Source organism: Macaca nemestrina, chromosome 12 (genome assembly GCF_043159975.1).
Source record: "Macaca nemestrina isolate mMacNem1 chromosome 12, mMacNem.hap1, whole genome shotgun sequence".
Taxonomy (NCBI): Eukaryota; Metazoa; Chordata; class Mammalia; order Primates; family Cercopithecidae; genus Macaca; species Macaca nemestrina.
The window spans coordinates 55,282,113-56,303,111 of NC_092136.1; the positions used below are offsets into that span (position 1 = coordinate 55,282,113).

The 1,020,999-nt window shown below is 40.8% G+C and overlaps 8 protein-coding genes, 1 long non-coding RNA gene, 4 other non-coding genes and 3 pseudogenes across 34 annotated transcripts; 8 read left to right on the top strand and 8 right to left on the bottom strand.

Moving 5' to 3' along the window:
• The first annotated feature begins 2,816 nt into the window (after window positions 1-2,816).
• On the top strand, window positions 2,817-29,468 carry LOC105488772 (ring finger protein 141). Of its 3 annotated transcripts, XM_071075106.1 has the most exons (7): window positions 2,817-2,956; window positions 10,047-10,240; window positions 13,438-13,546; window positions 18,789-18,970; window positions 24,234-24,401; window positions 25,053-25,160; window positions 29,148-29,468. In XM_071075106.1, the coding sequence occupies exons 2-7, from the start codon at window positions 10,098-10,100 to the stop codon at window positions 29,296-29,298; spliced, it is 861 nt and encodes a 286-aa protein (XP_070931207.1). In that variant the 5' UTR covers window positions 2,817-2,956; window positions 10,047-10,097; the 3' UTR covers window positions 29,299-29,468. The 3 variants fall into 3 exon arrangements, with proteins under 3 accessions (XP_070931207.1, XP_070931208.1, XP_011751488.1); XM_071075107.1 differs by lacking the exon at window positions 29,148-29,468 and having other exon boundaries at window positions 25,034-25,161; XM_011753186.2 differs by lacking the exon at window positions 24,234-24,401 and having other exon boundaries at window positions 2,818-2,956.
• Window positions 29,469-33,515: 4,047 nt separating this feature from the next.
• Window positions 33,516-91,280, bottom strand: LOC105488771 (adenosine monophosphate deaminase 3). Of its 9 annotated transcripts, none has more exons than XM_011753181.3 (15): window positions 91,262-91,280; window positions 80,407-80,632; window positions 63,676-63,880; window positions 60,217-60,379; window positions 57,436-57,655; window positions 55,108-55,237; window positions 48,964-49,158; window positions 47,475-47,606; window positions 46,595-46,758; window positions 45,385-45,511; window positions 42,090-42,253; window positions 40,750-40,870; window positions 39,442-39,615; window positions 37,672-37,782; window positions 33,516-36,302 (listed from the first exon to the last, which is right to left on the bottom strand). In XM_011753181.3, the coding sequence occupies exons 1-15, from the start codon at window positions 91,272-91,274 to the stop codon at window positions 36,126-36,128; spliced, it is 2,322 nt and encodes a 773-aa protein (XP_011751483.2). In that variant the 5' UTR covers window positions 91,275-91,280; the 3' UTR covers window positions 33,516-36,125. The 9 variants fall into 9 exon arrangements, with proteins under 9 accessions (XP_011751483.2, XP_011751479.2, XP_011751481.2 ...); XM_011753177.3 differs by lacking the exon at window positions 91,262-91,280 and adding an exon at window positions 91,051-91,161; XM_011753179.3 differs by lacking the exon at window positions 91,262-91,280 and adding an exon at window positions 90,458-90,560.
• Window positions 91,281-149,126: 57,846 nt separating this feature from the next.
• Window positions 149,127-149,251, top strand: LOC112427873 (U6atac minor spliceosomal RNA). Its single transcript, XR_003019633.1, has one exon. It is a non-coding gene; the product is annotated as a U6atac minor spliceosomal RNA (small nuclear RNA).
• A 94,942-nt stretch (window positions 149,252-244,193) lies between these two features.
• Window positions 244,194-246,515, bottom strand: LOC105488770 (adrenomedullin). Of its 2 annotated transcripts, none has more exons than XM_011753175.2 (4): window positions 246,359-246,515; window positions 245,803-245,921; window positions 245,502-245,651; window positions 244,194-245,273 (listed from the first exon to the last, which is right to left on the bottom strand). In XM_011753175.2, the coding sequence occupies exons 2-4, from the start codon at window positions 245,898-245,900 to the stop codon at window positions 244,964-244,966; spliced, it is 558 nt and encodes a 185-aa protein (XP_011751477.1). In that variant the 5' UTR covers window positions 245,901-245,921; window positions 246,359-246,515; the 3' UTR covers window positions 244,194-244,963. The 2 variants fall into 2 exon arrangements, with proteins under 2 accessions (XP_011751477.1, XP_011751478.1); XM_011753176.2 differs by having other exon boundaries at window positions 244,194-245,270; window positions 246,359-246,513.
• Window positions 246,516-257,489: 10,974 nt separating this feature from the next.
• Window positions 257,490-805,435, top strand: LOC105488765 (SET binding factor 2). 7 transcript variants are annotated; one of them, XM_071075109.1, is made up of 45 exons: window positions 257,520-257,695; window positions 352,002-352,087; window positions 495,538-495,675; window positions 509,509-509,631; window positions 510,782-510,892; window positions 512,115-512,220; window positions 539,549-539,681; window positions 540,926-541,034; window positions 543,925-544,038; window positions 547,561-547,638; window positions 548,489-548,602; window positions 549,366-549,494; window positions 552,292-552,390; window positions 579,587-579,791; window positions 584,192-584,301; window positions 586,279-586,428; window positions 658,581-658,649; window positions 697,590-697,760; window positions 699,270-699,532; window positions 700,579-700,751; window positions 701,555-701,628; window positions 704,420-704,615; window positions 707,463-707,590; window positions 708,768-708,943; window positions 711,749-711,894; window positions 714,632-714,830; window positions 721,901-722,097; window positions 724,802-724,942; window positions 725,992-726,087; window positions 734,807-734,881; window positions 737,105-737,289; window positions 741,422-741,598; window positions 745,802-745,903; window positions 746,622-746,807; window positions 758,553-758,679; window positions 763,795-763,922; window positions 765,134-765,367; window positions 766,710-766,814; window positions 769,556-769,749; window positions 770,432-770,519; window positions 773,926-774,057; window positions 775,043-783,587; window positions 798,600-798,929; window positions 799,116-799,292; window positions 805,312-805,435. In XM_071075109.1, the coding sequence occupies exons 1-42, from the start codon at window positions 257,641-257,643 to the stop codon at window positions 775,139-775,141; spliced, it is 5,721 nt and encodes a 1,906-aa protein (XP_070931210.1). In that variant the 5' UTR covers window positions 257,520-257,640; the 3' UTR covers window positions 775,142-783,587; window positions 798,600-798,929; window positions 799,116-799,292; window positions 805,312-805,435. The 7 variants fall into 7 exon arrangements, with proteins under 7 accessions (XP_070931211.1, XP_070931213.1, XP_070931210.1 ...); XM_071075108.1 differs by having other exon boundaries at window positions 798,600-798,675; XM_011753167.2 differs by lacking the exon at window positions 257,520-257,695 and adding an exon at window positions 332,963-333,485 and having other exon boundaries at window positions 798,600-798,675.
• Window positions 586,523-591,411, top strand: LOC105488762 (glutamine synthetase pseudogene; annotated as a pseudogene).
• LOC139357639 (heat shock protein beta-1 pseudogene) lies at window positions 685,752-692,491 on the bottom strand (annotated as a pseudogene).
• LOC112427879 (U7 small nuclear RNA) lies at window positions 710,663-710,724 on the top strand. The gene has a single exon (XR_003019637.1). It is a non-coding gene; the product is annotated as a U7 small nuclear RNA (small nuclear RNA).
• LOC105488769 (switching B cell complex subunit SWAP70) lies at window positions 802,817-887,842 on the bottom strand. Of its 2 annotated transcripts, XM_011753172.2 has the most exons (12): window positions 887,640-887,842; window positions 858,176-858,316; window positions 841,335-841,508; window positions 829,378-829,605; window positions 826,234-826,380; window positions 825,017-825,125; window positions 821,806-821,987; window positions 816,237-816,344; window positions 814,221-814,387; window positions 807,731-807,929; window positions 806,591-806,687; window positions 802,817-805,916 (listed from the first exon to the last, which is right to left on the bottom strand). In XM_011753172.2, the coding sequence occupies exons 1-12, from the start codon at window positions 887,736-887,738 to the stop codon at window positions 805,810-805,812; spliced, it is 1,758 nt and encodes a 585-aa protein (XP_011751474.1). In that variant the 5' UTR covers window positions 887,739-887,842; the 3' UTR covers window positions 802,817-805,809. The 2 variants fall into 2 exon arrangements, with proteins under 2 accessions (XP_011751474.1, XP_011751475.1); XM_011753173.3 differs by lacking the exon at window positions 816,237-816,344 and having other exon boundaries at window positions 887,640-887,809.
• A 54-nt stretch (window positions 887,843-887,896) lies between these two features.
• LOC139357509 (uncharacterized) lies at window positions 887,897-899,492 on the top strand. The gene is made up of 2 exons (XR_011610835.1): window positions 887,897-888,095; window positions 899,376-899,492. It is a non-coding gene; the product is annotated as an uncharacterized lncRNA (long non-coding RNA).
• A 16,565-nt stretch (window positions 899,493-916,057) lies between these two features.
• Window positions 916,058-916,417, top strand: LOC112427868 (large ribosomal subunit protein eL39-like). Its single transcript, XM_071073942.1, has one exon. It carries the CDS (start codon window positions 916,091-916,093, stop codon window positions 916,241-916,243), a length of 153 nt encoding a protein of 50 aa, XP_070930043.1. The 5' UTR covers window positions 916,058-916,090; the 3' UTR covers window positions 916,244-916,417.
• A 44,606-nt stretch (window positions 916,418-961,023) lies between these two features.
• Window positions 961,024-980,385, bottom strand: LOC105488761 (WEE1 G2 checkpoint kinase). Of its 4 annotated transcripts, XM_011753161.2 has the most exons (13): window positions 979,540-980,385; window positions 977,918-978,123; window positions 977,718-977,781; window positions 977,354-977,526; window positions 976,752-976,873; window positions 974,235-974,309; window positions 972,390-972,536; window positions 969,387-969,482; window positions 969,213-969,298; window positions 968,118-968,288; window positions 967,881-968,026; window positions 965,927-966,015; window positions 961,024-961,252 (listed from the first exon to the last, which is right to left on the bottom strand). In XM_011753161.2, exons 1-13 carry the CDS (start codon window positions 980,113-980,115, stop codon window positions 961,185-961,187), a joined length of 2,019 nt encoding a protein of 672 aa, XP_011751463.2. In that variant the 5' UTR covers window positions 980,116-980,385; the 3' UTR covers window positions 961,024-961,184. The 4 variants fall into 4 exon arrangements, with proteins under 4 accessions (XP_011751463.2, XP_011751465.2, XP_070931214.1 ...); XM_011753163.2 differs by lacking the exon at window positions 974,235-974,309 and having other exon boundaries at window positions 979,540-980,383; XM_071075113.1 differs by lacking the exon at window positions 961,024-961,252 and having other exon boundaries at window positions 964,703-966,015.
• On the bottom strand, window positions 975,900-976,002 carry LOC112427874 (small nucleolar RNA U13). The gene has a single exon (XR_003019634.1). It is a non-coding gene; the product is annotated as a small nucleolar RNA U13 (small nucleolar RNA).
• A 12,166-nt stretch (window positions 980,386-992,551) lies between the features above and the next one.
• Window positions 992,552-993,181, top strand: LOC105488760 (myosin light polypeptide 6-like). The gene has a single exon (XM_011753159.3). It carries the CDS (start codon window positions 992,555-992,557, stop codon window positions 992,975-992,977), a length of 423 nt encoding a protein of 140 aa, XP_011751461.1. The 5' UTR covers window positions 992,552-992,554; the 3' UTR covers window positions 992,978-993,181.
• A 4,246-nt stretch (window positions 993,182-997,427) lies between these two features.
• Window positions 997,428-998,461, bottom strand: LOC139357331 (histone-lysine N-methyltransferase SETMAR-like; annotated as a pseudogene).
• Window positions 998,462-1,009,794: 11,333 nt separating this feature from the next.
• LOC112427877 (U6 spliceosomal RNA) lies at window positions 1,009,795-1,009,902 on the bottom strand. Its single transcript, XR_003019636.1, has one exon. It is a non-coding gene; the product is annotated as a U6 spliceosomal RNA (small nuclear RNA).
• Window positions 1,009,903-1,020,999: the final 11,097 nt, after the last annotated feature.

Consider the following 1,020,999-nt stretch of genomic DNA (forward strand, 5'->3'; position numbering starts at 1 on the left):
TACCCATGCTGGCACCTGTAGCCGCCCACCCCACCACAGCTGGTGTGCCTGGCTGTGCACAGCGGCCAGACCTCATGCTCACTTGGCTCACACACCCCTCACCACTCTGCCTGGCTCGTCCTTGGCAGGCATGGGATCTGGGCCAGTAGCGTGAGCCGAGTGCAGCCTGCAAGGCCAAATGGGCAGAACAAACCCAGTGGGCCTGAGCAAAACTCAGGCAAAGGAGCCGCTGGCCACAGAGGTTTCTGGCTGGAAAAGCAACACTCCAAGGATATAGGGAACTATATGTGACTATATGAGGAAAGGAGCAAGAGATTAAGAGTTTTTTGGCATATGCTGTTCAATTTTTTCAGGTTTATTTGTTGAAAAGATTATCTTTTCCCCCATTGAATTGCCTCAGCGTATTTGTCGAAAATCAACTGACAACATGTATATAGATACATCTCTGGGTTCTCTATACTGTTCCATTACTCTATCTATTTTCATACCTATACTATACTGTGTTGATTAGCTCTTATTATAATGTCTTGAGATCAGGTAGTGTAAGTTCCAAAACTTTGTTTTTCTTGATGAGATGAAAGTCTTGACTATCCTAGGTCCTTTGCATTTCCACAAAAATTTTAGAATTAGTTTGGTCATTTCCATCAAAAAGAAATCTGCTAGAATTTTTATTGAAATTTCATTAAATCTGTAGATCAATTTAGGCAGAAATGATATCTTAGAAATTCTCAGTCTTCTGATTCATTAACATAATGTATCTCTATTTAGGTCTTCTTTAATTTCTTTTAACAATGTTTTTTATTTTATTTTATTTTAGATTCAGGGGGTACATGTGTAGGTTTGTCACTTGGGTATATTGAATGATGCTGCGGTTTAGGCTTCTAATGATACAGGTCACCCAAGTGGTGAACGTAGTACCCAATAGTAGTTTTTTCAACCATTTTGGAATCCCCAGTGTTTATTGTTCCCATATTTGTGTCTGTGTACCAATGTTTTGCTCCTACTTATAAGTGAGAACATACGGTATTTGGTTTCCCGTTTCTGCATTATTTTGCTTAGGACAATGGCCTCCAGCTGTATTCATGTTGCTGCAAAAGATATGACCTAGTCCTTTTTGTGGTTGTATAGTATTCCATGGTATATATGTACCACATTTTCTTTATCCAATCCACTATTGATAAGCACCTGGGTTGATTCCATTTCTGTGCTATTCTATAATATTTTATAGTTTTCAGTATATATGTCTTTCACATCTTTGGTCAAATTTGTCCCTAAATTTGCTACTTTTTTTTTTTTTTTGCTGATGAGATATTTTAAAATTTTCCATTTCTAGTTGTTCATGGCCAGTATATAGAAATACAACTGATTTTTGTGTATTTGATTTTGTATCTTACAACTTTTGTAAACTCACTTTTTAGTTCTAATAGCTTTTTTTGTAGTATTCCACAATTTTCTTATGCAATTAAATGCAGTGCTACAACTTCCTTTCCAGCTTGGATGCCTTTTATGTATTTGTCTTGTTTTATTTCATTGACCAGAACCTCCAATACAATGTTTAATTGAAGGCAATTTTTATAGAGTGATATTTCTAACTCCCAGGCCCGGATTAGGCTGCACTATGGAATCTTGTTGTATTTGATATTTTTTGGAATTTAGTAAATCATTATTTATACTTCATTTTTAAGCTTTTCCCTTTTCCACTGTTCAAATATTCATCATGTGTTGAAATATTGAACCACCACTATGCTGGCTGTCAGGGAAATAATGGTGCACAAACAGGCATGAACCTAGCCATAACTAAGTCTTACCATACTATGGAGGCAGTTTGAAAGAGGAATTAAAAACACAGGTTCAGAGTTCTGTCTGCTTGGGTTTGAATCTGGCTCTGCTCCTTAATGGTTGTTTGACCTTGGAAAAGTTAATCGACTTTTCTAAGCCTGTGTCTTAGTGAAGGTATTAATAACACCTACTCACAGGATTGCTGTGAGGATTAAACGAATTAACACCTTTAAAGTCCTTAAAATAGAGTTTGACATATAGTAAATGGTCAACGAATATTATTATTAGAGGGAAGAATTAGCTCTTCACAGGGTAAATCTACAAGTGACTGGTGAAGGAGGGGTGTCCAAATATTAAGAAGCATAAGAAGCCATTTAACTACTAAGCATAGAGGCAGCAGTGTCAGCTGTACCTGGATTAAAATCCTTGCTCTGCTGTTTATTGTCTAGGCAACTTTGAGCAAACGACTTAAACAAGAGCAATGTCTGTAAAGTGCCTAGTGCAGTATTTGGCACACAACAGATGCTTAACAGACAGCAATTATTGATTCAGACGTCCCGAAGAGCAGCAATATCACTAATATGTGTTCATCATCATATCTATCATTTATCAAAGCTCAGGATTTTGAACTTTGTAATTACTTTTCATACATTCTCTTATGCTTAACAACTCGGCTAGGTGAACACAATCCATTTCCTGATAAAGAAACAAGATGATCTTTGTGTATCTATGATCAGTGGAGAGGCTGGAGGTCTGGGAAGTGGTAACTTGGAGCCCAAACCAGGGCTCCCAGTGCGGCCTTGGTCGCCAGTGGGGCGCTCGACTTTCCGCCCCGGAGATGGCACCAGGAGAGATGGGAGCCGGCCAGGCCGTTTCCAGGGCCACCTCGTGAAGCCCCTGCTCCAGGAGCCTGACAGGCGAGACTCTCTTTCGCCGCCCCCTCTCCTCTCAGATGGCCATCTGGGCTCGGAAGCCCTCAGGAGCTGCAGAGCGCGGGTCGCTAAGGGCGCTGGAGAGGAAGGTTGGGCGCCGTCTCCAGGCAACGCGCTGGGGGCGGGGCTTTGCGTCACAGAGGTGCGACCGAGTCCCGGGCTGAGTCGCCGCCACCGGCAGGTCTGAGCTGCGGGCCGAGGCGGCGCCGCCGCTGCCGCAGGGTGCGCGATGCCTTGAACCTGGGGTGAGCTCCGCGGCGCTGTCCTTTCGTGTTTCCCTTGCTAGCTGCTCCAGGACCCTGGGGCTGGGAAGAGAAACTCCAGCTGGCCCTCCGCTGCCGAACCAGACTTCCCCGGGGAGATAGGCCCGGCCCCGCCGCCCTCCCCGGGCCTCGGATTGGGGCGTGGGGCAGGCTGGGGAGGCCCTTCTGTGGCGCCCGTCTTCTGCCCGGCGGGTTCCGGTTGCCCGGGGTGGCGGTGGTTGTCCCGCTGCGGGTGGTTCTGAGGGACCCGAAAAGAGTTTTTTCTCCTCTATCCCAGAAAGGTTGTTTGAATATTGCCGCCGGCTCAGTCATTCGGCCACCGGACTTAGCTGTTGGTTAAATGTCCAGGTGTGCTTGAGGAGGGGCTGAGGCGGCGTAGCAAGAGCCAGCGCTAGGGTGGCCCGCAGGCTCGGTCCCCGCCGAGCTGGATACTCCAAATAAGAAACCTTTTGCCTGGGACGATAGCTCAGAAATAGCCACGTCGATCTACTTAGCCAGCCCCACACTTCTGAACTGACTTAGGCTGCTACCCCTCCCAGAGATCTTTCCTCGTCAAACTTGCTGCTACCTTGAGACCCGGCTAAGAAAAGAACGTTTTCTTGCTAATAATAAGGTAGTGATTACACAGCAGGACCATAAGGCTTCTGTGTTCGCTTTTGAAATTATTCCTTCAGTTATTTGTCTCGGGTTACAAAATGTGGATTTACGATTGTTATTGAAATCGTTCCCTATGCCCCTTATTAAAGGTAGTGTACCCTTCTGTATTCTGACACTGCTCAATTTAGCGGTGCCAGATAATTCAGTTCTTGCCTCTGGCATATATGTAAAGCTGCTGGAACACTTCCAGTTGTTTATAATTCTTACATCTTCAGCACGAATTTATTCGTTTTCACTCCCTTCCACCCCGTTCTTCTTGATATAAAATAACCTCTATCCATCCAGAATTTTGTCTGGAGACATGAGCTGCCACCGGCCGACGATCCTAAATTAGTCACCTTTATGTCGAAGTCACCCATCTGAGAAGTGATGCTTTCTGAATTCAGAGCTCAAAAGTAGTATGGATTTTTCTCCTTTTCTTTCACATTGCCTGACTTCAGTTTCTAAAACTTTTTCTCAAGAATACGACTGTATGTTTCAAAAATTAATATTTGTCATTTGGTGTAAATGAACTTCATATTTGATGTGTGTAGCCTGATCCTTCTTGGTTCCCGTCTAAATACAAACACACTTTCCTTCCCCTTCCCTTCCCAAACTGGCAAGGAAGGTCCAGAGAGAATTCTTACAACTCTAGCGTGCTTTTTCCAATATGAAATGCATTTAGTAAACACACTGGTACTGTTAGAAATCCATATTCTTAATCTCCTAGTACAGCACTCTATCCTTTTGTAGTTTCTCCCTCTCTCTCATATATATATATATATATATATATATATATATATCTTTTTCTGATCAAGATCTTTGATCCTGGAACAGGCATACCAGACTCTATAGTGACTCTGGTCTAATTATTTCATTATGTATCTATGTTAACTTGTCTTGAAAAAAAAGTTGATACCTGTTTACAGATCTGCAGTTCGAGTAAACAATGAGTAATAAAGTAAATAGTATCCTTAGGGACCCAGTACTTGGTATTTATTACTGATGTTAAAGTTGACTTGACAATGAAAATCATTGATGTTTATTTCAATTAAATCTTTTTAAATGAGGTTGATACAAAATTTGATGGAGAACTGGTTTCAGAGAGGTTTTTAAAATACTACAGTACAGTACTTGTCATTTAGTCATTTTGGTGCATTTTCAGCCTTTTCCATTTTGCTTTAGTTAATTTATGAATGAATTATGGTTTAAATTTTTAGGAGTTTTTGAGCAGTTTTTTCGTTTTTGCTTGGCCAATTACCCATGATGTAATTTTTATATTTTTATAAAGAATATTTGAACTACCACAATTCATTTGTTAGAAAAATAAGTGATTCTCTGTATGTACCACCCACGAGAGAATGTGGCATTTTTGGAATCCTTGATCTTGTGCATTTCAAAATAACAGTTCTTTATTTAGAAAATCCTTCAAATGCTTTTTGAAAGCATGTTTTTATCTTGCAAAAAATGACTGTGTTATAGGTGGCACAATAATATGAGAGCTGCTAGTTCTTTGAGAAACCTTAACCAGAAATTTGTCTTTTGTCGAATTCTATGCCAGTGGTCTGCAAATTATGTTCCGATGTAATACCACTGTTGCATGATCTAGGGGGAGGTATTTTGTTAATATCAAATAGTGAATGTTTCTCAGTTTACATAAGCATTAATTTAATGATAAATTTTCACGGTTTTACATTTTCTTTCATATGTATTTTTAACTTCCGCTTCTGCCAACCTAGTACTAATAGATGGCTGACCAAATTAACAAAAGTCAAAAGAATGCTAAGTGTATAATAAAAAAACAAAAACTGCCAATGGTATTTACTGCATTTATTCAGTAAACATCTATTGAGTGCTTGTGTATCTGCCAGAAGAGAGACCATGGCTGCTCTCCTCAAGAAGCTCACTAGAGGGAAATGGCCAAGTGACTTAATGAATGTCGTAGTATGATAGAAATATGTGCAGTCACCAAAGAGGGACAGTGAAAAGCTGTGGTGGGTGACTGACTAGAGGATGGCTTCAACAGATTGTCTTTGTGAACATGCACTCTGTGTTGTGGTTTTATATTGTATGTAGATCACAGAGTCATATCTTATTTTCACACCCATATAGTGATAGATGTTAATATTTATCAATATTTTATGGTTTTCAAAATAAACTAAATTTCAGGCCCTCTTTCTTGAACCAGGTTGAGAACCACTTTTGCAGGCTCTCTCAGTCTCTAGATAGTGTTGCATTTTAATCCAAGGAGTTAGTGATGAAGTTTCCCAGATACCAAGTACGGTGACAAGATAACAAGTTAATATGCTGCCTCAAATTATAAACCTTACTCAGAGTTAGGGCAGCAGATGAAAACAATGCTGAAACAAAGAGGATCATTTTCTATTAATAACTCAATACATAAGCAACTAACTCTTCTTTTCAAATATGGTTTTGGTGGGTAATGTAGGGTAGCAAAATACGCCACTTTGGCATGAGGATTATTTTGAGTTAAAGGCACATTGAAAAGCAACAGATGTAAGAAGGGCCCTCTGACCCTCCTTATTCTTCTGGAAGGCTGGAGATAAAACAGCCATGTGAAAGATGTCCTCCCTATGCCAGGAGGAAGACATTATCATTACTAGAGGTGGGCAATCAAAGCTGAGAGAAATCTGTTCGAACAAGCCTTCTTAAAGTAACCCTTATCTTCCTAGTCACTTTTCTGCGATTAACTGCCCCAACCCAAACCCTTATGTCTTGTCATGTTTTCACAGTTTACTTCTCCTTCGTCCAATCTACTATGTAAGCTTTTGGCCTTAATTAGTTTTTTTAGTCCTTATTTTTCTTGAGGGCTCCTATGTATGTATAAAAATTACTAAATAAAATTTGTATGTTTTTCTCCTGCTAATCTATCTTAGGTTAGTTTAATTCTTGGGCCCAGCTGAGACCTTAAGAGAGCAGAGGGAGAGAAATTCTATCTCCCCTATACCACGTTGGTTAAATTATCATAGGTATTTATATTAAATATTGAGACTATATATTTCAAAAGTTCAGTTTTTTCTTTGTTAAGTAATGTAGATATTATTTAAAGTTTCAACCTGGTTGATTAGAATCTTTTTTTTTGTGAGACGGAGTCTTGCTCTGTTGCCCAGGCTGGAGTGCAGTGGCGCAATGTCGGATCACTGCAAGCTCCTCCTCCCGGGTTCACGCCATTCTCCTGCCTCAGCCTCCTAAGTAGCTGGGACTACAGGCACCCGCCACCACGCCCGGCTAATTTTTTGATTAGAATCTTGATTACATTTTCATTGAATTGGTACAGGAATGTTAGAGGAAGGTTAAGTTTCATTTTGGGAATAAAATGTTAGGTTAGAGGTCACCTACTCCACTTCCCACCCAGGTAAAAATCCCTATAACACTTATTAGATGTACTTCTAATCTTTACCTAAACACTTCCATACTTCCCATGAGAGGGGCTCACATGTAGCAGCCATTTCCACTTCTGGATGCTGGGACATGCTTATAATCAACTGAAATCTGCCTTTCTAATTTATACTTACTAATTTATACTTATTGGCCATCCTGTTCTCTGTAAATGAATCTTGTTTTTCCACATGACAGCTCCTCAAATATTTAAACAAACTTATGTTGCTTCATTGTTACCAAACTATGACTGTCTAGAATAAACCTCTTTTTTTTTTTCTAGGCCCATGAATATGTTCTAATTTATTAGTATCCTTTAAAGCCAACTGTTTAGAGCTGAATACAGACTTTTCAGTGTGGCCTGACCATTGCAGAGCATAATGGACTAGTAGGCTGCTTGCTCAACACATCTATTTCTAGCAAGAGTTTAGGATTATTTTAGCATACTTGTTGCCCCTGTTATACTGTTGACTTATTTTGATTAAAAACCCCAGACTTGGCCAGGTGCGGCAGCTCATGCCTGTAATCCCAGTGCTCTGGGAGGCCAAGGCGGGAGGATTGCTTGAGCCCAGGAGTTTGTTACCAGACTGGGCAACATAGAGAGACTCCATTTCTTTAAAAAACACAAAAACAAAAACCCAGACCTTTTATATTTTAACTGTTTTTGAGCACATCTTACATACATGTTTTTGTGCAGTTGACTCTTCAGGATTTAACTTTTAGTCATATTAAATATAATTCATTTAAGCATGTAAGTATCTGTTTTAGTCTTGATCCTATTATTCACTGGATATTATTCATTTATTCCAGTTTTCGTCATCTGCAGATTGGGCAGGCATACAGTCTTCAGGTCATCAACAAAAATGTTAAACAGCCCAACTCTTGGTGCCAGTTTCCCTCTCCCTTTGCCTCTCTGCTTTAGTCATTGTGACCTTTTTAAAAATTACCTCAAAGTCACCATGCTGCTTCCTCTCTCAGGCACTTTTCATAACCTCTGCCTGGAGTGTCCTCCTTTTGCCATGTCCCTAACCTCTTTTTTAATCCCTGACTGACCGTTTTGACCTCAAGTAAAATGTTGTTCGCCCAGGCACTTCTTCCCTGATACAAAACTAGGTCAAGTCCCTCTTTTATGGGCTTTCATAGCACCTGTACTTGTTCACCTAGCACTTCTCATTTTGTAATTACACATTTATTTGTATGGTTACTGTCTCTTCTCCACTGTATTGGATGCTCCAAAGTGTTTCTTTTGTTCACTGTTGTAGCTCCAGAACATAAGCATTAGGCATGTGCTACTTGTTGAGTTTAATTTTTAAAAAGTCCTGTAGCACAGTGGCTCCCTGATACCCGTCTGCAACCCTTGACTCCTGATGGTTTTTCACAAGCTTGGATTCAGTCAAGAAAAATAAGGACAATGTATAGTATACCTGGTAAATACATGGTATACCTCATTGTGAAGTTACTGCCCTTCTTGGGAAAGATTTTTTTTCTAATATTATATCCTACTTTTCAGGTTATAAGTTCTTTTTAAGATTTTGTTAAGTTTCGGGGAATTTTTGTTTATTTTTGGAAACTGTGCTTACTTAGAATTAAAAGAAGTATCCAACACCATGGTGCTTTGAGATTTTACTAGTCTTTGAAATTTAGCAATCACTGATGTTGAGTGCCCTAGAGACCTCTTCTAAGCTAAGATATTTAATTGTTTCTTCTTGGATACAGTTGCTGTAAATCCACTTGGCAATATTTACATATAATTTGACTTCGGGGATTTTTTTTGGGTTTTTTTTGGCCTGGATCTTCCTCAACAGCTTCCTTTCATTTATCTCTATAATGTGATATTTACTATTACCAGGTAGGCTCAGATTCAAAATTGTAATTGTTGTTTTTTTTTTTTAAATTACAATTGTCCTTTTCCTATTTTAGGTAACTAAAGGAATAAACTTCAAATATAGTACATTAAATTTTAATACCTAAAGAAAATTTTACATATTTTTGGGTTAATAACTTCATAAAGTTATATATTTTATATTTTACATTTATAACTATTTTTTGATTAATGATAAAGCAATCTTCCTACAAAAACTTTTTCCATAAGAGTATTACTGTTTCACCTGCTTTATGTGATGTGAGTATTAATTTGGATGAAATAAAATGATAGTCTTTGATGGATAAATAAAATAGAATTTCTTGGGGGGGCATCTGATTTTGGGGGCATGTAAAAAATTGATAATTAGATATATATTTTGGGGGTACCTAAAAGACTTAATGAACAAAAGAGCTATCTTTTTCCAAGCAGAAAATGTGAGGTGGTTAAAATATCTAACATTTTAATTTTCTTAGGTTTTTCAAGCCACAAGTCTGTTTATATATTTTTAAAAATTAAAACTAAGGTACATGTCTATAAATAAAGTAATTCAACAGCAGAATTATTTAGCTGATGTAAGTATATTGTAAGTCAGTATGTCATAGTGGATAAGAATGTAAGTACTAGAATCTGAAAACCAAATTCAAAGTTCACTTTCACCACTTACAACTGTGTAACTTTAGATAGTCACCTAGCTCAGTTTCCCTGTCTATGGGAAATAGGTAGGGGTATAATATTGTCTGTCTCTTAGGATTGTCATAAGAAGTAATTGACACAATATATGGAAAACAGTTTGGAGCCTGACATGTGATAAGCAGTCAGGAAATGTTCTTAGGAAAATTATAGAAGATAGACAAACTTCCTCTTAAATACAATTACTTGAATATGTGTGTGGTGTGTGTGTGCACGTGCACACGTGCTTTAGTGGTTTTTGATGTGATAAAATTATAAGAATTAGAGGTTCATCACCCTCCCAATAATATATAAGTGAATCCTGTTTTCTCATTTGGCTATGTGAATCTGAAAACAGAGTCATTTAAATTCTACCTTAGACTCATGTAGGTCTACTCAACTCTCACTTAAAGGTATTCCTAGTTTTTCTTTATTTTTTTGAAAAATGAGTATGTTGCCATTTTTGTATTATATGTAAAAGTAACTTTTCTGTATATTTGACAGAAACTATGTGAAGCAACACTCTTTCTGGATTTTGAAAGACATCATTTCATCATGGGACAGCAAATTTCGGATCAGACACAGTTGGTTATTAACAAGTTACCAGAAAAAGTAGCAAAACATGTTACATTGGTTCGAGAAAGTGGCTCCTTAACTTATGAAGAATTTCTTGGGAGAGTAGCTGAGCTTAATGATGTGTAAGGCTTGCTCTTTTTGTTTTTCCCTTTGTTGTATGTATGCCCCATATGTCATGGCTGTGTAAGATATAACCAGAGGTATTGATTGGTAAGACTTAATGTTTTCAGTTAGCATTAACAAATATTATTGAGTATTTATTATAAGTTGACTTTCTATGTAGCTTTTTAAAAGTATATAATGGGGACAGAAGAGATGGAAAGAACTTAAAATGGAACCTGGAACACAGCACAGGCATATTGAAGCAATTCTAGGATACAGTAGTACAACCCAGCATCTCAATTTTATACCAATAGACACTTGTTTGAAAGCACTAAAGGGGTGCATAACAATGGAATATGAGAATTAGCCACTTGGGAGAAAGACTCCTAGGATAGTCAAAGGTAACACAGAAGGTTTCTGTACATGAAGCAATTCATTCGTGTGTGTGTGTGTATGTACACACATACATACATATATACTGTTTTTTTTAATGAGTCATTATTTTGTCAGAGGAATACATATGTAGTAATAGCTTATTTTCATCACTGAGAAATAATATATTTCATTTATTAATATTTTCTAATTAGCTAACATCTTTAAATTTCTACTTAACACTGACTAAATTTCTAAAATGAAATATAAAATTCTCTGCCTTCTTAAAGAGCACACCTAATACAACTTAGTCTTTTACTTGTTAATTTATTTATCAATTTTGGTATTGATCTATGTAGGAGCTATAAAAATATATAGGGCTCTTTGTCTCTGAATGCCCCCAGACCACTGTGCTTTTAAAATATGACTTTTTTGCTGTTTGTTTTCTCCCTTGGTGACAATTGGTCAGATGTCATGTCTTTCTTTTAAATCTGCCTCTGGCAACATCCACATCTACCTTTATTTATATATCTCTTCTAACCCCTGGGAGTATAATTAGAACCTATGGAGTCACCTCTTAAATGAGATCTTAAAGGTTCTCTGTTTAGTCTCTTCAACTTAGCTAACATTCACTGAGCACATAGTATATGCAGGCACTCTACTAAGGATTGGACCTTTGAGGGCTAAGTCGATTACCCAGGTATTAATGGCATGTCCACCTCTCTGAATCTCAGTTTTCCTGTTATCCCACATTACCTCTTCTTAAACCCTAAAAAGGCTGAATGAAATTGACTAGCAGGTCAGGACCCCTTAATATATAAACTTACAATACTGTAGTCACTAATAATAGTTTAAGGTAAGATATATGAACCCACTCCCTAGGCATTATAACCATGGTGTTAGGTGATAAGAGACATACCTGGCAATCTGGAACACATTAGATAAGCTTGATATACTGTCTTTATGTGAAGACCTACTGTCTTTATTGGGAAGAATAAAGACTGTCTTAAAAGTTATCTTAGAAGATGGTTTCTTTTAAGAAGACTGGATTTCATTCATTAAAACAAAACTAAACAAAACAAAAACCTGTATATAGATATAGGGTGTGTGTGTGTGTGTGTGTGTGGAAAACAAACTAAACTATTCCCAGTGCTTGTCTCTTGGTTGGGAGATGGTGGGAAAAGAGGGCAGAGAGGGAGATTTTACATTTTACTGTGTGTATTTATGTATTATTTTTTATGATAAAAATATAGTTGGTCTTAAAAACTCTAGCATTTTACTTATTTTTTAAAATTATCCAAAGGGTAGTGTGCGAAGCATTACTTCTGGGACCATATTCTTAAAGAATTTTAAAAATAGGATTCTGAATTTAGTAATATAAGAGTGGAATGCTTTTTTATGTTTATGTTTTCAACTCTTATGAGCAGTAATCAATGACATTTACCATTCCTTTAGAGTCTTGAAATTTATATTCATAAACCCAGTCTATTATATAAAATTTTGCCCTTTTGCCTAAAGATACAGGTATTAGATAAAATGTACCCTATAAAACCATCCACAAACTAAGCTTAACGTGTGATACAGATGTCTTCCTTTTAATTATTTAGCACAGGACATTTCTGACTGGATTTGATTCTTAAAACCAATTCCCGTGAGTCAGAGTTGGCATTTCAGACATGCAATGATCTCCGAGAACTGTAGAATTAAACCTATACAGGACGAAGCTTGGCAGCTAGAAAACAGAGCTGGAAACTGGCACAGCTGAATTATTTTCACCGAAGACTTTGTTTCCTAAGCCTAGTTGCTTAACTTTCAGTGGCCTCATTTTATTTAGCTGTTAGTTGAGTGTGATATCCCCAGTGGTGCTCAGAGAGAGTTGTTAGTAATGATAAAAGGAAACTGCAATACTTAAGCATGTCTTTGAACTAATTTAAATTAATGTTGATAGCATGATATTGAATTATCTTCTCAAAGTGATATATTTTTATGTTAAAATCCTGTAGCTCTCTAAATTAGGGGAGGATGGTAGAGCTACATAAAAAGTGTCTCAAGTCATTTGTTTTACTTGATCCAGCCCCAAATTATCTGAACAAAAATTTTCAAGAGGTTTGTTAATATCATTGTTTAAACAAGGACTGATCCAAGAGCAAGATATTTTTCATGCTTTATATACATCCAAGGCAACAGTCAAAAAATTTTGATAAATGACACTAGCTAACCTTTTTTTTTCTTTTGAGACGGAGTCTCTGTCACCCAGGCTGGAGTGCAATGGCGTGTTCTTGGCTCACTACAACCTCCACCTCCTGGGTTCAAGCAATTCTCCTGCCTCAGCCTCCTGAGTAGCTGGGGTTACAGGTGTGCACCAAGCTACTTTTTGTATTTTTAGTAGAGATGGGGTTTCACCGTGTTGGTCAGGCTGGACTCGAACTCCTGACCTCGTGATCCGTCTGCCTTGGCCTCCCAAAGTGCTGGGATTATAGACTTGAGCCACTGCCCTCACCAACTTTTTATTTAATTCCCTGATTTCTCAGACTTGTTTTTCCTAAATGTCTTTGTTAGAAATTTAAAGACCATTGAGATATAGATGTGACAAAGAGAGATTTATAAATATCATCTCACCAAGCTGTTGACTTTAAAAACCTTAGAAATTAAGTTGCATGTTTATATTCAAAATATTCTCTATCCCTGTTTTAAGAATCCAGTTATTATAATTATTATTATTTGTCTTTTTGTGTTTCTTTGTATTTCCTTCTCTGAAAGTGTTTCTTGAATCTAGTTTCATGGCTGTATTATTTTATTAATATATGATTTTTCATAAAATTAACATGTTCTTGTGTCTTTTCAGAACTGCTAAAGTGGCTTCTGGCCAGGAAAAACATCTTCTCTTTGAGGTACAACCTGGGTCTGATTCCTCTGCTTTTTGGAAAGTGGTTGTACGGGTGGTCTGTACCAAGGTGAGACTGATGGAGACTTCTGCCTCTGAGCTTAAGCTATTTTGGTGGCTAGAACCATATTTAATAGTGTAAGATAATATAATGCATATAAATTTTAATAACTCGGTGGTTTTGTAAAACATAGTTTTGATACTGTTATTGCCTTCTAGCTAGCTGTTTGAATCTTAGAGTTGTCTAATTGCTATACAGCAGGGGTTTTTATAATCAAATTCTTTTTTGCCTCAATATCTGTAACCATTACATCATACTAATCTATTTCTGTTTTTGGATTTTTAGCTGGCTGTGGAGTGCTAAGGTGACATCCTATTTAGCTCTAGGATGATACCTTAAAAATTAATGTTATCTCAAGATCTTTTCTTTTGAGAATACATTCATTCATTAAAAAGAAAAAAGATAAAGGGCTTTTTTGTTTTTTAGTAATTTTTAATTATGGGATAGATTTTTTGCCAGCTGTCATTGAGTATTAGAAAGCCTCAACCACCACTGAGTGGATTCAGATAGAAAGTTCTTAACCTTTTTGGGGCCACAAACTTTTGATTAAACGAAGGCATGAATTTTATTAGGCCACCTCCTGTCCCCATCCTGTCTCTAAAACAAAGAACAAAATCATCCATATGCATATAAACCATAAATTGGGCATTCATGAGTGCTCTGAAGTTCATTCCTGACCAACCCATAAAGACTCCTTGGGTTAGGAGATTTTTCCTTTGAGTCACGGACCCTGGAGGTTACCCAAATAATATGCGTTATTTCCTCAGTAGATTGTCAGTTTTACCCATACTATGTTTCGCTTCCAGTTTATTCAAATAAACATTTGAGCAGGTGTGAGAGGCACTAGGAATATATGATAAATAAGACAGATTTCATGCTCTCAAGCAGACTCATCTCTCTCTTCTGATGAAGATTACCACAGATTTTGTATGAATCTCTATACTTCCAGACTCTTCTCCAAATTCTGATTTATGCTCCTGTGAGATTAACCTTTCTAAAGCACAACTTTCACCGGATTTCACCTTGCTTAAAATTCCTCAGTAATTCCTTCTTGCCCACCAAATAGTCCCAACTCCTACGATATGACTCTAAACTATCTTTTCTGCATTAGTCACAATTACCTTCTTTTGCTCTGCATTCTTATCAGGCTTAACTAACTTAAGACTGGATCATTGTTACTTTTCTTTTCCAGTTCATTGCTTCTGCTTATTGTGTTTTCTCAACTAGGATGTCCATTCCTTCCATTAGGAAGTCACGGAAAATTCCTGTTAAACCAGTTTAAACAAAAACAATACTTATTTTCTCACTTATCGAGAAATCCTAGCTCCATAGACTAACTGCAGGATTGGTTAAATTAAAGACCCAGCAGATGTTGCTTCTGAACTCACTGGTCAGTATTGGGTCATATCCCTTTCATACACCTACACTGACAGAGGGAATATAATTAGCCTGATTGGTTTAGATTAGACTAACCAGGATTGACTCCTGAGTCATTTCAGGGAATGGTGGACACGAAAACAAAATCAGGTTCTGCTGGCAAGGAAAAGAAGGAACAGTATTTGGATAATCAGCCAACAGTGTCTGCCACACCTTTTATTTCTGCATATCTAAACCTGATGTCTCTTTAAAGGCCCACCTCAAATACCGTCTCATCCATTGTCTTCCTGAATAGGAGTTCTCTTGTCTCTTCCAGATTCCAACAGCACATTATTTATACTGTATAATTCTACAATACGAAAAAAGTTTTTTAGGTTCTTAGCTCCCCTTTAGAGAGTAAGCTCCTGAGGGCAGGAACTATGTCTAGATTCATTATTGTATCTCTTATATCTGTAATGCAGTGCTTTGCACATAGTAGGAACTCAGTATATATTAAGTGAACAAAATCTGTTGAAATAATACTCTCTTTTTAAATGACTGGGATAGGTTGAAGCTTGTTTATTGATGCAGTATATTATCTAAATTACACTTACTGTGTGTTTGTATTTCATAAAGTACTCAGCTCACATTGAAGAGGCCAATATAAATTGTAGAAAGCTAAGGGAATACGAATATGTCAAGCTTTTCATCCCTTAGTTTTTTGTTGCTCTTCTTTGACAAACACAGACTTAAGGTTTAATTTTATTAGTAGTCAAATTCCTTTTCACCTCAATATCTTTAACATCTGTATGTGATTAGTTTAAACATCTTCCTTAAAATAAGATTCTAAGTAGAGAAACAAAAGTACTAAAGGCAGAGGCAATTAGATAATTTTTTTGTGTGATTTTTCTTGATTTTAGAGCTACTCTAAAGAAATTTTTTTATTTGCATTCCTTAGGTTCTTTCTGAAAGAATCTGAGAGGTCAGTGTTTATATTAGAAAGAGGTCAAGTCTACCATGAAAAACTGATAGGAGACTGAGAGTTTCACATTTCTTAATGTTAAACAACTTTTAAAAAAATTGTACTTTAACCCTGTGTATTTACATTCAGTCTTTATCTTGACTCTCTGCCATCTGCTATGATGATCCTTAAATAATATTTAATCCCCTATAAAAAATGATCTAATATGTTTAAGTGGAATATTTTATGGAAATAATATTAGAAAAATAAGAGATTAATTAAAAATTAGGTACTAAGGTGACTGTTAAGAACTACATGAATTATATTATTTCATCCTTCTTTTTTCTTAGACCAACTTCTTAGAGTCATTCTGGGCTTTTCTTTGTCTCTCATACCTCACAATCAATCCGTAAGTGAATCCTGTCACATCAAAATGTATTCAGAATCTGGCTAGTTCTCACCATCTATGCTACTACCACCCTATTCCTAGTGACCATCCTCTCTCATCAGGATTATTCCAGTAGCCTCCTAACTGATCTCCCTGCTTCTGTCTGTTCTCAGCACAACAAGCGGTCTATTCCAAGCACAACAACCAGCCTATTCCACATCACAATTTGAAATGTAAATTAGATCATATTACTCCTTGGCTCAAAACCCCCTAGTGACTTCTCATGCACTTAGAATCAAAGCTACAGTTATTACTGAGATCAGCAGAGTCCTATATATTCTGCTCCCACCTCACCGTCTATCTACCACTCCTTCCTCTGTCCCTCTGTCACTCTGTTCCAAACATTCTGGGCTTCTTGTGAGACTCTTTGTGCTCCTTGCCAGGTACACGTCTATTAAACAGCCTTTGCATTTCCTGTTGTCTCAGCCTGGAATGATCTTCCCCCTAGACATCTATATGACTCATTTCTGCACCTTTCAGTTTTTAAATGTCAGCTTCTCTGTAAGGCCTTCCCTATAACCCCTCAGCATTCCTTCTCCCCTGTTTCATCTTCTCCATTACACTTATTTTCATCTAACCTAATCTGTATCTGTATTTTATTTGCCTGTCTCTCCTACCTATCATGTAACTTGCTTGAGGGCAGGGATTTTGTTTTATACACACTGTGGCTAGTGCCTAGAGTAGTGCACATAATACCAATAACATCCACATAATGGTACTCAATAAATACTTGTTTCAGGAATCCTATGATGAGAATAGTTACAGTGTGATACACTTTGCTATTTCTATACTAACCTTATATGGATTATTCCATAATTTCTTCTGTACTCTGCAGTTCCAAAGGACTACCCCAATTTCCTCAGCTCTGAAGATCTATTTTGTAAGCCTCTTAAATTCCTGTTACTTTTTAATTCTGTTTTTTCTGTAACTCATGTACAGTCTCGTATTTCAAAGAACCGTTTATATTTGCATCTCCAGATAGATTTTACCTTCCCAAAATTTAATCAACTTTCTGATTATTAAAGATGGTTCTAAAATTTCTTAATATGGTATATGATGACTCATTCTTTTTTTTTTCTGAGACCCAGTCTTGCTCTGTCACCCAGGCTGTAGTGCAGTGGCGCAATCTCGACTCACTGCAACCTCCACCTCCTGGTTCAAGTGATTCTCCTGCCTCAGCCTCCCAAGTAGCTGGGACTGCAGGCATGTGCCATCATGCCCAGCTAATTTTTTGTACTTTTAGTAGAGATGGGGTTTCACTGTGTTAGCCAGGATGGTCTCGATCACCTGACCCTGTGATCTGCCCACCTTGGCCTCCCAAAATGCTGGGATTACAAGCATGAGCCACCACGCCCGGCCCCATGACTCATTCTTGTGTCTCAGTATTTTTTTCACTGCCTTTTCAAATAGTAAGCAATTAATAAATGTGTTACAACTATTATTTTCATTCAAAATATTCATATGTATAATAATATTTTTCAATATGTAATATACCTCACTTTCTGATATCCCTAGTTCCATCAATGCATTCCAGAATCTAACTTAAGTCACAATTTTATGGCCCTGTATCTTTGTCTGTCTCCTATATTCTTCATTTCTTTCTAAATATTTTCTGATTTTGCTTGTTCCACTTACTCTTATATGTACTTAATAGATTTCATGGCTTACTTCTTCTTCCCCAGTCTTCCATCCTATGTCTTGTGCTGAAAGGAAGTCTTTCACATCTCTAGTCTTTCTCTGATTACAAGTTCTTCATCCAAGAACATTATACCTTCACCTTACTGGCCTCGGTCATTTCATTATGCCTCACTCCATGGCTCCCCAAAGCTTATGAAAGCAGTCCCCTCTACTTGCCCCAAATATCTTCTACATTCGATTGTAAACTGGATGGGGGAGAGGTGCAACCTGTAAAGGTACAACCTTTGGGCCACTGGTTTCACTTCGTATTAAATGAGTTTTTTGATAAAGCTCAAAATGGCCTGGGAAAAGTCCAACCACCTTTTGTTAGGATTTATTTTAAAGTAATTTTCTTGCTTTAGTTTAGAAGTTTTGCTACAAAATAGAACTTAAAGATATTTAAGAAAGTACTTGTTTGAGTTGTAGAATCTCATGCGGTTGTTGGATTCAAATGAATCCTTTGGTTAAGAAATTCTTTAAGAAATTAAAGTGAAAGAATTGTTAATACTGATCTCTAAAATTTGTTTCTTAACTCTGAGAAAGTCACTTTACCCATCAATAGGATAATGCCTAATTAATCTTAAAGGGTTATTTTGAGTATTAGATAAATTTGTATAAGAACTTTGAACCCCACAAATGTAGGGGACATGGTATTATTTATTCAGACTCTTGCTTTCTTATGTAATTTGCAAATCCTGAAAACTCCTATTTCCTAGGATGTTTGACTAAATATTTGTTCCTGCTTTTTGGGAAAAAATGGTCAGAGAAATTATCAACTTTTCTTTTTTTCATGTGCTTTGTATTTTTAGATTAACAAAAGCAGTGGCATTGTGGAGGCATCACGGATCATGAATTTATACCAGTTTATTCAACTTTATAAAGATATCACAAATCAAGCAGCAGGAGTGTTGGCACAGAGCTCCACTTCTGAAGAACCCGATGAAAACTCATCCTCTGTAACATCTTGTCAGGCTAGTCTTTGGATGGGAAGGTATATAATGCATAAGTACTGTATTTCACCTATTTTCTAATATGAAAACAACTAAAATCTTATTAATATTTTTGCTGGTGTTCATTGTAGCATCTTAAATCTTTTTTTTTTTCTCAGTTGGTATTGTATCTGAGATCAGTTTTGGGGTTATTTTGTGCTTCGGATGTTGTTACAGTGCTAAATTAAAGTGGCTCGGTGGGGCCACTTTAATGTTACTGTTTCTGTCACACTGGTCTCTAGGAATCCACTCTATATGCATGCATTTGTTGACAAAGGAGATAGTTAACACCTTCCTTATAATAGGTATTTAGGTTCTTAAACAGTCAAAGCTTTTTAGGGAATTAGGTCCAAGAATTTGGCAAAATTATCCAAGTTTTTCTTAAAAATGTCTAATTGAAGCATTAAAATTTTAAATATTGGCTTCAGGACTTGGCAGTCCATTCAGGAACGAACTGAATGCATATACTGAGTTACCAGAAGGAAATGAAGCCAGCCAGAGTTTTCTCTGATGATGCTTGTTTACCCAGGCCTAATACATTATTGTTCTATCTAAACTTTCTTTTCCTTCTCTGTTATGCTTTTGGCACATGAAAGCTCCTACCTCTTGACATTTGACAATCATGATCATAATTTAAATTTGTAAATGTCTCATTGGAAAAAGATTTACGTGGGTCCAAACATGTTGACCTCCTGTCTTACTGTCATACTGGGTAGATAGCAGAAATCTATGTTCACCGTGTCCTTTACCTTAAAGTTAAGAATGTATGTAACAGTGATTTCTTTTCTTTTTTTTTTTTTTTTTTTTGGTTGAGACAGAGTCTTGCTCTGTCACCCAGGCTGGAGTAGTGCAGTGGTGCGATCTTGGCTCACTGCCAACTCCACCTCCCGGGTTCACGCCATTCTCCTGCCTCAGCCTCCCCAGTAGCTGGGACTACAGGCGCCTGCCACCATGCCCAGCTGATTTTTTGTATTTTTAGTAGAGACGGGGTTTCACCGTGTTAACCAGGATGATTTCAGTCTCCCAACCTCATGATCCTGCCCTCCTGGGCCTCCCAAAGTGCTGAGATTACAGGCATGAGCCACCACGCCCAGCCAGTGATTTCTTTTTTTTTTTTTTACTGCTCTATTTACAGTTGCAATTTCTGGTTCATTCTTAACCAACTGGGTTTCAAGTACTATGTTACAGTTAAACTGTATTTTCCATTTTTTATTTCCTGATAAATAGAATTACTTGGTTTTCTAGGTTTGGTCTATACAAGTGTTACTGATACGCCAAGTGACTTTTAGAACATGGTAGGCAGTGTTTAGGCTTGTCTTTCCTGTATTCTGTAATCTTTCAAAGATGGATCTGATTTTTCTGCTTTTCCTCTCCCTCTTCAGAATGGTGGTGGTGGTTTTGTTTAATTGTTTTAAAAGCTGAGGATGGTGTTTGCCAGTGTATTCAAGCTATATGGTAGCACATGAAAAGGAAGTATTGTTTTTTCTTGTTGCAATCTTCTTAATGAAGAAGGTAAAGGTGTTATCCATTTTCATGTGCCCTCAAAACTGGAAATTCAGTTCCTGGTTAGTTTGTTAGGAGTGCTTCTTGTTTTTGTGTGTTTTTCAGTTTATAATAATACCCTTATACACTAGTTCATAGAAGGAGACTTTCTAAATTGAAGGAGGTCTTAAGGGATATTTATGTAGTTGAACTTTACATCTGATGCATAATTCCTTTGATGGTTTTCATTTATTGATTACTTACAGGGTGTAGAATTGTGATGAGTGTTGTACAAGTATAAACTCATTAAATTCTCACAACCCCATATGGGAGTACAATTATCAGCCCATTTCAGCCGAAGAATTTGAGATTTAGCTAAGTAAGTGTCATGATTAGAAATTGTCCTAGCCAAGACTCACATTCAGACCTGTCTGGCAATACAGCTGTGCTAACCTCTGCATTATTATTACTTTATGGTGCATAAAGATCTTGCTCACAGAGCTTCTCAAACTTTAATACTCAGTGGTTTTGAGGAGGAGCCTGAGAGTCTGTTAAGCTCCCAGGTGGGGCCAATGCTGCTGATCCTCAGATAACACTTTGAATAGCAAGACTCTGCTTACCCACATTTTGCCAAGTCCGACTTGCAAGTACAAGTAACACTTGCAGTTATGTGAGACTCACTGCCTCAAAAAACCAAGCCTTTTCATACTCAGATGGCTGTAATCACTATGAAGTTTTTCCTATTGCTTCATTTTCCTCAGAGTATCCAAAATCTTTCTTAAGGCAGCACAGCACAGACTCTCGCAGCAAATTGCCTGTGTTTAAATCCTGGCTCTACTGTGTGATTATTTTGACAAATCAAACTGTGTCTTCAGTTTCCTCATCTTCTAACAGAGGTTGATAACTATAGTGTATGCTTTATAGGATTTCTGAGAGAATTAAAAGACATGAGATGCTTAGAACAGTGCTTGGCACATAATAATTTGTCTATAAGAGTTAACTGTCATTATTATTGTTACTATATTATATTTATTGTTTTCAATGGCTGTGCCCTCTGGAATTCTTCCAAACAAATCTGTTCTCTCTTCCAGCCTTTCAAATATTTGAAAACAGTCATCAGATTCTCACTGAGCCTTCTGTTCTCAAGGATAAACACCCCCAGTTCCTTTGGCCTTTGTTTATGTGGGTCTCGTCTACATACTGGAGACTTTCCCAGATGATCTTTTCTCTGTCAGTATGTGTGCCTTTCAGAGTATGAGGCATAGAACCAAATACTCCAATCTACAAGTGATCTAACAGGAACAAACAGCACAAGACTCTCCTTCCTTCTGGTCACTGTGCTGCTAAGAAGGTAGCAAAAAATTAAGAGAACTTTGTACTGGTTCCACTGGCTATTTCTGTGTCTCCCATTCTTTTATCTCTCTTCACAATGCTCTTCTTGGTAGTCTGCTGCTTCTCACTTTTAAACTCCAGCCTTCAGAATATTCTGTCACTCTGTATGGATTCAGTTATATCTCTGCTACTGAGAAACTCAGGTACATTAGACCCATATCCATCTAGGTTTCTATTCAGTTTTCCCATTCCAATTCAGTGGCTTCCCTCTTTTCCCTGTTACTAAAGCATAACACTTAATCTATTACCACATAAAAGATTTGTCCTTTATAATGCTTCTTAGACGTAATTATCTCTCAGATGAATTACTGAAATAAGGTCCTAACCAGTTTTCCTGTCTCTAGACTGTCCCTCATACTGCACTCCCAATTAATCTTCCTAAAGTACTATATCAGTGGGAGTTCACTTCCCCTTGATTATACCTGATTGTAGGTTGCTTGTCAGAACACATTCAAACTTAATATTTTGACATTTAAGCATGAGATTATCTCCACTTTCATCAATTTTTTCCCTCAGTTTTCCATACCGAAGCATCATGCCAGCTTCCTGGTTGCATATACACAGACATAAACACACATGATTTTGCTTTTTACCTCTACAACTTTGTTTATGCATCTAGAATGTCCTCTATTAAAATCCTATTATTTTTCTTTCTAATCTTTTCAACAAGTTTGAGATATATTCATCTCTTCCTTCTTTACTTAGCACTTACTATATTAAATATACATTTGACATTTTTTTTATGTTCAAATCAAAATTTTAAGTACTATCTCAGTATCTTATATACAGTGCTAAAAACACAGCAGGGAATGGAAAACATAGTAGTGATAGCTCCTATCCTTAAGAAGTTTATAGTCTAGTGGCTGTACTTTTGAACATTCTGTTTTTATATGATTACAAAAGTAATACATGTCTGATGAAGAAAACCTTAAAAATTACAAAAAAGCACAAAGGTTAAAAGAAATTAAAATCACTTCAAGAAGTATTTATTGAGAATCTAAGACAAACATCCTGTATTCAAAGAGTTTACAGTTTATGGAAAGGCCAGCCAATCGATATGCAGTATTTAAATCCTTTCATTGAGGCAAATGTTGATTTTGAGAGATGATGATGTTTTGAGCTGAGTTACCAAGGTTGGAGCTTACTAAACTCACAAGGGCAGTTTCAGGAAAGGAAAATACCATATGCAAAGGCATATGGCTCATTCAGGGGCTCTCTGAATTGTGACCGGAGCAAAAGGTTTGAAATCTTTTTTCTTCCCAAGAAGATAAAAGAGCTCCTGGAGGACAGAAACTGCTTTTTATGCCCTTTATGTCTCTCATAGCACCTGATACTTAAGACCAAACTATTCTTTCACTTATATGCACATTATCAATGTCAGCATTGTAAGGCCCTGATGGCAGGATCTGTATGTTAGGGAGATTTGTGTTACACATAGTGAATAAATTATATAGTCATGCATCACCTAACAATGTTTTGGTTAATGACAGACTGCATATGTGATGGTGGTCCCATAAGATTATAATGGAGCTAAAAAAATTCCTGTTGCCTACGGACATCATAGCCATCCTAATGTTGTAATGCAATGCATTACTCAAATGTTCGTGGTGATGCTGGTGTAAACAAACCTACTGTGCTGCTCATAGTATAAAAGTATAGCACTTACAATTATGTACAGTAATATTCGATAATTATGTTACTGGTTTATGCATTTATTATACTATACTTTTAAATCATTATTTGAGAGTATACTCCTTCTACTTATTAAAAAAAAGGTAGCTGTAAAACAGCCTCAGGCAGGCCCTTCAGCAGGTATTCCAGAAGAAGGCATTGTTATCAAAAGAGATGACAGCTCCGTGCATGTTACTGCCCTGAAGACCTTCCAGTGGGACAAGAGGTAGAGGTGGAAGACAGTGATGGTGATGATCCTGACCCTGTTTAGGCCTAGGCTAATGTGTGTGTTTATGTTTTAGTTTTTAAGAAAAAAGTTTAGAAAGTAAAAAAGTAAATAAAACTTAAAAATAGAAAAAAGCTTATAAAATATTTCAATACAACTGTACAATGTGTGTTTTAAGGTAAGTGTTATTACAAAAAGAGTCAAAAGTTAAAAAAGTAAAAAGTTTATAAAGTTAAAAAATCTATAGTAAGTTAAGATTAATTTATCATTGAAGAAAGAAATATATTTTTATAAATTTAGTGTAGCCTAAATGTACAGTGTTCATAAACTCTGTACACTACTGTGCAAGTGCTGTATAGTAATGTCCTAGGCCAAGCTTGTTCAACTCACGGCCCACGGGCTGCATGCAGTCCAGGATTGCTTTAATGTGGCCCAACACAAAATCATAAACCTTCTTAAAACATGAGATTTTTTTTTTGCATTTTTTTTTTTAGCTCATCAGATATTGTTAGTGTTAGTGTATGTTATAGGTGGCCCAAGAAAGACAATTCTTCCAATGTGGCCCAGGGAAGCCAAAAGATTGGACACTCCTGTCCTAGGCCTTCACATCCACTACTCACTGACTCACCTAGAGCAACTTCCAGGCCTGCATGCTCCATTTGGTAAGAGCCCTATACAGGTGTACCATTTTTAATCTTGTATACCATATTTACACAGTACCTTCTCTGTGTTCAGATATATTTAGACACACAGGTACCTACCATTGTGTTACAGTTGCCTACAGTGTTCCATACAGTAACATGCTGTATGTTACTGTAGCCTAGGAGCAACAGGCTATGCCATATAGCCTAGGTATGTAGTAGGCTAAAGCATCTAGGTTTGTATAAGTACACTGTGATATTTACACAGCAGTGAAATCACGTAACAATGAGTTTCTCAGACCGTATCCCTGTCTTTCAGTAATGCAATAACTATATCGGTTAAATTTGTTTATATAAGTCCATTATGATTAAAATGGGCTAAGTTATTTCCAGAAAGATTTGACTATTTACACTTTTGCCTGTTTTATCACAAAATGTATCTTTTATCTAGTCTTTCTTTATGAAATGTACCCCTCTTAATACTTTTTCCCTAATATATTTGCTATCCCTAAAAGATAATGTTAACTTTAGTCTGATTTTGCACATGAGTCATACTGTGCTTTATACTGTGGGCATATAGATGTTTAATAATGCTTTTTAAAGCAACAAAAACAAAGTATAAAGCATAATGACAGAGAATATAATTGTTTCAGCTCAGTTTTCACATTGCAGGGTGAAGCAGCTGACCGATGAGGAGGAGTGTTGTATCTGCATGGACGGGCGGGCTGACCTCATCCTGCCTTGTGCTCACAGCTTTTGTCAGAAGTGTATTGATAAATGGTAAGTTACCTACTGCATTCATGGGCTAGGCCAAGGTCAGTGGGATAGTGTACACGAATAAACTTTGAAAAGTGCAAAAATACTGTGGTTAAGTATGAGAGAGATTTTATTCTTTAGTACTTTGAATTTTATGGCATGTCTTCTGCTGGTTAAAACTATTTTTATTTTTACACCTAACATTTATTAAATGTGGGGGTGTACCTTAGTTTTGACACTTTTCTTTTGCTGTATGAAAATTTGTGCCTGACTTAAGTCTAAAACATTTCCCTTTTTCCTCCTTTTTTCTCCTCATTTCTACTTTTATTCTGTATATGTGTTTAGAAGGAATAAATTCTTGAATACTGGACCTGAGGGAACTTTAGAGATCAACTAGTCAAGTTCATTATTTTACAAAATAAGACTTGAGCGTTTAGGAGAATTTATAAAATACATGCAATAAACTACATGTGTTTGATATACAATTTAATATGTTTCAACATATATACACACCCATAAAAATTATGAATTTTTATAAATGGAATCATATGTGCTTTTTTGTCTGGCTTCTTTCATTCCGTCTAATTGTCTTGGTATTTATCCATGTTGTAGCATGTATCAATAGTTCATGCCTTTTTATTGCTGAGTAATGTCTGTTATGTGGATACCATAGCTTGTTTATCCATTCACCTATTGAGGGAAATTAGATTGTTTTCCATTTTTAGCTATTACAAAATCAAGGTACTAGATACATTCATGGACAAGTCATTTTATGGATGTATTTTGGTTTTTATCTTGGGTGAATACCTAGATGTGGAATGGCTAGATCATATGGTAGGTGTGTGTTTAACTTTTTAAAAAGCTGCGAGCTATTTTCCCAAGCAGTCTTGTGCCATTTTACACCCTCACTAGCAGCATATGAGATTACATTGAATAAATATATCAATTTAGGGAGAGTGAATTTCTTACTAATAGTCTTCCCATCCACATACACCGTATATTTCTCCATTTATTTAGGCCTTAATTTCTCTCACCAATTTCTGTAGTTTTCAATGTTGCATATCTTTGACATCTATCCCCAAATATTTCATATTTTTATGCTATTTTAAACGGTATTTAAAATTTCAATTTATGATTGATACTAGTGTATGGAAATACAATAGATGTTTGTATATCAACCTTGTATCCTGCACCTTTATTAAAATCATGTATCAGTTCTGGTAGTATTTTTGCAGATTCCATAGGCTCTTCTTGAATGTCTGAATATCATTTTTCAAAGACTTTTTTTCTGATTCAGAATTCTAGACTTGAGAGTATTTTTTCTTTCAGTATGTTAATAATGTTGCTTCACACTCATCTTGCTTGCATTGTTTTTAATGAGAACTCTGTCATCCTTTTTTCCTCTGTAGGTAATGTGCCATTTTTTCCCTCTGTTTTTAAGGTTATTTTCTTCTCGTTGGTTTTGAGCACTTTGATTATGATGTGCCTTAGAGTAGTTTTTTCATGTTTCTTGTGCTTGGGGTTTATTGAGCTTCTTGGATTTGTAGATTTATAGTGTCATCAAATTTGGAAATTTTTCAGCCATTTTTTTTCAGATATTTTTCTATCTTCTCTCCCATCTCCTGTGATTCCAATTACCATATATTAGCCCCCTTGAAGTAGTCCCACAGCTCACTGATGCTACTTTTTTCCTTTCTTTTTTGAGTCTTTCTCTGGGTTTCATCTTGGATAGTTACTATTGCTGTCTCTTTTCATATTCACCAGTCTTTTTTTTCTTTAGTGTCTAACTTGCCATTAATTCTATCCAGTGTATTTTTTTAACCTCAGATAATTTTCATTTCTAGAAGTTTGATTTGAGTTTTTATTATCTTTCATGTCTCTTCTTAGTATCTTTGAGTTTCCTCTAGTTTTTTAACTATATAGAATATAGCTATAATCACTTTCCATTTTGCCTGCTAATTCTAGTATCTGTGTTAGTTCTGGGTGGTTGTGATTGATTTTTCTCTTTATTAAAGGTTATATTTTTCTGCTGCTTTTTTGTGTGTCTGGTAATTCTCAACTGGATGCCAGACTTTGTGAATTTTACCTTTTCAGGTATTGGATATTTTTGTATTCCTATGAATATTCTTGAGCTTATTTCTGGAATATAGTTAAGTGACTTGGAAACAAGTCACTTAACTTTTGATTCTTTTGGATCTTGCTTTTGTGATTTGTTAGGCAGGACCAGAGCAGTATTTAGTTTAGAACTAATTATGTCCCACTAATAGCAAGACCCTTTAGAGAACTGTACTAATGCCCCAAGAGTTATGAGGCTTTCCAATCTGGCTGGTGAAACAGGCAGTTTCCCAGGCCCAGTGAGCTTTAAGGGACTATCCCCTCAAAGCCCTTTGATTGATTGTTTAGCCTCAGGTAGTGTCCTCACATGCACACACTGCTCAGTACTCTGCTGAGTATTCAGCACTCTGCTGAGTATTCTGGCGGGGACACTTGCGTGGACCTCTGGAATTTTCCCTCTGTGCAGCTTTCCATTACCCTGCCCTGTAAACCCTAGCTGTTTGGCCCCCCAAGATTCTCAGCTCTGTGTGTTCAGCTCAGGAAGTTTGTCGTGTTCCATCAAGGTTCCCCCTTCTTGATCAGGGGCTAGAAACTCTCGAGGCTGTAAGCTGGGGCAAGTATAGGTCTCACCTTCTTTTACCCCCATGTCCCAGGGATCACTGTCCTTTGTTGTCTGATGGCCAGTGCTTTATTTGAAAGATTATATGAAACCATTGTTTTAGTAATTTTAGGTGGGAAGATAAATCTAGCCTCTGTTGGTTGGAAGCAGAAGTTGACTATTTTTAAATTGTGATGTTTTGTGCACAGAAGAGCACACATAAAATTATCTTGTAAAATATCTCTGAGGAACCAGAAATCAACCTAAATAATATATGCCAGCTCTAGCTTTCACATTTAGTTTTTGGAACAGAGTTCGAAATTTTTGTGTAAAAGCCAAAGAGCAGTTGATATAAATAATTACTTTGGTCCCAGATTTCACTGAGAAATGAATAGAAAAACGTTTTTTCCTGCATGATATGTGTCTGGCTCAAATATGGTATTTTTTAAATTACCAAAATAATGTTTGACAAGAAAAAAATCCTTTTTGAAAACATAATCTTAAAGTGATCATATATGAGTTCTTTCCCTGTCAGAAAAATTATTGTGCATGTAAAGTTTGTCTTTTATTTTAACTTTGTATGCTCCATTTTTATATAAGTCTTCCTGTTGCTTATGAGCCATAGGAATTTTTTCAGACCTTTAAGCAAGCAACAGGTACATACAGTGTTGAAAGTCATGTAGATGTTATTTAGAAAAATAATTAATAATATTCTTTCCTCTTGTCATATTCCCCTGCCACTGCCAAGAAGTTATTCCTAGAGTAATGGCTTCCATTTAAATAATCACAAATAAACATTTATACTTCACACTTTGACCAACTCTTCCATTGGTAGGAGGGAATTTCCTCTTAGGACTCAGAAGGAATTTTTATTATAAAGGAAAACTTTACCTGTTTAGGTATGGGAATGTGAATTGCTGCATTGTTGGTAGCAACAAAAGACGGAAAAAAAAAAACCTAAATGTCCTTCTGTGAGAGACTAGTTAAACAAATTATGGCATAGCGATACAGTGTATGTTAAAAAGAATAAACAGCTCTAACAGGTGCTGATACATAATAGTCTATAAGATATATTGACAAGTGGAGCAGTGATGTCTGTGTACGTGCATGCTTGTGTGTACACATAAAGCTTAATCAAGCTTAGTCTATCTCTAGAGGAATATATAAGAAACTGGTAACTGTGGTTGCCCCTGGGAAAGAGAATTGAAGATTGAGATAGGAGGGAGAGATTTATTTTTCACTGTATACTTCTATGCTATTTCCTTTTTTAAAGCCATGTGCATGTATTAGTTTAAATAAAATCCTGTTTTTAAAAAAGAAGAAAAAGCAAACTGTTCTTGTTTTGACTTCTCTAATAGGAGTGATCGACACAGGAATTGCCCTATTTGTCGCCTACAGATGACTGGAGCAAATGAATCTTGGGTGGTATCAGATGCACCTACTGAAGATGATATGGCTAACTATATTCTTAACATGGCTGATGAGGCAGGCCAGCCCCACAGGCCATGACCTTGGAGTGAAAGTCTTCTGTTGCTATTGTGCGCTACAAATATTTGGTCATGGGGGAAGAATGCAGGGTTATGGCACAGACACAGAAAAAATCCATTTTGCCCACTCTTTTATTTTTGCTATTCTGATCATTTGTGCCCCTTTTAAAAATAAACTTCCCATGTCTTCCATTTGTGGTACTAAAATTTGCTACTGTTTTAGAGCATATTTTCCTGTTATTCATCTGTTCAAATTTGTATTATTACAACTAATAGCTCTTGAATTCTTTGCTAAAGGTAACAGCAGCACTTCCAGAGGCTTCTGAAACACTACTGTTTTGCAGGGCAGGAGTATTCTGGAATCTTTTTACTTAGATATAAAATAAACCTCAAACATTAAAAAGTTGTAGCCATCGGAGAGAGGAAATTTTAAGTGACTGAAAATGTAGAATACTTCAAAGTGCATGTTACTACTTAAAACTAGTCTTTCTGCTGGAATCTAAGGAGTATATATGCCCCCTTGTGGTTAATTATTGCTCCTTTAATAATTTTTACTTGAAATGATCCACAATTATTTCATAACTTTAACAGTGTGTTTTGGAACTACTGTGCTTAAAGATTTGTTTGTTTGTTTTTGCCATACTGTATAATTTTGAGTGAGGTCTACAAAGTTGGGTGTGACTTTCCTTTGCAAATGGATTTCTCCTGGGAAATTTTCTTGGCTGTTCTGGAAGTGCTTTCCCACAGCTGGGTAACTGTTCTAAATGGCTTTGATAATGCTCACACATCTTGGAGTTTCAAAAGGAAATTCTTCTGCATCACAAATACTAAATTTTATATTTCTAAATTATTATAAGTCATTTAATATTGGTTTATGGTGCTTTTATTTCCTTAACTTGAAAACATCTTTCTGAGATTTCAGAGTCCTCAAATTTCTTAGATTAAGAGACAAGAGGCCAGTGCAGTGGTTCACACCTGTAATCCCAGCACTTTGGGAGGCCAAGGTGGGCGGATCATTTGAGGTTAGGAGTTTGAGACCAACCTGGCCAACATGGCGAAACCCTGTCTCTACTAAAATAACAAAAATTTAGCTCTACTAAAATACAAAAATCGTGGTGGCAGGCGCCTGTAATCTCAGCTACTCGGGACGCTGAGGCAGGAGAATCACTTGAACCCAGGAGCTGGAGGTTGCAGTGAGCTGAGGTCACACCACTGTACTCCAGCCTGGGAGACAGAACAAGACTCCGTCTCAAAAAAAAAAAGACATGAAAATAGAGTGAGGCTTTTTTACCATATATACATAAAATACTTATGAAAATTAGAAGATAATTTGGCATTCTTACTGTTTCACAGTACTTCCATTGAAATACTCTTTCCATTAAAATATTCTGATAGAATATAGTAATAATGGAATTGTGATCTTCAGTCGCACCTCAACCATTTTTTTTGCTTATGAACTAAAATTTCTAAAATTAACATTTCAGCATGTAATAAAGCAAGGGCCTGTCTCCTTTAAAATTTAACATTCCATATAATTTTTTGACTTATTCATAAGTTGCAAATATTACTATTTTCCTAAACCAGGGTACACAATTTAAGTTGCCACTTATTGATGACAGAATTTCTGGATAATAGGATTTTAATAGGCAAGCAAATAAAATTAATTTCAAGGAAAAACATCTGGCCAGAGGTAGCTTGATTTTGCCCCCCAAAATACTGAAGACTAATCCATTGACATTCATAATGGGACAGCTAAATACCAAATAGCTAACTACTCCCCGTGGAGGTTTATGCAAGCGGAGTACCAGGGGCTCCATCATATCAACCTGGCAATGCACTTGGTGGTTGTGCGACCTTGAGAAAGTCTCTTACTCTTGTTTGTAGGTTCCTACTTTAGAAACTGAGACTTTATTTGTGGTTTTCACACTATTTCAGCAGCAAAAACTTTTTCAAGGAAAATCTTACAGAACCCTTAAACACACGTGCATACACACATACCCTGCACCCCACTATATAAAAGTCAAATTAATATAAATGTCCTTATTTATTGTATAAACTTTATATACTATAAATGTGATTAAGTCAATGAATAAAAACATATTAATGCATTGGTGATATCCAGCATGTTTGAATTTGGTGAGTAACACATATAGTGGGAGTTGTTTTTTTAAAAAAAAATTTAATTAAATTCAAGTCAAATGTGCAGAATCCTGTATCTCCTCCATAGATTCTTAGTATTCCATGGAACGTATTTTGAAAACCTTGGGATAGATGATCCACTGAAACCTTTTCCAGCTCTAAGATTTTAAATTGTCCTTTTAGATTAGACTTGCTGAGTTTAATTCAGTTTGCATAATTTTAAAATGTTTCTGGAAAGTGAACAAAGTTACCTTACAGAGTTTTGGATCTTTCCAAGGATAGCCAATGATTTTATCCCCCAGAATCCTTCACCTTTCAAGGAATTATTTAACATTGAGCCCAGTGACTCAATAGGGCCCAAACCTTTTTATTTTACAATGTGAGCTCCAAGACACTTACTGATCTACTGTGAATATAAAATGTTATTATAGCCTTAGCAAATAAATGAGCACAGCTCTTTGTTCGCTCTATTAAACTGGGTGATAATTATTTAGATGTGAATGTTAGGTCAGTTCTACTGTAATAACTAATCGTAGAAGTTGTAAATTTGTTTAATGGATGAAATGTACACTTTTTGTATTCTGTACAGCTTTCTCTTTTTTAAATATGAAGTACTTAAATGTACTTACCATGATAGGAAATATAATGTGTGCCTTCTAGGATTTGTGAAGTGGTTTCATGAACTCAAGGAATTTGTTTTCCCTATCCTAACTCAATAACAGGGTTTACTCTGATTATGTATAGAACCTTAGTTTGAGAAAATGAATTTTACTATGTACTGAATTTAGAGGTTGAGAATAATAGTATCTGTGTTATTCTTAGTACCCACTGATAAATTGTGCAATAAATAATCTTTCGCAAGTAATTTTAGCTAATTGAAGAGATTCTTTTCTTACGTAATTTCACATTCTAATATACTAAATGTTTATATTCCGTAGAGAACTATTTTATATTGTGTGCTGGGGGCTTGTAATGTTTGTGTGCTGTTTTAAAATTCATTTCAAAATGGACTTGATTTCCTTATATCTAATATATATCTGGGAGAAAAGGCTGCTTGAAAATATCTTTTGATTTGGTGATTTTTAACATTGGGAAGTTGAGTTTATTAAAAGATAGTCTAAAGAATTTCCATTTTAACTTTTATTGTCTGAAGTCAAGTCCAGGAATAAGAAAACTACTTGGAGATTAGGGAAGTCAACAGGTCACTCACATTTATGCTGGGCCACGCAATGACAATATAATATAAACATAAGCAGCTGACAACAGACTCAATCTTATGTCTTTTCACCTCCCATAGTGGTCCTCAACCTTTTTGGCCCCAGGGACTGCATTCATGGAAGACCATTTTTCCACAGACCAGGGGTGGGGTGGGAATAGTTTCGGGATGAAACTGTTCCACCTCAGATCATCAGGCATTAGAGTCTCATAAGGTGCATGCAACCTAGATCCCTTGTATGTGCAGTTCACAACAGAGTTCACGCTCCTTGAGAATCTGATAGCGCTGCTGATCTGGCAGCAGGTGGAGCTCAGGCGGTAATGCTCACTCGCCTGCGGCTCAACTCCTGCTGTGCAGCCTGGTTCCTAACAGGCAGCAGACCAGTACTGTCCACAGGCTAGGGGTTGTGGACCCCTACCCCAACAGACAGTAAAAATAAAATGCTCAACCCTATTGTAGTTTGTTTACCATGTAAAATTGTTTACAAAATATAAGAATGTAATTAGAGAAACATCGTAGAATCTCAGTGCTGAAAAGTGCAAAGACATAAGAATGAGTGGCAGTTGGTAGTTAAATTGACTGTATCATCATACTGTGGAGAAATGCACATTTTACTGTCAAAAGACATAAAAGCCTTTGCAGAGATAGGTTTTGACACTCTTGCAGCTCTGTCATCTTCTACCTTACTAATTGCAAAAATTTCCAAGGAACTATGTTTATCTGGTTAGTATTCCTTTTACTGGAATTAGTTACACTTGTTCTTTATAACGGTCATAGTTTAGGCAGAGAGTATTTGGGTATATCACCTTCAGTCATGTCTCAAACCCAGGAAATGAAGAATATTGTTTCACCAACACTCAGAAGTAAAGAGAAAGCAGGAGAAATGTGCTTTCAGCTCTTTTTTAATCCAAGAGGCCATGAGAAATATCAACCCAGGAACTGTGATTTGTTTCCATGAGGCAAAGAGCAATGATGGCGATCGTTTCAACGGTACAATTTGAAGTAACACATAAAGGGAACTTGAGCCCTTAAGGATAAGGAAGGGAAAACTGCCTCAAAAACTGTTCCTCTCGAAACCTGAGCCAGTATGCTATTAATTACCTTTTATTCCAATTGCAAACACAAAGGAAAGTAGGGATTTGTCCCCCAAAAGGCCAATTAAGTATAACAATGTAATAAAAGCACAAAGTGCTATAGAAAAGATGTCAGAAAAGCTTGCAGGACAGGTAAAATCCAACATGGTGTTAGCTGGACAGACTAAAATAATATCCCGGGAAACGGAAATGAACGTGTGTAGTTTGCTCATGAACTATAACAGGGTAGAAGTTAGAGAAGATAATAAAAGATTTATCTTCCAGGTCTAGTGAGCTTCAGTTTGAAAATTTTGAGTTTTCCTAGTGAATGTCATTCATGTCTGAGTCTTAGTAAAAGATAAATTAGCTATTATTATTGATAGCTTTTCATGGTGCCCAATCTTAAGAGTAAAAAAACCTTAACATATGCTTTAAATATGATTATCTTTAGTTTTAAATTATTAAGCCACAGTCCTATTAGACTTTATTTAACAATTAAAAGATACTTGATACAGATAAAATGACAATGAGAAACTACACAATACTTCCTATGTTAGGGCAAATGTATATAAATAGGGGCTTTTCACAACTAATCCCTAAGATAACAATGGATTTTCACTCAATTTCATAATTAGCTGCAAGATAGCATATATATCTGCCAAATAAAAAGACTGCATTTGTAGTTCCATATGCTGAATTGACCAGGCATTGTAAAGTCACAAGATGAGACAGTCTAAAGTCAGATAAGTTCACAGGCAGAAATCGGGTTCTTCTAAATATAATGATTCAAAAAGACCTCCTGTAGTCTGAATTTGACCACAGAAATACATAGGAAGGTCCTTGAGCAGCCTCTTGAGTACTAAGAGCACATGTCCTTAAAAGGTTGCCAAAAGAAATTCACTTAGTCATTCAAGATGCATTTATTGAGCACCTACTACATACCAGGCACTAGTAACACAGATGAAGAGCACATTGATAAAGCTTAATTCAGATTGGTCTTTAAAATGCTTTCTACCTGGCCCCTGGGACCATTGTATCTTCTGAAGTCATCATAGTAGGTAAGGGAGAAATTTTGCCTTAAAAAAATGCACCCGGTTACAGTGATTTAAAAAAAACACACGCACACACACAACTAACATTTGTGGGGTCTAATGGAATAGTGGGGAAAAGGCAGGATTTGGAATAAGAAAATCCAGTTGTAGGCCTATTACTTAATAGCTGTGTGACCTTCAGTTAAATTTCACTTGTCTGGCCTAACTCTTAACTGGTAAAGTGATAATTGGCCTACAGTTGTAGCATATTAGAGCCGAAAGGAACAGAGGTCATCCAGTCCTGTGCTTTTTGAAGTTCTTCATTCAGACAAAAGTATTATGTAGCAGTCCCAGTGTGAAACTGATGAACCAGAGTCAGTTTGACAGCCCCTGAGCATCACTTACTCCCTTCCGTCCCCCACCCTAAAGTATTCATGAGGGGATTCACAGAACACCCTGAAAGCCACTTGTCTAGTCCAAACCCTCACTTTCTAGGTGAAGAAACCAAGACTCAGAATAGGAGTGGCTGCTTTGGGAGGCCAAGGTGGGCAGATCATGAGGTCAGGAGATCGAGACCATCTTGGCTAACACGGTGAAACCCCATCTCTACTAAAAATACAAAAAATTAGCCAGGCGTGGTGGCAGGTGCCTGTAGTCCCAGCTACTCGGGAGGCTGAGGCAGGAGAATGGCGTGAACCCAGGAGGCGGAGCTTGCAGTGAGCCAAGACCACGCCACTGCACTCCAGCCTGGGCAACAGAGCGAGACTTCAACTCAAAAAAAAAAAAGAATAGGAGTGGCTGTTTTCATGAGTACATTTGGCTTCCAACTAGAAATGGGGGAAGAGGGCTAAATAAAACGGTTTAAGAAATTCACTAAAAACAGAAATTATCAAGAAGGAAGTCTTCCATCTTAACTCCCTCAAAGAAGCCCTTTTATGAAATGGAGCTTTGAAACTGATTGTGTTTAAGGCAGCCAGCCATCCAGAGGCTGAAATGAACAACTACCAATAAGCCTACTTGGGCCAATGGAGAAAAGTATGGCAGAAAACCTCACAGACCTCATGTTACTTGGCATCTGACCATGGAAAATCCTGGCCCCAACAGTTCAGGCACTGGCAGTTTCAAGAGAAATAATTGGAAAATTGGGAGCAAGTATAGACAAGTGCTCAGCTCCCAGATCCCCAAGGAGAAGTCACCATCTTGTTACTCAGAAATACAAGTGAGCATGTTAAATCTTAAAGTGAGCAGTGCCACCAAAATCACCAGTTTAAAATTTCTTCAGAGGCATCCTCTTAACAGAGGAAAGTCCTAGTTTAGAATCTTGACCACTATTAGCCACAGCAGACTTGAAATTGAACCAGAAAGTTAAAATGCATGTCAAATGCTGGACCTATTTGGTCAACGCAGTGATCTCTTCTGATTTCATAGCATCAGACAGGAAGCTGAGCTCATTGCATAAGGTCTCATATCGGAATGCCATCCGGATCTGAGCCACATTTGTCTTTCGAATATCATTTCCTTCAGGTCCTTCTTTATAATAATTTTGTCCCAGAAACTTTTGCTTTTCCTGTGGACCAAGAGAAATACAAATGAAACGATGTACTTTTGATTCACTTTCTATAGCCATGTAGGCAGCTTTGACATCAGTCACAGCAAATCAGACTAGTCCCCCTGAAGCAGATCTTTAGTCAGGACATCTTATCCCCACAGAACTCATAAAATTCCTTCTGGCCTCTGTGTCCTCAAGGATGTCACCCTGACAACCTCAGTCATCCTCAGACAACCCTTCATTCCTGGCTGTGCTTTCCTTGATCAGAGAGGAAAGATAAGGTCTGCAGCAGCTGCTGGGGATGGGAAAGGCAAGGGGAAGGAGGTAAGACTAATTAAGAAGTCCCTCCTGGCTGGACGTGGTGGCTCACACCTGTAATCCCAACACTTTGGGAGGCTGAGGCAGGCAGATCACGAGGTCGGGAGATTAAGACCATCCTGGCTAACATGGTGAAACCCCATCTCTACAAAAAATACAAAAAATCAGCTGAGCATGGTAGCAGGTGCCTGTAGTCCCAGCTACTCGGGAGGCTGAGGCAGGAGAATGGCGTGAACCCGGGAGGCGGAGCTTGCAGTGAGCCGAGATCGCACCACTGCACTCCAGCCTGGGTGACAGAGTGAAACTCCGTCTCAAAAAAAAAAAAGAAGTCCCTCCTGAGAGCTGACAAGGACAGACAATGTTTCTGGGGAGGGCCAATCCAAGGCACCACACTGCACATGAAAAGAATCTTAAGCCTTTAACTCTGCTGCATCATCATCTGACAAGCACAGGCCCTAATGCAACCTCTCCCTAACCAGTGACATCACCCAGGGAGGTGTCGGGGGACCTAAGATACATCAGAACATGGGTCTCAGTGCTAGCTCCACATCAGAATTACTTACGGGGCTTTTTTAAAAATGACGATGTCTAGGTCCCATAGTCTAGATTTTTATTCAGTCTAGATACTGTTCATCTATTCAAGAAATATTGAATGCCTGCTATGTGCCAGGGACTATCTAGGGCTCAGGGATATAATTCTGAACAAGCTTCTGCCCTCACAGAGCTTACACTCTAGAGGGAAAGACAGAAAAACACATAACTAAATATCTGCAGGAATAAATGGTATGGAGAAAAACAGATTAAGGGGATAGAGAATAATAGCAAGTGTGTGACTACTTTAGAACGGGCAATCAGGGAAGGCCTCTCCAAGGAGGCGTAGAGGTCTGAGAAGGGTGAGGAAGCAACTATGAAAACGCAGGAGGCTGCCACGTTTTCTCTCCCTGTGCCTGAGTGTCTCAGAGGCCCTGCCTGCTGTGTTCATCACAGATCCCCAGTGCCTGGAAGGCTCCTGGCACACAGCAGGCAGCCTTCCCAGGAGGGACACAGGCAGCACCGTCACACTCCATACCTGATGCGAGAGGCCACTCTGCAGCACGCTGTTCCTGGCAATCTCACACAGGTCGCAGGTGCTCAGCTTCCACACTTGAGCTGCAATGGCATATTCTTCCATAAGTGCTTCCTAGACCCCCCAACAAAGCATGTGGATTAGACAGGAGGATTTCCATGTCAATCGTTCACACATGTCCGAAGCTAACAACATCAGACACTGCAGGTTTAACTTTTCCTCACCGAATGACACCTGGATCATCAAACATCACACCTTCAACACCTAAGATCTTTTCTTCTGTGAAATCATGGGTTGTCAAAGAGAAATCTGAACTCACGCCTCCACATTTGTTCATTGACCAGCACTGAGAGCTCATGTTGAAGCCCTGTGCCAGTCATCAGGGATGGCAGTCTCTGCTGTCCTGTGACAAGCCTCTAGTCATACCACTTTTAGCACTTGCCCTCTAGCTTTTCTTTCTAACACACTATTTTCTCAAGTTCGCCATAGATAGATAGATAGATAGATAGATAGATAGATAGATAGATAGATAGATAGATAGATACATAGAGTAAAGTACTAAAAGCAGAGATAGAACATCAAAAAAAAAAAAAGAGAGAAGTGATCATAGGATAAGCGGTAAAATGGTGTAATCCCAGAAGGATCTGGGTTTGAGCTGTGGTTTTGCTTCCCTTCTGGGATGTGAAGTGTCTATTCATCACAAACCCTCTGTGACCCCTTCCCCGCCCCACTGCCGCTGTAGCCTACAGCAATGGTTCTCGAAGTACAGGTCAAGGATCCCTGAGGGTCCTAAGACTTTTTGAAAGGTCTTCTCTTTTCCAATTATGTATTTTCATGAGGCAAGATTTCTATTTTTACATATTTTGATTAAAAACAAATTGAATGCAAAAGTGGCTAGGAGAGTCCTGCTGACTTCCATTAAGACATTAAAGAGGCTTAAAAATGCAACACAAAGGCAGGGGAAACTTACTTTTCAGGAAAAAAAAATTGTTATTATGTAACATTTCATTGATTTATTGATGTGGTTTTTAAATGAGATAATAAATATTTTTAAATTTCTTATTCATTTCTAACATGGTAAATATCAGTAGATATAACCCACATAAACAACAGGTATTTGAAAGCTTCAATTCTTAAGAGTATAAAGGGGTCTAGAGACCAAGAGGTTGGAGAACCTCTGTCCTGAAAGACTCTGGTGCTTCTGTTTTTGTTAAGCAATGGCTGGTCTTGTCAACACTATCAAAACATGCTGGGTGCACTTGCGGCTGGTACCCATGCATGACACCACTTTTACCTTCCTCTTTTCTTTTCCCAGAGACCCAAAGTGTAGAAATAATAATAGCATTGACTTAAAAGGTAGCAACTATTTTGAATATATGCAAACACTATATTAAATCCTTTGATTCATTATCTTCATGAATCCTCACAGGGTAGGGATAGAGACAATTTTATCTCCATTTTACAGATGAAGAGAAACTTGATCCAGAGGCCTAATAACTTTACCAAGGTCACAGAGCTCACAAATGTCAAAGAAAGGAAAAATAGAGGAAGGCAAAGATACTAAATTGTGCCTTTGAGGGTTCAAGAACCCCAAAGAAAGGGCTCCTGGAAGGCAAAATTTTCCCCCAACAGTGGCTTCCTTTTCGCCTTCACTGGGCCACCAGCCCCACCCCAAAAGCAGAACTGAGCCAAGGGCTCGGGTCCCTAAAATGGGAAGACAGGCTAGGACTGGTGCCTACTGAGGCACTACTGTCCTCACCCCAAAGTCCTCACCTTTGTGTAGTGGAACTGCATAGGGTCATCGGTGGAAAGAGAAACGTGCAGTCCCTTGTGCAGGAATTCCCTCAGAGGGTTCTTGGAATATTCGAGGAACAAACTGTTATTGCTAAGAGGAGACATAGCAATGGGGATCTGAGCAAGGTAGTAGAGATACTGCAATACCGGACTCTGCAAAAGAACCACCAAAAACTCATGTGACAAGTGCCAGAGAGGGGAGAAGGGAAAAGGGAAGGGAGAAAGGGAGGGAAGAAGCATTCACCAGTGGAAACCAGGGGTCTGAACGGTGTCTGCCCAAGTCCTCAACCCGAGTTCCTGGAAGCAAGGACACTCAGACCCACTCTCCCTCTTCCCCACTGTTCATCTCGTTCCTGCATTGCATGCCAGCCCTCCCTGGTGCCTCTACCTATTTTTGGAAGCGCTCACTCTTGCTCCAAACTGGAGGCAAGGCTCAGGGCAGGAAGGGCAGCCCACTCCAGCCTATACCTTCAGCTCCTTGCCTTTAGGCATGGACCTAGTCTGGAAGATGCCCCACTTTAGTTGTTTTGTTGCTTTGACTGCAAACAGCCAGGCTGAGACTATAAACACTCCAGCTCCCGGGAGATGATCCCTGGAGGGATGGGAAGGGCGGACCTGCCCAGGACAGAGTGGCGTTCTACTGTAGCACCCACCCTACCCAAACACGTGACCCATGGTTACACCTCACCGGCATCAGGGAAAGGGAGCATTTTGATCAAACATCGTGCCAGTGGAAAGTGATCCAAAATATGGAGAAGACTGCATGCACAGAGCTCAAGGGTACACCAGTGAAAAGGTGGATGGACTCTGTGTCCAACTAGTGTGGACTGGTTGAGTCAATTACAGGTAAAGTGGCAGACCCTTCATCCTACAACAGCCTTTGGAAGGAAAAGCATAGACATTATGTTGCAGCATCAAAAAATGCTTGTCATACAACAATAAGGGACAAGGCAGGAACTAAATTCTGTGTTCATTATGATAATAAACACATTAAAAATATGCTGTGGATAAAAGATGGAAATTAGATATACTAAAAAGCTAATAATGGCTATTTCTATTAAAGTAATAGCAATGAGGGCTGGCTTTTTTTCATTTCTCCAGTTTCTGGAAAATCGAAATTGCAATGAGTTTGATTACATTACTTTCATAATTAAAAATAAAACCAAGATAAGGACAGACACCCCAGCCCAGAAGAGGGCCCAGCCTTCTGGCCTCACTGGCCGAGCCTCCCAGAAGCCCAAGGCAGGGCAGTCACTCAGGGCAGGCTCCCGAGAGTGGCCTGTTTACCTTCTTAAGGAGCAGCCCATGGGAAATGTTGTCAGCAGTGAGGAAGGCAGACACCAGGTGGGTGATGGAGCCGGCCTCCCCACAGTGCGGCCGGAACAGGAACGTGCTCAGGCCGCGCTCCCTGTAAGAGAAGGGGCCCCGAATCAGGAAGGCCCCCCCAGTTGGCTCTGCCTGGGGCCTGCAGCCTCAGCTCAGGGTCAGCTCCAGGGGGAATGACCACCTACGGTCAGCTGTGCTGACCCAGTGCACCCTGGAAACTACCTCTCCTAAAATGCAGAGGCCCAGGCCCCAGGACCCCTTAGAAGCAAGAAGCATCACCTCTACCGGCAGAGAGTGGGCCTCGCGGTAGAAAGGGACCCTGCTGTGCCCTCCAGCCACTCTCCTGTCTTCCTCTCCTGGCCTTGTGTCCCGCATTCGCAGAACTCCAGGGCAGGGAAGGCCATGAGAAACCATGGAGTCTGACCTCTGTGTTATGGAAATGAGCAAACCAAGGCCCGGAGAGTGAAGTCTATGTTCCATGCCACTGAACAGGTCAGTGGCAAAGCCAGAACCAGAGCCCCGATCTCCAAAAGCTCAGCCCAGGACTGCCTCCACCCTGCCAGGCCATTTCTTTCAGTCAGGACCCCATTCAAAACCTCCACACCCAGCAACTAGCACCAGTTTAGGCTGAGCTAGAGAGGCCCCAGAGCCCAGCAGGGGAAAGTGGGATGCAAGACTTGTAGGGAAGGGAATGGCTTGGTGTCCTGCTGCCCTGGGTAGCTAACTCCTGGCCAAATGTGCCTCGTCTGTGTGCATATTGGTGGGAGCCTCTGCCTGTAAGACCTCTGCCTGTAAGGGCGTGCATGGATTTAGTCTGTTTTTTTCCCTGTTATTTGTCCAGTGCCCAGGGTAGTGCCTATCGCATGCCAGTGATTTGCTGAACGAAAATATGCACATGTAGATATTGTTGGTGTGGCAGTAAGTGAACATGCATGTGTGTGATAGCATGTCCTATGCTTCTGTTATCTCAGGGATGTACAGGTACACATGGAGTGTGCACTGGTGTGTGTACATATAAACGTGTAGACACGTGTGGACTGTGGCTGCATTGCATACTGTACATGACATATGTCTGTACTGGTATGTGTGTTATGGTGGGCATGTTTGCATGTGTGTGATCATGTGGAGACACGCCTCATATAGCAGGCTGGAAAGTGCTGTGTGTTTTGAGGTATGTGGGCACATGGACACGCGTGTTGGTTCAGGTGCACATGGACACAAGGATCACATGCATGAGTGTGTGCATGTGTGCACATGCTAACACATGAACCCAAGCGTGTGCAAGGGCAGGCCTCACGCACCTGCGGAGGTTGTTGAGCACCATGATGTTGGCATACATGTAGTACAGGTAGTAGCTGTAGGGTGGGTTCTGCTCGCTGGTCCAGACATCCGGGCTCGGGCTCTTGTCAGAAAACATGTGGTCGCTGTGCTTGGACTCATCATCCACGCTGTCGAACCCCGTCACCTGGGCAGGAGGAGAGGTCCTGAGCACCAAGGACTCAGTCTCAGCTCAGCTTCCCGGGGCTCATAACTGCCAGAGGCCTGGGGGTCTGGGCCCCTCAGGTTCACACCTCAGCTGGGGACCCCTTAGCCTAGCTGAGGCCACATTCCTCTCAGGGATGAAAAGTGAGTACAACACCAAGTTCTGCCCCTTCGGAGCATCCATAGGTACTCTGGAGGTGAGACAGGAGAGTGCCAAGCCCCTGTGTGGTGATGGTTGACAGTGGGGGAAACTGCCAAGCCAGGTAAAGGGTGAGCCAGCCATGCCCACCAGCTGCCCCTCTGCTGTGCCGAGGTCAGCCTGCAGGGAGCAGCAGTCACTGCCATCAGCAGCAGCGACAAGCTGTGAGGGGGAAGGGTCCTAGTACACATCACGCATCAGGCCCTGCTCGAAGCACTTCACTCACATCAGTTAATTCATACTCAGAGCAACCGGGGAGGGAGGGCTTGGCTGCCAGCCCCATTTTACAGTTGAGCAAACCAGGGCCAAGGCAACTAAGAAAGTCGCTCAAGAAACCAGGTTCGGCCAGGCACAGTGGCTCACACCTGTAATCCCAGCACTTTGGGAGGCTGAGGCAGGCAGATCACGAGGTCAGGAGTTCAAGGCCAGCCCGCCCAACATGGTGAAACCCAGTCTCTACTAAAAAAAAACACAAAAATTAGCCAGGCATGGTGGCACACATCTGTAATCCCAGCTACTAGGAGGCTGAGGCAGAAGAATTGCTTGAACCCAGGAGGTGGAGGTTGCAGTGAGCCGAGATTGCACCACTGCATTCCAGACTGGGTGACAGAGCAAGACTCCGTCTGAAAAAAAAAAATTGGTTCTGGTCTCTGGGTCTGCACTCCTTGGGGCTGTAGTTGGAGGATACACTAGCGCATGTCCAGGTGAACCCAGGAGAAACCACCCAGCTGCCTCACAGACAGACAAGAGGGTCCTTGCTGGGCTAAGCCGTGGCTCCTGGGAGGCAGCTCTGCTCTCCGATCCCCACTGGGAGCTGCCCTCTGAGATGGGTCTGAGTAGCCTCAGGAAACCCCCACCCTTCCACTGCAGTTCTACCTTAGCTGAGACCCCTGGGGGCCCCTCCCGAGTCACTGGAGCCTTCTGGCTGATCCCAGAGGTCATCCCCAACCACGACCACATTCATGGAGCGTGCGGGCTGTCAGCGCAGAGGGGAGGCTTGCTACCAGGCCACGGCAGTGCTTTGCAAAGGGGCCTCTGAATAGCAGAAGGGAGAAAGAGACTGTCCCTCTTAATCCACAACTGGCCCAAACTGGGGGGCTCCCAGCCCAGGCCCCAGGCCCCAGCCAGGTCTGCCGGCTTCTCCTGTTCCTACCGGGGGCAGCAAGGGCCCAGAGGAGCAAGGCAGCATGAGGGTCTTGGCCAGAATCTTCCGTGTCACAGAGCCCTGTGTGTCAAAGGAAATGACAGGGTCCCTGCTATGACCCTAAGCACGCCCTAGACGGGTTTGGGGGGCCAGGGAGGACCGTGAGCTCTGCTCTATGCTTACTAGCCCCATACTTCACCCAAACTTTCTGGGGCCTGACATGGGGATAACTTTAGCCTTTTTTCTGAGCTCTATCCAGCTGAAGCAGGGCCTCACCACTGCATCTCCCACAGCCTTGGGCGCAAAATACGTTGTCTCCTCCTCCTGCTCCTCCTCCTCCCCACACCTGCTCTTCTTCCACTGCTGGCAGCAACCTTCGAACAGTGCGCCATCCATGCTCCTGCAAAGCCAGGCACCTGGGAGGCATCCTAGACTCCCCCCAGTGCCTCCTTCAGTCTCTGTCCAGGTCCTGCCAGGTCTACACCCACCCCTTCTCACCAAACCCCACACTCTGTGCAGAGTCCCTGCACTGCCACACCTCAGAGACACAAGCTGGTAGCTGCTGTGCACCTCACTGTTCTCACTTGGGAGGCAACATAGAATAGGGGTTCGGGGCACATCGCTGGAGTCAGCCTGCCTGGACACGCATTCCAGCTCTGCCACTTTTAGCTTTATGATCTGTTTTAATTTCCTTGTGTGTCAATTGGAGCTAGCAGCTTCACAGGGCTTTGGTGAGGATTAAATGAGATAATCCAGGGAGAGCACTTAACACCATGTCCAACACACACCAAGCACATAATAATTCTTCTTATTGTTAATAACAAAATGGTGATAGTAATGGGGTAATTGTGAGGCTTAGGTGAGATCACATCGTGGCGTCTGACCAGGCCAGACAGCACACATGAGTGTGAGCTGTTTCCACTAGGTCAAGCTCCCCTCCTGTCCCCAGGCAGGCCCCTGACTCTCACCCTTGCCCCCACCTCCAGCTACCTTCTCTTCTGGGCCATCTCCACACAACAGCCAGAATATGTTTGTCTAAAACATAAATTCGATGATGTCCCTCAGCTTGTCCAATCACTTTCTGGGCACACAGACTCAATCCTTCCCCCTGTGCCCCAGCCCTCGGGCTCCCCCCTGCACCTCTCCCTGTAGAAAGTCATCCATCACCGGGCACTGGCCTGTATCACCATCTGATACCCCCTGGATGCCAGGCATCAGAGGGAGGGACTGGCTCCCTCCCCCTCTCCCTCCCTCCCTGGTTAAGTCTCTCCCAGACTGCTCCTCTCCTTCTCCTACAACTAACTGAATCTGGAAAGGAAATACGTTTTGGGGGTTTGTACTTAATCACACATGGTGTGAGGACCTTTGTTGCTGGTAAAGCAGGTGAATTAAAGTGTTTGCATTTCTAAAAAAAAAAAAAAAAAAAAACCTGAGGCTGCTGCTTGGTGCTATCGGGGGCTAGATCCAGCCTTTCCAGCCCCACCTGGCAGGAACCAAGTTCCCAGTCTTTGTCCACTGTTGCCTTCCTCTCTGGAAAGGCCTGCCCCAAGACCCCCCACCCCCACCCCGCCACCCACGACTCCCAGAGCTGCCCCTGAGGGGAAAGGGACTTTTTAGAAATCCAGCTTCTTGGGGCTGGTGACCCCATGCCTGGATCACAGGTGGCAGGACCTGAGATACCTCGGTGAAGGGCGGGAGCAAACCTGACCCAGCTCACAGCGAATCCATTCCTGCCACTATGAGCCCTGCCTGGGGCACCACCCACACTTACATATTTAAGGAAGAGGTGAAGCTCTCGATGATCTTGGGGGTTGATTGTAGCCTCGAAAAGGGGCAGGAAGATGTTCTCCAGCATCTTCCCAAAGTTTGGCAGCAGCTTCTTCGACCTAAATATGTCGCTGGGGGACAGCAAAGACTCGCTTATCAGGTGGATCCAACAGCCCGCTGCCCTGTCAGAGAGCAGCCCCAGTCACTTCCTCAGGCACCCTGTGTCCCCATCAAACACCCAGAGTCAAGTCAGATGTGGCCTGAACACAGATCCCTCCTCTCTCCTCCTCTCCCAGCAATGTCTGCAATACTCTGCCTTGGTTTGCAAGCTCCACACCTACCCACGCCCATCAGAGCACTTCCTCAAGCCAGAGGCCACTGGGAGTGGGATGTTGGCATTCTGGCTGACCAACAGGCTGAGATATGAGTCCTCAAACTCCCAGTGACCCAAACATTCTGTTACTCAGCTGTTTCCCTAAACCACATACCCCAGTCCATCCTGGAGCCATGGGCTCCACCCTGGCCAGCCACCTGGAGAGGACAGCAGTCATCTGAGTGACATCCAGGGAGAGGGCCAGCAATGTAGACCACTACCAGCTCTCCCCATACTCCGGGTCTCACCAGAAGGACAATCCATCCTCAACCCACAATGAGAAGAAGGTGAGGATGGTTGTTCCCCCAAGGCTTTTGCACTGCTATATTTTTCAAAGATCAAGAGTCCTAGTGTCGGCCGGACGCGGTGGCTCACACCTGTAATCCCAGCATTTTGGGAAGCTGAAGCAGGTGGATCACGAGATCAGGAGTTCAAGACCAGCCTGGCCAAGATGGTGAAACCCCATCTCTACTAAAAATACAAAAATTAGCCAGACGCGGTGGCGGGTGTCTGTAATCCCTGCTACTTGGGAGGCTGAGGCAAAGAATTGCTTGAACCAGGGAGGTGGAGGTTGCAGTGAGCCAAGATCACACCACTACACTCAGAGCCTGGGTGACAGAGTGAGACGCTGTTTCAAAAAAAAAAAAAAAAAAAAGAGTTCTAGTATCATGCAGACATCTTTGCTTATCACTCCTTCCATAGAAAAAATCCCTGGAAAGGACAAGCCTAAGCTGGCACCAGAACAGGCCCTACCTCTCAGGAGTGCAGATTCAGCAGCCCACGAGGGACAGACTGTCACCTCCGTAGGGCACAGGGCAGACAGCGGGGCCACCTGACTTACTAGATCCGGGGCACCTGGATGATCCAGCGCATGTTGGGAGAGTAGACCTTGTGCTGGATGAACCAGCGGGCCAGGTTGGGCCACTCCTCAGGACTGCGGCCGTAGATGGAGAGCCGTGGCTCTGAGTACTGGTACTTGCTCTCCTCCAGCTCCCGGGCAACCTCCTGGCGTAAGAAGAGCTTGGGTCAGCCCCAGTGCATCCCAGCTACATAGGAGACCCTCACTCTCCATCACCAGCAGGGTCCTGTGGCTCCCCCAGCCACCTTGTTCCCACTCTGGAAGCACTGATCTAAATCCCCAGGGCTGCCTGCTCCTGTAAGCTCTTGTTCCACTTTAGCAGAAGCTCCCTCTGGGGAGGAAGGCCTTGGGTCTGCAGAACCAGGCCACAGCAGAAGCGTCTCCACACGGAGCTCATCTGCACCCAGCCGGGTTCATGCTGCAGAGACAGGAAAGCCAGGCCAGGTGCTGTGAGCTCGTCCAAGGTGGATACCCTTCCCTCCTCTTCCCTGCAGTTGGCACATGCCACAGCACTGGGCACCTGGGCACCTCACCCTTGCCTGAGTTGATGGTGGACAGAGGGAGGGGAAGGGGCCAGGGGCACACAGGGCCCCCACCCTCTGAAGGCCACAGCACTGGGCACCTGGGCACCTCACCCTTCCCTGAGCTGATGGTGAACAAAGGGAGGGAAAGGAGCCAGGGGCACACAGGGCCCCCACTCTCTGAAGGCCACAGCACTGGGCACCTGGGCACCTCACCCTTCCCTGAGCTGATGGTGAACAAAGGGAGGGAAAGGAGCCAGGGGCACACAGGGCCCCCACTCTCTGAAGGCAGATGTTGGCAGGCACCTGAGAGGCCTTAGAGAGACTGAGGGTTCACTCACCTTGACCATCCGAGCAAAGTACTCTCCTCCCAGATAGTTTTCAGTTTTCAAATACAGGTCACGCAGCTCACTGGCCCCCACAGGGTTGTATTTGGAGTTGAACTTGTCGAAGCGGTGGAATGTCTGCCGGCCCTGCGGGAGGAGACCACACCAATCGGCGCATCATTCTGCAGCCACCACGCACATTCCCCTCTCTAGACCTTTACGAGACGGCCTTCTGTATGGCCACACCGAAAGACATCTTCTATGTCAATTCTTGCATGAAACCTTAGAAACTCCTGGGAACCAGGACCATGGATCCTTACTCGGTCAGCTTGGGATCCTTTGGCAAGGCCCCCTGTGAAGGAACAGCAGGGGCCCCATCTGCAAGTCACCACAGCTCAGCTTGGGACACGGCTGGCTTAGTGAGCAGAGAGGCTGGACCACTGAATAATAGAGCATTCCCTATCACTGCTCACATTTTGTAAAGCACTTTCTCCATATTATATCATTCAATGTTCTGTTTAACAAAGGTTTTTTTTGTTCTAATAAAGCATGCACAACACAACACTTACCATTTCAACCATTTTTAACTGTACAGTTCCAGTGGCTTTAAGTACATTGACACTGGTGTGCAACCATCACCACTAACCATTTCCAGAACTTTTTTATCATCCCAAAGTCTATACCCACTAAACTAACTCCCCATGCCTTCCTCTCGCCTGCCCCTGGTAACTTCTATTCTCCTTTCTATTTCTATGAATTTGCCTATTCTAGGTACCTTATATCAGTGGAATCATGTGATATTTGTCCTTTTGAGTCTGGCTTCGATTTAGTGTAATCTTTTGAAAAGTTCATTGATGGTTGTTGCATGTATCAGTACTTTACTCCTTCTTATGGCTGAACGATATTCCATGGTATGGATATACCACATTTTGCTTACCCATTCATCTGTTGATGAACACGGGCTGTTTCTATCTGTTGGCTGCTATGAATAATACTGCTATGAATATTGGTATGTGAGTATCTGTTCTTCAAGTTCCTGCTTTCAGTTCTTTTGGGTATATACCTAGAAGTGAATTGCTGAGGCATAGGTAATTCTATACATAACTTTCTTAGGAACTACCATACTGTTTTCCATAGCAGTTACACTATCATTTAGTGTTTCAATATTTTTTTTTAAGTGAATAAGGCACATGGCTGTCACCATTTTATAGGCAAGGAAATAAAAGCTTCTGTGAGTTGCCTAAGGGCACAAAACTCCTAAGTGGCAGGAGTGGGATTAGTGCTTAGACCTGTCGGGCCCCAAGCCACACACCCTCTTTCCCTGTCCTATGGCTGCCCCAGACCTGTTATTCTCTGAGGCCACATGATCTCTTAGTCAGATAGAAGAGAAAGAGTTGCTTCCATAGCGCCTCCCCGCAAGCACAGTCACGGTGGCTTTCCAGGGGGCTGAGTCCCCAGCCAGGGCTGCTGTCTGCTGGCGGCACTGGAGCGGAAGCTCACTCACCGCGTGGACATCCAGCGAGTCCACAGTGAGGTCGTAGGGGTCCATGTGCAGGCTGTCAAACACCTGCCGCAGGGTGATCTTCTGGCCCCGCTTCTCCACCACAGTCCTGTCAGGCTCCGTCTGGTACGTGTGCTTGATGAAGCGCAGCAGATGTTTTTGGTTCATGCAGGCAGCTGCATGGATGTGCGTGTCCACCTGGAACACAGCACCCACCAGGCCCTGAGTCAGGCCACCTCCCCTAGCAACAAGAGTTAAGACATCCAACCCTTAATGTGCACAGAACCCCAGCACCTCATGGGCCATCGGGGCGGCCCCACCAATGCCTGGATCCCACTCCGCATCTCTCCTCAGACTTCGAAACCGGCATCCCTCCCTTTCAGCCTTGCTGCCCATTCCACCTCCTTACAGCACCAGGAAATCTTTTTAAAATGCAGATTGGATCAGGCCATTCCCCAGTCAACAAACGACCAGTGGGCCCATCAGCCTCACAATACAGTCCAAGTGCCTTGGCCTGGGATTCAAGGCTTATTTCAAGCCTTAACTCTCGCCTTGCCACTGCCCCATTCTGTGCTACAGCCGTGACAAACCACTTATGGGCACACAAGACACCGAGGTACAGCACACTGTGTCACTTTGCCCATGTGTTTCTTCAGTCTGGAATGCCCTACTTTCTCTCCACCATCTCATCCACCTAGAAATTTCCCACAACCTCCTCCATTTGGGAGCCAACCTTGTTCCTCCAAACACAACTGAATGTTCTTTCGCTCGCCCAACCTCAAAACCTGGCACAGGCATCCCATTGCTGTGCAGACCCTCCTGATCACTCTCATGTCTGGGTGTCTACTCTTTCACTAGACTGGGAGCTCCTCAAGGACAAAGGCCATGTTTGATGCCTCTAAGTCTTCAGCACCTACCCGAGAGCCTAGTACAAAGTCGAACCAATGGATGAATGAATGAACAAATTAAGAGGTGTGACAGGTTCTCATGGTTTCAGTGATAACTTTGAGGGCCCATCAAATCCCACTCTTCCCATTGATCCCTCTCAGAACCCTCAGAGCATTCCCAAAGCAAACCTCCAAGTGGGAATGAATGAGAACAGACACTAGAGGCCAACCCCCGAAACATACCCTTCCTTGACTAGTCACACCTCACCCAAACTCCAGGGCATCCAAGTCCCAAGAAGAAGCCACTCTACTGGAAGCTGCTCTAGTGACCCTAAGCCAACATATGGACTCAAGCCATGGGGCCCAAGGCCAAAGATCTTAGAGCAAATCCTAAAAAGCAGAAATGAACAGTCAGCTTAGACTTCTCCCCACATTGCTGGGAAAGGCAGTTTTTTGCAGAAGGCACCTTTGCAGAAGGAGCCCAGCAAGATCTCGAAATATGTCCTCTATATCGTGCGAAGTCCTGTGATACCAGACTGACCCCTTGCATCTCTGTCCTCTCCTTTTCAGCCTCCTTAGTCAGCTCATCCTCACTACCAGACCTCTTAATAATGGAATTTCTTGATGCCTGGTCCTGGGCTCTCTTGTCCTCTCACTATAAACTCTCTCCAAAGGTGATCTGTTCCATTTCTGTGTATTTAATTATTTTACTTATACCAATTCCCAAATTTATGTCACCAGCCAAAAGCTCCAGAACTGTACATACTACTGCCTACTTGACACCTCTATCTGGATAACCCAAAGGCAGTTCAAACTTAATATATCCAAAAGCGGACTCTTCATCTCTGACCCCAGCCCAAGCCTGATGATTATCTCCCAGATTCTGGAATCCTAGGAAATGGAGTGTCCTGAATCCAGTTGGTCACGCTGAAAAACTGGGAGTCATCCTTGGCTTTCCTACTACTCCCTTCCCTCAGTGAGTCTCATCAATTCTGCCTTCCAAATGGATGTCAAATCCATACAATATTCTCCAACCCCACTGCCACTACAGGAGTTCAAGCCTGCATGTTCTCAGGCCTGAATTCACAGTGACCTCCTAACTGGTCTTGTTCCTTTTTCTTGTGCTCTGGTTCAATTCATTCTCCATACACAGAAGCTAGAAGGGATTTTTTAAATGTAATTTGTTTCTGTTACTGAACCCTCTTCATTAATCTTAGGATGAGGGTTCTGCTAATATTACCTGGATCCTACCCATCTCCCCATCCCTCATCCCCACTCGCCCTTTTCACTGTGCTTCACTCACAGGACAGCCATAAGCCCTGAGAAATGAAGCCCCAGCTAAGCTGAGGGATGGCCTGAAGTCACTGTGGGCAAACTGGCTCCCCCTCCCTGAGCCCAAGGGACCTACGGGAGCTCCCGGGGAGGATGACAGCAGCCTCACAGGCCAGGCTGCTGACAGCCATTAGACCACACTCTGGAGCTACTGTTGCGGCCGACTGGGCGCTCAGCCTGGGCTGGGGTGAGGAGGCGGCTGACCTCAGGGCAGGGAATGCTGTCCATGGCTGGCTGAGCATCTCCAAGTCATGCCAAACCAGATATTTGATCCACTGGACCTCTGTGAGCATTATGCCAGCCAGCCCATGTCATTAGCCACAGCTCTCACTCATCAGGGTCCTTCCTGCCATTAATCTTGCCATTCTTACCAGAAAGACAGACCACTGGACATTGGGGAAACAAAACAAAGCAGAAAACTAAAACATCCCCAAAATCCAGGCTCCTCAGAGATGAGGCTGGGCTCACGTGGGATGCACAAGAGAAGGTCAGCCTGGCTCAGCTCAGCTGGACACAGCTTGGTGCAACGAACTCAGCATGACTCAGCGGATTCTGGGCTTTCTGATCCTGTTCTCTAGCTTACCAATGACACACCACAGGGGGGTCAACCTATCCTTACCCCCGTGAGTCACAAGATAAATGAGGAAAACAACTGGACAATCCAGGAAGCACCCCATCCAAACTTCAGAATCTCAAGGGTGATTATTTTAGGAACAAAATAATTGAAGGTCATTGGAGGTCAGTGTTTTCAATTCACCAGAGGATCTAAGTGCATTCCCCATGTTCACCTAAGATTCAGATGTAAACAAAGAGCAGAGTTTCCAAACCTGGGACCTAAGCCAACACTGACCATTTCCATACCCATGGCAGGCATTGATAATCGAGGACAGCACTCTTTTCACTAAGCTTTAGGAGTGGCCTCTGGTAACTACCCCTAATTGGTCAGGTTTAGTACAGAAGATAAAACCTATTTGCTATTCTTAATATGACACTTAAACCACAGTAGACCTCACCTATTTCTACCCAATTCCCAAGCAGCAAACACACTCAGCCCTTCTATCTTGCTTCTGCATAGAAAACAAGTGTCTCGGTCACACAGTCCTGCTGGCTGGGCCTCGGGGTATCTCAGCCCTTCACCTGCTGCAATGTGACGGGTCCCTCCACAGACACCACCCACACAGATCCATGGCCACGTCACAGCTCCTGCCTCAGACCACAGCCCTGTTCTGCCCCCGGGACACCAACAGCACTTTAGACAGATGGAGGCCACCATCCAGCCCATTCTGGATTTTAGAAAGCAGCTCTCCTCCCCATAGTAGAGGCTATGAGAGTGCTATCAAGGCCAAGTGTGGTGGCTCATGCCTGTAATCTCAGCACTTTGGGAGGCCAAGGCAGGCAGATCACCTGAGGCTAGGAGTTCGGGACCAGCCTGGGCAATATGGCAAAACCCCATTTCTACTAAAAATACAAAAATTAGCCAGGCGTGGTGCCAGGCACCTATAATCCCAGCTACTTGGGAGGCTGAGGCAGGAGAATCGCTTGAACCCAGGAGGCGGAGGTTGCAGTGAGCCGAGATTGCACCACTGCACTCCAGCGACAAGAGCAAAACTTCATCTCAAAAAAAAACCAAAAAAAGAGAGTGCTATCAAGTAGGCAGCACCCAGGGGCGGGCACAGGCCTGGCTCATAGCAGCCCTGCACCCATGTTTATGGACTGACAATGTGCCTAAGAACAGGCCACTGTGTCATAGGTATCAAGGTCATCTCTGTCCAGAGAAAACATTAACCCCAAGACTGCAGGAGAACCCTGGGGATAGGCTCTGATTTGTTACCCTAGCCCCACGCCAGGACTCGTTCTCATGTTGGGACCAGAGAGCAGTTGGTAGACCCAGGAACACCCACGGGGGCCCCACCTTAGAAGCAAACAGTGTCAGTGCCAGCACAGTCAGTAAGGACACCTTGGCCCCAGGCAGCAGGAAGCAGGTAAGCCCAGGGCATTCACGTATGCGCGGGACAGGACTGCAACGGGCTGGGAGAGGCGTTTCTTTGGACATGGGCCTGGGCACGTGCTAGGCATGTGAAGTTCTTTGGGCAGGGCTGAGAGGCATTCACATAGTGATAGAGACATCCACCTGTCTGAACACCTAAGGCTCACAGAGAAGGAACAAATGGTGCTTGAAGGTAAAAATGCCAGGGTGCCCACGTAAGTGGTGTCTAAAACACCTTTCACTTCTGCCTGGAAATCGCCAAGACACTTCCGCAAGCCTCTCAGGGCACATGAGCTGAAGCCAAACACTTCTTAAACCTCTTGATCCCATCCAAGTGGGAGTCTGTGTTGGACCCCCTGACGTGTAACAGAAGTGGGCTTAGGGCCTCCAGATATGGTCTTCCATCTGCATTGCTGAGTGCTCCCAGTCAGGAGGTCAGGGAGCCTAGAGCTGGGCTTTCCCAGAGGAGCCACATCCTCCCCTGGCCTACCTTCCCTTATCAAAGCTGACCCCAAAAAGAGGAAGTCCCCAGGAGGTCCCAGCTGGGACAGAGCTCCTGTGGAGATGACAACCCCACTGTGACTCCATTCAGCTTTGGCCATCCCTCCTCCAAGCAAAGCCTGATCCCCACTCTTCCCCAAGGAGCTTCTCTCCCAGCTCACCACACACCCCAGCCCACCTCCCTGCCTTCTGTGGGAAACCCGTAGCCCCCGCATGATCCAGGACCTCCCCACATATCTGCAGCCTTACTCTCCCCACAACCCACTGCTCCCTGCTCCCGATGACTGCGCTCCAGCCACACTGCACTGCTTGCAGTTACGTCAACGCACTGTTTTGACTCTCTCATATCATCCCTCCCTCCTGACATTTGCACATCACGTGCCTCTACCTGGAATGCCACCACTTCCATTCCCCTACCACACCCTCTGCCTGGCAAGCTCCTACTCACTCTAAGCCAGCTTAGTTCTGGCCTCTCCCTCAAACCACCTGGCTGACAGGAAGTGACTCTTGCTCACCATCAAACGCCCCTTGCCTAGCACTGACCCTGTGCCTCACTGCACAGCGCTTCAGCAGAAGAGAATAGAAAGGCTGGAGTCACGATCATTTAACCTTCACTCCTACCGCAGCTGCAGCCCCTGCAGGCGAAGACTGCCAGGAGCCCCAGGCAAGGCTGTCATCCCCTCGGTGGGAGAAGAGAGGCAGAGATCTGAGCATATCGGAGACTTTTCTTTAAATCCACATGATCCTGAAGGATGCAAAACCACAAACTCCCAACTCCAGAGAGATTTTTTTTCAGGGAATTTAAATTTTATTTTATTAACTTATTTATTTTACTTTAAGTTCCAGGATACATGTGCAGAACGTGCCAGTTTGTTACATAGGTAAATGTGTGCCATGGTAGTTTGTTGCACCTATCAACCCATCACCTAGGTATTAAGCCCAGCTGGAAGCCATCATCCTCAGCAAACTAACACAGGAACAGAGAAACCAAACACCGCATGTTCTCACTCATAAGGGAGCTGAACAATGAGAACACATGGACACAAGGAGGGGACCAAAGAGATCTTTACAGCTGTGTCTTTCCTTGATGACTCTCATACATCCCCTACCTTAAAAGTAGGCTGTGCTCAACTTTTATGACCAATTAATAGGCTGTGCCCTATTTTCCAAGGAAGAGGGCACATCCCAACAGATATACAATGAGGACAAAGGTTTCCACCTAGAGTGATTCAAGTGCTGTCTGAGACCCAGCCTGACACAAACATAGCTCACCCATCTTCCTTCTGCATGTATGCTTCATACCCCTCTGGCCACAAAGGCGGCCCTTAGCCAGGAGCCCTGACATTCTCACAGGGGACAAACCTCAGACTGGCTCAGGGCATCCCATGGGCTGGGAGGGGGACCGGGAGGGGCAGCTGTGAACACTGGCCCCTAACGCACCTTTCTCACGTTATAGAAGTCCCGGTGGGGGTTACTCTTCAACTCTTTGAACTCAGACATTTCGTTTAACATCTCATGAAGGCTGAACTTGGATTCCAGAAAGTTCAGTCGTCGGTGACAATAGGTTTTCCTGCAAGTTGGAGATGGGGAGAGACCATAGTTGAGCAGAAGTCACATCGAGCTCTCCAGTTTGGAGGCCCCCAGCATCTGCAGGGGCCAACCCTGGCTGGAAGGGTCAGGATGGAGCAGGGTAGAATGAGGAGGTTCCGGCTTTCTGCAGACCCTGCTGAACTGTTGAGTCACACCACAGACTCTATAAAGTCAGTGGAGAGTCAGGAGATGGGGCAATAGCAGGCCAGCTCTGGGACCTCATACAGGTGTTTTGACTTCTAGTTTACGTGTTTAGGGAATTAACCGCAAGCCTCCATTTCCCATAAGTAAATAACACCCAAGGCTGAAGTAAGGGTTAAACTGGTTTACGCCTGGGAAAGGGCCTGGCTCCAAGCACAGTGGACACTCAGTGGAGGTCTCCCTCCTTCATCCCCTCCTTTCCTTCCTCTTTTCTATCCTCAGCCACTTGTCATTCCTTGAAGAAGGAATTTGTTGCCCGGAGGACTGATAACACAGTCAAACTCCAAGGCATGACCTGCCCACCTTGGGTTGCAGAGGAACCAGCCCCCCGACCTAATGGCCATGGCCCAAGGACCTCTCAACTCTGAGGCTTCACGACAAGAGGAGGATGTTTTGCATCATGGGCAGGTTGGGACTGTAGGGATATTTGTTACCAAGACAGAAATCTCTGTAAGGACTGATGCCCCCAGATTCCCACCAACTCAGAGAAGGGGTTTTTATGATTTATCAGCCAGTAAAGGCCACTGGGGATGGGGATGCTCACTGCTGTGGCCAACCACCAGCCCACACCCAGCCCAGGTGCCTAGCCACACACCTGCATCCACAGCCACACAGAACCTTTGACCACAATTCATGCTACCCTGCTTCCTTGTGCCACCAGAACAAACAGCAGCTTCCTTGGCATCTAATCACCTAGACTTCCATAAGAGCATCTGTCAGCGCTGCAACAGCACAGTCATCCATCTGCCCAGACAAGCCCCAGAGTGGACAGAGCACAGGACAGCCTCAGAGTCGGAAGGGAGTTTAAACGCCGCCTCACTCAGTCTCTCTCCCCAGGCAGGATCCTCACAACCTCCCAGATGGGACAGCCACTGCCTGCACACCTGGCTGAGGACAGCCTCTGAGGAACCGCCCCTGCCCTTCCCATGCCTGAGTTCTGCCCTCAGATCAGGGAGGACTAAGAGTCATGCTGCCCATCAACCTTGGGCTCACTATGCCACTTTGGAGACTGGCATCACAGGATTCCCAGAAAACCAGAGAGAAGGTCCTCAGGAGTGACCAGCACCTCCCCTCACCCAGACTCCCACTCCCAGCACAGCCACTCTGAGGCTCACAGGGTCCGGGCATTACTGATCAGCCTAAGTGCCCACCAAGAAGTGAGGGGGCCAAATTCAGAAAGATGGCTGCCCACCAGGTTAGCTGGAGCCAAGCCCACAAGCATCATGGGGCATCATGCCCATGAGCAAAGTTCCCCAGGCTCGCTGCAGGCTCCTCTCCAGAAACCCAGAAAATCCAAGGCCTGAAGCAATGTTTTCATCACTCCTCACCAAATACAGTTATGCTCTGGGCTGGTAACTCTCTACAAGACTGCTGTCCTGCCTGGGGAGAGGAATGACAGCCATTCAGAGGCACCCGGGTGGCCACCAGCAAGCAGAGGCTCCACATTATGCATGCAGAAGGGACAAGGAGGCCGGGCATGGTGGCTTACACCCGTAATCCCAGCACTTTGGGAGGCTGAGTTGGGTATATTACCTGAGCTCTGGAGTTTGAGACCAGCCTAGGCAACATGGCGAAACTCCTGTCTCTACTAAAAATATAAAAATTAGCCATGGTGGCACATGCCTGTAGTCCCAGCTACTCGGGAGGCTGAGGCGAGAGAATCACTTCAACCCGGGAGGCAGAGGCTGCAGTGAGCCAAGATCATACCACTGCACCCCAGCCTGGGCAACAGAGCAAGATGCTGTCTCAAAAAGAAAAGGAGGCGGGGACAGGGAGTACCAAGTCTAAGGCTATGCCAGCCTATGAAGGAAAACTGTTGCAGAAACCCACAAAGCACTGAGGAAAGGAGAAACCGCACTCTTTCTGGGATGCTTTAAGTACAGAGGACCCCAGGGCAGAGGGGTAAGGCCTTTCTTATCTCCTTCCTACAGAACAGCACCTGTGCAAAGAAAGGCAGCTGCAGAGAAGCTGGCTTACGTGGGGCCATCGGTGATGAGAGCCAGGATGTGGCTCATGTCCACTGTGTACGTCTCCAGGTCGGGGTAGGGCAGGCTGTGCGGCTCCTGGCGCTCCAGCATCTTCTTGTTATCATACACAAAGAGAATGCCCCCCTGCATGTGGACCAAGTAATCCAGGTTGGGGGGTGCATCATCCAGACAGTAGGGGTCTTCCTGGGGCAGTGGAGGAGGGTGGAAGTCTGCAAAACAGGATTGAGGGATGGCAAAGTGCCCCCCATGGGCTCAAAAGACACGGAGGCCTGCCTTGGTCTTCGCGCCCAAAATCCAAACCCACACCGGCCCCGCATCTGATGTGCTCTTCCCTGCTTCCTTCCCAGCACTTACCACCATGTCAAACCATGTCACTTCTTTATCTCAGATGTGACATCTTCTCCACTCCAATAGAAACTCCATGCAGGCAGAGACTGATTTGTGCTGTTTACTGCTACGTGTCTAGAACAGTCCCTGGCACGTGGCTAGCACTTCAACAATTTTTTAAAATTTAACTGAAATGGGCTTCATTTTCCTCAGCACTTCAGAGATCCCAGGAATATTAAGAAGGGCAGCAGTGTCTTCTCCCAGGAAGAGAACAGATTGCACCTGGACTGCCCAGTGGAAATAATTGTCCTGGGCCCAGGCCAGCTGAGGGGCTAAAGAAGCTACTCCCTCCCCAAAGGAGCAAAGGATAGGGAACTTGTCTCCCTCAGAGCGGGGAATGCCAATGATAAAGCCATCTGCTCCCCACCACTATGGGTTAAGGTTAGAATTAGCCAACAGGAGGCAGAAAACTCCTCTATGCAATTTCCCTGCTGTGAGACTTTCAGCAAACTCCTTTACCTCTCTGAGCCTATCTCCTCATCTGAAGATAACACCCCTTGCCTTAACAGGCTGCTGTGAGGGTTGCAATAGTATGTATAGAAAATTCTTCATAAAGAGTAATGTACTACGAATAATGAATTATAGGATATTATTCTTATTATTCTCATAATTAGTTTTCCTGACTCTTGATAAACTCTGTCCCTAAGGAATGTATTGATGCTAACTATCAGTAGAGCTGGAGGCTTCAACTCCACGCAGCTCAGTCGGCACCATCCAGGATCAGCTGCTCAGCTGCCGGCATAGACAGGAGCAAACCTCAAGATCTGCATCAAAGGAAGTTGCCAAGGCAGAGTGACCTGCCTGGGCCTCCTCCATCCATGCTTGGAAGGAACAGGCCATCCCTAGAGCACATGTAAGGAGCCACAAAGGGGCTGATGCAGGCAGAGGTGGAGAGGGACGTGCCCCATCAGGTATGGTCACAGGCCAGCTCAGGAGGCCCTAATGCGTGTAGCGGTCTGCGAGATGCAGGCAGTTCAAGCTCCAGGTAAAGCTACAGCCTGCACACTCGGAAGTTGCTCCTCTTCCCCATACTCATGCCCAGAACACGGGGGTCCTCTGTCCACGTAAAGTACACATTTGACGGTTATTTCTGTCTTTGCCAAAACCGAGATGGTAGGATCTACTTCCCTCAGATAGGGAAATGGACCCAAAGGGCTGAAATTTACCTCAGGCCCCAGATGCTCAAAATACAGGACTTGAAATTCAAGGAAGCCAGAGACTGGGGCAACTTGGCACCACCAGCTACCCCCAGAGGCAGCCAGGGTCCCAGGCACTGATGGAGACCACCAGGGCCCTTATGTGTCCCCCCACCACCAACTTTCAGGAGTGGGGTTTCCTATTGTCCTCATTACCGCCCCTGCTGCTGTTAGGTCCTTCACGGCGAGGCTTCATGAGGAAACCACCCAGACCTCTCCGATCTCCCCTTCCCTGAACTCGGCAGCATAAATGCAGCTACCACTTACTGAACACTCACTAGATGCCAGAACTGAACTAAGTACTTGACATGCATTCTCTTGTTTAATCCTCACGACAGCTCTTGGAGACAGATATTATTTGCATTTCCATTTTATAGATTACATTTTACAAAGTGAGGCTTGGAGAAATATCTTTCCCCAAATCCCAAGAAATTGATGGAGGCCAGATACAAATGCAGCTGTGTTTGACACCAGAGCCTACATCATCTTCCCAGGGAACATGCCCTCTGTTCCTACTCCCTCCCCAATCCACCCTACCACCAATTTGGCATTTACTGTGTGATTGTGTTCTTTTAAATATGCCACATGAGGCCGGGCACAGTGGCTCACATCTATAATCCCAGCACTTTGGGAGGCCAGGGCAGGAGGATCACTTGAGTCCAGGAGTTTGAGACCAGCCTGGGCAACATGGTAAGACCCCCATCTCTACAAAACATAATAATATTTTTTTAATTAGGTGGGTGTGGTAGTGTGTGCCTTTGGATACCAGCTACTCGAGAGGCTGAGGTGGTAGGATTGCTTGATCCCAGGAGATTAAGGCTGCAGTGAACAGTGATTGTACCACTGCATGCCAGCCTGAGCAACAGAGCAAGACCCTATCTCAAAAAAAAAAAAAAAAAAAAATCCCACATGAGACTGCCTGTCTCCCTGATGGACTCCCAAGAACAAGGACTGTCTTTTACTTCTCTCTCTTAACTTCAACAGTTCAGCTCTGCACAGGTGAGGCATACAGTACACATACAATCAATCCTTGGGGGAACCATCAAACATCAGTGTGGGAGAAGTCAATGCAAGAACACTGTCCTCTTAAAATACCATCAGGGGAAATAGATCAAGCCAGCAAAAAGCCCTGAGTAGCTCTCCGTCCACCCACACTTGGGACCCAACCTCCAGCCAGAGCTCTGTACCTGGAAGGCCCTCTTCCGGAGGTGCAGTATCTGCCCGCGGATGACCCAGGTACTGGGATGTGATCCGCGGGAAGCGGTGGTAGGCGAGCCTTGCATACTTCTCCCGGATCATTAGGGCCTTGGCCAGGCTCTTGGCTGCCTGCTCGTAGTCCTCCAAAGTGATCTGCAGAAGGGAGGCAGGCAGGAAAGGGTTCACGCAGCAGGCCTGAGACTGCCATCCTTGGAAAGACGTGCTTGTAAGACTGGCCCTTGCCTGGTATCTGGGAACCTGGATTTCAGGAGGGTTCTCACCACTCCCTGACCAGTAAGAGTGGTTCACTGCACCTAAACTGTTTGTGCAAACAATATGGTTCACGTTGGACACCTGCCTTCCTTCTGGGAGCCTGGAACTTGAGATCTGCTATGCAGATGTGTGACCAGCCTCAGTGAAAACCCTGGGCACGGAATCTCTAATGAGCTTCCCTGGTAAACAACACTTCCCACATGTGCTGTCACAATGTGATGCTGAAGGTATCCGGTATGTTCTGATGACTCCGCCGGGAGAGGACCTTGGAAGCTTGCACCTCGTATCTTCCAAGTATCTCTCCCTTTGCTGATTTGCTCTGTATCCTTTACTGTAATAAATGAAAGCTGTAAGTACAGCTATATGCACAGTCCTGTGAGTCCTCCTGGTGAATCATCCAACCTGGGAATGGTCTTGGAGACCCCCAACACAGGAGACACAGGAGGAGTGAGGGTCGTTGGAAGAGAGACAAGTGCTCCAGCCTGCACACCCAGAAGCTGGCTTCACATTCAGCTAATTAAGCCAAAAGTCTGTTTTTGCACCAGGCCCATGAAGGAACAAAGCCTGAGTCCTACCCCTGAAGGCGATGAGCGCCATCATTTTCAGTTGATAAAATTCATGTGTCCTTCATATGTCGAAACAAAACAAAAAGCAAAAGCAAATTCTGCATGCTCAGCCTGCTTCTTTGCCAACCCCACACTTCTGATTAAATCTGTTAATCACCCAACTCATCCAGGCCACAAGACCCATTGTCATGTGTTATGTGCCAGACCTTTCCATAGATTTCATTTTGCTCCTTACTGCAACCCATTTTGCAAATGGGAAAACTAAGGCCCAGGGAGGATAAATCACTTGTGAAGCTACAAAGTCAAATTTCAGACTCTAACCTGATTGAGTCCCAAAGTCTAAGGATGTTCTGCTTTACCAGAGCAGCCTCATATTCAAAGATGAATGAGATAAATTCCCACCTTCCAATGGGCTCATTAATCTTAATCTGTTTGGGAAGGATGAGAATCACAGAAAAATGCTTGGGGAGACAAGTGGCCATACAGACATAATGCGGGGTAAGGGGTGCAGCAGAGGGAAGCACCACATGCTGGCATAGCCCAGAGTGGGGAGGGCTGGGGCCTGAAAGTGTTCCCCTCTGCTTTAATAAAATCATCATTTTCAATTTTGCAATATTTTAAACATACACACAGGCACCAAAGATAATATAATCTACCTTCTAGAGCTGACAATATTAATATTTAGCATAATTCTTTCAAATTCCTCACAAGTTTAAAGAAATAAATCATCACAGATACAGCTAAAACTCTACCCTCCTCCCTACCCCATCCTCAGAGGGAAGAAGTCTGAATATATTTTTCCTATGCATGTTTTTATACTTTTACTAAATACTACTTCTTGCTTTTTGTTACGGTGGTAGATTCTCCTTTCCTGCCTCTAAATGTCCCCATAGGGTATGTTAATTCCTTTTATACCTCCCAGTGGATGGCTTCTGAGAGCAGCAGGAATAGGTGAGCAGACACAGGCATCTTAGACAAAAATACGTCCCAGCCAACAACAAAGCCAAACACTTTCTCTGGGCAACCAATGGACTCAGCATGACAGGGGCTCAGGCCATGGCTAAGGACATCAGAGAGGATGCTCAGGACCCCTGTGGACTAGTGGCCACCAGCCAAACTTACAGGCATCACAGGACCCATGGCTGGCAGCAGACCTACTGCTGCCAGGAGATCTGCAAGATCAGCCTGCCTCTCATGGACACTTAGCTTTCTGAGGACCAATTGCCCAGTTCAGGTGCTCCATGTACTACTCTGTGCCAGCCAGGAGACTAGGAGAAAGAAGCTAGTACATGTTAGTACATGGTACGGGCTGATGTCCTCCCGTTCAGCTGGTGGTCGGCCCACCTCGACTCTTGCTTTCCAATGCTCTGCCCACCTGCCTGAGGCTGGGTGAACACCAAAGACTCATGGTCAAGACGCTAATCTCCAGACAAGGCCTGCATTTTTCTCAATCCAATCTAAACTCCCAACCATGGGAACTTAATTAAAATAAACTATGATACATCCTCACAAAGGAATACTATGTACATATTTTTTAAAAGGACAAAGAAGTTATGTACATATTGATATGGCATTATCTTTAAGATGTATTGTTAAGTGGAAAATGCAAGATGCAGTATAATGTATATTGTAAACTACGATTTTTATAAAAATAAGTAAATAAACTATGTATGCATAAATAATTGTAGGTACATAAACCATATATGTGAGAATACATAAGAAACCAAAACTAATGGTTGCCTCTGAGGAGGAGAATGGGTGAATTGATACCATTTTTGTATCTTTTAAATTTTGTACCATATGCAAGTGTTCTCCATTACATATAACCAAAAAACTTTTGAAAGCTAGGGGAAATTTTATAGGAAGAGCAATAAGCTGCATTGCTGTCTCAGATTCACCATATTTTCTCAGCTACTGTTAAAAAGAGAGACTAATGAAGCCAACTGAGGCGTAAGTAGTGAGCTGGGGCCAGGGCACTGGAGCCAAACTTAACCCTGGCACTAACTCAGTGATATTTCTCTCCAAGAAGTAGGCATGCATAAAAAATGCATCATCCAATCCGGTGAAATTAGCACATTTTCAGTGACTGCATTAACTCACTTAGTGTAAACCAATTTGCTCAATTTCTAAACAAGATTCTCTCTTCCCAGCTGAGGGGATCTAGCCTATATTTATGGGTACTGAACCTACATGTAAGAAGAGATGATTTAGCAACAACTAATTTCACACAAACCATTCAGTACCATGACTTTGAATCTACTAAACATTTGGCAACACTGAAAGGCCCAAGCTGGCACCTTTCTCATCGGGCTACAGGGACCAATTCCAGCTTTCTAGACTTAGAGAACATGTGGAAGTTACAAGCCACAGACACAGTGTGCCAGCCTGCACCCCGGGGCCCTCCTCACAGGGAACAGGCAGCCACTGAGACACCACACCCACACCCCACAACCTCTGCTAGGACCCTCCTTGCCTCCTGTGCCTCCTCTTTACCTTCTCCCAGACACCCACGGACAGGACCAGGCTCCAGAGGTGGGCACAACCCTGTGGCCCATGGGGCCCTTGGCCTCTGCACGCAAGGCACATTCAACACTCCCACCGACGCCTTACCCCGGCACAGTAATCTCCGCTGATGGTGACCCGCTGGAACTCAGGCATGGCATAGGGTGCTGGCGTGGGCTGGGAAGTGGCTCCAGTGACCACAGGGGTTGTGGGAGACATGACCGGACTGGCTGCCGGGGGGCCCTTCCAATCTTGCTGTGTCGGCATTTGCAGAGACAGGGACTGGGACCGAATCATCTTGAAACTTTTCTTTCTAAGAGCCAAGGACAAGGAAAAGTGGGAGACATCAGCAGCTAATTGGGGCGAGTGATAAAGACTCTTTGCTATGTGTGTGGCAGGAGAATTTTGCTATGATTAATCACTGGTGCTGGCCCTACCATTAAGAAGTTTCTAATTATTCATGCCTTCCTCTTACACATGTCTGCATGAGATAGAACACAGCCCTCCAGACACCCCTACCTGTGGTCACCATGCACCACTCAGGGCTGTTTGCACAGCCCACAGAAGATTAAAGCAGGCAAATGCCTCAGGAGACAGACAGACAAATGGCAGACCACACTGCATGGGCTCTAAAACCACAGGGCACTAGAGGGGAGGACAATAGCAAATCATGTGGGCTTTCCCCACAGTGTGGACAGCATGCTAGCTTCAGATAACACAAACTCTCAGTCCCAACATATGAACAGTCTCAGAAAGGACCAGGAATAGGGTCACAGAGAGACAAGCACACTGCATTTCACACAGTTAGACATTTGGGGCACTGGAGCCAGAAGAGACAGGGATGCTCAATGAGTCCGATCTCCTTGTTTTACGAAGAAGGAGTAGAGAGAGTGCTCAGGACCCCCGTGGACTAGCGACCGCCATCCAAGCTTACAGGCATCATAGGCCCCATGGCGGGCAGCAGACCTACTGGGTGCCAAGGAGATCTACAAGATCAGCCTGCTTCTCACAGACACTTTCCCAGAGATAGGAAAGGGCTGGCACAAAGTCACACGGCACAGTGGCTGCTCCATCCAGCCTCCACCCCTGCTGCTCCCTCCTCTAGCCTGCCATGTGCCATCCTGGCTGCCGCTGCTGGAGCAAGCACAGATATGTACCTCTGTTTGGGGAGAGGGATTGATCAGCACCAAATGCAGGTCCCTCTGGACCTGTTGCCTTGGCACCAAAAGATGAGTACACTGGCTCTTGGGCCCAAGGTTGGTTTAAAATGCCACAAGCCCATGCTTATTTGCAAGGCTGATTTGTGATGACTCCACCTTCCTCATTCATGAAATAGACATCACATGATGTCACCGCAAGTCTCTTCTGCAGGAAGAGAATTACCCAGCATTAAGATGAGGCCATCAGTACTCTTCTCCCACCTCGTGTTTCTTTCTGCTTCCAGTGGAACCCGGCCTCCCCACGGTGCCAGCCCACAGTGCCCAATGCCAGAAACCAGTTAACTACCTGCCCTACCTTGTGCCATGGGCCCAGTAGCTTCCTAAGTGCTTATTCTGCCACAACCACAGCCACTAGCAAGGACTCAGTAACAACTGTGACCCACCAGAGCCCTTCTCCTCCCCAGGTACTAGTGTGATACCCACAGGCCTGGAGAAATCGGTTGATCCCCAAATAGGTTTCAGGGCTCACCTGGAAGCAGCTCTCCTCCTCTTGGCCTGTGGCCAGGTCTCCTCACTGACGAGTTTTCAAGAACCACAGTTTTCCTCCTGTGTTTACACACCCAGTGCTTGCCATGGTCCTCTGGTTCCCACCTGCCTACACCGTGTTATCACATCTTTGGGACAAGGCTATTTTAACCTGAAAGACAGAGGTGGCTCCTTTTCAGGAATTTACCTTCCCCTTGCCTCTGGTCTTGCTAAGAGACGCACTGGGCTGCTTCGGGAAACTCAACCTGAGCCCTGGGAGCCCCCAGCCTCAGCTTTCGCTGGTCTGTCCTCCATCAAATGGAGCTCAGTCAAGCATCCCGCCCCAGGGATGCCACCTTGTCAGTCACTCCTCACAGGCGGATTCACCTTGAGGATGAGGTTCTCCCTTTGGCATCTTTTGGATGTTCACACCCAGAGAAAGAGCCATTACTTCGGGCTCCCCAAAACATTCTGACCTCAGCTGAGACGCATGAGATTCTGGTTTCTGTGTCACTCAAATGCCTGCCAGATCACTGTTTTTATTTCCATGCAACCTCACCCCCAAATGCCTTAGCCAAGGCTGCCTGAGGTCTGGCCCTACCAACAAGAAGCAACAGGTGACATCTAAGGTGAGCAACAGCTAAGAAAGGTTAAAACACACACACACAAACACTACAACCCAAATGCTGGGAGGCTGCCTAAGCCAACGGCCTGCCAGGCTTATCCTGGGAATGTTCTTCTGCCCCAGTGAGGAAGTTAGGCCCCACAAACTGGTGCCCAAAGAATTCTCCTTCCTGGGGATATCCATTATGGCGACAACCTTGGTCTTCAGATGAGCTCCAGATTGTCACGTATGAGCATCTGCAGGCCGGGAGCTCAGACTTTGCAGGCACGAGGGATAGGTTTAGCCACAGATGGGCTAACTCCTCAGGGCTCACTCCCCTTGGGCTTGGAAGAACTGGAAGTTAACCACAGCTTGTATCTCAGAAAATTGGAAAAGCTGTGTGGAGCCCAAGGATGACCCTGGATTTGTTTTCTATTGCTGCAGAACAAATTGCCACAAACTTGATGGCTTAAAACAACAGCCATTTATTAGCTCACAGTTCTATAGGTGAGAAGTCTGGGTGGGCTTGGCTGGGCTCTATGCTCAGGGTATCAAAAGGCCAAAATCAAGATGTTAGCCACACTGTGCTCTTGTCTGCAGGTTCTGGGAAAGAATTCACTTCCAAGTTCATTCCAGTTGTTGGCAGAATTCAGGTCTAGTGGCCATAAGGCTGAAGTCCCAGGCTGCTTGCTGGCTTTGACCAGGGGTCACTCTCAACTCCTACTGACCTCATGCCAATCCCTGCACATAGCCCCCTTCATCTCCAAAGCCAAGAGTGGTCATTGTGCTGTTGCTTTGACTCTCTCTGCCCTCCCCTCCTACTCTCAGAAAGCTCTCTATTTTTAAGGGCTTATGGGATTAAATCAGGCCTACCAATAAACCCCCATCTTAAGGTCAGTTGTGCCATGTTCCATAACATCATCACAGGAGTGATGATATTCACTCATCTTATTCACCGCATCTGGAGATTAAGGAGGGACATCTGTGTGGGCCATTTTAGAAATTCTACCTCCCCTAGGCCCAAATCTAGCATCCATTCTATACAACCAAGGCCCAGCCAGTAAAGGCAGAGGGTTGGAGCTGAGTGACTGGGTGTGTGGGTGTAAGTGTCAGAGGGTGTGTGCGTGACATGGTTTGCATCCATGTCTCTGCCCAAATCTCATGTGCAATTGTAATCCCCAGTGTTGGAGGTGGGGCCTGGTGGGAGGTGATTGGATCATGGGGGTGGATCCTTCATGAATGGTTTAGCACCATCTCCTTGGTGCTGTTCTAGTGATAGAGTTTTCATGAGATCTGGGCATTTAAAAGTGTGCAGCACCTTCCCCTACCCACCCTCGCTGCCTCTTCCTCCTGCTCCCACCATGTAAGACAGCTGCTTCTAGTTTGCCTTCACCATGAGTCAAAGTTCCCCGAGGCTTTCTCAGAAGCAGATGCTGCCATGCTTCCTGTACGGCCTGCAGAACTATGAGCCAATTATACCTCATTTCTTTATAAATTACCAGTCTCAGGTATTTGTATAGAAGTGCAAACTAATACAGTGAGTGAGTGTGTCTATGAGTGTGTGTGTGAACAAAACTGATCTGGTGCCCCTGTTAGAAAGTACTTCCTTCTGATGGGCCAAGGTCTGTCTGTCCACTGTCTCACCTGCTGCACCTTGCACTAGCCCCTGGGGCACCAGCATTTGCTGGGCCACAGCTGGCACACCCCCTCCTGCCCCCACCCACACTTGCACCTGGCAGAAGCACACTCCTGCCAAGGAGCCGGCAGAGTGTGGGGCTGTGAGGACACCAGCTCCAGGCCAAGCCTGAGGGCTCAAAGGGCCAGAAGCAGTTTTGTCATCCCTGAAATAGATGGTCCTCCTGACGCACAAGCACATTCTTGCTAACCAGGTCCACAAGACAAAGAGTTGATCAGGTCACTGGGCTGTTGTTACAGCATCTCGCCTCCCAGCACCTGTCTGGTGCTCCACCTGCTCTATGGCCCTTGGTTGCCCCTGACAGTCACTAAGTCCCCTCCCTTACTCTGCTCCACTCCCCAGCCATCCTCCACTCTGGGTAATCAGGCTCCCAGGGTCTTCCCTATATAGCACTGATATGCTAAAGTGAGGAGCCTTTCTGGCCCTCCTTGCTCTCCTAGAGAATATCCAGCATCTTCCCAGGGGCCATCTGAAGCCCACTGCCCTGTGTGGTCTGTCCAGATAACTAACAGGCAGGGAGGGGCACTGAAGCCAACCTTTCACCAGGCTCTCATATGTGCACTATGAGCCGGGGGCCACACCTGGACCCCACTTCATTCAATAAACTACTGTGTGCCAGGCCCTGGGGGTAGAGGAGTAGATAAAATATAACTCCTGCCTCTGGAGGGCTGACTGATGGCCGAGATGAACCCAGACCCTTCCACAGATTATCATACAATGTGGTTGGGGTAATGAGATGGCCTGGATATTTTGGGACCCCAGAGGAGGCACTTAATCCAGACTGGGGTGGGAGCAGTGGAGCAACAGGGTCAGAGGGGGGACATTTCAGAACATGGAGGCTGGTTTGAACTCCTCCCCCACGCACACTCAGCCCATTCTGGCAGCCCCTCCACATGAGAATTGTTACGCTAAAGGTTGGAATCAGGAGTCACAAACCAGCACAGGGTTTTGCGAATACTGGGAATCTGAATGCCATTAGGTGGGACAGGCATCCTCCACTTCCACAGGCTCACACTGCTACTGCTGTCCCTGCATGGGCTCACTTGGAATTGGGACCCCCATCTAAGGAGGGAACTAAGAGGAGGTGGCACCACCTCTGTACTTGAGACCAGAGGTCCCAGCCTATCTGCACGATGGGTACTATAAGAGGGGTCCCTACAGAGAGAGCAGGGGCCCACAGAGACCCCTCACTCTGCATGTGCAGCCAGATGACCAGCATCCTGGCCAGGTGGGTGTAACTTTGATTTTCACACTTTGCAGCCAGTCAGGTGTGGACACCCACAGCCCCACCCTGTCTCTCTCCCTGAGCTCCGCTCTGGAAACCTACCCCGTCCTTCTCCATCCTCCCTTCCCCCCAACCCCTCCTGGCCTACTGTAATCTCCACTCATCTTCTGCCACTCACCTTTGCTTCTCCCTTCCTCAATCCTTCCCAGCTGCCCTTCCTCCCTAAAGACACGGAGATCAAAATGAAGTATAATCTGTACTATCTGTTAACTTAAGTGTTACAATCTCTCTCCCCAACTTTATTTTTATTTTTGCTTTTTTTTTGACACAGGGTCTGGCTCTGTCACCCAAGCTGGAATGGAGTGGTATGATCTCAGCTCACTGCAACCTCCACCTCCTGGGTTCAAGCAATTCTCGTGCCTCAGCCTACCAAAAAGCTGGACCATAGGCGCACATCACCACGCCCAGCTAATTTTTGTATTTTTTGTACAGACGGGGTTTTGCCATGTTGGCCAGGCTGGTCTCAAACTCCTGGCCTCAAGTGATCCACCCACCTTGGCTTCCCAATCTCCCTGTTTTTTTTTTTTTGTTGTTGTTGTTGTTTTTGTTTGTTTCTTTTGTTTTTTTTGTTTTTTGAGACCGAGTCTCCCTCCCTCAGCCAGGCTGGAGTGCAGTGGGGTGATCCTGGCTCACAGAAACCTTTGCCTCTCAGGTTCAAGCGATTCTCCTGCCTCAACCTCCCGAGTTACTGGAATTACAGACATGTGCCACCACACCCAGCTAACTTTTATATTTTTAGTAGAGACAGGGTTTCTCCATGTTGGCCAGGCTGGTCTCCAACTCCTGACCTCAGGTGATCCACCTGCCTCGGCCTCCCAAGGTGCTGGGATTACAGGCGTGAGCCACTGTGCCCAGCCCAATCTCTCCCTAACTTTAAAAGGGGATAAACTGACTATTTCAAATGAAGCTCCTTTGTCAATGACCCTGAATTTTTAAAAAGTTCCCCATTCTTATTTTCACAAGTGTCATAAAATGAAGTGACTTAGCAACGCTTTAGCTGTGCTATGCTCAGTTCATAATGCACATATGTTTCTCAATTTCACTCAAAACATTCTAGGGAAGTGGCTGTCCTAGATAGCCAAATTTTTCAATGATGTTTGTTCCCTCTATATCCTAATTTTTTTCTTTTTTTTTAATTATACTTTAAGTTCTGGGGTAGATGTAAAGAACGTGCAGGTTTGTTACACATGCCATGGTGGTTTGCTGCCTCCCATCAACCCATCACCTACATAGGTATTTTTCCTAATGCTATTCCTCCCCTAGCCCTCCACTCCCAAACAGGCCCCAGTGTGTGATGTTCCCCTCCCTGGGTATATGTGTTCTCATTGTTCAACTCCCACTTATGAGTGAGAACATGCAGTGTTTGGTTTTCTCTTCTTGTGTTAGTTTGCTGAGAATGATGGTTTCCAGCTTCATCCATGTCCCTATAAAGGACATGAACCCATCCTTTTTTATGGCTGCATAGTATTCCATGGTGTGTATGTGCCATATTTTCTTTATCCAGTCTATCATTGATGGACATTTGGGTGGGTTCCAAGTCTTTGCTATTGTGGATAGTGCCACAATAAACACACATGTGCATGTGTCTTTATAGAATGATTTATAATCCTTTGGGTATATACCCAGTAATGGGATTGCTGGGTCAAATGGCATTTCTAGTTCTAGATCCTTGAGGAATCGCCACACTGCCTTCCACAATGGTTGAACTAATTTACACTCCCACCAACAGTGTAAAAGTGTTCCTATTTCTCCACATCCTCTCCAGCATCTGTTGTTTCCTGACTTTTTAATAATTGCCAATCTAACTGGCATGAGATGGTATCTCATTGCGGTTTTGATTTGCATTTATCTAATGACCAGTGATGATGAGCTTTTTTTTCATATGTTTGTTGGCTGCATAAATGTTTTCTTTCAAGAAGTGTCTGTTCATATCCTTTGCCCACTTTTTGATGGGGTTGTTTTTTTCTTGTAAATTTGTTTAAGTTCTTTGTAGATTCTGGACATTAGCCCTTTGTCAGATGGATAGATTGCAAAAATTTTCTCCCATTCTGTGGGTTGCCTATTCACTCTGATGATAATTTATTTTGCTGTGCAGAAGCTTTTTAGTTTAATTAGATCCCATTTCTCAATTTTGGCTTTTGTTGCCATGGCTTTTGATGTTTTATACATGAAGTTCTTTGCCCAAGCCTATGTCCTGAACGTCCTAGGTTTTCTTCTAGGGTTTTTATGGTTTTAGGTCTTATGTTTAAGTCTTTAATCCATCTTGAGTTAATTTTTGTATAAGGTGTAAGGAAGGAGTCCAGTTTCAGTTTTTTGCATATGGCTAGCCAGTTTTCCCAACACCATTTATTAAATAGGGAATCCTTTCCCCATTGCTTGTTTGTGCCAGGTTTGTCAAAGATCAGATGATTGTAGACGTGTGGTGTTATTTCTGAGGCCTCTGTTCTGTTCCATTGGTCTATATATCTGTTTTGATACCAGTACCATGCTTTTTTGGTTACTGTAGCCTTGTAGTATAGTTTGAAGTCAGGTAGCGTGATGCCTCCAGCATTGTTCTTTTTGCTTAGAATTGTCTTGGCTATACAGGCTCTTTTTTGGTTCCATATGAAATTTAAAGTAGTTTTTTTTCGAATTCTGTGAGGAAAGTCAATGGTAGCTTGATGGGGATAGCATTGAACCTATAAATTACTTTGGGCTGTATAGCCATTTTCATGATATTGATTCTTACTATCCATGAGCATGGAATGTTTTTCCATTTGCTTTTGTCCTCTCTTATTTCCTTGAGCAGTGGTTTGTAGTTCTCCTTGAAAAGGTCCTTCACATCCCTTGTAAGTTGGATTCCTGGCTATTTTACTCTCTTAGTAGCAGTTGTGCATGGAAGTTCACTCATGATTTGGTTCTCTGTTTGTCCGTTATTGGTATACAGGAATGCTTGTGATTTTTGCACATCGATTTTGTCTCCTGAGACTTTGCTGAAGTTGCTTATTAGCATAAGGAAATTTGGGGCTGAGATGGTGGGGTTTTCTAAATATACAATCATGTCATCTGCAGAGACAATTTGCTTTCCTCTTTTCCTGTTTTAATATACCTTCTTTCTTTCTCTTGCCTGATTGCCCTAGCCTGAACTTCCAATACTATGTTGAATAGGAGTGGTGAGAGAGGGCATCTTTGTCTTGTGCTGGTTTTCAAGGGGAATGCTTCCAGTTTTTGCCCATTCAGTATGATATTACCTGTGGGTTTGTCATAAATAGCTCTTTTTATTTTGAGATATTTCCATCAATACCTAGTTTATTAAGAGTTTTTAGCATGAAGGGGTGTTGAATTTTATCGAAGGCCTTCTCTGCATCTATTGAGATAATCGTGTGGTTTTTGTCATTGGTTCTATTTATGTGATGGATCACGTTGATTTATTTGCGTATGTTGAACCAGCCTTGCATCTCAGATATGAAGCTGACTTCATCATGGTGGATAAGCTTTTTGATGTGCTGCTGGATTTGGTTTGCCAGTATTTTACTGAGGATTTTTACATCAATGTTCATCAGGGATATTGGCCCGAAATTTTCTTTTTCTGTTATGTCTCTGCCATGTTTTGGTATCAGGATGATGCTGGCCTCATAAAATGAGTTAGGGAGGAGTCCCTCTTCTTCTATTGTTTGGAATAATTTTAGAAGGAATGGTAGCAGCTCTTCTTTGTACCTCTGGTAGAATTCGGCTGTGAATCCTTCTGGTCCTGGACTCTTTTTGGTTGGTAGGCTATTCGTTACTTCCTCAATTTCAGAACTTGTTATTGGTCTATTCGGGGATTCAACGTCTTCCTGGTTTAGACTTGAGAGAGTGCATGTGTCCAGGAATTTATACATTTCTTCTAGATTGTCTAGTGTATTTGCATAGAGGTGTTTATAGTATTCTCTGATGGTAGTCTGTATTTCTGTGGGATCAGCGGTGATACCCCGTTTATTATTTTTGATTGTGTCTATTTCATTCTCCTCTCTTTGTCTCTCTTTATTGGTCTTGCTAGCAGTCTATTTATTTTGTTGATCTTTTCAAAAAAAAAACCCAGCTCCTGGATTCATTGATTTTTTGAAGAGTTTTTCGTGTCTCTATCTCCTTCAGTTCTGCTCTGATCTTAGTTATTCTGCTTGTCTTGTCTTCTGCTAGCTTTTGAATTTGTTTGATCCTGCTTCTCTAGCTCTTTTAATTGTGATGTTAGGGTGTCAATTTTAGATCTTTCCTGCTTTCTCTTGTGGGCATTTAGTGCTATAAATTTCCCTCTACACACTGCTTTAAATGTGTCCCAGAGATTCTGGTATGTTGTGTCTTTGTTCTCACTGGTTTCAAAGAACATCTTTATTTCTGCCTTCATTTCATTATTTACCCAGTAGTCATTCAGGAGCAGAGTGTTCAGTTTCCACGTAGATGTGTGGTTTTGAGGGAGTTTCTTAATCCTGAGTTCTAATTTGATTGCACTGTGGTCTGAGAGACTGTTTATTATGATTTCCATTCTTTTGCGTTTGCTGAGGAGTGTTTTACTTCCAATTATGTGGTTAATTTTAGAGTAAGTGCAATGAGGTGCTGAGAAGAATGTATATTCTGTTGATTTGGGTTGGAGCTCGGTCCAGAGCTGAGTTCAAGTCCTGAATATCCTTGTTAATTTTCTGTCTCGTTGATCTGTCTAATATTGACAATGGGGTGTTAAAGTCTCCCACTATTGTTGTGTGTGAGCCTAAGTCTCTTTGTAGGTCTCTAAGACTTGCTTTATGAATCTGGGTGCTCCTGTATTGGGTGCATATGTATATTTAGGACAGTTAGCTCTTATTGTTGCATTGATCCCTTTACCATTATGTAATGCCCTTCCTGGTCTCTTTTGATCTTCGTTGGTTTAAAGTCTGTTTTATCAGAGGTTAAAATTGTAACTTCTGCCTTTTTTTTCTTTCCATTTGCTTGGTGGATTTTCCTCCATCCCTTGATTTTGAGCCTATGTGTGTCTTTGCACGTGAGATGAGTCTCCTGAATATAGCACACTGATGGGTCTTGACTCTTCATCAAATTTGCCAGTCTGTGTGCTTTAATTGGGGCATTTAGCCCATTTACATTTAAGGCTAATATGGTTATGTGTGAATTTGATCCTGTCATTATGATGCTAGCTGGTTATTTTGCCCATTATGCAAAATGCAGTTTCCTACTTATTGATGCAGTTTCTCATAGTGTTGATAGTCTTTACAATTTGGTATGTTTTTGCAGTGGCTGGTACCAGCTGTTCCTTTCCATGTTTAGGGCTTCCTTCAGGAGCTCTTGTAAGGCAGGCCTGGTGGTGACAAAATCTCTCAGCATTTGCTTGTCTGTAAAGAATTTTATTTCTCCTTCACTTATGAATTTTAGTTTGGCTGGATATGAAATTCTGGGTTGAAAATTCTTTTAAGAACGCTGAATATTGCCCCCCACTCTCTTCTGGCTTGTAGGGTTTCTGCAGAGAGATCCACTGTTAGTCCGATGGGCTTCTCTTTGAGGGTAACCTGACCTTTCTCTGTGGCTGCCCTTAACATTTTTTCCATCATTTCAACCTTGGTGAATCTGATGATTATGTGTCTTGGGGTTGCTCTTCTCAAGGAATATCTTTGTGGTGTTCTCTGTATTTCCTGAATTTGAATGTTTGCTTGTCTTGCTAGGTTGGAGAAGTTTTCCTGGATAATATCCTGAAGAGTGTTTTCCAGCTTGGTTCCATTCTCCCCATCACTTTCAGGTACACCAATCAAACGTAGGTTTGGTCTTTGCACATAGCCCCATATTTCTTGGAGGCTTTGTTCATTCCTTTTCATTCTTTTTCCTCTAATCTTGTCTTCTCATTTTACTTCATTAAGTTGATCTTCAATCTCTGATATCCTTTCTTCCATTTGATCGATTCAGCTATTCATACTTGTGTATGCTTCATGAAGTTCTCATGCTGTGTTTTTCAGCTCCATCAAGTCATTTATGTTCTTCTCTAAACTGGTTTTTCTAGTTAGCAATTCATCTATCCTTTTTTCAAGGTTCTTATCTTCCTTGCATTGGGCTAGAACATGTTTCTTTAGCTCAGAGGAGTTTGTTATTATCCACCTTCTGAAGCCTGCTTCTGTCAATTGGTCAAACTCATTCTCTGTCCAGTTTTGTTCCCTTGCTTGCAAGGAGTTATATCATTTGGAAGAGAAGAGGCATTCTGGTTTTTGGAATTTTCAGCCTTTTTGCACTCGTTTACCTCCCCATCTTCGTGGATTTATCTATCTTTGGTCTCTGATGCTGGTGACCTTCAGATGTGGTCTCTGATTGGACTGCTATTCCTTTCTGTTTGTTAGATTTCCTTCTAACAGTCAGGCCCCTATGCTAGAGTTTGCTGGAGGTCCACTCCAGACCCTGTTTGGCTGGGTATCACTAGCAGAGGCTGCAGAACAGCAAAGACTGCCGCCTGTTCTTTCCTCTGGAAGCTTCATCCCAGAGGAGCACTTGCCTGATGACAGCCAGAGCTCTCCTGTATGAGATGCCTGTCAGCCCCTACTGGGAGGTGTCTCTCAGTCAGGAATACACGGGGGTTAGGGACTCACTTGAGGAGGCAGTCTGACACTTAGCAGAGCTTGAACGCTGTGCTGGGAGGACTACTGGTCTCTTCAGAGCTGTCAGGCAGGAACGTTTAAGTCTGCTGAAGCTGTGCCCACAGCTGCTCTTTCCCCTGGGTGCTCTGTCCCAGGGAGATGGGGGTTTTATCTATAAGTCCCTGATTGGGGCTGCTGCCTTTTTTTCAGAGATGCCCTGCCCAGAGAGAAGAAATCTAGAGAGGCAGTCTGGCCACAGCGGCCTTGCTGAGCTGCTGTGAGCTCCACCCGGTTTGAACTTCCTGGTGGCTTTGTTTACACTGTGAAGGTAGAACCTCCTACTCAAGCCTCAGCAATGGCTGACGCCCCTCCCCACACCAAGCTCGAGTGTCCCAGGTTGATCTCAGACTGCTGCTGTGCTGGCAGTGAGAATTTCAAGCCAGTGGATCTTTTTTTTTTGAGACTTGTTTTGCTCTTGTTACCCAGGCTCAGTGCAATGGTGCAATCTCAGCTCACTGCAACCTCCTTCTCCTGGGTTCAAGCGATTCTCCTGCCTCAGCCTCCTGAGTAACTGGGATTACAGGAACCTGTCACCACACCCAGCTAATTTTTTGTATTTTTAGTAGAGACAGGGTTTCACCATGTTGGCCAGGCTGATCTCAAACTCTTGACATCAGGTGATCCACTCGCCTCGGCCTCCCTAAGTGCTGAGATTACAGGCATGAGCCACCACATCTGGCCACCAGTGGATCTTAGTTTGCTGGGCTCCATGGGGGTGGGACCTGCTGAGCCAGACCACTTGGCTCCCTGGCTTCAGCCCCCTTTCCAGGGGAGTGAATGATTCTATCTCACTCATGTTCCAGGCACCACTGGAGTACAGGAAAAAAAAAAAAAAAAAAAAAAAAACACACACACACACACAACTCCTGCAGCTAGTTCGGTGTTTGCCCAAACAGCTGCCCTGTTTTGTGCTTGAAACCCAGGGCCCTGGTGGTGTAGGCACCAGAGGGAATCTCCTGGTCTGCAGGTTGCAAGGACCGTGGGAAAAGCACAGTATCTGGGCCAGAGTGCACAGTTCCTCAGGCTCAGTCCCTCATGACTTCCCTCGGGTAAGGAAGAAAATTCCTCCATCCCTTGTGCTTCCCGGGTGAGGCAATGCCTCACCTTGCTTTGACTCACCCTCCATGGGCTGCACCCACTGTCCAACTAGTCCCAGTGAGATGAACCTGTACCTCAGTTGGAAATGCAGAAATCATCCAGCTTCTGCATTGATGTCGCTGGGAGCTGCAGACCACAGCTGTTCCTATCTGGCCATCTTGCCAGCCTTAACTATATCCTAATTTTTTTAAAATCAATTTTGGTCTGGCTTCTTCAAAAAATACGTAATTCCTGCATTCTTCCTCAAGGCATGCTGAACATAATTTAAAGTTTTCTCAATGACTCAGGATTATCACTGTATTATCCAGTTATGATCTCATAGGTGTGTTATTCCTAAACTACTGTGCTTCAAATTCTTATGTCTGCTTTTTGTAATTGTTTCCTCTCTCACTGTTGACTGTCAAATAACAACAATAACAAAACAGGAACATTAATGGTGCTCCAAGCACTGTGCTAAGGATTTGTTGTGTATTAGCTCATTTAATTCTCACAAGGTACGTCCTTTTATTATTCCAATTTTGCAGTTTAGGAAACCAGCTCAGGCAGTCAAGAGCTTTGACCAAGGCCATTCGTAGTAAGTGACAGGGCTGCCACTTGAACCCAATAAGTCTGACCCCAAAGCCCAGGCTTATAATCACCACACATCATCTCTGTGACCCTGCCTATAGGCGTCTCTCTCTCTACTTCTAATTTGCTTCTTTAAATCTGTCACAGGATAAGAAACAAGATAGCCAGATTATAGAACTCTGTGTAAAGTAAGAATAAATAGGAGATGGGATGGGAGGTGCCACGAACAGAGAGGGAGCTGGGGAGAGGGTGTCCTCCATGAAAATGTTAACTTTTGAACATTTACATATAAAGGCACCTCTAGTGAGAAGAGAAACTAAAAGACAAAATTGGGTGTGCATGGACCCCAGAAGAGGATGCTGGGGCGTCTGACAGTCCAGGCACCAGGCTTTCTTTCAGGAAAGAAGCTAATGGACAGAGCAGGAGCTTTGGCCAGTTTCCCTCCATTTCATTTAGAAGCAACAACTACTTTCTAGGGAGCAGCACCTAGTGTCATTCCAGGGTCTACAGACCAGGGAACCGAAGACTCCACCCCTGCCTGAAGAGGGGATAGCCTTGTGGTTGAAGTGTGGGGTCTAGATTCAAAAGATGTGGGCTCTAGTTCTTGCTCTGTCATTTACTCACTATGTGTCTTTGTGAAAGTAAATTCAACTTCTCTGAGCCTTCATTTCCTAATCTGCAAAATCAGAATACTAAGAATATCCACTTGATAAGCTTGATATGAGAATTAAGGAATGAATCCAACCTACACAGGCCAGTACTTAGTCCACAGTAAGTATTCAATGGCAGGAGTTGCTATTTCTCCCTGTCTCAGCAGCAGGAACTCAGAGAAATCGCTTACATTTACTCGGGATCCACTGTAACCAGACACCGTCCTAAGCCTTTTACCTGTGGATTCCCTCATTCCTCACAACACCCCATAAAGTGGACAGCTGTTAGCATCTCCACTTTATAGATGAAGACGGGGCCGAGGCCCAGAGAGGTTTCCTAATTTGCCCAAGATCACAGGGCATGCCAGTGAGTGGCAGAACACAGAGGTCCAAGAAATTGCAGCCACTCTGATGTAGTGTCTGTGGTGGCAATGAGGAGGCAGGATGTCTTCCTCTGCCGGATATCCACTGCCCACCAACAACTAAGTTTCACGCTGGATCTAGTCCTCAAGAAGCTTCTAGTCAAATGGGGCAGACAGATACAAACTAAGACAGCATAGCCTAGGCAAGGACAGAACAAAGTTTTTGGAGAGAAGTTTGCAGGGGAATTTCTGGAAACCACAGAGCACCATTCGGACTTAGAGTAAGAAAGCTTTCATTTCGCCCTGAGTCTGGGCATTGAAAAGAACACGGTCTCTTCAGCAGATGTCAGGCCCAGTGTCACTCTATAGTGGAAACTGGTCCTAGAAACTTACTGTTCCTGGAAATAAAAAATGCCAGGATTCCTTTTCCTCTCATTGTTAAGGGTCTGAAATGCTCAATTCGTAACACACAGAAGGCCCTGCAGACCATTCAGCTGATGAAGTCAGCCCTTCTGTTCCACCCATGGAGTGTGACTGAGAGTCTCTACAGTCATACTCTTCTTGACCCTCCAGGGATGAGCACACTGCTGGGGCCGGGGCCACCCCACCCTCTCCAACACAAGGCTGGCACTCAGAGGTTGACCAATGGCACCAATGACTCCTGCCTTTATGGGCTCACCGTCCTTTCAAGGAAGGAAAGCACTGGTCTTATGAGTGGTGAAGCTCTGTTCTTGCCTTTACACCAGTAGTCAGCTTTTTACTTCTTTCCAAACGAGTTAAGGAAATGCTGAGCTTCTACATAACCAAGACAGGAAAAGACTTGCCTTTAAAACTGAGGCAGTATCTACTGTGATCACGGACTAGGTCCGAGAGGGTTCAAAGGTCTACCATGTCAACTATTGATGTTTGCAGGGTGGAAGACCAGGCGGAAACTTAGATAGAGCCCGGGGTGAGATAAACTGTGAAAGGATGAGGGCTTCTCATTACACTTAGACTCCAATCCAAACTTCTTATCAGGGAGCACAAGGCCAGTCTGATCTGGGCCCCACAAGTCCTCCAACCCTGGCCGCAGCACTTCTTCCTTTAACAGACCTCTAACCACACGAGCCTCCTCGAAGAAACTGGGAGGCCTTTGCCCTAGCTGACTCTTCTACCTGGAAGCCCACATAGCTAGCTCCTTTATACCCTGAAGCATCCGCTAAGATGTCACCTCCTTGGAGAGACCTTCCCTGACTTTCCAGTCTAAAAAAGGATTTTCTCTCTCTCTTTCCCCACCTCTCTCTCCCCCAACCCCTTTTCCTCCTTATTCATCCCTTTCATAGCACTTGCACTGCTCCTGGGCCTGTATGCCCTCAGATCCATTCCTTATCCTCTCCTGTGTTTCCCAAGGGTGCCAGCAGGATTCTGGCTAGGTTTGGCCCATGGCAGCCACTGGGAGAACCTCGAACGTGCAGGAAGGGTCAGGCTAGGTATTGCCTGCCTCCATCTCTGCCTTGAGAGGCATCTCTGCAGCTGCCACCTCTTCCCCTTGGCTCCAGTTTCCACTGGAAAGGCCACCACAGTTCTACCTTCCCCAGTGCGATCCCACCTTGCCACCAGCAACACTACTGCTTTCCTTGTCACTCCTGTCCGGGGTAGTAGCTGCTCCTTACTGTGTCTAATCTCTGAGCTGCCTCTCTCTCCCCTGTTTGGTTTCTCAGCTCTTCATCACCTGTGTAACCAATTCCCTGCATTAAAATTCTAATACTTCATTGGTTTCTGATCTTCTGATTGGACCCTGACTGATACAGCACTTATCATAACTTGTAATTTTTAAGTTAATTTGTCCAGTTACTTATTTATTGTCTAGACCCAGGGACTTTATCTATCTTGTTCATTATAACATCTCCAGTCCCAGCACAGCACCCGGCAAATAGTAAGCTGCGTTCATTAGTAATGCAAAATGCTTGTCAAGTGATGAGAAGAAGTACAATTGCTGTCTCCTAAGAAATCCTCACATTTCCAAAAAGGAAAGAGAAATGCCATTTGGAAATGGTGTGTATTTTTACACATCAGCAGCAAAGTGGGTTTTGATCTTTTCAGTGTAACAGAGGCACCGAGACATCCCTCAACAAATAAGAGGTGAGTTAAGTGGTCTTGGTTAAGAAACCAACACAGCTCCAGGGGCATACCAGTCTCCATGAGGTGCCTCATATCAGGACACACACCCACAGCCTGCCTGTGGTCTGCATGACTCTGTGTACACGAAAACCAAGCCTTGGGAACAAACCTTTTTGCGGTCTCCACAGACTTCTGCTCCGCCAGCTCCTTCTGCAGCTCCCTCTCCTTGGCTTCCTTTTGCCCGATGGGGCAGTCCTCTGGGACAGTGAACAGGGACAGTGCATCTTTGCTGTCCTCTTCTCGGAGCACTTTAGCAAACACCTTCTCCGCCAGGAGCCGGACTTGCTCATCCACTTCAGAGATGTTCAACTTGGGAAACTGCCGCGGCATCTCGGCTAGCAAAGAAAGAACAAGCATTAACTTAATGAATAGCGGGATGCCCTGAGTCAACAGCACCGGGGAGGAGAAGGCACTGAAGTTAGGGCCAGGCCTACCTGGTACTTGGGGTCAACTGTCTACTTAGGAATTGCCCAGACCAAACCCAGCATGCCAGTTTCAAAATTAGCTCAATAAGTAACTGGATGTGAAGCATGTAGGGCCACTTACGCGTCAGGAGACAGCAAGTGTTCAAAATTCAAAGAATGAACTGTTCAACTAGGTGGGCTTCCATTTTCCCAAACTCAGGGAACCTGCAGCACCTGGCAGCCCTGCCCTCTGACTTTGTTCCCATGTTTGAGAAGGGACAAGAGAGCGTTCAGCTCTCCCTCCTCCAGACTATGAGGATACTGTTATAGCTGCAACAATAATCAAACCTCACTCCCCAACTTCACAGAGGGGAAGTCCAAAGGCTTTAATAGCTAAGGTCCCACAAGATTACAGCAGAGCCCTGGGAAATCCAAAGCTGCATTCTTCATTACATAAAACAAGGCCTTTTGCTGAAGAGAAAGAATCTGCTATTGCAGTTTCAAACCCTCTGGAACCCCCTAACGAGACACAGCAAATAAAGGTTTTAGGACAGGAACACTCTTTACCCAGCTGAAAACTCACTCTCTCAAAAGAGCTTTCTCTATCTACCTCCTCGCATACTGATTCCTTACTAACAGTCACTGGCCTTAATCACCTGCTTGGTTGGTTGGGTTTCATTCTTGCTTGCTTGCTTTCTTCATTTCCTTATTTCTTTTCTTTTTTGCAATTACTTATATAGCAGTTAATATGTACGCTCTGGCCAGGCACAGTGGCTCACGCCTGTAATCCCAGCATTTTGGGAGACCGAGGCGGGCAGATCACCTGAGGTCAGGAGTTTGAGACCATCCTGGCCAACATGGTGAAACCCTGTCTGTACTAAAAATACAAAAAAAAATTAGCTGGGCGTGGTGGTGGGCACCTGTAATACCAGCTGTTTGGGAGGTTGAGGCAAGAGAATCGCTTGAACCTGGGAGGTGGTGGTTGCAATGAGCCAAGATTGAGCCACTTCACTCCAGCCTGGGTAACAGAGTGGGACTCTGTCTCAAAAAGAAAAAAAAAAAAAGTACACTCTGGGGCCAGGTGTGGTGGCTCACGCCTGTAATCCCAGCACTTTGGGAGGTCAAGGCGAGAGGACTTCTTGAGCCTAGAAGTTTGAGACCAGCCTGGAAAACATGACAAAACCTCATCTCTAAAAAAAATTTTTTAAATTAGCCAAGTATGGTGATGCATGCCTGTAATCCCAGCTGCTAGGGAGGCTGAGGCAGGAGGATCTCTTGAGCCAGGGAGGTTGAGGCTGCAGTGAGTTATGATCGTACTACTGCACTCCAGCCTGGCAGACAGGGTGAGACTTCATCTCAATTTTAAAAATAATATATATATGTGTGTGTATACTCTGCAAAGAACTTCATACTTAATAACTCAGTTAATCTTATTATTCCCACTTGACAGAGGAGAAAATGAAGGCATAGAGAGCTAACACACCCAGGGTCACACTTTTAATAAGTTAGCAGAGGTTTGTGCTGTTCTCAGCCTTTCTTCCTCATCCCTTTCCTCTCCGATCCTCAGCTCAGGGATCTGAACCCAGGCACCTGGTTCCCACCTCTGTGCCCTCACCCACCATGCTGTGCTGCTTCTCTTTGTCCATGTACATGTCCAGGCAGGGGCTCCTCACAGTCCCTAGCATAACACTCGTGGAATGGATTAATACTGCACACTTTTCGACAAGCCACCCTCGCTGGAAGCAGCTCTGGAAGAGGAGTTTCCCATCTACCTATGACCACAGTTTCTTTAAGGTTGATTTAAAGAGAGAAGTGGTTTTGTGGACCAGACAGACAAGGATGAAGGTGAGACAGATCTCCGCTGCCGTCCGGCAGGGAGAAGTGCAACTACAGGGGAGAGGAACATACTAGGCCATCTTGGGGCATTCTCCAGCCTCACAATGTTCTCATCTGTGAGATAAAGGGATTGAGCTAAGTGGTCTCTAAGGCCCTCTCAGCTCTAAGTGGCATAATTCTAGGTACCAGAGAGATTTCCGGTGCCTGAGGAGGGCTTGCTGCTCTGAGTCTGAGTGGCTTGTGGGACTAAGTCATGACACAGACAGGAAGGAGGAAAGCAGGCTAGTAACAGGCAATCAGAGTGAGGTCTGTGGCTCCCTTAACTCTGAGACCCAAGGACCTGCCACTCCCTGATGAGGGGAGTGGGAGGGAGCTGGTGGGGAAGAACCTCTCAGCACACAACTGTCTGGGGAGCAGATACCAAGACAGTGAGGCCTGGCCTCTGCAAAGAGGAAGAGGAACAGAGCTGACTGTGGAGATTTTCATGTCTTGATAGCAGAGAGTGGGGAAGCTGGAGGCCATCAAAGGAGGTGACAGGGGAGAGAAAGTCTGTAACAGCACAAAGAACCAGACCCAGGAGGCTCCATCAGGCTGAAATGAAGCTGGATCCTCACCTCCCCCTCTTATGCCAAGGCCACAAGTCAAGAGCATTGTCCCAAAACCTCACATTGCATCTCAGAAGACGACATCCAACAGGCCCAGGCAAAAGGCCGCAAATGCCATAAAGCACCACACGATTTGACTAAGCAACTCCACTTCTAGAAATTTCTTTTAAAAAAAGAATCCTAGGAATGAAAAGCACAAGGATATTTACCTGCATTCTTTACATAAATAGCTTTAAAATGCCCAAATTAGAGCATACTCACTTGAAAAAGATGTTAAGTAATGAGAATTATAATTATGAGGATGGTGCAATCACATTAAAAAACATAAAAATACAGTAAATGAAAAAATTAATACATAGAACTGTACCCATACTTTATTTATAGTGATAGGAAAATGCATCCCTTTATGGGCAAGACCTGCAAGAGATTCACGCACTCAAAATGACCAGGTGGCAGGGCTGCCTGTGTGCAAGAGGATATTTTATTTTCACGATGAGTGCTATTATAATGCCATTTTTAACAAACACAAAGAGAATAGAAAGAAAATGAGTAGACTTAAGACTCTATGAAATGAGAGAAAAATAGGAAAGCAAATCAAACTTCTTTTTCTGGCAGGTTTTGGCAATTAGGGCTCCCTCCTTAATTGCCAAAGGGAGGGAGGGAGCATCACCATACCTGGCTAATTTTTTTTTTTTTTTTTTAGAGATGAGGTTTTGCCATGTTGTCCAGGCAATTTGGGAGGCCAAGGAGGAAGGATCACCTGAGGCCAGGAGTTTGAGATCAGCCTAACCCACACTATTGAGAGACCAGGCCAAAGAGAGTTTAACCATTGAGACCTATCTCTGCGTTAGCTCCTACCCTGGACAGAAGCCATCCACCACCACCAGCACCTTCCTACCTCCTCCATGACCTCAGACACACACAGGCCTGACTCAGACACCCCCAATCAGGTTCCCTTGGCAATGGGTATTTGGAGGGGGAAGCAAGTCCTTGATGTCTGAGGGCTCTTATGCCAGATCTTGCCATGTTTGTTCACGACGCATTTATCTATTATTTATTTATTTAGAGACAGGGTCTCTGTTACCCAGGCTGGAGTGCAGTGGCATAATCCCAGCTTACTGCAGCCTGGACCTCATGGGCTCAGGTGATTCTCCCGCCTCAGCCTCCTGAGTAGCTGGGACCACAGGCACACACCACCCCGCCCGGCTAATTTTTGTATTTTTAGTAGAGATGGGGTTTTACCATGTTGGCCAGACTGGTCTTGAACTTCTGGTCTCAAGTGATCTGCCCGCCTTGGCCTCCCAAAGGTCTAGGATTATAGGTGGGAGCCATCACATCGGCACACAAAGCATTTCTAGCTTGCTCCAATCAACTTAATATACTTTTCAGGACACAGCTTTCTATAAAAGATCTTCCTTTCTCTTTAGCTTAAATCAACCTTTCCCGAACTGGATGCCATAAGAAATTGATACCTGTTGCTAGTAAAACAGGTCCTGTAGTCAGTTATTGGGAGATGCTGCATTCCACAGCCCCTCAACTCACATTCACAAGGCTCATTAAAAATCAAGGATCAGAGAGTAGTATTACCATACAGAACGCTTTTTGTTTTACGGAACCCTTTTTGTTTTACAGAACCCGTAAAAGTCTTCTGCAGAACTACGACCAGTGTCTTAAATAGTTGGTAGATAATTCATTCCAAGGCCGGGCACAGTGGCTCATGCCTATAATCCAAGCAATTTGGGAGGCCGAAGAGGATCGCTTGAGGCCAGGAGTTCGAGATCAGCCTGGGCAACATGTTGGAACCTCGTCTCTACAAAAAGTAGAAAAGAAAAAAATAGCCAGGTGTGGTGGTACGCACCTGTAGTCTCAGCTATTTGGAAGGCTGAGTTGGGAGGACTGCTCGAGCCCTGGAGGTGGAGGCTGCAGTGAACCATGATGGCACCGCTGTACTCCAGCCTGGGTGACAGAGCAAGACCTTTTCTCAAAAAAGCAAAACAAAGCAAAAAACAACGGCAACAACAACAGAAGAATTAATTCCATATCTTAGCATGGACCAAGTAATCCCCTTGGGGTGCTGCAGGCCTTAGCAGCTGCCCACATATCTGCTGCCTTCTGGATGTCCTTGGCAGACAGGTACCACCTGCCAACCTGTCCCTCCAGAGTATCTCTCCTCTCAGACCCTCCAGACACCTGCCAGGCCAGGCATGACAAGGAAAGCCCACTCTGCAGATGCCAAGCAGAGCTTCAGCTCCAGATGCCTGTTCGCGCCTGGCTTCCAACCATTTGTCAGCTAAAGCCAGCAGGCTTGGGAGGCTCAGCTGTGAATTTACCAGCATCAGTCAGCCAGTGATACAGCTTATCTCACTGTTACATGCAACACGTTCTGATGAACTTGAAGAAGAGTCCCAAAGTTAGAAAGTTCTAAAACACTGCCAGTTTCAACAAACAGTAACTTTTCATGGTGCCACACTCCCCCCAGAAAGGAAACCCAGTGCCACTGAAATTCCCTCCTTATACAAAGGAAGCTGGTTGCTACTCTTGCCAGACTCCCCTCGCAGAAGCCCCGACACAGACCTGAGCCTGGCTCCATGACTGGTCCTGAAGATGCCACTCAAGCGATGCACCCGGGCCAGGTGCTGCCTGCCGCCCAGGAGGCTCAGCTGAGTCAGTGCGTGCGTGCGTGCAGCTGGCTAGGTCCTGTCTGCCGGCTGGAGTGGGAGGTCTCTGTTTTGCATATCTGTGAGCAGCAGTGAGCCAGAGCAGGAAAAGCCTGGGCTGGAAATTCTTTCGTGAAAATGGAATATGAGTGGAAAATTTCCAAGACTCCTGAAGTCCCCAGGTAATGCCAGTTATCTAAGGCAAAATGGCTGTGGTATCCCAAATGTAGTGTTCTGGCCCTCTTCACAGCCCTCATAAGAAGAAACTAAAGCGGCGGCTTCCTCATTACAACAGTAAACTCAGCCGTCCTGCCCAGCTGCAGGAGATAAGCCACAGCCTCCCTCTAACGCCCGGCCTCCTCCTGAAAGCTGAGTAGCAACGAGCGATATAATCACCTTTGCTGCTTCCGTTCTGAACGTGCTTCAGGCCTTGCCAGACAACTGGGTCCATTTTATCAAGGGGATTTGTCTCAGGTACAGCCCGCCTTGCCTCTTCTCAGAAAGCCCCCCCAAAAGCAACCCTCCCGAGGGCACCCCAGAACTGGCAGGGGGAGCTTCATTCCCAGGTGCTAATACAATTTTCTCCATCCCCTCCTCCTCTGGAAGGGAAAGACCATGAACTGCTTCCACCTTTCCCAGGAAAGCACTGCAGGGAGACTCAGGGAGCGGGAACTGCCTCAGCAGAGAGGCAGACAGCAGACAGGGGCAGGCTAGGATGAAAAGCTGACAGCCCCATCCCACTCCTTCCTTTCTTCCCAGAAAGAAGCCCACATCACAGGTGACTGCAAAGCCTGACAAGCTTTACCAGAACCCCCACCCCCATCCACACACACAGAAAAGGAGTACACCCCAACTGACCCACCGGAACCCACCCCAAACCCTCCCCTGCTTACAGCTGCTCACGGCTCCCACATGGGCCTCCAGCTCGGAGTGCTGGCTGGACTCTGCCACTCCTCCTAGAGAAGGTGGAGCCTGCCTCAAGTGACCCACAGGAGTAGTCCTCTAAAACCAAGCAGGGTTAATTAAAATGGCATCACAGGGTGCAAAGCTCTGATCTTCATCTGCCCTTTAGAAGAGTGAGAAGGCTCAGAACAGACACACAGCCTCCCAGTGACTTAGGCAAATCGCGTGGGTCTGGGAAATAACCATGAGCAAAATGGCTATTTCTGTGGTGCTGTTGAAATCCTGGGGAGAAGAGCCCAGGAAGGATGGGTCAGTTGTTTACCAGGAGGCTAGCTGTAACCCTGACTTAGGCCTGAGTCACCTCTGCATGTCCAATCGTGAGGCTGTGTCTTACTGAGCTCACATCATAATTCCTTGGTGCACAGAGCAGTATTACAGGGTTGACACATGATCCTCGGGCTGCTGCTGGGCTTTAGCTACCCAGAGATTATGACCCACCTGTCCTCACAGCTGTTTCATAAACAGTGCAATCAGCAGGCTACAAGCAACCTAGAGGGAAGGTAATGTTTATTCATTAAACAATTAAATGAACTTACAGTATGAGAAAAAAATTCAAGCCCTTAGTACTATTCTGCCAGAAGGAGGAGGGGCAGATGATTTTTTTCTGCTCGTGTTTTGGGGAAGGGGGAGGTAGAGTGGGGACTGCAATGGAAGGATTCCAGCCCAAGGATTTAAGTCCAACACGTTCAGGGAATTTTATTCTGCACCTTTAACCAGATCCCAACTAGCCTTAGTCTAAACAAGCATTTTTCAAAGTGCAGTCTGCAGAACATGAAAGGTCAGAAGACTTCGAAAATACTGCATCCCGTAGTTCCTTATGGGTATTCATGCACAATTTCTACTAGCAGATTCAACACCTGAGAATTTCTGCAGTAAAGAAAGCTGCTTAACGTTGTTTAACCCGACCCACTTATTTGACCATCCTAGAACTGCTATCATAGGAAAGAAACACCTATTAATATCTTGTGGCATGGGCTTTGGGAAACACCCTCCACCATGAGTCTTCATTTTCCGACTTAGAGAAAGCTGCCTTCCTGGAGCCCAGTTTACAGGTATGAGACCCATTGCATCAGGTTCAGACAGAAACCAGCAGCAGCTCCACTAAGATGACACAGGTTGTAACAATGGCCAAGGGTCCTGCTGAAGCCAAAAGGAGGGAAGACTCTCCAGAACATGAGCAGTTTAGAAGAAAAATACAGTTCTGTCCCAGAAGAGCAAGCTCTTCTCAGGACCTCGCAATTCCACCTTGAGCGTAACTTGTTGCTGCTCCTTGCAGCCACGATGTCTCCATGGACTGAAGACCACTGATCCCAAGCTAAAGCCTTATTTCCATTTTGAACAAACATCAAGACAATTTATGATAACCAGACACAGGGCCTGCTTCTCCTGCCCAAGAGACTAGATTGCATCCTCTTTTATCACTTAAGCACCCCTTACAAACGCTAAAAGACAGAAGAGGATGGAATCAAATCGTGTCTCATCAAGAAAGATAATGGCCGGGCATGGTGGCTCATGCATGTAATCCCAGCACTTTGGGAGGCCGAGGCAAGGGGATCAAGAGGTCAGGAGATTGAGACCATCCTGGCCAACATGGGGAAACCCCATCTCTACTAAAAACACAAAAATTAGCCCAGTGTGGCAGTGGGTGCCTATAATCCCAGCTACTTGGGAAGCTGAGGCAGGAGAATCGCTTGAACCCAGGCGGTGGAGGTTGCAGTGAGCTGAGATTGTGCCACTGCACTCCAGCCTGGGTGACAGAGTGAGACGCCATCTCAAACAAATAAACTCCAGCTAGACTCCCTGCATTTGAATCCTGTTCCACCACTTAGTTGCATGACCTTGGGCAAGTTAAATAACTTTTCTGTGGCTCAGTTTTATTCCCTATAAAGTGGGGATAATAAAAAGCCAATCTCCTAGGTTACCATGACAACAAGCATACGTAAAGTGTTTAGACTGGTACCTGGCATAGAGTATGTGTTTTATAAGCATTATCTGCCAGCATCATTGTCATTATCATTATATCAGATACGAGAGAGTATAACTAGGAAAATGAACATGAAGTTTTATCTAGACACTGAATCCTTTTATTCAACCTTATTTATTGAGCACCACCATGTGCCTGGCACTCTCCATTTCTATTACCTGGGTGCAGGAAGAAGGAAAACATATTTAAATGTGAAGCCAGATCAGCAGAAGGAACATCCTTCTCCCCTATGAATGGTACTTCTCAGTGACTATACACAGCCAGGACTCCAGCATGAGCTCATCTTCCCATGCCCCAGTCAGTTCCTTACAAATCAAAAGCCCAAAGCAATTGTCTGTTGTCCTAGATATGCAACCAGCATACAGAAGAACTAAGAGATTATTATATCTGGTGGAAGAATCATGGAGGCCAATGGGCAGCTTTAGGGGAGAAAGGGTATCTCCCTGTTAACCTGAAGGCTACATATTATCTGCCCATGATATTTTCAACACCTCAGGCAGATTTTGAGGTCATTTGAAGAGTGATCCAGTCAGTGTAGAGGCAAAAAACTAAAAAATAAAAAATTTTAAAAAAGCCTTATCTCTCAAAGAGCTTCTCGACCTAGCTGAGAGCTAGGAGAACCTTAGAAGACTGAGGCTGAGCTAAGGATGGGCCTGAGAGGTGAAAGAGTCTCCCAGCCACCACCTATGCAAGAGTCATCATTCCTAGAGAGGGCAGTCCCATACCATCATCTTCAGAGCAAGCCAGGCCCCATGGAGCTGCAGCCAGGCCAGGTCAACTACCCCCAGACCTGCTGTCAACAGTCCCAGAGGTGTGAAGTGACAGAGGCTCTGTCTGCCTGGCTCAACGGCTCCACTAACACTCGGCCTTAATGCTGCACAGCCAAGGAAAGAATTTCTCCTCTGCAGGTTCCAGCTGCAGGCAGCTTTTCCATGACGATGGCCAAATGTTGGTCACCACATCCAGAGGAAAGCCAGCAAGGGCTCAAGACCATGCTAAAATCCCTCCTTGTTCTGCCTGCTTTGGCCCTGCTCCTTTTTTGATGTGTCAACATCAAGCTTTCAGCCACATACAGTTTGAGGAAATGATACTCTAGTTAGCAAGCCTCTCCTATTCCAAGGCCTCTCAAAACTCTCCCCAACGACCTCTGCCAGCCTAGACCAGCCATTAGCAGCTCTGCTGGCAAAGCAGCTACCAGAAGATCAAGGGCAGAAAGCAGACTGCCAGAGCCCAAGGCTGTACACCTCCCTTGCCAGGAGACAGCCAAAGAGGTAAGGATGAAGGTCTCAAATGACCTCATCACCCTATCATCCAGTCTATCCTCCGCCTCCAGGTAGAAGTCCACCTCAGCTGTCCACATCCAGCCAGCCCTCAAGCACCTAGAAACTTGTCCAGGCGCTTAAGGGGCGGCAAGTCCCAGGTCCCTTTATTTCTCTAAATCTTGCGATTCCATTCTAGGCCGCCAGGGAATCGGGATGCTGCCGGCTCACCTGAGGCTGCTGGGGCTCGGGCCACCGCAGAGGCAGGGGCAGGGACAGGGACAGGAATAGGGGACAGGGCAAAGGATGAGACCGGGGTCGGCGCCACCGCCTCTGCGAGCAGGGAAGGCGGAAGCCGCGGTTCAGACCCCAGGGTGCTGCCGATTCCCGCCTGGGCCGCAGGGTCCGCGGGGCTGGCCCAAGGTCAGCCGCGCAGCCGCGCGCGCACTCACCCGGTTCTGAAGACAGGGCCATGCCGCGGGCCGAAGGGGACGGCCGCAGGGCTGGAGCAAAGGGGATGCGCTGGGCACGACGGAGCGGGGCTGCTGGGCACTGACGCCAGCTAGGGCCGGGGCCGGACCAGGCCGCGCCCCGCAGCAGGCGCGGGGGCCGGGCGTTCAGAGGGTGCAGCGCTGCGGATCCCCGGCCGGGCGGGCCCCGCGGGAGCCGGGAGGGCCGCCTCCGCAGGGAGGAAGCCGGCCGGCCGCGTGCAGCCCCCGTCGGTGCCCTACCTGGGCGCGGAGCAGAGCAGAGAGAGCCGAGGGGCTACCTGAAGCGCCCGGGCCGCGCGGCCAACGGGAAATTTGAGAGCAGCAGGGGCGCGGCGGCCGCCAGGGCCCTTGGCCGGAAGCACCCGCCGTCTCCTGGGCTCCGCCGGGCCGCGCCGCAGCCCCGGGCAGATGCCAGCCGGGCTCCCAGACCTCAACTGCGCTGGGCTCCCACACAGCTCCCCATGCCGCCCGGGCTTACCCGACGTCCTCCCCTCCCCACACAACTTTTCCCGGGGCGAGACTCTGGGGGTCTCGGCCCCACACAGGTGACTTACTCCCTGTAGCTGCAGCAACCCGCAAGCATCGGTTTCTTCCAGGCGTTCTTCTGGTCACTTAGACACACACACACACACACACACACACACACACACACACACACACGCTCCCTCTCCAACCCTCCGCGCTCTGCCTTCACCCGCCCCTCAAAGTCTGAATGACCTCCTAGTTGCCAAAGCCACTGGGTGCCGTGCAGCCTCCCTCGCTCACCTCTTCCTGGCATCTGAGCCTGCTGACCACGTTTTCCTTCCTGAAACTCTTGGAGTGCAGTTTCCAGAGTTGGCACCCGCGGCCCCCACCTCCGAATTTTTCACATACCTGGGTACCTACAGCTTCTCTGCCTCCGCGGTCTGGCTTTTCTTTGTGGTCCCACCCCAGGGTCCCACTGTGCCAGCCCCCTCTCCCACTCCGAGGCCCACTCTGGGCATCTCAGCCACTCCCATGGTTTTAACAACCTCCTGCCTGATGATGACTCTTGAACTTCATCTCCAGTCCAGAATGCCCCCGAGCTGCTGAAGATGGTGAATCTAACTGTCTAGGGAACATCTCTAGCGCTTCCTAGCCTCGAGGAAGCTGTCCAGACCCAAACTCCTAATTGCTTCCCAGGAAAACGCCAGAGCCTGCTTCTGTGTTTCCAATCTTAGTCCAATCGGCTTCTGTGTTTCCAGTCGTTACCACCGCGGGGCCACAGTTGGGAGCCATTCTTGACTCGGTCTCCCTTTCCTCTCTCACCAAGTAAGTCACCAAGCTCGGAGAGGAAACTTCATTAGTGAGCCCCCACTGTGTGTCCTCACTGTGTCAACCACTTTCACAGAGTTGTCTCATGTAAGCACCAAGTTTTATTCTTTCTACCCCATAGTCTGATTAGTCTGGTATTCACAATTCATGTATTCATAAACGTTTTGCACATAAGACTGCATTAATGAGTTACATATTATAAAGAACACTAAAAAAATTAAAGGTTGTGGCCGGGCGCGGTGGCTCAAGCCTGTAATCCCAGCACTTTGGGAGGCCGAGACGGGCGGATCACGAGGTCAGGAGATCGAGACCATCCTGGCGAACACGGTGAAACCCCGTCTCTACTAAAAAAATACAAAAAACTAGCCGGGCGAGGTGGCGGGCGCCTGTAGTCCCAGCTACACAGGAGGCTGAGGCAGGAGAATGGCGTAAACCCGGGAGGCGGAGCTTGCAGTGAGCTGAGATCCGGCCACTGCGCTCCAGCCCCGGCGACAGAGTGAGACTCCGTCTCAAAAAAAAAAAAAAAAAAAAAAAAATTAAAGGTTGTGGTAAAGATGAAACAATTTTAAATTACTTCATTTTTATGAATGGTACGATATACCTTTTTCCTTTCACTTTGAAGTTATTAGCAATAATCTGTTTAGTGAGAGTAACATGGTTAAAAATGATTTAAATAAATCTTAGTTTAATACTTTATGAGACCAGAAAGTGTGCTTGTAAGTTCAGTTAATGGTAGTACTTGGTCCTAATGGCTATTCTTTAAATTAAAAATATATATATATTTATTTAAAAATATATATTTAATTAAATATATATAAATATATTTAATAATTAATTATTTAAAAATATATATTTAATTAAAAATATATATATAAATATATATATATATATATATATCTCACAAGGATTAAATAAGATTAAATAGGCCTGAATGGAGAACTGTATCTTTGCACTTATTAAATCAAAATTCTTACTGTTTAAATTTGATCTATCAATTTTGCAAATGTGAAAACTCTTCTTTGTCCATGAAAACAACATTCTCAAGGTGTTTTCCTCAGCTGTTATTGCAAATCGTTTTAACAAATGGGACTTTTAAAACACTTGAAATTCTGCATTTGGAATATTGTAAAATGGATTTAGAAGTATGCTTCTACATTTTGCAGATTGTGACTGTGAGAGTATAGGTGACACTGGGGCATGCTTCATTTTGGCATTAAAATCACATGATAACAGAAACAGTTCCAAATGTCAATTTTCAAAGTGCCTTCCCTGTAACACAATTCTTCTAAAGCACATTTGTTATGTCAGTTCATTGCTGAAATATCACGTTTACCCAAAAGGGCACTGTGTGTATGTGTGTGTATATATGTGTGTGTGTGTGTTTCTTTCTGCTATGTATCACACTTGTGACAATCGCAGGCCAGCACATCGGAGGTCAGCAAATTTGGAGCACTTGTTCTTTGTTAAAGAAACTCATCTTTAAATTCACAACGTTCAAGTTGTTTGCCTTGAGATAATCAGTAAACCTTTGAATCGTAAGAAAGATTTTTAGTCTCATTCCACGTCTCAATACAAGGTGCTATAAAGATTCTGCTATATTTTAATTTTTAATTAACCATATTATTGACATCCTATAGTATTTTGTGCTCTTCTTGCTTCAACTTCTTGTTGTACTTTGTAAATGAATAATGTAATTGCTGAATTTCACATGTAGTCCCCATGGACCAGAACACGAACCACCCCCCAGTTTTGGAGGAGAGATTGGTGGTGCTGCTACTGCTTGGAGTTGGATGAGGGTGACAGCGGCAGTGAGAGATGGAGGGGGTGAGGGATAGAGGAGGTGGTTGTACTGGCAGAAGACTAGTTAGGTGGTATTCATGTTGAACTGAGGCAATGGAAGGGTTACATTAAATCAATAGTCTTCAAAGTAGAATGTGTAGAATGATCCACTGAAATGTAAAAGAAAAATTTAGCCGGGCGCGGTGGCTCAAGCCTGTAATCCCAGCACTTTGGGAGGCCGAGGCGGGTGGATCACGAGGTCAGGAGATCGAGACCATACTGGCTAACACAGTGAAACCCCGTCTCTACTAAAAATACAAAACATTAGCCGGGCGAGGTGGCGGCGCCTGTAGTCCCAGCTACTCGGGAGGCTGAGGCAGGAGAATGGCGGGAACCCGGGAGGCGGAGCTTGCAGTGAGCCGAGATCGCGCCACTGCACTCCAGCCTGGGTGACAGAGCAACACTCCGTCTCAAAAAAAAAAAAAAAAAAAGAAAAATTTAAACTTTTATTTCTACTTATTTTTTAGTCTAAAAATAGAAAAAAACAATTAACATTCACCAATGTTAACTACATGGAACTCTTATTCAACTCATGCGTCAGGTGACCATGCCATGTGTCATATCAGAGGCATAGTCAGGGACGAGAGGAGGTTGTGCAACATGGGGGACAGAGAATGGTACCATGACACCCTTGCCTTCAAAGTCTATTACTAGGCCTTATGAACTATTTGTATCCTGGACAGTAGATAGACAGATTATGTTATCTGGTTTTCACTAAACTCTTCTCACAAAAGAGACAAGTGGTAGAACAAAACATTTACATGTCTTGCTGAGTTTATAGCATTTACATGTCTTGCTGGTCATACAAAACATGAACCACCCCTCACTTTGTATTCCAGAGAGGGCAGCCACTCCCTCAGTGGTTTACTTTTACCCATAAAACCACAGCATGTTTTACTAAGTTGTTTGCTGTTGTGAACATATCTATCTTTCCTTTCGTAGGTCACAAAAATATTTCTTTATGCATGTCATTATCAAAAAGCATAGCAAAGACTCAAGGTGAAACATGTTAGCAACTTGCATCCAACCATATAGCCAACCTCCACAACACACCATGTGTTCTAAAACCTATTCTTCAAACTTAAAGTCTGTGTGTCTTCCAACAGAATACATTTTTATGTATTGCCATCTTCTCTCTGTATTAACTCAGTCACTTTAACCACAGCAAATGCCACAGCTGTTTTTTCCAGTGATATTGACTGATATTTTGTCTTTTACTGTTAAGTAAGAAGCCTCAAAAAGAGATTTCTGAGCATTTTTATGCACTCAGTAATAGTTCACAAAAGCACGCAACTAAGTATTCAGGCGCAGTGAAGTGTGACTACACTCCCAGCTATTTGGGAGGCTGAGGCAGAACCTAGGAGTTCAAGTCCAGCCTGGGCAAATGACATATTTAAAATAATTTTTTTTGAGACAGAGTCTCGCTCTGTCACCCAGGCTGGAGTGCAGTGGCGTGATCTCAGCTCACTGCAATCTCCGCTTCCTGGGTTCAAGTGAGTCTCCTGCCTCAGCCTCCCAAGTAGCTGAGATTACAGGCATGTGCCACTATGCCCGGCTAATTTTTTTTGTATTTTTAGGAGGGACAGAGTTTCACCATGTTGGCCAGGCTGGTCTCCAACTCCTGACCTCACGTGATCTGCCCACCTCCGCCTCCCAAAGTGCTGGGATTATAGGCATAAGCCACCACGCCTGGCCAAAAAATAATTTTTTAAAAGTACACAACTAAGTATTGCATGACTTGGAATATCCCTGAAAAAAAAAATTGTAGAGGTTTGTCTTCTTGCCCTGAGTTTAGAGCATTTACATGTCTTGCTGATCATGATGTCATATTTATATTATTATTAGCTAATACCTCAAGGGCCAATATATGGTGGTGTAAATCCATATTTCAAGTAGTCTTTTTTATAAAGGTGAACTTCTTAATTGTCAGAGCTGACTACTACTGAGCTGACTAATCACAATGGATATCATATTAGTAGTACGAAATTGTCAGCTTTGCCATTTTCTGAGTTTGCTTTTGCTTGCATTATTCATATTATTTTCAGTCTATGGGTTCCTTTGAGGAACGTCTTCAAACCACTTGTCTCTTTTGTGAGAAGAGTTTAGTGAAAACCAGATAATATGTCTATCCACTGCCCAGGACGCAAATAGTTCTTAAGAACTAGCAATACATTTTGAAGGCAGCTGGGCTGGGGAGGGTGCCATGGTCCCCTTCTCCATCCCCCATGTTGTAGAACCTCCTCTCTTCCCTGACTTGCCTCTGATATGATGCATGACATGGACACCCGATGCATGAGTTGAGTGAGGGTAAAATGTATAGTAGTAAACATTGGTGAAGGTTAATTTTTTATTTTTAGACTAAAAAATAAGTAAAAATAAAAGTTTTCGTTTTTCTTTTACATTTTAATGGATCATTTTACACCTCCTGTGAAGACCACTGATTTACTGTAACCCTTCCATTGCCTCAGTTCAACATGAATACCACCTAACTAGTCTGCCAATACGACCACCTCCCCGACCCCTCACCCCCTCCAGCTCTCAATCCCACTGTCACCCTCACCTCACCCCAAGGAGTACCACCAGTCTCTCCTCCAGCTTCACACCAGGGACAGACATTCTGTGCCATCGGCTCCTCTCCTCCAATCGGCTTGATGCTCCACTCATTCAGACCTTTGAACACCTAGGAAAGCACTTGGACCAGAGCTTCAGGTTACCTCCAACAATACTCTGACTTCTAATGTACTGGGGGATGCATTTTTGGAAGCCAATATCCGTTTGGGGTCTCTGTTCGCATGCCCTGACTTATGCTCCCTTCTGAATAATGGTTGCACAATGCACACATATATACAAGATGGGCATGGCAGCCTCCGAAAACCCAGTTTCTCTATCACCTTTACAGTGTTCTCTGCTACAGAGGTCCAAATCTCCCCCCAGGAGGCAACAAGAGAAGGACTCTGCTTCTGAGAGTGCTTAGCAAAGCCTCATCAGATATAGCCAGTTTTCAAACCAAAGTGCCCTGGGGCCTTCTGCTAATTGAGTGGACAGAAATCATGGCATATGGCCTGACCCTAGGATAGAAATAGGTCACCACTATCTTGTTTCCATGTTTGTGTATCTTTCATAGTCTCCAAAATGCCACCAGCAGCCTCAACATTACATTATTCTGGTGAGACTCTGCAGCTGAACATCCATAGGTGAGAGTCACAGCTTCAAACAGAATTTCCCAAGCTCTCTGCCCTCAATCTGCTTCAACTCTTTTGCCTTATCATCTGAAATTCAGACTTCAAATTCTAGCCTGACCATAGCTGTCTAAAATTTTTGGAAGCAGGGAGAGGGAGGTGAGTAGAGTGGAACTCAGGTGAGGCTATGACCTCTGTCTCCCAGAGATGCAGTCTTCCCCATTGCCGCCCACCTGCCCACCACACACACTTTCCCCTTAGGCCATACTCTTTCCCAAGAGTGCTCCCTGACTGTAGTTTCCAGTTTTCCTAGTCTCAAGCTACCTTCCTCCCGGTGCCTTGTTCAGAACTGCTCACCCAACCATTCAATGGGCAATAGGGTCAAAAGCTGAATCTGAAGTGAGGGTCTGTAGACTTCCTGTCCCATGGTGTTTTCTTCCCAGTTGAACGTCAGACTCCAGGGGCTGGCCACCATCAGCCTTCCACAGTACCATCAACACCCAATACATCCACAACTCTGCACATTCTACCACGGACATCTGGAGGAAGGGGTGGCTTAAATTATACCAGAGAAAAGCACGGAGATTTTTCAAGTTCCTGAATTCCTGTTATTTAAAAAGGAGCCTAACTATGACCTCACTGGGGCTACTACATCTCTGGGTCAGGAAAGAGGACTCTACTTAAGAATTTAATTTGGTAGAAGCCTAAACCTCAGCATTACACAATGTGCCGATGTAACACACCTGCACATGTACCCCCTGAATCTAAAATAAACTAAAATAACACAAATTTTTTTAAATGTTTAAACATTTTTTAAAGCATTTAATTTAAGAAATCAAAAAATTGTGATGATTATATGACATTGTGAATGCAATTAATGCTGCTGAATTGAAAATGGTTAAAATGGTAACTTTTATATTTATATATATTTTGACTACAGTAAAAAATTATCAAAAGAACAACAAAAATTAAAAATTGAATTTTTTTTAGAAACTGTTATTTCAGAACTCTACTATTTCTTTGGAACATTAAGTATGAACAGGGCAGGGCATGTGGGTCTCTATCCACCATCCAGTATTCCCAAGCCTTCAGGCAAAGCGGTTTAGCTGTGTTCTAGGGGAACACAGAAGAAAGAGTCATGTTCCACACTCGCAAGGCTCAGAAGAGGAAAGGAGGGCAGCAGCCAGAGAAAGAATATAAACACCAAACAAGGACTGAGGCTCCATAGTCAGAATGAGGACTCCGACACAGAAGCTCCAGCCAGGTCCTCAGAACTCTTGAGAAAAACACAAGCCCCAAACAGCTCAGGGTGAGCAATCGCTTCCATAGCTCACAATTCATTCAAAGGATGAATCTTTAAGAAACAGGAATAAATCAGCTAGAAATCATCGGTATCTATCACCTGTCAACTGCTCCCAAAAGGTAAGCCCCCGTCACTGGCCCATCTGCACATTTCATGTCTCGATCACATTCCAGACAATCCCCACTGAAGCCAGATCACTACCAGTCACCTACGGCAAAGTTCAGATCCCTATCTAAATGAACATGGTGAAAGCTTATGATGCACCAGTAATTTAGTATTCACAAATATATTCACAGGAATTAAGTTCAGCTGATAGTCACAGAGACCCACAATAAACAAGAGAAAAGTTTCTTTCTCATTTCCTTTCCCTAAATAATGCAGAGTTGGACATTACAGGCTGTTCCACAAAATCCCCACACTTCTTCCAGCCATCACTCTACCATCACTCGAGTGTGGCCCTCATGCTTTGTGGTGGGGGGATGGGGAATTAGCTCTTCCTTTGTTATGAAGAGGCGGAGGCTAGAGCTTCAGCCGTTACACCCATGTTTCATGGAGCAGAAAGGAGGAAGTGATGAAGAGTAACAGGCAGAGGGCACAGGCCAGAGGCCTTTTAATTAAGCCACCATATCACACCTCCCACTGGCCTTACTAAGCTGCTCTCTAACATCACTGACCAGTGACATCAGTATTTTTTGTGTCTCACATATAATTTCACCAGGGCATAGTCTTCCTTTCCAAATATAACCGCCATTGGTTTTTGTGGTTAACTTGAGTATACCAGGCCTAGAAGCTTGCATCAAAGAGAGCAGATAAAAATATCAACACAGCACAGTTTAGATATCCTCATAACCTCAGAATCTCCAGCTTGGTCTTGGTGCACCACGATATTTGCATAGTTGTAGCAGCCACTGAAAGGTCCAAAGACCTATGAGTTCAGCAAGCACCTTTTGGCAGTTTCAGGGAGATCAAAGAGAAGTATGCCTCTCCTGCTGTAAAGGTAAGATTTTATCTGATTAAAATTTTCACCCCTCTTCCTCGTGAATTCCTGACATCAGCAGGACTCCCTCCTGGTAACGTGTCAGAAAAAGGTCTTTACCCAGAGTAATGGAGGCAACATAGGCCTGAGGTTACCAGGATTATATTAATATAGTATGTGTCACCTTCTCTAATTTGGGAAGCTAGTCTCAACTTGACATGCTTTAAAAGTCCTTCATGCAGTCATCCATGAAATATCTATTGGGCATCTAGGTGTCAGCCACTGGGTCCTAGAGCAAGAATGGTGAGCAGAGCACCATTCTTGTCTTCATGGAGGTCATCAGCTAATGGGTCACATGGGACATTAATCAAATGACTTCCAACTATGATAGAACTGTGAAGAAAAAATACAAGAACCATACCAGAGCATAACAAGAAAACTCAAACTTCTTCAGGATATCAGGAAGGAGACATTGGGAATGGCATGTGCAAAGGCCCTGGGAGAATTGAGGAGAATAATACCTGAGTCATTTCTTCCCCTACTTTACTTCTATCACATACTTGTGATTGGACATTCTGTTAAGTTTACACATTAAAGTTTGGTTTTCAATGTGTATAAATTCCTTACTTTACCAAAGGGAAATACCAGATGGCCTGGGTAAATAAAACCAGATTCAGTGCTCCAGGGTGGTGCTGTTTTTCTGTTAACTTTTCCAAATCCTGTCACTTTTCCAGCATTTATTAAATATATAAAAAACCTATTTTAAGATTCCTCAGGCCAAAGCCCTTGTGTTTGCTCAACATTTCCAGCTGTGTGTCTCATGCATTCCTTCCACATGAGTATGTTCTGAACGTCAGAGGGGAAGAAAGTCCATCTCCCCACAGCTACTCTGTAAGCACCTTGCTTGCTTCCATCAAAGTTGCAGAGGTGCCCACTCATGCCACTCCCTGTGCAGACACTCTAGTGCCAGGTCCCACTCATTCCACCCTACCCCTTCTTCAGGGAACACTTCAACTTTAATGCCTCTCTTCCAGGGTCTGGCCTTCTGTTCAGCTCCTCTCCATAGAGCAAGAGTGATGATCATGGCCCTGGGCTGAGGTCTGACTGTAGCTTTCCTGTCCCCTAATGCCACCACCCCATTCCTGCCTCAAATCAGATCTCTTTAATCTCTACTCATCCTGATGAGTTAGGCTGCCATGTATTACCAAATTTCTACCAGGGATCTCTGAATTATGTCAATGAAGTCACAATCTGTATCCTTAGTTTTATGTGATATAAGGGGTCCACCATTTAAACTCCAGTCCCTGTCTTTTATCTCCAGAGCTGGTTACTGAGAGCCAGAGTTCCAGAGGGTCTCTCTGGAGCCATCAACAGAATGGCTTCTGCATCAGTAGAGTCCCAGCAGCAGGCAGATGGTGCATTCATATTAGGCTAATTGATTTAACAGGTCATTTAATAGAAGGACTATTTTCAAAGGTGTGGCAAGTGTGTAGGGAAACAATGAGAGTCTGTGCAAGATTCAAGAGCTAATATCAGGGCTGTTACTTTCTGGGCCTAAAGGGCCAAGGTGAGAGAGCAGCTACAGTGATTATGCAGCAAGCTTCCAATGAAGCCAGATTCCAAGTTATTTATTTGTATCGTGTTCCCTGGCTAACTCCTGTGGTCCTGATAGGCCTTTTTAATCACTACCCTATCCTGTATCTTCAGATCCCTTGCAAGATCTCACAAGGCCCCTCTCCAAGTTTTACTCTTCAGCACAGGATCTTCCTGCCTCAGACCTGACCTCAAGGCCTCCTGTGAACCTGATGGCTACAAGTACCTGGCCAAGCCCACCTGTCCCTCTAGCTTTTCTTTCCTCCTCAGTGAGGATCTGTAAACAGTGCTAAGGGTCACAACCTTTGCCCCCTGACCTTCCTTGCCTTTTTTGTAACTGGTGACTTGCACTCAGTCAGGCCGTATGGCTTATGGCCTTAAGGCTCAGCAGTTGTGTCCCAGGGTTTTCACCATGAAGGGGAGAGATCCCTCCCACTATCACCTCCCTGTCCCCTGTGAATCACTATTACTGAGAACACAAAACACGGTGACCCTGTGCTCTCACAGCAATTTCAGTGAACTGCCCTGTTTTTATTCACTTTCTACTACGGCCCCTCCCTCTGAGGCTGGGCCAGAGTGAACAACATTCGCAGGCTAGACTCTTTCCCAAGAGGTTTCCAGATCCTTCTGCAAATAGACTTCTGCCACCACAATTGCTCTGGACCATCCAAATGCACGTGAATCCGACAGCCCTGGTGCTCAGAACACTAGGCTGTCCCACTAAGACCATGCCTCTGGCATAGTCTTGCAAGGGACAGCTCTGTCCAAGCAGTCTCTCCACAGACATATTTAGAAATATTCTTTCTGTCTAGCTGTCAGCAGCTGAAATCATGCAGCCCAATTTGTTACATGTTTTCTGCCCAGGGGGTAGGATTTTGGGGAGTTGCATGTTCTTCTCATATCCTTTAGGACTGAAAATTATATTTTTAAATAGGAAAAAATGTGAATATAAAACAGATGTTTCCCAATATTAGTCAGTAATATGGTAAATGCTTATGATAGAACATTAAGTTAGAAAAGCAGGCCACAAGAACATGATTTCAACTATGTAAAAAATAAAGCAAATGAAATAAAATCAATAAAAACCTGAGCATAGAAGTAAGTAAGTAGCAGTACAATAAAGAAAAATACCACTCTAGATTCTGGGGGAAAACCCTCTCAGCTCAGGAGGGCCTGCCCTGTTTTTCCAACAGTCTTCCCACTGCTCCACTGCTGCCTCACAGACATCTGAGTATGCATCGGTCAGCAGAAAAGAGACCCTGAGTAAGAATCTGATTTGATCCAAGGTAAAGAAAAGCCATAACAGCAAAGCTGGAGAGCTTCGGGTTGCTTTGGAATAGGACAGATGGGAAGAAGCGAGAATATGGAATGTGAGGAAAGAATTTAAATAGAGAAGGAGACCTTAAAACTTGACAATAGGTCAGAGCCAAACCTGAAAGACAGGTAATGAAAAATTCCCTGGGAGAAAGAGGGGAATGTATATTAAATTAAAATTGTTTTGTCTCGTATGCAATGCTGTAATACCCCTCTGTTAACTCCACATCTTCAGGAAAAACACAACAACAATCTCCTAATATTGATGTTTGGGGAATCAATGGGCAGTCTTGGCAAACTGCAATATGGACAGATAAAAGAGCTGATGTAAAACAAGCCCTCTTGGCCTATCCTATCCTAGCAAGCCTCTTAAGAAAGAAACAAAGCAGTTCAACACATCAAAGTTATGTTTCTTGCACATATTACAAGCCAGTGCATGTGAGGTAACTCTCCTGCACAACTGTCCTCCAGACAGTGACTCAGAGATTCATGCAGATTCATTCTGCATTTCCATCATATCCAGAAGTCTTTCACTACTGGATATGAGGGGAAAAGAGAAGTAATGTGGTCAGTAACACTACTAAAGCAGTGTCTAGAAGGAAATATATATCACTAAGTCCATATATTAAAAAATAAGAAAGGTTAAAAACCAATGATCAGGCCGGGCGTGGTGGCTCATGCCTGTAATCCCAGCACTTTGGGAGGCTGAGGCCGGCAGATCATCTGCAGTAGGGAGTCTGAGACCAGCCTGGCCAAAATGTTGAAACCCCATCTCTACCAAAACTACAAAAATTAGCCGGGCATGGTAGTGGGTGCCTGTAATCACAGGTACTCGGGAGGCTAAGGCAGGAGAACTGCTTGAACCCAGGAAGTGGAGGTTGCAGTGAGCCGAGATCGTGCCACTGCACTCCAGCCTGGGCAACAGAGCAAAACTCTATCTCAAAACAAACAAACAAGCAAACAAACAAAAAACAACCAATCATCTAAGTTCTCAACTCAAGAAAAGTTGCCAGGCATGGTGGTTCACACTTGCAATCCCAGCACTTTGGGAAGCCAAAGCTGGAGGATTGCTTAAGCCCAGGAGTTTGAGACAAGTCTGGGCAACACAGTGAGACCCTGTCTCTATGTAAGAAAAATCTTTCTTAAAAATATATTTTAAAATAATAGGAAAAGTGCTAAAAAAAAAAAAAAAAAACAGAAAATTAACCCCCTCAAAAAGTAGAAGAGAGGAATACAGAGCAGGATCAATGAAATAGAAAACAGACATTTAATAGAGAAAATCAACAAAGTCAAAAGTTTATTCTTTGAATAGATTAGTACACTTAATAAACTCCTAGCAAGACCATTCAAGAAAAGAGAGAGCAAGAGAAAGAAAAAAACATAAATACAAAAACCAGACTTGAAAAAGAGAGTATCACTACCAGCCTTACAGACATTAAAAAGATAATGAGAGGATGTTAGAAAACACTTTATGCCAATAGATCTAGGCATTCTATACACCAATATTTATGCCAGTAAATTAGAAAATCTAAGTGAAACATATATTTCTTAAAATACAATTTGCCAAAATTGCCACAAGAAGAAATTTTAAAATACCAATAGCCCTATATCTACCAAAGAAATCAAATCTGAAATTAACACTGTTTCCAAAAAAAAACTATATGCCCAGATGGCTTCACAAAAATTTAGGGGATAATTAATACTGGCATGCAGAGGTGTGTCCAGAAAATAGAAGAAGGGAAACATTCAAACTCATTTTATAAGGCCCACAAAACACTGATACCAAAAGCTCAGAAAGATATTACAAGAAAGGAAAGTTACTGGACAACATCTTATGCTGGGAAATTTAGAGAAGCACATGGTGAGTCAACTTGGTGAGCAACAACAGTCTCCACTGCGGTTCACTCTTCTGGCCATGAAATATCCCTTTGTTCCCTTCTTCCCGAAGGTAGAGCATCTTCCACCACCCCTCACGGAAGACAATCCAAGGTCCAATCTATTATAGCATTGCATTTCTTAGTCCTCTCTATCAGGAAAAGACATGGCTTCTCTTACATCTGTGAACTGAAAAGGCAAGATGTCTGCCTCATATCCATGTGATATGGTTTGGCTGTGTTCCCACCCAAATCTCATCTTGAATTATAGCTCCCGTAATTCCCACGTGTCATGGGAGGGGCTTGGTGAGAGCTAATTGAATCATGGGGTTGGGTCTTTTCTCAGGCTGTTCTCATAATAGTGAATAAGTCTCACAAGATCTGATGGTTTTATAAAGAGGAATTCCCCTGCACAAGCTCTCTTGCCTGCTGACATGTAAGATGTCAGTTTGCTCTTCCTCTGTCTTCCACCATGATTGTAAGGCCTCCCCAGCCACGTGGAACTGTGAGTCCATTAAGCCTCTTTTCTTGTAAATTACCCAGTCTCTGGTATGTCTTTATTAGCAGCATGAGAACAGACTAACACACCATGCCAGCATACAAATATACTATAATAGAACAAGAATAGGATAACAGTAACAGGAACAGGATAACTCCCATTCAGAAAGGGGAAGACTGTGAGACCCACAGTAGTCACTGCCTGTGACAGTGCTGAAATACCAATGGGCAGATGTTATAAAGACTACCTACCCTAGAGCAGGAACTCCCTCCTCCACTATTGTTTGTGATCCTTGGCACCACACTCTAAGGGGCTTCCTCCTGGACCCTAATTCTGCTTGACCACATGTAAAGAGGGAGTTAGGGAGAATACTCCCTTTAGGGGATGTGCAACTTCCTACCAGAGGTTGCTTTAAGGCTTAGCTAACGGACTGGTGCTTTTTATACAGCCTTGTGGTTTCTTTAACAATACTGTTTCCTCAAAAATTTGGTAAGTATCTGATCTATTTGCCAATATCCACATTCAAGGTTGCTTTTGTAAGAGACAGTTTTTTGGTAAGTATCTGATCTATTTGCCAATATCCACATTCAAGGTTGCTTTTTGTAAGATACAGTTGCTTTATCTTTCACCTTCTTGTCTCCCTGCTCACTCTCTCTTTCAATGTGATAGAGTCTAGAAGCTAGCTAGAACAAAGGAATGCACCTTTAATCAGATATTTTCTTTTTTCTTTTTCTTTTTTTTTCTGAGACAGGATCTCGCTCTGTCATCCAGGGTGGAGTGCAGTGGCACGATCATGGCTCACTGCAATTTCAACTTCCCGGGCTCAAACAATCCTCCCACCTACACCTCCCAAGTAGCTGAGACTACAGGTGTGCACCACCTTGCCCAGCTAGTTTTTTAATTTTTTTGTAGAGACGGGGTTTCACTATATTGCCCAGGCTGGTCTTGAACTCCTGGACTCAAACAATCCTCCCATTTCAGCCTCCCAAAGTTCTGGGATTATAGGCATGAGCTGGGATTTTAATCAACTGAGGCATTTTCTTGGGCCTTATTATGCAAAGCCTTTTAAATTTCCATCTCTTACTCTCCGGAAACTAGAAACAGTCAACTTTTTCAATTCTACAGGTCTCAATATTCTGGATTTTCTCTATTTTAGTTAATTTCTACTGGCAAAACAGGCAACTCTTTTTTAATTTTTAAAAATTTACACATAATTCACATACCATGATATTCACTGTTTTTGAAGTGTACAACTCAGTGGTATTTACTATATTCACAAAGTTGTGCAACCATCACCACTATCTAATTTCAGAATATTATCACCAGCCCCAAAAGAAACCTTAGAACCATTAACAGTCACTCTCTATTTACCACTTCTCCTGTCTCCTAGAAACCATTAATCTACTATCTATAGATCTGGATATGGATTTGCACATCCTAGACATTTCAGATAAATGAGATAATATAATACACAGCCTTTTGTGTCCAATTTCTTTCAGTTAATGTTTTCAAGGTTCAGCCATGTTGTAACGAGGATTAGTACTTTATTTCTTTATATGAATGAATCATATTCCATTGTATAGATATACTATTTTTTAATCTGTTCATCTGTGGATGGACATGTGGATTGTTTCCACTTTTGAGCTATTATAAATAATTGTGCCATGAAAAATTATATACAGATTTTTATGGGGATGTGTTGTTTTATTGCTCTTAGATACCTAAGAGTGGAATTGATGGGTCATATAGAAATTCTGTGTTTAACATTTTGAGGAACTTTCAAACTGTTTTCCAAACTGACAACACCATATGACTTCCCACCAGCAGTGTATAAGGGTTCCAATTTCTCCACATCCTCACCAGCACTTGTCATTGTCTCTATTTAATTACAGTCATGTTAGAGAGCAGGAAGTGGTATCTCATTTTAGGTTTAATTTGCATTTCCCTAATGACTAATGATTTTGAGCATCTTTTCATGTGGTTCTTGTCTATTTGTATATCTTATTTGGGAAAAACATCTGCCAAATCCTTTGTGCCTTTAAAAATTAGGTTATTTCTTTTTATTATTGAGTTATATAGTTCTTTTTATATTCTGGATACTAGATGTTTATCAGATATACATGACTTGCAAATATTTTCTCATGTTCTGAGTTGTCTTTTCACTTTCTTTATAGTGTTCTTTGAAACACTGAATGGTGTCCTTTAATTTTGATGAAGTCTACTTTTTCTTTTGTTGCTTGTGCTTTTGGTATCATATGTAAGAAATCATTGCATAATCCAAGGCCAGGTATACCTAAGATTTCTTCTAAGAGTATTATAGTTTTAGCTCTTAAGTTTAAATCTTTGGTAAATTTTGAGTTAATTTTTGTGTACAGTGTGAGTAGTAGTCCAACTTCATTCTTTTGCATGGATATCCAGTTTTCTCAGCTCCATTTGTTGAAGAGACTATTCACTCCCTATTGAATGGTCTTGGCACCTTTCTCGAAAATCAATTGACTATAAATATGTGGGCTAATTTCTGGACTCTCTGTTGATTGATGTATGTATCTATCCTTATGCTAGTCCCACACTATCTTTATTATTACACTTTGTAGTAAGTTTTGAATCTGAAAGTGTGAATGCCCCAACTTTGTTCTTCTTTCACAAGATGATTTTGGCTATTCTGGATCCCTTGCATTGCCACATGAATTTTATTATCAGCTTGTCAATTTCTGCAAAAACCTGGCTGGGATTTTCTAATTTCGTTCTGTTATGGTTAGGGAACATATTTTATATTATTCAAAACTATACATCAGTTTGGGGAATACTGCCATCTTACAATATTGAGTCTTCAAATTTGTGAATATGAGATGTCTTTTCGTTTATTTAGGTCTTCTTTAAATTCCTTTACCAGTGTTTCATCTTTTTTTAGTGTACAAATATTGCAATTCTTTTGTTAAGTTTGTCTCTACATGTATGATTCTTTTTGATGCTACTGTAAATGGAATTATTTTCTTAATTTCATTTTTGGATTGTTCATTATCAGTGTACAGAAATACAACCAATTTCTGTATATTAACCTTATATTCTGCAGCCTTGCTGAACTCATTGTTAGCTCTAAGAGCTTTTTTGTGGATTCCCTTGATATTCTATATTCAATAAGATGTTATCTGCAAGTAAAGATCATTCTACTTCTTCCTTTCAAATATGGATGCCAATTTTTTTCTTGATTAAGTTCCCTAACTAGAACCTCCAGTGCAATGTTGAATAGAAGTAACAAGAGTGGACATCCTTGTTTTGTTCCTATCTTAGGGGTAAAGCTTTTATTCTTTCACCTTTAGGTATGATATTAGCTGTGAGGTTTTCATATATGCTTTTTAGAAGATTGAGAAAGTTTCCTTCTAATTCCTACTTTATTGTGTGTTTTGACCATGAAAAGGTGCTGGTTTTTGTCAAATGCTTTTTCGTCATCTATTGAGATGAAAATGTGGTTTTTGTCCCTTATACTATTAATATGGCATATTACATTTATTTTTTTTATGTTGAATCAATCTTGCATTCCTGCCATAAGTCCTACTTTGTCATGGTATAAAATACTTTTTATATGTTGCCGATTCAGTTTCCTGATATTTTTATGAAGATTTTGCATCTATATTTATAAGGAATATTGGTTTCTGCTTGTGATATTTTGTTCTGCCCTTGGTATCAAAGTAATACTGCCTCATAGAATGACTTGGAAAATGTTCTCTCCTCTTATAATTTTTGGAAGTATTTGTGAAGTATTGGGCTTAACTCTTTAGATACTAGGTATTATAAAATTCCCCAGTGAGGCCATTTGTCATCTACTTTTCTTTGTGGCAAGTATTTTTAATCACTAATTCAATCTCTTTACTTGTTACAAGTCTGTTCCAATTTTCTATTTCTTCTTGAGTCAACTTTATCTAGATTATCTAACTCATTAACACACAAACGTTCATAATATTTCCTTATATTCCTTTCTATTTTTGCAAAGTCGGTAGCAACATCGCCTCTTTCATTCTTGATTTTAGTAATTTGATTCTCTTTCTCTCTCTCTCTCTCTCTCTCTCTCTCTCTCTCCATCAGTCAAAGTAAAGGTCTGTTAATTTTGTTGAACTTTTCAAAGAACCAGCTTTTGGTTTTGTTGATTTTCCCTATTCTTTTTTATTTACATTTGATTTCTTTCTGCTTTAATCTTTATTAGTTTCCTCCTTCTGCTTGTTCTGTGTTCAGTTTTTCTAGTTCCTTAAAGTGGAAGTTTAGATTACTAATTTGAGGTCTTTGTCCTTTTTTTCAATTTGGGTATTTATAGCTATAATATTCTCTAAGCACTGCTTTGGTTGCTTCCCATAAGTTTTGGTATGTTATGTTTTCACTTTTATTCATCTCAAGGTATTTTCTAGTTTTGTTTGTGATTTCTTCTTTGACTCATTGATTATTCAGAAATGTTGTTTAACTTCCATATATTTGTGAATTTACCTCTGTTATTGATTTCTAATTTCATTCTTTGTGGTTAGGAAACATACTTTATATTATTTCAAAACTTTTAGATTTATTGAAACTTGTTTAATGACGTGACATACAGTCTAAACTGGAGAATGCTCCTTGTGCACTTAAGAAGAATGTATATTCTGCTGTTTTTGAGTGAAGGGTTCTATTGCTATTAGGTCTAGTATGTTTATATTGTTATTTAGTCTCTATTCCCGTACTGATTTTCTGTGTAGTTGCTCTATCCATTGTTGAAAGTGGAGTATTGGAGTCTTCAACTATTGTCATATCAATTCTGTCAGTTTTTGCTTCATGTGTTTTGGGTCTCTGTTATTAGGTGCATATATGTTTATAATTTTTATATCTTCTTGACAAATTAATTTATTTATAATTATAAAACTGTTATTTGTCTCTGATAACAATTTTTGCCTTAAAGTCTATTTTGTCTGATATTAGTATAGCCACTCCAGCTTTCTTTTGGTTACTGTTTGCCTGATATATCTTTTTCCATTCTTTTTTTTTTTTTTAATTTATTTATTATTATTATACTTTAAGTTGTAGGGTACATGTGCATAACGTGCAGGTTTGTTACATATGTATACTTGTGCCATGTTGCTGTGCTGCACCCATCAACTCGTCATTTACATCAGGTATAACTCCCAGTGCAATCCCTCCCCCCTCCCCCCTCCCCATGATAGGCCCCGGTGTGTGATGTTCCCCTTCCTGAGTCCGAGTGATCTCATTGTTCAGTTCCCACCTATGAGTGAGAACATGCGGTGTTTGGTTTTCTGTTCTTGTGATAGTTTGCTAAGAATGATGGATTCCAGCTGCATCCAAGTCCCTACAAAGGACTCAAACTCATCCTTTTTGATGGCTGCATAGTATTCCATGGTGTATATGTGCCACATTTTCTTAATCCAATCTGTCACTGATGGACATTTGAGTTGATTCCAAGTCTTTGCTATTGTGAATAGTGCTGCAATAAACATACGTGTGCATGTGTCTTTATAGCAGCATAATTTATAATCCTTTGGGTATATACCCAGTAATGGGATGGCTGGGTCATATGGTACATCTAGTTCTAGATCCTTCAGGAATCGCCATACTGTTTTCCATAATGGTTGAACTAGTTTACAATCCCACCAACAGTGTAAAAGTGTTCCTATTTCTCCACATCCTCTCCAGCACCTGTTGTTTCCTGACTTTTTAATGATTGCCATTCTAACTGGTGTGAGATGGTATCTCATTGTGGTTTTGATTTGCATTCCTCTGATGGCCAGTGATGATGAGCATTTTTTCATGTGTCTGTTGGCTGTATGAATGTCTTCTTTTGAGAAATGTCTGTTCATATCCTTTGCCCACTTTTTGATGGGGTTGTTTGTTTTTTTCTTGTAAATTTGTTTGAGTTCTTTGTAGGTTCTGGATATTAGCCCTTTGTCAGATGAGTAGATTGCAAAAATTTTCTCCCATTCTGTAGGTTGCCTGTTCACTCTGATGGCAGTGTCTTTTGCTGTGCAGAAGCTCTTTAGTTTAATGAGATCCCATTTGTCAATTTTGGCTTTTGCTGCCGTTGCTTTTGGTGTTTTAGACATGAAATCTTTGCCCATGCCTATGTCCTGAATGGTACTACCTAGGTTTTCCTCTAGGATTTTTATGGTATTAGGTCTAACATTTAAGTCTCTAATCCATCTTGAATTAATTTTCGTATAAGGAGTAAGGAAAGGATCCAGTTTCAGCTTTCTACTTATGGCTAGCCAATTTTCCCAGCACCATTTATTAAATAGGGAATCCTTTCCCCATTTCTTGTTTCTCTCAGGTTTGTCAAAGATCAAATGGCTGTAGATGTGTGGTATTATTTCTGAGGACTCTGTTCTGTTCCATTGGTCTATATCTCTGTTTTGGTACCAGTACCATGCTGTTTTGGTTACTGTAGCCTTGTAGTATAGTTTGAAGTCAGGTAGCGTGATGCCTCCAGCTTTGTTCTTTTGACTTAGGATTGTCTTGGAGATGCGGGCTCTTTTTTGGTTCCATATGAACTTTAAAGCAGTTTTTTCCAATTCTGTGAAGAAACTCATTGGTAGCTTGATGGGGATGGCATTGAATCTATAAATTACCTTGGGCAGTATGGCCATTTTCATGATATTGATTCTTCCTATCCATGAGCATGGTATGTTCTTCCATTTGTTTGTGTCCTCTTTGATTTCACTGAGCAGTGGTTTGTAGTTCTCCTTGAAGAGGTCCTTTACATCCCTTGTAAGTTGGATTCCTAGGTATTTTATTCTCTTTGAAGCATTGTGAATGGAAGTTCATTCCTGATTTGGCTCTCTGTTTGTCTGTTACTGGTGTATAAGAATGCTTGTGATTTTTGCACATTAATTTTGTATCCTGAGACTTTGCTGAAGTTGCTTATCAGCTTAAGGAGATTTGGGGCTGAGACAATGGGGTTTTCTAAATATACAATCATGTCATCTGCAAACAGGGACAATTTGACTTCTTCTTTTCCTAACTGAATACCCTTGATTTCTTTCTCTTGCCTGATTGCCCTAGCCAGAACTTCCAACACTATGTTGAATAGGAGTGGTGAGAGAGGGCATCCCTGTCTTGTGCCAGTTTTCAAAGGGAATTTTTCCAGTTTTTGCCCATTCAGTATGATATTGGCTGTGGGTTTGTCATAAATAGCTCTTATTATTTTGAGGTACGTTCCATCAATACCGAATTTATTGAGCGTTTTTAGCATGAAGGGCTGTTGAATTTTGTCAAAAGCCTTTTCTGCATCAATTGAGATAATCATGTGGTTCTTGTCTTTGGTTCTGTTTATATGCTGGATTATGTTTATTGATTTGCGAATGTTGAAGCAGCCTTGCATCCCAGGGATGAAACTCACTTGATCATGGTGGATAAGCTTTTTGATGTGTTGCTGAATCTGGTTTGCCAGTATTTTATTGAGGATTTTTGCATCGATGTTCATCAGGGATATTGGTCTAAAATTCTCTTTTTTTGTTGTGTCTCTGCCAGGCTTTGGTATCAGGATGATGTTGGCCTCATAAAATGAGTTAGGGAGGATTCCCTCTTTTTCTATTGATTGGAATAGTTTCAGAAGGAATGGTACCAGCTCCTCCTTGTACCTCTGGTAGAATTCAGCTGTGAATCCATCTGGTCCTGGACTTTTTTTGGTTGGTAGGCTATTAATTGTTGCCTCAATTTCAGAGCCTGCTATTGGTCTATTCAGGGATGCAACTTCTTCCTGGTTTAGTCTTGGAAGAGTGTACGTGTCCAGGAAATTATCCATTTCTTCTAGATTTTCCAGTTTATTTGCGTAGAGGTGTTTATAGGATTCTCTGATGGTAGTTTGTATTTCTGTGGGGTCGGTGGTGATATCCCCTTTATCATTTTTAATTGCGTCGATTTGATTCTTCTCTCTTTTCTTCTTTATTAGTCTGGCTAGTGGTCTGTCAATTTTGTTGATCTTTTCAAAAAACCAACTCCTGGATTCATTGATTTTTTGGAGGGTTTTTTGTGTCTCTATCTCCTTCAGTTCTGCTCTGATCTTAGTTATTTCTTGCCTTCTGCTAGCTTTCGAATGTGTTTGCTCTTGCTTCTCTAGTTCTTTTAATTGCGATGTTAGAGTGTCAATTTTAGATCTTTCCTGCTTTCTCTTGTGGGCATTTAGTGCTATAAATTTCCCTCTACACACTGCTTTAAATGTGTCCCAGAGATTCTGGTATGTTGTATCTTTGTTCTCATTGGTTTCAAGGAACATCTTTATTTCTACCTTCATTTCGTTATGTACCCAGTAGTCATTCAGGAGCAGGTTGTTCAGTTCCATGTAGTTGAGCGGTTTTGATTGAGTTTCTTAGTCCTGAGTTCTAGTTTGATTGCACTGTGGTCTGAGAGACAGTTTGTTATAATTTCTGTTCTTGTACATTTGCTGAGGAGTGCTTTACTTCCAATTACGTGGTCAATTTTGGAGTAAGTATGATGTGGTGCTGAGAAGAATGTATATTCTGTTGATTTGGGGTGGAGAGTTCTATAGATGTCTATTAGGTCTGCTTGCTGCAGAGATGAGTTCAATTCCTGGATATCCTTGTTAACTTTCTGTCTCGTTGATCTGTCTAATGTTGACAGTGGAGTGTTGAAGTCTCCCATTATTATTGTATTGGAGTCTAAGTCTCTTTGTAAGTCTCTAAGGACTTGCTTTATGAATCTGGGTGCTCCTGTATTGGGTGCATATATATTTAGGATAGTTAGCTCTTCCTGTTGAATTGATCCCTTTACCATTATGTAATGGCCTTCTTTGTCTCTTTTGATCTTTGATGGTTTAAAGTCTGTTTTATCAGAGACTAGTATTGCAACCCCCGCTTTTTTTTGTTCTCCATTTGCTTGGTAAATCTTCCTCCATCCCTTTATTTTGAGCCTATGTATGTCTCTGCATGTGAGATGGGTCTCCTGAATACAGCAGACTGATGGGTCTTGACTCTTTATCCAGTTTGCCAGTCTGTGTCTTTTAATTGGAGCATTTAGTCCATTTACATTTAACGTTAATATTGTTATGTGTGAACTTGATCCTGCCATTATGATATTAACTGGTTATTTTGCTCGTTAGTTGATGCAGTTTCTTCCTAGCCTCGATGGTCTTTACATTTTGGCATGTTTTTGCAATGGCTGGTACCGGTTGTTCCTTTCCATGTTTAGTGCTTCCTTCAGGGTCTCTTGTAAGGCAGGCCTAGTGGTGACAAAATCTCTAAGCATTTGCTTATCTGTAAAGGATTTTATTTCTCCTTCACTTATGAAACTTAGTTTGGCTGGATATGAAATTCTGGGTTTAAAATTCTTTTCTTTAAGAATGTTGAATAGTGGCCCCCACTCTCTTCTGGCTTGTAGAGTTTCTGCCGAGAGATCTGCTGTTAGTCTGATGGGCTTCCCTTTGTGGGTAACCCGACCTTTCTCTCTGGCTGCCCTTAAGATTTTTTCCTTCATTTCAACTTTGGTGAATCTGGCAATTATGTGTCTTGGAGTTGCTCTTCTCGAGGAGTATCTTTGTGGCGTTCTCTGTATTTCCTGGATTTGAATGTTGGCCTGCCCTACTAGGTTGGGGAAGTTCTCCTGGATGATATCCTGAAGAGTGTTTTCCAACTTGGTTCCATTTTCCCCCTCACTTTCAGGCACCCCAATCAGACGTAGATTTGGTCTTTTTACATAATCCCATACTTCTCGCAGGCTTTGTTCATTTCTTTTTCTTCTTTTTTCTTTTGGTTTCTCTTCTCGCTTCATTTCATTCATTTGATCCTCAATCGCAGATACTCTTTCTTCCAGTTGATCGAGTCGGTTACTGAAGCTTGTGCATTTGTCACGTATTTCTCGTGTCATGGTTTTCATCTCTTTCATTTCGTTTAGGACCTTCTCTGCATTAATTACTCTAGCCATCAATTCTTCCACTTTTTTTTCAAGATTTTTAGTTTCTTTGCGCTGGGTACGTAATTCCTCCTTTAGCTCTGAGAAATTTGATGGACTGAAGCCTTCTTCTCTCATCTCGTCAAAGTCATTCTCCATCCAGCTTTGATCTGTTGCTGGCGATGAGCTGCGCTCCTTTGCCGGGGGAGATGCGCTCTTATTTTTTGAATTTCCAGCTTTTCTGTCCTGCTTTTTCCCCATCTTTGTGGTTTTATCTGCCTCTGGTCTTTGATGATGGTGATGTACTGATGGGGTTTTGGTGTAGGTGTCCTTCCTGTTTGATAGTTTTCCTTCTAACAGTCAGGACCCTCAGCTGTAGGTCTGTTGGAGATTGCTTGAGGTCCACTCCAGACCCTGTTTGCTTGGGTATCAGCAGCAGAGGCTGCAGAAGATAGAATATTTCTGAACAGCGAGTGTACCTGTCTGATTCTTGCTTTGGAAGCTTCCTCTCAGGGGTGTACTCCTCCCTGTGAGGTGTGGGGTGTCAGACTGCCCCTAGTGGGGGATGTCTCCCAGTTAGGCTACTCAGGGGTCAGGGACCCACTTGAGCAGGGAGTCTGTCCCTTCTCAGATCTCAACCTCCGTGTTGGGAGATCCACTGCTCTCTTCAAAGCTGTCAGACAGAGTCGTTTCCGTCTGCAGAGGTGTCTGCTGCGTTTGTTTAGTTTACTGTGCCCTGTCCCCAGAGGTGGCGTCTACAGAGACAGGCAGGTTTGCTCCACCCAGTTCGAGCTTCCCAGCAGCTTTGTTTACCTACTTAAGCCTCAGCAATGGCGGGCGCCCCTCCCCCAGCCTCGCTGCTGCCTTGCCGGTAGATCACAGACTGCTGCGCTAGCAATGAGGGAGGCTCCGTGGGTGTGGGACCCTCCCGGCCAGGTGTGGGATATGATCTCCTGGTGTGCCTGTTTGCTTAAAGCGCAGTATTGGGGTGGGAGTTACCGATTTTCCAGGTGTTGTGTGTCTCAGTTCCCCTGGCTAGGAAAAGGGACTCCCTTCCCCCTTGCGCTTCCCAGGTGAGGCAATGCCTCGCCCTGCTTCAGCTCTCGCTGGTCGGGCTGCAGCAGCTGACCAGCACCGATCGTCCGGCACTCCCCAGTGAGATGAACCCAGTACCTCAGTTGAAAATGCAGAAATCACCGGTCTTCTGTGTCGCTCGCGCTGGGAGTTGGAGACTGGAGCTGCTCCTATTCGGCCATCTTGCTCCGCCCCCATCTTTTTCCATTCTTTTACCTTGAACCTATTTCTGTTTTCGAATCAAACATATGTCTCTTATACGTAACATATAGTTGGATCATGTATTATCCATTCTGCAAGTCTATGGCCAGTCCTATTCTGAGGTTTTCTTTTAATACTTGCCAAATGCAGAAATAGTAGCCAACACATCTACTAATGTTCTGTTTTTCAGTCTTTTTTCCTAGAGATGCCATGTAAGTAAACACGAAGCTTGCCTCCCAAGTTAGATTGGTTAATAATATTTTGGCACAACATAACATGCATTGACATATTTCTGGTCTCCAACATCAGTCTTCCTCTCAGCACACCATCAGCTATTATAGCAGTGCCTTATTTCAATGTACCTATATCTGTCTTAGTATGATATTTATATTAGTCATAGTACGATAAACTATACCCTAGTAATAAATTAACTCAAAAATCTTAGTGTCTATTCACAATAGCCAAGATTTGGAAACAACCTAAGTGTCCATCAATAAACAAAGGGATAAAGAAAATGTAATACACATACACAATGGAGTACTATTCAGCCATAAAAAAGATGAGATCCTGTCATTTGCAAAAATGTGGATAGAACTGGAGGTCATTATGTTAAGGGAAATAAGCCAGACACAGTTAGACAAATTTCACATGCTCTCACTTATTTGTGCGAGTTAAAAACTAAAACAATTGAATTCATGGAGATAGAGAGCAGAATGATGGTTACTGAAGGCTGGGAAGGGTAGTTGGTGGGGTGAGGGGGAAGAGAGATTGATCAGTGGGCACAAAAAAATAGAAAGAAATAAGATCTAGTATCTGACAGTAGAACAGGGTGGCTATCATTAATGATAATTTAATTATATAGTTTAAGTTACTAAAACTGTATAATTGAATTGTTTGTAACATAAAGAAAGAATAAATGCTTGAGGTGATGATACTCCATTTACCCTGATGTGACTATTATACATGGTATGCACATATCAAAAGATTCTATATATCCCATAAATATATACACCTACTATACAGTCATGAAAATTAAACATTAAAAAAACATTTTTAAGTTTAAATATTAGCAGTCTAACACAATAAAGGTTTATTTCTCACTCATGTCACCATTCAAGGCAGGTCAGGTAACTCTTGTGTGGCTTTCTCCAAGCAGTAAAGGATGCTCACATCTGGCAATTTAGGCATTTCAGAGCTCTTCATTTCTGGAGCCATAGAAAGGAGTGAAGAGGAGTGGTTGATAATGCGGCGGGGCCAGGGGTCGGGGGTGTTATTTCCAGGATAGAAAATGGCACAAATTTTTCTGCTCACTTCTGATGGGCTACACATAATCACATAACTCCAAATCAACTACAACAGAAATAGGACTTTATAGGAACACATTGGTATTTGGTGATCACTAGTAGTCTCCACCACACCTCTATTCCATAAACAAATCAAAATTTCGCCTTTGAAAGGAGAGAAGACTGTCTAGAGTCAACTATTTTATGAATACAGGCCATGTAGAGTTCTAAGAAGCATCATGATTAAGTGGTATTAACTCTAGAGCCAGTCCATCTGGGTTCAAATCTTGGATCTGCTGTCTATTAATTATGTCACCTTAGGCATACTTAAGCCCTATAAGCTTCAGTTTCTTCATCTGTAAAGTGGGGATTAAATATTACCTACCTCCTAGGTTTATTGTCAACATGAAATGAGACATTCCAGTGCAGTACCTAGCACACATTAAATGTATAACAGATATACCTATTATTAGCTAAAGAGCTAGAAAATAATGGGACATGAAATAAAACCATACAGATAATATTATAATTGTTAATGATATTTCCCTCTGCATGCCTGATTGGAAGTGCTCTTGTCTGGGGGCTCTAAGCAGTGGCAGGAAACAGGAGGCAAGACAGCTGAGGCGCTAATAGACCTACTTATATGAGAAGAACAGGCATCTGATAACGGTATTAGCTCTCAGAAGTGCATTAGTCCAGGCCTGAGAATGCCCCCCTGAGGACTAAGAGAGGAGAGACTTAATTGAAGTTCAATTTAAATCTCAATCACATCCCTCCTCACAGGAGAGTAGAGCTGCCTGCCTGGTGGCGAGAAGCTTGGACTCTACTTGGGCTGCCTCTGATATTTCTAACCACTCTGTAGATCTGTGAATCCCAGTGGGAGAGCCTAGAGGGAAAACAGCAAGTGTGAATCTTGCAGCACCATTCTGGGCAGCAGGACTAGGAGCTCTTGTTGCTGCCACAGCTAAGAGGTGATACTATAAGGGGATCTGTGAGATAACATAATTCATCTGAGCTGTGCACAGTCAATCTGCTGTCTGATTTCAGGGTCTCCACCTGAGAGGTGATAGAGCCTGGTGGTTAAGAACACAGGTTCCAGAGTCAGACTTACTGACTTCAAGTACTAGCTCTTCCCTTGAGTTGACTGTGTGAATCTAAAGAAGTCACTAAGTCCTTCGAGCCTTAGATTATTCATCTGTAAACTGGGATTTGCATTATTGTCTCGGTTGTCTTCTATTTGCCCTTCCATATGTGCTCTCATCCCTCTCTACCCTGACCTGTGTCCCAGGAGGCTGACTTATATGAACCATATCCAGGGACTCCTTTGCTCTCTGGCTTCCAGTTGCACCCATGAAACGGGAGGGTGAGAGGAGAGTGACATCTTGGTGCTTATTCCCCTGGTACCCACACCACTGGGTTGCTTGAGGGTTACTTATGACTCTCTCCCAAAGACTGAAGCTACTTTCAGGCAGCCTTTTGACAGCTCTTTCCATAGGTTCCAGAAGCCACTACCTCCTCTTTCCCCTTCAGGCCTGGGATGGTAACAGCTCCCACACTCACTAGCCCCAAGATACTTCAATATCCTTTGTTGCTTTCCCTAAACTCTTCTTACTTAATCCCCTTATTAAATGCTCTTCAATTACCTACTTTTGAGTGTGCCAAAACCCTGACTGATACAACTATGTGCTTGCAGTTATCACTCTTTGAGTGACCAATCAGCTCACAGGGATTCCATTTCTCTGAGCACAGCTCCTATATAAAGCTGAGAGCGCCTGGTGGCCATGCCTATGCTACAGGGTCCTTCAACCTGGTTGGTCCAGGAATATATACCTGACCCAAGATAGGCCAATCAGATTCTCCCATCCTGAAATGTGGTATTTGTAACAGAGCGATAATAGGGACTAGGAGCCAGTAGTGCTGCACCAGGTTTATTCCCCAATCCACCTTCTAAGGGGACAAGATCAGGAAAGAATGGGTTCTTGTCCTTCCAAGTTTTGATTGTTCAATCCTTCCTCTGACAGGGTATCCATTAGATACTCTATCATCCTTTCAATTCATTTCTTCTTTTCCTAGCTAGATTTGGTTTCTGTTGCTTACAATCTAAAGAACCTCAACAGACTCAGCACCTCATGAAATTTTTATTAGATATGTGTAGGGCAAAGTGTTTAGTTTATGGCAAGCTCTCATTAATGTTTTGCATTTATTATCTTTAGAAGTAGAGCTAATAATTGCCTTACAGGTTTTGTGAAAATTAAGTGAGTCTGTACAGTCTCTACTAAAACCTGATGGGCACCCACAGAACTCAGGTCTGGACAATTAAGTAGAGGTTCTGAACGAATCTCAATTGGTTCTAACGTTCTTCAAGAGTAATAATATTAACAATGCCTCTCAGACTGATACAGCCTTGGAATGGACATGTTATTTGGTCTGCTTGTGTTTCTTCATTTAGAAACTGTTCTGTCCATGCTTCCAAGGGAGACTTGTGGGACTACCACTCAAGTAATAGGGAGGAAGTGGGGCAAATATGATAAGCTGGCCAGACATAAGACCCATCCCCTGGACACAGGGATGCCCAAGACACCCGAGCAAGGAGCAGTTGGAGTCCTCTGAGGAACAGGCTGGGTCTCTAGGAGGAGTCTCTTCTTCTGAGGTCACAAGCTTAAGGATTCTGAAAACCTGGAGTCTTTGAGATTCTTTCAACATGTGGGAAAAGTATGCTAGGGAAGAAATTCATCATAGAGAGAAGCAGGCCCACAAGACAGGAAAAGAGAGAAACAGATTCCTGGCAAAATTTTTGGGTTTCCTGAGCCAGCTACACTTAAAGCTGAAAACTAGAGTTTTCAGTTATGACCACCAATATATTTCCTTTCTTTCTATGTTGATTTAGATGGATACCTGTTATGTGCAATTGAAATAGTCCTATTATATAAGCCTGTCTTCTGAAAAGTTTAGACACTGTCAGAGTTATTTCCTTTGTCTTAACAAAAGCCCTGGGAAATGAACACGTACAGAAAGTTTTCTTCTCATTTTTCTGGCAGAAAAAAAAACTCTTATGTTAAGAAATGTATCCAAATTTGCACAGCAAGTCAATGCACCAAAATGACCAATGAGTCAGGGTCCTATCAGGGCCACATTATTTATGGCTTTCATGAGCCCCCAATACTTTTGTCTTCCTGAAGTCCTTCCTCTATAAAATAATACTTAAAATTATATTTTATGAGGTCATGAGTATAAAGACACATATAATCCAGTTTGGGTTCATTGTTACATATTTTATATTCATTTTTCTATATTTAAAAGAAATTAAAATTAATACTTTTGTATAGGCCTTGGTCCCTAATGTGCCTAATGGATAAGCTTTCAGTCTTCTTTGCAAAAGAAATTAGAAGAGAATATGGGGAAGTGGTGTTTTGGAGGGAATCAGGGGCAAGCCCAACTGCAGTTCCACTGGAGAGACATGAGGCTTGCAGTCCTGGGCCTGGGCAGGTTGCAGCGGCTGAGCTAGAGGTTAAGGATGCACTCCAGGAGAGTTCCATAAAAATATATCATCAGCTCCAACCTGATGTTTGACCAAACCGTGGAAAACCTCATTGGCTCCTTACTAGATCAAAGCATAGCTGGCACTCTTAAAAACTCTTCCCATGAAAAAGTATCAGGAATGAAAACTTAAGATACATTCCTACCACTTCAAGATGTTCTTATACAAGTCAACAGTCTAGCAGCTCAGCTAGTCTCTTTCATCAAGCTGACATACTCGAGGCACCAACACAGCAAAGGGCACAATATGTCTCTCTGTGAGTATTTTTTATACTATATGTGTGACCCATTAGTGAGGCATGAAATCAATTCTGTGAGTCACAATAAACTTTAAAAAAAAAAAAAAAACATGTAGGTGGCTGGCAAGATGGTTGACGGTTGAATAGGAACAGCTCCAGGCTGCAGCTCCCAGCTAGATCAACACAGAAGGCAGGTGATTTCTCCATTTCCAACTGAGGTATCCAGTTCATCTCATTGGGACTGGTTAGACAGTGGGTGCAGCCCACAAAGGGTGAGTTGAAGCAGGGTGGGGTGTCGCCTCACCTGGGAAGCACAAGGGGTCAGGAAACTCCTTCCCTTAGTCAAGAGAAGCCATGAGGGACTATGCCATGAGGAGTGGTACACTCCAACCCAGATACTACACTTTTCCCACAGTCTTCGCAACCCAGGTGAGATTCCTTCAGGTGCCTACACCACCAGGGCCCTGGGATTCAAGCACAAAACTGGGCAGCCATTTGGGAAGACACCGAGCTAGCTGCAGGAGTTTTTTTCATATCCCAGTGGCACCTGGAATGCCAGTGAAACAGAACCGTTCACTCCCCTGGAAAGGGGGCTGAAGCCAGGGGGCCAAGTTGTCTAGCTTAGCAGATCCCACCTCCCTGGAGCCCAGCAAGCTAAGATCCACTGCCTTGAAATTCTCGCTGCCAGCCCAGCAGTCTGAAGTCCACCTGGGATGCTTGAGCTTGGTGTGGGGAGGGGCATCCACCATTACGGAAGCTTGAGTAGGCAGTTTTCCCCTCACCATGTGTACAAAGCCACGGGGAAGTTCAAACTGGATAGAGGCCACCACAGCTCGGCAAAGCTGCTGTAGCCAGATTGTCTCTCTAGATTCCTCCTCTCTGGGCAGGGCATCTCTGAAAGAAAGACAGCAGAACCAGTCAAAGGCTTATAGATAAAACTCCCATCTCCCTGGTACAGAGCATCTGGGGGAAGGGGCAGCTGTGGGCGCAGCTTCAGCAGACTTAAACGTTCCTGCCTGCCAGCTCTGAAGAGAGCAGCGGATCTCCCAGCACAGCACTTGAGCTCTGCTAAGGGACAGACTACCTCCTCACATGGGTCCCTGACCCCTGTGCCTCCTGACTAGGAGACACCTCCTAGCAGGATGGACAGAGACTTCCTACAGGAGAGCTCCAGCTGACATTTGGCAGGTGCCCCTCTGGCACAAAGCTCCCAGAGGAAGAAACAGGCAGCAATCTTTCTTGTGCTGCAGCCTCCATTGGTGATAACCAGGCAAACAGGGTCTGGAGTGGACCTCCAGCAAATTCCAGCAGATTTGCAGCAGAGGGGCCTGACCATTACAAGGAAAAGTAACAAACAGAAAGGAATACCATCAACATAAAAAAAGGACATCCACACCAAAACCCCATCCGAAGGTCACCAACATCAAAGACTAAAGGTAGATAAACCCACAAAGATGAAGAAAAATCAGTGCAAAAAAGCTGAAAATTCCAAAAACTAGAATGCCTCTTCTCCTCCAAAGGATCACAACTCCTCGCCAGCAAGCGAATAAAACTGGATGGAGAATGAGTTCGACCAATTGACAGAAGTAGGCTTCAGAAGGTATGCAATAACAAACTTCTCTGAGCTAAAGGAGCATGTTCTAACCCAATGCAAGGAAGCTAAGAATCTTGAAGAAAGGTTAGACGAATTGCTAACTACAGCAATCAGTTTAGAGAAGAACATAAATGACCTGATGGAGTTGAAAAACACAGCACAAGAACTTCGTGAAGCATATACAAGTAACAATACCAGAATTGATCAAGCAGAAGAAAGGATATCAGTGATTGAAGATCACATGAATGAAATGAAGTCTGAAGATAAGATTAGAGAAAAAAAGAATGAAAAGGAAAGAACAAAGCCTCCAAGAAATATGGGACTATGTGAAAAGACCAAACCTATGTTTGATTGATGTACCTGAAAATGATGGGGAGAATGGAACCAAGCTGGAAAACACTCATCAGGATATTATCCAGGAGAACTTCCCCAACCTAGCAAGACAGGCCAACATTCAAATTCAGGAAATACGGAGAACACCACAAAGATATTCCTCGAGAAGAGCAACCCCAAGACACATAATCGTCAGATTCACCAAGGTTGAAATGAAGGAAAAAATGTTAAGGGCAGCCAGAGAGAAAGGTCAGGTTACCCACAAAGAGAAGCCCATCAGACTAACAGCAGATCTATCTGCAGAAACCCTACAAGCCAGAAGAGAGAGGGGGCAATATTCAACCTTCTTAAAGAAAAGAATTTTCAACCCAGAATTTCATATCCAGCCAAACTAAACTTCATAAACAAAGGAGAAACAAAATCCTTTACAGACATGCAAATGCTGAGAGATTTTGTCACCACCAGGCCTGTCTTACCAGAGCTCCTGAAGGAAGTAATAAATATGGAAAGGAACAACCAGTACCAGCCACTGCAAACATACCAAATTGTAAAGACCATTGACACTATGAAGAAACTGCATCAAGTGATAGGCAAAATAACCAGCTAGCATCATAATGACAGGATCAAATTCACACATAACAATATTAACCTTAAATGTAAACAGGCTAAATGCCCCAATTAAAAGACACAGACTGGCAAATTGGATGAAGAGTCAAGACCCATCAGTGTGCTGTATTCAGGAGACCCATCTCACTTGCAAAGACACACATAGGCTCAAAATAAAGGGATGGAGGAATATTTACCAAGAAAATGGAAAGCAAAAAAAGCAGGGGTTGTAATCCTAGTCTCTGATAAAACAGGCTTTAAACCAAAAAAGATCAAAAGAGATAAAGAAAGGCATTACATAATGTTAAAGGTATCAACGCAACAATAAGAGCTAACTATCCTAAATATATATGCACCCAATACAGGAGCACCCAGATTCATAAAGTTCTTAGAGACCTACAAAGAAACTTAGACTCCCACACAATAATAATGGGAGATTTTAACACCCCACTGTCAGTATTAGACAGATCAACAAGACAGAAAATTAACAAGGATATTCAGGACTTGAACTTAGCTCTGGACCAAGCAGACCTAATAGACATCTGCAGAACTCTCCACCCCAAATCAATAGAATATACATTCTTCTCAGCACCACATCACACTTATTCTAAAATAGACCACATAATCGGAAGTAAAACACTCCTTAGCAAATGCAAAAGAATAGAAATCATAGCAAACAGACTCTCAGACCACAGTGCAATCAAATTAGAACTCAGGATTAAGAAACTCATTCAAAACTGCACAACTATATGGAAACTGAACAACCTGCTCCTGAATGACTACTGGGTAAATAACAAAATTAAGGTAGAAATAAATAAGTTCTTTGAAACCAATGAGAACAGACACACAACATACCAGAATCTCTGGGACACAGCTCAGGCAGTGTTTACAGGGAAATTTATAGCACTTAATGGCCACAGGAGAAAGCAGGAAAGATCTAAAATTGACACCCTAACATCACAATTTAAAAAAATAGTGAAGCAAGAGCAACAAATTCAAAAGGTAGCAGAAGACAAGAAATAACTAAGATCAGAGCAGAAATGAAGGAGATAGAGACACAAAAACCCCTTCAAAAAAATCAGTGTATCTAGGAGCTGTTTTTTTAAAAAATCAACAAAATAGACCACTAGCCAGACTAATGAAGAAGAAGACAGAAGAATCAAATAGACACAATAAAAAATGATAAAGAGGATATCACCATTAATCCCACAGAAATATAAACTACCATCAGAGAATACTATAAACACCTCTACGCAAATACACTACACAATCTAGAAGAAATGGATACATTCCTGGACACATACACCCTCCCAAGACTAGGAAAAAGTCAAATCCCTGAATAGACCAATAACAAGTTCTGAAATTGAGGCAGTAATGAATAGCCTATCAACCAAAAAAAGGCCAGAAACAGACAGATTCACAGCCGAATTCTACCAGAGGTATGAAGAGGAGCTGGTATCATTCCTTCTGAAACTGTTCCAAACAATAGAAGAAGAGGGACTCCTCCCTAACTCCTTTTATGAGGCCAGCATCATCCTGATGCCAAAACATGGCAGAGACACAACAGAAAAAGAAAATTTCAGGCCAATATCCCTGATGAACATTGATGTGAAAATCCTCAATAAAATACTGGCAAACCAAATTCAGCAGCACATCAAAAAGCTTATTCACCACGATCAAGTCAGCTTCATCCCTGGGATGCAAGGCTGGTTCAACATATGCAAATCAATAAATGTAATCCATCACATAAACAGAACCAATGACAAAAACCACATGATTATTTCAATAGATGCAGAAAAGGCCTTTGACAAGATTCAACACCACTTCATGCTAACAACTCTCAATAAACTAGGTATTGATGGAACGTATCTCAACATAATAAGAGCTATTTATGACAAACCTACAGGCAATATCATACTGAATGGGCAAAAGCTGGAAGCATTCCCTTTGAAAACCAGCACAAGACAAGGATGTCGTCTCTCACCACTCCTATTCAACATAGTATTGGAAGTTCTAGTCAGGGCAATCAGGCAAGAGAAAAAAATAAAGGGTATTCAAATAACAAGAGAGGAAGTCAAATTGTCTCTCTTTGCAGATGACATGATTGTATATTTAGAAAACCCCATCATCTCAGCGCAAAATCTCCTTAACTGATAAGGAACTTCAGCGAAGTCTCAGGATACAAAATCAGTGTGCAAAAATCACAAACAAATAGAAAAACATTCCATGCTCATGAATAGGAAGAATCAATACCATGAAAATGGCCATACTGCCCAAAGTAATTTATAAGTTCAATGCTATCCCTATCAAGTTACCATTGACTTTTTTCACAGAATTAGAAAAAACTACTTTAAATTTCATATGGAACCAAAAAAGGGCCCGTATAGCCAAGACAATCCTAACCAAAAAGAACAAAGCTGGAGGCATCACGCTACCTGACTTCAAACTATACTACAAAGCTACAGTAATCAAAACAGCATGGTACTGGTACCAAAACAGACATATAGACCAATGGAACAGAACAGAGGCCTCAGAAATAGTGCCACACATCTACAGGCATCTGCTTTTTGACAAACTTGACAAAAGCAAGCAATGGGGAAAGGATTCCCTATTTAATAAATGGTGTTGAGAAAACTGGCTAGCCATATGCAGAAAACTGAAACTAGGCCCCTTCCTTACACCTTATACAAAAATTAACTCAAGATGGATTAAAGACTTAAATGTAAGACCTAAAACCATAAAAACCCTAGAAGAAAACCTAGGCAATACCATTCAAGACATAGGCATGGGCGAAGACTTCATGTCTAAAACACCAAAAGCAATGGCAACAAAAGTCAAAATTGACAAATGGGATCTAATTAAACTAAAGAGCTTCTGCACAGAAAAAAAAAAAAAAAATCCTATCATCAGAGTGAACAGGCAACCTACAGAATGGGAGAAAATTTTTGCAATCTATCCATTTGACAAAGGGTTAATATCCGGAATCTACAAAGAACTTAAACAAATTTACAAGAAAAAAACAAACAACCCCATCAAAAAGTCAGCAAAGGATATAAACAGACACGTCTCAATAGAAAACATTTATGTGGCCAATAAACATATGAAAAAAATGCTCATCATCACTGGTCATTAGAGAAATGCAAATCAAAACCACAATGAGATACCATCTCTCACCAGTTAGAATGGTGATCATTAAAAAGTCAGGAAACAACAGATGCTGGAGAGGATGTGGAGAAATAGGAATGCTTTTACACTGTTGGTGGGAGTGTAAATTAATTCAACCATTATGGAAGACAGTGTGGCAATTCTTTAAGGATCTAGAACTAGAAATACCATTTGACCCAGCAATCCCATTACTGGGTATATACCCAAAGGATTATAAATCATTCTACTATAAAGACACTTGCACACATATGTTTATTGCTGCACTGTTCACAATAGCAAAGACTTGGAACCTATCCAAATTCCCATCAATAATAGACTGGATAAAGAAAATGTGGTACATATATACCATGGAATACTACGCAACCATAAAAAAGCTTGAGTTTATGTCCTTTGCAGGAACATGGATGAAGCTGGAAACCATCATTCTCAGCAAACTAACACAAGAACTGAAAACCAAACACCACAGGTTCTCACTCATAAGTGGGAGTTGAACAATGAGAACACATGGACACAGGGAGGAGAACATCACACACTGGGGCCTGTTGGGAGGTGGGGGGCTGGGGCAGGGATAGCATTAGGAGAAATATCTAATGTAGACGATGGGTTGGTGGGTGCAGCAAACTACCATGGCACGTGTATACCTATGTAACAAACCTGCATGTTTTGCACATGTATCCCAGAACTTAAAGTATAATTTTAAAAATGTAAAATATCAATGTGCTTTGCATGGATCCTTTGTCTGAATTGTGCATGTTGCAAGGAATACTGAGGTCAATTTCAATATGTGAGAACAGTATTTGATGGAGGGGATATGATGAATAGAATGTATACTGGCTAAGAAGTGGTTTTCAGTCATTTGCTCTTGGATGTCTTGCTTGGTTTTCATATTAGCAAAGTTAATGTTGTGCAGTCAAGTTTTATATTACAATGACTTGAAACTAGAGATATTCAACTGAGATTCAATTGCAAACTTGGAGTGTAGTTTTTGAAAAGATGTCATTTAAACTATATATGTATGTGTGTATGTGTATTTTGTCTTCTTTTTTGAGTTAGTACCAATTATACCATTTTAATCAAACTGGAACAAATTGCTATTAAAATACATAATTTCTTTATTAAAAGAAAGAGGAATCATGAGATGAAATATACAGAAGCATGTTCAAGTTCATCCGTTGTATTTGGAAGTGTGAGTAGTGACAATACAGAGAAAAACACAGACTCTAATCTGCAAACTTAAACTTCATTTGAGCCTCATTTCAAAAAGAAAAACTTCAGTGCAAGACACTATTATGAAGATTACTTAAAGTATGGCTTTATCAAATGTGAAAAACCCATTGAAAACGACAGACCTCAGTGTGTTATTTGTGATAATATTCTTGCAAATGAAATCTTAAAACCTAAATTTAAAAGGCACTTAGAAATTCAGCATGCTAAACTTATTGATAAGTAATATTTTCAAAGAAATAAAAAAGACATAAAATTATCAACACAATTTCTTAGTTGCTCTACTACTGTTAGTGAGAAAGTCTTATCATCATATCTAGTTGCATATCATGTGGCAAAAAGAACATAGCTAACACAGCTGCTGAAAAAATTATTCTTCCAGCATGTTTGGATACGATGCATACGATTTTTGATGAGAAATCAGCTGATAAATTAAAAACTATACCTAATGATAACACAATTATCTCTTTGGGTTTGTACTACTGCAGAGCATTTAGGTTTTTTTTGTTTGTTTGTTTGTTTTGTTTTGTTTTGTTTTTGAGACAGAGTCTGGCTCTGCCGCCCAGGCTGGAGTGCAGTGGCCGGATCTCAGCTCACTGCAAGCTCCGCCTCCCGGGTTCACGCCATTCTCCTGCCTCAGCCTCCCGAGTAGTTGGGACTACAGGCGCCCGCCACTGCGCCCGGCTAGTTTTTTTGTATTTTTTTTTTTTAGCAGAGACGGGGTTTCACCGTGTTAGCCAGGATGGTCTCGATCTCCTGACCTCGTGATCCGCCCGTCTCGGCCTCCCAAAGTGCTGGGATTACAGGCTTGAGCCACCGCGCCCGGCCGAGCATTTAGAAACAATGCTTATTACTCGGTAACAGTCTGGTATAGATTTTGCAATCCAGTGTGATGAAAGCACTGATGATATTGGGAGCTGCACAAGACATTCAGTTTATGTCAGATATGCGTGGAAAGATGATTTTATGAAGGGTCTTTTGTGTTTTTTAAATTTAACCTCACATCCAAGTAGATTAGATATTTTTACAGGATTAGAAAGGCACATAGTTGGTCAATATAAATTAAACTGGAAAAACTGTAAAGGAATTGCAGGTGACAGCACAGCAAACGGAACTGGAAAACATAGCAGAGTAATTTAAAAATTACTAGAAGTGACTAATAGTTGTACTGTGTGGAATCATTGTTTTCTACATCATGAAGATTTAGCATCCAGAGAAATTCCACAGAATCTCATGGAAGTATTGAAAAACGTAGTGAAAGTTGTCAGTTTTATTAAAGGAAACTCACTGAACAACCAGCTTCTTGAAACATTTTGTTCAGAGATTGGAACTAATTGTACCCACTTTCTGTGTCATACCAAAGTTCATTGGTTGTCTCAACGGAAAATACTAAGCAGGGTTTATGAGCTCAGAAATCAGATTTACTTTTTTTCTCATTGAAAAATATCTCATTTGACAAATATTTTTGAAGATGACATTTGGATTAAAAAATTGGCATATTTAACTGATATTTTTGGTATTCTTAATGAACTGAGTTTAAAACCACAGGGAAAAAATGTATTGTGTTCCCCTGTGATGTATTCCAACATGTCAAACATATCCAGGGATTTTGAAAGACATCATTGTTATGGCAAGCAAGACTTAAAAGTAACTGTCCTAGCTACTACATGTTTCCAAGATTTTTGCAACATATTGAAGAGAATATTATTAATGAAAACATTTGAAAGAAATAAAATTAGAGATATTGTTGAATCTCACTTCTCTATCTCAAACTTTTAAACATTTCTTTCCAGAAGAAAAATTTGAAACATTAAGGGAAAACGGTTGGGTAAAAGATCCACTTGTGGCAAGATGTGGTGGCTCACGCCTGTAATCCCAGCACTTTGGGAGGCTGAGGCGGGCAGATCACGAGGTCAGGAGATCAAGACCATCCTGGCCAACAAGGTGAAACCCCGTCTCTACTAAAAATACAAAAATTAGCTGGGCTTATGGTGCACTCCTCTAGTCCCAGCTACTCGGAAAGCTGAGGCAGGCGAATTGCTTGAACCTGGGAGGAGGAGGTTGCAGTGAGCCGATATGGTGCCACTGCACCCCAGCCTGGTGACCGTCTCAAAAAAAAAAAAAAAACCATTCACTTGCTTTTTGAAACCCAGAATCAATAATTGGGCTTAATTAATAACTGGTGCCTGAAGTAGAGAATGAATTATCTCAGCTTAGTCATTCATATACATTGAAGAATGATTATGAGACCTTAAGTTTATCAGCATTTTGGATTAAGGTAAAGGAAGACTTTGCTTTGTTAAGTAGAAAGAGTGTCCTACTATTACTACCATTCACAACTAGTTTGTGTGAACTAGGGTGTTCTATGTTAACTCAATTAAAAGCAACAGAAAGAAATGTGTTGAATGGTGCAGCAGCTGTGTGGGTAGCATTACCTTCCTGTGTCCAGACTGGAAGGAACTTACGAACAGGCAAGCACACCCATCATAATTGAGAAAATCTTATCTAGGTTTTGGCCAGACAGATCTAGGCCAAGGAAGAGCTTTAGAAACAAGGCTGGAAATAGAGTTTTTATTCCAGTTGCCATAGGTGGAATAGAACCAGCAGCATGGATCAAATGTCAGGTGCAAAAGACAAGGTGAAGCCAAACATGGAACAATGCCAGGTCAGGAACGGGCAGGATTAGGAACAAGCCAGAACACAGTGTGTGGAGCTGTCAGCTGAGGTTCAGGTCCAAAGCTATCAAGCAAAGAATATTGAGACCCATGTTAGTGTCATGCTGGCTTTGTGACCCAAAGGCAGTCCCTGGTATCTTAAGGAACCCATGCAGAGCCAAACATACTGGATAAAAGTAAACTTCCTCAAAAACATGACTACTGGGCCTGGAGCAGTGGCTCACGCCTATAATCCCAGCAATTTAGGAGGCTAAGATGGAGGGATTGCTCGAGGCCAGGAGTTTGAGACCAGCCTGAGCAACATAGCGAGATGTCTATAAAATATTAAAAATTACCTGGGTGTGGTGGCACACACCTGTAGTCCTAGCTACTTGGGAGGCTGACACGGGAAGATCACTTGACCCAGGGAGGTCGAAGCTGCAGTGAGCCATGATCACCACACTACTGCATCCGCCCTGAGTGACAGAAAAAGACCCCCTCTCTTTAAAAAAAAAATAGCTATTGAAGATTTTCTCCTTTACTGTGAGCTTTCAGCACCTGCTGATGGAGAGACTGAGAATTCCCTACTATTGATATTAAGACACTTTTTATTTGAGATGGAGTCTCACTCTGTCTTACCCAGGCTGGAGTGCAGTGGCACAACCTCGGCTCACTGCAACCTCTGTATCCTGGGTTCAAGCAATTCTCCTGTCTTAGCTGGGATTACAGGCATGTGGCACCACACATGGCTAATTTTGTATTTTTAGTAGAGATGAGATTTCACCATGTTGACCAGGCTGGTCTCGAACTCTTGACCTCAGGAGTCCTTGGCCTCTCGAAGTGCTGGGATTACAGGCATGAGCCACTGCGCCTGGCCAAGACCCATTTTAAGAAAGCAGATCATTTCAATGCAGACAGTATGGCATGCAGACAGCTTGAGATGCAGAAAAGGACTTAGAAGCAAAACCAGACAATAAATGAAGAGGATGCTGACAGAATCAGGACAGGGATAATCTCCTGGCCACATCTGGCTACAGCTGTCACAGTCCCCTAGAGAAGAGGGACTGGCATCAATAACTGAACAGCACTTCACCCTTTTTGTGATGATTTTGTGTCTATACATTTGCTTAATTCCGCTTGCATAGTTCTCATCTCCTGGTGCCAGTATAGTCATTCTGGACTGACCTCTGTGTTGCCATGGTCTTTACAGAGTTCAGGAGAAAACAAAACTCCTCTCTGGGTATGGTAATAAGAAATGCTTGTTGTTATTTAAAAAAAAAAAAAAAAAAAAAAGATCCCTAGGCCAGGTGGATTCCAACAGGTAGTCACTGTTTAGGTCCTGCTGCCCGAATGGAGCCAACCAGGTAACTGCTGTCCTTGCCCCCTTAGCAAATGTAGGACAAGCCAGAACATTAAAAAACACAGCCTAAACATGCCTCATGGCTATGTGGGTGTGCCACATATTACACAAGGACATAAATTAATTAAGAAGCAAGGAAGGGACTAAGGACTGGGTAAGACATGAAGGAGTCCAAGAAACAGCAAGAACTCCAATCACTGAGAACATGACCTGGGAACCTGCCAGCCAACTGTGCCATCAAGTTAATAAGAACGTGCCAGGCGCGGTGGCTCACGCCTGTAATCCCAGTGCTTTGGGAGGCCGAGGCGGGTCGATTACAAGGTCAAGAGAAAGAGGCCATTCTGGCCAACATGGTGAAACCCCGTCTCTACCAAAACTACAAAAATTGGGTGGGTATGGTGGTGTGCGCCTGTAGTCCCAGCTACTCTGGAGGCTGAGGCAGGAGAATCGCTTGAACCCAGGAGGCAGAGGTTGCAGTGAACTGAGATGGCGCCACTGCACTCCAGCCTGGCAGCAGAAGGAGACCCCGTCTCAAAGGAAAAAAAAAGAGAGAGAGAGAGAGAACATGTCGCTGAGAGATGCCAAGTCTCTGCAAGATGAGTGAGCGTTTTTCTCATGCCGCCTCTTTTCTAAGAAGCTAAAGAAGAGGCGATCACAGCTCCAGGACTGCAGGCACATCAGGAAGGAGGTGGGAGGTCCTGGGGAAGCCGCTGCCACGGCTCGGTCGGCTCATGCTCTTCTCAGGGCAGCAGGAGTTGAGGTTTAGCATGCTGAGGTTTCAAAAGTTTGGCTGACTCCAGTCTTCCTTAGTTCTGTAAAAATTCCACAGGAGTGCTGTGATCCCCCTGGAGCCTCCAGTCACTTCTAAAGGAAATATTTTCAGGTGCCTGACTCCCCTCTTTCCTCTCTTCCAGATGTTAAGTTTTAGCTCTCTTCTTTGTTCATAAATATGTTGCTATTTTTGTTTTTGTTGTTTTTCCCCAAGCCAAAAACTTCAATAACACAAAGGAAAGGAAACTGTGATAAATCGCCATTGCCCACATTCCAGTCCAAACTCTTAGGGAGAGTGTGCTCTTAACATCTGCTCCGAGCTATAAACCACAGATATTAGTTTTAACATGGAGGAAAAATATGCTTCTTTAAAAAGAGCCACAAAGGAACATCCTGTATGTCACAGTCCAGTAGCCTCCTACACAAAGGGGAGCTGGGAGTCAGTGCCGGGTGCAAATGACACGCGTCTTCCCTGTCTGATGGTCTCGGGGCCTCCCAGCCATTGTGAGTCCCACTCCTCACCATTGCACTTGATGGAGCTGGCTGACCACGTGGAAAATTACCCAAAAGCTGTAAAAAAACAATTCACAGAAAGTTACAGAATGTCACGATGAAAACGCTGTGCCGCTTGGGACAAAAGAATGGAAAAAAATCTTTGCAGAGCAACACCTACTGCACCTTCACTGAGCCGTGCCACGCTCCCCACACCCACTGCCCCTGCCCTCACCTTTCCCTTCAATTTGTGCTTGCTGACCCTTTATAAAATTAGAAGACTTTGTGTCATACTGTGGCCTAGAATGAAGCAAGAGTTCAAGAGACACACTGTGGAATGCCTGTTCTACCCACATCCCCCTCTCCAGGGACTGTCTCTGCTCCTAGTCCCTTTAGCTTAACTGGTCATTCATTCATTTAGAGTACAAGTATGTACTGAGCACCTATTGTGTTCCGAGCACTGTGGTAGATAAAGATATGAAAAATGAACAATACAGACAAGGACCCTTTCTCACAGAGTCCATTTTTTAATGGGGAGAGTTAGCTGGTATGCAAGTAAACAAATAAACAAAATAATTTTGGATAATGATACCTACTATGAATTTTTTAAGACAAGCAAAACAAAGTGATGTTCTAGAGCACAGATCCCCAGGGCTATGAACCAGTACCTGTCCATGGCCTGTTAGGAACTGGGCTGCACAGCGGAGGTGAACCGTGGGCCGGCAAGCAAGTGAAGCTTCATCTGTATTTACAGCCTCTCCTCATTGCTCACATTAGCACCAGAGCTCCACCTCCTGTCGGATCAGTGGTGGCATTAGATTCTCATAAGAGTGCGAACCCTATTGTGAACTGCAAATGGAGGAATCTAGGTTGTACGCTCCTTATGAGAATCTAATCCCTGATGATCTGAGGTGGAGCAGTTTCATCCCAAAACCATTCCTGGAAAAATTGTCTTCCACGAAACCAGTCCCTGGTGCCAAAAAGGTTGGGGACCACTGTTCTAGCAAATGATTTGGGAGAAGGGGTTCCTACTTTAGATAAAATAGACTAAGAGAGCCTCTCTGAGAATGTATGAGCTTGCGCCTGAGTGATGAGGCGTTGTGGCTGCAGTGAGAGTCAAGATTGTGGCTGCAGTCTTCCTTCTTGGACAGAAGGAAGAACAAGTATAAAGGTCCTGGGGTAGGAATCGGAAAGGACCAGAAAGGCCAGAGTGGCTTAAGCCTGTAAAAAAAAAAAAAAAAAAAAAAAGGTTTAGGCTGGGCACAATGGCTCACACCCATAATCCCAGCACTTTGGGAGGCCAGGAGTTCAAGACCAGCCTGGGCAACATAGTAAGACCCAACCTCTTTTTTAAAAAAAATTAAAATTAGCCAGGTAAGCTGGTGTACGCCTGTTGTCTTAGTTACTTGGGAAGCTGAGACAGGAGGATCACTTGGGCCTGGGAGTTTGAGGCTACAGTGAAACATGATGAAGCTGCTGCACCCCAGCCTGGGCAATAGTAAGACCTCATCTCTAAAAAGAAAAGAGAATGAATTTGCAGAGTAGCAGAGGCCTTGGTAAGAAGTGTGAAATTTATTTTAAGGGCAACAGGAAATCACTGGAAATTTTTAAACAAAGGAGTGGCATAACCTGATAGACATGTTCAATGGAATCATTTGGGTACTATGCGGAAGGTGGATCCTTGGAGGGCCATAGTGGAAGCCAGGAAACCACTCAGGTGTCAATTGCAATAGCCCAGGCAAGACATGATGGTGGCTTTGACAGGAGCAGTCAGTCAGCAGTGGCAATGGAGAAGTAGACTCACTAATCATATATCATGGAGGCACTGACAGGGCTTGCTGATACAGTAAATGGGAAAGGAGAAGGGAAGAGCTGAGTGAAGCATGATCCTGAGTTTTGGCCTTCAGCCACTCAGTGTATGAGCATGACTTTGATGGAAAATACTAAGAAGGAACTGGTTTGGAGGTGAAAATCAAGAGTTCAAGTTTACCCAGTTAAGTTTAAGATTAGGCATCCAAATGGAGATGTCTGGGAGGAGCAGGTAGTTGAGATTCAGGGAAGCTATCAAGGCCGCAGATAAATATGTGAGAGTCATTGGTATATAGAAGGTGTTTAAAGCCCTAGGACTAGATGAGATCAACTAGGGAAAGTATATAGATAGAGAAAAGAAGAGGACCAAAGAAAGAGTCCATGGGAATTCCCAAAAGAGGGTGAAGCATGCCCAAAGGATGTAGCAGACAAATCAGAAGCATGTGTTATCATGAAGGTCAAAAGAAGCAAGTTTTTCAAGAACGGGGTGGTCAAGTGTGTGGAATGCTGCTGAGAGACTGAGTATTATGAAGACAGACAGCAAAGTGACCATGAGATTTGGCAACATGGAAATGATGGTTTCCTTGACAAGAATAGCTTCAAAGGACTGATGGAGCCGAGAGAATGTACTGAACAGTGACTAGAACTTCTAATGAAACATAGGGGTGTAAACATATGTGGTATGTCCATTCCATCCTGACACCCATTAAAGTAAAAGTAATGAAAGTTTGTTAAAAAGAAAAAGAGCGAGCCCACAAGAGCAAAGAGAATGGCATGAACATGACAGAGGACAAGAGAAGTCAATAATTATTGGAAGAGGTAAAAAACTAGATGATAACCAACTTAGCAAAGCAGAGAGAGCTGAAACCAAGGTGAATGCAAAGAAAAATGTTAGCAAGAAGCAAGCAAGCTCCAACCACCAACCCCACAAAGCCTCATACATTGGAGCCAGGGTGAGAAATGGGGCTGAAAACAGGTGGATAGGGCAGAAGTGTTTATAAGAAAGTGTTCCTACCCCAGTCCTCCTCCCAACCCTGCACGGCCTGGAAACTACCCTGGTAGGCTATAGATGATTTCATCTCCAGATAAATTGATCTAGAGAGACTCAAGGATAAGCAATACCTGGCAAAGAGGAAGTTAAAGAAGCACCTTCCTGAAAGCAGGGAGATTAAGTGAAATCTACATATGGGATGGTAAGACCCTCCCATCTTCCCCAGTTCAGCAGCCAGCCCTGTTGACAGTCCTCTCTGGAGGGGACTGAGGGGCTGTGGGTTACTCCCACTCTAGCTGGTAGCCAAGTTGGCCATGTACAGGCAGAGGAAGCCAATCAAGATGAGAGGAGAGAGAAAGCAGTAAAGAAGAAAGATGCTGCTGTCCCTGGGAGATGTGGACAGCTCAGAGATCTGCTCTGAGGCCAGGAGCAGATAGCTCTTCCAATCTCATGACCTGGTGCATGCTCACAACACCTTTTCCTTGAGCCGCTTGAGTAGCTTCCAACCTCCTAGGCAGATGATCTATAGCAAAGGCTGGAAGCATCCAGAAGAAGGCTGATTTTCCAGACCTTGTCCAAGCTCCACTTGCAGTGCTCTCGGTATTTGTTATGCAGAGGTGGCCAACTGAGCTGCAGACTTCCCTTTCCCCCAGGGACTCCAGAATGTCCAAGAAGAGCCTATCTACAGGTCTGAAGGTTCTAGAAAGTCAAGCAGTGGTCCCACATCATAGAAGGCCAGGCTGTTAGGCAATATCTTGTGTAGCTACCAGATGTTACAGATAGGGAAGGTAAACCCAGAGGCATTAAGCCATTTGTCTAAAGTCACAGAGCTTTATTATCCAAAGAACTGGTTAAAGGTAAATTCCAGTCTCTTGACTTTCAGCCCCTAACTCTTTCCACTACCCCATATTGCCTCCCACTAGACTTGATTAATTTGAAACATGGGCTGTGCCCAAAGACTACTTGGACAGGTGAGATTTGCTTATTTCCATGGCACTACTGATATCAAAATACTAAAGCATGAAGCTCTAGATTCACTATTGTGTAGCAGGTAACATGCTGAATGCAGAGCCCAGCAATGTGGGTTCCGGTCTTACCCTTACCTCCTTGTTCTGTGTTATCACATAGGCAAGTTGCTGACGCACCCCTCCAGACCTTATTTTTCTCATTCATAAAATATAGACATAGTGACAGTGCTAAGGGCAGAGGAAAGAACATGAATTCCAAGGGTCTGAGAGCATCGCCTAAATATGCCTCTAAAACTCGAAATTTCTCTCCAGGCTCCCTATTTCCTTAAATATATATCTATGCAAATTCAGTATTTTTGTTTTATGTATTTTTTTGTGTATTTTGTTTTATGTATATTTAGTATATTTGTTTTAATATAAATATAGGTGGGGGTGCTATTCCCCTCCAATGTTCACATCAAATTGATGCTCCAGGAAGATGACCCATATTTGTCCGAACTTTGCTTGTCCTTCATATAACCTGATGCTAAAAGGCCTCCTTTTAATGTCCTTTGTGAAGAAAAGAATAAACGTGTTAAAGACTCAAGCAGCAGTGTCAGCTCAGGCCAGGGCCACGCTGTTATGGTCCAGTCCACCATTTCTCCAAGGCTTCAAGGGTGCCTCATACTATCCACAAAACAATGGGGCCCAGAGAGATCCCCTTCCTTCCACCTAAAATTGCCCTTTCCCACAGCAGGTATCCTCTGGCACCCACAGCAGACAAAATCTGAGAGTTGAAATCCCCTCTTATAAGAACCCAGGAGAGTTGTGAGTTTGAGTCTCCAGTGCTCCGTGATCAGTCCCCAGGGATGCCAAGGAAGCTCTCACATGCCTGTAAGACATAGCTCTCCCTGTGAGGCATGGGAGGCATCCAGCTTCTCTCCATCCTTCCCGGGAAGGGAAGGCCCCACAGGAAACCCACATCTCACTCCCCCTGCCCTCTGCTTCCTGCTGTCTCTGCCCCTGCCCCATGTCAATGCTCCTACCAAAGTCCCTTTCTGTAACCTGACCTTGTCCCCAAGTCCATCTCCATCCCTCTCTGCCCTGTGGTGTTACAGGACTCCCTCCTTGGTCCCCATTCCACTCCACCCCTCAGATTCCTTGTTAGTAAACATGACAAAATGTTCTGCAGTGTAGCAACAGGCAGGCATTCTCGGTGGCTGAGGGCCCCTGAGGACAGGGCAGGAGGGACTGGCTACAGCTCCCAGTTTCTAGCCAGGCCTGGGCAGATTCCAGTAGTGAGCTGCTGATTCAATTCCAGACAACAAATGTTATCAAGGCCCACTCTGGGCCCAGCCCTGCACTGGGTTCAAGAGGGGCAGCTATGAAGCACACACAGCATGGCACAGCCCCTGGGTTGGGGTGCAGGCTTGAGAACCCATAATTACAATCTGTGGGTTACACAGACAAGATGCCTGCTGAATGGAGAAGGGCAGAGCGGGTGAGGGAAGGGAGCAGAGAAGAAATCAGGGAGGCCAGCCCTCCCATAGCCACAGCACACCAGCAGCAGGACTCTGATGGCCAGCTCCCTAGAGGCCACTGTAACACACAGACCAGCAGTCAGGGCTGCCTGGGCTGGGGCAGGGGAGGATGTGAAAGGAACCAGGGCTGTTATCCAGCTTAGCTAGTCCTGGTTTTTTTTTGTTTTGTTTTGTTTCTTTTTTTTTTTTTTTGTAACTTTTTTTTGTTTGTTTTTTGAGACAGAGTCTCACTCTGTCACCCAGGCTGGAGTACAGTGGAGCAATCTCGGCTCACTGCAACCTCCGCCTCTGCCTCCCAGGTTCAAGCAATTCTCATGCCTTAGCCTCCGGAGTAGCTGGGGTTACAGGTGTGAGCCACCACACCTGACTAATTTTTGTATTTTTAATAGAGGCAGGGTTTCACCATGTTGTCCAGTCTGGTCTAGAACTCCTGACTGTGACTCAGCCTCCCAAAGTGCTGGGATTATAGGCGTGAGCCACTACACCCAGCCAGCTTACTATTCCTGAGCCAAACTGCCATTTTCACAGACATTGGGCCCAGGAGAGCCCAATTCACAGACATTGGGCCCAGGAGAGCCCCACCAAGTGACCAGAGTGGGAGGGCTGGGAGCTGTCCAACAGCACCACTCTGAGGTACCAACTCCTGATTTCAGCAAAAGCCTCCAAGATCAAGACCAAAAAGACAGTGTGTGTTGTAACAAGGAGGAGGAAAAGGGAATCATAGAAGGAAGGATCCAGGGATGCAGAATGAGAGTGAGACGTGGGACTCAGGAGGGAGAAGACAGCAAGCAAAAAGCAGAGTTGGCCATGGGTAGCCGCAAGTGCAGTCAGAGCTAAAGCACACCTGCTGAAGGTGTGCAGGTGTTCAGCATCACGCAAGGCCAGAGAGAGGCCCAATCCCACCCCTTCCCACAGGGCGTGCCTGCCCCGGTACCAGAGGAAGTGACTGCAATGCACCCTTGTTCCACTGTCAAATTAGCTACTGCTAGTGGTACCTCGAGGGGCTCCCACCCTGGACTTTATCCAGGTAGTCACCCCACACACATCTTTTTTTTTAAGCTCTCAAAAACACAGAATTTGACTATTCATAACCATTAGTTGCAGGCATTCCATTGTATGACCCTCTTTTATTATTTCACTTATGTCATGCCTAATGATTTCTGAAAACTTCTTTGAAGGTCAAATTCAAATGACTGAAGGTCAAAAAATACATCTGTATTATGGATGGGAGTTTTAGAACTGAAATATATTAGTGCCTCCAGGGGCTAAGAGAACTTCTGGGTTCCATACAAAACACACAGGAACTGAAAACATCCTAGAAAAGCTAAATGTGATTGCTTCTTTAGCAATGCTGACACTCAGAATTCCAAGAGCCACACCTTTCCCTAAGTCCTCCACCCTCAGGACCCCCCACACTACATACACAACTCTAAACCAGGAGTTGGCAAGCGATGCCCCAACAGCCAAATTAGGCCCACCACCCGCTTTATGTGCATGATGAGCTAAGAATTATCTTTACATTTTTTATGCTGGGCGTAGTGGCTCCCAGCCTAAAAACCCCGTCTCTACTAAAAATACAAAAATTAGCCAGGCGTGGCGGTGTGTGCCTGTAATCCCAACTACTCAGGAGGCTGAGGCAGGAGAATCGCTTGAACTGGGAGGCGGAGGTTGCTTGCCACTGTGCTCCAGCCTGGGCAACAGAGCAAAACTCTGTCTCAAAAAAAAAAAAAAAAATTGTCTTTACATTTTTAATTGTTGAGAAAAAAATCTAAAGAAGAATATTTTGTGACACATGAAAATTACATGAATTCCAATTTCACCATCCATAAATAAAGTTTTCTTGGAACATGACCACATTTATTCATTTACCCATTGTCTTTGGCTGCTTTTCCACTGCAATGGCAGAGTTGAGTAGTTGTGACAGACACTATATGAACCCATGAGCCTCAGACATTTACTATCTAGCCCTTTACAGGAAAGTTTGCCAACACTTGCTCTAGACCAAAGCCCAGAAAGAGAATTTAAGACCCATCTGGCTGACCACTCTCACTTCTCTTCCCCTCCCACTCCAATTCTCCTTGCATTGCCCCCGCCACCGCCCTCCACTCTCCACCATCTCCCGTCCTCCCTCCTTCTTCCTCCCACAATTCCCTGGGACCAAGAAATGGGTGCTTATTTGCTTCCTTTATGTCAGATCCTCCCCCTTTCTACTCTAACCTCACAAGTAAGCCTTAGGGACAGGCACAGGTACCTTCCCTAGGCCAGAGCTTCCCCATGGAAGTGCTTCAGATGGGCCACAGGTGTGCAGCACAATGGTGATGCCTTGGGTCCTCAGGTGAGAGAGCAGCCGGAGTGCACAGGTTGGGTATCTCTAGGGAGAACCTCACCTACAGCTCTTTGGAGGGCAGCCAAGAGTGGGCCCCATCAAACAGCAAGGACAGTGATCTCATCCCAAGCAGCGAGGGAGGCGGCCCCCCGGGACACGTCCTTTGGCAGCTTGCTGCATAGTGTGCCACCCCCACATGGACAGGGCCAGAAACCCACTGGAGGAGTGTGTGTCCCTTGTGTCGAGTGAGCACAGAGCACAGGCCAGGAGGGATGGGGCCGGGGGCAAGGAGAGAAGGAGGGAGCTCCTGGCGGCCACAGTAGCAATGGCAGGCCTGAATCCGTCTTCACGCATGTGTACAGAAACCATATCATTCATGGTCCAAAATAGTACAGTTTCTTTTTTCAAATTGACTTTAATGAAGTATAATTTACATACAATAAAATGCATCTAGTTTAACTATATATTGGTATGAGTTTCTGCAAATGTATACAAGGGTGATCCACCAGTGTCACCACTCCATGATCAAGATACACAATGTTGTCACTACCCCCCAAAAGCCCCATGTTCCCCACTGCGGTCACTCACCCCCACCACTGCCTGAGACGACTACTCATCTGTCTTCCATCACTACAAATTAGTTTTGCCTGTTCTGGAATTTCAAATAAATGGAATCATACAGCATGTACTGTTTTGTGTCTGGCTTCTTTCATTCAGGGCAATGTTTCGAGATTCATCCACACTGTGTATCGACACCAAGCTGGCATACTTCTTGTTTGTTTTTGAGCAAAAGGAAGTGCTCTGAATAGTCATGTCATGTCAGAAGAATGAATCAGAGCCCTTCGGGACAAATCAGGACAACAGTCACTAGATGTATATGGGCTATTCCTGTCTTTCTCGGCAGGTGAGCCTCTTTAGTCACATCCACACTGGCTGCAGGATATCTGATGAAAAGCGCATGTGTATTCTGCAGATTAGGGCTTCACCACTACCCAAGTGCACTTGAATCCAAAAGGTTTGAAGGGTGCTAAATCCAATGCACATCCAAGAAAGTTCAACACCACATTTGTTGTTGAAAAAAAAGAAAATGCCGTTACAGTCTTTATATAGTGTCAACTGGTATATATTTTTTAGTAGGTGCAAAATTGTTTTTAACTTTTTACCACCAATCTGTACAAACAAAATTTCCTGTTAATGATGATTATGGGTACAATGTACACTATTCACGTGATAGTTACAGGAAAAGCCCAGACTTCACCACTTTGCAATATATCCATGTAACAAAATGGCACTTGTACTCACTAAATCTATAAACATTTAAAAATTAGAAACATAAAATTTGAAACAAGAATTTGAAGAAACTCTTAAAAATCTTGATCAGAAATTCCATGTAGCCATTTCAAGCCTAAAACTACATTAAAAAAAGCATATGCCAATTTGAAGCAAGCTCATGTTTAACAATACAATATTGAAATGATTTTATTTAGAATGTTATATAAATTCAATATTTAATATTTTGTTTCGTATATTATTGTAATAATATAACATGAAGAAAATGTGAATCTTTTTCACTAGCTCCCATGTAGGTGTTCCCAAATGCCCTTTAGCTAACCCCAGTGTGCCATACGCATATTCTCACTTTCTAAGTGCGTTGTGAACAGGGAAGCACTAGTCAGCACTGCCCCCACACTACGGGAGAAGCCAGTACCCTGGGCTAAGACACATGTTTTCTTGCTAAAGAGACCTCTCCTGCCCTCTAGTGATAATTTTTGTAGCTGGGTCTCAGAGGGAAAACAGTGATGTATTGAGTAATTAAATATACCTGTTTTATATTTGCAAAACTGCCATCTCTGTCACATGCATTATACCTATCTTGGGTCCTGACAGATAAAAGCTTTCACAAGCATCCTTCTGTTGCTCCATGGGGCCTGAGAGGTCGAGCCTGTGGCTTCTCTTCCATGATTCCGCCACTTCTCTCTGCCCTCATCTTCTCCACTTCTGTGATGTGGCAAAGCCTCCACCATCCCCAGCCAGTGACACCACCCTTGCCATCACCTAGGACCATTGGCCCCTGAACCCCCTTCCCACCCTTACCAGACGCAAGGACTGTAGTGGTGGAGAGGGGAGCATGGGCCTGGGAAGCAAACACCCAATTGTTCATTGTACAACAATTTGTTATCAACGGACAACTCCAGGCATTCAGAGAATTTGGGATTCTCTTGGCACACAGAGGAAAGGGGGGCAGCTCTACCATAAATGCTTCCCATACCCCCTTGTCTCTGTAGAAACCCAGCCTTTTATCCCCAAGCAGCAGCACGTAGCAAGTGGCCACACAAGAGTGAAGGCAAAATCACCATCCGTCAACTAAAGGATGAAGTATCTGTTTGAGTTATCAGTATATAGTTACAGAAGTGAAAGATATATGAATGAAAATTATGTGAAAATTGGAACATATCAAAGTTGAGGATCACCTGTGCAAACAACAAAAAAGTTATTGAGAACAGCTGAATTTCCATCTGAAATGAGAACTATAGAATATTTTGTATTGAGGTAATTTCTGTTCTGTTGAGTAGAAATCCAGCAAACAACAATTTTTTTTTTTTTTTTTTTTTTTTTTTTTTTTTTTTTTTTTTGAGATGGAGTTTCCCTCTCGTTGCCCAGGCTGGAGTGCAATGGTGAGATCTCGGCTCACTGCAACCTCCGCTTCCCAGGTTCAAGCCATTCTCCTGCCTCAGCCTCCCGAGCAGCTGGGATTACAGGTGCCCGCCACCATGCCCAGTTAATTTTTGTATTTTTCGTAGAGACAAAGTTTCACCATGTTGATCAGGCTGGTCTCGAACTCCTGACCTTAGGTAATCCATCCGCCTTGGCCTCCCAAAGTGCTGAGATTACAGGCATGAGCCACTGCGCCTGACCACAAACTACAATTCTATATCTACTTGGCCCTACATATCCAAGAGTTCCATAGCCATGGATTCAACCAAATGTGGATGGGAAATGTTCGAAAAAAAAGTGGCATCCATTCTAAACACATACAGACTTTTATTCTCTTCATTATTTCCAAAAAGTAGAGTATAACAACTATTTACACAGTATCTACATTTTATTAGCTATTATCAGTACGGTTAAGCATCCATTAACAACAGGGATATGGTCTCAGAGATGTGTCATTAGGTGATTTTGTTGTGCAAACATCACAGAGTGTACTTCCATAAACCTAGATTGTATAGCCTACCACATACCTAGGCTATATGGGGCAGCCTGTGGCTCCCAGTCTGCAAACCTCTACAGCATGTTCTCTACTGAATACTGTAGGCAACTGTAACACAATAGTAAGGATTTGTGTATTTAAACATATGTAAACAAAGAAAAGATACAGTAAAAATACAGTATAAAATATTTAAAAATGAACAAATGGAGCTTGCAGGACTGGAAGTTGCTCTGGGTGAGTCAGTGAGTGATCGGTGAGGGAATGTGAAGGCCTAGGACATCACTGCGCACTACTGTAGACTTCACAAATGCTGTACAATTAGGCCACACTAAATTTATTTTAAAAGTTTTATCTTTCTTCAATAATAGATTAATCTTAACTTACTGCAACTTTTTTACTTTGTAAACTTGTTAATTTTTGCAAATTGTGACTCTTTTGTAATAACATTTAGCTTGAAACACATAGTATAACTGTACAAAAATTCTTTATATCTTTATTCTATGAGCTTTCATCTATTTTTGATAAACTTTTTCTTTTTTACTCTCTAAAACTTTAAACTTTTTTGTTAAAAACGAAGACACAAACACACACATTAGCCTAGGCCTGCACAGGGTCAGGATCATCCATATCACTGTTTTCCACCTCCACATCTTGTCCCACTGGAAGGTCTTCAGTAACATGCATGGAGCTGTCATCCTAGGATAGGAGCTGTCATCCTATCCTAACAGTGTCTTCTTCTGGAATACCTTCTGGAGGACCTCCTGAGGCTATTTTACAGTTAACAATTTTTTATAATTAGAAGGAGTAAACTCTAATGATAAAATGTATAGTATAATATAGTAAACACATAAACCAGTAACATAGTCATTTATTATCTTATCAAGTATTATGCACTGCACATAATTGTATGTGCTATACTTTTATGCAACTGGCAGTGCAGTAGGTTTGTTTACACCAGAAACAATGTGAATGGTTGTTTATCATCACAACACATAAATGATGCATTGCACTATGACTTTATGAGGGCTACGATGTCACTAGGCAATAATAATTTTTCAGTTCCATTTTAATCTTATGGGACCCATTGTATATGTAGCCCATCGTTGACTTAATCATCATTGTGTGGCACATGACTGTAATCAAGAGATGATTAAAGTATACAGAGGATGTGCATAGCTTATAGGCAAATACTGTGCCATTTTATACCAGGGACTTGAGCATCCTCAGATTTTGGTATCTGTGGGAGGTCCTGGAACCAATCCCCCATGGAAATCAAGGGACAATTGTAGTATGTTCCAGTGTTCAGTTCCATCTAATCTTCATTCTGCTCTGCTACATTTTCAACCTCTGCAGGCCAAAAGCCCTGAATTCTCTGCCTAGCCCTCTTTTGTCCAGGTAGAGGCCCAGAAGTCCATTTGGGGAAGAGCTGTCAGAAGGGTAAATCATAGACAGGAGTGGCAGCTTGTATGACTATGATGGACATCAGAGGGATACAGGATTTCTCTCCTAGCCTTTATTTCTAAGTAGACCCCTTTCAGAAGCACCCTCTGCCCCAGATGGGTTTGCCAAGTCCTAGTCCTGATGTCTAACTAATCCCTTTCCCTGGACTACGTGAGCCTACTGGGCTATAGAGCTAGGCAGTAACCAGCCAAATCTCTTCTTAGTCACAGATACATGGGGCACAACAAGGCAGGTGCCTCAGTGTCCAGGTGGACAGGCTCTGATCATAGCTCATTTGGAATCAAAGAGCAGCTGTCTTGGGCCCCCAGACTGTTGGTCTCTAGATCAGTGGGGCCCCCATTAGATCCCACACAAGATGGCAGTCATCAACAATTGAGCTCCACCGAGTCCCTGTGGGACTGAGGTCTGACGATCTCTTGAGGACTCTTCCCCGATCACACTGATCTTTCTGAAGACAAATTTTATCATCAGATATGTGTCAGGTAGGACTCTTCTGGTTGCAAGTGAATTTTTAAAAATTCTAATTGGCTTAAGCAAAAAAGAGTATATGAAACTAAAAAGGACCAGGGTCAGCTGGCTTCAGGCAAAGCTTCACACTAGGTTCAAAGAATGGCATCGCCCAGTTTAGCTGTGCCTCTGCTCTGCTGTCTCTGTTGGTTTCAATCTCAGACTTCACATCTATGGAAAAATGGCTACCAGCAATTCCAAGCTTCGTCTTCCCAGATACATGTCCAATGAGAAAAGAACAAGCCTCTTCCCCAGTGCTCAGGATCAATTCCTGGAATTCACTCAGAAAGAGCACTCTTGGGCCACGCATCTGTCCCTGAACTAATCACTACAGTCATAGCGATGGAACAGGACACATTTCCAACACATCCAAGCTGTGCTCTCCTCTAAAGTCTGGCCACCAAGGCAGCAGCAACCTCAAGTCCCAATTTCTCAGTCAAACCAATCTGCCCATGTCCACTTCCAGGTCTCAGCTTCTACAGAACTCTTTGTCCTCCCATCTTTTTTTTCCCCTGGGCTGTCCACCCAGAGGCTACCTCACTGAGCCTGTTGGCCAGCTGGCCCTCCCTGGTTCTTGATATAACCTACTCCTCGGTGCCCTCTCTTCCACCTCCAAGTTTAGGCCTGAACTCAGGAACTGGAAAATCGTCTTTCAAAACCCTAAATCTGTTAGCACCAGGCAGCCAGAGTTCCTAGAGAAAGACAGAGCTTCCCTGTGCTCAGGTGCCCAGAGTGTGCCCCTGCCCGGTTGCCTGGCACAGGAGACCAGCTGTGGTTCCAGATGAGGCGTGTGAAGAACTGGTAAGACAGAGGGCAGAACAAGAGCCATTCAGGAAACAAAACCTCTAATCCAGCTTCCTCCTAGATGGTACAGACTGTGAAGGGCCTTAAATGCTGTGTCAAGGAGCTGAGACTTGATCCAACAGGAGGTGAAGGGTAGTCAAAAGGCTTGCTGGACAGGTGAATGGGTGGATGAACACACAAACAAGTAACCTTAGCTCAGAGATGGAAAGCGACTTGCCCCATATCACATAGGAAGCAAGTGGCAGAAACAGGACCAAACTCCAGGCCTACCTGTGCCCATCCTAGGGCTCTAGTATCAGCCCAGGCTGCCTCCATCTCAACAGGGCAGCCTGGGAAACTTGGAGATTGTCAGGCACTTCTCAGAGGCACCAGACCTGGGCTTCTGAGCTTGGAGCAAAAACAGAGGCCTAGGCATTAGAAATGTGGACATTGGGAAATTTCAGGAAGGCTTGAGCTGGTGCCTAAAGTTGAGGCTGGGGAATTTGAGTAAGACTGAATTCTCTAAGAGTGAGGTAGAAGAGGGGCAGAGGGAGCCTGCCTGAAGCTCTGCTATGCTTTGCTCTGGGAGAGTCTGGCCAGATCCCCAGAGGGCAGCCCATCCCTGACAAAGCCCAGAACTCAGCAGGAGGGGACCACGACTCCTAGGGAAGAGTTGGGTGGAGATGAGGGCTGTTATCTTTGGCTTCCAAAGGCCTTGCCAGTGTTCCTGCTGAGCCTGGCACTTTGCCCCAGGGCACAGAGCTGTAATTTAGAGACAGCAGGGACTGGGATCCAGGGCGGAGGGGAAGAAGCCTTCTGGCCCTTGGTTTAGGGAGGCTGAAACTAGTTTAGGACAGGATACGTCAGGATATCAGAGGTGAAGAAAGATCTAGGATTTTCATGAGAGCAAGAACTTTGCTGTCTGGCTCACCATTGTATCTCCAGAGCCTGGAACAAACCCTGACACATAATAGGTCCTCAATAAATATTTGTCGAATTAATATTTTTCACTCCCTTTTGCTGCCCACAATTTCCTCTCTACTGGATCTCCAGCATATAATAAAAAGTCTGCATGGAGTCAAGCCAGCACATTTACAGTGGTTGGCTGACGACTTTCTGTGCCCAGAGTGGCTGCATATCCCAACTAGAACGGTTTGCCCTTAGCTCCATCAAACATATTTGATGGATACAAAAAGTATGAGGCTGGAAATCAAGAAATTTAGGTCCTAGGTACAGCCCACTGTTTATCAATGACAGATGTGAAAAAACTTTCAGAACATCTTCACAATTAATTCTCCTCTTGTTATGCCCATTTCATAGATGTGAAAACTAAGTTGAGGCTGGCACTAGATCACACAGCCTCGGAGTGGCAGAGCAAGCCTGACATCCCAGGAACTTGCTGTGCAACTATCAGTAGCTTCTTTCCCCTCTCTGTGCCTGTTTTCTCACCTGCATTATTGAGGTTTCCAAAGACAGTCCCAGATCTCCTATGGTAAAGGCAGGAGGCAACTGTCCGAGTACCCCACCACCCCCGCTAAAGGCTGGTCCAGCTTAAATGTACTGCAGAGAGGGGTCCACAGGGCAAGATCAGGCCACAGTGGATGTCTGGGGCTGCTTGGGCCCAGCATGTCTGAGGCCATCTTTCGTTTGGATCTTTCTATTACCTCTTCCTAGAACAGAGTAGAAGACCGGAAAGGACTTTTCAGGAGAAGTGAGAGGTGAGGTTAGAAAGGCAGGAAAGAAAGAAAAGGGAAAACAAAAGTAAAGAAAGATACACTAGTGCCCAACAGGTAAAATAAAAGATAAATCAAAACCACAATGCAAATCAAAACCACAGTGAGTGATCACCTCATACCTGTTAGGCTGACTATTATCAAAAAGACAAGAGATGACAAGGGTTGGCAAGGATGTAGATAAAAGGTAACCCTTGTATACTGTTGGTGAGAATGTAAATTGGTACAACCATTATGGAAAACAGTATGGAGGTTCCTCAAAAAGTTACAACGATCTGGTAATCCTACTATTGGGTATACACCCTAAAGGAAATGAAATCACCACCTTGTAACGATAGCTGCACTCCCATGTTCATTGCAGCATTATTCAAAACCACCAAGATATGAAAATGACCAAAGTGTCCATCAAGAGATAAATGGATAAAGAAATCATGATATATATGTATAAAGATATGTGTATATATATATTTCTTTGTGTATATATAAACATATATATGTGTTACATATATTTATATATAAATGTAAACACACACGAAGAAATATTATTCAGCCTTGAAAAGAAAGTTATCCTGCCATTTGTAACAACGTAGATGAACCTAAAGGACATTATGCTAAGTAAAATAAACCAGACACAGGAAGAAAGAAAAATACTGCATGATTTCACTTATACATGAATCTAAAAAAAAATTGAATACATAAAAACAGAAGAATGATGATTGATGGGAGGGACTGGACAGATGTAGGTCAAAGGGTTGAAAGGTGTAGTTGTATAGGATGAATAAGACTAGAGATTAAATGGACAGCATGAGGACTATAGTTAATAACATTATATTGCATACTGGAAATTTGCTAAGAGAGTGAATTTTAGGCTCTCTCACCAAAAAAAGAAAGAAAGGTAACTATGTGAGATAATGGATATGTCAATTTCCTCGGCCATAGTAACTGCTTCGGCTACTGATAGAAAGAAGCTACTGATAGTTGCACAGCAAGTTCCTGCCTATGTACATTATGCATACAAATGTACATTAAAACATCATGTTGCATGTTTTAAGAAAGGAGGGAAAGTCAGCACTCCTCTTGACAATGACAGAAAAGGCCCTGCAGCCTGACAACATGCATACAGTTAAGGTATCGCCACCTACTTCAAGGCATCAACTACTTCCACTAACCATCCTTTTTAAAAACGCAAAAGGTTTGCTTTGGGGGCGCTTCCTGGTAGCTGAACACCTGGAGGCTCCTGGAAGGTGGTGCATCCAGAGAGGGCATGGAGCCCCTCGCTCTTCACACATCTCTTGCCCTAGGCATCTGTTCCATCCATCTGGCTGTTGTTCATCTGCATTCTTTGTAATATCCTTTATAGTAAATTGGTAAACTTTTTTTAAAATTGTGTCCTTCACTGGCTCCTTTGTAAACCCACTGGCAGGAGTGTCCCACTCAGAACCTAACAGTTCAACCTCCATAGCAAGGCTGCAATCAGCTGTACCATGCTCAGGGGACCCATGGATGAGAGACAAGCCTGTCCCCCAGGAAGTCCAGTCTCTGGTTGGGGGTGGGGGTAGCAAGCACACACAGTCACCAGCAATCCAGCCTGCAAAGTGCTTTGAGGAGGCAAGCCCTGGGGCTGTGAGAGCAGGGAGGAGGAAGTGACTGGTTCTGCTCTCGAGGTCACAGAAGGACAACAGCCTGGGGCATGACGCCAAGCACGTGTATGAAGGAGGATGGAGTGTTCTAGCCCCAGGGAAGAGCATAAACAGAGGCACTGGGCATGGTCACCGTGAGGAAGCAACTGTTCCTATGGAATCCCCCTTAGTGATCACAGCCTCCGTCCTTCCCCTGATTTCCCTGCTTTGGCTTAGCCTACCCTTGACACTCGGCATGCCCTCACCCTCTGACCTCTCCCAGTTCTCCTCCTGCAGGGGAGACTTTCAGTCCCCTGACTTTCAGTCCCTGACTTTCAGTCCCCTCTTCCCTGATCCCAAACCATTTGCCCACGAGGACTTCAGGAGAGTATCTTCCGAGAGAAGCCTGGCCCCACTGCAGAGTCAGGCTGTCCATCTTCCAGGGAGTCTTCCTGCAGACCCTCATTCAACATAGGTGTCTCCCCAATCTCTGGCCAACAAGCTACCCTTCTTTTCTCCCCTCAGACCCCAAAACCTCTTTTGCCAAGCTCAGCATTTGCAGAATAGCCTCCCCCTGTAGCAACAGGCAGTGGTCATTTAGCTGCCACTCCCTCCATTTCTCTTCCTTCCACTCCAAATCCACACTCTCTCATCTCCCATTCTTTCCTCCTGACTCCCCCTCTCCAGCCTTACCCATCTCCTGTCCACGCTCCACCTTACTATCTGATATACAAAGACGACTATCTGATATACAAAGTTGTCCATGTCACCCATGCTTAAAATGTTTTCTAACTCCCTATCATTCGCAGGAGTAAATCTAGACTCCTCAGTTGGCATTTGAAGCCCCCCACACTCTCTCCAGGTGAATTCTGTACCGGTCCCTCACACACCCTAAGATCCAGCTTCTTGGCCTATCCCGACCTGCCCTGCATTTTATCATACCTGTCACATCTTGAAGCAGCTGCAAGGTTGGGAAAGGCTGGATGCTGGTGGTAACTCAAGACTGGAGGGAGAGGGATTAAGCATTGGGCACCTCACCCACAGAATAGCGGTCTTGGCATTTTGGGGGTCACCTACCTTTTTTTAGTGTCTCTTAGAAGCCATAGGTCCCCTTCCTACAAAAATTAATATATAATGTACCTAAACACAAATTTTATACCACATGTCTGGGAAGTTACAGACCTTTCCCTTACAGTCTGATACGGTTTGACTGTGTTCTCCCCATCAAATCTCATCTTGAATTATAGTTCCCATAATCCCCACGTGTCATGAGAGGGACCAGGTGGAGATAATTGAATCATGGGGGCAGTTCCCCCCTACTGTTCTTGTGATAATGAGTGAGTTCTCATGAGATCTGATGGTTTTATAGACAGCTTTTACCCCTTTTGCTCGGCACTTCTCCTTGTTACTGCCATGTGAAGAAGGATGTGTTTGCTTCCCTTTCTGCCATAACTGTAAGTTTCCTGAGGCCTCCCCAGCCCTGCAGAACTATGAGTCAATTAAACCTCTTTTCTTTATAAATTACCCAGTCTCGGGTATGGCCTTATAGTGGCGTGAAAACGGACTATGCAGTCCATCCACGAACCCAGGTTTTGAAAGTCTCGCTCCAGAGAGCAGGCAGGAACTGTGAAAGCTGACCTAGCCATGCCTTGCAGGTCCTTGTGCCACCAACATCCAGCAAGGATCTGAAACTGAGTTGGTGTCCATAAGAACTTGTGGGACTATGCTGAATTCAACAGAAGGCAGGAGCTGCCTCAGAGAGAGAGAAGGCTGGGGCTCAAGATACAAGGAGAGCTGAGAGGCTCAGGTAGAACTTCCCACAGGTATAGCTCATGGGGTTACCATCCCATAGGTGGACTTGCTGATAAAGGAAAGCAGGTGAATTCCAGGCAGCCACTGGGAAAAAGTTGCCCTGTCCAGGTTTCAGCTCAGGTCTGCCTCTTTGAAGCTGGCACCAGATAGGTGACCAGGCCTGACCACATCCCTGCATACCTAAGAGGCATTACAAACCTGATTGCCCACTTTTACCCTCCACCAGCCATTGCTTCTCCCATCTCAGTTAATGAAAGCACCATTCAACAAATTGCTTAGACAAAAACCCAGGAATCTTCCTTCATTCCTCTTTCCTTCATCTGCCACATCCAATTCATCAAAAATGCCTGTCATTTTAACCTCCAAAAATGCACCAAATTTACCTTTTCTTCATCTGCACTGTTGTCACACCGCTCCAAGCCACCATCATCTCTGGCTTGGGTGACGTCTCCAACAAGGCATCCTGCTTCCACTCTTGCCCTGTGTGGTCCATTCTCTACACGGCAGCCAGAGTGACCTTTTATAAAATGTGAGATTATAGCATTCTACCACTACAGACTTTCTAGCAGCTTCCTTGAAATTAAAATCAAGTCCCAGGATCCTAACCATGACCTGCAAGACCCCCATGACCTGGCCGTTCTTTCTCTCTGACCTCACCTCGTGCAACTCTCTCTCTTTCATTGTGCACCTAGCAAACAGCCTTCTTTCTGGTCCCCAAGAAGCCGCAGGCTCAGGGCCTTTGCACTTCCTGACCCCCCTGCTCCCCAGATCTGGGCATGACAGACTCCCACACATCCCTCACTCTCAGTTCAAATGGCACCTCCTCAGAAAGGTGAGACCCCATCACTACCAATCCCATTGCCCTGTCTTATTTTCTTCATAGTATTTATCACGGGCTGAAATATTTTTGTTTATTTCTTCACGTTATTGACTGATTTCCAACTAGAATGTAAGCTCCACGTGAATAGGGACTGATTTCTCTCTTTTTAGTCCTGGAGCTCAGAATAAATGAAGTGACAAAAGGGAAAAACTAGGTAATGACTCAGGGCCCCCAGGGATATGGGTTTGACGTAAGGGTCGGGCCAGAGGAGGGCCAGAACAAGGCAGAATAAGGGGCTTGAGCACCCCCTCCCAGTCCTTCCTGATGGGGCCGCACAGCTCACTAGTGTGACTTGCTGCAGGAGGACTCCACCAGAGGCATGAATGAGACAAGGCACCTTGGCAGCTCCTCCTAATTCTAAGAAACTGCAGCTAGTGGACTGTTCACCAGCATGTGTACTGCTGCCAAGGTGAGTCCCTGGGATAGTTAATTCTCTGCACTAGGCTATGGTGGCCAGTTGTTTGATCAAACACCAGTTTAGACATTGCTGTGAAGGTGTTTTTGGCATGTAATTAACATTTAAATCAGTAGACTTTGAGTAAAGCAGATTACACTCCATACTGTGATGGGCCTTAGCTTATAGGTTGAAGGCCTTAAGAGCAAAGACTGAGAGTTCTTGAAACAGAAGGAATTCAGCCTCAAGACTGCAATATAGAAATTTCCTGAGTTGTCAGCTTGCCGGCTTGCCCTACAAATTTCAGACTAGCCAGCCCCGCAATCATGTGAGCCAGTTCCCTAAAACCCACCTCTCTTTCTCTCTCCTTCCCTCTCTCTTCCTCCCTTCCTCCCTCCCCCTCTCTTCCTCCCATATGTATGTGTGTATCTATATATTCGACAGGATATATACCCAATAGGGTGGATGGGTAGATATCTTACTGGTTCTGTTTCCCTAGAGAGCCCTGACTAATAATACACTCCTTTCCCCTACTTCATCCGCAGAGAGGGAAGTAGCCTCCATCCCCATCTCTTCCTCCCGGATGTATGTGTGTATCTATATACCCGATAGGATACACATCCAATAGGGTAAACGGGTAGATATCTTACTGGTTCTATTTCTCTTGAGAGCCCTGACTAATAATACACTCCTTTCCTCTACTTCATCCGCAGAGAGGAAGTAGCCAGGGAAAATCAAGTAAGAGTGAGGTCACTGTGGAAGTCCCAGAAGTGCCGTGGTTCTCTTCTCAAACATGAAGGGCCCCAGGGTACCAGCCTGTGCATCCCCCTGCGAGCCTGTCCTGCAATCCTTCCAGGAACAGCCTGGCTTGTGGCCTAATGCTCAGGCGGTCCCCTGTACTAATGAGATAATACGATCAGAAAATGAATCTAGTTTTAAAAGAATGTTGATAAATGCGGCAAACATGCACTCAACAGATTACATATCAATGTTAAAGAGTCACCAAAGCCTCTCTTCTCGTCAGATGTAGTCATTCATTCACTCACTCAACAAATATTTATTGAAAGCCTGCATGTGCCAGACATTCTTCTAGGCATCAGGAATGCAGCAGCAAACAAAACAGTGACATTCAGGCAGAGAGAGAAAGATAGTAAAGAGATTGATACAGAATACGTTATGTGGTGATGATAAAGAGCTACAAAGAAAAATGAATCATGGTAAGGGGAGTGGGGGTGTGAGTGAAGAAAGTGTCTAATTGATGTGGGGTGTGTAGAGAAAGCCTCTTTGTTAAGGGAGCCTCTGAACGGAGGCCCAAAAGGAGTGAGGGAGTGAGCCAGGCAGCACTGTGCGAGAAGAGCATCCCAACAGAGGGCCCAGCAGATGTGAAGCCCCGAGGCTTGGCATGCTGGCATCTTCCAGGAACAAGGAGGCCAGTACGACCAGAATAGAGTACACAAAAGAGAGTCCAGGAGAAGGGGTTGGAGGCCAAGTCATAGAGGGTCTTAAGTCCATGAGAAGAACTTTCAATCTTACTGAGGAAGTCAGAAGGCCTTTGGAGTTTTTGTTCAGGGGAGGAGTACTAACTCCATAAAACTCATAAGAGGTAGAGAAAAAAGAAAGGGGCAGGGGTGGTTTTACTTCCAGTACTTCTGTGCCAGTCACTCCTGGGCCACATATGCCCGAGAGAGGCCTCCACGATTGAATTTTCAACAGCTACTGCCTTGCCTCCCATTTATGTTGCCTCATCCAAACAGGACCAGTTTTAACTTCAGGGTGACACACCTGGGGGTGGAAGAAGGGCGGTGGAGGGAGGAGGACCACTGGGGCCACACTAACCCCCATCTCCACAAGTTTGTGCTGCTGCTTTCAATGCTGCTTTGTCTAATCTTTTTCCATCATCATCTTAACAACTGTCGTGCCACTATACCACCTTGAAAACTGTCTTCCAGAAATAATCCCGTGGAGACAGTGGCTCTCTCTTTCCTAGCCCTCTGGAGTATTGATCCTCACCCCAGCCCTCCTCTTTCATGCTCAAGACCACAGCCTGGTGGCTCCAAAAAGGACCTTCTGGGTCAGTGCACAGAGCACTTAGAAGCACCTCTGCCCCTTCCTCACTTACTTCCTGTTAATCCATCAGCATTCTGCAGCTCTGGCCAACGCTATCAGCCTCTACTCAATACGGTGCTTCATTCCACTGTGGGAGGGAAAGTGAGGAAATAAAAATATGACAAAGGAAGAGAGAGCTGAGAGAGAAGGCCAGAGGAGAGGAGAGCCACGATCAGGAAGGAACTGCTAAGACACTTCATCCCTGAAGGAGCTCAGGAATCACTGCATCTGGTGAGCAGGGACAAGGAGCTCATCAGAAAAGACTCTGCTTCCTCAAGTGTGTCCTCTAAAGCCAAGAAGAGTGACAGCAGGAATCTCCATGGTGGGGGGAAGGAGGCGCCTGCGGTCAAGTCGGGGACCTTTTTTTTTTTTTTTTTTTTTTGACATGCAGAAGGGTTCAGCAGGTAAAGGGAAAACTGCACCTATAGAAGTCCTGTCCTTTTCACAAGTACCAGCTCAGATGCCCCAAGAAAACAGCCCACATCTCCAAGTGGGAATGAACATCTCCCTCCCTCTCTATCCCAGAGAGCTCAGCCATAGGGAATCCAGAGCCCTAGGCAGGAAACATTCTTCATGGAAGCCAGAGAAGCGTGTCGTGTTCTCATGCCACACCAAAGTGACATTTTCTCCTCTCTTTCCAATTCTACCCTTCCTGCCTTGAATATTAGACTGACTGAGTGCCCCTCTCCCTCCACATCATGTGATGCTCTGCGTGAGTTTCTCAGGGGTGAAGGGGTGACTCAGCCTGGCTGCCTGAACCTACTTTCCAGCTCTCTGGCCCACGGCACATCCTCAGCACGGTCTCCACACCGCAGAGCAAGATGTGCCCTCTCTGCCTTCACTGCATTCAAATCCAAAAGAATTTTTCCATGATTTGTCACTTTCAGAGAGGGCTTACATAAAGAGTAGTTGTTTCCAGAGCAAAGCAAAGAATAATCAATGGAATTTAAAACAATCCTAGGAAAGGCTAGTCCCAGTGGAGCCAAGAAAGTTCTCCTGCCCCAGTTGAATCACTATTTTTTTTTTTTTTTTTTTTTTGAGACGGAGTCTCGCTCTGTCGCCCAGGCTGGAGTGCAGTGGCCGGATCTCAGCTCACTGCAAGCTCCGCCTCCTGGGTTCACGCCATTCTCCTGCCTCAGCCTCCCGAGTAGCTGGGACTCCAGGTGCCCGCCACCTCGCCCGGCTAGTTTTTTGTATTTTTTTTAGTAGAGACGGGGTTTCACCGTGTTAGCCAGGATGGTCTCGATCTCCTGACCTCTTGATCCGCCCGTCTCAGCCTCCCCAAGTGCTGGGATTACAGGCTTGAGCCACCGCGCCCGGCCTGAATCACTATTATGCACAGTTCTGGCCCTGCAGGAACCCAAGAGCCCTCATATTGGAAGGGTATTCCAGGTCCCCTGCGCCCAACGTATTTACTCAAGGCTGTTTGAAAGACCTTAGCTTTAGTGCAAGGCTCCCAGGGAAACAGATAAGAGGGTGTCCCTCCTACCTTACCTTTTCTCCATATGTTGGCAGTTCAGCTTTCGCTCTAGCCCAAGCCTCTTCTGGGTTCCTGTCTCATTTATTCAAGTGCCTACTTGACCTTTTGCGGATGTCTAATGGAGATCTCAAACTTAACACGCTCAAATCTGAACTCTGGATTTCCTCCCTGAACTCCGAAGCTTCTCTGCTTGTGATCTTCATATCTCAGTTGAAGATGCCACTATTCACTCAGTTTCTCAAGCCAGAAATGTGGCAAAAGTACATGAATCTCCCTTGTCCACCACATCCTACTCTACACCCCAAACATGTCTCCAGTGCCGTCCCATCAGATTAAGACACCGTTATCCCTTGGCTAAAAGACCAGCAGTTCCCTGCTTCCATGTGACCCCCTCTCCAATCTATTTTCCACGTAGCAGCTAGAGCAATTTTTAAAATCAGATCACATCAATTCCTGCTTTAGTCGTTTCCTTTTATAACTTCCTCACTGAGGCCAAAAAGCTGGGCATGAATATGTCTCCTGCCTTCTTTCCTGGTCTCATTTTATGCCACTTTCTCACTTGCTGTACTTCAGCCACATCAAGCTTCTTTCCAGTTCTGGAACATGTTTTCTTCTCCACCTCAGGGCCTTAGCACTTGTTTTCCGTTCTCTGCACATTTTTTCCCCTACAACATCCTTCAGATCTTAGCTTAGTCACTTCCTCAGAAAGCCTACTCCTAATACCCTTCCTAAGTAGGTGCCCCCATAATTTGTTGTCATTTTCTTTTGCAGTCTCATTTATTCTTTATATAACATTTAGCCAATTAGCAGTTGACAATTAACTCTATGTTTACATGTTTATTGCCAGTCTCCCTGCCATTGTCTGCTATCCCCATAAGAATGAGCCTAGACTGAAGGCATGTTAGTGAGTCCAGCTGGAGACAGTCCAGGTCCCGCCCGAGAGAGGCAGGGTTTGAGGCCTGAGGCAGACACAAGGCTCCTTGCAGGAAGAAACCATGCCTGAGTTGTTTACACAGGACTTGGCAGATACATTGATTGGATGACTGGATGGATGGATGGATGGATGGATGGATGGATGGATGGGTGGATGGATGGATGGATGGATGGGGGAATTTCAGCTGTGGGCAAAAGGCAGTAGAAACCATGTCTGAAGAATGGGAGTTGACTGAACAGAACGGACCCTGCACTGGCAGGAATTCTATAGACCCAAGTTCAGAGACAATGCCATTTTAGCACCTGGATGAGAAAGAGACTAGGACAAGTCAGCCTTGCATGTGCTCAGGTAATACCTGCCTGCATCATGAGAGGGAGAATTAAAACCAAAAGAATAAAGAATATCTATAGTCTGACTTTCTCCTTCTTCACTTTGGCCAGAGTTGCCTTGACTCAGGTCAATCACATGGGTTGATGAGCTGATGTGGGATGACCCATAATACTCTGGGAGATGTCTACATGAAGAATTTGACTTTGGAGTCAGTAACCCTTACCGGTACATGAGGAGATCTACTTACTGGGGGAAGGGCTGCTGTCCATAGACTCCTAATGACCTTTGCAACCAACAGAAGGGAGACAAATGGAAAGGAGAGAAGACTCCTGGGCATGACTCAGTGGAACAGGAAGCATAGCCCATGCCAGTGTCATTCTCTACAGAGAAAGTATGTAGGGCCAAGGAGAGGAACAAAGAAAATGGAGAAAGCCTCCTCACTAACTCTGAGCCACGGGTTCCAGCCCAGCTGCAAAATGGGCTGGTAAACTCTTCAGGGGTCATCCCTAGTTAACATCAGTATCAAAGATAGCCAGGCCAGTGGGCAGAGATGATAGAGATGGGAGGTAACATAGAGCCAGGTGAAGGTTCATCACCATGCCCAGGGTTCCCTTCATCAGTGGCTGGAGTAATGGGCCAAAGTTTATAAGCAGGTATAGAACCCCAGGAAGGCTTAGAACCTGAGTGTAGACCCACAGGAAGGGTTCAAGGAAGTATAACCAAGTGAACTAGGACGAAAGGACTAAGGCAGGACCCCAGTCCTGTGGATATACCAACACAGCAAAGCAGGAAGCCCAGCCTGGTGCTACCAGCAGGAAGATGATTCCAAGCCCCATGGAATGGGATTGCGGCTGTTGTCAGGATTGGCTCAGGTTCCCAGATGGGCTCAGGCCTGGAAGTGGGAACATCAGTGACTCCAGCCATGAGGTGCTGGAGAGACAGATGCAGGGATAGCAAGGTGCACATAAAACTGACAGCATCTGGAAAAACATGAGTATCCTTTCCCACACCAAGACGGTGGAATGAGGGAAAGTGTCATTGCTCTGCAGGATTACAGATGACTAAGGAGACACCAAATGTCCTACCCCTTGTAGTCCTTTAGGAGCTGGCTCTCTGGCCTGCCTTGGGGACCCTTCTCTCCAGCTTCAGAGAAAGGCCTTTTCCCCCAACACCATTTTATGCCTCAGTGTGATTCCTTAGTGTGAGGTGGGACTCAGGAGAGAGAGGCTCTTCTTCCCTGCCTTGCCTGGGCCTTCCCTACATTCTGTCTAGGAAGCAACCTCAGGGTAAAGAAGACCATCCTTGGTAAGGGCCCATCCTTCCCCCAGGATCCTGAACCCTGCGAGAGGTCACCCTGTCCGGGATCTATGACACGCTCCTTCTGATAACCTCCCCAAGGGTTGCAGCTAGCCATACCACTGGTGTTTGGCTCCCGGCTCGTTCCAAGGCCCGCCAACAAAATCCTATTTAATCAACACTGCTCGTTCTGCAGCTGCTCCCAAGGGGAAACCACATAGGCACAGTCCATTTCACAACTGTTGGCTCCACATCAGGACCAGTGGAACAGAGTGTAGTGGAAAGAGCACTGGGCTGGGAGTCAGGAGCCCTGGGTCCAGCCTTACTCTCACACTAATGCCTGGCCGCCATTTCCCTGTCCTGTCTCCCTCCCAAGGGTGGAGTTGCATCAAAGGAGAAGCTGTCTGTGACTTATAGTTCACTACTAAGCACTTTCTATAAACAAGAACCCCCAGGCATGGGACCTCAGGGTGGGCTCCTCTTAGCCATACTCATACATGTGACTCTGAACCCCTAGCCATCGCTGCTTTTACCAAAAGTGAGCCTGTCACCCACCAAGGCTAATTAGCACCTTTCCCCCAAGGAACTTGGAGTGGGGGAAGAAAGACAGAGAAAGAGGCTCATGTGGACTCAGGACCTGTGGGGCAATTGCATTTTCTGCCACGCTGTCAGGTGATCAGAAAAACCTGTTCTGCAAGGAGAGAGAAACATGAAACAAATATGCAAGACTTGCAGACAGAGGTGCAAAGAGAGCCAGTGGATTTTAGTTCTGGTTTCCAGGTCTCCCTGAAACCTGCCTGCACCTTTTTTTCAAGCTGGCTTTTAAAAATGAGTCTCTCTCGGATCCCAAGTCTCCAGACAGCTTCAAAGTGGTGAGCCCTGACAAGCTATCAGGGTCCCGCTCAGCAGTCCACCTGTGTAATGCCTGTCTGTTCGGGCATCTCTCCTCGGCTGCACTGTGCTCCGGCAAGCTGGGCTCAGGCGCTGGTCCACACCTGTGCTTCACCCCTGCCCCATGACACAGCCCAGTGTTTCGGCCAAAGTAGGTGCTCACTCAACTGGTGTCAGGTTAAGACAGAAAATCCAAAGACATCATTCCTCTGTGAGGCGTGTTCCTCAGAGCCAGGCCAGGCAGCAACTCCCTCCCTGCACAAGGTTGTCCACAATAAATCCATGACCTGCTCAAGACCTTCCGGTTCTGCAATCCATGGCCCTGCATGAGCCCAGAATTCAACTCCTGATGCAGCCAGCCCACAACTTCCCAAGTTTTATTTTCATTAACCCAACTGGAAAATTGGACCTCACTCAGGATTGTGCTGAAAACCAGATGCTGGAGCTGGGCTCTGGTTTCCTAGATAAACACATTGCAATAATATGCATCTACCCGTGAGATGCTCTGTGTGGCGGCACGTGGCAGCACTCCAGAAGAAAGAAAAACAATGTCAAAGCTTCATTTGAGGCTTCTCACTCCCCTTCCTGGCCAGCGGCTGGGAAAATTGCCACATTTTTTGTTGGCCCCATTGCAGGCCAGCTCTCTCTCTCTGCTGGCTACCCTCACCCTGTCCCTACCTCTGGCCCAGAACTTTACAGCTTCTAGAAAGAACTTCAAGCTTTTCCCAATTGCCCTGTCTAGATCCAGCCCTTTTCCTCTGTGTTCCCACCATGCCCTGTGTCGACCCCATCCTAGCAGCGGAAGACAGTGTTGCGATTGTTGGGGTTGTCTGGCCCCTCTAGAGGGCTCCAGCACAGTCAGTGAACATAGTTCTTAATGTTGTTAAATGAATGAATGAAAATGAGTCATGCCAGTGGCAGTGGGTGGGGGACAAAGTGGGTTGCACATGTGGAGGAGGCATGGGCTTCAGGGATGTCATTGAGGGCTGATTTTCTACAGCCCGAGTATTTTCGCTTACTCATCCAAGGTTCACTGAGCTTTCCCCTTGCAACAGACCCTGTGCTTAGTGTGGGGACAGGTGGGATTCTGACACATCCCTGCCCTCAAGGGGCCTGCCACTTGGGAGAGGAACGGTGGTAGCAGGATAAGGTTTCCTGTTCCCCTTGCCCACTTCATCCCAACACATAACCCCACCATCCTTGTAGAGAAGGCTTGTCTCTAGATAGTCACCATAGAGTGGCAGAAACTCTGTTAGCATAAAAACCCCAAGCGATGGAAGGCAATCAATATTAGAAAGAGAATGACTTGGGTTTTGGGGCATGGGAATTTGAGACAAAGTCTCGCTCTGTCACCCATGCTGGAGTACAGTGGTGCTGTCACAACTCACTGCAACCTCAACCTCTTGGGCTCAAGCCATCCTCCTACCTCAGCCTCCTGAATAGCTAGGAACACAGGCAAATGCCATCACACCCAGATAATTTTTTACATTTTTTTAAGAGACGAGGTCTCCTTATGTTGCCCAGACTAGTCTTGAACTCCTGGGCTCAAGCGATCCTCCCTCCTTGGCCTCCCAAAGTACTGGGATTGAGAAAGACTTGTTTATGATGCTCCTCTGACAATTTTGAAAGACATTAAGACCTGAAGACCTCAGGATATGATGCTATCACTCTATAATGGAGTAGGAATCCTAGGGGAGGCCGAGGAGTGCAAAAAAGAAACAGGGGGTCATAAGGGAGGCAAAGAGAGCAAAGAGAACACCCATTTGCCTATCTAAGGCTGCTTCTATATGAACCAGTGGATGATTTGCTGAGAAAATTAAATGCTTTGCTGTACCCTTTAGTCTTCACAGGTGTACATGAATCCCTGACAATCAGAGGTGTTAGAGCTGTGTACAAGAATAGTTAAAGAATTATAAGATACTTCCAATGGGGCATAATTGGGAATGGTACAAGAGCCTGTGTAGCATAAAGGAAGGGAGGGTTTTTTAGGGAACCCATGCCCTCATTCAGGCATGTACGCTATGTGGCATTTGGCTTCGAATCCTGCTGTCGTCCTTCTCGTTTATTTCCTTGGCCTCTCTGGACCTCAGCTGCTCCAGGTGGATAGTAAAAATCCCATCGTGCAAGGAGGAGAGGCTCATATCAGGAAAGATGAGCACATGGATTCACAGAGCTGCCAGGGGAATCACAATCACAAACCCAGCTGTTGTTGTCAGGGACATCTCTCTGACGAACTCACAGCTCACAGAACTGTGGTTCTGCTCCAGTCCACGTGGTGTTTCTCTCTTCTGAGGCCAGTCAGATCCCAGAGAGGAATTCAGTTGCTGCCCCCTTTCCTGGCCCTTGGCCCTGTCGGGTACTGAAGGGTGGTGTATCCTTAGGGTAATCCAGGGAAGAAGTCACATCTCCTTTGAGGAGAGTAGGGAGGGCAGAGCAAATTTCTTAACAACTTCAAAGCCTGACGTAAAAGCAAACAAATACCAAAAAAGGTTTAGTTTAGACAATAACATGTAATCTACATAAATGCAAATTGGGCCACTTTTCTATGTGGAAGAGGATTAAGTCCTTAAATTTTAAAAACTAAAGAAAAGTCAAGGTTTTAATTTAAATTAAATTTTAAAAACTTAGGAAATTGACACGAGCATTATAATGAAACTGTGAAGACTATTTTTAATTATAATTACAAAAATGTGTTGGGAGGCCGAGGCGGGCGGATCACCTGAGGTCAGGAGTTCGAAACCAGCCTGACCAACATGGAGAAACCCCGTCTCTACTAAAAATACAAAACTAGCCAGGCATGGTGGCAGGTGCCTGTAATGCCAGCTACTCAAGAGGCTGAGACAGGAGAATCACTTGAACCTGTGAGACAGAGGTTGCGATGACCCGAGATTGTGCCATTGCAGTCCAGCCTGGACTACAAGAGCGAAATTCTGTCTCAAAGAAAAAAAAAAAAAGTGAAGACCACTTAATTATAAAGACATTTTTGTGTATTTCAGACTTCTGTGTGACTTCTCTCATAGGAATGGCAGGATATACTTTTTTTTTTTTTTTTTTTTTTTTTGAGACAGAGTCTCGCTCTGTTGCCCAGGCTGGAGTGCAGTGGTGCAATTTCAGCTCACTGCAACTTTGCCTCCCAGGTTCAAGTGATGCTCCTGCTTCAGCCTCCTGAGTAGCTGGGATTACAGGCGTGCGCCACCACGCCCAGCTAATTTTTGTATTTTTAGTAGAGATGGGGTTTCACCATATTGGCCAGGCTGGTCTCAAACTCCTGACCTCAAGTGATCCACCCACCTCGGCCTCCCAAAGTGCTGGGATTACAGGCGTGAGCCACCGCGCCTGGCCAGTTGTGCCTTTTTGATGGATTTACACTTGCTATATATTTTTTATGAATCTTGATATTTTGTTCTATATACATTGCAAATCTTTCCCATGCTGTTTTTTTTTTTTTCTTTTTCTTTTTCCTTATTGCTTCCTATGAATGAAACTCATCATTTGTCTGTCCAGGACTCGTCTACTTTTCTTGAGGAAACAGATTGTGAGACAACCCAAGAGAAGAGGGAGGAGACAAGATAGCGGAGAAAACCAAAGACCGAGGATGAGAGACTCAGAGCTAGGAGCTGAAACTCAGGAAGGAAGGAGCCAAAACAGGGAAGGAGGAACAGCCTCTGAGAGGGAGGAGCTGAGACTCAGAGAAGGAGGAGCCCAGACTCAAAGGGGGAGGGGCTGAGACCCAGAGAGGGAGGAGCCGAGACTCAAAGTGGGAGTAGCTGAGACTCTGACAGGCTGACAGGGACTGGGGAGAGGCCAGACTTGGAAAGATAGACACCAGAGAGAGGGGACAGAGATGCGGAAAAAGTTTCTTTTGTGTTCTTAATGCTTTTATGGTGTCTTAACTTGCAAAAAAGTTTTCGAGTTTATGTAGTCAAATCTACCAGCCCCTTCTTATTAAGACTTCTCAAGTTTAGAATCTCAGAATGGTCTTTCCCACTCCAAGATTGAAAAACTGCTCTCAAATGTTGTGTTCTAAAACATTTTAGTTTTGTTCTTTAGTGTTACTTCCGTAATCCATTTGCAAATGTATTTTCATTTGTATATGTGTGAGATAGGAATTCTAATCTAATTATTTTCCAGATAGATATCTAATAACATCATCTGTTATAATATTCACCCTTATTCCCCTCTTTCTGCCCTGTCATTTCAAATACGGTGTTCATTACTTCTCAGTCTTTTGGCTAAGATCAAGTGTGAAATACCATATTCATCATATACTAAACTTCTACATGTTGGTGAATCTGTTTCTGGAGTCTCTATTCTGTTCCACTGAATTATTTGTCTATACTTGTGCCAATCCCACAATGTTTTAACCACTATAGCTTTATGGTATATTTTGATATCTAATAGGGAAAATTCTTCACTATTGTTCTTTTTCAAAATGTTCTTGGCTAGACTTCTGCATTTTTTCTTCCAGATGAACTTAAGAATTTGTGGTCAAGTTGCATAAAAAGTTCAGAACCCACCAAATACTTTGTTTCTAAATGTTACTCCTTTTCTAGTTACTGATCTATTTCTCCTTCTTCCCATCCCACCTCCTTTAAGCAGTACATATGGTTATCAGCAAGGCACTCCCAAAATTCTAAGAAGTAAAAATTTTAAACCCCCACATTATAAATAAAATTAGAACATGCAGAAAGCAATAATCATAGACTATTCTGGGGTCAGGAGTAGTAAGCACAGAACCTAATTGATTCCATTTAACAAACTTACTTTAAAGAATAAAGAATAGGCCGGGCGCGGTGGCTCAAGCCTGTAATCCCAGCACTTTGGGAGGCCGAGGCGGGTGGATCACGAGGTCAGGAGATCAAGACTATCCTGGCTAACATGGTGAAACCCCGTCTCTACTAAAAATACAAAAAAAAACTAGCCGGGCGTGGTGGCGGGCGCCTGTAGTCCCAGCTACTTGGGAGGCTGAGGCGGGAGAATGGCGTGAACCCGGGAGGCGGAGCTTGCAGTGAGCCGAGATCACGCCACTGCACTCCAGCCTGGGAGACACAGCGAGACTCCATCTCAAAAAAAAAAAAAAAAAAAAAAAAGAATAAAGAATAAAGAGGCTGGGCACAGTGGCTCACACCTGTAATCCCAGCACTTTGGGAGGCTGAGGTAGGAGGATCACTTGAACCCGGTAGTTAAAGACCAGCCTGGGCAACATAGAGACCCATCTCTACAAAAAAATAAAAATAAAAAAATTACCCAGGCGTGGGGGCACACAACTATAGTCCCAGCAACTTGGGAGGCTGAGGTGGGAGGATTGGTTGAGCCCAGGAGGTTGAGACTGCAGTGAGCTATGATCACACCACTGTGCTCCAGTCTGGGTGACAGAGTGAGAACTTGTCTCAAAAAAAAAAAAAAAAAAATATATATATATATATATACACACACACACACACACACACACACACACACACATAAATAAAAAGAATTGACCAATCATAAAGGGTCAAGGATACAAGTATAGAAAAAAAAAAAGCGATGAGCTTTTTTAAGCAAAGTCAATTCATGACTGCCTACAATACAGGGATGGGCAAATATGCGACTTGTGCCCTTCTTATATCCCCTCAGCACTATCCATTTCAGACCCACCAGCACAACTTCTAACCACCACATCTGTTTCTCTTGACCTGAGGACTCTCTGGCCACCAAAGCTCGTTCTTCCCATGTACACAGTAGGAAAGATGTGTTGACAAATTAGCCACCCAATCCGCTCCCTGGTCAGGAGTATCACTCAGTCAACGACTTATGAGAGTTGGTGCATAAAGACCCAGATCTTCGGCTGAGAACAGTGGCTCGTGCCTGTAATCCCAGCACATTGGGAGGCCAAGGTGGGCAGATCATCTGAGGTCAGGAGTTCAAGACCAGCCTGGCCAACATGGTGAAACCCCATCTCTATTAAAAATACAAAAAGTAGTTTGGTGTGGTGGTGCATGCCTGTAATCCCAGCTACTCGGGAGGCTGAGGCAGGAGAATCGCTTGAACCCGGGAGGCAGAGGTTGCAGTGAGCTGAGATCACCCCACTGGACTCCAGCCTGGGCAACAGAGTGAGACTCTGTTTCAAAGAAAAAAAATAAAAAGACTCAGATCTCTGGCCCCTAGGTTGGATTAACATGGGGATGCATATTGTACACTGTCTCCCAGAGTCTCCAGTGAGGCCAAGCTTCAGTTACCCACAGTGGTATCTTGTTTGATAGCATACCTGTATTGGTTTCCTTCCTTTCCCTGTTTCATTTCACTCTGCTACCACTGTTTCCCGGAACCACTTCCCAATTAAACTGTTTACACTCAAATCCTTGTTTCAGGGTCTGCTTCTGGAGGAACTCAAACAAAGAGGGGCAGTCCCCTGACCCAAGGCCTTAACCTACCCAGCTTCAAAGGTAGGCCTTCCCCCATCCCAGGCATGGGGGAACAGTTGATTAGAACCTGTTGCCATCAAACCCCACCATCAAAACTGTCACCCCTAAATCTGATTCCAAGTTCACCAAGCAATCTTCTGATGATGACCTGGTTTCCCAGATGGTTTTCCATTAAAAAAGAGGGGATGGTGACAAGAGGCAGCAAATGCCCAGTCCCCAAGTGGTTTTGCTTCTCATCGCCAACAAATACTTAGCAAGTAGTTTACACAATAAGCACTTGCAAGCTCAGACAACAAAACCCTATTCTGAGTGATATACAGCCACTCTCAGTGTTGACAAACGTGTGTTTCCAAGCCTACCAAGATGAGAACCAGGCTCTGGGCCAAGGAGACTTTCCAACCTAAAAGCTGATTCATAAAGAGCCTAATGGAAGTCAACCAGCCTCTCCTGCCAGCACCTGACCTGGCCACATACCTTCTTACAGGCTCTGGTAGCAGTGTTCCACCTCTGTTAAGGGAAGCAATAACAGATGGCTTCACAATTTTTCAAACCTCTATGCTCCCTCTTTTATGCTTCCTCCTTTTACTAGAGGAAAATCTGTGCACCCTCTAGTACCTTAGTTCCCAGGGCATTCACAATGCCAGGACCTCTGTTTCCTGTTAGACTTCTCTCTTCTACCTGAGTCATTCTAGACTGCTGGTTATGAGCAAGATAAGCATAACTCTGGATTTTCTGGGACAACCCAGATTCCAAATATGCTGAACTTTAGCCTTAAACCATTAAAATATCCATGGAATTCTAAGATTTCTGTGTCCAACTAACCTCTCCCATATTGCATTAATGCTGGGAAATAGCCCAAAACAATTTTTGTAAGACAATGTGTTCTCGATGTTGATTTGGTTCTGAAAATTCTGTTATAAAAGATTCCTGAGCTGTGATACACACCCATCCTTGAGCTGTTTCTAATTCAATTACTCAGGCTCTTATATTTAGCCAAAGGTCCTTTATTTGGACCAACTCATTCCTTTATATACATTGGGTATCTTAAAGAATGAAATCTCTTAAATTGGAGCTTCTTACACCAAAGTGAATTTTTTAAGAAAGAAAGAGCAAGAGAAAGACAAGCCAGTGTTCCCAGAACACCAGTGGCCCAGGGGCCCCACTGAGATGGGGGAGATTCTGGTGGCTGATGGGGAGCTGTCCACTAGGGAGGTGCTGACAATTTCCTGGCGTTTAGATGGGGACCGTCCTCAAGAGTTGTGAAAGAGTCCACTCCATACCCCTACTACCACCACATTCCCCAGAAAAAAAAAAAAAAAAGTAAAATATTGTGAGGGTTTATGTAAACATAGGCCATGCCCCCAAGTTGGAATGGGAAAGACAAGAATTGGCCCCGAGAGTTTTCTGAATCTTCTCCACTTTGCTCAAATCCAGATACAATATCTGCCAGGACTCCTTTACTCTGATTCTAAACATTCTGTGTGATGGATGCTATAGATGCCTCCAGGGAGGTCTTGAAGTCCCTACAGATGCTAATTATGGCAGATCCAATAGGAAAAACAAGACTAGCTGCTGAAGAGTGGGAGGTTGCAGTCCCAATCCCCCTCCCATGCCCTAACATTGCCTTCCTGTGCTGAGAATAAGAAGCTGAAGCCCTACCACCTTTCCTTACTCATAGGACTTGGGGGAAAATACTGAATGCCTTTGAAGAGACAACTGATTGCCTTTGCTGTGTGTGGTAGGCTGGCTGACTCTGAACAAGCCACTCTTCCCCTCTAGGCTTGCTCTCCTCCTATGTAAGATGAGAAATGCCTGGACTCACAACCCTTTTGCTGTCTCACCATCCTCTGGCTGTCTTTCCTCCTCTCCTCAGCTGTATGTTTCCCTGCCAGGGTATCCACAGCCTCCTTGCAAAGAATTTCCACCACTCAAGTTCCCCAGCACTAAGGACCCCCGAGCTCTGGAAGCAAAAGCCTCTGGAACAATCATGGGTATTGGGATATCAGATGAACCTGAAAGCCTTGGTTCTGGAGTATATAGGGTGAGGGAGAGTAGGAAAAGCAAGGAAATCCCCAATTGTTTGGGGGAAATTCAGGAGCACTGCCTCCCTCTGTTTTTTTAAAGATAATACTTTATTTTTATAAACATGATACATGCTTATTATAAAAAAATCAAACAATATTGTAGAACACAAAGAAAATATTTAAAAATCTTCAATATCCCACCACCACCAAATAACCATGGCTGACACAAGTGAGCATTGTTGCAGATGTCACTCTCCTTATGTGTACAGAGAGAAGGATGGATAGGTAACTAAGAAGGAAGAGTGAATGGATGTATGGATAGTTGAATATAAAAAGTGGTTTAGAAAGAGATCATACCGGCCGGGCGCGGTGGCTCAAGCCTGTAATCTCAGCACTTTGGGAGGCCAAGATGGGCGGATCACGAGGTCAGGAGATCGAGACCATCCTGGCTAACACAGTGAAACACCGTCTCTACTAAAAAATACAAAAAACTAGCCAGGCAAGGTGACGGGCGCCTGTAGTCCCAGCTACTCGGGAGGCTGAGGCAGGAGAATGGCGTAAACCCAGGAGGCGGAGCTTGCAGTGAGCTGAGATCCGGCCACTGCACTCCAGCTCGAGCAACAGAGCAAGACTCCGTCCCAAAAAAAAAAAGAGAGATCATACCTTACATGATATTTAATAAAAGGTATAAAATTTAATTTTCCTTGAATTTAAGAGAAGACAAAGATGTTAATAAAGGTAATGGAATTGCTTAACTTGGTGTATTCTCCACAAGAGATATTTTTATTTTTATTTTTTTGAGACAGAGTCTCACTCTGCCACCCAGGCTGGTGTGCTGTGGTGCAATTACAGCTCACTGCAGCCTCGAATTCCCTGGCTCCAACAATCCTCCCACCTCAGCCTCCCAAGTAGTGGGGACCACAGACATGTGCCACCACACCTGGCTAATTTTTGTATTTTTGGTAGAGACTGGGTTTTGCCATGTTGTCCAGGCTGGTCTCAAACTAGTGAGTTCAAGCAATCCACCTGCCTTGGCATCCCAAAGTGCTGGGATTACAGACATGAGCCATTGCACCTGGCCTAAAGGAGATAGTATTTCTCAAGGATGTTGTACCTCTAAGGTTAAGAAAATATGTTATGAAAAATATTCAGAGACTGGAATAAACTTTTTTACATGCTTCAATTTTAGGCAATATCAATTGACTGACTGCTACAAAAGTTAAGGAAATTACCATTCTTACACTTCCCCTTCCTCCCTTCCCCCACTTCCCAAATATTATGAGTAATACTGTTCTTTCTTTCTGTTTTTACCTCTTAATATGAGTCATTGTCAGTGCATGTGATCAAGATGAAATGATGAATGTCATGGAGAAATGTGATAACATGGATGTCTATATTTATAGATATGAAATAATATCAAAAAAATAATAATAATTTTATTTGGCTACATAATTACAATAATGTCAATGATTTATGTGGTCCACTGACCTTATGCACCTAATTACTATGCATCTAATAATTGTGTGTGATTATCTTCAAAGGTCAGATCAGAAAAATAATAATAAAATCAAATGAGCAGACAAACTGGATTATCACTGAGGCTTTTGTAATGCTATGACTTTTGAAATCTATCTTCTTAGAGATCCCCTGGAGGGATCTTTATATGAGCTCTGTGGAAGCTTTTCCTGTCACACAGCAGAGACAGACTTGATAATAATAGCAACAATTGGCCAGGCGCTGTGGCTCAGGCCTGTAATCCCAGCACTTTGGGAGGCCAAGGTCAGGAGTTTGAAACAAGCCTGGCCAACATAGTGAAACCCCATCTCTACTAAAAATACAAAAATTAGCCGGGCTTGGTGGCTTGCACCTGTAGTCCCAGCTACTCAGGAGGCTGAAGCAAGAGAATTGCTTAAACCCGGGAAGCGGAGGTTGCAGTGAGCCAAGATCGCGCCACTGCACTCCAGCCTGGGGGACAAAGTGAGACTTTGTCACCAAAAATAATAATAACAATAATAATAGCAACAATTTCTAACATTGCCACTCACTGTCTGCCAGGCACAGGCTTAACTACTTTACATATATTGGCTTATTTAATCTCCCAACATCTCAATAAAGATGTACTATATTCTTAATTTAAAAATGAGGAAACTAAGGCAGAGTGATTAAGTAACATTTGAGGTCCCACACTAGTGAGTTATAAACCTCAAATAGTCACAGTAAGTAGCAGAGGTGGAATTTGAACACTGTTTCCTTGACCTCAATAACTCACCAAGCCATGTGCCCTTGGGTTAATCACTCATTCTCTCTGGGCCATCCTGTCTTCCATAAGTTAGGTACTAATAAGGACTTCCCTGCCTGTCACCCAGGGCTTCATTGAGGATCAAGTAAGCAGTGCTTGGGAAAGGGCTTTGAAAAGCAGCATTATTATCTTCTTTTCCTCCAGTCCTCACTATGGCATGCGACCAGTGGACTTGGTCAGGGCTCGGGCAGGAATTAGCCTCTGCTGATGAGAAAAACATTACCAATGAGACCACAAAAACAAAACAGTCCTCCTGCCAGAAGACAGTGAGATGGGGTGGGCAGGGAATTCCGATGGCCACGAACACTTAACCAAGTTCGTGTTCAGGGTGAGTTACAGCGAGACACTTCATTTATAAGGTTTGTTGTCAAACGACGATTTCACAGTAGAAGTCATTGCATGGAGAGAATATCAAGAGAGCCATTGGCTATTGTCTCCACTCTTTGGGCCAGCTCTCTTTTCTCAGGTTCTCAACACTTGTTGTCCCCTGAAGCAGACACCCTTTGGCTGGCTGAGCTACCAGCCTGCCTCTCTGGATGCGATACCTGAAAAGTGAGGGCCAGAAAAAATGCCTTTTTAAAACTCAGCCAGTGTAAAGAAGAACACCAGGCCAGGATTAGGAGCCCTGGGGGCTCTGGGAGACAGAAAATCTGATTTCTGGCCCTGACTCAAAACCATGACCTCGGGCAAGTCCCTTTTCTTCTCAGGGGTTTTGTTTTCCCATCTGTAATACAAGGGCTTCCTGGATGCTCTCTCAAGGCCCTTCTACCTCTGCCCTCATGCTGACTATTCCAGGGAGAGGTGCAGTGCGGATATGACTGGCTGTGACTTATCTGGGAGATTTCCAGAAAGAGAGCAATCAAGCAAGAATCCAGAGACCACAGAATAAGACCAACTGCAGTTTCAGAACCCACAGCCAACAATGCAAAGTTTCAAAACCACAGCAGTTGGTTTGTAGGGCAAAAAGGAGAAGATAGTACTGTCTAGAGGAGCATCTGGGGATGTGTTTTTTAACAAATGTTGCTGGGATCTTCTATTGTATGCAAGGCACGGGGAGAAGGGGAGGGAAAGAGAAGCTATGGAAGCTCCCAAGACGAATAAGACATGGTGTCAGCCCTCATAGACTATAAACTAGGGTAAAAGACTGTTGTATACTAAGCTAAGAGGAATGAAAAGGGTATAGGATAGGGCTGTCTGCACTCGCCGTGGGATGCAACAGGAGCCACTTTTAAGTCCTGTGCTAGGTATGGCAGGGTCAAAGGGCAAAGAGAGGGTCCTCTCCAGTCTAGAAGTAGGAAAGCTGGCTAGGCTGAAGGGATACTCTTAAATACTATCCCAGAACCTTGAAAAAGAGGAGAGAGCTCTAAAGGTCTGGGAATCAGTTGTCACTCCAGTTTCATACCTTTAAGTCAAGCCCTGTTTCTCTAAAGGTCTTCCATTTCTCCATGAGCAAATACAAGAGCCACAGCTTCCCTCCCCACTGCCCCACTCCCAGCATCTGAGGCCTCATTCCTTTCAAAAGAAGCCAAGATTTCCAAACTTGTTCCCAGACTTGTCACCTTGTCACTGGCAGGGCTTTTCTCTGAGAGATGGGTCAGGGTCCTGTCTCCCAGCGAGCCTGCAGCTAAGTCTGGTCAAGAGAAGCGAGGCCGGATCTTCCCATTAGATAATCAGAATCATGGTGCTGTTTCTGCCTTGCTGGCTTTCTGTGCGCTGCTTCTGGTCTAACATGTAGCCCAAACAGATAGGCACAAGAGACAGCTCATCTGGGACATACACTCAGTCCAGGAATGATGACTACAATGCCAGCAGGTCCATTCATTCAGACCTCCCTCCTGAACAAAAGCTTCTATGATTCAGGACTTTGTAAAGATGACAAAAGGATCATTTGAATGACTCAAATGTCCCTATGATATTAACCATGTAATACTGTTTGTGAATTATACATACATATAGATACACATGCATGCATGCATAAACATACATATACATACACATCCATGCATATATGTATATATACATGTATATACATTTATATGCGTTATGTATACATGTGTGTATGTATATACATGTACATACACATATATACAGATGTGTGTATATATAGCCTATACATATATACACATACGTGTGTGTGTGTACGTATGCACGTATACACATATACAGTGACTTCGAATAAAGTACAGTCATGGCCTAGGGGCCTGGGGTTAACTGCCAATCCCCCTCACCAGAAGGAAACTGGCTACAGGTAGAGTTTCTGTGATGGCCTTTTATGGTCTACCTCTGCCTGATCTGATTGTACATCTGCTCCCCCATTTCTCCATCTTGATGATCTATGTCCCACACAGACCCGCACTTCCTTGACAGGTCCCATTTACCAACTGATAAATATGGAAAATTATCAGTAATTGATCTGATCTATATCTGTGCAGGCTATAGATCATCACTTCTGCCACAATTAAAAATAAAAATAAAAAAGGAGACCATCTCCTTTTTTATTTTTATTTTTAATTGTGGCAAAAAAACACATGCACAATGGAAAATTTACTATGTTAACCATTCTTAAGTGTACAGTTTAAAGTGTTAAGTATGTTCACATTGTTGTTCTCCATCTCCCCTTTAGCACTTACCTAAAAGCCTTGAAGCAACACAGTCTTCGTTTGTTATGGTTAGATTGCTTCCAGAAATTTGACTCCTCTTTGCTCCTGCACAGATCTGTGTAGAGCGGAAGTTCAGGAAGTTCATACTTGACCTCAAATGCACTCTGCTAATGGCTACTATAAATTATCTTCACATTTTGCTGACTCTGTGGATAAAAGCAGGTCAGCTTCCTGCAGCCAAGAGTCTTGGGCCAGGCAGTGGCATGGGATCCCTTCCAGGGAATCAGTCTCAAAGAGGAGTGGATCTACTTGTGTTCACAACACAAGAACCGGACTCTTTGCATCAGATGGGGATATCAGAGGACTGTGCCTTTCAGGGTGGTAGGCACCCACCTGTGTGGCCCCAGCTTTGACCTTTGGAGGAGGCACTTGGAAGAAGCAAGTTATGTAATGTCAGGTTCCTCATCTGAAAAATGGGAATAATATTCACCTTATAGATTATTTCAAAGCTTGAAAAAGATGATGCTCAAGATGATTTTCAAGTAGTAAATCGTTTAAAACACTCATATGGTAAGTGCTTTTTTCCCCAAGTTTAATTTTTCAAATTCATTTCTATCTTGTAGTATACTATACTTCATAATATGTCCACTCTTTGAACTTCTAGTTACTTAATTGACAAATAAAAGTGTATATATTTGTGTAACATGTACAACATGATGTTTGATAATGAATACACTGTGGAATGACTAAAAATTAACATAACAATTATCTCACATACAAAGAGACTTCAAAAAGTTTATGAAAAATGTGTCTTACGAAAAAACTACGCATGGATTTAAATTTTTTTCTGCACCAACATAAACTCACACTAACTTGTTATAATATGTATGAACAGAATCTAGTTTGAGGCACTAAGGAGGATAAGACATGAGTTTGAAAAGAGCCTCTATCAGAGCAACATGAATTCTGCTAAAATTGAAGAACAAACATCAAACTTATGGTGAAGCTTGGGTGGAAGAATGATAAAATCACTGATGCTTTACGAAAGTTGATAGGGACAATGCCCAAAAGAAATCAGCAGTTTGCAAACAGATGCCTCATTTTAAGAAGGGATGAGACAATGTTGAAGACGAAGCCTGCAGTGACAGACCATCCACATCAATTTGTGAGGAAAAAAATCATCCCAATTGTGCCCTAATTGAAGAGGACTGACAATTACCAGCACAAAAAAATAACCAACACCATAGACATCTCAATTGGTTCTGCTTACACAATTCTGGCAGAAAAATTAAAGTTGAGAAAACTTTCCACTCAGTGGATGCCAAAACTATTGCACCCAGATCAGCTGCAGACAAGAGCAGAGCCTTCCATTGAAAGTTTAAATAAGTAGGATCAAGGCCCCAAAGCATTTCTTTGAAGAATCGTAATGGGAGATGAGGGATGGCTTTACCAGTACGATCCTAAAGACAAAGCACAATCAAAGCAATGGCTACCAAGGGGTGGCAATGGTCTACTCACAGCAAAAGCAGACAGGTCAAAAGCAAAGGTCGCGGCAACAATTTTTTGGGCTGCTCAAGGCATTTTGCTTGTTGACATTCTGAAGGGCCAAAGAATGATAACATCTGCTAAGTATGAAAGTGTTTTGAGAAAGTTAGTCAAAACGAAAAATGTCCGGGAAATCTTCAACATAGAGTCCTTCTCCACCATGACAATGCTCCTACTCATTCTTCTCATCAAACAAGGGCAATTTTGACAGCGTTTTGGTGGGAAATCATTAGGCATCCATCTTACACTCCTGATTTGGCTCCTTCTGACTTCTTTTTTGCTTCCTACTCTTAAAAGGTCTTTAAAATGTACCCATTTTTCTTCAAATAATAATGTAAAAAAGACTGAATTGACATGGCTAAGTTCCCAGGACCCCTTGGTTCTTTAGGAATGGACTAAGTGGTTGCTATCATCAGTTACAACAGGGTCTTGATCTTGATGGAGCTTATAGTGAGAAATCATGTTTATATTTTGTATTTTAATTTTTTAATTCCATTTTTCCATGAACTTTTTGAAGTCTCACACTTATCATTTTTTTCTTGTGAGAACATTTAAAATCTACTCTCGTAGCAATTTTCAAGTATGTAATACATCGTCAACTACAGTCACAAGGTTGATATTGAATTTGTTCTCTGTGTCTAATCTTATATCCTTTGAACAACATCTCCCAATCTCCCTACCCCAATGGTAAGTGCTTAATAAGTAGATTAATAATATTTGTTGTTATTATTGGACCCCAAATTTTCCCAATCCCTGCAAGCCTGCAAGCATGAGTGAAGATGCTTTAACAGTAATAGATCTGATTTCACCAACAAATGCTCCCCTTTAATAACTTAGGCTTTCACTTTTGTGGAGTGTGTCTCACAGAAGTTATTTTTGCCCATGAGCAAATCTCTCTTTGGGGCATCTGCTGTCCCACAGGTTCCTAGTTTCAGATACTGCTCTTTGCATTCAGCACCACCAGAGATGTGTGGAACCTTCTCGGTGTCATGTAGGCTCTCTCCCTGTGTGTCACACTCAGCAAAAGTATCCTAAAGAACTGTGGATGGTGCACCAGTGTTTTGCATTATTTGTAAAATGGCTTGAGTTTTTACTTAGAACTCCCTGTTTAGCACAAGACAGGCCTGAGTGAGTCTTTTGAGTCGGGATCAAGAGAGATTTCTAAGGGATAGACAACAATCTGTATTAGTATTTCTCACCCCTCCTCCCCTGGGTTAGAGTGCTCTCAGCAACCATACACAAAGACATATGGGAAGCCTGACCCTTCAGGTCACCAGCCATGGTGGCCAAATCTGTCCCAGATCAAGGGACACAACCTATCCTAAGCAGAGATCTAGCATTGTTATTCTACTGGGTTTTGACATCCCAAACACAATCTCCCAAACACCTGCCCCCTATTAGTTATTTATTGCTGCATAATAAATGACTCCACACTTCGTAGCTTTTGTTATGAGGTCAGGAACCTGGGAGTGGCTTAGCAGGATGGTTCTAGTTCAGGGCTTCTCCCAGGGTTGCCATCAATGAGTCAGCCACGGCTGCAGGCATCTGAAGCTCAATTGGCAGGCGGCTTTAGTTCTTTGCCACATGAGCCTCTCCACAGCTTATGACATGGCCTCCCCAGAGCAAATTATCCAAGACAGGGTGACTGAGACAGAAACTACAATCATTTATAACCTAATCTGGGAAGTCACATACAATCACTTTGCCATAGTCTACTGATCACACAGACTTACACGGGTACCAGGTGAGAGGGGACTACCCAAAAGTGTGAATATCATGAGGTGGAGATCACTGGGAGCTGCCTTGGTAGCTGCCACCATACGCCCTCTGCCCTCTCCAGCTCCAGCCTCTACAATCTTGCCTGAAAGGAGCCCATCTTTCTTCAAAGTCAAAGAGGGGAGTTTAGAGGCCCTGAGGATAGAACTAAGCAATGGCAAAGTAGCACTGGGACCCAGGGATATGTGTGTAAAAGATAAGAACCAGGAAAAGAAACAGCAGGACATAAGAGGACAGAAGTAAATCAAAGGGCACAGAGCTTTGAAGGAAAAAAAAGAAAAAAAAAAAAGCAATACTGTGGGACAGTAAAAGCTGAAAATAGACAGAAGGCCTCGATCCTCAGGGAGGTATATTGACAGAGGTCAGTGCTTTATAACAGCAGAGGTGCTTTCCCTCTTGTGCTACCTGTCCATGGTTGGGACTTCACTCTGCACCTCACTTGGGAGCCCAGGCTGATAAAGCAGCCATCATTTGAACATCACTGCATGTGGGTGGAAAGAGCGCTCTGGAGGGTCTTGTATTGGCCATGAAATATGCTCTGGCCCAGAAATGATTCACGCCCCTTCCATTCACAACCCTTTGTCTACAGAGGGTCACCAAGGAGCCAAAAAGTGCAATCCTATCATGTTCCTGGAAGAGGGGAAAACTGGAAATATTTGGCAACAGCACTCATGACTCCTCCGGGTCTAAGAGAAGAACAAACTTTTCAGAGAGAAAGGTATAGAAGGGACTACTGGGGACTAGACTAGAGTCTTGCAAATGAGGCTTTTCCAGAGCTGTGCTCTACAAGGTCCTCTGCCTGTGATCCCACCCCCACCTTGGGCTCAGCTCATCCTTTGCTGCCTCACACAGCAGGCCAAAGGAGCAAGCATCTTTTGAGGCCTCTGTCTCAGGCCTGGGTCATTCCCCGACCTTCACCTTACACTGTTTTCCTCCCTCACCCAGCCCATTGATCCAGGGCAGGATGCCCAGACACCAGGTCACATGTTGCAAAGCAAGACCCAAGCCATGGGATCCGTGGGGGCAGCCCTCAACTCACTTCCCAGAGATGCGTATACCTCTAGCCCTAATCTGACCACCTGACCATGGTTCTTGGTAGATAGAGCTGGGCCAAGCTCCCATCAATCTGAGAGGTCCCTGGAGAAGTAAAGCCCTTTCTTGCCTAAACCCATTCTCTCTCTTTTGACCAGAAGCCCAACTCCTAAGAATCTCAAGTTCTCATCCATACTAGCTGGCCCAGCCTACCCAACCAGGCCAAATATCTCATCTCCCTAACAGGCTTTTCAGAGAAAGATCTGGAGGTGGCTATAAGACAACACATGGTAGCAGTCTGGCTTGTCTCTCTGCAGACTCCATGTGACCTCACACTTTTGTTCATAGTCTTACATCCAACAACTGCTTAGGTTAGTGCTGATTTAGTTATTGGCCATTCTTTTTTTGTTTTGTTTTGTTTTGTTTTGTTTTGTTTTGTTTTGTTTTGAGACGGAGTCTCGCTCTGTCGACCAGGCTGGAGTGCAGTGGCCGGATCTCAGCTCACTGCAAGCTCTGCCTCCCGGGTTCACGCCATTCTCCTGCCTCAGCCTCCCGAGTAGCTGGGACTACAGGCGCCCGCCGCCTCGCCCAGCTAGTTTTTTGAACTTTTTAGTAGAGACGGGGTTTCACCGTGTTAGCCAGGATGGTCTCGATCTCCTGACCTCGTGATCCGCCCGTCTCGGCCTCCCAAAGTGCTGGGATTACAGGCTTGAGCCACTGCGCCCGGCCAATTGGCCATTCTTAAGGACTCCATTGGCTCACTCACAGATCAGGAATATCCATGGTTCATCAGCAGGGCCAATGCCACCTGACCCCAACCTCTTACCCCCATCCCCTAAGCCATCCCTAAAAATTATGCAGTGTAAGTGAAATCAGCATGTTTTCCATACAAAACAAGACTTCTAGCTTCCCCTTCCACTGCAATGCCTCCTAACCCCTCCAACATAGAAATGCTGGAGCTGGCAGGGTGTGGTGGCTCACACCTATAATCCCAACATTTTGGGAGGCTGAGGCGGGTGGATCACCTGAGGTCAGGAGTTCAAGACCAGCCTGGCCAACATGGTGAAACCCCCATCTCTACTAAAAATACAAAAATTAGCCAGGCATGGTAGCATGTGTCTGTAATCCCAGCCACTCAGGAGGCTGAAACAGGAGAATCACTTGAACTCAGGAAGCAGAGGTTGCAGTGAGCAGAGATCATGCCACTGCACTCCAGTCTGGGCAACAGAGCAAGACCCGGTCTCAAGAAAATAACATAAAAATAAAAGAAATGCTGGAGCCAATAGCACCTCTCAGGCTCAGGCACTCAGAGATCAACTCTTGGGGTGGGTTTGGGGGGATGTCCACCAAAACTTAGGACATTCATCACACAAACTTTGACATTAAATTCATTCTCAGAGACCAATCTCATCCAGTTCTTGACTGAAAATAGTTACCATGGCTGTGCTGCTACAGGAGGCAGAGAAAAACCTCTGAAGGGGCAGCCAGGAACTCTTCATGGAGTAGGTCATACTTTAACTTGGGCCTTGACAGTTGGGAAGATTCTCAGTCAAGGATGCTGAGGAGGTTAGTCTGAGTGCAGAGAGAACAGCATATACAAAGAGGTGAAAATTTAGCTGACTAATACTGTATGTGTAACCGAGTAGTGGAGATAAGGCTGGAAAGACAGTTCATAAACTGACCCCAACCTCAAGAGAGCCTTGAATATCAGTGAAGAAGTTACCCTGATTCTCAAGAGAGACACAGAACAATCAGGATAAAGAATAATCTTAACTAATGTATTAGTCCATTTTCATACTGCTATGAAGAAGTACCTGAGACTGGGTAATTTATAAAGAAAAAGAGATTTAATGGACTCACAGTTCCACATGGCAGGGAAGGCCTCACAATCACGGCAAAAGGTGAAGGAGGAGCAAAGGCACGTCTTACATGGCGGCAGGCAAGAGAGCGTGTGCAGGGGAACCACTCTTTATAAAACCATCAGATCTCGTGAGACTTATTCACTATCATGAGAACGGCACAGAAAAAACCTGTCCCTGTGATTCAAGTACCTCCCACCAGGTTCCTCCCACAACACATGGGCATTATGGGAACTACAATTCAAGATGAGATTTGGGTGGGGACAGAGCCAAACCATATCGACTAACATCTATAGAATATTTACTAGGTTGAGCATTAGGCCAAGTGCTTTATATGCATTATTATCTCACAACAGCTTAACAAGTATATCTATTATTTTTCTGTTTTAAAGATGATAAAACTTGGCTCAGAGATGCTGAGTTACTTGCCTGAAATCACAGAGCTAGTAAGTGGCATGCCCAGAATTCAAACCCAAATCTGCCTGATTCTAGAACCACTAGGTGATATTAAATAGTGATGAACAGCATACTTACAAAAGTGCCTCTCCATGGCCTTGGTCTTAGATGGCATCAGGGGGATGGCAAGGAAGGTGTCAGCCTAAAGCCAGACAATTCCATGCACAGCTCAAGCGTCCCTATCTGGTGTCATTCACAGTTGACAGCTGAACAGAAAGGCTGGACATATACGTTGTCTCAGTTAGCAGGGAAGGACAGGAAAGAAGCACACTGGGCAAAGGTCCAGACTGAATGTGATCCATTCCCCACTCCAGACTTTGCAGAGCTGTCCTGCCTGGCTGCACCAAGCCTTCTCAGAGTTGTCCTTTGGCAGAAATGTAATTCATGTTCCCCACTGAGGGCAGAGTCCAGGCTTTGGGTCTATTCTGGCACCCCTTTTCTTCAGAGGCAGCCAAAACAACCCATTGCCTCATTGCAGCACCCCCTTCAAACCAGTCACTTTGGAGAACTTCCAAGGGCTTCGAGACATCTATGAACACTGGATCTGTTGAACAGAGTCCCATTCTCAATGCTTCTGCCTGCGGGAAGTCACGACAAGGACAGATGTTGTGGCTAGAGGGCAGCAGAGAGCTAGAGGCAGAAGCCCAAGGAGGAGCTAAAGATCACAGCTGGGAGAGCTCTTGGAGGAAGTAGGGGGATGGGGGGCACATGGAGAACCTCCATCTGCCAAGGAAATCCCCTCCCTTGAGTTCACACAGAGGCCAGTTCAGGTTGAGCCATAGATGCTAGGGGATCACATTGGGAAGCCAGACCAGAGGAGAAACAGAGAGATGCCAGAGACAACACCACCAAGGTCAAGAAGAGAGCTGGGAACAAGCTGGAGGTCACCAGAGGTCCTGGAGCAGGTCTGAACACAGGCCAGCCTTGTTCTCCCCAGGCCAGGAGAGCAGAGAAGAATTTGGGCAAAAAAGCAAAGAAGAAAAGCTGCCCAGTTCATTTTACGAGGTTATCATAACCCTGATAGCAAAACCTGTCAAGAACAGCACATACACACACATAAAGAAAAAACAGACCAGTCTCACTTTTGAATGGGGACAGAAAAACATCTGGAAAAAAATTAGCAAATTGAATTAAATCTCATCAAAAAATCATCCATAATAGTCAAGGAGGGTTTAACAACGTTAAGGATGGTTTGACATTAGGAAATGTATTAAAATTATACAGTTCATCCTTAAGAAAATAAATCACCCAAACCTATATTCTGAAAAGCACTTGATGAAGTTCCACATCCATTTCTGGTGGGTTTTATTTTTAACTTTTAAATTTCTAGGAAGAGCAGAAACATCCCTTAACATAATGAGTGGTGGCAATATCTTACTTAAAATTGAAATACTACAGATTGTTCCATTAAAATCAGTAACCAAAAAAGAATCATCAGTGTTATTATTATTATTTAATATTGTTCTAGCAGTTAAGGTCAATGCAATAAAGGAAGGACTAAAACAAAAACCAGATGTGGCAAGAAGACAAAATTATCATTACTTATCAGTGCTATACCTTGGTTATAAAAGCTGTATTTTAAAATTCCAAGGCAACTTCCGGAAATAAAATAATAGTAAACAAGAACTTAAAAATCACTAATAAAAGTAATGTGAATAAAACAATAGGCAATGTAAGTTGTTTACCACGTAGAATGTTAATGGTCAAAAAGTTTGAAAACAATGTTGATAAGGGTTTGGGTAAACAGGCACCCTCAAACGTTGCTGATGGTATTTTGTATAGGGGGACAAAAACGTTTCTTCTCTATACTCTCATAATGTTTCTGGCCACTAAATATGTATGAGCTTTTCCCATACCAACCAATTCTCCAATTCTCTGTAGGCACCAACTGGGTATCCTACAATTTAACTCAATTCTGACACCAACTTTCCTGAGTTACTGCAGACCCCACAGGTTAAGGGCTCAGTGCCATAGGACTGCCCCCAACTTCAGACACCAAGTAGGTCCCCAGGTTACCAAATTGAGGGTTGTCACAACCCCCTCCCCAGGTTTGATAATTTGCTACGATGACTCAGAACTCATGGAAACACTTACGTTTACCAGTTTATTATATAATAAAGGATCTGATAAGGATACAGACGGACAGCCAGAGGAAGAGGTACATAGGGCAAGGTCCAAAAGCAGGACAGGCATAGGAGCTTCTGTCCCTGTGGAGTTGGGGTGAACCACCCTCCCATCACACGGATGTGTTCACCCACCCAGAAGTTCTCCAAACCCTGTACTTCAGGGACTTTTATGGAGGCTTCATCACGTAGGCATGATTCATTATTAACTCAATCTCCAGCCCCTCTCCCCTTCCCTGAGGATGGGGTGGGGTGGGGCTGAAAGTTCCAAGCTTCTAATCATGGCTTGGTCTTCCTCGAGAACAGCCCCCACCTAAGAGCCCACTAAGAGTCATTTTATTAGAACACAGATGCTCCTGGTACCCTTTTACTTCAGAAATTACAAGGGTTTTAGGAGCTCTGTGTCAGGAACCAGGATCAGAGACCAATAAAAACATATATGTATTTCTTATTGTTTCACAGTATTATATATTGGTACAGCCTCTATGGAGAGCAATTTGGCAATATTTAAAAATTATAAATGCACTTGCTTTTTAGACTAGCAGTTCCTCTTTAGGAATTAATCTGACAGATATTCCTGTATCTATGTTAAAAAGTGTATGTACAAAATTATTTTTTATTTATTGTCATGACATAAGAAAATGGAAATGACCTAAATAACCATCAACAGAAAATTGTTCAATAAATTGTGGTATTCATTCATTGGTATACTATGCGGTTGTAAAAAAGAATGAGGAAGATTTTTATATATTAAAATGGAATGAGCTCTAAGATACAAAGTTAAGTGAAAAAGCAACATACATAAGACCATGCACAGTTTGCTAGCATTTGTATATATACATTTGAAATACAGGAAAAATCATATTTACTAGTTTATGTATAAAATATCTGTGGATGGATATACAAGAAACTAGTAACGTTTATTCAATATGTATACCGTATTCTATAATTTGAGTTTAAAACTAAGTATATATATTACCTGTTATTAAATATATTTAATTTTAAGAAAGAATGGGGGAAAACGTTCACAAAAGTATGGGACATCCTTTGCTTTGCCAGACAGAAAGTATATTTTAAAACTACTATTATTAAACACTATGCAACTATAATACTGGCAGAAGTACTGACACAACATGTAAATTAGTAACTTAAAAGACAAAGGAAAAATGAGAAATTAATGGAGAAATATCAAGTTGTTCCCTCACCAAATGATATTGTAAAAAACACCACTTTGGCAAAAAATTATATTCCTACCTTAGCCCCATACACCCAAATTAATTTCAGATTATTTAAAATCTTAAATGTACAAAATAGAACTATATAAAAACTAGGTGAAATATATGTAAGTAGTTAACTGATCTTTAGATGTTGATGATTTTCTGTTTCAAATGTTAAGTCTGCCTTCCATTCCTGGAATAAACCCCACTAGGTCATGATATATTTTCTTTTTCAAATATTATTGGTTTTAATTTGCCAAAGTATTACCATTGGTTTTAATCTGCTACCTCTATTCATGAGAGATGTTGGTCTTCAGTTTTGTTTGTGGTATCAAGATAATGCTAATCTCCTAAAACAAGTTGGGTGGTGTTTCTCCTCTATTTTTTAAGTGAGTTTGTATAGAATTGGTGTTATTCCATTCTAATGTATAATAGAATTTACCCGTTAAACATAAAGTTGTTCATAATATTCCTTTGTTTTTTAAATATCTATAGAATCTATAATCACGTCCCCTCTTTCATTCTTTCATTCTTAATGCTGGTAATTTCTCTCTTCTCTTCTCTCTCTCTCTCTCTTTCTCTCTGTTAGCCTGGTAAGAGATTTTTTTTTTTTTTTTTTTTTTTTATTTTTTTTTTTTGAGACGGAGTCTCACGCTGTTGCCCAGGCTGGAGTGCAGTGGCGCGATCTCGGCTCACTGCAAGCTCCGCCTCCCGGGTTCCCGCCATTCTCCTGCCTCAGCCTCCTGAGTAGCTGGGACTACAGGCGCCCGCCACCGCGCCCGGCTAATTTTTTGTATTTTTAGTAGAGACGGGGTTTCACTGTGGTCTCGATCTCCTGACCTTGTGATCCGCCCGCCTCGGCCTCCCAAAGTGCTGGGATTACAGGCTTGAGCCACCGCGCCCGGCCTAGATTTATTATTGACTTTTTTTTTTTTTTTCAAAGAACAGCTTTTGGTTTTATTTACTTTCTCTATTATTTTTCTATATTCTATTTCATTGATTTTCACCCATTTCCTTACATTCTTAATTGTTTCTACATCGACTTATTTTGTGTTCAATTGCTCTTTTTCTAGTTTTTGTTTTAAGGTGGAAGATTAGATCATTGATTTTTTTTTTAGACTTTTTTTTCTCTAATACAAACATTTAATGCTCAGATTTATCTGAAAGTACTGCTTCAGCTTCATACCACCAATTCTGTGTGTGGTGGGTGAGGGCGGTTGTTGTTTTGTTTTGTTTTGTTTTAGACAGAGTCTCGCTCTGTCATCCAGGCTGGAGTCCAGTGGCATGATCTTGGCTCACTGCAACCTCCGCCTCCCGGGTTCAAACAATTCTCATGCCTCAGCCTCCCTAGTAGCTGGGATTACAGGCATGGGCCACCACACCCAGCTAATTTTTGTATTTTTAGCAGAGATGTGGTTTACTATGTTGGCTAGTCTGGTCTGGAGCTCCTGGCCTCAAGTGATCCACCCACCTCAGCCTCCCAAAGTGCTGGGATTATAGGCGAGAGCCACCGTGCTTGGCCCATACCACCAATTCTAATTTGTTGTGTTTTCATTTTCATTCACTCCAAAATATAATTTCCCTTCTTTGACCTATGAGTTATTTAGAAGAATGTCATTTAATTTCCAAATATTTGTGAATTTTCCAGTTATGTTTTTGTTGTTGATTTCTAATTTAATTTTATTTTTAAACAGAGAACCTACTCAGCTTAATTTCAGTTCTTTTCATTTTATTGAGACTTGTTTTATGGCCCAGAATGGGTTTTATCTTGTTCAATGTTCCACATGCACTTGAAAAGAATGTGTGTTCTGTCATCACTGGTTGTTAACATTCTACCTACCAATTAGATCAGTGGGTAGATAATGTTCTAGCCTTCTTTATTCTTTTTTTTTTTTTTGGAGACAGAGTCTTGCTCAGTTGCCCAGGCTGGAGTGCAGTGGCGCAATCTCGGCTCACTGCAAGCTCCACCTCCCGGGTTCACGCCATTCTCCTGCCTCAGCCTCCCAAGTAGCTGGGACTACAGGCGCCTACCACCACGCCCGGCTAATGTTTTGTATTTTTAGTAGAGATGGGGTTTCACCGTGTTAGCCAGGATGGTCTCGATCTCCTGACCTCGTGATCCGCCTGCCTCGGCCTCCCAAAGTGCTGGGATTACAGGCGTGAGCCACCGCACCCGGCCTCCTTCTTTATTCTTACTGATTATCTGTCTCTTTTACCAATTACTAAGAATGCAGTGCTCATATCTCCAATCATAAATGTGAATTATTTCCATTTCTCCTTTCATTTTTGTTAGTTTTTATTCATTTTTTTCTTTTTTCTTTAGTTTTGTCTAATTGCAATTCATATATTTTGAAGCTCTGTTATTGGGTATATATATATACTTAAAATCTTCTGATTAATTGATATTTTCATCATTAGAAAATGTCCCTCATTATCCTTGGTAATATTTCTTGTCCTGAAGTCTACTTTGTTTAATATTAATATAGCCACTGCACTTTTTTGATAAGTGTTTGTGATGTCTATCTTTTTCTATCCTTGTTTTTTTATTATTATAAATAAATGAGACAGGGTCTCATTCTGTCACCCAGGCTGGAGTGCAGTGGTGTGATCATTGCTTACTGCAGCCTCAACCTCCTGGGCTCTGGTGATCCTCCCACCTCAGCCTCCTCATTCGCTGGGACTACAGGTGTGTGCCACTATGTCTGGCTAATTTTTGTAGATACAGGGTTTTGCCACGTTGCCCACGCTGGTCTCAAACTCCTGGGCTCAAGTGATCTTCTCACTTCAGCCTCCCAAAGTGCTAGGATTACAGGTGTGAGTCACCATGCCCAGCTACTATCCTTTTAATTTTAAACTGTGTCTCTGTATTTAAAGTGGGTTTCCATAGATAGCACAAAGCTAATCTCTGTTTTTACTGGACTGTCTGGACCATTTATGCTTAATGCAATTATGTATATGGTTAGATTAAGTTTATCATCTTGCTGTTTGTTTTCTACGTGTCCCATTTTTTCTTTTTTTCTCTTTTCCTTTTTTTTTTTTTTTTTTTTTTTACTTTTTTTCCCTTATTTTATTTTACTTTTTTGAGATGGAGTCTCACTCTGTCACCCAGGCTGGAGTGCAGTGGTGTGATCTTCGCTCACTGCAACCTCTGCCTCCAAGATTCAAGTGATTCTCCTGACTCTGCCTCCTGAGTAGCTGGGACTACAGGCACACGCCACCATGACTGGCTAATTTTTTTTTGTATTTTTAGTAAAGATGGGTTTTGCCATATTGGTCAGGCTGGTCTTGAACTCCTGACCTCATGATCTGCCCACCTCAGCCTTCCAAAGTGCTGGGACTACAGGTGTGAGCCACCACATCTGGCCTTTTTTCTTTCTTTCTTTCTTTCTTTCTTTTTTTTTTTTTTTTTTGAGATGGGGTTTCACCATGTTGGCCAGGCTGGTCTCGAACTCCTGACCTCAGGTGATCCACCCGCCTCAGCCTCCCATAGTGCTGGGATTACAGGTGTGAGCCACTGGTGCCCAGCCTCCATTTTTTCTTTTTTGTTGTTGTTCTTTCTTGTTCCTTTTTTTTCTTTTTCCTGACTTCTTTTGAATTATTTGATTGCTTTTTCAGTATTCCATTTTACTTCCTATTTGAGGTTTTTTAGCTGCACTTATTTGGACATGTTTTGTTCTGTTGCTTCTTGTTTTGCATACGCATATTTACCCTACCACAGCCCACATTCAGACAATATTACACCACTTCATGTATAAGATCTTACAACAACATGCTTCTATTTACCCTTCCATCTTTTGTGCTGTTGTGGTCATAATGTTATAAGCATCAGGAAAAGTTGTTATCTTTAAATAGTGAATTATCTTTTAATGAAAGGTTTAAACTAAAAAAATTGCATAAATATATTTATCATTTCCTCCACTCTGCTTTCCTTTATGTAGCTCCAAGTTCCTATGTAGTACCATATTTCTATAGTCTCAAGAATTTCATGGCCAGGTGTGATGGCTCATGCCTGTAATCCCAGAGCTTTGGGGAGTGCCAAGGTGGGAGGATTGTTGAAGGCCAGGAGTTCAGGACCAGACTGGGCAACATAGAGAGACTGTCTCTACAAAATGTTTTTACAAAAATAAGCAAGAGTATATCTGAAAAAAAAAAAAAAAGATTTCCTTTAACATTTTTGTATCCAGGTGATAGTCACAAATTCTCAGCTTCTATCTGTCAAAAAAAAGTCTTTATTTTACCTTCATTTTTAAAGGATATTTTTCCTGGGTAGAGAACTCTAGGTTGGCATATTTTTTTGTTTTAATATGTACTTTGAAGGTGTTGTTAGAAACAAGGGCTTATTTTTGCATTCATTCTTATCTATATGCCCCTATAAGTATCTCTTTTTCTCTGGCTGAGTTTCAGATTTTTCTCTTTGTCATTGGCTTTCAGCAATTTGATTATGTTTTACTTTGGTTTGACTTACTTTGTACTTATCTTGCTTGGGGTTTATTGAACTTCTTAGGTCTGTGGATTTATAGTTTTTGTCAAATATGAGAACTTTTTCTGCCATTATTCCATCTGCCCCTTGCCTTTAGGACTCCAGTTATACATCTGTTATACTTCTTGTTGTTGTCCAGTAAGTTGCAGAGGCTCTGAACATCTTTTTCAGTCTTTTCCCGTGCTCTGCATTTTAGTTGGGATAGTCTATTGCTCTGTTTTCAAGTTCACTGATCTTTTCTGCAGTGTCCAATGCATTATTAGGCCCATCAGTGAATTTTTCATTTTATGTATTCTATTTGTCAGCTCTGGAATTTCCATTTCATTCTTTTTGATATCTATCGTTTCCTTCCTTATTAGGTTCATGTTACTCTTTAAATACTTAAGCATATTTATAATAACGGGGTTTTTTTGTTTTGTTTTGTTTTGTTTTGTTTTTGAGACGGAGTCTTGCTCTGTGCCCCAGGCTGGAGTGCAGAGACGCGATCTCGGCTCACTGCAAGCTCCGCCCCCCCGGGTTCACGCCATTCTCCTGCCTCAGCCTGCCGAGTAGCTGGGACTACAGGCGCCCGCCACCTCGCCCGGCTAATTTTTCTTGTATTTTTAGTAGAGACGGGGTTTCACCGTGTTAGCCAGGATGGTCTCGATCTCCTGACCTCGTGATCCGCCCGTCTCGGCCTCCCAAAGTGCTGGGATTACAGGCTTGAGCCACCGCGCCCGGCCTATAATAACTGTTTTAAAGTTATTTTCTGCTAGTTCCATTAGTTATTTAATATCTACATCTGTTTCTGTTTACTGATTCTTCCCCTGCTTGTGGGTCACACTTTCTTGCTTCTTCTCATAACTAGTAATTTTTTGGATGCTGAGCATTGTAAACATTGTGTTGTTACATGGCTGTAAATTGTTGTCCTCTAATGTAAGTAACTTTATATCCTCAAACAGAAAAGGGACATTAGAGAAAAAAATGGTGAAATACAGAGTCTGTAGTTTAGTTTATAACATTGTACAATGTTAATTTCTTAGTTTGACAAATACACCATAGCCATGTTTACAATAAGGTAAGCTAGGTGCAGGTCATACAAAAATTATCTGAAATATTTTTGCAACTTTTCTGTAAATCTAAAATTATTCCCAAAATAAAAGGTTATTTTGTTCAATTTCTCCTTTTTTCCTTCTATTTATCTTAAGGCATTATTTGTTTTGTCTTCCCCTTCCATTGTCTTCTAATTTAGTCTTCAGTTCTAAAACAGTTTTTTCCCGTGGTTTCAAATCTTTTGTTCTATCATCTCATTTCCAAGTTTTCTGATTCTAATTTACTTTGCTCTCAAATCTTTTGTTTGAAATAGAATGTTGTATTTTGATCTCCTTTTTGAGTATGTCTCTCTGACATACATGCTTTTGTTATCTGTAGGTATAATATTGCTTATTCCTTTTCCTCATAGAATTTTTCTTTCTTTTTTTTTTTTTTTTTTTTTTTTTTTGAGATGGAGTCTTGCTCTATCTCCCAGGCTGGAGTCCAGTGGTGCAGTCTTAGCTCAGTGCAACATCTGCCTCCCAGGTTCAAGCGATTCTCCTGCATCAGCCTTCCAAGTAGCTGGGATTACAGGCACGTACCATTATACCTGGCTAATTTTTGTATTTCTAGTAGAGATAGTGTTTCACCATGTTGGCCAGGTTGGTCGAAAACTCCTGACCTCAGAGAAGCCCACCTCCGCTTCCCACAGTGCTGGGATTACAGATGTGAGCCACCATGCCCGGCCTCTTCATAACATTTTTGACCTTGATACTTTTCTGTGGGTTATGTTGCTATGAGTTTCATTTTTTATTTTTATGTTTTGAGACAGAGTCTCACTGTAGCCCAGGCTGGAGTGGAGTAGCTTGATTTTAGCTCACAGCCTTTACCTCCTAGGCTCAAGTGATCCTCCCACCTCAGCCTCCCAAGTAGCTGGGACTACAGGCACACTCCTTTTGGGATTTTATCATAAGAAAATAATTCAGCAACAACAAAAGGCCAAGCACATAAAGGTATTTATGACAGCATCATCTCAGGCAGCAGAAAAAGGGAAACAGCTCATGTGTCCACCAAGGGACAGGCTGAGTAAATTTTGGTATGGAATATTCTGTAACCATAAAAATGATCACTATGAAGATTATGTACCAAAGGTTTGCTCCTCAAGACTACAGGCACACTCCTCAGCTAAGAGTGTGTGTGTGTGTGTGTGTGTGTGTGTGTGTTTCCTGTAGAGACAGGGTCTCGCTATGTTACCCAGGCTGGTCTCAAACTCCTGGGCTCAAGCAATCTGCCCACATTGGCCTCCCAAAGTGCTGGGATTACAGGAGTGAGTCACTACACCCAGGCTTGAGTTTCATTTTTTTAAGTTTTGTTCAGATAGCCTTCAAAATCTCACAGAGCTCCCTCTTCTGTTGTTTTCATGTAATGTCAAGAAATAGCAGTCTGCATTCTAAAATTAAAACGTTTATTTTTAAAAGTTTTCTTTTGAGATTTCCTAGTTCTTTTCTTCTTCTCCACTTTTTTTTTTTTTTGAGACAAGAGTCTTGCTCTGTCGCCCAGGCTGGAGTGCAGTGGCACGGTCTCAGCTCACTGCAACCTCCGCCTCCCGGGTTCAAGTGATTCTCCTGCCTCAGCCTCCCGAGCAGCTGGGACTACAGGCGTGTGCCACCATGCCTAGCTAATTTTTTTTCTTTTTAGTAGAGATGGGGTTTCACTGTGTTAGCCAGGATGGTCTCCATCTCCTGACCTTGTGATCCGCCTACCTTCGCCTCCCAAAATGCTGGGATTACAGATGTGAGCCACCGCACCCAGCCCTTCTCCACTTTTATCTAAACCTTCTTTCTTTAGTTTCTTCTTTACTTATCTTATTCAATTTTGATTCCCCTCCTAGAAGTTTCCTTAGATGGGGGCCTGTCTTTAAATGGCATACCACAGGCTACTCAGTTTCAAGAGTTCATGTTCAAACAGTTCCCCAGTCTCTTCAGGCCTTACCTTAGCCCTTTGTTCTCCTCCATTATTGAAGTGGACAAACTTCTTTCCAGTTTTAGCTGCTGCTCTCAAATTGACTCTCTGTGCTTTTCATCGTGTCTGATGTTTTCTCATAATTTCTCAGGTCCGTTGGATGTCCTATTGCTTCCCACTGCTTTCTCCCCCTCAGATGCCAATAATATGTCTGTGGTTGTTGGTGACTGCATTTTGTCACCTAGCTTTATTATAAAAGTTGTCCCCAGGTCTTCAGTTTTGTTAGCTAATTGCTCTGTTTTTTAATGTGGTGATTCAAGAAGATTCATAAACCATGCTGCTCTGCTCCTGCCATCTTCCCAGAATCCCAATACTATCTATGATTTTTTAGATTGGAGCAGGGTGGGGAACATTAGATATTTTGAAGTAAGCTGGGTGCTATGGCTTACACCTGTAATCTCAGCATTTGGGGAGGCCAAGGCAGTAGGATTGCTTGAGCCTAGGAGTTCGAGACCAGCCTAGGCAACATAGTGAGATCCCATCTCTACAAAACAATTTTACATTAGCCAGGCATGGTGTTGCATACCTGTAGTCCCAGCTACTTGGGAGGCTGAGGTGAGAGGATCGCTTGAGCCCAGGAGGTGGAGGCTGTAGTGAGCCATGATCATGCAACTGCACTTCAGCATGGGTGATAGAGTGAGACTTTATCAAAAAAAAAAAAAAAAGATATTTTGAAGTAACTTTTGTATTATTTTTGGGATTTAACTACAGTGATAGGAACTTGGAAAAAATTAGTTGCTTGAGACAAAGAAGAAACATGCAACACATTTGCACTAATAACATATATAGCATTTGGTATACTTCTTTTGACCAAATTATTTATTCTGTGTTTTCTGTATTTAGTACCTAATCTTCACAGTGATCATTTTTATGGTTACAGAATATCCATACCAAAAATTAGTCAGCCTGTCCCTTATCGGTGGACACGTGAGCTGTTTCCATTCTTCTGCTGCCTCAGATGATGCTGTCATAAATACCTTTACGCACTTGGCTTTTTGTTGTTGCTGAATTATTTTCTTATGATAAAATCCCAAGAGTAGGATTATTGGGTCAAGAGTAGGAACATCTCTCTGGTTCTGGCAATCTATAATCTGAAAATATTTTTTGAGAATTATTTTTCTTATTATAGGGGAAAGGTTGAAGCTCACTTGGTGGTGGTAAGGATCACATGAGGAAAACAGCCCGTTTCCCTGATCCCGTTAGCCCAGGATCACTGCTAATCTATCTTTTCTCCAGCCATCAGCCTTTTCTATTTATTTTATTCAATTTTCATCATTCATTTAACCAATCTTTATTAGGAGCCTACTATGTATCAGGCACTATGATTTCTCTCTGCCACACTGCAGTGAATCCCAGAAGTGAATCTAATACACAGAATGTAAAGAGACCCAATCCAGATGTGCCCTGGCCTATCCTCTCTGAGGACTATGAAAGGTATTGGAGCTTGTCCTCGCCAGGGTTCCTGCACCCCTTCTAACATATCTGAGATTGTTCATGGAACCCTGGAATCTCTTGCCTGGACAGATCTGGCATTAGCAATCTAGCCCATTCCATAGACAGGCTTGGTACCATGGTAGGGCAGGCCTGAGCAGGAAAGGGAGAGCCTAAGCAACCTCAACTGCACCAGCTGATCCAGTTGCCCTGACATCATCTTGATACTTCTGTCCCCAGAACTGGTAAGCTAGAAGTAACCCCAGGGTCTCCTAGCCACAACCTAGCAGCTGTATTGATTCAGTCCATATACTTGACTTTCAGCCTCAGTTTCCCTCAGTCTGTCTTTTCAGTGCCCCCCTACCACGAAAACTGAGACTTGTCCTGAACCCAGGTCCTCTTGGCTTGGGTTCTGGTTGTGATTCTGAGTCCCTGACTTCCCTGGCCAGCATCCTTTCATGTCGGGGCTGACCTTGCTCCACTGGTTGAGTCTGTGTGTTTGAAGTGAACAAACTCCTTCCAGTTTTAGCTGCTGTTCTCAAGCAGCAGACTAGTTGACTCATGGGACTAGTCCATGACCAGCTGACTTGTGGGACTAGTCCATGGTGCTGAGAACCCTATATAACTTGTGTCTAAGCCTGCTAAGTTATTAATAATAATCACAATGTTCTAAATGTGAGGACCCCAAGGGCTATAGAGTAAATGTGACTTTGTGAAAGTCAAATAGCAAGTTTGTATCATATTAGGCCTAGAGCTCAAGGTTTTCGCAATCTAGTCCCCTCCATAGGCAGACTTAGCCCCATTCTAGGGTAAACTGCTCTCCTCCTAGTTTATGCCTAGAAATTTAGGAAAATATTCCAAAGCAGAAGCCCAATTACAAGGCCTGAGACCCACAGGGTGGAGGAGAGAAGATCCCAGGATTTGAGAATAAAATAAGTTCTACTTTTCAAAAGAGGGGCATGAATCAGGAAAGTCCTGAGCAGCAAGACTGATTTTATGTGGAGCCCTAGACCATCAGGCTGGATCTAGTCATCTTAAGATGCTTCTTACATCTCAAGAATGTACCAGGAACCTAGAGCAGGGCTGGGCTCATAGGTGAGAAGAGACAGGGTAGAAAATTGAGGAAGGATATGGGGGCGAGAAACCTGGCTGGACCTGACACAGAGATGCTCAAGTAGCCCACATGTCAGTTGAGACCTCTCTGCTTCATAAGTCTTAGGTAACAATTGGCTTAAAATACACATCCCCATGGCCTTTGGAAGTCTACAGCTTTCTCCAAAATTTCTGTAAATACCCAGGACACATACATTCTCCTGTCCTAGTCTCTCAGGGATAATGTGCTTTGAGTAGCCTCTGATCTCTGTACTACATCAATCAAAGCACAAATTTAGCTCTTTAACAGAAAAAAATCTTAATATACCATATATGAATTTAAAAGACTTTGCTGAAAATGTTGGGAGGGGTTTCACCGAAAGGGAGTCCTCTCATTCACTGTACCCTGGACAACCTAAAAGTCTCATTCCTCATTGCACATTCTTGCTCTCTGCAGTCCTGGTCAGCCACCCACTTAAGATGGTTTTCTCTATTGGCTTCAACACTATACCCACCCTCAACTCACTGCACCCACCCTTGCACGCTCCTCTGGTTCTTCTGTGTTCCTTCTCTTTCCTCTTTCCTCTGTTCTTTCTTCTCCACCCAATCTCTCCAAAGTCAGACATAAATTCCTTTCCTTATCTCATGCAGAGAGGCTCTAGTGGGGGAAGGAGAAATTATCCCTCTATTGCTTCATTATTAAACTCTTTTTTTCAAACAAAAACACTTCCTTCCCATCAAGAATTCTAGTGCCAGATGTTAATTAAGGTAATTCAAAAAATTACTTAATACACAAGTGTAAACAAAAAGTATGTAGAGTTATTCTGATGGATAGTTCATGCCAGACCAAGCACTATGATAGTCCTATTCAAAATGGACTAATGAGAATGTTTAGAACATCCTATTTGATTTAGGAGTATGCCCTTGACCATAAAACTCAGTTGAATCCCAGAACTGAGCCTGGGAAAACTTGATTTGTCCGTGCCCTTTGAAAATATTTTACAAACTGCTGCTACAGGCAAGACACCCAAAATGGGGTGCTGCTTTTATTAGATAAGACAAAAAGGTACCTACAGTAGCCAGAAAGTTATGAGATTTTTCAGATCTATGTGGACTCTTAAGGTATTTTCAGCTTGCAAACTTTGAGCTGAACTATGATATCAATCCAGTTGCAAAAATTGGCACGGGCAAAAACGCAATGGTCATTTCATATGGTCAAATCAGGTGACAAGCTGAACAATGAAACTTCAAGATATGTGGCTTGTTCCAGTTGCTACCTAATGGTGTAAAACAACAACAGTTTATTATTCTCAAGGATTATATGGGTCAGGAGTTTGGGAAGGACATGACAAGGACACCTTGTATTTGCTCTACAACATTTAGAGCCTCAGCTGGAAAGTCTCAAGGCTGAGGGTTACTGAGTAGCTGGGAGCTGGAATTATCTGAAGGCTCTTTCACTCATGTGTCTTGGTGTTTGAGGTCAGAAAGTCTTCATATGACCTCCTCATCTGGACTTTCTCATAGTGTGCTAGTTAAGTTCTATGGTAAGAAGCCTCTAAAATGGTCCCCAGTGATTTCCACCTGCTGGTATTCACAGCCTTGTGTAATCTCATCCCCTTGATTAACTTGCTTCTAACCCATAGAACATGGCAACATTGAAGGAATATTTCTGCTATCATTAGGTCACAAAATAATCTCTCTCTCTGGCTTTGATGAAGGAAACTGCCACACTGAAGAAGCTCACATGGTAAGGAATTGAGTGTTACCCTGGCCAATAGCTATACAAAACTAATGGTCTTCAGTCCAACAATCCCTAAAGAAGTGAATCCTGCCAAAAACCACAAATAAACCACATAAGTGACTTTGGAAGTAGATTCTTCTCCATTCAGACCTTCAGATGAGACCCCAGCCCTGACCAAAATCTTGATTATAGCCTCGTGAAAGATTCTGAAGCAGAAGACACAGTTAAATTGTGGTTGAATTCCTAACTCAGAAACACTGTGGGATGGATAATAAATGTGTATTATCTTAAACTGCTAGGTTTTGGGGTTATTTGTTACATAGCAATAGATATCTACTACAGGTTCCAAGAGCAAGTATCTCACAAGAACCAGGCAGAAACCATAGCTTTTTATGACCAAGGCTCAGTAATTGCATAGCATCATTTCCCCCAAATTCACAAGCCTGCACAGATTCAAGCAGATGGAATATAGACTCCATGTCTCACAAGGAGGGGTGTACAAGTGCCAACATGTCATCATAGGAAGAACATGTGGGAGGAGAGATGCTGCTGTGGCCATTTTTGGGGAACACAATCTGCCTCATGGCTCTTTGGCCTTGACATGTAGCATGGCATGCTCTGCTCATGTGAAAATTTCAAGAAAGATTTATGTTGTTTTGCTATTTTGAAATTGAGGTTTTGTTTGTGTTCCTCCTGACATGTCTCCTCTGCTTTTAGGAAATTCTCAAGCAATTCATCAGCATGTCACAAGATTCATGGGAGTTTCCCCTCCTGCAACCAAGGAGACCTCAGAGCGATAATTTCCAAGAATGTGAATGACTATCTGAAGAACAAGATCCTCTCCACTTAAGAGTGACTGCTAATAAATTACAACATTGCTCTGGCTACATGTTCTGAAACATTCCTGTATTGCCCCACATTCCATGCCAGTTGAGGGGAAAGAAGACAGTGAACGAGGAGGATGTGGTTGGGGGACCTAATGGACACTCAGGCCGAGCTGACTCCAGTGGTATTTCCAGTGCCCCATAAACTCACAGAACTTCTGAACATGAAGGCATCTCAAAGATTGATCAATTCAATTTATACTGGAAATGATCGTAGCTACATTTAGTGAGATCTGACTATAATAGTATGTCCTTTATAGCTGAATGAAGTAGATATTAGTGTCTAATAGAACTCAAGTATGTCAGACTTCACCAGTTTGTAAACTCATCCTTCTATGTAATGCACCATTATTGTAGCTTGAGCCTCATCCTACTTGACTTAAATCAGGACTGTTTCTCTTTTCTTTTCTTTTTTTTTTTTTTTCTTGAGATGGAGTCTTGCTCTGTCTCCAGGCTGGAGTGCAGTGGCACAATCTCGGCTCACTGCAACCTCTGCCTCCCGGGTTCAAGTGATTCTCCTGCCTCAGCCTCCCAAGTAGCTGGGACTACAGGCACATGCCACCATGCCCGGCTAATTTTTGTATTTTTAGTAGAGACGGGGTTTCACCATGTTGGCCAGGATGGTCTTGATCTCTTAATCTTGTGATCCACCCGCCTCGGGCTCCCAGTGAAATCAGGATTTTATCCAGTTCTGCTGGGGAACACTTACATGGTCCACTCATTTCCTCTGTACTTTTCATCTCTGCCAGCTGCCTGGCCCCACATGGGGGACTCCTATGTCTGAACACCTGCTTCCTTCAGGGTACAACTTTCCTAACCCCACTGTTGTGCCCCAATGTGGGCTGTACAGACTCCTCCACCATTTCCCTGTTGTGATAAAGCAGCCTAGGCTGAAACTTTTAACAAGACGTTACCAAAGGCTTGGAGAGAAAAGAGAATTGCAACAGAGAGAAATTTGAAACTCAGTACCTTTGCCCAGATTCCCCAGTCTCTGGGTTTGACTTCTACATTGCTCTCTACTGCTGCCATGGAGGAAGGGCCAGCCTGCCTCCCCGCAGTGGGAAGATACTTCATTCTACAAATCTTTGAGGTTCAGTTCAAGGAGGCAGTTATCTCCCCCGCACTTCAACCTAAGCCCCATGTCCTTAGTCTTTATTTCCTGCCTTAGGATTGATCATGTTCCAGGAGGTCTGAGAATTAACGTGTCTATTTCGTGGAAAACTCCAACTTCTAAACAATAACAGAACAAACATTCTAACCATGGAACACTGTGTGTGATAATAACAGCCCAGTCAATGCTGAGTCCCATAAAGCCCAATTAAGTTATTTTCCTCATTCTGTCCTCTAGCATGATCATGGTTATACAGTTGCTAGCCATCTTGAGTCTCTCAGCTCTTGAGTTTCTATGATTGTCTAGTTGGAAAATGGCTTATTCGGCCTGGCATGGTGGCTCACACCTTTAATCCCAGCACTTTGGGAGGCCAAAGTGGGCCAATTGCTTGAGCCCAGGGGTTCAAGACCAGCCTGGGCAACAGGGCAAAACCTCATCTCTACAAAAAATACAAAAATTAGCTGGGCATGGTGCTCCTATAGTCCCAGCTACTCAGGAAGCTTAGGTGAGAGGATCGCTTGAGCCCAGGAGACTGAGGCTGCAGTAAGCAGAGATCATGCCATTGCACCCCAGCCAGGGCAACAGAACAAGACTCTGTCTCAAAAAAAAGAAAAAGAAAAATGGCTTATCCGTTAGAAATGTTCAAGAGCAAGCAATAATAAAGCAACAAATGGCAGTGTAAATACACAGGAAATTTTAGGCTGGGCATGGTGGCTTTCATCTATAATCCCAGCACTTTGGGAGGCCAAGGTGGGAGGATCATTTGAGCACAGGAGTTTGAGACCAACATTGTGAGACTCCATCTCTACAAAAAAATAAAAATAAAAAAAATTAGCCAGGTGTGGTGGCACATAACTATACACCTAGCTACTCGGGAGACTGAGATGGGAGGACTGCTTGAGCCCAGGAGGTCAAGGCTGCAGTGAGCCATGATTGTGTCACTGCACTCCAGCCTGGGTGACCGAGCTGGACCCTGTCTAAAAAGAAAAGAAAAGAAAAGAAAAGGAGGGAAGGCAGGGAAGGGAAGGAGAGACAAAGAAAGAGAGAAAGAAAGAAAGAAGGAAAGATAAAATGCTCCAAATAAAACCTTTTGAAGAGATCAATTCTGCCTAATATGTTGACATTTTACACAATTTTGCCAAACATTTTAGTTCTTGGAATCATAGTAGCGGACCTTCCCCATTCCAAGGTAAGACTTTTTTCTCTGTATTTGCGTACAGCTTATAAGAAGCATTTTCTGAGACATTTCCTCTTTTTAGAGACACAAAAATGTGTACGGATTACAGATGACAGTTCTTTTTCAGTCTCTACTTCTCAAGTGATCCAAAAATATTTGGGTCTAATCTCAGCCAAGTTCACCTTGTTATAGCCACCTTATGGACAAAGGAAGCTGAGGTTCTGTGAAATCCAATTTACTGAATTACACAATTAGAAAATGGGGCTGGAAATGGTGGCTCACGCCTTTGGGAGGCCCAGGAGGGAGAATCACTTGAGCCCAGGAGTTAGAGATCAGCCTGGGTAACATAGGGAAACCCCGTCTCTATAAAATATAATAATAATAATTTTTAAAAATAAAACAATAGAAAATGGGAAGGCTGAAATTCAGAACACCAGCTGCCCTGGACGCTCTGGCCCTTGCAACTATACCAGGCCACACTTGATCTAAAAGGAAATGTTACATATCACAAAAACACGCTTTGTGAAGACCAGCCAAGCATACAACAAATCAGTCTCATTCAGTTTGGGATTACAAGCCGGATGAACAATAGAGCAGGCTTCAAAATAAACTTCCGTTTCCAGGATGAGAAGGAAACATAGGGACATAAGCTCTTAGGAGACACCTGCAGTCAGCAGGGACCCGCGCCAGAGAAAGGGTATAAAACAGAGCCTGAAAAGAGGGGACTCCGAGGAGGACACCGTGTTCATTCTTCCATCTCACAAACTTTTGCCAAGTGCGTCCTTCGTGCCCGGCTTTGTGCTTGGCTTTGTGCTATGCAGCAGGCACATGCTGTTGAGTCAGGTAGAGGCGCGTGCCCCCCTCGGGCCTCACAGTCTGATAGAAGGGACAAACAAGTAAACATAGAACTTGCATTCCTCTCATTCAAGTGAAAAGGACATCCTGATTAAACTATCTATGGCAGCTCTGAGAACATTTGTGCCCAATCACAGTAAGGGCCTGAACTGATTGTCATTTCCTTTGTTTAACCAATTCTCTTACACCTGGAGCAGAATCCCTGGGGCCAGCCTGGCTGAGTACCCAACGTGATCCCTCTAGATCTCTGGAGCAGCTTGTCTTCCTCATAATCATTTTACCCTGGGATGTTTCAGCCTTTGAGGTACAATGTGTGACTAAGGCCATGGTCAACAGGCAACGACACAAAGCATCTGTCGTCTGGCAAAGACCAGCTGAGCAAATGCTTAACTCAGAAGGCTGTTACAGTTTTTGTGAAAACAAATTACATCAGCGCCTAACCCAGGAGTCTCCCAACAAGGCTAAAGGGTGTTTTCTTTGGTGAGTGTGTGTGCTCCTACCTCACACAGCATGAAGGAACTGTGCATAGAGTGAAGTGGCACAAAGTCTCCATATCTCAGAGCTTGGTGATGCCATCAAGAAGATTCCTTGCAAAATCGGCTTAGCAGGGAGGCAGACATTCTGAACTTCTTGGCATGCAAAGAACCCTGTGCTGTGGGAAGGGACACACAGGAGGTCAGCCAAGGTCATGGGCTCCCAAGGAAATATTTACTGATTAGCTTCCGTGGGCCAGGTGCTGGGTGGAGATTTAACTTACTTTATCTCATTTAATTATACCCCACGTATGCTCAGCCCCATGGCATTACTCTGGACCTGCCTTAAGGCCAGCACTTCACAAAGATACCTTTAAAGCAATAGTGAATAATGCAGATTCTACCACTAACTCCACGGGGACATAGAAGGGACATTTATATTGCAGACCACAGGGAAATATTAATCTTCAAGAGATCTATTGTACAACACGGTGTCTATAGTTAATAACAATGTCTTGCGTTCTTGAATATTGCTGAGAGGAGATTTCGAGTGTTCCCACCACAAAAAAAAAGTACATGAGGTAATGCATATGTTAATTAGCTCCATTTAGCCACTCCACAACTTATACAAATTTCAAAAATCATGTTGTACACAATAAATACATACAATTTTATTTGTCAATTAAATACATAAATAGATAAATTTGAAAAAAATACTTAATTTAACGCTTCCATTGTCTTCTCCCTTCTTTCCCTTTCTGTTCTCTCTAATTTCCCTGTGACAGTTTCCTCTCTCTCTCTCCCCATTTCTCTCTCTGCCTCCCCATATACACAGCTTCTTCAAAATCCCCTCCACATCTTCCCCGGTCACTTGCCTAACCCCACACACAAAAGCCTAATAATAGCCAAAAGGCAAGAATATCCAGTTACTCTTTAAGCAAAATCCTTGTGAACCTCAGTTTGTCTCATGCATTCATTTAACAAATCATTGTCAAGTGTCCGGCACTGTTTTGGGTACAGGAGATTAGCAGTGAATATGAATATCTGCCCTCATCTAGCTTCCATAATCCTTATAGCAATCCATTCTTATGTATAAAAAAACAGAGGTTTGGACTTAATTTATCCAACCGAATCAGACACTTGGGGCCCAGAGGCAAATTCCAGCCCAGAGAAAGCATCTGGCAGGACCCAATGAGGGCTTCAGGGACCCAGTGAGCACTCTGGAGTCTGGTGGTAAGACTAGGTGCCTAGAGCCTGGAGAACGAGGGGAAGGGACTCAAGTGTCATGTTACAAGGACAGTCCTTGGAAACAAATACATTGGGTTCAAGTTCAAGCTCAGCTATTTACTTGGACTAGTTACTTAATTCTCTCTAAGTCTTAGTTTTCTCATCTATAAAATGGGGACAAAAATTAAACTTACCTTAAAGACTGTTATTACATGTACACACACTGTGTATACACACACAGACACAATCATTAAATTCTCAGAACCCTATGTTGTGCTAAACATCATATATCTTTCTGTGGTCTCACAGAGTAAATGCTGTAAATATTAGTTACCACTTATTTATTTATATTTGTAATTATTATTAGGTAGAAAAATGGGTCTACTTAGTAATAGAGCCCCATAGTTTGTCAGCCCAGCTCCCTTCTTTTTCTGGGAACAGACTTTCTCACAATCACCTCCCCGCCCATCCTCAACCTCCTGATCAACCAACTCTATCCAGGAGGTTTCCATGGAAGCCACATGTTGGTAAAATATGACCTCTCCCCCAGATACTTGAACCAAGTTTGGCATATCAGAGTCCTTTCCCAGAATGCTTGCCACTGGAATAGGAAAGAAATTAGTCTTCAGGTAGCTAAAGCTGTTATTACTAGCAGCCATGTTTTCAGCCACGTGAACTGAGGGCAGAAATCAGTCTGCGATAAGAACAAAGAATGAAATTGGTGTGCAAATAGATAGAAGTGGAGATAGGATATGGGGAGCTGTACCAGCATCTGAGGGCTTGTTCCACTTCATTGAGTTCCAAGAGACAATTCTGTAAGCAAATACCTCATTTTTCCAAACTGGTTTGATTTAGGACATTATGCCTTGCCATTAATGAGTCTTAACTAACTACAGGTCTAATCCAGCAGACTTGGCCTTGATATATGAGTCACACCAGTCTCTAAGAGAACTTCTCTGAAGAGAAATTCAATTCCTCCTTAATAGTCAGGATTAGTTATCCCAAGCCAGTTTAGTAGCCCTCTCCTTTTCCTGTTGATTCACTGGCATGATGAGCCCAATGTGGCCAGGTGGTCATCTTCACTTCCAGGTTAATGATACAATTGCTGTGCTCCCTGGAGGAAATATTCTTCCCCTGAAAAACAAGACTTCTAAACCAGCAGAGCCTAAAGTTGTAGATAGGAAGATAAAATTTCATAGTGGATGACTGAATGTAATAAGAAGAAGAAACTCTCTCATTTCCACTCCTTGATTCCTGAACCCAGAAAAATTGGCTATGGGAAAACAGCAATATATGTTGGTCACTAATTTAGGACATATGCTACATCCTGAAGGACACTGTCCCAGCTCTACAAGGTGTTTTCACCCAGCTGGCACTGTAACTATGCCTTCAAAAGGTCATTCTACCACTTTATCAGGACAGCCGCTTCGAGGTAATGGGGAATTTTGCAAGACTAGTGAATTCCATGAGCATGAGCCCATTGCCACACTTCATTTGCTGTGAGTTCCCTGGTCAAAAGCAATGCTCTGTGAAATACCATGTGAATAACACATTCTGTAAATCCCTGGATGGTGGTTTTGGAAGAAGCATTGTGAGCAGGAAAAACAAATCTTTATCCAGAGTAAGTGTCTATTCATTCCAGTGAGAACAAAGTTCTGTCCCTTCCATGATGAAAGTGATCCTTTATAATCAATTTTTCACAAGGTGGCTAAACTGGTACTCCCAGGGAATGGTGCCAAATAAATGCTGTGTTAATCTCTGCTGTTGGCAGGTTGGACACTCAGCAGTGGTGATTCGAAGTCCATGTTGCTGAGCCCCTAAATAGCCCTATGGACCATTTTATGTGGCTTCCATAGAACAAAAAAGGGGAACCTAGGGAAAGAGGGTAATAAATGTTCACAAAACCGGCAATCTCATCCACCTACTTATTAAGATCTTCTTCTGATAAGATTGCTGTTTGGTGAGCATTCACACAGGATATACTATCTTCCCATTCTGTGCAAATTCATAACATTCTACCTACAAACCTCTTTCTCAGCTCTCCCTGCCACCAGTTTTTAAATCATGATCCTTCTAAGGTTTGACCATCCAGCCAAACCATTAGCCACTATCCTAAGTCAATATAGACTCATACTGTCCACTGGGAAGATTTTCCTTCACCCCATCTTTCAAGGCCATGCTGTGGTGGAACTGCAATGGTACAACCACCTACTTTTGGGTAGTGCCAGCATATTGGACAGAACCATCTTAAAACAAGGCCTGGAATTTTTCCTCTTCAGCCAACTTGTTATAGGGAACTACCAAAAAAGACACAGATGCAGATTGAGAGGGAAGAGAAATTAATTAACATAGATTTCAAATTAATACAGATAATCATAACAGATAACATTTACTTAATATGTGATGTGAGGCCGGGCGCGGTGGCTCAAGCCTGTAATCCCAGCACTTTGGGAGGCCGAGGCGGGCGGATCACAAGGTCAGGAGATCGAGACCACAGTGAAACCCCGTCTCTACTAAAAATACAAAAAATTAGCCGGGCGCGGTGGCGGGCGCCTGTAGTCCCAGCTACTCAGGAGGCTGAGGCAGGAGAATGGCGGGAACCCGGGAGGCGGAGCTTGCAGTGAGCCAAGATCGCGCCACTGCACTCCAGCCTGGGCAACAGCGTGAGACTCCGTCTCAAAAAAAAAAAAAAAAAAAAATGTGATGTGTACCAGACACAGTTCTAGATGCTTTACATGTATTATCTCCTTAATTCTCACAATAATATTCCCATTTTACAGATGAGAAAAGTGAGGCACAGATATTTAGTAACCCGCTCCAAATCACATAGCCATTAGGTGGCAGAGTTGGGATTAGAACCCATACCTTCTCATTCTAAAACCTGTCATGCAATTCTGCCTCCCATGGTAAAACAAATTCACATATGTTTTTGCAAGTTACATTGTAAACTCCCAAAATTAATACTTTGATTGCCATAGGAATCCTAACCCTGGAACTGTGTGTTTTCAACAGAGGGTTATTTTAATATACATTTTTATATATGATAACAAGTGCAATAGGGCTGCTGGAAATGTTATTATGTGCCAATTTCAACTGCTCTTAGATCTCAATGTGATTTTCAACTTAAAATGAAACAATACAGGACAAAAAATATGATGCTTGTTATTCAAAGATAATGTCTCTTCAACAGAACCTACCTTCAAACAACTGAAACTTAACGCAGGAACTCAAAGAAGAGAACTTTATTACAAAAAAAAATTGAGTTTCCATATGTTGAAGCCCAGAAACATCATTTTCAACATCCTCTGTCTCTCACAGTTAAATAATCATAGACAAAAAGTTGTATACAAGGTTTAAAACATCTGAAGTGGAAAATTAAACTGTATCAATGAAATATGATTATTCTGATATTTCAGACTACAAAAGGCAGGCTGGAAGTTATAGTTTGGATGCTAAAACATTGATATTTTCCAGGTATTCTGGTGGCTTATGGAGATAGAAAACTTGAAGTCAGCGCTGTCCTGGTTTTTCTAAGTTATACAGCAATGTCACTTCTCTGGTTTCACTTGAATAGTCCCTGCAAGGATTTTTGTAATAGAAAACTAATGTCATTTGTAGATGCAGAGAGGAGATTTTGAAGAAAGAGGTATAGCATTCTGAGGATGATGATTCTGCTAGGGATGGGAGTAGAGATGGAGCTGGTTGGAAACGGGAGAACCTATATGCTTCAATTTTTTTGAATATAGCTTCAAAACATGTATTAATTACAAATGTATCCAGCTGGAAGTAACAAAAAATAATAACAACCAAAAAAGGTGTTTTAAACCACTGGTTCTTAATCTGGGCTACGTATTGGAATCTGCTGGAGAGTTTTTTAAATTACTGAGGCTAGGGCTGGGTGCAGTGGCTCACACCTGTAATCCCAGCACTTTGGGAGGCAGCAGAATCATTTGAGGCCAGGAGTTCGAGGCTGTAATGAGCTATGGTTGTGCCACTGTCCTCCGGCCTGGGAGACAGAATGAAATCCTGCCTCTAGTTACTGAGGCTTACGTCCTACCACCAAAAATTCCTATTCATTTGGGGGTATATAGGGAGATCTTAAAACTGAGAAATTTAAGACTCCACAGGTGATTTTAATGGGTAGCTAAGTTTGAGGGCCACTTTACTAACTAGTTCAAAAAAGTAAAGGCTTAGCCAGGTGTGGTGACATGCACCTGTGGCCCCAGCTACTCAGGAGGCTGAGCGGGGAGGATCGCTTGAGCCCAGGAAGTTGAGGCTGCAGTGAGCAGTGATTGCACTACTGCACTCCCACCTGGGTGACAGAGGAAGACCCTGAATCAAAAAACAAAACAAAAAGTAAAGGCTTTTTTTTTTTTTTTTTTTGAGACGGAGTCTCGCTCTGTCGCCCAGGCTGGAGTGCAGTGGCCAGATCTCGGCTCACTGCAAGCTCCGCCTCCCGGGTTTACGCCGTTCTCCTGCCTCAGCCTCCCGAGTAGCTGGGACTACAGGCGCCCGTCACCACGCCCGGCTAGTTTTTTGTATTTTTTAGTAGAGATGGGGTTTCACCGGGTTAGCCAGGATGGTCTCGATCTCCTGACCTCATGATCTGCCCCTCTCGGCCTCCCAAAGTGCTGGGATTACAGGCTTGAGCCACCGCGCCCGGCCCAGTAAAGGCTTTTTTTAAACATAACACAAAATCCAGAAGTGGGTGGACCAAAACCAGCATAATTGCTAAAGGTTGTCATCAAGGAATCAGGATCTTTCCATCCTACTGCTCCACCATACTTAGCTCTCAGCTTTCATTGTCTTGGTAACTAAATGGCTGCTGCTACCGCATTGGATCAAAGCTCCAGACAGGGAGAGGGCAGAATGGCAAAAACTCATTTTTACCTTTTTTTTTTTTTAATTTCAACTCTCTGAAGTAACTAATTTTTTTTTGGTTGATACTATTTTCCTAATTTTATTTTTTTAATTTCTATTTTTTATTATACTTTAAGTTCTAGGGTACATGTGCACAACATGCAGGTTTGTTACATATGTATACATGTGCCATGATGATTTGCTGCACCCATCAACCCATCATCTACATTAGGTATTTCTCCTAATGCTATCCCTCCCCTAGCCCCCCACCCTCCGACAGGCCCAGGTATGTTATGTTCCCCACCCTGTGCCCACGTGTTCTCATTGTTCAATTCCCACCTATGAGTGAGAACATGCAGTATTTGGTTTTCTGTCCTTGTGACAGTTTGCTGAGAATAATGGTTTCCAGCTTCATCCATGTCCCTGCAAAGGACATGAACTCATCATTTTTTATGGCTGCATAGTATTCCATGGTGTATATGTGCCACATTTTCTTTATCCAGTCTATTATTGATGGACAATTAGATTGGTTCCAAGTCTTTGCTATTGTGAATAGTGCTGCAATAAACATACATGTGCATGTGTCTTTATAGTAGAATGATTTATAATCATTTGGGTATATACCCAGTAATTGGATGGCTGGGTCAAATGGTATTTCTAGTTCTAGATCCTTGAAGAATCGCCACACTGTATTCCACAATGGTTGAGCTAATTTACCCTCCCATCGACAGTGTAAAAGCATTCCTATTTCTCCACATCCTCTCCAGCATCTGTTGTTTCCTGACTTTTTAATGATCACCATTCTAACTGGCATGAGATGATATCTCATCACGGTTTTGATTTGCATTTCTCTGATGACCAGTAGGCTGAGCATTTTTTTATGTGTCTGTTGGCTGCACAAATGTCTTCTTTTGAGAAGTGTCTGTTCATATTCTATGCACACTTTTCGATGGGGTTGTTTCTTTTTTCTTGTAAATTTGTTTAAGTTCTTTGTAGATTCTGGATATTACCCTTTGTCGGATGGGTAGATTGCAAAATTTTTCTCCCATTCTGTAGGTTGCCTGTTTACTCTGATGGTAGTTTCTTTTGCTGTGCAGAAGCTCTTTAGTTTAATTAGATCCCATTTGTCTATTTTGGCTTCTGTTGCCATTGCTTTTCGTGTTTCAGTCATGAAGTCTTTGCCCATGCCTATGTCCTGAATGGTATTGCCTAGGTTTTCTTTTAGGGCTTTTATGGTTTTAGGTGTTACATTTAAGTATTTAATCCATCTTGAGTTAATTTTTGTGTAAGCTGAAAGGAAGGGATCAAGTTTCAGTTTTCTACATATGGCTAGCCAGTTTTCCCAGCACAATTTATTAAATAGGGAATCCTTTCCCCATTTCTGGCTTTTGTCAGATTTGTCAAACATCAGTTGGTTGTAGATGTGTGGTGTTATTTCTGAGGCCTCTGTTCTGTTCCATTGTTATATATATGTATGTTTTGGTACCAGTACCAAGCTGTTTTGGTTACTGTAGCCTTATGGTACAGTTTGAAGTCAGGTAGCATGATGCCTCCAACTTTGTTCCTTTTGCTTAGGATTCTCTTGGCAATGTGGGCTCTTTTTTGGTTCCATATGAACTTTAAAGTAGTTTTTTCCAATTCTGTGAAGAAAGTCATTGGTAGCTTGATGGGGATGGCATTGAATCTATAAATTACCTTGGGCAGCATGGCCATTTTCACGATACTGATTCTTCCTATCCAAAAGCATGGAATATTCTTCCATTTGTGTGTGTCCTCTTTTATCTCGTTGAGCAGTGGTTTGTAGTTCTCCTTGAAGAAGTTCTTCACATCCCTTGTAAGCTGGACTCCTAGCTATTTTATTCTCTTTGTAGCAATTATGAATGGGAATTCACTCATGATATGGCTCTCTGTTTGTGGTGTATAAGAATGCTTGTGATTTCTGCACAATGATTTTGTATCCTGAGACTTTGCTGAAGTTGCTGATCAGCTTAAGGAGATTTTGGGCTGAGACGATGGGGTTTTCTAAATAAACAATCATGTCATCTGCAAACAGGGACAATTTGACTTCCTCTTTTCCTGACTGAACACCTTTTATTTCTTTCTATTGCCTGATTGCCCTGGCCAGAACTCTAACACTATGTTAAGTAGGAGTGGTGAGAGAGGGCATTGTTGTCTTGTGCTGGTTTTCAGAGAGAATGCTTCCAGTTTTCGCCCATTCAGTGTGATATTGTCTGTGGGTTTGTCATAAATAGCTCTTATTATTTTGAGATACATTCCATCAATGCTTAGTTTATTGAGAGTTTTTAGCATGAAGAGCTGTTGAATTTTGTCAAAAGCCTTTTCTGCATCTATTGAGATAATCATGTGGTTTTTGTCATTGGTTCTGTTTATATGATGGATTACGTTTATTGATTTGCATATGTTGAACCAGCCTTGCATCCCAGGGATGAAGCCAATTTGATTGTGGTGGATAAGCTTTTTGATGTGCTGCTGGATTCGGTTTGCCAGTATTTTATTGAGGATTTTCACATTGATGTTCATCAGGGATATTGGCCTGAAATTTTCTTTTTCTGTTGTGTCTCTGCCATGTTTTGGTATCAGGATGATGCTGGCCTCATAAAATGAGCTAGGGAGGATTCCCTCTTTTTCTGTTGATTGAAGTAGTTTCAGAAGAAATGGTATCAGCTCCTCTTTGTACATCTGGTACAACTCGGCTGTGAATCCTTCTGGTCCTGGACTTTTTCTGGTTGGTAGGCTATTAATTACTGTCTCAGTTTCAGAACCTGTTATTGGTCTATTCAGATATTCAACTTCTTCCTGGTTTAGTTTTGGGAGGGTGTATGTGTCCAGGGATTTATACATTTCTTCTAGATTTTCTAGTTTATTTGCATAGAGGTGTTTATAGCATTCTCTGGTGGTAGTTTGTGTTTCTGTGGGATTGGTGGCGATACCCCCTTTATCATTTTTTATTGCATCTATTTGATTCTTCTCTCTTTTCTTCTTTATTAGTCTTGCTAGCAGTCTATCTGTTTTGTTGATCTTTTCAAAAAACCAGCCCCTGGATTGATTTTTTGAAGGGATTTTGTGTCTCTATCTCCTTCAGTTCTATTCTGATCTGAGTTATTTCTTGCCTTCTGCTAGCTTTTGAATGTGTTTGCTCTTGCTTCTCTAGTTCTTTTAATCGTGATGTTAGGGTGTCAATTTTAGATCTTTCCTGCTTTATCTTGTGGGCATTTAGTGCTATAAGTTTCCCTCTACACACTGCTTTAAATGTGTCCGAGAGATTCTGGTACGTTGTATCTTTGTTCTCATTGGTTTCAAAAAACATCTTTATCTCTGCCTTCATTTCGTTACTTTCCCAGTAGTCATTCAGGAGCAGGTTGTTCAGTTTCCATGTAGTTGTGCGGTTTTGAGTGAGTTTCTTTATCCTGAGTTCTAATTTGATTGCACTGTGGTCTGAAAGACAGTTTGTTGTGATTTCTGTTCTTTTACATTTGGTGAGGAGTGCTTTTCTTCTAACTGTGTAGTCAATTTTAAAATAAGTGCGATGTAGGCCGGGCGCGGTGGCTCAAGCCTGTAATCCCAGCACTTTGGGAGGCCGAGACGGGCGGATCACGAGGTCAGGAGATCGAGACCATCCTGGCTAACACGGTGAAACCCCGTCTCTACTAAAAAATACAAAAAACTAGCCGGGCGCGGTGGCGGGTGCCTGTAGTCCCAGCTACTCGGGAGGCTGAGGCAGGAGAATGGCGTGAACCCGGGAGGCGGAGCTTGCAGTGAGCTGAGATCCGGCCACTGCACTCCAGCCTGGGCGGCAGAGCGAGACTCCGTCTCAAAAAAACAAAAACAAAAACAAAATAAGTGCGACGTAGTGCTGAGTATATTCTGTTGATTTGGGATGGAGAGTTCTGTAGATGTCTGTTAGGTCTGCTTGGTCCAGAGCTGAGTTCAAGTCCTGGATACTCTTGTTAACCTTCTGTCTCGTTGATCTGTCTAGTATTGACAGTGGGATGTTAAAGTGTCCCATTATTATTGTATGGGAGTCTAAGTCTCTTTGTAGGGGCTGCTCCTGTATTGGGTGCATATATATTTAGGATAGTTAACTCTTCTTATTGAATTTTTTACCAGTATGTAATGGCCTTCTTTGTCTCTTTTGATCTTTGTGGGTTTAAAGTCTGTTTTATCAGAGACTAGGATTGCAACCCCTGCTTTTGTTTTGTTTTGTTTGTTTTGTTTTTTGCTTTCCATTTGCTTGGTAGATCTTCCTCCATCTCTTTATTTTGAGCCTATGTGTGTCTCCACATGTGAGATGGGTCTCCTGAATAGAGCGCGCTGATGGGTCATGACTCTTTATCAAATTTCCCTGTCTGTGTCTTTTAATTGGGGCATTTAGCCCATTTACATTTAATTTATATTTAATTTATATTGTTTAAATTACATTTTTTAATTTATATTGTTTAAATTACATTTACATTTAATTTATATTGTTATGTGTGAATGTGATCCTGTCATTATGATGCTAGCTGGTTATTTTGCCCATTAATTGATGCAGTTTCTTTACAGCATTGATGGTCTTCACAATTTGGCATGTTTTTGCAGTGGCTGGTACTGGTTGTTCTTTTCCATGTTTAGTGCTTCTTTCAGGACCTCTTGTAAGGCAGGCCTGGTGGTGACAAAATCTCTCAGCATTTGCTTGTCTATTAAGGGTTTTATTTCTCCTTCACTTATGAAGTTTAGTTTGGCTGGATATGAAATTCTGGGTTGAAAATTCTTTGCTTTAAGAAGGTTCAGTATTGCCCCCTCTCTCTTCTGGCTTGTAGTGTTTCTGCTGTTAGTCTGATGGGTTTCCCTTTGTGGGTAACCCGACCTTTCTCTCTGGCTGCCCTTAACATTTTTTCCTTCATTTCAGCCTTGATGAATCTGATGATTATGTGTCTTGGGGTTGCTCTTCTCAAGGAGTCTCTTTGTGGTGTTCTCTGTATTTCCTGAATTTGAATGTTGGCCTGTCTTGCTAGGTTGGGGAAGTTCTCCTGGATAATGTCTTGAAGAGTGTTTTCTAACTTGGTTCCATTCTCCCCATCACTTTCAGGTACACCAATCAAATGTAGATTTGGTCTTTTCACCTAGTTCCATATTTCTTAGTGGCTTTGTTCATTTCTTTCTACTCTTTTTTCTCTAATCTTGTCTTCTTGCTTTATTTCATTAATTTGATCTTCAATCACTGATATCCTTTCTTCCACTTGATTGAATCAGCTATTAAAGCTTGTGCATGCATCACAAAGTTCTCGTTCTGTGGTTTTCAGCTCCATCAGGTCATTTAAGGTCTTCTCTACACTGTTTTTTCTGGTTAGTCATTCGTCTAACCTTTTTTCAAGGTTTTTATATTCCTTGCGATGGGTTAGAACATGCTTCTTTAGCTCGGAGAGGTTTGTTATTACCAACCTTCTGAAGCCTACTTCTGTCAACTTGTCAAAGTCATTCTCCATCCAGTTTTGTTATGTTGCTGGTGAGGTACTGCGATCCTTTGGAGGAGAAGAGGCACTCTAGTTTTGGGAATTTTCAGCTTTTCTGCTCTTGTTTACTCCCCATCTTTGTGGTTTTATCTACCTTTGGTCTTTGATGTTGGTGACCTACAGATGGGGTTTTGCTGTAGATGTCCTTTTTGTTGATGTTGATGCTACTCCTTTCTGTTTGTTAGTTTTCCTTCTAACAGTCAGGACCCTCAGCTGCAGGTATGTTGGAGTTTGCTGGAGGTCCACTCCAGACCCTGTTTGCCTGAGTATCACCAGTGGAGGCTGCAGAACAGCAAATATTGCTGCCTGATTCTTCCTCTGGAAGCTTCATCCCAGACGAGCACCCACCTGTATGAGGTGTCTGTCAGCCACTACTGGGAGGTCAGGCTACACGGGGGTCAGGGACCCACTTGAGGAAACAGTCTGTCTGTTCTCAGAGCTCAAACGCCATGCTGGGAGAACCACAGCTCTCTTCAGAGCTGTCAGACAGAGACGTTTAAGTCTGCAGAAGTTGTCTGCTGCCTTTTGTTCAGCTATGCCCTGCCCACAGAGGTGGAGTCTATAGAGGCAGTAGGCCTTGTTGAGCTGCAGTGGGCTCCACCCAGTTCAAGCTTGCCGGCTGCTTTGTTTACCTACTCAAGCCTCAGCAATGGTATCCCCACCAGGCTTCAGTCTTGCAGGTCGATCTCAGACTGATGCACTAGCAGCGAGCAAGGCTCTGTGGGCATGGGACCCGCCAAGCGAGGAACAGGAGGGAATCTCCTGATCTGCCAGTTGCTAAGACCATGGGAAAAGTGCAGTATTTGGGCAAAGTGTACCAGTTTTCCAGGTATAGTCTGTCACTGCTTCCCTTGGCTAGGAAAGGGAAATCTCCTGACCCCTTGTGCTTCCTGGGTGAGGCGATGCCCTGCCCTGCTTTGACTCGCCTCCATGGGCTGCACCCACTGTCTAACCAGTCCCAATGAAATTAACCAGTTGCCTCAGTTGGAAATGCAGAAATCACCCGTCTTCTGCATCAGTCTTGCTGGGAGCTGCAGACTGGAGCTGTTCCTATTCAGCCATCTTGGAAGTGACCCCAAGTCTTTGCCTTTTTATTCAGAAATGAAAGCCCACCTCAGGGACATGTGCTTACTTACCACACTATATTACACAGCTGTCTTAGATTGTGATGAAGTCTGGGAATTTGTGTGTGTTGTTTGTAGCCTCTATAATAGAAAAAGTCAACAGAGAAAGCAGTTGGGATGGTTATTGAGTGAGCCAGTCCACAGCATCTGCCAACCATGAATATACTACTTTTGTCAGTTTTTAAATGTAAATATAGGCTGGATGCAGTGGCTCACACCTATAATCTCAGCACTTTTGGAGGCCAAGGCAGGTGGATTGGTTGAGCCCAGGAGTTTGAAACCAGCCTGGGCAACATAGTAAGACCCCTTTTCCACAAAAAAATAAAAGAACTAGCTGGGTGTAGTGGTGCACACCTGTAGTTCTAGCTACACAGGAGGCTAAGGTGGAAGGATCACTTAAGCCTGGGAGGTAGAGGTTGCAGTGAGCTGAGATAGCACCAGCACCACTGCACTCCAGCCTGGGTGACAGACCTTGTCTCAAAAAAAAAAAAAAAAAAAATGTAAATATAGTGACATAAGGACTATAGGGATACTGCCCAAGCATGGTGGCTCATGCCTGTAATCCCATCACTTTGGGAAGCTGAGACAGGAATGCTTGAGCCCAGGAGTTTGAGGCTGCAGTGAGCTATGATTGTACAACTGCACTGAAGCCTGGGCAACAGAGTAAGACCCTGTCTTTAAAAAAGAAAAGGCCCTAGGGAAACAACATACCTGGGAGTAATTTCATCATAACCTGGTCTATCTAACACTCCATTTTCTGCTTATGTCATTCTGCCCAAGCCCCAAATCTCTCTGTTACTTTTTCTGAGGCTATGCTAATTGGTTAACACAGCAGCCTTTTTAAGTCTCAGAGTTTCATTCTAGTAGAAAAGAAGGAGCATTTAGTTTAAGCCTGGAGAGTAGAAAGACCACAAAATCCTCCCCAAAGTCCTGGCCTCCTCTTGCCTGATAGTCTCCAAAATAAATTTAATTTCTCTGCTGACCTGAAGTTCACATTCAACTGTTTACTGCCAAGGGTTTGAATTACTGCAAATATGGCCCTTGGGTTTATCCCAGTTGAATTAATAATCACAGCCCCTGCCACAATCTCTTGTTTGCCAATTACACTTATTCCAACATCCCTCCTAAACTTAAGACTCATGATTTCCAACTTCCTGCTGGACAAAAACACCTCAATACCCCACAGACAAATTAAACTCAGTATGTCAGGGTGATCTCATGATGCTCCCCCTCCAAACTCCTGTATTCCCCATCTCAGTAAATGGCACGACTATTGATCAAGTAATTTGAACTACAAATCTCAGAACTGTGCTCAAATTCTCTCTCTTTTTAATATCATAGATCCAATCAGCAAAATCCTGTCAATTCTACCACATATATATTTTCTAATCTGTTCCTCCTCCTCTAACCCAATTATCTTCTACCTGGACTATTAGCACCTTCAAGAAACGGAAACAGAGGGCTGGATGCCATGGTCACTGTAATCCTAGCACTTTGGGAGGCAAAGGCAGGACAATCTTTTGTTTTGTTTTGTTTCATTTTTGTTTTTGAGACAGGGTCTCACTCCATCATCCAGGCTGGAATGCAGTGAGCCTCCTGGGCTCAGGTGATTCTTCCATCTCAGCCTCCCAAGTGGCTGGAAATAAAGGCCATCAGATCTGGCTAATTAAAAAAAAAAAAAATGTTTATAGACATGGTTTCACCATGTTGCTCAGGCTGGTCTCGAATCCTGAGCTCAAGTGATCCACCTGCCTCAGTCTCCCAAAATGCTGAGATTATAGGCATGAGACACCACACCTGGCCAGGAGAATTACTTGAGGCCAGATGTTGAAGACCAGCCTGGGCAACATAGCAAGACTCCCTGTCTCAAAAAAAAAAAAAAAGGTTTTTTTATATTAGCTGGACATGGTGTGCATCTGTGGTCTCAGCTACCCAGCTACTCAGGAAGCTGAGGCAGGAGGATTGCCTGAACCCAGGAGTTCAAGGTTGCTATGAGCTACAGTCACGCCACTGCACTCCAGCCTGGGAGACAGGGATGAGACTTCATCTCTTAACAAAAAAAAAAGAAAAGAAACAGAAGCTCATGGGCTTGGCATAAAGAACAGGGAAAAGAGTGTCAGCAGATGAAGTCAGAGAGGCAGACTGGGTCCAGATCCTGGAAGGCTGTGTGAGCCACATTAAGGAGTGAGTTATTTTGTTTTGTTTCTTTAATAATGGTGAAGGTAAGACACTGCAGGGCTTGAAAATGAAAGGGTACTGACTTAATAAATTTGAACTAGTTCACCTTCCACATTGGCCCCATATCACTTTTGTAAAACACAGATCAAATGGTCTTTAAAACACATAGTACCCACAACCCCAATCTTGTCATGTGAAAAACATCAGAAAAATTCCAATAAAGGGGCATCCTACAAAATGCCTGGCCAGTACTTCTCAAAACTTTCAAGTTTATCAAAAAAAGAAAAAAAGTCTGAGAAACTGTCACAGCCAAGAGAAGCCAAAGGAGACGCGAAAAATGTAGGGTCCAGATAGGGTTCTGAAACAGAAAAAGAACATTAGGCAAAAACTAAGGAAATAATAAATGACAGACTTTAGTTAATAATAGTATATCAACAAAAGGCCAGACACAGTGGCTTATGCCTATAATTCCAACACTTTGGGAGGCCGAGGCAGGAGAATCACTTAAGCCCAGGAGTTCAAGACCAGCCTGGGCAACATAGTAAGACCCAGTCTCTATAAAAAATTTGAAAATTAACTGGGTTTGGTAGTGCATACCTGTGGTCCCAGCTACTCAGGAGGCTGAGGTGGGAAGATTGCTTGGGCCAGAGAGGTCAAGGCTGCAGTGAACCATGCTCATGCCACTGTGCTCCAGCCTACATGACAGAGTGAGACTCTGTCTTAAAAAACAACAACAACAAAAAGTGTATCAATATAGATTCATTAATTGTAACAAATGGATCATGCTAATGTAAGATATTAATAATAGGGGAAACTAGGAGGCTATGTGGGAACTCTCTATACTATTTGCTTAGTTTTTCTATATTTCCAAAACTACTCTAAAAAATAAAGTATATTAATTTTAAAAAACTCTACAGTAATCCCCTAGTTCCCAAAAGACAAAGGACAAACAGCATTTGCTTAGGACATTTTCCCAAGTGAATTTCTTACTCTCCTCATGCCTCCAAATTACACCTCAGTCACACTAAACATTTTACTTTTCCTTGGACATTCTAGACCCTTTTGTGCCTCTGAGCCTTTGCATATGCTGGTCCCTCTACCTGGAACGCCATACTTTGCCCTTCTCAGCTTAGCTAACATTTCAATTATTCAACTCAGTGCTTCCCCACCTCTCCCAGTTGACTTCCCCTGTGTCATCCTATAGCTCTTAAACATTCACACACTCTCGGCTCACAACAAACTCTAGAAGAGCAAGCTGCCCAGGTCAACCATCTCCCCTTTATTCCCAAGGTTCAAGCATCTAGTCAAACCATCTCCATCTTTTAAATTTTCCAGGCAGAAGCCAGATGAAAGGCCAGTATGGAACCTCCCGCCCCACAATGGCAGGAGATATATAACAAGTTCTCAGGGTGGTTCTGTTTAATCCCTTCTCTCCTGACCTGAGGTGATAGGAAAAGCAGTCAGCCTCATTCCTCGGGGGTTGATGGAAATACAACTCACTGCACAACTTTTCCAGAGAAATCCTCTTTACAAATCCTCTCCTTTTTAATGCATTTGATACCTTTGATATAGGAGGGAAGTTTAATGAATTATGTTGTCAGTTTCAGGTGTCTACTCTGAGTACCTACAGATTGGGCACTTGCTTTCATCTGATATCTAGCATACTGTGCTGGATATGTCTGCATGCTTCAGTGTCCTTTCCTGCTCCTTTCTTTGTGTCTTCCTGTGCTACAGAGGCTGGAAGGTTAAAAACTTCAGATCCCATGCAGCTAGGATACTAGATTCAATTAAGTGCCCTCACATGAGATTTGGAAGGTATAACTGGGATGGAGGCCGTCACCCTGCTGCCATTTTCTCCTGGCGGTTGAGATCATGGGCACCTGAGATGGGCAGTTGACCTCAGCTTTTCACTGACTCAATTGTGAAGAGGCAGCTATGATGGCCATGGCAGAGCCAACAGAAGAGGCATCAGTTTCACAGTCCCCAGACCACAGGCAGTGCATTCTTAAACACATTAGTTCTAGTGGCAGCCCCAACTCCAGCTACTCCAGCTCTTCCAAAGATTTTGAAAGCACCTAACTTCCTATATTAAATCTTTCTCTGCTTAAAATATCTACAGTAGTTTTTATATTTGTGTTAGTTTGCTAGAGATGCCATAACAAAATTCCACAGGCTGGGTGGCTAAAACATCAGAAATTTATTTTCTCATAGTTCTGGAGGCTAGAAGTCCAAGAATAAGGTGTCAGCAGATTTGGTTTTCCTGAGACCTCTCTCCTTGGCTTGCAGATGGTTGCCTTTTGGCTGTCCTCACATGGCCTTTCCCTGTGTGGGTGCATTCTTGTCATCTCTCTGTATGTCCTAATCTCCTCTTCTTATAAGGATCCCAGTCACATTGGATTAGGGCCTATCCTAATGACCTCATTTTAACTAAATTTCCTCTTTAAAGGCCTATCAAGATTTTTGTTTTTGTTTGTTTGTTTGTTTAGAGATAGGATCTCACTCTGTCGCCTCAGCTAGAGTGCAGTAGCATGATCATAGCTCACTGCAGCCTCCAGCTCATGGGCTTGAGTGATCCTCCCACCTCAGCCTCTGTATTAGTCCATTTTGACACTGCTATAAAGAACTGCCTGGGCCAGGTAAGGTGGCTCATGCCTGTAATACCAGCACTTTGGGAGGCCAAGGTAGGCAGATCACGAGGTCAGGAGATCAAGACCATCCTGGCTAACACGCTGAAACCCCATTTATACTAAAAATACAAAAAAAATTAACTGGCCAGGTGCGGTGGCTCATGCCTGTAATCCCAGCACTTTGGGAGGCCAAGGCAGGCGGATCATGAGGTCAGGAGATCAAGACCATCCTGGCTAACATGGTGAAAGCCCGTCTCTACTAAATATACAAAAAAAAAAAAAATTAGCCAGGCGAGGTGGTGGGTGCCTGTAGTCCCAGCAACTCGGGAGGCTGAGGCAGGAGAATGGCATGAACCCAGGAGGCAGAGTTTGCAGTGAGCCAAGATGGCGCCACTGCACTCCAGTTGGGGCAACAGAGCAAGACTCCATCTGAAAAAGAAAAAAAAAAAACAAAAAACAACTGCAACTGCTTGAGACAGGGTAATTTATAAACAAAGGAGGTTTAATTGAATCACAGTTCCACATGGCTGGGGAGGCTTTAGGAAACTTATAATCATGGTGGGAGGAGAAGCAAGCATGTCTTACATGCCAGCAGGCGAGAGAGAGCATGTGTCAGTGCAGGAAAAGCTACCATTTATAAAACTATCAGATCCCATGAGAATTCACTCACTACCATGAGGCCAGCATGGAGGAAACTGTCCCCATAATCCAATCACTTCCCACCAGGTCTCTCCCTAAACACCTGAGGATTACAATTCAAGATGAAATTTGAGTGGGGACACAAAGCCTAACCATATCAGCGTCCCAAGTAGCTGGGGTTTTAGGCATATGCCACCACACCCACTAGGGGCCTTATCACAGTCTAAGATGTTGGGAGTTAAGGTTTCAACATATGAATTTGGGGATTGATGTGGTTTGGCTCTGTATCCCTACCCAAATCTCATCTCAAATTGTAACCCCCACGTGTTGGGGCAGGGACCTGGTAGGAGTGATTGGATCATGGGGGCAGTTTCTCCCATGCTGTTCTTGTGATAGTGAATTCTCATAAGGTCTGGTGGTTTAAAAGTGTTTGTCAATTTCCCCCACCCTCCATCTAATGCCACCATGTAAGATGTGCCTGCTTCCCTTTCCTCTATGACTGTAAGTTTCCTGAGGCCTCCCCAGTCATACAGAACTGTGAGTCAATTAAACCTTCTTTTCTTTATAAATTACCTAGTCTCAGATAGTTCTTTATAGCAGTGTGAAAATGGACTAATACAGGGAGACACAATTCAGTCCATGCCAATAGCTTTTCCTGAAGGCTGACTGATACACATATCTCTACTTTAACATCTTCAACAAATGAATGAATGAATGAACACATGTGGTAGAGCTTCACAGCAAAAGTCCTTTCCCTAGTCACTTTCTTCTCTTCATAGAGGTTGCTGGAGTTCCTTTTCAATCTCCCTTCCCTACGATCATTTTTTTTCTCCTGCAGTTCTTATGGAAGGTAAAAGAGATTAACTATTAGGATATTAATTAACTATTGCTGCTTAGCCATATTACCACAAGTTTAACTGCTTAAAAGAGCCCAAATTTATTATCTCGGTTTCTGTGGTTCAGGAGTACAGGTTTGACTTAGCTGGATTTTCTGCTTAGGGTCTCACAAGGTTGTAATCAAGGTGTCAGCCAAGGCTGTGATCTCATCTGAGGTTGGTCTAGGGAAACATCTGCTCCAAACTCACTCAGAATTCAATTGGCAGAATTCTGTTTCCTGTGGTTGCATTAATAAGACTCAGGGCTTCAGTCTCATGGTGCTTGTCAACCAGTGGCCACCTTCAACTCTTAGAGGCTGCCCACAGTTCTTTGGCATGTGGGGCTCCCAACATAGCCATCTGCTTCCTCCAAGCCGAGACAGCAGTTCAGTAAGACAGCACTAATATTCATATCATGTGCAACATAATCAACAATCACATGTAATTCATCACCTTTACTATATTCTGCTAGGTAGAAAAGGTACAGGCCATATCCACACTCAAGGAGAGGGGATTATACCGAGGTATGAATTCCAGAGGTGAGGTTTCATGAAGGTCACCTTAAGAGTCCTTCTGCTTCTTCATGGTTCCTGTTTTTTGGCCTTTTCCTCTTTCTCCCTCTGTCAGGGTCCCTGTGGTCAGGACCACATGGCCTACCTGATGGCCATGGAAAAAAGAAAGGGGAAGCAGACCCTTACCGAAAGTAAGTGCCTCTTCTATCACACACTGCCCAAGCAGGAGCTGCCTAAAGGCAGAGGGCCCATCAATTTTCCTATCCTAGGTCCAAGAGTGGCAGAAGAACTTTGCTTGTGATGAGAGCCTCAGCTGCCTGAACATCTCTTGGCTGCTGCTCCAAGTTCCAGCGAGCCTCACAGAAGAGAAAATTATAGTTCTTTGTATTTAATCAAGGCCCCAGAGCACATGGCATACTCCCCTGTAGTAGACCCTAACACAGAGAGCCTTGTTCCAACACTATAAATGTGCTTATTTTGTGACCTCTATCAGATTCCAAGTCTCTGGAGGGCCAGGCCCTTACCAGTTTTTCTTTTTAATTCCTCAGTGTTCTGACGCAAGGTCTGACATATGGTGGGTATTTAATATACATTAGGAAGAATGGATTAGGCTGGGCATGATAGCTCATACCTATAATCCCAGCACTTTGGGAGGCCAAGGTGGGAGGATTGCTTGAGCTCAGGAGTTTGAGATCAGACTGAGCAATGTAGTAAGACACTATTTCTACAAAAAGTACAAAAATTAGATGGCTGTAGTGGCACCCACTGGAGTCCCAGCTACTCGAGAGGCTGAGGTGGGAAGATCACTTGAGTCCAGGAGGTCAAGGCTGCAGTGAGTCATGTTAGCACCACTGCACTCCAGCCAGGCAACATAGCAAGACCCTATCTAGAAAAAAAAAAAAAAGGAAGAATAGATTAACTCCATAATTTGAAAATAAATGATTCTTATGTCAGAATCTAATGAATGTAAACAGATAATGTGTTAAACACTTAGAAGAGACTAAGGTTCATGCAATAAAATTCTACTGAACAATAGGAAGGTAGCCAAAATAGATGAAGTCAAAAAATGAAAAAAATAGATTAAATTTTAAAAATGCACATGATTATGTTTTTTGTAAAAAAAAATTATAATTTTGGGTATTGATAATGATGATAGTTGGTATACTGTATATTATCAATCATAGTTGACATTTTATTTTCCTGTAATGTGTGACATTTTCACTTAAAACAATAAAAAGGAATATAAAGAGCACTGAGAGCCCAAGTGGTTCATCAGTGAATCATGCCTCATTTCCTTCTTTTAAATATGTGTTTATTATGCTGATGATTCACAGAATTCAGTTTAATTCCACAAACTTTTATTGAGAGCCTATTACGTGCAAGATACTGGGCCAGGGCCAGGCCGCCAGGGTAGAAATGCTAGAGTCAGTGTAACTTGATTTCATAAAGAAAATACACAATGCATCTCATGATCCAATGATGGATAAGGTGGAGAGGGAAAGTGGTATAAAAGTACCATGAGACCAGGCATGGTGGCTTACATCTGTAATCCCAGCACTTTGGGAGGTCAAGGCAGGTGGTTCACTTGAACCCAGTTGTTCAAGACCAGCCTGGACAATATGGTGAAACCCCATCTCTACTAAAAGTACAAAACTTATCCAGGCATGGTAGAGTGTGTCTGTAGTCCTAGCTACTCAGGAAGCTGAGGTGGGAGGATCACCTGAGCCCTGAAAGTTGAGGCTACAGTAAGCCAAGGTCACGCCACTGCACTCCAACCTCGGCAACAGAGTGAGACTCTGCCTCAAAAAATATATAAATAAAAATAAATATATGTGTGTGTGTGTGTGTGTGTGTGTGTGTGTATGTGTGTATATATACCGTGAGATGGTTTGGCCACTGACCAAATAGCTACACACACACTCACTCCATCCTCACTCCATCACCCAGGCTGGAACAAGGGCAGTGGAGTGATCATGGCTCACTGTAGCCTCAAGCTCCTGGGCTCAAGCAATCCTCCTACCTCAGCCTCCCAAGTAGCTGGGACTACAAGCACATATCACCAGACCCAACTGATTTTATTTTTAATTTTTTGGCAGAGATGGGGGTCTCACTTTGTTTCCCAGGCTGGTCTTAAACTCCTGGCTTCAAGTACTGGGGTTACAGGCATGAACCACTGCACCTGGCCCTAGTCAATATTTTTATACATGTCTTAAATGATGAAGAAGGTAAGCATAAAGTTTAGAGTAATAGCTAATAGACAAAATAAGCAAGATGCAAAATATCTGACCAGCATGACTTTCAAGAAGAATCATTGTAAAGTTCTGTATTTGGTTCAAAGAAAATCAACAACACAAATTCATAGGGATTCCTGACTTGGCAGCGTTCATGTAAAAAACAACTGGGCTTTTAATGGACCATGGATTCATTATGAGGCATTATTGGAATGTGACTGATAAAAACAAGACTAGGGCAATTCTCTACCACAGCCATAAATCTAGTGTCCCGATAAGAGGGTGGCAGCTCAATCCTGTTCTGGTCAGACCACACTGGAGTTCTATTTTCATTTCTAAGCATCCATTTCACAGTTGGAACATGGCACCCTTGACCCACTTTTGTGAAGTAATGTTTTCTCACACTCCTTTTCCATCCTGTGTTCTAGCATACTCTGAAGCGCAGTATGCTAAACTAGGAAAAATGAGCTCTACTCTTGTAATATAGCACAATTGCAAAGCAGTAATGTCATGTGAATCAAGTTCCTTCAGATTTCAGTCATGTCAGCTTTTTGTTAACTTTTTCTTTTATTGCAATCTCCTCTCCCTGGTGACTTGGGCTAAATCTAGGGATAATGAAATGACCGAAATCTGACTTACAGCCACTATGTGTACTCCAAATGATTCCTCCTTTCTATTAGTCATAACATAACCCTTCGTCCTTGAACCAGGCTGCTTTGCCTAGTTTCCTGTTCTTCATGCAAAAACTCCAAGAAACCAGTTTTGCCAACCTCCGATAGGAGTCTAAAGCTACCATTTAGTCTGAAAACTGAGATCTGTGCTATACTTGGATGCAAAGTCATCAGAATTAGCTTACACAAGTTCCCCTTTCTCCCTCTGGCATATACTTCCATTCCTTTGCCATCCCAGCTTTTTTTTTTTTTTTTTTTTTTTTTTTTTTTTTGAGACGGAGTCTCGCTCTGTCGCCCAGGCTGGAGTGTAGTGGCCAGATCTCAGCTCACTGCAAACTCTGCCTCCCGGGTTGACGCCATTCTCCTGCCTCAGCCTCCCGAGTAGCTGGGACTACAGGTGCCCGCCACCTCAGCTTTTTGTTAACCCGGCTAGTTTTTTGTATTTTTTAGTAGAGACGGGGTTTCACCGGGTTAGCCAGGATGGTCTCGATCTCCTGACCTCGTGATCCGCCCGTCTCGGCCTCCCAAAGTGCTGGGATTACAGGCTTGAGCCACCGCGCCCGGCCGCCATCCCAGCTTTAACTTCCCTTTCTTCTTCAGCCCTAATGAGAACTGGGAGTGAGAAAAAATGTAAGGAAGAGAGGAGGAAAAAGAAGAAAGAGAGGAGAGATTAATATCAATCCCAAAGATAGGTAGGACCTTTTGTTATTGCACCAGCAAATCATGGCTCTCTCCTTTCTTCCCTCTTTGTCTCCCAACCCTCTTCAACATGTATACTTGCCAAGGGCTAGGGAAACCCCAGGTTATGAGATCTACTCCCTCTAAAGGGACTGATCTTAAAATTAAAGCCAGTCCAGAGGGTCCACCTTTCCAGCCTAGGCAAAATATTCAAGCCTCAAACTAGGTTAAGGTCTTGCTGGAGTCTACACATGCCCTCTTCTTCCCTATCCAACAAAGGCCTGAGAAACGATGGTCTCCTCCATTAATGCCGTTGGATTGGACAGGCAGGGATCATATATAAATTCTGTGCTAAATACTATGATTTTTTTTTTCTTGTTTCAGCATGAGACAGATACTGTGAATGCTATATCTCATTTAATACCCATAGTAAATGCTGTGCTATAATGTATTAATTAAGATGACTTCCATTAAAAGGAGCAGAAAGCTCAACTCACTATGGGATACTAAGTGAAGGGGATGACTGGTTTACACAATAGAAGTATAACAGGATTGAGGATGGGTCCGTTTAGGAGTTCAACAACTTTGTCAGGGAGTTCTATTTTCCATCACTCCACTCTGCCATCCACAGTGAGAGCTTCCATCTAGGGCTTACCCCTGTTTTAGTCTCAGAGTGGCTTTCTATTGCTACTGAGACTGCATATGTCATGCATTCTTATCTAGCAGGAGAAAGGGAACTTGTTTTTCTGGAAATAAGCCAGTGAACTTATGCAAACTCATCGGCCTGAATTGCTAGTGAGACCACATATGTCTCCCATTCTTATCTAGCAGGAAAAAGGAAACTAGTTTTTCTGGAAATAAGCCAGTAAACTTATGCAAGCTCATTGGCCTGAATTAGGCCAGCACCCATCACTGGGTCCTATAATAGTGGCCTTAAAATGGAATTGCGCTAGGCCCGAGTCTTCAGGAGTGGAATGGTCTATTGGGGGAGATGTGGATACCCTAACAAAAGTCATGGTAGTTACCAAGAGAAGAATAAGTGCTGGGGAGGCAACTCCAAGGCTCTCTTAGCTACATATTATCCCATTTCTCAGAGGAGAAACTGAAGCTTGGAGATGCTGCTCTGTGTAATGATAGAGTCAGGATTCTCACCCTTCCCTACACCAGGATATCTTGAAGAAACAAACAAAAGAAAAGCTGGAATGGTCATCCCTTCGCTTTCAGCCTAAAACATGTAGATAGGAAAGAGACGCAGGGATTTCATGAGACTGGGAAAATCTCAGCCACTGTGCACCCAGGAGCCACTGAATCTACCTATTCCACAAAGCTGCAGTAGCTTTGTACCTTCACATCACCTGGGACTATGCCTAGCTCAGCAATTATTTGTAAACTGAAGAGCAGAGACTACAAATGTATTGCCCATAATGATGAGTTCTAGAGCACTGCTTTCCAAGCCCATTCTGGGTTAAATCAGAGGTGTGGGCTAGCCTGGGAGCCTTGCCACAGTGCATAACATTGCTCCTCCTGGGGAATGTCTTCCAAGTTCCAAAGGACAGATTTGCAAATAGACTTCTGGAGTATAGCCCCATCCACTGCTGGGAACTGCCTTTGTTTGACTTGTTTATTCAGGAGAGCTGCTCTGGACTTTCACCCAGCCGCTGCCTGGCAGGAGGTGACCTGGCCTTAGCCAACAGTGGGTGGGGACAGCAGGAGAGCAGCTTCTGCTCAGTGCTAACTGGACAGGAAGTTATACCATAGGAAGGGGGAAGGGCAGAGTATTCAAAGGCCGTAAGACAGCTGGTCTTTGACAAGGGACCTCATTTAAGGAGCATGAGTCTCCCTGTCTCACTTCTACCTGATGGAAGAGGGAGACAAAGTTAGCTCACATGACTTGAAAGGCTTTTGCAATTTTTGAGGGCCACTGAGTATAAATTTTTCAAAAAGCAGCTGTTGGAGTTTGTTCCTGCTGAGGTCTCTCACAAGGCAGCATCAGGTTTGAGCGTCATGGTCTGCCATGGCCACACTGGCCTTGAGGGGTTTCTGTGGCCTATTTTGAGTGATTTTACTGTTCATGGTCCTGGCAAACATATCCATTTTTCTGACAATATTTATAGTCTGATGTAAGTGTGAACCAGATAATGACCTTTCAAGTCATGGCACAATGTTCTGTTTAAAGTTTTCATTTTTTGCTCAGAACATCTGCAAGATCCTTTGACTCTTCTGCATGGCCTCTTGGAGATTTTCCTAACTTTCTGACCACTTGTGGGGATAGAGGGTTGAATGATGGGCAGAACTTTCACATGTCTTGGGTAATGTAAGCATCTGAGCCTACAGAGAACACTCCTTTTGCTTCTGAAGCTCTTGCAGCCTGTTCTGAGATATGTAATGCTGACCAGCTCATCTTAGGCATTTCTTTCTCTCTGGACATTATAGGATCATCCTCAAAACACGTGTGAGGGCACATACATCATCAGCTTCCCCCAATGAATAGTTACTAGGACTTGGATAACATTTCAAGCTTGACATGGCTAAAACAATACCATATCTGCAGTTAACTTTAGGTGACTCACCAGAAGAGCTATTTTAAACAGAATTTGTAGCGACTAACATTACGTTTGTTCTAGGGAAAACAGACTGAAAGGACAAAAGGCTAATGCAATATTTTTGAAATGCTCTTTTTAAGCTCAATGAAGTCCTGCTGTATTTTCTTGACAGCATCCTAGTTACCAGGCATAACAGGAGGGGCAATAACTGGTAACTAAAATACTCAAGAAACAAGCATGTCTTGACACCATCCAGCAGGAGTATATGTTCATCAGAAGACAGGTTTGTAGAAATAGTGATGGCCATGTTCATGTAGTCACCAGGGATTCTAATATATTCCCCTGCAAAATAATATTGGTCAGGCGAGAGCTTTGGTAGCCTTGCGAAGGGTACGGTTTACCAGTCACCTGGCCTGCCTTAAGGTCATCTTCAGTTCTCCTGGCAATTACTGTACTCTCTTCTCTACCCTGGAGTGCAGACAAAGTTCTGTATTTAGTTCAAAGAAAATCAACAACACAAATTCATAGGGATTCCTGACAGAGCCAGAAGGTCAGAGTTAGAAGCAGACTGGGGCTTCTAGCTCTGACCCTTCTGTCAGGCCTGTAAGCCCAAGCTAAGCCATCATATCCCCAGTAACCTGCACGTATACATCCAGATGGCCTGAAGCAACTGAAGATCCATAGAAGTGAAAATAGCTTAGCTTGATGACATTCCACCATTGTGATTTGTTTCTGCCCCACCCTAACTGATCAACGTTCTTTATAATCTCCCCCACCCTTAAGAGGTTTCTTTGTAATTCTCCCCACCCTTGAGAATGTACTTTGTGAGATCAACCCCCTAACCCCAAAACGTTGCTCTTAACTCCACCACCTATCCCAAAACCTGTAAGAACTCATGATAATCCCATCATCTTTGCTGACTCCTTTCTCGGGCTCAGCCCACCTGCACCCAGGTGAAATAAACAGCCATGTTGCTCACACAAAGCCTGTTTGGTGATCTCTTCACATAGATGCATGAAACACTTTCAGCTGAGACAAGATTTCTAAAGGGAGAAGAATGAACAGATGCGAGGAATGGGGTGCTCTCATGCTACTCAAGTGAAGCACAGAGGTAAACACCAACCTCATTATTCTCCTGAGAAGTTGCTTCTTTACCTGGGGTGGGCGGCCCGGGAGCAGGCAGAACCTTCAAGGCCTGAGAACTATCAAGAGACTCTCTAGGAGGCAAGGAGAAGCTGAAACCACTATCCCAACCCAGTTCTCCTGAGTTTTCCTTCCTGCTTCGGGTTTCCCACTTCATTTCCCATTGTCGTGGCATCATGTTAGCCCCTACCTCTGAGGAGATACTGATGTTTCTTTAGTGTTACACAAACTCCTTCTCTGAACTCTTATTCACATAGCTAAGATAGGCTGGAACTTTTCCAAAGCCTTTACAAAATTCTAAGGGAGAACAACGGGGACATAAACAAGAAAATACATGAAGCATAAACATGGTCAAACTTGTGCAATACATTAACAATCATAATATTTAGGGAATGAGACAAGGAAGGGAGAAATGTTGTACATAATAACCTTGTTTGATAATTTTTAGGAACTGTATATACTTTATAAGTAACACACATATATTTTGACATATACAGTATTAGTTTTGGTCCTACCATAGCATTCTAGCTCCCGTGGTTCACTCCACTTACAGATTTTCCACCTGATTAACTCTGAGACTCTTCCTTCTGTTCCTGTCTATCTCCATCCCTCCCCAACAGGTCTCACAAACCTTCTGGGAAGAACAACGGGTGATAAGTTCGATCATTCAGTCAATAAATGTGCCAGCTATAATGCCAGACACAGTGATAAGCCATCACTTACCTTCAATGCTTACGGGTAACACTCAAATGCCTTTTCTCTTTGATAGGAGAAAAGACCAAGGGTCATTTCCTTAACACTTCTTTCTGTGTCCATCTAAAAAGTCACTTAGAATTACATGAAAACACACTCAATAGACTCAGTAATCTCTGCCAAGAGAAAGATCTTGGTTGAAAGAATTCTCAGCTACAACAATGACCGCAATCAAAAGGAACTCATTTACATACAAATGGATCTTCCCAAAGAAGGCAAAAAGGAAAATCCCACTTTCTGATTTGGAGCAGCAACGAGCTACTAATACAGTGAAGGCAAGGCAGCCTCTGTCCTCTGGATGCCTCCAATAAGATGACTAAGGGCTTTATCAAGCCCATCTAAGCTTATAACTATATTAACTCTCCAGTGCTCTTTATTTGAGCTCCAAGAAGCCACTGTTTTTCCTCATCCCTCTCATCATCTAACCTGAGTTCAAGTATTCTCACGTGGGTGTGACTCAAATGGAGCTAGCCTTTACTTTCCTGGGGACCCCTCTTCCTTAATCTGCCTCAGTTTCCTCAAGGAAGACAAAGATGAAACATTTGGAGACACCACAAATGAACCTCATCACAAATGAACCTCAAGCTGAGAAGAGCACTTCTGAGAGGCACTTCCAATACCACCCACTGACACCCAGCGGAGAACAGTCTGTGCTTGGGGAATTTACCTGCTGTTACAGTTTTCAGACATCCTTGGCCCATAAGGAAAAGACACTCAAACCTATAAGCCTCCTGGGCTTTGCTCCGGAGCCTCACTGGTCAGAGCCCTGCGTGAACTCCCTTGGAAAGTTGTCTGGGATCAAGGAGTCTGCCCTTGAGTCTCAGCAAGGGATGGGGCAGGCAGGACTTAGTGGAATGAAAGACAGAAGCCACCCATGTGGCCCAACAGTTCATCCTAGGAAATGACAGTCCAGTTGGTACACAACGATATAAACACATATTCCAAAATCCCCCAAATTCACCACTAAGGCACTTGGCTAAGATAAACCAATATACAATCAACCTAGAATCGGTTCAAAAATGTATTCCTAAAGAAACAGCAGGTGGCAGCAAAGTTTTACATTTTTTTTTTTACCCTTTCGTCTGGAATGAAAACAAAGTGTCAAGCAATAATCTCCTCATCCCTGAGTCAACCAATTGGCCCAGAAACGGGCATATTGCCATCTTGTAACGTGAAGAGTATAGCATCTTCTTGAGTGGGCTCTGTGCATTTTGACAAGACAATACAATATCATCCGCCACCCCCAGGCCAGAGGCCTGCCTGGTTCTGTAGGCCTAGTAGGAAAATGACTGCCCCAGAATGACCAGATCACAGAGGCTGTGGCCCTGAGTTTCATATTCATTTTCCCAATATCAAGGTGTTGCTCATTTACAGTGTGGAAGCCCTCCAAGAAAACCGAGTATGATTAAGTGGAAGTATGGCTAGGAACTGAATATACACCTCACAGCATTTTCACCATCTATTATGATACAATCTATGGCAGAAATGTGGGGGCAAAAAAAAGTGGATGAGAAAAGGGGAGTTAATAAAATCTGGTTTCTGGTGTACTTAGGGATTTAGAGATCTCTGAAAACTGCATCGCCACCCCACAGCTGCTGCAGCTTGGGCTCAGCAGCAGGCCATGCCAAGACCACTGTCTGCTTTGGCCTCAAATACCTTCCTTGACTTAGTATTGTGCTTGGCTCCCAGCTTCCAAGTTGTGGCTGGAAAGTTTCCATTGTCACAGTGCAGCACCAGAGTTTGGAACCCAAGTTTTTGCTGAATTGTTTTGCAGAGCAAATCCAGTTTTGCCTTTAAGAAGTGACTGGTCAGTCGGGCGCCGTGGCTCACACCTGTAATCCCAGCACTTTGGGAGGCCGAGGCGGGTGGATCACGAGGTCAGGAGATTGAGACCATCCTGGCTAACATGGTGAAACCCTGTCTCTACTAAAAATACAAAAAATTAGCCGGGCGTGGTGGCGGGCGCCTGTAGTCCCAGCTACTTGGGAGGCTGAGGCAGGAGAATGGTGTGAACCCGGGAAGCGGAGCTTGCAGTGAGCCGAGATTGCGCCACTGCACTCCAGCCTGGGCGACAGAGCAAGACTCCATCTCAAAAAAAAAAAAAAAAAGAAAAGAAGTGACTGGTCAGTTTGTTCCATCCCAAAATGGTGATTCAGAACTCTCTCAGACATACCTTAGACTGAGATACTTACTTCTTTTTTCCCTTAGATTAGAGAAGGGGGATTTCCTTATGTTGCCTAGGCTGGTCTTGAACCCCTGACCTCAAGCAAGACTCCTGCCTCCGCCTCCCAAAATACTGGGATTACAGGCGTGAGCCGCCTCACCCATGCTGAGATGCTTAATTCCCATCCAAGAGGAAACTTTCTTATCATTTAAAGTAGAAATGAAAGGATGGAGGAAGGTGGGGGTAGGGCTGGAGGATTTTTAATTGTTGCTATTTTTTTTAAATATAAAACTTGTTCAGGAAAAAGATAAAGTTAAGGACCTTGTTTCCAGGATCCCAAACAGATTTTGCAAACATATATTTGTGGGTTTTCTTTTTGGAAGTAGAGATGACAGAAAGTGAGTAGCTTTAACTCTGTAGCAGCACAACTCCTGGTGACCAAAGAGAACATTCCTGAAAGATCCGGTGGAGGTAGAAGACGTTCATTTATTTACATGACACGTAGCCTCAGCCCCAAACATGTTTTTTGTTTTCTTTTTCTGCAGAAAATAAGATTTTGTTTTGACAACTTAAGGACAAACTTCACAGCTCTCAGCCCAGAAAGGGTCATTTAAGATTATCTAATAAGAAAAACATTGTATAATTCCTTTGAATGTAATAAACATCTTTTGGGGCAACTTGCAGCAAATGTTCCAAATTTCACATCAATATTTAATTCCCCCTCTGTGTGTATGTTCTACACTCCACAAAAATGATGTTAAAACATTTAATGCAGAGAATTGACAGCACCAGGAAAATATTTGGGCTGTCTGGAGTTGCCATTATTGGCTTTAATTATGACCTACTGGCTCTTGGGTCCTAAAGCAGCCAGAAAATGAGATATGTGTGCCAAAATATTCATTAGAATTCCCTTCTCAGTCATTGTACGGAAAGAACAAGTTTCCTTCTGGCTCCCATCTTCAGTATTTTAAGTGGAGTTATTAATATGCCAGATTTTTTAAAGGATCAGTCAGTAAACAAAATTATGTGCATACCTTGTATTTTGCATTTTAAAAATCTTGAAAAGGTCAAATGTCCCCTTTGCTCTCATTGTATTACTGCGAAGAAAGAATTGTTTTTGCAGCCATGGAGTTAACCGGTACTCTCCACCCAGGTCTCCTTGTCCAAGCCCTGCTCTGGTGAACTGACTTGATCCTATACACTTTGGAACTGAAAGTACTGATGAAACACAACTTGAGTCTCCCCAGGAACTAGTCAGAAAGATGGTTTTATTTCTCCCGCTTTTCGGTGTTCATTTCTCCGTGAATATAAGACCTCAGACGGCTGGAATATAGAGGAGGAATCTTGGAGATCCTTGATGCCAGGTCCTCATTTTAGAGATGATTAATCTAAGGAGAAACGGTAGATTCACTGCTTTACCTTTGTGTTCTGGCATTGAGAAAGAGCAGGTGCTTTTTTCTCTTTTTCTTTTTTTTTAAACCACAGCATCCTTAGTCGTTACTCTTAAACAGAGTTGCCATTTAATGAGCTTATACTACACTGCCAGACAGGGGTTGTTGCTTTCATCCATGTTATATCATTCATCCTCACAGCAAGCCTATAAGGTAAATATTGTTATCCCCATTTTATAGCTAATGAAACTAAGACTTGGGTTAAGAGATAATTACAGGGCTAGGAGGAGGGAGAGTCTGTGTAAACTCAAGGTTGTCTAACTTCAAAGCCTGTGTCCTCTACTATACCATTTCCCTGCCCCCATCCTGCCTGCCAAATGAAACAAGGCCAGACTAGAAATCAGTTGACATATCTTGGGCTCTCACATTGCTTTAATTTTTCAAGTAGTGAGGTGAAGAAAGAGTCCTCCATAGTGATAAAGTGGAGAGAGATGCCTGTGCCCAAGCAGTCTTCACTTACCAGAATGTGCAAAGAGAGAAACAGGGACCATATAGATGCAACTCTCACCTATTATCTATTTGTCAGGTTTAACATGACAGTTCACCCTGAAAGCTTTTGAAAGATTTCCCAGTTTTTAATAAAAGTTGGCTGATTTGGTCCTGACAATTTGTCTTTCATTTAATAGAAAATTGGAAGGGCAATTTGGGTCAGATGCTTATTTTGGGAAAAAATAAATTGGAGTTTTGTTTTCTCTGTGTGTGTGTGCCTCTGTGTGTGTGTGTGTGTGTGTGTGTGCCTGTGTGTGTGCTCAAGGTCATACAGGGCTAAGAGAGCAGATGTGGTATGAATTAAGGAAGTTTATCTGATGGTTGTCTACAGTGGCACAGATGATAGGGATATTGCCTGGAAATGCTTGTGTTTTCCATGGAAACATGGTTTGGGAAAGAAACTCTGATGTTTTAGAAAAACTAACAAAGTTAAGATAAAGTTGGAATGTTATGTGTTAAATTTAAGAGCATGAGATGAAGACATCTGGGCAAACATCTAAGTTTGCTAACGTAGGTGCCAGTGAAAACTGTAAACTGAAAATTTCTTTCTCTCGAAGAGAAAATTCATATACCTGGGTTATATGAATTTTCATATAGTTCCCTCTCTGAAAATGAAGTTACTGGAACCCTTTGCAAATAGGTACTTGCCTGATCAGTAAGACTTAAAGGACATCACCTCCACAGTGGGTTGTTTGAGTGTCAAATCACCCTAGCCACTGATATCCTCCTAATCTAAATGAACATCATTTTTTATCTGGACCACTGCAATGGCAGGCTACTCAGTGTCTAGAACAGGGCCCTGCATGGAGCAGATTGTTGATCTAAAACATCATTGACTGAATGAATAAATGAAATCCTGTTTGCCCTAACTCAGTTACCCTGTCCTGATTCCCTAACTCTTGTTGCGTGTCTGGTGCTGAAATCCAGCCACAATACCACGTTTCTAGGCCTGTCGCCCTGTGCTGTTCTCACCAATCCCTTAGACAGAAGTACATTCATTTGTAAGGACCGTCATAACAAAATACCACAGACTATGTGGCTTAAACAGCAGAAATTTATTTTCCCACACTTCTGGAAACTGGAAATCCTTTTCTGCCTATTAAAGTCACGTGGGAGAAGCTTTAAAAAAAAACCGATACCGAGCCTTATCCCTAACCAATTGAACTGGATTGTCTGTGGGTGGGGCCTAATGTCATTGTGTAATTGTGAGTAACATTTTATCTTTGTGAAGCCACTTAACTTTGTTCGGCCTACACATCGTCCCCATACAGCTCTTTCAAAAATGCACCCTGGTGGTACTAACAGACTGAGAACAAGAGTTTATTTATTTATTTGTTTGTTCTAGATTGAGGGTTGTATCTAGTCAAACATCCAGAAATAGAAGGGTTAACTGCAGCCAGTGGGGCAGGTGTTTGGAGAGAAGACAAGCTGCAGGTGATGGGGTCAAGGAGTCAGCAGGTTTGGTTTCTTTGGGAACCTCTCTAGTTGGCTGGCACGTGGCTGCCTTCTCTCTGTGTCCTCCTGTAGTCTTCTTATAAAAACACAAGTCATATTAGATTGAGGACCACACATATGACCTTATTTTTCCTTAATGTCCTCTTTAAAGGCCCTATCTCCAAATACAGTCACATTCTGAGGTTAGGAGTTTAGCATATGAATTTGGCGTATGGGGGTGGGGAACACAATCAAGCCCATCATAAGGAATAATTCCAGTCCTGTCTGCTGCCTCTGGCTGGACCTCTCTGGGGCCTGCCTATAGTTTGCTCCTAAAATGCATGCTGCCGTTCTCCCTGACATGCCTGATGCCCTGTCATTTCCTGCTGTTCCTCCTTGATGCCAACACCCTGCAGCACAACCACCTGTTGTCTGTTACCCTGCCCTTGGCTGGGGCTGGCCTCCTTCCCATCACCTGCAGCTTGTCTTCTCTCCAAACACCTGCCCCACCGGCTGCAGTTAACCCTTCTATTTCTGGATGTTTGACTAGATACAACCCTCAATCTAGAACAAACAAATAAATAAATAAACTCTTGTTCTCAGTCTGTTAGTACCACCAGGGTGCATTTTTGAAAGAGCTGTATGGGCACAATGTGTGGGCCGGACAAAGTTAAGTGGCTTCACAAAGATAAAATGTCACTCACAATCACACAATGACCTTAGGCCCCACCCACAGACAATCCAGTTCAATTGGTTAGGGATAAGGCTCGGTATCGGGTTTTTTTTAAAGCTTCTCCCACGTGACTTTAATAGGCAGAAAAGGTTAAGGATCACTGCTTTATCTGGTGGAACAAACCTATTAAATTGAGACAAAAGGTTACCAACTAGCTGAACATAGGAGCAAAACAAGGCTGGGGGATCCCCTTCCATCTGTGACTTGTGAATGTAGTAGAGTACGCCTCCCCAGAGTCCAGTCCCTACCAAACACAGGGGTGGGTGACTCTTCCTTCAGCTCTAGCACCCCTTTGGTGTTAAGTGCTCTGCCCTTTGGTCTGAGAAGTTGGGGGTGGCTTATTAGTGTCCTCTGCCATGTAGGGCAATGTGGGTAAGGTTCAGCAATGACTCTAGACATAGGCAGGTATCATGTCTGCTGGGCCATCTGATCATGACTTGCAGGCTGTTACTGATGAAAGATCTCCGGCAGTAGTAAAAAGAGCAGCTAACATGGCTCTTTGGCTCAGGCAACAGTAGGACTCACTTGGATGGTACGGGATGAGCTCCAGGCATTTAATTGGCCTCCACAGGTTTGCTGGGACTGATCTGCAGTCTCTCCATGCTGATGTCCTCCTCTCTGTGGGGCTCTTTCCCAAGGCCTCCCTGCAACCTCATAGGTCCCTGCTCTCCCCCAACCCTGGATGAAAGCGGCTTAGTCCAGCTCTCCCTCTAGTCTCTTTCCGGTGTGGGTAAAGCCCAATCCCTCATGCTTCCGGGCCTTCCCTTTTGATTCTCAAGAGGCTTTTCTTCTCTCAACAAAACCTGGTTCTCTGCAAACAAAAGGCTTTGGCTTTCAAAACTATTGTTTTTGATGTGGGCTTCAAGAGGCTATTTTAAAGTCAGAAAACTGAACATTTACTGTTTTATTCTGTTTCTTTCTGTTAGCATTCCGGTTGTACCAATCCTAATTCTCCTCAAGGCAATGCCTCTGATTTACTAGGGAAAAGGTCAAGTGGAAAAAGTGTAGCAAAGAAAAGCATGAACAATAACATTTCAAGATACCCTTTCTCTATGTAAGAAATACTGCAACACTGGCCACGCCACACCTCCCCTCAGGCAAGCCCCAACAAGTGAGCAGGCCAGGATGTTCTGGCTGAGTCCACACAGGCAGAGTGAAGACGAGAATCAAGATTTTTCTTGACAATAAAAGTTCTAAATCACAATTATTAAATCATTGTTTTCTTTAACAAGCCAACGGCTAAAAACAAAAGGTGGGAGGAGCTTCCTCTAGATTAAAGAAACACTAGAGATAGAATAATTTTGTCCGGATTCTACTGTGAACAAACCATTGTCAAAAGACATTTTTGAGGCAACCGGGCAAAGTTGATTATGGCATGGGTATGAGATGATACCACAGAATTATTTTTAATGTTAAGTGTGACAATGGCATTTTGGCTACGTAAGAAAATATTATTTTCATTTTTTTAAAACAGATGCATACTGAAGTATGTGTGGGTGATATGATGGGATGACTGGACAAAAGAAAATTGAAGAAAACAAAAAAGTTATTAAGAAAAGAAAGAGGAAGGAAGATGAGAAAAGAGAAGGATAGGCAGGAAAGAAAAGAAAAAAACATACTTTGGCAAAAAAATTTTTTAAAAACAAAAAAGAAAAAGGATAGATGAATCAAATGTGGCAACGTCATGATAATTATTGAATTTTAATGATGAGTATATGGGGGTTCCTTATATTATTATTTCTCTGTTGTTGTGTGTTTGAAAGCTTTCATAATTTTTTAAGTTGTAAAACTGGTGCAGAAAAAGACACACTGAGCAATGGAAGAGATTAAAAGGGCCAGAAACAAATTTAAATATTTACTATTTAAGAATTATTATATTACTGATTTGCAGGAAGATGAATTGTTTGTTCAAGTAAAATCTTCAAATAAAATCTGACAAGGAGCTCCAACAAAAAGGAATAAAACAAAAAAGGGATAGAGATGTTCCACTAGAAGCTGGAGAAAGAGACTAGCATTTTTTTCTTCCCCCTTTTCTCCCCAGGAAACTTCAGAAGTAACTCAGGGAAACTCTGTGTCTCTGTGGAACACAGTTTAAAAACCTCTAGTGCATATGATGAAGGAAGATCCTCAGGTCCTACAGAAAATATGCATTACTCAGTATAAATACCGGACAATTGGCTCACAATTTAGGGGAAAATAAAAGTTAAATCCCTACCTCATCAGATGCCAAAATAAATTCCATTTGCTTTAAAATGTTTAGCCTGGGTAATATGGTGAAACCTCAACTCTACAAAAAATTTAAAAATTAGCCAGGCGTGGTGGTGTGCACCTGTAGTGCCAGTTACTAGGGAGGCTGAGATGAGTGGATCACCTGAGCCCAGGAGGTCAAGGCTACAGTGAGCCATGATCACCCCACTGCACTCCAGCCTGGGCAACAGGCTCAAAATAGTCTCAGTATGGAGTGAGGCCACTGGTATAAGTTGAAAACCTCAAAAACCATTTTTGTCTCAAAAAAATAAATAAAAGAAAATGTTTAAAGTACAAAACAAAATTATAAAAATATTAGAAAAAAGAGATGGCTATTCTAAAATATTGAAGTAGAGAAAGACTTTGTAAGCAAGCCAGTAAAGACAGAAATTATAAAGGAAAAGATTGATATCTTTGATTATATAAATATTCATAAGTTTTATATGGCAAAAAATAAGCCACACTCTACAAAAAGAATAAAGGTGTGTCTCTATGTGACAAAACTTTAGTATTCTTAATCAATAAGAATATTAAAGTATTTCAGATCAACAGAAAAAAAAAATTCCAACAGAATGAATGAATTAAGAACTCAAAAAAAAAAATGGCAGGGTGTGGTGGCTCGTTTATAATCCTATAATTACAATTCTATAATTCCAGCACTTTGGAAGGTCAAGGCAGGAGAAACACTCGAGCCCAGGAGTGCAAGACCAGCCTGGGCAACATAGTGAGACCTCCTCTCTACAAAACATTTAAACATTAACCAGGGTGGTACACGCCTGTAGACACAGCTACTCAGGAGGCTGAGGCAGGAGGATGGCTTGAACCCAGAAGCTGGAGGCTGCAATGAGCTATGAGTTATGATCATGCCACTGCATTCCAGCCTGGGTGACACAGCGAGACCCTGTCTGTTACTAATAAATAAAATAAATAAGTAAATAAATAAACAATAACAATATATGTAAGGGGAAATATAAATGATCATGAGTACATGAAAAATACTCAAGCTACACTAATAATCAAGGAAATAAGTTAAAGTAGTGAGAAGAGTTGATGTTGTTAAATTAAATTTAGCCTAAATCTGCTTCCTTACGTATTTTAAGTTTGGCCAAAAGCTTTTTGCATACATAGTGAACGGTAACCTAACAATGTGAAAACACACTGTAACCTACTCTTGTAATAAGTAGCCAAGTCTCAGCCAATCACAGAAGCCATACTTTGACTACTCACAGGTGGCTAAGTGTTCAAACCTTGTTTTTAAAAGGCAGACACAGAATTGTAATCAGTCTGGCTGTTTCTGTACCTCACTTCCATTTTCTCAATGTCACTTTTGTTTTTCTGTCCATAAATCCTCTCCAACCACGTAGCAGCACCAGAGATGCTCTGAGCTTACTCTGGCTCTCCGGGGCTGCCTGATTCGTGAATCCTTCTTTACTCAGTTAAACTATGTTAAATTTAATTCGTCTAAAGTTTTGTTTTTTAAACAATGCTGATTCCTCTTTCTGGTGATATAGCAGACCAAGTCGAAAATCCTGCTACTATAAAACATCTAGAAATGTTAAGTAAAATACACTCAATATCCTTTTAAATGCATAGCTGAACCCCATGAAAATACAGAAAATCCACAGAAAACTAAACCAAGGTAACTAAAAACCAGAGTAGAAAACTTGAGCTGAAAAGCAGTTGCCTGGGTTTTGGGGAAGGAGTTTCCTCCTTTTGGTAACAGAGATTTGTTTAGGGACAGAAGAAAAGGAACTGAGATACTCACATAAATCCAAGGACTCTCAAAATGCTACACCCCACATCACCAGCACAGATGCACTTTTGCATGGTTCATAAACATAACATTAAGAAATTAATATAAAGAATGGTCTCAGATAGGTAATAACCTTGGGACAATTGGCAGAAGCAAACATAAATCTCTCTGAAGGGACTCAACCCAGTCCACAAGAATTACCATCAACTAAGCTTTAAAAAGATGAGCTCGGAACCCCAAATTACAGGAAATAGGAGGAAATACATCACAATGAACAAGAGTCAGCTGATAAAGGTAACAGAGTTATTAGAATGAAACTATAAACTAAATGTTTTAAATTATTAAGGATATAAAATGCAGTCTCAAAAACATGAGAAAAGAATAAAACTTTTTAAAGAACAATAGGAAACACCATGTTTACCTATTAGATGACACAATATTATTAATTGAAAAGAAGAATAATGTTCAGTGTTTCAAAGGAAATAGGAAATTGATTTTTTTTTTTTTTTTTTTTTTTGAGACAGAGTTTCACTCTTGTCACTCAGGCTGGAGTGCAATGGTGCAATCTTGGCTCACTGCAACCTCCGCCTCCCAGGTTCAAGAGATTCTCCTGCCCCAGCCTCCTGAGTAGTTGAGATTACAGGCACCTGCCACCACGCCTGGCTAATTTTTTGTATTTTTAGTAGAGATGGGGTTTCACCATGTTGGTCGGGCTGGTCTCGAACTCTGAACCTCAGGTGATCCACCCATCTTGGCCTCCCAAAGTGCTGGGATTACAGGCATGAGCCACCGCACCTGGCCAGAAATAGACTTTTTTATACTGTTAGTAGAAGTAAAAATTGATCTTTCCAGAGGGCAATCTGGCTCAAATGCTTTAACAAAAAAGAAGACAGACCCAATGACCCAATAATTTTACTTGTAATAATTTATCCTAAAAAATAGTCATAAAAGTACTCAAAGATGAAGTGAATGCACATAAAAATGTTCACTGAAGGCTTTAAAAAAATTGTTTAGTGATGGGATCCCCCTATGTTGCCCAAGCTGGTCTCAAACACCCAGTTTCAAGTGATCCTCCCACCGTGGTCTCCTCGTAGCTGGGATTATAGGTACAAGCCACAGCACCCAGCTATACTAGGGGCATTTTTAATCATAAAAACACAGAGGGAAAACCTTGACATTCAGCCAGGCATAGTGGCTCATGTCCGTAATCCCAACACTTTGGGAGGCCAAGACAGGAGGATCACTTGAGGCCAGGAGTTCAAGACCAGCCCAGGCAACACAGTGAGACCCCAGTCTACAAAATATTTTTAAAATTAGTTGGGCATGGTAGTGCACACCTATAGTCCCAGCTACTCGAGAGGCTGAGTCAGAAGGATTGGTTGGGCTCAGGTATTTAGGTTGCAGTAAGCTATGATTGTGCCACTGCACTCCAGCCTGGGACAGAGTGAGAAACACACACACACACACACGCACACACACACACCAAAACCAAAATAACCTTAACATCCAACAGCAGAGAATGGTTAAACAAATTATGATTTGTTTCATAATTTGTTTCATTTTAATAAAATGAAATAATGTGCAGGAAATTAAAATGATGCTGCACAGATATATTTATTGGTATCAAAAATGCCCAAATATTCTGAGAAGTGAAAAAAAAAAAAGCAGATCAGCAGATCATGGACAAATATGATCTCACTTCTTTTTAATTGTGTAACCCATTAGGAAAAGTTCAAATGATCAATAAATAAATGAAGATATGTCAACATTCACCAGCAACCAGTAATGGAAAGTAAAACAATATTACTTTTATACTCATCAGCAGGGCAAACATCAGAAGAGGATCCATGCTATATTTCTCAGGGTTCTCTAGAGAAACACAATCAGTAGGATATGTATAGATTTGTTGATTTGTTTCTTATGGGAACTGGCTCATGCAATTATGGATGCGGTAAGTCTCAAGATAGGCTGTCTGCAAGCTGGAGAACCCAGAAAGCTGGGGGTGTAATTCGGTCCAAGTCCAAGGGACTGAAAACCGGGGGAACTGATGGTATAACTACCAGTCTCAGTATGGAGTGAGGCCACTGGTGTAAGTTGGAAACCTCAAGAACCCAGAGGTCTGATGTCCAAGGGCAGGACAAGATGGATGTCCCAGCACAAGAAAACAGAGTGGATAATTTGTCCTTTCTCTGCCTTTTTTGTTCTATTCCAGGTCTCAACAGATTAGATAATGCCTGTCCACATTGGTGAGAGAGCTTCTTTACTCAGTCTACTGGTTCCAATGGTAATCTCCTCTGGAGACATCCTCACAGACATATCCAGAAATAATTTTTTACCAGCTATCTGGGCATCCCTTAGCCCAGTCAAGTTGACACATGAAATTAATCATCATACATATAAATATTGCAAAGACATAGGGAGGTGAGAACTCTCAGGCACTGCTCATGTAAATGCATACTGGTACAGGCATTTTGGAAAGCAAGCTCATACAATTTAGCATAATCTATATGTAGAAGGCTTTTAAGTAAATGATGCCATTTCTGGGTATATATCTCGAAGAAATTTTCATTTAGACCCATAAGAGGACATGAAATGGAATGTTAATTTACATATTGTTTGTGGCAGAGGGGTACTGGGGGCAACCCAAGTGTCCCTCATTAAAATACAAGAAAAGTAAAACGTGGCAGATCCATAAAATAGTGTAATATTCAGCAGTAAGAGGAAACAATCTACCTGGGTAATTTTTTTAAAGTGTTGAGTGAGATTAGGAAACAATAAATATTTTAACACAATGTGTTTGCAGGTTAAAAACATGCAGTTGTGAAATAACAGCAGATTTTACAAGATTGTATACTATAATAAGCACAGATATCAAATACATTAAAGAGGGTTCCTATAAAGGAGATGTGAAGGGATACGGAAATTAAAGAAGAAAAAATAAAATAATTTTAAAAAGAGAGAAGCCTTGCACAGATTGGTAATGACAATTTGCCTTAAAACTGAGTAGGTTTAATTCAACTCTCTCCACTGAATTCAATTTTTTAAAGTGTGTATATGTATAATACATAAAAATGTCTAAAAGGAAGTTAGCCAGGCATCATGCCTATAGTCCCCCCTACTCAGGAGTCTGAGGCAGGAGGATTGCTTGGGCCTGGGAGTTTGAGGCAGTGAGCTTGATCAAACCACTGCACTCCAGCCTGGGAACTGAGCGAAACCCTGTCTCTAAATAAATAAATAAAAGATTAAAATGTCTAAAATATTAATAGTGGTTATATCTGAAAGTAGTATCACAGGTGCATCTTTTTCTTCTACACTGAATAAATATTGTAAATAAGTAAAACACCTTTTTATGCTTTAAAATTGTATCTTAATACTCAAAACTACTTTCCTAATGTTGGATAAATGTACAAAAACCTACTAAATTCGGCTGCCTGTGTGGCCACAGTTATTTTTATTGTTTTTCCAGAATGTTCCAAATAGCTCTGGAACAAGAACAGTGGGACCACCAGATAGCTATCTAGCCTCACCCTTCTTCTCATGCACGTGAAGACCAAGCCTCCAGCCTGGCTTTGGCAGAAACCTCTGTGGGACTCAGGATAACAAGGCCTTCTCCTTCTCAGCTGGGGAAAGGAGGGGCCTTATGTTATAGCTCTCTCTTACTCTCTGAGATTCAGCTCGGAACATCCTCTGAAAAGCTGCTTTAAGCAGCAGTTGCCAAGACAAAAGGTCCCACCTCAAGGGTGGAAACTCTATTTGCAGTTTTGTAGACACAGGTGTTCTTCCAGGCGACTTAAGATCTACAGTGTGGGACTGTATTTGGCCAGGAATAGCTCAGAAGGCCTTCCCCGCCGAAACCAGCTCTTGAAGCTCCAGTGTATATTTTAACTATATTTGGCAATTCAAACCAAAGAGGTCAGTGGCTTAGCTCAGGAGGGGAAAAAGGTTGATTTATAATCCCTTCTTCAAACCAAGACCAAGAATTTAAAACTCAGTTCATTTATTTATTTTGCACTCATTGAGCTTACTGCTGAAGCAGCTCTCCTTCCCTATTCTACCAGCCCTCATGTAAATCTTTCAGAACCACAGGTGTAAATCACCTATACAAGCTATCCCTGTTTTAGAGGACATTTGGGGACATTTGGCTGGAGAATCTAAATGTTAAAATTATCCCACTTTACTCCGTATGTCTTTAGAGCATCAAAACAGCCTGTAGCACTTGGGTGCAAATCCAGGCTCCAGCGCTTATTACTCACTGTGTAACCTTGGCTGAGTTACTTCATGTCTCTGAGGTTGTTTCCTTATCTATAAACAGATAACACCCACTTCACAAGGCTGTTATAAGAATTAAATGAGATAAGGTATATAAAGTGGCAAAGAGAATATCTGACACCAAGCAAGTGCTAAAAAATGAATCTGTCTGCATTCCTCCCCATCACTCCGCTTCACCCTTAGCTGTTCAGCCAAGGTGTTTGCTTTTCAAGAAATTGCCTGATACCCTGTGTTTGATTACACTTGGATGGTACCATTCCCATAGCAAGCAACAGTAGCTAAAGATAAAAGCTGTGACTACTCCTCAGCTGTGGACAGGTCGAATCAGCTCACAAATGACTCATCACTGTTGATAAACGATGTGTTCTTGGCATCAGGAGTCCCTATCCTGATAAGCTTCAGCACCTCAAAGAGAAGGGCCCAGGGTTTGATGGTGACCTTCGGTTAATCCTGAACTCATACCAAACTGGTCCTAGGAGGGTCTCTGTCTCCTTGCACATGTCTCCAGTCACAGGATTCTCAGCGGGAAGGACTCCAGCTGAGCAGCTGCCTCTTTCATCTCAGAGCTGAACCATCTTCTTCACTTGCCTTGAATTCCCTTAAGTCATAAGACTTCCTCAGCACAAGGCTAGACGCCTGTTCCCTGCTCATAACCGCCCTAAGCTTGTGCCCAACCTGCCTTTGGCAGCTTTGTTTGCTGGCTGACGCTGTGCCAGGGTGAGGTTTGGCTGGAGTGCTTTGTGGCTACAGGACAAACCTTGGCTCAAGGAAAGGAGTGAGTGTCTAATCTTGAGCCACCGTCTGTAAGGCTGAAGTGTTTGCTGCTCTCTGCAGTTTCTGTAGCCCCTTCAGACCACCCAGAACCCACTCACTGGCACAGAAATTCCATGACAGGAATCTTTAGTCACTTTTTCATTCATACATGCCTGGTACATTTTCGGTGCCTGGCACAGAATTCCCACAAAGTGAATCTTTTTCTGAAAGGCCCTTGAGGACAAGAATGGTCTGTAGCTGCATTTCTAATCCCCTCAATTCTGGCAAACCTCACACAATTATTAAGATCAAACAGGACAATAAACTATATGAGATTGGCACTGTCAACAGCCAGGTGCCCAAACTGAGGCTTTGTATGGTCTTAAGGAAATTCTGCGTGCTTGAGTTTACTTTCTTCTAAATTGAAACTGCTTTGAAATGAGGTATCTCTGGACCCCAGACTAGGACCCCTCTCTCTCAGTGAGTATGCAGTCCTCTTCTGCAAGAAACTAAACAATCTAGTCCCTCAGAGGGGGCCTTGTAATGTGCAAAAGCCCTAGAAGGCCGTAGGCCACCCTGGAAACATTTCCATTCTCCAAACTCACCTTCAGGTTTTCTTCACCAGGAAGGTTTCTGAGATCACCTACAAGCACTGACATTGAGGCCAGGGAAGCTTTTTGGAAAGGACAAGTAGCTGATCTCCATCTTGGGTCCTTAGGATATTGGATGAGACAAACGGGGCACCCTGAAATCAAAATCAGGGGTCCTTCTCTTTACTCTCCCCTTATGTCCTAACTATTCCCATGTCCCCTGCCTTTCTAGTCACTCAAGGAGGGCTTAGTGTCTGTCTATCGCCGGAACTGGGATCAACCTTCTTAGAAGATAAGGCATATAAAGAAAGTAAGGAGGAAGGAAGGAAAGAGAGAGAGAGGAAGGCTGGAGAGAAGTGAAGAAAAAAAATGAAAAACGGCTTGGGAAGGAGGAAGGAAGAGGTGAGCGGCTAGGGGAGGCGGAACAATGAAGGTCTCAGGCCGTCGGAGGCTCACGGTTCCGGCGGCACGTCCGTCCCGCCCGCCTCCAGCCGGCAGCTGCACACAGCGCAGCGTGTGGGCGCTGAGTCACTGTCCCAGAACAGGGAGCCACGGTGCAGGTCTGGGGGGTGTAGGGGGACGGCCCTGGATGGCATCTGCAAACTGTTTCTTTTTTTCTTTTTTTTTTTCTTTCTTTCATTAAGGCTATGTGCTGACTCCCACGTAGCAGAACTTATTAAACCGCACGTACTGCTTGGCGGCGCTGGGCCTGTCTCAGCTGCCTGCAGGGGGCGCCACAGCCTCGCCCATGAGCCCGCGGTTCGCGGGCGCTCAGGCCCGGGCAGACCCGGGGTTACTGGGGGTTACTGGCGGTTACTGGGTTTTCCGGAGGTGTCCCCACGCATTGCTGGGGCGCCTTGGAACTTTAACAGCCGCGGCAGGCAGGGGGAACGCCTCTCTTAGAAGGCCTCAGAGACCACCCCAACTTTTCGAAGCGCGCTTTCGCGCAGGGTTCTGTGAGCAACCCTATAAATCTAGGACTCCGTTGCGCAACCCGAAAGTCCAGGCTTGCCAACCCACTAGGGCTCCCCCTACCCCCGCCCGGCCTGGCCGCCAAGCCAGGCGGTGACCTCCGGCGTCTCCGCGAAGCCCTGGTTCGCACCCAGGACACGTGCTCTGCGCGCCCCACGCAGAGAACAGAGCTCGTGACAGCTCAGCCGGCTCAGAGTAGAGCCAGCACCTGCGCGCGCTGCCGTCCCACGTTCCCAAGCCCGGCGGCGCGACCCCAAGGCTCCTGGGCGGGCCGGGACCAGGGCACACTCCCTCCCTAGACGCGAGAGCCGAGCCGAGAGAATGAATCAGCATTGAGACAGTTTATTGGTTTGCTGTTCGCATATCACCCATTTCATGTAAATAGATTATACAGAGACTTGGTGTTTCCTTCTTCCAAACAGGAGGTAATCAGTCTTTCTCTTTCATGCACACAAACACAAACACACTCACATTCCACGCAGCGAGCAACTTTACACCTCACTGAGACATTCACGTCTTAAAATAGGGGGAGGAGGACAATATAATTGCTTTTAAAATGCCCTTAATACAATATATAACGTACAAAAATATCTCTATATTTGAAGTTACAAAAAAACTCTTGACAGCAACAAACTTAAATATTGATAGTTACCTCTATATGTACAACACACATTGCACTTTTCCTCTCTAGGTTTTGGAAAGTTCAAGTAATAGTGAGGCTTGTGCCCTGGTGGGGTGACACGCCGTGAGAAATCAGTTTGTGGGCGAATACGGCTGTGGCTCAGACCCCTGCCCCGGGGGTCTCAGCATTCATTTCTCAGTTTCTCCTCTCCTTAAGCCTGGCAAACACTCACTCGGATTCTGCTGCATCCCGCCCCCACGGGGCACCCGCACTGAGCAAGGCTAAGGAAGCGATACCCCCAGAAGGAGGGGCCCTTGCAAAGTCAGAGATCGCCGCCGGACGGTGCTTCCCGGATTCGGGGTCTCTGCGGGGCTGTCACAGCCCGGTACCCACACCGCTCGGGAAGTCCTTCGTCCCGGGAGGCACCAGCGGGATGCTTGCGCGACTGTTCGTTGTGCTATGGGCACCTGAATCCTAAAGAAAGTGGGGAGCACTTCCACTCGGCGGGGGTGGAGCCCCAGGTGCTTGTGGCTTAGAAGACATCAGAGTCCGACCCGGGCCGGCCTCAGGCAGGGAGCGCCGGCGCCGGCGGCCGTAGCCCTGGGGGCTGATCTTGCTCCTGGGGGCGACGTTGTCCTTGTCCTTATCTGTGAACTGGTAGATCTGGTGTGCCAGCTTCTGCACCGTGCATGTCCCGAAGCGGCAGCCAAAGCTCCGGAGGCCCTGGAAGTTGTTCATGCTCTGGCGGTAGCGCTTGACTCGGATGCGGGGGGCATCCGGACTGCTTCGGGGGAGGGGGAGAGAAAGGCAACTTGAGACCCCATCAAGCAGAGCTTTGGCCCCAACACCGGGAACGGGAGCCATTCTAGGGCCAGAGGGAGCTGGAAACTGCTCGCGCCATCTGAGCTGCGTCCAGCCCCGACGATCCCCCGGGCCAGGGGAGTAGAGACGGAGAGCTCCTCCCGCACACCTTCCTTCCCTCCCGTCCCTGGACAGCACAGGGCGTAGTTACCTGTCTTCGGGGCTTGGAGAGGCACCCTTCATGTCCTGGGGCCGAATGAGAGTCTGGGCAGGCCCAGCCTTCACGTCAGCGAGCCCAGTGGGGTAGCTGCTGGACATCCGCAGTTCCCTCTTCCCACGACTCAGAGCCCACTTATTCCACCTGGAAAACACAAGCAGACCGAGTCGCGTGCGTTCAGGCGATGTCCTGGCCTGTCCCTGCTCCCATTCACTTCTAGACCTTCGGGACCAACGGTCAGTTCCCCTTGCCTGCCAGGTACCAGGACCGGGGACGGGGTTTGCCCCGGACTCACTTCTTTCGAAACTGCGATGCGACATCCAACCGAGCGGTTTCAGCGCCTAGGAAGGCGAGCGAACCCAGGTACATCAGGGCGACAGAAACCAGCTTCATCCCCGCTGCGAAGCGCAGACCCTGGAAAAGAAGAAAGAGTCGAACGTGAGCACCCGGGCCAGCTGCACCACCCGGGCGGGGCACGAAGGGCGGGCAGGGGCCCCGGCGAGGCGGGTTTAGCCCGCGCTTTCCCTGGCGCTTATCTCCCTCGGCGCAGAGAGGCGCCAGAGACGTTTGCACGCGCCGGCCGGGTGACAGGCCCCGCACGGGAGGCCGCTGCACTCCGCCAGGCTCCCAGAGGGTCTCTGCTCAACTTCTTGGAACTTGGCTGACGGAGCATAGGGGACTGGGTCTCTGGATCTCCAGCTGTGTGCACGAGCTGGGCCCAGGATATGGGGTGTATCCCTCAGAGAACCCCCCAAAGTGGGTTGCTCCCCTCACCCAGATCTCCCAGTTTAGGGCCTTGGCAAGCACTGCCCCCACTCCACCTCTTAACCCGCAGCGTCTGCGGCACCTACCTGCTAAGAGAGTGATCTGCCAAGTACTTGGAGGAGAAAGTCTCAGACGTCCCACTGGCAATGGCAAAACCCCAAAGTCCAAGCCCAGCTGCAGTGAGAAGCCCGAAGTGGCAAGGCTCGAGCTCTTCTATCTAGTGTCACCAAGAAACCACTGAGTGGCCAGCTCTGGTTCCTGTGCTTTATAAGCGCACGGGTGGGGGAGCGGCGGGGCGGGGCCTGTGCTGCCCAGTTGCCTTCCCTTTCTTTCCTAAGCCACGCGCGCTCCTGCTCTCGGACGCGCGCATTGCTTCCTTTGGGGCTGGGGTTGGACGGGGGGAGGGGGAGTTGGGGGGAGAGGAGGTCCCTGGTGCCCAGAGGGCTTAGGTATGGGCTCCGGGCGGTTGGTGCAGGAACTGCCACAGCCCTAACTCTTTGGGCACAGGGTTCAGACAGTACGCCGGGGCGAAGGGGCGCCACTACAACCTCTTGAGGTCCTTATCCAGGACCTATGAAGCCCAGAGTGCAAAGCCTCCTGGCGAAAAATAGCAAGAGCCCGCGGGAGGGACCGCGCGGATGGCCCGAGCCCCGGACCTGGGGAGCTGTGGACTCAAGTGGACCGCGCCCCCTGCCGGCTTGGCGCCTGACCTGGCCGCGACCCCAGGCTCCCGCGGAGGGGCCGGGGCAGGGACCCAGCAGAGCCGAGAGGAGCAGGACTCACTAGTACCCCAGAGGACCGAGACCCCGGGGTTTCGGGATGGGCTAGTAAGATTTCACAGTAGGGACAAAGCTCAGAAAAGCTAAATTGAGAATTGGGATTTGGAGGGGGGAATTATCTGAAATTTCAGAATTTACATTTCTATTTGGAAACATAGGAATAACCAAAATTAGGAGGAAATATACTGTTTCATTTTGCCTCCTTGTAATCCTATTATGCCTTATAAGGTCATAACCTGAGAGTGCGCCTGGCTGCCTTCATTCATCCATCGTAAACGTGAGGACTGACTGCCAGGGAGCACACTAACGCTTCACGTATGCTAATCATTTTACAGTTTACCAAGCACGGCCACATCCCAGTCTACTTTGAGCTTCACACCCACCCTTGAGTCAGGCAAGGAAGGTAACATTACTTTTCCCATTTCAGCAGGTAGAAAATTCAAGCTCAGAGAGGGGAGGTATCTGCAGAGAGGGGAAGTCACCTTGCAGGTAGGAAGCAGCAGAGTCCCTACTCGGCCCGACACGCAAGCACGGCCGACTGGGGCGCGGTGTAGATTCCTCTAGGCTGGGGTCACCGTCTTCTCAAGGGGAAAAGGAGAGTCCTAGCCCCCGCCCAAAGAATTTGTGCCTGTTCATGATGAATCACGCTAAACACGTTTGTCACCCGTTTGTGCTCTTCCATCACAGCTTCTGCTCTTTCTTACTTCTCTCCTGGGGGCCAAACTGGGAAGGAAAGGCTAAGCCACGGGGCTTCCTGCTTCTTGCTTGTGGGTTTCTGGGGTCCTACAAACCACTCCTCTACTCGAATGTCCTGAAGCCCAGCGACTCGACGGAGAGGCCAAGGGTGCAAGACCACTAGCCAAAGAGGCTTCTAGTCCTCACCTCCCGGCAATTCGCTGTGTGAAGGTGGGCGAGTCACGTCCCATCTCTCGTGTCCCCATCTTAGAGCCGGTCCTCAGCAGACCTTTAAGCTTCTTTCCTACTCTGCCATATGGCTCTGAGCTCCGGTGCAAAGGCGGCTGGGCGGTGGGTCTCGTGGACCTTGCCCAGAGTGGTCTGTCTGGGCCGCGCACCGCTGGCTCAGCCGCCTTTTCACTCTCGGGACTCTACAGTGGACATTGCACCTGGGGAAGAAATGGCCGCGCCGAGGTTGTTTATTTTAAGGACTCTTCCTGGAAGAAGCCACCTGAGCGGACCTGAATTCCGTCTGAAGACGGAGGACAGATTCTGGGCCCTGACCCTGGCCCTAGTAAGGGGTTAGGACGCAGGGGGTTCGAGGAGTGCAGCACGGAGCACTGGTCGGGATCCGACCGCCTGGCTGGGCGCAGGGCGGTCACCGCAGCGGCCTGGCCGGGCGGCTAGTCCGTCTGCACCGCAGACAGCAGCTATTACTGCACGCCTGCTGGATGACCAGGAGCCTCCCCAGCCTAACTATTGTTCTTCTTCCTTGTCTCCCATTTCCTTTTCCTTTCACTTTATCCTCTGCCAATCAAGCTCTTCCCACCGATCCAGGACTGGCTATCAGTCTCTCTGAGGATGCGACCTACTTGTCGCCACTTTCCACTTGGGTCCACGCCAGGACAGGTTTTACTTTCATTTCTCCCGCGCGCGCCTCTGACTGCTGGAGAGGTCAAGGACAGCTAGGCGTCGGCCCACAGCCAGGGAAGGTCCCGTGGTCTGGACTCGTTCCTTCCAGTCTCCACCAGTCCTGGGGGGGTGGGGCGGGGCGGGGGTGTTTGTTCTCCAGAGAACTCTGCGACTGTACCTCCCTGCCCTTTAGAAAAGCCCGTGATTCCGTAGGGGAAACTGAGCTGTCGCTCTGCCAGGAGGATCGCGAAGCGAGTGCTCTTGGTTCAAACACCTCTTTGAGCTGCAGGCGGCTTCAAAAAGGAAAGCAAGCCCAGGAGTGGAGGGAGACTCAGAGGCTAGGCTCTGCCAGCCTCGGGTGGGTTCCTAGGCCAGCAACGTTGTGGCTGTGCCAAGAATTCCCACCTGAGAGTCTTTGCACGCACCTTATCAGCCTGGTGCACTTTGTCGCTCTGGCACTTAGAGATCTGTCACTTGAGAACTAAGTCAATTCTTTCTTTAAGTAAAATATTGGATTGGCAGCTCAAAGGATTTTGCTAGAAAGCCCCTATCTTGGAGGGGGTGTGTGTGTGTGTGTGCACGCTCCCCACTTGCAGGGGCCAGAGTACTCCCCAAAGCGTCGTGGGTTTAAGTCGAAAAAAGATAAGGAATTTGTTAAATCTGGGCATCTATGTTTTTTCTCGTGAAATCTCAAATTTGCAAATTAATCATCGTTAACGACAAAAAAATCACTAGAATGCATTTCTGATTCAATGGTTCTATGGAGAAGGAAATGCTGCAGTGGGAGTTCTGATCCTGGGGATTTGTTAACATAAGTTGCATTCATTCAAGTGGCAGTGATTGTAGATTCACATTGAGCAAGGACAGTACAAGGAAGGAAGGAAGTGGAGGAAGAAACATCTTTAAAGTTTCTGGCAAGAAAAGAGAAAGAAAAAGAAAAAAAAAACCCTTAATGAAGATCTACTTTTTTTTGTGCTCCAGAATTTTAAAAGGTCAGATTATAAATAAACCTCCAAAGCACTGTAATAAATGTGTACATCCTGACATTAGAGCAACATACATACACATATGCTAAAGGGTTTTTGCACAATGGTGTTTCAACTTCTTCACATTCCAATTGAATGATTTTTAGGCCCTACATCCAAGCCTGATTCTTAGAAATGTTTGGAGTTTTAAAAAAAAGTGTGGTAGTGGTTTATCAGCCAGCACTGTGGACACAGTTCCTAAAGCCAGAGTGGCCATACTCAGGTCTTTCAGGGAAGCAATGAAAAATAATAAATATCAATGATATTAATAAGAATAAATAAAATGTAAGTAGCTAAGTGCATTGCATAATTATCTCAGATGCCTCCTTTATCAAACAGGACATTTTATGATGCATTTATTATTAATATAGTTCAAAATGTCTATTAAGCTGTTTACAAAGTTCACTTGAAAACAAAGTTCAAGATGCATCCTGAAGTCATAACACAAAGTGATTTAGAGAAAGGACACAATTGGCCTTGTGGATTCAATCACTTACAGGGAGAAGTAAAGCAGGATACAAAGCCCAGGGCACTTTTTTGGGATCTCTGACTTCTCTAACAACCTAATAAAAATATAGATCCTTTCCAGAAAAATGAACATGTACATAAACCAATTAAAGCATAAAATAGGCATACAGTTCTGGGAGGTTGACCAAGTTTAAAACCCTGACACAGAATAAAAAGCACTGTTTCCATATTTTAAATTTCTGTCTGGTTTGCAGTGGTAAGGGCAAGGAGGACAGTTAACCTCCCTCTTTAGGGCATAATATTTTTCAGAGCATCAGCATAAAGAAAAGTAATGCTTTTGCTGCCCCATTTTTGTGCTCCTGTACAAAATAGGCAGAGAGTAACAGTCAGTTCTTGTACCTGATAAAGCCAGAAGGCAAACCTCCCTGAAGCTTAAATAAGGTAAATCGCTGCAGAACAAATAAAAGAGAAGAGATTATCCAGTATAGTGGCTCATGCCTGTAATCCCAGCACTTTGGGAGTCTGAGGCAAGTGGATCTCTTGAACTCAGGAGTTCAAGACCAGCCTGGCAACATGGCAGAAATACATCCCTAAAAAGAAAAAAAAACGAGACAGAGAGAGAGAGAACAGAAAGTAGTAAACCTAAAGAAGCTTGTTACAATAACACCTGTAACAAGACAAAATGAAATTCCTTCAAGAGAAATTTGCTACAGAGGTCACAATAAATGGCATTAATGAATGGATGATAAAAGAGATGATGATTAGGCTATTTGAATCATCCATAGCCAAAGAGAATGGTGTTAATGAGAGCAACCATCATGTAGGGATCTTGTGGTATCAGATTAGAAGCACCTGGAAAGAAGCAATTATTTTATATATGTATATACATTTATATTTTTTATTTTTTATTTTTATAGAGATGTGGTTTTATCATGTGCCCAGGCTGGTCTTGAACTCCTGAGCTCAAGAGATCCACTCGCCTCAGCCTCCCAAAGTGCTAGGATTATAGGTATGAGCCACTGTGCTCAGCCAAGAAGCAATTCTGATGTATAAGCCTGAATGAATTGATAGTGTATTCATTCTTTCAACAGATATTTACTGATTATGTATTATGTACCTAGCACTGTGCTAAGTTCTCAACATACAGTAATCACCAATGCAGTCATCAACAAACTTACCCTCAATGAGCTTACAGCCTAGTGACGTAGCCAGATATAAACAAATCCTTATCGGAATTACATATTTACATGATTATAAACTGTGTTAAGTATTCTGAAGGACAAAGCAAGACTGGGGGATCTAACATTCCAAATGGAGGAAACAGCATGTGCAAACACTCATAGATGGGAAAGAACTTGGTACATTAGAAAAAATGAAAGGAGTCCTGTTTGATTAGAATGCATTGAATGATGGAAAAAAGAGGCCTGAAATGAGATTAAAGAGGTCATCAGGGTCAGAGTAAATAGGACGCTTTCAGACATGAAGATTTTGCACTTTATTTAAGGTGACATGGAAAACTATTGACAGGTTTGAAGACAAGAGAGACATGATCTGATATACATTTGTTTAAACGATCGTTTTGGCAATCTGATATACATTTATTTATTTAAATGATCGTTTTGGCAATCTGATATACATTTATTTATTTAAACGATCGTTTTGGCAATCTGATATTTATTTATTTAAACGATCATTTTGGCAATCTGATATACATTTATTTAAACGATCGTTTAAATACATTTATTTAAATGATCGTTTTGAATGTGGTAGATAGTCGAGAAAGGAGCAAGAAAGGAAGCAGCGCAGTGGTGGTACTCTAGAGAGACTGGAGAGGGTCTAGTCCCCCCATAACGTTATTACACTCCCTCCCCCACATACACATACTCATTCCACCCTGAAGTTTACCAGCTTCACTGACGTGCATCCTGTTCAGTAGCACACGGCCTGCTCTCAGAAGAGCCCACACTTGGTGGAATGCTCTGCTGAAGCTGTTTTGAAATTCTCCAACACTTCTGAACAGGCAGTCCTACATTTCATTTTGCACTGGACTCCACATATTATGTAGCCAGTCCTGCTCATCAAACATGCAATCTAAGTAAAAGCAGCCTATAAACTCTTACAGTACCTACCTATACTGTAGCTGCTAATGTCAGGGATACTTCAAATGAATGAATGTTAAGATTCAACCATTCATCTCATCACACATGTGACCTCAACTGCAGGACACTTTTTTTTTTTTGAGATGGAGTCTCACTCTGTCGCCCAGGCTGGAGTGCAGTAGCACGATCTTGACTCACTGCAAGCTCCACCTCCTGGGTTCACGCCATTCCCCAGCCTTAGCCTCCTGAGTAGCTGGGACCACAGGTGCCTGCTACCATGCCCGGCTAATTTTTTGTATTTTTAGTAGAGACGGGGTTTCACCGTGTTAGCCAGGATGGTCTCCATCTGCTGACCTCATGATCCGCCCGACTTGACCTCCCAAAGTGCTGGGATTACAGGCATGAGCCACCGTGCCCGGCCAGGACACTTTCTGTGTCATCTATGAAGCTTCTTCTTTGCACCCCAAACACACTCAAGATAGAAATGGTTTGCTATACAAATTTAATTTTGAGACAGGTTCAATAACCTGCTTACTGTCCTTAACTTTTACCTATATAGAAAGTTTGGAACCAGCAGTGAAGCTAGGAAAATAGTTAAGAACCTATTGCAATAATGAAGGTAGAAGGTGATAATGGCTCAGACTAGTGGGGTGGCAGTGAGAGTGGACAGAAGTGGACATATTTGGGAAGTAGGAACAATAGGACTGAGTGATGAATGTGGGGCTGAGAGACAGCTGTCAAAGGTAATATTCATTAAATTTCTTGCTTAGGAACTAAATGGTTGAAAATATAGCAATGGATCAGGGAATTTTCCAACACAGCTGCATAGTCTCCTTTGTTATGCTTTGGTAGAGACGCTCTGAAGAGGCCCCAGCCCTGCCTGCTGACATTTGCTCAAGTCTAACTCTCATACTGCCTCCTTGAACTACTGTGGCTAACCACAGCAAGCACTTGAAATGACTGTACAGATCAAACCACTTACTCCGTAATAGCCCACTAGGAGCAATGGGCTGATACGCCTCGCTCACTGATAATCAGCTCTATTTTGTCTTTTTGTTTTGTTTTGTTGTTTTTTTGAGCTGGAGTTTTACTCTTGTGGCCCAGGCTGGAGTGCAATGGCGCAATCTCCGCTCACTGCAACCTCTGCCTCCCGGGTTCAAGCAATTCTCTTGCCTCAGCCTCCTGAGTAGCTGGAATTACAGGCACCTGCCACCACGCCCAGCTAAATTTTGTGTTTTTAGTAGAGTCATGGTTTCACCATGTTGGTCAGGCTGGTCTCGAACTGCTGACCTTAGGTGATCCACCTGCCTCGGCCTCCCAAACTGCTGGGATTACAGGCGTGAGCCGCCATGCTCCACCTATTTTGTCTTCTAAAGCAAAAAAGAAAGGCATCTGCCAGGTACACATCGTGAGAGTGTTACATATCCTTCCTCCCTTCCTGCTCCCACCAGCCTTCAGGAAAACAAATCTGGGCTTGCTTTACTCTCTCTCTCTCTTTGGTGAAAGGTGATGGTGGTTATCGTAGGGGATGGTCTGGCTTTCCGCCAACCTCAGTAATCAGGCTGCCTTGTCAGGGCTTATCAGTTTCAGCAGCCTGGCAGCTGTTGGCTGAGAAGCAAAGCACAGCTTTAGTGTATACAAAATATGTTCACATGTATATACAAACATACAGTGCCTTTCTACGTATACCTAGGATATGTTAAAATCTCTATGTGACAAAATGGGCATTTACAAATGGACTGGAAGTCTATTTATGACAGTAACAGATGAAATATGCCTAAAAGCAGATAGCATTTGATTCTGGGCTTAAAAACAAATAAACTTTAATTTTAAAAAATTAAAATAATTTAAATGAGTACCTGCAAATGAAATAAAAGCCAAGACATTTAAAAGGTAAAATGAGACCCCTTACCACTACAAAATTAACTCAAAATGGGTCAAAGTACTAAATAGAAGAACTAAAACTATGAAGGAAACAAGAGTAAATCTTCATCTCACCTTTAATATGGCAATAAATTTTTAGATATAACACTAAAAGCATAGAAACAAACTAAAAAATTTGACTTCATCAAAATTAAAAACTGTTTTGCGCCAAAGGACATTATCAAGAAAATGAAGTCTGGGTGTGGAAGCTCATGCCTCTAATCCTAGTACCTTGGGAGGGCTAGATGGGAGGATTGCCTAAGGACAGGAGTTTAAGACCAGCCTGGGTAACATCATGATACATCATCTCTACATAAAAATAAAATGAAAAATAAAATAAAATAGGAAATATCTGGGGGGGGGGGAATAGGGCATAAAAATTTTAAAAAGAAAATCAAAACAACGTACACAAGGGGAAAATATCTGCAAATCATATATCTGACAAGGACTAGTATCCAGAATATACAAAGAATTCTTACAACTCAATCTCAAAAAGACAAAGAATCAATTTTAAAATGGGCAAAGGACTTGAATAGACATTTCTCCAAAGAAGATTTAGCAATGGCCAATAAACACATGAAAAGATCCTCAACATCATTAGTCTTTAGGGAAAGGCAAAACAGGACCACAATGAGATATCACTTCACACTAAGATAGCTATAACAAAACATACACAACAGGAAAACAAGAGTTGACAAAGATGCAGAGAAATTAGAACCCTAGTACATTGCTGGTGAAAATGTAAAATGATGCAGCCATGGTGGGAAACAGTAGTAACAGAATTGCTACTTAATCCAGTAATTCCAATCCCAAGAATATATCCCCTAAAATTGAAAACAGGTACTCAAATACATGTACATGCATGTTTGCAGCAGCACTATTTACAATGCCAAAAGGTGGAAAGAACCCATATGTCTATATGGGTTGTTACAGATAAACAAAATATGGTATATACATATGATATGGTTTGGCTGTGTCCTCACCCAAATTTCATCTTGAATTGTACTCCATAATTCCCACCTGTCATGGGAGGGATCCGGTGGAAGGTAATTGAATCATGGGGGGCAGGTTTTCTCGCGCTGTTCTCGTGATAGTGAATAAGTTTCACGAGATTTGTTGGTTTTATAAAGGAGAGTTCTCCTGCATAAGCTCTCTTGTCTGCCGCCTTGCTCCTCCTTGCCTTCCGCCATGTGCAACTGTGAGTCAATTAAACCTCTTTTCTTTATAAACTACCCTGTCTTTATTAGCAGCATGAGAACAGTCTAATACAACATACAATGGAATATTATTGAGTCATAAAAAATAATGAAGTGTTGATACTTCAACGTGATGCTACAACCTTGTACTGCATCTGCCCGTATACAAGCTGAGAACAATATACTAAATGAGAAAACCCAGACACAAAAAGTCACATATTGTATAATATAAACATGAAATATTCATAATAGATAAATCCATAGAGACAAAGCAAATTGGTGATTGCCAGGGGCTGTGGGATGGGGGAACGAGAATGACTGCTTAATGGTTGTGAGGTTTTCTTTTGGGTGATGAAAATGTTTTGTAAGTAGATAGACACGGTAGTTGTACAGCATTGGGAATGTACTTAATGCCACTGAATTCTAGATTTTAAAATGGCTAATTTTACGATATGTGAATTTTACCCTATTTTTAGAAAAGAAGTCGGGAAGGAATATGATAGCTGCCTTAAAAATCTATCATATGAAGATAGATTTTATTTTTTTTCTGGATAGTTCCAGAGAGCAGAATCAGGGGAAATTACAGTAAGACAACTCTAATAAGGAAGAACTTTCTAACAAGAGGGCTGTTAAACGGTGGAATGGGCTGCCTCCCAAGGAAGTAAGATTATTCTTTGCTGAAAGTGATCAAGTTGGATGATGAGCTCTCAGGGAAGTTACAGAGAGGATTGCTACATGGGGTATGACAGGTTTTTTTTTTTTTTTTTTTTTTTTTTTTTTTTTTTTAATCTCAGGATCAAGCTATCTTCCCTCCACGTTTGCAAATTCAGCTGATTCAGTTTTACCATTTGCAATTGACATAGAGCTCCTGGAGTTAAAGTATTCCTTCAGTTTCAGTTCTAGTGCCCCCCAACCCTCCCAATTTGTAGATGAAACAAGTGTGGCAGAGGAAGGGGAAATAGTAAATTACAGCAGAGTAAATCTGCAGGAGCTGAGATGTCAACTCCCTCAGTTCAGAGTTGGAACCACTGCGGCTTCCTGCTGGTCGTTGGGGAAAATCGCATTTACTCATTAAAAATATTTGGTAGGCACTTACTACATACTAGACACTTTGCCAAGAGGCCTTGTCTTATATGTAAATATGAAGAATCAAACCCTCAATTAATAGTGAACAGTGATAAGCAACCACAAAGACAACTTCTAAACCAGAGATTTCCAAAACTTTGGTCTACCACTTGCTCAAATTCTCCTACCAAAACTTCGTGAGAGATTAACAAATGACAAAATAAGTTCACCTGAATGTCGCACCACCTAAATTCGAAATGGTCAATATGAGGTTCAACAAAAAAGCATGCGACTTGGATAATCCCGAGACGGAAGGACGGGACCATTTATTCATTTTTGTGCGTGTTTGAGCAGGGAAGTTGGAAGTCACCACCTGTACGGGCTGCGAGAGCCCTGGGACCGCTGCGAGGGAAGCAAGCCGAGGCGGGCGGGGCTCCCCAGGGAGAGGCCAGCCCAGTTCGGGAGGATCCCGGGGATGCCGCGTTCCTCGGTGGAATCTGGCTCCCCGGGGCGCTCCGGGGGAAGCCCAGGCCGACCGCCCCCGGCCCACCCGGCATTGAAACCCGAGGCGCCTTGGAGAATTGCGCAAAAGCCTCTCCCTCCCCCGTCTGCTCGGTGGCATGTTTCTAAAATTCCCATCTACACAACATAAACAGGAAACATGCAGCAAAAGCCCTGTCGGTGCAAATTCCTTGCTTCCAACCGAGGGCGGGAGAATTTCATCTTTGGTGGTGGTGGGGAGCAGAAGCAGCAGCCAGCTTTCCAAGTGACCCCTCAACTCTCCACGTCCCTTCTTGCAAATCCAAACAGAATAGAGAAGGCGGAAGGAAGGACCCCCTGCTTTAGGAAAAACAACGAGGGGGAGGGGGCCGTGAAGTAACATCCAGGCCTCAAACCACCTCCAGGGGCCGCATTGGCAGCGCGTGGCGGGAACGCGCCTGGCCGCCCACTCCCCAAGTGCAGCAGTCCGCGAGGCCAGCCGAGGGTTGGGGTGGGCTCGCCGCCCGGGCTTGGGGCAGCCGAGCCAGCGCGGGTGGGGGCGGGGTAGGAGCGGGCACGAGGCGCCGCGCAAGCGCAGAGCGCGCCTCGGTTGTCAAACATGGCTGAAGCGCTGCCGCTGCCGCTACTGCCGCTGCAGGGAAAATGCTGAGCCCTCCCGGGCCGGGTGGGCGGCGGCGGCGAGGGCGGCGACGGGGACCCGCTTCCCGAGCGCGGCGGCGGCGGCCATGGCCCGGCTGGCTGACTACTTCATCGTGGTAGGCTATGACCATGAGAAGCCAGGTAAGGGTGTGGGGCGGCGCCGCCCCCGGGCCTCCCCGCCCCCCGGCCGCTGTCCAGTGGGCTCCGCGGGGCCGGGCATCGGGGCCGGGCGTCGGGGAGGGCCAGGCCGAGTCTCGGAGGAGCGGGCGGTCGGCGTCCGGCCTTCTCGGCTGGGCCGAGCCTGGCGGTGGGCGTGGGGGCCGGCATGACGGTAGTGGGAGGGAAGAAGCCGCGTCTGCCCAGCCCCTGGGCGCACCCGCTGGGCCGGCCGGAGGCGAGTTGGGGTCTCGCTACCCTCCCGCTGGAGGCTGCCGGGTACCCGGGGCAGAGCCCTGGGATTGGGCCCAGGACCGCAAGGCTGGGAGGGCAGGAGCCAACTGTGCTAAGTTCCTCAGGGATAAACTTCTGCCCTGCATCCTGAATGAGTAACCAGTGACGCAGGGGGTTGTCCTCTCCGAAAGGAAGTGCTGAGAGTCCAGTGCTACCTCACCCCTGTGCTGTTGGGGGCCTAGTGACCGTCCTAAGGAACGCGTAGTACCAGGGAAGGGGAAAGGATTCTTTGTACTTTTACACCTTTCTAGGAAATGCTCCCTATTCTTTCAGGACAAATGTGACGGTCACTTAACAATGACATGACTTGTCTTTTAACTAGGGACAGCCAGCTGACCGCTGAAGGTGATCTTGTTTCACTCTAATGTGTTTTCATTGTTCTTTTGTCACAGAATTTTCTTAGGAACAATTGGGCAAATGCATTGTATTTTATACTTTAATTGATGGACTTCCACAACTTAAGAGAATTCGGGGTTCATGCACGTTTATTTCTGTATTTGTATTCTTTTGTATTCCTGTGTAGCTAAGCATAATGTAATAACAAATTGAACTGGGGAACCACTTCTATTTCAGGGCAATTCTAGTCCCACATTTGCAAGGAATTTTAGATATCAGCTCTACAGCCCCTTCATTTTTCAGAGATGCTGAGATTGTGTTTTCCTGATGGTTATAGCCATTGGTAGCCCAGAATGCCGTTGTTCTACCCACTCGTGGTCCACTGTTTCTTTTATCATTCCTCTCCTAAGAACTTCCTCTCCTTTAGTGGGAACTTTTCATGTTCTTTTGTCTCTCACCAGTCATGACCTGATTGAGGTCAGTTGTTAAAGAGAAATATTAAATTTTTAAACTTCTGGCTCCAAAATTTTATTTCCTAGTAATTTTGCATAGTCTGATGTTTCTTTTCTATCAAGATTAAGTGTGGGAAATCAGTTTTTTAACCTTGTTTAGTTTTTAGTGACATTGTGCCGCCCCCCCCACCCCACACTTTTAAACAATTTTTTTTTTTTTTGAGACGGAGTTTTGCTCTGTTGCCCAGGCTGGAGTGCAGTCGTGCCATCTCGGTTCACTGCAGCCTCTGCCTCCCAGAGAACAACCCCAGCAGTTCTCTGCCTCAGCCTCCGGAGTAACTGGGATTACAGTTGCCCATCAACACGCCAGCTAATTTTTGTATTTGTAGTAGAGACGGGGTTTTACCATCCTGGCCAGGCTGGTCTTGAACTCTTGACCCTGTCATCCACCTGCCTCAGCCTCACAGAGTGCTGGGATTACAGACTTGAGCCACCACGCCCGGCCAACAGTGTCGAAACAATAACAGACTTGCAAAAAAGTTGCAAGAATGGTAGAAAAAATTCTCCCCCACCCCCAACAATTTGAGAGGAAGCTGTTGACCTGATGCCCTGTCATCCCAGAATACTTTAATGTGCATTTTCTGCAAACAAGAATGTTCTCCTACATGATCACAGTGCAATAACCAAAACAGGAAATGAATAGTGATACAGTACTCCATCTAGTTCTCGGACTGGTTCAAGTTTTGTTGATTGTGCTGTTAATCTCTTTACTGGCAAAAGGATCCAGTTTAGCAATATGTGTTGCATTCATGTTATGTCTCTTTTGTCTCCCTCAATATGGAACATTTCCTTTATCTTCTCCTAACTTTCGTGACCCTGACATTTAACAATTACAGGTCAGTTACTTTGGAGGCTGCCCCTCAATTTGGGATTGTCTGTTCCTTCATGATTAGATACATATGAATATGTGCTTGGGAAGGATATCACAGAAGTGATGCTCACTGCATCCTGTCAGGTGGTGCACAATTTCACTTTGTTTCATTGTTATTTTTACTTTGATTACTTGATATAAGTAATATCTGTCAGTTTTCTCCACTATAAAGTTAATAGTTAATTGTTTTTGTCATGTACTTTGAAACTGTGTAAATATCTTGTTCCTCACTAAACTCTTAATCATTTATTGACATCTACATGGAGTCTTGGTTTTGTGTGTGTGTGTGTGTATGTGTTTAGTGGATTATATTCTGTTACTATTTGCCTTAGTCCATTCGGGCTGTTGTAACAAAAATACCTCAAACTGGGTGGCTTACAAACAATAGAAATTTATTTTTCACAGTCTGGAGGCAGAGAAATCCAAGATTAAGACTGACAGGTTCAGTGTCTGGTCAGAGGACCTGCTTCCTCATAGCCATGTTCTCAATTTAACCTCATAAGGCTTAAGGGTCACATGAGCTCTCTGGGGTCTCTTTAAAAAGGGAACTAATCCCATTCACAAGGGCTCCACCCCCATGACCTGATCACTTCCCAAAGTCCTCACCTCATAATACCATTACCTTGGGTGTTAGGATTTTAACATATGAATTTTGGGAGAGTACATAAACATTCAGACTATAGCATTATTTATTTTGATGTTCAAATTGTTCTTTATTTGGCCAATGAGAGCTGTTCAAGCTGGCTTCTGTGTTCTTATGGTACATCCCCATCACTCTTTGAGAACATCTTTTTACTTTTTGGTACAAGAACCTGTACCTGGCTCATCTTGTACCTTCCCTGCCTTGATTCTGGAATCAGCCATTTAGGGATCCCTGGTTCCTTTGAGTGGAGAATGACATTTAGAAGCTAAGATCTCAATCAAGGCTAGTATGTTTATTGCTGTTGGGTTGTTACTGCTTTCAGGTCCTGTTAATGGTCAGGGCTGGTAAGTATAGGTATGTATGCATAAACATACATATGTATTTATATCTATATTTATTATCTCTGTATATTGAAAACTATGAATTCATACTGATACCTCCAATTTCAATAAAATATTCCAGGATCTATTCTAGTTTTCTCCTTTTTCATATTGTAATGTTCTTCACTGACAGTGAGAAATCTGGCTTCCATTATCCTTAATGTATATACTTATTGTTCAGTCTCCCATCTTCACTACCATCCATTCCTCTCACTGCTGGGACTTGGATTCTTCATTACATCTCCTCCATCCCCCTACCCCATTCTGGATTTAAGAGTCCATACCAGCATGCTTCAATACAGGGACACCCCCCCCAGCGCTGTGGCTATGACTCCTCATGTTGGTCTCTCCACTGTTGGTGGACACACTTCTTACCCCACTCAGACTCTGACACCCCACGGTGAGCTGCTTCCATTGGAAGACATCCTTCTCACTCTGTTGTACCCCAGTGCCCTTTGCCAGTTTCCCCCTCCTGCCTTAATGCTTGGGCTCTGAAGCAAAATGTTTGGCTCTTCCCCTACCACACATTCTCCCTCCTTAGCTCTCTTCGTCTATGACAATATGACAGGCTCCACCCCAGGGATCCACCTTCACCCCAGGGGTACCATGACAACTGCTCTTCTCACAGCAGGAAAAGGGAAGGAGAAGGAAGATTAATTTTTTAAGTAACACAATCCAGAAGCTTGTATAAATTGTAGAATGTCAATAGTGAAATGTGTAACTTTTTAACTTGGGATAATTCTTCTTTAGTCATGGGGAGGTGCGGGCGGTGGTGTCAGGAGCAGCTGTGGGAGCAACAGTCATGCTGGTGGGTTCCCTGTGCCCTGTGTCCCTGAGATAGCCGACTGTACCGCCCCCGCCCTTGTGCCTCTGGCAGGACCTGCCCTCAGGGCCAGAGCCTCCCGGGCTCCTGACCCTGTGTCACCACTCTTGCCCACCAATGCTGCAGGGAGGGTGTGAGTAGGAGGCGGAGCTGGAGGTGCAGTTTGGGGGTCTGGGGCGGGAAGTGGGAGCAGTGCCTGCTTCAGGGACCTGGCCAGCAGCGTGGTCACTGTACCCACCCTGCAGAGGGCACCCGGTTCCTGTGCCTCACAGTGAGGCTCTGAGCAGGGCTGCCCAGGGCCGCATCCCTGGGTTCCACCCTGCATCAGGGTGATTGCCAGGCCTGACACTCCCAAGGGCCGGGCCCAGGACCCACAATCTGCTCCTGGAGGCATCCCCCTAGGCAGGGCCACAAGCTGGGTGAGGGGGAGCTGGTAGAGATGTTGCCTCTGCCCTGGATACCGGCCTGGGCCCAGCGAGAACCTGGAGCCCCTGCTCCAGGCTACAAGGGGGCACACTCCACAGACCTGACGAAAGCCAGGAGCAGGCAGCAGCCCCGCCCTCCTCGGTGTGCTGCAGCCACCCAAGTCAGAGCTGTGGACCCAGTTCTCCCTGTGTTGTTGGGGGCCACGAGTAGGAGTCCCCCACCCCACACAGCTGCAGCTGCCCAAGTTGGGGCTGTGGACCCAGGCCTCTTTGCACTCTTAGGGGCCAGGGAAGGCATCCCTCCTCCCCTTGTAGGCTTGGAGGTGCCTGCTCCAATCTCGGAGCGGGGTAGGGGCCAAACCAGGGTGCTGTCACAGCCCAGCCGGATGTGTACACACTTAGGTCAGCGCTGACACACTAGGCCCCTGCCTCCTCAGCCCCCTCTGGACTTTGGGCCCTGACAAGCACCGTGGGAGGGGTTTGAGGGCAGCTTGGTGCAGGCCTGCAGGTACCCCTTGACGCGAGCAGCCTGGGCTTCATGGATGGTGGCAGGAAGCAGACAGGCTCCTGGGCGGAAGTGAGCAGTTCTCTGGTGAGGCCCCACCTTCAGGCTGGGGAGGGCTTGAAGGCTGGGGGCCAGGCTGCCAGACCTATGGACTAGAGTGAGGACTTGTGGTACCTTTTCTGGGCCCACCAATAGACAATCGGTGTGCCCTTTTCCCCCTCTGAGGCCCATAAAAGTTGCAGGCTCAGCCCAGAGCAGAGCAGAGAATGGAGAGATGATGAGACAACCAGTTACAGAGAGGAGTTACCCTCTCTGCTGAGAGCTGAAGAGATGATGGGACGATCTGCCTGCAGAGAGGAGCCACCCACTCTAGTCTAGGACCTCTCTGCTGAGAGCTGCAGACAGCAGGACAACCAGCTGCAGAGAGAAGCTGCCCTCTCTGCTGATAGCTGAACACCTGTTGGGATGACCAGCTGCAGAGAGGAACCACTCTCACTGCTGAGAAAATACTTGCTGGGGTGACCTGCCTGCATAAAGGAGCTACCCTCTCTGCTAGGAGCTGAACACTCATCAGGATACGCTACTGCAGAGTAGAGCTGCCCACTGTGGGTCTTTGAGCTGTTCTATTGCTCAATAAAGTTCCTCTTTGTCTTGCTCACCCTCTACTTGTTACCTGAGGACCTCATTCTTCCTGGTCACAGGACAAGAACTTGGGACCCTTGAATGGCAAGGGTAAAAGAGCTGTAACACAAGCAGAGCTGAAGCATGCCCATTGCTCACCATGTTGCAGGTGAAGGAAGGGGGAGAAGAGCTGTGGCCCTTCTGGGAGCCCAGACCTGTGTATTTTTTTGTAAAGCCCCAAGCTAGGGCTGTGACTCCATCTTTGGGGCCCTATGGTTCCTGGCATCTTCAAGCTTCTGAGTTTCACTGCATTCCCCGGTGCCGGCCAGGGAAGCTGCTTGTGGTGCACCTGGTCCAGCCACAGCCTTGCAGAGAGCTGGCACTCATGCCAGTACCTGGAGCTGCCCACCCTGTGGCAGCAGCTGGCATGTCTAACTGCGCAGTGGCCAGACTGTACGCTCGCTTACATACCCCTCACCGCTCCACGCCTGACTCCAGTCTTTCTTGGAGGCATGGGGTCCAGGCTGGTAGCGTGAGCTGAGTGTAGCCTACCAGGCCGAGTGGGCAGAACAAGCGTAGCGGATCTGAGCAAAACTCGTGCAGAGGCGCCACCGGCCACAGGTTTCTGGCCAGAAAAGTGACACCCTAAAGATCCCATAACAATGTCTAATAAAGTATAAATTACGTGCAATAAAATTTACTCTTTTAAGTGAACATTTCAGTGAGTTTTGATAAATATATACATTAGTGTAGCCACTACTGCAATCAAGGTATAGATATAGGGCTGGCTGCTGTGACTCATATCTATAATGGCAATGCTTTGGGAGGCTGAGGCTGGAGGATGGCTTTAGGCCAGGAGTTTGAGACCAGCCTGTGCCACGTGGTGAGCCCCATCTTTGAAAAAAAAAAAAAAAAAGTAGCCTGGTGTGGTGGCACATGTCTGTAGTTCCAGCTACTTGGGATGCTAAGATGGGAGGATTGCTTGAACCTAGGAGTTTGAACCTGCGGTAAGTCATGATCACTCCACTGTATTCCAGCCTGAGTGACAGATTGAGACTCCGTTTCTAAAAATAGGTAGGTAGATAGATAGGGAACATTTTCATGCTTCTAAAAAGTCCTCTCATGCCTCTTTGTAGTCAGTTCCCTTTCTAGCATCTGGCAGTCACTGATCTGTTTTCTGTCTGTATGTTTTTGTCTTTTCTAGAATGTCATATAAATAGTATACAGTTTTTTTGCATCTGGCTTTTCACTTAGGATCATACAGTTGAGATTTATCTATGTTGTATTTACTGACAGTTGTTGCTTTTTATTGCTGAATATGATACGATTTATCCTTTCACCAGTGGAAGGACACTTGAATTTCTAGTTTTGGGCTATGGTGAACATAATTGTTCTGAACATTTGCATACAGATCTTGGAATGTTTATATGTTCCTGTTTTCATTTCTCTTGGGTAAATATGTAGGAGAAGAATTGCTAGGTCGTAAGTGTCTTGTTTGTATGAGACTGACAAATTTTCCTAATTGGCTGTTCCATTTTACATTTTCACTAGCAATGTATGAGAGTTCTAGTTATTTTTAAATTTAATCTATTACTTAAAAATATTTTTGGCTGCTCTGCCTGTGGAGTAGCCATTTTTTTTTTGTTAACTTCTCTAATAAACTTGCTTTCACTAAAAACAAAAACAAAAAACAAAACAGGCTGGGCACAGTGGCTCACGCTGGTAATCCCAGCACTTTGGAAGGCCGAGGTGGGTGGATCACCAGGTCAGAAGAACGAGACCATCCTGGCCAACATGGTGATACCCCGTCTCTACTAAAAATACAAAAATTAGCTGGGGGTGGTGGCGGGCGCCTGTAGTCCCAGCTACTTGGGAGGCTGAGGCAGGAGAATGGCTTGAACTCGGGAGGCGGAGATTGCAGTGAGCAGAGATCGTGCCACTGCACTACAGCCTGACGACAGAGCAAGACTCTGTCTTTAAAAAAAAAAAAAAAAAAAAACTTCCCCTAGCTTTATTGAGGTGTAATTTACAAATAAAAATCATATATATTTTTGGTGGACAGTGTGATGTTTCATGTATACATTGTGAAATGATTACCACAGTCAAGGTAATTAACATATCCATCACTTCACATAGTTACCCTGTGTGTGTGTGTGTGTATGTGTGTTTATGGTGAAGAAATTTAAAATCTGTCTTGGCAGGGTGCAGTAGCTCATGCCTGTAATCCCAGCACTTTGGGAGGCTGAGGTGGGTGGATTGCTTGAGTCCAGGATTTTGAGACCAGCGTGGGCAACAGGCTTTTTTCCTCCAAAAAAGAGATCTACTCTCTTAACATACCTCATTTGTGGTTTTAGTTTGTGTTTTCCTGGTGACTAATGATGTTGAACACCTTTTCAAGTGCTTGTTGCCATTTATGTATTTTTTTGTAAAGTGTCTGAACAAATTTGTGCTCTTTTTATTGGGTTGTTTGACTTCTTACTGTTACTGGTGGAGGGTGTCCAGGTTCTTGGTGTTTTGAAAAAAGAATTGGACAAAATGCACAAACAAAGCAATGACAGAAAAGCCACAGATTTATTGAAATGAAAGTACACTCCATAGGGTGGGAATGGGCTTGAGCAAGCAGCTTGAGAGTGCTGGTTATGGAATTTTCTGGGATTTAAATACCCTGTAGAGGTTTCTCATTGGTTATGCTGTGTATGCCTTATGTAAATGAAGAGGATGAAGTGAAGTTACAAAGTTACTTGGTGTACACCCTATGCAAATAAAGAAGATGTTTCCTGACATAGCTGAAGTGAAGTTACACAATTATTTACTTGGATGTAGAAAGTTGGGGTTTTTCTGTTTGATTTAGTTCTACAAAGTCCTTAGGTTCCCTGCCACCAGACCCTATTCTCCTGCCTCAGTATTATTGAGATTTTTTTTTCTAATTCTAGATACAAGTCTGTCCCTCCCTCCCTTTTTCCTCCCCTCTCCCCTCTCTTCCTTGCCTTGCCTTCCCTTTCCGTTTTCCTTTCGTTGCACTCTGTTGCCCAGGCAGGAAGGCAGTGGCACAATCACAATTTACTGAAGCCTTTATCTCCCTGGCTCAATTCATCCTCCCACCTCAGCCTGCTGAGTAGCTGGGACTACAGGTGCACGCCACCATGCCCGGCTAATTTTTGTATTTTTTGTAGAGATGGGGTTTCACCATGTTACCCAGGCTGGTCTTGAACTCCTGGCCTCAAGCACTCCTTTTGCCTAAACTTCCCAAAGCACTGGGATTACAGCCATGAGCCACCTCACTGGCCAAATGATACACTCTTTATTTTTGTTCCTAAAGTGTCTTTGCAATTAACAATACTTGCAGTTGAATTTTTAAATATTTATATTTTATAATTGGATTAAAAAAAAAAAACCAAACTCAGCTAGGTGCAGTTGGCTCACACCTGTAATTGGGAGGCTGTGCCCAGGAATTTGAGACCAGCCTGGGCAACATAGTGAGACCTCGTCTCTACTAAAAAATAAAAAAACGTAAAAATGAATTAGCCAGGTGTGGTGATGGATGCCTGTAGTCCCAGCTGCTTGGGAGGTTGAGGTGGGAGCATTACTTGAGCCCAGGAGGGCGAGGCTGCAGTGAGCTGTGTTTGTGCCATTGTACTCCAGCCTGGGTGAAAGAACAAGATTCCGTCTCAAAAACAAAAGCAAAAACCCCTTGTCTTTTGAAAAATTTCTTTTACAAACTGGAAAAAAGAGGTAATGCATGCTATTTGAATTATATAGAAAGAAGGGGCCGGGCGCGGTGGCTCAAGCCTGTAATCCCAGCACTTTGGGAGGCCGAGACGGGTGGATCACGAGGTCAGGAGATGGAGACCATCCTGGCTAACACGGTGAAACCCCGTCTCTACTAAAAAATACAAAAAACTAGCCGGGCGAGGTGGCGGGAGCCTGTAGTCCCAGCTACTCGGGAGGCTGAGGCAGGAGAATGGCATGAACCTGGGAGGCGGAGCTTGCAGTGAGCTGAGATCCGGCCACTGCACTCCAGCCTGGGCGACAGAGCGAGACTCCGTCTCAAAAAAAAAAAAGAAGGGTGCCTGGTACATCATAGGTAGTTAACAAAGATAACACAGAATGAACACACAGTTGTTGAAAATATGGGGAAAAAAGCTATAAAAAAGGAGGTTGGGAGGTGGATGTGGTTATAAAAGAGTAATTGGGAGGAATTTTTGTGGTGATAAAACTTTTATATTTTGACTGGGTGGTGGATACCTATATCTACATGTATGAAAAAATTGCATAGAACTAAATACACACTTACAACCACAAATGAGTATAGGTAAAACTGAGGAAATGTGAATGAGATTGGTGGATTCTATTATATCCTGGTGGTGATTTTGTAATTTAATTTTGCAAGATGTCACCAATGGGGGGAACTGGGTAAAAGGTACATGGTTTCTGTATTAATTCTTACAATTATGTGTAAATCTGCAACTATCTCAAAATTAAAAGTTCAATTAAAGCTATAAGAAAGATAGAAAGATACCCTTACTATCTTTTTAAAAACTATTAATGACATAAGGAAAATTTATTTTATAAAATTTTAGAAAAACATAATGTCCAGTGGCTGTATTATTATATAATTTGAGTGTATCATTTTAACTTAGTCACTTTACTATTGGACCTTGTTTCCAGTTTTGTGTTCTTATAATGCTGTTATGCTGAGGAGAACATAGCTTGAAAACCACTGATTTTTTATGACAGTTTGGTTTTGATAATTTGAAATTAAGACCTTGTTTTTCTGACTCTGCCTGTGTACTATGGCAGAATAATTAGGAAATATCATTAGCTTCTAATATGTGGTTATTTAGCCAACCATATTTTTCTTATTGTTTTTACTTTCTTTTACTGAGATTTGTCCAGAAAAATTGATAATGACTACCTGGGTTAATTATTTTATATGCCTTTACTTTTTTTTTATTTCTGCTGTCCATTAATACATTTATAATTCATTTATCTTGGTGGTATTTCATCTGGAGTCAATTATGTTAATCATTTGAAGTTCTTGTATTTTTTTCATATCAATCTGCTTAAATATATTAGAGAATGTTTGACATGTTTCTTAGGCATTTAATCAGTATTTAAGCAGTATTTATCTAAGCAGTATGAGATAAGCTAGAATGTAAATTTATGTATAACACCTGAAATACATTTTGAGACATTGTAAAAAATTGATAATTGATTGTGATTAAACCATTGTAATACATAGCTTGAGTTTTCTCCCCTGAAGTAGTTGGTATTTTCTAGTTGCTGTTTGTTGCCACCTGTCAAGAACCATTTGGGATTCACCGATTTAACAGTTATTTATTGCTTTCCAGGCATTGTGCTAAGTGCTAGGCTAGATACAAATGAGTCAAGATTAAAACTCTATCCCTAACCTAGTCATTAGTGGACAGAATCTTGAAACAAGTAATGATAAATTATTTCAGGAGGATGGACCCACTTTACTGAGGGAAAAAGAGAATACTTCTTATGAGAGGTGATGTTTAAACCAAGTTGTATAGTTTGCATAAACATTCGCTATGTGGAAAAGAGGACAGAGGAGATTATAGGCATAGAGGAAAAATGTGTGTGTGTGAATGTCTTGTTACAGGAATGGAGAAGTGAATGTAGATGGAAACTGAGATGGGCTTTGATGCCTGAGTGGGTTGACAATTGGGAAAAGCTCTGTACATCAGGCTATAGAATTTAGCCTTTAATCTATAGATGGTAGGGTCTGTTGGAAAACGGTAGCTCTTGAAAAGCAATAAACAACAGAAACGTGACTCAAATGGCAATGAACTGAAGGGAGAAAGACCTGTATGAGAAAGCTCAAGCGTTTTTATGGTGGAAATGGCAAGGAAGGTGTGGATGCTAGAGAAATTTGAAAGTTGAGGTTAGTAAAACTTAGTAATGAATGAATGTGAGGGGTAAAGTAGAAAGAGTGGATGAGGCTAACAAAGTTTGTAGCTTGGGTAATATGTGTCGTGATGCTATGGATACAAATAGGGAATTCAGGAGAAGAAATGAATTTGGATGAGGGAAGGAAATGCTGAGTGAAAGGTGACAGTCTATGATCAAGGTAGAGATGTCATTTAGGTGTTTAGACGTGAGTCAGGAGGTAAGGAGAAAAGTGAAGATAGAGATTTAACTTGGCAATTGTCAGTAGCCAGCTGATTGTCAAATATGAAGAAAAACGTGAGATTGCGTAGGAAATGTGCATAGAGTGAAAAGAAGAGTGGCCTCAGAATTGTACTCAGAGAAAAATCAATATTCAAAAGGTAGATAAAGCAGTGGCAGCCTGGAAACTAAATAGAAGTAGTCAGAGGTATTGCAAAAGAATCAATATAGCATGATATGGTCTCATGGAAACCCTGGGTATAGAGAATTTTGAGGAGGAGGAAATAGCAAATGTCAAATGTGCTGAAAATGTCATGTATAATAAGGACTAAAAATAGGCTTATGGATTTAATAATTAGGATAACTTTAGAACATTATAGTAGAGTTGTGGGGGCCATAGTCATTTTAATGAATGCATGCCCCAAGTCATATGCTATATAAACCTCATGTAGTCCAGTTTGTTTCATTTCTTTTTAGAAGTTTAATATGACCTGCAACTCATGGCTTGTTGAAAATGGAAAGAGGAGTCAGAGGCAACTTCAAAATTGCAGATCTGGGGATCAGGGGTACTTGTGATGTTGTGACTTAAATTGGAAGAATGAGAATGTTTTTCTTTTAAAATTACTTATTTGTGTTTGTGCGCTTGACATAGAATGGTGCTTATTTTGTAGCTATCCAAGTGGAGACTTCAAAAGATGGGACAGGTAAGGACTGGGTGCAAAGACTTGAGAGTCATTAGGGTATATAGAGTTATGAAATTGTGTAGGTGTCCCCAAGAAGTTGGCGTAGAGACAGAAGAATAGAGTACCAAGAACCAAGCTTTGGAAACACTATTGATAAGAGGATGTAAAAGAAAAGGAACCACAGAAGGGTTTGGAGAGTTTGGAAGAGACATTTGGTTCTCCATGGCGATTCTTCTCCTTGATGGTTTTGACTAATCATGTGGACATGCCGAAGAGAGACTCTTTTCAAGTTTCTGACAGCTATAAGCAGTGAGTAAGTTCTAGTCAGTTGGATGTAAGTGGAAATGATGAATGTAGTATCCTATAAATGTTCTTAAAGGGTGAGGGTATGCCTTCCTAGCTTTTCTTTTTCCTAAGACTGGCATTCTGATATGAAGGCTGCAGCCCAGCAGCCATCTTGGGCCAAGAGGGTAAGGCCCAAACCCTAGGTATATCAGAGCAAAAAGCTAGAAAGAACCTGAGTCCCTAATGACTTATAGTGGGATTGTCATAGCAGACCTGGATAGCTACCCTCTGGATTTATTATTTTAATATGAATTATAAAATTATTTATTTATTTTGACATGAAAGGCTATAATCTTGTATATTTAAACCACTATAAATTTGAGTTTATTGCTTCATGTGGCTAATCTAAATCCAGATACACAGAAGAAGGCGAGATCAGAAAAGTCATAGAAAGTGAAGGAATATTTCTTAGTGTCAGGTGTGGCAGATAGTGATCAGTAAGATGAGGAGTTAATGAAAAGCTTTGCATTTCACAAAACTTTAGGGCTGAAAGTTAACTGTACACAAACTCTATTTCTGTCCAATTTTTGGGTAAGGAGAAACCAGTGAAGGCTGCCCGCCTCCCCCACCCCCAATCCCCAGTTGTTACCTGTGGGTAGTTACACAGCTATTGAGTGGTAAATCCTGTCCTAGAAGTTTTCTCATGACCATACTCCAGTACACCATGCTGTATCAAGGGTAGTTTTACCCCTAAATTGTTTCAGCTGGAATGTTGTGTTGTAAACCATATTGTAGAATTTTAGCAGGATGAAGAATAGGAAGTAGAGGCAGCATATTAAGATGATTTGTTTCAGTAATCTGATTTTGAGAGGTAAGAGTATCTGGTTGGAAAACTTTGAATGCTTATTCTTCAGGGTAAAAAGACAATTTTTTGTATCCCAGAGTTACCTGGCTTATTATTGCTCTCAGTAACATGTTCGTTGAATTAAATTTCAGACTTAATAAGATACAATGAGAGTTTTAAAAAATGTGTGGAATAGATGTGACCATTTTAAAGGCAGAAGAGTGGAAATCAATGGAATGAGAACAGTTGATGCTGGAGAAAGTGGGGATAGTATGTATAGGAATAAAGTTCCTTAGGATGTGAGGGTCTCAAGCACATGTATTGGGAATACAAATATTATCAGTCCAGCTCTTAGTCATCCCCTCTAGAGTGTGTACTTTGGAAAATAAAATTGTCATTTCATTAATCTTGGAGATACAGGTTGAGTATCCCTAATCTGAAAATCTGAAATACTCTGAAATCTGAAACTTTTTGAGCACTGACATGACACTCAAAGGAAATGCTCATTGGAGCATTTTGGATTTCGGATTTTTGGATTAGAGATACTCAACTGGTAAGTATAATGCAAATATTTAAAAATCCAAAGGAATCCTGAAACACTTCTGATGCCAAACATTTCAGATAAATGATACTGAAAACTGTATTCTATAATGATGTACATTAAAACATATCACTGATCAGCTGGGCGTGGTAGCTCAGGCCTGTAATCCCAGCAGTTTGGGAGGCCGAGGCAGGCGGATCATGAGGTCAGGAGTTCGAGACCAGCCTGACAAACATGGTGAAACCCCCGTCTCTACTAAAAATACCAAAATTAGGCGGGCGTGGTGGCGTGCACCTGTAATTCCAGCTACTCAGGAGGCTGAGGCAGTAGAACCACTTGAACCCAGGAGGTGGAGGTTGCAGTGAGCTGAAATCGCGCCATTGCACCCCAGCCTGGGCGACAGAGGGAGACTCTGTCTCAAAAACAAACAAAAAAACATATCACTGATCTGGTGTAAGGACACTGTGGGAGGCGACAAGTCACATAGGCATATAATAAAACTGGAAATCTACAGGTAAACTTAGCGCTAACGGACAGGGAGGTATTGGGAAGATAGTGGTGATGTGTGCCAAGAAGTTTCAGGGTAAGCTTTTAAATTTCAGGTACTAGTATCTAAATAATGAATTCCAAGAGACTTAACCTCTTGAAATAACTTTTTTTTTTTTTTGAGATGGAGTCTCGCTCTTGTTGCCCAAGCTAGAATGCAATGGTGCGACCTCAGCTCACTACAGCCTCCGCCTCCCAGGTTCAAGCAATTCTCCTGCCTCAGCCTCCTGAGTAGCTGGGATTACAGGCACCCGCCACCACACCTGGCTAAGTTTTTATATTTTTATTAGAGATAGGGTTTCACCATGTTGGCCAGGTTGGTCTTAAACTCCTGACGTCAGGTGATCCACCCACCTCAGCCCTGGAAAGTGCTGAGATTACAGGCATGAGCCACCACGCCTGGCCTTTTTTTTTTTTTTTTTTTTTAATAAGACACGGGGTCTTGTTCTGTTGCCCAGGCTGGAATGCCTGCAGAAGTGCAATCATAGCTCACTGCAGCCTCAAACTCATGGCCTCAGCCATTCTTTCACCTTGGCTACCCAAAGTGCTGAGATTGCAAGAGTGTGCCAGAGCCACTGCACCTAGCCTTGAAATAACTTTTTGAGTAGTTTTATTCCCAATTGTAGGTTAATTTGTAGATTATAGATTGTTATGCCCAATATGATAAAGATCATTTTTATTAAAAACTGTTAGGAAAGTGAAAGCATTAATTAAATCATTGTGTTGCTGGAATTGTATTTCTTTTTTTTTTTTTTTGAGATGGAGTTTTGTTCTTGTTGCCCAGGCTGGAGTGCAATGGGGTGCGGTCTCGGTTCGCTGCAACCTCTGCCTCCCTGATTGCAAGCTGTTCTCCAGCCTCAGCCTCCCAAGTAGCTGGGACAGGCGCCTGCCGGTCTTGGCTCACTGCAACCTCTGCCTCCCTGATTCAAGCTGTTCTCCAGCCTCAGCCTCCCAAGTAGCTGGGATTACAGGCGCCTGCCACCACGCCCGGCTAATATTTTTGTATTTTTAGTAGAGACAGGGTTTCACCATGTTGGCCGGACTGGTCTCAAACTCCTGATCTCAGGTAATCCGCCCGCCTCGGCCTCCCCAAAGTGCTGGAATTACAGGCGTGAGCCACCGCGACCAGCCAAAAATGTTTTAACAGTAGTACTTAGTTAAGCTCCAACACTGTGCTAGTTTCTTGGGGTTGATGTAACAAATTACTACAAACTTGTGGTTTAAAACAAACACCATTCTTTCACAATCTGGAGACTAGAAGTCTGAAATTAAGGTGACAGGTGGGCCTTAGTCTCTTTGAAGGATTTAGAGGAGGATCCTTCCTTTCCCTCTTCCAGCATCTGGTGGCCCCAGGTGTTCCTTGATTTGTGGTAGCATAACTCTAATCGCTTTCTCTCTCATCACGTGGCCACCTTCTCTGTTACTGTGTCTAAATCTCCCTTTCCTTTCTTTTATAAAGATGCTAATCATTGGATTCAGGGCTCACCCTAAATCCATGATAATTTTCATCAGAAGGTCCTTAACTAATTATATCCACAAAGACCCTATTTCCAAATAAAGTCACATTATGAGATTCTTTCTGATGGACGTGAATTTTTGGAAAACGCTGTTCAACTCACCACAAACACAATGGTTCATGCAGTCTTTATAATAATAGTAGTTTGTAAATATTAGGAAATTTATCTGGATAGAACAGTGCTAAATAGGCTTAATTTTTTATTTTGCAACAAACAAAATTATTCAAAAAGCCAAATATATGAAATAGAAATCATTCTCACAACATTATAAGTTAAATCAGCATCCACTCTAAATACTTCATTGAAAAATATGCTGTAGAAAGTTCATAATTCCTTGGAAGACAGATACATAGCTTTGCATGATTTTTGTTTGTTCATTTGCTTGTTTAGAGACAGAGTCTTTGTGATGCCCAGGCTGGTCTCTAACTCCTGGGCTCAAGCGATCTGCCCACCTCAGCCTCCTAAAGTGCTGGGATTACAGTTTTTTTGTTTTTGTTTTTGTTTTTTTGTTGTTGTTTTTGAGACAGGGTCTCACTCAGTTGCCCAGGCAGGAGTGCAGTGGCACTGTCTTTTTTAATGTTTTTGTAGAGATGGGGTCTTCCTATGTTCCCAGGCTGGCCTTGAACCCCTGGCCTCAAGGGATCCTCCTGCCTTGGCCTCCCAAAGTGCTGGTATCACAGGCATGAGCCATTGTGCCAAGCCTGCTTTACACAGTTTTAAGAAAGGCTTAAATTTGTGTTGTGTTCTTTGTTCTAACTTTAAATTACTAGTGCCACCTGTTTTCTCTGTATTATTATATTGATAACCAGTAGATACTTTCTTTGGATCTAGTGTCACAGCCTACATTTATTTCTCTATACACTTGCTTTACAAGCAGAGACTATCAGATTGAATATTCATTCGTTAAAAAAAATTGAGTGTGTTCACATTATTGCATCGACTCTTCATGGTTACACTGAGTTATCCTTGAAGGTGCATAAAGGTTAAATAATTTGCCCATGTTCATACTGATCATGAATGGAATTAAAAGGGATTAAATGAAACTTGAACACAGTTTCTGGCTTTAAATAAAAACTTTTGTCTATAAATACATTGTGGGGACTGGGAGGTTAAGATGAGTAGTGGCAAAGGCACTGAATTGATAAACAATGAGTAGATTCTCAATTTGGCTGGAATATTGGGACCATAAGAGGAAAACTAATAAGTAATAAACGAAGATTATATTAGAGCAGCCAAAACAGGTTTTTTTCCAACTGTTTTTCCAGGCCAACCACTTTACATTGTGTTTCGTCTGTCCTTCATCTCTGGGGTTGAAATTCTTGATATTTTGGCAGCCACACATGATAAAATTGATACAAATAAATAAAAGAAAATTTAAAACTTGTTACACAGGAAGGTTTAAAAGTGTTTTCACTTTTGGTAGTGGAAACTTTGGTAGTCAGGAAGATTGAAAATGCTTTTGCAAATTTTTTTTTTTGTTGCAAAGTATGGTTGCTGTTTTTGGCATAACAGGTAAGTCCAGATTCCTAATTATGGTAGAAAATTTTTCCCCTTATCAGTAAAGTATTTTTGTGGGAAGTAAAAAACTATGGAAATTGACTACTGTTAGAAGATCATTGTCAGAAAACATTGTTTCTTTTCAAGCTTCTTGAATTTAATGCTTTGCTTTTAACTATGGTTACAACTCTAGAGAATTTTCAAATGTTGACACCTGTATAGCATGTTGTAATCTGTAGTGTAGTATTACAACTCCAGAGAATTTTCAAATGTTGAAGCCTGTATAGTGTGTTGTAATCTGTAGTGTTATGAATACCACATAAATTTAGAGACAGCAATGAAACATCACATTTTTTCCTCACTCTTAAATGTTGACTTAAGAAGTCACCTAGTAGACTCTCACTGATATGTATGATTAAAAATGGATAGAGCCTATAGAATTTTATGTTAAAATATTTATTTTGAAATAATGAATAGTTCCCCAAGAAGCAATTTTTGTTTTACCCCTTCTAGTGTATTGGATTTTTTGTTTTGTTTTAAGATTGTGTTGCAGCCTTGGAAATGAGGAGGATTGGGATACTTTTTTTTTTTTAAATTAATGATAGAATGTTAAACCATAGAATACAAGTTAATGACAAGTCATGTAAGTAAAAAGTAATTTTAGTTTTGTAAGGTATACATGTGTTTTACCGTAGAAACTGAGGACATGAATAGTGAAACAATATTCAGTACATCCTACAAATAACTTAAAATATTTTAGTTTTATCTTGTGTAAGTAGGAAATCATGCAGAGATGGGTGTCATACCCATCAAGATGCTCCAACAGAGAATAAAATATACTTTGGTCTTAGAATTTAGAGTTTTGTCACTAAAGACTTTTAAAGCCATATCGTGCTTTTATAGTTACATGCACAAATGGGGGCAACACCTTGGGAAAAGTACTGGCTTTCAAAGGAACCAGGTTAATTGCCTTTGCTTTCAGATTGGTTGTCTGGTGTTCTTTCTCTTTTTTTTTTTTCTCTTCTCTCTCTTTTCTTGGTCTCCTTTCTCTACAAACTGTGTGTTTTGTTTTAGTCACATTTGACTTTACCTCCTTATAGACTTAGTTTCTGACTGATTCTTTCTCCCTGGCTATTGAGTTCACGTGTCCATGTGATTTGGAAACTGCTGCTCATCTATTTTTCTACCCAATTTTTACTTATAATTCGTAACCAGGATGGTGGTGGTTCTGCTGCACATTTCTGGTGCATGCTCCTGCATATTCTTTTGCATATTGCTTCCACTGACGTGTCTATGCTAAACTGTTTTACTTACTGTAGTAATACATACTTGTTAAAAATTTTAAGCATTACAGAAACTCGCTGACTCTTGAATGTAGTACGTATCTCTGCAGATCTTGTCACAATGAATTTGTTTCTAGGTACTTGAACAGAAACTTTCTAATTCTTTTTTTTTTTTTTTGAGATGGAGTCTTGTTCTGTCACACAGGCTGGAGTGCAGTGGCATGATCTCGGATGGCTGCAACCTCCACTTCCTAGGTTCAAGTGATTCTCCTGCCTCAGCCTCCTGAGTGGCTGAGATTACAGGTGCCCACCACCACTCCCAGCTCATTTTTGTATTATTAGTAGAGACGGGGTTTCACTGTGTTGGCCAGGCTGGTCTCGAACTCCTGACCTCAGGTGATCTGCCTGTCTCGGCCTCCCAAAGTGCTGGGATTACAGGTGTGAGCCACTACTCCAGCTGAAACTTTCTAATTCTCTTAATAAAATGAAACTTTCTAATTATCTTAATAAAATGAAACCCTTAATAAAATGAAACCCTGTAATTTTAAACACTACAGAAACCTGCTGACTCTTGAATGTAGTCCATATCTCTTCAGATTTTGTCACAATGAATTTGGTTCTAGGTACCTGAACAGAAACTTTTAAATTCTCTTAATAAAAGGAAACCCTAGTCCTCCAAGGTTGGCAGGGGAAGGAGCGCCTGCCTCCACATGGGAAGGATTGGCTTGAACTCAAAGCTCCAATTCTTCTATTTCTCCAGTGATCTCATGGAGTGCCACTTTTTCCTAACCTTCTGGCCTAACTCCCACTGCCAAATCATTCATCCCTTTATTTGCTGAGGCACAGCTGCAGCAGTGAAATAAAACTTTTCTAAAGGTTAAAAATAAGATAATGAAACCAGAGGATAACTTTTAAGTCAATTGTCTGGTTTGCAAGGTATAGTTTCCTCCTTTTCAGTCTGTAGTGTCCTAAAGGGATTCCACCCTGCCTAGTTTGTGGTCTGCCGTCATATGATGAAGGTCATCTTGCCTGTCAACATGTTTCCTTAAGTCTAGGCCCTAGATGGTGGCCAGACAGACAGCCCATTCCTGTCAGGTCTATCTAATGAGGTCCATTTTCCTGGTTCTAGTTTTCCATTCAAATGTCTGTTTCTTTTCTGTATGATTGATACCAGTACTATGCTTCAGGAGATATTCCATTTCTTACCCAAGGCCTTAAACTACAGCACTAACTGGTCTGCTACATTATAATGTAGCACAAGAAGAAGAGGGACACACATCCAGCAGTGTGGGAAGGGACATCTTTGTTTTTGTACCTGTTTGCCACCCATGGTCCTAGCGTCGACAAAACTTTGATGTTACCTAGAAACGTGGTCATAACATTCATGTACAAATCAAAGCACAGCTAAGTAAGCTTTATATTTTCTGTTTCTTTTACAAGAAAAATAAGTTCTCTAGAAGTATATGCTCATATTTATTTTTAACTGATTCATTGCAGTCTTTCCTGTTTGATTTTAATCTGAACAAATAATGATACCATTTTTATTACGTAGGAAGCATGAATGTTGAAGCAGTTTTTTAAAAAACAGTAGTTCGAGTTCAAAAACATCTAGATCCTGGACTGATTTAACTTGTGCAATTAAGTTGAAGTAATGATTTCTGAAAGCTGTCCTATCCCTTTCATTTGACTCCGCTTTGTATAATGGGTCTGTTCTTTCTACTAATAATTAAACAGAATAATTAGTTATCAAATAATCTAATTCAAAAACTAAAACAGAACAGTCTTTTATTTACATGTTACATAAAGGCTCACTCCAGGGATTTATTTAGTTATTTTATTATTATTATTATTTTTTTGGAGACGGAGTCTCACTCTGTCACCCAAGCTGAGGTGCAGTGGCGCAATCTTGGCTCACTGCAACCTCTGCCTCCCAGGTTCAAGCGATTCTCCTGCCTCAGCCTCCACAGTAGCTAGGATTACAGGCATGGGCCACCATTCCTGGCTAATTTTTGTATTAGTGGAGATGAGGTTTTACCATGTTGGCCAGGCTGTCTTGAACTCTTGACCTCAAGTGATCCATCCACCTCGGCCTCCCAAAGTACTGGGATTACAGGCATGAGCCACCGTGCCTGGCCTGTTGTTATTATTGTTGTTATTTTAAGACAAGGTCTGGCTCTGTTGCCTAGGCTGGAGTACAGTGGTGTCATCTGCAGAGCCCACTGCAGCCTCTGCCTCCCAGGATCAAGCCAACCTCAGCCTTCCAAGTAGCTGGGACTACAGGTGCATGCCACCATGCGTGGGTAATTTTTGTATTTTTAGTAGAGACGGGTTTTTGCCATGTTGCCCTGGCTGGTCTTGAACTTGTGAGTGCGCACTTTGGTAGTGCTGGGATTACAGGTGTGAACTAGTGTGCCTGGCCTGGTATTTTTTGTTTTTAATGAATATTTTTAAAGAAATGGTATGGTGAAATCACCGTGTTTGCCCAGGGTTGTTTGTACTTGTGGCTCATGAGGTTTGAAGTTATTGAAGAAATTGTTGCAAGACTGAAGGAAATTGTGTGAGTAGCGAGTAACTAGTAAATAAGTAAGCCTTAGCTATAGTGAACTACTTGTCATTCTCCTAAAGAATCAAGATTGCTGTCCTTGATTTTGCAATTGCTACTCCCTTGTTATTCTGTCTTTTTGATCATAACCACTCCAGTGGGTAAGAAGTGGCATACTGCTGACATTTTAACATATGTATTTCCAGAGATTTCTGTGTGCATCCATATACATATATATGTATCATTAATTTTACTACTACTTTTTTTCTTTTTCTTTTTTTTTTTTTTCCGAGATGGAGTCTCGGTTTGTCACCCAGGGTGGAGTGCAGTGGCACGATTTTGGCTCACTGCAGGCTCTGCCTCCCCGGTTCATGCTGTTCTCCTTCCTCAGCCTCCTGAGCAGCTGGTACTACAGGCACCTGCCACCATGCTCGGCTAATTTTTTTCTGTTTTAGTAGAGACAGGTTTCACCATGTTAGCCACGATGGTCTCGATCTCCTGACCTCATGATCCACCTGCCTCAGCCTCCCAAAGTGCTGGGATTACAGGTGTGAGCCACCCTGCCCAGCCTAATTTTACTTCTTAAATACATATTTATAGCATCTATCCATTTATATAAGCTGTGTTTTTAAAACTTAACTGCATGTTATTGGAAGCTTTCCATATTCTGTATACAGTTGACCCTTCAACAACATGGATTTGAACTGCATGGGTCCACTTATACACATCTTTTTCTGCCTCTGCTACCCTTGAGACAGCAAGAACAACCCTTTCTCTTCCTCCTTCTCAGCCTACTCAACATGAAGACAATAAGGATGAAGACCTTTGTGCTCATCTACTTCCACTTAATGAATAGTAAATGTGTTTTCTTATGATTTTATTAATAACATTTTCATTTCTCTAATCTGCTTTATTGTGGAATATATTATTTAATACATATAAACATTAACACTATGTATTAATCTACTGTTTATATTATCTGTAAGGCTTCTGGTCAAGAGTAGGCTATTAGTAAAGTTTTTTGGGGAGTCAAAAGTTATATGTAGATTTTCGACTGCACAGGGGTTGGTGCACCTAACCCTTGAGTTGTTCCAGGGACAACTTTGTGTATATAAAACATAACAACATTAATTTTTATTAACTGCGAAATGTTTTTATCATTTTAATATATAATTTAAAGTAAATTAGTTTATCAATTAATCTCATGATTAGACAATTTTATTTTCAAATTTTTGCTATTATAAATAGTGCTGTGATGAATTGTTCTAGCCAGATTTTTGCATTGATTTTTAATTTCTCAGGATCAATAGAGAGGCAGTAAAGTTTAGTAGTAGAAAAGTTAGAAGTGTGGGATGAACTAGATGCGGTGGCTCACTCCTGTAATCCCAGCAAATTGGGAGGTTGAGGTGGGAGGATCATTTCAAACCAGGAATTTGAGGTTCCAGTGAGCCTTGATTGCACTACTGTACTCTAGCCTAGGTGACAGAGTGGGACCCCGTTTCTACAAGAATAGATAAAGTGTGGGATGGAGCCATGTAGTCTGGGCTTGATTCTTAGTTTTGCCTCTTAGTAGTTCTGGCTTTAGACAAGTTACTTGATTTTTCTGTCTCAGTTTCTGCATTCATGAAATTGGATAATAGTAAATAGTAGTATCTACCTCATAGAGATATTGTGAAGATTAAATGAGTTATTTCATGTAAAGTCAAACAGTGTCTGGTACACAATAATAGTGCTACATTTTCATCATAGAAATGGAACTGCTGGGTCAAGGATATGTATGTTTATGTGGATGTATGTGAATGTTCTTCCTGGCATCCCTTCCTTTGGGAACCATGCCTTCTTTTCCCTATGGTTCCAGGGAAAGTTTCAGTCCTAGTTACCCTACCCTCTACTTTAAGGTGGGCCAATTAGAGCTTGGGTGTTTTCTTTTGGAACAAACTGGCACGCCTGTCTTTTCCCACTAGGATGACTAAGGTAAGATACTGTGATTAAGTTGAGGCTGCCAGTGTGTGTTTTCCTTACTGTGTTTAGAGAGTCTCTGAGTATTCAACACAAGCTGAGGCAGGGATAGTCAAAAAGTGAAAAGACAGACATAGCTTTGGAAACACTGTCTAAACTTCTGGTTTCAGCTGTTTCTGAAAGCCAAAAGAACATTTTGAATAGTTTTGAGGTATATTGCTAAAATGCCTTTCAGAAAGATGTGTCAGTTTATACTCTCAGTAGTAGTATAGAAGTATACCCACTTCCTTCAGGGAGATTTTAATTAGGAAAAAAAAATCACTTAATGAGGTATTGCTTAAGAAACAACAGAGGCAACTGCATAGCTTCATGGAGATGAAAATGCTAAGGGGCTGGTTCAGAGAGATCAGACCTTCAGGTTACATCTCTGAAACATTTTGCTGCTTGTCTTTGGTCTTTATTGTGTCCTAAGAATGTTCGAAACAAGGAATTGGAGTTCTGAAAATTTCAAGGTCTTTCCTTTTATATTTGTCTAATTTTTTTAGACTGAAAAAGAGTTCCTTGAGAGCATGGCCCAAATATATCCCAGTATGTTATCAGTAGAGAAACTTTTGAAACTGGAAAAAAAGTCCTTTCAACAGAGATACTACTATTATTTCAGCAGAATGCTTTACATATTGGGAAGTAAACAATTATTTACTGATTGTTTATTGAGTAGACAGTTGAAGGGATTTTGGCAATTTTCCTAACAGACTGAGTTAGGAGAAAGAATTCGTATTGTTTCTGGAAAGGCCTATTTTCCACTGATGAGACCATTCTATAAATGTCATCTTTTTCCTTGATCCATTGTAGCTTTTTGTGTACAGTATTAATAATTTACAAGATTCACTAATACCATGATTTGAAGAAAACAAATTGTTTGGGAACTTGACATCTCTCTCTGTTTTTTCTTCAAGCAAACATTCTATCCTTATAGTAATTTAAAATATAGGTTTAAGAACTTTAAATGGAAGATTCTTGTTTAAAGAAAATAACTGGTTTTGCAGCAAGTTTTTAAGTGGAAAAAAAAAATCTGTATAGTTAATGACATCAGCTTGTAGGTAAAACTATGTCCTTTGTTTTTCCTAGCTTAAGTTAATTCTAGTAACATTCACAGAGAGAAATCAAGTGTCAGAACAAACTTGGACAATAATAGTATGAAAATTAATTCACAGTGCAAAGTAGCAGTTGGGACTGGAGTGAATTTTATAAATGCTTCATATACTTGTCCTACATGGTCTTCTAGGGAGTTTGAAAAGAATGTTACTTGCTTTTCTTTGGAGACAGATGTTTTACCAAATCTTAGCCTCAGTAAACTCAAATCCACATGAGATTGGGGTTAATAAAACTCATTTTTTTTTAACAGGAGGAAATAAATGAGAGGGAACAACAGAATAAATATAAATTTAAGATAGTGAAACACTGAAGATTTTTGAAAATATAAATTACTATATTACCAAAAAACCGTATTACTCCCTTCTCCCTCACCCCCACCTTAAACTCCCTTTCATTGCTACTGTTCAGATTGTGTGTTGGGGGAATTTAGTTGTAGAAGAATAAAGAAAATTCTAAGAGTATAGCACCTGATAAAGTTATCGCAATATGAATTAGAAGAGGATTATATGGTGACAGTCTTTGGCCTTTTTTTAATTGTATGAATGATGGAACATGTAATTCCTACTATATGCCAGAATTTATCTAATTGTGTTAATTTCTCACAACAAGCTGGTAAGATGGGTGAAGTTACTGTGATTTGGAGACATTAAGTAATTTGCCGAAGGTTATACAGCTGGTAGTGGTGATATTGGTAACTGAGTTAAGTCTTTTTTTCTTTTTCTTTTTTTCAGTCCAAGACCCATGCTCTTAATACCATGCACAAAACCTCTGTTGACCTTGGGGGAATCCCCAAATATTATTTAGTTATTTGTTTATTTGAGAAGTGTTTATTGACCATTATGTGCATGGCATGATGCCACTAAAATAAAGCAAGTCAGATACTGAATGTGCCTGCTTGCAGATTGGAGTAAGTAGAACTAGCTCATTTAGGAAAAAGTGAGGCTTTTCTCCTTTAAGGAAGAGTTAGCAACCTTTCGTAAGTGGAGTGCTAAATGACATCCTTTTAGCCATTCAGTCAAATATCTATCGAGTGATGGGGTATTGGCTTTTTTCCTAAGGAATTTATCCAGTTTTGCTAGGTTTAATCAACTTTATTAGCAGAGGAATGAAAAATTCTTCTTTTAAAAGGCTCACATCGGCTGGTTGTGGTGGCCCACACCTGTAATCCCAACACTTTGGGAGGCTGAGGTGGGCAGATCACTTGAGCTCAGAAGTTCAAGACCAGCCTAGGCAACATGGCGAAACTCCATCTCTACAAAAATACGCAAAAATTAGCCAGGTGTGGTGGTGTGCACTGGTAGTCTCAGTTACTCAGAAGGCTGGGGTAGGAGGATGGCTTGAGCCTGGGAGACAGAGATTATGAGATTGTGCCACTGCATTGGAGCCTGGGCAACAGAGTGAGACCCTGTCTCAAAAACAAAACAAAACAAAAAAACAAAAGTTCACATCCATATTATTAATAGTATTCAATCTGCTAAATTTGTAACAATCAGGTGGTTGTGGACAGCTGTGAGGCATCAGGAGGAACTAGCATGGATGTGTAGGAAGGGAGTAGGACGTGGAACTACCTACAGAAAAAAAATTCACCTAGATGTTTCGTAAGAATGGAAAATTCAGGCTGGGCACAGTGGCTTGCACCTGTAATTCCAGCACTTTGGGAGGCTGAAGTGGGAGGATTACTTGAGGCTAGGAGTTCAAGATCAGCCTGGACAACATAGGGAGACCCCATCCCTAGAAAAATAAATAAATAAATAAATTAGCCCGGTGTGGTGGTATGCACCTGTAGTCCCAGCTACTTGGGTGGCTGAGGCAGGAGAATTGCTTGAGCCCAGGAGTTCAAGGCTGCAGTGAGCCATGATCACACCACTGCATTCCAGCCTGTGTGACTGAGTAAGACCCTGTCTCAAAAAAAAAAAAAAAAAAAGAAAAGAAAGAAAAAGAAAAAAGAAAATTCAGCACATTCAAGTATATCTGGCTCATTCAAACCTCTTCCCCTTGGCCATTCGCTCAAGTCAGAAACTTGCCACACTCTCTCCTTTCTCTCTCACCTTCACTTCAAAGTGTTGTTTTTTTTTCCCCCTCAAAATTTTCTCACATTTCTTTTTTTCTCTCTGTTCTCACAGTCACTGCCATAGTTTAGGCCCTTATCAGTTCTTACTCGGATTACTATAAAGTGCACTCTGTTAGGATAGAGGTTTGGCTACCAGTAATAGGGACTTAAGTGTCTTAAACAATATAGAAACTTATTTCTTTAAAAGTTAAAGTCTGGGTGTAAACAGTTTTGGGTTTGTATAGCCATCTGGACCAGGCTGCTTCTAGCTTTGTACTTAGCATCTTGGCTCCATCCCATCTATATTCCAAGTAGGAGGATGGGGGAAGTGGGGAAGAAGAGATAGACCCCTTCCCTTTTTTATGTTATGTTATGTTATGTTATGTTATGTTATGTTATGTTATGTTATGTTGTTTATTTTTGTGATGGAGTCTCACTGTCACCCAGGCTGGAGTGCAGTGGCGCGATCTCAACCCACTGCAACTTCATCCTCCCAGGTTCAAGTGATTGTCCTGCCTCAGCCTTCTGAGTAGCTGGGATTAAAGGTATGTGCCACTACACTTGGCTAATTATTGTATTATATTTTCAGTAGAGATGGGGTTTCACTATGTTGGCCAGGCTGGTCTCAAACTCCTGACCTCAAATCATCTGCCAGCCTCAGCTTCCCAAAGTGCTGGGATTACAGGCGTGAGCCACCATGCCCGGACCCTCTTCCCTTTAAAGGCCCAAATCAACTACATTTCTTTGGCCAAAACTTATCCTGGGAAATGTGGTCCATATCCCTCATGTTAAAATTGGAGCTTCTGTTATCACCGTCATCATGATTGTCATCATCATCATAGCTGTTAGGAAATAACTAATCAGGTGTAGACATCTCTTTCTTTCCTTGCTTTCGGTTAAATTCTTCTCTAGCTAGTTGCATGTTGCCACCAGAGTAATTTTTTTAAAAAAGAATGTTTACGTCACTTTGTATTTAATCTTTTAGTAGTTTGCTACTAGCTTCAAATTCATACTCAGAATGTCTCACAGTATCTAAACAGTGTCAGTAGCAGAGGAAATCTGTATTTACCTGTATCTAGACTGGGTCCTGTTGTCCTGCGTGCAGGGATATCCCCTCCTTCCCACAGTGATCAGTGTCTTCTCGTCCTTTACAGTATCAATGCCCTGTCCTTGGCCGAGAGGTCTTTAATTGCACAAATAGTGTCCTGTCCTCTGTAATTCTGCCGTGAGGGTCTGTATGAGGTAGCATGGCAGATTGATTGGTCACAAGTAGCATAAGTTCTAGCATCAAACAACCTGAGTTTGTGCTTAGCCACCCATTGGAGTGTGGCTGTGGACAAATCACTTAACTACAGAGCTGAGTTTATCCTTTGTAAATCTGGGATAAAAGTACCAATAGTAGCTGCCTCATATGATTGTTATGAGGATTAAATGAACCGATAAGCAAGGTCTTCTGCCTAGCAGAAAAAGTACTAAAAAAATGGCAGGTTGAGCTGCCAGGCATGATGGCTCATGCCTGTAATCCCAGCACTTTGGGAGACTGAGGTGAGAGGACCACTTGAGGCCAGAAGTTCTAAACCAGCCTGGGCAACAAAGTGAGACTCCCATCTCTAAAACACGCCCCCCCCCCCCCCGCCCACACACACAATTAGCCTGGCCTGGTGGTGTGCACCTTTGATCCCATCTACTTGGGAGGCTGAGACAAGAGGGAAGAGTGCTTGAGCCTGGGAGGTTGAGGCTGCAGTGAGCCATGATTGCACCACTTGTACTCCAACTCAGGTAACAGAGTGAGACCCTGTCTCAAAAAGAAGGCAACTGTTATTATTTACATATACGCATATATGTTCTTCACATAAGTCCATAATATTTAGGCATGTTTCACAGAGTTTAAGCTGTGTGTGGTTTTCATTGAGTTCTCTAGATGTTTTTATATTGACTGTATGTTTGTATATTCATTGACATATTTTAAAAAGATAACGTGTGTTGATCACCCCACCCCTACCCCCCCGATTTCTGTACTTGACTGTGAGTTTTTAAAGATAGGAACTGTTAAATTTACAAGAAAAAAACAACCCCATCAAAAAGTGGGCAAAGAATATGAACAGATTCTTCTCAAAAGAAGACATTTATGCAGCCAACAGACACATGAAAAAATGCTCATCATCACTGGTCATGAGAGAAATGGAAATCAAAACCACAATGAGATACCATGTCACACCAGTTAGAATGGCAGTCATTAAAAAGGAAACAACAGAATGCTGGAGAGTATGTGGAGAAATAGGAATGCTTTTACACTGTTGGTGGGAGTGTAAATTAGTTCAACCATTGTGGAAGACAGTGTGGCGATTCCTCAAGGATCTAGAACTAGAAATACCATTTGACCCAGCAATCCCATTACTGAGTATGTACCCAAAGGATTATAAATCATTCTGTTATAAAGACACATGCACGCTTATGTTTACTGCGGCACTATTCACAATAGCAAAGACGTGGAACCAATCTAATTGTCCATCAATAATAGACTGGATAAAGAAAATGTGGCACATATACACTATGGAATACTGTGCAGCCATCAAAAAGGATGGGTTCATGTCCTTTGCAGGGACATGGATGAAGCTGGAAACCATTCTCAGCAAACTATCATAAGAACAGAAAACCAAACACCGCATGTTCTCACTCATAAGTGGGAGTTGAACAATGCACATGGACATAGGGAGGGGAGCATCATACCCCAGGACCTGTTGGGGAGTGGGGGGCTAGGGGAGGGATAGTATTAGAAATACCTAATGTAGGTGACGAGTTGATGGGTGCAGCAAACCATCATGGCATGTGTATACCTATGTAACAAAACTGCACGTTCTGCACATGTACCACAGAACTTAAAATATAATGAAAATTAAAAAAATATAACAAAAATAAAAATAATAAAGTAGGAACTGTTTTCTGCTCATTTTTTTCTGGTACCTGGCACATGGAAGACTCTTGGTAAATACATATTGAATTAATATTGAATGAACAATTTACTAAGATGGGATGGCAGCCTAGATGCTGTCCTTCTGCTCCCATTTTCTTTTCAAGCATGCATCTCCCTATATCATCTTCCCTAAAAGAATTTTTAGTATACATGGGTGAGATCTTTATTACAACTCTGTCAGTTATTCTCAACATTTTTTCTAACGAGAAGCTGAGCTTAATTTCCCTAAAGTATTGTGATTATTAGGATTAGAGAAGAAGGTGACCAAGTATCACTGTACCAGTTACTGGTAGGAGTGAGAGGAAGATTATGGTTGCTGAGCATTCCTTCCCCATTATAAGGAATACTCAAGAACTATAAAGAGGGCAGTTTAGCAGTAAAACCATCTTGGAATTTGACGACGTAAAGCTTGAAGATGTCCAAGCTGCCTGCTGTTGACAAATATTCCTTAGTAAGCTTTACCTAAGGTGGAAGCACATTCACATAACCACCTAGGATTATCTTGTAGTTCTTATTTTTTAATATTGACTTTATAAATCATGAATATTTTTGTAGTTACCAGGTTATTGTTAAGACCCGTTTGGATAATTTTCCTCAGATAATGCTTGAATGATATGGTTTTTGGATATTGTCGTTTTTTTTCCTTAAAAACTTAAAAGTGGGTAATTTAGACTGTTCAAGTGTTTCCTCACCTTTCCCATAAGGATTTTCAAATGTGTTTAATATGTTCCAGAGAGTTTAATTTCAGCCAGGATAAAGTTTTCATTTGATATGGTATAGTCTTCGATGTCATTTTCCCAGGTGAACGGAGTCGAATATTCTCTAATATAGCCAAAGCCTTCTGTTCTTAAGTACAACAGAGATTTTATACAAACCCTTCACTTTGTAAATGAGGAACCTATGTTTAATTAGGTACTTACTAGGTTTACATGGCAAATTAGTAAGAGTCTCTCACTTATTTAAAGGTCAGAGTTTATTCTAGTAGAAGTTACTGCATGTCTCTTGGTACTAGTAATTAACCTATTATAGCTTGAATTAACCATAGTTATTATTAAAGTTTTAAGAAGACCATAATTCATGCTCTTGGTCATTCCTACATGGAAGTCAGGGCAACCCCTCTAAATAGAAAGTAGGGTGTAGTTTCCTCCAGCATTATGTCATTATAATTCACATAAATTTTAAAAAAAACTTGGAAAACTGTATCTGATAAAAACTGTATCTGATACTTCCAGCTTCATAATTTTTCTTTGGGGGATAAAAATGTGTAATCATTATTAAAATGTAAAATATGAATAATGTGCTTATTTTCTTTTGTCCTTAAATGTTGAATTTATTATGCTGATTATTTTTATTTAAAAGGATAACCGAAGATTCTTGAATGGTTTATTAATTGGCCTTCAATAGGTGTAGAAAGAAGGTATCTATAAGGAGGAGGTTTTAAGATTCTAAATGTATATAATTTTTGAAACAAGGAAGTAGTACAATTTCTTTAGGATTAAATGTTGTATTGAACACTGATAAAATATTTATTAGTTTTAAAGAATGTCATTACTTGTTATGCAAGTTTTTTTTTTTTTTTTGTCTTAATGTGGTAGTAAAATTATAGACTCCCTGAGGATCCTTTTACCCTCAGATAAAGAATCTGAGACCTCTGGTGTCATAGCTCTTTGCAGAACATTTAGAGAAAGCATCAACCAATTCTTTTTGCATACATGAACTATTAAGTTGAATTCAGTAGGTATAGGATATTTCATTAATCAAGGACTCAAAAAAATCAAGGATACTTGGTTAAAAGTTTTTAGCTTTCAATGTGTGTGTGTGTAGCGTATGCATATACTTCCATGTATTTACATTTTAGTTGACTGACAGTTGTCTTTTGGAAGTTATGGTTTATAAAATAATTTATATGTACATAGAAAGCATAATAAACAGATCACTAAACTCTTTTCTACCCTCCCATCAGAGAGCAGGCCCTAAGAGGCTTATAGTCTATTTTATAAGGATGAGATGTATATGGAAAGATAATTATCATATTGCCAGATGAGTGCTCTAGGCACTAAGACTAGGGTTCAGAAGGCTGAGGGTGACAGGAAAGGGCTTATGGAAATAGTTGATTTTGAGTTGCACTTTGAAGGATTGGGTGAGGCTTTTTTTCCTCTACAACATTTGATTATGAAAAATTTCAAATACAACAAAGTTGAAAGAATTTATACTGAACACCTGTATACGTGCTACCTACACTTTCTACAATTAACATTTTATTATACCTGTTTTATATCTTACTCCATCTGTTGATTCCTATATCATCCACTAATCTATCTTTTTGTTTGGATGCATTTCACAGTAAATTATTGATACCAGTTGTCTTCTCCCAAACTAGTTTGGCATGCATATAATTAACCATAATGCGATTTTGGGGACGTTTTATTCTTTTATTCTTTTTTATTCTTTTATAATGAAATCTTAAATTTTCATTCCTGGAATTTTGCACATCTTTGTAAAATAAGCATTTATTAAGATACAATACATTATGTCCCTTCTGAGTCACTTCCTGCCCTGTCTTCCCAGAGGCAGTCACTGCTCTGATTTTTTTGTCTGCCATAGGTTAATTTTTCCTATTCTAGAACATCACAGAAATGGAATCATATAGCATATATTTCTTTATGTAAGGCTTCCTTCACTCAGCATGTTTTTGAAGTATATCCACATTATTATGTCTGTCAGAAGTTTGTTCCCTTTTTTTGCTGAATGATATTCCATTATGTGCATCAACAAGTTTGCATATCCATTCTATTGATGAATACCTGGACTGTTTCCAGTGTTTGGCAATAATGAATAGACTGCTATGAATAGTCTTATAAGTCTTTTTGTAAGTGTAGTTTTTAATTTCTTTTGGGTAAATACCTAGCAGTTGAATTTTTGGGTTATAGATAGGTGTATGCTTAGTTTTGTAAGAAATGACCTCATCTTTTCCCAAAGTGGTATACCATCTTATGTCCCCACCGACAATGTATGAGAATTGCAGTTGTCTGGGCACAGTGACTCACGCCTGTAATCTCAGCACTTTGGGAGGCCAAAGTGGGCAGATCACCTGAGCCTAGGAGTTTCAGACCAGACCAAAAAATACAAAAATAAGTTGGGCATGGTGGCATGTGCCTGTAGTCCCCACTACCTGGTAAGTTGAGATGGGGAGGATTGCTTGAGCCCAGGGGGTGGAAGTTGCAGTGAGCAAAGATGGTCCCACTGAACTCCAGTCTGGGTGACAGAGTGAGACACTGTTGCAAAATCAAAACAGCTACAGCAAAAAGAGAATTTCAATTACTCTATAGTCTCATCAGTATTTGGCATTGTCAGTCTTTTTCATTTTAGTCATTCTGAGATACATGTACTAGTATCTCATTGTGATTTTAATTTCTAGATTTCTCTGCTGATTAATGATGTTGATCAATTTTTTTCTTGTGCTCTTTGATGAAGGGTCTGTTCAGATCATTTGCCTATTTTATAATTGGATGGCCATTTTATTACAGAGTTGTTACTATATGTGTAGTGGTGCTTAAATATTGGCTATTTTTTTCTTTTCTCCCTCCCTCTCTCTCTCCCTCCCTCCCTCCCTCTTCTTTCTTTTTTGAGACAGGGTCTCTCTGTTGCCTAGGCTGGAGTGCGGTGGCACAATCACAGCTACTGCAACGTCATACTCCTGGGCTCAAGCAATCCTCCTGTCTTAACCTCCTGAGTAGATGGGACTATGGGTGCACACCACCCCGCCCATCTAATTTTTGATTTTTTTTTTCAGATGGAGTCTCGCTCTCTGTTGCCCAGGCTGGAGTGCAGTGGCATGATCTCGGCTCACTGCAAGCTCTGCCTCCCGGATTCACGCCATTCTCCTGCCTCAGCCTTCCGAGTAGCTGGGACTACAGGTGCCCGGCACCACGCCTGGCTAATTTTTTGTTTTTTTTTTGTTTTTTTTGAGATGGAGTCTCACTCTGTCGCCCAGGCTGGAGTGCAGTGGCACTATCTCGGCTCACTGCAAGCTCCGCCTCCCGAGTTCACACCATTCTCCTGCCTCAGCCTCCTGAGTAGCTGGGACTACAGGCGCCCGCCACCGCGCCCAGCTAATTTTTTGTATTTTTAGTAGAGACAGGGTTTCACCGTGGTCTCGATCTCCTGACCTTGTGATCCGCCCTCCTTGGCCTTCCAAAGTGCTGGGATTACAGGCGTGAGCCACCGCACCCGGCTTAATTTTTTGTATTTTTAGTAGAGATGGGGTTTCACCATGTTAGCCAGGATGGTCTCAATCTCCTGACCTCGTGATCTGCCCACCTCGGCCTTCCAAAGTGCTGGGATTACAGGCGTGAGCCACCGCGCCCGGCCTCTAAATTTTTTTTGTAGGGATGGGGTCTTACAATATTGCCCAGGCTGGTCTTGAACTCCTGGCCTCAAGTGATCCTCCTGCCTTGGCTTCCCAAAGTGCTAAGATTACAGGTGTGTGGCATTGTGCTCTGCAAATATTGGCTCTTCTTTGCATATGCCAAAATATGCCCTTAGTGAATATAATTACTTATGAAAGATGAGTAATAGTCTTATTGAAATAAAAGTAATGCAGACTTCTAATTTTATTAACACATTGTGGGTTGTGGGGCAAATAAGAAAACTATTGTGGCCTTTTAAGTTTTTTTATATTATTTCTAAAGCTGATCTGAATAACTATTTTGCTGTCAGGCAGGAGAACCCAAACTATCCAAATCAGAGGAGAGTGATGTAGATAGTGAAATTAACATGAATCAGGCATTAGTTGTGTTAAAATCAACTAATAAATGGTAATGAGATCACTTGTTTTTGGATTTGAAATTGTTTGTTATTAAAAGGCCTCAAGAGAAGCTACTATTTTTTTCTTTTTAATTTTTTGTTATTGTAGTAGGTCTGCATATTTATTCCAAATATAATAATCTTAGAATAAAAAATTATTTTTATTTTATAAAGTAGACTTATTTTGTTGCCCTTTAAAATTTGTTATGTTTTAGAATCTTTAAAAATGTTGATGCTTTAGATAAGTTATATCTGGTGTTGATGTAACATTTTTATCCTGTTTTGGAAGAATTATTTTGTTATGATCAAACATATTTTCAGAGTATTTAATATTATTAGTTCTATAAAAACTACAAAGGGTGAGAGATTCCCTACGGCTAAGGCCTTGTGGCTACAGTGTACTAATAATTTTTTGAAAAGCAATATTTATCAGATGTTTACCTCCAGAAATAGGAGTTTTCTTTTTTCTTAGTTCTATGTTCTAAGGACAAGGTTTTCCTGTTGAGTGAGAGAAAAGAAAATCATGCAGATTAGTAGTGATAATAGCTAACGTTTATTCAGTGCGTTCTATGTACAGAGCACTTTACAGACAGCTCATTTAATCTTTGAAGCCTTACTGAGGTGTAGATACTTTGATTTCTATTTTATACATGAGAATTGGAGGCTTTAGTTAACTTTCTGCAAATGTTGCATCTTAACAATAAAAGATGTGGGCTTAATTACAGGTATTCTAACTCTACAACCTGTGCTCTTAACACCTGACTGGTACTACTTCATTTCAGTGTAATTAAACTCTCATTGTTTGAATTTAAATACTGTTGGTTGCAAGGAAAAGACAACTTCTCAAGCTAGTTAAATCCAAAGGGGTACAATATTATAAGGGTACAACAAAGATCTCATAGAAGTCCAAGGACTAGGTTCCCAGGAGCTAGAACTAGCTCCAAATGTGAACACAGACTCCATCTCTTACTTTTCTCTATGCCTTCTCTGTTCCCTGCCCCTCCCTTTTTTCCGTTGGCCTTTGCTCTGTTTCTTTGCTTATTAGTAGTTTCTTACTCCTTTGTGATTTCCATGGACTGCCCTTTTGTTGTGGTGTGGCTCTTCTGAACCCTCTGCTGTATTGTTTGTTTCCCATTTTTAAAAATAGATTATTTTTAATTGCCCAACTAATCTTTTTGAGGCAGACTATGTAAGTGAATGGGCTATATCCCTTTGGTGACTATTCTGTCCAGTTATCTCAGAATAGGAGTAAAGTTACATGACCCAAAACATGGTCACTGGCCCTCCGCGTGGCCATGACATTTTCATCTAGAAGGGGTGTATGGATGAGCAGTAATCATAAGATTTACTGATTAGTAACTGACCTAGTTTAGTTGAAATTATCAAAAAGATGGTCATGTGACTTTTTTTTTTTTTTTTTTTGTACTAGATAAGCATTTTCTAAGGTGCATTCCACAAAACATGAGTTCCAGGCAATGGCCTGTGAAGAGTGGTAACTTTGGCTAAATAATTATGAGAAACTCGGCTTAATATCTTTACTTATTTACTTTTTGGCTGGGCACAGTGGCTGATGCCTGTAAATCCCAGCACTTTGGGAAGCTGGAGGATTGTTTGAGGCTGGGAGCTTCAGACCTACCTGGGCAACATAGAGAGACCCTACCTTTAAAAAATAAAAATAAAAAATTAGCTAGATGTGGCAGTGCATACCTGTAGTCCTAGCTACTCTGGAGGCTGAGGAAAGAGGATTGCTTAAGCCTAGGAGTTTGAGGATACAATGAGGTTTGATCGCACCACTCACTCTAGCCCAGGTGACAGAGGGAGATCCTGTCTCAAAAAAAAAAAAAAAGTGTGTGTGTGTGTATTTATACCTCTTAGAGATTCATAGTTTGGATTGGCATATTAAAAATACTGATATGTCCTACAATATAGAAGTTTGAGCTCTTTTAAAAATTTATTTTTACTTATTTTATTTTTTTGAGACAGTCTTGCTCTGTCACCCAGGCTGCAGTGCAGTGGCACGATATCGGTTCACTGCAACCTCTGCCTCCTGGGCTCAAGCAGTCCTCCTGCCTCTCCTGGCTAATTTTTCTAGTTTTTATAGAGACAGAGTTTCACCATGTTGCCCAGGTTGGTCGCGTATTCCTGGGCTCAAGTCATCCACCCGCCTTGGCCTCCCAAAGTGCTGGGATTATAGGCATGAGCCACTGTGCCTGGCCAAGCTCTTTTTAGAGTACAGTGATGCTATCATATTTCACTGCAGCCTCTACTTCCTGGGCTCGAGTGATCCTCTCACCTTAGCCTTCTGAGTAGCTGAGACTGGAGGCACACACAACCATGCCTATTTTTTTTAATTTTAATTTTTAGTAGAGACAAGGTTTCTACTGATAATAGGTGATCCTGAATTTCTGAGCTCAAGTGGTCCTTCCACTTAGGCCTCTAGAAGTATTGAGATTGCAGGCGTGAGCCACTGAGCCTGGACTGTAACTTACCTTATGCCTATTTGGTCATAGAACTTTTTTATTGTATGATATCTCACTGTATAGTGTTTTGGGAATCATTGCATTAGAGCATATTGGAGGATTTTTTTGTGGGGAAAATGTTATAAGTATTATAAATGTTAACAATGTTATAAGTGTCATAAATCCTATACACAATTACCTGGTCCAGGTAATTGTTGCAAAGAAGAATGGCCTCAAGTCAATGTTATAAAATCCTTTTGATGATTCTACTTTGCAGTAATTGACAGTATGGGATAATTGTTAAAAACATGAACTTTGGCATCACAGAGATAGAGTTTGAATTTCAGTTGTGCTATCTATTAGATGTGATCTTGGATAAGAACTTAACCTTTCTGGGCCTCAGTTTGCTAATGCGTGATGTTTCCTGTCAAGTGCTTAGCTCAGTGCCTGACATGGTAATAATTAATAAATGGTGATCAGTAAAATTTACCTGTGTGTTTTTACTAGGAAATGTTTGGATGTACCAGTTAGTACAGTCATTCTTCTATAATAAGAAATAATTATCTTTCATCTGAATAGTTTTGCCTAGCATAATTCTTGTGTCAGATTTCATTGTAGGATAAATATGGAATAAATGCTGGGTCAAAGGGAAATTTCAATTTAGAGAAAAAGGATTTTGATGAGAGAGAGGCTATTACATTTTCCAGGTCGGGAGTAGAAATTATGGGGGCTGGTGTGAGATGAGATTGCTGTTTTGGATCTGCTGTGAAAGGAGTGTTATGTATAGGGGTGACAGTATGAGACTATTCCCTGGAGAGGGTAGGCCAGATTTTTAAGTCTGAATTTATCTAATGAGGTTTTGGTTTATAATCCAAATGTATATGGGCAAACAGTGCTCTTAGTGGGAGCTACAACCATAGCTCATTTCTGACTAATGCAGCTTCAAGGGCTTGTATCAGTTGTTATGCTTTGTTATGAGGCCATTCTTCTTTGCTCACAATTACCTGGACCAGGAGCTGGCATCAGTGATATATAGATAGGCCAGTGACTTATAGGTTGGCCTAGCCCAAGAACTCTAACGGCTCTGTAAATGATGAGTTAATTCAATCTTATCTTTCTTAGGGAATTTCAGTGTGAGATATCAGAGAATGCAGTAAGCAGAAGCTGCAGTACAGAAGAAATCATATAGTAGAAAGAGAGTAGTCATCGTGGAGAGTAAAATAAAACTACAGTCATAATGGCAGCAGAGTTGGGAAGCTAAAGTTTGACAGTAATCAACCAGAATTCCTTCCTATTGGGATACCAATTTTATTTTATTCTGACCAGTGCTCCAGTTGTCAGTGAAGCCTGATTGTGGAGATTTTTCTTATATTTTCATATTCCCCCACGTTTTCTTGTACTAAATTTTCTTTATGAAGTAGTCAAATAAGTCTGCCTATAGTTTGGCAGTTGGAAAGAGTCCATCTTGCGTAATACATCCTGTAAGTAAAGCACAATAATTTACTTAGTTGATGTGAATGGTGTTGACTGATTTGACAGGTGGGAGCCCTCAGTAATGGGGTAAAGAGACCTGGTTTTATGTCTCTGCCATGCATTAGCTGTGTATGATCTTAGGTAACTCTTAATTTTATGGATGATCGTTTTCTTTCTATAATTTGAATTAGTCAAACTGACTTTTTGATTCAGAAAAAATGCTTTTTAAGGTTATTGTTCATAAGTATTTAGAAATGGTCAGAGATAATAAATCTTAAAAAAGTTAGAAAAGGAGGAACTATTATGGTCAATCTAAGTAAACATTAAAATATTGATGCAGCTGCGCTAGGAAAGCCTAATAGAATTCAGTGTTACTCTGCCACTTTTGTTTATGTAAAAGGAATATTTGGAGGATAATGTATCATCACAGAAGTGACAGTAACTTATTTGCTTTTGCTACCATGTGTTTTTGTTTTTTCTCCTTTATTTATATTTCAAATATTAATAACCATTTCCCCCAAAGAACTTGACAAACCAATATATTTGTTTTTTTGTTTAAAAATTTTTATTTTTAATTGACAAAAGTTATGTATATTTATCATGTATAACATAATGTTTTGAAATACGTATACATTGAGAAATACATAATCTAGCTGAATAACATATATATTAACTTACTGATTTTTTATACTGAGAACACTTAAAATCTTCTCTTTTAGTGCTTTTCAATACAGTGTATTATTTTTGACTATAGTCACCATGATGTACAATAGATCTCTTGAACTTTTTCTTTTGGCTAACTGAAGTTTTATGTCCTTTGACTATCTCCTCAATCCTCACTTCCTAGTCCCTGATAACCACCATTCTACCCTCTGCTTTTGTGAGTTCAACTTTTTAAGATTCCACATATAAGTGAGATCATTCTCTTCTTGGCTTATTTAATTTAATATAATGTCGTCTAGGTTCATTGATGTTTTTGAAGATAATAGGATTCTTTTTCCTTTCTTTTTTTTTTTTTTGTTTTTGTTTTTTGAGACAGAGTCTCACTCTGTTGCCCAGGCTGGAGTGCAATGGCACAATCTCAGCTCACTGTAGCCTCCGCCTTCTGGGTTCAAGCTATTCTGCTTCAGCCTCTCGAGTAGCTGGGACTAAAGGCATGCACCACCATGCCCAGCTAACTTTTTAAATATTTTTAGTAGAGATGGGATTTCGTCATGCTGGTTAGGCTGGTCTTAAACTCCTGACCTCAAGTGACCCACCCGTCTCGGCCTCCCAAAGTGCTGAGATTACAAGTGTGAGCCATGGTGCCCATCTTTTTTTTTTTTTTTTAAAGGCTGAATAATATTCAATTGCGTATGTATACCACATTTTCTTTATTCATTCATCTGTTGATAGATACTTAAGTTGATTCCATATCTTTGGCTACTGTAAATAATGCTGCAATGAACATGTGAGCACATATATCGCTTTGAGATATTGATTCCCTTTTCTTTGGATATATACCTAGTAGTGGGATTGTTGGATCATATAGGTAGTTCTTTTTTTTTCTTTTGAGACAGGGTCTCTTTCTGTTGCCCAGGCTGGAGTGCACTGTCATTGCAGTCTCGACATCCTGGGCTCAAGCAGTCCTACTACCTCAGCCTCTCGTGTAGCTGGGACCACAGGCACACAGCACCATGCCCAGCTAGTTTTAAAAATATTGTTATTTTTTGTAGAGAGAGGAGTCTCACTATGTTGCTCAGGCTGGTCTTGAACTTCTGGGCTCAAGTGATCCTCCCTCCTGGGCCTCCCAAAGTGTGGGAATTACAGGCATGAGCCACCGTACCTGAGTATTTTTAATTGTTTGAGCAGCCTCCATACTGTCTTCCATAATAACTGTACTAATTTACACTCCTTCCAACAGTGTGTAAGGGTTCCTTTTTCTCTACATCCTCACCAACACTTGCTATTTTTTATCTTTTTAATAATAACTATTTAACAGATGTGAGGTGATATTTCATTGTGGTTTTAATTTGCATTTCCCGTACTATTAGCGATGTTGAATTTTTTTCATGTATCTTTTGGCCAGATTTGTTTTTCACTCAGTGCTTACCTAGGCTTTTTATCTGGGATCAGCCTGATAAGGGGGCAGAAGACCAAAGAAGGCATTTTTTTTTTTTTTTTTTTTTGAGATTTGGAGATTCCTAATGTGTGAATTATGGTAAATAACTGACAAACTAAATTATACTGTGATTCATTATAGTAATATCTCAGGGCAATAGTGATTTTTCCTTTATGAGAAAAAGTGCCCCTTTTAGCAAAAACTAATGCAGACTTCCCAAAAGTAATCATTATGGTTTTGTATTGGTAGAGTCTGTGATTTAGAGATTCTTTGCCATAATATTCTGTTTCTCCACGGAATCAAGGATATATCTAGGAACAAAAAGAAATTAAGAAAAGCGTTTCCAAGCAGTTAAAATGACTGTCTTAAAGGTCACGTACTAATGTGCAGACAGGGTTTACTTTTGATTTTACATAGTTCTTACTTCTATCTCTTGCATCTCCTCCCAAAAAGAAAAAGACAGGCTTTCAGAAACAAGTTGTGGCTCATTTCTGCTTTCCTTTCTCTCATAACTCTTTTTATTTTCATTGTATTATATATGCACATAGTTTAAAAAGTCAGATAGTTATGTAAAAGCATATTACAGAAACTAGTATTCCTTACCACCATGCTCTAATTCCTGCTATCATTTTCTTTTCTCCAGAGGCAAATTCTGGAAACTTCTAAAGCTGAATTTTTTTTTTTTTTTTTTGGTATTTACCTCCTGTGTGGAGGTTGCTAGTTGTCTGCCAGTATGTTTTTCCCCTGTTAAAAGAAAAACTTAAGCCAAATTAAATCTAAAGGAGTTTAATTGAGCAATGAACAATTCACTAATTGGGCAGTCCCTGGAATCACAGCAGATTCACAGAGACTCCAGTGCAGCCACATGGTGAAAGAAGATTTATAGACAAAAAATGGAAAATGACATAGAGAAATCAGAAGTGAGATACAGAACTGCTGGAATGGTTATAACTCAGTGTTTGCCTTATTTTCTTTTTTTTTTATTTTTATTTTTTGAGATGGAGTCTTGCACTTTCGCCAAGGCTGGAGTGCAGTGGCGCGATCTCAGCTCACTGCAAGCTCCGCCTCCCGGGTTCACACCATTCTCCTGCCTCAACCTTCCGAGTAGCTGGAACTACAAGCACCCGCCACTACGCCCAGCTAATTTTTTGTATTTTTAGTAGAGATGGGGTTTCACTGTGTTAGCCAGGGTAGTCTCGATTTCCTCACCTTGTGAACCGTGATCCGCCCGCCTTGGCCTCCCAAAGTGCTGGGATTACAGACGAGAGCCACCGCACCTGGCCAGTGTTTGCCTTATTTGAACAGTTTTAACACTCAGCAGTGTATGAATGGTTGAAGTATGGCCGATGGGATTGGCTAAGACTTAGCTTACTCCTAAGTTAGGTTTTCAGTCTTGTCTACATATTAAGCTAGGTTGCAGTTCGTCCACAAGGACTCAAATATGGAAGTACAGAGTCCTTCTCAGGCCATATTTAGTTTGCTTTAACAATTTACCACTTTTGGTCATTTTCTCAATTTTGCGAGATTGACCAAAACTTTAGTTACTGATGTCACTATCACCATTGTAAATGTAGTTATTTGGTCTTGAAACCCACTGGGAAATAGTAGAACAGTGAGTTTTGCAAAGATAAGAACAAGGACTGAGTAGAGGGTACCTCCTTATGCTGGAACATCCTGTTTACAAGAGAAAAACAAAACCTGGTCTGTTCTAGGACCTAGGTGTTTCCTTGAAGTCTTTTTTTTTTTTTTTTTGAGACGGAGTCTCGCTCTGTTGCCCAGGCTGGAGTGCAGTGGCCGGATCTCAGCTCACTGCAAGCTCAGCCTCCCGGGTTTACACCATTCTCCTGCCTCAGCCTCCCGAGTAGCTGGAACTACAGGTGCCCGCCACCTCCCCCGGCTAGTTTTTTGTATTTTTTAGTAGAGACGGGGTTTCACCGGGTTAGCCAGGATGGTCTCGATCTCCTGACCTGGTGATCCGCCCGTCTCGGCCTCCCAAAGTGCTGGGATTACAGGCTTGAGCCACCGCGCCCGGCTCCTTGAAGTCTTAAGTTTGATTATGTCACATTTAGCATGATGACTCCATTTTAGTTTGGTTTGGCCTGGTGGGGCCTCTTGCATGAGCTTAGTCCAAAACAGTAGCCTCCCATAATTTTGCTTAAAAAAATTTCCCCATTTTGGTCAGCTTCTCACTTAGGTGAGAGAGTGACCAAAACTTAGGGCCTTAGTGCCACTCTCTGTTTCTATCATTTTGGGTTTCCGGTCTCAGCACATCATTCATAGATTAAGGTGTCCTCACAATCGCATGTTTCTTTCAGCTTTTGCCATTCCAGTTGAAGAAAGACCATCTGACATTCTAGAGATGGCTGCATGCAAACATTTAAAACCTTTGAGTGAATTCAGCACACCAGGGAGACTATTATCATGACTATTGGGAGGATAATACCAGGAGTTTGGAGTGTGCTCCTTACCCAGGGTCCCCATAAACCAAACCACCTAACATTAAATAGATTAAAGAAAGAGCTAGATGAAGAGTCTACTCGCTTGACTAAGTAGTCTTTTCATTAATCCCCTACAACTGAAGTTTTATAATCTACACTTGGTGGATTTCTCCATAGGCCACAAGTGTCAGTGGCTGCATAGGTACTTTTCTGTTTAGCCAATTCTATTATTTAGCATGTCTTTCACAAGAGAATTTAAAGTCTCTTGTGTAACCATAGCCTTTACAGTAGAATCTGCTATAGAGCCTATTATGAGGGATACATTTTGATTATTGCCTCTTTTATTCTAAACCATGGAAAAAGGATCTAACAAATAATGTCCTTCTAGAAGAGTGAAGGCTTCCTGACAATATTCTCTCTAGCCCATGATGTGGCTTAAGAGGAGTTTTGACTGATTATGAGGCAACATATGTACCATTAAGGTTTCTCATCTACATTGGGCCTTCATCTTTTATCTACCAAAGTATAAGGTTATTCCTGTATAAGGCTGGCTGCAAAATCCTCTACAAATAAGTGCACATAATAGACCCCCTTTACATTTCTATAGTTCATGGAGGCATAAACAAGGAAAAAATATTCAAAGATAAGAGTGTAATGATAGTAGAAGTCTTGATCCATGATCCTGGGAAAAGCTGTTCACATTAAGGATGCCATTTTCTTCTGGGGAGAAACTTGCCTGGTTAGTTTTACCTTAAGGGTTCCAGTGGGTGTACAGTTTCCAAGAGTGTGGAGGGACCCTTCTTGGTTGTGAGACTATTAACCCAAGGTTCAGGCTTCCCAAGTTTTGTTGCAGTGTGAATGGCAAGGGCAGTCTTTCTCTGATGTTCTCAGAAGTTCTAGATTGTGAAGGGGTTGATTGTCCTTAGTGAACCATAAAAACTTTCTTTACCTGGTGAAAATATACTGTGGCATAATAATTAACTGTTATAACATGAAACATACATTGAAAATGACAATTGAATGAAATCCCTTTATAAATGTTTAAATGACCCATCAGGTAGCCAAATGTACCTGAAGGTTTGATTATCTTCCCAGGAATATGGAACCAAACATTGGTTTTAAACTATTTACACAATTTATAAGTCACCACATCTACATATTCAATTTGGATCATTTTATCCTTTCCATGGTGAGTCATGGAATGCAGACCTTTTAATAACAAGAGCTTAAAGGACTCAGGAAGGACAAGGCAGCTGTCCTGGTTCTGAGTCCAGGCTTAACATTGGACTTACGTCCTCTTGAATACCACTTGTTTCTACAATTCAGGTGCATAGCACAGATAACTAATGGGTTATCATAGGTAGTTTAACTTAGACCATGGAGTTCAAATTGTGTATCTAAACAATTTTAGTATCAGCTAGTTTAACATGAAAATCTGGCAAAGTATTTTCTTGGTATTTAATTAATTTTTTTGTTCTGCTTGGGTTAGCAGTTTTACACAAGGATATTTGGTTATTTCTGCGGTGTACAAAACATAATAACCGTAATTATGATTGATAGCATATACTCAGATATATTAGAATTTTAGAAATCCCATACAATTTTGGAGCATACATTAATATTCACTAAAATATAAAATATAAGATTAAACATTACTTTGACAGTGCTTCCCATGTAACTTAACATGTTAAATAATTCTCTTTACCTCTCTTTTAGATGCTTCAGGGAGGGGCCCTGCATAGCATTCCAAAGTTAGAAGTCAGAAGAGACTATTTGGAAGCTGAAATTTGATTTGGGGAAGCTTATTAAATATGTTAAAGCTTTAAAACACTTGATATTATGAACTAGAATTCCACATTACTGTAAGTCATTCATTTAGCCAAAATAATGAGTCAAAAATTTTTAAAAAGGTAAAAATGTTTACTCATTGATAGAGGGAAGGCTTAGCTTTTCAAGCAATCTTTGTCTTTCCCTTCTTTTTTTTTGTTGGTAGTGTATTTAAAAGGTAAATAAAATTTTCATTATCTTTTAATATTACATGAAAATCTTGTTCAAGAGAGAAAGCCATATTTCACTCTTGCATTAGTAGACTATTAATGTCAACCCCAATTTTTAATAAAATCTTATAGACAAATCTATCCAATCTTAATCAGTTTGACCATAAGGAGAGATTTTTATAAACCTTTTATAACCCTTTAATATTTTTTGTGTTAAAGAACAGATGAGTGATTTAAGAAAACTCTGTTGTGCTTTTATTTTGATGTTCAATTTACAGAAAAACTGGATAATACCCCTTTAAATTTAATCCATATTTTCACACATAGAATTTCTTTTTTTTTTTTGAGATGGAGTCTCGCTGTGTCACCCAGGCGGGAGTGCAGTGCGATCTCAGCTCACTGCAAGCTCTGCCTCCCGGGTTCACGCCATTCTTCTGCCTCAGCCTCCTGAGTAGCTGGGACTACAGGCTCCTGCCACCACATCCAGCTAATTATTTTGTATTTTTAGTAGTGATAGGGTTTCACTGTGTTAGCCTGGATGGTCTCAATCTCCTGACCTTGTGATCTGCCCACCTCGGCCTCCCAAAGTGCTAGGATTACAGGCATAAGCCACCACTTCCGGCCTAGAATTTGTTTTACAGAGTTAATTTTTACAAACTTTCCACAAGTTGTTTAAACCTTTAAATTTTTCCTATTTCTCTTAAAATAATCTTTTAACTAAAGTTAGGCAAAAAATTCCCATTCCCATGACTTTTAATAATCTTTTACCAAAAACACATTTAACTTTCTTTACACACCTTGCATGTAAAACTGTTTCATCAGTAGTTTCAAATACACATTACACTGTTAACCCTTAGCATTTTTACTTTTGTTGAAAAATCTTGGTAAGTTCGTCATTTTATTTATGTACTAGGTATGGAGTCTAAGACCCAGACAGAAATGCAGGTGAGGTCTGACTCTTTCCAGCATCTCACTCCACAAGTCCCAAGCCGTACCTAACTGGAAAGCAGGCAAGTTGTACAGTTAAGAGTCATAGTGGCATTTTATGAAGAATTTAAGAGGCCTAATCACCTTTAAATTGTACAACATCTCTTGCATAAATTCCCTTTCACCAATTATGACTTACACAGACCATCTACAACATGCTTAGACTTTTTGACTTGTCCTAAACATCCCTCTTTTTAAATGACAGTCATTTTACTTTAGCTTTAGGACAAATATTTACTACACAAGATCCTTTTTTTATATAAAATCTCTTTTCTTTAATACCTTCTTTGCCTAGCTAGGGGGCATGGGTAATTTCACATATTGCCAGGCCTTATCTAGAATGTAATGCTCCAAAATAAATTGAACAATTTTTAAAAGTCAAAGAAGCAGCTTATGACCTTAAACTATTTAACAAACTTAATATCCGACCTGCATAATTTAGACCAAATGTTTATACTTTTGAAGACATTTTTATTTTACCAATAATCTTTAAAGCTGGGAAGTGGCAGTGTCAGCAATTCAAGACTGTTCATTCTACCCTCTTCAGTGCCTCTTTGAACAATATGAAGTTAAAACCAGGTACTGTGAGGGCTCACCTGATTTTTGTTTTTTAATGAAGGTGTTTTCTTCTGTGGATAGTTGTTCAATTTGGTGTTCCTGTGAGGAGGATGATTGTTGTAGGCTTCTATGTAGCCATCTTACTCTGCCTCTTATTTTGATTGTTATTTTATTTTATTCATTTGTTTTTTCGCAATGGAGTCTTGCTCTGTCATCCAGGCCTGGAGTACAGTGGCACGATCTTGGCTGACTGCAACCTCTGCCTCCTGGGTTCAAGCAATTTTCCTGCCTCAGCCTCCCTGAGTAGCTGGGATTACAGGTGCCTGCCACCACACCTGGCTTTTTTTTTTTTTTTTGTATTTTTAGTAGGGACGGGGTTTCACCATGTTGGCCAGGCTGGTCTCAAACTCCTGACCTCAAGTGATTTTCCCACCTCGGCCTCCCAAAGTGTTGGGATTACAGGCGTGAGCCACTATGCCTGGCCTGATTGTTGTTTTACATTCTTAAATTGTAGTGAATGACAGAGACTGATTTTCAGATGTTAAGCCTATTTTACACTTTTGAAGTAAGTGCAACTTGCTTTGCTATATTATCCTTTGTGTAGTTTGCTTGATTTTGTTTGCTAATGTTTTAGGAGTTTTGCATATGTGTGTATGAGTCACGTTGTCTTGTAACTTTTCTTGTGTTTTCCATGTCATTTTTTGGTAATAATGTGCTGGCTGGGAAAGTGTTACATTCCACCCCATTTTTCTTTCACTGAAAGTTTATGTAAGATTGGTGTGACTTCTGTCTGTCTTCTCTTTTTTAAAGACAGGGTCTTGTTACGTCACCTAGTACAGTAATGTAATCATAGCACACTTTTACTTCAAACATCTGGGCTTAAGTGATCTTCCTGCCCCAGCCTCCCAAGTAACTGAGACTATGGGTGTATACCCCATGCCCAGCACCATGCTGGGCTACTTTTGTAAATTTTTTGTAGAGACAGGATCTCACCATGGTGCCCAGGCTGGGCTTGAACTCCTAGACTCAAGCAGTTCTCCCCCTTTGACCTCCCAAAGTGGTGGGATTACAGGCATGACCCACCATGCAAGGCCAGTGTTACTTCTTTCTTAAATGTTATAATTCAGTGGTGAAGCCATCCGGATTTGGAGTTTTATTTGTGGAAAGATATTAGATTCATTGTTTTTAATGGTTATAGTATTTTTCAGATTTTTAATTTCTTTATTGACATATGATTTTCTTTTTATCATATATCAATTGACATGTGATTGTCTTTTTATTGACAGAAACCTGTGCATATCAGCCGGGTGTGGTGGCTCTTGCCTGTAATCCCAGCACTTTGGGAGGCTGAGGCAGGTGGATCACCTGAGGTCGGAGTTCAAGACCAGCCTGGCCAACATGGTGAAACCCTGTGTCTACTAAAAATACCAAAATTAGCTGGGCATGGTGGCACATGCTTGTAACCCTAGCTACTCAGGAGGCTGAGGCAGGAGAATTGCCTGAACGGGGAGGCAGAGGTTGCAGTGAGCTGAAATCGCGCCATTGCACTCCAGCCTGGGTGACAAGAGCGAAACTCAGTCTCAAGAAAAAGAAAAGAAAAGAAAAGAAAAGAAACCTGTGCATTTTTTTTTTTTTTTTTTTTTTTGAGACGGAGTCTCGCTCTGTCGCCCAGGCTGGAGTGCAGTGGCCGGATCTCAGCTCACTGCAAGCTCTGCCTCCCGGGTTTACGCCATTCTCCTGCCTCAGCCTCCCAAGTAGCTGGGACTACAGGCGCCCGCCACCTCGCCCGGCTAGTTTTTTTTTTATTTTTTAGTAGAGACGGAGTTTCACCGTGTTAGCCAGGATGGACTTGATCTCCTGACCTCATGATCCGCCCGTCTCGGCCTCCCAAAGTGCTGGGATTACAGGCTTGAGCCACCGCGCCCGGCCTCCTGTGCATAGTTAATGTATACAAATTGATGAGTTTGGCAATAAGTGACCTTTTAAAGCGTCACTACAGTGTATGCCATAAACATATCCAGGACCTTCAAAAGCTTCTCCCCACTCTTTCTTTTTTTGTGTGTGATAAGAACACAACAGAAGATCTAGTCTCTGTATAATTTTAAGTATACAGTAATGTTAACTATCGGCAGTATGTCGGACAATAGATCTCTAGGATTTATTCACGTGTATAACCGTAACTTTATACCCTTTGACGAATACCTCAGCAGTTCTCCACCCCCAACTCATGGTAACCACCATTCTACTGTTCTTTTGTGAGTTTGACTATTATAGATTCCCCCTATAAGTGGTATTTGTCCTTCTGGGTCTGACTTATTTCACTTAGCATAGTGTCCTCCAGATAAAATGGCAAGATACCTTTCTTTTTGAGGGCTAAATAACACTTCGTTGTATATATATCCCACATTTTTCTTATCCATTTATCTGTCAGTGGACATTTAGGTTGTTTCCATGTCTTGAGTATTGTGATTAATGCTGCAATGAGCATGGGAGTGCAGATATCTTTTTGATATCTTGATTTCCGTTCTTTTGGGTATATATCTGGAAGTGAGATTGCTAGCTCATATGGTTCTTCTATTTTTAATTTTTTGAGGTACCTTCATAATTTCTCTTATAGTGGCTGCACCAATTTATATTCCCACCAACAGTATACAAAGGGTCACTTTTCTCCACATCCTTGCCAAGATTACTTATCTTTTTTTTTTTTTTTTTAAATAATAGCCATTCTAACGTAAGGTGATATCTAATTTTGTTTGTTTAAAAATTTTTATAGATAGTGTCCCGCTGTGTTGCCCAGGCTGGAGTGCAGTGGCTATTCAGCGGCAAAGTCATTGTGCACTATAGTCTGGAACTCCTGGGATCAAGCAGCATTCTTCTGACTCAGGCTCCTGAGTAGATGGGATTACAGGCATGCACTCCCACACCAAGACTCCATGTGGTTTTGATTTTGATGAGTAATGTTTTCCACCTTTTCATATACTTGTTGGTTATTTGTATTTCTTCTTTGGATAAATATCTAATTAGTTTGCCCATTTTAATTTTTTTTTTTTTTTTTTTTTTTGAGACAGGGTCTCACTCTGTTGCCCATGCTGGAGTACAGTGGTGTGATCTCAGCTCACTGTGGCCTTGACCTCCTGGCCGTAAGCAGTCTTCCCACCTCAGTCTCCTAAGTGGCCAGGACTACCCACGTGTGCCACCACATCCAGCTAATTTTTTTGTGTTTGTAGAGACAGAGTTTCACTGTGTTGTTCAGGCTTGTCTTGAACTTCTGAGCTCAAGTGATCCACCCACCTTGGCCTCCCAAACTGCTGGGATTACAGGCATGCACCACCGCCCCTGGCCTGCCCATTTTAAATTATGTTATTATTATTGTTTGCTATTGAGTTGTAGGAGTTCCTTGTGTATTTTAGATATTAATCTTTTATCAGTTATATAGTTTGCAAATATTTTCTCTCTTCCATAGGTTGCCTTTGTATTTTGTTTATTGTTTCCTTGGATGATCAGAAGCTTTTAGTTTTGGTGTAGTTCCTGTCAAAATCCCATTGGCATTTTTTACAGAAACCCCTAAACATGCCTAAAATTCGTATGGTACCAAAAAGGGCCCAAATACCCAAAGCAGTTTTGAGCAAGAACAACAAAGCTAGAGGCATCACACTTCCTGATTTTAAAATATGTTACAAAGCTGCAGCAATCAAAACAGTACAGTACTGGTGTCAAACAGACTTGTAGACTGATGGAACAGAATAGAGTACCTAGAAACAAATCTGTGCATATAGTCAACTGATCTTTTACAAGGGTGCCAAGAATATACAATGAGGAAAGAACAATCTGTTCACAGATGGTGTTGTGAAAACTGGATATCCATATGCAAAACAATCAATTTGGACCCTTACCTTACACCATAAACAAAAATCAACTCAAAGACTTAAATGTAAGACCTGAAATGATGAAACTCCTAGAAGAAAATGTAAGGAAGAAGCTTTTTGACCTTGGCAATGATTTGTTGGATATGACACTAAAATCACAGGCAAGAAAGACAAAAAATCACTTGTCTTGAGTTATGTATATTGGCCTATGCTTACGTCCCAGGAGGGAAGTCCCACTTGGTCATGGTTTATGATCTTCTTAACATGCTGTTGAATTTGGTTTGCTAATATTTTGTTGAGGATTTTTGCATCTATTTTCAGGGATTTTGGCTTGTAGTTTTCTTTGTCTGGCTTTGATACCAGGTTGATGCTGTCCTTATAAAAGAAGATTAAAAATTTCCTTGTTTTCATTTTTCTGAAATAATTTAAGAACTGGTGATAATTCTTCTTTAAATGTTTGGTAGAATTTATCCCTGAAGTCATCTGGTCTTGAGCTTTTTCTTTGTTGGTTGGTTTTTGATTATAGATTAAATCTCCGTATTTGTTATTGGTCTTTTTGGCCTTTTCATTTCTTCTTAATTCAGTCTTGGTAGATTATACATTTCTAGGAATTTATCTGTTTACTCTAGGTTGTCCAGTTTGTTGGCATATAATTGTTCACAATAGTCTTTTATCGTGTTTTTTTATTTAAGTGGCATCAATTGTAATGTCTCTTCTTCCATTTCTGATTCTGAGTCTTCTTTTGTCTTTTTCTCTTAGTCTAGCTAAGGGTTTTCCAATTTTATTTTTTCAATAAACTCTTAATTTTGTCATTAAAAAATTTTTTTTTCTCATCTCTTTTTCATTTATTTTGACTCTAATTTTTATTATTTGATTCCTTTTTTTAACTTTAGGCTTGGTGTGTTCTTTTTTTTCTAGACCCTTAAGGTATAATGTTAGGTTTTTATTTGAGATCTTTTTTTAATGTAGGCATTTATCATTATAAACTTCAATCTTAGTACTGCTTTTGCTGCATCCCATAAGTTTTGAGATATATTTTTGTTTTAATTAGTCTCAAGGTATTTTCTAATTTCCCTTTTTGGCTGCTTCTTTGACCCATTAGTTGTTCCAGAATATTTTGTTTAATTTCCATATATTTTTGAATTTTTTTCTTTTTGTTTTTGATTTGGTTTCATTCCATTATGACTGGAAAAGATATTTGGAATTATTTCAGACTTCTTATATTTGTTAAGATTTGTTTTCTGACCTAGCATGTGATCAACCCTGTAGAATGTTCTGTTTGCACTTGAGGACACTGTGTTCTGCTACTTTTGGGTGGAATGTTTTGTATCTGTCTGTTAGGTTTATTTGATATATATAGTGTTGTTCAAGTTTGGTATTTTCTTTTGATTGTCTGTCTGGATGATTTGTTCATTATTTTAAATGGTGATTGAAATATCCTAGTATTTTTCTATTGCTATCTATTTCTCCTGCAGATCTGTCAATCTTTATGTATTTAGCAGCTTTTATGTTGCATGCATATATAATTGTTTTATTTTCCTGTATTCCATTTTCCCTTTTATTATTATGTAATGACCTTTTTTGTCTCTTGTTAACAGTTTTTGACATAAAATCTATTTTGTCTGATATAACTACAGTCACCCTTGCTCTCTTTTGGTTACCGTTTGTATGAAATACCCTTTTTCATCTCTTCTGTTTCAGCTTGTATGTGTTCTTAAATTTAAGGTGTATTTGTTGCAGACAGCATATAGTTGGATCTTGTTTTTTAATTCCTTTCACTACTTTGCCTCCTTTGGTGAATTTTACATTTAACATGATTGATAGATAAGAACTAACTAGACATTATTAATTTTTTTCTGTTTGTTTTATATTTCTTTTTGTTCTCTATTGCTGTCTTCCTTTTGATTTGATGTTTTTTTGTAATAATATACTATTTTTTTTCTTTTTATCTTTTTTTTCTACCTACTATGGGTGTTTTCCTCATGGTTATCATGAGGTTTGCATAAAATTTCTTAATAGTTATGACAGTCCATTTGAAGCTGATACAGTCTTTAATTGCATATAAAAACTCTACACTTATATTGCCTTTGCCACACACTTTATGTTATTTATGTCAGAATGACTCTTTATGTTGTGTATCTATCAGCACATTTTTGTGGGTAGTTTTTATTTTTTTAATACTTTGGTGCTAGGATCAGTCCTTGGACCTACCACTGCCCATAGATACCAGTGGACCTAACTTGCCCATAGACCCTAGGACCTAACACACCTGCCCTGGTGTCTGTGGGCAGGCATGTTAGGTCCTAGGGTCTATGGGTAAGTGGGTCTGCAGGGAGTAGGGTCAGCCTGGTGGTGTGGTCTGTAGGTGGACAGGCCTGGTGCTAGGATTTGTGGTGAAGGTAGACACTCACCTTACTCTTTCTCCCATGGGAGAACTTGTGGGCCAAGGGAATCTGCTGGAGGCTGATTTCTGGAGTTCTCTTGAAGGTAATTTTGTATTTAGATGGTTGTTAATTTTGTGTTTCTATGGAGATATGAATTTTCGAACCTCCTATTGTGCCGTTTTATAGATACCTGCTTCTCAGATTTTCAGTTTCTTGAACCAGTTTCAAGAAGTTGTTTTCTAGGAATTTGTCCATTTCATCTAAATTTTCATATTTATTACCATAACATTGTTCATAATATACTTTTTTTTTTTTATCTTTTTGACGTCAGTAGGATCTGTAGTGTTTCCTGATTTTGATTATTATTGCCTTCTTTTTTTGTTTTGTGTTGCTGGGAGCTTAACAACCAACTTTTAGCTTTGTCGTTCTTCTCTATTGTATAATTTTTTTCTATTAAAAATTCTGTTCTCATCTTTATTTACTTCCTTCATTGGATTTAATCTGCTGTCCATTTTCAAAGTTCCTTGGATGAATTTTTACATCATTGACTTTTAGCATTACTTACTTTCTTCTTTTTTGTGACAGTCTCGCTCTGTTACCCAGGCCAGAGTGCAGTGGCATGATCTCAGCTCACTGCAACCTCTGCCTCCTGGGTTCAAGTGATTCTCCTGCCTCAGCCCCCCAAGTAGCTGGAAGTACAGGCGTGTGCCACCACACCCAGCTAATTTTTTTGTATTTTTAGTAAAGATGGAGTTTCACCATGTTGGCCAGGGTGGTTTCAAACTTCTGACCTCAAGTGATTCCCCCCTCCTCTGTATCCCAAAGTGCTGGGATTACAGGCGTGAGCTACCGCGCCCAGCCTCTTTCTTTCTTGTATATGCATTTCAAGCTATACATTTTTTTAAGCACTCTAATCTGTGACACAAATTTGTTTAATCTATTAATATTAATTTTTCAAATTGGTATATCTTTAGATATTAGATAAGTATTCTTATATTTCTTATGCAAATAATCAAACTTATTGATAACACAATAAACATTCCCAGATATTTAAACACATATTGCAAACTTAAATACTTTTATTGATTGGAGTAATAAAATTTAATAATAAGTGTTTTTAAGTGATCTAAATACATTAAGAAGCAGAAAAAAAACACACCATATATCTAAATTATTACCCCAAACCAGTTACATCATTAAATACCATGAATTTAACTGTTTCTTATCCTGATCATAATATAATTCTACTGTTCTAATTTTTCTGTTTTTGTAGGTATAGGTAATTCAACCACATGCAATTATATTTTGCTTTTATCTTCTCTGGGTTTTAGTCATATCACCAAACTCAAATATAAAGAACATGCATTCTCAGACCAGCAAAGATACTGATTCTGTGTCACTGACCAGTTGATTTTTGTGTTGGACATGAAAACTGATTTCTTAGTCCATCATGATTCATATTTCAGTTATTGTTCTCTAGGCCAAGTCTCCATTTAATCTGAGTTTTATGTGTTATATCAAGGTACTTTTAAATTCCCATCTTTCCTATAAATTTATTTTGAAAATTTGTTACCTTTCTCAGAAATAAGGAAGTCTTTAAATTTTGTTTGGCCAGACAAACTTAACAGGTAATCCTGTTTTTTTTTTCTTTATTCTTTTAATTGTATGCATATCTCCTAAAATGATCAGCAACTTATGCCTGCACTTCATTACTCATGTTCATCTCGGGTTTCATGTCCTGAGATAAGGTTTTAAGTCTATATAGTTAGTTTACTTCTGGGGACTTTTGTCTAATGTATTATTGGGACACATTGCAGAATCTTTCTTTTAATTGGTTTTTGGATATGACTGCCAATACTAATCAGCTGTGGGACTCACCTTATACTTTGTTACTAAAGGGCGCCTCCAGTGCTGATTGGGTCTTCTTGTTTGTAGCATAATTCCTTCTTTTGGCTAATGCTGTTTGGCTCACTACTAATTTTATTCATGCTCTGCTTACAAAGATAAAAACAGACACATTTATGTGTTTTGTAATGAACACATAAAACATACTCAATTTTAAAACCCAAAATGTACGTATATATCAATACTTTTCAATAAATTATAAAAACAAGCTACTATATTTACCATTAGGTTTACATAGTGTATTTTACGTTTTCTCTTGAGCATTATTGTGACGTCATAGTCTTTTATAAAATAAAAAACGTTGATGATCATTAGTTGGTATTTTTATTTTATGTGCAGTTTTTCAAAATGTAGTTAGTATAATCCCCTATTTACCTTTTCCTCGTTTTTTAGTGATGTCTATGTAAAATTGTTTTCCATTTACAACAGGATGTTATAGACATATCCAATTTTTTCTCCTACTCCATTATATTGTGGTTTGTTTACTGATAGAGTATTAGGCACCAAAATATGAATGCTAAGGAAGCATCTCACAAGTTTTGATATTGTATTTTTAATCGTTTTGTTTAACATATTTTCCAGTTTTTATTGAAATTTAGTTTTTAACCCATGGATTATTTAGGAGCGTATTTTAAAATTTCCAAGTATATGTCAATTTTCTATTTATTTTAGTCTTATTGGTATTAGGTTAATTGAGTTGGTTAGGGAAGAAACTCTATGATTTCAGCCCTTTTAAATCTGCTGAAACTTGCTTTATGTTGCAAACAAATTTAATTTTGGTAAAATTTTGTATGAGCTTGAAAATAATTTTTTTCTGTAGTTTGTGCAGTGTTTTATATATATTCACATACATGCACATATACATATACACACATATACACACGTTTGTTAATATACATATTTTATACATGTATATACACATAAACGTGTATTTGTGTATATATGTATAATTCAGGTCAGTTTTGTTTCTTCTGTATTCCTGCTTTGTTTGTTTGCATGTTCTCATCAGTTGCTGCAAGAGTTATATTAAAATCTTCTACTGTTATTTATTTTTTGTTTGTTTTTTGAGATGAAGTCTCACTCTGTCGCCCAGGCTAGCGTGCACTGTGGCAATCTTGGCTCACCGCAACCTCTGCCTCCCAAGTTCAAGCGATTCTCCTGCGTCAGCCTCCTGTGTAGTTGGGATTACAGATGCGTGCCACCTGGCCAATTTTTGTATTTTTATTAGAGACAGGGCTTCACCATGTTGGCCAGCCTGGTCTCAAACTCCTGACCTCAGGTGATCCACCCACCTCAGCCTCCAAAAGTGCTAGGATTACAGGTGTGAACCACTGCGTCCAGCCATGTTATTTTGGATTTGTCTTTTTATCTTTGTGTCGCTCAATTTTGCTTTATATCTTTTAAGGTTATACTATTAGATACTTAAGAATATGTTAATCTTCTTGTGGAATTCAAGCTTTTTTCTTTTTTTTTTTTTTTTTTTTTTTTGAGACGGAGTCTTGCTCTGCCGCCCAGGCTGGAGTGCAGTGGCCGGATCTCAGCTCACTGCAAGCTCCGCCTCCCGGGTTCACGTCATTCTCCTGCCTCAGCCTCCCGAGTAGCTGGGACTACAGGCGCCCGCCACCTCGCCCGGCTAGTTTTTTGTATTTTTTAGTAGAGACGGGGTTTCACCGTGTTAGCCAGGATGGTCTCGATCTCCTGACCTCGTGATCCGCCTGTCTCGGCCTCCCAAAGTGCTGGGATTACAGGCTTGAGCCACCGCGCCCGGCCTTCAAGCTTTTTTCAATATGAAGTATTCCTAAAAGCCCACTTTGAAGTTAATGGAGCTACACCAGCCTTCTTTTGGTTAGTGTTTTCATGTTATTTTTATTTGATTTTATTTTTGAGACAGGGCCTTATTCTGTTGCCCAGGCTGGAGTGCAGTGGTACGATCATGGCTATCGCAGCCTCAGCCATCCCAGGCTCAGGCAGTCCTCCCACCTCAGCCTCCTGAGTAGCTGGGATTGCAGGTGTGCACCACCACACCCAGCTGGTTTTTCTATTCTTTGTAGAGATAGGGTTTCAACATGTTGCCCAGGCTGATCTCAAGCTCCTGGACTCAAGCAGTCTTCCCTCATCCATCCCCCAAAGTGCTGAGATAACAGGTATGAGCCACCGCACACCAGCCTCCATGTTATATTTTTGAATCCTTTTATCCTTTCTGTATTCTTGTACTTTAGAATCTAATAGGAGTGTTATCAGAAACAGGCTTCAAAATATTCATACCTTATGTCCATACATAGACTTATATAAGGATGTTCCTAGTAGCTTTATTTGTAATAGCCAAAACCCAGAAACAGCCCAAATGTCTTTCAGTGGATTAACGGATCAACAACTTCAGGTCTACTTATACAATAGAAGTGACCCCTCCTAAAGTACATACCATTTATTTACATGAAATTATAAACTAATTAAACAAACTAATCTATAGTGACAGAAGGTCCATCGGTGGTGGTTTAGGAATGTGGAGTACTAGGGTAGGAACAGGTAGAAGGCAAGGATTACAAAGGAGCACAAAGAATCTTTTGGGGGTATGGCTGTGTTAATTACATTGACTGTGATGATGGTTTCACCAGTGTATATACATGTCAAATCTCATTTAATTGTACATTTTAAATATGTGCAGTTTATTTAACATTATACCACAATAAACCTGAAGAAAATAACCCTGCTCAATACATTCAAAGAAATAAAAGACAAGATAGGGGTATTAGTAATTCTATATCACCTTAATCCAGTGTTAAGTACTGAGATGATTTGAGGCTAGGCAATATTCCCAGGGATAGTCAGTTTATTTTAGGTTTCCTAGGGTAGCCTTCAGTGTATGGTCTCCAAGCATCAGGTATTTAATAACACTCTCTTATTTGTCTCCAATTTTTTTTTTTTTTTTTTTTTGAGACAGAGTCTCGCTCTGTTGCTCAGGCTGGAGTGCAGTGGCGCCATCTTGGCTCACCGCAACCTCCTCCTCCCAGGCTCAAGTGATTCTCATGCCTCAGCCTCCCAGATAGCTGGGATAACGGGTATATACTACCACACCCAGTTAATTTTTGTATTTTTAGTAGAGATGGGGTTTTGTCATGTTGGCCAGGCTGGTCTCAAACTCCTGGCCTCAGGTGATCTCCCTGCTTCAGCCTCCCAAAGTGTGGCTCCAATTTTGTTCCGTATTCTTTTATGCCTGTCAAAAGCCCTGCCTATCTTCTAAACCTTCATCTGGATTTCAGATGTGCAGATACCCTAGGGGAAAAGTGCCCCCAAATGCTGACTTAATCTCTGGGTTTTCTTTTTTTCTTTCCAGATCTGTGTCCTGTAATTTATTTTCTGTTTTCTTCACTCATTAATGCCTTTAATCAGATTTATCAAGCTTTTCTATTTGTTTGCATCAGAGAAGTTAGTCCAAATTACTGAATACACATTACTAGAAATGATGTAATTTGTTTACATTGAATGCTCTTTAAATTAAACATTTTAAGAGACTCTTGGCTGGGCACGGTGGCTCATGCCTGTAATCCCAGCACTTTGGGAGGCCTAGGTGGGTGGATCAAGAGGTCAAGAGCTCAAGACCATCCTGGCCAACCAACAAGGTGAAACCCTGTCTCTACTAAAAATACAAAAATTGGCTGGATGTAGTGGCGCACGCCTGTAGTCCCAGCTACCTGGGAGGCTGAGGCAGGAGGATCGCTTGAACCCAGGAGGCGGAGGTAGCAGTGAGCCGAGATCACGCCGCTGCACTGCAGCCCGGGCAACAGAACAAGACTCTGTCTCAAAAAAAAAAAAAAATAAATAAAATAAATAAATAAATAAATAAAAAGAGACGGACTCACTCTGTTGTCTAGGTTGGAGTACAGTGGTGCAATCATAGCTCACTGCAGGCTTGAACTCCTGGGGCCAAGTGGTTCTCTCACCGTCAATCTCTTGAGTAGCTGGGACTGCAGATGCATACTAGTATACCCAAATTTTTTTTTATTATAAAAAATTGTTAATAGAGAAGGGATCTTCCTATGTTGCCCAGACTAGTCTCAAAATCTTGGCCTCAAGCAATCCTCCTGCTTGGGCCGCCCAATTTGCTGGGATTACAGGCATGAGCCACCATGCTGGACCTAAATTGAACATTGTTTCAGATGTTCTTTGTTCATTTTTATTCATTTGTACACTTTCTGGTTATATGGGGAATCCTTTTTTTTTTTTTTTTTTCCTTTTTGAGACAACGTCTCGCTCTGTTGCCCAGGTTGGAGTGTGGTGGTAGGACCACGGCTCACTGCAGCCTTGACTTTCTGGACTCAAATGATCGTCCCACCTCAGCTTCCTGAGTAGCTGGGACCACAGCCACAAATCACCACACTTGGCTAATTGTTTCTATTATTTGTGGAGATGGGGGTCTAACTATGTTGCTTAGGCTGATATTGAACTCTTGGGCTCAGGTGATCCTCCGGCCTCATGCTGGACTACATTTTTGAAAAGCAAATTTGCTACCTATCTTGGATGATGGATATTTGGATGCAGCAATGATTCAGTTTTCCTGTTACGGATTAATAAAGTTCTAGGACATTGTCAATGATAGTTCCTCGGATCTGGTCAGTGATAGTCATTGAGAAATTATAATATGAACTATAGAAATGTTCAGAGGATTGTTGATGTGAAAGTATCTTCCAATTTTTCAAAAAAAGGGAAATTTATGTAAATAGGCTTGCTGTTAGTGTTGGTCAAGGTTCTCAGTTGAGGTTTTGTTTTTTTTTTCTTTTTTGAGATGGAGTCTTGCTCTTGTTGCCCAGGCTGGAGTGCAATGATGCAATCTTGGCTCACTGCAACCTCTGCCTCCCGGGTTCAAGCAATTCTCCTGCCTCAGCTTCCTCAAATAGCTAGGATTACAGGCATGCACTATTGGCTAATTTTGTGTTTTTAGTAGAGATTGGGTTTCTCCATGTTGGTCAGGCTGGTCTCAAACTCCTGACCTCAGGTGATCCGCCTGCCTTGGTCTCCCAAAGTGTTGGGATTACAGGCGTGAGCTGCCGTGCCCAGCCTCAATTAATTACTTTTAAAAAATACTTCACATTCACTTAAAAGAGGAAGTATAATTAGATGTATTCTTGAAAAACAATAAAATGTAAATTAGTTTTTGTTTATTAAATACTCCAAAATGTTGGCAATGAGCTATGAACTTGATATTATCTCATTTCAATCTTTATAAGTACCATAAGGAAGGTATTTGTATTTGAGGCTACCAGTGCTTACTCATACCTGTTTCTCCTTCCTTGGCACAAACCCTATGTAGTTCTCTTTGTACATAGGAAGTGCCACGTAACTAATTTTAGGCAATGAAATTTTAACAAATTGATGTGCCATGTCTGGGCTGAGCCATATAAGAGATACTGTACCGCCTGGCCACCTGTATCCCTTTTTTTACCAAGCTGTAACCGTGCTGACTTTCTTTTTGTCTAGCCAACACACTAAGGTTGTTCCCCTTGTTCTTTCTATTTTGGATGCATGCATTCTTTTCATCATAGAAATGGAGGATTGTTCCTTTGAGAAGACGACATTTGTGACCTGAATTTGAAGATAATTTTGAAGTAGAGAATTTAAATCCGAATAATATTTGATCCTACCTTTGGATGGGGTAGACGTAACACAAATAAAAGCTGTTATAACAGCACATGGAAAATTTTGTTGTCGATTAAAATCTGATAGGAACCCTATCATCTTGACAAAATTTAGATCTGTAAAATTTGACCTTGGAAAAATAGACTTGGTTAGAAAAAGGCAAAAATTGGGCCACTCTCCCAAATTTTACTGTGATACAAGCTAACATTTAAAAAAAATTGATATGGTTATAAAACAAATTTGTTATAAAATCTACGTGAATTGCTTTAGCAATTCAGTGAAATGAACATTTTTTAATAAATAAATGGTCTGACTATGCTATAGAAAATCAAGATAGGATATTGGCTTAGTGAAATTGGCTCAGGAAAAAAAGATACATCCTTGATGTCAGGGTAAAAGCATTTACAAGATCAAAATGAAGAGTAAAAACAGCTGCCTCAACCAACATCTCAAATCCTCTGCATGCCTCTTTTTAACAGTTTAATATACCCGTATTTAAAAAATTTTATCTGATAATTATGGCAGAATGTAAGGGGGCATATAAATGAGATAAACAGATATTTGTACTAGAATTATAATTTTAAATCTGGATCTTTGTTGAATAATATTCATGTGTCAATATTAAAACATTCTGTCTATTGGGTCCTTTGGGAAGAAGATGCTGAGGTGGAGTTAGGAGTGCAAGAGGTTGATTGGGGAACAATGTCTGTGAAGGATTAATGAAAACAGCATAGGGCCAGGGGAGTCTCCTCACCATGATGCAGAGCTGACAGTCTCAGCCAGCCCAGTAGGGAGTCCAAGAGTAAAGATTGCATATCAAAGGAGTCCCATGTTAGGCAGACGTGACCAGGGACGTCACTTTGTAAATGACTACTTTGTAAGGAAAAATTAAAGAATTCAATTTGTATATAAATATGAAACTTTCAAAGGGAAGACATGATAGAGTAAATGAAAAGATATGATAATTAGTACTAAAAATCTAAAAACAGGTCTTCGTATGTGGCTAATTAGCTTCTTTGGCTGAAAATATTTGCTTAAAAGGACGGTGTAGACCATTTATGTTTTCAGTGTTTTACATTATAGACTGCATTCGTGACCCCTGGCAACTGGGGTTATGCAGATGGCAAATTTGTACTGTTGGTTTTCCTGAATGAAACAGCACAAATTCATCACTCCCTATCAGAGATAACAACTTCTAATTCTAGGTACAAAGTAGATGACTTGTCTGAAGGACTCCTTGTTGTTATAGAAGTAACAGAATTTAGTTTGGGGAAGCTTAAAAATAGGCTTGATATTTAGGAAATAAACTTTTCCCAAATGAAAGCATCTTTTCCCTTGTCATAGAAGTAGGAGATGCTCGTTTTAAAAGGTCTAAACTGGTCACAATTGTGTGTACCTGTAGTCCCAGCTGCTCAGGAGGCTGAGTCAGGAGGATTGGTTGAGCCCAGGAATTTGAGACTGCAGTGAACTATGATCTCACTAATGTACTCCAGCCTTGGTGACAGAGCAAGACCTTGTCCCTTACAAAAAAAAAAAAAAAAAAAAAAAGGAAAACCCAAAAATTCAGACAAAATAAAAATATGAAAAAGAAATGCTACTATTTTCATGTAATTCTGCTAACATTTTGGTCTGTGTATTTCCTGACTTCTTAAAAATACATGTGTACCACATGCAAAAAACATGTTTTGTTTCTTAAATATTACTTCATAGTATAATGCTGTTTTGTGACCCCTTTTTTTATTTCTAGGTTTTTTGGGACTTCTTTCTATGCTAATAAATAAAGATATATGCTATTTTTAATAGCTGTACACTGTCTTTTAAAAAATGAATAACCTTTATTGTGACTGGATTATGACCATGACTATGCCATAATTTATATAAAAAATTGCCAGTGTTAAATATCCACATGACACATAGGTCATTTAAATTTTTTCAGTGTTTTCAGTTTTATAGTAAAACTATAGTAAAACTTTTGGCTGCTAATACAATTTTAATAATGACAATCCTGGTTTAAAAGGCATGAATATTTTTTAAGACTTTAAAAACATACTACCAATCGACTCCTGTGCATTTTATTTCGAACAGTGGGGTATATGAGTACTTTTTTCTTTTTTAAAAAGATCTCATCGGCTGTGGGCATTATCAGTCAATTTAACTTTTGCCAATATTACTACAAATGGTTGAGTCTGAAATGATGAAATGTTTTTGGGAAGAAGTTGAAATAATTTCCCTTGAGATAGAAGTAAACTGCACAAAATGTTATTTTAAGAACTTTTATGACAGAATGGATGAATGTTTTTGATAGAATTAAATAAATGAGGTAAAAAACTCAGCACTTTTTTCTTTTTAAAAATGATGCGTCATCTAGAATTTCTGTAAAGATAATACAAGACACAAAAATAGAACACTTATTAGGAAATAAATTTCTATTTATAATAGCACAAATACAACCTCTATGACTAGTTTTTAGAGACAGAGAATACTCCTTGTGTGGGATTTAGATGTATACTATTTTCTTAAGAACATTCTTATACCACTTAGACAACTGTTTTTTTGTTTGTTTGTTTCTTGGTAGGAAATTGGGTTTTCAAAATGCTGCCTCTATTAAAAAGATCTTTTTCATTTATCTGGCATAATTTCATGTTCCATTTGTGTCTTTTTTTTTTTTTTTTACAGAAGTGTTTTTGTTTGTTGAAACAGTGAAATATTATCAAAAATATTCTCAAATTGGTATATTTTAAGATATGAGTTTATTTGAAAGATTGCCAGTGATTTGTTGAGTTTTTAAATTTATATAAGTTCAGTTGTTTTTCATCCTAATTCTGAGTAACATAGATTATCAGGGACAACAAAGGGAATGTTTTTATGTTCACTTTATTTTTAATAAAAATACACCAAGAGCATTTATCAAATTAGTCTCCTCATACCTCTCTATCTCCAAGATGGCAAACCTATTTAAAATGAAACACTATTTGAAATTTGTGAAAATTTGAGTTTATCTTGAGCTTTCAGTTAATAAAATTTATAAGCACCATCGCTTACTCTTATTGTATTAGCCGTTGGGCATCTTGGTAGATCATGCAGGTGTGGTCCCTGTTTTCGTGGAGCTGTAGGCCTGTAGGGGTCTTAGACGATAAAAGCAAAACAAAACAACAACAACGTAATTACAATTTGCAACAAGTACTATGAAGGGAAAATATAGTGTTAAGATAATAATGGGAAAATCTGTTTTCAACAGGTGGTCAGGATAGGTACTCTGAAGAGTTGACGTACAAACTAATGTGAAGGATTCGAAGGAACCAGCCATGTATGCAGAAGGGGGAGTAAACCAGTTTGAGGGGGCAGCCTATTAAAAAAACTTTAGGTATGAAAGAACTTGGTATGTTCAAGGAATTGAAAGGAGACCTCTGTGGCTGGAATGTGGTGGGTGACATTGAGACTAGAATTGGATGAATGAGGTTGTGGAGGTAGGGGCCAGATCATACAGATCTTGTAAGCTTAGTAAGGAGCTTAGATTTTATTAAAAGTGCAATGGGAAGCAAATGAAGTAAAGTGACATGATCTAATTTATTTTGGCTGTTGTAAGGATTATGGATGGGGAGTGGGGAGACTAATAAGAAGTGATGGTGGCTGTATCTAGTGTAAAAGCAATAGAGATTGAGGGAAATACATTCATTCAAAATATAGTTGACCATTTAACAACATGAGCTTAGACAACATAGGTCTACTTATACCTGGATTTTTTTTCAATAAATATATTGGAAAATTATTTGGCGATGTGTGACAATTTGAAAAAACTTGCAGACAAACTGCATAGCCTAGAAATATTGGAAAAATTAAGAAAAAGGTATGGCATGAATACATAAAATGTAAGTAGGTACTAGTCTATCTTACCATAAAATATACACAAATCTATTATAAAAAGTTAAAATTTATGAAAACTTATGCCACAAACACTGTAGACTATACATGTTACCTTTCAGTTAAGAAATGTAAACAAGCCGGGCGCGGTGGCTCAAGCCTGTAATCCCAGCACTTTGGGAGGCCGAGACGGGCTGATCACGAGGTCAGGAGATCAAGACCATCCTGGTTAACACGGTGAAGCCCCATCTCTACTAAAAAATACAAAAAAAACGAGCTGGGCGAGGTGGCGGGCGCCTGTAGTCCCAGCTACTCGGGAGGCTGAGGCAGGAGAATGGTGTAAACCCGGGAGGCAGAGCTTGCAGTGAGCTGAGATCCGGCCACTGCACTGCAGCCTGGGCGACAGAGGGAGACTCCGTCCCCCCAAAAAAAAAAAAAAAAAAAGGAAATGTAAACAAATGTAAAGATACAGTATTAAAACTGCATGAAGTGTACTGAAGTATGTACTATAGTATTGTAATAATTTTGTAGCTGCCTCCTGTTGCTGTTGTTGTGAGCTCAAATCTTGTATCTGCTTAAAATACCGTGTCATGCCAGTCATCTCCAAGTGAACAGTTTATCTCTCCAGTAAGTTGCATACGGTAGTTAAAAATGATCTCTCTTGATTATTTTTCATCATGTTTAGTTGAATAACACTATGGGACTCATACACAGTGCCACTAGCGATGCTGGAAGTGTTCCTGAGAAACAGACAAAAGTCACGCCATTACAAGAAAAAGTTTAATTGCTTGATATGTAGTGTAGATTGAGGTCTGCAGCTTTAGTTGCCCACCATTTCAGAGATTCATTTATAAACAGATGACATAAACTTTCAGTACTGATAAATTCAGTACAATACTATAAATGCATTTTCTCTCCCCTGTGATTTTAAAACATTTTCTTTTCTCTAGCTTACTTTATTGTAAGAATACAGTATATATACATATAACATGCAAAATATGTGTTGTTTATTGGTAAGGCTTCTGGTCAGTAGTAGGCTATCGGTAGATAAGTTGTTGAAGAGTTAAAAGTTATGTGCAGATTTTTGACTGCTGTGGGGGTTGGGGTTCCTAACCCCAAAGTTGTTCAAGGGTCATCTGTATATTTAGAAGATAAAAATGACAGGACTCATTGAGGAATTGAATGTGGGACAGTAGGGAAACATAATTGATGTTAGTACTTCTAGCTTGTTAGATTTTATATAATCAGTGACTGCATAAAAGTATTTATTTAACAAATAATTTGTTTCTACTGAGTTACTTTTTATTTGTATTCTTGGTTTTATAAAATGAATATGACTTGCAAATACAGTTTGAGAGGTAAATGGTCTAAATATAGAGATCTACCAATAAAACGTCTCTGAAGATGTAGCATAAATTAATAAAAACGATTTATACATAAGGTTACTGAAACTGATTTATTGCCTAAAGGACATTATCTGTCCTGGGTAATTAACCCATTTATGCCTAGTGTTCCATTATTGGAATGCTAAGCTTGTGGGAGTTATTTATATCCTACTGCTCAAGGTCTTTTTTCACAAAAGAAATTTGCAACCTCCAACATAAATGGGTTAATAAATATTTGTTGAATTAATGAGTGTATTTTAAGACAGATCTGATGCTTTCTTTCCTTCTGAAGACTTGAGTTTCCATCTAGCAACCTTCAGAATCTTTTAGCATTGTATGTGCAGACCAGTCGTGAAGCTCTGTTCCTTTTCCTCCCCAATTCGCTTTTTTGCAGTTCTTCAAATTCAGTAATTTTATTGATCTGTTTTCAAGTGTATCTTTTTCTCTGTCATCTACATTCTGCTGTTAAGCCATCAGTGAATGGTTTTATTTTAGATATTGTATTTTTCAGATCTAGAATTTCTACTTTGTTATTTTTTAGGTTTCTATTGCTTTATTTTTTTTTTAACTTGTTATGATTGTATTTTTCTCTGCATCATTAAGCAGAATCATAATAGTTGCTTGAAAATCTATGCTGATTCCAACATCTGGATCATCCTGGAGTTAGTTTCTATTGGTTTTCTTTTCTCTTGCAAATTGGCTACTTTTTCCTGATTTTTTTATTAGTCAAGGAATTTTAGATTGTGTTTTGGATATTGTGAATATGAAGTTGTGGAGCCTCTGAATTCCATTATAATCCTCCAGAGAGTGTTGATGCTTTTATTTAGCAGGCAGTTAACATGATGGGACACAAACTGCAAGCTCTGTCTCTTGAGCGGTAGTTCTTAGTTCAGTTCTTTTATCTCTACCTGGACTGCTTGCAATCCATCCTTTGCATGTTTGGTTTGGGGTCAGCCAGAAATTTGTACAGAGTTTGTACCTAGATTTTGTGTCTCTACCTTTCTGGGTCTCTTCTTTCTAGGGCGTGTTTCTCACTTTTCAGCCACTGTGGTCTTCCTGAACTCTCTCCTTTGATTCTTCAAGATAGTAAAACAGTGGGGTTTATCTTAGAGTTTTAGGCACTTGCTATGGTGCTGACTGGATCCGGTCAACTTTTGCCCTCAGGCCAAAAGTTGTAGATGGGAAATTCACCTAATGCCATACTCTTCCAAGTATTGACTGCCCTCTAATATTTGCCTGCTTTTGGTCACTCTTCAGTGCCTTATTTTTATATTTTGGTATATGCCTATTTATATATAGGTAGCTGATTTTTATATTTTGTTCAGAATTTGTAGTTGTTACCTGTGGGAAGGTTAATCTGGTAGGTGCTTACTCAGCCATAGCATAAGCAGAATTCTCTCTTGTTCCTTTTTGTGTGGGGAAATTCCCTTCAAGATTGTTCCCCCTAATGTAGATACTAGCTTTGTAGCTGTATGATGCATAAATTAGTTAAGAAATTGTCATTTTGAATATCACTATTGTAAAGTGCTTGACTTGTGAGAAAAGCCACAGCTCTTAAGAAGTAACAGTCTTGGTTGGGCACAGTGGCTCACGCCTGTAATCCCAGCACTTTAGGAGGCTGAGGCAGGCAGATCACTCAAGGTCAGGAGTTTGAGACTAGCCTGGCTAACATGGTGAAACATTGTAATTTTTGTAAAAATACAAAAATTAGCTGGGTATGGTGGCTCATTCTGTAATCCCAGCTACTTGAGAGGCTGAGACAGGAGAATCACTTGAACCCGGGAGGCAGAGCCTACAATGAGCTGATATTGTGCCATTGTACTCCAGCCTGGGCAACAGAGCGAGTCTCTGTCTCAATTGAAAAAAAAAAAAAAAAAAAAAGGAAGTAACAGTCTAGTAAGGAAGGCAAATAGGTAAATAGAAAATAGTAATATAAGTGAAAGGAGCCATGACAAGAGGTATACAGGACACTATGGAGAACACAGAGGAATAGAAGCTTAACCCAATCTGACAGGAAAGAGAAGAGGTGAAAGAAGGCTTTCTAGAAGAGGTGATTCCTGTGTTTTATCTGTGAGAAATAGGAGGTGCCAAGTGAGGAATTAAATAAAGGGCTTTCTAGGAAGAAGAGAGAGGAACACAAATATGTATGTGGGAGCCTAAGAATGAATGACCAGTTGAAAGAATTGCAAGTAGTTTTGGTGGGGCCACAGTATAGGGTATATATGGGGAGAGGGCGAAGTGTCAAACTATGAGGCCAGAGAAGTTAAACTGGAGCCACATCATTAAAGGCTTTGAATGTCATGTCAAGGACTTTGAACTTTAAATTATAGATAGTGGGAAGCCATTGTTGCGCTTTAAATGTGAGTATGATTTCAAATTTGCATGTTAGAATGATTATTTTGGTAGCAATGTACAGGGTAAGAAACAGGAGGTAGGGATACCAAGTCAGGCAAGAAATTATGAAGGCCTAAGGGAGTGGTGGTGGAAAGAGGGATGAACTCACATGAGAATTTATCAATAGAAGCTATAGGTCTATTTAACAGATTTGTTGTATGTGCTGTAAATGTTAATGAACAAGAATCTAGAATGATTGGAGGTATCATTTGACTGTGTCTCCACCTAAATCTCATCTTGAATTGTAGCTGCCATAATTCCCATGTGTCATCAGAGGGACCCCGTGGGAGGTAATTGAATCATGGGCTGGCAGGGCAGGGGTGGGTTTTTCCCATGCTGTTCTCATGATAGGGAATAAGTCTTATGAGATCTGATGGTTTTAGAAAGGGGAGTACCCCTGCACATGCTCTCTTGCCTGCTGCCATGTAAGATGTTCCTTTGCATCTCCTTTGTCTTCCGCCATGATTGTGAGGCCTCTTGAGCCATATGGAACTGTGAGTCTGTTAAACTTCTTTCCTTTGTAAATTACCCAGTCTCTGGTATGTCTTTATTAGCAGCATCAGAACTGACTAAAACAGTAAAGTGGTACTGTGGTAGGGGGGCACTATGTAAAGATACTTAAAAATGTGGGAGCATCTTTGGAACTGAGTAACAGGCAGAGGTTGGAACAGTTTAGAGGGCTCAGAAGAAGACAGGAAGAGGTGGGAAAATCTGGAACTTCCTAGAGACTTGTTGAATGGCTTTGACCAAAATGCTGATAGTGATATGGACAATAAAGTCCAGGCTGAGGTGGTCTCAGATGGCAATGAGGAACTTGTTGGAAACTGAAGTAAAGGTCACTCTTGCTATGCAAAGAGACTGGTGGCATTTTGCCCCTGCCCTAGAGGTCTGTGGAACTTTGAACCAGAAAGAGATGATTTAGGGTATTTGGTGGAAGAAATTTCTAAGCGGCAGAGAGTTCAAGAAGAAGCAGAGCATAGAAGTTTGGAAAATTTGCAGCCTGACAATGCAGTAGAAAAGAAAACCCTATTTTCTGGAGAGAAATTCAAGCTGGCTGCATAAATTTGCATAAGTAACCAGGAGCCAAATGTTAATCACCAAAACAATGGGGAAAATGTCTCCAGGGCATGTCAGAGACCTTTAAGGCAGTCCCTCCCATCACAGATCCAGAGGCCTAGGAGAAAAAAAATGGTTTCCTGGGCCAGGCCTAGGGCCCCCCTGCTGTATACAGCCTAGGGACTTAGTGTCCTGCATCCAGCCACTCCAGCCACGGCTAAAAGGGGCCAAGGTACAGCCCAGGCCATGGCTTCAGAGGGTGCAAACCCTGAGCCTTGGCAGCTTCCACATGGTGTTGAGCCTGTGGGTGCACAGAAATCAAGAATTGAGGTTTGTTGAACCTCTACCTAGATTTCAGAGGATGCATGGAAACTCCTGGATGTCCAGGCAGAAGTTTGCTGCAGGGGTGGAGTCCTCATGGAGAACCTCTGCTAGGGCAGTGCACCAGGGAAATGTGAGGTCAGAGCCCCCACATAGAGTCCCCTCTGGGGCACTGCCTAATGGAGCTATGAGAAGAGGGCCACCATCCTCCAGACCCCAGAAAGGTAGATCCACTGACAGCTTGCAACATGCACTTGGAAAAGCCACAGACACTCAACAGCAGCCCATGAAAGCAGCCAGGAGCAGGGCTATACCCTGCAAAGCCACAGGAATGGAGCTGCCCAGGGCTGTGGGAGCCCAACTCTTGCATCAGCATGACCTGGATGTGAGACATGGAGTCAAAGGGGATCATTTTGGAACTTTAAGGTTTAATGACTGCCCTGGTGGATGTGAGACTTGCATGGGGCCTGTAACTCTTTTGTTTTGGCCAATTTCTCACATTTAGAATGATGTGTTAACCCAATGCCTGTACCTCTGTTGTATCTAGATGAGATTGGGCATGTTCAGGGTGGTGTGGCTGTAGACTCTCCATTGTATCTAGGAAGTAACTAACTTCCTTTTGATTTCACAGGCTCATAGGTGGAAGGGACTTGTCTTGGATGAGACTTCGGACTGTGGACCTTTGAGTTAATGCTGAAATGAGTTAAGACTTTGGGGGACTGTTGGGAAGGCATAATTGGTTGGGAAATGTGAGGTCATGAGATTTGGGAGGGGCCGGGGTGGAAGGGTTTGGCTGTGTCCCCACCCAAATCTTAGCTTGAATTTTAGCTCCCATAATTCCCACGTGTCATGGGAGGGATCTAGTGGGAGGTAATTGAATCATGGTCGGGGGTGGGTCTTTCCCATGCTATTCTTGTGATAGTGAATAAGTCTCACGGGATCTGATGCTTTTATAAAGGGGAGTTCCCCTGCACACACTCGCTTGCCTGCTGCCATGTGAGATGTGACTGCAGCCTGGCATGGTGGCTCACGCCTGTAATCCCAGCACTTTGGGAAGCCAAGGCAGGTGGATCATATGAGGTCAGGAGTTTGAGACTAGCCTGGCCAATATGGTGAAACCCTGTCTCTACTAAAAATACAAAAATTAACCGGGCATGGTGGTACACGCCTGTAATCCCAGCTACTCGGGAGGCTGAGGCAGGAGAATTGCTTGAACCCTCGGGAGGCGGAGGTTGCAGTGAGCTGAGATTGTGTCACTGCACTCCAGCCTGGGTGACAGAGTGAGACTCTGTCTCAAAGGAAAAACAAAAAAAAGATGTGACTTTGCTCCTCATTTGCCTTCCACCATTATTGTGAGGCCTCCCCAGCCGTGTGGAACTGTTAGTCCATTAAACTTCTTCTTTTTTTTTTTTTTTTTTAAATAAATTAAGCAGTCTTGGTTATGTCTTTATTAGCAGCGTGAGAACAGACTAATACAGAGGTTATCCTTCCCTTCACTGATTTTTATAAAATAGAGTAATACCTCTCCAAGGCTTAGAGTTTTTTTCTCTCATAAAATTATCAGGAAGTAGCAGCACATTTTGGCCTCTGATAGAGGCATCTCATCATCTCTGACTTGTAGCAGTGAACATTTTGTGATTTTATAGCAATGATACTTTAGAACTAATAGAAGAAACTACTTAAAGTTGTCAGGGGTTATTTGCTTTTTATTGTCTTAAGTATGTAATCACAGATTTTCTACTTGTTTTCTACCATGTTATAGCATTGGTAACTGTTTTATTAAGCTACTTGTATGTGTGTTTTGTTTTTGTTTTTTGTAAACAAAACAGTCATTAAACTGGAAAACATAAAGTAAAAAGTCTCCTTTCCAAGAAAAAAGAAATAATCTTCTTGCACACTCAGTCCTACAAAATAAGACTGACCTCTTTTCAGTCAGTTTTTGTTCTGTTGCTGGATGCTTTATGAGCAATGAATATATTGGACAACTTCAGACAGCATCTGTTAGTTCTCCAATATGAAGGATGGGGAATTTTGTATTTTTAATAGTAATCTTCTCCTTCTACCTCCTGGTATCTGTTTGCCATGTTAATATTTAATGTTGTCAGTCTAGAGAATACTTTATTACATTAAACCTCTATTTCTTGAATTATCAAATGTGTACTATCCATTGATTACCTACTATAAAAGACAAGGAAAGTGGTTTACTTTGTATTTTTAGCCCCTGTATTATTTGTTATGATTTTTAAAAATATTCATTTAGGCAATTATTTATATAAGTTAAATCTTTGCATTTTCCTGAGATGAGTTCCACTTTTTATCCCTTTGTCCTTTTTTTTTTTTTTTTTTTTTTGAGACAGATTCTCCCTTTGCCGCCTAGGCTGGTGTGCAGTGGTGCAATCTCAGCTCACTGCACCCTCTGCCTCCTGGGGTCAAGCGATTCTCCTGCCTCAGCCTCATGAGTAGCTGGGATTACCAGAGCCTGCCACCACACCCGGCTAGTTTTTGTATTTTTAGTAGAGACAGGGTTTCATCATGTTGGCCAGGCTGGTCTCGAACTCTTGACCTCAAGTGATCCACCCGCCTTGGCCTCCCAAAGTGCTGGGATTACAGGCGTGAGCCACTGCACCCAGCCCTCTTTCTACTTTTTAATCCTTTTAGAAGTTCTTACTCTCAACTAATTCTTCTACATTCTTTAAATTGTTTCACTTTAGTTGAACACTATTAAGGATTAGAGCAGTCTAAGATGGGAAAACTAGTTACGTTAGAGAGGATTGGCGAATCATGATTATGGCCTTCAAACAGCTGAGAAGCTATCACTATCATGTTAAAGAAGGAATAGATGCATTTTTTCTTATGTCAGGTAACATCAGTTGGTGAGAGTACTTCAAAAAGATTTTGACTCAGTGTAAGGAAAAAGAAAGTTTCTAAATGATTTAGATCTTTCAACAACAGAATGAAATAATCTCTCAGCCTTCTCTTAGAATCATTTTTATTTTTTTCTTTTATGTCTTAGAGTTAAGTCCTATTGGAGAAGATTACATAACTGTTTGCATTTCCTCCCTTAAGGATTTTGAGTAAGATATTATGGAAGCATAGGGAAGGACCACTCTTAGTCTAGGGGAATAAGGTGTCAGGAAACATTCCTAAAAAGAGATGACACTTTGAAATGTGTAAATGTTAACCTGGTAATGGGAGAAACGGAGGTGAGATTAAAGAGGAGAATGTCCACAGAAGGGACAGTATACTTAAAAGAAGGTAAATGAGTTTGAATGGACTTGACTTATTTGGGGAGCTGTAAACAGGTTGTTGAAACTAGAGCACTCTTAAGGACATAGATGAGCATTTGGTAAGTCAGATGGAAATTCAGTCATTATTCTGAATGTGATGAGAAGTCAAGTGGAGTAACATGCTATATAAATTCTGGTACTTTCGGGAAAATGAAGTGGACAACAAGCGAAGTCAGGGAGAGCAGTTATGAAGGTATTGCAGTAGTCTGGGCAAGAAATGATAAGGATTCGTTGTAGTAAGTGTGGGAGAGTGTTGCGGTTCAGAATCACAAGAGGTACGTGGTTTTTTGTTTGTTTTTTTGAGTCAAGGTCTTGCTGTGTCACCCAGGCTGGAGTGCAGTGGAATGGTCATGGCTCACTGCAGCCTTGACCTCCTGGGCTCAAGTGATCCTCCCACCTTGGTTGTTACTGATGCAGAGGATTTTCCTTTATGGAAGTCCAGATGATTACACAAAGAGGTTGCTACAAGGTGACATTAACCTTAGTTTGGAATCTATATTCCAGTAATCCAGGCTCAGGAAACCGCATTATTGATAGGTTAAAAATGCAACAGTGCAATAATTGATAGGTTACATCTCTTGGAGAATACCAATTTTTAAGATGACAATGAAAAACATGAGAGTGCCTAATAGTCTTCTTGGCTAGTAAATTTTTTTTTTTTTTTTCCTGTAGGCTGCTTTGTTTTCTGGACATGATTTAGGTTCCACCCTTCGGATGCACTTTGATTTGGAAGTGAACCACCTGGGGAGAGAGGAAGGCTGTGGGCTTAGATTATGAGAAAAGTAGAATGGTTCTGAGCTAATAGTTTGTGGGGCAACTTTCTCATTTAGCAGTGGCTTTCTAATTCTGCAGCTTCTACAGGAGCTTCCTGGCTTGCCAGCTTCCTACAATGATGGTACCAGCTTTTGTGATTATGGCTGAGGCAGAATGGTTCTGTGGGCTAGGAGTTGTTTCTAGGAGTTCAGTCACTCTGAACCCTGCCTCTCTACTTTTTCCAATGATTTTGTGAGCATCTGATTCTTATCTTAAACCCCCTTTTTGCTTAAACTACCTGGAGTGGATTCTGATCCTGGACCATTAAATTGGTGTAAAACTGTTTTGGGTAACAAATCCTCAAGGAATCTAGAAGGGTCGCTGGTAACCAGTTCATGGCACCTACTGTTTTTGATTTGTGGTTACCTGGGATGGAAGTACCTGTTGGAGGCAAAGCTTTGCTGAACTAATGGATGATCCATTTAGGAAAGTAAAGATATGAGAGGACTGGCTGTTTTTGTTTGTTTGTTTGTTTGTTTGTTTTTTGTTTTAGACGGAGTCTTGCTCTGTCGCCCAGGCTGGAGTGCAGTGGTGCTATCTCAGCTCACTGCAACCTCCACCTCCCAGGTTAAAGCGATTATCTTGCCTTAGCCTCCTGAGTAGCTGGGACTACAGGTGTGTGCCACCACGCTCGACTAATTTTTTGTATTTTTAGTAGAGACGGGGTTTCACCGTGTTAGCCAGGATGGTCTGGATCTCCTGACCTCATGATCCGCCTGCCTCGGACTCCCAAAGTGTTGGGATTACAGGTGTGAGCCACCGCGCCTGGCCAATTGGCTGTTTTTAACTCCACTGTAGAGTTTAAAGCAGTGGTTCTCAATCTGGGGTGATTTTGCTCTCCAAGGCATATTTGGAAATGTCTGGTGGCATATTTAGTTATCAGAACTGGGGGAGCAGGGTGCTACTGGTATCTAGTGAGTAGAGACCAAGAACGCTGCTGCACAGGATTGTCCCCTCCCCACCACGACAACAAAGAGTTACCTGGCCCAAAATGTCAATAGTGTTTAGTTTGAGAAATTCTGGTTTAAAGTAAATTTAAACCACAGGGCTAAATTTTTAAATCTTGGCTAAAGTTATGGTTAGAGTACTAAGGAATTTGGTGATTGGCTTAAAAGAGTCTTTTATGTCTTACGACTCCAGGACTGTTACAGTCTAAGGTACGGAGTCTGATCCAACAAGTTATTAAACTGCGTTCAGTGCAGAGTGAACTCAGAGCTTCATCAGATTTCATAGGTGTAAATTGGGTTATTGATTGGGAAAGAGTAAGATTCCAGGAATTGGAATCATGACATGGAACCATTTGAATGACTCCAGGTATTCTTAACCTGTGGTTTGTACTGAGCCTCCCTTGCCAGCAGAAGTAACCCCTCTTCCTTTGAGTGATCCTTAAAGATGCTGTAATGACTTCAGCTTGTTGAGTGATAGCTGATTCCCACCACCTTCTGGCCTGTAGACCAGTAGCTAGAGTCAGATCCCAGGAAGTTCAAGGGGCCAACTTTATGATGAAAGACAAGTTTTATGCATCAAAAGAATTGCAAGAATTTTACTAGTTTATGTTAGCAAAAACCTATGCAATTGATATGAAATCAAATTCAAAGAGATGTTGGACCAGGAAAGGAGGAACCTAATTTTAGTTTGGGCTGAATCTATTAATGTAGATTCATCTATGACAGATTTTAGATTTGGTTCTTGCTCAAGCAGCTAGGACTGGTTCTAATTGTCTGCTTGTTTGTTTGACTGACATGTGGATTTGGTGGTGACCTCCATTGAGTAAAGTTGAGATGGCAGACTTGGGGAGTTAAGAATGTTGAGGTGGACTTATTTTGTGCAGCTGGCTTCCTTACTCTGTAAGTACATCCCCAAGATAGGTGTTCTCTACTACCTTTAAGAAAATACAACAGTGAGAGAAACGCTAGCATCCTTAAAAAGTACTCTAGTGGCTGTCTTCTCTGGCCTTGGCATGAATGTAAGAGATGCTGCTACAAAATGAGCTTTCTGAATGTAGTGGAATCCTGGAATGGCAGAGGCAAGTAACAGAACTTTTTTTTTTTTTTTGGAGACAAAGTCTCGCTCTGTTGCCAAGCTGAAGTGCAGTGATAGGATCTCAGCTCACTGCAACCTCTGCCTCCCAGGTTCAAGCAATTCTCCTGCTTCAGCATCCCGAATAGCTGGGACTACAGGCACATGCCACCACGCCCAGCTAATTTTTGTATTTTTAGTAGAGATGGGGTTTCACCATGTTGGCCAGGATGGTCTCGATCTTTTGACCTTGTGATCTGCCTGCCTTGGCATCCCAAAGTTCTGGGATTACAGGCGTGAGCCAGCGTGCCCGACCGCAAGTAACAGAACGTAACCATCAGACACAAGATAGGCTTGCTTAATATAGTATGCAAATTGATTAAGGGGTTCCTAGGACTGACGTGGAAGAGTAGCTCACTAAGGTCTTGATCTAGATACTGGAACTGAACAAATGAAAACAGAACACTTTAGGTCTAATGAATGTAGGATTGATTTTAGGTCTCCATAATGTCTAATACCTATAGCTTTATTACTTTACAGATCTAGAACTCCTTGAAGAAAAAAAGAGGCAGCATACCTTCCTTTATGGAAGGACCTTGTGATAATATCATGGGTAAGCACAATTAATTTTCTTCATAACCTTCCCTAAAGAAAGGGGTCTTTTGTTATTTACAAGCATAACTGTTCATCAGAAGGCAAATACTCAAACCTTTCAGGAGTTATTGGAACCTGAGCTAATGATAATTCCCAGTGACTGAGGATACCATTGTGCTCCATGAGGCAGATGGGAGCTTATGGAAATCAGGCATGGAATGGAGCTTTGACTTGAAATTATTTCACAATCCATGAATTCGTACTGTGATTATATCTTGTTTCTTACTGCATGTTTGGAATAAATATACTCAACAAATGGAAGAATCCCCAAATTAGTTCCCATATCCATGAGTTAATGAACTTTATGGTAGGAAGAGCCAAGTGTAACCCCCTGAAGTTCTTTTTACCAAAGCAGTCTTACATCCTGAATCTGAGATTAGTGCCATATTAAAGACTTGAAAGGTTCAGCCTGCTGACTCTTGTTTTACCTATGCAGAAGATAGATACCTTTTGGAGAATGATGATGTATTATCATAAGCTTCTTCTACCCTTCCAGTTGTATCTTTTTTTCCACATGTGGTCTCTTTTCTAGAAACAGAACCTGGTACTTGGTAGTTAACTATTGATCTATCAACTGCCTTACTGAATCTAATTAACAGAGAACATCAGAAATACCCAGCAATGCAGTACACTGTCATCATATTGCCTCCATGGTTAGGTCAGCATTTTGGCTCTGTAGGGATTTTGTTCATCTCACTATCCCACAGTACATCATCCTGGTCCCCTATAGTGATGACATCATGCTGATTGATAGGACATTATGATAGTGAACTAGTAGGCAGCTTAGATCCTTTGTAAAGATGCTAAAGACACAGCTGATGATGGGACATGAAGTCCATAAAAAATTGGAGGACTTGACACCTTAGTGAAGTTTCTGAGGTAACAGTATTTTGGGATATATTGGGATGTCCTTTCTGAAGTGGAAGATAAACTACTGCATCTTATGTTCATTGCTACCAAAAAGAAGTACAGTAACTGGTGGGTCTCTCTGGGTTTGAAGTCAGGATATACTAAATTTTAAGTGTACTGCTCCAACCTCTTGACTCAACAATCCATAAAGACTGCCATCTGGTTGCTATGTGGAATTTGTGGCAGGCTCTGACAGGAGGAGAATCACAGTGAAGGATCCTTCATTTTAGAGCTAACTGTATCTTCTCTGAAAAAGCTACTGGCTTTGTTGTTATACGTGATAGAGAACAAATTTCTAAATACTGGATACCAGTGACATGAGCATGCATAGCAGTATTACATCATCAAATAGAAGCCATATACCTGGGATTGGGCAAAATGGAAGTACTGAAAACACATGTACATTGAGCAAGCAAGAGGCTCTTTTTTAAAAATTTATTTATTTTTTTATTTTTTAGAGTCAAAGTCTTGCTCTTGTCGCCTAGGCTGGAGGGCAGTAATGCGATCTCAGCTCACTGCAACCTCCGCCTGCCAGGTTCAAACGATTCTCCTGCCTTAGCCTCCCAAGTAGCTGGGATTACAGGCACATGCCACCACATCCTGCTAATTTTTGTACTTTTAGCAGAGACGGGGTTTCACCATGTTAGCCAGGCTGGTTTCGAACTCCTGATCTCAGGTGATCCATCTCCCTTGGCCTCCCAAAGTGCTGAGATTATAGGTGTGAGCCACCTCGCCTGGCCACAAGAGGCTCTTTCTATACTGTGATTCCTTTCACAACCCCACACCCATGGTTTTATTCCTGGGCAGTCTGCTGTGTTCTTGGTTAACAGATGGTTCTACATGATGTGTTGGCACCTATCAGACTAAGAGCAGACTCTGGTAGAAATGGCCAGTTGCCTCCTAATACTATTTTTTCTCCTTTAGAAATAAAACTCTTGTTTTTTAGCAGGGCAATTGTCTAAGAGACTAAGAGACTCCCTTGCTGTTGGGTGTAGTCATGTGACAAGGCTTTGGCAAGTGATATGTAAGTGAAATTGTTCTTCTAGAAATTCTCCTTAAAATATTCTATACCTTCCTCCTCCTTCTCTTCCTTCTCCTTCTTCTCTCCCTCCTCCTTTCTTCTTCTCCTCTTCTTCCTTTTCTTCTTTTTTTCTTTGTGCAGGGAGCATAGGGTCTTGCTCTGTTGCCCAGGCTGGAGTGCAGTGGAGCAATTTTGGCTCACTGCAGCCTTCACCTTGTAGGCTCAAGCAATTCTGCCACCTCAGCCTCCTGAGTAGCTGGGACCACAGGTGTGTGCCACCACACCTAGCTAATTTTTTAGAGATGGGGTTTTGCCATGTTGCCCAGGCTGGACTGGAACTCCTGGGCTCAAGTGATCCTCCTGCCTCAGCCTCCCAAAGTGCTTGGGATTACAGGCATGAACCACTGTGCCCAGCTTCCTTCCTTCCTTCTTTCTTGATTTCTACTTGAAACATGGATGTGATGTTTGGAGCTCCAGCAGACATATTAAACCATGAGAACAAGGGTCTAAACCTGTAGATGGTGGAGTGATGAACCTGAAGAAGCTGGATCTTTGAGACCTTAGATCTAACATTAATCCTGAATGTTGTCTTTGAGACATCTTTTATATGAAAGGAAATAAACTTTTATCTTGTTTAAGCTATTAATGTTTTAGGTTTTCTGTCATATACAGAGGAACATATTCCTAATGGAGACACTGAATGCTTAGATGGATAACGTGCCATTCTCTGAGATACAGAATGGAGGGAGAGAAGATACAGATTTTGTAGAAATAATAGAAAAATCCCAATTTGGTCATGATTCATTTGCTGTGTTTATAGAAATGCTTAATAGGGGGTACAAACAGCATTGGGATTTTGAGAAATACTCTGTTTTATCTGTTGGGAGAAGGAAATGATTGTCTTCAGGAGATTGAAATGTTAAGGAAAACAGCTGGTAGTAAAGTGTATTGTAACCAGCCTCATAACTTGTTTGGACAGATAAACAATCTGTAATTCTTTTTGCAGGATAGGAAGTTTGCATTTGAGAAGAGTTGAGCAGAAAACACATGGCTTGGATTATCTGTGGTGTAGATGCTCCAAGGTGAACTTTGAGTTGCAGATAGGAAGTTAGAGATGGGAAAAAACCAGAAATTTGTGGAGAGGAGAGCATTGTACGCTGGGGACATGTTTAAACTGTATTTGGGAAGAAGAAATTTGTCACCTGTATTTCTGTAACGAGAAAGGCCGCATTGATTTTGAAGGCACAGGTTGCTGGAGAACTAAGGATTTTGGTATCTTCTGGTTCATTGACTTAGGGTTAGGGAATACATTGATAGGGACACATTGAATGAGTTTTAATGAGAAATTTATGTGTATCATGTCCAGTTGCATTATGCAACAGATACGAATTTCTCGTTTAAGGAAGATTAACATAATAGCCTTTGCTGTTTTTCTTTTCTTTTCTTTTTTTTTTAGGCTGGAGTGCAGTGGCCGGATGTCGGCTCACTGTAAGCTCCGCCTCCCGGGTTTACGCCATTTTCCTGCCTCAGCCTCCCGAGTACCTGGGACTACAGGGCCCACCAGCTCGCCTGGCTAGTTTTTTTTGTATTTTTTTAGTAGAGACGGGGTTTCACCGGGTTAGCCAGGATGATCTTGATTTCCTGACCTCGTGATCCGCCCGTCTTGGCCTCCTAAAGTGCTGGGATTACAGGCTTGAGCCACCGCGTCCGGCCTTGTTTTTCAATCAATAACTTTCCTCCCTAGTTTAAAAAGGTTGTATTTAAAAAATCTATGCTAAAACTAAGCACTTGCTATGTACTAGTTTTATCTTCAATTGGAGGAAAATGTAAATATAACTTAAACATAGTGAAAGTGATAGTTAAGTCATAGTAGAGAATTGCGTTTTAAATTTTCAGTTGTCTTTTTATTCTGAAAGGATCAATGTTTTATAGATAGTACCAATATATTAATGTTTTTAAAGCTGGTTCCAAGAAATTTGTCTGAAATTTTAATGTGGCAGTGTTTTCTCTGCTGAATTATCAAGGGAGGCTAAATATTCTGTGGTACAATGGTAATACATTTTTATAATACATTGATAGGCATAGATAATACTGCAGAAATTGCCAAAACACAGCTTTTTTTTTTCTCCCTTCTGTCCCTCCACCTATGTTCTTTCCTGCCCCACGTCTCTGCCACCTCCTTCAACCCCTCCTTTGTTGTAAACTTACTTTCTCAGAATTATATAATAAGCATGTCTTCGTAAATTTTCAGTTTGTTTCATGATAACTGTAACTAGTTCAGAAAGAGGTTTCTCATTCTACATCATACAAAATAAAAGTGTTTCTGAAGTAGCCGGGAGTTCTTTGCCAGCAGACGAGTTATTGAGGCTTAGTTTAAATTGGCATAATTTAAACTGGTGTAGTTTTCTTAACAAGGTAATCTGTCTTGGAGGAGATTTTGGTCTGCTTTTCAGATCAGCAATATTAGTGTTATGCCATCTAGTGGCAGATGTATGTATTTCACATTTTTTGTTGGTTTACCATGCCTAGAAGTTTAGAGCCAGGAGGGACCTAAGATCACTTTACAGGTGGGAGACCAAGGCTCAGAGAAGTTAGAGGATTTGCTTAAGGTCACCACTTAGTGACAGAGCTAAGATAAGCCTCAGGTCTCCTGATTACCAATGTAGTATTCTTTTCAAAACATGGCAGTGTTTTTTTTGAGGACTCTGTTAGATTAGTTTGAGGATATCAACCATGGGAAGGTATTTATATTTTAGGTTTTTTTGTTTATTCATAATTACTGTTGATAGCTTTAATGTAGTGGTGTTTTAATAGGCCCTTGTACTCAGAAGATAAGGGAAATGGATATCATATTTACCTTTGATAAAACACAGTTTTCTTTAAGTAGTTAAATAACTGCTTGTGAGAGAGGGTTGAGCTTGTTTTCCATTTGTTACAGTGAGAACAAATATTAATTATTGTGCCTTTGGGCTTGCCCTTGTATGATGTATTTTTTTCTCATAGAAAAGGAAATACTAGGAGAGAGGGCCCTAGGACTCAACTTCTCTGTTAGGGTCATACTCAGATTAAGTTTTGTGTTGAAAAAAAGAGTTAATTCTGACAGTGCCTTCTGGTCCCTCCTCACCCTATCCTGGCAACTAAAGGTTGCAGATCAGGCAAGCAGTAAGCTTCAAGGACAGAGAAGTTTTAAGCAATCTTAAAGACTGTTGGAATAAGGGTGAAGAATATTGCCCTGGGAAGAGGTTTAGAGCCAATTGACATCAGGACACCAGCTATTGGACTGGAGAAGTGTTTGAGTAGTAGACTGAGGATGACTTGGATTTGCATTTTTGTTTTGCCTCTGATGCTCCAGTGTTGCTTCTTTTATAATTTCTTTTCTGTTTAAACAGCTTCCTTCAGCCAATCTTCATTTGAATTGGTGTTTTCCTGTAGGTAAAATGTTTCTCTCTGGCTTCTTTCAAGACTTCTTTGTTTTTAATTTTCAGATGTTTAATTATAATGTATCTTAATGTAAATTTCTTTGAGTTTAGTCAGTATGAGATTCACTCAACTTTTTGAATATGTTTGGTGCTTCACCAACTTTGGGAGTGTTTTAGCCATTATTTCTTTGAATATTCTTTCAGTTCCCCTTTTCCTCTTCTCTTTTCTGGGACTCCAGTGATATGAATAGTGAATCTTTTGTTATGGTCTATGGATCTCCTGTGGGTCCCCAATGTTCTTTTCTTTATATTTTAATTTATTTTCTCTCTGTTGTTCAGATTGGGTAAATTCTACTGATTTCACCTCAAGTTCACTGATTCTATGCTATATGCCATTTTCACTCTACTATTGAAACCATCCTGTGAGATTTTAATTTTGGATATTTTATTTTTTAGTTTTATAATTTCTGTTTGATTTATAACATATTTCTGTGCTGATATTTCTATTTTTCATTTGTTTCAAGATAATTTATGATTTGATGTATTTTTAAGGTAGCTGCTTTAAAATCTTTACAGATAATTCTGACATCTGATTCATGTCTGTGTTGGCATCAGTTAATTGTCTTTTTGTCATTCAAGTTGTGATCTTTTCTGGTTCTTGGTGTGATGGGTGCTTTTTTACTATATCCTGGACATTTTGGCTGTTATGTTAGTTTTTGTGTTTAGAGTTAGTGTGTAGACCATAGTCTAATTTTGTAGGCTGTTGTTCCAGTGGCAGTTTAATTTTCAGAGCCTTTCCAGTGTTATTTTGATTTTCTTGGTTATTTGGTTTTGTTTGTTTATTTAATGCTGGGGCCATTAAATAAAGCCTTTCTGTCACCTCAGGCAGCACTAGAGCTCCCACTGGTGCTGCCTGAGGTGGCCGAAAGCATTCCCCAGGCTGAGCTGTGTGATGTCTCTTGGTGGGGGAGGGTACTCTCAGGCTACAGGGACAAAGAGGTTTTGCTGGACCAGGCTACTTTTTGTGGCACAATGTTCGCTATTGGTGCCATTTCACTGCCCTCATGTCACTGGGGAGTACATGAGAGATTCTGACTCATGAGGACAAAGAGGCTCCCTGGGCCAGACTGCTTGTTATGGTCGAGTCCCTCTTACTGGTGTCCTCTGACTACCCCAGTGTTTCTGGATTGGGGAGGGAATTCTTAAGCCCATAGAAACAAAATGTCTGCCGAGGTCACTTGATACAGCGAGCTGCCTCTTGCTGGTACTGGCTGGACACCTCAATATCTCTTGGTTGTATAGGAGAGCCTCAGGCCTGTGGGGACAAAGTCTTCCCAGGCCAGCCTGCTTATTGTGATGGGGTCTCTCTTGCTGGTGATGCCTACTTACCAGTATCTCTCTTTAGGGGAAGGGAGTCAGGGCCAGGAGTGAAGGAAAGTGCTTTCCCTGACTGCTTATTATCATTGTGGCTGTCTATCCCCTGCTCATGGTTCTGGGCTTTCCCTGTGTTGTTAGTGAAACTTCTGTTTGATCTGGGAGATGAGAGAGCCTACCTTGGCTGCCTTCTGTTGTTAGTTTGGGGACTGGGACACGCTAGGCCTGGGTTGGCTTCTTCTGTTTGGTAGAGATACGTAAGATGTCCTGCCATTGTCTTATTCCTCCAATCCTAGGGTTACAAAACAGTTTACTTTCCTCTTACCACCTTTCAGAGTTCTCCTTTGATTGCCTCATGTGTTATTTCTAGGTTTATACTTAGTCGGGAAGAGCAAGAAGAAAGGAGTCTATACCATTGTGTCTGATCAGAGATTCGTTAAAGAAAATCCTTTATTGAGATATAATTTACATACCATAAAGTTCATCCTTTTAAAATGTAAAATGCAGTGGTTTTAGTATATTCAAAGAGTTGTGCGACCATTACCACTATTTATTTATTTGTTTATTTATTTTAAACTTTATTTTAAGTTCTGGGATACATGTGCAGGACGCGCAGGTTTGTTACATAGGTAAACGTGTGCCATGGTGATTTGCTGCACCTATCATCCTGTCACCTACATATTAAACCCCACATGCATTAGCTATTTATCCTAATACTCTCCCTCCCCGCTCCCACCTCCCTGCAACAGGCCCCAGTGTGTGTTGTTGCCCTCCCTATGTCCATGTGTTCTCATTGTTCAGCTTCCACATGGAAGTGGGAACATGCGACATCACCACTATTTACTTAAAATATTTCATCACCCCAAAGAAACCCTATATCCATTAGCAGTCACTCCCTTTACCCCCTTAAGCCCTTGTTAGCCATGAATTTACTTTCTGTCTCTTTGAATTTGACTTTTCTGGGCATTTCCTATAAATGGACTCATACAATATGTAGCCTTTTGTGTTTGGTTTCTTTCAATTAGCATACGTTTTCAAGGATTATCCATGATATGTAGCATGTATCAGTACCTCATTCTTTTTTTTCTTTTCTTTTTTTTTTTTTTGAGATGGAGTCTTGCTCTGTCTCCCAGGCTGGAGCGTAGTAGTGTGATCGTGGTTCACTGCAACCTCCGCCTCCTGGGTTCAAGCGATTCTCCTGCCTCCGTCCCCTGAGTAGCTGGGACTACAGGCACATGCCACCACACCCAGCTAATTTTTGTGTTTTTAGTGGAGATAGGGTTTTACCATGTTGCCCACGATGGTCTCGATCTCTTGATCCCGTGATCCACCTGCCTTGGCCTCCCAAAGTGTTGGGATTACAGGCATGAGCCACTGCAGCCAACTTTCATTGCTTTTTATGTTCAAACAATATTCGATTATATAGCTATACTCAGCTTTTTTTTTTTTGGAAGGATATTTTCTTGGGTATAAAATGTTGGGTTGATTTTTTTTTTTTCCTTTAGGTATTTTAAAGATGTGGCTCCACTGTATTCTAGCTTGTACTGTTTATAATGAGAAGTCTGCTGTCCTTCTTATATTTGTTACTCCGCACAATGTATCTTTTTTCTCCAGCTGTTTTTAGATATTTATCTGCATATCTAAGTAATTTATTTTGATATGCCTTTGTGAGTTCTGTGTGTTCTTCGTGTCTGGGATTTGATGAGCTTCTATGATCAGTGTGTTTATAGTTTTCATCAAATTTGGAAAAGTCAAATTTCATTAAATTTGGCCATTATTACTTCAGATATATCTCCATCTCCTCCATTCCATTCTGGGACTCCTGACTCCTGTTACATGCATATTAGGCCACTAGAAGTTGTTCCACAGCTCTGTTTTTGTTTTTTTGTCTTTTTCCCAGTCTGTTTCTCTGTTTCATTTTGGAAGTTTCTATCACTATAACTTCATTAACCTTTTTTTCCTTGTAGTGTCTAATTCATTAGCTATATCCAATATATTTTTTACATTTATATTCCTGAAAATATGTAACATAATGGTAATTTAGAATATCTTTATCTACTAATTAATACCTGCATCATTTTGGAGTCTATTTCAGTTGATTGATTTTTTTCCCTCTTTGTGGCATATACTTTTCTGCTTCTTTTCATGTCTAGTGATTTTTGTTTGCATGTTAGAGTTGTGAATTTTACTTTCTTGATTGCTGGCTATTTCTGTGTTCCTGTAAATATTCTTGAACTTCATTCTGAGATGTAATTAAGCCACCTGGAAATAGTTTGATCTTTTTGAGGCTCGTTTTCTAGCTTTGTTAGGTAGGTCTACAGCAGCATTTTATCTAGGGTTAATTTTTCACACTGAGGCAATACCCTCTGGGTTCTCTGCCTGATGCCTAGTGAATTATGCAAGTTTTTTTCTTTTTTTTCCTTTTGGCTGTTGGGAACAAAAACAGTCCCTGGCCTTGTGTGATTTCTAGGGATTGTCCTTTCTGTTCCTTTCATGTGCTTCATTCAGCCTTCTGCAGGTCTCTGAACTTCTTTCTCCCTGTTAATCTCTCTTCTCTTTGATACTCTGTGAACTCTTAACTTCTTTGAGTTCCCTGGATTCCCAACTCAATTGCTTCAGTTTCACCAGGACTTCTGGATTTTCCTTGATTGGACTGCGGTCTAGAAACTGCACCCCTTTCCCACCGCCCACCCCAGCTAAGCATCTAGATCCTGCATGGAAACTCTTACCAAGAAGTAAGCTGGGGACTTTATAGGGCTCATATAATTTGTTTTCTTTCTCTCTGGGTTCATTGTCCTCTATTGCCTGATGTCAGGTGTCTGAAAACCATTGTTTTGTAGATTTTGGTTTTTTAATTGTTGTAGGTTGGAGGGTAAATTCAGACCTTGTTACTTTACCTCCGATGAGGTAGAAGTCCCTAAGGTGATGATTTTGGACAATTTTTTTGTTTTTTTTTGAGATGGAGTCTCACTCTGTCGCCCAGGCTGGAGTGCAGTGGCACGATTGCGGCTCACTGCAAGCTCTACCTCCTGGGTTCACTCCATTCTCCTGCCTCAGCCTCCTGAGGAGCTGGGACTACAGGCACCTGCCACCACACCCAGCTAATTTTTTTTTTTTTTTTGTATTTTTAGTAGAGACTGGATTTCACTGTGTTAGCCAGGATGTTCTCAATCACCTGACCTCGTGATCTGCCCGCCTCAGCCTCCCAAAGTGCTGGGATTACAGGCATGAGCCCCTGCGTCCGGCCAATTTTGGACTATTTTATTATGTAGCTAGTGGAAGAATTACTGAATTATTTTGATCAGAGATGTTAGTGTGAAGAAATTCGGTTTTGCAGAGCTTGTTTCTAGACTGCCAGAAACTTGAACATGACTATGAGTGAAGTGAAATAGGAAGCAGGGAGATGATGAGGCTGCTGCTGTTATCCAGGTGAAGATAATGAGAGTTTGAACTACTAGAATGATTGTGAATGATGCTGGGGGTGGGAACACATTCGATGCATATTTGGAGAAGGGAGTTGATAAGACTTTCTTTTCTTAAATGTTGATGTACAACCATACAGTTTTTGCAGCATTCCAGACTGCCAACCATTCTTTCTTCATTGCTGTTAAAGAAGACATTTTATTTAATTCAGTAAAATGACACAGTCTGAAGAATTGCATCAAAATTCTAGATCATATGTTTAGTTTTAATTTCAGTTTGTATTCATTTCTCAGTTTTTCTTAATCTTGACATTCTCTAAATTGCTGGATTTATACATTCTCAATGAACTGTGAATTTATAAGGATTAAAACTGTAGCGGCTATTTATTATTTTTAGTGACATACCTTGTTCATTATGTATTCTCGTCAACTTAAAAATGCATTTTTTTTTTTTTTTGAGACAAAGTCTCGTTCTAGCACCCAGTGATTGTATTTTTAGTAGAGACGGGGTTTCACCTTGTTGGCCAGGCTGGTCTCGAACTCCTGACCTCAAGTGATCCGCCTGCCTTGACCTCCCAAAGTGTTGGGATTACAGGCATGAGTCAGTAAAAATGCATTCTTTTTCACTTCTGTAAAAGCCTATGAGCTCTTTGCTAAGTTTAAGTCTGGGAAAAATAGCTTGTGTGTTCCAAATAAACCTTTTGAATAATAGGAGATTGTACTGGACAATCAGAAACTCACATTACATTCCTACCTAAATTTTTAAATAACCACAAAAAAGGCTTATGTCAGTTGAAATAAACAGACTTCTCTCATTAAATGCTAAATGGATCAAATATGAAAGCCTTTTGTAGTATGATTTCCTGCATGCTTTCTTTTCAGTGAATGAACAGCTTTTATTTTCCTTATCTTTTGAAAGTTGGTCTATACTGGCACAATTAGATCTACTTATTTTGGTGAACTTTGATTTTCTGGCTGTCTTGGCATTATAACACAGGTCTTCTAGGGAACATGAAAATAATATTTAAAAAAAATATCATTTGCTCAATAGCAGATTTTCCAAATCACAAATGGGAAACTTGGGACTTGCAAGTTGAATATGGCTTTCATCTTAGTTCTGTCTTTGAACAAATTTCTTTAGATCAGCTTCTATTGTATTAAAATGAGTAAATCAATACATGTACCCAAAAGTCTGATTTTCTAGTGTTGTGCTTTTGCTTTTGCTTTATCCATTTCTTCTGAGATGATATTCTTAATGAAGGAGAGGGAAGAACAGGTGCCAGGTTACAATGCTGAAGTTCCAAGCAGATTGTTCTGGGATAGAATGGAATAGAAGCACTGGTGCCAATGTCAGTAATGTGTATATAGCATGTTTTGACTAAGACTTTTATCCTGAGGAAATTTTGATTATTATTGGGAAATTATAATTGGACTTAGGCCAATATTGATGAATTCTTTGGGGAGATATTTTCTGGAGGAACTCCTTAAGCAATATTTTAATATAGCATAATTAATTTCCATTTTCTCCATTTTTGTTTTTATTCTACTGCAATTGTTTTTATTGAGAATTTGTCAATATATATCAGACTGTTAATTTAAAATGGTTGCATTTTGTAGTATGTATCTGTAACTAAAAAAGAGTAAGTTAATTAAATTAAAAATGGATATAAATACACTGGGTAACTGTCATAGGATCCAAAAAATGCATGTATTGAACTGACTAAAGAAATTTAACAGGGATAAAACTTGAGTCTGAAAAATCTTTTGTACAGGTACACAACAGCGTTAAACATGTTTTTAAAAGGGATTTACATGTTTCATTCAAAAATAACTCCAGTAAATCAGGAGTCCTGTGGCCACCAGGAGACCTTATGTAACACCATTCTTCATTGTTAATAACATAGTTGTCTAGAACAGTAATAGTTTTCTTCTCTACACTGTATTATTCAGACCAGCTCAGTAATCTCAACAATTATGTTCAGGTTGGAGTGCTATTCTGAGAAGCATGCACGTACTCATACTGGTATATATTTTACATCCACATTAACTTAAATTCTTCCTCACAAGAGCTCTAAGAGGTAATAGTATCTTCATTTTTTGTATAGGGAAAAATGAAGCACAGAGAAGTAATGTAATTTTCCCAGGGTAAAGTAAAGGTGAAACTGGACTAGAGTATAGGTAACGTGGATCCTGAGTCCATGTCCTTAACCCTGTTTCATATGTATATAAAACCTCACATGATAGGTCACAATCAAAATGCAGATAAATGTTAATTTCTCAGTTTTGACAACTGGGCTCAAGCAGTCTTCCTGCCTCAGACTCCCAAATTGCTGGGATTACAATAGCATGCCCCTATGCCTGACCAACGTCCTGCTTTTAATTCCTTTGGAAATATACCCAGAAGTGGGATTGTTGGAACATATGATAGTTCTATTTTTAATTTTTTGAGAAGCCTTCATACTCCATACCTCCATATTCCATATTTTCCATAGTAGGCCCACCATTTGACATTCCTACCAACAGTGCACAAGGGTTCCAATTGAGTCTCGAGTAGCTGGGACTGCAGGTTTGTACCACCATTTGCGGCTAATTTTTGTAGAGATGGGGTCTCAATATGTTGCCAAGGTTGGTCTTAAACTTCTTACCGCCTCACTCCTGGGCCTCCTAAATCCCTGGGATTACAGGTGTGAGCCAGTGCACCTTGCTTTACTTTTCGCTTAAAATTTTCTGACTAAAACTCCTTTTTATAGACAGACATACTTTGTTTTATTCTTTGCTTATTATTTATTATTACTTGTTTATTTTGCCTGACAGATATTGTGGGTGGGGTTTTGTTTTTTTTTTTTTAAACAAATTGAAGATTTGTGGCAACCCAATGTTGAACAAGTCTGTCAGCTCCATTTTGCCAACATCTTGGGCTCACTTTGTGTCTCTGTGTCGCATTTTGGTAATTCTCGCCAGTTTTCAAGCTTTTCCATTATATGTATTTTGGTGATGCGTGATCAGTGATCTTTGATATTAGTGTTTTGTTTTGGCATGTCACGAACTACCATGAAAGGTGGCAAATTTAATCCATAAATGAATTATGTATTCTGACTGTACCACTGACCAGCCATTCCATCATCTCTCTTCCTCTCCTCAGGCCTCTCTATTCCCTGAGGCACGCCAGTATTGAAATTAGGTTAGTTGATGACTTTACAATGGCCTTTAAGTGGTCAAGTGAAAGGAAGAGTTGCATGTCTCTCACTTTAAGTCAAAATCTAGAAATGATTACATTTAGTGAGGAAGACATGTCAAAAGCCAAGATAAGCCAAAAGCTAGGCCTCTTGTACCAAACAGCCAAGTTGTGAATGCAAATGATAAGAAAATGAGACAGCATTATTACTGATGTGGAGTCTGAGTGGCTTGGATAGATGAAATTAGCCACAACATTTTCTTAAGACAAAGCCTAATCCTGAGCACAAGGCCCTAACTCTCTTCAATTCTGTGTAGGCTGAGAAAGTTGAGAAAGTTGCAAAAGAAGTTTGAAGCTGGAGGTTGGCTCATGAGGTTTAAGGAAAGAAGCTGTCTCTATAATGTGAAAGTGCAAGGTGAAGCAGCAAGTGCTTATGTAGAAGCTGCTGGAAGTTATGCAGAAGATCTAGCTAAGATGATGAGGGCAGCCACACTACAACCACAATGTAGACGAAACAGGCTCTATTGGAAGAAGATGCCATGTAGAGTTTTCATAGCTGGAAAGCAGAAGTAAATGGTTGACTTCAAAGCTTCAAAGAACAGGCTTACTGTCTTTTTAGCAGCTAATTCCGCTGGTGACTTCAAATTAAAACTATTTCTCATTTACCATTCTGAAAATTCCAGTGCCTTTAAGAATTATGCTAAATCTACTGTCTGCTCTGTAAATGGAACAACAATGCCTGGATGACAGCACATCTATTTATACCATGGTTTATTGAATATTTTAAGTGTACCGTTGAGACCTACTGCTCATAAAAATATTCCTCTCAAAATATTACTGCTCATTGACAGTGCACCTGGTAACATAAGAGCTCTGATGGACGTGTATAGGGAGATTAATGTTGTTTTCATGTCTGCTAACACAGCATCTATTCTGCAGCCCATGGATCAAGAGTCATTTTGACTTTCAAGTTTTACTATTTAAGAAATACATTTCATAAGCCTGTAACTGCCATAGATAGTGATTCCTCTGATTGAATCTGGGCAAATTAAATTGAAAGCCTTGTGGAAAGGATTCACCATTCTAGATGCCATTATAACATTCATAATTTATGGGAGGAGGTAAAAATATGAACCTATTAACCAGGAGCTTAGAAGAAGTTGATTCCAACCCTATGGATGACCTTGAGGGATTCTAGACTTTAGTGGGGAAAGGAACTGTAGATGTGGTAGAAATAGCAAAATAACTAGCATTAGAAGTGGAGCCTGAAGATGTGACTGAATTGCTACAATCTCACGATAAAACCTTTAACAGATGAAGATTTGCTTCTTATGGATAAGCAAAGAAAGTGGTTTATTGAAATGGAATCTACTTTTGGAGAAGATGCTGTGAATTTTGTTGAAATGACAAAGGATTAGGATATTACATCAATTTAGTTGATAAAGCAGCAGCAGGGTTTGAGAGGAATGATTTCAATTTTTGAGAGAATTTGTGCTGTGGGTAAAATGCCATCAAACAGCATTGCATGCTATGGATAAATTTTTTGTGAAGGAAAGTGTCAATCGATATGGCAAACTTCACTGTTGTCTTATTTTCAGTAATTGCCGCAGCCATCACCCTGATCAGTTAGCAGCCATCAACATCGAAGCAAGACATTCTACCAGCAAAAAGATTACAACTTGCTAAAGCCTCAGATGATTGTTAGCAGTTTTTAGCAATAAAGCATTTTTAAATTAAATAAAGCATTTACATATTTTAGACATAATGCTGTTGCCCACTTAATAGACTACAGTATAGTGTAAACATAACTTTTATATGCATTGAGAAACCAAAAGATTTGTGTGACTCACATTATTGCAATATTCACTTTATTGCTGTGGACTGGAACCAAACCTGCAGTATCTCCCAAGTATGACTGTAATTGTTTCCAGATCCTCTACTACTTTGAAAGAACTCTATCAATCAAAGTGCCTCTTACAGTAGTGTGGTCTCATTTAGGTTCTTTTCTTATGAGGAATACACACCAATTCTAGCTTCATGTAAAAGAAGAAGTATTGTCAAAATGCCTCAGACATTTGCTGACAGATGCTACAGTGCTGCCACAGTTTACTAGAGGTAGAATCTGGAAAAGACTATTTTTTCAGGAAAAGTGAGATGAGGATAAAGATTTGTAAATAAAGATGTTTATTGTAGTATTATTTATAATAGTGAGAAACTAGAAAATGTATGTTCAACAACCTCAAAGGCCCTTTGTAAAATATCAGGTAATAAGCCCGTATATAAAGTTAGGTTTAGTGTGGTATTCATTCGGTAGGAAAAAAATAGGTATTTATGCAAGGAAACCTAGGAATAAATGGATAGTCCAAAATGCTGATAATAATTGTCTCCAGGTGTGGGATTATGGGTGATTTCTTCTTTATATTTTTATGTATTTAAAATTCTTTCTGCACTTAACATTACTTTTATAATTAGTAAGAGTTAACGTGATTGGGCTGGGTGCGGTGGCTTACACTATAATCCTAGCACTTTGGGATTCTGAGGTGGGTGGATTGCTTGAGTCCAGAAGTTCAAGACCAACTTGGGCAATGTGGCGAAACCCTGTCTCTACAAAAAAATATGAAAATTAGCTGGTTGTGGTGGTCTGCACCTGTAGTCCCAGCTACTTGGAGGCTGAGGTAGGAGGATCGCTTGAGTCTGGGAAGTCAAGGCTGCAGTGAGCCATGATTTTGCCACTGTACTCCAGTCTGGGCAACAGAGTGAGACCCTGTCCAAAAAAAAAATTAATATGATAAATATTTCTTGAACCTAAAATACATTAGGTATGGCCTTCAGAGTTGAATAAACAATATAGGGACATGGTTAAACATGATAGAATAAGTACGTTAATTTATCTCTTTCAAAAGAAGGGAGGAATAAACTTAACAATTTCGGTCAGTACCAATGAATTTATTAAAGTAAACATTTTGCTCAGTATAGACTATATGCCAGGAATTCAGTGTGCCAGGTGCTTGGGGAAACAAGTTGGTTACTGAAAGAAAGCAAGCTTGCTGTCATTTCTTCCAGAAAGTTTTATATGGTCTTTCTATCACTGATTGAGCTTACCATAACATAACTGAAATTATCGGTTCATTTGTTTGTTTCCCTGAATTGATTATGAGTTCCTTTAGGATAGGGACTATGTCTTTTTCATTTGTGTACCTCCAGCACCTAGCAATTTGTTTCATTAACTCTGCTTGGGATGTCATAAGTGATGATGCTTGAGGTAGATTTTGAAGAATGAGTGCCTATGATAAAAAGTTGGTTTAGTCTTAACGAAATCCTTCATTCCCCTATAACAAGAGACAGATAAGTTACTGTACTGTAGCAATTATTAATTTTGATTGAGAATATTTTTATTTTGTCTTTTTCAAATAGATTTTGGTTAGACCTCGTTTCAGAATACAGTTCTGAGTTGGTCAGTAAAGTGAATGTCACTTTCCATTTACATTTTAAACATAGAAATTTGGCCGTAAATTGGTTGCAGTTTAGGTGAGGGGCAAGGGAGAAGCTGCATTCATAGAGATGAGGTTGAGAAATCATAGTGGATGAATTTTAAAGTATATTAACAAAATGAATTCGTTGTGCAGACTTCCTCAAGTTAGATATACAAAACAAATAATCAGAATATTGTTGCCTTCATTTCATATGAACTAGGACAACATGTAGAATATACAAGCAACATGAAGATCTTAAAAAACTATAGCAAGAATTAGTTTAGATTTAACATGTACCTTCCATTCCCAATTTGCTCACAAATTACATCCCCAAAGTTCAATGATAAGTTGATTCCTTCTTCGTTGTCACAGGATAATTTTATAACAATAGTGATAGACATCTGTGGTTTTCAACCCAGGGAACATTTGGTAACGTCTGGGCACATTTTTCGTTGTAACAACTTGCTGGTGGTAGGGGGTGCTACTGGAATCTAGGAATTGAGACTATGAATACTGCTAAACATCCTACAATGCACAGGACAATCCCCATCCCCGCAAAGAAGTATCCATCCCCAAATGTCAGTAGTGCTGATGTTGGGAAATCCTGCCTAAACAATGGTAAGGTTCCCAGGCCAGCCTCAAAAACTTTAACCAGTAACAGTACTTATAGCCCATAACTGAAACTTAGTGCTAGTGGTGCCATTTCATTTGTTACTTAAAATTGTTTCATCTCCATAGAAAAGTTCTTCTTAAATTTCAATTTGGGATTAATTTCCTTATTGGGGCACAAAGGGCGGTTACTCCCATAATGTGGTAGAGACTCTAGATTTCAGTGCCTCTGGCTAGTGTTTTTTAGCTTTTCATATGTATCAGTCAATCTTATAGAACAGTGGCCGGGTGCGGTGGCTCACACCTGTAATCCCAGCACTTTTGGAGGCCAGGGCAGGTGGACCACTTGAGGTCAGGAGTTCAAGACCAGTCTGGCCAACATAGTGAAACCCCGTCTCTACTAAAAATACAAAAATTAGCTGGGCATGGTGGTGGGTGCCTGTAATCCTAGCTACTTGGGAGGCTAAGCCAGGAGAATCGCTTGAACTCGGGAGGCGGAGGTTTCAGTGAGCCAAGATCATACGACTGCACTCCAGCCTAGGCAACAGAGCAAGACTCTGCCTCAAAAAAAAAAAAAAAAAAAAAAAAAAAAAGGTTCGTAGACTAGAGATTGCCTTTTATTTCAGTACAGTTATCCCTGGGTATTTGTGGGGATTTGTTCCAGAACCCTTATATAAAATGGTGTGGTATTTGCATATAACCTATGCATATTTTCCTATATACTCTAAATAATTTCTTGATTACTTATAATACCTAATACAATGAATATGGTGTGGAAATATTTGTTATACTGTATTTTTAAGATTTGCGTTTTTAAATTGTTGCATTGTTAATTTTATTTTTTTTCATCCCAAATATTTTCATTTCATGGTTGGGTGTCTCCTGCAGATGCAAAACCCATGGATATGGAGGTCCAACTGTGTAATTTCTAGATGATGCATACTTACATGTTTTTTAAAACTTGAAAATGTTTAATCAGTTTACCAAATACTCATTTAGAAATAAGTAAGAGTAGAATGAGTATTTGTATTTTTTAGGATCCCATAACTGATTCACTTTGGTTTTATTAACAGGGTCAGGAGAAGGTCTAGGGAAAATAATCCAGAGATTTCCACAGAAGGACTGGGATGATACACCTTTTCCACAGGGAATTGAGTTGGTAAGTGGTTGTTGTATTTTTGCATGTTTATAATGTTATTTTTCTTTTTTGTCACATTGATTTTTACATTTATGTTACATTTGCTGTTAAGTAATTTGATAATTTAATTGTAAGTATTACAGTACTAGAAATAATTATCTTCCCTCCTAGTCCCTCAAGTACAGTCATCTTTGAATATATTAATTCTAGAATGCCTATTTTGCTCTTCTTTTTCTCATTTAAATTTGTAATATTAAAGATGAAATTGATGATTTTCATATACTCAGAAGGAGAAAAATTCCACTGATTCTTTAGTAAAAGTCTTAGCCCAGTAACTTTAGGGATACACATATATATATTTTTTTCCTGAAAATGTCCAGGTTATTGTCTTAGTAAAAATGAAACAAAAAAACACAGATAAATAAAATACCAAAAGTTTGTTTAATGTTAACCAGTCATGGTTTGAATTTGATCTTAAAATCACAAATTAGATTTCTTTTGTTTCTAGCTACAAGGTCTGAAGGTTATTTTATAATAGTGCAGTTCAACTCCTTTTGTTGTTGTTGTTGTGGTTAGCCATTTTAAAGGAATTTATTAATTGAACATAATTTATGCTGCCCAAGATATTCTGTCTGGTGGTGGATCCATGGTAGTAAAATGAGGGACTAGAAAGGTGATTACTAAAGTACTTTGCAATATATGTCTATGAAGTTTGGTTCTCTGAATTTACTGGGGGGTGTGTGTGTGTACTTATTTATATTGTGTTTATGGATACGCACACACATACACACATAGAAGCAGTGTCTTCAAGGCAGTCCTGTTGAGAGGCCATTTGGTGTAATATGATACTTAAGAGTGCAGGCTGTGGAGCAGAGTGCCTAGGTTAAAATCTCAGCTGCATGGTATGACTTTTGAGAAGTTACTCAACTACTTTGAGCCAGCAGAACACTTATCCATAAAATGAGAATAATTGTTATATCAATCTCATAGGTTGTTGTAAAGATAAAGTGGAAAAAATACACATAAAATGCTTAGAACAATGTCTTCCATAAATGAGTTGTCCGGTTGTTTAATTAATATTGTTGCTGTTTGTTCAGCATCTCTCAGCACCTTACCCACAGGAACGATTGTTCATTCTCTTGTTGGCATGGATCGGAAATATCTATTAGATATTTTGTATTGAAAATTTGAAATTTTCTCATCCTAGCTAATAACTGTCCAATTTTGCTTCACTGAAAATTAAAGATATGTTGCTAAGTCCTTAGTTTTGATTGTTACAACTCAGCCATGTAGAGAAAGCTGAGGGTTCTGTAGCCCTACAGAGGGGATAAATCTTGAATTTTGGCATTAAAAATGGGGAAGGAATGTGAGGATCCAAGGAAAATGGCTTTTTGGAGAGCCCTTTGTATTCCTTTCTCTTTTTCCCCATATGCCTGCAAATACCAGTACTTGGCCTTACAGTGTGAATAACCAGGCATTTGTTCTATAAAAGCTTTTAAACCCTGTTTCAATGTCTCTTTTAGTGTATTGAGGGGAAATTTTTGGTGCTGGGGACCTGTTAGAACTTTTTGTGGGTTCCTACCTCCATTCACATCAAAGTGTGGAGAGATATAAACTATACCAATTTAACAGTGTGAGCAGTGATTCACCTTCATAAGTTTCAAGAACAGCAGACATCATAGAGGGAGAGAGAAATCATGGATTGGCATAGCTATTTAGCTAGGACAGAGAAAGGATAATGTTGTTTTGAAAGCCAAGAGAATAGATACCTATGATGCCTCTCTTGTTTCTCCAGTAGCAAGGGAGAGAAACATACTGGTTTTACTACTTAGTAAATGGATATTTTCTCTTTGTGTGACAGACACTGCCATGTTCAAGTGCTATAAATGTCTCTCCAATAAGTGGAGTCTTGTGCTGCTAGAATAGTGAAATGGAGGTGCTTAAGAGGTAGACAGAACTTTTCCTCCCTAAGATTTTCCTAGATGACATCTTGGCATATTCTTAACATAGCATTTCAAGATTCATTGGGCTAGATTAATATTTAAAGAGTAATCTGTTGGATTATGTCAGAAATTTTCTTTTTCCTTTTTCCATAATGGATCACAATTTCAATTCTTTAATGTCTATAATGTTGTCAAATACAAAATAAATTTATCTTTTTTTTTTTTTTTTTTGAGACGGAGTCTCGCTCTGTCGCCCAGGCTGCAGTGCAGTGGCCGGATCTCAGCTCACTGCAAGCTCCGCCTCTCGGGTTTACGCCGTTCTCCTGCCTCAGCCTCCCGAGTAGCTGGGACTACAGGCGCCCGCCACCTCGCCCGGCTAGTTTTTTTGTATTTTTTAGTAGAGATGGAGTTTCACCGTGTTAGCCAGGATGGACTTGATCTCCTGACCTCGTGATCCGCCCGTCTTGGCCTCCTAAAGTGCTGGGATTACAGGCTTGAGCCACTGCGCCCGGCCATAAATTTATCTTGTATCTATCAAAGTACATTTTTTTTCTGTCTCTCAACTTTTCCTATTTTTAATATCTCACAAAAATATACAATTATCAAGAACAGGAAATTAACACTAGTACATTATTACTAACTAGACTGTCTACCTTACTCAAACTTTTTCTATCAAAGTACATTTTTAAAACAGAATAAATCACTATTAATTTTTTGTCTAGTCTTTATTGCCGTATTTTTGCATATGTTTAGAGAGTGTGAATAGTCTGTATATGAACAGCAATAACTTGAATAATTGTGATGCCTTATGTGATCTTGAGTAACCCTGTGGCTTCAAGACCAAAGATACATATACTGCAATTTTAGTCTAATTGAAGGTGATCTGGCTTAGTCCTTAAGTGGTTTGTTGTTTCTGGTGTAGTCATGACCCTTTTCTGATGATTTATGGGAAAAATTCTTACCCCTTCCACAATGGTGGAACAACGTTAGCATATAACATTCATGTTAATATCTGACAGTTGTATAGGGTTAATAAATTATGATGAACTCACGTACATAATGGTAGTAGTATATTAATTCACAAATAAGTAAACAGAGGCTTAGGAAGTTTAGATAACTTTACTGAGATCTAACAGCTAGGATACAGCAGAGCTAGGATTCAAACCCTGATCTTCTGACTCTTAGTGTCAGCCAAGATCTGAGAGATTTCTGGGAGTGACACTTTTAGCTATGGTTAGCATTTTAGTGTAAATGGTTAGTATTTTAGTATAAATGCAGAATCTGAAAACAGAATTCCATGATTTGGAAGAACTAAGGTTGAGAAATGTTAAGAGAAGGCTGTGTTATTGAATAGGGACGAGCTTTATTATTTATTTTATCTGAGAACACACATGGGTTCAGAATATAATATTATATTCAAATTATTTTCTATTGCCACTTCTCCTTCCCAGGGAGTTCTAAATGTATTAAAATTCTAAATGAAAAATAGATATGTTCAGCCTTACAACTGGTGGAAAAGGATTTTAGGCATTCATTCACTAATTAATCAAATTCCAAATTTAATTTAGAAGATGCCGAATTTCTTTTTCCATTTTTACATAAAGAAATTGCCTTCTGTTTTTCTATTGAAAAATGGTGAACTTTAATTTGGATGGATTTTAAAAATAGAAATATGAAAGTAAGCTAAACTGAACATAATGACTACTTTTCTAGTTCTGGGATATTTTTCTTTCTCTTGTGCTTTTTAGGCATACATGAAAACCACAGACAGTCATATAAATAAAGTTGCAGTTAATTTTAGTAACAGCATTTCAAAGAAAATTAAATTGGTTTTCAGAGGCATTCTATGGTTAACAATCTATTCCTGATTATAGGAACAATATTTTTATTGGCTAGATCAGAGACATTTAAACAGCTTAAAGAATTAAAGCAAAATAGTATTGTTTTGACCTTAGCTCCTTTTTTTTTTTTTTTTAAGACAGAGTTTCACTCTTGTTGCCCAGGCTGGAGTGCAGTGGCATAATCTTGGCTCACTGCAGCTTCTGCCTCCCAGGTTCAAGCAATTCTCCTGCCTCAGCCTCCCAAGTAGCTGGGATTACAGGCGTGTGCCACCACACCTGGCTAATTTTGTATTTTTAGTAGAGACATGGTTTCACCATGTTGGTCAGGCTGGTCTCGAACTCCTGACCTCAGGTGATCCCCCTGCCTTGGCCACCCAAAGTGCTGGGATTAAGGGTATGAACCAACACACCCAGCCTACCTTAGCTCCTTTTTAAGATGCCTTGTCTTAGGAGTGAATGTTTTTATATCATGATTCAGAAAATACACCACAATCTCAATAGGGCGTGCCTGTACTAAGATTTTTGTTAGACGTGCCTGATTTTTTTAGAATACTAAAGTACTGTGATAAATAAATTTTGTGGCTTGAAAAAAAGAAGCATTCAGTTAGAATATCTAACTTTAATATTCTTAGGAAATTAGTTCTGTTATTTAAATTATACACTAGCGATTCGACTACCTGCAATGTGAATTAGGTCTTCTGTAAATGTAGATTGAGGAGAAGAGAGGAAAAAGAGCTTGTATTCCACATTGTGCAGGTGTAACATAGGAAAAGTGACTTTAATATGGGATGTTATTTGAGGGCAGAGAGGTAAATATAAGTACCATGTAATGCTTTAATTCTTTAAGCTGTTTATAATGCAATACATGCAATAAATGGGTAACAATCATCCATTTGACATAGATATAAATACTATATAGTATTTATATATAGTATTTATAAATACTATATAGTATTTATAATATATAAATACTATATATAATATAAATATATATTATAAATAAAGTATTTATAAATACTATATATAAATACTATATAGTATTTATATCTATGTCAAATGGTTAGGAAACTGAGTATAGAAAAGATGGAAGAGACTTTTCCTTTTTGTAGAAGAATATGCTTGAAAGGAGAATGAGCTGACAGAATCAGGGTTCACAAACATTTTAAAAGGCAGGAGTTATGGGATGTTTAAGAAAATGAAATATAATAAGTAAAACTTTAAGTTCTTGCATGTGAGTATATAAAGCTAGATTTATAAGTAATCATATCCAGCTAGAGAGGCTTGAGAAATATAAGAAGACAGATTTTTAAAAGTTTATAAAAGGTATGTATGGTAGATACTATAGAAAGCATCTGAAGCCTCTGTGCTGAGGTAGGATGCAAGATAAAATACTCAGTTTTAAAGATGGTCCAAAGCTTGGTGTAAACGGTGTGTGGAAGGACTCTGGATTTAGCATACAGTTGAGGCTGAAAACTTAAGAATACTGCTATGAAGTATGAGGACATGGCTTTTAAAACACACTAAGAACTATAAAAAGGATTTTAAAAGTTATGTTCACAACAAAGCAAGTGGATATAAATGGGGGTTAAGCCAGAAAATGGTGGTTTGAGCTCATATTTTTGGTACCCACTTCCAGACTGTTGTTTCTTTGAAGTAATAAAACCACAGGGCAGGGTACCTGATGAAGTCTGGAAGGTACATTTGAGGTAGTAGATTCTTTTATCATCTCTGAGGAAGAGATCAGTTAATCTTAGTGTTATGGTTCTAATACACTTCTCCATACTCACTACAATGGTTTGTTTATCCTGTACTAGAACTAGTGTCTCTCAATTCTGCTTATTTTGCCAGTGCATTGATACCCTCAGTTATGCTAGAAAATCTTTCCCCTACAGTCACATACTTCACTACTGCTCTCAGAACCACTTTAGACAAAATTTTCTTGTCATGCTAGGGTTCTGCTCTACCTGATGCTTTAAGACAAAAGAGAACTTCCTGAGGAAGATGTAGAGCTACATAGGCCTCATCCACTACGTCTGTGTATTGTTTGCAGACAACCTGGACTTCATTACATGGTACCATACTGCTACTCATCTCTCATGTGCTTGTCTGTCATATCACCCTTATGGCTTATTCTGTACTTCTTAAGTTCCAGTTCCTTTTTGCTACTATTCTATTTCTATTCATCCTTTTTCCATTGTACCTATAATTTTAGCAAAAAAAAAAAAAAAAAAAAAAAAACTTTTTTCTTGACTTTATGTTTTAGCTACTATCCTATTTCTTCTTTATTATAAAATGTTTTCAGTGACTCTTCATTTGCTGTCCCAATTTCTCTAAGAGACTAATGTGGTTCAGTAGAAAGAATACGGGATTTGAAACTTAAAAGCCTTGAACGAAGTTAATTTACTCTCTCTGATAATAGTATTTTTCCTACAGGATGTTATTAGGTGATCATCTGTTAATATTTTAATATTTGTAATGTTACAATTTCTTATTTACTCTCATTTCATACCTCTATCTCACCCACATTTCAGAGTGAGGTCAAGAGTTTGAGACCAGCTTGGCCAACATGGCGAAACCCCATCTCTACTAAAAAATACAAAAATTAGCTGGGTGCAGTGGCAGGTGCCTGTAATCCCAGCTACTTGGGAGGCTGAAGCAGGAGAATCCCTTGAACCAGCGAGGTGGAGATTGCAGTGAGCTGAGATGCGCCATTGTGCTCCACCCTGGGAAACACAGCAAGACTCCATCTCAAAAAAAAAAAAAAAAAAAAAAAATTATCGAAACAAACAATAGTGAAAACACAGCATACCAAAGTCTATGGGATATAGTGAAAATCGTATTAAGAGGGAAGTTTGTAGCTATAGGTGCCTACATCAAAAAAGAAGAAAAACTTCACATAAACAACCTAATGATGCATCTTAACTAGAAAGGCAAGAGCTAACCAAACCCAAGATTAGGAGAAGAAAAGAAACTAATAAAGGTCAGAGCAGAAATAAATTGAAATTAAGAAAACAATACAAAAGATCAACAAAGCAAAAAGTTGGTTTTTTGAAATGATAAACAAAATTGACAAACCTTTAGCCCGAGTAAGAAAAAAATAAAGACCCAAATAAATAAAAACAGAGATTAAAAATAAGATATTACAACCGATACTGCAGGTATTCAGAGGACCATTAGTGACTACTATAACCAACTATATGCCAATAAATTGGAAAACCTGGAAGAAATGGATGAATTCCCAGAGATTTACAACCTACCAAGATTGAGCAATGAAGAAATCCAAAACCTGAACAGACCAATAGCAAGTAACAAAATCAAAGCCATAATAAAAAGTCTCCCAGCAAAAGAAAGCCCAGGACCCAGTGGCTTGACTGCTGATTTCTATTAATATCAAGCTTTTAAAGAAGAACTAATTCAATTTCTACTCAAACTATTCCAAAAAATTGAGGAGAAGGGAATACTTCCAAACCTTATTCTATGAGACTAGTATTACTGTGATACCAAAACCAGGCAAAGACACAGCAAAAAAGAAAACCATAGGCCAACTTCCCTGATGAACATTGATGCAGAAATCCTCTATAAAATTTTAGCAAACCAATTTTAACAACATGTTTAAAAGATCCTTCATCATGACCAAGTAGGATTTATCGCAGGGATGCAAGGATGGTTCAAGACACACACACTAATCAACGTGATACATTTTATCAATAGAATGTACAAAAACCATGTGATGATTTTAATTGATGCTGAAAAAGCATCTGATAAAATTCAGCATCCCTTTATGATAAAAACCATTTAAAAACTGGGTATAGAAGGAACATACCTTAACACAATAAAAGCTATATACAACAAAGTCACAGCTAATATCATTCTGAATGGGGAAAAACTGAAAGCCTTTCCTCCAATATCTAGAAGATGACAAGGATGCCCACTTTTACCACTGTTATTCAACATAGTACTGGAAGTTCTAGCTAGAGCAACCAGATAAGAGAAAGAAGTCTAGGGCATCCACATTGGAAAGGAGGAAGTCAAATTATCCTTCTTTGCAGATGATGTGATCTTATATTTGGAAAAATCTAAACACTTCACCAAAAAACTATTAGAACTGATAAACAAATTGAGTAAATATGCAGGATACAAAATCAACATACAAAAATCAGTAGCATTTCTATATGCCAACAATGAATGATCTGAAAAACAAATCAAGAAAGTAATCTCATTTACAGTAGCTACAGATAAAATATCAAGACATTAACCAAAGAAGTGAAAGATCTCTACAATGAAAACTATAAATCATTGATGAAAAAAAAAACTGAAGAGGACACAGAAAAAAAGGAAAGATATTCCATGTTCATGGATTGGAAGAATCAATATTGTTAAAATGTTTATACACCTAAAGCAGTCTATAGATTCAATGCAGTCCTTGTCAAAATATCAATAACATTCTTTACAGAAATAGACGAAACAATTCTAAAATTTACATGGAGGCAAAAAAGACCTAGAATAGCCAAAGCTATCCAGAGCTAAATAAATAAATAAATAAATTAATTAATTAATTAATTAAAAAACTGGAAGAATTACATTATCTGACTTGAAATAGTAACCAAAATAGCGTGGTACTGGCATAAAACCAGACACACAAACCAATGGAACAGAATAGAGAATCCAGAGACAAATCTGTTTATCTACAGGGGACTCATTTCTGAAAAAGGTGCCAAGAACATACACTGGAGAAAAGACAGTCTCTTCAGTAAATGGTGCTGAAGAAACTGGATAGCCGTATGCAGAAGAAAGAAACTAGACTCCTCTTTCTCGCCTTAAAAAAAAAAAATAAAATCAAAATCAATTAAAGACTTAAATGTAAGACTTCAAACTATGAAATTACTACGTGAAAACATGGGAAAAACTCTAGGACATTAGACTGGGCCAAGACTTCGTGAGTAATACCCCATAAACACAGACAACCAAAGCAGAAATGGGCAAATAGGATCACATTAACTTAAAAAACTTCTACACAGCAAAGGAAACAATCAGCGTAAGTGAAGAGACAACCCACAGAATATATAAGGAGCTCAAACAACTGTGTAGTGAAAAAAATCTAATAATCTGATTAAAAGCTGGGCAAAAGATCTGAATAGACATTTCTGAAAGGAAGACATATGAATGTCTATTAAGATCTGAATAGACATTTCTCAAAGGAAGATATATGAAAGGAAGACATATGAAACAGTTATATGAAAAGGTGCTCAGCATCACTGATCATCAGAGAAATGCAGATCAAAACTACAACAAGATATCATCTAACCCCAGTTAAAATGGCTTATATCCAAAAGACAGGTAATAACAAATGCTGGCAAGGATGTGGAGAAAAGGGAACCCTCACACAGTGTTAGTGGGAATGTAAATTGGTAAAACCACTATGGAGAAGAGTTTGGAAGTTCCTCAAAAAACTGAAAATAGAGCTACCATATGATCTAGCAATCCCACTGCTAGTCATGTACCCAGAAGAAAGGAAATCAGTTTATCGAAGAGATAATCTGCACTCCCATGTTTATTGCAACACTGTTCACAATGGCCAAGATTTGGAGGCAACCTAAGTGTCCGTCAATAGACAAATGGATAAAAAAAAGTGACAATACACAATGGAGTATTCTTTGGCCATAAGAAGAATGAGATTCTGTCATTTGCAACAACATGAAACTGGAAGTCATGTTGAATGAAATAAGCTAGGCACAGAAAGACAAACTTGACACATTCTCACTTATTTGTGGGAGCTAAGAATTAAAACAATTGATACCATGGAGATAGAGAAGAAGGATGGTTACTAGATGCTGGGAAGGGTAGTGTGGCAGGGGAGAGGAGGTAGTGGAGATGATTAATGGGCACAAAAATATAGTTAGGTAGAATGAATAAGATTTAGTATTTTATAGCACAACAGGGTGACTACAGTGAACAATAATTTTTGTATATTTAAAAATAAGGAGTATAATTGCATTTTTGTAACACAAAGGATAAATGATTGAGGTGATGGATACCGCATTTACTGATTGTTATGCATTGTATGCCATATCAAAATATTTCATGTACCTGATAAATGTATACACATGTGTACTCACAAAAATTAAAAATTCAAAAAAGATTTCATTAAAAGTACTAACAGCTTCAGGATTTTTCTCCAATTAAATGCTCTTCAAAAGAAAGAAAAACAGTACAATATTATGTACTTACTTTGGAAAGAGGATTAAACTGCTTTAAAACTTGTGTGAGAAATGTGGTCAGTTGGTTAATTTATTGTGGTTTCCTTTGCTTAAAGTTCACTGGCTTTTCCCTTATGCAGTATAACTGCTTTTCCTGAGACTTCTGCACTTTGATAAAAAGATGAGGTGGAACCCTGGATTGTTTTAAATATTTTATTTTCTGACAAGCCAAAGAAGCAGAAGAAGAGACATGTCCTTAGTTAAGAAGCAGCACAGGAAGGCTACCTGCTCATAAATAATATCTTCCCCTCATTCTATTAACTACAGATTCTTTTAGACTGATTCTAGCCTCTTTAAAATTTCTAGAAGATACATTTCAAATTCACATAAGTATTTACCTGGATTAATATTGTTCTACCTGGGTATTATCTGTAATTTCATCTCGCATAGCAACCTGTTTCCCATTGGTGACAGTGACATCTTTGAGTAAGAATGACCATGTGATGCTGATATTAGTAAAAGGGAAGAATTGTTTCTTGAACATGAAACAGGGGTAAGGGTGGAGTCTAGAAACTAATAAGTTAGTTATAGATCACTCACAACTGGCTTCCAGGTACTTAGAGAAAAACAACCTTTTTTGGTCATTGCTCATTTATGCAGAATTTTGCTTTAAAATTTATAGCCTTTTTGAATATTTAGCAATGATAGATTCTAGTCTGTTCATTTAATGATATCTATTTGGTACTTACTATGTGCCAGCAACTGAGATCAGGGTTGAAGATATAACTGTAAACCAGATAAAAGCTATCTTCTCAGAACTTAAATTTCTAGTGGAGAGAGACCAGTATTAACCATAATAAGTTAGTAAATTATGTAGTATGTGATAATTGATAAGTACTCTAAAAAACAATAAAACAGTGATGGATGGAATGTGGCCTATTACTTTGTTTTTGTTTTTTGTTTTGATACAGAGTCTCACTCTGTTGCACAGGCTGGAGTACAGTGGCACAATCTCTGCTCATCACAGCCTCCGCCTCCAGGGCTCAAGTGATTCTTCTCCCTCAGCCTCCCGAGTAGCTGGGATTACAGGCATGTGCCACCATGTCCAGCTGATACTTGTAGTGTTAGTAGAGATGGGGTTTTGCCATGTTGGCCAGGCTGGTCTTGAACTCCTGACCTCAGGTGATCTGCCTTCCTCAGCCTCCCAAAGTGCTGGGATTACAGGCATGAGCCACCGTGCTTGGCCATGGCCTATTACTCCGTAAATAACCAAGGCAACCAGTTTTCTGCTGCTGTTTGCCAAACAGAGTCTAAGGAAAGCAAATGGTCTAGGTAAAATAACTTTTAGCATTTTTCATATTTCCTATATTACCAAACAAATTGTAACTAGATTTTACTTATTTATTTGTTTGTTTATTTAGAAGACAGGGTGTGCCTCTGTTGCCCAGGCTGGAGTACAGTCTGTCGTCAGGGCTCACTGCAGCTTCGACCTCCTGAGCTCAAGTGATCCTCCCACCTCAGCCTTCCAAGTTGTTGGGCCTATAGGCATGATCCACCATGCCCAGCTGATTTTTAAATTTTTATTTTTGTAGAGACCAGGTTTCAGTATGTTGCTGAGGCTGGTCTGGAATTCCTGGGATTACAGACATGAGCCACCGCGCATGGCCTGTAACTAGACTTTTAATCTTAACAAATTACTGAAGAAAATATCTTTAATGTGAAGTATATTGTGGGAAATTATGTGAAGTTCATTAATGGTGGACATTAGTTTCTTACCTTAAATTAACCATTATTTAATGTGTGACCTATTTGTATTTAATAAGAAAATTTCAAAAATATTTGTATTTTATAGAAGGGCAGAGAAAAGAGTAGGGAAATACAGAGTCAGATATTTGCAGCTTATTAAGTACAAGTATAAAAATCTTGTGTGTTTCTAAACTAATCCTGTAACTGAACAATTGCTTAACTGGTACTGAACTTTTCAATTAGTAGCCCTTTTTTTTTTTTTTTTTTTGAGACAGAGTCTTGCTCTGTTGCCCAGGCTGGAGTACAGTGGCATGATCTTGACTCACTGCAACCTCTGACTCACGGGCTCAAGTGATTCTCCTCCCTCAGCCTCCCAAGTGGCTGGGACTACAGGCGTGCGCCACCATACCCGGCTTATTTTTGTATTTTTAGTAGAGATGGGTTTCGTCATGTTGGCCAAGCTTGTCTTGAACTCCTGGCCTCAAGTGATCTTCCCCACCTCAGTCTTCGAAAGTGCTGGGATTACAGGAATGAGCCACCGTGCCCAGCTAATTTGCAGCTTTTAAGGAAAAAATAATTATATTACTTTCGATACCAGGGATTTTCCCCTAATTATTAATACATCATTTTTGGATTTATTCTTTAAACACAATTCATAGACCTGTCATTTTTAGGTTAACTTTTTTAGTGTCTAAATATAGAAGTATATAAACAAGGTTAGTTTATCCTTTAAGATCACTAATGTTTTATGGTTTCTCTTGTGCTTCCTTTACCCCCCTCGCACTTGACAGTTATTTGTATAAAAATCCTTACTGGTAGATTATAATGCATCCTGTGGTTATTGATAGACTTGTTTCTAGTAGTCCTTTCTATAATAGAGTATGACCTTCATTTAATACCTTCACTGGCATAGTGATGAAAATGTTATGAAGTCTTGGGGTTTAGAAAGCACCTTAAAGATTTCCTGGTCAAATTCTAACCTTCCGTTTACTGATTAAATAAGTTTGTATACAGTACCCTTGTCAAGTGATCATCTAATTTTAGTTTATATTAAATATTTGCTATGGTTCATTCAGCCTTATGTATTTTCTTAGTGCCTATTATGTGCTAGTCAAGGTGTTGGGTGCTGGGAATATAGTGGTAAATAAAACCAATGTGGCAATGCCCTTATGGACTTGGTATTGTATGGTTTTTGCAGTGATTGTGAATTTCCTCTTGTATATATACTTACCTTCATTGATCCACATTATCTTCAGGAGTCTTGTTCTTTTTCCTTGAGTTTATAGGATCATTAACTTGACATATGCGAAAAGTACAGTTACTATAATTGAAAATACTGTGAGATCTTTTTCTTCTCAGAAGCCTATTTGCTAAATTTGTATTAAAATACATACATATTCAAATTCCTTTTTCAAGAGTTGAAGGTCCTAATATGTATGGATGTGTCATTAAGTTATAAATATAGAACCCTTAACCTAATACAGATTTCTAGAACTTAGAGCAGAATGTGGAGTATTTCCATCTCATTTAAGTAGATTATACTAAGGGTGAGATTTTAGATACTATCTAGTTGAAGTGACTGACATGGAGATTTGGTTCCGTTTAGTGCTGGTACAGTGTACAGTGCTACAATGTACTGGTAGAATCTTAATGAAGTTGTCGTCTGCATTTCAAAAAGAAATTCAACTTCGACAAATCTTTGGACACCATTTTTGGCTAATTTTGCAACAGATCATATTGGAAACTGGAAACTAGTGCCAACTATTGCTAATGGAGCCATGAGCTCTTGCTGTTATTCTGGCAGTCATTTTTAGAGATGTTAGCTGTAGTGCTATTAGGGCATGAAAGCATGGCAAGGCATTGGATAATGTAAAGTTGATCTAATCCATATCACACTGGATTAATATCTGTGGCAAGCTTCAAATACTAATAGCAATGTATTGTATCTTATAATCTCACATCACCTTAGCGCTTTGGATCATGTAGCTGTCCCTTGTCTGTGGAGGCAAGAGCTCACCTAAAGACCAAAATCATTTATATAGTAAGTTACCCAGGCTGCTAGAAGAGGTATTTCTCCAGATTAAAAATAGAAAATAGGAGGGCCCAAGGTATAGGTCAGAATTAGCCATTGTTTCTTTCTTTCTGTCTCTCAAGAGAAAGTACAGAAGACAGCACTTTCTACATCCTGTTGTAAAGGGAGCTGGGAAGCAAGGAATCCATTTGAGGGACCTTCAGAGTTGTTCCAAGGTTTTGGATGACTATCTGGTTTGGAATAGATTAGGATTTATTAATGCTGAGAGCAAATAAATTGTGGTAGTTTAGTGTGAAACTTGATAAGAGATGCCCTGAGGCACTTGGCTCAGCCCTAAGTGTGTTGAGATACTGAGATCTCTGTGAGCAGTCTTGTGATTAGCCGTCGTATGGTGTATAGATAACATCCTGTATGTCGCATGAAGTGAAAAAGGTTGGAGAGCACTGTAATTTATTGTATTCTATGGACTGTTTTTAGCTATTTGGTTATTTCCATTTGGTAGTCTTTTTAGTCTTCAAACTGTCTCAGTGATACTCAGTGGAACCCAAGATAGATTAAAGGAATCACCGTGCTCCTGTGACAGTTATATAAATAGGGATTTTGGTAATTGAACTAAGAGTGCCCCACTCCAAAGTGTAACTTATGTGTTAAAAAGTCACTTGATTCAGCTACTCTCCCTGCCTATAGATTCTATTAAATATTTCCAGTGCTAAAATCTTAAAGGCTGTGTGTTTCATTTGAATACGAAATGTGATTGATTTCTTTTAGTTTGCTTTAAAGTTTTGCCTATCCAATTTGTGTTTGGTAAATATCTGGAAGGGAGAGTTAATATGTAGGCTGGAATAATGGACTGAAATTAATAAAGTGAATTTTTATGAGGAAATGTAAAATATTTTATTATAATTATGTCCTATAAAATTATGATGTAAGACCTGCAGTTCATGTAAAAAAGACCTAGATGTTTTATTAATAAGACTGGCATGAGCTGTTAGCTTATAGAAAAGCTGATGCAGTTTTTGGCTGTGGAATATCCAAGATCAGTGACAATAGGAGTGGGAATGGAGTATTTAATTGACAGGGTTTGGTTGGATGACTAATTGAATATGGGATGCACTGAGGGACCAAAAGTTATCTCACTGATTCAAATTTGGATAACTGGGAGAGAAACAGTACCTTGATAGAGTAGTGAGAAGATAGAAATAATTGCAGCTTTGTCCAGCTTGACTCTCTAAATGAACTTAAGGTATAACACTGAGAAAGTAATTTGGTAAAGTGGTCAATATCATGGACTCTAGACCAGTCTTCTTGAGTTTTAGTTCTGAGTTCTCCACTTGGTAACACTGTGACCTTGGACAAATTATTTAAAGGCTCTGTACCTTTTTTTTATCAGTCTAATGGGGATAAACTTCATATACTAAATACCAGAAACCATTTTAAGCACTTTATGTATATTAAGTCATTTGATCCTTATGTATCTATTAAATGTTTGCAGTACTAAAATCTTAAAGGCTCTGCATTTCATTTGAATAGGAAATGTGATTGACTTCTTTTAAAGTGTTACTTATCAAATTTGTGTTTGGTATATATCTGGAAGGGAGACATGTGGATCAAATGGCTTAAAACACATAAAGTGCTTAAAATGGTTCCTGGTATATAGTAAGCATAAAAGTGAAAGCTGTTGCTATTCTTATTGTCATTTTTAGGGTACGTTTTCAAAAATAATACTGTGGTTTCAGTATAAAATCTAATGTTACCAAAAGGATCTCTTTCATTAGGAGCAGTTCTAGGAAACTTCATTTTCTTTCCTTACTTGCCACCTCTGCCCTCTCAAACTTGTAGATCCAAGGTGTGGAAAATTAGTTGTGCAATTTTAATTATTAAATCTTGTCATTGTTGTGTATTTTAGGGACGAGAGAGAGTCTTTGAAAAAAATTTTTTTGGCTGTAATTACAATTCTTTTTGAATTTTAAAGAATCATATTGAAAATGTTTATTTCCCACTTTCTGTCATTCTCATCTGGACACTGTGTTTAGCTTCAGTTCAGAGTTGTGATTTCAGCTTTTTTTTTTTTTCCTACTAGACCTCACTTAATGACATTAGCTTTGTCCCTCAGTGAATTTGTCTAGTCCTTTGGACTTCATGTTTTATGCTCTCTTCGACCCTCATACGTTCCCTGATATTTTCATGAAACATACAGGAAGCAATTTGTATTCTTAGAGGAACTAAAACTAGTCTGAAGACTCAGCTGAAAAAGCTGGGTTTTTTGGAAATTTCCAGATGAAAGGGACAGTCTGAGGAATGCTGTCAGACTGGAAGAAGCCCCACATATAAACAGGGCTGTTCCTAGTTATTCTTGGATCTGTAAAGGTCATATAGTTTTGGATGTTTCTTCTGATTTCCTTCCATCTATCACTATTTAAATAAATTATGCATATCCATTTCTGTTCATTCAGTGTTTTAAATAGAGCCTGCCTATTTAACCGCATGTCAGATAAGGATGTTAGAATATGGAAGGGGGTGGAGTACTGGTAATTTGGTTCTGATAATTTGACTGTCAAAACTTGTGACTGTTTTATTAAAAATTTTAAAAAGAGTGCATTTAAGGGTATCTATAAAATAAAGTTGTTCTCACTTTTCTGCATTCTGATATCTTTCTGAATGGAAGAGAAACCAATGCTATTTTAGTTACTGCTCTGGCCTGCAGTGAAGCTCAGACAACATGAAACCCTGCGTTCTTATTTCAAAGACATAATAAAAACTCTTTGGGTGCTCAGCATTAGAGTTTGTCTTTTCACTCTTGGCTATATTTATCATGCTCAATTATATTATTCCTTTGCCGCAAGGATAGAGATTTCAGTTGGTTCCACTAGTTATCCTCAGTCTCCGCTGAGGCATGTATTCAACTAAATGCCTATAACAGAATATTCACACTATAGTGGAATAAATGAGGTAGGGATGTATTTTTCTGCCCTGTTGGAAAAAGCGACAAGGTAGATAACTTGGGGCTGTTATAGTAACTTTGTGATGTTGTCAAAGACTCATGCTCTGTCCAGCTTTTTATTCCTTCCTATATAGGATATCACTCTTATCTTCATGTTGTCATCCTACACAAAAGGAAGAGGAAAGGGAAACAGTGCTAAAAATGCAACTGAGTCTTTCTCCTATTTTTATTTATTTATTTTTTAGACAGGGTCTCACTCTGTTGCCCAGCCAAGAATGTAGTGGCACAATCACAGGTCACCACAGGCTTGAACTTCTGGGCTCAAGCAATCTTCCTGCTTCAGCCTCCTGAGTAGCTAGGACTAGAGATATGTGCCACCTGTCCTGGCAAATCCTTATTTTTAAATTTTTTTTTGTAGAGAAGGGGGTCTTGCTATGTTGCCCGGGCTGGTCTTGAGCTTCTAGCCTCAAGCAATCCTCCTGCCTTGGTGTCCCAAAGTGTTGGGATTACTGGCATGAGCCACCACGCCCACCCTCTTCCTCCTTTTAAAAAGAATTTTCCTGAAAGTGTGCCAAGTGACTTCCAGTGGTATCTCTTTGGCCAGAACTGATGTGTAACCATGTCTGACTACAAAGGAGGCAGAGAAATTTAATGTGTATTTGTTTGAGTTAGGCATATTGCCATACACAATATGGAAAAATGGATATTGGTGGACAGCCAGCAGTCTCTCCCATATTATCCAATATGGAGAGTTCTTAACAGTGCAGGCTTCAGCTAGTCATTCCTGTGCTAATCATTTGTGGTTAGGAAGTTAAAATTGGTTTCTCTTGTCATTCTTGGCTTTATAAATTATAACAGACTGCTTTGGCTTGCTTTTAAAGATGAGGCAGTATAACTGGCAAACACTATGAGGCTTCATACCCTATTCATTAGGAGTAGAGTTATTTAGCATGTTGTGGGAAGAATACATAACTTTCGATGTGTCCATGTTTGTGGCAGCCAGAAAAACATGATTGAAAACTGCTATTTTCTTATGACCCCCCCCCCCCTTTTTTTTTTTTGAGACAGAGTCGTACTTTGTTGCCCAGGCTGGAGTGTAATGGTGTAATTTAGGCTTACTGCAAATTCTGTCTCCCAGGCTCAAGCAGTTCTCCTGCCTTAGCCTCCTGAGTAGCTGGGATTACAGGCATGTGCCACCACGCCTAGCTAATTTTTGTATTTTTAGTAGAGATGGGGTTTCGCCATGTTGGCCAGGCGTGTATCGAACTCCTGGCCTCAAGTGGTCTGCCCACCTTGGCTTCCCAAAGTGCCGGGATTACAGGCATGAGCCACTGAGCCTGGCCTCATGTGACCGAATCTTATTTCTATTTAGAGTCTCTGATCTTTCTAAGCATCATAATGTATTTTGTTATATGTTTTAATAGAAATGTACTTTTTAACTTTAGAGGCAATTCTCTAGTGTTTGTTTAGTAGCTTTGAAAATTTAATCAATATCTCTCCTCTCCTCTTCCTACCTTAAAGGTTAATGAGAGAAGAACCCTGTATTTTGTTACTCATCCTTGTATCCTAATGCCAGGCTTATATGACATGTACTAAATACGTGTTTGATGAATAAATGATTGGCCAAAGGAACAAGAATGGTAGCATTCTGCCAGCTGCAGTGGCATGCACATGTCATCCTAGCTACTCAAGAGGCTGAGATGGGAGGATTGCTTGAGGCCAGAAGTTGGAGACAAGCTTGAGCAACATAGTGAGACCTTGTCTCTAAAAAGTTAAAAAAGTTAGCTGGACATGGTGGCACCCCCCTGTATTCCCAGCTACTCAGAAGGCTGAGAATTGCATGAGCCTAGGAGTTGAGGCTACAGCAAGCTATGATTGCACCACTGCACTCCAGACTGGTGACAGAGTGAGACATCATCTCTTAAAAAAAAAAAAAAGGTAGTGTTCTGTTTCATTTTGAACACTCCTGACTAATTGGGAATCTGTTATTTTGGGAAATTAGAGAGGCAAAACAATATGGTTCAAATAATGTTACTTTGGAGTCATTTGCGTAACAAATGTTTTTTGATCCCCTACGATGTGTCAGGTACTGTGTTAGGTACTGGAGATAGGAAAACAAAATGTGTTTCCTTTTATCAAGGAAAGAAGAGGACTTTAATTATTGAAATTACTGTGATAAATGCTATATGTGTACAGTGGGTCCTAAAGATGCACCTAAAAGGGCTATTTAAACAAGGTTTTGGAACAGTGAGTATGGAAACAGCAGGTTTGTGGTACAAGAAGATTTTATGGAGGAGTGGTACATGTGTAGTTTTGAAGGATGAATAGGAATTAGCCAGGTGCAGGTAAATGGGGATAATGTTCTAGGAAGAGATAGCTGCTTGTGCAGAGGTACAGATATGAAAAGATACAAGGGTATGGGGTGTGGCAGGAGATGTATGAACCAGATAATGAAGGGCTTAGAGTTCTTTTAGAATATCATTAAAGACATTTTCAAAACAACTTCTTTTCTCTCTCTGGTGAAAAAGGAAGCAGTTTTTAAGGACAATCTCAGAAATACAGAAAGGTGTATAAAGAAAAATATGAAGATGACTCATAATCTCTTCAACCAGAGATAACCACTGTTAACATTTTGGCATATGTACTGCCATAATTCCTCTCTTTTTTCCCCCTCTCTTTTTCCTCCTGTCTTTCCTTTTTTTCCTTCTTCCTTTTCTCCTCTCTTTCCCTCTTCTCTGGCCAGATCTTTTTGGCCCTTATGGCAAAAACTTGAAGCACTCAACTGAAAATAGAGATTAGGGGTGGAAAGAGGCAGGGTTTTTATCTTAGGGTCATTTTCTGAAATAAATATTATAGAAAAAGATATAATGTTGGGAATGGAGAGTTTGAATTTGGTCATTAGACATGTTTTTATTTCACCGAAACTAATGTAGCATGTAATATGTGTCCACTTCTATTTTAAGAGCTTTAAAAATTACATATTTAAACCTTTTCATGATCATGCAAGGTAAGAGCAGGTTGAATATCCCTTATCTGAGATGCTTGGGAGCAGAAGTGTTTTTGAAATTTGGATTTTTTTGGATTTTGGAATATTTGCAGATACCATCCAGTTGAGCATCATTAATCCAAATATCCAAAGTCTGCAATGCTGCAATGAGTATTTCCTTTGAGTGTCATCTCGGTGCTCAAAAAGTTTCAGATTTTGGAGAATTACAGATTTTGGATATTGGATTTTCATATTAGGGATGTTTAAACTGTATTATTATTCCCATTTTATAGGTGAGGAAATTGAGACACAAAGAGATCTAGTAATTTGTTTAAAGTTAACAAAACTAGTAACTGAAATCCAGGCTCTAGATTTAAATCAGGGCAGTTCTGGCTCCAGAGATCATGCTCTTTACCACTATGCTATGCTACCTCTCAGAATGAGGCCAAAATATATGTGAGATAGTCAAGTAAAGATATTCAGTAGGCATGCGATTATCCATTGGAAACCCAGGAACAGGTTAGGTCTAGGGATATATATCTGGAAGTAATTTGTATTTTTTCTTTGGAAAAATGTCTATTCAGGTTTTTTTGTTTTATTTTTTATTTTTATTTTTTATTTATTTATTTTTTTTGCCGTTGAGTCATTTGAGTTACTTATACATTTTGGATCTTAACCCCTTATCACATATATGGTTTGCAAGTATTTTCTCCCATTCTGTAGATTGCTTTTTCATTTTGTTGATTGTTTTCTTTGCTGTGCAGAAAAAGTTAAATTTGATATAATCTTATTTGTTTATATTTGCTTTTGTTGCTTATGCTTTTGGTGTCATATCTAAAAAATTGTTGCCGAGAACAATGTCAAGGAGCTTTTGCCCTCTATTTTTATCTAGGAGTTTTACAGTTTCAGGTCTTATGTTATATCAAACTTTAATCCAGTTTGAGTTGATTTTTGTGTATGATGTAAGAAAAGGGTCAAATTTTACTCTTTTGCATGTGGATATTCAGTTTTCCCACCACCGTTTATGGAAGAGACTGTCTTTTGCCCATTGTATATTCTTGGTAACTTTGTCAAAAATTAGCTGACTGTGTATGTGTGAGTTTATTTCTGGGCTCCCTATTCCATTCTATTCGTATACGTGTTCGTTTTTATTCTAGTACTGTGCTGTTTTGATTACTGTACCTTTGTAATACCATTTGAAATTAGGAAATGTAATGCCTCCAGCTTTGTTCTTCTTTCTCAAGATTGCTTTGGCTATTCAGGGTCTTGAGGTTTCATACAAATGTTAGAATTGTTTTTTCTACTTCTATGAAAACTGCCATTGAAATTTTCATAGGGATTGCAGTAAATCTGTAAATCATTTTGGGTAGTATGGACATTTCAATGATATTAATTTATTCAAGCTATGAGCATGATAAATATTCCATTTATTTGTATCTACTTCAATTTCTTTCATTGATGTTTTATAGATTTCCAGGTACAGATCTTTCACCTCCTTGGTTATGTTCAATTTCTAAGTATTTTATTCTTTTTGATGCTATCATACATAGGATTGTTTTCTTAATTTACTTTTTTGGATAGTCCCTCGTTAATATGTAGAAACACAACTGATTTTTGTTTGTTTTGAGATGGAGTTTCGCTCTTGTTGCCCAGGCTGGAGTGCAATGGCATGATCTTGGCTCACTACAACCTCCGTCTCCCAGGTTCAAGCAATTCTCCTGCCCCAGCCTCCCAAGTAGCTGAGATGACAAGCACACACCACCACACCCAGCTAATTTTGTATTTTTGGTAGAGACAGGGTTTCACCATGTTGGTCAGGCTGGTCTCGAACTCCTGACGTCAGGTGATCGCCCGCCTTGGCCTCCCAGAGTGCTGGGATTACAGGCATAAGCCACCACGCCTGGCCCACTACTGATTTTTATATGTGGATTTTGTATCTTACGACTTTACTGAACTTGTTTATTAGTTCTAACAGATTTTTGGTGGAGTACTTAGGGTTTTCTCTCTATGTATACATAATATTACGTCATCTGCAAAGACATTTTTTACTTCTTCTTTTACAGTTTGAGTGTCTTTTATTTCCTTTTCATGTCTAATTGTAACTGCCCAAGGGGTTCACCTTGCCTGCTGCCTAGCCAGAGCCGATTCATCAAGACACGGGAATTGCAGTAGAGAACGTGTAATTCACGCAGAGCCAGCTGTGCGGGAGACCGGAGTTTTATCATTACCCAAATCAGTCTCCCCAAGAGTTTTTAAGGGTAACCTGGGGGGAAGCCAGTGAGCCCACAGTGCTGATTGGTCAGGGATGAAATCATAGGCAGTCGAAGCTGTCTTCTTGTGCTGAGTCAGTTCCTGGGTGGGGGCCACAAGATCAGATGAACCAGTTTATTGATCTGGGTGGTGCCAGCTGATCCATCAAGTGCAGGGTCTGCAAAACATCTCAAGCACTGATCTTATGAACAATTTAGGGAGGGTCAGAATCTTGTAGCTTCCAGCTGTATGACTCCTAAACCATCATTTCTAATCTTGTGGCTAATGTTAGTCCCACAAAGGCAATCTAGTACCCAGGCCAGAAGGAGGTCTGCTTTGTGAAAGGGCTGTTACCATCTTCTTTTAAACGATAAACTACATTTCTCCCAAAGTTAGTTCAACCTACGCCAAGAAACAAACAAGGACAGCTTGGAGATTAGAAGCAAGATGGAGTCGGGTAAGTTAGATCTCTTTCACTGTCTCAGTCATAATTTTGCAAAGGCAGTTTCATAATTGCTTGTCTCTGATGTTAGAGGAAGAACTTTCAGAGGAAAAGCTTTTTGTCATTGAATATGATGTTATAGACTTTATTATTTTGGGGGTACATCCTTCTTACCTAATTTGTTGAGAGTTTTTATCATTAAAATATATTGAATTTTATCAAATGCTGTTTGTGATCTAATGAGATGATCGTGTGATATTAATAATGCTGTTAATGTGGTATACTAAATTTATGGATTTGCATATATTGAACCATTCTTGCACTCCAGGGATAAATCCTACTGGATCATGGTATAGGATGTTTGTAGTGTGCTGTTGAATTCCGTTTGTTTAATATTTTTGAGTCTGTATTCACCAGGGATGTTAGCTTGTACTTTTCTTTTTCTGTAGTCTTTATATGGCTTTTTATGATTTGTATGATTCAGTCTCCTTGCTAATTATTCATCTGCTCAGATTTCCTATTTTGTCATGATTTAGTGATAGTAGGTTTTATGTTTTTAGGAATTTATACATTTCTTCTAGGTTATTCAGTTTGTTTGGATATGATTGTTCATAGTAATCTCTTATGGTTCTATTTCTGTGACATCAGTTGTAGTGTCTGCTGTTTTATTTCTGATTTTATCTATTTGAGTCTTCTCTTTTCCTAGTCTGGATAAAGGCTTGTCAGTTTTGCTTATCTTTTCAAAAAACCACCTCTTAGTTTTGTTGATTTTTTTCTTTTGCTTTCCTTGTTTATATTTCATTTATTTCTGCTCTAATCTTCATTATTTTCTTTTCTATTGCTGACTCGGACTTAGTTTGCTCTTCTTTTTCTAGTTCTTGAGGTATAAAGTGAAGTTGTTTATTTGAGATCTTTGATTTTTTTCTTAATGTAGGCATTTAGTACTATAAACTTTCCTCTTAGAACTGCTTTTGCTGCATCCTATAAGTTTTGATATGTTATTTTTTCATTCTCACTTTCTCAAGATATTTTTTGACTTCTCTTTTAGTTATTCTTTGATCCATTAGTTGCTTAAGAGTGTGTTAATTTCCATAGATTTGTGAATTTTCCAGTTTTTCCTCCCATTATTGATTTCTAATTTCATACCAATTTGTTTAGAAAATATTCTCGGTATGATTTCAGTTTTTGTAAATTTATTAAGACTTGTTTTGTGACCTAATTTGATCTATCCTGGAGAATGTTTAATGTGTGCTTAGGAAAATGTTTATCCTTCTGTTGTTGGGTGGAATGTTCTGTATATGTCTGTTAGGTCCATTTGTTCCAGAGCAGTGGTCCCCAACCTTTTTGGCATCAGGGACCAGTTTCGTGGAAGACAGTTTTTTCATGGATTCTGGGCAGGGGGATGGTTTCAGGATGATTTAAGTGCATTACATTTATTGTGCACTTTATTTCTATTATTATTACATTGTAATATATAATGAAACAATTATAAAACTCACCATAATGTAGAATCAGTGGGAGACCTGAGCTTGTTTTCTTGCAACTAGAAGTTCCCGTCTTATTGTGGGGTTGTTTGTTTTATTCTTGTAGGTTTATGTTCCTTATAGATGCTGAATATTAGACCTTGTCGGATGCATAGTTTGCAAAAATTTCCTCCCATTCGGTAGGTTGTCTATTTACTCTGTTGATAGTTTCTTTTGCTGTGCGGAAGCTCTTTGGTTTAATTAGATTCCATTTGTCAATTTTTGCTTTTGTTGCAATTGCTTTTGGCATCTTCGTCGTGAACTCTTTGCCAGCTCCTATGTTTAGAATGGTATTGCCTAGGTTGTCTTTCAGGGTTTTTATCGTTTTGGGTTTTGTATTTAACTCTTTAATCCATCTTGAGTTAATTTTTGTGTATGGTGTAAGGAAGGGGTTCAGTTTTAATCATCTGCATGAGGCAAGCCAGTTATTCCAGTGCCACTTATTAAATAGAGAATCCTTTCCCCAGTACTTGTTTTTGTCACGTTTGTTGAAGATCAGATAGTTGTAGGTGTGCAGTCTTATTTCTGGGTTCCCTGTTCTGTTCCATTGATCTGTGTGTCTGATTTTGTGGCAGTCCCATGCTGTTTTGGTTACTGTAGCCCTGTAGTATAGTTGGAAGTTGAGTAGCATGATGTCTCTCAGCTTTGTTCTTTTTGCTTAGGATTGCCTTAGCTATTTGGGCTCTTTTTTGGTTCCATATGAATTTTAAAATAGTTTTTTCTAGTTCCATGAAGAGTGTCAATGGTAGTTTAATAGGCATAGCCTTGAACCTATAAATTACTTTGAGCAGTATGGCCATTTTAACAATATTGATTCTTCCTCTGATAAGCATGGAATGTTTTTCCAGTTGTTTGTGTCATCTCTGATTTCTCTGAGCAGTGGTTTGTAGTTCTCCTTGTAGAGCTCCTTTACCTCGCTGGTTAGCTGTATTCTTAGGTATTTTATTCTTTTTGTGGCCTTTGTGAATGGGAGTTCATTCCTGATTTGGCTCTGCGTGCTGATTGATCCATGGGTAGCCACGGGCAGGCCTGGAAAAAGCACCATCTGATTGGCTGAACAGTCATCAATGAAGTTCTCACTCTGAGCCCCAGACTTCACCCAGAACTGGCACCCCAACTTCACCCAGAACTGGATGGCCTAGACCCCAGGCTGCAGGCTCTCCTTGGCCTTAAGGTGGGGGTTTCACTGGGGACCCGCCCCTTCCTGCCTGGTAATCTATCTGCCTCCCACTGCCATTGACATGCTGTCCATGGTGCCAGGCTGTTCGCACAGAGGGTCAGCGGCAGGCCTGCACCCAGCTGTCTTCAGCACCACCCCAAAGCCTCCCTCCCGTACTCACCGGTTACCAAAGTCCAGAGGTGGGTGAGGCAGCAAGGGGCTGGCATGTCAGCACTACCCTGAGTGCACACACCTGGCCAGGTGGCGACAGCACCCGGGCTCGGCCACAACTTTGCTCCGAAATCGGAGTGAGCACTGGGAGCGCGGAGAGGCCAGGGAACAGGAGCAGGCACTTCCAAGCCTGTGGGGATGGGGGGCTTCCTGGGCTTCCGAGAGTGCAGGGATGCCTGGGTCCAGAGCTGCAGCTGGGCAGCTGCAGCTGTGCCTGGTAGCACAGGGCTTGTTTGGTGGCGGGGCTCCCACCTGTTCCCTACCCCCATGGGCTCTGTGGAGTGCACAGCCCCAGCCCCACGTCCCCGACTGCAGCTGGCATCCCCACAGTGGCTCTTCCAAACTGACCACTGCCACCATCAATTTGTATTCATTCTTTCAGTAAAGTAAATGATCTGATAGCTTGATAAGTTGTATCCTTGAAAAGATATGAATAGTATCAAGTGCGTGGTAATTTTCCCCATTTGTAACTGTTTCAATAATGTGAAAACACCAGTAGGCATGGAAAAATAAAATTATGAAGACATTTAAGACGTTACTCTATTTTAGAATAAGGTAGAGTTGAAAATTATCAGAAATACAAACGTTATTTCACTATTTAATCCTTTATATATGTGAAGTTTTAAAATATGTATGACCTTCCCCTCTGAAATAAGAATAAAATTGGTGGGAAATTTTAACAGAAGAACACATAAAATTCTGGACTATAAACATAAATATTATTGTTTGGCATTACCCCAAAGTTCCCCTTTAAAAAAAAACAAATAAATGGAAATAACATATATTTGAGTGTTCTGTCTCTATGTTCTTTGAACCAAGCAGGCCTTATACTTTATGAATTTGTTCCACCCTCTTCTAATATATCTATCAACAGAACATGGCAACAGTGTTACAAAATTTAATGTTTTAAAATTTTGAACAAATTAAAAACATTAAATTTATATTTCTCTTACATTTTACTGTTCTCTAATGAGGGAAAATGATTTAAATTTTGGACTAAATGCAACCAGTGTATAAAATAATTCTCTTCTGAGTGATAGTGAAACAATTACTGAATTACAACTATATGCAGAAAGTATTGTTACCTAACGTGTTTTCTATGTGACTAACATTATAGCTTACTGCAAATGGTTTGTTTTCTAATTAATAAAGAAATCCAGTTGGAGTTTAACACAAAATCAAGATAGAGAGCATTTAATTTTTGGGAGAGCTTTCAGTACTAAAATAGGGAGTCAGAATTTTCTGACTTTAATGGAGTCAGAAACTGGGTAACTTTTATTCTTTTAACTTAAATCAGTTTCTGGATTTAGTTTGTCAAAATAGATTATATTGTATGTGTATTGGTGAACTAGAAATAGATCAGCTCTTACTGGGACTGAATCCTAACCTTGAATAATTTTAACTGATTGGATTAAGGCGATTTGTTATTTCGAGGGCCATTAGGCTAGCTGCCTGCTAAAAGAAAACATAAGTTTAATTTGGATGAAGGTAGCACCATTGAGAGTCTCAAGTTACGGCCACATAAAAAACATACAGCATTTAGCATTCAATCAAAAGTAGTCAGACATTCAAGGAGGTAAGACAATGTGATTAAGAAACTAAGAGAAATATTAGTAGAAACAGACTCACAGGGGATTTAGCTAATGACACTATCACACATGGCTGTGCTTAATATGTTTAAGGGGGAAAAAGACTTAGTATGTGGCAGAGAACTAGAAACTAGGAATTACATCAAATATGAGAACTGAAAAGGTATGATAACTGAAATTAGCAATTCAGAGGATTGACTTAGCAGCACATTATGGCATTGTTGAAGAAAATTAGTGAACTAAAATGTAGGCCAGAAGAAAATACTGAAACTATTTAATGGGGATTTTCTTTAAAAGATAAAAAATACAGAAAAGAGTTGATAAAATGATCCGGTATGTGGAATACTTTCCAGAATCTCTAAACACTACTAAAACTAATTAAGGAGTTCTTAGAAGTTGCAAGATAAAAGATCAATTTACAAAAGTTATTTTTGTATAGGATAGCAATAATCTATTGAAATTCAAATTTATATGTAAATGCAAAAGACCTAGACTAGGCAAAACAACTTTGAAAAGTAAGAACAAAGTTTGAGGACTTCCACTAATTAACTTGAAGACACATTATGATGACAAAAATAGTTTAATACTGTAGACGAGATAGACAATAAACAATATTAATTTAATCAATAGTACTAAATAGAGAATACAAACATAGACCCACACATATATGGACAACCGATTTTTTTGAAAAATGTATAAAGATTATTCAGTGGAGAAAGGATAGTCTATTCAACAAATGGTGCAGAATAACTGAATAACCATATTAACAAATGATCTTCAATCCATATCTCATAGTATATTAAAAATGATCCAAATTAATTGTAGACCTAAATGTAAACTCTAAAATTATAAAACTTCCTTCTTTCTTTTTTCCCTGATCAATCTATAAGTTTTGTTGATCTTTTCAAAACCAGCTTTCATTTATTTTTTTCTGTTACTTTTGTTACCACTTTCATTGATTTCCATTCGCAACTATATTATTTTCCTCCTTCTGCTTACTTTTGGGTTAATTTGCATTACATTTTCAAGTTTTTAGGGTAGAAGCTGAAGTCACTGATTGGAGACCTTTAGTCCTTTCTGGTAAAAGTGTTTAGTGCTATAAATTAATCTTCAAGTACTGCTTTAACTGCATCTCACAAACTTTATTAAATTGTGTTTTATTTTATTCAGTTAAAATATTTTCAAATTTTTCTTTTGAATTATTCTTGACCCATGACTGATTTAGAATTGTGTTAGAGTAGTATTTCCTAATATTGTGAGATTTTGTAGATAAATTGGTTTTGAATTTAATTCCATGGTGGTCAGAAGATGTAGATTTGTATGATTCAAATTATTTTAAATTTTATGAATGCTAGTTTTGTGACCCCAAATTGGTCCATCTTGGCCTCTACTACTTTTTTTTTTTTTTTTTTGAGACGGAGTCTCACTCTGACCCCCGGGCTGGAGTGCAGTGGCACAATCTCAGCTCACTGCAAGCTCCACCTCCCGGGTTTACGCCATTCTCCTGCCTCAGCCTCCTGTGTAGCTGGGACTATAGGCGCCCGCCACCTCGCCCGGCTAGTTTTTTGTATTTTTTAGTAGAGACGGGGTTTCACCGTGTTAGCCAGGATGGTCTCGATCTCCTGACCTCGTGATCCGCCCGTCTCGGCCTCCCAAAGTGCTGGGATTACAGGCTTGAGCCACCGCGCCCGGCTGGCCTCTACTACTTAAATTTAAGGCTCTCATTATCTTTCTTCTTGGTAATCATAAACATTTCTTATCAAGTCTTCCTCTAGTTTATCTTGCTTACATTTCACTGTCACCAGAGTTATTATTCCTAAACAGTAATTTGATTTTGTCACTTTTATCTTACTCCAAAAGTGTCAGGGACATCCCACTATCTGTAGAATGAAATGAATCCTCTTTATCATTGTAGAAAATGCCTTTCATTAATTGCCTGTAAGTTATTTTTCTATGAAAATCTCATCTGGTACTATCATCCTTTTCTGCTTCTTCCCAAACATTCTGTATGAGCCATGTTTTATTGTTTTTTTTTTTTTTTCCCCAGAAAATGTATTATGGATTTTCAGACCTCTGTGCCTTCTATCAAGCTATTCCTTTCTCTTTGCATTCCCCTTTTCTCGCCTTCTTGCTTTCCATTTAATACCCATGGTTGATTCTGCAGCACATGTGGAACATTTTTGATTCCCTTAGTCAGAATCCTGCTTTATCTTTGGTTCATTGTTTATATGTTTCTTATGGTATACTTTTGGGTGACACTATTTGTGTCATTGTTCTCACCTCTGAGTAAATGTTATTTTTCTACAAATCTTTTTTTTTTTGAGACAGAGTCTCGCTCTGTCGCCCAGGCTGGAGTGCAGTGGCCGGATCTCAGCTCACTGCAAGCTCCGCCTCCCGGGTTCACGCCATTCGCCATTCTCCTGCCTCAGCCTCCCGAGTAGCTGGGACTACAGGCGCCCACCACCTCGCCCGGCTAGTTTTTTGTATTTTTTAGTAGAGACGGGGTTTTACCGTGTTAGCCAGGATGGTCTCGATCTCCTGACCTCGTGATCCACCCGTCTCGGCCTCCCAAAGTGCTGGGATTACAGGCTTGAGCCACCGCGCCCGGCCTACAAATCTTTTAACACCTGAAATACAGTAGGCATTCACTGTATCTCAGTTGTGAGGAAATTAGGACAATATATGGAGTATTTTATTTTATTTTATTTTTATTTTATTTTATTTTTTTTCTGAGATAGAGTTTCACTCTTGTTGCCCAGGCTGGAGTGCAATGACACAATCTCAGCTCACTGCAACCTCCGCCCCCCAGGTTCAAGCCATTCTCCTGCCTCAGCCTCCCAAGTAGCTGGGATTACAGGCGCCCGCCACCACACCCGGCTAATTTTGTATTTTTAGTAGAGAGGGAGTTTCTCCATGTTGGTCAGGCTGGTCTTGAACTCCTGACCTCAGGTGATCCACGCGCCTCGGCCTCCCACAGTGCTGGGATTACAGGTGTGAGCCACCGCTCCTGGCCTATTTGGGGTATTTTCTAATTAATAAATGTGCCTTCCTTAATTCAGCGTATAGATCAATGGGTCCTGGCATGAAGAAAATTTTTAAGTTATGTTTTAAGATAAATTGGATTCAAAATCATAGATTCTATACATCTTTTACAAGTCATCTGCATTATGGATAGTTTTTACAACAGAACAGAATTCCCAGTTCAGTTCCACAGGTACAGCAGAATTCCCAGACTAATTTTTAGTAAATCTTAGAGAAAAACAAAAACTAATTTTGACAATGCTACAGAAAATAATGAATCACAAAAAGAACTAAAAATGTAGTTTATTGGCCGATAGCTATAAAAGTATGTGTTCCTGAAAGTTTAGTGAAGATGGCAGTAATAGTTGATTAATGTTGACTATTCACTGGAAAATGAAATTATGGGTGATGTAGGAATCATACTCATAGTGACAGCAATAGACCTATTTAAATATAAAGAGGAAGATGGCCAAAAATTACCTGCAAAGCTAGAAATTTCTTCTGTGCTAGCCAAAGATCCCCAGTCCATAATTTTATGTTATACTCAATAATTTAGTTTAATTTACGATAGAACAGTAGGAAAGTTATTCAGGAAATCATCACATTTCTTCTAAATCTAAAAGTGTTTTATTATAGTAAAAGTTGTACATTTATGTTTTAAGCTAAAATGAACAGTCAGAGATGTTTATCATTTTTTCTGATTTCCTGCATTTGTCAACTAGTTTAAGTAATCAGATTAACCTGCTGTATACTTTTTGATCTGTAAATAATTATATGAATGGGAGTTATTCTTATAACCAAGAAAATAAGCTCTGTGCAGTAGTAACATTTGAATACCACTTTTACCATTTTCAAAGATATTTTGGGTGTGCCATTTCTTTGACTTTCAACAACTTGGGGAGTAAAGAAATCCTAATTGAAGATATCAATGGATGTATGGAACCTTGTGCTCTTCCTCCCTAATTCATGAAAAAAGATGGATCCAGATGGCTGAGCAAGCAAAGAGATGCCAAGGGATTTTCTGGTCAACATTATAGAACCTCTTTAGAACTGGATTACTGGATATTTTTAGAGGTATAAAGTATTGTGTATGTATGCATAGATGTTTTCAAATGTCATTGAGTCCCTGAAGGCTAGAGACTGTGTATTTTGGAATATAATATTTGATAACATATAGACATGTTCTCCAAGGGAAATACATGTCAACCTTTAGCATTGAAAGTTGGGAAGAACCTTTTACTTATCTAGGAGTCTTACAAGAAATGCTGACTGGTGTTTCTATAATGATTTCACCCCAATTCCAGAAGGTTTAAGTCATATGTGATTAATAATTTAATATATTAAGTAATTGCTCCAGTTCTACCTTTATCCTTATTTGGTAATTTATCCTCCCATTTCATTCCTATTCTTGTTTTTACTTAGCAGTTGATCTTTTTATATAGACTTGAGGGAAAAAAACAACAACTAAATGCCTCCATTTATACTTAAAGTATGTTTTTCTTTGAAGCATTTAAGTCTTTACTGTTTTATCCAAGTACAACATGTGGGACATTTATGTTAAGGTAGAACTAAAACAGATGATCAGTTATTTCTTGATAAAGAGTTTTCAACTGAACAGGTTAAAAACTAGCTTTTGGAGTTGATTTCTAGTCAACAAAATATTTTTAATTGTTTAAACAAGACAGATTATTGTAACAAAACAATTTTTTTCTTTGAAATAGATTTTAAAACATTTTAGTCAACTTAAAGTAAATTTAAATATTAAATTATTATATTTCCATTTAAGTACCCCCTCTTCCATCAGTAATCCCATTCTCCAGAAATAACAGATCTTGATTTGTTCATCATAATCTTTTATGTAGATATTTGGTCAGGAATGAAAATGGTGTTTCTTCCCTGAAAAAGTAATGAGTTTTCTGTCATAAATTTTATCCAATCATGATTAAGATAATCTATCTTTAAAAGAATGATGATAAAATTTTTGATTTGGATTAAGTTCATATGGTTATGTCAGAATTGTACTTTACAGTAACTAAATGAACCTATTGAATTCACTTATTTAGTATTCTTCATCTGTGGGCTGAGAAGGGTCTGCTTGAAATGATAGTCTTGGATTTTGGCATAGATAAGAGTATGCAATTTTTGTTCAAGGATAGAGATATGGCAGAGACTGGGTGCTTATTCTTTTATAACCATTTTCTCTCTTCTGTGGCATACTGTTAGACTGTACTTCCTTTTGTATTAGGTGGGTCCATGATACTAGCTCTCGAAAGTGGAATGTAGGTGAAAATAATGAACATGACGTTTAGACCTAACCCTAAAATTTCCTTCAAAACTTTCCATACTCTCTTCATTGAGGAATATTTAGTGGGAATTTCCAAGGCCCTAGAATAGACACTAGTAGACAAAATGTCATTGAGTCACATAGTAAAAGACCATCTTTCCCTGTCCCAAATCGATTGTGACATGAGGGAGAACTTTTGTTGTGTAAGCCACTGAAGCTTTGGAGTTGGTTGTTACAGCAGAGAGAGTTACTTACCCTGATCAACACAGAAATTGACATTTTGAATTGGATTGCTGCTGTAACAAGATCCCAAGGTATATGACCTTGGCTTAAGGGTTGGGCAGTGGGGAACACATACAGCATACTAGGATGGCTAGATATCCATGTCATGTGATGAATATTTGCAAAACTCTTACCTTTGGCAACTTGGAGGCCATTCCATGTTTCTACCAAGATTGAAGGTTTAAGAAAAGAAGTTGTTAGTAGTATGTGTTCATTGTAATTGCACTACCTTGCCAAATGTAGTCAAGGAGGAGATGAGTTTAGGAAAGTATTGTTTTGTTTCCAGGAGTGAAAGAAAATAATAATCAGAAATTCAGAATTGGAAAAAAATGACTGTTTTTAAACTCTCAAAAATAAAAGATGGGTTTTAAGAAGGCTTTGAGCAAAAAAGACCCCATAAGACTTCTCAGTTGAGCCGAGTGGCTACACATTGATACAATGGTCAGATTAAGATATGTGGCTTTCTTGAGCCTGAAAAGTCAAAGTAGCCACCAGTAAATTAACGAAGAGATGAGGCATTGGGAAAAGAAGCAAATAAATAAAGCAGATTTGAGAATGATAAAAAGTAATTTTGGGGTTGGTTATTAGCATTTGGGTCTGACTGGAAGCTGCTATGATTCTGATGGAATTTTGTTGCTAGAGAAACTGTGAACTTGGCCTTAGAAGGCATGTGACTGTTCACTGAGCTCTAGCTATCCTCAAGTGGCATACTTCTCAACACCAACTTCATTTGTGGCCACGGGAAATAACAGGCAAGGAAAACTCATAGAGGGTGAAACCAGGAACCATGGAGAACAACAAAGGACTAGGGAGTTTCTCCTGGAGAACAAAATTAGGGCCTTAACAAGGAATTTCTTCCTTCACAATGTTCATACATCCAGTGGGATTTCAGAATGCTACAGATTAGCAACCACCAAGTATTTTCCTTTTTTTTTGGCCTTTCTAAATGTGGTTATCCTTTCTCTGTTTTCCCATGGTATGTGTTTTGTACAGAGGGAGATGGGACAGAAAGCTTGTCTTTAAGGCATATGTTGTAGGGGCATGGAAAGCAACATCTACATCTGATGAAGAAGATTATATATGAACTGGAGATCCTAGATTTTGTCCTGGCTGGGATCTTTGGTAATCTTCCTAGTGGAGAGCTTGAGTGCATTCTGTATCTGGGAGGAAGAATTTAAAGAATAGGTATTTAGTGACTTAAATTAGGGATTGTGGCAGAAACTAATTAGATTCTGTCTTTGCTCTTCTGGGGCATACAGAGACTCAGATAGCCCTCATGTATGAAGGCTGTGTGACTATTCGTTGTCAATGGAATGTTAGCAGAAGTCATTTCAAGGCAAAGGTAGGGTTTGCTTTCTTTTGCCTTTCAATTATGTCCTCAAAAGTAGATCTCACAAGATTTTGGAACTTAGTTCCCTAAATGACCATGTACCAAGTATTCTCTCTCTACTGCAATACTCCTGCTCACCCCCACCCCCAAATTATTATTTAATGAGTATTAGACTTTCATTGTGTTAAGACATTGAGATTTGGGTTATAGCAGTAAACTTACTCAGTATTATACAATAAAGCACACATATAAAAATATTTTACATTTATAATATTTTGGCGACATTTAGAAAATAACATTTCTTGATTATTTACAATGTTTTAGGTACCATGCCAAGCATTTAGCACATTGTCATCTTATTTGCTCTTTCTTTATCACTTATCGGAAGTGAATGTTATTCCTGTTACAGAGATTTAGGAATCTAAAGCTGAGAACATTTATAAGTAACTTGATCTAGTAGCTGCTATTTATTGGGTTCGTATTTTACCATCATTACTTATTTAATTTCATTCTGATGGACAATAGTGTTTTAAGAACCAGACACAAAGTCTGCCTTATTCACTGCTATTTATCACTAGTAGGTTATAGAATTTGTAGTAGTTGTGGAATAAAAATACACATTTTAAACTTTTGTTATAGTTCAGGGGTTCATGTGCAGATTTTTTATATAGGTAAATTTATGTCATGGGGGTTTGTTTGTATAGATTATTTCGTCACCCAGGTACTAAGCCTAGTACCTAGCAGTTATTTTCTCTGATTCTCTCCCTTCTTCCATCCTCCACCTTCAAGTAGGCCACTGTGTTTGTTGTTGCCCTCTTTTTGTTCATAGGTTCTCATCATTTAGCTCCCTCTTAAAGTGAGAACATGCAGTATTGGGTTTTCAGTTTTTCTGTTAGTTTGCTGAGAATAATGGCCTCCAGCTCCATCCGTGTTCCTGCATAGGACATGATCTCATTCTTTTTTATGGCTGCATAGTATTCCATGGTGTATTTGTACCACATTTTCTTTATCCAGTCTACCATTGATGGACATTTAGGTTGACTTCATCTCTTTGCTATTGTGAACAGTACTGCAGTAAACATATGGGTGCATGTGTCCTTATGATAGAATGAGTTATACTCCTTTGGGTATATACCCAGAAATGGGATGGCTGGGTCAAATGATAGTTCTGTTTTTAGCTGTTTGAAGAATTGCCACACTGCTTTCCACAATGGTTGAACTGATTTAGACTACCACCAAGAGTGTATAAGTGTTTCCTTTTCTCCGCAACCTTGCCAGCATCTTTTTTTTTTTTTTTTTTTTACTTTTTCATAGTAGCCATTCTGACTGGTGTGAGATGGTATCTTATTGTAGTTTTGGTTTGCATTTCCCTAATGATCAGTCAAATCGAGCATTTTTCACATGTTTGTTGGCCACACGTGTGTCTTCTTTTGAAAAATATCCGTTCGTGTCCTTTGCCCACTTTTTAATGGTTTTTTTTTTCTTGCAAATTTAAGTTCCTTATAGTTGCTGGATATTAGATCTTTGTCGATACATAGGTTGCAAAAATTTTCTCCTGTTCTGTAGGTTGTCATTTACTCTGTCGATAGTTTCTTTTGCTGTACAGAAGCTTTTTAGTTTTAATTAGATCCTACTTGTTAATTTTTCTTTTGTTGTAATTGCTTTTGGCATCTTTGTCATGAACTCTTTGCCAGTTCCTATATTTGGAATGGTATTGCCTAGGTTGTCTTCCAGGGTTTTTATCATTTTGGGTTTTACATTTAAGTTTTTATTCTATCTTGAGTTAATTTTTGTATATGATGTAAGGAAGGGGTCCAGTTTCAATGTTCTGCATATGACTAGCCAGTTATTGCAGCACTGTTTGTTAAATAGGGAGTCCTTTCCCCAGTGCTTGTTTTTGTTGACTTTGTTCAAAATTAGATGGTTATATTTATGCAGCCTTACTTCTGGATTCTTTATTCTGTTCCATTGGTCTGTGTGTCTGATTTTGTGGCGGCCCGTGCTGTTTTGGTTACTGTAGCCCTGTAGTATAGTTTGAAATAGGGTAACATGATGCTTCTAGCCTTGTTCTTTTTGCTTAGATTTGCCTTGATTATTCTGGCTCTTTTTTGGTTCCATATGAATTGAAAATTTTTTTTTCTAGTTTTTGAAGAATGTCATTGATAGTCTGCTAGGAATAGCCTTAAATCTATAAATTTCTTTGGGCAATATGGCCATTTTAACAATATTGATTCTTCCTCTGATGAGCATGGAATTTTTTTCCCATTTGTTTGTGTCATCTCTGATTTCTTTGAGCAGTGTTTTGTAATTCTCATTGTAGAGCTCTTTCACCTTCCTAGTTAGCTGTATTCCTAGGTATTTCTTTCTTTTTTTTTGGCAATTGTAAATGGAACTGCATTCCTGATTTGGCTTTCAGCTTGGCTACTGTTGGTGTATAGGAATGCTAGTAGTTTTTGTACACTGATACTGTACCCTGAAACTTAGCTGAAGTTGTTTATCAGCTGAAGGAACTTTTGGGCCAAGACTGTGACATTTTCTAGGTGTAGAATCATGTCATCTGCAAACAGGGATAGTTTGACTATAGAATAAATATTGAAAAACTGTATTTGTGACATTAGTATAGAGCACTATACCAGGTGCTGTAATGGGATATACAAATTATGAAGCCCATCTCTCGAGGAACTCCCAATTAAATGGGAGGTTATATTAAGTACCGTGATGATAATAACTATAAAATACTAAGAGTATATTGGGAGAATTTAAGTTTGCCTAGGAAGAGTTTGTAAACATTTTCTTGGAGGTAAAAATTTTGCATGATTATAAAAGCTGTGGTAGTTTTTAAACACAGCCCTCAAGTTCTTTTATACCCCTCCCATCACGATGTATACCTCTTTCTTCTTTCCTTAAATCTGGGTGGTCTCATAACTGATTGGAACAAAAGAATATGCATTTCTGAGGCTGGGTCATAAACGATGATCCAGGTGTATTCCTTTTTCTTGGAATACTTGCACTTAGATCCCTGAGCCTATAGTGTAAGAAGTCTGACTACTCTGAGGTCTGCATTCTTTGAAGAAATCAAGCCATTTGAAAAGGCCAAGGGTTGGTACTCTGTTTGGCAGTCGTAACCTTTGAGTCTCCTAGCCCAGGTACCAGGCGTATGAGGGGACAAGACTTCAGATGATTCCAGCCTCCAACTGTTGCATCATCTTCAGTCTCCAGGTTGTCCTAACTGAGGCCCCGGACATTGTAGAGCAAAGACAAGCCATTGCCTCTTTGTGCTATCTGAATTCCTAATCCCCAGACTCCTTTTACCATGTTAAGATGATCCTTAATTTAAGCTATGTTTGGGATTAATTTATTATGTAGCAACAGTAACTGGTAATTTATTATGTAGCAACAGTAACTGGTAATAGTAGTAACAGTAACATAGGTGGAACTCGAACACATGCTAAAGAGAAGAGGCATTTGTACTGCTTTAACAAAAGTCCTGAAGTAGTATGTTTAATTGCTTGACCCTTAGTGTTTATTTTGGATTTGGAAGGATGTTAGGTTGTAATAGAAGAGAAGTCTGGAAAGTCATTAGGGGCCAATTGTTTATGGCTCCTAATGTTTCATTAATGGGTCTAAACTTCTTCCCTTGTGCCATGAGACTATAAAGATTTTTTGAGCATAGAAGAACATGTAGAAAATGACTATGGAACTTTCTCACTTTGTTTTACATCATCTCAAGTTCCTGGAATGTGTTTAAAGTTTATACTTATATATGTTCACTCAGCAAACATTTCTCGAACATGTACATTCTGCCAGAAGCATAGTTCTTGTAAAGTGAAAATATTTATTTTTTCATGAAATTGTTTTGAGTAAGAAAGCCAGAAATAATGTTTATTTTATTTTACGTTATGTTATGTTATGTTATGTTATGTTATGTTATGTTATGTTATGTTATGTTATGTTATTTGAGATAGGGTCTCACTCTGTCACCCAGACTGGAGTGCAGTGGCACAGCCTCAGCTCACTGTAATCTCCACTTTTCGGGCTCAAGCAATCCTCCCACCTTAGCCTCCCAGGTAGCTGGGACCACAGGTGCACACCACCAGCTTGGATAATTTTTGTGTTTTCTTATAGAGACAGTGTTTTACTGTGCTGCCCAGGCTGGTCTCAAACTCCTGGGCACAAACCATCTGCCCACTTCGGCCTCCCAAAGTGCTGGGATTATAGGCATGAGCCACCACACCTGACCTATTATGTTATTTTTATTTCTAAATAGGGCACTAAAAATTATTTTGGCTACTTGCATATATTAAGTAATCATATTGAATATGTAAAGCATAAATGCAGTAGAAAAGGCTTGAAGGTTAAATGAAGATCAGGAAATATTATTTAGTGGGGATACATATCTCTGTGCTTTTGTCAAAACTCAGTTGTTAATATCTACAAAAATGTGTGCTATAAATTTGGTGAAGATTGCACTGAAATCTGTAGATCAATTTAGGGAGACATGACATCTTACTGATATTGATCTACCAATCTATGAACCCAGAATTTTTCTCCAATTACTGTTTTAGTATAGGTATAGTAGTAATTAGTATTACTTTCTTTCATTGCATGTTGTTTCTCATGGGATTATATCACACAGAGCCAGGTGGTTTCTCCCTGCTATGCCTTTCTTTGATTTCATTTTATGGGCAAAAATTCATGGGAGGCCAAGGAGGGCAGATCACCTGAGGTTGGGAGTTCAAGACCAGCCTGACCAACATGGTGAAACCCCTTGTCTCTACTAAAAATACAGAATTAGCCAGGCGTGGTGGCACACACCTGTAATCCCAGCTACTTGGGAGGCTGAGGTAAGAGAATCGTCTGAACCCAGGAGGCAGAGGTTGCGGCAAGCCGAGATTGTGCTATTACACTCCAGCCTGGGCAACAAGAGCAAAATTCTGTCTCAAAAAAAAAAAAAAAAAAAAAAATCATATAATTGACTAGAGCCTGCAATGTCAAATTAATGGGAAGAGTGAGGATGAGGGTCCACTGTATCAGTATTTTATAGAGTAACCAAAGCGGGTAGAATTGGCAATAATTTAAGAAGAGGAATACTTTCACAAACCTGTTAGCTTTGTAGCAGAGACGTCTACTTAATAGTACCTACCCTTACAAGTTCAGGAGTTTGCAGAGTGATTCCCTAAGAGTGTTTGTATCAGTTACATATGCTATCATTGCATTGCCAAGTTGTACCTTTCTTTAGACCATTCTCTTTGGAGACATCTCAAGTTACAAAGTCTTAAAACAGTCAAAATAAATTCTGAGTTTGAATACTTCCTCAAACAGAAGTGAAGTAGTTGTATTGGTTGATTAAAATCAGTCTACGAGTTTTATGTGATTTGTAGGGAAGTGCTAAGTATCAGTGGTTTTATAGAATTATAGCCTATCATTTATGATATTCACATACCAGAAGTCATTTCTGTAGAGAATGGTGACTTCACAAGTTTTTTGTGGTTTGTGGGGAAGTGCTAAGTATCAGTGTTTTATGGAATTATATGCTATCATTTGTAATTCACTTATCAGAAACCATTTCTATAGACAATGGTGACTTCATGCTAGTTATATTATAAACTCTTCTTTGAGAAAAGTATAATGGGACTTCAGGAATTTGGGTAGAGAGAAGGGAAAAATGTTTTGTTCCAGTATAACTAATCTTGAAAAGCAAGGTTATTCTTATAACCTGTGGCTTTTAATGGAAGAGGCTTTCTACAATGATTCCAATTTTTAAATTAGTTGTGAGAGTCAGACCTTGCGGTCCTTTCACATTGCAGGAGGACCTAACAACATAGTTCCCTTAAATATTGAAAAATACAGAGTCAAAATGTATTTCTGAGTCTCTAGCAAATAAGGAAATTAATTTACCTCTAAATGACAGATGCAAGATAAGAAATTATAAGCCTTTGTGCAGTATTTCAGGTTATAGAACTGGTTATCCCTATCCGTGCTTCTTTGCTAAGAGAAATGTCTAAAACATTCAGAAGTGGTGCAGTTCATATCCATGACACAGTTTACTCCTCTGCTAATGATGATAACTTTAGTATTTGCCGCCTTCTCAGAACTGCAGTATTAGCAGTGAGAAAAATCTAGGCTGAAATATTGGAGGAATGATGTTTCTAAGAAAAGGTGCAGAGCTCTAAGGTTAAGAGCTTAAAGAGGATGGATAACTTTTACTTCTGTTCTTACTATCCTGAATGTTACGTCAAATGCTCTACGAAGTCACATTTGAACACATTTAAACTCAGAAATTTTATGACATGGTTTCTTGGTGAATGCAAGTTTTGTAATAAGTTTGATGGTGACTGCTTTTAAGATTATTTTTGAACTGATATATCAGCTGGGGAGTCTTGTTGGAGAACTGGATAGATGCTTCACTATGATTTACGTTCTGATAGGATTTCCAATCCTATACTTACTAGTATTTATGAGAGGGCTATGAAACTATGATATTTATCTGAGGACAAAAGATGTGTGGTAGTTTATCAAGCAACATCACCTTATTAAAAATTTGAGGGAAGCTATAATTTTGATGATTTAGTTTGATGGATAATAAAAGTTTTAATGTCTTTTGAAAGAAATGATTTATAGCGTTCATACAGACTAGTATGCATATTACATTAGCTAAGGGAATCAAGCCCCATTCTTGTTCTAAAATAAATACATATTTACAGTCTTTTCCAGAGAGGGAGGAGATGGCCTCTGAAGGAATAAAAGAAGGTCAAAACCAGCAAGCACAGAAAGCACTGTTTGAAATGGAAAAATTAACTAATGGCTCCTTCTTTAAATTTGATATTTCTTTAGCTATTCCCATCAAGAGCACAGTTTACATTCAGCCGGAGATAATTGTGTACATAGTGACTTCTAATAACGTAGCTTTCTCTTCTTTCCTGGGTCCCAAGAAACACTGTTATAAACCTTTTCTGAATACAGAACACGATACTGTAGCTATTACATGGGTTTTATGCTTTTATTCACAGGGATAGATTTAAGTCTGTATTTTTGGTAAGAGGAGATCAAGCATTTTTATGTTTGCCACACAGTAAGGATATATGCATCTCTCTGGACTGAGTTGTTTTCATTTACTTATCTTTATTTTTCTTCCTTTTTTCTTTTTTTCTGGGCATATTTTACCACCAATCATCATTTGCTTGTCTTTGAAGAAAGTTATATGAATAAAAAAGGAAAAATAAACTGTTTTCCTATACTTAAAATATTTTTCTTCTGAAAACAGATGTCTGGGAATTTTTGCCACATCAACCAATTTCCAACTCTCTGACACCAACTGGGTGTATTACAGGTCAATGCAATTCTGATAGTATATACGTGGGGTTACTACAGACCCCACAAATTAAGGGCTCAGTCCCACAAGACTGCTCCCCACTTCAAATGCCACTCTCAAGTCCAAATTGTCACCTGTGCTTCTGACTGACTAGCTATAAATGGGAAGTTCTCATGACCCCTCCTTGGGCTTGAAAATTTTCTGGAACAGCTGACAAAACTCAGGGTAACACTTTACTTATGAGTGTCGGTTTATTATAAAGAGTACAACTCAGGAATAACCAAATGCAAGACACACATAGGGTAATTAAGGGGGAGAGACACAGAGCTTCCATGCCCCAGTTAGGCATACCACCTCTCAGAACTTCCATGTGTTCACCAACCCAGAATCTCTTGAAACCGGGTCCTTTGGGGTTTTATAGAGGCCTCATTGTGTAGGCATGATTGATTAAAATCATTGGCCAATACTGATTAACTCAACCACCAGTCCCTCTTTGTAAGACATCAGGAGAGGAGAGCTGAAACTTCAGTGCTCTAATCATATTGTTGGTTTCCCTGGAAGCCATTCTCCAACCTAAGGCTTTTCAGGAGACTTTAGCCACCGGATATCTCATTAGCATACAAAAAGACACTTCTGAGATTCCAGAGATTTTAGGAGCGGTGTGTCTAGTCACAGACCAAATATTAGAACAAAAGATGGTCCTGGCACTCCTGTCATTCAGGAAATTACAAGGGTTTTAGAAGCACTGTGCCGGGAACTGGTGGCAAAGACCAAATGTATATTTCTTACTGCAAATCACAATATCAAAGTGAAATACAAGTTTAATCTCCTATATTTACATGTCCAAAGGCCTTTTATTCATGGAAACCACACCTAAGGATTTCCCTTCTGAATCTCCGGATAGCATCTGCATCATAGTTGACTTATACTTCTGCTGATCCGCACCCAGTGGGTAGGAGCAGAAAGATCTAGCAAGTAGCTACATAGGAATGTAGATGGAAGGAGCTATGTAGAAGGCTGGCATTTTCTGTTGATTCTTCCTTGGCAGGGAAACTAATGAGGACAATAACTCTTACTTGGCCGAGATTAGTCATATTTTTGGAATGAAGGCAGGAAGACAATTACTTAACACTATCCATTTTATTGAACAAAAATTAAATAAAGCAAATAGCTAAGATTGGACAGGAGCTTATATACAGGAGCAGTTTTAGCCCATGTGATAGAAAATGTAAAAGTAAAATCTGAAGCAGTCTAATGTAAAACTAGGTATCCTAGTCACTCCTGTCTTATTCGCTTTAAATTCAGACAAATCTTGCACAGCTTTAAACAAAGAAGGTGTAATAAATGCAAGGGGCCTGTATTATGTTCTGATGCTACGCTCTCTAATATGGTAGACACTAACCACATGTGATTATATAAATTAAAATTATAAAAATTTATTCTGTAGCATTAGCCACATTTTAAGTGCTCAATAGCCTCATGTATCTAGTGACTACAGTCTTTGACATCACAGATGAAGAATAGTTCCATCATCACAGAAAATGCTTTTGGATGGCAGTGATCTAACACAAGGAAAAAACTGCTGGAGAGTCTATAAGATACCTGGTTTATGATCCCCTAGAAAGTCTGGACCAACCACAGTCCTTTGTATATGATAGAGTGCTTAGTAAATATTTGTTGATGGGCTAAATAAATGAAAATCTTAACATTTTCCCAAAAGTAAGTAATTTTGAATACTCATGTAAACTAAAAATAATATACACTCCTTCCCAAATGAAATTTAAATATGTAATTTTCTGGAGTTATTGTAGTAATAGTTTATGATATGAATAATCTCCCCTTCCATTAGTACTTTCTTATTATATGGGTTAGTTTCTTACATGATTTTCTATAGTCACATTTGTTAAAGAGTCCAGTTGATGGGCAAATTAGCAATCTTATCCTGGGATGCATGAACACTTTCCAAGGAAAACACAGACATGGAACATTCTATCCATGAATAGCAGAATACACAGTGTTTTCAAATGTTCATGGAAAATATACCAAGACAGACCATAGTCTGAACCACTAAGAAATCTGAAAAATTTTTTTAAATTTGAAACATATAGAGTATGTTCTCTAACCACTATGGAATCAAACTAGATATCAATAATGGAAAGAAAATAGGAAAATCTCTGGACACTTGAAAAGTAAACAGTATGTTTCTAAATAGTTAATGGTTCAAAGAAATAAAAATACATTGAATGAAAGTATAACATATCAAATTCTGAGATTCAGCTAAAGCATTATTCAGATGGAAGCTTACTGTACTACATACGTATACTGGAAAAGAGGAAAAGTCTAAAATTGATAATCTAAAATCCTGCCTCAAAAAAAAAAAAAAAAAAAAAAAAAAAAAAAAAAAAAGAAGCTTAAAATAGTTAAGCCAAGCAGTAAGAAGGAAACAATAAACATGAAAACAGAAATCAATGAAATTAAAACATAGAGAAAAATCAGTGAAACACACAGTTGGCCCTTTGAGGGAATGACACAATTGTTACACCCTTAGAACAAATGGACAAGATGATCAATATCAGAAATGAAATGAGATATCACTAGAGACCTTATAGTCAGCCATCACCAAGTTAATAAGAAACTACTGCAAATAACTCTTTGCATGTAAATTTGAGTCATTTAGATGAAATGGACAAATGACTTGAAAAGCACAAACTGCTGTAACTCACCCAATATAAAATAGATAATTTGAATAACTCTATAACTATTAAGAAAGTTGAATTCATAATTTTAAAATTCTCAAAATAGAAATCTCCAAACCTAGATGATTTTACCAGGTAATTATCGTAAATGTTTAAAGACTAATTAACATTCATTCTATACAATTGGTTCCAAAAAAAACAGAAGAGAGAAGAACACTTTATTTATTTATTTATGGAGATGGAGTCTCACTCTGTCTCCCAGGCTGGAGTGCAATGGCACGATCTCGGCTCACTGCAATCTCTGCCTCCTGGGTTCAAGTGATTCTCCTGCCTCAGCCTCCCGAGATTACAGGCGTCCACCACCACACCCAGCTTATTTTTGTATTTTTAGTAGAGACGGGGTTTCACCGTGTTGGCTAGACTGGTCTTGAACTCTGGACCACAGGTGATCCACCCACCTCGGCCTCCCAGAGTGCTGGGATTACAGACGTGAACCACCACGCCCGACCTCAATTTATTTTTTAAAGCCTGTGTTACTCTGATACCAAAAGCAAAGACAAAGACAAAAACAGAAAACTACAAAATGTATATAAATGTGGAAAAAGCATTTGACAAAATTCAACACCCATTTATGATTTTTTAAAAATCTTAGAAAGCTAGGAATAGAGGGAAACTGCTTCAACTTGATAAAGAACAGCTACAGAAAGCCAAAGGTAACATTATACTTGTGAAAAATTGGGCCGGGCGCGGTGGCTCAAGCCTGTAATCTCAGCACTTTGAGAGGCCGAGATGGGCGGATCACGAGGTCAGGAGATCGAGACCATCCTGGCTAACACGGTGAAACCCCATCTCTACTAAAAAAAACAAAAAAAAAACTAGCCGGGCAAGGTGGCGGGCACCTGTAATCCCAGCTACCCGGGAGGCTGAGGCAGGAGAATGGCATAAACCCGGGAGGCGGAGCTTGCAGTGAGCCCAGATCTGGCCACTGTACTCCAGCCTGGGCTACAGAGCAAGACTCTGTCTCAAAAAAAAAAAAAAAAAAAGAAAAGAAAAATTGAATGCTTTCCCCCTAAGATTGAGAATAAGAAAGGATGTCTGCTCTCATTGCTGCTGCTATTCAATATGCTGTTGGAAGTTCTAGCCAGCTCAGTACCACAAAACAAGGAAATAAAAGACATACAGATCAGAACAGAAGAAATAAATCTGTCCATGTTTGTAGTTGACATCATTATGTATATAGACAATTCCAAAAAGTACACAAAAACACATCTAGAACTAATAAGTGAGTTATATAGATTCATAGGTTATGAGATCATACAGAAACTAATTGTATTTTTGTATATCCTATCAATGAAGATGTGAAAAAAAATTAAAATACAGTGTAATTTATAGTTTCTAAAAGAAATGATGTATTTTAGGTGTAAATCCAGCAAAACATATACGGGACTTATATGCCTAGACTACAAAATGTTGGGAAAAAAATTAAAAGATCTAAGTAAATGGAAATACTGTGTACATAGATTGGAAGACTCAATACAATAAAGATGCTAATTCCACTCAAGTTGATACACAGGTTTAAAGCAATTCTTATCAAAATCCCCAAAGATTTTTTCAATACATGGACGAGATTATATATATGGAAAGATGAGGGAATTAGAATAGCTAAAACAATTTAGAAAAAGAAGAAAAAAGTAGGAAGAATCATCCTATTGTATTGGCAGAAAGATAATGAAAGAAAAACAGTTTCTTTATTCACAACACTTCTTATATCAAACGTATGGGTGTTCCACACCAAGCAGTTCCTCAGTTGTCTGTGGATACCGATAGAGTGTCCTATAGTTTAACTCAATTTTTGACATTAATTACCTAGAATTCCCACGAATTAAAGGCTCAGTCCCACAAGAGTACCGTACCTCCCATTTCAGGTGCTAGTTGCAAGTATGGAGTATCCACACTTTTGTCTGACTTGGCTATACAGCCCCCTCCTCAGGTTTGATAATTTGTTTGTTCTCCAAGCCCTGTAGTTTTGGAGGCTTCAGCAGATAGACTTTTTATGGAGGCTTCAGTGTGTACACATAATCAAATACTAACTCAATCTCCAGCCACTCCCTGGAGATTGCAGATGGGGCTAAAAGTCCCCAGCTTCAAATTATGGCTTGGTCTTTTCGGTGATCAGCTCCCCATCCTGAAGCCATTCAGGAGCCCACCAAGAGTTTCCTAATTAGAGCAAAGATATGCCTGTCACCAAGGAAGCCTGATATGATTTGGCTGTGTCCCTATCCAAATCTCATCTTGATTTGTAGTTCTCATAATTCCCATGTGTTGTCGGGGGGGACCCTGTGGGAGTAGAGTCATGGAGGCAGGTCTTTCCCATGATATTCTCATGATAGTGAATAAGTCTCATGAGATCTGATGGTTTTATAAAGGGGAGTTTCCCTGCACAAGTTCTCTTCTCTTGTCTGCCACCATGTGAGACATGCCTTTCACCTTCTGCCATGATTGTGAGGCCTCCCCAGCCAAATGGAACTGTGAGTCTATTAAATGCCTTTCTTTTGTAAATTGCCCAGTATCAGGTATGTCTTTATGTTGCTGATAAAGCAACATAAAAATGGACTAATACAGTAAATTAGTACCAGGAGAGTGGGGCGCTGCAGTAAAGATACCCCAAAAATGTGGAAGTGACTTTGGAACTGGGTAGTAGGCAGAGGTTGGAACAGTTGGGAGAGCTTAGCAGAAGACAGGAAAATGTGGGATGGTTTGGAACCTCCTAGACTTGTTGAATGGCTTTGCCCAAAATGCTGATAGTGATATGGACAATGAAGTTCAGGCTGATGTGGCCTCAAATGGAAATAAGGAACTTACTGGAACTGGAGTAGCAGTGACTCTTATTATGTTTTAGCAAAGAGATTGGTGGCATTTTGCCCCTTCCCTAGAGATTTGTGGAACTTTGAACTTGAGAGAGTTGATTTAGGGTGTGGGAGAAGAAATTTATAAGCAGCAAAGCATTCAAGATGTGACTTGAGTGCTGTTAAAGGCATTTAATTGTATAAGGGAGGCAGAGCATTAAACATTCAGATAATTTGCAGCCTGACAATGTGATAGAAAGGAAAATTCCATTTTCTAAAGAGAAATTCAAGCAGCTGTAGAAATTTGCATAAGTAACAAGAAGCCAAATGTTAATTTCCAAGGCAATGTGGAAAAGATCTCCAGGGTATGTCAGAGACCTTTGTGGTAGCCCCTTCCATTACAGACCCAGAGGCCTAGGAGGAAAAAATGGTTTACTGGGCCAGGCCCAGGGTCCCACTGCTGTGTGCAGTCTAGGGACTTGGCACCTTGCCTCCTAGCTGCTCTAGCAATGACTGAAAGGGGCCAAGGTACAGCATGGGTTGTGGCTTCAGAGGCAGCAAGCCCCAAGCCTTGGCAGCTTCCACATGGTGTTGAGCCTGCGGGTGCACACAAGTCAAGAACTGAGGTTTGGGAACCTCCTCCTAGATCTCAGAAGATATATGGAAATGCCTGGATGTCCAGGAACAAGGTTGCTGCTGGGGCTGGGTTCTCAGGAAGAACTTCTGCTAGGGCAGTGCAAAAGGGAAATGTGGGGTTGAAGCCCCCATACAGAGTCCCCACTGGGCTGCTGCCTAGTGGAGCTGTGAGAAGAGGGCCACCATCCTCCAGACCCTGTAATGGTAGATCCACTGACAGCTTGACTGTGTGCCTGGAAAAGACACAGACACTCAACAGCAGCCTGTGAAAGCAGCCAGGAGGGAGGCTGTACCCTGCAAAGCCACAGGGGCAGAGCTGCCCAAGACCATACAACTTACCTCTTGCATCCCTGTGACCTGGATGTGAGACCTGGAGTCAAAGGAGATCATTTTGGAGCTTTAGCATTTGACTGCCCCGCTGGATTTTGGACTTGCACGGTGCCTGTAACCCCTTTGTTTTGGCCAATTTCTCACATTTGGAATGGCTGTATTTACCCAATGCCTGTATCCCCATTTTATCTAGGAAGTAATAAACTTGCTTTTGATTTTACAGGCTCATAGGCAGAAAGGACTTGCCTTGTCTTGGATGAGACTTTGGACTGTGGACTTCTGCATTAATGCTGACATGAGTTAAGACTTTGGGGGACTGTTGGGAAGGCATGACTGGTTTTGAAATGTGAGGACATGAGGTTTGGAGGGGGCCAGGGCAGAATGATATGGTTTGGCTGTGCCACACCCTAATTTCATCTTGAATTGTAGCTCTCACAATTGACATGTGTTGTCATGGGAGGGACCCAGTAGGAGGTAATTGAATCATGGGGGCAGGTCTTTCCTGTGCTGTTCTAGTGATAGTGAATAAGTCTCATGAGATCTGATGGTTTTATAAAGGGGAGTTTCCCTCCACAAGTTCTCTTCTCTTGTCTGCCGCCATGTGAGACATGCCTTTCACCTTCTACCATGATTGTGAGGCCTCCCCAGCCACGTGGAACTGTGAGTCTATTAAATGCCTTTCTTTTGTAAATTGCCCAGTCTTGGGTATGTCTTTATTAGCAGCATAAAATCAGACTAATACTAAGTCTAAGGAATTTAGAAGCTTTATGTAAGATGCTCCTATCATTGCTATCAGTCAGGGGTTTTAGGAGTTCTGTGTCAGGAACCAAGGTCAAAGACCAAATATTAGAACAAAAGATGCTCTTAGGACCCCTGTCATTCACGAAATTACCAGAGTTTTAGGAGCTTTGTGTTAAAACCAGGGGCAGAAACCAAATATATATATTTGGTTTGTTCCATTGACCACTAGGTCAGTGGAACAGAACAGCAAACCCAGAAATAGCCTATCCAATTACAGCCACCTGGCTTTTTACAAAGGTACAAAAACAATTCAAAGGAAAAGAATAATATTCTTCAGAAGTGGGGCCAGTGCAATTGGATATCCATAGACAAAAACATAGACCAAAAAAAAAAAAAATCTTGACCTAAGACTCACAGTGGTATCAAAGTAACCCAAAATGGATAATAGATTGAAGTTCAAAATGTAAACTATAAAACTTTTAGGAGAAAACATAGAACATCTTTGGGAACTAAAGCTTGGTGAAGAGTTCTTAGACATGACACAAAAAACATGATCTATAAAAAATTGCTAAATTGGAATGTATTAAGAACTTTTGCTGTGCTAAATACCCTGTAATGAGAATGAAAAGACTAGGATAAAATATTGGCAAACCACTATCTGACAAAAGACTTGTATATAGAATATATAAAGAACTCTCTAGACCGGGCGTGGTGGCTCAGGCCTGTAATCCTAGCACTTTGGGAGGCCGAGGCAGGCGGATCACCTGAGGTCTGGAGTTTGAGACCAGCCTCCAGCCTGACCAACATGGAGAAACGCTGTCTCTACTAAAAATACAAAAATTAGCCAGATGTGGTGATGCATACCTGTAGTCCCAGCTACTTGGGAGGCTGAGGCAGGAGAATCGCTTGAACTCAGGAGGTGGAGGTTGCGGTGAGCCAAGATCACGGCATTGCATTCCAGCCTGAGCAACAAGAGCAAAACTCCGTATCCAAAAAAAAAAAAAGAAAAAGAAAAAAAAAAAAAAAAAATATATATATATATATAAAGAACTCTCAAATCATAATCTTTTTTAAAAACAACAGTAAGCAACAGTTCATTTAGAAAATGGGCAAAAGACACAAAAAGGTATTTTGCAACAAAGGATTTAGGGTGGGAGGAATCTACTTAAGCCCAGGAGGTCAAAGCTGCAGTGAGCCGTGATCATGCCACTGTACCCCAGCCTGGGCGACAGAGCCAGACCCTATCTTAAAAAAAAAAAATTAGTGGCAATATTAAATGTTGGCAAGGAACAGCCACTGGAGTTGGCAAGGATATGGTAATACAGTCTCTCACATATTGCTGGTAGGAGTTGTAAAATAGTATAGTTGCTCTGGAAAATGGTTTAGCAATTGCTTAAAATGCTAACTATACACTTAACCATATGACTTAGCCATTGTGCTCTTGGGAGTTTCTCCTAGAGAAATTAAAATTTATTTCTGCACCAGAAACCCATACATGGTTTTATTTTCAATGGACCAAAATTGGAAACAACCAAAATGTCCTACAATAGTAGGAATGATTAAACTGTGATACATCTGTACTATGGTATATCTCTTAGCAATATAAAGTAATGAACTATTGATACCCTCAAAAATTTGGACAGATCTCAGTCAGGAACATTATGTAAGTGAAAAAAATCAGTCTCAAAAGGACACATAGTGTATGATTCAATTTATATAGCATTCTCAAAACAACAAAATTGTAGAGGTCATCGACAAATCAATGGTTGTCATGGGATTTTTGTGGGGGCGGGGTTGGGTGAAACTATAAAAGTGTGGCATGAGGAAACTCTTTATAGTGGTAGAATAGTTTTATTTATTGATTGTGATTGTGATTACACAAATCTATGCGTGTGATAAAATGGCATAGAACTATATACACATTGTACCAATGTGATTTTTCTGGTTTTGACATTGTATTATAGTTATATAAGAAATAACCATGAGGGGAATTGAGTAAAGAGTACAGGGGACCTCATTGTATTGCCTTGTAACTTGATGAATTTCTGTAATTTAAAAATAAAAACTAGAAAAATTGTTTAAGGGTGTATTGTTAAGAGTGTTAAGAGGTCTATTCATTTTTTTTTTTTTTTTTGAAATGGTTTCTTGCTCTGTCGCCCAGGCTGGGGTACAGTGGTGCGATCTTGGCTCACTGCAACCTCTACCTCCTGCGTTCAAGTGATTCTCCTGCCTCAGCCTCCCGAGTAGCTGGGACTACAGATATCCACCACCACACCCGGCTAATTTTTTGTATTTTTACTAGAGATGGGGTTTCACCATGGCAGCCAGGATAGTCTCAATCTCCTGATCTCGTGATCTGCCCGCCTCAGCCTCCCAAAGTGCTGGTATTACAGGCATGAGCCGCCGCGCCAGTGAGATGTATTAAAATTTAAGACTACTTTAAGTTTTCCAGTCCCTTTTTGGTTTTTTCTTTTTTAATACTTTGAGATTGGGGTCACCTTCTTTCACCCAGACTGGAGTGCAGTGGCATGATCTTGGCTCACTGCAGTCTTGACCTCCTGGGCTCAAATGAGCTTCCCACCTCAGCTTCCCAAGTAGCTGGGATTACAGGTATGCACCACCATACCACATTAATGTTTGTTTGTTAGTTTGTTTTTTAGAGATGGGGGTCTCACAATGTTGCCCTGGCTGGTCTTGAACTCCTGGCCTCAAGCAACCCTCCTGCCTGGGCCTCCCAAACTGCTATGATTACTGCCTTTTTATTATATTTGATTAAAGATACTGTCTCTAGGTAAAAAATTTAGAGGCATCATTAATATTCATAAGATAGTTTTTGGGAAAACCATTTTGGTTTACTTCCCAGAAGATTAGAAACTGAATAATTCTTATGTCTGTGTACAAACCCTATTAGAAGTTAGATGATTCCCAACTAATTGCTTTCAACAAAAGTAAAGGACGATCTAATTAGGTGTGAGCTGATATAAGAGAGCACCTGCCTTACTTATAATTTATTTTTTAGTTTTCTCACTTCTTAAACACGGCACATGGCTATGTGTTTGATATATAGCTGTTGATTCTTTTGAAGAAAGGAGAGAAAAATGGCCGGGTGCAGTGGCTCATGCCTGTAATAGCAGTCTAGGGGGCCGAGGTGGGCAGATCACCTGAGGTCAGGAGTTTGAGACCAGCCTGACCAACATGACGAAACCCTGACTCTACTAAAAATACAAAAATTAACTGGGTGTGGTGCTGCATGCCATAATCCCAGCTACTTGGGAGGTTGAGGCAGGAGAACTGCTTGAACTTGGGAGGTCGAGGTTGCAATGAGCCAAGATTGCACCACTGCACTCCAGTCTGACGGAGCAAGACTCTGTCACAAAAAAAAAAAAAAAAAAAAAAAAAAAAAAAAAAAAGAAAAGAAAAAAAAGGGGAGAGAAAATTGCATGCAAATAACAAAACCATTTTTCTCAATGCTTCTTATCACCAAGAAAATGGTAACAAAGGAGTAAGAAATAGTATTTCATGGGAAACATGACTCTTTTAGCCTGTAGTCAACTTGTTTGGATACTATCTGCATTGGTGCAGGTGGAAAGGAATTCCTGTTTTGATAGCTGAATGGAACTAGGTAAGAAAACAAGTAGGAAAATAAACATGTATTCATATAAAATTATTAGCAAATGTAGTTTGAAAGAAAACAAACTTATTTCCCCTACATGTTTTAAACAGATGAAATGTTTACAGTTCTCTAAATTCACTCTCTTTTATTTTGTTGAGCATTCTTTTTTCTACAAATTGAGTTTATAAATTAATAAAACTGCCAAAGTGTACCGTTTCTCATTTTCAGTCTAAACAGCAGTATTTTCTTTAGGACTTCGAAGTTTAGTACTATAGTTTCATCTAATGCCAGAGTCATCAGAGTTTTTAACCAGTGTGTAATGTACAACTACAGATTATTTTTCTTTATCTAGCGTATGTTCTTGGGATTAGACCATGTTGTAAAATAGGCAGGGACTGAAACAGATTGATATTCTATGGTTACCTTTGTAAAAAATGTAATTTCTGCTTTTGCTGTTCAAGAAGGCAGAATCATCTTTTCTTACAGGGAAAAGAGGAAGAGGAGTTGTTGTTAGTAATGTAAGCATCTGTGTTTGAATTTTACAAAATATTGGCTTTTTGATTAATTTATTCAGTAGTTATTTGAATGCCAAATTTGTGTGCAGTATATTTCTCCCAACTTCTGTGTTGGGTGCTGTCTATATGGTAATAGGTAAAACTGATAAAATGCCTGACTTCACGAAGGTAGTGTAGTTAGGAAGACAGCTAAAGAACTGGCAAACAAACAAGTGTGTGTTTAATCATATTATTTTCTCAAGTTTGTCACCAGTGTGCTGTAGAGTCACCAAAATCGAGTTTCACTTCTCAGAAATTTGCTAAACATCATTTATGCTAAATAGTATCAGGCACTTCTAATAGTGATACTGAATGCTAACCTTTATTGAGTGCTTATGTTCTTTTAACATTCATTATTTTATGTAATGCTCGTGTAATGTTATAAAGTATAGATACTTTTATTCTTGCCATTCTGCAAGTGAGAAAAAAGAGACTCAGAGATCAAGTAACTTGCCTAACCTCGTAACTTGCTTAGCCTCATAATTTGCATAGCCTATTTAGTGGTAGAACTGGTTTTTGTATTGAGTTAGTAATAGCAGATCTTGAGCTCTTAACCACTGTGTATTCTGTTCTGTATTATTTAGCACTGTGTTAGGCCATGTAGTGATATAAAAGAAACATGACCAAAATCCCTATCTCTTAAGGTGCTTTCGGTCTTATTCCAGTAAAGACAATATATTTAACTGTTAGATGATGTTAATAGATAAAATTCTAAAAGTATAGTCAAGTGACATACTTTGACACAAAAGGATTTTGGGATAGAAAATAGAGATAGAGAACCATCAAGTAGAATTACTGGGAAAGACTCCATGGAGGAGAACTGACCCTTAGAAGATGGTTAAGATAACGGTATAGATGGGGAGGTGGACTGCGGAGGCAATGGAGGGATGTTGATGAGATAACAGCAATAGGAAAGGATGCATTGCAGGAATTAGCATGACTCTTTTAGAAGGTTGTGAGGATAAGACCAGCCTAACAGAGGAAACAGTTTTGCCCATTCATTCTTTAAACTTTGAGAGCCAGATACTTTGTCAGTAAATAGTAAAGCATAATATGTGAAAAACATTTCAAACTAATTATGTAGGATCTTCAATTCCAGGTAGTAAGGAATCTGTATTTATTTAATTTTTTAAATTATGATAAAATATGCATACACATAAAATTTACCATTTTAAGTGTTTTAAGTGTACCATTCAGAGGCATTAAGTGCATTCACATTGTTGTGCAACTATTGTTGCGCAACTATTGTTGCTATTCATCTCCAGAACTTTTCCTTCATCTGAAACTGAAACACTGTATTCATTTTTTAAAAAACTCTCAATTTCCCTTTGCCTCCAACTCCTGGTAATCTCTGTTCCCTTGTATGTCTCTATGATTTGCCTGTTTTAGGTACCCCTTATAAGTGGAATCATGCAATTATTTGACCTTTTGTGTCTTATTTCACTTAGTGTAGTGACATCAAGGGTTATCCATGGTATAGCAAGTATCAGAATTTCTTTCCTTTTTAAACATGAATAATATCCTGATATGATTATAGTACATTTTGTTTAACCTATTCTTCCGTTGATGGACAGTTGGATTACTTTCACTTTTTGACTATTGTGAATAGTGCGGCCATGAGCATGGATAGACAAATATCTGTTTGAATTTCTGGTGTCAGTTCTTTTGGATATATACCCAGAAGTAAAATTGTTGGATTGTATGAAAATCCAACAATTTTTCAGTATCTATTTACTAAATACTAGTGTTTAATTTTTCAGTGTCTATTTACTAAATATAATATTTTATTCCCACTTGTTTAATGTTGCTTACATCTATTCTTTTTCATTCCTGCATATATTATATATTATAGCTAGACCAGATTACAGATTATATGCTCCGTATTTTCCAGCCTTCTGTGGCTGTAGTCATCTGGCTTGTTCCCTTTGCCTTCCACTTTCCTTCTTGCTCTGTCTACACGTTGACCATTTATCAAGATCTAAATACCATTCCTTTGATACATAATGGAATTAAATAGTGATAGTAAATTAGAAAACCAAAATATAATTGATAATGAAACTCAAAAGATGAACAAATTAGGTATACCCTAAAGAAGCCTAAGAAAAAAGAGAAAGAAAACAGTAATATACAGCATTAGGGTTGAGAAAAGCCGTATAATCACAGATTTAGATAATACCAAAAATAATAAAACATTTTGTGCAGTTTTAAACATACATAGTTATTAATCTAGATGAGACAAATACATTTTAAAATAAAATATAAAGTATCAGAATGAAACTTAAGAAGAGAGAGAAAACCTGAACAAACTGATAACAATGGATGAAGTGAAAAGAACTGTTAATAACCAAGTAACCAAGACTCACATCACCAGTAAATAAGTCATGTGGGTAGAATGTACCTCCTAATATGATGCAATGAGAAGATCACTTCACCTTTGTGGTATCCTTCCCTAAATCTGTAACACAGTCTAGGCATGAGAACACAGAAAATAAACCCAAATTTTGGAACATTCTACAAAATTTCTGACTCATACTTTTTAAAATTGCCAAGTTTATGGGAAAAAAAGAAAAAAGAAAAGGTTGAGAAATTATCACAGAGCAGAGGAGAATGATTAAAGAGTCACGGTGCTAAATGCAGTATGGTGTCCTGGAAGAGAAAAGGACATTAGTGGAAACACTGGGGAAATCTGGATAGAGTCTGTAGCTTAGTTAATAGTATTATACTAATGCTAACTTCTTAGTTCAAACAACTGTACCCTGTCTCTAAGATGTTAATATAGGGGGATGCTGGGTGAAGGGTATATAAGGACTCTATTCTATATTTACAGTTTTCTTTAAATCTCGAGTTGTTAAAGATCACACACACACACACACACACACACACACACACACGGCAGCAGGCTATGTAGTTTTATAGACTTACTGCCCTTTCTAGTGTCGTTCATTAACAAGTAACTGAAAATTTTTAAATTACTATTAAAACTATTTCAAAATATTAAAAATATAGAAAGCATTTCACTGTATTATATGAAGGCGGCATTACTTCAGTACAAAAAAAACTTAATGAAGATACCAAAAAAGAGAAAATACGGATGCAAAAATCCTAAGCAAAGTATTAGAAAATTGAATCTCGTAGTCTGTTGAGAGAGTAATATGCTGTGTAGTTTTCATTCGAGATGTACAGTATGTTTCATTGTAATGAAATGTGTCAATATAATTCATTACATATTGAAAGAGTAAAACTGCATAATCATACTATTCATGGTAAAATTCTAAGTAGAATTTTTTTTTGTTTTTGTTTTTGAGACAGAGTCTTGCTCTTGTCGCCCAGGCTGGCGTGCAGTAGCAAGATCTTGGCTCACTGCAACCTCCACCTCCCGGGTTCAAGCAATTCTCCTCCTGCCTCAGCCTCCTGAGTAGCTGGGATTACAGGCGCCTGCCACCACGCCTGGCTAATTTTTGTACTTTTAGAGACGAGGTTTCACCATGTTGGTCAGGCTGGTCTCCAATTCCTGACCTCAGGTAGTCCGTCCGCCTCGGCCTCCCAAAGTGCTGGGATTATAGGCGTGAACCACCGCGCCCGGCCAGAAAATTTTTTTAATCTGTGGAAAATAGATGAGTGTGTGTGTATATATGTGTGTGTGTGTGTGTGTATATATATATACACACACACACACACACACACATATATATATATTATTCACAGTGCAGAGATGGAGATGACCTTCCTCAGTTAATGAGAAAGCCCAGGTGATTTAAAGGAATAACATTGATAGATCTATCTACAAATAAATTAAATGTCAGGTAATTTTCATACATTAGAAAAATGACTCTTATGAAAATATAGAATGAACATGTGTCAAAAACTTAGGAACCAGTAAGATGATAAAACTTGATATTAGAGCATTTGAATAATAGAGACTTATATAGTCCACCTTTCCAGGACAATTGAAAAATGATGCCTTCAGAATAATAGTGATTAGATACAAATTTGGTTAATTTTCTAAAAAGTTATAAAACTATAACCTTTGGGTTTATGCTTTCTCTAGGACAGAAATGTACAAGTTACATGGAACTTCACAGTGTCTAGACTCTAATCAGATAGAGTAAGTAGGCAGGTTAACAGTTTTCTAGTATGCCACTGGAAGGATAAATTTTCTTACTGTGGTAGACATTGTCAACCAAGTTAAAAGATAAAAAGGTTGATTACCTTGATCAAAAAGCACCTTAGAACTTAATAGTAAAACTAAGCAACAACAACAAAAATACAAACTGTCAGTTCACTGAAGAAGTACCTATTGCCAGAAACCATGAGAAGCTGCCTCCAATCTCAGTCATAATTTTTAAAAGGCAATCTAAAATAAAAGTGAATGAAGATTTTGGCTATCAGATTGGCCAAACTATAAAATGTTTTTATAACTATTAGTGTTAGGCTGTTAATACTCACACTTTAATAGTGAGGTTCTGATTTGTTATAAGCATATTCATTGTTGTTTCTTGGAATAGCAAAATACTGAAACCCTTCTCAGTAGTCTTGATGTTAGGTAAATACACCATGTTTTAGAAGTGTAGAAAAGAATGAGATTGTTAAGTGAGAAAAGCAAGATGTGGACAAATGTACATTTTTATTTTAAAAAGCTATTGCATGTGTATGTTTGTACCTAGGTCTGAATAATATAGACAGTAAAGCTTATTTATGTTAGTGGAAGTAAAGAAATTTTTTTTTTTTTTGTAAGGAAGACTTTATAGTCAAGACTGGGGGGAGAGAGATTAAACTTGACTCTGAATACAACAGGAACTAGTGGAGATCTATAACCATTAGGCACTGTTAGAAAGTAGATTTCTCTCACTTTTTTCAAGTAGGGATAAGTGATTTTAATTTTTGTATTTTTAAAGAGAGTTCAAAAAATATAAATACGAAAACTTAAATATCACATTCTCTTGGTAGATTTCTTATTGTTGGGATTTATAAAACTACCCAGATAACAGGGAAATCCTTCCGTTTTTCCTAGTAATTTTAAAGACAGATAAAGTAGAACAAGTGATTAGAGTATATAGTACCTCAAAGTGTCTGTCAGAAATAAACTACTTAGAGAGGAGGAATGAATATTTTGTACTCAAATAAATTGCAAGTATTTGTGAGCTGAACCCTATGTTTCCCTTCTTATTCCAGTTTCTGTTTGTCGAACTCTTCCTCCCTGACTTTCTCTTTCAAAGATGAACATACATGGATTCATTTGGTTTTGTAGTGTTTTGTGACACTCTAACTAACCCTGATGTTTCCTTCAGTAGGGAAAATCAGAAGGGTTTTCTATAGTTGAGCCAGGTGATTGGAGTGGTGAAACCAAGCAGGGAGAGGTAAAGCCAAAGTAAGAGCTGCCTGTGTGGGTGACTCATGAATTGGTTGAGGTTTGAATAGCTTTTGGCAGAAAGCAGAAGAAAAACGGAGACAAGGTATGGGTGTGTATGTGTGTGTGTAACTACACGCTGTACAAGCTATGCATATTTCTGAGAGCACATACTAATATAATTTAACCTTTGATGACTAAGGCTATTATATAGAGTTTCAATTCTTGTAATCTACTCTAGTAAATGATGCATACAAGTAATATGTAAGTGTGTAGTTATGAAGGGCTGACCTAGCCTACTGTGCGTGCTGAGACTCCCATGTCTCCATCTTCACCCCCAGTGTAAATGCATTTGTTATAAATTGCAAAATGACTTAGTTGAATTTGCTAGAATTATGGGTAAACTAATAGTATCTAATAACTGAGTGAGTGTCAAATGATTCTCCTATGAGGAAAATCAAGTGCCTTTTAATAAAGATTTGTGATATCTAATTTTAGTTTTTTATAGTTTGCTTGTTTGGCCTACTTTTAGGACCGTGGCTGTGTGCCACATAATTGAGGGTGTTGAACAAGTGAGATGTTGGAAAAGTCTCATAATTCAAATATTAAGCAAGTTTTTAGGGCCTGTTCTGAGTTCTAGCTGTACACTCTAAATACATAAATATACAGTAGTCCTCACTTATCTGAGGGGTATATATTCCACGACTCCCAGCCTGAAACTGTGGACAGTACCCACTTGATTGCCATCAGTTGGAATACATTTTTATTCCTGTCTTCCACCCACAAATTTAATGCCTTTTTCATCCTAACTAAACACTCACTATACACTGTAGCTGTAACTTTGACAGCTTGAGATGTGATAGCAAAACTAGCAGGAATTTCTTTTTCCTTCTTCACAATGTCATGGGTAGAAGATTTATTCTTACCATAGATCATAGCAGCCTAAGCATACGATTTTTTTCTTTCCTTATTCACTTGAGAATTTTCACTTTTACCCTTAAAGGAAGCACTTTATGGCTTCTCTTTGGCATATCTGAATTGCCAGCATCACTACTCTTGTACTTTGGGGCCATTATTAAGTAAAATAAGGGTTACTTGAACACAAACCCTATAATACTTCAGCAGTCATCATAACCAAGGTGGTACTGAGTAACAGGTGGGCAGATAGCATACACATTGTGGATTCATTGGACAAAGGAGTGATTTATGTCCAAAGCTGGATGGAGCGGTGGCAGATTTCATCACACTGTGCAGAATGGCATGAAATTTAAAACTTATGAATTATTTATTTCTAGAATTTTCCATTTAATATTTTCAGATCTGAAGGCACAGAAAATGAAACTGTGGGTAAAAGACGACAACTGTAATTTATTCTACAGGTTCCCGAGTAAATGCTTGGCTTGTACAAAAGCATATTTTTATATTAATGTCGGTTGTTTTTGTTTCTAAAAATCGTCAGTCTTAGGTGAAATAGGGGATCAGCTACTAGTCATATTTAAAATTGGCTGTGAGAATACCAGCCCTGCATACCTCTACCTCGTAGCTAAGTCTTAAGGCTTTATCCCATCCTCCTTACCATGTGGTGGTGGGAGGAGGATATATCTTTCCTTTTACAGTGTTAAGACTTCATACATAAATGTCCCTGGGAGAAATAAAAAATGTTCCTCAAGTCATATTAAATCCTTTGTTAAAAGCAGAATTGAATTGAAAGAATATAGAAAAAGGAGAGATTGGAGAGATTTCAAAGAGGGAAGCAGGCTGTCTTAGATGGAAGGAGCAAACCAGTCTTACTTGAAAGTTTTGTCTATCATCTAATTGTATTTCAACCATTACCTCTCTATGCATTATCTTCTGAGTGCTGATCCCATATTTCTGACTGGATGTTATTATGTGGATGTTTCTTAATATCACTAATCATTAGAGAAATGCAAATTAAAACCACAATGAGATGCCACACCACACCCATTAGGTTGGATACTATTTAAAAAACAAGCAAACAACCAAAAAAAAAAAAAAAAAAAAAAAAACCGGCTGGGCGTGGTGGCTCAAGCTTGTAATCCCAGCACTTTGGGAGGCTGAGGCCAGGATCACCTGAGGTCAGGAGTTTGAGACCAACCTGACCAACATAGTGAAACCCCGTCTGTACCAAAAATATAAAAAATTAGCCGGGCATGGCCGGGCACAGTAGCTCACATCTGTAATCCCAGCACCTGACTAACATAGTGAAACCCCATCTGTACCAAAAATATAAAAAATTAGCTGGGCATGGCCGGGCACAGTAGCTCACATCTGTAATCCCAGCACTTTGGGAGGCCAAGGCAGGTAGATCACAAGGTCAGGAGTTCGAGACCAGCCTGATCAACATGGTGAAACCCTGTCTCTACTAAAAATGCAAAAATTAACTGGGCATGGTGGTGCACGCCTGTAATCCCAGCTACTCAGGAGGCTGAAACAGGAGATTCTCTTGAACCCAGGAGGCAGAGGTTGCAGTGAGCCGAGATCACGCCGCTGCACTCCAGCCTGGGTGACAGAGCAAGACTGTCTCAAAAAACAGAAAAAAAAACAAATAGAAAACAACAAGTGTTAATGAGGATGTGGATTAAATTAGACCCTTTTGCCCTATTAGCGGAAATGTAACATGTTACAGCCATTGTGGGAAACAGTATGAAGGGTCCTTAAAAAATTAAAAATAAAATTAGAAAAATTATATTTACTATATGATCCAACAATTCCACTTTTGGGTGTATTTCCAGAAGAGCTTCAAGGAGAATTGCAGATATTTGCACACCCATATTCATGGCAGCATTATTCACTGCAGCCAAGAAGTAGAAGCAACCCATATGTCTATCAGTGGATGAATAAAGAAAATGTGGTGTATACATTCAATTGAATATTACCCAACCTTAAAAAAGAAGAAAATCCTATTACATATTATAACATGAATAAACCATGAGAACGTTATGCTGTGTGAAACAAGCCAGTCATGAAAAGACAAATACTTAATAATTTCATTTATAACAGGTCTCTGAAGTAGTCAAATTCATAGAATCAGGAAGTAGAATGGAATTGCCAGGGGCTAAGGGAAGGGAAAATGGGGAGTTGTTCAGTGGAGTTTCAGTTTTTCAGGATGAAAAAGTTCTAGAGATCTGTTGCACAGCAATGTACATCTAATTAACACTACTGAACTATACATTTACAAATGGATAAGATGGTAAATTTTATGTTTTTACCACAATTTAAAAATTTAAAATATTGATTCTAAGGCCTGACTGCCAAGGTATTCTGATTTATACAATTTGAGATGGAGTCTTGGTATTGGAAAATTTAAAAAGCCTCCCAGGTTGATTCCACAGCACAGAGTTGAGAAACACTGAAGTAAACATAAAAACATAAGTAATTGTAACCACAAGGTACTAGGTAGGTGATTTTTTTTATGACCCTATAAGTAATTTTATTCCAGGAGATTAAACATTCTTTGGTTCACATACTGTCAGACTCCAATTTACTAAGCAATTATTTATTAATTTAGCCATCAGAGTTTAAATCAGAGAATCATTTTAATAAATGAAGAAATATGTGAAAACAGATATGTCAGATTCTCTTATCAATGATTTTGACCAGTGTATACAAGATAACAGCATTATCACTTGGTTAAGAACTTTTGAATCTATTTTTGCCCTGCAGTGACCTGTGTACAGTTAAACATTTCTTTAACTTAAACTTTTGCTTTGGGAGATTAAGTACAGTTCAACTGGAATAGTGTTTGTTGCTTATGCCTTTATTGTTTTTATCTGTATATATCTTTAAATTTTTTCTGGATTTTTCCAGAAAAATTGTCTCTACTTTGTTCTTCATACTAGTATTTACTCATGAGAATCATAAATGGTAAATATAGTCCTTGGGAAAAACAAGCGGAACAGGGAGTACTGAGACAAGTTTTATCATATAAAGTTTTAGAAAACATGGTACAAATTGGAGACTTAGACACTAAGTGGCAGACTTAGTAAAATATATTAATTAATAATATAACTACCATTTAAATATTCTGAGTATGGAATTTCCACCTTAAATATTTGATCCTATAAAACTATTTTTTTCAAACATTGTTCTACCCTGAGCGTTGCAAAATATCTACTGGCAGGATATGAACTTGGAACAGCAGATTGTTCTTTTTATAGTAGCCTTTTTCCTGCAGATGTGACTTTAACAGAGGAAGATGCTGAGTGTTATTTTTTGTTTGTTTGTTTGTTTGTTTAGTTTTGTTGGTTTTTTTTTTTTCCTTCCTTCCAGTACTTCAGGTAATCAGCAAAAGTAAAGACAATAGTTATTTGCTAAATGAACCCTAGTTAATTTAGAGATAGAGGGAGTATACCATTTAAAAATGTTTGAGATTTTCTAAAGTTCTTTTTAAATTGCTTATTTTCTTTGAAATTCCTCTAGGGAAATTTTAGAAATTTTAACTCATTCAATTATGTCATCTCTGATTTTGGGGATAGCAGGTACATTTAATCCATCTTCTAAAATTGGAGTTGGAAAATTGATGGTAGCAATTTTTACATCTGATTATCACATGACATTAGAAAGAGGATATATGGTACAACCAAATATTATTATAGAATTTAAATTCTTTGTAAATATTTTCTGCTTACATATGTTAGAAACGTGTACCTTCTGGCTATATTTTAAAATTTAATATTAAGCCAGGATTAAATTTCTTTGGGCGAAACTTGATAATATTCTTTGTAATTTTAAAATAAAGATTAATACCCTGGTGAATTTGACCTAGTCTTACCTACATATGTGTATGCTTATGGATCTTATTCTGCCTGACACTTGACTTTTTGCATTTTTTTCTTTGTTGTACTTTAGTCCCTGTCGTAATCTGGAATGCAAAAAGAACTTCCGGGAAGGACATAAGTATTACTTTAAAAATGTACAAATAGGAATCGAGTCATCAGTCAGTGACTAAGGATAGCTGAACTCAATTTGCTGATGTTTAAATTGTCTAATGTCCTGTCTTTCAGAGAGAACAACATTTGGCCTTCAATATCTGGGATTGTGGGTGAGGTGAAAGGAAAGGTGAATTCTAATAATGAATCAAGGCAGGAACTGAAGGAGGCTTTGTTTGTTTCTTTAACTTGTTTTGTAATAAGATCAGTTGTTTCAGTGAATAACCAAGTTGTAGTGACATGAAGAATTGCACGTTGCTTGTGAGATGCAGAATGACATAGAAACTGCCAAAATTCTTTTCATTTATCATGAATTCCAGAAAAAGAACTTTTGACCAGAAGTATCACATTCTTTGTTTTAACAAAAAACTAAACAGTATTAATTCTTTAGAGAATACAGCATTCCAATTTTACTTGAAATCCCAAATGGAGTCATATTGCATAAGTATAATCAGACCAAAAAAAAAAAAAAAAAAAAACCCAACAACATGGAAATAGCACCCAAGAGAGACTCTTAAGACTGCTTTCCCAAGTTCAAATATGTCTTGTGTCTCTAAGCAAATCCATAATTAATCCTCCCCATCTCCCCAGCTCTCAATCATCACACCTAATTTGTATTGATGTGAACTTACACTTGAAAGTTCATAAACTTTCAGTCTCATCAGGAAAGAGGAATGTCAGTGGATTAACATGCAATAAACAGAAATGTGTAACGGGCCCCATTTGTGATTTTCATTTTTATATTAAGCTAGCTGAAAAGCAAAATAGGACACAGGATTTGATACATATCTTTTGTTTTGCTCCTTTCTTCATGTATCAGTACTATGAAAGTAAAAGGTCACTAACCTGGGTTTTTGACTAGCTTGAAATATTTAACTATTTGATCTGGGCACTTCACTTAATTTCTCTGAAATTTAGTTTTCTGTCTTTACAATCTCTTTTCTTTTTAATAGAATTTCCTCTAATGAAAAAGAGAAATGATCAATAATGTTTTCCATATTCAACATAAATTTGAAAAAAGTAATAGTTTTGAAACAAAGAATAGACAAATGCCATGGATAACTTACATAATAATGACTCTGACTATAAATAGGAGCTCAAAATGATGTAGATTAAGACTTGAATGGGCCTGAAGGCTGGGCAGGGTTTTTCCTGCTAGTAAGAGGATGACACAGGAAGTGAGGACCAAGGCAGAGTTGTAAGCAAGATGGGTACTTACTTAAAGAGACTGATCTGACTAAAGCAGAGAGCTCATGGAGAATTGTGGAGGAAAAAAAGACAATTAAAATTGCATAAATTGATGAAGCCAGGTAATAGAGGGCCTTGAAAGTTGTGTAGAAGTTTATATTTGAATTGGGAAGCAATTAGAAACCATTATAGATTCTTGAACAGGGAATTAATATGACAAATGCAATGTTTTAGAAAAATAATATATCAATTATTTTTGAAAAATTTAGAAGAGAATATCTTGATTTTTTTCTGATGCATAAATCCTCTCCTGGCGTTGTAATTCAGCAACCAGTTCTTAAAGACTTCATGTTTTCCACTATATTTAATTAAATGCCTTACCTGGTATATGACAATCAACTTTATATGTATAGTCTTACTTTCTGTTTCAGAACAGTATCACAGTATAATCTTTTTAGAAAATTAGACAACCAGGGATTAAATGAATTACAGTTCAGTCACAATGACATACAAATGCAAATACCTCAACCAAAGTAATATTCAGATAAACAAATATATATATTCTCTTTTTTTCTTTTTGAGAGGGGGTCTCACTCTGTCACCCAGGCAGGAGTGCAGTGGCTTGATTTCGGCTCACTACAAGCTCCCCCTCCCGGATTCACACCATTCTCCTGCCTCAGCCTCTTGAGTAGCTGGGATTTCAGGTGCCCACTATCACGCCTGGCTAATTTTTTTGGTATTTTTTTTAAGTAGAGATGGGGTTTCACCATGTTAGCCAGGATGGTCTCGATCTCCTGACCTCGTAATCCGCCCACCTTGGCCTCCCAAAGTGCTGAGATCAGGCCTGAGCCACCACCGCCTTCTGCCCAAATAAACAAGTATTTTATGTGCACAATTGTGTTTACAGTAGTATTATAACTTACTTTTCTACCTGATCATCAGAAAGTTTCCTTTGACATTAATTGAAAGAGATACATCCTGATTGTAGAAACATTAAAGTGTGAAAGGTATTTTTTAGGTTTGAGGTTATATAGTGTTTTCATGATGTCCATAGCATTTTGTGTCTCATAGATTAGGAGTGCCAATTAGTGTTATATGTTAATAATTGAAGAAGGAAAATAGGTGGGAAGAGTTGCAGGATTTAGTATCTAGAATTTAGCAGAAAACAAGAAAGAATAATTACCAATGTGAGAATATCAAATATGTGTACTCCAAATGAACAGTAAGTGGGAATGTAGTATATTTCTGTGTATGCACATGAGACAGTAGGTTTGGATCTCAGATCTTCATGTCTCAAATGGAATTAGTAAACCATGCCCTTTCTTCCCAAGATGGTTGCCAGGAATACATGGAATACACCATTTTTTGAATTTACTTAAAGGATTATATAAACTCTTAGCATACAACTTGAATGTATTTAATATCATTTTTATCATGATTACTTCTAAAAATACACAGCAATATATTGTAGTCCTTTATTAAAAAGATGATTTATAGAAAAGGTTAGAACTGCCAGTACTTGGGATAGTAGTATACATATCTGGTATGATTTGAATATATTGTTCAGAGAAAAACATCTAAAGGAACATTAAATTGTCTACCGAGGCCAGGAATTTCATTAACAATGATGAAGTCATTCATATCAAAATCAAAAATACTGTAAAATAAGCAAAAAAGTATGCGTAAATAAACAATTCCTACAAACTTGAGTTGCATATGAACGAACCTCTTTCCCATATCCCTGGTTGGAACTAATAAGAGCTCCTGGAGCCTGGCAGAAGCAAATGTCCAAATGCAACTGCCCTGTAGATGGGTTTCCGTAGCTCCAGGCACACCAGGCTCCCACAGAATAAACTGACCTTTGCTGCCGGTTATAGATATTATAAACCGCAGGAGAAAACAAACCATCAGGTGAAAGAATGTGCAGACATAAGTAAGATAATAAACACAGCAAGAACTGGAGATAATAGAAAAACCTCAAAGAGACTGTGAAACAAATTTGTTTGAAATGATTATAGACAAAAAGGACAATAAGATCATAATGGAAAACCTGTGCAATACAGAAGGAACAGGAAGATTTGAAAGAGGTCAAACAATACGTAGAAATGAAGGCATAACAGTAATTGAAATTAAAATGTCATTGGTTTTCATTCCGCAAACTTTTGAGTTCTTTCTATGTGCCACTGTGTAGTTCTTAGTATAGTATTTTATGATCATGCAAAGACAGACTTACATAATCTGAAGGAAGATTTGAGGATGTCACCTAGAAAACAGCATGTAGATATAAAGAAAGAGGAAAGGAAGAGAAATGTTAAGAACATGGAAGACAGAATGAGAAGCTTCAACTTATGCCTAATAGGAGTTTTAGAACCCAAGAATAGAAAGAATAAGAAATGCCATCTGAAAGGAAGATAAAGCATATATATTTTCCAAAATTAAAGAAAAACATGAGATCTCAGATTGAAGACAGATACTGAGTTCCAAATAAAGTATATGCAAATAAATCTACACTTAAAAATAATACGTAACATTTATTGAACACTTATTATGTTATATCCCAGGCATGTTCTAAATACATGCATTATCTAATTTAATGCTTTGGGAGAAAGTACTGTTTTTATTCCTTTTTTAAAATTGAGGAAACTGAGACCCAGAGAAGTAACCTACCTAAGGCCACACAAGTAGTAAATGGTGGAACCAGTGTTTGAAATTGTGCAATCTTCCTGACATTGATCAAGAAATAAGAGAAATACACAGTAACAATATTAGGAATGTGAAAGGCACCTGTTGATATTTTAAAAATTATAATAGCAGCTTTGAACAAGTTTATTCTAAAATTATGAAAATTTTGAACAAAGAATTACCAATTTTCTGGAGAAATGTAAAAGCAAATAGAAAATCTTAAAGAACTCTAACCTTTAAAGACATTGACTCGTTTTTTTAAAAAACTGCATGTAAGAGAAACACCAGTCTCATACATTTTATTTGTGAATTTTCCCAAAACTTCTATTAGTATTTCCAGAAAATGTAAAATTGAATAGTTTTTCTGAGTAGCATTTACCACACATCTCTACCTAATGTATGTTTCACTGCCCCACTAAAAAGTAACCTTTATAAGGGCAAAAACCATGTTTTTCTTATTTGCCAGCTACATCTTTTGTCTTTATAGTGAAATACCTGGCATGTGTTATGGTCTCAATAAATATTTGCCTGAAAAATAAATATAGTAATATCTTAATGTTTTTAAAATATTTAGAAGTCTTTCATAATTATATTTGCTCTCAATATTTGAACTATCATAATTCCTATAGAAAAATATCAGATGAAACAAGTTTGTTTATATTTTTTATATCTTATTATTTATTCTCTGCAAATATTTCAGGTTTAAATACTTAAGATTTTTAATGTGTGTCACTTTGAATATGTATGTTGTTGTTAGAAAATGGTTTCAGCCAGGCGTAGTGGCTTATGCCTGTAATCCCAGCACTTTGGGAGACTGATGTGGGAGGACTGCTTAAACCCAGGGGCTTGAGATGAGCCTGGGCAACATAGTGAGACCCCATCTCTACAAAAAATAAAAAAATCAGCCAGATGTGGTGGTGTGCACCTCTGGTCCCAGCTACTTGGGAGACTGACATGGGAGGATCGTGTAAGCCCAGGAGGCGGAGGTTGCAGTGAGCTGAGATTGATCCACTGCACTACAGCCTGGGCAACAGAGTGAGACCCTGTCTCAAAAACAACAACAACAGCAAATAAACAAAACGAGAGAATGATCTCTATGAGATACAAGAGTGTTTTTTGTTTTATTACTTTTTAGAAATAATTCAGGAGAGATGATAGAAAAATTGTTTTCTGTTCTCCATCATAAGTACACATATTTAATGCACTTCTTTCCTATTTATTCTTCATTCTGTTTTCAGCATACTTCAGTAGGTTTTCCTTTTAATAAGGAACATTCTCATATTATTTTCTTTAATGTACTTCTTATTATTTAAAGAGCTGTGTCAGAGTCAGATTTACATGATTTTGCTTTCCCTGATCTTACGTCTTCTGTTTTTTCATTTTGCTTCTGTGTTCTGTTTCTTGAGCCTTACAAATTTTATTTTCCCCAAAGATATGTTTGCTAACTGACTTATTAAAGGTTGCATTATCCTTGTCTGGTAGTGTATTAGTCCACTTCACACTGCTGATAAAGACATACCTGAAACTGGGTGATTTATACGAGAAAGTTTAATGGACTTACAGTTTCACATGGCTGGGGAGGCCTCACAATCATGGCAGAAGGCAAGGAGGAGCAAGTCATGTCTTACATGGATGGTGGCAGGCAAAGAGGGAGCTTGTGCAGGGAAACTCCCATTTTAAAAATCATCAGATCTTGTGAGACTCAGTCACTATCACGAGAATGGTGCAGGAAAGATTCGCCCCCATAATTCAATCACCTCTCACTGGGTTCCTTCCACAACACATGGAAATTGTGGGAGTTACAATTCAAGATGAGATTTAGATGGGGACACAGCCAAACCATATCAGGTGGTAAATGCGCTCTTTCCTCTCAGGTTTTTTTATTTTGCTTTCAAGAATTTAAATAAAGACCAGATGTGTTTTAGAAATTAAGGGTTCAAGCTTTATCATGTGTAGAATGTAACATTTAGTTCATGGCTGGTCTTATTCATACTTTGATTCTTGAAATTAGAGACTACATCTTTCTGTGATTCAGAGTAACTTATGTCATTCAAATATGATATCTAAATACAGCTTATAACTGGTTTCCTCTGAAATAGGAGATTTGCCCTCGTTAGAATTTGTTAAATCGTAAAACAAAACATCTCTAACAGAATTCTAAGGTTTTTTGTTTGTTTGTTTGCTTGTTTTTGAGACTGAGTCTCACTCTGTCACCCAGGCTGGAGTGAAGTGGTGTGATCTCAGCTGACTGCAAACTCCGTCTTCCGGGTTCAAGCGATTCTCCTGTCTCAGCCTCCCGAGTAGCTGGGGTTACAGGCGTGCACTACCACGCCCAGCTAATTTTTCATATTTATAGTAGAGATGCGGTTTCCCCAGGTTGGCTAGGCTGGTCTTGAACTCCTGACCTCAAGTTATCTGCCCACCTCTGCCTCCCAAAGTGCTGGGATTAAAGGCATGAGCCACTGTGCCCAGTCAAGTAAAATTTTTGTTCTTAATTTATTTGTATTTAAAATCCAACTACAGTTACTTTTTTCTAAAGAGAAATTCTTAAAGCTCTAGAGTTATTGACACACACCAAAATTATGCATTAAATAAATATGTGTTTATGAAAATGATCTACTTCTGATTTTTTTATAGTATAAAATACTATGTAAATACTTTATAGAAACAAAATACTATTGCTATGATTTGAGTGATTGTACAACTTTACCGAAGCCTAAAACATACATTCTTAAAAAAAACAAAAAACAAAACAAAACAAAAAACATACATTCTTGCCGACTACTTCGCATTTATTTCTGATGCATATGGGAAACCATCCCTCTTCCATAAATTAAAAAGTAATTATTTATAAAATATTTCTTAACTGGAAAAGTTTCTTCTTTTTGTTTAGAATTTTAATTTTTGGAGTAAGCATGAAGTGTTTCTGTGAAATCATTTAAAATCATATTTTTATTAAATTAAAATGGGTTACTAAATTTAAAATATTCATTTTTGTGCCAGCATATAATAATTTTAACATTCTTATTAAATCCTTGACAACCTAAGCTGTACAAAAGTTAATTCAGTTTAATGTGGTTGTATGTGTATATTTATACTCTTGTAATTTGCATTGATATATGACTAGCTACTGTGTCTTGGTAAATTAAACAATTTTCATATAAAATAAGTATCGTTATACCTGTTTACAACTATTATAACTAAATAGTATATGTGTACATTCTTTTCCTGGGTAGAATTAAACATTTCAACTAGATCATCCATTTTCCTGATTTGACTTTCTTTAACATTTAAAAAGAATTGTTAAGCATTTGAAGGATCTCTGGTAGAGGGCAAAGGAAATATATGTGCCAACAGAACCATTTTTGTTTGTTTCTAGTTAGTTGAACTCTTAATATGATGGAGGTTGGTTTTGTGATATTAAATTTATAGCTTTTAAAACTCGTGTCATTGGTATTTTAAAGTAATTTGAAATTTTGAGACCATGCAATTAGATCCAGGTGTATTACTAATTTTATTAAATTTTGTTGTGATCATTAATTTGCCAGTGTAGATCCGTGTTTTCTCTGTGCATAGAAGTTTATTTTAGATCTTGAAGTCATGACATTTTAGTTAAAACTGAAGGAATACTTTTTTTCTTTAATTTGCAAATAATATGAAAACAAAAATTGTTTTAAAAATTTCTGTTTTAATTAGTATGGCTACTGAATACCGAGAAAAATGGTGGATTATAAAAATGATGTTCAGTTGATTCTGATTTACTAGTAACTTTATTGTGCATTGATAATATGAAAACTACTCTATATGTAGTTTGGTTAATTTAGTAATAATTCAATAAATGATTCCTTCAGAACAGTGTTGAAGACTCAAGATTTGTAGGATTTCCTTTTTGCTATTTTTATCTAGTGTATTTTTAAGTGGCCTCAAATAAAGGCAGTGAAGAAATGTTTTATTTTTCCTCATACATGTGAAATACATCTGGAAGAATAAATCCACATCTGGTTCGTGGATTTCCTCCATGGAGATGATCCAAATTCAGTGTCAAGATTAGAGCTTGTACTCATGGGTTTGCAGAATCTTGTGAGGAATTTGAAATATTTTGTTTGGAAGTAGTTGGGGAAACAATTGATTCACATGTTTGTGTTAAGTTCTAATTTTAGATATAGTTCTCCCTCATGAAAAATAAAAATGTTTTGTGGTTCATAATATAATCAAGGTATGTGAAAACACGGTTTACATTTAACAAGATGTTTTAGGTGACCATTCTCAAACATTGTTTTATGAAAGGGTGATCAATTAAATTGTTAAACTTACTAGGTAATGATCATTGGTAACCATAACCCTTACTAGAAACATACTTCTAGTACATAATGTTATGTGGTCTGAATTATACCATCTTATTTCATTGAGTCCATGTAGAAGCAACAACAGTCCTTTTTAAATTATTCTAAGTGTCTACCCAAATAAGATGATAAATTTGGATTCTCACAATATCATGTTGTGTGCACTGAGTGCCTCCCTCAGCCTCCTGGTCGCTAACAAATGTATTTGTATCTGAATGGAGTCCCTAGAGTAGCATAAAGCAGGAGCATTTGTGGGCTGAATTTAAGAAGCATGTGAGCTAAAAATAATATTGTCAAACTTTTGTGAATTATTTGTCTTATGCATTGAGACTGCCAAATCAAGCTGCTAGTCATGTGAATTAAACTCAGTACACTAGAACAAATGGTTGCTGCTTAGTAAATCTCCCTCATTAAAGAAGATGTTTGATCTTTCTCAAGGATTATTTTTTGGTCCTTTAATGTGTAATATATTTTTCATGTAATAACATTATAAAGTTTATTCACAGATAAATCTACAGCTATTTGCATATATATATATGACTTTGAACTTTCTGTGGAATAGAAAAAAATGCCTTTTGCATATGTATTGTATTTGGCGGTTTCTAAACAATATGGCAGGAATTTTTATGTTCAGCATATTTTCCAGCACATCACCAAATTGTAGGTATTATAAGAGGCTTAGAAGGGGCCAGCCTTTGGAGGTTCCTACTCTTTTCGTCTTATTCTTTCTTCTAACTTTTCCTCCTCCTCTAGTCTGCACCATGTAAAATTTTTTTCTTGGCAAATGAGAGTTCAAGTGGAAACCTTAATTTATTTGATCTTATGTTTGCTAATGTTACTATAGAAATCTGGTTTGTTGTACTGGTACATACAGTCTGCTTAAGAAGGTAACTATTACTGTTTGTTTTTGCAGCCTTCTTTGAGGTTCTGTGTGCCTTACTTTGTCCCAACAAGCACCCAAACTGCCCTGAATCTATAAATACTGCTTCCTAGTTAACACAGGGAACTCTGAATTAGTGCTTCATTGATCCATTGACTCACTCCAGCAATATTTGTGTTAGGGTCTATGTAGAAGACAATGCTTAGGGAACTAATTTTAAACTGTCTGATTTACCTGTCTTCCCTTTTGGGGTAGCAGAACTCGTTCTTCCTTAGTCTCTGTCATTTATTAATTTATAACTCAGTGGTCTGCTATCCTTTCTCAATTCCACATCTTTTTAAAACTATTTCTTCTATCGTGTTGGAATTTATGGTTACTTACTTAGGTTATATTTGATGGTTGTATTCAGAGACTCAGACGTGAGAAATTATGATATTCTTGTCACAAAGTATATACTTTGATAACTTTTAATATACATTTATATCTATGAAGTCACTACCACAGTCATGATAGTGGATATATCTATCACCCTAGAAGTCTTCTCATGCCTCTTTGTAATTCTTTCCTCTAATCCCTCCCCATCTCCAGATAACCACTGATGTGCTTTCTGTCACTAGAGCTTTGTAGTGGGTTGAATGGTGCCCCCACCCCAAAAGATATGTCTATCCATAACCTGTGAATGGTACCTTATTTGGAAAAAAACATCTTTGCAAATGTAATTGAAGGTTTCAGATGAGATCATCCTGTATTAGGATGGGCCCTAAATCCAATGTCAAATATCCTTAGAAGAGAGGGGAGGAGACATAAAGAGGAGGTGATGTGATGGAGGTTGAGATTGGAATGATGCATTTAGAAGCAAAGGAATGCCAAGTATTGCTGGCAGCCACCAGAAGCTAGGCAAGAGGCACAAAATACATTATCCTTCAGAGCCTCCAGATGAACCAATCCTGCCACCACTTTGATTTTGGACCCTGGCCTTTATAACTGCAACAGATTAAATCTCTGTTGTTTAAAACCACCAAGATTCTGGTAATTTGTCACAGCAGCCCTGTGAAACTAATACAAGATCAGTTTGTATTTTATAGAATTTTACCTAAATGGAGTCATACAATATTCTTTTTTATCTAGATTCTTTAACTCAGTGTAATTATTTTGAGATCTGTCTTTGTTATTGCATGGATTAATAATTCATCTTTTATTGCTGAATAGTATTCCATTTATATGTATATGCCACACTTTATCTGTTCACCTGTTGATGAATGTTTGGTTGTTTTAGTTTTTTGGCTATTATAAATTAAGTTACTATGAATATTTGTGTCAAGTGAACACATGATTTCATCTCCCTTGGGTAAATTTGTAGAAGTTGAATGGCCTGGACTTATTTAACTATATATATGTATATAGTTAACTTTTGGAATAAACTGCCAAAAGTATTTTTCAAATATATTGTACACCATTTTACATTTCTTCAAGTAGAGTGAGGTCCATTGCCTCCACATCCTGCTAACATCTAGGAAGGGACAATTGGTGTAATTTTAATCATTGGACTACAGTGTAGTGGCATCTCGTATTTTAATTTTCATTTGTCTAATGAATTAGAATATTGAGCATTTTTATGAGCTCATTTTCCATCTGTATATCTTATTTGGTAAAGTACTTGTTCAACTCTTTGGCCCATTTTTTAAGTTGGATTTTTATTTTAAATTTGATTTTTCTTGGTTTAGAGATTTTAAAAACTCTATCTGGATACAAGTCCTTCAGTTATATGATTTGCAAATGTTTTTCTTTCAATCTGTGGCTTTTTTATTACTTTATATTTAAAAAAAAACTGAGGTTTAACAATTTCATCAATTTTTTAAATTGTGTGGATTTTTTTTTTTAATTGAGTTGGAGTCTCGCTCTGTCTCCCAGGGTGGAGTGCAGTGGTGCGATTTTGGCACACTGCAACCTCTGCTGCCTGGGTTCAAGCGATTCTCATGCCTCCAGGCACATGCCACCTGGGACTACAGGTTCACGCCACCATATCCAGCTAATTTTTTTTGTATTTTTAGTAGAGACGGGGTTTCACTATGTTGACCAGGCTGTTCTCGAACTCCTGACCTCTGGTGATCTGCCTGCCTCTGCCTCCCAAAGTGCTGGGATTACAGGCATGAGCCACTGTGCCTGGCCAGTTGTGTTTTTTGGTGTGTATCTAAAGGATTACTGCCTTACTCCTGGAACAAAGGCTTTTCCCTATCTTTTATTTTCTTTATTTCAAAAAGGTATTCAAAAAGATATAATTTACACACAGTGAACTACACATATTAAAAACTGCAGAGGGAAGTGAGGAAGTGGGGTAAGGGTTCAAAAGCCACCTATTGGGTACTGTGTTCACTACTTGGAAGATGGGATCATTAGAAGTTCAAACCTCAGCATCAAGCAATATACCCATGTAACAAACCTGGACATGTACCTCCTGAGTCTAAAATAATAATAAAAATAAAAAATAAAACTACACACATTTGAAAAGCTTTGGCATATCTAAACAGATATGAAGTCACTTTTGAAGATAATGTCATATTCATCAACTCTAATAATTTCCTATTGCCTCTTGGTAATCTCCCTCCTGCTCTTCCCCATGTGCCTCCCTCTGTCAGCTATCACTGATATGCTTTCTGTCACTATGCATTACATTGTATTTTTAGAGGTTGATATAGCTGTAGAAGCCAGAATGTGCTTTGAAAATTGGATTTGACTATTGCTTCCAGTTACCTATTCATGCTTCAGCTGATGGCTGATTGACATAGGTTAGGTCATGTGCCTTTCCCTGGCTGCAAAGAAGACTAAGAGAGCAAGTGTTTGACATTTACAGCATATGTTAGTGAAATGGCCTTACGTTGGATATTCTGTAAATATAAAAAAAGTGAGCTCTTACTTTTCACAGGCTAAAAGAATATCAAATGCCTTCTCTGTTATTCAAAAGTTACATAGCATGTAGTGATACCATGTTCACATTGTATAAGTGAAGAATGGTACAATCCATTTACTTAATCTATTTACTTTAGTAAGATTATAGCAGTGTGATTATTCTTCATGAAGTGATTGAAAGTTGGAGATATAAATTCCTTGTATGTTTCTATCATCATGTTTTAGTAGCTTATTACCAATGTACCAAAAGTTTCTGAGTTACAGCAAAGTAGGCTGCTTATTTCCTTGGTTTGTTTTAAAATTTCTCATATTTGTTCCCTTAGTTATGGTATTTCTTCACCCTTCCTAAGACTGGCTTTAGCAGGTCAGATTTCACCAACTGTATCAGTCCTCTCAAGACGCAGTGTTTTCTTTTGAATCCCTACTGCGCTAATCTATCTGTAGCTGATCGTTCACAGAGTCTTTCAGTGAATAGAGGAGGAGGAATACTTTCCAACTAATTATGAGGCCAGCATTATTCTCACCTTAAAATCAGGCAAACACGTACAGGGGGTGAAAAAGGCCAGTGTTCCCATTGAAGACAAAAAAAATATCCTTAACAAAATATTAACAAATTGAATCTAGCAATATATAAAATAGATCATATGCTATGACCAAGTAGACTTTATCCCGGGAATGCAAGCCTTGTTTAATACTCTGTGAAGAAGAGAAAATAATATAGTCAAACATGACTTCTGAAATGATAGCGTGAGATGCTCAAGTATTTTAAGTCTCTGGAAATGGTCCTAAGGTCATGTAGCAAATAAAGGAAAATTTATTTAAGAAAATCTATTGGAGGATTATGGGAAGAGGCTGAGTAGGAAGCAGTGGGAATCTGTCTCCCCACCTAGACAACAGTTGCACTGGTAGAATCTAATGTGACTCTTTTGGAACTCTGGAGACTGTTTAATGCTTACAGTTTCCAGGAAAAGGTTTAGACGATAAATGTAGTTAGTTTTGGTCAGTTTCAGCTCTTAGCACAGTACCAGCTCCCTATCTCTCACACCCAGCCCCATGATGGTCAGCCATGTACATATTCCTGGAGCAGTTTGCACCCACATTGCAGAAGAGAGGAGCCTGTTCTCCACATATTGGGGATCTTTCCTCTGATTGCTGATTGCTGCTTCTGATCACAGATTTCCAGACAAAAAGGTGGGCAGCCATTGTTGTTATACCTTCCACCATTGTTTCAAACTGTTCTTCTTTTGACAAGTGACCTCCAGGGGATTTAAAGGGCTGGTACTGTTTCCTTTTTCTTTTTTCTTTTCAAATTCTTCTCAGTTATGCATGGAATATTTCCCAGGATAGATCATGTTTTAGGACACAAATTTTTGCCTCAGATTTAAAAGAGATATACAAAGTATCTTCTCTGACCATAACAGGATGAAGTTAGACTCACTAGCAGAAGTAAAATTGAAAAATTCTCACATTTATGGAAATAAAATGGCACTCTTTTTTTTTTTTGAGACAGGGTCTCACTCTCTTGCCCAAGATGGATGGAGTACAGTGGTGCAGTTTCAGCTCACTGCAGCCTCCCCCTCCTGGGCTCAAGTGATCCTTTCACCTAAGCCTCCTGAGTAGCGTGGACTCCAGGTGTGCACCACCATGCTTGGCTAATTTTAAAAGCTTTTTGGAGTGATGAGGTCTGACTGCGTTGCCCAAGCTAGTCTCAGCTATTGTCTTGGCACAAGAAGTCCTTTTGCCTTGGCCTCCCACAGTGCTGGGATTACAGGTGTGAGCCACCGCACCCTGCCAAATCATGAGGGAAATTAGAAAATACTTAGAGATGGATAAAAATGACAACAAAACATACCAAAATTTACAGGACGCAGTGAAAGCAGTGCTAAGGTGGAAATTTATAGCTATAGACACTTACCTTAAAAAACAAGAAAGGTCTCAAATCAACATTTTAACTTAACAACTTAAGGTACTATTGAAAAAAAAAAAAAAGACTAAACCAAAAGCTAGCAGAAGGATGGAAATAATAAATACTGGAGCAGAGATAGTAAAAAAGATAATAGAGAAAATAAGAAAATCCAATAAACCAAAAGTTGGCTTTTTAAAACAAAATTGACAAAGTTTTAGTTAGATCGATTGATTAAGAAAAAAAGAGACAAGACTCAAATTGCTAAAATCAGAAATGAAAGTGGGAGCATTACTACTGATTCTGCAGAAGTAAAAAAGATCATACTGTGAGAATACTATGAACAGTTCTACACCAAGAAATTGGGTAACCCTAGATGAAATACACAAATTCCTAGAAACAAAATCTACCAAGACTAGGTCATGAAATAGAAAATTTGAAAAGACCTATAACTAGTAAGGGATTGTAATAAAAAAATCTTGTGACAAAAGTCCTGAAGTTAAAGACTTAACTGGTGAAATCTACCAAACATTTAAAGAAGACTTAATACCAATCTGTATAGCAAACTGTTTTCATGCTGCTGATAAAGACATACCTGACACTGGCTAATTTACAAAGAAAAAGAGATTGAATGAACGGGCTCACAGTTCCACATGACTGGCAAGGTCTCACAATCACGGTGGAAGGTGAAAGGCTCATTCCACATGGCAGCAGGCAAAGAGGGAATGAGAGCCAAGTGAAAGAGGTTTTCTCTTATAAAACAATCAGATCTCATGAGACTTATTTACTACCATGAGAACAGTATGGGGGAACCACCACAATGATTCAGTTATCTCCCACCAGGTCCTACTCACAACACGTGGGAATTATAGGAGCTACAATTCAAGATGAGATTTGGGTGGGGACACAGCCAAACCATATCACAATCCTTGTCACACTTTTTCAAAATATAGTAATGCACCACATAATGCCTTTCAATCAATGATGGACCATTTATATGATGGTGGTCCCATAAGATAATACTGGAACTGAAAAATTCCTTTGCCTAGTGATGTCATAGCTGTCATAATGTTATAGCATAATACATTACCCTTAATATGTTTAGGTATGCTTTGATACACAAATACTTATCATTGTATTCAGTTGCATATAGTATTCAGTATAATAACATGCTGTAGAGATTTATAGTCTAGGAGCGATAGGCTATATCACAGCCTTGGATTGTATAGTAGGCTCTGTCCTCTAGATTTGTGTAAGTATACCCTGTGATTTTTGCACAGTGATGAAATCACCTAACAATGCATTTCTCAGAATGTATCCCATTTGTTAAGTGAATCATGCCTGTATTGAAGAGGAAGGAACACTTCCTCTTTCTATGATGCCAACATTACCCTGATACCAATGCCAGACAGAGACACTATAGGATAAGAAAACTATATATCAATATCCTTTATGAACATGGATGTAAAAATACCCAAGAAAATACTAGCATATCAAATTTAGATGTATGTTAAAAGATTATATACCACAACCAACTGGGATTTAGTCCTGTAATATAAGGATGGTTCAACATTAAATTGATCATGTAATACACCATATTGAATGAGTAAAGGAAAAAAAAATCACATGATCACCCCAAGTAATACAGAAAAAGACTTTCACAAAACTCCACACCTTTTCATGATAAAAACACCCAACAAACCCTTGTGGTTAGAAAAGATACTTGATATGATTTCAGTCTTTTGGAATTTGTTAAGATTTATTTTTATGGGCCAACATATGATATATTCCAGAGAATGTTCTGTGTATTCTTGAGAAGAATTTGTATTTTGGTGCTATTGGATAGAATGTTCTATATGTATCCGTTGGGTCTATTTAGTCTAAAGTGTAGTTCAAGACCATTATTTGCCTGTTTATATTTTGTCTGGATGATATATTCATTGTTGAAAAAAGAGCTATTGGAGTCTCCTAATATTATAGTGTTGCTTTCTATTTCTTCCTTCAAATTTGTTAATATTTTCTTTATATTTAGGTCCTTCAGTGTTAGGTACATATATGTAAGCGTATATATATTTTTTTTGTTTGTTGTTTTGTTTTTTTGTTTTTGGGACGGAATCTCACTCTGTCACGCAGGCTGGAGTGCAGTGGCAGGATCTCAGCTCACTACAACCTCCATCTCCCAGGTTCAAGTAATTCTTCTGCCTCAGCCTCCCAAGTAGCTGGGGTTACTGGTGCCAGATAACACACCCGGCTAATTTTAGTATTTTTAGTAGAGACAGTTTCTCCATGTTGCCCAGGCTGGTCCTGAACTCCTGACCTCGAGTGATTCTCACCCACCTCGGCCTCCTAAAGTGCTGGGATTACAGGCATGAGCCACCGCCTGACTGCATATATTTGTTAAATTGTTATATTCTCTTGATGAATTGACCCCTTTATTATTATGTAACGAATCTCTTTTTCTGTTGTTAAAGTTTCTTACTTAATGTCTATTTTGTCTGTTTTAAGTATTGCAACCTCCACTCTTAAGGACAACTTGGTGGGTTGGGGGAAGCCAGTGAGCCAGGAGTGCTGTTTGGTCAGGTCAGAGATGAAATCAGGGAGTTGAAGCTGTCTTCTTGCACTGAGTCAGTGCCTGGGTGGGGACCACAAGATCAGAGGAGCCAATTTATCTATTTAGGTGGTGCTAGCGGATCCATTGAGTGTAGGGTCTGCAGAATATCTCAAGCACTGGTCTTAGGTTTTACAATAGTGATTTTATCCCCAGGAGCAATTTGTCGAAGGTCACAATCTTGTAGCGTCCAGCTGCATGACTCTTAAACCATACTTTGTAATATTTTGACTAATTTGTTAGTCCTACAGAAGCAGTCTAGTCCCCTAGTAAAAAGGGATTTGTTTGGGGAAAGGGCCGTTTTTAACGTCTTTGTTTTAAACTACAAACTAAGTTTTAAACTAAGTTCCTCCCAAAGGTAGTTTAGCCTATGCGCAGGAATAAACAAGAACAGCTTAGAGGTTAGAAATAAGATGGAGTTGGTTAGGTCAGATCTCTTTCACTGTCTGTTATATATTTTGCACTGGCGGTTTCAATTCCTACCTTTGGGTTTTGTTAACACCTTAAACTAAGGTGTTGGTTAATGAAAATGGGGAAAGGGTGAATACTGCTGTAATTTCTTCCTACTGACCAGGGCATAATGGGGGTAGGTGTTACCCCAAGGCAAGAGTAGTGGAACTGCTTTGCAACTGTCTGAATGTACTCACGCAGGCCTGGCTGGAGTTCCAAGGCTTGCATGACAAAGGAGTTAGTATTGTCATATATAGTTTTAGTACTGCATTTAAGAGAACAGTGTACTATAAGGTAAATCATGAATATTAAGATTAAGGGGTGCAATTCTCAGTTTTAAAAGTAAAGATTTGAAAGCATTAGTATGGGGACTGGTAGCCTGCCAAGAATTTGGGATTTAGTCCAAACTGCAGGGAAAAAAAAAAACCTTAAGAACAGCTAAAAACAGATGTACTATAGTTTTTGTAAAGCATAATTGTTCTCTTTCTAGTACCCATTTTTATTAAACATAAATCATGATAGGACTGATTTATTTGCAAAACAAACTTTAGTCTGATTATACTTGGCCTGATTATTTGCATAAAATGCAGCAAGAATAATCGTTTTCCCCATAGGTTTTGATGGAACTCTGTTCCCTAAGGAATCTCAGATGAGACTTTTTAAAAGCCATGCCCAGCCATGGATTTGTACCCTCAAATACCTCTAAGTTGGGTAAATTCCTTTCCTCTTGAGGTCTGAAGATAACTTGGGGCTCCTGGGCCTGTCAGAAAGTGGCATTCTTTACTTACCACAGGTCAGGAACCCTGCACAGGGACTGTGTAGACAAGGTATGACACCAGTTTTCCCAAGGGGATTTGATTGGCACTCTAAGTCAAGTTTGATTCCTTAAAGGAAAGCACTCCATTCCACTCAAAGCCTTGGTAAAATAACTAGTTTCTCTAGTTGTATCCTTTTAAGGAAAACAGATTCTTATTTATTTTTTTATTTTTTTATTTTTTTTGAGACGGAGTCTTGCTCTGTCGCCCAGGCTGGAGTGCAGTGGCCGGATCTCAGCTCACTGCAAGCTCCGCCTCCCGGGTTTACACCATTCTCCTACCTCAGCCTCCCAAGTAGCTGGGACTACAGGCGCCCGCCACCTCACCCGGCTAGTTTTTTTTTTTTTTTTTTTTTTTTTGTATTTTTTAGTAGAGACGGGGTTTCACTGTGTTAGCCAGGATGGTCTCGATCTCCTGACCTCGTGATCCACCCGTCTCGGCCTCCCAAAGTGCTGGGATTACAGGCTTAAGCCACCGCGCCCGGCCGAAAACATATTCTTTTTGTACTTATGCAAATAACTATACTGCCATGAGTTGAGAAGACTCACAGTTTTTATATTCTGGAGAAATCAGGTAGAGAGAAGCAAATATGCTCCAAATTTTGTTAACAGGAGTATGTTTTACTCAATGGTTAAAAGTTGTAAATAGCTCAAAAGGAAAGTTCTTGGCTCTGAAAAACAAAAAGGATCAGCAACATTTTAGGCAAAAAAGTTAAAAAAAAAAAAAAAGTTTACTTCCATTTTCTTTCTTTCTTTCTTTTTTTGAGATGGAATTTCGCTTTTGTTGCCCAGGCTGGAGTGCAATGGTACGATCTCAGCTCACTGCAACCTCTGCCTCCCGGGTTCAGGTGATTCTCCTGCCTCAGCCTCCCAAGTAGCTGGGATTACAGGCATGCGCCACCATGCCCAACTAATTTTTGTATTTTTAGTAGAGACGGATTTCTTGATATTGGTCAGGCTGGTCCTGAACTCCCAACCTCAGGTGATCCACTGCCTCGGCCTCCCAAAGTGCTGGGATTACAGGCGTGAGCCACCACACCTGGCCTTCATTTTCTGTTAGTTCAGTCCATTCAGTTAACTCCTGTTTTGCTTGATATTCATGAACATATCAGCTCTCCATGAGAGTCCTGAAAGTTATTTCCCTTCATTCTAATATCACAATCTTCAAAGTTATCAGAAACCTGCATTTAAGAACATCTGTTAGAGTTTTACAGCGGATTATAAAATCACCATTTAAAGAGGATCAAAGCAAGACAATAATTGTCTGTGTATTACAAAAAGTCTTAGGTTAGCCACAGGTAAAGACAAAATTGACAAGGAAATTTGTTACTTTTGTGGCACACAATAATTTAACATAATTATTCCTGGTACCATATACTAAGTTATATTAGAATTATGACTTTCATATAATTTTACAACATATACCAATAACACATTTACACAAATATAGCACAAAGAAAGCCAAACACTATTTCATATTTGAGTGTTTCTTTTATGATTTTTATACCAAATAAATCAAGTGTGTCATTTTTGGGCTTTAGAGGACATAATATCTAAAAGATTAATTAAGTCAGAAACAGACATACTTCATAATTTGATTTTGGAAAGTTTGTTAAATATCAAAGGTTTAAAACACTGGATATCACAAAATAGAATTTCAGGTCACCATAAGTCATTCATTTGGCCAAAATGATAACTCAAAATTTTTTTTTAAAAAAAACCTTTACTCTGATAGGAGACTCAGCTTTCCAAACAATGTATTAGGACCCAATGAAGACACCCTGAGGCCAACTGAATCTGTTTCTTCTCTCTCCCCTCTCCCCCCATTTTTTGTAGTTTATTTAAAAGGCAAGCAAAAAATCTTTCATTGTCTCTCAATATTACATAAAAATCTTTTTCAAAAGAGAAAAATTTTATGTTTTTATTAGTGTATCTTTAATGCTAAAGCTAGTTTTTAAATAAAATTTTATAAATCCATCCACTTTTTATTAGTTTTACCATAAGGTAAAATTTTTGTGAACTTTTTAGATCTTTTTATAATTGTCTGTTAAGCAGCAGATAAATTTTCTAAGAAAACGCCGTTACTCGGACACATGGGCCCAGATTCTGGCCCCACATCAGTGTGCCTTTATTTTAGTGTTCAACCTACAGAAAAAACGAAATAATCCCTTCAAACCTTAGCCAACTTGCTTGTACCCCCGGAACTTTTTTAGAGGATCAACCCTTCACACACCCTTTTCAACTTGCTTAAACTTTCAGTTTTGTCCCTTTACTATTTTAGGTTAAGACAATCTTTAAAACCCTCTGAATTACACAAAATTACATTTTCTTTCACAAAACCATATCCCCATGCCTTCTTTTGATCTCCCACCAAAACTTTCCTACTATACCTTGCAACCTTGTATGTCAAGCTGTTTCTCCATAGTCTCAATTACATATTACAGTGTTTATCTCTTAGCGACTTTTATTTTTGGTGAAAAAGCTGATAAATGGGTGATTTTAATAATGTACTAGGTGTGGAGGCTAGGACATTAGTGCAAGATGAGATGAGACAAAAGTGCAGATGAAGTCTTACTCTTTCCAGCATAGCTAGGGAACCAGGCTAAATCCACATGTTCCCATGCCTTATCTAGAATCTAATGCTCCAAAGTAGGTAAACTGAACAATTTTCAAAAGTCAGAGAAGCAGTTTAGGACCTTAAAGCATTTAGCAAATCTGATATCTGACCTTAATTTAGACCAAATGTCTAAATTTCGAGGCCTTTTAATTTTACCACTAATCTTTAAAACTGTCTTTATTCCCATAAGATTACTAAAGTCACATGTCTTCTGGATGGTAGAAACCAAGAGAAAGTATCACCACATGGTCACAAGGTTAAGCTCTTAAGGACATAAAATAAGACAAAGACATTTCATCCAGTATTGGTTTCAGGGACCCCTAGCAAAGTTTGCAACTGACCAGCCTGAAAGGTAGGCTTATAGGGGTCCTAAACCCATGTTCTATCGTGTGATACCCCCCTCTCCATTACAGAATGACACTGAAAGAAAATTCTTAGCACAAAGTGCACCAGATTTGCTACAGCCTAAGACTAGTCTCACAAATCCTTTTTTCTGTTAGTCAAACCCTTGCAGAGGAGATAAATACTGACATTTACCACACACACACACACACACACACACACACACACACACACACACACACACAGAGTGAGAGATAGAGACACCAGAAACTTTTGACTGGCAAGAATTTCTTACCCTTTTTGCCGGCCTACCAGGTTTCCGGGTTCCATTTCTCTGCAGCTTCCAGAAAAATGGAGCGGTTTTTGATGACACTGCTCACTGTGCCATAACTGTGGGGGTTAAGCCACTTTACAAAAGGAAATCACCCTTTTCTGTTTTATGGAACTATTGGCAAAAGATTCCCAATTTTGCAAGATGCTGCCCAACAGACTGCATGGGGAACTGAGTTAACATTTTCCATCCCAACTGAAGCAAAATACATAGAACAAAACGGACACTAGTCAACTCATTCAGCACCCAATATTAAACTGACAAGGCTCAAACTTTCTCCTCTTGGTCCCTGTTGCCTTTGGTTCACTCCAGGTGGGGAGGGATGACCTCCAAATGGTAATTCATTGGGTAGTTGCTGGGTAAGACCAAGAATGGATAGTCTCCCCAGGTCAGGCCTGTTGAGATTTCTTCAGGGCTCACTGAATGTGACCAGACAAATAAGGAGGGTTCTCTGAGTTAGGCGTGCGGAACTTGTGTCAGCAATTACTCTAGAGATTCCCTTCACATAAACAAACACGCACACAAAGACACGACAGGCAGAGGGCCTTCCAAATCCAAATCCCTAACCAAGAACTCTAAGAGTATCTTTTCTAAACTATCCTATTTTCTATCTGAGAAATCTCCCTGAAATCTTCCTGACTGAGATGTATGCTGAACCAAGACGACTCCTACTAATTAGGGAGAGCCAACCAAGACCCCCAAAAGGGCTGGACCAAGATAACCAGCCTGCAGTGGAGCTACAGACACCCCCACACAAGGCTACAAAAAAACCAAGACCCCTGATGGAGCCTAACCAAGACAGACACCATGCAATGGGGCTACAGACAGACACTCCACCATGGGGCTACAGAAAAACAAACACCCCTGAAGGAGCCAAACCGATCTGGAGAAGGAAGGCGGCATGGGCAGCACCTAGGATACTCACCAAACCAGATACCCCATAATGGGGCTACAGCTATGAGCACTCCATGACCAGGCTATAGACCTACACCCTGCCATGGAGCTACAGACAGACACCCTGTGGTAGGGCTATAGTTACAGGGCGTCTCCCCAGTACTGTTTCTCTATTGCAGTTAAATCCATGCACATTGGATCAGCAGCACCCTGCCAGTGGAGAGATTACCAGAATCAGCCCCCAGTCCAAGACAACTGTGACCGCTTGGGCTGGCCTTTGGATCTATCACCAGAGAGGGGGCTACTGAACCACAGGCAGGCAGCCACAAGGGCAAACCCAGACGAGCCCCCAAATTCATAACTCTCCAACAGGTTCACCTTGCCCGCTGCCTAGACAGAGCTAATTTATCAAGACAGGTGAATTGCAGTAGAGAAAGAGTAATTAATGCAGAGCCAGTTGTGCAGGAGATTGGAGTTTTATAATTACTCACATCTGTCTCCTTGGTTTCCATTTTCACGGAATGTCTTTTTCCATCCCCTTTTAGCCTATGTCTGTTTATAAAACTAAAATGAGTCTTTTGTTGGCAACATACAGTTGGGTCTTGTTTTGCTATTCATTCACCCACTCTGTCTTTTTATTGAAGAATTTAGTTTCATTTGCAATTTTACGTAATTATTGATAGATAAGAACTTAGTATTGCCATTTTGTTAAGTTTTTTTCCTGCTGCTTTGTAGGTCCTGTGATTCTTTCTTCCTCTTTTGTGTTTTTCATTGTAACTTAATTTTTTTATAGTGGTATACTTTGATTTCTTTCTATTTTTTGTGTATCTATTAGAGGTGTGTGTGTGTGTGTGTGTGTGTGTGTGTGTGTGTGTGTGGTTTTCGTAAGACTTATATCAAAGATTTTATAGTTTTAACAGTCTTTTTTAAACTGATAACATCTTAAATTCACTCACATATAAAACCTCTGCACTTTTACTCCCCCCACCCCAACAGTTTGTTATTGATGTCACAATTTACAACTTTGTATCTTAATATACTTATTAACACATTATTATGGCTATAGTCATTTTAATAGTGTTGTCTTTTAGCCTTTATACCAGAGTTAAAAGTGGTTTGTGTATCATCATTATAGTATAATATTCTGACATTGACTGTCTACTTACCTTTACCAGTTAGTTTTATACCTTCATGTTTTCATGTTATTAATTAGAATAGTTTTGTTTCAGGTTAAAGAACCCCATTTAGCATTTCTTGTAAGGCAGGTCGACTGTTTTTGAATTCCCTTAGCTTTTGTTTGGGAAAGTTTTTAATCTTTCATTTCTGAAAAACATTTTTGCTAGTTATAGTATTCTTGGTTCACATGGTTTTTTTCAGCACTTTGAACATATTATCCCTTTCTCTGGTCCGTAACATTTTTAGGGAGAAACTAGTCTCATTGGTGTTTCTTTGTCTCTGATGAGTCAGTTTTCTCATGCTCCTTTCAAAGTCTTACTTTGTCTTTGACTTCTGGTCATTTGATTAACACATGTCTTAGTGTAATTTTCTTTGGGTTGGTCTTGATTTTAAGGGTCTTTGAGCTTCATGAACATGAAATTCCATCTCTCTCTCAAGATTTGGATAGTTTTAAGCCATTATTTATATAAAGAAGCCTTTTGCTCCTTTCTTTTTGTCTTCTTTTTCTGGGACCTCTATCATGCATATATATATATATGGTTCATTTTGTCCCATAAATCCTGCAGGCTTTCCTCACTCTTTTTCATTCTTTTTTTTCTTTTTCTCCTCTGACTGGAAATCAAATGACCTGTTTCTGAGTTTGCAGATTCTTTCTTTTCTTTATCAAGTCTGATACTGAAGTTGTCTGTTACATTTTTATTTCATTTATTGTGTTCTTCAGCTCCAGAATTTCTTGTGTGTGTGTGTGTGTGTGTGTGCATTTTTTATCTTTGTTGATTGTATTTTGTTGATATATTGTTTTTCTGGTTGCATTGAGTTGTCTGTGTCCTCTTGTAGCTTGTTAATTAATTATTATGAGTTCTTTGTCAGACAATTCATAGATCTCAATTTCTTTGGTGTTAGTTACTAGAAATTTACTTTGTTTCTTTGGTGGTATCATGTTTCCTTCTTTTTTTTTAAAATTTTCCTTGAAGACTTGCCTTGCCATCTTCACATTAAAGAGTGATGTTATCTTCTTTGCTCTGTAGTGACTGGCTTCAGGAGAAAAGACCTTCACCAGTCAGCTGAGGTAGGGATTCTGGAGGTCTTTCAGACCTTTTCTGTGGATATAACCACTCTACTTCTTCCCTTTTTGGGGGGAGAAATCTTAGGTTTATGTTCCTTCTCTCAGTTCTGCAAAGCTATACCCATTGTTGAGAGCCTCCTTTAATTTTCCCTGTGGTAGTGTCTTGAAATGTTTAGAATCAAACCAAGTCTGTGGATGCTTGTATGTGTTGTCTGCAGGGGTACATGCAGAGTGCCATGTACAGGAGAGAGGGGCACATGGTGTGTTAGGGGAACATATAGCCTAGTTGGCAGATGGGACCACAGGTGAGATGTTCTTGGAAATACCTCTTGGTGGAGTGTGGGAAGCAATTAGCAGAAACCATGGTGTTTTGTTGAGTTCTGTGCCATAGTTGTTTTGAGTCCCAACCCTTTTCTCCTGTTTCTAGCTTCTCTCGTGAGTGTTCTGTGTGTTGTGGGTGGGGTTAGAAAGAAGTAGGCCTCTTAGGCAGTGACTCTTAGAGCTGTAGAAGATAGGAACTCACTATGCTATTACTTTCCTTTCTGGGACAGATCCAAGGCTGATTGGATCTCTGTTGGCACTGGGCTGTGCTGCTTTAGGGGAGGGATGAAGAACTAGCTAAAGTGAACTTGTTCTTACGCTTTTCAATGCATCTATTTATTTAAGTTATTTTTCCTAATGGGGTGCTGGCCATATCTGCCTGACTTTTGGGCTCCCACAAAGCTACTCTCATCTGTGAGTGGTTGACAAAATTGTTTCTGCAGGAGGATGATGGCTGAAATTTCCTATTTCTACATCTGGATGCCAAATTTTTGAGAATTTTCTTTCTAACAACTTTTTCTTAAAAAATGTGTTTTGGAATATTTTAAATTGTTTTGTTTTATTGTGTTTCGTGGTCTCTGCCTGAATAAAGAGGCACTTGCCTGGAAAGTAATGCCGTTTCACTGCCTCTTTTTTACCCGTTTACTCTAGAACCAAATTGGGTCAATGTGTCAGCCTGTTTGTGCTTTTATAACAAAATACTACAGACAATAATTTATAAAGAACAGATATTTATTTCTTCACAGTTCTCAAGGCTGCAAGTCCACGCTTTCCAGAGAGTTTGTTGTCTGGTGATGGCTTGTTCTCTGTTGTAAAGTCCTTGTTGCTGCATCCTCTGGAGGAGAGAATGCTGTGTTCTCAAATGGCGAAAGTGACAGACGGGGTGAACTCATTTCCTCAAGCTCCTTTTTAAAGGTTGCTAATTCCAATCATCAGGGTTGTATTTTCATGACTTAATCATCTACTAAAGGCCTCACCTCTTAACACTATCACATTGTTGATAAAATTTTAACACATGAATTTAGGGGCCTTTTAGACCATAGCAATCAGAATAGTAGGTTCTAGAGAGAGTCATACTGACTGAATACTATAAATGTGTTGGTTTATTTCTTCTTTATTCATCCTTTATATACATGTCCAGTTTCCTTAATTTCTATTGTTGCTGCCTGTCAGAAAAAAATGAATCATTAACACTATAATTTGGAAAGCAAATTATTTTGTACTTTATAAAAGAATTTTTTCCCTTACGTTTTATGAGAAAAAGTAATGACTCATTGCAAGGTGATAAAAAAAGTGCATTATTATTGTCACACATGTACTATTGAGGTGCCTTTTGACATTAACAGAAAAGTAATATTTTTAAAAGACCTAAAGAGACTTGTATGAGATTTTGTGAATACTTTGTTCCAGATCTTGAGCAGTTCTGTTATTTTGTACTTGCATAATTACTTTATTCTAAGTCTCATAAGGCTTTTTTTTTTTTTTTTTTTTTTTTTTTTTTGAGACGGAGTCTCGCTCTGTCGCCCAGGCTGGAGTGCAGTGGCCGGATCTCAGCTCACTGCAAGCTCCGCCTCCCGGGTTCACGCCATTCTCCTGCCTCAGCCTCCCGAGTAGCTGGGACTACAGGCGCCCGCCACCTCGCCCGGCTAGTTTTTTGTATTTTTTAGTAGAGACGGAGTTTCACCGGGTTAGCCAGGATGGTCTCGATCTCCTGACCTCATGATCCGCCCGTCTCGGCCTCCCAAAGTGCTGGGATTACAGGCTTGAGCCACCGCGCCCGGCCCATAAGGCTTTTTAAAGTATTGTTATGATAACAATATTGTTAATGCCTTGTGTAATAGACAGCAAGGAATTTAGATTTAAATAACTAATTCCTGATAAAGTAATAGAGATAAGTAAGACCTTTTGCTCATTTCATTGCATTTTTTTTTTTTTTACAGAACTTTGACATATAAGGCTAATCTAATTAAGTTGTTAAAAAGATGTATTTCTAGGGAAACATTTCATTTTGTTATATACCAAATCTTACATATCAATCAAAGTAAAATCTTGATTCACCTGTATTGTTTATTAATGTATAGGTAGTTTTGATTTTAAATCTCTGCGTGTAAACTATACCTAAAACTTGATGATAAACTAACTGACATGTAGAAAAATACAATTCTCTTGTTTTAGAAAACCTCTAGCATCTATTTAGCCAAATATTTTTAAAATATGAAGAGATTTGTTTATGAAGGTCTCGTTTGTGTTGAGTCAGTGTGGCATGGTTCATTTGTATTTATTAGATGTTAGGACATTTTATGGCTCCTGGTTCAGTTTACTTTTGAAATAGTTCACTGGTTATGTCTCCTGATTCAGTTTACCTTTGAATAGTCACTTAGTTAAAGTAACTAAGCAATGGCAGGATGAAATGAAAATAACATTTATTTGTTTAGATATGTGCTTCTGATGTTAGCATACTTCTTTTTTTCCTCCGCTCTGAGACTCTATATGGCTGTTTTATTTGGGACATTTTGCTCAGCTGTGTAATATAAGGTTATTTAAGTCTAGAAACAGGTAATATGTGATTAAAATCAGTATGTGTGGCCATTAGTTTGTTCTCTGAGACAAAAACTTGAATCCTTTTGTTATCCTCATGCAACTTTCTTTTAAACCTTTTAAAAATGGACTATTTTCTTTGGCACATGACTCATCAAATATACCATGTGCTTTCATTTTCTTGTTCTATGCCATATTATTACATCTAGCAGCAGTTGATTTTTTAAAAACATAAGCTGGTGGAGTTCAGTGATATTCCTTTTTATTTGGGGAAAAAATGTATAATACTGTCATAGTTGGCTGTTGAAAGTACTAAATTGTGGGTTTAAATCTGTTTCCATTAAACTATTTCTATGTTGTGTATCTTAAGTTTGTGTGCAGGTGATATCTTGCATTCTCTGTACATGTTTAGCCCACCAGTCTTACATCAGGAGTTGTCATTTTAGTGCTGATACAGACTAAATCCTATTACTTCATTGTTAATAGTATTTTCTTACCGTTTAAATGTTTACAGTAACTTGCAGGTGATATTGTACTACTTAAAAACCAGATATAGGCAGGACACTGTGGCTTATGTCTCTAATCCCAGCATTTTGGGAGGCTGAGGTGTGAGGATTGCTTGAGGCCAGCAGCTTGAGATCAGCCTGGGCAGCATAGCAAGACCTTGTCTGTACCAAAAAAAAAAAAAAATTTAGCTGGGCATGGTGGTACATATGTGTATAGTCCCAGCTACTCAGAAAGCCAAGGTAGGAGTTTGAGGTTACAGTATGCTATGATTGATTGCATCACTGTCCTCCAGCCTAGGAGATAGAGCAAGTCCCTGTCTCTTAAAATGTGCTTGTGTGTGTGTGTGTGTGTGTGTGTGTGTGTGTATATTTAATGGCTTTGGTGGTTCCTTTTTTCGTTTTTTTCTCAGCTGGCCATAAGCTATGCTGTTTAAAAATGCGATTGTGTAGGATTCCTTTTTATTTTTTTTTGTTATGGTTCATGAGTCTAAGAAGGCTTGTCAATGATACTCACTTCCCATTACCACCACCCAAAAATCATATGATATTAATACACATATAATCTGTATGTATTTGGGCCAGGCACAGTGGTTCATGCTTACAATCCCAGCACTTTGGGGAGGCCGAGGCGGGAGGATCACCTGAGGTCGGGAGTTGAAGACCAGCCTGGCCAACATGATGAAACCTCGTCTCTACTAAAAGAACACAAAATCAGCCAGGTGTCATGGCGGGCGCCTGTAATCCTAGCTACTCGGGAGACTGAGGCAGGAGAATCACTTGAACCCGGGAGGCAGATGTTGCAGTGAGCCGAGATCACGCCATTGCACTCCAGCCTGGGCTACAAGAGTGAAATTCCATCTCAAAAAAAAAAAGAAAAAGAAAAAGAAAATCTGTATGTATTTGTAGTATGGAAAAAAATTTTTAAATGTATATAGTCACATACCCACAGACTCATATGCACAACCTTTATAGGCAGTTGGGTTTAATTGTTAAAAATAAATGCCTATATGTTGAAAGTGATTCTAAATGAAAGTGGGAAATTCCAAGTCTTATTTTGAATAAAAAGTTTTTATATATACACATATTTTTTTTGAGATGGAGTTTCGCTCTTGTTGCCCAGGCTAGAGTGCAACGGCACCATCTCAGCTCACTGTAACCTCCGCCTCCTGGGTTCAAGCGATTCTCCTGCCTCAGCCTCCCAGGTAGCTGGGATTATAGGCATGTGCCACCATGCCTGGCTAATTTTGTATTTTTAGTAGAAACGGGGTTTCAGCATGTTGGTCAGGCTGGTCTCGAACTCCTAACCTTAGGTGATCTGCCTGCCTTGGCCTGCCAAAGTGCTGGAATTACAGGTGTGAGCCACCGTGCCCAGCCAGAAGTTAATATATTTATAGGAACTTTTAGGAAACTCTGAGAAGTACTTTCCAAATTTTATGCTTTACCAAATATCCTTGTTTGTACTTTTTAATGCTTTTTAATGTTTATGTCATCTTACCATTACTGAATGGGATTGTCTAAACTTTATTGTGTCTATTTAACTACTGTATGTAGTTTGTGATTTATATGTGACAAGAATATTGGTATTATTTACTTTTCTTCCCACAGTTTTTCAAGATTTCACTCTACTACAAAATATCCAAAATTGGTGTTTACTGTACACAAAGGTATTTTGGGATAACCTTTCTCTATTTAGAAAAAGAGAACATACTTTAAAAGGTATTATTTTTGAAACAAACAATCACAATTTAGTGGGAGAATAGAAGTTACATATCTATTATTTATTGCTTTAAGAAATAAAACTAGATAGATATTTAGCGTATGTTAACTATCATGCATAGTTTTTAGTACATATGTGTACATCATATGTTATAACTGTGTTCTAAAGTTAACACATAAGGAAAAAAATCTTGTATTTCCAAGGTTGTCTTAAGAAAATGATAAATTATCTGTATAATTACAGAGTTAATATAAGGATAAATCTTATATCTAAAGCAGCTTATTCTTTCAACATTGGAAGAAATGTTTTGTTTTGTTTTTTTTCCAGCTGACTACTGGATGAAGCTGTTAGTATATTTGGAGTTTATGTTGATCAAAAATTATGAATTGTAGGCTGGGCATAGTGGCTCACACCTATAATCCCAGCACTTTGGGAGGCCAAGGCGGGTGGCTCACTTAAGTCCAGGAGTTCAAGACCAACCTGGTCAACATGGCAAAACTGTCTCTACTGAAAATGCAAAAATTAGCTAGGCATGGTGGCATGCACCTGCAGTCTCAGCTGCTTGGGAGGCTGAGGCAGGAGAATCGCTTGAACCCAGGAGGAGGAAGTTGCAGTGATCAGGGATCATGCCACTGCCCTCTAGCCTGGGTAACAGAGCAAGACCCTGTCTCAAAAAAAAAAAAAAAGAAAGAAAAGAAAAGAAAAAAGAAAGAAAAGAGAATGAGGAATTGTGTGACTTCAATACTTGAATCCACACAGTGTAAATGTATTCTTTTTTTTTTTTTTTTTTCCTAAAAGGCATTCCTAAATTGAGGTACATTGTGGATAATGCGTTTTTGTTTTGAATCTTATGTTCATTCCAGGATATAATCTTACTGAGAGGAATATCAAGTAAAATTGCCTACACTGCATTCATGATATTCTGTCTGTCTCACTTGGGTGTTGGTCAAGCTCCATTAGTTAACTCTTGAATTTAAATGCATGTGTCTGTGTCATCCCTTTATTTTAGCATTAGTGGATGTTCTTTTTCTCTAAATCATACCCTCTTTCATTCCTATCACCAATAGAAATTACGGCTTCTGTGCAGATAGCAAGTTGACTCAGATCTGCCAGAATTAATTTCTAGTTCTAGAATATTAGAGAAAACAGATCTGTGATAAATAGTTTAGTGGAGCTGTATGATTGCATGGTAGCACAAATGATTAATGATACACTCCTTTCTGATAACAGTATGGGAAAATCAGATTCTGTCTTAGACAAGTCAAAGTTTTTCACTTGTGATTTCGTTCTTCAGCTAATTACAGCCATACATAAGCTGCAAAAATTACAACTTCGGCCTTGTATTTACAGAGTCCTTCTTTTTAGAGAAAAATGTTTTAAATGTTTAAAACTAAATATAGGAATAAAAATTACATTTTCTAGGAAAAATTAAAATCATGTATATGTTATCTCCAAGAAAAAAATTAGGGTATTAGCAGTCATTTTGATTGCCAAATGATGGATCTTTCTAGGGCCCTACACCCTTACTGTTCCCTTGGGACTTGTTTTAATTTCTGTTTCTCCAAATTACTTACTTTACTTTTGCTCTACTTTTATAAGTGATTGGAAGAGTTATTTTCTCTAAATATTGTCTTCATATCATATTTTGCATTATTTTTCCTCTGTATGGGGAATTTGATTATCTTTGGTAGTCTTGAAATGTTTAATTATTTTAAATTTCTTAAAAATCAGATTACAGTTATTACATTTTACAGTATAAATAAATTCAACTAAATTTTTACTTGACTAATCCAAATTGTACTGATATCTTCTGGACCTCTTCCAAGTAACAGAAATCAGGGAAGCAAAACCCAAAAACTCCCTAGGAATCTACCAAGAACTAACGTCTCATCATAACCAACAACTGTCTTGGTTTTAGATCATTTCATGCTTTCTTTATCTCCTTGTGCAGGAGACCACAAAAGTATGTACTGGGTTGTCCCAAAATAAAGGCAGCAAGTAGTTGTTGAATGACTGCCATATCCATAATGCTAAAACTTTTTGGAGTGGGATAAATGATGAGATATAGTTCCTCCTCTATGCAGCCTCCCCACCCCCAGAATTATCTGTATAACAAACATTAGCTAGTAATTGTTTGCTTTATTATGTACACAGGCAGCATTCCTGAGTGCTTATAACGGAAGCATTCCTTTCAGTTCATTGGGTCTTTATGGAGCACTTTCTTTATGTACAGAATTATACTTAATAATGTACTTTATTTTAGCTCAGTTGTTATGGTGACAAGATGGCTTATAAGAAAATTGAATATAGATTACAGTGTAGAGTACAGCAAATGACATATAGAGGCTAGAATAATTAGGGAAGACTTCTGTGGAGAAGGACAGTAACTAAGTAGAGAATTGATAGTTCTTCAACTCTATAGGCAAGTTTATAGGAAAGTTTGTATCACGTCTGGAGGTTCCTTTCTTGTCTTAGCTCCTTTAAAATCTTTGTTTGTGCCACTCATTTTGAACCTTGAATATGTTGCTTTGTATTGTATATAGTTTTTAATGCTTACCTATCTAGTCCCAAACTGCATTGTATTCCCAGAGAGTAAGGATAGTATTATACTTCATTGTACTTAATTTGTTAGCATAGTATCTTGAGTATAGTAGGTATTCTGTGATGCTTAGTAGCTGTATCAATCCCTAGAAGGTGTGCTGATGAGTTTTCAATAATTATTTCTCAGATACCATTTTCTTGGATTTTGGTGTGTAAGAATTGCATTATAAGTTAGGTTTTATAGTAGAAGCTCCTTGTTCATAGCCCCTGGAGCTGGAAATTGAAGAAAAAAGGAATTGCATTTTATTTAGCATACTGACCTCACACTTGGAACTTAGGAAGAGGGGAATTGTTTTTTTGATTGTTTAGTTGTACTAGGTTCTAAGAGGTTTTTTTTTTGTTGTTTTTTTTGTTTTGTTTTGTTTTGTTTTGAGATGGAGTCTTGCGCTGACTCCCAGGCTAGAGTGCTGTAGTGCAATCTTGGCTCACTGCAACCTCTGCCTCCCAGATTCAAGTGACTCTCCTGACTCAGCCTCCCAAGTAGCTGGAACTATAGGCGTGTGCCACCACACCCAGTTAATTTTTGTATTTTTAGTAGAGACGAGGTTTTACCATGTTGGCCAGGCTGGTCTCAAACTCCTGACCTCAAGTGATTCGCCCGCGTCAGCCTCCCAAAGTGCTGGGATTATAGGCATAATCCACTGTGCCCCCAAGCCTCTAATAGTTTTATGTGGTTATTGCTTATTTTTCACAGTAAAGTTATATCTGTAAGGTGGGCATGGGTCGTCTGTACCTGGGTCAATGTTTGGGTGAGACCTGTCAACTCTTCCACCACTAAGTTTATATATATAACTGTGTTAAAATATATACAACATAAAATACGCAATTTTAACCATTTTAAAGTGTATGGTTCAGTGACATTAAGTATATTCTCATTGTTATGCAACCAGCACTGCTATCCATCCCCAGAACTTTTTAATCAGCCCATACAGATGCTGTGCCCATTAAAGAATAACCCCATTTCCCCCATCATTCATCCTCTCGTAATCACCATTCTATTTTCTGTCTCTAGGAATTTGACCATTCTAAGTACCTTATATAAGTGGAATCACCCAATATGTATCGCTCTGTGTGGCTTATTTCACTTAGTGTAATGTCTTTCAGACTCATCCAGGTTGTGGCATGTATTAGAATTTCCGGCCATCTTAAGACTAAATAAATTTCATTGTGTGCTTGTGCCACATTTTGTTTATCCATTCATCTATTGATGGACATTTTGGTTGTTTCCACCTTTTGGCTATTGTGAATAATACTGCTGTGACTATTGGTATACTCACTGAGTTTTTATTGTTAAGTATTTGAATATTTCTCATTTCTCCCCACCTCCTTTCTACTTAATATAATTCTCTTGAGAATATATTTTTAAGTAAATGCCATTAGTTTTGTGTTGGTCTGGCTTGTGGACCAGAAATTTTTGAAAAGATGATACTTTATTGAAATATATGTTAATGTTTAAAATTTTATCTTGGAGAACAGCTTTATTTCTTTCATTTCCAAGCTTTTTTGGTATGTAACTGCCCTGTATACATGTAATATTTGTTTACAAGAGGTATTAAAGTACTCTGGGTATCCATGAATGTAACAAAGTTGTTTTAATTAAGGTAAATCAGGGAATAGAGAAAGTGAGATTGAGCCAACACTTGAACGATTTATACTATTTTGATGAATAGTTGGAAAATGAGGGAGGCATTCAAGAAGAAACATTTTGAAAGACACAGAATCAAGAAACAGTGAAACTTTTATTGGCATGTAGGTTGTTTAGGCCAAAGAAGTACAGTCGTGCTCTGCATAATGACATTCCAGTCAACGACAGGCTGCGTATATGATGGTAATTTCATAAGATTAATGCCATATTTTTACTGTACCTCAAGGTGTATATACGGACATACAGTGTGGACTCATAGACGTTGGAGACCTGAAAGGTGGGGGGGTTTAAAGGATGAGAAGTTACTTAATGGGTTCAATGTACACTACTTGGGTGATATGTGTTACATTAAAAGTACAGACTTCACCACTATGCAGTATATCCATGTATCAAAACTGCACTTGTACCCACTAAATTTATACATTTTTTAAAGACCATCTTTTGGAGGAGGGCAGGACCCAGATTCTATGTGTCAGTATTTACATAAGCAGTGGGAATACTGATGATGATCCTGGGGCTGATGATAATTATTTCACTTAGTTTATGGAATAACCACTATATGGAAAGGCCTGTTTTAGGATCTGAGAATACAATGAGAAAGATAAAATCCTTGCCCTGTGGAAGTTTGCTTTTTGGTGTTTCTCATTATTCTGATTACCATAGTTTGGCTGTTTGTCCCACCCAAGCCTCGTGCTGAAATTTGATCCCAATGTTGAAGGTGAGGCCCTAATGGAAAGTGTTTGGATCATGGGGGTACACTCCCTCAAAAATAGATTAATGCCTGTCTGCAGGGGGATGAAGAGGTGAGTGAGTTCTCACACTATAATTTCCAGCGAAAGCTGGTTGTTACAAAGAGCCAGGCACCTCCCCTTCAGTTTTTTGCTCTCTCTCTCATCATGTAGTCTCTGCACATGTTGGCTTCCCTTCCCCTACCTTGAGTAGAAGCAGCCTGAGGCTCTCACCAGGTGGCTAATCTTGAAGAGTCCAGCCTGCAGAACCGTGAGCTAAATAAACTTCTTTTCTTTATAAGTTGTCTACCCTCAGGTGTTCCTTTATAGCAATGATAAACAGATGAAGACACTGTGGATGTAGTGTATAGTAACTGTCTTTTCTGTGGAATGGCTACATCTCTTAGACTACTCATGCTATGAAGTTTGCTGGGCATGGTAGCACACGACTGTAATCCCAGCACTTTGGGAGGCTTAGGTGGGTGAATTGCTTGAGTCCAGAAGTTTGAGACCAGCCTGGGTAACATGTCAAAACCTCGTCTTTTACTACAAATACAAAAAATTAGCCAGCCATGGTGGTGTGCGCTTGTAGTCCCAGCTACTCAGGAGGCTGAGGTGGGAGGATCACCTACACCCAGGAAGTCAAGGCTGCAGTGAGTCAAGATCATGCCACTGCACTCCAGCCTAGGCAACAGAGTGAGAACTTGTCTCAAAAATAAAAAAATTAAAAAGTAATTTTAAAGCTTGCAAAGGAAATGACACGTTGACACTTCAGATTACAGTGATATCTGACAGAGAACCTACCACATATTAAGTACATAAATCTCAAAAAACACCTGTAACAAAATCATTCTTTGCCTGCCAGGAATCAAATGAAAATAAATTCCAAAATACCAGTTCAAATCATGGCTGAGATTTCAATGGCAGAAACAACCCAGATTTTACTGAAAATGCCGACTGATTGAAATACTCCACAGTCATTATTGTTTTTCAAATCACAGGATACGGTATAACTTGTGACTTGGAAATAAATCAAAATATACATCTAAAGAAAACTAATGAAATATGACTGAAGCAGTTCAAAATTTGTTAGTTTTAGCCCTCATGAGCTTCGTGAGCTTCATAAAAATATGTTTGGTATGAAATACTAACACTGTTTTTGATAAAAACCTGTCTAAACAAGATGAGTATTATTTACCGTAACAGAAAAACAACGTTTTAGGCAGATTTGGGCAGTTAGCTAACTAAATTTAACTTCTGTTATCGCAGTCATTCGGAATATTTACTGCTTGTTTACTTAATGCAACCTTTCTGAGAAAAGCACTTGCAGAATATTCACTGGCTGCTAAATGTTATTGTTAGAATCAGCAACCAGAGATGGTTATCTGTTTAAGCTGTTTATCTTTGTCTCTTGAAAAAAAATTACGGCAAATGGAACACAATGTTCTACTGCAACGGCTCAGTCTAAATTGTATCTGGATAATAGCAAAATGGGTGTTTCCTTGGAACTTCAGATTGAAAAGCAGCCTGGAGGAGAAGATTTTCAATAATTACATTATCAAAAGTAAAACGTACAGTGACAAACTTTTCCCTTGAAAATACACATCAAAATTAGCCATCACAGATGAGAGAATGATTGACTGACAAGCACCAGGACCCAGAAGAAGGAAGATTTAAGTGCAAGATCTGACCTACACACCAAACAACAAAAAAGACAAAATGGCTAAGTGGTCTCCAATTAGATTCACTCATGAGAAAACTTTGGTATATAAAATAAAATAAAATAATAGCACATCTTCCATTTACATAGCACTTGGCATTTTCAAAGGACTTTAGATCAAAGTGAAGTTTTTACTCACTTCCTCAAGTGTTAATTGTACCTTTTGGAGGGTGGTCTTAATTCATTGTTTATACCTAATTTAGTGTTTACCACAGTCCACATTGCTTTGTTACAACTGATAATAAAACAGGCAATCTGGACCACAGTATTATAAATAGCCAAAGGGCTATGCTTCAATTTTTATTTCCCTAGACCTAGCAATATATCTCTGTCCAAACAGAAGCTAAGTAAAACTTTGTTGAATTTCACTTTTTTCCCTGTAGTATCCTCAACAACTCCATGCTAAGGTGAACATAGACATTATTATACCTGTTTTATAAAGGAGGAAATTGAAATACAAAAGTGCCCAAATTCACTCACCTAGGCTCCAGGACTTTAGACTTCTGGTTTAATTATTCTCCTCTGATTGTACCATAGTGCTTAGAAAACTTGGGGGCAGGAATTCGTGGAGAACTTACAGAATTCAGAATGAAGCCAAGCAATTGCACATTATCAATAAGGAAACCAATTATATATTATCTACTGCAGAGGACCAGCAAGTGAATTACATTACATTTATCATCCTAACTTTTCCTTGCCTTTCCTTGTCCAGTTAAATCGGTAAGAGTTATGTCAGGTATATTCAAAAATCTACTAACTTAGGAACCTGTCTTCAAATCAGGATGGCATGATAGTGAACCATCAATCACTGATTGCACACAAAAAATATGGCCAGGACATATAAAACATACGAAAAGATAAAAGACAGAGCCAAGTTCAAAAGCAAGATAAACACCTCAATTGCCAATAATTAAACAGAAATTGTATAAAGTAGAAAAAGGAAGTAGCCTGTTGATGATAGAACTTAAACAGAAATGACAGTTTAGTAACACACCAGCACTTGTCTCTAAGAAGGCAGGTTAGAACACACACACACATGCATGCACACATGCACATGTGTGCCAACCTCCATTTACATTTTTTAACAAACTGCTTGCCTGAGTATACTTGGGGGGTTGGGGGGAAGGACAGCTGACATGCCTATTAATCTATTAGAAACGGAACCAAAGTATCAAATGTGTCTATGAAAGAGTCTTCCATATGTACAATATAACTGGTGATAGAAGAAGAATTATTTTTGGCAGGGGACAGGAGGGTCAAGATGAAAGATAAGGACAGACAGGTATGAGCAGGGAGAAGGAAGTGAGAGAAAACAGCCTCACAAAAACATCTTCCACTCAAAATGAGCCAGTAAAACAATATTCAAAATCATATGGAGAAATCTGCTGCTAAAAATTACAACCAGAAGAAGAAAAGTCAGAACCTGAATTTGCTTAATATGAAATTAATTTTACAGAAATAAATAACCTTAAAAATATGTGCATACCAAATGTTCAAAAAGACAAATGCAGACAAAACATCAAATAAAAATGAACAGAAAATGATAAAAACAAAAGCAGGACAGAAATGTATGGATGAAGAGAATCCAGTTAGAAAGTTGAAAATGAAAAATACAGTCGTTGAAGTAAACATAAATCAGTACATTAAATAAAAGCTTCTCTAGATAGAGTTAAAGAGAGAATTCAGGTAGTCCTGATACATTTACCAGAAACTCAGTATAGGGTCAGAAAAAAGCAATTTAATTTACCACAACTAAAAGACATATAAGGTAGACTGAAAGACTCTAATATGAGTTTGAGAGAAAGGGATTAAAAGAAACAGTGAAGAAACAATAATTGCTAAAAGGTTTTGAGAACAAAAGAAAAATGAATCAAGAAACTGGATGTTTGAAGTCAGCATGAAAAGACGATATTTTCAAATTGTTTCTTAATCTGTGAATTTCCCATAGATTTGTCTCTACCTCAACATCCTAGTCTTTCCTGTTTTGTTTTGTACTAATTTGTGGAATGCATATGCGATTTTATTATATGCATAGATTATGAAGTCATGTCAGGGCTTTTAGGGTATCCATCACCCAACTAATATATATTGCACCCATTAACCAATTTTTTACCATGCTACCCCCGCCATAGCTCCTCACCTGAGTCTCCCTTATATATATAATTCCACTCTCTCATCCATGTGAACTCATTTTTAGCACCCATTTGTAAGTGAGAACATGTGGCATTTGACTCTGAGTTATTTCACTTAAGATAACAGCCTCCAGTTCCATCCATATTGCTGTAAAATACATGATTATATTCTTTTTTATGGCTGAATAGTATTCTATTGTATATACCTACCACATTTTCTTTATCCAGTCATCCATTCGTGGACACTTAGTTTGGTTTCATCTTTGCTATTGTGAATAGTGCTACAATAAAAATACACAAGTGTAGGCATCTTTTTGATGTCGTAACTTATTTTCCTTTCAGTAGATACCCACTAGTGGAATTGCTGGATATAATGGTATACTTTTTAGTTTGAGATGTCTTCATACTGCTTTCCACAGAGGTTGTGCTAATTTACATTCCCACCAACAATGTATATGCATTCTCTTTTCTTTGCATCCTCACTAACATCTGTTATTTTTTGACTTTTTAATAATAGTCATTCTGTGTGGTGTAAGATGATGCCTCATTGTGGTTTTAACTTGTATTTCTCTGATTATTACTGATTTTCAGCATTTTTTCCCATGCTTGTTGGTCGTTTGTATGTCTTCTTCTGAATAGTGTCTGTTCTTGTCTTTTGCACACTTGTTTTTTTTTTTTTCCCAAAAGTTCCAGGGTACATGTGCAAGATGTGCAGGTTTGTTACATAGGCAAACATCTTTCCACACTTTTTAATGGGGTTAATTTTTTGTTTCGTCTTGTTCTTAGTTTGAATTCCTCATAGATTCTGAGTATTAGTCCCTTGCTGGATAGATACTTTGCAAATATTTTCTGCCATTTTGCAGATTGTTTGTTCACTCTGTTGATTATTTCTTTTGCTGTGCATAAGCTTTTTAGTTTAATTCACATTTGTTTATTTGTCTCTGTATGTTTTATAGAGATGTGGTCTCACGATGTTGCCTGGGCTAGTCTTAAACTTGTGGCCTCAAGCAGTCCTACTCTATTGACTTCAGAGATGCTGGGAGTCCAGGTGTAAGCCACCATGGCCAGCCATTTTTACTTTTATTGCGTTTGCTTTTGAGGTTTTATTCATGAATTCTTTGCTTAGGTCAATGTCCAGAAGAGTTTTTCCTAGGTTTTCTTCTGATACTTTTTATAAAGTTTCAGGTTTCATATTTAAGTCTTTAATCCATCTTGAATTAATTTTTGTATATGGTGAGAGATATGGGTTCAATTTTATTCTTCTCCATATAGCACTCCAATTTTCCTAGCACCATTTATTGAATAAGGTGTCCTTTCCCCATTGTATGTTTTTGTTGACTTTGTCAGAAATCAATTGTCCATAGGCATGTGGCTTTATTTAGTTCTCTGTTATGTTCCATTGATCTGTGTGTCTATTTTTATATTAGTACCATGCTGTTTTGGTTATTATAGCCTTGAGTAATTTGAAGCCAGGTACTGTGGGGCCTCCAGCTTTGTTCTTTTCGCTCAGGATTTCTTTGGCTATTTCAGCCCTCCCTTGATTCCATATGAATTTTAGGATTATTTTTTCTAATTCTGTGAAAAAATGATGTTCCTATTTGGATAGGGATTGCATTGAATCTGTAGACTGCTTTTGTCAGCATCATTGTTTTAATGATATTGATTCTTCCAATTCATGGTGTGGGATGTTTTTACATTTGTTTGTGTCATATTCAGTTTTTTTCATCAGTATCTTATAGTTGTCCTTGTAGAGATCTTTCACCTCCTTGATTAACTGTATTCCTAGGGTTGTGTTGTTGTTTTGGTTTTGGTAGCTGTTGTAAATGGGATTGACTTCTTGATTTGGTTCTCACCTTGGTAGTTATTGGTGTATAGAAATGGTACTGATTTTTGTATGTTGATTTGTATGCTGAAACTTTAATGAATTCTATCAAATACAGGAGTCTTTTGGAGGAGTCTTAGGGTTTTGTAGGTATAAGATCATATTGTCAGCAGAGATCATTTGAATTCTTCTTTTCCAATTTGGACACCTTTTATTTCTCTTGCCTGGTTGCTCTGGCTAGGACTTCCAGTACTATGTTGAATAAGAGTGGTGATAATGGATATCCTTATCTTGTCCCAGCTCTTAGGGGAAATATTTTCATCTTCTTCCCCCTTCACTAGTGATGTTGACTGTGGGTTTGTTTTATGTGGCTTTTATTATATTGAGATATGTTCCTTCTGTACCTATTTTGTTGAAGGTTTTTATTATAAAGGAATGCTGAATTTTATCAAATGATTTTTTGTATATGTTGAGATGATCATATGGTTTTTGTTTTTTATTATGTTTATCTGGTGAATCACATTGATTTGCATATGTTGAGCCATTCTTGCATCCTGGGAATAAAACCTACTTGATCATGGTGCATTATCCTTTTGACATGCTGTTGAATTCAGTTTTCAAGTATTCTGTCAAGGATTTTTGGGTCTATGTTCAACAGGAATATTGATATGTAGTTTTCTTTTTTTGTCATCATTATTGTGTATTTGCTGTGCTTTGATATCAGGGTAATACTGGCATCAGAGAATGAGTTAGGGAAGTTTCTCTCCACACTAATTTTTTGGAACAGTTTTAGTAGGACTGGTACCAGCTATTCTTTGTACATCTTGTAGAATTTGGCTGTGAATCCTCTGGTCCTGGACTTTTTTGTTGATGGATGAATTTTTATTACTAGTTCAATCTCACTAATTATTAGTCTATTCATAATTTCTATTTCTTTCTGGTTCAGTCTTGGGAGGTTGTGTGTTTCCAGGAACTTATACATTTCCTCTTGGTTTTCTAGTTTGTGAATGAAGAGTTGCTCATCATAGTCTCTGATGCTCTTTTGTATTTCTGTGGTATCAGTTGCAATGTCTCCTTTTTCTTTTCTGATTGTGTTTATTTGAATCTTTTTTTTTTTTCTTGGTTAATCAAGTGTTCTATCAATTTTGTTTATATTTTGTAAGTATCAACTTTTTTATTTTTGGTTGATCCTTTGTGATGTATTTTTTGGTCTCAATTTCTTTCTATTTGCTTGATTCTTTGTTATTTCTTTTGGCTTTGAGTTTGGTTTGTTCTTGGTTTCTAGTTCCTTGAGATACAATGTTAGGTTGCTAATTTGCAATATTTCTTTTTTTTTCCTTTTTTTTTTTTTTTTTGAGCTGAAGTCTCGCTCTGTCACCCAGGCTGGAGTGCAGTGGCGTCATCTCGGCTCACTATAACCTCCGCCTTCCAGGTTCAAGCAATTTTCCTGCCTCAGCCTCCCAAGTAGCTGGGACTATAGGCACATGCCACTATGCCTGGCTAATTTTTTGTAATTTTAGTAGAGATGAGGGTTCACCATGTTAGCCAGGATGGTCTCAATCTCCTGACCTCAGATGATCGATCCGCCTCAGCCTCCCAAAGTGCTGGGATTACAGGTGTGAGCTACCGCTCCTGACCATTTATTTAAATGGAGGTATTTAATGTTATAAATTTCCCTCTTAGCACTGCTTTTGCTATATCCCACAGGTTTTTGGTATGTTGTGTCTCCATTTTCATTCTTTTCCATTTTTGTTGTAAATTTCTGCCTTAATTTCATTGTCGACCCATAGATCATGCAGGAGCATATTCTTTAATTTCCATGTGTTTGTATGGTTTTGAAAGTTCCTCTTGGAATTGATTTCTAGTTTTATTCCACTGTGTTCCAAGAAGATACTTAGTATGATTTTGATATTTTTAAAAAAATTTATTGAGACTTCTTTTGTGACCTAACATATGTACTGTCTTGAAGAATGTTCCATCTGTTGATATATTCCTTGTATAGAATGTTCTATAAATGTCTGTTAGGTCCATTTGGTCTAAAGTCCACTTTAATTTTCTGTCATGATACTCTATGTAGTGCTGTCAGTGGGATGCTGACATCCCCCGCTAGTATTGTATTGCTATCTATATTTTTCTCTTAAGTTTAGTAATACTTGTTTTATGAATCTGGGTGCTGCACTGTTGGATCCATATATATTTAGGATTGTTATATTTTCTTGGTGAATTGATTGCTTTATTATTACATAAAGACTTCTTTTTTTTTTTTTTTTTTTTTTTTTTTACTGTTGTTGATGTAAAGTCTGTATTATCTGATGTAAGTAAAGCTATTTCTGCTTGCTTTTGGTTTTCGTTTGCATGGAATATGATTTTTTACCCCTTTACTTTCAGTCTATACATGTCTTTATGAGTAAGACACATTTCTCATAAACAGAATATAGTTGGATCTGTTTTTAAATTCATTCCATGAATCTGTATCTTTTAAGTGGAGCATTTAATCAATTTATGTTAAAGAGTAATACTGATATGTAAGGTTTTTGTTTCTATCATAATGTTAATTATTGTCTACTTGCCTTTGGGATTCTTTTTTTTTTTTTTTTTTTTTTTTGTCTGTCTTTTTAGGTTTAGTAGGGTTTTGTCACATGGCCCTATGATTTATTTGTCTTTCTCATATGTATAATTGTTTTATAAGACCTGTGAGTTTTATACTTTTGTATGTTGTTAGAATGGAGAGTGTCAACCTTTTGTTTCCATGTTAAAAACGTCATTGGTTTTTTTTAATAGGACTGGTCTAGTGGTGATGAATTCCATCAGCGTTTCCTTGTCTGGGAAAGACTTTATTACTCTCTTACTTACTCTAGCAGGATATAAAATTTGGGGTTGACTTTTTATTTTTTTTTTTTGAGATGGAGTTTCACTCTTATTGTCCAGGCTGGAGTGCAGTGGTGCGATCTCAGCTCAGTGCAACCTCCACCTCCCGGGTTCAAGCAGTTCTCCTGCCTCAGCCTCCAAGTGGCTGAGACTACAGGCACACACCACCAGGCCCGGCTAATTTTTGTATTTTTAGTAGAGGCGGGATTTTACCATGTTGGCCAGGCTGGTCTCAAACTCCTAACCTCAGGTGAACCACCCGCCTCAGACTCCCAAAATGCAGGGATAACAGGCGTGAGCCACCGCGCCCGGCCCACATTTTTTTTTTTCTTTAAGCACTTTGAAAATAGAATCTCAATCTTTCTGGCTTGTAAGGTTTCTGCTGAGAAGTCTGCTGTTAGTCTGTTGGGGTTTCCTTGATAGGTCACTAGATGCTTTACTCCTGCTGATTTTCGGATTTTTTTCGCCCTCTTAATGTTAACCATAGGCATTCTGATGACTATGTCATGGTGAGTTTCTTCTTGCAATGTATTTTCTGGAGTTCATTGAGCCTCTTGTATTTGAATATCTAGATCTTTTGCTAGAATAAGGAAGTTTTCAATAATTATTTCCTCAAATCAGGTGTCCAAACTTTTTTCTTTTTCAGGAGTACCTATGATTTCTAGGTTCAGTCCTGTTTTCATAGTTCCATACTTCTCAAATGTTTTGTTCATTTTTTAAATCCTTTTTTAAAAAAATTTTGTCTAACTGGATTTGAAAGACTTGTCTTCAGTTTCTGAGATTCTTTCTTCCATTTGGTCTAGTCTGTTGTTGGAACTGTCAACTGCATTTTGGAATTTCTTCAATAAATTTTTCATTTCCAAAAGTTTGGTTTGGCTTTATAGATAAGATAGATGGATGTAGATATCTTTGGTGAATTTCTCAGTCATATCCTGTAAATGTAGATACTGATGTAGTTGTATAATATATCTTTGCAGATTTCTCAATTATATCCTGAAATCATTTTCTAATTTATTTGCGTTGGTTTTCTGGTTTCTCCTATACATTGTTCAGAGATTTCTTTTTTGTTAGGCTCCATTGCTGTTAGAATTATGGTGTTTCTTTGAGGTGTCATAGCACCTTGTTTTTTTTTTTTTAATATTTCCAGTATTATTGCACTGATACATTTGCACATGGGGTGACAGTTGCTTCTTCTTATTTTTGAATTTACTTTTACTGAAAAGTAACTTTTTCCTTCTTCAGGATGCATCTATGATGTATGTTGAGTAGGGTTCTCTGGCTTTGCTTCTGGGTGCATTTAGTAGCATAGACTATGTATGATTTCCTTGGTTATAAATAACCTCAGTTTGGTGGATTTCTTAAGTGCTAGTTGCAGTCATAATGTAAGGTTGAGCACATGGGTTCAAGGTCTCCTGAGTAGCCAGGGTGTGATGTTGGTAGTAGAGGTCACACAAAGCTTGTCTGTTTTTCAGTTTTTTTAAATTTGTGTTTTATTATTATACTTTAAGTTCTGGGGTACATGTGCACAATCCACAGGTTTGTTACATAGGTATACATGTGCCGTGCTGGTTTGCTGCACCCATCAACTCATCATTTACATTAGGTATTTCTCCTAATGCTATCCTTCCCCCAGCCCCCGAACCCCTGACAGGCCCTGGTGTGTGATGTTCCCCTCCCTGTGTCCATGTGTTCTCATTGTTCAGCTCCCACTTATGAATGAGAACATGTGGTGTTTGGTTTTCTGTCCTTGTGTTACTTTGCTGAGAATGATGGTTTCCAGTTTCATCCATGTCCCTGCAAGGGACATGAACTCATCCTTTTTTATGGCTGCATAGTATTTCATGGTATATACGTGCCACAATTTCTTTATCCAGTCTATCATTGATGGACATTTGGGTGGGTTCCAAGTCTTTACTATTGTGAACAGTGCCGCAATAAACATACGTGTGCATGTGTCTTTATAGTAGCATGATTAATAATCCTTTGGGTATATACCCAGTAATATGATGGCTGGGTCAAATGGTATTTCTAGTTCTAGATCCTTGAGGAATTGCCACGTCTTCCACAATGGTTGAACTAATTTACCCTCCCACCAATGGTGTAAAAGTGTTCCTGTTTCTTCACATCCTCTCCAGCATCTGTTGTTTCCTGACTTTTTAATGATCGCCATTCTAACTGGCATGAGATGGTATCTCATCATGGTTTTGATTTGCATTTCTCTGATGACCAGTGAGGATAAGCATTTTTTTCATGTGTCTGTTGGCTGCACAAATGTCTTCTTTTGAGAAGTGTCTGTCCATATTCTTTGCCCACATGTTGGTGGGATTGGTTGTTTTTTTCTTGTAAATTTGTTTAAGTTCTTTGTAGATTCTGGATATTAGCCCTTTGTCAGATGGATAGTTTGCAGAATTTTTCTTCCATCCTGTAGGTTGCCTGTTCACTCTGCTGATAGTTTCTTTTGCTGTGCAGAAGCGCTTTAGTTTAATTAGATCCCATTTGTCAATTTTGGCTTTGTTGCCATTGCTTTTGGTGTTTTAGTCATGGAGTCTTTGCCCATGCCTGTGTCCTGAATGGTATTGCCTAGGTTTTCTTCTGGTTTTTATGGTCTTAAGTCTAACAAATAAGTCTTTAATCCATCTCGAGTTAATTTTTGTATAAAGTATAAGGAAGGGGTCCAGTTTCAGTTTTCTGCATATGGCTAGCCAGTTTTCCCAACACATTTATTAAATAGGGAATCCTTTCCCCATTGCTTGTTTTTGTCAGGTTTGTCAAAAATCAGATGGTTGTAGATGTATGGTGTTATTTCAGAGGCTTCTGTTCTGTCCTATTGGTCTATATATCTATTTTGGTGTCAGTACCATGCTGTTTTGGTTACTGTAGCCTTATAGTATAGTTTGAAGTCAGGTAGCATGATGCCTCCAGCTTTGTTCTTTTGGCTTAGGATTGTCTTGGCTATGTGGGCCCTTTTTTGGTTTCATATGAACTTTAAATTAGTTTTTTCCAATTCTGTGAAGAAAGTCATTGGTAGCTTGGTGGGTATGGCATTGAATCTATAAATTACTTTGGGCAGTATGGCCATTTTCATGGTATTGATTATTCCTATCCGTGAGCATGGAATGTTCTTGCATTTGTTTGTGTCCTCTTATTTCCTTGAGCAGTGGTCAAACCCCATGCCATTGTATCAGCAGATAATGTAATAAGCTCTATGGGTTGACCTTGCAGCCAGTAGGTGGTGATAGCATGTGAGATCCAGCTGAGGTGGTGGCAGTATGCTTGACCTTTGTTAACCAGAAGTACTGTGGTGTCTTAGGTGATGGACCAAGCTGTGTAACTCCCAGGGGCCCTGTTCCCATGCTCTTCCTCAGATGCAGGTTGATAGGGGCAAGGCCAAGTGGGGCTAGACTGGACAGTCCCATGCTCTGGCATCCCCAGCACCAAGCACAAGTGCTGTCCCCAACAAGGATCAGAAAGCAGTTCTCAGGCCCCTGGGACAATGCTCTAGGGAGGAGCAGAGCAACTGTTGCTGTGTCAAAGAGCCAATACAGAGAAGGGTCGTTTGGTCTCCACAGCCTAGCAGGCAGTAGTGGGACCTGCCTGACGTCCACACTTTCAACCTGGCAGGGCTCCCTCCCATAGCCTGCTGCCAGTAGTATGCTAATACAGCCAGCCAGGTTATCAGCAGTCCTTCTTTAGATTGTAAAGTCGACCCAGGTCTCAAAGCTCCCTGCCTGAGACCAAAAACATGACTCCCAGGCCACACCCCTCCTGGTCCTATCCTGCAAACAGGTAATGCCCAACTCCTGTACCCATAGCTGGAGCCCACATATACTCACCTCTCAGTTCTGGCCGTAGGGGCTTCTGTCCCACTAGAGACTTGATTGCAAATCCTGGTCTGAAGATTCTCCAAACCAGCACCTGCCACCTGTGCTGGCTGGCTGGTTTTCATGCAGTCCCCTTAGTTAGGATCAAGAATGGTCTGTCAGTACCGGAAGATGGGAGTGCATGTGGAGCACTTTCCACTGCCATTCCTTCTCACAGTCTCCCTGTTGTTCTCCAAGTTAGATCTAGCTCTCAGTAGGGTCACGGAGCTCCCCAGTGGCCTGGATTGCCTTGTTCCTTAGTGGAAATATGTATTGTAAGATACTCTTTCCCTTGTCATACACTGGTGATTCACTCACAGTTTTCCACCAGATCTACAGCGCAGCCTACTGCCCACTGTATTTTTCAAAGTATTCAACTATTCTCTTGCTTTTATGTTCAGTTCCCATTTTCCTTCTTGGATAAAAGTTCACCATGTGAATCTGTACACACTTTTGCTATTTCTGAGTGGGCGAGTTATGGTAACAAAGCCTCTAATTTGCCATCTTGAAGAAGAAAAAAAAAAACTACCAGAAATGGTATTCTGTTTCCTCTACAATCCCATCCTTTATGTCTCAGGCTAGAGGTGTCCTCTGTTCCATTCATCAATTACTGTGTTAGTCTGTTCTCACACTGCTGTAAAGAACTACCCAAGACCAGTAGTTTATAAAGAAAAGAGGTTTAATTGACTCACAGTTCCACAGTCTGGCTGTACAGGAGGCATGGCAGAGAGGCCTCGGGAAACTTACAATCATGGCAGAAGGGCAAAGGGGAGGCAAGTATGTTTTCACATGGTGGCAGGAGAGACAGCAAATGAATGGGAAAGTGCTACACACTTTTAAACTACCAGATCTCGTGAGAACTCATTCACTATTATAAGAGCAACAAGGGGGAAATCTGCCCCCATGATCCAATCACCTTTCACCAGGCCCCACCTTCAACACTTGGGATCATGATTCAACATAAGATTTGGGTGGGGACACAGAACCAAACCATATCAACTACCTATTATTCTCTTATATAGCAATAGCAGTAGTAGTGAAGATGTTACTCATTACTTGAGTACTGATTGTGTGATTGGTCATAACTCTATAACAGTGTTTATTAATCACTGACGATGTCTGAGGCAGTATGCTAACCAATTTACATGCATGATATTATTTAATCTTAACAGTAATGATATATTTTGTGTTCAAGGAAAACTGATGTTTAGAGAAATTAGGTAACTTACCAAAATCATAACCTAAGTTAAGGGTCAGATCAAGATTCTTGTTTGTCTGGTGGCACAGGCCATGAGATTATCAAGTTTTAGCCTTCTCTGTGAGTCTCTTTCAGTATGTTTGATAAATCGCCATCCAACTTCTGGTTTAATATGTGAAGTAAAGGGTTCTCATTCTCTAGGACATAGTTTATTCCATTGTTTGACAACTTTAAATGTTAACAGGTTCTCCCTAATATTAAGGAAACATTAATATATTTTTCTGTAACTTTTAAACTATTATATCTTAATAAACCCTTCCAGATATACAGAGGGTAAAATGAATCTATACTTATTAACATTGGCTATATTTAGCAAATTTTGTTTAATATATGTATAAACAAAACTGGCCTGACTATAAGCAAGAAATCTCTTTTCAGATGGATAAACTGGTATTTAAAATTGCATGTGTCTGATGTAAAAAGCAAAAACAAAATTACTCCGGGGAGCTTAATGTATACATTTTCAATTTTCTCTATTCTCTCTAGTCTACACCTACATCTAAACTTCATAAACAGAGATAGGTAATGGAGTTCAGTGCAAATGTTTTTTAATCAGCCTAAGTAAAATAATATAAAACACTTACTTAAAATAAGGAAAAGAGGAATATATAGCTATCACAAACTCTGAGAGATAACTTTGAGAGATAATAAAATCTGCAGAATGAAAAGTCAGTCACATGTGAGAGTTTTATAAAATTCGAAGAACATTTTGTTTCTAATTTTTGTCTTTCCATTTGATCTTCCTTTGCCGGTCTGTGTTTTTGTGAATTCATCATTTCTTACAGATGGACCTTTCTAAGAATATTGATTTAAACATGTTCAACATATATGTTTTTGGTATTTATTATTTATAAAATATAGTGCTAATAAGCATTAGGCAAGGCACAGTTGTATAAGGTAGGGTTCTCTTGGTTTTCTTGTTAAAAACATTGAAAAACTAAAACATAAAAATAGAGAACAATGAACTCCCATGTACTCACCATACACCTACTGCAATCGTTAACTCTGGGTCACTCTTTCTTTCCCCTCTATTATACCTGTATACCTACTGGCCTCAAACCCTTCTAACTGGATTATTGTGAAGCAAACTACAGATACTATATTAATTGAATCATAAGAAATTGTCTACGTCCATTTATTTTAACCTATAAAATGATAAATTACATATTCAACTTCATATCATTTTGTTCGTAAATATTAGAGTACTTCTAAAAGATCTTTTTTCTTAACACAACCACAGTGTCATTTATCATACCTAAAAAATGATAATTAATAATATCCCCAACCATCTGCAGTCTTTGTATTTCCCCACTTGTAGTATGTATGTGTGCATATTGCTCATTTACTATATTTTCACAGTTGGTTTGTTTGAATTCATATCCAAACAAGGTCTACATATGCATTTAGTTGCATAAATCTTTATCTTTTTTTGTTGTTGTTGTTTTGAGATGGAGCTGCACTCTGTCACCCAGGCTAGAGTGCAGTAGTGCGATCTCGCGATCTTGGCTTACTGCAACCTCTGCCTCCCAGTTGCAAGCAATTCTCATGCCTCAGCCTCCCGAGTAGCTGGGACTACAGGTGCATACCACCACACCCAGCTAATTTTTGTATTTTTAGTAGAGACAGGGTTTCACCATGTAGGCCAGACTGGTCTTAAACCCCTGACCTCAAGTGATCTGCCCGCCTGGGCCTTCCGAAGTGCTGAGATTACAAGTGTAATCCACTGTGCTGGGCCACTTAAATCTTTATTAATCTATAATTTCTTCTTTGATTTTCTTCCATGTAATTTGCTAAGGAAATTGCTCTTCCTTAATTTCAATTTAATAAGGTATTTGAAAATTTTAATAATAATAAAATGAAAATTTTAATAATTTTTATTTCAACTTTACAAGGGGTATAGAAAACACATAAATATAACTCATTGTAAGTAAAAACTTACTTTATTTCTCTTCAGATAACCTTTATTAATTACTTACCTGCTAGGCACAATTCTAAGTACTTTCATATTCATAGCAACCCTGTAGACCCCATATTGCAATGCATCCCATTACTTAGATCACATTATATATCGGCCTTTTGAAGGAGTCAATTGAAAGCAAGATTCCCACTGGGTGTGGTGACTCACACCTGTAATCCCAGCACTTTGGGATGCCAAGGCAGGTGGATTGCTTGAGCCCAGGAGTTCAAAACCAGACTGGGCAAAATGGTGAAACCTGTCTTTACCAAAAAAAACCAACAACAACAAAAAAGAAATTAGCCACATGTGATGGCACGCATCTGTAGTCCCAGCTACTTGACAGGATCATGATTGCTTGACCTGGGAGGGTGAGGCTACTGTGAGCTGAGATGGTGCCACAGCATTCAAGTCTGGGCAACAGAACGAGATGCCGTCTCCAAAAAAAAAAGATTCCACTGGGTCTTTTGTTTTTTGAGAACGTAGTAATGCAGCTATTAGTGGAAAAGCCCCAAATGATAGCATTCCTTCTATTTGTTGTCCAGGAAATTAGTAAAATTCCAACGTTTATAATTTACAAGAAAGGAAAAGGAATTGAAATGGAACTCACCTTATTTCCTCTATTTAAGTACTTTTAAACTTATTCTTAAAAATCAAAGAATTCTTATTACTGTTTGTCAATTTCAATTAAAAAAAAAGAAAGAAAGAAAGAAAGAAAGAAAGAAAAGTATATCTTCAACTGTTTCCTGAATCATTATACATAAGATTTCTGACTCTTAAAAGGTAGTGAGCTTCAAGAAGTGAGTAGGTTGTTGGGCCTGAGAGATTTTGAAATGTCAGCACTTTGTGCTGACTAGAATCTTAAATTTCCCTTAAAATATACAAATCCTTGATGATATGAGTTATATTTTCTTAAACTGTTTGTAAAGTTTTGGCTTTAGGAACTATAGTCTTAGTATCTACCTTAAAGGCTATATAAGATATAAAATATATTTTGGCTAAAAATCAAAATTAGGTATTTTTATGTGGTGAATTATTGGCAGTTAGTGAATCTAGGTAAGGGTAAATGGGTTTCATTGTACTATTCAAATTATGCCTGAATATTTATATGCACACATTACATGTGTATGTAAATGCATACAAAAATATTTGGAAGGAAACACATAAAGCAATTAATAATGATTCATATGACTGGAGGTGAAGGGTAGAGTGCCCCACATCATTGGGTTGGACAGCAAGAACTTGAATGGTTTCCCTACAAATTTCTGTATTGATGCGAAAATCCTCAATAAAATACTGGCAAACCGAATCCAGCAGCACATCAAAAAGCTTATCCACCATGATCAAGTCAGCTTCATTCCTGGGATGCAAGGCTGGTTCCACACATGTAAATCAATAAACATAATCCACCACATAAACAGATCCAATGACAAAAACCACATGATTATCTCGATAGATGCTAAAAAGGCCTTCAGCAAAATTCAACAGCCCTTCATGCTAAAAACTCTCAATAAACTAGGTATTGATGGAACGTATCTCAAAATAATAAGATCTGTTTATGACAAACTCAAAATCAATATCATACTGAATGGGCAAAAACTGGAAGCATTCCCTTTGAAAACTGGCACAATGGCCGGGCACGGTGGCTCACACCTGTAATCCCAGCACTTTGGGAGGCCAAGGCGGGTGAATCACGAGGTTAGGAGATCGAGACCATACTGGCTAACACAGTGAAACCCCGTCTGTACTAAAAATACAAAAATTAGTTGGGCGTGGTTGTGGGCGCCTGTAGTCCCAGCTACTCGGGAAACTGAGGCAGGAGAATGGTGTGAACCTGGGAGGCGGAGCTTGCAGTGGGCCGAGATCACACCACTACACTGCAGCCTGGGCGACAGAGTGAAACTTCCTCTCAAAGAAAAACAGAAAAGAAAACTGGCACAAAACAAGGATGCCCTCCCTCACCACTCCTATTCAACTTAGTGTTGGGAGTTTCACCCAGGGCAATCAGGCAAGAGAAAGAAATAAAGGGTATTCACATTGGAAGAGAGGAAGTCGAATTGTCTCTGTTTGCAGATTACGTGATTGTATATTTAGAAAACCCTGTTGTCTCAGCCCAAAACCTCCTTAAGCTGATAAGCAACTTCAACAAAGTCTCAGGATACAAAATCAATGTGCAAAAATCACAAGCATTCCTATACACCAATAACAGACAAACAGAGAGCGAAATCATGAGGGAAGCCCCATTCACAATTGCTACAAATTGTGAATCCAGTTTACAAGGGATGTGAAGGACTTCTTCAAGGAGAACTACAAACCACTGCTCAACGAGATAAAAGGACACACACAAATGGAAGAACATTCCATGCTCATGGATAGGAAGAATCAGTATCATGAAAATGGCTATACTGCCGAAGGTAATTTATAGATTCAATGCCATCCCCACCAAGCTACCAATGACTTTCTTCACAGAATTGGAAAAAACTACTTTAAAGTTCATATGGAACCAAAAAAGAGCCCACATTGGCAAGACAATTCTAAGCAAAATGGACAGAGCTGGAGGCATCATGGTACCTGACTTCAAACTATACTACAAGGCTATGGTAACCAAAACAGCATGGTACTGGTTTCAAGCCAGAGAGAGAGACCAATGGAACAGAACAGAGGCGTCAGAAATAACACCACACATCTACAAACATCTGATCTTTGACAAACCTGACAGAAACAAGAAGTTAAGAAAAGATTCCCTATTTAATAAATGGTGTTGGGAAAACTGGCTAGCCATATGTAGAAAGCTGAAACTGGATCCCTTCCTTACATCTTATACAAAAATTAATTCAAGATGGATTAAAGACTTAAATGTTAGACCTAAAACCATAAAAACCAGAAGAAAACCTAGGCAGTACCATTCAGGACATAGGCATGTGCAAGGACTTCATTACTAAAACACCAAAAGCAATGGTAACAAAAGCCAAAATAGACAAATGGGATCTAATTAAACTAAAGTGCTTCTATCCAGCAAAAGAAACTATCAGCAGAGTGAACAGGCAACCTACAAAATGGGTAGAAATTTTTGCAATCTACCCATCTGACAAAGGGCTAATATCCAGAATCTACAAAGAACTTAAACAAATTTACAAGACAAGAACAGCCCCATCAACAAGTGGGTAAAGGATATGAACAGACACGTCTCAAAAGAAGACATTTATGCAGCCAACAGACACATGAAAAAATGCTCATCATCACTGGTCATCAGAGAAATGCAAATCAAAACCAAAATGAGATACCATCTCATGATAGTTAGAATGGCGATCATTAAAAAGTCAGGAAACAGCAGATGCTGGAGAGGATGTGGAGAAATAGGAACGCTTTTACACTGTTGGTGGGAGTGTAAACTAGTTCAGCCATTGTGGAAGACAGTGTGGTGATTCCTCAAGGATCTAGAGCTAGAAATACCATTTGAGGCCCGGCGCGGTGGCTCACGCCTGTAATCCCAGCACTTTGGGAGGCCGAGGTGGGCGGATCACAAGGTCAGGAGATCAAGACAATCCTGGCTAACACGGTGAAACCCTGTCTCCACTAAAAAGTACAAAAAAATTAGGCGGGTGTGGTGGCGGATGCCTGTAGTCCCAGCTACTTGGGAGGCTGAGGCAGGAGAATGGCATGAACCTGGGAGGCAGAGCTTGCAGTGAGCCAAGATCCCACCACTGCACTCCAGCCTGGGTGACAGAGCGAGACTCCGTCTCAAAAAAAAAAAGAAATACCATTATACCATTTGACCCAGCCATCCCATTACTGGGTATATACCCAAAGGATTATTAATCATGCTACTGTAAAGATGCATGCACATATGTGTTTATTGTGGCACTATTCACAATAGGAAAGACTTGGAACCAACCCAAATGTCCATCAATGGATAGACCAGATTAAGAAAATGTGGCACATATACACCATGGAATACTATGCAGCCATAAAAAAGAATGAGTTCATGTTCTTTGCAGGGACATAGATGAAGCTGGAAACCATCATTCTCAGCAAACTATCACAAGAACAGAAAACCAAACACCACATGTTCTCACTCATAGGTGGGAATTGAACAATGAGAACACTTGGAATAGGATGGGGAACATCACACACCAGGGCCTGTTGGGGGTGGGGGGCTATGGGAGGGATAGCATTAGGAGAAATACCTAATATAAATGATGAGTTGATGGGTGCAGGAAACCAACATGATACATGTATACCTATGTAACAAACCTGCACATTGTGTACATGTACCGTAAAACTTAAAGTAGAATTTTAAAAAAATCAAAATTGGATATTTTTATGTGGTGAATTATTGACAGTTAGTGAATCTAGGTAAGGGTAAATGGGTTTCATTGTACTATTCAAATTATGCCTGATTATTTATATGCACACATACATGTGTATATAAATACATATAAAAATATTTGGAAGGAAACACATAAAGCAATTAATAATGATTCATATGGCTGGAGGTGGTGGGTAGAGTGCCCCACATCATTGGGTTGGGCAGCAAGAACTTGAATGGTTTCCCTACAAATTTCTGTATTTGAGTTTTTAACAATACAAATATATTCTTATTTTAATTGTTTAAAAAATTCAAAATAATCAGTATGTACTTTCATTTATCAGCTCCTTGAGGGCAACAATGCTGTGAATTAATTCAAGTTTTGAAGTAGAGAAGAATCAAGTTGAAATTATTTTGAAGGGAGTGACTGGGGGTGAGTCGGTAATAATATTAGTAATAATGATAATACAACAACTACTATTAAATATTTATTCTTTGCTAGGTACTGTGTTAAACATTTTAGGTGCATAGAATAGTTTTTTATAAAGACTAGGTAAGGTATACCATAGTATTTTCATTAGGATTTTATTAATTAAAGAGTGTGGGGAGCCCACATAGCTAAGTAAAGAGCAATGCTGAAATTTGAATATGTCTTTTATTCTAGAATCCCAAGTCTTAAACCACAGTGCTAGAGTCTGAATAATGAGAATAGGGAAGAAATAGGAAAACAGTATTTCTAAAGTCATAGTTCTGAAAGTGGTTAAAATGGTCAGGTCAGTGGTATGTAGAACCCTTAGCCAGAGGGCTAGACCTTGGATTCAGACAGAAAAGGACCTTGTTTCTCAAACTGACCAAAATGAGGATTCAGGAAAGGGTGAATTGTAATCAGATCTCAATTGCCTATGATTTATTCTTAAAAATCACTTAAGGAAGCACTTAATACTGTATAAATACATGTAAAGTAAAATTTAATCATGTGGGTGCTATGCTGGGGTTGCAGTTGGCAGTTTGCAGGTAGCAATAGATCAGGTAATCCAATTTGCAGGGAGAATTTCTGCTGTCAAGGTACCTTCTCTATTAACACATTGCTTCATTTCATGATTTCATTAACCCCTGCTTTAAGAACACCTAACATTAGTTATACTTTTCTTGAGCGAGTGTTAAAGTTTCTCATTAATGTACAGGGATCAGTTGTCCTTGTATGTGTGGGTTTCTGTGTTTTGTTTTATTTGTCTGTTTGCATTTCTTTTTTGGGGGGGTGGGGGAGGGGTATCATTCTGTTGCCCAGGCTGGAGTGCAGTGGCATGATAATAGCTTACTGCAGCCTCAACCTTTTGGGCTCAATTGATCTTCCCACCTCGGCCTCCTGAGCTGGATGCACAGGCAGCCAAGTTTTTGTTTTTTGGTTGTCGTTATTTTTTATAGAGACGGGGTCTCCCTGTGTTGCCCAGGCTGGTCTCAAACTGCTGGATTCAAGCAATCCTTCTGCCATGGCCTCCCATGGTGCTGAGATGACAGGTGTGAGCCACCACACCAGACCTTATTTGCATTTCTTTACTCCAGTAGTATGCTGAGCTTTTTTTGTTGTTGTTGTTACTGTTGCTTTACCACAATTCCTGGAATCAATAGTGTTACTTCTCCAATTTAGTGTTTTTCAGAGTTGTTTTGGCCTTCTAGGTTCTCTACATTTTCACTGGAATTTCAAACTCAGTTTTACAACTTCTACTGTCCTCACTTTCTCCCTCCCCCTCAAAAAAACAAACACACAACCAAAAAACCTGGTGACATTTAGATTGGGATTGCATCAAATCTGTAGATTTATTCAAACAGATTGACTTGTAGGAGAATTGACATCTTGACAATATCAAGTTGTCCAACCTTTGAACAACATACATCTTCCTATTTGTTTGGGTCTTATTTAGTTTTCCTCAGCAATGTTTTGTAATTTTCATTGTCCAGCTCTTTCACATCTTTTGACATATGTATCCCTAAGTAATTCATTTTCTAAAAAATAGGGACAGGGTCCCACTGTGTTGCCCAGGCTGGTCTCAAATTCGTGGCCTCAACCAATCCTTCCATCTCAGATTCCCAAAATGCTGGGATTACAGGTGTGAGCCACCATACCCAGACTAGTTCATATTCTTGATGCTATCATAAATGACATTTTTATTTAAATTTCTGGTTTGCTCATTGCTAGTAGGAAGAAATGTAATTGATTTTTATATATATTGATCATGTGTTCTACTACCTGGCTGAACTTATTTGTTCTAGACACTCTTTGTAGATTCCACTCTTTGTAGATTTTCTCTGTAGATTTTCAGCAATCAGTTTCCTTCCTTTTTTTTGCTTGATTGCACAGGCTAGAATCTGGAGCACAAAGCTGAATACAAGTGGTGATAGAGGACGTGCTATCTTGTTTCTGATCTTAGTGGAAAAGCATTCAGTTTTTCAACATTAAGTATGATGTTAGCTGTAGATTTCACATCAATGCTCTTTATTAGGTTAAGGAAATCTGGTTTTTCTCCTAGCGTACTCAGAGGTTTTAACAGAAGTGTATGCTCACTTTTGTCAAATGCGTTTTCTCTTTGTATCCAAATGATCATGACATTTTCTTAGTTTGTTTCTTTTTCATGTAAACATGTTAAAAAGAATTCTGTTGATTGCTTTTCAAATGTAAATCAACCCTGTATTCCTGTGTTAAACCCCACTTGGTCATGATAGGTTAGTCTTATTACATTGTTGGATTCTATTTGCTAAAATAAAACAATTTTTTTTTTAGTATTTTTACAACTGTGTTCATGAGGGATATTGAACTGTAGTTTTCTTGTAATGTCTTTATCAAGTTTTGGTATCAGGGTAATGTCGACCTTATAGAATAGGTTGGAAAGTATTCTGTAGTTTTCCATTTTTTTAGAAGAGTTTGGGTAGAATAGCTATTTTTTTTTAAGGAAAAAACCTTAAATGTTTAGTAAAATTTACCAGTGAAGCCATCTGGAACTGTAGGGTTTTTTGTTCTTGTGGAAAGTTTTTTTAACTATAGTTTTAATTTCTTTAATGGATATAGGGTTATTCAGGTTGTGTCTTCATGAGTGAGGTTTGGTAGTTTGGGTTTGTTTGTTTGTTTGTTTTTTGAGAAGGAGTTTCGCTCTTCTTGCTCAGGCTGGAGTGCAATGGCGCGATCTCGGCTCACTGCAACTTCCGCCTCCTGCATTCAAGGATTCTCCTGCCTCAGTCTCCCAAGTAGCTGGGATTACAGACAGGCACCACCACGCCTGGCTAGTTTTTGTATTTTTAGTAGAGACGGGGTTTCACCATGTTAGGCTGGTCTCAAACTCCTGACAAGTGATCCACCCGCCTTGGCCTCCCAAAGTGCTGAGATTACAGGTGTGAGCCACCGCGCCTGGCAAGTAGTTTGTGTCTTTTAGAGAATTTCTTTATTTCATCTAAGTTGTCAAGTTTATTTATAGGATGTTTTTCATAATATTCCCTAATGTCCTTTTAATAGTTATAGAAGTTCTAGTAATATCATCTTATTTCAAATATTAGCATATTTTTTCTCTTTGTGTGATCAGTCTGGCTAGAGTTTTTTTTTTTCCATCTCAAAGAACAAACTTTTGCTTTAGTTGATTTTTTATTACTGTGTCTACTTTTTGTTTTATTGATTTCTGTATTTATCCCTATTATTTCTTTTCTTGTTTATTTACTTTGATTTAATTCCCTCTTCATCTAATTTCTTAAGGTGGAAGCTGAGTTCATTGATTGAAACTTTCTATAACATTTTAAGTGTTTAGTGCTATAAATTTCCCCTTACATACTACTTTAGTAGCATCCGACAAATTTTTATAGGTTGTTTTCATTTTCATTTAGTTCTAAATAATTTCCAGTTTTTCTTTTGACTTCTTCTTTGGCTCATGAGTTATTTAGACACGTATTTAGTTTTTAAATTTATGAATTTTCAAGAGATGTTTCTGTTTTCATTTCTAATTTAATTCCCTTTGACATAAAAACTTATTTTATGTTGTTTAAATCATTTTGATTGTATTGTGGCTTATTTAGTGGCCCAGTATATGGTCTGGTTTGGCAAATAATTCAGATGTACTTGAGAAGAATGCATATTCTGCTTCTGCTATATGGAGTATTCTATAAACATCAAATAGGTGAAGTCGACTGATAGATTGTTCAGATCATCTGTATCCTTACTATTTTTCTATTTGTTCTATCAGTTATTGAGAGAGGGTTTTGAAATCTTTGACTGAAATAGAGGATATTTTATCTTCCCTCTTGCTGTTCTATCAGATTTTTTCATATAGTTCAAAGATCTTTATTATGTACAAAAATGTTTAGGATTTTATGTTCTCTAGATTAATTGGCCCATATATCATTATAAAACGTCTTCTTTGTTCCTGTTTAAAAAAATTTCTGAAATCTACATTGATATTAATATAGCCACTCTAGCTTTATTTAATGGTAGCATAATATATCTGTTTCCCCTCCTTTTTCTTTTAACCTTTTCGAGTCTTTGTATTAAAAGTGTTTCTTGTACACAGTATGTAGTTGGGTCTTGGTTTTTTACGTGGTCTTAAAATCTGTTTAATGTGATGATTAATATGGTTAGGCTGGAATCTATTATTTTACTGTTTTCTGTTCATTCCATTGGTCCTTTCTACCCTTTAGTTTTCAGTCTTCTTTTAGGTTAGTCCTTTGTTGGTTTATTAGTTACAACTCATTGTTTTTTCATTTTAGTGGTTACTTTTGGGCTTAAACAATACTTGTATAACCTATGCAGTCTTTAATTTGAATATTCTACTTTCAAGTGATACTGTTTCACTTTTCCTATACTATAAGAACTGTATAGCAAGAGTACTCTTTCATTTCTCCCTTCCCAAATTTTGTGCTATTGTTGACATATATTGTAGTTTTATATATGCTATAAACCCCATGCTGCAGTGTTATTTTTATTTATATAGTCAATCATCCTTAAAAGAGATTTAAATAATAAGAAGGAAAAAGTCTTATGCATTTATCTGTGTAGTTACTCCTTCTGGTATTCTTCATTGTTTTATGTAGAGTCATATTTTAATCTGGTATTAGTTTTTGCCATTATTTCTTAAAATATTTTTGCTCCCCCTGACACCTTAATTCCTGTTACTTATATTTTAGGCCACTTGAAGTTGTCTTACAGCTCACTGATCCTCTTTCATTTTCTCTCTCTCTCTCTCTCTCTCTCTCTCTCTCTCTCTCTCTCTCTGTGTGTGTGTGTGTGTGTTTTATTTTAGATTATTTTTATTGGTGTAAACTCAAGTTTACTAATCTTTTCTTCCATAGCATCTAATCTGTTGTGAATATCATTTGATTTGTCTTTTATCTCAGACATTATGGTTTTAAACCTTAGAGGTTTGAGTTTTTTTATATTATCATTTCTAACTTTTAACAAATTTTTGACTGGGCACGGTGGCTCACGCCTGTAATCCTGACAATTTGGGAGGCCAAGGTGGGCGGATCACGAGGTCAGGAGATCAAGACCATCCTGGCTAACACGGTGAAACCCTGTCTCTACTAAAAATACAAAAAATTAGCTGGGCGTGGTGTTGGGTGCCTGTAGTCCCAGCTACTCAGGAGGCTGAGGCAGGAGAATGGTGTGAACCCAGGAGGTGGAGCTTGCAGTGAGCCGAGATTGCACCACTGCACTCCAGCCTGGGCGACAGAGCAAGACTCCGTCTCAAAAAAATATATATATATATTTTTTGCTTTAGGTTAGAGGGTACATGTGAAGGTTTGTTACATAGATAAACATGTGTCAGGGGGTTTGTCATACATATTACTACTTTACCAAGTTATTAAGCCCAGTATCCAATAGTTATCTTTTCTGTTCTTCTCCCTCCTTTCACCCTCCCTTGTCAAGTAGACCCCAGTGTCTGTTGTTTCCTTCTTTGTGTTCATATGTTCTTATAAGTGAGAACATGCGGTATTTGCCTTTCTGTTCCTGCATTAGTTTGTTAAGGATGATAGCCTGCAGCTCCATCCATGTTTCAGCAAAAGACATGATCTCATTCTTTTTTATGGCTGCATGATATTCCATGTGTATACGTACCACATTTTCTTTATCAAGTCCATCATTGATGGGCATTTACGTTGATTCCATGTATTTGCTGTTGTGAACAGTGCTGCAGTGAACATTCATGTGCCTGGGTCTTTATGGTAGAATGCTTTATATTCCTTTGGGTATATACTCAGTAATGGGATTGCTGAGTTGAATGGTAGTTTTTCTTTTAGCTCTTTGAGGAATCACCATACTGCTTTCCACAATGGTTGAACTAATTTGCACTCCCACCAACAGTGTATAAGGGTTCTCTTTTCTCTACAACCTTGCCAGCATCTGTTATTTTTTGAATTTTTAATATAGCCTTTCTGACTGGTGTGAAATGGTATCTCATTGTGGTTTTGATTTGCCTTTCTCTAATGATCAGTGATATTGAGCTTTTTTCCTTATGCTTATTGGCTACATGTATGTCTTTTTTTAAAAAAATGGTCTGTTCATGTCCTTTGCCCACTTTTTAATGAGGTTGTTTTTCCCTTATAAATTTAAGTTCCTTATAGATTCTGGATATTAGACCTTTGTCAGATGCATAGTTTGCAAAAATTTTCTCCCAGTTTGTAGGTTTCTGTTTACTCTGTTGATGGTTTCTTTTGCTGTGTGGAAACTCTTAAGTTAAATTAGACCCCATTTATCAATTTTTGGTTCTGTTACAATCGGTTTTGGTGACTTTGTCATGAAATCTTTGCCTGTTCCTAGATCCATGAAGGTATTACTTAGGTTGTCTTCCAGGGTATTTATAGTTTTGGGTTTTACATTTAAGCCTTTAATCCATCTTGAGTTGATTTTTGTATATGGTGTGAGGGAGGGGTCCAGCTTCAGTATTCTGCATATGGCTAGCCAGTTATCCCAGTACCATTTAGGGAGTCTTTTCTCCATTGCTAGTTTTTTGTCAGCTTTGTCAAAGATCAGATGGTCATAGATGTGTGACTTTATTTCTGGGCTCTCTATTGGTCTCTTCCATTGGTCTGTGTGCCTGTGTTTGTGCCAGTGCCATGCTATTTTTGGTTACTGTAACTTTGCACTATAGTTTGAAATCAGGAAACATGATTCCTCTAGCTTTGCTCTTTTTGCTGAGATTTGCCTTGGCTGTTCAGGCTCTTTTTTGGTTCCATATAAATTTTAAAATAATTTTTTCTAGTCCTGTGAAGAATGTTGTTGGTAGTTTGATAGGAATAGCATTGAATCTGTAAATTGCTTTGGACAAGGTAGCCATTTTAATGATCTTGATTCTTCCTATACATGAGCATGGGATGTTTTTCCATTTGTTTGTGTCTACTCTGATTTCTTTGGGCAGTGTTTTGTAATACTCATTGTAGAGGTCTTTCACCTTCTTGGTTAACTGTATTCCTATGTATTTTATTATTTTATGTGTGGGAATTGTGAATGGGTTGCCTTTCTGATTTGGCTCTCAGTTTGGTTGTTATTGGTGTAATAGGAATGCTAGTGGTTTTTGTACACTGATTTTTGCATACTGCAACTTTGCTGAAGTTGTTTACCAGCAGAAGGAGCTTTTGGGCTGAGACTATGGGGTTTTCTAGATACAGAATCATGTCATCTGCAAACAGAGATAGTTTGACTCCCTCTCTTCCTATTTGGATGCCCTTTATTTCTTTCTCTTGCCTGATTGCTCTGGCTGGGATTTCCAATACTAAGTGGTGAGAGAGGGCATCCTTGCCTTGTGCCAGTTTTCAAGGGGAATGCTTCCAGATTCTGCCTGTTCTGTATAATGTGGGTTGTGGGTTTGTCGTAGATGGCTCTTATTATTTTGAGGTATGTTCCTTCAATATCTAATTTGTTAAGAGTTCTTAACATGAAGGGATGTTTTATTTTATCAAAGGCCCTTTCTGCATCTAGTGATATAATTATGTGGTTTTTGTCTTTAGTTCTGTTTATATGATGAATCACATTTACAGATTTTTATATGTTAAACCAACTTTGCATCCCAGGGATGAAGTTACTTGGTCATAGTGGGTTAGCTTTTTGATGTGCTACTGTATTCAGTTTGCAAGTGTTTTGTTGAGGATTTTTGCATTAGTGTTCATCAAGGGTATTGGCCTGAGGTTTTCTTTTTCTGTTGTGTCTCTGCCAAGTTTAGGTATCAGGATGATGCTGGCCTCATAGAATGAGTTAGGAAGAAGTCCTTCCTCCTCAATTTTTGGGAATAGTTTTTATAGGAACATTACCAGCTTTTCTTTGTACACCTGGTAGAATTCAGCTGTGAATCCATCAGTTCCTGGGCTTTTCTTTGGTTGGTAGGCTATTTATTACTGATTCAATTTCGGAGCTTGTTAATGGTCTGTTCAGAGATTCAGTTTTTCCCTGGCTTAGTCTTGGGAGGGTATATGTGTCCAGGAATTTATTCATTTCTTCAAGGTTTTCTAGTTCTTGTGTGCGTAGAGGTGTTCATAGTAGTTTCTGATGGTTATTTTTGTTTCTGTGGGTTCAGTAGGAACATTCCCGTTGCCATTTCTAATTGTGTTTATTTGGGTTTTCTCTCTTCTTAATTAGTCTAGCTATTGGCCTATTTTATTAATTTTTTTCAAAAAGCCAATTCCTGGATTATTGATCTTCTGAATGGCTTTTTGTGTCTCAATGTCCTTCAGTTTAGCTCTGATTTTTGTTATTTCTCATCTTCTGCTAGCTTTGGGGTTGATTTGTTCTTGCTTCTCTAATTCTTCTGTTTTGTGAAGTTAGGTTGTTAATTTGAGATATTCCTAACTTTTTTATATGGGCATTTAGTGCTGTGTATTCTTCTCTTAACACTGCTTTAGCTGTGTCCCAGAGATTCTGGTATGTTGTATCATTGTTATCATTATTTTTAAAGAACTTCTTTATTTCTACCTCAATTTCATTATTTACCCCAAAATCACTCAGGAGCATGTTGTTTATTTTCCAAATAATCATATGGTTTTGAGCAATTTTCATTGTGTTGACTTCTATTTTTATTGCACTGTGATCCAAGAGTGTGTTTGGTATGATGTCGGTTCTTTTACATTTGTTGGGGATTGTTTTATGTCCAATTATGTGGTCAATTTTAGAGCATGTGCCATATGGTGATGAGAAGAATGTATATTCTGTTGTTTGGGGGTGGAAACTTCTGTAAAGGTCTATGAGATCCATTTGGTCCAGTGCTGAGTTTAGGTCCTGAATATTTTGGTTAATTTTCTTATTTAATTTAGGATAGTTAGGTCTTCTTGTTGAATTGAACCCTTTATCATTATGTATTGCTATTTCTTGTCTTTATCTTTGTTGCTTTGAAATCTGTTCTGTCTCAAATTAGCATTGCAACTTCTGCTTTTTTCTGTTTTTCATTTGCTTAGTAGATCTTTCTCTATCCTTTTATTTTGAGCCTATAAGTGTAATTATACATGAGATGGATCTCTTGAAGACCACATATCATTGAGTCTTATTTTTATCCACCTTGCTACTTTGTGCCTTTTAAGTGGGTCATTTAGCCTGTTTACATTCAAGATTAATATTGATATGTGTGGATTTGATCCTGTCATTGTACTGTTAGCTGGTTATTATGTTGGCATGTTTGTGTGGTTGCTTTACAGTGACATTAGTCTGTGTGTTTGTTTTTGCATTAGCTGTTAGAAGTCTTTCTTTTCTATATTTAATGTTCTTTTCAAGATCTCTTGTAAGGCAGGTCTGATGGCAATGAAGTCCCTCAGTATTTGCTTATCTGAAAAGGATCTTATTTCTCCATCACATAGGAAGCTTAGTTTGGCTGGATATGAAATTCTTGGTTGAAGGTTTTTTTTCTTTATTAATGTTGAATATAGGCCCCCAATCTCTTCTGGCTTGTAGGGTTTCAGCTGAGTGGTCTACTGTCAGCCTGATGGAGTCCCCTTTGTAGGTGACCTGCCCTGTCTCTCTAGCTGCCTTTAACATTGTTTCTTTCATTTCGAAAATCTGATGATTACTTGTCTTGGGGATGATCTTCTTGTATAGAGTGTTGCAGGAGTTCTCTATATTTCCTTAATTTGTTGCAGGTGTTAATGTATTTCCAACTGATTGGCCTCTCTAACAAGGTGGGGTAAGTTTTCATGGACAGTATCCTGAAATATATTTTCCAAGTTGTTTGCTTTCTCCCCCTCCATTTCAGAGATGCCAATGATTCGTAGATTTGGTCTCTTTATGTAATCTCATACTTCTTGGAGGTTATGTTCATTCCTTTTTATTCTTTTTTCCTTATTTTTTTCTGACCATCTTATTTGAGAGAACCAGTCTTCAAGTTTTGAGATTCTTTCCTCAGCTTGATTTATTCTGCCCTTAATACTTGTGATTGCATTGTCAAATTATTGTATTGTGTTATTCAGCTCTATCAGACCCGTTAGGTTCTTTTTCATATCAGCTATTTTGTCCTTTGGCTCCCATATCACTTTATTGTGATTCTTATTTTCCTTGGATTAGATTTTGCCATCCTCCTGAATCTTAACAATCTTTGTTTCTATCCATATTCTGAATTCTATTCGTCAATCCATCCAGTTTGGCCTGGTTAAGAACTCTTGCTGGAAAACTGGTGCAGTCATTTGGAGGACATAATGACACTCCGACCATTTGAGTTTCCAGATTTCTTGCATTGGTTCTTTCTCATCTGTGTGTGTGGGTGTTTCTTTAATTGCAGTGTAGACTGAGTACACTCAATAGACTTCTTTTCTGGATGTTTTCACCAGGCCAAGACTTTGTGTAGGGTCTTTATTTGAAGCCTACTTCTTGTCTCTGGTTTTAGAAGGGGGGTATGTTAATGAGGTATTTTTGGTGTTGAAGCTTTGGGGTATGATCCAGCAGGTGACACTTAGCCTTATTGGTCAGTTGGTTGATTCTTGCTTGGTTGTGTGTCTTCCCTATGTTTCCTCACAGTGTAGCCATGTTCCTTCTCAGTGCTGTGAAAGTATGGGTTCCTCTCCCACTTGAAAACTGGCTGTAGTTCATGACTTGGTACTCCTGGGCTGCCCACTGCAACTTTGGGGCAATCTCTGTGTTTATGTTCCTTCCTCAGCTTAGAGGCAGCAGAGGAAGAGATCTTAGTAGTGGTTGTGGCCAAGGGTCATTTGCTTGGCTCCTGGAGGCTCCACCCTAGAGAGATGCAAGTCAGCAATTGCTCAGTGCAGTCATCCCAGGATGGAGAGTTTGTGCTGTAGACCCAAGCCAGGGGTTCCCTTTCTGATGATAAGACATGGGGGGTTTGTGGGACCCGTGGGAGACAGACTAGTCTCCTCTCCTTGGGTCAACTGCCACTTGTTGGAGGTGTGGATAAGGTACTTAGAGTCAGTCTTTGCTCCTTCGTCAGTCCAAGAGTGACAAGGGCAGTTACATTGCAGAGATAGTGGCAGAGAGGCTGTGTCCAGGGTGTTGCTGAGTTGGTACTGGGTTAATAGTTCTAGCAGGGGGTGGCTGGAGGCTTAGGCCTAGAGGACCTGCCCAGTGAGGAGATATGGGAAAAGGCACCCATGTAACAGTCTGACCACTTTTCCATAGGGCTGCTATAGTATGCTTGGGGCCCACAGCAGTCTCTAGTCACCTCAGATTTTCCAGAGCCTAGAAGTGTCACCAGTGTAGGCTGTGAAACAGCAAAGATGGGAGCCTGTTTCTCCCTCTGGGAGCTTTGTCCCAGGGAGGTACTGACCTGTTGCCAACCCAAAGGCATCTGTAGGAAGTGACTGGAGAATCCTGTTTGGGAGGTCCCGCCCAGTGAGGAGGAATGGGATTGAGACTGCTTAAAAAAACAGTCTGGCCACATTTTAGTAGAGCAGTTGTGCTGTGCTGGGGTCCAATTCAGCCCCCAGTTGCCTCAGACACTCCAAAGCCCAAAGGCTGGAATGGTTAAGTCACCCAAACAGCGAAGATGGTGGCCAGTCCCTCCCTCTGGAGCACCATCCCAGGGGAAATTCAGTTCTCTGTTGGCTGGAGACCTTAGGCGGGGGTGGCTGGAGGCCCTGGTTGGGAGGTCCTGCTGAGTGTTGAGGAACAGGATCACCCACCCATGTAAAGCAGCAGTGTGGCCACGTTTTGTTAGAACTGCTTCTTCAGCTAATAAACAACTTCAGCAAAATTGCGGGATACAAAATCAATGTATAAAAATCACTAGCATTCCTATACACCAACAACAACCAAAACTGAGAGCCAAATCAGAAAGGCAACCCCACTCACAACTGCCACACACAGAAATAATATACCTAGGAATACAGCTAACCAGGAAGGTGAAAGATCTTTACAATGAGAATTTAAAAACACTGCTCAAAGAAATCAGAGAAGACACAAACAAATGGAAAGACATCCTATGTTCATGTATTGGAAGAATCAGTATCATTAAAATGGCTACACTGCCCAAAGCAATTTACAGATTCAATGCTATTCCTGTCAAACTACCAACGACATTCTTCACAGGACTAGAAAAAATTGTTTTAAAATTTATATGGAACCAAAAAGGAACCTAAATAGACAAGGCAAGCCTCAGCAAAAAGAGCAAAGCTGGAGGAATCATGTTACCTGACTTCAAACTGTAGTACAAGGCTACAAGTGGCCAAAACAGCATGGCATTGGTACAGAAACTTTTCTTTTGTGATCTTCGTCTTGGAATTATTTTAAACTTATAATTAGTTTGCAGGATATTGTATCTGTTTTGTTTTTTCTTTTCTTTTCTTTTCTTTTTTTTTTTGAGACGGAGTCTTGCTCTGTGCCCCAGGCTGGAGTGCAGTGGCAAGATCTCGGCTCACTGCAAGCTCCGCCTCCCCGGGTTCACGCCATTCTCCTGCCTCAGCCTCCCGAGTAGCTGGGACTACAGGCGCCCGCCACCTCGCCTGGCTAATTTTCTTGTATTTTTAGTAGAGACGGGGTTTCACCGTGTTAGCCAGGATGGTCTCGATCTCCTGACCTCGTGATCCGCCCGTCTCGGCCTCCCAAAGTGCTGGGATTACAGGCTTGAGCCACTGCGCCCGGCCTGTTTTGTTTTTTCAAAACTTGAATCTTCAAAGCTATTCCAAATGTTTGTTTTTCTCTTTAATTTTCTTCTTGAAATTTTTATATTCATTTATAATTTTTAAATTTTTTTATTTCAATAGCTTTAGTGGGGCATAAGTGGTTTTTGGTTATATGGACAGATTATAGCATGGTAAAGTCTGGGATCTTAGTATACCCTTTACCAAGATAGTGTACTATGTACCCAATAGGTAGTTTTTCATTTCTTACCCCATCTACCTTCCCCATTTCCCCACTTCTGGGACTCTGTTGTGCATTATACCACTGTAGGCCCTTGCATAATCATAGCTTAGCTCTCACTTAAAACTAAAAAATGTGGTATTTGATTTTCCATTCCTGAGTTGTTTTTCTTAGGTAATAACCCTCCAGTTTAATCCAGGTTGCTGCAAAAGACATGATTTTGTTCTTTTTTATGAGTTAGTAGTATTCCATGGTGGGGTGTGTGTGTGTGTGTGTGTGTGTGTGTGTGTATCATTTTCTTTATTCACTCATCTGTTGGTGGGCACTTAGGTTGATTCTTTATCTTTGCAATTGTGAATTGTGCTGTGATAACCATAATTCATGCAGGTGTCTTTTTCATATAATGAATTGTTTTCCTTTTGGTAAGATACCCAGTAGTGGGATTGCTGGATCAAATGGTAGATCTACTTTTAGTTCTTAGAGAAATCTCTTTACTGTTTACATTCCCAGCAGCAGCATATAAGTGTTCCCTTTTGACCACATCCATGCCAACATCTTTTGTTTTTTTACTTTTTAATGATAGTCATTCTGGCCAGGCTTGGTGGCTCACACCTGTGATTCCCGCACTTGGGGAGGCCAAGGTGGGTGGATCACCTGAGGTCAGGAGTTCCAGACCAGCCTGGCCAACATGGTAAAATCCCATCTTTACTAAAAATATAAAAATTAGCCAAGCATGGTGACACGCACACTTGTAGTTCTGGGAGGCTGAGGCAGGAGAATTGCTTGAACCTGGGAGGTGGAGGTTGCAGTGAGCCGAGATCTCGCCACTGCACTCCAGCCTGGGTGACAGAGCAAGACTGTCTCAAAACAAACAAACCAAAAAAAAAAAAAAGCAAACAAAAATAATGGGCATTCTGGTTGCGGTAAGGTGGTATCTCATTGTGGTTTTAGTTTGCATTTTCCTAATGATTAGTGATGTTGAACATTTTTCATGTTTCCTGGCGATTTGTATATCTTCTTTCAAGAAGTATCTGTTCATGTCATTTGCCCACTTTTTAATACAATTATTTGTTTTCTTCTTACTAATTTAAATTTTTTACAGATTCTGGATATTAGTCCTTGTCAGATCCATAGTTTAAAAATATTTTTCTCCCATTCTGTAAGTTGTCTGTTCACTCTGTTGATTATTTCTTTTGCTTTGCAGAAGCTTTTTTAGTTCAATTAGGTCCCCTTCATTTATTTTTGTTTTTGTTGTATTTACTTTTGGGGCCTTAGTCATGAAATTTTTACATTTAAAGCCTTAATCTGTTCATGAGACTGATATACCCAAATATTCAAAACTTAGAAGTTAGGTTAGCTTATCCTTTGTCTTTGAGAACATATTAAGATTACAAATAGGATCTTTTTTTCTAATTGCTTATTGCCGGTGTCAAAGAAAACTTTTGATTTGTGTATATTTGTATGTCTGCCTACCTAATTAAACTCTTACCAATTCAAACAGTGTTTAGTCAGTTTGTATGTATTCTCTAGGCAGACAATCATATTATCTTACACATAATGAAAGTTTTATTAGAGTGGTGAGGACAATGCAAATATTGTATGGTAGTAATAAAATATCTGGATGTAAATTTTTGCCAAAAGCAATATAGGTCTCCCATTTCAGTTAAGCTTCCATTTTAAGCAAATAATTTTGGATAGTCCCTTTTAAGTATATACTTTATCAAAAGCTGCTTATTAAAATTGGGCATATATGTGACATGCATTATTCTGTAAAAACAAAATATTTGAGATTTCACAAACTCTTAAATTGACTTCTCTTCCAAAGTCTTCTGCCCACTATATTTTCTCTGAACTTTTTTTTTTTTTTTTTTTTGGTGGAAGAACAGAATGTCGCTCTGTCACCCAGGCTAAAGTGCAGTGGCGTGATCACAGCTCTCTGCACCTTCAACCTCCCAGGCTTAAGCAATCCTCCTACCCCAACCTTCTGAGTAGTTGGGACTACAGGTGCATGCCACTCCCCTTGGTTATTTTATTTTATTTTATTTTATTTTATTTTATTTTTTCAGGACAAGGTCTCACTCTGTCACCAAGGCTGAAGTGTAATGGTGCAATCTCAGCTCATTGCAGCCTCTTATGCCTAGGCTTAAGTGATCCTCTGGCATCAGCCTCCCAAATTGCTGGGATTACAGACATGAGCCACCACGCTGGGTCTTTTTTCAAACTTTTGAAGAATATCTATATAATGTTCAGAGCACACATCTGACTCTGCCCTGGCCTGGCTTGGCACAGACTTCAGTCTCCTAAAGCTTCTATTACTTTATTCACAAATCAGTTATTCTTTGGTCAGAATATAGTTTATAATAACAGTTCTTTGTTATCACTTCTTTTCTATCCTCTTTAGAAATGTATTAGCAAAAACAAAACAATTTTGGGGTTACTTAACCTTTAAAAAGGAATTCAAGGACAATTAAACATTTTTGTGCTCAACTTGTGCATGCTCTAGAAAACCAGTTCTATTTCCCTGGGAAAATAAAAAGACATGTCTGGAAATATTTATATACTACTATGCTTATTTCAGCATTAATTATAAAAAATAATAAACATCTTAACCAACAATAGGGAATTGGTTATATTTTATTTATATCTACATGATAGTATAATATTCATGATAAATATATAATATATAAATATTATTCATAATAATATTTATATAATGTTAAAAATATATAAATACATGGGAAAATACATGTTAGAGGAAGTGGAGAAAAACAGGATTCATAACTGTATATACAGTATGCCCCCATTGGATAAACACACACAGACACACACACGCATACCTTCAGAGATAAATGGTTGCTAGGAAATGTTACATGTTACAGAATTTATTTCACTTTCATTTTATTTAAATTTTTCTGCCATGTATTTATATTAGTATAAAATAATATGCATAAGGTGATTTATGAAGATAATTTAGAAGTGAAAGAACATGGGTTCTAGAGATGCAGAGACTTGGATTCTAGTCCTGCCAGTGTCACAAACTCTTTATAACCTTAATGTCTAACAGTCTTGGTTTCACTGTTTGTAGAATGAGTCTTGTGAGATATGGTTATATATAAAGTATCTTACCAACTAGAGAGATTATTATATTAGCACGTACCTTTTATTTGCAGATGGATGGCCTAATTGCAAATTATCTACTTCATACATTTTGGCAATTAAACAAGCAAGTAAACGAAGCAGGTGTTTGTAATGCATTAACGTATAGACTTTAGCAATGTCTAACAATTCCAGCCTTGCAACCTTGAAGTATAATTTGCTTATAGGTTATACTAAGTTCTTGAAGAAAAGTAGAGATAAACAAAGACAGAACATCCTGAAAAGGATTCCCCCATTGCCTGTTCCCAGACATGTTGTAACATTTTTATGGGCATGGTATGTGTGAAATGGTGAGGTCAAGGTAGAAGGGAGTTGTCAAAAACATACGTCATTGCTCATACACTCATGCATGTATGAAAACAGTATTATTTGTCCGATTATGTGGTATGTTTTGTCACTTCAAATATATGTGTTTTCTCAGTGACTTGAAAAAAGGAGGGCGCAATGTTAAGTCAGTCTGTTATGAAGTCAGTTCTAAACATTTTGGGTTTTGCACCTGTGATAGCTTTTTTTTTTTTTTTTCTGTTTGCCTATAAAGACACTGGGGAGAGAAAAATCCTGATTTTTATCCTGTTTGTTTAATGCTTATCATCCTGCTTACTATCTTTTAGTGACTACTCTCCAGCTGTCTAAACATTTTCCTCACGTTCCTGTCGGAAGTGTGACTTAAACCCAGGTTCAGGAATTGGGATGTCCACATCCTCATTGTTTATTTCTCTAACACATTTTTAGTTAAGAATGGAAAAGACTAAGCCAGCTAGCATTATTACATTTGAAACCCAAATTCTATGAGGAGTACTTCTCTTTAAATTGTGGGTTTGTATTCTTATACTTCAGAATCTATTATTGTTTAATCTTATGATACGGTGAATTTGAAAAAGAGTCATTTAACTGCAAGTTAGGGTCATTTCTTTTCATCCTTTGAAAAAGAATATTTGTAAACTGAATTGTGTAAATTATTGTTATATTTCTGACTATGTCTGTTAGTGTTTTGTTTTATTTGAGAATATAGAATTCAAAATATTCTGTAAAATGTGATTCTAATGGTATTTTTAAATGCACAGTATATTTAATGTCATTTACATGTGAAATAGAGAATCTCATATGTAACCAGTGTCTAGTTAACTATCTTGACAACCTCTCTGTCAAAAATGTGGTAAAAAAACATCTGACCAGGCCAACCGTTAATTACTATACTATTTGAGCTGTGGTCACATTAAGCTGAGTTTTGAAGAAGTCTGTTGGATCTGAAAATTGATCCTTGGAAATTCCCAAAAGTTTTAAGGGTAATACTTCCTAATCGCAGAATTATCTTATAGTGTAAGCTAACATATTTATGAGGCTATTTAAGTAACTAAGGTGGTCTTACTACCTAAACCCTCACATTCTTTTTTTGGATGTTATATGTTTATTATTTTCTATTAGAAGAAGGAATTTTCTTATAGGCTTTTTAAAAAGAGACACATTTCATTTAAAGGTTATACATTAAAACATGGCTCAATAGCAAAGGTCTTGGGAAATATTGAGAACCTATAATATTTCATTTCAAGAGATCATTTAATTTAGTCACAGTGCTATGGACATCTTTTGTTATTCTGTTATATTTTTCTTATATTGTCTGTGTGTGCAAAGCATTTGAGAAAAGTGGGCACATTAATAGTTATTTTTTCTAGTTTCAGGCAGCAAAATATCTCACTGCCCATTTAAGTAATAGATTTACTGTAGTTTCCCCCTTAATCCATGGTTTTGCTTTCTGTGGTTTTATTTATCCATGGTCAACTGAGGTACAAAAATATTAAATGGAAAATTCTAGAAATAATTCATTGGTTTTAAATTATGCACCATCTGAGTAGTATGATGAAATCTCACACTATCCCACCTGGGATATGCATCATCCCTTTGTCCAACATATCCACACCGTATACACTATGCATGCATTAGTCAGTAACCGTCTTATCTGATTTACCATCAGAAGGTCAATAGTAGCCTATAGCTGTGTCACTGTGTTTATGTCATTCACCTTTCATCTCATCACAAAGGCATTAAATCATCTCACATCATCACAAGAAAGGTAAGTATAATACAATAATACATTTTGAGAGAGACCCCACTCATATAACTTTTATTATAGTCTAATATCATAATTGTTATATTTTATTATTAGTTATTGTTCATCTCTTACTATGTATACTTATAAACTAAACATTATCATTGTTATGTATGTATAGGAAAAAACATAGTACATATAGGGTTCCATATACATACATACATACATAGTACATATAGGGCTCAGTATTATCCACAGTTTCTGGTAACCACTGTGGGATCTTGAACATATCCTCCAGGGTAAGAGGGGACTTATATGCCTATATGTATATGGTTATAAAAAGTTGCATTGTTATTTCTGTTAGGTAACTTCAATTTGAGAAGTCAAATATATTTGGTAGAATTAGAACTAAAATGAAGAGATTTTGCTTTTTCTTATTGAAAACCTGTAGTTTCTTTAAAAATGTGAAAATAAGCAGTCATCATTCTCTAGTGTATGTTTTTTGTACCATTTACCAAGCCTAGTGATTAGCTAATGATCATGAATGACAGACTTCTATGCAAATGGAATTATTTGCTGTTAATTCACAGAACTGATTCACTTTTTATCAGAGGGGCAGTTTGTGGTGGTGGTAGAACTGATGATGCAGGCTGTATCATTACATTATGTTATAACCCAAGCTCACATACTTCTTTCCTGATTCTGAGGCTCATTTTAGAAAATGATGTACCTTATTCACGAAAGAAGTTTGTTGAGAGAAAGTAAAAGGATTTTGAAAGATATTTTTGGCTTTTGTTGTAGCCTGATAAAACGTTCCAGTTCTACCAAGGATTATACCTTTCTATTACCCAAGCAGTTTAAGCCAAGGGTAGTTACATGTTAACACCCATTCTCATTAAAATAGCAGTTCCCATAATTTTAGTCTCAATACCCTTTATACTGTCACAAATTATTGAGAACTCTAAAAGAATTTTGTTTATGTGGTTTTATCAGTTCATTTATATATTAGAAATTACAACTAATTTTTTTTTTTTTTTTTTTTTTTTGAGACGGAGTCTTGCTCTTGTTGCCCAGGCTGGAGTTCAATCACGCGATCTTTGCTCACTGCAACCTCTGCCTCCCAGGTTCAAGCGATTCTCCTGTCTCAGCCTCCCAAGTAGCTGAGATTGCAGACATGTGCCACCACACCCAGCTAATTTTTATATTTTCATTAGAAGCGGGGTTTCACCATGTTGACCAGGCTGATCTCAAACTCCTGACCTCAATTGATCCACCCACTTTGGCCTCCCAAAGTGCTGGGATTACAGGCGTGAGCCATCGCACCCGGCCACAACTAAAATAATTTTTTAAAAAATTTTACCCACTTTTAAATAACAAAATCCCATTCCATGTTAACAAAAATACCATGTTTTTATGAAAAATAACTGTCTTTTCCAAAACAAAAAAAATACAGAAAAGAGTGATACTCTGTTACATTTTTGTAAATGTCTTTGATATTGGCTTCATAGAAGCAGCTGGATTCTCATACCTGCTTTTGCATTCAAGCTCTTGGATTTGATTTTTTTGGTTGAAGTATATGAAGCAAATCAAATCTCACAAATATGTCATTGGAAAAGTAAGGAGTATTTAGTAGCTTTTTCAGATAATTACGGATACTCTTCTTTATATACTGCTCCAATATCCAATGAATAGTAGTTTCTTAAAGGTTAATTACTGTGGAATTTATAACCACGTCTGTGAATTTTTTATATTGTTACATTAAAATCTGTTGGTGTACTGGGCACTTTGAATGGATCTTTCACATGCATGATTTTATATCATGCACTGGTCATTTGGCAAATATGGGTTTAGTGAGTTATATACAGCTTCCAAATATTGACACATGTCACTATATAATACTTAAAATATAACATTCACTAATAGTATAATATTTGTCATAGAAGTCTTAAAATATTGCAAAACTGTCAGGTACTTGAAAGCTCATATTTTATCATTGATAACAAATTTTCTTAGATCTTTATCTTGAAGTGACAGGCCCAGATGATTCATGTTGAGAAAATATCTGCCAAATACATGTCTGCCAAAATATGTTTGGCATATATAATGCCAGTTATAATGAAATTAAAATGTTTATTGCCTCATCAAGGGCCTTTTCAATTAAGACTGACTTTTTTATTGCAAATGTGCAGCTATAAAGAATACAGCAATTACTAGTATGGTTTGGTGCCACTGCTTTGATTCCTATTAAGACACAAGCAGTTTTACTCACAGGAAAGAAACAACCAATATCTCAGTTTTATTATGAAAATAATTTTGACATTGGGGACTCTTTTGATAGCTGCTATTCTAGAATAAAATAGGTTTATTGCAGTCACAAATAAGCCTGAGATATAGGGTTATAGAATTTAGTATAGATGGGTTGTTGAGAGAAAAATATATGGGTATCAAGGGCAATTTTTAATATCTGCAGGTTCCTAAGGGCTGACTGTGGGACTTGATTATCTGCAGATTTTGATATTAGTGAGGGGACCTGTAACCAATCCTCCACAGATACCAAGGGACACATAAAGACAATGATGTCGGTTTTTCTTTACCAGATTAGTATTAATAGATAAGAAGTTCTAGGGAAATACAGAGGAGAATAGGTTGTCATTATTATTGTTGTTGTTATTCATAATAAAGATGATTTTGGAGTATAGTAGAGGAACAGCCTGGCCTGATTCTTTGGTTTGGAGAGGGCTAGAGAAGCTAGGAAGTTTCAAAGAAGACTTCATAGAATAAATGATTCTTAAGTGATCAGTAATATTTTGAATAAATTGCTATTTTAAACTGAATATATAATAGAAATGTTTTTACTGATTTGCTAATTAAGGTACGGTTAAGCCTTTCTCTAGAGAAACTGTGAACATGATTAACATCCCTCTCCAAATGTAGGAAATCATGTCGATCTTATTTTCTGATGTCTCTAGACTCATACAAGGTAGGCAATGAGACAGTGAAAGCAGGAGCTAGTTTTGAAAAATGTCTGTGCAAAAGAGGAAAATGTCAAAGAGATGATGATAGAAACATGGGTTGGATCAAAGAGGGTCACGGTCATAATACCTAACATTTACATCCACTGGATTATATACCAGGGGCTTCTCTGAGCACTTTGCCATGTGTATGTAAGATCAGTTGAATGTATTTATGTAAGTCTACTTCTGGGCTTTCTGTTCTGTTTCGTTGATCTGTTTGCCTATTCTTTTGCCAGTACCACACTGTCTTATTTACTATAGCTTCCTGATAGGTCTCAAAGTTTGGTAGTGTCAGTCCTCCAACTGTTTTTCCTCAATATTGTATTGGCTATCCTGGATCTTTTGCCTCTCTTTATAAACTTTAGGATCATTTTGTTAATATCCATAAAATAACTTGCTGGGATTGCTTTTGGAATTATGATGAATATGTGGGTCAAAGTGGGATGAACTGACATTTTAGTCAGTATTGAGTCTTCCTTTCCATGAACATGGAATCTCTCATTTATTTAGTTCTTTGATTTCTTTCATCAGAGTGTTATAGTTTTCCTCGTATAGATCTTTTGCATATTTTGTTAGATTTATACCTAATTATTTCATTTAGTGGAGTGCTAATGTAAATGGTATTATATTTTTGCCTCCAATTCCACTTATTTCTGACATAAAGGAAAAGTGGTTGATTTTTGTATATTAACTTTGTACCTTAGAACTTGTTTTTGTTTTGTTTTGTTTTGTTTTGTTTGAGACGGAGTCTCCCTCTGTCACCCAGGCTGGAGTGCAGTGGCCGGATCTCAGCTCACTGCAAGCTCCGCCTCCCAGGTTTACACCATTCTCCTGCCTCAGCCTCCCGAGTAGCTGGGACTACAGGGGCCCACCACCTCGCCCGGCTAGTGTTTTGTATTTTTTAGTAGAGACGGGGTTTCACCGGGTTAGCCAGGATGGTCTCAATCTCCTGACCTCGTGATCCGCCTGTCTCGGCCTCCCAAAGTGCTGGGATTACAGGCTTGAGCCACCGCGCCCGGCCTTAGAATTTGTTTTTAATTGTTTATTAGTTCCAGGGGTGGTTTTTGTTTGTTTGTTTGTTTTGTCCTTTCAGATTATCTGTTTACACAATCATGTCATCTGTGAACAAAAGCAGTTTTGTTTCTTTCCTCCCAATATATATACTTTTTATTTCTTTTTCATTTTATTGCTTTAGCTAGGACTTCTAGGATAATATTAAGAAGCGTGGTGAGAGGGGCATCCTTAACTTTATTCCCCTGATCATTTGAGTTTTTCATCATTAAGTATGCTATTAGCCATAGGAGTTTTTTTTTTTTTTTTTTTTTAAAGATATTCTTTATCAAGTTGAGGAAGCTTCCCTCTACTTCTAGTGTACTGAGGCTATTTATCATCAATAGGTATTGGATTTTGTCAAATGCATTTTCTGTATCTATTGGTATGATCACATGATTATTCTTTAGCCTGTTGATACGATGTAATGGTTTAATTGATTTTTGAATGGTTAACCAGCCTTGCATGCCTGGGATGAATTCCACTTGGTTATGATATTCTTTTTATTCATTGTTGAATTCAACTTGCTAATATTTTTGCTTTTATGTTTATGAGCAATATTGGTCAATAATTTTTATTTCTGTAACTGTCTATATCTGGTTTTGGTATTAGTATAGTGCTGGCCTCATAGAATAAAGAAGGTATTCCCTTTGCTTCTGTTTTCTGAAAGAGTTTGCAGATAATTGGTGTACAGTTGTCCTTTGGAATCTGCAGGGGGATTGATTCCAAGAATCCCACACATATACCAAAATCCAAAGATGCTCAAATGTTTTATATTAAATGGTGTGGTATGTGCATATAACCCATGCATATCCTCCTTTATATTGTAAATCATCTCTAGATTACTTATGCCTGAGACAATGTAAATGTTATGTAAATAGCTACTACCTGGATTTTTATATATACTATTTTTATTGTTGTATTGTTATTTTTCTTTTTTTTTTTTCCAAATATTTTTGATCCATGGTTGATTGAATCCACAGATGTAGAACCCACAGATACAGAGGGCTGACTGTAACTTCTTCCTTAAATGTTTAAAAGAATCCACCAGTCAATTCATCTGGGCCTGGGGCTTTCTGTTTTGAAAGTTATTAATTATTCAGTTTCTCTGACAATATAGGACTATTCTGATTGTCCATTTCTTGTGTGAGTTTTGGCAGATTGTGTCTTTCAAGAAATTGGTACATTTCATCTACATTGTCACAGCTGTGGGCATAGAGTTGTCTGTAATATTCATTGATTATCTTTTAAAAGTTCATGGGAACTTTTGTGTGGAGGAAAAGTTAAATATTAAATTTGAACTCAATTGAACGTGGACACAAACAATGGTCACCAAGTCCTGGAACAGGTTGTGTGAGCCCCTTGAGGCGTTCTTCCAGCACTGTTTCAGAGAAATCTCTATTTCAATCTATTCCTATACCTTGGTTATTGAAAAGCAATAGGCTGGGTGCGGTGGCTCACACCTGTAATCCTGGCACTTTGGGAGGCCAAGGCGGGTGGATCACTTGAAGTCAGGAGTTCAAGACCAGCCTGGCCAACATTGCAAAACCCCATCGGTACTAAAAATACACGAATTAGCCGGGGACGATGACAGGCACCTGTAATCCCAGCTACTCAGGAGGCTGAGGCAGGAGAATCACTTGAACCCAGGAGGCGGAGGTTGCAGTGAGCCAAGATCGTGTCACTGCGCTCCAGCCTGGGCGACAGAGCAGGATTCATCCCCAAAAAAAAGAAAACCAATAGACAATCATAAAAACAAGTTGGCCTTTTTGTGTTCCTTGAGCACACTCACCAAGGGCCTTCGTGACTGGACCTCCTGCCAAACAACTCGTTACAAAAACAGCTAGGTTCCCACGCTGCGCCGAAGCTTCATGAGACCTCTCCTTGTCTGTGTACAGACAAGTGGCTGACTATGGTGCCCAGACTGTTGCTTCCCAGTCTGGTGGTTGTTAGAAACAAGTGCTCGGAGCCACAAAGTGAAACCAGCACTCAGGCAAAAAGCGTTCTCAGCAAGGCAATTTACTTCTGCCAAAGGGTGCTCCCTGCATCAGCCACGATTGCAAGAGCACACTGAACAAATAGGGTAGATGCGCAATTCGCAAGCGAGTGGGTAGCAATTGTTCTTCTGCTATGGCACAAGATGTGTCTGGACATGTCTGGGCAAGTTAGGGCACGGCAAGAGCAGGAGGGCTGCTTGCAGGCTAAAAACGAGAAATACAAGGAGATAGGGCCTTCGAACCAAGGACATTACACAATTAAACCCTTTGAAGAGGAATTCACCACCTCTGGCATGGTGAATCCTCCATAGTCTGGTGAGTGCGGTGTCCAGCTCTGGAGCCCAGGCTGTTGCTTCCCAGTTTGGTGGTGAATCCTCCATAGTCTGGTGGGTGTAAAGACATTTATCTCTTTTTCCCTTCTCCCCTTCGCATTGCAATTTGCTTATTATATCATTTGCTTATTATATCAATTTGCTTATTTTATTAGTTTGCTTATTGTATCATTTGCCTGTTAAATCTACATATGGGATAAAGCTTGTTTACCTTTAAAAGTATTGTGTGTGTGCCTTTTCTTCTCTCGCGGGTCTCCCGCCCAGAACAATCTGTACTGATATTCCCTCTTTCATTTCATTTGTTAGTAATTGGTGCCTTTTTTTTTCTTAATTAGCCTGGCTAGAGGCTTATTGATCTTTTCAAAGAAGCAGCCTTTTATTTTATTGATTTTTCTCTATTGATTTTCTGTTTTCAATATCATTGATTTCAATTTTAACTTTTATTTTCTTTATTTGCTTACTCTGGATGTAATTTGCTCTTTTCTAGTTTCCAAAGGTCAAAGCTTAGATTACTGACTTTAGATCTTTCTTCTTTTCTAATATGTGCATTCAGTGATATAAATTTTTCTGTAAGCACTGCTTTCACCACATCCCACAAATTTTGATGTTGGATTTTCATTTTCAGTTAGCTCAAAATATTTTTTAAATTTCTCTTGAGATTTCATCTTTGACTCATAATGTTATTTAAAAAGTATTATTTGGCTGGGTGCAGTAGCTCATGCCCATAATCCTGGCACTTTGGAAGACTGATGCAGGAGAATTGCTTGAGTCCAGGAGTTCGAGACCAGCCTGGACAATATGGAAAGACCCTTTATCTACAAAATAAAAAATAAAAAATATTAGCCAGATATGCTGGTAGTTGCCTGTGGTTCCAGCTACTCAGGAGGCTGAGATGGGAGAATTGCTTGAGTCCAGGAGGTTGAGGTTAAAGTGAGCTGTGATCATGCCACTACACTCTATCCTGGGTGACAGAACAAGACCCTATATCAAAAAAAAAAAAAAAAAAAAGTGTTGTTTAACCTCCAAGTATTTCTGGATTTTCCAGCTATCTGTCTGTTACTGATTTCTAGTTTAATTCTGTCATGGTCTAACAGCAGACATTGTATGATTTCTCTTCTTTTAATTTGTTAAAGTATGTTTTATGGACAAGAATATGGTCTGTCTTGCTGAACAATATATCTCTTTTTTTTGTAATGAATTGAAGACTCTCAGATTCATATGGAAATTTTAAAATAACTCTATTTTCTCTCAGTGATACATATTTTGCACTTGATTTCCAATTTATTCCATGATTTGTTCTCATAGTTAGGAGGGAGTCTTTCATTTTGATGTGGTGTTCCTACATATGCCAACCTAGGTCTCAGAAATGGCACCCAGAGTGGCATCTGTGGGAAATCTAGGCTGTCTTCATGAAATATATATGCACATTGGTGAAAGTTTTCAACATTATGAATCTGTACATGAACTTTTTTTTTAAATATTGGCTTTAGAGTCATACCTCATCAGGTAGGAATTTGTTAAAATGGGCAAACATTTAAAATTTCTCAGAGATTAACTACTAATTAACTTCTATTATTTTTAAATGTTACTTTTTTTTTTTCTATTTCATTTAGTTTTGTCAGCCTGGCGGGTGGCAACTGTCCAGAGAGAGGAAGCAGCCAACGTTCTTTGTGGTTGTCCTGACAGATATTGACTCAGATCGACATTACTGCTCATGCCTGACCTTCTATGAGGCAGAGATTAATCTTCAGGTACAAAAACCTTTACTAGCTAAAGTACAGTTGAAGGTACAACATTTAGGAATGTTTTTTATATGCCATATTTTTGTTAAAACTGCAAGTTTGAGTTTTATGGGCTAGCTTAAGAAGCATGTAGAAATTTTTATGTTTAAGGTTGGAGAGGAGAGCAACATGTTAAAATTACTTTCCAGATTTAATTGTCCTTTTTCGAAACATTGATCATAATCTAAATATTTCTAAAAATAGTGCATCCTTGAATTGGTTTATTAAGAATATTAATTTCTTCTCTTGGTGAACCTATGATTTTCCCTGCCAGCCCTTCTCCTGGGAGGTCTTTCATAGAATGTGGAACATTTACTCAAAATGTTTGCAAATCGTAATTACAATGCCTGACATTATTGTTTAGGCATCCAAATGTTAACTCATTCTTCTTAGGGGTAATGTTATCAACATGATCAGGCAGAAATTCATAAGCTAGAACTATGAAGACTTAGAAAATAATTGCCCTTTCAGACTATTGGTTGAGGTTCTTAATTTCACACTACTGGCTCTACTTTCTCTAAGCAGAAAGGAGTCATAACAAAGTATTTGGCAGCTTATGAAATTTTAGGGGTGAGGGACAAGCAGGGAACCAATTCTGGGTACTAGGAACAGCCCAGCTTGGTGCTAGTCTCATAGAAACCATATTCCTTCCACCTTTTACCACTTGGCACTTACGATGCTGGGTATACATCAGACATTATAACCTTCACCATAGTTGTGCTAGAATATCCATTCTCCTGCAGATATTCACACTGCTGACTTCTGCTTTAGTCTCACACTGCTGACTTCTTTTAAGTTTTACATGAGTTGTTTCTTTGGTGGAAGTAAGATTGCATACAGAGCCCATTTTGCCCCAAAAAATGAAGGGATTTTTTTTTGTTGCTGCTGGTGGTGGTGGTTTTTCTTTCCAGGCTCTATAATACAAGAAGGAAACTGTAAAGGGGATTTGGAAGATACTGAGTAAGTCAGTTTGCATAATCTGCTGTAGTTTCTGCTACATATAGAGTATCACTACTGGGGGGAAAAGATTGGCCTGCTTTCTGAAATAGCTTAACAAAGGAGTGTTTGGTAGTTTTGATTATGTTTATTAAACTCTAAGATCTGAATTTTTTGGATGCAGAAATCTGATTTTTGAGTAAGAGGAGACAAATTACCTTTCATGATGCAGACTCATTACTCAAGTTCATTAGACTGATGTATTAAAACCAACATGCTAGATTACTAATTTATAGAGAATGTGAAAAGTGCTGAAAATGCATATAGAACAAAATATGCATCATCAGCACGTTGTCTTCCTGTCACCAGATCTTAGTAGAAAGCCATATCAAAGTATGGACTTTTGATTATGGAATCAAACTAAGGGATATTTGATGTTAAATACTTAAAGACTATCAGACGAACATAGCCTGTTGCTTCTATTTGAAATCAGAGATTATGTTATCAATGGGGACAGAAAACTTTAAGTGTGATTTAAAGTCTCCTTTCCCCTGGATAATGTGTGGATGTATGTTGCCAACAAATAGCTAATCAACTTCTCATTTTGATCAATTCAATCTGAATAAGTTAGAGAGTGTTCTCTACCCAAGAACCACTTTGTCTCTTTTATTGGCCTTTCATTTCTCTGTTGATCTTTAGCATTTAAGTTAATGCTGAGAATTCAATATTTTCTGTTATTTCCATATTCTTGAGGGTATTGCTTCACAACTCCTTGGAATTATCTAATGAAACTAACTATAATTATTTAGATTCTCCCTCTTCACTATTCACCCCTCTTCTTCTAGACAAACTATCAGAAAGGCAATATATTGACATTATATTAATAGCAGATGTTTATAAATAGGTTCTAGGAATTCTTGGGTATTTTTCAAACTTTTAATTTGGAAATAATTTTAAACTTAAAGAAAAGTTGCAAGAATAATGCAAACATGTATATAGCCTTTACCCATATTCACCTGTTGTAATATTTTGCCCCATTGATTTATTTGAGGTCTTTCTTCCCTACCCTTCCTTCCTCCCTTTATCCCTTTTTCCCTCTTCCCCTCTTCCCCTCCCTTCCCTCCCCTTCTCCCCCATACACACATACACAGTTTATTTTTTCTGAACCATTTGAAAGAAAGTTGCATGTATCATTTACCCTTACCCTAAATTCTTTAGTATATGCTTCAGAGGTACGTGGACAGTATGTAAACAGTACAGTTATCAACCTCAGGAAATTTAACATCAATATAATAAAACCTACCATCCATGTTCCAGTTTTGTCATTTGACCTAATAATGTCCTTTATAGCACCCCCATCCCTTTTTTCTTCCAGTACAGGATCTAGAACATACTACATATATTGCATTTAGTTGTCATTTCTCTTTTGTCTCTTTCCATGTGGAATAGTTGTGCAGCCTTTCTTTGTCTATAATGTGGACATTTTTAAATAATGTAACTTTTCACCCCCATTTTTAATACAATGTTTCTTATTTTGCGTTTGCAATGTCTCTCATTGTTAGTTTCAGGCTCTGCACCAACAGTTGGAATATTACCTGTGTTCCTTCTAAGGGACTCTTTCTTTTTTCTTTCTTTCTTTTTTTTTTTTTTTTTTGAGACGGAGTCTTGCTCTGTCGCCCAGGCTGGAGTGCAGTGGCCGGATCTCACCTCACTGCAAGCTCCACCTCCCGGGTTTACGCCATTCTCCTGCCTCAGCCTCCCGAGTAGCTGGGACTACGGGCGCCTGCCACCTCGCCCGGCTAGTTTTTTGTATTTTTTAATAGAGACGGGGTTTCACTGTGTTAGCCAAGATGGTCTTGATCTCCTGACCTCGTGATCCGTACACAATGCCTATCTGTCCCTCATTGATGATGTTAATTTTGGTAACTTGGTCAGATGGTTGTCAGATTTCTCCACTTTATAGTGGCTATTTTTATGTTTGCAATTAATAATCAGTCTACTGGAAGGCATTCTAAGACTATGCAAATATCCTACTATTCATCAATCATGTTCCCCTAGACTCAGCATTTACTAATGATTCTTGCCTACAGCAATTTTGATTCTGATAACAAAAAATGATTATTTTCTAACTCCATACTCCCTCTATATTTAGCAGTCAGCAGTCGACCTTTTACTATAAGCTAGAATTCTCTCTTCCTGTCTATTTGAGCTATAGACTCGTGGATTCAGGTTTTTTCCCCCAATAATATATAAATCATTAATGCTTTTTATTATTTTAATGCACAAATTATCCCATATTTGACCAGCGTGCACCACTCAGACAGATTTCCGTGTTCTTTTCACAGATGTCCTTTTAGAAAAAGTACTTTTTAACTTTTCATCATAACAAGTTGATCTAGGATCATTTTATTCCTTCCCTGCCTCTGCCTTGAAATCAGCCATTTCTTCAAGGAGTCTGGCTGTTTTGAGTAGGGAATAATATTAGAAGCTAAGATCTGGGTTCTTGTGTAGTTTGAATCTGTATGTCAAAAGTTATTTCTCTTTTTAGCTTAGATATTTTCCTACTTGCTATTTTCAGTGGACCCAGAAATCATAATTTATTTTTTACGATCACCTTACAGAAGGTTACAGTTTGCTTCATACCAGATTTTTCCAAGATTCTAAAAATGTAGATAGATTGTGAGAATTCTGGATTCTATATAATTGTACTTAAGTACTAGCCAGAATTGTAAGATCACTTTTCTGGAAACATAAGTTAATGTCTTTTGGGCTTGGTCGGAAAGAGGGACAAACAATGAGGCAGAATTTGGAAAAAAAATAGAACCCAGAAGATGTTTCTTTCTTGGTCATCAGTAAAGTTGTTTTCATTTTTGGCATGAACTGTTTACGTCCCTTGAAAAATGTGTTTTTCTTTTCTTTTTGGATCATATCATCAGTTCAAAATAGATCTTTTAATTCTTGTTTGGTGTGAATTACTTCATACCAAATATACTATGACACATTATTTGGAATCCTAAAGAGGGGGAACTTAGGGACATACACCATCCAAAATATGATTGTGCAACTTTAAAAATGTTAGCTCTGTTATCTTTCCAAGATACAGTAACACTGTCAGTAATCATAAGCAAACCTTTGGCATTAAACTTTTGATAATATGTTCCCAAAATTACTCAACTAGGTAATGTGATCCTAAATTTTTTTAAGTAATCAGTAAAATATGATAGATTTACATTGACTTTTATGACTTAACTAAATAAGAAGTTGATTATCTTAAAATATATTAAGTATAAAATTTTAAATATCTAAAATTTAAATTTAGTTCTGTATCTTTTTAAAGTCATTTCATATGTTTATATACTTGTCTCTGAATCAGTGATAATTATGCAGTTCTCAGTGAGAACATTTGGTATGTCATCAAATTGTCATCAAAGAAAGAGAGAGGGAATGAATTTTGTAATTTCGAGAGATAAGATGAGGAAAAAAGAGGGAGAGACATAGAAAGCATGAGATATGTTTCTCCATCTCAGTGGGCTTCAAATCTAGCTTGGGAAGCAGAACCAAAACTTAAGTACAAAAACATTCCAAAGTACCATATGCTAAGTATCATTCAGTGAAATAGATAATAATTGCAGACCAAGCAACTGGAATAAATCATACGGAGTTTAAAAGACTCAGTGGACATTTTAATAAGAGCCAACACCTAGAGTAAGGGAAAGAAAAAGAGCAATTCAAACAAAAAGCTTGTGAAAAGGAAAAAAGATTGTAGTGCTTATGCTAAATTAAAGTCTTACGTTCTGGGCACTGTGCTAAAAGTTTCACAACACTTTATTTCATTCTGTTTTATTTAACTCACATATAGTTTATTCTCACAAAACAGCATTTGATAGGTTTTAACATTTCCATTTTACAGATGAGGCTTACTTAGGGACATTCAGTACCAAGTTGAAGTGCTTGATTGATTGTGTCTCCAAGGACCAAATAATAACCACATTTACTACAAACCTGCGAAAATTGTATCAGTGTGCTATAGGTTCAAGAATTAAGTGTCAAGGATAAAAACAATTATGGGAACAAAAATGATACCCAGGAGCAGACTCTATTGTGTATAGATCAGTATCCAACAATAGAAGCTTTATAAATCAATGGAATGTGTGTATTTCAACAAATATTATTTAAACAGTTGATGAGCTATTTGAGAAAACAATAAATTTAAACATAATATCATACAATTAATTCCAAGTAGTTAAGTAATTACCTGGAAAATGGAGTCATAAAAAGGAATTTATAAATTCATCTCTAGGCCGGGCGCAGTGGCTCACACCTGTAATCCCAGCACTTTGGGAGGCCGAGGCGGGCGGATCACGAGGTCAGGACATCGAGACTGTCCTGGCTAACATGGTGAAACCGTCTCTACTAAAGAAAAATACAAAAAATTAGCTGGGCGTAGTGACGGGTGCCTGTAGTCCCAGCTACTCGGGAGGCTGAGGCAGGAGAATAGCATGAACCTGGGAGGTGGAGCTTGCAGTGAGCCGAGATCGCGCCACTGCACTCCAGTTGGGGCGACAGAGTGAGACTCTGTCTAAAAAAAAAATTCATCTCTATATGTTATAAAACAGTGGAGAACACCACATACAAAACATTATATAGATTTAGCTGAAGTACTACAACCCAATCATTTTTGGTACTCCCCACCCCCACTGTCCTGCTGTTTATCATAGTAAACTGTGCTCGTTGTAGAAAACATAGAAAGAACATGCAGGAAAAAAATTGAGAGAACAGAAAAAAATGGACATATTTTCTTCCAATAAAAAGGATTTTTTTCTTTACAAAAATTGCTGTACACTAATTGACCATATGGGTAGGTTTAATTAATTCCCTGATGGACATGTATTTCCTGTTTTGTCAGTATTATGAATAACTGTGATGAATATCTGGAAAAATCTTGATTCCTTCAAGAAGAACTTAGTCCAAGGTAATACAACTCTTTGAACTAAAAGTTAGAAATAGCGGCGTTTGGGAATTGGGCTTGCTGATATTGTAATCAACTTTACACTTGGTAGCATTCTAGAGACTAATTCTTAGGTCTTATTCAACAAGACTAGACTTTGTTAGAGTCTAGTGAAAACTAGCATGTGTAACATAATTCACACAGAGAAAAAATTGGGAGACTTGTATGTTCTGAGTTTATTCTGTAGTTTGATAATTTACAACCTTTGCAAATATCCACATGGGATTCTCCTTAGAGTATGGATGGTGAAGATTATGTTTTTTACCAAAGCATCTGTCTTCTCCTCCCCCTTTTTGAAATGAGAATTGGCAAATGGACAGAATGCTGGATCTTAACAGTCACCTTGGTGTCCCTCACAGTTGTACTTTGTAGGAAAAAACTGTCACTGAATTAACTAAGATTAATTGGTACTACATGCTTAAAATGATATAAGACATTAAAACAGCAGGAGAAACTTTTAGGAGTAAGTTTCCAGAATCCTTCAACATCAAATACTTTTTCTTAAATTTTGACAACAATTTCAGGCTAGGAAGGGCTGCAGTGAGAATTGTGTATTGTTACTATTTCATTTTAAAATAAAGATTACTACATTCAATTATAATTAAAGGAAAACAAATCTGAACATCTTTTCAGATTGGCAGTTTGGCTTCTCAGATGTTATCTTAAACAGCTTATTTGAACTAATATGTTATTTCTTACAAAGTTTACACAGAAGAGTATAAGATACTGAAAGGAGAAGTAGCTTAAGAGAAGACTTGGCTTGTTAATCCCAGTTATGCCTTTAATGATCTGTATGACTTTGGCAAGTCATTTCATCTCTCTGGGCATGTGATTACTGATTTATAAAATGAAGCAGGTAGCATAGATTTTAAATATCTTCCACTACTGTATTATTTTTCTTATTCTGTCATTTTAACTATGTCTGATTTTAAAGATATATTTTAATATTTTTCATAGCAGATACACTTTAAATTATGTCCCACAGAACACTATTGCAAGTCATCCTCTCAAAGTGTACTTTTAAAAAAAATTTTATTATACTTTAAGTTCTGGGGTACGTGTGCATAACATGCAGTTTTGTTACATAGGTATACATGTGCCATGGTGGTTTGCTGCACCCATCAACCTGTCATCTATGTTAAATATTTCTCCTAATGCTATCCCTCCCCTAACCCCACTACCCACTAGCAGGCCCCAGTGTGTGATGTTCCCTGCCCTGTGTCCATGTATTCTTATTGTCAACTCCCACTTATGAGTGAGAACATGCAGTGTTTGGTTTTCTGTTCTTGTGTTAGTTTGCTGAGAATTATGGTTTCCAGCTTCATCCATGTCCCTGCAAAGGACATGAACTCATCCTTTTTTATGGCTGCATAGTATTCCATGGTGTATATGTGCCACATTTTCTTAATCCGGTCTATCATTGATGGACATTTGGGTTGGTTCCAAGTCTTTGCTATTGTGAATAGTGCCGCAGGAAACATACGTGTGCATGTGTCTTTATACCAGCATGATTTATAATCCTTTGGGTGTATACCCAGTAATGGGATGGCTGGGTCAAATGATATTTCTAGTTCTATATTCTTGAGGAATCGCCACACTGTCTTCCACAATGGTTGAACTACTTTACACTCCCACCAGCAGTGTAAAAGTGTTCCTATTTCTCCACATCCTCTCCAGCATCTGTTGTTTCCTGATTTTTTTAATGATCGCCATTCTAACTAGCATGAGATGGTATCTCATTGTGGTTTTGATTTGCGTTTTTCTGATGACCAGTGATGATGAGCATTTTTTCATGTGTCTGTTGGCTGCATAAATGTCTTCTTTTGAGAAGTGTCTGTTGATATCCTTCGCCCACTTGTTGATGGGGTTGTTTTTTTCTTGTCAATTTAAGTTCTTTGTAGATTCCGGATATTAGCCCTTTGTCAGATGGGTAGATTGCAAAAATTTTCCCCTATTCTGTAGGTTGCCTGTTCACTCTGCTCATAGTTTCTTTTGCTGGGCAGAAACTCTTTAGTTTAATTAGATCCCATTTGTCAATTTTGGCTTTTGTTGTCATTGCTTTTGGTGTTTTAGACATGAAGTCTTTGCCCATGCCTATGTCCTGAATGGTATTGCCTAGGTTTTCTTCTAGGGTTTTTATGGTTTTAGGTCTTACGTTTAAGACTTTAGGCTGCGTGCAGTGGCTCACACCTGTAATCCCAGCACTTTGGGAGGCCAAGGTGAGCGGATCACGAGGTCAGTAGATCGAGACCATCCTAACACAGTGAAACCCCATCTCTACTAAAAATACAAAAAAAAAAAAAAAAAGAAAAGAAATTAGCTGGGTGTGGTGGTGGCACCTGTAGTCCCAGCTTCTCAGGAGGCTGAGGCAGGAGAATGGTGTGAACCTGGGAGGCAGAGCTAGCAGTGAGCCGAGGTTGCACCACTGCCCTCCAGCCTCGGTGACAGAGCGAGACTCCATCTTAAAAAAAAGAATTTAATCCATCTTGAATTAATTTTTGTATAAGATATAAGGAAGGGGTCCAGTTTCAGTTTTCTGCATATGGCTAGCCAGTTTTCCCAACACATTTATTAAACAAGGAATCCTTTCCCCATTGCTTGTTTTTGTCAGGTTTGTCAAAGATCAGATTGTTGTAGATGTGTGGTGATATTTCTGAGGCCTCTTTTCTGTCCCATTGGTCTATATATCTGTTTTGGTATCAGTACCATGCTGTTTTGGTTACTGTAGTCTTGTAGTATAGTTTGAAGTCAGGTAGCATGATGCCCACAGCTTTGTTCTTTTGGCTTAGGTTTGTCTTGGCTATGTGGGCTCTTTTTTGGTTCCATATGAAGTTTTAAAGTAGTTTTTTTCCAATTCTGTGAAGAAAGTCAGTGGTAGCTTCATGGGGATAGCATTGAATCTATAAATTACTTTGGGCAGTATAGCCATTTTCATGATATTGATTCTTCCTAATCATGAGTGTGGAATATTTTTCCATTTGTTTGTGTCCTCTCTTATTTCCTTGAGCAGTGGATTGTAGTTCTCCTTGAAGAGGTCCTTTATAGATGAATGTGTGTTGTAGAATTTATTGCATGATACTTGTTTATAACCAAATGTCCTGTTTCTTCATGCAGTATTTTAATATGCCACATTACATAGTCATTAAACAAGGTTTTGACATTTTGTATCATATAATACTTCATGACAGCATTTCCCAGTATGTGTTCCATAGGGCACCAGGTCTTCTAGATGTGCCATAATGTAGAGATCCAATAATTTTGACAAATACTGTGCTTTGAATTGAACAAACAATACTTTCATATCAAAATTTGAGAAATCCTGCAGTAAAGCAACCTTTTTAACGTATTGTTTCCAACATTCTTTCATTAGGAGACCCTTTTGCTCAGTAATGTCTTTTAGGTTCCAGGAGAAAACACTTCCTATTTTAGTGCCACTAAAACCAGAATTCTTTTTTTTTTTTTGAGACGGAGTCTCCCTCTATTGCCCAGGCTGGAGTGTAGTGGTGCGATCTTGGCTCACTACATGCTAAAACCGGAATTCTTTATGAGCAGATATATAGTAGACATATAATAGAATTTGTCCTGTCTTCTGAATACTGTAGAGCCCCAGGGCTCTGCTATTGAAGGGGAAAATCTGCAGTATATTCTCTTTGCTAGAGGTAAACTTGATTCTGAACTGAAGACTGGTGGCCTAGATGGTTTGAAGGCTTGTTATCCTAAAATGTGTATTTCTTATGTATTCATTATTTTCCAGACCAATGAAAGGGCAAACCTGGTTTGATCATGTGGACATGTCAACATGATTAAAATATTATTTGGCAAGAAATGAAGGGTTTTGGGGAGAATTTTAGAACTTATAGAATTTTGCAACTACTTAGGCTCCATTATTTCCAATTCTGGAAAATTTTTAAGTTCTTAAATTGCTTTACTGAGACAATTCTATATAGTGGTACAATTGCTATATATTACATTTTGGAAAGGAAATTTAGGACTGAAAATGTTTTACTTGTGGAATTAATTTTATCCTCTTTTTATAAGTGATTATTTAAGAAATGCTGTGGGAAGATTTTTACTGTGATACAGTATTGTTAAAAATGAACATAGCACAGAGATGTTGGATGGCACAGGTCCTTTAAGGATAGAAGGATCAGGACTTGACAGTTATTTTGATACTAAAATTAAGCATCAAGATACAACAAAGAAGAGGCTGAAGTGTTCAACCTGAATGGTAAGATAAACTTCCTTAAAGCTTGTGCTGATCTGCTACATCGAGTTATTGCATGCAATCAGCAATCTAGTACTTTTTGTCTCAGGATATGTTTTAGGAGCAGTAGTAGCACTTTTAGTCCAGATTGATATGGTGAGTACTAATTTATCCCATATTATTGAAGCACAGAGACTATGAACTACACATAATATAAGTTACACAGAAGCTGGGAATCACTGGCAAATGTAATCCATAGTAGTAATTGGTAGGCAAAGATATCTACAAATGGGCAAGTTGTGGCATGTGATTATGATATGTATTGACCTTGTAAGTCAATGTGAGATAATTGAGTAAACAGTGTTTAAGTTAAATTTGTATCTTTAATGAGACCTACTAAAAGCAAGGAATAATCTTTAAGTGGCCAATTTAATGAGAAGAAATAATCTTAAGTTGGCAAAGCCTTTAAAATATTGTTCAGCTGGATAAAATATGTGAAACTGTTTTATACTGAAAAATATTGAATTTAGAAGCATTATTAGAGTATCTCATATTCATAAACTATGTTTTGAATTTCCTGCTTATTTTTAAGTTTCTCACATCTTTTCAGTAGGTGAAATCTGTCATTGTAAAACACACACCAAATAAAACTAGTGTCATTATATAATTATTACACAGGATATATCTAGCAGCTGTGTAGAAGAGGGAGTATTTCTCTTACATAATAAATTATTTCTAGAAAAATTTTATCAAAAGTGTCACTTTACCATTCTATAACAAACTTTATTTTACCTAACAAATTTGGGGTTTATTTGGGGGGGGGGTGTGTGTGTGTGTGTGTGCGTGTTTAATCACAGCAGTACATTTTGCTTTAAAAGCAGAAATAAGAATTTTTCTCTAAACTTGGGACATTGCATTCCTAGAGATACTAAAATTAAGAACTAAGAATATTTTAGGATTTGTAGCACATTTACAAAGGAAAAGTCAACATCTATAATAAAAAGTGATATAAATAAAAATTATTTTTTACTTAATACTGATTTTCACTCTATTGGACCTTTTTCTTTTTCTTTTTTTTTTTTTTTTTTTTTTTTTTTTTTGAGACGGAGTCTCGCTCTGTCGCCCAGGCTGGAGTGCAGTGGCGCAGTCTCGGCTCACTGCAAGCTCCGTCTCCCAGGTTCACGCCATTCTCCTGCCTCAGCCTCCTAAGTAGCTGGGACTACAGGCGCCCGCTACCGCGCCTGGCTAATTTTTTGTATTTTTAGTAGAGACGGAGTTTCACCGTGGTCTCGGTCTCCTGACCTTGTGATCCGCCCGCCTCGGCCTCCCAAAGTGCTGGGATTACAGGCGTGAGCCACCGCGCCCGGCCTTTCTTTCTTGTTAATAACTTTTTCTTTTGGTGAGTGTTTAATTGAAGAGCAACTTTAAGAAATGACCAATGGCATTCTATTTTGTGTTTTGGTCAAAGTAAATTAATGGTCATATATTTGAAATGGTTTTCTACTTACTCTCGCTGGCTTCTAATGGTACTCTAGGGCATTTATCACAATCCCATAAAAATGTGGATAGCTTTATCTCTTCCAAGAATTTTAGTCATTCTTTTGTCATTTTGAATTTGTTGGTAATCCATGAAGAATATGATTCATTAAGTGTGGAAATCTTTGGTAAATTCATATTCATCACATTTTTATTATTTCTAAGGATTCCAGAAACCAACCAACCTAATTTTTGTTTTTGCTTTGTAATAAATGAAAATCTTTCAAGAGCATATGGCCTTTATCATACATACAAAAAGTAAACAGTTCCCTTTGGATGTGCGCATTCCACAGACATCTAATACTGTTATATTGCATTGTAATAGAAACTAAATGAGCTCTAAAGGAAATAGAAAATATAATTCTTGGCCTCTATGAATAGGGGGGAAAAGACTTCCCTTGATAAAATGCTTAAAAAACTATGCCAAGAAAATGTATTCATGCATGTATGCAATGAATAAATATTAAGTATCAACTATGGGCCCAGCCCTTATTTTAGGAACTGGGAGATCACCATTGAACAAAACTGAAATCCTGGCCTTTATGGGAGCATGTGCTAGTGTGGTTGACAGACAAACTAAAAAACAAGATAAGCGAAATAGATATCCAATATGTTGGATAGTAACAAGTGCCATGGAGAAAAATAAAGCAGAGAAAGTGGGTAGAGAGTGTTAGGGCATTGCAGTTTTAAATAATGTTGTCAGCAAAAGCTTAGCAGAGCAGAAGATGCTTGAATGAAAACTTGAAAGTGATGAGGAATTGAGTCATTAAAATATCTGTGGAAAGAGTATTTAGGCAAATGAATAACACAGAAGTGCATAGATCAGTGGATGGGGGCATGCCCAGTGTGTTTAAAGAGCAGCAAGGAAGCAAAGTGGGGCTAAAGAAGAGTAAAGGAGATGAAGGGAGGCTGGTAGAGTAATCCACACAAGAGATTATAGTAGCTCACAGCATTATGGTAGCAATAGAGTAGGTAAGAAATCAGGATTTGTTGACAGTGGGATATAGGCTATTAAAAAGAGGGGAATCAGGATTTTTTGGTTTGTTAAGTGGGAGAATCATATTTTTCCAAGTTTATTAACTCGTGTTTAGTTATTAAAACTTATGTATTGTTTTAAGCCTTTTTTATTGTGGTAAAATATATATGTAAGATTTGCCATGTAGCCATTTTTAAGTATTCAGTTCAGTGGCATTAAATACATTTTGAAATTCAGTTTTGTATGTAAAAATGTTCTCTCAGCCAGGCATGATGGCTCACACCTATAATCCAGCACTTTGGAATGGTAAGGCAGGAGCATCACTTGAACTCAGGAGTTTGAAATCAGCTGGGCAACATAGGGAGACCCTGTCTCTACAAAAACTAAACAGTTAACCTGGCATGGTGGCGTGTGCCTGTGATTCTAGCCACTCAGGAAGCTGAGGTGGGAGGATCCCTTATGCCCAGAAGGTTGAGGCTGCAGTGAGTTGTGATTGTGCCACTGCCCTCCAGCCTGGGCAAGAGAGCAAGACCTTGTTTCAAAAACAAAAACAAAGTTCACTTTTCTCAAAATATCAGCATTGTCGCTTATGAACAAAAGCAATTTGGAGCCGATTGTGCTTTACTGCCAAGAGCATTGAGCACCAAGCATTCTGCAAGCCTTAGAATCCTTGTTTGAGAGATTGAGACAAGTAGAAAAACCAAAATGAAAATTAGCATCGTATTTCCAAAACAGATCTTCTTCTTTTGAAAACTGACTTTTCATTTAAATATCATTTTTTAACTTTTCATCTAAGTGAGTATAATTTTAAATTGTTTGGGTCACTATTTAAAATAATTTGAACATGTCTTATTTGCCTTTGATTCACTCAGAAAGGAAATGCTCAAATAAAGTTGTGTTATATTTCCAGAGCTTAAGGAGCTTTTCAAGAATGAAATAAGTATTCCCTGCTTCATAATTTGTCTACTTTACTTTTAGATTGCTCTTAAAGTCTATTCTTTATTTGTAGTTTGATTTTTTGAATTATATTTTATAATTAATTTTGAATTTGTGTAAGTTATGTTTAAGGTGATGTTCATCTTTTGTGAATTATGAGTCTAGGAAATCCCTTCTGTTTGTTGATTTCAGTGTCTCTTTTTCTAGGGAACAAAGAAGGAAGAGATTGAAGGTGAAGCAGAAGTGTCTGGTTTAATTCAGCCTGCAGAAGTGTTTGCTCCCAAAAGCCTGGTGTTGGTATCCAGATTATATTATCCAGAAATTTTTAGGGTAAAGAACACATAGTTATTATTAATTTGTATTATTGTGTGAGTCTCTTGAGTGAACCATGGTACAATTTGTTTGGATTGAAAATATTGTTAGATTGATTTAGGAATTCATCTATGAAATACAGTTAGCGTGAACAGAAGAAATATTTTCATGTTGGATGAAATAAATACCTGAATAAGTTAATGTGACTACTAAAACTTCTAAGGATAGGTCCCACATTTATTAAATCCAGAATGTATACATCCTAAAGAAATAATTTGATTACCTGTAGTAAATGTAAATGCATGAGTGATTTAACAACTTTATGTATGTTTATTCACCTTACGCGGAATCAGGTTTAAGTAAATAGGATGAATGTTTGAGATTTCAAATAATTCTGATCATATTTCTGTCAAAATACCTTAAAATATTGCTTCCAGTTATTTTCTTATTTTAGAAACACAGAATTTTCAAACATAAGAGGAAATTTTTATTCATTTGTAAATGTTTGTGCTAACATAAAATTTCTGTAAAACTTTTCCAGAAATTGAGATTATTTATGTTAAGAAAGAATTAATTTAGTGCCAAGATTTCAATGACAATGGGTAACTCCAAGCCAATACTAAGTTTTCAAAGTCACAAATTTCGCTATACTGAAAGAGATTCATAAAGATTGCATCATGTCTGTTTTACCACCTACCTTCTTCTGAACTCAGTGTTAATCGTACAATCTTGTCTCTGTTTTGCAATCCTTTCTTACAATTCACATGTTAAATTTTTCTGTAGAATAAGCATTCCAGATTTATAAAAACCACCAAACAAGATAAAATTTCTAAGTTTCTATCTTGAGATTTGGAGTTTAACAAACTAAGTTGAGGCAAAAACAATATTAGCGCTACAGATTTGCTAAAGTAGTTATCAGAGCACACACATCTGTTTTACGAATTGTGGATTTCTGCTTTCCATAAACTCATCTCAGAAGCTCATTTGGAGGTTCTGGTTCTAAGGAAAATTTAATAAACTTAATTTTTGCTGTTTAAAATGTATTCCATGTTCACTGTATAATATACTTTACTAGGTTCAAAGAGAAATTGTCCTAGAACAGATGTCATAACAATTTATTTTTAATGCTTTTTCCATGAAATAATTACATGTATCTATCTTTTTGCAGGCTTGCCTGGGTTTGATCTATACTGTGTATGTGGATAGCCTGAATGTCTCCTTGGAAAGTCTAATTGCTAACCTTTGTGCCTGCCTTGTCCCAGCGGCTGGAGGGTCTCAGGTAAATAGAATAGAAAGAGGGGTGGAGAAGGATTGTTTCTCTTCCCCTCTCCTCCAGTTAATTTAATTTATGGTGAAAGAAAGAATTCTTTAAATATTTTTGTTTTAGGGAAGATCCTAGTTTAGTTAAGCATTGTCCCCATGGTCTGCCTTCTAGACACTCAAGATTCCATTCTTTTCTTAGGTCATGAGGTTAATTTTAACACAGGGTTCGTCTTTCACATAGCATAATTAGAAGTCATATTTCGTGTAACTTGAACTGCAGTTTGTATTTTCTTGGAAATATATTAAGTTGAACTTTTAAATGTGCTCTTTTACCTTTCTTACTCTTGTATATAGTTACACCTCATTTTTATTAACCTAGATTGAAAAATGTTGGAGTGATAAAAATTAGAAGATAACGCTAAGAAAACTCTCAACACAGTTCTTTGTTACATTGTAACTACTTATTAATAGATTCATGTATTCTGTATGTCTTGAGATTTTCATATTTGTCTCTAAAGTAAAAAAATAATCTCTGCTGCTATGATTTATTTATTGTTTCTTGGTCAACCACACTTTTAAAAGAATAGATTTTTTCCTTAAACCCTAAAAATAGTTGATAATTTATTTTGCTTATTCTTATATAATATTGGGGAAGAGGACAGTCTTCTAAAAATCACATTGTCTTCAATCTGACAAAGATCCTGCTTATAGTGAGATTGGCATTTCTTTTTCTTGCCCTTTGCCTTTTTACTTCTCTTCTGTCTTTCTCATTGTCTTTTGTCTTAAATTTTTATCCTTTTTTTTTCTCTCTCTCTCTTGCTCTCTCCTCCTTCATTCTTCTACCTCTGCTTAAAGGGCAGAACATTAAATGTGAGTTTGATCACAGATGATTCTAAACTTGAATTGCTTTATGAGCCTTTATTAATGTTGTTGACTTTAACATTTCATTATTTTTTAGCCAGTTATGATTATCAATGATTTTTGTGTCTTATCTTTACTAGATTTGCAACTTTCAACCACTGAATTTTCTTATGCCACTTAAGTATACAAAGAACTTAAATGTTATGGGGTATCCATTGTTGCCCTTTGTATCTGTTAATTGGATCTTATATGGTTGTTTGCTCTAAAAATGAACATCAAAGATACTTTTATTTTTTAAAAAATGTCTGAAATCGTGTGTGCGTGTGTGTGTGTGTGTGTGTGTGTGTTTGTGTGTGTATGTTTCTCCCATTCTGCAGAAGCTGTTTTCTTTGGGTGCAGGAGATAGACAGCTGATCCAGACTCCTTTACATGATAGCCTTCCTGTCACGGGCACTAGTGTGGCTCTCCTGTTCCAGCAATTGGGTATGTCTTTTCTCCCATTTTCAATGTCATCTTGTAGAAACCTGTGATTAAAGGATTTATTTTAAGTTGACATCACCTCACATGAATCAAGAAAATATCTTTTAAACCATTAAATATTTTATATATAGGATATATATAATTTTGTGGGTCCTGATCTTACCTAGTATTCATTCTTTTTAAAAATTTTAACCCAGACCCCTTTTTTTCTTAGGTCAGTTAGACTTTTAGAAAGTGGATGGGATGAGTGTGATAGCTCATGCCTGTAATCACAGTACTTTGCAAGGCCGAGGCAGGAGGATTGTTTAAGCCCAGGAATTTGAAACCAACCTGGACAACATAGTGAGATCCCATATCTACAGAAAATTTTTAAAACATTAGCTGGGCATGTTGGTGCACACTGTAATCTCAGCTACTAGGGAGGCTGAGGCAGGTGTATCACTTGAGCCCAAGAATTCAAGACTGCAGTGAGCTGTGATGGTGCCTCTGTACTCTAACATAGAAAGAAAGAAAATGGACACATTTTCTTTATGCTAAAAGACGAATAGATGATATATTTAGCATTTCCATAGATGAACTGCTTTTATAGAAACCTTGTCAGGTGGGACTATGAGTCTCATTCTTCTCATCCCACCATCTATATGAGGACTTTATCTCCAGTTTTTCAGCAATGGCTAGGATGAAAGATTGGGAGGATTCTAGAAAGTGTCTACTGTACATTGGACAGCTTTTACATTATTTAAAAATATAACACAAATGAGGATGTTTCAAACTAGAGCTGCCCAAAGATTCCCATTTACATTACCTCTGATTTGTCCTTTATATATACCTGCCTATGAGTGTCCCACTCTCATTGTTCTCCATCTGTGTTTGTCTTTTCCTAGTTATGCTGAAATCTTCCCTTCCCTAAGGTCCATACCCTGCCTCTTCATGAAATTCTTAATTTCTTGCACAGAAATTCTGCCCTCTTGCTTCCCTCTTGTCTCTTGTTGAATTTTGCTCTTAGTTTTGCTCTGTAACTTACCACCCTTTTCATCAGTGTCCCTGTCCATATTCTTCTGCTTTAACTTCAATCAGTGAAAGTTAGAAAGCCTTAGAGGAAATTAGTATAAATATAAATAGAGTCTTCTAATATCTGAATTAAAATGAATGGTGATCTCAATTTCAAAGTAATTCTTTCCAGCTACATTTGCCTCTTCTCAGGCCAACTCTAAAATAATATTTCCCTTTGGTCAAAGAATATAAAATTTCAATTAGGAGAAATATCAAGATATCTACTATGCAACATGGTGACTACAGTTAATAACAATGTATTATATACTTGAACATCATTAAGAGAGTGGATTTTAAGTGTTTTTACCACAAAAAAAGTATGTGAAGTAATGCATATGTTAATTAGCTCAATTTAGCCTATCTGCAAAGTGTACGTATTTCAAAACATCACATTGTACACTGTAAATATATAGTTTTTTGTCAATTAGTGCAAGTTTTTACTCATTGAGCAATCATAGTTAAGCCTTAAAATATTTAAAGCTATTTTCTTTAAATTCATTTCATATTATTTAATGCATATCTATTTAATATGAAATCATAATCCTTTCCTGGTGGCATATCTCCAAAGAACATCTTGTTGATTACATTCTCCCTCCACAAACTTTTGGAAATTAAAAAAAATTTTATTTTTGGAGACAGGCTCTTAGTCGTCACCCAGGCTGGAATGCAGTGGCATGAACACAGCTCACTACAGCCTCCAACACCCTGGGCTCAAGCAATCTTCCCTCCTTAGCCTCTTGAGTAGCTGGGATGATAGGCATATGCAATCATGCCCAGTTAATTTTTTAAATTTTTTATTTTATAGAGATAGGGTCTTGCCATGTTGCCCAGGCTGTTCTCAAACTCCTGGGCTCAAGCAGTCCTCCTGCTTTGCCCTCCCAAAGTGCTGGGATTATAGGCATAGCCACTGCACCCAGCCTGGAAGTAAATTTAGTAGATTCATGGACTACCTGCTTGCAGCTTGTCCGTGGTCCCTACTAACCATTGACTTAATTGATTTTGGCCAAGCACCATTCACTTGACGTTTTTACTTTAAAAAAAGGTTGCATACCTCTAAAGGGTCAAAGCAGAGATTTACTATGAAGAGGAATAGAAGGATATGACACAAATATTTCACAAATGAAATTATTTCACATTTCCAAATGCTACCATTTTTTGTGAACTTAATGAGTACCTTATAAACCTCTACGGTCTTAGTTTTACAAGGAGTTGTGAGTGGGGAGGAGAGGAGAAGGTTGTAACCAGCATTTAGCATCAAGGACCAGGGATATTAAGCATCCTGCAGTTTGTTTGATGTTTAGGTACCAGAAAAAATTTTACCCCAAATACTTTAAAAGAAAAAAAAACTGTAGATAAAGTATACATTTATAAAACCCAGACCTCTCTGCCAGTAATGGTGGCCTGTGTAATTCAGAATAATCCTCTTAACAATGTCAACTTGAAAAGATACACAAATATAAACAACATCTGCTAAACCAGGCACAGTGGCTCATGCCTGTAATCCCAGCACTTTGGGAGGCCAAGACAGGTGGATCACTTGAGGGCAGGTGTTTGAGACCAGCCTGGCCAACGTGCTGACACCCCGTATCTACTAAAAATAGAAAAAATTAGCGGAGCATGGTGGCAGGCGCCTGTAGTTCCAGCTACTCAGGAGGCTGAGGCATGAGAATCGCTTGAACCCGGGAGGAGGAGGTTGCAGTGAGCCAAGATCATACCACTTCACTCCAGCCTGGGTGACAGAGTGAAACCCCGTCTCAAAATAAACAAATAAAAATAAGATCTGCTTGAAGGCATCAGACCCAGTAAATAATTGCCAAACCACAATCCAAGAGAAAATGAAGTGAGCCAAACATTTGGGACCATTTTTTCCTAAGGGCACATGTTGATTTTTGAAGAAATGGCTGAGAAGCTGATCAGTACTATTGATATCTTATAGGGAAGAGGGAAAATTGGAATTCAAGTTTTACCAAGGTGGATTTTTTTAATGAAACTCTCATAATTTGAGTTGAGACCATAAAAGGCCACAGCCTAGGAGTGGGTAAATCAGAAGTAGATTGGCTCCCTTGGGAACTACATTACAGCCTGAAATCATTTCAGTTTCTTGAGTTGGATTAAGGTAATCCTTGATGCTACTGTCTATCCATCTCATAGAAGTAAAAGTATATCCTCTCTGAAACAAGATAACTACATTCTAGACCTCCAATTTGTCTTTAAACTTTTATATACCTGCCCTGTACTCAATCAAAAATAACCAGAAACGTGAGAATCAAAACTATATGAAAGAAATGCAAAAGAAACCATAGACAATGTGAAGGACCACAGGGACTTTAGCAAATAGAGTTATCAGATGCAGTTATTAAAATAACTATATTTAAAATAGTGAAGGAAATAGTCAAGACTGAGAATTTGGGAGTGACATTAACCAGATAGAGGAATAGGAAATTCCAGTCCTCCCTCCCTGACAGAAACACTGATTTAACAAAGATTTACTGACAAAAATCCCTGCATGACAATTCCACATTCCAGTTAAGAAATTACAGTACCTCAGACTTGCACAAAGCAGAGAATAGCAGCATTGAAATGTGTAAATAGAGCAATTTTATGTTACCTGTATCAGCCCCTTCCTCAACTCTCTTAAGGCTTGGGGGTACAGGGAGGAGGGAAGAGTGGAGCTTGCATCCCAAATTCTGGCTGTTGAGCAAGCTGCCTAAGGGATTTGTTTCTGTGTTGCCTCATTGGAAGTACAAGCAGGAGCTGACATAGTTTGGATGTCTGGGGTGGCTGAGAACAAAGAACAAAGAAGGGGCTTGGGGAGACACTTGCTGTGACCTACACAGCTTGGTGTGATTGGAAGAAGGCACACAACTTGAGGCTTATCCCTTGGTGAGAAGGGGGAGGAGCGTTTTGTGTTGAGACTTCAGAGTGCTTCCCTGAGTACTGGTGAAGATGTGAATGAATTAGACCTCTTATTCATGGCTAATAGGAATATAAAATGGTACCACTATCTTGGAACACAGTTTGACTATTTTTTTTAAGTTTAAAAATGTTCATGAAAATATTTGTATGTGAATGTTCATAGCCATTTTATTTATGGTAGTGAAAAACTGGAGACAAACTCAATGTCCACCAGTGGTAACGGATAATTGATTATGGAAATGGATAAAACATCTGTGGTATATTCATATGATGCAATACTACTAAGCTATATGAAAAATGAATGGCTGATACACGCAACATAGATTAACCTGAAAATAATTATTTTGAATGAAAAATGTCAGAAAAATTATATATCGTATGATTCAGTTTCTCTAAAGTTCTAAAAAATGTAGTCTAATCTATGGTGATGGAAAGAGGTCACTGGTTGTTTTGTGGATAGGAAGAGCGAGATTACAAAGGGACATGAGGAAACTTTCTGGATGATATTTGTGTATACAGTCTTGATTGTGGTGATGGTTTTATAAGTATGTACATATGTCAAAACGTATCAGATTCTTAAAAAAAAGAAAAACATATATTCCCACCAAAACTTTTACATGAATGTTCATAGCAGCCTTATTTATAAGAGTCAAAAAGTGGAAGCAATCCAAATGTCTTTCAGCTGATGAATGGATAAACAAATTGTGATATATCTGCACAATGGAAAATTATTCAGCCACAAAATGGAATGAAGTATTGATATGTGCTGCAACCTGGGTGAATCTTGAAAACATGCTAAGTAAAAGAAACTAGGCACAAAAACCATATATTCTGTGATTCTGTTTATGTGGAATGTCCAGAATTAGGCAAACACATAGAGGCAAAGCAGATTAGTGATTATGAGGGGCTTGAGGGATGGGGCCATGAGAAATAACTGCCAATGGGTGTGGGGTTTCTTTTGAGGAATGAAATTCTTCTACAATTGGATACTAATGGTGCTTGTGCAGCCTTGTGACTACACTGAAAACCACTGAATTGTATACTTTAAAATGGTGAATTTATGGTATGAGAATTTAAAAAAAAATTACTCTTAGAGGCTTGTTAAAAGAACTCAGGAGCCATCTTTTTTTTTTTTTTTTTTTTTTTTTTTTTTTTTTTTTTTTGAGACGGAGTCTCGCTCTGTCGCCCAGGCTGGAGTGCAGTGGCGCAATCTCGGCTCACTGCAAGCTCCGCCTCCCGGGTTCACGCCATTCTCCGGCCTCAGCTTCCCGAGTAGCTGGGACTACAGGCGCCCGCCACTGCGCCCGGCTAATTTTTTTCTATTTTTAGTAGAGACGGGGTTTCACCATGGTCTCGATCTGCTGACCTTGTGATCCGCCCGCCTCGGCCTTCCAAAGTGCTGGGATTACAGGCGGGAGCCACCGCGCCCGGCCATCAGGAGCCATCTTGAAGAGGCTCACAACTGATCTAAGCTGATAGAATTTGAGCTTCAAAAATTACAATAATTGCAGCTGGTTGAAACCCAGCAAATATTTTAAGATCCATGAATTCATAATATTAAAAAGGAATTGTCGGGCCGGGCGCGGTGGCTCAAGCCTGTAATCCCAGCACTTTGGGAGGCCGAGACGGGTGGATCACGAGGTCAGGAGATCGAGACCATCCTGGCTAACACGGTGAAACCCCGTCTCTACTAAAAAATACAAAAAATTAGCCGGGCGAGGCGGTGGGCGCCTGTAGTCCCAGCTACTCGGGAGGCTGAGGCAGGAGAATGGCGTAAACCCGGGAGGCGGAGCTTGCAGTGAGCTGAGATCCGGCCACTGCACTCCAGCCTGGGCAACAGAGGGAGACTCTGTCTCAAAAAAAAAATTAAATTAAATTAAAAGGAATTGTCACCTACCTCAGAATATCATAAAGAGCAATTTATCTTGAAAACTTATCAGTAAAGAAAAAATCATGATAACCAATAGTAGTTGAGGGCAATTATCTGTTTTAGAAAGTCTTCTAATTAATAAACATAAAAGAAATGATAGAAATAGAGTATCATTTTGCAATCCTCAGTGAACCAAGATCTAAGTATCAACAGCTGTTACCACAAAAAGAAAAACAAGCAAGTATTATGTGTCTACCCTTACGAAACACTACTTATGGTTTTGCCAGAGGGATTAAACCTGAGTCTGATCACAGAAAATGTAGAAAATAGAGGAACATGTTAAACTGCACCAAGAGAATGTAATTGCCAAAATCCAGGCTGTTGGAAACTCTCCTAGTCAAATGTCCCAGGTTCTTTAACAATCTAGAGGTTCCTCAACCTCGAGATTGAAAGAAATTTAAAAGACATCCAACTTTTTAATAGAGTGGGACTAAACTATAGTGTCTACAGATGTACTTTTGGGTGATAAAAACTGCCTATAGAAAAAATCAGGAAAGTGGATAATATTAAATAAAAGCATGGTTACTCTTGGCAGTAGAAAGGAGATTATGATTGGGGGGCACATAAAAGGGGCTTCCAGAGGCTTTTACAGTTGCTGGCAAAGTTCTCTTTCTTGATATGGGTGGTATATTTAAGATAATGTATTAAGCCATACATTTGATTTGCGTGGTTTTCTATATCTGTGTTTTATAATAAAAAGATTTTTTAAACTTGTAAAATTATTTATGTCCTTTATGTGCATACCTAATATTTTTTAAAAACCTTAAAAATATATATATTTAAGCAAAATACAGATTTTATCCTTCTCACATAACAAAAAGTCTGCTTACAGGTAGGCAGTCCAGGGCTGATGTATATTGGTTCCAGTATATCTTCAGGGATGTTACAGAAATTCTCTCCTATGCTTTTTTCCCGTTTGTTTATAAGAAGTTTTTCCTAAAACTTACATGTCTTATTATTGTGTACTCTATATCTGGCATAGTGCCTCAGGTGCAAAAGGCATCAGTGTTTATTGAATAAATAAAAGAAGGCACTAGCTATGTGGAAGTCATAATCATACTGTAGAAGATTTTTCTGTGTACTGATGAAGTGTGCTGGAATACATAATAATTGCTCATTTGAAGATCAAATTTTGTCATATTATTTTACTCTCTAGTATTTTCAGCTTCATTATCTTTTGCTTGCATGTTGTAAATTGACTTTTTTCTGGGAAAGAATAGGGAAAAGATAAGGAAGGAAAGCAGAAAGAAAGATGCAGTGCAGTGTGCAGAGTTGTTGTTTCCAAAGCATATGGTGGCGATAATTCTATGTAAAGGCATTCTCTTATCACCATTTTGTTTGGACTTTGTCAAAGGCCAATATTAGGCCATTATCAGAGTTCTCGAGCTGAGTTGGGGGTAGTGGTGGTAGCAGATTTTACAAAGCACAGACAGGAAGCAGATAAGACTATAAGATCCTTTTGTAGCCTTGACTAGTTTTCCTGTGAAAGGTCTAAATGTAATGATAGCATTTCCTTTGTTCTTCTCTCTAAGAATTGTTATCATAATGAATTTGTTTTTCACAGTTTAAAAGGTCTCTGTGTTTTTCTGAAATAATTATATGGACTCTGCCGTTCCAAGCTTCACTCCCTACAATTTCCTGTTAATCGCTTTCATCTCTTGTTTACTGTCTTTTTTGTTTATTTGGGTTTTTTTTTTAATTTTTTGGCAGCCTATGTGAACTATTTTTGTTTACCTGAGGATTAGTGTTTTAAGTGTACTAACAATGTTGGGATTTTTAATGTTAATAAGTTTGTATTCATAGGAACTGGTTTTTATAGACCCTGTGATGTTTTAATCTAATCCATACCCGTTTAATCTTGGGTGTCCCTCCCTGCCCCAAATAATCTTGTAAAATGCTCTTGACATCTTTTGTCATGTCTGTTCACTTGTAATTTGGATTTTACTAGCACATGTACTAGTTTTAGAATATGTATCCCCCAGTTTTCACAGTGCACAGTATACTGTTTAACAGACATTTTTGAAAACTGACTAAAATGATCCTGGGCCATCAGCTATCAACTCTTTGTTTCCACAGTTAAACCACATTAATCTTGTGTCATTTGTGTTTGTACCTTTTTCTATGCATGCTTTCTTTTTACTTGTCTATGTTTAACTTTGGCCAGTTTTTTATTAGCTATTAATGGGTCAATATGTCTCTATTGATGATCTCTGATATTAAATATAGATTTTTTTTAAGTTCTTAAAGTTTTTGTTCAGTTTATCTTACAAATATTATTCTTACTTTGTACATAAAAGTTATTAAAATGTTGACTGTAGCCATTCCTTGCTATTGTACCTAAAAGTTATTAAAATGTTGACTGTAGCCATTCTTTGCTATTCAGAAAGTTGTTTCAGTTTTAAAATGTTTTAATGGAAAACATTTGGTAGTCTCACTTTTGTCTTTCCCTGGAAAAACTTCTATCTGTAACACTATGTGATTATTTTTGAAGTGATAACGTTACTGGCAGTGAACCCCTAGGGGTCTGCAGCAAAAATTCTCGCCTCCTTAGAAGAAAGAATTCAGCCAAGGGGCCTAAGGCAGAGTGAAAGACCGAGGCAAGTTTTAAAGCAGGAGTGAAAGTTTATTAAAAAGCTTTAGAGCTAGAACAAAAGGAAGTAAAGTACACTTGGAATTGGGCCAAGCGGGCAACTTGAGAGAGCAAGTGCACGGTTTGACTTTTTGACTTGGGATTTTATAGGTTGGCATGCTTCTGGGTAGTTGCATTTCTCCTCCCCGGATTCTTCCCTTGAGTGGGCTATCTGCATACACAGTGGCCTGCTAGCACCTGGGAGGGGCTTCACATGCAGTGTGTTTACTGGAGTTGTACACATGCTCACTTGAGGCATTTTTTTCTTTACTAATCCAGTGTTCCTAGAGGAAGGTCATATAGCAGTTAAACTCTGCCATTTTGCCTCTTACTGCACCTGCGTGAGCCCACTCACCCAACTCCTGAGCTCTTATCAGGAAGCTGCTGATCACCAGTTTCAGGTATTTCTATCTATTGGGAAACTGCCCTTCTCTGGCATCACTGTGACCAATTATTATTTTAGAGAGACAGTTTAACAACTTTCCTGACTATCACCTGATGGTCACCTGACATTGCTGGTTGGGGTTGGGCAGGGGGAGGAGGTTCTCCTGCTCTGCTTATGTCTGCCTGAATACCTACTATAACAATAGGAACATTTGTAGGAACCTTAAAAATAACTTATGTTCCCAAAACATCAAGATGAAAAGATGCCAGAGGTAAAAATGAAGCTTAGGATGTGTAAAAATGTTTTCTTTAAAAAGAAAATACTGATTGGTAAATTGCTGAACCACCCAATTCATACATCAATTGTAGGATGATTTTTGTCCTTTTTACTTGAATGATCAACATCTAGGGCCTCAGATCATGGTTCTGTCTTCACTTAGTTTTCTCAGCTTATTCATATAGCATTATTTACTTGTTTTAGTCGTATTCTCACTTATAAGGGGAAAAAATGAAGTAGTCCTTTTTTTTCAATGTTTGACTTTGAAGGAAGCTTCCTTATGTTTCTCATTAATCTGTCTTTTTTCATAAGGGTCTGTCCCAACAACAAACTTATCAGGGCTAAAAAAATATTTAAAGAAAATATATTTCCTCTCTAATCATAAAAAGATAGTTTGCAAATTTGAGTACACAAGAGTTTAAACTATTACTAATAATGGCATCTTGTGCCCTATTTTACTATATCTATGATTACTTATTTTTTGACAGTTGAATGTCAGCTATGTTCTTTGGGATTTGAAGCAAATTAAATCTCCTTGCTAGCATTCTGGAGCATTTTTCTGAAGAAACTGCTTACCACGTATACCATGTGCTTACCTTTAGAGGCCTAAGGATCTCTAACGAAGACAGTTCTAATGTAATTTCTTCTAATAAATGGCATGGGAGTCTGTAATAAAGTCCCCATAATGCCCTCCTGCTTATATGATGGTAGAAATATGTTTTTTCCACCAAATGTTTACAAAGCCATTTTTATGTGCTAGCTCCTGAGTTAGTCACTGGGGATATAAAGATGAACAAATCACAGCCCTTATCCCAGATACACTTTTAGCCTAATGGTAAAACAGGTATCGTTTTAAAACTACAGTGCAATATAATTAGTGCAATAATAGAGATACCAAGAGCAAACTCTTACTTGCTAGAAAAGTGGAAGAAGGGCATTCTAGAAGGAAAAGCATATTTAGCAATATAGGAAGTTACAAAAGGCCTTCATGGAATAGTAAGATGTTTGGTGAAGCCTGATCACAGGGTTGTAAGAAGTAGTCAGAATGTTATTAAGAAACTGATTGCTTTAATTTCAAAATTAAAGACTAAATATTTATGCTAGTTTTATAAAGAAACCATTGTAAAAATATCAAAGACTGACAGTCATTGACCGATTGAGTCCTTGTGAACTGGTGTACTATGCTTGCTCAAATCACATGTGAAGAAAGTATGTAGTTGCTACATGATATAATCTGAGGAAAGTTCAGAAAGATCCTGGTTCAAAACTGTCCTGCCCATTGTCTTTGTATGGCACTTAGGTGCTAATATTAAATAGCTCTATCTTTGTACTGAATTATCTATAAAGAATGTAAATGCTCTAAGGCAAGAGAGTCATTAGGTATTGTTCTTCCTTGTCACAAAGTTCTCTTGTCTAAAATTTCTGTTTGCTCTTTCAGCATTTTAGTCTTTAATATTTTTATAAAATATGGCTACTCCAGCATTTAAGTATATAGCTTCCAAACGGTGGCAGGAAGAAGTACCTTTTTTTTTCCTGCGCTCTGTAACATTTGGTACATAGCTCTATTCTTTTATGCTTTAACCGTTTATTTACCAGTCTTTCATCTTCACTGAACTGTGAGCTCCTAAGAGCCTGCCTCATATTTCTTTTCTTTTCTTTTCTTTTCTTTTCTTTTCTTTTTTGAGACAGAGTCTCACTCTGTCGCCCAGGCTGGAGTGCAGTGGCCGGATCTCAGCTCACTGCAAGCTCCGCCTCCCGGGTGTACGCCATTCTCCTGCCTCAGCCTCCCAAGTAGCTGGGACTACAGGTGCCCCCACCTGGCCCGGCTAGTTTTTTGTATTTTTTAGTAGAAACGAGGTTTCACCGTGTTAGCCAGGATGGTCTCCATCTCCTGACCTCGTGATCCGCCCGTCTCGGCCTCCCAAAGTGCTGGGATTACAGGCTTGAGCCACCGCGCCCGGCCTGCCTCATATTTCTATATATCCATCCCTAGAATTTTATGATTGCTAATATATCTCAGTAGTTCAGTAATAATGTAATACTGGCAGAAGGGAAGAAAGAGGAAAAGAAAGGAGGAAGTTTGAATTAAAAGAGTTGTTTCTGCCAGTACAATTCCCTCCTATTTGTTACTTGCATAATTCTCTAGTTATTCTCTATTCTTCTTCCCCACTGCTTGTGCTCTACTCACAAGGCTCCTTTTGCTTCCTAATTCTTAAATTTAAAATTGAAAGTAGATTAAAAACCAAGTCAATCAGAACAGACGTAGTCTAGGAATTTGGGTCATTGGAGGTTGGAAAAATCTGATGTTATTACCTTAGAGCTAGAAAAACAATTAGAATGTTCAAGAAGGAAAAAGGTATGCTGTACCTTTTTACACAGTTTTGGTTGAGTTGGCCTTTTACGTATTTGAATTATTTTTAGTCATATGTTTTTGGTAATTGACTTCTTATATTTAGTCTCCCACATTGCTAAGCTCTATTTGTGTGTGTAAAATATATTTAATTCATGTCATAGTCAGGAGGGTAAGCCTGTGTTCATAAGGACTAAACTACACCTCCTTTCAGATGCCCAATTGACCACACTTTTTACTTTTTTACTTAGAATATTTGCCATATCTACCATATGTGGAACTAATGCTAAATTTGTAACAGGTAGTAAACATTACCTCTCAGTGATAAATTTGAAACTTTATTAGTTAATCCATGAAGTTAGGGATATTGTCTTCATTCACTGCTATATCCTAGTGCCTGTAGTACACAATAAATGTTGGTTCAGTGAATGAGAAATCTCCTTTTTCATGATTTACATTAAGCTGTGACCAGTACTATACTGTTTTCCCCATTGTGAATTGACCAGAAAGAACTATAATAAATTGTGCAGGCCGGGTGCAGTGGCTCATGCCTGTAATCCCAGCACTTTGGGAGGCCGAGGCGGGTGGATCATGAGGTCAGGAGATCAAGACCATCCTGGCTAACACAGTGAAACCCCATCTCTACTAAAAATACAAAAAAATTAGCCAGGCGTGGTGGCGGGCACCTGTAGTCCCAGCTACTCGGGAGGCTGAGTCAGGAGAATAGCATGAACCCGGGAGGCAGAGCTTGCAGTGAGCTGAGATCACGCCACTGCACTCCAGCCTGGGTGACAGAACAAGACTCCGTCTCAAAAAAAATACAATTAAATTAAATTTAAAAATGTGCAGGACTTTTTGAACTATATTCTGTTTTGAAACATGGTCTTCTGTTCCACCATTTACCCATTTGAAAGCTGACACATAGTCTTCTATTTTGTAACGTATCATTATTATTAAAAGAATGGAGGCCGGGCGCGGTGGCTCAAGCCTGTAATCCCAGCACTTTGGGAGGCCGAGACGGGCGGATCACGAGGTCAGGAGATCGAGACCATCCTGGCTAACACGGTGAAACCCCGTCTCTACTAAAAAAAATACAGAAAACTAGCTGGGCGCGGTGGCGGGCGCCTGTAGTCCCAACTACTCGGGAGGCTGAGGCAGGAGAATGGCGTGAACCCGGGAGGCGGAGCTTGCAGTGAGCTGAGATCTGGCCACTGCACTCCAGCCTGGGCGACAGAGCGAGACTCCGTCTCAAAAAAAAAAAAAAAAAAAAAAAAAAAAAAAAAAAGAATGGAGGAGTCTGGAGAAAGTTTTTTTCTTTCCCCCAAAAAGAAACAGATACATTTGTTAACATGTGGTGCAATGAATTTTAGAACTCTAACCTCTCAAGAAAATTGAGATCAGGAAGCCATCTTTCAGAATGTTTTACTCTTTGAATAATCAACAGGATGTATATGTACCATTGTAGTGAAATCACTAGTAATTATCACTGGAATGTCTGCTTTTCATGTTTTCTTCTCCTGTGTTATTGTGCAGCTTTGAATGGATGTTGGGCTACAGAAGATGAGACAATTCAAAGTTATATAGAAAACTGATTTTGACTTAGAAAATTCAAAGAAACTGGATTTCTCAATAGCTATGTAACTGTGAACACAGCAACAAAGACTGCTACATAGGAATAAAAATCATTAATGTAATTTAAAATATTTGAGATTATTAATTATGTAAAACTTGCTGGGCACAGTGGCTCACGCCTGTAATCCCAGCACTTTGGGAGGCCAAGGCAGGCAGATCACGAGGTCAGGAGATCGAGACCATCCTGACTAACATGGTGAAACCCCGTCTCTACTAAAAATACAAAAAATTAGCTGGGCACGGTGGCGGGTGCCTGTAGTCCCAGCTGCTCAGGAGGCTGAGGCAGGAGAATGGTGTGAACCTGGGGCCAGAGCTTGCAGTGAGCCGAGATCGCGCCACTGCACTCCAGACTGGGCGACAGAGTGAGACTCCATCTCAAAAAATAATAATAATTATTATTATTATTATGTAAAACTTAAGAAAGCGTGTGACATTTAAGAATAAAGAATATAAGTGGTACTTCAATTAGGCTTGGGTAAATTGTTTTGTATTATACTATTAATTTTCTGGATAATGAAAAACTTACCCTTTAAGCACTAGAATATTGTTCCTATCTCATTTCTACATTATGAGACATATGTCCTCTCAGTAAATATAGTATAATATTGCCTCTCTTGACAACATCAACTGATTGTTTTTACTAGTATGAGTAAGGTAAAGTTCCTCACAACTGCATGCCTCCATTCTTCACAATTTATCTGATACTAAATGATACTGATTATGAATTTTATTTTCTGATGAACTACTTGTGAATTTTTGTGGGGTAGGGCAGAGAGTTCAGATAAGAGCAAAGTGGGGGCCTGGCATGGTGGCTCATGCCTGTAATCCCAGCACTTTGGGAGGCCGAGGCGGGTCGATCGCCCGAGATCAGGAGTTCAAGACCAGCCTGGACAACAAGGTGGGACCCTATCTCTACTAAAAATACAAAAATTAGCTGGAGTGGTGAGGGGGGCATCTGAGGCAGGAGAATTGCTGAACCCGGGAGGCGGAGGTTGCAGTGAGCCAAGATCATGCCCCTGCACTCCAGCCTGGTGACAGAGTGAGACTCCGTCTCAAAAAAAGAAAGAGGGGTAAGTTTTTCCCCAGAGTCTTCATTAAAAAGACTAGACTTGACATGACATACAGATTCTTCATAAATTTGTCTTTGGCCAAGTTACTTGTAGGTCTGTTAATGCCGTTTACTTCCTCACTCTTTTGTCAGCTTTGAATGCTATGCTTTTCTTTTCTCCTTAACTAATGCTTCTCTGTCAAAATCTACTTCAAGGGTCAGTCCCTTTAGGAAGCTCCCACCCCAGGTGGACCCACAATAATCTCACGAGTCATTAAAAGATGAAATAGGGTGGCAAAAGATTCACCTTCAGAGTAATACAGTATGACTGGCCATTGTCAACTTTGAAGATGGAAGGAAACCACAAGACAAAGAATGTGAAAAGTCAACAGAAGCTTGAAAATTTGATCACAGGACTTCCACAACAGTGAAATAATAAATTTGTCTTGTTTTAAGCCACCAAATGTGTGGTAATTTGTTACAGCAGCCATAAAAAACTAATACATGCACAGACTTTAAAAAATATCACTTTTTATTTTAAATAGTTTGACTCACAAGAAATAACTAAATTCATCTGGAGTCCGTATGTATGCATTACCCACCTTCCTACAACAATATCTTACATAATCATAGTACATTATGGATATCAGGAACTGGCATTGATACAGTATTATTATTATTATTTTTATTATTATTTTTGAGACAGGGTGTGTCTTACTCTCTTGCCCAGGCTGGAGTGCAGTGATGCAAACTCAGCTCACCGTAGCCTCGACCTCCCAGGCTCAGGCAGTCCTCCTATGTCAGCCCCGACCCAAGTAGCCGAGACTATAGACACGCACCACCGTGCCTGGCTAATTTTTGTATTTTTTAGTAAAGATGGGATTTCACTATGTTACCCAGGCTGGTCTTGAACTCCTGGGCTCAAGCGATCTACCTACCTCAGCCTCCCAAAGTGCTGGGATTACAGGCATGAGCCACTGCGCCTGGCCTAGTACGGTACTATTAACTGAGGGAGGGAATGACACTTCTCTAAGTGTGTCTTCCTGAATTATTTTGACTTGTGGCAGCATATTTGTGTCTTATATAAAAAAATTAGGATGAGAAGAAAGGAAAAGAAAGAAAATATTATGTTAAAAGTGAAAGCATATGTAAACAAACTCCACTGTCATTCAAATAATGTAACCACACTGAAGAGGGAAAACTAAGTTACTTTAGTAACTTACGAGTATTTGACTGTACAAACTCAGCTTTGGACAGTTTTGGGAACAGAATTGCAAACAAATAGTGAACTCCATTTTCTTTTTTTTTTTTTTTAGTTGAAATGGCTGAAACAATTCTGAAGCTCTTTTATGTGTAATATAGGATTTAGCAAATGAATAAGTATGTTGATGTTATTAGGACCCAGGATTCTCAGTGGAAGAAGGAACATACAAATATGAATTGGGATAGTGAGGGATACCCTTTGGGGATGGAATGGAATTGAAAGTAATGGCATAGACTCAGGATTTCTCAAATATATATGCATGTATATGTTCTCATGTATGTATGTGTATGTATATATGTACATGCATATATTTCCTAGCTCCATCTATAGGCAAAAGTGGCCTAGAAGCAAAGTCACCCCAGTAAAAATGATCTAACACATGCCCTAACACCTAAAATTTTGGTCTTTGATACCATTTCTCACCAAAGGGAACCAGGACTCTTAGGAGAAATGGCTGGATTGGGGCTAGGACAGGGTAGGTACAATATGAGCCTGGAAAAAGAAAAGAGCTCTGTCTCAAGGACGCAGGAACTAAGTTAAAGGGTTCCTACTGCATAAATCTAGGACATGTTTAGCACCAGAATAATTAAGGATAGTAATGACTTATAGACTGTTAGGAAAAATATAGGTATTCATGAGTCCACACTGCTAATGAATAAAGTAAGTAGAGAAAAAGGGAGGATTTTGCTATGTAGAATGCCAAGTGCTGACTGGTAAATACAGAGTGAGTGCTGGATTTGGAAAATAATTCTATAATCATTATAGTAAAGATCTATTCAGGCAGAAATTATCAATAGATGCTAAATCTAGCCAGGCATTTTGATGAGAGATGAGATATTTACGTGATCTTAAAGTGCCTTGCTACAGATTGCTTTTTAGTTGCAGGAAAAATACTAAGTATTCATTGGAGAAATTGGACAGCATTGGACAAAATTTGGGAGAACAAAATTAACATCACCAAAGACAGTACAAAGAGTTTAGCAAATCCTTTCCCCCAAAGAACCAGTATAAAACTAGACAAAATTGTTGAATACAACTATTTCAGGGCTCTGGAAATTGACCAAAAGCAAATGACAAATTTAGAAACGTTTATTCATGCTAGAACTTTGTGTAAAAACAGCAGGAGTCTGCAGCATTCTTATCTGGTGGTTGCCCTCTCTCCCCTACATCCCATCTCTGCCAGTGAGAGTGGTAGTGGCAGAGTAGGGCTGGGTAGCAAACCAGCTTTGCTGCCAGATGGAGTGGAATTTATTTGGGGTGGAGGGCTAAAACCCATGGCATCATTATCAGTATAAGTATTGAACCCAGTAGAAGATGAAAGGAGAAAAACATCAGATGCCTGTCTGAATTACAGTCATAGTTGGGGCTAGTGCACATCAGCCAGAAATTTAACAGAGAAATTGTGGAGAGGAGAAAGTCTTAGAAGGACTAGACAGTGTCTCTATACATCCCTGGCTGCCTGGGAAACTATGCACATATGCAGGAAGACCCAATAAAATTCAGCTGGAACTGAAAGCATACTTAAAATCTGGATAAACTGTGAACGCACTTCAACCCGTGCAAAATTGGTCAGCAGTACATAGAAGCTTTACTGGTTCAAGGTCTTTGAGCACAACCTCTGCCCAAATTATGGACTGACCAAGTGGACCATGCAAACGCAGGGATAACCCCTAGGAAGCCAAGCTAAACAATAAAAATTTTTAAATGAGACATCAGCAGCCTAACATCACAAGCAGATTTTGCAGCTTAAAGCAGTGACCACCCTTCCCCACTCAAAAAAAAAAAAAAAGCTTTCAGGAAAAAATAATTCAAATTTAATGCAGTGTATTATTTATAATGTTCAATTTTTACCAAAAAGCAAGAGACATTCAAAGAAACAGTAAAGTGTAACCCATACTCAGGGGAAAAAAAATAGTATTAACTGCCTTGAGTGAACACACATACTGGATTTAGCAGATAAGGACTTTAAATCAGCTATTATAAATATGCTAAAAGAATTAATGGTAGCCATATTGAAAGAATTAAGACAAAATATAATGAGAGTGGCTCAACACCTAGGCAATTTCAGTAGTGAAGTAAAAACTGAAAAAGAGTCAAATAGACATTATAGATTGAACAGTATGATAAGTGAAACAGGCCAGGCATTGTGACTCATACCTGTAATCCCAGTACTTTGGGAGGCTGAGGCAGGAGGATCTCTTAAGCCCAGGAGTTCAGGACCAGCCTGAGAAACATAGTGAGAACTCATGTCTACAAAGTAAAAAATTAGTCGGGTGTGGTGGTGCACCCCTTAGTCCCAGCTATGCAGGAAGCTGAGGTAGGAGGATCGCTTGAGCTCAGAAGGCTGGGGCTGCAGTGAGCTGTGATTATGCCACTGCACTCCAGCCTGAGCAACAGAGTAAGACCCTTTCTCGAAATAAATAACTAGAACAGAAATTCTCTAGCTGAGCTTAATAGCACATTTGAGATGTCAGAAATAAAAATAAAATTTGGTGAAAGACCAAGAGAAATGATCCAGTATAAAGAACATAGAGAAAAAGATTGAAATAAAATAACAGATTCTCAGAGACCTTTGAGACAATAATACCTTTTAGGTACAAATCATCTCCACTGGATGGATATGGGGGTGATTAGAAGAGTGTATTTGAAGAAATAATCTCAAAAACTTTCCAAAATTTGTTGAATTCATTAACCTGTAGACCCAAGAAACACAATGAAGCCCAGATTAACAGTAAAAAAATCCCCATGTAGACACAGCATGATTGTGAAACTGGTGAAAGCAAACTCTTGAGAATAGCAAGATAAAATAATTCATCAATATGAATCAAAAGAACTAGAATATTATTACAGTGGGTCTCTCAACAGAAAGAATGGGAGACAGAAGGCATTGATGTGATGTATTAAAAGCACTGAAAGAAAAAAAATGTCAGACAAAAATTCTGTCACTGGCAAAACTATCTTTCAGAAACAAAGATAAAATGAAGACATCTTCAAGTAAACAAAAACAGATTTGTTGCTACTAGTAGACCTGCTCTATAAGAAATACAAAAGGAAGGCCAGATGTGGTGGCTCACACCTGTAATCCTAATACTTCGGGAGGCTGAGGTGGGTGGATCACTTGATCCCAGGAGTTCACAACCAACATGGTGAAACCCCATGTTTACAAAGAAATACAAAAATTATCCAGATGTGATGGCATACAGCTATGGTCCCAGTTACTTGAGAGGCTAAGTTGGAAGGGTCTTTTAAACCTGGGAGGCAGAGGTTGCAGTGAGCCAAGATCGCACCACTACACTCCAGCCTGGGTGATCGAGTGAGACTGTCTCTCCAAAAAAACAAAAAATCAAAGGAAATCCTTAAGACTGCAGGAAAGAGAGACCAGTTAATAACTTGATTTCACACGAACAAACAACACTAGAAATGGCAAATCTGTGGGTAAATAGACTATATGTGTATTTTTTTATTTCTTCTCTTAGTTTTTAAAAAAAAGCATAAAGAAATCACAAGCATTCCTATACACCAATAATACACAAACAGCCAAATCATGAGTGAACTTCCATTCACAATTGTTACAAAGAGAATAAAATACCTAGGAATACAACTTACGAGGGATGTAAAGGACCTCCTCAAGGAGAACTACAAACCACTGCTCAAGGACATGAGAGGACACAAACAAATAGAAAAACATTCCATGTTCATGGATAGCAAGAATCAATATCATGAAAATGGCCATACTGCTCAAAGTAATTTATAGATTCAATGCTATCCCCATCAAGCTACCATTGACTTTTTTTCACAAAATTAGAAAAAACTACTTTAAATTTCATATGGCACCAAAAAAGAGCCCGTATAGCTAAGGCAATCCTAAGCAAAAAGAACAAAACTGGAGGCATCATGCTACCTGACTTCAAACTATACTACAAGGCTACAGTAACCAAAATAGCATGGTACTGGTAGCAAAACAGATATATAGAACAATGGGACAGAACAGAGACCTCAGAAATAACACATCTGCAACCATCTGATTTTTGACAAACCTGACAAAAGCAATGGGGAAGGGATTCCCTATTTAATAAATGCTGTTGGGAAAACTGGCTAGCCATATGCAGAAAAGTGAAACTGGACCCCTTTCTTACACCTTATGCAAAAATTAACTCGATGTATTAAAGACTTAAATGTAAGACTTAAAATTATTGAAAACTCTACAAGAAAATCTAGGCAATACCATTCAGGACATAGGCATAGGCAAAGACTTCATGTCTAAAACACTGAAAGCAATGGCAACAAAAGCTGAAATAGACAAATGGGATCTAATTAAACTGAAGAGCTTCTGCACTGCAAAAGAAACTACAGAATGGGAGAAAATTTTTCCAATCTATCCATCTAGCAAAGGGCTAATATTGAGAGAATTTACAAAGAACTCAAACAAACTTAAAAGAAAAAAACAACCTCATCAAAAAGTGGGTGAAGGATATGAACAGACATTTGTTAAAAGAAGACATTTATGCATCCAAGAAACATGAATAAAAGCTCATCATCACTGCTCACTAGAAAAATGCAAATCGAAACCACAGTGAGATACCATCTCATGCCAGCCATAATGGCAGTCATTAAAAAGGAAACAACAGATGCTGGAGAGGATGTGGAAAAATAGGAATTCTTTTACATTCTTGGTGGGAGTGTAAATTAGTTCAACCATTGTGGAAGACAGTGTGGCAATTCCTCAAGTTTCTAGAACCAGAAATACCATTTGACCCAGCAATCCCATTACTGGGTGTATAGCCAAAGGATTATAAATCTACTATATTCTACTATAAAGACACATGCACACATATGTTTATTGCAGCACTGTTCACAATAGCAAAGACTTGGAACCAATCCAAATGCCCATCAGTGATAGACTGGATAAAGAAATGTGGCACATATACACCATGGAATACTATACAGCCATAAAAAAAGGTTGAGTTCATGTCCTTTGCAGGGACATGGATGAAGCTGGAAACCATCATTCTCAGCAAACTAACACAGGAACAGATAACCAAACACCGCATGTTCTCACTCTTAAGTGGGGGTTGAACAATGCGAGCACATGGACACAGAGAGGGGAACATCACACACCTGGGCCTGTCGGGGGATAGGGGAGGGATAGCATTACGAGAAATACCTAATATAGATGACAGTTTGATGGGTGCAGCAAACCACCATGGCATACGCATCCCTATTTGGCAAACCTGCACATTCTGCACATGTATCCTAGAACTTTAATAAATAAAAATATATAGAAAGTAATAATTTTAACTGTTTTGCAGTTGTAACATTTTTAAATGTTATATATGACAGTAGGAACATATCCAGACCTCTGGATTAATGATACAGTCCATGGGCAGTTCATTCTTGTGTGTGGTTTCCTTGAGGCATAAGATTGCAGTTGGAAAAGGGATGTCTGCCCTGGAGGAAAGGTTAACTGAGCCCCTAGACTAAATAAAATATTTCTTCCCAAAAGGGGTATGGGACATTCTAGCATCACTAAAAACAAGTGAGAAAAGACAGTTCCCCCAGATAGGCAGCACAAAGGAGGAGTAAACCTCCTGGTTATGGGCACTACATTTATCCCCATTATCTGGCAGGATTTGGAGGATAATTGCCCAGGAAAAGACGTAAGCATTGAGTAGGCTACTCCAGTGTCCAAAAGAAAACTTATAGTCCTACCTGCCACATCCAAAGCATTCCTTGGCTCTGTCCCTTCAATAGTGATGTTTGATCTGGGAGCCAGCTGGATTGTAGGCCACTTCAGCTCAAGGTCAGGGATTCTCTCCCAGGAGCCCTCCAGCCCTCTGGGCAGTCCTATTCCCAGTTGCCAGGTTTGTGGTGGAGGGGGGCAAGCCATGCAAGGCTTTTTCCCATCTGTCCCATTGATGCAGTTGGCCTTCCAGTGGCCTGGCTTCTTATACCAATGGCGATTATTTGGGAAGATATTCCTAGGGCAAATTGGAGGGAGCTGGTGGACTTCTAAGACAGCCAATAGTTGGAGCTGCCACTTTTCCATTTGCCTTTCCTTTTCCTGAGCCCTTTCTTCTTCCTCTTGGTCCTTGTTGTAAAAGACCAAGGCAACTGTTTTGAGAATGTCAGGCATAGGGGTATTGGGGTCCAATGGTAGCTTTTGGAGTTTGCTCTGAATATCTGGGGTTGCCTGAGTTAGGAAATGGTCCTGTAGGACCAGTTGCCCTTCTGATGTCTCTGGGTCTAGGTTAGTATGTTTCACTAGGGCCTCTTGTAGCCTCTCTGGGAAAGTGATGGGGTTTTCAAGACGACCTTGATCTGTTAAGGCCAATGTATTATAGTTCACAGCCTTTGTTCTGCTAGCTTTTATCCCTTCTACCAGGCAGAGGAACATGTGGTTTCTTCCCCATATACCTCCCTGGGTATTGTAATCCCACTTAGAGTTAACCTGGGGAACTGTGATGGCTCCTACAGGGTAGCCACGAGGGTCAGTCATACGCATTGGATTTCCAAATTGTTGGGCCACCTCCGTAATGGAATCACTTTCTCCCTTAGACAGAATTTGCCCTAGTATGACTGAGAAATCCCTCCAAGTGAGTTCAAATGTTAATCCCAGTTTACAGAACCCTTTGATGTATTTGTCAGGGTCCTCCATAAACTCCCCTAGTTCTACTGTAATTTGGCTCAGGCCTTACATAGTGAATGGAGTCTGGGATCTAGTGGGTACACTGGGGCTACTGGCCTCTTGAAGGGGGCGTGACCTAAGAGGGTGGTATCCAGATGATAGCCCTGGATATGGAGGGGCTACGGGCCTGGGAGACTAGAATATAATGAGGTAGAAGGGGCAGTGGGGTTTGAGCTGTCATCTTTTGCCCTTCTGGGGCTTGAAACCAGGGTATACCCAATAAGGAGTGTCCCGAACCAACCAGAGGGGGCTGTCTGACTATGGCAGCTATCATCACTAGATCCATTTTACAAGCCCAACAAAGGTCAGGGTTGTTTTACAGGGCTATGAAGGCCTGTACATAGGGGATTTCTATCCATATTCCCTGCTGGTGGCAAAGTAAATCTAGTTGATAGAGTATGTTAATATTTTGGTTTTCTGTCCAAGATTCCTGGTCTTGGAGCACAGTTGTATTCAACTCAGGCTGTGTTACAGAAAAACATTAGCCTTTTCCTTTATAGGGTTTTGGAGTCAAACTTTTCCCAGTTCTTGAGAATGCATCTGAGGGTTGTGTCCTGTGGTATGAAGATGGAATTACCCACCTGTGAAGAGAGAATAGACGAGAAAAAAAGAAAAAAAGTGTCTTCTCTTCCTATTATCCTGAATAGGACGCCCCCCATTTGTCCTTAGGGTTCTGGAATGAGTTGATCTTACCGTGTACCCTTAACTTCGGTACCCTCTTTTCACAGAAGAGATACCAGAGTGAACAGAGAGCCCTCTCCTGTTCATCCGTGGGGTTCCGGAATGAACTGGTCTTACTATTTACCCCTAACCTTGCCTTCATCTCTGTTCTAATGATAATCTGTTAACTTGGGACCAGCCTCTGTCTCTGTCCTATGGGTCTCTTGTGCCGGCGGCCTTGCGCCATCCTATATTCTTGCCTCCATGACCTAACAGTGACTCTCACTTGGAGCATTCTAGCAACAAAATGATTATCCCTTTTCTCAGATTCCCATTTCCCTTGTTCTCTAACTAGACAAGAAACCTGTTTTTCAGCTAACTGCTGCAAGGGGGCTGAACTTCCCTCCCTTCAAATATGACCTTGAAGATCTTGATGAATATTGAGAAAGGCATGGAAGTGATTAGAGAAATGGAAGCTCCAGGAGGAAGTAGGAAGAAGCCAGAGGAATAATCATGGAAACCTTTCTTAGGCTTCCAAAAACAACATCCCTTGGATTTGAGAGGGCAACATTTATTTGTCTTCTTAACATAAAGTAGTAACCTCTGGAGGACTTAGGGCTTGATGTAAGAATTCACAAATGGCAAAGGAAGAATTTCCCCTCCTCCCGAAGGGGTGCTAACTCAAAAAAAGCAGGTAGATGGGGTCCTTAAAGGGCTAGAATGAGGCCCTATGCGGGCAGGAAACTACTTCAGAAGCCACCGGAAAACTCAGCCCTGGACCGTAACAGGAACGAAAAGCATATGGTAAGTCATAAGGAGCTGACTGGGGATCCAATTAGTGTCTGTCCTAGCAGTGTGCCAACAGACAGAGGAAGGATTAGAAGTCATCTGAGCTGGTAGGGTAAAAACTAGTATAAGTCTCGAGATATCCACAAGGGAGCCCATGCTTTTGCTGCTGCGCAAATTCCGCAAGAGCTGAGGGTGTACCAATAACAGTTACATGGCATGCAAAGTGAAAGCAAAAGAGGCTAACTTTCCTCGAGGTGGACAGTCTGAAGGGTGTACAAGGCCATTTCAGAATACACACAGAAAACGGGAGAATAGGTGGTGTGGGTTTTTGGGAAAGAGCCAATTTTAGTTGAAAAAGCAGAGGAAACCCCAGACATTGCACAGTTTTAGGCTTTAGGCTTACCACTCTCCTGAGCCTCTTGTCTAGGAGAACCTTTGTGTCTCAGGTCAGGGATCTTACCTGTGAAGGACTCCAAGGTCCTTCCTACCCCTGTGAGCTACCCATCAGCAGGAGCTGAGAGATGAGCTTGGGGAACAGAGCCACTGTGGCAGAGAATTGTTCTGGGGGGTGGTTAGTAAGCCGGAGAATGAAAAGAGCAAACAAAACTGTGTACAAGGGTTAAACACCTCCAGCCAAAGAAGGTGAGGCATAGAGATGTCTTACCACTGTGGAAGCATATTCGAATCACATGGCACCAAAGTATGTTAATATTAGGGAATGTATCCAAGCCACAGCACCAAAGTATGTTACCAGCAGCAAATCCATACAGGTCTGCAGCAACCTCAATTCTTGCTTCCTCAGAAGAAAGAATTCAACCAAGGAGCATAAGGCAGAGTGAGAGACCAAGGCAAGTTTTAGAGCAGGAGTGAAAGTTTATTTAAAAGCATTAGAGCAGGAATGAAGGGAAGTAAAGTACACTTGGAAGAGGGCCAAGCAGACAACTTGAGAGATTAAGTGTACTGTTAGAGCTTTGACTCGGGATTTTATATGTTGTCATGTGTTCAGGGTCTTGCATCTCTCCTCCTTGGATTCTTCCCTTGGGGTGGGCACTCCACATGCACAAAGACCTGTCAGCATTTGGTAGGGGTCACATGTGCCATGTGTTTGCTGGAGTTGTACACATGCTCACTGGAGGCATTCTTCCTTTACCAGTCCAAATGTTCCTAGAGGGTCATATACCAGTTAAACTCTGCCATTTTGCCTCTTAGTGCACAGGCATGAGCCCACTTTCCAACTCCTGAGATTTTATCAGGAAGCTGCTGATCACCAGTTTCAGATGTTTCTGTCTATTGGAAGATTGCCTTTCCCTGGCATCAGCTATGACCAATTATTATTTTAGAGAGACAGTTTAATAATCACCTGACCATCACCTGATGGTTGCCTGACATTCTTGGTGGTGGCGTGGGAGTGAAGGGGTCCTCTCCTTCCCTGCTCATGTCTGGCTAGCCACCTGCTGAAAAATGAGACATCAATCAATATGCATAAAATGTACATTGGTTCGGTCTGGAAAGGCGGGACAACTCAAAGCAGGGGAGGGGGCTTCCAGGTCATAGGTATATAAGAGACAAAAGGTTGCATTCTTTTGAGTCTCTGATTAGCCTTTTACTGAATACACAATTTACATGTGAGTGGCAGATAGAGGAATAGTCACTTAAGTCTTAGTCTGGCTTAGTGAAATAATAGGGCAGAGGAAGCAATCAGATACACATTTGTCTCATAGGAGTACAGGGATGACTTTGATGACTTTGAGTTTTGTCTGTCCTTTGTCCACAAGGAATTTCCTTGTGGGCAAATTGTGAGGGAGGTATGGGACGTATGTAGCTTTTTTTTTTTTTTTTTTTTTTTTGAGACAGAGTCTTGCTCTGTTGCCCAGGCTGGAGTGCAATGGTGCAACCTCGGCTCACTGCAACCTCCGCCTCCTGGGTTCAAGCGATTCTCCTGCCCCCGCCTCCCGAGTAGCTGAGGTTACAGGCGTCTGCTACCACACTGATTTTTATATATTTAGTAGAGACAAGGTTTCACCATGTTGGCCAGGCAGGTCTTAAACTCCTTACTTCAAGTGATCCACCTGCCTCGGCCTCCCAAAGTGCTGGGATTACAGGTGTGAGCCACCACATCCAGCCTTTTTTTTTTTTTTTTTAAATCTTTGTAGCTATCTTATTTAGGAATAAAATAGGAGGTAGATTTTCCTGGTGCAGTTTCTAGCTTGACTTCCCTTTGGCTTGGTGGTTTGGGGATCCTGAGATTTATTTTGTTTTCACAACTATATCATCATTGTATGCCTTACTACCCTCACTCAGTATTATACTTGGGAGAGTTAGTCATGATGATACATATAATGCTAGCTCATTCATTTCCACTGTTGTTCAAGTGTACCAAAACCTTAGTGGGTTTTTAAAATTCATGTGAAATCCACAAGAATGTATTTTGTAAAATTTGTAGCATTTATTCTTGTGGATTTAATATGAATTTTTTAAACCACTTGAAAATGTATTTAGATTTCTTTAGTCATTATATCATTTTTTTCCTTTATTCTAGAAACTATCTGGAGGGTAGATTTGAAGGGAATAAGGACTGGATTAGGAAAATCACTTATGAAACTATTACATTAATCAAAATGAGCAAAGATTAAAATCTGAACTAAAGATTCTGATGTATCACATGGGATAAGTTGGAAATGATAAGAGGGAATAGCAATTAATAATAGACTAAGGAAATTTGCATGTCACATGAAGAAATAAGCTATGATAAAGGGACAATATAGTATTTTACCTTGAGAAAACAAATGGGGACTCTTGCTTTACTGGATCTGTATGATTAAAGTTGAAGTGATATAAAGAAAGATAATTTGGTTCAGTAATAAACAGGAGAAAATAAGAAATTATGTATTTATTTAACTTCAATGTCATAAGTATGTATGTTGTATTTTCTGGAGTTGCCACTAAAAAAATAGAAAAAGAGTTTATAAATACCATACTAACAGAGGGGATGAAAGAAGAGACAGGAGAAATCGAAAAGAAAGAAAAAAGAGAAGATAGAATAAAAAGCGTAAAATAAGATACCACATATATCTCTATATATTAGTGTATATCTCAATAATTACAATAAGTATAGATGGATAAAGTGAACTAGTTAAAAGACAAAGGTTGTCAGACTAAAATATTTCAGTTACAGACAGTCTCTGATTTATGTTCAATTTAAGATTTTTCAACTTTACAATGGGTTTATTAGGACGTAACCCCATCATTAAATTGCAGAGCATTTGTGCATGCTGTTTACAAGAAGTAGAGAAAGGTTGAAATTAAAAGATGGGAAAAGATATAGTAGGCAAATTTCAACAACAACAAAGCTGGTGTGGTATTAGTAACGTCAGACAAATAGATTCTGCAAGGGTTAGTTTTTAGAACAATGCTAGCATTCTAAAACAGGAACCTCAATACAGGCCTTAGAGATGAAATTGAAAAGAAGGTAATAGTGTATTTCCAAACAACTAATATGTTCAATGAGTATTACGTGATTTGAAGAATAAAGGCAAAACTGAAAGTTTGGGAAAACAAATACTCATAGATTACATGGAATTTACAGTTTAACCAAGTATTTTCCTTCAGAGTCCAAAATTACTGGCTTTTTCTTTCCGTGTATACTGTCTATGATTGTTGACAACACATATAAAATTAAATGCATTTGGTAAGTCCTTGCTCTTATGTTTTCAGGAATTCAGAATGTCCTCAGCCTCTTTTGTGCAGTCCTCACAGAAAATAAGGTTCTCTTCCATTCTGCAAGTTTCCAGAGACTTAGCGATGCTTGTAGAGCCCTGGAATCTTTAATGTTTCCTCTTAAATATAGGTGAGGTTTTCATTTGTTAATTTTATTTATTCCTAAACTACATATCACTTATTGTCGATAAGTCATAATGTTATGGCACAATGGTTTTGAACCACATAGGGGTATTTCACAAAGTTATGCTGTTACATGAGTCATAGTTTTGATAAAATCTAGTCTAGAATTTGAGACTTTCCAAGTTGTCCATTACTGAATGTTGATTAGTGTAAAAATACTTAATTTGAATAGTATTGTCAGCAACTTTTAATTGTCTTTTAACACATTTGGCATAAATGTCTAGTCAGTGCTATTTGATATTAAAGAATTATTAATTTTTAGAAGTTATAATGGTAGAGATTCTATTAATAAAAAGCTCTTATCTTTCTTAGATACCCACTGAAGTATTTATGGGTAAACAATGTGACATCCGGGATTTGCTCGAAAATAATACAGTAGAGAAGAGAAAAAAAGTGGGTAGAGATATATACATAGCCGTGCATTGGTAATTCTCAAAATTGACAATTACTGCAGGGCTTCATTATAATTTTTTCCTCTGTTTTTTTATGGGATATGTTAAAAAAATTTTCCTAATAAAAACTTAAAAAACAAAACAGTGATGCCTAATAGTGCTATAACTAGAATAGCATACCTCTAATATACTGTTTAATCAACTGATAATCTAACATCTAGGAAATTAGTTCATATAAACTAGATAAAATTTTAGACTCCAGAATTTCTTTAAAAAATATTTTTAAATTTAGGTACTTTTCTTAACTTTTTAGATAAGATAGAGAATTATTGGTCCTGGTTTTTTGTTTTTGTTTTTGTTTTTGCCATTCTTATTGAATGCAAAAATCAAATATAGACAGTGGAATTTGAGTGCTTATTTTATATAGACAAATCATTGCCTCATATTGAGAGGGGAGGCCCTATCAGTGAGTCAGTGTTACTGTCTAATGTCGGGTTTCTATGTAAGGAAAAATGCTTTCAAACAATATTAGAAGACCTAAAGAGACTGCTTGCCTAGAAGAAACAAAGGTTAAGGAAGCAGGCTTGGATTCCATTCACTTTATGTCTTATATCTTATTGTATTTTTCACATGAAGATTTTTAAATCATTTTTTCCAAAATTTTAGTATTAAAAAGCATGAAAACATTATTGATAATTTCTAAACCTAAGTAGTATGCAACTTATACAGCATAAGGATGAAAGAAAATATGTTTATGTTAAAGAAAAATATATGTGACACGTATTTTTATTCTTTCCAGTTATCCTTATATCCCTATTCTCCCGGCTCAGCTACTGGAAGTTCTGAGTTCCCCAACACCTTTCATTATTGGAGTACATTCTGTCTTTAAAACTGATATCCACGAACTTGTAAGTATTCATCTTTAAAGTTTCCAGTTATTGAGTCCAGAAGTTTATCATATTACTTTGGGTCCTATAACATTTCAACTAATCACTATTTTCAGATCTGTAGCATTTCCAGTAGAAAAGATTGGATAGAAGAAAAATATCATTGAAAAGTCTGTATATTAATTTTGCCATATACAAGTATAGGAGGTTTTATAAAGGAATTTATTAATATTTTTAAATATCCCTCTTTTGGTGCATTGTTTATCTTTATTATTCATCTTACATATGACAAAAGATAAATTAATCTAATATTCTATTTATACTTTTGATATTAGTGCATAATTGATTTATAGTTTGAAGTGAGACCTGTGTTTTTTTTTTTTGTTTTTTTTTTTGTTTTTGAGACGGAGTCTCACTCTGTCGCCCGGGCTGGAGTACAGTGGCCGGATCTCAGCTCACTGCAAGCTCCGCCTCCCGGGTTTACGTCATTCTCCTGCCTCAGCCTCCCGAGTAGCTGGGACTACAGGCGCCCGCCACCTCGCCCGGCTAGTTTTTTGTATTTTTTTAGTAGAGACGGGGTTTCACTGTGTTAGCCAGGATGGTCTCGATCTCCTGGCCTCGTGATCCACCCGTCTCGGCCTCCCAAAGTGCTGGGATTACAGGCTTGAGCCACCGCGCCCTGCCGAGACCTGTCTTGATACCAAATTGCTGATAACTAACAAAGCAGAAAGCATATTCAAAAGAGTGAAGAGTTTTAGTAGAACACAAGTTTGATACGAGCTTCCACCAAAGTTTTGTATTCTTAATGCCATATGAATAGGAATACCGAAGAAGGAAAAGTATACTCTACATTCAAGCCAGTTCTGGAATAATTCATTTAGTTCTGTGTATCACTCTTCATGAGGGACTGTAACAAAATAAAGCTTATCAGAAAAGGACATCCAGGATTATCAAGTATTTAGAAACTATATTCTGTAAGGGCCTAAGGAAATTTTCTCAGGTAATAAGCTGATACTATTTCACAGGTAAAGATAAGTATTTAAGTTACTGTCATAGAAGAAGGGTTGAGATTCATTTTTTGTAACTCTAAAAGGCTGAAATAGAATCAGTGGATAAAGTGGCTATAGAAACGGATTTCTGCCCATTAAAAGTATTTCCAACAATTAGAACTGCCCGGTTATAGAATGGATTTCCTTATGTGAGATGAGGAGTGTACTCTCAAGCACTGTAAGTAGAGTGTAAGGAAAAGATTATGTGACACTTTACAGGGAGTCTGAGAGAAATTCTTTACTGTAAAATTAGGCTGCATAACGTCTGTGTTCCACAGATCCCTAAGATTTTGTAATTCTGCTTCTGTTTTAGTTTTAAATGCCAGCAACTAAGTAATTACAGTTGTAACCAAATCAGAGGTATCATTTAAAGTAACAAAATATTATTCAACATTATAAACAGGACTTTCATTCGTATAGTCATCACTCTTTCTAACTTTAGGTGTTGACACTTAGTTCCTATTTAATTTTGGTATCACCATATAAAAATATGTATAAATCAATAAACATTCAGTAAAAGCTAATTAATACTAATTAGAAGCATACCCACCTGGTTTGTAGGTAATTTTATTTCTTCTAAATGGAAACAGTCACTGGAGGCCGGGCATGGTGGCCCACACCTGAAATCCCAACACTTTGGGAGGCCAAGGCAGGCAGATCACCTGAGGTCAGGAGTTTGAGACCACCCTGGCCAACATAGAGAAACCCCGCCTCTACTAAAACTACAAAAAATTAGCTGGGCTTGGTGACGCATGCCTCTAATCCCAGCTACTCAGGAGGCTAAGGCAGGAGAATCGCTTGAACCTGAGAGGTGGAGGTTGCAATGAGTCAAGATTGCACCACTACACTCCAGCCTGGGTAAGATTGCACCACTACACTCCAGCCTGGGTAAGACTCCGTCTCAAAAATACATACATACAAACATACATACATACACATATACATACGTACATACATATAGTTACTGGAGATAGGACAAACCAAGTGTTGCCAAATAAATAAATAAAAACAGTCGCTGGAGGTAGGACAAACCAAGTGTTGCCAAATGCAAATTTCTTAAAATCGTAATGAATAAATTAGAATGAATTATATTGTCAATATAACAGCTTCACTCATCTTGGCTGTTTTCTCTTACATTTTTATGTAAGTTATTTTTAAATAGACTTTTGTAAAATGCTAAAAATCAGATTTTTCTAAGTGGCTAAACAGTACCCTTTTGATGTATACAAATTGCTTTGTTAATTCTTGTAATAAATACTAATTTGTTTAGAATATTACTAAACTACTTGAATAAAGTGTCTGAAATGCAATCCTCTGTGCTTGCTGCAGCCGCATATACAGTAAAATCAGAACAAAAGGCAATGGCTGAAACAAAATAGTGTCATTGAACACTCATGCAGCAGTCCATAGACATGTTCCATTATGCCAGACCAATCTGCTCTATGAAGTCATTCAAGATCCAAGCTTCCATCCTTCTTGTTTCTCCAACAGAATCCTCCCAGGCATTGTCATCATGTGTATGCTTGAAGGCTGGTTTGCTGTCAGTTTATAATTTTAGTCTAAGGGAAAAGGAAAGACAGCATAGGAGAGCTTTACATATCCCCTCTCTTGAAGGACAGGAATATGTCACTTCTCATGTTTTATTGGCAGAATCTAAGCCACATGCCACATCTAATTTCAAAGGAAGCTGGGAAACACAGTGTTGCTGGGAACTTGTTAGCCCAAAATTGTACTACTATGGACAAACAAGTGTCTCTTCTACACGTGATTCTTCTCATTTTGAATTAGTCAAGGGAAAAATAATTTGCTTAACAACAAATGTATTTCCGTAATTATAGGTTAATTTTTTTTATCTCTTTCAGTTAGATGTAATCATAGCAGATTTGGATGGAGGCACTATTAAAATTCCTGAATGTATTCACCTCTCTTCTCTCCCAGAACCACTTCTACATCAGACGCAATCAGCTCTTTCTTTGGTATGACATGTTTTTGTAATAGTAACTTTCTCTTTATTTAAATCTGAAGCTAAGATAGCTGAAATTGAAAATGTTTGTCAATACAGTTTGTTACTTTAAAGAGAGCTATATGTTGGAAACATGAACATATTCTTTTATAGTATTTAGAATTATTCATTTACTAGGTAGTTATCTAAAACATATATTTTGGATCCTAACTGAATATTTGTTCTACATTGCTTCCTTCATTCAGCGTACAGGACCTAGTACTGTCCTAGGTATTGGAAATTCACCTGTGAAAACAAGGCTCTGCCTTGAAATCCCTGATTCCCCTAAGATCCCCCATTAGGTGTTGGCTTCTCTTCTCTAGCCTCCCTATTGGCATCTCATTCCTCTTTGGTACCTACAAAACACTGTAATATTGTCTTGCCAATACTTTCAGGTTATTACAGAAAGATGTGTCTTACTGATACATAAAATGTCCAACATTCCACTCTAAATGCCATATGAATAGAAATACCAAAGAAGGAGAAGTATACACTACATTCAAGCCAAGTAAAGCTTTAAAACATCTTGTGGCTTCAGTTTTTCTCATTGAAACAGATTGAATTTTTTTTGCAGTTATTTTATCTTAGCTGAATTTCGAAAACATGGTATTTTGTTTTACTGATAGCATTTTAGGTGCTCATCATCAGAAAATTGAAGTGTAGAAATTCTGCATTCCTTTTCAACACATTACTAGAACTAAGGCCTTCATATTCTACTTTAAGAATATTTTATTCTGGGCTATTTAAAACATTTTTTCCCTCTTAAATAGAAACTTAGAAGCCCTAGGATAACCAGGAGGGATTTTATTCTCAGAAAACTTTCAAATTTGTGTTAGTCTTTTTTGTTGTCATAGTGGTATCTGTGAAATGGGAACAGTTAGAGAATCTACTAAAAATACAAAAATTAGCTGGGCATGGTGGCACATGCCTGTAATCCCAGCTACTCAGGAGGCTGACGCAGGAGAATAGCGTGAACCTGGGAAGCAGAGGTTGCAGTGAGCCGAGATTGCGCCACTGCACTCCAGCCTGGGTAACAGAGCTAGACTCCCATCTCAAAAACCAAAACAAGGCCGGGCACAGTGGCTCATGCCTGTAATGCCAGCACTTTGGGAGGCTGAGGCGGGCAGATTACCTGAGGTCAGGAGTTCAGGATCAGCCTGGGCAACACTGTGAAACCCCGTCTCCACTAAAAATACAAAATTAGCCAGGCGTGGTGACACATGCCTGTAATCCCAGCTACTCAGGAGGCTGAGGCAGGAGAACCGCTTGAACCTGGGAGGTGGAGGATGCGGTGAGCCGAGATCGCGCCATTGCTCTCCAGCCTGGGCAACAAGAGTAAATCTCCATCTCACTAAAAAAAGAAAAAATTAAAAAAAGGAGTTGATTTAAAGACAATTTAAAGAAAAATCTTGACTATATAATTGCATAGATGGTATATGTATATATAGCAAAAGCTGAGAAGGTAGTATTTGAATGACTGAAGAAAGTTTAATGTTTCTAGAATTCCTATAGGGATTAAATCTTATGTGTGGTTACTTACTAGTGATATGAATAGTTATTTAGGGGTTAAGTACCAAAATTAACAAAGAGTAAGATTGTACTTCTTAAGCCATTGGCTCCTGGTAAGGGTTCTGCTGCATACTCGTATACCTAAACCTGCAACACCTGTGCCACCAAATTTGATCAATATGTAAAATTCCTTTTTGGTAAAACTGAGTATACATATTGTTATAGTTACTAAGCACAATGGTGGATTAGGTACTACTTACTGTTCCGTGAATAAGAAATAGGAGCATAGGGCCGGGTGTGGTGGCTCACACCTGTAATCCCAACACTTTGGAAGGCTGAGGTGGGTGGATCATCTGAGGTCAGGAGTTCGAGACCAACCCGACCAACATGGCAAAATCCCATGGCTACAAAAAAAAAAGACAAAAAATTAGCCAGCTGTGGTGGTGCACACCTGTAATCCTAGCTGCTCAGGAGGCTGAGACAGGAGGCTCGCTTGAACCCAGGAGGCGGAGGTTGCCATGAGCCGAGATCATACCATTGCACTCCAGCCTGGGCAACAAGAGCGAAACTCCGTCTCAAAAAAAAAAAAAAAAAGAAAAAAAAGAAAAGAAAAAAAGAAATAGGAGCATAATGTATTGTCAAACTAGGACCAAAAAGAAACTACATTTCATGGATGATTGGGAACATCAACACACAAGCATATAAGCTTTGTTTCATTAGTAAATAATTATAATCAAATGGCAACACTATACTTAAACTGTGTAATAACAATGGATTATTTTATAGACACCAAGATATTTTGTGCTGTGCTTGTGATTCAATGACTTGAACTGCCAATATTTTAGTGTTGTCTTTAAGTGTTGTTTTGAGTCTTTTGGTCTGTTCTCAGCATACCATCAAAAATCTTAGTATTTGAAAATGATTCTGCAAGGAGAAAATTTGCTACATACTGATACAATTTCATCTTCTCTGTGTAAGTCCTACACAGGCCCTTCTTTCACAGCTGCTCCCCAACCTGCTTTCCTTCAAAGCTTAACTCAAATGTTACTTTATTTTTTGTTTAGTTTTCCCTAAGTTGAATTAATTATGCTTTACATTTCACATATTGCACTTTATATATTTTAGCACTTTTGTGACATGGTTTTATACTTTTACCTGTTTAGACTGCAAAGTTCAAAATCTTATTTTCTTTCTCCTCAGTAATTTTTTTTTTTTTTTTTTTTTTTGAGACAGAGTCTTGTTCTGTTGCCCAGGCTGGAGTGCAGTGGTGCGATCTCAGCTCACTGCAACCTCCGTCTCCCAGGTTCAAGCTATTCTGCTTCAGCCTCCCAAGTAGCTGGGACTACAGGCATGTGCCACCATGCTGAGCTAATTTTTGTATTTTCACTAGAGACAGGGTTTCACCATGTTGGCCCGGCTGGTCTCAAATTCCTAACCTCAAGTGATCCACCCACCTTGCCCTCCCAAAGTGCTGGGATTACAGGCATGAGCCACTGCACCTGGCCTCTCCCCAGTAATTTTTCATTACACTTAGAACATAAAAACAAGCAGCTGTTTTTAAAAATTCAGCTATATAGATTATTCCCTTACCAGACATGACTACTATTTTATAGTTTAGTGTATTTTTTTTTCAGAACTTTTCATTCTCATTTCTCTCTCTCTCTCTCTCTCTCTCTCTCTCTCTCTCTCTATATATATATATATATATATATATATATATATACCTATGTAGATTTAGGGTTTATTTTGTTTTATTTTCAAATAAATTAGACCATACTATGTGTATTTTTCTAGAACATGTTTCAACTGAATATTTTGTCTTGGAGATCTTTCTACAGTGGTACATATAGAACTACCCCAGCTAATTGAATTGTATTAATGGAGGGAATATATTATAATTCATATGCTGACATTTTCATCTTAATGTCCCAATAATAGATTTCATTGATATTAAGATATTTTACATAACAAAACTTTTTTGCTTTAGATTTTACACCCAGATTTGGAAGTAGCAGATCATGCTTTTCCTCCTCCACGAACAGCTTTATCCCACTCAAAAATGCTGGTAAGAAGTTTAATATTTACATTTAATGCTGTTGAAGAGTGCTGTTCTTTTATTTGTAGGGTTTTTAAAGAAGCTAAGTGAAGTTAGAGTTAGATGGACAGCAGAGTAAAAAGTGCCCAAAACTAGAAATTAAGAGACTTGCCACTGACTGTCCTTATGTCCTTCTCAAGGAGGAGGCACAGGGAAGCACACTGGGCAACAGGCCACTAGGGCTAAGATTGTTGCCCTGAGGAGGCATGAGTTAAGTGTAGGACAGAAAATCAGAGCCTAGATTATAGCCTGGAAAACTGTGCCAAGCATCAAATTGAAACAGCCAGGCAAGGATTAAAAACAGAAGAGATGCTTACAAAAATGGATATAAAGAATGTTGGTTATAGGAGAGAATCAAGTTTGAAGAGTGTGTGGATGGAAATAGTTCCAATTAGAAGCCATAGAAGGTTATATATATAACAGAGGCCCCTTTTTTATTTTGCTCAGTGCATTTCTTAGCAGTGGGTTTTGTAACCAATAAGGAACCTCAGGGGGCTGAACACATATACTTAAGCATTCTTGACCTTCATTTCCTGATCAATTAAGTAAGGCATTGACTAACAGAATCTGTCAGTTTTCTTACAGTTCTAAACTGTGATTCCAATAAAAGCTGGATTAAATACAATCTTAAGAGCTTTTTCTTCTTATATTTGTCTTATATTTGGTTGTGACTGTAATTGTTTTGGTGCATATAAAAATCAAAGGACTTGGGATATATGCCAAATGTCCTTGGGATGTATGAAAAGGTCACCTTTTTGACTTGATATTTCATTTGTTTTTAAAAAGTTAAATTACCTAACCTTTCTTCTTATATTTTTAGGATAAAGAGGTGCGAGCAGTTTTCCTTAGATTATTTGCACAACTCTTCCAAGGATATAGATCCTGCCTGCAACTTATAAGAATTCATGCAGAGCCAGTAATACATTTCCACAAAGTAAGATATAGAGTACTGTATTGTGTCTGTCCAAGAAATATATTCTAATTTAATAAAACTACTTGATTTTTTTTTCCTAGCCATTTATTTTGACCTTGATTTATCAAATGTGATTATTTAAAATCTCTATGTGGTTAGATATTGGTTCTTAATAATAATATGGAACTCACATACTGTCTTAGAATATGTTAACTTTAAATCAATTTTTCTTTTTTTTTTTTTTTTTGAGACGGAGTCTGGCTCTGTCTCCCAGGCTGGAGTGCAGTGGCCGGATCTCAACTCACTGCAAGCTCCGCCTCCCGGTCCACGCCATTCTCCTGCCTCAGCCTCACGAGTAGCTGGGACTACAGGCGCCCGCCACCTCACCTGGCTAGTTTTTTTTGTATTTTTTAGTAGAGACGGGGTTTCACCGTGTTAGCCAGGATGGTCTCGATCTCCTGACCTCATGATCCACCCGTCTCAGCCTCCCAAAGTGCTGGGATTACAGGCTTGAGCCACCGCGCCCGGCCAAATCAATTTTTCTTTTAAAATTGAATGTTAATTTCTGATTTCTTCTCCTAACATGGAGACAGATTCATTTTTATTCTTTTCAATATATGTAGTATTTCAGAATAACTCCCTTTGAGAGAAAGTATTCTATGACAACACATATTTATACATGAAGGGATTTATATAGGCCTTGCTCTTTTTATTGTATTTTTGTTTTGACCATTTGTCCATTACCAAGTGATAAATTATTATTTCATGTTTTCTTTTTTCACAGACAGCATTCTTGGGGCAGCGTGGTTTGGCCGAGAATGATTTCCTCACTAAAGTACTCAATGGAATGGCATTTGCAGGTTTTGTTTCAGAAAGAGGTCCTCCTTATAGATCTTGTGATCTCTTTGATGAGGTATAGTTCTTATTAAATGAAGGCATTATTTATAGACATAATTAGACTAGTAGTTAAAAGCAAAAAGTAACATTTTTCATATTTATATAGTCATATATAAATCAGGTATTAATCCCAATGTTATTTATTATGCTTATCAAATCTCGATATTTTAATGTGGATTATAAAAATTACCAAAAAAATTATAAGATGCCTTGAAAGTACATATAATTTTTGAACAACTGAATTTTAATTAATTGAACAATGTACACTACTCAGGTGATGGGTGCACCAAAATCTCAGAATTCACCACTATATAATTCATCCATGTAACCGAAAACCACTCATACTCCAAAAACTATTCATATTTTAAACTATTATATTTTAAAAAATAGTTGATTAAAATCTTTTTGAAAAGGTAACAGTGATTGTATAAATAGAACTCTTATTTTTAAAGGCCCTAATACAGTAATTCTTTTGTCAGTGTTATAGGGAGAAAGCTCTAATTTGAAGCTAAGATAGCTGAAATTACTTCAAACTGGAGTTACATTTGGTCTGTCAGAATCATAGAGCCATAGTTTAAGTTTGTGGCATTCTCACTAATCAATTTTCAACTCTTTTCTACCTGTCTTAGGAGACATTAAATATATGGAAAACAGATTTCTGTCTCTGTCTTCAAGGAATTAGCCATATAAAGGGAGAAATAGGGCAGATGTGACTCAAAATAAGAATGCTATTTGCATTTATTGTGCTCTTTTTTAAAAGCACCTTTCCATTTATCATTTAACTCTATATTCACAGCAGCCCACTCTGGTGGGTAGAACAAGAATATTATTCTCATTTCAATTTTTGAAAGAGTACTGTATTAGAACCAAAAATCTAAAAAGTTTCTTGATATCTATAAAAAAAACCACATTCCTAGATCCCAGGATATTGGAGAATCGTGATAGTGGTCATGTTTTGCCTCTGGTGATTTTCTTTTATATAGGGAAGGTAGGAATGAAGGTCTTAAATATCTTTGGTTCAGAGGAGAAGGATCTTTTTTTTTTTAAAAGATAGTGAAGTATTCACAGGTAAGAATTTTTAAAGAAGAGGCACATGTTTTAGTTCTGTGTAGAATATGTTTACTGCATCAGATGCTTTAATTAATAACACAAAGCATACGAAGATTTAGGAAACATCCTGAGGTGGACAATTTTTTGTAATCAATTATTGGTCATTGATTCTCTAATACTACATATAACATGATTGGTTATTGATTCTACTAACATATCAGCCTTTAGATTCTGCACTAAGTTCATAACATAATATTTTATGGGTTTAAAATAGATGGTCTCCAAGGTCTTTTCTAGCACCTACGTTTTGTTAGTCTTTGAAGCTTTATGAATAGTAACATTGGTTTATATATTCTCTCTTTTCTATTCAAATTTATCTTCCTCTGACAGCTTCATCACAACTAAAAAGCAAGATTAGTTACTTACAGAAAACTTACTTGCCACAGCCTCTATTTTGTAGGTCTTTCCCGTGCTTGGAGTGCCCTCCTCTGTTCTTCATGCTCTGCTCTTATCTCACCACCTCTTCCAAACTCTCCCAAAGTCATTGACTCTGAGAGCCACTCGACTGCGTTAGGCTTCATTTTATGTCTCTAACTTTATGTGCTAACTTATTTTTTATTTATTTATTGTTTATAAAAATATACTCTAGATTGGAAACAATGATAAGCCAAGGTTCCTATTGGGTCACCCATTAGTGTTCATCCAGTTCTCTGTTTGGCCTACAGTGGTGACTTTGGGTGTTTTACTTTTGTTACTTGACTGCCAGTAAATCATATGTATATATCAGTCAAGAGCCTAAGAAAAATGAACCATCAGAACTAACTAATTTCTCATTCTACCCTCTTTGGCCATTTGCATGGGAATGCTTTGGTAGAAAAATAGCATTTGCTCCTGGGAAAGTGATCCTTGTTTTCACTTAGCCTAGGGCAGTCTACCACAATGGGGTATTACGGGGGCTTTGAGAGGCAGCTTGCATTGTGCATGGCCTTGTCCTCACACTCCCATCAGCTAGATGTCTTAGAATGAAAAGAATGTTTGCCCTTGATCATCTTTCTGAATCCTAGCCTAGAATAGGTAAGCCATAGTTTTATATGCCTATGCAGCGAATCTATTAGTTCCTAGAAGAATCCTGTATTGTACCTTTCTATTTTTATTGTCCATCTATTTACCCTCCACAATTTTTTTTCCTGTCAGCCTTCTTTTCTTTACCCTAAGTATACAGACTCACACAGTTCTCCCAGTAAATTAGTTAATAAAGAGATAGTTTGAGACTAGAAGGAATCTAAAGGCCATTTTGTTCTTCTATCTTATTTTAGAGATGAGAAAACTGAAGCTCAGGAGTTTAAGTGCCTTGTCCCAGATCACACAGTATCAGCAGAGCTAGGGCTAAAGTCTGAGCATCCTGACTTGGACATTTGGTTCATGTTTTGTGAGTTAAGGAAGTGTTTAGACACTTTCTAACTGTCTGAATTTCTCTGACTGAGGCCTGTGGAATGACAGGGTCTCTCTTGAGTTCCAGAAATGACTTTTCCCTAGAAGAAATAGGGCCCTAAATCCTCAGGGAGGGACCACTATACAATTCAAGGGTTTGATTGACCCTGTAACCCCAGAATGGAGGTGAAACCCCAAAACCTAAAATATTTTGTTTTAAAAATAATGTATATGTTGGATTTTTTTGGCTTGCAAATTGTATGAAATTATCACAGTTTTTGAATTTGGCATATTTTGGAATTGATGTTTTGCCTTTTGATTCTTTTTCCTAGTTGGTAGCCTTTGAAGTAGAGAGAATTAAAGTTGAAGAAAATAGCCCAGTGAAGATGATAAAGCATGTCAGAGAACTTGCTGAGCAACTATTCAAAAATGTAAGTAAGTATATTTATTTAGACAGTCATTAATTTTATTTATTTATTTATTTATTTATTTTATTTTTCCATAAGTTATTGGGGTACAGGTGGTATGTGGTTACATGAGTGAGTTCTTTAGTGGTGATCTGTGAGATTTTGGTGCACTCATCACCCAAGCAGTATACACTGCACCATATTTGTAGTCTTTTATACCTCGCCTCCCTCCCACTCTTCCCCCCAAGTCCCCAAAGTTTATTGTATCATTCTTATGCCTTTGTGTCCTCATAGCTTAGCTCCCATGTATCAGTGAGAACATATAATGTTTGGTTTTCCATCCCGGAGTTACATCACTTAGAATAATAGTCTCCTATCTCATCCAGGTTACTGTAAATGCTGTTAATTCATTCCTTTTCATGGCTGCGCAATATACGTATGCATATATATATATATATATATATATATATATATGGCACAGTTTCTTTTTTTTTTTTTTTTTAATTTATTATTATTATACTTTAAGTTGTAGGGTACATGTGCCTAATGTGCAGGTTTGTTACATATGTATACTTGTGCCATGTTGGTGTGCCGCACCCATCAACTCGTCATTTACATCAGGTATAACTCCCAATGCAATCCCTCCCCCCTCCCCCCTCCCCATGATAGGCCCCTGTGTGTGATGTTCCCCTCCCTGAGTCCAAGTGATCTCATTGTTCAGTTCCCACCTATGAGTGAGAACATGCGGTGTTTGGTTTTCTGTTCTTGTGATAGTTTGCTAAGAATGATGGTTTCCAGCTGCATCCATGTCCCTACAAAGGACACAAACTCATCCTTTTTGATGGCTGCATAGTATTCCATGGTGTATATGTGCCACATTTTCTTAATCCAATCTGTCACTGATGGACATTTGGGTTGATTCCAAGTCTTTGCTATTGTGAATAGTGCTGCAATAAACATACGTGTGCATGTGTCTTTATAGCAGCATAATTTATAATCCTTTGGGTATATACCCAGTAATGGGATGGCTGGGTCATATGGTACATCTAGTTCTAGATCCTTGAGGAATCGCCATACTGTTTTCCATAATGGTTGAACTAGTTTACAATCCCACCAACAGTGTAAAAGTGTTCCTATTTCTCCACATCCTCTCCAGTACCTGTTGTTTCCTGACTTTTTAATGATCGCCATTCTAACTGGTGTGAGATGGTATCTCATTGTGGTTTGGATTTGCATTTCTCTGATGGCCAGTGATGATGAGCATTTTTTCATGTGTCTGTTGGCTGTATGAATGTCTTCTTTTGAGAAATATCTGTTCATATCCTTTGCCCACTTTTTGATGGGGTTGTTTGTTTTTTTCTTGTAAATTTGTTTGAGTTCTTTGTAGGTTCTGGATATTAGCCCTTTGTCAGATGAGTAGATTGCAAAAATTTTCTCCCATTCTGTAGGTTGCCTGTTCACTCTGATGGTAGTTTCATTTTGCTGTGCAGAAGCTCTTTAGTTTAATGAGATCCCATTTGTCAATTTTGGCTTTTGCTGCCGTTGCTTTTGGTGTTTTAGACATGAAGTCTTTGCCCATGCCTATGTCCTGAATGGTACTACCTAGGTTTTCCTCTAGGATTTTTATGGTATTAGGTCTAACATTTAAGTCTCTAATCCATCTTGAATTAATTTTCATATAAGGAGTAAGGAAAGGATCCAGTTTCAGCTTTCTACTTATGGCTAGCCAATTTTCCCAGCACCATTTATTAAATAGGGAATCCTTTCCCCATTTCTTGTTTCTCTCAGGTTTGTCAAAGATCAGATGGCTGTAGATGTGTGGTATTATTTCTGAGGACTCTGTTCTGTTCCATTGGTCTATATCTCTGTTTTGGTACCAGTACCATGCTGTTTTGGTTACTGTAGCCTTGTAGTATAGTTTGAAGTCAGGTAGCGTGATGCCTCCAGCTTTGTTCTTTTGACTTAGGATTGTCTTGGAGATGCGGGCTCTTTTTTGGTTCCATATGAACTTTAAAGCAGTTTCTTCCAATTCTGTGAAGAAACTCATTGGTAGCTTGATGGGGATGGCATTGAATCTATAAATTACCTTGGACAGTATGGCCATTTTCACGATATTGATTCTTCCTATCCATGAGCATGGTATGTTCTTCCATTTGTTTGTGTCCTCTTTTATTTCACTGAGCAGTGGTTTGTAGTTCTCCTTGAAGAGGTCCTTTACATCCCTTGTAAGTTGGATTCCTAGGTATTTTATTCTCTTTGAAGCAATTGTGAATGGAAGTTCATTCCTGATTTGGCTCTCTGTTTGTCTGTTGCTGGTGTATAAGAATGCTTGTGATTCTTGCACATTAATTTTGTATCCTGAGACTTTGCTGAAGTTGCTTAGCAGCTTAAGGAGATTTTGGGCTGAGACAATGGGGTTTTCTAAATATACAATCATGTCATCTGCAAACAGGGACAGTTTGACTTCTTCTTTTCCTAACTGAATACCCTTGATTTCTTTCTCTTGCCTAATTGCCCTAGCCAGAACTTCCAACACTATGTTGAATAGGAGTGGTGAGAGAGGGCATCCCTGTCTTGTGCCAGTTTTCAAAGGGAATTTTTCCAGTTTTTGCCCATTCAGTATGATATTGGCTGTGGGTTTGTCATAAATAGCTCTTATTATTTTGAGGTACGTTCCATCAATACCGAATTTATTGAGCGTTTTTAGCATGAAGGGCTGTTGAATTTTGTCAAAAGCCTTTTCTGCATCTATTGAGATAATCATGTGGTTCTTGTCTTTGGTTCTGTTTATATGCTGGATTATGTTTATTGATTTGCGAATGTTGAACCAGCCTTGCATCCCAGGGATGAAGCCCACTTGATCATGGTGGATAAGCTTTTTAATGTGTTGCTGAATCCGGTTTGCCAGTATTTTATTGAGGATTTTTGCATCGATGTTCATCAGGGATATTGGTCTAAAATTCTCTTTTTTTGTTGTGTCTCTGCCAGGCTTTGGTATCAGGATGATGTTGGCCTCATAAAATGAGTTAGGGAGGATTCCCTCTTTTTCTATTGATTGGAATAGTTTCAGAAGGAATGGTACCAACTCCTCCTTGTACCTCTGGTAGAATTCAGCTGTGAATCCATCTGGTCCTGGACTTTTTTTGGTTGGTAGGCTATTAATTATTGCCTCAATTTCAGAGCCTGCTATTGGTCTATTCAGGGATTCAACTTCTTCCTGGTTTAGTCTTGGAAGAGTGTAAGTGTCCAGGAAATTATCCATTTCTTCTAGATTTTCCAGTTTATTTGCGTAGAGGTGTTTATAGTATTCTCTGATGGTAGTTTGTATTTCTGTGGGGTCGGTGGTGATATCCCCTTTATCATTTTTAATTGCGTCGATTTGATTCTTCTCTCTTTTCTTCTGTATTAGTCTTGCTAGTGGTCTGTCAATTTTGTTGATCTTTTCAAAAAACCAACTCCTGGATTCATTGATTTTTTGGAGAGTTTTTTGTGTCTCTATCTCCTTCAGTTCTGCTCTGATCTTAGTTATTTCTAGCCTTCTGCTAGCTTTCGAATGTGTTTGCTCTTGCTTCTCTAGTTCTTTTAATTGTGATGTTAGAGTGTCAATTTTAGATCTTTCCTGCTTTCTCTTGTGGGCATTTAGTGCTATAAATTTCCCTCTACACACTGCTTTAAATGTGTCCCAGAGATTCTGGTATGTTGTATCTTTGTTCTCATTGGTTTCAAAGAACATCTTTATTTCTGCCTTCGTTTCGTTATGTACCCAGTAGTCATTCAGGAGCAGGTTGTTCAGTTTCCATGTAGTTGAGCGGTTTTGATTGAGTTTCTTAGTCCTGAGTTCTAGTTTGATTGCACTGTGGTCTGAGAGACAGTTTGTTATAATTTCTGTTCTTGTACATTTGCTGAGGAGTGCTTTACTTCCAATTATGTGGTCGATTTTGGAGTAAGTACGATGTGGTGCTGAGAAGAATGTATATTCTGTTGATTTGGGGTGGAGAGTTCTATAGATGTCTATTAGGTCTGCTTGCTGCAGAGATGAGTTCAATTCCTGGATATCCTTGTTAACTTTCTGTCTCGTTGATCTGTCTAATGTTGACAGTGGAGTGTTGAAGTCTCCCATTATTATTGTATGGGAGTCTAAGTCTTTTGTAAGTCTCTAAGGACTACTTGCTTTATGAATCTGGGTGCTCCTGTATTGGGTGCATATATATTTAGGATAGTTAGCTCTTCCTGTTGAATTGATCCCTTTACCATTATGTAATGGCCTTCTTTGTCTCTTTTGATCTTTGATGGTTTAAAGTCTGTTTTATCAGAGACTAGGATTGCAACCCCCGCTTTTTTTTGTTCTCTATTTGCTTGGTAAATCTTCCTCCATCCCTTTATTTTGAGCCTATGTATGTCTCTGCATGTGAGATGGGTCTCCTGAATACAGCAGACTGATGGGTCTTGACTCTTTATCCAGTTTGCCAGTCTGTGTCTTTTAATTGGAGCATTTAGTCCATTTACATTTAAGGTTAAGATTGTTATGTGTGAACTTGATCCTGCCATTATGATATTAACTGGTTATTTTGCTCGTTAGTTGATGCAGTTTCTTCCTAGCCTCGATGGTCTTTACATTTTGGCATGTTTTTGCAATGGCTGGTACCGGTTGTTCCTTTCCATGTTTAGTGCTTCCTTCAGGGTCTCTTGTAAGGCAGGCCTAGTGGTGACAAAATCTCTAAGCATTTGCTTATCTGTAAAGGATTTTATTTCTCCTTCACTTATGAAACTTAGTTTGGCTGGATATGAAATTCTGGGTTTAAAATTCTTTTCTTTAAGAATGTTGAATATTGGCCCCCACTCTCTTCTGGCTTGGAGAGTTTCTGCCGAGAGATCTGCTGTTAGTCTGATGGGCTTCCCTTTGTGGGTAACCCGACCTTTCTCTCTGGCTGCCCTTAAGATTTTTTCCTTCATTTCAACTTTGGTGAATCTGGCAATTATGTGTCTTGGAGTTGCTCTTCTGAGGAGTATCTTTGTGGCGATCTCTGTATTTCCTGGATTTGAATGTTGGCCTGCCCTACTAGGTTGGGGAAGTTCTCCTGGATGATAGCCTGAAGAGTGTTTTCCAACTTGGTTCCATTTTCCCCCTCACTTTCAGGCACCCCAATCAGACGTAGATTTGGTCTTTTTACATAATCCCATACTTCTTGCAGGCTTTGTTCATTTCTTTTTCTTCTTTTTTCTTTTGGTTTCTCTTCTCGCTTCATTTCATTCATTTGATCCTCAATCGCAGATACTCTTTCTTCCAGTTGATCGAGTCGGTTACTGAAGCTTGTGCATTTGTCACGTATTTCTCGTGTCATGGTTTTCATCTCTTTCATTTCGTTTAGGACCTTCTCTGCATTAATTACTCTAGCCATCAATTCTTCCACTTTTTTTTCAAGATTTTTAGTTTCTTTGCGCTGGGTACGTAATTCCTCCTTTAGCTCTGAGAAATTTGATGGACTGAAGCCTTCTTCTCTCATCTCGTCAAAGTCATTCTCCGTCCAGCTTTGATCCGTTGCTGGCGATGAGCTGCGCTCCTTTGCCGGGGGAGATGCGCTCTTATTTTTTGAATTTCCAGCTTTTCTGCCCTGCTTTTTCCCCATCTTTGTGGTTTTATCTGCCTCTGGTCTTTGATGATGGTGATGTCCTGATGGGGTTTTGGTGTAGGTGTCCTTCCTGTTTGATAGTTTTCCTTCTAACAGTCAGGACCCTCAGCTGTAGGTCTGTTGGATATTGCTTGAGGTCCACTCCAGACCCTGTTTGCCTGGGTATCAGCAGCAGAGGCTGCAGAAGATAGAATATTTCTGAACAGCGAGTGTACCTGTCTGATTCTTGCTTTGGAAGCTTCCTCTCAGGGGTGTACTCCACCCTGTGAGGTGTGGGGTGTCAGACTGCCCCTAGTGGGGGATGTCTCCCAGTTAGGCTACTCAGGGGTCAGGGACCCACTTGAGCAGGGAGTCTGTCCCTTCTCAGATCTCAACTTTTGTGTTGGGAGATCCACTGCTCTCTTCAAAGCTGTCAGACAGAGTCGTTTGCGTCTGCAGAGGTTTCGGCTGTGTTTGTTATTGCCCTGTCGCCAGAGGTGGAGTCTACAGAGACAGGCAGGTTTCCTTGAGCTGCTGTGAGCTCCACCCAGTTCGAGCTTCCCAGCAGCTTTGTTTACCTACTTAAGCCTCAGCAATGGCGGGCGCCCCTCCCCCAGCCTCGCTGCTGCCTTGCCGGTAGATCACAGACTGCTGTGCTAGCAATGAGGGAGGCTCCGTGGGTGTGGGACCCTCCCGGCCAGGTGTGGGATATGATCTCCTGGTGTGCCTGTTTGCTTAAAGCGCAGTATTGGGGTGGGAGTTACCGATTTTCCAGGTGTTGTGTGTCTCAGTTCCCCTGGCTAGGAAAAGGGATTCCCTTCCCCCTTGCGCTTCCCAGGTGAGGCAATGCCTCGCCCTGCTTCAGCTCCTGCTGGTCGGGCTGCAGCAGCTGACCAGCACCGATCGTCCGGCACTCCCCAGTGAGATGAACCCAGTACCTCAGTTGAAAATGCAGAAATCACCGGTCTTCTGTGTCGCTGGCGCTGGGAGTTGGAGACTGGAGCTGTTCCTATTCGGCCATCTTGCTCCGCCCCCCCCCCCCCCAGCACAGTTTCTTTATCCACTTATCGATGGGCATTTGGGTTGTTTCCATGGTTTTGCAATTGTGAATTGTGCTGCTATAAACATGCATGTGCAAGTATCTTTTTCGAATAATGACTTCTTTTCCTCTGAGCAAAACCCCCTAGTGTGATTGCTCGATCAAATGGTAGTTCTACTGTTAGTTCTTTAAGGAATCTCCACACTGTTTTCCATAGTAGCTGTACTAGTTTATGTTGACACCAGCAGTGTATAAGTGTTCCTCGTTCACCACATCCACTCCAACATCAACTGTTTTTTGATCTTTTGATTATGGCCATTCTTGCAGGAGTAAGATGGTATCGCATTATGGCTTTGATTTGCATTTCCCTGATCATTAGTGATGTTGAGCATTTTTTCATATGTTTGTTGGCCATTTGTATATCTTCTTTTGAGAGCTGTCTGTTCATGTCCTTAGTCCACTTTTGGATGGGATTGTTTTTTTCTTACTGATTTGTTTGAGTTTATTATAGATTCTGCATAGTAGTCTTTTGTCAGATGTATAGATTGTGAAGATTTTCTCCCACACTGTGGGTTGTCTGTTTACTCTGCTGACTGTTCCTTTTGCTGTGCAAAAGCTTATTAATTAGGCCCCAGTTATTTATCTTTGTTTTTATTGCGTTTGCTTTTGGGTTCTCGGTCATGAAATCCTTGCCTAAGCCAATGTCTAGAAGGGTTTTTCCAGTGTTCTAGAATTTTTATAGTTTCAGGTCTTAGGTTTTAAGTCCTTAATCCATATTGAGTTGATTTTTGTATAAGGTGAGAGATGAGGATCCAGTTTCATTCTCCTACATGTGGCTAACCAATTATCCCAGCACCATTTGTTGAAAAAGATGTCCTTTCCCCACTTTATGTTTTTGTTTTCTTTATTGAAGATCAGTTGGCTGTAAGTGTTTGGGTTTATTTCTGGGTTCTCTATTCTGTTCCATTGGTCTATGTGCCTGTTTTCATACCAGTACCATGCTGTTTTGGTGACTATGGCCTTACAGTATAGTTTGAAATCAGGTAGTGTGATGCCTCCAAATTTGTTCTTTTTGCTTACTCTGGCTTTGGCTATGTGGGCTCTTTTTTGGTTCCATATGAATTTTAGAATTGTTTTTTCTAATTCTGTGAAGAATGATGATGGTATTCCGATGGGGATTGCATTGAATTTGTAGATTGCTTTTGGTGGTATGGTCATTTTCACAATATTGGTTCTACCCATCCACGAGCATGGGATGTGTTTCCATTTGTTTGCATCGTTTATTATTTTTTTCAGCCGTGTTTTGTAGTTTTCCATGTAGAGGTCTTTTGACTCCTTTGTTAGGTATTTTACTAAGTATTTTAACTTTTTTGCAGCTATTGTAAAGGGGTTGAGTTCTTGATTTGGTTCTCTGCTTGGTCGCTGTTGGTTTATAGAAGAGCTTCTGATTTGTGTACATTAATCTCGTATCCAGAAACTTTGCTGAATTCTTTTATCAGTTCTAGGAGCTTTCTAGAGGAGTCCTTAGGGTTTTCAAGGTAAATGATTATACCATCAGCAAGCAGTGACAGTTTTAGTTCCTCTTTACTGATTTAGATGCCCTTTATTTCTTCCTCTTGTCTGATTGTTCTGGCTAGGACTTCCAGTACTGTGTTGAAAAGGAGTGGTGAGAGTGGTTATCCTTGTCTTGTTCCAGTTCTCAGAGGGAATGCTTTCAACTTTTCCCCATTCAGTATTATATTGACTGTGGGTTTGTTATAGATGGCTTTTATGACATTAAGGTATGTCCCTCATATGCCAGTTTTGCTGAGAGTTTTAATCATAAAGGGATGCTAAATTTTGTCCAGTGCTTTGTATCTATTGAGATGATCATGTGATTTTTCTTTTTAATTCTGTTTATATGGTGTATCACATTTACTGACATGTATGTTAACCTATCCCTGCATCCTGGGTATGAAACCCACTTGATCATGGTGGATTATCTTTTTGATATGTTGTTGGATTTGGTTAGCTAGTATTTTGTTACGGATTTTAGCATCTGTGTTCATCAAGGATATCAGTCTGCCGTTTTCTTTTTTTGGTTATGTCCTTTCCTGGTTTGGGTATTAGGGTGATGCTGGCTTCATACAATAAATTAGGGAGAGTTCCTTCTTTCTGTGTCTTGTGGAATAGTGTCAAAAGGATTGGTACCAATTTTTCATTGAATGTCTGATAGAATTCTGCTGTGAATCCATCTGGTCCTCGACTTTTTTTTGTTGGTAATTTTTAAATTACCATTTCAATCTTGCTGCTTGTTATTGGTTTGTCCAGGGTATCTAATTCTTTCTGATTTAAGCTAGGAGGGTTGTATTTTTCCAGGAATTTATTAGTCTCTTCTAGGTTTTCTAATTTATGTGTGTAAAGGTGTTGCCTTGAATGATCCTTTGTATTTCAGTGGTGTCAGGTGTAATATCTCCAGTTTCATTTCTTAGTGAGATTATTAGAATTTTCTGTCTTCTTTTCTTGGTTAATCTTGCTAAGGGTCTATCAATTTTATTTATCTTTTCAAAGAACTAGCTTTTTGTTTCATTTATCTTTTGTAAATTTTTTGTTTCAATTTCATTTAGTTCTGCTCTGATCTTGGTTATTTCCTTTCTTCCGCTGGGTTTAAATTTGGTTTGTTCTTGTTTCTCTGGTTTCTTGAGGTGTGACCTTAGATTGTCTGTTTGTGCTCTTTCAGCCTTTTTGATGTAGGCATTTAGGGCTATGAACTTTCCTCTTAGCACCGCCTTTGCTGTATCCCAGAGGTTTTGATAGGTTGTGTCATTATTATCATTCAGCTCAAATAATTTTCTAATCTCCATCTTGATTTCGTTTTTGACTGAATGCTCATTCAGGAGCAGGTTATTTAAATTCCATGTATTTGCATGGTTTTGAAGGTTCCTTTTGGAGTTGATTTCCAGTTTTATTCCACTGTGGTTTGAGAGAGTACTGGATAAAATTTCAATTTTCTTAAGTTTATTGAGGCTTGTTTTATGGCCTATGATATGGTCTATCTTGGAGAAAGTTCCATGCACTGTTGAATAGAATGTGTATTCTGCGGTGGTTGGATGAAATGTTCCGTATATATCCGTTAACTCTGTTTGTTCCAAGATATAGTTTAAATCCATTGTTTCTTTGTTGACTTTCTGTCTTGAGGACCTGTCTAATGCTGTCAGTGGAGTATTGAAGTCCCCCACTATTATTGTGTTGCTGTTTATCTCATTTCTTAAGTCTATTAGTAATTGTTTTATAAATTTGGGAGCTCCAGTGTTAGGTGCATATATGTTTAGGATTGTGATATTTTCCTGCTGGAGAAGGCCTTTTACCATTATATACTGTGCCTCTTTGTCTTTTTTAACCACTGTTGCTTTACAGTTTGTTTTGTCTCATATAAGAATAGCTTACCCAGCCAGGCATGGTGGCTCACGCTTGTAATCCCAGCACTTTGGGAAGCGGAGGCAGGAGGATCTCCTGAGGTCAGGAAATTGAGACCAGCCTTGCCAACATGGTGAAACCCCATCTCTACTAAAAATACAAAAATTAGCCAGGCATGGTGGCAGGCACCTATAATCCCAGCTATTTGGGAGGCTGAGGCAGGAAAATCACTTGAACCTGAGAGGCAGAGGTTGCAGTGAGCCAAGATTGCACCACTGTACTCCAGCCTGAGTGTCAGAGCAGATTCTCTCTCAAACAAAACAAAACAAAAATACCTAAAAAGAATAGCTACCCCTGGTTGCTTTTGGTGTCCATTTGCATGACATGCCTTTTTCTACTCCTTTACCTTAAGTTTATGTGAGTCCTTATGTGTTAGGTGAGTCTCCTGAAGGCAGCAGATGGTTGGTTGGTGAGTTCTTATCCATTCTTCAGTTCTGTATCTTTTAAATGGAGCATTCAGGTCGTTTACATTCAGTGTTAGTATTGAAATGTGAGGTACCATTGCTTTCATCATGCTCTTTGTTGCCTGTGTGCTTTGGTTTTGTTTTTTGTTTTTGCTTTTTAACTTGTGTTTTTGTTTTCTAGGTCCTGTGTGATTTATGCTTTAAAGAGGTTCTGTTTTGATGTGTTTCCTGGATTTGTTTCAAGATTTAGAGCTCCTTTTAGCAGCTCTTGTAGTGGTGGTTTGGTAATGGTGAATTCTTTCAGCATTTGTTTGTCTGAAAAATGACTTTCTTTTGTATATGATGTTTAGTTTTGCTGGATACAAAATTCTTGGCTGATAATTGGTTTGAGGAGGCTGAAGATAGGGCCCCAATCTCTTCTAGTTTGTAGGGTTTCTGCTGAGAAATCCACTGTTAATCTGATAGGTTTTCCTTTATAGGTTACCCGTTGCTTCTGTCTCACAGCTCTTAAGATTCTTTCCTTCGTCTTAACTTTGAATAACCGGACGACAATGTGCCTAGGTGAAGATCTTTTTGTGATAAATTTCCAGGTGTTCTTTGTGCTGCTTGTATTTGGATGTCTGGGTCTCTTGCAAGGCCGGGGAAGTTTTCCTCGATTATTCCCCCAAATATGTTTTCCAGGCTTTTAGAATTCTCTTCTTCCTCAGATACAGCGATTATTCTTAGGTTTGGTCGTTTAACATAATCCCAGACTTCTTGGAGGCTTTGTTCATATTTTCTTACTCTTTTTTCTTTGTCTTTGTTGGATTAGGTTAATTCGAAGACCTTGTCTTCCAACTCTGAATTTCTTTCTTCTACTTGTTCAATCCTATTGCTGAGACTTTCCGGAGCATTTCCCATTTCTAAAAGTGTGTCCAAAGTTTCCTGAATTTTTTATTGTTTTCTCTTTAAGCTATCTATTGCCATGAATATTTCTTCCTTCACTACTTGTATCATTTTTTGGATTTCCTTGCATTGGGCTTTGCCTTTCTCTGCTTCCTCCCTGATTAGCTTAATAACTAACCTCCTGAGTTATTTTTCAGGTAATCGAGGATTTCTTCTTGGTTTGGGTCCATTACTAGTGAACTAGTGTGATTTTTGGGGGGATGTTGAAGAGCCTTGTTTTATCATATTATCAGGGTTGGTTTTCTGATTCCTTCTCATTGGGGTAGACACTGTCAGAGGGAAGGAAGGTCTAGGGCTGAAGGCTGTTGTTCAGATTATTTTGTCCCACAGGGTGTTCCCTTGATGTAGTACTCTCCCTCTTTTCCTATGGATGTGACTCCCTGTGAGCCGAACTGCAGTGATTGTTGTCTCTCTTCTGGGTCTAGCCGCCCAGGGAGTCTACCCGGCTCCAGGCTGGTACTGGGGATTGTCTGCACAGAGTCCTGTGATGTGAACAGTCTATGGGTCTCTCAGCTGTGGATACCAATGCCTGTTCTGGTGGAGGTGGCAGAGGGTGCAGTGAACTCCCTGAGGGCCCTTAGCTTTGGTGGTTTAATGCTCTATTTTTGTTCTGATTGCCCTCCTGTCAGGAGTGGTGCCTTCCAGAAAGCATCAGCTGTACTAATGTGGAGAGGGACCAGCGGTGGGCGGGGCCCTTGAACTCCCAAGATTATATGCCCTTTGTCTTCTGCTATGAGGATGGATAGGGAAGGACCATCAGGTTGGGAGGGAGCTAGACCTGTCTGAGCTCAGGTTCTCTTTGGGCAGGTCTTGCTGTGGCTGCTGTGGGGAATGGGGGTGAGATTCCCAGGTCACTGGAGTTGCGTACCTAGGGAGATTATGGCTGCCTCTGTTGAGTCATGCAGGTTGTCAGGAAAGTGGGGGGAAACCAGCAGGCACAAGCCTCACCCAGCTCCCACGCAAACGGAAGGGCCAGTTTCTCTCCCACTGTGCCCCCCAGTAGCCCTGAGTGTGTTTCCAGGTGGAGGGCAAGATGGGCTTGAAAACTTACGTGAGGCTATCCGCCTCCCAGCTGTGAAAGAAAAGTGCTTAAGTTCTTCCCCTGCCTGTGAAGTCTGTAACCCAGATTTTCATCCCCCACAACCCCCGGGGCTTCTCACCCCATTCAAATAGTTACAAAGTTCAACCAAAGAATTCCTTCTCAGCCGGGCGCGGTGGCTCACGGCTGTAATCCCAGCACTTTGGGAGGCTGAGGCGGGCGGATCACAAGGTCAGGAGATCGAGACCACGGTGAAACCCCATCTCTACTAAAAATACAAAAAATTAGACGGGCGCGGTGGCGGGCGCCTGTAGTCCCAGCTACTCAGGAGCCTGAGGCAGGAGAATGGCGTGAACCCGGGAGGCGGAGCTTGCAGTGAGCCGAGATCACGCCACTACACTCCAGCCTGGGCGACAGAGCGAGACTCCGTCTCAAAAAAAAAAAAAAAAAAAAAAAAAAAAAAAAGAATTCCTTCTCCCTGTGGAGTTTTACCTGCCACTCCTCTGGCCACCCTCCCGAGGGATCCCTGTGGTGCCAGGCAGGAATGGGCTGCTTTGGAACCCAGCGAGCTTCCAGGGCCTTTCTGCTGCTTTCTCTACCCCTGTATTTCGCTTGGCTCTCTAACTTGACTCAGCTTTAGGTAAACCAAAACTTCTCTCACAAACAGACCTTCAGCTTCTCCACCGTGTGTTCAGGAGAGGAGGGTCTCCCTTTCCCACTTACGCAGTTGGGGCACTCACAGTATTTGTGGTGTGTCTCGAATCCCGCAGGAGCAGTCCACTTCCTTCCGAGGGTCTCTGGGTCATCTCCGGATTGCTGGTTTGTTCTTGCAGTTGATCTGGAGCTAAAACAATGCAAGCCTCCACATGCTGCTCTATCTGGAGCTGCAATCTAGTCCTACCTCTCATCTGCCATGATCCCCTCTCTTTAGACAGTCATTAATTTTTAAAATATACTATTAAAGTATTTTGTTGACAGAACTAGAAAGCTTCCTCTTTCTGTGATAGATTTTTTGCTCTAGATTATAAATTATGAGATATTACAGTTGGTACTGTATATCAAAATAGACCACATTTTTCAAAGTAATTTTCCTGTCAATCAGTGTGTTATGAAAACATGTTAGTCACAGTTTTTTCAGTTTGTCATTTGCCCTCATTATGGTTTTTATTTGGGTCTCTTGTAAGACATAAAGGTGAGACTCACTGGAGACCAGAACCACCTCAAACAGAACTGACCAGTGTGCTCTGCTTTGGCTTGGTACGGTGGTTGTCAGCTGGATCAGGAGTTGTATTGTTTTGAACAGAGAGGGAGCGAAAAGCTGAAAGAAAAATAGCAAATTGGGAAGTGACCACAGAAACACAAGGATGAAAATATTCCATGGATAGAGGAAATGCAATAAGTTAAAAGAATTCAGATGTGGTAAAATGTGAAATAACTATTTGAACACCAGGAAAGAAAAGAGCCTAAAATGACAGAGATTATATTCATATGGAAAAATGGATTTGGGCTCATGAGTGTTCCTTATTTCTCCTGCTGTGGAGCTTTCAGTCCTAAGAAAAGTAAAGTAAGTGGGAACTGTAGTCCTCCAGGGAAAAGTTGAGGGAAGATTTAATTTTTTTTCATTATGGTTAGATTCTGACTTTAATTTAGTAAACAAAAAAATATTCTGGAAGACAGAAATGTAACATTCTATACTGTTTCTAATCTAAACATTGTCAAAGTAGAAATTTTCTTTTAATTTGTGGTTCTAACATATACTTTATCTGTATAGCAAATAACTTCTGCAAAGACAACTCAACCAATCTAAAATTAGAGCCATATCATTGATTTAAATAGAGTATTGGCATCCAAAGATTAAAATACAGTAATGGTTATACATTTTCTCATTAGTCTTTTCATAAGGGAAATGTAGAATTGAACATTAAAATCTTACTAATAAGATGGTGGTTATTGACTGTATACCTCTTGAAAAAAATAAGAGAAATTATAAATCAAGTAAACTTTTATTTTTGCCTATTTCAAACATTTTTTAAATAATTTCAAGTTTTATTTTAGATTTAGGGGCCACATGTACAGATTTGTTAGCTGGGCTTAGTGTGTGATGCTGAAATTTAGGGTACGATTGATGGCATCACCCAGGTACTGAGCAGAGTACCCAGTAGTCACTTTTCACCCCCTTTCCCCACTCCTTTCCTCCCCTGTCTAGTAGTCCTCAGTGTCTATTGTTGCCAGCTTTAATGAGTACCACTTACTTAGCTTCTGGGGAAGATGTAATTTTAAGGAAATAGTGAAGAAGAATTCAGGGTCAGTATCTTGACCGGCAACAGGTGTTGTTTAATTTAGTGATTTGACTAGATGGACCTTTTTGGACACTGGATTATCAGTCAGTGCTTTGTCACATTCATTTGAAATTTGAGAACCAATTGGATACAAGCAGGGATACTTTAAAAAATGCCTTTTTTAATGTTATTCCATTATTTCTGAGTTTTAAGTTCTACATTTAGAATGTGATCTTTCTTTGAGGGAATATATACTTTTTTGAAAGAGAACAACATAAAGTTCAGAGGTTTCATATTAAAACAAAAAATCCATCTTTTATTAATTATGCTTATCTAAATTTTGGTAAATAGAAAATTCTTAAGTTCTGTTTTATCAATTGCTAGTGGTTCATTATAAATTCTGGAAATAGATATAGTCTGCCTGTAATATTAAGGGAACAGTAATATTACTAACACATGCAGAAATCATTAGCCATAACGTTTCTTGTGCCTGTTAAAAGATGAATTTAGGCTGAGTGTGGTGGCTCATGCCTGTGATCCCAGCACTTTGGGAGGCCAAGGTGGGCGAATTGCTTGAGGTCAGGAGTTCAAGACCAGCCTGTCCAACATGGTGAAATCCTGTCTTTACTAAAAATACAAAAATTAGCCAGGCATGCTGGCACATGCCTATAATCCCAACCATTTGGGAGGCTGAGGCAGGAGAATTGCTTGAACCAGGAGGCAGAGGTTGCAGTGAGCTGAGATCACACCACCACATCCAGCCTAGGTGACAGAGCAAGACTCTGTCTTGAAAAAAGAAAAAAAAAATTACATGTGGTGATGGACACCTGTAGTCCTGCCTGTTCAGGAGACTGAGGTGGGAGGATTGCTTGAGCCCAGGAGTTCAGCCAAGGAGTTTGAGGCTGCAGAAAGCTATGATTGAGCCACAGTACTCCAGCCTGGGCAACAGAGCAAGACCCTGTCTCAAAAAAAAAAAAAAAAGATGAATTTAATTTCAATTTTAAATTACTTAACACTGAAGTACTTTAATTGACTGTTACTTGTAGATTATTGGCTTCTTTACTAAGAAGCAATACTTTCAGATTTCTAAATACATCACACGTTAAATCATAATATCGGTTTAGCAAAAGTATAAAGAAATTATTTTTCTGGCAACTTGCATGCCAAGATCTGTTACTTGAATTTATTGACTGATCACTTTTTTTTTTTGAGACAGTGTCTTGCTCTGTCGCCCAGGCTGGAGTGCAGTGGTGCAGTCTCGGCTCACTGCACTCCACCTCCCAGGTTCACGCCATTCTCCTTCCTCAGCCTCCCTAGTAGCTGGGACTACAGGCGCCCGCCACCACGCCCGGCTAATTTTTGTATTTTTAGTAGAGACGGGTTTTCACCGTGTTAGCCAGGGTGGTCTCGATCTCCTGACCTTGTGATCCACCCACCTCAGCCTCCCAAAGTGCTGGGATTACAGGAGTGATCCACCACGCCCAGCCGGACTGATCACATTTTTAGTTGTTTGTAACTATGCCCAATATAATAAATGTGTTTCCTGATTAGTATACTAAAACTTAAAAAAGAAATCTGGTAGAATTCTGTTAGAAGGAAAACTTGTGTTGTGTGCTGGTCTTTGCCACTTATGGTGGCTGTGTAGAAGTAATTACAGCATGATCATCTGAGAAATTTTTGTTGACCTATTATAATAATAATATTGAGTTCATATATAAATATACTGCTTTTCTTTCCATGCCCAGCTGATAATGCAGGACTTGGCCTACTTTGGCTTTCAGAATCTTCAGTGTCTGCATGAGAGCACATTTAGCTACATTGTGTCAGGCATGGGATTAAGCACTTTACATACAATGATCTCTAATCCTCATGACAATGTAAGGCAAGTATCATTATCCCCATTTTAGTGGGGCTAATTGACTCAGAATCACATGACTCTTAAGTGATGAAATCCAGATTTTAAATTAGGAATTTTCATCTATTCATTTCCTAAGCCTGTGTTCTTTCACTATAAGGCTGGATCATCTCCAATTGGAAAAAACAATGATGTTTGCAATAGTTGACTTTAGATGTTGTTCTTTTTGTTTGTTTGAGACAAGGTCTCACTCTGTTGCCCAGGCTGGAGTGCAGTGGCACAATCTCGGCTCACTGCAGCCTCGACCTCCTGGGCTCCAGCGATCCTCCAACCTCAGCCTCCTGAGTAGCTGGGACTACAGGCATATGCCACCATACCCAGCTAACTTTTTTTTAATTTTTTGGTAGAGACGGAGTTTTACCTTGTTGCCAAGGCTGATCTGGAACTCCTGGGCTCAAGGGATCCACTTGCCTCAGCCCAGGAGGTTGAGGCTTGAGCCCAGAAGGTTGAGGCTGCGTTGAGCCGAAGTCCTGCCACCACACTCCATCCTGGGTGATAAAGTGAGACTCTGTCTCGAAAACAAAAACAAAAACACAGACTGTCCCTATCCTTTAAAACTGACGCTTCAAAAGTGAGCATCATGAAGTATTATTAAGAGATTGTATTACTAGGTAAGAACCCTTCAAATATCTTCTACATTTCATGGGCCTTATTGGAAATTTTTTTCACAATCTAATTATATTTCATTTAATTTAATAAATTCTATTCCTTAAGTACTTATTAGTGCCAAGCATTTTCTAGATACATAATTCTCCTAATATCCTTCAGAAAAGGATACACAGACATGACAAGTAAGAATTTGTGACTATCCCAGTGGATTGTCATTAGATTGTCTGAGATTCATTCTAGTGCTAAGATTCTGAAGTCCGTGATAAAATCATCATTCATGAAGTAAACACTTCATAAAGTTAAAAAGCAGAACATGACAGTAAAGTTACTTTCATAGGTTATGCAGGAAATTGGGGGAAGGGAGGCAGGATGGTGTCAATGCAAGGAAAATAATCCACATGGTTCTATTTTTAACTAGTCAGTCTTTTTTTTTTTTTTTAATCACATTTCTAAAATTCCCTTTTGGTAAGCAAGAACCAACCATATAATTTGACTCTTTCCTTATTATTGGGTTGGAATTGAGACCTGGTGATTCCATTCAGATGTTTGTAAATACTTTATTGCACTGAAGTCTGGTATGTGTATCTAGGCCCTCTTTTCATTTCCCTTTGAAGCACCTCAAAAATGTACCTTCATTTTACAGTCTCTTCTCACCACTCCTTTGTATTGCTTTTTAGTGAGATTTCAGGAATGTGAGTAGGATGAATTGTAACTGAGCTTAGCTGCTCTTTTAGCTTTCTGGAGCTTCCCAAATAATTAAGAAAGGCATTTGGTGACTTTGGGGGAATGGTTTAGGTGGAAGGAAGGAGAAGAGAAGGACTAAATCCACTAGAGACAAACCTTGTAAGCATTGGCAGGGTTTATACCACAGAGATTATTGGCAACACATCTATGCAGCTTCTTTCCATTTCCAATTGATAATGTAGGGATTGACCTACTTTTTTGGCTTTCAGAATCTTCAGTGTCTGCATGAGAACACATTTAACTACTTCCCTGCCCTATCCCTATGATTCTTTTTTTTTTTTCTTAAAGAGATAGGGTCATGCCCTGTCACCCAGAAAGGAGTGCAGTGGCTTGATCATAGCTCATTACAACCTTGACCTCCTAGGTTCAAGCAATCCTCCTGCTTCAGCCTTCCTAGTAGCTGGGACTATAGGCACACACCACCATGCCTAGCTAACTTTTTGTAATTTTTTTGTAGAGACAGGGATTAAGGGGTGAGCCAGTGCCCCTGACCACTATGACTCTTGATATGCACATATAAAGGGCCACTAACAAATGTTTTCACAAAGTGAGAACATTAAGATAGGCCAAGATAAAAAGACAGGCCAAGACAAGAACTTCATAAAACTTCTACTTCAGGGCATTAAGAAATCAGTTGGACGTGTTTTATTGTTTTACGTAGTACAGTTTTTCTAATTTGTTTTGCATCTGTGATAGTATAAAAATATTTTTTAGATATGTAATTTGACAATTTTTGTTTTGTTGTTTCTTGCTTTTTATTTTAGAGATGGTGTCTCACTTTGTTGCCCAGGCTGAAGTACAGTGGCTATTCACGGGCACAAACATAGTGCACTACAGCCTCAAACTTCTGGCCTCAAGCGATCCTGCCACCTCATGCTGCCAAGTAGCTGGGACTACAGACACTTACCACCATACCTGGCTTTATCTGACAGTTTTAGTAAAAGTTAAAGGAAATATTAAAGAACCTAGAATTCTTTGTAAAATAATATGAGATTTCTGGGCTGGGTGCGGTGGCTCACGCCTGTAATCCCAACACTTTGGGAGGCCAAGGCGGGCATATCGTGAGGTCAGGAGTTCGAGACCAGCCTTGCCAACATGGTGAAACACCGTCTCTTACTAAAGATACAAAAACTTAGCCGGGCATGGTGGCATGTGCCTGTAATCCCAGCTGCTTGGGAGGCTGAGGCAGGAGAATCGCGTGAACCTGGGAGGCAGAGGTTGCAATGAGCCAAGATCATGCCATTGTGCTCCAGCCTGCGCAACAGGGTGAGACTTTGTCTCAAAAAAAAGAGTAATAATAATAATACAAAATTTCTAATTGTGCCTTATGGATATTTCATTGCCCAGCATTGAACCAAATAGGTGTTAGAAGTCCTAATGGGAGAAGAAAACTCATACAAGAAATAACTAGTGTAAATCAAATAAAATCTACACCCTTTACATTTCTGCAAAATGTTAATTTCACTACCAGGCAAATGCAGTCTACACTGATAATATTTATACTGTTTGCCAACTGTGAATAAAGGAATTTTTAAATTATAGGATGGAAGTAAAATATTGTGATTACCTTTAGAGAGTCAAGACATGACATAAATGACTTATATAGATTATGATGATGAAATGAAGCCCTACCCCAAAGCATGGGCTTCAAATTGAACCCCCTGTCCCGTCCTATCTGATTTCTTTGTTCACTTATAAGTCAGGTTTATCATGATCTAATTTTTATATACAGTAAAATGTATACTTTTTAATCTACAGTTATGAGTTTTGACAAATGCATGAAGTCATACAACCACTAGCACCACAATAAGACATAGAGTATTTCTATCATCCCCCAAAGTTCCCTAATTCTCCTTTATAGTCACATCTTCCCATCACCTCAAACACTTGGCAACCACTGATCTATTTTTTTGTCTCTGTAGTTTTGCCTTTTCCATAATGTCATTATGTAGTTTTTTGAGTTTAGCTTCATTCACTTAGCACAATGTATTTCAGATTCAGTCATGTTGCTTCATACAATTATTTATTCCTTTTTCTGAGTGGTAATCCACTTTATGGATGGACTAAAGTTTTATTTACCTGTTGACCAACTGAAAGACAATTTTAGCAGTAATGAATAGAACCACCCCAAACATTTGCATAAGTTTTTGTGTGAATATAAGTTTTCATTTCTACCTACCTAGGAGTGGGATGCTGGAATATATGGTAATATAATATTTAACTGTATAGGAAACTGCCCAACTGTTTCCTCAAGTGTCTATATTATTTTGCATTCTCACCAGCAGTATATTAGCATTTCATTTGCGCCACATCTTTACTCACACTTGGTATTGTCAGTTGGTTTCTTTTTTTTTTAGTCAGAGTTTCACTGTTGTTGCCCAGGCTGGAGTGCAATGGCGTGATCTTGACTCACCACAACCTCTGCCTCCCAGGTTCAAGCGATTCTCCTGCCTCAGCCTCCCAAGTAGCTGGGATTACAGGGGTGCACCACCACACCTGGCTAATTTTATATTTTTAGTAGAGGCGGGGATTTCTCCATGGTGGTCAGGCTGGTCTCGAACTCCCATGATCCACCCGCCGCGGCCTCCCAAAGTGCTGGGATTACAGGCATGAGCCACTGCACCCGGCTGGTTTCCTTCTTTTCTTTTCTTTTCTTTTTTTTTTTTTTTTGGTGGTTGGTTGGGGAGGGGGGTCTTGTTTTAGCCTTTCCAACAGTTATGTGGCGATATCTCATTGTGATTCTACTTTGTATTTTAGCAGGTAAGTGAGAGTGTAGGACTCTTAGCTGGTCACTGTATGTTGCCTTCGTACTTGTGACAAGAGTACTTGTCTTAAAATAAGAAATCTCCATCTGGAGTCATGAATTAGAGCATTGGTTCTCAACAGGAGCAACCCTCCCACCCTACTTCATGAAATTTGTCTGGAGACATTTTTGGTGGTCACAGTTGGAGGGACTGTGCTACTGTCATCTAGTGGATAAAGGCCAAAGATACTTCTAAACATCTTACAATATACAAGACACCCACTCTTTATCCCAAATAATTATCAAGCCCAAATGTCAATTAGTGCATAGGTTGAGAAACCCTGAATTAGGGCAACCAGCACATCAGATATTAAAGTCATCCATCAAATGTATTTGTATTGAGGATAAGACATTCAGGCCGGGCGTGGTGGCTCACGCCTGTAATCCCAGCACTTTGGGAGGCTGAGGCGGGCGGATCACGAGGTCAGGCAATCGAGACCATCCTGTGAATGGTGAAACCCCGTCTCTACTAAAAATACAAAAAATTAGTGGGCACCTGTAGTCCCAGCTACTTGAGAGGCTGAGGCGGGAGAATGCCATGAACCTGGGAGGTGGAGCTTGCAGTGAGCCAAGACCGCCTCACTGCACTCCAGCCTGGGCGACAGACCGAGACTCCGCCTCAAAAAAAAAAAAAAAAAAGGATAAGACATTCAGTTGAATGTCTCAGTCATCTCACAAGGATGTGATCCTTGAAAGTCCTATGAAGTTGGAAAATTGAGGATGAGTCATTCCATCAGCGTCATGTACACTACCAGGCAACTCTAAAGAGTCCAGTTACATTTTGACAATGTTTAACAATTTACTCCAGTGATAGTATTGCCATCAACTGTATTAGAAAAAAATTTGTGTAACTTGCTATCCCACATAACTCTAAGTATAATTGGTGCACATTAAATAATTTCAAATACTTGAATTAATCTGGGAAGCTTGGTAAGCTCTAACAATATCATATTGATTTGTCATTCAGTGCTGAGACCAATGAGTAGGAAAAATTTTCTTTTTCCCATGGTGGCTGTTGCCTACTTTGAATTTCCATTGGGATTTGGGGCTTTTGTTGTGCCTTGCTTTGCTTTTATTTGAAATTAGTTTCAAGCCTTGTATTCTGTAACCCCTAGGCACATTCTCACTTAAGTCTACCAAAGCTGGGAGGTTTGGGGGAGTGTTGCAGACTAGATGATGTGTGTATATGTCATTTTTTCATGTCTGAAAAAAATCATTGTACCTCAAATTACTAAAGTATACTCTTAAAGCAGGATTATAAAGATGATTCCTTGAAAATCATCATCCAAATTCAAAATTTAAAAGACAGTGCATTCTGCCAAACTTTTTTCAGTAGTTTATTTTGGTTACTTTGGAAATAAATGTTGCCAGATTCACTGTGTTTGGTTGTCTGGCCCTTGTTTATTACTTTATATTTGCATTTCTCTGGGATCAGAGATGAAAATTTGGCTGCTGCTTTGTACTGTCAGAAAATAATGGATTTCCTTATTTCAACAAGGAGATTCAACACAAAATTGGGCTGTAGCTTTTAATGAGCTTGGTGACCTTCAAGGGACCAGTCCAAACACATTTTGTGTTACAAGTAAGAGCAGATGTTTTTAAGTATATGCAGAATACAGTGAGCCCTACCCTAAACCTCTTCTCATTGCTGTTGTCTTCTCAAGAGTCATTTTGTGACCAAATTAGGTTCGAGGTGGCAAATGTGGTCCTTTACATTTATCATGCTGCCCGTTAGAGGGCAGTAGTATACAGACTCAGGAGCCAGAAAACCAAATACTATTAGATTCTGGGGCATGAGTCTTTTTCGAATCTTCTAAACACAGCTAAATATGTCATAATTTAACAAAGTTAACCCCTAATCTGCATTTTGGTGTAAAATATCTATACAACTACAGATATTCAACTTTGAACTTTGTTTTAACATGATCTTTTAAATGCTTATAATTCTAAATTGTGTATGGATTTGGTTTACAATATTTCTAATTGCTTCTGGGAAGACTGTTAATAACTTATAACAACATCTTTTTTACATAAATGTTTTCTATTTAAAACTTATTGGAGGGCTGGGCGTGGTGGCTCATTTCTGTAATCCCAGCACTTTGGGAGGCCGAGGTGGGCGGATCACAAAGTCAGGAGTTCGAGACCAGCCTGACCGACATAGTGAAACCCCATCTCTACTAAAAATACAAAAGAGTTAGCCGGGCGTGGTGGTGCACACCTGTAATCCCAGCTACTTGGGAGGCTGAGGCAGAAGAATCACTTGAACCCAGGAGGCAGAGGTTGCAGTGAGCAGAGATCACACCACTGCACCCCAGCCTGAACAACAAAGTGAAATTCTGTCTCAAAAACAAACAAAAAACATATCAGATACTACTACTATAATTACTCAAATATAAGTAGTTGGTAATATGATGGAAATCTTGGAAGAAAGAGATGGCTTTAGTTACAGAAGCATGGTACCATGCCATAGAATATGCAGAGAATAAGAGAATAAATACTTTTAAAATGAATGTAGCCAAAATTTTTGGAAAACAGACTTTAGATTCATTCTGGGATGGGGTGTGTGTGTGTGTATGTGTGTGTGTGTGTGTGTGTGTTCTAACAGCTTTACTGTAACAGCTCATTCAATACTCATAAGAACCTTATGAAGTAGGTACTATATTATTATCTTCCTTACAGATATGAAAACTAAAACACAGGGGTAAGTGAATTGACACTGCACCAGGTCACAGTACTAGTAAGTGGCCAAGCTAGGGTTTGAAACCAGGCGTTCTGAAATCAGAGATTATGAACTAAAAATACTTTGTTAAACTACCTCTCTCATTGAATTATCTAACCTTTCCCCCTGAATTGTCATGCCACCTATCATATTTTCTCACATAGTCCTGTTTTGGGACTCTCTGTTCTATTCCATTCGTCCTTTTAACTCTTCACTAATAACAGTTGTTGTACTGTGTTAATTATTAAAGGTTTATATAAGTTTTGATACCTGGAAATCTTAACTCTCCCACTTAACTCTTCTTCAGAATTTCCTTGACTATTTTTGGTCTTTGTATGTCCCTATAAAGTTTAGGATGAACTTACCAAATTACAGGACCAACTCTTTAAAGATTTTGACTAAAAGTGATATGTGCATCCTTCTTTTTCTTTTTTTTTTTTTTCCTTTTTTGAGATAAGGTCTCACTCTGTCACCCAGGCTATAGTGTGGTGGTGCAATCACAGCTCACCACAGCCTCCATCTCCCAGGCTTGAACTATCCTCCTCCCTCAGTCCCCTGAGTAGCTGGGACTACGGGCAGGCACCACCATGGCTGGCTAATTTTTTATTTTTTGTAGAAATGGGATCTCACTATGTTGCCCAGACTGGTCTTGAACTCCTGGACTAAAGTGATTTGCCCACTTCGAACTCCCAAAGTGCTGAAATTACATAAGCATGAGCCACTGCCTGGCCAGTGCATCCTGCTTTTTCTAAACCACCGCAAGTCATTTTTGGAACAAGACAAGACAGATAATGTAGTGATAGAGAAAAAAAAAAAAAATATATATATATATATAACTAGAAAAAATACTGGTGTTACTAAGATTATTTCTACTTTTATTTTTCTATGTTTTAAATTTTATTATAATATTTACTTCATGGGAAATATATTTAGAGTTTTAATTTTATTATAAAGAAAGTATAAATAGAAACCAAAGTAATGAATATACTTAAAATAATTCAGACCTCAAGATCCACATGAATTACCTGACCCACCTGAAAAAAAGGTATCTACTACCCAATATATTTTAGAGAATTGGTATTTATTATTTTTGAGAAGACAGTATGTGGGTAAGAGTCATGCCTAAAGAACAGAGAACAAAAATACTACTTTTTGAAAAGGGCAGTTTTAGACACTACAGGCCAGTGACTGTTAAATGTTGACTTGGTGTTAAATCCAGACAGAATTCTAAAACAGTTTTTCAACACTTGATTCAGAAAGAGTGATTACTAAGAGTTGGACTAAGGATTTACTTACTTATTTTTCCCTGTCTTTGCTAGATATGGGGGAGAAATACAGAGCATGTATGAAGGCTACTTTGGCAAGAACAGATTTTAAATCTGATTTCACCTTCTGAGGAGCCTTATATAAGATAAGCTTAAGTATATAACTTAGGCAAAGTTGTTTGTCCTGCATCACATAATAAGGAGTAGAGCAAGAACTGGAACCCATGTGTTTTGACACTTAAAGCAGTGGGAGGAAGCAGTGTGTTTCTGTTATATTGCTGAGACATACTAACTATATCATCTGCCTCAGCCCAACGTTTTCTTTATCCAGGTCTGGGCCATATAACCAAAAAGAATTGTGGGGAGCAGCCCTCAAAGGTGATGGCAGTTGGCCATTTTAACTATCAAGAGGATGTATGGGATAGTATTGAGTTTAATCTATGCATCAATAACATAGGTTCAGTGGGAATAAGGAATTTTCTGGCTGCAAAGGGTAAGTGTTAGAATTGGTCAAGAATAGTTGTAAAGCAGCCTTCCCTAGAGAACTTTATAAAAGAATGGATTCCATTCTACCTGGAGTGTTTGAGATCTAATCCTGCTTAACTAGATGACTAAAAAGTTCATGCCAACCCCAAGAGTCTATAAAAGTATTAGCTGACACAGTTAATTCAATTCTTGCAATTCTTATGTGTATTCAACTGTGTCCCGCTCATTAAGATGCAGTAGGAAGAGATTTAGAGTGCCTGCTATGTGCCAGGCAGTTTCTAGATGCAGTAGGTATACATCTACCCTCATAGAGCTTTATTTTCTGGAGAGAAGGATAGACAATAAACAAGTTAAATAAAATGTAAAGTATGTGAGACAGTGATAAGTGATATAGAGAAAAATATAACAGGGATAGGGAGTGTGTTGGGGGAGAGAGTATAATTTTAGATAAGGTGATCAGGAAAGGTGGCTTTTGAGCTAAGAAATGCAAGAAAGGAAGGAGGATGCTGTACAGATTCATAGGGGCACAGTCATTCCAGGCAGAGAGAACAGTTAAGTGCAAAGGCTTTGAGGCAGGAACAAGAAGTTCTGTGTGTCTAGAGCAGAAAAAATGAAAGAAATCATGGCAGAACACATCACATAGAAAGGCCAGATCTTGTCGAGCTTTGTAAGTTGTTTTAAGAACCTTGGGTTTGGCCGGGCACGGTGGCTCAAGCCTGTAATCCCAGCACTTTGGGAGGCCGAGACAGGTGGATCACAAGGTCAGGAGATCGAGACCATCCTGGCTAACCCGGTGAAATCCCGTCTCTACTAAAAAATACAAAAAACTAGCCGGGCGAGGTGGCGGGCGCCTGTAATCTCAGCTACTCGGGAGGCTGAGGCAGGAGAATGGCGTAAACCCGGGAAGCGGAGCTTGCAGTGAGCTGAGATCCGGCCACTGCACTCTAGCCTGGGCGACAGAGCGAGACTCCGTCTCAAAAAAAAAAAAAAAAAAGAAAAAAAGAACCTTGGGTTTTATTGTGAGTGAGATGACGAGCCATTGGAATGAATAGAATGGTTATGTGATGAATTGACATACTCTTAACTAGATCACGTAGTCTGCAATGTTGAATGAAGGAGTACAGGTGGAAGCAGGGGAACTAGGAGACTGTTGTAGTGCTGTAACATGAGGTGTTGACTTGAACCAAAGTGTTGTGAAACTGGCCAAGTTGTAAACATTTTAAAGGTAAAGTCCGCAAGATCTGCAGAGGAACGGATAATTGGGTGTTAGAGAATGGCATTAAAGATAACTCTAAGCTTTTTGCCTAAGTGATTGGAAAAAATAAATGTGCCATATACTGATGTGAGGAAGACTGAACAAAGCAAGGATAGAGGTGGGTGAAGAGTAAGAGCTCCATTCTGGACAACATAGATTTAGAATTTTTTTAAAAATCCAACTGAAAATATTGTATAGAGAGTTAAACATGTGGGTATGGGGTTTAGGAGAAAGCTTGTTTAAAGAAAAAAACTTGCGAATTGTTGGTGTTTTTATGGTAAAGATAGGAGACTGGAAGTGATCACCAAGGAAGGATTGTTAACAGAAAAAAAGACCCAAGGACTGAGCCCTGAGGTATTCACATTGTTAAAGAGAGTAGGGAGATGAGAAATAGACAAAGATGTAGCAAGAAGACCTAGAAACCAAGTAAAGAAAGTGTTCATGGAAGAGGAAGACAGATGTCCAGCTGTATCAGATGCTGCTGATAGAGCATGTAAGAAGAAGTAAGATTTTGGTACTTCATGTTTTATGGCGTATGTGTGAATGTATGTATAACCACCCAGCTCGTGTCTCTGTAAGCTCCCACTCCCTTCCTGGCGATCTGCCATTGTTATTTTAACTTGGAATAATTTTACCTATGTCTGATATTACAGGAGAATCCAAACCCTCATATGGCATTCCAGAAAGTTCCGCGGCCAACAGAAGGATCCCACTTGCGAGTTCATATTCTTCCTTTCCCAAAGATTAATGAAGCCCGGGTTCAGGAATTAATACAGGAAAACCTTGCTAAGAACCAGAATGCACCTCCTGCCACAAGAGTAGAAAAGAAATGTGTTGTGCCAGCTGGTCCACCTGTTGGTATGTATTTGCCTGTCTGTTTTAAGAGTAAACTTTTTATAAAGATATAAGACCCAGAAAGGAAAAGTGTACAATTTGATGAATTTTCACAAAGTGAACAAACTCCTGTAGCTAGAATCAGAGCATTATCAACACTTAGAAACCCTGTTTCATTCACTGCCTCCCAAAAAGGGTAATCATAACCCAACCGCTGCCACTATAGAATCTTTTCTTTTTTTAATAACAGCTTTATTGAGATATAAGTTACATACCATAAATTCACCAATGTAAAATGTACAGTTCCTTGATTTTTAGTATATTTACACACTCATTCAACCATTATCACTATTTAATTTGAGCATATATATAGAGAGAGAGATGGAGATTCACTCTTGTTGCCCAGGCTGGAGTGCAATGATGTGATCTTGGCTCACCGCAACCTCTGCCTCCTGGGTACAAGCAATTCTCCTGTCTCAGCCTCCTGAGTAGCTGGGATTACAGGCATACGCCCCCTCACCCAGCTAATTTTGTATTTTTAGTAGAGACAGGGTTTCTCCATGTTGGTCAGGCGGGTCTCGAACTCCTGATCTCAGGTGATCTGCCCACCTTGGCCTCCCAAAGTGCTGGGATTACAGGCGTGAGCCACTGCACCTGGTGAGAATATTTTTATAACCTAAATAGAAACCTCACATCTATTAGCAGTCACTCCCCATTTCCTTCCCAAACCATCTCCTCCTCAGCATTATACTGTAATCTACTTTCTATTTTCATAGCTTTACCTATTCCGGACATTTTATATAAATAGAATTATACAATATGTAATCTTTTATAACTGGCTTCTTTCATTTAGCATAATATTTCACAGGTACATCTATGTTGTAGCATGTGTCAGTATTTTGTTTCTTTTTTGTTGTTGTTGTTGTTTTGAGATGGAGTGTCGCTCTGTTGCCCAGGCTGGAGTGCGGTGGCGCCGTCTTGGCTTACTGCAAGCTCTGCCTTCCAGGTTCACGCCATTCTGCTGCCTCAGCCTCCTGAGTAGTTGGGACTACAGGCACCTGTCACCACGCCTGGCTATTTTTTTTTGGATTTTTAGTAGAGACGGAGTTTCACCGTGTTAACCAGGATGGTCTCGATCTCCTGACCTCGTGATCCGCCCGCTTTGGCCTCCCAAAGTACTGGGATTACAGATATGAGCCACTGCACCTGGCCTCGTTTCTTTTTAAATGTCTGAATAATACTCCATTGTTTGGATATATATCACATTGGTTATTTATCCATCAGTTGATGGATATTTGAGTTGGTTCTACATTTTGGCTATTATGAATAATGCTGCTGTGAACATTTATGTGCAAGATTTTGTGTAGATATGTTTTCAGTTCTCTTGGATGTATACTTAGGATTGGAATTGCTGGGTCATATGGTAATTCTATGTTTAATGTTTTGAGGAGCTGCCAAACCATTTTCCAAAGCAGTTGTGCCATTTTAGATTTCTGTCAGCAGTGTATAAGGGTTATAATTTCAGCCACTGATACTGAACATTTTTTCATGTACTATTGGCCATTTCACTGTCTCTTTGCCCATTTTGAAATTGGGCTATTTGCCTTTTTATTACTGAGTTGTAAGCATACTCTGTATATTCTACAGATAAGTCCCCTACCAGATATATTATTTGCAAATTTTTCCCCAATCTGTGAGTTGTCTTCCTTTACTAACTTTTATCCCTTTTTTCAGCTATTGAGGAAGATATATTAAAATCTCCCATTATAATAGCAGAATTCCCTATTTCTCAGTTTTTCCTGTTTTTCTTGACATATTTTGAAGTTGGTTAATTAGGTGCATGTATAAAATGTGAATTAGTTGGATTCTCCAAAGGAAAAAAATTCCAGATAGTAAACATATTTATTATAAGAAAATATGTTTTCTGGCTGGGTGTGATGGCTCACGCCTGTAATCCCAGCACTTTGGGAAGCTAAGGTGCGTGGATCACTTGAGGTCAGGAGTTCAAGATCAGCCTGGCCAACATGGTGAAACTCCATCTCTACTAAAAATGCAAAAAATAGCCAGGCGTGGTGGTATGCACCTATAGTCCCAGCTACTTGGGAGGCTAAGGTGGGAGGAGAATCACTTGAACCCGGGAGGCAGAGGTTGCAGTGAGCCAAGATCGTGCCACTGCACTCCAGCCTTGGTGACAGAGCAAGATTCTGTCTTACAAAAAAAAAAAAAAAAGGAAAAAAAAAAGAAAATATGTTTCCTAATAACTCAGCCTAAAGAAAATTTAAAATACTGCTAAAGATATTTTAGAATTAAAAGTTTATAAACATAAAGATGTTGCTCTCTCAATGAAGTATGTGTTATTGGAGATTGTAAGTTTTCTATTCTAATATGGATAGATTTTCAGTTTATGCCACCAACCTATGTGTGTGGGAAGCACCAGAGCCCACAATTATGAATGAGCATTTCAGAGAGAAAAGTCATGCGAAATAATCAGTTTAACCAGAAAATTAATGTTACATGATTAAAAATTATTTGAAGAAACTGGTAAAATTCAAGTAAGGGCTATAGTCTCATTCATTGTATTGTGCCAGTTGTTTTCCTGATTCTAATAAAATATAATTATGAAAGATGTCACCATAGAGGGAAGCTGGGTGACGAGTACAAGGATCTTCTTTGTATTATGTTTGCACCTTATTGTAAGCATATAATTATTTTTATAAAAATGTTTAAGGCTGAGTGCGGTGGCTCATGCCTGTAATCCCAGCACTTTGGGAGGCCAAGGTGGGCGTATCACCTGAGGTCGTGAGTTCAAGACTAGCCTAAGCAATATGGAGAAACCCCGTCTCTACTAAAAATACAAAATTAGCCGGGTGTGGTGGTGCATGCCTGTAATCCCAGCTACTTAGTAGGCTGAGGAAGGAGAATTGCTTGAACCCGGGAGGCAGCCAAGATCGCGCCATTACACTCCAGCTTGGGCAACAAGAGCGAAACTCTGTCTCAAAAAAAAAAAAAGTTTAAAACATTATTTGAAGAATACAGGTTTGATATTGATGAGATGAAAGGAATACTAATGAGTAAAATATAGTCTTTCTTCTTAGGTATGGGAGAAGGTAAAGGGATTGGGCCTTTAGAATCCAAAGAGTAGCCTTAAAGTATAAGTAGTCTTTTTGGCTTGAGAACCATTGATACTGTTCTCACTTATAAATGGGAGCTAAATAATGTGTACACATGGACATTAAGTGTGGAATAATAAGACACTGGAGACTCAGAAGGCTGGGAGGGTGGGAAGGGGTTGAGGGATGAGAAATTACTTAATGGCTACAATATACATTATTCTGGTTGATGGCTACACTAAAAGTCCAGACCACCACTATGCAGTACGTCCATGTGACAAGGCTGCACTTGTACCCCTTAAATTTATACAAAAAAAAGAATTATTGATACTACCTCATTTAAACAAATGACATAGTATAGTTCTTTGTGAAAGTATAAATTTTGTATAAATACTACTTTGATTTATATCCTTCTAATATTATTTTAATAAGTTAAATTTATTTAGGTAACCAGCTTAGTAGCCTAGGTAATACATTAGAATTTTCTAACCCTATGGTAAAAGGTGAAAGGTGCTAAGTTTACATGACTAAAAAGTGACTTTCCTAAGCCAGTATAGCAGTTCATTGATCATGATTATTTCTCTTTTTTTGCACTACTTCTTTCCTTCAAGTCACCTCTACTCAAATGTGTAATATCTAATATTTTGTGGAATGTAGTTTTTCTTTAGTAATATCTTAGAAATATTAACAATATTACTAGTTACAAAGTTTCAAATAGATGTTTGCCCTTGTTTAATATAACTTTACTTTGCAATGTGAATTAGTTCGCATAAAAGTTAAGTGTCTCATTAGAATCTATCCTGTGAAATTATTAATCGACTAGCCTGATACTTCAGCACTGCAACATGTAATCAAAATAATGATGTGGAATATTTTCAATGCTCTGTAATAAGAGAAAAAATAAAGTGTAGGTCATATCAATAGTTTTTGTTTGTTTGTTTTCTAATAAGAAATGTGGTCTCACTCTGTCACCCAGCTGCAGTATAGTAGTGCTGTCCTAGCTCACTGCAGCCTTGGACTCCTGGGCTCAAGTGATCTTCCCACCTCAGCCTCCCGAGTCACTGGGATTACAGTGCAAGGCACCATGCCTGGCTAATTTTTGTATTTTTTGTAGAGAAGGGGCTTGCTATGTTGCCCAGGCTTGTCTCAAACCTCTGGGCTCAAGGGATCATCCCACCTCAGCCTCCCAAATTGCTGGAATTATGGGCGTGAGCCTCCACACTCAACCTACAGTCTTAAAGTAGTAGTCTCTTTGCTTTTGTAATTACCAAAGGAGTTTAATTTATTTGTGCTTTCTTTATATTCTTTTACTAGTTTCGATAATGGACAAGGTGACGACAGTTTTCAACAGTGCACAGAGACTAGAAGTTGTCAGAAACTGCATCTCATTCATATTTGAAAATAAAATTTTGGAAACTGAAAAGGTAATGAAATATCATCTTTCCCAAGTAAGCGTTTATCATTTCCCTTTCAGATTTACATGCTGAAGTTACCAGCTTTCTCTTCTTTTCTTCAGTGGAGTCTCCCTCTGTTGCCCGAGCTGGAGTGCAGTGGTACAATCTCAGCTCACTGCAAGCTCCGCCTCCCGGGTTCATGCCATTCTCCTGCCTCAGCCTCCCCAGCAGCTGGGACTACTACAGGCACCCCCCACCACGCCTGGCTAATTTTTTTGTATTTTTAGTAGAGACGGGATTTTACCATGTTAGCCAGGACAGTCTCGATCTCCTGACCTCATGATCCGCCCGCCTCAACCTCCCAAAGTGCTGGGACTACAGGCGTGAGCCACCGCGCCCGGCCAGCTTCTCTTCTTTAATTCTGTCCCTTTTCCTAATAAAGTCTCCTCTCATTGTTTGGATCATTTTAAATGAATAGTGTCTAAGATATAAAGCTGTTGGGCCAAGCTTAATTATATGACCAGCAGAAAAATATTCATAGTAATTTTTTCTCTCAAACTTTTAAACATTGTTCACTAAACACTATTTTGGCATATTACTTAGAAACTTAACATTTTATTTATTTTAGTTTTTATTTTTGGAGACAGAGTCTTGCTGTGTCACCCAGGCTGGAGTACAGTAGCGTGATCTTGGCTCACTGCAGCCTCTACCTCCCGGATTCAAGTGATTCTCCTGCTTCAGCCTCCTGAGTAACCGGGACTACAGGCATGCACCACTGCACCCAGCTCATTTTTGTATTTTTAATAGAGATGGGGTTTCATCATGTTGGCCAGATTGGTCTCGAACTCCTGGCCTCAAGTGATCCAGCCACCTCAGCCTCCCAAAGTGCTGGAATTACATGTATGAGCCAACACGCTTGGCCAAAACTTAACATTTTAATATAATTTTATGTATTGCAAAGAATCTAGTTAGAATATGTAATGGATTATAAGAACTGTAGTATTCAATTTAAATGTGCCTCCTTAGAGCATGTTTTCTTGCCTTGTTCAGTGAAACATGCTGAACATAATATAACCCTTTCTTACTGACTCATTGTCATAGTTCTGAATATCTATTTTCAGGGACTGGTAAAGCTTATAGAAATGTTTACCTTTAACCTAACTGACCCAGTGCCCTTTACATTTTGTGCTTTTTGGTTTCTGTGTTTTCTTATAGTTGGAGTCTTTCACTTCTCTTGCTTTCAACTTCCACATCCTATTTCTTATGCCTGCCTTTAGTGATATCATGCCCTTCTACTTCCTTCTTATTTTCTCCTTTGTTCTGATTTTTTAGCTAAATAAGCTTATTATTATTATATGTGAAGTAAATTAACTAAATCCTACATGGTGAACTGAAGGAGGCATCTTTATGGATGTTCTTGTTGTAAAGTGAAAAGAGTTTTAATGCATACACCTAGAGATAATCTATTTTTGCAACTCCGAGTCCTTTTTCTTTCCTTTTTTATGATATTTAAATGAAAAGAGATTGTAGAACTTTACAGTCATAAATTAAAGCTGAATAGTGATTAAGCAGCCAACCAGTTTAAAAGTATGAAATCACTTGTATTTCTTATTGTTTTATTTTTTCTTTCTGTTCTTGCCATGGAAAATTGACTAGTTATAGAAAGAAGATGTCTTACATATCTGTGGCTTTGACTCATAATCTGAAGCAACAGTCAATTTGGTAACCAAAGTTTTATTAAGTTGAAGAAAAAAAAGTGAAATTAAATGTTTTTCAATTTATCACATAATTCTCTTATATTTCTTGCTGGTTTACGTATAAAAATAACTACAAATCTATTTTATCGTTGGTCTTACTAATAAATCACCTCTTCCCTAGGAGTTTAATTTTATTAATAACTGTGTTAAATAAATTACAGGGTGCATTTGAATTTTCAAGATGATTGTTTGAAAGTTATTGTTTCCCCCAGTGGTACCATTTGGTCATTTGTACCTCTCTTGTCCTCAGACCCTTCCTGCTGCACTCAGAGCCCTTAAAGGAAAGGCAGCAAGACAGTGTCTCACTGACGAGTTGGGTTTGCATGTCCAGCAAAACCGGGCAATATTAGACCATCAACAGTTTGACTACATAATAAGGATGATGAATTGTACTCTACAGGTAATTTGTAGTTCTTTCAGATTATTCCTCTCATTTGAGAATACTTTTCATTTTTCCAGAATATTTTGTAATTACCAGTATATCAGTTCTTGAACCTACCACAGCTAATAGGATGAAGCATCAGTATCTATATCATTTCTGTCAAATACTTTTTATTACTTGGCATAAATATTAAGAGTTTTTTGTTCTTTCTTTGTTTTCTCTCTGAAAATGCTAGATTATTTTACTAGTTTTGTAATATAAGCAAGTTCTTTGAAAATGAGAAGTCGTCTTTAAAGCATTCAGTTGTATATTCATGTCTGTAGTCACATCAGCCCTTTTCAGTCAGTTTTCAGTTGTACTGTTCAGGCAGAGGACAATGAATGGTGGATAATCCAAATGATAAATGAACTACTCAATTAAGTATTTAAGTACTTTGTTTGTAAAGCACAATAACAAAATTTCCACTTGGCTTCAAAATATGTATATGATCTTTCAGAAACAAACTTCCCACAAAACAGTGAAGACAATTTAGGAGAAGCTAATCTTGTTTCCTTATCCTGCCTCCCTTGTTAGATAGACTTTAACATTGGCATTCTGCCGAGAGGTAATGTAAAGTTCCTCTCTCAAACATTTTGCCCAAGATGGAAATGTAATTAAGTATTAAAACTGTGGGATCATCTGTGGGACTCCAGAAAAAGTAAATAAATGCATGTTAAATATTGGTACATTGGAAAGCAAGAATTATAGGATATAATTAATCAAATTTATGAATGAAACAAGGCCTAAATAAATGAGATTTATAAATGTGCATGGAATGGAAGACTCAATATGTTAAAGATGTCAATTCTCCCCAAAACAATCTACAGAGACAATGCAGTTCCTATCAGAACCTTAAATAGAAGAATAAAAGCCTTAAAACTACCAACATACTCCTAAAGAAAAACAACAAAGTGTAGCAGTTTACCTTGTCAGGTATCAAAAATTTAGTTTAAGATTATATTACTTGGCCAGGCGCAGTGGCTCACGCCTGTAATCCCAGCACTTTGGGAGGCCGAGGTGGGCGGACCACAAGGTCAGGAGTTTGAGACCAACCTGGCCAGCATGGTGAGACCCTGTCTCTACTAAAAATACAAAAATTAGCCAGGCGTGGTGGTGGGTGCCTGTAATCCCAGCTACTCTGGAGCCTGAAGCAGGAGAATCGCTTGAAACCGGAAGGCGGAGGTTGCAGTAAGCCGAGATCGCGCCACTGCACTCCAGCCTGGGTGAAAGAGCGAAACTCCGTCTCAAAAAAAAATAGTATATTAATATTATATTATTTAAGATAGTGTAGAATTGGCACACTCATAAACAAATTGACTGACAGAATAAAATAGAAAGCCCAGAAACAAATGCACACATATATGGAAACATTATTTATGACAAAACTGGCACCGGCAGTGAAAAGATGAGCAGTTTAATTAATAGTGCTGGGACATGTACACATAATATACCATTGATACAAAAAATGCATACATACCTCCTACCACACACAAGAATCATTTCCACATGTATTAAAGACTTAAATATGGAGAGCCAAAAAAAAGCTAATCTATAAGGCTTAAGAGTTTTCAAACATAATACAGGAAATATCCTTATGACTTTGGGATAGGGAAAGATTTGTTAAACTAGTCACGACTAGTGCCAGTGTTAAAAGATTGATAAATTTTACTACATTAAAATTAAGAACTTCTGTTCATTAAAAGATAACATAAAGAGAGTGAAAACATAAACCTCAGAGTGAGAGGTTAGTGCTCAGATTACAAGAACTATAAGTCAGGCATAGTGGTGTGCGTCTATAGTCCCAGCTACTCAGGCAGCTGAGATAGGAGGATCATGTGAGCCCAGGAGTTAGGCTGCAGTACACTATAATTGCATCTGTGAATTGCCACTGAACTCAAGCTTAGATAACTTATCAAGACCCCATCTCTTTAAAAAAGAAAAAAACCCTACAAATCAATATTTTTTCAAAAAGACAACCTAATTCAAAAATGAGCAAAAGATTTAAGTGTCTTAATTAAAAGGATACAAAGGTAGAGCTGAGAATGGGAGAAGAGCAGAGTTTCTGAGCAGCACAGCGGCCTCCCCTCCTCTCTCCTCACCCCACTCTCGCAGCCTACCTTTACCTACCTGCCTGCTCAGTGCCCAAAACACCTTCCACCATGACCACCTCAGCAAGCTCCCACTTAAACAGAGGCATCAAGCAGGTGTACATGTCCCTGCCTCAGTGTGAGAAAGTCCAGGCCATGTATATCTGAGTCGATGGTACTGAAGCAAGACTGTGCTGCAAGTCCCAGACCCTGGACAGTGAGCCCAAGAGTGTGGAAGAGTTACTTGAGTAGAATTTTGATGGCTGTAGTACTTTGAAGGTTTTAACAGTGACATGTATCTCATGCCTGTTGCCATGTTTTGGGAGCCCTTCCGCAAGGACCTCCACAAGCTGGTATTCTGTGAAGTTTTCAAGTGCAATTGAAAGTCTGCAGAGACCAATTTGAGGCACAACTATAAATGGATAATGGACATGGTGAGCAACCAGCACCCGTGGTTTGGCATGGAGCAGGAATATAACCTCATGGGGACAGATGGGCACCCCTTTGGTTGGCCTTCCAGTGGACTCCCTGAGCCCCAGGGTCCGTATTACTATGGTATGGGAGCAAAGTCTATGGCAAGGATATTGTGGAGGCTCATTACCGGACCTGCTTGTATGCTGGAGTCAAGATTGCAGAGACTAATGCTGAGGTCATGCCTGCCCAGTGGGAATTCCACATTGGACGCTGTGAAGGAATCAGCAATGGAAGATCATTTCTGGGTGACCTGTTTCATCTTGCATCGTGTATGTGAAGACTTCAGAGTGATAGCAACCTTTGATCCTAAGCCCATTCCTGGGACTGGAATGGCTCAGACTGCCATACCAACTTTAGCACCAAGGCCATGCGGGAGGAGAATGGTCTGAAGTACACTGAGGAGGCCATCAAGAAACTAAGCAAGTGACAGCAGTACCACGTCTGCATTTTTGCCCGGCCTGGCACCTAATTGGATTCCATGAAACTTCCAACATCAGTGACTTTTCTGCTCTTATAGCCCATCATAGTGCCAGCATACACATTCCCCAGACTGTTGGCCAGGAGAAGAAGGGTTACTTTGAAGATCACTGCCTTTCTGCCAAATGTGACCCATTTTTGGTGACAGAAGCCCTCATCTGCCTGTGTCTTCTCAAACCAAAGTTGAGCCCTTCCAGTACAAAAACTAAGTGGACTAGACCTCCAGCTGTCAAGCCCCTCCTAGTTCTTCCTCTCACTCCAACTCTTCCCCTCTCCCAATTGTCCTAATTGTAACTCAAAGGATGGAATACCAAGGTCTTTTTTTTTAATTCCTTGTGCCCAGTCAATCTTGCTTTATTTGTTTGGCTGGGATAGAGGGGTCACATAATTAATTTCTTCACATCTTTACCCTCCTTTTTTTCCCTATCACTGACGGTTTTTAGTACATTAGTGGGGAGGTGGGTGGTGAAACATAACCACTGCTTCCATTTAATGGGGTGTGCCTGTTCAGTAAGCGTAGCTGTGGGAACAGAGTGCATGTTTGCAGGATGGGGACTTTTTCTTTGAAGTACCTGAGAGGGGAAGACCTGACTTAACTCTGGTTAGGTTAGGACTTCCCTTTGTGGTGGAAATGTTTCTTAAGAGGTTATAACCAACTTTCTATTAAAATTAGGGATTAAGAGAGAAGGTAGGGATTGGGGATCAGGGAGGAGAATGGCCTTGGTCTCTTGCTTGTGTGGAACTAGCCTGGCTTGGGGTGAAATGCCCTCAGAACACAAAGCTCAGTATAAACTGATGGATATCCCTACCTTAAAAAAAGAAAAGGTTCTTTTTGCTTGGTCCTCTATTTATCACACAAAACAGAGCAGTATTTTTATATTTAAATGTAAAAACAAGGGTGGGGTGTGGTGGCTCACACCTGTAATCCCAGTACTTGGGAGGCCAAGGCAGGTGGATGACGAGGTCAGGAGATTGAGACCATCCTGGCCAACATGGCGAAACCCTGACTCTATTAAAAATACAAAAAATTAGCCAGGCATGGTGGCAGGCATCTAGTCCCAGCTGCTCAGGAGGCTGAGGCAGGAGAATCGCTTGAACCTGGGAGGCGGAGGTTGCAGTGAGCTGAGATCATGCCACTGCACTCCAACCTGGGCGACAGAGCAAGACTCCGTCTCAAAAAAAAAAAAAATGTAAAAACAAAAAGTTTATATATATAGTTTTGTGTCTTATGTGTGTTTTGCTAAAGGAAAACAACATACAGGTCACGGGGTACCAAATTCGAGGCAAATAGTCTAGATCGAAATCAAGTAGCCCCTTTTGAGTAAGGAATGAGGAAAGTAGTGCTTGAAAAGTTGTTGATTTGCGGTTAGTCCCTCATGACCACTTTAGGGTTTCTGTGCCCTGCCCACCCTCTGGAGAAGATGAATACTGGTCAGTTAACAGATGACATGTTACTAGCAGTCACTTGATCCCCATGGCTTTGGTTTAAAAGACATATACTTGTCCACATGAGTTTACAGGTAAGAGTTAGCTGGTCAACTTGAGCATGTTACTGATAGAGGGGATATTGGGGTTATTTTCTGGTGGGAATAACATGTCACTAAAGCAGGCCTTTTGATATATTGAATTTTTAAAAAACAAAATAGAAGTTAGATTTTAAAATCTAAATCTGTAGGGTTTCTAAGTAATTTTTACAGAATTGCTTGTTTGCTTTAACTGTCTCCTCCCTCTGCTCTTGAAGGATATGGGGACAGGGCTAGAGTCAAAACACTTGAAATTTTGTATCCCAATGTCTTTTCTCCCAGTGTGAAATATTCCATTCTTTTGTTAAGACTACTGAGGAGTTATTTTTTTCTTTTGTAATAAGAAACAAACCCCACCTTTATCTCTACATTTCCCCTACCATTCTCTGGTTTTTGTGTTTGCTGCAGGGGGCCAGCTGTGGTTTTCTCTTGCCATGATGACTTCTAATCGCCATGTGCAGTATGCTGAAAGCCAGACAACTCCTTACTGTAAACAAATTGTGTAACTGCCTAGAGCAGCACTTATAAATCAGCCTAACATAAGATCTCCAAAAAAAAAAAAAAGATAAAAGATATAAGGAAACCCACTTGGATAATAATTGAAGAAATGCAAATTAAAACTATAAGGAGAGCCTTTTACACTCACTATTTGGCAAGAATTAAAAAGTCTGATAATATCAAACAAATGTTTGGAACAAATAGAGTGTATAAACTCTGCTAGTGAGCGTGTAAGTTGGTATAGCTACTTTAGCAAATTTAATAAGATATGAAAAATAAGATTATTTGTCATTATCTTATCAAGCTGCATATGAAGCATACTCTATCACCTAGTGATTTCATTCCTAGAGGAGCTCTTGCCCACATACCTCAAGAGACATGTACAAAAATGATAGTGGCAAGATTGTTCAAAATAGCAGAAAACTTGAAATGACTCATATGCCAACCAGCACTAGAATGGATAATTTATAATATCTCCTTACACTAGAATATTTTTTATCAGAGAAAATAAATGAACTGCAGTTACAAGGGATAATGTAGATGAATCTTAAAGGAGATAATTCTGTACAAAAATTAAAAAAATATTCAGCACTGTCATGAGTTACAGAAAAATAAAAAGGAAAAAAGAAAAAAAGGACAATTCAACTATAATATAGTTCTACTTTACACAATTCAAATGCATGTTATATACTATCTAAGGATATTTAATGATACAAACATATGTGGCAAAAATATTTTTAAAAAGCTAAGGTAATAAGAAAATATTTAAGAAAATTACCTCTGTTCGACACAGAGGAAGAGCAGTGAACGTGGGGATCTTCCAATGTGATGGTAATATTCTATTTAGGTACATGGGTGTTCATTGTATCATTCTTGATAACCTTGTAGCTTATGCATATTTTATGTCTTAAAGTACTGACTGCTATTAGATTTTTTACAGGACATACTTATCTTCTCAAACTCACATCAAACAGTTTGTAGATTGTATAAGCTGACAAGTTAGGGGATGAGTCACTTTTACTGGATTTCTTTAGAGTATGGATATTCTCTATTTCTTTAGAGTATGGATATTCTTTAGCATGTGAGACAGTAGATATAATACTTTATAATGACAAAAATCAAAAACAACCTAAATGTCTACCACTTGGCTAGTGATTAAATATGGTGCAACTCTTCTTTAAAACACTGTTCAGCTACTAAATAGAAACAAGTAGATCTATACATGTACTGATATGGAAAAATTTCTACTATATATTGCTAGGTAGGCAAAAGGGAAGTTACATAAAGTAGATATGAATCTCTTTTTGACCTAAAATTGTATGTATGTATGTATGTGTGTATGTATGTATGTATATGATAGTAAAAATCTGGAAGGATATTTACACTAAACCCTGTTAAGATTATCCTGATAAGAGAGATACCAATGATTATCTCTGGGATATGGATTAGAAGAGTTTTGATTTCCATTTTAAACCATTCTCTACTTGAAACATACACATCTAACTACATTACATAACATATATATAACAAGTGTATATTACTTTTATGATTCGAAAAAAGTCCTCAGTTTTTTAGAAAGGAAATTTTAGCATCCTATGAGAAGAACTTGCCCTAAAAAAAGGCCCCGTCTTTTGTTACTTTATTACAGTTACTTTGTTATCATTGTTATAGAGAATAAAGCAATAGAATTAACAGATTAAGGTCTCTAGAAGTCCTAAAGTCAGGTGATTTCCTGATTCCCCAATAATTGGAATTAAAATTACAAAAACTATTTTGGAGCTTTTTGCTATTAGTACTTTCTGTGCTGTTTATTAGCTGAAGAACTAACTTTTAAGACTTTCTCTAAACTTAATTTTAGCATTTACGATTATGGCACTTACAGAATAGCAGATACCCTTAGGCTACAAATATTTTTCATTTGACTAATCATATTTCTAGAAACAAAAAAGACATGGAGTTTTTTTGCAGCTTTCAAATACAATTGATTTACTCAGGAGTTGTTTGAAAAAAACCAAATACATTTGGATTGAGGGGCACTTAATATTTTATAATTCACTATTTCATATATACATAAAAAGAGATCCTGTGCTTCATTAAGCACATGCTGTTGTTGAACGTTATATAGAGGCCCTTCCCAGTTATGAATGGGCTTATATGTGATGTTCTTACTTTAATGTGTTATTTGTTTAATGTGTTACCCACTTGGGATTTGTTAGTATTTATATTCTTGACGCAACAACATGCTTATCAACAGGGATTTGACATGACATTCTGAACATATTTTTACAAAAGCATAGAGTTTCAAGGCAGAGTGGCCAAACATCTGTGTTGATGTTTTAAGAAAGAAACATTAACTAAATGAACTAATTTTTAGGTAGTGATTCAAAAACTTTGGTAATTTTTGCTTTTCATGACCTAGAAGTTATTCTTGTGTCTTTCCTGTCCACAAGGGAAAATTAAATGGAACATGAGTACTGCCAAAAGGCTGTTTATCAGGTTATTTCAATGCCAGTGTAATTTTTTACAGCACTGTTTCATAGAGGTTATAGACTATTCCTATATATCATTTCATTTCAAAGAACTGATCATATTTTAGTATTTTTTGAAAATGAGATTACTAAAAATCTCTCCAAAAATATCATGGCCTTAACTTTTTACTTTGTCAAATATATAGTTAAGGCTTTTTATGTGTCTAGATCCTAGCTAAGGTCTTTTGAGAATAAATTATAATTTGAAAACCCAGTGAAGTCTTCTATTTCCAGCATCATGTTAAATTGCATATACTATAAGGAATCCTCTCACTAACATAGAAATAGATCTCAGAAAATTACAAACAAATATAAACCATTATTTTGTTACATTGCGTCTCCCAAGAAGAAAAGAAAATCTCTAATGTATACCTCCTTATACTCTGAAGAAAAGGACAAATAGAGAAAACCAAGCCCTGAGCAGTTAGCAGTTAGGGCAATCATATTTGTGAGTACACCCGTGGCCTCTATAAGTCTTGGCCATCTGGTTGAACCTGAAAGTTTTGCATCAAGCTGGAACACTGGAAAAAGAATATTAGAATAATAGTCTCCAATCTCATCCAGGTTGCTGTGAATGCCATTAATTCATTCCTTTTTATGGCTGAGTAGTATTCCATCATATATATAAGCCACGGTTTCTTTTTTTTTCTTTTTTTCTTTTTCTTTTTTTTTTTTTTTGAGACAGAATCTCGCTCTGTCACGCAGGCTGGAGTGCAGTGATGTGATCTCGACTCACTGCAACCTTTGCCTCCCAGGTTTAAGCAGTTTTCTGCCTCAGCCTCCCGAGTAGCTGGGATTACAGGCGCATGCCACCACATCCGGCTAATTTTTGTATTTTTAGTACAAATGGGGTTTCACCATCTTGGCCAGGCTGGTCTTGAACTCCTGACCTTGTGATCCACCTGCCTCGGCCTCCCAAAGTGCTGGGATTACAGGCATGAGCCACCGCGTCCAACCCAATATGCCACAGTTTCTTTATCCACTCATTGATTGATGGGCATTTGGGATGGCTCTGCATTTTTGCAATTGCAGATTGTGCTGCTAAAAACATGCATGTGCAAGAATCTTTTTGGTATGACTTCTTTTCCTCTGGGTAGATACATTGCTGGATCAAATGGTAGTTCTACTTTTACTTCTCTAAGGAATCTCCACACTGTTTTCTATACTAGTTTACATTCCCACCAGCAGTGTAGAAGTGTTCCCTGTTCACCACATCCACACCAACATCTATTATTTTTTTATTTTTTGATTATGGCCATTCTTGCAGGAATAGGGTGGTATCATATTGTGGTTTTGATATGCAGGAAAGAGCCTGTGTTTTTGAAAACTGAAGAATATTTCCATATTAGTGAGTATGGTCTAGAAATGTGGTTGGAGAAGAGATGAGAACAGTAGATGGAGTAACCTATGGTTAAAGTAAGCAGATTGTATATGTGCATTAATCTCTGCTACCACCCAAAACCCCATTATAACAAAAGTAAACCACTTTAAAAAAATACATAAACCCGCAGGCAGAACAGGAGAGGAGACAACAGCAACATCTTAGAAACTAGAAAGCTGATAGATGAGTGATCTTTACTTAGCAGACCCAAGAAAGCCTTTTCCTAAGTAGCAGCGGGAAAAGCGTTGAAGCAGCCCAGTTTACAAAACCCCAAAAGGCTCAGGAATTAGTAACATCATGTATCTCTTGGAGCAGAAGGACAAGGTAGGGCTAAAACATAAAAATAGAGGATTGGTTGAAAGCTGCTTAAGATTCTGTTGGATTCCCCCTCCCAGATCCTTTCTTAATTCGGTATAAACAGCCAGCTGCCTCTCCTTTACCATGGCAAAAGATTAGATGTTTGTTTGTTTGTTTGTGTATTTATTTTTATGAGAGAAAGGCTGTAATTGGCCCGGAAGATACTAGGTCTGGTTGAAGGAAATTCTGTCTTGCTGTAAACAAGGAGGTTATGTGAATACCAAATACTGAGAATGCCAGTGGGCTTTCCACCTTCAGCTTCCAGAACTCTGGCAGCCTACCCTCAAGGCAAGAGATTGTAAACCTATTCTCTGGGAAATGTGACCAGCCAAAGAGAAAAACACTTTATTAAAGATGTGGAGATTGATGTTTTTCAGTAGAACAGCTCTCCCAGGCCATACTATAATGAAGCTGTCACTCAACAAGTTTCATCCATGTGGACATTATTTTCTTTTGTCATTCTTTGGTTTACTTCTGCTTTCAGGAAATAACCTAAACAGAAGGTACCATCAAACAAAGTCAGTTGCTGCTCCACACCATTGTTCCCCCAAGTCTGCTTTCATTTTCCATTTTTCCTTGTAGAAGAACCATTCAGACAGCATTTATAATTATCCTATCCTCTTCCTCTTGGGTGCCTGTATCACTCTGTACTGCCTCAGATAATCTCAGCTCTTATTTGTCCATGAAACTGGGTAAGCCACAATCATGGTTACCCTCTGGAAATAGACTTAAATAAATTAAGTACATTTTTGAAATCACACAACTAGTAAATTAAAGCGATGAATTCTAAATGAAAATCTGGTATTTTCATTTGCCTCTTTAGATCTATCTTTAGATCTTCTCTCAGTCTAAAATTCTCCCTACACAATCTTACTTATCTGCATTACCGTCTCTTGCTTCTGCCTTCCAAATCTCAAGCCTAAATTCATCTCCTAAATGATTCTGCTACTGCACCAACTTCTTAACTGATCACCCTACCTCCATCCTGACCCATTTCTGTAATATAACTGTTCTCCATTTCACCAAAGTGATACTTGTATATTTCAAGTTGTATCTCGTCACTTCACAATTTAAAATCCTTTGCCTTCAGAGCAAATTCTGATCTTATCTTGGCCCCTGCCTATATCTATAGTCTCATCGTTCACTGCTGTCAGTCCCCAGGCCTTACACATCTATTGCCTTTGTTTGGAACACTGTTTCTTCCCCCTCTCCTTTCTCCTCCCTGCTCCCTCAATCTTTCCTTTCCCTTGGCCAACTCCTCCTCATCCTTTAATTTCAACTTGGATGTCATTTCTTCCTATAAGCCTTCCTCAGCCCATGAAGCCTGGATTGGTAGCCACTCTGTGCCTCTACTTCTTCTTGTACTTCCCCTATACTATCCACCATGATCCTGCAGTAGCACTTACCACATATAATGATATTGCCTGTTGACATCTGTATTCCCGTTTTGTCTGGCATGGAGTAGTCTCTCACTAAAAATTTGATGAATTAATAAATGAATGTATTGTAAGTAGCTGCTTACCTCAGCTGGTTAGAATTTTAGTCCCTATACTGAGTTTCTATCCCTTCACAGGCCAGTAGCTTTTGCCCCTTTCTTGGCTATAATCTAACCATCAACCCAAGCCAAGCTCTATTCACCTTTGTGTCTTTGTGTACGGTAATCTCTAGGTTAGAGAATGTTGATGGATATGTTGATAATTCATGACCTAGCTTGAAAGTAAAACTTAAAGTTTGCATATAGCTGGTCAATATTGTGCCAGTGGACAGTAGTGTCATTGATATATTTAAAGTGCAAATGTTCATACTGCTGAGTTACAATTACCATAGCTAAAGCTTACACATCTGCATTTTTTTAATGTTCCACAAGTAAATTTGATATATACCTAGAGTTGAAATATCAGTGCCCTGTTATCTGGAGTAGTCATTTTTAAAACTTTTCATGTTCATTTCTGGGCCTCATCATCAGATGTTCTGATTTGGAAAGTTTGGGAAGGGGTAGATCAGAGCTAACATTTGAAACTTTTCAACAGTGAAATGAGCAGCTTTGTAGAAATGCAATCCCCATCTCATAGAGTGTGCCATCAAACACTCTTATAGTCATTTGTCAGGAAAACTGTAAAGGATTTCTACATTGTCAGGGAGATTGGACTAAGTGCCCTCTAACGTGTCTCCTCCTCTGAATTTCATGATCTCAGGACACTTTTTTTTTTTTAATCCCTGCTTACGAGAAGCATTCCTGGTTCTCCAGTTCATAACACATTATCATCTTTGGTCCCTTCCTTCTTTTATGTATTTGTTTATTTTTATCAGCATGCTCCCAATCTCCCTCAAGTGTTTAAATGTGCTTTTTTAATTGACAAATAAAATTGTATATTTATCATGTGCAACATGATGTTTTGAAGTATGTATATATTGTGGATATTTTAATGTGTTCAATGTATTATTTTCTATGCAGGTGTCCTTGAAATATGTATGTTGTTTAGTACACATGTATTTTAATTTATGTAAATGGTGTGTTATGTATTTCATTCTGTTTATGTCTTTTGTCAGTCAGTATTATGTTTTTAATAAAACGTGAATCTCGAGTAAATCTGATTCCAAAATCAGATCGATACAATATAAAGAAAGGCAAAAAAGCCCCTTTTTCTTAAGAATGTAAATGCAGAACTCTTAAGAAAAATATTGGCTAATCTAATCTAGTAGTGCATTAAAAAAGTAAAATGCATAATATAGTGGAGTTTAACCTAGGATTCTTTCAGTGTAATGCACCCCATTAATAGATTAAAGGAAAAGAATTACGATTATCTCAGTCAGTTAAGAAAAGACATTTAATAAAGTTTAATCCTATTTATTTTAAAGTTCTTAGAAGCTATTATTAGAAAAGAGCTTCCATGTTTGGTAAAACCTACAGCAAGCCTTGTAGTTAATGAAGAAACTTTATATGCATTCCTTTAAAATCAGAGCAAGACAAAGATGCTTACTATTACACTATTCACAATATTATTAGTGTGTCAGTAGCTGTCATTATTTTTAGATAGAAAATCAGATTTCTGATCCTCTACCTAGAAAATGTATCAGATAGAACAAACTATTTTTACTAATAAGATGATTTAGTTAGGTTTTCAAATATAAGATTAGCCTATAAAAATCAATAGCATTTATTTTCATCAGCAAAAAACAACTAAAAAGTAAAATTTTTTAGAAATTGTGCTTTCTACCTTTCCTCTTCCCCCTCCCATTCTTTCTTTTCTCCCACCTTTCCTTTCTCCTTCCCTGCCTTCTTTCCTTCTTTCTTTCCTTGTCCAGGCACCATTCAGCAGGCTCAGACAGAGAAGTAATGGCAGCCAAATGGTAGCTGGGCCTTATACTTACAAACATTGAGTTTAAATGAGGTAGTATAAGTGGCCTAGTGAAGTCAGGGTATTGTTTATACTCAGAAGACAAAGCAAATACGTAAATCTACTGAGGGTAATGTTAGCCAAGTTTTTCACACATAGAGAAGTGGAATATGGAAAAGGAGAAAGCTAGAATGAATCATATAGTTTTGGATGAATTTAAGCTAATGATGCTTACCTTTTAATAAATACTGAAATAAATACAGGTGGAAAATGTGGGTGTGTATCTATGTGTATATGAGGGGAGGAGTTAGGAATGCATATATGTATTTCCTCGCTCTGTTCTGAGAGAGTCTGGCAACAGACACCCTATAGCAATAAGCATATCTAGTGTCCAGATCTTGGTTTCTAAATATGAGTCTACTAAAAGGAACTAGGATTCCTTGAAGAAATGGCTAGCAGCAGGGGTGGGGCAAGGAAAATATAAGCAGGGCTTGAACATCTTTTTATTTCAAAAAGTACAGAAGTGCTTAAAGAATCAATGAACTCTAGTTGGATTTTTAAAAACTGTGGTTAAATGTATATAACATTAAACTTACTGTTTTAACCATCCTTAAGTATACAGCTTAGTGGCATTACATATATTTATATTGTTGTGCAAATGTCACCACCTTAAATCTCCAGAACTTTTTCCGTCTTCCCAAACTGAAACTTCCTATCTATTAAACGGTAACTCCCATTTCCCCCTGCCCCCAGATCCTGACAACCACCATGCTACTTTGTGTCTCTATGAATTTGGCTACCCTGAGTACTTAATGAAATCATACATTGTTTGTTCTTTTGTGACTGGCTGATTTAGCATAATATTGTAGCATATATCAGAATTGCCTTCCTTTTTAAGGCTAAATAATATTCCATTGTATGTATATACCATGTTTTGTTTACCCATTCATCTGTCAGTGGACACTTTGGGTTGCTGTCACCTTTTGCTTATTGTAAATAATGCTGCTATGAACATGAGTATGCAAACATCTCTTCAAGCTCCTGCTTTCAGTTATTCTGAGTATATAGCCAAAAGTAGAATTACTGGATCTTATGGTAATTCTCCTTTTAATTTTTTGAGTAACTGTCATACTGTTTTGCGTAGTAACTGCATCATTTTACATTCCCACCAGCTCAGGGGTTTCAGTTTCTCCACATCCTCACCAACGCTTGATTTTTTTTTTTTTTTTTTCAATAGTAGCCATCCTAATGTATGTGAACTGGGTATCACATTGTGGTTTTGATTTGCATCTCCCTAATGGGAGTGGTGTTGAGCATCTTTTTGATTAGTGACAGTATGAGCAAGCTGCAAGAGTACCTGACCCTACATTGACCTCTGAGCATAAGCATAGATGCCGCTTCGCTTCCACTTTCCAATCACGAAGTGACACTAACAGCACTATACAGAGAAAGGAACTAGAGATAATATAGTACCAGCTTAGTTAAATTGACAGTACCTAGTCACCACACTCTTCTTCCCCGTCAGTATCGAATTTAACCTAAAAGACCTGTAAGGTTGTGAACTCAGTGTGTCTCAGCTGAGTCAGCTAAAAGATTAGACTTTGTATATTATAGTTAGACATCTCAACACTGCAGCTACTGTATCTTACTTGATTTATCTTTTAGAGCGGTCGTAGACATTTTTCTGTTCCCTTACCTGAAACTTGTGATAGGAATCTAAAGCCTGAGCTCGTTGTGATCTTTTTCAAAATTCTCTAGCACACTTTAAAACAATGGACTGCCGGGCGCAGTGGCTCAAGCCTGTAATCCCAGCACTTTGGGAGGCCTAGACGGGCGGATCACGAGGTCAGGAGATCAAGACCATCCTGGCTAACACGGTGAAACCCCGTGTCTACTAAAAATAATACAAAAAACTAGCCGGGCGAGGTGGCGGCGCCTGTAGTCCCAGCTTCTCGGGAGGCTGAGACAGGAGAATGGCGTAAACCCAGGAAGCGGAGCTTGCAGTGAGCTGAGATCCGGCCACTGCACTCCAGCCTGGGCGACAGAGCGAGACTCCGTCTCAAAAAAATAAATAAATAAATAAATAAAATAAAAATAAAAAAATAAAACAATGGACTAACCCCATTGTTCTTATTTGAACTAAAATATTTTATGGCAGTAACTATTTGGTTATCTATAGGCACTTGATTATAGTTGTCCATAGGTGATCATTTATTTAATGAATTGTTTTGCCATTGCATGCCACAGACTACCAGTTTCTCATTAACCACTAGCAAAAAACTTATTAATGCTTTTCAATCTAATTAGATCAAATAACTAATTCTAGATTCCAATCCTTAAGTTTCATTTCTCCTAAAACAACTTCTGTTACAGGTTAGGAAATTCCTTAAGTAACACTCTTTATTTTCTGCAAGTCTTTATTATACTTATCCCAGTTATATCTGTCTAAGTGTATAGAAAAGACAGTAATTTCCAAATATTCTGGATAATTGCTTTTGCAAGTAGAATTTAAAATAGTATCTTACCTAGTTATATCAAATTGTATTAAGTGTTTGTTATACATATATAAGGGACATTTAATATAAATATAGGCTGGACACAGTGGCTCATGCCTGTAATCCCAGCGCTTTGGGAGGCCGAGGCGGGTGGATCACCTGAGGTCGGGAGTTCAAGACCAGCCTTACCAACATGGAGAAACTCCATCTCTACTAAAAATACAAAATTAGCCAGGCATGGTGGCTCATACCTATAATCCCAGCTCCTCGGGAGGCTGAAGCAAGAGAATCGCTTGAACCCAGGAGGCGGAGTTTGCCATGAGCCGAAATCGCACCACTGCACTTCAGCGTGGGCAACAAAAGTGAAACTCCATCTCAAAAAAAAAAAGAAATATAATAGCCTGTCAGCAGTTGTAGATTTGGCATTTTTCCCCCAACTTTTATTTCAGGTTTAGGGAGTGCATGTGCAGACTTGTTACGTAGTTAACTTGTGTGTTGCTAGATTTTGTATAAAAATGATTTTGTCACCCAAGTAATCAGGATAGGACCTAATAGGTAGTTTTTCAGCTCTTACCCTCTCTTCTCAAGTAGGCCCCAGTGTCTGTTGTTCCCGTCTTTCTGTCCATGTGTACTCAACATTTAGCCACCACTTATAAGTGAGAACATGTGGTATTTGGCTTTCTGATCTTGCATTAATTTGCTTAGGATGGATAATGGCCTCCATCTCCATCCATGTTGTCAACCATTGATGGGCATCTAGGTTGATTCCATGTCTTTGCTCTTGTGAATAGTGCTGCAATGAACATACAGGTTATACTTGTCTTTTTGGTAGAGCGATTTATATTCCTTTGGGTATATACCCAGAAATGGAATTGCTGGGTTGAATGGTGGTTCTGTTTTAAGTTCTTTGAGAAATCTCCATACTGCTTTCTACTGTGGCTGAGCTCATTTACATTCCCACCAGCAATGTATAAGCATTCCCTTTTCTCCACAACCTCACCAACCTCTGTTTTTGTTTTTTACTTTTTAATAATAGCCATTCTGATTCATGTGAGATGGTATCTCATTGTGGTTTTGATTTGCATTTCTCTAATGATTAGTGATGTTAAACATTTTTTATATATTTGTTGGCCATGTATATGTCTTCTTTTGAGAAGTGTCTGTTCATGTCCTTTGCCCATTTTTTAATGGAGTTATTTGGGTTTGCTTGTTGGTTTATTTAAGTCTCTTTTAGATTCTGGATATTAAATCTTTGTCAGATGCATAGTTCGTAAATATTTCTTTTCTGTTCTTTAGGTTGTCTGTTTACTCTTTAGATAGTTTCTCTTGCTGTGCCAAAGCTCACTATTTAGATCCCACTTGTCTATTTTTTATTTTGTTGCAATTGCTTTTGGAGAATTCACCATGAAACTTCTGCCAAGGCTTGTGTCCAGAATGGTATTTCCTAGATTTTCTTCTAGAGTTTTTATAGTTTTAGGTCTGACATTTAAGTCACTAATCCATTTTGAGTTTATTTTTGCATACATTGAAAGGAAGGGGTCCAGTTTCAATCTTCTGCAAATGGCTAACCAGTTATCCTAGCACCGTTTATTGAATAGGAAGTCCTTTCTTCATTGCTTGTTATTGTCGACTTTATTGAAGATCAGATGGTTGTAGATGTGTGGCTTTATTTATTTATTTCTCTAACCTGTCCCATTGGCCTGTATGTCTGTTTTTGTTCTAGTACCATCCTGGTTTTGGTTACCATAGCTTTGTGTTGGGTAGTGTGATGCCTCTGGCTTTGTTTGCTTTGGCTGTTTGGGCTTTTTTCGGTCCCATATGAATTTTATTTTTTTGAGATAGAATCTTGGCACTGTCACTCAGGCTGGAGTGCAGTGGTGCAAGCATGGCCCACTGCATCCTCAACCTCCTGGGCTCAAGTGATCCTCCTGCTTCAGCCTCCCATGTAGCTGGAACCACAAGCATGTGCCACCACACTTGGCTAATTTTTTTTTTTTTTTTTTTTTTGTAGAGACAGGGTCTCACTTTGTTGCCCAAGTTGGTCTCAAACTCCTGGCCTCAAGCATTCCTCCTGCATCAGCTTCCCAAAGTGGTGCGATTACAGGCATGAGCTCCCACTCCTGGCCCCACGTGAATTTTAGGATTTTTTCTAATTCTGTGAAAAATAACATTGGTAGTTTGATAGGAATAGCATTGAATCTCTAAATTGCTTTGGGCAGTATGGCCATTTTAATGATATCGATTCTTCGAATCCTTAAACATGGACTGTTTTTTCCATTTATTTGTGTCAGCTCTCTGATTTCTTTGAGCAGTATTTTATAATTCTCATTGCAGAGATTTTTTCACCTCCCAGGTTATCTGTATTCCTAGGTATTTCACTCTTTTGTGAAAATTTAATATTCTATGTGTTTGGCTATTTGAGAATATCCATAATATGTAGTAATTTGTGTTTTTGCTGAAGCAGAAATTTGGGTTATACATGTAATGCCAGTATGTGCTAGTGAAACACTAGTGTGTAAACCTTGCTAATCACTACCCATTCTGCATCTCAACTTGGCATTATTTTCTAGTAGTCATTGTATGACCTATGAGATGAAATATATAGTATTTATTAATATATGTTTTGTTTAAAGAATAATAACAAAATATATCTGTGTACCCAACACCCAGTTTAAGAAATAGGAGATGAGCACTGAAGTCCTCAAAGCTGCACTGCAACTGCTTTCATTCTTCCTCTCCTTTAGAACCACTGCCCTGAATTTGGTTTAATCATTTCTTTGCTTTTTCCCACAGTTTCACCCAATAAGGACGTACTCTTAAAATATAATTCAGTTTAGTTTTGCCTGATTTTGACCTTCTTGTGATTAGAATCATCCTGTTTATTCACTGATAAAATAAGTGTTCATTGAGCAACTGCTTATAATATTCATACATGTTGATTCATGTAGTTATGGCTTATTTATTTGCAGATGTTTAAGTCCATTCTACTACTGAGGGTTATTGCATTGCCCTGGCAATGAAAACGGTGTTATAACTAAACACAGTGTTGTAATGACCATTCCTAATAGATGTCTCCTGATGCCCTTGTGCAAGCGCTTCTCTTGGATAACTACATAGGAATGAAATCAGAGTCAAGAGTATGTGCAACTTCAGCTGTGTTTGATTATAACAAATTATTTTCCAAAATGGTATTACAAATTTATACTCTGACAGCAATATATGAGAGTTTCTGTTGCCTCACATCCTTGCCAACTTTTAGTATTAAAAATTCTGGATTCTTAAATTCTACGAGTCCAGTGATTATAAAAGGACATATCGTTGTGATTATCATTTGCATTTCCTTGATGACTAATAAATGGAATAATTTTTCATGTTCATTGGCTTTGCATGTTTTCTGTATAAGGAAATGCCTTTGCTTCTTTTGCCCTTTTTTCTTTTGCATTGTTTCTTTTTTTCTTATCGATTTATGGGAGTTTTAGTATGTTCTGAATACCAGTCCTTTGATACTTATATATGTAGCTGGTATTTCTTCCTCCTGTGGTTGTCTTTTCTCTTTCTGATGTCTTTTGGCGAATATGTTTGTAATTTTAATGTCATCAACTTCATTAATCATTTCCTCGATGTTTTGATACTTTTCGTGTCTTGTGTAAGAAATCCTTCACTATCATGAGGCCATAAAAATATTCTCATACTCTTTTAAAATGTTTAGTTATTTTACCTTTCCTATTTAAGTCCTTAATCTGTCTGAAATTGATTTTTGTGAATTGTGTAAGGTAGAGATCCAGTTAATTTTTTGCAAATGAATAACCAGTTGCCCCAGAACAATTTATTTCATACTGTGTCTTTTCACCACTGATTTGCAATGACCCCTTTTTTATACATCAGATTTCTGTAAATGTGTGACTCAGTTCAGGATTTCTATTCAGTTCATTCATTTGCCTATTTATGTAAGAGCATCACGATCTCTCTCTCTTTCTTTCTTTCCTTCTTTCTTTCTTTCTTTCTTTTCTCTCTCTCTCTCTTTCTCTCTCTTTCTCTCTTTTCTTTCTTTCTTTCTTTCTGTCTTTCTGTCTTTCTGTCTTTCTGTCTTTCTGTCTTTCTTGTCTTTCTTGTCTTTCTTGTCTTTCTTTCTTTCCAGAGTCTTACTCTTTTACTCTGTCACCCAGGCTGGAGTGCAATGATGTGATCATGGCTCACTGTAGCCTCTGCCTCCTGGGCTCAGGTGATCCTCCCACATCAACCTCCCTGGTAGCTGGGTCTACAGGTACACGCCACAACGCCTGGCTAATTTTTTGTATTTTTAGTACAGACAGGATTTCACCATGTTGCCCATCACATAGTCTTAATTAAAGTTTTATAATAAACTTTAATACCTGCTGGGGCAAGCCCCCATGCTATATCTTCCTAAGAAATATCTTGCATATTCTTTCCCCTTGTGTTTCCATATCATTTTAGAATAACCTTAGTTACTTCCATGAGAACCTCTATTGGAACTTGAATTAAAATTACGTTGAATCCATAGATTAATGTAGGAAGAATTGACATTTTTGCAAGTCTTCCTATCTCTAAACATAGTATTGTACATCTAGATCTTTAATGTCTTTCATAACATTGTATGGGCTGGGCACAGTGGCTGGGACCACAGGCATACGCCACCATGCACAGCTGAAATATTTTTAAATTTTTTTGTAGAGACAGGATCTCGCTTTGTTGTCCAGGCTGGTTTTGAATTCTCAAGCAGCCCTCCCACCTTGGCCTCCCAAAGTGCTGGTATTACAGGTATGAGCCACCACATCCAGCCTTTGGGAGAATATTTTTAATTTCTAATTATAGTCTATTCCGATTTTCAACTTTTCTTGAGTTCATTTGGTAATTATTTCCTAAGAACATTTCTATTGATTAGTGACTTTTTTCTTTGTTAAAATTAGTTTTGTCCATTTCATTAGTCTATAAACGCTTTGCCTTTGTATCTTTGCTTTCTGTCTAATTAATTTCTTTTCTATCTTTGTTATTTCCATTCATCTAAGTTTTTCACTTGTTCTGTTATTTTTTACTTCTTTAGTTGCAGGTTTAAGAGGTTCCCAAATTTTCTGAGTTCACGATGAGTCCTTAGTATCTCAGCAGTATTTTCTTGGTGCTCCCTGGGCCAAACCGAATACCTAACAGCTTCATTTAGTAAATCTTTCAGGCCAAGTAATGTGTATTATATTCCTACAACTTAATAGCCATCTGGGAAAAAATATACACTTAAATTTTTTCAAAAATAGTAATATTTTTATTTCATTTAAAAATAACTACAATTGCTTACTAATGGTATATGTGCTCCTGTTGGGTACGCACAGCTGCTCAGACTTTGGTATTAGACTGGCTGCACCACCACCATTTCTATCTTTTAGCATAGTATGCACTTTTTTTTTTTTTTTTTTGAGATGGAGTCTTGCTCTGTTGCCCATATGTACAAACATCCTTGTACATATGTCTTTATTTACTGGTACCTGTAGTTAATAAGTATTGGCAGGTTGCTGTCCAGAAGGCTAGGTTTCATATCACCACCAGCAGTTTTTCAGAGTATCTCCTTTCCCACATCCTTACCAACAATCGGTTCAGTTGCTCTTGTAAATATTGTTTGCTATATAGGCAAAAAAGATGGTAAAAGTACATATAAAGAACTTGTTTAGTTTGCTTCTGATCCCCAGCACCTAAAATAGGGCCTAGCCCATGAAAAGTTTCAGTAAATATTTGTTGAGTGAATGGATGCAGGAATCAGTCAACTAACTTATGTTATTTTTACTTCAATTTGTAGTCCCTGGAGTATTAATTGAATTTGAGCATTATTTTAAATGCGTGTTTAGGCCGGGTGCAGTGGCTCACGCCTGTAATCCCAGCACTTTGGGAGGCCGAGGCGGGCGGCTCACAAGGTCAGGAGTTCAAGACCAGCCTGGCCAAGATGGTGAAACCCTGTCTCCATTTAAAATATTAAAAAATTAGCCAGGCGTGGTGGTGGGCACCTATAATCTCAGCTACTTGGGAGGCTGAGGCAGGAGAGTCGCTTGAACTTAGGAGGCAGAGGTTGCAGTGAGCCGAGATCATGCCACTGCACTCCAGCCTGGGCGACAGTGCGAGACTCTGTCTCAAAAAGTAAAATAAAATAAAGTAAAATGAAATGAAGTGAAGCAAAGCGTGCTTGTTTGGCCTTTCTATTTTTCTTTGACTTGCTTATGCATATTTTTTGCCTTTTTTTCTTTTGGGTTAACTTTTTCTTGCCATTTTATAAGAGCACTTTGTTTAGTTTAGATATTACCCTTTACAATTTTTTCCCAAATACATTATTTATCTATTGACTTTGTATTTTAACTTTTGCCATAGAAAAACTTTTAATTATACTTGCTTATTTTGGCTAGCCTTTTTTTAAATAGCCTCCATATTTTCAGTCTGTTTAGAACATTTTCTTCATCAAGATATATATGTTGTCTGAATTTCTTGCAAGATTCTTATTGCAGCTGGAATTTATAACTGTATATTATATTAGAAATATCCAGTTTATTTTCTTCTGAAAGAATGGCCAGTTATTCTGGCAAAATTTATTAAATAATTTGACATTTTCCTACGGAATTGAACTGTAATATTTGTCATATATTGGATTTTTATACATACTGGGATTTATTTCTGGATTGTTATTCTAATCTATGGATATTTATTTCTAAACAAATACCATATTTATTTGATTCCAAAATAACATTATGTTCCAAAAGCAAATTATCCTACATTGATTTTTTTTGTACTTTTTAAGCCATTCCTGGGCATTGATTATTTAATGTAAACATTAAGACAATACTGTTCAGTTCCCTGAAAAAAAAATCAATGTAGAATTGAGAGTGCAAACCATTTGGAATTGCTTTCTATTTATATGTTAATTTTGAAAATTTAATATTTTCTTAAACTTGTAAGTCTTCCCATCTAATAACATCCAGTTTTCACTTTTTGTTTGTGCCTTTCAGTAAGCTTTTAAAGTTTTCTTACAAGTTCTTTGCTTTATTAGATGTATTCTTTAGCATGTTATAGTTTATACTGATGTTGTGAGTGAAGCATTTTTTAAATTTCCATTTTCAGTTGCTTTTTTGCAATAGTAAATCAAATCTATTGCTTTTACATATTTATTATCCATTTTACCAAATTTTCTTATTAATTTCAGTTTTCTATTAGAGTGTCTTGGGCTTTCTAGGCATGCAATAATACCAGTTCAAAAGAAAGTTTTATGTCTTTTTTGCCCGTTTTTATACAATTTATTTATATCATTTTCTTGTCGTATTATATTTGTCAGAACCTCCAAGACATAGTTAAATAAAAATCTGATAAAAATTATCACTCTCTTAATCCTAATCAAAATGGTTAGTGTTTTGTTATTTGGGATAATTATTTTTTATTTGGCTTTAGTAAATAATTGTTATTATCTTGAACTAGTTTTCTTCTGTTCCCATTTTACTTGTTATTTGTATTGGTTGATAAATATTTTTCAGTTGCTTTTCAGCACTCATTATAATGTTTTCCTCTTCCTTAATGTCCTGATTTAATAGATGAAATTGATAAATTTTTTACACTGACCCATGATTGCATTCCTTTACACTTCCCACAAAACTTTGTCTTTTCTCTGTGGAAGCCTGTAGGATCTTCCCTTTGACCCCAGTCTTCTGAAATGTTATAGTGATGTCTGCTGATGTCATTGGGGTATTTGCATATATTGTGCTGAATATGTGACAAGCCCTTTTAATCTGGAAGCTTTTGTCCTTAAATTCCGGGCAATTTCATCTTCCTTCTTTTTCTCATTTTGCTCTTCTGGGATTTATACTATTCAGATGTTGGCCCTTGCTAGACTTTGAGTGTGTTCCTCAGAATTCATGTGTTAGAAATTTGACCCCTGATGTGTTGGTGTTGTGAGGTGGGACCTTTAAGAGATGATTATTAGATCATTGACAGGAATTAATGCTACTCTTTTATAACTGAGTTAATCCTCAAGGGAGTAAAGGAGTTCTTGCTCTCATGTGCCATGTTGGTTTGCTGCACCTCTCAACTCATCATTTGCATTAGGTATTTCTCCTAATGCTGTCCCTCCCCCAACCCCCCACTCCCCGACAGGCCCCGTTGTGTGATGTTCCCCGCCCTGTGGCCAAGTGTTCTCATTGTTCAATTCCCACCTATGAGTGAGAACATGCAGTGTTTGGTTTTCTGTCTTTGTGATACTTTGCTGAGAAGATGGTTTCCAGCCTCATCCATGTCCCTGCAAAGGACATTAACTCATCCTTTTTTATGACTGCATAGTATTCCATTGTGTATATGTGCCACATTTTCTTAATCCAGTCTATCATTGATGGACATTTAGGTTGATTCCAAGTCTTTGCTATTGTGAATAGTGCCGCAATAAACATATGTGTGCCTGTGTCTTTATAGTAGCATGATTTGGAATCTTTTGGGTCATACCTAATAATGGGATTGCTGGGTCAAATGGTGTTTCTAGTTCTAGATCCTTGAGGAATCGCCACACTGTCTTCCACAATGGTTGAACTCATTTGTACTCCCACCAACAGTGTAAAAGTGTTCCTATTTCTCCACATCCTCTCCAGCATCTGTTGTTTCCTGACTTTTTAATGATTGTCATTCTAACTGGTGTGAGATGGTATCTCATTGTGGTTTGGATTTGCATTTCTCTGATGACCAATCATGATGAGCATTTTTTCATGTGTCTGTTGGCTGCATAAATGTCTTCTTTTCGGAAGTATCTGTTCATATCCTTTGCCCACTTGTTGATGGGGTTGTTTGTTTTTTTCTTGTAAATTTGTTTGAGTTCTTTGTAGGTTCTGGATATTAGCCCTTTGTTAGATGAGTAGATTGCAAAAATTTTCTCCCATTCTGTAGGTTGCCTGTTCACTCTGATGGTAGTTTCTTTTGCTGTGCAGAAGCTCTTTAGTTTAATGAGATCCCATTTGTCAATTTTGGCTTTTGCTGCCGTTGCTTTTGGTGTTTTAGACATGAAGTCTTTGCCCATGCCTATGTCCTGAATGGTACTACCTAGGTTTTCCTCTAGGATTTTTATGGTATTAGGTCTAACATTTAAGTCTCTAATCCATCTTGAATTAATTTCTATATAAGGTGTAAGGAAGGGATCCAGTTTCAACTTTCTACATATGGCTAGCCAGTTTTCCCAGCACCATTTATTAAATAGGAAATCCTTTCCCTATTTCTTGTTTTTTTCAAGTTTGTCAAAGATCAGATGGTTGTAGATGTGTGGTGTTATTTCTGAGGTCTCTGTTCTGTTCCATTGGTCTATATATCTGTTTTGATACCAGTACCATGCTGTTTTGGTTACTGTAGCCTTGTAGTATAATTTGAAGTCAGGTACCATGATGCCTCCAGCTTTCTTCTTTTTGCTTAGAATTGTCTTCACATTGCAGGCTCTTTTTTTGGTTCCATATGAACTTTAAAGTAGTTTTTTTCCAATTCTATGAAGAAAGTCATTGGTAGCTTGATGGGGATGGCATTGAATCTATAAATTATCTTGGGCAGTATGGCCATTTTCACAATATTGATTCTTCCTATCCATGAACATGGAATGCTTTTCCATTTGTTTGTGTCCTCTTTTATGTCGTCAAGCAGTGGTTTGTAGTTCTCCTTGAAGAGGTCCTTCACATCCCTTGTAAGTTGTATTCCTAGGTATTTTATTTTCTTTGTAGCAATTGTGAATGGGAGTTCACTCATGATTTGGCTCTCTGTTTGTCTGTTATTGGTGTATAGGAATGCTTGTGATTTTTGCACATTGATTTTGTATCCTGAGAATTGGTTGATGTTGCTTATCAGCTTAAGGAGATTTTGGGCTGAGAAGATGGGGTTTTCTAAATATACAATCATGTCATCTGCAAACAGGGACAATTTGACTTCCTCTTTTCCTAATTGAATACCCTTTATTTCTTTCTCTTGCCTGATTGCCCTCGCCAGAACTTCCAACACTAAGTTGAATAGGCGTGGTGAGAGAGGGCATCCCTGTCTTGTGCTAGCTTTCAAAGGGAATGCTTCCAGTTTTTGCTCATTCAGTATGATACTGGCTTTAGGTTTGTCATAAATAGCTCTTACTATTTTGAGGTACGTTCTATCAATACCTAGTTTATTGAGAGTTTTTAGCATGAAGGGCTGTTGAATTTTTTCAAAGGCCTTTTCTGCATCTATTGAGATAATCATGTGGTTTTTGTCATTTTATCAATTTTGTTGATCTTTTCAAAAAACCAGCCCCTGGATTCATTGATTTTTTTGAAAGGTTTTTTTGTGTCTCTGTCTCTTTCAGTTCTGCTCTGATCTTAGTTATTTCTTGCCTTCTGCTAGCTTTTGAATTTGTTTGCTCTTGCTTCTCTAGTTCTTTTAATTGTGATGTTAGGGTGTTGATTTTAGATCTTTCCTGCTTTCTCTTGTGGGCATTTAGTGCTATAAATTTCCCTCTACACACTGCTTTAAATGTGTCCCAGAGATTCCGGTACATTGTGTCTTTTTGTTCTCATTGGTTTCATAGAACATCTTTATTTCTGCCTTCATTTCGTTATGTACCCAGTAGTCATTCAGGAGCAGGTTGTTCAGTTTCCATGTAGTTGTGTGGTTTTGAGTGAGTTTCTTAATCCTGAGTTCTAATTTGATTGCACTGTGGTCTGAGAAACAGTTTGTTGTGATTTCTGTTCTTTTACATTTGCTGAGGCATGCTTTACTTCCAACTTTGTAGTCAATTTTAGAATAAGTGTGATGTGGTGCTGAGAAGAATGTGTATTCTGTTGATTTGGGGTGGAGAGTTCTGCAGATGTCCATTAGGTCCACTTGGTCCAGAGCTGAGTTCAAGTCCTGGATATCCTTGTTAACCTTCTGTCTCATTGATCTGTCTAATATTGACAGTGGGGTTTTACAGTCTCCCATTGTTATTGTGTGGGAGTCTAAGTCTTTTTGTAGGTCTCTAAGGACTTGCTTTATGAATCTGGCTGCTTCTGTATTGAGTGCATATATATTTAGGATAGTTAGCTCTTCTTGTTGAATTGATCCCTTTACCATTGTGTAATGGCCTTCTGTGTCTCTTTTGATCTTTGTGGGTTTAAAGTCTGTTTTATCAGAGACTAGGATTGCAACCCCTGCTTTTTTTTTTTTTTTCTTCCCATTTGCTTGGTAGATCTTCCTCCATCCCTTTATTTTGAGCCTTCATGTGAGATGGGTCTCCTGAATAGAGCACACTGATGGGTCTTGACTGTATTCAATTTGCCAGTCTGTGTCTTTTAATTGGGGCATTTAGCCCATTTACATATAAGGTTAATATTGTTATGTGTGAATTTGATCCTGTCATGATACTAGCTGGTTATTTTGCTCGTTAGTTGATGCAGTTTCTTCATGGCATCGATGGCCTTTACAATTTGGCCTGTTTTTGCAGTGGCTGGTACTGGTTGTTCCTTTCCATGTTTAGTGCTTCCTTCAGGAGCTCTTGTAAGGCAGGCCTGGTGGTGACAAAATCCCTCAGCATTTGCTGTCTGTAGAGGATTTTATTTCTCCTTCACTTATGAAGCTTAGTTTGGCTGTATATGAAATTCTGGGTTGAAAATTCTTTTCTTTAAGAATGTTGAATATTGGCCCCCACTCTCTTCTGGTTTGTAGGGTTTCTGCCAAGAGATCCGCTGTTACTCTGATGGGCTTCCCTTTGTAGGTAACCCGACCTTTCTCTCTGGCTGCCCGTAACATTTTTTCCTTCATTTCAACCTCAGTGAATCTGACAATTATGTGTCTTGGGGTTGCTCTTCTCCAGGAGTATCTTTGTGGTGTTCTCTGTATTTCCCGAGTTTGAATGTTGGCCTGCCTTGCTATGTTAGGGAAGTTTTCTGGATGATATCCTGAAGAGTGTTTTCTAACTTGGTTCCATTCTCCCCATCACTTTCAGGTACACCTGTCAAACGTAGATGTGTTCTTTTCACCTAGTCCCATATTTCTTTGGAGGCTTTGTTCGTTTCTTTTTACTCTTTTTTCTCTAAGCTTGTCTTCTCACTTCATTTCATTCATTTCATCTTCAATCACTGATACCCTTTCTTCCACTTGATCGAGTCAGCTATTGAAGCTTGTGCATGCGTCATGAAGTTCTCGTGCCATGGTTTTCAGCTCCATCAGGTCATTTAAGGTCTTCTCTATACTGTTCATTCTAGTTAGCCATTTGTCTAACCTTTTTTCAAGATTTTTAGCTTGAGTTTGAACATGCTTCTTTAGCTCGGAGGAGTTTATTACTGACCTTCTGAAGCCTACTTCTGTCAACTCGTCAAAGTCATTCTCCATCCAGCTTTGCTCCATTGCTGGCAAGGAGCTGCGATCATTTGGAAGAGAAGAAGCACCCTGATTTTTAGAATTTTCAGCTTTTCTGCTCTGGTTTCTCCCCATCTTTGTGGTTTTATCTACCTTTTGTCTTCAGTGTTGGTGAACTCCTTGTGGGGTTTTGGTGTGAATGTCCTTTTTGTTGATGTTGGTGCTATTCCTTTCTGTTTGTTAGTTTTCCTTCTAACAGTCAGGTCCCTCAGCTGCAGGTGTGTTAGAGTTTGCTTGAGGTTCACTCCAGACCCTGTTGGTCTGGGTATCACCAGGGGAGGCTGCAGAACAGCAGATACTGCTGCCTGATCCTTCCTCTGAAAGCTTCATCCTAGAGGGGCACCCACCTATATCAGGTGTCTGTTGATCCCTACTGGGAGGTATCTCCCAGTTAGACTACATGGGGGTCAGGGACCCACTTGAGAAGGTAGTCTGTCCATTCTCAGAGCTCAGCCGCCATTCTGGGAGAACCACTGCTCTCTTCAGAGCTGTCAAACAGGGACATTTAAGTCTGCAGAAGCTGTCTGTTGCCTTTTTTTCAGCTATGTCCTGCCCACAGAGCTGGAGTCTGTAGTGCTCCACCTTGCTGAGCTGCGGTGGGCTCCGCCCAGTTCGAGCTTCCTGGTCACTTTGTTTGCCTACTCAAGCCTCAGCAGTGGTGGACGCCCCTCCCCCAGCCAGGCTGCCACCTCACAGTTCAATCTCAGACTGCTGCGCTAGCTTGCAGTGAGCAAGGCTCCATGGATGTGGGACCCGCCAAGCCAGGCATGGGAGAGAGTCTCCTTGTCTGCCAGTTGCTAAGACCTTGGAAAGAGCACAGTATTTGGGCGAGAGTGTCCTGTTTTTCCAGGTACAGTCTGTCACGTCTTCCCTTGGCTAGGAAAGGGAAATCCCCTGACCCCTTGCGCTTCCCAGGTGAGGCAACGCCCCACCCTGCTTTGGCTCACCTTCCATGGGCTACACCCCCTGACCAACCAGTCCCAATGAGATGAACCAGGTACCTCAGTTGGAAATGCAGAAATCACCCGTCTTCTGTGTCGATCACCCTGGGAGCTGCAGACCAGAGCCGTTCCTATTCGGCCATCTTGGAACGAATCTCCCCAAGTTAATAACTTTTTAACATGTTATTTGAAACTATCACAACAGGCCAGGCACAGTGGCTCAAGCCTGTAATCCCAGCACTTTGGGAGGCCAAGGCGGGAGGATCACGAGGTCAGGAGATCAAGACCATCCTGGTTAACACACTGAAACCCCATCTCTACTTAAAATACAAAAGATTAACTCGGCATGATGGTGGGCGCCTGTAGTCCCAGCTATTCAGGAGGCTGAGGCAGGAGAACGGCGTGAACCCGGGAGGCGGAGCTTGCAGTGAGCTGAGATCGCGCCACTGCACTCCAGCCTGGGCAACAGAGCAAGACTGCGTCTCAAAAAAGAAAAAAAAAAATAAAAATAAAAAAACGATCACAGCAATCAACATAATGAACAAATTCCTTATCCCCAAAAGTTTCTTGTACCCTCTTGCACAAGAAAAGGGATACAAAGGGTACTCTCTCCTCTTCTCAACACCCTGCCTCTATACCCATTCCCAGGTAACTGCTGATCTTTTCTCTGACACTATAAATTAGGTTGCATTTTCTAAATTTTATGTAATGGAATCAAATATGTAATTTTTTTGGTCTGGCTTCATTTACTCAATGTCATTGTTTTGATGTATGTAGTATGCATCAATAGTTCATTCCTTTTTAATGGTGAATAGTACTGTTATATATTGTATAAATATTAGGTTGGTACAAAAGTAAATGCAGTTTTGAACCATGAATTTTACATCATTATAGCTAGTCTCAAACACATTTTTTTCACCTGTTTTTACTTTTTTTGAAACTTTTTAAATTAATTTCTGGGGTGCATGTACAGTATGTGCAGGTTTGTTACATAGGTAAATGTGTGCCATGGTGGTTTGCTGTGCCTATCAACCTATCACCTAGATACTAAGCCCAACATGCATCAGCTCTTTTCTGTAATGCTCTCCCACCCCCACCATCCCCCAACAGGCCCCAGTAAGTGTTGTTCCCCTCCCTGTGTCCATGGGAGCTGAACAATGAAAACACATCTTTATTAATCACACTAGGAACCATTACAATCAACATATTTTTGCCAATAAGAAATAAGTTTCTTTATTCCTATAGCATAAATATCTGTGCTTCAAGATTCAATGATCTTTTGGAAAGCATTTTCTGCATGCTGCTGGTTGTGGAAGCATTTTCCCTGCAAAAAGTTGTTGAGATGCTTGAAGTGGTAGTCATTTGACAAGGGGTTAGGTGCATATGGTGGATGAGGCAGCACTTTGTAGCCCAATTTGTTCAACTTTTGAAGCATTGGTTGTGTGACATACATTGTCATGGAGAAGAATTGGGCCCTTTCTGTTGACCAGTGCCAGCCGCAGGCCTTGCAGTTTTTGGTTTATCTCATCGATTTGCCAACTATAGTTCTGAGATATAATGCTTTCGTCAGGATTCAGAAAGCTGTGGTAGATCAGACTGACAGCAGACCACCAAACAGTGACCATGACCTTTTTTTACTACAGGCTTGGCTTTGGGAAGCGCTTTGGAGCTTCTTCTCGGTCCAAGCACTGAGCTGGTCATCACTGGTTGTCATATAAAATCCACTTTTTGTGGCACATCACAATCTGATTGAGAAACGTTTCCTTGTCGCATAGAGTAAGAGGAGATGACACTTCAAAACAATGAGGTTTTTTGTTTGTTTGTTTTTGTTTTTGGCTCAGCTCATGAGGCATCCATTTATCTAGCTTTTTCACCTTTCCAGTTTGCTTCAAATGCCAAATGACCGTAGAATGGTCAATGGTGAGCTCTTCGGCAACTTCTCGTGTAGTTGTAAAAGTATGAGCTTCAATGATTGTTCCCAATTGGTTGTTGTCAACTTCTGATGGCTGGCCACTGCACTCCTTATCTTCCTCATCTCCTTTGCAAAACTTCTTGAGCCACCACTGCACTGTACATTCATTAGCAGTTCCTGGGCCAAATGCGTTGTTGATGTTGCAAATTATCTCCGCTGCTTTATGACCCATTTTGAACTTGAACAAGAAAATTGCTCCAATTTAATTTTTATCTAACATCATTTTCATAGTCTAAAGTAAATGTAAAATGAACACCAAGTAATAAGTCATTAACAAAAGAAAAATAAAGTGAGAAATGCCCATTAAAGAGATGTATAAAACATAACCACATTTATTTAAGAATGTATTCCAGTATCAAACGGCAGCTTGCAACAATGCAAATACCTCAGTTACTTTTGCTTATCCATTCTCATGTTAATGAATATTTGATTCATTTCCAGTTGGGGCCTGGTACAAGTAAAACTGCTGTGAACATTCATACATAAGTCTTTGATGGATATAATGCATTCATTTATCTTGTTTAGAATCACAGGAGTGTATTGGCTGGACCCTATGGTATGTGTACTTTTAACTTTTTAAGAAATGTCTAAGCTGTGTGTCAAGCAGCTGTATCATTTTACATTCCCACCATGAGTATATGAAAGTTCCAGTATTTCCACACCCTCTCCAACACTTCCTGTAGTCAGTCTTTCGATTTGAAGCCATCCTATAGTGGTGTCTTACGTGGTTTTAATTTGCACTTTCCTAATGACTGATATTGGACATCTTGATTTATACTTATTTACCATCTATATATCTTTGTTGATGTATCTGTTCAATTATTTTGCCCTTTTTAAGTTGGGTTTTTTGTTTTCTTATTACCGAGTTTGGAAAAATTTTTATTCTGAATACAAGTCCTTTCTCAAATATATCATTTTCAATTACTTTCGGATATTGTCTTATATTTTTATTCTCTGAACAGTGTCTTTTAAAGATCAGAATCTTTTTATTTTGATAAAGTCCAGTTTATCAATTTTTTCTTTATGGATAGATATGCACTTGGTATCATATCTAAGAAGTCTTCTCTAAACCCAAAGTGACAAAAATTTTCTCCTATTTTCTTCTAAAAATGCTAAATGTTTAGGTGTCATATTTAGGTCTCAGCTGTTTCTAGTTTATCTTTTTAATTTGGTACAAGGTGTGGGACCAAGTTCATTTCTTTTACAAACAGGTATATAGTTGTTGCATCATTTGTTTCCTCACCGAATTGCCTTTGCACTTTTGTGAAAAATAGTATAGATTTAAGTGCAGACACTAGCTGTAGAGTTTTTTGTAGATACTCTCTTAACTGTTTTTGGAAGTGTCCTTTGATTCCTAGGATATGGAGGAATCAAATAATTTTTATGGTATTGTGTCAGATTTTTTTTTCTGTATCTTTTAAGGTGATCAGGTAGTTTTTCTCTTCAGTTTTTTAAGAGTGAATTACATTGGTTGATTTTCTAATGTGAAACCATCTTTCCATTCCACATGATCATGATGTATTTTTTATTTTTTTATTTAAGTTTTTGTTTTATTAGAGACAGAGGACTTGCTATCTTGCCCAGACTGGCTCCAGTGATCCTCTTGCTTTGGCCTCCCAAATAGCTGGAACTATAGGCGTGTAATACTGCATCCGGTTTAACTTGTTGGATTTGATTTGCTAATTTCTGTGTCTAGTTTTGGTAGCAGGGTATTGCTGGCCTCGTAAAATGAATTGGGAAGTGTATACTCCAGCTCGATTTTCCAGTAGAGTTTGTCTAGAATTGGTATTATTGCTTCCTTATTTGGCGGAATTCACAAATAAAGCCATCCAGGCCTAGATTTTTCTTTATGAGAAGATTTTTAACTTCAAGTTCAATTATTTTATAGTTGTAATGTATTAGGGTTATTTATTTTGTAAGAGGTCTTCAGCAATTGGTATCTTAAAAGGAATTTGTTCATTTTGTCTAAATTGTCCAATGTATGGATATAACATGTTAATCCTAGTTCTTTATTATCTTTTTTAATATCTATAGAAGCTAGAGTAATGTCATCTCTCTCATTCCTCATGGCAATAATTTGTGGTCTCCCTTTTTTATCCTTTTCAGTCAAGCTAGAGAGTTATATGTTTTATTAAATTTCTCAGAGAACCAGTTTTGGGTTTCATTGATTTTCTCTCTGTTGTTTTTATGTTTTCTGTTATTGGTTTCTACACGAATTTTTATTTCATTTCTTCTGCTTTATATTTAATTAGCTCTTTGTCCATTTTCTTAAAGTAGATGCTAAAGTGATTGATATGAAACTTTTCTTCTTTTCTAACACAAGTATTTAGTGCTATAAATTTCTCACTAAATACCACCTTATTAGCAGCCAACAAATTTTTATATAATATATTTTCATTTTTATTCATTTTTAAATATTTTCTCATTTCCCTTTTGATTTCTTCTTTGAACGCTTAGGTTATTTAGAATTATGTTATCTAGTTTATATTATAATCTTTGTGTGGATCTTTCAGAGGTTTTTCTGTTAATGCTTGCTAACGTCTATCGTGATCAGATAACATGCTTTTAAATTAATTGGGAGATGTTTTATGGTCCAGTGTATGGTCTAAGAAAAGAATGTGTGTTCTAATATATGAATTTTGATAGGTGTAGCATTATGAAATTTCAAGTAGGGGCCATCCTTTTGTTTTTTTCCCTACTTAAGATTTTCAGTCGTTCCAATGGTAGTTTGTTAAAAGGAAAAAAAAAAGACAATTTTTTTTTAATTCTTAAGGCTAAACTTCAATTTTGAATTGTCACCAATGAGAAAAAGGTTTGCAAGTTTCTAATAGCTACAGGAAAATCAAATACGGTCTACCCCAAATATTTTTCTACTTATGCAGTGTGGAAATGACCAAAGTTCAATATGAAAAGGGAAAAAAAACAAGGAGACTAAAACACTTTTATAAGTACAACTTAAGCCAGAATACAGATAGTCTGCAGTGGAGACAGCCCGGTTTCGTAACAAAGTCAAAGAGGAAACATCCACATATCAGTCTTTGAGGCTGTCTGACTTTGATACCCTTTGAAGTTCAAACTGTTCTCTCTTTTTTCTATAACTAATTTCATGGAAAACATGTTATTACATGGTTCCAAACCTCTTTTTTTTTTTTTAGCCTGGGGAGACTGACATTTTCTAGTTGCCCTATAACAAGTTCAGTGCCCTGATTTGATGTCCCCTGCCATAATTTTCTAAACAGTATTCCAAAAATAGCAGCCAAAAGCCTAAGGAAATGGCAGTTGTGGGAAGAAAAGAGATAGAAGATCACACTTTCTACAACTTTAGGACTATGAGACCTATATTTTAAGGGTATTGTAGTCTAATGTAGTCCAAAATCTTCATGTGACACATGTGGAACTAGATTCGACTAGTGAAATGTGTCTAGTTCAAACTGAGATGTGCTGTTAGTGTGACATACACATTGGATTTTGAGGACTTAGTCCAGTAAAGGAGTATAAAATATCTGATTAGTGGCCGGGCGTGACGGCTCACGCCTGTAATCCCAGCACTTTGGGAGGCCCAGGCAGGCAGATCACCTGAGGCTGGAGTTTGAGACCAGCCTGACCAACATGGAGAAACTCCATCTCTACTAAAAGTACAAAATTAGCCGGGCTTGGTGGCACATGCCTGTAATCCCAGCTACTTGGGAGGCTGAGGCAGGAGAATCACTTGAACCCGGGAGGTGGAGGTCGTGGTGAACCAAGATCGCGCCATTGCACTCCAGCCTGGGCAACTAGAGCAAAACTCCATCTAAAAAATATATATGTATCATTAGTGATTTTTATATTAATTTTAAGTTGAGCTATCATATTTTAGATGTGTTTGATTAGATAAAATATATTATTCTATTTAATTTTACCTGTTTCCTTTTACTATTTTAAATTAGGCTACTAGAAGATATTAAATTACACATATAGCTCACATCACACAGATCCTGCTTGACTTAAAGTGGGATTACATTCCTGATAAACTCTTTGTAAGTTAAAAATATCCTAAGTTGAAAGTGCAGTTAGGCCGGGTGCAGTGACTCATACCTGTAATTCCAACACTTTGAGGGGCTGAGGAGGGAGGATTGCTTGAGCCCAGGAGTTCAAGACCAGCCTGGGCAACATAGTGAGACCTCATGTCTATGAAACATAAAAAAAACTAGCTGGACGTGATGGCCTACACCTGTGGTCCCAGCTACTTGGGAGGCTGAGGTGGGAGGATTGCCTGAGCCTGGAAGGTAGAGGCTGCAGTGAGCTGTGATCATGCCACTTCATTCCAGCATGAGTGACAGAGCAGGAGCCTGTCTCAATCAATAAATAAATAAAAATAAGAAAATGCATTTAATACACCTAGCCTACTGAACAACATAGCCTAGTATACTTTAAACATGCTCAGAACACTTACATTAGCCTACAGTTGGCCAGAATCATCTAATACAAAGCCTATTTTATAATAAAGTATCAAATATCTCATGTAATTTATTGAATACTATGCTAAAAGTGCAAAATAGAATGATTGTATGGGTACTCGAGGTATAGTCCCTACCAAATGCATATCACTTTCATATCATCTTTGTCATGCACGTCCATGTGAAGAGACCACAAAACAGATTTTGCATGAGCAATAAAGCTTTTTAATCACCTGGGTGCAGTCAGGCTGAGTCTGAGAGTCAGCGAAGGGAGATAAGGGTGGGGCCTTTTTTAGGATTTGGGTAGGTAAAGGAAAATTACAGTCGAAAGGGGTTGTTCTCTGGCGGGCAGGAGTGGGGGAGTCACAAGGTGCTCTGTGGGGGAGCTTTTGAGCCAGGATGAGCTAGGAAAAGGAATTTCACAAGGTAATGTCATCACTTAAGGCAAGGACTGGCCATTTTCAATTCTTTTGTGATGGAATGTCATCAGTTAAGGCAGGGGCAGGGCATTTTCACTTCTTTTGTGATTCTTCAGTTACTTCAGGCCATCTGTGCATATATGTGCATGTCACAGGGGATGCGATGGCTTGGCTTGGGCTCAGAGGCCCAACAATCTTCAACTCAAAAAATTGTAAGTTGAACCATCATAAGTCTAGGACTATCTGTATTTCAGTCAGACATCATTGCTCTAGAATCCGATGCTCAAACTCAAGCTTAAGACACTAGTCTTGCTTTCCTTTTCCACCACTTGTTTTCCTTTGATCCTGATGATAGAAGCCCCTGAAGGTAGTGGTGGATGTAAGTGAGAACAATTCAGAGCATCAAAGCCCTTACAGAGATTTAGCAAAATTGCTTTTTAGGTAATGGAACTGTTATGCCCAGACCGTTTATTCCCCGAAGAAGACCACCAGAGTCAAAGCTAAGCAACAAGGATCTTTATTACAGGTTCGAACCTGGAACTCTCCCTCGCTCGTGAAACGAGACGGGCAGGAGAGCTCCCCCACTGAGCTCCGAGCAGTGTTATATAGTCTAAGAAAAGTGGGCATAGAGTTATTATACAAATCAGATATATGATTGGCCAGTGTTTGAACAAGGCGATTTGGCTAACTATGATTGGTTCCCGCCATTTCTGATATTTTGGTTCAAACTTTGAGGCGGGAGAGCAGGTTTATGGCAGCAAGAGTTTATCTTACTTAAACACGTCTTGTGACCTTGCCTCAGAACTTACAAAATCTCTGGTATGTGCAAAACAAAATCTCTGGTACGTGCAGAAAACCAGGTACTCACAGAACTTATGAAATCTCTGGTATGTGCAAAGATTAGAGAGCAGAACAAGGGTGTAGCGGGTGGGGGGCAGGTACACATCTATCTTTGTGTCCTTTCATTTCCCCCTTCTCATAAGTAACTGGATGTCCAATCTTGGATTTCCAGAGTCTTATAATATAGCCTCACTTTCTGGGTGCAGGGAGAGGCTGGTGATGGCTACGGAGGACCATTAGTTGGATGGTATCAAACCTTTCTCTGACAAATTGTAAAATTTTATTTACCACACAGGGGCCTATAGTGAATAGAAGTAGTAAAGACATTAGGGGTCCTAAAAGGGGTGCCAGAAGGGAAAACATTGAAGAGCTCCACCAATTGTTAGCGGCTGTAGTGAATTGTTGCTTTTTCATTTCTAAGCTTAGTTCGTGTAGGCGTTGGACTCTTTCCTCAACTAACCCTGACTCATTTATATAGAAACAGCATTCTTCTTTGAGGAACATACAGGTACCTCCTTTCTCAGCCGTGAGTAAGTCTAAGGCTCTGTGGTTTTGAAGGGTGACCTGTGCTAGGGAGGTGAGCTGCCGCTGAAGGGAGGCTAGGGAATAGGTGGAGTCTTCCATAGCAACAGAGAACTGTTGTAACAGCTTGTCGTTTTCTATCATGGAGTGTTGTAGGGCCCCTCCTGCTAACCCCGCTGCGACGACAGAGGTGGTTAAGGATATTCCGGCAATTAGTGGTAGAAAAACTGCTCGTCTATGTCGCGCAGTTTCAGTTGGGGCAGTCCCTGCCCAGCCTATGAACTCTGCCGGGGTCAGCAGGGTCAGTCGGGGAACTAGTGTAACAGGGATGCACAACTGTCCGTCAGAGATGCTTTTGGACAGAGTTTTTAACAGAGTCATATTACACCAGAAGAACACACCAGGGGGAGCACGTATGGGGCTATTAGGGTATGTAGCCGTCTGGTTGCAGAGGCTGCTACTAAATGCTGAATAACAGTAGGGGTATTTCTCTTGGTATGGGTCACGGTACAGGGCTACATCAGGTATTGCAACTGTTGATGAATTAGAATCTGGCATATAGTTTGTGGGTGGGGAGGAAAGGGGAACAGCGGTTAATGGTGGTCTTCCTAAGGTTGCACACATAAAGCAAGAGGACAGGTCGCCTAAACCAGTGAGGTTGGCGAATGCTAGCCCTTCTTGTAATAGGGTTAGCCAGGAGAAGGGCTGCAAGTCTTGTGATAGCTTGGTTTCCTGTCTGTGGATTTGTGTATGGATTAAGGGTCGAATCTGGACTAGACTCCGCCACAAGTACAGGTGGCTACTAGGCCAGATACTACTGGCATCGTAGTAGACTGCCCCATGTTGGGGCGATGTCCACCGGGAGTGCCCTGGATCTGTTATTATCCAAGTGAATATGTTGGGAGTCCCTGTCGGGTAGCGAGTCCTGAGGAGGTTAGACTTTCTCGGGTATTTGTCCCATACCCTGGCTGAATGCATTTTACAATAGTGGTATGGGCAACCTGCATTCTGGTGCCACCAATAATTCTTACAATTATATTCAGTCTGATCATATTCAAAACAAATCATGGGTATCCCCGGTTGGGCAATTTGAAAATTAGTGAAATTGAGGTAAATTGGAGTATTGCACCCGGAGGGGGGGCAGTCTGCACTAGCTAGCAGTTTACCCGCTTGGGGGGTTTCCCCGGGGTGAGTTTTGTTCTCATAGAGCCAGAACCTCCAGACATAGGGATTAGACGGCGCAGCAGTTAGGAGAGTCAGATGTATAAGGCATAAAAGCATAGGCAAGCTAGACATGGTTACGGCTCTGTGGGTGACGGCGCAGGGTTAGCTTTAAGGGATTGTTCTTAGCTTTGTCTACAGTCCATGTAACCGGTGCTCCAGACGGCTCGAGAAGGTCGGATGTTGGGTCCACTGGTTTGACGTGTGTGTAGTGGATCCACGAAGCGATGCCTTCTACTTTGAGAGCGGTGGGAGTAGTCAGGAGTACTTGCAGTGGTCCTTTCCACCTGGGTTGAAGAGTTTCTTGCCGGTGGCGCTTGACTAGGACCCAGTTTCCCGGCTGGAACGGATGAGGCGTCGGCGGAGGTCCTGCCTCGTACAGTTCTCGTAGTCTGGGCCAAATTTCCTGGTGAATTTTCTGTAAGGCTTGTAAGAACAGGAGCTCAGAGACATTTTCAGTTTCAGGTTTGAGTAAGTCATCTTTTAGACTGGGGACCAGGGGTGGGGGTCTGCCATACATGATTTCATATGGTGTGAGGCCTAGTCTGTAAGGGGTATTTCGGGCCCGAAACAGAGCGTAGGGGAGAAGTACTACCCAATTAGCGCCAGTCTCCATGGTCAATTTAGTTAAGGTCTCCTTCAGAGTCCGATTCATCCTTTCTACCTGTCCTGAGCTTTGGGGCCTATAAGCACAATGTAATTTCCAATTTGCCCCAAGAATGGAAGCCAAATCCTGACTTACCTTAGCAACGAAGGCTGGTCCATTGTCTGACCCTATTTGGACGGGAAAGCCATACCTGGGGAGGATTTCTTCCAAAATTTTCTTTGCTACAACCTGAGCAGTTTCTCTCTTAGTTGGGAACGCTTCTGTCCATCCTGAAAAAGTATCTACAAAGACAAGTAAGTACTGATACCCATATTTTCCAGGCTTTATCTCAGTAAAGTCTATTTCCCAATAGATACCAGGCCTAGTTCCTCTACACCTAATTCCTGCGGTGGTCTGGGTTTGGGGGCAAGCGTTGTTTAGTTGGCAGGCTTTGCAATTTGTTGTGACATCGCTGGCCAGTTCAGCTATGCGCCTGATTCTAAACTTGGCGTGCCTGATTAAGTCCATCATTCGCCGGGCACCCAGGTGGGTTGTCCGGTGGATGTGTTCCAACACCTGCCGTCCTAATTTTTCTGGTAGGATGGTTTGGTCATTTATATCAGTCCACCACCCATTTTTAACCTGTTTTAGGGGAAGCGTGTTCATCCATTCGCGATCCTGTTCAGTATAGTCGGGAAAACATGGCAAATTTCGCGGGCCAGGATGGGGGAGCTGGAGCGCGAGGAGCTGACTGGGAGCTTTTGCTATACCCCTTGCGGTTTGGTCGGCTAAGAAGTTGCCTCGAGCAATTGGCGTAGTTGGTTTCTGATGCCCAGGGCAATGTATGATAGCCAATTTCTTTGGTTTCCACAAAGCAGTTAATAGAGCTAGGATCTCTTGCTTGTTTTTTATTTCTTTGCCTTCAGCTGTTAATAGTCCCCTTTCTCTGTAGATGGCCCCATGTATGTGCGCAGTAGCGAAAGCATAGCGACTATCCATGTATACTGTTAGTTTTTTCTCTGCCCCTAGGGTGAGGGCCTGTGTGAGGGCTATCAGTTCGGCTCTTTGGGCCGATGTCCCTGGAGGCAAGGGTTCCGCCCAGATTACCTCAGTCTCTGACGTTACAGCCGCTCCTGCATACCGCTGGCCTTGGTGGACGTAGCTGCTGCCATCAGTGAACCAGGTGAGTTCTGTGTCGGGGAGCGGACGATCTTGCAGGTCCTCCCGCACCCCATGCACCTGAGCCAGTATCAGTGCACTCATGGAACGGAGCGTCCAAGTCTGGATTTGGCAGCAGTGAAGCAGGGTTTAAAGAGGTTGGGGGCAGAAAAGTTATTCTGAGGGGGTTTAACAGCAGTCCTTGATAGTGCGTGAGCCGGGCGTTACTCATCCATCGGTCCGGCGGCTGCCGGAGGACGCCTTCAATGGCATGCGGGGTTATAATGCACAACTCTTGCCCCATGATAAGTTTATCAGCGTCTCGGACCATTAGGGCGGTCGCCGCGATTATCTGCAGGCAGGGTGGCCAGCCAGCAGCCACTGAATCTAATTTTTTTGACAAATAGGCAACTGGCCTCTGCCAGGGGCCTAGGTACTGTGTTAACACGGCTTTTGCAACACCCTTACTTTCATCTACGTATAAGTGGAAGGGCTTGGAGACATCAGGGAGCCCCAGTGCGGGGGCTGATAACAAGGCAGTTTTGATTTGTTGAAAGGCCAGCTCAGCCTCTTCCGTCCAATTGAAGGGCTGCCGTTCCTTTGTTGCCTGGTATAGGGGCTTGGCTAACTCAGCAAATCCGGGTATCCATAACCTACAGAACCCTGCCGACCCCAGGAATTCTCTCACTTGCCGTGTCGACTGGGGTCTAGGGATGCGTAGGACTGTTTCTTTTCGGGCTTTGGTTAGCCAGCGTTGCCCCCCTTTTAATAGGTACCCCAGATAAGTTACCTCCGACTTGCAGATCTGAGCCTTTGTTGCTGAGGCTCGGTAGCCTAGCTGCCCCAGAGTCTTCAAGAGGTCCTCAGTCCCTTGAACACAAGTTTCCGGGGATCTGGCTGCTATTAAGAGATCATCAACATATTGCAAAAGAGTTATTTCAGGGTGTTGCCACCGGTACTCACCCAGATCTTCATGAAGGGCTTCATCGAACAGGGTTGGCGAGTTCTTGAACCCTTGTGGCAGCCTGGTCCATGTTAGCTGACCGTTGATGCCCCTCTCAGGATCCGTCCATTGAAATGCAAAGAGTCCTTGACTTTTGGGAGCCAGAGGAAGGCTGAAGAAAGCATCTTTTAGATCAAGAACGGTATACCACTGTTTTTCGGGATGTAAAGCACTCAGAAGGGTGTATGGATTGGGCACAGTGGGATGTATGTCCATGACCCTTTTATTAACTTCTCTTAAATCCTGTACTGGCCTGTAGTCCGTACTGTTGGGTTTACGAACAGGTAACAGTGGAGTATTCCAGGATGAGTGGCAAGCCCGTAGGACTCCCTGGTCTAGGAGTCGGCGGATATGGGGCGTAATTCCTTCTCTTGCCTCCAGGGGCATAGGATATTGCCGAACCCGAACCGGGTCTGTCCCTGGCTTAACTTCCACAAATATGGCAGGTCGATGTTTAGCTAGCCCTAAGCCCCCAGTTTCTGCCCACGCTTCAGGGAAACGCTGGAGCCAAGAGTCAATTTCCTGATCGGGGGGCTTTTGCTCTTGATGGAGTCTGTATTCATCTTCTAAGGTGACAGTCAGGATAGATATTGGCCTGTTTTGGGAATCAGTTATCCTGGGCCCTTCTGGCTCAAAGTGGATTTGGGCCCCCATTTTTGTCAGCAAGTCCCTCCCTAGTAGAGGGCAGGGGCTCTCTGGGATGACTAGGAAGGAATGGGAGACTTTTCCCATTCCTAAGTCTACAGTCCTCTGGGTTGTCCAGGGGTATTTTTTGATGCCTGTGGCCCCGTGCACCCAGGATGTTTTCTTAGACATTTTTCCAATTGGTTTGGTTAGGACTGAGCGTTCCGCCCCAGTATCGACCAAGAAGCGAACTGGGGACCCCTCCACTTACAAAGTTACCCTGGGTTCGGGGAGGGAGTCCGAACCCCATCTTCCCTAGTCAGAGTCCTGGGTAACGAGTACGGAGGTAGGGTTAGCTGGTCTCCGTTTCTTTGGGCAGTCTTTAATCCAGTGACCACGTTCCTTGCAATAAGCACACTGATCCTTTTCTTTTTTTTTTTTTTTTAAATTTATTTATTATTATTATACTTTAAGTTGTAGGGTACATGTGCATAACGTGCAGGATTGTTACATATGTATACTTGTGCCATGTTGGTGTGCTGCACCCATCAACTCGTCATTTGCATCAGGTATAACTCCCAGTGCAATCCCTCCCCCCTCCCCCCTCCCCATGATAGGCCCCGGTGTGTGGTGTTCCCCTTCCTGAGTCCAAGTGATCTCATTGTTCAGTTCCCACCTATGAGTGAGAACATGCGGTGTTTGGTTTTCTGTTCTTGTGATAGTTTGCTAAGAATGATGGTTTCCAGCTGCATCCATGTCCCTACAAAGGACACAAACTCATCCTTTTTGATGGCTGCATAGTATTCCATGGTGTATATGTGCCAAATTTTCTTAATCCAATCTGTCACTGATGGACATTTGGGTTGATTCCAAGTCTTTGCTATTGTGAATAGTGCTGCAATGAACATACGTGTGCATGTGTCTTTATAGCAGCATAATTTATAATCCTTTGGGTATATACCCAGTAATGGGATGGCTGGGTCATATGGTACATCTAGTTCTAGATCCTTGAGGAATCGCCATACTGTTTTCCATAATGGTTGAACTAGTTTACAATCCCACCAACAGTGTAAAAGTGTTCCTATTTCTCCACATCCTCTCCAGCACCTGTTGTTTCCTGACTTTTTAATGATCGCCATTCTAACTGGTGTGAGATGGTATCTCATTGTGGTTTTGATTTGCATTTCTTTGATGGCCAGTGATGATGAGCATTTTTTCATGTGTCTGTTGGCTGTATGAATGTCTTCTTTTGAGAAATGTCTGTTCATATCCTTTGCCCACTTGTTGATGGGGTTGTTTGTTTTTTTCTTGTAAATTTGTTTGAGTTCTTTGTAGGTTCTGGATATTAGCCCTTTGTCAGATGAGTAGATTGCATAAATTTTCTCCCATTCTGTAGGTTGCCTGTTCGCTCTGATGGTAGTTTCTTTTGCTGTGCAGAAGCTCTTTAGTTTAATGAGATCCCATTTGTCAATTTTGGCTTTTGCTGCCGTTGCTTTTGGTGTTTTAGACATGAAGTCTTTGCCCATGCCTATGTCCTGAATGGTACTACCTAGGTTTTCCTCTAGGATTTTTATGGTATTAGGTCTAACATTTAAGTCTCTAATCCATCTTGAATTAATTTTCGTATAAGGAGTAAGGAAAGGATCCAGTTTCAGCTTTCTACTTATGGCTAGCCAATTTTCCCAGCACCATTTATTAAATAGGGAATATTTTCCCCATTTCTTGTTTCTCTCAGGTTTGTCAAAGATCAGATGGCTGTAGATGTGTGGTATTATTTCTGAGGACTCTGTTCTGTTCCATTGGTCTATATCTCTGTTTTGGTACCAGTACCATGCTGTTTTGGTTACTGTAGCCTTGTAGTATAGTTTGAAGTCAGGTAGTGTGATGCCTCCAGCTTTGTTCTTTTGACTTAGGATTGTCTTGGAGATGCGGGCTCTTTTTTGGTTCCATATGAACTTTAAAGCAGTTTCTTCCAATTCTGTGAAGAAACTCATTGGTAGCTTGATGGGGATGGCATTGAATCTATAAATTACCTTGGACAGTATGGCCATTTTCACGATATTGATTCTTCCTATCCATGAGCATGGTATGTTCTTCCATTTGTTTGTGTCCTCTTTTATTTCACTGAGCAGTGGTTTGTAGTTCTCCTTGAAGAGGTCCTTTACATCCCTTGTAAGTTGGATTCCTAGGTATTTTATTCTCTTTGAAGCAATTGTGAATGGAAGTTCCTTCATGATTTGGCTCTCTGTTTGTCTGTTACTGGTATATAAGAATGCTTGTGATTCTTGCACATTAATTTTGTATCCTGAGACTTTGCTGAAGTTGCTTATCAGCTTAAGGAGATTTTGGGCTGAGACAATGGGGTTTTCTAAATATACAATCATGTCATCTGCAAACAGGGACAGTTTGACTTCTTCTTTTCCTAACTGAATACCCTTGATTTCTTTCTCTTGCCTAATTGCCCTAGTCAGAACTTCCAACACTATGTTGAATAGGAGTGGTGAGAGAGGGCATCCCTGTCTTGTGCCAGTTTTCAGAGGGAATTTTTCCAGTTTTTGCCCATTCAGTATGATATTGGCTGTGGGTTTGTCATAAATAGCTGTTATTATTTTGAGGTACGTTCCATCAATACCGAATTTATTGAGCGTTTTTAGCATGAAGGGCTGTTGAATTTTGTCAAAAGCCTTTTCTGCATCTATTGAGATAATCATGTGGTTCTTGTCTTTGGTTCTGTTTATATGCTGGATTATGTTTATTGATTTGCGAAAGTTGAAGCAGCCTTGCATCCCAGGGATGAAGCCCACTTGATCATGGTGGATAAGCTTTTTGATGCGTTGCTGAATCCGGTTTGCCAGTATTTTATTGAGGATTTTTGCATCGATGTTCATCAGGGATATTGGTCTAAAATTCCCTTTTTTTGTTGTGTCTCTGCCAGGCTTTGGTATCAGGATGATGTTGGCCTCATAAAATGAGTTAGGGAGGATTCCCTCTTTTTCTATTGATTGGAATAGTTTCAGAAGGAATGGTACCAACTCCTCCTTGTATCTCTGGTAGAATTCAGCTGTGAATCCATCTGGTCCTGGACTTTTTTTGGTTGGTAGGCTATTAATTATTGCCTCAATTTCAGAGCCTGCTATTGGTCTATTCAGGAATTCAACTTCTTCCTGGTTTAGTCTTGGAAGAGTGTAAGTGTCCAGGAAATTATCCATTTCTTCTAGATTTTCCAGTTTATTTGCGTAGAGGTGTTTATAGTATTCTCTGATGGTAGTTTGTATTTCTGTGGGGTCGGTGGTGATATCCCCTTTATCATTTTTAACTGTGTCGATTTGATTCTTCTCTCTTTTCTTCTGTATTAGTCTTGCTAGTGGTCTGTCAATTTTGTTGATCTTTTCAAAAAACCAACTCCTGGATTCATTGATTTTTTGGAGAGTTTTTTGTGTCTCTATCTCCTTCAGTTCTGCTCTGATCTTAGTTATTTCTAGCCTTCTGCTAGCTTTCGAATGTGTTTGCTCTTGCTTCTCTAGTTCTTTTAATTGTGATGTTAGAGTGTCAATTTTAGATCTTTCCTGCTTTCTCTTGTGGGCATTTAGTGCTATAAATTTCCCTCTACACACTGCTTTAAATGTGTCCCAGAGATTCTGGTATGTTGTATCTTTGTTCTTGGTTTCAAAGAACATCTTTATTTCTGCCTTCGTTTCGTTATGTACCCAGTAGTCATTCAGGAGCAGGTTGTGCAGTTTCCATGTAGTTGAGCGGTTTTGATTGAGTTTCTTAGTCCTGAGTTCTAGTTTGATTGCACTGTGGTCTGAGAGACAGTTTGTTACAATTTCTGTTCTTGTACATTTGCTGAGGAGTGCTTTACTTCCAATTACGTGGTCGATTTTGGAGTAAGTACGATGTGGTGCTGAGAAGAATGTATATTCTGTTGATTTGGGGTGGAGAGTTCTATAGATGTCTATTAGGTCTGCTTGCTGCAGAGATGAGTTCAATTCTTGGATATCCTTGTTAACTTTCTGTCTCGTTGATCTGTCTAATGTTGACAGTGGAGTGTTGAAGTCTCCCATTATTATTGTATGGGAGTCTAAGTCTCTTTGTAAGTCTCTAAGGACTTGCTTTATGAATCTGGGTGCTCCTGTATTGGGTGCATATATATTTAGGATAGTTAGCTCTTCCTGTTGAATTGATCCCTTTACCATTATGTAATGGCCTTCTTTGTCTCTTTTGATCTTTGATGGTTTAAAGTCTGTTTTATCAGAGACTAGGCTTGCAACCCCCGCTTTTTTTTGTTCTCCATTTGCTTGGTAAATCTTCCTCCATCCCTTTATTTTGAGCCTATGTATGTCTCTGCGTGTGAGATGGGTCTCCTGAATACAGCAGACTGATGGGTCTTGACTCTTTATCCAGTTTGCCAGTCTGTGTCTTTTAATTGGAGCATTTAGTCCATTTACATTTAAGGTTAAGATTGTTATGTGTGAACTTGATCCTGCCATTATGATATTAACTGGTTATTTTGCTCGTTAGTTGATGCAGTTTCTTCCTAGCCTTGATGGTCTTTACATTTTGGCATGTTTTTGCAATGGCTGGTACCGGTTGTTCCTTTCCATGTTTAGTGCTTCCTTCAGGGTCTCTTGTAAGGCAGGCCTAGTGGTGACAAAATCTCTAAGCATTTGCTTATCTGTAAAGGATTTTATTTCTCCTTCACTTATGAAACTTAGTTTGGCTGGATATGAAATTCTGGGTTTAAAATTCTTTTCTTTAAGAATGTTGAATATTGGCCCCCACTCTCTTCTGGCTTGGAGAGTTTCTGCCGAGAGATCTGCTGTTAGTCTGATGGGCTTCCCTTTGTGGGTAACCCGACCTTTCTCTCTGGCTGCCCTTAAGATTTTTTCCTTCATTTCAACTTTGGTGAATCTGGCAATTATGTGTCTTGGAGTTGCTCTTCTCGAGGAGTATCTTTGTGGCGTTCTCTGTATTTCCTGGATTTGAATGTTGGCCTGCCCTACTAGGTTGGGGAAGTTCTCCTGGATGATATCCTGATGAGTGTTTTCCAACTTGGTTCCATTTCCCCCCTCACTTTCAGGCACCCCAATCAGACGTAGATTTGGTCTTTTTACATAATCCCATACTTCTTGCAGGCTTTGTTCATTTCTTTTTCTTCTTTTTTCTTTTGGTTTCTCTTCTCGCTTCATTTCATTCATTTGATCCTCAATCGCAGATACTCTTTCTTCCAGTTGATCGAGTCGGTTACTGAAGCTTGTGCATTTGTCACGTATTTCTCGTGTCATGGTTTTCATCTCTTTCATTTCGTTTAGGACCTTCTCTGCATTAATTACTCTAGCCATCAATTCTTCCACTTTTTTTTCAAGATTTTTAGTTTCTTTGCGCTGGGTACGTAATTCCTCCTTTAGCTCTGAGAAATTTGATGGACTGAAGCCTTCTTCTCTCATCTCGTCAAAGTCATTCTCCGTCCAGCTTTGATCCGTTGCTGGCGATGAGCTGCGCTCCTTTGCCGGGGGAGATGCGCTCTTATTTTTTGAATTTCCAGCTTTTCTGCCCTGCTTTTTCCCCATCTTTGTGGTTTTATCTGCCTCTGGTCTTTGATGATGGTGATGTACTGATGGGGTTTTGGTGTAGGTGTCCTTGCTGTTTGATAGTTTTCCTTCTACCAGTCAGGACCCTCAGCTGTAGGTCTGTTGGAGATTGCCTGAGGTCCACTCCAGACCCTGTTTGCCTGGGTATCAGCAGCAGAGGCAGCAGAAGACAGAATATTTCTGAACAGCGAGTGTACCTGTCTGATTCTTGCTTTGGAAGCTTCCTCTCAGGGGTGTACTCCACCCTGTGAGGTGTGGGGTGTCAGACTGCCCCTAGTGGGGGATGTCTCCCAGTTAGGCTATTCAGGGGTCAGGGACCCACTTGAGCAGGGAGTCTGTCCCTTCTCAGATCTCAACCTCCGTGTTGGGAGATCCACTGCTCTCCTCAAAGCTGTCAGACAGAGTCATTTGCGTCTGCTGAGGTTTCGGCTGTGTTTGTTATTGCCCTGTCCCCAGAGGTGGAGTCTACAGAGACAGGCAGGTTTCCTTGAGCTGCTGTGAGCTCCACCCAGTTCGAGCTTCCCAGCAGCTTTGTTTACCTACTTAAGCCTCAGCAATGGCGGGCGCCCCTCCCCCAGCTTCGCTGCTGCCTTGCCGGTAGATCACAGACTGCTGTGCTAGCAATGAGGGAGGCTCCGTGGGTGTGGGACCCTCCCGGCCAGGTGTGGGATATGATCTCCTGGTGTGCCTGTTTGCTTAAAGCGCAGTATTGGGGTGGGAGTTACCGATTTTCCAGGTGTTGTGTGTCTCAGTTCCCCTGGCTAGGAAAAGGGATTCCCTTCCCCCTTGCGCTTCCCAGGTGAGGCGATGCCTCGCCCTGCTTCAGCTCTCGCTGGTCGGGCTGCAGCAGCTGACCAGCACTGATCGTCCGGCACTCCCCAATGAGATGAACTCAGTACCTCAGTTGAAAATGCAGAAATCACCGGTCTTCTGTGTCGCTGGCGCTGGGAGTTGGAGACTGGAGCTGTTCCTATTCGGCCATCTTGCTCCGCCCCTCCAGCTAACTGATCTGAAATATTGGCTTTCCTCTCATCTTCCCTTGGTCAACTTAGCCAACGATTTTTTTTTTCCCCCTACCATCGTCCCCAGCTGCTCTGAGAGAGCAATGACCACAATGAACCGGATGGGTACCTTGTTTGGTCACTCAGCACTCCTGGGGTTGTTAGAAGCTGTACTTCAGATCCCACTTCTGATACCATAGAAAATGGAGGTAAGGTACAGAAACCTCATTAAGCCAGATTCCCGGCCTGCATTTTTAATAGAGACAGGGTTTCACCAATCTTGGCCAGGCTGGTCTTGAACTCCTGACCTCATGATCCACCCACCTCGGCCTCCCAAAGTGCTAGGATTACAGGCATGAGCCACCGCGCCCGGTTGTGGTTTTTTTTTTTTTTTGAGACGGAAGCTAGTTCTGTCACCAGGCTGGAGTGCAGTGGGGCGATCTCAGCTCACTGCAACGTCCGCCTCCCAGGTTCAAGCGATTCTCCTGCCTCAGCCTCCTGAGTAGCTGGGACTACAGGCGTGCACCACCACACCCGGCTGATTTTTTTTTTTTTTAATAGAGACAAGGTTTCACCATGTTGGCCAGATGGTCTCAATCGCCTGACATCATGATCCACCCACTTCGGCCTCCCATACTGCTGGGATTACAGGCATGAGCCACCGTGTGCAGCCCCAGCTGTGTTTTCTATTTTTAATAGAAAAGTAGAAAAAAGTAAAAATTTTTTATTTTTTTTACTTTTTAAACTTGTTTATTGAAAATGAAGACATAAATGCACACATTAGCCTAGGTCTACGCAGGGTCAGGTTCATCAATATCACTGTCTTCCTCCACATCTTGTCCCACTAGAAGTTCTTCAGGGGCAGTAACGCACATGGAGCTGTCATCTCCTACGATAACAGTGCCTTCTAGAATACCTACTGCAGGACTTGCCTTGGGCTATTTTACCATTAGCTATTTTTTTAATAAGTAGAAGTGCACTCTAAAATAATGATTAAAAGTATAGTATAGTAAATACCTAAGCCAGTAACATACTTATTTATTATCCTTCATTATTATGTACTGTACAAATTGTATGTGCTATATTTTTATGAGACTGGCAGCACAGTAGGTTTGTTTACACCAACATCACCCCAAATGTCTGAGTAATGTGTTAAACTGTGATCTCTTGGATGTTACAATGCCTACAATGTCACTAGACAATGAGAATTTTTCAGCTCCATTATAGTCATATGTGACCACCATCATATATGCAGTCCATCGTTGACCAAAACATCATTGTAAGGCCATGTGACTATGGTTGAATTTATTAGTCTTTTTCTTTGTGACTGTGCTTTTTTGTATCATGAGAAATGTTCCCCTAACCTGAAGTCATGAAGTCATTCTTTTATATTATCATCTAACTTTCACCCACCTGCAACTGATTTTTGCATGTAGTTTGAAGTAACAGTCCAATTTTATTTTATTTTTCCATACGTCTGCCCAATAGCCTCAGCATCATATATTAAAATATATATCATTTCTTCTTTGATCTGCCATGCCACTTCTGTCAGAAATGGCAGTATTTTTTGATGGGAAGTCCTAGGCCTAGATACTATGCCAATAGTTAATGAAGATTCTGAGCTATACCTGTTAGTTAGTAGGGTAACTTCTGAAAATAAACCCACAGAGTATAGATGTTTACAACTTAACTTCTCAGTAAGATTTGAGTGTTTTTACCACAAAGGCCTCAGGGTATCTTCTATTGCGTAAGTCAGGTTTTGTTTTGTTTTGTTTTGTTTTTTGCCTTCCTTCTGGGGGGAAATACAAAACCAACAGAACAGAAAACAAGAACTCTCCAAAATAAGTAGTTAGGCTAAAGTGAGTTCCTTAGAATAAAAGTGCACATTTGAGAAGTGATCTCTTTTTTTTTTTTTTTTTTTTGAGACAGAGTCTCACTCTGTCACCCAGGCTGAAGTGCAGTGGCATGATCTCGGTTCACTGCAAACTCCGCCTCCCACGTTCACTCCATTCTCCTGCCTCAGCCTCCTGAGTAGCTGGGACTACAGGTGCCCGCCACCACACCTGGCTAATTTTTTGTATTTTTAGTAGAGACGGGGTTTCACTGTGTTAGCTAGGATGGTCTCGATCTCCTGACCTCGTGATCCACCTGCCTCGGCCTCCCAAAGCGCTGGGATTACCGGCGTGAGCCACCGCACCCAGCCCCGAGAAGTGATTTCATAAAAAGGAATCACTATACTAATACTTTATTTTCTCTTTTAGTTATATTTGTAAAATAACTTTCTTTTCATTTTTAGAGTAATAGTTCTTTTGTTTAGTAATATTTATTGAACATCTATTATGTTAACACAATCATTGCCCTCAAAAGGCCTTATGACTAATTGGGGAGGATATATAATATATATAATTTTAATACAAACTAAAGAATAGGCTGAGCATGGTGGCTTACACCTGTAATCCTAGCACTTTAGAGGCCGAGGTGAGAGGATCACTTGAGCTCAGGAGTTCAAGACCAGCCTGAGCAACATGGCAAAACCCTATCTTTACAGAAAAAAAAAAAAAAAAAAAAAAAAAACCATGCACATGCTTGTAGTCCCAGCTGCTTAGGAGACTGAAGTGGGAGGGTCACTTGAACCCGGGAGGTCGAGGCTACAGTGAGCCAAAATCACACTGCTGCACTTCAGGCTGGGGGACAGAGTGAGACCCTGCCCTTTCTAAAACAACAACAGCAACAACAAAAGATTATGAACAGATGGCATTTGGGCCAAAAATTTAAATGTAAGATTTTAATATCTAAAGATTAAGGAGTATATTTCCAATATCTTTCTACTCTAATGTAAACTCTATGATAAAAGGGACTTTGATTTGTTTACTGCTATATAACTGGCACCTAAAATAGCACTGGGCACGTAATGGGAGCTCAATGGTGGCTGAATGGTTGAATCTGTCCTCTACATGGCTCTTTCTCCACACTGTTGTCAGAGTGGTCATTCTAAAAAACAGATGTAATCCAGCTGCATCCCAGCTTAATAACTTGCTTTCACCTACTGTCAAAACTAACAAGAAAATATTGATATGTAAATGTCTATAAAATTTTATCAATGGGTATGAATATTTACAAAAAGTTTAAAGTAGAAAACTACTTATTGAGAAACCCAGTCATCTTTGTATTCACAGATAGACATAAAAGATGTTCTGTTTTCAGTGATTTTGGTGCACGTGTGTAGGACCTTTATTGCTACGCATACTTGAACTATGTAGAAATGTTAATTCAGGTTTCCAACAAGTCCTGAAGTGGCACTGTATTTGGGCTCAGTTTCCGGAAATACTTCCACTGGTACTGTTTGCATGCTATTTAAGAAAATACTTGATATCTTTGTGAAATCAGTTTGAACAGCATTTTTTGTAGTATGTTCTAGAAGCTACCAGGAAGTCATGATAATAATTTTTTTTTGAGACCAGAATCAGCTCTTTCGAATCATAAATTATTCTGTATATCTTATAAAGTGAAAATTAGTTTTATTTACTGCCCCCGATAATTTTAATAGATTAAATAAATGAAACTGTGTCTAGTGAATATTTAAAAATGAGTATGATGTTGATGAATTGTACCAAATATTTAAGAAAAAAATGATACATCATGAACCAGTGGAATTTATCTCAGGGTTGCAAGTTGGTTAAACAATTGAAAACAAGTTCACCATATTAACAGACCAAGATGGAAAAGCTATGTGATCATCTCAGTAGATGCAGGAAAAGTATGGACAAATTCATATCCCACTCATTACTAAAAAAAGTTTCTTCACAGTAGAATTAGAAGGTAATTTTCTCAATCTAATAAATACACAAAAAACCTACAGCTAATACCAGATCGAATAGAAGAAGACTGAATGCTCTCCCCCCTATAAATTTCAGAGGAAAAGTAAGGATGTCTGTCCTCACCATTCTACTCAACATTATAGTGGAGTTTGTTGGCAGTGAAATAAGGCAATACAAAGAAATAAAATGGATAAGTATTGGAAAGGAAGAAGTAAAACTGTATTTATTCACATATGATATCATATATAGAAAAAATCTTCAGAAATCCAAACATACACAAAACACTTCTAGAACAAGTGAGTTTAACAAGGCTGCCAAGTACAAGGTAAATTTTTAAAAACCAATTGATTTCTATATAATAGTAACAATTAGAATTTTTAGAAATACTATTTACAATAGCACCAGCAAACATGAAATGCTTAGAGATAGATTTACGTGCCAAGACCTATACAATGAACAGTACAAAATATTACTGAGACAAATTAAAGAAACTGAAATAAATGAAAAGATACCCCGTAACACGTGTTCATAGGTTAGAAGACCCGAAATTGCTAAGATGTCAATTCTCAAATTCATGTTTATTCAGTGCAGTTCTCATCAAAATCCTAGCAGTCTCTTTTGTAGAAATTAGCAAGCTGATTCTAAAATTTATATGGAGATGCAAAGGACCTAGTATAACCAAAACAATTATTAAGAATAAATTGGCCAGGCATGGTGGCTCATGCCTGTAATCCCAGCACTTTGGGAAGCCGAGGCAGGCAAATTACCTGAGGTCAGGAGTTCAAGACCAGTCTAACCAACATAGTGAAACCTCGTCTCTACTACAAATACAAAAATTAGCCGGGTGTGGTGGCATACACCTGTAATCCCAGCTACTCAGGAGGCTGAGGCAGGAGAATCACTTGTACCCAGGAGGCAGAGGTTGCAGTGAGCTGAGACTGTACCACTGCACATCAGCCTGGGTGACAGAGTGAGACTCCATATTTTAAAAAAAAAAGAAATTGAAAAACTGATTTCAAAACTTACATTAAAGCTATGGTAATCAAAGCTGTGTGGTATTGGTGTAAGAATAGCTAAATAGGCCAGGCACAGTGGCTTCATGCCTGTAACTCCAGCACTTTGGGAGGCCAAGTAAGGCGGATCACTTGAGGTCATGACTTCAAGACCAGCTTGGCCAACATGGTGAAACCCTGTCTTTACTGAAAATACAAAAATTTCCAGACGTGTTGGTGAGCACCTGTAATCCTAGCTACTCAGGAGGCTGAGGCAGGAAAATCACTTGAACCTGGGAGGCGGAGGTTGCAGTACACCAAGATGAAGCAACTGTACTCCAGCCTGGGCGACAGAGCGAAACAACATCTCAAAAACAAACAAAAACAAAATAAAACAAAAAAATAGCTATATAGATCCATAGAACAGAATGGGGAGGCCAGAAATAGACCTACACATATATAGATAATTTATTTTTGACAAAGGCGTGGTAATTGACGGGGAGAGGATAGTCTTTTCAACAGATGGTGCTGGAACAGGACATCCACATGGGAGAAGAAGTGAAATTCAACCCTTAGCTTATATCATTTATAAAAATTAAGTTGTAGACATAAATATAAGAGCTTATGCTATAAAACTTCAGAAGAAAACAGGGGAAATATTTGTGACCTTGGTGTAAAGCAAGGATTTCTTAGGACACCAAAAGCACAAACCATAAATGAAGAAAATGATAAATTGGATTTTATCAGAATTTAAAACTTTTTCTACAAAAAATACTGTTGAAAATTAAAATGCAAACCACACACTAGGAGGAAATATTGGCAAAACATATCTGACAAAGATCTTATATTTTTAAATATCTAAAGAATTCTTACAAAATATTAAAACAAGCCGCTTGATTTGTATTAATGGATAAAAGAGTTGAGCAGACATTTTATCATAGAGGATATATAGATGGTAAATAAGCACATAAAAATCTATTCAATATCTTTAGCCATTAGGGAATGCAAATTAAACCTTAAAGAAATGCCACTATCACATATACACCATGGAATACTATGCAGCCATAAAAAAGGATGAGTTTGTGTCCTTTGTAGGGACATGGATGCAGCTGGAAACCATCATTCTTAGCAAACTATCACAAGAACAGAAAACCAAACACCGCATGTTCTCACTCATAGGTGGGAACTGAACAATGAAATCACTTGGACTCGGGAAGGGGAACATCACACACTGGGGCCTATCATGGGGAGGGGGGAGGGGGGAGGGATTGCATTGGGAGTTACACCTGATGTAAATGACGAGTTGATGGGTGCTGACGAGTTGATGGGTGCAGCACACCAACATGGCACAGGTATACATATGTAACAAACCTGCACATTATGCACATGTACCCTAGAACTTAAAGTATAATAGTAATAAAATAAAAAATAAAAAAATAAAAAGAAATGCCACTGTACATATACTAGAATGGCTAAAATGAAAACACTGAAAATATCAAAGGCTGACAAGGATGCAGAGATAACAGAACTCTCAAATAAAATAGTGCAACCAGCCAGGCATGGTGGCTCATGTCTGTAAAGTCAGCACTTTGGGAGGCTGAGGTGGGCAGATCACGAGGTCAAGAGATCGAGACCATCCTGGCCAACATGGCAAAACCCCGTCTCTACCAAAAAATATGAAAATTAGCTGGACATGGTGGCGCATGCCTGTAGTCCCAGCTACTCAAGAGGCTGAGGCAGGAGAATCACTTGAACCTGGGAGGCGGAGATTGCAGTGAGCCAAGGTCTCACCACTGTACTCCAGCCTGGTGACAGAGTGAGACTCCATCTCAAAATAAAAATAATAATAAAGTAGTACAACCTATCTGGAAAACAGTTTGGCAGTTTATTATAAAGTTAAACATATACTTGCCATATGACTTAGCCATCTCATTCCTAGGGATTTACCCTGGATAAAAAGAAATCAGAACTTACATTAACACAAAAACCTGTACTTGAATATTAATAGCAGCTATATTTGTAATTCCCAAAATCTGGAAACAACCCATATGTCCTTCAACAGATGAATGGATAAACACACTGGTACATGCATACAATGGAATACTACTCAGCAATAAAAATGAACCGTTGTATACAACAGTGTGGATGAATCTCAAAGATGTTTTTATGAGTGAAAGAAGCCACTCACAAAAGGTTATAAATAGTGCAGTTTCATTGACATAACATTCTCAGAAAGACAAAACCATAGTGTCAGAGAAGAGACCAGTAATTACCAGGGTCTAGTAGTCATGCAGGACAGCATGACTATAAACAGATGGCAATGAGAAATGTGGGGAGTGATGGAACTGTTTTGTATTTTGAATCCGACTGTGGTTATACAATCTAATGTGGTTATGTACTAGAATCCATAGACCTGTATAGCCAGAAAACAAGTCTATTTTACTGTATATTATTTTTAAATATAAAATAAAATAGATGTTTAAGTATTTTTTCTCAGCACTCTGAAAACATTGCTGTTTGTGATTTTATTTCTTTTTCTAAGGAATTTCAACTTTTATTTTGGATTTGGGGGTACATGTGCAGGTTTGTTACACAAGTATATTGCATAATGCTGGGGTTTGGGATACAGATTCATCCCATCACCCAAGTAGTAAGCATAGTACCCAACTGTTTTTCAACTCTTGCCCCCGTCCTTCTCCACTGCCTCTAGTAGTGCCCAGTGTGATTTTCTATCATCTAACATTGTTGAACTTTTTTTCACCCCTAATTCTTGTTTCTTTGTAGATGAACTGCTTTTTTTTTTCTCTCTCTCTCTATAACAGCTTTTAGAGTCTTTTTTTTAATCATTGGTGTAATGAAATTATACCACAATGTGTCTCAGTGTAGTTCTCTTTGATTTGTCCTATGTGGACTGTCTGCATCTGAAGACTAAATTTTTAAAATTATTTCTTCTACATTATCCCATCTGCCTTCTCTATTCACAATTTCCGGTACTTCTGTTAGGTATATTTTAGAAGCTTTAATTTCATCCCCTGTATTTTGTAATGTTTTTAAATTCCTAAATATAGAGATAAAATGAACACATAAAGAAAAAAAAAATTTCTTCAAGCCCTTCCATTGCAGTTTAATTGTAACAATTATGTTTTTAATTGTTTTTTCATAGATGTATAGTTTCAAACTCTCTTGAGGATATTATTTATCATTTACAAGAAAGTTTCTTTTTCATGAATTATGTTTCCATAGACTTCATTTTTATATTCAGTTCAATATCTTGCTTGAGAGGCAAGAGAACATTGAGGTTTCAAGCACAAATACTGGAGTAAGACTACCCAGGTTCAAATTCTGGCTCTGCCATTTGTGGCCATATAATCTCAGGCAAATAATTTAACCTCTGAGAGGCTCAGTTTCATTATCAACAAAAAGGACATAATTACAGTACCTATCTAATCAAGATGTTGTGAAGATTAAATGAAATAATATCTGTAAATTCATACTTCGAATATGTGTGATACTTAGTAAACACTTAATAAGTGCTAACTATTATTGCCATATGCCAGGTGCAGTGTTCTAGTTTCCAGGCATATAAAGTTGAAAGTGACTTGGTCCTTTCACTCAAATAACTTAAAATAAAGCTTAATATTATTTGTCAAGTCTAGCATTCACCTTCTATCTCAATGGGAGTCATTGTACATATAAATAACAGTGGTATTCAAAACTGTGATACATCCTTTATGGTTTTATAGGTTTATTTAAAGTTAAAATATAACTTGAAGGCCAGGCGCGGTGGCTCAAGCCTGTAATCCCAGCACTTTGGGAGGCCGAGACGGGCGGATCACGAGGTCAGGAGATCGAGACTATCCTGGCTAACACGGTGAAACCCCGTCTCTACTAAAAAAAAAAATACAAAAAAAAACTAGCCAGGCGAGGTGGCGGGTGCCTGTAGTCCCAGCTACTCGGGAGGCTGAGGCAGGAGAATGGCGTAAACCCGGGAGGCGGAGCTTGCAGCGAGCCGAGATCCGGCCACCACACTCCAGCCTGGGCGACAGAGTGAGACTCCGTCTCAAAATAAAATAAAATAAAATATAATATAACTTGAAGCTGAAACTGTATTAAAAAAAATCCTTTTGCCTATTTTTTGCTTAATATTGTACTTGGAAAGAAGGGAGAAATATGGGGGCATGCATATGAAAATACCAAGGAGAGAGCATGTAAATGACAAACCAAAGCATGGATGGGCTTCTTCAGCCATATTAGGTATGGTAGGAATAAGTATGATGTGGAATAGAAGGTGATAAATAAAATAGGTTGACTAAAGCAGCAGCTTGTGACAGGGGCCCATATGGTCAGGTGGGTATAGAGGTGGATCCCTACCAAGGAGGACTAATACGCCTGGCAGAAGAGTTTGGTCATTATTCTAAAATGGTCAGAAAATTGCCGAATTTTTGAATAGGAGAGTAATATGATACAAAGAGGAGTTTGTGTTTTTAATTTTTGCCCTCATGTAGAAGATGCAAATGTTTTCAATGTTTTGGGCAATTCAAAAAACTTTTTTTAAGCTGTGTCTAATCTAAACTCTAACGGAAAGTCAGTTCTGTAACACACTGTTCCTTTCCATCTAGTTTTTTCTTTAATGTTTAAATATAACATTTTTTAGAGATTCCAGAGTTTTATCAAACTGGAATGTTGGCCACAACAGCTCAAAAGTATCTAGGTTAAAAGTATGAAGTAATTGAGGATAATGGGAAATTAAGATTGCAGGGCTCACTCTTCAATTGTAGTAGGAAAACTAAAGGTAAATTACAAAGCAAAGTTCAGAATAAAACATGTGTCAGTATTCAAGACCTTGCAAGTTTATAAAATGCTTGGTATGTTTATTACTATAATGCTATTATTTGGCCAAAGCACAGGGGACTTCAGATTATGTATTTATGGACTGATTCCCCAACAGATAACTGCACAATTCTGGAATGCTGTTGCTGTGTCAATAGTTGTAGACTTATTGTTGTAAAATTGTTCTCTCTTTCAACCTAATTAACTTAGAATGTCTCTAACGTGATTTGCAAAGAATTTTTTATTTATATTTTGCAATCAGCCTTTGACCAGCACACAGGTTTGAGACATGCACTACAATGTGTAAACATTTTGTAAGATAATAAATAGTGCCTACTAGTCTAAACGTTTTATGATTGCCTGTTCCCTGCTAATTGGTCATGGATTGAAATTCCCCATTGTTTAATTTTTTTAATTTGTGGAAAATTATTATAAATGAGTGTGTAGGGCTTCATATCACAGCTGTTGTCATTTAAAGTTTGGACAGTGTCATTACAAATGAAGCCCTGCTGTAAAATCAAAGTCAAAAGGCATCTTGGCATCCCAACCATTTCCTTCGGAGAAGATTACAGCTCAAGTCAGTTGAACTTTATTGCCTTGGGCCTCATGACAGTCTTCAGAAACATGCAAGGCATTTCTGTTAAAGAAATTCAGATGTGCTAGGACACAGATGACATTCTTGTGCATAGCAGTGTCCTAAGGGGGTGAGGAATAAGTCAGGAAGAAAAAGATGATTCATACTTTTTGCCGCATTCTGGGATTATTATATAAAATCCATGGAGAAGATGGAGACCTTGCAGTGATACCACATAGGAAAAAGGTGCGGTGTTTTCCTACATGGCCTGACTGTATTCTAAAATAAAAACCTAAACATGACTCCAAGGTAATGACTGCCTTCAAAGTAATATTTCAGTTTATTTTAATATTCTCTTTGAAGGAAGTTCCCATTGACTCATATTTCTTTTCTCCCTTTCCTTTCTCACACACATTCATTTCCAGAGGTTTGACTGAGGGAGAGATGCTACTCAGTTTTAACAGTCACTCTTTTTATGTGTAAAACTCATGTTCTTGAATTTAAAACAAAAGATCACTTGTTCTAACTTAAAAATCTGCCTAACCAGTAACTGGGCTCCAACAAAGTTCCCCACAGAGACATCATGAAAGAACATCATTGTCCCTCTAATTTAAGGATGTACCTTATTCAGCCATGAATTTATCTCATCCCTTTAAAATGTGTTCTTATTTGTCATCCCTATTCCCTCTTGGGATAAAGAGATTCCTGAGTTCATTAGGACACCTAGTAGATACTCAATAAATATTTGTTGAATAAATGAAAATCATTATTCAAAGGAAAATCCTGATTACACTCAATGCTAATTCTGGAAATCTAAGACCTAGTAAGATCATTTGTTCTACTGTTCTTTCAGCTTTGTATGACATTCAAAAAGGCACATCACTCATTCAACAACTTGCCATAAATATTGATAACTGCTTCTTACTCACTGCTATAAAAATGCCATTAAATTGCTTATAGTCTAGTAAAGAGACAAGTAAATAATCACAATAGAGTGTGATATGCTAAGCATTTCCTAGCCTCAGTGATAATAACATTTATTGAGTACTTACTATATACCAGGTACAATTTTAAGTATTTTACATGTATTAGTGATTTCTAACTTGATTGCATTGTGAGCTGACAATTCTATCTGTATGATTCAGAACATTTTGAAATTTACTGATAGTTTTTTGTTTTGTTTTGTTCTTGAGAGAGGGTCTTGCTTTGTCACCCAGGCTGGAGTGCAGTGATGCAATCATGGCTCACTGTAGCCTCAACCTGCTGGGCTCAAGATTCTCCCAACTCAGCCTCCCAAGTATCTGGGGGTACAGGCACATGCCACCACACCCAACTAATTTTTAATAATTTGTAGAAGAGCTCTTACCATCACTCAGGCTGGTCTTGAACTCCTGAGCTCAAGAGATCCTCTCACCTCGGCCTTCCAAAGTTCTGTGATTATAGGTGTAACCCACCATACCCAGCCCTGATACTTATTTTATGGACCAGTATGAGGTCAATTTTTTTAAATCCATGTGAACAGTTCTGGGTACAATGTTAGAGTGCAGTGTCCATTAGAGCAAGCAAGTTTTTATATACAGTGTTCTGTACATATCTATTAGCTCTAACTTTTGCAGTATTTCTTTAAATCTACTATACGATGACTGATTTTTCTACCTGCTTGACCTATCAGTTACTGAGAGAGGTATATTAAAATATTTTAGCATGATTGTAAATTTATCTATTTTATCTATTTTTCCTTTTACATCTGTTTTTGCTTTATATACTTTGAGGCTAAGTTACTAGGTTTATACACATTTAAATTGTTATAGCTTTCTGGTAGATTGAGCTATTTATTATTATGTAATGCTTCATTTTATCCCTAGTAATGCATTTTGCTTTAAAGAGTATTTTATAGTCTGATTGTTAATGTAGCTACCCCAACTTCTTTTGGTACATATTTTTTTATCCTTTAAATTTTGTGTATCCTTAAGTTTTGTATATATGTTGTTTATAAGCAACAAATATTTAGATTCTGGTTTTAGATTCAGTGTCAATCTTTGTTTTTTTTAACCAGCACATTTGGTCCATTTGTGCTATTGTTGTATTTGTTACAAGTAGTTAGGCATGAGCGAGGCAGGAGAAAGCTGTCCCCCACCCACTAGGAATGTCAGGTGATGGTTGGGCAGTTATCACATTGCCTCTCTAAAAGTGATAAATTGGCAACTGGCACCAGGGACAGGCCATTTCCTGATTGTCCACACCTGGTACACTAAAGTGTTAATTGAATGCAGGCATCAGGGAGAAGCAACTTCCTGGGCATGAGCATTAAGAGACAAAATGGCAGAGTATGACCTTCCAGGGGCACACCACCCAAAAAGGGAAGAAAGCCACAGATGGGCATGCATACAACTTCCTAAACACACTATGCATGCTCACCTCCCAAGTGTAAGGAGGGCACTGCACTTATGAGTAGTCCAGCCTACAGGAAGAATCATGGGAAAGGAGCCAGGGTATAAAGTCCTAGGATCAAGGTTAAAATGGCACTGGACCTTCACGTGCCCACTTGGGTCTCTTCCAAGTGTTATTTCATTTCTTTCCTGTTCTAAAGCCTTTTAAAATAAACTTCTACTCCTGCTCTGAAACTTGCCTTGGTCTCTTTTTCTGCCTTATGCTCCTCAGTCCAGTTCTTTCTTCTGAGGAGGCAAGAAATAAGGTTGCTGCAGACCCATAGGGATTCACCATCAGTAATACCTTGGATACCTTGACTGGCAACGTATTTGGTGCTGTGATACTCGGATATTTGCCACCACTAACATATTTATTCCTACCATCTTATTTTTTTCTTTTTCTGATTGTTTCCCTTTTCTGAGTTTCTTTTTCCACTTCGTTTTTGTTTCCCTTGGGTTCAGGTTTGTTATGTTTTTTTTATTTTCCTATTATTCCATTTTTTTCTCCACTAGTTTGGAAGTTGCAACCCACTCTATTTCTATTTCTTTGGTGATAATACAGACATTCTTAAATGCTTACTTAATTTATCAAAATCTATCAAAATCTATCAGATTTATCAAAATCTAACTCCAATCCACTCCCTTACAAAGTCTATGCTACCATGGTTGTATAGTTTAGTTGTATCTTAATTTTCTTTGCCATCAAAAGACAATATTGTCATTTTATACAGTCAGTGTGTGTTTAGATTTACCTACATATTTATCTCTTTTTTGGCTCAGTTATCTTCTTCCATCTCAGACTTTCTATCTGGTGTCATAGGTGGCTTTAGAGATCCCAGGATTATTGTCATTCTTGTTAACTGAAAAACCAAATCTGTAAAATATTTTAAAGAGGCTTATTCTGAGCCAATAGGAGTGACCACAGCCCAGCAGTCAGGTTGCAGTTTAATTTTATATATTTTAGGGAGACAGAAATTGTAGGTAAAATCATAAATCAATACATGGAAGGTGTACCTTGGTTCATCCTAAAGAGGTGGGATATCTTGTGGGGTGGTGGCTTACAGGTCATAGGTGGATTCAAAGATTTTCTGATTGGCTACTGATTGAAAGAATTAAGCTTTGTATAAATACTTGATGTCAGTAGAAAGAAATGCTTGAGTCAAGATAAGGGGGTCATGGAGGTCAAAGCGTTTATTATGTAGATGAAGCCTCATAGGTAGTAGCCCTCAGAGAGAATGGATGGTACATGTCTCTTTTTAGACCATAAAAGTGTCAGACTCCCAGTTAATCTCTCCCACAGCTGAGAAAGTCCTAGAAAGGGAAGGCCTGGCTGCATTAATGGAGAGTCTCTACAGATGCAAATTTCCCCCACAGCAGATGACTTTGCAGGGCCATTTCAAAATATGTCAAAGAAAAATATTTTGATTTCCTTCAGGGTCTCCTGTCTATCATGTGATGCTGTATCAGAGTCAGGTTGGAAAGGAAGCTGCTTTATACTGGGATAATTTTAAAAACGTGTTTTCATGCCTATGATCCCAGCACTTTGGGAGGCCAAATGTGGGTGGATCACTTGAGTTCAGGAGTTTGATACCATCCTGGCCAATATGGTGAAACCCCATCTCTACAAAAAATACAAAAATTACCTGCGCGTGGTGGCACATGCCTGTTTTCCCAGCTATTAAGGAGGCTGAGGTGGGAGGATCACCTGAGCCCAGGAGGTCGCAGTTGCAGTGAGTGCAAACTACACCACAGCACTCCAGCCTCCAGAGTGAGATCCTGTCTCAAAATACAAAAATTTAAAAAAAAAAAAAAAAAAAAAAACCCTTTAATGAGATTTTATGGTTTATAGGGTATGACTTAACCCCTGCCTTGCATGGCCTTAGGTCGTGTTTATAATATGGTATCTTATTGCCACCAAGAGTCTGTTTTGTCAGATCTGTAATTTTACCTAAACACCAAAAGGGAGGGGGCTAATGAGGCGTGTCCGACCTCCCTTCCTGTTATGGCCGGGAGTTCAGTTTTTCACGTTTCCTGGGATCACTTTGGCCAGGGGTCTATTCATTTGGTTGTGGGGCTCAGCATTTCATTTTTGGTTTATATTCTCCTAAATGACTTTCTGCCTTTAGCAAATGCTAGTCTTTTTGTCCTATCCCTTGAGTCCCTTGAGTTCAAAACTAATACTAAAATTTGCTCACCACCAGTTCCTAAGTTAAAATTTAGCTTCAGTGTTCTGTTTATCTTTCCAAGTTTCTACTTATATTTTGGTCTGCATATTCCTTGCTTTCTTGCCAATTTATTGCATTGTATTAAAGATTTTAAAATATTTTATCTATCATTGAAAATTATTTTTAGAAGAATTGCCTATCAGATTAGGAAAACAACCATAAGTCAAGAAATAAAAATCTATAAGTAAATTTTAAAATGATCTTTTGGGCTGGGTGTCATGGCTTATGCCTGTAATCCCAGCATTTTGAGAGGTGGAGACAGAAGGACACAGTAGTCCAAGACCAGCTTAGACAACATAGTGAAACTCTGCCTCTACATAAAAAAATAAATAATTAGCTGGGTGCTGTGGTGCGTGCCAGGTACTTGGAAGGCTGAGGCGGGAGGATCCCTTGAGCCCAGGAGTTCAAGGCTGCAGTAAACTATGATTGTGCCCCTGCACAGCCTAGGCGACAGAGCAGGATCCTGTCTCTAAGAAAAAAATTTTTTTTAATTTTTAAATTCTTTTTGTTATAAATAAGATTTCGGTGCCGCAAAAGAAATAGCACTCAAATGTAAAATTGTCTTTTTAATTCTCAGCCAGGCAAGTTACTTCTATAGAAGTGTGTGCCCTTACAGATGGAGCAATGGTGAGCTCACACTTGGACAAGGGAGGGGAAGGGGTTCTTATTCCTGATGCACGTGGCCCCTGCTGCTGCGTCGTTTCCCTATTGGCTAGGGTTAGATGGCACAGGTTAAACTAATTCCTATTGGCTAATTTGAAGAGAGTGACAGGGTGAGTGGTTTGGCGGCAAAAATGGTTATGCAGGGTGGAGAATGAGTCAGGGCAGAGCAGGTAGCAGGTAATTGGAATGAGTCAGGGTGGAACAGGTAACCGGAATGAGTCAGGGTGGAACGGTAATCGAGAAAGGTTGCTTTATGAGGAAGTTAAGTTTAAAAGTAGAAGGCAAAGAATTGAACATACTGACATATTGATTCTTTGAAACGAAATTTAGAACTCATTTAACATTTTGATTGGAATTCTATCATAGGATTTTTGATGATCTTAAATAATCATTTTCCAAAATGTATTTTACAACTGCCTTCTTTTAAAATACTCAGTTAAATTGGGTTTACAAATGTTGTATGCCGAATTCCCTTCATAGAGTCACAGTTTAAACTCCCGCAAAATCCTGGGGGTTTTTTTTGTTTGTTTGTTTTGTTTTGTTTTGTTTTGTTTTTTCTTTTTTTTTACAAAAAGAAGGCCAGGCGCGGTGACTCACGCCTGTAATCCCGGCAGTTTGGGAAGCCAAGGTAGGCGGTTCACAAGGTCAGGAGATCGAGACCATCCTGGCTAACAGGGTGAAACCCCGTCTCTACTAAAAATACAAAAAACTAGCCGGTCGTGGTGGCGGGCACCTGTAGTCCCAGCTACTCCGCAGGCTGAGGCAGGAGAATGGTGTGAACCCGGGAGGCTGAGCTTGCAGTGAGCCGAGATAGCGCCACTGCACTCCAGTCTGGGTGACAGAGCGAGACTCCATCTCAAAAAAAAAAAAGAAGAAGAAAGAGAAGGAAAACCTTGTTTGATTTTGTTTACTCAGCATTTCCCCAATTCCCCCCAAGTAACAGCTATCAGTGCTCTACAGAACTAGTATTTGCAGAATACTTTAAAGAGCTCTCCCCATTCATCCTTCCCCCCGCCATAAAAATAGGAAGTCCTGAGTCTTCCTTGCAGAACCAAGCTTCTTTTTCCTCATATGTTATATCTGATGATATCATCAGGAATCTTGCTGTTTAATATAAATTCTAGATATTTGCTTTTAATGATGTTTTCAGGGTCTAATCCTGCCTTAGAAATGGGGACCATATTGACTACCAGACGTATCTCAGAGTCCTCAGTCTATTAGTGATCTTTCTTTTTCCTCTCTCTCCTCCATTGGAGTTTCCATTTTAGTGTACTTGGGGCCCTTCTAATTCTCAAGAATCAAAGGATTGGATAAAATCTCACCATTCATCTAGTTGAGCCCTATCGAGATTCATTAGACAATAAATTTAGATGTAATAACAAAGCTTTTTTTTTTTTTTTTTTTGACAGTGTCTGTGTCACCCAGGCTGGGGTGTCATGGCGTGATTATAGTTTGCCGCAACTGCAAACTCCCAAGCTCAAGCGATCCTCCCATCTCAGCCTCCCGAGTAGCTGGGACCTTCAATACCCTGCCAATTTTTTATTTTTTAAATTTTTTTGTAGAAGCAAAGTCTCCCTATATAGCCCAGGCTGATCTTAAACTCCTGGGCTCAAGCAATCTGCCTGCCTTGGCTTCCCAAAGTACTCGGATTATAAGCATAAACCACCACACCCAGCCTAAGTGGCTATTTTATTTTTTTTATTTTTTTTATTTTTTTTTTGAGACGGAGTCTCGCTCTGTCGCCCAGGCTGGAGTGCAGTGGCCGGATCTCAGCTCACTGCAAGCTCTGCCTCCCGGGTTTACGCCATTCTCCTGCCTCAGCCTCCTGAGTAGCTGGGACTACAGGCGCCCACCACCTCGCCTGGCTAGTTTTTTTTTTTTTGTATTTTTAGTAGAGACGGGGTTTCACCATGTTAGCCAGGATGGTCTCGATCTCCTGACCTTGTGATCCGCCCGTCTCGGCCTCCCAAAGTGCTGGGATTACAGGCTTGAGCCACCGCGCCCGGCCTCTAAGTGGCTATTTTATTGCTCTCCTTTTCAACCTTGAAGATTTATAGTCAGGGCCTTTTGTTTTATTCTACTCACCTGTTCCCTAATAATTTCAGAAGTTACCAGTGACCTCTTATATTCATCAGTTTCTCTTTTTTTTTTATTAAATGTTTATTTTACTAAACTTTCTCTAAAGCATGTAACACTATTGGTGATTTCCTCTTAATATCTATGATCCATTCTCAACAGTTCTCTTTCCCCATCTTGATTTTCCTCACTCCCTTTATATAAATACACATCTTTCCCAAGTTTCTGTCCTTAGCTCCTTTTTCTCGTTATTCTCCTTACGTTTATTCCTTTATTTATTCACTTATTCATTTCTCCAATAAACATTTACTCAATAGGATGAATTAGTTAAAATATTATTTTTAGCATAATATAGAAAGCTTGAGCCTATCTTTTACCTTTTTATTTTTAATTGGGTCACAGAATGTGAGCATATGAGAATGACTTTTTACTGCTGAGATGTATCTTATAATCCTTTTTTTTTTTAAGACAGATCTCACTCTGTTGCCCAGGCTGGAGTGCAATGGCACCATCTCAGTTCATTGCAACCTCTGCCTCCCAGGTTCAAGTGATTCTCCTGCCTCAGCCTCCTGAGTAGCTGGGACTACAGGCACAGGCTACTGTGCCCAGCTAATTTTTGTATTTTTTTGTAAAGACAGGGTTTCACCATTTGCCCAGGCTGGTCTTGAACTCCTGAGTTCAGGTGATCCACCCACCTCAGCCTCCCAAAGTGCTGGGATTACAGGCGTGAACCACTGTGCCCAGCCGTTATTGTTTCAGTAGTCATTGCAATAGAACATGCAGTAGATTCTAAACTGTTTTTCGGAATTGACAATACATGAAATTCAATTGAAAACATTTTTAGCTGATCCTAGTACCAAAAGCACTCAGGCTAGAAAGACTGGCTTTAGACTAGATAGCCACTTCTAGGCTAAGCTCTTGAAAGAAAGTTTCTTCCTTTTTCCTCAGGGCGGTACTAGAACCTCCCCATCCACAGCAGTAGTTTGAAATAGGCAAAGATTATCTGTGGTATATTCTCTTTCCCTTCTGACTCTTCCTCCTGTTTTCTAGAGTGCTTGTCTCGGGCATTAGTGCACTTAGGCAGCTCTAAGCTTTTTGCTGCTCTCCTGGTCAGGTCTGTTCTCACCACCCTCACACTCTAAAATTAGTGCTGGAAGTTCAGACAATCCGTATTTTCTGCCTCACAAATTAAAGGAAAGCAAGTACAAAAGGCAGTGTCTAGAGGAAAAAACACCACACCAATAGGTAGATAAATCTAGATTCCAGTTGTGGTTCTGTGGCTGACATCTATGCCTCTTTTCTCTAATCTGGAAAGTGGAGGAATTGCACGGGAATAATTGATGTCTAAGGTCCCAGCTCTATGAGTTTAAAATAATTTCATGCAAACATATAAAATAATGGATGGATGAGGACTTTTGATGGAGATAGCTACATTGTCTAAGGTCAGGGCTTTAATCACTATTCTTCAGCCACTAGGGAAATCAGTTGCCACATTTGCAGCCATTGTGGGCACTATTCTGGATTCTGGCCACGTTGGACCCCACTGCCAGATAGAGGAAGAACTGGTTAATATAACTGTATGAAAATATCTGCTGGGCATGGTGGCTCACGCCTGTAATCCCAGCACTTTGGGAAGCTGAGGCAGGCAGATCACTTGAGGTCAGGAGTTTGAGACCAGCCTAGCCAACATGATGAAACCCTGTCTCTACTAAAAATATAAAAATTAGCCAAGTGTGGTGGCATGTGCCTATAATCCCAGCTACTCAGGAGGCTGAAGCACGAGAATCGCTTGAACCTGGGAGACAGAGGTTGCAGTAAGCTGAGATCATGCCACTGCACTCCATCTCTGGGTGACAGAGTGAGACTCTGTCTCAAAAAAAAAAAAAGATTAGCATAATGATGTCCTCGAGGTTCATCCATGTGGTAGCATGTGCCAGAATTTCTTTTTAAGGCTGAATATTCCATACATCTATGTGTGTGTGCTTATATACCACATTGTGTGTTTTGTTTGTTTTGTTTTTTATTTATTTCTTAAAATAAATAAAAAAATATTTATTTCTTATTTATTTATTACTTCTTAAAATTATTATACTTTAATTTCTAGGGTACATGTGCACAACGTGCAGGTTTGTTGCATATATATACATATGCCATGTTGGAGTGCTGCACCCGTTAACTCGTCATTTACATTAGGTGTATCTCCGAATGTTATACCTCCCACCTCCCTCCTCACCATGACAGGCCCCAGCGTGTGATGTTCCCCACCCTGTGTCCAAGTGTTCTCATAGTTCAGTTCTCACCTATGAGTGAGAACATGCGGTGTTTGATTTCCGTCCTTGCGATTGATTGCTCAGAATGATGGTTCAGCTTCAGCCATGTCCCTACAAAGGACAAGAACTCATCCTTTTTTGTGGCCACATAGTATTCCATCATGTATATGTGTCACATTTTCTTAATCCAGTCTGTCATTGATGGACATTTGGGTTGGTTCCAAATCTTTGCTACTGTGAATAGTGCCACTATAAACATATGTGTGCATGTGTCTTTGTAGTAGCATGATTTATAATCCTTTGGGTATATGCCAGTAATGGGATGGCTGGGTCAAATGGTATTTCTAGTTCTAGATCCTTGAGGCATCACCACACTGTCTTCCACAATGGTTGAACTAGTTTACAGTCCCACCAACAGTGTAAAGTGGGGTTTTACAGTTTCCCATTATTATTGTGTGGGAGTCTAAGTCTTTTTGTAGGTCTCTAAGGACTTGCTTTATGAATCTGGCTGCTTCTGTATTGGGTGCATTTATATTTAGGGTAGTTAGCTCTTCTTGTTGAATTGATCCCTTTACTATTGTGTAATGGCCTTCTGTGTCTCTTTTGATCTTTGTGGGTTTAAAGTCTGTTTTATCAGAGACTAGGATTGCAACCCCTGTTTTTTGTTTTTTTTTTTTCTTTCAATTCGCTTGGTAGATCTTCCTCCATCCCTTTATTTTGAGCCTATGTGTGTGTCTTCATGTGAGATGGCTCTCCTGAATACAGTACACTGATGGGTCTTGACTCTATCCAATTTGCCAGTCTGTGTCTTTTAATTGGAGCATTTAGCCTGTTTACATTTAAGGTTAATATTGTTATGTGTGAATTTGATCCTGTCATTATGATGTTAGCTGGTTATTTTGCTCGTTAGTTGATGCAGTTTCTTCCTAGCATCAATGGTCTTTACAGTTTGGTATGTTTTTGCAGTGACTGGTACTGGTTGTTCCTTTCCACGTTTATTGCTTCCTTTCAAGAGCTCTTGTAAGGCAGGCCTAGTGGTGACAAAATCTCTCAGCATTTGTTGTTTGTAAAGGATTTTATTTCTCCTTCACTTATGAAGCTTAGTTTGGCTGGATATGAAATTCTGGGTTGAAAATTCTTTTCTTTCAGAATGTTGAATATTGGCCCCCACTCTCTTCTGGCTTGTAGTGTTTTTCTCGAGAGATCTGCTGTTAGTCTGATGGGTTTCCTTTTGTGGGTAACCCAACCTTTCTCTCTGGCTGTCCTTAACATTTTTTCCTTCGTTTCATCTTTGGTGAATCTGACAGTTACGTGTCTTGGAGTTGCTCTTCTCCAGGAGTATCTTTGTGGTGTTCTCTGTATTTCCTGAATTTGAATGTTGGCCTGCCTTGCTAGGTTGGGGAAGTTCTCCTGGATAGTATCCAGAAGAGTATTTTCTAACTTGGTTTCATTCTCCCCATCACTTTCAAGTACACCAATCAGACATAGATTTGGTCTTTTCATATAGTCCCATATTTCTTGGAGGCTTTGTTCATTTCTTTTAACTCTTTTTTCTCTAAACTTCTCGCTTCATTTCATTCATTTGATCTTCAATCACTGATACCCTTTCTTCCACTAGATCAAATTGGCTACTGAAGCTTGTGCATGTGTCATGTAGTTCTCATGCCATGGTTTTCAACTCCATCAGGTCATTTAAGGACTTCTGTAGACTGTTTATTCTAGTTAGCCATTCATCTAATCTTTTTTCAAGGTTTTTAGCTTCTTCACAATGGGTTCAAACATCCTCCTTTAGCTCAGAGAAGTTTGTTACTGCCGATCGTCTTAAGCCTTCTTCTCTCATCTCATCAAAGTCATTCTCCATCCAGCTTTGTTCTGTTGCTGGCAAGGAGCTGCATTCCTTTGAAGGAATAGAGGTGCTCTGATTTTTAGAATTTTCAACTTTTCTGCTCTGTTTTCTCCCCATCTTTGTGGTTTTATCTATCTTTTGTCTTTGATGGTGACATACAGATGGGGTTTTGGTATGGATGTCCTTTCTGTTCATTAGTTTTCCTTCTAACAGTCAGGATCCTCAGCTGCAGGTCTGTTGGAGTTTGCTGGAGGTCAACTCCAGACCTTGTTTGCCTGAGTATCATCAGCGGAGGCTGCAGAACAGCAAATATTGCAGAACGGAAAATGTTGCTTTCTGATCCTTCCTCTGGAAGCTTCGTCTCAGAGGGGCACCCGGCTATATGAGGTGTCAGTGGGCCCCTCCTGGGACGTGCCTCCCAGTTAGGCTACTCATAGGTCAGGGACCCACTTGAGGAGGCAGTCTGTCTGTTCTCAGATCTTAAACTCCATGCTGGGAGAACCACTACTCTCTTCAAAGCTGTCAGACAGGGACGTTTAAGTCTGCAGAAGTTGCTGCTGCCTTTTGTTCAGCTATGCCCTGCCCCCAGAGGTGGAGTCTACATAGGCAGGAAGGCCTCCTTGAGCTGCAGTGGGGTCCACCCAGTTCAAGCTTCCTGGTGGCTTTGTTTACCTACTCTAACCTCAGCAATGGTGGACACCCCTCCCTCAGCCTCACTGCCACCTTGCAGTTCGATCTCAGACTCCTGTGCTAGCAGTGAGTGAGGCTCCATGAGTGTGGGACCCTCTGAGCCAGGCACGGGATATAATCTCCCGGTGTGCCATCTGTTAAGGCCATTGGAAAAGCGCAGTATTAGGGTGGGAGTGTCCTGATTTTCCAGGTACCATCTGTCACAGCTTCCCTTTGCTAGGAAAGGGAATTCCCCAACCTCTTGTGCTTCCCAGGTGAGGCGATGCCCCACCCTGCTCCATGGGCTGCACCTCCTGTCTGACAAGTCCTAGTGAGATGAACCCAGTACCTCAGTTGGAAATGCAGAAATCACCCGTCTTCTGCCTCACTCACACTGGGAGCTGCAGACTGGAGCTGTTCCTATTCAGCCATCTTGGAACCTCTCTCCACCGCATTGTGTTTATTCACTTATCTGTCAGTAGACACCTGAGTCACTTTTACCTTTTGCCTATTGTGAATAATGCTTCTGTGAATATGAGTATACAGAAACCTGTTTGAGTTCTTGTTTTCTATTCTTTTGGGTATATGTCCAGAAGAATAACTGTAATATACAGTAATTATATATTTCTTTATTTTTTGTGTGTGTGGAATTGCTATACACAGTCACTGTGCCATTTTACATTCCCACTGAGATTTCCTGAACTTTCTGTTCATTAGCATTTCACTCAATGGGTTTTAGAATCAGTGATATATCTTGTCTGATCAATAGCAAGATCCCCCACGCCACCCACCCCTCCTTTTTTTTTTTGAGACAGCCTCACTCTGTCATCCAGGCTGGAGTGCAGTGGCAGGATCTTGGCTCACTGCAACCTCCGCCTCCTGGGTTCAAGCGGTTCTCCTGCCTCAGCCTTCCAAGTAGCTGGGATTACAGGCGCCCGCCACCATGACTGGCTAATTTTTGTATTTTTAGTAGAGACAGGGTTTCACCGTATTGACCAGGCTGGTCTCCAACTCCTGACCTCAGGCGATCCACCTGCCTCGGCCTCCCAAAGTGCTGGGATTATAGGCATGAGCCACCGCACCCGGCCTGCAAGATAACCCTTTTTATATAACAGTGAGAGAGAAAAAAATACCTCCAGTCAATTATAAGATGATCCCAATCTCAGAAGTGTTAAAATGTGCAAAAAATGTATCTTAGTCTCAATGGAATATAGTTGGTAAACATACTAAAACCCCCTCCAAAAAAAATTTGTGTAAGTTACACAACTTTTAACACAATCTTTGTGGAGCAGGAAAGTAAAAGTGGCTACTCAGCAATAGTGTATGAAAATACCTTTCTCAAATGTACTTTTACATTATTTACAAAAGAATGTGGGCCAGGCACAGTGGCTCATGCCTGTAATCCCAACACTTTGGGAGGCCGAGGCAGGCGGATCACAAGGTCAGGCGATGAAGACCATCCTGGCTAACGTGGTGAAACCCCATCTCTACTAAAAGTAAAAAAAATTAGCTGGGTGTGGTGGCAGGCGCCTGTAGTCCCAGCTACTTGGGAGGCTGAGGCAGGAGAATGGTGTGAACCCGGGAGGCGCAGCTTGCAGTGAGCCGAGATGGCACTACTGCACTCCAGCCTGGGCAACAGAGCAAGACTCCATCTCAAAAAAAAAAAAAAAAAAAAAAAAAGAATGTGCTTCACACACAGTTTTTTACCCCAAAACTTACCTAGCTATGCCTTAATGGCAGTTTGGAATAAAAGTACAAACCCCTCCATCAGGTCCTCTGCAAAATAAAAATAAAAAGGTAAAAACCCCATAGGACAGTAAACAGTGTATTCCAGATGTTAGTTCCCATATATTTGTGATTTCTGGTAAAAGTATCCTAATGCTCTTTTGTCTTTGTTTTGCTTAAAGGATTGTTCAAGTTTAGAAGAATATAACATTGCCGCAGCATTACTCCCTTTGACCAGTGCTTTCTATAGGGTAAGTTTCATTGGTCCATATATAAGCTTGTTACGATTTACATAAATGTATTCAGTTTGATTTATTATGGAACTACATGAGTCCTGTCCTCTTAGTAGTATGCCTAAGATATATCTGTGGTTATATTTATTATAACATTTATTGCTATGTGTAGGAAATTTAATATAGAACACTAAATCATCTCCTAAAATAGCACCCACACCCATTACATCCTTTTCCTTAATTTTCTTTATAACACTTTAAAACATCTGAATTTATGTTACATATTGGTTTGTTTACATGTTTTTTCCCCATCATAGAAAGTAAATTCCATGAGGCTGGGATATTGTCTGTCTTCTTTACTGCTATGTTCCAGGGCCACTCAGTAAATATTTATTGAATGAATGACATTGAAGCCGGAAAATAGAGTTTAACTTTACTGGTAATTTCTGTGAACCTTCTGAGAATTTTGCGGAATGTTCAAAGTGATTTTTTAAAATTCTGTCACTTATTACAGTTATATCTATGCTTTTTCATAAATAGATTAATTCTTATGGCAGACAAAAATCAGCAAATTTCTTTTCCCGTGAAAGACTTGTAAAGCATTAGATAACCACCCACACTTGGAACAATGCATTTAATACGTCCTTTTGAAATATGCAATAATGCACAGTAATTCTGTGGTAGCAGCTCACTTACTATTCAGCCACATGCACAGTCAGCTTCAAGAAGCAATAAGGTAACAAGTTTGGTAACTGCCATACTGTTTCTCTCTGTTAGCAGAGTAATCATACATACTTAATGTTTTAGTGGTGGGCTTGGATTTGATTTTTTGTGGTTGGCATGGTTTGTTGTTGGATGAGTTTGTTTTGGATTGTTTTGGTTTAGGGATGAATCAGTCAAGGTCCAATCAGGAAGCAGAAACCACACCAGTAATTTGAACAGAGAAATTTTATTTTATTTTTATTTTTATTTTTATTATTAATTTATTGATATGGAGTTTTAGCTCTTGTTGCCCAGGCTAGAGTGCAATGGCGCAATCTCGGCTCACTGCAACCTCTTCCTCCCATGTTCAAGCGGTTCTCCTCAGCTGCCCAAGTGGCTGAGATTATAGGCATACACCACCACACTTGGCTGATTTTTTGTATTTTTAGTAGAAATGAGGTTTCACCATGTTGGTCAGGCGGGTCTCGAACTCCTGACCTCAGGTGATCCACCCATCTCGGCCTCCCAAAGTGGTGGGATTGCAGGCATGAGCCACCGTGCCCAGCCTATTTTTATTTTTTTGAGACAGGGTTTCACTCTGTTGCCCAGGCTGTAGTGCAGTGGCACAATCTTAGCTCCCTACAACCTCTGCCTCCTGGGCTCAAGTGATCCTCCCATCTCAGCCTCCCAAGTAGCTGAAACTACAGGCACACGCCACCACACCCAGCTAATCTTTTTTTTTTTTGTTTTATTTTTTGAGATGGAGTCTTGCTCTGTCACCCAGGCTGGAGTGCAGTGGTGCGATCTGAGCTCACTGCAACCTCCACCTCGCAGGTTCAAGCAATTCTCCTCCCTCAGCCTCCTGAGTAGGTGGGATTGCAGGTGCGTGCCACCACACCCAGCTAATTTTTGTATTTTTAGTAGAGACGGGGTTTCACCATGTTGGCCAGGATGGTCTTGATCTCTTGACTTCATGATCCTCTTGTCTTGGCCTCCCAAAGTGCTGGGATTACAAGTGTGAGCCACCGCGTCTAGCAGATTTTTGTAATTTTTCGTAGAGACAGAGTTTCACCATGTTGCCCAGTCTGGTCTCAAATTCCTAAATTCGAGCTATCTGCCCACCTTGGCCTCCCAAAGTGCTGGGATTACAGGGGTGAGCCACCACACCTGACCAGAAATTTTAATATAGGGAGTTATTAAGTAGTAATAGGGGATTAAGTACTAAGAGGTAAAGAGAATTCTTAAGAGTACAGGAATAGAATATAGGGAGCAACTACTGCCTCTAGAGCTCAGGCATAGTACCCAACAAAGAAGCAGACTTGGAAGAAAGCCCCTCCCCAGATCTAGGCTGATTCAGATCATGTTGGAGAGGTGTTGTGGCCACTGGATGGCATAAAATTTCAACAGACCAGAACTGGCAAGCAGTAAACTGCCTGCTGGAGTGCTGGCAAGACTTGCTAAGAAGCCACCCATTAGGATGGCCCTGAAACTTCTAGGGTGCCAGTGAAACTTGATAGGAAGCTACCACCTGGGGTACCGCTGAAACTGTATAGATAGTGAGCACTGCCACTGTAGTCCCACACACCACCAGTAGGTGCCTACCACAGTAGCAAGAAGGAGAAAGTACACCAGAAATAGGAAGAGAATCCACTTCCTACTGCAGTGTTCCTTCAGCATCTTTACTGGCAAAGCTTAATATTCTGCATTTTGGCAAAGGAGAAATGTTTATAAGGGCCAGTTCCAGTATCACAAAGCAAGACAGAGAAGGATAAGTTTGGAAGAAAGAAGTACTGCATTGATTACAGAGGGGTTAGGTAAGGTAGATCACACTGATTCTCGGATATTTTCTAAATCTGTACCTTTTGGAAAATTATTTCTAGTGCATATTAGATTTGTTGATTAAGGAAGTAGATATAAATTGCATTATCCTGGGCACAAATTGCAAATTAGCCATCCTCATACTGTCCAGCCAGTATAAACTCCTGGGTCTTGCTAGCATTGCTTCAGAGAAGGGACTCAGCTGCTTGTCTTGTTTATTTAAATATTTAAAATATTTAAATAAACAAATATTTAAAAATATTTAAAATATTTTAAATAACATTATTAATTTTTTTCAATGGAACAAAAGTTTATTGGGTATCTCAATATAAAAAGCTACTATGACAGGCAACATCATGGGCAGCAACATTAATCAAACATTGACATGGTCCCTAGGAACTTATATTAATAGTCTAATACTGCAGATAATTTTTAAAAATCAAACTGATCTGCAATGCCACCAACCAGATGGACATTATCTTAAGTAAAAGTTATGTGTGTGTGTGTGTGTATATATATATATATATATATATATACACACACACACACACACACGGGCCAGGTACGGTGGCTCACGCCTATAATCCCAGCACTTTGGGAGGCCGAGGCGGGCGGATCACCTGAGATCGAGAGTCCAAGACCAGCCTGACCAACATGGAGAAACCTCATCTCTACTAAAAATACAAAATTAGCGGCGCATGGTGGCGCATGCCTGTAATCCCAGCTATTTGAGAGACTGCAGCAGGAGAATCACTTGAACCTCGGAGGTGGAGGTTGCCATGAACCGAGATCACACCATTGCACTCCAGCCTGGGCAACAAGAGCAAAACTCCATCTTAAAAAAAAAAAAAAAAGAAAAGAAATTCATATATATATATTCCAGATAGTACAGAAAGGAACAAAATGCAAAGTAAAAGTTCCCTTTTCCACCTTCATCCCATTTCCTCTGAACCATTGGTTTCCTTCCTGGCGAAAAGGAGTGGGAGTGGGGGTGAGGGGCCAGGAAAGAGTCATGCATTACTGCCAGCATATGCAGATTAAAATTTTCTTTTTTTTGGTGGTGGATCATTTGAAGTCAGGAGTTCGAGACCAGCCTGGCCAACATGGTGAAACCCCATCTCTACTAAAAATACAAAAATTAGCCAACCATGGTGGAGTGCACCTGTAATCCCAGCTACTCGGGAGGCTGAGGCAGGAGAACCGCTTGAACTCAGGAGGCAGAGGCTTCAGTGAGCCGAGATCATGCCACTGCACTCCAGCCTGGGTGACAAAGCGAGACTATGTCTCAAAATAAAAATAAAAAATAATTTTTAAAAAAAGTATCTTTTTAACAAAAAGAAACCATTTACACTATTTTCACACCTTGATTTTTTCACTTAGTAGTACGTCTTGGTCATCCTCTCATAATAGCACATATACCTAATTATTTTTAATTACTCCGTTTATATTTTTAATGAAAAGATGGCATATATGTACCTACTAATCTCATATGAGCAGAATATTTCATTAGCCCAGATGAAAGGTTATGTTTATCTTTTAGAGTTTTATTTAGTGTCAAAGTGTTCAAGATTTCCCACTTGTAACATTTCCTGTCTTAGATCCTTTGGAATTTGTCATGCAACAGCCACCACAAATTACTTTGTCCCCTAGATTGTAAGCCTACAGTTCCTTCTTCCTTCTTTCCTCTTTTACTAAGTTACATGTGATTCACTAACTCTTATGGAAGCCTTCTTTGAAGGTGGTACCTTAACAGCCAGGTTTAAATTCTCAGGATTACTTTTACTGTGAAAAATAATGTAATCTTTTATACTTATGTTTGTTGTTTATATGGTACTTTCAGTTTTGATTTCAGTTTATTAGATATGGCAAGCCCTGTGCTTATGTCTGTTTCAGAGTAATCACAGATTAGTAGTAACACATAATCCTTACCCTCAGGACACATACTAATGGCCTTTCATATCCATTGGTCAGCTGTTGACAGTAGATGAATCATTTCAAAGTTGATGAATAATAACATTGAGCTACTCATTGATTTACTTATGCCCTTTTCATTTAAAGATTATGTTTATTAAATTCAGAGCCAGAGTGTATACGGAGAATATGTAAAGCAGGGGTTCATATCTAAAGGTTACTTTTTTAGAAGGGAAATAATAAAGTAAAACCCAATAGAGCAGAAATAGAACCACAATAGAATACTTTTGTATTATTCCTTCCCAACAATAACAGTGAGCAACAGTGAAAGTCATGGCCCCTTTACCACAAGCCACCGTTTAACTTTTTTTTTTTCTTTTTTGAGACAGAGTTTCGCTCTTTTCGCCCAGGGTGGAGTGCAATGGCGCAATCTCGGCTCACTGCAACCTCTGCCTCCTGGGTTCAAGCGATTCTCCCACCTCAGCCTCCCAAGTAGCTGGGATTACACGTGCCCATCACCATGCCTGGATTATTTTTGTATTTTTACTGTAGAGATGGGGTTTCACCATGTTGGCCAGGCTGGTCTTGAACTCCTGACCTCAGGTGATCCACCTGTCTCAACCTCCCAAAGTGCCGGGATTACAGGCATGAGCCACATACCCGGCTGCCACCTTTAACTTAATGCCTTCTCTGCAGTGAACCATGCACCTCAGGGTCACCCTGCTGTAGTTCTTAATAACCAGGGTATTCCGGAGGGTTTCCTGGAATCTGTCAAAATATGGCAAAGCCCTCCCATTACTTCTTTGAGGCACATCTGTTATTGATACTCAAAATGACTCCCAGGAGAGCTAACACTTTCTCCTTTGGTACCCATTATAGCCTATGTTTACCCTGGGAGGAAAAATAAATACCCTATTCACCTTAAATGCAATCATCCTGACATGAAGCCTTTCCAGATTCTAAAGATCCCCACATGTAGTTGGCATTTGAGGAAGTTTTATTGACTGAGTTAGGTCTTCAGAATAAGAGCATTATTCAGACACTCAGTCTCAGGAGAAACATATTTTTTCTTCAAAATTCTCCAACATGTAAAAAATTATTTTCTAGTATCTAGCCATTAAAAAGACTTACTTGTTTGAAGAAGATTGTTGAAGTATAATTTATATATCATAAAATTCACCCATTTTAAGTATGTATTTTAGTAATTTTAGTGTTTTACAGAGTGGTAAAACCATCACCACAGTCTAATTTTAGAACATTTCTCAAAAACAAAAATAAGTAAGTAAATAAATAAATAGGCCAGGAGTGATGATTCATGACTGTAATCCCAGCACTTTGGGATGCCGAGGCAGTTGGATCACCTGAGGTCAGGAGTTTAAGTCCAGCCTGGCCAACATGGTGAAACCCCTGTCTCTACTGAAAATACAAAAATTAGCTGGGTGTGGTGGCACGTTCCTGTAATCCCAGCTGCTTGGGAGGCCGAAGCAGAAGAATCAATTGAACCTGGGAGGCGGAGTTTGCAGTGAGCCAAGATTACGCCATTGCACTCCAGCCTGGGCGACAAAGTGAGACTGTCTCAAAAATAAAAAATGGAAATAAATAAATAGATAGATAGAACATTTCTGTCACCCCAAAAAGAAACCTTATGCCCATTCACAGTCACTCCCCATCCCCATGCAACCACTAATCTGCTTTCTGTCTCTATAAATTTGTCTTTTCTAGGCATTTTATTTAAAGGGAATTATACAATGTATGTTCTTTTGTGTGTTGCTTCTCTCACTGAGCATGATGGTTTTGAGGTTCACCCATGTCGTTAGAAGATTTAAGACTGCTAATTATTAAGAATTTTCCACACCTGGAGGGTTTAGGTAACCTGTATTATTTCAAAATGTGTCTAATTCAGTATATAATATATAATTAAACTAATTATCTTATAAATATATTAGGAAAAAATGTGAGATGTACAACATCACTCCTCAGTCTAAAGAAATATAAATTTACATTTCTACCTGATTTTATAGTTATTTAATTTCTTGATTGCTGAATTTTAGCTTTGGCTTATACATTCTACATAAAGACCCACTAGTTTTTCTGGCTGTAAATAAAATTTTTAGACCTAGTTGTTATTTCCATTTCAAAATATGAAAGCCGATGGCAAGTAAATTCAGGGTAGGGTAATAGGAAAGTCTACCTGGAAAAAGTAATCTGTGTCATTTGTATGAATCTAACTTACATAACCAGAGAAGCAGTTAGAAAAGTCACTTGTGTCATTTGTGTAAATCTAACTGACCTAATCAGTTAGTGTCGTTAAAGTATAGAGAGTCACAGCATTTCCTGAGCTAGCTAAGTGGTGACTTTCCTGCCACCATCAGACTCTAGCACTAATTCTTCCCCCAGCCGATACTCCCTAACATGAGTAAAGTAAAATCTGTGTTTTTCATGTCACAGCCTGGTGTTTCTTGTGTAAGTCCATTTACCTAACAGAACACGGTAAAGAATGGCAGTCCAGAGGAAGATGATAGGAATAATAAAGAGAGCTAATATTTACTGAACTTTTACTGCATACAAGATGCTACGTTTGACTTGCAGTACCTAATCTAACCCAATGAAATTTTATTCCATTTTAAGGTGAAGGAAATGTGGCTTGGAAAGAATCTATACTACCTAGCTAGTAAATGTCAGATCAGGACTCACTCAATTCTGTTTGATTTCAAACCTCATGTTCTTTAACTATAATAGAGTTCTTCAAATGAGTTACAATTTATGAAGCATACCTCTAGAAACTTTTAAAAAATATTTTTGCTTAGAGATATTGAGTTGGCATCACTCCTACTCTCTAATTTCTTCAGCCATTTTCACACATATAACCAGCAAGGATACTTCATTAAGTTTTGGCTTAGAGGGGGCAAAGTCAAGATGTTATGGTTTAATTAATTGTTACATAGTATTATTTATAAGTTTCAAATATTCATATATTTCTCTCTCTTTTTTTTTTTTTTTTTTTTGAGACGGGTTTTTAGCTCTGTCACCCAAGCTGGAGTACAATGATGCCATCTTGGCTGATTGCAACCTCAATCCCCTGGGCTTAGGCAATCCTCCCACCTCAGCCTCCTCAGTAGCAGGACTGCAAGCATGCACCACCACACACAGCTAATTTTTAAAAATTTTTTTGTTTTGTAGAGATGACATCTCACTCTGTTGCCCAGGCTGGTCTCAAACTCCTGGGCTCAAGTGATCCTCCCGCTTGGCTTCCCAAAGTGTTGGGATTATAGGCTTGAGCCACCATGCCTGGCCATTTTCACATATTTCTAATAGGAAACATAGTTTTCAAAATTACACTAAATACACTTTTGTATTTCACTGATAATTCAGAAGTTCCTTGAATACTGGTTTTGCCTTAGTAATTAATATGGATTCTGGTTGTCCTACTATAGATATGAGAGTTTGTAGGTAATTCTGATGGAATACAAATATGCCCATTTTCCATAGTATTGATATTGTGGCTAGAAGAAAAATCTTATAGAAATATAAAAAATAGATATTTCATAAGTCATCACTTTTAATTGGTAAATGATAGGTTCTTAAAAATTTACAAAATAGGAAAAGAATTTTGTTTTTTTTTCAGACTTCATGATCTGGATACATTGCATTTCCTACAATAGGTCTCAAGGGATTATATTTTTGCCCAAAAAAAAAAAAGATGGGGCCGGGCGCGGTGGCTCGAGCCTGTAATCCCAGCACTTTGGGAGGCCGAGACGGGCGGATCACGAGGTCAGGAGGTCAAGACCATCCTGGCTAACACGGTGAAACCCCTTCTCTACTAAAAAATACAAAAAACTAGCCGGGCGAGGTGGCGGGCGCCTGTAGTCCCAGCTACTCGGGAGGCTGAGGCAGGAGAATGGCAGGAACCCGGGAGGCAGAGCTTGCAGTGAGCCGAGATCCGGCCACTGCACTCCAGCCTTGGCGACAGAGCGAGTCTCCGTCTCAAAAAAAAAAAAAAAAAAAAAAAAAAAGATGGGGGAGTGAGTGGGTGATGAAGGGTCTTTTTTCATCTTTTTTTCTGCTGTAAACCAAATATTAAACTTAAAAACAAATTAGCAGAAAAATGTTTGCGAGTGAAGACAAGTGTCAGTGCTGGCTGAATCCAAATTTGGCCTGGAAAAGATGTGAATGTGTTTATTACAGCACATCTTTCCAGCACAGCAGAATTTTAGAATGGTCAGATAATTAGTGTATTGCTTTTATTTCCTCCCTTCATTTTCTTCTTGTTCTTTAAGACAGTTTAGCATTCCTCCTCCTCCTCTTCCCTTTCAGCACAACCTCTCCTTGCTTCTCCCACTTTTCCTTTCTAGTTGTGAAAGACTGTCACTCTATCCTACTGCTGCTGAAAAACTTCTGCTTCTGAGAAACTGTGAATTATTATAATTAGTTTAGAACTAATGTTCTTTATTAAGATTAGTTTATATGTACTATTTAAACTTGTGATAGAAGGAAATTGGGGCAATTTACTCAGAAGCTCTACAACAATTAAATTGTGTTTTCCAGTGAATAAACAGTATTTTTAATCTTATTAAATTTATTTTTATAATATTTATTAATTTTTAATTTATGAAATATTTTTCTGAACTTGTCAACTTTTTTTGTGTGATGATTAACTTTTTTCATGTGATGGACAGTTTTTTTTTATATGATGAAAAAAGGTTTGAACCCTTTTGTTCATTCTTCAGAAGAATGAGGCAGCCTACTAAGACTGTTTCTTTCTCTACTCCAAAAGAAATATAGTACCGTTCAGTTCAGAGACATTGAAGTCCTATACTACCACGTCCTGAGTATTAGGACTACAAAGTCCAACAAGTCAAAATCTCCACCCTTAAACACACGCATGTACAGAGAAGATAGATTAGTAAAACAAATTATAGCATATGTATTCTAAAACAGATATAATCTAAGTACTGTAAGAATACATTAGTTCCTGGTGACCCAAGGAACACTCCCCAAAAATTGTGACATATATGCCCATGAATGGTAAATGAGCATTTGTCTTGCAGGTGGGAATGAGATAAACAGTGAGTGAAGTATGAGATGACATAAATATTACAGGCAAAAAAAAAAAAAAAAAAAAAAAACACTTGAATCACTTACTGGGAATTGTGACTGGAAATGGAGGCAGAAGGAACAGGATGGTGCCACTGCACTCCAGAGTGAGACTCCGTCTCAAAAAAAAAAAAAAAGGCAGAAATCCACTTTTTAAAGATTTCCTAATTAATTATTAATAATAAAACAGGCTACCCGTAGCTTGGACTTCTATGTGGATCTGTCCAGAAACACGGAAAATTGCAGAATTTTAACTTGAAATTTTAACTTGAAAGATAGGTCCAGCTAAAAATATAAATTCAAGAGACTTCTACAGAGAGATGATTACCAAATTCTGTTGGAAGAAGATAAAAGAAAAAAGAATAGAGGTCAGAAACATGGAAGAAAAATCTATGGAATAACAAAGTGAAGAAAAGCTAAAGAATGAGACAGCACAAGAGAATCATGTGAAGATCAGGTGAAGTTGCAGAATTCCTATTTTGGAATAGAAGTTAAAAGAAAGTTGCTAATTTGAGCAGTCTTTAGTAGGTTATGTAGTGCCATTAAAAATCAACTGATCATTTATTTTGCAAGGAAACAGTGAGAAAGGAAACATAATTATGACTGAGCCAGGCTCTAATTTATTCTACAGTAGCATGGTATTTGATTATTCCTGTTGGCCCCTCAAAGTACGTTTTCTGTTTTAGAAGATCGTAACACTTCCCACAAACAGATAAAGGCAGCACGTGTTTGACAAAAGGAACAATGCCCTCTCTTCTAATTCTGAGACAGTAGGAGGTGAAGGCGAAGGTCGCACTGAAGGGAGGAGGCATCCCATCTCCTAGAAAGTCATGCTGTGGAAGATTGGGGGCAAGGCTACGGAGGTTTTCCAGTGTGAGTCTGTTTCAATTCTGATTCTGCCTTGGCCTTAGTTCACCAATCATCCTGGACCCTATTACAGGAGGATTCCAGAACCATCAAATAATTCCTGACATACACATTTAAAAGTAAAATTTTTACAACAGAATAAATAATAAAAACATGAAATTTTTTATTGAAATTTTTCATCTTCCAGAAAAAATGGATTTCTTCCAGAAGTATACCACTTCTTACTTTGCTATCACCATGTATAGAATATAATATAAAGTGTCTGTCCCCACTAAATTGAAAAAGGAAGTAGCAAGCTTTAATGTCTACTGTGATTTTTCTCAGAACCAGTAAGATATCTACTGTTTCTACCCACTGTCTTATGTCTTATAAAACTTGAAGAAAAAATGATTGTGAAGTATACAGACCTAGACTTGAAAGAGTTTTATTTGTGGACAACATGAGGGTTGGAAGAAAATATTAGACAGTATAGAGTTAAATTTTCAATAATATTTTAAAATGTTCAAATAATACAACGAAAAGTTCATCATGAGCCACTCAAGAGTATTGGCATCATGTTCAGTAATGGGAAGTAATTACTCTGGTATTTTTTGTGTGGTTTTTTTTTTTTTTGGAGGCAAAGTCTCTATCTCCCAGGCCAGAGTGCAGTGGCGCAATCTCAGCTCACTGCAACCTCCATCTCCCAGGTTCAAGTGATTCTCCTGCCTCAGCTTCCTGAGTAGCTGGGATTACAGGCACCTACCACCACACCCAGCTAATTTTTGTATTTTTAGTAGAGATGGGGTTTTACCATGTTGGCCAGGCTAGTCTCAAACTCCTGACCTCAAGTGATCCGTCCATCTCAGCCTCCCAAAGTGCTGGGATTACAGGCGTGAGCCACCACACCAGACCATAATTACACTATTTGAATATCTAGGTCCCAAAAAACTTTCTTTGGTTTATGAATTTACTGCCTTAGATTGTTTCCATGAAATGTTGAGAATGTGTTTACATGATTGAATATTTAAGTTATTTTGTTAGGTTTTCCTTTCCCAGACTATTACTTGGAACAATTGGAGAAGAGTGGCTAATTTAGCCCAGAAAACACAGGGGAGAGTCTAAGCAGAAAGTCAGAAATGGCACAAACTACAGTGCCTCCCATAAGATGAGCAGATAGGGACTCTTCTGAGCCAAGGTTCCATTCAGCATGAGTATTTTATGCACCCACAGCTCTGTGGCAAATGCTTGACTTCTCTTCCGTTGTGCTCCAGGAAAACTGAAATTTGCAACCTTAGGATAAGGAGAAAGTACACCACCAAAACTATAGGAGGAAAATGCAGTTAGTCATCTTCCAGTTGAGAAAAGCAGGGGGAGGAGCTAATACAGTATAGTAGGAATTCCTAATGCCAACCTACTTTCCTTTTGTTTTGTTTTGTTTTTGTTTTTTTTCTGAGACGGAGTCTCGCGCTGTCACCCAGGCTGGAGTACAGTGGTCGGATCTTGGCTCACTGCAAGCTCCGCCTCCCGGGTTTACGCCATTCTCCTGCCTCAGCCTCCCGAGTAGCTGGGACTACAGGTGCCCGCCACCACTCCCGGCTAGTTTTTTTTTGTATTTTTTAGTAGAGACGGGGTTTCGCCGTGTTAGCCAGGGTGGTCTCGATCTCCTGACCTTGTGATCCGCCCGTCTCGGCCTCCCAAAGTGCTGGGATTACAGGCTTGAGCCACCGCGCCTGGCCTCCTTTTGTTTCTTTTACTTATATTGAACTTATATGTAAGATTTCATTTTTAAAAGCTAAAACCACATTTTTTTAAAGTAGGAAACCCCCTCCCATCTCTAAATGATCAGACTCAAAAACTAAAGGTCCGGATTATTGGCTCCTCTTCTTCATGTTGGCTCCTCGTTCTTCATCTAGCATAGAGCATTTCACAAAAACAGTTTCTCAAATTGAACTGATGATCTAATATTCAATACAAGAGCCCAGGTGTCCTGATTTCAGATCCGTTATTGCTCAATATGGGCTCTAATCCTTTGACCTGGACCCGTGACTCTTAACTCTGCTGCACATTAGAATCACTTGGAGTGCCTTTTTTTTTTTTTTTTTTTTTTTTTTTTTTGAGATGGAGTCTCGCTTTGTCGCCCAGGCTGGAGTGCAGTGGTGTGGTCTCCACTCACTGCAAGCTCAGCCTCCCGTGTAGCTGGGACTACAGGCGCCCGCCACCACGCCCAGCTAATTTTTGTATTTTTAGTAGAGACGGGGTTTCACCGTGTTAGCCAGGGTGGTCTCGATCTCCTGACCTTGTGATCCACCTGTCTCACCCTCCCAAAATGCTGGGATTACAGGCGTGAGCCACTGCACCCGGCCCTGGAGTGCTTTTAAAGACAACAGATGGAAAGCCCCCATCAAAGGGTAGTTGAAAACAAAATCCTTGAGGCTAAAGCCATCAGTGTCTTAAAAATTCCAGAAGTATTCAAGGATCTCAGAACCCTAAGAGTCTGTCATTCACTTCTATGTAAATGCTGATGATGTCTAGTACAGCTTAATGACATACTTCACCAGTAGACACTGGTTATAAAGACAGTACTCTCCAGGCTAGCATGGCAGAGTACTTGGAGATTCTAGCCTCCAAAAAATAACTTAGGTCTGTAAGTTTCTGTAAGTTTAGGGTTCTAAAAGCTTAATGAAAAATGAGGGATACTTATTTTTAATTTATCACACCTGATGATTCAAATCAACAGTGTTTATTCAGCTCTTGTGTTCAGAACCCTTTGGCAGTCAAAATGAGGAACCTCAACATAGAAGATCTAGCCTCTGCCTTTGAGGAACTTGTGATTTATTATCATTGAGTTGAGGAAAAAGAACTCATAAAATATAATAATAATGATACCTAGCATTGACTGAACACTTCCTAGGTACCAGATACTATACTGAGCACTTCACTAAGCACTTCGCATACACACATGTGAGGACTTAATCCTCACAATCATAACCTTGAGAGTTAGTCTGATTTCAGAACCTGTTCCCTTAACCATCAGTCAATCCATAGACTAGTGAGAGGTAATAAAATGGCTGTTTGCGGGGACAGAGCTGGAGTCCTCTGCTATGTCCTGGGTATAAAATTTTTAAAATCAATTTAAAATAAAAAAACAAAGTGGTTGTTCTTAAGCCACTAAGTTTTGGCTGTTTTTTTTTTTCCCCCATACAGCAATAGATGGTAGAAATACTGGTACATAGTAAGTGCTATTGACATCTTAGCTAATATTGCTATTATTATGTAGATCTTTGATGCCAGGTTATAAAATCCAGATATGTGATCAGTAGGGAACTTTTTCTTGTGTGTGTTTTTGTTTGTGTTTTTTGAGACGGAGTCTCGCTCTGTCGCCCAGACTGGAGTACAGAGGCATGATCTCGACTCACTGCAAGCTCCGCCTCCCGAGTTCAAGCAATCCTCCCACCTCAGCTTCCCTAGTAGCTGGAATTATAGGAGTATGCCACCACAACTGGCTGATTTTTGAATTTTTGGTAGAGACAGGTTTCACCACGTTGCCCAGGCTAATAGGTAGCTATTTTAGATGCTTGGGCAAGAGAGCAATGTGAATTAGATAATACTTTATTAAGTTTGTAATGAAGTATGGCTTAAAAGAAATATTGATTAGTGCAAGAGAAGATATGTTTACGCACTGTATTAGAAGTTTCACAAAAACAGAACTGTATGGAAGTGCAAATCAGTGGTTCAACACAAAATTACATATTACAGATATCTGCTGAAGTTATACAATTGTATACCTTCTGTGATTTAGGATATTGTGTCACCATTAACAATTATTCTTCCTCATGGTAACGATCAAAATTTTACTGGCTTCATCCTAATCTTGTGAATTTTATAGGAAATTTTCTAAAAACAACAAAAGTAAAATTCAAAGTTTTCAAGGTTAAAAAATTTTGAAGAGGTTTGTTTTCACCCAAGGAAGCCCTAGAATACTTTTTCTGAAATGTTGTCTGGCGACTGCTTGCATTTTTGCTGTCTTTTAAGCCAAGGTGACGTTTGTATTGGTCTGGAATTTTTGTCTCTTTACTAAGTAACTGGTTTCCAAATTGCATGTTTAATAACTTCTCATTATGTTGTATAAAGATCTGTGGTGTTACAAGGAGAGCTGTGGAAAAACGACACATTTGTGCTTTATTGTTTTTCTTTTTTTAAACACAAGATCTCACTCTGTCACCCAGGCTGAAGTGCAGTGGCACGATCATGGCTCACTGCAGCCTCAAACTTCTGGGCTCAAGGGATCCTCCCACCTCAGCCTCTTGAGTAGCTGGGACTACAGGTGTGCACCACCATGCCTAGCCTATTTCTTATTATCATTTTTTTTTTTTTTAAGAGATGGGGTTTTGCCATGTTGCCCAGGCTTTTATTGCTTTCCTCACAAAATCAACTTTGTTTAATTGGGGGGATGGGGAGAGTTGTAGAGACTCTACTTGGCCACAGCTAAAATCTGTTCTCTTTTCCATCCAAGAGAGCTAACTGAAGCTGACATGACTTCTGGGAAGTGCCTTGCAGGTGACCTCTGGGCGTGCCCCATGCCAAAGTGTTACCATGAGAAATCAGTCCAACAGGAGTGAGATTTGAATCCTCTGGAAGGATTAAGGCAGGGGAAAAGTATCTGGACAGTATCCCCTTATTTGGAATTAATAAACTAAATTTTTACAGCATAACTCTCTCTGTAGTTATGAGAGATGAGATGCATGTAACAATTAAAAGTTACTCGTTCTTTCTAAAACAACTGTATTATCGGTTTCACTGGCTTCATCCCCGTGTTTTGAACCTCATATGTGATAGTACATTTTAGAATCACCATCCCAGCCCCCAGCAGAGTGCTAAACACATCTTTGGAACTCTAAGCACTTCACATACACACATGTGAGGACTTAATCTTCACAAACATAACCTTGAGAATTAGTCTGATTTCAGAACCTATTCCCTTAACCATCAGTCAATCCGTAGACTAGTGAGAGGTAATAAAATGATTGTTTGGGGGAACAACCATTGGGGGATAATTTAGCCTTAGGTACTAGTGCCGTGCCAAGAGCTTTCTGTCCAAATACATATCTTACCTTATTTAATCATTCATTTGGTTCATTTAAATATTTTATATGTCATGCTATTTTTGTTGTTGGACTTGAAGAAATGAGATTCTATATCCAAAAATGCCTTTTTATGCTATAAAAAGGCAAAGGAGCACTAGTATCTTTGTGAGTGGCTTGTATATAATCTTAAAACCACCATTGACTCCAGATCTTTTTGTTAAGCACTTGCCAAAGTCTTCTGAGGGCAGTAAAAGGATTAAGGCATGCATTTCTGAGGCTGGATATTAATAAATTATAGGTTTCCTTTTCCTTCTTCTTAAATTTGAAAATCATATTTCTTGTAATCCAAGTCATTGATTAAAATGCTGACAGGGCAGAATTTTGTAGCAGGCTGCTAGACACCCCCTTCTAGGATAGCTGCAGTCCATGCAGTCATTAGACAAGGAGAATATGACAGGAAAAGTAATTTGGAATCAAATCACAGAATGTCTAGAATGTCATGTTAAGGAGTTTAGACTAATATTATTCTCTGGTCACTAAGGAGTACAAAATACTCTTGAGTAGGGCAGTGACGTGATTGTTGCAGAAATAAACTAGAGCATTGTAGAAGATAGGAAGATGAGAGATTAGAGCAACAGAGGCCACTTAGTAGGCTAATATAACAGACAAGTACTGATGAGGGTACTTAGAGAGAGATCCACATAGAGGTAGCAACAGTTACAAACCAAATCTACAGGGGCCAAACAAATAAGACAAATGAGTTAGCAGGCCACATGAAGAGCACATGTCCCATCTAAGGGGCAGCCTCTGCTCAGCTTCAGCAGTTGTTGCCATGCAGAGATGTAGGAACATTGCTATCACATCTTTAGGCTTTTCAAAAGAAGTGCGAAATTTAGATTGTATGTAAAACCTCTTCACTTTCAAATGTTGACTTCATTTTTCAAAAATCCTAGACAGCCAAAACAAAGCACATATGTGGCCAGATGTAGTTAATAGCATGCGAGCTTCACAACCTCTAGCTTTTAGCTTCTGGTTGTGAATTGTAGTTGTGTGGAAAGTTGTAAGGAAAAGGCCTGAACTCTGGGGCCAGAAAGATCTGGATTTGAATCTTGGCTCATCCTGAGATTTTTTTTTTTTTTTGAGACGGAGTCTCACTCGTTGTCCAGACTGGAGTGCAGTGGCACGATCTCAGCTCACTGCAACCTCTGCATCCCAGGTTCAAGCGATTCTCCTGCCTCAGCCTCCTGAGTAGCTGGAAATACCGGTGCACACCACTACACCCAGCCAATTTTTGTATTTTTAGTGAGGATGGAGTTTTGCCACTTTGGCCAGGCCATTCTTGAGCTCCTGACCTCAAGTGATCCGCCTGCCTTGGCCTCCCAAAGTGCTGGGATTACAGACACTAACCACCACGCCTGGCCTCATCCAGGCGTGTTTAACTGTCTGAACTTTTATTAAACAAATGTTTAACTGTCTGAACTTTTATTTTTCTACTCGAAGATGGTGATAACTAAAGATGGAATTTTTTTCATTATGCACATAAAGCACCTAACATAGTGCCTGGCATATAGTAAGTGCACAGCGAATATTTGTTGAATGAAAGACAAGACATGAATTCAACTATAAATTGAATGTCTGCTTCACCAGTCACTGGATATATATTGACAAATAAAACAGACACAGTCCCTATGCTCAACAAGCTTAGCCCAGGTCCTCCAGGTGGCAAATGGCAAAACCCATGATGATGCATGTCAGCATCCTCCACCTTTGGGGTTGGAAGTCACAGGGCATACTTGATTATGTTGGTTTTTAGTGGACCCTAATATTTTCATTTAGGGCAAGGACTCTGTAGCCTGAAGATAGGAATTAGAATACTTTTAGTGAGATACAGCCTAATAACATAATTGAGAAAAGAATGGAAAATGCAAAACTCATGACTCGTGAATAACAAAAGCAAAGATTTTAATAACTATGTATCCCTAAAAAGAACTTTATGAACAGATTATTATTCTAGTTTAATTTTGCTTCAGTGGCACCGTTTCCTTTGTATTAGCCAGCATTGTTAGCATTTTTGAGAAGTCATAGATTTGATGAGGATTTGTGGAGGAGCTGCTGAATTACAGAAGAAATTATTATGGCAGAAAATCAGTTATGTGTTGCTGTAAATACTTGACTCAGTAACTCAGCAAATTCCCTTTATATCCAAAGTGCAAACATTTTGTACCTAACTCAGAAGGTCTGTTTTTAATTTCTACAGTTTTGCAGTTGTTCCTCTTTGTCACTGATAGATTTTTACATGTTAAGAGAGACATAAAGATAAAGAGAGGTCACTTTCAGAGGGAGTTTTAAGTATTGGGGACATGAAAGCATGGGATTAACCCTCAGTCACAGGCATGTTTCAGTATTGATAGCAGGAGATTACCTGGAAGAAGTCAGAGAACCATCTGGAATGACTGTGGAGTTAGCTGGTTTTATTATACTCTTGGGTGACATTTCCAGCTAATAAAATTAGAATTAAAATGATAATCTTAGAAGCAAGCCTCTGGGAAATATGTAATTAACCTTTTGGAATTTAACAAGCATTGTATGTACCGCCAGTACCTATATTTAAGATGCTTTAACCTAGCATTTGAATTGATGCCAAGATGTGCAAGACATGGTCTCTGCCCTCAAAGGCTATTAAGAGAGAGACTATATGTACACAGATTTTTAAAAATTATTTAGGTTTAATTCATAAAAACCTTAGAAGAAAACCTAGGCAATACCATTCAGGCCATAGGCATGGGCAAGGACTTCATTACTAAAACACCAAAAGCAACAGCAACAAAAGCCAAAATAGACAAATGGGATCTAATTAAACTAAAAAGCTTCTGCACAGGAAAAGAAACCACCATCAGAGTGAACAGGCAACCTACAGAATGGGAGAACATTTTTGTAATCTACCCATCTGACAAAGGGCTAATATCCAGAACCTACAAAGAGCTTAAACAAATTTACAAGAAAAAAACAACCCCATCAAAAAGTGGGCAAAGGATATGAACAGACACTTCTTAAAAGAAGACATTTATGCAGCCAACAGATACATGAAAAATTGCTCATCATCACTGGTCATCAGAGAAATGCAAATCCAAACCACAATGAGATACCATCTCACGCCAGTTAGAATGGTGATCATTAAAAAGTCAGGAAACAACAGATGCTGAAGAGGATGTGGAGAAATAGGAACGCTTTTACACTGTTGGTGGGAATGTAAACTAGTTCAACCATTGTGGAAGACAGTGTGGCGATTCCTCAAGGATCTAGAACTAGAAATACGACTTGACCCAGCCATCCCATTACTGGGTATATACCCAAAGGATTATAAATCATGCTGCTATAAAGACACATGCACGCACATGTTTATTGTGGCACTATTCACAATAGAAAAGACTTGGAATCAACCCAAATGTCCATCAATGATAGATTGGATTAAGAAAATGTGGCACATATACATCATGGAATACTATACAGCCTTAAAAAAGAATGAGTTCATGTCCTTTGCAGGGACATGGATGAAGCTGGAAACCATCATTCTCAGCAAACTGTCACAAGGACAGAAACCAAACACCACGTGTTCTTACTCATAAGTGGAAGTTGAACAATGAGAACACATGGACACAGGAAGGGGAACATCTCACACCGGAGCCTGTCGTGGAGTGAAGGGCTGGGGGAGGCATAGCATTAGGAGAAATACCTAATGTAAATGATGAGTTGATGGGTGCAGCAAACCAACATGGCACATGTATACATATGTAACCTGCACGTTGTGCACATGTACCCTAGAACTTAAAGTATAATTTTAAAAAAATTATTTAGGTTTAATTAATGGTTTACTGTTTAGTTTTTAAAACCTAATTGTTGGCATTTTAAAAATATTATCTCTTAATGAGCATACAAAAATAGGAACAACATAGGAACTTACTTCATATAATATATTTTCTTATAAAACAGTAGAGTATTATTTATTTTTTTAAAACTCTACTTTGATCATCTTTGTTGTCGTAGAAATACTAATACTTTATATTGTTATTATGGCTACTATTTTATCTTGTATCAAGCCTAAGAAAGGTTGTAGCATAGCATTTCGGCACATTTTAGAGCAAAAAATAGTCCTAAATGTAATAGAAAATAGAGTGAAATAATTGTTAAAGAAGTATAAACAAAGTTCTAGGCCAGCCATGGTGGCTCACGCCTGTAATCCCAGCACTTTGGGAGGCCGAGGTGGGTGGATTGCTTGAGGTCAGGAGTTTGAGACCAGCCTGGCCAACAAGGTGAAACCCTGTCTCTACTAAAAATACAAAATTTAGCTGGGGATGGTGGTGGGCGCCTGTAATCCCAGCTACTTAGGAGGCTGAGGCAGGAGAATTGCTTGAACCAAGGAGCCTGAGGTTGCAGTGAGCCGAGATCGCCCCACTATACTCCAGCCTGGGTGACAGAGCGAGACTACCCCTCAAAACAACAACAACAACAACAAAGTTCTACATAAGATAGTGTCATAGTCTGCTCAGGCTGTCATATTGAAATACCACCGAGTAGGTGTTTTAACAACAGAAATTTATTTTCTCAAGATCAAGGTTCCAGCCAATTCACTTTCCGGGAATGGTTTTCTTTCTGGGTTACAGATGGCTGCCTTATCACTATGTCATGTGGCCTTTCTTTTTTTTTTTTTTTTTTTTTTTTTTTTTTTGAGACAGAGTCTTGCCCTGTCGCCCAGGCTGGAGTGCAGTATCGCCATCTCGGTTCACTGCAAGCTCCACCTCCCGGGTTCAACACCATTCTCCTGCGTCAGCCTCCTGAGTAGCTGGGACTACAGGGGCCCACGACCATCTTCAGAATGTGGGGTGGCAGGGAGAGAGAGAGAACGCGTGAGCGTGTGCAAGACCAAGCTCTCTATCTCAGGATACTAATCTTGTTGGATCAGGGCCTCACCCTTATGAGCTCATATAACCTTAATTACTTCCTTACTACAAATAGGCCACACTGGAGATAGGGTTTCAACATATGAATTTGAGGGAAACACAAACATTCAGTTTATAACATGTAGTAAATAAAGAGGGAGCAAACAGGGAGGGCATTTTGAAAGAAGTAGCATCTGAATAGGCCCTTGAAGAATGGATTTGAACTATTAGAGATTGGAAGGAGGGATTCCAAGTAGATGAAACAGCTTGACCAATATCATGGCAGGGAGAAAGCAAAGAGTGCGCTTAGTACACAGAGCTTTCAGCTCGTTCACCTGTGGATACACCTATAGAAGTGAATAGTATTCAGAAAGTTGAGAAAGGGAGGATGTGACCAGATTGTTTAATACCTTATAAAACATCTGATGCTAGCTTCAGCACTGCTCTATCTAGCTGTATGACCTTTGTTATGTTTCTTTACTTCTGTTTATCTCGGCGTTCCCATGTATTACTGAAAAAAAATCTCTGAGGTTTGTTCTAACTCAGTGAGTCTATACTGAATAACAAGTAAGTGATTCAAGTTTGAGTGTTATGTGTTTGGGTGTGCCTGCATACTTTCACGTTTGTGTCTCACACCAGCAGATGTGCACCTTCTGCAAATTTTTGATAATAGGCAGAAAAATCTATTTTGGCTTCCTAAGTTGAATTTCAATTCCCTCCCCGCCCAGCCCCTCCATGAATTGGGAAACTTATTCAGCATATTTCAAGTACCCAAACTGGACCTCGCAGGGAGGATTGACCAGGCAAATAGAGAAGATATATGGCTTCCCCTGCCTTGTTCCACACTCTTTTTTCCACTTCTCTGGCCCTGTTATTTTCTCCTGCTTTTGACTTCATTTCCCTCATAACTGGTCTTTCTCCCCTGTTACGGAAACTTAATCCCAAAGCCTTCTTTCATATTCAGTTATGGAAATTGGGTAAAGGTATCCTCAAGCCTATAGTAACATTTGCTTTGTATTAGGAAGTAGGCCTTAAACTATGCAAATGAAACATAAATAGCAAACCTCTACACATTAGTAAATAGAGGAGCTAGTGGGTAGGAGGAAGGTGGATTTTATGGTGTTCCTAGAAGCCTTAGAAGTGAGAAATGATCCTCTGGAGCTTGAAGACCATCTTCAGTCCTAGAACAGTTTAATGTAACTTTATAGCTGTTTATTCTTAGCACTGGACCCATCTTGATTATTTTTAGCTAGATAATTACTGCTGTTTACTCATTTTCTAGAATTCTAGGCATAATTATTGGCTTACCCATGCAACTACTTTGATAACTTTGACCCAGTCTATATGATTTGATAGATAATTCTTCCTGGGAAATGGCCAATAGGTAAACAGCTTGTCTGTCATTCTAGAGGCTCAGTGTTAATGAATCTTTCCAAAATAAATACCATCTAGAATTAAAGTTGAAGAGCTGTTTTCCTCAGAAACAGAGGCATATTTCTCCTCAATAAATAAATGTTCTTATAATCAGCTTACAATGCTAAGTTTTTCTTCCAGTAATAGGTTGGTCTCCTTCTTTATCTTCATGTAATATTTTAACTTTTTGTACTATTGGCTCATCAAGGTTGATTGGTTAGTCTACTTTTAGCAGATGTACGTGCAAGTCAAGAGGTGTTATTTTAATAATAAACTTAAGCTAGGAGCTTAGGTGACTCATCCGATAATATTCTGTAAGTCAGAGCCTCTTCAAGGCCCAACCCCATATTTACTGCTTTGTAGCCTCCACTTTGTGTAGACACGACCTCAGTGAATCACACTGGCTGGCTGTCACTCATTCTCAGAAGACCACAGCATCAAAATAAAACCGTTAGAAAGTATAAGCACTGAAGTAACAGTTACAGTTTAAATGCACCCATGGTTGACTGTATCATGGAGGCAACCTACAATTTGAGTTATTGTTTGGTCATTGACAAGAGTCTTAAGTTTTTTTGTCAAAATGTCAGTGAAATTTGAAAAATTGAGCCCCTAAAAGATACTGATTTTCTTGTTTATAGGAAATGCTTTTTAAGACTTTGCTTTTTGTATCTCTGATAATTTTTTTAGGGGTCTCTGGAAAAGTTGAGTAGACAGAAACTAAGGAAAGAAGAGATGTAGTATAAAACTGTAATTCAATAGTACTGTGATTTCTGCCTTCATCTAGTAAGTAGAAAATAGTATAAGGAATAAGTTTTTACTTAGATTCACTATTATGTACTTGGCAATAAAAATTCAAGTTAAAAATCACTTAGAATGAGAGCTTCCTAATTGTGTTTTGCTTCTAGATTCTCTTTGTCATTAGAGTAGTCTCTAAGTTAGTAATAACATTATCTGGATATAATGAGAGGATTTAAACTCTAAAGTTCAGTCATACAAGGAAAGAAACATACTCTTTCAAGGGACTTACCTTTGTCTTTTCTTTAAATCCTAATATAGTGCTGACCTACTAAATGAAAGATCTTTGGAGCTAAATGATAGCCAGCTTTCTAGGTATATGCCACCTCACTGCCCATGCAGATCCCTAAAACTGCTCACTGTTCCTCTACCTAGGCAGTTGCTTCTATTTTCCAGTTATCTATGACTGCCTATGTGAGTTTTCTGCTGTTGTACCATGACCTTGTGCAACTATGCTGCTGCCCCCACTATCCCTTGAGCCCCTGGCTGCTGCTTCTGTTTTCTAAATACATATTGGTAGATCTTCTTGTGTTCATGTGGTAGAGCTGCCCTGAAATGAAGTTAGCACTATACACCATAATCTTTTTAGCTTTGTGTCCATGTTTCTTTTGCACTGTCAGACTGTGGTGAATGACTATAACCAACACTTGTTGTTGTGAACCAATATTTTTACGCTGCACTAATCCATATCACTTTAAACCTTTGTGACGAACTACATAGAGCATTTTTTAGTAAATTTTTTTTTTGTTTTGAGATGGAGTCTCACTCTGTCGCCCAGGCTGGAGTGCAGTGGTGCGATCTTGGCTCACTGCAACCTCCACCTCCGGGGTTCAAGCGATTCTCCTGCCTCAGCCTCCTGCCTAGCTGGGACTACAGGCGTGTGCCACCGTGCCCGGCTAATTTTTTGTATTTTTAGCAGAGACAGGGTTTCACCGTGTTAGCCAGGATGGTCTCAATCTCCTGACCTCATGATCTGTGGCATATATGCATACATTTCAGAAATATAAAGATTACAGTTTATTACAAAAACAGAGGTCCCTGTTCTTCTTTTATGATGTGCTTTTCAGACACAACTATGTTGAACTCTTCAGCAGTTTCTTTAGGTTATTTGGCTTAGCATTTATTATTATTATTATTTACTCGAACTCCTGATCTCAAGGTATCCACTTGCCTCAGCCTCCCAAAGTGCTGGGATTATAGGCGTAAGCCATCACACCCAGCCAAAAATACATTTTTTCCATAGTACTGCCATTTTATATTCTTTCCAGCAGTGTATGAGACTTCCAGTTGCTCCACATCCACATGTCAGTGTTTTTCAATTTAGCCATTCTTATAGATATGAAGCAGTAGGTTATTGTGATTTTCATTTCCCTAATTAATAATATTGAGTATCTTTGCATGTTCATATTTGCTATCAATGTATCATCTCTGGTGAAATCTCTATTCACATATTTGGCCTTTTTAATTTTTACTTATTTTTTTCTTCAACCTTTATTTTTTTTTTTAATTATTTTTTATTTTTTTGAGATGGAAGTCTCGCTCTTTTGCCCAAGCCGAACTACAGTGGTGCTATCTTGGCTCACTGCAAGCTGTGCCGCCTGGGTTCACACCGTTTTCCTGCCTCAGCCTCCCGAGTAGCTGGGACTGCAGGCGCCCGCCACCACACCTGGCTAATTTCTTTTATTTTTAGTAGAGACGGGGTTTCACCGTGTTAGCCAGGATGGTCTCAATCTCCTGACCTCGTGATCTGCCCGCCTCGGCCTCCCAAAGTGCTGGGATTACAGGCGTGAAACACCATGCCCGGCCTCAACCTTTATTTTAAGTTCAGGGGTACACGCAGGATGTGCAGGTTTGTTACATAGGTAAATGTGTGCCATGGTAGTTTGCTGCACAGATCATGCCACCACCTAGGTATTAAGCCCAGCATCCATTAGCTATTCTTCCTGATGCTCTCCCTCCTCTCACCCACCTCTGACAGGCCCCAGTGTGTGTTGTTCTTCCCTATGTATCCGTGTGTTCTCATCATTCAGCTCCTGCCTATAAGTAAGAACATGCAGTGTTAGGTTTACTGTTCCTGTGGTAGTTTGCTGAGGATAATAGCTTCCAACTCCATCCATGTCCCTGCAAAGATTATCATCTCATTCCTTTTTATGTCTGCATAGTTTCCATGGTGTATATATACCACAATTACTTTATTGAGTCTGTCATTGATGAGTATTTGGGTTGATTCCATGTCTTTACTATTGTTAATAGTGCTGCAATGAACATATGCATGCATGTTTCTTTATAATATAATGATTTACGTTCCTTTGGGTGTGTACCCAGTAATGGAATTGCTGGGACAAATGGTATTTCTGCCTTTAGATCTTTGAGGAATCACCACACTGTCTTCCATAAGGGTTGAACTAATTTACACTCCCCCCAACAGTGTAAAAGTGTTCCTTTACTGTGCAACCTCACTAGCATCTGTTTTTTTGCTTTAATAATTGTCACCCTGGCCGGGCGTGGTGGCTTACACCTGTAATCCCAGCACTTTGGGAGGCCAAGGCGGGTGGTTCACGAGGTCCGGAGATCAACACCATCCTGGCTAACACGGTGAAACCCCATCTCTACTAAAAATACAAAAAATTAGCTGGGCGAGGTGGCGGGCACCTGTAGTCCCAGCTACTCGGGAGGCTGAGGCAGAAGAATGGCATGAACCTGGGAGGCGGAGTTTACAGTGAGCCGAGATCGCGCCAATGCACTCCAGCCTGGGTGACAGAGCGAGACTCCGTCTCAAAATAATAATAATAATAATCATCATCATCATCATGTTTGGCGTGAGGTGTTACCTTATTGTAGGTTTGATTATCATTTCTCTAATCAGTGATGGTGAGCTTTTCTTTATATGTTTGTTGGCCACATGTATGTCTTATTTTGAGAAGTGTCTGTTCATGTCCTTTGCCTACTTTTTAATGTGGTCTTTTTTTCTTGTAAATTTACTTAAGTTCCTTGTAGACTCTGGATATTAGACCTTCATCAGATGGATAGATTGCAAAAATTTTCTCCCATTCTGTAGGTTGTCTATTCCCTGTGATGATAGTTTTTTTGCTGTGCAGAAGCTCTTTAGTTTAATTAGATCCCATTTGTCAGTTTTTGCTTTTGTGGCAATTGCTTTTGGCGTTTTCATTATGAAATCTTTGCCCATGCCTATATCCTGAAAAGTATTGCCTAGATTTTCTTCTAGGGTTTTTGATAGTTTCGCATTTTACATTTAAGTCTTTTATCCATCTTGAGTTTTTTTTTTTTTTTCCTTTTTTTTTTTGAGACGGAGTCTTGCTCTGTCGCCAGGCTGGAGTGCAGTGGCGCGATCTCAGCTCACTGCAAGCTCTGCCTCCCAGATTCACGCCATTCTCCTGCCTCAGCCTCCCAAGTAGCTGGGACATCAGACGTGCGTCACCATGCCCAGCTAGTTTTTGTATTTTTAGTAGAAATGGGGTTTCACCATGTTGGCCAGGGTAGTCTCGATCTCCTGACCTCGTGATCCCCCCACCTCAGCCTCCCAAAGTGCTGGGATTACAGGCGTGAGCCACTGTGCCTGGCCAGGTAAATTTTTGTATAAGGTGTAAGGAAGAGGTCCAGTTTCAATTTTCTTCAATATAGCTATCCAGTTCTCCTAGCACCATTTATTAATTGGGAATTCTTTCCCCATTGCTTGTTCTGTCAGGTTTGTCAGCGATCAGATGGTTGTAGGTGTGCGGTCTTATTTCTGAGTTCTGTATTCTCACTGGTCTATGTATTTGTTTTTGTACCAATCCCATGCTTCTTGGGTTCCTGTAGCCTTCTAGTATAGTCTGAAGTCAGGTAGCATGATGCCTCCATCTTTGTTCTTTTTTGCTTAGTATTTTCTTGGCTATTCAGGCTCTTTTGGTTCCATGTGAATTTTAATACAGTTTTTTTTTCTAAATCTGTGAAGAATGTCAATGGTAGTTTAATGGATATAACATTGAATCTATAAATTACTTTGGGCAGTATGGCCATTTTCACAATATTGATTCTTCAAATACATGAGCATGGAATGTTTTTCCATTTGTTTGTGTCCTCTCTGATTTTTTTGAGCTGTGGTTTGTAGTTTTCTTTGAAGAGGTCCTTCCCTTGCCTTGTTAGCTTTATTCCTAGGTGTTTTACTGTTTTTCTAGCAATTGTGAATGGGAGTTCATTCATGATTTGTCTCTCTGCTTGCCTGTTGTTGGTATATAGGAATGCTACTGATTTTTGCACATTGATTTTGTATGCTGAGACTTCACTGAAGTTGCTTATCAGCTTAAGAAGCTTTTGGGCTGAGACAGTGGGGTTTTCTAGATATAGGACCATGCCATTGGCAAACAAAGATAATTTGACTTCCTGTCTTTCTGTTTGAATACACTTTATTTCTTTCCTTGCCTGGTTTCCCTGGGCCAGAACTTTCAATACTATGTTGAATAGGAGTTGTGAGAGAGGGCATCTTTGTCTTGTTCTGGTTTTCTTTTTTTGTTGTTGTTACTTGGAACTTTATTTGAGGAAAAACAAGATAAACGTATCAAAAGAACACACAGGTTAAGGGTGGGGGGGCGCAGCCAGTGGCGGCAGCAGGGGTGGGCATCCGGGCTAAGGCTTTACTTGGCGGCAGTCTTGTCGGATTTTGCAGCTTCTGGGCCCCCAAGCTGGGCCCGCGACTCGAAGGTGACCGGGATGGTGATCTCGTTGGACTGTGTGGCTAGCTTGGGCATGGGGGCTTCCACGGTCAGTGTGCCCTCAGGGGACAGGGAGGAGGAGACCTGGGTGGGGTCCACACCGGAGGGCAGCGTGTATTTCCGCGTGAAGCACCGGGAGATGTAGCCATGCTCGTCCTGCCGCTCCTCGTGCTTGCCTTTTGGGGGAAGAGGGAAATCAGACTATCGTCTTGTTCTGGTTTTCAAAGGGAATGCTTCCAGTTTTTGCCTATTCAGTATAATATTGGCTGTGGGTTTGTTATATATAGCTCTCATTATTATGAGGTATATTCTTTCAATACCTAGTTTGTTGACAGTTTTTAACATGAAGGGATATTGAATTTTATCAAAGGCCTTTTCTGCATCTATTGAGATAATCTTGTGGTTTTTGTCTTTAGTTCTGTTTATGTGATAAATCAAATTTACTGATCTGCATATGTTGAACCATGACTAGCCTGGCCAACATGGCAAAACCCTGTCTCTACTAAAAATACAAAAATTAGCCAGGCATGGTGGCATGCACCCGTAATCCCAGCTACTCAGGAGGCTGAGGCACAAGAACCACTTGAACCCAGGAAGCGGAGGTTGCAGTGAGCTGCCATCGCACCACTGCACTCCAGCCTGGGTAATTGAGCAAGACTGTCTCCAAAAACAAAAAACAAAAACAAAAACAGAACAAATTTTCAGTGAACGCTTATGGATAGATTTTTTGGGAGGGTTTGTTTCTAAACTTAGATTTAATGATAATTTAATGGTGAACCAAATATGTTTTAAAATTTATGAGTTGATAAAGATATTAATTTTTAAAAACCGAACTAATTGGTTACCTGTGGTAGACACTAGAAAAACAACTTACTGTTTTTAAAATTGTTAAACAAAGGGATTGAATCAAATATTTATCCTGCTTTTCTAATACAGACTATGCCTGTGGTTCACCAACAGTTGATAAGGGAAACTTTCTTTTATGGAATTACTCTAGGCCGGGCGCGGTGGCTCATGTCTGTAATCCCAACACTTTGGGAGGCCGAGGTGGGCGGATCACAAGGTCAGGAGTTCAAGACTAGCCTGGCCAACATGGTGAAACCCCATCTCTACAAAAACTACATAAAAGAATTAGCCGGGCGTGGTGGCGGGCACCTGTAATCTTAGCTACTTGGGAGGCTGAGGCAGAGAATTGCTTGAACCCAGGAGGTAGAGGTTGCAGTGAGCTGAGATCATGCCATTATACTCCAGTCTGGGCAACAGAGCAAGACTCCGTCTCAAAAAAAAAAAAAAAAGAAGTACTCTAACTAATGAGTGAGGAAGTAATGTTAGAATTAGAATATCACAATTTTACCACTTCTAATTATTAACAAATCTGGGCATTGACAATCAACATCGTCTAACATAACAAAAGGAGAGACAAACAGATGTGCCCCGTGAGTGCTACCCCTCGGGGTAGTACTGTCTGAAGTATTCTTGCCAAACAAGCCTGAATCTGATAAGCCTCTAGATTCAACTACTGATTTGTAGGAAAACACAGAGGACAAAAGAAATGTGTCAGATGTCACCACTGGGATGCAGTCAGACTGATGGAAACTTTATGGGACAAATGATCCAGTTTTTTCAACAAATAAATTGCAAGTGGAAAAAGAAACTAGAATAAAATCGATGCTAGCAATATGCAGACTAATGGTAATATATAATTATTTGACCTTAATTCCTACTTGAGTTAAGCAAACTGATGGTAAAAATAGCAGAAAAACAAACTTTTTTACATTTAACAATTGTAAATTTGAACAATGACTAGATATTTGATATTAAAGAATTTTTATTAATACATAACTATACATTTTTATGAGGTACAAGTGATATTTCAATACATGTATACAGTGTGTAACGGTCAAATCAGGGTAACTAGAATATCCATCACCTCAAACGTTTGTCATTTCTTTGTGTTGGGAACATTTCAAATCTAGCTTTTCTGAAATATACAATAAATTATTGTTAACTGTAATCACCTACCGTGCTTTCAAACACTAGAACTTATCCTTCTAAATGTATTTATTCCCCCTCCCCAGTAGCCCTTCCCAGCTTCTTGGAACTATCATTCTACTCTCTACTTCCATTAGATGAACGTTTTTTGCTCCCACATATGCATGAAAATGTGATATTTATCCTGTGCCTGGCTTATTTCATTTAACATAATGACTTCCAGTTCCATCCATGTTGCTGCAAATGACAGGATTTCATTCTTTTTTATGGCTGAATATTATTCCACTATGTATATATACCATGTTTCCTTTATCCATTCATCTGTTGTTGTACACTTAGGTTTATTCCATATCGTGGCCCTTGTGAATACTGCTATAATAAATGTAATCTCTTTGATATACTAGTTTTCTTCCTTTTGGATATATATCCGGCAGGGGTATGGTAGATCTACTGTTTTTTTTGTTTTTTTTGTTTTTTTGAGACAGAATCTCGCTCTGTCGCCCAGGCTGGAGTACAGTGGCGCGATCTGGGCTCACTGCAAGCTCCGCCTCCTGGGTTCACGCCATTCCCCTGCCTCAGCCTCCCGAGTAGCTGGGACTACAGACGCCCGCCACCACGCCCGGCTAATTTTTTGTATTTTTAGTAGAGATGGGGTTTCACTGTGTTAGCCAGGATGGTCTCAATCTCCTGACCTCGTGATCCACCCGTCTCGGCCTCCCAAAGTGCTGGGATTACAGGCGTGAGCCACAGCGCCTGGCCTGATGGTGAGCATTTTTAAATATGCCTGTCGACCATTTTTATGTCTTCTTTTAAGAAATGTCTGCTCAATCATTTGCCCATTTTTTTAGTCAGTTTTTTGCTTTTGAGTTGCTTGCATTCCTTATATACTCTGGTTATTAATCCCTTGTTGGATGGATAGTTTGTAAATATTTTCTCCCATTTTGTACGTTGTTTCATTAGTTTGCTGATTGTTTCCTTTGCTGTGCAGAAGCTTTTTAACTTGATATAATCCCATTTGTCTATTTTTGCTCTTTGTTGCCTGTGCTTTTGAGGTCTTGCCCAAGAAATCTTTGCCCAGACCAATGTCCTGCAGCATTTCCCCAATATTTTCTTCCAGTAGTTTCATAGTTTCAGGTCTTACATTGAAGTCTTTAATTCATTTTGATTTGATTTTTGTATAAGGTGAGAGATGGAGGTCTAGTCTCATTTTCCTACGTATGGATATCCAGTTTTCCCAACACCATTTATTGAAGAGTTTGTTATTTCCCCAGTATCTGTTCTTGGCACCCCTGTGGAAAATCAGTTGGCTATGCATACATAGATTTATTTATGGGTTCTCTATTCTGCTTTTTTAGTCAATGAGTCTGTTTTTATGGCAGTACCATGCTGTTTTGGCTAATACAGCCTTATAGAATATTTTGAAGTCAGATAGTGGGATGCTTACAGCTTTGTTTTTTTTTTTCCTCAGGATTGCTTTGGCTATTCAGGGTCTTTCTTATGTGATTCCATATGAATTTTAAGATTGTTTGGCTAGGACTTCCTGATATTAAAGAATTACTGTTAATTTTTTAAAATAGTGGATTTGCAAAATACCTACATGAAATGATTTCTTATTAGAAAAATAACCAATATGCAATAACCCCAAAATGCTTATTGGTATAGATAACAATGAGAATTACCACATTTACTGGGACCCGTGTCAAGTACTTCCAGGCCCTACTAAATGGTGCTGAAACCAATAATCAATAGTTGGCAGTTGAAATATATGATGATATTTATGCATCATTGTTTATAATAGCAAACAGTTGGAAATAATACAACTGTCTATTAACAGAAACAAGACAACGCTGTATATTCATACCATGGAATTCCATACAATAGTTAAATTGTGCAGTAGTTGAAAAACAAGACTCTATAAGCCAAACTGGCTGGGTTCAAATCCCATCTCTGGCCTGTCACTCCCTATCAGTGTTCCCTTGAACGAGTCACTTCTTTTTGCCTCAATCCCCCCCCCCCCACTTTTTTGGGTTTTTTTTGAAACAGTTTTGCTCTGTCATCCAGGCTGGAGTGCAATGGCACGACCTTGGCTCATTGCAACCTCTGCCTCCCAGGTTCAAGCAATTCTCCTGCCTCAGCCTCCCAAGTAGCTGGGATTACAGGCATGTGCCACCACGCCCAGCTAATTTTTGTATTTTTAGTAGAGATAGGGTTTCACAATGGTGACCAGGCTGGTCTTGTACTCCTGACCTCAGGTGATCCACGTGCCTCAGCCTTCCAAAGTGCTAGAATTACAGGCATAAGCCACCGAGCCTGGCTATTTCCTCATTTTTAAACAGGGGAAATAATGGTACCTATCTCAGCGGGTCATAAGATTGTAGTGAGGATTAACTGAGTTGATAAATATTTATACTGAAAATGTATTATACTCAGAATAGGTTGGTTATAATAATTTTTTCTTATTTTAAAGACTTTTTACAGAGATATTTTTAGTTGTCAGATAATTCTCATTACCTGAATAAATCTAACAACATAATGCATGAAAAACCAAGTTGCAGAATGAAACACAACATTGTACTACTTGTATAAAATTGTCCAGCCTAGGCATCATAGTGAGACCCCCATCTCTACAAAAATTTTGTTTAATAATTAGCCAGGCATGGTAATGCACACCTGTAGTCTCAGTTACTCAGGAGGGTGAGGTGGGAGGATCACTTGAGCCCCAGAGGTTCAGACTGCAGTGAACCAAGATCATGCCAACTGCACCGTAGTCTGGGCAACAGATGAGACCCTGTCTCAAAAAAAAAAAAAAAAAATTAAAACCGGCCAAAAATAAGAGGATTAGGAGAATTTAGATCGTATCTTATATTTTTGAGACCACCAAACCCAAGGCAAAGGACTTGACAACTGTCTTGCATTTGATGTCTACAAATTTCTGGACCACAAAGGAAAGAAATTGATTTATCCTCTGAACTCTTGATATTTACTAAACAAATTAAGACACAGAATCATTAGAAGCCTAAGTGGTTTAAAACTGGAGTTCACCTGGGCCTGGTGGCTCACGGCTTTAATCCTAGAACTTTGGGTGGCCAAAGCGGGAGGATCACTTGAGCCCAGGAGTTTGATACCAGCCTAGGCAACAAAGTGAGACCCCATCTCTACAAATAATACAGAAGTTAGCCAGGCATGGTGGTGTATGCCTGTGGTCCCAGTTACATGGGAGGCTGAGGCAAAAGGATTGCTTGAGCCCAGGAGGTTAAGACTGCAGTGAGCCTCGTTTGTGCCACTGCACTCCAGCCTGGGTCACAAGACGAGACTATGTCTTGAAAAAAAAGGACTTTAATCCTATCATCCCAACTACTGACATTTATAGAACCTGGCACATCAAGTGAATACTGGACAATGCTGGTGGATGAATATGCCTCTCATGCAGAAATTGTATGCCTCGATCTTTGGAGCAATCCAGAAGGGGTATAGACTATTCTGAGTTTAAGGATACTTGTACTGTTCAATCTCTGAGTATCAGGTAGTAAAACAGGAAAAAATGTGGAATACGCTTTTAGTCACCCCATTTAACTAAATGGATTACTCACTATTCTGTAAATCCCACTAACTAATGAACATAATATTCTAAATACTCATTGCTTATAGGCCATTCTCTTTCTGCTCCTGCTGAGTTGTATGTTTACAAAAGCCAGTTGTGTTTTGTCCCAATTAATTATATAGTTTTGTTAGATATCACATAAATAGATGAAGTATGAGTTATATACATGAAAAGCATCAATAAGGGATAGAATAAAACCTGCAATATAACTGATATATTCTTTATGGACATACACAGGTAAAAAACAAAATGGGAATGATAATACCTAATTCATGATAATGGTCACCTCTAGGATAGGAGAGAAATAGAATCAGGAGAGGTATACAGTGGACTTGTATGTATTGTATGTCCTTTCTTTAAAAAAAAAGGGGGGGGAGGGACAAAGCAAATATGTTTAAGATGTGATAAAGCCAGGTTTTGGATACATATTTTTCCTATTTCTATCTTCCTTTTGTTTGTCTCTCAAGACTAAGCAAAAGAAAGACTCCCAATTTCATCAGAAAATGCTCTAAAATTAATTATTAAAGGGATTTATTATCTGGACTTGGTGAGACCAGAGCAGAATCACAGGAGGACTTGCTAGCACCATCCTTGAATTGTGCGGTTAGTTAGGTACACTTACATTCCAGGGACCAGAACTAGATAGGAAATCACCAGCAATTTAAACAATGAATCTCTGCATTATTCTTTAAGACCATTACATGTTTATGGATAAGTCCTGCCAGCTAGCCTTCTTTCCTGAAATCTGGTTTTCCCTGAGATCCCAAACTAGAGCCTTGAGCTTGGGGAACAAACATATCTAGCCAGACAGGCCTTTGACAGGCCCCTCATGCTGATATCTTAACCTTTCCCTGGACCATCTCATCTCTCAGATGATTTACGTCCTTTATTTGGATTTGAAACTGGCCTGCTGGTAGGCGAGCCCCATGAGTTTATTCTTCATATCCTGTCCCATGCTGGGTTTCCTTTGAAAGCTTTGTGGAAAATGAATGGCATTGCTTAATCTGGTATCTTCAAGGGCTATTTTTTCTAGATAAAGAAGAAAGTCAACGCATTCTTAAACATCTCATAAAATTGCATGGCACAATATCACTTGTTTCCTTAGGACAGAATCATAAAAATTATTATGAAATATAAATATTGTTGCCAGAATTGAAGAGAATGAGAGATGTCATTTGGCAAAAGCATTCCCAACCAGCACCACTGCTCTCACACCCTCAGTATGAGTTAAATCTCATCTTTGTGCAGTGTTAAAAGATTATGATGCTAGTGTACAGACCAATTTGTAAAACCATCTTGTCCTGGGAAAGTTTTTTCTTCAAACCAGGGAAATTATTAGAATAAAAAAATTAAATACAAAATAATAAAGAAAATTTTTAAAAATAAATTATTACAATCCGAAGATAGTTTTATCCGTAAATGCTTATTTTCTCTGTTTACTAAAACTACTGCTACTGTCCAAGGTTATACTGAATTTGAAACCCTAAAGTTTCATTACATCTTTTTCTACATAATTATATTACAGGTTTGTTTGTAAAATATCTTAATTTTGTATCTTACAGAGACAACATAGAGTAATGGAAAGCTTTATTTCTGTTCCCATCTGTTCTACTCATCTTGCCATATGACCCTGAACAGTTCTTTTTCTTTATAGATTCTCTCAAATGCACAGTGAACACCTGAAATATTTACCTTACCACCCACTTTCTATCCCAAGCTGACTGCAAAGTTCCATTTTTGCAATTTGTAGATCAAGCCATGATAGCGTCTAGGCAGAATAAAGTGATACTGCCCTCTGCTGGTCCTGAGAACACCCATCAGTGAAATGGCCCTGCCCATCCTCACTGAGGCACACAGGGCTCCTTGCTTGTGGTTGACCAGACAAAGCAAGAAACCACAAAGAAAGAAGGCAAATTGCATGTCTAGAAAAAGAATAATCTTTTAAGTATTTGGAGGTTAATGATTTCTAATGCACATATCAGGAAATCGTTTTATCTACAGGCACTTATTTTCTCTGTTTACTAAGACTACTGCCACTATCACAGATGCCATAGCCATTTGTGTCTGTCTTGCCACCAAGTGTTTGTACTATAGTCACTTTACCCTGCTGTGATTCTCACCTAGTAAGCAGGCTGTGGGCCCCTTTGGGCCACTGTCACTCTGTCTTGCACCATTTTTCTTCCTTGGGACATATATAGTCCCCCTTTTGTTCAAATTACTTAGATTAGTTTTTGCATATTCAACTTTTAGTTTGTGAATAAACATGAAGATACAGGTTGAGTATCTCTAATTCAAAAATTTGGGCCACACTTGGTGGCCTAATCCTATCCCAGCACTTTGGAAGGCCGAGGTAGGGGGATTGCATGAGGCCAGGAGTTCAAGACCAGCCTGGGCAACATAGTGAAAACCTGTCTCAAGAAACTTTTTCTTTTTTTTTTTTTTTTTTGAGATGGAGTCTCGCTCTGTTGCCCAGGCTGGAGTACAGTGGCACGATCTCAGCTCGCTGCAGCCTCCGCCTCCCAGATTCAAGTGTCTCTCCTGCCTCAGTCTCCCAAGTAGCTGGGATTACAGGTGCCCGCCACCACACCCAGCTAATTTTTATATTTTTAGTAGAGATGGGGTTTCACCGTATTGGCCAGGCTGGTCTCAAACTCCCAACCTTCAGTGATCTGCCTGTCTCAGCCTCCCAAAGTGCTTGGATTACAGGCGTGAGCCACTGTGCCTGGCCTCAGAGCGAGACTCCGCCTCAAAAAAAAAAAAAAAAAAAAAAAAAAACATTTTTTAAAATTAGCCAGGCATGGCAGTACATGCGTGTAGTCCTAGCTACTCAGGAGGTTAAGGCAGGAGGATCCCTTGAGCCCAGCAGTTCTGGGCTGCAATGATCTATGATTGTCATCAGCCTGGGTGACAGAATGAGACCCTGTCTCCAAAAAGAAAAAAGAAAGTCCAAAATGCTCCAAAATTCTAAACTTCTAGCAGGCTGGCATGATACTTAGAAGAAATGTTCATTGGAGCATTTCAGATATTAGATTTTCAGATTTAGAATGTTCATCCAGTAAATATAATGCAGATATTCCAAAATCTGAAACACTTCTGGTCCCAAGTATTTCAGATAAGGGACACTCAACCTGTAATGTCAACTCACATGTGCCAAGGAAAGCAAATATACACCATCAGTGAGAAAAATGCTGAAGAAAGGTGGGGCTTCATTATACACTCAGATTCCTGTACATCTCTGTTAAGTTTTAATAAAAGATGTTTAATTAATAACTTTTTTGGTGTGTTGATTATCCTAAAAGTGCTTTATGAGAATCTGATAAGGATTTGTTTAAAGCTCGTTTTTTTTGGAGCTTATCTATATTAATATAATTTCAAGACTTCAACATTTTTAGAGTCGCCGTTGATTATGTTATGCTGCATTTGTAAGAAATGGTACTGCCCTTAGTATACTCATGGTAAAGGCAGTTGAGAATTACAGTTTTATCTCATTTGAGTTTAGTGCCTTTAAAATCTCTTTCAGGCTGGTCATGGTGGCTCACATCTATAATCCTAGCACTTTGGGAGCCCAAGGCAGGTAGATCACTTGAGCCCAGGAGTTCAAGACCAACCTGGGAAATATGATGAAACCCCATCTCTACAAAAACCCCATCTCAGCTCACTGCAACCTCCACCTCCCAGTTTCAAATTTTTCTACAAAGAACAGCTGGGTATAGTGGTGCACACCTGTAGTCCCAGCTACTACAGCTACTAGAGAGGCTGAGGTGGGAGGATCTTTTGAGCCTGGGAAGTTGAGGCTGCAGTAAGCCACGATCATGCCACTGCACTCCAGCCTGGGTGACAAAGCCAGACCCTGTCTAAAAAAATAAAAAAACTGTTTCAAAATAGGCTTGTGGGCCAGGCACGGTGGCTCAAGCCTGTAATCCCAGCACTTTGGGAGGCCGAGACGGGTGGATCACGAGGTCAGGAGATCGAGACCATCCTGGCTAACACAGTGAAACCCTGTCTCTACTAAAAAATACAAAAAACTAGCCGGGCGAGGTGGCGGGCGCCTGTAGTCCCAGCTACTCGGGAGGCTGAGGCAGGAGAATGGCATGAAACCAGGAGGCGGAGCTTGCAGTGAGCTGAGATCCGGCCACTGCACTCCAGCCTGGGCAAGAGAGCCAGACTCCACTTCAAAAAAAAACAAAATAGGCTTGTGTACTGCTACTGAAATAATTGCTGGTCCTTACAGTAAAGGACTAAAAAATGAAGGAGGAAAAAGTGTGTAATCCATGTCCCAAGTGTCTTCATGCAGAGTATATAAGGAGCTTGTGATTCAGTGTGTGTGGCTTCTGCTTACGCACTCACAAAACCACACACATTTTGTTCATGATTTCCCATAGGTAGACAGTAGCTGTTTGTTAAATGAGCAGATAGACGACATGAAATCCAACAGTGATCCCTGTGCACCCTCAAAGAACTCCTGATTTTTGCTTCATAGCCACAACTTACAGCCACTTAATAGGGAGAATTGAGGTTATAGCCAGTTAGCTCCGCAGCAGTAACACAGTCCTATCTTGAAAAGGTCTTACACATGGCGTGTAGTACACAGAGACTCTTCAAGGCAGAATCACAACCACCTGGCTTCTGACTACACAGGCACTACGTTTTGTGGTATTCATGATACCTATTCCAGCTCTAGACCAAAAAGGAGATTAGCATGTATTAAGCATATAATTTTTACCAGATGTCTTATATATCTGGTATACATTCCTAAGAAATAAACCAACTTTTGTTGTGTAACTGTTATATAACCTTAGTAATCATCTTCAGTGTCCAACATTTCAGAAGAGACTCGGCTTATTAAATTGCTTCAAAAGAAAACTTATCAGAAACTTTAGTTCTACTCACAGAAAATAGATGAACTCAATTCCAAAGAATAAAATGGGCCAAAAAAATGTTTATGGAAAATGGCACCTACTTTTTCTTGGAAAATTATGAATTTTTTAAAATTTGAAACATCCTTAACTTTTAGAGGTGAGAGAAGTACTTCTAGAAAGATGACTCAAGTCACTAACTGAAATTTAGCAGTGTAAATTATCTTTAAAATTTGAAAAGCAATGTTATATAAGTTTTTTTAGAGGTTTCAAGGCAGAATATTACTTTAGAAACAAAATCATAAAGTGAGGGGAAAACAGAAGTGCTAATTGGCAGTTAATTTGGCATTTAATTTATTTTGATTTACTTTCAGTTCTTTTGAAAGACAATTTGATGTTGTAAAACGAGCAGGGGTTTTGGAACTAAACAAACTTAAATATATATGAAGTGCCTTCTAAATGCCTGCAGAGTTCATTTTCCTTCCCTCTGTTGTTAATCATCTCTTAAGTTTACTCTTACTCTGAAACCCAGCAGGAAGTCCCTGAAAGGAAGGCGGTTTGATTTGTGTTTATCTTTCCCTGCACAAATTTGGTTACCAGAAAATGCCCTTGAAGCCCAGGACAGTCTTCTAGAGAGTATGTGAGCCAGGCAGCAGCTTTGGTGGGGAAGTAATGGGCTGGAATGAGCAGTAGGAAAAGTGCGGTTCTCCTGAGTCCCTAATTCATGCTATATCCTCATTCTGTGTGTAAGGCCAAGCTGTAGGTTCACTCACATATCAATTGCTGTCTCTTAAAAAGAGTACCCTAAAGCCAAGTAGAGGAAATGTTAAATTATCTGGAGTTTTATGTTTACATCGTGATGGATTTTATTATATGCCCTAATTGTAATAATATTCACTAAATCTACAGTGCCTCCTTTTCCTGTATTTTCTAATTGATATAATAACAGCTTTGATTTTTAGCTGTTACTAAAATACCCATTTTGATAAAGTGACTGAGACTCTCAAGGATCCAACAGCAAGCCCACAGTTGCCACTTAAAAAAGAGTAAGTTGCTGATTGCTAAGCCTGTACTACCATAAGATATTCTTTAGAGAAATCCTTTGATCACATCTATGATTAACTGTGGCCCCTGTGACCTTATGAACTGTTATAATTCTGCCAGCCCCATGGTGATGTATTTTGTGTATTCTCACAGAAACTTGCCCCTGGAGTCAGCCAGTTTGCTTATACATGTGTACAAGACCACCCCATTTGGACAAATCAGCAGTTTTGGGAGACAACCTTTTACAATGCAGTGCAGGAACAGGTTCGCTCCCTTTATCTCTCAGCCAAGGAAGACAATCATGCCCCGCATCTGAAGCAAAAGGTAAGAGAGAAGAAAAGAACGCTAATTGTGTGGGATTAGGATTCTGGCTTTAAGGAAAGCAGACCTTCCCAGGGCAAAAAAAAGCTCTAGCTACTTCCTATCAGTGTATTTGGGTTTTATTTAGGGAGCCCTGTGATATCTTTCTTCTGTTGTTTTCAGACATTATGTTTTTCCATAATAACTTCTTAATTCAGTTCTTCAACACTAGGATTGTTTTAATATACTTTAATAAATAAGAATTTCCTGGAAATGATTATAGGAAGTTGAATAGAAAGAACAAACCTAGGCCGGGCGCGGTGGCTCACGCCTGCAATCCCAGCACTTTGGGAGGCCGAGGCGGGTGGATCACGAGGTCAGGAGATCGAGACCATCCTGGCTAACACGGTGAAACTCCGTCTCTACTAAAAATACAAAAAATTAGCCGGACGTGGTGGCGGGCGCCTGTAGTCCCAGCTACTCGGGAGGCTGAGGCAGGAGAATGGCGTGAATCTGGGAGGTGGAGCTTGCAGTGAGCCGAGATTGCACCACTGCACTCCAGTCTGGGAGACATAGCGAGACTCCGTCTCAAAAAAAAAAAAAAAAAAAAAGAACAAACCTAAAATAACAGGCATACTTCTCTATGCAACTAACTTTCCTGGAGGAATGTCAAATTAAAGTTAATTGACTCCAAAATAAATGTAAAATTTAGTAGTTCTATTTTTTAAAAATGCCAGTAATAAATCTAGGTCTTCTTCTAGGAATATTCTATATGTTTCTCTCTGTTTCATCAGCATAAAATATTTTTATGAAAAATATCAGAAAATATTTTAAAATCAAGGAAATTGTTTTTAATTTGAAAGAGTAGTTTTAAATACTCTGAAAGTTTAAAATATCATTTACTAGCTCTCTGGTTTGGGTCAAGTCATGTTACTTCACTGTGCCTTATTTCCTCACTGGTAAAATGGATATGATTATTATGAGATTTTAGTGTCTAATATATAAAGTGCATTGAAGAGTACCTGGCATGCAGTAATAATAAGTGTTAGAAATTATCCTCATGAATTGAATTTAAAGCAGCCTTAAAGGCTGATTATCATTATACTTCAGAAATTTATTGGGCTTTGGGGGTGCTTTCGATAATTTTTTAAGCAGCTGTAATGTTAATATTGACACATCTCGAAAGAATTCATAGAGCAAACACATGTCACTGCTTCTTTGCCAGCCATTCTAAAGAAGTCTATCCCGGAGCCAGCCCTAGGTTAGGTACAAGTGAGACCATAGACATACCAGCTCTTCACAAGCTATAAGGTGCTTTGCTGCTGCTTCCTGAGGTTTGTCACATAGTTCCACTCAAGGCCTGTTGGATCTGGGAAAGAAGACTAGGTTTTGTTTTGTGGTTGTTATGTTTTGTTTATGTTTTCATTTTTGCTGATGTAAGCATTTAATAGAATAGTTATTTAAAACATCTATGTTTTTTAAGCTCACCTGAAGTGATGGTTCTCTTTTGGATTGTGTTGCTTTATTTTTTAGGATAAGCTTCCTGATAACCAATATCAGGAAAAGACAGCAATGGACCTGGCAGCTGAGCAACTACGCCTTTGGCCTACCCTGAGCAAGTTAACTCAGCAAGAGCTAGTGCAACATGAGGAAAGCACTGTCTTTAGTCAGGCCATTCACTTTGCAAACCTCATGGTGAACCTGCTAGTTCCACTCGACACAAGTAAAAACAAGCTCCTAAGAACATCAGCACCAGGTGACTGGGAGAGCGGAAGCAACAGCATTGTCACAAACAGGTACCAAAATGTGAACACACAGACCCTCCTCCTACTCTTCTTGGGACCAGTCTTGGCTTGACAGATAATATTAAACATTTTGAGCAAATACTGCTCAAATTTTAACATATTTGATTATTAACATATTGACATATTTCAAAAGTTAACCATTAACATATTTCAAAAGTTAACCATTTTTTCCTCACCTTTGGACTTTTTCAGCTTTTCTCTCTAAAAGATTCACTTCATCCTACTATTAACCACTTCCCACACTCTCTTCTTTTTTATGACCTAATTTTTCCAAATGTCTCACCCATTACTGATCCAGCCCTTTAGTTACTGTCTGCCAAAGCAATTTACAGAAATCATTCCAGAGAAATTAGTGAGCACCTTCTTGCAAAAGTGACTGTTTGTTTCTCAGCCCTCCTTTTCCTCAACCTTATAGTCATATCCTCAACCATGCCTTCCGTGTCTCTACCCTCCAGTGACTTCTCATACCACTGAAACTAAAACCCAAATGGGTTGCAGTTTACTCAGAGAGTGATAAATCCTGGCAAGAGAAAGGTTCATAGGACAGTTTGGTCCTTACATACCGAAGAATATGCCTGTTGCTGAGAAAAATTCTCTTACTTTGCCTACCAGGAAACATGTTCCTCAGTTGCCAAATTGCCAAAGATAGCCATATTACTTGGTCTCTATGTAATAATTAACTTGGGAGGACAGGTTGCTTTAGAAGGCCCAGGTAGTCCATAATAAACGAGAGAATCCTCTTTTGCTTTATTTTCTGTGGTTCCTGGGTTCCTTTTGGGAGAGTGACAAAAGGTATTCCTTACAGAAACAAATCTGGGTCCAAAGGATAATGCCTGACAGTAGTTTCCAAATGTAGACAAGTAGAACGTTGTGTTTTATCACCATGACTTACTAAGCAGCCATGGAGTTAAGTGAGCCTTCTACTTGAGTAGACATCTCTTTGATCATATTTCAATTGCTATGTAAATTGACTACTATATAGTAGTCATTTGTTGCATTTGAGTACTGACCATGATTTCTTTCCTTGACTGTCTTAGTATTGCAGGAAGTGTAGCTGAGAGCTATGATACAGAGAGTGGGTTTGAAGATTCAGAGAATAATGACATTGCCAATTCTGTTGTGCGATTCATTACCCGATTTATTGACAAAGTTTGTACAGAGAGTGGAGTTACTCAGGATCACATCAAGAGCCTTCATTGCATGATACCAGGTAATCACTTTGCAGATATTAGAGAATCAGAATATTGGAGATTATTGAGTTTCAGCATAAAACCTGGCAATACGTGTCTTCCATATAGTTCAGCCATGCTATTTATTTATTTTCTGATTAGTTTTTAAAATGTTTTTAAATTGTTGTAAAATACATATATAACATAAAACAATCTAAGTGTACAATTCAGTGGCATTAATTACATTTACAATGTTGTGCAGCCATCACTATTATCTATTTCTAAAACTTTTTTATTACCCCAAACACTCTACCCATTAAGCAATAACTCCTGTTTCCCCATCCTGCAGCCCCTGGTAGCTTCTAATGTATTTTCTGTCTCTATAAAGTGCCTGTTCTAGATATTTCACATAAGTGGACTTAGATGCTATTTGTACTTTTGGGTTTGGTTTATTTCACTTAGCATAATGTTTTTAAGGTTCATACATGTTGTGGCATGTATCAGAATTTCATTCCTTTTTATGGCTGAGTAATTTTCCATGGTATAGCTGTCCCACATTTTATCCATTCATCTGTTGATGGACATTTGAGTTGTTTCTCCCTCCCTTTTAGCTATTATAAATAATAATACATGAATATCCACATACAAGTATCTATTTGAGTCCTTACTTTCATTTCTTTGGGGTATGTATGTAGAAGTGGAACTGCTGGGTCATAATGGTAATTCTCTTTAACTTTTTTGAGGAACCACTAAACTTTAATTAACTTTTAACTAAAATATCCAGAATTTGTTTTTATTCTGCTTGTCTGTGTTCTTTCATTTTGAATACTCTGACTCATCCTAGGAATTGTAGCTATGCACATTGAGACCCTGGAAGCAGTACATCGAGAAAGCAGAAGACTTCCACCTATTCAGAAGGTAATAATTCCAGACTACATGCTTTCAGGGCATAGCCTCTCTTCTTAAAAACAAACGATAGACTGCTGTGTGCCAGGAAAGTGTGTTCACCTAACCTTTTACAGACACTAGCTCCAGTTTTAATGATATGTTAAACTTTCAGAGGAGTTTGTCATATAGAACCTTATAAAAAGGATACTGAAATAGGAACAGAATCTTTTCTTGGATTCAACAAAGGAGCGATAATAACCTCTCATTGAGTCTACTTTTATAGGCAGGGCATAAATTAGGAACATTTCTAACCTCTAAGCCCAACCCAAGATTTTATTTTGTGCCTATTTTCTCCCCCTCCCCCACCCCTAAAAAAGGATTTAAGGCAATTATCATAAAAAACCCAGGTTTCTGAATCTGACTATACATCCCAAACAGCTGGAAAGTCTATTAAAAATTCAGAGTCCTGGACCCAACCCCACCCTCCTGAATCGGAGTACCTCAGGACATATCTGGGAATCTGTATTTTAACAAGGCTCTCAGATGAGTACTTTGTAGTCTGGTGCCAGTAGACTATGGTTCAGGACCCTGTTGCCTATATAACAGAACTTTATAATAGAACAAAAACAAATTGAGGCCAGGAGCCATGGCTCAAGCCTATAATCCCAACACTTTGATAGTCCGAGGCAGGCAGATGACTTGAGACAGGAGTTTGAGACCAGCCTGGGCAACATGATGAAACCCCATCTCTTCAAAAAATAATTTAAAAGTTAGCCAACTATGGTAGTGTTATCTGTAGTTCCAGATACTCAGGAGGCCGAGGTGGGAGGATCACTTGAGGCCAAGAGGTTGAGGCTGCAGTGAACTGAGATCATGTCATTGCACTCCAGTCTGGGTGACAGAGCAAGACCCAGTCTCATAAACAAATAAATAAATAAATAAGTAAATTAATTTCATTCATTCATTCATTCATTCATTCATTCATAGGAGCGAGCAGAAGCCAGATAGGTAGGAATATAATTCTAACAGAAACCTGAGACATAGTGATTATTATACTTTGGCTTTACATTTAGCTCTAAAGTCACTAGAGCCAACAAAAAGAATACTGCTGATTAGTTTTTATTGCTTAGTAAAAAATAAGCATATTAGACATTCAGGAGAGATTTTTTTTCCTAGCCCTAAACTCTTCAGAGGAATGTATTATGTGGTTACTGAGTCAGAATTTCCTGAGTTGTGTAAATGTTCATTACGTGGCCAAGAAGGACAGGTCTTGTTAAAAGCTCCTCCGTATTTTTTTTTTTTTTTCAAAAACAGAAATAATAATGTCCAAATAATATCAAAAGTAATAATGTTCTTTGTATAAATTTGAGCATAAAAGAAATACACATTGTACAAAGTGAAAGTCCCTTGTAGTCCTCCCTATACTACCTCCACCTCCACCCTTAACTATGATACCATTGCCTTTAATAGTTTAGTTCGGCCGGGCGCGGTGGCTCAAGCCTGTAATCCCAGCACTTTGGGAGGCCGAGGCGGGCGGATCACAAGGTCAGGAGATCGAGACCACAGTGAAACCCCGTCTCTACTAAAAATACAAAAAATTAGCCAGGCGCGGTGGCGGGCGCCTGTAGTCCTAGCTACTCAGGAGGCTGAGGCAGGAGAATGGCGTGAACCCAGGAGGCGGAGCTTGCAGTGAGCCGAGATCGCGCCACTGCACTCCAGCCTGGGCAATAGCGTGAGACTCCGTCTCAAAAAAAAAAAATAATAATAATAATAATAATAGTTTAGTTCACAGTCTTACAATTCCTTTTCTTTTTCCAGAAATGAGATTATAATATACATACTGGTTTCTAACTTGCTTTTTTAACTTATCAATGTATTCTGGATTTTTTTTTTTTTTTTCGAGATGGAGTCTTGCTTTGTCACCCAGGCTGGAGTGCAGTGGCACGATCTTGGCTCACTGCAACCTCCCCTTCCCAGGTTCAAGCAATTCTCCTGCCTCAGCCTCATGAGTAGCTGGGATTACAGGCACCTGCCACCACACCCAGCTAATTTTTGTATTTTTAGTAGAGGCAGGGTTTCACCATGTTGGCCAGGCTGGTCTCGAACTCCTGATCTCAAGTGATCCACCTGCCTTGGCCTCCCAAAGTGCTGGGTTTACAGGCATGAGCCACCGCACCAGGCCTTCTGAATATTTTTCCATGTTAACACATATAGATCTATGTCATATTTTAAAGGTTACAGAATGTTTCATTGAATGAATATTTCAGATATTTGAGTTGTTTCCCACTGATTTTACTTTTAGACAGTTCTGCAAAGAATCCTCCCACATTTGGATGTATAAACCTCATTTCTGCCTCTTACCAAATCAGCTTTCTCATGTGACTATCTGGGAAGTCTGGCTTAAGATTTTTAGGTCTATAATTGAAAAGATCACCATGGTCTGAGTATTAGAAACTCCACAAAAGTTGTGTTTACAATACTTTCTCTAGCCAGGTATGGTGGCTCATGCCTGTAATCCTAGCACTTTGGGAGGCTGGGGCAGGAGTATTGCTTGAGGCCAGGAGTTTGAGACCAGCCTGGGCAATGTAGCAGGATCCCGTCTGTACAAAAAAATTTAAAAATCAGCCAGGCATAGTGGTGCATGCCTGTAGTCTCAGCTACTCAGGAGGCTGAGGTCAGAGGATCTTTTGAGCCCAGGAGTTTGATGCTACAGTGAACTATGATTGCACTACTGTATTCTAGGCTGGGCAACAGAGCATGACCCTGTCTCCAAAAATCAATCAATTTGTCAATCAGTCAAGCAATCTTTTTCTGTTGTAAGCCCAAGATTCTTAGACCTGCTCTGCTGCCAGGAGAGGAAATTGTCTGTGAGGGTCTGCGAGTCTTACTGGATCCTGATGGAAGAGAAGAAGCTACTGGAGGTCTTCTTGGAGGCCCTCAGCTCCTGCCAGCAGAAGGAGCCTTGTTCCTCACCACATACAGAATTCTCTTCAGAGGAACCCCCCATGATCAGTTAGGTATGACTCAGTATGCCATCAGAACATGGATATCTGTGTGGTACATGAGGTGTCGATCCCATCTGTGCACAGTGATTTGCAGATCATTTTAAATCCAAAGTAAGCTTTTTGCCACACAGGTATTTTGGTGAAATACTTTAGATGAACAGAGCTAATGATAATTTGGGTCATAGTTTTTTACTTGAAGAACAAAGGGTTGTCTTCTAAACAATAAATCAAGGGTTCATTTGCTGAAATGATCATAATTTCATGGGGCAGAGTATTATAACTTACTAGAGATATTCACTCTAACTGCTGAATATATTCCTTGCTGGTTTGTCTCCGCTTTCTGAGTCCTACAGTTAACTGTAAAACTAAGGTCTTGCAGATACTTGAACCTTTTTGTGGAAGGATATGCTAACCATCACAAGGTTGTCCAGCACCAATCCCACTTCCCTCTTATTCCATTCCAATTAACCCCACTTCCCTTTTGGCAGACAACTTCTCTTCTACTTGCCAAACTCCTATAACTTCTATTTCTATTTTCTACTATTCAGTACAGCCTTCTATATTAGAAAGGAATAGCATGCCCTACCAGAAGTAATCTACATTATCTTCTTAAAGTCACTATAGTCTGTATGTAAAATGCTCTTGTTGATAGGAAAAGCACATAAGTAAGACTTTTGGGCAAAACAATAGGACTCCAAATCAGAGCTCAGTGACTTAAGTCACTTAACATTTCTGTACTTTATTTTCCTCTTTTATAAAATTGGGAGATTGGGTTTTCTTTGGTGATAATTCAGTGGTTCTTAACGTTGACTACATATTTGAATTATCTGGGAATCTTTAAAAAAAAATACCAGTTTCTGGGCCCAACCCTCAAACAATTGAATTAGAATCTGAAGCAGTAGAAATAGGGAGACCCAGGCATCTGTGTATTTCTTTAGCCCCACAAGTGATTGTGATTGAGAACCATTGGGCTAAATGGTCACTAAAGTGCCTTTCTCCTCTGAAATTATGTATTTAGTAGCATTTGATGAGTATGCACTATGTGCTACTCATTTGTTGGACAATTGAATTCAGATATATAAAATGTATTCTCTTTTAAATCTTAATAGTTGCATTATCCCTAGGTTGAATAGAATCAAGATGATTTAGTATATCAGTCATAAAAGACTGCTTACCATATAATGTGCAACAAGTTCGTAAAATTAAATAAGAAAAGATGAATTTGTAAGAATAGTTCTGCTTATTTTGAAAAAGTGAAAAGGAGAAAAAATGTCTTAGCCCACTCCTTCATATTGCTGTACACAAATTGTATTTGAAAGTAAACGTACTTCTAAAAGAAACCATACAGTACTTACCATTTTTTATAGTTGGACTTTTGTGAGATTAATGGCCATAAACATACATTTTGGACACATAAACATGTGATACTTACATGGTCATTTAAATTGCTGTAATTTATTTTAAAGTCATGCTTAGTGTGAAATCTCATATTCTCTGGCTTTTTCCTTTCAAATTTTGGATTAATTTCACTTAGGAAAATTATTTTTGTCAAAGAAAATATTTTTATTTCCTTTTAAATTTCTAATTTAAAATTTCTCCTTTAATGACACATCTAAATATTATAATTTTACATGTTATATAAATGTAGGTGTTAAATACATCCTAGAACTTAAATCCTATGTACATCCTGACTTTGCTTAGCCTCTGGATATGAGCTTGATGTAAAAAGATAGTCAGAATTTTTCTAGATTACAGGTTGATCCAGGGAATTAGGATTCTGATTATAATAAATGAAGAAATGTATGGGCTGTTAAATAAGATGAACCTAGTTCACATCTCCCCACCTCCTCCCCACCCTGGCTTACTAGCTGGGAGGCCTTGTTCATTGCCACTCCTGTTATGTTCCTCTACCACTGCCTAAAATGCTCTTCCTTTCCCTTCTGCAAATCCAGATTCTACACTTCCTTTAAAGCTCAGCTTCTCCCTCACTTCTCCCAGAAATCATTTTCTATCCATCTAGCATGCAGAGATCCTTCTCTGAAATATTTAAATCCCTGTAGTCTGTTCCCTCAAACGTAAGAGCTAACCACATATTATTATATTCTGCATGTGACTCTCCTCCCACGGGAAATTGGAAGCTCTTCAAGGGAGGTCTTGAGTGTGCTACTTTTTTCTAGACTCTCATCTTCGTAACCTCAGGTACTTGATAAATAATTATTTATATTTTCCCATGTTTGCTTTAATAAACTCCTAAAAATCTTGCGCCTAAGTCCAGGCTTGTTTTCCAAAGTCACACATATATAGTATAACACCTTTTACCATATATGGAAACAAACTTTAAAAACCTGTTCTCTTTTGCTTCATCCTTACATTAAATATCTTGGATGTCTTTTCAATACTTGAGGAGTACTTTTTTTTTTTTGTACAAAACCTCCCTTCCTATAAAATTGCCTTGAACCAGGTGATCTTGTGTGGCACACAGTAGGTTGGGGAGATAGAAAGAATGAAGGCAGTCAGGCTGTGACAGTTTCTTCACTCCAGGAAAGGATTCTGTCTCAGGAGTGGCAAGTCACTTGTCTCTAACTTCTCAGATTTCCAAGAATTCCAGTTCTTGCTTCATTCCTTCTGGTCAAGGATCCCTTCTATTGCCTCCTATGCTAATTGTGTGAAATGTAAGTCACTTGCCGCTCCTGAGACATAATCCTTTCCTGGAGTGAAAGGCACTTTCTTTCACTGCATCCCTGGGCAGTGTCCTCTTCAAATACATTTCTCCAGCAGTGACTGATGAAGTGAGCAGTAGACACTCTAGAAGTGAGCCATAAAGTGTTGTTGCTAAACCTGTGTCCTGTCTGTTTACAGTGGGTGAGCAGACAGTTGTGCGGAGCTTTCCCATTGCCTCCATCACCAAGGAGAAGAAGATTACAATGCAGAACCAACTACAGCAGAACATGCAAGAAGGACTGCAGATCACATCAGCATCTTTTCAGGTATTAAAAAAGGAAGCCATTGTTTTACTATTCAAAAATTTTCAAAAGTCAAATGATATTGTGGCCATTTTCTGTGGTCATGTGCTCAGAAGTTACGAGGATGAGAATGGGGAAGATCATAGGCTCTGAGAGGGTAATCGTCAACTCAGTAAACTCATGAATGGTATTGGATTTAATCCCTGGAGCCCCTTAGTGAACTCAGAGTACCAACAGATACTCAATAATGAGTGATCTTAGAAACTTAGACACATACAGTTGGTTCTTATTCTTTCCCAAGTTATACCTCAGTACCTGTTTGATGAAGCCTTTAGATAAAAAGCAGTTGTCTTGGCATCTGTTTTGAAGGAAACGCCCTGTGGCTGTTCTGTGGAGAGAGAAAAAGTATAGCTAGGGCTAAAGTTCTATTGGTACTAGTTGCATACCCCTGATAAAGCAAGAGGTTTCCCAGGGGTTTATGACTATGTCAGAACTTTGTAGAATTACTGATGCAAACCAGACCCTGGAAGAAGTGACCTTTTCTTAGTTTTTCCTTTTTTTAAATTCTCAGTTTGTAATATTTTGCTTTTCTTATTCTTCATCACTTTTCAGATTTCAGTTCTTGCCTCATACCTTCTAGTCAAGGATCTCTCCTATTGGCTTCTGTGCTAATTGTGTGAAATGTAAGGCTGCTGATCTTTAGGCTCCAGACCTCTCATCACCTGAAAACATTGGCTGCCTAAGGATTTCCTCACTGTTCCAACTTCCAAAGAACTCCACACTTGAATATTGCCTAGCTGTACTGATTAGGATTCTAGTCAAATGGATTTTTTTTCTTCCTACATTTGTTGTATCTGGGTAGGAAGAGTCCTTATTAGGCCAAACTCTCTATCTGGAACCAACCAGTTGAGAAATGAGAAGGGCATGTTTGCTAGTACAATTCCCTATCCCATTGTAGAAGAAATAATCTTAAAGAAACTGACTTGAAGATACATGATTTTCCTTGCCAACTAGCCATTTATGGCAAGTAAACCTTTTTGAGCCTTTTATTTTTAAAAATTTAAAAATTGTGTGCATGTTATCCAAAGAGTCCCTTCAACCTCCAGTCTTGCCATTTTGTGTTATTATATTCTGTTGTTTGGGGGAAAGTTGCCTGGAAATCCTTAATGCTTCTTTTGTGTTTAATCTCTTTTGCTTCTAGTTGATTAAGGTAGCATTTGATGAAGAAGTCAGTCCAGAAGTAGTAGAGATCTTTAAGAAACAGCTGATGAAGTTCCGTTATCCTCAGTCCATTTTCAGCACCTTTGCTTTTGCTGCTGGACAGACTACCCCACAAATAATTTTACCAAAACAGAAGGAAAAGAACACTTCTTTTCGGTAAGAAGAAAGACGAGTCTGTTAATTTCAGCCCTCCCATAATTGATTGCAAAAGGAGTGACCTATCCTTTGTGTCCAGGTGTAAGCAATTGCTCTTTTCATTCACTGTTCTGTTTCTGTCAAGCCCATGGGGCCAAGATCATAAAGTTATAGAACAGCAGCATTGATAAATGTAGCAAGTTTCAAACACTAAAAGCTATCAGAGGCTTTGACTGTCATGTCCATTGCTCACAATCCTTTTTTAGAATGTGAAATTCTATTTTCTCTTTTTTCCATATTGATCACTTTCTAAATGCTTTTGACCAATTCCTTCAGCTTTTATTAATATCCAGGCCCAGTGGACAGATTTGCTTTTATCTAGAAACAGGAGGCTTTATTTTCTGTTTTACGTAACCCTTTTGAACCTTCCAAACTTACAGAAAATTCGTAACAGTAGTACAAAGAATTTCTGTATATATTTTACCCAGATTCACCAATAGTTTCTACTTTGGTCCATTTGTTTATCACTCTCTCTCTTATATATACACGTATTTTTTTTTTGAGCCATTTGAGTTAGATATAAGATGTCCCTTTATCCTTAAGTACATCACATAAATACGTTAAGTAATGTATTTATCCTTAAATATATTTCCTAAGAACAAAGACATTATCTTTTTATTTGTTTTATTTTTTAAATTTATTTATTATACTTTAAGTTCTGGAATACATGTGCAGAACACACAGGTTTGTTACATAGGTATACATGTGCCATGGTGGTTTGCTACACCCATCAACCCGTCATCTAGGTTTTAAGCCCCACATGCATTAGGTATTTGTCCTAATGCCCTCTCTCCCCTTGCCCAACATTATCTTACATAAGCACAGTAATCAATACCGGAAAATTTAATTAATATAAAACTTTTACCTAACCCAGAGTCTATATTCACATTGTGTTAATGATCCTTTTTTAGTTTAGAACCTAAACTTTTTTATTCCTGGTCCAGGATCTAATCCAGGATCAGGCATTGCATTTGGTTGTCATATTTCTTTAGTATGAACCCTTATTTTCTAGAAAGTTTTTAGAAATTTATGTTGAAAGTTTTAAACTTCAGTTATTACAAAATAACAATTGTTTTAAGTTATCTTCCATCAGTGATAAAATATAAGGGCTAAAATTTCATTCATTGTTAACCATGTAGAATGTGGGCATCTGCCAATACAAATTATAATACTAGGGAGAGCTTTACAGACTTTGGAAAAGAGGCCTTTCCTTTTGCCTGAAAGAAGGGTAGATTGGGGATTATAGAAGATTTGAGGTTTCAGACAGTATATTATTTCTCAGTTGCACAGCTAGCCACCTGTATTACCTGGTAAGCAAAGGAGACCAGAAATATCCAGGTATGGTATGCTGAAGCATGACCAAGTTCCTAGGGATTTACAGCAGTGGACCAAGCATCTTGTCTTAGCACCATAGGGTTGCAGAGGAGCCTATGATGTTTGTTATCTCAGCCTTCAATGGAAGAGACAAAGCTTTGTGTGATATTTTATATTTACAAACTATCAGAAACATGTATATTTATATTAGTTTCAGAAATATATACCTGTATCAAGCCTGTTGTATCAGCTGCAACAGAGATATAGCAATTTGAAAATTTTAAGAGTTGCCTGGGTATATGAAACAAAAGATATAGCTTTAGCTGGGAAAAAATTTCAAAACTCCCATACAGTTTAAGTTATACCTGGTGTTACAGCTCTTTTGGAATTTGTCTAGCGGGCTTTCCATTTTTTGCCAGAAAGCCCACTAATAAAAATTTAAAAATAAAAATAAAAGTTATACAAGTGACTTACAATAGGTTTAATTTAGCAAATATCAGTATTTTATGCTTCCCAGCAGTTATCTCAAACTTGTTTCATAACCTTCAGGTTTACATTGCAAATAACTAAAGACGGAGTCTGGTGAAACTGACCATAAAAGAAGCCTTATCACTTTTTACTGAATGGCAGGAAAACACCAGAAGAGTTCTTTGTGATAGAGAAGAATATAATCAAGAACAGTCTTCAGAATCTTCACCTCCATCTGATTAGTCAGGAAATAGGTTCTCTGTTCAATTCTCTGGATTGCCTAGATTTTCTGTCAGCAAGAAGGGGTAAATTGTTTGAATAAATAAAGTACTTTTAGTTCCAAATGATTTACATCTTAATTTCCCTTTAATTAAAGCTGATTCTCAAAAGGATACTCAAGTTTCTGATTTATTTTTATCCTCTCAAAAAAGGGGAATTATATTATTTTTCTATGCTTCTTAAGGTTTACAGCTAATTAGAGTCAGGACATCACATATACACACTTAAAACAGTTAAGAAATAAGCAAATGTGTTGCCAACTATGAAGGTCATATGATCTCAGAGAAAGTCTTGGGAGTTGGTAGAAAGAGAGTTTGAGTAAGTAGAGAAGCAGGCAGGCTAGCTTTCCATGTAGGAGGACTCCAACAAGCATGCTTTGTGGGAACTGTGGTAGGGACAGTGGCATGGGGATAACCAGAGTGGGTTCAGGGCAGTCCTCCCCAAAAAGCCAAACCAAGGAGTTTAGATTTGGGGTGATAAGTAGTTTGCGTCTCACTTTACGTTTTCCTGATGACGATGATGTTTTATGGGAAATTAGTCTACTGCCGTATTAAAAATAACCTAAAGAAGGAGAGGCTTAACAAAAGTCTGGACCAGTAGTGGCTGTGGGAAAGGAAAAGAAACAATTTGAGCTAAGTAGGTATCAACAATACAAGTAGTGCTTTTATATTAAGTTGACATTCTTTTTGGTTTTATAACTTGTAGTACCTTCTCAAAAACAATTGTGAAAGGTGCCAAAAGGGCAGGGAAAATGACAATTGGACGGCAATATTTACTGAAGAAGAAGACAGGGACAATTGTGGAAGAAAGAGTAAGTCGTCCTGGATGGAATGAAGATGATGATGTATCTGGTATGTGAGAACTTGAATTTCCTTCATTATTCAACTTTCTTATATGAATAAGAGACTAAGATGTAGTTGCGCTTAAATTTTGATTCACGAAAACCTAGATCTCATGAGAAGATGGAAGCACTTACCAGCTTCTTAGAACGGGGGGGGAAATATTTTCCCAGTATTCCATTGTTCAGGTAATATTTTGTTAAATTATACTTCTTCTTTACTAAATCCATACAGCTAATTGGTCATTTTTATGTGGGTCTCATTAAAAGAAGAAAGAAGGAAACCTCACTGCATGGGAAATTTAGGTATAGGGTAGTCCCCTGTATCTTATTCTTCTAGAATAAGAATTTAAGGTAAAGACATTGAACATTTCAAGTTGAAGATTTCAGTTTTTGGTAAGAACATTGTTGGTGCTCTTAATCAAAATGGGGGACCTAAGATGAAGGAACACTTAGGTCATAAGAAAAAATACTTGCTAAATATTTGAAAGAACAGCTACAATACCTCTGAGTGGGAAAAATAGAGGCAGAAAGCTAGTAGCAAAATGTCTGAGAGACTGTTTCCCATTCTTAACCCAGTATCAAATATGCTATGGAATCAGCACTACAGAAAAGGTGATATAATGGGAGGCAGAATGCCATTACACCCTTTTTTCCCCTCAGGATCTTAGAATCAGTCACAAGTGGTTATGCAAGAACTACTACTACTAACAACAACATTTTTAAAAAGAAACCTCATCTTTAGAGAAAGCACTGGCTAACAGGTCTCCATTTTCAGTTGCTGGGATAAAGAACCTATGTGGGCTGGGCACAGTGGCTCATGCCTATAATCCCAGCACTTTGGGAGGCTAAGGCAGGCAGATCACTTGAGGCCGGGAGTTCGAGACCAGCCTGGCCAACATGGCGAAACCCTGTCTCTACTAAAAATACAAAATTTTAGCCAGGCATGGTGGCATGCACCTGTAGTCCCAACTGCTCAGGGGGCTGAGGCATGAGAATTGCTTGAACTTGGGAGGAGAAGGTTGCAGTGAGCCAAGATGGCACCACTGCACTCCAGCCTGGGTCAGACAGAGCAAGACTCTGCCTCAAAAAATAAAAATAAAAAAGAACCTATGTGGTTTTGTATGTATGTATGCATGCCCTGGGTGAGAATGTGTACATACAAGCTTGCCTCTGGGGGCAGTGAAAATACCCACCATTACATTACTGAAATAACCATTTGTTGGAACCCTGATCTTTTCGCAGTCGTATGTCAAGCCATAAAAATAGTATTGCTACCCATCACTATTGACTCTTCTAACTCAATTTTTTTATGTTTCATGGAACAAAACTTATTATTCTATGATAATTATTCTACTAAAAGACAAAATTATATAATGTTCTTTGCTCCTCTGAAAATAAAAGGCCAACACAGAACTGATACCTGATTATATTGCATTGTGAAGTTCACAAGTTGAAACACGAATTAAAGTTCACAAATTGAAACGCAGCTGTTGATTTTCTGCTTTTTAAAAATATATTTTAATGAAAGAGGGCCATAGCTTTGCCTGCACATTAGTACTTTGAGTACATTTTCAAAAACTTTGAAAGCTTGATTTGATGTCTCTTACTTTCAAAATAAATAAGGAAGTAAATTAGGACAGTTTTTAACATGGAATTTATTTGTTTGTTTTTTTCAGTTAGAACATGCAGTACCAATTAGGAATGTCCTTTTAAAAAAAAAAGCCTCCCTAAAATATTTGATTATTGAGTAAATTCTTCCACATCTAAAATCGTAAAGGATTCTGTAACCTGTGATTGTAAAACTGTGAGGGGGTTTCCCACGTACACCACATCCTCTAACAAAAATATTTCCAGGAAAAAAGTGTAACTTCTTTATACCTCTCTGAGGAAATACAGTTCTTTTTCCCTCTAATGAACTTCTGGTTAATCCAGAAATTTCTAATAAAAGCTTATGGTCTGAAAAGTAAACTGAAATCTGGATGATGAGCTTGTATAGTGATTATACGAAAGATAAATTTTACTGATGGGTTAGCCTCTGACAAACTTTGGGTGTTTGTATAGAGTCCTAAATGGAAATCACTGCAATTTGACAATAAGCAAGCCTGCGTGAAACAGAACAGTGTAGGTAATGAATTCAAAATTATATTGTTTTTAGAAATTATTTAAAGGTATTATTTTCCTGACATTTTTTAGTTGAATTACTGATATTTTATTTCTTGACTATTCATTACACTTTTAATTTATGTTTATTTAAGTGTGATCCCTCACAGAAGTTATATGATTTAATTTGTGATATACATAATACTTGTCATCCTAATATAAACCTGTCTTGGTGTAAGGGTCTTCTTCAAAAGGAAGTGGGACTTTTTTGGGTTTTTTTGTTTGTTTGTTTGTTTTTGAGACAGAGTCTTGCTCGGTTGCCCAGGCTGCAGTGCTGTGGCACAGTCTCAGCTCACTGCAACCTCTGCCTCCCGGGTTCCAGTGATTCTCCTGCCTCAGCCTCCCAAGCAGCTGGGATTACAGGTGACTGCCACCACGCCAGGCTAATTTTTTGTAGTTTTAGTAGAGATGAGATTTTACCATGTTGGTCAGGCTGGTCTTGAACTCCTGACCTCGTGATCCACCTGCCTCGGCCTCCCAAAGTGCTGGGATTACAGGTATGAGCCACCATGCCCAGCCCAAAAGGAAGTTTTTAATCCTGTGCTTTGAGCTAATCATTTCTTTAATATCTGTCTCTACCATCCCAGTTTCAGATGAGAGTGAGCTCCCCACAAGTACCACCCTGAAGGCCTCCGAGAAGTCTACAATGGAGCAGTTGGTGGAAAAGGCTTGTTTCAGAGACTATCAGCGTTTAGGTTTAGGAACCATAAGTGGCAGCTCTTCCCGTTCAAGACCCGAGTATTTTCGAATTACTGCCTCCAACAGGATGTATTCACTCTGCCGGAGGTAAGTGTGTCAGTGGGCTCCAAAAAGAGGTCTTCTTTCCTTTCTTCTCATTTGAATCTTTAATACGCCATTTGCATCCATAGCCCTGAGATAGATAAGAATGCCTGAAAATAAGAACAGGGTTTCTAGGATATGAGCAAGCATCTCATTGGCATTTTTGGAACAATTACCTTACTGAAAGTACCTCCAGTAGGTAAGAAGGTGAAAGGTAAACTACTTACCCCTCTATGAATTTCTCTTGTCTCTCTCTTCCCAGTTTGCTTCTTTTCTAGCATGACTAAAGATAACTTGAAGAACAGGATTTTCCCAGGCCAATAGAAGACATGAAAGTCTTTTGTAGGCTGGGGAGCCACAAACTCTTTCTATAAAGGGTCAGTTGGTAAATATTTTCAGTTTATGAGCCATAGAGTCTCTTGTTGCAACTATTCAACTGTGCCGCAAAAGCAGCCACAGAGAGTGAGGAAATGAGTGGGCATGGCCATTTGTGGCCCACAGGCTATAATTTGCTGACCCAGGTGTAGGCAAGGGTTTCTTATGCCGTCTAACTGGAATGTTTTCAAGGGAATATTACTTAAAGGATGTAAATAAAGAGACATTTTCTTTTTCCTGTTCTTGTCATCTCTCACTGTTTTTCGAATATTTTGAGCCTTATTCCATGCTTTACTATATGTAAATATGTATTTTCTAAAATTACGTTTTCACCATTCACAAGTTTAGTCATTTTCATCTCTAGGTAGGTTGTTTTCTTTGCATTTATAAATTCCTGCTTAAACAGCTGTGAAAGCACTTTGTAATTTGTAAGCTTTGTACATATTTTAGAAAGTTGTCTTAATGTTACTGTTGGTTTCAACCCTGTTGCTCTTAAAGATAGATATGTCATTTTAAATGACAATTTAAGTTTACAAATATTAATATGAAACTTGAGAAACAAGTTGGGAATATAGTTTTGAGATTGTGGCCAAATAAACATTTTGAATGAAGTTCTGAAAAACTGGGACTCTCAGTATGCAGTAATTTTTCTGGAATTCTCTGTCATTCTAACTAAATTTTCTCTAAAGATAAGTCATGTTGTTGGGGTGTGATGTCCTGCTGTTTGGAAAGTTTGCTATCAAAATTATGCCAGCCATTGAGAAAACAGACTCATTTATCATTCCAATCTGTCAGAAGTAAAATAAAATTTTAGTAGATGACTTATTAGAACACTGTTTATAAAGCATTTATGGTGGTAAAAAGTAATATATATCCATTAAGTTTTAGCAGGAAGGAAATGGAATAAAAAATAATCCAAAAGAAGGCAAGAAAGGAAAAAAAAAAAGGGGACATAGAACAAATGGAATAAATAACAAGTACTAAGATGGTAGATTTAAATTCAAATATATCCATAATTGCATTAATTATTAATTGACTAAATGTTCCAATTCAAAGAAAGAGATCAGGCTTTGCTTTAAAAAAAAAAAAAAAAAAAAAGTGGGCACAGTGGCTCGTGCCTGTAATCCCAGCACTTTGGGAGGCCAAGACGGGTGGATCACGAGGTCAAGAGATGGAGACCATCCTGGCCAACATGTATCTACTAAAAATACAAAAATTAGCTGGGCATGGGGGTGCACACCTGTGGTCCCAGCTACTCGGGAGGCTGAGGCAGGAGAATCACTTGAACCCTGGAGGCGAAGGTTACAGTCAGCCGAGATCACGCCACTGCACTCCAGCCTGGTGACAGAGCAACACTCTGTCTCAAAAAAAAAAAAAAAAAAAGGCTTTCTGCTGCTTTTAAGGGACAAATCTAATATACAAGTATGTAAAAAGGTAGAAAGTAAAAGGATAGAAAAAATATACCACACAAAACTAACTTTAAAAAAAGTTGTTGTCACTATATGAATATCAAAGTGACTTTAAAAGCAATAAGAAAGGATGGTTCATAATGACAAAAGGTTTATTTTACACACAGTAATTCATTAAGACCAAATGGAGTTTATTATAGGAATAGAGTACTGGTTTGACATCTGAAAATCAGTCAGTGTAATTTACCACATTAACAGAATTAAAAAGAAGTTTATTATATAAAGAAAAGCATTTTGGAAATGCACAGTACACTTATGAGTTTTATTTATGTGAATTTATGTATGTAAATTCTATATTTTTGTCACATTTATGACTTTTAGAAAAAAGCTCTCAGCAAAATAGAGTAAGAACGAGCTCCCCATGAGTAGCGCCCCAAAGGCCTCAGAGGCATCTGCAGTGGAACAGTGGGTAGCTCCTTAATCTTCCGTCTTAGAAATCCTACAAGGAAATTACTTATCTTAAAAATAAATAAAATATTAAAAGCTTTTTCTCTGAAATCCGGACAAGGATGCCCATTATCACCATTTCTATTCAGTGTTGTAGTAGAGGTCTTAGGTAGTGCAGAGAGACAAGAAAAGTAATAAAAGGTATAAAGATTGAAAAGAAAGAAATAAAACTGCCATTACTCACAGATGACCAAAATGCACATTTAGAAAATCTGAAGGAATCTACCCATAAACTTTTAAAATTATTAAGTGGACTTAGTACAGTGTCACTGATAAGGTCACTAGTACAAGGTCATTTACAATAATTAGTCATATATATACTAAAAACATTATTACAAAATGAAATTTTCAAAAAGTGATGCTGTTTTGGTACTATTCCTACTATTTACAGTAGCACTAAAAAACATTACTTAGATGAATCTAATAACCTTTGCAAGACCTCTACATGGAATACTTAAAACAATATTGAAGATCATTGAAGAGCTAAATAAGTAGATATTTCAGGTTCTTAGATTAGAATATTCAATATTCTAAAACTGAAGTTTCCTGAAATTGTTCTATAGAATCAACAAAGTCCCAATCTCAGCAAAGTTTTAATGGAAACTGAAAAGGTAATTCTAAGAGTTACATAAAAATGCAGAAGACAAAGAGTAGCCAAGTATTACAGAATAATACTATAGGATGTCAAGACTTTTTATAAAGCTACAGTAATTAAGACAATATAGGATTGACACGAGAATGAACAAATTGACCAGTGGAGCAAAATAGGGAATATATTAAACAGAAACACCCCAACATATGTGGATACTTGATTTAAGATAAAAATAACACAAGAGCAGCGGATAGAAGATGTTTTTTTCAATAAAGGATGCTGGGAAAAATTAATCTTGACCTCTACCTTATACCATTTACAAAAGTTAATTCCCATTGACATATAGATCTATATGTAAAAGGGTAAAACAATAAAACAATAGGTTTGTTATTAAGGTTAAAACAAACTTAAAACAATAAAGCTTCTAGAAGATAAGAGAATGTCTTCATGACCTTGAAGTATAGGGAAAGATTTCTTGGGATGGGAAAAACATTATCTATAAAGTAAAAAATTAATAAAGTTAGAACTTCTGTATATCAGGAGATATCATCAAGAGAGTAAAAAGGACTATAAATTGGTTAAATAACTTTGGAAAGTTGTCTAATGCTATCTAAACATTTAAACATCTACTGAACATATTCATAACCTATTACCTAGAAATTCTCCTCTTAGGTGGAGTAGAATTTCTAACAGAAATACATACGTGCTCCCAAAAGACATCTACAAGAATGTTCATGGCAACATTCTTAATAATTAAAAAAACTAGAAACTACTCAAAATCAACAAGAGAGTAAATAAATGGTATTATACTCACACAGTGAAATACTATACAGTAATGAAAATGAACAAACTACACATGAGTACAATAACACGAATGGATCTCATAAACATAATATTGAGCAAAAGAAGCCAAACATGAAAGAATAAACTCTGTTGATTCCCTTTATCTAGAATTCAAAAAGAAGCGAAACTCATCCACATTGTTAGCATTCAGGACAGTAGTAATCTTTTTTTTTTTTTTTTTTGAGACACGGTCTTGCTCTGTCTCCCAGGCTGGAGTGCAGTGATGCGATTCCAATTCACTGCAGCCTCAACCTCCCTGGCTCAGGTGATCCTTCCATCTCAGCCTTCTGAGTAGCTGGGACTAGGCGCATGCCACCAAATCTGGCTAATTTTCTTTTTACTTTATTTATTTTTGTAGAGAAGAGGTCTCACTATGTTGCCCAGGCTGGTCTCGAACTCCTAGGCTCAGGCAGTCCTCCCAGCTCAGCCTCCCAAGTGCTGGGATTACAGGTGTAAGCCACTGTGCCAGGCAGGATAGTGGTAATCTTTAAGAAGGAAGAAGAAATAGTGACTGGGAGGAAATACTAGATCTTGGATGCTTGTAGTGGTCCATTTCTTGACCTAGGTGGTAGTGATATCACCTAGATTTTGAGCACTTGTATGTGAATTATGCTTGAATTAAAAAGTTTCCACAACAGCTTCTGAAGCCTAGTCTACCTCTTGAGAGTTAACTGTGGAGCCCAGAGCTGAAGGCTCTGAGTAGTGGGTTAGGATGGGAAATTGATATCTTTCATTATGAAATGAGACTGGTACTGAGAGTAGCTTCTATTGGTCTTTAGGCTTCACACTATTTGCCCCAGCACTAGGGGCTATCCAGCTGTCATGCAAGCCCGCGTCAGGAAGCAGGAGAGAGTCGTAGATGTTGTATGTAACAGAGCATGGTCTGTGTGTAGTGCTCATTCACAGTGCAAGGAGATGAAGGGCAGGGAGTGAAGGAGTGTGCTCCTTCTTTACCAGTTATTGAAGTAGCTCCTGGAGCCATTAAACATTACTCCCTTATCTAATACACACTGTATCTTGAAGCAAGTTGGGAAAAACTGATATTCAGGTGGAGATAGAGGGTCCTAATCATGGAACTGCCTTTTCAGTCTTCATGAGTGACTATGTCTGTAGCTTGGTCTTTTCATCAGTTTGTGGTATTAGAAAAATTCAGGTCACAACTTCCTAGAGCACCAAAGCCCTAGGCTTTCCAAATGCTTCTAAGGTATCATTGGTTAAGTATGGAAAGTTAATTTGGCATTCAGTAAAGTAGTTGAAGGTTATGATTTATGTGACCATAAACTAGATTTCCTCTCCCTCCTCTCGGCACTGGTTCTTATCAAGATAAGGGATAAGAAGTTCTGGAAATGGATAGTGGTGGTAGTTGCACAACATTGGGAATGTACTAAATGCCACTGGTTTGTACACATAAAAAAGGATAGCATGAATCCCAGCACTTCGGGAGGCCAAGGTGGGCGGAGCACCTAAGGTCGGGAGTCCGAGACCAGCCTGACCAACATGGAGAAACCCCATCTCTACCAAAAATACAAAAATAGCCGGGTTTGGTGGCGCATGTCTGTAATCCCGGCTACTCGGAAGGCTGAGGCAGGAGAATTGCCTGAACCCGGGAGGCGGAGGTTGTGGTGAGCCGAGATCGCACCACTGCACTCCAGCCTAGGCATAAAGAGCAAAACTCTGTCTCAAAAAATAAATAAAAAATAGAATAAATAATTAAGGATACCATGGGCCGGGTGCAGTGGCTCATGCCTGTAATCCCAGCACTTTAGGAGGCCAAGGCATGTGGATCATCTGAGGTTGGGAGTTCAAGAACAGCCTGACCAACATGGAGAAACATCTCTGCTGAAAATACAAAATTAACCAGGCATGGTGGCACATGCCTGTAATCCCAGCTACTCGGGAGGCTGAGGCAGGAGAATTGCTTGAACCCTGGAGGCAGAGATTGTGGTGAGCCGAGATCGCGCCATTGCACTCCAGCCTGGGCAACAGAGTGAAATTCTGTCTCAAAAAAAGGATAACATGGTAAATTTTATGTTAGGTATATTTTACCAAAATTTAAAAATCACCAGCCGGGCGTGGTGGCTCATGCCTGTAATCCCAGCACTTTGGGAGGCTGGGGCGGGCTGATCACGAGGTCAGGAGATCGAGACCATCCTGGTCAACACGGTGAAACCCTGTCTCTGCTAAAAATAAAAAAAAAATAGCCGGGCGTGGTGGCAGGTGCCTGTAGTCCCAGCTGTTCGGGAGGCTGAGGCAGGAGAATGGCGAACCCAGGAGGTGGAGCTTGCAGCGAGCCAAGATCACGCCAATGCACTCCAGCCTGGGTGACAGAGCAAGACTGCATCTAAAAATATATATATATATCACCCAAAAAAAGATATAGGCTTAGTAGTTAGGAGGTTATAAATACAAAATCTGTTTAGTGTAATATTTCTAAGTAAACTAAAAAGGGAAATGACTCTGAAACTTGCCTATCTTCTTGCATTTATTAATCTGTATGTATTCTTAAATGTTATTTTCCCAGCACCATATCCTGTAACTTTATAAGCTAGTATTTTGAAGTAAGTATCAACATGTAGTGTTATTAACTATTTAAACTCATTTGACATTTGAACATATTGTTCTCATGCCAAAAATAATTTGGTTTTGGTTTTTAGCCTTTCACCATCTCAGGCAGTCTAATATTGGCATGCTCTATTCTCTGATGTCATCTCAGTGATCTGTGAATTGTTGACAGTTTGACTTGTCATTCTCATGAGGTTGACATTAATCCGGTAATCTTACAATCTTTATTTCAAGTTGTGGAAAAGTAATGTATAAGGCAAGTTCAACAGAGGCCTTTTAAAGAATTCTACATAATATTTTTATTTTCTAAACTTATTCAGCAGAAGTCTGCAATATCAGTGAAAGGGGCTTTTTCCAAAAAAGACTACAGATCAGTGGATGAGTTAGCTATTTTCACCATCTAGGGATTTTCTTCTCAATCCCTGAAGAATTCAGGAGTTGAAACTAAGTTCCATATTTGAAATATGTTGACCAGGCACAATGGCTCATGCCCATAATCCCAGCACTTTGGGAGGCTGAGGAAGGAGGATCGCTTGAGCCCAAAAATTTGAGACCAGCCTGGACAACAAAGTGAGACCCTGTCTCTACAAAAATAAAAATTAAATTAAAAAAGAAAAGAAATATATCTTACCCTTCAACTAATATGTTTCTGAATCTTAGAAAATTACTATGATATTAATATTCAATTTCTTATATTCTCTCTCTCCCTCTTCTCTCATTTCTTTCCCCATCTCTTCCCCTCTGCTCCTTCCCCCAATCATTCTCTTCTCCCTTCTATGTCTCTGAAGCTATCCTGGCCTTTTAGTTGTACCTCAAGCTGTACAGGACAGTAGTTTACCGAGAGTAGCTCGCTGCTATCGACACAATCGCCTGCCTGTTGTATGTTGGAAGAACTCAAGAAGTGGTACTCTGCTCCTCCGATCTGGAGGATTCCATGGGAAGGGAGTCGTTGGTCTTTTCAAATCTCAAAACTCCCCTCAGGCCGGTAAGCATCTCTCTGTAACACAATTACCACCCGTTCACATAAGGGTATTACTAAAAATAAAGGAAGTAAAATCTGGGAATGGAACCTTTTCATCAAGTCTTGTCTCACACACGAACTTTTCCATTTTGCTACATACAACATGTACAGCTTAAACAAGAACTATACTTGGTAGTGTGAGGCTCCACATTGAATTTGACATCTTAATATGTCTGGTCTGTACTTGGATTTTAGTAGAAATTAATATAATAAAGTCTTTGGTCCTAGGCAATTTTCATTCCAGCAAACCAGAGTATCCACAGATGGAAACTAGGTTATACCAATCTTTTTTCTTCTGGGAAGCATCCAAATACATTTAACAGCTTCAGAGGCAAGACGAGATTCTGTGCCATATGATATGAGATATCCATCCTCATTCTTACAAGTCATACGCACAAACTAATGACTGCAAATGCTGCTTCAGGGGCTTTCAAGCAAAGAGGTTTTTAGGAAGCTAGCGAAATAATACGTACAGCTGCCCCATATTCTGAGGCTGCTTGTGAGTACCAGGTCTGAGGTCTTGAAGTCAGGAGCTGTGTTTTGCTGACGTTTCTCATAGCTTCTGCCTCATAATAGATACTCAAAAAAAAAATGAAACAGTGGGCCACTAAGATATCAGATCCAATTTAGGGATGGCTGCGTTCTTCCACCTTTGGAAATGAAGTAAACTCAGAATCTGATTCATCAGGTACAACCATGTGCTTTTTGAAAGTCAGCCAATGTTTTGATCATTAGGTTGACTGAGGGCAGCCTTCCACCTGCCTTGGAGTCTCACTATTGGTGTAATGGAAGGCAATTGACTTTTTACTGTTTCTCCTGTGAAACACTGTGTGCTCCCAAGCCACCTGGTGGGTATATTAGAACATAAGAAGGGTCCAGGTGCAATGGCTCATGCCTGTAGTCCCAGCTACTTGGAAGGCCAAGGTGGGAGGATTGCTTGCACCCAGGAGTTCAAGACCAGCCTGGGCAACATGGCAAAACCCCATATCTACAAAAAAGTACAAAAATTAGCCGGGCATGGTGGCATGCACCTGAGTCCCAGCTATTCCAGAGGCTGAGGTGGGAGAATTGTTTGAGCCCATGAGGTAAAGGCTATAGTGAGGCACAGTTGCGCCACTGCACTCTAGCCTGAAAGAATGAGACCCTGTCTCAAAAAAATTAAATAAAATAATAATAAAATAGAACACAAGTGTATATAAGTTATGTAAAATGAGCAAATGATGTTAGGAGCACCGATAAGTGTATCGCTAAGCTTTTAGTTGGAAAACAATTGAAACTTATTCCACTGGTTGCTGATTTTTTTAAATTTAATTTAAATTTACTGTATTTCATATTCAACTCACACCTTTACTCACAACTAATATCTTTTTTTGTTTGCTTTTTGTTTTTTTGTTTGTTTTGTTTTTATTTTGAGACGGAGTCTCACTCTGTCGCCCAAGCTGGAGTGCAATGGCACGATCTTGGCTCACTGCAACCTCCGCCTCCCAGGTTAAAGCGATTCTCCCACCTCAGCCTCCCAAGTAGCTGGGATTACAGGCGCCCACCACTACGCCTGGCTAATTTTTGTATTTTTAGTAGAGACGGGGTTTCACCATGTTTGTCAGGCTGGTCTCGAACTCCTGACCTCAGGTGATCTGCCCGCCTTAGCCTCCCAAAGTGCTGGGATTACAGATGTGAGCCACCGCGCCCTGCCGACAACTAATATCTTTGAAATTGCAATGCATCTTACAGTTGATGTGATCAGAAAGAATAGTGTCATAGTTTAAATGGCAGTGTTTTTTATTGATAAGCAGTGTTTATTCTTAGACAATAAACAGTGCATCTTAGAATTGATGACATATTAAAGTTGATAAAATACAATAATGCTAATTATTTATTTTCTATTCAGATTGTAAGAAAATTTATGAATATCTATTGTCCTTGTAGTGAGTCCATCCCCTATTCCTCTTTTAAAATGTCTGGGCTGATTTCAGTGATTCTGTTTTGCTTCACCCAAACCAGGCTCATATGCCCATCAACCCAGAATTGCTCTCACAATTGTGTATACTTTTTGCTCCTCGTTTAGACGGACCAGGGATTGGCAGTAGTTGCTCCTGTCTTCTCCCCATGTTCTTTCACTCTTCCCTCTACAAATCCTTATAGGCTCATGTCCCCTGGTGGGACTGTGTGGCAAATTATTGAAATAAAATTACTGATATTGGAAAGTTCTTAACTCTACCCATTCTGGGATGTCAAAGGAACCCACTCCCAAACAATAACCTGGTAAGGATGGTTGGAGGATATCATCAAGGAGTTGTTGTTTGTAAATCTTCATTTTAAGTTGCTTGGATAATGAGAAGCTATGCCCTGTGCTTTCAAGCCCAATCTATGCTTGGAAGGATAGCCCTGTGCTGGTTTTCCAGACCTGGGCTCTTTCTGAAAAGATAATGAGGCAATCAAGAAGTAGGTATGGTAAAACCAGCATTACAATGGAGGATTAGCCATTTAATATACTGGCAATCTAAGTGGGGCTGGTTTCTATATTTGGGTGTGGTAACTTGTAGACTATATGGAGAAAAATAAGCATAGATAGATAGATAGATAGATAGATAGATAGATAGATAGATAGATAACTTGTTTTGTTAATACAGAGACAGTTTATTTTATTCAATATATTTTCCTTTTATAGCTCCTACCTCCTCTTTAGAATCTTCCAGTAGCATAGAACAAGAGAAATACTTGCAAGCCTTACTGAATGCTGTTTCTGTCCATCAGAAACTCAGAGGCAACAGCACTCTTACTGTCAGACCAGCCTTTGCTCTATCTCCAGGTAAGACTTGATAATCCTTTTCTTCTTGACAGCTTCTAATGAAAGGTCAATTCTGTTCCCAGGGTTATTTGTACTGTTATTTGTTATTTGTACTGTTCCTTCACCAAGACTTCTTAAAAGTTTTACCCGGAAGGATTATAAGTTTAACTCCTTTTACTTAAAAATCTACTTCTATTAATCTCTAGTAAATAGTAATGAACTTTAGAGATTCAGTTTTTTCTTTTTCTTTTTTTTTTTTTTTTTTATAGAGATGGGGTCTCACTATGTTGCCCAGTCTGGCCTCTAACTCCTGGGCTCAAGCAGTCTTCCCGCCTCAACCTCCCAAAGTACTGGGATTACAGGTGTGAGCCACCACACCCAGCTCAGTTTTTCCCTTTTCAAAAGAGTAATTGGAGAGGAAGTGAGGAATATAAATAAAGTCACCCTTTATTCCCATATTTACCTTTCATAGACTTTAAAATATTATTATGACATGGAATATGTAAGTGGAACATGTTTATTAAATGTGTATTTATTTAAATCATCATTTATAAGTTTGAAATTCCCAAAATATCTGCAACCTTTATGATTTTCAGTACAGTTTGTTTTCACTGGATTTGGATGAAGCCATTAAGACTTGTACTAATATTCTGTTTCAGTTATCATGTGATGGAACCCCAAAGGGTTCATGTAGAGGTAACCCTAATGTGTTAGACACAGGAGCATGTGACTTGAGAAGTTGGTCTCTTTGGCTTAATCAGCTATTTGAATTAGCTCAACATAAGCAGAAAGTGGCTTTTCTTGTAAAGTAACACCATGCATGCCTTGCTCCATTTATCATTAAATTCTGTGATTGCACTTGCCAAACCTAACTCTCTATAATCTTGCATATGTGTGTTATCTCTGATTAATAATAACATTGCCTTGTTATCTCTAATAAAGCTTTGGGTACTTAAAAGTACAATGTTTGGCAGCAATTAAACATGCTACACATGAAGATAACTTTTTGTCATTTGAGTAATGTTAACCCAAACAACATGGTTTTTGTTCTTCTTTTTGGCTGACTTTAGGGACTGAAAGGAGGACTTCAAGAATGTCCACTGTGCTTAAGCAGGTAGTGCCAGGACATTTGGATGTAAACCCATCCAATAGCTTTGCTCGAGGAGGTTAGTAAGATTGATTTTATAACTGAGCACTGATGCAAGCTTAAAAGCAGAAAGCATTTTTCTAGATAGTTGATATTTTCAATCAACTAATTATGGTTCAAATTGTTCTTAATTACCCTCTTCTGAATGAATGGTCAAATTTATTACTAGCATGATGACAGATGAACTTAGCCTCGTGGGACAAGAAGTATAATAATTGCTGATGTCATATATATTGATAAGTTTGGGAGCATTAGGAGGTAAGGGGAGCATGTCTAAATGACGAGTCAGCCCTGGGAGTACTCCATGATACTCCAGATTTGCAGGGCAGAAAGACCAATCAATCACAGAAGTATAGATAGTTAAGGAGAAGTGATTCCAGATCCAAGGAACTCCAAGTCCTGTTATTTTTGCTCTTGTCTTCTGAAATACTGCTTTGGAGAATAAGACGTCGTGATATCCAGGTAGCTGCTGGCATGAGGAAATAGAGAAAGGCTAAGTATTCGTTCTTTTAAGCTCCATAAGGTCATCCACTTTGTTCTCTGGAAGTTTATGTGAGATTCTTTCACTCTGCAGAGGAAATTCCAGACCAGATTTTTTTTTTTTTTTTTTTTTTAAGACAGGGTCTCACTTTGTTGCCCAGGCTGGAGTGCAGTGGAACTATCATAGCTAACTAACTGCAGCCTCCAGCTCCTGGGCTTGAGCAATCCTCCTGCCTCAAGCTCCCAAGGAGCTGAGACTACAGGTGTGTGCCACCACTCCCAGCTCAATTTTTAAAATATTTTTTGGGACAGAGTCTTACTATGTTGCCCAGGCTGGCCTTGAACTCCTGGCCTGAAGCAGTCCTCCCACCTGGGCTTCCCAAAGTGCTGGGATTACAGGCATGGGAAAGCACCTGGCCCCAGATATCTCAACTGTGAAGTCCCACTGTCTCACAATAAAGTCACAGAATCTTAGACTTTTCCTTTCATCCCCATATAATGATGAATAGTCTTAAAAAGATACTAAGTAGGCCGGGCGCGGTGGCTCATGCCTATTATCCCAGCACTTTGGGAGGCTGAGGCAAGCAGATCACCTGAGGTCAGGAATTCCAGACCAGCTTGGCCAACATGGTGAAACCCTGTCTCTACTAAAAATACTAAAATTAGCCAGGCGTGGTGGTGCACGCCTGCAGTCCCAGCTACTGAGGAGGCTGAGGCAGGAGAATCACTTGAACCCGGGAGGCAGAGGTTGCAGTGAGCCGAGATCGCAACATTGCTGGGCAACAAGAGCAAAACAAGAGCCGAGATCACTCCAGCCTGGGCAACAAGAGCAAAATTCCATCTCAAAAAAATTACATACACACATATGTACACACTAAGCAAGTAATCTTGTTTCTGCTTGAATATCATCAGTAATGGGAAACTCATTTCTTCCCCCAAAATAATCCCTTACATTTGGGAGCAACTCTATGTGTTGCTTTCTCATATTGACCACCACTTTGACTTATTGGCCCTAGCTCTATCCTCTGAGGTTAGAACGTAAGTGTAATCTCCCACACCTAAAACCCTTCAGGAAAAACTCTTGTCAGGCTTGCTTTCTACAAAATTCACTCTTTAAAAAATTCACTTTTTTCCCTTTTGAAAACCATACACATCCCCAATATTGGCCCTTTGGATACTTTCTTTTCCTGCCTTTAGTTAACTCTGAATATCCCCAGTTCAAATGGTAGTAGTCCGCTCACCATCCTTATCACTGTGAACACTCCACAGAGTTGAACCCAGCACTCTAGGTGTTCTCACTGCCTAAAACTGCATTCGGCTCCATCACTAGGTTAACCCATGTGGAGATTAATATCATCTGAAGTCCCTGTCTGCTTCATATGTGCTATTGTTCTTAAAAACATACTGGCCTTGATGGTTGCTTTTTGGACCCACTAGCAGTGTTATAACTAGGAAATTTCATGTTTTGGGATGTGGACTGGTATTTTAGACCTTTGGACCCTGATTCCGTCTAGCAGTGCATTTGCTGTTTTGCAAGCCTTTTTTCATCCATACATTTGATGATTGTTCTCATGTGATTCTTTGTTTAAAAAAATGTTGAACAAGCCAGAGCTAAAGACAAAGACCTACAGCAAAATAACATAAACCTCTCTGAAGAAAAAGATCAATCTGTTCATCTATACTGGTTATGAGTCTTCCCACTAAAACTCACCAGGCCCATATTTCTAAATCTCTGTCAGTGATTTTAATCCACTATTTGCCAGTCTTTCAAATAATTAACTGCATCACCAAGGGTTTTGTAGTTACTTTGCTGTGACTTATTATAGGAATCAGTGCTTTTTTTTAAAAGTAATTATAAATAGTTCATTGATAATCCATTCCTAGAATTTGGTTCAGAATCAACATAAAGATTCTACTTTACAAAATTCACTTTTTTCCCTTTTGAAAACCATACATCTCCTAGTGGTCATACTGGTTTTTTGGATACTTTCTTTTCCTGCCTCGTCAGAACTTTCTGTAATTGCAAGATTTCCTAAGAGCTTTCAACCTTCTTGAGTCATCTTTCCAATTACTGTGTCAGGCCTTGAAGTCATTGTATTAGTTTCCTAGGGCTGCCATAACAAAGTGCTACAAATTGGGTGGCTTAAACAACTATTGTCTCACAGTTCTGGAAGCTGGAAGTCAAAGATCAGGGTATCAAGGGGGTTGGTTCCTTCTGAGGGCTGTGAGGAGGAATCTGTTCCATGCCTTTCTCCTAGCTTCTGGAGGTCTGCTGGCCATCTTTGGCATTGCTTGGCTTCTGGAAACATTACCTAAATCTCTGCCCTCCTCTTCACATGGCATTCGCCCTCTGTGTCTAGCTCCAAATTTCTCCTTCTATAAGTACACCAGTCATATTGAATTAGGGGCCCATTCTAATCCACTATGACGTCATCTTAACTAATTATATATATTCTGAGGCACTGGGTGTTAGGACTTAATATAAATTTTGGGAGGGGGACATATTTCAACCCATTACAGCCATATATTTCATTTTTCTGGATTTTTAGAGTACTACTATTTTAAAGTTTAAGATACAAACTTTGTTCTTCTCATCATTTCTTTCTCAGTGAATTTGAACTAAAAGATGGTACAGTGATTTTTCTCCTTAGGGTCCTGGTATTTCAGTTGCTAAGCACTCTTGTCAGAATTCGATTTGAGATTGCATTTCCCCTTACTGCTTTATTTACCATATGAAAGTTTATATTGTCAGCAAGGCAAGTCAGTAATTTTTCCACTCAACTTTTAGAGAACGCAGCTTTCAGCAGATGTCTAGTTAATTGAAGCCCTCGCACCCACAACCTGATCTTGTATTTTGCCATTGTACACATCACCATGTTATCGATTCCAACATTTGGCCAGGTGGCCTATAATATAAATTGTGCTACACAATTGTCTCTACTTTTATGTTGGTACCAAAGGTTCATGGATTTTCAACAATCTTTTTCTTTTTCTTTTTTTTTGAGATGGAGTCTCGCTCTGTCACCAGGCTACAGTGCAGTGGTGCGATCTTGATCTTGGCTCACTGCGACCTCGGACACCCTGGTTCAAGCAATTCTCCTGTCTCAGCCTCCGAGTAGTTGGGATTACAGTCATGTGCCACCATGCCCAACTAATTTTTGTATTTTTAGTAGAGATGGGGTTTCACCATGTTGGCCAGGATGATCTCGATCTCCTGACATCGTGATTCGCCCACCTCGGCCTCCCAAAGTGCTGGGATTACAGGCGTGAGCCACTCCGCCCAGCCTTAACAATCTTTTTCAACTACATTATATTCTTTTTTAACCCTGGCCTCCAGCTCTTGGCTTCTTTTATACAAGGGAATTCCCAGTAGTGGTTATATTCTTATGACTCCATTCTTTGCTAATCCTAAAGGCACCCAAAAGGCTGTATTTACCTTTTCAGATTAAAATCTCCTATTTAATTTATGACCTCTATGTGCATATCTGAGGCTGTAATTATTATTTCTGACACCTTTCTCAAATACTTTCTGCTGAAAATTACTGTGAATTTGGCTTGTTTCCTTATGACAGTTTTGTACTCCTAACCAGGTGCTTGTCATTCTGGTGTCTTAAGCTAAAATCCAGAAACGCAAATCTCATTCTTTTACTCCATCTCTTAACTCTTCACTCCCAAAGCCTCCAAAACCTTCTAAAGCCCCAGTGATAAACTGGACAAAGAGGTACTGCTGTTTCCTGACACCTTGAACATTCTCTGTGATCTCTAGAACTGTTTCTGTGTTTCTTCTGATAGTGTCATTCCTTCTCAAAGTAGGAGGAATGAACTGGGGCAGGCAAGTTAAGGATCTCAGAAGATTCTCTATTATGTGAACATGCCAGGCAGACACATATTTAGACTGGCAAGGCAAGACTAGGTTAGACATGCCCATGCCCTGCAAGGAATTCATTTCCTTGTATCAACTCACAGTACAGAGTCTCTTCATTCTTCCAGAGTTAGGTACCACTGTGGGAGGAGCCTCCTATCATCTAATTCTTCTTCTATTATTTTTTTTTTACCCTAACCCCTAGTTCTTCCTAGCCTTTTTCTTTTTGCTCCCCTATTTTCACAATTTTTTTCATTGCTTTCATTTTCATACAGTCCTAGTTCCTACTTTTCTTTTTTTGTTTTTTTTTCTCTCGCTCTGTTGCCCAGGCTGGAGAGCAGTGGCGCGATCTCCCTCACTGCAAGCTCCGCCTCCCGTGTTCCCGCCATTCTCCTGTCTCAGCCTCCCGAGTAGCTGGGACTACAGGCGCCCGCCACCACGCCCAGTTAATTTTTTGTATTTTTAGTAGAGTCGGGGTTTCACTGTGTTAGCCAGGATGGTCTCGATCTCCTGACCTCGTGATCCGCCCACCTTGGCCTCCCAAAGTGCTGGGATTACAGGCGTGAGCCACCGCGCCTGGCCTACTTTTCTTATGTTATTTCCACTGTGTGTCTCTCCTGGTCTGATGAGCCAGGGTTAAAATTGACCTTCACCTCTTTTTCAGTCAGGATGATCACTTTGCATTCAGCATGCATGTTGGTGAGTTCCTAATACAAGGGATGCATCCTTTTTTACACAGGAATCACTTTAAAAGTAAGAAGTGAATAGATCACATTGTTTTTCATTTAAAATTAAAATAACATTTAAGCCCAATGGGGGAAGCACCTATATTTACAACTTGGATAAATTTCTTTGTTGAGTAGAAAAATGCCTTGAGAAAATCAGTACTGCCTCTCAAATACCAAAATATAATAGCTGGGTATATTTGAGAAGTAGCCACTTGGAGGCAGCTTTTTAATTCTTCATCTTTTACATTTTAAGTTTTTCTCCATGTATTATTTTATCCTTGAAATAACCTCCAGGATAGGTATTTAAAGAGGCCCAGGGAGATTAAGTGACTTGGTCAAGGCCACACAGCAAGTATCAGTACAACTGGGACTAGAATTAGTTCAGTGTTGCATCATATCAGTGCAGATATATTTACTGAATATATCTTGTGTCTCATGCACTGGGCCAGTTATAAGATCAAAATGATAAATAAGGCACCACATGTGACCTAAGCATCTCTTTTCCTTTTCCCCTTTCGTCAGAACAGAGTAGAGGAAATAACACCAGTGCTTAGGAAACACTGGTTCTCTGAACAGTAATGCATTCCTATGGGGAAAATGAACTGTGTCTTATCTTCCCTGAAGCAGTCCCCTTAGCCAGTCCTACTGATTGGTTCCAAGGTCACATGGTTCCTCAGGAAACAGTATATTAAGAGTTTAGTTACATTCTAATTCAAACCATAGTCCCACTACTTACTGTATGATTAAACAATTTAGGAAACCTCTTAATTCTCAGTGTCTTCATCTTTAAAATTAAGGTAATAAATAATACAGATTTTTAAGGTAGTTATGAGGAATAAATGAAATAATATATGTAAAACATTTAACTTAGTAACTAGCCCATAGTAGTATTTTAATAAATGTTAGTTGTCATTATTATTATTATAGTTACTGTTATCATTGCCATTGCCTAATACTCTGCTGAAATGGGAAGAAAGTTGACATTTGCATTTAAATTGCTTTGAGCCTTACTGATCTAAGGCAAGAGATAGAAGGCATATGCCCTAGGTCTAGCCAGTGACTTTCAAACTTGTTTGATCATGACTCACAGTAAGAAATGTATTTTATATTTATATGTATACATACCCATTCATTTTATATCACAATTCAGGTAGTACTAAGGCACATGCAAAATGTATAATATATACACTAAAACAAAAGTTTTGTGAAACAATATTCATCTGTACCACATGCAGTGCTCATTAGTATTTTCAACTGTAATGTTTAATTTTGAAAAAAATACTGATTTGACCTAGTAGAGTGACTTCCCAAGCCACTAAGGATGATCCTGCAGTTTGGAAAAACACTGCCTGAGACCCTTTGCTGGTGTTAAGTGCCCAGGACATCTAGAAATCATTCAGGAAATCTAAGTAGACCTCACCACCAACAACCAATGCGCTAGTCTAATTCCTTTGGTTAAAATGACTTCCAGATGGAATTAGAATTCTCAAAGCCCCCTGCTGGCCCCATATCAGTACTGGCCATTTTATCATTGCTGATTTTCTACTAATTGGCCAAAACTTGGCAGTTTTTCATTGATGAGCCCTTCTTTGGGGGAGTCCTTACTATTTTTTGTTTAATACCCCTCTTTTCACTCTTTCAGTGCAAATAATTGGGTTGAAGGTATAATAATGAGTCACAACAGCTCACAATGTATTGGTTTGCAAAAAGTAAATAATCAACAAATTCTTTGAGTGCCTGTATTTCAGGCTGTCAGCATGGATACAAGAATAAACATGATTGGGTGCTTGCCCTCACTAGCACATGTAAACCAAAAAGTACCTGAAACAGGTCTCAATAAATTCAGAAGTTTATTTTGCCAAGGTTAAGGACTCACCCTGGAGACAGGTCTGTGCCTTTCTCCAACAATGATTTTGAGGGCTTTAATATTTAAATGAGAAAGAGGGAGGGTATAGTAATCCACATGTTGTAAGAAAAAAGGAGCAGGTAGGAGAATGGTCAATTATGTATTTGTCTATAAGATAAAGTGAACATACCAGTAGCTATCTGTGGATAAATTTAACCTTTTAACTGTAGCTGTTTGTTTAGGAACAAAAGGAAAAGCAGCTTCTTGTATGTCTCAGCTTTCAGCCTAATTTTTTCCTTCTGGCATAATGAACTGGAGTCCTGAGTTTTTATTTTCCTTTCACACATACAATCTTGTAGAGTGAAAGAATATGCAGATAATCATGATGCAATGTGATCAAAGTTCAAATAGAGCTCCCCAGTTTGGGAGCAGTCAGGAATGCCTTGAAGAGGTACTAACATTGTACCTGGATCTTAAGGGTTACGTAGGAATGTGTCAGGTAAGGAAATGGGAGAAATCATTCCAGGCAATAAGACTAGCGTAAGAAAGTGTGATGTGTTAAGGAAGCTGTATCTCAGAATCAGGAACTACTCAAGTATCACTATCATCATCTTAGTGTCCCATTTTCAATAGGAAAGTTCAAAATTTTGGCAGAAAGGAGAGCAGTCAGCCAACACAGAGGAGGCCACACAGTGTGCCTTGGCCATGTCGTCCCAAGCCTTTGTTCTGTCTTGCAGTCACATTCTCTGTCTGTCATCAGCCAGCACCTCTGCAGCCCTTACTTTCTGACTTCCTTTGGCCACCAGAGCCATCAGTGCCCTTCATTTTCTGCTTCTAAAGAAGTGAAGTGGGAATGAAAACTCACTTCGAATGATTTTTGTTATGTCATATGTTACACAATTTTGCATTGTATAACTTAATACTACTATTAAAGATTGCAATCCTGACTGAATAAATATAAAATTATTTCCTCTAATTGACTTGAGCAATTTGTTTGCTTGGAAAGTGCTAAAACTGCTCACAATTTTTGGTGTGCCATCATCATAAACTCCTTTCTTTCTGTCGGAAAAAATATATTACTCAAATTACAAAACTATTATCTCTAATACTGCCTATCATTTTGGTGCAAGTAGGGATTTTAAGAGACGTCATTACATCAGTCATCACAAGCTGTATTATTAGTGGTATTGGGTATTGTCACAGGGTTATGAATTTTTGCTGCTCGTAAGTATTTATGGAAAATAAATGTAATTTCCAAATGGAAAGAGAAGGAAGATAGCGTGGCAATGCTTAATGCTCTACTGCAAAAATATGCCCTTAGTTATTCCAAATGGTTGCTAGAGCTTCATTGTTTCCTGGTGTGATGACCTTGCTCAAAGAACAAATGTGTTGTACAACACACAGCATTCGCCAGTCTCCTTCGATATGAGGACCAGTGTATTCCTAACATTTACACATACACACCCCAAATTCCTTAATTTTATTATATAAATTTGTTTCTGACTGAATGATAATCTTTAAAAGCTTATTCCATTTGGTATAATTTTTTAGTGGCACCTTCTGCTGTGTGCTGTCCATTTCATTGTGCTTATATTATTTATAAACAGGTGCTGAAATTTCATTTAACAGGTACTCAATGCATCTTTTTTTTGTGACTGCAGCTTTTTGTTTGTTAATTAAATCTTCTACTTTTATTATATTTACATTTTTCCCCTGTTAATTTTAAAAATTAAGTAGCCTATTCTTCTCTTACTCAATCTGCTCTGACATTTGCTACTATATACATTTTATTTCTCTTTCTGTCTTTAATCTTACCTACCAGTGCATGGGTACAGAGATAAATGTTTTACTCAGTCAAATCCCAAATCTTCAGCTAAGGGAAGAGTCCATAATCAAGGTACTGTATTATGTGTCCTGATATGTCACTCTTTTAAACCATCTTCATGTGAAACTACATATGTTACAAGTAATTTTTTTGCATTTGTAAAATTATATCCTTTATTCTCATCTACATTCTGAATTTCCTCCGATTCCATTTACAAAAAAATTAATAATTGCCATAATGTCTAAGAAAAACTCATAAACTACATAGAAAGATTCATGCAGCCGGGCGCCGTGGCTCACGCCTGTAATCCCAGCACTTTGGGAGGCTGAGGCAGGCAATCACCTGAGGTCAGGAATTTGAGACCAGCCTGACCAAGATGGTGAAACCCCATCTCTACTAAAAATACAAAAATTAGCCGGGCGTGGTGGGGCACGCTTGTGATCCCAGCTACTCGGGAGGCTGAGGCAGGAGAATCACCTGAACCCGGGAGGCGGAGGCTGTGGTGAGCCAAGATCGTGCCATTGCACTGCAGCCTGGGCAACAAGAGTGAAACTCTGTCTCAAAGATTCATGCATGTGAAGCTGAAATGAGCCATAAAAACTTTTCTTGGGAACTGGTCTCTTGACCCCATAAATGCTTATAAAGAGAAAGAGAAGCAGAGGTGACATTATCATGGTGACTTCTGGTCACCTAGAAACATGACTTCAGTTTAATACTGGGAAAAGACTAAAGCTTCTCAAACAGGCTTTCTAGATCTAAAGAGGAAAACCCACTTTAGGGAGGCAGTAGGAAAGTCCTATATCCCTGTGACCCCATCACTGAGATAAACACCACAGTTCTACAGGCATGTATGAGGGCCTCTTGATTTGAAAGTGATACAGTGCTAGTCAAATTTGAGAATTAGTGTATGCCTTAGTGTCTGGATATTTGATATTTAATAGTCTCACTTGCATATAGAAATCCTTGATTTTTCTAATTAATATAACTAAGGTCAACTTATCTCACTGAGACTCTTCTAGCATTTTAGCTTGCCCTTTCTCTTAGAAGATATCTGCTTCTGGCTGGGTGTGGTGGCTCACGCCTGTAATCCCAGCACTTTGGGAGGCATGAGGCGGGCGGATCACCTGAGGTTGGGAGTTTGAGACCAGCCTGACCAACATAAAGAAACCCTGTCTCTACTAAAAATACGAAATTAGCCGGGCATGGTGGTGCATGCCTATAATCCCAGCTACTCAGGAGGCTGAGGCAGGAGAATCTCTTGAACCCAGGAGGTGGAGGTTGTGATGTGCTGAGATCATGCCATTGCACTCCAGCCTAAGCAACAAGAGCGAAACTCTGTCTCAAAAAAAATAAAATAAAATAAAGGTATCTGCTTCTGACTGTACATTTATTCATTTATTTTATTTTATTTTATTTTAGAGACAGTGTCTCACTCTGTTGCCCAGTCTGTAGTGTAGTGGCGCTATCTTGGCTCACTGTAACCTCCACCTCTGGGGGTCAAGCAATCCTCGCATCTCAGCCTCCCAAGTAACTGGGACTATAGGCGTTTGTTTTTTGTTTTGTTTTGTTTTGGTAGAGACGGGGTTTCACCATGTTGCCCAAGCTGGTTTCAAACTCCTGGGCTCAAGCAATCTGCCCACCTTGGCCTTCCAAAGTGCTAGTATTACAGGCATGAGGCACTGTGCCCATTACTAAATTTATAATTTCTCATTCTTCACAGATACTGAAAAAAAAAACTATAATATAATCTTGTTTAGAATTACATCATTTTGGCATGATATACAAATATTAATTACAAATCCAGCTTCAGATTTTAGTAGACTTAGAAGTTTCTATTTTATATCTTTAAATGTCATGTGAAATTGACCAAATAAGCAGAAGAATGTTCCTTACTTTTTTCATGAAGCCCTGAGAAATTGAGTAACTCAGCATTTGCCTTGCTAGACTTTATTAGTACCTCCTGCCAGCTTGTTTTGTTTTCAGTGTCAATGTACTGTTTCTACTTATGATCTTAGTATTTACTTTTAAATCCTGAATTTACATCAAAATATAAAATAAGATTGATTTGGGGGGTTTGGTAGGTCATTCTGAGGCTAAGATTCTGTGATTTTGAAATGCTATATTGGATAATGCTTATGTTACAGAAGTAGCAAATGACCATATGACTTATGATTTTTAGATTAATCAACTTGCTATGACCTCTAAAATTGTAGCTCCAGAGCATGCACCTTTTTCCTTAGTCAGTGGTATTCCCACATTAGATTATCTCACTCCATGACTTTGGCTTTCGTGAAGGTGTGTGGGCAAGTCTTCGCTCTAGCACTCGCTTGATCAGCTCTCCAACATCCTTCATTGATGTTGGCGCCCGGCTGGCAGGCAAGGACCATTCGGCCTCCTTCAGTAACAGCACCTACCTACAAAACCAGCTCTTGAAACGGCAAGCAGCGCTTTACATATTTGGTGAAAAGTCGCAACTAAGGGTAAGATTTCTTTTTTCTCACTTAGAAACTTTGTGGATGCACTAGGGCTGTTTATAAAACATGTATCACAAACCAGGTTTGCTAGAATTTTTTTTATAGCATGATTCTTAACCTGGAGTTAATAATCTCAAAAAATTTAGCTCTCCTTTTGAATTTATTTATATATATTAATTTTTATATAGATACATACACATATATACATATGCATATTTATTAGCCACGAAAATAAGTATTTATTCATGACAGTAAAAAATCAACATAAACATTAGGAATACCAGGAAGTGTACATACGAAAAAAGAAATAAGGCTTCATCAGGCTGTGTTTTCAACAGCCTTGATTCAGTTTCCACAGGAATCTGCCCATGGCAAAACAGATAGTTTTGTTGTTGTAAACCTACTGATAAAAAAGGCTACAGAAAGACAGAAGAATGGAGAGAGGAAGACTGTGGTGCCACGTATGGAGGCAAGGCAAGGCCAAGTCTAGATTTTCTGAGTAACACTTGTTAAAACTTCTCAAGGCTATACAGAAAGAGACACATGTCCTAAGACATGCCAGAAAATTCAAAATACTAGATGCTAATCAATTGTATTCTTACTGTTAAGTTGTTGTGCTAAAGAGCTTCACCATGCTGAGGGGCCATAAATTGTAAAGATGGTCTTTTCCTCCAAAAGCAACAATAATTCCTTGAATTTAATGTTTTGCAAGTCACGCATTACAAAATAAATTTCATTACCACGAATAGGTGTATAGGACATGAAAGTTACCTGTTAACTCAGAAATTTCAACGTTTAGTCCAGTGCTCCAGTTGGCACTGGACAACCTAGACAGACCTCTGGCTGAACCATGGAGCAGAAACTGTGAGCAGGGTGCCATTAGCAAGATCCCACATGCTTGGCCCTTAAGACGCCAGTAACTGAGTCATCTCTTCTGGAGCAGGCTGGTGGCTTTGCTAGCTCTTCTCCCACTGCCTGGACTGCTGCAACCACTTAGTCATCAGCCTTTAGGGTAGAGGGCATAAAACTGCTGGGTAATGCTCAATTTTTAAATCTGCATATTTGTCTTCTGATACAGTAAATAATTTTATATCCAGAAAATAGAACACTTTTCTACAGCAATCCAGGGTTGCTGGTGCCAGTGTCTTTTCCAGAGCACAGACTTTCCGTGCTTCAGCACAACACTTACTCGTGATCCGAATCACTCTCCAAGGTTTAGCTCCTTAATACTCCCCTCTGCCATTCTCTTTGCACATGATTTCTCAGATTAGCTGTGTGATCATACGTATTTGAGTAAGAAAGAGTTGGGATGCTGCCTTTTTCCTTCCCTCTCTTTTTTCTTTCTGTCTGTCCTTCCTCAGTAAAGTATCATTATTATATATTTTTTAATTTTTTGAGACGGAGTCTCACTCTGTCGCCAGGCTGGAATGCAGTAGCATGATCTCAGTTCACGGCAATCTCCGCCTCCCAGGTTCAAGTGATTCTTCTGCCTCGGTCTCCCGAGTAGCTGGGACTACAGGCACGCACCACCACGCCCAGCTTTTTGTTTTTTTTTTTTTTTTGTATTTTTAGTGGAGACGAGGTTTCACCGTGTTGGCCAGGATGGTCTCCATCTCTTGACCTCGTGATCCACTTGGCCTCCCAAAGTGCTGGGATTACAGGCGTGAGCCACTACGCCTGGCCAAGTATTATTATTTTTAAAAATGTAATCCCACCATTCTGGCACAGTAGTTGTCAGCAATTTTATATATTCCATTCAGGTTTTATCTTTTATTCAATTTTGTGTGTAGAATACGGCTCTGTATCTGTCTGATATGTGCCACATTCTAGCTAGCACAATGCCATCCAGTTACAATTCCATACCTTTTTCTCCCAACAAAGAGGCATAAAAGAAAGTCAATAAATTACAGTGAGTTATTCTGAAAATAATCTTGAATTTGACCTTTACCTAGGTAAATTCACATACTTTAATACTTGATTATTGGGAACAAATTCCTTCCAACCTAATGGAGTGTCTCACTACTTTGGTTAGTAACTCTTGGCTTCTAAGATAGGCATACCTAGCTTATGTATAGTTGGGAAATAGGAATCTACCTTTCCTGAAAAGTAAACTATGTTTTGTCTATTATAAGTTTTTAAAAATAATAGAAAGGAACTCATGTATATCACTAGGTTCTTTATCTGAAGCCTTAACATCATGTTTCCATGTCGTATAGTAGTCTCCATAACTATTTTAGTCACTATTCAACCCGTATTGTTGGATGTTTAGGTTTCTTTATCTTCTGTATATAAAATTACAGTCACAATTCTAAGCAAATAGGTTATTTTGTTATTTTTTTTATTGAGATACCATTCCCAGAGGTTTTTTTCCGATTAGATTATTTCCTCAGAGTAGCTTCCTTAAAATGGAATTATTAAGACAAAGGAAAAATTATAAAATACACATAACAAGATTTACCATCTTAACCATTTCTAAATATATGACTCAGTATTATTAAGTACATTCACGTTGTTGTGCAACCAATCTCCAGAAAGCAGTTTTACTCTTAGAAAAGCAGATGGTCCAGTAGAGTAATTTGGGCAAAATGAAAAGAAAGTGGAAACATTTTGAGAAAATTAATTCATTCTTTGGCATGAAAAGTTAGAGGACTTTTAAATCTTCACAGCTAGGTTATTAAAATGAAATATACCAGTAGGCCATCAGTATAGCATTCTTTAATTACAAATGCAACACTCATACCACACACAAATTCCATATGGATTAAAGATGTAAATGAGAAAGTACTCAAATAAATATAGGTTGATACATATATAACATTAAGTGAAAAAAATGTTATCCCAAAGATAGAAATGAACAAAGCCTTTCATGGTTTTTTTATGTAAATTTTTTTTTTTTTTTTTTTTTAGGTGGAGTCTCACTCTACTGCCCAGGCTGGAGTGCAGTGGTGTCATCTCAGTTCACTGCCACCTGCATCTCCGGGGTTCAAGTGATTCTCCTGCCTCAGCCTCCTGAGTAGCTGGGATTACAGGTGCCCGTCACCACACCTGGCTACTTTTTGTATTTTTAGTAGAGATGGGGTTTCACCATGTTGGCCAGGCTGGTCTTGAACTCCGGACCTCAGGTAATCTGCCTGCCTTGGCCTCCCAAACTGCTGGGATTACAGGCATGAGCCACCACGCCCAGCCATGTAATTTTTTATTATTGACTTTTAAGAAGTAGGGCCAGGCACAGTAGCTCACACCTGTAATCTCAGCACTTTGGGAGGCCGAGGTGGGCGGATCACAAGGTCAAAAGATCAAGACCATCCTGGCCAACATGGTGAAAGCTCATCTCTACTAAAAATGCAAAAATTAGCTGGGCGTGGTAGTGTACGACTGTAGTCCCAGCTACTTGGGAGGCTGAGGCAGGAGAATCCCTTGAACCCAGGAAGCAGAGGTTGCAGTGAGTCGAGATTGTGCCACTGCACTCCAGCCTGGGTGACAGAGTGAGAGTCCATCTCAAACAAACAAAAAGTCACCACAATGTTGGTAGTCTTGGGGCAGCAAGAAAGTGATTTTTATTTCTTTCTCAATATTTATCTCTACCTTTTTTCATTTTTATTATGAATATGTTTTACTTGCATAATAAGAAACAAATATGTGCATATCTACAAACTTTAATACATGTACAGTCTGGAACTCCAACAGTGTATTACCTATCCTTTCCCATATACATCTTGGGAAGACTTAGTTTACACTATTGGAGTAGTCATACTGTCCATGTATCGTTAGTTGTTCTTTAAAGTTCCGGGTTCATGGCCTTATAATTGACTTATATTTGGTATTATAAGCTCCATCAAGTTTCAGTCTACCAGTAGTCTCTTCCAGTTCTCAGAATGAGAGCACTCTTAGGCTAAGTAATCTACCTCTAGTAAGGACTAGATTTGCCATTCTAGGCAAACCACTAGACTGTACTGAATGGCTCTTCCCATCAACACTGACACATTGCCATACAAGATTGACTCTTTTGACCCATTGGCAGCCTCTGCAGCTATTTGGCCCCAACTAACTGTTTACCGTTATGCACTGCCCCATTGGAAACATCACTCTTTTACCTATAGCACTTCATCTGCCTGATTCTCTGAATCTTCATCCACAGAACTTCAAGGTAGAATTTGCTTTAAATTGTGAGTTTGTTCCTGTTGAATTTCATGAAATCCGGCAAGTGAAAGCCAGTTTTAAGAAGCTGATGAGGGCTTGTATCCCAAGCACCATCCCTACTGACTCAGAAGTGACCTTCCTGAAAGCGCTGGGAGATTCTGAGTGGCTCCCACAGGTAATGTCTGAAGCAGCTTCTTTCTTTATAACTCAGAGAAACAGAGGCCCAAGTAGATATACAGAACTGTATTTGAGAAAAAAAATACTTGGTTCCCTCACTCACCAACATTCTCCTCCTTCATTGTGTGCCATCAGTAAAGGCCTTTCAGTTTCAGGAAATCATCTGATATAGGAGGTGAGGGAGTAGAAGTCTTGATTGCTGGGTTTTTATCTCTGTGTAATTCAAAGTTTGGTGTCTATAGGACACTAAGGAGAAAATTATTTTTAGATGGAAATTTTCGATGTAGTAAATTTAATCAGCATGTATATACAGGGCTCCTGCTCTGTTATCAGTACAGTAAGGATCCAGGGCAGAGGACAACTTCTGCATGACTCCAAGAGCTCTCACCTTTCATTTGTCTGCCTATCCCAGGTCTCTAGATTTTAGATTCACCCCAAACTACCCACCAAAGGCACACTGGATGCCCCCAAGCCTACCTAAGGCTAGAGAAAAAAAACACAGTGTCTGTCTTTCAGTTCAGTCAACTTTGGGATATTCTTTTTTTTTTTTTTTTTTTTTTTTTTTTTTGAGACGGAGTCTCGCTCTGCCGCCCAGGCTGGAGTGCAATGGCCGGATCTCAGCTCACTGCAAGCTCCGCCTCCCGGGTTTGTGCCATTCTCCTGCCTCAGCCTCCCTAGTAGCTGGGACTACAGGCGCCCGCCACCTCGCCCGGCTAGTTTTTTGTATTTTTAAAGTAGAGACGGGGTTTCACCGTGTCAGCCAGGATGGTCTCGATCTCCTGACCTCGTGATCCGCCCGTCTCGGCCTCCCAAAGTGCTGGGATTACAGGCGTGAGCCACCGCGCCCGGCAACTTTGGGATATTCTTAATGGAACTTTTATTGAGAAATTAAAGGGCCTTGTCTTTAAGCTCCTTTATTTCTTATATTGCCCAGGCTGGTCTTGAACTCCTGGCCTCAAGTAATCTTCCCATCTTGACCTCCCAAAGTGCTGTGATTACAGGCATGAGCTGCCATGCCTGGCCCCCATTATTTGTTATCACCTTGCAGAAATTCCCAGTCCCCTGCCTCCATCTACCTGCAAGCATCCTGCCTCTTGTTTCCCACAGCACATTGGACTAAAAAGCAAAAAAAAAAAAAAAAAGGAATGATGTCAGTACCCAGGGCAGGGCAGTGACTGTTCTCAAGATACTTAAACCAAAGAGAAACACTACCACATATACATTTGGCTATAAATGTATCATGCCGTGTTCATTATTATTAAGGCAATTTAGGGTGCTTTGCATACCCATGGAAGGAACTGATCAATACTCCCTTCTGTCCCCAGGCTATGAGCCCCAGCTCCAGACGGACCCCATCACCCAACTTACCTATCCGCGTTTCTGATACGTTCTGTGCTCTGCTCTTTGTAGAAAGTAGACCTGTACCGAAAGTTAGGGACTAAAGACAGTGGAAATAATTGCCCACTTGGGATATTGACATATTAAAAGTTAACTCTTAAAGCAAATTCTTTTTTTTGACTTTTATTTTGTGTTCAGGGGCACATATATAGGTTTGTTGTATAGGTCAATTGCATGTCTTGGGAGTTTGGTATACAGATTATTTCATCACCCAGGTAATAAGCATAGTACCTGATAGGTAGCTTTTCTATCCTCATCCTCCTGTCACCTCCAACCTCAAGTAGGCCCCAGGCATCTATTCCCTTCCTTGTGTCCATATGTACTCAATGTTTAGCTGCCACTTATAAGTGAGAATATGCAGTATTTGGTTTTCCATTCCTGTGTTAGTTTGCTTCAGCTGTGTTACTGCAAAGGACATAAGCTCATTCTTTTTATAGCTGTGTAGTATTCCATGGTGTATATGTACTGTATTTTCTTTATCCAGTCTACTGTTGATGGGCATATAGGTTGACTCCATGTCTTTGCTATTGTGAATAGTATAGCACTGAACATGTGTGTGCATGTGTCTTTATGGCAGAACAATTTATATTCCTTTGGGTATATACTCAGTAATGGGATTGCTAGGTCAAATGGTAATTCTTTTTTAAGTTATTTGAGAAATCACCAAACTACTTTCTACATGACTGAACTAATTTACATTCCCACCAGAGATGTACAAGCATTCCCTTTTCTCCACAGGCTCGCCAGCATCTGTTATTTTTTGATTTTTTAATAATAGCCATTTCTTAGAACAAATTCTGAGCCCAAAAGAATTCAGGCCTGGTGATAGCTATGTTGTAGAAACAGTTACGTGAGGAGCTTCTCATTACTGAGTAGGACATTTGCCTTATTCCTGTGTTTAAAGTAGCCTAGGCCGGGCGCAGTGGCTCCCAACTGTAATCTCAGCAGTTTGGGAGGCTGAGGCAGGTGGATCACCTGAGGTTGGGAGTTCGAGACCAGCCTGACCAACATGGAGAAACCTCATCTCTACTAAAAACACAAAATAAGCCAGGCATGGTAGCGCGTGCCTGTAATCCCAGCTACTTGGGAGGCTGAGGGAGGAGAATCACTTGAACCTGGGAGGTGGAGGTTGTGGTGAGCCGAGACTGCGCCATTGCACTCCAGCCTGGACAACAAGAGCAAAACTCCGTCTCAAAAAAAAAAATTTTTTTTAATAAAAAAAATAAATAAATAAAGTACCCTAGCTCTGTTTAAGATATGGGTTTTTTCATTTTTGTTCTTGTTCAGAGTTGGATTCAAATTGCAAATTATGTCTGATGATCATTAAAATATTTTTTAAAACTAGAATGTTATACATTTGGTTTTAAAATCTATATATTGTTCTCACACCTTAATTGTTTATCAAGGACTTTGAGCCAATTGATGTGGCTTTAAAAACTTAGCAAAGGCCGGGCGCGGTGGCTCAAGCCTGTAATCCCAGCACTTTGGGAGGCCGAGACAGGCGGATCACGAGGTCAGGAGATAGAGACCATCCTGGCTAACCCGGTGAAACCCCGCCTCTACTAAAAAAAATACAAAAAACTAGCCGGGCAAGGTGGCGGGCGCCTGTAGTCCCAGCTACTCGGGAGGCTGAGGCAGGAGAATGGCGTAAACCTGGGAGGCGGAGCTTGCAGTGAGCTGAGATCCGGCCACTGCACTCCAGCCTGGGCGACAGAGCGAGACTCCGTCTCAAAAAAAAAAAAAAAAAAAAAAAAAAAAAACTTAGCAAAAATATAAAAGTTCTTTTCTCATTTCGTACACAGCACAGACAAATCGGAGTTTTTTTTGTTTTTTTTTTTTTGGAGACAGAGTCTTGCTCTGTCACCCAGGCTAGAGTGCAGTGGCACGATTACAGCTCACTGTAGCCTATATCTCCCAGGTTCAAGCGATCCTCCCACCTCAGCCTCCTGAGTAACTGGGACTACAGGCAGATGCCACCACGCCTGGCTGATTTTTGTATGTTTTGTAGAGATGGGGTTTTGCCATGTTGCCCAGGTGGTCTCAAACTCCTGAGCTCAAGCACTACTCTCGCCTCAGCCTCCCAAAGTGCTGGGATTATAGGCATTGAGCCACCACGCCCAGCCAGGAGTATCTTTTTTAACATATAATTCATTTACCATAAAATTTATCCTTATGATAAAAGTGTACAACTCAATGCTTTTTGGTATATCCACAACGTTTTGTAACTATCACCACTATCTAATTCCCAAAAAATTAAGAATATCTGAAATAGAACTTACTACATCATGGAAAAACAAATTTTTTTTTTGGAAAAACAAATTTTAAATCCAATAAAATTCATGTGAATTTCCTTCCTTTGCTGGGAAATCCACATAGAATATCTTTTGTACTCTATGGAATTATAGCTCACCTACTTTTGGGGGAATCATGTAAGGTAATTTTATTTCATTATGTATTGTTTTAAAATGTGTCTACCTTTTTGAAGTGTCATGTTGTGGTTGTTTTTATTGAGATGGGGTCTCACTGTGTTGCCCAGGCTGGTCTCGAACTCCTAACCTCAAATGACCTGCCCAGCTCAGCCTCCCAAAGTGCTGGGATTACGAGCATGAGTCACTGCACCCAGACAAAAGTGTCATTGTTTAATCTTGGTTTGAAAGAACTTTAAGTATTTAAAACATTATGTGGTTCTTTTATCCAAGTGCTTTATCCCTAACTTGTTTGATTATCCAGGGAAAGCAACTCTTTCTGACTTCTGCACTCAGAAAGTGCTTGGTCTAATTGTGTTCTCCTTCCTATCTCTTAGCTTCACAGGATAATGCAGCTGGCTGTGGTTGTATCAGAAGTACTTGAAAATGGTTCCTCAGTTTTGGTCTGTTTGGAGGAAGGCTGGGACATCACTGCACAAGTAAACTATTAGACATATTTTTTGATACTTCATTTTATATTTATATTTCCATTTGGTGGTTTTTAAATTCTTCAGATGAATGTTTTGTATAATGACTAATGTGTTTATGGACAGAGAAAGTCCTGTGTTAAACACCACCTGTTATCCATCAGAAAACTCTGTACCATGAGCTCTTAGCCCCTACGCAGCCTGGAGCTCTGGCTCCAGGCATCAGGCTCTCCCACCCACAGATTTACCATGCAGGCTTGTGGATGGAGCCCTTGACCAGCAGTGTGAGGCATGGACCATCCTTTCTGGGTTTTGTCAGTCCATCCCCTGGCTCTCTGTAAGCCCCACCTTAACCCACTCCAGAGTGAAAAGTGAGTTCAGACTACATTAAGACATTAATCTGCATCTGCCAAAAAGTAGAATTGATTTTAACTGATCCTCTGGCCTCTGATTAACTTAGGAAAAGGTTGTTGTCAGCAAACTGGCCAGTTAAGGATTAAAGGCTTAATTCCCTGAAAGTAAACTTGTAGCCAAAATGAATTTGAGCTTTAGTTTTTACTGGAAAGCTTACAGAATTCATTTTATTGGCCATCCTGGAATGGTTAGTGAACAAATTTGCTGTCCAGGTAAATTTGTGAATTAGCTATTATCAGAAGGAAGTGCTTTTATCTTAGTAATAGGACTTTTTCAGAACTAAAATTAATAACAATCCATCCTGTTTGTGCCCTAGGTGACATCCCTGGTTCAGTTACTCAGTGATCCCTTTTATAGGACACTTGAAGGCTTCCGGATGTTGGTTGAAAAAGAGTGGCTCTCTTTTGGTCACAAATTCAGTCAGCGGAGCAGCTTGACCCTCAACTGTCAGGGGAGTGGTTTTGCTCCAGTCTTCTTACAGTTCTTAGACTGTGTACACCAGGTAAGTAGAGCAAGCTTGAGTTGACTTGATGTGAAGGAAACAACACAACATACTAGCATTGATGGAGCACTGCGATGGTGTGCCAGGTACCTTCCTATCATAACTCTGATTAACTCAGCCATAGGACGTGCTGAAATCTTAGCCGTAGACTCCTAGAAATGGAAAAGAAAAAAAATTAGTTGGTTTCTGAAACGAGGACAGCTAAGCTGGCTACTGGGCTTGCCCCAAGTGAAGTAGCCAGCACTCTAAATGACCATCTTCAAAGAAGAGGAGCAAACTTGGGCTTATTACCTAAGAACAAAATCTCTAGGTAATAGGGGTCCTGAAATCCAGCACATGGTCTGCGCAGTTCAGGAGGACCCCAGCTTGTGCCTAGGAACATAAGAGGTAAAGCCTAACCCCTGGAGAAATAATCAGGGCCCAGCCAGACGGACATACAGGCTTGAGAACACTGGTCACTTCTACCACATTGAGAAACCGTGGTACATATACACCATAGAATACTATGCAGCCATAAAAAAGAATGAAATCATGTCTTTTGCAATGACATGGATGTAGCTGGAGGCCATTATCCTAAGCAAATTAATGCAGAAGTAGAAAACCAAATACCTCATGTTCTTACTTATAAGTGGGAGCCCAGGTATATCCATTCAAATGCAGTGAAGGTAGGGGAGATGTGAGTGCTCTAGGCACCCTCCTGCCTTCATCGCAGGCACATCAGATACAGACCTCTGGATGGGACCTTGGTCAGGACTGGGTTTGAGAATTGGATGGCACCGAGTTTGCAAGTTGAAGACTGAATTGGCCTAGGAAAAGCAGACCTATTTCCAGCTTTCATTTGACCATAATCCCAGGGTTGGATGAATGAGTTCTGGCATGTCAAACCTGTCTGTGGGAATGGTGAGCCTCTTTGAAACACACTGGCCTCAAATATCAATTGGAAAGAAAAGTAGAACTATGTTTTCAGGAACCAGAGTTGAAACGAACTCTGATGACACCAAGTTAGTAAGTGGTTACGTTTTATTTTGTTTTTATTCTAGTAATCACTTGATCAGCTTTCCAAATCACTACATAATTTTTGTTAATAACAGCTTTATTGAACTATATATCATACAATTCACCTATTTAAAGTGTTCAATAGTTTTGAATCCATTCACAAAGTTGTGTAACAATTACCACAGTCAATTTTAGAGCATTTTATCACTCCAAAAAGAAACTCCATACTCATGAGCAGTGACTTTCCAACCTTCCACCCCACACACAGGAAGCTATTTTTTTTTACTGCTCTAATTTACTTATTAACGAAAAGACCTATTGAAGAATTTCATTGATCTGTCCAAGCAGTAACTGGAGGAGCTCATTACAAGGTTAAGCAAGTACCTTTAAACTCTTTGCAGCAAATAGTATACTATATTTGTTTTCTGTTTGAATATTGGCCCTTTTATTCATACTCCTTTTGGCAAATAGACAAAGGAGAAGTTTGGAGACCATTGTCTCTGAAACAGAAAGCTTACCTGAGGCCAAAGGAGAGGAGCAAGCATCTCTTCTCACTTCTAGGCAGGTGAAAGCATATGAGTTCTTCATGAAAGCACTTCTTATCTTTTTATTATGCTTATCAATTGGACTAGACTTTTTCCTGCCTCCATATACCACCATTACTAACAATTACTAATTTATGTCGACTGCTTACTATGTGCCAGGAACAGTTCTGAGCACTACACATGTTAGTTTAGTTCATCATTCTTTGAATCTTTCGCTGACCCTCACCCTCCCACTTCATTTATATTTCTAATGAGTCAGTATAGACATCTTTGATAGCATCGATAGCACGAAAGTATATTTATTTGTATGTAAGTATTGCCCTCTACTTAATCTGAGAATTCCCGGGAACAAGGACTATGTCATACTAGTCTTCATATCCCTAGTATCTAACACAATTACAGTCTCAGTCTCTGGAATATAATAGACAATAAATAGATAATCTCAATGAATATATGAGAATTTGAAAGACCACAAGTCTTGTTCATGCTCTTACCACCCTCATCAAGACCATCTAGAATATCCTGGCCAGGCATGGTGGCTCATGCCTGTAATCGCAGCACTTTGGGAAGCCAAGGTGGGAGGCTCACGAGATCAAGAGGTCAAAACCATCCTGGCCAACATGGTGAAACCCCATCTCTACTAAAAATACAAAAAATTAACCGGATGTGGTGGCACGCATCTGTAGTCCCAGCTACTTGGGAGGTTGAGGCAAGAGAATCGCTTGAACCTGGGAGGTGGAGGTTGCAGTGAGCTGAGAATCCCCCACTGCACTCCAGCCTGGTGATAGAGCAAGACTGCGTCTCAAAACAAACAAACAAAAAACCCATCTAGAATATCCTAAGTAGAATTGCTGGCATAATCTTCCAAAAACTCAGATACAATCCTTTTATTCCCCTCCACAAAAGTCTTCAAAGCAAACAAACAAAAACCTTCAGTGGCTCCACATTTCCAAAAGAATTACCCTTCCACATATCCAATTTGAATATAATTGGGGGGAACCAAAATGCACTACAGTAGGTGAATGACTACACAAACTGGGATACATCCATACCGTGGACTACTACTCAGTAGTAGAAAGGAATTACTGGCACATGCAACACCTTAAAGGGATCTCAAGGACATTATATTGAAAGGGAAAAAAAGGCAATCTCAAAGGGTCCAATTGGGTATGATTCCATGTATATAATTTTTTTTTTTTTTTTGAGACAGAGTCTCACTCTGTCACCTAGGTTGGAGTATAGTGGTGTGATCTCAGCTCACTACAACCTCGGCCTCCCAGGCTCACGCAATCCTCCCACCTTGGCCTCCCAAGTAGCTGGGACCAGGGGTGCACACCACCATGCCTGGCTAACTGTTTGTGTTTCTGGTAGAGACAGGGTTTTGCTATGTTGTCCAGGCTAGTCTTGAACTCCTGAGCTCAGGCGTCCATCCGTCTTGGCCTCCCAAAGTGCTGGGATTACAGGCGTGAGCCACCATGCCCAGCTAATATTTTCATAATGACAAGATCATAAATTATTGGTTGCCAGATTCAAGATAGTAGGGGAGAAGGAAATGAGTGTGACTATAAAGGGGTAGCATGAAAAACAAACCAAATGTCCATCAACCGATGAAGAGATGAATAAATTCTGGCCTATTAATTCAGTGGAATACCACTCCACATACAAAGGGAATGAAATATTAATATTACAAAGACATGACCAATCTTGCGATCATTATGCTCAGTGAAAGAAGCCAGGCAGAAAAGACTATCTACTACATAAGTTTATTTATATGACATTCTAAAAAGGGCAAAACCATAGTGACTGAAAGCAGATCAGTGACTGCCTGGGACCAGTGACCAAGGGAGGGGATGAATCTTCATGCAAACGGCATAAGCAAACTTTTCAGTATCAGGAAACTGCTCTGTATCGTGATTGTGGTGATGGTTACACAGCTGTGTACAGTGACCAACACTAATAAAACTATACACTTAAAGTAGGGAAATTTTATATTTAAATAATACTTCAATAAATCGGGAGGAAAAAATAATAATCTATAATTAGTAAGTCCAACATCTCAGTAAACTAGAGTTCCAGAAAAAGAAAACAGCAGCTACCTTGTTTCTACGGAGAAGAATTTGTCTGGGGCCCCAGAAAGTACTTGCAGGTCTGCCTGCTTGCTTTCTGGAGACAGGGCAGGAAATAGGTCCAGGGAAATCCCAGTTCAGTATGCAGACTTTCGTTTTTTCCATGCTATTTTCAGTGTCTCCTAAGTCTCATCACTAACCCAGTTGTGTCTGGTGTTCCCAAGTCTAGAGCTTATCAGGTTTGTTTTTTTGTTTGTTTTTCAGAAAATAAACCTCTGATCTGTTGCTCTGAAAAGAGTAATCATATGACTACATGGAGTGGGAAAGGACCTGGGGTCTATGTACTGCCTCCATAGACTTCTAGCTAGTCCCATGATAGCCTCCATTTCACCCCTGCAGTACTCAATACTTGGGCCTCTGTGCCCTGAGCCTTTATGGGTTTACCTTAACAGCAAATTGTTACCTTCTCAAATCGTTTTCCTCCTGGTAGGGATCCCAATATAGCTTCTCCTCTTCTATCATTTACTGCTATTCTTCCTTCTATTTTCCGTCTTTCAAAAATTTGCTGAATTGCTTTGGCCCAATACTGTGTCTCCTCCCATTCTCCCCACTCCCTTTTGGGTTTTTTTACCTCTTAAAAATTCCTTTAATGGGGGCGGATTCCAGGGGAATGAGCTTGTACAGCCAAATTTGGCTTAAGTTAAATGTACTACTTAATATGTTAAATCTCTATGTTCAACTTGCAGAATTCTGCACACCTAAACACTAGGGTCAGCAAAATAATCCACCCACAATCAGTAAGAGAAAGGAGGTTCCCATGTAAGACATGCTATCCTCAAAGATGGGAGCATCATTATCTCCCAAGTACAATAATCCTTACTTGCAATGAAATTCTTCTATTTTATTATTGGGAATGGGGCTCAGGGCGGGAGGAGTGGGAGAGGTCTAGATGCTGGAAGGTAACCTATATTCTGTGAGTATCCCTTAAGCGGTATGATTAAAGCAATTTAACATACACTAAGATGTAGCATAACTTACATTCCCATTATCTTTAGAATACATTACAATAGATGCTAAAACTACAAAATGCTAAGTTAATTAAAACAATTTGGGGTATATGTTTAATTTCTGCTGTTTTATTTACTAATCAGCTGAATTTAAGATTCATTTGGGTTTCTTTTTCAAGTAAAGAGTTAAAATTCAAATGTTCTATATAAACCAGTTGATTGTGAAATCAAAAACAGAAGTTAACTTTTAATTAAAGTTCGATTATTTGTAGGTGAAAGCTTCACAAACTGTAAAAAGTAGCATTGTTCAGGATCTAGAGACCCTATTAGTATGATTTCAAATCTGGCTGTGCCAAAGTAAAATTTTTAAAATTAAAACATAAATTTTTAAGAATTTGCCTTAATCCTCCTTTCACTTAATACCTCATACGTAATAACCTAAGTGCAGACAAGTCATAGCAAAGCAAGCATATGACCTTAATTGCAGTAAGTAAAGCATGCTTGGCTACCAGAGGTATCAGCTTTGGTGATGCAAATTATTTTGTGCTGAAAAGGGATTGTTTATTCACTCAAAAACAGAGGAATCTAAGAAGACTATAGTTAACAAATAGTTTTTCTGACTCTTGCTGACTTAATTATAAGGTAGTGTTTCATCATCTTTGACATACGGTTTTAGGCATTAGAAAATGCCTTCTTTGAATGCCTTTCAAGTGAACACTAGTGCTTTACATGACTCTGGCTTTTACCAGATACTTCGAATTAGTGCGGCCCTCAGTCTCTCAGGGACACACAACCCGGCTAGGCCCAAGAACATCAAAAAAATAGGTTCAAAATTACACAGCAGCAAGTGAAGCTTTCCCAGATGGAATATGTTCCCTGCTTACTAACCATTTCTAACATTGAATGCCAAAAGGCAGTCCATGGACATATGCCTAGACTTGTCCATTAGTACTAATAAAGTTACAAGAAAACAGATGAAGCACTGATCTTAAATTAGAACTGCCTCATTGTATAAAAAGCCATTGTTTATGCCAGTATATCCAGGTGTCAAATGAATTATAAATGCTAGCTCACTGTTTCATAATAGCAACATCTGGCAGATTTTTTGCTTCTAAAACAAATTGGCTTAGTTCAAATGATATCATTACAGGACTTCCTTTTCTTAAAATAGTTGAGCCAAATTTTTAAAAAATCCAATATACAAGGATTAAATTTTTATGTAAAATTTCTTTTAAAAATATAATACCAAGAGAAAACCATATGAATTGTATGAATAAAAACATGAAGAAAGCATCCCCTTTATTCTGGCATTAGAGTAAATCTTTGAGGGCATCTTAGAACTTTTTCAGGATTTTTGACTTTGATTTCAAAGTTTATTCAAATTGTAAATTGATTCAGTCTGGTCTGGCTCTATGTGATTCTCCTCATGGTTACCTTATGATAGCACTATGCTAGGTCCGACCCCAAAGAGAAAAGCTATTTGCCTTTTGAAGATATGAGCCTTCCTTGTGAGCACATATGTGAGCTGCTAAGCTGCCCGCACACAGGTTGGTTATTCTAAAATTTATCCATTAATATTGGCAAAATAGCTGTAGCTGATGGATTCTTGGTATATTCAAGAGTTTCTGCTGTCTGCTTCCTATTCAACTGCAAACTGGCAAAAATGAACATAATCCAATCTGTTTTATAACAAGGCAATTTTGCATCAAAGCTTAATATTTAAGGCCATATAATATGGAAGGATATAACACAAAGTACACAATTAATGTTTGTTAAATCTTAATCTGTGAATACAAAAATTAATATTAGGTACATACTGCTCTAGGGTCTGTTTAACCCTATCCACAGTTTTTCACGTGTTGATGTATAGTGTTTCTTATAGCTCAATATTTATAATTCTGAAAGCAGAATCCAGTTTTAATGTATTAAATTTTATTTCCAAAATGTTGATCTTTCCAGGGATTTGAGTCATAGCTTATTTTTATGGGCCTTTAAATTTTACAAAGTACTTAATGGCACATGGGCAAAAAACAAGACCCTATAAATTCATGTTGCTCCAAATTCCATTTCAGATTCTCTTCGTGTAAATAAGTGAAGTTGGCAAGTTTCACTCCATAACGGAAAAACAAAACTAAAATGCTTCATGCAGTTTAGTCTTTTAAATCTATCTACCTTTTAACCTGCAACAAAATAAATACAAAATTATTTTGAACAACAAAATCCAGATGATGCCTGTGAGAAGTCTAAAACTCTGTTCATCACCATACTTAGGGAAATGCTGACACAGAATTAATTTACTAGCTGAAATACCTATCATTCCCAATTCTATATAATATAATAAAGCTACATTTATTTGAAGCACATTGCCTTTAGGCCCCCAAAATCTTGTGGCCAACAATAAAGAAAACTAATGAAACCAAAAGCTGTTCTTTGGGAATATTTATTGATATAAATATTTGTTGATATAGCTAGAGATAAACCTCTAGCTAGACTGCTTGAGAAAAAAAAGACACAAATTACTAACACTGGAAATGAGAAAGATGACGTCACTACAGATTCTACAGATATTATAAGGCTGATCCTTATTATAAGGCTGATCCCGGGTATGGTGGCTCACGCCTATAATCCCAGCATTTTGGGAGGCCAAGGTGGGATCAGTTGAGCCCAGGAGTTCAAGACCAGCCTGGGCAACACAACAAGACCCCACCTCTTAAAAAAAGCAATAAATAATTTTTTTTTAAATCCCTGTTAAACAAATGAAAAGACAAATCACACAGTGGGAGAAAATATGTGTAAACCATATATTTGCTGAAGAATTTATCTAGAATACATAAAGAAACCTTAAAATTCAATAATAAGAAAACAACCTTTTTTAAATTTGAGATGGAGTCTTGCTCTTTCCCCCAGGCTGGAGTGCAGTGGCAAAATCTTGGCTCACTGCAACCCCGCCTCCCAGGTTCAAGCAATCCTTTCACCTCAGCCTCCCAAATAGCTCGGATTACAAGTGTGCACCACTACGCCCGGCTAATTTTTGTATTTTTAGCAGAAATGGTGTTTTGCCATATTGGCCAGGCTGGTCTCAAACTCCTGACCTCAAGTGATCCACCCACCTCAGCCTCCCAGAGTGCTGGAATTATAGGCATGAGCCACTGTGCCAGCCAACAACTTATTTTTTTTAAATGGGCAAAACATTTGTACTGATTTCACCAAAGATATACAAATAAGCACATGAAAAGATACTTGACATCACTCTTCATTAGAAAATGCAAATTAAAATCACAAGAGTCTAGGTGAGTTCCATTGGCAAAGAGGAAAAGAAGCCAATGAAGTGGACAAACTGTGTCACTGGGGTGCAGGACTCAATGGAGAAAGTATGATTTTACTTGCTTCCTAGAAATCTAAGCACCAGTAAGAGTTCAGCCATCTCCTCATTTCTTCATACATGATGGAAGAAAGACATCTCAGAAAATTCCTTATTTTTCTTAATGTCAGATTCTAAACATAGTATCTAGGTACTAATCAACCCAGTCTTGAGGTCTATCTGACTTTTCTTTTCCACCAAAGAAATGCTTACATGCTTGTTACTTTATTGCTGAAGAGTAAAACAAATTGCTCAGCATCTTCTCTTCCACTTCCAGTAGACCTGATCATTAACCCCAGTTTGGGGGCAGATTGTTTTTCAACCCCAAACAGCAACTGGAGGTGCTCCTGTGGCACACAGGAGGACACAAGCATAGTGCCCCCAGGTGTATACACCTTGATGCTCTCCCCAAGCACCCATTCCTGTCCCAGTGGAGTGGGTGCAAGAGGCCTCGGAAAATTGTCTAACCTTTCTAGCATAATTGTAGAGGGCTTGTAGTGAGGCCAATATACTGGGCTATGAAAGCATTTTTTGACTTGTAAAGAAATTTCACTTTTAATCTGAGTCTATGATCTCTCTGAAATGCCTGTAAGTTCAACTTAAGATCATATTTATTATCATTTCCATTCTACTTTTACCTCAGAAGTGGTTCTTCAAAATTGTATTCCTGAGTAGATTAAATATCAGAATAATCAAGAAAAGATACAAGTATGTATGAGGCATGTGGTTTCTGTGGAGAACAGTCATTGAGAGAAATGTTGTTTTGAGGCTTTAATAAAGAGTTTTTTTTTTTTTTTTGAGACAGAGTCTCGCTTCGTCGCCCAGGCTGGAGTGCAGTGGCGCAATCTTGGCTCACTGCAAGCTCTGCCTCCCAGGTTGAAGCCATTCTCTCGCCTCAGCCTCCTGAGCAGCTGGGACCAGAGGCACCCCCTACCACACCCGGCTAGTTTTGTTTTTGTATTTTTAGTAGAGAGGGTTTCACCATGTTAGCCAGGATGGTCTCGATCTCCTGACCTCGTGATCCACCCGCCTCAGCCTCCCAGAGTGCTGGGATTACAGGCGTGAGCAACTGTGCCTGGCCCTTGAGGCTTTAATAAAGATTTTTAAAAGAGATTTTAGAACATATTATAGACTGGATCAGTGGAAAGAACTCTTCCTTCCCTGGAAACAGTGAGCGAGGGGCTGACCTGTGACTACTGAAGATTTATTCCAAGGGCTGTTGGGGCAGTTGCCCTTGGAGCTCACCCTGCCTGAGCACACTGCAGATTTCTCCTCCCCGGACTCAGATGGTAGGGAACCAAGTTCCATCCTCAGTTTCCCTGTCCCCTTCTTCTGTACCAGCACCCACAATCTGAGTCACCCCCCTGTCCATCACTGGCCCCTTGGGGTGGGGCTGTTGATTCCAAAGCCACAGCTCAGACTGGAGAGCTCTGTATGGCATTACAGGACAGGTTGAGGGGGAAACTTGAGGTCTGAGCAATGCTTAAGGAAGGAGCCAGGAAGGCCAGAGAACCAGGCCTAGTGGAGAGTCAAACCCAGGGCCTTCTTTGCTGTGCATAAGTATTAGTAGGGGCAAGCATTTGAATGAGAATTGCTGTATTAAGGGACATGGTTGACTACTGAGACACACATAGAAGGCTAACAAAACAAGGAAATAAAAGGTATTTTTTAATATTGATCCTTAATTATGTGTCAGATCTGCTTGTTTTATTGTAACTATAAACTATTCAAGTTTAGCCTTTATCATTTTTTCATTCATTCATTCAGAGACAGGGTCTCACTGTGTCACCCAGGCTGGAGTATAGTGACACAATTACGGCTCCACTGCAGCTTCAAACTCCTGGACTCAAGCGATCCTCCTCCTCCGCCTCCTGAATAGCTGGGGCTACAGGCACGTGCCACCACACCTGATTAATGGTTTTAATTTTTGTAGAGAAAAGGTCTCACTGTGTTGCCCAAGTTGGTCTCAAACTCCTGGCCTCAAGAGATCCTTCCACCTTGGCCTCCCAAAGGTGCTGGGATTACCGAGTGAGCCACCGTGCCCAGCCAGTTTTTATAATTAGTTGCTCATATTACATGATCATAGGAAACCCATGATTTCTTATCCCTTCATTTTCACTGAGGAGAAAACTCATACTTAATACAAATGCTTGCAGTTCTAAAAACCTGGAGTATGGCACACTACCTAGCTATTCAGAACCATGTCCCATGGAAAGCTCTGCTGTCCTGTGGAGATCTGATGCAACAGGAAGGCATTGGCTCACATCAAGGAAGCAGTTTCATGGTTTGCAGGCCTACTGCATAGGAGTCAAACTTTTTTAATGCATATTCCTAAAATCCATTTTATTTTGCATTACTTACAAGCTAAAATTTTAGTTCAATTAAAAAGCCAATAAGAAAATGTAGGAAAAAAAGCCCTTTAATCATCACAGAAAACCAGGTTCCTAACCAGATGATAAATTTTGATAAATCAATGTCCAGATCATAACTTTAAATTCCCATTGGTCCACTGGACAGTCAACATACTACACATATGCCTGCTCACTCTGGCTGACCCAGCTGACTGACTACAGGGCCGTATTGCCAAATTAAACTTGGAGGAGAACGCTGACTTTTAGACAGCTTGCCTTAGTGTTCATTTGAACCAGGTTTTAAGCAAGTGCAGTTATGACTGGAACTTATTTCAACCAAACAAAATTTTCTAGCTGGTCATGAGAGATTGTTTGAGCAATATAGAGGTGAGATTGCAAGGCGGGCTGGGGAGTTTCACAGGATCATCAGCCTACCCTCTGCCAACGTGAGATGGCTCCACAGTCTGTATATGGTTTGCCTAAAGCATGCTATGGCTCAATGACCATTCTAAGCTTTGCCCAGCCTTCTACCTCCCATGTCATTCACTCATTCCTTTTCCTGTGCCCAGTGACCTCACTGCCTAATTTACTGATGAAAAATTAGAGCTAAAAGGTATTAGCTCCTGCCTTTTCCCTTGGCACTTGAACTGTCTTTCTCTTGCCTACCTTTCAGCCCTCCCTGTTTCCAAAGCTGTTCCCTAAATCTGGGCCCAAGCCTCATTCATTCTTGCTTTCCTAGGATCTTATTATCTTAGTTATTAGCTAACAAATTTTTCTAAAATGTGTTCTGTTGGCTCCTTCTGGATTGCCTTCAGACACACACACATTTCTTTTGACCAGAAAACATCTCTTGCTGTCCCCTTAAGCCACCACCTTCTCTTCTCAACCCTTTTCATTGCTAAACTTCTGTAGGAATAGCTTTCCTTGTTGTATGTCACACTATTACACCACAGTTACCTGGAAAGCAAGAACCATAATTTAATATATATCTATCACGTGCCAAGCACAGTATAATGTAGTGAGTGGGGTAGAGACTTTGGAGCCTAATAAGCCAGGGTTAAATTTGGGCTCGCTAATTACTGTTTAATATCATCGGGTAAATGTCTTAATCTCGCTGATCCTTTGCTTTCTCAATTGTAAAGTGGAGATAATAATGCCTCTCTTGCTATACATAGAGATTAAATGAGATTATGTTTATTAAAAAAAAAAAAAAACAAAAAAACCTCGTCTGGTGTCTGGCACATAGTAAGTACTTGGAAAAGCTGGTTCCCTTCCCATCTCTACTCATGGTAGGGATTCAGGTATTTGTTGAGTGAATGACTGAATGGTCTCCTGCATGTTTCAGTTGAGCCTTCAGTGGCCTGGCATCCCTTTTTGTCTGTTTGATTCTTACTCTATTCTTTGCCTTGTGTGTTTCAGGTTCACAACCAGTATCCAACTGAGTTTGAATTCAATCTCTATTACTTAAAGTTCTTGGCTTTCCACTATGTGTCTAATCGCTTTAAAACATTTCTCCTGGATTCAGACTATGAAAGATTAGAGCACGGTATGTGTTTGTATGCCCTTGTTTCATCTTTTTTGTTGGTTCTGCATGTTTTTAATGAAAATTCTAATAATGTAACTACTCCCAAGAGTGACAAGCTGAGTTAAGGTTTAACTCTGAACTATGAATGTAGAGTGGATAAGTGGCCAAATTCTGAAATTATGTACCATGTTAGCTCTTAGCAGGCGGTCATTCCTATAGCATCTTTGTAAAATTAAAATGTTTATTATTGTGATACCTCAAAGTGATCACACTGTTTGAGAAGGAACTTTGACTCATAGTTTTTCCAATCCTGATGCACTCTGGTAGGAAGGGTGCCTGCCCTTGGAGACAGCTTGAATAGCAGCTAAGACACTGTGGTCTGGACCAAACAGACCAGGGTAAAATCCCAGCACCAACTGAGTATTTTGGGGAGGGGTTAAATGCCTCTCTGAGCCTCAGTTTCCTCATCTTTAAAACGAGGACAGTGATACTATCCCACCTGTCAGGGCCATGATGATCACATGAGAAAATAGTTGTGAACTCTTCACACAGTCACTTAGCCTCTTAGCACAGTCACTACTGCATAGTAAGCACTCAGTAAATTTTAGACATCGCTAGCATTATTAATGATAGTGATGAACTATTTTTTTAATAGCAGTGATAGTTGTAATGAGTAGATTCTAAAAGTCAGCCCTGGTAAAAACATTTCCCAAGGGGATTTTACATTCTTTTGTAACTGTTACAGGGGGAAAGGAAACACATGACTATTTTTGTTAAGACAAGCAAACAAAAATCAGCCCTGTTCAATGTATTATATGCACTCAGTATCATAAAGAGAACTCTTAATTCCAAAAAAATATTTACTGATGTTCTCAGTTTGAAATCTGAAATCAGGAAATACTGCTTTCCAGGGCATCCTATTGAAATTGTCTAGTATGATATTTCATACTTTTGATAAGGTAAAGAGCACTGGTGAGACCATTTCCCATCCTATTTATACTTCCAGTCCTTTGTTAACTCATGGAATTGTTATTCTTCACATCACAATCAGAAACCTTAATTTCTAAAGCATCTGCATACTGCTTATTGGGAAGGTAGTAAGTATAGTTGGTTACAACTGCCCCAGGCCTGATCTTTTTTTTTTTTTTCTTTTTTATTGAGATTGAGTCTCACTCTGTCTCCAAGGCTAGAGTGCATTTGTGCAATCTTGGCTCACTGCAACCTCTGTCTCCCAGGTTCGAGCAATTCTCCTGCCTCAGCCTCCCGAGTAGCTGGGATTAAGGCCCGTGCCACCATGCGCAGCTAATTTTTGTATTTTTAGTAGAGACAAGGTTTCACCATGTTGGCCAGGCTGGTCTTGAATTCCAGGCCTCAAGCAGTCTGCCTGCCTTAGCCACCCAAAGTGCTGGATTACAGGCATGAGCCACCGCGCCTGGCCAGGTCTGGTCTTAAGTGGACTGACCTATACCTACAGGGGTCACCATGTCACTCAGCTTTATCACTGAAAGGAACAACATGTACAAATATTGGTGGGAGTAAAACGCAGGTATTTGCCTCCCTGGAGTAGTTGTGTTTTTTGGGGGTTTGTTTTTTTGTTTTGTGGGGTGGGGGGGTTATTTTGTTTTGTTTTGTTTTGTTTTTGAGGCAGGGTCTCGCTCTGTCTCCCAGGCTGGAGTGCAGTAGTGGCAGGATCTCGGCTCACTGCAGCCTCTGCCTCTGGAACGCAAGCCATCCTCCCACCTCAGCCTCCTGAGTAGCTGGGACCACAGGCACGTGCCCCCACGCCCACATAATTTTTTTATTTTTTGTAGACATAGGGTTCTGTCATGTTGCCCAGGCTAGGTTTTTGGTTTTTTAACAAAGCAGTTTGTTTTGCTGAATTAAGCTGATCAGCAAATTACCTTAGCAGCATGCAGATGTGGCCAAAGACCAAGGCTTCTCCTATAGCAGATGACTGTTCTCTTCATTAGAGAAGCAACAAGGTCTAGTGCAGTGGTTCTCAGACTTGACTGAACATTATAATCACCTGCGGAGCTTTTAAAACTTCTAAGGTCCAGGCAACATCCCCAACCACTGAAATCAGAATCTGTGATGGTAAGGCCCAGGCATCAAGAGCTTTTAAAACTCCCCAGGTAAGGCCAGGCACGGTGGCTCACGCCTATAATCCCAGCACTCTGGGAGGCCAAGGCGGGTGAATTGCTTGAGGCCAGGAATTCCAGACCAGTCTGGCCAACATGGCAAAACCTCATCTCTACTAAAAATACAAAAATTAGCCAGGCGTGGTGGCATGTGCCTATAATCCCAGCTATTTGGGAGGCTGAAGCACAAGAATTTCTTGACCCCAGGAGGCAGAGGTTGCAGTGTCCAGCCTGGGTGACAGAGTGAGACCCTGTCTCAAAAATAAAGAATAAAAAATAAAAACTCCCCAGGTGAGCCTATTATGCTGCCAAGTCTGAGACCCACCACTGGTCCCACAGGTAGAGCCATAGATCAAGAGTCAGAAAATGTCAGTAACTTTGGGTAAATTACTTCATCTGTTTCCGCATCTGAAAAACTAAATAGCCCTGCCTATCACACAGGGCTGTTGAAAAGATTAAATAAAATGATGCAGATAAAAGGATACATTTGGTATATATTGGAAGATTATCATGATTATTGGAAAATATAAGCATTTCCATCCTATGAAACACGTTTCCTCTTAAAACTCAAAAACACAGGCTGGGTGCAATGGCTCACACCTATAATCCTAGCACTTTGAGAGGCTGAGGTGGGCAGATTGTTTGAGCCCCGGGGAATTCAAGACCAACCTGGGCAACATGGCAAAACCCCATCTCTTCAAAAAAAAAAAAAAAAGAAAAAGAAACGCACAAAAAATAGCTGGGTGTGGTGGCATACTCCTGTAGTCTCAGCTGTTCAGGAGTCTGCGGTGGGAGGATCACTTGAGCCCAGGAGGTCAAGTCTGCAGTGAGCCAAGATCACACCACCGCACTCCAGCCTGGGTGACCGGGTTGAAACCCTGTTTCAAAAACAACAACAAATAAACATGCATTTCAAATCCTAGAATGTCATTGCCGAAGGCTCAATAGAAATCATCTACCCAGCCTCCTCTCTGGATGTTAGGCCACCTATCTAATCAGCCTCAAAGAAGCCTGGTTTTGTGTCCCTAGTCCAGGCTAGGTTGCCTACTTGAGGTCGGTTCCTTCTTGTGTGCTGGTAGATGCACTCGTTATCAAGTCTACAGTGAAACCTTGTTTAGGAACAGCTGTGGTAGCTACCCTCTATATGCCAAGATGATAAAGTAAGTAATCTCAACCACTGCTGGTAGAATTCATCAGTCATAATTTTTTTTTTTTTCCTTGAGCTGGAGTCTCACATTGTTGCCAGGCTGGAGTGCAGTGGTACAATCTCAGCTCACTGCAGCCTCCACCTCCTGGGTTCAAGTGATTCTCCTGCCTCAGCCTCCCGAGTAGCTGGGATTACAGGTGCCCGCCACCATGCCCGGCTGATTTTTGTATTTTTAGTAGAGAGAGATTTCACCATGTTGGCAGGCTGGTCTCAAACTCCTGACCTCAAGTGATCCGCCCGCCTCAGCCTCCCAAAGTGCTGAGATTATAGGCATGAGCCACCGTACCACGCTGAGTCATAATTTTTAAGATCTTTAGCAGAAAAACTTAAACACAATGAATTATCCTGTGTCCTAAAAGTTTAATATGTTGATTATTACATACTGGATTATGGGGTTGTAATTTGATAGTATTTGGCACTAGCTGTCTGATTTGGACTGTGATAGTATTTGGCACTAGCTGTCTGATTTGGACTGTTTTTAAGATGTTCCTTATATGTGTACATGTTGCCCTAAGCCAGCCATATGGATATTGTAAGAAAAGTCCACTGGACTTGGTTCCAATTACAAGGTGTTACAATAGCCCTGAGGAACAGAGGGCCAGGTATTGCATCTCCTCTTCTGCTTTCAGCTCATTCTCTTTCTGTCTACAAAGGTGCCTAGAGCCTATTTCAACTGGGGCTGACTACCACACAGCCTTTCATTCTAATCCATGCCTCAAGGCGCCAAATGGAGCAATATACAAGGTGGCTGTCCAAATCTTACTGCGACCCCTAGAGCAGTCGCAACTTTGGACATTGGAGTCACTTGAACTTTTAAAATAACTAATATCTTGGGCCATCCCCAGAGATTCCGATTTAATTGGTCTGAGGTGAGACCTGGGCATTGGGATTTTTTTAAAGCCCTTGGTTTTTCAAATGTACATCCAAGGTTGAGAACTACTGCACTGGACCCTGCAGTTAAAAGGTAGAGAAGAAACTGTTAATTAGTCTTAGGGGCCCTACATATTATGAATTTCATGCCATCTGGGGCTTGAGACATTTTTTTTTATATATATATAAACTGGTAAAATGCATGTTGATTTTGACTGAGTCACTTCATTCCAAGCAAGATACCACTGCTGAGACACCCTTCATGGCCTTTTAAAGAACTACTTTTTGCCTCACCCCAACACATTTTCCTCCCTATTAAAAACAAAGTGGGCTCATGTTAGTAATAGATTGACTATTTGAAAAAGGTATAAAAGTTCTGTTTTTATTTTTAAATCACCCAAGGACACAGACTACACCCTTCTGTCATCTAGAGTCTCAGTAACCATGATCTGTGGTATATATAAACTCCTAAACAAGAAAACACTTTAAACGGCTTCATAATAAACAGCCAACAACTTAAAAGAGAAACATAAAATTATGGTTTTTACTGAGCTTCATCGAATCAACTCTGAAGTCCTTCCATTTTCTCTTGAAAACTATAGACCGCCTCCTGCATGGACTTCTTTGAATCTAGATATAGATGCAGGAGGAGGGCTGGAAGAGTCATGATTGATAGACTGCTGGTTGCTGAGGCAAACTTCATCGGATGTTTCCTCCATCTGGATTTGTTTGCCTATAGCTATGAAATTCATTCCTGTCTTTAGCTTTGCAGTTATTTTCTAACGTTTTTGCACAAATGTTGCTATTTTTAAAGCCATAAAAAAATTCCACTTTTTTATCTGCTACATGCATCATACTTTTTTTTTGCAAAGTGTTAAAATTTATTGAATTTTGTTTTGTTGGATTTTTTTTAACTTACAGGAACTTTATTTGATGATAAAGGAGAAAAGCATGCCAAAAAGGGAATCTGTATTTGGGAGTGTATTGACAGAATGCACAAGAGGAGTCCCATTTTCTTTAATTATTTATATTCACCATTGGAAATAGAGGTAGAGTAAGAAATCATTTATGTTTCATTTTCTGAAATTTTGTGTTAAGGTTTTCCTTAGTTTTAACATATATAAGCTGTTTAAGCTTTTTATAAACATTGGACTAGGTTTCATACCAAAAAGCTATGTCAAAGTTTAGATATTATAGTTTTGGGTTGTTACACAAATGGAGACTGTTCCCTAAATTCTTGCCACAAAAATTAAGAGCTGGCTCCCAAAACCTAGAAGGGAAAACTTCTAGAGAATCAAAGCAAGACAACTTTCCCCAGAAAGAAAGAACTAACAGAATTTGAAATATCAACAGGTGGTCTAAGCTGAAAAACCTTAAAATACTTTAGAAAAAGTTTCTTTAAGTCTATCTGTACCAAAGCCATGGAAGGACCCCTATAGGAAGCAGAGATGTTTGGAGCTGAGCCCAAGAAGGATAACATATCTCAAGGCAACTGTGCCCCACCATGCACATCTACATAACACACGCCCTGGAATGGAACAGATTGGTCTGATAAGCAGTTCCACCATTACTTAGGGCCAAGAGAGGTCCCTCCCCTGGGCCCCAATCATAGAACCCTAGTCTGGCCTTCCTCCAGCTGCATCCTCCTCATGAGGTGAGGAGTACAAGAAACCAAAGGTACATGGTTAGATGCCCCTCCTTCATCTAAACCATGCTCTGTCTGGGCACTTCAGAATTCTTTGCCCAAATTCAGGCTGCTCACCAGGCTACTTCTCCAAGTCAGTCTCCTATGTTAGTACATGGACCCCAAGGCCCAAAGAATGGCAAAAAGTAGCAGGTTTGACAGAGTGGACAGAGTTTGACTTTCTGGGCTGGGGTATACATAATCATTCATGTAAGACCCTTAGAATAAAGATAGGGGTGGGAGAAGAAGAGAGGCCAAGGACAGGGGGCTGGGGCCAGCTCTCCCAGTGCCACCACTTGTTAGTATAAAATTCTGAGGAATCCAAGAATTCTCTATTGAACTTGACCTTCTAGGTCATTAGGAAGTTACATTTCTCAGTGTAGGAGGGAGGATTGGAAGATGTTTTATTTAATAATTTATCTTGATGTATGACTTTTAAATTAAGATTTAGACATATGGTATTTGAACTCCATTCATACTCTTCCTCCTCTGGACTCTACAAATGTTAGGGGTTTGCCTGACAGTGAGCTTGGGGTACTTTGGGGTCAAGATGAAACTATATTTCTGTTTTAACAGGCTCTAAAGCCCAATGTAAATGTCTCCAGCCTCAAGAAGTGGGATTACTACATAGAAGAGACCCTGTCCACAGGCCCTTCCTATGACTGGATGATGCTAACCCCCAAGCATTTCCCCTCCGAAGACTCTGACCTGGCTGGAGAAGCTGGGCCACGGAGCCAGAGGAGAACAGTGTGGCCATGCTATGATGATGTCAGCTGTACTCAGCCCGATGCTCTCACCAGCCTTTTCAGTGTAAGTCAACTGTAGACACACACCTGGGGCACCAGGGGCCCTGGAGGCACAAGGCCAGAGGAACCAGGCTAAGTTAAGAATGGTTTACAAACTTCTGAACATGGCTCTGCTTACTCTGGGCTAGGGTTATGGTAGCACCCTCCGTGTATGAAGAAACCAGATTTGCTTCCTATCATCAGTGGGGAACCAGGCTTCACTACTGGAAAAGAGTCTCAATAAAAGTGATTTTCTCCAGCACTTTGGGAGGCCGAGACGGGCAGATCACGAGGTCAGGAGATCGAGACCATCCTGGCTAACACGGTGAAACCTCGTCTCTACTTAAAAATACAAAAAACTAGCCAGGCGAGGTGGCGGGCGCCTGTAGTCCCAGCTACTCGGGAGGCTGAGGCAGGAGAATGGCGTGAACCTGGGAGGCGGAGCTTGCAGTGAGTGGAGATCACGCCACTGCACTCCAGCCTGGGTGACAGAGCAAGACTCTCAGGAAAAAAAAAAAAAAATGATTTTCCAGCATTACAAGGAAGCAATCAAGCAAATGGAGCAATTTACTCCTTCCGGCAGCTTCCCAGCTGTTTCAGTTGCCTGAACAGCCTTAGTCAGGCCTTGGCTGTGGCTTTTGTGGGTGCTTTTCTTCCTCTGGTCAGAAGTGTGGTTGGTCAGTGGCCTGATGGGAGTGCTGCCAACCATCTTCTGCAAGGAATGTTCTGGAACCAACCCCTCCTGGCAGTAGCCAGCCTGAGGAATAGCTTTGAGCCCTGATATAGGCCAGACACTTCCTAAAGAGTCTTCCCCCTCTGGTTTCCTGACCAGGAAGAGTATGCTTCAGTAGTCATACTGTCACAGAGGCAGCTGCCCTGATCTCCAGCTTCTCTGTCAGAACGTATATCTGTTTCCTTAGGTATTTCTTGGCTTATTCTTTCCACATCTGGTTTGAATCATCAGAGTTGAGGGGTTCCTCCTGTCAAGGACTGGCTTCTCATCTACCTCAGCTATTAGGGCTGGGCCATGGGCCAGTGCTTGACCTCTTGCTTTGGCTATCAGATTTCCCATGGGCTGCCCAAGGGTGCAGATGTCTGAGATACATATTTCACATTCTAGTATGTAAGCTATCCTGTACAAAAAGGCCTAGTTATAGGTCCTAATAAACCATCTTCGCCACAGTGCAGCACACCAGCTAGAGCTCTCACCACTATTTCTGGCTGGGAGACCTCTCAGACCCATGTCCACCACTTAACTGCCCTCTGGCCATGCTGCTCATCTGGGCCTAGTACAGAAGCAGTATAGCTTTGGGGCACATCCTGATTTCTATGAAATACTGATCAGAAAACTTTTCATTTCTTTGCAGGAAATTGAAAAATTGGAGCACAAATTGAACCAAGCCCCTGAGAAGTGGCAGCAGCTGTGGGAAAGAGTAACTGTGGACCTTAAAGAAGAACCAAGAACAGATCGCGTGAGTTGGCAATGCCCCTTAAGAGCTACTTCTGAGTTTTCTGAGGGTGCTAAGTCAGGTGGAGCCCACTGCCACAGGTGACAAGACCCAGCTGGGTTTATGGCCAGAAGGAAGGGTGGAAAGGGGAGGGGTCATGTCCTGGGGGTCCAGGGCAGAAAGTTCCAAATGACTGAATACTTCCTGAGTGTCTCACTTCACCACAGTGACATACTACTTATGTCTCAGCACCCCAAATCCAAGGGAAATTATTGGGTTCTTTCCTGTCTCACTGCCTGTGTGGTTTCAGCAGATCTTCTACCACATGAGGGAGGAGGGGAATGCCAAGACCATGTTTGCTCCACAGAAAGTATTTTAAAACAACAAAATATGCCACTTTGTGTTGTTCACAATCCCTTTTCTGTTTCTGACTTAAGAAACATTTATCATAAAAATATTTTAACGATTGGGCAAGGTGGCTCACGCCTATAATCCCAGCACTTTGGGAGGCCGAGGCAGGCAGATCATGAGGTCAAGAGATCGAGACTATCCTGGCCAACATGGTGAAACCCCATCTCTACTAAAAATACAAAAAGTAGCTGGGCGTCTGTAATCCTGGCTACTCAGGAGGCTGAGGCAGGAGAATCGCTTGAACTTGGGAGGCAGAGGTTGCAGTGAGTGAGCCGAGATTGCACCACCACACTCCAGCTTGGTGACAGAACAAGATTCCATCTCAAAAAAAAAAAAAATTATATATATATATATATATATATATATATTATATATAAAATATATGTATATATATATATATATATAAACGAAATACTCTGTTTTCTGCTTCTCATACCCCATTTCCTATTTCTGATCTAATATGGTACACACCTTCGCATCCTATTTAATCCACTGTGAGGGAATAGTATTCCCTCTCCTACGTGAGGAACAGGCACAGAGATCATCCAGTGGCAACTGGTAGAGCCACCAATCGAACCCACATCAGACTGGCTCCAAATGCAACAGAAGGAAATTAGGATAGATGAGTGTTCTGAAGAACAGTTCAGGAAGAAGAGGCCAGCAGGTCAGATGTTGCAGAAAGGTCAAGAAGAATGGAAGGTAGAAGAAAACCTTTGTGGTAAAAAGAGACCATCTGGGGCTCTATCTCTTAACCTCAAATAGCAATTCAGGAGCTGTTATCAGACAACAGGTGGGTGATGCCTTAATGCTTTTTTGTTAGAAAAATAATAGTTTATTGATTTTTTCTGATAATGAAAGTAATAATGTTCATTTTTTTGAAAGAACACACAAAGTTATAAAATAGAAGATGAGAATCACCCACAATTTATAGCCTAGAAGTAAACCACTATGCTATCAAACTTGTTTTACCATACAAATTCACATATAAAAGAGATTTACTAGACATACTATTTTAAACCTGCTTTTTCGGCCGGCAGCGGTGGCTCAAGCCTGTAATCCCAGCACTCTGGGAGGCCGAGGCGGGCAGATCACGAAGTCAGGAGATCGAGACCATCCTGGCTAACATGGTGAAACCCTGTCTCTACTAAAAATACAAAAAAAAAGAAATTAGCCGGGCGAGGTGGCAGGCGCCTGTAGTCCCAGCTACTCCGGAGGCTGAGGCGGGAGAATGGCGTGAACCTGGGAAGTGGAGCTTGCAGTGAGCCAAGATCGCACCACTGGGGGCGACAGAGCGAGACTCCATCTCAAAAAAAAAAAATAAATAAAATAAATAAAATAAACCTGCTTTTTCACTCCACATTGGCATACATGTCCTTCCATCTGTCACTGTGTGTAAACCAATGTCTGCCAGGCGCACTGTAATCCCAGCACTTTGGGAGGCTGAGGCAGGCAAACCACGAGGGCAGGAGTTTGAGACCAGCCTGGCCAGCATAGTGAAACCCCGTCTCTACTAAAAATATAAAAAATTAGCTGGGCATGGTGGTGTGCACCTGTAATCCCAGCTACTCGGGAGGCTGAACCCAGGAGGCAGAGGTTGTAGTAAACCAAGATCACACCACTGCACTCCAGCCTGGGCGACAGAGTGAGACCCTGTCTCAAAAAACAAATCATCTTTTTTTTTTTTGAGATAAGGTCTCACTCTGTCGCCCAGGCTGGAGTGCAGTGGTGTGATCATGGCTCACTATAGCCTCAACCTCCCGGGTTCTGGTGATCATCCCAAGTAGCTGGGACTACAGGAAAAAACAAATCATCTTTTTTTTTTTTGAGATAAGGTCTCACTCTGTCGCCCAGGCTGGAGTGCAGTGGTGTGATCATGGCTCACTATAGCCTCAACCTCCCGGGTTCTGGTGATCATCCCAAGTAGCTGGGACTACAGGCACACATCACCATACTCGGCTCATTTTTAAAATGTTGTTTGTAGAAATGGGGCTTCATGTTCCCCGGGCTGGTCTCGAACTCCTGGACTCAAGTGATCCACTCACCTCGGCCTCCCAAAGTGCTGGGATAACATGTGTGAGCCACCACGCCTGGCCATAGCAACATCATTTTTTAATGGCTGTCTAGAATTCCACTGTATGGAAATGCCATAATTTGTTTAATGTCCCTAATAATGGACGGGTAGGTTGTTTCCAGTTTTTTACCATGATAACTAACTCTGGGACTGATAGTGTTGTACATTATCATTGCTTATTCGTCCAGTTTTTTCCCTGAGATAAATATTTGTAAATGAAATGTTCCAGTCAGTGGCTTAAGTGTCTGTAAAGGTTTCCTAGCTCCTGTCCTGTCTTTTTCAGTCCCAAAGACACCTGTCGAGGTCCCCAGGAATTGTGTCTACCAACCTACCTTCCTATCAGAAGAGATCTCTGCTACATCTCCCAGACAGCAGCATGGGGGAGGAACAGAATTCCAGCATCTCCCCATCCAATGGAGTGGAGCGAAGAGCAGCCACGCTCTATAGCCAGTATACGTCCAAGAATGAGGAAAACAGGTGACATGCTGAATCCTGCTCGGTGTGCTGAAGACTTCCCCACACCACCTGAGGCTAAACCACAGGCCCCTCAATAAGCTGGGCCTGTGCAGTACAGTCTTTTATAAACTTGAAATGGATTTGCTTTAACTTTTGTAATGTTTTAGATGTCTCTTTGAAAAGAAAAAAAAAATTACAACTAAAAATAATGCCAAGAGGTTGTAGTTATTTGTAGTTGAGTCCTGATGGCTCTTATCTCCTGTCTGCCAGAACGTTTGAGGGAATATGTGTTCGCCAGCACTTTGTCAGTGGCAAACATCAGAAATCCAGCTTATGCTAGCTGAAGCAAAAAGGAATTTACTCACATAAACTAGGACAGTCAAGGGTATGCTAGCTTCTCACACAGTATCTTCTATCCGTTTCCCGGCTCTGCTTTGCCCTCTCTCTGTGTTATGTCAGTCCCAACATGGCACAAAAGATGGCTACTGATCATTCCAAGCCTCACAGATGTGGTAATCCCAGCAGAAAGCAGCAGTCTTTCCCCAGGGGTCTAGTAGCAAAATTCCAGGGAGAACTCTTATTGGCCATTTTTGGATCATCTAGGGGAAATAGAGACTTGACAAAAACAACAGACATCCCCTCCCCTTTACAGCATTTCATAAGTGTAAATCCAAATTAACTCTCCTGTCATCATTTCTTCTAGGTCCTTTGAGGGAACACTTTATAAAAGAGGGGCTTTGCTGAAAGGTTGGAAGCCCCGTTGGTTTGTTTTGGATGTAACAAAACATCAGGTAATACTCTTACAGCCAAAAGAAATTATTTCTGTCTAGGCTAGTCCCAGTCCCCGGCTATTATGTGGCTCTAGCAGACAGATTCCTCATGTACAGACTGCTTTTTTAGTGCCTCTCATATGCAATCTGGAGGCTCCTCAAGGGCCCCAGATGTCCCTGAGTAAGGGCAATAGCCTTCCGAGGAAGTTTCCCAAGTAGCTCGGCCTGGTACTTGCGGCTGAGGCAGCAACAGTTGAGCCCAGAGCATACAGCAATAGAACTCTTTTTTAATGCTCAGATATCTCTTGCTGCCTGATCTTAAAACCCAGGTGAGGGGATTCCTGAGGTTTTCAGCCTGTTGCATACATGCACATATAAGCCTGTGCCTGTGAACCCTCCTCAGAATACAGGTTACCTTTGTCCTTGCAGCAGAAAGCATCCATTCAAAACGGAGGGCATTAATTTATTCTACAAACATTTATCGAACACCACCTCTGTGCCCATTGCTGTACTGGTTAGTAAAGAAGGCACTGTTACCCTTCAAAGATGGCAGCAACAGGGGAGCAAAGGGGCCCCAAAAGAGGCAGAAGGGGATGTGCCCACCCAAACTTGGAATTCACCGTGGGCAAGTACTAGACTGGACCTTGCTGACTATGTCAAGAAATCTTTTGACTACTGTTAGATTCTTAGCTATTCCTGTAGCAGCCTCTGCAATCCTTAGCATCATAGTCTTTACTCCAGTGATTTCAAGGGAGAGCAATTCCTACCCAAACCTCCAGCAGCTCTGCACCCTGCATTACTGAGAGCTGCATGGTCTCCTGTGTTCTGACTGCAGGCCTTACTCTACCTTGGAATTGACCACTCAGCCTTGAGGCTGAGGGTTACACATTTTGATTGTCAATGCATTTACTATAAAATGGAATCTGTTAGGAAAAACCTGAACTGTTACTCCTATAATACAGTGCTTTGGTTGGACCTGCATCTAGAAGACTCCTTCCAAATGAAGACTATATTTGGGGTCCAGCTTTTCCTCTACTTAAGGAATTTCATAATGATTACAGAGTCTTTGTGGGACAATATAGATAATTTATGTTCAAATATACAAATGGAAGCCCTGTTAGGGGGCTATACTCTGAAATCATAGAGCCTACACTGTGTAAAAAAGTTCCATTAAACTTCTAAATATAACGTAGGAGAACGTCATAATTTTTCTATAATTTACAATTACATCAAATTATACTTACATTCTTACCAGTCTTCTGGACTTCTTTAACATGAAAGATACAGTTTTTCCACTTAGCCCTGCTTATACCATGCCTGAGAGGAGAGAGAGAGAAAAGTCTCAGGCCAGAGCCACATTGTCAGAAGCACTACTTTCCTGCCATGTACACTAGAGAGTAAAATCCACAGATTATGGCCCAATAAGGCTTATTCCCTAGCAGTCTCTTTGACATTTTTCCTTTTTTTTTTTTTTTTGAGGCAGAGTCTCGCTCTGTTGCCCAGGCTGGAGTGCAGTGGTACAGTCTCGGCTCACTGCAAGCTCCGCCTCCTGGGTTCTCGCCATTCTCCTGGCTCAGCCTCCCAAGTAGCTGGGACTACAGGCACCCGCCACCACACCCGGCTAATTTTTTGTATTTTTAGTAGAGACTGGGTACGGGGTTTCACTGTGTTAGCCAGGATGGTCTCGATCTCCTGACCTTGTGATCTGCCCGCCTTGGCCTCCCAAAGTGCTGGGATGATTTTTTTTTTCCTTTTTTTTATTATTCCAAAAGGCAATATATGCTTATTATACCACATTCAAACATTTCATACAGATCTCAAAATCCCCTGTGTAGTCAAACGCTAAGCTATTTATTGTGTTCTTCAAAAATCATTTTTTATCTACATGCTGTTGGCAACTTGATCTTTAAAATGTCTTGAACAGTTTTCCTATATGAGTTCTGTATGAACTCATATAGATCTTCCATATTGTTTTTGAAAAGCTCTATAGTATTCCATTTTATTGATGAATTGTCATTTAATGTATTCACTGCTGCACTGAAAGACAAATATGTCTTTTCCAATGTTTAGCTGATAAAACAAAGCTGAAGGAAGCTTCTTCATACATCTTTCTTTGCATGCTTATAGGAGTATTTCTGTAGGACTACTTTATAAAGGTGGGAAAGGTGTTTCTTTTTTTTTTTTTTTTTTTTTTTGAGATGGAGTTTCACTCTTGTCACCCAGGCTGGAGTGCAGTGGTGCATTCTCGGCTCACTGCAACCTCTGCCTCCTGGGTTCAAGCGATTCTCCTGCCTCAGCCTCCCCAGTAGCTGGGATTACTAGTGCCCACCATGCCCAGCTAATTTTTGTATTTTTAGTAGAGATGGAATTTCACCATATTGGTCAGGCTGGTCTCAAACTCCTGACCTCAAGTGATCTACCCACCTCAGCCTCCCAAAGTGTTGGGATTACAGGCGTGAGCCACTGCGCCCAGCGTGGAAAGATGTTTCAATAGGCATAAGCATTCTAAATTTTAGTTGATATTGCCAATTTGTTCTCCAAAAAATTTCCAACAAATTATATTCACACTGGCAGTATTTGAGATGATCTAGTACCTTATTGGATATCATCAGCCATTTTTAATATTTCTCAATCCAAAAGTGGAATCTCATTTATTGTCATTTACTTTTCTTTGATTAATGAAGTTGATCATCTTTTCAAATATTTGTAAGTCATTTGTATTTCTCTGTGACTCGCCTGTTGAGATATTTTGAGCATTTTTCTACTAGATTGTTTATCTTTTTCTTATCAATTTCTGGGAATTCTGTATATTACTAAACATTAGCCCCCTTTTTATATGTTACATATACTTTTTACAGTTGTTACTTCACTTCTTTTTTTTTTATTGTTTTTTGAGACAGGGTCTTACTCAGGCTGGAGTACAGTGGCAGGATCTCAGCTTACTGCAACTTGACCTCACAGGCTCGAGCAATCCTCCCACCTCAGCCTCCTGAGTAGCTGGAACTACGGGCATGCACCACCACGACTGGCTAATTTTTGTATGTTTTTGTAGAGACAGGGTTTCACCACATTGCCCAGCCTGCTGTCGAACTCCTAGGCTTAAGTGATCCATCCATCTTGGCCTCCCAATGTACTGGGATTACAGGCATAAACCACCATGCCCAGCCTTAATTCTATTTTTTAAGATGTAATACATTTATTTGTTCAATTTCTAAACAGTACATAAGTCTTTCCCTCCGTGCTTTCTCCAAGCCACCTAGTTCTTCCTAGAAGCAACAAGTAACATTAATTTTTTGTGTATTCTTCCAGGCATAGTTTAGCATATATAACCAAGGTACAGAGGAAGGTATTCAAATACAGTTTGAAAAGCCATGCCATTTTCTCTTTCTGCGTCTCTGATATCTCACTTGTATCCTTTTGGTTGCAGCTGCGATACTATGACTCAGGTGAGGACACGAGCTGTAAAGGCCACATTGATCTGGCTGAAGTAGAAATGGTCATCCCTGCTGGCCCCAGCATGGGAGCCCCAAAGCACACAAGTGACAAGGCTTTCTTTGATGTAAGTTGATCTTAATTCTCTTTTTCTGGCTCTGCCTGCACATCATTCTATCTGTCTCCAAGAATGATGGAGCCCTCAGAGCAATTGGTGGTGACTACAGATGGATGACAGACCCCCTTGGCTATGGGAATTGTTCCAGAGCTTGAACTCAGCATTATTGACCCCAAGGCTATCCTCTCTTCCTGTCTGTATGTCTCAGAAAAGCTGTATACTGCTTTATGCAAAAGGAGTCCAGCCACACATGGAAACAGATGAACTCCTTGTTAAATGCTGTTAGTTCAGTTACTACCTACTTTCAAGAACAGATGCTATTTCCCTAGTATTCAGCGGTCTTCATGCTTGACCACCCACAAAAGACTGTCCTTAGGCACACATGAGAAGTATCTACCCTAACATCTTCAGCAGCCCTCACGTGGGCTATGGGGCACTTTATAGGCCACATAATAGAAGGGGACTTATGTAGTCCCTGGAGTCAAGCAGGGCTTCATAAAGAAGATAGGTCATCCTTTATTGCCCTGCTCAGGCCATGAGATCGTTTTCCTGACAGTGGGCTTCCAATATGGCTCCAACTGAAGAAAGGGGACACAAAGGCCAACTTTATGGTATGGATGAATCTCAGGCATCCCCCTGGAGCACAAGGAGCTCCCTCACCTTTAGTGCATTGGTGCAGTGCATGGGAGAGGTTAAAGGCACCATTCATTGCTGACCCTTCCTCCTTAGTCAAAGAAGACACTAAGAAAATGCAAAGTAAGGCGCTCTCAGTGTGTCTCCTTTTCCTGCCAGTACCCTTCTATCAACATCCCCTATGACTCTAGAGACCAGAAAAGTAAAGGCAGTAACAGTATGGTAGTTGAGGAGAAAAATTCATACGGAGGTTCTGGGGCAGTATGGAAAAGAAAGGTCACAGGGACTGATTTACCATTTACCCAAATCTATAAAACAGCCCTGCCCTTCATCTCTGGTTCTCTGTCATTTGGTTTTGTAGCTCAAGACCAGCAAACGTGTGTATAACTTCTGCGCGCAGGATGGACAGAGTGCCCAGCAATGGATGGACAGGATCCAGAGCTGTATCTCTGATGCCTGATGCCCATGGTCAACCTATGCCGAAGAAATAGAGGAACTCATGCTGCCAGATAGAAAAAAAAAAGCATGGATCCTTGAGGAGCTGACAACACGTTATCCCAGGGCCTGAGGTTCTCCTGCCCAGTCCCTTCTTGCAGGGGTTGCTATATCTACTTAACCTGAATAGGTGTTTCACACAGGTCTGGTCAATAGCCCCATGCACTCCCTATATCTTGCACTACATTTTTCTAACAGGGTCTTAGTGGTTAATGATCAGAAGATGTCTCCTGAGCCAACTGTGAACCTCACCCAGGCAAAATGGCTACCACCTACTTGGGTCCTTCTTCATGAAAGCTATAGATCCTTTTTTGTTCTCCAGGGTCATAATTTGCTTGGAGACCTGTTTAACAAGCAAAAATCAAAACCCTCCAAGATTGTCTCATATTCTACCTAGACTAGGTTTCCTATGAGAGGCATCTACTTGTACTGCCTGACCTTTGAGATGCTCAGTTCTCTGGTGCTGCCAAAAGGTGCTTCCATGGTCCCTTCTCTGCCACTGGGGTTCACAACAAGAGATGTCATTGTTCAGTAGCAGGCAAAGAGGAAGCACACAGCATTATTCTGATGGAAAAAGATTATCCAGGGAATGGTACAATGACCAGCCCAATGCAGGAAAACACTACTTCCAAAACATTAAATTCTCTATCCAAAACATTGAATTCTCTAGACCAGAGGTGCTCTGAGGATCCAGGGCCTTGTGTTCTTATGTATCTTCTGCTTCCTGACAATTTCTTTTTCAAAATAACATGCAAAAAAAGCTGAATGCACTAACTCACAAAACAAACACTTGCACTGAACTCCCAATGAAGTGAAGATGTTGGAAAGACAGAGGCCAGCTATTTAGGACCACACACACCTGTGACAAGGGCTGTGTTGACCACAGTCACACTGTGGCATGACTGGATACCCAAACTACACTTCTACACATGAAAAGTAAGAACTGTCTTTAGATTTTCTTTACTTTGATAACTTGTGTTTGTTTAGCTTAAGACCCAAGAAATGCTGTTTGCTCATGGTAAACAGAAACAGCATCTTTGCTACAGCCACTGACACCAGCTGGCGTCATAGGTAGCTAGATCATTGCATTTGTTTTGAAATGTTAATATGTTAAATACTAAACTAATATTTCAAAAATGTGTATATATGATTTCTATATCCTTGCTTTTCAGATAGCCTGCTTATAATTTAATATAAATTAACTGATGCATTCATAAGATTTCAATAATGAAATGGTTCCCTTTTTTAAAAATAAAAATACATTGTCTTTGTAGATTAAAAATGTCGGAATTTCAAATTTAAAATTGTCTACACACTAGGAAATAGAACTGTGTTAATATATAAGAAATTCGGGGATAATTAAGAATGAAGGACTTTTCTATCATTTCCATTTTATAAATTGCCACCTGTGAAAATGGTTTTTGCACATTATTTGTATTTTTCTTTGTATATGAAATAATTTTTTGTACTTTGTAAAATATGGACCCCATTGTACCTTCAGCTATTTGAGACTATACACAGTGCTTCTTTTGTAACTGGACTATTTTAACTTTCGTGAAGGCATTACATTGCCTCACATTCACTAACCACCTTGAATTAAATTTATTTCTTAAGAAAAAGCATCCCTCATTTACTGTGAACCGAAGTTCGTTCTGTAGTGCACAGCACGCAGGAGGGTAACACTCAGGATTCATACATGGGACTAAAGGTTCAAGAATAAAACAAAGCATGGCCCACTTTGTGCCTTCATTCTCCTAATGTCATCACTGCCCTTTGCTCAAGAAGTAACCAGGGATACTGAACATGTTAGCATGAGCTTCTGGGTTCCAGACACACTTCTGCAGAGTTTAGGTAAGAGACTTGAGGCCAAGATTCTCACGTGTGCTGCCACTCCTACCACTGTCTAATAAGCTGTTTGTCTGAAATTGCTTAAGTCCCTTACCTATTCTGGGTCCATTCCACCACCTAGAGTATATAGTAATTTGTGAAAATTTTAGGCATGAGACATTGAAGTCTGAACAGCAGATTTTTCTGCTTCAGGGAATTTTTTTTTTTTTTTTTGAGACGGAGTCTCGCTTTGTTACCCAGGATCTGGAGTGCAGTGGCGCGATCTCAGCTCACTGCAAGCTCTGCCTCCCGGGTTCACACCATTCTCCTGCCTCAGCCTCCCAAATAACTGGTACTATAGGCACTTGCCACCATGCCCGGCTAATTTTTTGTATTTTTAGTAGAGACGGGGTTTCTCCGTGTTCGCCAGGATAGTCTCGATCTCCTGACCTCGTGATCTGCCCTCCTCGGCCTCCCAAACAGGGAATTGTTAAACAGCACAAATGATCAGTGATTTCAGTTCTAGACAGTACTTCTCTGGTTAAGCCCATGAGTTTACCTCATGTAGCCAACAGAGAATGCAAGTTTTCATCTCAGGGCTGAGCCTTTAAGTCCTTTGACATCCAGAGTCCTCTGAGCCAAGCAAGAGGACCCCAAAGAGCCACTGAGGCTCAAGGTGAGACAGTGACATATTCCCTGAGCTTTCGGTTCTCCTCAGTCTCAAGAGCATGCTGATCTAAGCCAAGGGCCCTCAAGCCTTTCCTTGGTCCTGGGCCTCTCAACAGCTACCATTACGCATTGCTGTGTCCCTGAGATTCAGTCAGGCAGGAAACAACTGGGATTAGGGGTTGAGTAGAAGCTGTGTTCACAGTGTCAGTATCTGGATGCCCTTCATTCCTCAGGTCTTAACTGTAAAAGGGGAGAATACTGGGTTCTGTAAACCAAAAATAAAATTCTAAGACCCCCAGATAACTGAATGGATCCTTCTCAGCCAAGGGAGTTCCAAAGAAACCTGAAAAATGAGTTCCAGTCATGATGCTGGGGCAAGGAGGTGGACAGGCCTCATTACAGCCTCTCCCTTTTGGAGTTTAGACACAACAGACTAGCATTAACATTAAAACAGATCTTAAGACTGACAAAATAGACTGTCACAATAAAATACCAAATTCCAACCTGACTCTAGTATAGCATCACATAACAGATAGTAAGCCCTAAAGGAAATCAAAGCTTTTTTAATCCCAAAATACATTCCTTTTACATATTTTGAAATGGCCCTGCAAAGCTGTATCTTGGGGGGATTTACATTCTATAGAGGATCCCTTTCCCTTCCCAGGTCTTTTTCTGATCCTGAAGAGATTAGCTAAGAGTCTAGTGCCTTTTATTAAATGTCTGAATAGGAAATATTTGCTATCTGTTGCCTCTAAGGGCAGCCACCTATGAGACTTCGTCTACATAAGAAACTAGGTCTCTACAACCCCTTATCTTAACCTAGACTCTCAATTTCAGCCTTTTAGATAATAACTCCTTCAACCAATTGCGTATCAGAAATCTTTGAATCCACCTGTGACCTATAAGCTTCCGCCTTTCCAGGCCAGACCAATTTGTACTTCACATGCATTGGTTGATGTCTTATGTCTCCCTAAAACATATAAAAACAAGAGCCTTTAACCCAACCACCTTGGGCTTGTATTCTCAGGACCTCCTGAGGCTGTGTCCTGGGTCACAATCCTTAACCTTGGAAAAATAAATCTCTAAATTGATTGAGACCTGTCTCATATACTTTTTTGCTTTACAGTTCCAAGGGAGAAAGACCAGAGCTTGGCTGCCTGCAAGAGCCTTAACAGGGCCCTTCCTTCTGTGGTCCCAGTGACAAAACCCTTCTAATGTGGGCTCTTGAAAGATGCAAACTCAAAGGAGCACATAGCATAAAGTCACTTCCCAACCCCTTTGACCCAAATCCTTTATTCCCACCTCCCAAACCCCTTCACTCTACTGTCTCCACCCCGGAGCTAGAGCTTAAACTGCTAATAACATGGCAGATTTGCTTCTCAAGGGAAACTGACATTTTTAGGTATTTAATCAGGGGTTCTTATAAGAGTTGTTAAGTAGCCCTATCATCCCATAAAGAATTTCTGAAAGATCCCAAGTTGATAACAGGGAAGTGCCCTCAGCAATCCCAGCCAAAGCTATTAATTAAGCAGTGAATAAAACAGTGTTGATGAAGAGATAGGGTTTACAGCAGCACCATCAAGCATATATAATGCAAGCCACATAGGTATCTTTAAGTTTAAAAAAAAGATGACATTAATTTTAATATATTTGTTTTTACCATATATTTACTCCTATATCAAAAATATTTTAATGCGTAAACAATACAAAAAAATTAATGAAATATATTCCTTGTTCATACTAAATCCTCAAAATCTAGTGTGTATTTTATACTTACAGCACATCTGAGTTTGGACTAATATGTTTTTTTCAGAGGCCACTTCTGATAAAACAAATGCATATCATGTTTCTATACCAGTTCTCCAATATCAACTGGACATCCAACAATCCAGTTCAAGTCTGACACTAACTCTCCAGATTTAGCACAGACTCCACAAGTTCAGGTCTGTCTTTAAGACTGCCCCCACTTCAAACACTAGTTGCAAGTTCCAAGGGCCACCAGAACTTCTAACCAACCAGCTATAAATATGAAGGTTTCCACAACCCCCTTCTCAGGTTCAGTAATTTGCCAGAACAAATCACATAACTCAGAAAAACACTTTACTTACATTTACCAGCTTATTTCTAAGCGATAAACCTCAGGATCAGCCACAGGGAAGAGATGCACGGTATGGAGGGAGGCAGCACACCACCTGCCCAGCATCTGATGTGTTCACCAACCCAGAGGCACTCCTTATCTCATTATTCAGGAGGTTTTACAACCCAGTCTCCAGTTACCCTCCCTCCCCCGAGGTTGGGGGTGGCTGAAAGTTCCCACCTTCTATTCACTAGTCTGGCCTTTCAGACGACCAGCACGCATCCTTAACCTAGCTAGGGACCCCACCTGAATCACCTTGTTAGCATAAACTCAGGTGTTGCGAAGGGCAGTTATGAATAACAAAAGATACTCCTAAAGGGTGGGGTGTGTTAGGAACTTTTAAAAGAAACTATCACTTCAGAAATTTCTAGGGTTTTAGACACTGTGTGCCAGGAACCCAGAACAAAGAACAAATATATTTTGTACTCTACCACAACTAGCCTTATTTCCACTGCTACCACACTAAACAATACATATTTACAGCAAATAGCCTGCTCACAGCAGAGCCGTGCTGGGTGGCAAGAGACCTGGCTTCTAGTGCTGGCTGTCTTCTAATCTCATCTATGACCTTGAACCAGTCCCTTAACTTTGCTGGGCTTTGACTTACAAAAATGCAGGACACAGATGATCTGTTACTTTGTGATTCCAAATATTTACCTTGGCAAGGACTTAGTTTCCAAACTGAGATTTAAAGGATTTGCTGAAAAATCCAAATCATCTAAATCAGTGCTTCTCAAATTATAATGCATATATGAATCATCTTGTTAAAATGAGATTCTGATTCAAGAGGTTTGGGGTGGGGCTTGACATTCTGCATTTCTAATGAGGCCAGTGCTGCTGGTCCAAGGACCACAACACTGGTCCTTGGTAACAGAATTGTTCTTGGAGTAACAGAAATGTGTCTCAGTCCTCTGAGAAGCAGATGCCTGATAGGCAGGAACTCATGGAAGGCTGGAAGAGCCAAGAGACCATGATGCTGGTATAATCCTTTTGAAAAAGAAAGGGAAGCAAAGTTGAGTAGAGAAGACTTGGATTGCAGTGCCGTTCTAAGGAAGTTCAGCAAGGCAGATAAGAAGTCCTTGAGCCATCAGGGGAATCCCACATATTCCAAGAATGGGCCTTCCTAGGATCCCTGCCATGCTCAATCATTGGCTAGGAGCAGTTCATGGGAAGCATGGTTTTGGTGGAAACACAGTAATAGATTTCAGAATATACCAGCTGAGGCCAACAGTCAATGACAGTCACTGCAGTCAGAAATCTTTCATGGTTGTCAGTGTTAAAGTTGTCAGAATCAAAATGGAGTCACTTATGTTTATAAAAAGCAAAACAAAACAAAACAAAAAAGCCTGATAAATTGAGCCAGGAAAAGCTATGAAGAGAGAGTACTTATGCATAAATACCTGATAACAAAAACTATCATAAAAAACTGCAAAACTTGCAACCTTGCACAAAGGCCATTGCAACCTTACACAAAAATTACTCCTTTGAAGGCATCTGTCCAGCAACTACCTGTCCAGCCTTGGATTAGTGTCACCCTTGTTATTGATCCTTGTAGCCAGGATAATTATCTCAAAACAATTATGTATTGATCCTCACTTTTCCTTTAAAAAACCTTTGTGGTCCTTTACCTCCCTGAATACACACATAGCTTACTATGTGTTATATAGGTATTCCCATTGCAATGCCCTTGATGTAGTTTGGATGTGTGTCCTCACCCAAATCTCATGTTGAAATGTAATCCCCAATTGGAGGTGGGGCCTGGTGGGAGTTGATTGGATCATGGGAGTGGATTTCTCATGAACGGTTTAGTACCATCAACTTGGTACTATTTTCATGATGGTGAGTAAGTTCTCCTGAGGTTTAAAAGTGTGTAGCATCTTCCCCGTCTCTCTCTTGCTCCTGCTCTGGCCATGTGACATGCAAGTTCCCACTTGGTCTTCTACCGTGATTGTAAGATTCCAGAGGCCTCCCCAGAAGCAGATGCCACTATGCTTCCTCTACAGCCTGTAAACCATGAACTAGTTCAACCGCTTATAGTTTGTTTGTTTTGTTTTTTTTTTAGACAGGGTCTTGCTATGACACCCAGACTGTAGTGCAGTGGCGCAATGACAGCTCACTGCAGCCTTGACCTCCAGGACTCAAGCAATCCTCCCAGCTCAGCCTCCTGAGTAGCTGGGATTACAGGTGTGCTCCACCATGCCCAGCTAATTTTTTTATGGAGACAGGGTCTCACTATATTGCCCAAGATGGTCTTGAACTCATGGGCTCAAACAATCCTCCCACCTTGGCCTCCCAAAGTGCTAGGATTCCAGGCATGAGCCACCGCACCTGGCATCAGGTATTTCTTTATAGCAATGCAAGAACAGACTAATACAGCCCTATTATATAAATATTATTTTCGTTTAGAGAGCCTCTCTGTTATTTAAGGTGACATAAATGGTGTCCAGAAGCAGGACCTGAAAAAGAGTATCAGAAGGAATTCATGATTCTTGGAACTAGTGTACAATACTCACCTGAGCCCTTTGAGCACTCTGTTTCTATGGCTCACATTTTCTGCCCTGGTGGATTTCCTCTCAGGCCAAGCCTCCCCCTTTTTGGTAGAAGCTCTTGACTTGGAAGCGGAGTTGTTGTCTGGGGTAATACCCAAGGTTCATTGCCTCGTGCCAAGAAAATTAAGGACACAGACATACACAAGGAGTGAGTTTAAGAGCAGAGGTTTACTAGGCAAAAGAAAGAGAACAGCTAGCTCTGCCCTTCAAGAGAGGCTGGCCCACAGTGGAGTGCACTGGATTTTATAGACAGGCTTGAGGAGGTGATACCTGATTACACAGGGCCCAAAGATTGGTTGGACCAGGTGTGACATTACATACTGTCCAGGGAATCTGACTGCCCCACCCTAATCTTATTTTGCAAATGAGGTCTTTGCTTGACTGGCGCCATCTTGTCTGCTCCTTATGGTATGCGTGGCTGGCAAAGAGAAGAGAAGATGGAGCTGTCATGTTGGATATGCCTAGTCCCAGGTAGCCTTTTCCTATTGGCACAGCTGCTGGCATTCACCCGTGCAAACTTGCAGCTTGCTTGTCTATGTCTGCAGCTCAATTTTACAGGCTGCTCTTTGTTAGAAAATTATTTGGAAGCTTCTTTTCATTAAAAGGAAAACCTTACTAAGGACTTCCTTACCCTATGCCTAAATAATTTCTTCTTAACTCCTATATCAACTTTATTCAGGATTTGGTTTAGTGATAAAGCCGCCTTCAATAAAGGACTGTACGTCCTCCTGGAATGATAAAAGGGTTTTTATCTTTTGGTTTAAAGACAAGTGTCTTTCTGGATTGAGTACTCTGGTTTCTCCAGAATCCGTGTTCTGTCTGCAAGACATGTCTTCTCTGGTAAATTTACTTTTGTTTCTTTCTGCGTTGGGATGGTTAATACTGAGTGTCAACCTGATTGGATTGAAGGATGCAAAGTATTGATCCTTGGTGTGTCTGTGAGGGTGCTGCCAAAGGAGATTAACATTTGAGTCAGCGGGCTGGGGAAGGCACACCCACCCTTAATCTGGGTGGACACCATCTAATCAGCTGCCAGCACAGATAGAATATAAAGCAGGCAGAAAAATGTGAAAAGAGAGACTGGCCTCGCCTCCCAGCCTACATCTTTCTCCCGTGCTGGATGCTTCTGCCCTTGAACCTCAGACTCCAAGTTCTTCAGCTTTGGGACTCAGACTGGCTCTCCTTGCTCCTCAGCTTGCAGATGGCCTGTTGTGGGACCTTGTGATCACGTGAGTTAATACTTACTAAACTGCCTTTTATATATATATCTGTTCTGTTCCTCTAGAGAACCCTGACTAATATATGCATGCATAATTTAATTTTTTTCTACATTCCTGGGTTAACATTTTTGTGAACACTTTTATCTTGGTTTCATTTTGGTTTGGTTACATGAATCTGTAAATGGTTTGGCTCCTTTCCCTTGCTTGTTTCTAAAACTCTTCTGAGAGCAAAAATAAATATTCTAAATGGCGGGTGCCGGATGGCTATTTAAAAGCCACTAGGACAGTCACCACTATCTAAAACATGGGTCCAAACTCTTGACATTCTCTGACAGGATTTATAGGATTTTCTTTGCTCTCAAGAGATTAATAAGAAATGAAATGGGATTCTCAAATATTAAGGCATGCCAAGGTTTTCTGAGACTCCAGCCAGCTACATATTATGGTCTATCTCATGAATATATTTAAACTAATGGGCCAGGTGCAGTGGCTCACGCCTGTAATCCCAGCAATTTGGGAGGCCGAAGCAGATAGATCACTTGAGCCCAGAGGTTCAAGACCAGCCTGGGCAACATGGCAAAGCGCCATCTCTACAAAAAATATAAAAACTAGGCAGGCATGGTGGCATGTACCTGTTGTCCCAGCTTCTTGGGAGGCTAAGGCTGGAGGATCAATTGAGCCCAGGAGGTTGAGGTTGCAATGAACCATGATCACACCACTGTATTCCAGCCTGGGCAACACAGCGAGACTCTGTCTCAAAAATAAAAACAACAACAACAAATACTAATGGACAAATCATATCAAGGAAAATTCAGAGCTCAAATGGTCTGGCATGGTGGCTTGTGTCTGTAATCCCAGCACTTTGGGAGGCCAAGGCAGGTGGATCACTTGAGGCCACAAGTTCGAAAAGAGCCTGGTCAATATGGTGAAACCCCATCTCTGCCAAAATTACAAAAATTAGCCAGGCGTGGTGGTGTATGCCTGTAGTCCCAGCTACTTGGGGGGGTGAGGCACAAGAATCACTTGAACCCAGGAGGCAGAGTTTGTAATGAGCTGAGTTCATGCCACTGTACTCCAGCCTGGGTGACAGAGCGAGACTCTGTCTCAAAAAAACTAAAAATAAAAAAATAAGAGTCATAATTTGAACTCTCTAAAATACACTACAACTATAGTGTTAACATCACAGTCTACCCCTTGTGCCACACAGATCTTTACTCTCCACCAGGTTCAGGGAGAAGTTCCTCCCCATTTCCCTTGGGCCTCTATTCCCAAGGGGAACTCAGAAGAATGCAGGAGGTCTGTGGGACCAACTATGGCCCCTACCAGTGAAGTTAATCTTGGAGCCATAACTGGCCTTCATTCTCTCCCTCTTCCACTATCTATTCCGAATTCCCCCCACCCTCAACAACTTCCTCAGATGCTGGTGGTTTACCTGGTGGTGTGAGCCAAACCTTCATTCCGGGGGTGAGCGGGAGGGGAGGGAAGGCGATAAATGCTAAATAATCAAACCCTTCTCAGGGTTGCTGCACATCCTTTCACAATTACAGTGGGGCTGCCTGGAGGTGCCCAGTGGATCACATGGACTCTACACACATTCCTCCTGCCCTCATTATGCAGGAGCAGCCTTGCCCCTTCCTGTTGATCAGGGTCAATTATCCCTGCCAGTATGATGACTCTTCTTGTCTGCTGGTTTCTGAGCACGAAGAATCCCAAGTGCCCTGCAGCAGCCACAAACCATAGTTCAATAGGACCCTTGCCATCATAGTGTCCCCCAGTTAAGTGCTGTGCTGTGTGGAATTCCATGCCTTTGGATCAGGTATTCTGTATGTCCCTGGAAAGTGATGCTCACTAAGGCTCTGTGGTGAGGAAAGGCACACCCATGCCCAGAATAAGTCTCTATCCCTGTAGAGATGAACCATTGGCCCTTCCAGAATGGAAAGGGCCTGATGCAGTTGACTTGCCCCAAATGATGTGTTGGTCTCAAGGAATAGTGCCATTTCAGGGGCTCAGCATTGGTCTCTGTTGCTGACACACTGGACATTCAAAGGCCCCTAGGCTCTTCTGCCATATCACATCACAGTGATCTCCAAAAGGCCTCTTTTTTTTTTTTTTTTTTTTTTTTTTTTTTGAGACGGAGTCTCCCTCTGTCGCCCAGGCTGGAGTGCAGTGGCCGGATCTCAGCTCACTGCAAGCTCCGCCTCCCGGGTTCACGCCATTCTCCTGCCTCAGCCTCCAGAGTAGCTGGGACTACAGGCGCCCACCACCTCGCCTGGCTAATTTTTTGTATTTTTTAGTAGAGACGGGGTTTCACCGTGTTAGCCAGGATGGTCTCAATCTCCTGACCTCATGATCCGCCCGTCTCAGCCTCCCAAAGTGCGGGGATTACAGGCTTGAGCCACCGCGCCCAGCCCAAAAGGCCTCTTAAAGGGGGGCCATGATGATGCTTTGAGCTCCAAGTGTTAATGTCAACTCAAACTCTGCATCTACTACTCAAAATGTCTTGTTATCCCCATTTCTCTAGTGAATGATCACCTAAATGGCCATAGGTCTCTTTGGGGGGAAAAATGAAGGAATCATTGTGACATACACTTGCTGCAATTCTGCAAAGTCCTTCCTCTTAGAGAGCTGGCCACCTCTTTAGTCAATAGTTCTCAAACCTAAGCTAATTTTCAGATATAGAACCATTCCTTTCTAAGGGAAGCACCTGTGAGGGACAATGGGCAGGGAGGCCAGAGAGGTTGGGAGGGCTATCAGACCATGATGGGGGTGGACCGCTGTGAAAGAGAGAGGGAAGGAAGGAACAAATATGTTGAATAAATTACAAACATCTGGTGCATACTGGGCACTGAATGGATCCCAAGGAATCTCTGGATGAACACAGTACAGCTCAGCCCCCAAAGAACTCACAACCTAAAGTAGACACAGACTATTTGTTGTAAGCAGAACAATCCCCACCCCCCTTCCCTGAAGATGTCCATGTTGTAATCCCTGGAACTTGTGAATATGTCATCTTACATGGCAAAAATTAAGGTTGCAGATGAAATTAAGGTTGCTGACCAAGACATTATCCTGGATCAGTCCAATGTCATCACAAGGGTCCTTATAAGTAGAAGTGGGAGGCAGAAGCAAATGTCAGAGAAAGACCCAACAGGAAACTCAATAGGAGAAAGACTTAATGAGCCATTTCTGATTTTGAAGATGGAAGGAGGACAGACGTGAGCCAAGAATGTGGCAACCTCTGAAAGCTAGTAAAAGGAAGAAAATGGATTCTCCCTCAGAGTTCCAGAAATGAACATAGCCCTGCCAACACCTTGATTTTAGCCCAGTAACACCCATTCTGGACTTCTGGCCTCCAGAATACTAAGAATAAATCTGTATTGTTTTAAGCTGCTAAATTTGTAGTAATTATTACAATAGCAATAGGAAACTAATAGGGCTATATAATGAACCACAGTGATTCGTGCAATTGCACTGTATTCGTACAACAGCTGTGTACAGGGGGCAGGAGCTCAGAACAAGCAAATTGGATAAGGGATGGCCTAGGGAGAAATAAGAGTGAGACAGAGGGGCAGAGGTGCAATGTGATATGCAGAGGCAGCTGCTGCAAGGCCAAGAGGGACACTCACACATGCAAACATATAATCCTGTGCACACACATGCAACACAAACAAGGGCATACATGTTCTCACATATACACACCCTAGTGTTATTGGCACTTACACATGCAGACTCTTTCTGACACAGGCCCACCCACTGCCTGGATTCCACCCGTTTTTGGTGACCTCTCTTGTATTAGTCCATTCTCACGCTGCTAATAAAGATATACCCAAGGGTGGGTAATTTATAAAGGAAACAGGGTTAATTGACTCACAGTTCAGCATGGCTGGAGAGGACTCAGGAAACTTACAATGATGGTGGAAGGGAAAGCAAACATGTCCTTCTTCACATGGCGGCAGCAAGAAGAAGTGCTGAGCAAAAGGGGGAAAAGCCCCTTGTAAAACCATCAGATCTCGTGAGAACTCACGATCCCAAGAACAGCATGAGGGTAACTGCCCCCATGATTCAATTACCTCTCACTGGGTCCCTCCCATGACATGTGGGCATTATGGGAACTACAATTCAAGATGAGATTTGGGTGGGGACACAGCCAAACCATATCAACTCTGTCATCTCTGAACACCATATTTCCTGAGGGCAGCTGAATTTAGCAGGTGGGGACAGGGCTTGTCTACCATGGCTCCGTCACTAGCCTTCACCTGAACAGGAGGTACACTGGGAGGCTGAGACTCACCAGTTGGGGGGCAGCTGGAAATCATTTACCTGCCCAGCATTTTAGTTTGTAAGGTGTCAGGGTAAGCCCTGACCTTGCACATGTTCTCCCAAATCTCAGTCTCTCCCCTCACAGCTGTATGATGGAACCTATTATGAATGAGCTGGTCACCCAAAACCAGTGTGTCCATCTTCCCATGCATTTGTCTGTCCATTTTCATTCATTCAACATACATTTATTGATGCTTCTTCTGTGTTAATGCCTGCTCCTGGATACTTTGGACCCCAAGTAAAATAAGCTACTATCCAAGATATGATTTCTGGTGTAACCAGAGCTATGATAGGGTGAGAGCAAGTAGGAGCCTGCAGAAAGATAGGAGGAGCTCATAGCCCAGCCTTGGGGTAAGAGACATGAGTACATGACATTTCGGCTGAGTATTAAAGAATAAGATCACTGGGCAAAGGTGAAATCAGGAGGAGCAAGGAAAAGAAGTTAAGTCAGGTTTGTGATGTGTATTTTAGAAAGATCTCCCTGGTGAGGATGGCAAAGGGGGACTGGGAGGAAGGCAGGCCAGTGAGCAGCTGCTGTAATTATCCCAACCTGAGAAGGCAGTTGGGCTGGATAGACATGGGAGCTCCAGAGACATGCCTGAGGTGGTATCTGTAGGATGTAGGGCCTAACTGATGGGGACAGAGGGGATAAAGGGAGAGGGAGCAGTTAAAGACTGTCAGGTTGATGGCTGGGACATCTAAGAATGGCCCCAGTCTCAGAGTCAAGTGCCAGGCGTAAAGAAAGGATAACCAGGCTGGGGGCACCCAGGCCCTGGTGCTGCCTTCAGCAGCAGGCATATGCTTCCTTGGGGAGGAGTCAGCTGGTAGAGAGGGTATGTACAGCACTTTCTGAATCTGGGAGGGGTTCCCCAAGTCACACACACACACACCAATCACACATCTTCTTGGCTTAGAGAAAGAAGTTAAGTAGCCCCTCCCCATTTTAACAGCTGAGGAGTCCATGATTTTAAGAGGTTAAATGACCTTGTCCAAGGCCACAGAGCAGTGCCTGATGGAACTGGGATTTGAACCCAGGCTTGTCTGACTACATCCTGTGCTCTTCTCCCCAGTCCCAACAGGTCAACCAGGCCAGTCTTGGCACCAGAGAATTAAGAATCCAGGGGACCTCTGACCTCTATGTCACACCCAGCCTGGCCAGGCCACTTACAGGGCCATTCAAAGCCAGGACTGCCTCACTCTCTTAGACAATGGACCAGGACAAAAAGTTCTCTTTGTGAGTAGAATGACCTTGGGCCCTCCAAGGAGAGGCGGAATGGCCCCACAGCTAACATAGCCCTCTCATACCCACTCCACACCGTGGCCACCCACCCCACAGCTAGAGCACCTAAGAAGTGCATCTCCTAGTCTGTAGGTAAGCAGGAGAAGCCCAGGCCCAGCCCAGTTCAGCACGTCCCCACTGTCACACAGCTCAGCCATAGCTGGGCCTTCCAGGAAATCCAGACCTGGGCAATTAGAAACAGAGAGCTCAGGGCTTAGAATGAGATACTCTGCAGGATCCTGGTGAGGATCTGGCCCTGTCTGAGCCTATTTCCTCATCTGTAAAACGTGAAGTTAGGCTTATTTATCCTACAGCTCTCACAGCTGCAATGGTCTTTTTGCATCTCCTCTGCAGTCCCTGGCCTCATCCAAGCCTAAGAGTTGAACAACAGATGCCTGGTCCCTACGGAAAGCCCCCAACTCTGGCCTCAGCAGATCCACCTCCTCACTCCCCACAGGTCCCCCGAGGTTCAGTGCAGCCTCAGCCAGAAGAATGTGAACCATTCCCGGCATCTCCTCCCCTGTGGCCAGCCCAGAGAGGGGCTGGAGCCTCTGGGCCCTTCTGACAGGAAATTAGCTGGGCCTGGCCTTCCCCACTACCAGCTGCTCTGCTGACCCTGACCCTGTGTTTTCTGAAACTTGATACTGCAAATTTCAAAGCCTCTTCTCCATTCCCTGGAGGCCTGGCTGAGCTGTGTGTCTAGTGGGGCCTCCAGCCTACGTGTGGGCCTGCCTTCCTGTCCTGGAAAGGGCCCTGGCTAAGAGTGGTGCAGGGAAGCCTGAGGCCCAGCCCCTGCCATGACCCTGAGCAGGGCCTACCCCCAGGCGATTCATCTCCCCATCTCCGAGCTGTGAGAGGGAACCCACATGCAGAGTGGCTGCAACATGGAGAATGGGATGGAGGGACACAAGAGGGGCAGTGGAGAGACCACCTCAGATGCAACTGTGATGTTTCAGGGAAGAGATGGTTTGGACTAGGATGGGATGGTGAAGATGACAAAAACTATAGACTGGAGACATATTTAGGAAGTAAGATGGAGAGATACTGGTGATGGTCTGGCCATGAAGGCTGAGGGACACAGGTGTCAAAGGGCCTGCTAGGTTTCCGAGTTGCCCAGCTGAATGGATGGTGGTATCTTTCCCTGAGATGGTGAACACCAAAGGATGACCAGGGTTGGGTTGAGGAGGGAAAATATCCTGTTTGGCCTTAGTTAGAGGCTGAGGCGCCTTTGAGCTGTCCCAGTGAAGAGGCTGAGCACTTGGATATCCAGAGAGGAATAAGCTGAAGATACTTATTTGGGAGGGAGAAAAGTAGATGGTAGGTAAGGACATGGATAAAACTGCCAAGAAGGAAGAGTATTAAGTAAGAAAAGAGCCCAGCCTGTGCCTTAAGGACACTAATGTTCAATGGCCAGGTAAAGGAGGAAAAACCTGGAATAGAGGGTGAACAGAGAAAGAGCAGCCGAAGATATAGGAAGAACCATAAGCATGTTGTGCCTTGCAATGAATGGAGAAGAGTGTTTCAAGAAGCAAGAGAATGTTCGGATGCTGCTGGAAAATCTAAAAAAAAGAGGAGAATGTAAAATGCACTTTGGATTTAGTGTCCTGAAGGTCACCTCACCAGTGTTTTAGGGAGTGCTGTTTCGGTGAAGTGAAGCAGGGAGAGGCCAGACTGTCACGGACAGGAGGCGCGTGAGGTGTGAGGAAAGAGACAGTGCTCTGGAGACGTTTGACTGTGGGTGAGAGGAGGGTGGGGCAGTAGCTGCAGTAAGACAAGGAGTCGAAGAAAGGGGCTTTTGCTGTTTTTTAAGGTAAGTGAGATTCAAACATGTTTAAATGTTGATAAGCAGAATCTTGTTCAGATGAGAGACTGACAATGCCTGAGAAAACAGGGACAACAAACATAAAAGTGTTTTTGACAAAGCAGGAGGGCTTGCCAGGGCCCCTCAGCAGGGTAGGGCTCAGAGGGAACATCTCCAATCCTTTGAAGCTGGCTCCTGGGCACTAGGCTGGCTGTGGCACTGCCTCTGAGTGCTCTATATGCCCCACAGCCAAGGCCAGCACCCTTGGATGGCCAAGTACATGTACCTTATGGACCCTATTCAACCCTAGTTGAGGATGGCAGGAGTTAGAGATGATCGGACAGACCATGGTGGGCCGTGATGTCCTAAACAAGGGTGCTACATCCCTGGGAGAAGAGCCATGGGCCTCTAGGCCTATTGTGGACATTGAGCCCATTGCCAGTGACAGGATGCCTGGAGCCCTGCTGGATGGTATCCCTAAGTCCAGGGTCCCCAGATGCCTCCATTCCAGCTTGGCAATACCATGTTGGCTCTACTGGCATAGGACACTCCCAGGCATACCACAGGGCAGTGGTTCTCAGAGGATGGCCTCTAGACTGGGAGTATCAGCATTACCTAGAAACTAGTTGGAAATGCAAACTCTGAGGCCCCACCACAGATCTATCAAATCAAAAACTCTGGAGGTAGAGTCCAGCAGTGTGTGTATAACAAAGTTTCCAAGTGACTTTGAGGCACCACTTCTCTAAGGTATCAAGCCTTTCATCCCTCCATTTGCTGTCCGTCCAGTAACCTAAAATTCACACATCTACCAATCTAAACAGCCATCATCCAACTGTCCATTTCTCAGTGCAATTCAACCATCTGTCTTAGTCAGTCTGAGCTGCTATAACAGAACATCCACAGACTGGGTGGCTTATAAGCAACAGAAATGTATTTCTTGCCGTTCTGAAGGTTGGAAAGTTCAAGATCAAGGCACTAGCAGATCTGGTGTCTGGTGAGAGCCTGCTTCCTGGCTCACAGAGAACTAGCTATCAACAATCCACGTTCGCATTCTGTCCAGCCACCTGTGCCTATCTATCTAATCTCATGTAATCTAGTCTATCATCAGCCTAAATAGTCATCATTCTAAATATTTCTTTATTTATGTTACAAACATCTACTCACTATCTTCACAACTCATTTATGACACAAAAGAATATCTAAGCTCTGGTACCCACCACACCCACCTCCCCTTTCTAAGGAAAATGGACATAAACATTTCTTTCTGCTTAAAGTTTCAGGATCATATCATGTGTATTAAGTGAAATCAGTTCTATTTCTCTGGGCAGCAACCCTGACTGGACAAGGGGCAGGTTCTTGGGGTTCCTCAACTAAAGGCAACTGTGTTTGTATGTGTATAATCTTAATATATATATACACACACACACACACATAGTAGCTTAAGTATTACATAGAGATATGATATATTCTATAGATATAGATCTGTCACACATATGTGTACATATATAACTTCAATAGCTTGCCATAAAACTCTGCCCAAATGAGGTTGTCTGTACTGAATGGTGACAGACTTAGCCAGTCATAAACATTCTCTTCCTTCATTCTCTTCCTTGGAGAGTATGAATGTTTAGTATCACTGAGAAGTCAGGTCACTTCAAGCTCCAGTTCTATCCTAACAATGGTAAGCAGTTTTCAATGAAGCCTGCTGAATATGTCTGCTTTGAAAGAGTGGGATTTAGAGTGACCTTATAGCTCAGACAGAAACAACTGTGCTGCGGGCGTGACTCTGCAACCCTGCATTTAGCCCTCATTATCCAAGACAAACGTCAAGCTGCCTCTGCTGGAGGGTGGAGCTAGATGACCACACTATACCACATATCCTCCCTGTCCACAGCTGATTGGAGCAGGGCCACCTCACCATATCCCATCCATCAGCAAATCCTGATTACCTTCAAAATCAATCCTAAATTGGACCACTTATCACTGCCCTCACCACTGCCCTGGTCCAAACTACCAACATCTCTCACCTGGATTTCTGCAGTCGCCTCCTAAGTGGTCTCCCTGTTTGTCTCCCTTTCCCGCCTTGTCCCTTTCAGTCTATTCTCATCACAGTAGCCAGAGAGGTCCTTTTTAAAATCTAAGATCATGTCATTTCTCTGTTCAATATCCTCCAATGCCTCCCCTCCTTCTTACAGTAAAAGTCTAAGTCCTCACAATGGCTTGTAACACACTTCATGATCTGTCCTGCTACCCGTCTGACCTCATCTTCCACTATCCTCCCCATGTTCACACAACATCAGCCACACCATCCTTACTGATGTTCCTCACACAGTGCCACAGAGTTCCCACCTCAGGACCACTGCACTTGCCATGCCCTCTTCCTAGAGCATTCTTCCCCCAGATATCTTCACGGCTCACTCCCTCAATTTCTTCAGATTTCTGCTCAAATATGACCATATCAGGGACACCCTCTCTGAGTATCCTACACGCAGCAGAAACCCAACCCCTCCCCAAACTGCTCCCTACTTTATTTTTCCCATAGCATTTAACGTCAGCTCACATATAACTGCCTACTCTCTCTCTCTCCTCATTAGAAAGTATGCTTCATAAATGCAGCAACTTTGTTTTGCTTGCTATTTTTCAACACGTAGGAGCTTTGTTGAGGTACAAAGAGTCACATAAATATGCACTTGGTAAAAACTTGTGGAAGGAATGAGTAAGAGTGGCTGAGAGTAGACCATGAGGAAGAAAATCGAGCAGAGGGAGACTGCTGAGACAGGAATGAGTACAGAGAAATGTGGGAAAGAGAGGAACCTTGAGGTCCTCGGGAGATGGAGAGAAGAGCCACTGTTCCTGACTTTCCAGTTCCAATCTCACAAGGCCTGAATGTCAGTGCTCTCTGCAAGGTTGTCCATTGTATTCTCACAATTGTACCCCTCATTCTTAAAAACACTGGAGTTTTCTTTGTTCCTTGCAACAAAAACAACCTTGACTTGAGCAGTGCCCTTCCAACCATCCATCCACCCATCTCTCCATCCCCACATGCCCTCCTAATCATTTATACTTCATTTTTTTTCCCTTTTTTTTTTTTTTTTTTTTTTTGAGACAGAGTTTCACTCTTGTTGCCCAGGCTGGCATACAATGGCGCAATCTCAGCTCACTGCAACCTCCGCCTCCCGGGTTCAAGCGATTCTCCTGCCTCAGCCTCCTGAGTAAGTGGGATTATAGGCATGCACCACCATGCCTGGCTAATTTTGTATTTTTAGTAAAGACAGGGGGTTTCACCATGTTGATCAGGCTGGTCTCAAACTCCTGACCTCAGGTGATCCACCTACCTCGGCCTCCCAAAGTGCTGGGATTACAGGTATGAGCCACTGTGCTTGGCTGATCACTTATACTTCTAATCATCTGTCTACAGATCAGTCCACTAGTCCGTTCATCCCTATAAGCGTCCATTATCCTAGAGTCCACCCATCATCCATCGATCCATGTAACCAACAACTATCCATCCACATGTGGATGGATAACCTCCTTTCATAACCTCCAGGTAGAGTGGAGTCAGGTCATGAAGGATCTCATCACAGGGCTGAGGCCATCCAACTTTAATGCTGAAAAGTGGGAAGCTATGGAAGGATTTTGAACAGGAAAGTTATATAGTTGGATCTGTATTTTAGAAAAATAACTCTGACAGCTATGAGCAAGATACTTACTGTCTAAAGGCAAGAAGACCAGTTGGGGTAATATTAAAATATTCCAGATGATGAATTAGGGCAGAGGCACAGGGGCTTCAGAAAAGAAGATTCAAGGGAGAGACAGGGAAGCAGGTCTGGGAACAAGCCCAGCCCAGAAGGGCAGGCCTAGACAAAAAACTGCCTAATAGGGGGCCTCAGTTTTGCAATCACCAGCTCAGCGCAGGCACTGTGTTTGCCCCAGATCTCAAGTGGGACCAGGCCTCTTGCACATTCTGCACATTTGGGGCAGAGTTCCCAAGAAGCCCAATCCAGAACCAGTCTTCTCTGGGCCCTTCAGCAGAGCACTCTGTCCTACATCTCAAGTCTCTGAGTAAGTGATATTTCCAGAGTACACATTCCCCCACCAACTCATCTCACAGCTCAGCCCTGGCTACAGAAAGCAAGGGCCTCTTCTCTGTTAATTTTCTTCAACTCCTCAGAGGTTGGGCCTCTGGCCCAGTGAAGTCAGGGTCTGGGAGGCAGCCCTGGCTCCCTGCCAGCCCACAGAGACTATATTTGGAGCAAGACAACTCCCTCTGGACACAGAGCTTGGGACCCACCCTGCAGGGCTGCCCCAACCACTTTTACCCAGTATCCACGCAGTGTGATTGTCACTCACGTTTTCACTTGTTAGTTCATTCATTTGTTTACTCATTTATTCATTCCACAAACATTTATTGATCTGCTGGTATGATGCAGCAGGTACAACAGGATGTGCGGTGGGCACATATCTGTATATGTGTATATGTGGTTCTCTCTAAGCAGGGATGGCAGAACATACTCTGGGTGTCCTCCCTCCGGGTTCAGTGGTGATGATGACTCACACTCAGGTGTATATGGCATCTGTGGGGACCTGTGTGCAAGTGCATGCAGGCACGTGCTGAGGAGGTAGCTATGACTCAGTGGCACGTGGCATCTGTGGGTACCTGTGTGGATATGTGTCTGAGTGCAGGCATGAGCATAGGCGCTAGCTCCTCAGGGGGTGGGGGAAGTGGTTGTGACTCAGCTGCACATGGTGACTGGGAGCCTACAAGCCAGCTATGACTTTATGGCTTTGCTTATTTGCCAAGCCAAACAGTTAGTGTTAGGCACAAATATTCTATCAGAATGTGCATGGAATAAGTCCTGAGCCGGGGACCTCCAGCAGGCAAGAGAGACTCAGTAGTCTTGGCCCAGCAGCATGTGTCCCCCGCCTGCCCCCTCCACCGTAGGTATACAGGTCCTACCCTCCCCACTTCGCCCTCTCCACTCCTGCCTCCTGGAGACTCAGCGAGCGCGTCCCTCATTGACTCTACATCACCCCTCACCCACCGGTCCCAGGTGCACACACGAGACCAGGCCCAGAGGTACAGGGCTGTGACCTTCAAGCTGCCAGCCCAATCCATTTTTCTACTATGCCAAAAACCCCTTCTTTTCCAGATCCCATGGCGGCGTCTTACTCCAACATCCCAGCCCGGGTCGTAGGCTCGGCAAGCCCGCTCCAGGGCCCACTTCCCATCTCAGCGGCCGCAGGCCCGCGCTGCCTCCCCATCGGCGCGGCCCCATCTTCACCTCTGAGCTCCTTGCCCCTCTCTCCCTGGCTGTCTCTGTCCTTATCTGTCCCGAGTCTATCTTTGTCTCTTCTCGAGCCGGGCTGTCTGCAGCAGAGGCTTCACCAGAGTGGAGGTGCTGACAGAGTGAGGGTGTGGGCAGGACACTCTGTGTCCCTTCTTGAGCCTTATCGGGAAAACTTAAGTCACTGCTCAGGGCTCAGACTGGAATTTCGCCCTAGATGACCTTGCTGGGTCTGCCGGGGGCCTCCGCGGGGACAGCCAGGGTCAAACGAGTCAGGAAACAGGCCCCTGCTTGTGGGCCGCCCGCCCGCCCTCATCCCAACTAGGCCGCCTGCAGCGCCCTCCGCGGGAGACGCCGGGGGCGGGGAGAGAAGGGAGGAGACGGGAGGGCGGCCCCGTCTTGGGCACTCGCAGGGACCAGCGGGAGGCCGTGTGGGGCTGGAGTCGTGACCACGGATGCCGGAAGGCCACAGGGCCCTCCTCGGGGTCCCGGCCGGAAATCCTCAGGGGCCCGAGGAGGAGCCCGGGCGGCCACCCGACCACCTCCCCGCAGACCGCAGGCCGGCGGCGCGCCGTACCCGCGGGGAATGAGGGAAGAGGCCATCGCGTCTGGACACCAGGGCTTCGTCCCAGAGCCGTCACTGCTGTGTCCCCTTGAGCAACTGCCTAGCTCCCTAAGCCTCACTTTTCACACCTGGAACATAGGAAAATTGCGCCCACCTTCTGGGTCGTGGCAGATAAAATGAGTTCACATCAGGGCTGGCTCTCAGGAGGCGCTCAGTGCCCGTGGCTTTCCTCCCCGGTGGGCAGAACCCCGGGGCAGCTACCCGCGCCCTGGCACCCAGAGCGGAGCAGCCAAGAGCGGAGCCGCCACCGCACACCCCACCCGACCCGACCCTGGTCCGCCCTGAGCGCCCGGGTCGGGGCTGGAACCTGCGGGCGCGGCGCACGCCTGCCACCTGGCGGCGAAGCCACCTGGCCGCCCGTCCCGCCCACGGCCGCGCGCGTGCGCAGGCCTGCACCACCCAGTCGCCCCCACCTCGCCGCGCCCCGCCTCCTTCGCCCAGGGACCCCCTAGGCCACGCCACGACCCTCCACCAGCCCAGCGAACCCCCTCGGCCGCGCAGACCTGCGCCACCAGGTCGTTTCCTCCCCTCCTTCCCTCAAAAACGTGTGCATTTCGTTACCCTTACACCTGGAACCGGGGTCATTTCGGGACCTCCCAAGGAGGGTCAGGATGGTGGGATTAGCCTTAAGGGGGGGCGGACGCAGTTTGGCGGTTAAACCGCGTGTTCCTGTTTCAAACAAACCTAAATGTAGGCCTGGAAGGCTGTGTACTGAAATCCTAGCACTAGGTTGGTGCAAAATTAATTGCGGTTTTTGCCATTGTCGGTTGTCTGCAGAGTGAGATTATGGCGAAGCATTTTATTCTTTTTACATACCTGCTTTTTCTCAATTTTCCACATTGGGTATGTATTGGTGATAAGGAAAAAAAAAACTACAAAAGTTACTTTTTGAAAAAAAAAATCACATGGAGAGAGAGTGGGGGACGAACTGGCCTATCAAGGGGATTTCTGGAAGTTAACTTTCTAGTATCACTGTTTGCATGTAGACTCCCAGGGTCCCCTGGGAGAAATGGAGAAATGAAGCCCAGGACTTGAGGCATTGGGGTGGATGGTCCATCTTTCACATATGCTGGGATTAACTTCCTTTAAGATAAAAGAAAGGCAAGAGTTCCCAGCCTTACTAGGGTAACGTGGGGTAGAGCCTCCAAATAAACCAGAAACTCTTGAGAGTTGAGGTGGTCAGTCACTGCTGTCTGGTTCAAGCTCTGATTGGACCCAAGGGGACCAGATCCAGGATATATTTGAGAACAAGGAATTTATTTCAGAAAGGGGCCACTCAAAAGCCAGCATTTACTAAGAACCTGCTTGGTACAGGGTGCTGGAACTACCACAACAGGCTGCCCCTGCCCTTAAGGAGTTCTGGGCTGACTTTTGGGAAAGTTCATCAGAAGTGACAGGTAGTGAGTGAAGCAGATCAGCAGGAACATTACAAGCCGCAGGAACCGTCATCGGCTGATACAGGCCCTGGGAGGTAGAGTGGAGAACAGCTCTGGCCCCCACAGCTAATGGCCACCAACGGAGTGACAGGACCCTTGAGGGGAGAGCAGAGGCTGGAGGTCCTTGGGGTCTACCGGGAGGTGGCAGTCACAGGCTCTTGGGTCCTCTCCACAGCCTTGCTGGAACCTTCCAAAGAGCAGGTGTGACTGGGGAAGTGTGTTGCTGGGCTCTTGCCCTCACCTAGGACCTCATCTGTTCACTCATCCATTCACAGATTTGCCAGATACCTGCCTTTGCCGGACACCTCAAAAGTTACAGACCTGCCTGTGGACATGCATAGAGCACCTAAGGTATTTCCCAAACTCTCCAGTAGTAGCCTTGAATGGCTGACCTACCGCAGTCACCTGCCAGATCTTCTCAGAACTGGCCAGCCCACCAGCAACATGCCCATTAAGTGGCCTGGCCCAGCCCAGATGGAAAACCCCCCTCCACGTGAGTTTCTAAAGAACATGCATGAAGACAAAACACCAGGTGCCTTAGGTGTGACACCGTGAGGACACATCACCTGTACAGTATCCTAACCCACCCAAGATGACACAGTAAGGTAAAACCACAGTAGAGCCCAGGCCTGTTTGACTCTGACGTCCAGGCTCCTTTCCAACTTAGTGCCCTAAAGGCCTGATTGGGGTGGGGGTAGGGAGGAAGATTCAAGCACTGACTGCTTGTAGCCCAGGCTGGGAGGGCAACAGCTTTAGAAAAAAAGCCATTCATTGCTTTACCCATCTTCCAGCTAACTGCAGTCAGATGTACAGGGCCATGGGGCTCTGGGATGATCTTCCACCTCTACACCTTGTAAACAAGGATTCCAGACACACCCTCCAAATGGGAATGGAGACACATGTTTGGCAGAGTTGGACAGTGACGCTGGTCTCGTATCAGCCTGGACTTTGAGGGGAGTGGAAAACCGGTGAGTGTGGAGGTGCAGCAGCCCTGGTATCCCCTGAAACCAGCCTGTGGGAGGACAGTCTTCCCAGGGGAGCTGCTCAGGAGGTCCTGGTCCATGCATCAGGAAGAAAATGGAACCTGAGAACAGAGGAAAAATGCAGAAAGTGGGGCAGGGAGGCTGCTCCCTGAAACCCCCATGGGTTGCTGGTTCAAGCAGAAAGTGTTGCTGAAGGGGGAGAGGCAGGGTGAAATGGAACAGGAAACGAGGACTTCCGATGAGGAGGAGGGGGCAGTGGGCTGCGGGTCTTGGGAACTGAACAGAATGGGGTTTGCTAGACAGAGTTTTCTAGTCCTGCTGGACCTCAGCTGGCCCCTGTGAACTGCTGTTGAGGGGGATTTAAACAAAGTCCTGCATTCCTGTGGGTGCATAACCCTAAGAGACCATGGACTGCGTCTGTGTGGTGGGAACAGGAAAAGGCAGCTGAGTGTAGCCCCGCTTGGAATTTAGTGTCCACCACAGATGTATCCACTACCCAGGGCCAAAGACTCGGTAGCCTCAGAAGCCTCAATGGAAGCTGAGCACAGGACTAGAAAGGGTCAGGGCCCTCCTGTGCATGTAGGAGTGGCACATGGCAACTAGCTGGGTGATGGGGAACTGAGAAATTAAATGTTTGACATAAAAATGTAATCAGGACCTGAGAGGAGGTGGATGGTATAATGAACAGCATCCTAGAAGTCCGGTACAGATTTCGCATGTCCCCTTCTAGTTCCTTCTCTGCAAATTGAAACGTGAGGCCAGGTGCAGTGGCTCACGCCTGTAATCCCAGCACTTTGGGAGGCCGAGGCGGGCGTATCATTGAGGTCAGGTGTTCCGAGACCAGCCTGGCCAACATGGTGAAACCTGTCTACTAAAAATACAAAAATTAGCCGGGTGTGCTGGCACATGCCTGTCATCCCAGCTACTTGGGAGGCTGAGGCAGGAGAATCCCTTGATCCTGGGAGGCAGAGGCTGCAGTGAGCTGAGATCACACCACTGCACTCAGAGCGAGACTCCATCTGGAAAAAAAAAAAAAAATTTAAAGGTGAGCCAGTTCAGGCATTCTAGAGGCACTGCAGTTACAGACAGTAAACTGCACAAATCCTGGGTGTAAAGTTGATTGTTTTTTCCTATGTAACCACCATTTACAGCATCCCAGAAAGTTCAAGTGTCTTTTCCCAGTTTACAGCCACCCGCCTCCCACCCACTTCTAAATCCACTGATTAGCAGTGTCTTGGAAATCTATATGGAATCATATAGTATGTGCTCTTTTGTGTTTGGCTTCTTTGCTCAACATGATGTCCATGAGATTCAGCCATGTTGTTGCCTCTCTCTGTAATATGTTAATTTTATGTTAATTTAGGTGTAGTATCCTTTGTTTGGATATACAATTGTCTGTTCTCTACTGGTGGATATTTGGGTGTCTCTGGTTTGGGGCCATTATAATAAAACTATTGTGAATCTTCTTATACAAGTTTTTTGGTGAACACCAGCCTCATTCTCTGAAATGAGTGGAAACTGCTGGGCCAGAGGGTAGCTGTTGTTTTTAGCTTTAGTGGATATTGCCAAGTAGGAAGTAGGGAGGTGATTATTACAGTCTCTAATATATAAAGAAAGGAGTAGAGGGGGAAAGAGAGGAAAGAAATAGAGATTCCATAAACTATTCCCAAGACTGATCCTTTAACAAATCTGGAGCACCTCCTCTGCACTGTAAAAGCTGAGGAGTGCCTCTTCCCACGCTTTCATTATGTCTTGACCTTATTCACCTGATCCTCACCCCGCTAGGGCAGCTGTGCCTTGCTGGAACTACCCAGAAGGTTGCAATTAAGGCTTGGCCAGTTAGAACAAGCACAAGCGCTGTGCAGGACACATCACCACCTGAGTGGCAAATGTGAACATTCATTCCTCACAAGCTGCTAAATGGTGCTGACAGACTCACCCTGTGTTTCAGCACCTGGAAAGAAATCAGGGTTAAGGCAGCTTTTACACTTCACGCTTCAGCAACTTGCATCATAGTCTTTAAAATATATCCAAAGCAACCCCCTCCAGAGGCTCTGGGTGTGTCAGAGGTCCCTGCCCTCTGCTCTCTGCCAGCTCACAGAGAACAGGCATTCTCCCTTCCAGGTGCTCCTCATTTGCACCGAAGAGGTCAGTCAACTCCTAGGACATCTGAAAGACAAGTGTTCTGGATAACAGAACTGGCCTTTCTGTGGAGCAGGTTTTCTCAATCTTGCCACTACTGACATTTTAGTCCAGATAATTCTGTTACTGGGGGCTGTCCTAGGCATTGTGAGATGTTTTGCAGCATCCCTGGCCTCTACCTACTCGATGCCAGCAACAGTCCCTCCAGTTGTGACAATGAACAATGTCTCCAGACATTGCCAAACGTCCCCTGGAGGGCAAAATCACCACCAGTTGAGAACCACTGTGATAGAGAAAGAACAGTTTGTTTTATTTTTGAGATGGAGTCTCACTCTGTTGCCCAGGCTGGAGTGCGGTGGCGCGATCTCGGCTCACTGCAAGCTCCACCTCCTGGGTTAACACCATTCTCCTGTCTCAGCCTCCCGAGTGGCTGGGACTACAGGCGCCCGCCACCGCGCCTGGCTAATTTTTTTATATTTTTAGTAGAGACAGGGTTTCACCGTGTTAGCCATGATGGTCTCGATCTCCTCACCTCGTGATCTGCCCGCCTCAGAAAGAACAGGTTTTTTTTTGTTTTTTTTTGTTTTTTTTTTGAGACGGAGTCTCGCGCTGTCACCCAGGCTGGAGTGCAGTGGCCGGATCTCAGCTCACTGCAAGCTCCGCCTCCCGGGTTCACGCCATTCTCCTGCCTCCGCCTCCCGAGTAGCTGGGACTACAGGCATCCGCCACCTCGGCCGGCTAGTTTTTTGTATTTTTTAGTAGAGACGGGGTTTCACCGTGTTAACCAGGATGGTCTCGATCTCCTGACCTCGTGATCCGCCCGTCTCGGCCTCCCAAAGTGCTGGGATTACAGGCTTGAGCCACCGCGCCTGGCCGGAAAGAACAGTTTTTAAACACACCAACCAGTGTCCTCTCCCTCCCTCCAAGAGGGAAAGATCAGTTTTCCAATATACACTCAAGCTGGACTGAGTGGGCCCACTTAGTCCACAATAGGCATTTTATCTTGGCAACAATGTAAACCACAACAACAAACAAAAAGCCACATGGTTTACTCTGGTGAAAGAAAAACTGAAAGGCATAAAAAGAAAACTAAGGAAAACAGAGGTAAGAAAATTTGAAGGTAACAGCAACAATGAATGAGAAATCATCTTTGTAAGTTCCCGTTTGTGAGCTGACACATCAGCCATGGCTTGCCCACATTCGTGACTCAAACACCAAAGATGAGGCCATAGCTAACTTCTTGGGTTCTAAACTGCAAACCCAGTGTTTTCAGGAAGTGTCCCTAAACCAAAGTCCATCTCATATGAAAACACATACAGATACACCCAACTTTACCCCCACTGTTTTATTAAATCAGACAGTAAATGTATATTCTGGTATTTTTAATTTTCTTACTGGGTCCATTTTACTTAAAAAAAAAAATACAAAACATTTTTAATGTATCTTAGAAAAATCAGCAAAAAATTGAGAAAGTTGAGCATATTACATTGTACAATGGTTTCATACGAATGTTTTAAAATCATAAATATTTGGTTTCCTCTCAACATAGCACATCACAAAAATACATTTCAAAAACTTTTTTCATGTATAATTCCTGTAACTGATCATATCCCTACTTATTAAGGAAAACACCTGATGACAAGCACTCAAACACTCCTGAAATTTTCTGTACAGTAATTACAAAAGTAAAACCAAGAGTTCTGTTGGCCCTTTGACAGGTGAAACCATTTTAAATATTAGGAAGAATTCACTTAGTATCAAAATATAATTCCAAATGGAATATACTTAGTTCATTTCTTTGCCATCTTTGATTCACAAGTATCTATCTTAGCCAAAGCACTGTTTAAAAGGATTTTGCCTTCTAGACATAGTGCCACTGAAAACCAAGATGTAATAACACTACGCATTAAACAGAAAGCTTCTGCGCAACCACATATATAACTGCTTGGTCATGTTAAGGTCCACGTGTGACCAGAAAGCATGCAGTCATTAGGCGGATGACCAGGGGCCAGGCAGTGAGGTCTTCAAGAACCCAGGGCTAGAGCAGCTAAGCCCAGGTCATGTTATCAGCTACAGTTGTAGAATAAGCAAGGTTTAAGGAAGGACATTCTGCAAAAGTGCAGGGCCTATTTCACAACTTCTAGAAGTAGAAATTCACATATTCCATCATGACCCTCCCCACCATGCAGAGACTATTTGACTCCCAAGGCCACACTGTTTCCATCCCATAGATTTCACATAGGTGACTAGGTTCTTTGCAAAATACTGTTTCCTCATTCTGGAATGACGGATACTGGAGTCTTCTGGTGTAATGTGCAATCAAACCACAGGAAAGGTTCCATTCCTTACCTAAGTCTCGTTGGTCTATACACCTGCCAGCTACTGAATAAAATGGTAATACTGATAAATGTCTGGGCAGAAATCCAACACCCAAATCAGCTGGCAAATTTCAAAGGCACATGATACAAAAATATTTTAGACAATAAACTTTATAAAGGCAACTATAAGAAATCATTAAATAAAGTTACATTTTTATTAAACAGCCCAAAATCTTAACACAAATACCTACAGAGCATTTCTTCATTGGCAAATATTTTCCAGTTGTAAAAGGTGATAATTTATGGGATTATATTCCAGTTTCCTCTCATGTAAATAAATACATATACTGAAACCTCTAATACCACTCTCTCTCGATGTATACATCTGTTTGGAATTGCTTTCTTAGTATGCACTCAGCAAGCACTGAGGTTGAACACCTGAGGTTCTCTGTCCTCATTTAATACTTATAGAGAGAAAAGGACTTTATTCTACTGAATTCTGCCCTTTTTTGCAACAACTGAATTATCCTCATATTTATTTACAATTTTAAGCTTGATTGCTGTCCATGGAGTTACTGTTGCTTCTCAATTATAACTAGTGTTAGAAGGCTTGATTTCATAAATGTTCTTTTTAATCTAAAGATAGATAGAAAACCTTCCTTAATACTCCTTTCAAATCAGATGCCTATAAACTATGACCCCAATTTCCCTGTTACACTTATTTCTATTAGATATTTTCTCCGTTGTCACTATAGAGGAAGGGAAAAGGCAGAAAAGCTGCCCACCTAACAAAGGCTAACATTATGGCTAGGCTAATATATTGACATGCTATCATCTTTATGATGTTTTGAATCTAACTAGCAGACATACAGTCAACTTCCTGTTGGCCATGTGCATCTCATCTGCTTTCTTTATGATCCAAATAATTTTTATTTCAAATTAGCTTCTTTCTACTACTCAGCATAATCCTCTCACAGCCTGGCATATACCTGGTAGCACATCATTCAATGAGAGAGGACAAAAGAAAATTAGGTTGACAATATGGGGCAAAGGGGTAGTCTCCTTTAAGGTGAAGGGAAAGGAGATGGGAATGAAACATGCCAAGTGTATGATGGTTAGGGAAAGAAATATCTTAGCAGAAGCTAGAAAACCTCTACTAACAGGATTACATTCCAAAAGGGCAACCAGGAAATGGCAGTGACTCCGTGACTTCTCTGTCAGAGCACCAATAGTCAAAGGCATTCCATGCCAAGTGTCAGGGAATGGAAAGCAAACTGGCCAATCTAGTTTAACAGCACATACTCAGAGAAGGAAACAAAGGAAACAAGCTGCCAAAGGAAAGAGCTAACATCCAGTCCACAGGGTTCTGAGTACCCAATGGCAGTGAGCCGCTCCAAACTCTGCAGAGCTGACTGTGCTGTCTGCACCCTGCCTCATTTGGGGAAGAATCTGAGAGAGCTAAAAGACAAATTTCAGAAGGTGATGTTTTCAAAGAAAGAGTAAATAAACAGCTTGACAATGCTTTTTTTTTTTTCTCTTTTCAGGTAGCCCTTGTTTGCAGGAAGATAAATAAGAAGGCTTCCTTAGGATATTGACCCACTTGGAGAGGCATGGAAGGAAGAACAGTTAAAAGCAGCAAGGCCGTTTTTTTTTTTTTTTTTTTTTTTTTTTTGAGATGGAGTCTCACACTGTCACCCAGGCTGCAGTACAATGGCATGATCTCAGCTCACTGCAACCTGCGCCTCCCAGGTTCCAGTGATTCTCCTGCCTCAGCCTCCCAAGTAGCTGGGATTACAGGCGCCCACCACCACGCCCAGCTAATTTTTTTTGTATTTTTAGTAGAGACGGGGTTTCACCAGGTTGGCCAGGCTGGTCTTGAACTCCTGACCTCAGGTGATCCACCCACCTCGGCCTCCCAAAGTGCTGGGATTACAGGCGTGAGCCACCGCGCCCAGCCCCCAAAGCCATTTCTTTTGTCTTTAGCGTAAAGCTCTCCTGCCATGCAGTATCTACATAACTGATGTGACTGCCAGCAAGCTCAGTCACTCCGTGGTCTTTTTCTCTTTCCAGTTCTTCTCTCTCTCTTCAAGTTCTGCCTCAGTGAAAGCTGCAGGTCCCCAGTTAGTGATCAGGTGAGGGTTCTTTGAACCTAAGAGACAAACATGCTTTAAATACAGGAAGTATTATATTCTTCAGGGTACTCCATCATTTTTCTACAGACAAAATAGTAACTTTCCTACTTTATTTCTTCTTTGAGGAACATCCATAAATGTCATACCAGCTAAAACAATTAGAAGATGTATACCGAGGGGATTAACTGGGTGCTCTTACCTATTAGGGGATAAGGTTTTCAAGAGAAATTTACCCTAAACAGCTTGTTTTTTTTTTTACATTTGGGCTAAAAAAGTTTCTTTAGTACAATTCAAATACACAAGTGAAACAGAAAAATAAATTTAAAAATAAATATATGGGCTGGGCACAGTGGCTCACACCTGTAATTCCAGTACTTTGGGAGGCTGAGGCAGGCAGATCACGAGGTCAGGAGATCAAGACCATCCTGATTAACAGGATAAAACCCCGTCTCTACTAAAAATACAAAAAATTAGCCAGGCGTGGTGGCGGGCGCCTATAGTCCCAGCTACTCCGGAGGCCGAGGCAGGAGAATGGTGTGAACCCAGGAGGCAAGCTTGCAGTGAGCCGAGATCGTACCACTGCACTCCATCCAGCCTGGGTGACAGCAAGACTCTGTCTCAAAGTAAATAAATAAATAAATTAAATTAAATTAAAATTAAAATATGATTACTTCATAGAGTCTGTTGTTACCTGGTTCTATCAGTCGAATTAATCCTTCATGATGGGCTACTTTGTCCTTCCAGCTCTTGGTCTTATCAGTTGCCATCTCCAGCTTCTTTTTAACTTCCTGAAACAAAAGTAGATTTTGGACTATGCAGACACACAGGTAGTTTAAGAACCAAATCACAACTATTGGGCCCTTACTACATATTTGTGAATTATCTCATTAAATCCTCTCATAGCCCATTCTAAGAAGCGGGAATTACTATTACCCCATTGTACAGAGTGAAAATGGGTTCAGAGAAGGTCAGTAACCTGCCTAGGGTCACACAACAGGAAATGGTAGAGCCAGAACTGGAACCCAGGCTGTCTGATTCCAAAGCCTATTCTTCTACCATCTGCACACTAATTATAATGAGTGTATGGCTCTGTGTGCCAGTTACAGTTTACTGCCTCTCCACTCCAAATCCACCCTGAACCATCCTGCTGGTGATACTAAAATAATTCTCCCTAACTAGCTGGCAGCATAAAGCTTTGTCACTAGAGGGTGCTGAAGGGACACAAGGAGGGAGGGACTTTTCTTCTAGGTTCCACTCAGTGGCTCCTGTGGCACTCAGAACACCCAAAGTGCTCACCACTGGTGAGTTTTTGTAGCACCTCCCTGTGGGAAGCTTTTGCCAGTGCCCCAAAAGGTGGCCTCCCACTGAGCTTTGCTGGCACAGCACTTCAACAAACTTTTCTGCCATCCAGCCACCCTCTCCACAGAGGTCTGGATCACAGCACTGGGGTTATGGGGCAAGGAGCAAAGAATCCTCTTCCAGATCCATTCCCTCCCTGGTGCTCTGCCTCAGTCTTTGAGGCAGTGGCTGCTCCCTACGTCTGCCATTCCTGCATTCTCAAAGCCTTCTTTACAACACAGTAGGTAATTCCCTGTTACAGTTAATAATGTTTTATATTAAACTTTCCCTGTTCAAATTACTGTACAGTTTCTGTCTCTGATGGATGTATAATACATCTTATCTCCTATAAAAACGCCCTCTTTCTTCTTTCTTACAGCTAAGCAAGATTCTTACTACAGCTTCATATTGGCAGCTAAATAAATAATTCTATTATTGAGAAATGTTTTTCAAAAATTTAAATACAGAAGTTTGCAGGGCCAAGTCTCATCACCTCGTACTGCTCAAGTGCTTGTTTCCGTTCTAACTCAAGCTGCTCCAGCTGCTCCATGGCCTCCTGCAGGGCCTGTTCCTTCAGGACACGCTGATTCTCCAACTCCTGCTTCTCCGCCTCAGTTGTCTGAATGGCCTGCTGCTGCTCCAAGTGCCACTTTTCTAGTTCAGCCCTCTTGGAAGACTCTTCCTCCAATAACCTACAATGTGGAAGAAAGCTCCAGATCAAATCCTGCCCAAGTCACCACCCTGACCCAGCAGACGAGGGAAGCATTTTAGACAAGAGAATATTTGAGGTCGTCTAATCCGCCTCTCCTTCCACCAGGAGGAAAGCAGGAGCCAGAGAAGCTCATATTCACAAAGCTGGTAAAGCAGCCCATGTGTCCTGCTGTAAGCTCTCTCAGTTTCACCCTTTTGTGAAATAAAAAATAACATTTATCCAGAGTTTAATGTGTGCCAGGAACTGGCCTAAGAGGCAAGTGTATTTTCTCAATTAATCCTCACAGTAAATTTAGGTGCTGTTACTCGTATTTTAGAGATGATGCAAGTGAGACACGAAGGTTCAGTGGCCTTTTTTCTTATACTAAGATGAGCTCTCCCATCCACTACTCTAGTTCCACAAAGGAGGTATCTACTCCCTCTTCCCTGTGATAGCCCTTCAGCAACTGGAAGACAGCTTTGTTGCCTGCTGAGAACATCCTTCCCTAAGAAGACCACCTCCAGCCTTAACTCCAGCTTCCAGACTCAATATCCTTCTTTGGAGACACTGAGGTCTCCTCAGATGTCTCTTGGAGTTTGATGTACACAACAGAACACAACACTACAGATGTGGTCTGACCAGCGCAGAGTTTATTCACTCAGGTGATGTGTATTTTCTGTGCCTTCTACATGCTTTTCTAGGCACTGAGGATGTGAGAATGAACAATACTGGATGGGTCTGTTTTTTCATTCTAGTGGTAAAAATATGGAGGGGCAATGGACATTTCCAGACACATGAAGGAGTTCAGAGGCTGGGCAGCCTAAGCACCTGGAAATTTAAATTCACAGGCCAGACCCCTGCCCTCCCACCCCTCGGCAGCTAGGGTATGGTGGAGGCACAAGCTAGGCTTAGCTAAGTAGATGCTCCTTCTGGAACTTTGACTCTGAAGCAACTGGCACAAAGAAGCAAAGCCAGTAGAGAATTCATCTTGCTGGTGGCAGTAACATCCAGTGTTGAATGACAGTAGGCGCGATGGCACTGCTGATGCCTGGTACCAACATGGGCGCCAATGGCATCCTCACTGGACTCTTCCCATGGCCTGGCTTGGGCTGTAGTTGAGGCTACTCATCCCCCTGTGGTTCCTGCCTGTGTTCACGGCCTGGTCACCTGCCTTTCTGTGGAACTGGCAAATTATTTAAGAAACTTTCAACAAATTGTTTTATTGCTTTAGCTAATACAAGGTGGTTTCTGTGGTCTGCAAACAAGACTCCTGACTAAAGACTTTAGTGCCTCACTCTTTTTCTGTGTATCAGCTTCCTCATTTATCAAAAAAGGAATAGAAACTACACCTACCATCAAAGGTTTATTAATGTATTAAATGTGATAATGCACATAAGGTATTTACATGCCTACCACACAGCAAGGACTGGTAGATACCACACAGCAAGGACTGGTAGCAAGGACAGCTCACATTATAGAGGGACAATTATCTCATTTGCTCTGGATACTTCACATTCATTAAGGCTGCCTAAGAGTGTATAGAGTTTTGACAACCACATTTCAGGGATATGAAACTGTAGAACTTTTCAAATGAATTTCTATAAAGCCAAGTCTCCTGGATCCTGTGCTTGTTCTTTTGATATGTTAAATTATCTTCTTGGTCTAAAACCATCATTCTAGCCTGTCAACATCTTTTTTTTGAATGCTTATTTTTACATTCTACACATTATATATCTTCGCTGTCTGCAAATGAGATAAAGGAACAGAAAGCAACACACTCTGAGTGACTCCCAAATGCTAGGCATTACTCTAAAACACTCTGCATGCATCATCTCATTTCATCTTCACAACAACTGTATAAAGTTGGTAATTCTCTCAAGTTACATGGCTAAAAGTACCAGAGCTAGGAATCAAACCGTGGCCTCACTCCAGAGCCCAGTCTCTAACCTTCACATATATGAAAAGTATAATATCAAATGGAAGAGGGACTGTTGTTTCATGTGGCCCGATTGGGTAGAACTTGGATCCATTCATTCATTCAAAAAATATTCCTTGGGTACTTACTGTGTGCTAGGTACAAGTTGCTGGGAATACAGACATGACTAAGGTATACTCCTGGGTGTTACAGATCCAAAGTGGGTAAGAGTTATAATAGGACAGATTATGGCTCAGCTTCAAGAACTTTCCAATGACTTGATTTTTCTTATTTTTTTCTTTTTCATTTTTTTCTTTTTTGAGACAGGCTGGAGTGCAGTGGTACAATCTCAGCTTAATGCAACCTCTACCACCTGGGTTCAAGTGATTCTCATGCCTCAGCCTCCCAAGTAGCTGGGATTTTAGGCATGCACCACCATGCCCAGCTAATTTTTGTATTTTTAGTAGACACAGGGTTTCACCATGTTGGCCAGGCTGGTCTCAAACTCTGAGCCTCAAGGGATCCACCTGTCTCAGCCTCCCAAAGTGATGAGATTACAGCATGAGTCATGGTGTCCGGCCAGTAACTTAAGTGTTCTAAATTTTAAATGAACAGTTTTCTTCTGAGTTCTCATTCAGAAGAGGCTACATCACCTTCAGGATTACACATAAAAAAAATAAACGTCATAGCACAAAGAGTGACTACAGTCAATCATAATTTAATTGTACATTTAAACTAACTAAAAGAGTATAATGGACTGTTTGTAAGACTAAGGATAAAAGCTTGAGGTGATGGATACCCCATTTACCCTGATGTGATTATTATACATTGTATGCCCGTATCAAAATATCTCATGTACCCCCACAAATATAAACACCTACTATGTACCCACAAAAATTAAAAGTTAAAAAAAAACTTCAATCATAATTTTAAAATTACAAGATCTAGATGTTTCAAGCTAAAGTTCTTGTCTTTTATTTAAACAATTGACTAAAAAAAGTTTCTCTGGGTAAACTTAAGACACTGACAGAGAAAGAACTATCCATAGGAAGAATAATGAGATTCCAAATATTCCACAAGTGATTAGGTGTTGCTTTAAGAAAGGAGTGAGAAGAGTTAACTGAGCAGGCTTTTACACAGGCCCTTGGCATAAGATTATGTTCATTTCATTAGTGCTGGTTTTCCAACCCAACTCCAGAATGACTTCCCTTGTTTTTTCTATCCAGAAAGGCCTATCCTGAGGAGCAAAGAACAAACCCTCCATGCCAATCTGACAGAAAGTCCCTCTGAATCAGGCACAGCCTTCAGTGACTTCAGGAAAGAGGAACACACTCCACTTGAAAATGACCACTAGAGGCCGGGCGCGGTGGCTCAAGCCTGTAATCCCAGCACTTTGGGAGGCCGAGACGGGCGGATCACGAGGTCAGGAGATCGAGACCATCCTGGCTAACACGGTGAAACCCCGTCTCTACTAAAAAATACAAAAAACTAGCCGGGCGCGGTGGCAGGCGCCTGTAGTCCCAACTACTCAGGAGGCTGAGGCAGGAGAATGGCGTGAACCCGGGAGGCGGAGCTTGCAGTGAGCTGAGATCCGGCCACTGCACTCCAGCCTGGGCGGCAGAGCGAGACTCCGTCTCAAAAAAAAAAAAAAAAAAGAAGATGACCACTAGGCCAGGCGCGGTGGCTCACGCCTGTAATCCCAGCACTTTGGGAGACCGAGGCAGGCGGATAATGAGGTCAGGAGATCGAGTCCATCCTGGCCAACATGGCGAAACCCCATCTCTACTAAAAATACAAAAATTAGCCAGGTGTGGTGGTGCACACCTGTAGTCCCAGCTACTGAGGAGGCTGAGGCAGAAGAGTCGCTTGAACCCAGGAGGCAGAGGTTGCAGTGAGCCAAGATCACACAACTGCACTCCAGCCTGGTAACAGAGCAAGACTCCGTCTCAGATAAAAAAAAGGGGGGGCGGGGGTGGCAAATTTGTCCATTTCAGGTTCCAAAAACTAAGAGAAAAAAATAATTTGGAATAATAAAATAATTACATTCATAAAATGCCCTTTGCACATCAAGAAAAAGTTAAATTTGTGTGCAGTACTTTCAGCATATTAGAGCAGAGCTGTATGTAGCTGTATGTATCTGGATTCAAAAGGTTGAAAGCATTTTGCTATTGCTTAAATCAGAGTGTGCAAAATAATTAGCTGGAGTTTTTTGTCGTCGTTGTTTTGTGTTTTTTTTTTTTTGAGACAGGGTCTCATTCTGTCCCCCAGGCTGTAGTACAGTGGTGCAAACGCAGCTCACTATAGCCTCAACCTCCTGGACTCAAGTGATCCTCCTGCCTCAGCCTCCCAAGTAGCCTTTTTAAAAAAAAAAAAAAAAAGATGAGGTTTCACCATGTTGCCCAGGCTGGTCATAAACTCATGGGTTCAAGTGATCCTCCTGCCTCGGCCTCCCAAAGTGCTGGGATTATAGGTGTGAGCCACCACACCTGGCCTAGCCAGAGCTTTTTAAATAACAACACTTGTGTCTGGCTCCTATCCACACATATTTTGATTCAGTAAATCTAGAGTGAGGCCCTACATGTGTATTTTTCAGAAGCTTTGTCAGGTGATTCTGATATATAACATTGGTTAAAAAACCACTGGCTTCAATTATCCAAAATTATCCCTTATTCAAAATATCACTCATCCTATAAACACTAAATAACAAAGACTAGAATTTCTAGAGTTATCCAGTTCCTTCTGTGATCTAGTCTCTGCTGTGTCATAATAAATTTCCCACAAAACTGCAGTAATACATATAGCATATTTTACCTGTGAATTCTCTGCACAAAAACAATCTATAAACTCTCAACACGGCTCAAATCATGAGGAGGCTCAAAAAATGTTGAGTGTCATGTAGAACGTCACTCTGGACGTCACACAGCACTCAAACATTCCCATAGAGTGAATCTTCTGCTAAAATCACTGCCCAGTGGCACTGGAAGGGAGTTCCAAGAACCTGGTTAACCTCACAGTGCAGTAAGTTTGTACCTGTGGAGCCTATAAATGCCAGGCAATATGCTACATGCTTAATTTTCTATTTAGAAAATAATTTTTCCTTAAAAAAATTAGATTTAAAATCTAAATTTCCAAAACAATTTATTTATTTTTGAGGTCACTTTTGGCAAAATAAACAACTAAAGATGGCTTCTTCTTTCTCTTCCTATCTGAAGACTAACGAAACACCTTTTGCTGCCACATGTAAAATGGCAGCCATGGAAAATCTACCCCAGCTCATTTTATAACTGCTCCCCAAAACAGGGGGTCAGAGATCAAAGACTCGACCATGTGCTGCTACTGTAGTAAATACGTTTTAGTGTTGTCTCCCATCCCAGACATCTTAAAGAATGTAAATGGGGCAGCAAAGTAGAAACTGGCAGAGGATATGCTCAATTTTTCCCTTTGGGAGTCTTCATTTTATTTTATCCTCCCTGCTGCTATGAAGACCCCAAATTGAGAATTTTCATCTGAGAACATGACTATCATAAATAAAGTTCTTTTTTTTTTTTTTTTTTTTTTTTTTTTTGAGACGGAGTCTGGCTCTGTCGCCCAGGCTGGAGTGCAGTGGCGCGATCTCGGCTCACTGCAAGCTCCGCCTCCCGGGTTCACGCCATTCTCCTGCCTCAGCCTCCCGAGTAGCTGGGACTACAGGCACCCACAACTGCGCCCGGCTAATTTTTTGTATTTTTAGTAGAGACGGGGTTTCACCGTGGTCTCGATCTCCTGACCTTGTGATCCGCCCGCCTCGGCCTCCCAAAGTGCTGGGATTACAGGCGTGAGCCACTGCGCACGGCCCATAAATAAAGTTCTAAGGGGAAAAAAAAATCTAGGTTTCAAATACTTTTAAAATTAGGATTTCAAGTAGTAACTACTGAAGGAATGTTACCAATCCCGAATGGCCAAATAGAAACTGCATATTTCCTTCTTATTCCCCAAAACCTGACAGCAACTTTGGTCTGAATAGGCCCCTGCCTGCATACCAACAGCCCTCTCTGGTCTGGAACATACTGAAGATGCCAAGCTCTCATCAGAGCTAATTCTGGGTTTGTGGATTTTCTCGGATATGACTAAGGGTATCCCATCAAACATACCTACCAGACTGCTCCAAAATAGGCCCTTATTTAGCCCCAGAAGCAAGGGTTTCCCAGAGCCCCAGAATGAAAAGAAACACCCCAGCCAGTCGAGTCTCCATGGTCTCCCTAATCTGGACAGCACCTCGAGCTCAGTCACAGCCAGAGCAGAGACACTTCTCCCTCTCCACCAGAGTGTTAGTCATTCCAAGAAACTGTATTAGCCCAGGCAAAGTACACAAAGGCAGTCTGCAAACCAATCTAGCACCTGGCCTGAAGCTTCCGCACCGTCTCTTCATCTTGCCGGGCCTGTCTCTCATCTTCGAGAGCCTCCTGCAGCTTTAGGTACATGTCTTCCAGCTCCCGTACTCGCTGTAAATACTGTTCCAGTTCAGAGGACTTTTGGGCAACCTGTTCTTCCATCTGCTGTCTGATCTGTTGGTATAGAAGGGTCTTGTTTAAGTGCAGGTTGACTTCTTTTTCAGGGAAAGCCTCCCCTCCACCTGAGGGGTTGCCTACAGCTGCAGCCTCAGCCCATCAGGGTGGCAGGACCCTGTCCTTCAATCGTTGAAGGACTGAAGATGGAGGAGATGAGGGCACCACACCCAATCGCAATAATGAAGGAGTCTGGGAAGAGCAAATTATAACCCAAATTATGTTCTGCCCTGCTGTATTTTCCGTCCCTTCCACTCCACATTTTAAGACTCAAGTCAAGAAAAAAATGTTTCCCTGTATAATTTCTCTCTAAATTCCTTTCTGTCTTAAAGTCACAATCTTTTTGCCAATAGAGTCTTCTCTAAAAGGAACGAACCTTTTCCCAGTCAGAACAGTAGAGTGTTACACTAAAGAAGGAAAGATCAGCCAGCATGGGATTCCTCTGGCACTTCTCTGGCTGCCTCCACTCCCTGGGGCACCTCCAGCCCTAGGGGAACTCAAGCATTTCAGTTAGTCTGTGTAAGTTAATGGTTTTTCCCTTCTGGATTACAGAGTTTTGAATCCCTGCCTTAAAAATTACAAGAACATCCTAAATATAACAAACACATTAGCCTACTTCTCTGCAGTTGTTAAAATATTTTCACTTGCATTAGCTCACTCTATCCTCATAAGAGTCATGAGAGAGCATGTGATCATCCTGTACTTAAAGAAGAGAAAGCCAGTGCTCAATAAGAAGGACCAGAGAGGAAACAAGACCAGACCTTCTGGCTGTTTCTCTACGTCACATCTGCCTTCCTCTTTTCTCTCAAACCACAAACACATCTCTTTCAACTCTAAATAACAAAGAGTGACTAGAGGAAATGTCGCATCCATCTATTTAGGTACTGGACTCAGCACTCTCCGACAGAGTATCACTCAATGTAAGAAGACCTGTGTTCTAGCTAAACAGGTAACTACCTAAGACAACCTGGATCTTGCGTCTCTTGAAGATGGAAGCCTCTAGGATGAACCAGAGCTGCCAAGAGCAACAAATCAGAATCTAGATGTTCTCACAATTTCAGGATCTCACCCCTGCCATCCTTGCTTATTACAGAGGAGAAATGCCATGGAACCTATGCTTACTTTTTCCATAACTATTCATTTTCCAAATCAGAACTATTTTGAGAATGAAAAGGAATGTTATTAATAATTATACCAGAATGGCAGGGACTCTCCCAGGCAAACTAGGAAATATAGTCACCCTAACCAAGCATTTATCACATCATTCCACAAATTTCTTTCTTTTATTTTTATTTTTGGAGACAGGGCCTTGCTCTGTCACTCAGGCTGGAGTGCAGAGTGCAGTGACACAATCACAGCTCACAGTAGCCTCGAACTCCTGGGCTCAAGCAATCCTCCCACCTCAGCCTCCTGAGTAGCTGGAACTACAGGCATTTACCAACAGGCCTGGCTAATTCTTTTTTTTTTTTTTTTTTTTTTTGGTAGATATTGCCCAGGCTGGTCTTGAACTCCTGGGCTCAAGCAATCCTCATGCCTTGGCCTCCCAAAGTGCTGGGATTACAGGAGTGGGCCACCGTGCCTGGCTCCATAAATTGCCACTTAGGAGTCTTGAAAACAAGGTTTATGTCTTTTGCCATTACATCTTTGGCACAGTGCCTGGCACATAGAAGGTGCTCAATAAACAGATAATGAATGAATGAACAAACATGCAACTTCCCCTACAGCCCATTCCAGGTCAGTAGCAAAGCCAAGCTGACGACATGCCTCACTGTAGCCTCCAGCCCTTCCCCGTTCCCACAGACCCAGGCTGAGCTACTGCAGCTGCTTTCTCCAGCCACGTGACACTCACAAGCTTCTCTCTTTCCAGCTCTGTGCTGAACCTGGCCTGAAGTTCCACTTGAGTCTGAAGGCGTTTCTTTTCCTCTTCTGCTGCACGAGATGCTGCTTCCTCCAGTTTCTAGCCAATCAAAAACCCATCCACAGAAAAGCAGATGTTAGAGTAGAAGTACATTAGAGAGAGAGAGACAGTCACACTGAAGTACCGGAAAAGCCAAACATTCTTAACATTCAATAAAGATAATAGAATAAAAACTTTCAGCTCCATTAGAATTCCAGTCTAACAATCTGCTGAGTCAACATATAAAATAAATTAGGTAAATGAAAGACTATTGATAAGCCTGAACAACATTTTGCAAAGAAAGTTTTAGTATAGTCATTGAATTAAACTCACTTGCAATTGCACTCATGAGATTTTTATTCATTTATTTATTTTTTGAGACTGAGTCTTGCTCTGTCACCAGGCTGGAGTGCAGTGGCACGATCTCAGCTCACTGCAACCTCCGCCTCCCGGGTTCAAGTGATTCTCCTGCCTCAGCCTCCCGAGTAGCAGGGACTACAGGTGCACACCACCACCACGTCCAGCTAATTTTTGTATTTTTAGTAGAGACGAGGTTTCATCATGTTGGCCAGGGTGGTCTCGATCTCTTGACCTCGTGATCTGCCCGCCTCAGCCTCCCAAAGTGCTGGGATTACAGGTGTGAGCCACCATGCCCAGCCACATTCATGAGATTCGAGAGCTGTTTCTTGAGCTCTTTCTGTACAGTTTTGTCATCTTATACATTATTCCTTATAACTTTTACCAGAACCAATTTCTAGAAGGGTGGCACGAGGAACTCCACAGACCCTTTCCCCAGTAAAATAACCATAACTGGTGAAAATTATTGTTAAAAAAACAAAACCTTTAAAAGTCTCTAGAAATTATGCTAAGGACATTCTAAAATAGAGAACATTTATCTAAGAAAATCTAACTCTCAGTAAGAACAGTGAGGGTCTGTGGCATATGATGCACTCCCTCCCCTCCCCCACAGTGTCAGTGAGAAGGAAGCTCTTCTCCTGGCAGATGGAACCCCAAACAAGGGTTCCCCTCCCCTCAGCTCAGGTCTAGGGCTATGATATCTTCCTGAGAGGGGCAGGCTGGCTGCCAGAATTTCTCTTTGTCCCCAGCTGCATGTTGCAGAAACTTTATTCCAGGCAAGAGTGGCTGAGAATTAAGAGGAGGCCGGTGGCTCCATGAGAACAACACGCTAACCCACAGGCCAGTTAAGAGTGTTGTTGGTTGGTTGGTTGGTTGACTGATATGAGGTCTTGCTATGTTGCCCAGGCTAGTCTCAAATTCCTGGCCTCAAGTGATCCTCCCACCCTGTCCTCCCAAAGCAATTAACAGGTGTGAGCCACTGCTCTTGCCAGACTAGCCAAACATCTGACAGAGAGAACCAGAGAAAGAGACAGCCAAGAAGAGTTCTCATGTAGCAGGAACAAGTCTCAAAGACTGACCTTAAAGACTACATGTAGGCCTGAATTTAAATGATCTCAGACTGTGAGGCAATTCAGGTTTCAGGGCATTGTGGAGAACAACAGAACAAAATTAGTGAACTCTAACAGCTGTTGGTGTGGTACCAACAGAGGTGGAAAGCTTAAATGAGAGATCACAGAAAGACACCCAAAGAGTGCCCTGCAAAAATCAGGGTCTTCACAGGGTGACTGTGCTCCTGTCCAAGCCTGCGCCTCTGAGGAGCAATAGTCAGAAGCTTCACACTGTGAGGAAAACAAACTTCACTGAAATAGTTCAGCCAAGTCACTAAACAAATAAAGGAACAAACCACAACAGGCCCTTGGGGAGAAGGGTAGAATCAGAATCCAGAGTTGCTACCACACATTATCTAAAATGTCTAGTTTTCTACAATAAATTATGAGACATGTAAAGAAAGAGGAAAGTATGGCCCACATACAGGGGAAAAAGCGGGCAATGGAAACTGCCTATGAAGAGGCCCAGATGGTGGATTTAGCACATTAAGACTTCAAAGCAGTTATAAAATATTGTATGCTCAAATAACTAGAGGAAACCATACTTACAGAAGTAATGGAAGGAATGATAATATCCCATCAAATAGAGAATAATAAAGAGATATAAATCACAGAAAGAACCAAATGGAAATTCTGGAAGTAAAAAGTCCCATAACTGAAACGAAAAATTCACTAGAGGGACTCAACAGTATATTTGCGCTACAAGAAAAATCTACTAAAGATAGATCTATGTAAGTTATGCAACTGAAAAACAGAAAGAAAAAAAAAGAAGAAGAAAAATGAACACAGCCTTAGAGAAATGTGGGACACCATTATGTTTACCAACATTTGCATAATGGAAGTATCAGAAGAGGGAGAAAAAAGCAGAAAAAATATTTGTGGCTGAAAACTTATCCAGCTTAAGGCAAAACATTGATCTACATATTCAAGTTCAATACACTCTAAAGAGGATAAACACAAAGAGATCTACACCCACATACACCACAGTAAAACTGCTGAAAGACAAAGACCAAAAAATAATCTCAAAAGCAGAAAAAGAAAAATGATTTACCACACACAAGCGCACTCCTGCAAGCTTGACAGCTGACTTCTCATCAGAAAGTTCTGACTAGTTCTGACCAAAATGTTATAAATAGAAGTATAGTGTGACATTTCTGGGCTGGAGCACTGCACTGCCAAACCCTAGAACACTTTTTGTTCCAGCACAGTGAATAGCAACACTCAAGATGGTGGCTGGTCCATCAGCCTGGATTTCATAATTACACACTTTGACCCAGCATTCCCACTTCTGAGAATTCATTCCCCAGAGATATCAGAACATATGTGAACACAGGTACAAGATAATTTCCTACAGCATTACCTATTAAAAGATTAAAACAACCCAGATGTTCACTAACAGGGAATGATTAAGTAATGACACTGTTGTATAACAGAATACTCTACAGCCATAAAAAAAAAATGAGGAAACTCTCTTTATACTGATATGGAAAGATCTAAAAAATAAATTAAGTGAAATAAACTAGAGGCAGAACAGTAATACTGGTATATACTTTTGTGTGTTTAAAAAATGGGAAAACAAGAATGTATATTCGTATTTCCTAACCTTGGGCAAGGGGTGGAAATTCCTAAGTGGGGGAGGGGGAGGAAATCTTTCACAGCTGCCTTTTTATATATGTGTATTTTGAACCTACCCAAATGATTTTTTAAAAGAAACAAAAGTAGAAATAAAAATTTAAGTAAACCCTTTAAATCTATTAATTTATAAAAACTACCATGATTTCTTATTCCTTCTTCTAATTAAAATGAGGCCTGTCAAATTTTAAGAAACCCACAGATACGTAACCTAATTCCAGATGATTAAAAGGTTCAGCTGGGCATGGTGCCTCATTCCTGTAATCCCAGCACTTTGGGAGGCTGAGGTGGGTGGATCACTTGAACCCAGGAGTTTAACACTAGCTTGGGCAACATGGCAAAACCCCATCTCTATTAAAAATACAAAAAATTATCCTGTAGTCCCAGCTACTTGGGATGTTAAGGCAAGAAGACCTCTTGAGCAGGGGAGTAAGCAACCATTGCACCACTGCACTCCAGCCTGAACAACAGAGTGAGACCCTGTCCCAAAATAAATAAATTTAATTAAATATTCATCTAAGCTGTGTTTTTCTAAGAATGCCTCCATGAAAAAATTGGAGAACTGTGTTAGTTGACAAGAAAATCAAAGATTATTAAGCTATCTATAAGAATTTTTCAGCACTTATCCAAGAATCCTAAATCAGTCATTTAAATAATTCTATAAACCTAGGTAGTGGGAAAGCTGTCTACACAGGTCTACAGCTTGCTAACACCAGGCATGCCTTCTTCACATTATACAGAGCAGAACACTACATGCTCCTGGATGGCAGAGTTTAAAAGTTAAAAAGGGCATCGATGTATGAATCTCAAATATACAACGCTAAGTCAAAGAATCCAGTCTTAAAATGTACATTCTGTATGATTCCATTTATATGACAATTTGCAAAAGGCAAAAATACAGGAACAGAGAATTGATCAGTGGTTTCCAGGGGTTAGGGATGAGGAAAAGATTTGAATAAAGAATATAAAATGCTCCAAAATCCGAAACTTTTTGAGCTCTCACATAATGCTCAAAGGAAATGCTCACTGAAGCATTTCAAATTTCAGACTTTTGGATTTGGGAGGCTGAGGCAAGAGGATCTCAACTGGTAAATACGGTATATAAAGTAAACATTCCAAAATCCAAAAACATCCCAAATCTGAAACACTTCGAGTCATAAGCATTTCGGATAAGGGATACCCAACCTGTACTGGCAATAATCTATCTTAACCTGGGTAGTATTTTCATGGGTATTCACTGTATGATTATTTGTATATACATATTTCATATTCTCCTCTGCAGGTACAATGTACTTTATAATTTTAAAATTCTTAAAAAAGACACCAAGTTCTAGCTCCCCGCCATTCCCTCATAACACCCACTTTTGATGTGTGCACAGTGGAAGGAAGCAGCAGCAATCACATACTGCAGGTGCTCAGTGTAACCTTTAAAGGGAATTTTTGCAGAAAATGTATTGCAGCAGAAAGAGGCAAGATGCAAGAGTGTTTCGGGGGCGGGAGGCAGTCAGAAACGAGGAGCTGCTTTTACAAAGTTAAGTGTGTGATAGTAATAACAGTTTCTAAGATTATATATATGCCCATGCAACTCCTAAGATTATAAAAGCATTCTTTAAAATCTTCATGAGTCTACCCTACTCAGAGGAAGTTCAGCACACAATGTGGCATTTCTATGGGTTACCAAGGGAGAACCCCACTAGGAATGTGGAGTCATAGATTATGAGCGCCCCCATATCCCAGGGCAAAGTTTTTGCATAGATTTGCACGAAAGCGTCCTTGAGCTTGTGGTTAGCAGGTGCTCACTGATTCAAGGCAGACAGACTCAGCCCAAAAGTGTCTCAAATAAAGATCATACGCATATACTGGGAACTCACTACCACCCCTGGGATCATGACATAACCGAGGAACTGTTCCCAGTGAACATCAACTATCTCATACAGCATATGGTACTTGACCTCCTAGGCTTGAGATGGAAGGAAAAGCTGACCCAGACTGTATCTTAACTCCAAATAGTACGTAAAACTAACAGTTAAGCGTCTTCCAAGGTACTCATGAGTGAAGATGGGAGCTAAGGAGAAAACTAAAAAGCAACACACCTTGCCCAGGTCACTAAAAACAGCCTTGACATCCTCAAGGGAATGAAATTTCCCATCTTCTTCTGACAAAATTCAACTGTGCTCATTATTATTAAAATTCCTTCCTAGCCAACGAAATGTTTTTGCTGCCGAGATCAACATGGTTTCAGGGCTAGGAAAACCAGTGTGTCTCAGTTGATGGTCTGGAAACACTTCTGAGAACAGTTCACCACAAGTATCTCCCTAAAACTGCACTACATTCATCTTGGTAGAACCAACGCCCCTAAGCAAGGCACGATGGCTTCTGCAGGGGAATGAAAGGCCCTCTCCCAGTCCAGCGCCCATTCCCACCTTCCGCACAGCCTCCAGCTCCTGCTGTTTGCTTTCGTTGGCAACCTGGAGCTCCTTCATTTGTCGCTCCAGTTCCTCTTGTTCAGCCAGCTGCTTCTTCCGGAGTTCTTTCCGACGCTGGCGGGCTTCTTTGTGTGGTGGAGGGCTGCCCAGCTTCAACAGATGAATAGTAGAATGAATGGCTGTAAAAGGTGTAGGAGAAAAAAAAATGGGGAAATAATAGTTATTCTTTGTAAGCCTACTATGCAAATGGCACAGTGGGAAGAAAACGAGACAGGGAGCCAGAGGCCCAGTGTAGATTCTGATTTTGCCACTCCGTAGTGGGGTGACCCTGAGCAGCCACATAACCTCTTGGTTGTTTTCAGAGTTCCCCTCAAGAAATAACCTCTTGCAGCATCAGTTTCCTCATCTCTAAAATGAGAGATGATCTATAAAGTCCTTTCTAGCTCCAAAATTCCGTAACTGTATCTGTGCTCAGAAGCACTCAATCTCGGAATATTGCACACATTTTTAAGAACTAATGACAATACTTTCAACTCCTTTCTCTATACTTCTCAAAAAGCCAAACAAGATTAAGACATAGTAAGGACAGAGATTCAAGTTTCTGATACCTAATTTGCAACCTACTGTGTTTAGTTGGCCTATCATCTATGCCTTATGCAACCCCTTCCTGAGATAACAGGTAACAGCAGCTGTCATTTATTTTAAAAATAAAATAAATATATCCTTTACATGCATTATCTAACTTTTATACAACATCTGATTTTTCTTTTGATAGTTTAAATTACTTAAATGTAATTTCTTGAATAGCTAATACTTTCACATAGTTCAAATTCAAAGACACACAGGAAAGTCTCCCTTCTACTCCTGTACCTCAAGTACTGGATTCCCCTCCCCACTAGTAACTAAAGGTAACAGTTTCTTATGCATCTTTCCTGAGATAGTATAAGCCTATACAAATAAATATGTATATATGTCTTCCACCTTCTTTTCACACAATGATGGCACAACACACTCTTCTGACCCTCAGTTTTTTTCATTTAATCTATCTCACAGTTCCCAGTATCGATACATAAAGTACTGTACATAAAGTACTGCATTGTACACACCATTGTGCAGCTAAACCATAACTTATTCAACTATTTCCCTATGAACAGCTAGCTAGATTGTTTGCAATCTATGTCATTTTGAAAAATGTGTCAGTATATTTGTCATTATCTATTTTCTAACCCTCACCACCACCCTGGGAAGAAGGTACTATTATTATCCCCACTGCACAGAAGAGAAAAGCAGTTACAGAATTTATAACTCAACCCAAGAGACCCAGGAAAGAGCATTCAAACCAGATGCATTTGCCTCGAACTCTTAAACCACATCAAAAATTCTCCAATATAACATAATTTTATCTATGTCTAAGAATATAATATTCAGAATCTCCTTTCAGGATTTTTTTTTTAAAAAGCCCTCTTATATTGTATTTTATTCTTTACTAATTTTGGAATAATGAAACACTTTAAAGTTATTCATTCACTACGGAGCCATAAAAAAGAACAAAATCATGTCTTTTGCAGCAACATGAATGCAGCTAGAGGCCACTATCCTAAGCAAATTAACACAGAACAAAAAACCAATTAATGAATGTTCTCCCTAATAAGTGGGAGCTAAAAACTGGGTACTCACGGACATAAAAGTGGCAACAACAGACACTAGGGACTACTGGGATGGGAGGTAGAGAGGGGGGAAGAGGTTGGAAAACTCTGTTGGGTACAATGCTCACTTCCCAGGTGATAGATTCAATCATACCCCAAACTTTGGCATTACACAATACACCCATGTAACAAACCTGCACATGTACCCCTGAATCTAAAATAAAAGTTGAAATTATTTTTTTAAAAGGTTATTAATTCAAAAGTTTGTGTTCTTGAGTTACCTAAAATTAGTAATTTCTCATGGAAGTAATGGATCTTGAAAATCACTTGAAGTATTAAAAAACTATTGCATAATTCCTCTTTTCTTTTACGTATTACCTCAAGCTCAAGATGGCCACTTTAAAATTCTTCACAGTCCTTAAAGGGGAAAATTCTATACTCTTCAAATAGTAAGTAAAACCTAAAATCTCTAAGATATGGAATCAACCCACGTGGTCCACCAACAGTTGTAGTGTGTGCATATACACATATACCTTGGAATACTACTCAGTCATAAAAAAAAAAGAATGAAATAATGTCTTTTGCAGCAATATGGATAGAACTAGAGGCTATTATCTTGAAGTATTTCTTGAAATAACCCATAAACAGAACATAAAATACCACATGTGCTTTTTTTTTTTTTTTTAAGTAGAGACAGGATTTCACCGTGTTAGCCAGGATGGTCTCAATCTCCCGACCTTGTGATCCACCCACCTCGGTCTCCCAAAGAACTGGGATTACAGGCATGAGCCACCGTGCCGGGCCTACATGTTCTTATTTTTAAGTGGGAACTAAAATATGTGTACACGTGGACATAGAGCATGGAATACTAGACATTGGAGACTCAGAAATGTGGGAAGGCAGGAGGCTGGCAAGGGATGAGAAATTACCTAAAAGCTACTATTCAAGTGATGGTTACACTAAAAGCCCAGATTTCATCACTACACAATATATTACTGTAGCAAAACTTTACTTGCAACACCAAAATCTATTTAAAAAGTAAATCTCCCATTTATAATTTACCCCAGGTTCATTATGCAAACAAAACTAATGAAAACTTTGAGAGCTCATCTTAATTTGTTTTTCTCTCAGCTACTGTATCACATGCAGAAATAACTACAGACAATGAGGAAATAATGCCTTAGTATCCTTCATGAGATTCAAAACTAGAAAGTCAGAGGTCTCAGCTGGGCGTAGTGGCTCACGCCTGTAACCCCAGCACTTTGGGAGGCCAAGGCAGGTGGATCACAAGGTCAGGAGATTGAGACCAATGTGACCAACATGGTGAAACCCCATCTCTACTGAAAACACAAGAACATTAGCTGGGCATGCTGGCTATAGTCCCAGCTACTCTGGAGGCTGAGGCAGGATAATTGTTTGAACTCGCAGGTGGAGGTTGCAGTGAGCCAAGTTCACGCCACTGCACTACAGCCTGGGCGACAGAGCGAGACTCCATCTCAAAAGAAAGAAAGAAATTCAGAGCTCTCAAGTTATATAATGGCAAATAATAAAAATCACCTTACCTTGAATCCACTCCTGTTTCTTCTTCTTATCTGAAGCACTGATTTCAAAAGTCTTATCAAAACATTTTACGAGAAAAAGGCATTTCTTTCCATCTTTGTCAGGCAAGGACTAAAACAGAAAGCAAAGTTAGTTCTTCAAAATTTTAAGTAAAAATCAGCTGAAACTTAATGTCAATGAAAAATACCTATAAATGCATATTACTTATTTACTAATGCTGTTCCCTAAGCACATTACTTATGGTAAAAATGACCCCATTGGTATACTACATCTAGATTGGGAAAACTATAAACACCTGATAGAATGCCATGCACTGCGATCTCCTGGGCATAGCAGCTCTTACCCTGAGCACCTCCCTTGCAGGAATCCTGGAAGGTACATCTGTGATGATGTTACAAGAGGTATTAACCCCTGTGGGATATGAAGCACCTAAGCTAGGGTGATTCCTACATCTGCATAACGTGGCTTTCTTTCCTTGCACTTGGAATGTTGTGGCTGGCAACCTGTGGTTTCTGTCCTATATGTTTATGAGTAAACTGGCCTTTGGTAGCCTTGTAGTTCTCTATGCTTAGTTAAAAGCAGACTCCTTCATGGGCTTTACACATCTCAAGACATTATTATTCACTAAAATACATTATAGTTTATGCGTGAGATTTCAGGTATTTAAATGTTCTTCAACACATACAGACATGGGGACAGTTCATATAAAAATTAAAAACTCAAAAATTTATGTTCCTGAGAATTTCACTTCTTTCAAGAATTAGTACCTATGAACAAAGTGTCCTGAAAGTCACCCAAAGTATTCAAAGACAATGCTTACATCTTCTTTTACTTCTTGCACTCAAAATGTCCCAGATTTTCTGGCATATTTGTGATTCCAAATATTGTCTTACTGAACATTGTTTTTACTTTATTATCTCTTTTATGACTCCATTTTATTCAATAAATGATTCCTTAAATGTTCCAATAAATGATTTAATCCTTATATTTTGTTCACAAGTATAAGGTTGAAAATAAATTCATATTAGAAAAAAATTTTGTCAGCTGTCTTTAATGTTTGGTTCAGAAACCATGGCAACTGTATGCCTATGTTATTTTGGAAATGTAAATTTGGGGATTATTTTAAGGTTCTAGAGTCTAGGTGGAAGAAGGTGAGAAGCTACTTCAGCATCAGGGGGCAGCATGGGGTAATAATGCAAAGAAGTAACACTAGACTCACCTCTACACAGCAATTTTCATCTAAGAGAATGTCCCCTTTCTTATCTTTCAGATCCTCACTCACATAGTAAGAAATTATGTTGGGCTTTAGTACAAACCATCGTTCAGTCCAGTTTTTCCGTCTGTGGCCCTTTTTCATCATGTAACCCTGTGAAAGATAAAATGTGATATAAATTCTTGTCCTTTTACTTGTAAGAGCTGACATCTCTTCCTTGATATACTTGCCTACTCCATTATTTGATATATGATCCTGAAAACATGAACACCAATTGTTCTTGGACCCTCTGAGAATCTATGAAGGCGAGGGGCATTACACCCAGTCAGGCAAGCATAACCAGACAAAAATTTGCATACAATTTCAGACACTTCAGAGACAACCCCTCCCAAAAATGATATGCAGATAACAGAACCCCCTTGATATTAAGTAGCATTTGACATTTTTTAAAAAATCATTATCTTTTAGAGATACCTATTGAAATGTTTATAAACAAAATAAAATACCTGAGATTTGCTTCAAAATAATACAGGAGAGGTTAAAGTAGGTGGGGTAGGATTAGCCATATGTTGGTGGTTACTGGAGTTGGCTGATGGGTATGTGGGAGTACATTATACTGGTCTATTCCACTTAAAAAGAAAGAATGAACCCCTAACAATGATTCTCTGTAAATTAAATCCTCAATTAGGCCTGATGCAGTGGCTCATGCCTGTAATCCCAGCACTTTGGGTGGCCAAGGCAGGAGGATCGCTTGAGGCCAAGAGTTCAAGATCACCGTGGGCAACATAGTAAGACCTCATCTCTACAAAAAAAAATTTTTTTAGAAGGAGTAACACTCTGTCGCCCAGGCTGGAATGCAGTGGGTGCGATCTCGGCTCACTGCAATCTCTCTGCCTCCCAGGTTCAAGTGATTCTCCTGCCTCAGCCTCCCGAGTAGCTGGCAAGCCACGATGCCTGGCTAATTTTTGTATTTTTAATAAAGACGGGGTTTCAACATGTTGGCCAGGATGGTCTCTAGCTCCTGACCTCGTGTTCTGCCCATCTCAGCCTCCCAAAGTGCTGGGATTACACGCGTGAGCCACTGCGCCCAGCCAAAATTTTTAAATAAAATAAGTAAAACCTCAATCAATGAAAATGCTAAAGCTTGGCCACATATATCTTCTCAACAAATACTCAAGGACTTCCACCTCTGGTACCAACCTACCTTTCTGCCTGACCTCTCAGTATTCTGAAGGAGGAACTGTGCCCCAGACCAGCAGGAAAATACTGCACCAGGAGTTCGAATACTGGCTTCTAAATGTGGCTTCTAAGCTAACACTCACTAGCTCTGTATTTCCTTCCCACAGATTGGCCTCAAAGGTGTGTGACTCAAATGTTTACTTAAGCAAAATTATACATTATTATAGGCCAAAGCCCTTCAGGCTTGTTTAAGAATAGTTGCTATTTTTAGTATTAAATCTACAGGTGTGATAGCGCATGACAGAATATACGTATCATTAAATATATATGATATCGATTGAAGTTTCAGTTGGTTATTATACTAAGTTCTAATCATATTACATATTCAGTTTCCTAATCTTTGGACATTTAAGCAAAAGCTATCTCATACTGCAATTCTACTACAGTCACATCCTGCCATCCTAAGAGGCTGAGAATTCCACTTCAGATGGAGACCACGTCTCATACCTCTTTGTAGCACCAAAGACCTATACAAATTCAGCCTCAACGTTTATGATGTGCTCCATTAGGAAAAAAAAAAAGAACAAAGACAACACTATTACCTATGGAAGAAAGAAAGGATCAAAGTAAGGGAATCCCAAATCAGTTATTATTCAATATAACAATGTAAGAAGTTTCAAAGAGTCACCAAAAAAATATAAATTGTATTTAACAAGCATCAAGCTTCATCTGCTATGCTGGGTGCTAAGAAAAAGATGACAGTCTAAGTAAGACAAAAGCAACTTTGTTACATAAAGGTATTTTTTTCTCCACAAACAGAGGCATTTTTCTGATTTTATAAAAATAATATAAAATCATATAGAAAGTCCAATAATACAGAAAGGAATAAAGAAGAAAAAAATTCACCAAAATCCCACCATCTAGAGGTGATCACTGTAAACATTTTGGCAAGCATCTTCCTGACAGCTCTACACACACACATTAACATTATCTGAAGGGGATTAAAAGGTATCTCCTGTTCAGCAATGTGGTTTTTTTTCCACTCAGCATTATGCCATGGAGATCTTTCTGGATAAATGGTTATGAATGCACACATGACAGAAAGATACTTTAAAAATACTTTGGAAATGGGCTGGGTGCGGTGGCTCACACCTGTAATGCCAGCACTTTGGGAGGCCAAGGCTAGTGGATCACAAGGTCAAAAGATCGACACCATCCTGGCCAACATGGTGAAATCCCATCTCTACCAAAAATACAAAAATTAGTTGGGCATGGTGGCACACGCCTATAGTCCCAGCTACTCAGAGGCTGAGGCAGGAGAATTGTTTGAACTTAGGAGGCGGAGGTTGCAGTGAGCCAAGATCATGCCACTGCACTCCAGCCTGGTGACAGAGTGAAATTCCGTCTCAAAAAAAAAAGTTAATATATAATAATATATGTATTCTTAACTGTACTTAAAATTCTTAACTGTACTTTAAAATTGCACCAATAATTTTTTTAAATGAAAAGCCTAATACAAGACTGGAAAAATAAGAAATTTTATTCCTATTCAAAATCAGGCCAGGCCCAGTGGCTCACACCTGTAATCCCAGCACTTTGGGAGGCCGAGGTGGGTGGATTACTTGAGGTCAGGCATTCAAGACCAGCCTGGCCAACACGGTAAAACCCCAGCTCTACTAAATATACAAAAATTAGCTGGGCATGGGAGTGCATGCCTTCAAGGAACGAGAATCCCTTGAACCCAGGAGATGGAAGTTGCAGTGAGCCAAGATCATGTCACTGCACTCCAGACTGGGCGACAGAGCAAGACTGCCTCAAAAAAAAACAAAAAAACAAAAAAACAAAAAACAAAAAAAAACCGCAATCAGTGTAAGAAAATAAGTGACTTATACTCATCTTTGTGATAAAAATATTAATTTTAAAATGTCAAATTCTAAAGATGAGAAAAAAATACAGTAACAGAATTCTTACCTGTTTTAACACATCTAATATAAGTTCATTAAAGACTTCATTAATTGCCATAGACACAGTCTGCCGATCCATGCCTTTGCTAAACTGTCCATTTCCAATAAGCTCAATAAGTTCCCATGCAGAAAGGCCATTTTTACTGTCATCAAAGTTGATTTTATAATGTTCAAATTGTTCTTGCTGCCAGCCTCCTCCCATAGCTTCTGTAAGCTTCTTAAGCAGGTATTCAATCTATATAAAGAATGTGAAAGGAACAATTATTTCCTAGTTAAAAAAAACTTTTTAACATAGTTATGTATTTATGTTATAAACACTGATATGTTCAACTTAGGAAATACTCTTTACCATTCCAGAAATGCCTATCTTTAAAGAGTCTCCTAAAATACAGGGAGAAGAGTATAAATAAATGCCACTGGTCTGTATTAGTGCAGAATAAGTAATCAAAAACTGATAACCCTCTAATAGTGCAGTATATTTGTATGCAGAGCTAAAACAAACTGAACATATATGAGAATATACAAACGAATTAATGTGATCCAATTACTCTGTTAAATATTTCAATATATCAGAACATTAGTCTTACTGAACATATAAGTGCTAAATTAAACATATCAAAGTAATACGTACAAGTTATCGATCAATTTACAAACTTTCCACATAAGCCAATTATTCAAAATTCATGCTGCTTCCTCCCACTGGAACACTACAATGTTGTAAATAATGGTGGAATACCTAGCCTGAGCAGGAAAAGCTTACTAAATCCTAAAACATCATACTTTTTGTAGAAAATACTGCTATTGAAATAACAGCAGTTAGGCCAGGAGTGGTGGCTCACGCCTATAATCCCAACTCTTTGGGAGGCCAAAGCAGGAGGATCACTTGAAACATGGAGTTCAAGACCAGCCTGGTCAACATGGTGAAACCCCATCTCTACTAAAAATACAAAAAAGTTAGCCAGGCATGTGGCACACACCTGTAATCCCAGCTACTCAGGTGGCTGACGCATGAGAAACGCTTGAACCTAAGGCAGAGGTTGCAGTGAGCGGAGATCGTGCCACTGCACTCCAGCCTGGGCAACTGAGCAAGACTCTTGTTTAAAAAAAAAAAATAGTAAAGAAAGAAATAACAGCAGTTAAACAAAACAATAAGGCAGTAAAACTGAATGAGAATTGATACCTCTTATCTTCTGGAAAGCCCAAATACCCTATAGTGCTCTCAAACTCAACATACGTACAAAAATAAATGAATCTTCTCTACCTTCCAAATGGCTTCCCCCTTCTATTATTGATTTCCATTAGGAAATAACACCATTCACACATCCATGTCGGGATTCTTGCTACCCACCCTCCACATCAAACCAATGACAAAATCCTGCTGTTTTATTTCCCCAAATGAGCTCCCTAATAAGTTTGAAAACTGTGGGTTACGGCCCACTATGAAGTCAACTTAGTGGGTAGCAACAGCATTTTTTTTTTTTAAATGGAATGAAAAACATGTGAGTTCATCCACAATAAAGAAACAGTGTTTTGTGATAAGTTTTGCTTTGAGTGTGTATGCATGCTGGGTCATGATATAAAATGTTTATCTTCCTAGGGGTTGCAGTGATAATAAAATTTAAAACTTTGTCCCAGGCAGCTCTGAACTCTGTCACTCCTACACAATCTGCTTTTGGTCAGGCCTCCTGGTTGGTATCCTTACCTCCAGGTCGCCCCCTTTTATATATATTCTGCCAGAGGGATTTTTCTAAAACACAAGCCAGAGCCTGACACTCCCCTCTTTAAGCCCTGCCCTGGCTCCCGATCACCTCAAAGACAGAGGTCAAGCTCCTCTGCATCCCTTGGTGATCATCCCCCAGCCTGCTTTCTCAAACATGTCCCACCTCAGACTTTACACTCCACCAATACCGCCAATACCACAGATCAGGGGGCACAAACTTTTACTGTAAAGGGTTGACCAGTAAATATTTAAGCTTTGTGCCTCCCTATCACATGTTTTTCCTTGATTTTGTTTTTTTACAACCCTTTAGAAATATAAAAACTATTCTTAGCACACGTGCCATGCAAATACAGGCTATGGGCTGGATTTAGCCAGCAAGCTATAGTTTGCCACCACTTGCCATAGATTATAAGTAGTTTACCCTCTTACCATACTTTCCTTATGCTTTATGTCATTCCCCACTCTGTCTTCTCTGTCTAGAATACCTTTTCCCACCTCTCGACCCAGCTAATTGGTATTTATTCAAGTCCTACATCCTCTAGAATATTCCTACTCAAAATGAAGTATGCGGGCCAGCGACATCAGCACCACCTGGAAGCTTGTTAGAAATGAAGACTGTCAGACCAACCAAAGGACCAAAAATGAGAATCCATATTTTAACAAACACCCCTAGTACTTCCATATGCACACTGAAGTTTTGAGAAGCACTGCTGCTTTAGCAAACCTGCTCTGACCAACCCTAACCCAGGTCACATGTTCCTTTTCTAGGTCACTGCACTTAGCGTATTTACACTCATTTGTTTTTCTATGATTTTCTGCATTCCTTGTAGGAGGAACCACGTCCCCCTCATCTTTAATCCCCAAAACTCAGCATGGTACCTCAGAGTTCAACTAGTGTTTGCTAAACTGAAATTAACTAAGCTAAGCCTCAATTTTCTCTTCTATGAAATGGGCATAATAATACTTACAGAAATGCTGTGGGGTGAAATGAGGCAAATATGGAGCAATCTGCACAATGCCCATCACATAGCAGGTACTCCACTAATGTTGCTTCCCTTCTACACTGAGTGAAATACTATCCAACCGTTCAAAATTACATTTAAAGAAAGCATTTATGAAACAAAAGAAAGTGAAGAATGTAAGCCTGTAATCTCAGCACTTCGGGAGGCCGAGACGGGCGGATCACGAGGTCAAGAGATCGAGACCATCCTGGCTAACCCGGTGAAACCCCGTCTCTACTAAAAAAATACAAAAAATTAGCCGGGCGAGGTGGCGGCGCCTGTAGTCCCAGCTACTCGGGAGGCTGAGGCAGGAGAATGGCGTGAACCCGGGAGGCGGAGCTTGCAGTGAGCTGAGATCCGGCCACTGCACTCCAGGTTGGGCGACAGAGCCAGACTCCGTCTCAAAAAAAAAAAAAAAAAAAAAAAAAAAAAAGAAAGTGAAGAATGCAAAACTAAATTTACCTATGATTTCTACTGCACAAAGACTATGTAATTATTTTGACAAATATTTGTCAAAATATTTTAATATATAATAATATATTAATATATTAAAAATATTATAATATAATAAAATATAATAATAAACCAGAAATAGTAGGTTTAATTTGTTACTATAGGATCATGAGTTATTTTTTTTTCTTCTTTGCATTTCCAATAATTTGGTTATAATGTTTTTTGTAAAATAACATATTTTAACAGAAAAATAGACATGCATGTTTGCAAGGGCATATACATTCACAAAATATCCCAAGTTCAAAAAATATCAAGAGAAGCCAGGTGTGGTGGCTCACGCCTGTAATCTCTTTGGGAAGCGGAGACAGGAGGATCACTTGAGGCCAGGAATTCAAGATCAGCCTAGGCAATATGGCAAGATCTCATCTCTAGAGAAAAATTAAAAAGTTAGCCAGGTGTGGTGGTACACGCCTGTAGTCTCAGCTACTCAGGAGGCTAAAAAGGGAAGATTGCTTGAGCCAAGGAATTTGAGGTTACAGTGAGCTATGATCACAACACTGCACTTGAGCTTGGGCAACAGGGCAAGGCCCTATCTCATTAAAAAAGTACATACATACATATATATATATATATATATGTATATATATATATATGTCTACTGATTTAATTTGGTGAGATGTTGCAAGCTCTTTTAGGACAAAGATTTATCTTACACCCTAAAAACAGCACATGGTAAGTGTTCACCAAAATTTACTTGTTGGAGAAAAACACAATTAGATCTTTCCTTTCTCTTGTTGGAGATATGTCATCTACTGTTAAACTTATCAGATATTATCAGGTTTTCCTTGGCTCTTTAAAGAGAAGTAACAGGGATAGGCAGAGGAAGAGAAAAAAAGAAAATGTTCAGAAAAGGGAAAAGGGAAGAGGAAAGGAGAAAAGGGGACAGAAAAGAGAAAGGTATAAAAAGATTAAGAGATTGAAGGCCAGGCGTGGTGGTTCATGCCTGTCATCCCAGCACTTTGGGAGGCTGAGGTGGGCAGATCACCTGAGGCCAGGAGTTCCAGACCAGCCTGGCCAACATGGCAAAACCCCATCTCTACTAAAAATACAAAAATTAGCTGGGTGTGGTGGCACACACCTGTAATCCCAGCTCCTCGGGAGGCTGAGGTAGGAGAACCGCTTGAACTCGGGAGGCACAGATTGCAGTGAGCCAAGATCGTGCCACTGCACTCCAGCCTGGGAGACAGAGCTAGACTTCATCTTTTAAAAATAAATAAATAAATAAGAAGAGATTGAAGAGATAAAAGCAAGAAAAAGAGAGTCAAAAAGGACATTAAGGTAAACAATTGCTCAAGGTAAAATAATCAGTAGCATTAACAGGTACAGAAATTCAATCTCCCTAAGGCAACAAAAAGAAGGGCCCAGGCTGGCAGATTACAACTTAGGGTAAAAGGAGTACAGGCACAAGTCGAAGTTTCAGTAGCAAGGCAAAGGAAGCACATGTGTATAGCCACATGTGTGTGCAGGATGACTACACGTGGGTGAGACAAGATGGTGGAGCCGACTGACCATGTCCTGGCAGAAGTCAAGAATCAGTCTTAGCTCTTCCTCACCTACCTCTTACCGAACCCAAGCCATTCACACTCCAAGCTTCAGTTTCCTCTTCAAAATCAAATGACTTTTTATGTTTGTAATTCAGAAAGCAACTATTAGCAGCAAACTCAGCTCTAGAAGTAGCTTGCCAGGTTCATCCTGAACCTTTCTGAAGGTGCCCTCCCAAGCTTTATGAAATTGTCATTAGCACCCAGCTTCGATATGCTCAGCATTCCCAGTGTCTGTGCCAGACAACTAATCTAGATTCGTTTCCTGCTGACTTTCAACACAATCATATACTTACCATAACCAAATAACTTAAGGGCCTTTTGATTCATTATATCGGGCCAAGGAGAGACAAACATTACCATTCTCCACTATTCAATTATACTAAATAATAAATCACATGTTGCCGTTTTAGTCTCTAGTGGCCTGCATCAATTCTAAGAGCTCATTCAGTTTCAGGAAGCAGCTGACTTCCTCCTTCCAAGCAAGTTTCACCAAAAATAACAAAGAATAAACTTTCAAGATACATGTGATTTTTGAGGCCTTCAGTTCCAAAATTTATTTTATTAAAAATTCTTTATAATCATTAATAAGGGGCATTTTATTGGCTTAATAGGTTTTATTTTATTTAGGGTCTCTTAAAACTATTTCAGGTTCAATTTTTAACTGCATCAAGGCAATTCTTCCAAATAAGTACACAAGAGACACATCCTGTTTTGTTCCTGGTTCTGTGAGAAACGAATACTAAATAAAAACTATACTTTGCAGGCACATATTTCCAGGAATATATTCTTACAAAAATTATGGAGGCAACTCAAATGGGGACACACTATTTCTTACATCTGTGTGACAGAAACATCTTAACTTCACTATGTAAGTCACTTAAATATTTATTTAACAGACTTGACACTACTTTCTGGGCAACAGGAAACTGAATCAAAAGCAAACATTAACTCTTTTTTTTTTTTTTGAGATAGAGTCTCGCTCTGTTGCCCAGTGGCACGATCTCGGCTCACTGCAACCTCCACCTCCTGGGTTCAAGCAATTCTCCTGCCTCAACCTCCCACATAGCTGGGATTACAGGCATGAGCCACCACACCTGGCTAACTGCCATGGTTCTATCTTTTTTTTTTTTTTTTTTTGAGACAGGGTCTCATTCTGTCACCCAGGCTGGAGGCAGTGGTGTGATCTTGGCTCACTGCAGCCTTGACCTCCCAGGCGAAAGCGATCCTCCCACTTCAGCACCCCTGCCTGGCTAGTTTTTTATATTTTTTGCAGAGACGGGGTTTCACCATGTTGCCCAGGCTGGTCTCGAATTCCTGAGCTCAAGTGATCAGCCTGCCTCGGCCTCCCAAAGTTCTGGGATTACATGTGTGCACCACTGCACCCAGCTGACAATTGTATCTTTTTTTTTTGGATTCAGTGTCTCACTCTGTTCCCCATGCTGGAGTGCTGGAGTGTTGGAGTGCAGGAGTGCAGTGGCACGATCACAGCTACTACAATGTCCGCCTCCTGGGTGATCCTCCTACCTTAGCCTCCCAAGTAGCTAAGACTTCAGGCATGTGCCACTGTGCCGAGATAATTTTTGTATTTTTTGTAGAGACGAGGTTTCACCATGTTGCCCAGGCTGGTCTCAAACTTCCAAGCTCAAGCAATCCTCCCGCCTCAGCCTCTCAAAGATTGCAGGCATGAGCCACTGAGCCAGGCTGGTTATATCCTACATTGTATTAATTAAGGCTTAAAAAAAAAAATCTTCCTTAAAAAACACTCTAGACTTAAACAAAATGCAAATGATCATTACGGTAAGTGGATTATTGGAAACAAATATTACTTTAAATTTATAAGCCTAAAAACTATTGATAAGATAACAAGTTAAACCCAGCTATATGTTCATGAAAAATTAAGACATTATACTACAGAATTTATTTTTTAAATATATCTGTTTTCACATTAAATTTTATTAAAATCTGTAAGTCTACAATCAGTCCAAATATAGTTTTTGAAGTGTTATTATTCAGAAAGGAAGCAAAAGCTAACAGAGAATGTATTTTTCATAATATAGCATGACCGTGAGTTTGCAGTGCTTGGTCAAAGGCCAGGTGATAGGCTAAGAGCTCCATAAATACAAATCCATGTGTTTAACCTCAGGAGGGTCGTTCAGCAGCTAGACAAAGCAATCTCACATAAATCTACTCCAATGATCCCTTCTTTCCCCACACAAGCACTCCTGGCCCCAGAGGAAAATCTGTAAAACTAACTCAAATTCTACTTCTAACAAGAAGAAATGTTGAGAGAGTAAAAGCTGTCAAAGCACAGAGTGAGTCCAAACAGTAACACGACAAGGTATGCTGCCTGGCTATTCTAACAAATCAAAGAAAGTCTGTTCATTTCTCAAATGAAATTAACTTGATTTGAAAGAGAATCAAGACATTTCTGTTAGCCTGCAAAGGCGAAGATAAACATGCCAGGAGCCTTGGCTGGGCTCTGGCCTACAGAAATGCACATCAAGGTCCATGTGGGTCCCAATTCTTCGGGACACCTGCAGCACAAATCTTTCAAGTTTCTTAGGCAGAGTAGTCAGAAAACTGATGCTGACTGGCTCCCTTCACAGCCTGTGGCTCAATGGTGATTTAAAGCCATTGACATGTCATCCACATTAAGCAAGTGCCACCTAAGGCAATAAAAATACTCATTAATTTCTAATTCTGAAATCAGGACAAGGTCACTTTCAAGTCCACCAAATATTTTAGTGATGGAAAAAAAACAAAACATCAAAGGTAAAAGACCCACCCCACATTCAGTTTTTTGAAGAAAACACAATTAATTGTGGAACACAGTATAACTACAAAATGTTTTAAAATACTATAAATTTTTTTCTTTTTGAGACAAGGTCTGGCTCTATCTCCCAGGCTACAGTGCAGTGGCATGATGTCTGCTCACTGCAAGCTCCACCTCCCAGGCTCAAACCACCCTTTCAGACTCAAGCCATCCTCCCACCTAAGCCTCCCAAGTGGCTGGGACAACAGGTGCACACCACCATGCCCAGCTAATTTTTGTATTTTTTTGTAGACATGGGGTTTTACCAGTTTTACCATGTTGCCCAGGCTAGTCTTGAACTCATGAGCTCAAGCAATCTGCTCGCCTCAGCCTCCCAAAGTGCTGGGATTATAGGCTTCAGCCAATGTACCTAGTCTAAAATACTGTGAATTTTATTTGCACAGTTCTTTCAAGCAGCAGCTAGGTTTTAAAATCACCACTGGTATATCTTTTCTACAGACATTCCCTCTATACACCTCTGTATTAAGCTAGACAATTTCCTTGGACAAAAATTTCATAGCATGTTTTATTTTTCATTTCCTTTTTAACATACATATACGATTACATCATTATTGTTATTAAGCACTAAGAAACTGTTCCCACCACTACAGTGAAACCAATGAGCACCTAATTGTTAAATCCAAGGGCAACTTCTCACTTACCATTGTCTAATTTTTGCATAGCATCTAATGCCAGTAACTACTTTTGTGCTTCTTAAAACTTTGTGTTTCTTAGACATCTATGACTCACCACTCTCCCAGTTCTCCTACCTCACAGCCTGTTCAATTCAGCTTCCTTTGCCAAACTACTTCCTCTTTCTGCTACAGAAATGGTCCCAAGGTTCCATCCTTGGCACTCATGTCTCCAACTACAGTCTTCCTCCCTGATCTAACCTACTCCTTTGGTTTTCCCATCTCTGTCTCCAGCCCTGGCCTCTCACAAGTTCTAGATAAACACATCTAGTGCACAGCTCCACACGAGTGTTCCACCTAAAATCCCAAATGTACCAAACCCACCATCATGCAATATGTCCCAAATTTGTTCATCGTCCTACCATTCATTCACACACACCCCTTTTAGTGAGCAGCTACCATAGGTCCAGGCACTTTATTTAATGTTTCACATACATCAATTTTTTCAATCCTCACAGAGTCCAATGAAGAAAGTAGTTATCCCCATTTTACAGATGGGGAACTCCAAACAGAGAGAGCGTGAGTAATTTGTCACACAGCTAATAAGTGGTAGAGTTGGGTTTCAAACCAGTCAGTCTGATTTCAGAGACCATGCTTTAAACAAATACACTACATTACTCCCCAGTTGCCCAGGCCTGAAACTTGTCTCTACTTCCCCACAGCCAGGCACTATATGCTTGGTCCTGTGACCTCTAGGTTCTTCCCGTCTGGCCTTCTTTTCCATTCTCACTATATATATATATTTTTTTTTTGAGATGGAGTCTCGCTCTGTCGCCCAGGGTGGAGTGCAGTGGGCGGATCTCAGCTCACTGCAAGCTCCGCCTCCTGAGTTTACGCCATTCTCCTGCCTCAGCCTCCCGAGTAGCTGGGACTACAGGCGCCCGCCACCTCGCCCGGCTAGTTTTTTTTGTTTTTTTTTAGTAGAGACGGGGTTTCACCGGGTTAGCCAGGATGGTCTTGATCTCCTGACCTTGTGATCTGCCCATCTCGGCCTCCCAAAGTGCTGGGATTACAGGCTTGAGCCACCACGCCCGGCCTCTCACTGTATTTTAGTCCTCAATGCCACTTAGCTTCTTCTCACCGCCCATGTCTCCATATTTCATCTATTCACCTATCACTCTCTTCCTCAAAAATCATCAGCGGCTCATCTTTTCACACTGCCTACAGGATAAAGTCAAAACTCTCCAGCTTCGTCTACCACCTGTCTTCTTCACAGTCATCATGTTCCAGTGAGAAAGGACATGTATCATTCTTTTTTGACTGCCCAGCATTTAACCCTTTTCTTATGTCTGGGGAAATCCCTACCTGCCAATGTAGAAGCTGAAAATGCAAATGTATCCTTTCCAAGACTCCTTTGCAGCTAGTGCAAGGTGCCTGACCTAGGCCATGCCAATTAGATACATCATACCCTGATGGTAATTGGGAAGTGGGCACTATGGAGAACTCTCCCTCGTAGGAAGAACAGTTGCAAGAAGATTTGAGTTCTGGGGCAGTGATATGGTTTGGCTGTGTCCCTACCCAAATCTCACCTTGAATTCCCAGGTGTTGTGAGAGGGACCTGGTGGGAGGTAATTGAATCATGGGGGCAAGTCTTTCCTGTGCTGTTCTCGTAATAGCGAATAAGTCTCATGAGATCTGATGGTTTTATAAAGGAGAGTTTCCCTGCACAAGCTCTCTTCTCTCATCTGCCACCACGTGGGACATGCTTTCACCTTCTGCCATGATTGTGAACCCTCCCCAGCCACGTGGAACTGTGTGTTCATTAAACCTCTTTCTTATATAAATTGCCCAGTCTTGGGTATGTCTTTATCAGCAGCATGAAAATGGACTAACACAGGCAGCAATCAGCGTCCAGGACCAGATGTATTCCGTGGTATAAGTGCAACACCCATCCTCTGGTGGCAGCAGCATTTTCCTTGTGGTTCCTCACTGAAGTGGCCAGTACAGTAAATAGAACAGACCAAATGGCATAGCCTCCACACCTGTTGTTTAAGCCATCATGATGATTCTGTAAGCTATCCAGTATCCCTTTTAAAAATTCCCTTTTAGGCCCTGCACAGTAGCTCATGCCTGTAATCCCAGCACTTTGGGAGGCTGAGGTAAAGGGATCACTTGAGGCCAGGAGTTTGATACCAGGCTGGGCAACATGGCAAGACCCCATCACTACAAAAAAAATTTTTTTTAATTAGCTGAATGTGGTGATGTATGCCTATAGTCCCGGCTATTCAGTAGGCTGAGACAGGAGGATCCCGTGAGCCCAAGAGGTTGAGAAAGGAGTGAGTCATGATTGCACCACTGCACTCCAGCCAGGGCAACAGAGTAAGACCCCGTCTCTTAAAAAAAAAAAAAAAAAAAAGGCCAGATGTGGTGGCAGGCACCTGTAATCACAGCTACTTGGAGGGGTGGAGAATCATTTGAACCCAGGAAGTGGAGGTTGCAGTAAGCCAAGATTGCGCCATTGCACTCCAGCCTGGGCAGTAAGAGCGAAACCCTGTCTCAAAAAAAAAAAAAATTCCCCTTTTGGCTTGAATCAGCCAGTGTGGCTGTTTCTAAGTAAGCATCCTGACTGGCAACTCAGTCAAGCTGGCTACCTCCCTCAGTCCTTTTAGAACATGCCCTTTGCTTCCCTGACTCATAAAACACTGCCCACTGATGCTTCCATCCAGAATTCTCCTCTGCCTTCACTATTGTTCAAAATCTTTCCCACCCTTTAAGGCCTTGGTACGGCCTTTCTGAAGGGCAACTTTGCCTTGTTCATCTAATACCCTGAAAGTGTGCATTTCTTAGGACTCAAAATTCCCCTGCTGGAAGTTTATCCAAAGAAAATAAGCAGACTAGTATGCAAAAATGTATGTAATAAGAGTAGTCATAAGAGTTACTGAGTACATATTAAGTGCCAGTCATTAAGCTAAATCCTTTAAATGCAGAACTTCACAACCCTTAGAGTAAACACTGTAATTAGCTTTATTTCACAGATGAGAAAATGAAGACTTGCAGGTTAAATCATTTGTCCAAGGTTAAGGGATTATAGATGACTTCTTTTTAAGTGTGGGGACTACAGCTGATTTTAATTGTGCATATTAATCTTTTCTAAATTTTCTACTATAATAACCATGTATTAACAAGCGTCACTTTTTAGGACAGTAAGATAACACAGAAGCCTTACTCCTATTAGTTTTTTCCTTTGGAAGCGTAGGGAAAATAACAAAACAAGCATTCTGTTTATTTTACTTTGAAAGGTTTGGAAAGTCATCACCCTGGGCTTTGAAACAAGAATAGTATTTGCTCACACAAAACAGCCCTGAAAACAACATTCTGGATCTTATGTGTTTCCCATGTACCAGCACTCACTCAGTTACATTTTGTCAATATGCAAGTAGAATTAAAATTATGTTGTGACTTGTACAGAATACTCTTTGAACATGAGGATAGATTCACTTATCATCATAGTCATTTAGAGAGGAAGAGACCCACTTTCCCTGCAAACCTCCAGTTGTATTACTTGCCCCAAATTACTACATTTGGAAGGCTTTTCTATATTCAAGCTGCTTTGCCTCTGATCCAAAAACACTAGTCAAGGATCTCCTTCCATATCTATGCTGAATTAACAGAAAAAATACCAAGCCAGGTCTATTAAATGCTAAAATGACCAAGTAAAAACTCCCCAAGCCACACCCCTTACCTCTTCTGACACAATAATTAGTGGATACTTGTCCTCAGATAAAAAGTTGAAAATAACCCATACTTTAAATGCATCTTCTTCTGTAATGAGCAGGGGATTCTTTGTGAGGTTTTTTTTGACACAGAGGGTCCAACACATCCTATTGAATTCAATCTTGTCAAAGTTGTCTTGGACCTAAAAAGGAATAAGGAAAAACTCCAACAAATCAGTCTGATATAAGCAGTATATAAGGCAAGTAAAATAGAAAGACAAAGCCTCCTTTGGCTCCCATTTTAATCACTCCAATTAACCAACAGCCATATCCTACATATTTGCTTTAGGTATTACACTTCCAGTGGTTCAATTAAGATGTTACATTTAGCATGACACTGAACCAACATCTGTCCATATCACTCCCTTGGCACATAAAATACTGACCTCTCAAATAGTTACTGTTTCATGTGTATACACTATCTTCCTATTAATAAATAGACTACCAATCCTAGCACTGACCTCTCAAATAGTTACTGTTTCATGTGTATACACTATCTTCCTATTAATAAATAAACTACCAATTCTAGCACATAGAAGAAACTGAGAATGTCAATTACTCAGTATGAGCCAAGTACAGGTACCTTATCTTTACATATACAGTCAAAGAAGAGGCTGGGCACGGTGGCTTATGCCCGTAATCCCAGCACTTTGGGAGGCCGAGGCAGGTGGATCACCTGAGGTCAGGAGTTTGAGACCAACCTGACAAACATGGAGAAACCCCATCTCTAGTGAAAATACAAAAATTAGCCGGGCATGGTGGCGCAGGCCTGAACCTGGGAGGCGGAGGTTGCAGTGAGCTGAGATAGCGCCATTGCACTCCAGCCTGGACAACAAGAGCGAAACTCCATCTCAAAAAAAAAAAAGAGGAAGAAGATACCTTCTTTTGTGGAAAATTATTTAACTGAAATTCTAGAACAGCAATCCTGCGATTCATTCATTTGTTCACGTATCCAGTGTTCCCTCAGCATCTACTACAAGCCAAGTACTATGCTATAAACTAAGGATACAAAGATGAAGAACTAGGTCTGTGCTCTTAAAATGTTCACAGTTTATTAGGGAAAACAGATATGTAAATAAATTTTAATATAATTGTGTATAATTTAACAGTGTATAATTCAACAGAATTGTTCACTCATTTGACAAATAAAATTTAGATCCTAATTATTATTTGCCAAAGACAGTACAAAAATACTCAACATAATACTGGCCTGTTCCCAAGGAATGTAAAGACAATTACAGCAGAGTGTGACAAGTACTGCAATAGAGATAAGCAGAGGATTTTGTGGGAGCACTGAGGAGCTAACACAATCTTGAGATCTGGGGAAAGATTCACAGAAAGAGTGCCAGGACAACAGAGCTGAGTTCTCAAGGAGCATCAAGAGTCAAACAGATCAAGAATGGGATAAAGAGTATTCCAGGTAGAAGAGAATGTGAGAAAGCCCCGAAGTGGAGGCAAGCATAGTCAGTTTGGAAGAACTGTATTTAATGAGGCACCTGGTGCTGGAGGGTGGTATAATCAAGGCTCTTCATAAGTGCAAGTAACAGAAACCACCTCGGGTGGAATTTATTGGAAAAACAATGGGTAACCTCACAGATCTAATGCAAAGGCTAGAAAAATCTAGGCTCTGAAATTAGGCTGGTAACAAGGTAGGATAGGCAGCCAGAACTGCAGCTGAACCACTCATGGGAACAGTCCGGTGGAGACACCACTACCTGTATAACATGAGAGCACTCTCAGTATTACCACTGCTACCACTGCCCCGTCCATGATCTTCTGTGTCACTCACTGCAGATTCGAAGTTCTATTGGCTGAGCCTGGGTCACATTCCTGTGCTCTAGCTGCCAAGGAGCAGGGAAAAAATCAGTACCTGAACTTTCCAGATGTTGAGGTGTGAGACAGGTCCTGTTCCCCACCACAACTCTGTAGAATTTCCCAAATGTAAGAAAAAAGTTCAGATGCTAAACAGACAGACAGACAGACAGACAGACACACACACACACACACACACACACACACACACACACAAAAGGTAAATTTCCACTACATGGGACACAGTGAAAGACGAGCCAGTGAGGTAGGTGAAGACCAGATCATTAAGAGATTTATCATTCATGTTAAGGAGTTAGGCCTTTATCTGGACTGAAAGAATTGAAGGTAGTAACAAATACACTCTTCATTTTAAAAGCCACATTCTGTACCAGTGCAGTGCCTCACTCCTGTAGTCCCAGCACTAGGGGAGGCTGATGCAAGAGAATTGCTTAAGGCTAGAAGTTTGAGACCAGCCTGGGCAATATAGCAAGACCTCATCTCTATTTATTTTTTAAATTAATATAAACAATGTTAAAAAAATAAAAATAAAAAATAGGCCAGGCACAGTGGCTCATGCCTATGTAATCTCAGCACTTTGGGAGGCCAAAGCATAAAGACTGCTTGAGCCCAGGAGTTTGAGACCAGCCTGGGCAACATAGAGAGACCCCGTATCTACAAATAATAATTTTTAAAATTAGCTGAGCACGACAGGGCATGCCTGTGGTCCCAGCTACTCAGGAAGCTGAGGCAGGAGGATTGCTTGTACCCAGGAGGTCAAGACTGCAGTGAGCCATGATCATGCCACTGCACTCCAGCCTTGGAGACAGGGCAAGACACTTTCTCAAAAAAAAAAAAAAAATTTTTTTTTTTGAAAATAAAAAAATAAAAGCCATATCCTGGAATAGCATAGAAGATATACTAGAGGAGGCAGGCATGGGCAGCAGAATAATATCACCAAAGCATTTCTTTTTAGAAAGATATGAACAAAGCATTTTGTTTACTCTATGAAAGAAGTCACCAACTGTCTGCAGGCAGAAGTTTCACCTGATCTCTAATTTTATTTTCTAGTTGGCAAACTAGTCCTCCAGGAGTAGAAAGAACTCCTTTGTGTTCTGCCTTTAGCACTTTGCCTCAGTCTAACACCATTTCCCATGGCCCCATCAAAAACAATTGATCCCATCGAGGGAAAGCAGCAGCAGCAGAAGCAGCAGCAATTGCTGCTGCTTTTCTTTTTTGGCTTATCACTATCACCTTGAAGACTTACTATATGCTAGGCATTTTATATGTGATTTCTCACTTAAATTTTGTATTAGTCCTATAAGGTTAATTACTGCCCCTATTTTACGGATCAGAAAATAAAGGTTCCAAAACACTGAGCATCCTTGAACAACATAGGTTTGAACTTCGAGGGTCCACTTAAATGTGGATTGGATTTTCTTCTGCCTTTGCCACCACTGAGACAGCAAGACCAACAACTTCTGCCTCTTCCTCAGCCTACTCAATAAGAAGACAATGAGGATAAAGACCTTTATGATGATCTACTTCCACTGAATGAATAGTAGATATATTTGCTCTTCCTTATGAACTTCTTAATAACATTTTTTCTTTAGCCTACTTTATCATAAGAATAACTGTACATAATACATTTTACATTAAAATATGTACTAATCAACTGTTTATGTTATTGGTAAGCCTTCCAGTCAACAGTAGGCTATAAGAAGATAAGTTCTGGGGGAGTCAAAAGCTATCCTTCGAGGCCAGGCACAGTGGCTCATGCCTGTAATTCCAGCACTTTGGGAGGCCAAGGCGGGTGGATCGCTTGAGTTCAGGAGTTTGAGATCAGCCTGAGCAACATGGTGAAAGCCCGTCTCTATCAAAAATTCAAAAAATCAGCCAGGATGCTGAGGGTGGGGGGAGATCGCACCACTACACTCCAGCCTAGGTGACAAAGTGAGAGACTCTGTCTCAAAAAAAAGTTATACTTGGATTTTCAACTGTGTGAGTTCAAGGGTCAACTGTACATTTACAAACTTCACATGGCTAGTAAATATCAAAACCAAAGTTTAAACTCAAGCTCAGCAGGGTGTGGTGGCTCACGGCTATAATTCCAATGCTTTGTGAGGCTGAGGTGGGAGGACTGCTTGAGATCGGGAGCTCGAGACCAATATGGGCAATATAGTGACATCTTATTTCTACAAAAAAGTTTTTTTTTTTTTAATTAGCTGAGCATGTTGGCACGTGCCTGTAGCCCCAGCTACTCAGGAGACTGAGGCAGGAGGATCACTTGAGCCTGGGAGGCGGAGGCTGCAATAAAGGCAAGACTGTGCTGCTGCACTCCAGCCTGGGCGACAGAGTGAGACTCTGTCTGAGGAAGAAAAAAAAATCCAGCCTGGGCAACATAGTGAGACTTCTGTCTCTGAAGAAAAACATTTTTTAATTAGTAGGGTATGGTGGTTTGTGCCTATAGTCCTAGCTTGTCAGGAGGCTGAGGTGGGAGTATCGTTTGAGCCCAGAAATTCACGGCTGTAGTGAGCTGTCATCATGCCACTGTACAAATCCACACACTAGCCTGGGTGACAAAGCGCAACTCTGTCTCAAATGCCAGCTCTTCCCACCATCCCAAATTGCTTGTAGAACTCAGTAGGTGGAGGTCATCTATGGGATGAACGCCATCTACGCAGAACATTTCCAAGGCCACTACCACCAACTCTTATCTATCCACACCCCACAAAACACTAAGTGGAAGATATGTCACACAGGGGAAATGACATGTGCACAAAAGCTGATAGCCTTGCTCTGAGAACAAGAAGTGATTCCATGTGGATTATGTGGTGAATCATAGGGTTCCTGAGGGGAAGTGGCTAGATATACAGCTGGAAAAGCAAACATAAGACCAAATCACAAAGGGCTTCATAATTTTAAGAAATAGCGTGTAGGAAAACAGTTCAAGGATTTTAGAACAAAATACATAAAGAACTCCTACAATTCAATAACAGAAAAACAAATAAGCGAATTTTAAAAAGGACAAAGAAATTATTCAACACATCTCCAAAGATATACAAACGACCAACAAGCATATGCGAAGATGCTCAACATCACTTATGATCGGGGAAATGCAAATCAAAACACAATGTGGTATCACCTCACACCTGTTAAAATGGTCACTATCAAAAAAACAGAAAATAACAAGTGTTATTAGGATGTGGAGAAATCTGAACACTTGCACACTGTTGGTGGGATTGTAACATGGTGCAGCTGCTATGGAAAACAGTGTGGAAGTTCCTCAAAAAGTTAAAAATAGAATGACCATATGATCTAGCAACCCCACTTCTGGGTATGTATCCAAAAGAACTGAAAACAGGACCTTAATGAGACATTTGCACACCTATACCCACAACAGCATAATTCACAATAGCCAAGATGTGGAAGCAAACTAAATATCCATCCAAGGATGAATGGATAAAGAAAATGTGATATACACTGGGTGCAGTGTACACTTCTTGGGAGAGAGGTACACCAAAATCTCAGAAGTTACCACTAAAATAGCTTATCTATATAACAACAAAACCACCTGTTCCCCCAAAACTATTAAAAGTTTTAAAAAGTAAAAAAAAAAAAAAAAAAAAAAAAAAATTTTTTTAAAGAAAATGAGGGCCAGGCCCAGTGGCTCACGCCTGTAATCCCAACACTTTGGGAGGCCAAGACGGGTGGATCACTTGAAGTCAGGAGTTCGAGACCAGCCTGGCCAACATGGTGAAACCTCGTCTCTACAAAAAATACAAAAATTAGCCGGGCATGGTGGCAGGCACCTGTAATCCCAGCTACTCGAGAGGCTGAGTCACTTGAACCCCAGAGGCAGAGGCTACAGTGAGCCAAGACTGCACCACTACACTCCAGCCTGGACAACAGGGCAAGACTCTGCCTCAAAAAAAAAAAAAAAGAAAGAAAATGTGTTATATATATAAAATGGAGTATTATTCAGCCTTAAAAAAAGAAGGAAATCCTGTCATACATTACAATAGGGAAGAACCCTGAGGACACCATGTTAAGTGAAATAAGCCAATCAAAAAAAGACAAATACAGCATGATTCTACTTATAATAAAGTAATCAAACACACTTTAAAAAGATAGTAGAATGGTGATTGCCAGGAACAGGGGGGAAAGGAAAAAAATGTGTTGTTCAAAAGGTATAGAGTTTCAGTTATGCAAGATAAAAAAAGTTGTTGTTGTACTTTTTTTTGTAAAGTTGTTGTACTTTCTGTTGTAAAGATCTGTTGTACAACAATGTGCATACAATTAAAAATACTGTACTATACCCTTAAAACTGTTAAGAGGATAAATTTACATTATATATTTTTACCAGTTTTTTTAAGTACAAAATCCATAGTTTTCATAGAAAATAGTGCATAAAGCATTAGTATTCAAGTGTTTTCACACAAGGTATAATGTCAAACAAAATAAGGAAATTCAATCTTGGGTTTCCAGAATTTCATATATCATAAATTATACCAAATGGTTTTCAAGGTTCTAAGAACAAGAATAAAGAAATATATGTGAAAGAATCTTGCTAAAGAAGAAAAACGCTTCCTTCCTGTAGGAGATAGGTAAAAATAAAGAAAAAAAAGGAAGAAAAATGCTGCAAAGTATTTATTACTAAATTATATGATGTACTGACCATATACACAGCTGTAACAACAAAAAAACGAGTTCTTTATGTGTTAATGTGAAATAATCACCAAGATATGACATGAAGGTACACAACACGAAGAATTATACAATGTCCAGTGAAAAACGCAAGTCACAAAATACTATATAGAACATGATCCTATTTTTATGTCTCCAGAGTAAAAATTAATCATACATTAAGATATACATATATGACAAAACTTTTTTCTAATGTGAGAGGAAAATGCACATAAAATTCAGGATGGTGGCTTCCTCTTGGGAGGAGGCAGGGAAATGAAAAAAGAGAAGAGCAAAGAGGTTGAGGCAACAACATTAGTGATGTGTTTCCCAAAATGAGTGGTAGGTTCACAGATGTTCACTTTATTATGCTTTATAATTTTCATATATCCTACAAATATTCTTTTGTATATATCATATTATAAAATAAATAAAAAGACAAAATGGGGGAAAAAAAACAAGTGCTGATCAATGTATACAGATCACCAAGTGTACACAGATCACCAGTGTATACAGATCACCAAGTGTATACAGATCAACCATTTGTGTACAAAGGGGAAAGAACAGATCATCTTTGCTGTTTGTATAAGGTGTAGCAATGTCTGCATCAATATGTCTTTGAGCTGAACTGCAGCTCAAAACTCTTATTCTAGATCCTGTCTTTTACTGTGTATCTATGGATATGCAAATATGTGTTACCTGTCTACTATAGGTCAGTGAGCATCTGGTATGGGAGGAGTCCCACATAAAATAAGACATATGTACTCTCTAAGGAGCTTCTAGTGCAGGGAGGAAGACAGACTAACAGTTATGTGCAAATGCTCCAATAAAGGGGAATACAGGGAACTCTAGCATCTAATTCAGCAGGGCACAGTGGTTCATGCCTGTAATCTCAGCACTTTGGGAGGCCAAGGCAGGCAGATGACTTGAGGCCAGGAGTTCGAGACCAGCCTGGCCAACATGGTGAAACCCCGTCTCTACTAAAAATACAAATTACCCAGGCGTGGTAGCTCGCACCTGTAATCTCAGCTACTCGGGAGGCTGAGGCACGAGAATCACTTGAACCCGGGAAGTGGAGGTTGCAGTGAGCTGAGATCATACCACTGCACTCCAGCCTGGGCAACACAGAAAGACTGTCTCAAAAAAAAAAAAAGAGAGAGAGAACATGGAGGTTCTCTTTCCTTGCCTAATGCAGCCATGGCTCGTGGTCCCAAGAAGCATATGAAGCAGGTAGCAGTTCCAAAGCATTGGATGCTGGATAAATTGACCAGTGTGTTTGCACAGTGAGGCCATATATACACACAGTAAGGCCATAAATATATATATGGTCTCTCTATATATCAGTAAACAGAATTATGCCTGTTATTAAAATATTATAGACCATACTGGGAAATTAACAGAAATCCAGAATTTGGATAGGGATGATGGCCACACAACATAATAAATACACTCACAACCATTTTACTGTACACTTTAAAATGGTAAGTTTTATGTTATGTGAATTCTATCTCAATGTTTTTATACTTTCATAAGACCATTTAAACCAGAGCAAAAGTCCAAGAGCTAAGAAAATGGAGAAAGTAAAATGGTAGGCTCTTCTCATATAACTACATATACATTTCTAACCTCAAACTCTTTCCTGAGTCCCAGTTCTATATTTTATTACAACTCACATGAAATCATAAATTCTTTGAAATCAAAGGCCATATCTTATTTAGCTTTGTATCCCCTCTGCCTGGTTTGCAGTATTAATTTGCTCATTCATTCATTCAAATCATTGTGTGTGTTTACGAGGTATCAGTTACTCTGCTAAGAGTTGGATAACAGTGAACCAGTTCTTGCTGTCACAGAACTTATACTCTGGAGAGGGAATCAGATACCAAACAATACAGCACACACAACAACCCAACCACTAGTAAGTGCTATAGAGGAAAAGCACAGGCTGCTGTGGGAAACACATTACAGGAGAGCTGGTTAGCTCTGGGAAGGGTGGGTGCTACCAGGAGAAACCTCCCTGAGGAAGTGACAATCAAGTTCAGAGCTAAAGGATGAACAAAAATTCTCTGCATTTGATGGGCGGAGTTGGCCTTACAACACAGGAAGCAGCATGTCTGAAGGTTCTGAGGCAGGAAGGGTCTTGGTAACCTGAGGTACAGAGAAAAGGCCAACATGGTTGCACTAAAGTGAACAACCCACATGTCTAACAACTGATGAACTGAATATGTAAACAAAGCATGGTATATCCATAACGGAATGTTATTCAGCCATAAAAAGGAATGAAGTATTGTTACAGGATACAACGTGGATGAACTTTGAAAACATTACGCTAAGTGAAAGAAGCCAGATACAAAAGGCTGCCTATTGTATGATTCTACTAATATTGTATGTCCAGAATAGGCAAATACATACAGACAGAAAGTAGATTTGCACTTGCATAGAGCTATAGGGGAGAAGGGGTGATTGCTAAGTGGGTATGAGATTTTGGGGGCAGCAGTGAGATGAAAATATTCTAAAATCAATTGTGGTAATGATTATAGTGAATGAACAAAAAAAACCACTAACTGGTACATGTTAAATAGACTAATTGTATGGTATGTGATTTATATCTCAATAAAACTGCTATTTTAAAAAACAATATATCTTTACAGCATGTGACTCGTATTGTTGGCCAAAGTGTTCATCAGTATAAAGTCATTCACGTTTCTTAGCATGAAACCCCTTTATTTCCTCAAAAGTTTATAGTCCTCTATAGTTTCACAAATGTAATGAAAATGTAGAGTCCAACTTGGTCATTGCACCAAATTAAAACTATGTAACTTTCAGTCAGGTGCAGTGGCTCACACCCATAATCCCAGCACTCCGGGAGGACAAGGCAAGAGGATCACTTGAGCCCAGGAGTTCAAGACCAGCCTGGACAACATAGTGAGATCTCTACAAAAAAAAAAAAAGTTAAAAATTAGCCAGGCATGGTGGTGCACACCTGTAATTCCAGCTATTCCCCAAGCTACTTGGGAGGCTAAGGTGGGAGGATCTCTCGAGACCAGCAGGGCAATGTTGCAGTGAGCCACAATCATGTCGCTGCACTCCAGCCTGGGCAACAGAGCAAGACCGTATCTCAGAAAACAAAAAAACAAAACAAAACAAAGAAAATGCACACTATGTAACTATGTAACTTTCAAACAACAATGAACGAAAACATAACACAGGCTAAAGGGCAATAAAAAAGAACCACACGAAAGCACAGGTTTGAGTGTTTAAAGAACAGTACCACTTCCGATTAAATGACGTTGTTAGGCACACATTTGAAGTGCTTTCAGCGCTGACAGGATAGTCATTTAATTAACAGAAGAAACTTGAAACAACACTTTATACAAGAATTATAAGTGACATATGAACAATGAGAAAGTACACCAAGGGGAAAAGCATAAATGTTAGACTAGAGAAACACAATGCAGAGGCAGCTAGGCTCTAGAGGATAGACATACTGAACTGAAATGTTTCTGTTTTTCTTTTGTGTATGTTTCCAAAAAAACAAAAACAAAAAGGCTTCTGTTGGAAAGCACCAGATTCCCCAACTGGAACTTGGCATACTGCCAATGTATTAATGATTTTAATCATACAGCCCAAACCAAGCCTTAATATGAGAATCAGAGAAAATAACTGATAAGATTTGGACTAGCAAGCCTAATCAGCCATTAAATCTCATGGAAGAATTAGACTGCCTTAAAAATATGCTGAAGGAAAACTAGTTTTTTACATACTTTATTGTTACTAACTAGAAGGTAGTAATATACCACTTTCTTCAATTATTCACTGTCAGATAATTCAGCAATAGTGTCTCTCTGTCTTAAAAAAAAAAAAAAAAAACCCACAAGTTTCTTTCTAGATGTTTAAAGAACATTCCTTTACTAAAAAAGGATTTTTTTGTTTGTTTGTTTGTTTTTATAGACAAGGTCTTACTTTGTTGTCCAGGCTGCTCTAGAACTCCTGGGCTCAGGTGATCCTCCTGCCTCAGCTTCCCAAAGTGCTGAGATTATGGGCATAACCTACGACGCCCAGCCAAGAAGGAATTCAAAAATTTAACATTTGGGGCCAGGCGTGGTGGCTCATGCCTATAATCCCAGCACTTTGGGAGGCTGAGGCAGGCGGATCACCTGAGGTCAGGAGTTCGAGACCAGCCTGGCCAACATGGTGAAACCCCGTCTCTACTAAAAATACAAAAATAAGCCGGACGTGGTGGTGGCATGTGCCCGTAATCCCAGGTACTCAGGAGGCTAAAGCAGGAAAATCGCTTGAACTCAGGAGGCAGAGGTTGCAGCGAGCCAAGATCACGCCATCGCACTCCAGCCTGGGGAACAAGAGTGAGACTTCGTCTAAAAACAAAAGTTAACATTTGGAAGGATAAAATACTTGGTAAAGGAATAACAGACAGGTTATCATTTGAGGTCTCAGGAAAGCTGCAAATTAATTCTATCGATGTAAAAGAACAAAGTAAATACAAAAACCAACCATAAAAAATTACTTTTTGGGAAGTTTCAATATAATTTAACTCTTGGTACCAACCTCCTCAGAATAATTCTCCCAGGCAAAGGCAGAAAGCCCCTAAAACAACCTGGGAAAAAAAAAAAAAAAAAAAACGAAAAAACTGACCAAAATGAATACTAAGGAACACCACACACTAAGACAAGAGAATCACCTTAAAACAACTTGAGACAGAACAGAAGAAAACTGGATGAAAGCTGAGCTACTTTGAGGTAATCAAAATGGCTTTTAAACAACTTTACCCCTTCCTGCCTTCGACCAAGATTTCCCCTATGTATCCAAATATTAGACACTCGAAAAAAACTTAATTCCTAAAGGGAGTAATTAATCCTTCAATAGTACAGTTAAAGAAACATTGGTGGTGAAGTTAAATAGCTTAGGTTCAAAAATCTACCTACCCCTTATTAGCTAGGCCACCTTAAGCCATTTCCTCCTTAGGTAATGGGGGATAATTCCAGTTCTGCCTCACAGAATTCACATGAGGATCAAATGGGACAGTACATATACATGACAGTATACCTTGTGACTGTTTAATAACTATTTCATATTTTCTCTGCATAACTGATTATAATCTCTAAGTTTTATGTTAACATTCTTCAGTCACTGTTAGCATTTCTTTTTTCAACCAAGTTTCAAACAAGGCACTAATCTTTGCTCAATTTAAACTCAAACCATGGAAACCTCGGCTGCTTTACTTGAACTGCAGGACTGGCAAAATTCCACTCCAGGTGGCTAAGCAATAATAAACAAGGGCTCACTGTTTCATCACATCCTCATTCCTTCCGTGAATAAGTTTCTCTCCAAATTTAGTGGCTCATTTTGGACTTTCAAAATACTACTACATTTCCTCCCCCAGTTATAAAACTTTTAAAACATTGAAATACTAAAACAAAGAACATTTTAAAACTAAATAAAATTCAGTAAGTTTAAAGAATGTCACACCAAGGAAAACAAAATGCAGTAGTAGGGTACACCACTTCAAGATATTAAACCATGTTTCTCTATTCACTAGCCCAGCACACACAAATTCTAGCACTGAAATAAGAAAAACAAATTCAGGTTTCTAAGAATTTCCCAGTATGTTCTATAATATTTTAATAACAGACACAATTCTATTTACTGTCTATATCTAGAGACTATATATATATATATATATGGCCTCACTGTGTCACACAGGCTGCAGTGCAGTGGCACCATCACAGCTCACCGTAACCTCAAACTCCTAGGCTCAACTGATTCTCCCACCTCAGTCTCTCGAGTAGTTAGGACTACAGGCATGTGCCACCAAGCCTGGCTAATTTTTAAGTTATTTAATAGAGAGAGGATCTCACTATGTTACCCAGGATGGTCTTGAACTTCTGGGTTCACATGATGCTCCTACCTCAGCCTCCCAAAGCACTGGGATTACAGGCATGAGGCACTGTGCCCAACCAGTGTCTATCATTAAACACACATACACACAGCAGATCATCAAATATTTGTGTTCTATAGTGTCTATCATTAAACACACATACACACAGCAGATCATCAAACACTTGTGTTCTATAGTTTTATTATAAGTATATATGAAATATATTCAGCAAATATTTGACATATTAGACATACTTACACATAATAAAACTATAGAACATCAATAAGCTACCTGAGCAATAAACAGAACAGCAACACAAAAAAGCATTATACTATAAAGTGCTGAGACTTTACACATCAATTTTGGTACAATTTAATTATTTTTTATTAAGATATAATTCACATACCATAAAATTCACCCTTTTAAAGTATACAATTCAGTGGTTTTCAATATATTCATAAGGCTTTATCACTGGTTAATTCTAGAATATTTTCATCATCCCAAAAAGAAACCCAAGACCATTAATAATCACTCACCATCCCTACCTCCCCCTCACCCCAAGAAACCTCTAATCTACTTTGTATCTCTATTTACTTGCCTATTTTGGACATTTCATATAAATAGAATCATACCATATGATGCTTTTGTGGATTTAATGAAATCTTACCTTTCATTATCATGTGGTTTTTCTTCCTTCTTTTTTTCCTAATTAAAGCATGATCATGTACCACATGATAACTATAGTTAATAACAATGTATTAAACACCTAAAAATTGCTGAGAGTAGATTTTATTCTCACCACAAATAAGGATGTGAAGTAATGCACATTACCTAGTTTCACTTTACCATTCCACAATGTATACACATTGCAAAGCATCATGTTGTATCCCATAAATATATTTTTTTGGTCAATTAAAAAAATAAACACGAAGAAGAGAAAAAAGCACCATCAGGGCAATGTTATCATCTCTGCAAGGGAAATTCTTCAAAAACATGCATTGAAGTTGGGCACAATGGCTCACATCTGTAATCCCAACACTTTGGGATGCTGAAGCAGGCAGATCACCTGAGGTCAGGAGTTGGAGGCTAGCCTGGCCAACATGGTGAAACTCCATCTTTACTAAAAATACAAAAATTAGCCAGGTGTGGTGGCACATGCCTGTAGTCCCAGCTACTCAGGAGGCTGAGGAAGGAGGATGGCTTGAGCCCGGGAGGCAGAGGACACAGTGAGCCAAGATTATGCCAGTGCACTCCACATTGCAGCCTGGGGGACAAAGAGAGACTCCGTCTCAAAAAACAAACAAACAAACAAACAAACAAAAAAACAGGGCAGGCACAGTAGTTCACGCCTGTAATCCCAGAACTTTGGGAGGCCAGTGCGGGCAGATCACCTGAGGTCAGGAGTTTAAGACCAGCCTGGCCAACGTGGTAAAACCCCATCTCTACAAAAAAAAGCAAAACTTAGCCGGGCGTGGTGGCACGCACCTATAATCCCAGCTACTGGGGAGGCTGTGGCAAGAGAATAACTTGAACCCAGGAGGCGGAGGATGCAGTGAGCTGAGATCATGCCACTGTACTCCAGCCTGGGTGACAGAGCGAGACCTGGTCTCAAAAACAAACAAACAAAAAACATGTATTGGCCAGGCATGATGGCTCACATCTGTAATCCCAGTACTGTGGTAAGCCCAGGTGGGAGGACTGCATGAGGGCAGGAGTTCAGACCAGTCTGGGCAACATAGTGAGATCCCGTCTCTATAAAAAATGTTAAAACTTAGCCAGGTGTGGTGGCACGCAGCTGTAGCCCTTACTACTCAAGAGGCTGAGGCAAGAGGACTACTTTATTTAGCACAGGAGTTCAAGGTTGCAGGGAGCTGTGACGGCATTACTGCACTCCAGCCTACCCGACAGAGCAAGACACTGTCTCAAAAAACCAAAAAACACATATAACACATGAAATACACACACACATATACACAGGCATGCATACACATAAAGAAAGATCAGGAAATTGTATTGTGAGGCTGATATGGAATAACAGATATAGATACAAAGATTACCACACAGATGAACATTGTAATTTTTAGAATCTTTACTGCAAAATTCTTGAAAAATATTTGTTGGTTTCTAAAAAGAATCCTGGCTGGGCACAGTGGCTCATGCCTGTAATCCCAGCACTTTGGGAGGCTGAGGTGGGAGGAACACCTGAGGTCAGGAGTTCAAGACTAATCTGGTCAACATGATGAAACCCCGTCTCTACTAAAAATACAAAAAATACATGGGCGTGGTGGTGTGTGCCTGGAATCCCAGCTACTCAGGAGGCTAAGGCAGGAGAATTGCTTCAGCCCGGGAGGCAGAGGCTGCAGTGAGCCGAGATTGTGGCACTGCACTCCAGCCGGGGCAACAAGAGCGAAAAAAAGAAAAAAAAAGAATCCTGACCAACATTTTGGCATTTTCCAAACTATTAAATTATTATTATAAATGTTAATTACTATACTTTACTATTATAAAAAGACATTAAACTGTTTTAAAATTATATAAAAATAATAAAAAATCTGAAGCCACAGAAAAACACGTATATAGTTGTGGATTCAGGTTTGATGCAAAAATTGAGTTTTTAAAAATTTTTAAATGTTTTATTTATATTTTTATTATGTTGTTCAGGCTAGTCTTGAACTCCTGACCTCAAACAATCCTCCCACCTCAGCCTCCCAAAACGCTGGTATTACAGATGTAAGCCACTGTACCCAGCTGCAAGTATTTTACTTTTAATTCGAAAGTATTATCATTATCATTTTTTGAAAGGCATTACTGAAATATACTTGTTACAGAGAATGGTCTGAGCAAAAAATAATAAAAATAAATAAGAATTTAAAAATTAGAAGTATATAAAGACCCCTCAAAAAAAAAAAAATTGCCAGTACATACGAAACCAGATTGTTTTCTTTAAAAAAAAAAAAAAAAACAGATACATGTGCAGTACGTGCAGGTTTGTTACATAGGTATATATGTGCCATGGTGGTTTGCTGCACCTATTGACCTATCCTCTAAGTTCCCTCCCCTTGTCCCCCAAACCTCAACAGGTCCTGCTGTGTGTTGTTCCCCTTTCTGTATCCATATGTTGTCATTGTTCACCTCCACTTATGAGTGAGAACACGTGGTGTTTGGTTTTCTGTTACTGGGTTACTTTGCTAAGGATGATGGATGGCTTCCAGCTTCATCCATGTCCCTGCAATGGACATGATCTCATTCTTCTTTATGGCAGCATAGTATTCCGTGGCATATATGTACCACATTTTCTTTATCCAGGCTATCATTGATGGTTGGTTCAATGACCATCCATCTTTGGTTCCACGTCTTTGCTATTGTAAATAGTGCTGCAATAAACATACGTGTGCATATATCTTTTTTTTTTCTGAGACAGAGTTTCCCTCTTGCTGTCCAGGCTGGAATGCAATGGCGTGATCTCGACTCACTGCAACCTCCGCCTCCCAGGTTCAAGCGATTCTCCTGTCTCAGCCTCCCAAGTAGCTGGGATTACAGGAGCATGCCACCACACCTGGGTAATTTTTGTATTTTTAGTAGAGACGGGGTTGCATCGTATTGGTCAGGTTGGTCTCGAACTCCTGACCTCTGGTGATCCACCCACCTTAGCCTCCCAAAGTGCTGGGATTACAGGTGTGAGCCACCCTGCCCAGCCATGAATGTATCTTTATAGTAGAATGATTTCTATTCCTTTGGGCATATACCCAGTAATGCGATTGCTGGGTCAAATGGTATTTCTGGTTCTAGATACTTGAGGAATTGCCACACTGCCTTCCACAATGGTTGAACTAATCTACATTCCCACCAACAGTGTAAAAGCATTCCTATTTCTCCACAGCCTCACCAGTATCTATTGTTTCCTGGCTTTCTAATAATCACCATTCTGACTGGCATGAGATGGTAACTCATGGTGGTTTTGATTTGTTTTTCTCTGACGATCAGTGATGTTGAGCTTTTTTTTCATACGTTTGTTGGCTGTGTAAATGTCTTCTTTTGAGAAGTGTCTGTTCATATCCTTTGCCCACTTTTTGATAGAGTTTTCTCTTGTAAATTTGTTTAAGTTCCTTGCAAATTCTGGATATTAGACCTGATTTTTTTAAAGCGCCCTGAGAGAGAACAGGTACAGATTAACACAAAACACAGTTCTTAATTTCAAAGAATGAACCAAGTTGGAAAAACATCAAACCAAGTTTAGAAGACAGTGGAGGAGAGGGAAGAAGAAGAAGCACTGTCAGTCTCTCATTCTTTCTTCCTTTCTGATTTATCTAGTGATTCTTTGTACCTCAACTCCTTAGTGAATGCACCAACAGGGGGCTTTGGGGCCCACTTGAAACATGCAAAGCAAACAATGCTGTACCCAAAAAAATGTTAGAATCATACCTTTTCCAAAATGAACCTGTTTAAATAAGGCATGTAGCCCTGGTTGGACACTGGCCCCTCATCATCATCCCTGAAGTGCTCTTCAAGGGCAACCGGGTCATGAGGAACCTTCAGCACCGTGCACAAGTTATGGGAAAGGACCTGCAAGGGAAAAGAAAATCGTTTAAAGACTCCCACTAACCAGCACATGACACCTTCACCGTGAACACAACACACTGCTCCCTGTCCTGGGTAGAGAAAGATGGAAAATAAACTAGCAAAAACAGGGTGAGGGCTGCTCAGCTGCCAGCCCCTACTTGTCACCTGTTACTCTTTCTCATTTCTTCCCAGGTTTGGTTCACTCAGAACTAGTCTCTCCTACATGCCCACTATGAGTCACGCTCCATGCGAGATATGTGAATATAATACTCCTGTGGTCTTTTACTAATTTATCCACATCAGAAAGAAAAGCGGGGGGAGAAGTGTAAGAGAATGCGTTCAAAATTAAACTTTTTGCCAAGTAGAGCACAGTCAGCCAATTAGAGCTGTTCCGAGAAAGAACCTGGTATTGGGACGGCAGCCAGGGGTTCTGGACAAGGAGGCTGACCTAGGCAAGTCACAACCTCTCCAGGCTTTAGTTTTCTCATTTATTCAATAGAAAGGGGCCAAATTAATATACCAAATATTAATTAGGAATCTCTAAGTATCTAAATATTTCTAAAATTCTATGACTAGGCTAAGTTTCAGCATGAGTGTAAAAGAATATAAATATAAAAAGAGAAAGAAATCCAGGGCCTGGATTAAAAATAAGAAAAAATTAAATAGCAAAAATTGGAGTCACCAACATGGTTAAAAATACTTTATAGAAAACTTGCATTCCATAGCCTAAATACATATAAAGGGCTACTGGTCTTGCAATAACCTAAGTTCACACTTCAATGTCCAGATACAGTAGTTAAATTAGCAGTCTGGGCTACCTTAGTATTAATCTTGTTTTACATTAAATGAAAATTTTAAAATAGAACTTAAGTCCCTTCCATTTCATTTGTGCTTTCTGAACAGGTCAAATTATATAGCTAAGGCTGTACTTTCTTCAACAGAGAATCTTCCTAGTTGAACCCCAGATAAAAACATTCCTTATTTTTCTCAGCCCTAAACATTTAACCTTAAGGAGCCACATTCATATAAATAAATACTTTTATTTGCATTAAGCGAGTCCCTTTTTCTGCATACACATATTTCAGTTAGGAGTTTTTTTAAGATTAAAAATTTTTAATCTATAAAATAATTTGCATATCTTCTTTCTAAATTTGTTTTGTTTCTCAAAGCTTCATTTATGTGGAGATCCTTTTCTACACGCTCTACTGGTTTTAAGGAAGTAAGTTAAGGAAGTAAATTCACAAATGATTATAAATGCAGTAATGAAGACTTTTATGAGCCTCTACAAAGCAGCCTGTGTTTCTCAAGCAAACCCTGTGTTTGCCAGTAAAGCACATGAAAAGACTATGGTGGAGCTTTTATTGGAGAATCTTGCACCACAGTCAGCAAAATTTTAAATAGATATTTAATTTCTACTAGCCTAGTAAATCCTACATACTAAAGATCAATTTCAAGAATATAAAGTGCTTAAAAACTGTAAAATGCTATGGAAACACAAGTATTAAAGAAATGAAATGCACATTACTCAGATCAGGTTCAAATGTGATTCAAATTTTAAAATCATTTGGAACTCTACCCAAGTTAACAATTCCCAACTACTGGTTAAATTACGGTATATCCATAAAACATAAAAACCATGAGAAAGCTTGCTATGTACTGATATGAAAAGATCTCCAACATAAATTAAGTGAAAAAAACAAGGTACTTAAGAATATGTATGTCATCTTTTGTATGAAAGAAAAGGGAGGAAGAAAAGAAATTCTGGAGAGATATATAAGAAATTAGTAACTGTGAAGGGAAGACAGGTTTGATGAGACCAAGGTTAGAAAAAGACCTCACTGCACCTCTTCTTTGTATTAAGTTTTTTTTAAAAATTAACCTACTCAAAAATGTACCACATATTTTAAAAATTAAATATACATATATATATATAAAGTGGCCAGCCTAAGATCACAAAGATCAATCTATTTATCTTCATAGCCTATACTTTTTCTTCTACATTAACCTGCTGACTAGAGATAAGGTGTAAAAGGAAGACATATTCCACAGCAATATACCATGACTAATGGATGAGTGAGCTGTAATGGCAATAAATGAGCTCAGAAAAGGAGAAATAGTATGTGTTACAGTGACTTCACAGAGGAAATGAAATGTAACTTGGCCGGGCGCGGTGGCTCACGCCTGTAATCCCAGCGCTTTGGGAGGCCGAGGCGGGCGGATCACAAAGTCAGGAGATCGAGACCACGGTGAAACCCCGTCTCTACTAAAAATACAAAAAATTAGCTGGGCGCGGTTGTGGGCGCCTGTAGTCCCAGCTACTCGGGAGGCTGAGGCAGGAGAATGGCGTGAACCCGGGAGGCGGAGCTTGCAGTGAGCCGAGATCGCGCCACTGCACTCCAGCCTGGGCGACAGAGCGAGACTCCGTCTCAAAAAAAAAAAAAAAAAAAAGAAATGTAACTTATTGCTTACAGGATAAATAAGGATAGTTTTAGGATAGGAATAGAGGCAAATAGAAAAATTTCCAGATAGGGGAATAACATGATAAAAGTAGTTGATTAATCCAAAGCACTCAGGAAACAAAAAACACCATCTCCTCCATACCCAGCCTGTTCTCTACCTTTGGGTTTCACAGATCATCTAACTAAAGTCCTGGCAGAGGCCTTGGATGTCATATTGTCATCCTCATCTTATAAATGGTGACTACAGACTCACAGATATTAAATTTGTTTTTCTTGACTAAAGTTACTGAGAACTGAGACTAGAACTCAGGTTTTGTAATCTCTGGTCCAGCACTCTCCAGTAATAAGAAACATTATGTCTTCAGTTCTCTAAAGTCAACAGTGCTCTTTGTACATATAGACGCTTAGTTTGATTAAGTGATCCCACTGAAGAAGATACAGATTTGAACTCAAGATTTCAGCCTTGGACAATTAAACAGCACTCCTGTTAAACACAGGGATGGCTAAATTCAGTGATAATTTTCTTAACTACATTTACTTAGTTAAGCAAACTGTGAGGAAGGCAGCACATTATACAAGGCACCTAGAAGGGACCTGAACTCCAATGTCTCTGCATCCTCACTATCAAATGAGGAGTTGGACTTGTTTGTAAAACCCTTAATTATCAACCCAAACTCATTTCATAATTTAAATAAGAAGTCCAGCTTTGTGACAGCTTTTTCACCATTAGTAAGGTCTGTAAAAGGGAAGTCTTCTTCAAAAAACATAACAACAGGCTCACGCCAATAATCCTAGCCCTTTGAGGGGCTGAAACAAATGGATAGCTAGAGCCCAGAAGTTCAATACCAACCTGGACGACATGGCAAAACCCCATCTCCATAAAAAGTACAAAAGCTAGCTGGATGTGGTGGCACGTGCCTGTAGTCCCAGCCACCTGGGAGGCTGAGATGGGAGGCTGAGGTGGGAGGATCACCTGAGCCTAGGGAGGTCGAGGCTGCATTGAGCTGTGATCATGCCACTGCACTCCAGCCTCGGTGACAGAGGGGGTCCCATGTCGAAAATTAATTAATTATAATATATATGTATATATAAAACAACCAACTGAATAAAGCAACAATGAAACAGTATTTCTAAAAGAGAAAAAACTTGTGTACTATCTTTAAAACTTTTCATCAGCAACCTTTCTTTAAAGCTTAGACAGTATCTCAAGTATTTTTTTCTTTTTTAAGATTTATATTTATTTTTTAAAAATAGAGATAGGGTCTCACTATGTGTGCCCAGGCTGGTCTCAAACTCCTAGGCTCAAGTGATCCTCCCACCTCAGCCTCCCAAAGTGCCAGGATTATATACATGAGCCACCATGCCCAGTCTCAACAAGGTTTTTTGTTTGTTTCTTGTTTTGAGGCAGAGTCTCGCTCTGTCGCCCAGACTGGAGTGCAATGGCATGATCTCAGCAACCTCTGCCTCCCAGGTTCAAGCAATCTTCCCACCTCAGTCACCCAAGTAGCGGAATTACAAGCACCTGCCGCCACACCCAGCTAATTTTTGTATTTTTAGTAGAGACAAAGTTTCACCATGTTGGCCAGACTGGTCTCAAACTCCTGACCTCAAGTGATCCACCCACCTTGGCCTGACAAAGTGCTGGGATTACAGGCATGAACCAGTATACCTGGCCAAGGTTTTCTTTTTATAAAAATAAAATATACAAGAAATAAAATTTTTGATGGCCGAAATATAAACTAGTAAAAAGAAGTAAAAGCTCCTCCATAAACTTATACAGCAATTTATGCTTTTTCAAGTAGACTCATACCATCTATTAATCTGTTTTAGCCTCTCCACAGGGAGAGTAGATATTATTGCTATTTTACAGATGAAGAGGCTGAGTCAGAGATTAGGAGATGTGTCCCAAATCACAGAGTTTTATGTGTAGTGAAACTGGGATTAGACCCAAGTCTCCCACTCTGGTGTCTTTTCCATGCTTTGCCACCTTCCCTCTGTTTCTGGAAAAACAGAGAGCCCTGCCAATACAAAGATGAACATGCCTGCGAGTTGTTTCCAAATTTCAGTCATGTGCTGGTGCTACCCTAGCCCTACCCCATCAGCTCCACAGGACCCAACAGAGATGACTGGCACTATTCAGCAGGGCCAAGTCAGTGCCAGTGGCAAGGAAGTACATGGACCTGGAAGTCTGGGACCATTCTCTCTCTGGGAGCCCTCATCTCCCAGTACCCTATCCCTCTGGGGGAAACCACAGTAAGAGGCACTAACCCCTTCCCCAGATGAGAAAGCTGAAAAGCAAATTAAGACAAAAGAATCAGAAAGAGGACTACAAGTTCTTGATTTGTAAAAGGACTGCCCCAGATCACTCTAATCAGGGTGTTTGCAAGTTTCTTGAAAAAGCTGAATTTATCCCACTTCAAATGCCTGCTCCTCCAAAGGCCATTCTTTCAGCACGCACATAATTGCTAAGCAGCTTTGCTCTCATTCTGCTAATTTGAAGAATAAACTATTGTTACCACAATAACAGATCCATATCCATGCCAGAAACTCATCTCTCCAGTTCCTTCATAGCTGTCTGCAGTTGCCTCTGCAGGGCCTCTGCTGACAAGATGACTAATTAACTGCATGAGCCCTGCTCGTGTAGTCTGTTCCTATTCAGTGGTTTGCTTGCCATTTACCCTTTTTAAGCATTTTGCTCCAGCCATCATGAAAATAAAATCAAGGATGGTGAACAGTGTTTTAACACATGAGTAGGTTAGTGTTCACCATCCTTTCTCCAAAGACGTAGAGATTCTAAAAAGTTATTTAAAATGTGCCGCCCAGTAACACAGTTTCCCTTTACAGGATGTGCGTAATGGGCAAGATTCAACACTGAAAAAAAGGGGAGGGGGTGGATTTCTATTCCAAAAGACTTATCTGAACTGACACAATTATAGACTTATAACTCATAATGGGTAATCTTTTTTTAAAACATTAAAATTCCTGTCTGATTTATAAAATTTCAAGCTAATGGCAAATTACCAGAAAATTCTTCCTAACAATGGACCAGCATGACCAATTTCCTACCACAGCTATGCCCTGCCTTAAGAGCATTGTCTACTCTAAGTCCGGCCCATTACCGCATGGACTCATTTTCCACTTCCAAACATCTTTTCATCCTGCTTGTCACTGTTTAAGTCTTGCTTGTTTTCTCTTATCTTTAATCTATTCAGCCTCAAAAATCTCAGTCACTGTTCACATTGCTCTCGATACCTAAGTGCAATCAATTACCATCCTAGACACCTACACCAAATCTTCAAGTACCACTAACATCACGTTTTCCCCTGCCTAAAAATCATCAGAAGACTACAGAAGTAAAAGCTAAGGAAATATGTGAGTTCTATATTTAAGTCACTCCACAAGCCAGCCCACTTCACCTTCCTTATTTCTTCCCACCCCTCTGCACGAACCATACAAATACAGCCAAATAAGCTTACTAACTGCATTCCAGGCAAACCCTGTACCACACCCTTTTCTCCCCTGGGCCCTTGCTCAATTTACCCCCGCCTCCTTTCCTACCTAACAAAAATGCCATCTCTTTCTGAAGCCTTCATCACCCAAACCAAGATGATCTTTCTTCACTCTGTTTCCCAAGCAGTACCTCTTGTGCTAACTACCACACATGATTTTTCTCTCCTATAAGACTGTACATTTCTGAAAGGCCCATATCTTACACAACATTGCATGCCCACAGCACCTAGCATGCTGCCCAGAATCCAGAAGACTTTCAATAACTGCTAAGTGAATTCTTTCTAAAAATTATCTTAACATTAAAGCCGTGAGACTTTACTATTAACAATAATCTTTTTTTTTTTTTTTTTTTTTTTGAGACGGAGTCTCGCTCTTTCGCCCAAGCTGGAGTGCAGTGGCACTATCTAGGCTCACTGCAAGCTCTGCCTCCTGGGTTCGCGCCATTCTCCTGCCTCAGCCTCCTGAGTAGCTGGGACTACAGGCGCCCACCACTGCACACGGCTAATTTTTGTATTTTTAGTAGAGACGGGGTTTCACCGTGTTAGCCAGGATGGTCTCGATCTCCTGACCTCATGATCCACCCGCGTCAGCCTCCCAAAGCACTGGGATTACAGGTGTTAGCCACTGTACCCGGCCAACAATAATCTTAGAAAATATACTATCTCTATCTCCTCACTTCACAGATAAAAAGACTGTGGCCTGAGACTTGGCCTAAGTCACACAATAATTAGCAACAAAGTAGGGACTAGAACTCAAATCTCTTAACTATCTATCCCACAGTGATGCCCGGTGCTGGAAACATTTCCCTTCTGCCTAGTCACATCCTTCAAGATTGGGTCATTCATAAACTCTGGGAAATGTTCATGGATTACCACCCTGCCCCATGAACTCCTATTCAGCATTTAACTATGTTCTGTTTCAGATACTAATGGTATCTCATCTAACTGTAGGTCAATAAGGGAGGAAACAAATATTTTCCTTCTACATCCTTCAGTGACTAGCATAGGGTTAAGGGAAGATTCAGTAAGAGCAGAACACTTACAGACAGATTAAGGAAAAGTAACTCAAAGTCATCTGTTGGAATGCTGTCCACAGACTGCATGCCACTGATGTCATACAGTGGCACTGGATTACACTCTAACTGAACTGAACCACCTTTTTAAATTTATTTTGGATAACTTACCAACTTACCCCTCTTCAGAAATGAAACAGAAAATACCAGTAAATTTGACCACATAAAAATGCTTATATTTTCTTTTAAAAAGAAAGAAACCGGCCGGGCGCGGTGGCTCAAGCCTGTAATCCCAGCACTTTGGGAGGCCGAGACGGGCGGATCACGAGGTCAGGAGTTCGAGACCATCCTGGCTAACACGGTGAAACCCCGTCTCTACTAAAAAATACAAAAAACTAGCCGGGCGAGGTGGCGGGCGCCTGTAGTCCCCGCTACTCGGGAGGCTGAGGCAGGAGAATGGCGTAAAAACCCGGGAGGCAGAGCTTGCAGTGAGCTGAGATCTGGCCACTGCACTCCAGCCTGGGCGACAGAGCGAGACTCCGTCTCAAAAAAAAAATAAAAAATAAAAAATAAAATAAAAATAAAAAGAAAGAAACCATAAACAAACAAATAAGGTAAATAGCTCCAATATTCAAATCATTCTTGTGGGCATGAATAGGAAATTCATAAAAGAAACTAATCACTAATAAAAGAGGGTACCTTTCAAGTTGGGGTGGAACTCCGGGGACCTTTAACTTCTAGACTGAATGGCTAAGGCGGTGTAATGCTGTTCACTGTGTATTATATTTGGTATAACTTTTCTTACTGTTTCTCTACTAAGAACTCCTTTAAATGTGGTTTGTTATTGTGATACTTTTTACAAGGAAACTATACTTGAACAGTTCCAAACTGTACATACTGTATGAAGCTTGTCCTCTGAATGGGTTCCTTGTTTCTACATGGAATTTCATAGCTTGCAGTATCATATAACTAAAGATTAAACCCCACCTTTTACTTCAAAAATAGGTAAATAAAATATAGGAAAAGATGCTTTATCTTGCTAGTAATCAAAAGAATGCACATTAAAAGAGCTATTACTTTTTGCCTAAGTAATAATACCTGGTGATTGAGGAGCTATAAGGGAGTAAAGACTACCAATATCCAACACTACAGAAGGTACAGAGCAGGTTTTCTCAACCTCAGTACTACTAACATTTTGGGCTGAATAATTATTTTTTGGGGGGACAGGGCAGGTAACCTACGCATTGTACAATGTATAGCAATATCCTGGGTTAAAAACATTTAAAACATCTCAAATACCTGTGAATAGGAAATGGTTAAAGAACGATGCATCAACACAATGAAAGAGTTCACAGTCATTATAAAGGATGGTGTCTGTTATCTATATGCATTGATACAGAAAGATGACCCTAACACAATGCTTAAGAAAAGAGACTACAGGCTCGGCACTGTGGCTCACACCTGTAATCCCAGCACTTACGGAGGTCAAGGGAGGAGGATCACTTGAGCCCAGGAGTTCAAGACCAGCCTGGGCAACAAAGTAAGACCCTGTCTCTACAAAAAATACAAAAGTTAGCTGAAGGGGGTAGTGTGCGCCTGTGGTCCCAGCTACTAGGGAGGCTGAGGTAGGAGAATCAAATGAGGCCAGGAGGTTGAGGCTGCAGTGAGCCGTGATAGCACCACTGTACTCCAGCCCTGGCAACCGAGCGAGAACCTGTCTCCCAAAAAAATATAAATAAATAAATAAATAAGAAAAGAGGATATGAAAGGACACAGAATATGACCCTATTTACACAAAAGGACATATATGTCTGTATTTACACATGTGTATATGCATGTGTGTGCATGACAGGGGAAGGGAGAAAGAGAGATATATAAGAAAGATATTCACTGAAAAATTAATTGCATCTGCCTCTGGTGGTAGAATTTGAGTGTTTTACCTTGGACTCTGTACTTTAATACATTGAGTATTCTATGTATTACCTTTTAATCAGAAAATGAAGCTTTTATGTTTTAATATTTTATATATTTTAAATACAAAATTTAAAAATTAAGTAGGGCTGAGGGCTTGCTATGGTCTGAATGTGTCCCCTAAAATTCATATGTTGAAACATAATCTCCAATGTGTCAGCATTAAGAGGTGAGGCCTGGCCGGGAGCGGTGGTTCATGCCTGTAATCCCAGCACTTTGGGAGGCCAAGGTGGGTGGATCACGAGGTCAGGAGATCAAGGCCATCCTGGCCAACATGGTGAAACCCCATCTCTACTAAAAATACAAAACTTAGCCAGGTGTGGTAGTGTGTGCTTGCAGTCCCAGCTACTTGGGAGGCTGAGACAGGAGAATCGCTTGAACCAGGGAGTCAGAGGTCGCAGTGAGCTGAGATCACGCCACTGCACTCCTGCCTGGTGACAGAGCGAGACTCCATCTCAAAATAAAAAAGAGGTGAAGCCTTTATGTGCTGATTAAGTCAAGAGAGCAGAACTCTCGCAAATGGGATCAATGACCTCATAAAAGAGGTTGAAGGGAGGGAGTTCCCTAGTCTCTTTTGCCCTTCTGCCACATGAGGATACAGCAACAAAGAACCATCTTGGAAGCAGACAGCAAGCCATCACCAGACACACTCAATCTGCCAGCATCTTGATCCTGGTCTTTCTAGTATCCAGAACTGTGATAAATAAATTTATATTATTTATAAATTACCTAGTCTGTGGTATTTTGCTGCAGTATCAGGAATAAGCGAAAACAGGGCTCCTGCCAGAAAACACCAGTAAAATTAGAAAATGAAAAGATCATTGCAGAACTATGAAGTTGATAAAATTAACTCATGTGAGTCATCCACAAAGCATGCTTTCCCACGCCCCTTTAAAAAGCCACCCTATGGAGGTTGCAGCAGGCCAAGATGGTGCTACTGCACTCCAGCCTGGGCACAGTGCGAGACTCCATCCCAAAAAAAAAAAAAAAAAGTCACCCTAATGGGCAACAAAGTCCCCCAATTTGGGACAGCCTCCTGAGAGTCCAGCCCCTTAATAAAATATTGCACAAATGTCTTTTAAGAAGGTAAACCATTTGTGAGAAGATTTAACTCCAGCAAGCTTCTTTATCTTTCTCACTACTCTGTAAGTTCCTTAAAGAGAGGGTCTATATTTTAGCTATCTGTGCAACACGTATTTTAGCCATCTGTGCAATACCAAAATCTAATGAAGTACCTAATGAGAGAGCTGTTCAACAAATGTTTGCTAAATTAGTCCCATTTAAGAATTTCCAAGAATTTTTTTCTTTTTTTAAATTTCATTTTGCTACTCTACCATCTTCATCTAGATCTGGGTCTCTGCATTTATTTTACTATACTACCATGTTTCTAGAAGAATTTTTAATTGGAATCTCTAGATCAGATCACTTTCAGAGTGAAAAACAATGCCTCCATTAGTTCTTAACACCACCAGAACTAGTCAAGTGTAACTCATCTGGCCTGAGATCTAGTAGAGAAGTCCAGTTCCTTAAAATTCAAGTACAGACTTCTGAGAAAAGGACACAATAAGAATTAACAAGCATGTGTGAGAGAAGGCTCTATAACAGAAGAGGGGGCTCTGAGTTGTGACTCATTGACTATCACCTTCCTTGGAAGTTTAATTTAGTACATTCATCTCCAAGAGAAAATGTGACGTCACAGTGTGCACTCAGGTGGTGACAAAGATCACAAATCTGGCTGGATGCAGTGGCTCATGCCCGTAATCTCAACACTGGGAGGCTGAGGCAGGAGGATCACTTGAGGTCAGGAGTTTGGAACCAGCCCGGGCAACATAACAAGACCCTGTCTCTATGAAAAATACAAAACTTAGCAAGGCATGGTGGTGCACGCCTGTAATCCCAACTGCTCAGCAGGTTGAGGTGGGAGGACCACTTCAGCCTAGGAGTTCAAGGTTGCAGTGAACCATGATGCACTCCAGCCTGGGTGACAGTGCAAGACCCTGTCTCAAAAAGAAAAATGTTTTAATTTAAGAAAGATCACAAATCTGAAGTCATTAAAATATACAGAAATCGAAAATATGTAAAATAAAATTAAAAGAATGAAAAAAAATCACAAATGTGAGGTTTCCCTCAGCTGCCCCACCTTCTCACCTACCTGACCCCGCATGGTCCTCATAATATGACTTCTATCCCTATCAATCTCTTGAAATTGCTTTTCTAAATGGATTCTGAAGTAGACACAGAGATGCACCACTCAGATGTCCCCTCAAGAAGGTAACTGCTACCCAGCTACAAGGACTGTGTTAAGCTGACAGCCTCCAGCTACTTTCAGGGTCCCAGTGACAGAGTGGGGCGGTAGGATCACTTTTCCTCAACGTGGGAGTCCCATAAGGGGCAATCTTTGCTTCAGAGCTCCCGGTTTTGCCAAATCCATATGATGGTCTGACAGTTCCTTTTCCCAATTTCATTTTCTCTCTCCCACCCCATAGAGGAATAATACTTTTGTATTCCTAACACTGTCTTAGCATTGGCTTCCTGGAGAACCCATGCTGGGACAGGTACCTTCTGGCCAAGTCACTCTCCCAAAGGTCTGGCAGTTGGCAGTCTGAATCACCCCCCCCCCCCCTTAGACGTTTTTGGTCCCTGACATACCATTTTCTTTTCTTTCTTTTTTCTTTTTTTTTTTTTTTTTTTTTTTTTTTTTTTTTTTTTTGAGACAGGGTCTTGCTCTGTTACTCAGGCTGGAGTGCAGTAGCTCGATCCAGGCTCACCACAGCCTCAACCTCCTGGGCTCAAGCAATTCTCCTACCTCAGCCACCATCCCCCACCCCTCACTCCCAGCAGCTGGGACTACAGGCACCTGCCATGACACCCAGCTAATTTTTCTGTTTTTTGTAGAAACAGGTTTCATCATGTTGTTCAGGCTGGTCTCAAACTCCTGAGCTCAAGCCATCCACCTGTCTCAGCCTCCCAAGTGCTGGAATTACAGGCATGCGCCAGCACACCCAACCCAGACAGAATAGTTTCTAAGTTCTTCAAAGGTGCCTTTATGCAGTCACATCCATCATCCCTCATTCTTCCAATCTGGTCATTTCCCAAAGGTCAATTTTCAACCCTGAGTTCTTCTTTAATTTCTTCTTGGAAAGTGCTTTTGGCCAGGTACAGTGGCTCACACCTGTAATCCCAGCACTTTGGGAGGCCAAGGCAGGTGATCACTTGAGGCCAGGAGTTCAAGACCAGCCTGCCAACATGGCAAAACCTCGTATCTATTAAAAACATAAAAATTAGCTAGGTGGGGTGGCACACACCTGTAATCCCAGCTACTTGGGAGGCTGGGGCACGAGAATCACTTGAACCCAGGAGGCGGAGGTTGCAGTGAGCCGAGAATTGTGTCACTGCACTGGGCAACAGAGGAAGATCCTGTCTCATAAATAAATAAATAAATAAATAAATAAATAAATAAATAAAAAGACAATTCTGTATTTATGAATCAAAAGACTTAATTAAATTTTTTTTAATTTTATATTTTATAAATTTAAAAATTTATAAAAAGAAAAAAGGAAAATGCTTTCATTCTGACAACCTTAAGTCATCTCTATCCAAATGATTCACAGATCTCTTTCTGCTCTTGACCTCTCCAATAAGCTCTGGTTTATATCACTAAACAATACTAGAGATTTCTATTCTAAATCTGCCTCTCGTCCAAAAGATCCAAATGAGATCTCATCACCTTTCTCCCCAAAATAGGTTTGAACCCTGATTCTAACTTTGGTATCACCATTGCCTTAATAAAACTATGGTCTCTTCTTATATCTCTTTTTCATATAGTTTGTCCACCTTCTGGATCTATTTCAGCCCCAGCCAATGCCAACTCCTGTCTCTACTGCATGAGCGGCTCTGTCACCTTCAGACTAACCAAGCAGAGAGTGTGAGGCTGGGGAAACAAGGCTCCTCCCCTCACCTCCCAGTACAAGGTCCCATTCTCCCCTCTCAGGCCCTGACAAAGAGCAACCACTCCTCAGGATATAACCATGGTAAACACATCAAGCTACAAGGTTTAGTTAGAAGGCTAAACCTCAAAGAGTGTGTCTGCTACCCTACATTTTAAAATGAGGAAACTAAAGCTCAGCAAAGAGAAGTGACTTCCCATGACCACACAAGTAATGGAGTACAGGTAACTCTCCTTACTCCCCAACTCCGTTCTCTCTTAACACTTTTCATGTTCCTCTAAAGGTTTTACTTTCTGAATCTTTCATCATAGTATTCTTACAGAGGAATTTCACACATCCTTTTCAAGTTAGTGACAAATGTCTCCTCCTCTAGGAAGCATTCTCTGAGCTAACTCCTCATGTCCTTACCCCAAGCTAAACAGGTTCCCTTCCTCTGCATTCTGCCTTCTGTATCTCACTGTATTTGAGTTGCCAGTTTGCTCATCTGTATCACTCACAAGATTTTAAGCTCTATAAGGGGAGGGTACATATCTGTTTTAATTTCCATAGCCACCACTCCTGTCCCATACTCACCAACTTACCCAGACTTCATAACACCCCACTAACAAGTCCCCCAATCTCCAGCCTCTCATCTTTAATCATCACACCCACATCATCAGAATAATTTTAAAACCGTATCTCTGCCATTTATCTACCTAAAAACTTTAAATGACTTACCCTCTTTACAGGGTCAATTCTGAACTAATTCTAACAGACTGTCACTCAATAAACATACATTAGCTATCTATTCTGTGCAAAAACATTCAATGACATCTAAAATGTAGCCCCATCTCTCTTTAAATCCTAATTCTCCATTATGCATCAAAACAAACCTTCCACTCCACTCACAGTATTTCCTTTCTGCTCAAATACTCCAAGTTGAGGCTCTTGCTCTTAATTTACAGTGCTACCACCATATTTGTCACCTTTCTGCAATTATACTGGACAAGATTTGCTCCATTCTCTCAAGACCTTGAGAGCTTGTCTGGAGGTTTTAGCAGGGGAGCACGGCTACTCATATACCCTTGACCAAAGACCGGTCCTCCTCTATCGAGGATGGTCATTCTCTTTGAGCACACAGCACTGGGAGGGATGCACATGGAGTGGTGAGGGAGGAAGGGGACAACCACCTAGCCAGTCAGATCAGTGAAATCAACCCTGGTGATCAATGGGGTGACAGATGTCACAGCCAGATCACCCTCAACATTCACCATTCCCTCAAGAAATAGCTGAAGTTCTATCTCCTTCATGAAACTGTCTGCAACTGTCTATATCCTTTTCACTATTTGCCCTGAACTTCTACAGCAGTTCTGGCCAATGGAAATATACTGCAAACCACATATGAAGTTTAGAATGTTTAAAGCCACATTTTAAAAAAAGTAAAAGGGAATAGGCAATATTAACTTAAATACTATATCCAAAATATTGTAATTTAAACATGTAATCAGTATTTTTAAAAATCATGCCTGCAATCCCAGCACTTTGGGAGGCCAAGACGGGTGGATCACCTGAGGTCAGGGTTCGAGACCAGCCTGGCCAACATGGTGAAACCCTGTCTCTACTGAAAACACAAAAATTATCCAGGCAAGGTGGCGGGCACGTGTAATCCCAGTTATTCTGGAGGCTGAGGCAGGACAATCACTTGGACTCAGGAGGCGGAGGTTGAAGTGATCCAAGATCATGCCATTGTACTCCAGCCTGGGCAACAACAGCAAAACTCCATCTCAAATAAATAAATAAATAACGAGATGTTACTCTTGTTCTGGTACTAAGTCTTTGAAATCCAATGCATATTTTATACTTAAAGTACATTTCAACTCAGGCTCACGACTTGTCAAGCAATCAACAGCCAAACGTGGCTATTGGCTAACACTGGATGACACAGCTTACAGGGGTCATCTTCTACACTCTCTAGAACTTGCTTATATATTGCATCATTGTGGTCATTTCATGTATTGTCTTCTTGACTACATCACACAATCCTGAACATAAGGGACAAGGCTGCATGTTTTTTTCTTCCCCAGGGTGCCTAACAAAAAGTGTTCAGTAGACTGAAACCTTCAAACTTATATAATGTTTTATACATTAATTTTCTTCAACATCAGTGTTTGGTAGAAAATAAGACAGAATTTCTGCTGTCACATATAAAGGTTGTGAGCTCTATTATAATCTTAAAATATAAAAAGCAGGCCAGGTGCAGTGGCGCACACCTGTAATCCCAGCACTTTGGGAGGCCAAGGAGGGCAGATCACGAGGTCAGGAGATCAAGACCATCCTGGCTAACATGGTGAAACCCCGTCTCTACTAAAAATACAAAAAAATTAGCCGTGCGTGGTGGCAGCCACCTACGTCCCAGCCACTCGGGAGGCTGAGGCAGAAGAATGGCGTGAACCTGGGAGGCAGAGCTTTCAGTGAGCCAAGATCGCGCCACTGCACTCCAGCCTGGGCAACAGAGCAAGACTCCATCTCAAAAATAAATAAATAAAAATAAAAACAATAAAAAGCAAAGTAAGCTTCCCAAAGTCACGCAGGTAAAGGACCTCAGAATTCCAATGTAGTCTGATCTACTAATCGTCTGGTGTCCTATTACCTAACAGTGTTTCTCAAATCATCACTGAAGACGATCACTGAGACTGCAGTCAGTTGCTCATCAAGCTACAAGGTTCAGTTAGAAGGCTAAATTTCAGGGTAACAGCCAGCTAGCTGAGTATCCATTACCCTAGGAACTGAAAGAATGGATGGGGATGTGCTGCCTGCCAAGGCAGACAGTGCCCCATCCTCCCACAGCTGTCTATCCAGTGGAATGTAATACCTTCCAACACTGTCCATATGACCAGAACAACTTTCATCCTAACTAATGTCACTTCCAGCTGATACACCATGCCCACATAATACCATTCTCCTCCTTCAAATCAAATGTTGTAAAGCTAATTATTCCTTTACAGGTATAGGGAGAAGCAAAAGGTATAGAAAACAGAAGAGTCTTAAGATCAAAAAATTAGTTTTTCTAATATTGCAGAAATCTCTCCTTAACCGCAAGATCTCCTTATATGAAATTCAAGTATACGTACAGATTTCCATTTAAATATCTCTCCCTCAACTGCTGAAAACTACAGTTTTTGACACAGATTTTGAGTTTAAAAAAAGGAACACGAAGGTGGGATGAGAAGAAGGAAATAAAGCAGAAGGTAGAGCAGGAAAAATAGTTTTATGAAATGCAGCCTTGGGGAAGAAAAAGGAAGCTGAGACAAGGATCTACCTTAGGCTTGTGTTATGGGAGGGGAACAAGGACATGCCTAAAAGGGACTAAGGAAGCGAGTGAGAGTGCTAATGTGCTAATAATCAATAATCACCACTGACGGGACTAAGGTTCTATAACCCTCATGGTGGGAAAGAATGAGAAATATCTATTGAGTGATGGCATGCTGAGTACATGGGAGAAGGTTGCCCAAAGCCTCTTCTGTCTCTAGCTTTGTTACTATGTACCTCTGGGACCGTGATGAGACCCCAAAGGAAATACAAAATGGGGATCAGAGAGGTTTAGAACTCTGAGTCATAAGATCAGAAATGTACTGACTTAATATTAAGATTGAAGGTCAAATACCAAAAAAAAAAAGCACCTCACCGTTTACATGCTATTTTCAATAAAAGTACATGTATTTAAAAAAAAAAAACCACAAAAATGTCCAAGTTATCTCACTGAAAAGTTTCTAACAAGTAAGGAATAGAAACTAGAAATAATCCAACATTCATTATCCTATTTTAAGATTTCTAAATGTCTAATTTTCTCTTTATTTAGAGAGTCATCTTTACTATTTTATTTTGGTGATATCTACACAAAAAATATTTACGAAGACTTTAGGCTGGGTGCAGTGGCTCACGCCTGTAATCCCAGCACTTTAATAGGCTCACTCAAGACTCTGATCCCCAACCCCATTTTAAAAATTGATTGTTGTTGTTCCTCAAGAGAACCTTTTACCATAGAGATTAACAGAAACATAATACAAAAGATTAGGGAGGGAATACTATACATGCCAAGTTCACAAAAGAATTAACTACATTTGTATATTGTGTTCCACAAATAAAAACCCTGTCTCATAATTTGCTTCCTTTATATTTTCAACTTACCAATGGCCTGGCTGAATTACCTTTGTAACTAGCAAGGTTAAAATTTTTTGAGGCTAAATGTCGACATGGGAACAGAAAATATGGTATGATTCATAAGATATCTAAACCAACTGTGAGGCAAAATATTAAAAAAAAACTAAAAAAGAGATTTTAGTTGAAAATCTATCACTGAGAAAATAATAAAGATTTAAACTACCCATGTTGTTCGTCAAAATTTTTTCATTTAGGTCTACACCAGAGTTGTAAATTCTTTTATTTCAAAAAGCTACAATAAATTTTTTAAAAGCTCTATTTCTAAAAACAACAGGATAAAAATTCACAGCCAATGAGTTCATTTCGAGACATTTCCAGCACTGACATGTAATTCACCCTGCAACCATAATTGCAAAGTAAAGCTATAACAGAGGTTGCAAAAAATATCACTAGATTCTGCTATATTTAAGAGGAAAACATTTACTAAATAAGGATATTAATTTTAAGCTTCATTTTGATCTCGGAACAGAAGAAGTTAGAAATAATGGTTACCTCCAGAACAGGGGACTAATGTGGGCCAAGGGTTAAGGAAAACTTACTTTTCACTTTTGTAAATACCCTTTAGAATTTTATAACTTTTATATGTGTCTATATGAGATATTCAAAAAGTTTCTTTTTAATATACCTGTTTAAATAACCTTTCTTATTTTATTAGAATTACATGTACTGTATTTCTAAGTAACATTGGAGATTTAGCATCTTTCAGCAAGACCACTGAAATTTCTAAAAAAGTTTTTAAAAAATTTTTAGCACCAGTAGAGGAGAAACAATTATTGCTTCTACTTCAAATAAGATGCCCTATTCCTATTTCCATTATGACTTCTGAAAATTTATACCATAATTTAAAAGTAACAATCTCTGTTTCAGGTGCCACATTAAAAAGGTTTATTATTATCAGAGAGTATAGAACTCATATACGAATAGCTCTCATTAAAAAAAAGAAGAAGAAGAAGAAGAAATACAGTTGGCCCTCCGTATTCCTGGGTTCTGTATCTGTGGATTCAAGCAAGTGTGGACTGAAAACATTCCCCTTAAAAACTGCATCTGTACTTAACATGGGCAAACTTTTCTTCCTGTTATTATTCCATAAACAATGTAACTTAACAACTATTTACATGGCATTTATATTGCATTAGGTATTATAATTAATCTAGAGATAATTAAAAATATAAAGAAAGATTAGGTTATATGCAAATACTATGCCATTTTATATAAGAGTCTTCAGCGTCCTAGGATTTTGGTATCTGCAGGGAGTCCTGGAACCAATCCCCCAAGGATACCAAGGGACAGCCTGTACAAACAAAAGAAGAGCACCAAAACCAAACCAAGGGGAAACAATGGTGGAAAAAAAAGTCTAACATTCAATTAAACTACATTTACTCAGCTACCTATATGCACCTTCCTATAGATATAAAGAAAAGTTTCCTTCTCTCTCAATACAGTTTTCAGTCTCCCATCAGTTATCACAGACTATACTAAAATTGCAATCAAAACAAATAATATAGTCTTAAACTACACGGTTTGTTCTAAGAAAGGACTATTCATGAATACAAGTTTAAAAGCAAGTAGAAAATGTGTTTCTGGAATACTGTTTCCCCACTATTAGCTTATTGCTATCTACTTCAGCTGCTGAAAAGCAAGTAAATCTTTGCTTAAGAAAAAGCTCAAAACAATCACTTAGTGTTGCTTGGTAGTTCCGCCTGAAAAACAAAGTAATACCAAATCAACATGACAATCAGTTGTTTTTTAACAATCCAATTGCAAATTAAGTTAACAGAGCTGATGACTTCTATGACGGTGCCTGCACAGGATGAGTGTAGGGAAGAAGGCCTGCGTACCCTCAACTCCAGAAACTTACAACTGGAGCCAGACTGGCTTACAACTAAGCCAGAAAACTTACAACTGGAGCCAGAGAGACAGAGCTCCCCTGTAGAAGGTGCACAGATTGCCAGGAAGATACCCAATGAGATTACAGGGAATGTGGGAGAAGGAAGGAGAAAAAAAATCAAGGTAAGTAAAGGGAAGCAGACAGAAGTGGTTTCCTTTTTGGGGAGGAGGGTGGTGTGTGGAGGAGGGCTTAAAGATTTGAGAAAACCTACTGACCTGCAATGACCTTATTTATGGCTATAAATATATGTAAAATATATAAAATATAAAAGTTGTTTTAACAAGAAAACATTACTGTGACTAGACAACCAGCAAACATCTGTTTCTATTGTAGTTTATGTAAGTCATAAGAGGTCTTTTTTTCTCCCTTTCCCTCCCTCCCTCCTCCCTCTTCTCCCTCCCTCCCTGTCTCTCTCTCTCTCTCTCTCTCTCTCTCTCTCTCTCTCTCTCTCTCTCTCTCTCTGTTTCTTTCTTTCTTTTTCTTTGGATACAGAGTCTCACTCTGTTTTCCAGGCTGGAGTGCAGTGGCAGGATCAGAGCTCACTCCAGCCTCCATCTCCTGAGCTCAGGCCATCTCCTGTCTCAGCTACAGAAGGAGCTTGGACTACAGGCATGTGCCACCATACCTCTCTAACTCTATTAGTTTATTGTAGAGATAGGGTCTTACTATGTTGCACAGGCTGATCTCAAACTCCTGGGCTCAAGTGATCCACTCGCCTCAACCTCCAAAAGTGCTAGTATTACAGGCATGAGCCACTACACCCGGACTAGGAGTGGCTTCTATTTTTTTTATTTCAATTTTTTTTTTTTTTTTTTGAGACGGAATCTTGCTCTGTCACCCAGGCTGGAGTGCAGTGGCAGTATCTCGGCTCACTGCAAGCTCCGCCTCCCGGGTTCATGCCATTCTCCTGCCTCAGCCTCCTGAGTAGCTGGGACTACATGCGCCCGCCACAACACCCAGCTAATTTCTTTTTTTTATTTTTGGTATAGACGGGGTTTCACCGTGTTAGCCAAGATGGTCTCGATCTCCTGACCTCATGACCTGCCCGCCTCGGCCTCCCAAAGTGCTGGGATTACAGGTGTGAGCCACCGCGCCTGACCTATTTATTTATTTTTGAGACAAAGTCTTGCTCTGTCACCCAGGCTGCAATATAGTGGCACTATCTCAGCTCACTGAAACCTCCTCTTCCCGAGTAGCTGGGACCACAAGTGCCCACCACCATGTCCAGCTAATTTTTTAATTTTTTGTAGAGACAAAGTCTCACTATATTTTCCAGGTGGTTTCCAAACTCCTGGCTTCAAGTAATCCTCCTGCCTCAGCTTCCCGAAGTTCTGGGATTATAGTCATGAGCCACTGCACCCAGCTTCCCAAGGGTTTAAATCTGTGTTCTATAGTTCAATTTTATTGATAAGTCTGACAAAAGTCTATGTTTGCAACATGTGATATTATGAGACAAGAGATATATAGAGAGAAATATACATAGGTTTTCATCCATGGTCCCTGGCTCATAATGCCATAGCCCTTGTTATAATGTTGGGGTACTTTAGGCCTCAGAAGCAGGTCTCAGAAAACAGAATCTCAGCCGGGCATGGTGGCTCACACCTGTAATCCCAGCACTTTGGGAGGCCAAGGCGGGCGGATCACTTGAGGTCAGGAGTTTGAGACCAGCCTGGCCAATGAGGCGAAACTCAGTCTCTACTAAAAAATACAAAACTTAGCTGGATATGGTGGCGTACACCTGTAATCCCAGCTACTTGGGAGGCTGAGGTAGGAGAATCACAGGAAGGAAGGGAGGAAGGGAGGAAGGGAGGAAGGGAGGAAGGGAGGAAGGGAGGGAGGGAGGGAGGGAGGGAGGGAGGGAGGAAGGGAGGAAGGGAGGAAGGGAGGAAGGGAGGAAGGAAGGAAGGAAGGAAGGAAGGAAGGAAGGAAGGAAGGAAGGAAGGAAGGAAGAAAAAAAAAAAATAGATCTCTCTCTCTAACCTTCTGTCCTTTCTTCGCCTGCTCCTTTTTCTCCCCAAGGCAGGCCGTAGAAACTAAAAATATAATCTCATCTCCCCCAATCCTTCTATCTTGGAGCTGGTCATAAAGAAATTCTCTGACCTTCCTTGTCTAATTGTAGGCCACAAGACCTTCATTTCAGAAGGGGTCCTCCCCCACACCCTTGTGGAAGGAAGGCTGCACAGACAGACCAAGAAGAATTTGAACAGACAATCCTTGCTGGACTTTCCCACTCAGTCTATTAATATTAGATCATACCCTTTTTGTCTAATCACATTCCTACATGGTTGTCTGTACTTTAATCACGACTATCCAATAAAGTCTCCATAAGAGACCCAAGAGGACAGGGTCTGAGGAGCTCCCAGAGAGCTGAACATGTGGAGACTTAAAGGAAGGTTAATGAGAACTCATTCATGTACCAGGAGGGCAGTGCACCCAAACTCCATGAGAGGTTCCTCACCCTGTGTCTCTCTTCATCTGTCTATTTGTATCCTTTAAAATATCTTCTGTAGGCCGGGCGCGGTGGCTCAAGCCTGTAATCCCAGCACTTTGGGAGGCCGAGACGGGCGGATCACAAGGTCAGGAGATCGAGACCAGCCTGGCTAATACGGTGAAACCCCGTCTCTACTAAAAAATACAAAAAACTAGCCGGGTGAGGTGGCGGGCGCCTGTAGTCCCAGCTACTCGGGAGGCTGAGGCAGGAGAATGGCGTAGACCCGGGAGGCGGAGCTTGCAGTGAGCTGAGATGCCGCCACTGCACTCCAGCCTGGGCGACAGAGCGAGACTCCGTCTCAAAAAAAAAAAAAAAATCTTCTGTAATAAATCAATAAACATGTCGCCCTGAGTTCTATGAGCCACTCTAGCAAAGTAACTGAACCCAAAGACAGGGTCACGAAGACCCCAACTCGAAGCTGGTCCATCAGAAGTTCCAGAAGCCCACATTTGCAACTGGTAGGAAGGAAGGGGACAGTCTTGTGGGACTGAGCCCTCAATCTGTGGGATCTGACACTCTGTGGTATCTGACACTGTCTCCAGCTAGATAGTGTTGGAATTGAACTGGAGGATACCCAACTGGTGTCCACTGCAGAACTGATTGCTTACTTGGTGTGTGGGGAGAAACCTCCACACATTTGGTCACCAGAAATCTTCTGTGTTGATTGTTATTGTGTGAGAGCAGAGAAAAAAACAGTTTGCGTGTTGTTTCCACTGACATAATATTAAAATGATATCTAATTACATTGTTAATTTTTCTACAGATTTTGCTTCAAATTTTATTTGGATAATTTTTCTTTTACTTAATAATATGCTATTTGTTAAAAATTCAGTATATAAATAAGCTTTGTCTGTACTACACTGGAGGCCCTCAAGGCCAATATTTACCAATTATAGCATTGACTCAAGCACATTTATTTAAATGAATACCATTCTACAAAGTAATCTTCTTAAAAATGAAAAATACAGGCTGGATGTGGGGGCTCATATCTGTAATCCTAACACTTATAGGTGGATGGACGGATTGCTCAAGCCCAGGAGTTTAAGACCAGTCTAAGCAGCAAAGTGAGACCCTGTCTCTACAAAAAACAAAACAAACAAACAAAAAAATTTGCCAGGTGTGGTGGCATACACCTGTAATCCCAGCTACTCAGGAGGCTGAGGTGGGAGGATTGCTTCAGCATGGAGGTCATGGGTATGGTGAGCTATGATCATGCCACTGCACTCCAGCCTGAGTGACAGAGTGTTACCCTGTCTCAAAATAAATAAATAATTTTAAAATAAGTAAAAAATATATTTATTCCAAAGATGATGTCAATATTCCAAGCTTTTCATAACTTCTCTTTAGAGAAGAAATATGAAGTTTATGACACATGGAAAGGAAGAACCAACCTGATTACTTTACAGTCTCCTATATATATATGTGTATATATATATAAAACAAAATTAACTTTCAAAGGTATGAGACCATGTTTTCCTTAAAACTCTTCTTCCTCAGCTCCAACATTGCCCCAAAGGGGTTCTTATCTCTGATTTCTGGTCCTCTGGTTTTCTTGTTCCTCTCACCATCTACTATAGCCATTCCCCAAGACTGTTGATGGTTCTCTTCTCCTCTTTTTCCAAGCTTCAACTACCAAATTCCTTACTGACAACCCCACACTTCCCAGGAGTATCATCTCCAGCTGAACATACACCCATCAAGGACCTCAAAAAAACAAATAAACAAACAAAAGTTTTCATGTTCAAAACTGTATCATTGCATAAACAGCTCCTTCTCATGGCTTTTCCATTTCTATTAAAACCCACTTCTATTAAAAACCATTATTAAAAAAAATAAAAACCACTACTATATGTTTGGTCAACAGCAGTTGACATTTGAGACATTTCTGAATCTGTCCTTTCCCGTCCTCCTCCCACCCAATCATGGGATCATGGGTCAAGGCTCATACCTTGACCCACCATTTCCCTCTTGTCCACCTTCACTGTCTCTAGTCCCTATTACCTCTTATCGGGGCTATTGCAATGGTTTCTCTTATCTTCCCAATTCACTCTAGCCAGCACTTCTGCTATGTCACCCAAGCTGGAGTACAGTGGTGCAATATCGGCTCACTGCAACTTCTGCCTCCCAGGTTCAAGCGATTCTCCTGCCTCAGCTCCCAAGTAGCTGGGACTACAGGTGTGTGCCACCACACCCAGCTAATTTTTATATTTTTAGTAGAGACAGGGTTTCGCCACATTGGCCACACTGGTCTTGAAACTCCTGACCTCAGGTGATCCACTCACCTCAGCCTCCAAAAGTGCTGGGATTACAGGTGTGAGCCACCGCGCCTGGCAAGTAACTTTCTAAAGTGCAATTCTGATCACAACTCCTCATCCTCTGAAAACCTGGGGGGCCCCCGGCATCTACCTAATTTGTCTGGCAATCAAAGCTTTCTATGCATTAACCCCAATCTATTTCTATAGCTTTATCACCAGCAATAATTCTCTCTCATACACACATAGGAACACACATGTGTATGTTCTAACTACAATCAAAATAAGTTACACAGAAGTCCCCTTAAATACCTGATTCATTCCCGTCTCTTGCAGTAGTTCAGTGTCCCCTAGGGATAACAGCAATCAATAAATATCCATTAAATAAATAAATTAGGCCAGGCGTGGTCACTCATGCCTGTAATCCCAGCACTTTGGGAGACCGAGGCAGATGGATCACTTGAGGTCAGGAGTTTGAGACCAGCCTGGCCAACATGGTGAAACTCTGTCTCCACTAAAAATACAAAAATTAGCTAGACATGGTGGTGCACACCTGTAGTCCAAGCTACTCGGGAAGCTGAAGCAGAAGAATCGCTTGAACCAGGGAGATGGAGGTTGCCACTGTACTCCACCCTGGTCAACAGAGCAAGACTCCGTCTCAAAAAACTAAGTAATTAATTAATAGAACGGGCTTAATCTTCCCCCATTCCTACATAATCACATCCTAACTTCCTTCAGAGTTCATTTCAAAGAAGCTTTTTTCATAAAGCAATCACACCAGTGAGAAGAAATCACCTCTTCCTTTAAAATCTCATGGCCCCATATCTTCTGTCACACTCAGTATCTTCTACCCAATATTTCCATTTCTTTTCTTTACCACCAGACTTTATGTTTTTTAAGGATCAGTAATTGTCTGAGTAATACAGTCTCCATCTGGGGAGAGAGAGAGTGCCTTCTTTAATGGTCGTTTAGTCTTTTAATTTACCTACCAAAATTTAAACTCTTTGAAGGCAAAGATTCATATTTCTTTTTTCTCTGCCTTTCACCACCATATCCCTTATCTCGTGAATATATCCATTCTCTGTCTCAAAAGTTGTGAAGATAACTCAAAAAGGCAAGTATCAAAAATATTTTTTAGAATACCCACATAGCTTTCCAAAGCAATACATTTTAACCATCATTTTGGATATATAATTATTAGTCTGCTGCTTAATAAATCAATTATTTGACATTTCCTCCAAGGAGATAATCTTAAGAGCCTAAAAATACTAACCTTATTATTAAATGAGCATGGTACCTTACACATAGTAGACTTACAGAAGGTTACTGTATGAATGAATCAATCAATCAACAAATAAAGGCAAAAACTCTACTCCCAGCCAACAGAACACAGAACTAGGGTCAAACACAAAAGGAGACCTAAATAAAAATGTTTACATATTTTCAATTCTACAAACACTGGCAAGATGAACAGAACTGAACCAATCCCAAAGTCTCACACAGACAAGAGAGACACAAAATACAACTGCGCAGTTGCACTATCAACGTACTGTGGGTGAAACCTATGAACTGGTATTTATCACTTTCTGCCAAGACGCTTTTCCTATAAGCAGCCATAAAGACAATTGTGAATAAAGTATAATCAAAGTAATCCAAAAAAATCTCATTTATGCCATCAACTGGAAGAGAAGAAAATGATGAAACCATTGGCTTTGAAGTGTGAAAATAGGCCAGGCATGGTGGCTCACGCCTGTAATCCCAACACTTTTGAGAGGCTGAGGCGGGTGAATCACCTGAGGTCAGTAGTTCAAGATCAGCCCAGTCAACATGGTGAAACCCCATCTCTCCTAAAAATACAAAAATTAGCCAGGTGTGGTAGTGGGCACCTGTAATCCCAGCTATTTGGGAGGCTGAGGCAGGAGAATCGCTTGAACCGAGGAAGCGGAGGTTGCAGTGAGCCAAGATCACACCACTGCATTCCAGCCCAGGTGATAGAGCCACACTCCATCTCAAAAAAATAAATAAAACAGTAATAGTAATAAAGTGTGAAAACAGGCTGGGTACAGTGGCCCGTGCCCGTAATCCCAGCATTTTGAGAGGCTGAGGCAGGCAGATCGTCTGAGCTCAGGAATTCAAGACCAGCCTGGGCAAATGGCGAAACCCCATCTCTACAAAAAGTACAAACATTAGCTGGGCATAGTGGCCTGTGCCTGTAGTTCCAGCTACTCGGCAGTCTGAAGTGGGAGGACTGCTTGAGCCCAGGAGGTTGAGGCTGCATTGAGCCATGATCACGCCACCACACTCCAGCCTGGGCAACAAAAAGACCTTGTCTCAAAAAAAAAAGGAAAAAAGAATTATAAAGAGTTGGCTGGACAAGGTGGCTCATATCTGAATCCTAGCACTTTAGGAGGCCGAGGCGGGTGGATATCTTTGAGCTCAGGAGTTCAACACCAGCCTGGGCAACACGACAAAACCCTATCTCTACAAAAAAATACAAAAATGAACTGAGCATAGTGGCTTATGCCTGTGAGCCCAGCTACTTGGGAGGTGGAGGCTGGAGGATCACTTGAGCCGAGATAGCGCAACGGCATTCCAGCCTGGGTGACACAGCGAGACCCTGTCTCTCTCTCTGACACACACACACACGTGTGAAAATCTTGGTTCTAGATTTAGCTACTACTTACAACTGTGACTCTGGACAAATCACTAAACATATCATCATGGTGGCTCACGCCTATAATCCCAGCACTTTGGAAGGCCGAGTTGGGCAGGCTGCCTGAGCTCAGGAGTTCGAGACCAGCCTGGGCAATATGGTGAAACCCCATCTCTACTAAAATACAAAAAAAAAAAAAATTAGGCATGGCAGTGGGCACCTGTAGTCCCAGCACTTTGGGGGTCCAAAGCGGGCAGATCACGAGGTCAGGAGTTTGAGACCAGCCTGGCAAATATGGTGAAACCCCATCGTTCCTAAAAATACAAAAATTAGCCAGGCTTGGTGGCATGTGCCTGTAGTCCCAGCTACTCGGGAGGCTGAGGCAGGAGAATCGCCTGAACCCGGGAGGCAGAGGTTGCAGTGAGCTGAGATCACACCACTGCACTCTAGCCTAGGTGACAGAGTGCGACTCCCGCACAGAAAAAAAAAAAAAAAATTAAGAGGTTATTTGGGAATATCTGGAAAAAAAGAACAAACTTTTCTTCTCCTAAGATCTTTAAAAGAGAAATGATGGTTGAAAGCAAAAAATTTAATATTTTCTGATGGGGATTTCAATGTATGTAGATTAATAAATATGACAATTACAACATAAAGTAGTGAGGGTAAAGGGACCTATATGGTGATAAGTTTTCTACATTCTCCTTAAAGTGGCAAAATATTAACTCTAAGTACACTATGAAAAGTTAGGGATGGATATTCTAACTCCTAGAGCAAGTACTAAAAAAACCTACACGAAGAAATATAGTAAAAAACTCACTATTAAAATGGAATATTGGCCAAGCACAGTCGGTCACACTTGCAATCCCAGCACTTTATGAAACCAAGGAGGGCAGATCACCTGAGCTCAGGAGTTCAAGACTAGCCTGGCTAACATGGTGAAACCCCGTTTCTACTAAAAATATAAAAATTAGCTAGGCGTGGTGACACACACCTGTAATCCCAGCTACTTGGTAGGCTGAGGCACCAGAATCTCTGGAACCTAGGAGGCAGAGGTTGCAGTGAGCTGAGATCGCACCACTGCACTCCAGCCTGGGAAACAGAGGCAGACTGTGTCTCCAAAAGAGAAAAAAAAAAAAAAAACTGAAGCATATTCAAATAATCCCAAAGATGGAAGAAAAGTAGAGGAAAAAAAAAAAAAAAGAAATCAAATTATAATAAAATGGTAGCCCTAAATCAAACCATATCAATAATTACATTAAATGTAAATGGCCTAAAGATGCCAATTAAAAGACACAGATTGTCAGAAAGAATAAAAAAAAAGACACAGCTACATCTATTTATTAAAAACTTACTTTAAATAAAATGGCATAGGTAAGTTAAAAGTAAAAATAAAAGTAAAATGTAGACCTACTCATAACTCCCCTAAACTGGAAATTACACAAATTCTCAAGGATGCATGGCTAAAAACTACCATACATCCATGCAACAGAATATTACTTAGCAATTTAAAAAATTATTGGTACACACAACAAAATGGATTAATCTCTAAGGCATTATGCTGGGTAAAAGAAATCAGTTTCAACAGTTACAAACTATACGACTCCATTTACATGGCACTTTGGAAACGGTAAAACTATAGCAATTAGAAAAGATCAATGGCTGCCAACAGTTGAGATGGAAGTAGGGCAACATCACGGAGTTTTTTAGGATGATGGAACTGTGGAAGCCATGGTTGTGGTTACGGTTATATGAATCTATACATATGTTGAAATTCATAGAACTGTACACCAAAAGTCAATTTTACTGTATGTTAATTTTTAAAAATAAAGTAAAATAAAAATTACGTGGATGATCTCCATGGACCCTTCCAGACTATGATTCTATCAGTGAGAAAAAGAGAGGAGAGGCAAAAGGAAGACAAGGAGAATGCTAATCCTACTGGCATAAAAGCCACTACTCACAAGAACCTGATTACTGTACAAAAATATACAAAACAAACCCAATCTTCAGAATTTATTCCCAGAAGGGGCTAAGAAAACCGGACATTCGGATCTAAAATGTGTATATTTTTAAATGCCTATGAATAGCTCTTCTTGTCTGTTTCTATATTTTATACTTTGAAGCAGCTGCCAATTTCTCCTGGCTGAGTGCCAATTTCCCTGCTTGGGGTTACTCAATTTACAAGCATCCCTTTATTTATACCCTATACTCTGGGGTCTCTGGCAGTCACAATAACGACTCTGAAAAAGCAGTCGCTTTTGCAGGGTGCCAGAAAGATCAGCCCTCCTCACCCGGAACTAAGGTCCCTGTGGGACACAGCACACCCGGTCCACTAGTTCCAAACCTAAAGACGCTGGGCGGGAGGTCTTCTCAAGTCAAAAAGTCTCCCAAAGGAGGAAGACGCTGGAGGCCGGGCTTCGGGGCATTTCTGCCGTCTCCGGACTGCCCGGGAGCCTCCGGGGCAGCTAGCCGTTTAGAGGACAGTGCTGGTGTGAGGCTGTGGGCTGCAGAAGGTTCTGCCCAGCGACCCTGGGCAAGTCCCTTCCTCTCCTGGAGTAAGAGGAAAATTCTGGGAAGGTTGTGTAAGCTGGCTTCCCATTGACGCCTCAGAATCCACTTTCTGCCCCTCGTTCTCCAACGCCAAGAAGGAACCACACTTGCCCCTCACAGACTTCAACCCAGCCTTATGCCCTCCACCTTTCCCAGTCCCTGGGAGACCCGCGGAAGCTAACACATCCAGCCAAGGGCAAGGCCCGAAGGAAGGGGTAGGCAGTAAACACCAAATCCCGGTCTCAGACCCACTCCGCCCCAAGCGGGCCTACCGGGCGCATTCCGGCCCGCCCCGCCCTGTGGTCACAGGCCGCCAGGTCCCGCTTCCACCCAAGGGAAGTACAGAGCGCGCCGGGGAGGGTCGGGTCGGGGGCCGGGTCAGGAGGCGCCCACCTTGAGCTGGGACTTGGAGACCTTGCCGCTATGGTCCTGGTCGAGTGCGGTGAAGGCGTGCCAGATAGCTTTGAGCAGCTCGTCCTTCAAGCTCCCCATGGCCGCGGCCCTGCTGCCCCACCAACCCCTCGGGCCCAGCCAGCCCCTCCGCGCCTCGAACGCCCCTCAGCCTCCGCGTCCGCCGCCCGCCGCGCGGTCACCTGACCCGCCAGGCCCCGCCCCCGCCAGACCCCGCCCTGCTGCCGGCGCCGGTGCGGTGCCGCGCCCACAGCCGCTGGAGCGTGGGTTCTGCGGGTCAAGCCACCCGTGGCGACAGGAATGCCTGGCCTTCTTTGTCAGCCAGGACGATAAACACATCTCCCTAATGTTTCCCAGACCAGTTCGGGCCTTTTTGGGTGCTCGAGTACAACACCTCACACAAATGACCCCGTCTTGAGGAAAAAGCCGAGAGATTAGGTGAGCAGCCTACCCGCCTCTTCCCAGCGCCCCGCAGTGAAAAAGGGAGCCCTGGTCCTGTCTTGGGAACGCAGTCACTGTCTGAGGAGGCCGAAGAAGACCCCGAAAAGTCCCCAGATAGGGACTCAAATGATAGCGCAGTCCCAAGTCGGGGAGGGCGGTGGGGAGACAGGGAAGGACCTCGAGGGAAGTTTGTTCGTTCATTTCGCAAAACTTTATTCGTGCATACTCTATCTTGGGTTCTAGGGACACAGAGACGAGGTTTAAGGGGAGTTTAGAAGTCAGGGTCAGGCAGCATTTTCTTCCTAACGCCTAACTGTTGTTCAGTTCACATCTTAGGAAGGGTTTGACCTGGTTAATGCCTCTCTGTAGTGTTTCTGTGCTTGCAAAATAGGAGATCTGCGCCAACTCCAAATCACTCCACCCATTTTACTAATCAGAACAGATGGACTATTTAAAAGAACGTATTTGGCCAGGCGTGGTGGCTCACGCCTGTAATCCCAGCACTTTGGGAGGCCAAGGTGGGCGGATCACCTGAGGTCAGGAGTTCAAGATCAGCCTGGCCAACATGGTGAAACCCCATCTCTACTAAAACAAAATTAGCCGGGCGTGGTGGCACATGCCTGTAATCCCAGCTACTCGGGAGGCTGAGGCAGGAGAATCACTTGAACCCGGTAGGCGGAGGTTGCGGTGAGCCAATATCCGGCCGTTGCACTCCAGCCTGGGCAACAAGAGTGAAACTCCGTCTCAAGCAAAAAAAAGTATTCGATTGCAGCCGTTGAATTAGTATCTGTTCACAATGGTCACTTGATCTCTTTGGGCTTCAAATTTATCCTGTATAAAAAGAGCAGGGTTGCACCAGATGTTCTGGAAGGTTCTTGCAGTACTAGTATCCTAGGATAATAACTATTGCCGGTTAACTAAGGTCTGATTAAGTCACCAAGCTCAGTACCTCTCCTCTCCAATCCTAGACCAACTGGAGAGAACAATAAACACCAAGAGTTTTTTAAATGAGGTGGTTCTCAGATGAAGTTTGATTTTGTTTTGCTTTTTTAAGTTCCTTAATGCACATGTTTGCCTTATTAAGAAAGGAAAAGATCTTCATAAGAAAGGGATATTTGGAAAGATCAGAACAAAGAGGAGCTTCTTCAGTGAGTTTGAGATCAAAACGGAACTGGTGGGGAAGAGGAGAGGATGGCCCCACTGATGAAAGAAAGGGCGGGAGCAAAAGGGTGGCCAGCCCCTCACTGTGACTGTCCTGAAGGTTCCACCCCATTTCATCACCATTTGTCAGGACTTTTCTTGTCCTACCAGAATCCAATTTCTATCATTTGTCTTCCCCATTTCCAGCCCAAGTCTGCCAGTCAGCAAAAACACATGGTTTAACCTCTAATTTATTCATGCGAACTCAGCTTACCCTGAGTGGCAAAAAAAAAAAAAAAAAAAGAAGAAGAAGAAGAAAAAAGAAACGAAAAAACCTCCTAATTCTCAAGGTTCAGTTTAACCACTATGTGACACTCCTTCTCTCTCAGTATCTGGAAGCACCAAACATATTTCAAAACCTTTTTTTAAGGACAAGACCAGGACATTGTGGACTTCCAAAGTCCTACTTCTCCCATAATCTTCATTCATACAATCTAAACGAATTTTTTTCTTTTTTTTTGGTTGGTTGTTTGTTTGTTTGTTTGTTTGTTTTGAGACAGAGTCTCACTCTGTTGCCCAGGCTGGAGTGCAATGGTACGATCTCAGCTCACTGCAACCTTCACCTCCTGGGTTCAAGCGATTCTCCTGCTTCAGCCTCCTGAGTCCTGGGATTACAGGTGCCAGCCACCACGCCCAGCTAACTTCTTTTATTTTTAGTGGAGACTGGGTTTCACCATGTTGGCCAGGTTGGTCTCAAATTCCTGGCCTCAAGTGATCTGCCCGCCTTGGCTTCCCAAAGTGCTGAGATTACAGGCGTGAGATACCACGCCCTTCCTGTCCAAACAAATTTTAAAGTAGCGTAATGTCACAGAAAGCGCTGTGCTTTTCCTGGGTGTAGTGGCTCCTGCCTGCAATCCCAACAATTTGAGAGACTGGGATGGGAGGATTGCTTGAGGCCAGGAGTTTAAGACCAGCCTGGGCAAGGTAGCAAAACTCCATCTCCACAAAAAATTGAAAATAAGAAAGAAAGAAAAATAAAGAGTTGTGCTTCAGAATCTAACAGATTATATAAATCTAATGCTGTGTAACCAATTAACCCCAAATTTAGCAACTTAAAACTATAATAAACATGATTTCGTATTTTCTGTAAGTCAGGAATTTAGAAGCCACTTAGCTCTATAGTTCTGGCTTGAAGTATCTCAGGAGGTTGCAGTAAAATATAGGGCTGTAGTCATTTGAAGGCTATGCTGGTGCTGGAAAATCTACTTCACATGGATGGGTCGTTTACAGAAGGCCTCAGTTCCTCTCTATATGGGCCTGTCCTCAGGCTGCTTGAGTATCCTTACAACACATCAGCTGGCTTTCAATTGATTCAAGAAAGAGAAAGATGGAAGTTGCAATGTCTTTTATGATCCACCATCAAAAATCATTCACCATCATTTCTGCAATGTTCTACTGATTGCTCAGGTGAAATCTGTTTGATTTGGGAGGGAAACTACAAAAGGGTATGAGTACCAATGGGCAAGAATCATGGGGGTCATCTTGGAAGATGGCTACCCCACAGATGTTGGGAAGAATCCGGGCTTCCCCACTGACTCGTCTATGAATAAACATGAGGCTTCATTTCCTCATATGTAAAATGGGAATGCTAATATTTCTTTTGCAAGACTTTCTTTTTTTTTTTTTTGAGACAAAGTCTTGCTCTGTCTCCCAGGCTGGAGTGCAGTGGCTTGATCTTGGCTCACTGCAACCTCTGGCACCTGGGTTTAAGCAATTCTCCTGTCTCAGCCTCTGAAGTAGCTGGGATTACAGGCGTGTGCCGCCACGCCCAGCTAATTTTTGTATATTTAGTAGAGATGGGGTTTCAGCATCTTGGCCAAGCTGGTCTTGAACTCCTGACCTCATGATCCACCCGCCTCAGCCTCCCAAAGTGCTGGGATTACAGGCGTGAGCCACTGTGCCTGGCCTCTTTTTTTAATTTTTATTTTTTGATGAGGTCTTTACAGATGAGGTCTTTACAGATGAGGTCTATTTTGCAAGACTGATATGAAGTTTAAATGAGAGGCTAGTGTGTATAAGACATAGCTTCGGCATCATGGTATCTGACAGTCACTGGTGTTTGTACTGTGTCAATTAGGTAAGTTGAATGTCCCTTCCCAATATGGTTCCTCAAATGTCCCTTCCCAATATGGTTCCAGGATAGGATTGTCCACAAAAGCATTTCATGTAAGTTTAGAAGGATCAAGTAAGATTTGTGTAAGATTTGGAAGCAGCAGCCCTTGTGTTCTGAAGGTTGATGGAAATATCACATGCTATGCAGATCAAAGAGTTGTTGCTGATCTGCTAATATACTTTGTTAGTACAGAGCATTAACCAGCCCACAGCTCTTTCAGCTTCCACCAGATTTTCTATTTCAGTGTCTCCAAGCCTTGGGGCAAGGCACATGTGTAGTTCCGTGGTAAGGGCATTAGCTTATGCTACATATCACATGCTCATCAATGTGAAAGATAGCTGTGAGTTCCATTTTGTCTTCGTGGGTTCCAGTTTGTCCTGTGGATTCTAGTTTGTCCTCACTCTCCCTCAATGCAATCCAAGTTTTCTTCCTGATTGCTAGCCCTGATGACCTATCATAAACTTCAGGCCCATTGCTGGATGCAGAGGGAACAGCCTTCCATGGACTCATTCGTCAGCTTTCCTTTGTGATCTCTGCTGAGTGACTTTTCTGATTGTCCATCTCCTTTCAGACCTTTTCTTCCCTAGCTTCTCCTGCAATTGTATTGTATCCAATTCTTTTTTTTTTTTTTTTTTTTTTTTGAGACGGAGTCTCAGTCTGTCGCCCAGGCTGGAGTGCAGTGGCCGGATCTCAGCTCACTGCAAGCTCCGCCTCCCAGGTTCACGCCATTCTCCTGCCTCAGCCTCCCAAGTAGCTGGGACTACAGGCGCCCGCCACCTCGCCTGGCTAGTTTTTTGTATTTTTTAGTAGAGACGGGGTTTCACTGGGTTAGCCAGGATGGTCTCAATCTCCTGACCTCATGATCCGCCCGTCTCGGTCTCCCAAAGTGCTGGGATTACAGGCTTGAGCCACCACGCCCGGCCCCAACTCTTAGAATAAAGCTTAATTCCATAGTGGTGGCCACTTTCCTGATCAGCCCATAACTGATAATGAAATTGGTGAAGTTAGATACTGCAACAATGAAAAATGTGTCGACCAGGCGCGGTGGCTCAGGCCTGTAATCCCAGCACTTTGGGAGGCCGAGGCAGGTGGATCACAAGGTCAGGAGATCAAGACCATCCTGGCTAACATGGTGAAACCCCGTCTCTACTAAATATACAAAAAATTAGCCAGATGTGGTGGCGGGCGCCTGTAGTCCCAGCTACTCAGGAGGCCGAGGCAGGAGAATAGCGTGAACCCAGGAGGCAGAGCTTGCAGTGAGTGGAGATCACACCACTGCACTCCAGCCTGGGTGACAAAGCGAGACTCCGTCTCAAAAACAAAAGGAAAAACATGTGTCATTGGCTTTGGACAGGGGTGGGCGGAAGCCAAAAGGACCTCAAGTGAAGTCTTGAAGGACAGTGAAGGAATTGTTATTGAAGGTCGGTGCTTTGAGTTGACTTGTGTCCCCACCAAAATTCATATTGAAATTCTAACTCCCAGTACCTCAGAATGTGATCTTATTTGCTCTTGTTTTTGGGATTTTTTAGCGACAGGGTCTCACTCTGTCACCTAGGCTGGGGTAGAATGGTGCAATCATAGCTCACTGTAACCTTGAACTCCTGTGCTCAAGTGATTCTCCTGCCTCCACCTCCCAAGTAGATAGGATTATAGGTGCATACCACCATGCCCAGCTGATTTTTTTACTTTTTTTGTAGAAATGGGTTCTTGCTATGTTGTCCACACTGGTCTAAACTTCTGGCCTCAAAGGATCCTCCCACTTCAGCCTCCCCAAGCACTGGGATTACAGGCATGAGCCACTGCACTGAGCCAGAATGTAATCATATTTGAAGATAGGGTCTTTACAGAGGTAGTTCACTTAAAATGATGTCATTAGAATAGGTTCTAATCCATTATGACTGGCGTCCAAATTTTGGACCCAAACGTGTACACAGAAAGAACACCATGCCAGCCTGAAGCCAGAGATCAGAGTGATGGATCTACAAGCCAAAGAATGCCAAACATTGCTGCCGGCAAGCAAACCACGAGAATCTAGGAGAGAAACGTGGGACAGATTATTGTTCACAGCTCTTAGGCAGGATCAACCCAACCAACACCTTGATCTTGGACGTCTAGCCTCCAGAACTGTGAGGCTGCCAGAAGCAGTGGCTCATGCCTATAATCCCAGCACTTTGGGAGGCTGAGGCAGGTGGGTCACTTGAGGCCAGGAGTTCAAGACCAGCCTGGCCAAGATGGCAAAACCCTGTCTCTACTAAAATACAAAAAATTAGCTGGGCATGGTGGCACGTGCCTGTAATCCCAGCTACTTGGGACAAGAATCGCTTGAACCTGGCAGGCAGAGGTTGCAGTGAACTGAGATTGAGCCACTGCACTCCAGCCTGGGTGACAGAGTGAGACTCTGTCTCAAACAAACAAACACACAAAAAAACAGAACTGTGAGATGATAAATTTCTGTAGTCTAAGCCACCGATTCTGTTGTTTAAACCACCCTGTTTGTGGTTGTTATGGCACCCTTAGCAAACTAATACAGTTGGATAAAAGGCGACTCCTGTTGTATAGTGGCAGAAAGTTTGGCAGCACTGTTGTCTAAGGTAATGTAAAAAACAGAAAGAGTAGTGAGTATGTGGTGTGTACCTATAGACCCAGCTACTCAGGAGGCTGAGGCAGAAGGATCATATGAGCCCAGGAGTTCAAGGCCAGCCTGCGTCACATAGTGAGACACATCTCAACAAAAAAAAAGAAAGGAAAGAAAGGGTATCTCATGAAAATTAGAAAGCGCAGTTAATGATCTTGTATCTCATGGGTTTGGCTGGGGAAGTTTCCAGTCAGAGTGTTGAAACTGCCAAGTGGAGTCTTCTATTTGTCTAAGACAAAATACAAGAAAGTTGAACTAGGCCGGGCGCGGTGGCTCAAGCCTGTAATCCCAGCACTTTGGGAGGCCGAGACGGGCGGATCAGGAGGTCAGGAGATTGAGACCATCCTGGCTAACACGGTGAAACCCCGTCTCTACTAAAAAATACAAAAAACTAGCCGGGCATGGTGGCAGGCGCCTGTAGTCCCAGCTACTCGGGAGGCTGAGGCAGGAGAATGGCGGGAACCCGGGAGGCGGAGCTTGCAGTGAGCTGAGATCCGGCCACAGCACTCCAGCCTGGGCGACAGAGCGAGACTCTGTCTCAAAAAAAAAAAAAAAAAAAAAAGAAAAAGAAAGTTGAACTAAGGAATTGTTTAATTTTCAAGCAGCTCTTAGAATATTAAAAAGTCAAGACTTGCTAGGTCAAAAATAAACCTGTTTCTAACCTCTAGTATCTCCCAACAAAAAGACTTTCACAGCAGGAGATGACCTAATAGCAAAGATTAAATTCAATACACTTTAAGTAAAGTATGGCCTCTGGGTAAAAATAACCTCGGGGAGGCCGGGCACAGTGGCTCACACCTGTAATCCCAGCACTTTGGGAGGCTGAGGTGGGTGGATCACAAGGTCAGGAAATTGAGACCATCCTGGCTAACACGGTGAAACCCCATCTCTACTAAAAAATACAAAAAATTAGCCAGGCATGGTGGTGGGCACCTGTAATCCCAGCTTCTTGGGAGGCTGAGGCAGGAGAATGGTGTGAACCCAGGAACCAGAGCTTGCAGTGAGCCGAGATTGCGCCACAGCACTCCAGCCTGGGCAACAGAGTAAGACTCCATATCAAAAAAATAAAAAATAAAAATAAAAAAATAACCTTGGGAGGCCAGGCATGGTGGCTCACACCTGTAATCCTAGCACTTTGGGAGGCCAAGCCAGGAGAACCACTTGAGGACAGGAGTTCAAGACCAGCCTGGGCAACATAGTGAGACCTGGCCACTATAAAAATAAAAATAAACAATAATAATCTTAAGGGCTTTTTTCAGCTCAGGAAACATCTGTGAGATTGAAGGGCATGCTTCATAGACATTCCCAATTAGACAAAAAGGCTTCAGGAATTTTAAGAGCATTATCTCAGAGTACATTGATTCTAAGTCCAAGGAAGAGAGAAAATAGCCTTTAAAGACTTTAGGGGGCCAGACATAGTAGCTCAGGCCTATAATCCCAACACTTTCGAAGGCCAAGGTAGATGGATCACTTGAGTCCAGGAGTTTAAGACCAGCCTGGCCAACATAGTGAGATCCCCCAGTTCTACAAAAGAAATTTTTCTTATTAGCTGGGCATGGTTGCATGCACCTGTAGTCCCAGCTACTCTGGAGGCTGAGGTGGGGAAGATTGTTTGAGCCTGGGAGGTCAAGGCTGCAGTCAGCTAGATCTTGCCACTACACCCCAGCCTGGGTGACAGAGCAAGACCCTGTCTCTTAAAAGACTTTAGAGTGTGGCTTTTGTCTAATAGAGTGAACCTCAATACTGTTAATAGAAAACTCAAAATTTTTTTTTTTTTTTTTTTTGAGACGGAGTCTTGCTCTGTCGCCGAGACTGGAGTGCAGTGGCCGGATCTCGGCTCACTGCAAGCTCCGCCTCCCGGGTTTACGCCATTCTCCTGCCTCAGCCTCCCGAGTAGCTGGGACTACAGGCACCTGCCACCTCGCCCGGCTATTTTTTTGTATTTTTTACTAGAGACGGGGTTTCACCGGGTTAGCCAGGATGGTCTCGATCTCCTGACCTCGTGATCCGCCCGTCTCGGCCTCCCAAAGTGCCGGGATTACAGGCTTGAGCCACCGCGCCCGGCCTCAAAATGTTTTTAAGAGAATTATATTGGTAGAAGCACCATGAACTTGAACTGAAAAGAACAGATAATTCAAAATGAAAAGAGACCTCAGGGCACCCAACTTTATATAGAGAGGAAGCAGACTGAAAAGGCAACTTATTTGCAAACACAGGTTATTTTTTATGGAAAAGGAAGCAAAGCTAAATGCAGAGCCAAGAGTCCAAAGGGAAGAGCCAAGGGTCCAAAGGGAAGAGCCAAGAATCACAGAGAAAAACTCCCTTGGAGCAGGACTAGGCCTTAGTCAAGGAACTAGAAATATGTGCCTGGATGGATTTCAGAATTGCTATGAGCCAGTAACTGCTATGTGCCTCTCATTCTTCCTCCCTCCACCTTTTCCTTATTCTTTTTTTTTTTTTTTGAGACAGAGTCTCACTTCATGCCCCCAGGCTGGAGTGCAGTGGCGTGATCTTGGCTCATTGCAACCTCCACCTCCCGGGTTCAAGCGATTCTCCTCCCTCAGCCACCCAAATAGCTGGGACTACAGGCACATGCCACCATGCCCAGCTAATTTCTTTGTATTTTTAGTAGAGACGGGGTTTCACCATGTTGCCCAGGCTGGTCTTGAAAGCCTGAGATTGAGCAATCCACCCACCTCAGCCTCCCAAAGTACAAGGATTACAGGCGTAAGCTATCATGCCTGGCCCCTCCACCTTCTTCTTTTTTCTTTTTCTTTTTCTTTCTTTTTTTTTTTTTTTGAGATGGAGTCTCACTCTGTCATCTAGGCTGGAGTGCAACGGCACAATCTCGGCTCACTGCAACCTCCGCCTCCCAGGTTCAAGAGATTCTCCTGTCTTAGCCTCCCAAGTAGCTGGGATTACAGGCACACGCCACCACGCCCGGCTTAATTTTTGGTATTTTAGTAGATACAGAGTTTCACTGTGTTGCCTGGGCTGGTCTTGAACTCCTCACCTAGGCAATCCACCCTCCTTGACCTCCCAAAGTGCTAGGATTACAGGCGTGAGCCACTGAACCTGGCCCTTCCTCCACCTTTTTCAATGGGAGTATTCGCTATAATTTTGCTGTACTTATATCACCATTACATGTTGGCCAGTGTGCAAAATAGAGTTAACCATAGCAGGCCCCTCTACTTATCCTTAGAAAGGTCTGCTTAGGCCAGGCATGGTGTTTCATGACTGTAACCCCAGCACTTTGAGAGGCCAGGGCAGAAGATCACTTGAGCCCAAGAGCTTGAGACCACCTGGGCGACATAATGAGACCTCATCTCTACAAATAAAAAAAAAAAATTAGCTGAGCATGGTGGTGCATACCTATGGTCCCAGCTACTCAGGAGGCTGAGATGGGAGAATCATATGAGCCCACGAGGTCAAGGCTCCAGTGAGCTGTGATTGCACCATTGCACTCCAGCCTGAGTGAAATGAGACCCTACCTCAAAAAAATAAAAGTAAAAAGCTAGACAGACATGGTGGTGCATGCCTGTAGCCCCAGCTAATTAAGAGGCTGAGGCAGGGGGATCACTTGAGCCCAGAAGTTTGAGGCTACAGTAAGCCATGATTGCACCACTCCACTCCAGCCTGAGCAATAAAGCAAGAACCAGTCTCTAAAAAAGATAAAAGACAGAAAGGTCTGCTTCCAAGGTTAGCCTTTGTTTTGTTTTGTTTTTTGAGATGGAGTCTCGCTCTGTTGCCTAGGCTGGAGTGCCGTGGTGCGATCTTGACTCACTGCAAGCTCCGCCTCCTGTGTTCAAGCGATTCTCCCACTTCAGCCTCCCGAGTAGCTGGGACTACAGGCTCATACCACCATGCCCAGTTAATTTTTACATTTTTTGTAGAGACAGGGTTTTGCCATGTTGCCTAGGCTGGTCTTGAACTCCTGAACTCAAGTGATCCACCCACGTCGACCTCCCAAAGAGCTGCGATTACAGGCAAGAGCCACCACGCCTGGCCACTTTGCCCTGTACCTTCTTGTAGTAAATATTAGCCATGAATATGACTATTTGCTGAGTCCTGTGAGTCTTTGTAGTGAATCATTCAACCGCGGGTGGGGGACCCCTAACACAGGCAAGAGATACAAATAATTTGTCTCTAGTTTGTGGCTCTTCTGATCCAGAGGAGATTGCAATCAAGGAGCCTCATTCACACCTGAACCTAATTTATATGCGAGCCTGGACTTCAAGCCAATACCATGAAAGGGACATGAATTGTGGTAGCCTGTGCTGTTCATTCTATTCCTTCCTATAGACACACATCAAGGAAGTCTAATTCCCCTCCTCTGGAATATGGGCTAAACTTCGTGACTTGTTTGAGCAATAGAATGTGGCAGAACAGGGACTTCTAAAACTAGGTTGTAAACTTTTCACCTGGATTTCTTGGAATTTTCACTCTTGGGTTGCTCCCTCTTGGAAACTTCCTTCCATCCTCTAAGAAGCTAAAGCCACATGGAAAGGCTGCATGGAGAGAGAGAATAATGCTGGCCAACCCCCAGCTGTTTCAACCACACAGCCCACAAATAAGATATGTTAGGAAAGGAGGAAAGGAGCTACCTGGGACACTCTAGACCCAGTAGACGCTACATGGAGCAAAACTGAAGCCCCAGACATATGACTCTGGTCAAGCTGTTCTTGCCATCTCCAGCCATTTGAGCCAACCCAGCTGAGACCTCTAATGCTGGGAAGCAAAGACAAGCCATTCCTGCTCTGCCTTGCCCAAATTCCAACCCACTGATCATGAGTATAATAAAATAGTGGGGCCGGGCGCTGTGGCTCACGCCTGTAATCCCAACACTTTGGGAGGCCAAGGCGGGTGGATCACAAGGTCAGGAGTTCAAGACCAGCCTGGCCAAGATGGTGAAACCTTGTCTCTACTAAAAATACAAAAATTAGCTGGGAGTGGTGGCAGGCGCCTGTAATCCCAGCTACTTGGGAGGCTGAGGCAGAGAATTGCTGGAACCCAGGAGGCGAAGATTGCAGTGACCCAAGATTATGCACTCCACCCTGGGAGACAGAGTGAGACTCCATTTCAAAAAAACAAACAAACAAACAAAAACACAGTAGTTGTTTTATGCCACTAAGTTTTGGAAAGGATGGTTATGTAGCATTAGATAACCAAGCAGCAGTAACATGATAGTGTCCCCAAGAAAATGTTACCTTCTCCTGCCCACCAGAGAAGATTCTGTCTTGGCCTACTCAGATTCTTCCCCTCCCCTGCCTTCCAAGGAGGGTCCTACCTTCCCAGACCAGTTGTTTTGTTTTGTTTTGTTTTGTTTCAGTGGAGAATTAAGAAGAAAGGAAGAAGGAAAGAGGACCACGATGCAGTTTTTTGGAGGGAAGGGGCAGTCGTTGGAAAAAAAAAAGAAAGAGCAGCTACAGTATGTGAAAACATTGGATGGGAAAGGGATGAAGAGGGAATTCTAAGAAGTCTCATGGGAAGCTAAATGTTTCTATAGTGTTCAAAATGTACAAATAAAGTATACGGAATATTTTTAAATTTGTTCTGGCTGCGTGGACTGTGTTCTTACATTTAGGGCTAGCTCAGTCATGGCTGACGCTTAGTCATTGCTTTCTAAGAGTTATCCTGCTAAGTGCTACAAAGAAAATGTAGGGGTTGATATGATAATATACACTGGTGAACTTGCTGGTCTGTTGGGATCAGGGAAGGCTTCAAATGAGAAATTGACAATGAGTCTGGATCCTGAAGGATAAGTTGCAGTTAACTGGGCAAAAAAATGGGGGAAGATCCTTCCAGACAGAAAGATCAGCCTGAAAGGAGAATGGTTTAGTAAAGAAACCCAAATGAAGGCCAGCAGGTCTAGAGTGTGGTGGACACTGCGAAGAGTGCTGAGATGACAGAAGGGAATTGGTTGGTATCTGAGTCTATTAAGCCAGGAGCACCAGGCCTGTCAGTTACTTCAGTAGAGCTCTTATCTTCCCCCAAATACCCTGTAATCAGTGGACACAATCTGGCAACAGGAAGCAGAAATGTTGAATGTCTGTGACTAAAGTTGGCAGATGTGATAGTGGTATCCAGCCCCTGGCCACTGGGTCCCCCTGGCCACTGGGTTCAGCAGTAGCTGATAGCATCTTCATTACTGCCATTTCCTGAGGAGGAAAGGTCACTTCTGGTTCCATGGTAAGTTTCATAAGCTGGTCCAGGATTTAACCAGAGCCTTAGGAAGTTAGGCCTGTCTCATGTCTTCAGAGTCAGGTGAGATTGCAGGCTCCTCAAATGGTAAAAACAACACCCCTCTCTGCCTCACTGAGTTATTATGAAGAATGAATAAAATAATAACAGCTGTGAAAGCATGGCATAATCACGATAGCCTATCCAAATGGGAGGGGTGAGAGTGACAAACAGGAAAAAGGAGAATAATAATAATAGAGTTCTGATGCCAAAGAGGACAAAGGCCTCTGATGCCTTGGGGTTGGGTGTTTTGGTCAAGGTACAAAAGCAGCAAAATACCATCTTTTAATGATAAGAACTGGGTGACAGGACTAACTTTGAAAGACTTCTCAGACATTACAAACTGGAGTTCCGGCTGAGACCAGCATTCCATGAAAAACCCCAATTTAGTGATAATTCCACTGCGACAAAGGCCAGATCTACTGCCACATTGAATGCATGAAAATCCATGTCAGCCTGACCCACTGAGGACAGGGCTAGGAGTACAATTAGGAGAAGCTTACTACATGTGGCATTTGAGACTTGAGAATTAAAGTTCACAGATAGCTATAGAGGGGAAGGAATGACATTCCAAAAACAGGTAGCTGCATGTGCAGACATATGGGAGCAAAAACAAAACAAAACATGCCGGGTGCGGTGGCTCACTCCTGTAATCCCAGCATTTTGGGAGGCCGAGGCAGGGGGATCATGAGGTCAGGAGTTCGAAACCAGCCTGACCAATGTAGTGAAACCCAGTCTCTAATAAAAATTAAAAAATTATCCAGGCACAGTGGCACACACCTGTAATCCCAGTTACTCAAGAGGTTGAGGCAGGAGAATTGCTTGAACCTGGGAGGTGGAGGTTGCAGGGAGCCAAGATCACGCCACTGCACTCCAGCCTGGGCAATAGAGGGAGACTCTGTCTCAATAAACAAACAAAAAAAAAAACAACAACAAAAAAGTATGTGAGAGATGAAGGAGAAAAAGGACTGCGGAATGTTGTAGAATGGTATTTTGGCCAAGATTCTTTGGTCTTTGCGGTCAGAAAGGTGGCACAAGACAGGATTTTTTAAGGAGAAAAAAATATACTCAATAGTTTAAAACTATAAGACTATTTAGACTATACTCAATAGTCTAAAACTATAAGTTTTTCCTCTAGGATCAGAAACAAGGTAAGGATGCATACTCCCACCACTTTTATTCAACATAGTACTGGAAGTCCTAGCCAGAGCAATTAGGCAAGGAAAAAAAAAAAAAAGAAAACATTCTGATTGGAAAGGACAAAATAAAATTATCTCTGTTCACAGATGATATGATCTTATATGTAGAAAACCCCAAGATTCCACCTCTCAAAATGTTTAGAACTAGTGAGTGAATTCAGCAAAGTTGCAGGATACAAAATCAACACTCAAAAATCAGCTGTATCAGTGTATTTCTATACACTAACAATGAACAATCCAAAAAGGAAATTACAAAAACAATTTCATTTATAGTAGCATCAAAAAGAATAAAATGGCCAGGCACAGTAATCTCAACACTTTGGGCAACTGAGGCAGGAGGATCACTTGAGGTCAGGGTTGAAGACTAGCCTGAGCAACACAGTAAGACCCCATCTCAAAAAAAAAAGTATAAAATGTTAAGATGTATATTTTAAAAAGAGTAAAATACTTAATAAGTAACTTAACCAGGAAGGTAAAAGACTTGTACAATGAAAACTACAAAACGTTGCTGAAGGAAATTAAAGAAAACACAAATAGGCCAGGCACAGTGACTCACACCTGTAATCCCAACACTTTGGGAGGCAGAGGCAGGTAGATCACCTGGGGTCGGGAGTTCAAAACCAGCGTAACCAACAAGGAGAAACCCCATTTCTACTAAAAATACAAAATTAGCTGGGTGCGGTGGTGCATGCCTGTAATCCCAGCTACTCAAGAGGCTGAGACAGGAGAATCACTTGAACCCAGGAGGCGGAGGTTGCAGTGAGCCAAGATTGTGCCATTGCACTCCAGCCTGGGCAACAAGAGCGAAACTCTGTCTCAGAAAAAAAAAAAAAAAAAAAGAAAAGAAAAAAGAAAACACAAATAAGTGGAAAGTTATCCCATGTTCATTGATTAGAAGACTTAATTTTGTTAAGATGTCAATACTACCCAAAGCAATCTACAGATTCAATGCAATCTCTATCAAAATCCCAATGACATTTTTTGCAGAAATAGAAAAAAATAAAAATCCTACTCCAGGCATGGTGACTCACATCTGTAATTCTAGCACTTTGGGAGGCGGAGGTGGGAGGATCACCTGAGGTCAGGAGTTCAAGACCAGCCTGGCCAATGTGATGAAACACCGTCTCTACTAAAAATACAAAAATTAGCTGGGTGTGGTGGCAAGTGCCTGTAATCCCAGCTACTCAGGAAGCTGAGGTGGGAAAACTGCTTGAACCTGGGAGATGGTCAAGCCGAGATCACACCCTTGCACTCCAGCCTGGGTGACAAGAGCAAAACTCCCTCTTGAAAAAATAAAGAAAAAAAATCCTAAAATTCATATGGAATCTCAAGGGACCCCAAATAGCCAAAACAATCTTGTAAAAGAAGAATAAGCTGGAGGCCTCACACTTCCTGATTTCAAAACTACTGCAAAATTACAGTAACCAAAACAGTTTGTACTGGCATAAAGACATGCATATAGACCAATGGAATAGAATAAAGAGCCAAGAAAGAAACCTTTGCATACATCATCAAGTGGCATTTGACAAAGGTGCCAAGCCCCTTCAAAGGGGAAAGGACAATCTTTTCAACAAATAATATTGAAAAAACTGGATATCATCCACAGGCAAAATAATGAAGTTGGATTCTTGCCTAACATGATATACAAAACTTAACTTAAAATAGATCAAAGACCCAAAGGTAAGACCTAAAACTCTTAGCAGAAAACATAGGACAAATTTTCACTACATTAGATTTGGCAATGAGTTCTTGGCTTTGATGCCAAAGACATAGGCAACAAAAGAAAAAATAGACAAATTGGACTTCATGGAAATTTTTAAATTTTGTGCATCAAAAGACAATCTCAACAGGGCAAAAAGACAACCCACAGAATGGGCAAAAATATTTGCAAGGCATATATCGCATAAGAGTTTAATATTTAGAATATATAAAGAACTCCTCAATCTCAACAACAACAAAAAACCCTCAAATTTTAAGTGGGCAAAGGACTTGAATATTCAAAGAAGGTATGCAAAAACACTAATGCTCAACATTACTAATGTTGATTAGATGCTCAACCTTATTAATCATTAGGGAAATGAAAATCAAACTACAATGAGCTATCACTTCACACCCATTAGGATACCTACTATCAAAAAAAGGAAAGAGTGAGTGTTGGCAAGGATGTGGAGAAATTGGAAACCTTGTGCATGGACAGTAGGAATGTAAAATGATATAGTCATTGTGGAAAACAATATGATGGTTCCTCAAAATGTTAAAAATAGGATTACCACATGATCCTGCAATTCCACTTCTTGGTATTACCCAAAAAAATTGAAAATAGGGTCTCAAAGAGTTATTTGTGTATCTATTTCATAACAGCATTATTCATAATAGCTGAAAAGGAAAAGCAACCTATGTCCATGGAGGGATGAATGAATAAGCAAAATGTGGCATATGCATACAATGGAATATTCTTCCGCTTTAAAAAGGAAGGAAATAGTGATACATGCTGCATGGATGAAGGCTGAGGACATTATGCTAAATGAAATAAGCCAGTTGCAAAAAGACCAACATTATATGATTCCACTTATATGAGGTACTTACAGACTAATCTAAATCATAGACACAGAAGTAAAATCGTGGTTGCCAGGATTGTGGGGAGAGGAGAATGGGGAGCTGTTGTTTAGTTGGTGTAGATTTAGTTTTACAAGATGAAAAGAGTTACGAATGGTGATGATGGTTGTACAATGTTATGAATGTAGTTAATATTACTGATTGTATACCTAAAAATAGTTAAGACGGTAAATTTTATGTTATGTGTACTTTACCACAATAAAAAAATTAGAAAAAAAAGCCAAGCCAAGTAGTGAAATCTCAGGACAAGACAAAGAGGAGGGAAATCTGGTATAAAACCAGAGGTGGAGAAATCAGGAAGAACAGGCCAAGTCAAGGATCCAAACCCAAGGGCAAGAGGCAAAGCCTGAAGAAATGACTGAGATTTTCTCATGGTCCCTATGGGTAGTCTGAGGAATTGTGGGTAATGCCCAGCTCAGGTGTAACATACATGTACAGTTGATGCTTGAACAACACAGGTTTAAACTGTGTGGGCCCACTTACATGCAGTTTTTCTTCTGCTCTGCCACTCAGAGACAGTAGGATCAATCCCTCATCTTCCCCCTCAGCCTACTCATCATGAAGAAGTTTATGATGATCCACTTCCACCTAATAAATGTTAATGTATTTTCTCTTCCTTATGATTTTCTTAATAATATTTTATTTCTATAGCTTTATTGTAAGAATTCAGTATATAATAAATATAACATACAAAATATGTGTTAATCAACTGTTTATGTTTATTGACTGTTATTCTATTCCATTAGTCTGTATGTCTGTCTTTACACCAGTGCCATACTGTTTTGATTACTATAGCATTGTAGTACTTTTAAAACCAGGAAGTGTGAGGCTTCCAGCTTTTTTCTTCCTTTTCTGGTCAACAGGAGGCTATTAGTAGTCAATTCTGGGGAAGTCAAAAGTTATATGAGAATTTTCAACTGCATTGGGTGGGGATAGGGGTCAGCTTATTAAGCTGTGGCTTAAATTAAGGAGTGGCTTATAGAGGAGCCCATGAAAAAGACTAAGACTAAGACAGTGCAGCCACAGCAGTGTGCAGTGACTCATGCTTGTAATGCCAACACTTGTGGAGGCCAAGGCAGGAGGATTGCTTGAGGCCAGGAGTTTGAGACCAGCCTGTACAACAGGGTGAGACTCCATCTCTACAAAATTAGTTTAAAAATTAGCCAGGTGTGGTAGCACTTGCCTGTAGTCCTAGCTACTTAGGAGGTCAAGGTGGAAGGATCTTTTGAGCCCAAGAGTTCAAGGTTGTAGTAAGCTGTGATTGTACTACCACACTCCAGCCTAGGTGACAGAGCAAGACCCTGTCTCAAAAAAAAAAAGAAACGAAGAGAGAGAGAAGGGGAAGGAGGGAGGGAGGGAGGGAGAAAGGAAGGAAGGAAGGAAGGAAGGAAGGAAGGAAGGAAGGAAGGAAGGAAGGAAGGAAGGAAGGAAGGAAGGAGGGAGGGAGGGAGGGAGGGAGGGAGGGAGGGAGGATGCAAGGAAGGAGTGCCACTAGAGGGGTCCAAAGTCTCCCTTTCACCCTCTCCATCAAAATCTCCTAAGTGTGGGAAACCAATCTAAATTAAAGCAATTTATATTCAGGTGTGAATGACCAATGCTTCAGCCATCATGGGTATTAACCTACAAGTGTAAATTAATCTCCACTGGATGAAATTTTAGCCTACTTGACCTGGGAGTGGCAAAGAATGCTTCAATTATGGCTACTGTAGCCATTGACTTCAGCTTGTGGGAGAGAAGCAGAGGAGACAGTTGGAAGCAGCTCTGAAGCCCCTCTGAAGTCCTAATTCTGGGATACTCATGTGTTTCCTCTTTCCCAACATCTTCTAATGAGGACATCTATGGTTTGAATCTGATGCAAACCTCTAACTGACAGCCATGTATCCATAGAGTTTCTAGGCAAATATTGGCATCCAAGTGGGACAGGGCAAATACTGGTTTCCAAGGTCCAGTTCAGCCTCAGGCTGAATATCCACCTGTCCTCTGCCCCATTATTGACTCAATAAGGACAGAACAACTCAGGCCTCTGACTCCACACAAGAAACTAACAGCAGAGAGTAGTAGAGAAGAGGTCATCACTCTCCACTCATCCTCTCCCTCTGGGAAAGCATCGAACATCTTTTCCTCCATTCTTCACTCCCTTTCTTTTTTTCTCCATGCCTTCCTTTCCTCTTTCCTTTCTTCCTTCCACAAATATGTATTGAGCATCTTCTCTGTATCAGGTATTGTGCCAGGCACTGGAGATCCAATAGTGGACATGCATGCATGGTCCTTTCCCTCGTGAACTCATGGTTTGGTGCAGTCCTGTCCCTTCTGCAGATGACTTGAGGAGGCCATGCCATGTGGGTGCTGCTGAGTTACCACTCAGAACCATACAGCAGGCCCTCAGAGCGGCTTCCTCCTCCTTCCCATGTTTCCAGTCCTCCATTATCTAATCTTTATTAATAGTGTCTTTCAAAGGTTTTACCAGCCAGGAAAGAAAGGATTGAGTCTGCAGAGTCAGCTTTTTTTTTTTTTTTTTTTTTTTAATGGCATCTGATTTACGCACCATTTTGTAACACATTATCAGACTCTCTTTTTATCTGGTTATTAAGTGACCATGAAGGTTATTCAGTTTTTCCTGTTCTTGGTATAATTGCTGCTTTTTTACAATACTCTTTGGCTTACTCACAAGTTCCCTGAATACATTCTTCCCCCGTTACCAGAAAGAAATATATTTTATACACAAAATGAACTTAACAGAAGAAATACAATAGGCCAGGCTCAGTGACTCAAGCCTGTAATCCTAGCACTTTGGGAGGCTGAGGCGAGCAGATCACTTGAGGCCAGGAGTTTGAGACCAGCCTGGCCAACATGGCACAACCACGTCTCCACCAAAAATACAAAAAAAAAAAAAAAAAAGATTAGCCAGGTGTGGCGGTGCACACCTGTAATCCCTGCTATTCAGGAGGCTGAGCTATGAGAATCGCTTGAACCCAGGAGGCAGAGGTGGCAGTGAGCCAAGTTCGCACCGCTGCACTCCAGCTTGGGTGACGGAGCAAGACTCTGTCTAAAAAACACAAAAAAAAACAAAAAAAAAAACAAGAAATGAAACAGTTTGATAATGAGTTAGAGGGACATTGTTTCCAGGGGATACAACTGAAGAATACTTTTCTTTTTAAGACCATCAGTTTTTATTAAAATGTTTGATTTTTTATCCAACTCTATCTTATTCTAAAATAGAAATTTCAGTAATGTTCTCTACCACATACTTCCTTAATTTTTAACCTGTCTCCAAATTTATTATTGTAACCTCTTCTTTTTTATAATCTTTATTTGAATAATATATTACCATTCAAAACTCTTCATTGTTGCAAATTTGTTTGCATTCATTTTTAGTCTAAAATAAATTTAGTGCTTAACTGTAAGATTTTCCAGTTAGCTCTGCACATCTATACTTTGGCTATTTATAAATAACCTGTGCTATGCTTCCAATTTAATCTTTTTATGGAAGAATCTAAGTATGAGATAAACGAACAGTTTAGTATTTTAATCAAATAAAACTTGATAACAAAGCAAATCTGACATATATTTATGAGTTGTTATTCTGTTACGTATGTACAGAAAAGTCTGCATATATATGTAATTACACATCTGAAGATAGTATGTCAAGGGTTAGATGGCTGAAGAGATGAGGAAAGACTGGAAACATGGGAAGGAGGAGGAAGCTGCTCTAAGGGCCTGCTGTATCGTTCTGAGTGGTAACTCAGCAGCACCCATATGGCATGGCCTCCTCCAGTCATCAGCAGAAGGGACAGGACTACACCAAACCATGAGTCCACGAGGGAAAGGGCCATGCATGCATGTTCACTTGTTGGATCTCCAGTGCCTGCCACTCCAATACCTGATACAGAGAAGATGCTCAATACATATTTGTGGAAGGAAGAAAGGAAAGGGGAATGGAAGCAGACATGAATGAAGTAAGGAAGGGTGTGAATGTCTAATATAAGGCATGTGAATATTTCCAATCATTCCAAACATCTGGGTCAATATATAACAAAGACACTATAATCAATTATATAATACTAACCAAGCAAAAATTTTTTTTTTTTTTTTTTTTTTGAGACAGAGTCTTGCTCTGTCGCCCAGGCTGGGGTGCAGTGGCCAGATCTCAGCTCACTGCAAGCTCCGCCTCCCGGGTTTAGACCATTCTCCTGCCTCAGCCTCCCGAGTAGCTGGGACTACAGGCGCCCGCCACCTCGCCCGGCTAGTTTTTTGTATTTTTTAGTAGAGACGGGGTTTCACCGTGTTAGCCAGGATGGTCTCGATCTCCTGACCTCGTGATCCGCCCGTCTCGGCCTCCCAAAGTGCTGGGATTACAGGCTTGAGCCACCGAGCCCGGCCGCAAAATTTTAAAAATAGAGACTAGGTGCTGTGGCTCATACTTGTAAGCCCAGCACTTGGGGAGACCTAGGCAGAAGGATCACTTGAGGCTAGGAGTTCGAGACCAGCTTGGACAACATAGAGAGACCCTGTCTCTATCAAATATTAAAATAAAAATATTAGCCAGGCATGGTGGTGCTTGCTTATAGTCCCAGCTACTGGGGAGGCTGAGGTGGGAGGAGTTCTTGAGCCCAGGAGTTCCAGGCTACAGTGGGCTATGATCACACCACTGCACTCCAGCCTGGCCAACAGAGCAAGATCTTGTCTCTAAAAAAAAAATTTGAGGCCGGGCGCGGTGGCTCAAGCCTGTAATCCCAGCACTTTGGGAGGCCGAGGCGGGCGGATCACAAGGTCAGGAGATCGAGACCACAGTGAAAGCCCGTCTCTACTAAAAATACAAAAAATTAGCCAGGCGCGGTGGCGGGCGCCTGTAGTCCCAGCTACTCAGGAGGCTGAGGCAGGAGAATGGCGGGAACCCGGGAGGCGGAGCTTGCAGTGAGCCGAGATCGCGCCACTGCACTCCAGCCTGGGCAACAGCCTGAGACTCCGTCTCAAAAAAAAAAAAAAAAAAAAAAAAAAAAAATTTGAATACATAATTTCAGGAAATCCCCTGGGAAGAGTATAGACATGGCAAGTGCCACTGATAGAGCAAGCAAAGTTTAATGATTAAAAGGTGCCCAGCCTCCACAGAGTGTATGACTCTATTCACATGAACTGTCCAGAAAAGGCAAATTCAAAGGGAAGAAAGGAGACTGGTGGTGGCCCGGGCCAGGAGGAGCGGGGAATTGGAGCATGACTGTTTAAGCAGTTTCTTATTGGTGTGATGGAAATGTTGTAAAACTGATTGTGGTGATGATTGCATAACTCTGAGTATACTAAAAACCATTGAATTTTAAACTTTAAACAGGTGAATTGTATGGTATGTAAATTTATTTATACAATCCTGTTATTAAAAGAATGTAAGAGGCACCCTAATGCATGCTGACTAAGGTTTAGAAGGTGCCACCAAGTCCCCTGCTCCAGCCAAGAATCAATCTCAAACAAATAATATAAACAACCTACAACCTTTGCCAGTATGAAGTAGTCTTACTTGAATTTGGGGTTTAGTAATATTACTGTAACCCTAGAAAAATGTCAAAATAAATATTACTTATAAGAATAAGTGTAGAGGCGGCCGGGCGCGGTGGCTCAAGCCTGTAATCCCAGCACTTTGGGAGGCCGAGGCGGGTGGATCACGAGGTCAGGAGATCGAGACTATCCTGGCTAACACGGTGAAACCCCGTCTCTACTAAAAATACAAAAAAATTAGCCGGGCGTGGTAGCGGGCGCCTGTAGTCCCAGCTACTTGGGAGGCTGAGTCGGGAGAATGGCGTGAACCCAGGGGGCGGAGCTTGCAGTGAGCCGAGATCGCGCCACTGCAGTCCAGCCTGGGAGACACAGCGAGACTCCGTCTCAAAAAAAAAAAAAAAAAAAGAATAAGTGTAGAGGCAATAAAAATAAATTAAATCCATGATTTTAATGTTTTAAAATTAGATTTAAGTATAATTTTAGCCTTCGTGATCATTTTATTTTCATGTTTCTGTCCGTTATTTGATGTGTTAGGATGTTCGCAGGTTTAAGAGATCAGTCTTATTGAATTTATTATTGTAACTTAGATTCTTTAAGGGAATTTAATTTAAGTTTATGTAATGATCCTTATGATAGACTCCCAACATTCATTCCACTCTGAGATGATTAGTAAAAGCCAACTGGCAGTCCCATTCTCGCCAGTGGTTCATTTAGGAACAGGTGTGTTACACAATTCTGGCCAATGAGGTTTCAAGAAAAGTTCACTGTGAGGCTTCTAGGAGAGGTTTCCACAGTCCCCCCAAAAAGGAAATAGTAAGAATCCCACTTCCTGCTCCGAACTGTGCCTGGATATGACATTGTCACTGTACCAGTCACATTGCTAGCTGAGAATGATACAAATACACTGAGAAGGGCAGCAACGAAAGAATCACAGGAAATGGAGCCCAAGCCCAGACGTACTGTGCCCGAAGTCCACCCTACCTCCTGGTTTCATGTTATGGGAGATAATAAATTTCCTTTCAACCTGGGCAACAAATTGAGATCCCCATCTCTACAAAAAAAAAAAAAAAAAAAAAAAAAAATCAAAAAATTAGCCAGGCATGGTGATATGCACCTGTGGTCCCAGCTACATGGAAGGCTGAGGCAGGAGGATCACTTGAGCCCAGGAGGTTGAGGCTGCACTGAGCCTTAATCATACCGCCGCACTCCAACCTGAGTGACACAGTGAGACCCCATCTCAAAAAAAAAGAAAAAATCCTTATTGCTTAGGACATTTTGAGTCAAGCTTTTCTATTATTTTCACCCAAAAGAAATATAGTTTGTAATCAGGATTTAAATGCAAAAATGTGGCTTAGAAATTTTTACTTCTGGCCAGGCTCTGTGGCTCACGCCTGTAAGGCAGGCAGATCACCTGAGGTCAGGAGTTCAAAACCAGCCTGGCCAACATGGTGAAACTCCATCTCTACTAAAAATACAAAAATTAGCCGGGCATGGTAGCATGTGCCTGTAATCTCAGCTACTCAGGAGGCTGAGGCAGGAGAATCACTTGAACCCAGGAGGCAAAGGTTGCAGTGAGCAGAGACTATGCCACTGTACTCCAGCCTGGGTGACAGAGCAAGACTCTGTCTCAAAAGAAAAAGGAAAGAAAAAAATTTTTATTTCCTGATTTTGTTCCCTAGGAATATAAATTTGATAAAGTGAGCATCAATTATACTGGAAGTTGTAAAGGGTATTCCTTTGCCCACACAGAAGCCCCTTGGACTATAAAGAACCTAGAAACAGTGCAAAGAGACAAATTTCAAAAATGGATTCATCAGGCCAGGCACGGCGGCTCACACCTGTAATCCCAGTACTTTGGAAGGCCAAGGAGGGTGAATCACCTGAGGTCAGGAGTTCAAGACCAGCCTGGCCAACATGGTGAAACCCCATCTCTACTAAAAATACAAAAATTAACTGGGCATGGTGGTGCACGCCTATAATCCCAGCTACTCAGGAGGCTGAGATGGGAGAATCCCTGGAACCCAGGACAGGGTGGTTGCAGTGAGCCGAGATTGTGCCATTGTACTCCAGCCCAGGCAACAGAGTGAGACTTCAGCTCAAAAAAAACAGGGGGTGGGGATTCATCCCCTCACTCCTTATATGAGGACTAAGAGGTAACATGAGAAATGTTTCCAACTGTAGTGAAATATCTTCAACAGTGGGCATTAAATGTAAACTTGGAGAAGATATGATTCTGCAGGAGTCACAAACACTGATATGCTAGTATCATTTCTCATAGAGGGGGAGAGAGCAGAGAATACAAAGAAACAGATCACTGGCAGCTGTGCTCTCTATCAATGACCAAAGAGGACTTCACAGGCCAAGAGTCCAAAATTCAAATGCCTTCAGAGCCCAGGCAAGTTCCATAGATGAATGAAACTGACCAGAGTGAGGCAGTAGGAAATGGTGGCCCCACCCAGCGACAGCATCTTCACTCAGATCTAGGTGATGTTACTATGAGGAAATGGAGCTTCAGTATCTCCAGAGCTTCCATTTTTCAAGAAAAGCCAGAAACCGGCAGGGCGCGGTGGCTCAAGCCTAGTACTTGTACTCAAAGCCCAGTACTTTGGGAGGCTGAGACGGGCGGATCACGAGGTCAGGAGATCGAGACCATCCTGGCTAACTTGGTGAAACCCCGTCTCTACTAAAAAAAAAATTCAAAAAACTAGCCGGGCGAGGTGGCGAGCGCCTGTAGTCCCAGCTACTGGGGAGGCTGAGGCAGGAGAATGGCATGAACCTGGGAGGCGGAGCTTGCAATGAGCTGAGATCCGGCCACTGCACTCCAGCCTGGGCGACAGAGCGAGACTCCGTCTCAAAAAAAAAAAAAAAAAAAAAAAAAAGGAAAGCCAGAAACCTGGATCATGTGAATCTATCAGTTTTTAGATTTTTGGCAAACAATTCAACTTAAAAAACAAAAGTAAAACACCATTGAACCAAACAAAACACATCTATAGGCTGTCTGTGGTCCACAGGGTATCCTCTCAGCCCGCAGGGAGGGTCAGAGTGGACATGTGTAAAGTTGAGAAGTCTGCCCTTGCTTTCAGGCAGGGCAAACATTTCCCTCAACAGGAGCTTCTTAGCCACTTGGATTCTGGACCACATAGCTGAAAAGATACGGTTCATTCTAACAGCCCACCAAGAAGGATTAGCTGCAAGATGCACCTGAGTAGCTGAATGAAATAACCTGTTTCCTGGGGCCACTTAGTGTCATCTGCTTAAATGTTGAAGATTGACCCACAATTTTCATTTCAATCCTTGCCAGAGCCAAGCTGTACATCCAGTCATTGATTAGCTGCCAATGTGATCAGTCCCACTAAACTCCTTTGCTGTGTTTATAGAATATGTAAACTGACACAGTCATTCACCTGCAATTGAAAACTAAAGAGAGAAGAAGGACTGAGATTCCTAGAGCTGGAGTCTTGTCACACCTCTTTGGAGTTCCCCAGCACAGCCTAGCATAGTCCCTGCCTGCAGTAGCCACACCACAAATATTTACTGGTTTCTTGAAGATAAGAGCAAACCCAAGGCAGGTGAATGCCTGACTCATAGAAAAATCTGCTCATTTTCATGGGCCTCTGTGTGTGTGTGTGTGTGTGTGTGTGTGTGTGTGTGTGTGTGTGGTTTGCTGTTTGTTTGTTTTGAGACAGAGTCTTGCTCTGTCGCCCAGGCTGGAGTGTAATGGCACGATCTTGGCTCACTGCAACCTCTGTTTCCTGGGTTCAAGGAATTCTCCTGCCTCAGTCTCCCAAGTAGCTGGGATTACAGGAGCACACCACTACACCCAGCTATTTTTTTTTTTTTTTTTTTTTTTGTATTTTTAGTAGAGACAGGGTTTCACCATGTTGGCCAAGTTGGTCTTGAACTCCTGACCTCAAATGATCTGCCCACCTCAGCCTCCCAAAGTGCTGGGATTACAGGTGTGAGCCACCGTGCCTGGCCTGTGTGTTATTTTAAAAATAAGTGTGCTATGACATACTGTAGCAGGAGGAACTTAGGTTAGATATTAAGAACTATTTCCTAACTACACAGATTGTGAAATATTAGAGCAGGCTACAAATGAGGAAGTGGCAGCTCCATCTATGCAGGACTTTTCCACATAGGGTAAATGCTTGGTATCTTGGTCAGATGTTATCACTGTTGAGGCGAGAAGGTGGCATTTATGCAATGTGTGTGCTCCTGTCTGTCTTCACTTTTAGTAAGAGCCACCATTTACAAAGGGTCAACCTGCTCAGTGTCCTACATCCCTTATCTCACCAAGCCCCCACAGAAATCCAGTAAGATAAAGTATTCCCATTTTACAGTTGAAGAAATGGAATAATTTGCTCAAGTTCACCCTGTTAACAAATGGAAGAGCCAGGATTAGGACACACATCTGTTTGGCTTCATGGTGGTTCATGCCTATAATACCAGCACTTTGGAAGGCCAATGTGGGGGGATCACTTGAGGCTAAGAGTTTGAGACCAGCCTGGCCAACATGACAAAACCCCATCTCTACTAAAAATACAAAAATCAGCAGGGCATGGTGACACTTGTCTGTAATCCCAGCTACTCTGGAGGCTGAGGCATGAGAATTGCTTGAACCCAGGAGGTAGAGGTTGCAGTGAGCTGAGATTGTGCCACTGAACTCCAGCCTAGGTGACAGAGCAAGACTCTGTCTCAAAAAACAAAACAAAACAAAAACACACACAGCTGTTTGGCTTCAAAATCCAGTCTCCTTCCATCAGGCCATGCTGCCTAAGGTCCCTGGGAAGAGCACCTGTGATTGCATGTGGGGAAGAGAGACCAAAAGGCAGTTAGGCAAGGGGAGCATTACCTAAAGAAGTTGTCAGAGCATTGTTGAGGCCCAGACAGGAAGCCAGGGTCAGGAAGAGAGATAAGATATCAGTTGGGGAGGAGACAGAGGCACCAAGAGGAAGAAAGGTCAGAACCTGGAAGTCAAGGGACATCCTTCCAGAAGTGAGTTGGGAGTGACTTGGACCATCCAGGAAGGGAAGATGTGGTACAGGGAGTTCCTTTTAAGCAATATCCAGCTTATGCTGCAGAGCCTGCCAAGCACTGGCCGAGTGCTGCTGACCCGCCCAGCTCAGAGTTTCCTTTGGTGATCCTTGGCCTGCCAACAATATCCTTGGACTGTTCTCATTCCCACTCCCTACCCATCAGCAATTGTCTTTGGTCTACAAGAGCTGAAATCCTGTTTCTAACAAAGACTGTAATTTAATTATGTGCGTATGAACTTCCTCAGATACCTGCAATAATGGAACTTTCCTTCTCTAAGGCATGGCCCTGTCGTTTCTGCCCTGGTAAGGCCCAGGTTCCTAGAATAGCATCATTGCTGCAACATAAGATGAGGCAGGTTGAAAACTAGTGGGTCAGTATGTTATAAGTTAAGCCACATTACCTTTTCAACTTAATGCTTGTGGCTGAAAAGAGTTAATGTCTCCATTGCAAAATCAGCCAAAAAGTAGCTCCAGCCAATTCTGGGACTGGGGCCACATGTAGACTATTTCAATAGGTGATCTGGGTCCTTCATTCCCTCTTTTAGAAGTTTGGTTTTCCAGCCAGGCATGGTGGCTCACGCCTGTAATTCCAGCACTTTGGGAGGCTGAGGTGGGTGGATCACCTGAGGTCAGGAGATCGAGACCAGCCTGACCAACATGGTGAAACCCTGTCTGTACTAAAAATACAAAAATTAGCTGGGTGTGGTGGTGGGCACCTGTAATCCCAGCTACTTGGGAGGCTGAGGCAGGAGAATCACATGAACCCGGGAGATGGAGGTTGCAGTGAGCTAAGATCCTGCCATTGCACTCCAGCCTGAGCGACAGAGTGAGACTCTGTCTCAGAAAAAAAAAAAGAAAGAGAAAAGTTTTTTTTTGTTTTCCAAACTCCTGTGATCCTTAGGAGCTCCAGACTCTGTGTTCAGACAGGAAATCTAAGGACATGAATACAACACAGACATGAGGGAGAACATCGGGGCTGGGCTCCCAGATGTTTGACTAGAACTGACCACCAATTCCCTTCATTAAACTCAAAACTTCCCGGAAGTTTAAGTTTGGACCAGGAGGGAGCTCCAAATCTGCCCTGCAGGTCAGGGCCTTCAGGAAGTTACTTCATTCAGTCTGCACTTTCCTGAAGCCTACACCCTTTAATGAGGGCAGTCAGAGCAAAATAAACCAGAAATTTAATAAATAAACAGAAAATAAACAAACCAAGACTTTTCTTTCTCTGGGTGGCCTTAGGTTGGCCAGGTGAACAAATCAATGCAAGGACACATCTTCCTGAAATTACTTATCTCATCCCACCCACTATGAAAAAGGTCAGAGCTTATTTAGCTATGATTCCAGGGAAAGGTTCAAGTTCTCAAAAGCCTTTTGAGATTTTGGCCTAGGAATTAACAGAATTCTGGGGGGAGGCCCTCTTTTCCTTTCTCCGCCATCGTGGTGTGTTCTTTCCTCCACTTCTCGCCATGTCTTCTCACAAGACTTTCAGGATTAAGCGATTCCTGGCCAAGAAACAAAAGCAAAATCGCCCCATTCCCCAGTGGATTCGGATGAAAACTGGAAAAATAAGGTACAACTCCAAAAGGAGACATTGGAGAAGAACCAAGCTGGGTCTATAAGGAATTGCACATGAGATGGCACATATATTTGTGCTGTCGGAAGGTCACGATCACATTACCATATCAAACTGAAAATGTCACCACTCTCTGGAGAGTTCGACGTATTTTCCTCTCTGAATCTATTATGAATGCGTTGGTTGGCTGGGTTCAGTAATAAATATGTGAGGCCTTTCATTTCAAAAAAAAAAAAAAAGGAATTCTGGGGGGAATGCTTTGGATTTCAGATTAATCAAGTTATTCCACAATCATCTATTGGGTACCTTATATTTTCTGGGTGCTGAGTTGAAATGGTAGAATCCTCTAGAGATTACTAGAACACAGACTGTGCTCTCCAGATGCTCAGGGTGGAGTAGGGAAGATAAACCATGAAGTGGATGACTCTGGAGAGAAGGAAAAAAGTGCTAAGTGCCACAGAGAAACATAACCAAATAATAATAATCATTTATGTTTGAACAGGACTTCTTTTTTGTTTTTTTGAGATAGGGTCTCTCTCTGTCACCCAGGCTGGAGTGCAATGGCACGATCATAGCTCACTGCAACCTCGAACTCCTGGGCTCAAGCAATCCTCCCACCTCCCGAGTAGCTAGGACTATAGGCACATGTATATATAACCACACCTGGCTAAATTGTTTTTGTTTTTGTTTGTTTTTTTTCTGGTAGAGACAGGGTCTTAACATGTTGCCCAGGCTGGTCTCGAACTCCTGGCCTCAAGCAATCTCCCTGCCTTGACCTCCCAAAGTGCTGGGATAACTGCACCCAGCCTGTCAGGACTTTTGAAGTCAGTTTCCTCATATTGTCTCATTTGATCCCCAGAATATCTGTGGTGAACCTCTGCAGTTATTCTCATCCAGCATCCTTTCACCATGCTGGAAATGCACCGTAACTTCTCATTGCAGAACTTCCACCCACCCACACTCATCCCATGTGTTGCTGCCAGGGATGTACCCCAGGGTCTGAGGTAGAACAAGTCCCCTGGGCCTTAGGCAATCCAAGCATCAAATTATCCTGGCCATAGTGACCACCTCAGGGATGGGCAGATGACCCAATAAGAGCCCATGATAATTTTGTTGTGACTTGAGAAAGATGTTCTCAAGCTAGTCAGCTGGACTTGAAGCAGAAAGATTGGGTTCTGGGAGTGCTGCCAGCCATCAGGCTACTCTTTGAACCTGGGCATAAAGGTGATAGAGCAAAAGGCAGCTCTGAGAGAAGACAGAGTCAGACTCCTGCTGATAGCATTTGAGCTTTGAGTCCACCCCATGCCTGAAGTCTTCTCTACCCCTGAACTTTTCACCTATATAAACCAATCTATACTCTTTTCATGTTAGGTTTTCCTTCACTCAAAATCAAAGTGGTCATAAAAGTGACTTTAATTCTGTGAGGGAAATATTTCCATCTGTTTTAGATAATAATTGAAGTTGAGATAGGTAAAAAGAGGCAGCTAGGGAGTAACAGAGCCAGGTCCTGAGCCCCTAAGTCCTGGTACCAATTCACAGGTTCAGTCCTTTACACTGCAGTGGACTTCTTCAATTGCAGAAATACAGAGGAAGTACAGAAAACTTTAAGCTGAGAAGATTAGTCAGGCTTCATAGCAGCACCCATTAAGCTAGACTTTGAAAGATCAGTTGGATTTGGCCTGCAATAGTGCCAAAAGTGTATGGTTAGTTGATCAGGAGGCTGAGGCAGGAGGATTGTGTGAGCCCAGGAGTTTGAGGCTGCAGTAAGTTAGGATCATGCCACTGCACTCCCGACTGGGCAACAGAACAAGACCCAGTCACCTGGGGAAAAAAAAGTACCTGGGTAAAGAGCGCATCATACGCAAGGACATGGGGCCAGGCGTGGTGGCTCACGCCTGTAATCCCAGCACTTTGGGAGGCCGAGGCGGGCAGATCACGAGGTCAGGAGATCGAGACCATCCTGGAAAATGTGGTGAAACCCCGTCTCTACTAAAAAACTACAAAAAATTAGCCGGGCGTGGTGGCACGCGCCTATAGTCCCAGCTACTTGGGAGGCTGAGGCAGAAGAATCGCTTGAACCTGGAAGGCAGAGATTGCAGTGAGCCGAGAGCACACCACTGCACTCTAGCCTCGGCAAAAGAGTGAGACTCCGTCTCAAAACAAACAAACAAACAAAAAAGAGCGCATTACATGCAAGGACATGGATATGAGAAAGCTCAGAGGTACACTGAGGAAAATAACAAACACCTTTGGTTTCTCTAAAGCATTGGGTGGATAAGAGAGGAGAGTAGGAAAGTGAGTTAGAAACATACTTGGGGCAGAAAGTTTGGAGGATTGAACTTTATCCTGAAGGCCAGAAATTCTCAGACCCCACTGTATTACAGATTGGCTGCAAGTGACTGACACTCAATTTTGGCTAGCTTTGTTGCCCTATATCTTGGGGATGAGGCTATTGACCCAGGAAAGAGAACTCAAAAGAACCCAGTCAGGAAAAAAAGTCAAATTCTTGGTTCTGAGTTCCAAAATAGTGTCTTTTTTTCTTTTTCTTTTCTTTTTTTAACACAGAGTCTTGTTCTGTCACCGAGGCTGGAGTACAGTGACATGATTACAGCTCACTACAGCGTCTACCTCCAGGGCTCAAGCGATCTTCCCACCTCAGCCTCCTGAGTAGCTGGGACTACAGGTACATGCCACTACGTCCAACTTTTGTATTTTCTTGGTAGAGACAGGGTTTCGACATGTTGCACAGGCTAGTCTTGAACTCCTGGGCTCAAGCAATCTACCCGCCTCGGACTCCCAAAGTGCTGGGATTACAGGCATGAGTCACCACTCCCAGCCCAAAATAGTATCTCAAAATCAGACAAGCTGACTGAACTGAAGCAGGAATCACCTCTCACACAAACAGAAATGCTGAGTAATTTTTAGAGACATATATGATAGCCAAACTAAGAAAAAAAGAGAGAAGGCCCAGGTGCAGTGGCTCGTGCCTATAAGCCCAATACTTTGGGAGGCTAAGGTGGGCAGATTACTTGAGCCCAGGAGTTCGAGACCAGCCTGGGCAAAACGGCGAAACTTGGTCTCTACAAAAAAATACAAAAATTAGCTAGGAGTAGTGGCACATACCTGTAATCCCAGCTAACCAGAGGCTGATGTAGGATAATTGCTTGGGCCCAGGAGATCAAGGTTGCAGTGAGCGGAGATTGCACCACTGCACTCCAGCTGGGCAACCAAGCGAAACACTATCTCAAAATAAAACAGAGAAAGAGGGAGAGAGAGAGAGAAGATCCAAATAAATAGAATCAGAAATGAAAAAGGAGACACTACAACTGATATTGCAGAAATTCGGAGGATCATTGGTGGCTACTATGAACAGCTATATGCCAGTAAATTGGAAAATCTAGGAGAAATGGAAAAATTCCTAGACACATACAACCTACCAAGATTGAACCAGGAAGAAATCCAAACCCTGAACAGAACAATAACAAGTAACAAGATCAAAGCGATAATGAAAAATCTTCCAGTAAAGGAAGGCCTGGGACCCAATGGCTTCACTGCTGAATTCTACCAAACATTTAAAGAACTAATACCAATCCTACTCAATCTATTCTGAAAAAATAGAGGAGGAGAGAATACTTTCAAACTCATTCTACAATGCCAGTATCACCCTGATACCAAACCCAGACAAAGGCACATTAAAAAAAGAAAATTACAGGCCAATATCTCTGATGAATACTAATGCAAAAATCCTCAACAAAATCCTAGCAAACCGAATTCAACAATAGATTAGAAAGATCATTCATCATGACCAAGTGGGATTTATCCATGGGATGCAAAGATGGTTCAACATGTGCAAATCAAACAATGTGATACATCATATCAACAGAATGAAGGATTCAAACCATATGATCATTTCAACCAATACTGAAAAAACATTTGATAAAATTCAACATCCCTTTATGATAAAATCCCTAAAGATATATCTGAGATTGAAAGTAAGAAAGAGACATTCCCAGGTGCCACAAATCAAAAGGGAACCCAAAGCTACCACAGTAAAGAGAATCTGAAGCTAAGACAGAATAGGTCTTGGCATGGCAGCAGGAAATGAGGCCTTGAGCCCTGACAAGATCTGAAGTTGGAATAAAGGTTTTATTTGCTCCCCACAGGAGAAAAGAAAAACTCTACTTACCAGTTTGGGGAAGGAACAAGAAGACTTACCATTGGCCTGGACCACAGGGAGGAAAAGAATCAGCTATGAAAAATAGGAACCTCAAGTCTGTTTCTGCAACAATGGAACATGAGCCCACTTAATCTATCAGGTACAGGCCATAGACACTGAGTAAAATACAAATAAATTCATGTCCAGCCAGTGTGATAGCTTTGGAAAACATCAAACATAAGAACCCCAAATCTTAAAAATAACTAGTAGAAAAAGACAGACTACTTACAAAAAAATAACAAACCACTGCAAGCTACTCTTCAACAATAGATGCCCAAAGACAAAGAATAGCTTTTAAATTACTGATGGAAAATAATTGTCAAACTCAAATTCTATCGAGCTAAACTAGCATTAAAGAAGGAGAGGCAAATACAGAGTAAAAAAGATGACCACCCAGTTTCTTCCTGAAATAATGATTAAAAATATTTGTCAGCACAGAGAAAATTGAACCCCAAATACCTGAAGTAATAACAACAAATAGGCATTCAAACAGATAAGTCTAAGCAAGTATTGGCTTTTTAAAAAAAGAAGACCAACTCAAAGCAGTTGGTTAAAAATAAGATAGACCTGGAAAACCCAAAATAATCAAATAAATAGTTATTATGAATAATAAGAAAAATAGATGAGAAACTTGAATAAAAATAACTGTAGGGAAATTATTAGTCCCCAAATATATCAAAAATAAGCAGCTGAAAGATAAAATGGAAGCAAACACCATTTACAATAGCAACAAAGACAATGAAATATCTGAGTATAAACATAGCAAAAATGTGCAAAGAAAGAAAACTTTATAAAGAAAACTTTCCATTTCTACTTGAGGACACGAAAGAGTAACTGAATAATTAGAAAGGCACAACATGTTCTTAATAGGAATACACACTTCATAAAGACTGATCAATCTGGCCAATTTAGTCCATCAAATAAACATCATCCTATTAAAAACACCAGTACATTTTTTAAGGCAGATAAGCTGATTTTTTTTTTTTTTTTTTTTTTTTGAGACGGAGTCTCGCTGTGTCGCCCAGGCTGGAGTGCAGTGGCCGGATCTCAGCTCACTGCAAGCTCCGACTCCCGGGTTTTTACGCCATTCTCCTGCCTCAGCCTCCCGAGTAGCCGGGACTACAGGCGCCAGCCACCTCGCCCGGCTAGTTTTTCGTATTTTTCAGTAGAGACGGGGTTTCACCATGTTAGCCAGGATGGTCTCGAACTCCTGACCTCGTGATCCGCCCATCTCGGCCTCCCAAAGTGCTGGGATTACAGGCTTGAGCCACCGCGCCCGGCCAGATAAGCTGATTTTAAAGTTCATATGAAAGAAATAAACAAGCAGAAATAGCCAGAAAATTTCTGATGAGGAAGAAAAAAAAAAAAAAGGAGAAACAAGCCCTACCAAAGAACAAAATATAGAGCTATAATTATTTTAAAAAGAGAGTATTGGTGCATTAATAAACATATCAGTGAACAGAATAAAAAGTCTAAAAAAACTCAAGTACATACAGGAATTTAATATGTGCTAATGGTGGCATTTCAAAACAGGATATGATTGATTGTTCAATAAGTAATTTTGGATAACTGAGTAGTGATCTGAAACATAATAAAGTTGGATTTCAGTCCAACTTATTCCAATCCATATCTTATATCAAGTTAGTACTATAATTGAGCAAAACATTTAATGAAAAAAATGGCCCATAGAAGTACTAAAAGAAAACATGGGGAAAAAATTTTTAAATAATTTTAGAGTTTCAGAGTAGTTTCTTCTAAGCATAACACAAAACTCAGAAGATATTTTAAAAATCTGATACATTTAATCACATGAAAATAAAAGCATTTCTACATGGCAATTAAAAAAACTATAGGCTGGGCATGGTGGCTCATGCCTGTAATCCCAGCACTTTGGGAGACCAAAATAAGAGGATTGCTTGAGCCCAGGAGTTCAAGACCAACCAGGGCAACATAGCAAGACCCCATCTCTATTTTTTTAATTTAAAAATTTAAATAAAAGAAAAAAATTTAAAACCTGTAAGACAGAGTTTAATAATTGGGGAAATTATTTGCAAATCATGTAATAGATAAAGACCTCTTTTTTTAATATGTAAAATGCTCTTGCAAATAAGTAGAAAAATACCGGCCCAGGGACAGTGGCTCATGCCTGTAATCCCAGCACTTTGGGAGGCCGAGGCAGGCAGATCATTTGAGGTCAGAAGTTTGTGACCACCCTGGCCAACATGGTGAAAACCCGTCTCTACTAAAAATACAAAAATTAACTGGGTGTGGTGGCGGGCACCTGTAGTCCCAGCTACTCAGGTGTCTGAGGCAGGAGAATCCCTTGAACCCAGGAGGCAGAGGTTGCAGTGAGCCAAGACTGCGCCACTGCACTCCAGCCTGGGTGACAGAGCAAGACTCAGTCTCAAAAAGAAAAAACAAAACAAACAGACAACAACAACAATAAAATCAGAAAGAAAAAGAAAAGAAAAATACCAACAGTTAAAAACAACAAAAAAAGACAAAGCTGTAGACAGATCATAAAAAGGAAATACAGGCCAGGTGCAGTGCTCATACCTATAATCCCAGCACTTTGGAAGGCTGAGGCGGGTGCATCACCTGAGGTCAGGAGTTCAAGACCAGCCTGGCCAACATGGTGAAACCCCATCTCTACTAAAAAATACAAAAATTAATCGGGTATGGTGGCATGTGCCTGTAATCCCAGCTACTCAGGAGGCTGAGGCAGGGGAATTGCTTAAACTCAGGAGGTGAAGGCTGCAGTGAGCCAAGATCACACCACCGCACTCTGGCTTGGGCAACAAAGTGAGACTCTGTCTCAAAGAAAAAAAAAGGAAATACAACTGGATCCTAAAAACAAAAAATATAATTACCCTAAGATGTGTCTTACCCCTAGTCAGAACATCAAGCTCGTGGTTCTGCTTTTCAATTCTGACTCCAACCCTGACAAGGCCAAACAAGTTGAACTGATGAGAGACTATTGCATTAAGTATCCTAAGGCTGACATGCAGATTTTGCCTGTGTCTGAAAAGCTTTCAAGCGCTCCAGCCCTGGAAGTAGGATCTTCCCAATTTAATAATGAGTCTTTGCTTTTATTCTGCGATGTCCTTGTGTTTACTACAGAATTCCTTCAGTGATGTCAAGCAAATACAGTTCTGGGCCAACAAATACATTTTCCAATCATCTTCAGCCAGTGTGACCCAAAGATTGTTTATAATGGGAAAGTTCCAAAAGCAAAAACAAAACAGTTTTTTTTCCCGAGACAGAGTCTCGCTCTTGTCACACAGGCTGGAGTGCAGTGGCGTGATCTCAGCTCACTGCAACCTCTGCCTGCCGGGTTTAAGCTATTCTCCTACCTCAGCCTCCGGAGCAGCTGGGATTACAGGCGCACACCCCCACACCCAGCTAATTTTTGTATTTTTAGTAGAGACAGGGTTTCACTATGTTGGCTAGGCTGGTCTTGAGCTCCTGACTTCGTGATCCACCCGCCTCGGCCTCCCAAAGTGCTGGGATTACAGGTGTGAGCCACCACGCCCAGCCAAAAACTATATATATATATATATATACATACACACACACACACACACACACACACACACACACACACACATATATGTGTGTGTGTATATTTATTTATTTATTTTTTGAGATGGAGTCTCGTTCTGTTGCCCAGGCTGGAGTGCAGTGGCACGATCTCGGCTCACTGCAAGCTCTGCCTCACAGGTTCATGCCATTCTCCCGCCTCAGCCTCCCGAGTAGCTGGGACTACAGGCGCCCACCACCACGCCTGGCTAATTTTTTTGTATTTTTAGTAGAGACGGGGTTTCACCGTGTTAACCAGGACGGCCTTTATCTCGTGACTTCATGATCCGCCCATCTCAGCCTCCCAAAGTGCTGGGATTACAGGCATGGCATGAGCCACCGCGCCCGGCCTACAATTTTTTTAAAAGCCATTTCATATTCCAGTTGTAAGATAAGGAAATGCGATAATAGCTGTCTCTTCATTGTTTTCAGGAGAGCTTTCCAACGTTGATCATTTCCCCGAACTTTACTCTGGTCATCGTGGTCACGTAGATTTATAAAGCGAGGAGTGAGGGCAGCACAGAGAGATACGTGGCTGTTCTTGTGGTAGTTCATTTGGTCTAAATGGACCTGGCATTAAATTTCAAGGAAGATTTGGCATTTTCTCTTCCTGACTCTTCCCTTTAAAGGGTAAAATATTAATGTTTAGAATGACAAAGATAATTAATTGTAATATATCTGATGTATACAAGCTAAAAAACACACACACCCTAATAACATTAGGGAAAAATGTATTTGGTTTTGTTCCCTTCATCCTGTCTGTGTTATTTGGGTGGAGATGGTTTTCATTCTTTCATGACTGTTTTGTCTTTTCCTTTGTTTCTGAAATACCTTTAATTTATTTAATATCCATTGTCCAGAGGTCTGCCATTTCCTTTTTTTTTTTTTTTTTTTTTTTTTTTTGAGACGGAGCTTTGCTCTGTCTCCCAGGCTGGAGTGCAATGATGCGATCTCAACTCACTGCAACCTCTACCTCCTGGGTTCAAGCGATTCTCCTGCCTCAGCCTCCCAAGTAGCTGGTATTACAGGTGCACAGAACCACGTCTGGCTAATTTTTTGTATTTTTAGTAGAGATGGGGTTTCACCATGTTGGCCAAGCTGGTCTTAAACTCCTGACCTCAGGTGATCCGCCCACCTTGGCCTCCCAAAGTGCTGGAATTACAGGCGTGAGCCACTGCGCGCAGCAAGGTCTGCTATTTCTTGAGTACCTGTTAGTTATTATTCATGTGTATCAGGAGTATGCTTAGTATGTTTTATTTGTAGTAAACCGATCTCCAAAGATTTCCTTTTGAAAATGCTTTTCCCCCTCCTTAATTTTTACATTCCTTACTGTTTTACTAAATATTAAGTGTTCTTTGACAATTTTGGTGCTCACATGTTTTGGAGACAAAAGTGAAATGAATCTGTCATTATACCAGAAAGCTTGTTTGTTGTCTCAGATCAAATGTGCCTGAATAATTTTTTTTCATTTAGATTTCAAACAATGATAGACTTGCATTTGAATACACATCATTGGAGATCTGCTTATTTATAAATAGCCTGTTGCTCATTTGGAAAAATAAACCAGTGAACGATATATTCCTATTGTACTTTTCAGAAACATTTTGTGCCGTTATTCCTGTTATAGCTGAACAATTGTATTACATTTGGAGCGTAAAAGACTTAAACACGAAAAAATAATAATAATGGCTCTCAGTTTGTAAATGATATTGCCATGTGTTGGGAAAGACTGAAAGAGGAGGAAGTTTGCAGGAAGAAATCAAGAGTTTTATTTTGAATATGTTAAACTTAAGATATTTATTAAACATGCAACAGTAATTGTGAAGTTCGTATGTAGCCTGTCTGGAACTCAAATAGGACATTTAATCTGAGAATAAAAATTTGGGAGTTATCAGACTATAAATGGTATTTAAAACTATGGAACTGAGGATATCTTCAAGGGAAGGGTGTAGATAGAGAAAAAAGCCTCAGGCCCAGAGGTGTAGAATTTCCATATTAGTTTTTCAGTTTGCTTTTATTTTTTATTTTTAAAAGCTTTTTGTAGAGACAGGGCCTCACTATGTTGCCTGGTCTGGTCTTGAATTCCTGGCCTCAAGTGATCCTCCCGCCTTGGCCTGTAGAGGTGCTGGGATTAGAAGTGTGAGCCACTGCACTGGCCAGAACTTCTATATGTGGAATTCAAGGAGAGGAAAAGGAGCTGTAAAGGACAATGAGAATGAGTTTCAGGAGAGTGTGTGGTCAAGCAGAGAGTGATGTTTTAAGAACAGAGTGGTCAGTTATGTCAAAAGCTGACAATATGCCAAGTAAGATTAAGACAAAGAAACGTCCATTGGATCTGGCATCCTAAAGATCACCAGTGACCTTAACCGTGGTGGTTTCAGTAGAGGGGTAGCGGACAGAAACCAGATATGAGGAGGTTGAAGTCAACACAAGGAAGTGAGCTTGTCTCCAAAACCCCCTTTGCTTCAAACACCTAGGTATGACATTTAAAATATAAAAATGATTTTTTCAAAAAAGACAAAGTTGCACTCTTATATATCTCCATGAACCAGAAATAGAATGGAAACACATTAAGTTAAGTGGGGCTGAAGTCTCAAGCTTGTGGGGCTCTAAGTCTGGAAGTTGGACACTGGCAGTTGGATGAGGGTTTAGCAGGGGGGTGGGAGACAGAAGCTTCCAGCTTGATATCAGAGGCTGAAGTGAGCTCCACCGCCTGTGACAAGAAGATGAAGATAATAGCTGTTAATCTATGGACTGAGACTTTATTAGAGCCTAGGGAGATGAGGAGCAAAGAGAACACCTCATTACCAGAAATTGTCAAGCTGTCTGCTGGACCCATAACTAGACCTACCACATCCCTATTATCTAAGGCTAGAAAAACCATAATCCTAAACTTTGACTCTAGTTTGAGGCCCAGAGGGCCAGCTAGAGCCATCCTGGAAAGGAATGAGGAGAGAGTGAGAGAGAGAGAAACCAAACAAAAATGAATACTTTCTCACACTAAAAGAGCTTTCAACCACAATTGCAAAACAGAAAGATAGCCTTTGAAATTAACAATCGAGACCAGAACTTTTCTCAGATTTCCTTTAGATTTTAAAAATGTTCAGGGATGAATGCATAACTTTCATTTCCAAATGAAATTATTCAGCAAAAATAGGCAGAAATGAAACAGTATGAGAGAACTAACTGGAAATCCTTGAAATAAAAAAAATATATACACTAATTGAAATTTTAAAGGTCATAAGTGGGAGAAACTCTAGATTAAACACACTCCAACCGTAAATTAGAGAATTGGAAGACAAAACTGAGGACTCATCCAGAATATAGCACAAGATAAACAAAAAACAGCAGCTAAAAACATGGAGAACAGATTACAAGATTCAAACACTTATAAAATAATAGGAGTTCCAGAAAAAGATAATTAGATGGAAAAAGCAGTATTTGATGGGAAAATTACTGAGTTTTTCCCCCTAGAATTGAAGAAAATGCCCTATAAATGAAATAAATGTATGCTCAGCTAAATTATCATTCAAGAGTGTTGGGGGGGAGGAAAAAAAGATTCAGCATATAAAAACTAAAAGATTCTGAACACTTACAGGCATCTTATGAAATAAACTACATATATATCACTCGCACACATGCGCACGCACACACACACGCACACATATATATATATATATATATTTTTTTTTTTTTTTTTTTTTTGAGACAGAGTTTTGCTCTGTCTCCCAGGCTGGAGTGCAGTGTGTGAGCACCTCCGCCTCCTGGGCTCAAGCGATTCTCATGCTTCAGCCTCCCAAGTAGCTGGGATCATAAGCGGGCGCCACTGCCGCCGGCTAATTTTTGTGTTTTTAGTAGCGACAGGTTTCACCATGTTGGCCAGGTTTCCCAACATATATTTAAAGCCTGGGCGCAGTGGCTCATGTCTATAATCCCAGCACTTTGGGTGGCTGAGGCAGGAGGATCATTTGAGCCCAAGAGTTCGAGATCAGCCTGGGCAACATAATGAGACCCTGCATCACTACAAAAAATATCAAAATCAGCCGGGCATGGTGGTGCGTGCCTGTGGTTAAAAAAAGCAAACAAACGAAACTGAAAGATCCTCTTAAAATGTAAGAGAGGGCCTAATACTCCTTTGCTCAGAATCCTCTAGTGCTTCTCATGTGACTCCGAGTAAACGCTAAAATCTTTAGAACAGCCTACAAGGTCCCAGGGGGCGGCAAACTGAGGCCGGCCAGCATAATCCTTGCATGGCCAGTGGGAAGACAGGGCTTTCACACTTTTTTCAAAAAGAGAAAGAACATTCACACAGACCACATGTGGCTTGCAAAGCTAAAAATATTTACTATCTAGCACTTTACAGAAAAACTTGCTGACCTCTGCCCCACACAACTTGGCCCCTTTGTGATGCAGAGTTCATCCCCTAGCCTGACTCTTTCTGCTCACAGAACTCCAGGCAGACTGGCCTCCTTGTCATTCCTTGCAGTTTCTTGCAGTTTTTCCAACCAGCCAGGCATGCTTCCGCCCGGAAAGCATGGAGGACAGGAAAAGCATGAGGAAAAGGAGGACAGGAAAGGCATGGGGGGCTGTTCAATAGTGATAAAGTCGTGGGTCAATGTCTTGCAAGGTAATAAGGTCAAATAATTGTAGCATGGTGATTCGTTTTCTTTTTCTTTTTTCTTTCTTTTTTTTTTTCTTTTTTTTTTTTTGAGACGGAATCTCGCTCGTCACCCAGGCTGGAGGGCAATGGCGCGATCTCGGCTCACTGCAAGCCCCGCCTCCCAGGTTCACACAATTCTCCTGCCTCAGCCTCCCGAGTAGCCGGGACTATAGGCGCCCGCCACCTCGCCCAGCTAATTTTTTGTATTTTTAGTGGAGACAGGGTTTCACCGTGTTAGCCAGGATGGTCTCGATCTCCTGACCTCGTGATCCGCCCGCCTCGGCCTCCCAAAGTGCTGGGATTACAGGCGTGAGTCACCGCGCCCAGCTGCTGATTCATTTTCTATTGCTGCCAGTTTCTTGCGGTTATTCCAAACAGCCAGGCACGCTTCTGCCCTGCCATTTTCTGCCATTTTCTCTGCCAGGAATGTTCTCCCCTGAGATAGCTGCACAGTTAACTCCTTCTCCCTTGGGTCTTCACTTAAAAGCACCATCTCAATGAAACCTTACCTGACCACGCTAATTAAGGATCATTATCCCTCTGCCTACACTCCCAACTCACTTTGCTTTCTTTGTTTCATGTATCACTAACATACATGTTTTACTTTTTATTGCTGGGTGTTTTTTTCCCCTATATTTTCCTACTAGAATATAAACTGTTCCTGGCGCATAGTGGCTACTCAATATGTATTTCTTGAATGCCCTTATGGGTCGTGAAAGCCATCACATCCCTCTGTGTTCTACACAGCACTTGTCACTAACTGTAAATGCCATATTTAGGGATTTTGTCCACAAACTTCATGAAAGGGGGATCGCAGGATGACACTCAACAAATATCAGGTATCCGATGTAATATTTATTCAATGACTACACATTCCATACATCTTTTAAAAGGGTGAATGGGAAGAGAGGAGATAGACACACAGTGAGCCGACAACTTTTTCAATAATTTTTGCTGTGAATGGGGGCAAAGAAATTGGATGGTGGCTGGAAGAGGACATGGGGCCAAGGAGGGGCTGAAGATGGGGATCCAGCAAGTAATTCTGATGGACACATACGCTAATATCATAGGAAAGAGGAGGCAATTAAAGAAGCAGGGTTCTTGGAGAGGTAAGAGCAATGGGGTGCAGAGACAGGAGGAGAGAGTGGCCGATAGTGGGCAGAGATCTGTCCTTCCACTGTAACAAGAGTGAAGAAGGAACAGTCTCAGGCAGGGTTGCAGCCTCGTGGGAGGGAAGATAAGGGAATTCCCATCTTCTGGCCTCTGGTTCCTCACTGAAGTGTGGGAGATGAGATTATCTGCTGAAACTGAGGAGTGGAAGTACACGGGAGGTTTGAGAAGAGAGGACAGTGTATGAGAAAGACAAAGGGACTTTATTAGGGAAATGGGAAAGGACAGGCAGCTTGGCAGTTATTGAGGGTTATTTAGGGGCTATAACATGAATTTAAATGAAAGCAGTAGGCCCAGTTTGGTGATTTTTTTTCTTGAGCAACCCCAGACTCCTTGGTTGCAGGTGTGAAGAAGACTGTCAAGTGCAATCAGGGTGACTGTAGCAAAGCAGTGGTTCTCAATGTGTGGTCCCTGGACCAGCAGTATCAAAATCATTGAAAACTGGTGAAAAATGCACATTCTCAGACCCCACCCCAAACTCCTGCATCAGTAACTCTGGAGGCTGGGCCCAGTAGAGGGTGCTTCAACAAACCCTCCAGGCAATTCTGATGGTGTGCCAAGTCTGAGCACCACAGTAATAAAGGGAGAGAAGAACAAGAGAGCTGAGGATGCTTATGTGAGATGATTAAAATGGCAGGCTATGGATTCCAAATTGGAAAAGGAAGACAGGAAAGGTATGAGGGGGCTGTTCAATAGTGATAAAGTCATGGGTCAATGTCTTGGAATGTAATAAGCTCAAATAATTGTAGCATGATGTATTCATTTTCTATTGCAGCCGGAATAAAATACCACAGACTTAGTGGCTAAAACAATAGCCATTTATTATCCCACAGTTTTGGAGGTAAGAAGTCCGGGTACAGCATGTCTCAGCTGGCTCCTCTGTTTAGAGTCTCATAAAGGCTCAAATTAATGTGTTGGTGGAACTGCATTCTTCTGGATATTCTAGGGATAAATCTGCTTCCAAGCTCATTCTGGTTATTGGCTGAATTCAATTTCGTGTGGCTGTAGAAATGAGGTTACCATTTTGTTTCTGGGTGTCAGTCAGGAGCTTCTATCAGCTTCTTCAAACCACCTGCATCCCTTGTCAAGTTGTCTCCTCCATCTTTCAACCAGCAACAGCACTGGAGTCCTTCTTTTTTATTTTTATTTTATTTTATTTTTGTAGAGATGGGGCCTTACGATGATGCCCAGACTGGTCTCAAACTCCTGGCCCTGAGTTATCCTCCCACCTCAGTCTCCCAAAGTGCAGGGATTCCAGGCAGGCATGAACCACTGCACCCAGCCTGGAGTCCTTCTTTCACCTCAGGTCTCTCTGACTTCCCTTCCAGCCACATCTCTTCTGCTTTTCTCTTTTGTTGCATCTGTCTGACTCCAGCCAGAGAAAGTTCTCAGCTTTTAAGAACTCAGGTGATTAGATTGGGCACACTTAGATAAGCTAGGCTAATCTACCTATTTTAAGGTCTATAACCTTAATTATATCTACAAAGTTCATTTTGCCACGCAAGGTTACATGTTCACAGGTTCCTGGGATTAGCATGTGAACATCTTGGGAGACCTTTATCCTGCCTCCCACAACATGAAGTGACTAGAACAAGTGAGCTAAAGAAACAGAAGGTGCAGAATTTAGAGGTGGGAAGATTCTGGCGGTAAGGTTCAGGGTGTATCCGCAGGAGTGAGAGGAGTACAGGGAATGTCATTGGTGGCTAGAAGGGCAAAGAATTGAGAGGCCTGTGTGTTGGGAGGTCACTCACCTGGATGTTGGAGTCATCAACAATAATTACGCAGCAGGGGTGGAGGGAAAGGCTATGAAGCAGGAGTTCGAGTTCTCATCAAAAGGCTTTAGTCTCACCGACCATCAGAATTACTTGAGAACTTCATAAACATGCATGTTTTGGAGCCCCACTCCAGCAATCCTGAATCATAATCATGATTATGATTAGTCTGAATCATCATGCTTCTGATGATAATCAGATTAGGAGCTACAACTGCAGGCAAGCAGAAGCTGCTGAAGCCTTTGGTTGGGAAGTTACTGATTATAACTATGCTTTGAGATATTGGTCTCTGGGATATCAAGGGTTATGCAAGAATGAACAGTTTAAGGGGAACGTTGACTTCCATAGATACTTTTCTTAATTTTAAAAAAATTGTTTTAAATTTTTAATGAAAATTATATTTAGTAGAAAGCAGGTCTTGCTATGTTACCCAGGCTGGTCTTGAACTCCTGGGCTCAAGAAATCCTCCTGCCTCAGCCTCCCAAAGTGTTAGGATTTCATGCATGAGCCACCATGCCAACTCATAGGTACTTTTGCATAAAATTGACCTAAGGATGCCTTCAGTGTCTACCACCATGCCTGTTGTCCTTTCCCATCTCCCCTTTCACAATCTCCCTTTCTCTTTGCAAAAGACAGGTACATTTCTTACCCATCTTGAATCTTACATTGTAAATTGGCCCAGGATATTAAAAATTCATCTCTTTTAACAGGACACCTATAGGAGGCTTCATGTCTTTCCCTGTCTTATACATATTTCTGTTAAGTTTGAAGCACCACAGTGGAAACAGTGTAACTTGGCACATGTTGAGATGTTAGAGATATTGACCAAGGAATAATAACAGGCTTTACTCCTTCTCCTATCTCTCCACTGCTGTGAAAGAATGCACTGCTTCCAAGACAGAATCCTATGAGGGCAAAACAAATAGAAGTTCAGTAGGAAATACCAAGCGTGGCAGCACCTTCTGTCATCCCGGCACAAACTCAGGGCCTTACTCTCTGCCTTGGATAGTTATTCAGTTTAGAACTAGAATTCAGACAAGAGATAGGGAAACACACATTTTATCAAAATTGAAAAATGAAGCCTCATTGGCTATTAATTTGATAATAAGACTGGTTTTGTCAGGCCGGGCGCGGTGGCTCAAGCCTGTAATCCCAGCACTTTGGGAGGCCGAGACGGGCGGATCACGAGGTCAGGAGATCAAGACCATCCTGGCTAACATGGTGAAACCCCGTCTCTACTAAAAATACAAAAAACTAGCCGGGCATGGTGGCGGGCGCCTGTAGTCCCAGCTACTCGGGAGGCTGAGGCAGGAGAATGGCGTGAACCCGGGAGGCGGAGCTTGCAGGGAGGCGGAGCTTGCAGTGAGCTGAGATCCGGCCACTGCACTCCAGCCTGGGCCACAGAGCGAGACTCCACCAAAAAAAAAAAAAAAAAAAAAGACTGGTTTTGTCAATTTGGTTATATGACAGATATTTTCCTAAGTTGAATTAGTTGCTTCTGTAGCTCCAAGATTCCGACAAACTACAAAGCCCATAGTAAGATAAAGCATTTTATTTTTAAATAATTATATTTGGGCTGGGCACGGCGGCTTGCACCTGTAATCCTAACACTTTAGGAGGCTGAGACGAATGGATTGCTTAAGTCCAGGAGTTCAAGATCAGCCTGGACAACATGGCAAAACTTTGTCTCTAAAACAAACAAACAAACAAAAAATTATATTGGCAAGACATACTAAAATTAATATTTTTATGTTTCCAATTCTTTCTGAGTATATTGGGCTACATAAGGTGCCTCTACATTAAAGAATAAAACATATAAATAACTTTTTTTTTTTGAGACGGAGTCTTGCTTTGTCACCCAGGCTGGAGGGCAGTGGCGCGATCTCCACTCACTGCAAGCTCCACTTTCCGGGTTCACACCATTCTCCTGCCTCGGCCTCCCGTGTAGCTGGGACTAAAGGCGCCCGCCACCACGCCCGGCTCATTTTCTTAAATGTATTTTTAGTAGAGACAGGGTTTCACCGTGTTAGCCAGGATGGTCTCGATCTCCTGACCTCGTGATCCACCCGTCTCGGCCTCCCAAAGTGCTGGGATTACAGGTGTGAGCCACCGCACCCGGTCAACTTTTTTTTTTTTGAGATGGAATCTCACTCTGTCACCCAGGCTGGAATGCAGTGGCATGATCTCGGCTCACTGCAACCTCTGCCTCCAGGGTTCAAGTGATTCTCCCGCCTCAGCCTCCCAAGCAGCTGGGAGTTTCACCATGTTAGCCAGGATAGTCTCGATCTCCTGACTTCATGATCCGCCCGCCTCAGCCTCCCAAAGTGCTGGGATTACAGATGTGAGCCACCGCGCCTGGCCAAGTAATATTAATTTGTCAAGTTTTGGTAAGAATTTTCTTGGAGCCAGGCGTAGTGACTCATGCCTGTAATCCCAGCACTTGGGAAGCCAAAGCAGGAGGATTTCTTGTGCTGAGGAGTTTGAGGGGCAACATGGCAAAACTCCATCTTTACAAAAAATACAAAAATGAGCCAGGTGTGTTGGCATGTAACTATAGTCCCAGCTTATTGGGAGGCTGAGGCGGGAGGATCACCTGAGCCAGGGGAAGTTGAGGCTGCATCAAGCCATGATTGTACCACTGCACTCTAGCCTGGGCAACAAAGTGAGACCCCATCTCAAATAATAAAATAAAATAACAAAAATAGCCCCTGCTCGTTTTAAGAACTCATATAACACCAAAATAAATAAAGTGAAAAATTAACCCCTTTGTCCCACCCATGTCATTTTCTTAAAGCTATCACAGTTACAAAATGGGATGATTTCTACAATACCAGACCTCAGGTGAAAAAAAACCATAGACTAGCTAGAGAGGAGAGGAGTCAAAAGGTGAGGAAGCCTAACTCCTGCATCACCCTGGGTCTAGATCTGGATCCGTGCCTGCCCTGAAGACCTAACTCAATGTGCTCAACTGTGGGTACACTCACACCCTGAGGGTAGTAAGGAATGACACTGCCATACTCTTTGTGTTTCCAGATGCCTCTGAGACTCAGGGCCCAGCGAACTTCTTCTGTGCATAGACCCTGCAGGCAGATTCCCCTTCTGGGGCTCTACTAACTCTGGTACCCATATATTTCAGTCCTTTCAGGGACTTGCATGTTTGAAAAACCTGCTGGTTAACCTGGGTGAATCTCTAATTGGTCTAACTGGTAGCTCTTCCCCATATTCCTTCCACCCACCAGCATGTCCTACCCCAGGACTTAACTGGCCTCAGAGAGTTCACAGGGGATGAGGAAGGGAAGGTGGAGCGTGGTCTCAGCTGCACAGCTGCCCCACACAGCTGCTTGGGAAGCTTTGATGCTCTGATCCCGCTTTTGTGCCCTTCTTGACCCAAGGCAGGTCCAGAGCCCCTGGGCAATAAGAGGACAGCATTTACTGGAGGAGCACTAGCCAATTCACTTCCCTCGTCCCACCTCTGAGATGTTTGGCTATTCCTGCAACATATTGGTAGCTCTGTGAGAGTGAGACAAATGTGCTGCTCAAAGATTACATCACTTGTGTGCTTCACCCTTTTATTTTTATTTATTTATTTTTGGTCTCGCTCTGTTGCCCAGGATCTTGGCTCACTGCAGCCTCTGCCTCCTGAGTTCAAGCAATTCTTCTGCCTCAGCCTCCTGAGTAGCCGGGATTACAGTTGCACGCCACCATGCCTGGCTAATTTTTGTATTTTAGTAGAGATAGGGTTTCGTTATGTTGGCCAGACTGGTCTCAAACTCCTAAACTCAGGTGATCCACCTGCATCAGCCTCCCAAAGTGCTGAGATTACAGGTGTGAGCCACTGCACCTGCCTGAGTGCTTCACCTTTTGAGTTAAGGATCTGTCTGGACATAGTACTGATATTCTCAGTGTCTTCCATGTTGAAAGTGCAGAAAAGGCATTTGATGAATGATTAACTGAATGAATGAATGAACAAATGACTACATGGTTTCTCTAACTTCCTGTTTTTTAAGACTGTCACTGCAGTATGTTTTAAAATATGTTTTCATTCCCTGCCTTGGTCCAGGCCCTTGTAATTTTTTGCCTGTGCCCTTCACCCAGTCCAGAAGAAGTCTCAGCAAAATCTTAGGAAGGTAATGAATGAGACAAGGGGGCTAGCGGAGAGAACAGCATTGTAAGCAGAGGAAACTGAGGCAGGAGTATGTCTGGCATGGTTGAGGAACAACATAGTTGAGGAACAAAGCTATGTTGCTGGGGCCAATTGAGTGATGGAGAGAACAGTAGGATGTAGGGTCATAGGTAGAAGCTCTGGGTCAGATAGGGTAGGTCATCATAAGTCATTTGTCTTTTTTTTTTTTTTTTTTTTTTTGAGATGGAGTCTCACTCTGTTGCTAGACTGGAGTGCAGTGGTGCGATCTCAGCTCACTGCAATCTCCACCTCCCAGGTTGAAGCAATTTCCCTGCCTCAGCCTCCCAAGTAGCTGGGACTACAGGTGCGCACCACCACGCCTGGCTAATTTTTTGTATTTTAGTAGAGACGGAGTTTCACCATGTTGCAGGATAGTCTCGATCTCCTGATCTTATGATCCGCCCACCTTGGCCTCCCAAAGTGCTGGGATTACAGGCGTGAGCCACCGCTCCCGGCCCAGGATGTTGTCTTTTACTCTGAAACAGCAAGCTGTTTGGAGGGTTTTGAGCAGAGAAGGGACGTGATCTGACAGGTTTTTGTAAAATCCCTCTGTTGAGAACAGAGTGGTCAGGGATGGGGAAGGCCAGTTGCAGAAGCAGAGGAATTGTTAGGAGTAAGCTAGGCAAGAAACAACTAATGGCACTCTGATCCGATGAATGGTAGCAATGAAGGTGGTAAGAAGTGTTTGGATTCTGGATATATTTTCAAGGCAGAGCCAAGAGAACCTCCTAACCAATTAAATGTGGGAGATGAGAGAAAAAGTAAAGTCACTCCAGGATTTTGCCTGAGCAATGAAAGAATGGTGCTATCATTAACTGAGGTAGGGGAGGCTACAGGTGGAATTGTTTAGGGGAGTTAAGATTAGATGTTGTTTTGGATGTTTTGAGCTTGAGTTGTCTTTTAGACATCCAAGTGGTGATGTCAAGTAGACAGATGGATAAATGATTGGGAGAGAAGTCTGGGCTGGATCTCATGCCATTTCATGCTTTAAATATATCCTCACTCATGTCTCCAAAATCAGCTCTGACTTCTCCCATAAACTTTAAGTTCTTATATTTGACTTCCTACTTGATTTATTCGCTTAGATTTCTAACAGACATCTCAAATTTAGTAATGTCCAAAACTAAATTCCTAATTCCCCATCTCCCTACGCAAAACACAAACAAATGAACAAACAACAAAACTCAGAAAACACAATAGCGGTTCCATTCTTCCTAAACCTTGAAATCATCTTTGACTCTTCCCTTTCTGACTTTTAAACCATCAACGAATCCCATTAAAATCATCCCCAGGGTGCTGTGGCTCACCTCTGTAATCCCAGAACTTTAGGAGGCTGAGGTGCGCCAACAGCAGTCAGGAGTTCGAGACCAACCTGGCCAACATGGTGAAACCCTGTCTCTACTAAAAAGAAAAAAATTAGGGCTGGGCGTGGTGGCTCACGCCTGTAATCCCAGCACTTTGGGAGGCCAAGGCTGGCAGATCACATGAGATCAGGAGTTCGAGACCAGCCTGATCAACAAAGAGAAACCTATCTCTACTAAAAATACAAAATTAGCCAGGTGTGGTGGTTCATGCCTCTAATCCCAGCTACTCGGGAGGCTGAGACAGGAGAATTGTTTGAACCCAGGAGGCGGAGGTTGCGGTGAGCCGAGATCGTGCCACCGCACTCCAGCCTGGGCAACAAGAGCGAAACTCCATCTCAAAAAAAAAAAAACAAAAAAACCTGTCCCCAGGCTATCCCTACCACTCACACCACTGTGCCCCGCTCCAAAGAAGGGCTTCGTCTCTTGCCTGGATAACTCTGACAGTCTGTTCTCCATTGACAAATTCATTCTTTTAAAATGAGAGCATCTCATTCCTCTGCACAAAACCCTTTAACAGCTCTTCTTCTCAGAGTGAAAGCCTATAGGCCTCACAGGGTGTGGGCCCACCACTTACGACTCACCTTCCTACTCACAATAGCTTTCACTCCTCCTGGCCCACTTCACTCCCGTCACACTGGCCTCCTTCAACACGCCAAGCACCCTCCTACCTCAGGGCCTTTGCAATCATGTTTCCTTTGCCTAGATAGCAGTTTCCTCAGCCAGGCGCAATGGCTCACACCTGTAATCCAAACACTTTGGGAGGCTGAGGCAGGAGGATCCCTTCAGTTCAGGAGTTTGAGACCAACCTGGGCAACATAATGAGACCCCCCGCCCCCACCATCTCTACAAAAAAAAGAAAGAAAAACTTAGCTAAATGTGGTGGAGTACACCTGTAGTCCCAGCTACTTGAAAGGCTGGGGCTGGAGGATTGCTTGAGCCTGAGAGGTCGAAGCTGCAATGAGCCATGATAGCACCACTGCACTGTAGCCTGGGAAACAGAGCAAGACCCTGTCTGAAAAAAAAAAAAAAGAGAGAGAGAGAAAGCCCTTTCCCAGATTTGCAAAAAGGTTACTTCTTCATTTCCTTCATGTCTCTGCTCAAATGTCACCTTATCAGAAAGTTCTACTTATCAAGTAAATCTACTTGACCTTAACTTGGCTGTAAAATGAAACCAACTATGCCCTTGGAATTTTTCTGGGGTCTCGGGGAGGGACAGTCTATAAGCAGGGAAAGTCAAGTCCTGGCTCTACTCCAAAGTACATCAGATCTCCCTTACCTTGCTTCATCTCTCTCTGTTACACTTACCAGTACCTGACTATATATATATATATACACACACACACACACACATATACATATATAAACTATAGATATACACTATATAGTGTATATAGTATATATGTATATACTATATATAGTGTATACATAGTATATATAGTGTATATATATATAGTGTATATCTATATATGTATATATAGTGTATATCTAATATATAGATATATATAGTATATATATCATGTATATCTATAGTATATATATGTATATACTGGCTAGGAACGGGCTAGGGAAAAGAAGAAACTGGCTAGGGAAAAGAAGAGACCTCAGTATGAGCACCACTACCATACATACACACACACACACACACACACACACACATATTAAATAACCTGGAACCAATGCAAATGTACAACAAAGGGAAATGATAAAGTGTGCTCGTGGGGTAGAAAAGTATATAGTGACTGGCTGGGTGCAGTGGCTCATGCCTGTAATCCCAGCACTTTGGGAGGCCAAGGTGGGCAGATCACCTGAGGTCAGGAGTTTGAGACCAGCCTGGCCAACATGGTGAAACCCTATCTCTACTAAAAATACAAAAATTACCCGGATGTGGTGGCACATGACTGTAGTCCCGGCGACTTGGGGGGCTGAGGCAGGAGAATCTCTTGAAGGCAGAGGTTGCAGTGAGCCGAGATCACACTACTGCACTCCAGCCTGGGCAACAGAGTGAGACTTCGTCTCAAAAAAAAAAAAAAAAAAGAAAAGAAAAGAGAAATATACAGTAATTAAAAACACTAATTACAGAGACAGTAAAATTCTTACAGTATGGTATGGAAAAGTAATACAATCAATTGTAAAACAGACTGGCTCTTAATATATAATTACATACAGTACTGCTGTAATCACAACAATGCAAAATACATACACATAGGAAAGCTGAGATTTAAAACAAAATTAGTTATTGTGTTAGGCCTATTAAGGGGATTATGGGTAGTTTTGTAATCTTTAATTCTTCACAAGTAAAAAAAAAAAAAAAAAAAAGTATACTCCTTTTTCCCATAAAAGGAACACGTTTTAACTCCCTGGGCACATTGGTTGAGGAAAATCCCAGCCCAATGAAGTCAGTACCCAAGTTCCCCAGAGACTCCCATGTGTGGGTGGCAGAAGGGTCCTGGGCCAGGTCTGTGCAGAAGGGCTGTCCCAGAGGTTGAAACGAATGGTAAGTGAAGCATAGGGTATTTGCATGACTAACCCAGGGGAAAATACCCACCAGAGAGTTATTTCTATTTAAAACAGAGAAATGCAGAAGTAAATCTACTTGAACCTAATATGGCTTTAAAACGAAAACAACTGTGCGCCTTGGAGTTTTGGGGGGCCTTCCTATAAGGAGAGAAAATCAAGTCCAGGCTCTAGTGACCTTCACTGGAGAACCAAACTCTCCTGCAGGGGTCCAGATCGGGGGCTTCAGGCCCTCAAGGGGGCCTCAGTGCTAGTACAATGAGTTCTGAATCCGTAAACCGGCTGAGCATTGAATTTAGAACAGCATTTCTTAACCAAACTAAGGTTATGAACCCTGGTAATCATAAATACAACAGAACTTCTTCCCAGAAAAACTGCACATTTGCCCTAAAATATGAAACCGTATCAGGAGTTTCATGGGTTCCCTGAATCCTATCCACTCCGAGTTGTCCCCGTACCCCAGATTAAGAACCTCTGATGGACCTGAATTAATACAATGTCCTACATACAATGTAGAGACAATGTGTATGCTGTTTTTTAAGTCTATTGATAGAAATGTGATAAATAAATACAACTTCATTTAAAAGAAATACTGAATTTAGAGACTTCTTGTTACGTGTGATCTCCAGAGGACCAGTGAATGCCTGTGCAAGCCAAGGAACATGTTAAAAGAATCCCCTATCCCTGCAACAAAGCCGTCTTCCAAACGCCCGAAAGGGATCCAATTGGAACAGTTGCTCTGTCCCAGGGCTCCGGCATTGGAGAGAGCCTGGCTCCAGAGCCTGACTCTGTGGCCCCGCCAGAGCCGGCGCTGGCTTTTCGGGGTTTTCCCACGCAAATGTTCAGCTGTTGGTGGGTTCACGTGTATTTAAGTTTTATTCTCCAGTTAGGACCGGGTTTTCCAGATGTGGGTTGTCAGCGCGTGCCCAGTAACCAGCGTGCGCCCAGGCGCGAAACGCAGTCATTGGGTAGCTCCGGGTGTGCGCCCTAGGTGGAGCCCCGGGAGGGACGTGGGTGGCCGTCCTGCTGCACAGGTACCCGTGGAATGCCCTGCCCGCGTGCTCCCTCTGCTGGGCGCGCCTCGGCGCCTTCCGGGTGCACGGCCCCGGAGAGGCGCGTGAGGCCCCGGGCTTGCGGATGAATGGGGAGACAGCGAGGGGAGGGGCGCACAGCACAGCCCTTTCCCCATTACTCGCGCCCCCAGAACAGTCCTCCCGCTAGCCCCAACACCTTCTTCTATGCCCTCGCCCCCCTCTCCCCAGACGCTCTTAACCTGATTGAGACTTTGGCACGTAAACCCGGTTCTAGGAGCCCGGGCTGGCTCAGTGCACGACTTAACAGACACTTATCAGTATCTAACACACAACAGATTCATGCACACTGTTGAATAAAGAGGAGTTTGTTTTTCGTGTTTGAACCGTGTCTGCTTTAATAACGCTTCCAGCAGTGGTCCTTCTTAGGAGGGATACAGTGAGTGGTATACTGCGAGGGAAGCAGGACAAGGAGGCAAAGTGAAGGGAAACAGGAGGGCCCAGAGAGCAGCTTCCGAGTGAGCTGGAAAATCAGCGCCCAGAACTCATCTAGACATAGAGGCTCGGTGCCGTGGCATTCCGTGCTGACTGCCAGAACCGCGGACCGCGGGGCCAGCGCTGTGCCAGCAACATGGTGGGGCGGGTGCCCTGGGGTCGGAGAGGTGGAAAGGCCTGAAAGGAAGAGCCCAGAAGGGGACAGTACCCACGCGACGGCAGGGTAAAGGCCCGTCTCTACTGGTTACTAGAGACGTGGAACCCAGGAAGCTCGAGGCCCCGGGAAATCGGCATAGAAAGAGGCCTGTCAAAGGGGCCCCGAATCCTCCCGCAGGGACAGAGCAACACGTCCACCCGAGCTCGGAGGACTGACACCAGGAGTCCCCTGAGGCCCTGTCCCAGGCTTCCCAGGTTGTGGGGGACACCAGCTGCCTGCAGGGGGCGAGATGTTCCTTTGGCGCTGCTGGGCTGTGACTAAGAGCAGACACAAAAATAGAAGCGGAGATCAATGGAAAGGAATGAGACTGAACAAACACACGTATTAATCATGATGGGACACATAGTAAAATAACATTCCCAAACACGGCAGTAAGAAACGATGAACTATGTAAAGAATGCGCAGATAAATGAATGAAAATTTGGAGGACAAAAATGTAAGTTTCACATCGTATATCAAAATAAACACCAAGTGGATTAAAGTGTTAAATATTTTAAAGAACAGCCATAGAAACTATATATTTAATAGGATAAGGCAGTTATATTTATGGATAAATGTCAGCATTCTCAAAACTTTGAAACAACAGAAGAAACAACAAAGGAAGACTAATGTTCAAAAATATAAAAGCTGGACATAATTTTAAAAAGACAACTTGAGAAAAATGTCTGCACCAAGTGACAAGCAAATACTACCTGAAATGTATAAAAACTTGCTTATAGGTCAGGTGCAGTGGCTCACACCTGTAATCCCAGCACTTTAGGAGGCCAAGGCAGGTGGATCAACCGAGGTCAGGAGTTTGAGACCAGCCTGGCCAACGTGGTGAAACCTCCATCTCTACTAAAAAGACAAAAATTAGCTGGGCATGGTGGCATGTGCCTGTAGTCCCAGCTACTTGGGAGGCTGAGGCAGGAGAATCCCTTGAACCTGGGAGGTGGAGGTTGCAGTGAGCCGAGATGGCGCCACTGCACTCCAGCCTGGGTGACAGAGCAAGATGCCATCCACCTCCCCCCCACAAAAAAAGCTTGTTTATATATATAAAAACAATCAAAGTAGCAATTGCTAAATAGACAAAGAAGGTAAACATGCACTGTAATTCACAATAAGAAATAAAATTCATACCCAAGTGCATGGGGAAATGTTCATTGATAATCAGAAATTTTAAACTTAAAACAGTCATGACATAACACCTTACATCTATTAAAGTAGCAAAAATGTTTTATAATTATAATGCAGGATGGATGCAGTGGCTCGTGCCTGTAATATCAGTTCACTGGGAGGCCGAGGCAGGAGGTTCCCTTGAGGCCAGGAGTTGGAGACCAGCCTGGGCAACATAATGAGACCCTGTCACTACAAAAAATTTAAAAATTAGTCCAGCACGGTGCTGTTCTCTAGTAGTCTTAGCTACTCAGGAGGCTGAGGTGGGAGGATCCCTTCAGCCTGAGAGTTACAGTGAGCTATGATCACATAAGTGCACTCCATCCTGGGCAATAGTGAGACCCTGTTTCTATAAAAATAAGTAAAATAAAATAATAATGCATAATGTTAGCAACATGGTAAAATAATAGTCACCATTGCTTCATACAACTCTTTCTGGTTTTTTTGAGATGGAGTCTTGCTCTGTTGCACTGGCTGGAGTGCAGTGTTGCCTCACTGCAACCTCTGCCTCCCAGGTTCAAGTGATTCTCCTGTCTCAGCCTCCTGAGTAGCTGGGACTACAGGCACACGTCACCACACCCTGCTAACTTTTGTATTTTTAGTAGAGATGGGGTTTCACCATATTGGTCAGGCTGGTCTCAAACTCCACTGCTCTGCTGCCCAGGCTGGAATGCAGTGGTGCAACCTCGGCTCACTACAACCTCCACCTCCCAGGATCAAGCGATTCTCCTGCCTCAGCTGCCCAAGTAGCTGGAACTACAGGCGTGTGCCACCACACCCAGCTGATTTTTGTATTTTTAGTAGAGACAGGGTCTTGCCATGTGATTCACCCACCTTGGCCTCCCAAAGTGCTGGGATTACAGGCGTGAGCCACCACGCCCGACCCATACAACTCTTTTGAATAGCAATATAGTGATCTTCATTTATTCAACAAACCACTATTAGGGAGTTCCTATTGCAGGTTAAACACTACTCTAAGATCTCACTATAATGGAGGGAAGAGAGAATAAAGAAACAAACATACATGATGCAAGGTGGTGGTAGTGGTAGGAAGAAAAATAGAACCATGAGCAATAAGATATGCTAATTGCATTCGGCTTGGTTAGTCAAGGTAAGCCTCCCTGATAAGATGACATTTGAACAGAGCAACATGAATGAAGTGAGGGAGCAAACCTCATTCACACCTGTGGGAAGAGTGTTCCAGGCAAAGGGAACAGAAAGTACAGTGACCCTGAGGCAAGATCATACTGTGGTAGAACATCAACTGATTGCCTTTTAACCATGCACACAGTAACACTGAAGAAATGTTTAAATTAACTTACTTTATATACATACCACAATAAATGTATTAAGCAGAAGCAATATAGTCAAATATCTGTTTTTTATCTTAACTAAACCAAAACTTAACCTTGGTGGAAGGTGACATTGCCAAAAGTTTGCTTCACCCCATCCTCTTCTCAAAGCTAGAGTCTGCCAGACATGAAATGTTATGTCTTCATTTGCAGCATGTTCAGTCCTTTTCTAAATAATATCTAAACATGTGAATTAAAGTACTGTCACAGTTCAGAAAAAGGGTCATCACAATAAAGACAGAAAGTCTTGAGTGGGATTATCCAGTTTTGTAGTTTTTTGGGTTTTTTTTTTTTTTTCTGAGACAGAGTTGTGCTCTGTTGCCCAGGCTGGAGTGCAGCGGCTTGATCTCGGCTCACTGAAACCTCCGCCTCCTGGATTCAAGCGATTCTGCCTCCCGAGTAGCTGACATTACAGGCGCCTGCCACCATGCCTGGCTAATTTTTGTATTTTTAGTAGAGACAGGGTTTCACCATGTTGGCCAGGCTGGTCTCGAACTCCTGACCTCAAATGATCCACCCACCTCAGCCTCCCAAAGTGCTGGGATTCCAAGCGTGAGCCACTGCACCTGGCCAGTTCTGTAGTTTTAATTACCATCACTTTTCTAGTGAGTCTCAAATAAATCCCTAACCTGAACCTTAACCCTGAACTCCAGACTCAAATATACACCTGTCTACTTGACCTCTCCACTTAGATGTCTGGTAGGCACTGCAAATTTAAATATCCAGGCTGGGCACCATGGCTCACACCTGCAATCTCATCACTGTGGGAGGCAGAGGCGAGCAGATCACTTGAGTTTAGGAGTTAAAGACCAGTCTGGGCAACACAGCAAGATCCTGTCTCTATAAAAAAATTTTTTGAGGCCGGGCGCGGTGGCTCATGCCTGTAATCCCAGCACTTTGGGAGGCCGAGACGGGCGGATCACAAGGTCAGGAGATCGAGACCATCCTGGCTAACATGGTGAAACCCCGTCTCTACTAAAAATACAAAAAACTAGCCGGGCGAGGTGGCGGGCGCCTGTAGTCCCAGCTACTCGGGAGGCTGAGGCAGGAGAATGGCGTAAACCCGGGAGGCGGAGCTTACAGTGAGCTGAGATCCGGCCACTGCACTCCAGCCTGGGCGACAGAGCGAGACTCCGCCTCAAAAAAAAAAAAAAAAAAAATTTTTTTTAATTAGCCAGGCATGTTGGGACATGCCTGTAAGTCCTAGCTACTAAGGAGGATAAGGCAGGAGGATCACGTCAGCCAGGAAGGTTGAGGCTGCAGTGAGCCATGATTACACCTTTGCACACCAGCCTGGGCAACAGAGCAAGACCCTGTCTCAAAAAAAAAATTAAATGCCCAAAACTGACCACTGATTTTCCATCTGCCCTCCCCACACACACGCATAGTTTCTCTAACAACTAATAGCAAGGCAATTCTTTTTTTTTTTTTTTTTTTTGGAGATAGAGTCTCACTCTTTCACTCAGGCTGGAGTACAGTGGTGCCATCTCAGCTCTCGGCAACATCCGCCTCCCGGGTTCAAGCAATTTTCCTGCCTCAGCCTCCCAAGTAGCTGGGATTACAGGCATGTGCCACCATACCTGGCTAATTTTTGTATTTTTAGTAGAGACAGGGTTTCACCATGTTGCCAATGCTGGTCTCGAACTCCTGGCCTCAAGTGATCCACCGGCCTCAGCCCCCCAAAGTGCTGGGTTTACAGGCGTGAGCCACCACACCCAGCCAACTAATAGCAAGTCACAAGGCCCCATGTGACCAGCTTCATCACCTCTGTGACCTCCTACTCTACCCTTCCATCACCCCTCTGGGTCGAATTGGCCCCCTTGCTATTCCTCAAACACACCAGACATGTGCCCATCTCAAGGCCCTGGACTTGTTCCCTCTACTGAGAGTGATCTTCCCCTCCATACTCAACCGTGGTCCCTGTCTCAGTTTGATGAGGTCTTTACACAAAAGACAAAGCAACTTTCTGAGTGAGGCCTTCCCTATACAACCTATCTAAAATAAACACACAAACAACTCCCTGATTTGAATTTTCCACTTTAGCATTTTATTGCCTTTTTCAAGACAGGGTCTTGCTCTATCACCCAGGCTGGAGTACTGTGGTATGATCATAGCTCACCACAGCCTTGAACTCTTGGGTTCATGCAATCCTCCTGCCCCATCCTCCCAGGGCCACAGGCATGTGCCACCATGCCTGGTTAATTTTTTATTTTTATTTTTTGTAGAGACAGGGCTCTCACTGTGTTCCCCAAGATGGTCTCAAACTCCGAGCCTCAAGCAATCCTACGCCTCAGCCTCCTAAAGCACTAGGATTACAGGAGTGAGTCACCATGCCTGGCCCATTTTATCACTGTTTAAAGTTATATATTTTTTACTTGTTTATTTTGTTTATTGTCTGTATCTCCCTATTAGACTGTAATCCTATAAGCCCCAAGGGCAGAGATTGTTGTCTATTTTGTTCACTGATGTATCCCCAGTGCCCAGAATGGTGCCTGCCACCTGGTAGACACTTGACAAATATTCACTGACTGAATAAGAGTGGGAAGGAAAAGCACATAATAACCACGTGGTGTGGATCAGAGACAACAGGAAACATTCTTATTAGCAGAAAACTAATTTAGGGAGATTACTAAGAAAGTCAGGTGTGGTCATGCAAAAGATTCTACAAAATATAACTAAATGTCTGAGTCACCAAGATAGGGGCTGGGGGTCAAATAGTCTCTGACAGAGAAAACTGACTCCCTCCCTGACTCACAGTTTACATCCAGCTCCATCTTCAGAATCACAGTCCCCTGAGGGCTGAGAACTCCAGAATCTACACATGCCCAGCCCCCATACATACCTTGGTCCCGGAAGATGGGTGGGAGCTAATGGGGCAAAGGGATGTCTAAGGTATGTTTCTTTCAGCTGGGATACTCTCAGGTAAGGCATGGTAACAGAAAATCCAGTTCAAACTGGTGTCAATAATAAAGAACATTTGGGAGGCTGAGGTGGGAGGATCACTTGAGCCTAGGAGTTCAAGATCAGCCTGAGAAACCAAGCAAGACCCTGTATCTTGCTTACAAAAACTAAAAATTAATAATAACAAAAAAATTAGCCAGGTGGCTGGGCACAGTGGCTCACGCCTGTAATTCCAGCACTTTGGGAGGCCAAGGCAGGCAGATGACCTGAGGTCGGGAGTTCAGGACCACCCTGACCAACATGGAGAAACCCTGTCTCTATTAAAAACACAAAATTAGCTGGGCATGGTGGCGCATGCCTGTAATCCCAGCTACTAGGGAGGCTGAGACAAGAGAATCGCTTCAACCTGGGAGGCAAATGTTGCGATGAGCCTAGATTGCACCACTACACTCCAGCCTGGGCAACAGGAGCAAAACTCCACCTCAAAAAAAAAAAAAAAAAAAAAAAAAGAATGGACTCAGACAAGGCTGTTTCTCCTTATAGGGGCAGAAATGGCTGCAATTTTTCAAGATTTTACATCTTTGCACTAGACTTCAATCTATCACTTCAAATGACTGGGCTTCAATCTGTTTGGGTCATTTGTCATAGATTCATTCTAAAGCAACCCCTGTGACCAGAGAAAAGTCAACACACAAAGGAGGGTAGAGCTGGCTTGGGCCATTCCCTGATCCAAACACTGGGCCCGGGGATGGGATTTTTCTAACTGATTTAGGACACGCCACTGAGGCTGGAAGTGAAGCCAATCCTACCTAAACAGCTCCTCCATAGGGAGCAGTGTGTGAATGGATGGGGGACCAACTACAGAATCCATGACAAAGACATATCCACCCAGGGGGGTCCAGGAGACCACTGTCTACTTCTATTCTGACTTGGGTCTAGTTATCCCTCTCCTCACCAGGGCCAGGCACTGCAGAGGCTCACCAAATATCTGTTGGGAACCTGGTGCATACCAGGCTGTAGGCATCACCTAGGACCTTGGTCTGCACAGCGTGGAAGCCGAGTCAATCATGGTCTCTTTTAGTGCCTCTTCAATCAGCCCCATGATGCCCCCAACTCTTCCTGTCATCCTAATGCAAGTGAATCCAGAGAGTGGGCCTCTCCTGTACTCTTAGGATGATGCTGCCCTCTGTGTTTCCTGCTACTACTACAGCGGCGTGAGCCTGTATCACCTGGAACCTTGGTTCATTTATAGATGGGAGCTCCCTCCACCTTCTGCTTTAACTGAAACCTGGCTGAGGACATGGCATGAGGCCTTGCTAACTTCATCAAGATAGCCCACCTACCATGTGACAAGGAGGAAGGTGGTCTGCATCCCCTGCCCTCACTGCCTCTTTCAGATCACCACTGTTCTTTGGGCTCCCTTCCTCGGCACTTCCCCTACGTTCACTGAGGACTTTGGCCCCTGACTCATAGACTTCCCAGGAGAAATACTGCCATCATCCTGGGTGATTTAGTATCCCTGTGGATAACACCTTCTATATCTTAATCTTAAAGTCTCTAGCCCCCTTGTCTTCAGTGACCTTAGCCCTTCTTACTGCTCAGGCCACTCATCCCCTTGGTCACACTCTGAGCCTTGTCATCACCTAAAAGTAATACTCTGACAAAATCCGATTATCCAAACATAAGCCCCTGTTCTTATAGCTCCCCCTTCCTTATCTCATTACATCTGTGTCCCCTTAACCTTCCATCTTCTTGTCTTCACATAGTGCTGAGCAGTGTAGGGAAAGCTCCGTTCCCCTGTGGACTGGTGCCAGGGTCTTCAACCCCCTGACATCTGGATTCTCTCTCTACTACACCACTGAAGCCACTAACGTCGCCAGGGACTTCCTTGTTGCTAAACTAGAGGGATCTCTTATCTTCTTAGTCCTCTAGGTCCTTATCTTTTTAGTCTCCTTCTCTGTGTTGACCACTTCTTCATTCTTGAAATCCTCTTCTGCGGCCACTAAATTGCCGGTCACCTGTCATTTTCTTCTATCTCCTCAAATGTGCTTTCTCCTTCTTCTTCACTAATTCCTTTTCTTCCCATCAGCCCCATAAATGTTGCTGTTCCTAGAGCTCTGTCTTGGTTTACTTCTCCTTTCATTTTACAAATTCTTCTTGGATTATCTCACTCATACCCAAGGTTTCAACAACCACCTAAATGCTAATGATATCCAAACCTAAATTTGGGGCCTTGATTGCTCATTGGGTATTGCCACTAACATGTCCTGTAGGGACCTTAATTTCAGCATCTCCCAAATTGAACTTTCTATTCTCTACCCTACACTCGGTGGGACATGACAGAACGTATGGCTGGGTGCGGTGGCTCATGCCTGTAATGCCAGCACTTTGGGAGGCTGAGGCAGGTGGATCCCTTGAGGTCAGGAGTTCAAGACCATCCTAGCCAACAAGGTGAAATCCCGTCTCTACTAAAAATACAAAAATTAACTGGGCGTGGTGACACGCACCCATAATCCCAGCTACTCAGGAGGCTGAGGCAGGAGAATTGCTTGAACCCGGGAGGCGGAGGTTGCAGTGAGCTAAGATCGCACCACTAAACTCCAGCCTAGGTGACAGAGCCAGACTCCATCTCAACCAAAAAAAAAAGAAAGAAAGAAAGAAAAAAAGTTGAGTCATGTGTAAAGCTGAAAAGAGATGAGCCCCCAGCATGTCCTCTGAGGACACTCCAGGAGGGTCTCATATCACCTTTTGAACTCTGGGCTCTTACCAGGTAGTTCCAGGTCTTATGTAAATGGACTGAGAATTTTCTAGAAAGGGAGGCACCAGCTCTGGTAATGGAGCTTCCAAAACTGCCTAGGGGAAAAGCAGTCCCTATTGACACAGCGCCTCCTGGGTGCCACTGTGATTGAGGGATGCAAAGTAATCTGAGGTCTCAGAATGAACAAAGCTTTGGATGACATTAATTTAACCTACTCAGTTTGTCATCTGTTTTCTTGGTCTGTGGTGCAAGAAACAAAAAACCTAATCAACTACTTTAAGAAGGAAAAGCGGGGGTTGAAGCTTGCTGGAAGGATAATTGAGTGTTTCAAGTAGCAACTAAACCAGAAGAATAAAAGAGAAACTGATTTGGGGCCTTGGTCAGATATGAATGGAACCAAGGATTCAATGTCTAGTTCTCTGGTTTCCGCTGCACGCTGCCTTCAACTTTCCCCACCACTGCCTGAACTCCTCAGTGTGACTGAGTGCCGTTAGCTCCCTGGCCTCATTCACATCCCACCTGCCACTGGCAGAGAGGTACTGGTCTATTCTCACTCTGCTCTGCAAAGGGACTCTGGCCTGGCTTGGCTTGGAGGGAGACCCCCAAACTATTGGTGGTTGAGCTGTGAAGAGATCTGATGAGACCTCTTGATTCAAGTCTGCCACTGGATCAATTAGCTATATGCCATGGGGACAGAGTTGCATAGATCACCCTGTGTAACAAGGACAATTTCCAGGGTAGAAGGATGTATAAGAATATTAGAATTTGGGGCTGGTGGGGTGGCTCACACCTGTAATCCCAGCACTTTAGGAGGCTGAGGCGGGTGGATCGCCTGAGGTCAGGAGTTCGAGACCAGCCTGGCCAACATAGTGAAACCCCGTCTCTACTAAAAATTACAAAAAATTAGCTGGGCGTGGTGGCGGGTACCTATAATCCCAGCTACTCAGGAAGCTGAGGCAGGAGAATCACTTGAACCTGGGAGGCAGAGGTTGCAGTGAGCTGAGATTCCGCCATAGAGCTCCAGGGCGACAAGAGCTAAACTCTGTCTCAAAAAACAAAAAAAGGAAAAAGAATATTAGAATTTGGACTGCAATTACAATATTAGAATTAGAATATGGGCAGCCACCCTAGTGGGATTACTACATCATTGCTAAGTAATTTTTTTTTCTTTTTTTTTCTTGAGACAGAATCTCACTCTACCACCCAGGCTGGAGTGCAGTGGCACAACGTTGGCTCACTGCAACCTCCATACTCTGGATTCAAGCGATTATCCTGCCTCACTAAATACAGAAATACAATAATTTCTGTATTTTTAGTAGAAACGGGGTTTGGCCATGTTTCCCAGGCTGGTCTCAAACCCCTGGGCTCAAGCCATCTCCCCGCCTTGGCCTCCCAAAGTGCTGGGATTACAGGGGTGAGCCATCGCGCCCGGCCGCTAAGTGCTTTTTAATTCTTTCCCACAACACAGTCAAATAGCCTTAGCACGTTGCCCATGATAATGAGGTCATGTGCCAAAGCACGTAAGAACATGGCTGAACCCTCTCTCCTTGCTCTGTCAGTCCCTCAGGCCCTTGGGCTGTGCCCCCTCTCCTGGCTTCCAAGGCCTCAGCCCCTCTCCCAGGCTGCTTGCAAAAGTGTCTACACAAACCCTGCCCTCTGTGTTCCCTCCCTCTGAGATGATCTCGTTTCTTGTTATGCCCAAAGGGAGAGCCTTGAAGTCTCCTGGAAGGGAAACATCTACAGATATAAATCTGCATGCGCTCCATAAGACTGGCAGTTGAGGAAGAGTTTCCTTCTAAGATCTGGTGCAGGCCGGGCGCGGTGGCTCAAGCCTGTAATCCCAGCACTTTGGGAGGCCGAGACGGGTGGATCACGAGGTCAGGAGTTCGAGACCATCCTGGCTAACACGGTGAAACCCCGTCTCTACTAAAAAATACAAAAAAAACCTAGCCGGGCGAGGTGGCGGGCGCCTGTAGTCCCGGCTACTCGGGAGGCTGAGGCAGGAGAATGGCGTAAAAACCCGGGAGGCAGAGCTTGCAGTGAGCTGAGATCCGGCCACTGCACTCCAGCCTGGGCGACACAGCGAGACTCCGTCTCAAAAAAAAAAAAAAAAAAAAAAAGATCTGGTGCAGCCGGGCACGGTGGCTCACGCCTGTAATCCCAGCACTTTGGGAGGCCAAGGCAGGCGGATCTCTTGAGCCCAGGAGTTCAAGATCAGCCTGGCCAACATGGCAAACCCTCGTCTCTACAAAAATACTAAAATTAGCCGGGCACAGTAGCTCCGGTAATCCCAGCTATTCAGGAGGCTGAGGCAGGAGAATAACTTGAACCCAGGAGGCAGAGGTTGCAGTGAGTCAAGACCGCACCGCTGCACTCCAGCCTGGGTGACCAGAGTAAAACCCTGTCTCAAAAAAAAACCCAAAAAACCAAAACCAAACAAACAAAAAAACCTGATGCAGAAGAATAGGTGAGGGGAAGGGGCATTTGTGTTGCAGACTCCCCAAATAGGTCTGGGTCCCTCCCCGAGTGAGGGGATTTTCTGCCCCCCTAGATGTGTGAGCCAGTGTGTGTGTGTGCGTGTGTGTGTGCTCATGCATGAGCCTGTGTGACAGACCAACTGCGTACAACTGACAAGTGTGCAGCTGAGAGTGGGCGGTGATTGTCCCAGGCCCTTCCCACTCACTCCAGGTGCAAGCTGGGATCCAAGCCTTCTGCCTCTGGCTTGCAATTGAATTTGACGTCTGCACTGGCCCTTGCTGCTCCCTAAGGTCTGAGCTCTTATTCACCTTCTGGCCACTTTGGTTAGCATCTCCTCCTCTAGTTTCAGCTTTCACATTAAACCCCAAACCCAGCCTGTGGGAAAGTCCTCCAGTCAACCTCACACCAGCAACAGTCTTGGGGCTCAGCAGCAAATATGCATACTACTTCCGGTGGGGGAGGGAGCTAGATTCTTCCTGGTCCTGTCTGGGCACCAAGGAGTAAGAAAGATAGAGAAGCAGCTGCCCTGCCAAAGGGGAAGAAATGCTCAACTCCGAAGTACAGCTCTGCCCTCCACCACCAGCCTCCAGCTCTCTCTACTGGGGCCGCTCAGCATTTGGGGACCAGGAGATAGGAAGGGACCTAAGGGGACCTGTGGGTGGTGATGCTCAAGACTCAGGCACAAGGACCTGGGCACAGAGGAGGCAGCACCAGGAACACTGGGAACAGGAGGATGGTGTAGGGGGCATGAGGGACAGTGCCTAGATCTAGCCTGCTGAAGGAGCAGACAGCAGAGCTGGTGTTACAGCAAGAGTAGCTGCTCTGGGCCCTTGCCAGAAGAAGATGGGGCTCCAAAGAGGACAACATTGCAATGGTGACACAAGTCCTTCTCTTCTTTTCTTCCCAGGGTTGTTGTGACTCCTTCCTTGGTGGAAAAAGCCTAGACTCTCTTACATACATTCCTTTCATTTGCTCATTCATCAATATTTTTAGCTCTTGTCTGAACAAGAATAAACAGAAATTCATATTTTTCAGAAGTTTGCTTATTGAATTGAAACCCAGCAATAGAAAACATGAACCTGGCAGTGAAACTGGCTTCACTGCAGTGAAACACACTATGCTCTTGCCACCTTAATAACCTGCACAGTTGCATTCCTGTGGGCCTTGTTCATGATGATGGATCCCACTACCTAGGAAACCCTTCTGCCTCATCCACTTCGCAAACTCTTACCCATCTTTCAAGCCCTAGTTGAGGTGTCACCTCTCCTGGGAACAGCAATACCCACCTCTTTATCCCATGGATTAATTGCTTATCATTTGATCCCCATAGTGACCTATGCTTGCCACAAAAGAACATTATTTTATTGTATATAGTTAGTTGTTTCTGCCTAGTACTGCCACTAAACTATGTACAATGGAGAAGGAGGAAGGATTATCTTGTTTGTATTTGTATCTGTATCTGTGTCTAGCACTAGCTAGTAACTGCTCAGCATTCAGGTACCAGGAGAAAGAAGGGGACCTGGGGTTGACATTGCTCAAGTCTCAGGCACAGAGGCCTGGGCACAGAGGAGACAGCACCAGAACACTGGGAGCAGGAGGATGACGCAGGAGACATGAGGGTGCAAGGACTAGCACAGTGCAAATCCTTAAAGTAAATGTTACTGCACATGGTGGCTCACACCTGCAATCGTAGCACTTTGGGAGGCCAAGGTGGGCAGATGGCTTGAGTTCAGGGCTTTGAGACCAGCCTGGACAACATGGTAAAATCCCATTTCTACAAACAAACAAACAAACAAAAATTAGCTAAGCATGGTGACAGGAGCCTGTAGTCCCAGCTACTTGGGAGGCTGAGGTGCGAAGATGGCTTGAGCCTGAGAGATTGAGACTGCAGTGAGCCAAGATCATGCCACTGCACTCCAGCCTGGGCAACAGAGTGAGACTGTCTCAAAAAATAAAAATAAAATTTAAAAAAATGTTTATTGAAAAAAATGAACCAAAAAATTGAATCAACAAAGTAAACCTAAGTGCCATTTTCCTGTATGCCCTGGTCCCTTCAATGTCGGAGCCAGGAATCTAATTGGGAAGCACGTGGTGGAGCCAGGTCCTCTGTCTTCCCTAGCTTCAGTATTTTGCTCAATCTTTTACCAAGGAAGCTTAAGGCTGGGGTTGGTGGCTCATGCCTGTAATCCCTGCACTTTGGGAGGCCGAGGCAGGAGGATTGTTTGAGGCTAGGAGTTTGAGGCCAGCCTGGACAACACACCAAGACCCCATATCTACAAAAAAAATTTAAAATTAGCTAGATATGGTGGTGCATGCCTGTAGTCCTAGCTACTCTGGGGTCTGAGGCAGGAGGATAACTTGAGCCTAGGAGTTCGAGGTTACAGTGAGCCATGATTATGCCACTGCACGCCAGTCTGAGTGACAGAGTAAGGCCCTATCTCCAAATAATAATAATAATAAAGAATGAGGAGCCTTGAAATACCACCTTTTCCCAATTTCAAATACAAATTTAAGACTCCTCATGGGCTTTTTTTTTTTTTTTTTTAGATGGAGTCTCACTCTGTCACCTAGGCTGGAGTGCAGTGGTGTGATCTCGGCTTACTGCAACCTCCAACTCCCAGGTTAAAGTGATGCTCACTCCTGCCTTAGCCTCCTAAGTAACTAGGATTACAGGCGTGCACCATCATGCCCGGCTAATTTTTGCATTTTTAGTAGAGATGGGGTTTCACCATGTTGGTCAGGCTGGTCTCAAACTCCTGACCTCGTGATCCGCCCACCTTGGCCTCCCAAAGTGCTGTGATTACAGGCATGAGCCACCATGCCTGGCCTGCCTCAGGAGCTTTTATCTCCATTTTCATTCCCCAGGAATATGTTGTTCAATACTTGTAGCAATAGTGTGTGACAGGAAAACAAACCGCACATTTTATTGTCCAAATCACCTGGCTGCATAGGTCTCTTTAATTATTAATGGAACTATGGGATGTCTAATCTTGTTCAACAGAAGTCAAGGTCTAGCAGTAAAATTCTTTCTGGAACTGCTGTGTCTGGTGCTTTGCACCAAGTAGCCACTAGAAAGTTAATGCTATAAGTACATGTAACCAGGAAAGTGAGGCAGGCCAGGAGCAGATGCTGTGGGGTCTGCTGCTATCACATACCATTCTTGGCATAGCAGAAACCTCAACCAAGGAATGAACCCAGGCACCCTCAGATCTTTGGCATGCAATTCTCTGCCGTGCTGTTAGGGAAGGAGAGTCAGAGAGACATCATTTTAAAATCAATTCCATCTTTTTTTTTTTTCTTTTTTTTTTGGAGACACAGTCTCACTCTGTCACCCAGAGTACAGTGGCACAATCTGGAGTGCAGTGGCATAATCTTGGCTCAATGCAAACTGCGCCTCCCGGGTTCAAGTGATTCTCCTGCTTCAGCCTCCTGAGTAGCTGGGATTACAGGTGTATGCCACCACGCCTGGCTAATTTTTGTATTTTTAGTAGCGACGGAATTTCACCATGTTGGCCAGGCTGGTCTTGAACTCCTGACCTCAAGTGATCCACCTACCTCAGCCTCCCAAAATGCTAGAATTACAGGCATGAGCCACCATGCCTGGCCTAAACTCCATCTTAAAACTAGCCAAGGCACATTCCTTGCCACTCATGACTCACGATCACAAGCTGTTTACAGTTGAGGAAACAGCTTAAAGATACTTGCAAGGACATACTCCTACAGCAACTAAAAGTCCAGATGTCCCAATACCCATAACAATATATGCTTTCAAGATAATTATAATGGCCAGATGCAGTGGCTCATGCCTGTAATCCCAGCATTTTGGAAGGCCAAGGAGGGAGGATTCCTTGAGCCCAGGAGTTTGAGACCAACCTGGGCAACACAGCCAGACCCCATCTCTACAAAAGTAAAAAAAAATTAACCAGGCATGGTGGTGTGCACCTGTGGTCCCAGCTATTCAGGAGGCTGAGGTGAGAGGATCACTTGAGCCTGGGAGGTGAAGGTTGCAGTGAGCTGAGATTGTGCCACTGCATTCTAGCCTGGGTGAGAGAGTGAGACTCTGTCCCCCCCCCCAAAAAAAAAAACCCCAAAATATAACTGTAGTTACACTTTGAGGTACTGACACACGAGAATGTCAAGGATAGCTTTCTTTAAATCAACAGAACAATAAATTTTGTGATGCTGTCAACCTACTCTCATGTAGACACATCTTAGCCTAGTTTTTATGTAGACAAGACCTCTATATAAGAAAAACTTAAAGATGAGGTGTTCCTCCTCTTGCCTTCTGAGAATGTTCTACTCTGTAACAGTAGCCTGCCTTTCTTTCTCTCTCTCTTTCTTTCTTTCTTTCTTTCTTTCTTTCTTTCTTTCTTTCTTTCTTTCTTTCTTTCTTTCTTTCTTTCTCTCTCTTTCTTTCTTTCTTACATGGAGTCTTCACTCTGTCACCCAGGCTGGAGTGCAATGGCACAATCTCAGCTCACTTCAACCTCCGCCTCCTGGGTTCAACCAATTCTCCTGTCTCACCCTCCACCTGGAACTACAGGCGCCCGCCACCACGCCCAGCTAATTTTTATATTTTTGGTAGAGACAGGGTTTCACCATATTGGTCAGGCCGGTCTCAAACTCCTGACCTCAGATGATCCACCCGCCTCAGCCTCCCAAAGTGCTGGGATTACAGGCATGAGCCACCACCCCCGGCTGACAGTAGCTTTCAATAAACTATCTCTTCTCACTGCACTCTGTGACTCACTTCGAATTCCTTCCTATACAAGATCCAAGAACCCTCTCTTGGGGTCTGGATCAAAATCCATTTTTCTGGCAACAATACAGTATCTAGATGATTTAACTGATGGCTACAAGTTTAGAGAAATATGTTGCATTAGGCAAGCTCTTTTCATTTCAAGCAACTGACTCACCTTAAAATAGCTTAAGCCAAAAGAGGAATATGTATAGGCTCACGGAACCAAACTAAGATTGGCGTCAGGGACTCAGACGTTCTCAGATCTTGCCCTCCTCATTTCTCAATTCTACTTCTGTGTCGGTTCATTCACTTCACCTGCAAATCAGCTTTTGCTAAGCAGCTTGGCTTCCTTATCTTTGCCAGCAACTGGAGCATCTGCAAGGTTCCAGGAGAAACTCCATTTGGTTCAGCCCAGATCATATAGGTGCCCCTGTATTCAAGGGAGTGGTGCCCATTATCAAAAATGTGTAGGGGGAGTAGAGGATGATTATTGGACAAATCTTTGCAAGCCAGGTGACTTGCTCAATTTCTATTGACTGCATATGCTAATAATTTTTTTTTTTTTTTTTTTCTCTGAGACAGGGTCTCACTCTGACATCCAGGCTGGAGTGCAGATCTTGGCTCACTGCAACCACTGCCTTCTAGGCTCAGGTGATCCTCCCACCTCAGCCTCCCAAGTAGCTGAGACTACAGGAACACACCATCATACCTGGCTAATTTTTGTATTTTTAGTAGAGATGGGGATTCACAAGTTGCCCAAGCTAGTCTCGAACTCTTGAGCTCAAGCAATTCCCAAAATGCTAGGGTTACGGGTGTGAGCCACCATGTCTCAAATATACATACATACATACATACATACATATATATATATAGTTTTTTTGAGATGGAGTTTTGCTCTTATTGTCCAGGCTGGAGTGCAATGGCACGATCTCAGCTCACCACAAACTCTGCCTCCTGGGTTCAAGCGATTCTCCTGCCTCAGTCTCCAGAGTAGCTGGGATTACAGGCATGCGCCGCCACACCCAGCTAATTTTGTATTTTTAGTGGAGACAGGGGTTTCTCCATGTTGGGCAGGCTGGTCTCCAACTCCCGACCTCATGTGATCCGCCCACCTTGGCCTCCCAAAGTGCTGGTATTACAGGCGTGAGCCACTGCACACGGCCCCGGCCTCAAATATTTTTTAAAAGGCAAAGGAGTGGGAAAGCTTCGGTAATCCCACCACTCACATAAATGACAGCTGTGGTTGGCCTTTATTCTTTTAGTGCTTTAACAACAATCCCATGTGTACAATTTTGTTTGCTGATTTTTTTTACTTTATTATAACACATACATTTCTCTAATCATAAAAACTTCTTGAAACGCTGCTTTAAATAGCTATGTAGTATACTTTAAAGACTCACCTAGGCTGGAGTGCAGTGGCACATTAAGCTCACCGAAACCTCCAGCTCCCGGGTTCAGGTGATTCTTCTACCTCAGCCTCCCAAGTAGCTGGGATTACAGCACCTGCCACTATACCTGGCTAATTTTTGTATTTTTAGTAGAGGCGGGGTTTCACCATGTTGGCCAGCCTGATCTTGAACTCCTGACCTCAAATGATCCACCCATCTTGGCCTCCCAAAGTGCTGGAATTACAGGCGTGAGCCACCACTCCCAGCCCTCTGAAGACTTTTAACCACTTCATCCAGAAGGAAAGAAGGCAGTGGCAGCTGAGTGAGGAGGCATTCCTTCTGTGCATGTGCCTCTGTCCTCAATCCCCGGAGGCACTTTAAGTTCCTGGGACACAATTCCGACTTCAGAGGAGAGGGCATTACACTGGAATTCCCCCTCCATTTCCTGCACTTCTCAAAACTTGTCTCATTCACACTTATTCTTCCTCTGCTCCAGGCTCAGAGAACTTGCTACAAATTTGGCTAGTGGTTCAGCCAAACACCTTTAGGTTTGAATCCTGACGCTGTAGCTTTGTAATTGGGGAAACATTTTACCTCTCTAAAAACCATTTGTAAAATGGGGATTTTGTCACAGAGTTCTTATGAGGATTAAATGTCATTATGTATATAAAACACTTAGCACGTAGATGATAAATAATAGCAAAATAAGCAAAACCCAGGCCAGGTGCGGTGGCTCACACCTGTAATCCCAGCACTTTGGGAGGTCTAGTCAGACAGATCACTTGAGCCCAGGAGTTTGAGACCAGCCTGGGCAACATGGCAAAACCCTGTTCCTACCAAAAATACACAAATTAGCCAGGCATGGTCATGCACACTTGTGTCACCAGCTACTTGAAAGACTGAGGCAGGAGGATCATTTGAGCCCGGGAGGTCAAGCCTGTGGTGAGCCGAGATTGGGCCACTGTACTCCAGCCTGGGCTATAAAGTGAGACCCTATCTCAGCAAAACAAAACAAAACAAAACAAAACACCCCAGCAAAACCCAAAGAAGATTCCCCTCTAATTATAGCCCTCTCCTCCCTTCCCCTTCTCTTTCAGTCATGCTTCTTGCAAGTAATCTGTGCTTGCTATCTCTATTTCCTCATCTCCCATTTACATCTCAACCCATTGTAATCTGGCTGTTTCCCCTGCTCACCAAATATCTTCTAATGCACTCTAGATATCTTCACAGAGCATTGTTCAATCTTTTCTGTATTAGTCACAGTTAATCAATTTCTCCTTCAAAATTCTCTTGTTCTTTATCAGATTCCGTCTAGTTTTCCTCATTCTCAGCCTGCACCTTCTAACTCTCCTTTGCTTCCTCAACTCTCTTGCAAGTCAGGGGTCCTCAACCCCTGAATTAAGGTGAAAACCATACGGTACCAGTTCGTAGCCTGTTAGGAACTGGCCTGCACAGCAGGAGATGAGCAGCAGGCAAGCCAGAGAAGCTTCATCTGTATTTACAGCTGCTCCTGATTGCTTGCATTACCACCTGAGCTCCACCTCCCATCAGATCAGCCATGGCATTAGATTCTCCTAGGAGCACGAACTCTATTGTGAACTGCACATGCGAGGGATCTAGGTTGCATGCTTCTTATAAGAACGTAATCCCTGATGATGTGTCACTATCTCTCATCACCCCAAGACGGGACCATCCAGTTGCAGGAAAACAAGGTCAGGGCTCCCACTGATTTACATTATGGTGAGTTGTATAATTATTTCATTATATATTACAATGTAATAATAATAGAAATAAAGTGCACAATAAATGTAAGGTGCTTGAATCATCTTGAAACCATTCCCCTGCAACCCCTCAATCCCGGTGAAAAAATTGTCTTCCACAAAACCAGTCCCTGGTGCCCAAAAGGTTGGGGATCACCTCTTTAATTAGTATTTGTCTTCAACTTTCATATGTCTAGAAAAAGCATAATTTTTTTTTTTTTTTTTTTTTGAGGCGGAGTCTCGCTCTGTCGCCCGGGCTGGAGTGCAGTGGCCGGATCTCAGCTCACTGCAAGCTCCGCCTCCTGGGTTCACGCCATTCTCCTGCCTCAGCCTCCCGAGTAGCTGGGACTACAGGCGCCCGCCACCTCGCCCAGCTAGTTTTTTGTATTTTTTAGTAGAGACGGGGTTTCACTGTGTTAGCCAGGATGGTCTCGAACTCCTGACCTCGTGATCCGCCCGTCTCGGCCTCCCAAAGTGCTGGGATTACAGGCTTGAGCCACCGCCCCCGGCCAAAAGCATGATTCTTTACTATGAGATCTGAGTTGGAATTCTGACTCTGCTACCTACTAAATTGATTTCCTAAATTATTTTACTCCCTTGAGCCTTCATACTTTCACCTGCAAGAAAGTTCCTCCTCTCCTGGATAGTCATCCTAAATTGAATTGTATACCAAACCTATATTTCCAGGCCGGGTGCGGTGGCTCACGCCTGTAATCCCAGCACTTTGGGAGGCTGAGGCAGGCAGATCACAAGGCCAGGAGTTCTAGACCAACATAGTGAAACCCTGTCTCTACTAAAAATACAAAAAATTAGCCAGGCATGATGGCGGGTGCCTGTAGTCCCAGCTACTTGGGAGGCTGAGGCAGGAGAATCGCTTGAACCTGGCAGGCGGAGGTTGTGGTGAGCCAAGATTGTGCCACTGCACTGCAGCCTGGGCAACAGAGTGAGACTCCGTCTCAAAAACAAAACAAACAAACAAAAAAACTGTATTTCCCATTGGCATAATGAATTAGTAAGCATAAATTGGAATTCCAGGCCTGGAAACCTGTTTCATACCATAACTATGTCAAAAATCAGAACAAATATATGCTCTTCAAAATGTTTATTAACCATATAAAACTAAACAATGTGAACTGTGATGTAAATGTTCCTTTGAGGTATTTTTCTTCATGGACTGGACTGGCTGAAGTTTCTTTGCCTCTTAGTTTAATGAAGTTTGGACACAACATGCCATCTTTTCCTGGTGGATCTTCCTAGGGCATACATAGATATTTTTCCTTACTCCAGAGACCTTTGAATTTGCATTGAAAATTAGGGTCATCTGCCACAAAGAAAAAAGACAGTTCAGTGATGTTCAGATGAATGCCTTTCAAAAGTGTTTGAATGTTAAATGTTGGGAGAGGGACAGTTTCAATGATGTCTTATTCTTCCATTTTTATAAACATCTACTTTGCTGAGCTTCCAAGAAATGTCCAGCAATAGTATCAGTTTGCAAGAGAAATTTCTAGATTCACTTACTCTGCAGTGTCAGTTTCAGTGATGCTTTTTACAGTTATATAAATACCTTCAAAAATACTGAATGAGGCAGTTTCCTCCAAATTCCTAGTTCCAGGCTTCACTTAAGATATACATGATATCCAAAACACTTACAAAATTCTTTTTTGGTCTATCCTCCTTGTATTAAGGCTTTAATTGGCCTTTGCAAATTTCACAAATAAAGATACCTTAAGAATGCAACAAATTCTGTAGCAAGCCAACTTAGAAAAAAAATGCAACAGCTTATTTGCTCTGTTGGTCAAAGTCAGTGAGATGCTTTGTAAAGATTGGGGAAGAAGGAAAACTACTCTATTGTCAGGATGCTGCTGCTTAAGAATTGGGAGACAAGCCTGGAGCCCAGGACAGTTAGCATTAAACCTAGCTGTTATGAACTTTTAAAAAAATGCCATAGTTTCTTTTCTTGAGACGGAGTTTCACTCTCGTTGCCCAGGCTGGAATGCAATGGCGCAATCTCGGCTCACCGCAACCTCCCCGTCCTGGGTTCAAGCAATTCTCCTGCCTCAGTCTCCCGAGTAGCTGGGATTACAGGCATGGGTCACCATGCCCGGCTAATTTTGTATTTTCAGTAGAGACAGGGTTTCTCCATGTGGGTCAGGCTGGTCTCAAACTCCTGAACTCAGGTGATCCGCCCACCTCGGCCTCCCAAAGTGCTGGGATTACAGGCGTGAGCCACCATGCCCTGCTTTTTTTTTTTTTTTTGAGAAGGAGTCTCGCTCTGTTGCCCAGGCTGGAGTGCAGTGGCATGATCTTGGCTCACTGCAACCTCCACCTCCGGGGTTCAAGCAATTCTCTGCCTCAGCATCCCAAGTAGCTGGGATTACAGGCACTGCCACCACACCCGGCTAATTTTAGTAGTTTTAGTAGAGATGGAGTTTCACCATCTTGGCCAGGCTGGTCTTGAACTCCTGACCTCATGATCCGCCCACCTTGGCCTCCCAAAGTGCTGGGATTACAGGCTTGAGCCACTGTGCCTGGCCTCAAAAAAATACCATAGTTTCTTGACTTCCAGAACAAAGTGTAGTGAAAATCAAAGCTTAATAATGGACTCTTCAAAATACATTAGTTCATTAATTAAAGCCTACTGCTCTTGTATTCTTGGCAGGATAAAGTTAAGGCAACAGTTTCAATTTGCAGTCAATCACAGTATGTAATACCTCCTACCCAACTGCATAGTCAATACTTAAAAATTTTCTACCTTACCAAAGTCAGCTTTCCAAAAAAGAAAAGTTTTATCGATGGCGAATACCTGTCTCAAACAGTAACATACCCCTGCATTTTAGTTAAGTGTTCTGAAAAAACCTTCAATGCTTCAATCTTAGCAACAAACAAAAACTGTTCAAAGTTTCAAACTGTTCAAAGAAAATCCCTATCCACTTATTTTCTATCCACAGCAAGGTCCTAGTTCAGGCCCTCCTTTCTTGTATAGTCATTACTATACAATAATCTTGAAACTAGTCTGAACATAATTCCCTGGATCTATTCTCCAATCTACCACCAGTATCTTCATAAGATATGTATAGTCTTTCGAACCTTCATTCTACCTTGCACAATCCCTCCAGCATTAGCATTTATTACATTTTATTGTCATTATATATTTACAAAAGTCTCTTCTATTTTTTCCTGATATCCTAGTGGGCAAAAACTAATTCTTACTGGTCTTTGGTCTACTATATAGTCAGCACATAGCACTCAACAAAAGTACCTTTAGGTTAAATATGAGTCTAACTCTCATATCAGCTTTTAGATGGCCTAAGAATTCCCTCTTTGAACACCAAATATCAGTTTTCCTTCTTAATCCAATATTCTTATGTGAAAATTTTACTGCAAATATTGATGAAAAACACCTGAATGTTTCTTTGAAGCTAGTGCACTGGAAAAATACACCTTAGTGACTTAAAATGATCATAAATTAACACCAATTATATATATTTTAGGACACAGGTTCTCACTCTGTAACCCAGGCTGGAATGCAATGGCAGCATCGTAGCTTATTTTATAGGTGCAAGCCACAGCACCCAGCCCAATTATCGTGATCTTTTTATAGCTTTGTCATCAGTAGCTACTAAAAGGTGTGAGTTGCATGCTCCAGTTCCTGTAGCTTTTTAGGTCTTATCACACATACTCACCAGCTTTTATATCTAATTCTTCTGTCTGCACCAATTCATCTCACACCTCTAAATTTTAAGATACCATAGACTAGAAAGCTAATATAATCAAGTTTGTTAGAAGTATTTATGGCAGAGGTTGGGCATGATTACACACACTCATAGTCCCAGTTACTCCAGAGGCAGGAGGATCTCTTGGGCTCAGGGGCTCAAGACCAGCCTAAGCAACAATGAGTCCCCATCTCTGATTCTAATCAACATCAGAAAAAGATACCATAGAAATAACACTATCACTTCAATTTGCACTCAATTCTTTTGTTTTTTGTAGAGATAGGGTCTCACTGTGTTGCCCAGGTTGGTCTCGAACTCCTGGCCCCAAGCAATCCTCCTGCCTTGGCCTCCCAAAGTGGTGGGTATTACAGGCATGAGCCAAGACACCTCGCCTCAAATCTTAAAACCCAGCCTAGTTTAGTGAGAATTAAAGCCCTCCCCACTTTAGGGGCCAGGCACCTATAATCCCAGCACTTTGGGAGGCCAAAGCAGGCAGATAACCTGAGGTCAGGAGTTCGAGAACAGCCTGGCCAACATGGTGAAACTCCATCTCTAATAAAAATACAAAAAATTAGCTGGGTGTGGTGGTGCGTGCCTGTAGTCCCAGCTACTCGGGAGGCTGAGGCAGGAGAATCGCTTGATCCCAGGAGGTGGAGGTTGCAGTGAGCAGAGATCATGCCACTGCACTCCAGCCTAGGTAATACAGTGAGACTCTGTCTCAAAAACAAAAACAAAACCTCCCCAAAGTTTTCTTCTGTGAATCGTATTACTTAATAATCTGAAGATATTTTAAATTACATCATGCTACATTTCTAGCAAGTCACATGCACAACATGCAATGTGATATAAAAATACTAAACATTTATGACAAAATATATTCAAAGTTGATGGGTAAATTTTTCAATGGCAAAATGTAGCTTTGTTCTAAAGCCCACCACAAAATTCCATATTCAATAAAAATGTGCCCTCTGCTTTTATAATAGTACATTATACACACTATACATTTTATAGTATAGTGATAATAGAGATAAAATATTAGAAAACAGGCATCACAAGGATTTAGACAATTAAGGTAAGCTCAGAGTGACTTTTAATATGCCAATCAATGTTAATAAAACACAAGTCAAAGACAAGTGCAAACATGTTTTAGACCAAAATTAGTAAGAAAACAAACAATAGACAATTTTTTTCAACATCTGTTAGCCAGTATTATTAGTCAAATGGCTAATCACAGATAAAATATATTTTGTGAAAAACTTGGAATGTCAGAAGTCATTCTGGCATTTCAAACAGCTATATACAATATCACGAAGATCAGTTTATATACACAAATATTGAAGAGAAACCGGGCAAAACATTTAAAAACAGACTAATAATACAATCAAGTACAAAACTTGAGGGGAGACATTTTAAAAGAGTCAGGGAAGGACATTACCAGAACAAGTTACAAAACCAGTAATTATTATACTACATTAATACAGCATTCCAAAGGGGGGAAAGGGTGCATTTTTCCAATGCACTAGCTTCAAAGTTCAAAGGAAAAAAAAAAAAGGCAAATAGCTGCTTTTCATCAAAAGCAGCTATACATTTCACATAATTGTTTCAAAAAGAAGACCTATTAACAACAATGATTGTTTAATGCTACAAGTTTACAGCAAAGACAAAACTAAAATAGCAGCAAATTCACAAGGCAATACTTCCACAGAATCATCATCCCATGGTTCATGCAATGCCTACAAAGTGCTCCCAGTGGGATATACAAGTCTAATTCACAATTTAAAAAAATACAAGATGGACACAAAGGTACATTGAAGGCTGAGTAGTAACGAGTCTTTTAGCATGTCCCTTTTCAAAGGGAGAGTATGTCTGTAACAAAGCCCTTCAGTACTTTTTACAGGTCACTACAGGGAAAGACACCTTTTATTACAATGCAACAGCAAACTATAAGCAGCACACCACCACAGTGGTTAACCCTGGAAAGGCTGGTGTAACATCCAACAGTGACACATCCTACAGAAGACAGACTGGTAAGATTAGATGAAAGCCTGACATAGCAATGGTCAAAATACAGCTTTCAACTGTAATTCACAATAAAAGTCCTAATCAGTAAAACTACTGACACCAATCGAGAAAGTAATTGCAAACTGGATTCTATCAGTGATTTCAACCTAGCTTCCTCTTGTCACAGTGTTCAGGGGGAGGTGGGAAATGAGTAGCTCAGTATATAGTAAGGCTGACAGAGCGGTTCATTTTCTTTCCAATAAGTCGAGATGTTCTATTACTCTGGGTGGTGGACCTAGTGGCCATCCGGTCAGTGAAGAGTGCTCTTTCCTCAGCTGCAGCTTTTGCCATCTGTGCTTTCTTGAGTTCTCTGACATAAAAATAGACAACAAGGTATTACTCTTAGGAAGAGACCCTAAAAAACTAAACACAAACTATATTGTCGATTGGGAGATATTTGCATGCCATCATTATTGTAAGACATAATTGAAAAATAAAACATGAAACTGAAGCTTCTATCAAAACAACTTAAATTTATGAAATTATTTTGTGCTTTTTGAATTAAAATATCACATATACTTGAAAACAAGTAGTAAAGATGCTAGTAATGACTTTGGTTCTTATAAAATAATTTGAGCTGGATGTGGTGACTCATGCCTGTAGTCTCAGCTACTCGGGAAGCTGAGGTTGGAAGATTGCTTGAGCCCAGGAGTTTGAGGCTGCAGTGAGCTATGATAGTGCCACTGCACTCCAGCCTGGGTGACAGAGCGAGACCCCATCTTTTTAAATAAATAATAATAAATAATTTCCAGACAAACCTATCCCCAGTAAAAAAAAATTAAAAATAAGTAATAATTTCAAAAACTCCAATTTATATTGTGAATCTATCCTTACATAACAGAGATGAAAGGAACACTTTATTTCCTATTTGTATGAACTATGATGGATATCAAACTAGTGGCAAGTAAACCTCTTAATATACACTTTTTGAATTTTTTTTTTTTTTTTTTTGAGACGGAGACTTGCTCTGTTGCCCGGGCTGGAGTGCAGTGGCTGGATCTCAGCTCACTGCAAGCTCCGCCTCCCAGGTTTACGCTGCCTCAGCCTCCAGAGTAGCTGGGACTACAGGTGCCCGCCTAATTTTTAATATTTTTTTAGTAGAGACGGGGTTTCACCGTGTTAGCCAGGATGGTCTCGATCTCCTGACCTCGTGATCCGCCCATCTCGGCCTCCCAAAGTGCTGGGATTACAGGTTGAGCCACCGTGCCCGGCCCACTTTTTAAAATTTAAATATTAAATCTTAATACTTAACATAACCTTTTCAAGTCAGTTTTATTAGGTTAAAAGCAAAATGGTTGCAATAAATCAAAAAATTAGAAATGTGATCTGTGGTAACTTAATATTCTCTAATATTCTCTTTAATAACCTTTACCATTGCAACCAGTTTTTCGAAAATATCCAGTCATGAAGTCAAATATGAGAATCTTCATTCAGGATAAAAAGATTTAGCCAGAAATTAAAAACATATGTATAAGAATCATCTACTAACCAAATTGACATTAATTTCATCCTTTCATAAAATAATAGAATGTTTTAAAGACAATATTAATTTTTGGTGACAATCTGGGAAGAAAACATTGGTATCGGCTCACTTAGCTTTTACTACCATTTATGGCTTGGGGACTATCACCACTTGCAAATATATGTTAGTCTCAACATTTTTAAAGTTCATAATTTTAAAGTTTAGAAACAACACAAATTTAATAGGTAAAATACTAATTTATGGCAGAAGTCCCCAGGCTTTCACTGTATAACAACATATAGAACTACTGGAGCCGGGTGAGGTGGCTCACTCCTATAATCTCAGCACTTTGGGAGGCCAAGGCAGGTGGATGGCTTGAGCCAAAGGAGTTCAAGACCAGCCTGGGCAACATGGCAAAACCCCATCTCTACAAAAATATAAAAATTAGCTGGGTGTTGTGGCACGCATCTGTGGCTCAGCTACTCAGGAGGCTGAGATAGGAAGACAGCTTGAGCCCAGGAGGTGGAGGTTGCAATGACTCATGATAGCACCAGTGCACTTCAGCCTGGCAAAGTGAGATCCTGTCTCAAAAAACAAAAAACACAAAAAACCACCACACCCTTGGTTGACAGAAAGCTTAAATCATCTCTCATTAAAATTTGAGAATCAAAACGAATGAAAAAGTAAAAAGAAAACATAAAACCTTCACTTACTTTTGTAAAAGTGAGTTTTTGAATTTTTCCGCATTCAATTCTATTCGTAATTGTTCTGCACTCTTTCTAGAAGCAGACAGCAATACTGAATGCTTTACCAGTGCCATTGCTGAAGGTCTTCTCTCTGGGTCTGGATGAATCATAACCTTAAAAAGAAAAGTAAAATTAACGTACAGACATGCATTTAATAAAACATAGAACCATGTCAATAAAGGGCCTCATATATAAAATGCTCACTTTTAGCAACTCTGTAAATTCTTGGGAAAGCACTTGCGGTATCCGAGGTAATCTACCCTGTCTGATTTCATGCCATTGATCTCCATTTCTAGGAAGAGGTTCAGCACCAGCAGCACATACCACTGTGAGGGCAAGCGCAAAAATATCTGCTTTTGGTAGATGGGTGTAATTCTGTAAAATTAAAACAATTTTTTTAAGGAATGTAAACATGGTCAAAATAAAACAAGATTACACCTCAAAGATGACTTAGGTGAAAAATAAGACTTAATCAAAATGTCTAATATCACATTTAAGTTTGGGACCTATTCAGAGAATAAACTGCTAAATTTGGGGAGGTTTATTTTTTAAATTACAAAGTAATATACACTCTTGGGGGAAAATGCACACACATATATAAAGTAAATGCCTCTTCTTTGTCAACAGCTCAATTCAACTCTCAAAAGAAACCCCTCTACCTCTAGGGATTCATATGCAAACACAAAACACGTAGAAACACATTGACAAGTTACAAATACACATATACGTGATAAATCAAACATATATATACACACATATTTACAAAGAACAATGGGATCAGACAATTACACTTTAAATTTTTCTACTTATTCTATTTTCATTCAAAATTTTTATCAAGAAATACTTTGTTACACTCTTTTGAAACTATATGCCATACTAAAAACTATGTGCCATAATTTACTTAATCATTCTCTTATTGGTAAACACTTATTTACATTGTTCTCAACTTGTGTTTGTATATGAATATGTCCATAGGAAAAACTCCTAGAAGTAAAAATTATGAGTCAATGGGTACATGATTTTTAAATATTAATGCAATACTAATACTCTGATTTCCAAAAAGGATATGCCATTTTAAGGTTCCACCAGTGGTGTATGAGAACATATTTTTTACCACAACTCCATTATAAATCTTTGCCTTCATGACTTTTTGCTAACTAAATGCCCTCAGATGATGGTTTAGATTGTATTTCCCTTCTATTAGTTAAACTTAAAAGTTTAGTATATCTGAATTTATATTATTCTATCAACTGCTAAGTGTTACAAAGCAAACTATGATTAAGGGAGAAGAAAAATTACCTCCTGTAAAACTTCATTTGCAAGAAAACGACTATCACCCTCTTCAACTTGTGGACTGGAGATCCTTGTTACATGTCCAAGATCACCTGGAAGTATTGAAAAAAATACAGTGAAGAGCAAAAACAAAACAGCCTTCTCTTTATTTTAAGGTAATAATCTGGTTACCTTTCTTACCTATTTTAAATATAACTTTGTTGGATGCCCAATCATCTTCGTCTCCTTCTTCAGAGGCAGCATTTGGGATTGAGGTTCGAGATATGAAAATATTACCTGTCAAACAGTTAATTATGTAAGCCAAACTAACAATTAATAATAAAGCCAGAGTTCATAAACAAGATCATATTCCAAAATCATCAAGAATACTCTTTAAAATGCCGATTCTCAAGTTCTAGCCCAAACCCATGGAATAAGCATCTCAGGGGATAGAGACCAGGGTTATATTTGCTGGGAATTTTTTTTTTTTGAGACAGTCTTGCTCTGTTGCCCATGCTGGAGTGCAGTGGCATGATCTTGGCTCACTGCAACAAGGTTCAAGCAATTCTCATGCTTCAACCTCCTGAGTAGCTGGGACCACAGGCACATGCCACCACATCTAGCTAACTTTGATATTTTTAGTAGAGATGGGGGTTTGCTATGTTGGCCAGGCTGATCAAACTCCTGGCCTCAAGTGATCCTCCAGCCTCAGCCTCCCAAAGTGCTGGGATTACAGGCATGAGCCACCACTCTGGGCCTCTGGGAATATATGTTCCAGCCTATCACTGATCCTAAACACTTTAAACTGGATGAGGCCCTTGTCTTCTGCACATTACTCTTCAGCAAAAAAGGTAATATCAGTAATTTGTGAAATTCTGTGAAAGCCCAAATTTTAATGTAGTGCTATAAGGCTGGTGTGAGCCGAATGAGTCATTTAGCCAGTGAGTCTGGCTGACCATACAGCATCTACCTTGCAATATGGCTTTGTGATTCACTATTTCCTACTGTATACACATTACCTTTTTCTTCAAATTCAGGTAAGATCATGACTAACATGAGGTTTTAGTGGCAGATTTTAATAGTTTTATCAGTATAGTATTGGCCAGGTATGGTGGCTCAAGACTGTAATCCCAGTGCTTTGAGAGGCTGAGGCAGAAGGATTGCCTAAGACTTAGAATTTGAGACCAGCCTGGGCAAGATAGTGAGACCCTGGTCTCTAAAAAAAGAAAAAGAAAAAATAAAAACAGCTGGGAATGGTGGTGCACGCCTGTAGTCCCAACTACTTGTGAGTCTGAGGCAGGAAGTTCATTCGAGCCAAGGAATTCAAAGCTGCAGTGAGCTATAATTGCACCACTGCATTCTAGCCTGGGCAACAGAGTGAGACTATCTTTGAAAAATAAGGCCGGGAGTGGTGGCTCACACCTGTAATCCCAGCACTTTGGGAGGCCAAGGTGGGTGGATCACTTGAGGTCAGAGGTTCAAGACTAGCATGGACAGCATGACAAAACCCCGTCTCTATTAAAAATACAAAAATTAGGCCGGGCGCGGTGGCTCAAGCCTGTAATCCCAGCACTTTGGGAGGCCGAGACGGGCGGATCACGAGGTCAGGAGATCGAGACCATCCTGGCTAACATGGTGAAACCCCGTCTCCACTAAAAAATACAAAAAACTAGCCGGGCGCGGTGGCGGGCGCCTGTAGTCCCGGCTACTCGGGAGGCTGAGGCAGGAGAATGGCGTAAACCTGGGAGGCGGAGCTTGCATTGAGCTGAGATCCGGCCACTGCACTCCAGCCCGGGCGACAGAGCCAGACTCCGTCTCAAAAAAAAAAAAAAAAAATATATATATATATATATATACACACACGCACACATACACAAAAATATATAGTATTAAATTTATGTTACATTTACTGGAGTCATCTATACAGTTTTACTTTCTTCATAGGACAACTTATTTTATGATGGTATTTGTAAATTTGAAGTTTTTTTTTTTTTTTTTTTTTGAGACAGTCTCGCTCTGTCGCCTAGGCTGGAGTGCAGTGGTGTGATCTTAGCTCACTGCAACTTCTGCCTTCCGGGTTCAAGCAATTCTCCTGCCTCAGCCTCTAGAGTAGCTGGGACTACAGGCACCTGCCACCATGCCCAGCTAATTTTTTGTGTTTTAGTAGAGATGGGGTTTCACTGTGTTGTCTACACTGGTGGCGAACTCCTGAGCTTAGGTAATCCGCCCGCCTCAGCCTTCCAAAGTGCTGGGATTACAGGTGTGAGCCACTACGCAGGCCAATTTTTTTTTGAGACAGAGTCTCGCTTTGTCGCCTAGGCTGGAGTGCAATGGCGCGATCTCTGCTCAATGCAACCTCCGCCTCCTGGGTTCAAGCGATTCTTCTGCCTCAGCCTCCCGAGTAACTGGGACTATAGGCACGTACCACCACACCCGGCTAATTTTTGTAATTTTAGTAGAGACGGGGTTTCACCACATTGTCCAGGCTGGTCTCGAACTCCTGCCTCGTGATCCACCTACCTCGGTCTCCCAGAGTGCTGGGATTACAGGTGTCAGTCACTGTGCCTGGCCTAAATCTGAAGATTTTTAAACTTCACATCCCTTCATATTTTCAACTTTTATATAAGGGTCTATTATATTTGTCTAACACTTTATATGAATACAGCTATTCCTTAAGAATTCACATTTACTGCCTTAAGTCCAAAGATATTTTTCTCTTTTGAAAATAAAACACATGCCAGGCACGGTGGCTTACGCCTGTAATCTTAGCACTTTGGGAGGCCACGGTGGGCAAATCACGAGGTCAGGAGTTTGAGACCAGCCTAGCCAACATGGTGAAACCCCCGTCTCTACTAAAAATACAAAAAATTAGCTGGGCATGGTGGCACATGGCTGTAGCACGGCTACTCGGAAGACTGAGGTGGGATGACTACTTGAGCATGGGATGGGGAGGTTGCAGTGAGTGGAGATGGTGCCACTGCATTCCGGCCTGGAGGCCAAAAAAGTTTATCATCTCAAATTTTGGGGGTTAACAAGGGAAGAGATAAACAGAAATCATAAAACAATATTGGTAAGTGGATCCAAGGCCTTTTAAAACTAACAATGAGAAAACATAAGATACGTATTTTTTCAATGTTGTCATAATGAAGTAATTTGTTCTCTATAACCCCAAAGAACACAGGTCAGAAGATCTGCAATACTTACTAGGTTTTATATCCATGTGAACCAAAGACATTGAATGAATATACCTCAAGCCTCGGCCAACTTGTAAAAGGAGATCCTTCAACTCTGCTTCTTTAAAGTAACTCATGATTCTGTAGTTTTCACTTATAGCATCAGCTAAACTTCCACCTGACAAAAATAGAAAATATTAGCATTTTCTTCTTTCTGAAATATTTTCTTTCTTCCATCTTTACTGAATGAGTCTCAACCAACCAATCTCAACCAAGAAAGTGTTATTTTATAGGACCTTCTCCCTTCAACCTGCTTGTGAAATCAAAATTTTATTTTTTCAATAGGTAATACATCTGCATGGGTACAAAATAAAATGTAAAGTCTCTCTCTCAATCATACACCTCAGCAACCCACCTGTTTCTTTCCCAGAGTAAACCAGTATTATCAGGGTTTTTTGTTTTTTTGTTTGTTTTAATTTATAAGAGACAGAGTCTATTTATGTTGCCCAGCTGGAATGCATAGCTATTCACAGGCTTGATCCCACTACTTATCAGCACAGGAGTTTTGACTTGTGCTGTTTCCGACCTAAGCCAGTTTACTCCTTTTTAGGCAACCTGGTGGTGACCCACTCCACAGAGGCCACCATACTGATGCTCAACTTAGATCGGCATAGTGCACTACAGCCTAGAATTCCCAAACCCAAATTCAAATTCCCTGCTTCAGACTCCCAAGAAGCTGGGACTACAGGCATTGCCACCACACCCAGCTCAGGTCTACGTATTCTTTTCAACTTTTTGCATAAATAATGGCATATGTTTATTATCTTAAAGATCCTTCTATACCAATATACAAAGACAACCCATTTCTTCTTGTCTGTATAGAATTCCATTGTACAATTGAATAGAAATGCATTTATCAGCTGGGCACAGTGGCTCACACCTGTAATCCCAGCACTCTGTGAGGCTGAGGCGGGCGGATCACAAGGTCAGGGTTCGATCACAAGTCATGATCAAGAGGTCATGACCATCCACGCCAACATGGCAAAACCCCGTCTCTAATAAAAATACAAAAATTAGCCGGGCGCAGTGGCACGCACCTGTAATCCCAGCTACTCAGAAGACTAAGTTAGGAGAAATGCTTGAACCTGGGAGGCAGAGGTTGCAGTAAGCTGCTATCAGGCCACTGCACTCCAGCATGGGCGACAGAGTGAGACTCAGTCTCAAAAAAAAAAAAAAAAAAAAAAGAAATGCATTTATCAGTCCCCCATTTGATGGACATTTTAAAATTATTTCCAAGTCTTTGCTATTACATACTATGGCCTAATAAATAACCTTGTACATTGGTCATTTCACATACATTTAGTATATCACCTAGAAGCCAAATTGCTGGGTTAAAGGGTATGCACGTTTGTAATATATGGAGATTGTATGTTTTACACATACACATTTCTCCATCGAGAAGGCTGTACCAATATATATGCCCACTGTCAATGCATGAGAATACCTGTTTCCCCATACCCTTGACAAGTCTATAAATGTTATAGGTAAAAAGTCAGTATTTTAGTATAGTTTTAATTTATTAATTTATACTACTCTTACTGTGAATGAGACTATTAACCTGCTTTTATAGAATTAGTTAAATCAATCAGTTAATTTGTTTATATTTTTTCAAACTTTTAAAGTTTATATTTTATCTCAAAGGCAATGAGGAATTGTTTTAAACATCTTCTGTTTAAGTCTTAGGAATAAAAAAATCAGATCCGGGTAATAAAATTAGGAAGGTCAATGATGTATTAGTCAGAAAAGGAGGTCCTACAATTTAAATAAGACTGAATAATATAATGTCAAACGTGTTTTTAAAATAAAAATAAATTACCATCTCGGTATCTTAGTCTTGAGTATGTTCTCCTTACTTGTACAAATCTTGAACTGAGGGGGGGAAAAGAGTGCTCTAGAAGAGAGCAAACCAATAACACTGTCAGCCAAGACAGGCAAAGTCCTAGATCAAATTTGCTAGAAAGAATATGGCTAATTCTTTTTTTAGCAGATTCAGCAACCTTAGCTGTGCCAATTTCTTCTTTTATTGCTAGAAGGGCAAGAAAGGTGACGAGAGTAAAACAGGTTCTGACATTTCAGGTTCTATTTCCCTATCCATCAACATTTTTCTACACTTGTTTATACAGGTTAATTCCAGTCTATCACCAAACCAAGACAAAAGGCTTATAATGTAAGTGAATAAGATAATAAGGAAATTAAATCGCAATAAAGGGAATCAGTTACTCATGTACAAATAACAGAATCATTTTCCTGTGAAACTGTGGAAAAGATGTGAAGATGAGCCCTATTAGTATATTCAAAGCTTTATGTGGAAAGAGGAATGGTGGACACAGGAAACAAAAGGAAGAGATCACAAATGCATCCAGATAGTCTTATTTTCTTTTATCTAACTAGGACAAACAGCCACACAAAGAGGCAGTCCTGTTTCACGCAGGACTACTTATTTTCTTCAAGAGTCTTATATTGCTTTAAAAGGCTGAGGCAGGCGGATCACGAGGTCAGGGTTCAAGACTAACCTGATCAACATGTTGAAACCCGGTCTCTACTAAAAATACAAAAATTAGCTGGGCATGGTGGCACGTGTCTGTAATCCCAGCTACTCGGGAGGCTGAGACAGGAGAATCACTTGAACCCCAGAGGTGAGGTTGCAGTGAGCAGAGATTGCTCTGCACTCCAGCCTAGGTGACAGAGCAAGGCTCTGTCTCAAAACAAAATAATAAATAAAATAAAAACTTATTTTCAATAGATTATTTATAATCTAACATTATTACAGGTCAAGGTTTTTGTAATCTGAGAGGATAGCAAGACTAGTCACTCTTCCCTATCTCCCAGGCTCAAGTAAGTTTTCTCAAAATCATCTGATTTACACAACCATGTACTGGTAGGTTGCTACATATTTGCCATTCCTGGACTACTAATGAACTATTCTGTTAAGAGAACTATTCACATCAACAAGGTGAGAAAGAGAAAAAAGGAAACTGAAAAGAGATGGTGTCTAGCAAATATGGAATGGACATGACATTATGGTCAAGTTGTTCTAGGTCAAATGCAATATCTGAAAAATAAAGGTTAAGAAATAGAATAATCCATAAGGTTGTGATAGTTACATAAATATTTTGATGGTATGAATAGAAACATCTCAAGAGCTGTGTGAAAAAAACTAGCAGCAATGCTGTATACTAGACACTCAAGTTCTTTCAAGTGTGGAGAACTTTATTAAATAACTTAACGAGGAATCAGGTTTGAAAAATGGATCTTTTACTTCTGTTTTGTTCACTGTTTTTAAATATGGGGGACCTGAATCCATACCTACACCACTTATTTATTTACAAGTTATGAGATAACTGGTCTTGTTTATTTAAGGAATAAAAAGAATCAACAAAAATAAATCTTTGTTATCTCCTCTCAACTGTTCACTAAACTCTAAATTCTCTATATTCACAAAAGATATACAGAAACAGAAACAATCTATAGATATTTTTCATTTCAGACTGGTAATGTGCTGATGTTGTAACAAGGTTAGAGGGAGGCACATTTCACACTTGAGTATGAAAACCCAATCATCATGCTTATAACTACAAAATGTTGAGAAATAATCTATAAAAGATTTGGTGTATAATAATGACAGACGTCCATAAGAACCAGAATTCTGACCAAGACTTTGGTAAAGGTTTTTAATAGAAAAGGACAGACGTAAGTCGGCCCTTGAAGGACTTACTGAAACTGAAAGCTATACAGAGACATCCAAAGTTGAATCCATACATGCCTGTTTGTTTCATCCTTGGGGGAGAGAAGGCAGAGAAGACAAGCTAGAGAACTAAAATAATGTAACATAATAAAAGTGTTAGTGGATTCTAGTGGTAGACTAGGTTGGACACCAGGACTACAGAACGCTTAAAGAAACAGCTGAATTTAGATCAATGGAGACTCACTGACTAACAAACATCAGTTTTAGCACCACACCACATGAAAAGGAAATAAAAGACTAGACACAGAAGAATCTATTCAACATAACATTTCATAATACTACATGCTCCACACACTATGCTAGGTACTAAGGACACCAAAGTATATGTGGCGAGGCCATTGTCTTCTCAAAAAGTTCAGTTGGAGTGATAAGCACATAAATAGTACGCAAAGTTCTACTACTGGGTATGTACTAGGTGCTTCAGAAGGGACAAGGTTTTTAATCTTGTACTTGAAATTTGTTAGGCCTCTGATCTTTAAATTTATAAAAGATAAAAGTGACAGAAATAGAGCAAGATTTTAGATAACCATAAATACTTCCTCGGTGTTCATTTTCTCAAACTCACAAGAAAACCATTACATCACTCACCATTACAATATTCATTCTGTATAAGCATGTGATCATCTTCTGCCCACGCAGAGAAATATCGAACTACATGAGAATGCTGTCCAAGCACTGCATGAGCATATACTTCTCTCAAAGCATTCTGCCTAGGAGAATTTGAGATTAATAGAATGGTAAATAATTTTCACTCAAGCTTAAACTGAATTAATTTATCTGAAACTTCATACAATAAACTTTTGTATCTATTGTTATGCTAAAAAGCAACTTGCTTAAGAGAGAAGGGGTTTAGACTTGTAAGAGATTTTTCCAAAGGCAGATTCCACTAAAGATTTATCAGAAAGAAGAAATGTTGCTTGCCCGAGGACTCAGGTAAGAATAAACTCCATTTTACTGTGAATTCATGGATGCTGACTAGAAATAAGAAATTTAAGTTAGGTTCCAAATCAGACTACTCATATTATTCAACAAGTCCAATAAGAACTGATGGTACTAAGTGAAAAAGACCTGATTAAATCATTACAACTTCCAAAGTTAGAGATGGAATTCAGTGTTTGATCAGCTGAAACCTTAATGTTAGTAACACCATAGGGGACAAAAGAGCAAAAGACAAAATGTTTAATACATACTCATCAACAGAGCCGGCCAATGGCTTTTTTGATCGCTTAATGGCATAAATGCATCCATCCAGCCTCTTCACACACTTAAATACAGAACCAAATTCTCCAGAGCCAATTTTCTCTAGCTCATGAAATTCTGTTGTATACCGGGACTTCATATTGCTTTCAGTAATTGTAATTCTCTGTAATAAAAAGTGTTTCCATATATGTAATACAAATATACGAAAACAATTATTTTTTGCTATGGTGATAGGGCTATGTGTGAAATTTAAAAACCATTCTACCTTATGTATAAATACTTATTTAACATATTCATAGCATACTTTAAGTGGTAGAAAGGTAAATTTCAAAAAAAAAATAAAAAGCTATTTACCTTAGCAGGTCTTGTTTCATCTTCAAGCTCATAATCACTGGCTTCCATGTCTTCACCAAAGGAACTGAAAAAATATGTATTTTTCTATCAATATATCTGACAGATACATCCACGCCATTTAACAGAAACTAAATTTTTATAAGTATACCAAACCAATCTTAGGTTATTTGGATAACCAAATTGTTAAATAAACGACTTACTCATTCCAATATGTTCTCTTTCTACGACGACACTGTCCTGAGGAATGAAGCAACAAAGAATCCGGAGTAAAAGGATTAATATTCACTTGAGGAGTCTGTCGCACATCAAATTCCCTTTTTCCTGATTTTTCTGTATCCATGAAGAGAGAACTACCCCGGAGCTTCACAGAGCTGGAATCAATTCCTCGAGCTTTGGAGAGCAAACTCTAGGGAAGGAAAAATACAAATACAATTTTTAGGATCCAAGTCCTATCCTCAGCCTTCTCAACCTAACCTTCAACAAGCCTTATTCGTATGGCTGAATGCGTAGGTCAAAGCGACACACAAGTCTTTGTTAGAGTTCGAGCAAAATAAATTGTGGCTAATTTAGGAAGACTGAAGCTGGGTATTAACTACCTTTTCTGGAAAAAAAATAGCCAAGTAAAATCTGCCTCTAACCCTAAAAAGAAAATGAATGCTGCCTAAAACTAAGTTCATTCTAGTGGCTAAAAGTTAACAAATTATTTGAACTCATCCAAAAATAGAAAGCAGTCCGAGAGCCCCATAAAAGCTCCCCTCCCCCATCTAAATAGGGCTTGGATAACCACCTTCACTGGACTCCTCCCCTCACTTCCAGTGGGATTTTGCCTTGAGCAAGTCGGCCAATAAACCGTAAAGCTCAAAAGCACACATATTCCTGAGGCTGATGACAAACGGTACATTGAAAACAAAACAAATTCACTTTAAAAGGTGCATTTTCCATATTAATCTTACAAATGCGAGGCTTGTCTTAATCTCTGGAAGTATCAGCTTTAAAATCCGCAGTTTTATAAGTGGTAATCTGCAGAGTACTGGAAGGCCATTCAAAACACAGGTGCTGAACACCTCCTTCTTTAAGATACCTTATCAACAGTAGGATGTTCCTAATCGCACGGAGGCCGGCCAAACTCTGGGCACTACAAACCCAACGATATAAACAAAGGCTAGGCCAAGACCTTGTCCAGAAAGAGGCTTCAGCGCTATCTGGACTTACGGATGAGTTTCTAGGACTGCAAATGCTTGGAAGGCCAGCCTTTACTCCCAAGTCCAAGCGCAGTCTCCCTGCATGCCCCAGACTTTCCCCCCATCAACGCCACACGACACGACACGATCAGCGCAGGACAATTTTTTTTTTAACTCCTTCTGCCTGCGCCGCCCAAATTACAGGCCCGATCACCGCGTTTAAAAGGCACCATATGGCTCGGGAGGTGTCAGGTGGCCGAGCCAGTACCCTCCAGCATCCTCGCAAACCGCGTTATCGGTGCCGCACTCCAGGCTGACGCTCGGGGCGGCCCGGACTCAACAGGCGGCAAATCCTCGGCCACCTGGACGGGCCGATCGGCCCCTTTGTAAGATGAAAAAGTTCCAGACGAGGCCCATTGTTCAGTTACATAATCTCAACGGACAACCTCGGGACAGGGCCAAAAACAAGGGCTGCCAACTTTGGGGGGCGGCGCAGGAAAGCGAGCGGGGGTGCAGCCGGCCGGTTATGTAACCGAACCCAGGCAGCGGCGCTGGGCTCCGGCGCCGCGGCCTTTTTAAAAGGCTGGGTCGGCGCGGGCCCGGGGTCCCGGCCGCTGGGTGCCCGCGCCCGCCGCTCTCACCTTGGGCGTGTGCGGGGTGTCGAAGAGCCGCAGCTTGCGGAAGGTCTTGTGCGGCGGGGTGCCCGGGTGGTCCGGACGCGGCGAGCAGCGGCCTTCGCCCGCCCGGCGCGCCCCGCAGCCCCGCGGCGACGCATCCCCCGGGCCGCCGCAGCGCACCGGCGAGAAGGAGCTGCCCAGAAAGTAGGGGGCCGCCGGCGACTTGACCGGCGACGAGGAGCCGAAGCCCTCCTCCTCCCACGAGTCGCCCTCCGCCCCGCCGCCCGCCTCGTCCGCGCCCGGGCAGGGGCCGGGCAGCAACAGGTCCTCCTCCAGCTCGCCGGGGCTCCCGGGGGCCTGCCCGGGCGAGAGGCGGCGCTCGGGCCCGGGCTCCGTGGGGCTCCGCGCGGGCGGCAGCGGCGAGTCGGGCTCTTGAAAGGCCGAGTCCTCCCCGGTGCTGTGGCCGCTGCCCTCCTCCTCCTCTTCTTCCTCTTCCTCCTCACAGTCGCTGCAGGGCGAGAAGATCAGCTTCTGCCGCAAGGTGCAGGCCGCCCCGGCGCGACGGGGCGGCGGCGGCTGCTGCCGGCTCAGAAAGCTCATCGCGGCCCGGGGGACCCGGCCGAGGACCGGAGAGCGGAGACCCACGGGGTCCAGGACACGGCAGACCAGGGGGCGGGTCCGCCACGTGCGGCTGGGCGCGCCTAGTCGCAGTCGCGGCGTCTCTGCGCGGCGGCGGCCTGCGGCTCCGGGGCGCTCGGGCTGCGGACGGTGGCGGCAGCGGCGGCGCGGACTGTCCGGCAGAGGCGGGGCGGCCCGAGCACCGAGGCTGAGGTCTCCTCAGGTCCAGTCTCAGGTTCGGGCTCCGCGGCTTCCCGCGACCGTTAACCACGTGAGTGCCCAGTCCACCAATCCCCGTCCAGCTCCGGGTTTGAAAAAAAAAGGAGGGCGCGACGTAGCCCGCGGGGGAAGGACCAGCTACGCGATTTTGGCGGGAACCCGCTGGCTCCGCCCCCGGCTCGGCGCCAGCCAAATCTGGGCTGGCTGTAGTGTTCCGGGCCTATGAGCTAGCCCGGGGTGGCTGGAACACCGCCCGGACGGGGCTGGGCCCGGGACCCGAGGCGGCCTTCTGGGAGGGGCAAAAGAGAGCTGGACTTGCCGAAGCCGACCCGAAAGCCGGCGTGGACGCAGCCTGGTCGCTGCTCCTCCCGTGCTGGGGGATCTGAAGAGGGGCAGGCGGCCGAGCAGCACCTCTCGGTCTCTTCGAGCTGAGAAGAGCCAGGGACCGAATGGCCTTCGGCCGCTGTCCCCGGAGGCCGCTTCTTGCCGCTCGTCGCTTGGGGCAAGCCACTGAGGCGTAGTGGGCGTGGCAGTGGGTATCCACGTTTCGGGTGGAGGTCTGAGCCGGAAATGGTGACTCAGGCCTCAGGACCTTTCTGAACTGCGGGAGCCGATGTGCTTAGGCTGGACACTGGCTGGGAGGAGGCCTCCGAGCCCCATTATTTCCCCGGGTGGGTGGCTGTTAGGGGCGGGTGTCTGCACAGCGAGAAGAGCTCTCCCAAGCAGAGGTCCACCTCTGCAGCTGACCTTGTCCGCGGCCAAAAGGAACAGCAGCACAGTCGCCCACCATGAAACCAAGTGCCCAGCACACGATCTCCGTGTTTACATTTGTTCGCCAGCACGTGGGCATGCGTTGGCAAAACCGATTGGCCCGGCTCGCTGCAAACTTAAACGCAATTTTAAAAAAAATCTTCCTAGTGCTTCGTTAAACTGATTTAATCCGTCCCTTAATGCACTTACACGTTTCTTCCAGTTTTCTTTTTTTTTTTCTGAGACATGGTCTTGCTCTGTCACCCAGGCTGGAGTGCAGTGGCACATCTCGGCTCACTGCAACCTGCAACCTCGCCTTTAGGGTTCAAGCGATTTTCGTGCCTCAGCCACCCGAGTAGCTGGGATTACAGGCGGCTGCCACCACACCTGGCTACTTTTTGTATTTTTAGTAGAGACGAACTTCCCAATGTTGGCCAGGCAGGTCTCCACCTCCTGATCTCAAGTGATCCGCCCGCCTCAGCCTCCCAAAATGCTGGGATTACAGACTTGAGCCACCCCTCCCGGCCTCTTCCAGTTTTCTGTTGTAAATAACCCCGTGGTGTATATTCTTCCTTCTCCAGGTTTTTTGTTTGTTTGTTTGTTTTCTGACACGAAGTCTCGCTCTGTCGCCCAGGCTGGAGTGCAGTGGTGCGATCTCGGCTCACTGCAGCCCCCACCTCCCGGGTTCCCGGGTTCCAGCGATTCTCCTGCCTCAGTCTCCCGGGTAGCTGGTATTACAAGCACACAGCAGGCCCGGCTAATTTTTGTATTTTTAGTAGAGACGGGGTTTCACCATGTTGGCAGAGTGCTCTCAAACTCCTGACGTCAGGTGATCCCACCACCCACCCCCCCAACCCCCCCCACCCCCCCACCCCCCCACTCCCCCACCCCCGGCCTTGGTCTCCCACAGTGCTGGGATTACAGGCGTGAGCCACGGCGCCTGGCCTTTTTAAAATATTCTTTTGGCTACTTCCCTGGAGTGAGAATTCCTCAGTCAAAGGATATAAACTGGCAAACTGCCCTCCAGAAACACCATACATTCTCACCAGCAGTGGATTAGAGCACACTCTGTGAATTCTGGACATCAGTGGATATTTAATGTTCGCTGATGTGGTTTTATTGTTTTGATTCATATTGTTGAACAGTTGTCATGGGTTTAATGATAATTTACATTTATTTCTATTGCCTATTTTTCTTATTGTTAGCCCGTTATGGATTTTTTTTTTTTTTTTTTTTTGAGACAGAATCTCGCTCTGTTGCCCAGGCTGGAGTGCAATGGGCGATCTCCGCTCACTGCAAGCTCCGCCTCCTGGGTTCACGCCATTCTCCTGCCTCAGCCTCCGAGTAGCTGGAACTACAGGCGCACACCACCACGCCCTGCTAATTTTTTGCATTTTTAGTAGAGACGGGGTTTCACCGTGTTAGCCAGGATGGTCTCTATCTCCTGACCTCGTGATCCCCCCGCCTCGGCCTCCCAAAGTGCTGGGATTACAGGCGCCCGGCCCCTTTATGGATATTAACACTTTGTCATATATGTTGTTCTAATGCTTTTCAAAGGCTAAATAAACTCAAGCTGAATTTTTCATGAAACACATGGTAGTACTTAACACGTCAAATCGGGAATTTCCTGAGATCACACAACTGAAGACACAGTGAAGGATCAATAGCTGTCTTTTCTCCCAACATTTGCTAACCGGTGTATAAATGTGTTTTTTATATGGTCATGCAAACTTAATTTTAAGCTCTTGGAGGACAAGAACTCTCGACTTGTATAAGGAGAGTTAATCTCTGATCCACAGTGGCCAAAGCCAAGGTGTGATTTTCAGAACCCTCCCTCCAACACTTCTCCTCCTGCCACTCCTTTTTTTAAAATTTTTATTTTTTGAAACAGGATCTCACTCTACCTACCCTGTCTCAAAGTGGAGTACAGTGGTGCAATCACGGCTCTGCAGCTTCGACCTGCCCAGGCTCAAGAGATCCTCCTACCTCACCCTCCCAAATAGCTGGGACTAATGATGTGTGCTACCACGCCCAGCTAATTTTGCATTTTTAGTAGAGACTGTGTTTCACTATGTTGCCCAGGCTGGTCTAGACGGGCTCAAGCAATCCACCCGTCTCTGTCTCCCAAAGTGCTGGGAGTTACAGGCATGAGCTACCATGTTGCCCAGGCTGTGGGCCCCCTCCTGCCACTCCTGATGACAAATATAATTATTTGATATAATTGACATTTTCTCTAAGATGAAGCATAAATAAAAATAGAGAACCACTACTTTTATCAATCTGTAACGTAAACTGCATGTGAAAATAGTGTGCTTCTAAGTAAATGGGACTTTAAAGCCCCTTAGATACCTCTCCACAACTAGATTGATGCTCCTGAACTCCTCCTATGTAAGAATTCTGTATCTCTGTTCTCACGTCCCCTCCTTCACCCTTTGCTCTTTCACAACATCTGGCTTTATTTCCTTAGCAGGCTTATTTCTATCTCAAAGTATGTTGTTAGTTTATTACTATCTCCTTCTAGAAAAATAAGGTCCCCTAGGGTAGGGACCTTCTATTCCTTGTTTATTGCAGTATTCTTATGTGGATTAGGTGCTCATTCCCTTGTAAGTGATAAAAGAGCCCTTATTTAAATAATTGTTGGTTTATTCGCTTCCTAAATTGGCACATTTGCAGATAAGTTTGCCTATTTAAGATTTTGAACTGGGAGTGGTAGTTCACACCCGCAATCCCAATACTTTGGAAGGTCAAGACAGGAGGATCATTTGAGGCCAGGAGTTCAAGACCAGCCTAGGCAACACAGTGAGATCTCACCTCTACTAAAACTTTAAAAATTAGCTGGGTGTGGTGGCATATGCCTGTAGTCCCAACTACTCAGGAGGCTGAAGTGGGAGGATCGCTTGAGCCTGAGAGACAAAGGCTGCAGTGAGCCGTGATTATGCCACTGCACTCCAGCCTAGGCAGCCGAGCCAGAACTCTCTCAGGAAAAAAAAAAAAAAAAAAAAAAATTGAACAGAGATCACCACTCTATTACTCTATTTAATGCAAGATTGTACAGGTAGCAGCCATCACACTTTATATTTTTCCCCATGGTTTTTCCCCACTCCAATAACAAAAATTTAAATGGTACAAAATTCTCCCACCTATCCCTTCAATTCCCAGCCCAGTTCCCCTTCCTGAACGTAAACACTCTTAACAATGTTTTGTTTTGTTTTGTCGACTCCTACTTTGCCACCTGTCTGCTTCCCTAAACTGGGAGGTCTTTGAAGTAGGCTAAGGCAGAAGGGCTTGGGTTGTGGATGGGAAGGGAAGAGTTCTTGGTCCACAGACCCAGGACTTTGAAGTCCTCACACAAAATTGAAGAGGTAAGCTCACAATGAATGTGTAGAATGACTAGGGGAAAGGATTTTTTTTTTTTTTCTGAAGACAAGGGTTTGCTCTGTTGCCCAGGCTGGAGTGCAGTGGTGCTTTCATGGCTCACTGCAACTTCCCCTTCTGGGCTCAAGCAATTCTCCCACCTCAGCCTCTTGAGTAGCCAAGACTACAGGCAAGTGCCACTAGTCCTGGTGAATTTTTGTATTTTTTGTAGAGACCAGGTCTCACCATGTTGCCCAGGCTGGTCTTGAACTCCTGAGCTCAAGTGATCCACCTACCTCAGCCTCCCAAAGTGTTGGGATTACAGGTGTGAGCCACTGCACCTGGCTGAAGGATTTTTTTTTTTTTTAAGTTGAAAGCAAGACTCAGTGCTAGAGCCGTTTCCTCTATGAAGCCTTTCCTGACTCTCCATTCCCTACTCCAGACTTTCCACCGCACCCAGCACAGACTATGTAACACTCTTACTTTGTTACTTGTCTAGTTTTCATACTGCTCAGGGCTGGGTCCAAACTGTATTTGTCTTCAGAGCTCCAGCAACCAGCACTGTGCCTTGGCCCCTGAGAAAGTGCTTAATAAATGTTTCTGGAATAATTTAATGAAAATCCAGTGATCTTTAAAACAAAAGTGCCAAAATATGTGAAAAACCCAGGCCCTGCCTCTTCAAGCTGAGAACATGGCACAATATTATGGTTTAACTGTAGCAACATCCTAACTGAAATTTTAAGTGACTGTTCTGATTTTTAAAATTTCACGCTCCTCTGAGTACAGCACACACTGTACTGGAGAGATGGGTTACACCCGCCTGCCCCAGGCCATATCTAATTCAAATTTCCAGTTCCTTTCTCCAACCAATGTTGTTTCCAACTAATGTTGCTAGGCAACTTTTGCAGAATCCACATGCTTGTGGTAATGTTGTAAGAACTGAGTAAAAATCTTGCCTCTAGCTTCTGGGATAACAAACCTAACCCGTTTATCCTCCTTAGACTCATGACTTAGCACATAAAGGGCTTTAAAACTATTTTCAACCGGTTCACCTTCCTTAGCAACAAAACAAGCAAGATTCTTGCCCTGAAGATTTAAAACTGAGATTTCTAAGTCACCTTCTCAAGTATTTTTAACACATATAGCACATGAATATGCATGCATATTCCTATTAACATGAGCCTTGCACTTTGAATGAAATCCTTCAGAACTAGGAACCAACTTTTCTCAGTGATACAAAGCCTTCAGGAATGTTTCTTAAGACTAGTCAGCCATTACCGAAAGCTGAATCTTTTCTATTAATATGCTCTTTGTTCTGGAGAAGTAATCAGTTTCTCTAAAGAGCCTACTCTGATAGATTTCTAACTTTAAAAAAAGACACATTAGTCAAATGTCAGTTTTTCACTTAAAAGACAAATAATATGCTTAAAGAGTTCAACTTTATTCATCTTCCTTGTTATCTTTACCTTTCCCCTTCTGCTTGTTCTCGCAGCAAGTCTCACTTTATTTCAACCCAGCTCTGTTACCAGCTGCCTATTGGCCTCAGGAATACAAATCTCAGGCTAGAATGCGGGAACTCCTAGACTGCTCCTGTTTGACTTCCCAGGTATAAATTAGATTTCTCTACTTTGTCACTTGCCTTAATAATCTCTGATGGATGTGATTATTTGACCATTTCACCACATGTTCATCAGCACACCCTGAGAGTACAGTGCAGTCAAAGTCAATTCTTCCGTAATTATTCAGTTTTTTTGTTTGTTTGTTTTGTTTTTTGTTTTTCTGAGACGGAGTCTCGCTCTGTCGCCCAGGCTGGAGTGCAGTGGTGCGATCTCGGCTCCCTGCGAGCACCGCCTCCCGGGTTCACACCATTCTCCTGCCTCAGCCTCCCGAGTAGCTGGGACTACAGGTGCCCACCATCATGCCTGGCTAATGTTTTGTATTTTTAGTAGAGATAGGGTTTCACTGTGTTAGCCAGGATGGTCTCGATTTCCTGACCTCATGATCCACCCGCCTTGGCCTCCCAAAGTGCTGGGATTACAGGCGTGAGCCACCGCGCCCGGCCAATTGTTCAGTTTATTAAATGTGAGACTAGCATTCTCTCTTGCGAATAGTGTTCAATAAATATAAGTGTGCTTTCTGGTTTGGCATGGTGGCTCACTCCTGTAATCTCAGCACTTTGGGAGGCCAAGATAGGAGGATTCCTTGAGCCCAGGAGTTGGAGACCAGCCTGGGCAACATAGGGAGACACCCTCTCTACAAAAAATTTAAAAAATTAGCCCGGCATGGTGGCGTGCGCCTGTGGTCCCAGCTATTCTGGAGGCTGAGGTGGGAGGATTGCTTGGGCCTGGGAGGTAGAGGTTGCAGTGAACCGTGATCACATCACTGCATTCTAGCCTAGGCAACAGAGCAACACCCTGTTGGGGGGAAAAAAAAAGTTACAAGTATACTTTCAATTATAGCAATGTTGTTTGAGAAAAACTCATAATTGTTAATGGCTTTATAGTCAGTAATTGCAATATATGACTCCTGACGTCCCCAAAATAAGTTTACTTAATATGGATGGGCTTGAGTTTATGCACAACCAGCTAAGAAGAGCAAATCAGAATAGAGTATCTTTGTAATAAGAACTTGACAAGCATAACCCAGGAAAAACAACCAATTAAGAGCTTGTATTTTAATAAAATAAACATTTCTTGTCATGCTGAATTAATCTTTAAGGACTACTAACATGCAATTTCCATGCATCGTTCTGATATTTATTTAAGATAGATCAAGGACAGATCATTGTATCCTTTGGATATGGGCATATCAATTGTATGGATTCTATACAAAATGTCTGAAGATCTGAGATTTTCATTCAGGTTTTGCTTGGGGTCTTCAGCTAGGAGAGACCATGGTAGGGTACTTAAAGGTTGTGTCCGTTCATATATGAAACAGCTGTAACCAGCCTTATTTGTGAAAGGAGCCCTTAGGCCTACTCCTAGTTATTTCAGCAGTTCTCAGTCTTACACAGGGCCCCTAATCTTGAAACACTTCATAGTCCACTGCAATAGGTCAGGCAGTGGTACTAATGCAAGATTTTTCCCAAGAGAAAATACCACTGACCATTTCATTCCTAGATAAGGGAGTAGTTCTCAACCAAGGTATTTTAAAATTATAGCTCTCTGAAGCATTTAGCTAAAACATTAGCAAATAACCCCTTCCTATTTGCTATTTTGTAATTCTTTTCTATTGCAATGGAACTGAATAGCCCCATTTTCTCCAATATTCCTTTTTTTATTTCCTTTACAGAGGCACAAATGTTGCTGTTCTCTATATTTTTAATGAGTTTCAATAACTGAAAAGTTCACTTCACAGAAATATCATAAACACAGGCAACTGTGAGTGCCCAACAGAGTACGGGCACTCATTAAATATTCAAGGAATTGATTAATTGCCTCTCCTTTTGGGTTAGTGACATACACAGGAAATGACCTGAATGACCACAAGGACTGCCAGTTGTTTGCTGGCCACATTGTGATTATTTAAACTGGCTTTGTTCAGATTACTGCAGCACAAAAGATGTGATGACTCTTCTCCAGTGAGTCAAGGGGCCCTGTCTCATTAGGGGAGGGAAAGGAGGTAAGACAGACATCCCATGCTGGTCTTTTGTTAGCAACAGGAGTGTGTTTAGGTATTGCTGTGTTTTGATGACTCAGTGGTGAGTCAACTTTAAAGTTCTATAAAAGGCCTTGTTCAGCTCAGACAGGATTGAGAGATGACCTCATCCAGTATCTAGTTGGGTAGAGAGTAACCAGTTGTGTGTGACATGATAAGCCGATAAGCCGATTGGGAGTGTATACAAGAAAAAAAAGTACTGGTGAGGATGAACTAGTTTCTAACTACAGAAATCAACTCTGCTTGGCAGTCCTCTATTGAGTGTCTACTATGTTCAAGCATCTATCCTACCAACTGCACATTTGCTTAATACAGGTCAGAATATGAGAAATGCCCTAAGTGCTACAAAGAGCTGGGGTGCCTTTGCAGGAGCTGGGAGAGGGGAGAACATTTTGGTGCCAACTATATGATAGGCACTGAACCAGATGCTTTACATACTTATTTAATCTTTACAGAAACTCTGTAAGAGAGTTATTTTTATTCACATTTTACAGATGAAAAGGAAACACAGGTTAAAAAATGCCTTCATCATACAATCATAGAACTAGTATTACTGAGACTGCATTTCTGAAACTTTATTTTTAATTTCAAAATTTAAAAATTTTTAAATTTATCCATCCAATGACCTATCAATATTTTTTATTTTAGTTTTTTTTTTTTTTTTTTTTTTTTTTGAGATAGGGTCTCCATCACCCAGGCTGGAGTGCAGTGGCACGATCATGGCTTACTGCAGCCTCAATCTCCTGGAACCAAGCAATCCTCCCAGCTCAGCCTCCTGAGTAGCTGGGACTACAGGCACATGCCACCATACCTGGCTAATTAAAAAAAAAAAAAAATTTTTTTTTGTAGAGACGTGGTCTCACTATGTTGCCCAGACCAGTCTCTCACACTCCAAGGGATGCTCCCACCTCAGCCTCTCAAAGTGTGGGGATTGCAGGTATGAGCCACCATGCCCAGCCTTCTGAGACTTTATGACTGCTGACTTAAAGCCTGGTTCTTCCTACCCCAGTAAGAAGGGGGTAAGGTGAAGGGCGAAACAGGGAGATTTGATGAAGGCAGTGTCATGCTGGACCCAGCTGGTAGGCCAGGCTAGTGGAGCAGTGTGATGTCTAGAGTCATCCTTCCAGGTAGCCCAGCACACAACTTGATGGTGTGAATGGGGACAATGGGATCCAGAGGGAGTCAGACTTGTATCTTATTTTTTTGTTTCATCATAAAACCCAAATGTATTTTAAACTCTAAAATCGAGAGGAAAGATTACAAAGATTGATATCAGAAAGTAAAGTAAGGGATGAAGAAGTGGTAGAGGGTTGGAGGGAAGTGCTAGTTTAAATAGTGAAATCAAGGAATGCTTTTCTGAGGAAGTGGCATTTGAGCAGGAACCTGAAGGAGTGAGAAAATCAGCCACATGGAGATCTGGGAGAAAGTTTACAAAACCAAAAATTGGCATTGTTTATTATACTCCGTATTGGAAACCACCCAAATTTCCATTAAATACTAAGTAACTATAGTTTGCAAAATAATGAGCTGGAACTATATGTACAAAATGAAAAGATGTCTATAAGATAATGGAGAAAAGGGCCAGTTGTGGTGGCTCACGCCTGTAATCCCAGCACCTTGGGAGGCCAAGGCACATGGATCACTTTAGGTCAGGAGTTCTAGACCAGCCTGATCAACATGGTAAAACCCAGACCATACTAAAATTACAAAAATTAGCCAGGTGTGGTGGTGCATGCCTGTAATCCCAGCTACTCGGGAGGCTGAGGTGAGAGAATCACTTGAACCCTGGAGGCGGAGGTTGCAGTGAGCTGAGATTGTACCACTGCACTCCAGCCTGGGTGACAGAGTGAGACTGTGTCTCAAAAAACAAACAAACAAAAACATATAATGGAGAAAAGTTGCAAAACTGTATAGTGATTCCATTAAAACAAACAAATGAGAAAATTAACCTAAAGCAAACATATTTGTCACAGGGAGAATATCTGAAGAAATACAAAAAATTGAAAATTGGGCTGGGCACGGTGGCTCACATCTGTAATGCCAGCACTTTGGGAGGCCGAGGCGGGTGGATCACTTGAGGTCAGGAGTTCCAGACCAGCCTGGCCAACATGGTGAAACCCTGTCTGTACCAAAAATACAAAAATTAGCTGAGTGTGATGGTGCATGCCTGTAATTCCAGCTAGCTACTGGAGAAGGTGAGGTACAAAAATCGCTTGAATCTGGGAGGTAGAGGTTGAAGTGAGCCAAGATCATGCCACTGCACTCCAGCCTGGGTGACAGAGTGAGACTGTCTAAAAACAAAACAAAACAAAAATTGAAAATTGGATGGTTGGAAGCAAGATGGCTGTATAGAAGCCTCCATCAATCATCCTCCCCACAGGAACACCAAACTGAATAATTATCTACACAAAAAAGCACCATCATAAGAACCAAAAATCAGATGAGCGATCATAGTACCTGGTTTTAACTTCATGTCACTGAAAGAGCCACTGAAGAGGGTAAGAAATACAGTCTTGAATTGTACAGTCTTGACAGGACCCTTCCCCCACTCCCCAGCAGCTGCTGCATGGCACAGAGAGACAATCTGTGTGCTTCAGGGAGGGCGAGTGCAGCGATTGTGGGATTTTGCATTGGAACACAGTGCTACCAACACTGGGCAGAACTCCACCAGTGCCCGTAGAGGCAGCATTAGACCAGCCTTACCCAGAGGGGAATCACTCATCCTAGGGGTCAGGACTTGAGTTTTGCCAAGCCTTGCCACCACAGGCTAATGTTCTCTGGGGTCCTAAATAAAATTGGAAGGCTGTCTAGGCCACAAGGACTGCAAATCTTAGGCAAGGCTTAGTCCTGTGTTGGTCTCAGAGCCAGTGGATTTGGGAGCCATACAATTTAGTAAGACACCAGCTGGGGCAGTCAAGGGAGTACTTGTGCCACCCCTCCTTCAAGTTCAGGCAACACAGTTTGCAAATCCAAAAGAGACCCCTTCCTTCCACTTGAGGAGAGAGAAGAGTAAAGAAAACTTTGTCTTGCAACTTGGATGCCAGCTCAACCACATTAGGAAAGGGCGCTGGGCAGAGTTGTGAGGCCCCCATTCTAGGACCTAGCTCCTAGATGACATTTCTAGACACAACCTGGGCTAGAAGGGAACCTGCTGCCTTGAAGGGAAGGACCCAGTCCTGGCAAGATTTATCACCAGCTAACTTAAGAACCTTATATAAGCAGCAGTGGTAACCAAGTAGTACATGCTGTGAGCCTTCAGTGAGACTAAGATGTGCCAGCTTCAGGTCTGACCCAGCACAGGAGTAGGGGTGGTGGCCACAGGGGTGCTTGTTTAACCTCTCCACCGTCTAGGCAGCACAGCACAGAGAGAGAGAGAGAGAGATGCTGTTTGTTTGGGAGAAAGTATGGGGTCAGGTGCAGTGGCTCATGCCTGTAATCTCAGCATTTCGAGAGGCTGAGGCAGGTGGATCAGTTAAGGCCAGGAGTTCAAGACCAGCCTGGGCAACATAGCAAAAACCTGTCTCTACTAAAAATACAAATATTAGCTGGGCATGGTGGCGCACGCCTATAATCCCAGCTACTCGGGAGGCTGAGGCATAAGAATTGCTTGAACCCAGGAGGCGCAGGTTGCAGTGAGCCCAGATTGCACCACTGTATTCCACCCTGGGTGACAGAGTGAGACCCTGTGAGAAAAGAAAGAAAGAGAGAAGAGAGAAAGAGAGGAAGGGAGGAAGGGGGGAAGGGGAGGAAAAAAGGAAAAGAAAAGAAAAGAAAAGAAAAGAAGGAATATAATATATGAGCAAAGAACAAGAGTCTCTGCCTGATAATCCAAAGACTTCTTCCAGGCCTTATTCAAGGTAACCAAGGTGGTACCTCTATGAGTCTGCAAGAACTATGGCGTTACTGGGTTACATTGTGGGTTACCCACTAATGGCCCGCTAATGACCAAAAACTTAAGTCACAACACTCAAGTCTCTTCAAATACCTGGAAAGCCTTCCCAAAAAGGACAGGTACAAACAAGCCCAGATTATGAAGGATACAATAAATACCTAGCTCTTCAATGTCCAGACACTGACAAACATCCGCAGGAATCAAGACCATCCAGGGAAATCGACATCAGGGACTAATCCCAGAGAGAGAGAGAAATTTGACCTTTCAGACAGAGAATTCAAAATAGCTGTCTTGAAGAAACTCGAAGAAATTCAAGATAACACAGAGAAGGAACTCAGAATCCATTAGATAAATTTAACAAAGAAATAGAAATAATTAAAAAGAATTGAGCAGAAAGCCTAAAGCCAAAAAAAAATGCATTTGACATACTGAAAAACTTATCAGAGTATTTTAATAGCAGAATTGATCAAGCAGAAGAATTAGTGAACTTGAAGATAGGCTGTTCTAAAATACACAGTCAAAAAGGTCCTGCAGAGCTGAGCAGTCAAGATGTGTGACTTCACCGAAGACCAGACCACAGAGTTCAAGGAGACTTTCCAGCTGTTTGACCGAACAGGTGAAGGCAAGATCCTGTACAGCCAGTGTGGGGAGGTGATGAGGGCCCTGGGCCAGAACCCTACCAACACCAAGGTGCTCAAGGTCCTGGGGAATCCCAAGAGTGATGAGATGAATGTGAAGGTGCTGGACTTTGAGCACTTTCTGCCCATGCTGCAGACAGTGGCCAAGAACAAGGACCAGGGCACCTATGAGGATTATGTTGAAGGACTTTGGGTGTCTGACAAGGAAGGAAATGGCACCATCATGGGTGCTGAAATCCGTCATGTTCTTGTCACACTGGGTGAGAAGATGACAGAGGAAGAAGTAGAGATGCTGGTGGCAGGGCATGAGGACAGCAATGGTTGTATCAACTAGGAAGAGCTCGTCCACATGGTGCTGAATGGCTGAGGACCTTCCCAGTCTCCCCAGAGTCTGTGCCTTTCCCTGTGTGAATTTTGTATCTACCCTGAAGTTTCCCTAGGCTCTCTTGTCTCAGCACCTTTCCCATCTTGTCTCCCTTGGATGATGTTTGCCATCAGCATTCACCAAATAAACTTGCTTTCTGTACCCTCAAAAAGAAAAAAAAAAAAAAAAGAAAGAAAATACACAGTCAGGGGAGACAAAAGAAAAAAGAATAAAAAAGAATGACACATGCCTACAAGAGCTAGAAAATAGCCTCAAAAGGGCAAATCTAAGAGTTATTGGCTTTAAAGAGGGGTGGAGAGAGAGGTGGGGTTCATTCAAAGGAATAATAATAGAGAACTTTCCAAACCTAGAGAAAGATATCAATATTCAAGTATAAGAAGGTTATAGAATACCAAGCAGGTTTAACTCAAAGAAGACTACTTTAAGGCATTTAATATTCAGACTCCCAAAGGTCAAGGATAAAGAAAGGATTCTAAAACCAGCAAGAGAAAATAAACAAATAACATACGATGGAGCTCCAATAGGTCTGGCTGCAGACTTTTCGATGGAAATCTTACAGGTCAGGAGAGAGTGGCATGACAATATTTAAAATGCTGAAGGAAAAAAAACTTTTACCCTAGAATAGTATTACTTTATCTGATGAAAATATCCTTCAAACATGAAGGAGAGGTAAAGACTTTCCTGGACAAGCAAAAGCTGAAGGATTTCATCAACACAAGACCTATCCTATAAGAAATGCTAAAAAGAGTTCTTCAATCTGAAAGAAAATAATGTTAATGAGCAATAAGAAATCATCCAGGCCAAGGTGGGAGAATTGCTTGAATCCAAGAGTTTGAGATCAGCCTGGGCAATGCAGTGAGACTCCATCACTACCAAAAAAAAAATTGTTTTAATTGGCTGGGCATAGTGGCTCATGCCTGTAATCCCAGCACTTTGGGAGGCTGAGGCAGGAGGATCACTTAAGGCTAGGAGGCTACAGTGAGCTATAATCAAGCAACTGGACTGTAGCGTGGGTGATAAAGTGAGACATTGTCAAAAAAATAAAAAATAATAATAAATAAATAAATAATCTGAAGGTACAAAACTTACTGGTAACAATAAGTACTACACAGAAAAACACAGAATATAATAACACTGTCGTTGTGGTATGTAAACTACTCATATTTTAAGTAGAAAAACAAAAAGACGAACCAATCAAAAATAATTATTACGGGCTGGGTGCGGTGACTCACACCTGTAATCCCAGCACTTTAGGAGGCCAAGGCGGGTGGATCACGAGGTCAGGAGATGGAGACAAACCTGGTTAACATGGTGAAACCCCATCTCTACTAAAAATACAAAAATTAGCTGGGCATAGTGGCACACGCCTATAATCCCAGCTACTCGGGAGGCTGAAGCAGGAGAATCACTTGAACCCGGGAGGCAGAGGTTGCAGCGAGCTGAGATCATGCCACTGCACTTCAGCCTGGGCAACAGAGTGAGATTCTGTCTCCAAATAATAATAATAATAATAATAATAATAATAATAACAACAACAACTTTTCAAGACATAGACAGCACAATAAGATATAAATAGAAACAACAAAAAGTTAGTATGTGGGGAGACAAAGTTAAAGTTTGTATTAGTTTTTATTAGTTTCCTTTTTGTTTATTAGTTTACACAATTAGTGTTAAATTGTCATCAGTTTAAAATAATGGGTTATAAGATATTATTTGTAAGCCTCATGGTAACCTGAAATCTAAAAGCATACAATGGATACACAAAAAATAACAAACAAGAAATTAAAACATACCACCAGAGAAAATCACCTTCTCTAAAAGGAAGACAGGAAGGAAGGAAAGAAGGAAGAGAAGACCACAAAACAACCAGAAGACAAATAACAAAATGGCAGGAGTAAGTCCTTACTTATCAATAATTGCATTGAATGTAAATGGACTAAGCTCTCCAATCAAAAGACGCAGAATGGCTGAATGGATTTAAAAAGATAAAAAGACTCAATGATCTGTTGCCTACAAGAAACACACTTCACCTATAAAGACACACATAAACTGAAAATAAAGGGATGGAAAAAGATGTTTTATGCAGATGGAAACTAAAAAAAGCAGAAATAGCTATACTTAGACAAAACAGATTTCAAGACAAAATCTAGGCTGGGTGTGGTGGCTCACACCTGTAATCTGAGCACTTTGGGAGGCTGAGGCGGACAGATCACCTGAGGTCAGGAGTTCAAGACCAGCGTGGCCAACATAGTGAAATCCCATCTCTACTAAAAATACAAAAATTAGCCTGGCATGGTGGCACACACCTGTAATCCCAGCTACTCAGGAGGCTGAGGCAGGAAAATTGCTTGAACCCAGGAGGTGGAGGTTGAAGTGAACTGAGATTGCACCACTGCACTCCAGCCTGGGCAACAGAGTGAGACTCTGTCTCAAAAGAAAAAAGACAAAAACTATAAAAAGAGACAAAGAAGGTCATTATATAATGATAAAGGGGTCAATTTGGCAAGAGAATATAACAATTGTAAATATATATGCACCCAACACTGGAGCACCCAGATATATAAAGCAAATATTATTGGAGCTAAAGAGAGAGACAGACTCCACTACAATAATAGCACAAGATTTCAACACCCCACTTTCAGCATTGGACAGATCATCCAGACAGAAAATCAACAAAGAAACATCAGACTTAATCTGCACTATGGATCAAATGGACCTAATAGATATTTAGAACATTTCACACAATGGTTACAGAATACACATTCTTCTCCTCAGCACATGGATAATTCCCAAGGATAGCTCCTGTTAGGTCACAAAACAAGTCTTAAAGCATTAAAACAATTGAAATAATATCAAGGATCTTCTCTGACCACAATGAAATAAAACTAGAAATCAATAACAAGAGGAATTTTTGAAACTATACAAACACATGAAAATTAAACAATATGCCCCTGAATAACCAGTGGGTCAACTAAGAAATTAATAAGAAAATTAAAAAATTTATTGAAACAATAATGGAAACACAACATATCAAAACCTGTGGGATACAGTGAAAGCAGTACTAAGAGGGAAGTTTATGGCTGTAAGTGCCTACATCAAAAAAGATAAAAAGGCTGGGTGCAGTGGCTCATGCCTGTAATTCCAGCACTTTGGGAGGCTGAGGTGGGTGGATTGCTTGAGCTCAGGAGTTTGAGACCAGCCTGGGCAACATGGGAAAACCCTATCTCTACTAAAAATACCAAAAATATTATCCAGGCATGGTGGCACATATCTGTAGTCCCAGCTACTTGGGCAGCTGAGGCATGTGAATTTCTTGGACCTGGGAGGCGGAGGTTGCAGTGAGCCAAAATTGGCCACTGCGCTGCAGCCTGGGTGACTGAGTGAGACTCTGTCTCAAACAAACAAATGAACAAACATACAAACTTCAAGTAAACGACCTAATGATGCCTCTTAAAGAACTAGAAAAGCAGGAGCAAACCAAACCCAAAGTTAGTAGAAGAAAATAAATAATAAAGACCAGAGCAGAAATAAATGAAATTGAAACAAATAAAACAATACAGAGGATAAAGACAAAAAGTTCATTTTTTGGAAAGATAAACAAAATGATAAACCTTTAGCCAGACTAAGAAAAAAAGAGAGAAGACTGAAATAAAATGAGAGAGGAAAAAGGAGATGTTACACATGATACCAAGAAATTCAAAGGATCCTAGGTACTACTATGAGTAAGTATATGCCAATAAATTGGAAAACCTAGAAAAAAAGATAAATTTCTAGATACATGCAACCTACTGAGTTGAACCATGAATAAATTCAAAACTTTAACAAACCAATAATAAGTAACAAGTTCAAAGCCAAAATAAAAAGTCTGCCAGCAAAGAATAGCCTGGGACTCAATAGCTTCACTGATGAATTTTACCAAAGATTTAAATAACTAATATCAATCCTACTCAAACTATTTTAAAAATTTGAGGAGGAGGGAATACTTTCAAACTCATTCCATGAGGCCATTATTACCCTGATAGCAAAACCAGACAAAGACACATAAAAAAGAAAAAGAAAGAGAGAAAGAAAAAGAAAGATAAAGAAAGAAAGAAAGAAAGAAAGAAAGAAAAGAAAGAAAGAAAGAAAGAAAGAAAGAAAGAAAGAAAGAAAGAAAGAAAGAAAGAAAGAAAGAAAGAAAGAAAGAAAGAAAGAAAAAGAAAGGGAAAGAAAGAGAAAGAAAGAAGGGAGGGAGGGAGGGAGGGAAGGAAGGAAGAAAGAAAGAAAACAACAGGCCAATATCCCTGATGAACATTGATGCAAAAATCTTCAACCAAATACTATTAGGTTGGTGCAAAAGTAACTGTGGTTTCAGACTTTGAACTTTAAATCATTATAACTAGGCTCAAACACATCTTTATTAATCAAAACAGGAACCATTACAATCAACACATTTTTTGCCAATGAGAAATGTTTGTTTATTCCTATATTGTAAAAATCCATGTTTCAGGATTCAATAAACCCTTGGAAATCATTTTCTGCATCCTACTGGTTGTGGGAGTGTTTTCCCTACAAAAAGTTGTTGAGATGCTTGAAGAAGTGGTAGTCAGTTGATGAGAGGTCAGGTGAGTATGGCAGATAAGGCAAAACTTCATAGCCCAATTCGCTCAACTTTTGAAGTGTTGGTTGTGTGACGTGTGTTTGGGTGTTGTCGTGGAGAAGAATTGGGCCCTTTCTGTTGACCAATGCTGCCTGCAGTTGTTGCAGTTTTTGGTGCATCTCATCTGTTTGCTGAGCATACTTCTCAGATGTAATGGTTTTGCCGGGATTCAGAAAGCTATAGTGAATCAGACCAGCAGCAGACCACCAAACAGTGGCTGTGACCTTTTTTGGTGCAAATTTGGCTTTGGGAAGTGCTTCGGAGCTTCTTCTCAGTCCAACCACTAAGCTGGTCATCGCCAGTTGTATAAAATCCACTTTTTGTCACATGTCACAATCCGATCAAGAAATGGTTCACTGTTATTGCATAGAATAAGAGAAAACAACATTTCAGAACAACATTTTTAAAATTTTTTGCTCAGCTCATGAAGGACCCACTTATCAAGACCCCTTTTTTTTTCACCTTTCCAATTTGCTTCAAATGCCAAATGACCATAGAATAGTTGACATTGAGTTCTTTGGCAACTTCTCGTGTAGTTGTAAGAGGATCAGCTTTGATGACTGCTGTCAATTGGTCATTGTCAACTTCTGATGGCTGGCCACTACACTCCTCATCTTCAAGGCTCTTGTCTCCTTTGCAAAACTTCTTGAACTACGACTGTACTGTACATTCATTAGCAGTTCCTGGGCCAAATGCCTTATTGATATTATGAGTTTTCTTGCTGCTTTATGACCCATTTTGAACGCAAATAAGAAAATTGCTCGAATTTGCTTTTTGTCTAACATCATTTCCATAGTCTAAAATAAACATAAAATAAACAGCAAATAATAAGTCATTAGCAAGAAAACATAAAGCGAGAAATGTCCATTAAAATGATGTATAACATAACCACATTTATTGAAGAATGTATTCCAGTATCAAATGGCAAATTCCAACAATGCAAAAACTGCAGTACTTTCGCACTCACCTTAATAGCAAACTGAATTCAATAACACATTAAAAAGATCATTCATCATGACCAAGTGAGATTTATCCCAGGGATGCAAGGATGGTTTGTCATATGCAAATCAATCAATGTGATACATCATATCTACAGAATGAGGGACAAAACTATACTATCATTTCAATTCACGCTGAAAATGCATTTGATAAAATTCAACATCCTTTCATGATAACAACCCTAAAAAACCTGGGTATAGAAGGAACATACTTAGGCTGGGCACCATGGCTCACGCCTGAAATCCCAGCACTTTGGGAGGCCAAGGTAGGTGGATCCCTTGAGGTCAGGAATTCGAGACTGGCCTGACCAACATGGTGAAACCCAGTAGAGATTTTAGAAATCTTACTAAAAATACAAAAAAATTAGCCAAGCATGGTGGTGTATACCTGTGATCCCAGCTACTCAGGAGGCTGAGGCAGGAGAATCACTTGAACCCAGGAGGCAGAGGTTGCAGTGAGCCGAGATTGCACAATTACACTCCAGCCTGGGCCACAAGAGTGAAACTCTGTCTTAAAAAAAAAAAAAAAGAACATACTTCAACATAGCCCTACATGACAGACCCACAGCTAGTATCATACTCAATGATGAAAAACTGAAAGTCTTTCTTCTAAGATCTGGAGCACGACAAGGATGCCCACTTTCATCACTGTTACTCAACACAGCACTGGAAGTCCTAGCTAGAGCAATCAGACAAGAGAAAGAAAGAAAGGGCATCCAAATTGGAAAGGAAGAAATCAAATTATCTTTGTTTGCAGATGATAGGATCTTATATTTAGTAAAACCTAGAGACACCACTGAAAAATTATCAGAACAGATATACAAATTCAGTAAACTTGCAGGAAATAAAACAATATACAAAAGTCAACATGCAAAATCAACATATATCAGTACACACAGCTATTATTAGGTTAAAAAAAAAAAGAGAACATGACATATAAAAATCATTTCTAGGCCAGGCATGGTGGCTCAAACCTGTAATCCCAGCACTTTGGGAGGCAGAGGCGGGTGGATCACGAGGTCAGGCGTTCAAGACCAGCCTTGCCAACATGGTGAAACCCTGTGTCTACTAAATATACAAAAATTAGCCCGGCATGGTAGTGTGCACCTATAGTCCAAGCTGCTCGGGAGGCTGAGGCAAGAGAATCACTTGAACCTGGGGGGCAAAGATTGCGGTGAGCTGAGATCGCACCACTGCACTCCAGCCTAGGCAACAGAGTGAAATTTCATCTCAAATAAATAAATAAATAAATAAAATTAAAATAAATTTAAAAATCGGCCAGGTGCAGTGGCTCACACCTGTAATCCTGGCACTTTGGGAGGCTGAGGTGGGTGGATCACGAGGTCAGGAGTTCAAGACCATCCTGGCCAACGTGGTGAAATGCCATCTCTACTAAAAATACAAAAATTAGCTGGGGATGGCGGCATGTGTCTGTAATCCCAGCTACTTGGGAGGCTGAGGCAGAAGAATTGCTTGAACCCGGGAAGTGGAGGTTGCAGTGAGCCAAGATTGTGCCACTGCACTCCAGCCTGAGTGACATCTCTTAAAAAAAAAAACAAAAAACCGAAAAGAGTATAGTTGGATTGTTTATAACACAAAGGATAAAGGATAAATGCTTGAGGGGATGGATGCCTCATTTCCGCTGATGTGACTATTACACATTGTTTGGCTGTATCAAAATATTCCATATGCCCTGTAAACACATATACCTACTATATACCCTTAAAAATTAAGAATAAAATTTTTATAAGTAAATTTTAAGCGTTGTCAAAAAATCTGACTTCTAAGAGTTGTTGCATGGATTGAATGAGAGAACAATGAGTCAAAGTGCTTAGGTGCATACTAAAGACAGAGCCAGAAGGAAGGTCTTGTCATCTCTAAGACAGGATAGGGCAGACAGAATTATGACATGAGTCCTGAAGATCCATCCCCTTGCCTTTTCTGATATACTTAGAGCTCTCCTCTCTTTTAAGCCATGTATTCCTGACCCTTCCTCATTTCCTCACATGGCTTTGTCCCTCGTCTAGCTTTGCTCTTGGGAAAGGAGCTTGTACTTCTGTTTTTTAATCTGGTTCCTTCATCTGGAATGACCTTCCCGCCACCCTCAGACAAACAGCTTTGTGCTCTGGCTGCAGTCCGTGGAGAGGTGCTGATAAGGAAGAGGGTTTCCTGGTTCCCTCTGGTTCATTGTAGCCTCACTTCAATGTGGTACAGTGCAATGTCAAGAGCAGTGTCAAAGGCTCTATTGTGTCTCCCCCACCAACCCCATTCTAGCCTCAGAACATTAGGATTGCTCACACACACTCCGGCTGATGTTGACTGCATCACCTGCCTTCCCTTTAAGGTTTGTGTTTTGTTTTGTTTTTCTGAGACAGGGTCTTGCTCTGTCCCCCAGGCTGGAGTGCAGTGGCGCGATCTTGGCTCACTGCAGCCTTCACCTCCCAGGTTCAAGTGATTCTCGTGCCTCAGCCTCCAAAGTAGCTGGGATTACAGGCACAGTCACCACGCCCAGCTAGTTTTTGTATTTTTAGTAGAAATGGGGTTTCACCATGTTGGCCAGGCTGGTCTCAAACTCCTGGCCTCAAGTGATCTGCCCATCTCGGTCTCCCAAAGTGCTGGGATTACAGGTGTGAGCCACTGCACCCGGCCCTATTTAAGGTTTTTGAGGGATTCAAGCTGTAACTGTTTCTGCCCATCCCATCCCCACTCTCAGTCTCCACTACCAAGCTCTCCTGACTTTCAGGGTCTTGTGTGCTTGAAACCAACTGGTAGAAACAATTGGCTCTGTCAGTATGCTTGTCAGCCAATTGTTAGAAACAACACAGCACAGAAAAATCACAAGTATAAAATAAGTGCAAATAAAATAAATATAGAAAGAATATTCTGTGCTCTTGTATTATTTCTAGCAACTATTCATTTGATCATTTTGGATTTCTAGGCTGACCAATCAGGTAATTGATAATAATTCTCTCATCCACTTTAGTATTTTGACTTTTATTCTATTGTCTAATTGCATTAACTAGCACTTCCAGAACAACATTAAATAACAGGTGGTGAGAATCCTTGTCTAGCTCCTGACTTTAATGGGATATTAATAATAATATTGATTGGGCCAGGCACAGTGGCTCATGCCTGTAATCCCAGCACTTTGGGAAGCCGAGGCGGGTGGATCACCTGAGGTCAGAAGTTCGAGACCAACCTGGTCAACATGGTGAAACCCCCATCTCTACAAAAATACAAAAATTAGCCAGGCGTGGTGGCGGGCACCTGTAATTCCAGCTACTGGGGAGGCTGAGGTGAGAGAATCACTTGAACCCTGGAGGCGGAGATTGCAGTAAGCCGAGATCACACCATTGCACTCCAGCCTGGGCAACAGAGGGAGACTTCCTCTAAAAAAAAAAAAAAAGGGAGAGAGTTAGGGCCTTGCATTGGCCTAAGGGAATGTTGTGACAGGTTTGATCTATCCAGGCCATTAAAACATCCTCCATATCAGCAATAAGGCTGTTCTGCTTTCTTATCTCATTTCCATATTCACTGGAGTAGCACTTTTAATCTCCTTCAATAACTTTTCCCTTGTATTTACATCTTAGCTAACTATTTGGTGCAAGAGGCCTAACTTTCAGCCTGTCCCAGCTTTCAACATGCCTTCCTAACTAAGCTTAATTATTTCTAGTTTTTGAGAATGAGAGATGTGTGACTCTTTCATTTGAACACTTAGAGGCCACTGTAGGGTTCCAACTGGCCTAATTTTAGTATTTTTGTGTCTCAGGAAATGAGGAGGTTCCAAGAGAGGGAGACACACAGGGGAACACCCAGTCCATTCAGTAGTCAGAACACACACAACATTTATAGATTAAATTCACCATCTTGTATAGGCATGGTTTATGGCACCCCGAAACAATTACAGTTGTAACATCAAAGATCAGAGATCAACATAACGGATACAATAATAATGACAAAGTTTGAAATATTGCAAACATTACTAAAATGTGACAAAGAAACACGAAATGCGCACATGCTGTTGGAGAAATGGCCTGATAGACTTGCTAAATATAGGGTTGCCACAAACCTTCAATTTGTAAAAATGCAGTATTTGGCTGGGCACAATGGCTCATGCCTGTAATCCCAGCATTTTGGGAAGCTGAGGCAAGTGGATCACTTGAGGCCAAGAGTTCGAGATCACCCTGGGCAACATGGCAAAAAACCGTACCTACTAAAAATACAAAAAATTAGTGGGATGTGGTGATACACACCTGTAATCCCAGCTACTCAGGAGGCTGAGGCAGAAGAATCACTTGAACCTGGGAAGTAGAGGCTGCAGTGAGCCAAGATCACTCCACTGCACTCCAGCCTGAGCAACAGAGCGAGACTCCATCTCAAAAAACAAAAAAAAAATAAAAAAAATAAAAAAATAAAAGAAGACGTCCAAGCACAGGAGGCCCCATTTTATAACAAAACCAGTCCCTGCTTATCTGCAGTTTCACTTTCTGCAGTTTCAGTTACCTGAGGTCTGAAAAATATTTTTTTAAATGAAGTATTTGCAAAGCCTAATAAGGCAGAGCAATAAAATGAGATATGCCTGAGTTTTAAATTTTGTTTTTCCTTTTTAATTTTTTAATTTTAATTTTAATTTTTTGATTTTTTTTTATTAAAACAAATGTTTTTTGATACAGAGTCTTGCTCTATTGCCCAGGTTGGAGTGCAGGGCACCATCTCAGCTCACTGCAACCTTCACCTCCCAGGTTCAAGCGATTCTCCTGCCTCAGTCTCCCCAGTAGCTGGGATTATAGGCACACACCACCACACCTGGCTAATTTTTGTATTTTTAGTAGAGACGGGTTTCACCATGTTGGCCAGGCTGGTCTCAAGCTCCTGATCTCAGGTGATCCGCCTGCCTCAGCTTCCCAAAGTGCTAGGATTACAAGCGTGAGCCACTGCGCCTATCCTTAATTTTTAATTATACTTTTCTATTTTACAATCAAGTCCCAAGATGTGCCTGTGTTTTTTAAGGTGTTCTACATCTACATTTATACATGAGATTGGTTCATAGTTTTTCTGCTGTATGATGTAAAATTTTGGCTTTATGAAACACTGGGATGTTTATCCTTTGGAATATGAGTATGATTGATTGCCTGAATGTTTGAAAGAAGTTGCTCATTAACCTATCTAGTTTCAGCTTTTGTCCTTGAGTATATCTTTTGGCAGCTTTTATTCATGATTATTTATCTGTTTAGATTTTTGAGTCCCAATTGGTAATTTATATTTCCTTAAAAATTATCTATTTCATCCAGGTTTTATATTGTATTAGTATTGGGTTGGGCAAGGTATTCCCTTGTAATTCTCATTTCCTCTGTACTGATGGCTATAAACCCTTTCTCATTCCTGATGTGTATATTTATGTCATTTCTTTTTTTGTTTGTTTTGTTAGCTAGTGGTTTATCAAATTTGTTGCTTGCTTCTTGCCAAAGAACCAGATCTTAGAGTTATTCATCAACTATATTGTCTTACTTTTTTGTTTTGTTTTGTTTTGTTTTGTTTGAGACGGAGTTTCCCTCTTGTCACCTAGGCTGGAGTGCAATGGCACAATCTCGGCTCACAGCAACGTCCACCTCCTGGGTTCAAGTGATTCTCCTGCTTCAGCCTCCCAAGTAGTTGGGATTACAGTTGCCTGCAACCATGCCTGACTAATTTTTGTATTTTTAGTAGAGACAGGGTTTCACCATGTTGGCCAGACTGGTCTCAAACTCCTGACCTCGTGATCCTCCCACCTCGGCCTCCGAAAGTGCTGGGATTACAGGCATGAGCCACCGCGCCCGGCCCCCAAAATTTTTTTTAGAGAGACAGAGTCTTTCCCTGTCGCCCAGGCTGGAGTGCAGTGATGTGATCATAGCTGACTATAACCTCCAGTTCCTGGGCTCAAGTGATCTTCCTGCCTCAGCTTCTGAGTAGCTGGAACTATAGGCATGCGCCACCATGGCTGGCTAGTTTTGTTGTCGTTGTTGTAGAGACAAGGTCTTGCTATGTTACCTGGGCCAGTCTTGAACTACTGGCCTCAAATGATCCTCCACCCTTAGTCTCCCAAAGCATTGGGATTACATGCATGAGCCACCACACCTGGCCAATTATATTGTTTTTCTGGTTTTGAAATAATTCTGTTTGCTTTTATCCTTAATCTTTTCCTTTTGCTTTCTTTAGATTTTGCCTTACTGTGACATTTTCCCCTTTTAATTTCCTGCATTGTCTGCTTTTATTTTTAAAATAATGAACTTTTATTCTCACTAAGCAATAAAAGTGTTTACGGCCATGCATTTTCTTGTGAAAACTACTTTGGCTGCATTATATAAATAGTGTTTCATGAGTTATTTTTAGAATAGTCTATAGTTCTGTTTTAAGCTTTGTATTGAAGTATGATACACATACAGAAAAGCAAACATATCAAAATACGTACAGTTTGGTGAATATTCACAAATTCAACACCCAGATTGAGAAACAGAACATTACCAGTACCAATCATATAATTTGCAGGACCCAGTGCAAAATGAAAATGCTCAGCCCTTTATTCAAATATTATTAACAACTTTGGGTGGGGCGCAGTGGCTCAGGCCTGTAATCCCAGCCCTTTGGGAGGCCAAGCACCTGAGGTCAGGAGTTTGAGACCAGCCTGGCCAACATGGTGAAACCCCATCTCTACTAAAAATACAAAAATTAGGCCGGGCGTGGTGGCTCACGCCTGTAATCCCAGCACTTCGGGAGGCTGAGGCAGGCAGATCACGAGGTCAGGAGTTCGAGACCAGCCTGGCCAACATTGTGAAACCCCCGTCTCTACTAAAAATACAAAAAAATTAGCCAGGTGTGGTGGTGGGCGCCTGTAGTCCCAGCTTCTTGGGAGACTGAGGCAGGAGAATGGCGTGAACCCGGGAGGCAACGGAGCTTGCTGTGAGCTGAGATCGCACCACTGCACTCCAGCCTGGGCGACAGAATGAGACTCCATCTCAAAAAAAAAAAAAAAAAAAAAAAATTAGCCTGGCATGGTGGTGCACACAGCACCTAACAGGTAGGTACATAACTCTGATACTAGAACTGAGGAGAAAAAGGCCAGAGAAAAACAAAAAGTATCCTAATTTTGGAAGAACAATATCAGAGAAAATAATTTTTACTTACCCTGTATATTTTAGTGTGATATTTCCTGTTCTGAGTACTAACTATGGACAACCTTATATATGAGGCAAAAAAGTAGTGAGTAGAACTGAGAGCCCATTCAAAGAAAAGCAAAAACCTCAGCAATGGATGATCTTAACATACTTTCTTTCACATTCTAGACCATGTGATGACACTGCTACCACCTATTCTCCTCCTGGTGCCCCCTGTTCCATTGCAGGTATGTACGCTGGCCATGGGCTATGGTAGAAGGAGTCACACATAGTCTCTCATTAGCCTTGGGGATAATCTGCTAAATGAAGAGTAAGAGTTATGTACCTACCTGTAGTCCCAGCTAGTTGTGAGGCTGAGGCGTGAGAATTGCTTGAACCCGGGAGGTGGAGGGTGCAGTGAGCTGGGATCCCACCATTGCACTCCACCCTGGGCAACAGGGCAAGACTCCATCTCAAAAAAAAAAAAAAAGTCTGTAATTCAGTTTTGTTTTGTCACTGATTAAAGAGTTGTTTAGGCCGGGCGCGGTGACTCACACCTGTAATCTCAGCACTTTGGGAGGCCGAGGTGGGCAGATCACGAGGTCAGGAGATTGAGACCATCCTGGCAAGCACTGTGAAAGCCCGTCTCTACTAAAAATACAAAAAAATTAGCCAGGTGTGGTGTCATGCGCCTATAGTCCTAGCTACTCCGGAGGCTGAGGCAGGAGAATGGCGTGAACCCGGGAGGCGACGGAGCTTGCAGTGAGCCGAGATCGCGCCACCGCACTCCAGCCTGGGTGACTGAGCAAGACTCCCTCTCAAAAAAAAAAAAAAAGGTTGTTTAGAAGAACTTTAAAATTTCTCCAAGAGGTTGACTTCATCGGGCTAAGGACCAAGTTCCTGGTTTCAGGGGTGGAGCTATTCTTTGAAGGAGTGGGTCTTTACTCATAGAATATACAATATGGGTAAGAAACTAGCAAGCTTTATTTTCTCCTCCTGATCTTCTGATACTTAATGAGGAAGAAAAGAGCCAGTGAGAATAGTTAAGGGTAACAGGTTTTTCCTCTCCAGGCAAAGTATAATAGCACACACTGACTGTGGACACAGGCACTGAAGTTGTCTTGTCAGCTGTGAATTCTCAAGGAAACTGGGAAGAAATTGGCTCCTTCTTTAACAAGTCAAGGGAGGCACAGCACTTCTGTCATGGATCTGTTGCCTCACTGTCCTGGAGAAGCAGCCAGGGGGTCCTTTCTATTTATGGGTACAGTTGGGTGCAGTCCTGACATTGAGAATAGTTGGATATTCAGAGGATAGAGATAAGTAACCCAAACAAGTAGTCCGTCCATCCTTAAAAAAAATATTGCTACAGAGTGAGACTCCATCTCAAAAAAAAAAAAAAAAAGAATATGTTGCTAAAAACCAATCATGCTTTTCCACTTCAAACCTAACATTGGAGCCTAAATTCAAATTACTTTATTATAATCAACTTATATGAGCCTTATATTTAAGACCTGTAGTTCAAATTTGATGACCAAAGATAGAAAATCTTTTTCAAAGTGTTATTTGCTTGAGGTGGAAGGCCTGTCATTTTGTTTGTTTCTTTAAAACAAGTAATAATTTTGTTTATTCAAAAACAGATCAGGCCAGGCGCAGTGGCTTACCCCTGTAATCCCAATATTTTGGAAGGCTAAGGTGGGAGGATCATTTGGGCCCAGGAGTTTGAGACCAGCCTGAGCAACATGGTGAGACCTCATCTCTAAAAAAATTTTTAAAATTAGCCTGGCATGGTGGCATGCACCTGTGGTCCCGGCTATTCAGAAGGCTGGGGGAAGATCACTTGAGCCCAGGAGGTCGAGGCTGCAGTCAGCCGTGTTTGTGCCACTGCACTTCAGCCTGGGTGACAGAGTGAGACCCTGTGTCAAAAAAATAAAAATAAAAAATAAAATAGACCATAAAAAGCTTATAACACAGAATTCAAAAGGCATAAAAAAGTATACAGTGAAAAGTAAGTCTTCCTCTCACTCCCAGCTCCCACCTATTCCCCAGAGGCAACCCCAGGTTTCTTGTATATCCTATCAGAAATAATCTATGTAAATATATGTAATCCTTCAAATGTTTTTATAAGAAAGTATACCATATTATGCATACTGTTCTGCTTCGTTATTTTTCACTTAATATTTACTGGAGATTGTTTCATATTAATGCATATAGAACTGTCTCATTCTTTTTTTTTGTTTGTTTTTGAGACAGAGTCTCGCTCTGTCACCCAGGCTGGAGTGCAGGGGTGCGATCTCGGCTCACTGCAAGCTCCACCTCCCGGGTTCACACCATTCTCCTGCCTCAGCCTCCCGAGTAGCCGGGACTACAGGCGCCCACCACCACACCTGGCTAATTTTTTGTATTTTTAGTAGAGACGGGGTTTCACCGTGTTAGCCAGGATGGAAACTGCCTCATTCTTTTGAAAGGCTGCATAATATTCATTGTCTGGATGATGAGCCATACTTTTTAAAAAAAGGTTTGTCTTTTTTTAACAGCTTTTTTAAAGGTAAATTTACACACCATAAAATTCACCTACTGCAAGTATACAGTTCAGTGATTTTTAGTGAATTCACAGTTATGCAGCCATCACCACAATCAAGTTTTAGAACACTGCTCTCACCCGTTTTCTTCTTCCCATAATTTATCTTTTAATCATTTAATCAAACTGTTTTTCCTTTCAGTAATTTGTTTTAATCTTTCCTGAGGTTGTGATTCTTTGTTTTGTAACACTGGGTAGGTTTTGGAGTGGCAGAGATGTGTCAGGAGAGCACCTCGAAACTCAAACAGTGCTGGTACTCTCTATTAAACAATAACTATCGTTCTTTTCATTCAGTTGAAAAAATTGCTGTGAATTTACAGATTGAGGTATAGCATATCCTGAACATTCTGCCAGGGAGCTGTTTGCTCTCCCTCTTTCTTTCGCTCTGCATACTATAATAATCAGAATAAGTAGAGTTTTAAAGATGATAGACAGGTTGGAGAAGATGGATGAGCATCTATCTGCTCTCTCCTTCCAGAAGATGGCTGATTGTGATAAATATTAGCTAAGTTACAGTGGTTACAGACTGCCCTGGGAGACGTGAGACGCAGAGGCAAGTGACCTCCCCACATTTGCTAGCACCCCATCTTGGACAGGCGCTTACCCTTCATTTAGCAGATTATCCCCAAGGCTAATGAGAGACTATGTGTGACTCCTTCTACCATAGCCCATGGCCAGCGTACATACCTGCAATGGAATAGGGGGCACCAGGAGGAGAATAGGTGGTAGCAGTGTCATCACATGGTCTAGAATGTGAAAGAAAGTATGTTAAGATCATCCATTGCTGAGGTTTTTGCTTTTCTTTGAATGGGCTCTCAGTTCTACTCACTACTTTTTTGCCTCACATATAAGGTTGTCCATAGTTAGTACTCAGAACAGGAAATATCACACTAAAATATACAGGGTAAGTAAAAATTATTTTCTCTGATATTGTTCTTCCAAAATTAGGATACTTTTTGTTTTTCTCAGGCCTTTTTTTCTCCTCAGTTCTAGTATCAGAGTTATGTACCTACCTGTTAGGGACATAACTATAGCTGCATGGTGGTGCGTGCCTATAGTTATTCCCTAATGTTCATCTACAGCCTTCTTTATGTTTTATTTTCTTCTTTCTTTCTATTTATTTATTTGAGATGGAGTCTCACATTGTTGCCCAGGCTGGAGTGCAGTGGCATGATCTGGACTGCAACCTCCGCCTCCCAGGTTCAAGTGATTCTCCTGCCTCAGCCGCTGGAGTAGCTGGAATTACAGGCACTTGCCACCACGCCCAGCTAATTTTTTGTATTTTAGTAGAGATGGGGTTTCACCATGTTGGCCAGGCTGGTCTCGAACTCCTGACCTCATGATCCACCCATCTCAACCTCCCCAAGTGCTGGGATTACAGGCGTGAGCCACTGTGCCCGGCCCCTTTATTTTTATTTTTTAAAAGTATGGAAGGCTTCATGAATTTGCATGTCATCCTTGCACAGGGGCCATGCTAATCTTCTCTATATCATTCCAATTTTTACTGTATGTGCTGCTGAGGTGAGCACATTTTTACCTTCCAAATGAGTAATTCTCCAATCAAAATTTAAGTAGATGAATCCTGTTCTCTTCTATCTCAACAGGAAAGAGAGGAGAGCAGATTGCATGATCAAAACAGGGCCCTAGGGGAGAATGGAGGAAGGGCTTACGTGCTTTCCCTGGTCCTGGCTCCTAGCAGTGGTATCAGACACACCCAGGCTGTTCAGGGGAAAAATGTATCTGCACAAGGAAGTCACTGCCTGGTCAACCTGGGTTCTCCCTGAGGTGATGCTTCCCTCCTGCTGGGAAGCACTCTTGTGACTCAACTTGCAGAGAGGAGATGACTGTCTAGCTAACACATCTATGCGCTCAGAAATTTAAACTTAGGGGCCAGAAAGAAGAGGAGCCAGGGGAAATCTCTGTAGAAGGTTGAAATGTCAATGGGCCATTGGATACTGATGCCCTTGCTAGAGCTGCCTTGTGAAGGGAGGCCTCTGGGTGTCTTTCCATGAACTCATATCTGAGAAGAGCCTGACCACTGTTTCCCAGGGGCCTGTATGTCTGTGATGTGACTTTTCTGCAGTTTCCCCTTCTTTTGAAGGAGATCAAACTCTAACACCAGTGAATGTATGGGGATGTGGAGAGCCAGAACAGAGACTGGATTTCCCTTTCAGAAGGACTTCCTTGTCCCTGGGCCAGCCTGGGCTAGGCCAGCGACCCTGAACTCTCAAGGCTAGGATGTCTGTGCCTTAGTTTCCTATTGCTGTTGCAAAAAAACACCACAAATTTGTGGTTTAAAACAACAAAAAATTATTACAGTTCTGGAGGTCCGAAAGCGGAAATGAGTTGCACTGGATTAAAGTCAAGGTGTTAGCTGGGCATAGGAGCACATCCCTATAGTCCTAGTTACTTGGGAAGCTGAGACAGGAGTTATCACTGGAGCCCAGGAGTTGGAGTCCAGCCTGGGCAACATACTGACATGTCCCATCTCTTAAAAAAAAAAAAAAAAAAAAAGAGTCAAGGTGTTGGTTCTTTCTGGAGGCTCTGAGGGGAGGATCTGTTTCATTGCCTTTTTCAGCTCCTACTGGCCTCCTCTATTCCTTAGCTTGTGGCCCCTTCCTCTGTCTTCAAGGCACATCACTCCAACCTCTGCTGTGTCGCTGAACAATTGTCTCGTTGTCTCCTACTGCCTCCTTCTTATACAGCCGTCATGATTACATTGGTCCCACCCAGATGATTCAGGATAGTCTCCCCATCTCAAGAAGCTTAATCAACATCTGCAAAGTCCCTTTTGCCATATAAAGTAAGATTCAGCTGGGTGCAGTAGTTCATGCTTGTAATCCCAGCACTTTGGGAGGCTGAGATGGAAGGATCCCTTGAAGACCAGGAGCTTGAGATCAGCCTGGGCATCGTAGTGAGACCCTGTCTCTACAAAAGCTTTTTAAAGAAATTAGTTGGAGGCTGGACACAGTGGCTTACGCCTGTAATCCCAGCACTTTGGGAGACTGAGGCAGGTGGATCACTTGAGGCCAGGAGTTTGAGACCAGCCTGGCAAACGTGGCGAAAACCCATCTCTATTAAAAATACAAAAATTAGTCAGGTGTGGTGGCGGGTGCCTGTAGTTCCAGCTACTCCGGAGGCTGAGGCAAGAGAACCGCTTGAACCTGGGAGTTGGAGGTGGTAGTGAGCCGAGATCATGCCACTGCACTCCAACCTGGGCAACAGAGCAAGACTCTGTCTCAAAAACAAACAAACAAACAAAGAAAAAATTAGCTGGGCATGTTGGTGTGCACCTATAGTCCCAGCTTCTTAGGTGGCTGAGGCAGGAGGATTGCTTGAGCCTGTGAGGTCAAGGCTGCAGTGAGCTATGATCATGCCACTGCACTCCAGCCTGGGCTATAGAGCAAGAAGACACTGTCTCTAATCTAAAATAAAAATAAAATAAGATTCACAGCTTCTGGGGATTAGAATATGGACATATTTGGTGGGGGCATTTTTCAGCCTACGACACCTCACACCCAAGAGCAACCTACCCAACAGCTTCCCATGCAGTGCTGAGGCCGGGAAGAGCCTGGGGCAGCATGATTTTTCCCATGATTTATCTAAACAGCTCTCCATTAGGCTGTTTTCAAACTTTTGCTATTAGGAGCAATGCTGCTCATATATCCTTAGGATACACTATTTGAAGAAGAATTGCCAAATTAAAGGATATATGCACTTTAAATCTATTTTTGGCCGGGTTCAGTGGCTCACATCTATAATCCCAGCACTTTGGGAGACCGAGATGGGAGAATCAATTGAGCCCAGGAGGTTTTGAGATCAGCTTGACCAACATGGTGAAACGCCGTCTCTACCTAATATACAATGACAGCAAAAAAAAATTAGCGGAGCGTGGTGGCACGTGCCGGTAGTCCCAGCTACTCAGGAGGCTGAGATGGTAGGATGGTTTGAGCGCAGGAGGCAGAGTTTGCAGTGAGCCCAGATCACGCCATTACACTGCAGCCTGGGAGACAGAGCCTGACCCTGTCTCAAACAAAACAATCATTTTCCTGGTCAGGCACTGTGGCTCAAACCTGTGATCCCAGCACTTTGGGAAGCTGAGGCAGGAGGATGGCTTGAGCCCAGGAGTTCAAGACCAAATACAAAAATTAGCTGGGTGTGATGGCAAATGCCTGTAATCCCATCTACTTGGGAGGCTGAGGCAGGAGAATCGCTTGAACCTGGGAGGTGGAGGTTGCAGTGAGTGGGGATTGTGCCACTGCACTCCAGCCTGGGCAACAGAGTGAGATTCCGTCTCAAAAAAAAAAAAAAAAGAAAGAAAGAAAGAAAGAAAATTTAAATATTAGCTGGGTGTGGTTGTTTGCGTCTATAGTCCCAGCCACTCAGGAAGATGAGATGGGGAAATCATTTGAACTTGGGAGGTTGAGGCTTCAGGGAGCTGTGATCGCACCAGTGCACTCCAACCTGGGCAATAGACTGTCTCAAACAAAACAAAACAAAACAAAAACCTATTTTCCTGCATCTCTGCCAACATTATCAACTTTTTAAATATTTGCCAATTTTATAGGTGAAAAATGGGATTTCAGTATAGTAGGTTTTTTCTTTTCTTTTTTTTTTTTTTTTTTTTGAGACGGAGTCTCGCTCTGTCGCCCAGGCTGGAGTGCAATGGCGCGATCTCAGCTCACTGCAAGCTCTGCCTCCTGGGTTCACAGCATTCTCCTGCCTCAGCCTCTCGAGTAGCTGGGACTACAGGTGACTGCCACCACGCCCAGCTAATTTTTTTGCATTTTTAGTAGAGACACCGTTTTACCGTGTTAGCCAGGATGGTCTTGATCTCCTGACCTAGTGATCTGCCCGCCTCAGCCTCCCAAAGTGCTGGGATTACAGGCGTGAGCCACTGCGCCCAGCCCAGTATAGGTTTTTTAAACTTTGAAAAACTTTTTGAAATAATTTTGGTATTGTTTTAATATTAATTTATCTTATTATAAGTGAGGTTATACATTTTTTCATAAGTTGAAACTGCCATTTCTCTCTCTTTTCTGTGATTTATTGGTCCCTCATGCAACACTGTATCTGAAGGCATAGTCAACAGTGGCAGGCCGGGTGCAGTGGCTCACACCTGTAATCCCAACACTTTGAGAGGTCGAGGCTGGCAGATCACTTGAGGCCAGGAGTTTGAGACTGGTCTGGCCAACACGGCAAAACCTCGTCTCTACTGAAAATACAAAAATTAGCCGGGCATGGTGGTGCACACCTGTAGTTCCAGCTACTTGGGAGGTTGAGGCATAAGAATCACTTGAACCCAGGAGGCAAATGTTGCAGTGAGCAGAGATTGCACCACTGCACCCCAGCCTGTCTCAAATAAAAATAAACAGTGGCAATCGGGTGAAAAAGTAGTGTCATAGGATTAAAATAAAATAAAATAAAATAAAACAAAGCAAAGCTCCTCTGAAGGGTACAGAATTCAGGGGCAGGAGAAGAGAGGAGTTATGGTAGGAATAAGACCCCATGAATAAGACCCCTTGTTACCAGCCTGGATTTCAATAACTCTGAGTCCTCTGGAGTTTTGCCGGGATAAACATGGCCACAGTTGAGCAAGTCTGGGGGCCAGGAGAGGTAATCAAGGCAGAGTCAATCCTCAAGAACAATATCAGAGCCCACTTCTTAGACTTGGGTCCAAGGGCAGGGCAGCAATGGGGCTTCTATCCCAAGTTCTTGGACAGGAATTTGGCATTTATCCCATAAGTTTGGCATTTATTCCAAAATTTCTTGTCTAAGAACTTGGGATAGAAGCTATCGATAGCAGCCGGGCGTGGTGGCTCACACCTGTAATCCCAGCACTTTGGGAGGCCCGAGGCGGAGGGATCACGAGGTCAGGAGATCGAGGCCATCCTGGCTAACACGGTGAAATCCCGTCTCTACTAAAAAAATACAAAACACTAGCCGGGCAAGGTGGCGGGCGCCTGTAGTCCCAGCTACTCGGGAGCCTGAGGCAGGAGAATGGCGTAACCCTGGGAGGCGGAGCTTGCAGTGAGCTGAGATCCGGCCACTACACTCCAGCCCAGGCGACAGAGTGAGACTCTGTCTCAAAAAAAAAAAAAAAAAAAGAAGCTATTGATAGCATGTTGTCTCCAGTCATGGTTGACACTGGAGACCTGGACAGGGCTCTGCCTGTGGATGGGCAAGTGACTTTCCCTGTGGGGATGAAGGAAGGTGACCCTATAGACCTTCTCCTAAGACTGTAGAAGGCATGCCAAATGGCAAATACTACAGCAACCTGGCCTCGCCTTAGGACTGGATTTAAGAGTGTGGAATGGGCTGGATGCAGTGGCTCACGCCTGTAATCCCAGCACTTTGGGAGGCCAAGGCAGGTGGATCACCTGAGGTCAGGAGTTCAAGACAGCTTAACCAACATGGTGAAACACCGTCTCTACTAAAAATACAAAAAAATTAGCTGGTTGTGGTGGCAGGCGCCTGTAGTCCTAGCTACTCAGAAGGCTGAGGCAGGAGAATCGCTTGAACCCAGGAGGCGGAGGTTGCAGTGAACCAAGATCGTGCCACTGTACTCCAGCCTGGGCAACAGGAGTGAAACTCTGTTTCAAAAACAAACAAACAAACAAACAAACAAACAAACAAACAGACCAGGCCTGGTGGCTCATGTCTGTAATCCCAGCACTTTGGGAGGCTGAGCTGGGTGGATCACCTGAGGTCAGGAGTTCAAGACCAGCCTGGCCAATATGGTGAAGCCCTATCTCTACGAATAATACAAAAATTAGCCGGGCATGGTGGCTCACGCCTGTATTCCCAGCCACTTGGGAGGCTGAGGCAGGAGAATTGCTGGAACCCGGGAGGCGGAGGTTACAGTGAACCGACATCGCACCACTTGCCTGGGCAACACAGCAAGACTCCGTCTCAAAAACAAAACAAAGAGTGTGGAATATTGCTAGGAATGAATGACTGGGGCCAGAGATTCCTTAGGCCTGGCAGAGGTTTGCCCTGGAAGTGCCTGTGTGAGAATGATATTTAATTCTTAGCACCTTCTTTTCACAGGATTGCAACTAGCGTCTCAGGAAGCCAAATCTGAGCTACTCCTGGAAGTATCATCTTGGTCAACACTGGCTATAAAACCAAAAGTGGCTGCCAGATTGTGCAAGGAGGCAAAACTAGTCTTCCAGGTCTGGTGAGGGCATGTCGTCTTCAGTGACGTCCCAATGACCTGAGGCTGTCAGGGTTCTTCTCATCACTTGCCTTGTTTTGACTGCCCCCATCAAGGCACAGCTGGCTCATTTGTCCCAGAAGGAAATGATGAAGCAAGCAGATGGATTGCTCCCTGAGCCTCCACAGCGCCTCCTGCTGGTGGTCGACCCCAAGGCCCACCATCCTGCCTTTAATTTATTAACCGGCTCCTTTCTTTTTGGCTTTGAAACACGCAGAGGTTCCACCAGCTTTCCAATAGTGAAGTCCACCTTTGTAGAGGGGAAAAAAAAAAAAAAAAACGCTTCCATTTTTCTGTCGCCCCTGCTTTTTCAGTTGAAAGAACATGAAGCGATTTCAGGATATTAGAAAAGTCCTAAGGCGTGAGGAAACTTGCCTAATCAGTTTTATCTGAATAAAACATCAGGTGAGTGTGGGAGCTGCCCTCAAGCAGGACCTACTGTCCTCCCAGGGCCCTCATCAGCACAAAAGCCCTGTCACTGGCTTGGAGTAAAGGTTTCCTATTTAACAAGATAAGCCAAACCCCTTGGGGCAGCAGAGATTTTTTACTGCTTTGGGTTTTCTTTAGAATTTGCAGAATTTGTGTGAAGGGCATTGGCACTGAGTCTGCAGCCCAGACGAGAGCTGCTTCCCACATCCCTTTCCTAGGCTGGGGGGCTTTGGGGCAGATTCATGCTTAGGCTTGTGGGAGGCTTTTGTGTGCTGTGACCTGTGTGTGCCAGGGAACCCCTGCAGCAGTGAGGCAAAGTAGGAAGAAGTCTGGAATTGACATTAGAGCTGGAATCTCATTTTCTTTCATCTTGTAAACCAAAACATGACCATGGCAGATCTCAATTGATTAGAGGTTTATTTTGCCAAGTCTGAGGACTTGCCTGGGAAAAAGAAACCCAAGTCACATTAGGATCTGTGACCCGTGCTTTTTCCAAAGAGGATTTGGGGAACTTCAATATTTCAAGAAGTGTAAACCAAAAAGTATGTGAGATAGGTAACAATTAATTTAGAAATTTACGTTACCATCATTAAGGATGTGCACTTGGGAGAGAGGTCTGTGCCTTTCTCCAAAGATGTTTTTGAGGGCTTCAATATTTCAAAGCAGGAAAAGCAGGCTGGAGGGGAAAGACGGAGGGTATGGTCACATGACTGAATTCACATGTTGCAAGAGAAAAGGAGCAGGTAGGGGATAGTCAATTATATATTCATCTTTACAGAAGCTAAGGTGAACGTAGAGTAGCTCTGTGGAGATAGCTTTTTTCCCGTAGCTACCTGCTTAGGAACAAAAGGAAAAGTAGCTTCTTGGATAATTCAGCTTTCAGCTTAATATTTTTCTTTTGGCATAGTGAAATTAGCATCCCAAGTTTTTATTTTCCTTTCACAGAGGAAAGGGCAAGCAGGAGGGGAAGGAAGAAAAGGAGGGTGGGTAGACAATGAGGCAAGTGGTTACATTCTTGTGAGGCTCTGGTTAGAGTTCAGTGAGTCTATGTTTTACATGTGAAAAGGAAAGGGTAGAGGAAAAGTCAATTATGCATTAGTCTCATGCTCAGTCAATCTACATTTTTTATAAGATAAGGTAAGCATGTGAAATTACAGCTGTTTGGGAACAAAAGAGGCTGTTTTTGTTTTGTTTTTGCTTTTTTGTTTGCATGACTCAGTTCCCAAACTTTTTTTTTTTTTTTTTTTTTGAGACGGAGTCTCGCTCTATCGCCCAGGCTGGAGTGCAGTGGCGCGATCTCGGCTCACTGCAAGCTCTGCCTCCCGGGTTCACGCCATTCTCCTGCCTCAGCCTCCCGAGTAGCTGGGACTACAGGCACCACCACCTCGCCCGGCTAATTTTTTTTTTTTGTATTTTTAGTAGAGACGGGGTTTCATTGTGTTAGCCAGGATGGTCTTGATCTCCTGACCTCGTGATCCGCCCGTCTCGGCCTCCCAAAGTGCTGGGATTACAGGCTTGAGCCACCGCGCCCGGCCTCAGTTCCCAAACTTAACTTGCCCTTTGGCATAGTGAATTTGAGGTCCCGAGATTCTATTTTTCTTTCACAATCTGAATGCAGAAAAGTGAGCAGAAAAAGCTTTTGCCAGGCAGTTTTAACTATTCATGCAATTATCCTGAATTTTGAGCATTCTTCATTCTCAGCAAGATTTTCTGTCCTTCCAGTTTAGCGGTGCTCTAGAAGCAAAACGAAACTCTTGCATGGAGAATTGAGGAATCTCTCTGTACATCTCAAGCCCCATGAGTTTGGAACTGGAGGGAACAGCTAGAGGTGCCCTACTACTCTGCAAGGCCTTCAGGAGTTACTGGGAAATTTAAACCCCCAGCTGTCTTAAAGGAGCCCATAATCTAACAAGAGATAATATATTCCCAAAACACAGGTCACATATCTGCAGCAAAAACGGAAGGGCTAGTAGAAGCGCACGCCTCAGCAGGACAGGCTACATAATCTGTGGGGCTCCATGCAAAAATGAAAATGTGCAACCTCTTGATCAAAAGACAGGAAAAATGTGCTTTTAAAGGTACACATAAAGCCAGCCACAAAAAGACAAATATAATCTGAGGTGCCTACAATAGTCAAATTTATAGAGACAGAAAATAGAATGGTGGCTAGTATCATATTACTTATGATACCCAATACAGTGCCTACACATCACTCTTATGAATTCATCATGCCTGTAATCCTAGCACTTTGAGAGGCTGAGGCGGGCAGATCACTTGAGGTGAGGAGTTCGAGACCAGCCTGGCCAACATGACAAAAACCCATCTCTATTAAAAATACAAAAATTAGCCAGGCATGGTGGCACATGCCTGTAGTCCCAGCTACTTGGGAAGCTGAGACAGGAGAATCGCATGAACCCAGGAGGGGGAGGTTGCAGTGAGCCAAGATCGTGACACTATACTCCAGCCTGGGTGACAGAGCAAGACCCTGTCTGAAAAAATCAAAAGAAAAGAAAATGGTGGTTGTCAGGAACTGGAGCGAGGAGGGATGTGGAATTATTGTTTAGTGGGTACAGTTTCAGTTTGGGGAGATGAAAAAAGTTCTGGAGATGGATGGTGGTGATGGTTGCACAACAGTGTGAATGTACAGTTGCCCTTCGGTATTGGAGGGGGATTGGTTCTAGGATTCATCAAGGACACCAAAATCCATGGATTCTCAAGTCCCTGGTAATAAATGGCGTAGTATTTGCACATAACCTACGCACATCCTCCTGTATCATCTCTAGATTACTTATGATACCCAATACAATGCCTACACATCACTCTTATGAATTCAACATAGTACTCGGTACCTTGCAAATTCAAGACTTGCTTTTTGGAACTTAAGTCTTTTTTTTGTCCTGAATATATTTTTTCTTTTTTTTGGTTGAGACAGTGTCTCACTATGTTGCCCAGGCTGGTCTTGAACTCCTGGGCTCAAGTGATCCTCCTGCCTAGGTCTCCCAAACTGCTGGGATTACAAGTGTGAGCCACCACACCAGCCTTTTTCCTGAATATTTAGATCCATGGTTGGTTGACTCCATGGATGTGGAACCCAGGGATGTGGAACTGAAGGATACAGAGGGTTGGCTAAGTACCACAGCACACCCAAAAATAGTTAAAATGGTAAATTTTATGTATATTTTATTACACACACAAAATGGTAGACATAAGCTTTTTCCTTCTTTTGTAGTCTTTCTCTTGACTTGTCATGGTGCTTATTTGCTACTTAATGTCATTCTAAGAAAAACTACAGGCGGGGCTCAGTGGCTCACACATGTAATCCCAGCACTTTGGGAAGCTGAGGTGGGTGGATCACCTGAGGTAAGGAGTTCGAGACCAGCCTGGCCAACATGATGAAACCCTGTCTCTACAAAAATACAAAAAATTAGCCGGGCATGATGGCTGGTACCTGTAATCCCAGTTACTCGGGAGGCTGAGGCAGGAGAATCACTTGAACCCGGGAGGTGGAGATTACAGTGAGCCGAGATCGCGCCATTGCACTCCAGCCTGAGCAACAGAGCTGCTCTGTCTCAAAAAAAAGCAAGAAAAACTACAAATTAAAAATTTTGGCATGCATTTTACCCTCCAGTTTTGTATTATACAATGCCAATTTTAAATGTAAATATCAATATTTATCTCATATTTGGAATCACTGAAATTATACAATTTGAATTTTGTGGTTCATCCCAGAAGGTTTATCTCCTGCTGGTGGGTAGGAGGGGAAGGAGAGATCTGGCTCTCTGGGCAGCTGCCACCTGTAGAGAATTGAGAAAGCCTCGTCCCTCCCTTAACTCTAAGTTCTTACAAAGAGTTCAGACTGCCAGCAAGGCATTGTCTTTGTAGTGGCCTCAAGCTGTGTGTCTAGGGCAAAGCAGGGTGATTTTTTTGGACGGAGAGGTTTTCCTTGAGCATTGTCTGGATCAAATTCCAGAGGGTTATGCCCCACTTGGTTCTGTTTGCTAGCGTTTACTCTTATTTCTTTCTTCTTTTTTTTTTTTTTTTGAGACAGAGTCTCACTCTGTCGCCCAGGCTGGAGTACAGTGGCCGGATCTCGGCTCACTGCAAGCTCCGCCTCCCGGGTTTATGCCATTCTCCTGCCTCAGCCTCCCGAGTAGCTGGGACTATAGGCGCCCGCCACCTCGCCTGGCTAATTTTTTGTATTTTTAGTAGAGGTGGGGTTTCACCGTGTTAGCCAGGATGGTCTCGATCTCCTGACCTCATGATCTGCCCGTCTCGGCCTCCCAAAGTGCTGGGATTACAGGCTTAAGCCACCGCGCCCGGCCGCGTTTACTCTTATTTCAAGTGTCTTTTTGGGATTTTTCAACCTTGTACGTTTCCGTGTCCTGCACTGTGAAGAGAACCCCCCCAAAGCAGCTTTCCTAGCAATTGTCAGCACAGCAACTGCACCCTTCCCCTGGAGGAAACAGGCCACCTCGCTAGGCTTCTGAAGCCCCATTCCCAAGACGGCAGGTCAGGGAAAACTAGCAGTGACCCTAGATCCTTTTCTCTGGGTGCCAGTAGGAAGTCATTTGCTTTTGAGCTGAGGGATAATCAGGTTAACCAAAACAGTCCAGGTTGAGCCCTGCCCAATTCAACTGGCAAAGGTGCTGGGAGTAAAGAGAAACACCCTGAAATTTGAGCAAAGTCAGATCTAAGGGGCCATGGGAGGCTGACAGCTTGGTTTTGGTCCTGGGAAGCACAGCGCCTGGCTGGGCCCAGTGGGGAGGAGCTCCTGGCCAGCAGCCAGGAGCCAGGACCAGCACTGGGAGGCTGGGCGCCACCCTGCCCGCGATTTCACAGATTCTGGTCTTCTATCTCAGCCCGACAGCCCCTTTCTGAGCCTCAGTGGGCTTCAGCGAAGAGTTCTGTGTGGGTCTGTGTCTCTCTCAAGAATGAAGACGGGATCTGTGGTTGACTAGGGCTTTTGCTAATGTTACATATC

Coding starts and splice junctions, on each gene's coding strand:
- LOC105488772 (XM_071075106.1), top strand. CDS start 10,098: ATGGGACAGCAAATTTCGGATCAGACACAGTTGGTTATTAACAAGTTA. Junction 13,547..18,788: donor TACGGGTGGTCTGTACCAAG/GTGAGACTGATG, acceptor TTGTATTTTTAG/ATTAACAAAAGCAGTGGCAT. Junction 25,161..29,147: donor CAGAAGTGTATTGATAAATG/GTAAGTTACCTA, acceptor CTTCTCTAATAG/GAGTGATCGACACAGGAATT.
- LOC105488771 (XM_011753179.3), bottom strand. CDS start 90,479: ATGGCCCTGTCTTCAGAACCGG. Junction 63,881..80,406: donor TCTGTGGAGACCGCAAAAAG/GTTTGTTCCCAA, acceptor CTTGGCTCTTAG/AAAGAAAAGTTTCAAGATGA. Junction 60,380..63,675: donor GCGGAGATTACTGTGCCGGG/GTAAGGCGTCGG, acceptor TCCCTTCTGCAG/ATCACTTTGGAGGACTACGA.
- LOC105488770 (XM_011753175.2), bottom strand. CDS start 245,900: ATGAAGCTGGTTTCTGTCGCCCTGATGTACCTGGGTTCGCTCGCCTTC. Junction 245,652..245,802: donor GCATCGCAGTTTCGAAAGAA/GTGAGTCCGGGG, acceptor TGTGTTTTCCAG/GTGGAATAAGTGGGCTCTGA. Junction 245,274..245,501: donor TCTCCAAGCCCCGAAGACAG/GTAACTACGCCC, acceptor CCTCCCCCGAAG/CAGTCCGGATGCCCCCCGCA.
- LOC105488765 (XM_071075109.1), top strand. CDS start 257,641: ATGGCCCGGCTGGCTGACTACTTCATCGTGGTAGGCTATGACCATGAG. Junction 495,676..509,508: donor AGGCAGAGATTAATCTTCAG/GTACAAAAACCT, acceptor CTCTTTTTCTAG/GGAACAAAGAAGGAAGAGAT. Junction 584,302..586,278: donor AAATTTTGGAAACTGAAAAG/GTAATGAAATAT, acceptor TCTTGTCCTCAG/ACCCTTCCTGCTGCACTCAG.
- LOC105488769 (XM_011753172.2), bottom strand. CDS start 887,738: ATGGGGAGCTTGAAGGACGAGCTGCTCAAAGCTATCTGGCACGCCTTC. Junction 841,509..858,175: donor ACAGGTTCATTTTGGAAAAG/GTATGATTCTAA, acceptor ATTCCTTTTTAG/GTCCAAGACAACTTTGACAA. Junction 807,930..814,220: donor GTGCGGAAGCTTCAGGCCAG/GTGCTAGATTGG, acceptor TCCACATTGTAG/GTTATTGGAGGAAGAGTCTT.
- LOC112427868 (XM_071073942.1), top strand. CDS start 916,091: ATGTCTTCTCACAAGACTTTCAGGATTAAGCGATTCCTGGCCAAGAAA.
- LOC105488761 (XM_011753161.2), bottom strand. CDS start 980,115: ATGAGCTTTCTGAGCCGGCAGCAGCCGCCGCCGCCCCGTCGCGCCGGG. Junction 972,537..974,234: donor AAGACTAAGATACCGAGATG/GTAATTTATTTT, acceptor TATTTTTGTCAG/GTGGAAGTTTAGCTGATGCT. Junction 969,299..969,386: donor CAAAGTTATATTTAAAATAG/GTAAGAAAGGTA, acceptor CAATACTTCCAG/GTGATCTTGGACATGTAACA.
- LOC105488760 (XM_011753159.3), top strand. CDS start 992,555: ATGTGTGACTTCACCGAAGACCAGACCACAGAGTTCAAGGAGACTTTC.